At 38.8% G+C, this 1,153,433-nt stretch overlaps 45 protein-coding genes, 2 long non-coding RNA genes and 1 other non-coding gene across 96 annotated transcripts; 18 read left to right on the top strand and 30 right to left on the bottom strand.

Annotated features, from left to right (window-relative positions):
* Positions 1–3,840: 3,840 nt before the first annotated feature.
* Positions 3,841–101,134, bottom strand: ntng2b (netrin g2b). 2 transcript variants are annotated; one of them, XM_032569529.1, is made up of 42 exons: positions 100,372–101,134; positions 98,552–99,318; positions 85,465–86,108; positions 54,698–54,870; positions 51,273–51,302; positions 49,823–49,933; positions 44,438–44,524; positions 42,364–42,714; positions 38,392–38,502; positions 37,958–38,065; positions 36,281–36,388; positions 36,092–36,190; positions 35,870–35,971; positions 35,423–35,503; positions 35,114–35,224; positions 34,222–34,317; positions 33,951–34,025; positions 33,649–33,735; positions 33,017–33,115; positions 32,200–32,274; positions 32,002–32,106; positions 31,779–31,877; positions 30,503–30,610; positions 28,957–29,058; positions 28,187–28,297; positions 27,937–28,044; positions 27,685–27,795; positions 27,435–27,542; positions 27,183–27,293; positions 26,934–27,041; positions 26,671–26,781; positions 26,434–26,529; positions 25,956–25,967; positions 25,665–25,766; positions 24,923–25,006; positions 24,699–24,788; positions 24,494–24,610; positions 15,700–15,807; positions 14,713–14,787; positions 12,149–12,316; positions 6,250–6,384; positions 3,841–5,312 (listed from the first exon to the last, which is right to left on the bottom strand). In XM_032569529.1, the coding sequence occupies exons 2-42, from the start codon at positions 98,780–98,782 to the stop codon at positions 5,092–5,094; spliced, it is 5,169 nt and encodes a 1,722-aa protein (XP_032425420.1). In that variant the 5' UTR covers positions 98,783–99,318; positions 100,372–101,134; the 3' UTR covers positions 3,841–5,091. The 2 variants fall into 2 exon arrangements, with proteins under 2 accessions (XP_032425420.1, XP_032425421.1); XM_032569530.1 differs by lacking the exons at positions 25,956–25,967; positions 26,434–26,529; positions 26,671–26,781; ... (6 more) ...; positions 28,957–29,058; positions 30,503–30,610 and adding an exon at positions 28,452–28,547 and having other exon boundaries at positions 36,092–36,388; positions 100,372–101,125.
* A 113,833-nt stretch (positions 101,135–214,967) lies between these two features.
* Positions 214,968–264,157, top strand: rapgef1b (Rap guanine nucleotide exchange factor (GEF) 1b). Of its 9 annotated transcripts, none has more exons than XM_032570873.1 (27): positions 214,968–215,281; positions 238,236–238,381; positions 240,392–240,570; positions 242,841–242,997; positions 243,080–243,168; positions 243,249–243,407; positions 243,725–243,775; positions 244,310–244,424; positions 244,683–244,863; positions 245,864–246,385; positions 247,735–247,937; positions 249,841–250,002; positions 253,242–253,388; positions 255,028–255,120; positions 257,285–257,370; positions 257,756–257,861; positions 258,979–259,054; positions 259,346–259,430; positions 260,151–260,243; positions 260,343–260,528; positions 260,644–260,728; positions 260,839–260,933; positions 261,012–261,090; positions 261,168–261,269; positions 261,907–262,004; positions 262,114–262,242; positions 263,270–264,157. In XM_032570873.1, exons 1-27 carry the CDS (start codon positions 215,254–215,256, stop codon positions 263,418–263,420), a joined length of 3,603 nt encoding a protein of 1,200 aa, XP_032426764.1. In that variant the 5' UTR covers positions 214,968–215,253; the 3' UTR covers positions 263,421–264,157. The 9 variants fall into 9 exon arrangements, with proteins under 9 accessions (XP_032426764.1, XP_032426762.1, XP_032426761.1 ...); XM_032570871.1 differs by lacking the exon at positions 214,968–215,281 and adding an exon at positions 220,165–220,896 and having other exon boundaries at positions 240,395–240,570; XM_032570870.1 differs by lacking the exon at positions 214,968–215,281 and adding an exon at positions 220,166–220,896.
* A 350-nt stretch (positions 264,158–264,507) lies between these two features.
* Positions 264,508–267,455, bottom strand: uck1 (uridine-cytidine kinase 1). Its single transcript, XM_032570885.1, has 7 exons — positions 267,226–267,455; positions 266,631–266,790; positions 266,322–266,418; positions 266,090–266,232; positions 265,926–266,020; positions 265,801–265,849; positions 264,508–265,714 (listed from the first exon to the last, which is right to left on the bottom strand). Exons 1-7 carry the CDS (start codon positions 267,313–267,315, stop codon positions 265,521–265,523), a joined length of 828 nt encoding a protein of 275 aa, XP_032426776.1. The 5' UTR covers positions 267,316–267,455; the 3' UTR covers positions 264,508–265,520.
* A 427-nt stretch (positions 267,456–267,882) lies between these two features.
* dnlz (DNL-type zinc finger) lies at positions 267,883–268,923 on the bottom strand. Its single transcript, XM_032570886.1, has 3 exons — positions 268,513–268,923; positions 268,256–268,395; positions 267,883–268,120 (listed from the first exon to the last, which is right to left on the bottom strand). Exons 1-3 carry the CDS (start codon positions 268,798–268,800, stop codon positions 267,973–267,975), a joined length of 576 nt encoding a protein of 191 aa, XP_032426777.1. The 5' UTR covers positions 268,801–268,923; the 3' UTR covers positions 267,883–267,972.
* Positions 268,924–271,277: 2,354 nt separating this feature from the next.
* Positions 271,278–288,933, top strand: lrrc8aa (leucine rich repeat containing 8 VRAC subunit Aa). The gene is made up of 3 exons (XM_032570879.1): positions 271,278–271,499; positions 277,669–279,787; positions 282,103–288,933. The coding sequence occupies exons 2-3, from the start codon at positions 277,679–277,681 to the stop codon at positions 282,376–282,378; spliced, it is 2,385 nt and encodes a 794-aa protein (XP_032426770.1). The 5' UTR covers positions 271,278–271,499; positions 277,669–277,678; the 3' UTR covers positions 282,379–288,933.
* An 820-nt stretch (positions 288,934–289,753) lies between these two features.
* On the top strand, positions 289,754–294,526 carry phyhd1 (phytanoyl-CoA dioxygenase domain containing 1). Of its 2 annotated transcripts, XM_032570883.1 has the most exons (12): positions 289,754–289,957; positions 290,856–291,014; positions 291,119–291,124; positions 291,620–291,695; positions 291,785–291,832; positions 291,923–291,978; positions 292,063–292,125; positions 292,212–292,233; positions 293,049–293,177; positions 293,259–293,375; positions 293,666–293,792; positions 293,986–294,526. In XM_032570883.1, exons 1-12 carry the CDS (start codon positions 289,925–289,927, stop codon positions 294,032–294,034), a joined length of 885 nt encoding a protein of 294 aa, XP_032426774.1. In that variant the 5' UTR covers positions 289,754–289,924; the 3' UTR covers positions 294,035–294,526. The 2 variants fall into 2 exon arrangements, with proteins under 2 accessions (XP_032426774.1, XP_032426775.1); XM_032570884.1 differs by lacking the exon at positions 291,119–291,124 and having other exon boundaries at positions 289,756–289,957.
* Positions 294,527–294,766: 240 nt separating this feature from the next.
* dolk (dolichol kinase) lies at positions 294,767–298,381 on the bottom strand. Its single transcript, XM_032570880.1, has 2 exons — positions 298,245–298,381; positions 294,767–297,702 (listed from the first exon to the last, which is right to left on the bottom strand). The coding sequence occupies exon 2, from the start codon at positions 297,569–297,571 to the stop codon at positions 296,000–296,002; it is 1,572 nt and encodes a 523-aa protein (XP_032426771.1). The 5' UTR covers positions 297,572–297,702; positions 298,245–298,381; the 3' UTR covers positions 294,767–295,999.
* Positions 298,382–299,401: 1,020 nt separating this feature from the next.
* Positions 299,402–320,175, top strand: nup188 (nucleoporin 188). Of its 2 annotated transcripts, none has more exons than XM_032570863.1 (43): positions 299,402–299,442; positions 301,218–301,269; positions 301,386–301,459; positions 301,541–301,625; positions 301,712–301,792; positions 301,894–301,938; positions 302,022–302,114; positions 302,213–302,332; positions 302,909–303,120; positions 303,370–303,484; positions 303,631–303,831; positions 303,959–304,039; positions 304,116–304,202; positions 304,297–304,416; positions 304,495–304,621; positions 304,711–304,869; positions 308,332–308,458; positions 308,555–308,642; positions 309,564–309,640; positions 309,729–309,843; positions 309,933–310,053; positions 310,139–310,205; positions 311,353–311,478; positions 311,591–311,831; positions 311,897–312,103; positions 312,203–312,372; positions 312,460–312,529; positions 312,620–312,687; positions 313,201–313,396; positions 313,522–313,599; positions 313,672–313,757; positions 314,624–314,769; positions 314,848–315,026; positions 315,142–315,342; positions 315,437–315,529; positions 315,874–316,026; positions 316,217–316,354; positions 316,440–316,514; positions 316,594–316,827; positions 316,934–317,065; positions 317,147–317,220; positions 317,319–317,448; positions 319,586–320,175. In XM_032570863.1, the coding sequence occupies exons 1-43, from the start codon at positions 299,417–299,419 to the stop codon at positions 319,763–319,765; spliced, it is 5,250 nt and encodes a 1,749-aa protein (XP_032426754.1). In that variant the 5' UTR covers positions 299,402–299,416; the 3' UTR covers positions 319,766–320,175. The 2 variants fall into 2 exon arrangements, with proteins under 2 accessions (XP_032426754.1, XP_032426753.1); XM_032570862.1 differs by having other exon boundaries at positions 299,417–299,442; positions 301,215–301,269.
* Positions 320,176–320,216: 41 nt separating this feature from the next.
* On the bottom strand, positions 320,217–567,226 carry LOC116725013 (neurogenic locus notch homolog protein 1-like). 10 transcript variants are annotated; one of them, XM_032570849.1, is made up of 75 exons: positions 566,984–567,226; positions 565,862–565,943; positions 558,309–558,571; positions 557,890–558,228; positions 556,025–556,147; positions 555,683–555,916; positions 555,437–555,592; positions 555,154–555,339; positions 554,738–554,851; positions 554,010–554,123; positions 553,062–553,295; positions 552,859–552,969; positions 551,321–551,513; positions 551,082–551,227; positions 550,863–550,976; positions 550,160–550,279; positions 549,902–550,054; positions 549,586–549,814; positions 549,290–549,491; positions 548,824–548,977; positions 548,529–548,713; positions 548,280–548,412; positions 547,925–548,182; positions 547,718–547,830; positions 547,041–547,612; positions 546,514–546,954; positions 546,277–546,422; positions 545,951–546,164; positions 545,786–545,870; positions 545,510–545,672; positions 545,100–545,398; positions 544,848–544,995; positions 544,654–544,751; positions 543,183–544,059; positions 542,579–542,584; positions 536,398–536,415; positions 343,525–343,697; positions 343,316–343,426; positions 343,096–343,233; positions 342,831–343,010; positions 342,495–342,689; positions 342,059–342,139; positions 340,921–341,112; positions 340,644–340,773; positions 340,409–340,548; positions 340,195–340,311; positions 339,517–339,660; positions 339,324–339,436; positions 338,806–338,945; positions 336,759–336,896; positions 336,570–336,679; positions 335,448–335,591; positions 334,828–334,932; positions 333,523–333,710; positions 333,100–333,433; positions 331,446–332,991; positions 331,058–331,162; positions 330,528–330,676; positions 329,594–329,988; positions 329,263–329,495; positions 328,920–328,971; positions 327,539–327,711; positions 326,694–327,044; positions 325,490–325,615; positions 325,276–325,392; positions 325,008–325,197; positions 324,580–324,698; positions 324,164–324,376; positions 322,823–322,909; positions 322,480–322,751; positions 322,253–322,402; positions 322,030–322,168; positions 321,422–321,468; positions 321,265–321,319; positions 320,217–320,668 (listed from the first exon to the last, which is right to left on the bottom strand). In XM_032570849.1, the coding sequence occupies exons 1-75, from the start codon at positions 567,039–567,041 to the stop codon at positions 320,541–320,543; spliced, it is 14,601 nt and encodes a 4,866-aa protein (XP_032426740.1). In that variant the 5' UTR covers positions 567,042–567,226; the 3' UTR covers positions 320,217–320,540. The 10 variants fall into 10 exon arrangements, with proteins under 10 accessions (XP_032426740.1, XP_032426741.1, XP_032426744.1 ...); XM_032570850.1 differs by having other exon boundaries at positions 325,276–325,389; XM_032570853.1 differs by having other exon boundaries at positions 328,920–328,968.
* col27a1a (collagen, type XXVII, alpha 1a) lies at positions 359,531–439,854 on the bottom strand. The gene is made up of 61 exons (XM_032570861.1): positions 439,437–439,854; positions 434,837–434,907; positions 429,290–430,788; positions 425,870–425,923; positions 418,099–418,152; positions 414,554–414,607; positions 414,418–414,471; positions 406,713–406,757; positions 403,430–403,483; positions 402,939–402,983; positions 401,941–401,994; positions 399,633–399,677; positions 393,910–393,963; positions 392,051–392,095; positions 388,986–389,039; positions 388,582–388,626; positions 386,520–386,573; positions 386,059–386,112; positions 384,898–384,951; positions 384,754–384,807; positions 384,460–384,513; positions 384,293–384,337; positions 382,505–382,558; positions 382,353–382,397; positions 382,181–382,234; positions 382,031–382,084; positions 379,392–379,445; positions 378,743–378,796; positions 374,918–374,971; positions 374,678–374,722; positions 374,087–374,131; positions 373,583–373,636; positions 372,584–372,637; positions 371,212–371,265; positions 371,068–371,121; positions 370,918–370,971; positions 370,703–370,810; positions 370,546–370,599; positions 370,278–370,385; positions 370,111–370,164; positions 369,153–369,206; positions 368,926–368,982; positions 368,764–368,817; positions 368,636–368,689; positions 368,460–368,513; positions 367,993–368,046; positions 366,740–366,847; positions 366,360–366,467; positions 366,142–366,249; positions 365,976–366,029; positions 365,053–365,115; positions 364,918–364,971; positions 364,791–364,826; positions 364,654–364,671; positions 364,503–364,538; positions 364,389–364,415; positions 364,214–364,264; positions 363,633–363,801; positions 363,437–363,546; positions 363,140–363,358; positions 359,531–363,024 (listed from the first exon to the last, which is right to left on the bottom strand). Exons 1-61 carry the CDS (start codon positions 439,487–439,489, stop codon positions 362,878–362,880), a joined length of 5,283 nt encoding a protein of 1,760 aa, XP_032426752.1. The 5' UTR covers positions 439,490–439,854; the 3' UTR covers positions 359,531–362,877.
* On the top strand, positions 480,105–484,489 carry psmd5 (proteasome 26S subunit, non-ATPase 5). The gene is made up of 10 exons (XM_032570881.1): positions 480,105–480,339; positions 481,230–481,374; positions 481,443–481,556; positions 481,657–481,785; positions 482,009–482,118; positions 482,235–482,377; positions 482,585–482,776; positions 483,206–483,315; positions 483,430–483,570; positions 483,693–484,489. The coding sequence occupies exons 1-10, from the start codon at positions 480,167–480,169 to the stop codon at positions 483,948–483,950; spliced, it is 1,515 nt and encodes a 504-aa protein (XP_032426772.1). The 5' UTR covers positions 480,105–480,166; the 3' UTR covers positions 483,951–484,489.
* On the top strand, positions 487,301–519,368 carry kcnt1a (potassium sodium-activated channel subfamily T member 1a). Its single transcript, XM_032570868.1, has 31 exons — positions 487,301–487,674; positions 489,710–489,877; positions 496,480–496,559; positions 496,713–496,857; positions 497,489–497,536; positions 498,552–498,600; positions 498,717–498,776; positions 499,113–499,187; positions 499,912–499,995; positions 501,816–501,910; positions 503,450–503,630; positions 503,722–503,886; positions 503,963–504,099; positions 505,915–505,978; positions 506,081–506,189; positions 507,842–507,950; positions 508,840–508,989; positions 509,478–509,707; positions 509,810–510,026; positions 511,545–511,650; positions 511,784–511,956; positions 514,034–514,105; positions 514,244–514,378; positions 514,539–514,650; positions 514,735–514,836; positions 515,101–515,184; positions 516,014–516,142; positions 516,233–516,527; positions 516,621–516,683; positions 516,763–516,847; positions 517,454–519,368. The coding sequence occupies exons 1-31, from the start codon at positions 487,511–487,513 to the stop codon at positions 517,569–517,571; spliced, it is 3,804 nt and encodes a 1,267-aa protein (XP_032426759.1). The 5' UTR covers positions 487,301–487,510; the 3' UTR covers positions 517,572–519,368.
* On the bottom strand, positions 520,195–539,478 carry camsap1a (calmodulin regulated spectrin-associated protein 1a). Of its 4 annotated transcripts, XM_032570864.1 has the most exons (20): positions 539,112–539,478; positions 538,461–538,672; positions 532,740–533,002; positions 531,955–532,116; positions 531,790–531,870; positions 531,121–531,153; positions 530,031–530,172; positions 529,120–529,259; positions 528,391–528,487; positions 528,081–528,207; positions 527,604–527,683; positions 527,069–527,153; positions 524,692–526,924; positions 523,864–524,000; positions 523,546–523,754; positions 523,342–523,404; positions 522,972–523,059; positions 522,756–522,877; positions 522,083–522,201; positions 520,195–521,953 (listed from the first exon to the last, which is right to left on the bottom strand). In XM_032570864.1, the coding sequence occupies exons 2-20, from the start codon at positions 538,669–538,671 to the stop codon at positions 521,663–521,665; spliced, it is 4,683 nt and encodes a 1,560-aa protein (XP_032426755.1). In that variant the 5' UTR covers position 538,672; positions 539,112–539,478; the 3' UTR covers positions 520,195–521,662. The 4 variants fall into 4 exon arrangements, with proteins under 4 accessions (XP_032426755.1, XP_032426757.1, XP_032426756.1 ...); XM_032570866.1 differs by lacking the exon at positions 523,342–523,404; XM_032570865.1 differs by lacking the exon at positions 531,121–531,153.
* A 20,556-nt stretch (positions 567,227–587,782) lies between the features above and the next one.
* Positions 587,783–605,994, top strand: sec16a (SEC16 homolog A, endoplasmic reticulum export factor). 5 transcript variants are annotated; one of them, XM_032569982.1, is made up of 32 exons: positions 587,783–587,868; positions 589,644–591,975; positions 592,579–593,118; positions 593,217–593,368; positions 594,534–594,622; positions 594,731–594,845; positions 594,977–595,175; positions 595,319–595,502; positions 595,632–595,774; positions 596,038–596,099; positions 596,347–596,485; positions 596,581–596,823; positions 596,911–597,008; positions 597,083–597,164; positions 597,266–597,383; positions 597,502–597,613; positions 597,704–597,809; positions 597,921–598,061; positions 598,151–598,264; positions 598,485–598,686; positions 598,776–599,230; positions 599,985–600,029; positions 600,268–600,432; positions 600,516–600,590; positions 600,682–600,738; positions 600,821–600,941; positions 601,063–601,200; positions 601,528–601,610; positions 602,090–602,161; positions 602,537–602,596; positions 604,456–604,524; positions 604,639–605,994. In XM_032569982.1, exons 2-32 carry the CDS (start codon positions 589,714–589,716, stop codon positions 604,708–604,710), a joined length of 6,513 nt encoding a protein of 2,170 aa, XP_032425873.1. In that variant the 5' UTR covers positions 587,783–587,868; positions 589,644–589,713; the 3' UTR covers positions 604,711–605,994. The 5 variants fall into 5 exon arrangements, with proteins under 5 accessions (XP_032425873.1, XP_032425870.1, XP_032425869.1 ...); XM_032569979.1 differs by having other exon boundaries at positions 589,644–593,118; positions 602,537–602,575; XM_032569978.1 differs by having other exon boundaries at positions 589,644–593,118.
* A 167-nt stretch (positions 605,995–606,161) lies between these two features.
* LOC116724348 (polyadenylate-binding protein 3) lies at positions 606,162–609,349 on the bottom strand. Its single transcript, XM_032569984.1, has 6 exons — positions 608,919–609,349; positions 608,515–608,629; positions 608,291–608,403; positions 607,652–607,751; positions 607,411–607,532; positions 606,162–607,306 (listed from the first exon to the last, which is right to left on the bottom strand). Exons 1-6 carry the CDS (start codon positions 609,007–609,009, stop codon positions 607,197–607,199), a joined length of 651 nt encoding a protein of 216 aa, XP_032425875.1. The 5' UTR covers positions 609,010–609,349; the 3' UTR covers positions 606,162–607,196.
* Positions 609,350–609,528: 179 nt separating this feature from the next.
* rpl28 (ribosomal protein L28) lies at positions 609,529–611,768 on the top strand. 2 transcript variants are annotated; one of them, XM_032569986.1, is made up of 5 exons: positions 609,529–609,616; positions 610,103–610,190; positions 611,125–611,248; positions 611,386–611,504; positions 611,633–611,768. In XM_032569986.1, the coding sequence occupies exons 2-5, from the start codon at positions 610,110–610,112 to the stop codon at positions 611,720–611,722; spliced, it is 414 nt and encodes a 137-aa protein (XP_032425877.1). In that variant the 5' UTR covers positions 609,529–609,616; positions 610,103–610,109; the 3' UTR covers positions 611,723–611,768. The 2 variants fall into 2 exon arrangements, with proteins under 2 accessions (XP_032425877.1, XP_032425876.1); XM_032569985.1 differs by having other exon boundaries at positions 609,573–609,647.
* A 4,625-nt stretch (positions 611,769–616,393) lies between these two features.
* Positions 616,394–636,579, bottom strand: pdcl (phosducin-like). The gene is made up of 14 exons (XM_032570712.1): positions 636,369–636,579; positions 636,118–636,201; positions 632,039–632,155; positions 630,302–630,442; positions 630,076–630,219; positions 627,510–627,691; positions 627,259–627,342; positions 626,750–626,996; positions 625,689–625,975; positions 624,304–624,451; positions 622,824–623,167; positions 618,256–618,439; positions 617,663–617,844; positions 616,394–617,400 (listed from the first exon to the last, which is right to left on the bottom strand). The coding sequence occupies exons 1-14, from the start codon at positions 636,373–636,375 to the stop codon at positions 616,837–616,839; spliced, it is 2,715 nt and encodes a 904-aa protein (XP_032426603.1). The 5' UTR covers positions 636,376–636,579; the 3' UTR covers positions 616,394–616,836.
* LOC116724351 (uncharacterized) lies at positions 628,145–628,448 on the bottom strand. The gene is made up of 2 exons (XR_004340144.1): positions 628,358–628,448; positions 628,145–628,245 (listed from the first exon to the last, which is right to left on the bottom strand). It is a non-coding gene; the product is annotated as an uncharacterized LOC116724351 (long non-coding RNA).
* Positions 636,580–638,495: 1,916 nt separating the features above from the next.
* rpl37 (ribosomal protein L37) lies at positions 638,496–641,411 on the bottom strand. The gene is made up of 4 exons (XM_032569987.1): positions 641,293–641,411; positions 640,492–640,627; positions 640,273–640,357; positions 638,496–638,606 (listed from the first exon to the last, which is right to left on the bottom strand). The coding sequence occupies exons 1-4, from the start codon at positions 641,293–641,295 to the stop codon at positions 638,537–638,539; spliced, it is 294 nt and encodes a 97-aa protein (XP_032425878.1). The 5' UTR covers positions 641,296–641,411; the 3' UTR covers positions 638,496–638,536.
* LOC116725119 (small nucleolar RNA SNORD72) lies at positions 640,710–640,787 on the bottom strand. Its single transcript, XR_004340327.1, has one exon. It is a non-coding gene; the product is annotated as a small nucleolar RNA SNORD72 (small nucleolar RNA).
* A 2,000-nt stretch (positions 641,412–643,411) lies between the features above and the next one.
* Positions 643,412–658,185, top strand: st8sia5 (ST8 alpha-N-acetyl-neuraminide alpha-2,8-sialyltransferase 5). Of its 3 annotated transcripts, XM_032569347.1 has the most exons (9): positions 643,412–644,397; positions 648,714–648,821; positions 649,129–649,224; positions 652,643–652,735; positions 654,012–654,098; positions 654,609–654,753; positions 654,911–655,023; positions 655,508–655,600; positions 656,175–658,185. In XM_032569347.1, the coding sequence occupies exons 1-9, from the start codon at positions 644,252–644,254 to the stop codon at positions 656,635–656,637; spliced, it is 1,344 nt and encodes a 447-aa protein (XP_032425238.1). In that variant the 5' UTR covers positions 643,412–644,251; the 3' UTR covers positions 656,638–658,185. The 3 variants fall into 3 exon arrangements, with proteins under 3 accessions (XP_032425238.1, XP_032425239.1, XP_032425240.1); XM_032569348.1 differs by lacking the exon at positions 649,129–649,224 and having other exon boundaries at positions 643,422–644,397; XM_032569349.1 differs by lacking the exons at positions 648,714–648,821; positions 649,129–649,224 and having other exon boundaries at positions 643,422–644,397.
* A 1,647-nt stretch (positions 658,186–659,832) lies between these two features.
* Positions 659,833–694,042, top strand: loxhd1a (lipoxygenase homology PLAT domains 1a). The gene is made up of 42 exons (XM_032569346.1): positions 659,833–661,440; positions 663,613–663,727; positions 663,915–663,926; positions 665,222–665,302; positions 666,050–666,234; positions 666,821–666,919; positions 667,774–667,922; positions 668,011–668,134; positions 668,272–668,522; positions 668,600–668,735; positions 668,848–669,008; positions 669,127–669,213; positions 669,314–669,449; positions 669,543–669,697; positions 669,795–669,955; positions 671,654–671,730; positions 671,858–672,054; positions 672,146–672,338; positions 672,427–672,587; positions 677,896–678,229; positions 678,354–678,505; positions 679,756–679,889; positions 680,172–680,320; positions 680,681–680,785; positions 680,863–680,991; positions 681,080–681,247; positions 681,357–681,538; positions 681,661–681,777; positions 682,604–682,766; positions 682,931–683,085; positions 683,642–683,851; positions 684,371–684,500; positions 684,579–684,787; positions 684,920–685,105; positions 686,515–686,642; positions 686,767–686,884; positions 687,628–687,805; positions 691,112–691,297; positions 691,938–692,108; positions 692,704–692,836; positions 693,043–693,198; positions 693,308–694,042. The coding sequence occupies exons 1-42, from the start codon at positions 660,714–660,716 to the stop codon at positions 693,786–693,788; spliced, it is 7,281 nt and encodes a 2,426-aa protein (XP_032425237.1). The 5' UTR covers positions 659,833–660,713; the 3' UTR covers positions 693,789–694,042.
* Positions 694,043–695,276: 1,234 nt separating this feature from the next.
* On the bottom strand, positions 695,277–711,587 carry ark2ca (arkadia (RNF111) C-terminal like ring finger ubiquitin ligase 2Ca). The gene is made up of 8 exons (XM_032570600.1): positions 711,344–711,587; positions 702,842–703,145; positions 702,639–702,764; positions 702,370–702,496; positions 701,713–701,817; positions 701,468–701,563; positions 701,264–701,367; positions 695,277–700,001 (listed from the first exon to the last, which is right to left on the bottom strand). The coding sequence occupies exons 1-8, from the start codon at positions 711,402–711,404 to the stop codon at positions 699,884–699,886; spliced, it is 1,041 nt and encodes a 346-aa protein (XP_032426491.1). The 5' UTR covers positions 711,405–711,587; the 3' UTR covers positions 695,277–699,883.
* Positions 711,588–718,492: 6,905 nt separating this feature from the next.
* On the bottom strand, positions 718,493–728,412 carry ark2n (arkadia (rnf111) N-terminal like PKA signaling regulator 2n). 3 transcript variants are annotated; one of them, XM_032570597.1, is made up of 5 exons: positions 728,199–728,411; positions 726,368–727,259; positions 720,563–720,733; positions 719,987–720,098; positions 718,493–719,897 (listed from the first exon to the last, which is right to left on the bottom strand). In XM_032570597.1, the coding sequence occupies exons 2-5, from the start codon at positions 727,182–727,184 to the stop codon at positions 719,708–719,710; spliced, it is 1,290 nt and encodes a 429-aa protein (XP_032426488.1). In that variant the 5' UTR covers positions 727,185–727,259; positions 728,199–728,411; the 3' UTR covers positions 718,493–719,707. The 3 variants fall into 3 exon arrangements, with proteins under 3 accessions (XP_032426488.1, XP_032426490.1, XP_032426489.1); XM_032570599.1 differs by lacking the exon at positions 720,563–720,733 and having other exon boundaries at positions 728,199–728,408; XM_032570598.1 differs by lacking the exons at positions 718,493–719,897; positions 719,987–720,098; positions 720,563–720,733 and adding an exon at positions 720,960–724,378 and having other exon boundaries at positions 728,199–728,412.
* Positions 728,413–729,289: 877 nt separating this feature from the next.
* Positions 729,290–732,574, bottom strand: LOC116724846 (homeodomain-interacting protein kinase 4-like). Its single transcript, XM_032570601.1, has 6 exons — positions 732,399–732,574; positions 732,145–732,268; positions 731,746–731,856; positions 730,618–730,698; positions 730,249–730,529; positions 729,290–729,776 (listed from the first exon to the last, which is right to left on the bottom strand). Exons 1-6 carry the CDS (start codon positions 732,506–732,508, stop codon positions 729,470–729,472), a joined length of 1,014 nt encoding a protein of 337 aa, XP_032426492.1. The 5' UTR covers positions 732,509–732,574; the 3' UTR covers positions 729,290–729,469.
* LOC116724847 (uncharacterized) lies at positions 730,515–731,628 on the top strand. Of its 2 annotated transcripts, XR_004340286.1 has the most exons (3): positions 730,789–731,021; positions 731,105–731,399; positions 731,476–731,628. It is a non-coding gene; the product is annotated as an uncharacterized LOC116724847 (long non-coding RNA). The 2 variants fall into 2 exon arrangements; XR_004340285.1 differs by having other exon boundaries at positions 730,515–731,021; positions 731,105–731,565.
* Positions 732,575–734,740: 2,166 nt separating the features above from the next.
* On the top strand, positions 734,741–739,473 carry atp5fa1 (ATP synthase F1 subunit alpha). The gene is made up of 11 exons (XM_032570596.1): positions 734,741–734,882; positions 736,311–736,386; positions 736,477–736,646; positions 736,807–736,980; positions 737,111–737,277; positions 737,933–738,233; positions 738,329–738,553; positions 738,632–738,739; positions 738,811–738,955; positions 739,038–739,188; positions 739,262–739,473. The coding sequence occupies exons 1-11, from the start codon at positions 734,823–734,825 to the stop codon at positions 739,338–739,340; spliced, it is 1,656 nt and encodes a 551-aa protein (XP_032426487.1). The 5' UTR covers positions 734,741–734,822; the 3' UTR covers positions 739,341–739,473.
* A 1,322-nt stretch (positions 739,474–740,795) lies between these two features.
* hwa (huluwa) lies at positions 740,796–743,661 on the bottom strand. Its single transcript, XM_032570799.1, has 3 exons — positions 742,857–743,661; positions 741,508–741,706; positions 740,796–741,337 (listed from the first exon to the last, which is right to left on the bottom strand). Exons 1-3 carry the CDS (start codon positions 743,445–743,447, stop codon positions 741,171–741,173), a joined length of 957 nt encoding a protein of 318 aa, XP_032426690.1. The 5' UTR covers positions 743,448–743,661; the 3' UTR covers positions 740,796–741,170.
* A 1,836-nt stretch (positions 743,662–745,497) lies between these two features.
* On the bottom strand, positions 745,498–748,951 carry LOC116724979 (dnaJ homolog subfamily B member 5). Its single transcript, XM_032570798.1, has 4 exons — positions 748,631–748,951; positions 747,826–748,084; positions 747,128–747,678; positions 745,498–746,414 (listed from the first exon to the last, which is right to left on the bottom strand). Exons 1-4 carry the CDS (start codon positions 748,934–748,936, stop codon positions 746,181–746,183), a joined length of 1,350 nt encoding a protein of 449 aa, XP_032426689.1. The 5' UTR covers positions 748,937–748,951; the 3' UTR covers positions 745,498–746,180.
* Positions 748,952–753,658: 4,707 nt separating this feature from the next.
* On the bottom strand, positions 753,659–761,689 carry LOC116723821 (urea transporter 1-like). The gene is made up of 9 exons (XM_032568989.1): positions 761,478–761,689; positions 759,870–759,988; positions 759,594–759,783; positions 759,284–759,412; positions 757,758–757,887; positions 757,600–757,665; positions 757,364–757,511; positions 756,098–756,232; positions 753,659–756,016 (listed from the first exon to the last, which is right to left on the bottom strand). The coding sequence occupies exons 2-9, from the start codon at positions 759,982–759,984 to the stop codon at positions 755,748–755,750; spliced, it is 1,182 nt and encodes a 393-aa protein (XP_032424880.1). The 5' UTR covers positions 759,985–759,988; positions 761,478–761,689; the 3' UTR covers positions 753,659–755,747.
* A 614-nt stretch (positions 761,690–762,303) lies between these two features.
* Positions 762,304–779,365, bottom strand: thbs4b (thrombospondin 4b). The gene is made up of 22 exons (XM_032570745.1): positions 779,091–779,365; positions 775,414–775,614; positions 774,631–774,881; positions 774,423–774,525; positions 774,186–774,268; positions 774,050–774,101; positions 773,816–773,967; positions 772,516–772,653; positions 770,196–770,273; positions 769,933–770,085; positions 769,736–769,840; positions 769,561–769,668; positions 768,788–768,947; positions 767,916–768,034; positions 767,165–767,217; positions 766,891–767,084; positions 765,771–765,949; positions 764,760–764,808; positions 764,482–764,678; positions 764,202–764,374; positions 763,818–763,957; positions 762,304–763,134 (listed from the first exon to the last, which is right to left on the bottom strand). The coding sequence occupies exons 1-22, from the start codon at positions 779,167–779,169 to the stop codon at positions 763,076–763,078; spliced, it is 2,826 nt and encodes a 941-aa protein (XP_032426636.1). The 5' UTR covers positions 779,170–779,365; the 3' UTR covers positions 762,304–763,075.
* Positions 779,366–788,376: 9,011 nt separating this feature from the next.
* LOC116724252 (BCL2/adenovirus E1B 19 kDa protein-interacting protein 3) lies at positions 788,377–797,401 on the bottom strand. The gene is made up of 6 exons (XM_032569780.1): positions 797,199–797,401; positions 791,754–791,904; positions 791,489–791,573; positions 791,145–791,218; positions 790,411–790,557; positions 788,377–789,118 (listed from the first exon to the last, which is right to left on the bottom strand). Exons 1-6 carry the CDS (start codon positions 797,239–797,241, stop codon positions 789,070–789,072), a joined length of 549 nt encoding a protein of 182 aa, XP_032425671.1. The 5' UTR covers positions 797,242–797,401; the 3' UTR covers positions 788,377–789,069.
* LOC116724250 (proline-rich protein 36) lies at positions 797,371–855,659 on the top strand. 6 transcript variants are annotated; one of them, XR_004340127.1, is made up of 5 exons: positions 805,326–805,693; positions 815,314–819,070; positions 822,013–822,065; positions 822,159–822,233; positions 854,720–855,659. XR_004340127.1 is itself a non-coding variant. In XM_032569778.1 (4 exons), exons 2-4 carry the CDS (start codon positions 816,114–816,116, stop codon positions 854,907–854,909), a joined length of 3,222 nt encoding a protein of 1,073 aa, XP_032425669.1. In that variant the 5' UTR covers positions 797,371–797,483; positions 815,314–816,113; the 3' UTR covers positions 854,910–855,659. The 6 variants fall into 6 exon arrangements, 4 of the variants coding, with proteins under 4 accessions (XP_032425669.1, XP_032425670.1, XP_032425666.1 ...); XM_032569778.1 differs by lacking the exons at positions 805,326–805,693; positions 822,013–822,065 and adding an exon at positions 797,371–797,483; XR_004340126.1 differs by having other exon boundaries at positions 822,013–822,233.
* Positions 855,660–865,413: 9,754 nt separating this feature from the next.
* On the top strand, positions 865,414–898,431 carry pcsk5a (proprotein convertase subtilisin/kexin type 5a). Its single transcript, XM_032569952.1, has 37 exons — positions 865,414–865,735; positions 866,760–866,864; positions 867,718–867,879; positions 867,976–868,116; positions 868,410–868,486; positions 868,732–868,820; positions 868,933–869,105; positions 869,203–869,409; positions 871,108–871,208; positions 871,323–871,426; positions 871,752–871,872; positions 872,126–872,314; positions 874,429–874,565; positions 874,698–874,820; positions 874,996–875,098; positions 877,123–877,313; positions 877,539–877,623; positions 878,028–878,131; positions 878,249–878,387; positions 878,570–878,685; positions 879,005–879,107; positions 879,566–879,702; positions 880,456–880,656; positions 880,820–880,888; positions 881,060–881,102; positions 881,273–881,415; positions 883,804–884,004; positions 886,053–886,136; positions 886,222–886,420; positions 888,141–888,355; positions 888,692–888,934; positions 890,430–890,666; positions 890,741–890,912; positions 891,403–891,620; positions 895,797–895,897; positions 896,312–896,510; positions 897,069–898,431. Exons 1-37 carry the CDS (start codon positions 865,586–865,588, stop codon positions 897,530–897,532), a joined length of 5,646 nt encoding a protein of 1,881 aa, XP_032425843.1. The 5' UTR covers positions 865,414–865,585; the 3' UTR covers positions 897,533–898,431.
* A 296-nt stretch (positions 898,432–898,727) lies between these two features.
* On the bottom strand, positions 898,728–913,045 carry prune2 (prune homolog 2 with BCH domain). Of its 3 annotated transcripts, none has more exons than XM_032569954.1 (11): positions 912,965–913,045; positions 908,569–908,635; positions 908,284–908,484; positions 907,725–907,901; positions 904,411–904,513; positions 901,678–901,809; positions 901,443–901,529; positions 900,460–900,558; positions 900,315–900,353; positions 899,832–899,882; positions 898,728–899,701 (listed from the first exon to the last, which is right to left on the bottom strand). In XM_032569954.1, the coding sequence occupies exons 1-11, from the start codon at positions 913,037–913,039 to the stop codon at positions 899,671–899,673; spliced, it is 1,062 nt and encodes a 353-aa protein (XP_032425845.1). In that variant the 5' UTR covers positions 913,040–913,045; the 3' UTR covers positions 898,728–899,670. The 3 variants fall into 3 exon arrangements, with proteins under 3 accessions (XP_032425845.1, XP_032425844.1, XP_032425846.1); XM_032569953.1 differs by having other exon boundaries at positions 898,728–899,704; positions 912,965–913,044; XM_032569955.1 differs by lacking the exon at positions 912,965–913,045 and adding an exon at positions 912,339–912,508 and having other exon boundaries at positions 898,728–899,704.
* A 2,116-nt stretch (positions 913,046–915,161) lies between these two features.
* On the bottom strand, positions 915,162–920,498 carry LOC116724396 (guanine nucleotide-binding protein subunit alpha-11-like). The gene is made up of 7 exons (XM_032570062.1): positions 920,045–920,498; positions 918,975–919,159; positions 918,479–918,627; positions 918,236–918,364; positions 917,905–918,034; positions 917,649–917,802; positions 915,162–917,084 (listed from the first exon to the last, which is right to left on the bottom strand). Exons 1-7 carry the CDS (start codon positions 920,163–920,165, stop codon positions 916,894–916,896), a joined length of 1,059 nt encoding a protein of 352 aa, XP_032425953.1. The 5' UTR covers positions 920,166–920,498; the 3' UTR covers positions 915,162–916,893.
* Positions 920,499–920,536: 38 nt separating this feature from the next.
* Positions 920,537–926,557, bottom strand: LOC116724397 (guanine nucleotide-binding protein subunit alpha-11-like). Its single transcript, XM_032570063.1, has 7 exons — positions 926,293–926,557; positions 924,501–924,685; positions 923,286–923,440; positions 922,305–922,433; positions 921,989–922,118; positions 921,731–921,884; positions 920,537–921,332 (listed from the first exon to the last, which is right to left on the bottom strand). Exons 1-7 carry the CDS (start codon positions 926,408–926,410, stop codon positions 921,145–921,147), a joined length of 1,059 nt encoding a protein of 352 aa, XP_032425954.1. The 5' UTR covers positions 926,411–926,557; the 3' UTR covers positions 920,537–921,144.
* A 432-nt stretch (positions 926,558–926,989) lies between these two features.
* Positions 926,990–934,952, bottom strand: LOC116724052 (guanine nucleotide-binding protein subunit alpha-11-like). Its single transcript, XM_032569373.1, has 7 exons — positions 934,658–934,952; positions 933,390–933,574; positions 931,702–931,856; positions 930,740–930,868; positions 929,838–929,967; positions 929,578–929,731; positions 926,990–928,053 (listed from the first exon to the last, which is right to left on the bottom strand). Exons 1-7 carry the CDS (start codon positions 934,767–934,769, stop codon positions 927,863–927,865), a joined length of 1,056 nt encoding a protein of 351 aa, XP_032425264.1. The 5' UTR covers positions 934,770–934,952; the 3' UTR covers positions 926,990–927,862.
* Positions 934,953–939,839: 4,887 nt separating this feature from the next.
* Positions 939,840–952,594, bottom strand: LOC116724051 (guanine nucleotide-binding protein subunit alpha-11-like). 3 transcript variants are annotated; one of them, XM_032569371.1, is made up of 8 exons: positions 952,258–952,594; positions 951,979–952,135; positions 949,759–949,943; positions 945,876–946,030; positions 945,535–945,663; positions 942,848–942,977; positions 942,180–942,333; positions 939,840–941,290 (listed from the first exon to the last, which is right to left on the bottom strand). In XM_032569371.1, the coding sequence occupies exons 2-8, from the start codon at positions 952,112–952,114 to the stop codon at positions 941,100–941,102; spliced, it is 1,080 nt and encodes a 359-aa protein (XP_032425262.1). In that variant the 5' UTR covers positions 952,115–952,135; positions 952,258–952,594; the 3' UTR covers positions 939,840–941,099. The 3 variants fall into 3 exon arrangements, with proteins under 3 accessions (XP_032425262.1, XP_032425263.1, XP_032425261.1); XM_032569372.1 differs by having other exon boundaries at positions 952,374–952,594; XM_032569370.1 differs by having other exon boundaries at positions 951,979–952,594.
* A 208-nt stretch (positions 952,595–952,802) lies between these two features.
* Positions 952,803–968,346, bottom strand: hnrpkl (heterogeneous nuclear ribonucleoprotein K, like). 4 transcript variants are annotated; one of them, XM_032569367.1, is made up of 16 exons: positions 968,227–968,346; positions 966,857–966,960; positions 966,174–966,271; positions 965,996–966,052; positions 962,727–962,770; positions 961,375–961,447; positions 960,974–961,087; positions 960,568–960,696; positions 960,114–960,421; positions 959,769–959,822; positions 958,910–958,943; positions 957,900–957,915; positions 956,023–956,055; positions 955,830–955,897; positions 955,569–955,738; positions 952,803–954,992 (listed from the first exon to the last, which is right to left on the bottom strand). In XM_032569367.1, the coding sequence occupies exons 2-16, from the start codon at positions 966,921–966,923 to the stop codon at positions 954,962–954,964; spliced, it is 1,296 nt and encodes a 431-aa protein (XP_032425258.1). In that variant the 5' UTR covers positions 966,924–966,960; positions 968,227–968,346; the 3' UTR covers positions 952,803–954,961. The 4 variants fall into 4 exon arrangements, with proteins under 4 accessions (XP_032425258.1, XP_032425260.1, XP_032425257.1 ...); XM_032569369.1 differs by lacking the exon at positions 956,023–956,055; XM_032569366.1 differs by lacking the exon at positions 952,803–954,992 and having other exon boundaries at positions 955,010–955,738; positions 966,857–966,963.
* Positions 968,347–972,667: 4,321 nt separating this feature from the next.
* ntrk2b (neurotrophic tyrosine kinase, receptor, type 2b) lies at positions 972,668–994,457 on the top strand. Of its 2 annotated transcripts, none has more exons than XM_032569617.1 (18): positions 972,668–973,488; positions 977,451–977,525; positions 977,606–977,677; positions 977,766–977,834; positions 977,932–978,083; positions 978,207–978,343; positions 980,617–980,749; positions 981,215–981,517; positions 981,750–981,764; positions 982,562–982,564; positions 982,698–982,726; positions 983,586–983,685; positions 984,932–985,120; positions 986,270–986,400; positions 986,494–986,666; positions 987,729–987,969; positions 988,823–988,981; positions 990,797–994,457. In XM_032569617.1, exons 1-18 carry the CDS (start codon positions 973,289–973,291, stop codon positions 990,980–990,982), a joined length of 2,367 nt encoding a protein of 788 aa, XP_032425508.1. In that variant the 5' UTR covers positions 972,668–973,288; the 3' UTR covers positions 990,983–994,457. The 2 variants fall into 2 exon arrangements, with proteins under 2 accessions (XP_032425508.1, XP_032425507.1); XM_032569616.1 differs by having other exon boundaries at positions 972,669–973,488; positions 982,677–982,726.
* A 2,020-nt stretch (positions 994,458–996,477) lies between these two features.
* kcmf1 (potassium channel modulatory factor 1) lies at positions 996,478–1,007,680 on the bottom strand. Its single transcript, XM_032569618.1, has 7 exons — positions 1,007,488–1,007,680; positions 1,005,298–1,005,465; positions 1,005,036–1,005,175; positions 1,002,469–1,002,570; positions 1,002,169–1,002,352; positions 1,000,299–1,000,593; positions 996,478–998,977 (listed from the first exon to the last, which is right to left on the bottom strand). Exons 1-7 carry the CDS (start codon positions 1,007,501–1,007,503, stop codon positions 998,713–998,715), a joined length of 1,170 nt encoding a protein of 389 aa, XP_032425509.1. The 5' UTR covers positions 1,007,504–1,007,680; the 3' UTR covers positions 996,478–998,712.
* Positions 1,007,681–1,009,008: 1,328 nt separating this feature from the next.
* itga1 (integrin, alpha 1) lies at positions 1,009,009–1,055,947 on the bottom strand. 2 transcript variants are annotated; one of them, XM_032570013.1, is made up of 31 exons: positions 1,055,657–1,055,946; positions 1,038,008–1,038,090; positions 1,037,468–1,037,588; positions 1,034,000–1,034,109; positions 1,030,461–1,030,549; positions 1,029,257–1,029,371; positions 1,026,893–1,027,020; positions 1,026,456–1,026,604; positions 1,025,407–1,025,557; positions 1,025,137–1,025,311; positions 1,024,630–1,024,703; positions 1,022,877–1,023,024; positions 1,022,053–1,022,198; positions 1,021,234–1,021,377; positions 1,020,890–1,021,141; positions 1,020,536–1,020,666; positions 1,019,269–1,019,441; positions 1,019,013–1,019,167; positions 1,016,632–1,016,742; positions 1,014,428–1,014,504; positions 1,013,999–1,014,128; positions 1,013,831–1,013,908; positions 1,013,661–1,013,737; positions 1,013,468–1,013,557; positions 1,012,480–1,012,582; positions 1,012,270–1,012,386; positions 1,012,123–1,012,194; positions 1,011,937–1,012,041; positions 1,011,742–1,011,837; positions 1,011,518–1,011,631; positions 1,009,009–1,010,626 (listed from the first exon to the last, which is right to left on the bottom strand). In XM_032570013.1, the coding sequence occupies exons 3-31, from the start codon at positions 1,037,557–1,037,559 to the stop codon at positions 1,010,570–1,010,572; spliced, it is 3,459 nt and encodes a 1,152-aa protein (XP_032425904.1). In that variant the 5' UTR covers positions 1,037,560–1,037,588; positions 1,038,008–1,038,090; positions 1,055,657–1,055,946; the 3' UTR covers positions 1,009,009–1,010,569. The 2 variants fall into 2 exon arrangements, with proteins under 2 accessions (XP_032425904.1, XP_032425903.1); XM_032570012.1 differs by lacking the exon at positions 1,038,008–1,038,090 and having other exon boundaries at positions 1,055,657–1,055,947.
* A 27,765-nt stretch (positions 1,055,948–1,083,712) lies between these two features.
* Positions 1,083,713–1,091,405, top strand: LOC116724256 (Golgi phosphoprotein 3-like). The gene is made up of 5 exons (XM_032569799.1): positions 1,083,713–1,084,126; positions 1,084,607–1,084,738; positions 1,084,950–1,085,064; positions 1,086,287–1,086,447; positions 1,089,014–1,091,405. The coding sequence occupies exons 1-5, from the start codon at positions 1,083,914–1,083,916 to the stop codon at positions 1,089,275–1,089,277; spliced, it is 885 nt and encodes a 294-aa protein (XP_032425690.1). The 5' UTR covers positions 1,083,713–1,083,913; the 3' UTR covers positions 1,089,278–1,091,405.
* Positions 1,091,406–1,099,774: 8,369 nt separating this feature from the next.
* On the top strand, positions 1,099,775–1,108,084 carry pstpip2 (proline-serine-threonine phosphatase interacting protein 2). The gene is made up of 14 exons (XM_032569909.1): positions 1,099,775–1,099,900; positions 1,100,456–1,100,556; positions 1,102,584–1,102,658; positions 1,103,248–1,103,282; positions 1,103,379–1,103,485; positions 1,103,577–1,103,639; positions 1,104,596–1,104,694; positions 1,104,936–1,104,981; positions 1,105,118–1,105,197; positions 1,105,273–1,105,371; positions 1,106,486–1,106,582; positions 1,106,712–1,106,796; positions 1,106,923–1,106,957; positions 1,107,040–1,108,084. Exons 1-14 carry the CDS (start codon positions 1,099,868–1,099,870, stop codon positions 1,107,093–1,107,095), a joined length of 1,011 nt encoding a protein of 336 aa, XP_032425800.1. The 5' UTR covers positions 1,099,775–1,099,867; the 3' UTR covers positions 1,107,096–1,108,084.
* A 929-nt stretch (positions 1,108,085–1,109,013) lies between these two features.
* dhx29 (DEAH (Asp-Glu-Ala-His) box polypeptide 29) lies at positions 1,109,014–1,120,124 on the bottom strand. Its single transcript, XM_032569905.1, has 28 exons — positions 1,119,823–1,120,124; positions 1,119,439–1,119,512; positions 1,118,951–1,119,064; positions 1,118,746–1,118,875; positions 1,118,529–1,118,668; positions 1,118,307–1,118,444; positions 1,118,065–1,118,191; positions 1,117,717–1,117,875; positions 1,117,262–1,117,430; positions 1,117,011–1,117,131; positions 1,115,676–1,116,065; positions 1,115,331–1,115,597; positions 1,115,072–1,115,215; positions 1,114,806–1,114,982; positions 1,114,110–1,114,250; positions 1,113,885–1,114,029; positions 1,113,681–1,113,801; positions 1,113,494–1,113,578; positions 1,113,300–1,113,388; positions 1,112,740–1,112,868; positions 1,112,511–1,112,586; positions 1,112,212–1,112,436; positions 1,111,728–1,111,864; positions 1,110,717–1,110,807; positions 1,110,351–1,110,635; positions 1,110,142–1,110,273; positions 1,109,750–1,109,846; positions 1,109,014–1,109,446 (listed from the first exon to the last, which is right to left on the bottom strand). The coding sequence occupies exons 1-28, from the start codon at positions 1,119,989–1,119,991 to the stop codon at positions 1,109,391–1,109,393; spliced, it is 4,128 nt and encodes a 1,375-aa protein (XP_032425796.1). The 5' UTR covers positions 1,119,992–1,120,124; the 3' UTR covers positions 1,109,014–1,109,390.
* A 43-nt stretch (positions 1,120,125–1,120,167) lies between these two features.
* On the top strand, positions 1,120,168–1,137,273 carry mtrex (Mtr4 exosome RNA helicase). The gene is made up of 27 exons (XM_032569906.1): positions 1,120,168–1,120,303; positions 1,120,623–1,120,763; positions 1,121,529–1,121,595; positions 1,121,673–1,121,735; positions 1,121,964–1,122,076; positions 1,122,404–1,122,578; positions 1,122,731–1,122,821; positions 1,123,807–1,123,931; positions 1,124,286–1,124,384; positions 1,124,614–1,124,731; positions 1,124,822–1,124,953; positions 1,126,318–1,126,397; positions 1,126,732–1,126,842; positions 1,128,066–1,128,167; positions 1,129,251–1,129,376; positions 1,129,751–1,129,901; positions 1,130,036–1,130,208; positions 1,130,297–1,130,365; positions 1,130,922–1,131,047; positions 1,131,137–1,131,247; positions 1,131,329–1,131,517; positions 1,134,327–1,134,490; positions 1,135,037–1,135,142; positions 1,135,584–1,135,640; positions 1,135,722–1,135,884; positions 1,136,305–1,136,409; positions 1,136,880–1,137,273. Exons 1-27 carry the CDS (start codon positions 1,120,203–1,120,205, stop codon positions 1,136,930–1,136,932), a joined length of 3,111 nt encoding a protein of 1,036 aa, XP_032425797.1. The 5' UTR covers positions 1,120,168–1,120,202; the 3' UTR covers positions 1,136,933–1,137,273.
* On the bottom strand, positions 1,137,147–1,153,212 carry plpp1a (phospholipid phosphatase 1a). 2 transcript variants are annotated; one of them, XM_032569911.1, is made up of 6 exons: positions 1,152,634–1,153,212; positions 1,145,275–1,145,426; positions 1,143,426–1,143,706; positions 1,141,135–1,141,192; positions 1,138,951–1,139,127; positions 1,137,147–1,138,093 (listed from the first exon to the last, which is right to left on the bottom strand). In XM_032569911.1, exons 1-6 carry the CDS (start codon positions 1,152,689–1,152,691, stop codon positions 1,137,977–1,137,979), a joined length of 843 nt encoding a protein of 280 aa, XP_032425802.1. In that variant the 5' UTR covers positions 1,152,692–1,153,212; the 3' UTR covers positions 1,137,147–1,137,976. The 2 variants fall into 2 exon arrangements, with proteins under 2 accessions (XP_032425802.1, XP_032425801.1); XM_032569910.1 differs by lacking the exon at positions 1,145,275–1,145,426 and adding an exon at positions 1,146,929–1,147,083 and having other exon boundaries at positions 1,152,634–1,153,208.
* Between the last annotated feature and the right edge of the window lie 221 nt (positions 1,153,213–1,153,433).

Raw genomic sequence — 1,153,433 nt, 5'->3', positions numbered from 1 at the left:
TGCTTACGTCCTTATTCGTGATGGATAGGTGTAAAGTCACTCAATGCGATTGGTTGGATTCCTTAGATAGAAAACAATTTACCTACTGGAATGAAAAACTGAAGTTGACAGGATTGTTTTATAACTAGGATGGAATAAGAATGCATGTAGTACCTGAGTCTTTCTGTTTAATTGGATTAAATTGATCATAACTTTTCCCATATAAAGTTGACTTGTTTGTGCTGTTCTAAGCTAAATTCAATTATATTAAAATGCCAATAGGATACGTTGAAGTTGCGGTTGCAATGTGACAAAATGCTGAATGCATCAAAGATATGGCAGCTGTATGTTGACAAAAAGGAAGTGTCTCCTGACTGATGTTGAACAGATGTGTGTGTTTTTACTAACCACTCAAATCGACAATAATCCTTTTGTCTTATATATTAAAACATGTCACACGGCAACTTGCAAGTGGTGGATAATGCAAGAGATGACTTTTTGTTTTCATTCAAACCTCCACCACCATTGAAGCTGATTCTAATGAAAAAATTATTATTATTTTTTTTTTAAAAACCCTTTTTCTAAAAATGTCAAAGATTACATAAGTTATTGAAAATGTCACTTGGATATTATCTGAAATGACACCTGAAGGTATCTGCATATCAATAAGCATTTCAAATGAAAATGAATGTCAAGTGACATAGCCAAGGGCAAAGACACTGATACTTAAGCATACAGACCAAGGAAAACATAAAAAACTAACAAGAACACTTTTTTTTTGTTTTTCAAATGACTATTTTCTACTGCAGTACTAACAATATTGCATAAACCTGAATAAAAATAATAATAAATTGCATGTTTTGTTACCAATGCTGCTCTCAGTAAAGTATTTTGTAATAGAAAGGTGATTACTGAAGTTTGTTATGGAACCACAGGAGCATATGTTAAATCTCCTGCTTCCCACACAGGACTCATTAGCTGTTGTTCCATTGTACACTATCTGTAAGTGTCTATGCGCTCCTGCTATTGAATAAGTAATTACTGTTAACCTGCTGTGATTTCCTGACACACAAGCTGGATGAAATGATTGATCTGGGGAGCAGCAGCCGATCAGATGAGGCAGGACTTCATACTGAGAAAACTCGACCCGTCCCAAAAAACATAAGGTGCTCTATCTGGCGTTTTTTCCTGAGGTGTTATGTCAAGACACGTTTTCTTTCTCTGTCTTTTTTATGAAGATGAAACAGAAGACCAGCTATGGCAAAAAACCCAGAGAAAATCACACCCCTGGAAGAGAAATCAGGTCATGTGCAGAGATGGTATACTGCACAAAGTATGACTGACAGAAGCCCCTGGGCACAATATGAGGGAAGTAACCGGTGAGTGCATCTTGAAAACAAAAGAAGGTAGAAGGGTTGGGGGAGAAAAGGAGGACATTTTAGGGCAATCAGATGTAGAGGCTTAGTGGACCCATGTGAAATCTACAAATAATCCAAACAGAAGGCCTGGGCACAGCTGGGGAAATGGTACAAAGATGACATGGACAAATAGAGACATTATTTTCCCAAACTTGGAGTCGCAGTCAGGCGGCTGCAGGAAGACAAAGACAAACTTAGGTCGCTGTGCTCTAATACCTCTTCCTAGGACTTCAAAGTCAGCAGCACTTTGTGTCGACTACTTTTAATAGACTCAGATTAATGTTAATATGTTGGCACCTTGGTCACGTTTCTCATAGTTTCAGTTAAATAGACATCCGTGGATGTATGAGAGTCTGTTTACGTTTACTTTGACCCAAAGTCACTCTCCATAAACAAGTGAATATGTTTTTCTTCTTTTGATATTCTCAGATTGTCTGATCTGGAATAAGGAGGGGGCGATGGGTAACTGTGGATTACAGTTTACTCTCATTCATATTTAATGCTATGGTTCATCTTTAAAGTGGCAACAAAATGTAGCCTCATTTTTAATTAGGTGGGTCTGAATATTCATTAAGTACTGCAAACTGTGACACAGCTGTCAGTTTTATAGTCAATAAAGTCAGAATTTGTTTTTACAGTTTAGTTCTTATTTTTTAGCAACATTTGAGAGAAAGTGATCCAAACAGCTTTGCTGTATCATGTTTAATCATTTGCAGTGAAATATATTTATTTCCTTAATGTCACGGCACATTTCCTAAACTTATAAACCATAAATGTATTGATGTTTACCTTTGTTATCATAAGACAGAACAATAAGCTGTAAAAAGAAGTGAAAACTGTAAAGATGATGTCTAAGTGGAGAAATAGTCCAAGTGGCCGAACACAAAAGGAATCAAGTGATTAATTGTGCCACCATAAGCATTCACCATTATCATGTGTGCAACGTGTTCCTTAATATTGCATAAAGGGGAACCAACTAACATTACTTCATGATTTATGTTACCCAATTGTAACTTAACAGTTCACATTTTTCAAAATATAAATAAAACATATTATTTAGTTTTATTTCAGTTCTTGTGCATCTTTTCCATGTGGCGTTTTGTGCAAAAGTTGTTGCTTCAAGAAGCAGGACTTTCTTGTAATATTTTAAAGTGGTTTTGATCAACTTTTTTTCCAGACAAACAGGAAAGCAGTCGGTCCAAGTTATTTAGCTCAACATGTAGAAATGCAAATTCTGACATGGTGTCGAGGTCACACCCCAAGTTGTATTGGTTGAAAACCTGGATCAAAGTTTGCTGCTGGATGGTGAATCTTGGTAGGATTTTCTCAAATTCTTCTGAAATGTCGTGCTTGAGCTACAGTTTCGAATTTGAGAACCATCTTAATGGTAGGTTCAAGTACGACCAGATCCTTGGACTTCCTTTATATAGTGCATGTGGATTTTTTCCAGGTTTGTAAGCTTATTCGCTTCCGTGAGTCTCTTCATGCGACCGTTCAGGCTCAGATAAGCCCGACACACAGAACAGCAAATACATCAATCAGCGGCTCAGACAGAGAGGTATAATACCAACATCTCTGTTTCTTGCAAATTTAGTCTGGGCTTTATCTCCAACATGTGTGCTTTATGTGAATTATTTTGTATATATAAATATCTTTCTATGCTCTTTGTAACCCGACTGACTGTTTGCAGAATGTATCAAAAACCTTATAAGGAATGTAATGACAGATGACCATCTCTGTGACTTATGTTACGGAAATTTCCTCCATTATGCAGCATCTTGCGGAAGTTTAAATGCGCCTAGTTTTTTATTTTGTCTTTAATGCATCTCATTAGGATTTTACGAAATAGACCAAAACATAGACTTTGCCCCTTTTTTTTTGATAAACACATCAAAAAAAGTGGCCAGCATTTCTAGTCAGCCCCACTTACTCTAATGCACAAAATAAAATTCAGTGCAACAAATTGCATTTGGAATCGCCTATTTAGCACATGGAGTAATTGCAGTATAAATAAATAATAGATAACAATAAATAAGGCTCTGATTGCCGTTAGTTCTGCAAACCTCTAATCTGAATTTTTTTGAAAGAGTGGCAACAAGAAACTTTGTCCCGTAAGAAGTAGCATTTAAAGTCTGTCACATGCCATGTAGGAGGAACAGCATGTAAAAGAAGGTGATGTAATCACTTCATAACACCCTGGGTAGTAGCAGCATCATGCTAGGTGGATGTGTGTACAAACACTAGCTGAACTGCATTATATGTCTCTTTGGGGTATCTTAGCTTTTTTTTTGTTACTGTTGGAGAATTAAGAGACAGATTTCTCATTGATTTTGCTTTTTTTTAAATGAGAAACGTCCTTGTGGATCCTGTAAATATGGCTGAAGAACAGGATAAACATGTTGTTAACACAAACGCTCGAGTGAACAAAATAAAATACAACCAAGAAGGCAAATAACAGTCATATTTACTGTAAGCTTTACAATCAGTGTAATAAAATGCACATTAGGAATAGTTGTAAATGTATTTTTTTTTGTATAATTTATTGTAACTTCAAACAAAAATAATTTCTACAAAAAATATTCAAATAATGTCATATAATTGATACGTGGTTTTACATTTTTCCTCTTTCCTTTAGACCTCTGATTAGTTGAAAGTTGGTAAACTCTGCTTCCTGAATACTGTGTGAAGATTAAATCTCGTTAAGCGTGGCAACAATCACTCATTCCTACGACAACCATAATAGTGGCTAATTTCTCTTTCTTTTTTTTTTTTTACTCATAATGTCTTCCCCCTGGATATTATATAATGTGTATAATCTCAGCGACTTCTAGTGGGCGCGTTTAGATAAAATGACTGACGGTACAATTCAAAATAAAAATGCAGCAGAAATAGAATAAATGTAAAATCAAGTCTCGTCGTCTGAGGAGAAATGAAACTTGGTTAATATACTATGTAGGCCGCAGCAGCAGAATTAAACAAGCTCATTCTGACCCTTCTGTCAAGTCGACTCGTCTGACCACACACACACACACACAACCACCCCCTCAGATTTACTCACACACACACGAAACACTCACGCACGCACACGCCCACCCCCACCCCCACGCCCACCCCCACCCACACCCACACCCACACATAAGCTGTCAGTCAGTCTAACAGATGAGAGTTTTTTAGCTCAACCAAGAAGAAGGAAACGGAAAAAAAAATAATAATAAATCCCGGTGGTTACAAAAGCCATTCCCTTTGAAGTGAAACAGTGGTGATTTAAGTGTTACTTTTTTATGCTTTTTGGTTTGATGCACATTGCTCCAGCTGAGGAATAAAGGGAACAGTGGTTGGTATCATTTTCTTCCCCTTTGACTGCATCGCTTTTCTCTGAGGCGTTTGTTTCTCTGCTCGTCCATTCCCCACACCTGAGCACACACACTCGGCGTCGTAACAGTCCTGTGAGGTGTGTGTGTATATACGTGTGCTTTGCGAGGGCTTAGGTAGTGTTTTTGGTGAGAGTGTGTGCATGTCGGAGTGCTGTCGCAGGAGGGCTGGGGGGGAGTTCGGGAAGGGGGCTGGGGGCTCCTGACTAGAGATGCCCTCCTCCACCTCATGTTCCGGTTCCCCTTCCATGTGCACACACTCCTAGTGTCTGAAGGGTGGGTAGGTAGGAGGAGGCAGGGGATTGGGGGCGTCTTTTCGTGGCTCAGTGGTGTGATAACGTGGCCAGCAGGTAGCTTAGAGTGCAGAGCAGCAGGGCGGCCGCGGAGAGGCGCGGCGAAGAGGCGCCGTTGCAGTCCTTGCCCGCTTCGCAGCGAGACTGTTGGCACAAGACCCCTTTGAACTCTGGGGAACAGACGCACTTCTGGTTCATGTAGCACGTTCCTCCGTTCTGGCAAAGCAGCATCTCCTCGTCGCAAACGTTAGCTGTGAGCAGAGGCGAGGCGAGGAGAGGAGAGGGGGGTAAAAAAAGAAGAAAGATGAAGGGAAGGAGGGTCAGTTTGATCGGGAACAAGGGATAGAGCAGGAAGAGCAGAGTTCAGAGCGGAGAGAACAAAGCGGGAAGGACAGCGAGGGAAGGAAGGAAGGAAAGAAGGAAGAAGGGCAAGATAAATGCTCCAGTTTTTTCCTTGGGGACACGAAAAAGTAACACCTGCTTTTTTATTTTTCCCCCTGTTGTTGCAGCCCTTCCAGTTTTCCTTGAGGTTGCACTTTCCCGGGGTCGAGTCAAAACTGTTTTGTCACACCCAGCAAAACTAATAAATAAATAAATAAATAAACATATAAAATATGCACATGTGGAATTTGTTAAGTAATGATCTGAGAGAGTTGGCGCGTCATTAAAGTGCTATAAAAGGCATTAGTGAGAGCACAGACAACAGCAGTTGGATATTTAAAAATACCTGACCTAAAAATGTTCGCAAAGAAAAGGAGGATTTGGCTTCTGTGGCCAGAGATGATTTTTTTTTCTTTTACAGAAGAAACAATTAGTTTGCTTTGATGTATTTAACATTTAACTTTAAACAAACACTGGTAAATACATTGTATAGATTTTCTCATTTATCATTATTAATAAACCAATGGCGGGTTGCATCCACGTCTGTCTTTTTAGAATATATAAATATGCGAGACTGAGGCACCCGACTAGATGGTAGATGGGAAAGGAAGGCGATTCTCTGTAATGGGGTTAAGGTGTGACAGGGTCATCAATTTAAAAAGCAGCTGATGCCTCTAATGAGCTACATGATCTATTCCCCTGTGTGTAAAGAAAACATTGGGAGCGGCCACGAGTTAAGTGGCCGGTGCGCTCGAAAAGGTCCCAGAAAGGCTGCAACATCCCCCCCCCCATTCTGCTCGCACTCACGGTAACAGCCTTGTTTCCAGTAGTATCCCGGCAGGCAGTCGTCACATTTGGCCCCCGCCGCGCCGTCTTTACACTGACAGAAGCCCGTGCCGTTACACCGGTCGTGGATGGAGCCCAGCTGGTTGCAGTTGCACTCTGAGGAAAGGCACAGAAACTTTAAGGAGATAAAGATTTGACTTGTTAGCTGTAGCATTTTTTTTTTTTTTTTGCTGAACTTGTTAAACTCAATGCCCAGGGAGGCTAACTACGATCACCAAAGTTTTTCATGTGGCCCTCTAGGCTCCTGAAGGACACATGAAAACAACCTTCAAACAGTTGTGTGCTTAAAAATGATTTTGTATCAAACAAATCAAAGTGGTTTTTATCTGCATGCATGTTGCCAAATAACATCAATTTGAAAATGTTTCATATTATTAATCCAAGAATTATTGATTGCAAAGAGTTATTTATTAATATTTTAACAGTTTGCTAATGGGTTTTGTCAATAAATTCTGCCACAACCGGCCCTTTGGGGACATTTATGATTCCAAAATGAAAACAAATTTGACGCCCCCGCTGTAGAGGACGTGCATTTTTCCTCCTAGTTCATTGACATCATGATATAGTTTTGGCAATAGTGTTTGGATTTGTATTCCTGCTGAAACAAGAAGCTTTCTATGCAACATTTTAGACCCTGTGACTACAAACTTTACTGTGTTTTCATAGGAATTTGAGGGACAGACCAACACAAAGCAATGCACAATTTTGAAGTAGAAGGAAAAGTATTTATAATATTCTTTAGGCAACATATCTAACAACTGTGGATCTTTGCATCTCCTGTAGTTTTACTATTGGCCTCTAGGATGCTTCTCTTCTCTCGTGCCGTACTTTTTTTCATTTTGAGATTGTTAAAGATCAGGACTTTGTTAAATAACAAAACTCTGCTTTAAACATCACCGTCTTACTTGATCTCTGACCTGCTTGCTGTGTTTGTTCACTAACAAGGAGACGCCTGCCAGCTAATTCAGACAGTCACCTCCGGCTGAGATGCTGCTTCACGCGTGATATTTCTCATACTCTGCAGAATATACCAAGCATAGCCTAATGATTTCTATTATCTGTTTAAGCTGCAAAACCTCCAGCTGCACTGTGTTTCCTCCTGTGCAGCTTCTGCTTGGTTCTCTTCAGCTCCTGAATTTGAAACCACTTTTTTCTACTTTGTGTTCCTCCATCGCATAATATCCAATTAGAACACATTGGGTGTTTGTGGAGAAAATGTAAAAAAACCCAAAAAAAACCCAAAACAAAACAAAAAAAACAATTACTTACTTATAATAGTTTCCATTGTTTTATATTTACTATATTGTTTTTACTGAATTTATACAGTTAAGTCAAATTAACATTGTTTTGTTTCACCTTTTTTCTTACCAAAACAAATTCATAATTTTGTTCAGGGACAGAAAATGAATAACGGGAATTTAGCTTCGTCTGGTGCACTTACAAAAATGTCAAAGTGTGTGCATTTTCCCTGCCAAATAAATCAATACATTTCACATTTCAAATCAGATCCACAACACGGCAGGGAGAGCGGAGTGTCTTCAAAGTACAGATATGGCAGGCAGTATTGCAGAGATTCAGATCTTAAGTGTAATCCTTTTCTCTCGGCTAATTATCGCAGTTTCAACCCTTTTTTTTTTACCACCTGCGAGATAGCTGAAGCAAAAGCCTCGTCCACCAGCTCTTTTGTAATATTTGCAGATATTTTTAGCTCTCTGGACCAAACCATGTGCTTCGTAACAACTTTTTGCTGTTTGTGTCAACAGCATGAGCACACAAACTGACTGAAGGTCTACTTGAGGTTAAATTAACGAGCTTTCCACCAACTTGTCATATGCTTGCTCCGAGACAACAGCACGGATCTCGCCGCCTTGAAGAATTTGCTTTGACTTTCTTCACATTCAGAGCAAAAAAAAAAAAACCCATCAAAATGACAGGTGTCCTTTTAAGTAGGAAAGTATTTATTTCAGACGCAGATGACAACCCTTCAGCCACGCGGAGGCGCAAGCTTTTTGATCACCTCTGATTTCAAAAGTAAGCGTCAGAAATGTGGTGCTATTTTCAAAAGCTGGCGGAGATGCAAAAAGTCCCTCTTTTTATGCTGCATTATTTACCAGTTTGTTCAGAATATGATTCAGACTTTATTAGAATTTGAAGATCTTAGATTCAGATGGACCAGATTTCACGAACCGGTATACGCCGCAAGAAACATGAAAAGAGTTTTGCAGCATCGACAGAACTCGGATGAATACAAAGAGCCTTAAATATATCTACCTGTGCAAATCATCTCTTGACTAAGGTGAAGGCATTTTTTTCATCACAAAGTCAGAATTTGTGATTTACATGCTGGGAAAATCAAAAACGATCACCTGCTGAAGTCGTGATTTTGATTTGTAAAATTGGAAGTTGCCAAACCGACCCTGGGTTCAGATTCAATATGGCTGCTCAGGAGGGGAGTAATAATTAATTCACATTCTAAGATACAAAGACAGGAAATAGGTTCATGAAGATGATATGAAATGATTGTTTAATTTAAAATTCAACACTATTTTGTGGATATCTAGAGTTTTTCGTTTGTTTTTAGAATAAAAATAATCTTCATGTGTGCTGTTGCTGTTCCAACACTTATCACTCCAGTCGTAATATAGTTCTAACGCCACAAAAGCTTTAAAAATTCGTTGTCCTAAGAAAAAAAAAAATCCTTAATCATTTGGTTAAAGTTTGATCAGTCTAGAAATGTTAGATTTAGAACTAGAACTGTCAGATAGAGCTAAGACTCATTTTACTTTGCTCCTTTACCGTCATTTGTAGTATTCTGCAGTATTCTCACAGTACTTCAGGTCCTTCTAATCGCAAATAACTAAAATAGGGAAGGGGCTTTAATGCTCTTGTAACTGAATGCCCAACCCAACCCACCCAACAATCTTTAATTGTCAATCTCATCAAAACAACAGACTAGCTCAACAACCACTTCCTTCCTTTCTTCAAAATAAGAGTTCCAAACACTGCTTCAAAGAGACTGAATTCAAATCTGGGACCATTTCCACACTTTGAATTGATAAATTGGACAAAGCTAAACTTGCAAATGAAGTTACTATAAAATATGTTAAACATAAAAACAAACAAACAAATAAGCAGGAAAGTGATTAATATTTCAGTTCTGGGTTGTAAGCAGTGATTATTAAGTATATTAGTCAAGCTGTTTAGAAGATGTTCCTTGCTCTAGGGTCCGTGGATGTCTTTGGCCGTGCTCGGTGTGCCACTGTGCAGGCAGATGAGCTGATGGGGGCTTATTTGTGCTGACTCTAAGGCCGGGAACCGTGTGTGCTCTGACTGTGGAGAGTTCACCCTCCAGCCTCCTGCCGTTCACCTACAGATGGCTTAAAATCAACACCAGATTTCACCTCCACAGCTATGCAAACAGATTGTTCTCCAACACGAACGCTTCACAAAAAGCAGCCGTTTGACGTACGCAAAGAAACGGCAAGCGTTTACACATATTTACGTGTAACTATTTACACGTTTTAAACCGGTCATGCCCCGCATTGTTCTTGCGGCACCACTTCAGCATAGCGGATATGATGGAAGTTCACAGTGTTGACTTTCAGCTTTAAGGGTGCCTGAGGCTGTTTGCACCATTCATATTGTAGTCCGTCTTGCTTCAGGGTGCAGAGGCAACAGGCCTAAAACGCAAAGTTTTATCTCCAGACTATGGGAATCTCTTGTCAGTTCCTGTACATGTTGTGCTGCCTCTGATCTGATTGAAAGAGAATAAAAATAAGAGAAGCACGCTTGCTTTATTTTCTGTTGAAGTCTACACGATTCATGCGCATTTCAGCATTCAGTATACTTTTAATTCTTTATGTCACGTCCACCATAACTCATCCTGAACTCTAAACTCTTTTAATCCTATACTTACCCTAACTACTCTTCTGCAATAAGTCCAGGCATGAAATTTCCTTGCTACTAAATATTTAACATTTTAGTGGTATTTAAACAAAGTGGAAGCAAGTGGGAATGAGAGCAAACCAGCTCCAAAGTGGTAGGCCACTTAAAATCACAGAGCTGACGCTGAGGCGCATAGTCCACGTTGGTCGAGTCAACAGCTGCTTGATCAAATAAGATAATAATTACAGTAATAATCAATTTTATTTGTAATGTCCTTTATATCTCAAATAGAAATGAAAAAAATGAGTTAAATTCGTTTGTAAGTTAGAAAATATATTAATGTGGTCAGAAAGACTTTCCCAAGGGAAAATTAGGGCTGATTTGGGAACAATGTTCTGTAGAAAACAGAATGCCTTTCAAAAAAAAAAAAACTTATTCTTTCACATTATTTCCCAATACAGCCATACATTTTTGTGTATTTCATGGAAACCGATTCAAAGTAGCGTAACTGTGGTGCAGAAAGGACATGGATGAAGGATTTTTGAAATGATTTTTAAAAGAAATCAGCAAAATGTTACATTCATTTGTACTCGGCCCCTCCTCCCCCTCAGAGTCAATACTTTGTGGAATCACCTTTCGCTGCAATTACAGCTGCAAGTCTTTAGGGGTCTGCCTCTCCCAGGTTTGAACTTTTAGAGGCTGATTATCAAAGATGGTCCTCCTTTCTAAACTTGCTGAGACTCAGTCAGATTGGATGTAAACTATCCGTGAACATCTATTTTCAATTCTTTCGGCAGATTCTAAGTCAAGGCCATTTTAACACGTGAATATGCTTTGATGTAAACCACAGGTGTCAGTCTCCAACTGAAGAATTAGGTCATTAGCAGGACTCTGTAGCACTTGACTGCATGCTGAAGGGTCAATTCAGCTTGATCCAGATGTTGGACCAGAGGTGCATCTAAAAGTAGCAGGAAACCTCGAGGACTGGAGTTTGACACCCCTGATCTAAACTACTTCATAATAGATCTGTATGTTTAGATGTTTGGCTTAAGGAAAGCTTCCCCAAAGCATAATGTCACCACCACCATGTTTTTTTACTCTGACAAAGAGTGTGGTAAGGACGTTAGCTTCCTCCCCTACATCGCATTTTGCACGTGGGTCAAAGTGTTTGCATTTTTAGAACAACCTCTTTCACATTTGAGTTGTGTTTCCTACATGGCTTGTGGAAAACTGCTTACAAATTTTCTAAAGAAATTCACCAGCGTTCTGGGTCTCTTGGTTTCTCCCCTAATCAATGGTCCCCTTTTTTGGAATATTTGTTCATTTGGACGAAATTAACTGTTCTGTATCATCAGCCTTCTTGAAACATTTCCCCAACGTTACCCCTGAACTGCTCCTTCGTTTTAAGATGCTGCTTGTTCACAAATGTTTACCATTAAAGATCGGAGGCCTTCGCAAAACAGCTGGGCTTGTGCTGACATGAATTTACAGACTCTGTAAAGTTTACTGGCAGCAGATGACTAACTTCAGCAGGAGCTTTTGCTATGGGAGTTACTGCTACCCAAAATGTAACTTACTGCATGTCCTGCACAACTCCAGTATTTAGAAACTACAGAGTCATGCTAAATAGAGTAAAAAAAATAATAAATTCAACATTTATAACAGTCCAGTTCAATTTTAGATAATTTTCAGACAAGCAGTCATATGTTTTATTGTATGAATGGTTCTTTTTTCTTTTGTGGTTTTTGCATATTCAAATTTAATCCTCCATCCACAATACTGATCAGTTGTTCCTTGGCTTAAAACCACATCATACGAGTAATTGTGTTAATTTTCAAAGTAGCATCCTTTTATGTGCTCCTCTATTAGACACAGAAAAAAATCCCACTGTGCTGCTATATTGACACACACACACACACACGTTGATCTGACCCCCGCCCCTCCGCACACTCTCATCGACTCCCAGCAGACTGACCGATGCAGACGTTCTCATCATCCAGCTCGGCAGAGGCGTTGCGGAAGTATCCCAGTCTGCAGTGTTGGCAGTTCTGGCCTCTGGTGTTGTGCTTGCAGCTGACACAAGTGACGATGTTCAGGTAGTCGATGTAGCTGCAGCGGTTGGAGTGGCCGTAGCACTCACAGTCTGAGTGAAAAGAGACACATTTCAGTTTAGTTCCCAGGTAAAACAGGTTCATATTTTGACTTCAAGGTATAAATAACCAAAATGGGGAGAGAGGGGGGATTTTATCAAGGGTAGCAGAAAGAAGTGCAAACTGATCCGCTCTAACCAATTCATCAGACAGGGTTTGGTGTCAGTTTGAAGAATAAACTGCTCTGCTTGTGTTTTATGGGGTGCATCTCTCACTCTATATTGGCTCCATAAAGACAAACCACTCCCTCTCCATTAGCACACTCGCAGGTTTGCTGAGTCTGCTTCGGTGTGCTGCACTGATTACTGAGGGGAATTCCTCCATCCTGTGTGTTTCTGCGGGCGAGTATTTGCGTTCATGCATTTAATCTTGTGTAGGTTCAGGCATGTTAATTCTGCCTGGGAATTTAATTACGTTACCAGATGACTCGATTACAAGCCGCAAAACCATAAACTGGGGAGTCGGAAGTGAAGGATACAGTCGGTGTTTCTGGACCTGAAGCGGAAACTTGCGAAATCAGCCTGACCCTCGTTAGCGTGATGGGTCCAGTCGAGAGCGCAGCAATAAAACGAGCCAGATAAAGCTAGCTGAAATTTAAATGAGATGCATTTGGGGCAAGCCTGTTCTCCTTAAAATCAAACCCAGGGGTCGTTCATGCGTGGAATAACAACTTTATAATCACTTTTAGGAATATGAGAGATCCAGTGGTCATGAAAGTTTGAGAATGATCAAAATTAAGGCTTTATTAATTATCATCTTAATGAAAGCATGGTGTGGTTAATGTAATATATATTTAACTAGAAATTTTTTTTTTTTAGTAATATTATCGCCACATGTGTAGCAGATGGCAAATCTTCCTGTAAATGATTGGCTTGAGTTTATTATGGATCCCTGAAACATTTGCATGAATCTGTGCAATGTACCGCTTCACATTGATTAAACTGTTGTTCAAACTATTAATAATAATTAATTTTTTTATCACTGTATTCTGATTTTCCTGTGCCCGGCGACTATGATGCGTCATTTTCAACTCAATTCGACTCCAACAACTTTCACTAAACCTATAGTTGTTTAAACAATGCAGCTGAGGTGAAGTATTTGAAAAATGAAGAGCTATGAATACAACATTTATAACTTTGACAATAAAGACATGTTGCATAAAATAATATGTAAAAATACATTGTTGGTGTGTGTTTGTACACTGCTATAATTCAGTCTGCTATAATGAAATAGTAGATTAGCCTATAGATTATTTAAAGTCAGTGATTTTGCAGCTGCTTTTTGAGGACAGGTTCTCGACATCAAGGTAGCGCCAGCGGCACAATCGCAGTGCTTATCTGCAGCTGTACTTGGGCGAGAGGCAGAGTACACCCTGTGCAGGTCGCCAGTCCGTCCCACCAACACCAGCCAAAAACAAACGACAACAACAACAAAAGTAAAATTGTGCAACGATTGGAATAATTTCTCTTCAGAGACAGATTAATGATATTAGGAACAGAGGTGTCTGCATTGTGCAGAGGCGGTGCAGCCGTCGGTGGAGCGGTGTTGCTCCACTCTCGCTGATTATCTTGGCTGAGGCCGCTTCCTAATTAAGCTTTTATTAAGCTTCAGAAGTTGGCTGCAGTAGTGTGCTGCAAGGCATCACTGTCCTCTAAAGAGGCGTTTACCGGGCATGTTTATGCAAATACGCATTTAAATGCACATTAGAAAGTCGGAGTTTAGCTGTTTAATCAGCCGTCACATTATTATTTTATTATTGTTCGGCTGATGATGCCAGCTAAAATATTAATGAGCCGGCTTAAAGGAAGCCAACGCAAGGAGAACCATAAAGTGCCTCTCTCAGCACTGAGGGAACCGTGCAAGCAGTAGGGGAGACCTGCCTAATTAAATATAAATGGCCAATTACTTTCCAGACTGGAAAGGCAATGGGACATTCTTCCTCAAATTAGTGTTATGAGTCAAGATGCTGGTTTATTGGTATTTATCAGTTGTGAATGGTTAACAGTGAAAGGTCACAGTGAGAGAAAGAGGAAAACCGTCCGGATTGACTATTGTGAGTTTAAAGCGATGATTGCATATTTTCCGAACAAGCATCCTTTTCATAGGAGAAAAAGAAATGTGAACAACCAGCAGGTGTTTGAACAGCAGCATGAACACAAAGTGCAACTTCTTACCTTAATCATGAACACAAAGTGAACACAGCCGTGAGAGGGGAGCGGGCGCAGAGGGAAGGGATGAACAAAGAGGGACAGATGAAAAAGACGGAGCAAGGAGAAGGAATTTTTCTACAAATGTTCCACTTTAACACCAAAGAATCCAGAAGGTGCATTGAGATATAATCTTTCTGTCCAGTTCTTCGGACCTGCTGCTAAAAATATCGACCTCTTACCTTTAAAACTGTCGTATATGATCCCGAGTAACTGTTTGACCTGAGGCTCTCCTGAGGTCAAGAGTTTCAGAAGCCCTTTGGGGGAAATGAAGGAACCTTTGTTTAAGATTCATGTCATTCACCATGCCACAGTCTTCTACTGCACTTTACATTCTCACAGCTGGAGTCTGCATAGCCTAGAGGACAATGTCAGAGCAACACAGGAGTCTAAAGAGGAATCTAATAGATTAGGTGTTTGGGATTAAAACCTAAATCTTCGTGAGAAAATGGGTTGAAATGGTTCTGCAAAGCTGATGGGCTCTATAACTACTGCAGAGTTCTTTACTGGTTGGACATAACTGATAAAGAAATGTTTTGTGTTGCTTTCTAGTTACAAATATGTTTTGATTTGGATGAAAAGGGGATGTGTTCACAAGTAGTAATTTGTGCAAATTGTTATTCTGAAACAAACTAAAAAGTAGGAAACCAGCGTGGAACTGGTTTAAAGTTTCTGTTGACAGGAAGTCATCAAAATTCCCAGTTTCACTTGAGAAGATGGAGAACTTCAAAAACACTCCCTCCAGTATTCCTATCATTGCGTATATATACTGTAGCTCGATCTTCAGATTTTACCGTCAGAAGTGACTTCACAGCAAGTGTAGCTTACTTTGTCCCTTGGCAATGTCGCACTTTAAAATTAACAACCATGATTGAGAGGCTGCAGCAGATTGAGATGTTTCAAAAACGCACTTCATTTCTTCATGTTAACAACTCATTACATGTGTTTTTATACACCAGCATTCATGGGATGATAAGAAACAGAACTCCTAGACCGTAAGCAGGACAGCGAGCCTCACTTCAGCACAAATACTGCTAACAAATAGTTGCAGAAAAACAATAAGCTCTCCTTTGGCAATCCCATAAGCCTGCCTCAGCTGTGTAACTGTGTAATCAATATGTACAACCAGTTACGAACCGCTGTGCGACTACATCGATACAAGATTCTACCTTTCTTTTTCCCTTTTTCTTTGTCCTCGTCGTCTTCTTTCCGAACACCATGCCTTATGGTCCCGTGACCACCTCCTCCTCTCCCGTGGTTTGCAACGATACTGTGCTCTACAAACAATCCACAACTCAAAAAATCAATTTATATTCGTTCAGCATGGTTTAAATCATGAGTGGTTTACCAAGCGACTTACAGTGCTGTGAAAATAATTTGCCTCTTTGCTAATTACTTCTTTTTTTGTTGTTGTTGTCAGTTTTTAAGTTTTAACTTGACTGGACATACAGACACTTCATTTCTGCCAGAATCAAAAAATTAATTTGACACCATTAAGCAGGCTGAAAAATCTGCTTAGCAAGTCATCATGCTTTGACCTAAAGAAATCCAACAACAAATGGAGAAAAAAAAAATTTCTCTGACATCCATCAGTGTGGAAGTTGTTACAGCAGTCTTCTTTGTCAGACCCAACGACCCCCAAGACTTTTGGCAAAATATTACACCAACATTCAAACGTGTTAAATGCTGGCATAATGTTGCTGACTTGCTGTAATTATAGATAACCATGACTTGTGCTCTCTACCACAATAGAAAACCTGAAGGGAAATGTCTGTCCAGTTTGGGGCTTTGAGCTGGGTCATGAAGTTGGTCATTGATCTGAGTCACACCATGAAGTCCAACGTTGAAACACTTAGAAAATAAAAATTAAAAAGTCTAGACTATGACTGCAGCACAAACTTGAATAGACTCCTCACGCTTGCAACGTGGTTAAATTATAACATTTTTTCTGAGAGCGGTGAGCCAAAACTCCTAGAGAGTGGTGTAAATGACTCCTTGCCAATTAACGTAGCTTTTGGGTTTAGGAGGCAAAAACATAGGGCAAGGTAGGTTTGAATAGCGTATGTGTGAGAGAATGGACATCAGATGTAATTACACCCCCTCCCTTTTCTGTTTGTTTATTTGCTTCCATTTTTCTTATCCTGGCTGTGCTGTTAAGCTCCACTTATCTTACTGAGATGCACTGGACTGCAGTGACAACGCTTCGCCACCAGTGGGCACATAGAGCACGGTGAGCAGCACTCCTGACTCAGCGAGCCAACGGCAATTAAGCGTAGCAACGGCTGGTCAGTGAAGGCGCTCACTGTCGCTCTCATGTTTCCACAGCAATTGTCAAAATAAAAGAACCTGCGCAACACCACACTGATTTATTATTAAGTGTGCAACAAAAATTGGTGGCCCGTACGGGGATCAGCGGTGTTTCAGGGAAGAGAGAGGAGATTGTGACACACCAGCGATGGAGTTGGAGCAACTGCAAGACCAGTTGAGCGAGGCCCTGGTGCGGTTGAAAGTGGACCAGCTACAAGAGGTGTGTTCATATGGAAAAGTCTCAACAGAAAATCAGACCAGAAAGCACAAGCTGATCAGACTAATAGATGCAGCTGTAGATACAGCTATGGAGAGTGAGGAAGAGGATGTAGCTCGTGAATTCCTCAGCAGATTAATATCAAAAGCTAAAGAAGTGAGCGAATATGAGATGTCACATATGGTTGATGATACTGTGAATCAGGATAATGCTGCTCTTATAGATTTACAAGAACAGTATGCAGCATTACAGCTAAGTTTCCAGGCGGCAACAAAGAAATTAGAGGGAGAAATGGCAAAATTAGAAAACAAAGTGAAAAAACAGGAAACATCACCACTTCCAACACAACCTGCCAACCCCTTTGCAACACGTCCACCAGAAGTTACAATAAGAAGAGAGTTTAAAATTAATGGCCAAATTGGAGAAAGAGGTCAGAGAGACAAACTGTCCTATTCAAACCTGATCCATCAGATTGAAATGGGCCTAAAAAGAAATCACAGTGAAGCGGAGATCATAGAGGCTGTGGTCAGAGCTATTAGCCCAGGTTTACCGCTCCGTGATATGCTAGAGATCAAAACAGACCTTACTATTGCACAGCTGCGTACAATATTAAAGGGACATTACAAGGAAGATAGCTCCACTGACCTGTACCATCGTCTAATTAACATTACGCAGGATAGTAATGAGTCTCCACAAAATTTCTTGTTTAGAGCAATAGAATTAAAAGAAAGATTGCTCGCTGCATCTAGAGAACCTGGTTCAGAAGGGGATTATGGCCCAGAACTGATTCAAAAGAAGTTTCTGAGAGCAGTAGGAACAGGACTTATTAATGATAATGTTAAATACCAGCTCAAGAACTCCCTGGATGATCTGACAGTTACAGATGATGTACTGATAGCAAAGACTAATGAAGCAGCCAGCATTGAATGGGAAAGGCAACAGAAGTTCAGGAGGAACAATAAAGATCTGAAAGTGAGGGAGGTTAGAGCAGAAGCACAGTCAGCCCCCAAAACAACAGTTGGAGCAATTTGGGAGCAAGAACAGCCATCTTCCAACGGGATAAAGAATAAAACTGGAAAAGTGCAATCATCTGCCTCTCACACAGAAACTGAGCTGTTAGACGCCATCAGACGACTTAAAAGTGAGATGCAAGACATCAGGAGGCTGGTTAATGACTCTCATTTACCTGTTTCCAAGTCAAGACCAAGTCGGAGACGTGGCTGTAAACACTGTCAGGACAACAATAGAGGAGAGTTTTGTGACCATTGCTTCAAATGTGGACAAAGTGGGCATCTATCACGTGGGTGTCGGTTTGTTAAAAACACATCAGATAGGCCCGGAGAAGCAGATATATCTGTGAGCAGTGTGACATCGGTACCAGCAACAGGAGATGACAAAAAGGAAAGTGACCAAATAGGAAATGGACACAAGCTTACCACTGACATCACACACCATTCAGAACCTAAGTATATGGAAGCAGTGAGACACGCATCATCTGAGTGGAATGAGAGTGTTAGTGTCAACCTCCTCTCTCCATCACAAAGAGACAAACTGCTCAACTTGATTGGAAAGAAGTGTACCATTATCTGCCTGCTGGATGGAGTGGAAACCAGAGCTCTATGGGATACTGGATCACAGGTCTGCCTCATGAGTGAAAAATGGAGAAAGCAGAATCTCCCCGATGTTACTATCAGAAGCCTCACTGAAATTATTGGACCTGGAATATTGGATGGAAGAGCAGTGAATAAGACACCAATCCCTTTTATTGGCTGGGTTGAGGTAAAATTTAAATTACCATCAGTGAGTCAAACACAGCTAGAGCTCTGGGTGCCAGTTCTAGTTGCTGAAGAGGATGCGGTGGGAGAAGAACCAATCATTGGTTACAATGTGATTGAATACCTATTAAAAATGGGTGTAGATCCTGCCCCCATCATTACAGAAGCTGTCAGTACAGCATTTTCTATTGAAAGTAAGAAGGCAGAGGTATTTCTAAAAGTCATGAGAAATATGAATGGGGAACAGGGCATTAGTACTGTTAAAGCATCAGGAGAAAATCTCATCATCCCAGCTGGCCAGATGAAGATGGTGAAGTGCAGTACACGAGCTGGTCTGCTCGCAGGTCAGCAAGGAGTCCTGTTTGAACCTCTGTCACAGTCACAGCTACCAGAAGGACTAAGGGTTAAAGAAGGAATAGTGTGCTTACAACAGAGTTCCTGGTCCTGCTTCAGAATCCCAGTGAACAATGATACTGCTCATGATATCGTTTTACCCTCCAAAAGTAAAGTGGGTCAAATCCAAGCAGTAAAAGCAATGTATGTGGCACCAACAGAAGTAAATGAAATGGAGACACCAAATTTTAATTGTGGAAAGGGAACTTCAATGGGATCAGAGAGCAAAGGGGAAGAAAAGGAGAACCAAAGCAGGGCTGAAAGTGAAAATCGATGGGATCCACCAGTTCCCATCAGCCACCTTTCCCCAGCACAACAGCAGTTGGTTAAACAACTACTTCGAGAGGAGTGTGCAGCCTTCTCTCGTGATGATTATGATGTTGGAACCATCCCCTCACTGCAGCTCAAAATCCGGTTACAAGATCCCACACCAGTGACTAGAACATATATATCTGTTCCAAAACCACTGCACAACGAGGTGAAAGAATATCTTGAAGATTTGTTAAATAGGGGCTGGATAACAAAGTCTAAGTCAAACTACTCTAGCCCGATAGTCTGTGTGCGTAAAAGGGATGGTAGTCTCAGACTGTGCTGTGACTACAGAGAGTTGAATAAGAAGTCTCTACCAGACCGTCATCCCATTCCCCGCATACAGGACATGCTAAACAGCCTGATTGGAAGTTCTTGGTTTTCTGTCCTTGACCAGGGAAAAGCTTATCATCAGGGCTTCCTGGAAGAATCAAGTCGGCCGCTCACTGCATTTATCACGCCATGGGGTCTGTATGAATGGGTGAGAATACCATTTGGATTATCATCAGCACCAGCAGAGTTTCAGAGGTCCATGGAAGAGTGCCTGGCTGGGCTACGTGATGAGGTGTGTTTGCCTTACCTGGATGATAATTTGGTGCACTCTAAAACATTTGAAGACCACTTGAATCATCTTAGAAATGTATTGCAGCGTTATCAGGAAACAGGAGTTAAGCTGACACCGAGGAAATGTGACATCTTCAAGAACCAAGTGAGATTTCTTGGAAAGCTGGTCACAAAAGATGGATACACAGTGGATCCTGCAGATATTGCTCCTGTACAGGCTTTGAGAGAAAGAAAACCCTCCACAGTGGGAGAACTGAGAAAGTTATTGGGATTTGTCTCCTACTATCGCAGTTACATCCCAAACTTCTCCTGCATAGCTAAGCCTCTTTATGATCTTCTCTCCTCAAGCCCTGAGAAAAAGGGAAAAGGAAAACACAAAAAGCGAGGTGTAGGGAAACGAAATCAGAACAGTGGACAGTTACCATCATCACAGCCAATTATATGGTCAACAAGACATCAAGAGGTGCTTTGCCAGTTATTAGATTTTCTAGTGAAACCACCAGTATTGGGTTATCCAGACTTTGAACAGCCGTTCATTCTACATTGTGATGCTTCACAAGAAGGGCTTGGTGCTGTGCTTTACCAGAGACAGCAGGGAACTCTAGCAGTCATAGCATATGGATCCAGAACTCTAACACCCCCAGAAAAAAACTATCACCTTCATTCAGGGAAGCTGGAGTTCCTGGCTCTGAAGTGGGCCATATGTGAGAGGTTTAGAGATTATCTCTATTATGCACCACCATTTACAGTTTACACTGATAATAACCCTCTTACATATGTGCTTTCCACAGCTAAATTGAATGCAACCACTCATCGATGGGTTGCTGAACTGGCTGATTTCCAGTTTTCAATAAAGTATCGCCCAGGCAAAGTAAATGGAGATGCAGATGGCCTCTCCCGAATGTCACTCAGTATGGAGGAGTACATGCAAACCTGCACACAGATAGTACACCCAGAGGTGATGAACAGTGTTATTCAAGCAGTTGCTGTTCAGTTTCAGGAGTCTGAGCCATGGCTATGCCCAGCAACCATCAACAGCCTGGTCACAGAAGAATGTGATGCAGCTAACACACCAGTAAATGATATAAGTAGAGCAGCTCTTAGACAAGCTCAACAAGATGATCCAGTGATTAGTGAAGTATTGAGATGTGTTGGTGCACAGGAAAAGCCAAAACGTGGCTGGCACAAGGGCAACAGGAGGGTTGCTGCGCTAATGAGACAAAAACACAGACTATACATGGATGAAGATGGATTACTCCACCGCAAAACAGCGAGTCGCTCACAACTCCTTCTACCACAGAAGTATCATGCACTTGTTTTTAAGGAGCTTCATGAGGAGATGGGTCATCTTGGAGTTGAGAGGGTGTTGCATCTCGTCAGAGATCGCTTCTACTGGCCTAACATGCAAGGTGATGTCGAACACTATGTCACTCGTGTATGCAATTGTTTGAAAAGAAAACGGCCAAATAAATCAACTCGAGCCCCTCTTACCAACATCATCACTACATACCCATTTGAGTTAGTCTCCATTGATTTCTTACATCTGGAGAAATGCAGTGGTGGGTATGAGTACATCCTTGTAGTGATGGACCATTTCACACGGTTTGCCCAGGCTTATCCCTGCAAAAACAAAGCGGCCAAAACAGCTGCAGAGAAAATATTTGGGGATTTTGTTTTGAAGTTTGGTTTTCCCACAAAGCTGCATCATGACCAGGGAAAGGAGTTTGAAAACAAATTATTTGCATCACTAGAGAAGTATAGTGGGGTCAAGGGGTCAAGAACAACGCCATACCATCCGCAGGGTAACGGTCAGGTTGAAAGGTTCAACAGGACACTGCTTGCTATGCTGAGGAGTCTGCCAGAAATTGAGAAAAAAGATTGGAAATCTTCTCTACCAAAAGTGGTCCATGCATACAATTGCACACGCAGTGAAGCTACTGGCCATGCTCCCTACTTCCTCTTATTTGGTCGTCAGCCCCGGCTCCCCATCGATCTCATGTTCGGTTTCAGCGAAAAGAACCAAAGCTCGTCTCACCAGGACTATGCAGAAAGATGGAGGACAAGGATGAGTGAAGCCTATCAGTTGGCATCCAAAACAGCCAGTAAGCAGGCGATGAGAGGGAAGACTCACTATGATAAGAAACTGCATGGAGGGGAGTTGAATCCAGGTTGCCGAGTGCTTGTTAGGAATTTGAATAAGAAGGGAGGACCAGGAAAATTAAGAGCATTCTGGGAAGATAAAGTGTACATTGTTAAAGAAAGAAAATATCAGGACAGCCCTGTGTATGAAATTCACCCAGAAAGTGGAAAAGGGCGAATCAGGACCATCCACAGGAATCTGCTGCTTCCATGCGATTTCCTTTCAACAACAGAACCAAAAGTAACCACTCAACCTAAAAGACCCCAAAAAGAAAAAGAGGAGCAGAGACATGCAGATAGCTCAGATGATGAAGAAGACTGGGAAGCCATCATTCATGCACCTCTACAGCATCACAACATGGAGTCAGATCAACTCATCGAGAGTCAGCTGAGAGTGGAGGCACCAGAGTTCCACCCACACAACGAGGACATGCAAAGGGACTGCATAGCTGATGGTGGTGGACCAGTGCAGCAACCAACTCTTGGTGAGGACATGGATGGACTAGAAGAAGACTTTCATCCAGAGAACATGAACAGTGGAGATGAGTCTCACCAGTCAGCTGACAGTGACCCAGAAGAGACTGACACATCACCCCGCAGGGTGAGAAGGTATCCTTTTCGAACAAGAAAACCTATGTCAAGATTTAATTACCATAATCTGGGACAGCCTTTTATGTGATGTGAATAAGTTATAATGATTTGCATGGTTAACTACTTTTGATATGTTTTAGTTAGAATGATATGAGTACCCAGGGTATCTGTTTTAGCATGTTTTGAAGGTAGAGTTTACTTGTAAGTTAAAGTACCTTACTCTCAGAAGAGATTGCAGATATTTACGCTACTGGCGGATCAAGTGGTGGATTGTCATCGTGCACAATGACGTCGACTGCAACAATGTGATATTAATAGGAGATACATGTCATATTTTCGGACTGGAAACAGCATAGCATCTCTTTGAACATTCATTCTGACTCCTTCTTAGAAGAACTCTGCATGATTGTAAAGCATCAAAACAGCATGTTTACTGATTTATTTGCTGTAAAGCTAGGGTACCCAAATGTCGGGACGACATTCATTTTTGAGGGGAGAGTGTGAGAGAATGGACATCAGATGTAATTACACCCCCTCCCTTTTCTGTTTGTTTATTTGCTTCCATTTTTCTTATCCTGGCTGTGCTGTTAAGCTCCACTTATCTTACTGAGATGCACTGGACTGCAGTGACAACGCTTCGCCACCAGTGGGCACATAGAGCACGGTGAGCAGCACTCCTGACTCAGCGAGCCAACGGCAATTAAGCGTAGCAACGGCTGGTCAGTGAAGGCGCTCACTGTCGCTCTCATGTTTCCACAGGTAAATGTCAATTAGCGCTGCTGTTTATGTCTCTTGTGGAGAAGGTGGGCTAGGGCGGAGTAGCGAGGTATATATGTGGAAGTGTTTAGTTAATTATTTGACTTGTATTGTAAATATTTATTATTTGACTCATGTCGTAAATATTTATTTGTGAGCGAGCCAACGGCAATTAAGCGTAGCAACGGCTGGTCAGTGAAGGCGCTCACTGTCGCTCTCATGTTTCCACAGCAATTGTCAAAATAAAAGAACCTGCGCAACACCACACTGATTTATTATTAAGTGTGCAACATATGCCATAATAAATTAAATCAAAATTATAAAATTTTCTTTCTTTCTTATTTTACATTTTCTTAGTTTTTCTTTGTTTGACAATTTGAAACATTTAAGTGTGGGGAAAAAATATAAAATGGAATAAATCTGTAAGTGGGCAAATACTTTTCATGGCACCATAGCACAAACACTACTACATAGTCAGCATTATTCACAGATTTCTGAGTAAAATATTATTGCCATAGATAATAATAATAATAATAATTTTAAAAAGCCAATACCAAATGCTTACAACACGCTGATTAGAGTAAACCTGCATATTTGATATTTACTTCATATACCATGCAGTTTTTTATTTACTTCCTGCCTTCAACATCACTAGAGGCCTGTCATAAAATAATATGGCACTACTATTACTACCAGATCAAGATTTAGCAGTATTGCTCATGTTGACTGGCAGGTAATTATTCAGCTGAAGAGATAAGTTTAGATGCATCTTTCCCTCTCACCGTGAGCTGCCAAGACTAATTTGTTGTAAATGTTTATCTACTCCGCTTCCGCTGCCTCACATGTAATGTAGTATTCATAGCTACTGTAAATCTATGAGCGCGTCGCAATGACTGCATAAAATCGAAGTACCTTCATTTTCAGCCCTCCTGTGGCCGTGAGCGTCCTCCCTGTCCTCCCCATGCCGTGATGGGATTGTTGCTTTGTGGCCGTGAGTGCTGTGTGCGTGCTCCTCAAAACCATGTGCGACTGAAATGCCATTATCAGCAGAGATGTAAGTTAAGCTCTTACGTAGATTTATAGGAAGATCTCTACAACAGCATGTAAAAACAGACACCTGTCCTGTGAGTTTCTCCATGCCCTCCACTTTCCAGCTGATGTACAAATGATGTGGATTTGTGGCCATGTTCTTCAGACTTATGAGGGTCTTCAAACCAGAAACAACATTTTTTTTTATTTTTAGGAGATTCCAAATGTAACTAATGAGGAACTATTCTATTCTATTCCATTCTATTCTATTCTATTCTATATGTAAAATATTAATACACAACTGAGTGGTACCTGGGCTATGCCGTGTCTCTCCATGCTCTGATTTGTGGCCTTGATTCTCATGTCCATGTCCATGTCCATGGGAGTTGGAAGCATCTAGAATCAATATTCTTATTATAGTTACAAATAAACGTATGTTGTATATCACTAGTTGTTTTTGTGCATTAGTTTTTGTAGCTTTTTTCTTTTTTACTTTTATGCTTGATGTATTAAACTACCACAACATATGGTGTTGCAAAAGTATTCATATGTTTCAAGCTTTTTTACATTTTGTCAACTTGCAGCTACAAATGTAAATGCATCTCATTTGGATTTTATGTGATAAACCCACAAAAAAGTAGCACATGCTCGTGAAGTAGATTATTTATTATTTTAGAAATAAAAATGTGCATGCATTTACATTCATCCCCTTTTTGCTCCGATGCTCTAAAATAAAGCCCGAGGCTAAGTGACCAGCAATAGATTTCTTCTTGTTCACAGGTGGACTCTGCTCAACAATTAGGTAGCGATCTGATGCAATTAGATTGAAACCAATCTGATTGCAATTGGTTGCAGAATTTTTCGGAAAACTAAATCTGCTCTACCTTCTTCAGATTATTTTCCAAACACTTCACAAATAACACAAAAATGTTGGCTTATCACACCAAACACCAATGAAATATGTAGAAGTTTTTGGCTATAATGTTACAAAATATATATTAAGAGGTCAAAGGCTTTGAATACGTTTGCATTATGCTGTATCTAACAGCTCTACCTGTCATTTCAACATTTCTGGGTGTGTGCTCCTCCTCTCCGTGTCCATGTGAGGATGTTGAACTGTGACCATGAGTCTTGTGTCCGTGGGACTTGTCATGGCCTGGAATTAACATTTTTATTTATTAAGATCTCAAAGAAAACACTCTAAAGATATTTTTCCTCAGTTTCTAATTGATTTTAGCATTTATTTTATTTTTCAAATGTACCAACATAATGTTTCCATAACCTAATCTTTGACTAAATTTAGTAAATATATACATTTGCATTATGCTGTATCTAACAGCTCTACCTGTCACTTCACCTTTTCTGTGTGTGTCTGACTCATGTCCGTGTCCATGAGACGCTGGAGGATCTGAAGTAAGCATTGTCAAAAAAAAGACAAATCTGCACAGCGTTGTCCTTTTTTTCTCAACATTTTGCAAACTTATCTGTTGCATATCATGCATTATTTGATTTTAAGAGAATAATGTCTACTCCGTCTAACAACTTTACCTGTCGTTTCAATCGCTTCAACTTGTCTGTGGGAGTGCTCTGTCTTTCTGTGCCCGTGTGAGGCTGGGGGGTTCTGACTGTGATGTACATGGGTGTGAGACACATGAGCATCTGAAATAATAATTGTCAATAAGATACCAGATAAAAAAAATGGTGCTTTTTGCAGCTTTCAACTCTTTTGGGGACATGTTTTGTAAATGCGTATGATCTCAATGTTTTGGAAAAGTTTACAAAAACTTCTGACTATCCATCTAAAAATGTACCTGTACTTTCACCTTTTCTGTGTGTGTCCGACTCATGTCCGTGTCCATTTGAGGCTGCTGATTTGTGACCATGCATCTCATGTCCGTGTCCATGAGACGCTGGAGGATCTGAAGTAAGCATTGTCAAAAAAAATGACAAGTCTGCACAGCGTTGTCCTTTTTTTCTCAACATTTTGCAAACTTATCTGTTGCATATCATGCATTATTTGATTTTAAGAGAATAATGTCTACTCCGTCTAACAACTTTACCTGTCGTTTCAATCGCTTCAACTTGTCTGTGGGAGTGCTCTGTCTTTCTGTGCCCGTGTGAGGCTGGGGGGTTCTGACTGTGATGTACATGGGTGTGAGACACATGAGCATCTGAAATAATAATTGTCAATAAGATACCAGATAAAAAAAATGGTGCTTTTTGCAGCTTTCAACTCTTTTGGGGACATGTTTTGTAAATGCGTATGATCTCAATGTTTTGGAAAAGTTTACAAAAACTTCTGACTATCCATCTAAAAATGTACCTGTACTTTCACCTTTTCTGTGTGTGTCCGACTCATGTCCGTGTCCATTTGAGGCTGCTGATTTGTGACCATGCATCTCATGTCCGTGTCCATGAGACGCCAGAGGATCTGAAATAAGCATTGTCAAAAAAATGACAAGTCTGCACAGCGTTGTCCTTTTTTTTCTCCCCATTTTGCAAACTTATCTGTTGCATATCATACAGTATTTGATTTTAAGAGAATAATGTCTACTCCATCTAACAACTGTACCTGTTGTTTCAATCGCTTCAACTTGTCTGTGGAAGTGCTCTGTCTTTCCGTGCCCGTGTGAGGCTGGGGGGTTCTGACTGTGATGTATTTTTGAGTGAGGCACATGAGCATCTGAAATAATAATTGTCAATAAGATACCAGATTAAAAAAACAGTGCTTTTTGCAGCTTTCAACACTTTTGGGGACATGTTTTGTAAATGTGCAATGTTGTGGAAAAGTTTACAAAAACTAACTATCCATCTAAAAATGTACCTGTACTTTCAACTTTTCTGTGTGTGTCCGACTCATGTCCGTGTCCATTTGAGGCTGCTGATTTGTGACCATGCGTCTCATATCCGTGTCCATGAGACGCTGGATGATCTGAAGTAAGCATTGTCAAAAAAAAAGACAAATCTGCACAGCGTTGTCCTTTTTTTCCTCAACATTTTGCAAACTTATCTGTTGCATATCATGCATTATTTGATTTTAAGAGAATAATGTCTACTCCGTCTAACAACTTTACCTGTCGTTTCAATCGCTTCAACTTGTCTGTGGGAGTGCTCTGTCTTTCCGTGCCCGTGTGAGGCTGGGGGGTTCTGACTGTGATGTACATGAGTGTGAGACACATGAGCATCTGAAATAATAATTGTCAATAAGATACCAGATAAAAAAAATGGTGCTTTTTGCAGCTTTCAACTCTTTTGGGGACATGTTTTGTAAATGTGCAATGTTTTGGAAAAGTTTACAAAAACTAACTATCCATCAAAAAATGTACCTGTACTTTCACCTTTTCTGTGTGTGTCCGACTCATGTCCGTGTCCATTTGAGGCTGCTGATTTGTGACCGTGCATCTCATGTCCGTGTCCATGAGACGCTGGAGGATCTGAAGTAAGCATTGTCAAAAAAAATGACAAGTCTGCACAGCGTTGTCCTTTTTTTTCTCCCCATTTTGCAAACGTATCTGTTGCATATCATACATTATTTGATTTTAAGAGAATAATGTCTACTCCATCTAACAACTGTACTTGTTGTTTCAATCGCTTCAACTTGTCTGTGGGAGTGCTCTGTCTTTCTGTGCCCGTGTGAGGCTGGGGGGTTCTGACTGTGATGCTCATGGGCGTGAGACACATGAGCATCTGTAATAATAATTGTCAATAAGATACCAGATTGAAAAAAATGCTTTTTGCAGATTTCAACACTTTTGGGGACATGTTTTGTAAATGTGCAATGTTTTGGAAAAGTTTACAAAAACTTCTAACTATCCATCAAAAGGTTTACCTGTACTTTCACCTTTTCTGTGTGTGTCCGACTCATGTCCGTGTCCATTTGAGGCTGCTGATTTGTGACCATGCATCTCATGTCCGTGTCCATGAGACGCTGGAGGATCTGAAATAAGCATTGTCAAAAAAAATGACAAGTCTGCACAGCGTTGTCCTTTTTTTCTCCCCATTTTGCAAACTTACTGTATCTGTTGCATATCATACATTATTTGATTTTAAGACAACAATTTCTACTCCATCTAACAACTTTACCTGTCATTTCAATCGCTTCAACTTGTCTGTGGGAATGCTCTGTCTTTCTGTGCCCGTGTGAGGCTGGGGGGTTCTGACTGTGATGTACATGGGAGTGATGCACATGAGCATCTGAAATAATAATTGTCAATAAGATACGAGATTTTAAAAATGCTTTGTGCCGATTTCAACTCTTTCGGGGACATGTAGCTATTGCAAATTTGTATGATCACAATGTTTTGGAAAAGTTTACAAAACCTCTAACTATCCATCTAAGAGTTTACCTGTACTCTCAACTTTTCTGTGTGTGTGCTCCATCGCTCCATGTCCGTGTGAGGTTGTCGATTTGTGGCCATGATGTACAACAGGCTGAAACTCATGAGGATCTGAAATACATGTTTTCATTTAGCTTACGAGTAAATGCCTGTGTAAATATCTACTTTTTGCACATTTAATTTTCACAGTTATTTTCTGTAAACTTATGTAACCCGGGTATAAATTTTAACTTCCATTCCCCCATTATCAGGTTTATCCACTCCCTGTCTCCTTCATCTCAAATCTCACGATATCTTTAATGTAATGTAGATTTCCACACAGCCAATCGCTGTTGGGAATCAGTGTCACATGTACCATCGCAGCCTATCTGCTAGGTATGTTAGCAGGAGCCGGGAGGTATGAAACATTAGGACGCGTTGGGAGGAGCAGAGCTGCAGGTTAGTTGAGCGTCGTGTCATTCATCATTCACCTTAATGCTTACATAATGTGCTGAACTGTAGGAGCTAACTACTGAGTAGAGGAGGTGAAAAAAATCTGTTTGTGTGAGATAAAACTGCGGAATTGGTGAGTGTTTCCGTGTGTGATTTAGCATTAGCTCATTGTCACTGTTTGTTGGTGTAGCTGCTAAATGACTGTTAACCCATTTGATGGACAATAAGGTGCCTTAAATATTTATTGAGCACTTGTTTAGATTTGGTTTTTTACATTTCATGTTAACTAATTTATATGATGCATATTTATTGGATTTTTCATGGATGTAATTTATATTTTATAATTATTGAAAATGCATATTGACTGTTTTAGAATTATTTATAGTGCAAAGAGTGACATTTAATGAATTTGTGTGCACACTAGAATGTTTTGATTATTTATATATATATATATATATATATATACTGAGAAAATGGTCCTGTTTCTTATTCAGACCAGGTTTGATGGCGAGCTAGAGCCCAAGAAAAGATTGCACTTTTGGTGCTGGAAGATTTCTGCTTCTCCTGCCAGGCTGGTAGGAGGCTCCTTGCAGCTAATGAACAATTTTGTCCCCACTCTGATCTGACTTTGGTCAGCTGATGACCTGCACTGCACCAAGCACTTTAATTGTAATCTGCTTGGGATCTCTAATCAACCCCAGCTTGGGGGTAGATGAACTGAAGGGTGTGGGTCCATTTATGTTGGAACTGTGGGATTGATACATTTTGGTTTTTGTTTGTTGTTTGTTTTTTTTTTCTTTCTTTTTTGCACATTTTTATATGGCACATGTTTCCACTGTTGTAAATAGGTATATAATTTTTTCACACTATAAATACAAGGCACTCGCAACTGCAACTTCTAGTCTGTCTGCTCCTTCATGAGTCGCACTTACCTTCTGTGAAAACTAGCCCATTGATCTCATTGGTCACAATTCATTTACATTTATTGAAAATATACTAAATTATCTTTACAAATATGCTACACTTACATATTCAGTGTGTAAGTTTACATACTGAATATGTAAACTTACATAGTGACATTATAGTTTTCAACTCAGATATCCCTGCTTTCTATAGCATGTACCTGTCCTGTCAGTGTCTGTGTGTGTATGCCCCTCTTCTCCATGCTCATGTGGGGTTGCTGGTATGTGACCATGAGCATCATGTACGTGTCCACTAGGCTTGAGGGGATCTGAAATAAATCATTTAATATTAAGAATAGAAGCAAAGTGTTTCCTTCTTACACTTTTAAGGTTCCAGTGGCATCATTTTGTATATTTATTTTCCTAATGTTGTGATATAAAGTTTAAAAATCATACAGCACCTAATTTTAAAAAGTATGCTACTATTTCCTAGTTAAGATTTCAGATCATTTTTATAAACTTGCAGTGTCTTGACAAATTATTCACACATCTCCAGCGTTTTCTTACTTTGTTACAACCACAAACTTCAGTGTATTTCAGTGGAATTTATTTAATAACAGACCTACATAAAGTAGCACATACAAATAGAGTGAAAGGAAAAGGATGCATAGTTGACCACTTAAACTGACATGCCTGGCAAGGTGTGCATTACTCAGACAGGCAGCCGAGTGACCCAGTATATGTAAATCTCAGCCCAGCTCAGCTGGAAAAGTCTTTTAACACAACAACAAATCTGACCTTTTTAACAGTGTTTTTTTTGTTTTTGTCCCTGTTCAAAGAACGTCATGAGCCGTTTGCGACAACCCATGTCGACACATGTGGAGCACATGTGAAAAATGGTGCTCTGGTTACAACAGACCAAAATCTAATTTTTGGCCTACATACAGAGCACCATGTTTTGCACATCAGAGAACAACCAGACCCACTGTGAAACATGGTGGTGGCAGCGTTATGCAGCGTGTCAGAGCTGATGGATAGACGAATACTGGATGAAACCCAGTTAGAGACAGTAATTAACTTGAATGGGATTAGAAGTTCACCTATGAGGTCGACAAGAACTCTAAAGCTAGAGCTGCAGTTTAGATTAATTATTAATATGTTACAATTCATCTGAAAGTCTTTGGCAAGTCCTAGAATTATTGTTTATAGAAACTCTTCAATTTGATTAAACTGGAGCTTATTCGCAAAGTACAGGCACATATAATGCATTATGCACATTTCAAGTTTTTATTTGTAAAATCTGTCAAAACCTGTATCCTTTTCCCTCTAGTTCACAGCTACGCACTAATTGCTGTTGCTCCATCACATCCCAATAAAAACATTAAAGTTTGTGGTTCTGATGTAGCAAAAAAGCAACAGGCTGTTTTCTCTCTTTGATGTTTCCATCAGTCCAGCTTCAGATTATTGCGATTAGATTATTACATCCATACTGTATACCTGTCCTCTCTATTTTATTGTGTCCATGCCCTTCCTCTCCATGTCCATGTGAGGCTGTTGTTTTGTGGCCTTGTGCGAGCCTCTCATGCATCTGGGAGACTGATGCAATAATGTTCATTAATATAGGCAGCAAACATTCGCATCCACTTTTGCTGTTTCTGGTAGGCATGCACACTAATATAAAGAAACCACTGAAGCCAAGAAATACAAACTGAATAGATACCTTCTTTCTGAGTATGAGTATGACCGTGCCCTTGCTCATCTGTTGCTGTTTTATGGCCATGAGTCTCATGAACATGTCCATCGGATTTGTGAGGGGCTGACATATCTATCATGAAAATAATACATGTCTTTAAGATGTTTTTTTTTTGGCAGCCATTCAGAAAACATTATTATTCTCTTAATAATAGAAATGTGTTACCTTTTCTCTCCTCTCCATGATGAGAAGATGTCTGGCTCTGAATTACATGTCCATGTTGCTCAGATGTGTGCTGGTCTAGCCCATCAATTTTATTGTTAATACAAAAATAATAATAATAATAATGAAAGAAGATTAATTTTACTTTCATACAATTTTACAAGGTGTAACTTGTGGGTAAATCTATTGAAGCCCTGAAAAGCAAGTGATTTTCCTCCATCTTTTTCAGGGACACATTTTTTGAAGATTGTATATCTACTTTTGCTTGTGAGCAAGTCAAATATTTTTTTTCTTGAAAATCATCACAGTTCCTATTAAATAAAGGAAAAACTATTGGAATAGATCCTTTAAGCACTACGTAGTATACCAACAAAAGCGAAAGTAGATTTTCACCATGGCTTAGACTAGAGAATGTAAAATAATCTTTGGAATAGCTTTTTTTTAATCACTGCAATAATAAATACATTTTCTGTACATCTACTAACTTCTTTTATGAATTTATTGTGAGGTAAATGTGCCAAAATTGTCCAAAACGGGATTTTGCTTTGGTTCTGTTTTCTTTTTAATAAGAAAAACTCATCCTAACATATGAATAAAAAAATTAATTATAGATCAGACTATGAAAAATCCCACAATCACACGTAATATCTTTCATGAGCTCACAAACCATTGTGTCTGGAAGAAAAGCTCCAATTTATAAAATACGTCATGTGTGACTTGTATCTCTTGCATTTCAAGCCTTCCACATACATCAAGCTAAGCCACCCGATGCAGTTCTACCACATAATGCAGTTCTAACCACTACAACTAATAAGGGTACCTTTCCTTTCAGCTTGTGTTTCTATGTGGCCCTCTCCATGATGAGATGATGTTTGATGCTTCAGAGTCCCATGCGAATGTTCCTCAGATGCGTGATGGCCTAACATAACATTATTCTAACGTCATCCATTAAAAGAACTTTGCACTTTTATATTTCCATTTCTCATCTACTTCATTGGGGTGGAGCTAACATCGTTGAATGAGTCTGAGTTCTCAGGATACTACAGAGGTTAGGAGCTCCTAGTGAATGTATGTGTATAAAAAACTAAGATGGAAAACTTGAAACTACAGGGAGACGGCTGTAGATGTAAGGAAACTCTGCTGGCTACAGGACGATTTTTCTACCTGTGGATCGATCACAAAGACAGAAAGCTTTTCTTTTTGTATGTTTTGCCTCACCTTTCGTTCCATGAACATGTCGCTCAGATGTATGGGAGACTGATAAACATCATCGTTAGCAACACACAGCATAATTATTACCTTTTATTCCAGACGTAAAATACCACACCAGTAACATCCATGGAACTTAAGTAGTCCAAAATGACATGATGTGCAAATGATAATTTTTTCCAACTTTGATTTTTAAACTTTTCTGTCTGTTTATTGAAACAATCTGTAACTATATGCTGATACCTGTAGTTTCAGCTGTTCTGTGTGGATGCTCCTCATGCCCGTGACCGGCTGGTTTAACGTGTCCCTGGGTGTTGTGCCCATGTGTGTCTGACCCAGCAAGATTGCAAAGAACAAAATAAGAAAAATAAATAACTGTATATTTCTTAATTATATTTTAGTCCTCACATCAAGCTTTCAGTGTCCTTCTGCCCGTTTGTTCATGTTTATTTCTCTCGAGGAAAAATAAAATAAAACCCCTGGTAACTTTAATTTTAATAAAATGATAAAGAAACCAACCCCAGCCCCACAAGTAAACAAGATACCTATGCTGTTGGTCTCCTCTTGCCTATTTTCCACTGAGCTTGTTTTGTGTCCATGGTTCTCGTGGTTGTGGAAGACTGGAACATTAAGATTTTTATGAATATTGAGACAATAAAAAAGAAAAAACTTTTAAAAGCTTCTAATGTTTACAGCATTGTGACTTTCAAAGTCAATCTTTTTTTTGTTGACTTTTCATTGACTACCACAGAAATATACTAGAGTTCAAGCATTCATTGATGGCATTAAGCTTTATGTTGCATCCTGTAATGATACCTTGCCTTTCTGGGGATTTTTCACCCTCTGCTCTGTGTTCAGATGCTGCTTCATGACCATGAGCCTGATGTATGTTTTCTTCATGACTGCTGTGAGCTGAAACACCACAATCATTACTATAAAAGCAACACATCTATATATTTTTTACAATAACTTTGTCAAAGGCTACCAGCTTAAGGACGTCCACTCTATCCCTACACCAGACTCCACCTGCCTGCCAGGCATTTTAAAATGTTACTGCTCAAGTATTTCCTAACTCTCTGGTATACTGCAGCATATGCAATACAATTTACAGTTATTGGTCATTTTGGCCATGACAACAAATTTAGTGGTATGAGCGCTGCAGTTTAGAAATGGAATATAAACTTAATGTGTGACAAAGTTATGAAACTGTTGAAAGTGATATTTCTGAACCCAATAACATTATTTTATCTCACGACACTCTATTCAAACACTCTGTCTGTCCTGTTGAGGATTCACTCACCTCAGCATGCTAAATTCTTGAAGTTTCTGACAAGGCAGACTTCAACTTTCTGTTGGAATAAGCTGATATTACTTGGCCACTTGGGAGCACTCATGGACGGTTTATGGCTGATTGAACTTTCAAAGCTAGTTATGACATGAGAGGACCAATGAAAACCCACTGCAAAAAGTAACTTATTTTGCCATTCATATACACACCTTTCATCCAGTGCACACTTAGCATCTATATCTGGCACACATAAAAACCTATACACTCACTTCATGAATAAATAAGATTTTATTTCAGAATCAGAATTTCCTAAGACCTGAAGCCACATAGAAATGTGTTTCTGGTTACACCAACAGGCATGGCAAGACAGACAGCAGAGCTACAGCTTTAAAATGAGAAAAACTAAAAACAAGAATATACCTTTTATGTCTTCATGCCCGTGCTCATGGCCTTTCTCTCCATGTGACTGGGATGAAGTGGGTGTTTTGTGGCCATGCGGTTGATGTGCGTGTCCCTCAAACATGTGGGAAACTGTCACATCACAGTTGTCATTGTCATAAGCAAAGCCAGGAAGAAAGCAGACACTAAGATGCATTCCTGCCTTTTTTCTGTCAGGGGGTCATTTACTACTGTTAGAGGTCATGTTGATAAATTAACCACTATTGGTTTCTACTGCTACGGTAGAGATTATGTACCTACATGACACTACAGAGCTGCTACGTTACATACCTGTTTGAGACTTTGTGTTTTTTCCCTCTTCATGTTCAGGTAAAGTTGTTCTGTGGCCATGCATCTCATGTCCGTGTCCCTCTAACTCGTTGGAAACAATCAAGACACGATTGTTATTTCCAAAATGAGAAAAACCGTCTGGGGAGCTGAACATCAACAACCCTTTTAGTAGCCATAAAGCTGGCAATGTGTTTTTCTAAGTTAGGGCATTGTGATTTTAAGTGATTTGTTTCAATTTTCTGTCTCTGAGGCCAGTTATATAAGTAAATATTTGCAAACTACTATGGCAATTAATTTATTAAAAAAAACCCAAAAACTAAAAGTATTTGCCTAGGTAGGATTTCTTTTGTTTTTGTTTTATCGCACTCAAGCAGTGACCTAAGAGGGTCTCTGACAAGGCTAATTTCAGAACAACCAATCAGAACGTAAATATAGAAATTCGGTTACCTGTCTTGTGAGGATTTGCCTTTGTGTGCTGCTCATCACTGTGTTCAGACAAGCCAGCTGATGTATGAGCCTCATGTACATGTCCCTCCGCCATATGGGAAACTGGCAAACCAAGGTTTTCAGCGAAATCTCAAACATTTTTTACTGTTTTTCACCAAACATATGAATTCATTTTTCTCTACTGAGCTAATCACTAAAACAAATTCTCAGATTCATAAATACCTGTCTTCTCAGTATCATTGCTGTCTTCTACGTGCCCAGAGGAGGTTTTTGTTGAGTGTCCATGAGTTTCATGTTTGTGTCCCATAGATGCATGGGGGTCTGACACAACAGAATTATTATAAGAAGCATAAAGAATTAAAATGTTCTGTTCTGTCCAAGGTAATATTGCCTGCACATGTGAAAAGATACCTTTAATTTCAACATGATTTTCTGTTTGCTTCCCTTTCTCTCCATGCACAGATGAGGGTATTTTGTGGCCGTGAGTTTCATGTGTATACTCTTCAGACTTGTGGAGGTCTGAAAAATCACAAGGTTAACTGAAATAGCAAAGGAAATTTCAGGACTATAAACTGTATTTCAATAGTTCCTTTAATTTTCTTGGTTGCCTTACAGCAGTTTGCCCTCTGAACGGTGCATGATTGATTAAACTGGAAATTATTCAATCTAAGAAAACCTGAGTATGTAGATCATTGTACGGAAAAAGGACAACTTATCCGATAAGCTCGGCAGAAAACTCTTGTTTTGGTAATGAGCTAATTATTTTATGACTTCTGTTATCAGACAACGAAAGTGGAATGCCAGATTACATAGATTTTTATCTTAATAGCTGTACAAACTGGTTTGTGATAATGATGTGAGACAGCAAACACTGGAGTGCCTCATCTGAGCCACAGCTAATACAAGGCGCTGCATATAGCCAGCTCTAATAACTTTTACAGCAGCAAACACAATTTATGCCCCCACTTAGTGTTAAGTTATGGATCCTCTGTAACAGTCTGGGCAACGACTCCGAAAGCTGTAACCAGAGCTCATCAAATAAACCAGACACTTATTTTTTAAGTTCTCCATAATTATCCTGAGTTCAGCTGCAAACTTTGTCCCCTTGATAGAAAAATATTTGCAGCTTCAGTATATTTATGGTTCCCAGATACAAATATTTGCTCTTTGCCTATATGTCTGCAATTAAACGATGGCTTTACAACCACTGTTGCATGATGTGATGGTGAGCAAGACTACATCCCTGAAATATTCCTATAGGTTTTGAACAGTAGGAAAGTCTAAAATTACCTTTCGATCTCTCATTTGAGTTCTCATAAAACATAAATTTTCCTCAAAATCAAGTTCGTCTGAGTTGTTCATATGATGCTTTACCATTTCCAATTTGGAAATGCTGCAACATTTTGAATTGTTAGATTTGTTTGTACATCCAAAGAGACCAAGGAGCTGTTCGGGAAGAGATCAGCTCCTTGCAGCTCCTTTTTTTCCTTGCACGAAAAAAATAATAAACAGATACAAAAAGATAGCAAAGCCCCGTGATGTTCTTAGAGATACAGTTGGAAGCACAGTTCACGAACTCAAACTTGAAAAACAAACATGCTACCTGCATGATTCCTGAGGAGGAAGGTCGTCAGAAAACCACTGATTGACAACAAAAGACTGGCAGGAAGACTTCAGTTTCCAAAGTAACACACAATAAATGCTAAAAGGACTACTGATATCTAAACTCCAAGACATACACCACAACCTTGGTCCCAGAAGAATTAATGTAGGATTTTGGATCGGATATCATAGTTGCCTGATTTGATCACTATTGAAAATCTAGTGGGAATTGAAAAAGGAGGAAGCCACACACAAACCCAAACATTTTTAGAAATGGGTTTAATAATTATAAAACTGGTGCAGTCATTTAAATAACTGTGTTGAAAGTTATTTATTCAATTTGTTTAATGCAAACAGCTATAAATGCAGGGATTTGCTGATAAATCTACTTCACAGTTAAAATGAAATCACGTCAAGAGCAAATGTTTACACAATTACAATAAACTACGGCTGATTAAAGAACTACCATCCAAACAAAATGGATACCGTTAGCCTCTGCATGTCCCTCCGCCTCTCTCCGCTGCCCTTCATGTTCAGATAAAGTTGTTGGTTTGTGGCCGTGGGTCTCGTGTCGGGGCTGTGGACTGTGGGCACCTATCACAGAGTAATACTGTTTACACAAAGGTCCTCAAAAGGAGGTGAAATTTATTTTCCCCCTTTTCTCTAAAAGTCTGTTTTTCATTTTGAACCCATCAGCTTCAGTCACTGTCTAAGTGAATCTATGATGATGCTCTTGGTGTCAAAAATTGCCTCAATGACAGACTATTTTGTCAGCAAAGAGATGAATTTATATAGATCTGACCTTGAGTTTTTATATGGTCGTTTTTCACTCTGAGCTGTCAACGTCCATAATAAAAATTTTATTTTGCGCACTGTTCTGTGCTGAGAGTTAAGTCTGCCTCTACATTTACGTGAAATACCTGTCGTTTTAGATATTTCCTCTTTGTCCTCCTCTTCCTCCCTGTCTTGCTCATGCTCAGTGGAGCTTGTTGCCTTGTGTCCATGACTCTCATGTACAGACTTGTGGGAAACTGAAGAACCACAGTCATAATCAACAAAACAAGAACAGAGACCTTGTGGGGTATTTCCTCAGCAGCCTGAACGATACGAACTACATAATTAGGCTGATGCTGCAGCGGCTAAAGATTACTGATAGTGTCTATTGTCTTCCTGCCTCCTGCTAAGACCTAGTTTTCTTTTTTCTTGTCTTTCTTTCTCTCTCTCTCCCTCTCTGTCAGATAGCGGATCGGCCCTTTGGGGGCCTCAGCCCTGGGCTTCGGGGGGCGTGGGGGGAGGAGGGAGCGGGAGGGCTGTGAGAGTCAAAGGGGCTTGAGCGGTTTCTTCATCGCTTCATTTTCACTCTGGGTGTGAAAGGTATGACATGCTCCCGCTTTTATGTCAATGTCATAAATGTGTCTGAATGTTCGTTCCCCCTTTTTTATCCAAAATATACCTAGACAAAGCACAAAATACCTGGCTTATGAAACGGTAACGCCTTCTCACGGATGTATTTTCCTGTGTCGAGATGAGAACAAAACATCTCCAATCAATACCAGCTAACCTAGCACACACATACCAATTGTAACGCATTTTTAATTGCCTCTGCCTATTTCTCCTTCAGGGCTTTATATTATTCCCAAGATCCTCTACTGTAAGCTTTTTGGGCTAACAGATTGAGTCCAACAAAAAAGGAGAGATGTGAAACTAGTTTAGTTAATACAAAGCAGGTCTAAAGTTTACAGAAACACATCAAATGGCATGAACTTTAAGGGATTTTCAAAACAGAAATTAGGTGAACGAGTTTGAATTTTTTCAAACTGCACAGTTTTCTCTAGGAATTAACAAGGTTGTGGCTGAATATTTGACCACTCTTCTTATCAGAAATGATGAAGCTTATTTGGTAGGTTACTGGCACAGCATATGCTTTTAAGCAAAACCCATAAATCTCCAACAAGGCTGAGGTCAACCATTACAGAGGCTTAATATTAGCCAGCTTTAGCCATTCCAAACCAGCTTCAGTATGTGCTTGAGGTAATTATTCTTTTGAATCACCCAGATGTGGCACATTTTCACTCATTATGATATTCAAGAACAATCCAGGAACCACCTAGGCTTATGCCTATATAAAAATATAACTGAGGTGTATAACATCAGCGTATTCTGAGGTGGCAGCTGACCAAGAAAGAAAGACTGTCCAAACTAGACACCTTCTATCACATCTGAAACGTGAAGCTGCCTAAATGTTGAAATCGAATGCTTTCTTGTGGAATGCTCTATGTTCAGAGGACATTTCTCTAAGGACAAAATGTATGTTTGAAAGAGTCAAGGTAAGACTTGTAAATGTTTTTGATGCCAATGATACTGGCGCAGCAAACAACATCAGTGGGTAAAATAATGAAGAAAGATGATTTTCAAATTCAGCTCAAATCGAATACAATTAAATTTTCCAACAAGACAATGATTTGAAATGCACATCGACATGGCTTTGGAACTGCTAAAGCAGACTATCATTGCGCTTCTGTAGTGTCCTCACCTTCTACTATACTGGAAATGGTGAAAGCAAAGCTTAAATGTCAGGAAACCAGCAAATTTAATGGGACTCTACCTTTCTTGTAAGAAGACAGATCAAATTTCCAGCCAGAATAATTCCACTTGACAGACACAAGCAGTGAGTTATTTCTTTGCAACTTGCTAAAGGACATGTAACTAAATATTAGAGCGCAGTACATACAGTGTATGCATTTGAGACTGTGCATAATTATAACCCTTTTTGTATCAGATGAAATACAATATAAACTCTTGGTTAGACTGCTGCTGGTCAGACTTAAATGTAGATCAAGCATTTTCATCAACAAAAGCACGGATCATTAAGTTAAACCACCACAGTCTTCCTCAAAGAGATGATTGCTAACAAAAATGTGAATAACTAATCAAAGTGAGTGACCACACCATGAACATCATTGAGGGACTAATGATTGCCGGACCGCTAGAGACTACAGAGCTGCATGCCTCCATCTGTGTTTCCCCCCTGTGAGGTGTTTATAGCCGGCGCTGTGCGGTTTTTTGTTTTTTTTTTCCAGATAGGGGGGATTCAGCAAGCATCCTGCTCCCCTGCGGTGCATCCCCCTCCAGGCTACCTCCCGCCCACTCGCTCTTTTCTCACCCCTTCCCTCACTCTCTTCCCTTCGTTCCCCGGGGCTCCGGTGAGACAGGACGTCGGCTGCTGTTCTCACAGCACCCAGAACCGTTTCACACAACTGGCATCATGCCATCGTTGCATCTCATCAAAGTTTACGCTGCCTACGTCTCTCTGACTGTGTCCTCCTCTGGCCCAACCAGACCCGCCTTCTCACACATCTGTCACACTCGCTCGCCGTAGCGAAGCGGGATTCTGAATCACGGGTTGTTTCGGGGGCCGCCGTTGCGCAGCGGAGAGCGTAAATGAATTTGATCTCGGTAACCTGCGCTGCCTCGGGGGCAGGATGATTCTCGGGATTAATCTCAGTCAGCTCAGCCCCGAAACTGTCTGACATCAGACGTTGGCAGCGGAGGCATTCCAGGTTCTTGCTCATTCTGCAGCCACTAAAAGCGAAGGGGTGTGTGAGAGTCGGTCGGGCTTTGTAAGGATAGACAGTGATGAAGCTCTTCATCTGCCCCCTTGCAGGCACGCTGACACCATGCCTAAACCAACAGACAGTTACCTCTAACAATACAATACGTCTTTATTTATGCTTCCAGAGTTTGTACATTAATGCTGCAGACACTGTAGTTTGTAATGTGCTGCAGCTGGGTGAGGTTAAGTTGGGCTTTGCCCCGATTCCGTCTGCTTTGTCTTCGTGTCTTTTCTTGGCTCTGATCCTGTGGCTGATGTTCCTCAATCCCCCTCAATGTCTCTGAATGATGCAAACACAATGCCAACTGAAGTCATTCCTTCAAAGACTTCCCTATATCTCACATTAAACTTTTCCTCATCAGTACGCTCGCTCACCCTCACACCCTCAGTGAGGAAATCTCAGTGAACTCAACAATTCCCTCTGACATGTGAGATGATGCAGTATAACATAAAAATGATCCCAAAATAAAGCAGCCTTGTTGGAAAATGATCCCCCCTGTTAAGAAAAATGATTATTTTTTGGTGTTTAATATAGCCAATATACGACATGTGTAACAGTTATATACAATACTCCTATTTGGAACAGGTCTCGTCTGAGATGCGGAAAGCAGACAAAGCAGGGCCTTTTTTCCTCCCCCGCTGACACACACAGAGCAATAAAGTTACATTTCGATGGGGCAGAAGAGACTTTTTGGCGCCAGGGATCTTCCGTATCAGGCAGAGATGACCACGGGGTAGTCCGCCCTTTGCTTAGATAAAAAACAGACACCTTTGCCATAAATCAGGGAGTCCCAACTTTCTCTGGGGGCCTGAGGGAGTTCTAATTGGTCGAAGAGCAGAACTCCTTCTTTGCATATATTAAATAGGGAAACACCTATTTTGGTATAAAATTACGTACACGGAGCACGCAGACAGAGAGAGAGCGGCCGCTATTTTTTGCCTTTTTGTATTTGTTTTGTGTTTGTCTGTCTTCCCCCTTGTGTGTCTTTATTCTTATGAAAAATGCATATCTCTGTTCCTCTGCAGTTTTGTTGTTCATTGCTTTGTATGAGATTAAACTCTGTGATCTGTGACGTCAACACGCTTTGTTGTTGTTTCGTTTTACTAGCACGCGGTCGCTGCACGTCGCCCACTGAGAACGTCACTCGTCGAAGATCCCGGGCAAAATTAAAAGAGGAAGCAGGAGCCAAACGTTTTGTCCAAAGCTAGCATTAAATGATCCTCTTTTTTAATACCCCCAAGTCAGATTTTGACTAACCTAGTCAATGGTGTGCCTTACCTCCGTCAGTTAGGCTTGAATGATGCTGAACTTTAACAGTAGTCTCTTCTATGTAATGATGATGATGATTAGTGACAGAGTGATGAGAGGAGCCTTCTGGAACAGGGTGGGACAGATGTGAAAGCTCAGGGACTGTTTCTGAACGAGTGAACTCCCGTGGCGGGGAAACTCCGTTCTCCCCCGGCGGAGACGACGACGAAGGAGGATGGAGCTCCGTTCTGACAGAAAGCGGGTCAGATTTCCCCATCTGTACCAGCGGAGGCTCAGATGAAGTGCGGGTGGATAACGCGTGGTGCGTTTGAGGGACTGAGCCCTCTGTAAATCTGCTTTCTGGCGCTGGAGCTCTGCTGTCTGTTGAATCAGGTGCAGGAGGACAGAGAATGTAAATGCAATGAGGAATGAGCAAGCTAAGGCATTAGCATAAGAGATGCTGCCTCAGATTGTTTATCTGAAGAAAGCCTAGCTTTTCTTTTTCTAATTCACACATGCACGCGCCCGCACGCGCGCACGCAGAAAGTGAGAACACACAATGAAAGTGTGATTTCACACTGCTGAGATAGGCTAAATTCAAAAGCTGTTCCACAACCCTTTCACTGCTGGAAATACTGTTCAGCTTACAAACATTGTGCGTGTTAGGGGTGGGACCATTGTTGACGTGGTTGTAAAATAAAAAAATACAATATCATTCATTGTGGTGTTACCCAGTCATACACTGGACTGTGTATGCTTAAATTCTCACTATGCTGAGAACCAATGGAAACCATCATTTGTATCCATAAATTCTCTTTTTTAGGAGGCATCACTATGTTTCCTACTGAATACAATCATGTTTAATGTTTGTATTGATAGGTATTTGTCTTTGAAACTACAAAAATATATCTCCTCGCAAATAGCCTTTTAGATACAGTACTGTTTTATTTATGTTTTTATTTACTTCCTTAATATTTTGCACTCTACATATGCCACATTTCTCTCAGCTCAACACACAAAAATGCCCCTTCCCTGTTAACTTGTTCAAGTACCACTAACAGATTATGGGTTTTTTTTGTATTTGGTGCTCATGAAACCCTCTCTCTAATCCTGCTTCACTGAAATTTTTATTAACTGATTGTATAAATACCTGCAAAAATAAAAAATACATTTCTTTTTCTGTTATAGGTAGCACATCTGATATTATCTTTTTTTTAATCATGTCTCTTCATTACATAGAATATTTATTTATGACTGCAGTTCTTCTATTTGGTTGATAATATGGGTAGATGTTTCTCCGAATTTATTTTTTTTTGTCTGTCAGTGCCAGCCAGATCGATCAAGAATTTCCTCTTCACACTGTGTAACTTAAGTTGCATTTAGATAATGGCGTCTGTAACAGAATCTAATCCGATAATGACGCTCGTCTTCCATTACAGGACTGACATAACAAAGATTAATTCAAAATTACTACCATATTCTGTTTTGTACATACATTGGAGTTGCTACACTAAATACACTGCATGGTTTGAACGACAGAACAGATAAAAGCGACCTTACTCACTGGCTATAAGAGTGTTTAACACTATAATTTTATGCCTGAAAATATTTTATTGTTCTTCGAAAGTTTTCAGAACACAAAGCTAAAAAGCACAAAAGGCTAATGGGCAAACTAAGAGGAGGGGGCAAAAAACGGTTGAGCAAGCAGGTTACGTGTTCTACATTCACTAATATTTCTGCAGATCATAAAACTCACAGACACACACCAAAAACTGCTGGCTTAATTTTTTCAAAGCAACAAAATCCTAATTATCTCTGGGCACTTTTTTTTTTTTAAACGTTCCACCGGTGTTTAAAAGCTCCAAGATTTTAAGGAAGGAAGGCCCCCTTCCCATCACCCTAATCTTTATATTCTTTGTAAAAACTAAAGATTGTCTTAAATCTGACTCTGTAAGGTGTAGGAATAACTTTGAGCTCAACTATACCACCTAACTTAGGTTATTTTTAACCCAGCAATTTTTAGCGAGTGCAATTATCTATTGTAGTAGAACAACACTAAAGCACAGCTAAATTATCTGGGGCAGGTTCTATACATCGTGCCTACCTTCACTTTTATCAAGATGGTGAGGGTTTAGAGAACTGAAAAGTGAGTTTCCAACCTCAGCAGCGGGGACTTTGAGGTCCGAATCCTCTGCATGCACAGAAAAATGCAAAATAAAAGTTTTGTTTCCATCCATCTGACAGCACCATTGCTCTCTCATGGACGGCATCAACAGTCTGAACTGATATCCATCTTAATCCTGTAGAAATGCACCCATCTGTCAAAATGGACTCACTAACAGTCCCATGATGACACAGTCTCTCTGGCACACACACACACACGCACCTACTGCACACACACGACGCCGAACGCATCCCCTCAGTTCATGTGCTTACACACGTCTAGGTGTCCTCCTCACAAATGGATTTGCATATAATGAGATGATTTATCACTTCTTCTAAAATCATCTAAGAAAGTGTAAATAATGCCTAAATGTCACTTGTCAGTCTTAGCATTCTCATCATTTGTTACAAGAGTGTGAGACGCTGATTTGGCTTCGCAATAATGAAGCCATTGTGATTCAGGATCTGTTAGCATCTGCACGAAATCTTAATGGAAGTCAAACAGCATGGATGTTGTTAATGTGTCACATGATTTTCAAGCCATGATCCAATCAGTCGATAACTGGAGCCGAGGTTGGTTTTTGTGAAAATTCAAGGATTTGAAGAGAGCCGCGTGAACACCAGCCCGTGTTCGCACACTTTTCCGCACGTGCCCGACCACATGACCGTGCATTTTGAAGCTCTTGTTAAGTTCCAGATTTTGGATGAAAAATAAAACGGTGGTCACGTGAAGGCCATGTGGTCGGGGCTTGTAGATTTATGACAGGGTTCACGGATTGGGTCACTATGACCTGAAACCCCCCACCATGCCTACACCCATCTGTCCAGACTGACCAATGAGATGCGTGCCCGGTGGATCAGACTCTTGTTGCCAATAGATCGCTAATCCTCTGAGCGTGCTCACTGATGTAACTGGGGCAGAGACAAGACAAAGGATGCGAGTACTATGACATGGCTGTCTAACACATACTGTTTGCTGTAAGGATTTCATAGATACTTCTGGGCAGGCAGCAGTCATAACATTAAACAAACCACAAATCCCTTCGCTTTTCATTATTCCTTCCCGTCCAACCAGAAAATATTAAGATATGAAATAAAATCCATCCATAATAGGATGCTACAATTATTTTCTAACTTCCAATTCTGGTCGAATACCTTGAAGCTTCAGAAAAGATGAGACATTAAAGTTTTTTTGTCATTTAAGATAATTAATGGTGTAAAGTGAACTACTTATAGACATCATAGCACCTTAGCTACCCAGCAGCATAAAAGCTTGGCATGTCAGTGTGTTGTGTGTGCGTTGGCGCGTGTGTGTGTGTTGTAGAGTGTGCGTGTGCAAACAGTAGTGGCGGCCGCTTGGTGAGAATGGGACCTAAGACCTCAGATCCCCGGGAGGACACAGAGGAGATGGAGATGATTTATGGGTTCCACTGAACTGCACCATATGCCTGCCATAAATCTAAACATGCACACACACACACACACACACACACACAAAAACGGGGTTTACATACAACAGGGTCAGGCTAAAACCTAAATACACTCCTCTAAGCCTAAGATTTTTAAAAAGGTAGCAGTACAAGTTTGCTGTTGGATAGGAGTTTTCATTATGGTGTCCCAGAAGGACAGCTGAACCCTTTGAGCTACTTATATTAAATACAGTTATTTAGTAACATGTATGTTTCTAGAATTAACTTTTTTTTTAACTCTCTGAGCATACATATCCATATTTTTAAACATTTTTTTGTCTGTTACACAATCTGAGTCAAACTGGGAGTGTCTGTGAACATCAGTTTCCAGATCTTCCAGATTCTCAATTGGATTTGGATCTGAACTTTGACTGGGTCATCTGAAAACTAACATGCTTCGGTCTAAATGTAGTTTAGTTTGGGGTCTGTAAGTTTGGGGTCATGAAACTCCTCCTCTGGCTCAAATCTTTTGCGATCCCTGTTGAAGAAAAACCCTCAGCATCATGCTGCCACCACAATGTTTCATACAGGAGCTGTCCTGTCCAAAACAGTATTTTGTCTGAAAAGTCTAAACTTCCTACTCTTTTCCCCATGTTTGCAGTGCTTCTACATGACACTGCAAACCAAAACTAATAAGATGCCCTGGATTTTATTTAGGTATATCAGAGTAAAGGGGTCTGAGTACAAATACACACCTTAGTTTTCATAAGTTTTCTATAAGGGGCAGCTAGAGAGACTCCTTAAACTAACACTCACGTTTTTGACTGTGGGAGAAAGCCATCAAAAACCCATGCATGCACAGCACACAGTACATGCAATCTCCACACAGAAAGGTACTGAATCAGAAAATCAATATGTGATATTTGAATTAAGGTTGCAAAGGTACAGCAAAAACATACAACTGAAAAAGAAACACTCTGTAGGTAGTTTAAGATCAGAAAATGTTTCTGTTTCACTTAAGTTTAACTGAAACGTGCATGTTATTGGAAGCCGACGTCCTTAATGATGAACTTTCAAAGGCTCACGAGCCCCTTAGTTGAAGCTCCTGTCAGATTCTCCTGAGTCATTGCTAATCATTGAACTCGTTTGAGTTTCCTCCTGATGTCAGCCAAACAACAAAACTGCTGCGCTGTTCAAAACGCCCACGCTTAATGGATTCCTTCAAGACCAGAAAAAGTCCGATGACATCACGTTGATGTGGAAATCCAAGCACATCCCACGTTTTGACTTCCGTTTTGGCACGGCATTAAAGGTGCAGCTGCTTACCAAGATGGCAGGTTTTTAATTTAGTATGAAGGCAAGCTGGGCTTTAAGGGCTTTAAAGACCACTTTACTGTACATTGAGGCAGCTGACAGAAACTTTTCCCATCTCTCCGGGGGTTGTTTCAGATCAGTCAGTCAGAACAAATAAAGTCTGAATATCCACAACACTTTGACAACCCAGCTTTCAAGACAGGACAATCCCCATCTAACATTAATGTCGGGGATATAAATAGCCTGAGAAACGGTCAATGTTCAGCCTAAGACCTCCAGTAAGTTGGAGGATGAATTATGTATGATTTCTGCACCGACACAAACACCCTGACTGTCAGAGTCTATAAGCACGTCCACAGGAGCACACATTGGATTTGTCACAAATGTGTAGGAAGTTCCTGCTACAATGTGACTGCATCACTTAAACATCCAGAAGGAGAAAAATTCATGTCACTTATTAAAGTGGTCAGATATTTTGGACTGATAGAAAAAAAAGAGTCTTTCTTAATTTTCAACGTTGGGCTTCCTTCTGGGCATTATTTTTGTATATGCAGCCACCAAAAGAGGCTCCTTAGACTCCGCTTCGCTATCATGATCAAATACAGAGAAACGTCAAACTTTCAACTTTCCACTTTGGAACACCTACGTACTCAATTTTTTTACCTACTCCCAAACTTAAATGAGCAGATTATTACATTTTACTACATATATTAGCTATGAAAATGTATGTGTGTTGGGGTGTACATGTTGATGTATCAGGTCACTAGCAAGTTAAAAACTAATCGGTACACATAATCAATTTGCCTCTTTATGTTTTCACTCTTCACAGCTTAAAGTCATCCGAGTGAATTTCAGAGACAGAAACTCTTAAAGTGCTGTAAGCTATTACACAGTCGACTTTGAAATCTCTCAGCTGTGGATGATTTGTTCATGAAACTCCAGTATGAAATGAGCCAAGTGGAAGGAGAGGACATCATTGGTCGAAACATCTAAATGCACCCCAGTAGGTATGAAGTCCTATAAAAGGTCATGTAACCATTAAAAAGTGGGAGCTTTGTGGAAGATTTGCTGTAATTATGGAGTTTGTAATGTTTATGTAGATGTGCTGAATAAATGTCCTCCTGGTTGGTCTAATTGGAGCAGAGGCGATTCAAGTTTTGTGTGATGATTTTTATTCCATACGTTTGCCACTTTTTCATCCCCCAAGAAGAATGGTGCGCCAACATCTTAGTTAGGAGTGAATCTCTGACTTGCTTGGATTGTTTTGAAACATCCAAAGCAATTTCTTTTCGTGTGTGTGTGTGTGTGTGTGACAGTTCTGGTGAGATTGGGTGATCCAACAGGACCATATACCCGAACACAGATCAAAGCTGGTTTGGGAATTGATAAAGTAGTTGAACATGTTATTCCTGGAATAGCGCCAAATGGGAAAATAAGTGAGTTTATGGACTATTCTTGAAAGCCAGGTCTATTCCAGGAAGCCAAATGATTTAAAGGAACACTACCATGTCTGATAAGAGAGAACTATGATGGCTACAAAAGATAGGGGTTTCTCTGCAACTTCCCAAGATGCAATAAACCAAAGACTAATAGGATGTGAGTAGATTTTGGCTGACATCCATAATTATGTCCCTGTGTTGATTGGAAGGACTTCACATTAAACTCAAATGAATGAAGTCAGTTCTTGTTTATAAAATCATGGTGTGTTAATTTCACCTTGAGATAAAAAAAGAGACACCTTTATTTGACATTTATGGCCATGAATGTTTTCAAACTTCTGGCACTGTCACTTGTACAAAATTGAGATGATATTTCTTTGTAAGCTAATCAACAAGTCAGTGTAGCATATGACCAAGAACTGAAATTGTCCATTTAGAACCTCTGAAGCTCACATATTAACCCAGTTTTAAATTACTCTAATAATCTCAACGAAATCTCTACAAACTATACTCCTAGGAGTTTTTGTGCAGTCAATGATTTCTCCAAGCTGTGGCAGTGCCGAGCCAACAGACATCTCCTCATTGGTTCCATAATATGTTTCATATTGACTGCAAAACAAGGAAAGGTTAACCTAAGGTGTCTCATTGTCTTGTAGGCCAGGATTGTTGCATTCTGTTGTTTTCAGTCTCTGGATGAGCTAAACAGCTGCTGTCTGCTGCATCATATCTGAGAAACAGACATGAGAGCGTTGTCAATCATCTGTTCCAGCTCCCTGACACGGAGACGAATGTTTCCCAAAATACTGAAGCACTTCTTTAAGAAATATTGGTGAAGTAAGTGTCAGAATCTTAAAGAGGGGGAGCTTAAGAGGGAAAAAAAATAGCCTTAAGCATTTTATTGTTGCAAAATCACAAAAGCACTTGGCTTCTGTTGCTGTGACCTTCATGCAAAGGTAGATTTGCTGTTTTAGGACTAAATAACAGACACTTTTTTTCTGCAGTGTGTGCAACTGTTGGTGTAACTAGAACTACATGTCTGCTGGTGTACACTAGACAGGACTGAAGTGACATTATGGGGTTAGGCTTCTGCTACTTTTTTTTTTTTTACAGTAAAAAGGAAAATCTACTTGGTATCTCTATCTACGGCTAAACTACGTTTCACACCTTCCAAAGGAGAACTTAAAGGCTCATGTGTAACGGCCGGCGACCGTTCAGCTTCAGAGATGACTGTCGCTTCAGTTTCAGCTTCAACGTCATCCTCACCCTTTTTCCCATCTTCATTTCCAGAAAAAGAAAACATACAGTGTGAAGGTAAAGAGGTGATAATTTGCAAATCAGAGATGGTTTACTCTGTTCGAAACGGATGTTTTGGGGACAAATGGCAAATATTTTTTAAAACTGTTTGTGATGTGTTCATGTGAATCGAATATCCTGTGATTGTTAAAAATGAAAATGATGAAGTCTTGAGAGTCGACTCTCACTTTCTACACTAGAATCCCCAAAACACTGCTGTTGACTCATTAAACTCATAATGAGGTTAGTAAGTTGAAAACGTTATTGGCTGAGAAGAAAATTAAAAATTAAGGTAAAAAAAAAACTTGACTCAGGAACTCCTTCAATGTTATCAACACCGGCGTTTTGTACACCTACTGTTGGAACACCGGTGTTGCAATCTCAGAGACAGATTCTTTTCAAAAATAGAAAAAAAATCCCATTTAAAAGTCTCCATGCCATTGAATTAAAACTGAATCTGTGAGTTTGAAATTGGTTCTCCACAGCTAACACCACACAGTCATCAAGAATATTTGATCAAAGCCATTATTTGCTCAAATAAATCACTCAGTTGTGTCTTGATTGTCAAAGGAGGTCGCTTTAGAGTAGCTCTCTGCAGCCTGGTCCAATTGTTAAGTTTACCCATGCATCCACTCGTCTCTTACTGTCGGGCCATGTGGAGGAAAGCCCAGTGCTGTCAGGGTAGAAGTTGCCACTTTGCCGATCGCTTCTGTCTAACAGCTCGGAGGCTGAGAGCCTCTCCACAGAGAGAATCCCTAATCAAATTCCCTTTTATTCCTTCCTTCCCTCGCTCCTCACCCTGAATCACACTGCATTACTACAAACTAACATATGCCCACATCCTTATCTCCAATTGCTCCCTCTGTTCTCTCTCGGCTCTGTTTTGCTGCTCCATGCACCGACATATGCACAAGCCCCCCTCCTCTCGTTCCTCCTTCCTTCAATCCATCAGCGACAAACTGTCATTAGTCTAAATATAAAAAGCAGATATGTGGAAGAATTCCTTCTGTGCAGGTTAGTGTGATGTTCTGTGATGAAAGGATGTGGCGACAGAGAGATCTATTAATAATGAAGCTCCAAGGGCTCACCAAGTATAGAGATGTGGGGGGAAAAAAATAAAAAATAAAAGAAATGAGCAACTGGAGAGAGCCAGCTGAACATCACAGGAGAGAGAGGTGGAGTTTAGCAGGGATACAGATGGAAAAAAAATAGATGGTTAACTTCAAAATTTCAGTGCAACAGAAAAGGGATAAGAAGCGAGCGGGGAAGAGAGGCAGAAATGAGTAGCACATCTTCTGCTTTGCTTTGCATTATTACTTACTAGAACCGGAGGGGGAACCAGCAATTGTACCTGAAAGAGAATAAAAAAAGGAAGCGGAGATGAGAACTTGTTTATTTATGCATTCAATTTGCCTAAAGACTTGACTCTGGCTCATTTATCAGACACAGGTGGGGGAAAATTGCTAAGAAAAATAAGGATTGCAGAAGACCACCTCTCACCGTCTCAGAGTAATTACAGGATCTGAACTGTCTTCCCCCTCATCCCATATTTTCCTTTTTCCCAGATTCATGTGTTTGTTCTCCCCAGCAAAGTGTCTTTCTTATTTGCTTTCCCCCCCTTCGACCCCCAAATAAAGCTTATTTTTCAACTAAATTTAGATTTAGTTTTGTGATGTTTAATGCATTATGTCTTTTTCAAGCTATGGCCGTTTTGCTTTCTATTGCAACCAAGCGGAAGCTGCAAACATTTAAATTTTTAAATGCCACTAATGGGATCCAAGAGTTTTAAAAGGCCAGGGGTGAGGTCTGAAGGTGTGTGTCAGTACTAATATAAGTAAGTTGGAAACAACAGCATAGTGGAGAAAGGAGGGAGGAGAAACTGACAATTTTCTGCAGTGTGGGTGCATGTAAAAGTGTGTGCGTCTCCACTGGTGTTTCTCTTATTGCATAAAGAGTGTGGCAGTGTAAAAGCAGAAAAGTGGGGAGGGGCTGCCCTAGATTATTATTTTATCATAGCTAGCTGCTGTGCCTGGTTACTCTCTCCAAAAGGATTTCCTCCTCACACACCGCTGTGCTGTTGCACATCCCTGATCTGCTCTCTGCAAGGAGGTCACAGAAACTCCACAGAGCTTAGTGTCCTCGTAATCTTTCAAACCGTCCTTTCTTTTCAGCCTGTTCTTCTGGTTCTACTTTTCATTCAGGAGCTGAGAGTCATAGTAATGCCTACTGTACATTCATCAGTCCAATATGGAGCAAAAAAGTCATTCAAAATCTTTAAACATTGAATTATTTTATGAGACAAAACTAATGAATGTCAACTCTTCTTAGATAAAATTATTCTGAATTCAATGATGGCTTGTTAAGACACAATTAATGCATCAATTGTTCTACAGTAAACCCTCTGAAACAAAGTTCACGGTCTTGACTTGGAATTAATTTAAGCACTATTTGTTTCTGGTTCATTCAGCCTGTGAGAGAGCAAGACTTGAACCAGATAACATGAAGGCTTAGCAGAGTACAACAAAGTTCAATCATTTGAACTTCAGAAATCAGTTTGAATCACGCTTTGGGGCTTTTTCACAAAAGTATGTTGTAATTAGCAAATGCTATATCTACAGTATATCTGTGGCTTACAGCAGCCATAAAAATTAATCATATCAGTTGTAATTTTAGGAATTATTTGAAAAATGTCTGACCTACAAGTTTGTCACATTGTAGTAAAAACAAAACCCAAACAGCCCTACAATGTCTGGGAGTTTTTAATTATTACATTTCTAACTTCCTCTAGCATCTAGCTATAAAGTAATGCTAACAGCAACTATAAATGGAGAAATTAGTTTTGTAAAACTTCTTCCTTATTTTACTTTTTTACACATTAAAGTATTTACACATTTATCTTGTTATTGTCAGAACCTATCTGTGTCTGCAGTAAAATAAATTTCGCCTTGAAAAGGCCAAGGTCTAACTTCTCATTAATAACCACAACCGAGTGCAGCTGACACTTTCTCTTTACCAGCAACAAGAAAATATTTTTGACAGCGCTGACCAATTCGCCTATAATGGGAAAATCAAAGAAACTACGTGAGATGTGTGGAGAACTGCAGATCTATAAAAGTTTGTCAAAAACATTTGGAGTCAAATTCTAAGATCATCAGTTTAAATATCCATGCAGGAGTTGAGTTTTTCTAATGTGTCACCACTTTTTTGGGTCTTGATGGATACCTGAGCTGTCACCTTCAGACAAAAGGAAAAAGTTTAGATGTTCATGAACAACACAGGAAACGTTTCGGCTCGAGCCTATCTCGTGCTGGAAATTGTTAAAACACCAGAGTTGTGGTGAAGTGAGATTTAGATTGTCATGGAGTGAGAGCAGGACGACCAACAAGGAAGCCTCTCCACCCAACTTTCCAAATGGATGAGCAAAATGCATCCTGGGAAAAAATCTCAAATATCAGATGAGAAAAAGATTGAGTTGTTTGGCTACATAGACGAGAAGAACTTTTAGACTAATCAAGTTCATCCTAACACATTTAGGAACATTGTATTAATGATCAAGCTTGGTAGTGGTAGCATCATGCTTTGGGACTTTTTCACAAAGAGTAATGCTGGACCATATAATAAAAAAATATCTCTACATTGTCCAACTTTACCTAGCATGAACACTTACTGTAGATCTTTAAAACTTGGAAACATTTGTGCCTTCCAAAAGGGCAAAAAACACTAACCAAGTTCTAATTAGCAACTAACAACAGTTTAAACTTTTGTTGAAAGTTGGTAAATTGAGATCATAACCCTTCTGATACCAGATCCACCATAAAGAGTCGCCAAATATTCCCCCAGGCTTGTTTCAGGGGTTTGATAGCCACTAAAAACCCTCCATAAAATTCACCTGAAACTTTCAATGATTTATAAGATTTTTGTATATTTTTCAACCTTGGTATATTTTTTGGGGGGTCGAGGGGTTATAACTTGTTCCCAATTTGTATTTTTAAAAATCATTCCATTCTGAAAATGCTAACCCTTGAAATAAACTATCAATAGCCCAAAATGTATGACTCTTTATCCCGTGATGTGTGGACGCAAACGTCTGACCAGAACTGCCTCCACCGTGAATTGGATAAGCACAATGCGTGAAGCAAGTTGTGGGGAACCAGTTGCTGGAGACTTTAAGGAACCCCTTCCATTAAAATATGATTCTATTCTCTTTCCTATGAATATTTTGTTTTTGTTATTAAAAAGCATTGTGTTTCATTGTCCATGTTAAGCTGAACAATCATATATATGTTGGTAACTATTCTGGCTGATGAGAGGGAAATGAGTTTAGAAAGGCATCAGTTTTGAACAGGCGCTTAAGGCAGCCTTGGGTCCTAAGTTTCTGTGCTGAAGAAGCTCAGTAGTACATAGCAGCCATAGTGTGACGCACTTTAAATTTATCAACTTTATTTGTATTTTCAGGTAAGCTGAAGTAGAGTTACCAAAACTCATTGTATGTTTGTAACATGAAGTGGTAAAGTTTCATAAATGTATGTTGCTGTATTAATAACGGAGATATGATTATCTCAGTGGAGACAGCAAAGCGAAGTTTCTGTGTTGAAGAAGCTCAGTAGAACATGGCAGCCATAGTGTGACGCACGTTGGATTTATGAACGTTGTTTGTATTTTCAGATAAAAAGGAAAGTAAAGGAAATTTACAACCACCGCATGTCTCGACATCACTTTTGTTCGAGTGTGCAACAAAGTACGTACAGGTGTTGGGGCTTCCAGTTGGTGCGGGCAGGTAGGAACCTGCTTTCCAGGACTTGGCTTTGAAGCCCTTCTTGCATCGCTGGCAGTCCTGTCCGGTGGTATTGTGTTCACACTGGCACTGGAGGTTCCCCTCAGTCAGCAGGCACTGGGAGGCGTGGAGGTTACACTTACACCTTGGAGAAGAATCAGAGAAAACCGTCGACATATGTGAGAACATAGACTGTGACCCACTGATAGTAGCAGGGGGGGAAACATTGTAATTTCACCCAGCGTGTTGAAGAAATTAAGAGAATAGGTTTTTACAGAGGAAGGTAAAAACATAAATAAATCAGGGGCAACTACGGACAGACGGTGCAAAACCGAACACATTCCTGAAATTGAAATGCATCGGTTATTCGACTGCAGCTAGTTTAGCAGAAACATCTGAGCGGTTTACTCAGTTAAAACTACAAACCTACAAAAATAACAGATTTTATGCGGCACACCTCTTATGCAGAGCCCAGAGACTTTCTGCTTTGATGTTTTGGTTCATTGTGTTAACTGTCACTTTTCAGTCTCAAATATATTCAGTTCTGCCTCAGAAGTCACCGGCAGAACTGCAGCATCCTTTTCCTGTTTTGATGTTTGCTCTCTCAGTTTGTACAGCTGCCACTCCATCTGATTCTGTTGTTTGATTTCACTTGCAGCCTTTCTTACTTCACCAACTGAATGAAGTAAAAAAAAACAACAAAAAAAAACAAACAAACAAATCACAATTTCTTGCAATTAGCTGTTTTATTAATCGATTGTAAAGCTTGCATGTTTTGCTGATTTACATGTAAACCAGTTAACAGTAAATTAGCATGCGGGTATTTCAGTATCTGATTTTGTCTATTTTTGCATCTATGAAATAAAATGTGAGTTGTCCAAATCTGATTTCCACAGGAGGTCTAAGGCATGCAACACAAAAATGAACAGCATATTCCTTTTATTATATTCCCTTATGGCTTAGAAGCAAAATAATTTGACCTTTATGCTGGAATTTTATGAGACATTTTTACATAAACACTGCCAATTTGTTTACTTTGCAAACTTTTCAAACATTTCTACAACAGCAGAGGTAAAAATGAAAGATACCCAGAGACACTCAGACCTGCAGTAAACATTCTTCTTCTCACAATTTTGTTTTTAAATAGAATTGTTATTTAAGGTAAAAAACAATATAAATGTAATAGTCCAATAGGATTATATTACTGGGAATCATTTAATGTTTTCGTGCAGCTATGCAATAATAGTGCAGTTCTGTTCCAGCTTAATCAATCATCAGCAGAAACTCTGAGGATGTTTTGTTTTTGATCTTTGGCTATTTGTTTTTTTGGAAAGCAGTTAATATTTTTCCTTCTCCTCATTCCTGCAGAGTCCCAGGGTTAACTAGTCTGGAGGAAGCTGCTACAAAGTGAAAACAAGGTTTTTTCTTTCTTTTATTTTATTTTTTTATAAATGAGCATTTCACTTCTGCTAAGAATCTTTGCGCAAAGAAGAGTTTGCAGAGACAGCAAGCAACATCCTAACTTGCTTTTTCTCTGTTTTAAAAGTTATATATGACTTACAAAAAATTGTTCTCCAGCTTCATAAACTAGGTGTGTGTTTTTTTCAAATATCACATGGTCCAAAATCCCCTGTTTTTTTTTATATCAAATTCCCAAAGTACCATCTTTGTTTTCTTTACAGTGGATTTTGCACATTTTCTGCATTCCCAATATCTAAGAGAACTAAAAATGAGATATGGGCTGGGTCCAGAACAACCTGACATTTGGTCCAGGTCAGAGTGCAAACTATGAAAATCAATACCTAACAAGCTAAATGTTTCATAATTTAATCCTCAACACTAATCTGCTACGGGGGACCAACATTAATGATAGTTTTTCCTCTCGAAATGATCAACATATGAGTACATTTGGTAAGCAAACATTGAAGAAGAAAAAATATTAAAGATGAACAAGCTATAAAATAAAGGACTGGAAGGCACGAAAAGTAAGATAACACATTAAAATGTAGTTTTATCTATATTTGCCACCCCATAGGCTGCATACGTAAACTACCACTTGTATTATCTTGCATAAGAACATAAAAGAACAGTATTTCTCAATTTCATAATTTTCCAAATACATATTAAATTAAATTTCCAGGTATGTGTGTGTGTGTGTGCGTCTCTTGAGTACTGCTACGTGTGCATGCACATGTGCACACTTGACCTCGGCAGAGGGCAGGGCCCAGGTGTGCTGATCCACACGCCACACTTCTGCCATGAAGGAAATGAGGATCTTAAGGACACTCCGCAAGTATGACTGGAAATTACAGCCTTTTCCAGTTGAGCGACTGGACTCCAATCCAGTTTGTTCCACTGGAGTGAACACCTATCCGTCTGCATCAAATATTCAAAGAATGGCCTCTGTATTCGAGGAGAGACGACTGCTTCAATTTTCTCTCCTCTCACTAATCTTCGGTGCTCTTTCGTATTTTTGTATCTCCTTTCTTCCTGTGAAGGCGGATGTGGTGAGCAGCCCATCAAGCGGAGGCCTGATTTTGCAACAAGTGCAAAATAACAATTACCAAAACTTGGGAAGATTAAAACAAGAACTCAGTTGATGGAAAAATTGTGTCTCAGATCACGAGCCTTACGGTGGTCCAATGAATCCCCCCCCCCACCTCCATCTCCCTCTGACAGGACATGCCACGGAGAATCCATCCACCAACAAAGCCTCATTTCCTGCCTGCATTCTGAAGGACAAGAGCTGTCCACTTAGGGAAGACTGAAATTGGAAATCTCTTTTTCAAGAAGAAAGCATTCTGTATGAGAGAGTGAATGTGTGTCAAATGAGACAGGTGTGTGTGTGTGTGTGTGTGTGTGTGTGTGGTTCTACCCCATGCGTTTGGGATGCATTTGTTTGCGAGCGCAGATGACAGGCAACAGATCAGGCAAAAACAGACGCGTTGTGACTAATGCCTGCACTGAGTGACTGACAGCCGTGAACATATCACCGCTTTTCATCTCCTGCATCTTTGCTGATAAATCTCATCTGTCTCATCTTGAAAGTGGAAACACTGCTGAGTGCAGGATCTAAGAGTTGCAGCTTAAATCAATACTGGAGAATAGAGTGATTTCCTAGGTGTTGTGCGATGCAGTTTGTGTTTGGCAGCTCTCATTCAGCGAGAACTAGCCCGTCCAGCCGATTATGCAGATGACAAGCCCCACTTTAGGCACAACATTAAAACTTGGAACAAGTTGAAAAGACTATTTAGGTTAATAAAAAGCCAATATGGTCCAGTATTTGATTACAGGCTCCTTAAAGTCAACTATTGTGCTTTGCAAAATATATTCACACTGAACTTTTTCACATTCTGTTACAATATATCTACAACTTTTAATGTTTATGTAAAGATTTTCTGTAACAGACAAAGCTGTATACATCCTGATGTTGTGGAAAAATGTTTTCCAGTTAGACAAGATTAGAAACTAAACCTTTCTGGAAAGCAGCACAGAGTTGATTGGAAGGTGAATGTGTGAATGTACATCCACTGAAACTTCTTAACCCTTCCAGACCCAACGTAGTGACGACGATCCAGCCAAATTTGCAGTATCGTAATTCTGCCACACTTTGCACTATCTGCAAAAATTCCAGCGGTTTCTAAAAGGGGAGACTTTAACTTTTCCAGGCAATCTCGGGTTATTACGATAATTTCACCGCTGCCGTAGCAGGGAGGGAAATTAATCTGAGGGGCACTCTTTTAATAGACGGTAATTTGCGAAAATAACTCGCTAGATATTGAAAGTCCCAGTTGTTATGGATAAATGGGCAAATATATTTGCTCACAGGACATTTATAGAACTGCGTACAATTAAAATAAGCAAAAATATCCATTTGAAACTTAGGTCTTATAGGGTCAAACATTTATTTGTGAGAAAAAAAAGAAAGGAAAAATGTAATTTTCTCTCACTTCTTAATTATGCACTGTTTTCTTCTAAAGCCCATAAAATGCATAAAAGTCCAGAACTGAAATGTGACAAAAAGTGAAAAAGTTCAAGCGGGATGAATAATTTTGCAAGGCAGAATAATTAGAGACGTCTGAGTCGCACTCAGGCGTGTTATCCCCTTGACCTGATATTCTGACCTCAACCTCGCAGTACCACCGATAAAGACCACAAGTACTTCCAGCCTCGCACTCCTTCCGCTTGACTGATGTGACACTCCGATTCTTAGAGTGATGCGTCTCGCTGCTCTCACTCTTGCATTTGACAGCTTGCTCTGGGATTTTCCCCGTCCCTCTTTCCAGTCCCTCCGCGCACAAATAATACATGGGAACAATCGTATGTTAATGTGCAAGATGTCGGCCGTTGCTGCAAAGTCATCAAAGCAGGAGTGCAGCTATGAGCTGAAGGAAGTTAAGATGGGACAGCTGGATCCATCAGAATTGTTTTTAGTTAGTTAGGGCAGGAGGAAGCAAGCAGATTAGATGAAGATAGAGGAGAGGAAGTGAAAATGGGGAGAGTTTTTTTTTCCAGAACAGAAGGAATATTCATTCTTCTTTGCATTAGAACCCACTCATAAATTGGAGTTTTAATTAGCTGTGGTAATTACAGGTCAGTGCTTCTGTTCATCGATCTGCTCTGTGCAGTTTCTGTGAAACTGGCAGCAGTTTTTTTTTTTTTTTTTTTTTCTGTTTCCCATGTTGTTTGTCTTTTGCATGCATATGCAAGCACACATGTAGAGGGTGTGGGTGTCACGACAAACACACCACAAGAAGACAACGAGTGGAGAGAAAGCCCAATTATACCACAGAAGCAAAATATATGATGGTAAAAGGGAAACCGCATCCAAGATATCTCTATAACATGCGTTTGTGCTCCATGGCTATTACTGACTAAACCCTCATTACAGGAGGGAAAATTGAACAAACAGGCCTGATGCTTTAGGTTGGCTTTTTTTCCACTTTTATTTCACTCGGACCAGGCAGTGAAAACAAAAACTTCCTCATGAATTAAGCCTTATTTTAACCTAAGAGAAATGTTAGCCTTGCTTAATGTTTGTCAAAGAAACAGTCGCAGTGCTTCAGTAAGAAGCATTGAATATAAAAGTAAACTTCAGCGACAAAAGAAAGCCACCAAAGCTCCTGGCATTTTTGCTATATTTGTGCCTTTAGTTTGAGGCTTAAAAAGCAGAGCAGTGGGATAAATCGTAAGTGGCAGCACCCGACTCAAAATGGAAACTGAGAATTCACAGAGTTCTGCTGCACCATCACCAGTTGTGCTACTTTTTCACAATGTCATTAATTTAGATTTTAAACCAGCATACCCAGGTAAATAAAGCGATTCACAGTTTTGCATGGAATTAGGAATTGTTACTGTTAGGTAATTAATGTGGCATTTAAGTAATAATTGTGAAGCTTTTGTCGCAGTGGTGCACATGTGCGCTTTACATGGCAAGTGAGAGCATGGCAAATTTACATGCTGGGTAAATTTTTGACATATCAAACAGTCTGGCTTATCTTGAAATTAAATTATACATGATATAATTGAACTAGTTAGTAAGGCAGGGAAAATTGGAAAGTTATTTTTGAAGTACGTTGGGTATTTCATTGACACAGAAACACATGTCAAATATGCAACAAATTAATTGGGATATTACAAAGATATATACACAAATATATATGATCTGATAAAAGAGCTACTAAAAATTGTAGAAGAGCAACATTTTTGTTTACAAAGGATTGCTGACTTAGCAAGCTTAGCTTAGCTAACGCCTCCAATGTGCGCAGTTTCACAAAAAGTAATAAGGGTAATTTTTTTTCATGCGTATTTGATGCAACCAATGGGCGCTGTGTTTTACATTGAATAAGATTTATTCAATCTCTGTAATCTAATAACATGCTGTGTTAATAGTAAACAATGTGAATTTTGCTCCTGTAATAAAGAAACATGTAATGTATGGGGGCTTCTGTCTCATTTGGTGTTGAATAAAAAAGAACAATAATTGTTCTTTTTTAAGAAAGTAAGAAAGAAAGTGTGTCTGAAAACATGTAGTTTTCATAAAAACGTGGTATAGCCCGCTGTTAGCTGACATTGTGCTTTGGACTTTTTCTTCTTTCCAGCCCATCTTGCTATGTGTTTCTTAGTCCATCCCCCCTGAAGCCTGAAAGTACTTAATGATTTGAGAATGCCTGATTTAGACAGCAGAAATGCAGCAATTATGGGGATAAATAACAAGAAAGATAAACAAACATCAAGGGGGAGAGTCATGTGGTGGCAGAGTCTAAAAAAGCAGCTGGAAGCATCAGCTAATGGGGCTTTATCTGTCTCTTCACTGCAGCTTATGTGCATTCCTCTGTTGCTCACCAGGGACACAGCTATCATTCACTTGTTTTCCTCCTTCCATCTAGTCCCTCTGAACTTTGTCCAAAATGTCTTTTTCTTCTCTATACGTTCATTTTTCATTTATTCCCTTCTTCCGTCTTCGACTCGCCCGTGTCGGTCTGTGTCGCCACAGCCTTTTGGCTCCTTTGCTTCTTGCTTGTTGCACAAGTGTTCACTGAGCAGTGCTTTGGATAAATTGGGTTGTGGACATGTGCTTGAGAAGAGAGGTCTAAAGAGAGAATAGAGGGGATTTAGATGATACGGAGGGCTGAGCAGTGAGTACAACAGAGATTAGGGCGGCCGTGTCAGAGACATGACAGTCTGCCAGCCTTCATGCTCGCAGTGATGAAACTTGGAGGAGGGGCAGGAGGAGGGTCTGTGTTTGTGTGCTCTAACCTGTGATGACAGATTGTATTGATGCAACTCTGACCCAACAGGAGGTCTCCCTCCTCTGCTCTGCGGTCGATCAACCGTTTCTGAGACGGACCATTCCACACTTTTAACTGCCTCCTTCCTCTGGAGGAAAAAAAGAAAACTCACAACAGGCTCCACAACCTCCGGTAGTAACGCTGGAGGTCGAGTCTAATGGGCACAAAGTCTTATGGCTTTTTAAAGGGAAAGAAAGGCTTAAAGCCAAACTAGGGCTGGCTGGTGACAGAATGGCCAACTATCTTTTGTGTCCATCCATCCATTTTTTTAAGCCTAGTCTTTCATACTGAGGATTATGGGGAAATTACACTGGGTTGGATAGACATGGCTAATATGTAACTAATAGTAATGGTTGCTATGGGGACTTTGTCACGAAGGCACTTTTTGCTGAGGTCCTCTAAAACAGAGTTTTGGGTATTTCTGTCACAATCTGCATCCTGATGAATCTGGTTTGACACAGATCAGGTTTTTTTTAAGATTTTTTAAATGTTGCTGTGGAGGTTCCTCCATCTTTTCCCCAGTGTTAGTGTTTATTTAAATGTTTTCACATAATATATTTAGAATTTTCACACACTATATTTATAATTTAACTTTTTTGTGGTGGTTATTGCATTAGATTGTTTACTATTATGGGTGCACACATTTAGGAAACACCTTATGTTTATTTGACTATTTATGTAACTATTTTGTTTTGTTGAGTTTGAAGGACTGGCTGGGAGAGAGGACTGGTTGAAAGGCAAACCAGGAAGTGGAACAAACCATCAGGCTGCTGGAAGCAGGGGACTTGATGTTGAAGAATCTGCCTCTCTCTACTAATAGCATAACTGCTAAAACATTTTTGGTATTAGGTTGTTTTGTTTTTTTACAGTTGTGTTCTAGTCAAAATGTTTTGGTTTGAATTAGTTGTTTATGTTTATGCATCGTTTGTCTTTGTCTTCTCTCCCACCCCTCCTCGTTTGTGTAGGCTAGCCTTTGTGTATAAATTCCCCAGTGCGTTCATTGTGTGAGGTCAGTTTTTGTTTGCTATCCTGAGTTAGGTATGCCTTAGTTGATTTCTTTTGGGCCCATTTTGCTATATTTTTGAGATTTGTTGTTGAAAGCCTTTTGTTACGATTTGTTTGAAAAATAAATGGAAGATATTTTTTTATATATGCCTTTGTCCTTGTGCCTTACTGGTTGGACCGTAACAGTTGCATTGACTGAAGATTTTGGGCAAGTTTAGGTGATGACATACATCATCTAAACTTGACATACAGCTTTTCTGCTTTACCTGAAAGGAATGACTTTTCTTTCTCAAGTCTTAAGACTGGCTAAGAGAAAGGGGTCTTTTGATAAATTCCTGGACACGCCAGTGAACTTAAAAAAGTATGCATTACATTTTTCTGCTAAATGTATTTCAAGGACATTTAATGGAAATGCTGATAAGGGTGGTATTTGTGGTTTCCATAATTGTGCAAAATATTTCCTCTTGACCTCATATAGAGCTGACTTTGCAACAAGAAGATGATACCTGTTTTGCAAAGCGTTGTTGTAAAACCACAAGGAAATCCTGCAGCTTGGAGAAAGAGCTTTGAGTCTCACTCCCTGACTGCTGTGTTCACTCCGCAATCCAGTTAAACTATGGGAAGTCTCTTGAATGTCTTGCTGTGATTTTTCTTAAATATTTACATTTTCCCTGATGTTTACCTTTTGCATCCTCTTCCCTATTTACCATGGATGCCAAAAAGGCGAGAAGATGCTGCAGAATTGACTGGAGAGATGAAAGAAAGGCAATTTTCACAGCAATGCAATAAGAACATACAAACAACACAATACCACTGCTCCACCAAAAGCCAAAAATAAGATTCATAAAGCACAAAATTGCTACCTTCCTTCTCCTATATTAGAAATAAAGAAAAGCAAAAATGTATTTATTACAGCATTTTAATTGTTTTTTATTTGCCTTTTACTGTATAAAATCATATATGTTTTTTAAAATTTCTTTTTTATCTGTTCCTCTTTGCAAATCTGGTTTAGCTGCATCTGTATGGTGGACGCTGCTAAAACAGTGGCGATGAAAATGTTTGTTGTTTTCAATATTTAGATGTTTTTAAACCACGAGTTCAATTTCAGAGTAAAAACTGTGAACGACATGTAAGTAGCTTGAAATACCTTATAGGTTTCAGTATGATTATAGAGAAAGCCCCCTGGCATTTCAGTTGTTTTGAAATGTTTGCCTAATAAAGGGCTTTTGATTATAAAAATGCATTAAACTTATGCAACAATTTTAACAGTGTGTGGAATATTTATTCTTATACTTTCAAAATAAATAAAAAAATCCCAAATGAAATAAGAAGATAATGCTAAAGGTTTTCAGCTAATTGTTTTTCTAAAACACATTATTAGTGACCTACAATTAGTATCTTATTGGTAGCCTGGGCAAAAGAAGAGTCTCCAAACTATGTGTGACCAAAGCACAACAGATGAGATCAAGCGCAGGGTGGGAGTGGATACAAAGAAGAGATCAACGATCAGCTCCACGCCTTATTGGCTTAAACTGAGGTCTTTATCACCACGTCCTCCTCCTACTTCCTCCCCTCGCCTCAACTCGTAAATTCAGAGCAGCTAATTGGACATGACTGCGTTTATGTTCCAGGTTCATAAATTTCTTTCTCTGAAGGGAGAAGATCGATTTTCCTCGAGCGCAGCCGTCCGAGGCCGAACAGGGGCCTCTTCAAACGTTCGCTCGCCTCTCTACCACGCCTTGTGTCGTTTTCTTTCTCTCACCACCATCCATCCTCTCATCTGCGTTTCCACTCTCTCTCTCTCTCAAGACCAAACAGATAATCTATAACTGACCTGCTCTGCAGGAGGGTGGGGAGCGGGGATTGCAGTGCACCGCTTTCCAATACTTTTCTCACTGTCTTGTCAGCTCATTCAAGACTTTCACATTACCTAAAAACCAAATCAAAGATATTTGCAGCGCTATATCAACCGTTCTTTTAATGCAAACAACAACAAAAACACACATTCCTTGGAAACATTTCCATTTCTTCATTTTTAAAAACTTTGCTATGGAGTGGAGAAAGCTGCAGGCCAGTCAGAGTTTGAGATGCCCATTTCAATACTGCAATTAGCAGTTAGAATTGCAACACTGAAAAGCCAAACTCAAATTTATAAAAATATGTCAACATAAAGGTTGTTTGCTTCTACATGTGAAAACGGGATAATCTGAGCCAGTGTGTGATCTAAAAATGGGAAAGTGAGTTTGTAATTTTGTAGGCAGACAAAATTTCACAATATTTTTGAAAAAGTTTTGAAACATTGTGTAATTTGATGCAGTTTTGATATACTCTAGTCTGTCCTTCAGTGCAGACTGCTTAAATACCTCCTGAACAACAATTAGGCCACAATGAAATTCATTTCACAGCTAAAAAGTAATTACATAGATAATATGCAACATTTTAACACTTCAGAATAATTGTGTTATTTGCTACAAAACAACACAATTTTAAAGCAAATAAAAATTGCTTTAAGGAATGCTTGAAAAGAATATTATTCCAAGAATATTTCAGAATATTAAAAGCTGACATGTTTGATCCGAGAATAAGGAAAGAAAAGAAAGTATTTTTGTACAATGAAAGCTACCCAGAAATAATAGGAAAGTTTTAAGTTTATGTTACCGTGGTAATTTCACATTTGACTCCCTCACTAACGATGTTCAGGATGCTGACGTCTCCTCTGTCTTTGTTGTCTGGACAGGTACGATATTATGTTACCCAGGGATTCTGGTAAGACGGCCTTTTCTACTTCAATGCTGGATTAAATTATTTCTGATTATCTCTTACAGTTACGTTAAAGATTTTTGAAGTATTTACTGCAAAGTCAGCTTACTCCTTCTCTGTTTTGAAATGGCGCTTTAATAGTTTGTCTCACAGCATGTTACCATTCTGTTTTAATGCACTGTGTATAGTCACAATCTACAGAAAAAAAAAATGTCTCCTGTGCTTTGTAAACTTAGGTTTCACTTTGAACATAGACAATCTTAATAATTAGAGCACAAACACACACCAAGAATTGTAGCATGCATTGCATTTAGCTAGTGTAGCGACACTAGCTAAATGCACGACTCAGTTTCTTGAACAACTGTGGATCTAGTTTACAAAGTATCACTCCTGACACCATTACTGATAAAAAAGTAAATAAAATAACAGCGGTATTCCGTTGTTTATGGATGCATCATAAAACACTAACACTGTTTGACTTCATACAGTGATAATCTTCACTGCATCTGACCAAACAGAAAGTAAACAGTGAATGAGTTAACAAAGCCCCTTCACAAGCCTCACTGTACTCTCTGGATCACGTTGTCTGATCACAGCTTTCCCTCTTATGCTGTTTCTCTTCCTCCCTGGCTCACTAGAAGCTTTAGTTCTGTTGTTGGTTTCACCAAGAGAGAAATACATTACTACAGCTGATAGTACTGTGGCTTTGCCCAGTAAAAATACCCATTATCTACTAGTTCAAAAAAAAAAAAATCCTCTTTTGCTCTGTATTTTGCTGTGGAGCAATAGATTTCAAAGCGAGATGCTGTCTGTTCCATTTTGGCCTGAAAGCCGCGACGCAGGGTTAACCGCCTCGTTATTAAGACTGCAGTGGGACCCAAACCCAGAATGCATAGCGATTGGAGCATCAAGCTGCTCCAGGACACTCCTAAATAACTCTGAATCTGGTCAGAGCTTATTGTCGGCATTCAGAAAAAATGCTGTTTTCTTCTACTTTTTTGTTTTCTTAGAAACAGTCAGACTTATGTCGTTGCGACTCTTGCAGGCAAAATATGATTTGATTATCCTTTACAGTCTCCTCTTAATGATTATTTTTAGTTATTGCATTGCATTACAACTCTCTAGCAGTAGGGGGCCCTGCAACCACTGAACCTCTCTTCCTCTGACTTTATGTAGGACTGTCTACAAACATAAAAATAAAAACAGGCCCCAAAGAACTATGTGTCTCCTATTCCTTTGAATACAACAGACACAAAAAACCTCAATGCTTCTACTTGTTAAATATTATTTAATGTCAAGAGGTTACTGGATGTTTTTGGCCCTGGATAAAACATTGAGAGGTGCGTCAAGCAAAAAGACATCCTAAATTATTCAGAGAGGAGCGATGACCTTGACTGTCTTTGCTATCCACACCTTGCGTGGCTTTGTAGTCAGTGTGTGCAGTGCTGATGCTGGACGGTGGATGTGTGAACTCCCTGGTGTGTTTTTGGGATAATTCGTTATTTTAGCACAGCATGCTCTCAGTAAGAAAGTGCCTCAGTCTGTGACCGTGCACTTTAATGTGGGATAGACGGAGGGACGGAGAGAGACTTTTGTGGGACTAAGCTCACAAGTAAATTATTTACACAGCATAAAATAAATGGCTATTGCGTGTCGAGCCGGTGCTCCGACCGGAGAGCGGCTCTGTGATTGGCTGTGTTGGGTCACGTAAAGAGCAGCAGGCAAACTGGGCCTCGCTTTGAGGTACCCGGCTCTCTGAAGTATGCAGTGTATGCACAAGACCAAACAGGTAAATAATGGAGCCGGGGCACGTCCTGTTCCCCCATCCGGACCTCAGAGGACTACTCTCATGATTGCAGCAGAGCCTGCTGAGAGTGGGAGAGCTATATATTGAAGCAGTTCAGGTGTGGGTTACATGCCAGCTGTGTGCTGTTTTTGCTGGCCTTTCAAACTACAGGGGGAAGTAATATGTTGCTCTCAGGGAGTAGGATTTTGTGTTTTTGATCACGCCTCATGTATATGAGTGTAGGACTGTTACTTAAACATGCAATATAAGCATTCTTCTATAAGATGCACTAGTGATACCAAGCCACCCAGGCATGCATTTGAATTAATTAGGAATCTTGCATAACACTCTGCCCATAATAATGCAATGTGTACATAAAATCAATCCTTAACAATTATTTATCTTACTTTGGAACTGAGGAATTAGTAGATACTTTTGGTCCTTTTCACTGTCACCTAAAACTAGATGCTCTCAAACTGGGCCTTGCTTTGAAGTATGCAGTGTATGCACAAGACCAAACAGGTAAATAATACTGGGGATGTTCTAATCAGATTCCAAATTGTCATCTCTGAAAAAAAATCAACCCATGAAACCTGTTGTTGTTGCTGTAGTATGTGTGATTTAGTCAGCTAAACCCTTAGTGAGCAGTGCAGCTGCATTTTACTCAGCCGTTTGCAACAATTAGTCTATTTTCATGAGCACATTTGGTTAAACTGTATCATAGACTCTATACTGTAGACACACATTTTTTTTCCTGATCTAACAAATCTGTGTTTTTCCTACAGCAGTGGTTTCCAAAGTCAGTCCTCAAGGGCCGGTATCCTTCATGTTTTCGTTCTGTCCCTGATGGTAGTTACTACCTCCTCAGCATGTCAATGTTCTGCAGAGGCCCGCTAACAAGCCATCATTTGATCCAAGGCTGTTAAACCAGGGAGAGAACGAAAACATGCAGGATGCCGGCCCTTGAGGATTGACATTAGACACTCTAGCCCTAAAGGTTTTGATGTTTTTTAGTCATAGTGAAAGAGAGGTTGCATTGTCTGCTATTGTTCTCCATGTCCATGTCATGTGGCATATTTTGTGGGTTGTTTCGATATTTTCGAAAGAGAGCTAAGCAGCCGTATCGTCAGTTTAGATTCGATTTCAATCTTAAACCTAAAGTTTAGGACGCGAGATAACTTCTGTTTTGTCTCTGCAGAGCTGGAACCACATTGATATACAGTACAGACCAAAAGTTTGGACACACCTTTTAATTCAATGAGTTTCCTTTATTTTCATGACTGTTGACATTGTAGATTCACACTGAAGGCATCAAACTATGAATAACACATGTGGAAATATGCACTAAACAAAAAAGTGTAAAACAACTGAAAATAGCCCTTATATTCTAGTTTCTTCAAAGTAGCAACCTTTTGCTGTGATTACTACTTTGCACACACTCTGCATTTTCTTGATGAGCTTCAAGAGGTAGTCACCTGAAATGGTTTTCACTTCATAGGTGTGCCCTGTCAAGTTAATAAGTGGGATTTATTGCCTTATAAATAGTCATGAAAATAAAGAAAACCCATTTTAATTAGAAGGTGTGTCCAAACTTTTGGTCTGTACTGTATGTTATCAGTCAAACTATCAAGGAGTCATATTAAAACAAAGAGCAAACACACTAGTCTTAGTCTGTGGTTTCAGAAAAGCGCTTTGGATGAAAACATTCAGCTGGAGCAAGTTCAATTCAATTTAATTCAGTTTATTTAGATAACGCTAATGCACAATACATTATCTCAAGCCACTTTACCAAAAAGTCCCTTCAATTCAGTCATAAATACATTCTAATTGATCCTAGTTATCAAACAGCACATCAAATTCAGTTGTATTATTCCAATTGGTTAAAACATTTTCTATTCAAGGAAATCTAGCCGACTATGTCAAGTCCATGACTCGAGGCATCAACTCCCCCTGGAGAAGAATATAGCGACAGTAAACACTTGATGGCATTGTGTTGTTGATTTTAAACCAACCACTCATACTAATCACGCATGTTGGGACAGTGGAGAGGAAAAACCTAATCAATGTTTGGTTATTCCACCAAATATTGATTTCTGAACTCTTCCTGAGTTAAAACATTAGTGTTGTTGTTTCTAAATAAACATGAACTTGTTTTCTTTGCATTATTTGAGATCTGAAAGCATCTTTTTTGCTATTTTGACCGTTTCTCATTTTCTGCAACTAAATACTAAAATTTTGGCTTGGAATTTCAGACATGTTGTCAGTGGTCCATAGAATGAAAGGACAATGTTCATTTTACTCAAACATATAGCTATAAAAAGCAAAATCAGAGAAACTGATCATTTTAAGCGATCTCTTAACTTTTTCCAGAGCTGTAGATTGTTTCGTTTGTTTTTTCAATAGGCGCTAAGTTGTAACAACAGTGCCAAACAGATAAAGGATTACATAAGTGTAACTTCATTTTACTGTTTTTATAATCACATACATCACCAAGGTCCCCTCACTGCCAGATTCATCTCCTTTTACATATAAAATACACAATAAGGGCATTTTAAGGTTGAAAACGTCCAATGAAAGGATCTGACTCTCTCTTCTGGCCGCTTTTGTTCACGTTTAGGCTACAGGGGGATGTGGGACGCTGCGTGAAAGCACCATATCAGCAATTCCACCCCATGATGCTAATGAAAAGTTGTACTTAAAATATATTTTTTGCTGAAATGTATCACCCATTAATGGAGGCACCTCCAGAAGTAAATGACCACTGTGAAGGCTCACCCTGCTGGGGGGCGGTGGGGTGATAATTATAGACCCGGCATGAATTGTAATAGCGTTGCAAGGGGAATAATGACACAGACTACAGACACCGTCTCACCGAGGCAGACACGTCAATGCATTTTAGTGCCGCTTCCACTGAGGAGGATCCCAGCCTCGGTCCATCCTCCCCTAAAAGTCCTGAAATCACCATAAAAACTGTACTTGATATTAGAATGTTACCTCCCTGCAGACTCCTTACTGCTGCTGAATTTGTTTTAATGAACACTCTCACAAAGAGTAACACCTGGGGTGAGAGGAAATTGGGTGTGAGATGGAGAACGAGGGAGGCTGAGGGGGGGTTGCTATATGTTTTCTTATTTAAGATATGAACACGGAGAAAGTAGTAATGGGAGACGGGAGGCAAAGGGAGGAATAAAAAAAGTGATGAAAAGGCAGGAACTTTGGGACGGGATGGGGTTTGTTAGGAGATCCTTCCTGTTCTCTGTTCCCCCGTAGAGCATCTAAACCCCTGAAGGGTGATATACAGTAACTGTTTGTTGGCTATCTATATCAACTTCTTGTTTATGTATTAGAATGAAATGAAAAGAAAAGATAAGCAACCATTTTAGATGAGAATCAAAGTCCATGCAGGATCTCTTTGTCTTTTTCTCTGATGTCTGTTTCCCCATCATAAAAAATTAACCAATGCACTTTTGAACCTCTAATGTGTCATGGAGTATTTTTTATACATTATTAATATTTAAAGACACAAGCACACCTGGACCTGTTGGCCTTGACTGTGCAATACTTTCAGTCAGTGCCATCTTTGCAGTCTGCCTCATTTGAATGACTAAACCATTTTTGTGTGAAATCTTCTGGAAGGTCCTAAAATGCACAGCAAAATGCATGCTGACAAAACACCCCCCCCCCCCCCCCTCCCCACACACCCACACACACACACACACACACACATAATAGTGTTCATGGCTCTTTTACGCCCATTGTTGAAATTACAGTTTAATTCCCGAGAAACCGCGAGGGGGGGAGGATGCCTGGGGTGGAGGAACCAACTTGGGATCATTCAGAGGACAAGGGTTAATATAATTATCCTACCAAAACCTTGAGACTGAGAGAACATCATTAGTCATAGCGGGTGAAAAGCTACATGAGCTGCAGGGCCAGGGGAGAGGCGAAGAAAGGAGGAGGGAAGAACGGAGGAGGGGAAGGCAAAAAGGAGAGCATCAAAACCCACTTGAGCACTTAGCAAGACAATTAACACAAGGACTAAAACTTGAGGGTCTTAGCTGAGGAAGGGGGAAAAAAAAGAAGCAAGGACTGTGTTTAGCTTCACTATGAAGGGTAACAGGAACATGCACCCTATTTAGTGATTGTGATATTTTCCTGGAACATCTACACTTGTTTTGTTTGTGTTGCAAAAGTTTTTTTTGTTGTCTTCAGAGGCCAGTGTGCTATGTAATTTTACAGTTAATGAAATCGCCTCTGTTTTTTTTTTGTATTAGAAAGTTACAGAAGAAATATTTCCTCTTATTATTTCTACGGCTGTAACAACTTAATGGCAAATTAAAAAAAAGACATGCATATTCATAAAAAAAGGTGTTTCTGCAAAAAGCAGTGGTGGTTAATGTCCCACCAAAAATCAGCCAAAACGACATCTAAAAAATACTGATATGATACTAACTGGGATAAAGACTGCTCTTTTTTACACTGATATTTCACATATTGATTTCACACTTGTCTTTTGAAGCAACTATTATCACTGTAAAGCATAAGTATCACGCCTCACTCCTAATGCCAAAAAGAATTGAGAATGCCATTTTTTTTTACAAACAGAAGCAAGGTTTATAAATATTTTAACTAATCAATGTTGAGTAGAGGTGTAAGTATACACAGAAATATCTATTCTGAAGGTTTAAAAGTCACAGTTCTGTACATTTTACTTTCTGTACATGCTTTGATCAAGAGAAGAAAATCATTTGCTTTTACTTCATTCAGCAATAAACGAAGAATTTTTCAAATTTGTGAAAATATTTGGATTTTATTATATTTTAGAGTGGCAATGGGGAAAAAACTGTCTGGAGCTTTAGTTGGATCATTTCCAGCAAATCCCTGGATACATTCCCCAACAATAAGACCACCTTAAAATGATCAAGGCTTTTATTTAGGACTTTTTGAGTCAGACTATGGTAGTATTTGTGAATAAAAGAAAATTAACATCATTTTGAAGATGTTTAGATAGGCAATCTACTGCATTATCTGTCACTGAATTCACCTTAAAAGTTCAGTTGTTGGAATAGCGCCTCCCTTTGGAGGGAGGATATTTATTTAGAGAAATATTTATTTCACTCATGGCAAAGCAATTGGTGTGTAGGAATTGGTTTTTCATTATATATATTTTTTTTACTTGTGTCAGTCTATGAATATAAGAATTTTACTCAAGTAAAAATCATGTCTAGTATTTTTACTTAAATGACTCTTACACCGATCTGTACCTACTTACGCTTACGGTATCAAGAAATTCACCTCTCACCTGTAGTGTTTATATTCCGTCTCTGCTTGCAGTTAATTTTACATCTGATTAAGCAACAGTGGAAAAAAACGCCAACTAAATCTGCTGATGTGGCATACATGAGTGTAGCTCCAAAAACTGAAAACATAAGGATGAAATGTCACATGAAGCTCAACTTTTTAGGCAACCTTCACTGACAGCCGGAAGCGCTGAAACTCAACGAGAGCCACGGTTCTTAACTAGTCACAAATAAGCTATTAGCGTAGAGGCGATGTGTAAACGACATCCCCTGAAGATTTGTTTGGCTGACTTAGGAGGCTGCTGTCTGTCATCTCCCCAAGGTCCATGATGGGACCAGATTTTGGTGAAAAGAGAAAGTCTCAGACAACAACCACAGAGCGCTGACAGTATGAGACAGGACGCATCTCATTAAAACACATGAGCCTTTTCTCACTGTGGCACATTCAGGCCCCGGCTAAAGAGTTGTTTATCCGTACCCATCAACATGGCTGCAATGACAGAGACGGTTCAGCAGTAAAGATGGCAGTGTGTTTTTGATCACACCATGCCTGTAATAATGCTATGCTAATTAATGTGGCTGACTGAGAACAAGCTATCTCTTCAAGGACACACTCCCTGAACCTCATGTTCTCCCACTTACAATTCCCAGCGCGCTTTTCAGCTTTAGAGCACGCTTATGGTATCAAGAGATTCCCCCCCTCCCCTCACCAGATGTAAGGTAAGACACAGTGCAAGTGCTTTTATTTCTTTTCTGTGTTTGTGTTTGTAAAAGGATGTTTATGGGTATGACGCAGGAGGGAAGGTGGAAGAGGAGAAGAGAAAACTCTTGAAAGGGAGTGGGGAAGCAAAAAAAAAAAAAAAAAAAATCTACGAGACAAAAGCAATGAAAGAAAAACAGGCAAAAATTGCTGACTATAACTTTCTTCCTTTCTGAGAGGAAATAAACTGTGATTATCAAATCAGTAACAACCGTCGTGTCATAAATCATTGCATATGAAAAACAATGACACATCCCTCATTGCGTTTCCACAGCTTTCTGCGTGCCTTTCTTTTCCGTGGACTGCTCATGAATGATTTAAAAAGTGATCTGTTTCCAAGGCTTCGGCTCCCTCAAAGGGAGATAGCTCAGGAGGGAGGAGCCTGAGAAAGATGGGAGGAGCCAAAAGTAAAGATGTTCTGTGCAGAAGCCAGCAAATAAAGTATTTATTTACACTGGAGCTTGCAAAAATATTTATGAACCTTGAACTTTTTTTTTTTTACCATCACAAGCTTCAGTGTATTTTGCAGTTTTATGAGACGGATTATCATAAAGCAGTGTGAAATAGAAGGGAATCTAGTTAAATTATACATTGTTTTAAGAATAAAAATCTAAAAGTATTGTTGTGCGTTTTCTATTCTACTCACCTGAGTCAATACTTTCTAGAACTGTCTTTCGTTGCAGTTTCAAGGTTTTATTCTTCCAATGCTGCCTTTTAGAGACCAACATCTGTTTTTTTGTAGAATAACTCTGAGTCAGTTAAATGAAGAGAGTTCTGTGCAGAGGAATTTTCAGATTTTGTGACAGATTGTCAATTTGGTAGCAAAATTTAAGTGAGTAATTTAAGTGCCCTGTATTTATCTCCGTCCATCTTTTTATCAACTCTAACCAGCATGATGCTGCCAACCACCATGTTTCATCATAGGAGCAATTTCCTGAGGGTGACGCAGTGTTAGATATCCACCACACATTGAGTTGTGATGCATTTAAGTCTGAAATACATGACCAAAGCACATTCTTCCACATGTTCGCTGTCTCCCATGTGTTGCGTCTCGCAGACTTTATTAGCTGCATTCACAGCTTTATACTGAGATTAAATTAAACATAGGTGTACTCTAAAAGCCAATTAAACACACACTGAAAGAAAATGTTGCTTAATTAGAGTAAAAAAAATGCTTATTATAGATGTTTTCCTTTTCATACCACTTCACAACAATGTGCTTCCTCTTGCTGGTCAATCACACACACACACACATACGCAAAAAAAATAATAAAAAATTACTAAATGTGATGTGACAAGCTGTGAAAAGGTTCCACAGGTGTGAATACTTTCACAAGGTTCGGTATCCAATCATGCAGGGAGCAAATCCATCAATAATGGAGCAGAAAGTGGTGTTTTCCTTCAACGCGATACAAGGTTTCAGCTGTGTGGATGGACAAATGGTGGCCATGTAAACTGGTGAATAATATTTACAGAGACTCACACTGCACATCATTCATCACAAAATCACACAGCCCGGCTAGTCCCCAGAAACTAGGCATTAATCCATCATCTGCCTGCATCTCTTTTCTCTCCTTTATCCAGGCTTACACCTCCCATCCGTTCACCTTCCGTCTGCAAAGGACGGAAAAAGAAAACTTTGGGGTAATTCAAAAATAGAGGGACAGTCTCCAAAGTCAAAGTCGCTCTAACAAGCTCATTGAGACACACGCGCGCACACAACCTGAAGGCCCCAAAAAGCTGGGGTGTGAGTGTGGGGGGCAGAGGGCAAGCATCTGTTCCTTGTTCTCTTGTGCAGTGGTGGAGCAAGCCCAGAAGTCACAGAGACTCTCCACTATCTGCCCTGTCATCCTCATTCATGCTTCCACTGAAACGATAAACCTTTGTACAAGTAGGATTAGCAGCAGAAAGCCATTAAGGGTCTAATTAGTCCTTCCCTTAGGATACAGCGTTGCTGCACTAGGGTTATATAATGGTGATTTGCAAGTTTAAATGAGCATGTTTCCGCAACAGTTTATCTTTATTATTAATAAATGGCCATAAATGTTAAGCTTTTACTTTGTTTGTATGTGTGATCTGAGTAATTCTTCTACTGATGAAGATACAGTAGAAGAATTACTGTACTGATTACTGAGGGGTTGGATCTTTGGGGATTTAACCCATCTTCCATATGGCGAAGATGGGTTAAATCCCTAAAGAGAATTTTTTTCTTGCAGTCTGAACATTTCTAAAATAAAAAACAAAAGAAAACATTTGTTTCCTAATTTTTCATGGGCAAAAAATATACTATGTGATTAATTATTTGGACATCCAGTCATTGTCAATACATTGCCCTTTTAGGGGAAATTAGGTGTGGTTGGAGCTTCTGTTGCCTATTTCCAGTTGGTTGATTTAGAAAGACTATAGCCAGTCATGTGTTTGGGCTGTGAGAGGAAGCTGGAGTACCTGGAGAGAACCCACATATGTACAGGGAGTACATGCAAACTCCCTGCAACAAGACATCCATGGGATCTGAGCCCAAGATGTTCTCGATGCAAAGCAACAGTGCTACCAGCTGTGTGCAGCCCGACTTCTTGTTTCCATGGGATAAATATGTAATGTGACTCAGACACTCTTCAAAATGGAAATGACGGGAGAACATGTCATTTAAATAAAACAGGAGCATGTTCATCTTTACGAATCAGGAAGGGCTACAACAAATAAAAGCTACTTGCCCAAACTTGCCAATATCTGCCATCTTGGTAATCAGTATTAAAGTGTAATACAGACAACACTGTAACAAAAAAAAAAGAAAGAAAAAGAATTACACCAATGTTTCTGTTGCCATGTTCTCAAATAGGACATTAAAGCAGGGAAATAAGTCTCCAAAGTATTTTTGAGTTACCAAAATCTTAGAAACAACAATTAAACTCACTTTGGATCTTGCAAAAGGAAAAAGCTATTTCTGTCCTACCATCACACTTGAATAAGTGAAGACAGCCACATGTAACTCTAACTTTAACCAACAGTTTGGACTTTTCGACAACAAGCGATTTTAGATGATTCAGGTGGAAATCAAAGAATAATGAATGCTGAGAACGCCTCATCCTCTGTGTTAAGGCAACAGAGAAATGGTTAGGTCAGGTGAGCTGAAGAGAAGCACATAAGTGAGGAGCCTGAAGTTATAAATATAAATAGATTTTGCAAAGAGGCATATTCAAAATCGCTATTACTGTGCACTTGAACCTTATCAGAGTTTGCAGCAGAAAACTAAATGCTGCATGATTGTCAAAGGGGGATTGTACAAAGTCTTAACATGAACACTTACTGGCAGCAGTGAGTTTGTAAAAAAAAAACAAATCTGTGGATTTTCTACCTTGAAACTTGGTCAAAATAAAGATTGGAGTCTAAGTGTGAAATTATACCAAGAGGAATTAAAAAGATGATTTTATACACACCTATGCTACCTGGAACATTTAAATTTTGTTACCTGAGATTATTTAAACCTCAACCACAATTCAAAACTAACGTAGATTTGCATGTAATAATTACACTGCACTTAGACAAAGCAATTTGCTGCTTTAGTAAAGCCTATAAAACAAAATTAGGAACATTTAACACTAGTTATTTCAAAGGTCAATAAAAGATTGCACTATATTGTAGAAAGAATATTTCTTAAAGTTGTTCCATATTCCTGGAAGCGTCACAACCGCTCACTCTGGATGCAAATTATTTTTTAATAACAACCACTTGTTCAGGAACGCTCAGAAGTGCATAATCAGTTTGGCTTTCTTTTCATTTTTACAGTGAGCAGCATGTGAACATCTGAGTTGTGATAAGCAGAAGGTGAACCTGGCAGATCCACTCATGCATGGGTCTCCAGAGAAGCTGCCGTTTCTACAGGATCCCTTTGAACAGAACAGAGGCTTCATTCATTTTTGTGGGCTGGCATGAAAGCAGCCTCTGTAGTGGACTTTTTGAGACTACATCTTTTTTTTTTTTTTAAGCTGGTTTTATTGTTTTAGTTCCACTGTGGGATCTAGAGTTTGTCACAGACACTTTGCAGCAGTTGGTCACTGAAGACAGCCTTCCTGTTGGCGCTCAGAGACATGCAAGTCCAGCAAACCACAAACACAGCTGAAACTGATAGAGGTAAAGTTTTCCAAGGCAGTTAAAGCTTGTGAGTTTTTTGGGAAAAATGAAGGATATTTAATGTGAAAATGTCATATTTTAAGAAGTGGTGGCTTCAATACTATTATTAATTCATATTTCATGTGAGTGATGACAGTTTTAACGAGTAGCAATGTTTGACACAGTAAGATAAGTTCTTTTGATTCGAGCAAACTTTAGTTGATGACTTAACAAATCATGTGAACAGTCATGTGAAATGTTGACTTATTCTGGCTCTGAAACCCACCATCTAGTCTCTGATTGGCTGTTATCTCTAACATCTAGTATTCATAAAATATCACCTCAGTGTTTCGCATTGTGTCGATACTTCAAGATTACTTTTGAGGGGCTCAATACATCCAGTACATCTTCTCGGCATCCAGCAAACTTCATGTGTTACCACCACCTCTAGGACTGGATTGTGTGCATCAGTGTTGTGCCAGAAATTACAGAAAACTGAAGAAGTTGTGATTAATGGTGTCAGCACTTTTTCTGTGACTAATTAATTGATATTAAGGGATGTAATAATTCAGTACCTAGTTTTTGCCATAAGGACTCCATACCATGAGAATCTCACACTAACTTGCTGATGTCTTAAGAGGGCAAATGTTAAGGTTAAAGTGGTTGAGGCAGCTAGAACAAGTATGAAGTACAAGTCCACCTTAAAGTGACACGTCACTCGAAAAGTATAATCTAACCATTGTTGGATGCGTTGAATTACATCGGCGCTTTATGTACGAATATTTGTTTCCAACCAGCATAATAAAATGTTCGAGTAATAGAACATGAAGCCATAATTAAGATGGACTGCTAGGCGAAATTCTTGGACTGGTGCAAAATGAACAAAAGTGGGAAGATTTGCCAAGAATGTTTTCATGAATCAACAATGAAGTTTGAAGATGAACAGTTACTGTTGTAGTTCAGAGCCGAAGTTACAGATCTGACTTTCATGGATCCTCTTGATCCAACACCCCAGACGCTGGACCTTGGAGACCTGCTGTGGAAATGGTTACAGTCTGGTGCAAGATTTACACCTTCTCAAGGTTCAGCAAGAACTCACTGGACGAGTGCTAAAGACAAACGTCTCCATTGGCATATGTCACATTGCACTGTTGCCTTGCAAAAAGAAAGTCTTGGGTTTGAATCCGGGCCAGCACCTTTCTGTGTGGAGTTTTCATCTCCATTCAAGTAGGGCTATCTGTGCCATGTAGGGTTGCTTGTCTACTATTTACTGAATATAGGCACTAACATCCCACTGGCCAGCAGTTATCATTATATAGAATTATAAATGGTACTAGTAATGCTTTAGAATATTTCAAAATCTCATATCTAAGTTAAGTACCTTTAAGGAAGCAAAAAAATATTACCACTGGATAAAGTATTACAAAGTGGCTCTGCTTCCGTCTGGACTGTAAGCCCCAAACAAAGATGAACACTGAGCAGCGATGGAAAGTTTCCTGTGCCAGTTTGTGAGGAGATGGAGAGCTTAAACCTCTCAGCACATTAGCTCGATCAGCAGGGGGGCCAGAATAGCACAGAGAGAAACACAGACACACAGAGGATAAACGAGTCAAGCAGACATGAAACAACATGCCTGTAAAGAAAAAGAGAAACTTAGAAAAGGTATAATATTTGGATACCTCGCTTCCTGCCTGGTCAGCTCTTAACTAATTCACACCACTGGAAAATAATTAGTTGTTGCTTTCAGGCAAGACTGAGCCTACTGAGTGTAATTAGGGATTAGGCCTACAGAGCCCAGTCACTGCGCTGCTTTGTGACCTTCGCTACTATGGTACAAACGATGGTATTCAGCCTATTTTTAAATAATCCAGTCACCTTTTTCAAGTGAAAATTATTTCTCAAATAAAAGTTGTGAAATTTGCCCACTGAGTAAATATCAGCGTTTTATTAGAGTTGAATTGACACAAACAAATTCAACGTCGTACTCTCTAAAATAGGCAGCAAGTTGTCTTGTATGAGTTTATCAATGAGCATTCATCAATGAGTGTGCCACTTCAGGTTGACCCGAGACTGCTGTCTAATTCTGAGATTACACGGAGCACAAATCTCTGTCCAGAGACACTCACAAAGTACCTTGTTTGGATATTTCTTTTCTCCTGCACTCAGCAGATGTCAACATATGAAAAACATATTATCTTAATGCACATTCTATATTGCTCATAGTAAAAAAAAATTAAATATATTTCACATTCTATAAATATTTTTTCATGAACGTTGCCTGGCTTGCACCAGACTGGCATCGTCTGCCGTAATGGAAGAATGATCAGTGATGTAATGTGGCACATTTGCTGACTGTTGCTCTTTACACCTGATTCAGCTAACTGCCATAACACAGTAAGAGACACTCAGACTACTTGGCTTCTCTTAAATGCCATCTTCTCCAATCAAATCAAATTTAGACGTCGAGGAGAAGGGAACTTGATGCTGCAGCGATTACAAGCCTGGAAAGGTGGGGGTAAAAAAAAACAGAAAAAAAACCCCATTGCAGACTTTGTCTAGCTCCTCATCCTGCTCCATCTCCTTTCCTCTCTCTTGGCCTTAATCCACTTAGTTGGCTCTTCCTGAGCTTGGAGCCTTTGCTTTATTCCATTATAAAGACCCACCATATGATTTGCTGTTTATTTCATTAAAAATGGCCCAATCCATGACCCTTTGTCTAATCCATAATGCAGACTAGTGAGCTGCTACAGTCTGCACCGCAGTCCGGACAGATGGGACTGAAGGGTGCAGGCATGGAGAGATGGAGGTCAAATGGATAAGGGAGAATTTGAGAGCCGTACTTATGAGTGAGCCTTTCCCAGCGAATATCATTTCACTGATGTAAATGATGATAGAACTGAGACTTTGCTACTCTATCTTTTGATGGTCGGAGATAGCTTTCATATGGTCCAGCGGTGATATGGAAATACCCTCATCTGCAGTTTGAATCCAGCCTGTGAAATGAACATAAATCCCTGGGCTTTTAAAAACTGAAACACCTTTGCTTGGAGCTCATACTGGAGCCGGTGCTTCAGCACATCCTGTTTAACCTTGAGAGAACTGAGCGATGCTGAGTCATTTTCTGTTGACTCGGTCCAATCTGAACTGGTCTGAGTTTGACCTTTCTTCTGTCTTTATCCACTTCCAAACACTTGCTCCACCTTTGGCTGCCCTCTCAGAGTCAGCCGGCTCGACGTTCTCATCTTGTCAACAAATCTCCCGCTCATCAACCTAATCTTGCCTGCGTTTGCACCTACTGGTTTATCGGGTTCTATAGATATTGATAATACAGCAGTATTTATCCCTGCTGTATTGCTAGGAATTGGCTGGACACTCTGATAGCACGCATACAAGGGACTCATCCTGTAGAGGGAACATTTGTACTGATTGATTGGAAGAAAGCTTGTTTTGCTGTCTCTGTGCAGCCTCAATTCAAACCATTAAGAACAGTCAACTAATAATAATTACTTTTAACCGGGTTGAGTCCAAGAGCCTCAGCAAGAAGCCCGAGGACAGACAATACGGCCAGGAAGTGACTACAACCCTCTATCCATCGATAACGCCGGCATATCTCATTACCGTGGCGACCTGAGGTACACTGCCACTCGGTCCTGATCATATAAAACCCATTTCAGTGTGCTGTCCCCGATGGAGCGGCGGCGTAGTGGAATATTCATTATTCAAATTTTAAGCATTGGAAATCCCAATATGTTACTGAGGCCAGATGAGACGAGATGAAATAGCTTAGCCTTTTGTCCAGAGAGCATTGACTAATCGTCTCGCTCCCCAGAATCAATTTCCCAGCCGTAAGCATCAGACACTCCTGATTGTACTGTACTGTTGAGGACCCCCTCCACTGCTATCACCTAATACCCCTCCCGGCTGCCCAGAATAACTTATTGATTGGCGATAATGTTACGGGAGGTGCGGGTGGCCAGGGCGGAAGATGGACTGGCCTCAGTCATTCTCTGCAGGGCTAAATTTGGGTCCTTTGTCATCAGATCTAGCGCATGCTGACACTATCACCAGCTGTCACCAAATTTCTGGTTTTGAAGAAAAATTTGAAGAATTTTCTTGAAAAAAAAAAAAAAGTTAATAAAAGCTCAGTAGAGATGCAGCAATCTCCAGTTTTGTAAAGTTTTTAACCTGCTGAGATAATAGAGATTCTCATTTTAGACCTGTAATATAAGAACACATGAGAAGGGCATTCATTCATCACATCTTTTCTGGCCTTCCTGTCATCTTTTAATAATTTATGTTAGAAGTAGACGTGGTGTCTTATTTTTAAGCAATGACAAAATGATTATCTTAAGTTTGGACTTTTCACAAATTCAAAATGGTGCACAGAAAAGGTTCTACTCTATAAAGGATAGAGACCAACTAAGCAACTTTTCTGTATTATGAGCAGCGTTCAGCCTTCTTTGTATTTAATGATAATCTCTCACTTGGATTCAGAATGAACTGGAGCGATGTCTGGACAGGTCATAGAAAATCTAGTCTTCTCTTTTTTCATACACTTTAAAGATTATTTGTGGTTTCTGTGTTAATTTATGACAGATCTTATACTGCAAGTAGTTTACTATGTGTCTTCTTCCTTCAGTAAGAGCCACTGGTCTGGAAAGAAAAATCAAAATTTGAATTTTCTGAGTGGCTAGTAACCAGGAAGATCAAACTGAAATGAATAGGTTTGCTATCACCAAGTAAAAAATAACAGTGGAATCAATAAATTGCAGCCCTGGGTCATTTCATCTGGTTGAATAATGTGTAATGTTAGCGGACACAGCCAAGGATCAAAAACAAAATTGCTTCAGTGGCTGGTTACAAAATGTTTTGGGTTTTGATTCAGGTTTACCCCCCTGAATATTAGGCTGATTACCATTCTCTCACTCTCTCTCTTTTTCTCTCTCTCTCTGATTCTGTGCTGAGCCTGAAAAGTGTCTGTGATCAATACCTACAGGCCCTCCGCCAGAAGGCTAGTGTGTCTGTGAATGGGTGTGTGTGTGGGCGTGTGTGCGCGTGTGTCTATATGTGTGCTGTGTCAGCATCCACTCAGGACTTCATCAAACACTCCCCACACCTTTTCCTCACACGCAGACACGCATTCACAGACACCCACATCGGTCAACGCCCCACTCAGACGCTCGTTTTCCCCTTTCCACCTTCTTGCTCAGCAAACCGAAAGTCGCGCACACGCCGGTCGTCTTGCATACACAAATTCGTCCCACTGCACATGCGTCCCAACAAGGATGTTAAATACCATTCAAATGTCAGCCCCGCCGTATTGATTGGAATAATAACTCTGAAAGGAAGAAGAGATGGCTTGTTGATGCTAAGCAGGTGCATGATCGCCGTAACATCGTTCACTGTCACAAAGTTGCCATGTAAGGGTTTTCGGATCCCCTGGCAGAATGTGGATCAGGGTTTACGTTCAACCACCGAGGCCTTTTATTTCTGTCATTAATCATTGTTCAGTGACAGGCACGCCCGGATTCATGCTGAGAGCGGGGTCAGTCTGAGAGCCCTCTGGTCACGGTCGCTGTGTGTGCATGTCAAAACCAGAGGGTATGTTCACCACCAAGTGATTTTTGCTTCTTGTCATGTATGATTGCAACAAAAAGACATACATGAACACATTCTAGCAGTACAGCTTGCAGAGTTTGAATGCTATCCATGTTCTTATTGATTTTTTTTCACTTAGGTGCAAAACTGATAAGCTAGACTCTCAGTATTTCTCATTTGTATATCTTATTATGCACTACATCAGCAAACTCCGCTGAATTCATGCAAGAGCCTTAGATACTGATTCCACGAAGAGCTTATTAAACAGTTAGTAATACATTGTAAAAGATTAAAGTGCAATGAGATGTAAGATGTAATTGCTTTTGTGTGTTTTAACTTGTACTTTGCTTTTCAGGAATTTTAGCAGTGCATAGATTATTTCTGTTAGTTTGACAAAGCATAGCTTTTCAGACACCATCCATTCATCTATCCATTTTCTGTAACCAGTTAACCCTGTTCAGAATCACCAGAAAGTCACAGGCAGGAGGAAAAGACACTAATTTATCAACCGTACACAGACTAACACCTAACAGCCATTTAAAGGATCTCCAGCTTACCGAAGATTCATGCTTAGGGATTGCTGAAAGGGTGTGAAAAACCTTGGAGAACATTCAAACTTTGCACACAAACACCTCAATCAAGATTCAAACTGGTAGTCGTCTAGATGGGAGGAAATAGTGCAAATCACATATCCACTGTACAACAAGGAAGCAGTGGTTACCGCACGGTAAACAGATACTTTGTGATAACTGGTCTGATTTGACCAGATGTAAATGACTAAACCAAGAGTAATCGTCCTTCAAGACAATAGCAGTTTGTTGCTCTTTAGTGCCATTAAACATTTTCAGAAGTTAGTAAAACCAAATTGTAAAGGAAAAATGGGTTGTTTTTGGTAGTTTTTCATTTATTTTTCTGAATGTTAGAAACAGGATGTAATCCTTCCTAATCTTCCATGTGATCAGAGTATTTTTAAATTGTTCTTATTGGAGTCTCTTGATAAAGCCAGCCATCCTGAAGAGCCGAAACTTTAATTAATACATTTCACAATGATCCAAGCTTAGGATTAGTTTATGGGGTGGACGAAAAACATCATGTAAGATCTTTTTTCCTGATGCACATTATGGGTCGAATGATCAACAAGTCATATAAAAACAGAAAGCAAAAAATGTCAGCCTAGCAAATCAATAAACTAAAACTTAACAGTGCAAATACATCAGTTTGTTGAAGACAGTAGCTATGTATGTTAGGTAAATGAATGAAAAAGCTTTTACAAATGAATTTTTGCTAATTTATGCGACATTGATACCTGCTTTCTTAACCAAGTAATGTTACAGCATTTTGAGGATGTACTGTGGAATCTATGGTCGGGACAAAGTACCCATCACTCTCGGGGACAAAATCCCCACATGCACTGCAGTGATTGTAATTAAATATCAGACTAGAAACTTTTGCTTCTAAATGACACTGATCAGTTTTTTAGAGTCAAAAAAATCCCTAGGATTTTCATCAAATGTCTCTTTCACTGAAGAGTTTCTTCTTATATGGGCAAATGTTTTTTTTTACAGTGCTATTGTTGTAGCTTAGGTAAAGAAGCAAAGCCTTTTTATACTTTTACAACTGAGCGTTTTACAAGATGCTGTTGTTAGTCTGCAAAAACATCCAAGTACCTCTAACAACAAATCTCTTATTGAACTATTTAAAGAGTGTGCTAAAAGAGTCTGAAAAGACCCTAAATCTAGCAGCAAGAAACTGCTAAGTCGGCAACACTGTAACCTTACAAGCTTTCTTTCTTCCCTTGATCAAGTACTAATATGGGGTTTGTGTGTGTGGGTGTGTGTGAGGAGCAGAGACAGAGGGCTGAACAAGTCTCAACTAAACAAGATTTAGCTATTTCCGACAGCATAAAGCAAAACAGGTCACAAAAAAATTACTATTCACCCTTACAAAGTAATAACAAAACACATATCTTTGATAAATTGTTATATATCTAAAGAGTTTTAGGAGTAAACCAAAAACACATCCATGCAAGCTGTCGATCTCAAAGGTAATTTTAAGATTGACCCTCCTGTGGTCCTAGCAAGCCGCTCAGGAGGATTGTAACAATGTCATGATCAGACAGCAGGGAAGTGGGGACAGAGGGGACAGAGGGGTGTCCTTTCAAACCAGCACTTTCTGAAACCACTCAAAAAAAGAACTTGCAAAAGCGCACACGGGGTCAGTGCGAAACTGCCGGACCGCACACAGAGTAAAAAAACCTGTAGGCTCTAAATTGCCCCGTCTTAACACCATGGAAGGGTTAGGGACATTTTATTGACAACCAGGCTGTTGTCATTGATCTTCACACAGATCATCAGTTCATCTAGTTGCAGCAAATAGAAACACTTTTTTACACAAAAGAAATCTTTTTACACAGTCATTTGTTTCATGCCTTATTATGACCAAACTGCAAAAGTACAGAACGGCAAAATGACCAGGAACATCCCCACCTTCTTCCTTGTGTAATTGTATGTATTTTAAAATATCTAAAACATTTTTGCCGGCTTTTGATACATAATAACTCTTTGCTTGATGAAATGTGTAAACCTGTGATGGTAAAGGTGCAACAAGCAAGAAAACAGTTAGTCCTCACCTGGCAGGAACCTCAATGTTGGAGATTGCGTAGAAGTACTTTAGCAGGTTGTCTCTCTGGACATAGGTGCCTCCGAGCGCAGGCCTAAGCAGCCTCATCCTCAGGTTGGTGAAGGTAAAGAAGTCCCTCAGTCCCTTCATACTTTCCATGCGGGTGTACAGATTGTCCATGTTCTGCATCCGGGGGCCTGCAAACAGAGCAAAGCGCTCCCTCACCTCGAACTTCACGTTCTTATCGTTCTTGGAGCCGACCCAGCGCGAGTACTGCTCAGTGCAAATGACCCGTGTTAGGTTTGTGGGTGAGAGGTCACGCACTCGTTTGGGCTGCATGTTGAAGGCGTCTTGGCAGTCGTCGGCATAGAACTGGTAGGGTTGCCAGGAGCGCCCGTGGTCCATGGACTTATCCAGAACCATGATTGTGGGACGGCCATATTCAAACGTGATCTGGATGTCATCTGTGAGCTCCAGACTCTTGTTCCAAGACATAGTGATGTTGGCGAGTAGGGGCTCTGGATGTCGACCCCAGGTCACCGTCTGCCAGTAGGTGATTAGGCCGTTGCGTTCACGGTCCTGCATCAGCTGAGGAGGGTGAGCCAAGTCTGGGTTGGAGGCATCACACTCGTCACTGCACAAATATGGGTTCTCCTGCAAAAGAGATGCAGACAAAGCAGAAAGGTCAGTAAATAACAAAAACCTTCTGATGCTTCTTTGATTAAGCTATTGACAAGAAGTGCAGTTTAGGATGTTTTCAGGAAGCAATGACTCATTATGCACTCAGCTGGTCATCTATATGACAAAGCTATGAAAAAAACCCTAAAATAAGTTTCAGTTGAAGTACAAAATGCTTTGGTATGTTTTAGGCACAACTCTCTCCTCCAAGGCCGTGTTACCTGTGACTAGATATATGAACTTGCTCCAACAATGTCCAAAAATAGAATATAAACTAACCCATTTTTTCCACCAAAACAAAAACAAAAATCTTAGGAAGGCAGACCCTGCCAAGGCACTTGGGAGGTCTGAAAAGTAAACTTGCAAAACAACACAACACGAAGTGTGAAGGTCAGGGGGATCGTGCATCATCACCGTCTTTGCATGGGCAGCAGAGTGCTGCTGCACTTTAACTCTAGAGGATTGATCCTCCACTTCCACTGATGCCAAGACTTTGAAACTGCTGCCCTGCCACACAAGCAAAAGTCAACACAACAGGATTATTCACAGAGCCCCACAAGCCTCTTTCTACCCGCTGTAAGAAATGTCTTTTACTCTGATTGGAGATCTTCTTGTGTGACATGGAAAACAATTTCGTCACCCACTCACTCATAATTGCATACCCCAAAAGTGCATCGAGTCTGTTGAAATGCTAGAACGCTATTACGAAATGGTAATCTAACCACTGCGGTCACAAATATCACCGAATGAATTATTTTCGAAAACAACTCTATTTTATGATTGAAGTGTGAAACGTTGCACACTCATAACAGGGGGTTGTGACTGAAAGACTCACAAAGCTCCAGCGTTCACATAGCTGACTGTTATCTGCCAGATTTCTGACAAACCATTCAAAACAGGAGTCAAAATATTTGCACAAAGAATTCCCAGAGATCTGCGCTCATCTCTCTTGATGCTTAATTTGCTAAATTCAGCTCGGGTTCTGTTTGGTTTGTTTTACATACAGAAGGCTCATTTAATGCCCCCAGGAAGCACTAATTACTTTGATAAGGGTTATTATTTTCTCCCCTATTTATTAAAGTCGCTCTGTCTGTCGGATGAGTCAGTTCATATATTTCATAGGAACTGACTCATTCGGATGAAATGATTAAGTATTGATGTTAATATTTCTGAACTTTAAATTCTCTTAACTTAGAGCTTCTTGTAACTACACATAACTATACACATTTATGCCTTACATCTAAATGTAAATGAATAAGTTTAGATGTTATTATATTTGTATTTAGTTAATTAAACAGAAATAAATTCTCAACTATTTACTTCACCTACATGTTTTGCTTAGGTCCAGAATATTCTATTTTCTTTGACATTGGTCCAGATTTCTACAGTGGCAGTCATTTGTCCAGGCTGTCATTAAATTAGCTTAAATTTTTCATTTTTATCAGATGTGAGTTACAACCGGATACATATCGGATAACAAACTGATGCACTATTAATCTAAAAGTCAAAACACAGTTAATTTTAGTTTGATGAAGCTGCAATTGCTTGCCTACATTTTCACCCATATTTTGTTTTTTGACCATCAACCTCAAACCCCCTGCAGCCCTTAAAAGGTGGATGCAACGTTTCCTTTCACATCATCGATGGTAAATGGCGGCAGATATCAGCAAGGCGCTTTAACCTGCTCAAACCAAAGCGCACGCCAATGAGCCTTCCAGATATCTGTTTGCAGTGCAGGTTTTGCATGGAAATGTGAGTATTGCTACATGTTCAGCATACAGATGGAGAAATGTTGTGGGAGTGGCCAGAAAAGTGAAAACTTTTGGGGTGTTTTTTTTTTTGTTGTTTTTTTTGCAACTATTGTGAATTTCAACTTTTTATTGCCTCCTTTCAGTTCCGCAGAAGCTAAGCGGTCAATTTTCAAAAGATCTTGGTGGAGTATCACATGATACAGCAGTTTCTTCTTTATGATGTAAGCTCTAACGTGAAAGCAATACCGCATTATATTGATGTACCGTGCGAGCGTAGATCATGTGTCACTGCTTCTTTGCAGACGTTCACTTTTTCACATCCGGAGCCAGTGAGGGCCCAGCGTCTGTTGGTGCTGCTCGGCGGGAAAGTGAGCAGTCACTCAAAGCCACTCTTGCGGAGTAACACCGAAAAGGAAAAAGTTGGAATCCTGTGAGGCTATCGTTATAAATCATCTGATTTGTGGTGACAGCGCGGAGCGGGAAAACTCTAAACAAAAGCAAACGCTGAGGTGGTGCTGAGGAAAGCTGGGCTCATAATGCATGTGAAGACACAGCTGTGAAGCGACACTATCTATACACCACAAACTGCAGATGATACATCTTGCTTCACACTGAAGCCACATCGCAGCATTGTTTACTACCTGATAACCCAATTACCCCCATTGCAGCGACTCAGATAGAGATCACTGTCAGCACAAACACACTTAGGATGATAATCTACCACGCACGCAAACAACTGCAAACAGACAAGGTAATTAGAGTCAGGTGAGGAGGGTTGCTGCGGATGTTGGGAGCAAGACTGGCTGCCCTGTTGGAGGTCCAGCTGCTCCTGTTAGCGCGCCTCTCGACCCCGCTCCAGACAAATGTTTACACACTTGGAAGCAAAGATTAGAATGCTGTTGTTCTGGAGATGACCCTTGACCCCACAAATCCTATTGAAGATGACCGCCCTGTCATCCTGTCCCAGATATAGAGCGAATTCCTTCCAGGTTAGAGGTCTCGCTCTCACAGAGGATTCCGCCGCACAGGGCTTTGTGTGGCGGCTTTGTGCGCAAGCGAAGCTGCGTGAGAAGCAATGAAAATAAAAGTTCATGCAATTTTTCTTACACTTTGTTGGAGCCCCTGTGTCAAACAGCTGCATGTTGCTGCTTGTCAGTTTGCTCTGACCTTACAGAGCCCTTGGGGATTAGCTACAGTAGAGGTGATATGCACTGTACAATAATAGAGGCGGGAAGATTTTCATCCCCCACAAGAGCTTTACGCGAGGTTATGTCTAAGCCCTTTTGTGCACCTTGTCCTCCTTATCCCCCTCTGCCGCCTGCCACTGCTTTGTCCCTGCTCCTTGGTATATCTGCGCCAGTATAGTCACAAACTCCCGCAAACACGCTCTGTCTCTGTGTGATCCAGGCCTAATGCTGCAGCAGGTGGCCCATGTCGCTAAGCCCCTCCAGCAATTATCCTCACTGGGCTCTTGCCTCCACCACAACAGCTGCCATTATGCCCCAGTGACGAGTGGTTTGACTTGTGGGACAACAATGGGAACCAAGACTATAAGGAAAAGTATTCGAACCCCCGTCACTCTTGTCACATTGCAAACACAAAATGTCAATGTCAGTACAGCTGTGAAGTAAAGCGCAGATAGTTTTGAAAGTAACTAAACTGACTTTTTGAATAAGTGCTCTCTAGAATCACCTTTCTTCTTTTTTTCTTTTGCAGCCACCTTTCACTACAATTTCCACGAAGAACATTTCCAGGATTAGAGGACTAATGTCTCAGCCAGATCTAGAGAAACTCATCCATGTGTTTATCTTCAGTCGTATTGATTATTGCAACAGCGTCTTCACAGGTCTGTCCTACAAATCAATCAAACAGCTGCAGCTGATCCAGAATGCTGCTGCTCGCGTTCTCACTAAAACCAGGAAGATAGAGCACATAACACCAGTTTTAAAGTCCCTACACTGGCTCCCTGTAGCTCAAAGAATAGACTTTAAAATACTGCTGTTAGTTTACAAATCACTGAAGGGCTTAGCACCACAATACATTAAAGATCTGCTGTTGTTGTATCAACCTTCCAGACCTCTCAGGTCTTCCGGTTCTGGTCTGCTCTGCATCCCCAGAACCAGAACCAAACGAGGAGAAACAGCTTTCAGCATCTATGCACCACGAATTTGGAACAAACTTCCAGAAAACTGTAAAACAGCTGAAACACTGACTTCCTTTAAATCTAGACTAAAAACCCACCTGTTTAGAACTGCTTTTGAAATGTAATCAATTACAAATTTATTGATGGAACTTGACTTAATGTCGTGCTTTGATTGTTGATTCTATGTTGCTTTGTGTTTCTGTGTTTGTAATGATGTAAAGCACTTTGAAATGCCTTGCTGCTGAAATGTGCTATACAAATAGAATTTGATTGATTGATTGATTGATTGATTGATTGATTGATTGATTGATTGATTGATTGATTGATTGATACAAATTCAATTTTTCATTTCCGTCCACACACACTTAAATGTCCTTTTATTCAAACCTTTCCACTGCAGCTCTACCTCTCCGTTCATCAAGGACATGAAAGTTGCCTTGACTCACCCAACTTTTAAATCTTTTTGAAAAACACACCTTTCCAGCACAGATTTTAACTCAAGTTGAGCTGGACACCTGCAATATTCAGTTATCGTAAAGTCAAATTTTTTATATCGTTTTAGTAATTTTAGGCCTCACCATCTTGCACAGTAGTCTTTTATGCACTGCAGTTATTTGTTCGCCTTGCTGCCCTGTCCAGCCCTTTGGTGTACTCCTTGTTTTGTAAATGTTTATAACATTTGAACTGAATTAGGCTCTAACCAATTTCCTGACCATGCCAAGGAAGAGCAATGCCAAAGCATGACGCTACCATCACCAATTTTGCAGCATAAGGCTGGTGTAACATCATTGGTACAATGTCCACAATATCCGTTTTCTACCACACAGTGTCCTGAGTGTGAAAAAACACAATGCTTTCCTACTTCCTAAATATCACCTTACAAGAGGAATGTTGTCACTATGACTTATTGTTGCTCTTAATTACTTTAAAAGAAGTGGAATACAGATTTTTTTCCCCAGGTAAAACACTTTACCAACATGTATTTACATAGAAATCAGTTCTTTACCTGCTTCTCATCTCCCTTCCTGTTCATTTCTCTCCACTCAAAACATGTCACTTTGCTCTCCTGCTCTCTCTTCTCCTTCCACTTTCAGAAGCTTCTATCTTATATTGGTGGCGAGGGGAATAAAGGCAGGCACACACACAACACAATTTATTATGTTTTGAGGAAACATCAAACAGAACGACCTTCCCATTAAAAAGACCACAGAAGGGATGAGAAAGGGATATTGCTTTTCACTTATGACATCTTTCCGTCACTCTGGAAGTTCTTCTTCAAGGAGAGTGATGGTGGTTTCTCTCCATCTGAGTATTGCCTGACAAATCTGCACATGCATAGAGGGGAATACAAACATTTGGGTATCCCTAACAAAAAATAAAAAACAGTCCCTTCAAGTACCATGAGTGTGTGACTGCGAATGTTTTTTGTCTTTTAAGGACTGAAATGAAACAAATGTGAAGTTTACTAAAGTGGCTAGTAAGCAGAAATGGGAAATTCTGGTTTTTGGTCATAGAACTACTCCAACACCTACTAATTTATTTTTTTCAAATAGATGGACATTTAGTTCAAGAAGACTGGGATCACCTCTGCTTTAGAGCTGCACAGTAACTCATTACTTGTTCAGGCAATCGTAAATAAAATAAATAAAATTTCCTCTAAGCAGCTACAAACCCTGAGCTGCATGTCTGTGCTGGATTTCTTTTTTTTTTTAACACTTATTTTATTTTATTCAATATTTTTGCCCTACGGTTGCTTTAAGAGTGACAATTCTCTTAAAAAAAAGAAAATTTTATTTGAATCCAGGAAGAGAAAATAAGAAAAAAAAGGAGTCACAGATGGCTGAGGTGAAAAGTTCGGCACAAGTGTGAAAGAGGAACAGATTAATAAGACGCAACTTCAGCGGTTCATCACAGTTTAGTCAGAACCAAAGCAATAAATACTCACCAATATTAAATTAGCAATAAAACCTAATTTAGTAGGCTTTAAAAAAATGTAACAAAGTGTTCTCTGTTTTCATTTGCAGCTAAGCATTTACTATCCCTATCAAAGTTTCATTCATTTTGCGTATTGTCAAAACCTTACACAATTCCATGAAATAGCTGCGATTTCTGAGCTGGGCAAAGCTTCCAGAGTTTCGAGGAACTGGAAACGGTTCTGGTGAAAATCGCTCAAATAAAAACTAAAAGGCCAAGGGGGGAAAAGTAATCATAGTGCTATAAGTAGGTGCTAAATCCTTTGATGGTAAGACTTAACCAGGCAGAGTGCTCAAAGATATGCTTCCAGTTCCTGTTCTATTTCATCTATAAAATAAGTGCTTTAGCATAAAAATGAAATAAATGCTTTATCTCTAACTCCATTTTAACAGCATGTCACCTTTGACTTATTAAGCTATTTTTAACAGACACCATTTTAACTCGATTTACCCAAACTCTCGCATGCTGCTGGTATATTTATGAATAAAACACCATATAATGTCCTAGCATTTTTTTTTTGTTTTTTTGCTTTAATTACCTGAAACACTGTTTATTGGTTTCTTGTGAAATGCCTTCCCCGGCACCAAACAGCTCCTCGGCGCGTGTAAATGTATCTTAGGTGTGCGTTTGCGTGGGCAGGTGTTGTTTATGTCGGCGTGTGTGTGTGCGTGTGTGCGCAAGGAAAAAGGAGGGGGAAAAAAAGAAGAAGAAATGTTTACTGTAGGCATGTGTGACTGGAGGAGGAGGAAGAGGAGAGAAGGACAGAGCAGAGACATCATGCTGCTCCAAAGCAGCAGCAGCTGAGCTCATCTTAATAAAGTCCCCACAGTTGGACCTGGACATGTTATTTAAAAAAAAAAAAAAAACTTAACTTAGACTACAGCAGATGCAGTTCATTGGGAGAACCACATTTTCAGAGAAAACGGTTGCTGTTTTCTGAGTAAGCACTTAAGAGCTGAATTCAGGGAAAAGCTGCTACTGTATATTTTATTGATGTTTTTCAATCTAAAGCCAACCACAAAGCCGGAGCAAGACAAGGGGATTCTAGGGCTTCAAATCAACTGAGATATGGATTGTGTAACAGAATATTAAGTTACTTCTTTATTGTTAGATTTTGGAAGTGCAACAAACTTAAAGTATAACACGGTTTATTAGAAGACACTATTGCTCTTGGTAAAGCACAGCAGCTATACAGGATGTCACTGAACTGACACCAGGTTTAATTAAAGTACCTCATACAGCCTCAAGTTTGTCATTGCTTCACCTAGAGAGTTGCACCTCATTTCTTTGCTACTTTGAACCTCTGACATATTTTTTTTCTTCTCTCCGACAGACATTCTTAATCTTTACACTTTAATAATAATTTTGAGTCCTGTAATCATATCTTTTCAGGGTAGGTTGAGGACTCTCATGCTGCCACCCTTTGTGGACCTGTGATGCATCTCTAAAAGTTTAAGACTAGTTTTTTGATTTTTATTTTAAAATAGCTTTTCGATACTTTCATTTTTTTCTTATTATGAGACAAAATATTTATTTTTAAGACATAACACATACCAATAGGTAAATCTTTCGGCATTTAAAGACTTTAAATCCAAATGAAGATGTAAAATGTTACGTATAAGCCATAGCATGCAATATAAAAAAAAAGAAATGTAAAGAAAAGGGAATATGGTTAAAAATAATTGGAGGTTTTAAAAAGGACAGTTACTTGTTATCCAGGAAATATTTCTTTCTTTAGTAAAGCAGTTTCTAAATTACTCAAACACACTTATTACAAGACTGTTTTAAAGTAATTAAACTGGAGTTATTTTTTATAGTGAACACAGAAAGACAAAAAAAAATTCTCAATTTTCAGAATTAATCTTAAATACTCTCCTGTTGAGCTTAAAAGCCTAAACCTAGTTCTGAAGTTCCTGATATGGAGCCATGTTGGAAATTTCCTGATTTTGACTCAAACTAAGACAAACATAAAACAAAACAAGGACGTTTCTGAGAAACATGTATATTCAAATGCTTTTAGAAAGTTCAAGACATCTAGTTTTCCTTTGTTTAATGTTTTTTTTATAAACCACATAATGCAAAGACTTTTGGAATAGAATAAATCTCAAGTGAATGAGAGCCTTCAAAGGCTTTTTAATACTTCAAATCAAAACGTTGCAACAAGGTTCTTTTTTTCTAGCCAAGATTTTTAAAAGAAACCTTGCATTTATTTGCTAAGTATCTACAGCTATGACCACATCTGGAGCAGAAAAATATCAGACTGCTCAATAAAATGCTTTGCGTTGGCCGTGTGCGTTACTGAATCCCTCACACTTGTAATCATGCTCAAATTGCTTCATAGCTCCTACATATGTTTCCTCCTCTTCAAACAGGTATCCGTCCAGAGATCCTGGTTGGTTGATAAGGTGGTTTACTAAGTCCACCTCAGGCTGTTTAAGCGCCTGCGGCCAATCCCTCTTAGAATCACCTCAGTGAAGGATAAATCTCACTTAAAACTATCCTCCCGTTCTGCCAACACATCTAAACACTCTCAGATCACTTTCAACCGTGTCCTAATGGGAAAGCGAGCCACACCATTACATCACTGCACCCTCCCCCATGTCTGTTGTTTGTACATTCACTCTCGTTGCCTGCTCTCCTCAACTATCTGTTCCCTTCGCCAATTACTGTACGCCTTGCAGCGTGAGACCAGTTCCTGCTGCACCTGTATTCACCCCTAGTCGAGTTTTATCAGGACACTGGCCACCTGGGCTATCATTTACACTAAGGAGGTTCATCGAGATTTGGCCCACTCCTGGATTTATTCCACCCCTCCACCCCCTCCTCTCGTGTGGCCTTGATGGGCCACTGCTGGGCAGGGCAGGCCATCCGGGTCTGGCAAGGCTACACCAGGCAGTGAGCCTGAATTATGGCCACAGGCCCAGTCTGAGATGCACTGATCCACACTACCAGCTGCCATCTTTCTCCCCTTCCTGCATGCTCCCCTTCCGCTGCTGCGCGGCTCCTCTCTCCTCTCATGTCTATTTTTAGAGCTGGCTGATTTCTAGCTTCTAAAATGGGCAAATGTGTTGTGGAACAGCAAGGTGTATATGTGTGTGTGTGTGTGAGGTTTTTTTTTGTTGTTTTTGTGTCTTCCTTAGACATACTAACGCACACTCTCAGTCAACTCGTCCACATGTTTCTCAAACCCCGACCGGTCCCTGTTAACGCCACATTCCGAGACACATGCACATTCCCATTAGCATTCGACTGCTCTCTGTTCTCCACCCAAGGGAGATGGCTGATTGAAGGCTTGGTTTCAAACCCAAAAAACCCCCCAAAAAACCACAGCAACAAACAAAAGCCAAACCCTTCTAAATGCAGCATTTTTGAGACAGGCGCTGTGAGTGTCTCTGCGGGACAGTAGAAGGGTTTCGTCTTTATGCTTCAGCTTTGATCTGGCCCACCTTTTTCTCATCATTAGCTGCCTATCTGCAGCATTCTTGCCTTGAATATCTTTGCTCCATCACTCCCTACAAGCCCTATAGTAGATTATACAATGAAACTACACACACACACACACACAAAAAGCCACTGAAGCTCCTCATGCAGCACTGGTGACAGTAGCATCTTTTTCAAAGTGCTGGAAGCGTGTCACGTTGAAAGAAGCCAACATGATGCTGGCCGCGTTGGCTGTGCAGACACGATACTGCACTCCCAAGAAACGAGTCAGATGAATGGAGTAGGAAAAAAAATAGATCCCTATAGAGAAGGAAGAAGCAAAACTTACTGTAAAGTGATGGACTCAATGGAAACCACTATGCTTTAAAAAAGTGAATTCTCCCAGAGTGTGCAGAAACACTCATTCTGTAGGGTGAGAGATGGAGGGGAAAAAAGTACTTTGCATCTTCCGCAGCTTATCTCAAGTCTTTTTATAGATGAACGACTCGGCGCGTTGGGATGTGAAGACTTTTTTCATATATATATATATTCCCAAGTGAGAAGAATTTTACTCTTGATTTGTGGAGTTGCTGAATGAGTGACTGAAAAAGTAAACCAATTAGATATGATACTGACTTTTCTGAGTAACTGCTAAAACTAGGCATGGCAAAAAGGAGGGGAAAAAAATGCTTCCCTAAAAAATCACAATGTGCACATTAGGCAAATGCCGCAGTTTTGTGTTTTTTCTATGAAACAGCAAAACAAAAGGTTTTTTTTTGTTTTAATTTAAAACAGGAAATGAATAGTTATTGTAAGCATGTTCTGTTAAATGGACTATATAGAACCTCACACAGTGACACAGACAATAATACCATTCTCCCTTTCTGCTCCTTATTGAGTGGCACATATATCACAAGCATGGGAATGTTTCCAAACAGCTAGAGCTGTCTCTATTATTAGTGTAAAAGTGTAGAACTCTTACTTAGCAAGCTGACCAGCAGTGTGCAGTAATATAGCCAGAGAACTGCACGACGGAGCGTGTTTTAGTTCAAGCACTAAAATCATAATTTTATGAAACTCAAATCTGCATTGATAGCAGTACGTCCAAATGCTGCAAAAAAAACAACAAAAAAACGAACATACTAAGTGTTACATTTATTATAGTATAATGCAGACTTTGGTCTAAATGTAAAATTTTTACAGAACACAAAAGGAGAATAAACACCCGGCCATACTTTTAAAATACTTCAGTAAACACACCATGATTATCCCTGTTTGTCACATCCAGAAATATTCCACATTTGCATTCATTTTCTTTTCTGTGGAAAGTTTAAAAATGTAGTAGTCTTCTTTCAACCAGCAGTGCCTAGCAACAAGTGGGGGAAGGGGCTTGCTGCATTATTCTGCACAGGTGAAGGTGTCGCTGGTCACTCCGACACTTTCAGTGGCACTGAAATGAAATGTCTACAATCAGTAGCAATAGTGTGGCAGGAAAAGTTAGGAGTTTCAAAGCTTTTCGAATATTCAGTTATTGATAACCGTCCACGCCTGGTGCATATTAATAAATGATGGGCAATGCCAATTTGGTGTCTCTAATGGAAGCAGTCAGAGAATGAACACTTGTCACGCTGCAGAAGACTTGAGGCAAAGGAAGCCTCACATGCTCAGTGGACGGTTATATGCTTCAGAAAAATAGCCTCTCTGAGAAAAGTAGTCGGTGCATTTTGGAATATTAAGCTGACATCTCTCTTTTCTCACGTAAACGTTACTCTCTAAAGCCCCTAATCAGAGCAGTCTGGGACCTGTTTCAATCCCCACAACCACAAATGACCTTACGGGAACCAGAACTTTCCACTGTAAAGCTCCAATCCCATCCCACAAGAAAGTGCTGACTAAGCCCAGACTCCTTCCTGTCCCGCCCTCCATCACCCTTCTTTCTTTCTGTCTCATCAGCTGTGCAGCACACTCAGGATCCTTGGGATGAAGCGTCGCCAGCCAACCCCTTGTAAGGAAGCCCATTAAGGGCTGCATCAATATTTCATCATCGCTCACTCAGAAACATAGTTATAGAAGTTTCCAGGCCCGGGCCATTAGGGGGCAGACGTCAATACGTTATGGCAGTAGGCATCACTTCACCTCTTGCCTCACTCAGGTCCATCTAATCTCTTAAGCGGAGCGGTTTCACTCAAAACAATGCCGGCTTCCGCTACTAAAACAAGTCATTAACCATTAGGTATCCGAGGTACGCGTTATCCTCTCCTGTTTAAAGGACTTCACGTGTTAATTATCAGCCTATGCCAGAAGAAGGTAAAACTTCTCCCAAAGTAGCAAATAGCTTCTAACTTAGAAAAAAAAAGGATAGTTAACAGAATTACATTATTATATAACATGATATAGACAGTCCTACACATCGGTTCTAACACTGTTTGTGAGATTTTGAGTCACGGCTGTGGAGACAAGTCTGGCGCCTTCTGCAGCGGTCAGCGCCAGCAAGTGGACGTTCAGTGACAGTGGGTCGATTGTCAAGGGAAAAAAAATCAAAAATCTCATCTCTCACACACAATGAGTCAAGACATGAGTCAAAGCTCGGATAGAAAACTTCTCATTGAGCACAGAAAGGAAGAGAACCCTAATTGCAGTCTTATGATTGAGATTTTATTACCTTTATTTCAAACTATTATACCTTCATTAGCCAGGACTGGCCTGCAGGGTTTAGTAGACATTTTAACGAGTTTTTTTTCCTCCCTCAGCTCATCCTGTAGTGTCCTTGGAAGTGAAAGGTCCTGATATCTGCATTTCATCCGGAAGACTTTGGGGCTCTTTCTATGAGTCTAAATATGAGTTTGATCCAAGGTCATAAAGTTCATGTTAGGTGCAAACGCCAATGTCTTTTCAAGGTCAAATGTTTAAGTATCAATCTTGCTCTGACTTCTTGCTTTTCCCTGTTTGTGTCGCCCTCAAGCTTCACATTATCTCAGTCCTGTCTGCCACAACCTGAATAAAAGTTTTCAAGCTCTAAAACGTCACACTCTGTCACTGACCACAAAGTTTGGCACGTCTGAGAGCACTCTTTACTTATTGATACACTGAGAAAATAAATGACAAAATCACAGGTGCGTGACTCAACCTACCAGAGTGCAGAACCTCTCAGGTGGATTTCCACACGTGATTCCGTGAGGATCCACCTTGATCCGCATGTAGTCCTTCATGGACGCGGGACTGGGCTGGCATGCGTAATGTTCCCACACCGAGCCCTCGTCCGTGCTCACCAGAGACTTGCACATGTTGTACTGGCCGAGGGCGGAGGCCCAGCAGTGCAGCAGCAGCAGCAGCAACAGCAACAACGCAGCCCGGAGGAGCATGGCAGGCCTGGGGAGTGGCGTATGGAGCAGGGTCCGGCACAGGGTGAGGGGGCCACACGGCTCAGAGGAGAGGTAAAGCGCATGGAGGGGTGATCACAGGGAGAACGTGAGCATCCTGACCACCGTGCGACTTTTAAAAGGACTCGCCTCTTAGCTTTTGATTGAGATCCCTCAGGTGAAAGGAGACAGGTAGATATGCAGCTTTCAGTCAGCGTCGCCTGACAAACACTGACGTCCCCCGGGGAGAAACGAGAGAGAGAGACAGAGGTAAAGAAGTTTGTTGCTTGGGACGGCTGGTTTCCACGGGAACGGATGGGCGGAAACCGTTACTGAGAAGACTCTCGGTGTGCACCTTTACCATAATGTTGTAGGGAGTTGGGTGGGAGATGCTCACGAGAATCCATGTTTCAGAGAGCGGGGTCCTGCAGCGGAACAGCGGCGCCGGGAGGGGAAGGTGAAAAAGCTGCGGCTGTGTCTCCGGCTAGATCCATTGAAGGGGCTCAGACCGCCTGGGCTCCTCTTGTAGATCTGGAGCGCTGTGAGTACAATGGGAGGAAAAGTTAATAATAAAAAAAAACAGCATAGAATTGCATTATTTATTCCTGACATTGCTTGTTGTGCAGCCTAGAAACTTTTTATGAACGAAATTCATCATACCACATACTACTTGCCACACTACCTCTTTGTTTCCACTAAGAGTATAAATTTAAAGTTGTCCTCTCTAACCTGCGGTAATTTCGCGTTTCAAAATTATTGGCCACGTAAAACCCGCCAAAAAGCGCCTGTCTGTGTACTTTAATCTTGTGCGTAAAAACACGTGCTGCTGCCCGGTGCGTGTAATTCCTCTTGTGCTGCAGAGTGGGCTACAGATGTTGCAACCACGATTACACTGTAAAAAGTACCAGTCAACATCTATCTGGGTCATCCTTTTTGTTATTATTATTATTATTATTATTATTATTATTATTAATAATAATAATTTATTTATTTGACTGGCGCTTGTGCAAAATGCGGAGTTGGAAGAAAATCTTTTGCGGCTAAGTTGGGAGGAAAAAGTTAGTTTCTTTAGGTTCATCGGGTGCATTAGAGAGAACCCTCTTAGCTATTCTTATTTCACAGCGCAACTAACTTTAAGCGGAAACTCCAAACTTAATTCAACTCTAATTATTGTTTTGTTTTTTCGTTTTGTTTTTTCCGCACGCGTTGATAAATGAGACACAGATTGCGCTTCCATTGTCATTTTCAGGGATTGTAATCCGAACCTCACACGCCTTGTGACAGAAGTCCGGTCCGCGAACAGCACGTCCCGACCCATGCAGACTTTGCTCACTTGACAAGTAGCCCAGGCGGTTTTCCCCGATTATTCAGGGGTGTGTCAGTTTCCACAGTTATGCGCCCGACAGTGCAGCGTCGCTCACACGCCACACACACACAAACTGTTTATTGACTCGCTGCCTTTTCTTCCTAACTGATTCAAATTAAAGAGGCCGTCTGTCCACTCCCGACTAAGTGCTCCGTTTTGCGTGCACACACGTCCAGCAAGATAAACGCACCGTGTTGCGAAATGCTTGATCAGGTAGAGCACTTACTTCTTGCACGCGTCTCTCTGAGGCCAGTCAGCACTATAAATCCCGTCCGATCCTCCACTGTACTCGCTCCCCGCCGCCGTCTCCTCACTGTACTCCCGATATCAATCTGCCCTGCGCGCTGTTTGTTGCTTTTTTATTGTTGTTGTTGTTATTATTATTCTTATTTGCAGTCCGCCGGACACTTTTTTTCTTCTTCTATTTTTAAATCTTTCTTTTATCCCACCGTAGATGGCTGCGCAATGACGGCTCAGCGGCGTCCTAGATCTGGGATCGGCCGGGAAAAGAGGAATGAATTCCACCGTCAGGGAGTATCAAAAGTATAAAATATTGAGTTTGAAGAAAGGCTTGAGCCCGCCCCGATCAGCCCCCCCTCTCCTCCTCCGTCCCTCCTCCTCCTCTTCCCACTTTACAAGCTTCGGGTTTACCCGGGATGCTCAAGGGCAGAAAGAGAGGGAGGGGAGGGGGGTGGAAAGGGCTTTATGGAAAATATCACCCTCCCTCCTCTTCCTCCCTCTCTCTGTTTCCTATCTCCCTCCCTCTCTCTCTCTCTCCCTCCCTCTGTGTTAATGCCGAGGCTAAATCCTTTTACCATCACTTTCAATCACTATCTCAGCTTCTATCTGCTCCAGTGCAGCTGTCTGAACCGGGGCGGCGCAACTTCGCGAGTCCGTCGCTGTCCTCAGCTGTCCTCAGCCCCCCCCCCGGTCAGGTCCGATCAGCACCCGGCTCGGTGTCAAGGACCGAGCGGGAAGACGGAGGCGTATCCAAGATTACGATTATAGTTAGTTTTGAACTATATAGTTCCGGGCGGGTGAAAAATAAGAAGCTAGATTTGGATTTTAAACGAAGAGTTCACAGCTGAATTCAATTACTTTATCACACTGTACAAGAAATGACCACAAAATATGGTCTATATGGTTTAAAGAGTTCTTTATATTTTCTTTTATAAGTTTTTTTTTCTTTTATAATTTATACGTTTATTTATTTATTTATTTAATGACTGCGTTAAGGTTTTGGAGTGCATCGCTCTCTTCTGTGGCAGCCATGCGCTGTCCGTGTTGCGTAATCTGTGGGAATCCTGTGATTTCGCCTCTTGCGACTTTCCTGGAGGAATTCTGACAGTGTTTTAGTTTGATCACATTGGGCCATATTCTACACATTATAAGAGTCTGCGTGGCCAAATAAAGATTTAGAACCAAAATACATGAAAACGATGTCACGCAAATCACCAAAAACACTTCACTAACTTGAGAAATAATCTGCATTTAAATTTAAATGCATTGCTTACATGTTCACAATGGAAGTAAAACAGATAAGAGTCTCATTTGCTTTTTATTCTGATAGTCATGTACAACACGAGTATACAATAAAAAAAGGTTTTATTGGTTCTTGTGGCCTTTATTTGATAGTGAATTAACAGGAAAGTTGGTAATGAGAGAAATGGGAAGACATGCAGCAAAGGTCATCAGGCCGGGAATCGAACCTGCGACGGCCGCATGGAGGACTAAGGCCTCCATAAGTAGGTTGTGCTTAACTCCTGCATTGCATACCCCGAGTATGCAATGACCATGAAATAATATGAAACAATATGAAACAAAAATTGCAATACAGTAAATGATAAAAAAGCAATTTTGAAGATTTTGTTTAATAAGAAGAAAAACTATCTATAAAACATCAGAATGATTGCTCTTATAGACTGAATGTCTATAAGACATTGTGCCTAACTGGAAATTAGTGTTTAAGTTCACTTCAGCTCAAGGTAAAAAAAAAAAAAAGCTTTTGCCAATTTCTGGTGAAGACAACAGAGCTTATGGTGCAACTAAGATAAGTTACCCAGGCCCTGAAGCAGCAAAGCAGGCCCAAACCACCAAACTACCACCTCCATGTTGAATGTCGAGATGGTCCTCTTTTCCTGAAATCCTGTGTTAGCTTCATACAATACTTAAAGGGATTCAAGCATTTCAACAGGTGTGACTTTTCTCCTGTCAGTCCACAGAATAATTTATGAAAAGTCCCACCAAACTGTGGCAGATCGGTGCTGCGTCTGAAGTGATGTGGTTGCTGAAGCAGTCTGTCATGGTGAAGAGGTCCAGTTTACTGTAAGTTGCCGGTTCTTCTACGTTCCTACCATCACCTGCAAGCTTAAGAATGAAATCAGGGTTAGAAGCAGCCGAAACGGGTTTCCTCTGCAGGGTGTCTGGACTTAAATCGTCTTTGTAACCCGCTGCAGATGGATATATGTCAATTACTTTGGTTCTTATTGGTGCTTAATAATGTGTTGCTTTAAGATCTTTTAGCCTACTTTCCAGAAATACAAAGTTAATTACAGTAAATATGTGATTAAATATTTGTGGGGTTATTATTTTTTAAATATAGCACTATTTTTCATACGTTACAATTTATCTGGCTGAGATGTAATTTTATTTATTTTTTGTCTGTTTTTTATTATTATTATTATTTTCAGTCAATACCTTTTTCAGACGTTCCCTTGTTCTTCAGAAGTTTACGACGCGGCTCCCTCTATGGCTTCTTGGATGCCATAACACGGCACTAACACATCTCTGAGTTAACCCAACTCAGTGAACAGCGGTGCAAGTAAATTAACTCTCAAATTAAACCTGCCAAAAATAGGAAGCAGAGAAGAAGCGCGATGATGCAGAAGACTCATATATTGTGTGCTTTGATAGAGGGGACAGACGTTCTAACTGTGCGACCTGCAAACACAGCGGCCACTTCCAGGCTTGTGAATGCTGAAGGATTTCACAGCAGATTTGTGGAACATCTTATTGGAGAATAATTCATTTGCATGCTACAACACTTAGCTATTGGAATTATGCTTCATCTACGAGAGAGAGAGCCAGGTGTGAGAACACTGCAATCAAAATGTCTTGCATTTCGAGTCGCAATGCTGCTAAATGCTTCCTCTTCATTTTCAAGCTCACCATCGTGACCCTAAGGTTTTTAAAATGCAGCCAAGATGCTGGTGAGAGTGATTCTAATCATTTCATGATTAGAAACCCATTAAGTTCAGAATATGACTAATAAAGCTGAACTGAGCAGACGCAACATTGTGGAGAACAAACAAGATGAATGGTTATTACTTAAGTCCAGATGCAAGATCATAAAGTCTTCTTTTCATCACATAAAAAAAATCTTGTGTATTTAATAAAGTCTGGCTTCTATGGCGAAGCGGAGTGAAATAGTTAAATTGAAAAGCAATGAATTAGCCCTTTAATTTCAAATTTGTCACACCATGGAATCCCCATTTCATACTAGAATACATAATATCCATGTTGGTGTACCATCTAAGAGGACGCAATATTCAGAATAAAGAATTAAAAATACAGTAGCGCAGCATTTTATCTTCTATAATACAAACGTAAAAGTGAAACTAAGCTTTCTGCTGATGGCGATGGTGTTGAGTGACTTCCGAGTTGAAAATATATCCACAAGCAAAGCTACACTGTTATCCTTTGCTGTATTTTCTACAGTTAAATACCACAAAATGCCCAGTAAAACTACCATAAGACATCTTTACAAGTAGTTACTGTAATTTGCATTGCATTATGGGTATAGTACATAGTATTACAGTAACTTACTGTATGTTTTGAATTTGCAGTAATTTACTGTTTACACATTACAGTAGTGGTACTGTACTTATAATATACAGTAAGAATTATATTTGATTCCCAACGGTCATCATACACTGTTAGCCTTTGCTGTATTTTTTACAGTTAAATACCACAAAATGCCCAGTAAAACTACCATAAATAGGGTGACCATATTTTCAGTTGGGAAAACCAGGACACGTTGTAGCGAGGGGGGGGGGGGGGGGGGGGGGGGGGTCTGAAAGCGGGGAAACTCTTTTGTAAATAGTAGGTAAACATACATTTGCGCTTTCGTATGTTGTTTTCGTACTGACAGCCACGCTATCTATCTTCTGATTAAGAACAGGGCTGCCCGCACTGACTCGGCTCAGGGATTACGTCACACGCAGCGCCGTGCGCAGTGCCCTAGTGCCTGTAAATATAATGGTCCAATGAAGGTAATTTAAAAAACAGGACATTTCCTCACTTTCTAAAAAAACCCCGGGACGCCCGGGACAGGACGTGAAATACGGACATGTCCCGGGAAATACGGACGTTTGGTCACCCTATAAGACATCTTTACAAGTAGTTACTGTAGTTTGCATTGCATTATGGGTATAGTACATAGTATTACAGTAACTTACTGTATGTTTTGAATTTGCAGTAATTTACTGTTTACACATTACAGTAGTGGTACTGTACTTATAATATACAGTAAGAATTATATTTGATTTCCAACGGTCATCATAGCTGCTTCATCGTGGTTCCCTGTTTCTGTATTTTTACTCCTTTAGTGGTTAACATATTTTTAAGGCAGAAAGAGAGCATGTACTTTTGTTTTTTTCACATCCTAGCTAACATTAACATGCAGTTTATCTACCTACGTCATCAAGCGTGGCTTCGCTTCCAACTGTTTTCTGATGACGTTTGTTTTAAACTCCGAAGCTTTTTCTCTCCAAGTGCAAGTGCAGCTCTGTCTCCGTGCTGTGGGCTCACACTGCTTCAGCTCTTCAAGACAGGTAAAAAACCACTTCTTAGAAAACTGTTTGAAGCCAAAGCCTAGTCTGGAAATGTACATTTTAGATGGAGTTAACGTAACTTATAGCATCATGCTATAACTTAGCATTATAGCATGAGCTGGTTTGTGCTGGTTAGCCTGGTAAAATAACGTTACCTTTACGTTACTAACTCTGGTGTTTTATATAACTGGCATATTGCAACCTTATAAGTTACGTGTCTGTAAATGAGGTGAAAGATAGGAAAATATGATGGTTATTTTTTGAGCTGGTTCGGAATTAACGTTAGCTAAGGTGCTAATTTTACCGTTGAAGGTTTTAGCTTGACTTTTACCGCTTAATCTTCCTCGGGCGGCTTTGGGTTGAGATGAGCTCAGTGCTGAGTGTCTGTTAGCATTGTTGTTACATCCTTTGTCGAACAATATAAGCTTAACTGATAATTGATCCCCTTCTCTTTTTTTTTTTTTACATCTAATGACTGTTCATTTGTTTAAACTATGATCTTGCAAATGTTAAAAGTGCAGATTAGCTACGTAGGTCCGCAAGGATGAATTTCTAACTTTGTTCTTTTTTTCTTTTCTTCAGATGACCTTTTTTTTTAACTCCCAAGCTTTTTCCCTCCAAGTGGCTGTGCAGTTCTGTCCTGCTGAGTGCTAACATAGCTTCATCTCTTCAAAAGACAAGACAACAGGTAAAAAGACAGCTCTTCAAACATATTTGAAGCCACAAAATAGTCTGGAAATGTAGAGGAGCAGCTAACCTAATCTATAACTTTGAGCTTGCTACAGCTGGTTAGCCTGCTAAAGTACCATTACATCTCCAACATAGTGTATAAGAGTCTGTAAATGAGGACAAAGGTGAAAAACATTAAAGTGGTTTCTGTTATTTTTTGAGTTGGTTCAGTCACAGTGGCAGGTGGACAAAAACGTTAATTTCCAACCCTGGTTACATACAAGGACTGTTCACATGTTTAAACCATGCTCCTGCAAATTTAAAGTTAAGTCAGTACTAACAGGTGCAATTATGTACAGGTGTAAATTCTGCAGCATTTGTACTTCAGAATTTACAGAATTTTGTAGTCATGTGAAGAAACATCAACACACAGCTAATTATCGGTTTGCATGTGGAATAGAGCAATGTCCTGCTTCCTTCAGAACATTTTCTGCATTCAGGTCCCACATGCACAGGAGTCACCGCCATTGCAGACGTCAGACTGAACACTTGTGGAATGTAATGCTTTAAAAAATGCATTTAGCCCCACAAACTGTCATTCACAGCCGCTGTTTCAGAGTGGTAGCAGGATGTAGGGGTAAAATCTAGTCTAGTCTCCGGGATGAGGTTCTCAAAAACCTGTTGTAATCTGGGTGAACTGGCCCTTTAAATATAAATTACTACCAGTAATTCATATTTAAGAGAGTTTTCCTTTTATGTTTTAAAGGTATCTTCCACCAAGATGTCTGTTGAAATGGAAATGACCTTACCCACTACACCAAGGGTAATCATGCTTGGTAAGAGGAATATTTTCTATCACTATAATTTTTTCGTAGCAATGTATGTAATTGTTATGGTAGTCTGTACTTTTACTCACTAGCGTTAGCCTGACAAGGGTTTGTCTATTTTAGGAAATAGCTTGATGTCTGCAACCCGGTGGATGGTCAGTATGGAGGAGAAGGTATTTTTCCAGCCTGAGCAACTACATGACTTTGCCAGCGTCCTTGCTGTCTTTTTTGGGTCATATTATGTCTTCAATCTGGAGTATCAGGTGTCAGCATCCACCACGGTGGAGATGATACAATGGCAAGTACTCTACACCAAGCCATTTATGAATTAAATTTAATGACAGTTTGACTGATGATGAAGAACCATAGCTGATTGCTGTATTGTACGTCTTCATTAAAAAATACAATTAATATATTTTATTTCTGTTAAAAGATTCTTTGTGAGGATCAATCCAGATGTTGGTACCAAATGCACAGCCAAAGTCGGTACAAGCTGCAAGACGGGAAGTCTTGTCAAGAGGAAAGTAGTCAGTGTCAACTCCCAGATCACCACCTTCTTCCAACAACTTGCTGAATTTGAATGGAGGACTTCCAACTAGGTAAGTATTTTACCAAATGTAAATGTTTATTATTTTGTTGTCTTTTCCTCCTATCTTGCATGCTCTGACTTTACTTTAGCCTTTTTAATATGATTTTAATGATTATTTATAAATGGCATGTGATTCCTACACAATAGCCCTTTAGAGTAGCCTGCATCTTTTCTGTGTCCGTGGTAAAAAGTGGATGTCGCTGCATCTCTTAATAAATCACAGAAATGTATAAGTGTGTAGTCGTTTAAGTGTGGTGTATTTTTATACTATGCAGTTTTCAGTTTATTAGGCACACCTTTGCAGTAATCCGTCAGCACCAACAAAATGACTAAAAAGATTGTTGTACTTCATCGTCCCCTTGGGGACATTTGTAGTACGCAATCTTTTGAATTACTGAAGACTGACTGACTGACTGCTTTTGCCATAAACAATCCAAAAACCTGAAGTGAAGCCAGTCCTGCTCATTCTTTATGCAGCTTCTATTATCACTTCAGTCCAATTGATTTTTTTTTAAAACAAATTATCAACTTAATGCTGCTTTATGACAAAGATTTTATGCATTTGAACATTGTCACTTCAGCTTAATTTGTCAACTTCCTGTCGATTTGAAAATGTAGATAACTTCCTGACCATCTCATGACCTCCCACATTGTCTGTCTTATTCTTTACAGTTCAGCTTCCACAAGATGGATCCCACTGATTTTGTTTGACGAATGGAATAAAAGTTCTTCTGATGTAGGAAATGTGTTCTATGGTTTTGTTGTTTTACAGCACATTATATTGTATTGTGACATTGTTTTTTATGACATTGCGAATATGTAAATTGATTTTATTTCTACAAATCTGCTGAAAATAAATACCTGTTATTCACAGTACTTGGACTAAAATTTCTTTTATGAAATTTTTCGGTTTATGGTAAAATATTCTTATCTTAAAGAAATGTAAACTTTAATTTACAGTAAAACTCTGACATTATGTTGTGAAACAAGTTTACAGTAGACCAGCTTTACTATAAAATACAATTACTGTATTATACTAGAAACTACATTTACAGTAATGCAGTTATAACTGTAAAGCACACTCACAGTAAAAATTAACTGTGAAATATCATAACAGTAAAGGTACTGTTCAATGGTAATTACAGTAACTTACTGGCAACAGTGTTGCCAGTAAGACTACTGTAGAATGGTAATTACAGTAACTTACTGGCAACAGTGTTGCCAGTAAGAGTACTGTAGAATGGTAATTACAGTAACTTACTGGCAACACTGTTGCCAGTAAGGGTACTGTAGACTGGTAATTACAGTAACTTGCTGGCAACAGTGTTGCCAGTAAGTTACTGTAAAATTACAATAAAAGGTCTAACAGTGTACTGACTGCGCTATGACATGCATACTAGAGAGAGAAGAATAGCAGGTGGTCGGCAACCCAACTTTGATCCAACAAAAAATGTTTTACAAAGTCGAATTTCTTCATTGCTGTTTGATCTCACATGCAAATGTTAACATGCATGTTCGCTGGATTGTTTAGTTATTTAATGCTTGATATTTTGATTAGTAGTAGAATTATAATATGTTTGTTTTTATTGACTTTTCCCCCCAGAATTAGCTGGACCTGTTGCCTCGATATTGGATAAGCAGAAGACAATGGGTGGATGGATTTCATTTCCTGCAGTTATTTTCTTTTTCAGAGCTGTGCATCCAGTGACAGCTTTTGATAAGCCACATTGCCAGACACCCGGGGTGTCATCAGGAAGGAAAGGTGCAGAAGCAAAGATATATATATAAAAAAAAATTTAACCTATCCACAAGTTGTGCCTTGAACACGTTTTCTATTGTTTATATGTTTGTGCAGTCAACAGGGAATTGATTCCCTCTGCCTGTTGCTGAGTCAGACTTTTTTTTATGTGACAAGAAAATGACTAGCTTCAATTTATTCTAACCCCAGAATTGAGCTGATTTTTTTTTTAGCATTTTGAATTATGTCATTTTGACCCATCCTTATTTAGATGAGTTTTTGCCCCTTTTTTCCAAAGTTGATGGTTTTAACAGACCCCATGTCTCCAATCACTGTCAACAGGCCCAGATGGAAATATGCCCCTCCCAAACACTGGCGCCTCCAGGGATCAATAGAACAATGAAAATGCGACAGTCGCTTCCATAAGAGGCAATTGATATGTAGCAACACAGGCCTGTAATTGTTATCACTCTCAAACAGGAAAAAAAGAAGAAAAAAATGGCTCCTGCTGAACTTATCAAACAGCCTCTGAGTCAAAGATGAAGCACAAACCATGCGTCGTTGTCGGAGGCTGAGAAAAATGATTCAGCAGCGCTCTCACCTTCACTTTTAAACCTCCAAAAGGTGCCCTGGGTTTCACTCGCTTCGCAGAATTTGAAACATTTGCAACAAACTGTCACATTTCCTCCTCGGTAGCTCGGTGCCCGTGATTTAAGCCAAAAGTTCACCACTGATTCAGCGGTGGTCAGAGACCATCGGCCGGGCTCGAAACGTGACTCGGTATGATTAAGCTCTGAACAGTTTTATCTCCACAAATGGCTGCAGATTATACGTGTAGGCTGTGAGAGCCCGGCCGCATTTCGGGTCGACTCGTGTAAAATGACTGCTCCGTGTTTTCTCCAACATGCAAGATGATAATTTTCTGTCAACGGCAGCCTATGTACATCTGCGCATGATTTTACACCTTGGTAAATTCACTTGACTGTGCACCGATAAGCCTGATAGAAATGTCAACCCTCGACGTGATGAATGAGTGATACTGTTTCTTGGAATTGAATTATGTCCACCCAAATAAGAGCATCAATAACAATAGAAAAACCTGTCCAGGCTTGTAAGCATTACAGTACGCCGCCAAACAATGCGTCACGGCCTTCATTTCCTTTGCCAGTGTTGCTCTATTACTGCGCAGAGTGCACAATGGTCGGGTAAAGATTTTTGCTCATACACACACACACACACGTTTTCTCTTCTAATTACGTTTTCTTCTTATTTACTCTTTAGAGTTGCATAAAGTATATCGCAAGACCAGACGAGACTCCTCCTTTCTTCTCCTCTCTTTCTCTCTCACTCTTTGAATTTTGGCAGAGGATGGGACTGTCAGGATAGCCTAGCTGGCAGACCTTGATGAAAAAAAAAAAAGCATACCCTTCATCGAGGCCACCTGCAGAGTTTGGACAAGGATCAGGACAGGACTCATCTCTCTTTCCCGCTCTCTGTTTGCTGAAAGGACAGCGCCGGAGTGAGGCGGTGGAGGAGTCTCTGTTGAGCATAAATCAATGTAAAACTTGTGGAAGGTTTCAAACAAGCAGCGCAAGTGCAGAAATATTTTATATATTCACTGTGTCGAGACCAGAATGGCTTTTGACCAGATAGCTGGCCTGTACCAAAACACACATACGTGCAGGGAAACGGGGGGGGGGGGGGGGAAGCACACTAAGTACATTCTTTAACAAAAAGAAAAAAAAGTTAGTCCAGTCATAAAAGTGAACAGTGTTACGCGGCTCTACAAAAGAGGTGAATGAAAATCACCCTGTACTTTTATAAAGTACAGTAAAGTAAAGTTCTGAGATGGAACTATCAAATCTCTTATATGAGATGGAGTTTGGTAATTAGGCATTTTATGTGTAAGAGGGAACAAATTTCAATTTTATTGTGGAGAAGTGATCTCTCCTTTTATTACTCTTTGTACGTCAGCAACATTTTAGTTGCACATTTAAGTAATGTCTTTTCTAATCAAACAGGAAATGATCTAATTAGGCTATGAAAACAGGAACACCCAACTTCTCACCCCTCTGGTGATGTCCATTTGTTTTTTAAGTGATTCATGACTAAACAGTCTATGAAAAATGAGATATTGTAGGATATATCACCAATTTTAAGTCAATCATCAGCATATGATAATATTGACAAATGCTTAAAAGATCTACAAAGTATCCAGAGGTTTAAACAATTAGATTCACACTACAGGTGGGAATATGTTTATGACTTACAGAAAGTTGAAGGATACATTTTCTTCCCAGTTATGAATAACAAAGTAGATCATTTAATAATCTTTTTGCTGTTTTGATCTGTGCTAAAACACCAAGTGGTGTAATAAATTCTGATTAACAATCATTTTACTCACAGAATGAGGCACCTAATTTAATAAAACGTGTTACTGTGCCTCTGCATGCTTGATAGGACTGAATTTCACTGGAAAATGTATATGTCTGCAGGTTTTCATAGACTATGTGCATGATATGTGTGGTATTGTCTGACATAATCCAAAATGGATCCGCAGTTTTGTCGAAATAGCTGTGATGACGAATGCAGTAGTGGTATGATAACTCAACACATGCACTAAGTCTGTCCTATTGGACAGCAGAGAAACAACTGAGAGATCAGGGGTCACAATAGTTAAAAAATGTAACAAATAAAGGGTGGAGGTGTGACAAGTTACCAGCACCTCCCGACCCCACCAGGGACAAGGGTGTAAGAAAATGGATGGATGGATGGAGTTTGAAAATCAGTTTTTCCTAAAAAATGCTGCTTAGTTTTACAACTTATTTAATAGGATGCACACCTTACAAAGAGATTCCATTTTGTATCATCAGTCCACAAAATATTTTTTCTGAAAGTATTGTTAATTTAGATGTTTGTTTTTTGGGTTTTTTTGAAAATATGAACTCTTTTTTTTTCAGCAGGAGCAAGGCAAACAAGATCTGAAGAAAACATTTTTCCATGCAAGTTGAGGTTGGTCTGGACAGCTTTTATTCCTGTATAAATTACATTTTAATATGAAAACCGCTTTTAGTATTTGCTGGGTGTATCGCTGTTTGATATCAAGACTTGTGAAATTATCTCAACCACATAAGTGTGTCAAAAGAGCTAAAAATAGAATAAATCAAGCTAAAGTTGTGTGTGAGTTTTCCTCCGTGAACTCACTAAAAACTGCAGCAAGGTAGATTTTATTCTGGGAACGTTACACCCAGGTGATCCCGAAATGCTGACAACCTAGCCAAAGATGCTGAGCATCTACAACAAGGAACAAAGAGGCCAAATCTGCTCCTCCAGATGGGTGGAGTCGCCACATCTGACAACCAGTTTGACAAGAAATCTTGGACAAAACATAAACAGTTAAATACACCGCAATGCAGACACATGATTCAGGCCATTTACATCCAACTCTTCCCCTGCTGGCAATTATACTAATCTCAAAGGGACAGCATTGTATAAAATTGTCTATAATGTTATTCCTTCATATTAAACATAGATGGAGTGTTGCTTTTATTCTTTCATGCATGTTTGAGAAATCCTTTAATCTCCCGTGGCAACCTTCAGCTGTGCAAAACGCCTGGGTGGACATAGCTCCGCCTTCGAGAAGCAGCTCCTCCCTGGAGCTGCATCTTCCAAGCTTCTGCCTCACAGAGCACCACTCCCCCTCTCAGCTCCTTCAGACTAGCCAGCAGCAATTAGCAAACACCTGGTGGAACTGTGCTTCTGCTGAGCTCAGTATATGAGCTGCCTCTCAGTGAAACTCTGGTAAAAACGCTATTAAAGGGGTAACAGAGGAACGATGTTGCGTCCACTTCCTGAAGGTGTCCCGAAGACACTCAAATTTATTTTTAGCCATATCTGATTTATAAAGCATTTTTAAAACAAGTGAAAATAACTTAGATGTTTTATAAAATAGATCTATGTGCATGGAAAATACATCATACTGCCCCCATCTTTTTTCCTTCCTGAATCTTCAGAGTTTCTTGCTGTAGGGATCTGATGAAAAGGGGGGGGAAATCCAGAAGGTTTGTTTAAATGAACAGGATAAGACATCTTTCTAAATTGCTGTTCCTTTCAGTTCATTTGTAATGAGGGACGACAAGCTGCTAAATCTTAGATCAACAGCATTTGTAGGGAACTCAGTCGGCGTCCTGCACCATACTGGTTCCACAAAGAAAGGTTTCCGCTATGGTGGGTGTCTCTGTCTGTTCGTGGAGCCGACTGTGAAAAGCGGCGCTGTTCATATTCACATTGTGCTGTAATCACAGACGTGTTTATTGTGAATCCATGTGCAAGATGCACCGCAGTTGTGTGTGTTTGTTCAGGTGCTTCGCAGAGCACCTGAACCTCCTCTCTGTCCTCCTCGTTTGATGTGAATGTGATCGATGAGAACCTCTGAAGGTGCCTTTCACACACTCACTCACTCTCATTTCACTCACTAGCGGCAACACACTCAACATCTTGTATATCCTCTCGCTCCATGAATCAGTTGGCCCCCTCCTCATTCAAAGTCAGGTCAAGCGATGCTGCTCGCTTAATTAGACATTTTGTCGAGTAATTGTGTTCACAGATTGCCGACTGCCTTATTTAGTGTTGAGCTTGATTTGGGCTTTTAGATGTGTGAATGGAGGAGAAGGTCTTCTCGCCCTGATCACACCATTGCCACTGTGATACATGGTGGTGGAAGAGTCATGTGTTGGCAATGCATGTTTTCAGCAAGAACATGGAATCTGATCTGACTTCCCATCAGGTAAAATAAAGAAAACCTGTTAGAGGCTCCAAAAGACTTGACAGTCCATGTTTTATTGAGAGTAGTTTATATATATATATATAGATATATATATATATATCTATATATATATATAGATATATATATATATATCTATATATATATATATATTAACATGCCTTATCTCCCCTTTTGTGAGTATAGCAATCACCTCCACTGAAAATGGGATTTCATCTTCCCAAGCTGCATTTTCTTTTGAGTATCTGTGAACAGGTGTTTTTTTTCTGTGAATAATTTGGATTTACTTTTACAAAATAATAGAAAGAGTAGTGAATCCTCCAATATTTGGGTGCCCACTATATTGACCCTTTCAGTCCCAAATACTAATGTTTTAAAGAAACATTCTTTTGAAGTGTAATATTTGAATATAAGAAATTCCAATGCCTTTTTATACAATCAGAAATTTTTTTAAGAAATGGTTGAAGAAGGTGTCTGTGTTCACAATTTAAGGGTTAAAAATTTTATTGAAATGTTGGAAACTTTGCAATGTATTGCTCTAAGTGTTTTGAATGGCAAAAAGAGAATAAAAGGATTAAAATAAATAGATTCACTGTTTCATCTACACAATTGCTGATGTCTTTGATGCGCTGCGTTAAGATCAATGTAGTCCTACCACTTTGATCCCATGAAAAACTAATTTTAGGAACGTACCAATTCAACACTGTATGTTTTGTAAGACATATTAGAGTACGAGTTATGATATTAGAGGTTATTGCCTTAGCAACACCTCAATATAACCACACATTTGTTTGTTTTACAATATATCCACATCAGACAAAGGAAGGTTGAACAATCCTGATGTAACTCTTTGAACTTTTATTGACTCATTCCTTTTAATGATGCCGTGTATTGATTTCCCAGTCACTACATCAGCACCTAATTAGCGCGTTTCACTCTTCAGCGGCAGAATGGCTACACGAGAAAAGCTAAACCTCAAAATTAGCCGTAACCAAAGGATAAACATGCAATTTTTCTTGTGAGCGCACACTCCCTCTAATTTCCAGCGGAGGTTTTGCTGCATATTAAAGTCAGGAGGATAACAGATATACAGTCTGTTCGCTGAAATGGTCTGCTAGCAGTCATTCAGCCTACTCACACCATTATATCCTTCATTAAATGAGCAGAAGAAGGGAGAATGAGATTTGTCCTGCTGCTCTTCGGGCAAATGGGGCACAGCCTCTTCATCTGACTGATGCCGCTCATTGACATTGAAGGGGATAAATCCAGCAGGATCAATACCAACTTTTCGTCTCATTGATTCACTCATACAGTCTTGCCCTTGTTCCATCCCGGAGGTTCTTCCGCCATGTTGACCCCTCCTGTCACCTGTGGTTGCAGTTCATTCGTCTGTCTACATGTAGTGCCTATCCATTTCACACACGCAGAGGACAGAGACGCAGAACAATGACCGAAGGTCTCTGAGGTCTTATGATGTCGCGTTGTAGAATGGGAAGTAGAGTTTGTGTAAAAATGATTTCTGATACCTTTATAATCTGTGTGGTAGACAAAGGGGAATATTTTTAAAGTACTGTTCGTATTTGCGGTTTTAATCCAGAAGGAACGACCCATGTCTGACTGTTTGCTTCATCTCAGTGCCTTGTTCACATGTTCACCAAGTCCTACATGGAAGAGCAGATTTGCACCCTTATTGCATCATAGTTGCCCTTTACCCTTGGAAAAGGAAATCACACAAATATACTATCTGAAAGTCACTTTAACCGTACGAGGCCGTGCACTCACATGTTGTTCTCACGCACGTAAAAGAAAAACTTAGAACCAGTCACAGCTTTTACAGATAAGATAAGATGCTTAAATGTGAATATAGCTCAAGCTGGGGCAGCATAATAACAACATGTTTGAAGTAAACCTTTTCTAGAGCAACGGTAAACAGGAAAGTCTACCGTTATTTGTTTCATAGGACATTTTGAGGAGGAAGTCATCTTAGGCGGCGAGTTTGTAAATTAGATAGACATGCAGACACTTTTGCGATCTTGTTTCACGGGTAATATTTAAGGCCATCAGTCTGTAAATATTTTTGAATGTGAAAATCCCTTTTTCAAACTTGAGAATTATCACTAGAGGAAATAGTGAATATCAATACCTACATATATACGACCTCATGAAGACATTGTTTAATTCATTAAACTTTAGTGATGTAACATATTTTAAAATTATTACGTTTTGCTAAATTGCCCCTATGCTACTAATGGCACACCGCTCAGCTAGCAGTTTGCAACTAAATGACATAATTCTCATGTGTATAGCTGTTTTTAGTGACATTTCTTGCATAACTGAGATATTGTCACAGATGACTGGAAGTTTTTTTTTTTGTTGTTTTTTTTTAATGACTGAAAGCCAGCGGCCACCGAACAGGATAACAGCCAATGTAACCTTTTCCTGCCACAGTGTTTTGTTTCCATCTCTCAATCAGTGGTGGTCTTTGCTTATTTCTGTCCTTCCTCGGGGGTATAAAAGACCTGGCTCAGCCAAAGAGAAGCCCGGGTAATGAGGCCGGTGTCTTTGGAAGCGTTACATCTAACAGGTCATGGGTCAGTTTGGAGATACAGGGGAAATGGATATGAGGCTGGAGGAATCTATTTATATTGCATTATATTTTTGTGTGTGCACATTATTTTCCATTATATAGTGTAATATTATCTGTGCTTGCCATTATTATCACCAGCATGCAACATTTCATGAAACAACATATTGATAAATGTGACAATCAAGCGGTGTGAATGCACATATAAGAAAACTGGATCAACAGAACTGAAATATGACACAATTCTGGATTTGTTAATGCCAAGAGTTTGTTTATTTTAAATAAAGTAAAAATACAAAACATTTATTTCAAAGTAAGAATGAGAAGAGTTCTGTAGTTTATGGCTGAAGTTACTTTACACATTTAAAAAATAAAAAATACCCCCAGCAATAAAGCCTTTAATTAAGACACAATTATCTATTTATATTTGTGGTAAAAACCAGGAAGCTAAATCAAATTAAATGCTAGTTAAAAACGAGATTTAAACAGCCAATTCATGTTTTTTTTCTGGTTTATTAAGGTTGAATAAGATGAAAACTAAACTCTTGAGCCAATATTTTACTCACAACAGGTAGTATAACAAATGTTTTGATTGAGAAATCATTTCAGATTCAATACCTTCTTCAGGTCTCAAAATAGTTCAGGTTAGAGCTTTTATGTGTTCTTGCAGAAACCGCAAATTCATTTTGGATACTTTACTTTTGGAGTCTTGTAGTTATTTCACTATTTCATGACAACACTGTTTCACTTTTGAATACAATGCATTTAAATTGTGTGGTGTTCATCATGTAGGTTTCAAGGTGTTCACTAAGAATTCATTGTTGCTCAAACTAAATAAATCAAACAAAGGCTTGCGAAAAAGAAATTGTTTACTCCAATAAAGCAGGAGACGAATAAAGTTTTCACAGCGTATTAAGGAACCAGAGTGAGAGGTTTTATTAATAAGTATTTTCTAGCTTGTTGGAATCGATTTGGCCACAAAACTCATTGATTTCCAAAGAAACAAGAAATTCTACCTTCAAATTAGTTGAGTCATTCAACTGTAAGTAAACATGCAGTGCAATAATACAAGTTTTACTACAACTCCCACCAAAAGTCGATTGTAAGAACTGGAATTTGAGATTCGCAATTACGACATGTTTTATTAGCACAGAACCAGGGAGAAGGAGATTGTGCTTTTTTATCTTTCAGAAAGGAATTAATATTCATATCTGGCGCAGGTCTTCCTCCTCCTCACTATAAGGCAACTTTCCAACAGCTCACAATGTAAACATGTGTGGGCCATGTGCATCGTTTGCGATGTAGTGCTTTATGCGTCCTGCATGCTGGGCTTTCTGAAGGAGCGACATCACTACTGCCGTGAGATTTTTAAATATCCCACAGTGGCTCCAAAACTGACACAGGGCCCTTTGGATGTAGCTGCTTGGTCTCCTCACTACTTCCCTACTTGAAGAAGGACAAAGTGGGAAAATAATCTACTAGATACACATTAAGATTAATTACCGAAGTCAAAACATGCCGCAAGAAAAACCTGTTTGTGTTCACATTCATACTGTGGCTTTCCGACGCTGGGCAACGGTTACTATGGAAGTGAAAAACAGGAATCAGTTCCCGTCCTGGAATGTTTCCCATGGAATGAGAAAGAGAGGAGTCTCCAGGTTTAAAGAGCAGTAATGAACAGCCATCCTGAGAATCTAAATGAATACTACATGGTTATGTAGATCCAACCATATGTAGGCTATATGTTGAAATTTATTCACAATTTTTTCTCCCCCAAAACAGACTTTGTTTGTTTTATTTTTGTAATAACTTTAATAAAAATCAGGTTTTTTTCTCATCACACTGTTTCCAGTTTTAGTCCAGCTGAGATTTTTATACCCACTAATCTGTTGGCATTCGAATGTGAGTTTAGTCTAGCATCTTCCTCCATTTGTTCTTTGCAACTAGCATGCATTTGTTAGGTGGACACAAATGTTTTATTTTTTTTATATTAGTCCGTGTTTGTCACATGTTGCTCAGATATGCAGTTATTTATTTTCTTGTAAAATGTGATTTCCTTTTCCACACAGTATGTGTGTCCCCTGCTAACATTAAAGGATTAATGCTCTTGATTCTTAACGCTCTGGATTTTCTTCTTGCAACTATATAAAGACTAGATGTGTGGAGCATGCAGCTAATGATTATGCCAACAAATTATCCATCCTAAGCTGTGGGTCTCTACAGTTAGACCACCGTGGGTCTCTTGCCTGCTTTCTTGTAAACTTTGTCCTTCCTCAGATAAGCCTGGCTGGGCTTCCATTTGTGTCATGTAATTTTCACCTCCGTGAGAGGTTTAAAGCTTGGGATGTTGTTTACAACCTAAAGCTGCTTTAAGCTGATCTGCTGTGTTTCTTGGTCTTCATCCTTGTTTACTAATGTTCTGTAACAAATCCAAAGGCCTTCACTGAACACACACCTGTGGAATATATTTACTAATCAAGTAACTTTGTAAAGCAGTTGCTTGCTCTGGATCTTATGATGAAGTGAGGGCGGGCTTAATATGTGCATATTTGTAGCTGTTACTTTACAAAATACAAGATGAATTTTACAAAACAAAAATAACACGTGTTTGCACTTTCTTGCTCTTACGATCCTGTTATTGTTAAACTACCATCACAAACTAAGTTTACATCTACATCAGTGTGTTGCTGTTTAGCTGTAATTGGCCACAGGCGTGCTTTTTACATGAAAGTTTTGTTCAAAGTTGTGTTTTGCTCTAGTTGGCCACCATACATCAAAACCTTTGAGCATGTTGTGATTTTTTTGGGGGGTCTTTTTATTTTCCTTCTTGACTCAAAAGACTTGAAACGTCTGTCTGAACGTCTCATCAGGACCCTGCGCCGTCACGGGATGGAAACTGTTAATTATCATCTGATCCCACAACCTACAGTGACTGCACACTGCGGGGGGTTTCGGTTTACGACTTCAGTGTGAACCCAAGGTCTGCTGGACTTAAAAGCATTTCTTCTTTCACTCCCTGATATCGGCCTTATTAGGCCCGGATAACTAGCATTGATTCTCTTGCAATTATTTTTCCTGCTCTGCCACAACTGGATGACTTTTAAGTCTGTCTGCTGGGGTTTGGCTTGTCAGAATGTGTGCAGAACTTTTATTTTGTGATTATTTTTTTGTACAGAATATGCAGCTCTCTCCAGGTAAGTGCATTTGCAATTCTGTGTGTTATGGAGTATACATTTGTGTGTTGATTCCTCTGAGGTCTTTCCGTAGAGCCACTGGAGGATTTTCCCACCATGTGCAGACTTGGGGTAAGGAGGTAATTGTGAAGAGTGTTTGCATAGGTGCATTATTACTGTCCGCGCAGGAAGGGAGTGAAACCAGCTCTGAGTTGAGACTAGCCCTCCCATTTGAGTGGAATCAGAACTGCAGTAAAGCTGGGGCCGGCTTCTCTTTTGCAGCTCCCAAAGTACCCGTTAATGTAAACACGATCAATATGTTTGTTGTAGGACCTGCACAACCAAGAATAGAAAATAAATTCACAGAACCTGGCCCTACTGGCTCACATTCACTGTTCTACTAAACATTTACTTCATAAATTTGTATCTTTATTATTCATTGTGTGGAAACTGTAGTTGCCAAGAGTTATGGTAAGTCAGACTTTCAATTTGAGAAACAAGTTATTTCTCGCTCTATATGACTGTTGAGATGAACGCAACACGTTCAGATTGAAATTTTACCCAAGGACCAAACTTGTGCGGGTCACCCAAGCAGTTCAAGCTTACAATGCCGTGGCTTGATCAGATTTTCCTCAATTAAGCGTAAAGTAATCCTAGTTGACGGAAACTTCTAACGTTTGAAAGGAAGGGAAAAATTCTCTAAAGCAATGCGCTCCGATTTTATTCTTGCATTTGGATTATTTAACGGTACAATGAGAAACTGAAGTTTATTTACACAGTGTTAGTAAAAACATGCTTTCGACTGTAGAAACTCAAAATTATTTAATATAACTATAATATAATATAATAAGACTGAATTAGTTTCATACATCACATGTTTGTCATTTGTCCTTTTTGCACAAATGCTCAAATTTTGGAATTTTTTTTCCCCTGATGAAAACTAAGAGCCAACTGAAGATTTATGTATGTACAAGAGTCAGTCAGCCAGACGCTCAGTGATCTTTCATGCTGCTCACAGTAGAAAATAGAAAGGACTTAGTCATTGCAGCCATGAAGGCTGTAAACTCAAATGTTGAAATTTACATTATGGAAGCATACTTTTTAAAGCTTTCAAATCAATCTGGTCATTCAAGCATAGAGGTTTTAATTGACAAATTTATTTTGCAGGTGTTCAAAAAACTGAAGCATCGTTCCTTTGTAACAATTTTTAATTGCACATATTCTGTATGTAAAACACAAGGTTAATAAGGCTGAAGTTAGCTTTTCTCACTTCTCAGTGTTATTGAGATGTTTGAAAATGTTTTGTTTTTTTTGTTTTTGTTTTTTTTAAAGAAAGCACCCATAAATGTAAGAAATTGCTTGACTAAAGAAAAACATTTCCAACAGGTTGATACTTTTGAAGGGAGAAGGTATCAAGAAAAACACATCAAAGATGGTCTGTTTTTATCCTTTTGATTTGTACCTGAGTAAATAATAGAAAGGAGTAAATAATAAAACCAAAAACAATCATAAAGTAACTCCCTACGTTTTCTGGACCTAAAGGAAAGACAGACATCAAAAGCCGTTTTCTTCTATCTTGGGTTTTAACCTGCCGATATCTATTTTTTCTGGTTTAGATTTAAGAGCAACTTTTGTCTTTCTCCAATTTTTTTGCCATGTCTGTCTTTTAAAACCAAGCAATGAGGCTAAAAAAAATCTTTCACAGATTTGGTGATTAAGGGAAGGAGCACCAAGCCACTATCTATGAATGTTTTTGTGTCAGTTTTGGAAAAAAAAAAAAAAAAAAACCTACATTCTTATCTATGCAACCAAATAGTTTTAAAAAAATATTTGATGCATAATTAAACATGTTGTATTTGGACAGATTTCTCACTGAGGTTAAATTCTAATTAATGTTGGTTTGTCTTGTCGGTGGTTCAAGTTTAAGACCTGGAGGAGAAGCTGCACATCTGAGGATCTTGGACCTTAAAGGCAGAGAGGGCAAGAGCTGCACAGCCAATTGGTCCACCGTGGACCATGTATTTTTGATAGGAACTCAGTTTGGGAGCTTTGAAGATTTTTTCTTTTCTTCCATTGGGTTTATGTTTCTGCAAATATTTCTTTTTCTACAAAACACCTTGGCTTCAATTAATGGAGAACAAAATAACCAGAGCCACCAGTTGAATATCGAGGTGTGAAACTCCTCCTTCTATTACTCGGCCAAATCCTGCAGGAAGCATCCGCCCCACTGTGCCTTTAAAGTAAACTTTAAAAAAGTTCCTGTGAAGTGTAAAACTTGCAGAAAGCTGCTTCGGAGTTTTTGAGTTTCACTGAGCAGGCAAAAGTCTGACCTTGTTCAGAATGCTGGGCATCCCTGAGTGCGTTTGCCGCTGCCCTTCATGTTTTATGCCAGAAAATCATCAGCCTTATTGTAGAACGATGCTGTCTCCAACGCTTTTGGAGAAAGTACTTTTAACATCCCCACATTTTTCTAGCCACAAGGACTTTTTTTAAAGGATATTTGTGTTGTGTTTCCTGCTTGGTGTTGTGTTAGCTGTGGATTTGCAGCTAAGCATCTCTTCCAGTTCGCAGTGTTTAAACTGGAAATTTAAAAGATGTGGGCAAAAGGAAAGACAAATACAGCTGCATATTTGGACGACTAAAGTGCGCCATCTGAAACGAGCTACCAGTAGTTTTAGTCGCACCTGTTCATCTTTTTTTTTCTTTTTTTTTGTTCACATCAAATTCATTCTGGTTTTGAACCTGTAGATTTGGACTCCACTCAAATCTCACCCTCAGCCTCCCACTACCACCTCAGAGAAAGATTTTAAAGGTTGAGCTGTTTACTAAGCTTGTTTTCATGAAGTCTAAAGGGAATTGAACACTAACAATAGAAGCTCTGCGGAGTAGAAGTGTGGCACGACCCACTCTTTGTTCGGTGACATGTGGGCCCAGAAACATTTGTTCATCCCTCAATAAGAGTGGGCTGAGCTGATCATTCCCATGGGAACCCCAAGTGGACGCTTGCTCCAACGCTCAGCACATTTGTTTAATTGCTTCTTGCTTGCCTTCTGATTGTCCTGCTTCATCTCTATCAATTTGATTCTTTTTCTATTTTGTTAATCTTAGCTTTTCAGCACCTCTGGTTCCTCCTAACTTGTAGAAATATTCATGAAAGCACCTGTAGTAAACACAACACTGTAGAGAAATCTTGATCCATTCATTGTTTCTCTATATTTCTCTTCTACAAGGCCAGGCTTTTCTGCACACTTTAAAGGGGGATTGTGGTACAATTTTACAGCTTTATTAGGTTTCAGTGTTTATAAAATGACCTGTCTTTTACTCATTTGAGCCTCGTTTTTGATGCACAAGACATTAACTTGCTGTCCTGTGTGTCCTGAATGAAATACAACAGAAAAAAACAAAACATCCAAAGCATGTTATAAAATCTGCCTAATTTAGTCTGGTATTGTTTTCGTTTATCCATTTAAATGCCACAAATTTTAGCATGTGTGCCACAAAAAGTATTGGTTCAAAAATCAATTTCTTTCTAAACCAGTTCAGTCTTGCTACATCAGTAAAAGCGATCTGTGGTAACATCACTGCTGGACAATGGTTCCTACCCCATACTGACACTGCTGCAGCACCGGAGTGCTCCTCCAGTGAGAGGTTGCTGCACCCTAAATGCACGAAGGAGCATTGTTGCAGGAGCAGCTGTTAGACTCTATAACCATCACTGTTCTCAAGAAACTCTGTAAGCTGTTTATGTTCCCACTATTCCCTGCACGGGTCTCCAGATTCTTTTAAATACTAACTTAAATAATAAAGGTAATAGCAGTCTGCTTTCACAGCCCTGTCCGGCGTGAAAGGTCAGCTTCTATGACCTTTTTGAGGTGACATGAAAACTGAACTAATAAATATCACATTGTGTTTTCAGAAGAAAAAAAAGTCAGCAGCTTCTAAGCAATCATGTTGTAGATGATTATCTACAACATCCCTCTGACGGAAGTGTGGAAATCAACTAACCTGAAGCAGCAAATAACTTAACTCAACAACAGATAGTAAACAAAATGTGACAAGAAATATAGCAACAAATTTTTTTTTTGTTTGGCTTTTTTTAAAAAGTGTGAAAATAAATAAGTTTTGTAATTTTTTTTTTTTTCACAATGTCTCTTTTGGTCAATTTGGGAAATTCTATTTACCACATTGCAAGAAACTGCTTGCTTGCTTAACCTTGTAGGGGTCCTTGAGGGAAACATTGGGTCGGGAGACGCCATGGACAGGTAACCAATCCAAGCAGGACGAACAGCCATGCATGCACACACTCTTCCACCAAAGACCAATTAACCTAGCAAGCGTACTTCTTGAGCTGTGGGAGGCATCAGAGCACCTGGAGAGAACCCACACATGCGCAGTGAGAACATGCAAGCTACACCCAGAGAAACCTCTGGTCAGGATTCAACCCCAGGACCTTCTTCATAAGAAGGCAAGACAATAAAAACTTGAGAAATGTGCTGAAACCATGTTTATTATTTTTATTAATGCTTAGGAAAACAAGAACGCTTCATCCCCAGTCTCAATCTCTAAACTTTGTCAGCAGTTGCAGCGTAAGATAGAAATGTGCACACATCTATTTACCAAGGCAGCGACACTCGTCGGTGCAGCGGGTTTCTCTCTGGAGTCACTAGATCACTGTCGGATTAGCCCCCCTTTTTACCCTGCAGGCATTTGTGGTTTCCCTAGTGTGTCTCTGCATGTCCCCACAGTTTATGTGATTGTGGGCGGGGGCGTGTGCGTGTGTGTGTGTTTGTACAGAAGGGAACGTGGTGATTAACTCTGGATGTGTGGTTGCTCCCCGTGCCAGCTCGATTGCAGAGCCTCGTAAGCACCAGCATTTTACCCACTGAAGTCAGACCCCACAATAGAGACATCAGGAGGGCATTTTGCAGACCATGAGTGTGGATCCGCCTTCTCTTTTACACCTGCACATAACTTTTTATAAACTACTTTAAGTGCTAATTGGTAATCGGTTGTTAATAAATGTTGATGAGTTTTACTAACTGCCTGGATTCATCTAGGCTTCGGCACAATACAAAAATAGTACATTTTCCATGCAACACCCCAGAACTTGTCCTAAGCTTTCAGTTTGTGAACCCACTAGCAAGCATTGGCTATCTGACTCCACAGGACTAAGGATTCAATTATCTAAAAGCTCAGCCATATTGATTTCCCAGGTCAAACTCCAGAAATATGCTAAATACTTAACCTGCATGCTAAATCCTGTTCAGCAACTGCATGGGTTTTATGCAGGGGTGTCAGATCAAAGAGGGGAACGAACATCTGCGGATTTATCGTTTTCAGAATTGTACACCATTGTGTGGAGATCCAATGTAAAAACGCTGAAATTTGTGGTGGTATCATGATACTTGTGCAGAGGCAACATAGGTGAAAGAAAGTAATCCCAATGGTCAGAACGTTTGTGTATTTTGTCCGTTAGTGTTTTTCAGTCATCGCCCTACATGTTGAAGATACTTCCCTGCTCTGGCATAGTTGCTTCATGTGGTCAAAGTACCTTTGTTATACAGTACAGACCAAAAGTTTGGACACACCTGTGTATCCAAACTTTTGGTCTGTACTGTACATCAATGAGTTCAGGGAGGGCTTGTTCGTTTCCCATCAAATAAAATTAAATGTGTTGAAGGAGGTAAACATTAAATACATGATGGAAAATTGGACCCCAGCACTACAGGAGCAAAAAAAAACCCCAAAAAACAAAACGAACATGCCTTAAAAGAGCAAAGATTGTGCTGTTCTCGTTCCTTTTTTAAGTTTTTTCAAATACTAACTGTAAATCAGAGATTTCATATCTTTCAAATCATAAAAAATAAATATTTATTTCTGCATCAATTTTTGATCTATTTCACCATTAATTTGACCAAATTTAGTAAGTCTGAGGTTTGGACTTATTCTCTTGCAGGACCGCCGGGGCTGTGATAACAGCTGGTGCCTCGGCTTTAAAGCACAGACGGATGGTTGAGCTGTTTACTTGTCTGTTTGTGTGTCTGTCAGCCTTTGTCTCTGAACTTTATATTAGTTTATAATCAGTTTATGTGGCATGCTGAGCAGCGCTCTGTGCAGAAGCGCTGACCCTGCCAGGGTCTGACGGTGATACTGGGCCACCGGAGGTCTCTCAAGTGTCTCCGAGAACCATGGCCACATAATTTGATATAGCTGCAGTGGAGGAGGGATTGAGGACAAACACAACAGTGACCCTTTAATTATGCACCTCTATCTCTCTGGATTTCCACTCAAATCCTTCATGAGTTCAATTATTGCCATAATTCCTAGAAGGAACCAGAAGCCTAGGTTTTTGATCAGCCATCTCCTGTGTGCTTCCCTGCACTTTAATCACACATAAGATCTTTCTTCACCTCACCTCTTTCATGAAGACATTTTTTTTTTTGCTGGGGTTAATTTGCCAACACCCATTACCCGACTTGCCACTCTTTAGTTAAATGATCTCCCTTGCATAGAAGCAGAGCTCTGAGTTTGTTCCAGCTTCCCCGTCAATCACCGATGGCTGCATCAGATCAGAGTTTTGCCCACGCAGAGACTGAACTAGCTGGAGATCAGTGGTGTCGGAGAATTCCCCCCTGGCCTCCTTCCATCCCCAGAAGGTCACTTTGCCGCAGGCTCTCTTTCCTTTCTTTTGGCTGAAAGAGTAGCAGGAAAGCTAATGTGCCCAGCTAATGAGAGAGACAGACAGGGACAAAGAGAGGGAGTCAGTATAGAGGAAAAAAAAAAAAACAGCCCACAGATTAGTTTCAGATTTTGATTTAATATGTTAATCTGTTGTTTACAGGTGAACTCTGTTATAGAGTTGGTGACATGGTGAACATGATCTCTCTCCATTACTGAGCGGCAGAAAAAGCCCTGCCCCTGCAGCTGTTTGTGAGACTTCCTTTGTAGACCGGCTTTTCCCCGAAAGATGATTAAAAGCTGCTACTTTGCTTGTGTTCGCGTTGCAGCGTTGCTCTGCAGACTTTGTCTTTATCGCAGCATGTGTTTGTGTGACCGTGGCTAATGTCTGCGTGATTGTGTGTGTGTTTGCTCTTGCACACACATGCATGTTCATTTATTTATTTATTTATTTTGTGTCACCGCTAGCTTTAATCATCGCCAGAGCCGAGGCTGTGGGCAAAAGTCAGTGGTGACCCACCCACGCTTTATTCGGTGTGTTTTGTAAGTGTGTGGGTGTGTGCGCGTGTGCCTAGCTCCTTGCTTGTGGTGCAGAGCCGCTCAACTGCTAATGACCTGGCAAAGCACATTAATGACAAGGAACACATACTCCCCGCTGCTCTGTGAGCCACGGCTAATAAGTTGGTCAGTGAGAGGCTGAAAGTATTGTGAACCTTAACAAAACCAAAATCAATGAGAAACCCAGCAAAGCATGAGCTGCAATAAGCCTGTACAATTTCACAGCTTTGGCACTGGGCGAAGAAAGCTCCCATCACTCAGATCAGCTCAGCTTAGCTCAGGTCTTTGATGGGGAAAGGAAAGAGTGAATGGTGAATCAGAACGTGTATTTCTATCTTTTGCTAATTCCTCATTAGAACCGGTCACAGGCAGCAGGAGGGCTTTGATAATAAGCAACACACTATTTGCTTTACTTTTCTAAGCGCCGTTTTCTTGCTAGGCCCACTGTGTGTGTTGCCGGCACGCAGCGGAAGATTATGCTGATTTACCCTATTTTTACAAAGCCACATTTTCATGTTCCCTCTGTTGTTTTGTGGATAATTCTGCAGCGAGTTGTAAACTGGTGAAGCAGAACATTTGACTCTGATTGGGCTTTACGTCAAATAAAGAAGCAAGTATATTGTCCAATTTTATGTCTTACATGAAACACAGTTCCCATAATTGCTTCAATGCTTGGCAAGGTGCGTGTGTGTGCGTAGGACTGCATGGGTTTCTGCACGGCCCACACTGCTATCGCTGCATGTGTGCAGCGGCGGCTTGTACTGTATTTAAAAGACAAGGCAATATTTCATAGGTCATTTCCCTCCGCTCCATGAGAGCACACAAGCCGGACGGCGTCGGCCTTAAAGCCGAGATTGAGTTCTGCTCATTTTTCTACTCTGTCTCATGTCCAGGTTTTAATAAAGCCGCTGGAAGAGTTTAGAGAATATGGGGGCTGCTGGGCGATGGGGGAGGAGGAGGCGAGGGTGTGAAAGACGCTAATTCCAGCACCGCTTGGTGCTGGTTTGGGATCTCATTAGTGCTATGTTTTACTGTCACACACACACACACACACACATACACCCACCCACACACATATTACGTCTTTCTATCTTCACAAGGACTTTGCATTGACTTCCATTCACTTTTCATTCATTTCTCCAGCCTAACACCCTGCATCTATCCATCAGCAGTAAATGTTTGAGCCTAAACCAGTGACCTGAACTCAATTCACACCTTAGTCCTAAACCTAATTCTCAACCCCAAAACAGCACCGGGCCCCATACACTCTATTGCACACCAATTCCCCTCAGAGGTGTGTTTAAATCTAATGTTTTTGGCCTCACAAAAGCCTCTGGTAGAAACCACAACACAACAGTCTTATGAGAGTCCAAAGCAGGAAATACCACAGATTTACCACATTGCTTAGAGTTGCAAACTGGGTTTTCTAGTTTCATGGGGGCGAGAAGGGGTTTGCATTTTTTCATCTTGTTCTTTTCTAAATATTTTGTGAAAATATTTAGCTCCACTGCCTTCCCCCTGCAGGTGTTCCTACTGCCATCTGCAGAAAGATATGACTCGATCAGAAACAACCAATTAGACCCAGGATGTTCATCATTCACACTTTGAGTAAATACTTTTCCCTAAAGACACATAAACAGGCAATATTTTACATAATGTGACTGATGGATTTTCATTTCATTTAGCCCAGTTAGTACTGGCTCAGTTATCAAGATTATTCTTTTCAAATCATACTTTTCAGCAGGAGCCATCCATTTTTGACACAGAAATGTGGTAGCAAAAAAATAAATAAATAAATGGGGTTTTTCTTTAACTCAGAGATTGTGGAGTATAAAATATAGAAATGATATGATTGCAGAAAAGACTTGCACATTAGTAATGTCCAAAATCACAGTGCAGCACCTGTTTGCAATATGCATCTTGTGGAAATAAGTCTTATTTCAACAGCTTTTGACAAACGCAAAGTGTAGAGCCGGTTGGAGACGGGGTGGCTCGCAGGTGATGACGAGCCTTTTCACCTTCGAGCTGATTCATTGTCAAAGAAATATTTCTCCCATTCAGCACAAGGTAGCTGTTTGAAACATCAGCACCTTGTCACAATGATAACAAAAGCCTGTAACAGGCTGTCACAAACATCACACCTGAGATTTCATCCGTGCACAGCGGCATACCGCTCAAGGTGGGTTACAGCGTGGATGCCTTTTTCATTTATTTTAAGTGGTCTAAAAAAAAATCATTCTCCACGCATTCTGGAGTTTCATTTTCTGACTAGATCCATTCAGTTTTTAACAGATGAAGTTAAAATGAACAGAGAAAAATGTACTTTTAACAGACTGATTTGTGTAAAATCCAGGGATTCTGGGTTTGACTTTTCCCATGTCTAAGATACGGATTTGAGTCATTTAATAACAACTGTGCGATGATTCTGGGTCTTCAATAATTGCATTTTGACCGCAGTTTAGCACACTTCACAATGTGAGTAAAAAGAAGTTATTGGATGGATGGATAGAAAGAACACAATAATGAGTGAGAGTAAAATGTAATACATATAATCAGTCCTATGACTCGTTGACAGTATTTAATTGAAATTAAAGCTGGATTTTCTTTTGTCACCTTGATCTGCAGGTTAAACTACAAAAGAGGTTCTCATCATCTGGCCCGGTCTACTGTAGCTGCATGTGTCTCATTTCCAGGTACGCCCATATCCTCCAAATTCCCATTTAAGACACCCGACTATCCTCTAACACCACAAGGGTTTGATCATTAGGACGTACAGGAGGAATCAATCCAGCGGGTGAATTCACATCACATACACCTCCGGCTCTTTACAAATGACCTTGACTGCTGCCGCCACCAGCATCCCTGGGTCTTAGATGAGAGTCTAAGTACGACAGAAAGACGTGTGATGTACAGATGAAGTGTGCTAATGCACATAAGTGTGTGAGAGGGATATGAATCCAGGCAGGCTAATGAATATGCCATGATGACTAATTTAAAGTTCAGCCCCGATGTAAAGGTAATGAGAGCCTGTGCACTTGCAGTGTTTCACCGCAGGCCCAGGTCGCAGATTTATCTGAGGTTGGACATCTGCAGTGAGCTCCAGCGGACATGGGGGCGGCGCGCAGAGTCTCAGAGCTGTTTGTTAACCCCGTAGTTCACTATATTTGGATCCTGGTGGTGATTACCTCGTCAGTGTGACACCACCTGATCTCTGGAGTCAGCTCCCAGATTGCAGAGGCCGCATTTCCCGCCATATGGAATTACAAAGACATGCAGCCTTTGCACATAGACAACGCACACACTGTCCGCGAGAGACACCGCAAAGACAGTGCTGTTACCGACCTGAAAGCTCAGTTAGCATCTGTGCCTACCTAAGCTCAATCTCTTCATACGCAGCAGATCCGGGGGGGGAGATGGAGGGACGAGGGGTGGTGTCAACAAGTGTCGCCTGCGCACAGTCAAGTTATTTTTGCACAGAAGGATGTGAAAGCCAACAGTTCTCAAGATGCAGGTGGTCTGGAGGTTGAGATGAGCGTTCTTCAGACCGGAGCAAATGTCGATATTACACAAACCGAAGGCTGGTACCGGCGACAAGGGCCGACGTGTCTGCTTTTCCTCTCCTCTGCCACTCTGTGCAGGAGACCGGGCAGAGTTTCAAAGCCTCCTCTTTTCTCATTCTGACTCAGATAAAAGAAAGAGAGAAAAAAGTGTCTTTATCGCACATGTAAACAGGAGATGGATTATCCGCTCTTCTGTGCAATGAAGGACTTTAGGAGTGAAAAAATGCTACTCCCTCCGAGCCATGGCTGTCATCACTCAGCCTATGGCTCGTGCTCAGCAAGTCTCAATGTAGTCAAAGAAAACACCTAAAGTTGCTGCACACTTTTTTAGCAAAAGTGTTTTTTTTGTTTTTTTTTCAAACAACTTTAACTTCACAACCTCTCATAATTATTTTTACCTGTTGATAATTTTTAATTCCTTTTCATTCACGTTACATCCACAAACGTCAGTGTATTTTATTAAGATTTTTCTCTGCCAAGCCAACCTGAATTTTTGAAAACTTTTTGGATTACTACATGGGGGGGAAAAAAAATCTAAAATCTTTACATTACCTTGAAAATATAATTCCCCACTATAAAGCACGATAGTGGCAGAATCATGCTGTGAGAATGCCTTTCTTCAGCTGGGATACGGCGCCTGATTAGAGTTTAACAGGAAGATGAATGAAGCTAAATGTAGGTCAGACTTGGCTGAAAACTTAAGCGGCCATAAAAAACGTGTTCACATCAGCAGGATAACACTAAACCGAACCACAATAATGTGGAGTGCATCAAAAATTAATAATCTATTAGATAAATTATCCAGAGTTAAGATCTAAATCAAGTCGTTGCATTGTAGAAATACTTGAAAGCTGCTGTTCTTAGACACTTTCCATCCGATCTGACTGAGCTTGAGCAATTTTGCAAAGAAGAATGGGTAAGAATTTCAGCCTGTAGATGTTCAAAGCTGTTGTGACACAACTATTTAAACAAAATGAAATGTAGTTCTACAAAGAACTGACTCAAAAGGGTTGAATATGCATATCACACTTTTCAGGATTTAAGTGTAAAAGCATGTGACCCTCGTCTTCCTGTTACATCACAACCATACATTGGCTTGTCTTTTTATTTGCTCAGAGACCAAATAAAAACATTCAGGTTTTGAGCCCGAAATGTGACAAAAAAGTGAAGACGCTTCAGGGCGCATCAAAACATGTGCAAGTTTCGCACCCAACCAGCTTGACTATGCATAACATGTGGCGCCACATTATTCTTTTAAGTTTCAGATCCCGGGTTAGTCTTAACTACGCTCATTAGCTGCAGAAGGCGGCACAAGTTAATTAAAATAATTCCCGGTTATCGCGCCTGCTTTGGTCAGCCAAACGATACCGGGGGACAGCTATGCAGCACAGGCTGCTCGCACGCAGTGGACAGGCTCCACTCGACCACAGCTAGCACCTAATTAGGGCTGGAGGAGGAATATTTTACAGCGAATTAACATGCCGCACTTCGGCCCCGGCTCTAATTGACGAGCCTCATCTGAGAGCTGATAGAGGAGTGCAGTTATGCAGCCGCTCAACTTGAGCGTGAGAGGAAAACATGCAGAGAATGTTTAACCATTTCATAATTAGCCGGAATCAAAAAAGCTGCTTGTTTGGTGGCAGATTTAAGCTGATTTTATTTTTTTTTTAATGGGTGTTGCATATTCCCTCAAAGGGGATGGCCTGCTTACATTCTCCGATGACCCCTAGTGCATCTTTAAAGTGGATAGGGATGTTACACAAAATACAGTGCAGGCGGTGGTAAATATCCTATAATATATGTTCAGATCTAAACTCAAAATACTCTCCAATGAAGAGTGGATGAGCCACAATCCGCCGCAATAGGAAGTGGTCCAACAAGCAGTCTTTTCATCTGGCCACTATGATGAATAACATTAAAATCCAAACAACCTTCAAAATGCATATTCAAAACCCTGGAGTCAGCAGTAGCACATGGCAGTATTTTAAAAGAAAAATCAGACGTGCTAATGCTTCCTCCGAAGTTTCTTGAAGGGTAGTGGGATATCTCCAGGCTTCTGATAAGACGGTAGGATCAAACCTTATGATCAGGGTCAAGCCGTTCCTAAACCAGCTTTCATATTCCCACACATAAAGAGTGATTGATGCGATGTTTGAAAGAGTTTAGAGTGCCTTAGAAATTATTGGCAAGTGGGGGGAAAAAATCAGTTACAGGAAAGTTGGAATAATGCATAACTTTTACTAAATTACAGGGATTTCAGCTCTAAATGTTAAATCTGTCTGAATTTTACAAGCAGAGGCTAGTGTTTGGTTACTAGCTGGACTGGTTCTCATGGGAGTGAAATTTGGCCCCAGAAAAGCTTAGTTGGAGGCTGAAAATAAACACTATTTATTCTCAGTAAAGAATCTGCCAAATGTGAAGCATGGACAGGAGAGTCATGGTTTGAGCATGGGTACGGTTTTGATCTTGCTGGGCAGTCATGGTTTGAATTCAGCAGCTGAAAAGGGAGTGTTGAATTATTCCAGTGATTGTCACAAAGAAAAAAGAGGAAATGTGCATGTTTTTGCATGAATAATACCCTTGGCAATCCCCCATCCACTAATCTGGAACAAAAAATATTGAAACTCCTTTAAATGGTGAGTAAAAACCCATTTGTTTGAAGCTGCCATTGATTAATAATGAGCCAGTATAGATGATTTCTTGTCTGTACTGCAACCTGTTACTACTTCTTTTTATATTGCCACTGTAATGTCACTGTTCTACTGGAACAGAGTTAAATTTTCCAACCCTAATTCCAAATTAAAATTTTATTCTAACCCCAATTCTAGTAGAAATAGGGTTAGAATTACAGTCTAACCCTATTTCCAATTTCAGCTAGCTTTAGCTTTTTAGCTAATTTTAGTCTATGTGTACTGACCTTACAGTTTGACTTTGTGAACAATGTTCTGTATGAATTTCTAACACACCTTCAGTGGGATTTTTGAATTGTTTGAAAGTTTATCTCTACTACACATTTCCTGTTTGCGTTTTGCAGGCTCCTTCTGCCTATTTCTTATGTTTCTGTTTGTCTTCTGCAGTTGATTTCCAATGCTGCTGCACTACAAATTCTCAACTTAAGGCATCCATGTTGCATTTTCGCAAAAAGTGTAAATTCTTCCAGTTTAATTTAGTTTCCATCATTGAGTAGTTGTTGGTTTCTCCACACAGCAATTTCAGAGTGCTCTCTTATGAAGAGATTTAATGTAATTTTGTTTAAAAAAAAAAAAAAAAGCATTTTTAAAAACACTTATCAAAATCCAATGACTCTCAAAAGATTCCTATCCAAACTGCAGCTGCACTTCTGGTCCTACTGGGAAGAAGCTGTGCAGAGTCATAACCACAGCCTGCATGGTTTATTAGTATATAGGTGAGCTAATATCAACAGGTCACAGGTTTATGCTTACTTACTGTTAGGGTGAAGCAACCTTTTCCAACTCCAAGATTAAAGGATTCAATAACAACACAAGCAAACTATGCTGACTTCGGTGTCTGAGAGATATTTGGACATGTTATTCTTCTGCGTTAAGTTTGGAGACTTAAAACCTTTAACAATAACTTATTTTAAGCCTTTGCTTATTTTACTAGAAACGATCTCATCCTCCACTTCTTTTGCTTCATGCAGAACAGGAGCATTTTAAAGCACTCTGTTGAAGCGCAGACTTTACTTAAAAAATGATTTTTCATCCGTCTATTTGTGTGTTGATGTTTGTTCTCAGCACGCTAATCCAGCAGCTAACAGATTTAAAGCCCAAGCTGTGTATTTCAGAGACCTGCGGATCTTTTGATCAGGCCCGCGGTGCTGGCAGAGCCCAGCCCTTTATGAAACCCCTCAGAGATTTGTTTGCAGCTGTACAAACTGTGTAGATGTTCTCACACTGGGGTTACCGCCATGCATTCCTGCACCCTCACACACACTGAGCCTTAAGACTTGGGAAAAGTCTTTTTGTCCTGTAAAGAGTAGGTACGTTGACTACGATGCACCTCCATTTTGGGAGGCTGTGTGATTCTTGGTATAAAGGGTGTAAACAGTATACATCCAATTATGTCGCCAAATTATTTTTAAATAATCAGCTGAATTAAGCGGCGGGCCTTTTGTGTTGAATATTACACGTCTAAAATGAGGTGTTCAGTGTACAGTATGCTACATTATCAGAGGCATTGAAAAATCAGAGCAATTTTTAAATTTAAAGCTGAAATAGTAATATCAAAAGTTTCTTGAAGTTTTTTATGGGAATAACGTTTCATAAGTTTCCTGTTTTCTACTAGAGCAGATATAAATTTCAACCTTTATATTCAATTTTTCATCTTTTTTGCAAAGTGTTAAACAGAAATTGGATTGAGATTTTAAAAGCCGGTTAATGACATGTAATTTTCTATCCTTTTGTCCCCCCTTAAAATATCCACTGTATTTAAAGCTGTTTTCAAAAACTGGATAATACACTTTTAAATTAACACACACTTTTAACACACTTTAAAGTGCGTTTAATCTTGTTTAAAGATATTTTATTCTTCATGTACAATAAGCAGTTTGGTAAAACCTCCACTATGTTTCAACATAGGCATTTTCCCTATCAGTTCCTATGTGTCTATCCATAAACAAATATCATAAAAAGACTGTGACTCATTTATTATTTGCTAAGCAAAAAACTATTCTTCCTAGATGTGCTTTAAAAGACCTGGTGTCTGTTGGGTTAAAACTGGAGAATTGTAAGAAAATTTGGTTGAAAGGGGTACACTACCGCCTGAAATCCCAAAACTATCATGTTAAAAAGCTGAATTTAATATTCAAAAGCATGAACACAGTGTGAGGCAACAGGTGAGGTTAAAGGCAGAGGTTTATTCAAAAGTTTCAATACAGGTTTAATGTCTCAGGGAAATCTGTGATCTTATTCAGCAGCACACAGGATGAGCTAAAGAAGAAAATAGGGGAATTAGAGAAACACTGGATTATTCACCAGATTTAACTTGTTCATTGAATATTTTTTGTCTGTTGCAGAGCTGCTGGCAAGTTTGTAGTGATGAGAGAAAGATTTTGGGGTTTTTTTTTTGTTTGGTGTTGCTGCTAAGTAGCAGACAGATATAGCAGTGAGTTGACCAGTGACAGGTTCCCGTGGAGACAGAGGAGTTTGCCTCGGAGCATGAAAGTTGTGGTCTGAACCTGGAGGTGATCGGAGGATTAGGGAGACTCAAGGTGAGTCTGAGATAGGTTATTCGCAGAGAACTGCATCAAAACAGATCAGTGGAAAGTTAAATGGAAGGAAAAAGTGTGGTCTAAGAAGATGGACAAGCAGCGGGCATAACAGCAGTCTTAATATTCAGATTTTATAAAGGGTTTATTAGCAATAAACCCTATTCAACAGGATATAATGACTGACAAGGTTACTGTACATTTGTGTGGAAATGCTCAAATTCATGTTCATTCAGAGAATTCAACTGGAAATGCTTGATCTGATTTTTTGCGATGAAAATCACTGGCACAAACTCTTGGACTGCCCAATAATAAAACAGTTTTGAATGGATATGCAAAAATAAAATAAAATAAAATAAATGGAATCTATATTTAATGTTACATTACCTTTTTAATTTACTATTCTAATAATGGGGAAAGCTGAACAAACAGACAACTTATGTATAAAATTGTTCCTCAGTCTTCATGAATGTTGTTCATTCGGTTGCAGACGTACATATTTTTAATACTATGGCCAAATTGATATTTTATGTTTATGCTAACCAAACGCAATGTGCAGAAGAATTAGTTATGTCAAGATATGCCAGGGTAAAAAAAAAGGCATTATGGGTTTTAAGCAATTTTCTTCGTTATAGTTTTGAGGGCAAAATCTCTTCATGTAACAATGCATCCATTGTTCAACACACTCACACAAAAAAATTAAAATAAAAAATACCCAGCTGTTTTGATCATTTTTGAAGGATTTTGAATTGAGTCACCAGATCTCCAGTTGTGGGGAAACTGTTGCATTCCTTGTGTTTAACAATTTCAGTAAATAGTGAACAAACAAATATTTTTGATGAATATTAAGATTAGCTTGTATAGCATCTAGAAAGAGCAAACATTTTCCAAGCTCGATTTCCACTTTTTATTTCATTTTACATCAGTTCCAGAACACATGGGGTGCGCATTACGTTTAAAAACAAAAAAGAAAAAGAAAAAAAGAAGCGCTCCCTTTGTGGGATCGACGTCCACAGCCGTACACGTGCGCACACAAACATTAGAGCCCACTCACTGACACATGAAAGCAGACACAGAGACGAGTAGATCTCCGTGGGCCTCGGAGAGCTCTAATGGCCTTGCAGAGTGCAGTCAGAGAGAGTCAGGGTGAAGAGCAGGGCAAGGTGAAGGCGAACAGATCCACTTCCTGGGAACAAAAGGCAACAAAAACACACACACACACACAAGAACATCAGTGTACTAGGAGCTCAGACACAGGTATGGCAAAAAGAACAGGGAAGAGAGAAGGTGCACAGCTACCAAAACATGCCACAATAGGCAGGACTCGGCGCATCGCTTACTCTCCTGCACAAACACATGAAACGCACACTGCATTGCTACAGTAAAGCAGCAGCCCTGTCCTGATGAAGCTGCTGTTTCTAAAAGGAGCAGAACATGAATTATGCAGGTTCGTCTTCACATAAGGGGGTTTTTCTTCTTCTTTGCCGCATTCCTCTCAGCCAGCTGTTTTCCGTTTCTTCTCTGACTTCCCTCCACTCGTTCACTCTTTTAAACTGTTTCAAACTCCTCTATTTCTCTCGCTTTTACTCATGCCTTCCAAAAAATTTGCAAACCCCCCTTCCATTTGCCTGCACGCTGCCCCCAAGGCTCCCCACTCTTCTCCTTCTCTGCTCTCAGCTGCACTCGCTAACCCTTTTCCATCTCTTTATCTTTGTCTTGATGTTGCATACGCACACACACACACACACACACCCTGCACCCCAACACACACCTCTTCTTCTCTTCTCTACCTCCATCATTTTTTGCTGTGTTTTCTGCTCACTTATCCCAGTGGATGGAGTGCTAAGCGGAGGAAGAGAAGGAAACCAGTGCTGCTCCAGTGGTATTGGATTCTCATAAGTGAGTGAAATCAGAGAAGCGGAAGTCGTATGCTTTGTCTCCTGCCCCCTCTGCTTGAGTTTCCCTTTTAAAGAGGCCTTTAGTGAAGGCAGCCGTTGAGGGTGATCCACTGCCATATTTTGCTGTGTTTGTTTGTGAAGAAGAGCGCAGCTAGTACGCTGTCAAAATGGTTAAAGACGTGACATCCTGCGATTTTGGTTGTACTGCATGGAGCATATCCGCTTTGCTCTACTAAATGTAATTTTGCATAAATGCAATGTTCCTGTAATTTATGACAAACTTGAAAACAAACTGTGTCCCAAACTGCAGTGACCTTGAGAAACTAACTAGAGAACTTGAATTGAACTTAGACATTTTGACCATTCCATACATAAGGAGTGATGAATGCTCTCACCGTCTCTTGCAATTGAATCTACACACGTTATACACTGTGTACAACGTATTGATTTCCACAAACTTTTATATGTTGCTGTGGGATTTGTGCAACTGACCAACGCTAAGTAGATTATAACTACGAGGTGAAAAGAAGTTTCATATGTTTAAGAATCCAACAACTTCAATCAGTCAAACACAAAAGTCAATTGATTCATTAAAATATCTCAAAAATAAAAACAGTTTGCAAAGAAGCAGCAAAAAGACCCATGCAGAGACTTACGGCTCAAGTGAGAGAATCTTTTGATGGGACAATTCTAAGTTGTGCAGTTTACAAATATGACTTTTATGGAAGAGTGACAAGAAGAATCCCACTGTCAGGTTTCCTATTGATTTATCATGTTAGTAATCCATATTATTCAACTTTCCAGAGTTTCTAGTTGCTTCTGTTCATTTCATTATATAGAACACTAAGGTTTACTGTGAATTAACGTCAAGTATTTCCACAGTTCATGAACATTAGATGTGGAATTTGCAAAAATCCAGAAACAGTAAGCAAGGAAATATAAGAACAAGGCGGAAACATCATAGGTAGGGAAAGTGAGATAGGTTGCAGGAAAAAAAGGAAAAACAAAAGGAAATTGTAATGGTGAGAAGGAAGTGAGGTAGTACACAACTGATTTAGAAACAATGGAGGCAAGAACAAGAAGAAGGAAGTAAAAACACAAGAAAGGAAGATATTAAAGTAAAAGGAAGATATTGTGGCAGGAAGGCAGAAAGATTGGAAACAATTAAAAACAAGAAAACCTGTGTGATTTAGAAGAAACCCGTTATGCATGAAGGCAATCGTTTTTTGAATATTGAACGCATCTAAATTTTGGTTGCCCAAAAAATGCATATTTTTTGGGCAACCAAAAAATTTATTTATTTATTTTTTTCTTCTTTTGTCATGTCCTTGCAGGCAGTAAAAACAATTCACCTCCGCTGTGAGGGCCAGAGGTAGAAGTTTCAGGAAGATAAAAGCAGCTGCTGGCTTACAGAAACACAACAAGGTCACCCTCCCTTCCCAGCGCCGTGGTGGAAAGTCACCAGTGGGCCTCTCACCAGGGCCATTTTCATCTCACTCTTAAAGCAGCTGTTGTGTCCTTGTGGGATCGATCTGCTGTGCCACTGTCGGGTCGGTTCTGCTGTGTCCCTGTCAGCAATGAATCCAGGCGTTCCTAACCGGAGCGTGTCACGTTTCACCAGATCTCTCTTCAGGGTCCGGCTCCCACTAACTCCAGAGAACATGTGGTCTGACTTGTGGCCAATTCAGAACATACAAAATCACTATGAGTTCTTTGGTTTGACAGTTTCTGCACCCTTAACCTTTCAAGGTTGTGTCAGGGGCTAGTGCCTACCTCTGGCGGTCATCGGGCGAGGGCCAGTGTTCACCCTGGACTGGTCTTTAGTCCATTGCAGATGATTAATCACATCTCCAAGAAAACATTAAACATTTGTGCTTCCTCTCCCGTTAAAGATGATGTTTTTCTCAATACAGAGGTGTTGAAACAATGAGTCACAAAAGCCATTTAACAGAGCTTGTCAAGACTTGTCTGACTGTTGGAGGCTTTAAATGAAAGACTGAAGGTGACGGCAACAATCTCTGAAGCGGTAACCTCATAGCATCTCCGTTGCCTCCACTGGGATTAAGACACTCTGCATTGGGCTCTGTTCCATTATGCTCCACCGATGCTCCGTTGCCCTGACAGTGCTCAGCAACATACCGTCTCTAATTCATCCACCAGAGTTAAGAGTGCTACACACAAGTTGGAGACAGAGTATTGGTGTACAGAACCTTGTATTCAATCCCCTCCACATTTGACCTTGTCCCACTTCTTTACCTTCCTCTACTCTTTCCCCTCTGCCTCACCCACAATGCATCCTCCCATAGCTACCTCAAGACCTGTTGCATAATGGACAGTATTTTTTTTTTATAGCTCTCATTCGAACATCTTTTTGTGTTTAGTCGTGCGAGATTGAAGGGATTAAGCTGGAGATTACATATGGCAGGATTACACTGACGATAGCAGGAGGCTCGTGGGACGAATTGCAGGGGGAAGAGATGTTGCGTGAGAGGTGGATGAGGGAGCGGAGCATTTGACTTTATGGGTGTATGAGGCTAGAGAAATTAAGTGAGTGGAATCCAGACCCAGTGTAGCTGTGAAGATTGAAATTGTTGAAGGCGAGGCTGCAGTAAAACAATTTACATGAGAGAAAAATTAACATTAGAAGAAATAGCAGAAACTTTAATATATGGAAGAGTGGGATCTAAACAGCATGATCCAAGTCTCTCCATTGCCACTCTGGTTATAAAGGTCATCGCCGTGTCGGATGGTGAAGCATTTGTCCCATTCTCACGGTTTGTTGCAGTCTGTCAGGTTTTCTTTCATTATTACACTACACTTAGCTCCATCCTATCCCCATGCTATGATCCTACCACCACTATGCTTACTGGTGTATTTAGAGTGAGGTGTTGCATGGTTAAGTGCATGACTACTAGTTATCCTCTGAACAGCTTTTTCCACCTGAGCAGTGAACATCAGTGAAATTTAGCTCCATATTCCAATGCAAATTTGATTATTGTCAATAGAATTTGGGCCAAATTCTGACTTTGTCTGAATTCTGACTTTGTCTGAATTTGGCATAAAAAAAGTCTTTTTTTTTTCCAATCCATCAATAAATGCCATTTACTTGCTGTACATTAGGAAAACAATACATATTTGGCCACTCACTTTTATCGTAAGTATCTATTTACTATATCGACTATATCTATATCGACTATCTATTTTTAAAACTCAAAAGGTAAATGGTCAAAACATTGAAGCATTGAAGAAAACATAAATAGAAACAATGCCTGAACATCCTTTTCAAAGTTTATTGCATCATATTCCGCTTCGCCACAAAAGCCTGCTTTGCTTCAGAAGTGACATAAGATTAAATGATCTCTTCAAAAGATTTTGCTAATTTTGAACAGATCATTTGCACATGGGAAAAAAATTATTCACTGTGTCATGATCTAATATAAGCAATAACACATGCAGAGACAATTACATGCACACAGACGCACACCCCTCCACCCCTACAGGATGGTGTGTTGCAGATGCACTTCCCATATCGGAGGATTTATTCATCGTATTATGTGTTAGCTCTGCGTATACATGTTTCATTCATTTAGAACTGCCAGTCTTTGTTTAACAGGCAGTCAGGGCAGATTTCTCTGAGGCTCATTATTATGTGTCGGAACAGAGCAAGGGAGAACGTGAGAGGACATGGGCAAAAGGAAAGACACTACAGCAAACCTTGAGCCTCTGGCATTACTCACATCTGCCGTGTCATGCTATGGTTATCATAATAACAATGAGTAAGCTTCCATTCATAAATGAGACGCTGCAAAGAGCTGTTGTGCATCATGCGCTGAAAAGCCTGTATGGCACTCAGAAATCAAATTGACAGCCGTCAGGTTGGAGTGACAGAAAATGATTTTGCCTCCCCCGGCCCCTCCCTCACCCTCTGCTGTTTACTGTGAAGGCTCTGTTTTGCATTGGCTACAATACCTTGATGTCACCCATCGATTGTCAGCAGTTAGAAAGACGTGCCCTATGCCCTGATTTGCATACAATTAGGACTGACCTGCCGCCCCTGGGACTGGACTAAGTGAGGGATGGATGGAGGTCTTTTGAGGGAGTGAGGGAAGGAGAGGAAGCTGCAGCCTGACACAGTGGCTTCTGTTTCTGCTGACATTTGCAGGACAGTGGTGGGGTCTCAAAGGACACTGTGGGCCTAGGTGTGCCAAACCTGTATTGACATCTGGGAGAGGTGTCTCGACCGTGCTGACGGACGCCACAGTGAGGGCTTAATGACTGGCCCAGTCAGGGAAAAGTATATATAAATATGTACTTGCTTACATTACCATGAGGAACTTTTAAACAATACTTTTTCCTCCGTTTGTAGAGCTTACTAAAACACTTTTGGATCAGTATGGGACTTCAACTAAAATTTCTTGCATATTCACTTGTCTGCAGTTGAAACCAGATATTTGCATATGCTGTATATGAAAATAGATATTAATTTCTCGCTGTCTGACATTGAATCAGACTCAACCTTTCCTGTTTCAGGTCAGTTAGGATTACCAAAATCTTAAATTCATTTAGATGCCAAAACAATGCCAGAGAGAATTTACAGAATGCTTTTATTGCTTTCTTTAAAGCCAAAACTTCTTACAGTAAGATAACATTTTAAAAATATATATACAGTATATCTCAAGAGCTTTCATCAGCTTTGAAAACCAAGAAACATTAAGTTAAAAAGACATATACGCGTAGATGTATTTTAAGGTACGCCTCAAACACATTGCTTCCCTGTGTGACATAATCAAAAAAACCAAAAGAAATCAGCAAGGTTCTGATGATTTTGGGGTATAATTTCCAGGTAACTGAATGTAATTCACCAGTATTAAACAACTTAACACAAGTACAAACACTAAGACAATGTCTTTGTCCCAAAAAGGAAGGTGTTTTAGTGCAACAACTGTATTAACCCTAGAGAAAAGGGAAAATCCTTGTTAAAATGCTCTATGAAACTGCATTTTATCTACAGTGAAGAGAGTCATGCACTGACCACTCAGAGAGGAAGAAGCCATTACTCTAAATGTAACATAAAAAGCCAGATTACAGGTTGAAAATGAAATTGATTGAAACTAAAATTGAAAAAATGAAATCATTGATGAACATGTGGGAAAAAAGTACCTCTAGCCCACTTTTAGGTGTGGTAGAGGAGAAGTGATGCTGCTGGCCTGTTTCTTCTTTAAAGATTATGGGGATCTTGTTAGAGTGCATGGATTAGTGAACTCTTTAAATACTTTGACATTTCAAGCAAATTTGTGGCAGATTAAACCAGAAAACCAAAAATGAGTTGTCACTGGGTCCATTAGCAGGATAATGATGCAAAACATTTGGCTAAGTGAACACAGAAATTGCTGTCCAGACACAAAATCAGCTTTATTTCATAGTCATGATGGAGGAAGGAGAAGAGAAGACAACTTTGTTTAGCTCCATCGTTAGATTCACAGCATTTTATCATCAAAAAACCAGCAACGGTGATGCTACAATGACATATCTCCACAGTATTTATATTAACGTAAAACTCTCTAATTGCAATGTTACTTAGACTGGTTTGGTCCTGCTAATAAAAACTTCACTAAGTAGTTAAAAATGAATTCTTGATTAATATCTTCCAATTAGCTCCATGGTAAAACAAAAAATAAAAATAAAATAACCCTTTTTTTAAACTTGCAGGAGTGTGAAGTGAATCAGCTGATGTTAATTAACTTTTTACATGAATTTATATGAGCAGAGCCTCTTGAAATGTAAAAATATTCCTCCAAAGAGCGGCAGTGCTCTAGAATGAAAAATAAAGACCTCACAAGACTCCAATTTACGCGAGATGCATGTGTTGTAAATGTGACCTTTCTTTCATCAAGGTGTTATCTCCGTCATCTCACCCCGGTCTTCCTCTTCTTCTCTCCTTACAGAGCTACAGGGTCGATCAACCTCTGTACATTGCAGCACTGCAGCCTCAATCGGAGGTGTGTGTGTGTCCATTGTATTAAACCCCGATGTCCCATGGCGTCTCTTCTGATTCATTGACGCACTATTGACATAAACAGCACGGCCAGTGGTGACAAATTAAAATGTCAGCAGTGGCAAAGGTGAGCCTCTCCTGTCCCCTCGGCGTCCTCAGGCTGGGGTGACAGGCCATCGGCAGAACGATTGGTGATAAAACGCTGACACCAGACTCACGCGCATACACGCACACACGCCCCCACCCCTACACACACACATCAACAAGGACCTCAGTGACAAGGCACGCTGCCCGCCGGAAGAAACTAAGAGAACAAGAGGAGGAATGACTATGATGAAAGGGCTTAAATATACATTTCTGGTTAGTGATTTTGGTTACAACGGAGTATCCACTAAAAGCAGCTCCTGGTTCACTTATTAAGCCATTTATCACTAATGAGCTACTTAGCCATTACTTTGTGACTCAATAAAACAAAAGTAATACGGTGATTATTCAAAAGTGAGCATTTTCCCAGGCTTAGACAAATTATCCTTCTTGTGAGGCATTAAGCATGAGTAGGCCTGATGCACATTGATTTTCTGCAGAGTGTTTGGAGGAGTGAGATGAAATCAGGGCACAGTGACGGAGGACATGAGTGCTAGGCATGCTGTCAACATTTAAATATCAGGTCTGTTGGTTCACTCTCACCCATCTACCCACACACAGAACACACACGGTGAGAGTATAGAATAATCTGAGCGAAAAATCACTGATGAAGCCTCACAAAAACTTAAGCCTCCATGTCCAATCTGGACAATAGCCTTTTGACTATTTTTGACGCTTGTCCGCAAGTAATCGTGGCTGCTTCTGAGTGTGCATGTGAGCTCGTTAATCTGCCAATGTCGTTCTACCAAAGTTCCAGCTGTTCTTTGGGTTTTAATGGTGCCGCACTGTTGATGCACTCACTTCTGACAGCCAAATGTCCAGAAAAGCCGGGACAGCCACAGCAGTCCAGCCCTCAAGAGAATCCCCATCAACCAACAGGGGCCAAGGACTCCCACTGATTGACAGCTCTGTTTTAGTCTGCATTAAGTTGTTGTGTTTACATGACACGCATTCTAACTTTCAGGGAATAATGAGAGCCTTAACTGTGTTGGTGTCTAGTTTCCCCAAGTCTGAAGACTTGTTCTGCTATATTTAATGGACGGGGGGTAGCGGGGGGAAAAGACTGTCCGTATCAGATTTGGTTTATTCATGTTCTCTGCTGCAATATTAAGCCTTATATCGAGCCATCCTTGACTGACCTGAGCGTACTGGTGCCTCGGCAAAGTGATCAAATAAACACCTCGCCCCTGCAGCCATGATTCCACCTGATCAGCTTGTGATGTAATCTAATTTATGCATGGACGTGCATATTACACAACATCCATTTGCATAGCATCTGTGAGCACAGTCCTGTGCATCAAGGAAAAAAATGATTTAATATGCATCTATGTCATCCAACCTGCAACTTGTGAAATAAACCTGATAGAGAAGATTGGTTTACAGAAAGCGTTTTGCCATTAGAGGTATCCCTTCGAAAATAAAATACAGGCTGCTGCTTCCCTTCCTCTCCCACCCTCCATTAGACAAACACATCAATTGTTCTGTCCTCTGTTGAAAGTCAGCTGTTGCTGAAAGTTTGGCATCATTAAAAAAAATCAATAAAACAAGTTTGTCTAGTAATAAAAGGAAATTAGGCATTATTCCATAGAAATGTTTCCGTGTAAGCCATGCTTTAACTTTGCTTGTATTTGTGACTGTATGGATATTTAAAGGTCAGACTTTAACAGTATTCAGGATTACTTGACTTAATAGGTCAATTAGTGAGGGTAAATTGAACAATATTTGCATCCTAACACGTTTGACAGAAACATTCAAAATTTGAAATATTCAACAATTTTTATTTTGAAAGTTTTATTTTAAAGCATGTACAGCTAGACACCATTCCCGTCGTCACATCTGCTAAATTGATATAATTATCCCTTTGACAAGTTTGCATGCTTTGCTTGTTGTTGCTCTGTCTAAAGCAGATAAAGGGTTTGTCTTGCTAAGTCTGAATATTCAGATATTTACATAAACTGTATAAAAAAGCACATAACCTTTGCTTTTTACTGTGATATAAAATCAAACCAAACCAATTTTTGGTGTTTCTACTTTCAAACACCTTCAGATTGCTGTGGGTAACTTTGCCTTAATGCCTTTCCAAGAAAGATCTTCAGTTCTGTCAAGAGGAATAGGCCAACATTTCAGTAAAATATTGTTAGAAACTTGTGAAAAGATACTAAAAACATTTGACCGAAGTAATAAAAAAAAATGATACTCTTGAACTTGGGATTCTTTTTATTTCGACATAAATGCTCTTGAGATTTTGATTCAAAGTGACTGATAGCTACAGTCTCTTTTATGCAGATGATAAACTTAATTATCCAGTGATGTCACCTTTTAAATTGTAATAGTCTCTTCAATATGCATTTACCCTTTTCAGTTAACACAATAGATGGGACGTAGAGGAGAGAAGTATTTTATAGGTATGTTGCTGTGTGATTTGACCATATCTAAAACTTTGATAATACTGCTCACAATTGCCTAAAAACAGCATTGACCAACATGACATGTCAATCTCAACTGTACTTTTCTACAAGTGCAAAAGCAACTCTCCATTGCAAACTTTAGAAGTTGATTAATTAGACAGTAAATGAAAAACTAATTTTATTTTCTAAAGTTCTGATGGCTACAAAACAATATCATATCTACAGGCTCCTCAAACATTAAGTGTTTGTAACACAGTTCCTATAGGTCATGTTTACAATTAGACAAAAATAAAAAAGACTTAACTTGATCACCCTCACTAAGTAACTTTAAACATCATTTTTAAAAAGTTGGTGCAGTGACACTGCTCTTGATTATATTTGCATGCGCCTTAAAGAATATTGTGCTTTGCGAGTTTCTAGTCTTTGCAACTATGTCTGATATTCATGTTTAAAATACAGGCTGTTGACTAGGATAACTGAAGTGTAGGGGGAAAGACAGGATGTACTCTGTTAACATAAACAGAACTGGTTTAAACATGTTCTTTTTTTTCTTTTTGAAAAAACTTGTTTCTAAGTGACTTTTTGCAACAAATTTGCAACAATTTATGTTCTTTCTGTCTCTAATTAAACATCAAAATTGTGCAGGAAGAACAAGCAGCCAATGAGTCATTGTTTTATAAAAGCTCTGTTTTTTTTTTTTCTCCATCAGATTCCAATGTGTGGTTGCTTTTGGACGCTATCTACACGTTTATACTCAGTGTTTCAAAGATTGCTTTTGGCTGAAAGATTTCCTGGCTTTGTGTGACTTAAAATAGATTTTTTTTTTTTTTTAAAAAAAGCTTGATTTTATCAGAGCATGCACAGTGCCAGCAGAGTGGCCCACGGTGGCATTTTATACATATTCCTACTTCGGTTTTAGGCACATTATGGTGTGAAATCTGAGTGGCTCAGTTCGAGGGCAATGTCTTATAAATTCCTCTCACCAAAATCTCCAACAGACTTGCATCTTACTGAGAGACAATCAACAGATGCTCTGCTCATTTTCCACAGAAGTTGTAGCTGTGATAAAGACAACTGTCGTGTGTCTTCCTCTTGCTGTTCTTCGTTCAGTTTGCTTCACTGCCATATTGAGAGAGAGACGCCGCATAAGTCTACGAGCAGCTTTTCAACATTAATTTACGCTGTTTTGCCGTTGTACTTTCCGATGCAAATTTTTGTTTTTAGAACTTGGCAGGCAACGTGTTATTTTTCCAGTAAATATTCCTGTTGAGGAAAGATTGGTGAATTTTGCATCGTTATCATGTGTGACTAGCCTGTTTTGGTTTATGATTCTATTTCTAGTGACAATACCACAAAAAAAACAGAGAAAGAAAATGAGCTACAGTTTCTGGTTGGTGGTGGTTTTTAATTCAATATAGAATTACAAGAATCTATTAGATGGTCACGATTTACGCATCAACTCATCTCCTCAAAAACTGAACCTGATTTTTACTCATCTCAAGAACGTGTATCAAAGTCTGTTTTCTGAATGTATGCATTAGTAAACAGAGTGAGTTCTTAGTTCTGATTTACAGAAGGATTTTGCATCCACCATGTTTTAAAATGAGAGCTTTGTTTTCAGATTGGTGTGTTTAGGCCAAGACGTTTAACTTTGGTCCTATCTGAAAAGTTCTTTTGTTCTGTATCCTACATCGTTGCTGCAGACTGCACACAGAGTTGGCGGCTTGAAATCATCCAAGAGTTCAAGTTGCCGAGTTCACAATTAATTATAGTCAACAAATTCTCCCACCTGAAATATAGATCTTTGCAGCTCATTCAAAGTTCCCATAAGTTACTTGGCAGCTTCTCTAAAACAAAATTCTCCCTTTGTCCAGCCTGTTAGCTCTGCACGATGCTGAAAGCCTGTGATCTTGCTTTACAAGCTGCATCTCGTCTTTATCCCCGACATGTCTGCTCTGTTCATCGGTGCCCTACGATACTTTTTCACTCATGTTCTCTCACAAACCTCCCCGTCCTTAACAGAACAACTTGATTTGCAGTGAGATTAAATTACACTCAGGTGGAGTGTCTTTCCTAATTAGGTGACTTCCGCTGCACTGGACTGAAAACCATGTGCTAATTACCGTTCACATAAACCCCCCAAAAAAAACACAATATAGCTTGTGGGTTTTATTGCAAGAAAAATGTGGAGATTTCAAGAGGTAGGAAGAATTTTGCAAGGGACTCTACGCACACCACAAGATGACGTTTTTTTATGTCTTTTTACTGCTCATTTTGTCTGTAATAAGGATTGTCCCTAAATTTATGAGAACTAAATGTCGAACTGCAGAGAATTAACCCACTCTTGCAAACAATGTCTCTTAAAAACCCTAAATGAGGCTACGTTTATAGCATTTACCTAAATACCATTTCCTTCATTTAACAACAAAGCCAGCTCTGGTTGCAGTGACTAATTTCTCTTATTACCCTTTACCTGAATCATTTCACATCTATTACCATGTTTCTCTCATGTTTTCCTCCCTGCCTTGTCTTCATTACTACCCTCTCATAGGTACTTTTTTTTTTTTTTTGCCCTTTACCTGCATTTTCCCGCTCTCTATAGCTACCTGGTGGGAGAGCTGCGGCCTCGGACCGGAGTGGTCACGAGGTTCCAGATGGTCTGACCGGCAGAAGGTTTCTAAAACTGACCCCTCTGCAGCTGATCCTGTCCTACCTCCAACCCCAGGGGCTCTGAGCAGGAACTTGCATCTCAAGCAAGATGAGAGGCAGAGGACAAGAGCAGGACTGGGGGGAGGGAGGCGGTGTTGGGTGGAGGTGGGGAGGTGGAGGTAGGGGAATTACATAACAGCCGAACCTGTCATTTACTGCAACTCATCCACAAACACTCGGAGGCTGCTTCTTTTGAAAGTGCCAGCGCTTCGGAGTTGTTTGAAGTGCGAGCATGCACACTTTGCTATCGCTGGAGTTGCTGTGTAATAAAAAAATAAAAACTGGCTTGAACCATGGAGGGGGGTGAAGGAGGAAAAGGCAGACAGATCACATTACATTTAGAAATGTGAGGAAGGATTTCAAGACAACGGAGGAGGGAGAATGAAACCGGAGACTCAGCGAGGCATAGATGACAGCTTGTGACGCCACATTAGTCATTGTACAAGAAGACGGAGGTGTCTACACGGCCCTTTTAGCTCTGTCTCCTCTAATGGCGGTGCCTGTTTGAGAAGGTGTGGTGCCTTATATGCAGCCTGCGTGGCGCGTCCCGGACTTGTGCTGTTTAGACAGCGGCTGCAGCAGTTTTGATGGAAGCACACAGGGGAGGGGGGAAGCGGGGCAGTGCTAATTGGGACAGAAGATCAGGGTCAGGAAGAAGGAAGGAGAAGTGGAGAGGAGAGGGGGGACGGGGAGTCCTCGAGCCCTTCGGCGGTGCTCTCTGCTTAATGATGCGTCTCTCTCGTAATTAGCAGACGGTAATTAACGGTCGGATCACCTGGGTCTCTGTGGGTCACACACGCTCTCTCCCTTGCCACTCAGCATCCACTCCTCGCGACAAACAAGCGTCAGCTATGTCCCCTCGGCCCGGACCGTCGGACCCCCCCCCAGCCACCCCACCACCACCCCTCTCCAATCAGACTTTGCTAATAAAAGCCTCCTTTTCCATATGGGACTTGCATAAATCTATGACTCTGTCTAAAACCAGCTTGTGTTTATTTTTCTGTTGCTACTAGTATGCGTGCGTGGGGGTGAGTGTGTGTGTGTGGTTGGGGGGGGGGGGGGGGGGTATGGGTGTGTGTGTGTGTGTACTGAAGAGAGTTTGTATGGGAGGCAGCCAGTGTTTTGTACACATGGTCTGTCAGCCTGTGTTGGACTGGGCCTCACCTCCAGGCTGGTTTAAATATTAAGACTGAGCAGTGGCCCAACATGCATATTTTAATGCAGGCCTGGTGCGAAGTGGCACAAGACTGATCGTTCTACACAACAAATGTTTTTTTATATATATACACATATATCCCTTTTTAACTTTTCAGTTTTTTTAAATCCACATTCGACCCCGTCAGATCTCGAATCCGTTTACCTGAACTCGGTGGGCGTGATTGGCAAAAGCAGGCTCCCGTAAACACACATTCGCTCACGCACACCAACGCACGCAAAGAAAAATACACACAGATGGTGGCGTAAGAGACAATATGCTTTCGCTGGCTCTCTCCGCGACTGTTAATAAAACATGTAGTTGCTGAGACATTATTTCTAGGCGAGCCCATCTCCAAACTATGGAAGCCCATTTCCGCCACTCTGTTAAAAAAAATAAAAATAAATTATGTCATTATAATGAGATAGTATCTCAAAATAATGAGATAGTAACTCAAAATAATGGGATACTATCTCATTATGAGATAGTAACTCAAAATAATGAGATAGTAACTCAAAATAATGGGATACTATCTCAAAATAATGAGATAGTAACTCAAAATAATGGGATACTATCTCATTATGAGATAGTAACTCAAAATAATGAGATAGTATCTCAAAATAATGAGATACTATCTCATTATAATGAGATAATTTTTTTCTTTACAGAGTGGCGGAAACGGGCTTCCATACAAATCAGACTGTCACTCAAGGATTACATACTATTAATAAATAACCGTTCATTTTAAATAATCAACACAGATAGTCTGATGAATTTTACTTTTTGAATTATTCCTAAATAAAATCAACTAAATCCAATTTAACTTCAATTCTATTTAATTTTTGAGACTTCTTTTTCTTTTTTTAAACGATGCATGCAAAAAAAAAAAAGTATGGCAATTTACAATAGTGCAAATCTACAGAGGGCTTCGCAGAGGCAAACTTAGAAATGGGAACACAAAAGCATAAGTGATATAAAATATATTAAATAAAACTACAAGTGGACGATTATTTTGGTTTTAACATGCATCAATGAGCAATTCCATTAATATTTCAGTCAGGCATCCATGTGTCAATATATTTCAGAGATTCCCAATATGGAATTCTGATTTTAAAAAAAATTAAAAACTGGGGATTATCTTAGCTCTCTTTGTTTATGAATAAACATTTTTACCAGACAAAATATTAATTACAACACAGTTGTAGATTTTTGTTATTCAATAATACTCCAATTATTCAGCTTAAATGACAGTTTTTTTTCTGTCACCAAATTTGCAGACTATTTCATTTTTCCTGCTGATTCTACTCATTACATTTCAGTAACTGTTCTCCAATTGAACTCATATTTCTGCAAATTTCAGCAAGAGCATTCAATGAATGCAACATGTGCCCTTTTAACATACAGTTAAGAAGCTACTTGTTAAAGACACTTCCATTTTTATAGAAAATGCAATTGTTCTTGTTACGTTCTGAGAATTTAAACATATGCTGTATCTATAAAAGAATCTTTAAAAGAAGACAGCATCAGAAATGAGAAAAATTATACAATTAAAATGGGAGACACCAAATTATTGAAGACAATAATCACACATTCTTTGTACAATCAAGAATAATAAATGCATGAAAATAGTTTACAGATGGTATTACATTTCCTGTAATGGACAAAGGTATCTTAATGTATCTGAAAAGCTTGTAGACAGCTAAAAATAAAACTGTTTAATATAATTTGAAACAAATGACAGCATCGGTTTCAATCTCATTTTGCTTTTAAGACAAACCTGTCAACACTTCCGACCCCCTCCCCTCATCCCTTACCCCCCCTAATTATTCATATTCATATTCATAACCTGTCATATTGAAGTTTGACGAGAGGCTGTACCTACTGTACATGTTGGTTCCACAGCTTCCCCTGAAAATATGGATAAAATCAATCATTATAGAGTAAAAGTAATTTGAAGAGGGAGAAGCATATAAACAAGTCAAGTCAATGACGAGTCAATGACATGATGCAATCTGCATTTTTAACTCGGATAACTTAACTTTTTTTTGTGACTTGTATTATACATTTAAATTGCTGCACTATATAATAAGTAGAATAGAAATTACTTTTTTTTGGTAAATTGTCTTGAGATTACCTATTGTAAATTAATGTTGTACAAATCAACTGAATTGGATTTAGAAATGTGACTGGACTTAAGAGAAATTATACAGTGTTTTATAGGTTGATGAAAGCAAAGATTGGTATTTTTTTCTGCAGAGCCTCTCAGCAGCAGTGCAGCTGCTGTGCCACAAGTGATGCAGACAGAGAACGCTCTCCACCCCACAGCGATAATAGCTGCTAACCTTAACAGGTTCATTTACTGTTACCCAACATGATGTAGCATTTAAGGTAACATTAGCTTTTGTTTAATTGGGACAAAAAAGCTAAGCTAAACTTACTCAATGGATTGAGTTAATGTTATGCTAACATACCGCAACATGGCAACCAAAGAATTTAAGCTAACATTAGATTAATTTTTTTTAACTAAAACCTAAACCACCCGTAATTAATGGGTTAAGTCGTGTTAACCAACACGCTAGCGTAAGCCAACATAATATTAATATTTAAGCTAACAGCTTTCTTTTTGACTAATGTTAGCTTATACACTCTTGCTACTGCAGTATGGGTTAAAAGTTGTTACTCTCTTTAATACTGAAATACTTCAATATATATTATACTTTACCTTTGTAAGCATGATCATGCACTTAAACTCAAATATTTATGCAAATTACAGCAGTAGCGTTCAGCACTCACTACATTTTCAAAGGAAATGCAAGTGATCATGTGACTTTGTAAGGAATTAATCAAACATATATCTATGTGTAGAGATTAAATTAGTTTCAACTTTAAAAAAAGATAGTGATCTTTAATAGAAAACAGCCACAGCAGAAAATACAAAAAATATACAACTACGACAAGCTACACACCAAATTATTGGAGAGAATAATCACACATACTTTGTACAATCAAGCACAATCAATGAAGGAAAATATGTATATTACATTTTCTAAGCAAAAGGGCATATTAATTTATTTGAAAAGCTTTTATATAGACTGGTTAATATAATTTGAAACAAATAACAGCATCAGTTTCAGTCTAGTTTTGCTTTAAAGACAAACCTATCAAAGATTTTTTTTAATACAGTAAATTTCAAAGTGCAAAACAATTACCGTAATGAAAATCTACAAAGAGTGCACAACAGCACATTTTATTTTGGATTAAAAATGTATTAAAGTAAACCTCATTCACCCCACTCATTCTTTCCATACAGAATAATGCAAATCAATACTTCAAATTCATATTGTACATCTCTAAGTATCCAAATGCCAAGATCCAAATTATCACATTTAACAAATTAGAAACTTAAACCATTTTCCCACTTTATAAACAAGAAAGCCCTCCAGTTTTCATCTAAATGACTGTTATAATGAACCTCAACATAGGACAAATATGGAAAATAGTTGTACGGCTTTTCACCGGTGTGACACCTCATGTGCTGAGTTAAATTCAGCTTTCGAATAAAACTTTGTCCACAGTTCCCACATGAAAACGGCTTTTCACCAGTGTGAATCATCATGTGCCGAGTTAAATTCTGTTTTCGACTAAAACTTTGTCCACAGTTCCCACATAGAAACGGCTTTTCACCGGTGTGAATCATCATGTGCTTAGTTAAATCCTGTTTTTGACTAAAACTTTGTCCACAGTTCCCACATGAAAACGGCTTTTCACCGGTGTGAATCATCATGTGCTTAGTTAAATTCTGTTTATTACAAAAACTTTTTCCACAGTTCCCACATGAAAACAGCTTTTCACCGGTGTGAATCATCATGTGCCGAGTCAAATTCTGTTTATGACTAAAACTTTTTCCACAGTTCACACATAGAAACGGCTTTTCACCGGTGTGAATCATCATGTGCCGAGTTAAATCCTGTTTTTGACTAAAACTTTGTCCACAGTTCCCACATAGAAACGGCTTTTCACCGGTGTGAATCATCATGTGCCGAGTTAAATCCTGTTTTTGACTAAAACTTTGTCCACAGTTCCCACATGAAAACGGCTTTTCACCAGTGTGAATCATCATGTGCCGAGTTAAATTCTGTTTTCGACTAAAACTTTGTCCACAGTTCCCACATAGAAACGGCTTTTCACCAGTGTGAATCATCATGTGCTGAGTCAAATTCTGTTTTTGACTAAAACTTTGTCCACAGTTCCCACATGAAAACGGCTTTTCACCAGTGTGAATCATCATGTGCTTAGTTAAATCCTGTTTTTGACTAAAACTTTGTCCACAGTTCCCACATGAAAACGGCTTTTCACCAGTGTGAATCATCATGTGCTGAGTCAAATTCTGTTTATGACTAAAACTTTTTCCACAGTTCACACATGGAAACGGCTTTTCACCAGTGTGAATTCTAATATGATCATTGAGAGCATATTTGGCAGTGAAACGTTTTTCACAGATGACACATGAGAAAGGTTTGCTTCTTTCCTGATTTTTCTTCTCAGCTTCAGCAGCTTCCTGGAAGTTGACTTGGTTCCCGTTTGGTTCTGATTCAGTGTGGTGTGTTTGCTCATAAACAGTAGCCCCCATGAAGGTATCAGTCTCCTGTTTTGATGCAACCTGTTCTTCACTCTGACTGCAGTAAACTTCTTTCTCTTCCACTTTTTTCTGCTGATGTTTTAGATCCTCCTTCTCTTCTTTTCTCTGTTGATCATCTGGCTCTTCCTGTTCTTGTTTCCCCTGCAGAGATTCTAACTCCTCCTGGTCCAGAGTGGAGCTCCTCTCCAGGTCACATAGCTTCTTATAAACTTTATGTCGTTGGCGATCTAGAGAAGAAAACAGAAAAAAGAGGAATTGTTAACTTTATTTATTGAAGTAAATGAGAGAAGACTTTAATTTAATCCCAAATTTGTAATTGGAAATTTTTAATTAAGTGCAAGTTAAAATTATTTCTGTTATTTAGGAATTATTACATTTTATGTTGGTTATGTTAGTTAAATGTCAGTTTTATATTCAGGATTTATTGTTGCCAGTGGGAAACTACGTAAACTAATTTACACAAATCTAATCTATTTATACATACAATAAATTAGATTGTATGTATAAATAGATACATACCTTTTAAAGATACTGAAGACCTTTAAAAGGTCAGTAGAAGACCTTTTAAAGAACATATGTACAAGATATTTTACTTATAGTTGATTATTAAAGTATTTTATGGACCTTACCAAGCTCCGCCCACAACCGACCCACGTGACCGCAAGTCTCACAAACAAAGCCTCACAGCATGTTGTTTCTACGTAAACATGACTCGATTAGTGCATCATTTCTACCGGATTTTCACAATACATCAGCTACTACAATGGACAGAGGAACTAACAAGTTCATGTCATCATCTCGGAGGAGGTTACTGGTTTCTCAGTCACAAGCTGGTTGCAAACCTGAGGCCAGCAGCTGTCAGTCAGTTATGGATCTGAAATTTGGTTTGATGACGTCAATATGAGAATCTGCAGACTGATAGGAGGAACCAAAGAGCTCTGTAAAGGTAAAGGCAAATCTTCTGAAGTTGGGATATAATTAATTTAATTTCACATAATTACCTCGGTAGAAGCCATTTGTTTGTTAAAATTTTATGAAATATATTTGTTCTATTTGATGTTTGTTGTGAATGACGTAAACTCACAAACGAACGAGGTAATTAGTCCAACGTTTAGAAACTACAGCGGCTGTAATGCGCCACAGCAAAGGTAAACAAAGGTAAAATAAACAGGTGATCAACTCAAAACCACTCCTACCTTTTTACTCTCTCTCTCTTTGTAGTTTAATCACACCTGTTACCGTGGCAACCGCCTGCGCCCCAGTCCGTTACGATATCAAGTTTCCAGGCTTGATATTTATTTCTCGATTATTAATCAGCGCTTCCCTGAACACAGCGGTGGTTGATTGACTAGCTGTACTTGGTGCTAACGTGGCTAACACGAGTAACAGTTTAGTCCGAATCCTTTTCTGCTAAAATAAAATCTTTAGTGTATGTCAGATACAGTACAGATTGCATATTGATCTGTTTAGCTAACATAAGACTGTGTAGCAGACAGGCTTCAAGGTGTAGAAGTTGTATCAGTTCTGCCATTATGCTGCACTTAGCTAACGGGAAGCTAAGTGTGTTTGTGAGACGGCCACGCACGTGACCACGTAGAATGGGCATCAGCCAATGAGAAGCGGCCCCTGTGGTAAGGTCCGTTGACTTGCTCTTGTACAGGCAAAACGTAAAGATGCCTGGTCATGCGACGATTCGCCGTAGCTAGATGAAATTGATATAACTTAAGAGTAGAGAACCCATTATATTATTTTAAAACTTTAACCAGGACCCAAAATGTCAAAGCAACATTTCTAGATTCCGAAAGTTAGAAAAAATGTCTGGCCACAATCGTTGCCGGCGAGACGGAACACCAAACGTTGGTGTTTCCTACCTATTCGGTGTAAGATGATCTGGGGAGTCCGGGAAAAAGCCAGCAGTCTGCGCTGATCGTCCATCTCTTCCTCCGACTCGACGGTTACTTCGTTAAACTCTGTGAATGTTTCTTCCGCAGCACTTAACCACTTGTTCATGAACTTGTTTAAGCTGGACCGAAGGAATTTTTAAACATTCACACGGTAAACAAAACAGACCATGTGCCCTCCGTCTTCATCCTCTACAACGGCTTCTTCTTCTTCGATTTTTTTTGGCGGTTGGCAAATCTATGGAAGCCCGTTTCCTCCACTCTGTTAAAAAAAATTATCTCATTATAATGAGATGGATACTATCTCATTATTTTGAGATACTATCTCATTATTTTTGAGTTACTATCTTATTATTTTGAGATACTATCTCATTATAATGAGATAATTTATTTTATTTTTTTTAACAGAGTGGCGGAAACGGGCTTCCATAACAAAGCAGCCCGCCTAATAATCCAGATATGAATTTTATCCGCATCGTGTTGTAACAGCCGTAATTGTGTAGTGTCTCTTTAAGATACTTTAGTATTGCTAATGATGTCACAAGTATGCGCCACGGCTTCTCTGTAGAGAGCGTGGGAGAAACGTGCTACGGACATGTTAGCTTTCTTTAGTAATGTTACGGGTTGTTTGGACTCTGCTAATTTTCATGTTTGATATTATAGCAGCCGTTCAACCGGGCTTGTAAGGTTGGTGAAGAGAGTTTATTAAAAGACAACACTGTTTAATTCCCAGTACCAGTGTGGTTGTGCGTTTTTGATCGCCCAGACGAAGCTGCCGCCTCCTCTCCTCCCTTAAATACAACCCAAGCGTTACAGTGTTCTGTTTCATCATTTGTGTTCCCTGAATGGGTCGTGTGGAAGTTCGTACCCTCCCAGCCCCCCAAAGGGGGCGGAAGCAACCCTTGGGACGTTCACTTTCTTATTAATTGAATTTTAAAGTGACCTTGCAGTGATATTGATCTGCATTTGATGAAACCCACAGTGACACACACCAAGAGAGACACATCAATCCTGCCTTATGCATCCTTCACAAGCTCAAGGTTAGCGTGTAGTAACAAAGTAAGCAGCGAGTCAGAGTGCTTCCTTGTGTGGAATATTTGTCAGAGTTGTGCTGAGCCAGCCAATAACAGGGAAGGAGGGAGGAGGTACGTCCAAAGTGCTCGGCAAAGCCTGATTGACTTTGTTGCAGTGACGTGCGGTCAGGGGAGGCAGGTGAGGCAGAGCCTCACCTGTAATCATGGAAAAATAATAATGATAAAATCATTTATATTGCTATTTTCACCCTGTGGTTTGTACTATACCTATTTTTCATTTAATTTAAAAAAGTTCAGATTATTTTTTCTTCAAAATCGCTGAATTTCTGCATTTTCCCATTCAAATGCTCGGAAGCGAAGCTGGTGAGGCAGCAGCGAGCTGAGCCTCACCTGGGATTGCGCAACTTCTCGCTAACTGCACTGGCTGCCATTCTGAGAGCATGTTCGCCAATAAAATGGCTAAAAAAACATTTAATGTATGAACTGATTTTCCATAATTTAACTTATGTATATAATGTACAGTGTTTTTTTGTCACCAATTGTGTGTGTAACGTGTTTCATGTGCTGAAGAGCGATCAAAAACGGCAGAGAACAGATTCGAGGTGAGGCAGGCAGTTCTCTTGCCTCATGGCAGGGGGCGCTCATGATCCCAGACATTGTGATTCCACAACTGCAGAGTAAGATACTGTAAGCGAGCTAGCCATGGAGCTAGCCATACAATAAGGTCAAGTGCAGCGATATATTTATAGTTTTCTCCTCTTACCACAGCAATTAATTAATAATCGCAAAATAATACTACAACAATACTACTGCAACAGACTGAATGTTCTGCTTTTTGCGTGGGAAATATTTGAGTGTTTTTTATTGTGTCGTTGTTGTCAGTTGCTGTGGCAACGAGTCTGTGCGTAGCTGCGCTGATACCGAGAGCGACAAAAGACGTGGTTTTGAGTTGTACTTTAACGGGTTTCCCCTTCGCTGTGGAGCACAGCACGAAATGAATAATATCTACATGTCCAAGTTTGATTGAGTGAACGGAAATAGTCTTTTTGCCCTCCAGCGTTGTCCACATGCGCGCAATTTCCTTACATAAACAATAACATGCAGGGGGTCTATATTTGTAAATCTGAATATGATTAAGTCAGTGCCTCACCAGCTATGAACCTCACCGCACGTCCCTGCTTTGTTGTGGACAGGATATGGAATTGAAAGAGAAAGGAAGCGGGATTCTCTTTTTATTTTTTTTTCCGGGATTCAAAGTAAAAGCAAAGGAAGAAAGCCAGGCGTGACAAAGGAAGGAGACTGCTTTGACCTATTTTTCCGAGTTTGAATGCTGCTTGCCCTCAAGTCCTCCACTAGCAGCTCCCTCTACTGGCTCAAAATTGGCAGCACAACTAACAATTAGCACCATTAGTGGCTTTTATTCCTCATTAGTTGCAATAAAAGTTTTTTTCTTACAAATTACTTGCCTTGAAGCACACTCATCCATCACTTTCCCTGTTAACAGCAGCTGCCAGTGTGAATTATTGCCTTCAACAGTGAAGCAGATGACAGCAGATTGCAGGGAACAGCTCAGAGCTGTACCTACATGACCATTCGGGCTTAGAGATTTTTTTTTTCTTCCCTGCTCGTTTCAACCTCAGTGCCAGGATTATGTCGGATCACATGCGACAGCATACGGGGCAAGTTTGGTGCATGTTTCAGCGTCACACCCACGGGTTGCGAGAACGAGGCAGCGACTGCGTGTGTCCATGCGTGGGAGTATGCCCGGCTGTCTGCATGGGAGTGTGAGGGCAAGGAAGGGGGTGGAGGGGGGGGGGTACAAAACAAAAAAAAACGTGGCAGGAGCGATTCTGTTTCTAATTGTGATGTTTTCTTCAAATCCGTCCCTTTTGGTTTGCCACCTGTTTCGAGATGTGAGGGTCTAATCATGTCTTGTGTTTATTCTTTTCTCATAAAGACAAAATATGTTGCACTAATGTACACTAGACCCCAGAACAAGGAGGCAATATATATATGTTTGCATTCCTGGATTTGTTGTGTTGTTTGATGCCATGCTTTGCAAATGCATTCACTCTCTTTTGACATCTTCACATGTAGTCGCATTACTACAAACTTCAATGTACCTTATTGAGGATTTTATGTAATAAGCCAACACAAAGTAAAGCCATGCAAAGTGGAGGCTTTACTAAAATAGAAACATGACATATACTGTATATACATAGAAAAATCTTAAAAGTGTGGTGTGTATTTGAGTTCAGACAACATTTTCTTGTCATGGCCTCGTATTGTTTTTTGCATGAATGACGCTCTCTTTGCTTTGATACGAGGGAGGCTTGTCACTGCTGGCGTTTTAAGACACCTCTCATAACGTTATTTCATGAAGTAAACAATTGTGGATTAATTTATCGAAAGTCTTTTTTTGTGTGTGACTACAATAACAGCTGCAGGCCTTTTGGGTCATGTCAAGCTTTCCAGACACTAAATGTTTGCATCTTTGCTACAAAACTCAAATTGTGTCGGACTGGATGGGGAACATCTGTGAACATCTATCTTCAAATCTTGGCAATAATTCTCAACTGGATTTAGTTCTGGATGAATACGCTTCAATCTCAGTCACCCCATTGCAGCGTTTGTCGTAGCTTCCAGCCCAGTCTCAGATCTTAGGCTAATTCTTGCAGGATTTCTTTCAGGATTGCCCTAATTTTTGGTTGACCCAACTCTGGCTTACCTCCTGTTTCTGCTGAAGAAAAGCATCTCTGCAGCATGCTGCGGCCGCCAAGGTGCGACAAAGGAGATGATGTGGTGTTCAGGAGTTTGTGTTACTTTCTGATGGAAGAGTGGTAGTTGTCCCTCGTTATTTTCATTTCCAAAAGATGCGACATGATTTACAACCTGTCCCTGCTTTAAGCTTCCCATCTTTCCCTAACGTGTGTGCTGAGTTCCTTTGTCTTCATGATTCTGTTTCTTCACTAATTATCTCTAACAAGTCTCCAAGGCCTACACAGAACTGCTTTATTTATACTGCAAATACTGTAAATTGCACACAAGTGGTCAAGTGGATTTTCTAAGCAGATGGCTTCAGAAGGCAATTGGTTTAACTGGATTCTATTTAGGAGTACCAATATAATTGGACAAAATTTAAATCTAGATGTATTTCAAGAAATAAATATAAAAGTTCACCACATGTTTTGAGATTTTAATTTGCGAAATGTTCGCTGGAGATAGACACCAGCACCCCTCCCGACCCCACTAGGGACAAGGGTGTTAGAAAATGGATGGATGGATAGAAAATAGAAAAATTTGCAAATAGATTTTACATCAATGGGTAATTTTCCTTTCACTTCACAGCTCTGGACTACTTTGAGTTGATCTATCATAGTTGTAATGTGACAGCGTCTAAAATCCCCGGGGTGTGAATGCATTGAGCAGACGCAGCAGCAGGTCAGATTCGGAGGCAGCAGTCAACCGCAAGTCTCAACTTTCTGCTTCTTGACATTTGCAGAGACAGAAAATTGTTAGAGAGCCTCCAATCATTTCAGACATTCATCACCGAACTCGGTTCTGCTGATTGTGTGCTTCGCTGCCAAATGCAAGGGTTAATAGCCATTGATTGCCGGCCGTTAATCACCGTCGCTCGCGGTTACATGGCGGAGGCTTATTGATTCCCCATTGATCAGCGAGGGCTCCACCACTTCCAGCACTTTGCCCGTGAGCTCACTGTCATTTAGCGCTTTGCTGGTGCAATATTGTCTCTATGACACCCCAGGCATCTGCGTTGCTCAGTCACTCCCTGGTGTCACATGTCTGCTGCATTACAGAAGCACCAGTCAGCAAAACTCATATTCGCACAAAAGTGGAGGGAAAAACCAACAAAGTGGAGTTAATGGACCTGAGCTGGGCTGTGGCCTTCAGGGTCACCTTTGCTGGCTCGTCGAGGTAGTACGTAAAGCCTTTGTTTTTATCTTTTTTTATTTTTTTATTTTTTTTGACTTCTCAAAATTCAGCTCTCTGTCCAAGCAGGGTGTGGTGTGAATTAAGAATAGAAGTTTACTGTCACCTCCCTCCCTTCCTTGTTCTCTCAACTCTCCATCTCTTTCTTATTGGTGTGGCTCGCTCTTGCCTCCATTAAAACTCTGTCCAAAGCAACGAGTTTATAGTCAGGGTGCATGTCTCAGAGGGCTGTGTGGGGGTGTGCATGTGTATATCTTGTGCGTTTTATGAGCACAGATTGGATCGTGTGTGTGTGTGAGTGTGACTAGTAAGACTTTGAGGTATCCTTTGACAGCTGCGAATTTAATAAGCAAATGTTAAAGGTAGGAGGAGGTGGAGGGGTGCGCGGGGCTGCACTTATGAAATATGAATGACTGTATCTGCATCTTCTTCAGCAGGCCTCGGATCGTCTCTGGTTTGCATTTCCCCAGCTTCTCCCAGAAACGGATGCGCAGTCTTTTTAGCAGGGATGTCGTACCCAATATAAATATATGGTCTTGACTTGAATAAATGAGCTGCAGAGAGTTTTAATAAGTTTCATCATGTGTTAGCATAAAGGACCGATTCCCTTTGGTTTGTAACTTTTACACGCATACTGCAAAGTTGCTCCATGAGGATAAAGTCCAAAATAGTTAAGCTCTTTGCTCAATTTTAGGTTTTTTTTAAGGCAACATTAAAAAAAATTTTTGGCTTCATTTTGATGCAAAGACATATTTTCTGGTTTGTGGTTAATTTGAGAACCATCTGGTACCTCAGAATGGAGGTATTTTATTTTTTTATTTTTGTTGACTGTATTTATTTATTTTTTCTTCATGCATATGTTTTATATTATTTCTTTTTTTTTCTTCAACACTCTAGAGATGACTGCAAACAGAAACACAACAATCTTACATTATCTCCGGCCAGTTCGTCAAAATCCTTCATAACCTCTGAGGTACCACCTGGAAGTTTTAGGCATAAAACGTTAAATATTTAAGGAAAGCTGCATTAGAACGGTCACAGCATACAAATTCACCTTCAGACGTTCATGCGTTATTTTGATCGGTTGAGTTTTATTGCACATAATAATAAAGTTTGCATCTTACAGGACACTTCAATGTTATGAAAATGCAATGCAGATTTTTTTTAAAAATCAGTGATGCCAGATCAAATGTTGCCACAATCATATCGGAAGATAGGATTGGAAGAAGCATCAGCGCATACGCAGTAGTTTTACATGCGGAGCTAAAAACTATTTCCAAAAAGTTTTGCAGTTATATGTTGCTTCCAGAGGATGATAGGAATCTTAACAAATGGTAAAGTGTTTTGTTTTTGATGGGTAAGACCGTCAATAAGATCTTTTTGCGCTTTTTTGAGTATAGTGTAACTTGAAATTTGTCGCCACTTATTGATCTGCTTACATCTAGGTTATGCCTCCTTTGTCCGCGTTAACTAATAAGCTTCTCCTAATTTGCGTATATCAGATGAATGAAAATGAGTGACATAACAGAGGAAAGCATGGGATTCGGCGTGAAACTTTTCACTCCAGAGTAGACAAACATCCCGGCTGGAGTGTTGGTTCCCCAACTTCTGTAAATTTCCAAAATCAAACTGCCTGATTTTGCATTCAGACTGTACCTTACAAGTAACATAAACATATGTAGTAAAAAATATTGCTCCGGATAGAGAAAAAAAAATGTCTGCCTGCTTTCTGAAAACGCAATAAAAATTCACACCGACTCAGAAGCCGTTCATTAATTCAGGTCCTTATTCATGTTGTCAGTGAAGGACTGTCCGTTAGGAAAGCTATTCTCCTCTGGCTGGAATGCTCTCTATCTTCAACAAAGAAGGTTACAAACAATGTCATGTGGACTGCTGGATGTCTCTCAAAGCTTTAGCTGTGCAGGAATGCGTAGCCTGAGCTCACAGAAAACAGCCCTGCACACGCTGGAGTGCTATGGCTTTTTTATGCCCATATTACCGGTGTGAGACTGCTAATGAGGGCTGTTGTGTGTGCCTATTACACCATCAGTTTTAGCCTTTAGAGTCTAGCGAGCAAGCAGCTAGTTCTCTGCTACAGTGGGAGTTGTTAAAAAAAAAAGTGTGTGTGTGGGCGTGTGTGTGTGCGTGTAATTAGGGTCGAAAAAGAGCAGTGGAGGGGTTAAACTGAACACCACGACATCTGGGAGAACAGATGAGAGAAAGCTCTTTTCTCTATACAGTGATGCACAGAAGCTGGGTTCTTGTTCTTTCACATTTCATCATTGTGTTAGAGCTGCAGGCCTGGAGGGGGGGAGGGGGTCAGGACCCTTCTTTTGGGACAAAAGAGGAAATTTTATCTCAGAGATTAGTGGGGATGGAATCAATGTGCACCGGAAATGGGGTGGTAGAGACAGAAAACAAAAAAGGTTTTTCATCTCATGACCTTGTTTGACTCTGGATGAAATTTTCCCAGAATGTGACAATAAACTACTTTGAATGTTTTGCCACATTTTCTCATCAGAAGCTGACAAAATCTTTACCGCACACTGCTATATCGCAGGATAATTCAAGATTTATTTTTTTTTTACTCATTAACGTGAGTTCAGTCAAATTTGAGGGAAAATGCCAGACTAGACAATCCGTTTTCAAGTCTGAATTTTGACCGGGCCGCTCTAACACATGAACACGTCTTAATCTAAATTGTAGCGCTGTAGCGCTCGCTGTGCGATAGGAGTTGTAGCAAAACCTCCAGCCCAGTTCAATTATTTTGCAAACCTCCAACAGGTTTGCAGCCTCTAAATCTGTTCCATCATTCATACCATCGGATGGTCAGATTTGTGCATGACGAACAGCAATCCTGTCAACAGACTGTCTTGCTGGGGCTGTGAATCTCTGCAGCTCCCCCAGAGAAACCATAAGCCTCTAGGCTGCTTCTCTAATACCCTTTTGAGTTGCGCAAAGTGATCTCCATTTGTGGATGATGGACTTAAGAGAGTTCTTTGATATATCCAAAACTCTTCATGTTGTTTTATAACTTTACCATACTTTAAATTCTCTTCACAGCTCTATTTCTTACCTAACTTATGCATTCCTTGCTTTTTATCGTATGCTTTGTACATAAATGTTCTGTGAAAAACTCTCATTGAGCAGGTATATTTAACAAACTGCACACAAGTTGACTCCACCTCTTTTGTACAAACCTTTATTGAGATACACAACAATATATTTAGCAAAAAAAACAGAGTATCAGAGTGAAGGAAGCAGAGGCAATGTGTGAGCTACACTTTTCAGATTTTTGTCTGTAACATATTGAAAAGGATTCCCCCCTCCTTTTGTGTTGCTTTTTCACATTAAATCCCAATAAAATACATAGAATTTTACAGAGGTAAGATGAATTTAAAAAAAAAAAAGTTTGAGGGATATCAATCATTTTACATGAGGCTTTTCGATTGACTGAAATATAATCAATCTATATGTCTATCCAAGCAGTATTTCAGTGAATAATGTTATTACACAGTGATCCAAGTATTTCCGTTTGAGACTGGTTCACATTTCCAAAACTATATTCTAAAGCTCAGGCACTTTGCTAAGTTACTTTGAACTATAGAGCAACCTGCCACCTACCCAAGAAATATTCTCGTGGATCAGTGTTTCTGCTCCTCTGAAGTTTTCCGGCACCACTGCAGAGAGAAGCTTCTCTCGGTCTGCAGCTGCACTTTTCAATAAATATTCAGAGCGTAAAAGATTTTTCTCAGTCAAACCGAGACGTTACCACAGGAACAGCGAGGCCTCTTGCAGGATCCTTGGTGTATGCAGTGTTGGTGTTTACAGCTACGAAGCAGAGTTCAAGTTTACCTTTTTCTGCAGGAACTCTTCTTTTTTTTTTTTTTTTTAGAAAAAGTTTAACACATCTGGAAGGAGCTGTGGTACGTAGCAAGAGGGAATCAGACACAGAAGCAGTATGATGAGTTTTTTTTGTTGTTGTTTTTTTCCATCTGTGTGGAATTAAAAACCTTATCCACATCAAATCAGGGATCAAAATGTGAACAGCTGAAAAACGCATTAAGGAAAAAGTCTTGATCTCCTTTTACCATCCAACCTCGGACCCAATTGCTAGTCACTGGTTTTTCATCACTACCACATGTTTGGTTGCCATTTTGTGGTGGTCGGTAGTGATCAACATTGGGTACCTCCTTCACAACTAGAAGCAGGCGTGGTCCTGCTTGACTTCCTGTTTTGTTTTCAAAACTTAACATTTCTCAGATATTCTTGCGTTTCCACGAAGACCTAGGATAGTTTTCAGTGACTTAGTGACCCCAAAATGTTAAACAAGGTGTGGAGGTAGTAGAAGAAAAATTGGGTAACTAAAACGCTTCACATCCCGTACATTTTAGTTTTATTGATTAGGCCTTCAAATCGAATGGTAACACTCAATCTCTAATCATAGTTTGACAAAAGGGACTTAAACTTTTTTTAATAATATGCCTTACATTTTTTTGGACTTTGCTTATTCCATTAAGTCTCCATTTACTGAACCTGCTCATTTGGTGTTGTCCCTTCTTGAAGAAAGATTTCAAATGGGTCAATGACAAGTGATTTTTGATTATTATGCTTCCTATTTTTCCACCCTATAAGTTCTCTTTGGCCAAACCAGTCTCATCTGATGGACAACTTAACGCTGCAGTGGCATTGTGGGTGGTATGCCCTCCGGTTAATCTCTGCTTTCGTCGCCATATTTACCCAGTTCATCTTGTTCCCCTTGGAGAATTTTCTCAGAGGTGCTAAAAGCGGCCGTGGTTTTGACAGTTTGCACTTCCGCTGTGAAAAAAATAAATAAATAAAATCCTGTCTTAAATTCATTACGTTTGTCCCTTGGCAGCTTACACCTGTTCAAGGTTTTTAAATCTTGAATAGGATGGGAACCGTTCAGCCTTTGAAAAGCTGATTGCTCTTTTGTTTTTCATCAACTTAAAAACGAGCCATATTACCACAAGCGCAGTCATCAGTTCAGTGCACCAGAATGTAATAGACTGCAAATACATATTCAAGTACTACATATTTTTATACTGTGGAATAATGATAAACATTCTGATACATTTTATCCTTTTATCTCTGAGTCAGTTAAAGGAAATGTGTCATTCTGTTATCTTTTACAACCTGCAACATTACTGACTTATTCATAAGCAATTCCTTCGGTCAGATGTTCTCAACATCTTTGAGGAATACCTTCTTCAAGGTCTGGATTTAAACCATAATAGGCCAGTCCGTCAAGGCTTTATTTTTTTATTTTTTTGAACCTCCAAAACAGGTGCAAATTGCTCATATCTACAAAATTGATGGCTAATATTGCTCCTGTCTGTATTTAATGCAGTTTGCTTTGTGAATTTGATTCACAACATAAGAAATGGTAGAGGCAAAGCAATTCAAAACACGTGTTTTGTGAATTACCCCAGAGTTTTTAAAATAAAATTTCCATTTTAGCCAGTAATTTCTGAAAAAAGAAATTATGTTTTTTTTCTACCCAGAAACTCTCTGCTTTTTAAGACTTCAGTGTTGATGTGGACAGAGCACCAATTTAATTTGGGAAAGTCATTGTATTATGCTTTTACAAAGTGCTAATGTAAATCAATGGCCATAAAAGGACAAGAACTAGATACTCTGAAAAGGTTTGTTCAGTCACTTTACAGTTTCTACACAGAAAAATTAAGGTAACGCGAGAAAAAAAACGTCAAAAAAAGGAAAATTAGTGGTTCTAGATTAATATGGATTCCTGGGATTTTTAATAAACCCTCCAAGGATAACCATGGATGGAAGAATAGATATAACATTTTGTTTTTTGCTTTTGTTATTATATCCTGTACAGCTGCAGCAGAGGACCTGTAAAATACAGATATCAAATCAACCTGATCTGGTCCAGACAAAAAGAAACCTAAAAGCACAGTACCAAGCTTCAAGAGCACTCGATGTACAAAAGATCCTGAAAATACTTCACGTAAAAAGACAACAATCAAATAATTACATAGTTATAATAATTCACTTTCATTCACACCTGTAGATTTTAAATGTTAATTATTAGACTAAACAATGCAATGGCGCAAAGTTCCTAAAAAAAAAAAAAAAAAAACTTTGAGCAGTTTGTGGTGAAACATTAGTTCGTCGGTTCTCCATGACACTGTTTGAGTGTTTTATATTTTGGGACCCTTTCAAAGCCAGCTCTGGATGTGGGTGGAAGGCTCTTGATCTTCCCTTGTTCATATTAAATAAGTCAGATACCAGCCCCCACCTCCTAAACCTCGACTCGCAGTTACACTGGGGGCTTATTGGATGTGAGTATGAGCTTGTGTGTAGCTTTCCTTTCAGCTCAGGCCAGTGAGTTTGAATCCTTTTGAACAGGCAGTAACATGAGGCAACTATGACAGCCCGGACGACCCTTGATCACTGTTAATTACCTAAGTGGACGTGAAGCTCCCAAACCGCCGGAGCAATGCTGCTAGTAGAATTTGTCAGGGGATGGTGTGCATATGAGTTTTCAGACCTGGTGCGGGGGGAAATGTTGTGTGAGTGCATTCAAACATTTGGGCTCCTCTTTGTGTTGCCTCCATCGTGGCCGTGTGACTTTGTGCCCTTCAAAGTGAGGGGTGAAGCTCACCGGAAGACAATCGTGTTCTTAAACGGTGTTCAAAAGCAAAGCAGGGTTTGTCAAACTTGTCAAACACGAAGACACACAAAGCTCTTGAGCAGCATGTCTTTAATGAGGCAGAGGGCATTTAAGATTTATGAAAGGAGTTTTAAAACCCGACTACAATGGACTGTCATTACACTTGAAATCAAAATAGTTACATCATCTCTCAGGAAATGATCTGCGCAAGGATTACGAGGCTGACGCTCCGAATTCTCAGGTGATTAAAAGAGAAGAACAAGACGGGGTGCTATATCAGTTTTAGTCCTGCTCGGGACTATTAATACATTTTCAGATCTTGCAACATGAAAAGGAAACTTAAAAGAAACCATACAAAAAAGAAAAAAAGTTACTGCTTTAAACTTTAAGCTTGTCCTCTGTCCCTCATTTACATTACGAGTCGATGTGGGGAGCTAGTGAGTCACAGCGGCCTATTCTGTGATGCATCCTGCTGAAAACCTTTGCTGCGGACGCAGATGGTCAAAGTGTCCTTGGTTGTATCGACTGGATTATGACACAGCTCTGATGGACAGCAGATGTAATCCCACTGTTTCCCATGGGGGGAGCGAACTTATCAATATCAACTAATGGCCTATTTTACACTTAAAATCAGCCAACCACAAATTCATACATTAAGTTTGCACTAAATAACAAGAAGAAAAACATAAAACGGCAAAATACACTCAGCAGCCAATGACTGAAGTGTTTGTAGTGGGGCAGAAAGAAAATGTAGGAGACTGAACACGGTTTTGGATGCCAGAGGGGGTCACAGTGTTCCAGAAACTGCTGATCTGCTAGGATTGGGAGTAAATAAAACACAAACATGCTAACATGAACGTGAACTGATTTCTGGTTGTTCCAAATTGAGTGAAAACTCAGTTTCAGTCTCTAATGATCAGGACCTTAAGGGACGACAAGACGACTAGCATAATAGCCGAGTTGGAAATGTGGAATAGTGAAAACCGATTACCATTAGCAATGTGGAATCAGTGCATTAATAGGAATTTCTATGTGTATGACATGAGCACATCCTTGTTTGTGATAAGTTCCTTATTGTTTCATCTTGTTGTTTTCTATTTCTCAACTCAACATGGAAAACTTGAACTTAACCAAATGATTTCCAGCACACTTAAGACAATTTATTTGAATGTAAAACTTAAAAAATACGAAGCGGATCTCCTTAGAACACAGGATTAATTCACTGACCAATCTCTTGTAATGCCATCAAGAGCAAAATGTCACTTTTTTCTTATTCTTCTGTAGCACGGATAAGGACTAATTTGTTTAGGCTGCAATTTACATAAATACAGAGAAACATGGGCAGGATTTTCCTAAATACTTGCCTAATGCCTCATTTAAATATGGGCAAACTGCAACAGGGTAGAGACGCTGCTTGCTTAGGAGAGCTATTTTTGAGGCACATTTGCCTTTGTACCTATTTTTGTAAATTGGGAGCCCTTGCAAACTTGAGTTTGCAAACATTTAGCACCTGCTACTAGTGGTGTTGCATCTGACCTCAACTTTCTGTCCAAGACATGTGCTTTAGTATTACAAATAGTAATAATTGGTAAAGTTTGTCTACTCAGGGGGTGATCTGTATGCTGATCTGAAAACAAGCAGCCTTTAAGTAAATAACAAAATAAATTCCAAAATGGCATTTTAATCAGCCAATTATATTTAGATTGGCAGTCAATGGGTGTTCACCAGTCCAAGGCATTGTAACTAGCATAGTGACATTTTTTTCTTTTTCAGACATGACTTTTGAATATGTCAAAATGTCATAAGTGACATACAAACCGGACATGGATTGTTATGTTTAGAGCTAACCATAAAAAGATATGTACCTCCTGAAAAAAAACCCCAGAAAAAACATTTACATTACTTTGTTTTTTAGTTCTGCTAAAATCCATTCTGCCAAGTTATTTAATAAAGTGGCCTGTGAGTAAACCATGGTGTGATTCCACTTCATGCACTTGTCATATTACCATTTCCATTTGGTTTGTTCATAACATGTCCAACTTGTGTTCAAAGAAGAAAAAAAAATAGTCTGAGCTGTCACTCTCGTAACCAAATAACAGTCATTTGACATCTGGGACGTTGTTGTCACTTTTCCTAAGCAAATACATTCTCGCATAAAGTGCCAGAAGAAAAAGAAAAAAGAGCGTGAAGACCTTTAACTATACTCTGTGTTGAGGAAAGTAAACAGAAATGGTCTGTGACAGCTGCATCTGCAAGGATGACTCTGAAGGAAATTCTGTAAAAAAACAAAAAAAAGGCTTGGCCGTGACGCACTCCATTTGTTATTTAGATCTAGTGATATAAGCCTACTAACTAAAAATAAACAAATCATTGATGAGACATAATATAAGCCAATTAATATGTCGTGACTGATAACTGCTGGAAGAACATAGATTTCATTTTTAGACCCATGCCTGTCTTCAAATCCAAAGTTTCCTTATACAAGAGACATGACTACGGTTCTATTTGCTAAACAATTCAAGCAATTCTCACCACCTATGGGAGACAAAGTTCTTAGTTGAGTGAAAATAACTTAAAATCTGCATCTGCAAAGGGTATGAATAATTTTGGGCTGAAGCGTAACACTGGGAGACACATCAAATTCCCCTTTCCTTGAAAAACGCTGCATGGAGGTTTTATGGTACAGCTGTTGTGATCCGGATGCTTTTGTTTCATGCGTTGTATTAAAGGTTCTTGGCCCGTGGATTAGAGTGAATGCCATGGTGTGTAATGCGCCTATTAGATGGATCAGATTCGTGTTTGTGAGCCGCGGCTTATTGTCCGTGGAAAGAAGGAAAAAGCGAGTGAGAGACAGAAGAAGAGAGATGCTTTGGGAGCTCAGAAAACAACACTATCAAAGGAGGGCTTCAAAGACTATCAGCTACGTCTCCTGGGTAATTTGCGATCCTGCATTCTTTCAACTTCAAAGGGCCGCTGTGTGTTGGAATACTGCAAGTGGGAGTGAAGCGGCGTGGGGAGGGGCAGGGCTTGGACGAGGAGGGAATCTGATTTCTCTAATAAATGCTGACACCAGGCCTGTTTGATATTAGATTCAGGGAACAGTCTGATTTGTTATCGCCTTTGAAACTCTTCGGACGTCCTTCAGCGAGGCAGGCTGGCTACCGTCTTGCCCCCGAGAGCAAACTGGGAGAGCAGAGACGACCGGGCTGGTAGGACAAGCGAGCGGCTCCAAAGCTGACCATTAAGGTGCTATTGACCAGGAGTCTCTTTGTCTGAGTCTTCACTTCTGTCTCTTGAGAGATACTTCCTGTACACCCCTTGACACATCACTAACAGCTCAATAAAGCTAAATAAGAAACATTTTAGGCAACTAAGAAGCCTTATTACTGCTGGATCTGTCTGACTTAAAGGTGACCGCATAGATCTTTCTTTTAAAAAAAGCAGCAAGTATTTTTAGCCATTTTACAGACTTTCCACTTAAGGCTTATAATAAAACACAAAGTAGGCAAATTCTACAATCTTATGCAAAGTGTTCTATCTAACATAATCATAAAATATAACAGAAATACCAACTGGGATGATTTTGAAGGTTAAACTTAAGGTATTCAGAAAATGTTGGTGGTTTAATATAAATGAGACAACCTGAACTAATTAAGTATTCAGTGGTTTTAAAAACTTTTTTTTCTTTTGACCGTACCGAACGGTTGGAGCATGAGCAGCTGGGACGGATTATTTCGATACCTACTAATAAATGCGAGAGGAAGATGAATATCAGAAGAGGAAACTCTCAGGGGTTGTTAGGAAAGCGCTCCTGACAGGGTGGGTCTCTGCTGCAGTTTCTGCATACCGTCAGGATTTATTTATTTATTTATTTTCCTGAATGACTGCAGTTTTGGTGCAACGAAGGCTCGCTGTCAATCACTCAATTTAGAATGAAAAATAAACTTCAAAAATTGTATTTACAGCCCAGTCTGAATTTATGACTCAACTGAATGCAACACAGAAGAGTTACTGTAAACATGTGCATTATTTTCATAGCACTTCCTTTTATAAACACATGCAGAACTTATTAGCAATATGAACATTTGCTCACTAGCTTCAGAGTATTGATTGACTACACCTACCTACCTTGCAGCTACCGTGTTGCTAAGATGAAGTGGTAACAATAGCACAGAATGATAATTGTCTAGTCAATGCACTGGTTGTTCAATAATAATTCAAATGGACAATAATTTAAATGTGTATGTTCTTCCTAAAATATCTTTGTAAATATCCGCTTGTTTTTCAAAGCCATTTTATAACCAACCAGCCTTAATTTAAGCAACAGATTGTGTTTCCAGAGCTTCTTGCTCTTCTTCAGGAGTTAGTAAAAGGCAGCCTGTCACGTAGGCAGCCCCATCTGTTTGGACCAAACTACAATAAAAATCCTAATTCAATAAACCATCAAGTCACATGTGTTTTCAAGAAGATGATGCGTATCACGCAGCATTTAGTACTCTGTTGAGAGCAAACAAGTATGTCAAGTGGCTAAATTCTAATCTTCCTCCTGGTTCTGCACTTCTTATAAATATAACAGCATAAAAAGAATATTGGTCACAATATTTGACTGAAACCAGGTTAAGTAATGTTGTATGCTTTCATCGAACAGCGTTCATGCTCATTGTTATATTTGCATCTGAACATACATGGAGAAAAAAAACAAGTATTTCAACTTCAGAGGAGGTGCTGCTTGATGCAGCGTCTGGGTGGCACATGTCAAATTTAAATATTCTTTCATCTTCAGGTTTGCAAACAGCAATACTTACTTACCAAAAGTGTTGAGGAGAGAAAAGTACAAGATCATAATAAATTAGGACAGGCAAAACAAAAAAAAAAGGACGATGAAACATTTCATTACTTGGCCCCGAAGTACAGGGATGTTGCATTCTAGTGAGACAAAGAAGTCAGAGTTTTGAAGTTTCAAGTTGAAGGATGTAAAAATGTCCACTCAAGCCAGAAGTTTTATTAGAAAGGTTGATTCCTCACTAAACTCAACGTCAGACTCTGACATGGCTGCTCAATATGTAACACTTAGAGAGAGCGGCGATAAGACACTGTTGATGTTACTTTATTCATTTCATATATCAGTCAGAAGCAATCTTGCACAACCTCTGCTAATGAATGTCAAGTGTTTGTAGATTAAATGCAAGCTAATGCATTGCAATGGACATGTACTCCTAGTTGTAGTTACTGAGCACAGCAACCAGCAAATATCTGGGGGGGGTTTCAGTCATATTCAGAAAAGTGTTAAAAGGTTCATTTATTTCAGTAAATTAGTTCACCAAGTGAAGCAAAGTAGATTAATCACACCCAAACTGATGTCTTAAAGCCTATAATTTTGTTGACTGATGGCTTTTCTCACACAGCTAATAAACACATCAGAGCAAAAACAACAACTTTTGCAATACAGAAATGTGAACTTAATGAAATGTGACCAATACCTGCTGCAAGGTTGTTCTTTTCAAAACAAAACAGTGAATCTGACAAATGATCCTCATCAGAATGCACATTTAATGTGACTGTAAGTAAAAACATCCACTCAGGTTCTTCCATGTTTGAGCAGTTTTTCACACATGCAGGTACGTATGTTTTTGGTATGATATCGGTGCAAAAATATAATTGTAAAGTCAAAAAGTGACATATTCGGCCTTTCAACCAACAACTTAGACAATACTCCGAAGTGGCCTATATTATCGCATGTATCGAAGTATTATGTGTTTTTCTTTACAGATCATAAAATCTGTCCTTTCTGATAATCCTGAAAAAAGTTCAACATTCACCCACAGTCTCAACATAGAAGAGCATAATATAAAATCAGAAGCCCTGAAAGTGGATATAAACACCTGCTGTGTCATTGCCTTGCCCACCCTGTGTAGGATTCACTGACCCTGGGGACCATTATGCTGTTTGATTATTCTGCGGGGTGATTGATGTGTTGTATACCACTGTGGACTCTATGCATATTAAAGCATGCCTTACTATTGACCCATTGATGCATGGCAATGTGTGATGAATATCCAAAACTGCAGTGATGCCTATGACATCATGTCCAACTCACAGATGTTTGATTCATGATATCCAAACAGGACACAAGAGGCTTGTAAATGAAATGTAATCAGCGCATCACTACAACACTCCTGTGTCCGTGCCAACTGAAAAACACCCAATCATGCTGGCCCTCAATCTCTCACCCCCCTCCTCGCGGCCCCTTGCCAGAGTCCCTTCCCTCCTTTTTCCAGTCTCTCTTTCAGCTCATTAGTGTTCGCTTTTCAACAAAGAGCCATCTGGGTAAGGCTACCTGGCAGCTCAGGTGGGCCTCTACACAGAAAAAGACTGCTTCTCCTCAACATCTGTCTTCCCAGATCAAAGATGTTTCTGTTTACCCTCTTTAACTCTTCTAGTTTTTTTTCCCCCCCTCCCTGTTTTTTTTCCTTCCATCCCTTCTTGTCTCTCATTGCCTAATGTCTGCCAAAACTTTCCACACATTAAACAGGAAGTTGACTAAATGCAGCATCCTCCTCCCTCTACTTGTGTCTCTCCACCTCTGTCACTTTTGTCTCTGTGCCCTCAGGGTGCTGTGAATTCTTCCACACAGCTTTGTTTTCTCTATTCAGATTATTTTTAGATAATTGTTTCCATGTATATATGAGGAGGATACAATTTTTTAATTTTGTCTTTCTTTCTTAGTCATTTTATGAACAAATTAGCTTTTTCTTTTCCTTCTCCACAATCATTTAATCCTAGTTGCCTTGGGTTTTACGAGGGACAATTAGTTCTCACAGACTTCTTATATCAAGATTTAAAAGCTGGACTGATGTGTGTACAGTGCCTTGCAAAAGAATATCCCTGAGATAAAATTACACACAATAAACTAACTTTTGAATTGGATGCACTTTTATTTGTATGATCATGATCAGAATAAAGGTGGCTTAATACAAACGGACGCCACCCTTTTCAGATTTTTATTTGCTAAGACAATCCTTACTTTCAAGATTCAGCTTATGCACTACAGTGCAAAAAATACCTTAGGTTTTGTTGGCTGTCATGTGACAAGATGTGAAAAAAAAGTTCAAGCTGTATGAATATTTGTGCAAGGCGCAGTGTGCTGAATGTTTGTCACACGGTGTCCATGAAGATCAATAAAGATGTTGGTCTATATGTGTAGACAGTAAGAAATACGCCTTGGACAGATTTACAGCTTGTAATCAGACACAGATGGGTCCCCGGTTCTTTTGGCAACTGCAGTTTATGTCACAGAAAGCTTTGATGTCTTTTTCTTCCTGGAGAAATAATGCTGGCTGCCGTGGGTAACCCCCCCACCCCCCACCCCCACCGCCATCCCCACCCCCTTTCAGTGGTTATGAGATAGTATATTCAGCTGATCTGGCCCTGTAGGTGCGGAGGATCAGGGAAAGTGTTATCCTTTAAGCCAGGTGCTGCTGTTCAACACAGCCGGTTCCTGCTGACTGAAACACTTCCCTGCATGCTTCTGTCTGCTCGTTGGCTCGTCTGACTTGTCTTCTCACAGGCGCAGTGTGCGTGTGAAGAGGTTACTCAGGCCTTCTGTCTGAGCTGCGAGGGTGCAAAGCGCAAATCTGGTGCCGGCGGCGTTTGATCGTCAGCAGAGCTCTCTGGTCGCCTCCTTCACGTGAAAACTGGAGGCGCTCTGCTGGTGCTCCGAAGCTTTTTGCTCAGAACTAATAAAGATTGATTGGCCTTCCTTTCAGAATCGATGGCGACGCTATTTTAGTTATGCCTGCTTGCCGGGATGCGTTCTGATCAATGACAAAGCTATTTTTTGTGTCAAGGGCAGAGCCCAGTTTACTTTCAGACAGGATGAGAGAAACGCTCTTGCCTGACAGACCGTTCAAGGCCATAAAGGCTTTGAACGCTCAAACAAGCTCCTCCCTTTCTGTCCCATAAATAGTCTTCTGCCCTGAAAGTGTTGATAGTGGATTAATTGTGAGAGATTTCTCGCACATTACCAGCCGGGACAATTACATCACTGTCAGATTACAACACCTCACCCGCTGTTCTACTAGTTCAGAGAAACACTTTGAGGAAACCCGGGCAGGAATGGTTGTTGTCCACCTAATCTCCCTCTTTACTCTTACTTCACCCCGTCTCTGCTCCTTACACTCCAGCCGAGGCTTTTTACTGGATTGACTTGTGGGGTGGGAGGGGGTCGGGTGGGTCATTGTCCATGTTTCTCCTGCATCGAGTTCAGCAGGAGACAGACAACTGGAGCGTGAAACAAGACTGTAGTCTGCGGGTAGCCACCGGCTGAGCTCACCTGCCGCTAAATTCACTTTGACAGGTGAGATCACAGCCTCATGGCGGGGCACTGCGCCCAGCCGAGAAGCGAGAAGCGCGAGGCTGTCGGAGCTCAGCCTCAAAGGACCTACCTTTGCACTACAGCTCAGAGGAACAGGAACGTTAATGGTGAAATATCGCATGGGTTATGAGGCTGGACGGACTTTCTGCAGAGTGAAAATGTAAAGGCCTGAGCCGAGTATCGTTGGACAGATAGTCACCTTTTACACACACTCATCGTGTTTCATTAAACATTAAAGACGGTCAGTGAAGGTAACACCCCTTCAAAGAGTGAATCCCATTTCCCTCCTTCCCTACAATGGCATGGTTCTAAAATTGTGGTGCGAGTGCTACTGGTGGTACTTGAGCTGCCAGAAGAAGTTATCAAAACAATTCATAGATTCATTAGTGGCATGGTAAAAAATTTTTTTAAAAAGTACCAACGGCCAGAAGAGGCATATTCCAGACATGCTTAGTACTTTGTGGGGGTTTTCCTGTGTTTTGTACACCGCAGCCACATGTTCACTAAAAGCCTAGTTTGAGAAACAAACTCCCAGAAGAACAATCATGGCTCTCGCGCTGTTTTTTTTTTGTTTTTTTGCAGAGTCATGCTAGATTTTGAGGTTTAGGTTTCTGATAAATGTCTGACTTTGGACTTCTAAGAATCTTTTTGAAAATTTTTCCAACTTCAAAGTTGGACATGTTAGGTTGAGCATAGCTACACTTAATCCTTGAACCAATCATGTAGTACCAATATAATGTCGTTTTTTTGTGTTTTCTTGTCTTTTTGTTATTTTTATAGCAAACCTAAAATATTTAAGCGCCATTGCGTAGTTTTTTGAAAGCGTGTAAAGAAAGAAGTGCCTAAAATTTGGTCAGAAGTGAGTTGACCAATTTATTTTTGAGAGCTCTCAAGAGATGTAACTGTCCAGTTTCTTTTTTTCTTTTTTTTTCTGGAGAGGAACGGGATTCATTTACAGGTAAACACAAAAACAAAACAAAGATGTCAACAAAAATGTACATTATATTTTAAGAAATTAAGATTTCCTAGTCTTATTTCTAGGTCAGTCCTTCTTAGATTGGTAAATTGTTTGTCATTGTCATGTTGCAGGGTCCAGTTTTGTGTCAACATTAATTTTTGTAGATGTTATCACATTTTCCATAAGCACCCTGTACAATAGAAAACTTAAGGTTTCAACTGTAAATGTCATAATAGTCTGGTCCTGGTCAAAGTCAATCTTATCTCTGTTAACTTATGCCCACTTGTATTTCTAACTAATAATGAGACCTCAAGCATGAGATGCAGGCTGATTTGTAATGGAAGCATGATTTTTGTTGGGTTAATGTGAGCAGAATGAGTCTTTAATCTTTCATGACTCTGCGGAGGTTGAAGCCTTCCACTCTTACAGAGACAAGAATTAAGGATACATAAAAAAAAGGGTGGATTTTAGGGTCACGGCTTCCACTCGTTTGCCAGCAGGAGACGGCTTTTGCTGCAGGTCATCTAAAGAGCGGAAGAGTCACATCATCTCTAATCCTAAGGCCTTCCTTATTTACTTTTACCCACTTTCAGCTGAGTGCTTTTTAATGTTTCTTTGAAAAGACGAATAAATGAAAACGAAAGTAAGCCTAAACTGAATCAGAGTCCTTCTAAGCTTTTCATATAAACAACTCCAAAAAAAAAAAAAACTACCATTTTGCTGCACTCCCCATGAGTGTGTAGGTCACGTTTTTGGTTTCTTATTTGTTTCACTTAGGTGCAAAACACACCATCAGGAAGCACACACCCCATCCACACACACACACACACACACACACACCCCTCTCTCCTCAAACTTATCCCAGCTCCACAGCTGCAACTCAGCAAATGTGGTGGGCAAGGTTTAATTTTCTGGACCTCCGCTCCAGCTCCGGCCTCATGCATTTTTCATCACCACCATCCTGTTCCCACCCAGTCGCTGCTGCTGCACAATGCTATTGATTGGCGATTAAGCCATCAAACTGTTATAAAGAGGTTAATATTTTAAAGCTGTTCCCCTCTTTTTTTCGTTGTTTCACATCAGTTCATAAAGCCGCTCCACCCCTCCCTACCTCGGTCCCATTAATGTATTGCAATGTTTCAAGGCTTTTTAAGAGCTTCCGCTTTCGTGCAAGGTCAGTTTATGAATTTTTGATGTAATGCAGACGAGGGAGTTTTTTGTTGTTTTTTTTTTGTTGTTGTTGTTCCTATGCAATGCTTACTCTGGCACAGAGGTGATGTATTCGATCAGCTGACTGAGCCAAAGGTCGAGAGGGAACAGAGTCAGTCAGCAGGTAGACCGGTGGAGTGTCGTTCACTTCAGTGCAACCCCCACATGTAAGGATGTGTCTAGTTGTTAACCCAATTTGCTTATGGTAATTCTGATAGATCTCTGGAGGCTGCCTGGTGATATTGAAGGTTCAGCATTAACTTTGACCACTGGGCAAAGAATCTGCAGCCTCATCTTGTTCTAGCAACCGATGAGCACCTTAAGGTTTTTTTTTGTTTTTTTTAATAAGGAGTTAATCTACAGTGTTAAAGAAATACATGTAAATTTGTTTACTGAGAGCTCGTTTATTTTCACATTTGATTCTTGCTATTAGAACATATGTCCAGATAAGTCTCGTTTGTCACATTAAAAGTATTTTAGTGCTAAACAAACTTTTCTTTGAGCCCACATTTCTGTTTTTAAAAGTAGTTCTTTCATTTGTCTGATGTAAAATTATAATTTTAAATGACATATTTTTATTAGCTGTAAGCAAAAAATATCATAATTATCAGACAAAAAGGCTTTCAAACATCCTTCTGTCTCTAATTAGAGATAAAATTCCTGATATATATAGACTTTTCAAGAATATTCAAATTTACCGAGGACTGAATAGTTCTGCTTTAAAAAAAAAAACTTCTTTAATCCATCAAATGTCACCTTTTTCTGATATTTAAAAAACAAAATGTTACCAGCGTTATCATAAACATTTTTAGCATTTGCGTTTTTCCGGCATGCTGATGAGATTTTGGGCTTCTTGCTTTGACTTCTTCTAAACTTTGCTTACTATGTGAGCCATTTAAATTATTTACACTGCTTCATTTATTCATAAAATAGACTTTATTTGAAATGTCTCAACATCATTACAAACATACATTACAGATAATACACTCCGCTTCATTTATAATAACACCTCCATTGCAACATTATGACGAAGATTTACGTGTCGCACAAAAGCTGCTCTTGTCAAATTTTGAAATGCTTTGGCCTAATAGTTTTAATTTCGGACGTCTCTCATTTTTTTGACTTTGGAACATTTTGACACATTTTCTCTCCCTTCCCTCTATCTGACCAACACGGCAGTGGTCCAGTAAATGGGCTTAAAAATGAGGATGGTGAAGGACAAGAGAGGAAGTCTCAGGTATAAGGCATAACAGAACATTATCTGAAAGTCTTTAAGAAATGGGGGGGGGGGACTTAATCCTGTAAAATAATATCCAAAGGTTAGAAGATCTTACAAAGTATTGCTTAATCTTTGAATATAATGAACATATTTCAAAACAAACCAAAATCAGAGCTTTGATCTCAGTCCCACAGAAACTTTGTGGACAGAACTGAAAAGATGTCAGAAACAAACCTGATTCATTCACGCCAGTTCTGCCAGGAGGAATGAGCTAAAATTCCCAGTAAACAATTGGAGGAAGCTTGTGAAAAGATATCCAAAAGTGTTTGACCCAAATGATACAGTTAAAAAGACAATTCCACCAAATATTAAGAAAAAAAAGCACAAATTGTATGTCTCTCTTATCTAATTAACCTGACATGTCTCTGCTTTCCAATTATTGTGCTTATGCAAATAAGGCATAAAAGCAAGGGATACGGTATAGAGTCAAATGCATCAATATGTGACAAGTGCAAAGTATCCTGCAGAGGGAGGAGACTTGGCACCCGCAACAACACAAAATACAACACTGGACTGGAAAGATGAGACAAATAAATCACAAATGTTTCTTCTTTGGGAAGTCGTAAATAAAAGAAACCACGTAGTGACAGCTGTAATTGGTCTAGCTGAAGTTGTGGGAAATCAACTCATTAAAAACAGTCACAGTGGTTAAAATATAATGTGGTCAGTGCCAGTAAAATGGATTGCAGAGAGGTCAACATGTTTAGGTGAGTAATTTGTCTAATGTAAGTCAGTTTCAATACAGGGGGCCGTGACACTATGAGGGCTCTATCCTGGTCCTGCGGGGCCATGTAGATCTATATGGCTCGCACAGATGGAAAAAAGGGTGAAGAGGATCATTGAAGGTTAGGTCTCTGAGGACGCTTATAATCCTGTAACTGCAGCAGGTTCTGCTGATGCCTGTCAGTGTTGGAAGTTGAGAACTATCAGTCCTCTGAGTTTTTGTAAGTGATGCTATACAGTGTCATAGTCGACCTCCTTGCTGTTATTTCAGTGATTATGCTTTTAGACTCTAGAAATGGAGCCTCTGAACTGAATTCATGCTGCAATGGTTGAATTGGAACGGGAAAACTGGGTTTCAGTCTACCGCAATCTAATATGAGCTCTTTTTTTCTTTTTTTTTTTGTGGTGCAAGCAATATTGCTGGCTTCAGCTTTCCAGCTTCTCAGCATCAATACAGGAGGCTTATACTTTAAGATCAGAAATTAGTTTAAAATGTCTCCTGTAAACTTCCTCTTCTTGCCCTTGGTGTTTCTCAAGTACTTGGTGTTCTGCACTACTTCCCCTCCCGCCTTCTTCTTCACTTCATCTACTCCCAAGGCCATGTGGTGAACCATCTTTAGATTTAAAATTAGACTTGAAAGTCTAATAATGGACAGAATTTTAGATTTCTTATTTGTCACGAGCTGCGTTTCCATTCACCATATAATTGTGCGATTTGCAATAAATTTGCTCTATGGAAACGTACCAATTTTTTACAATTTTATTTTTTTCTTTTATAAAAAGTTTAAAAAGGATGAGGCGATTTTTGACTTTATCTAAATTTTGCAAAACTGCGATGGAAACACTTTTTTTCGTGTCATGAGTCATGTGATCAGTAATGACAGGTACTGGAGGAAAAGACGAAGAAGACAACAGGAAGTGACACTGCTTGTTTTTTAATGACTCAATTGTGTTCCTTAGTTAATGGAAACACTGCAATTGCAAAATTGTGTTATTCCGATATCACCAGAATACCAAAAAAGTTTTGCACACATTTGTAATGAAAATGCAGCTATGATCTCAGCTAAGATTATTTCAAAACATAATGTGGGACAGGCCATGAAACAATTGAATATTTATACCTATAATGTTAGCAAGTAATGAACACAAGTTTGAATCAATGAGTTTTACATTTAATTTTTTAACTGTTTATTTAACTGATTTTATTTTAAGCATTTTTCATTGGCTATTTAAATTTTATTTAATTTATCCCATATATTGTCATTTAGTCACTTATTTGTGGCAGTTTTGTTTCTCGATTATCAAGGTCCCCAACATTGAGAATGTAAAAATTACTTGTCCAGCACATCTGCAATTTCAATATTTTGAGTATTTTGGTCTTCTGTATCTAGAGCTAAAGGTCATTTGGGCAATCATTTCCTTCCCAAAGTTTCATGAAATGTTGCACTGCTTTACTAATCACTACGATATTTGACAGACAGAAGTAACTCAATACGTAATGTAGAACCAGCTGCACATGCATGAACGTGCATGGTCCCTCAGAGAGAGTGAAGCAAAGGTGACATGAACAAAAGCGCGGCTCTGAAGAGGTGAGAATGGACACGAGATGGGCTGTTTTCTTTTAGTGCCTCTGTGTGAACTCCTGGTTCAGGAACAAGAAGCTTCACTGTGTTAGTCCGGCATGATGTGTGTGCCTGCAGGAAAGCAATGTCAGAAAAGATAAGGAAGTGCGTGACAATTGAGTGAAAGCAATGCTTAGATAATCTGTTACAGTCTGAGTGCCAATGTTCAGCTTGACTGATGGTTAATGACATGTAGTGCAAGGGAAAGGCTTTATGTGCAAACTGCCATTGTCCGCAGGAACAAACACATTCATCTGATATGTTACTTCAGCGTCTGTCAGTCATTTTTCTGCTCCATTTGACGGGGCAGACAAGTGACTCATGAAATAAGCATACTTTCCCCGTAGTGCCAGTCAGTTTGTGCTCTTTAGGTCCTTAACTGCTTCCTTCGGGGGAGTACCGGATAACACGCTCGAGCAGTGTCCCAATCACTGTGATCACCTGTGACAAACCACACAGAGACCCAATCAATACTCGGCTCTCCTGAGGGTGGAGGAATTAATGTAACTCTTTTGGCTCTGCATGCCTGTGTAGGTGTGGGGTCTCTGTTTATTGCAGGCTCCACGAGCTATTCATACTCAATAAAAAAAAATTATATATATATATATATATATATGTGTGTGTGTGTGTGGGGGTGTGTGGGTGGGTGTGTGTGTGTGTGTTACGTCCAACAAGGGCACAACATATTTGAGGACATGTAGTCAAAACTGAGGGTTCAAAATATTATTTTATTTTAAAACTCTCTTGAACTTTTCTTTTGGTTCAGCTGCTTTAATTTTCTGTAGACGAAAAAGAGAGAGAATTAAATATCCTCATTTTCCCATGTCCCCAAAAAGAGAAAGGAAAAAACAAAAATCCCAAAAGTATCAACAGAAAGTTGGACCTGGTGAGCCGATCAAAAAGAACAAAACGGTACAGCAGGGAGTCAACCCTATACAGGGTCGTCGAAGCCCCTATAGTACCGGAGTATAGCAAAAAAGAATCCACTGCAAAGAAAGAATCGAAAACAGGACAACCGGTCCCACCAGGCCAAAATCACAATGAGAAACGGCAAACAAACAAAGGATAACAAAAATACCGCATGGCAGGCTGGAGACGTCAGCTGCGGCCGACAGCTACTGGGGACGTGGTGGTGGTGGAGCGAGCGGAAGGGCGGTAGGGCCGACTCCAAACATGTCGAAACCCAGCCTATTTATAGGCGGTCCAACAGCGCCACAAATTAACGAGACCAAGCTAATTACAAAAAGAAATTATCAAAACTCCAAAGTATATTAAACAAAAAAAAGTCATTCAACTAAAGAGTCAATACAAAACAATACAAAACAATCTAGAAGAAAAAAATAAACAAAAATAATTATAATGTGCCCAAAGCACATAATATATAAATATATGTATGTATTTCTTATCTAATCTAAAATAGGGAAAAGTTGCAAAAAAAAAAGCTGTAAAGGAGAAATAGGACAAAAACTCACTGAATTATGCTGCAGAAGCACAAATGAAGGTGGCATGTCAGAGACTTAAGCTCACTCAGTAACTCCTTAACGGAAATGTTCCCAGCTATATTAATAAAACACAGAGGGGAAGATAAAGAATCTCTGTTTGTCTTGGACTAAATTAACACCCCCTTACTATCATAAAAGTCACATCATTACAGGAAGAGCTAGAGGAGAATTAAGGTCAATGTTTGTTCTCCCACTTAATAAGCCCGGGTTACTTCCAGCTAAAAATCTGAAGATGAAACTATAAAGTTTAAGACTTCCTCTGTTCTGTCATTGGTTTAAGATCAAGTTTAAGACTCACAGTACAGCTCCTGAAAAAGTAGTCCTAGTTTTTTTTCTTTTTTTTTCTCACACTTCACTCATTACAACCACAAACTTCAGTGTATTTTATCGTTTTCTATGGGAAGTAATATATCAACTCAAAGTAGTTCTCACATACCTGTTCAGGAATAAAGGTTATACATGACCTCTAAACACTGCTTCATTAATAAAGCCTGAAAAGTGTAGATACTTTTTGTATTTTGTCCCATTTCCTTCGATGCTCTCTAAATCATATTGATTATCTTTATAAATCAGCAAATTGTTTGTAATCTCAGTTTATCTGTGAAGATCTCAAAGGTTTGTTAGAAACCATTAGAGAACAAATAGCTTCATGGAGACCAGGCAACACAGCAGTTACGTCAGGGATTAAGTTATCCAGATGTTTAAAGTGGGATTATGTGATAAAACTATACTATGGACTATACTTGTACTGCACTTTATCAGAGGACCTCAAAATGCTTTACCCATTCATGCAGACATGGTGGTAAGCTGCATTGTAGCCACAGTATGACAGCAGCTAGGTTGCCATGCACCGGCGTTACCGGGAACTCTGACCACAACAAGTAGGCGAGGTGGGTTTGAACCAGCAACCCAATGGTTACCGGACAAACTCCCACCACCATCGCCACTGAAGGACCCATGAGCCAAACTCTATCATCTACAAATGTCCATTAACCCAAACTAGCAGGCAGAGCAAGGAGTGCATTCATCTGAGAAGTAGCCAAGAGGCTCATGTTAACTCTGGAGGAGCTACAGAGATACAGAGCTCAGCTGGGGAGGATATATTCACAGCTATTTGTTGTACATTGTAAAACATCATAGATGCTCCCCTTCAAATCTAACTGTGTTTGAGCTACTCTGATGGGATAAATGTGAAACAATTTCTGTTTCTGGGTGTCCAAAGCTGGTTGAGACAAATCACAAAAATGTGCAGTTTTCATTGAAGTAAAGGATTGTTCCATAGACTCGTGCCACATTTTACGAATTTTGCAGAAACAAATTGCACCACGTGTTCTTTTACGTCCACATCACAAATGGCAACTCTTTAGTCCCAGTGTTCCAAGATGTGAAAAAGTTCTTTGGGTGCGAATACTTTTGTAATTCCCTCGTCTAAACACATACGTACACAAGCGCACTGTATGTTTGCAGAGTAGCAGATGTCCAGCTGTTTACCGTCTTCATTAATTTGTTGTGAGCTGTGTTTTTTCTTACACTTGTCAAAACCATTTTGTTGCTTGTCTTTGTTCCCCATCTTTCTCTCCCTCCACATTCTTACCGGCTCGGCTTGAGCCTCCTGCTGCGGCTACCTCCAAAACGCCTTCCTCACACAGCCCCCGTCGCCACCATGCCTGGAAGAGTTTGTCTCTCATTATCAGCCCTTATTGCACCCCAAACCAACCTTCACACCCAGCATGGTGTCAGAGCTTCAGTGCAGCATTGTCTCATTATCCAGCCCCATTATTTCCACAGACTCCAGAGGATCCAGGCATTGTGGGATACCGGACACTCCCCCTTGGTTAGTGGAAGAGGGGATGCCTGTGGGATAAGAGGTGACTGAGATGAGCCAAAGGTTTTCCCAGCTAAACAAGACACTGGATGTTATCTTATTAAGTTAAAATTAAAAAGGAGACTGTTGCTCAAGCTTTATTCGGTGCAAAAATGATTGCGGACTGTGTAGAAGATAAAAACTCGCACTTCACTTTCATCTTAGTGTCACGTTAAATTAGATCTCACCATCGCAAAGTTGCCTTGCAAAAAAGCACAAACAGAAAATGGAAAAAAAAATAAATAAATAGCTGCGATGCATGTGAAAATTTGCTGCATTCGGTTGATTTTCAAACACTTTTGTCTTGCTTTTCTGTCATTTTTGTTTGCTTCAAAGCGCCAACATCTTCAAAAAGCTATGCTAACAGTATATTCCCTCCGGAGAAATATTCCTACAAAACAACCAAGATGCAGACTGAAAAGTTTACATGAGGTAATGCTGGCTCGACTTTCCTTCGCTGGAGCGTGTGTTGTTAAAAGAAACCCCTCGTTTCAACGCAAGCTGTCATAAAGACAGGATGCGTCATAAAACATGCACTGTGTTGTCGTCTAGGAAAAGACAGGCTGTGTGAGGAATATTTCTTAGCTTTGTTTTATAGGAAAAGACTCTGGTGACCAGAGGAATAACAGTTTTATTTGTTTTCCATTTCACTTTTTGTTTACTTTTAGAAACAGAAAACATATTTACAGTTAAATTCATAATCATTTTCAGTCTTGTTTTATTGGAAAAGTGATGTAATTAAACAGTTCTCTTGCATGTAGCTGAATGTCTTTAGAGTGTGGCACTTTAAGCAAGTAAAACCATGAAAAGATTGGAATATTTCGTTTATTTTCCAAAAGATATGTTAAAATAATATGGACAGATTGGTTGGTACCCTTAAGGGGCCTATTAATCTGTGCCAACTTCCCAGGATGAGGATGAAGGACATAATGCAGCTCCAGGTTCAACGGAGGCATAGCGCAGATCCAAAAGAGGTAGAAACCGTTTTAATTCCAACATTCGTCACATGTTGGAGTCATGATGGACTCAATGAACAAAAGCCAGGAGCAAGTGTGTGTTGACAAACCCCAAACTTTCTGCGACAACGTCTTTTGGATCGATGGGTCCAAGCAGGAGATTTTCTTTTTCCAGTCACATTAATAGAAGACAAGAAAACAACACGACTGAACCTCTCTGAAAGGATCTGAAAACTGAAGTTTAGAGTCACCACTCTTCAAACCAGAGATAACTTGAACACTTTGTTCAGGAAGAGTGAACCAAACTGACTGTTGGGGAATACAGACATTTTACTGTGAAGTACAAAGATCAGGCAGCAATTTCTTCCAAATGGTTTGCCTCAAAATAGTAAATGAAGATTACCGTCTTCTATGTCCATTCCATCTTAATTTGTTTAGTATTAAATAAAAGTCTGAATTCTGTTCACAGTGGAATAAAAGATGTCAATGTCCATGTATTTTAGATAAATGTGTTTGCTTAGTATAGAAGAAACACCAACAAATATTTCCACATTGTGGGCTGCCTTTGAAGCTGTTATTAAAACCAATACAGTATAAAATGTATTTATACTCTACTCATGTACCTCAGAAAACAAGACTCCTATTAACTTGTGCTCTTCTGTACACAAGTTAACATATACCAAAGAACACAGTGTCAACAGTGCATCCCACCTTATGATAGTGTAATGCACATGACTATTTATGTGTGTAATGAACATAAAGAGTCATCCACTCTAAAGCCAGTATATGCTGTATCCATACAAAACAAATACAGGAAAAATTACCCAATTGGAGTTGGCCTGTTGGAGTTAGCTCGTCTGACGCAGCTAGGTCTGACACGCTTCTCCCCTTTCTGCGGAAAGACAAGTTTATCTGTCCTTGTGATTCTTTCAGAGTTTATTTGAAGAATAAACCTAACACCTCACTGCAGCTTTTGACACTGTCGACCATGACATATTACTGAACCGACTGGAGAGTTGGGTCGGACTCTCCGGTCCAGTGCTCAACTGGTTTGAATCCTACATATAAAACAGGGATTTCTTTGTTTCAATTGGAAACTTCTCATCAAAGAAGTCAAAGGTCACATGTGGGGTACCCCAAGGTTCCATCCTAGGACCCCTTTTATTCAATATTTATATGCTCCCACTAGCTCAGGTTATAACAGGAAATGATATTAGCTACCATAACTATGCAGATGACACACAGCTCTACATTACGATGTCACCAGGTGACTCAGAGCCCATCCAATCACTGAACAGATGCTTAGAACAGATAAATGTGGTGATGTGCCAAAACTTTCTCCAGCTGAACAGAAACAAAACTGAAGTTATTATTTTTGGACCTAAAGAGGAACGATCCAGAGCTATAGATCTAGAGTCAATGCACAGCTTCAGTTATTACAACTGAAAACCAGCGATCAGGCCCGAAACCTGGGAGTAGTGATGGACTCTGACCTGAACCTCCAGAGCCACATAAAGACAGTTACTAAGTCGGCCTTCTATCACCTGAAGAACATTTCCAGGATTAAAGGACTAATGTCTCAGCCAGATCTAGAGAAACTCATCCATGCGTTTATCTTCAGTCGTATTGATTATTGCAACAGCGTCTTCACAGGTCTGTCCCACAAATCAATTAAACAGCTGCAGCTGATCCAGAATGCTGCTGCTGGCGTTCTCACTAAAACCAGGAAGATAGAGCACATAACACCAGTTCTAAAGTCCCTCCACTGGCTCCCTGTAGCTCAAAGAATAGACTTTAAAATACTGTTGTTAGTTTATAAATCACTGAACGGTTTAGCACCACAATACATTAAAGATCTGCTGTTGTTGTATCAACCTTCCAGACCTCTCAGGTCTTCCGGTTCTGGTTCTGCTCTGCATCCCCAGAACCAGAACCAAACGAGGAGAAGCAGCTTTCAGCATCTATGCACCACAAATTTGGAACAAACTTCCAGAAAACTGTAAAACAGCTGAAACACTGATTTCTTTTAAATCTAGACTAAAAACCCACCTGTTTAGGATTACTTTTGAAACGTAATCAATTACAAATTTATTGATGGAACTTGACTTAATGCTGTGTTTTGATTGTTGATTCTATGTTGCTTTGTGTTTCTGTGTTTGTAATGCTATAAAGCACTTTGAAATGCCTTGCTACTGAAATGTGCTATACAAATAAAATTTGATTGATTGATTGATTGATTGATTGATTGATTGATTGATTGATTGATTGATTGATTGATTGATTGATTGATTGATTGATTTCTGACATACAGATAGCTTGTAAAGCCAAATGTTAAAAGGTCAAAACAAATTTTGTGGGTTTGTTTTCCAGGACAAGGTCACCAAACCAAATATTTTCCTGTGCTATGACTCGGTGAGAAAAGTTAGGCCTGATTTTTACTGTGAGCTTAAGTTGGACAAAGAAAACGACAGAGCAAAACCAATAGTTTCAAATTTGTGTCAAACGCTCATTTACTATTAAATATAGGAGAGTGATATTTTGTTGTTTGTTGAAACTTTGTAATCGTACATATTTTTGGTCTTTAAATAAGCTACCATATTAGTATGCTGCTTTATCACAGTGTTGTGTGCTTGTGTGCTGTCATATTAACACATAAGCTGTAATTTAGTTTTGCGGTGCCCAGGGATGTCTCACTCCAATAACAGGAATGGACTCTGAGGCCATAAACTTAAGCTTGCAAAACATTTTTTTTCAATATGCCATGTCTGTCTGTAATGTCACCTGCACCTATATGTGGATGGTGCATTTTATTTTATTGACCTAATGTCTTTGCCATAATACCATGGGCATTTTTAACTCTTTTAATAGACATTCATAGTGAAAAGAGTGTGTTGGCAGCTGGAGTCCTCTGGCTTTCTGTCATCTGCAGACAGCAGACATCCCCAGCTGTCCCAGCAGAACTACAGCTGTAACATTTGCTATTTAAATTTTACAACTGTCAAAGTAAAGCATTCAATTTACCAAAACATTTTTATATGGTTTACCCATTCAAAATGAATTAGAAATGCATAAAGTATGCTAAGAGCCAAATTATCAAGGTGTTACATCAAAACAAAAAGTACAAATGTTTTGCACCTTAGCATTATTATTATTAATTATCATATTACTTTGCTGATCAAACAAAAGCAGGGTTTTTTTTTCTTGGCAATCAAATAGTTTTTAACTTTTCAATTAATTTTCAAAGTGAAATTAAGTAAAAAGAGAAACTACAAACGCAGTAGACCCCCGTCTAAATGTTGTCACGGTCTTTGTTGTGCCATAACAGCTGCTGTTGTAAGAGAAAGAGAGAGAGCTGAGTAGAAAATAGCTAAAATACAAGTCATCATATTTTATATATTCAGTGGTCAAAATAATAAAACATTTAGCATAGGAGGCAGAAAAACGACTTCTTATGTATATTTTGTTTGCGCACAATCAACTATGGCATGAGCCTCATTATGAACAAGTAATGTCAAAGGGCAGAGTAAACATGTTAGCATTAACATGTTTACAATCCAGCAAAGTTAGCTGGAAGAAGACTTTATAGAAAAGCTATACATTTTTAGTAAGATAAATGGTTAACAATAAATGATAAAGCTATGTGATTTTTTTTGGTAATGCCTTATTGTTTTTGCTTTATTTGTGACGCTTTATTTATTTATAGTGCATAGTAAAATCTTAAGATGTCGAGAAGTTTTAATAAACTATAGACGCTGCAATATGTTCTTATAAATATTAACCCAGGTCATATTCCCTCCTGTGACCTTTTTCTGCTCATCATTATTTCCTTAATGTTACCAAGCCCACCAGGGGCCCCAAAGCTTGTAAACATAACATACATGAGTGGTATATTTTACAAGGTTTCTTTTTTCTGTCTTTCTTTTTTGCAATGTCTACTGATTTGATGAAAGTCTATTTCCCCTCTCTCTGTGTTTCAGCTGCCTTTGAAGCTGTTATTAAAACCAATTATCAAATGAGAAAACAGAACAGCATTCTAAACAAATCTCTGCTTCATCTTCTTAATGTATGGTATTAAATGCTCTTGGCTCGTATTCTCCAACTTGAGTCATCTCTCCAGTTTCCTTCTGTCTTCCCAGAGCTCCAAAAAGCAACACATAACATTCATGTAACCAAGCTTTTTTTTTTTTTCTTTTTTTTTTCCTTATTAATTTATTTATTTTTCATATCATGGGGGTGGCGTGGCAAAGGAGCGGGGCTGGCGAAGACACAGCACTGAGAAGCAGGAGGAGAGAAGGGAAAGTGGTGGTGGTGGTGGGGGGTTGTCTGTCCTAGGAGACAGATGGCGTGGGGGGCTGGTCCATGATGGGCTGGTGCTGGATAGGCTCCATGTGCTGTAGTGGGTAACTAGGGCCCAGGGTGGAACGTAGGCGGCACTCTGATCCTCAGCGCCACAGTATTCCTCAGGCACAGGAGTCCACTTCCCCCGCCCATCTGTTCCTTCCATCCCAGCTATGGCAAACGTTCCTGTACACACATGCGCGCACTCAAAAATATACACTGGCGTAACGTACGCCAGCGTTCATATGCACACATACGTCAGAGACTTGCCCCCTGCTGATCTACGATTGCGGGTTCAGTCGCAGTGCAGCGTTCCTCCTCTCCATCCTATAAAATGAACCTGCAGCATCGACTGGATCCAGCAACCGTCCACTAACGTTTAATGAGCACCAACTATAACTGTTAGTAAAATACACGATCGCATTAGATTGTACCTAGCTGCTGGTTGCCACTTCAAGCAAGCGAGGCCATCCATCCACAGACTCTTGAGCCAAAAGCGAGATCAGGAACAGGAGGGGGAAAAAACTAAACGGTCTGGTTGTGCACAGCAGATAAACATGTTGCCATAAGGTGTGCAATGCATGGACGACATGCGACTGTGGCTGATGCATGTCTCCCAATAATTTTTTCTCAAATCATAAATGTTTTCTTAATTGGTCTTGTAATGAACCCCTGACACATTGGCGGCGCTTAGAGCGATAATGACTTGAATGAGATTTTAAGCATCAGGATCAAAAAGCAGCCGGTGAGTCAAGGTCGGAGTAGGCAGAGGACAAGATTTTTTTTTTTTTTTTTTCTTTTTGCATTCTAAAAGCACATGATCATTGATAGTTGAATCATTTTTTTTCTGTGGACTGGTCTGGGATGAACAAGAAAAGCAAAGAGATGTAAGTGTTGAGTCATTCATTTATTAGCTTTCTTCTTTTGTCTCGGTGTTGTAGATTTCTCCGTGAGACAGCAGGAAAAACCCCATGGACAGGTTGTCATTGGGGAATCCTGATGTAAGATTTTCAAGGGAAGGAAACAAAGGCAGGAGGTGGAACTACTCACAAAAATGCACAAGTAGACCGAGGTGGAAATCAAAATTTTCTCCACATGTGTGGTGATCTTCTCTTCCCCCGGAAAGAGATTCAGATACTGAAGTTTACCTACATTTGTCTTATTCTTTCACTTTCTATTGCTGCTAGTCCTTGCTTTGCCAATGTGAATTTAAATCACATGTTATTTTTTATTTTATAAAGGGTACAATGCAAATTAATCAACATGAATACATTAAGTAAATACGCCAGAATTTGCCAAAAAGGCATCTGTGCTCTCTCCGGTCCACTTGTCGTTCCCGTATGAATTCGAACCATGCCACAGTTCGCTTCAACCAAACTGATCTTAGATTTTTAGGTGGACCAAACTTTGTGCATTCACACCTCCCCAAATGAACCTGACTTTCTAGACAAACAACTGGAGTTCAATTAAGGTGAATTAAACAGGGCTGGTGTGAATGCACCATAGGGATCCAAATTAGACATATTTGGAAAGACCTTTAGTTTGAGTATGTCCCACTTAAGACAAATAATGTGTCTTTTTTCTTTTTTTTTTACCATATTTGTTTGCTATGCTCTACGACTCTGTGGAACATGCCTTATTCGTGATTTAAAATTATTCTAATTTCAAAACAAAAGATACAATTTTACAGCCATTTACATGTAGCATCTCCTTGTCAGCTAGATGTGAGCCATGGCATGTACGAGTGGAAATTCTCCAAGCAGCATTAAAATTTCATTATCATTGATCAATTTTTCCTTCCATTGAGCAAACATTTAACACAATACTAACATGTATGACACTCCACTGAGCAGCAGGCTTTTACGGTAAAGAGGGCCCCTTAGCCTGCTGTCTGAAGGCCAGTTAGGGAAACATTAGACTTTAAATATTAATACAGTAATATGGCATTGTTGGAATACTTACTGAGCTGTAGGCTCCAGACCTGCTGGGTTATTTGTCACACTCCACAAAGCTCACAGCAGGCGGAAAAGAAACCTCTATGAATAGCAAACTGTTTTCATCTGATAATAAAAACATACTGCCTCTCAATGTCTTCGCAACATTGAAATTTATTTGTGGCCTTATTGCTTTTTATTAAATCCTTTGGTATTGTTTGAAAAATGCAATGGCTTGTCAAGGCTTTTCATTAAACTTATTCTTGTTACGTCAAATGTTAACGTATTTGAATTGGATTTTGTTGATAGAACAGCACCAGGTGTGGGATGTGTTGCAAATAAAATTGGCTAATTATTAAATGAGTATAATTTACTCTTAGCATAAGCGCAGCTGCTCTGTGATGCCTCATAAGTTGACTAGAGAAACACTAGTGAAGAAGCAGCATCAGGAAGACCAAAGAAAATGCCAGACAGATCAGAAAGAAAGTCATGGAGAAGTCTGAAGCAGGGTTAGGTTAGAAAACCATGTTCCAACATGGCACAGCTGTAAATCCACAGAGACATGACAGTCCGCCTAAACCCGCAGGCCGAGCAAGTAGAGAGCATTTATCAGAAAAGCAGCCAGTAGACACACAGGAGCCGCACATAGTCACAGCTCAGGTGGGAGAATCTATTGACCCAACAACGTCATGGAAGAGCGACCCAAAAACGTCAATGACACTAGAATATTTCAAGATAACAATGCCAAGCTGGAGCATGAGACATAAAATTTCACACGTGGATCGGCCACCGCAGAGGTCAGACCTTAACCCAATCGAGAGTCTTTGTGATGTTCTGGAAAAGGCCTTGCACAGTGGTCGGGCTCCGCTATCATCAATACAACATTTTTTTGAAAACTTAATTCAACATTAGATGTTAATAAATCTTCTGTGACAGACAGTGTACATTGAGGTTTGTGGTTGCAAAAGAATGCAATTTGAAAATCTATTTTGTTTTTTCTTTTTTTTCCTCCCTAACTGACTTTGGGCAAAAAAAAAATATTGTATTTGTCAATAATCCAACTAATAACAGGTACAAAATGCATTCAGTCATTCAGGCTCTTTTCTTCTGATCTCTTGCTGTGTGCATCTTCCAGCAACAGATGGCCAAATGGAGAAATCAGCAACACGTTTATTTTCTCCTTTCTTTATTTTACCAAAGAATGTGTCACAGTTGGACAGCTACCCGAACACATATTTTAGTGTATGTTGACTCTGTTCCAGGAAGATAGTTTAATTTCTCCTCATTTAGTGAACTGAATGCAGTGGTCCCTTGGGTATAAGTTCATTTTTCTCACAAGTATTTAAAAATTTTGATGCTATGTTGGAAAATTAAGACCTACACAAAAAAAATGTTTTGCATAAGCTCATAGTCAGTAAAAGAAAAATACACAGCTTTTAATATATTTAGTTAACCTTGGAGACACAACATGGTGCCTTGGTGAGGACTTGCTATGATGGTCTAAACTCAGCAGGGAAGGAGATGATGAGAAGATGGAGGGACAAGTACAAACAGACTTTAAGCTACGTGTAGGAACACGTGCGTGTGTGTGTGGGTGTGTGGAGGGTGGGGGAGTTGGTGCATCTTCAGTGAGGGGGAGGGCATATTGGAGCTCAACATCTGCCTGATTGGATATGCAAAGAAATGCAAATTTAAGTGTAAGAGCTGGATGCTCATGCAAGATTTCCGAGGTGGAGAAAATAAAGGTGGTGCAGAAAGGTCAGTGACGGTGGGGTTGAGTTAGGGGGCGCATGCTGGCAGAAGGGCAGGGCAGGGAGGGGGTGAGGGGGTTCAGTGATGTGAATTACATTGATTGCCGGCTCCCTGACAAGTGTTCAGTGATTTCCTGTCCCTGGCAGAAATATTATGCTTGTTAATCCATTTGACTCAGAGCAGCGAAGGGGTTCAGCGAAAGAGGTAGCCAGGCTTTGAGTGTGCATGTATGCGCGTGTGTGCGCTGCTTGGAAATGGTAGATTGGGGGGTGGGGGGGGGGTCACCACAAACAGGATGCTAATAAGGCAGCGCTAATCAATGTTTGCTTAATCAGCTTTTCAGCTCTAAGTGGGCAAAGGAAGGGCGGAGGAGAGCAGCGGACAGAGTGTTGGGAAGGGTTCATGAGAAAGTGCAGGTCCAACCTCTGATTCACTCCCTCCATTGAGAACGTCAGATCTCAGGAAGCCCTTGGTGAATGCAAATGTGCTTTCCAGGAGACACGGAGCTGGCCCAGGTGAAGAAATGTTTCAGCACAGCAGCTAAAATGATTTAATGACTCTCAATCAAAAAGATAAAACAGTATCATTTGTCTGAATAACGTAATTGTTAAATTTAGTGGATAAATAAGCACTGAGAGCAAATGACCATTTGTTTTTCCAGTGGTAGTGACCATTTTAAATGCTATTTGGTAAATTATGTGTTATTGACATACAACTATATAACTTGTCTCCTGGTGAGCCACAAACCAGCTTTTGTGGTTTGAAAACCTTTATTGAAACATTATAGCGGTGCATTGAACGGCAGTTAAAACCATTCCCTGTAAGTCTGAATGGCTTTTATTAGGGAAATATTTCAAATTTATGGGAAGAGTCAATATTTACTGCCTTGAACCTTCTTGAAAGGTAGATGTCAACTGACAAGTGAGTGATAGTTTGGTGGTATTTAGCATTTATTTGCTTTTTTTTCAAACTTAAAATGTCAGTTCAGGGGGTTTGAGGAGAGATTTTGTTGAAAAGTCTGAAGTCTTTAAAGTCTTACCTGCAGTAAAATTACTACTTTGAATCTTCTTTTTGCAGTACGCCACCAACAATCTTCCAGTGTGAAATAATGTACTGGAAGCAAATATGCTAAATGTTTTTTTTTGTTATTGTTTTTAATCTGAGTAACAAAAACCTAAAGATAGATAGATAGATAGATAGATAGATAGATAGATAGATAGATAGATAGATAGATAGATAGATAGATAGATAGATAGATAGATAGATAGATAGATAGATAGATAGATAGATAGATAGATAGATAGATAGATAGATAGATAGATAGATAGATAGATAGATAGATAGATAGATAGATAGATAGATGTATAAAGTACTTGTTAACAAAAGCTCTCTTTTAAGATGAATTTTGAAAAGATTTCACTTTATTATTTATATGACAAAAACTTTTAACAAAAACTTATGTCTGGACATTGACTATTATTTTATTTTATCATGTGAAGGTTATCCTGCAATAGTCAGCCCCGCCCACTCCTCACTACTTCCCAGGGCTGCCTACTGACCAGTTCTCCGTCTAACAGGTCCGGAAAATCTCTGAGACCTGGGTATTACCCTAAAAGTACTCTATAAGAGATAATCTATTTAAACTGGTGGCGAAAGTGATTCGTCTAGCTCTAACTACCTTCAATCCAGAAGTTATGACCCTTTACAGTTAAGAAACAATCAGCTGAGTAGCCCTCGCAGCTGCATAATTCCAATAACCACTTCTGTTAACGGTAGCTCACTTTCTAAATCATAACTTGCACTTGGAACCGGCTAGATTATGTTTAGTGACTTAGATGTAAGTCCCAGGGTCATTATTTAATCTCACCAAAGGAAATTATGAAGCCTCCTATTTACTGGAATCATGTATATTAGTTTTACCTTAATTAAAAGAACTGGACAAAGATTAAATGACTCTATTAATTCCAATGTCCACCAACCTCATTAGAGTTTTATAGTATAAATTTATTAAGCAAGCTTAAGCAGGGATATGCGACATACAAATCAATAATCAATCGTATATAATTCAAAAAACAGTGTAATAAAATTTACATGTACAATCCTACTACCCTGTCTCCTTACCCTAATTTAAGTCGCACGTTCTGAAATGGAATTTCAATGAGCAGATTCAACTCATACCCAGACGATGGTGGATCTTTTGGCAACAGGAATTTCCAGCATCCTTGGTTGAGGTCTTTGCCTTGAGTGGAAAAAACCCTCCTTAGAAAGGAAACAAAGAAGAACGGGTCCGAATCCTTTCGCAAAACCCAGTTCCTCATCCCTGAGGGACCTTTGTCCTTCCTCCAAGTCTTGTTGCAGAGTTTGAAATTGCTGGGTTGAGACGAGACCAACAGTCGAATAAAGAACCAGAGATGGGGCGATGGGACCCAGTCCTTTCTTAGCGGTGTGAAGTCCGAGCTCCCCCGTGGTTCTGAAGTGCGGTCCGTAGCTCAATCTGCTCCTGCAGGTTGTCTCATCTTCTGCGCCGCCGGACTGGGAACAACTGGTTCCTCTTTTCAGCCCGTTTTTATACATTTCTCCACCATGTGTGTGTATGGGGAGGTTTGGTCTACGTGACTTTCTTCACATCTGCTGTCTCTCATGAAAAAGTCCCCACATTTCCCAACCTGTTTTTGCTGACCGTAATGGAAGTTCCCGTACTTCCCCATTCCCCGTTGCCTCAGCCAAACTCACCGCACCACCCATCCTGTGCGCCCTGGCCATCTGTTCAGAACTGCTTGCGACATTTCCTGTTATCAGGGCTGTACTGCATTTCTCTCTGTTCTATAATTCACTATCATTTATTATAATTCATTAACCACATTCAATCTGTTGTTAAACCTGTTTGAATTGATTACATAAGATCACAACTTCATATTCATTGACAATAAATCACATCTTTTTTCTTATTGTTAATCATTAACATAATCATTACATAGTTAAATCATTACAGATCATTAATCAGAGATTCTTTGCAGAAAGTTATTGAGTGATTACCTATACTCATATTATTCAGATTTATTCAACTTAATTAACTTTTAATCAAACCACAAGATTACTTTATTTCTTCCAAGCCATTATGCATCTTTTTCTGCGTGTGCCTGGAAAGATCTCATACCCTTATGCCAGTTTTCTTGACACATGTGAATATTCCTTGACATGACCTTTGACATGTCGCTGTTTAAATCACAACACCCCCTCAGCATAATGCTGCCACCATTGTTGAAACTGCATTTACAAGTGTTGCTTTCCTCTTTTTTTTCACCCATTATTAAATCCCATTCCATAATATATTTTTCTCCCTCCTAACATTTGCACTATTTTGTCTCGGTCCATCAGATTCCACTGTGATCAAATTGTTTGTGTTCGTGTGATAAAATATGGAAAGGTTTAAGGGACATGAATACTTTTAGTGGGCAGTGGGTGCTGTGAGGAAGAAAAGGGACCAATTCAATATTTTAAAAATGTGACATCACTGCTTTCAGCAGTCCCCCTCGAGTAGCACTTTGGCCTGCAGAGGAAGCTTTAAAAGCAACCCTCAGGCACAATGGGACAATCGCTGTTCACCGGGAGAGTTTAGTGAAAAGTCAATTGCACAGGTAAGCAGCACAGTTACGTTTTGCATCCTCAGCACTTCAGAAAGTCACAGCAGTCTGATTATCATTTATTCATTTTAAAAGGTTGCGCTATTATTTTCATGCACTTGAATTCCCATGAAGAATTAATAATACATTGCATAATTCTTTCGTTTATAGACCTTCATTATTTAACTCTTTCCCACAGGACATTTTCTCGGCGTGTGTATTTTCTTTCTCCCAACTTGTTGGTTTCAAGAGTTCCGCATTAATCCTGTTCTTTACCCACTCAGAAAAAGGCCACGACTCAATCAGTCTCCCGTCCCCAGGAACAGCAGCCGTTTTAAAAAATGACTCTATACCCCGAGCTGACAGCCCAAAGATGGGAAGAGAGGAATTAATCTCACGGAAAGGCCCAGAATACGAAAATAATAAATGGGGAGGGGAGCCAAACAGAAAGCCGGGGAGGAATCGGAAGCTGGCTGTGGTTTTTGGTGAATGCAGCTCACAAATTTTACACAAATCGCAAGGCACAGAAATCCACACACACCCATAATTTGTGTGTGAGAACGAGAGGTGGGAGGGAGCAGGAGAAGGGATCAATCCATATTACGATCTAATCTGTATCGCCCTGGGCCGCTGCAAATGCAGAGGTTTGGTGCTGGTGGGGGTGGGATGTTGGAGGTTATGAAGTGTTGTCAACATGTTGTTATTCCAACTGGAGCTGGCACGGGAAAATGGGGCCACTGCATTTGCCTGTTCATATTCTATAACGGGCCAGGTCAGCGCACACACTTTGGTTGGAGGTGTCTGCACCTGCACGGTTATCCGCTGGGACAGACTTGATGGGCTGCTAAAACAGGTTGTTATTTTGGGTCAACAAATATCTTTGAGATCAAAAGTGAGGTAAAGAGCTGAGACGCAGCGAAGCAGTGAAGTGACGTAACAATATGTGCTGATTTATGGCAGCGGTGTACACTTTTGCTCTTATGGGGAGCGCTGGCATTGGCATGCAAACCGCGTCGGAATTAGGACGGAGAACGGAGTCAAGCAGGAGCAAGGAAAATAAATGGGGAGAAAGATTGTGAAGTACAGTGCTAGAATATAAAAGCGCTGGAGGACTTTATTTTACGGTGCTTAACTTTCTGGAAGCAAAACGAGAAATTTATCACCCCCCACACTTATTGGTGCTCCTTCAAGAAGTGAAAAAGTCATTGCTTGAAGTAAAATTGCTCTGAAAATTTCAGAAGATTTGTTTTTGAGGGGGAAACTGATACCAAACATATTGGAATCACCAACAAATTCAATAAAACAAATGTAACTCAAAAGTATTCTTCACAGTATCTAGATTGGAAGATGTTAGGTAGCGATTTGCAACTTTTTGTTTTCCTAAAATATAAATGTGTCTTGACACATTTCTCTCAGCCACTATTCAATTTGGGAAGGACATCGGAATATGCAGTTCAAGTGAGGCAGATGTGGATCTCCCTGCACACATGTGCCCTTGTCTATAAGCAAAAATATTAGAAGTGAAACTATGAGAAACAAGACTAGGGGAAAATCCAGATTTATCTTGTTATTACAAACATTCAGGAGAGTGGTAATGAAAAGAAAATAATTCCTAAAGCTGATTGTCTAAGAACTAGAACAATAGTTACATTTTAGAATATCCAACCTCTCCATAACACTGATTAGATACTATCTACATAGGAAGCAGTTGTTTAGGAGTTATGCCAAAAAAGGCCTTTTCTGTCTGAACATCACAAATATAAATGTGAAAAGTTGCCCAAACTACACCGGCTTTTTAACTTGGACTGGAACTGAGTTTTTTAAGTGTAAAATAACAGAGATTTGTCTATTTAAATGCTATTGTTTCTAAAGTTTATTCCCTTTTTTTTTGACAAGTGACACTCTAGGTAGGTTTGGCAGTATGATATACTGTATGTGCATAGATTAATGAACTAGATAAAATACAATGATATTTTCAATAGGAAACACGGCCTAAAACAAACAAACAAACAAAAACTGAAAATAGGTCGCCCTTGACTTGTCTTTCAGGAAGATAACTACTACAGCCATTTGGCCAAATCAAGAAAGAAGTGATTCACCAGTCTCACAGTCAACCTGGTTTCATGTAAAACTACTTCAACTGAATGACTATAATCAAATGAAAAGTTACATTTTAGATTGATCACTGAAAAGCTAACACTGTAGATATGAAGCTTGTAGTAAAATCCTCACACTAAAGGACACTGCCAATAATTTTTTCATTGTTCCAGTTCATTCTCATCAGCTAGCCTATGAGAGAGCCGCACAGACGGAACGACGATTTCCACGCCAACATGACCGACGATGGCCACACAACACATCTGAAACTGAAACAGTTCAGCCACGACGGCGAGTCATTCGGTTTGTGAAAGGAGATATTTGATAAGGCTCCATCTTTGCGAAAACTCCCATCTATTTATATGTATCTGTTTGTGGAAATGAGCAATGGCTCTGTTTGAGGTGGAAAAGCCGAGCTGTCATTAGTCTGTCTCAGAATACACCCACTGGCTCTAATGATGAAAAAAAAAAAAAAACGCCCGGCTGTGCCTGAGCATGAGTCTTTTGATGGCTAAGAAGAAAAAAAAAACAAAAAAAAACGGAAATAAGATTTGATGAAAGATGGATGGTAGCGACATGCACATCTTTAGGTGGAGAGACTGTGTTCCACTTGTCAGGTGCCACTGTGCTGGTTTGCCCTTTGTTTTTTTTTTATATTTTTATTTTAATTTTAAATGTGAATCTGTCTGTCTTGTCATCCACTCTTTGATGTCCCTCCTCTTCTGGAGCCTTTGAGGGGGTTTGGATATGATTAGGCACGTTCAATGATTTCCACGTAGAGAAATGATCAGTGAAGATGAGCCAGTCCAAAAATGCAGTTAACTGTAATTTACTTATTTGCCAATAAAAAGCTTTGCCCAGAATTCACTAAATTATATTCCTTAAGCACGTTTAAAAAAAATAAATAAATAAGACAAACCCACTCCTCCCCTGCCTCTCCTGCTGCTTCATCACTGCAAGCTCTTTGGTTCTGTGGTTCATGTGAGTGATATGAGGCTAATATGTGGGGAGCTAATGCATGCCTGTCACCGGTAAAAGGAGAGCGTGAGCATTCCAAAGTGCACCGCATGCTGAATCTGAACGAGGGTTGGGGAAGACATTAAATATTCCTTTTGATTACATTTCCAGCTGCATACTCTCACATAGGGATTTTGCTTTTAACAGAATGTGCTGTACACAAGCACTTTGCAGTTTAACAAATATTTCTCCCCTGGCAACGTCTCAGCCCACTGGTGGTTTAGTACTTAATCCTTCCCAACAAATCCAACTACAGGATCCACCCAGGGCGGGGCGGGGAAGTGCCATCGTTACAAAGGGAATTATTGACAGTATTAAGCTATCTGTTTACAGTAGAGAAGGCATTTTGTATCATTAACTAATGTATGCTTTCTATAACCCTGCAAGGGCTTTTGTAGGCTCAAACTTAGTTGCTACTGTAATGATGATAGTGACCTTGCATCTGGAGAGCCGCTTGGGCAGGTTTTACTAATGTAGCAGGGAATACTTAAGGGAATACTAATGTTAGCTGAAGCAACATCTCAGTCCTGCTTACAGCAGTTCTTACCCCATGTCTCCTTTAAAAAAAAGAAAAAAGGCCTGTCTTCTCATCTTTGGCTGTGTTCTGAAAACTCATTAGGACCAGAGATCAAAGAGTGGGGCAGCAGGCCTGTGAACTGGACACCGTAGGCTATTTCTATCTATTTACCACCAGTGCAGCTATTTTGGCCCTCAAAGTGATCGGCGTCCAAATCGTACCACAGCTTTCCTCTGTAATCATGCCATTTTGGTGGCAACCATCTGCAGCCCTGCAACAAGGCTGTTCTGGAAGTATGTGGCTGCAGAATTAAAAAGCATATTAACTGATTTGAACAACAAACTGTTTCTGTTTTCTCCTGTACTAAATGTAAGCGATGTGTTGCTGGAAAATGTATTATGTCGCTAAATGTGTTGTGTCGCATGCAACAGAGCAGACGGTAGTTCTAGCACAAAATAATCCATACCACCTGAATGTGTCCCGTTAGAACCACAACCGTTTATTTTAACCTGTTGAGATTCAAGGTGATTGACCAACACTACGCAGCATATAACTGCTTAGTAGACAGAAAATGATGAATGGCTTTAAGTGTGGCATGCTTTACTGTTCTGAATAATGGATTCCAGCTATAGTGTTTTCAATACAAAGATGCAAAAAAATAAAAATAAAATAATTTTATTTATGAAATATTGTCATATCTAATACGACTATCTAAAGTCAAACTCCGGATGACTACTCTTCCTACTGAGCCACAGTCATCCAACGTGTAACTAATACAGTATTTGATATTGTCAGTAGGATACACGGAAGTTTATGGAAGTAATATGACAAAATATAAAAATGTTTCTAGGGTTTATCATGTATAATTGATTTTTTTTTTACTTTATATCATGTTCTAATGTTATTCCCTCATTAAAAACATACATGGAGTGTTCTTTTGATCATTTTATGCATGTTTGAGAGATCCTGTAATCGTTTTACAGCAACACACTTTAAAAATCCTAAACTATCTCTTTCATATTTTCCATATTTAACCCGCTATAGTAATAATAAATATGATGTCTGAACACAGCTTCAAAGCTTCAGGTGACTATCTTTGGAGCTGATAGTCTGCTGAGCTTATCATGCAAACTAGTGTTCAGGTAAGAACAATTTTAAACAGGAGGAGCATTGTTGTGATGATGTGCTGAAGGAGCTTCTTTAAAAGAAAACAATTTCAAGGGGTAAATTTGCAAAGTCAAATTTATTTGAAGTCATATTGTTAACGCACAATGTTTTTATAGCAACTGAAGGTAACATAGTTCCTTAATTGTATCATAAAATGGCTCTATGTGCCTGGAGAATACATAATGCCCACCCTTAAAAGCTAATTCCATGAACAGGAAATGATATTTAAACCTTCGCCACAAAAACAATAAAGCCGAAACCTTCAAAAGAATGAAAATTTGCAAGATTAATAATTAATTTAGTGACTGTTAGCAATGGAAGAAAAAAAATATGAGCATGTTTTCTTTTAAATTTACCTTACTCAACATTTCTTCTTTTTTTTACATTTTTATTTCAGCGGTTAGCTTTAAAAATGACATTTTTCTGCCTTGTTTCCAAATGGCTGACCTGATCAGCTGTGCATCACGGGTTCAGGGCAAACAGCAAGCTTCCTGTCCATGACGTTTCACCTTTGGACAAACATGCTATACATGGGCTTGAACACATATTTGTTCACTTACATCAGTAAATGACCTTAGACAGCCCACAGAGAGCAGGTGATGAGCAGGACTAGCAGGCCATCTGTCTGACATTGCACATCCAAACCAAACACATTAAAGGCACGTGAGCTGTATTAGCAGGCCTGAGCTGTAGGTGTTTTTTTTTTTTTTATGCAACTCTGCTCTCCCTCTGTGGACAGAAAGGGGAGCACAGGGACATGCAGGATTTATATTCAGGTTTTTTTCTTTTCCTTTTCCTGCTCGCGCTTGTGTCTCAATCATACAGATGTACTGTAAGTGTAAAAAAAAAAAAAAAGCAACAAAAAGTGACTCTTAGAGTAGCCAGCAAATGAGGAGGGGCCATGTGAGTAGGTGTATGACTGACAGCCTCATGTTATAGTGACCTCTTTGTATGTGTTATAGATTTTACATGACAGGCCTGCACTCCACATGCACACGCAGCCTCTTCACTTGTACTTGTCCCCTCGCCCGTGTCACAAACGCTCGCTCATACCAGAACAGAGCAGGCGTTTGGGCTCTCGCAAGCTGTCCAAACCTTTCATCCTTTGAAGGCCGGTCTCAGCCTTCTCTGCCTTCACGTTGTACCTGGCTTTGTTTCAAAGCAGTGCACACTACTGATGCACCAGCTACTGATGCAATGAGATACTTCAGAGGGACTGGAACTGCGTGGGAGAGAGACCAGTGGCCAAAACCAAGTTAATACGTGTATGTACCGTGTGTTTGATGGACTACATCTGCCGTTTAGGTACCACGCTGGCAGACAGAGCACTGCAGGGTTAAACTGGGACACCTCCAGAAAACGTTCTAAGGAATGCCCGGATGAAGGCCTCTGGTAGTATCTCGATGTTTTTGAAGTCTTACGATGCTGTTGTCTGTAGATTTATAGGGGTGGCAGAGCACCACCAATAATTGTCTCATGTGAGACAAGTATTAAGAAATGAGCAGCTAAATCAGTTTATGTCAGAGTATCTGCCTGACAGAAAAAATGTTACAAAAAAAAAAAAAAACATCATCTCCTCATTTTGTGACAGTTGTGCCATCATGGTGCAGTTGTGTCACAGCAAGAAGATCCTGGTTTGAATCCCATTCGGTGCTTTTTCCGTATTGAGTTTGCAAGCCTCTACCAGGCATTCATGTCTCTGTGTTGCACCGTAATGGACTGGGAACCCAGCTTGTACCCTCCGTCTTGTCCAATGATCGCCTATTGACTTCCCCAACAACCCTGACAAGGATAAAATAGGTACAGCAAATGGATGGATGGATTTGGCCATAATGAATAACTGAACATGTTCAATCTTTTTGCCCATTATTTGCCCATCACTGCCTCCAACCTCCATTTCCTGTGCAAATAATTGTCCGTTCTCATCTAAATAATTGCCCAAATAAGTATGAAGATGCTCTAAAGGCTGGCAAAACAATGCTTCCATCAACCTCTGTGATGTGTTTGAGATTGAACTTGTTTTAGGATCCACTCCCTTAGTACAAAATGAAAACCCCAAGAGAGTTATCAACTACAGCTCTGATATTAACTGCTTGTAATTTTTTTTTTTTACAAAGCCTCACTTAAACTATCCCTTTCATATGATCCAGGTTAAACCTGCCATAGTAATAAATATGATGCCTGAACAGAGCTATAAGGCTCCAGGTCACTATCTTTGCAGTGGGGAAAGCAAACTGGGTCACTGTCTTCATCAAACCATTCATTGCAGCACACTGGAGCTGTAACATCCCAAACAAGCAATTAGATGTCATTGGAAACCAACAGATGTAGCTTTTTTTGTTTTTTTGGGCTAAATCATCCCTTGGAACATTGTCAACAGAGCTCTGCCAGAGCTGCTGTTTTACCTCTTTTGTCTTTTGTTGTAGTTGCTTTTTCCTTCCTGTTGCCTCAATATTTTTGTTTGCAGATGGAATGCAGAAGAGATAATGAGGAGGGTGTTGTTTCTTTTTGTCCTTGCATCTACTGTATGTCCTTACGTAATCCAGCACACATTCATAATTCAGAGTATTACAACAGAGCATGTTTGTGTGGAGATTGTGTCTGTGCGGGTGAACGTGCCGGTGTTACACATTCTTTTAAAAGATATGTAAGGAGTTTTTTGACTGCTCTGTGGCAGCAGAAGAGGTGGTCCACAGAAAACACACAAAGTCATATCTCTGGTGTACTTCCTCTTATGGAGGTTATGTTTTGCTTTTTCACTTTTTAATAACCTGCCTGTTCTCATTTAGAAAGATGCTACAAAAGCTCCTTAGCAATTATTACTGAAATTCTGTGGAGAGGCGACGTTTGTGTGAAAAGAGTGTTTTTGTGAATGACCCTACAAAACAGCAGTGTCACTAAGACTTAGAATAGCAGTCAAGTATGCACATTTATGTATCATTTGTCATTTAAAATCCAAATCACTTGTCTGAATTTTGAATGTGGAAGTATGGCTGGATTACATGAATGAAGCCAAGCTGAAATTAACTGTTAATGATGGTAGCTCTTCCATGTAAGGTTTAATAAAATAGTTTTAAAATATGAACGCAGTCGATTGCCAAAAACAGCAGCTAATGCCTAAAGTTTATGTCATAGGTAGATGTATTTCTCAACAAGGGCTTGTTAGGATCTGCAGTCCACAGTTGAACTTGTGGAAATATTTATTATTGAAAAACACATAGCAAGATATGTCAACGTTGTTCTATCTTGAGGCAGTTTAAGTTGATCTAAGTCAACTGAATGTGCTCATATAGCACTAATAAAATAAAACAAATCAAGCTGAGCATGTAGACAGTTTCACAAGGACTGGAGTGATTCCAGATTGTTATCTCAGTTTATTTGAAAAGAAGGGTCATTATGTACTACAATGCTGATGTAAAAAATATAGAAGAAGCATGCTGGACCATGCTGAATTTATTTTATTTTATTCCATACTTAAGTTGCACCACAAACAGGTTTTCCTGGTGTGCATTTTCATGTACAGAGAGTGGGGAGTGTGTGGCCTCCTGAGTTTAGCACAGTGTGAGTAATGCGAAAAACGCTGGTGTTGGTACAGTACCACTATTTTGGAACTTTTATTTTGGATTATTTATAAAGGAAAACTATTAGTGAGTTCTCCCTTTACTTTGAGCTTGGATTTTCCGAGTTCTCACAAAACGACTCCATAAAATGTGATGAAGTTTGTTTAGCATTTCTGACATTTTATTTTAATAAACCAGCCATGCTTACACTGTCCTGCAAATCTGTTTGAGAACACGTTCCTTTTGTATTTGAAACCTCTCAGCATGAAACAGAGAGGAATAATGTTGTCAGCTTCTGACGTTTATAGTGGTTAGCACTAGAACAAAGAGAAAATCTGACTGGTTTCCAGTTTGGAATAAAACAATGCCCAAATTTGACCTTTGACATTTGAGATGAATCGAAAAGACTATTCTAAAATACTTAGACAGTAGATGAATCTATTTGTATGTAATAAAAATTACTTTTACTGATCACAATGTTTTTGATGATTTACATTAAGAGGTTACAGTATTTTGCAGAATGGACTTTACTGGGGGAGGTGGCTCAAGAAGAATGAGTGTGCAGATGGGCAGCCTCACCCTGGACTCCATTGCTGCTAAGAAATATAAAAGTGAAAAGCAACTAGCCATGCTTATGATGGCTACGAACAACTTAGAGAGACCAGTTAACCTAACAGTCATGTTTTTGGAGTGTGAAAGAAAGCTGATGTACCTGGAGAGAACCCTGGCATGCATACAAACTCCATGCAGAAGACCTTCTACCAACTGCACAGCCTGTGTTTTGGAAATATCAAAAGAAATTGTAATTTCTTTTGGCGATTAGGAAAGGAGAGAGTGACTTTGACCGCAAAGACTTTTAAGGTTCAATCCTTAACTTGTCGTGGAATCTGATTGTTCTTCCTCTCTTCAAACTGGTTCCTACTAATTAGTCTGCCATCTTCTCACAAACCACAGAGATGCAACCAGGTGGATTAGAAACTAGAAATTTCCCCTGGGAATGAACAGGATTGCATGTTTTTATCTGTCAATCTGTGTTAGCTCTGTGGTCCGTTGGCAACATTTCCAGGGCTTTCACTGCCTTCTGTGTAGTAGAGCAAAATTCATTCTTTCCTCTTTTATTACCCCCCACCGAATCCCCAAAAAGAAAGAAATGAAAGTCACACTTTCCATAAGATGTGTCTGAGTAATTTAACTCAATTTTAAGAATTTAAGAGAGACTGTAAATAATACATGCCTGTACACAGTAGTGTTCCTCTATATTGAGAAATTCATCTTCTTTTTCATGTGAGCCAGTCTTAATAACATTTTTAGATTTTTTTTAAACATTAGTTAATTTGTTGTGATCTTCAGGATGAGTTCTGAGAGAACCTAACATTTTCTTTAGAAAAATGTATAAGCTGAGAAAAAAACTTATTTAGGTGGAGAAAAAATATTGAAGTGCTCAAGTAATTATTTATCAGATTATTCAAGAAGTAAAATGACTTTAGTTTTACTATCAGTTTCTATCATTCCTCCTCCCGAGTGAGTAAAGCACCATTAAAGTCTGGGGTGAGACCAGACTCAAAGTCTCGGGTTAGAAAAGGGTTAATTTATAAACCCTAGCTTATTAGGGTTAATTTATAAAAGAGGGTGCAGGATCATCAAGCATTATGTTGATTAACAGCATGGAAATGACATTTTGATAAGAAATAGCCTGACAAGTGTAGTAAAAAAAAAAAAAAAAATCCAGGATCAGGTTTTTATTACTGTAGTTGTAACCACTGGAGTGATTGTAAATCTCATCAAAAGTAGTTTCATATAAAGTTGTTCAACCTAAAGTGCTGCGGTCTGGTTTGTTCTCATCATCCATTCATTATTGCTAAAATATACTTTCACTATACACTGATTTAACTAGGAAATTATTTAGTTGCTAGGAAGCAAAAATGCTTCAATGATCAGTTTATAATTCTTGAAATACATAATCATGAGTAAATAACAAAGTCCAAAACTCACTCAGTTAGAAAACAATTTTTAACTAAAGTGTCTATTTCTCAGTTTGGCCTCAGCCTACCATCTTTACTTGATTACTCACCAGTGATCCTGATAAGTGACCCTTTGCATAACACTTTTACTGCCACGCAGCCGAAGCAGGTTGCAGAACTCCTCTCCCCACCCTGCAGGTACCCTTCTCTCCGAGGAGGCGGCAGGAGCTGAAACGTGACACCCACAGACGGAACTCCGTCACTCCGCTCCTTCATAATAACTGCTCCTGTGAAACACCAGGGCGGCCCGATGTGAATATACGGTGACGCATCCCTGTCAACCGCTATGTTTACTGATAACACCTGCCAGACAGCACAAATGACCGGTGTTACACTCTGAAATGACTGGAAGAGTTGTGCAAAGAGGCACGCAAGCAGGGGTCTGTTTTAAACACAAAAATAGGTCAGTCCGAGAATTAAAAAGTACAAAATGTTAAACATAACTAAACCCAAGAGCGGTGAGTGAGATAAGAAAATGTTAAGTGTCATGAAGGTGATGCCCTTAAACAGCCATTAAATGCCTCTGACCTGCTGAGCAATACAAAGAAAAGGATGAATGGTGACATTTAGCCCTCTAAAATAAAGAGTGGGTGGAGGACAGGAAGCAAAGACTCTCTGCTAACCTGATCATCTAAAGACCTGTAATTGTTCACTCCATCGCCACATCACAGGGCCGCTCCACTCTCTCCTAAGCTTTGTGTGCTTTGGCAACCAAAGGGCCTCAGGCTCACCTTTCAGGCCGAGGGTGTTCTTCCGTGGAGTCCAGCGGCTAATGGAAGCGCAGGATGGCAAGTGCTCAAGTCTCACTGTGACCCCCCGCGGCTCATCTCATTTCATGCTCTTTGCCCTTGTTACCCTTGCCTCAGAGTTAAATGTCAGTGGAAGGATGGATGCCTCTTCTCCGAGAAAGGTCGACCCTGCCATTTAAAAGAACCTTGAGGAAAACAAGGATGCGGTTTTGAGAGGGAAAGCAGCAGACACAGGGAGAGGATGTGGCCATGTTGAAAGAGAAGCAGCTTTCCAAAACCCACAGCCCACCACCCCGTAGAGCTCTAAAGAGCACCACAACAAAACCCTGTGTCAGCACATTAATAATTTCTCACTGTATGCAAGCTAATGTCTACTCCTCTATGTTTACTTTCACGCCAAAATTTACCGTAGATCTCCTTCACGTGTTCTGACAAAGTAAACTGTTTGCAGTCTACTGTTTGCAGTTTCCAGTTCCAAGTTGGAAAACCAGAGGGATTTACTAGTTGATCCATTTGGTGATCGGCCTAACAGCTATTAACAGCACAAGATGGCCGGGCTAGCTGCAATTACCTATAGAAGTGAGTTACACTGCATGCCTCACATCTTTCAAACACTGTAGCAAGATGTACACTGAAGGAGGTGGTATATTATAGTGTGTGTGAATTATCTGAAGAAAGACAACTCACTCTGAATCTGTGCTAAATCCAACTTTTGTTTTTGGAAAATTCAGTTTTAAGTCAAATATGAACATATCATTTAACTTCAATAATGCAGTACCTGCCTTCGAAGCGTTCTTATCTTTTTTTGTTTGTTTGTTTCTATGCTGTACCAGACAATCAAGGGACTGCAAACGTCTATTGTTAGGAAAAGTGAAGATGGTGCTTTCAAATGTGAGACAAAAATATTGGATTACTGAAGAATCATCTCACTTCCCCAATTAGAATTTTTATTTTTGAAATACTCATGATTGCAAATGAAAATATTTTTTTTTTATGACGGAAGGTTGTAAAACAAATCTCCAATTCCTCATGTCTTACTGTTCTAAAAAAGTTAGTAAAAGTTGATTACATAAGCGAGGTGGACCTATTAAGTTTGGAGGTCAGGGTTACTGAGATCCCTCTGACATTCTGACAGAATTCTGACTTTTATTGATCTTTTGAATAATTTTTGTAAGTTCGTCAAGTTCTGTTTAACCTTTGTTTAAAAAGTATGTAAAGGTCGCAATGCAGTACGTAAGCAATTATTCTTGAGCTTTACTTTGTCGAGACTATTTTTCTATTTTCATTATGTTTGTAGAAAGAATGATAACCAAGAAAATAGCATTGTGCGTCATTCACTGTGGTATAAAAAGTGTAAGACTGATGTATGATCAATAAAATACATGCTAATTTTAAAAGGTCTTAACTCTTTATTAACCCTTGAACAAGTTATAAAGATAACTCATTGTTTATAATTCTTTGCTCATTATTTCTAACTTTATTAGGAAAACTTGTTCCAACGTTCTCTTTTTTAAAAAAGGAACTTAAAAAAGTGACAGATCAGATCAGATTAATTAACATTTACCCTTCAACTGTTTTTAAGTGTTATCTGTAAGTTACTTATGTCCACATGAAGAGTGTGTTGGCCCTGCTTGTTTTTCCACTACAGCTGCTGTTGACCTCCCCCATCTGATTTTCCCTGTCTGCGTCAACTCGGGTCCCAGTGTGTTTGTTGCAGTGACAGAATCCTCCATTCCCATGGAGCATTGACCAGGTAGTGACCTGCACACTATGTGCTTGCCAACCATTGCCTTTCATGTTTAGTATCTTCGACTCATGTCGACACTGACACTAATACCTCTAGCTTTCCACCTCACCTTGATTCTGTCATGGAAAAAAAAAGTTAATAAAAAAAATATCCTCTTCTGACAAAAGGAATAAAGCCAGAGGACCCCAACTGTTGTGTAGGTATTTCCCCCTCCTGCCCCCTCTAATTAATTTAAATGTATTCAGGCATTTAAGGCTCAGTGATTCCACCCCTCTGTCTCCAAGTCCCGGGTATGCGACAGACGGAGGGGCCTGACCGGTGGCCAAGGTTAACAGAGCCTTAAACTGGGTTTGAGCTCTGCGTCGCACGCCCACCGCCTCAGAGATCAAACGTCATTCTTGTCCCAGCTCACAGTGACAACTCTCAGCTAACCAAACTGCTTTGCTTCTCCTTTCTTTCCTCAGTCTGCAGGGAACCGCATTCAACCCCACAGCAGACTCTAGTCCCAGTGGGACATTTCCCAGTGTGCAGGAGTATAAACCTTCCAAAACTCAGTGTGAGACTAAATGATGTCTGTGTCTTTGTGGATAAGTCTCAATTTAGGAATAGCAGTTACCACAAAATCAGAAAATGTATCTTTTAAGATCATAAACTCTACTTTTTTTTTTTTTACTTTATGCATAGTCTCTCATGTTTGCCCAATTTTAACAAGCAGGCCCATCAAGAAAGCAACCATTTTTCATTTTTAACCTGTAATTAATTTCTCTTTTACTTGCATTTTTACAGCATCCTCTTTGTTATGCCTTTCGTTACATTGCAACAACTACTAAAACTACAGCACGTCTTACAAAACTGGGCGTCACAACAAAAATGGATCTGTAGTTCACGAGCACCATCTTCTGGTAGAAAAGAGACTGGCAGCGTCTGGATTGCACATCTTCACATGACCAACAGATGGCAGCATAGAGCCAGTTAGGATTTCAATTGACAGATTTGGGAAAATTACAATTATTTTTTTTTAGCTAGACATTATTAACATTTAATTTACAACATCTATAGTATGTGTGGTCTAATATAATGTTTAATTCTATTAAACATAACTAGTAGAGCCTGTCATTGGAAGTATTATACTAAACTTCTAGACAAATCTGTTGTGCTTTCAGAAAAATAGTGGCATACAACACAAACTTTTGTAACTTTAAAAAGTTGAATAAATACATTAGTGTGATTCCAAAAAGGCATAAAGCTGAACAATTCATTTTTCAAGTGAGGATTCAGCTTGTTTTGTACTTTATTTTTGTACTGTAGCAGTTGCAGAGGTTACAAGGTAATGCCAAAATTTCTTTTCACAAAAGTATCTGTCAAGGGAGGAATACCAAACAGTGTCAATTATATTTCATGGCATCAAGAAAACAGTCACCAGAAACAAACAAAATGAAGGGAAATGTTTCATTTGAATAATTATTTTAAAAAATACAAGTTGGAAACTGGCAAGGACGCAACCAAGGGAGAGATACAGAAGTAACTTTATGAAATTTCCATAAAAATTGAGCGTGCTCCACATGTGACAATATCTCATGTCAGCCCAGTCAATTGCATAGAGTCCTTGACCTCGTAAAAATCCCTAATCCTGAAAAAGCACGAGATGACAGAGGAAAGCAACGCCTTCCTTCTCAAAAGAATGAGACCTCCAGCAGAACCAGGCTCAGTAAGAGTAGACCGGTAGAAGAGCCAGTCCAAGATACTTACCATGTTAGAGGAGATTAGAGTAAACAAAAATCAGCTTTTAAAGGGAAAAATAGTCTCAGTTTTTTAAAGAGCATCCTGTGCAGTGGTGAATTTTAACATATGTCTCCAAATGGCAATGATAAACTTGGAGGGGAAAACATGCTACTAATATTTTACTTCTTAACTTCTTGTTCATAAGTGGATTAGTCGTGTTTTCAGCTTCTGTTGCAACCAGACAGAGGGAGGGATTGATTCTGTTAAGTCCTGCTTTAAGCATCAAGTCTCCTGCAAAATGTCTGAAATTGAAAAGGAGAAAAAAGGAGAAGAAATACGTGCCATGTGGAAAGCATGTCGTATTTGCACATGTCAGTCTTTTCTGAGAGAAACTGTGATTCTAATTGGGCAACCATCTATGAAAAAAACTAAATAAATATCAGAAGCTGCAGAAGTGTTGCGGAAACAAAATTTCTTCTGCACTAACTAGGAAGGAAATATTTTACTCTATTTCTCTTAGATTGTTTTTTTTATATACTTGTGGGGCTTTTCAAAGTAATAACATTTTTCACTTTTCCATGCCTCTACATCCTGCCCCAACTAGTCTCTTACCGCACGGCAGCTCATAGTCTTTCTTCTGTGAATTTTATCATTGCCTCAGGTAAGGTATTTCACTCCTTCCGCACCTTCCCCCGGTGCAGCAAACACACCCACATTACTCTCTCGCTCGTGCACAAACAAGCACTTTGCACTCTAGGTGTGGTTTCTGCAGTGCAGGCAATAACACGAGGAAGGAGGCATAATGGCAGCTGGCGTGAATAAGACTCCTTGACACTCAAGGCCTGGGTTTGATAACTGATTAAAAGCTGATGACTGGGTGAGCTGCACGAGCCTTGGAAGAGAAGAATCCAACAACACATAATGAAGTCCTCAACACATGCCTCTGCTTTCAGGAGCGCTTTGCACGAGAACATGCTGACCCAGATCTCTCAGAGAATTAAGATCATTCCGTCAGACAGATAAATTATTCATAAAAAGATGACATCGAATGCTTCCTTGACATGTGAGAGACATAATAATGGTCGCTTCTTAACGGCCAGGATAACCTGCAGCATCAAAAAGGCAAGCAGCCCGGTCAGCAATTTACAGAAATCAAGGTTAAATCACAAGCCGTCCCTCTTCCTGCTCTTTCAGTTTTCTTTATTTTTCTGCCATGGAAGCAAGTGATGGTATGTAAATAGCTGAATGTGTGAAAATAAAAGTGCGGATTGAGTAAAACAAGATTAATCACTGTGCGTTCTTTAAAGGTTTTTTTTTTTTTTTAAGTATTTCATATCAAGATAACTGTGCAGAAAACATTACGTATTGACCTTTGCTCCTGTTTTTCCAGTTGAAAAAGATGAACAACTAAAATATTAAAATGACAAGCAGGATTGTGGTGTTTTGCAAGGAGCAGCTGGTGTCTTTACTAATTCAATTAATTGCAGTCTGTTTAGAGAAGTTACAAATAGAAAATGGAGACAATCTTATCTGAAACACTGACTGACTCATCTAAAGTTCCAAACATAAGAGTTTGGAATAAAATGTTTTTCTTATAATTAACAAGGGTTCTGATTGTTCAGACCTCACTGGTGAGAGCTGATGGTGCACCAACACTTTCATTTAGCAAGAAAATACTAGTAGAAATCAGAATGGTGGAAATGTTAAAGTCAAAATATTACTAGGGAATCCTATGCTGCTAAGCTTTTTTTAATGTACAGCTCCCTCCTCTGATCTTTTCTAAATAAAAATGGAAAAACTGCTTATAGATGGACAGATGGATGAAAAAGTTCTTTGGCTAATTGATATGATAGGGTAATGACCAAAAGCAATCTAAGCTATATATTTCTCCCACACTGTCGTAACATTCCTTAGATATAGTTGTAGAACAGCTAACTGTGTGTAATTGACACAGTAGAAATGAAACATAATTGAAGTACATCCTTCAAACATGCAGAACCAATTTATATGTTTTTTTTACTTTATGGTCACAGAACCTCACAAGATGAATTAGTTGCACATAATAGCATAATTAATAAAAAGCATTTCACTGTAAAATAAAACTCCTGAAATTGTATAATAGTAAGTTCAAATAAATTTTCAATGCATAAAGTTATTCCATAAGCACCACATGTATTTTTGTTTAAATTTTTTTTTTAAAAACTAGTGAGGATTGGTATGCAACTCTTTGAATTGAAGTTACAACACGCCCATCGCCTTGATGTCAAGCTGACGTGTCCAATTCCTACCACCAGGGGGCGCTGTTACACCAGATGGGATTTTTTTTTTCTTTTTTTCTTCTTTTTCCCTGCCCGAGTCTGGGATCAGGGCATTAACGTGTGCGCGCTTGTGTGTGTGTATCCAGTGAAAATTACCCGGAGACGGACGGAGACCGTTTTTGACCGTACCAATGTGTCTGGCCTGTCAATACAGCGCATTAACCCCGACGGAATCATCTCCTGGACTCGGCGGGACGTCGAAAATGAGGGAATAATCGGAGGACTCGCGCGGCGAGGCTCGTCTGGCAGCTACCGTTTTTGTTGAACTGAGAGCGGGGATCACAGCTGCCGCTGCTGCTGGCTACGAAGATGTCGAGAAAAATAGAGAGCAAGCAAGGTAAGTCCTGCCCAGGCTTAGACTCAAAGCGTACTACTCCCACCTCGGGATACTGTAATAACGGGATTCCTTATAAAGGGGAGCTGTGGGTGAATTTAACGCGGGATGTGTGTGGATAAATCTTCAGGCTCCCGGATAACACTGCATGAATGTGTCCAGTGTAAATGGTGGTTTAATTGGGCCTCATGGATTGCTCTTTTCTCGGCTATCCAATTGAAAATAAAGCGCCACTCTCTATTCTGCTCGCTGGTGTTAGCTGATTTAGCATGCCAGTGTAAAATTAGGCAGAAGTAATATCACATATAGATAGATGCTGTGGTTCTTGAGCTGGCATGGGACTTCACCGGCATTTTATCAGTCTCCCTGTGATTTTTTTTCTCTCTCTCCTTTCTACGGTCACATAAATATAATCGTTTATTGTTTGAAAACGTCCATAACCGCTTGAAACAAACCTCAGATGTTTTTTTTCCTGGGATGAGGAAATATCTCGGAGTCCTTTGGGAAGTCGGCATGTGTTATTTAAAATGTTTTTCTCCCACTGCTTATCCTCATTTAATGTGGGTTTGCTGCTGGAAGCAGCAGCTAAATGTTAGCTTTCTGAGGCTAACGTTAGCTGTGTCGACACCTGGAGTTAGTTCACGCCCAGGACCTCCGTGTGTATCTGTGCTAAACTGATTTTCACTACTGTGCATGTGGCAATTTTTATTTATTTTTATTTTTTCATGGCTTTTGGTCGCTTGTTGTGTCTGCCTGCGTGGCTCATTTTGTATGCAGGCGAAAGGCAAATAAAGCACTGCATTGCACTCTTGAGTGCGAGTGCAAACAGGGGTCGTCTTAGGTATGTATGCCTTTGGGAAGGAAACTTTATACCCGCCAGCTACGCTTGCATCCCCATTCCAGCAGCTGTCTCCCTGCCTGGCCTTGTTCATATATATGCAGTCCTGCCCGGTGTCGCCTGCAGTAAATGGGACTCCCATTAACCGACAGGCGGGGAGGGAGTGTCATCATCCACCGCCAGGCTCACTCATTCCTCACAGGCGTAAAAGTTTCCGATTCCTTTCGTGTCTTGCGGACAGATGACTACATATGGTCACAGCTAAATGAAAAGTCAGAGGCAGTGCAGATTCTGACTCGCACATCTGCTTTCCCAAGCTTTCCTAAATATACTTACAGAGTGACTTGTAGGTCTGTTGTCAAGGCACAAATCCATCCGACACATAATTTGCAGCTGATTCCGATTTTTGCCTGTTCCTGTTTCCTCTTAAAGTCTGTAAATGATGATAACGCATAACAGTATTCTACTGACATAATGAAAAGAGGAATGAGCTGTCTTAATAAAACATTTTTAGAAAAAATAAACAAACAATGACTTTCTTAAAAAGAAAAAAAAACCTAAAGTTTGAGCGGTGGTTCATTAAAAAAAACCCAAACAAAGCAGTAAAAATCTATCTGTAAAACCGCAGACAATAGTTTGCAGCGTATCACATTTTTCTCCTGTCGTAAGGTTGCAAAGTTTCCTCTTTTTTTACACACTTAAAAATATAATGTCCAGCTTGCAAGATTTTAATTTCGGAAAAAAATAGGTAGTATAGACCTTTTAATATTACAGAGGAAAAGCCTCTGCATTTTATAAGTTATGCATTTCATACATTTTATCTCTATAAAGAATCTGCGTTATTCAGCTAAGTTGAGAAATAACATTTTAGCAATTTTTCAAAAACAAAAGCATAAAATCACTGCAGACTTGACTTTTGAACAATTTGGTATTTTGAACTAGGAAAACACAGGAATTTTTCTGTGTAAATTCCTATAAATTTAATAAACTCTTACCTGTAAGAAAAAAAAAACAACTACTAATATTCCGTAATTAAACGTGATCCATTACATTTGATATTACTCTTAAATATGTGTAAAACGGTGGAGGTTTGCTGGAATATCTTCATCTTCCTGATGAACATTTTCTGATTTTATGTAAAGCTCCCAGTTGTGAGCAGATGGATTTTTAGCCATTGACTGAAGAATAACACATGATGCATGGGATAACTACTAAAGTGGTTACCATGGCGCACAGATTGTCTCGGTTTATCAATGCAATGCACACATGGACCCCAAACGTCCACAGGAGAGTAATGACCAGATTCACTTGCTACATAAACATGCTCCCCTCTCGCCATGGTAACCGTGTCCCAAAGTCGCCGGCTTTTCCTCTTCTGGGACGTTAGCACTCAAATTCGTGACTTGTTTATTAGAGTTGGCTTTGCAACCTGTTGTGTGGCGCTCCATTTCGATGTCACATCCACATGCATAAGAGTAAATAATGAAATAAAACTTCCAAGTGGCTGGTTGATTTATCTTCTGCAGCATTTATTTCTTTGCATACGCACCCACATAACCTCACCGGTTAGGCACCCGGGACGGTAATCCTTAAACAGATACAGAGTCTTGAGTGTTGCCCAAAAACGTTGGAGCAAATGACTTGCAAACTCGCTGCTCTGTGATTTCCTCGAGGGAGCAGGAACCGGGTGGAGAGGAGCAGAGATTTACAGCAGTTTCGTCAGTTCACATTTGGTATGCCGTGCTCTCTTTGCACGTCTGTAAAAGTTTGGGAAGTTTTGTGTCTGCGTGCGTGACAGTTGCGCGTAATGAATAGGCGATGAGCTAATAACGGCTGTTGTTTCTATTATTTTCATAGAAACTACAAATATTACGATCCAGCTCAGAAGCGTCACTTGAGTTTTTGTTTCCATCTGTTTGTTAGACAATTTAACATCTGAGCAAAGCACCGAAGACATTAAAATGGACAAAAAACGTCCATTTTCAGCTCAGATTACTTGTTAATCATAAATGGATTCAGTCTTTTAGTTCGATTGAACTGCTTTTTACTTCCATTTCAGGCATTCAGTCCACTTGAATGAGCTGGGAATAGAATATAAATGAGATTTATTACCTTCCTCCTAAGGCTGTCAGTTATATAATAATGTGGTGTTTTTCCAGTTCGGTTCGTTCACATGTTGGCAGCCGTGGTGGACAGTCTAGACACCATTTGTCCAACCTCTCTGATTCCAAATTCGTTTATCTATCAAACCAAAAACTCTCTCAACATTTGGTGTTTGGCAGGTGTAAACCTGAAATATATGATTTGTGAATAATACCGCGTCCTTTAAGATTTTCTATTGCTCAACTCACTTCTCTCTGTGCCTTATTTTTGTTTTTCCAACAATACTCCCTTGGTATAGGTGGGATTAGCTGCTTGTCATCGCAACACATCGCAAAACTGTGGTGACATTCATGTGTGTGTGGAATGGGTATTGTATTGGTGTGAATGCGAGATACGATTTTATTACAGAAATGTGTAAATATCTTTATGGAGTTTCAAACATTTTCAGAGTTTCACTGTTTGTAATTATGAATTTCCCTCCAGGAGGTAACAATAGCCTGTTCAAAAATTCCTTTGCTGCAGTAAACCTCAGATGATCTTCTCCTTTAAATAATAAAGCTATCGAATGCTGTTGCAGAAAGTATTTTTAGGTAAACTTATTCTAATTTGCAGAAAATGAGATTTGGATTGTTCTGCAAAGAAAAAACTTGTTCTGATGCCAGGATGTTGTGCTTCTTTTTTTATTTGTATGAGCAAGAAGCTTCTTATTTCTATTTTGTTTATAAGAAATTGTCTATTTGCACTTTTTTTTTTTTTTTATTAAATCAGAGGCATGTGATGAACTAGCATCTTTTCCAGGGTGTAAAATATTGGTCAGTGCTGGTCCTATTCATTTGTGTGTTTTAAGCCATAGAAAAGAAATCTTAATCTGTCACAACAGCTACTGGGACAATGAGTATAAATCAGTATCGGCCAGGAAAAGCCTGATTCATGCATCTTTTTAAATTTCTGTGTGCAGAATTGTCCCTGTCTGACCTTCATAAATGAACCTTGTTTATGTGATGACATGAATTTGTAGCTCTCTACGTGAGCGTTGAGCTGGTGGCGAGTTAGCATACATTTAAATGTTGGAAGAGAAAAGAGATAGGCCTGCATTACTATTTCCTTTATTATTTTCTCCCCGGCTATTGCAAAATCTGTGTTTCATTTTTGACACGGAGTCAGAAGTCATGACACAAGTTTTGGCTTGTCGGCGTTGGTAACAAAGCCGTGGGAGCATCGATGTTTTAAAATTAGCTTGTGGACTCCTCTCTGACTGGACAGTTGATAGTAGTAACCAGCCACAGCGGAACTGATCCATCAGTTTTCTATTTTAGACTCCCTGCCACCCCAACTCACCCACCCCACCCCACCCCTCCGTCCCTGCAAATAATGGGAGTGTGTATCTGTGTGTTTAGCTGCGATGCAAGGAGTTTCCTCTCTAGCATTCCTAGAGTTAACGCCGAAGTGTGAGTTATTCGGACGCCTTTGTGCTTCTGAAGTGGTGACTGGAATGCTTTAAGCCTCAAAATATATTGTTGTGTGATGTACAGAAATAGCAAGGCCTGCGTGCCTTAGTTGCCAGAGCTGAAGAAGTTATGATAACAAAACACTTCCTGGGACAATTTGGTCAGCCCACATTGCTGATGAGTGATCCCACTGTTACAGAGGGCAGGCTACGGGTCCTGGTTTGACATGCTGCAATTTTTGAGGTTTGATGGGAGCAAGCTCTTCGCCCTCCCTGCACCACAGAATGAAAGGCCTGCTGCTCCCATATAGGTTTAGCAGTGTTGTAATTAGATTTTCCTTTTTTTTCTTTTTTTTTTTGTGCGTGTGTTCTGTGTATGGGAAAGCAAAGAAGAGGGAGGGAATATGGTTCAGGGATGAGAAGAAAGAGGGTGGAGAAAGATTAGAGGAATGGGGTAGGAAAATGGATTGATTGCACGTTTGGTAACGACTGGGGCTGAGGCAATCGATGGGAAGTGGATGCAGTCGGGTATTTGTAACGTGAAGGTTTTCAAGTCCTTTGGTCTTCTGCGTCTTTATCAACGCCTTCCAAGGAGCAGAAGGCTGCAGTAAAGGTAGTTTTCGGAGGGTCTTGTTTGTAAGTCGGTGCCAGTTCTCTTTGCAGGTTTATGTCTCGGACTTATGTCCATTTTCCAGACGCTTAACGCCTGGATGCTTCGTTTGAAGCTGTGTGTCGGTATCTACACTAGAGAGGTCACTTATTCCCACAGGTGGACAGCAGTCTTCTTCGTGGCTTTCCCCAGTGCATGTCACTGGGAGTTGGTTCCCTTTCATGGACACTGATTCTACCTTCTTTACTCAGACCAGGATTTTTTCTTTTTCCCTTCTCAAGGTTTGCTTTTTCGAAACAATCGACTGCTTTTCAGTGCCTATGTCAGGTCTATTCGTGGCTCTTTCCTGTGAGGCGCGATGCAACATGGGTGAGTCAAGTGAGGACGGTCACAAGGACTAGTGAGTTCATGACTAAAAGTCAGCAGTCCCGTTGAGGGATGGCTGTAAAAACGCGAGGCTGATCGGCGAGCCTCAGCTCACAGAGAACGGGACCATCAATATCACCAGGACTAAACTCTGTGGATAAAGGATTCTTGCATGGGCAATATAAGCTGGAGGAGCCAGGGTTCCTCCGAGGACACGGACTCCTCTCTACGGGAGGATGTGGATGAAGACGCAGGTAAAGAAACTGCAACAAACAGAAAATTACTGTAGATATGCCTTGTCAGAATTTCGTGGTTAAATGCTGTTTTTTTTGAAAAGCTTAACTTGTTGGTGATTTAATTAACTTTAAGAGAGATTTCTTTTTAGCTTTCTTGCCACACGAGCAGAGGCAGTGTCATATTATGTATGTGTGCTTGGAAAAACAGACCTCTAAAAAAAAAATTTAAAATTAAAAATTAAAGCAAGACAAAATGACTACAAAGTAGACATATAAAGCTGGTTTTAATTTTATTGTGGCTAGCTTTGCCAAAACGGTAATCCACATTGAAATCTTTGAGAATGTACTTACTTCAACTCTGAGATTTCTGAATGACTGCTAACATTTTCAAATCCAGCATAGTCCATGAAAAACAGAGGTTGAAATAGATCCAGTTGAAAAAAGATTTTTTTAAAAATGTGTTCTCCATTTAGACTTCCTGTTTTCTTTCTCGCTTTCTGAATGCCTGAAGGAATTGCAGACAAGTTGTAGAAAACATAGTTACTGTTTCAAAAGCGCATCTCTCTGCTTCTTCGTTGCAATGGCTGTTGTGCTTGGATGCATGTACATGGTGCATTCACTGATCAGAAAAAGATCAGATTTTTAAGTTTCCGACTAGCTGATTTCAGGTCAGACCAGTCAGCCTGTGAAAAAATAATAATTTTCAGTCGCCAGGTGATTTATTAAGCACCTCTAATTGTATTGTGCTTTTTGAAAGATGTTGAGCTGAAACAGCTGAATATATGACAAACAATAGTTTGTGTATTTGAATATACATGGTAAGAATGCAGGTCCCTCACTTGAAAATATTATCAAAGGCTCGTTTCACTTGACTGCTGCTTATGTTCTGACTACAGAAGTTTTACTGTTTAAAAATGCTGCAGCGGTTTTTATGATTTAATTGTTTAGTTTTAATTGTCTTTAAGGGGCTTTTAGGGGTGTGTACGTCTCTATTTAAAGCTCTTCTTACCAGTTTGGAAGCCTTTTTTAAAACTTTGGTAAAGTAGGTTCACTGGCAGAATAAAGTGCAGGGGACATTCCTCGCTGTGCTTTTTGTGTCATGTGGCTTTATAGAAAGTGCTCATTTGCGCTGCTGAAGCCTTGGGCGGACCCAGCTTTAAGAGGCGGCTCTGCAGGCCCGCAGCCCTCCATCAGAGGCTGCTGCTTGACCTTATCGCCTCCACCATTCGTAGACAGAAGCGCAAGCCTCTCTAATCCCAGCTCATCAGGTGACGTCTTGCCACAGTTGCCTGGATGTCATCGTCGTAATCCTGTTGCACAATAAAAATAAGAAGTAATGATAATAATAAAATTGCATCGCCTACACGGTTGTGTTTGATTTGCTTCACCATGGTAGCTGAGTATGTTTGTTGACCCACACGTAGGGGTTAGCGCCGCTCGGGTTATTAATGTTTGTTATGAGCCAGTGCTACCACAGTCACACTGTGTGAAATGATCCACCCTGGTGAGCCGGTAGCTCGAACAGGCTCCTAAATTAAGGGAGTTGAGTCCATTATTGTGTAATTACACAGGACTGAGAGACCTAATGCCTTGTTTTGAAAACACACACACTCTGGTGCGCTCAGCTCAAAAAAAACCCATGTATTTAAGCACAGCGGTTGGTGTTTGGATGAGTTTGTGTATCATTTGTCTAAAATAATTTGCTCAGTATTTTTAGCAATATTAGGTCTCTGTAGTGACATGTAGAGTCCTTGTTGTGATTCACTTGCTAAATAAATAGCAATATAAATACATAGAGCAGACTTTGCTCTATAGATGTTAACATTTGGTTGGAACTAATTAGTTTGTTGTCTTAAATTTGAAAGAAAATGGTTTGATGTTTGCTTTGACTATTGAGTCAAAGATGGAATAAAGTTTGATATAACGCCAATTAAAATGAAATTTGACGTCATGCTATGTGTAGCTCTGCAACAGACAATTATTTTAGTTATTAATCTGTCAATTATTTTGACTACTAATCAAGCTGATAAAAATCAGCCACATTCTGCTGATTTTCCATTTGAATTATTTTTTTATACAATGAGATTTAGAAATGTGTTCAAAATGCAAATAAACAATTCAGTTCCTGTTTTAAATGAGAAAATAAACATCTTACTGCCTAAAATGCAATAACAGCATATCTTTAGCTGATCGTTTGTAGCAAGGGATGCATCTGCAGTGAAAAAATTACTTCTAATATCAAAATGTGAAATTCTCAACCCTTTCTGTTTGGCTTAACATCAGTGCAGCTGACAATTCATTGGATAACAAATGGTGATTAAGAAATTTTTTTAAAATAATTTTTTATACAGGATGCTTTAAGTAAACAGCAAAAAAGTGGTTATTTAAAACATAACTGAGGTTCAGATGTATTAGATGACATTGTTTTTAAGTTCTTGGCTTGCTTGAACTTTTGCAGATTTCAATTTGCCTTTTTAAGTACTTTTCTTAAGATTTGATTTTAGAAATTAGGAACTCATGACTTCCTCCAACGTTTGATGTTATTGTCGAATGCTAAACTTAAGTTGTTTTGAACAATGAATTGTGCTTATTCTCTTGCTGGCTATATCGCCTGCAATATTACTCTTAATTTTGGCTTTTTAAATTTTTTTGTAAAGAAAATCCAAAATATGGAGATCCAGTAAAAATGTTTTTCTGTCTTTGCCTGGGCTGAGCTTGTCCACTCGCTGAGACCCTAAAGTGGCAGGGTGCCGCCGGACAATGAAGGGGAAGCTTTACAGTTGCTGCCAGTTTCCGACGCCACTCCAGATCAGGAATGAAAGGAGAAGTTGGCATCACTTGCAAACAAGTCACTGCTGTTGTCGAGGTAGATCTATGTTTAGACGCCTTTGTTTGTTTTTGGCTCCATCAATGACTGCGAATCCTTAGATTGATATCTTTTAATCCTGCTGGAACTGTAACGGATATAGTGACTTGCAGGCACACAAATTGTGTCAGCATGCATCGACCCACTTCTTGTTGGATTTTTCTATTTTGATCAGATTTTAAAATGTAAAAAAATGCTGGCTAAATATTAACTTGAGAACAAAATATTGTAAATTTAGATTAATATAAATGTGCGTTTATTACTCTAAATATAGATTAAACATGTGATCAAATTAAAATATTTTCGTTCAGCATCTGCACAAACCTTTGCAAATGCAGAAATGTCTTGTTATATTTTTGTAGTTATGGGTTATGGGCGTCCTATTGAGTTAATCAAATCAATGGCATGTTTATCTTTGAAGTGCAGTTAAAAGGAAGCAATTTGGCCATTCGGTTCATTCGTTGGTGTGGCTGCCATGGATACATCCAAGGGAGTAAAGTTCGAGACCGTTAAGCTACAGTCGTTGCAGCAGTTAGCTGTATCGCTAACCTCATGCCATCTTGTTTACTCGCTACTTTGATACCACTTATGATTTGGCTTGTAACGCATTTGAGTGTCCTAGTTACTTGTGCGCGTACTAAAGTTGTGTGGAAAAGTTCACCTCCTTAACAAATGTAAGACTTTAGTTTGAACATCACAAAATGTGACAACTTGTTATTGTTCATGAACGTTTCAGGTGATTTTTACGCAACTCTCTCTCTGCTTGTGCAGTTAGTATTCAATTTTTGCCTCAGTTTTTCTCAGCAGATGTCTTTCTAATGTGAAATGACTTGATTTAACATTGTAGCTAGTTGAATCCATATTGCCAGGCTTCAGGTTGGGCTTTATGTTCATTCGGTTGTAAGTCCTGACCAATCAACTGTGCCACTGGAAGGTGCAGGTTTCATATTTAAAAATGGCGAAAGCTCTTCCGTATACAATGTCTGTCATTTTTACGTTTTGGTGCGACAAATTCGTTTTTTAAAATTGAAATGTGAAAAAAAAACTCTTTGAACAAATTGTTTGTCAAGTATTTTATTTTAAATAGAACTCTGTATAGACTCTGTAAGTCCTTATTTATGACTAAACTGAGACCCAAACATAGCCATTAGCTTCAGTCACAACAGTTTTGTTCTGCTTTGCTTCACCACAAACATAAAACAATAGGTTTTAAAGCAACCTGCCAGCTTTTCTTTTGTTTTGTTTGTAATATATCAGTTGTATTGAACCTTCCCATCAGCCCTGTCCAGCCTTTGTGCACAAAGGTGTCAAGAGGTTGACAAGTAGGCCACTGTACAGACAGAATGAGCTTTGTGCAGCTCTCTAACAGGAGGAGAGTGGTACCACTCCTCACTGCTCGAGGCCATTTACTGTTTCCTATGTTTCTGTCTCTCTGTATCTGTCTTCTACTCAGTGCTGAAGTGATCGGTTCTATTGTGGCTGTTTGTCTCTGTGGGCAAGATCTGTCTCGTTTCTCAAGTGCTTTATAGTGAATGTTTGCTTTGTGCTCTCCTGCCAAGCAGCTGCCATTCTCTCAGAACTCCAAATTCAACCAGCAAATCAGCGTTGTTTTATTTTAGCTGTCGCAGTGTATTCTCTGGTGCTGTTTGATGTCAGAGATCCTGACAAGTGGAGGTATTTATAGCTCTTTGTGGTTCTTTAGTATATTGGTTTCACCCGAGGGGAACCTGCTGCCTGCCAGCCGGTGCGCGCTCACTCTGCTGAAAGATTCAGTTCGAAAAGTGAGCTTTAAATGGAACCCTAAATAAAATTTTTAAAAAATGCAGTGATATGCTGCCAGAAGGTCACTTTAAGGATCAGGCTGCTTTGAGCTTTTTGGTGTGTCTGGGATAAATGAGGCGAACCATTTTGAGAGAGGCTTGAGAAAATCCAGAGACATACCAATTTTAGGCAAGCCTGGACTGCGAAGAGGAAGCGGCACTCGATGATGGAGACAAGGGACAGGAAATCGTACCAGTGGCTTCGGCATCAGTAGGGAAGGAACAGGAGGGGTACCCAGGATGGAGTGTGTGTGCATTGTGTGTTTTCCCATTTTCAACAATTTGCATCATACAAATTTACACCCCACCCTGTCAGGAAGCTTGGAGAATGTGTGCTGGTCTTTGGAGTCTCATTTGGTACACAATGAAAGAATTAAGTTATTACTTGTATTTGCTGAGTTAAAGTTTTTTTTTTTTTAAATGTGTACAAGAGAAAGTAATATGTCACTGTTATCAGGTTAAATAAGCAAACTCATGAAATTTCGGTTTGGGTTACAAAATACAAAAGCACCATTTTATTACATTTTTTGGCACCTTTCATACAGATTTGATGTCACGATAACAAATTTTGCTGGACGATAAATTATCCCAGACGTTAATGCGGTAAACTATAATATTGTTGTCTTGAGACCATTTTCAAGTAATATAGTGGTACTGGCATAATAACTAAAGAACACTCTCTTAAAGATCAATAACTTTTCATTTTAATGAACATTTAACAGTGGAACTGGAACACATTTTAAATATCCAAAAATAATTAAAGAACACAACTGAAACGACAAATGAAAAGATTTAAAACCTCTGTAAACAAAATTGTCCTTAGAAAAAGTGCTAGTTGAGACCAAAGCATCAGACTGAAGACTTTTGTTGTCCAGTTTTTAGTAGAAAGAGATAGAATAGAGAAAAAACAATAAATGATGCAAATAGGAATTATTGAGCCTATTTTAATTTATCATGCGATTGTCTGACTTTTTGCTTATTGAAAGAAATCTAGACAGTGTTGAGGAACATCCCCAGACTTGCTTGTAAGATGACATCTACTGTATTTGATTTATTGCAGAAAAGGAAGTTGTAAACAAAGAGACAAATTTCAGTTTCCTAGACATACAGCAAGTTGTTTACATAACATACTGGTTGCTTTGCCACTGAATGTACAATCATCAAATAATGGAATTGTTTCTGCAACACAATGCACAGTATATATAGTCAATAGTGCATTGCAGTGGTGTGAGGATAGTGTTGATATTTTTTGGAAGCATTCAGGTTTTCAGAAATTGTTTGGAGAAAATGGCAAAAGCAGCCAAGTAGCACAGAGCAATCTACGTTCAAGACTCAAAACTGAAGCTGTTTTTTTTGTTTGTTCGTTTTATATGGGAATCTGAAATGAAGTCAAACTTTCATTGAACTCCGGCTGTGCCAAAGATAGAAACATCTTGTTTAGAGTAAATACAGACAGCATAGTGCAACTTAATTAAACGTGTCAAAAAGGTGAGCACTATTTAATCTGGAGGCTCGTAGATTTTATGGCACATTACCAATGTTTCGCAAAACAGTGTTTTCCATTCCATTGTTTGCCGTCTTATTATCGCCGGGTTTTTAAAAGAAGCCGGGACCATCAAAAGCTTGCCGCTCGTGCGCCGCAGACCGTGTTCTGCTTGTCACTGGTGCTGTTGAAAAGTCGCGCCCCGGGGGCAATTCGCTCTTGCTTCTGCTTGCGGTTGAATGCCTTTTAGAGATGAATCGTGTGCTTATTTGTTGGTGTCACTGGATGTGAATGTGTGAGTGAAGGCCCGTGTGTTCTGTTGTACACAGGACAATTGAATCAACTACTCCTTAGGGTTCGCTGCTTTACTTTCAATACAGCCCCAATAAAGGGATTTGCCCAGAGCTCCCATGAATATATTCCATTAGCCTGTCCGGTGGCCGTAATGAGATGTCGACCCATATTGAAACCATCCGATTTGTACTCCAGCTGGCAGAGAGGCTGGATTATTTGAGCATACACACATTATCGTAGAGGTCAGTCACAGCCCAGAGTAAGCACATTGTGGCATGTTTTTCTTTTCTTTTATTAAATAGCTTTGTTAGAGTTGTTATGAAAAAGTAGAGGGGTACAGTAAGTGATGATGATGAACTCAGATAGCTTGGGGGTGAGTTTTAGTGTTCCAACTAAGCCAACAAAGGCTAAAAGTTTACTCCTCAACTATTTAGAGAAGTGAATTTTGGGGTGTACTTATTTGGTCGCAGTCTTATTATCTTGGTGTGCCATTGGAGGGTGTCAGAATTTGAGAATATTTTAGGGATCAGAGAGTTTCTGTATGTCCTACTGCGTCAGCTGTTGAAAGTGAATTGAAAGAGGATGTGGTTACTTTTTTAATATCGCCACTCTTACACATCCACATTTGTATTGATTCATACAGGAATGCTTTGCTCATTCTGAAAGGAAAGTAAGGCATTAACTTGATTAACCTTTTCTTTTTATTAATTTAATATAATATCACTACTTTGTAGCAAAACCAAATTAAATGCATGACTAACAGGCTTTGTATTGCAGAAATCTTACTCACTGCTCTTAATATCTGCATAACCTTGGATTTCATCCAAACATTTAGTATTAAATACATGGGGAATTGTAACCTCAGAAACCCTGAGATCATGCATTGTAGTTTATTTTAAATGACTGTTATGGCTGTAATTTATGATTATTATTCTTTGTTCTACCTTGTTCGTCATGTTGCTGTAATGGTAGACTGCATATAAAATAACCGTGCAACTATGCCTGACGGTGGATGCGGATGGCAGTAAATGTACTGGCATTAGCTGCTGCTTCATTTCCCATTAAAATTCTGGTTTAGTTTTCATGGGCAAAGGCATGTTTCTTAATCCATATTGATGTTTCAAACAAACACTGAACAAGCATAGGTGTGTCACCTAGGGATTAGGTTGGATTTGGGTTTGTTTTGTTCTAACATTGCATGTTTGAATAATTAGTCAAGACACATGTTTCACATTGTAGTTTCACCTTACCACAGGTTTCAGGTGTATTTTTATTATTATTCTTTGCATATTTTTACACTTATTTGGGACTCGGCCCTAATAAAAATATGCATATTTCCCCCGTTACCGTGGCAAAAAACCTGACAAAGTGGGCCAGGTGTTGTGTGTTTAGGGTAAATGTAATGATTTCTTTTTAGCTTGTCTCCTCAGTTTACCATGTTGTCTGATATAGTTTAGAACTGTTTTTACTCTCGAACGTAATCACATAAAGCAGTTAAGTATCTGATGCGGTGCTTTGTGATATGGATCTGCATTATAGATCGTCTTTACCGTATGACATGCTCTGTTAGTCATGGATGACCAGGCTGTCTGTGCTCATGCGCGGCAGCACACAGAGGACCTCCATCCCCGCTCTGATATCTACTCCTGAGCTGACCCACTGCTGCTGGTTCTGCTTTGCTAGTCATTTATATACTGAAGGGCGTGTTTGTGGAAGCTGCTGACAGCATACCATAGCGCCTGTGGTTGATTTAAAAAAATTTTTTTTTTATTGTAACCAAAAAAAAGAAAAACAAGACGACACACGTGCCCTTGGACATTGAAAAAAAATGTGTAGTACAATAATTACATGTACTTTATATATTTCATCTAAAAGCTGCAAGCACTGATATAAACCACCTCATTTGGACTTTGATTGGTTCCCAGTGCAGTATTGATAAATCTTTCTCACTGTTCACACATCAGGCTTGCTTTGACTCCAGAAGTCATTATAAAGAATGCTAATGGGGAAATCAGTATAATGCATTGCCAACTGTATATGGACCATGTAGAAACCCTCTACTGTCTCATTTACTATTTTGTTTTGCAGAAAACAATATGTGTTAAGTGGGCTAAGCATTTAGCATCCACTTCATGTCATTTAGTTACTCAGTAAGTGAAGCTGATGCTCTCTTACCGAGTCTCCCTGTGGCTCTCTATTGAACACCATGCCTAAACAGCACAGCTGGAAAGCTATAAAACACACCATTGGACTTCTGCCTCCATTACTTCGTAAATCAGCTGTAAGCCATGCTCCATGCCAAGACTTTTCCTGTTGTTGCTGCTGCTGCTTTGCTACCACTCTAGTATTGTTGGTTTGCCTTAGATATCTACAAGTGCAACATACAATGTTTCCTGCATGTCTTCTGTCAGAGACCATTTTTTCTGTTTTAAAAACTAAACACAAACATTTAGAAATCCCTAAATAAAGAAATTAAATGATCACAATGACAGCGAATCAAATTTTTCCTGTTTAATTGCCAATTTTCCTAATTTGTCTGTTTTTCTGCTGGTATTTCTGTTTGTGTTTCACGCCATATTTTTTCACTCTTCATTGCTGCAGACAAAATGCAACTGACTGTACTCTCATTTAAAGACTAAGGAAGTCCTATAGAGAGAATACATTTTTTTGGCAGCTTTAAAATCTTTGTTTTTGTAAAACATTGATGTGCTGGTTCCACTTTTAGTCATTATCTATTTTATTTAATAGAATTCTAATGTTTCTAGCCTTCCTACTGTGTTACAGTCATCAATTAGTTATTTTAGCAGAGGCGATGTCATGCCACACATTTTAATAAAAAGACAGTTATTTCAGAGTTGACATTTGAAGCCATCTTCAGCATCTTAATATTGAAAAAAACCAAGGATGGCATTACTAAACATCTAGGGACAGAGTGTTGGTGTTGGTGCAGCCTGGTAGTGTTTAGGATGGTGCTTTCACCATCTTATTCCATAGTCTAGTAGAACTATTTAGTAACAAATGACTTATCATTTTATTTATTATGAATATATAATGAAACTAAATTAAAATTCTCTCATTTGGAAGATTTTTAAATAATATCTCCCTTCATATGTAGAAAATCAAACAGCTGTAGGAAAACTGCATCTGGGATCAAAAATAATTTTTTGAATTGAATTGAATTTTCAGCAAAGGGCAATCAGTGAAATGCCTTGGTCAGCACTGTTTTCACAAGCCTGCACCCTATGTTTCCATGGTAACATGTTGCTTTACTGATGACTAATACTAGTCATACTAATAATAGGTTTTTGCTCAGATATGTGTCACAGCATCAAGACATAGAATTTTGCAGCATCCTTTTCTTTGTACGATGTTAGCCACCAGCTTGCTCATAGCTCTTGCTGTGTTTAGAGATGTTGCTATGGAATCAGTTCAAAACAAAAACATATCCACATCTTACTTCTGGCTATGCTGCATGTGTAGTCTTTGCTCAGCTTAATCAGCAGGTGGCCATGCTGCTTCTCTTTCATATTAGCTTCTCTGTTATTGCTCATACATAATTCAGGCTTTTCCTAATCTCAGCTGGGGAAAAAAATATATACATTGTAGAACATGCAATGATATATAAAATTATCTGAGAGAGAATTATTTTATTATTCTTGTTAGTTTTTCAATCTTTAGGCAGAGTAGTAACAGTCCTATTACTTTGGAGTAGGGCTTTTAGTCATTTTTATGCATTTTGTATTGCATTAATTAAATTCATACTTTCAGATCTGTTTTTTTTTTTTTCACCATCTGTTTTCTCTTCTCCAAAGCTCAAACAATGACCTTTCCGACTCTTATTGCACTCCTCCTGAAGCCGGGAAAACATGTCAGTTTAAGCGCAGGGTTCACACACACTTCCATAGACATAAGGTTCAGGAGGAGATGGCAGCTGTTTGTGTAACCCGAATCACAAACTCTGCTCTGTATCCTTTCACCCTGCAATCATCCTGTTCTAAGGGTAGAAGGAACTTGTGATGGACGCACCAGCTGTCTTAGAAGGGTAACACCTTAACTTTTAAGGTTTTAATCTTTTCATACAGAACTGGACCAAACGCGCACAACCACCCAACAACTGCACTCACTGCCAGGAATTGGTCTTACAGTTATTAACATCAGCGATTAACATTTTGTGGCCAATTCAAAATGAAAGATACATTCTAGCATTCCTGAAATAAGTAATTACTTTTATTAGGATCAAAAGCATAAGGGAGCTGTTGCTGTAAAACATTGCAAAAGAGATAGAAAGCGCAAAATGATAAAACCAATTAACTTTAATATATTTTGTCCAGCCTTCCTGTTATCTACTGAAACCTCTCTTGTGCTCTCTCAGAGCTTGAATGAACTGGACATGCTATCAAAAGGCTTTCTTTAAACAGGCTGCTACATCACTATGCATAACCTGACTTCATGTATACCTCACTAATGTTGAAAATAGATGCCTTAGGGTGTTTTCCACTCCTGGTAGTCTGATAGACTCGGTACGATTGGAGACTAAAATTTGTGTTCACACTGCACTATGTCAAACAATCCAAACTAATTAAAAACCTCTTCACCTGTGGCCTGTGGTGGCGCTGGACCAAGAACCGCTGACGGAAACACCAGAAAAATCTTTGAATAAGACACTGAGCACAACTTCCTTCTTCGTGAATTGTAAACAAAGAGTAGGGTCAGATTTTAGCGGTTGTAGCATAGCTCTTTTGCAAAAGACCACGAGCCATTTCTCCCGCTAGCGCTCAACATGCCCGTTTGTTTTGTTTGCATTTACCCAGAATGCCCTGCGCTATAGTTGCTTTGTGCTTTTGGAGCAGTCTTTGGTACTCTTGACATTCACATTCAAACTACACCAGAGTTCACTTCTTTTGAACTGAAACCTAGATGGTTTAGCGGACCACAGTTTGCTTTTTTTCCCCCTCATCAGAGTATGATTATGCATTCACACCTCCCTAAATGAACCAGACTTTCTAAGAAGACAAACTAGACTTTAAGTTTGACCAATCAAAGCTGGTGTAGGCATACACAATGAAGGCTTAGCATGGGACAATAAACTGGCAATGTTAGAGATCAGGTTTACTGCCAACCTAAATTAGTATTCAGGTTAATGTTTATGGATGCACCTAGTCAAAATACACTCACATTTTCTACATTGGGTGTGTGTTTGTTTACTGATTGTGCAACAAAGCCTTGCCTTGAGCAGCTTGAATGCTCTCTAGACTCTCACACCACAAATCAGTGTGCAGTGTGTTTTGTTAAAGATTTGCAGGGTTTGTAGTACTTGTTTTTAAAGATCTACAAGTATCAAAGAATAAAAAAAAAAATTAACGGCTAAAAGAACATTTAATCTGCTCAATATCTCACTGGACCCGGTCGTCAGTGAGCCTTGGCTTTCTCTTGTATCCCTTTTGATGTCAACATAGGCTACTTCACGATACCTGTGTCGTCGCTTGGATGGCTGAAAGAAAAGTTTTCACTGTGAGCTTTCTTTCACTCTTTTGCTTAGTCCATGACTGGTCCAATTCAGTACAAGAGACATTACAGCCCATGACCTCACCCGCTTACAACTCTGGCCAGCGGCAGACAGGAAGCCGCAGAGAGCAGGAGCGATGGCCTGGCTGCTGAATGGTGAACGCAGAGAGGCCTGCTTGACCATAACAGAGAACCTCACTGTATTCCCCCTCTCTAGTCTATGCACTCCCCACTGACTCTGTTTCACACAGCTTATTTTATTTCTTTTGTCCATGTAATGTTCATGCTAGAGCAGGGGTGCCCAAAGTCGGTCCTCGAGGGCCAGCATCCTGCATATTTTAGTTCTTTCCCTAGTTTAACGCACCTGGATCCAATGATGGATCCAGGTCTAATTTACGTTAGAAGGCCTAAGAAGAATATTGACATGCTGAAAAGGTTGTTACTACCACCAGGGAGAAAACTAAAACTTGCAGGATGCCGGCCCTCGAGGACCGACTTTGGGCACCCCTGCGCTAGAGGCTTGATTTTCTATTGGAGAGGCGTTTGCATCCAGAGAACCATTCTCAGACAGCAAAGCTTCAGGGACTGTGATGATGTCTGCCGAACCAGCTGCATCGAGCACGGTGGTGAATCATTTCACTCATGGCAGCGTTGCTCTACTCTGCAGCTGCAGACTTGGATGTAGTCCTTGTGGGACTTTGTAAGCTGGAACTGAATGTCCAGCAAACTCTCGGTGTCTGCTCTCATGGCTCTGCTCTAGTGTACGCCCCATCCCGAGGTTTGAACAGATTATTGGAGGGTACAGTTTTTATTCTTCAGCCCGTTGGATGGAGTCTTCATGCAATAGATGCCCCTGCCTGACACAGATGACACTAAGATGCTAAAGGTTACACAGAGTATTGAACACAAAGCGTTGTGTTCAATGCTCTGTGTTGAGCAACACAGCACAGAAAAAAAAGAGGAAAAAAATGGAAAGAAGGAAATGGGGATTTATCAAAACTGATATCGTCATCACAATATTTACCAGTGATATCCCTATCATATGTTTTTCTGACATATGATATATTCAAATTTAAAAAGTAGCTTGCCATCTATGTAAAGAAACTAAATAATTAGGGATATAGTGATAAATTCGCCCCCGATTTCCTTGGTTTTGGGTGAACCTCTGGTACTTGCACGAGAAACCAATCTTATCTACCTCCGCAAATCTCTGAAAATCAGCAACTGTCCCCTTTTGCGCTGCTGTGATAGGCAGCTGACTGACAGATGCGCACACCAGGTCACATCCGCTGATACGCGGTTAACAATAGTTACCCACTGTTGCACCCTATAAATCACATGTGTCAAACTCAAGGCCCGCGGGCCACATGTGGCCCGCTACGTCATTTTATGTGGCCCTCTCCCCCCCCACCACCGTTTTACAGCCCCATTGATTGACTTAAAATAGGTTTTGAGCACGAATTGACTACTAACTACATCTCCCATAATGCCTTCCGATTCTTACCAGCCAACATTACGGCTTCTCGCCACTAGAGTGCAGCAGAGTCACCTCAAGCTGATTATTAATTTTCCCAGCGAATAAAACTGAAGCATCGACAAGCTAAGAAGCTAAAGAGCGAAGTTCCGTGATGTTTCAATCGAGGACTTTTACCGTCTACTGCCCCCTGATTTGATGCCACAGCTTCGATTCCACGCAGCTCGTGTTTTGTCCACGTTTGGAAGCACCTATCTGTGTTTTCAATAATGAATTTAAACAAGACCAAGACCAGATCGCGCATTACTGATAAAAACCTTCACGCCGTTTTGCGGATTGCCACAGAATAGAACTAAAACCAGACATCGACGAACTGACCAGGGGAAAACATTGGTAAGTACGAACAAACTAAATTTAAATAGAATGAATGTAAAACCAAAACTCAGTATACTGGAATATGTATATAGTTTATTGATTTTGCTTGTTTTGTGTTTATTTACACGACACAACACAATGAGGATGTGTGTGAGTTGGTGACAGGGTGAAGAGGGATCAGCTTTGTGTTCAAGGACAGGCAACATCACCTCATTGTTTTGTTCTTATGTGAAATACATGTTCGTTGTGTAATAAATAACGAAAAAGTTTTGTGAATGAAGTTGAGAGTTGATATCAAAACTTGTTTTTATTCTTTGTCTGCTTATCTGTAAAGCAGACAAAGAATAATTTTCCCAGCGAATAAAACTGAAACATCGACAAGCTAACGAGCTAAAGAGCGAAGTTTAGCTGAGCAGTTTAAAAATACTGAGCATATTTTTAAACTGCTCAGTTTAAAAATATTGTAATTTTTAAACTGAGCAGTAATTTTACATCCATGCAAACTCAAATGTAATATTTAAAACTTGAATACATAAAATCAGTTATTTAACAATATGAGGTGTTGTTTAATTTATTTTAACATTGTATTTTTATACATTTATGCTAGGGTTGCCCAAGTCTAGTTTTCCAGACCTATCACTCTGCAACTTTAGATGCGTTCTTTCTCTAACACACCTGGATCATTGACTCATTCATAGGCCTCTACGGAACTGAGTTGCTGCTAATGAGGGAAGTCAACTTTTTGTCTGGGGTATGTTTTAGCAGGGACGCATCTAAAAGTTGCAGTCTGGAGGGCTGCACTTGGGCATTCCTGATTTATACCCTCAATGTGGCCCGTTGAGGGTGGCCAATATGCTAAAGTGGCCCTCGGTGAAATTGAGTTTGACACCCCTGCTATAAATAATACAAGGTTGGCTGAAGAAGTAAAATCCCCTTCCAGTGTGTCTTCTAACCTCTTCATTCATAGAAACACCATTTTTTATGTGGCAATACTGCACTGCATATTGCAATTCAGACAGTAGAGATAAGGAAGTTGTCCCTCTCCAGTTGTCCTAGTCACAGCATCTTGTCCTGCCTCTGTCTCATTTAATCCTGCCAGACTAACTAGATGGTGTTTTACTTCTTCTTCTCTTTTTTTTTTACCATCAATTTTCTAAAACATATCGAGATTTTTTTGGTTTTCTCTGCTTGAGTTTGGTGACATAATGACTACTTATTAAACTAGATGTAATTGTATCTTTTTGTTGTTTTTTTTTAACCAGCAAAGGCAGCATATTTATGTGTAGAGAATAATTTTGGCTCCCATATTCATGTGACTGATTTGACCCATTTGGAAACTGAAAACTAGGTCAAATGAATTTTAAAGGTAAAGAGGTGCCAAGAGGTACATTTCCAGTAACTCTGCACATTATTAAATCAGCGTTGCAGCATAAATAAGTCACTCACTTTGACAAAGCAGCCAGTGTTTTTGTAGTTTTTGCTCTAAATTGCAAAATACATGGGTTTTTTTTCCCCCCCACTGTTCAGTGTAAAACAAGAAGAATTCGTTCTTCATATCCCTCTTGCATCTCCGGATCAGGAGGAATCGCTGCTGGGACCGTTCCTCATCAACATTTTTAATGAGACACACAGCCGTGTTTGGCTGCTTCAGCGCTCTTTAGCTTCCACTCAGGGTTGAGGATGAGGAAGATTAAGGGCAGAGAGCGGGAACAGAGGGGCGGATATGTGCACGGCCCGTTGATCGATGGCGCCGATGAAAGCGCGGCGTGGCTGGAAGTGTGTTGTGTGCCGTTTACCTGCTGTTGATTGCTGTTCGATATTGTTTTGTTCATTTTTTACGCCGCTGGCCCTGGAATGCCAGTTCCCGCTGTCGTTGAGCTAGGGGGAGATCACCGCAGATAGAGGGGTAATTTTGTCACTGATAAAACCCACACTTCCTGCTGACTCCCAGTGCTGTTATTAGCGTTTATCTCTTGAATTACTTTGGGGTAGCGATATAGAGAGGGAGAAAGAGGTGAAAACAAGCAGTGAGCGAGCAAAGGATTACACAGAAATCAAGAGGTGCTCAATGTTCAAATACAGCTGGCTGGCACTTCTTCAGTTGCATCATATTAGTAAATCATTTAGCCATAATAAAGCTACCGTTAGTTGTGTGACTTGGACCAATTTTATTGCTCTATTAATCCCTCTTGAGTTAATACTTAATATAAGAACGTTTCCCATCAATTACAGCAGCAATAAGGCTTTTGGGGATCTTTTTACTAGATTTCCAGAGACTGAAATGGCTCCCCTTCCTATTTAGCAAAATAGTTTAATCTCAGTCTGGTTGAATGGAGAGCATCTGAGGACAGCAGTTGCCTTGTCATGGCCTCCATTAAGCCTGCATTAAGAGTCCTCCGAGGATATTGCCATAGCAACTATTAATGCAAATTCAGTCATCGTTTTCAAATTTTGCACGGACTTGAAATTTTCACCAGTCATAGCAACTTTTTTTGCAAACTGATCAATAATGTTAACGTTTTCTGCCTTTCCTTCTTTTTTGACTAATCACTGCATCTCGACTGAATTTTCACTTAAGCTCCTTCTAATTTAACTTTTGGTTTCATGACATCTCTTGAAAGCCGAACCTGCAAGATGAAAGCTTGTGGTGCTAAATGGTGACAATTGTATATTTTTTTTCTTTTGTAAAAAGTTCTTTTAAGATGTGCTGTAGGATTTGCTTGTACAGTGTGTACAGTTTATTTTGACTTGAATGACCAATATGAAATTCTTCTTTTGCACTTTGACAATTCCTCACTGTATGATTTTGTTTGTATTAAGGGTTCTGTTTCAAGAAGGTACTTGAAAATGTTATTTTTTGACTGCAACTTTTTAAAATGGTGCCATAAAATCTGTAATTTTCAGCAATCTCAAAAAAAACAACATTACAACATCATGATGGACTAGTGTGATTAAGCTCCACCTTCCCATCAATTCTAAGTTTCATAGAACTGATGCTGTGGGAAAGTAAGGCATCCCCATAGCATCATACTGCCACATCAATTTTAGGCTGAATATTACACTTTTTGAATGCAGCTGTCTCTGTTCTCTGTAAATGAATCAAATTGGCAAGTAATTTAACTCTAGTAAACTAGTGGTCATTGTTTTCATTCTGGCCATGTTTAACTGTTCTGTTCTTGCCTTTGACTCACATACACACACACACACACACACATGTAGGGGCCGCTGGAAGAGCCTTGACTGTCCGACAGATTTACATCCAAGACAAACAGAGCAGATGAAATACAGATGCTGCACATACTTGATAAAAATCCCTGGTGCACCGGCGTCTTAAGATTCCACTTTCGTTCCGGCATCTCGCTTGTGTCCACATCTGATCCTCTCTTTAGCTCCGTTTCACAAGAGCGCCATTGTGAGATAGTGGATTCAGCTCTTCACTGAGCTCGTGCCATCTGTTTATAGATCATTTCCATTCTCTCCCCTCAAGCATGTTTACGCCGTGACTGACCACTCGACTTCCTGTTTTCCTTCTGTCCGCAGATTCGCAACGATCCCATCTGTCCACTTTCACCATGATACTGAAGGACAAGTTCCACTCACCCAAGATCAAGAGGACTCCATCCAAGAAGGCAAAGCAGCTGCAGCCAGAGCCAGCAGCCAAGAGTACTGAGAAACCTGCAAACAAGGTGACTGTGCACCTTGTTACCCATCTCTTATGGGAAATTTATATATTTTCCTACCTACACTGTTTGTTTAGGAGTCTATTGTTTTCCCGTTCTGTGTTTTGTGCTTGCTGTGGCCTTGTGTCCCCACTGTGGCCTTGTGTGAGAGTTTTCCTGTGGGTTCCCACAGTTTTCCAGTTGCTGTGGAAGCAGGCTCCATTAGAGCAGATGTTTTAGTTTATAAAGACACCAGTGACTCTTCCCTTCTTCCCGAATGAGCAGCTCTGGTCCGTCTTTAGGGTTCAGTGTGTGCGAGTTTATTTGCCAGGATGATGCAATGAAACTTGGGACATTGTTTTGAATGAGGCTTTAAACAAGGCGTAGCTTGGCAACAGTTATCAAGATATTGGAAAGTTTTGAAAATGTAGATTCAAAACTGTAAGAAATGTTCTATCTCGGTTTCTATGAGCCTTTGTTTTGTTTTTAATAATATCATCCCGCTGTAAGTATCAAAATGTCCAGAATATGAACTTTATGGCCCATATCTTCAAATATTCAGAGAATTTGAATCTAAAATTGGTTTGGGAAATACTTCAGTTTGCCTTCACTTTCAAAATGTGGAAGCAAAGAAATAAACCAATGCAATGATATTTGTGGATTTTCTGTTTTTATGTAAAAGTGCTAAATTTCTCCTTACTGTTTAATGTAATTTCTGGACTACTGAGCATACCTGATATAAGCAACACCCACGAACTGTAAAAAGACAACAAAAAAAATACAAATATGTACACACACTTGTGCATAAACTGCAAGTGTCCCATGTTGTAACATGGGATTTTTACACAGAAAACATTTTCTTTCTGTGTAAAAAGAAAAAAAAGATTTTCTGAGATTTTTGGTACATATTTCATGAACTTGTAATGAAATATTTCATATTCAATAAAATATGTACTGGTAAGATGCACAAATGTGTTAATGCTTTTTGCCAAACAGTGCCTGCAATACGGCTGCTTAAAAAAATAAAATTGAATTAAATTCAATAGCCTACTAGGAAAAGTCATTGATCACTATCTTCATGTTCCTCCTGCACACTACAACCATTGAAGACATCTTCATCAGTGTTGTAATTGAGCAGCCTCTGAATCACTTTGTGACACACTTCCTCAGTCTCTCTTTTGTTGTCACTCTCAATGCATCACTTTTCAGGGCACGTGAAACATGTAGCTGCTTATAGTTTGGAAACTACGCTATATTTATTGTGCAAATACGGCAGTGGTGATATTTTTACAGAAGAAAACTGGAAGGCTTATAACAGCGGCTTCTAAACTTTTTAACTTCAGACTAAGGTAACGCAATTTGAAAGAAAATATTTAATTACTATTACTTTACATCACTGCTGCTAAAAATTGTGATTTACCTTCAATTTCTAGATTATTTTCTGTCTTTCCAAATTGAAGAACATTCCCAACTCTCTCTGACCTTTAGCATCTTGACTACTTAAGAAAGACATCTAGTGTTGGCCCTAAGAGTAAATTGACTCCATCCATATGAATATATGGACCATATGAATTATTAATGTGAGAGCTTAAATGCATGACAAAGGGCAATTTGGTTTACAGATATGAATCCATTTTATTCATGGTTTCTGTTCTGTGTGTATTCATTGTTTTTGCTTGTTTTTTATTTTGCATATTTAAAATGCCAGTTTTAATGTTGTGTTCTTTACACAATGAAAGTTTATTGGTCTTTCAGTGGGGCAAACTTACAACATCGTATTTGAAAATAGGATCAAAACAACAATATTATCGTTTATTGTAATAGTTACTGGAACAATTTGTTGTCCATCACAATTTGTTATTGTTACAGGCCTATGTATTGTTGTTAAGATCCTTAAGGAACCACTGACTTGGAGAACTGTGATACTAGATATATTGGCTCACTATAATAAGGGTGAATTATTGTTAGTTGGCATTGAAAATGTCAGTGGTTGCATCCAAAGCTACTATTTGATGACGCATCCACTTTTCTTCTCAGAAGGTTAGCAGACTGGAGGAGCATGAGAAGGAGGTGGTCAGCGCTCTGAAATACTTCAAGACAATCGTGGACAAAATGGTGGTGGAGAAAAAAGTGCTGGAAATGCTGCCGGGCTCCGCCAGCAAGGTCCTCGAAGCGATTTTACCTCTGGTCCAAGTCGAGGCCCGGATACAGCATAGGTATGTATGAAAGTAACCACTGCTGAAATTCTGGACTACCTGAAGAGTTCATCTTCAGTTTAATCTACAGCAATCTGTTTTCTTTTACTGTATATGTACATTAATCCAGCATATTTATTTATTTTGTGCCTTGGGACAGTTTATAGCAGACAGGGAATTTTATAGGATGTTGACTTTTCTGACCAAGATTGCTTGTTTCGTGGCTGACATTCTTCATTTTTTTAGCTCCTCATACATTTAATGTGGGGCTTGCAGTTGACATCTTATTGACTTATTCGGTACAAAGGTTATACTTTCAGATTTAATGCGAGTCATTTTCTTTTACTTTTGTTTCTGGCTTGTATGAGCCAAACCTCAGAAAGAAAGCTCACCTGCAGTTTTTTTTTGTTGTTTTGTTTTTGTGGAGTGTCGGGGCATGTTGGAACCTCTCTGTCTTTTGTCTTTATCCTTTCCGTCTCCATCAGTGCTGATAAAGGAATGGAGGCCAAAGGTGGTGGATTTTTTTGTCTTTTCACCCACAGCCCTGTATCTAGAAGCAGTAGATATTTAGTTGCTGTAACACTCATGACCTCGGCCTGTGAAGTAGAATCCTACTAGTTTACAGCTGGCGTTTGTTCACCTAGATTTGAGTTTTAGTGAATTGAACTGTTTTATGCCAAAACATGTTAACACGACTTTTCCGTCTAAAAGCGCCTATTTTCCAAAAGTAGAGTTTTATTATTCTATAAAAGCTAGACTCAAAGTTGCTTCCTTTGTTAGGTTAACAGTATACCCAGCTGTATTGTAACCTATAGCTCATATCTTTCCATCCCTCAAATCCTTCTAATTCCAGTAGATTCAGCTGTCTCCCACTTACTTCAGGGATAAGCCCTGCAGAGACAGTCGAAGAATATTCCGGCGGTGTGAATCAGTCGCAACACGTTGCTACAGGCTTATGCCACACCTTAGCATTGGGTCTGAATGCACAACGAGCTGCTTGGAGAAACGACATCCCTCTTCCATGTGTTGCTATCCATGCTGCTCTCAAGGCTACAAAGCTTACTTTAATACACCACACACATCTCTCATGGCTGGCCAAAAAGTCAGCAGTTGGAGTAGCGTACCTTGCAAAAGTATTCCTTCTCTTTGAACTCTTTCACGTTTTGACTACACCCACAAATGTCAGAGTATTTTGTTGTGATTTTATGTGATGGACTAGCAAAAAGTAGCAAAAAATAATTTTTGTCAATAATTTGTCTACCAGTTTTGCATATCTAAAGACTTGCCTCTTGCTCTCAAAAAAGTCATGTTGTATATTAAGTGTGTATTAATAGCAGAGCTGGATTTAAGACCATCTTGATATGTTGTTGCATTTATTGCGGTCACAATAAAAGAGACAATATAAAGTATTTAAATGTTTTTCGTACGGTTATGACTGCAGGTTACTGCATTCATTGGAAACTTAACAAGCACAAATATTGCTCTTTTTAAATTGTAACAATTATGAAGTGGGATACATGAAGACACCAGTTACATCAGGAAGTGTTTCTTGTAAACAAGTTTTGATTCAAGCAGTTTTTTCATGGAATAAATTGATTTTCCATGACAGAATCTCTAAGGAAATACTAGTGATAATTTTTTTTGTAACTTAGTTGGAAATCATGTTTTTTCATAAATTTAAAAGTCCAACAGAAGGAAATGTATCCATCTTTGCTTGGAAAGTATGTGTTTCTTTTTTTTAAACCTAAAAATAGATATAGAATGGGGTTCTTTAAAAAATGACAACAAATTCTCAGAAGCAAGTATTTATAAAAATCAATTGCAGCTTTTATGGCTCGGAACAAATCTTAATTAGCTGGACTAGAGGCAAATATGGCTCTTAAAACTGTAAAGGTTGCAGACCGGTGGTTTAGATGGATGACCATGTCTTTGTAGGTATTTAATCATTCCTAGTAAATGGGGCTGAATGCAAATTCACTTACTATACTTTTGTGATGAAGTGTATAAAATTCCTACAAGATACATTGACGTTTATTAATTTTGCAAAGTCCTGCTAGGGGAGTTTTGCTGTTGTTTCTTGGGTTATTTCACACAGTGTCTTCCTGTAGCATGTTTTCTCATCTGAAATAGTTTTTTTCCAAATCCCACTTTGTTTACTTATTTCTCTGTTCTATACCTGTTATTTCACCATCAATTACTCTACTACACCACTTCATTCATTCCTTCCTGCCTCTTTAACATTTTTTTCCACTGATGTCTTCTTTCACATTAACCCTCATCGTCGTCGGCAGCTCGGCGCTGTCTTCGTGTCACAGCCGCGTCTATCAGAGTCTGGGCAATCTCATCCGCTGGGCAGACCAGGTGATGCTGGACGGCATCGACTTGGACGACAAAGAAAGCGTAATCGCAGTGACCAGCGTCATCAAGGCGGTGCTGGATGGAGTAAAGGTACACCGTGTGCCATTCTTTTTCGTCATGTAGAGTATTCACGAAGGAGTCCCAAACTCTGTTTTTGTATTTCTGCCAACAGGAACTGGTGAAGCTGACTATTGAAAAACAAGAGCAACCATCGCCCACCACCCCAAATAAACCAGCCCCACCTGTTACCACCGCTGAGAGGTGGGCAAAAAAACGCACTCGGGTGACTAGAACCAGCACATGAAGCAGTTAATTTACCTAGACGGCTTTTGTGTGCGCAGCAACGTGTCCGTGGAGGTGCCCTTGATAGATAGCGAGCAGGAAGTGTCGAATAGGACGGCTCCGGCGACCTCTCCTGCTAAGGCTGCCCCTCAACTACAAGACGAGGATGTAGCCCCACCCAAACCTCCTCTTCCTGAAGCCAAAGTGGCAGAACTCAGGTGACAATGTCACACCGTCTATTCGGAGCATTACTCCTTCTTTCTGACCACTGAACATTTAAAAAAAAACAACTTTTAGATTTTCACCAGAAGTTCTCAGCAATCCTCAGATATAGACGCTTGGGAGGATAAGGGGGAGGCAGGGGGAGGAGGGGTCAGAGTTTTTGATGTTGATTACACTTTCTATGTTCCCAGGTTCTTGCACAACTTTCATACTGTTTTAAGACTAGTGCTTTCTCTTTTCTTACTCTTCCTGCTATCTCTCTCATTTATTTATTTATCTTTGTTCCGTCCTTGGTCTCTCATTCTGGGAACAGAGCACAGTTGAGTGCTGACGCTGGCCAAAGGAGACCCTCTCAGAAGGAGAAGTATGTCGGCCCGTAGGGTCGTCTGATTTCATTATAACATCCCACCCTCGAACCTCACAACGTTTCTGGATTGGATGAAGGCATTTTGGCTTGCATGGTTGCATTACCCTGACGTGTGTGTCGTCCTTGGTAACCCGCCGAAGACTTCCTCATCCAATCAGAAGGCCGCCCAGTGCATGAGAGTGTGTGACTGACCTCTGAATTGTCGTTTTGCTAGCTTCCATATCATGGTCACCTTTGTTGGCTCGTTCCCTATTTGTTTTCCTGTTTTGACTTGATATTAACTCTGAGAGTGTTTAGGTTGGACAGACAGAATGACTCCATGCCATTTACAAGAGTGGCTTTCATGAAACACTCATGATTTCATCTCACTATTAGAGAGCAGGGATGATAATGTCTGTGTTCATATAATTATACATGCATAATCAATGTGCATACATGCTTAAAGGTGTGTCTTTATGCTTGTTTTAAGAAAACTTTCATCACTCATTGCGTATTTGTAATTTTTTTCAATGTGTTTTTTCCCCCCTGTAGTCCACCACCAGCACTTCCGCCTAAGAAACGTCAGTCAGCGCCTTCACCAACACCAGTGGCAGTGGTTGCGCCTATGAGCCGCGGCTCCAGTTTACCATGCAGTGACCACAGACAGGTGACGGATTGATTCGATTATGGATTTTCCAGAGTAAAATTGCTCTTCTGTTTACAGTCTCCTGTGTTTCCTCAAATTTTTCAACTCAAGGAGCTACAAAAGCAATTGCCAAAGTGTGTCATATAATCTCTCTCCCCTTTGGCAGAGTGTCAGTGTTCTAATCCTTCACAATCTAACTATGCTGGGAAACATGTAGGCTACAGCAAACAAATGGTTTCTAGTTAACGAGAATCATGGGAATCTTCTCTTTCCGTGCAGGAATACGAGCAGGAATTCTTCCAGAGGCGTTTCTCTGGGGGGAGCCATTCGTACGGCGGAGACTCCCCTCGCCTGTCGCCCTGCAGCAGCATGGGGAAGCTCAGCAAGTCTGACGAACAGCTTTCTTCCATGGATCAGGACAGCGGTCAGTGTTCTCGTAACACCAGCTGTGAGACGCTGGGTAAGGACGCAAGCAGAACTCCACCGGGTGGCATTCTGTGGATTTTCACATGGGACACTTGTATTTCGTTTTTGGATTTATCTTATATTGTTCAAAATTAAAGTTTTAAGTAATTTTCAACTCTAGATAAGTATGAAAAAAGAAAACCGAGTTCAATTTCCAGACTTTCTTTTCATACAGTTGAACAACATCTGTTTTCATCTGTTGATGCACCCATCCCTCCTTCTGTCTATACATTCATCCACCCATACATGCATAAAATTCTCACATCTGCCTCGTCTTCCTTCCTGGCTTTCTCCCGCTCTTCCTTTCCTCCAGTGTACTCATTCTGCAGCCTCTATTTAAAGCTTGACCACTGTAAAAAAAAAAAAAAATGTCCGCCATGAACTCATAGTAAACTTTTGTATTTGTACTTTTAATATTTATTTAAAAATTTAGAACTGTGGAACAGCATGGAAGATATATGGGATCAGAGATTAATTTTGGTGAAAAATCTAGGGACACACCGTTCCACTTTTTTCACTTCCGATGCAGATATTATGGGTTTTGTATCTGCCAATACCAATCCTATACAGAAAAACAGTGCTGAATTGACTTTAAAGGCTTCTTTTTTAAAAAACACAAACATAAATGTTCTGAATTATAAATTTAGCACATTTAAATACACCAATACAAGTCTGGTCAGACATGTAAAAACAAGAAATGCAATTAGGACTCGTACATATAATGTAAAATAAATAATAAAGCATGACGTCACTCAGAGCACAAAGCATAGAATTAGACTGAATAGATCTGCCCTTATGGACCAGGCATATTGATATTAATGCATATATTAATATCGGATCGGTGCTTTCCTAGAAAAATCATAAACTTTCGTTGGTACAAAAAATCAACCTTTATAAATACTTCTAATTAGTAAGAACTACTTTTCTTTAGAGTTAGGATGTAATAATTTTATCACAATAATTTTATTAACTTTCAGCTGTCTTTACATTTTCAGACAACACAGAGAGTTATGACCCGGATTACGACTTTCTCCACCAGGACTTGTCTGCCGGGGACAACCTACCTGCGGTACATGCAGGGGGCTGCCTGAGCCCCCTGCCCGAGTCTCACAGCGAATCCTCGTCCCCTGTTCCCGGACAGCATCTCATGCACCCTCCTCTGAGCGCTCCTCCCTCCCAGCAGCCAGAATACTGGACTCCACAGCCCAACCATAGTAACCTTATACAGCCATGTCGCACCAGCGCACCCCCAGCTCTGCCTCTGAAAAAACGACGCAGCACGCAGACCTCGTCCTTCTCTGACGGGGGCTCCAGGGTGCTGTATGAGCGCTACCCCTCCCAGTACGACAACTTGTCAGAAGAGGAACTTCACCCCACGCCGCCGTTCCCCCTTTTCACACCCATCTCCCCCATGCCTCAAACCAACGGGGGAGTTTTTGTCTCCCAGTACATGACCAGCGAGAATGCAGATGTCCCCACAAACCCTCCGCCACTTCCTGAAAAGAAAAACAGACACAGTAAGTGGAGTGAGGGTGGCAAGGGGGAAAGGCGATGCTGTGGATGGAATAGATCCAGGCGATAAACCGAAAGTTAACAGACTGCGAAATGTATGACAATAACCATATCTGCATTTTTGGTGTTTTTAAACAGTGAAAAGTTGTCTTTGTCTTTTTACTTGGCTGTGTGTAGGTAGGCTATAGTGTTACCGTGCCTATTTATCATTATCGAGGCGTACTGCTCAATATATCATGACATTGATTTTCCGCCATATTGCCCAGCCCTAGGAAGTAATGAAGTATGAAGGTCAAAAAAAGGACGCCCTCTGATTGAGATGAATGTAGGACACGGGAGCAGAAAGCAAAGTCAAGAACAAAGACTAATCAAGAGAAGAGTAAATAATGAGGTTGATTAGGAAAAGGAAAGCCGGGCATTTACAGCGCTTCGTCATCAGTTCATTGTTGCATGTTCTATGTCAAAGAAATATTCAGTGTGAATAGCGACAGGAAGTAAATACTAGGATATGCCACAATAGAGTCTGGGAGAGGGGCCACAGAGGGCAATATTTGGTCACTTCCTCACTAGCTACTGTATTATGTCATCCATACAATCAGCCATACCTCATTGTTGAGACCATTTTCTTTTTTTACTGAGCATGACCGCAGTCATGTAGAATGTCAAACGTACAACAAGGTTCCTGTGAGTTTAAAGATAAGTTCTGCTCTTTGCTCATTATTATTCACTTTGGTGTCTCTGGAGGAGTTTTGTCACCAATAGAAAACTAACAGTGGTTGTTTTAATGGTGTAGGCTGGGTTATTTAATCATCAAGAATGTATTTGGGGACCTTCCTTATGTGGATGACAAGGATTACAGACACATTTTGAAGCAGGAAATACAGTTAGTAGAAGTTTTTTTTTTTGTTTGTTTTTTTACCTTCCTGTCACGTTGCAACTACAATCTTCAATGTATTTTAGTGGAATTTTAAGTGATAGACCAACACAAGCAAGAGCATAAGTATGAACTGAAAGGTAAACCTGATTTTACAAATTGTTTAACAACTGGCGAATGGTTTATGAATAGATGCATCTTTGCATTACTGTAGGGAATGGTGGGTTCAGGGTTTATCTTTCTTAAAAGCGTCACAATTTGTCACTGCTTTGTTGGTTAAAATCTCAATGAAATATATAAAATGTGTGTTACGCAGTGTTGTAAGTAGAAGTTTAAAGATGTATTAAATAAATAATACAGCCACAAGAAAATGCATAAATAGGACCTAATAGACTTTAGTGGATGAAATCAAACTGTAAAACCAGTCCATCCTTATGCAAGTGAGTTCACATTTCTAAATCTTTCCTCTTCCTCCTTCAGTTCTCCAGTATATGCAGTTTATGGAGGACTACTCGGAGCCGCAGCCCTCCGTTTTTTACCAGATGCCACAGAGCGAGAGGATCTACGAGCAGCATAACAAGCTTTTCCAGGAGGTCTACGGCTTCAACGACTCCTTCAGCAGCACCGACTCGGTTCACGAGCCCCTACAGCCGCCAGCCTTGCCTCCTAAACAAAGACAGCTGGTGAGAAGCGCTCCGAGCGGGCAGCCATTCTCGAAGTTTGCAAGCCAGTTAGTTTCATACTGTTCTCTGTCTTGTTTACCACTGTGGTTAGAGTGCATAAACAGCTGGATTCACTAATTTGAGCTGCATGAGCAGAGGTGTAATTTAAATTCCTCGCATTTTGTTTCTCCGCCCAGTTTAGACTGAGTGGATGTGATATATTCATCAATGAAACTCCAGGTTTCATCTAAAAACAGGAGTGTTATTCTTCAGAAAAGATGGAGAATGTGTCATCCTTTTTCTTTCTTCTTTTTTCTTTCCAAGGCTTTCTCTTATCTTGTCATCTCTCTGACCCACACAACTCTCTCTATGTCTTTATTCTTGGGTGTTATGGTAGCCAAAGCAGACATTTGTGTGCAATCCTGAGGCGGTAGCTCGCCGGTGGGAGACAGGACAAGATTTTATCAGCCACGCATCAGATTCAGAGATTTTATCTTGATCTGAGGTGGTGTTTGGGTTAATTGAGACAACCGCCCGAAAATTAATCAGCGGCAAGCGAAATACAAAGGATAGATCACTGCAAGCGAGAGGCTTTTTTTTTTCTTTTTTTTTTTAGCTTGAACTAAAAAGTTTTGAAGAAAGTTTAGAAGCCATATATGTTTTTCTTTGGTTGACCACTCCTCTAAATGCCTAAGAAGTGACAAATCTATCTATCCTTAAGCTTTTTGTTAGTATTGCACTGGCATATTATTACTGTAACACACCTCATCAGTGTTTGTCCTGTTTTTTTTTTTTGTTTTGTTTACCACCCTGACTGTGTATTTAAAACAGATCTTTCTTTTTATCATTCTTTCGTCTGCGAGTGGTCTGGTCACACTGCACACATTTGTGCCGCTGCTGCTGTCCCTAATCCGGCCTCGTGTTTTTTGGACTCGATGAGCTCGAGGCCCGGTGGAATAAGCCTGTTTGCCCCCTGCATAAACCCGTGTTACAGGCTTACACGCTTTGGCGACTTTACACAGCTTTGCAGAAAAAAAAATAAAAGTAATTCCAGCTGCTGGGTGGATAAGGGCTGGAAATAAAACCCTACACCACATCATATTGGCTCTGTTTGGACCATATGGTAGTTGGCCTGGTTTTCTCTAATGTTTAAAAGTTTAAAAGCAAAAAATATCCAAAGGTTTATTTGAGGATCGCCGATGATTTGTGTTACCTGAATGCCTCGCGTGAACTTCGAGGACATAAGGTTTCTAGAGAGAACTCCGAAGAAGTATTACGGAAGTATTCATACCTGTTAAAACTTTTCCACATGTTGCCAAATTACAACCACAAACGTCAACAGGTTTTATTGAAATTTTGTGACATACCAACACAAATTGGAAAAAAATAAAATCTTTTTTTTTTTTTTTTTTTTTTAACAGAAAAAAATGGATGAGCATTTTTCAACAAAACTTTTTGACTTTGTTTGGTGGAAATCTAACACTGCAAACCCTCACTATGATGCCCAGTGGTGGCAGCTTCATTCTGCGGGGATGCTTTTTTTTTCCTGCAGGTGCGAGGGACCTGATCAAAGTTGATTTTAGCCTCTATATATACGTTTGTGGAAAAATTTGAGAGGTATGATTTTTTTTTTTTTTTGCAAGCTATTGTTTCTTAGTCTTGAATCCGTCATCCGGCAGTCTGAGCTGATGTTTCTCAGCTTTTATCTCTCTGATTTTACCATTCTGCTGCTGCTGAACTTTTGATTCAACCTGCTCTAACTCAGTCTTGCTTACTCGAGTAATCAACTGTTCACTCTTTTTCTTTTCTTTTTCCTTTAACACCATCTACTCCCTCTTCACCTGCCCTTGACCCCAAACTACTCTCACTTCCTCTATTTCTGTTTATCTTCTCTACCTTTTCCTTCTTTTGTTTTCCTCCTCAGGCTTCACACTCCTCTTCCCCTTCTTCCTCCTCCTCCTCCTCTCTCTCCTGCCACCTCCAGCCATCTGTGGCGGCCCTGGAGGAGGCGGGCTCTGGGCTGGGCCTCAGCATGTCCGTCTCTAACTCCTACCTGATCGGCCAGGCGTCTTTGACCACGCCCACGGTGAGTCGCCTCCCCCTCTCCTCTGCTCCTCCTTCACATCGGCGGTCCCGGCATAGGTGCTGTGTGGTGAAGTGGTCCTGAGGTAGCTCGACATTTGAGGTCAGTAACTATAAAAGGTCGTCTTTTATAGTTACTGACGGAGCTCAAACATCAGTGCTTTTGTTGTTGTGTGGTTCTTGATTTCATTCATTCATCCAACCACCCATCCATGTGCTGACAGATGGTTTTTTTTTATTATTATTCCTTGAAAGAATCTGTTCAGTTATGATAAAAACACACTTTATTTTTATTATGAGCACTTGCTGCTACTTTTTGTGCTTGTGTGCTTCTGCTGGCTTGTAGCTATCCCACTTTGTGTGCGTTTGTTGTACTTTAGAAGTCTTTCCGAAAGTTTGACTTGGGGCCAAGTCAACAAAACTGGGGCGTTCTTAAGCTTGTCTTCAGTAACCAAAGTGTATACAAAAAAAAATCATTTCAAAAATTATATTTATGCTACAAATCTTGCAGGAGACAAAAGCAGTACTGAGAAAAAGATGAACAATATTTCAGTAGTTGATGCTGATCATATTTTGTGTAAGCCTGACACGACGTATTTCGCTGGACGATAAATTGTCCTAGAAATTATTGCGATAAACGTCAATATTGTTGAAAATATAGCTATTGTAATGACACTGGCATAAAGATGAAAGTACACTCTCTTATAGATCAATAAACTTTCATTTTGTACAGAATGCTTAACACTGAAGACATTTTAAATATCCAAAATAAATGAAACAGCCAAAATGAAAAATAAAACAGATTATTGAAGTCTCAACAAAACAAAATTACCCTTCAAGACATATTGGGCATTAGGCTTAGACAAGGAAAACATGCAAAACTGCAAGTTATAACTTTTGTTAAACATAAAGTGCAAACTAATACTGTACTGTACCATGTGTCAATTATTGTCAGCAATTTTCAAAATGACTTCTTACCTATAATATTAAAGGGCAGCATCTCTTTAAAGCAAACTACACAAACAAGCATGCAGTTTAGAATGAACAAGGATTTTAATTGAGCTTGTGAATAGTTGGTTTATTGCTTAGTTTACCTGCTTAATTGTGTGGTCACAAGTCAGGCTGCACAATATATTGTGAATGTATCACAATATTTCCATATGCAAGACCTGCTTGGATTGCAATTAGTGCATGGATGTTACTTTAATAGTTATCACAGAGCCGTCCTATGCCTGTAATGTATTTGGGGATACGTCTTGTTTAATACAGCAGAAGATGCTTTGGAAGGTAAAGAGAAGGAAACGTTGTCAGGTCTTTAAGAAACTACAACCAAGTGGTTTCAGTGCTAAAAATAAATAAAACAGACGTCGAACAGGACCAACAGTTTCAATAAAATCTCCTCAAGATGGAATTTTTTTAAAATTTTTTTTTAGTAATGCTTTCATCTACTCATCAACTGGGGTCTGTTTTCTATGAACTGATTGGAAAAACATTCAAACTTTGCAGTTTGTCACAAGTCATGTTGTTTGTCATCTGGAAAAGAATGGAATGGCATGCTCCCATTACATCGCCCCAATCCCAGGTCTTTCATAAAAGAGTAGGAAACACACGCCTTCAAAATAAAGGTTAAACCAAAGCAAAGGCATTTTATGCTTTCTGGCGTAACATCAGATTGCCAGTTTTCTGTCCCGCCACAGGCTAACTAATTGCGGTTTAAATGTATGTGTCTGGTCTGCTTTTGATCGCCTCTGTTTCAAAATCCTTAATCCATAAAACATTGATAAAAGTACAGCTGAATTCATCTGTGGGGAAAGTACAAATATTCTTTAAAACCCAGTGTGAGATTTATGAAGCATTCATTTTATTTGCTACAAATAGGAAAGATTTATAATGTTTATTTTGGCAGTAGAATCAACCTAGAATGAAAAACCCAACTTAAAGTATTAACTAGTCAGCCTGAAGTGAGTTATTTTACACTGATTACAGATCATTTAAAATCAAGTTTGTGATTTACGAAGCATTTATTTGTGAGGAAACAATCTAAAATAATTGCATATTGTCTTTTTACCTGGATGAATCGTTGCATCTCTTTTTATTTTCACTACGGGTGGAGAAATTAGAGGTGTATTTGATCTCCTGTTTATGGAGTGAGTAAAAATCTAATTTGAATCTGGCTCCTTTTTTGAGATCATAACTAACAAAACATTTCAGCCTTTAACCGGTTCGTATGAATTTGGTATTTTGTAGTCAAAACGTCTCTCCCATGTCCCCTAACTTTAGCCTGGTGTGGCTAAGTGTAAAATCTCCCTCGGTGTGTTTGGGAGGGTCGACCCATGATAACCCCACGACATGGTGCGTGAGGCACGTTAAGACATGGCGTGGATTTCCCCCGGGATATCTCTGGTGGAATGCGGCACCAGATGGGCCTGATGGAAAACACATTCCCCCCGTTTCATCCGCTCCTCTCTTCCTCCTCCTCGTCTTCGTCCTCCAGCGTCAATCGCTGTCCTCGTTCTCTCGACCGAGTTTTGCGCAATTTCCTTTTAGTGAACTCCCTTACATCTTGTAAGGGAGTTCAAGTTACAATAACTTGCGTCGTTTAGCTCATCGGAGGCCTTTCGATATTTGGACACATTTACTCAAAGATTTTTAATGGGGCTTTTTTTTTTTTTTTGGCCTCGATCTTGTTTGAAAAATAAAATAAAATTGGTGTGCGCATGAGTGTGTGCAGCCTTTGCCACTGATCTGTGTCTGCATGGCTCTGTGCCGGTATGCTCGCACAGGGCTGGTATGTGAAACATGTTCTAACAGGTTACTGCTACCTCCCTGCTGACAGGCATCTCTTATGCTGGCGACACACTTGTACACTGAATCATCTCCGGTTTTAATTTACAATCCAAGCTAATCAATGTCTCTGCAAGATTTACCCCCTTTTTTATTTTTTACTGTAAATCTGTTAGTCGTCTTTGTCTGTAATTTTGTGTATACAGATGTGCGTGTGCATGCAAGCGCATTTCATGTTCAGACTCATCCCTCCCATAAATCCGAGTTGGCAGAGGTGACACTACTTCCCATCCCGCTTTCTATTGTTCTGTTTCTGTTTGCTCTGACTTCTCCTCTCTGATCTCTCAGTTCTCTCCTTTATTTTTATTTATTTTATTTTTTTTTTTTTACTTTTCCCCTCTTTTTTTTTCCTTTCTTTTTTTTTTTTTACCTGCTTTGGTTCCTCTCCACCAATCGCAGAGCTTGGACCAGGTCGCCCTGACCAATGCCACCGTTCTGGATGGCAGCGGGGGCGGTCCCAACGGTTCCCTGGCTGGCTCAATGGGCTCTGTGGCCGTCTGTCTTCCCTCTGAGTCTTCTCTCACTGACTCGCTCCACACCTCGGCGGTGAGCTCATATGACGGAGTTCTTTAGGCCTTAATGAAATCTGAACGCCGACCCTCCTGCCTCTGCAGATTCAAGTTAGATAACAGCTGTTTGGGTTTCTTTTACTGCTGCACATGTAATGAAAATATATAGTGAGTCATTCGCCGTGTGGCATCTAGGTGTCATTATCACGTCCCGCAATCTGTGTTCTGTCTTATTATTAGTCTGAAAAGAATCCCAGTGGAGCATGCTACACTGCTTTTTTTCTTGCCAGCAGAATTTTTTTTTTTTTATATGATGCACTCCAGTGCCACCTGTTGGTCATGACGACTCACAGCTGCTCCTTGTAGAATTGAGGTGCACTTCAGTGAATTAGAATGTGATTGAAAAGTTATTTCAGTAATTAAGCTTAAAAAGAGAAACTTGTTTCGCTTAATTACCCGCAGTATGATGAGTTTAGTGTTTATGATCGTGGCTTTCAGCCGATAATAACTCAAGACCCAGTTCTTCTGAAAATTCACCAATAAAAAGGCAATTATAGAATTAAAAGGGCGGCCTGTTAGAAAAAGTATATACAGTCACTTTTTGGTGGGGCTCCTTTTGCATCAGATATTGCATTAGTAATGCAGCGCGGCTTTGACGAACCTTTAGCTCCTCTGCATTGTTTGCTCTGGTAACTCAATATTCAGGTGATAATACCTCAGAACATTTATCGATTAATCAAATTTTTGGTATTTTAAGATTTCACTTTTGAAAAATCTGTATTTTGTTTTTGTCACCAAATCAATACACTCACTGGATTTCTGTCAGATTGATGTCCGCATGTTTAAGGCCTACTACCATCTTTGACAAGTGTGTTTTAAAGCCTCTATTGTAATATAAGGAGAATAAAGTAGTAATTTTACAAAAATGCCAACGCTAAAAGTAAGAAAATTAAAATGAGGAATATTGAGCATGTTGTAAAATGTTTATACATTTTACAAACAATACTTAATGGAAAATACTTAATCTTTTAACACATCATCATCAAATTATCAGTAGCAGGACTTTGACAAGATCACGCAAACAACTATTTTGAAGAAAGGATGGACTGAGCTACTCACCTCAGATCCTGATAACTTTTTACTCATTAAAACAAGTTTTTCTCATGGTTTTAATATTCTTTCAGGTAAAATTACATTATTTTCTGCTAATATTCTGACTTTATTCTTGTAATTAAAAGAAATTCTTCTAGGATGGCTCTATTACTGTCGTACAACTCACAGAAGGGATGATTGAAATAAAAGCCACTTTTTAAAAGTATTTTCTGTCATTTATGATTTCTCTTTCAGAAGAGAAATCGGATCTGGCATGAAAGAATTTGTTTTTATTTTTAAGGCGCACCGCCCAATTCTAATTCTCTGTGTAATTTTCTTGTGGAATATTCAGGGGTTTTTTTTTGTTTTTCTTTGGGTCTTTATAAAACAGGAAATGAGTTTCCCTTTTTGAATTTAATTATTGTGACAAATTAGGTTTTCAGTGACATTCTAATCTATTGAGATGCACCTGAAGCTGACCTCAGCCAGCTGCTGTCTCTCCTTCAAGGCCGTTAAAGCCTCAGCAAACACTCTCTGCTGCTTCACGCCTCGGTCTGTGTCCCTCCTCTTTTCCCCTCCTGTAGAGCGAAAGCGTGAATGACGAGGGCGGGGAGGGGGAGTATGTCAACCTATACTCGTCCAGCCAGGCCAATGGGGAGCTGCCCCTCTCCCTAAGAGTAAGTAGCGGACTGCCGCGAGGTGAAAGGTCAATCCCATTTGCATGTCCCATCGCCTCGGGGTATGAATCAATTCGGATGCGGGGGAGCGATTAAAAGTAAAAGGGTCTCCGGCCCGCGTCACTAGGCACATCTCACTCAGCTTGTTGCACCTAATATTGATTCATCCCCGGGAAAAAAATGGCGATCGGAAATGCAACGTGAGTGTAGCCAAACCGGACTACATCATGACTTCAGGTTCACAGGTTCGCCTGGGACTGAATCATGGGCTGGTGTTTGTGAGGGGGTGGCGGGGCAGGGGAGGGGTTTCTGTTGTTTTGACTGCCTGGCTGGTGACTGGTGTCTCTTTGGCTGCTGCTTCAGCTGTGGTGAACATTTAACCCCGTTCTGCTCTAACTCCTGACATCTCTCTGCTCCCAGAGTAGGATTCTCAACGGGTTTCCAGTAACATCTGCCTTAATGAATAGCGTGCACCTGTGCATGTGTAGCAGCTTATTTATTTGTGTGGTTCTATTGTTTTTGGTCAGCTTGTACCTTTGCTGCAGGTTTTTATTCCTTTTTTTTGTTTGTTTGTTTTCGGTCAACATACAAAGGAAACGATGTGTGTGTGGTAGCATTCTGGCTCAGACGGTGTTTGAGTTTGAGTTTTACCCCTTTTGGTGTTCCTTCTGTTTTGGCTTTTGTGCGTTGGGTTTTCTGTACTCACACTAAGCAAACACTTCACACCCACTCTGCATCACCACTTCTGGGACGATGTGGTAAATGTGTCGTCAACACTTCCATTCTTCTTTTTTCTCCACCAGTGTGTTGCATGACATCCTGGCGGGATCATATGAGCTCATCTGCAGCTAGCTTGTTGTTGCTGCATGGAATCACTCACGAATGTTGCTCCACACACAGTTCTGCTCAGAAGGTTGCGTAAATCCCTCGTAGGCATGAATAAGAGCATTTCCTTTTAAATGATTCATTTCAGCTAGTTTTCTCCAAGGTAGAATAATGTAACTCTGTTGAATATTAAAAAAAGACTTGGGTGAACAAGTTTGAATTTGTTGTGGATTTTCTGATTCATATTTAGTCAAAGTTATACATATAGGCTCAAATATTTACATACACCCTTAAGTAATATCATCTTTTTTGTGGTTTTCGTCCCAAAAACCTGCCTCTGACTGGATATTTGACCACTTTCTAAGCAAAGTTTGAATTTAATTTGGTTGGTTTCCAGGTACAATTTTTAATTATTTTTTTTAAATATCCCAGTAATTTTCAGTAATGTGGAGGTCAAGGCTGTATCAGAACCATTTTTACTTATTTCATCACTACTAAGATTAGTTTTTATGTGTGTGTGGGATTATCATTTTGAAACATCCAAATTTCAGTGACCTGCCACGATTATAAATTTTGCAGGGCGATAAATTGTCCCAGTAATTATTGTGATTAACAATAATATTGATGTTTTTGAGGCTGTTTTCAAGTAATGTAAATAGTAACGGAAGATGTTTTAAATATCCAAATTAAAATACAATCACAGCCATAAATAAAGTGGATTATGAAAATGTTAATGATGAGAATGGACATTTTTGAGCCTATTTTAATTTGTCATGTGATCAACTAATTAATTTTATATTGCAACAGGCTTAGACATAACCCAAACTCTTGATGTCAGAGGAAAATAAATTAATTAATATGTCTAAACATCCCAGTAACCAGTGTTTAAACTTAACTGGATAATACTTGAATACCAGAGTACCAGAGTCCCTGTCTGGATGGAGTGAGTTTGACATTGATGTTTGCTCTGAGAGAAAGCCTAGAAACATAGAAGCATGTTTTCCAAACCTTCAAACATGACTTAGATCAGATTAGCATCTACCCACCACAGGCCAGTTTCTTTCTGGAGAACAGACAGGATAGTTTTCCCAAAAACAAAACAAAATGTTTGTCATAAATTTGAGCCTGCATGTGTAATTTTGTGGCTTATGGCAAATTCAAGCTTGCGTGACCTATAGGAGCATCGGATGTAAAATCAGCTTGACCTGAAAAGGAGTGGTGCCAATAAATAGAGACCCAACAATAGTGACATTCATGCCAACGTTGGGTGGATGCAAACTTCTCAGCAGAACTGTAAACATCAGAGGCTGACGGTTGCTTTCTTTCCTTCAACTGTTAGGAAACCATCGCAGCTGATGACGTACTTCAAGACCCTGTTCCTCAGATGCCATCCAGCAATAGTAAAGAGGCTTTAGACAAAGAAAGGTAACAGTGATCATGCTCACTTCCTGTTATGCGTGTACTCTAAAACTCCATATTGTAGCTGATAATGTGCTCTTTGTTATGGACGTGATGCCATAAATCACGTCTATGATTTATAGAATCACAACGTTTAATGCTACATTAAACGTTCCTTATTGTAATATTTTCTTTAAATGAATCTTGGAGCTCTTCTAAACATTCCTAAGTAAAGGGAATAACAGCCTAATTTAATTTGTGAAGACAAATAGAATCACTGCTGCTTCTTGCTGTAAACTGATTAAAACCCAAAAAAATATGGGAGATTAGTTTTTGGTTTATGAATGAACCGTTTCAAACATGTAGATGAATGAGAGACTGTGTTCATGGCGCATGTGTGGGTTTGCTTTAGGAGGCAAAAGACGGCAGAAAAGGCCGGGAGCGTTGAGGAAGATGTAAACGAGCTGTCTCTCATAGACCACAAGGAGATCATGAGCAGGATAACGCTAAAACAAGAGGTAAGTCGACTTCTGGTGGTATGTGATGTTTTTAGCAGGAGTTCACCTATCAATTGGCCCCAATTTCCTTAATTTTGGGTGATAAGTCGATTCTTGCACGTGAAACCGATCTTATCCACCTCTGCAAAGGTCTGAAAATCCTCCACTGTTTCCTTTTTACTTTATTCCCTTTAGTGACTTTTTTTTTTTTTTTGCCTTTTTAGAGGATCAAAACAGGTCTGTCATCTTAACCTGTTGTGCACTTTTTGTTAGTTTTGAAATATGAAAAATGAAAGACGAAAGGAATGGATTTTTTTTTCATGAATTTAAGTTAATTTAGTAGTTTGGCTCCAAACTTTTCATTTATATTTGAGAGCATGTGTAGCTAAAACAAGTGTGTGTTGTTTCTCGGGCATTGTTCGATTCTTTTCTATAAAACAAAATTGTATGATGTAAGGTGCACTGAACACTTTGATATCAGTTATCTTTAAAAATAAATCAGTATCAGGCAAAATCGAAATTGTTAGGTAATCAGCCAGTTTTTTAGACTTCTCTTATAACAAAACCTCACAGCAGCACTAGTGCATTTTACCCAGTTGTCTCTGGAGCAGAAGTTATTGAGAGTCCAATCAGATCCCGCCTCTCAGCCGCTGCTGCCCTCTGGAGTTTAACCTGTTAAACTGCAGAGCTAAAACTTCCTCCGCCTTCTCCCGCCCCACCACCTCCTCCTGCTTTGTCCTGAGTGGTGCAGTCTGATGTACAGATGTGTGAAAATGCCGCACGCCTCTCTGCAAGGTTAGAGGCACTGTGACAGCTGCAGTTTACCGAGGAATGAAGGGAGGGGGGATTGGAAACGCGAGGAGCTTCCCGACCAGGGAGGAAATTTAGCGCTGTTACAACACACACCCATTGCAGTGATTTTTTTTTTCTTTCTTTCCTTCCTTCCTTCCTTTTTTTTTTTTTTTTTTGCACAAGTCAGACTTTTTCTTCATCATCAGAGGAGCCGGTGCAGCAATAGGAGGCTTGGTGGAGGAGAAGAGGAGAATATGTGCATGGAACGTTTTGGGCTAAACTGCATCAGTCTCCATGCTGATCTGCTCTTCATCTTTTCCTTACTTATCACCCCGAATCTTTGCAGAATGACGACGGCCCTGACGTTCGTGCGGGGTCGGGAGACATCCTTCTAGTCCATGCTACGGAAACAGAGCGCAAAGGTATGGTGTTAAAGCTGTTTACCTACTGTCTCATCTTTTTATCGCTAGAAAGATCTGAATTTATTTCACATTTGAAAGCCGATTTTTTTTAAATTTATTTATTTCTCTGTGTGAGTGGCATTAAATGGTCTCAGTCTGGCATTAAATGGTCTCAGTCTGGCATTAACAGTCTGTCAGCCTGTGCTTGCAGCAGTCATGTTTGATTTGTTGTCAGCTTGTATTGGTTAATCTCGGCGGCACGTCAACTCAAAAATACTGCTCTCTTATTTTTTTTCCTCTTTTTCTCGACAGATCTTGTTTTGTACTGTGAAGCCTTCCTGACGACATATAGGACTTTTATAACCCCAGAAGACCTCATTAAGAAACTACACTACAGATATCCTTTCCAAATCACTCAACATGTCACACTGGCCTAATCGTCTTTCTTTGCTGGCAGAACTTTTTTTTTTTTTAGCTTTAATCCTAATTTACTCAGAAAAGACTGTCCTTATTTAAATCTTTACTGAAGGATACTGAAATTCCAGCTAAGTTGAAAATGCTGCTTTTCTGGATTCTCTTCTCTGTTTCTTGGTTCTGAAAAAAAAAAAAAGATTAATTAATGGTGCCGTTGGATTTTCAACTTGCAGTTCCTGAACACATCATCGCAATGGTGAAACATGGTGATGACGGCATCATACTGGGAGTCAAAGACCCTTAATATACCATCTGGGCTACAACAGAATGGTTTAGATGAAAGGATATTCACATGGTGGAACGGTCCAGTCAAAGTCCAGGCCTAAATCCAACTGAGAATCTGTGGCAAGACTTAAAAATACAGTTTAGATGCTTTTCAGTGACTCTGAATAAAGAAGAATGGGGAAGATTTTGAGTATCTATATAAAACCGGCAGAAAAGGACAACAGCATAAGCATAAACCAATAGACAAGAGAGCGTTTGTATCCATTTATTGACTGGATACAAACGCTTGCTGCACGTTTCAGAATTTTGAAAACAATTTAATAATTTTTCTTCCACTCCTGTTATTTGCCACTTTGAGTTGGCCTTTCATATTAAAACGAGAGACTTCATAGACCATTACCCTTGACCACAATAGCACATATACCACATTCTGTCACAGTCCGGACACCTTCAAGAAGCGAGTCAGCAAGAACACCTTCTTTGTTCTGGTTCGTGTCGTTGATGAGCTGTGGTGAGTTGAACTGCCGAATCAGTCAAAAATAAAGCATGTCAGTTAAACCAGTCAGACGACGAATCAAATAATTCCCACCTGACCACCGCTGTCTTCCAGTCTGGTGGAGCTAACCGAGGACATCTTGAAGCAGCTCATGGACCTGGTGTTCACGCTCGTGTGTAACGGCGAGCTCAGCCTCGCCCGTGTTCTCCGCAAGAACATCCTGGACAAGGTGGAGCAAAAGAAGCTGCTCCGGTACACGAACTCCCTCAAGCCGCTCGCTGCTCGAGGGGTCTCGGCGAGGTACTGCTGAGAGAAAGGAAAACTGACGCAGTCTTGTTTCCCCTGCTTATTGTGTTGTGTAATGTTTCATATATAACTGAAGCTGAGGCTCTTTATGGTTTGTGTTTTCTTCCAGGCCTGGGACTCTTCACGACTTTCGCAGTCACGAGATTGCTGACCAGCTCACGCTTCTTGATGCTGAACTCTTCTACAAGATTGAGGTGACGTGATTTCCCTTCTTCCTATTGGTTGGAATAACTCTGCTTTACTTCCTGGAAGCATGGAGAATAAACACGGTTATCTGTTATCTTCTCATCCTGCTTTCTCTTAGATTCCAGAGGTTCTGCTTTGGGCGAAGGAGCAGAATGAGGAAAAAAGTCCCAACCTAACCCAGTTTACAGAGCACTTTAACAACATGAGCTATTGGTAAGACATGACTTAGATCAGTCGTCTCTTGATTTAGTCTCTCTTTAAATGCTGATACCTTTACTTTCTGGCCTACAGGGTGCGCTCTTTGATAATTCAGCAGGAGAAAGCTCAGGACAGAGAGAAGCTTCTTCTCAAGTTCATTAAGATAATGAAGGTAAGGAATCTTACTTTTAAAAAGACAAATTCATTTTATGGCAGCATTTAACACTTATTCTCCTCTTCTTATTCCAGCACTTAAGAAAATTAAATAATTTCAACTCGTATTTGGCAATACTGTCCGCTTTGGACTCTGCTCCCATCAGGAGATTAGAGTGGCAGAAACAAACTTCTGAGGTGAGCTTTTTTTTTTTTTTTTTTTTTTTTTTTTAAAGGGACAGTATTATGTAAAATCAACTTTTTAAGCTTTACATCCTGTTATGATGTTATTCCTCATCAAAAACATACCTGGTTTGCTCCTTTGATTCTTTCATGTACGTTTGAGAAATCCTTTAACCTCCTGTGGCAACCATTCAGCTGTGCAAAACGCCTTCGAGATGCAGCTTCCACGTCACAGAACACTTCTCCCCAATGACTCCTCCACTCAGCTCCTTCAGACTAGCCAGCAGCAATTAGCAAATACCTAGTGGAACTGCCCATCAGCTGAGCTCTTCATATGAACTACTTCTCAGTGAAATGCTGCTTAAAACGTTGTTAGAGTTGATAGAGGACCCATGTTGTGAGGACTTCCCGAAGACGGAGTTTCAGAAAGAACAGGAGTTTCTTAAAGAGACAAAGCCCCAATTTAAAAAATGTTTACATCATATTTGATAAATGCAAGATTTTTATAGCAACTGAATGTAACATAGTTACTTGATTGTGCTATAAAATGGTTCTATATGCCTGGAAAGTACATGATACTGCGCCTTTAATATATATATATTTTTAAATCATCTATTCACAATAACACACTTATCTCTTCATACTGCTCCAGGGTTTGGAGGAGTATTGCACGCTGATCGACAGCTCCTCGTCCTTCAGAGCCTACAGAGCTGCTCTGGCTGAGGTGGAGCCCCCCTGCATCCCATACTTGTGAGTAAACTTTCCTGCTCAGACTTAAACAGATCTGCTGCCGCTCAGCTCAACCTGACTTGGTTGTTTGATCTGATTTCTCCTCCCCCTTCTTCCATCCGTCCTGCAGAGGCCTCATCCTCCAGGACCTGACCTTCGTCCACCTGGGGAACCCCGACCTCATTGACGGGAAGGTCAATTTCTCCAAACGCTGGCAGCAGTTCAATATTCTGGACAGCATGCGGCGCTTCCAACAAGTGTAAGACCGCTTACAATATTCACACCCTTCGAACGTCTCCTTATGCATTTTATGAGAAATTTTAGGCAAAAACTAAAACAAGTGCATAATTTCAAAGTTGACTAAAAAACTGGTCTTAAACTTAAAATTTTAAGTTTTAAGATTTTAGTAGTTTAAGATTTAATGATAATAGAACTGCAAGGGTCATCACAGAAAACTTTTATCTGTGTAGTCCACGAATCTGGCCTTTATAGTAGCTAATGAGAAGAAAGCCTTTGTTGAAAGAAAACTATAAGAAATCCCATTTATAGATTGTAACAAACCATGTAGGTAGCACAGAAAGAATTTCAAAGAATATCTTATTATTTTAATAACCAGATCAATGCTGTTTTTATCTGTATACAACCAAATTACATTATTGCAAAAAGATGTCTAATATTTAATTTCTCAAATAGTTGACTCAAATACACACAATATTTTTTCATATTGTAACAATTTAATAGTTTTCCCAATATATTCTGCCACAAGCGGCCCTTTAAAGACATTCCTGATCTTGATGTGGGCCAAAATGAAAATTAGTTTGGCACCCCTGATTTAGATCAAAGCATAGTTATGTGTTAGAATAATCTAGTCAAAGTTTAGACCCAAGTCCAATTGAGAATCTGTATCAAAGTCTTGACTTTTGCTGTCCATTAAATCTGACTAAGGTCGGGCTATTATAAACTGAACGGGAAAGAGTTCTAGACCCAAAATACTTGGTGCTCAAAACAAATGTATGCCACACTTTTCAGATTAAATCTCAGTATCAGTTTCCTTCTGCTTTGCAATTTTACACTACTTTGTGTTGGTCTGTCACATAAAGTCCCAACTAAGTAGATTGAAGTTTGTGGTTGTAATGTGACAAGACGTACGAGTACTTTGTTGGATTTTTAAACGTAATTCAAAGCAGAATATGGCAGAGTGTTTATTAAGCAACTACTTCATGTTATCTGACCTTTGTTAAATTAATCGTCTTTTGTTTAATGCATCCACCCTGTTCTGACCTCAGGCATTACGAGCTGAAGCGCAACGAGGAAATCATCTCTTTCTTCAACGACTTCAGCGATCACCTGGCGGAGGAGGCGCTGTGGGAGCTGTCCCTGAAGATCAAACCCCGAAACATCAGCCGCGCCAAGACCGACCGCGGGGAGAAGACCTAGGGTCCCCCCACGCAGGGCTTCGACACTGACCTTCAACTGTGCTTCATGACACTAACTCCACTTTATTACACACTAAAAGAACGACGCAAGGAAGCTAACGGGAGACTCGCTCGCGAGGAATCCAGAACAAACTGCAGACAACTGAAATGTCACTGAGGTTTACAAAGAGCCCTGCCGCTCTGGGAGATTATAATTTGGGATTACCGTTGCTCTGACTTGGTAGTGGAAGAGCGAGGAGTCAGAGCAGAGGGTGGGAGGGGGGAAGAGACGCTACGGAAATTACCAAAGTCTGCTCCCTGGACTCTTTGTTTTAGAGTGGAGCTGTCACGTGTGAGAGAACAATTTGAATGGTCCATATTCCCCCCCCCCCCTGTTCCTTATGTACGTGCCATTTGCTGGTCACCTTCTACAACACTAACAAGTCCTCAACCAGCAGAAGCTCAGGAGCAAACCTGCCTCGAATTGTGACGTGCACACGCAGGCTGCCGACTGAGAATCTGCTGCGACTGAACCGAAAGGGCAGGACGGCCCCCTAGGGACTGGAATCGGTTTGTTTTGAAACTTTTTTTTTTTTGTGTGTAAGAATCATGTATGGTTATGACATGTATTATATACAGTGCTCCTTTTGTTCTTAAAAAGGACGTTTATGCTTATGAGAAGAGCTTAGCTTCTCCTAAGTGCCGTATGTATGTGCACTAAAAAAAAAAAAAAAAAAAGCAAGGCAAAAACACGAAAAAGAAGATTACTAAAGATGCCGTGATCTATGTAAGTCATACTGAATCATGGAGTGCCGTGTTCAAGTGTAGAGAACCACGAAGCAATCGCAATCATGTCCCAGTCATGTTGGTGTGCAAGTGTGTGTGTCTGTGAGAAGTCTTCTGTGAAGTGTGTGTGTGTGCGTGTCACTCCATGTGCTGTAGGAAGTCATTGGAATCCTTTTTGGGATAATAATCACAGAAACCCTCAAAGCCCCCCGCCCCCAACACATCACACTGTGCTCTCAAACTCCAATAAAACAAAAAGCTCTGTTTATATTAAAACCATGACTGCAGAGGTTTCTTTGGTTTCTTAAATGAAGATACTTAAATACTTGCAAAGAAGTTTTATTTATTGATGTACACTGTTCATAAAGTGAAACAAAAAAGTTAAGGCATAGACTTAGCAGAATATAAGCAAGTGCTTTCAAACTGGGAGGGTTTTGTTCTCCATTTGCCTTGCAAAAGTATTCATACACCTTAAACGTATCTATAAGCACAAATGTATTTTAAAAGGATCGTATGCGATAAACCACGATGGTGGATAATTGTATCCAGACCCATCTTAGAATATCTAAGCACTGAGATTTTTGCTCTCCATAATTCTTTAATAATGTTCTCCAAACAAACCTGAGGCCTTCAGTTAAGACTTTAATAAAATTACATACCAGTGGACCGTTTCCTGATTGACTTCCTTAGGCGACTGGTTGCACTGGATTTTATTTACTTAAGAGTAAATATGGTTGAATACAAAACCTGTCAGATTTTGTATAAAGCTTTAAAGCCACATATAATTTTTCTTTCACTACATTATGCGCTACTTAGTCCGCCAGTTTGTAATCTCTCAAAATGCACGTAAGTTGAATAGGTATGAATACTTTTGCACTGCAGAAAGCTATTGCAAACCAGAACAGGTACGTGAACATAACCACGTTATTTGTATTAATTTACTTTAAATATACTTCCCTAACAGTAGCAAAGAAGTTGCCAGCATGGTCACATTTAAAAGTGCAAAGGCATGACTCAAAAAAAAAAACATGTTCTTATTAATAATTATAGGACCTGGTTTGGTAACTGCTTATTTACCCATTTTAAAAATCAAAACAAAGAAAGCCTATGGGAACACTGGTTACTTCCATACGGTGTAGGAACCCTGTTAATAACTACAATCAAATAAGATGGCAGATCTTCGAACCTGTTACATTGAATAACTGATATTACCCTAAACCGCAGAGCGTGTAACATTTCGGCACAGTAACGTCAGTTCACACTGCAGCTCCACGGTCTGTACCTATCTGTTCCCATTCACGCATACACACACACACACATCTACATCCGCTCTGTTTCAGTGGGGCCGACTACTAGGCTCCAGCAGGACCCTCTTAATTGGAGGGTTGGTGGATCCGTTCTGCAGGTCGCTCTGCTCTGAGGTCAGCCTTTTGCAGGCTCGGCCATGGCTGTTGATGTTTCCCCGCTGCCACTTGCAAATATCACCATTCAGAATATCTTGGATGTGCTGCACAATCAGGTTGATGGCCACTAAATGACAAATTGGGAAGTTAACGCTATCTATCTTGGTAATACTGAATATAAGTCAGGATTTTGTATTTTTAAAGATTACTCACCCATATTGTCAACCCCTCTCGGAATGATGACATCTGCATACTTTTTAGTCTAAAACACAATAAAAGTACATAGAAATCTAGTTGAAATCATACAGAACAACATCAACGAAGACTACTGTACTTACAGGCAGGCAAAACTCCTCAAATGCAGGCTTTACAAATGTTGTGTACTGATTCAGAATCTGCTCCAGGTCCCTCCCTCTGTTCATGTCTCTCAGCACTACAAGAAATAAGGTTGTTTGAAACAGAAAGGAAACCTTGCAAATATGTGCGATCGGCGCTCGAGTACCTCTTCGAGACAACCTGACATCTGAATCCGTGTCCACGAAGAGCTTCATGTGGAACATCTCGCGCACTTTCTGGGGGTAGAAAACAAGAATCCCTTCAAAGAGGACGACATCCGCTGGATAAACTGTGATCCTGTCTTCCAACCTGCAAACAAACAATGAGCTCTCAGAATACAAGGGAACACGGCGGTATTTCGTCACGACTTCCCAATTGAAAAGTGTTTTTGTTTCAACCTGGAATGGGTGACGAAGTCGTATGTTGGCACCTCGACCGGCCTCCCCTCTGCGATGTCCTTTAAGGTTTTGTACATCAACTCGTTATCGAACGCCTCTGCAAGGCATTGAAGAAGAAAATGAGAACTTGAAGAAAAAGCAACATTTTGTGTTTAAGTTTCATATACACTGCTTAAAGATGTTGTAAAAAGTCTAGAATAAATTCATTTTCCATTACAGCAGATTTTTATTCACAATCACACTTTCAAATTTATCTTAGCTTTGTGCAAAGCTCATGTAATGAAATAGTAAAAGTCTGGATTTATTTACCCGGGTGATCAAAGTTGTACTGTCCTTTAAGAGCTTTAGCCTTCTGATCTGGAGTCAGCACGTTGTAGAAGCAGTCCTGGCTGATGATGGCCACCTTTCTCTGGCGATGGTCCACCTTGTGCTGCCCCAGAAGCTCCATGATCTTGGCGCAAACTGTAGACTGTAAACAATGCATCTCAATTATTCTACTCTTATTAGCCACGCCGTTGTAACAACTCACCTCAATATGTTTGTTTTTTTTAATATTAGCAGCATTTCTTTAATCCGTAATACATGACGGTAAACAATAAATACATTGGACTGAAATTGCACAGGATTCCTGACTGGAAACGGCTGATATTTGCATGCGTGACCTCGAGTTCAAAGTTTACGACCTGACGTTAATATCGTTACAGACGTGAGCAGTGTTGTATTTTCTTCTAAATATTCAAGGTTGGAAAGGGGCTAGGTCAACTTAACCTAAACAAAATAGTGTTTTAGCAACGTAATAAAACATTGAACAAGTGGGCGTGACACTTGTTTTCACAGTTTGATGAACGCTAAAACTGATTCCGAGCTAAGATAACCGGTATGCTAATTACGTTTCTAAGTTTACCTTTCCGCTGGCCGTGCCTCCGCTGACACCGATTAAGAAAGGTCGATGTCTAGGCTTTTCTGCCTCGTCTGTGACTTCAAATTCTTCCATCGCAGTCAGTCCAATAATAAAGGCAGCAGAAACGAAAATTGGTAGCGTGTCCGACAGCTAACAGCCTGCAAGCAGCTACGGCGGCAACTACTGTCATTCTCGCGAGAACTCGAGCTATCTAGGGCACTTCGAACACCGGGGTTCCGCTGCAAAACATTTTAGTTTGGTTTGTTCATTTTTGAGAAACTAAGTTATTGTTTATTTGTTTGTTTTTTTCTGAATATGTAGGATGAAAAATAGTAAACTAAAGCTGACTAAAATTAATAATAAAATAGAGCCAAAGGTCTGGGGCGGCTTTTTATAGAAATAAAATAGAAGTTAAGGTATGTTGGTCATAAAAACAATACAATCGAAAAAAAAACTGTAACCAAAAACGCACCAGGAGTGTTTCTCGCTTATTCATATGGAATAACCATACAGTAGATATTTCGGGGGAAAAAGACAGAGAGCATATTTAAAATGTATTTGTTCAAACATTTACTTTTCATCTGTTTCTATGGTTTTGTAACTTCTTTTAAATCTCAGTCGCAACCTAGTTTGAAACATAGTTTCACTCAACTCTCTCTCAACACGGTAAAAAGGCCAAAAAAGTTGCGTTTATTGTAAATATAAATATATATACATAGCAGTACAAAGTGCAAATGCAATTAAGTTAAATCATGTTGTTTCTGGCTCATTTTCTTTCTCTTTGTCAGTTTTTTGTGAACAGCCTCTGCTCGTTTCCTCCACGACTATTTCTAAAGCATCGCTTCCGTCAATCCTCTTCACGGTCTCCCCTTTGGCGGCGAGGATTTCCTCAATGTTTCTGAAACATGAAGGAGAACAACATGTAACAATGTTTAAACGATGTGGGTACATTTGTAAGGTACTGTACATGGCTTAATTTTTTTTTATGTCTTTGTTATGTTTATTATGGTGTAAATCCTGCAGCTCCACCAACCTCTTCCCCTCCAGATCCGAGAACCAGCCGAGGTTGTCGGCGATGATATGGTGGTTCTTGCACCCTTGACAGGTCACTATTACCACCCCTTTCTGGTAGGCCACTTTAGAGATCCTCTGCATGGACCTCGTGGAGCAAACCTGCAAACATGGCACAGCCCGAATCTTCAACACCCGTTACCTAAACATAATGATGCAGTTTAAGAGGACAGAGCTTGGGAAAACAAGAAACAAAAACCACAGTCGAATAGTGCTAACCTTGCATGTGTATACAAGATGATAATGTGTTGACTGGATCTTTCCCAGCGCTTCCTCTCTGGCTGGGGGTGAAGATGAGAATCCTCTGAAGGAGCTGCGATGAGCAGGTAGGACATGATGGTCCTGTGACGACAGCAGACCTAACCTGGTTCTGGTGGTCGGACGGTGAAATAATACACATGGTCTGGATACATTAACCCGCCTGTGGTAACACCGCGACAACAGGCTGGCAGGGAACCTCCCTCTGGGAAACTCTAATAAAGAAAGACATCTTTGTAGGACCAGCATAATCACTGCTGTTTTTAGAGAGACAGAAAAGAGATTGAGGGCTCAGAAGTCTTAAGTTTCATCAACCGGGGAGAAATTGACGCGCTTTGATGACATCATCCATCCTTGGTTTTTCAAAATAAGAGCTATGCAATGACGTCAAACACATTAATCTATAACCATTTTTCCAGATGTATGGTTAAAATTACTGCTGACGCATTAAATGTTGCTTAGGAAAATTATATTTCAATGTTGGGTTTGATTGTCTTTGAACTAGTAATTTTATTTTCTGCCAACGACCAATTTTGCTAAGAGAAATGATCTATTGCTAATCAGAAACTTGGCAATAGAGTTTCAATTTAAAACTGAATTTTCACTGTTAGTGTTCTGTTGTCCCTAAATGAATTGTGCCATAACTTATCAAAATTTAGAGGGAGAGGCATCCTGTACACATAGCTGTACAAAACAAACAGCACACAGCTATGACAAATCAGTCAAGGCAGTGCTCATTTAGTCAAAAGGGTAAGGCATAAGGCCAGATAACTTTAACCTTAGATAACAGTAGTAAGCAATGCATTTCTTTTCTTAGAGTAGAATATTAAGGAAAAATAAGATCTTTCTGTATCTGTCTGTCAATTTTTTGGTAATTTTGACCTTCATTTGATTCTACTTCATTTGTTAATTTGATTCTAAGGCCATCAATATTATTAATCTTTTAATCAGGCTTATTGCTTTATGATTCATCGTAAATTAAATGAAATGTATGTGTTTTATTTCCTTATTCATATTTATTTGTTTTATGGTTAAAGTATATATTTTTAAATATTTTTATTTCTCATTCTATGATTCCAGTTGTCCAAATTCATTTCATTATTATAATATTTTATTCAGTTTAGCATTTTTTTGTGTACAATTGTTTAAATACTCGTTCCTCTGTTGGTTTACTTTTTACATTTATAACACATTCTGTGTTACATTTGACTGTCGCAAACGTTCTCCATGGATGAAATTGGATCACATGATTATGATTCATACGTATTTTTGCAAGTTATTACAAATACTTATCTTAGAGGCTATTCAAACATGAGCTAAAGAAATATTTCTGGATCTATGCTTAGTGTCACTTCAATACATTGTGTCTTTTCATGGTAAATCTCTGCTGTAACAGCCTAAAAGTGCTCAGGACTTGTGCTCTATGTACATTCACTCTCTTGGAACAAAGACTTGACATTGGATTTACTTTCAGTCATGCTTAGTTTCTGTGATAATACTCTATTGCGAGTGAAAGACTAATTTGACTACATAAAGGAGAAAAGATGTTTTATTTTCTGGTTCAGGTAAAGTGAGCAAAGCTAAATATTTCTTTCCACATAGCACCACCAGGGGGAGACAAACAAATTTTGATATCAACTCCCGTTCCGAAATTGAAATACTCTTGCAGTTTTAGGTTGTTTCAAATCATATGTTTGCATATTATGATTGTCTCTATAAGCGTAATATTAAGTCCTTAAGTTTTCTACCCACAAGGCCAAACATCAGAAGTAAACAAAAGCATGCACGGATTGCAAATGTTAATTAAAACTTTTACTTGGCTACAAGAACAAGAATATAGAGCTGGAGTTAATGACAAAATAAATGCTAAATTCACAGTCACTGAGATTACTAAAGCGCTTCCTGCTTAATCCTGTTGAAAAAATTTGGAGGAGGTGAGTGATGGGGTTGTTTTAGAGAAACTCCTACGTGAAACTGGGAGACCATTGAAATCCTGAGTAGCTGGTAAATTCTGTACTTTTCCTCTGCTGAATTGATAAGATACCGTGGAGTGTGTTTTATTTGGGGATTTTATGGGATAGACTAATGACAAAAAGCACATAAACATAAAGTGGGAGTAAAAGAGCATTCAATCCAACATAATTTTTTTTTCAGATAAAAATCAGAATCTTTCTATTTATTCCATGACCTGTTGATCATCATGATCAGAGAAGCAGCAAGAGGTCAAAAATGTCACAACTATCTTTTGATTATTAAGGACTATTAAGCCTGCCTGCTACAAAACTGACCTGTATGGAAGAAAAGCATGATGAAACCCACTACAGGAAGAAAGTGTTTAAAATTGTTCAAAATTCATGGAGGGAAATCAACAAACACGTGAAAAAAGGTTGTTTTGGTAGGATGAGACAAACATTAACTTTATTATTTTAGCCTACATGCAAAGAGCTATGTGTAAATAAAACCTAGCTCAACCACACCCTGAGCACACCATCTCCATGGTGAAACATGGTGGCGGCAGCATCATGGAGAAAGAAAAACTGGCCTTCTTACTCTAAAACCTTTTAAAATAACATTAGATGTGTCTAAAGCAGAGATAATTTAATCTTTGACTACCTCAGAGAAAGAGGTAATCTAAAATGTGAAAAGAAAGTCACAACTGCAAATCAGCCAACGGACGTTTGTTCCAGACAGAAACAGTGACGTGAACACTAGCGCCCTCTTTATATTCGTGCTTTTATTTTGAAGGCGGGGCGATTGCAGCACTTCCTGCTGCTTTGTGAACTCTCCGCCGCTCGGCTCGCTCTCGGGTCTTCGTGCCGTGTTCTGCTCCTCGGCTGTCCTGCGAGGCTCCGGCCTGGTGTCCGAGCGGCCACAGTCACTGAGAACCGATAGAGAAATGTGTCACCCGTGTACGGAGGAGGCGAGACACACCAGTGTTAAAAACACAGGTGAGTTTTTTTCCCCCCTTTCTGTCTTTAATGTTTTTCTTAGTTAGCTGTTACTGCCGCAGCGCTCTGCTGTGGAGTCGGGATGAGGCATCGTTTCCCGTCTCTAGTCGACGGGTTGTTGTTCTGGAGGAGTCCGTCTGAAGAAAGGTCGCTCTTTTTGGTGAAACCCCACCCAATCCTGTCTAATGCGATCATAGCCAGATTCGGAACTCTCTTGTAATTTATTAGAAATAAAACTAAAAACTCTTTCCAGCTGGAGGCCAGGGAGGTGTATTGTTATTTTGGCTCAACCACATGCTGGTGCTTATTCTCGGAGGCTATAAACAGATAGAAAGAAAAGCTTCTGTAATAAATTGCGTGTTTAATGTTGTCGATAAAATGATAAAGTCTTAATCAGACTGAGACTTCATTCTTTGGTCTGGTTTTAATGGTACAATAGAGGTATAATTAGTTTATTGCCTCAAGCTATGACTATTATTATGTTAGCTATTGCTAGCATATTGAGGGATGTTATTTAAATAAACTACACATTTAATTATAAAAGGCAAATTTATTGGCATTTTAGTATTTATTAAATAAATGAGATGCTATTAGATGTTTATTATAAAATGGTGTGAAGAGCTTTAATCAGAAAAGTAGTCAAGAAGCCTATTATATCTGTAGGGGAGCAGCTGACATACAACTCAAGTTGACAAATCTGCCAATAGGGCAACTATTTGTTGTACACTCCACCAATCTGGTTTATATTGCAGAGTGGAGCGATAACACTGATAGAAAGCTGTTAGACGTCCAATGTAAAGTAATCTCTGGTCAGATGAGACCAAAGTTTTACTTCTTGGGCTACACACTGAACACACCTGCAACACACACCATCCTCACCCTGAAACATCGTGGTGGCTGCATCATGCTGCGGGGATGTTTTTCTTTAGACTGGCCAGGTCAGAGTTGTTTCTTGAGTAAACGGTCATTATGACAAGCTTTCTAAAGTTTTGATTTTGCTCTGTTCCAAGATCTGTATTATGAACCTCTCTGTGTGTGGGTGTATATGATCTCAGCGGAGCTGTCATAAAAAAAAATGTTGGTCAGAACCAGTTTGACCCAGTTAATACAAAATCTTGCATGTTTCATCCAACTTCCTGAGCAGACAGGCTCAGGGAGTTTTGCAACGTAAATGAAGGATTTATAGAAACCAACATGTTACAGGAAGAGTCAAAACAAGTGAAGATAAAATCCACTGCAGTCTCTTTGATTTGCTAAAAATCAAAAGAGCGGTCACAGAAAGATTTAGAGTAATGCTTGAACTTATTATAGATGTAAAGTAAAGGGGTTAACATTAACCTGCTTGAAAACTGCTGAACCAAGGGGGGAGCGAGAACAAATAACAAATTTATTAAGCTGGTGGTGACTGAAGGGTGTGTTACCTAACTGTGCTAGGCGAATGGAGGGGAGGAGGAAGTCTGTTTGGGAGAAACTCTAGTCTGTTCAAATCTTGGAGGTCTGTCTCTGTTTTTTTTTTTGTGGACTATTACAGAATTTCACAAGGATCTGAGTTTAAAAGCTGCGATAACTCTGTTCAGTAATCAGAAAATGATATCCTGTGCTCAACAAATCTCTGTTTATGACCCAGATTTTTGTTGTCAGTAACAAGCATCTGTTCGCTTGCAGCAGAAGCCCAAGAAGTTTCTGGAAAACCGGATGGTTTTTAAAGCTTATTGTTTTGAAATTTTTTCATTGCTTTCCGTTTTAATTCCCTTTTAGGCCGCCATGTTAACTACATGTGAAACTGGTAGAAGAGAGTTAACCAAAATGAACTTGTGAGAACTCAGAGAACCCCAGAGAACCTCTTTCTGGAAATCTGCAGATGTGGCGTGAAGGAGTTAGAAAGCAGTGCCGATGATGCTGTCAGGTCCTGTGGGCGTTTCCAACCACTTAGTTTAAAGTTGTTGGGGAAAATGTTAACAGTTGTGCTTTACATAAATGAGCTTCAAAGCCTACTGTAAGTGCCAGGAATGTTGGCATTCGTCCGTCTCTCAATCTATGCATTTCTCCAAACCGCATTTCCTGTTCAGCTAGATTGAATCCTGTGCCTTTATGGTTTCCTTGCAAATAGATGTACTCACTTACAGAGGTTGAACCCTGAACTGATGGAAAAACACTTAAAAACAAAACTAGGCTCTGATATGGAAAATCAGACATAGAACCCAAAACCATTTTCAGTGAAGCCTAAAGGTGGCTCATAAATCCTCCCTCTTGGCATTATTTATTCAGCATGTTTGTGCTATTGAACGTTAACAATGAAAACTATTTTTGATTAAGCTGTTTTCCAGAGGAGATCTTGTTTACCGTAGTTATTTATTTATATGACATTTTATATAGCATACAAGAAGAATGACAACACCTAGCATATTGCCAGTGTGTTTGAACCTGTGCAATTTTTCAGAGAAGGAATTTACAAAAAAAAATTTGGTCTTTAGATTTAAAAAATAAAGTAGAGACTTACATAAAAAATTTTAGGTTCTCATTTGGGAAAAAAAGCAATGCATTGATCTCCATCTTGCTTACAAGTATATTATACTATATGCTGCTCTATCATATATCATAAGATATATTATATATCATATCTTATATGATATATATATATATATATATATATACACTGCTCAAAAAAATAAAGGGAACACTTAAACAGGTGTTTAACACTTAAAGTGTTCCCTTTATTTTTTTGAGCAGTATATATAGTATATATAGCATCATATATAATATATGGCATATTTTATATATGATTGGTGTGATATATCATATATTTGATATGATGTATCACATCATATAGTATCATATTATTATATCATATCATTTATCCAACTTTTTAACAATAGGGCCAGACAGATTGCTCTTTAAAGAGGAGCGGCAAAAGCAAATACGATGGATTAGCAGTGCTTGCCAACAAGTAGAATATTTTATGATGGTAATAATATTAGTAAATATTGCGATAACAATATTAGTGGCGATATATTCCCATTTTGTTTTTGTTTTTTTCTCATCCGTGCTTCCATCACTCTGTGACCTTTAGCATTTTGGAGCATTGTCATTTTGGTCTGGTGTTTGCATTTGCTGCCATGACACTCTGCCCAACTGGCCAAATATTATGTTAGCATGGAAATGCAAGTTCACAACTCTTGCAATGTATTGGCCAACAATTATTGCACTTTAAGATTGACATACAGCAACAATGTCTTCAGTCAGAGGCCTTCTTCCGTCATTTCCAAACTGACTGCCACAGGAGATCTTTCCTGCCTTCAGCGTCAGCATCACCATCCAACAATGTTTTTTTCCTTTGGGATAAATGAAGTATTTTTCATATAATCTGAATATAAAAACTGGAAAAAACTGTTTTTATAAAAACTAAGTTTATGAAAAACCAAGTTAATTTTGTAATTGTAACTGGTGTAGACAAGTGAAATTGATCAACTGTAAAACAAAAAAAAAAACAACATGCCTGCTTTAAAGGCTGGTCTTGCCTGCATTGCTCTTAGGCTGTGGAGCACAGCCTGGACAATAGCTAAGAAACTATTTTAGAAGAAATGCACCAGGAGATCCACGAGCAGAGTGACTGTTTAATCCAGTTCTGAAATTCTCCTTTTGAACACACTTATGATGTCATCTTCCTTTGGGGCTGCTTAGGTCCCAGCAAAAGTCAAACTTGTGTTCTGTGTCAGGAGACAGGCAGCGATATTGTCAGATAGCAATAAGACTCTTGCAGAAGAAATCTATTTTTATGTCCCATTTTATAACAAGCCGACTGTGATAACGTCATGCATTTTTAGATCACACAACCTTTTTGCTATAGTTTACATGAACATATCAGTACAAGTTTGCAGTTTATTTATTCTAGTTCCACCGCTCGCTTTCCTTCCCTTTATCAACAGTGTGACATACTGTCAGTATAAACATTCCTAGTGTTGTGTGTAGTGTCAGATGTAGTTCTAATCTTAGGATTACTCTGGAATACGAATCCCATTTGTGTCACAAAATTGGTTTTGTTGTTTAATACCATGTGAATTATCTTATTGAAGGCTATTTTAACAGCTGCTGGGAGGTGAAGCCTAACATAGAAGGTTCTGTGACTCCTAATTTGGCTAGAACAAGTTAACAATACTTTTTTGAATGACTTATTAGGCTTATTTAATTTCCCTTTTGGATCAATGAGGTGTTTTTGAATTTGAATTATTTTTGCTTAAATCTACAGAGTAACTCTGTAACCATTTTGTCTGTTTTTTAAAATTAAGAGTAAAGCCTTGTTAGTGGGTTTGTCTCTCATCTGGTATAAAGTTGCCTCTGCTTGCTATATCAATAATTAATCACTACTTATTGCAGGACTGCTGGAATAATATTTTGAATGCTGTTCATGTATATTATGTTACAGTTCTTAAAGACAAATCAGAGAGAATCTGGAGAACTAAAACCATCCGCATACCTTTCGTTTTTATATGTGTCTCTTTATTAAGGGCAAGCAGGTCTTATAAGATTGAAATATTAGTTATAATGGCTGTTAATGATATTGACAAAGTTAAAATAAGCGTACTGTAAGATTTAATTGTTGACGTCTTGGCATTGGTAGCTCTCAGACAGTCTTGCATTTCTCATTTGCTTAGCAAAGCCTCCTTGTTGTCTTCCAGTCATGCTTCAGCATAAATGAACAGCTGAAGAGGTTTGCTGTTTTTTAAAGCTGCCATCAGCATGATAAGTTTCACTTCCTTTTTGAGTAGAAAGTTTGTCATTTTCTATTTAAACAGTTTCCTGATGTCAGATCAGAATCTTTTCTTAGCTCTGATTTGTCAGTGAGAGTTACCTGATTGACAGAGCTCATCTGAAGGTCCATGTATTTTTCTAAGATGGTAAAGTGGGGTTTTAAATAAAGACAAAGGTCCAAACTTGAACAGAAAAAGAAGCTAATTTTGAAAATTGTCTGAACTTCAGTATGTCTGCCAGGCGCCGGTATCTAGTTTGACAACCGCTAGCATCTACGTTCTGCATGGAGTGAGGATGACAATACATATTTTGGAGTTTAATGCCTAGGATTTGTTGATTGCTCATCATGAATTGTATCAGAAAATCAAATCTTGCATTATGTAGATAAAAATATATAGGCTAAACGACCTGAAAAACCTAAGGTTGTTCAGTGCTGCTGTCCTTCAGATACCCTTTCTTTAAAATTTTACACAATTTCCTGAATTCTTATTGCAACAACTAGAACACTGAGGTAACGTTAAAATAAAAAAAAAAAAAAAAAACGCTCAGCATGCCAGTGTACTCTTTATTTAAAGTTATTTTCTATTTAGCCAGTTTTAGTTTAATAACTCCTCTTTTCCAGTGAGTTCACAACTTTGCATTATGCTACAACTACAGTATAAATTAATTAATTATGATGAATTACCTGGATCTTGGCTAAATGACTTTTGTTAGGGGTGACTGAATAAATGTATCTTCTATTCTCTTGTTGTCATAACTCAGCAGACCACAATATTTGATGTAAGAAAATGAACACCTGGCTAATTTGCATTTTGGTGCATACTGCACATTGTTGAAGCGCAAAAGAAGTTTGCGCTTCAACATATAATCATATATGCCATGATTATATGGCAAAAAGATTTATGTTTGAAGTAATAGACACATATGAAGATGTTTCTATAAGTAAGCCTGTCACAATAAGCAATTAATCAATTAAACGCATGATAAATAAAATAGTGATTTTTATTTCCACTTTATTTATTGGTTTCAGTTGTGTTTTATTTTGGATGTTTGAAATCTTCCAGGTCCGGTGCTTAGTCTTCTGTACAAATTGGTCTTGAAGAGAGTGAACTTGCATTATTATGCCATTACCAATATATTACTTGAAAATGATCCCACTTCTATATCAACAATATTATTGTTTATCGCAATAAATACTGGGACAATTTATTGTCCAGCACAATTTGTTATTTACCCAAGAGATAATACAAAAACTGGACTTTTTAAAAAATCTATATGCAAAAGTTTTATGTGTTGTGGAAAGCTAGGACTGAGATTCATTTTCCTGAAAATGTTTTACATTTTGGAGGAACAAATTGTTCATTTCCTCTAAGCCATAACAAATAAAAATAAGTAATATTTTGTTTTTCTGCTTTTACAGATAAACCATCATGATTCCCATCACAGAGCTTCGGTACTTTGCTGACACCCAGCCAACATACCGCATCCTGAAGCCATGGTGGGACGTTTTCACCGACTACATCTCAATCATCATGCTGATGATCGCGGTGTTCGGCGGGACGCTTCAGGTCACGCAGGACAAGATGATCTGCCTGCCTTGCAAGTGGATCCTCAACGACACTTGTGATGCCATGCCAAATGCGACAGGCGCCTACGCCCCAGTGCCAAAAGGCATTCAATACGACCTGGATCGACACCAGTACAACTATGTCGACGCCGTCTGCTACGAGAACAAGCTGCACTGGTTTGCTAAATATTTCCCTTATCTGGTGCTGCTCCACACTCTCATCTTCCTGGCCTGCAGCAACTTCTGGTTCAAATTCCCACGCACGAGCTCCAAACTGGAACACTTTGTCTCCATCCTCCTCAAGTGCTTCGACTCGCCGTGGACAACGAGGGCTTTGTCTGAAACCGTGGTGGAGGAGAGCGACCCCAAACCGGTGGGGAAAACGAACGGCTCCATGGATAAGAAGGCGTCGAGCGTGAGCGAGGATGTCGAGGCCAGCATTCCCATGCTCCAGCGAACAAAGTCCAGGATCGAGCAGGGGATCGTGGATCGCTCTGAAACTGGGGTTTTGGACAAAAAGGAAGGGGAGCAGGCCAAGGCGCTTTTTGAGAAAGTGAAGAAGTTCAGGATTCACGTTGAGGAAGGCGACATAGTCTACCGTCTTTACATACGTCAGACCATCATCAAAGTAATCAAGTTCATACTGATAATTAGCTACACAGGCTACTATGTAAGCTGCATCAAGTTCAGTGTGGTGTGCTCAGTGAACATGGAGAAACTGACAGGGTACCGTCTGTTTCATTGTGCACATCCATTGGCTACTCTTTTCAAGATCTTGGCCTGTTTTTACATCAGCCTGGTTATAGTTTACGGTCTCATCTGCATGTACACGCTCTGCTGGATGGTGAGACGCTCCCTCAAACGCTACTCCTTTGAGTCGATCCGCGAGGAGAGCAGTTACAGTGACATCCCCGACCTCAAGAACGACTTTGCCTTCATGCTACACATGATAGATCAGTATGACCCTTTGTACTCAAAGCGCTTTGCCGTGTTCCTGTCAGAGGTCAGCGAGAACAAGCTGAGGCAGCTGAACCTCAACAACGAGTGGACGTTAGAGAAGCTGAGGCAGCGAATCACCAAAAACTCCCAGGAGAAACTGGAGCTTCATCTCTTCATGCTCAGCGGGATCCCCGACACGGTGTTCGATCTGGTGGAGCTGGAGGTCCTGAAGCTGGAGCTGATCCCGGACGTGACGATACCCCCCATCATCGCCCAGCTGTCCAACCTGAGGGAGATGTGGCTTTACCACACTCCAGCTAAAATTGAAGCTCCAGCTCTGGCTTTCTTAAGGGAGAATCTCAAGTCTCTCCACATCAAGTTCACAGATATCAAGGAGATCCCACTGTGGATCTACAGCCTGAAGAACCTCAGCGAGCTGCACCTGACCGGAAACCTGAGCGCCGAGAACAATCGCTTCATTGTGATCGACGGGCTCCGGGAGCTCAAGAGCCTGAAAGTGCTGCGTCTGAAAAGCAACCTGACCAAGCTTCCTCAGGTGGTGACCGACGTGGGCGTGCACCTTCAGAAGCTGTCCATTAACAACGAGGGCACCAAGCTGATGGTGCTCAACAGCCTCAAGAAGATGGTCAACCTGACAGAACTCGAGCTCATTCGCTGTGACCTCGAGCGCATCCCGCACTCCATCTTCAGCTTGCACAACTTGCAGGAGATCGACCTGAAGGACAACAACCTGAAGACGATAGAGGAGATCATTAGCTTTCAGCACCTGTACCGCCTCGTGTGCCTGAAGCTCTGGTACAACCAGATCGCCTACATCCCCATCCAGATCGGAACGCTCACCAACCTGGAGAGGCTCTACCTGAACAGGAACAAGATCGAGAAGATTCCCAGCCAGCTCTTCTTCTGTCGCAAGCTGCGCTTCTTGGATCTGAGCCACAACAATCTGACGAGCATCCACCCAGACATCGGCTTCCTCCAAAACCTGCAGTATTTTGCTGTGACAGCAAACAGGGTAAGAAGCTGAAACATTTCTATTTATCTTATTTAAAGTTTTATGTAAAGTTACTTGCTGTCAAAGTTTTCAGCAGTTTTTCCTTCCAGTTTTTAAATGACAACTATGCAGATTAACTTGACCCAGAGAGAGTGAGTAACTGTTATTAAGGACATTATTTTTTCCTTAAACACTTTGGTTGTTTTCTTAACTTTCACAAAAGTTCAGAATGGAGAAATGACTCACGTAGAACCTGTTAAAGCCATTTTTGACACTTTACGACTCCAGCGAACCACAGTGAGAGCCATTATCCAGAAATGTAGAAAACAAATGGAGTAGTGAACCTTCCCAGGAGAGGCTGGCCTTCAAAAACGACTTCAAGAGCAAATAAATGACTCATTCAGGAATCACAAAATAACTCAGAACAATATCTAAATCGCTTAAGACCTCAAGTTTTGTTGAGGTTAGAGTTCATGATTCAAAAACAAGAGACTGGGCAAAAATGGTCTTCATTGGAGACCTCCAGTGCCAAAACCACTGTCGAGCAAAAAGAAAACAAAGACCCCTTTCATATTTGCCACAGTTCATATTGATGATCATTAGTCCAAGGTAAGCATTCCTTGGACTAATGACACAAATGTGGACTATTTTGAAAGGTGTGCTTCCAGTTACATTGGGTTTAAAACTAAGACAGCATTTTAGAAAAAGGAACGATGGTTGAAGTGTGATGATCTGGGGTGACTTTGCTTCTTCTAAGTTTGCCAGCCTAATTTTCTTTATGGAGCCATGAATACTGCTCACTACCAGAAAATCCTGACAGAAAATATAGAGAAAACATTTACAATACACACCAGGGCAATTTATCCTAGTAGACAATCAAGTCAACCTCTGTATGGCTTAAAAAAGCAGAATTAATAATTAAATTCAATGATAATTTATGATCTCAAACTTGTAGGTAAAAGAACACTTTTTTACAACACCGCCATCATTGTTTTTTTTCTGTCATTTTGCCCGTGGTATCCCATATGATATATGAATCGTTTGATTTAAAAATCCAGCTCGCTAAAATGCTGTTATAGAATTCATATAAAGAATTATCTGATTCCTTCTCAAGAAATACTGCTCTGAGCTCCGCGTGCAAACAACATGGTGTGTTTTCAGTTAACACTACTATTACTGCTGTTTTACTGCGCTGGCTCGAGTAGCTTCTTGCTGAAAATAACCTCCAGCAGGTCTGTGAGCAGCCACAAATAGCTCAGGACCAATCTTTTGTACTTCTTCGTTTAGTTTGTTTACACTTTCAGAATATTACTAGGTGCAAGTAGGCTTTAACAGTGAAATTCATGGTAATGCCATCTGTTTTAGCTGTGATTTGTATAAAATTAAATAGGAGAATCAACTTCTTGGAGCAATCAGAACAATATAAATACAAATATATATCACTGGATTTATTTTTTGGGTCTTGTTTTGATCATGATTTACATGCTTAATGAGACTTCAAAGAGGCAGGCTGCATTTTAAGGGGCCTTTTATCTTGTTTTGACAGTGCCTGTTTTCATGTCTGGTTTGTGTTTCATTCTGACATGAAGTAGAAACAGCTGGCTTTTTTTATGTATTATCGCTTACTAATGTAATCAGTGCTTTGCAAAAGTATTCACACCCCTTGAACTTTGTCAGATTACGAATTCTCACTGGGACTATAGGTTACTAAATTACATGTTAAGATGGGCCACAAATTTAACAGCTACAGACATTATCTTTGGCCTTTCTCCAATATGCAAAAGTTAGCGTTTGTATTTGGATACAATGGTAAAATAGGTAAGTATTTTTCAGTTCAAGCGAGGTTAAATCTACAGTTTTTTGCTGTAAATTTTACAGTTACATAAACTAGCTCTGGGCAATAAATCAATATCAATATATACCGTGACATAATCAATATCAATAGAACGCAGTATTCTGGGGGATGTAGACAAAGTTCAATGAAATATGTGGATTGTTTTTCCTAGTAAAAGCTTGGTCTGGGCCAACTGGAAATGGGTTTTGGGCCTCTTGTGGCCCTCCGGTCACCATTTGAAGAGCCTTAAACTTAAAAAGTTTGACACTTACCCTTCGAAACCCTGAAATGAAGTTTCACTTGTAAAACCGAAACTTTTACAAAAATATGTTAAAACAATGTATAGTCATATTCATACATAGTCCTTCTGTCTCACAGTTATGTTGTATTTTTCACATTGTAAGTATTTGCATTTGCTGTAACACAACAAAATATGAAAACTTTCAAGCAAAGCCTTCCTGTTACTCCTCTTGCAACAGCTTTTTTAATCTCTCTGTTTCAGATTGAGACTTTGCCCCCAGAGCTGTTTCAGTGCAAGAAACTCCGCACTCTGAATCTGGGGAACAACTGCTTGCAGACGCTGCCGTCACGCTTCGGGGAACTCACCGGGCTGACCCAGCTGGAGTTGAGGGGCAACCGTCTTGAGTGCCTCCCTGTGGAGCTCGGCGAGTGCCGGCTGCTGAAGAAGAGCGGCCTGGTGGTGGAGGAAGACCTGTTCAACACGCTGCCGACGGAAGTCAAGGAGCATCTGTGGAGGGCTGATAAGGAGCAAGTTTGAGCCAAAACATAAATGCTGGTAGGAAATTTAAAGAGGCTTGTTGAAGCGAGGACAACCTTAAAGAGAGACACAGCTGCATTGGCCGTGAAGGCAAAAGTAAACTGACAGCTTGTCTGCTTCAGGAGCAGACAGGACCATAAAACTAAGAATGTGGAATATCCACACATACGATTGATTAGTAAGCTTTTCCTGATTGCGAAGTTGCCGAGAATCTGGAAGCTGCTGTTAAATATGCATGCCACAGTGGGATCATTCTGAAGCAAAACTTGTTCATCAGACGACTTTGCACGACTCAGCTCTGCCAGTGAGCTAACTGTGCTCTTTTTCTTTTTAATTATTTTGCTGAGCACAGGGTACTTGCACAAATGAAACATGTTTAACGCTGAATTCACCCATCCCTCCTCTGGACTTCACATCTTGGAGGAACTTTTGTTTTTGCAGTTGTAGCACAAAGTGGCTCGCTGTGTCTGAGGATGTTATCAAGCCAATTGTTCCGCGACTCAAAACTAATCTGGTCAGGCATGAACTTGTTTTTTTTCCATCCGTCCCCTTAATCTCATTATGCTTTGATGCATCTTCCAATGGGCACAAAATGACTGACCACGAACAAATCATCGCACAGGTATTAATTCTGAGAAAACCGCTGGAAATGATTGCAAAAAAATTAAGAACAAACTCTACATCTAAAAACACCCTGCAGTTATAAATTCTCTCATCAGCTCGTGTGACAAGCTGTAACTTGCAGAGGAAGAAGTGGAAGCGGCTTCAGTATTTGTCTTCTGCTCCGTTCTTTTCATCACCAAAAATTATTTTTGCTTAGATGTGCAACAAGGAAACAACGTGACTCAGAATCAAACACTATAAACATTTTGTAAACGCTCGGCTTGATTTGAAGGCAAAGTATTATGACTGAAGAGAGAACCAGAGGTGGGTTCAGAAACACAGTTTCAGCAAATAAGAGAACCGCCCATTGAACACTTGCTGTGAACTTCTGGAAGATGTACACTTAGTCAGATAATTTAAGTGACCTTTGTTCATTTCAGAACATATTTTACTTTAAAGAATGAAATGTAACTCTAATGTACACTAAGTCACATTATGGCACCAACTATTCAGCTCCATTTGTTTTCAGATTAACATATTCAACGTCATAAAAACTTAGTTACCCCCTTACAGAATTCTTTTGTTCTTGTAAGATTATCAGATAAATTTTAATATCAGACAAATATCAACCAAGTAAACACAAAAAGCTGCTTTCAAACAGCGATTTAATGATTTATTAAGAAAACAAATCTATTAAAAACTAACATGGGCCTGTAATTAACTGAGACTGAGCATATCTTGGATTACTTTCACTTGTCAAACTGCCTGTCCCAAATTAAGTAGAACCTGTTTGACAACATGAAGTAGGTTAGAAGATCTCAAAAAGCAGCACAATACCCTATTTGAAAAAAATGTAAGAATAAGAAATAAAGTCCTTGATATTTATGTGAAAAGGATCACAATTCTTTTTAAGGATTTAGAACTCTATCAAACTCTATCTTTAGATATTATACACATGCAGATATGTTTGATGATCAGAAACCTTTAAGTATGTTGAAAACACATAAACAGAAGAAATCTTTAAGGGGGGGAAAAAACTTTTTCCTGCCAACGTATGCCAATCATGTAAACCATAAGCATCATGGAAACTACTCGCCAAAATGATTCACACCATGACTTACATTCTGAATCAGGAGATCTTGGAAAGCTAATTTTGGGAGTATATAGGATGTGAATTAGTCTGAAGGACAGAGGAGTTGCCTGCAGACTCTCGCTGTATTGTCATCATGCTCGCTTTGCTCCATGGAAAGAAGTAGACATTTGTCACTAATGTGTTTATTCATTCACGATGCAGCCGAGGACAAACAGGAAATTGCAAAGCGAAGGGAACTAGTTTCGACCGGATTCCACAAGGGAAGCGGGTTTTTTTATCGACTAAGATCGGAGAGTGAGCTATAGCCACCTTCCATGCTCCAAATTAGTGCAGCCTGCCTTGTCTGCTTGAAACACTTTTCTTGTTTAGACCTGGGATTTAATAGCATCATGTGGAACAAATGTCTTACGTCTACTCCTGCCAAATGTCTCTTGTTGCTAATGTAGCCTTAGTTTTTTATTGGCTATATCCTGTTAATGATCACAAACATCGTCAGGGCTTTTTCTGTTGTGTTGTAAAATGTATAGCTCAAATATTTAATGCTTTTTTATTCTCCACAGCTGTTTTTCTTTTAATTTGAGCTTTTTAAAGGTACAGTAGGAGGCTGGAACGGGCTGGACTTTCCCAATATGTAACTTTGTGCAAAACAAATGACCTAATTTCTTTTATTTATAACAGAAAAGTAACGCTTTTTGCTATTGGTACAACATTATATAGACAATGAAATGGCAAAGCTATGTGATTGTTATTTATAACATACACTTGTTATTTTATAGGCTAAAGCAAAAAATATAGAAAACCCGCTAAAAAAAGTAGTTTATAAAAGTAGTTAGCTCTGTTTGTTGCCTTCTTTCAGACAGCTGGTTGGCAGTGCCCAGCAGCATATGAACGATAGAAGCAAAGGTCACACTAAAGTAGAATTTCTTGAATCCAAAGGAATAACTTGACTGAAGATTATAGCCGATTTGAATCAGTAACTTTTTAAAACCTTGGTACAGTCATAGATACTTGGAGATCCCTCAGCAACATCAGCATAATTTTTGCAGAAACTTCATTATTGTGATTTCTTTCAGAATAGGGAGTCAGTTTTCAACAACCTGTATTGGTCCGATAAGTAGAACTGGGTTGATTTTACTAATTTATGCATTTTATATTGTCGTTGCTTGTGACGGTGATAAAGCACAGGATTATTTGGTTTCTAACTGAAGCAGAGAAGCAATGTGAGCAGTATGGTCATTTTTAAGGAAAAGTATACAGTATCAGTTATTAACCAACACGGCAACAACATTAATTTTGGATCGGTGCATCCCAATTTTAAAGACTTACTTTCATGCACAGCATCCGAGAAATTAGACATGGTCAAATAAATCATCTAGTTGCCATTATCAGACAATAAATGACTGGAAAGAGAGCAGTGAAAATCCGACACCTAAGCACCATAGCTCGTGTTGACAACAACTCTCTTCAGTGTAGAAGTTGCAACAGAAGGAGACAATGTAGTTAGCTATTTTTAATATTAGTAACATGATAAAAAAATCGGAAGTCTTAGTCACTTTAAGGATCCATTTATTTTACAAATAAACAGACCTTACTCTTTACAGTTTGTTTGATTTAAGCTGCTTAAAACAATTTCAAATGTCCACTCCATAAATATGTATTCTTTATTTTAAAACCACAGCAACATGCTTTACTGAAATGTATCCTAAAAGAAGGGAAAAAAGTGCACATTTTAAATTTAGTTGTTTAAAGAGACGTTAGAATTGGATGAAATTGGTACTAAGAGATGAAAGATTTAGAAAATCAGCGATTGTAAATTGACCACAAAATTGTGCCCAGGTCATCTCTACAGAAGAACAGCAGAAAAACTATTTTATTTTATGCTTGTTAATGCAAACATGTAAATAAGTAACTAGGCATGGAAATACATCAATAAAATTTATTGACAAGCTGCAAAAAAAAAAAACTAACAAAAAAAAACGCAGTTAGCGGTTGCATATAATCAAATTGTGTGTTTTTTTCTTTAATAATGAGGCAGAGTTTTGCTAATGTTAAACAGATCTTGAAGAACTTTAAGATAAAATAGAATAACATAAAACCGAAATATCTTTTATTGTCCCACAGTGGGGAAATTTTATATTTGACATTCTTACATTCTGATCTCTTTGGAGATTTAGAGAAAGTTTTTCTGCAAACATTTAGCTGAATGTTTCTCCTCAGTGAAATCTGTTTCACCGAGGCCTTGGCTAAATGCTGCTGATCGCAGGTGAAGTTCTTGCATAATGGAGTGTGTGTTTCAATCTTTTTCCTATATATCTATGAAACGTTTGAGTCTGTTATGTGTGAGGTGATAGGAGACGCAAGCGAAGGATTTAAATTGCGTTTGCCTTAGTGACAAATCCATCCTAATGAGTGTGCTATAGATAGACTCTTCAATGAATTTTAATACAGTGCCTTATAAAACAGATTGTTTTACATTTCATCATGTTTCATCCCCAAATGTTAATGTGTTTCTTTCAAATTTCATGAGATTCAGTAACAACAAAGTATCTGAAAGTAGAGAATAACTGCGAACTGGAAGGAAAAGGATGGTTTTCAGGTTTTTACTCAACAGATCTGAAAAGTGTGGCATGCATTTATATTTTCTCTGATGTACTTACTGTAGGTCTGGACTATGATTGGCCCATTCTAGCTTGTGAATGTTTGTTTTGTTTTTTTTCTTATCTAAACTATTCCACTGTAGATTTGGCTGCATGTGTACGATGACTTGCTCAGTTAAATCAGTTTTGGATGTTGGAAGCTGGAATAACGTGACACCCAAGTTGAGGGTGATGTAGTTGCAAATCAGAAATCACTGGTATCTATACATTGTTCTCTCTTTAAGTGCTGTTCATAACACAAGCTGATAGTAATGTAGTTTTCTCCACATTGTACGTTAAAACATGAAAGGAAAATGCTTTAAAGTAGACATAGCACTATGTCTGCCACTGGTCAGCAGGGGCAAGTTACATACATGAACAAGTTACATACATTCTACATTCAGGACCGCCATATTCAGTGGTGTTTTCACGTTGAAGTAAAGTGTTCGTTCTCTGCCATGTATAGTGTTTTTGCATGTGAGCCAGAAAGTTCAAATCTGGTCCAATCAGACCAGAGCACCGTCATTTGCATGTTTGCTGCTGTGTCCCTTTCATGAATGGCTTTGTTCTTGCCGCTCTTCCTTGAAAGCCAGTTCCGTGAAGTGGACAAATCATAACGAAACACACGGAGGTTTCTGACTGTAAGGTGACGGCGTGTGAAAAAGTTGCGTGTCGCGCGGTCAAGACTGAAGCCCTTCAAGTAGATGAAGAAGCGATTTTTTTTCTATAGCACAAAGAGCTGCATAGACTGTCGTGCTGTAGGTACATGGAGAGGATGTAGGAGATGGTTTATGTCACTCCAGAGTAAATTTGATATTGTAAGCGATCATTAAGGTGGTGCAGTGCAGCCCTCCCTCCTGCAGCCTCCTGCAGAGTGTCGAGTTAAAACGTAATCGCAGCATTCTTTGTATAGCCTGTCATTTCTTTAGTACTTTTTAACGTTGCCCGACAATATCTAATCTGCATTTCGTCCTCAGTTAAAAAATACTGTTCATTGCTAAGGTAGTCACATAAAGCTTTCCCAGGATATCCTTTCCCGCTGATTCAGATTTCCCCAACTAGACCTTTCTATGGATTGCGATCGGTGCATGCTTTTGTTTCTCTGACCTCCAGAGCTTTGCACAGACGTCATTTCATCTCTGAGTCATGCTTTTTATGGCAGCGAGCTCCCGTTCACCTCGTGTCAGCGCTTGGGAATCAGGTGAAGGTCTGAGTTAAGGTCAGTGGAAAACCAAAAAACAGAAAAAAAGGGAAGTAAAGTCAAGCACTTTTGTTTCACTCACATGGGCGGCCCATTTCTATTTAAGCAGTTATTTAAGCCATTTAAAAGCTTTTGTTGTCGATCCGTGCGAATGTGCTAAAAGTTCTTAATTTAACGTCTGCCTTTTTTAAAGTGCAACATTATATGAAAAGGTGCCCCGTGTGTATGTTCTGTACGCCTTAAGTGATTTTGTTTGTGCAAAAGAGCATGGTGAGTGAGTGAGTGAGTATTTACTTAGTTGAGTTTCACAGGTTCAACTCCACATCAACGGTCAGAGCAAACTGTCTTCAGGTTCTTTTGTTGTTTTTTTTTGTGGATGGATATGCTGACACGGCTGAACAGAACCAGAATCAGCTCACGACAATCTTAACTGGAAGCGAAGGCGATCTCTGCCTTCTGCGTTGACATCTCTTAATACCTAAAATATGTGTGTATTTACATTTTGAGGTGATCACATTTTCATTTTAATTCCTCATAATTCCAGTATTAACTTATTTTTGAAAAAAAAAAAGTGTTTTCTTTTTTTTAAGTGCTGAACTGCCATGATTTCATTTAATCTCTGGCTGTCTGTGTACCTTTTAAATACATGATTGTATTTACTGTCTACAGTGAGTTTATCTCCGTATTCTGATGCCTGTAGATCAGGGAATTACAAAAAAAAAACAACTGTTGGTTTTATTTTTCTTCATGTGACTTCTTAATAAAGCATGGGTTTGTTCAAGCTAAACTGATGTGCAGTATAGCCATACTAAAAACCACATAATTAACCCTTCGAAAACCGTCTCTTTGAATATAAACTGCAAGCTAAATGGACACATTTTTGTCTGGATCATATGTAACAATGCCTTTACGATGACAGTGTTTGCCGAGCGAATGAAACGCTGGCTTTTTAAGTGTCTGTAACGGCGAATGTTCAGATCCTACTTTTGTACACATGATAATAAAATGAACAGTTAACACTATTTCCTGTGTTTGACTATTAATTCGTAATCTGGGCTTGTTCCTGTTTAAAGGAGAAGTTAAAAATTGCTGAGACGCTATTCTTGCACACTTCCAGTAAGGATGAGGGGATAGGGGCATGTCCAAGGTTACAACATAAAGTCCTTAGGAATTAAAAAAGTAATGTTTTAGCTTGCCCTTGTCTTATTATGAGATGGCTTTATGTTGATGCTCTAAAAGTGAGGGGAAAGCCGTAGCTAAAGCTTATCATTTTTTGAGCAGGAAAATATTTTTAGCACATTCTTTCACTCACATTGAGGCATATATAAGTACAAAATGGACAAATACAGTTCTTATCTAATCTGATCTAAAATATTTGGGTACTAACAGAGAATGCTCTTTAATGATTCCCTTTTCCACAGCATGTAGATTTTCCAGAGACGGCAAGATGAACGAGGTGCACTTCTGATCAAAATTTTTATTATTTATTATTTGACGTAGGATTTAGGTCTGGGAATTTGGAAAATAAAACATTTTCTGACAATTCAGACAAATTTTATGTATAATATGTTTTTTAAGAGTCTGTTTCTCATACAGGATTGATGGAAGTTTTTATTTGTTCATAACCATCAGACATGTTTTCCAATTTTGTTTTTAAAATTGTATGGCTACGCTGAACATAGAAAGAAATGTCGATAATCGTACCGAGTATAAACTGAGTATTTATATTTTTTATTAAACTTATCGCCAGAGAGATTGAGATTTTATTTATGTATGCTTTATGTCACGTTAGTGACACACAGTGGCCAGATTGTGCCGCTACACCGACACAAGGCTCAAGCTGCTGGTCGCCTTGTGATGCAAGGAAAGAGTTAAAAGTGCAAAATCCCATTACGCTACTGTTGCATTTAAATTGGTTTTGACAGCTCACGTGTTCAGACTGCAGGTTACCCGGATGAAAAAGGTGACACACGGTGGCTTTGCTTCGGCGGGATCGCTTCCCAGTAGATCACAATGGATTTTATGACAGATCAAGACGTGCAAAAGGTGAGGATTTTTCCCCCCTTTACCATATACATTAATTTAAAAATACTAACTTAAACAAAACAAAACTGCTGAAGCTACAACTTTTTCTGAAATACTCTTAATAAACATGCGCTGAAGGAGGATGCCTTCTGCCAGGATCGTACTGCGCAAAAAAAGGGAAAAAGTGCAAATGTTTGCGATGATTACGTAAGAATGCTGCACCCACAAGAGGCCGCTTATGGGTGCAGCATGTGGCCAAACTGTGTTTAGAGCAACAGATGAGTCAATATTCCGTTTAATCACCAACATTAGGCGACCGATGTCTTAAAAATAGCATTCCACAATCCAGATGGCACAGATGGTTGCATAACGCAACTACAAATTGCTTCAGGTTTTCACATCGATGCTGAATCGGTTATTTTCACCACAGTTTGGTACTCATCATATTTATTTTGCACAGTTTCGCCACTGCAACTGGAAAGGATTCAAACAAACTCAAATTAAGTTTTAAACAAATCTTTAAAAAAATCTAAAATAAATAATTTACCAACGTGGTTGTAACCTTTAGAAGATGCTGTAATCTGGAAAAACGTTGTGGTAGTGATATAAAGCAGTTAAAACTTTATCCAACTCTGTACTGTCTGAAATTTAACTACTCACATCCTTTCAGCCACAGAGAGGTCATTTAAACTTTAATCAAGTAGAAACACCTTGTGCTTTCACTAATTTATAAAATTAGCACATTTTTTATTGCCTAATCAGAATTAGAATGATTTTTTTTTAATCAAGAAAATGTACTCTTATATAAAAACATAAATATTTATTGTGCAAATGCAGAAGATTTGACTGTGTCTGTTAAAAAAATAATCAAATGTCAGCTGCAAAAATGTCATCTCCACGCCTCTGTTTTTTTTTTTAGTACAAGCAGGATGGATACGTGGTTCTGGACGGGCTGCTGACCTCTCAGGAGTGCGATGAGCTGAGGCAGAGAATGGCTGAGATCGTGGACCGCATGGACGTCCCCGAGCACTGCCGCACCACTTTCTCCACCTACCACGACGAGCAGCTAAAAAAGCAGGTGACTTAGTCAGAAACACATCAGCCCATGCTGACACTCTTTTGACGGCTCATTCAACCTGATTCTCCTTCTCACATGCTTTCCGTCGCATCTCCGTGTAAAAGATGCAGGTAGGGCTGCAGAAATTCCCGTCACGGTTAGTGTCTGGCAAAAGCAGCTGCATCGCATTACAGTCATGGACTTTTACATATTTTTTGGGAGTACAGAGCATTGAAAAAGCAGCATCATGGATACTTGCAACTGAAAATGGAGCAAAAGCTGATTCTTCAAAAATATTGACTTAGTATATATCTTTGCTACACTTTTTATTTTTAGATTTTTGTATTTTTAACAATTAAGAAAAACTTGTTTCCCTTTTATTTCATAATTACACACAACTTCATGTTGGTAGTTTGTTGGTACAAAACACCAACAAACTATACAAACGTTTGTGGTTATGACATAACTGATTGTGACAATATTTTGCAAGGCACAGTATGCACCTTTAACCCAAATTTCCTTCTGCCAGACTAATGCCTAACTCTTTTGTCAACAGTGTGTTTAGAGACAGAGTGCCTTTCACCTCTGATGCATCAGTTGACTGCTGTTAATATTTCATCCTGCAGGGGAATGCGGATTATTTCATCACAAGTGGAGATAAGATCCGTTTTTTCTTTGAGAAGGGTGTTTTCGATGACAAAGGTGAGCTCTTGTGAAACCCTATCTTGTCCTGTCAAATATTTAACAAGCAAAGAAAAGCCAAATGAACCGGAGCGCGTCTTGACCTGCAGGGGAATTCATCGTGCCGAAGCAGCAGTCACTCAATAAAGTTGGGCATGGTAAGAAATCCCGATTTATTTATTCATGTCCAAAAACAAAATAAATAAAATCCCCGTGTTGACACAATGACAGACACTTTCTCCTTTTAGCCCTACATGCGTATGAATCTTTGTACAAGAAAGTTACATATTCGCCCAAGGTCCAGGTGAGTTAGATGTAATACAATATCAGAGAATGGGCTTAAAGGACAAATAATAATCAGCATTTAAATGAAATGTTGTATTTTTAGGGAATAGCCAAGAAACTGGGCCTGGTTAATCCTGTGATACTGCAGAGTATGTACATTTTTAAGGTAAAGGATGAGTCTGTCTGAAAGCGTTACACAGCAAATAGTGCACGACTACATTGAGAAATCATTCATTGTTGTATCTACTCTAGCAACCAGGAATTGGTGGTGAAGGTAAGAAAGCTTTTATTTCTTCATTTATTGCCAGAGAAAGGAATATGATAAACATATTATAATTTAAAATTGTACAATAAATGATCATACTGGCTCAAGGATGATATTCCAGAGCACAAGCTCTGACTAAAACAGAACAAATATTATGAATACTTAAATAATTTCATATCTTCATTGTTGTTATTTTTACTGTTTCATTTGCAGGTCAGAACAAAAAAACAGCTTTCCTTGTAGCATGCAAAGAATTGTTCATTTAATAAAAAATAAAAAAAACGCAGCTAATATTTAGTTGAATCTTTTATTTCCGGGCCTCCAAAGAAACTTTACTCATAATAAAAGCAACTAAGATATTTTTAATGGCCTACGTAGCCTGAATGATCAGGTTTTGCCTACATTAAAAATAGGAGAAAGCAGTGTGTGGCATTCAAAAAGATGAAATGATGTTATTGCTACATCATTAGAGGAAAAAGCATTCGTATGCAATAAAATGATGCAAATATAATAATCTGATGCATACCAGGTGTTTCCCTCTATCCTGTTCTTCATTCTAGGTATTTAACGTACATCCAGATGGGACTACTGTGTCTTCCTCTTGACAAAACTGGATAAATATTGATTGTGGGAATTTCAATCAGCCAATCTAAGTGCCGTTAGCCTGTTACGACACTGTGTTTCACCCTGACAGTATGCAGTAAATCAGTCATAATACAGAAATGTGATCATTACCTTATGCACTTTGTGATAGTGGGGAGTCACCATGATCCCTCACGACATGATGGAATGTAACTTGCAGTCGATCGTTGTGTGTTGCACAGTGACGTCGCACCAGGACGCCACGTTTCTGTACACGGAGCCCCTGGGCAGAGTTATGGGACTGTGGATCGCCCTGGAGGATGCAACTGTTAACAATGGCTGCTTGTGGTTCATACCAGGATCACAGAGTAGTGAGTACCACACTGGACAATATATCTGTTGGTGCGTTTGTCTTTATGTGAATTTCTCATGTCACCACGTTATTTTCTTAGGCGGTATTTCCCGTCGAATGGTGCGCACCCCAAAAGGCACCTTCCCGCTGACAGACTTCATCGGAAGAGAGCCAACTTATGATGAGGACAAGTTTGTAGCTGCACCTGTTAAAAAAGGTGAACGAGGCAAAGAGACCGTGTTCGGATGACATAAAGATGTATAGAATGAAAGGGGTCTGATTTGTTAAAATACAAAAATACTTATTTACTCCTTGTGCCTAAAATAACATTTTGCTACAATGTTTATTGAAGTGCCGTCTCTATTTTATCTGCATAGACGGGCCAATTTCCATCTGTTTCTCTGGACGGCAGCCATAATTACTAACTATTTCCAAATGGATTGAGGCCTTTACATGGTTCACCTGGAAATAATAGATTTTTTTTCTCATCCGTCTCCTTGTGTTCAGGTGGTGTGCTTCTGATTCACGGGGAAGTGGTGCACAGAAGTGCTGAAAACACTTCTGAAGACTCTCGCCACGTCTACACCTTCCACATCATGGAGGCCCTGGACACTCGCTGGAGCCCTGACAACTGGTGAAAATAGTTTTTTTCCTATGTCAGACCCCTCTAACTGGGGGTTGACATTGCTTGCATTTTACTTTCACACTGCTCTTATCTAGCACATAGCTTACTTGTTGTGAACAATAATTTAATTCCACACAACAGACAAAAATATTTTGGATTTGTCTGTGTAGCCCATAAATCATGTTTCTTTTTGTTTTTCAAGGCTGCAACCCACAGAGGAGCTGCCTTTCCCAGCTCTCTACACTAAATGACACCAACGTCTCTGGCAGCTTACAAAGAGGAACAGTTTTATACAAGGAAGATGTTCGACGACGTCAGCAGAAAGTTTCTGGGAACAATGTTTCACACCTCAAGTGTCTGTTGTTAATGTGTAAATCAGCTCAGTGGTTTTTCAACTTTTCTGGGTCACAACTCCTCAGGTTGGCAGGCTGCACCGTCAGAGCACCGAGCATTATGTTGAGAAAGCCACTGCAGTAATATGTAGTCCATAAATAATGGTTAAACACTATAATGAAAGCATACCTATTTTTTAAATGTGACCAATAATTACTGGAATAAATATTTTTAGCATTTTAATAACTGTCCCATGGATTATCTTTGGTGATAAAAATATATTTTTTTAAATTATTTTTAGTGAGCTACTTTAAATTTATATTGTCAGCAATCTTAATTTTGTAAACCATTGCTCTGTGCCTCGCAAAAGTGTTAACATTTCCTGGAAATTATAAACACCAATAACGTAATTTATTGGGATTTTATTAAACAAATCCTACACTTAGTAATGGATAATTGGAAGCGCTCACCTTACCTTAACCTGTCTGTTTACAGTTTAAAAAACCATGCCTCATTTTTACTTCTAAATCTCAATAAAATTATTGAGACATTTGTCATTGTGGTGTGACAAAAAGCAAGAAAGTCTAAGCATTCCAACAGATGTCCATTTTAAGATTCAGCTTGACTAATTAAACTTCAAGGCCAAATGATTTTTAACACAAACATGTAAACATTTTTATTAAGGATCAAATTATAAAAGAGAAAGTTCATTTTTGTGTGTTTGTAGTATGGTCATTCATTCACACAGGAGGCTTAGCAGGTATCTGCCATGATGCGCAGATCATGCAATAATACAGAAAAAGGAAAGAATCATGAGGATACTACTATTCCAAAACACGTCACAACTGAAAAATATACATATATAAAATAACGCCAATCAACACTGAAATCAAATAATAGATAATAAATTAAAGTATCTTTGTGTATAAATGATGAAGTCCAACATAATGACATTTAAGGACACATCTACAAAGCATCTTAAATTAAATCTCAGGGTGTCTGTTCATAGGTTGACCCAAAAACATACATACCGATTCATCGTCATAATCATAATACTACTAATAATAATAGTTTAAATGATCAGTTTAACAAGGAATGGTCCAGTTAAACCACAAACACACAGAGCAAAGTAAACATTTAGAGCAAAATCGTAGCTGAGGAAAGCTGCATATAAACATGTTACAGTACTAGAGTTCACATCAGTGTCATGCAGAATCACAAGGAGAGCCAGCCCTTATACAAATAAGTTGATTTGGACTGCCATGTTTTTATCTACAACTTCTACAATAAGTGATCACCTGCTAGAGAAAATACACATCTTAAGGCATGTTAGCATAGCGGGCAGTCCTTTATATTGCCATGGGGGAGTCAAGACTGACAATCAAAGAACAAGATTGATAAAGAGAGAAAACTTTAAATGATGTTCTTCCAAGGCAATGCACGTAGATGTGTTGGTTGTACATAAAAGATATCAAAAATCAAAACGATACATGGGAGTTCCATATGCATTCCCACTGTGCTAAACTCAGTTTGCATAATTTAAGAGTTATAGGTGTCAGTGGTTGAGTTCTTCAGAGGCAGGACAGAAATGTACACCACCACTGACACTGAGCTCATGTTTCTTTATAACCTGCTCTAGATCTCCTTATTGCAACATGAAGGTGTACAGTGACTGACTTCATGTGCGCAACATCATTTTCTGGAGAGCTTTAAGCAATTTCTTTGTGCTGAGATGCTCTATCTTTTCCTCTCCTGTCTGCTGAATCCTAAAGGGCTTCCGTTACTTATTTTTCTTTAAGACATTTCATTCACAATTTCGCTTTCCCACAGGAAACACTCGAGTATAGACAGATAGGAAATGTTTCTTTTTGCCATTTGTTCATTTAAAGCAACAACAGGATGAAGAGGTAGAGCGGCAGCAAAAGATTGTCAATCTGGGAGGTGTAGGCTTCCAGCAAAGCCACGAGGGTGATGGAGCCAACAATCCATGAGTAGGTAGAGTTCAGATTGATGCTTCCATCAAAGATGAGGAACATCACCACGGCGATGATCTGGGCAAACACGGACGTTGCGGTCCCCTCCAAGGTTTTCCTGGTGCCAGGCCAACGGATCTCTCCCATGGTACTGCCAAAGACAGACGCAACGGTGTCTCCGACTCCCACAGCCAGCACGCCCGCATAAGGTACCAGACCCCCAGCCCCAGTGAGGATCCCCTTGGGAGCACAGGGTCCAGGAAACAACCAAATGGGCAGAGACATGCCCAGCAGCAGATAAATGTGAGTGAGAATAAGAGGGCCAGAGTCTCTTTCATCCAGGAACAAGGTGAGAAGTTGCCTGAGCAGCTGGCCGAAAGGCAGGATACGAAAGTAACGGGCATACTCCAGCAACAGGAAAACTGCCAGGCATCCGACAGAAGCCACATGTAGCAGCTGTCTGTCGTAAATCAGTCCTGGAACGTAGGTGGCCACTACTATCAGGTGGAAATACTTCCTGACAACGGTAGAGGCCTGGTGCTTCTTGGATCCCGACTGGCGCTGATAGTTCTGATGTAGCACAACACAAGTTGCGACGATTGCCAGAAACACCCAATACCCCAGCAAACAAAGTCTTCTGTCATTCAGGGTGACAAAGTCCAAAAGCCACATGATGGGGTGCCGGTCGATGAACAGCGACAACCACGGCATCAGGATACCCAGAACCAGAACGGCTGTCATCATATGAAAGAAGAGGGAGGACACCCAAGTCTCAGACTCCATGAAGCAGAAGAGCAGGGCGAAGAAAACACCCAACAGCAGTGAACCCACCACCACCACCGGCAGAAAGTAGTTCACTGGGTCACCTTTGACCTCTGCCAGGTTCAGCGAGCGCTTGATGAGCTGGTTCAAGATGAAACTGATTCCACCGACGATGAGGAGGGCCTCTCCGGGTGTGAAGCAGCGTGGAAGCAGGTAAAGCACAATCAAACAGAGATAAACAAAGATCAACAACACCTCTAGTACCTCGATGACCTCCGACACTGTCAGGGTCTGTTTTGTCGTGTAGAGGATTGCGCTGCCAGCCAGCCCTGAGATAATGCAAGTGTTAGTCGGGACGGGTCTTGTAACACCCAGCGCAATCAGGGAGAGGAACAGCGCCAGCATCATGCCTGTGATGGTGATCACCATGGAGAACCGCTCGAAGTAGACATTCCCTGAGGCAGAGCACTTTTCTCTCAGCACCAGGCCCATCAGAGGCATCACCATGGAAGCGGGAACGATGCCACTGTTGGCTGACAGGCGAAACTGGAACACGGCAGCTCCCGACTTGAGCAGACGGTCCCATTTGTGCTGGACGTAGAACGCCTGAATGACGAGAGCTATGCTGCACCAGGAGTGCTGGTTCCAGATGGCCATGTGGACACAAAGCACCACGGCCAGGACAACAGCGGACTCCACGTAAACTGGGTTCACCTGCATGGTGTCAGGGAGGATGAGGCCAAAGAGAGATGGAGGGACTGATCTGAACAGATGCGTCTGAAGCAGAACAGGATACCTTGTCACTTCCTTTTGATGCCGTTCTTCATCGTGTGGCAGGTATGTTTTGCATGCTACAAGGAAAAAAACAAAAAAAGAAATGTATAAACAAATGAGAAAGGGGAAATACATTAAAGGATGCAGTGTCATAAAAGTTAATCACTGTATTCAAGATCGTAAAATCACTTTTCAGTTCAAACGGGATATTGAACTCTTGCAAAACCAACAAGATATAGTCAGTGTGGAAAAACTTGCGTTTAGAAACATGCTCAGTCTGGTGTGGAAAGACACGGGTGATCTTTCCACACCAGCTGCAACCTTTGCTCCTGTGGGGGTGGACGTCGGGTAAACAAGCAACCACAGATCAGCTGTCCTTTTTTGACAGATGATCGCTATTCCTTTGCACATAAATCCGAAAATGAAAAACACAACCTACAGAAATTATTGTATTCTTTACAGAAAAGAGGCGATGGGTTAAAGACAGGATGCTGCAACCTCACACGTCACAGAGCTAACACTAAAATCCAGCTGATTGTAGCGAGTTAGCCACTGAGCACCGACAGAAGGCTTTGTGGAAGTGAAACCCACACCGATAAAGACAAACAAGAGTACCCACCACATAAATGCAGCTATATCTGGACGAACATGCGCTATGACGGGACGAGCTCCCACCGTTTCTGTGTAAACCTGTTGGCTTTGTCAGCTGTCGCTCCTCTCACAGCCTGCAGGAAGGGGCCATGTTTGACAGCATGGTCACGTGGTACCGTCACGTAAAAAGACGGAAATGAACAGTTTTATTTGATTATGAAAGTGTTTATTTGTAATAATAATAATAATAATAATAATAATAATAATAATAATAATATAATTTTATATAATTTATATATTAATATATTATATTAATATAATTTATTATATTACTATATACAGGATTAAAAACTAATTTTGCAAAATATTGTAAAATTTTACTGTTGGTCTTTAAAATAAAACTTTACAATAACACTAACTATAATTATAATTAAAAGATATGCGATTACAACGCCTGATATTTACTTTATCTTTGTTTTATTACTCTTCCCCTAAATGTATTTGTTACATCAGAGCTTATTCGTGTATACAAGGATCTTTTCACGAATGACTCGAGAAACATATATTCTCTAACTAAAAAAATATTTCAAAACACACATCTCCCTTTGGCATTTTGTTGTTTTTCGGGTTGGAATTACTTTACTTGTAGTGCTTCTTAATTAAATATTAATAAAAATATTACTAAAATAATAAGATATTTAGTTAAATCTCATTTGAGTGTGTGTCTGGCCACGGAGAATAACTTTGAGATCCAAAATTTTACTTATCTTAACAGACAGCTGACATGGGCAAATACGCAAGTGCTATTAATATTCATGATTTATTGTTCTTTTATGTTTTATAATATTTTCCTAATTTGAAAATAGATTGCAATAAAAATTAAAATGTGAGTTTATTCAAAAGGTATATAACTTTCTAAAATAGATTATACGGCCAGAATCTTGTAACCCAGAATCTTAAAATTAAGATGGAATATTGCTTTCGTTGGGAGGTCTCGGTAAAAAGGTGAGAATTGTGTTTTATTACTGAGTTCATGTCATGAAATCGTGCAAAAAATAACGGTGGAAGCTTTGACTTGACCTTACAATCTCCTTCCATAAGATGGCGCTAGAACAATTCTGACGTGGAACGCTAGCTACAGAAGAAGAATCTGATGTGACGGGCCAGTTCTCACCGACCAATCACAGAGCCGAGGCGAAGATGGCAGAATCAGAGATCAGTGTCAGGTAGTAACAGCCACACAAACTTCATTTAATATTAAAAAGGCCTGCAGACTTAACAAAACCCACTGGAGGGTAAACATGTATAAACATAGCTTCAACTTTTAATTCAAGGTAACCGACGCGTTTGACTGTTCGTCTTTTTAACAGTTAGCGCCACGCTTAGTTAGCTTAGCAACTGCTGCTAACGTTTGAAAGGCTTTTCTTCAGCGCGGCGCCGCATGTCAACAATAGCTACAAAAGTCAGCTATTGAAATTACTCGTTATTTTAATGGACAAATAAGTTATTTTAAATTAAATTATCTCTGTATTATCTTCAACAACTATCACTGCTCGTCACGGATTAAATAAAGCTATGCGATAATGGACAAACTAACGGAACTGTTGAAGAGAGATATGACAACGAAGTTAGCTTAAGTTAGTTAAGTGTAAAATAATTTATAGAGTTTTACAGCTTGAAGATCAATTTGAGAACTGAATTCAATATTCAATTTTCTAACTGTCACAATTTATTAGTTTGATCTAATAGCACATTGTTAGGCTTAATGATGCCAAATCAAAACAATAGCAGATTAATTTTTGTAAATATGTGGAGTAGAGTTTATTAGCTGTACTTGTAATGAGCGTGCTAAACAGATAATGAAAAGGCCATTTGACATCTCAAAGTTCCGCCTGTGTTTCTATTTTGTCTTCAGCAATTTGCAATTTAATAGTATTTTTCCTGTTTTAAAAAATATAGTATGGAAACGTGAAATTGAACAAAATGTTGTCAGGCTGTTTCATGTCCTGTTTGTCTGAATAATAAATATTTGAAATTATGAAATATATTTTTTCCAGCTGCATTTTATTTAAAGGTTTTGAGTTACCATGACATAAATATCAGTACAGATAAATAGATTGATCTATTTACTTACTAACTGAAAACCATTTATGTATGTGTGCACAGACACCATAAGGTTTGTGGATAGGTCTTATTTAGGGGTAATGGTGGTGAAGCCTGTGTTATTTAGACTAAGAACCCTTTGGAGAACAAATGTCTGACAAATGTCTGTTTTCCATGTTGTTTCTCTTTATTCATGGTTTTTGTTACTTGCATATTTAAATGTTAAGCAGTGTAGAAATATTTGCTCTACAAAGTGAGTTTTGTATTTATATTGTAAATGTGCTAAAACTGAGTTAGGAAAAGGAAATAATTTTTAAATAAACAATAAATATGTAAGAACCAGGTACTTACAGCGCAATTGAAACGGTTTATTATATTTGTAAGAGAATGCTGTGGATGACAAGTAACTATGATTACAATGATTGTGATTATATAATCAACAAGATTCATTAAATTGCATTCATTTAATGTCTCCATTACTTGTTTTAATGTCATTTTGGTATCAGTTTAATTTAATTTCGGCATGTTGTTGAGAATGTTAGAACCAGTCATTTGCAACAAAAAAGTCTATCCAAAAGAACAAATATGTTTTTTGCAGGCAGAATTTGCATGCATATCCTGCCACATAGAGCATCTAAGGATTTCTTTGTGATTACAATATTGTAAACACAATCCAATTTGATATAATGCGTAGCTCTAATACAAACTTATTGTCAAAGTTTTGATCAAATCACCAAGAACACATCAAAGCACCCAGAGCTATCAGAGCTCAGTTGTTCAAATCCCTAAAATGTTCAGAGTATAAAAACTGAAAACAGTTCAGTGCTGCTGATGTGCATTAACACAGCATTCTGCATCGCTTTGCCTAAATACACCACTTTCACTTTTTTTTCAGAAGCTGTCGAGAGTTATGGACGATTTTGCTGGGGAGATCTGCGTTGAGAGAGCCGGTATGTCTCCTCTGTACTTTTGTGACCTTGCTGAACATTTAATTTATCAGTTTATTTCTGGTAACGTGTACACCGAATAAAAAAAGCAAACAGATATTTGTTTTGGATGGTCGCAGGCTCAGATCGAGGGAGAACTTGACAGACACTGGGACAGACTGCATCAAGGACTTGGTTACTACAAGCCACCCAGGTAGAGACAGCAAAGTATTTTCACGTCACATTCATCATTATTATTCACAGAAAGAGTAATTGTCAGCTTCCTTTGCTGTAGCTCATCCTCTGCTGGGAAAGTGAAGGAGAAGAAAAATGTGGCACAACCTCTGAAGGACTTTGGCTTTAGGATCAGTAAATTATTGGTACGAATTCAGAGTATTCTTTGAGTAAACACACACATAACAGCTTTCAGAGAATGTGCTAAGATGTGTGTTCATAAATCTCACAGAATCTGGATGAGCAGCAGAGTGTGCAGCTTTTACAATGCTATCTCCAGGAGGACTATAGAGGGACCCGAGATTCCTTAAAAGTATTCTTTTTTGTTCTCCATCAGCCTTTTTTAATCACATGACATAAAGAGGAAGAGCTGTTGCATTACTGGTGATGATTAAAAAAAGTTTGTCTCTACAGGTCGTTCTTACGGATGAGCGGCAAAGCCAGGGACTCCTTCTAAAGGTGAGTCTAAAAGTATGCTGCTGAATTGCAACTGTCCTGGTGGCAGTTTTTAAATCCGACTGTTTCTGTAATTGTTTCCACAGATAGCTGATTACTATTATGAGGAGCGGATGTGTCTGCTTAGATGTGTTCTGCTTCTGCTCACATACTTTCAGGATGAACGTCATCCCTATCGGGTGAGAGGTCTCAAACATATTTGATCATTCACTTCTTGAAGACAAAGGTTATGGGTTCTCTTATTCAATTTCAGGTGTTTGCTTGTGTGTGTGTGTAGACCGAGTACAGTAACTGTGTCAATAAACTGGAGAAAGACCTGGTGAGCAGCTATCAGTCACAGTTTGAGAATCTCTTCAAGGCCGAAGCACCGACATGGGAAACCCATGGCAACCTCATGGTAAGGGTGTTTTACAACTCTTTTGTTTTCGTCTGGCAAGCCAACACAAAGTAGTTAGTAATTGTGAAATAGTTATACCAGCAGTATTTTCTGGTCTATTTTCTAGTGCAAATATCTTAGTACACATGTTTTAAGAGAAAACTAACTAAAAGCAACTTTTCAGCAAGATATACCTTGTTTTAAGTACATAATTAATATTGATTAGAAAGTACTAATTCTAATGGCAGATTATTTCTCTTATAACACGGAAAAATGTCTTGTTATGTTAAGGAATTATTGACTTAAAACAAACTCCTGTGTCTTGCTGAAAAAGTACTTTTGAGTTAGTTTTGTCTTATTCAAGCGTACTAAGATATTTGCACTAGAAACCAGACCAAAAACACTTGATAAGATTTTGTTTTTGCAGTGAAGTTGCTCAAAATCCCAATAAATTGCAAGATTGTTTGGGATTGAAATCTTGTATTTAAAAAGTTTATTACATGAATACTTGCGCCATGCTGTTTGTGGAAAACTCACAACGAGGTATGACCTCTTTCGTCATAAGTACCAGTTGGTATTGTTTGTGTTTTTGTTCAGACCGAGCGGCAGGTCTCCCGGTGGTTCATGCAGTGTTTGAGAGAGCAGTCTCTGCTGCTGGAGATCATCTTCCTGTACTACGCCTACTTTGAGATGAGCCCGTCTGACCTTCTGAACTTCACCAAAATGTTCAAAGAACAAGGCTTCGGCTTAAGGCAGACCAACAGACACCTGGTTGACAAGAACATGGATGCACTGGTTGACAGGATTGGGTAGGTCTCTTTATATAGAGTCGGCTTGGCCCAGTATCATGATAGTGACCAGTGTTATGCAATTTCATGAAATGTAAACATCTCAAACAAAAACTCACGACATCATCTGACTTTATCTATTTGTTTGCTGCACAACTACTTCTACTTGGAATCTCCACGTCAATAAAGGCCCTTTTTTTCATGATTAGTTTTCTAATCGTTCTTGTTGATGTAGTTTTAATTGATCTGTTGCGTTTCTCCGGCTGGCAGATACCTGAGCTCTCTCATCCTGGTGGAGGGAATGGACATAGACTTTCTGCACAAGTGCGCTCTGGAGGATTGCCCAGAGCAGCACCAGTTTTCCGGGGCTCCTGACGTCATTAAGGTTTGACACAAATCTTTAATTGAAGAAGAGATAATCAGTTTTCTTTTTTTTCCACAATAAGAGCAGAGGGAATTTATAGGGATGAAGTTTTCTTAATTTATTTTTGTGACATCTGTATTTTTCCTATTTTTTTTTTTTTCCTCCAGGAGATGGATCAGCTGCTGTTGACATTTGGGGACATCCCTCATCATGGCCCTGTTCTGCTGTCCTGGGTCCTGTTGAGACACACCCTCAGACCTGACGAGTCCAATCCTGTGATCCGGAGGATAGGCAACACGGCGCTGCAGCTGGGGGTTTTCCAGTATCTTTCATCAATGCTGAAGGGACTCGGAGTCTCAGGAAATAATGTAAGACAGCAAAAATTGTGCATCACAAAAGGCTTAAAAAAATGCAAAAACTGTTGAGCATTTTATGTTGTTGCCCTTGTGTAGGTAACTTAATTTTCAAGTCTTCTGTTTGATTCTGCCTTTCCAGTGTACAGCAAGCACAGCCAAGATGTGTATTTATGGCCTGCTGTCATTCGTGATCACGTCGTTTGAAGAAGAGAGCTTACAGGTCCTGCCTGGCGTTTATGTGTTTAAGAGAAATCGATGTATGTGCCGGTAACCGACTCTCTTGTAATCTGCTGCAGGCCAATGGTGTGGAGGGCTCTCACTTGATCGATGCTGCCTGTGAGGTCCTCTCCGCTCCCAGTTTAGCTGAAGTCTTTTGGGAAATGGTGAGACAAAATGCCAAAGGAAGGGGAGATAAAACATAGCTACCAGTGTATTTCTTGCTGTCAATCCGTCATGTTTGTCTAAATTTGAATCTAGAAGCCAAACAGGGGACTAGGGATGATCCTAGACAGTGCAGCTGGGATGTTCCCTCACAAGATCGGACCTCTGCTGCAACTGCTGACCGCACTCGTGTCGAACAAGTTGACTGTAAAGAAGGTAAAATGTCTCCCTGACCAGATGTATGGGAGCCTCTCTTTGTACAGACGCCTCAGTGTTTATGCTTGTGTTTGGCAGGTGTATAACTTCTTGGACAAGATGTCCTTCTACACACAAGTTTACAAACACAAACCCATTGATATCATTTCTAAGGACGATGAGACATTGTGGAGAAGACAGGCTCCAAAACTACTCTACCCTCTGGGTTTGTTTTGGTTCACATTTGCACACAGATGTTTGACGTTATTTATAGTTTAGAAATAAGAGCATCTTTATCCCATCATTTTTCTTTAGGTTCAGGGCAGGCTAACCTCTGGATGCCCCAGGGAGTGCTGGGCCAGGTTATGATTGCAGGGGAACAGGGCTACATGGTGAGGTGGGACTACTCTTACAGTGCCTGGACTCTGTTCACCTGCGAGGTGGAGATGCTGCTGCACGTCGTCTCCACTGCAGGTACGTCATACAGCTGAGCGACAGGCTGGAAGCACAGCAAATATATAACCATGATGCTTTTAGTCTGTATTTAAGATTCCTAGTGTGGGCTCAAGAATATTAAAGCAGGAAAAAGTGTCACTTTCATATCAACCAAAGCATACCTAAGTGGAAACTTCTTGAAGCCTCTTAGATGTATGTAAGAGGATTAGGGCCACCGAAAAAAAAAAAAGAATTCTGAGTTTAAAGTCAGAAAGTCAGAATTCTGAGATTGAAGTCAGAAAGTCAGAATTCTGAGATTGAAGTCAGAAAGTCAGAATTCTGAGATTGAAGTCAGAATTCTGAGATTGAAGTCAGAATTCTGAGAATGAAGTCAGAATTCTGAGATTGAAGTCAGAATTCTGAGATTGAAGTCAGAATTCTGAGATTGAAGTCAGAATTCTGAGATTGAAGTCAGAATTCTGAGATTGAAGTCAGAATTCTGAGAATGAAGTCAGAATTCTGAGATTGAAGTCAGAATTCTGAGATTGATGTCAGAATTCTAAAAATGAAGTCAGAAAGTCAGAATTCTGAGATTGAAGTCAGAATTCTGAGAATGAAGTCAGAATTCTGAGATTGAAGTCAGAAAGTCAGAATTCTGAGATTGAAGTCAGAATTCTAAAAATGAAGTCAGAATTCTGAGATTGAAGTCAGAAAGTCAGAATTCTGAGATTGAAGTCAGAAAGTCAGAATTCTGAGATTGAAGTCAGAAAGTCAGAATTCTGAGATTGAAGTCAGAATTCTGAGATTGAAGTCAGAAAGTCAGAATTCTGAGATTGAAGTCAGAATTCTGAGAATGAAGTCAGAAAGTCAGAATTCTGAGATTGAAGTCAGAATTCTGAGAATGAAGTCAGAATTCTGAGAATGAAGTCAGAATTCTGAGATTAAAGTCAGAACGTCAGAATTCTGAGATTGAAGTCAGAATTCTGAGAATGAAGTCAGTAAGTCAGAATTCTGAGAATGAAGTCAGAACGTCAGAATTCTGAGATTGAAGTCAGAAAGTCAGAATTCTGAGATTGAAGTCAGAAAGTCCGAATTCTGAGAATGAAGTCAGAATTCTGAGATTGAAGTCAGAAAGTCAGAATTCTGAGATTGAAGTCAGAAAGTCCGAATTCTGAGAATGAAGTCAGAATTCTGAGATTGAAGTCAGAAAGTCAGAATTCTGAGAATGAAGTCAGAAAGTCCGAATTCTGAGAATGAAGTCAGAATTCTGAGATTGAAGTCAGAATTCTGAGATTGATGTCAGAATTCTGGGAATGAAGTCAGAATTCTGAGAATGAAGTCAGAATTCTGAGAATGAAGTCAGAATTCTGAGATTGAAGTCAGAATTCTGAGATTGAAGTCAGAACGTCAGAATTCTGAGATTGAAGTCAGAAAGTCAGAATTCTGAGAATGAAGTCAGAATTCTGAGAATGAAGTCAGAATTCTGAGATTGAAGTCAGAATTCTGAGATTGAAGTCAGAATTCTGAGATTGAAGTCAGAACGTCAGAATTCTGAGATTGAAGTCAGAATTCTGAGAATGAAGTCAGTAAGTCAGAATTCTGAGATTGAAGTCAGAATTCTGAGAATGAAGTCAGTATGTCAGAATTCTGAGATTGAAGTCAGAACGTCAGAATTCTGAGATTGAAGTCAGAAAGTCAGAATTCTGAGATTGAAGTCAGAAAGTCAGAATTCTGAGATTGAAGTCAGAATTCTGAGAATGAAGTCAGAACGTCAGAATTCTGAGATTGAAGTCAGAACGTCAGAATTCTGAGATTGAAGTCAGAATTCTGAGAATGAAGTCAGTAAGTCAGAATTCTGAGATTGAAGTCAGAAAGTCAGAATTCTGAGATTGAAGTCAGAATTCTGAGATTGAAGTCAGAATTCTGAGATTGAAGTCAGAAAGTCAGAATTCTGAGATTGAAGTCAGAAAGTCAGAATTTTGAGATTGAAGTCAGAATTCTGAGAATGAAGTCAGTAAGTCAGAATTCTGAGATTGAAGTCAGAAAGTCAGAATTCTGAGATTGAAGTCAGAACGTCAGAATTCTGAGATTGAAGTCAGAATTCTGAGAATGAAGTCAGTAAGTCAGAATTCTGAGATTGAAGTCAGAATTCTGAGAATGAAGTCAGTATGTCAGAATTCTGAGATTGAAGTCAGAACGTCAGAATTCTGAGATTGAAGTCAGAATTCTGAGAATGAAGTCAGTAAGTCAGAATTCTGAGATTGAAGTCAGAAAGTCAGAATTCTGAGATTGAAGTCAGAAAGTCAGAATTCTGAGATTGAAGTCAGAATTCTGAGAATGAAGTCAGTATGTCAGAATTCTGAGATTGAAGTCAGAACGTCAGAATTCTGAGATTGAAGTCAGAATTCTGAGAATGAAGTCAGTAAGTCAGAATTCTGAGATTGAAGTCAGAAAGTCAGAATTCTGAGATTGAAGTCAGAAAGTCAGAATTCTGAGATTGAAGTCAGAATTCTGAGAATGAAGTCAGAATTCTGAGATTGAAGTCAGAATTCTGAGATTGAAGTCAGAAAGTCAGAATTCTGAGATTAAAGTCAGAAAGACAGAATTCTCACTTTAATCTCAAAAAAATATTTTTTCTCTGGTGGCCCTAATCCTCTTCCGTATAGATGAACTTTTGTTATTTTGTTATTTTTTTTAGTCCAGCTCCAGTCAACTTAAGAAACTTTAGGTATGAATAGAAAATTGTCAGTGATAACAAATGCAAATTTTTACTCTGAAATTGCACTTAAAAATTTCAAATCAAGGAATTCTTCAACAAATTGGTTTTTAATTCATCATTGTTAAGTACTTTGGAGAGGTTTTAAGTTATTCCAATTTTTTAAATAATTTTTTAAAGTGTTTGTGATCAGAAGCTCACCAGGCTTTCTACATATCTTTTAAAGTTTTTCTTTGGACTTCAGTAAATTTAGTTTTGTTTCGTTTCCAGTTCATTTTTGTGAGTAACTGATGCACATTAATGTATTGAAATATAATTTTAAAAAATGTAACGTGTTTTATATAGACATCCCACATACACAACATAGTATATTTAAATAAAAATAGGACCCAATACAAACAGAAAAATATGTTTAATGCAGAAATATAAGCCTAATGAAAAATATGTCCATATACTATGTAATATAAGGACTCGATGCCTTCTTTGCATAAATGCAGCATTAAAATTTCCTGATTTTTTTTTTAAAAAAAGAAAGAAAATAAAGTAAAAAGCATACTTTTTTACTTTATTTAGAGTCAAACCTTGATTTGATTGTTGCATATTGCTAGAATTTAAACAATCTTTAATGTTTACCAAAGTTTGTCAGCTTTTTGCTGTTTTGGAGTCATTGACAGTATTTTGTCATCAAAAGCTTTTTCTAGTTTATTCAAATTAAACAGTTAATTATGTAAAAACAGGTTTTGGAATGTCTAATTAATTCAGCACTGTAACCCTGTTTGTGCTAGACGTCCTGGCTCACTGCGCGCGCGTGAAGCCCATCCTGGATCTGGTCCATAAGATCATCAGCACCGACTGGACAGTGTCCGACTGCTTGCTGCCTCTCACCTCACGCATCTACATGTTGCTGCAGAGGTAACCTAACGTCAGACAAACTTATTGAAACTTGTAGGTTATTATTATTATTTTTTTTTTATATAGTCTTGATCTTCCACCTGTCTCGTGTGTCAGATTGACTTCAGTCATCAACCCTCCGGTGGATGTGATCGCCTCCTGTGTGAACTGTCTCTCTGTGCTGGCGGCCAGGATGCCAGGGAAGGTGTGTATGATTGAAGCAGGGAGATTCAGGTCGTTTGTCTCTCATTTTCTTGCCTTTATCAGGGTTTTGTAAAGGGGCTAGAAATCCTTGGAAATGCTTCAATTTCAATTAGGTGTGTTCAAGGTTTGGGAATTGCTTGATTTCTGTGTATAGTCCTTGAAAATCCTTCATATTCCAAACCGCACAGTTTTATAATAAAGTGCAGTCTAGTGTTTGATTAAAAGCCTAAATTTGGAAAATGTTATTTAAACTGCAGTTTAAACCACCTAATTTGATAGACCTAATAATGACACACATATTTTTTTTAAATTAAATCAAACCAAACATCTCTTGTTTTATGTCAGTTAAAGTTACCAAGATTATTTCTATTTGCTAAATGCCAGAAAGCGTAGCGAGAACAGTTTTTAGAGATTTTGTTTTGCAACTTTCTTGTGTTTAAGCATTTAATTTGAGCAGGTAGGTAATATACATCAACACAAAAGACATTTCAAAACATAACATTTTGTTACTAAAAGTTCACTTTATTCCAGAATGTACTGTAGAATACAGTTATAATATATTATTGATAACAGTAATAAATCAAATCATAAAATTGTGAATTGAAATGTTTGTTTTGTGTGTATTTGTACTGTTTTTATTGCTAAGTGTGTAGCTGGAAAAATTTGAAAACTTACCTTGAAAATGCTCAAAGTGAATGCATTGTGGAAGAAGTGTATGACAGAGTATCTTCAGTCAGAGACATCTTGAGATTTGCTGTGATACAGACTGCTACAAGAGATCTTTTCTGCCAACAGCCATTACTATCTACAATAACTCTTTGAAGAATATGAATTAATGATTTAATTTCCCTTTTGGGATCAATAAAGTATTTCTGAAATGAATTGATTTAAACTGAATTGAACTGTGTTTATTTCCTCTCAGGTGTGGTCCAGTCTGCATCACACTGGCTTCCTCCCCTTCGCCTCCAACCCTCTGACCAACATGGCCCAGTGTATCAGGTAATGCCACCCCTAATAAACCAGATCGAATTCTGACGAATGTTGATTTTATCTGTAAAACATCAGACTAATATTTCTTTTGTCTTAGTGCTGAGGGAATGAAGGCAGGTAACTACGGCAACCTGCTGGTGCAGATTGAGCAACCCAGAGGAGAGTACGCTGTAACAATCGCCTTCCTTCGTCTCATTACAACCTTGGTGAAGGTAAACATTTATTTATTTTTTTAAAGCATAATATTCGAGTCTTAGTTCTGGTTTTTAGTAATGCATTGCATCACTTTTATCTCCTTCAGGGGCAGCTTGGAAACACCCAGAGCAAAGGCCTCATTCCCTGTGTGCTGCTGGTGTTGAAGGAGATGCTGCCAACGTACCATAAGTGGCGCTACAACACCAATGGAGTCAGAGAGAGAATAGGTGAACTTTCCTGTTTTCCTTTATGTCACTCTGGAAGAGCAACAGAGAAACCAGAGTAAAAGTTGACTTGTGTGCGTCTCTACAGGTTGCTATATTTTGGAGTTGATACACGCCATTCTCAATCTGAGCCCAGAAGGAGAGGACCAGGGCAGGTATGGATGGAGTTCAGAAATATCATCAGTTTTCTGGTGATTCAGAGAGCTGGACCATACGGATTTAGGAATATATCAGAGTTTGCACTAGAGTGAAATCGATTTTTACATTTTTTTTTTTTTTTACATTTTTAGTTTTTGAAGATTTAATTTTCGGAAAGTAAGGATTATTTTTCCACCAATGGACTCTGGATTTCCATAGTTCAGAGTGATGTCAGCACGCTCAGAACCCACAGTTTTGTTTGACAAGCGAGTTTTACAGCTTTGTTTTATTTGGACTTTGAATTCAGGTCAACTCTTATGATGGAGCATTAGGGTCACACTAAGATTAAAAAAACCCCAACATTACGAGTATAATGTGATAATATTAGCAGAATAAAGTCGTAGTTTTATGAGTACTCCAACACAAAACAGTAACAAATTAAAATAAGGAATGATGAGCATCTTGTAAAGTTATAAAGTTACACTTTGGTATAAGTTTTAGAACATCACATTATTATCCGAAGCAGAACTTTGATGCAAAACAACAGTTTTGATGAACTGCCGGAACTGAGCTGCTCACATCAGATCCTGGTTACTTTTTTCCTCGTTAAAACTCTTTTTCTCGTAACTAAATTTTTTCTCTGGTAAAATTGCACCTTTTTTTTCCTGCTAATATTATGACTATATTCTTGTAATTGAATAGAACTTGTCAATATCTAGCCCTGATTTGCCATTGTACAACTCACAGAAGGGACGATGGAATTAAAAGCCACTTTTTGAAAATGTTTTCTCCCAAAAGAAAGTGAGCAAAAAAGATTAAAACCAGATCTGAAATGAAGAATCAGAGATCTTATTGTTAAACTGCATCACCCAGCCCTAGTTTGCACATGCTTTGGTCAATCAAATTTCTGTTCTTTTTACCAATATTAAATACTTTAATAAGATATTCTCTAATTAGAGATAATGTGGCAGATTAATTTTTTTGTTTTCTGACATGCTAATTTTAGTCAATTGAACACTTTATTATCCTAGACTATTTCAGACATGTCATCTCTTTGCTAATCAATTAATAATCAAGTAGATTATTAATATGAACTATTATTGACTGAAAAGGTTTAGTTGTCTAATAAAGTTTGAGGCTGAACTGTTTCCTGTGTCCCTGCAGCACTCCCACCCTGCAGTCCCTTTGCATCTACAGCCTGGCCAACACAGAGGCTGGCCAGGCCGTTGTCAACATCATGGCTGTCGGAGTGGACACCATAGATGTCGTCCTGGCTGCTCAGCCCAGCAGGTGAGCAATTCAATATGTTTGTCCTAATAATCGGCCTTTTTTTTGTTCTTTATTTTGTGCTTGTTTGCAGTTTTTCCGCTGAACTGGTGACTAATCTTGTGTCCTCTTGCAGCTGTGGCTCTGAGGGTCCAGGCCAGATCCTGATCCAGACGGTCAAACTGGCTTTCTCCGTCACGAACAACGTGATCCGCCTGAAGCCGCCGTCCGACGCCGTGTCCCCTCTGGAGCAGGCGCTGACGCAGCACGGCGGTCACGGCAGCAACCTCGTCGTCGTCCTCGCCAAATACATTTACCACAAACATGATCCAGCTCTGCCCCGCCTCGCCATCCAGCTGCTGAAAAGGCTCGCCACGGTGAGACTTCCTCCGGCCTTTCATCGATTTATCACTAGCGACAGCTTAACTGGTTTCATCCGCAGGTCGCCCCCATGTCGGTGTACGCCTGCCTCGGCAACGACGCGGCCGCCATCAGGGACGCCTTCCTCGCTCGGCTGCAGAGCAAAACGGAAGACATGAGGATCAAGGTGATGATCCTGGAGTTCCTCACGGTGGCTGTGGAAACGCAGCCCGGCCTCATCGAACTCTTCCTCAACCTGGAGGTCAAAGACGGAAACGAGGGGTCAAAGGTACGCTGGCGTAACTCCATTTTTTGTTTTTGTTGGGTTTTTTTTTTGGTTTTTTTTAGCAGCTGAGCATCTAGATTGAAAACGTTTCTGTGTCTGCAGGAGTTCCTGGTGGGCGAGTGGAGCTGCCTCCATGTGGTGCTGGAGCTGATCGACTCGAAGCAGCAGGGGAAGTACTGGTGTCCTCCGCTGCTCCACCGCGCAGCGCTGGCTTTCCTCCTGGCGCTGTGGCAGGACCGCAGAGACAGCGCCATCTCCGTCCTTCGCACAAAGTGAGAACACACAGCTAAAACAAACCTTATTTTACTGTAAGGGTGTGTTGTGGAACAATCTCGTGGTGCTTTGTTGTTTTTGTGCAGGGAAAGATTTTGGGAGAATTTGACGACGCCTCTTTTTGGAACTCTCACCCCGCCGTCGGACACCACAGAGGTCTTTGTTAAATAAACAAATCACATCCTGTTTTTGACTTTTCTGAACCAACTATTTCATAACTACCCAACCTGTATGATTTATCCCCAGCCATGCGTCCTGGAGGCCTGCGCATTCGTCATGAAGATCATCGGTCTGGAGATTTACTACGTCGTCAGGTCAGCTGGTCGACCTGAATCTGTGCCACCATCAATGAAATTCAACATGAATTATTATCAATCCTTCTCTGTAAAAACACAAAATCTTACCAAGTATTTTTGGTCTAGTTTCTAGGGCAAATTATTTTAGAGCACTTGAAGTAAGTCACTTTCAAGTGACTTTTCAGCAAAATGTAGGAGCTTGTTTAAAGGAATGATTCCTTACTATGGATTTTAAAAAGTACTAGTTCTATTGGCAGATTATTTCACTTATAACAAGACACTTTTCCCATGTTATAAGTGAAATAACGTGCCAGGGGAACTGGTACTGTTCCATCACTATTAAGAAATTATTGACTTGAAACAAGCTCCTATATTTTGCTGAAACATTGCTTGTAAGGTAGGTCTGTTTTACTTCAAGCGCACTAAAATATTTGCCCTAGAAACTTGACCAAAAATACATGGTAGTAGTTTGTCTTTTTGCAGTGTCAAAACACCCTTAGTGTGTGTGTGTGTGTGTGTGTGATGTTACAGTGGTTCTCTGGAGCAGTCTCTGAAGGATGGGCTTCAAAAGTTCTCTAACGCACGGCGCTACGACTACTGGTCCCAGTATGTGAAGTCGTTGGTGTGTCATGTGGCAGAGACGGAGGAGGAGGGCATCTGCTGCTTCCCAGAGACACAGATGCTGATTTCTGCGTGGCGGATGCTGCTGATTCTTTCCACCACCCATGTGTGTTATGTTAATATTGATTTTTTTTTCTCTCTCTCTCTGTAAACTGGTTGGTGAAATCCGTTTTATTTGGATAGTTTGTAGAGAAACATAAAATCTGAGTCGTCGTGCTCTGATGCTTTCAGGCGGATGTGATGCATCTAACAGAGGATTCGACCAAACTGAAGCTGTTTATGGATGTTCTAGACGGGACTAAAGCTGCTGTAAGTCGTGGCTTGAAACTTTTTTTCTTTTCATTTTAATCCAGTTCTAATTTTCCCTCTCCTGATTTGCAGCTCACCACACCCACATCTGTGCCTTGTCTTCGTCTGGGATCCATGATGGCTACTCTCCTGCTAATCCTCCTGAAACCGTGGAGGAGGTGTGTTTGACATCTTCTACGTACTGCTGCATCTTGCTGTAAAAATCTTTCAAATGTGAACACAAGCATCAAAATAAGCATGCCAGGTCGTACGTCTTTAATATTCCCCATTAGCCACCTGAATTTCAGGATGGCATCTTAGAAGATGGCCGCCGTCTTTGAGCCTTTTAAAACAATTATTACCATTTTCATGATTTGGATCGACTTTATGTCACAAAATCGGTTTTGACTTATCTCATCCTGTTCTTTACAACTTTAAAGTAATACCATGCAGCTTAGTCAGACTCCTAATCTGGAGTCTCACGCCAGTCATCACCTGGAAGGAGACTAAAATCTGTGACTCAGACTTAGAGGCAGTTAGTGTTAGGTTCAGCTAATTTTGTTATCCTTAGCACTTGTTTCCGCAATTTTGTTAATGCTTTTAGCGGTTAGCATCAGCTTCTGCTAATTTTGTGTTTAGCACTGGCTTCTGCATTTCTTTCATGTTTAGCTTTAGCTGTTTTTTGTATGTGTTTACCATTAACTTTATTAGATTGTTTTGTACTTAGCGTTAGCTTCTGCAAATCTTTTGTGCCTAGCAGTTCAGTGTTAGCTTTTACAATTTTTTTTAATGTTTAGAAATGTATGATTTTAAAATGATCTGACAGAAAGTATTCCTCTATAATAAGTATTGGCATTTAGTGTAATAAAACATTTATTCTTGGTTGCCATCTTGAAGTTTTCAATCACAAATGCAAGCCCCGTGGGAACATTTGTGCCAAGTTAGGTTCTTGTACCTGCAGGTGAAAGATTTTGCTTAAATATTTATCTGCTGCTCTGCGTGTCGTTTCATGATTAAGTTCTGTAACTCCTCTCTCTGTGCGTAGTGTGGTGGCAGCGGCTCCTGACATCCTCTCTCCCCTCTCCCTGATCCTGGAGAACGTCCTGCAGGCCGACCAGCAGATGATGGAACGGACCAAAGCCAAAATCTTCTCTGCACTCATCTCTGTGCTTCAGATTCAGGGTCTCAACGGTACAAAACGTCCCTCTTCTTTTGTCTGTACTTGAGTCAAACGTTCAGTGGCTGAAATCTGCATGATTGGCCAACTAGGCGGAGATATTTCCCAGCTGCCCCAGCTGTTGCTCTCCGTATGCGAGACGGTGAAGGACGAGGCGCTGGCGCTCATCGACAACACCCGACACATGAGTCAGACGGGAGACTTGCTGGAGCAGGAGGACAGCATGGAGACGGACTGTCCTCGCGGCCTGCAGAAGGACCAGAGAGACGGGGTGAGCGAGAGAACGCGTCCTGTTTGAGAGCAGCTCTCTCCGTCCGGAAGGTTTCAGATTTTGGTCGGTTTTCAGCTCAGCACGCCCCGTTGTCTTTCTCTCCCTGCTCTGTCAGGTGTGCGTGCTCGCCTTGCACTTGACCAAAGAGCTGTGTCGCAGCGATGAGGACGGTGAGCACTGGGTGTTGGTGATGAGGAAGGTCCCAGTCCTGCCATCGGTGCTGAATGCCGTGGAGATCAGCCTGCGCTGCAAACACAACCTGTTCTTCACCGAGGCCGCGCTCCACCTGCTGCTGACGCTGGCCCGCACTCCGCAGGTACACACAAGTACATCTCTAAACCTTAACACTCCATTTCTACGCCATTGTAATCTAAAGGAACGAGGGCGGGGGTGTCTTTAATGTTTTTTAGGGGGCAGCAGCTGTTGCTGGAGCAGGCGTCATTCAAACCATCTGCCTGCCCCTGCTGAGCGTGTATGAGGTTTCCTCAAACGGCACATCGCAGGTAAAAAAACAAACTTTACATTGAAGAAACAGCGTGTAGTTATTGTAGAGGATTTCTTAACAAACTGGAAAAGTATAGATTCAGTCTATTTTTTTTTTACAGGATTTGAAGAATGTCAGTCTCCCTATAATAAGCAGTTTTATCCAGAGAAGCTTTTCATGTTTATTTTTTTAGAAATAAAAGATTGTATTAGCACATCTCAGCGTGGACGATATGACGGTGTCACAATTCTATCTTACTTTTTTTTTAACGGTTAAATCACAGATTTCCCTACAGGCCTAATATTAACCCAGATTTCAGAGCTGCATCATTTTTCTGATAACCAGATGGTTCGTGTTTCTCAGAGTTTCTCTCGGAAGTCGCAGGATTCTGCCTGCTGGCCGGGCGTTTACCGCCTCTGCATGTCTCTGATGGAGAGTCTCCTCAAGACGCTTCGCTACAACTTCATCAATGAAGCCCTGGACTTTGTTGGAGTGCACCAGGAACGCATATTGCAGGTCGGACCCCTGATAACATTGTAGTCCATGACATCCGCTTGCGAGCCTGTTAATTAGCTCATTATCGCTACGACATTTTCCTGAAAAGGCTCACAGCTGTAGTTTTGCTGCTACGGCTGCCTCTTAACAACTTAAAATAGTTGAGATCGGATCACAGGAAGTTCCCGCCTTGTGTTTCCTCTCCGCTCAGTGTCTGAATGCGGTGCGCACCGTGCAGAGCCTGTCCTGTTTAGACGAGGCAGATCACACGGTGGGATTTCTGCTGCAGCTCTCCAGCTTCTGCAAGGAGTGGCAGTTCCATCTCCCCAATCTGCTCAGAGACGTGCAGGCAAGTCTGGCGGAAATCACAGCCTCATCGAAAACCGCAGACTCTTTTAATTCATTCACCATTTCTCTTGTCGCTCTCTCCGTAGATAAACCTTTGTTACTTGTGCCAGACGTGCACATACCTGCTCCACAGCAAAAAGATGCTCCACCATTACCTGCAGGTTAAGATCTGAGAGTTTTTATTACTTTAAATCAGATGAAGAGGATGCTGTCATCACTAAATGTGCATTTTCTGTTCAGTCTAAGAATGGTGAGGCGTTGCCCGCCGGCACCAGGACGCAGCGGCCGCCTCAGGCCTTGAATAAAGATGCAGCAGCAGCATCATCATCATCATCAGGAGGAGGAGGAGAGAGAGAGGAGGCCGAGCAGAAGGCCCTGTTGGCCGTTCAGTGCAGCCTTCTGAAGATCCTCAGTAAAACTTTGGCTACACTGCAGCACTTTACTCCAGACTGCTGCCAGATACTGCTGGACCAGGTCACTGCCTCAAAGAGTTCCCAATAAAATGACTAGTCTTGATTATTTACGCTGAGCTACATATACAGGATCATAAAATGTTAAGTGTGGCCATCTTGTTTCTCAGTGTATGGACCTGGCTGAGTACAGGACCTTGTTTGTGCTCAGCTTCACGACTCCCGCGTTCGACCCGGATGTGGCGCCGTCATTCGGGACCCTGCTGGCCACCATCAACGTGGCCCTGGGCACGCTGAGCGAGGTGGGCTGTGGGATGCCTCAAAGGTCCGCGTCGATCAACCAAAAGTTCAAAAACGATGACTTTACTGCTGCTTATTTTCAGATGGAGAAGAGGAAGGAGCCGGCCTCTCTGAGCATCGCCTCGCTGGCCTCACTGGAGGAAATCCAGGCTCTGAAGTAAGTGAAGCTTTTGTTTTTAAGTTTATGCACATGTAATAAAATTGACTCAGTTTCTTATTCACATCATTTTTGTGACATTTTCCTTTGGATTTCAGGTCATTGTTGATGTTCACCATGGAGAACTGCTTCTACGTCCTGATCTCTCAGGCCGTCCGCTGTCTCAAAGATCCAGCCATCCTTCCTCGTGACAAACAGAGGCTCAAACAGGAGCTCAGCTCTGAACTGGTGAGACCTCCGTCCTGTTGGCCATGAAGCCCATCTGGCTGGTTATTGGGAAGATTTTATGCGGCATTTAATCTCCAAACATTTTAATAATATCTAACTATGTGGATAATCTTGATTACAGATATAATTGAACAGATTTAAACCACACACTCCAAAATGATTTATAGTTAATTCACATGTAACTCTTATGTTTTTTGTTAAATACTGAAATTAGTACCAATTTATTTTTGTTGGGTTGTGCAGAAGGTTGAACTTTATTCCAATATTGTATATTGTCTGTTTAAAAGTCAAAGTTTTTCCATTTTTGAGGAATTTCTTGCCATCAAATTAATATTAAATTCTTTACATTTTAACTTGAAAAGAACACATATGAAACTAGAAAATTTCTGAAGAAATTTAGCCGGGGCCTGCCAAGGCGTGCCCGTCGGTTTGGGCCCGGCGTTGTCACGCTACAAATTTTGCATCGATGCTAAAGAACGCTGCAACGTAATCTATAGCATGTGGAGAATCACAAGAACGTTAAGTGAGGTGGACGTGCACCATTCAGTATGATTTAAAATTTTGTCAAGGCTTTTATTGTGGAAGTTTTGTTAAACTTCATTTCAAAGGGCCAAACTAATCCCATGTGTAATAGTCATTGGGTTAAATCAGTTATATAATGCTGAAAACGCAAGTAGTTGATGTAAAAATATTAAAGGCTTTTATTTTGGAATTTTTGTTAAACTTCATTTCAAAGCGCCAAACTAATTCCATGTATAACAGTCATTGGGTTAAATCAGTTATATAATGCTCAACAGAGCAATTATCTGATTTAAAAATATTCAAGGCTTTTATTTTGAAATTTTCAGTATGCTTCATTTCAAAGGGCCAAACTAATCCCATGTATAACAGTCATTGGGTTAAATCAGTTATATAATGCTCAACAGAGCAAATATCTGATTTAAAAATATTCAAGGCTTTTATTTTGAAATTATTATTATGCTTCATTTTAAAGTTCCGAACTAATCCCATGTGTAACAGTTACTGAGTTAAATCAGTTATATACAGCCCATAGCAGCAAAGGCCAGTTCAGTCCTGATCTGTTTCAACTGAGGGTGCCACTATAGATAGAACTACAGTGATGCGTATTTGTAGTCCTAATCAGCAGCCAATAGGCTCTTGAGTTCCGTTGCTATGTTAAATAAGTTTCTCAGCAAGGTGTGAACTGTTAGTGACAGAGCCTGAGACAGCCTAGAAAATCCTGTCGCATGACTTTGCTCTGAAGCACCGTGACAGAAAACCGTACGGTCTAGATAAATTTCGAAAACATTTTACCGGAGCAGACAGGCGTATCAATGTCAGGACCGATTTTGATACCAATCGTGCGATATTTGTGGGCGTGATGGCGATTTCAAAATTATTTTGAGGTGAAAAATTCTCTTCTTTTCTCACTCTAGCCGAGATCTAATGGCCCTGACTCACTCTAATTTTAGGAAAAATGAGAAACTTTGGGTCGCTTGGAGACAAATTGCGGACAAACCGTAATTGGTATCGACGAGCCGTCTTCACTTTCGAAGAGATCACAGACGTATCTACAAAAAGAAATTTGAATGGCATTTCTAGGTGAATTTGTGACGACACAGAAAATCCTCAAAAATAGGGTATTTCTAGGATTTTTCCCATTGACTTATAATGGGGGTTTTTTCATAGTTTTTTGCGAATTATGTCACCATGTTAACCCCAAATCCCACCAAAAGTAATAGCTCCAATGGCGTGAATTTTCTGCACGTTTTGATACCTCATTTGTAGGTGTGCACGCAGCGGTATGAGCCGCATTAACGGTTACGGATGAAAAATAAAGAATTATAAATAAAGAAACTTTTCTTGGGAGAATAGCAATAGGTTCCTGCCATTGCTTTGCATGGCAGGCCCCAATTAGCTGTGTAGATGCTAATTAGGTAATTTCCTACCTGATAGTAAGCATGCGTCCACTAGATGGCTGCTGCCGCCTAGTGGCTGTAGGATAACACTCCAATACTTGTAACAAAATATTTCATTTGTTGATGGCTAATCTAAATCCCTTTTACGTTTTCTCATTAGTGTTAGTTTCTTCAATTACTTTAAGTTAAAAATAACAAAATTTCCCCCCCAACTTTAGAGCACTCTTCTCTCCAGCCTGTCGCGCCACTTCAGGAGGGGTTCACCATCATCCCCAGCCAGTGGCATGCTCCCCTCCCTTCAGTCCAAACCCTCCACACCCGGATCGAAGGCGAGCCACGAAGGCCAGGAACCCATCATCCAATTGGTCCAGGCCTTTGTCAGACTTGTTCAAAGATAAACGCACAAAAACTACATTTCGTACATGTTTTCAGAAAAAAACCTTTTCTAGTATCAAAGCCCTATTTTGAGGTGAACAGTTGTGGTTCAAGGCGTTTGACTTTTAATATTTAATATTAAACTTGAGGACAGCCTGATATCTTTCAAACTGGTTCATATTGATGAGGAACAGAGTCTGTAGGGATCTTGGTGCTATTCCTCATCAGTGGCTGACTATGGTCCTTCTTCATTCCCAGGCCTAGTTTTATAGGTCACTATGACTAGAAAAGTTTCAAGTGCTACTTAAATATAATCTCTGCACGACCTTGTTAAACTCTTTTTTTTAAATTAGTTCTTGTTTCAGAAGTGTTGGCCAAAATTTGTACTTTCAAACAAAAATGTATATGCTATTAAAGGGAGTTTTGTACCACAGTTAGGGTTGTTTTTCCTTCAAATCAAACAGACTTCCTGGATTCATCATCATGATACTTTTTACTGCATTTGAACATATTTGTCTCACAGTAGCTGCTACACAAGCTAAAACAGTAGTAAAATACTTTCGTCATATAAAAAATGATAAAGGAAAATATTTTTGCTGCATTGCACGGATGGCTATTTACACAGGCATTGTTTTTAAAATAAACTTTTACAGCTTTAGTACCACAATTAAAATAAAGGCAAAAGTTGTGCAATTCAGGTATAAAAAGGCTTGGATTTATGGGGGACAAGGTGACGGTTTTACAGCGGGACATGAAGGCTGGGTAACGTCGGGTTGAAACGAAGGAGCTCCGTTGGGTTCAGTCGCTGCAGCACGAAGAGGCAGCGCTGTTTCCACCCGATAAATCAGAGTCTCTGTCTGCAGTCAGACTGGAAATAGGAAAACTTCTCTGCTCAGCCTCCACTACTGCACACCGACTGGGACCTCCTGGAGCACACATATGAAATAGTGAGTTAAGGGACGGGGAAAAAAAACGGAGAAAATCAAACTTTTGGTTGCAAACATGCAAGTCCAGCTCCAGAAACATGCTAATCCAAGAAAAAAAAAAAAAAAGTACATGGTGACTTACCGTGATGGGAAATATAATTTTGGCTTTTTAAAACACAAGCTGTGTTCTTATGGTGCTATTGTGTTTTACATCTTAGCTAGGTCGCAAAACTAGATTTATTATTTTAATGCTTTCACTTTTTGTCACGCTACAAACTTTAATGTAGTATTTGATGTGAAAGACCAGCATAAAGTTCTCTTATTCTGAAAGGAGCATGCTTTTTACAGTAAACTAAATAAAAATGTCCACAAATGGATTCTCTGTTTAGCCAACAAAATGAACACTTAATATTTTTGATTTACGAACAACTTTTCCATCTACTTCATACTCAAACGCTGTCTGGTGTTGATCTACAACATCCCAATAAAACACATTAAAGTCTGTAGTTACAACTAAGTTTCCAATTCGCTTCCACCTCATGCGAGAGCTCATGAAACTCATGCAAAGTCTCGGCCTGCAACCCAACCGCACTGACCTGCACCTGCTCCTCCAGACGGGCCTTTCTGCCCAAAGAGGGTGCAGTAATTTGTCTAATGTTACGTCACAGAAAGGACAAAGAAGAACGATTCACTGAAGGACAATTTACCGCCGAGGACGAAACACCAGAGGAAAACTGCAGAGTGTGAACTCACCTCTAAATTCCCCCGAGCTTTCTTCAACACTCCATGAGTCAGAGACACTGGAAGACAGTGGAAGGGTTTTAATGGTGAACTAACGGTTTGTAATAAGTTGGCCTTGTAAAATAAAAAGACTGATTAATTGATTATTGAGCTAATTGTCAACTAATTTAATCATCGATTAATCGTAAACCGATTTACACACTCTAAAAAAGGCCAATTTCTGAAAGTTAAACAGAAAAAATAAATCAAGGCTTTACGAAAATATATACATCTTGCATTTAAGGTAAAAAAAATATTAATTAACCTAAGCTGCACAAGTGTTATCAGTTAATCCAAAAAGTAATAAGCAGGTTAACTCTACACTATTATTATTTAGTCTAGGAGAAGGGGCTGAGCTTTGCAATAAAATGTTTATTTTATCTAAAAAAAAGAATCCAATTACTTATTTACATTTCTAATACTATATAAAAACAGCTTAAATGAAAAATCTGCAGAATGTCAAAAATGTTTTGTTTCATAAAAATAATGAATAGAATTACTGACTAATAGAATAATCCTTAATTTGGGCCCTAAAAAGGACATTTGCTGTGAAACTTGTAAAATAGTTTATAACGTCCTACATTGGTCAATGATGACTCTCTCCATCCCCTCTTTGAGCTGGTTGGTGGTCCGCAGGCGCTTCACGGCTCCGCTCAGCATCCTCTCCTGCTGAGATAATCTGTTCTTCAGTCTGGCGATCTCGTTCTTCAGCAGCTCATCCTGATTCGGAGGAGAGCAGAGGAGGTTCGGGTCTTCAGAAGCTTCATTAGTGAGAGGGTTCACGGCGTGTGAGCTGGTTCCCACCTGCTGGCTGCCGGCGCTGCCCCCTGCTGTGCTAGCAGCCGGCAGAGAGACCCTCCACAGCAGCTTGAGCAGCCGGCCGGCCTCCTCCAGCACCTGCTGCATGGTGTTGCTGCTGCTGGATAAACTCTTCAAATGCTGGTTTTCTCTCATCTAAATACAGAAAACCAAACTGCTGGTCTCATCGTGTCATTCCTAAAGAAGCTTCAGCACAACGGCGCGGTCGCTACCTGGTTGTCAGAGCCCTGCTGTCTGAGCGCGTGCAGACACTCGTGCAGCTGTGCGTCCATGTTCCGTGACAGCTTCCTCCCCTCTGAGATCTGCTTGCGGAGGGCGTTGTAGTCCTCGATCAAACCCAGGACGTGGCGCCCGTTGCGGGTGGCCCACATCCGGTGGCCCGGGACCAACCGGGAAGGAGCGCCGGAGACGCTCTGTTCGGAGCTGCTGCAGACGGAGTCGGCGTCGTTCTCCGACTGAGCCTGATGTTTCACTTCTGAGGAGACTGAAACGACAGCGATAGGTTCGATTGGAGTGTTATGGAGAATTATGCCAACGCCGAGCAGGCTGTCTCACCATGATAGACACTGGTTTGCTCGTGGGTTCGGAAGGATCGAAGCAGAGGATCACAGCCTTCCCGACCCGGCGGCCGGCCCGCTTCATCTACAACACACGCAGAAAACTGGAGTTTTCATGTCCTGTTTCCTGTTTGTTTATATTAGGGCTGGGCAATAGGACTAAAAATAAAATCTATAATATTTTCATACCAGAAAAAATAGGAGAAAATAAAATAAAACAATTGTGAGAACAAAGTCATAATCTTATGACTTTATTCTCGTAATTTTTTTTTCTAAATATAACCCTAAGACTCTGTTGTGCAGATCTGATTTGATTCTTTTCAAAAAAAAGAATCTGTCAGTCTGTGTGGCTCTTTCTTCAAGAGCTACCAATGACTTGATGCTCATGTGTTAAAAGATTAAACATTTCCTTATCTGTAAAACTTATCCCAAAATATAATTTTACAAGACGCTCAACATTCCTCATTTTAATTTTTTAGCTTTTTGTGTTCATAAAATTACTTCCTTCTTCTCTTAATTTCATGACTTTGTTCCAGTAATATTAACGCTTTATTCGCATTTTATTTAGACTTTATTGTCATACAACTTCAATTAATTAAAATAAAATCTTATTCTGGTCCAAATATTCTGGCATAGACTTGACTTCAATTCAAAGTCCAAATAAATAGAAGCTGTAAAACGCAGTTTTTAGGCAAGATGATGGGCTTTTAATGGGCTAACATCACAGTGAACTATGGGAACCCGAAGGGTGCATTGGCGACAAATTTGTTTTTAGAAAAACCCAGCTTCAAAAACTAAAAATTGATTCATCGCCCAGCCCTAACTTATTTAGACTTAGACTTAGACTTAGACTTGTACTTTATTGATCCTTTGGGAAGACTCCCTCAGGAAATTGAAGTTACCAGCAGCTCCCAGGCAAAACACAAAGTTAACACACAGTAAGCAAAAGTGCAAAAGAATACAAAATACAAATTAAATACTAAGGTACACACCAAATGTGAGTAACCAAAACCTTAAATTATGCAAGAAAAACCTTAAATTATGCAAGAAACAAGGAATAAGAATATAGAATATAAGTAAATATAAATGCAACACAAAAAAAAAAAAAATATATAAGAATTTGACGGATAGATTGACCAGTGATATCGTATTGCACTATGTGGTTTGACCTGATAAGTATGGAGAAAAATACAAGGGGTCACTACTCCTTCCACCCTCTGTCCTGTGTCACCTCCCCCCCCAATGAGGAATTGTACAGTCTGAAGGCATGGGGGACAAAAGAGTTCTTAAATCTATTGGTCCGGCACTTGGGAAGCAGCAATTTTGCTGTTGCGCGTACCTGGAGACGACAGCAGGTAGTTGATGTTGATGGTCTCAGAGTGACCGGGTCCTCTGAGCAGCTGCTCCTCCAGTCTCTGCCGCAGCGCCGTGTTGGTCTGGATGCTCCTCTCCAGCTGCAGCCGCAGGTGTCTGATCTCGGACAGGAGCTCTGCCAGGTTCATCGAGCCAGACGACGACATGGGGACAGGATGCGGTGCCTCCTGACGGCGTTCTGACAGGAAAATAAAGATAAACACCTCAAGTGTTACAGAAAACCACAAGAAGAGCAAACTGCACTGCATGAGGAAGGTTAAAAGTTGCGACAGACTACATGTTGACCCGATACGTTAACTACTGATATCTTAAAAAGTCAAGTGTGTGTTACTTTGATTTCTTCAAAGAATGTAATGAATCTGGGCGATTGGTACAGGTTACCATGCTGGCTGGAGTCGTTCTTGATGTTTTCATAAACCTGCAGCTCCACTCGCAGCGACTGCAGCAGCTGCTGGGAGTCGGACAGCTGCTGCCTCTGGAGCTTCACCTCACACTGCAACCTGGAAAAAACTAGGAATGAGTCTCAAGACTTTGATTCAACTATGAATATAAATATGCTTGGATTAACCTCAGAGGATGTATTTTATATAGTTTATATATAAAAGGAGTGGTAACTGGACTGAAAAGCCAAACACTCAGGAGTGATAAGTGGCAGAAAGGGAGAGGAGATCTAAAAGTAAACCCAATTCCTGGTTTTGGGTTGCAGTCTCACTGACGTCTATCAGTAGCCCTGGGGTCAGGAGGTCACGCACCATCACTAAGCTCACGCACACGACCGGTTTAAATGACTCAAGTGTGTTAGTGCTGACCTTCGCAGCTCCTCTCTGCTGGCCTGCAGGGAGTTCTGCAGCAGCGCGTTCTCCTGGCTGCTTTGCTCCAGCGTCTCCTGCAGTCTGAGGTTTTCCTTCCGCAGAACTTCACTCTCCTTCCTGCTCTGCTCCAGCTTGGCTGTCCGCCGCGCCAGAGTCTCACGCAGCTTCTCGTTCTCCTTCTGCTTGTCTAAAAGCAAACAGAGGCGTTTTGCAAAGGAGCCTTTGGGACTAAAAGAAGGAATCAACAACTCGAAAGCAAATTTACCTCGAGATCCCACGTTGAGCTGCTCTTTTAGCACTTGATTTTGTTCCCAAAGGAAGCGAACTTCATTAACCAGCTGACCCTGCTCCTCGCTGCCCTGGATAAAAATGTTTGTGGCTGCAAAAAATACAAAAAAAACCCAGGAGAGAAACACATTTAGAAAGATCTCTGCTGTGGGTATCAGCGATGAACCGGGGCTGCAGTGGGCTTTACGTACCTGGGTCTTTCTCCACCTTGGCCAACTTCCTCTCCAGCTGTTCTCTCAGGAGGTCGTTAGTGCGAATGCTTTCCTCCAGTCGTTGGCGTAACGCTCTGATCTCTTGGAGATGTTCAGCCAGCAGGTCTAACAAACACGGACACATCAGCTAAATTAGAAGGAGATTCTCCAAGTTAAGAGAACTCCCACTGATGTTCGTTGTTCTTTTATTGAACTGTTCTTCTGGTCAGTGTAATGAGTTCATGTGGAAATACTAAAGTGTACATGTAAACATAGGGCTGACCTTGAAAAGCACATGCAGTTGGTTTGTTTTGGACTTTTAAAGGATCCCGCAAAACTACATTTGTAGAGTCCTTGTAGTTTGTTTGTTTGTTTCAGCTGTAATTATTATAATTTAACAGTTGGAATTTGAGGGGACTTTTGGTGAATATTTGTTGTATGCTTTCATTTTCAAAACTGATGCAGAATTACTTAAGTCTTAGCTGAAAATAGGTTTGCTGCAATCTTTCAAGCAAGAAAAGACAGGAGAAGAATCAGTTAAATTTCCCTTGATTTGCTTTGGTGCTGATTTGCATGTAAAACCCTGAAAAAAACAGTATTTTCCTTCTTATTCAATAAATGCATCAAAACACATAAAATCACTTATTTGCACTTTTCAGAACTTAAGTAAAAATCAGATTGAATTGAGAGAATCTCGCCATTTCTTCCGTTGGATAAAATTTTTCTACCTCCATCTAAACAACCTGAAGCACATTTATTATCTTTTAAGTGTAAAAAATGCTTAAACTAAAAATTTTAACCGGTCAAAATCTAAACCGACAGGTCGGTTTGATCACTACAAAGTATGTACTATAAATTTATGGGCATATAATTAAAACCTTTACAGAAGCTCACAATAAAGTGAACATTTGCATTAGTAAAACAGTTGCTGCACAAATGTTTTGTTAGTATTCATTTGCATAAATCAGCATTTGACTCATGGTGATGTACAACTTCTCCAAATATTTGCTATTTGTTGGTCTCTGTTTGAAAATCTTTATTAAAAGCTAAACCATGTGGAAAACAACAGCTAACTCTTACAGGTGGCATTATCTGGCTTTGCATTTTGCTCAACAATTTATAAAAGTAGAGTACATTTTCTGTGTTTTCATTACTTTAATGAAAAGTTAATCTAATTATTCTACTGATAATGCCTCGTATTTACCTGAATTCATAGTGCGAGGCTGTTCTCCGCCTTCTCCTTGTGAGCCGATGTCTCCACCTTGTTCATGCGTTCCCGTTTGAGGCTCTGCGGCTTCCTGATCCAGGCCTGGCTCCTGCTCTTGGTGATGCCGGCTGGGCTGCGCCAGAATGGAGCAGTGCAGGTCCAGCTCGCTGCGTAAGGTGGCGTTGAGCTCCTCGTTGCTCCTCAGCTGCTCCTGCAGCCGCCGGTTCTCCATCTGCAGACGCTGCAGACTGCTGGAAGCATCTCTGGAGAAAGGAGACGCACCTTTCTCCAGAGCGCCTCCTGCAGGACAGACGGCTGCTCCCGAGTTCTCAGGAGAGTGCTGCTGGCCTGAACAGAAACAGGAGGATGTAGTTAATCAACCAACTTCAGTGAAAAATGTCCTGAACTAATATTTCTGTACACTTTGACCCAGCTTCCAGAGACGTCTACAGGGTGTCCGTAAAACGCTTTGTTTTACTTTACTCCTTTTTTTTTTTTTGTCCAAGAGGGAAGCACAATTTGAGGACCGAACCAGATAGGTGCCACTGAATAATGCAACTTTGAGAGGCGGTGGACTGAAACTGGACACCAGCATCCAGCACGCCTCAGTGGGAGAGAATGGACCCGAGTGGAAAATAATTGCCATTACAGGCAGAAACTAGATGGAGAGGAGGACTGAAGTGATCATACATGACATTACACAAGACATGAAGTGGAGACGCATGCATTTTTAATCACTTGCATTATATCTCTCCAACCACTCTGATACCAAAGACTACACTTCACACCTACAATTATCTCCAAGATTTAAAGGTTGTTTAATATTTCACGAGGAAACTCACTGTGCGCTCTACTGCCGCCTTGTGTGGTGGTGGTGCTGTGGCAGGAGGAAATCGTCACGTCTGAGCGGCTCAGGTCGGACTGGGAACTGCGATGGCTGCTGGGAGTCTGACCGTGGATCTGACTCTGGAGGCTCTGGATGAGTCGATTCTTCTCCTGCAACTCCTTAGCCAGTCTAGAAGTAATCAAGTCAAATTCAGTGTGTGAGTGTTGGCTCTTTTGTAAAAGTTCATACACTTAGAACTTCTTCATATTTTTGTTACATTACAACCACCTTCATTGTATGAACTGCGCCTAAGGTTCACACTGATTCAATCATTTTGTAGTTAAGGTATTTGTAAATGCTTTGACTAATATCAAGTTGTATTTTAGTTCTATTTTTACCTGTATGGGTATGTTCGCTCATTGTTAAATTGTCTTTTAATTGGGTTTTGACATCTGCACTTGTATGATTTGTAATTGTCGGTGTCCGGATGCCGTTCTTGGAAATCTTGAAAAAGATTTTTACTCTCAATGAGACATACCAGGTAAAATAAGGGTTGACAACTTGACAAAATATGAAAATGCAGAGCAAAAAAAAAAAAAAGGCACTCAAAAGTAGAGAGAGAAATCAGGAGACAGTGGAAGACTATATAATGATCCTAACAAGAAGGTTTTTAGTTGACATTTGGGGGAAAACACACAGCTGGAAATCACCACAGCAACCATCATGCTGTGCGTCTGACCGAAACCAACTCACAGGTCCAGTTGCTCCCTAGTGCATTCAGCCAGGCTGAGGTTTTGCTGGACCAGAAGCCTGATGTGCTGCTGCAGCAGCTCTCTCTCAACGTCTAGCTCCAGACGCAGATAATCTATGTCCTGCTGGATTCTACACAGGCTGTCATGGGGATCGATCCCGCTCTCGTCGTTAGAGAGAGGTACCTGTTGATGCTCCTCAAGGCTGTCGTTTTAGTAACGGGTTAATTTTCATCACACTGAGGAAAAATTTTAAATACTTGAACAGCTGTGAAAAAGTTTTTAACTCTCTGGAAAAGCTCAATAATTACAATACTGATCTAATCGTGAACATCAGCTAAGGTGGTGTGGCCTCTTCAGCTTGGCTTGAAACACTTTCATCAGATATGAGTGGCAGTTTCAGCTTCACCTGGTTCAAATTTTGTCAATAAAATCTTCTATTAAGCACATTTTGGTATACAATTATTAATCCAAGAAAAAAAAAAAAAACCCGACAGATTAGTAGAAAGTATGCAGAATGTTGGATATTCATTTCATTTCTCAAATCCAACCTTGAATCCTATTACTCCAAATATGTAAATTTTAAATGTTACTAGCATTTTAGTTATATTTAGAGCTTTTAGATGGCGTGATAAATATGTAGCGTACCTGCGAGACAGTTCTAAAGCTGCAACATCCTCACTAACCGGATGAGATTCTTCTGGAGGACAGAAAAAGAAAAAACATTTGTTATGAACAAGTTTGTCTACATCAGAAGTAAATATCCGTTTGTGCTGGTTTCTAATGATTTTTTTTTTGTGCTTTTAGACTCATAACACCACAATAATTATGAAAAATAACTCAGTCGTAACTTTTTATAACTCGTATAGATATATTTTTCAGTACTGACTCCCAAGTACAAGGTTACAATGTAAATTGTTCATTGTATTCCCCCTACAACGCAAACTGTAGAGCAGATATCATTTTCTTAGACAGTAACTGCAGTGGCCACCTTTGTCCAGCCGGCCGTCCAGCTTGTCCAGAAGGTTCAGACTCTTGTTCAGCTGTTCCTTCACCACCTCCCCCATGTAGTGGTCCACTTCTCCAGAGTGCAGCAGGTCTTTGAAGGCCTTGCTCAGCTCCTCCAGCTGGCGGCGCTGCAACACTCCCAGCCTGCGGCTCTCCTTGATTTGCTCCCTCAGCTGTGACAACTCTCTGGCCTGAGACTTTACCAGAGAATCAAGCCTGTCAAGTGGTAAAAACATGACAAATTTGTTTACGACGTCCAAGCTTTGATCAATAAATAGAGTACATTTTGCCGAAACTGCGCAATGAGCTGTTACCTAGCAGGTGACGTTGAGCGGCTGCGGGTTTGCTGCAGCTGTTCGTTTGTGCTCCGGTTCAGTGTTCTCTCTTTCCATAGGTCAATATTCATAACACCGGCTCTGTCCGTAGCAGACTGGTTTTCAGCCTCTTTTTTCCCACTCGGCTGCCCGACCCTTTCTTGACTGCAGTCCACTTTGTGTGCACCGTCTTTCTCCCTGACAGTGAGCGGATCTGAGGTGTTTGCAGCCACGTCACTGGAGAGGGAGTTTCTGTGCAGGAGGCTCTGCATTTGTAGGATGACCTTTGCCTGGTTTTCTAGGTGGGCTTTCAACTCTCTTACTTGTGCCTGAAGCTGCAGAGGGTCCTCTGAAGCCCCGAACTCATCATACATCTGTAAGTTTTTCAGGCTAACCTACATAGACACAATGGGTGGTAGATAAAAGCTTAACTCAGCAGATTAATTCACTGAGAATATGTTACAACCTAAAATAATCAACGAGTGACATCAAGACTAGGGCTGGGCATTAATACTAGAATAAAATCTTTGTTTTGCCATAAGAAAGGAGAATTAAGTAGTAAGTTTATGAGAACTATATGAACAAAAATAAATTAAAATGTGGAATGTTGAACATCTTGTGAAGTTATTCTTTGGTATACATTTTACAGATGAGGAAATACTTCATATTTTAACACATTATTATCAATAGCTTTCTATTCTTAAGAAAGAAAAAACTATTAAAATCGGAAATCAGACCTGGTATGAAAAAAATAAAAATGTCTGATTTTATTTTTAAGCCACATCGCCCAGTCCTAATCAAAACAGACGGCGCTAGGCTAATGCTAGTGTCTGCAACTATTAGACTGGCACTTAAACTTAAATATCCTGACCAAGGCAATCAGTAGAATTTAATCATGTTTCATTGTTATAATAGCCAACATCAAAATGCCTACTTTGGCTGAGCTGAGAGCCGGGGAACTTGGGTAAGGAGTGCTGGAGTTTGAGTCCAAGTTTTCAGTGGAGGAGAAGGTGGCATGTTCATTTTTCAAGAGTGAAGGCAGGCTGGACGCACTGCAGCTAGGGTTCACCCCCAAATCTAGATCTGTGAAACAGAAATACAGACATTTAAAAAAGGGACACCTTCACGTTCAAAGTAATTAATCATTTGATATGCAGCTAGACTTAATCAAGGCAAGAAATCAAACTGAGAGGTTAATAAGTGCTTGAAAAACATCCCGAACCTCAGAGTGAAACATGCAAGAACCGATCAGTGAAACATTTTACTTTAAGGGAGCTGGGGGAGAGTGCAGAAGAAATCCAAAGTTAAAACCAGAAAAAAAGACTTTGTGTGTTATGAGACCCAAACTGAAAAACACTTTGCTTTTCCATCCTCATGCGCACAGATAGTGAAAGAATCTACCCACATGTGAGATTAGTGTCCACGCAGCAGACAACATGCAGAGTCCGCCTATAGACTGTCTACCTGTGCTACTGCTCTCTTCCCTATCGTTCTCACTCTTGCCACTGGTTTCGTAACCCAGGTCCTGCAAATCCACCTGCACGCTTTTGTGTCCCTGCTCAGGAGCTGCTATTGGAAGCAATATATTTCATGTTAGACATAAATCCTTGAAAGCACAGGGAAGATGGAGTATTAGGGCAATACTAGGAAAAACAACAATACGGTCATAAAATTATGATAATATAATCATACTATAACTATGACTTTATTATGGTAATTTTATGACTTTATTCTTGTACGAGTTTGTTCCTGTAATCTTATGACTTTTTTCTTGCATTTTTATTTCGTGTGGTCCTGATACTCCATCGTATTTACAGAATCAGAACATTCAATTCCACATAAGATATCTAACCTTTTCTTATAGTTTCTGTAGAGGATGTACTGGTAAGAGCAGTGGCCAGTTTCTCCTCCAGGTTTTTGTATGCTTTCTTTTTCTCCCTCAGAGCCTTATGTAACGTCTCCAGTTGGAGCTTAACATCTGGTGGTAATCCCTTGTCATCGTGTTCGACCCCGCGGACCTTGCCCTCTCTTCTGTGACCTCTCTCTTGCTGCGCGGAGGCCTGGAGGTCATTTACTCTTTGAGAGTAATCACTGAGAACCTTGTGAAGGTGACAGAGATCCTGATAGAGCTTCAGCCCTTTTGTGTCTGATGAGGCAAAGGACAGATTGCTGCTGCTTCTCCTTCCGTGCTCTCCAGATTCAGTCAGTTTGTTTCTCTCTTGAAGCGCTCTCTGAAGATTGTCGAAATCTTTCTGGAGGTCGGCGTATAATTCTGATTTATCAGAGGTCGGGGAGGCTGTGTTTTTACAGTGGCCGGCTAACGAGGAAACAACAGCCTCTGTTGCACTGAAGCACTTCAGTACAACACTAAACATTTCTTGGTTTAAATCAGGATTATGACAACCTCTCTTTGCACCTTGGTCATCCCTAGATTCATCATCTTCAAGCAACTCTGTCGTTCCACCTCTTTGCCTCCAGGTGGGGCCATTTAAATGAGAACCGTCATGCTGTGCAGCTTCATTTGCAGCCCTTAATTGCTCCTGGAGCTCTGCGTTTAGCTTACTTTGTTCTAAAAGGGCTTTTTGCAAAGAGTCTGCATGCTGCTGCAACTCAAGCACAGAGTTCTCAGTTTGGCCGCTGGCTTGATTTGGGCTATCTCTGTGCGAGTGTGTGTGAACCTCATGCAAAGCACCCTCTATCCATGAAGAGAGACCATCTGTTTCAGGTTCCTGATCTTGGCTCTGAGAAGAGGCGACGGCTTTCTCTGCCATGCTCAGGAGCTCAATGAGCTGGTTGTTGAGCTCTTCCTTCTCCTGTAGTGATTTCTGCAACTCAATGCATCTACTGTGGAGGTCAACGTCAGAACCCACAGTGCCAGAATTAGGGTGCGGACCAAAGTTGCTCTGGTTGTCCAGACTGTAGGCTGTCAGATAAGCGATGGTGGATTGCGCAGCCTGCAGGGCTACAGTCTGCTGGGCATTCTGTCTCTTCTTTTCCTCCAGTTGAACATGCAGCTCCTCTAGATCGCTGAGCTGCTCCCTCATCTTATTTATCAGGACCTCCTTTTCCTGGCATTCCTGGTGGAGGAGCTCGAGTTGGGAAAGAAGAGCAGATTCGCTGTGGGTGTGATCCACTGGTGCTCTGGCATCAGAGCCCCCGTCTGACTCTGCAGGGCTGCAGCTAGTGTGTGAATGTCTGACGGTGGAGGAAGGGGAAGCGCTGGTTTGCAGTGCTGAATCTGAGTTGGTATGCAGCTGCTGGTCAGAACCAGAAACATCTTCCACAGCAGAGTGTTGCTGTGTGTCAGTCTGCATCGGGTCAGAGGTCACAGACTGCCAGCTAGTGCTGCCCTCTGCTCTGAGCCTCACAGGCACAGGGAGGCGAGACTTGACACCAGCCTACGTTGGAAACAACACAAATCAAGCAGATATTAGGAGCACTGCTAGTCAGAGCTAATGAAAAGAATATATTCTGCCTTTATATTTCTAGAATTGCGTAAAACTTGCCCTGTGTCTTGTGACATGCTGCTTTGGAGACTTGTGGTGTGTTTTACTTTGAGGTTTCGGATTCTCATCTGCAGAGCTGACATTAGTGACGGCGGTCTCGCCAGCTGATGCTTTGCTTGATTTCTTTGTAGTTTGCTTTGGTGATTTAAAGACCATGGAAACAAGTTTAGGATTAGACTGAAGCGTTTCCAAAGTCCTCCTTAATTCAGCCTGCCCGTCGCTGCTGCTCCCTGAGACATCGGCGCTCTCTTTTTCTTTACACTCGGTGGATTTCAGTTCCTTCAGGAGACCCCACAACTTCAGATTTTCTGATCGAAGTCGCTGTAGTTCCTCTCTGCAATTAGCAGCCTATGATTAGCGTGACGTTCGGTAACGGAATGTGAAAATAATAAGATCTTGACTTGACTAAACTAAAGAACCAACCTTTGATGTTGCATAGAGTTTGACCCTAACCCTGCCAGCTCAGACGTCTGCGCCAAAGCCTCTGTGTTGCTTTCTGCACCGTCGTCGTCTCCGCTGTGTGACAGGGTGCTGTCAGAGTGAGCATACTCTCTACCCTGGCTGGACCTGCTGATCATGTTTTCATCACCAAGCAGATTTCTAGGTGCAGTCTAGAAGAAATTGGTAAAAATGGGGCAAACAATTTTCAGAACATTGTATTTAAAATTCCATAAAAAAAACAAACTTTTACTAAATTAAGGAATGTCATAAATTAGTGTGCCTTTCAACTAAGCCTGCCACAATAAGAAATAAATCTATTAACTGCATGATAAATTAAAAGGAGCTCAATAAAACAAACATGGTTGTTTGTTTTTCTCTTTCTACCAAAGATAGGATGACAAAAGGCTTCAGTATGGTGCTTTGGTCTCAACTAGCCACTTTTTTTTGAAGGATTCTCGTTTTACAGGGACTTCAATATCCATTTCATTTGTTGTTTCGGTTGTTTTGTTTATTCATTTTGGATATTAAAAATATGAATTAACATTTAACATTAGTCCCAATGTTAAATATTTGCCAGAAATGAAAGTTTATTGATCTTTGAAAAAAATGCACTTGTACCATCATATTATTTAAAAATGGTCATCCCACTATCACCTTTTGCAAACTCTAAAAAGTTTCCCTGCAGCACATTTAAATCCATCCACGTTCCCGCCTCACGCTGCATGTAGCCGGACCACTTACTAATTAGGTGACTTTTGATGACATTAGTTCCCATGGATTTTATTTACGGTAATCTGAGTAAAGGGACTGAATGCAAATACTCACTACACTTTTCTGAATTTTTTTGGAAAAAGAATTTGGGTTGAAATAATTATTCGGATTAATTGTGATGAACTGAATAATCGTCAACTAATTTAGTGATCAAATAATCATTTACTGGAGTATACTTCAAATTCACTAAAGGTAAGTTATATTGCATTTTAGGCAATATCTTATCTTATTTAAAAAGGAATTGATCATTTGGTTATTTTAAAGTATTTCTAATATTGGATAGAAAGGCTATAGAATGAGGCATTTTTTTGTATCCAAATACTTGATTAACCATTAGAATAATTGATAGGTTAATCAATAAATAACATAATCGATAGCGGCAGCCCTAAAACCATGTTAAATTTTCCTTCTACTTCACAATTATGGACTAGTCTGTGTTGGTTCATGTCATAATAAAAATCACGTTTATTTGCAGAACTGGTAAAAAATTATTTTAAGTAGCAGTTAATATCTTACCTTTCTTAAGGTGCTTGTCTCTGTCTGGATCTCTTTATCTTGACCAGGAAGACGTTCCCTTTCAGCGTCACACTGTGGCTGCCTCTCACACATCTCCTCGAGCTGCTAGAGTAATGGGATGGGAGGCGAGTGTGACACATATGACTTGGTAAAAGAAAACTTAAAGAGGGAACAGAATCCAGAAAACACTGCACAGCAACAGCAGAATGGCATGATGTGTCTAATGTGGCATGGTGAAGAGAAGCCGTTTCATGGGACACAAAGATAAAAAAAAAAAAAAACAGGGAATGGTTAGGAAAAGGGAGGACAGAAAAAAAGGGCAGCTTCTACTATAAGCAAACAACTACCGTAACTTGTTAGAGAAAATAGACATTCAGCACTACAGACCAAAGAGACATCAGTAACAGGCTGAACAAAGCAGAGGTTAAGATGTAGGTTAGGAGTTCAGATAGGAGCTAAAAAGGTGGATGTTAGACAATGACTTATGATTCAATCAACTGACTGAACTTTAAACAAACTCTAAATAACAACAATTTCCCATTATCTAGGATTTAATCAAAGACTATAAAAAAATCCTGTTGAACTTCATGTATTGGGAGCTGTCTTTTATGACCCCTAACCTGTTTGAACCGGCTTCTGTTGGTCAGATCTTTGTCTTCCCTTTCCAAAGCGTCCCGCTCTGACTTCTCCATTTGCGATAATTTGCTCTGGAGCTCATTGTTTAAACTCTGAAGCCCAGCGACATGCTCCTGCAAATCCAACACCTGCAGCATAAAGGGAACTGTTGTCAATTTTTTTTTAATGCATCATTTTGTTTATGTTTGAAAAAAAATAAAAATAACAATCCAATCTAACCAATACATTTGTGTTATATCCTGCAGCATACACATCTTTCCCCAAGTGCAGTTATCTCTCCACAATACATGCTATTGACATATGCATTATATTTAACTACCGTAGTTTAGTAGACCTGGATTTAGGGTTTCTTTTGTGTATTTTAAGTTTTTCGCAATCAGTGCTAATAATCAATGTATCAATGTATTCCAAATGCACTTCACTTCCTAAAAAGTAGGCTCAACCAATCCATTTTATATTCAAGTCATATAGTTTGTGCTAATTAAGCAACCACAGAATAATATACAGGGTTCATACACTTTTCCCACTGTAAAATTCAAACACGTTTGAAGGTAAGTTTTCAAACTTTTTCAGCGCCTCACTTTAGAGATAAAAACAATACAAATGAACTAAAGAAAACTGTTTTAGTTCAGTATTTTATATCATGCATTGCTGTCATTAATAATGTCTTGATATAGTATTCTACATTCTACAGCAGGAAGTAGGTAAACTAAAATCATAACAATGTGGCAGATACAATGCATATATTTCACACCCGAATGTATACTCTTATTGTGAAGGGGAGAAGGTGAGGTGAGAAGACAACAACGGTTGTCCTACATTATACATTTTGGTTTTGATTATGGTTTTATTTTTTAAATCTTATCTTCTCAAATGTTTCTCTTACACATACCCTATACACCTCACTGGTCTGAGAAAGTTACAAAAAAAATCTCAAAAGAAAAGTGTTCTCAGAACGTTTTCTGGCAATAAGCAAATAGAAGTAATTTGGGTAATTCTAACTGACCTAAAACAAATGAAATTTTGTCTGATTTAACTTCAGACAATGAGAAAAAAAAAAGTTTGTGATTTTTAAAAACATCTTTAAATATTTGGTATGAGCTCACCTTCCGCTGAAGCTCCTGAGGAGAAAGCTGAAGCAAGCTATCATCCGGCCCTTCTCCCACACAGATACTCATGTAAGAAGTCTGATCTCCAATGAAACTCAAGGTTTCACCTGAACACGAAAACCGGCATTTAAATCTCACAAGTAAAACGTTGGGAGAAATCATTACAGTGTGTACTTTCAGTCTTACCATCACTGGTTCCGCCAACTCCTCCTCCACGGTTCTGAATTGCTCCCAAGCGAGCCTGCAGGGACGCATTCCAGCGCTGGGCGTCCTCAAGCTGATGCCTCATGCTCTCCAGTTCCTTCGGATCAATGAGGTCCATACCTGAGCAGATCCACATGCAAGTTTATTTACAACTCCACTGCATTTCTATTTAGATTTTTAGTGAAGGCAACATTTCAAAAACAACCTGAAAGTGAAACATATTTTGAATCTTTATATTTAGAATAAATTTTAATAAGAAGTTAAATGAAGCATTGAAATGTCATATTTATTAAAATACTGAAATTCTGCATGTGGACTAGATCAGATGGGGATATTTTCTTGGAATAATTCACATTTTGAGAAAATGGGGGGGGAAATAAAATAAGATTTCCTTGATTTTTACAATAAATTAGTGGCAGAAATAAAAATAAATAAAACAAATGCTAACTCTATTAGTGATTATATTGCCACATTCTTATTTCAGACAAAAACGTCTAATTATAAACAACACCACAGATGACTATAAAAAGACAGCTTTTTAATTTTTAGCTGCATATAGATTATAATGATTATATAACTAAAAGTTAAAGCAAAACGTTGTCGGAGCCAATTAGCCCGAGTCGTCTGTCCTGCAGTCTGAGAGAATATAAGCCACGGCTGCTTTACTTACGGCTGACCTATTTCTGCACCTGCTGCCCTGTAGATAGTACTGTGGGAGGAGCATGCACTTAATCTGCCCACTGACATGAGACACGCATGCATGCAGACACTTGAGCTATGATGTTTAGACAACAACCTCAGCTCTCAGAGAGGACTTAAATGAGGCTGTGTACTGAAGTCATGTTATATTTGAGTGAGTAATGGAAGTAGAGCTGAAACGATTAACTGGATTAATCGTGATGAACTGATTACTGAAATAATCAATTAATGTAGTAATTGATTAACCGTTAACTAGAGTATGCAAACTCTAATTTCACGGAAAACAGAGTAGTATTTAAGCCAAAACTGTGCAAAAATATATGTATTTTGCATTTACCATAAAAAAACGCTATCCAATTATTGATCGGTTAATATAAAATTAATCAACAGATCAAGCAAAAAAAGTGTCGAGCAGAAAGTGCTGAGCTTTTCATGTTGATTTTTCAGCTCGTTACATTCTTTAGTACAAATGATTAAGTGTTCACTAAAGGAATGCCGTTACTGTATTTCAAGCAATAAAACATTAACTTATTTAAAAAAGGAATCAATTTTTTTGTTTATTTGTGTCTTTTAATATATTTATAATACTGATTAAAAAAGGCTTTGATGAAAAATCTGCCAATTTTTTTTTTAATCCGAATAATTGTGAAAAAAAAAATCAATAGGTTAATATTTGCAGCCTTACATGGAAGTGTGAACTCTGCATGCTATGAAACTTTCTGAATGAGAATTTATTCATTCTTTTTTGTTCAATTTCTAATTTCACCAGAAAAATATAACATACATATCAATCTTTCACTGAAGCTGTTGTATAATAATGTAACAACACATAGTTACAATGGTTAGATTAGTAAAGCAAAGCAGATGGAGAGGTGATGTGCACACAAACATTTGAAAGGAACAGTTCACCCCGACAGTGGAGCAGAGAAAACATAGAGCAACAGAAGCATTATTTTTTATTTTATTTGTAATGGGTTTCAGGAGAACACATGTATTTAGTGACAGTGAAACAAGTTGCATTTCAGGTACAGACAAAGACATGCAGATGAAAAGATGACTGGGTACAAAGCAGCAGACAAACAGAGCAGACAGATGAGAGGAGGATAGAGCAGATGTGCATGAAGCATTAACAAACAGGAGCCATAAGCTTTTCAGCCAGATTTGATTCATTTTGAGTCATGAATTAAAACACTGAACAAATATGACAGCCATTTTTGTATTTCCTAGTAGCCGAGTACACACTGACATTAAGCTGTTGTTCCCTATCGTTCCTTGTATTTTCTGTATTTAATTATCAAGATCATCTAGAGCCCAGTGTGTTTGACTGCACCTTCTCTGAGTTTGGCTCTCTGTATCTCTCTCTCCAAATCATCCCTGAGCTCCTCATTAGTTTTGACGCTGTCTTCTAGCTGCTGCCTGAGCAGCTGAACTGCTGTCAGTTCCAGCTGCAGAGCATGGAGACGCTGGCCACTGAAAAGCACAAGAGGATCAACAGAGTTAACACCCACACAAACAACCTAAATCAGTCACGAACGTAATCAAATTGTTGCTTTAATACATTGGTTTAATCTTAATCCCTTCATGTTTAGGTGGATTAAAACAACCAGCTCTATAATAAACTTGCAGCACAATTTTTTTTCTTCATAGTCAATTTCTGTTACATTTAACTGTTAAATTAATCACAAGCACAATTCAGATTGTATGGATTATAGAGTTTTAGGCCAGAACAAGAAATCGGTGCATCAACCCCCCCAAAAAATGTCATCATTATTTTCTGAACATATTAAGTCACTTTTAATTATTTTGCTTATTAAAAGATATAAAGCAATTCATTCCACCTCTTCTTACCTATCCGGCTCCTTCACAGTCCTAACTAAACTGGAGTACAGCTGTTGTTCAGCTCTCAGGGCTTTATTTAGAGCATCATGCTCCTGCTGCAAGGCTGAACGATGGGGCAAAGCCTGAGGGCAAAAACAGGAACCAGCTTACTAGTGAGTAAAATGTTGCTAATCATTTGAAGATGAGGCAATTAAAGCTTTACGTCTTGCTGGCTGTCTCCTCCTATCATGGTTATTTCTCTCTGAGGCAATGCAGGTAGAGATCTATCCATGTTGGAGCCAATCAGATGGTCTTGAGTAGAATCATTCCGGCTGTCACTTCCCTGTCCAAGGCGTTGATGGAGAACCTGCTCAAAAACCAAAAAGGAACCATGATGCATGACTAAAGAACACAAAGCTTGAAGTTTATCTAAAAAAAAAAAACCGTCCTTTAATCCCAGTAAGGACTTCTATCAACTCCAAAATGAAATACTATTGCAGACTTGTTCTGGCTTGTTTGCAAAATGAAAATACAAAAGTTTCCAATAATTTATGTTAGACTTTAAATATGGAACCTGCAAACACTCTGAGAAAATTTTGTAGGCTTGAACAAAAGACTGTAGGATTAAAGGAAGGGCAGATAAAAGGATTCAAGGACGGAAGGATTGGCGGATTAATGGAAGAAAGGGAGGCAGTAAAAAAAAGGTCAAAGGAAGGACACAAGGAAAAGTTAAAGGCAGATAAACTGATAAATGAACATATGGATGAATGTGAATCACATATATAAAAGCCAGAATAAAAACCGGCCTAACTGGAAAAAATATATTTTAAATATATTTATTTAGCCTGTTAAATCTAAATAAAGCTCCATGTGGGATCCCTACCATGCATTCGGTTCTTACATTAATAATCTCATCCTTGGTCTTCAGTGTAGCAGTGAGGGAATCGATGTTAGCAGCTTGACCTTCACTGCGACCCTGGAGCTCAGACAGCAGTGACTGGAGATCAGCCAAAGAAATCTGGAAGTGAAAATAAACGACCAGAATAACCAATAAATAAACTTCTGCTAACATTATCCCAACACTGGATGTGAAAATGTGCTTCCTGCTCACAGACCTTCAGTTCATTTTCCCTCTTCAGAGCTTTGTTCAGTGCTTCAGTTTTCTGAGCCAACTCCTTCTTCAGGACAACAACTGTTTTCTTGGAGACTGGAATGTTCTCCTGATTGTCCTCGGTGTTTCTTCTTGATAGGTCAGCTTCAAATGAGACAAAACAGAAACAAATGTAAGAGCAATACAAAGACCAGGTTTAAACATCCAAAATGAAGATTTAAAGCAGACCCAAGTCTCACCTTCTCTCTCCTCAAGTTTCTCTTGCATGATCTGAATTGTTTGCCTAAGCTCCAACATGTGATCTCCGTCGACCTTCTGACTCATCTCTGCCAAGAACTTGTCCCTCTCCTGACCTCGCTGCAAAAGCTTCTGCAGAAGAACATTACAACACATAAAGATAATGTTTTACTTTTGTTTTAATGTAAGTAACCCAAAAAATTGTGTCGTTCATGTTTTGTGGACATTTCAAGTTGACAGCTTAACAGCAGTATGATTGTTGTCTCTAAGGGATCTTACGTCAATGAGGCTGTCTTTCTCCACAAGCAGGGTTCTTAGTTCTGCCGTCTCTAAATAACTCTCTTGGGTTGTTGACGAGCTTTTCCTCTCAGCTTTGGCAAGCTCCTGTTGCTTATCAGCCAACTGCTTCCTCAGTTCCTGAATCTCCTGAGCACGCTCAGACAGCATGCGGTTAAAGTGCTCTGCAGACTCCTTAGGAGAGAAAACAGCAAATAAACGCAATCCGTAGGTTAGACTTGTTTTTCCCACTACTCCATAAACAAGTCTTTTCTATTATTCTTTACTACATTTCAATGCTAAAGTATTGTTTTTATAGCTAATCTTTTGTAAGAAAAAGAAAAAGGTTGACTAGACAAAACATCGGAAGGTTGGAAGGACAGATAGATGAGAGAATGAATGGATGTATATTAAACAAAGAACTGATAGCCAGATAGAAGACTTTTTAGACAATGGGATCCAACTAATGTCTGGAAATCCAAACATTTTCGGACTCTAATTTACTTCTTTCAAAACATAAATACCTGGAAAATAATTTCTCAGAGGTCAGCGTCTCGCATTCAATAGCATCTCTCCTTTGTGGCTAAACACGCACAATCACTAAGAGCCACAGTGCAGCACAAGGAGACCAAATTCAGTTCTTCAAACTATGTACTAACAAAAGGAAAAGTTTTAGCTGCCAAACTCTGGTTGAGTTGACACAATTACCCTCCAACATCTACAGAGTAAGGAGTAGATCATGTTCAGTAAAACACCATTCCTGTATGCAAATTATTACTTTTAACAAAAAATTGGAAGTGACAGGTAACAGGTTAAGAAGCCTAATAATTTTATTTAATGCACATAGAAACACATTTTAGTCAGATATGCAAAATTAATCAAGATAAATAAAAATGGAATGACATGCCTGCTGTGTTTTTTTAACACAAATAATATCTGAAAATACAAATAAAATTGTCTAAATCTGAACTACATATGGCATTCTCCTGGTGCTACCTATAATTCAGTCAAAAAATATTTTGGAGAGTGAATGAGAGCAATTCTGTAATATCTGTAAAAACCCAGTCCTTATAACTCGCCTGATTTCTCCCTGCAACAAATATCTTTTCCTCAGCAAGTCAGAATCTCTCCTTAGGCCTACCTGAGAAAACCCTGCATCATCATCACCATCATCACTGCTGCTGGCCTCCGGTCTATTACATCCTTCCTGATTTTGATCTTTCTATTGTGACAATAAAGATTTCTTTTAAATATGTGGAAAACAACAATGAGTATAACTTCTGTACAGAAGTGAAAGAGTGCTGGGTTTATTCCTGGCATTAACTAACTAGCAATGGATCTAAAATAGATATCATCTTGTTAACTAGCTTAATAACATTTACTGGAATGTATTATATAAGTCATCATTTAGTTAATATTATCTGCATGAAGCAGCATTACTCAACTTATACAGTTTGGAAGAAAACTGCAATTACTTTTGTCTTTTGGCTCAGGTTAGTTGCTGAACATGGCACACAAAAAAGGTGGGAGGGGACATGTCCCATGCCTACCCCCACCAGTTACACCCATGCACTGACCTTAAGAAGCTGGTCCTTGCTGTTAATTGTAGCCAATAGTCCCTCCACAGCGCTCTCATTGTCATCTATTAGTCTTTCTCTGGCTTTCACAGCCTCAGACAGCATTGCTTCTGTGACCTTTAACCTCTGGCCCCTCTGCTCGGCCAGGTCCTGAGCCTGACTCTGTGAGTGGTTCAGAACGCTCTTCGCCATTTCCTAAGGAAAGTGACAGATTTAGAGACAATGCGTTGCGACTTCCAGACCAGGCTGAAACTAGATAGCTGTGACGACAACTGAAAGCTGAAATCTCCATTGCTGAACGTGGATCAAAGAAGAAAAGTAATTTGGTAAACTAACTTCCATATCTTTAGTCTTCCCCTCTAAGGAGAGCTGTAGCTGGTGGATGATGGCATCTTTCTCCCTCAGTGATCTGTTCAGATTATCTTCTACATCTTGCTTAGCTCTCTGCAGGTTCTTCAGTGTGTTGGCAAGATGTTGCAGCTCTACATCTTTCTCCTTGATAAGACTGTCAAAGTTCTGCAAGAATAAAAGAAATTGCTATACATCAAGCACATTCATGTTAAGATTTTTACAGTCAAAAAATATGTTAAAAGCTACTTACATTGATGGTTTCCTCATTATGAGTGAGCAGGTTATTGAACCGGTCCAAGTCCCGTTCCTTTTCTCTGAGCAGCAGCTGCAGCTGGTGGATCTCATTGTCTTTCTCCTCAATGGCAGCAAATTTGTCATCCAGAGCTTGCTGTGGGAGAGCAAACAAAGAAAGTGTCAAAAATCTAATTATTGTCTGTCTGGTGAGGAGATAACATTAAAGGCATCCCAACCTCCAGGGCGCTCTCATTTTCTTTTAGCCTTTGCCGCAGCTTGGTAAGCATGCCGTCATTACTCCCGGGGCTTTTGCTTTGCTCCAAGTCTCTGACCATGTTTATGTAATCCTGATAAACAAGAGTTAAACATATATTTCAGTGTTCCAAAGGAGATTTAAAAAAAAGAAAATCAAAGAGATCTTTTGGTTAAACATATATTGTGTCACCTGTAGCTGCTGCTCTTTATCAGCCAGTGTGGTTGTGAGCCTCTGGATGGTGGCTTCGTGGCTGTGCAACTTTCTTTTGGTTTGTTCCAGCATCTCCTGGTACTGCTGTTCCAGAGCACTTTCCCGTTCTTTCATCTCACCGTTCACTTTTTTCAGCTGATTGGTGAGATCCTGGAAGAAAATAATCACATGAAATCTTTTTTTATTTTTTGGGGGGGAGGAAAAATGTAAAGACAGTAAATGCCTTTATACTACTTTACGTTTAGGGCTTTGTCTCCTTTCTTTTTCTGTTGCTGCATGTCTTCTAGTTCCATCTCAAGTTGGTCCTTTGACTGCTGCAAATCAGCAAGTTCTTGTTCTTTCCTGTCCAAGGCACGCTGTAGTTTTTGGGCTTCGAGCACCTTGGTGTGATGCTCCCCTTGGAGTTGGGCCAACTCAGTTTGTTTTTCCATTAACAGGCTTTGATGCTCCTCTACTCCCTGAATACAATTTTTAAAAAGTAAAATTTAAGATTGCTTTTTTTTTTTTACCAATACAGAGATGCACTAAAAAATCAACTGCTGATGTGAATCGGCTGATTTTGGAAGATGTATGCTTAGATTACTCATCCTGTGAGAAAGCGTGAGAGAGAGAACAATAGAAAACAGGAAGGCTGAATGTTTTATGCTTTAAAGCCTTCAACCTCTTTCTGTTATGGAACAGGATGAGGTGTAAAAGCCACAGTAACCACTAAATTAAGAGACTAAAACAGTTAAAAATGTCCACTATTATTAGTTTAAAAATAATAGTAAAGCCTTGTTTCATGGTGACTGCTCTCTGATATATGTATAGGTCAAACTAAATCTATATAAGCTGATCAAACCTGTACTAAATTGTTTTTCAAAACACTTCAATCTGACCAAAGTATCTTAAGAAACTTGTGAATATACAGATCTAGAGGGAAGAGTGAAACATCCATTGTAAAGTAGAGTGAAGGATTGATGCTTTAGTTTCTATAACATACAGTAGGAACAACATGCCTGGTATTTCTGCAGTTGGGCTTTATGTGCAGCCTCTCTGGCCTTGGCCAAAGCATCATCCCTGTCCTCAATCTCCTGACAAAGTTCCTCAATCTGAAAAATAAACAAATTCATTTTAAGAGCACGGCATGACTAAACAGTGATATAACAGTTTTGGTTCTTAAATATATCTTAACCTCTTTTTCCTTTTCTCTGAGGACCTGGGTAAGCCCTTGGATGGTTTTATCTCTCTTCAGAGCGTTTTTCTTCTCTGTGTCAAGCTCATTCTCCTTCTCCTCCAAAGTCACAGACAGGGTCTATCCACAACAGACAGCAAATAATGTTATATAACATATTTCACATTCAGTTATTTAGGGAACATGTAACAGAATGTAATGCCTCTTGCACCTTGTTGTGATTTTGTGAATCCTCGAGTGTTTTTGTCATGTTTTCATTGGCGCTTTTTACCCGGTTGACCTCTTCAGTCAGCATTTTATTGATGGACTCCAATCGATTTATATCACTCTTCTAAATAATATCAAAAGACACACACACAAAGAGAGAATAAAAATCAAATGAAAGAAGTTATTGTAAAGCATTCGTCACTTCACTTAAAAAGGCACAGATCAACCTAGACACCATTACTGACATTATCTACCTTTACTTTGAGAGGGGCATATTGATCATTAAATTCCTCAGTAAGATCTTGCAGAGACTTCCATTCTGCCTCTCTGTTTCTTAGTTTGGCTCGAGTAATGGCAGCGCCAGTGTTTAACCTCTTCAGCACGGGAATACGACTGCCTGAGGGGGCAGACACTTGGTGCTTAGAGATGCAGCGCAGGAGCTGGATTAGGTCAGAGATTACAGATGGCTGACTTGAGGACCTGTGGAGCATTGCTTTTGGCTGAACTTTTCTTCTTGGGCCACTGTTGGTACCATGCCCAGAAAGCTTTGAGTCCCAAAGTTTTCGCTTGTGCGGACGATCTGCAGGCTGGTCAGAGGAGAAGTCTCTGTTGAGAGACTGTAGAGAAGTGGAGTGACTTTTGAATCCTTGCCTAGACAGCGTTCCCTTGCGCTGCACCAAATCAAGGTACATGCTCTGTGAGCGGTGACGTGTGCCACTCAGTCCGATATTCTTCATGCATCCATCTAGCCCAGCGCCTGATCCCAGTCTGCTGCTCCGAAGCCCAGAGCGACCAGGTAGCGCTCCTTTACCGACAATTCTATCCAGACTCACACACCTTCTCATGCGATTCTCCCCGTCAACGCTCCCATGTTCCCTGAAAAGCAGTCCTTCGTGGAGTGGCTGACACATGGTGTCCACATCGGGACTGCCGATCTCAGAGGACCTGAGGGGAGTCCTTGAGCGGGCGCTTCCCCTAGAACTACTCACAGGATTGTTTCTGTTGTAGATATGGACAATGCACTGGATCAGGTGTTCCTTCTCCGTCAAGAATTTCTGAATCTTATTGTTGTGCTCATCTTGCAACTGGTTGATATTAATATCACACTGAATAACCTTCTCCAGCTGGAACACACATTTTCCACAGAGGAACTCTCCACGACCATCACGGACCACCTCCCGACCCAACACGTGGGACAGGATGACCTGCAGCTTCCTCTTCCCCGATGAACTAAATATCCAGCGGCACTGGCTTCCCACCAGACGGACACCACATATACGACACGGGTCCTTCATGGAGCCTTGGATATTCGACAATCACCCGCTTCGGTTAAGTCCAGAAGACCTACGTCTGCCACATCAAGTGTCCCGTGACTTAATGGCTATCATCCTAACAGCTACAGTCCAGCCATGTTGCATTTTCTTTCTCTCCATCAGCAAGCACGCATAGCGGAGAATGACCGAGTGCAAAGCACAATAAGCCCTAAGCCTTAATAATCCCTGCCTCCGTCTCTCTTTTACTCTCCCTCACGTATTCAGTCAGATCAAATCCTCTGAGGCTCCTTTAGTAATCTGTGGTGTAGCCAGGACACTTCAAAAGTACCTGTGCACGTCAAAAAGTGTTCAATCAATAAAATCATTCTTTGTAGGGATGGGCATTTATTGTTTATCATTTATCGTGATAAATTTGTTATAAGATTTTGATTTATTGCTGTCACAATAAATTCCAATTAATGATGGTTATAAATCCCGTAAACTATCCTTATTGTCAGAATTATTTTTTTCCCCACAGTTTGTTCAATGAGAGTATCAATAAATATCAATTAATTTTAAAATATGATTAAATGCAGTTACTGTGTGCACTTTAGTGGTATAAATTACACTTCTTTTTGTGACTTGTGTCTGAAAAAAGCATATTACAAAGCATATTACAAATGGGCATGTTTTTCAAGAGTAGATTTGTGTTTGTGGGGCTATGATTGCTGTGCCGTGCAAAGAGTTACCTGAAAAATGAGGAATAAATAATTCTTATCATCACTTTTATCATTATCGCAACATAACCACAAAATATTGTGATAAAGCTTTAAGTCCATATCGACCCAATCCTAACAGAAACCAAGACATTAAAAATATTTATACAAAGTAAATCTGTACATGCATCAGGCTGTTATTTAATGTTTTGGGCTCCATATGTCTCAGTTTACTTCCCCCCCCCCCCACACACACACACACACACAGTTAAGCGTCAGCCTCCCTCTACTGATAATAACAAGCTTAAGTGTAACCAGTGGTAACACACTGAAACCCCAAATTTACTATAAAGAAAGTCTCATGTCCCTCATTATTAAAGCTGAGGGGAAAAAATACAAAGGAGGCACACACTAGTAGACAAAAGCAAGACATAAATCCAGCAACTAAATGTTTCCAGAGAGCCACAACAACAGCAAACCTTTGTTCCTTAGAACACTGCCTACTGGCACTTACAATCTATATATTTGAATGATCTTGCATGCTTTTCACAGTTAAGATTTTTATTGTGATTTGGGTATCTTGACCAAAACACATTAAAGGTCTGATTTAACAAAGAAGGCGAAACATTTGAGAAAAATCACAGCAAATTGTCCAATAGGAACCACTGTCACTGTGCCAAAAAAAAATTTAAACATTTTTTAAAAGAGTTTCTAGAAATATCTAAAAACCTCCAACCTGTTGGTCTGGCTGCACTTTGTCTTTCTCTCTTTGAAGATCATCCCTCAGGTCCTGGAAAAGAGACACCCAAGAGTCCTTTATAAACCCAAGAGTCCTTTTAATGTTGCTAATATAGACATTGGAAAACAAACTCCCCATCACTCTCCTTATAGCCACTATAAAAAAAAACTAAATATATCCTTGTTACTTCTCAGGATTTTAAAAGGTAAAGCATCAGCCAGGTGCAGCTGATCAAAAGCATTAGTGATTAACTGAAAATCAGCAAATGTGTCCACCCTCCTGCCCAGCTGGAAAAACAGCAGTGACCTTAGAAAATCAACTGTTGCTGCCCATCAATATGTGAAAGGTTAGAAGACCATTTCCAAACAATTTGAAGTCCACAATTCTACTGTAAGAAAGATTATTTACAAGCAGAATGTTTATACAATAAATACGTAGGGAAAGTGGAGGGTCCAGCAAATTTGCCACTTGGTAAGACAGTGATCATAACAGCACAATCAGGATATGACTAAATGTTTTTTATGAAAGATGCTAGGGGAAAAAAACTTTTTCTTGCAGAAATTCTACAACCACTACGTTTTCTCCATGTCTGTATCATAACAACCTTTGAGTTGTTAAATTTCAGATGACGTGCCATTGCTTCTCCTCTTCAGCAATGGCAAAAAACTAATCTGTATGAGAAATTTTAATTCACACCTTAAGCTGCTGGTCCTTTTCTACAATAAGCTCAGAGAGTTGCTTGGTTGACTGTGGGTCTGTCTGTGAGTCTCCACTGTTCTTCTGTTGGATCAAAGCCTCCTGGTTCTTTACGGTGATCTTGAGCTGCTTGATTTCACTGAAATTAGTAAAAAATACAGTTTATGTATTAATTGTTCTGAACATGTTCAACTTTCATTTACTTCTCAGGTCAAATGGGATGTTTTTCCCATTTGACTGCTAGATTTATTTCTAAATGAGCAAATATTTCTGTATCTATTATTGATAGTGTTACACCTTCAAATGAATATGCTGTTCTTAAATGACAATGTACTTTCTGCTTAGAACATTGACACAATTACAATGATAATTTCATGTTAAAGACATTTTAAACTTTTTGTATAAGGGCTCCTGGCTCTGATTGGATGTTTCAGACCAAGATTACAGATACAGATTATCTGTCTCATACTGACATGACATGGTGATAGTTTTAAAAATTATGTAAAAATTAACTTTTTTTTAAATAAAAGTTACATACTCTAGTTTTAATCTTATTCTTTCTTACTTGTCACTCTTCTGTAGAGCTTGCTGTAAATCCTGTACTGTTCTGGGGAGAGAAGATGGGGGATGGATGTCTGTTGAAGCAACAGCCTGAAGTTGCTTCTCCATGTTTATATTCTTAAGCTTCTCCTCTTCAGCAATGGCAGCCATCCTCCCAACCTCTTCTTCTGCTGCCTGTAAATTCTGCAAATAAGGAAAAAGATGCTGTTTTCTATGCTACTGTACATTTCCAGAACTAATTAGGTTTACTAGCAAAACTAATGTTGATCTAGTAAAAATAATTAAAAATAACAGAACTGGACACATTGTTTATATTGTACTGTATATGACAAGTATTACAAGATCTTTATCTTTTAAATTATTTTGGACTCACCTGTTCTAGTTCTGCTATCCTTTTGCTGAATGCATCTCTTAATGCGCCCATCTCCCTATGAGCTTGCTCTCTCACTCGCTGGGGTTCTCCTGATTCTCGACCCGCTAGACTTTCCAACGCTTTACTAAAATGAACGTTCACAGGTTACCTCAGGTTAATTAGCACATCCATATTTAATAGTAGAAAATTTACTGCCAGTCGACTTGAGTTTTCTGAAATACGTACGATGCAGACACAAGCAGCTCCTGTTTCTCAGCTAGCTCTCTCTTCATCGACTCCAATTCCACCTTAAGCTCTATGTTCTACAAAGAGTTATAACTTTATAAAGAGCAAATTCAAACAAACAAAAAAAATAATAATTCAAAGTTGAGATGCACCAATCAATCTACCGGACATCAGAACCTTTTCTTTTGATTAGCTTTGATCGGTGGGTCAAACACTGAAAATTCTGATTATTTTCTCTTGTTCATAACTAAGAACTCCCACTATTTTCAGTCAGTGAATTCCTCAACAAGATACAGTTTAGGAATTAATGCTTTGACATAGACACTGGAATAATATTTAATTTATTTAGGATTAAAAACTAACATCACTATGAAGGAAAGTTCAGCACATTTTTGTTTTATAATTCTTAAAAAAAAATAAGAATATGGGCGTGCCGTGGTGGCGTAGGGGTTAGCGCGACCCACATTTGGAGGCCTCAAGTCCTCGACGCGGCGGTCGCGGGTTCGACTCCCGGACCCGGCGACATTTACCGCATGTCTTCCCCCCTCTCCTTCCCTGTTTCCTGTCAGCCTACTTCATAAAAAGGGACACTAGAGCCCACAAAAAAAAAAAAAAAAAAAAAAAATAAGAATAAGTTAAAGTTTAAAATTGGCAGGTCAGATCACACCAAAAACCTGGAAACTGTAAGGGCCAGGAAAAGCCTGATTGGTGCAAGTAACGAGGCCAAGGACAGAAAGGCTTTAAGATCCCATTAGATAACCTTAGGACCTTTAATCTAGATTATCTTTTGATCTGTTCCTCCAAACTTTTTCAACTTTAGTTGGAGGCACGAAACACGGCACTGATTGAATTGCGTAAATACCACGGCAGGATGCATTTGATACAACATAAATAATACCGTTTTGAAAATGTCTTCAGTGGAGTCATCACATTTCTGCTGGATTCGCTCCTCCATGAAGTAAATGCGAAGCTTCAGATTAAAGTTCTCTTTCTTCAGAGCTGTGATTTGCTGTTAAACATAAAGGTATTTGATCAAATCCTGTTATACATAAAATGCATTTAAGACATCTACGCAGCAACGAGTCAAATCTTTGAAACAATATTTGTGAAAAAGAGTATTTACACAAATGCATAAAAGGGGCATGTGTGGTTATTTTCAAAGGAAGGGAGGCTTGTACGTGTTTAGCAGACTGTGCATCATTGTGCTGGAGGGTCAGAGCAGCATACATCTGGTAAGTGGGGGTTGGGTGCACTGCTGAAGCCTCGAATCGTGCAGCCAGTCTGAAGCATGAGTCCAGAACCTGAACATGCATTCCTTTCAAATGCTGAAATGCAGAGTTTAGCCCACCTCAACCCTCATCCTCCTACACACACGCTCCATCTTCCAAATGTCCATAAATGGAGTGTCTTGGTTTAAAGGAAATAGTGGATCAAGTTCATAACTTGCTTATTTAAAGCAGTGGGTTAAAGCGTTAACTTTAACTATCAACAGGCTTCTATTACTATTACTTCATTACAGCGCAATGAATCATAAGCAATTGTCTATATGCAAGAAAGAAAGCGTAAAGTTGATACATTTACTCACATTCTCATAGTCCTTCATGGTGAGAGCTTTGACGGGGGACATCTTTTCAGGAAAGGACGGAGCTGAAGAACAGCAAACAGCTCATTTATCACCACATTAAGGTAAAACTTCAGAACACAATTTATAACACAGCAGAAACCATCGAGGTTAAATTAAAAGCTAAACATTCACCTTCCTTTATTTCAGAGAGAAGGAAAGCAAAAGAGAAAGAAGTTTCTGTTTTTTTTATTTTTTTTTAAGTACGGAGATACAGGAGGAGAAACAGCTTCTAAGGGCTTCCCTGTTTGAGCCAACTGAAGCAGTGAGCAGCTGATCATGTAACCGTACAACAACAAAACATTTCCCAACTCTAACTCTTGACTCACGATTCGCTCCTGCTCAACAGGAACAGGCAATGAATGTGTATCACACAGACTCTTACTTGCATTTTTACAAAATACATACAAACATTAAATGCTTTTGAAATAATAAAAAATATATTTTAGTATTAAATTATTCTCTTCAGAAGGATTAGTAGGAGTAGGATATTTTACCAAGTAAGCATTATGTTGATTTTCACATTGAAATGTACCCAACAGACATGGTTAACATACAAATAATTAAAGTAAATTCGTCAAATGGTCATTAATAGGTTCCTTAGATTCCTATTTTTTCATTTTTTGTATTTAATACTTCTCCAGATTTATTCTACAGTTTTTATTACATTCTCAACTTCTGAGTGCAAGACAGTTGCCTTGAGTTTCACAAACAATGAAACAAGCCTAAGCTGAAGTAGACTTACATTTTGTTAATATAGTAAAGGGGGGATATTTCACCATTGTTGTTTTTCTGGGTTCTGGCCTTACTTAGATCAGTTCTACTTGAAAATCTATAACATGGTCTATTTCTGGATTATTCAACAATTAATATACATGAGTGAAATTTTTTCTTTGGGTCCTCTGTCTAACTTAAAAACAAACAAAGCATGATCAATGCATTAGGACATATATCCAAGTTCTACTTGGCAAATTAATGGTAAATGATGTCCTTAAAATATTTTTAGACTTATCTAACGCTTTGACAAGTGCTAAGTTTGAACGCAAACTTGTTTTATAATCATTTCCTTCATAGATCTTCAGACTTCAAAAAGGGATAGAATCAAATTCTGTGCTTTTCAAGGCTGCCTAAGAGATCCATTTTTTCTGTTTTAGGCGTCTTCACTAATGTGAAATACCATAAACTTTTAGTCATTCTTGACATGTAACATTTTGCAGACTTATTTCCAGACGATTTTATGGCAGGTCAATGCTTTGATGTAATCTCTAACTCGAGAACCTCTTGGCACCACTCAGAACCACTTTTGTCAAGTGTTAAAGCTAATTGCTGCCTACAACACCAAGGAAGGCTATTACAGGACATCAAAGAAACTGCAGCTAGCAATGTTCAACTTTCTGCAGAATACTGAAGATGCAGTAAAAGGAGGGGTAACTTACTAAAATATAACAAAAAGAACAACTAAGTAAATAAAGGAAGCATTAGCAAAATAAATGCAATTCTCCTTCATTAGTGCTTTAGAACCTAAGTCCTACAAAATTACTGATGTTGATTATTGAGACAAAAACAAGCAGTCCATCTTAGTTTAGCACTTGATTTTACAGACAGTGTCAAAATGGAGAAGTGCATTTTTAGGTACACTAAACAGAAAATAATATGTTTGGTGCACAATACTTTAACCACAGCCACTAAAAACAGATTTACACGAAACAATCAAAAGGAACAAGTGGACAAGCCAAACAAGCTTTTAAACTTAATTACTAAACGGATGTTTAAGTAATGAAAATGTAAATGATAAAACAACAGCTTATCATACTCATGTTCATGCTTTTGTTCATTTTAGCAATGAAAGAGAAAACAGCAGAAATCAGTTACCATCACCACATCTGTTCCTAATAAACTGAACCAAATCTGCAACAAGAGAATAAAAGAATAGCTAAAATGTATTCTTTTAGGAAAGCAAACAATTCACTAGCAATCTGTGAAAGTATATCTATTGAGTGCAAACTGTGGAAGGGTTTGCTTAAAGTAACAGAAACTACAATTTCAGTTTATTTACGATGATCCCACATAATCACTTAGGCTAACAAATACAAATAAAGATTTCTAATTAGAGGTTTATTTGAGATAAAGGCTTAAAATTAAAATGATGAGTTGACGCAAGTGTGCCAAAATCTTTATACGTGTGAAAGCCGACCCCGTTTCTGTCTCTTCTAAAAAAAAACACATCGATCAAAAAACAAAATTAATATAAAATACCAGATTTTTCTGTGTCTATTTAAATAAAGTGAATATAAATATAAAGTGAAAATAACTTGACAAAAACAGCTCCATATATTGATGACCTATAGTTTTTAATTTATTTGCATGTAATAGTCTGCTAACTACTGGCATACAGCAAACAAAGAGGTGAGTATATAATTTGAAAGGTGTTTGCTGATCAACATTAACTTGTTCGCTCCTCGTTAAGGCTTTGGGAGATAAAATTGTGGGAGGGCATGCCAATTTTGCAGCAGAATTAATGAGTACACATGAGAATCACACACCTGGGCAAAAAAAGAAACAAAGGAAGCTTTGCCGTACCTGTCATGTTGTCTGAAGAAAACTCTCCTGCATTTATGGAGTCTGGGAGCTGGCAGCTGGAAACAAACATTCATTTGTTAATCGTGCAGCGTTCTGTTGTGACGCAAGTATAATTTAGCAGTTTTACTCTTATCTCTCCCTGAAATTCTGTTGATATAAGAAAGAAAGACGCATAAAAAAATATCAAATTAAGCTCTGCTCTTGATATAGGCTACTGTACATCATGTGAGAAACAGGGACGCATGTTGTTTATGTATTGCTCATACTGGCTAGTTCCACTGAGCCCTAAGGATGCTCCATAAATAGCTTCAGAATGAATCCGCTTCATTTCCATTCACTCTGGCATTGAGTCTTTTCTCTGCATGTGTGCTGCTGTTTTTCTTTATGCATGGTCCAAGAGCTGGACTTTGACTGCTAGGACTAAAATGTTTAACCCAAACGGTTTACTTTGATTTTTTTTAAGTACCCAAACTCTGTTTAGGTTTATGCAAACAGTGTGTTGGTTAAGGTGCAAGAAAAGGCATGTCTTTAATGAAAGGTCCCTTCAAAGACATAAAAACAAGAATTGTGTGTAAGTGACATCATGTGCCAGAGGCAGCCAAGCTCTTGTGTTCACACAGGGAGGAGACAAAAACAAAATAGAGGTTGGAAGGAGCTTTCATTTGCTACACAAGCGGAGTACTGTGGCCCGGAATCAGCAGAGCATCACACAGTGAAGAGACAGTGGTGTTTCTAAATCAGAACAAAGCACAAAGCAACACACATCTGGACAGCAACAAACAAGTATGCCTGTGTCCATCACTTCCACATGTATCATAGCTGATTTGTAAAAAAATATTTTCTAAGGCAGGAGAAGGAGCTTTATATAAAAACAAAAGACCTAGGTGGTTCCAATTGTATGTTCCACACCCTGTGCTTTGACCTTCATATCTAATAATACAAAGCCCTGAAAAACTTCCTCCCACTGCTTTACATTACACATACTTCAGTTTCTAAATGAAAGACGTACCAGCAAGACAAATAATTATTGATTTAAAACTTACGGCAAAATGTAATCGAAGAAAGACTCTATTTTCATAATTACACAGTCAGATGTTTACAGTGCCTTGCCAAAGTATTCTTGACCTTTTCCACATTTTGTCACCTAATCGCCACAAACGTCAATTAATTTTATTGGGATTTTGTGAAATAGAACAACACTAAGTATTGCATAATTGCAAAGTGGAGGGAAAATTAAACATAATTTTCTAAATGTTTTACAAATAAAAAACTGAAAAGTGCTATATGGATAAGCATTTCATTCCCATTTGCTCTGAAATCCATTTAGGGAGCCAGCACATAAAAAGGGGCTTTACAGATAACTAACACTACACTCTGCCCTGAATGCACCATGGTGGTATCAGCATCATACACTGGGATAACCAGCAACAGGGAAACTGGTTAGCACTGCTTCATACTGACCAATTGGGGATGAATACACGTGCACATCACATTTTTATCTGTATAAAACTATAAAATTATGGGGAACAAAACATTACACTGACTATAATTTATATATTTGCTATGTTTGTTTTTGTTGTCTATCTGTTTTGTCCAATATGATGTATGCAGCTGCCTTTCTCGGCCACTCTTGTGAAAGAAGTCTTGATCTCTCTCTACAACTGTGTTATCTGGTTAAATAAAAGCTCAATAAAATAAAATAATTGATGTAACGTGAGAATGTGATAACAATCATAATACTGCCCAGTGTAATGCAATATTCCTAAAAAAACACTGAACGCCATTAACTCTGTGAGGACAATCATTGCATCACTGAGGTTTCACATGCCAAGCAGCCTCTTCCTGTGTAAACGAAGAGTCAACACAGTACAGTGACAGCAGCGGTAGCAGAGAAATTACTGTTAAACATATTCAACATAACAAAAACGGCCTTTATTGAAACTAAAACATAAAAGAGGACACAGTGATTGCTCCGTGTTTTGTCAGTAACCCCTCCAATGGAAACAATGCAAGATTCTGTAAACAATGACTTCCTCTTTTTCTCACTTTGTTCAGCTGCAGATGTCAAACATAAAAGCAACTAAGCACACATAATTTTGAACAATGTTATTAAAAAAAAAAAAAAAACTCCACCCATTACACGAGCCATCAGAACAAAGTTCATATTTTCAACAAAACTGAAACAGCAACATGAATCAGGTTTCAGAATTAGCCAATAAGTAACTCACACCACACATATCAGCTAACATCTTAAATTACGGAGGCAAGCTTACCACCTGCATGACCGCTTTTCCACAGCACAGCTGGACTGTGTCAGTTTAAGGTAAAGCAACCATCGACACAAGTGTAAACAAAACAGCACATATATAACTAGTTTCACAGCGGAACAGGAAGGCTATGAACTAGCTAACTCAACAAGCGCTGTAAAAATGTATGTTTACCTACCGCAATCACAATCTTCGGTTAGGGAAAGCACGAGTGGGGGGGGAAAAAACCCAAACTGAAAATAAATTCAGCATAATAATTACCCCTCTTGCACAAAGCAAAGAGGGAGACGACGCTGCTACAGTCGGAGCACATTGGCTCATAATTTCCGCTATAATACTCCCAGAATGACAGCTCAAATGCCGCCCTACCATCACAGTCATATCACAGCATCATCACAGCATATCATCCAATCAGATTGATATGACATCTCTTTTTTAAAAAAAACACTGTTTACATCTACAGGCATCATTGTCTAGTCCTTATACGATTTGCTTAATTGATCTATTGGAAATAACAATTTTATAACACAAGCTAGGTAAAAATACAGATTGATTATTTACTGTCAAAATATCAAGTGATGGGACTATTCATTCCCAACGCAACCCTAACTACTTAATAGCATAAGTTACTAACAAACAATGTTTTAGTTGGCCTTAAACGGTTTTCGACGTTAACATATCCTAAAAAGCTTCTCCATTATGACGTGAAAAGTTCACGTAAGACTTAAAATAAAACAATACCACTAAGATGCAATACTAACGCCTAAAAAGGCAATTTACATATATTAATATACAAAAAACAATATAATTTAATAACTCGCAACATGAAAGTCAATATGGTATAATAAGTATTGACTAAGTGGAAGCAAAAAGAGCGTTAGGTGACATGTTTATAATATGACTTAGCTTCAACATACAACGGTCTGACATGCTAGCTAGCAGCAGCCCGCTAGCTTTCCTTGTTTTAGTTTTTACCTTCCGTTGACATCAACAGGGAGGGTCACGTCGTCGCCAACAACAGAATCCATTATAGCCGGAAACTTATAAATTGTTTTTACCAACAAAACAGGGCATTTTACCGCCCAGACACGCCGTAAACCTCGAAAAGCAGATAAGAATTCAAAATAGTTCAGGCTACCGCCATTACGATATGGTAAACGTCACCATTGTGCACGTTGAAAACTGATGATGCGTTTGAGTGTTGTAGGAATTTTTAAAACTACCTGAAAGAAGTCTTGTTTGGACAATTTCAGAAGGCAAGCAGAGTGACTTACATTTGCAACAACACAAGGGACGCTATAAATGTTCGATTCTCCACAACATATTTGCATCTAGACATACGTATGTGGGTAATTATTTTATGCAACAAAGAAAACTGAAAATTTCAAACAGCTGAGAAGGGAGCATTGAGAAGGGTTTATACAGGCAAAAAGCGATTGGTCAAAGCAAGCACTCAAGGGAGGACCGTAAGACTCAAAAATATCACTGCTGTCATTTTTAAATAATTTGTTCCAGGCGAAGTCCACCCACATGGGCACGTCACTATCTCTGATAAAATGAAAACATTACTTAAAAACAAGAATAAGGCTTATGAGTCCTACTTGTCTTGAAATTATCCGGCACATAAAATGTAGCCAAACAGCAGAAATGAGTGCTGTTTGTAAAGTTGGCATGGCAGGGCTAACAGTGGTATAACAGAGCACGGGCTTGTATCTGTGTTCCCCTTCCCTTAAGTAAAAAAAAAAAAAAAACTCTAAACAGCACCATGCTAAGCTGTGTACGTGTTGACATTGAACTGTTCCTTCAAGATAACTTGTGGTGAGTAGGGTGTGTTACAGCATAATTAACACTTACTCTAGGCAAATGGTAATTATGCTATTTAGTGAAAAGAGTTTACAGCAATGTGTAATCTGGACTCTTTATGACATTCAAAAACAGTTTTGTAAGGACAGTAGTGTAGAGGCAAGGCTAAACACACAGTCTTTCAACTGGTTCAGCTTCAAATGAAAAATATCCAAATATCATTAGCGACACCATGTGGTGTAAAAGTTAACTTCAACCAAGTGGTGAAAGTAAGCTGTTACGGTCGGGTTCTGCGTACCACTAAAAGACTTAGCGAACATGTATGTATATATACATACATGTATGTACATACATACATCAGTGATTCTTGAGAAGTGGGACAAAATGGGTTTAAATTTTCCCATTTTTTTTTTTTATTATTCCTCAAGCTTATGTATACAAATATGACAAATAATGTTTTGGAAATGTAAAGATGCTAAGCTGCAGGCTCCCAGTTGCAACATTTTTTGAAAATTACGTTTTTAATGGATCTGACCCAGAACTTTGTCATCACCATCTGGCAAAATAAAATTTAAAATAATTTTTTAATGACCCTATTAGTGATATTTTTACCCAGTTTTAAAGACAAATGCTTCTCAAGAAAGAAAATAAATATTATTTAAAACAAAAAAAACAACATAAAGTCCATCTGACGGAGTTGACACAGAACTGAAGGTGGTGACAAAATAGTGAGTAAAACGAAAAACTTGATACATGTGAAGTCATGCCATTCATGTAAAATACATAAAAATGAGTTAACTGCACATTTAAGTGAGATTTGTCAACATTATCACTGAAAGACTCACACTGTCAGCTAAAAACTCTGACAGAGTTGACGAAATGCCAAACTACCTCAATTTATATGATGTTACTCTGAAGGCCATATTGTAGCTCATCAGGTCCATGACATCTTTACAGTTTACTAAAATTAAGCATTTATTTCGCAAAATTTCATAAGATTTTGTAAATTGTCAGCTATGGTGGTGACACATCATGCTTGTGACGAGTAACTTAGGAATAAAACGGAAGAAAAAACTAAAGAATAACATAAGCTAACTAGAGCTGCTTAGCCCTCTTAGCAAAGGAAGAGAAAGGAAGAGGTCATGGGGTCCTCAGAAGTTCTGGTGCCCCCCAATAATGCCTGATTTTTTTTAACATTCTTTTTATGTCTGACGGTGTTGACAAAAACTTGGGACAAATTTCAATTGAGTTGGAAAATATATATAAAATGATTTTTAATTCAATTTATTGAAACTTTTCTAATTATTTATTTGAATACTTATACTTAATTGTCATAATATATTATCTTACTATTCCTTTAATTGTTTTAAACTATTATAATGTATTGAGTTCTGCTTCAGGACAAGGGATTTTAAAGATACCCTACACCTAATACAATGCTTAAAATAAAAAATATTCAGCAAACACCAGGAAAACATACATTGTTGTGCTCACATGGCCCAGGTTAGTTTAGTCAGATATTTGAAAAAATTATATTTTGTGTATCTTTTATTCAAATTTTGTGCTTTATCCATAGAACTTGTTTTGTCCCTCTTCTCAAGAATCACTGACACACATATGTACAGTATGTATGTATGTATGTATGTATGTATGTATGTCTAAATAGAACACATACCGTATAGGTATTAACACGTAAGATGACATTATTAAAGTTAAATGTGTTTTAGCAAACTGAATACTTTAGTGAGGTAAACAGTAAAAATCCACAGACAATTTTAAAGTATTTATTTAACAGACACTGAACAATGACTAAAGAGCGGACAAATAAGAGATGAATGCACCAGAAATGATCTCATTGAAAGTTTGATGGTTTGCTGCATGTGTCTTATATTTTCAAACAGGTTTTAATTATGAATGCAATAGAAAATATTTGCTCATGTAAAATTATGAGGTATTCTTAGCTCATTTTCAGGAAAGATTTACAAAAAAAAGTAGAAACCATTTTCACATATTTGCATAATTCCTTAAAACACAAGTTATAGAAGAGCACAGTTCTCATACAGTACATGGTTGATTATCATGAAAGAAATAAAAACAATAAAAAATTTAGAAAAATAAAAGAAATAATATTGCAATAAATTTGTTCTCTGGAGCCTCAAATTTACACATAAAAACCCCATAAACTCCAAGACCAGTTGGGAGCACGGCTATATAACATTGTCAATAAGAGTAGTTTTGCTTTAACTAACAGAAATTTGCGCAATCTGCAACCACATTAACAGCATTAAATAACATTAAATTAGCAAGAGGGGATCCACTGTATACAGCAAGGTTTACAGAATTATACACACTTGATTCCAGCTACAATAATTATTTTTTTCCCTCTAAAAACTATCTTCTAGTTGCTAAAAATATTACATACAGCTCAGCGGGGCTTTGTACATATTTTTGGAAATGGTTTAAACCCTGGGATTTATACTGGATATAAACACAGAAATATTTGACAAATGTATAAAAATGCTTAAATTGAGCTTTTATTTAAAAGCAGAGTGGAAATGAAAAATAATTTGGCAATTATGTCATGATAAATGGGTTCAGGATGTAGCGCAGTGTAATGGAATGGGTAAGTTGTATATAAACTTTTTTACTAAGCAAAGCCTGCATGCACTATATGCATTTGAATAATTTAGCAAAGTGGTGTATAACAGCACTATCACTAGCACCTTTGGAAATGTTCTTAGCACCGGGATAAAAGATGGAGGTTTCCGTTTTGATTCCTGTACCCGCTCTCCATTCTTCTGTGGCTCAGATCTCCTTTATGGACAGCTTCTACCTGTAGTCTTTTTGATTTTAATTGCTCAACTGGTGTTGACTATGTATTCTGTTTTTATTAATTAATGAGGAAGCAAGAACCTGAAGCTGTAATCCACAGTTAGAGAAGATTTATTAAAACACTACTGAGAAGTTAAGCTTGTCTTCCTCTTCCTCAGTCTGACATCTAAAGCCCTTCCAGTCATCAGTGGCATCCGTTTGTTTTTGGCTTTGGTTTGTGACCACTGTCCTTCTCACAGCAAGAAGAAAATGTAAATCTTCTGTTCAGAGTACATAAATATATGAATTCTGCTTTTGGATAAATTCACCTATGAAATACCATGAAGAGATGAGCACCAAAGGCAAGTAAAATGGCACCCCGTTCGACATAAAAAAAATTATAAGATAAAATCCTTCCATAAACAGCTTAAACCAGACACTTGCATACATTGTATTAAAAGACACAACAATTTTCCTCTTCATTGTCTGTCATAAAATCACGCTGAATATTTCCTGTTTTAGGGTAGTTACCAAAATTATTAATATATGCTAAATATCAGAATCATCAGAAAGAGAATAAAAACAATGCTGTACTTTTTATATGTACTTTCTTTGTGTCTGATAGATTTGTCATTTAAACTCCATGACTGTGGTAAATATTAATTCCCAAGATTTCTATGGGACTGAGATTGGGGCTCTGCCAATCATTGTCCATTTAGAACACTGCAGACAAGCTTTAACGTCCTGGATAATGTTTTGAGATGCTTCAATATTTAACAATATTTCAACATAATGTTTCTGTCCTCATCATGGCATCTATTTTGTGAAGTGCAGAACACCCTCATGCAACAAAACACCCACACATTATTAGTATGGTGCCAACCCAATGCTTCATGTGTGGAGTGGTGTTCTCAGTCTTGCAAATATCCTTCTTTTTCACCAAAAGTCGTCCTTGAGTGTATTTGCAAACTGTAATCCAACTTTTTATGTTGCTTTTGCCATGATGACTTCTTCCTTGGAGAGTGGCCTTTCAGCACATATCGGCACAGGACTCATTTCACAGTGGATAATGAATCCCTCTTTCCAGCCTTACACTTCTGTTTTGGGGGTGATACACACATTAGCACCAAAACTTGTTCATCTCATGGATCCATAACCTGCCTCTTTATCTAACAGTATGGCTGAATATCCTCATGGTGTTTGTATTTGTATGTAATAGTTTGAAGAGATGAATGTGACAGATTCAGGAATCTGGGAATTGTTACCCAAGGATAAATCAGACTTGTGAAACACAATTTCCTGTGTTTCTCTATCTTAACAGAGTTCTTTTTCGTTACAAGGAAGCAGTGCCTTCACTTGCCTTTACTTGATTTACAGTAAAGCAACAGTAATGTTCCTCATTCAACTGAAACATTGTGAATTGACCTACCAGAAGCTTGCAAAAACGACATAATAATTTGGACTTTACTCATCTACTTAAAGCCACAGTAATCCTATAGTGCATGCAAGCCTCTGAATTTGAACAGCATTTTAAAAAATCTCTAAAAAATGTCTTACTATTCTGGCATTTAGCAAATCCAAATAACACAGCTAAAACAAGAGAAGCGTAGTCTAATCTGATGTCAGACATTGTGGAGAGAAAGCTTATGTGCCTTTTTGCACAGTGTACTTTAGCATCTGGTTTTAAGCTCTATGTTCCAAAATATATATTTTTTACTTTTATCTATTGCACTTAAAGATTATTAATTTACAAAAGATATACATGTATAAAGTCAATAATAGAGCATATATATATATTTATATATATATATGTATCTATATTTACAAAATCCCAATTACTATAGGTGCTATGACAAAATCTGAATATTACACAAAGTATACAGACTGTATACAGTTGTGGAAATAAGTTACTTCAAATATTCACTGCTGAACTTGGCCTCCTTTCACTTAAAATGTCCTGGAGACATTGCGTGGTATTTTATCCTTTAACATGGAGATCCTCCCGAAGGAGCTTGAGGAAGCATTTGTTGGTCTGAGAAGCCAGTAGTGCAAGAACTCCCCTGCTCCTGTAACCCTGCCGCCTTGCTCTCTCTGCTTCCTCCTTTTTTCTCTGCTTGCAGTCCACTAGGAGTTTGGTTGTGAAGCAGTGTCTGTTTTGGGCAGGGGGGAAGGCAGTGAGTTTTTCCTCACTTGGACAATGTTTGGCCACGATTACATGACCTTTCTGGTCTCCGTGCCTGCATGAAGATGATTTGCAGGGGGAGGTTGTCCATCCCTTTGTGCTCAGAAGACCGACGCTGTGGCCCTCAAAGAAAGCAAACCGGACCGATCTCCAGGTGGTAATGTGACGCAGAATTTGTTTTTGGGAGGTTGTAGATGTCGATCACAGGGAGCAGGGTGGGATCCAGGGAATGGAACACAAACTGGGTCTGGTGCCAGCGCCCATCTTTTATCTAAAAACACAATAACAACAATAAATAAATACATTTTAGTCAGCAGATTTGAAGATAGTGTGAGAGCATGAGGTCTGAAGCACTTTACACCAGATTACAACATCTTAAATCCTACCCAGCAGGAGTCCTCCAAAACATCTGGCTCGAGCTCCCCTCCCACTTCAAACACTTCTCCGGTCCAGGCCTTGAATTTCACAGACCGATGGTCAGGGAGCTGATCCTCAGCTGACCTCCAAACTGAGATGTTCAGACAGTGGATGGTGATGTGCTGAATAGCCTCTGAGCTCAGGAGGTGCAGGAAGTTCATTTGGACACGACCAACCTCGACTGACGGCTGTAGAAGAAAAGAGATCAATGCAACACTGCCCATTTGTGTAAATATTCATTAAACCTTCAGTTGCATCTTGTATACCTTGGAAACTGTTATTGGTTTAAGGCAAGTTTGTCCACCACCAGTAAAGCTGCAGGAGACTTCTATTGTATCAGATGAGCAACCAAGATTGGGATCTATCCAATAAGTGCCTGAGAAAAAAACACAAATTTGGTTTCAAAACTATCCAAGCGATTAAACACTCACTCTATCTAGCATAACAAGTATCCCGTCTCACCGTCATTTAACTTCTGTTCACAACTGTGAAGGTCCCTGCAGATACGAGCGGGATTGTCCCGAGTGCCCAATGGGTTCTTCAGGCTCTGGATCAAATTACTGAGGTAGTGGAGGGTCTTGAAGATCTCCGCTCCCTGGTCGAGCATCGGCAGGTCCATTGCTGGTCTATGCTGGAGGACAGATGAAAAGAATCAAAGATTTACATTTTCTTAAATATGCACTCGCTGCTAGCCGTGCTGATAGCTAACATAATATGCTAAAGATAATTTAAATACGTTTGCTTTACATTTACTGCCTTGACAATGTATTTTATTGTAATGTAGTTTCAGCTAGGTGGCCTGTTAAATATGGTCTTAAAAGTCCAACTAGGGACAAAAGTCGAAAAGCTACTGTAATAGCGTTAAGGCAATCAAAAAGGTTTTAAATATTGTTCTTGTATCCATGTTGATGTTTTTAAAGCAAAATTGCAAATTGTTAAAATTGGAATCAACACGTCAAAGCGTTATAAAACCTTAAGATTGGAAATCAACTACTAAAATCTAATCGGTGCACAAAATAGCAGAAATATCAAATCTGACCAACCTCAGTCCTGACAGGATTGGGTGAATCAACAATCACAAGGCCATCTTCTTTCTGCAGAGCAGAAGTCTCACATTAATTCATTTAATCAGTTTCAGTGCCATCTTTTGGAAATTATGTTTTAGTAAATCCCTTTTTACGAGTTGTAAACCTGAAGAAATAGCATTAAGGTACTTACAAATGAAAGAGGGATTCCAGGAGGGCCCTACAGAGAGGAAAAGAGGTTACTTAGACAATGAGTTTTCAGTAGCAGAAATGAAATTTGGTATTATTTATTAAAGTTGAAACCTACTGGAGGTCCAGGACGTCCACGAGGTCCAGGTGATCCCTAATAAATAAAAACGAACATCCAGAGGAAACTTGTAAACTGCTATGACATATGGGAACACTAAAATACCTATTTTTTAATATTTGAAGGAAAGAAAGTTAATATAAAGACATACCCTAGGACCTTGAAATCCCTGTTTTGAGAAAATAAAGACATGTATTCAGCCTGGGAATGAGCCATAGTTATATTTTCATATGGTGCATAATGTTGACAGTATGTAAAATAGACCAGAAACACGTCTGAAATACTTACATTCTCTCCACGGTTGCCTTTTTGTCCTCTAGGACCCTGTTAGAAGACATTCACGGACTAGTCAATACTACAGGCGAGAAAATGAAAGACGAGACAAGTTAAGAGAAATTTAAGGTATACTACATACTGCACTTCCACTGGGACCAATAATTCCAACAGGGCCGACAACTCCTCTTCCACCCTGCATGAAAACAACACAAGAGGATAAAATGGAACGGACTGCAAAGCATCGGAAAACTCACTAGATTATTTAGCCATGTACCATTGCACCCTGTGGCCCCCTCGGCCCCCGTATGCCCTTTGGTCCAAAGTCTCCTGGAGGACCCTAAAATAGAAGCACACATCTATAAATTCACAGGACTTAATTTAAATTTTTCTCAAACAAAATGTGTCATTTAATTTGTATAATGGATAAATCTTTATTGCTTTGTTTTTTAAAAGAAAAAAAGAATATTGTAATGACAACTAAAAAAATCCATACTTTTCCACACTTTGGATTCTTTTAAATCCATACTTTTCCAGGCTTAAATTCATATAGTTCTATATTAGCACCATCATTTTAACCTTAAACATGGGTGGATGACTGGAAATATAGTTGGATTCATGGAGAGATGGATTAACAACGGATAGATGGATAGTAAGACAAGTGAATGGATTGTGAGATAGAGGGATGGACAAAAGGATGAATGATGGATGGATGGACATTAAATTAATTTAAGATTTCATATTAACAATCCATGTATGAATGCGATTTGTGACATACAGTAAAATCTATATGTTTCTGGTGAGATTTTATTTTCCATAAAGAAGATCCGTCATTTTATATATATATATATACTCTGTATATACATATAAATTCCCTACACTGGTCGTGTTCTAACAACTCTAAATTCTTCATACATTTTGACAATACAATGTTTGATTCAATTTGTGAGTTGCTATTTTTTTATTATTTATTTTTACCCCTCCAGGGGGTCTTTTTGTGGGCTCTAGTGTCCCTTATATGATAGTAGGCTGACAGGAAACGGGGAAGGAGAGGGGGGAAGACATGCGGCAAATGTCGTCGGGTCCGGGAGTCGAACCCGCGACGGCCGCGTAGAGGACTCAAGGCCTCCAAATATGGGTCGCGCTAAGCACTACGCCACCACGGCACGCCCATGAGTTGCTATTTTGAAATGACCTCACCTTTGGTCCAAAAACTCCAAGAACTCCTGGAAAACCTTGTTCTCCTGCATCACCCTATTGAAAAAAGTAATCAAGTTCAAAAATGAAGAAAAACGTGGCATCTAAAATAAACTGAATTGATTGATTTATACAGTATTCATAATGACAAAGTCTGAGTAACACCCACAGGCTGTCCTTTAGGTCCTCTGTCTCCCTGTGGCCCCTGTTGTCCCATTCCACCTTTGAAACCCCTTTTTCCTGAAGGTCCACTCTGGCCTCGAAGACCTTGCTCCCCCTGAGTGGACGGATAAACGGTTACATTATCGGTGAAGACATGACCAATAATATGTCAATGCAATGACAACCAAGGAGCTATAGTTGTTCCCATTTATTTTTTCCTTTCACCTTTGGTCCTACGCCTCCCTGATCTCCGGGGAGTCCAGGAACGCCAGTTTTGCCGTGTCCACCAGATTTACCAGGAAGGCCTACCACCCCATCATCACCGTGCTCTCCCTATTCACAAATAGAGAAAGTTAATGATCGGTTCATAGCACCAGCATTTAAAATATCCAATCACCTTGAACCAGTGCACGATGTTGGGTATGTTTCAAGAGTTGCAGATATACAGAATAGAGTGAAAATATGACAGGAACAACAATAAATATGGCAAATTGTTTGCGTAGAATATTACAATAATTTTATACAATAACTACATATAATCAGTCCAGAAAGTCAATAGCTGTGTGAATGAAACGTTTATGAAACAAGTTGTAAAGAAGTCTCACCGGCATGCCTTTGCTTCCATCTTTTCCCGTGGTTCCATCCTCCCCAGGTACTCCCTCACGCCCCTCTGGACCCACCACACCTCTGGGACCAGGAGGACCACCCCCACCCTGAGGAGAATGAAGGTGTTACAACCTGACTGAGCTACATACTTCACAGTGATGCAGTGCCTTACAAAACGTTTATATACCTGAGTCCTACATTTTGTTATTTTACTTCTCTTTCTTAAGGATTCCTTGTAAACATGACTAATAAGGTGACTTCTGAAGTTCATTGGTTACATTGGATTTTATTTGCAGGTGTCAGAATAAATGAAGGAGGTAAAGACAAGTGGATGTTGCACTTTTCAGGTTTTTCATTTTTAAAACATGTTTAGAAATGTGTAATTTTGCCTCTGCAATTATGCAAAATATGTTAAATATATGTTAAATATGTTAAAATATTATATTAAAATAAATTGAAAAAAAAAAGACGACATAGAGATTTACTTTTGTAAAATAAATGTTAAAAAGTTCAAAAGATGGCAATACTTCTTGTACAAAAAAAAAAAAACATATGTCCAAAAGTTCTTTGAGACACACATTGGCTTAATGCTTTAGCTGCCCATATACAATATTTGTGTCCAAACATTTTTCCACAGATTTTTCCAGTTTGAAGTACTTCAGGCTCACAAAAAATTATTTAAAAGAAGTTTTCCTTAAAACACAAAAATTAGCAATTTTTAAAATGGTTTTACCTACTTCAACTAAACACATAATGTTTCACTGAAATTAACAAAGTGGGTTTGTTTTTGTAGGAAAGGGATCAGAGAATAGATCCAAAACATGAAAAAATGTCTCATACGTTCAGCTTATTAAAAAATTACTCCTAAAACGTTTTTGATTTAATGTTTTATTATTTCTTGCACTTGAATTTATCTTTATTTTAGTCTGTGCAAATAAAATGGTTGTGAGTCGCTTGTTGCATTTAGCTAAGCATAGTCCATAATAGTGCCATAATATGCCTTGGAGTAAAAGTTGTTGGATGTCAATGTTCCTGAAATGACAGCAAGTGATGTCATCAATAAAATATGAATTTTGAATTTGAAATGATGAATTTCTGATGTTGAACTTTAATTTTTTTAATTCTTGGAAAAATGTCTTTCTTTGTTTGGAAGAACTTGTATCAGTGAAAATCCCAGCCTAAACAAGCTGGCTACAGTCATAAGCTGTAGAAAATTTGAACAGCTTTGTCCTACAAGAAGTCAATGACATACCTCAGTTCCTCTAGCTCCTTTTTGTCCAGGTTGTCCTTTTTTGCCTTTTTCACCCTAAATGAAGAAAAAAAAAACATTTTTAAAATGTGAAATACTTAAATAGTTTTCACTTCTAAATTGTTTTTATTTTTATGAGTGAATCAACATTTTACTTGCTCTTTCTGCCCTCAAGTTTCTAGTTTTGTCAAAGGCCTGTTTTATGGTCTTTTCTTTCTCTTTTTTTCCTTCTTTAACTTGAAACAGATTTAGAAACTTTCAGTTCAACGTAGTTTAGTAGTACGATGTAAACTACATTGTGTGATGTGGTGACTTCACATCTGTTGTCAAATTATTGCCCCAAACCCCCACTGAACAATGTTTATTTTAATGCTATGCTTTTTGATTCACATCCACCAAGTATCAGTTTTTGATTTTGAATTTCTGCAGAGATTTTTCTTTACAGATATCACATTTCTTTACATCCTTACTTGGTCTCCTTTGGCCCCTTTAGGTCCTTTGAATCCACGAGGCCCGGGATGACCCTGCAATCAAAAAATATGTATTTTTCGTAAATGAAAGTATACCAAGAAAACCTGCATGAATAGATGTGGTGTTTGTTTTGCATAAACTCTGCTCTGCGTGACATTCAAGTTTGGTCACTCACTGGTTGTCCAGGAGCTCCAGGTCTGCCTCGTTCTCCATCCAAACCAATTTGACCCTTAAGAACATAACATTAAAACTCTTCATCAAAACATCTAAATAAATTGTTTTGAAATAATCTGTCGTTCTTACTTTGTACCCTGGGTCTCCTGATTCACCCCTCTCTCCTCTATCACCTGGAGGTCCCTGATAACACAGAAAATACAAAAATAAACAAAAGATTTTCTGATTAAATTTAATTTGTAGAAGAACAGCCAATAGAAATATAAAGAATCAGAGTCATACAGGCCTTACCATGAGACCTGGAGGACCAGGAGGACCTTCCTGCTTCCCGTCATCACCCTGCTCACCCTGAATAGAAACAATTTAAAAGTTGTAAAATCAAACTGGGATGCCTTCAAGACTCTAACTTCTACATCAGGACATGTTCGGTTAATGCTGAAGTCATTAACTGAGCAATTTGTACTTATTACACAGAAAAATTGGAGATCAACATTGTACATAAAGTGAATGAGGTGTACCTTTTCACCTTTTGGTCCTGGACTCCCCATGGGGCCCTGTGGTCCCACATGGCCCTGTGGGAAAGTGACAACAAAAAGTAATGAAATACTACAGTCCCTTATCAAACGATCCACAATCTTCATGCAGTTTATGTACATCTGAACTCTTTATAGAACCAACCTCAATTGCAATTGCAGCAGGAGAATTTGACGGGACCATCATAAGACACTTATATGTCTGGATCTAAACAGTTCCTTTTTAGTTATATGTGTCTGTTTAGGGTTGTTGTCCTGTTGGAAGGTAAACTTTCATCCCAGACTAAAGATTTTTGCAGAAAGGTTTTCTTTCATCGTTTTCCTGTATTCAGCGCCATCTATCCTTCCACTAGCTCAGATCTACTACTCCCCAGAGCATGACTTTGGCACTACAGTAGGGGTATCGTTTTATGTTTTGCAAGAGTTCAATTTTCATTTCATGTGACTAGAAGAACTTCCTTTACATATTTGCTGTGTTGCCTTCATGACTTGCAATGGACTCTTTATGTTCTCTTCCCCACAATAACCTTATCTTTGCAACTTTTCTATAAGAAGAACCGATTCTTCTCTACCCAACATAGCTAAGTAGAGGATAACCTCTAGGTTAACCATGCAATCTCTTAACCTAAGATAATCTTTAGCTAGGTTAACCTAGCAAACCTCTAGCTAGAGAAGAATCAATAGAGAGGCCTGGCTAATCTCTAGGTTAATCTTTAGCTAGGTCTTCATAAAACAGCCTTCAGTTGCTGCAGCAGATTTTAGTTTGGGGTATCTCAAAATTATGCTTGTGACAAATTGTGAAAACCATTAATCAATTTCCTTCCACTTTGTGTTGGTCCATCACATAAAATGCCAATAGAATATAATGAGGTTTGTAGTTATAACATGACAGAATTCAAGTTTAATGAATATGTTTGAATATTATGGTAATAATTTCTCTAACCTCATAGCCTAGAAGACCAATTTCACCTTGTTGACCCATTCGGCCCGGAGCTCCCTGCGGCAAGCAAATATGCAGTTAATCACACCATCCATTATAACATCTCAAGTGTATTCAGTTTAAGTAATGGCTGCTTTAAGTGTGTCTTCATCATTACTGTTCTACTTTACCACATGTCCTATAGTCCCTCTGGAACCCTTCGGCCCTACAAATCCTGGCGATCCAGTCTCTCCCACTGTTCCAGTTTCTCCAAGGTGACCCAGCTGACCCTTAGTCCCCTAGACATGCATAAAGCATAATTAACTCCAAGGTTTTGAAGCAGATGTTGTTGGTCCCTATTTTATATATATATATATATATATATATATATATATATATATATATATATATATATATTTGTTGTTACCAAGTGATTTTTAAGTAATTTTATGCTTGTACCTTTAGGCCTGGTTTGCCTCGTTCACCGATTTTACCGGGCTTTCCTTCTGAACCCTTAAGTAAAAACAGTAAATAAATGAATTGATAAAGCTCAAATGGGTGCTTTATGGTGAAGGTAGTGAATTGTGCATGAATTTCAAGCAGACGTATGACTTACCCGGAAGCCAGTGAGTCCAGGACTACCAGGTGGACCTTCCTTTCCCTTAAGTCCAGTTTCACCTTTTTCACCTTTGTCACCCTCCTGACCCATGTCGCCTTTTTCACCCTGATCACATAAATACAAGTGGCTATTTGAATTTTGGCTGATTCTTTAATGTATTTTCTCAATAACATAATTATGCAGCATTAAGTATTGTGTGCAATTATGTTTACCTTTGCTCCATCAGGACCAGCTGGACCAGCTTCTCCCTCCAGGCCTGGCTCTCCCTGCACACATAAATACATACAAAACTCCAAAGTGAACCAACTCTCCAGCTTTTCAGTAAACCAAGTGGTTTCATAACTCAGTTCAGACAAACTCACCCTCTGTCCTATGAGTCCTTGCTCTCCGATGTTCCCTGATGGTCCAAGCCCCCCCTGAGACCCAGAAACAGCAAATTTTTAGTGTTGATAAAAATAACCTATATGAAACATTTGGGCATAATTACGATGGTTTAGTTTGCTTGCCTTCTCCCCAGGTTCGCCTGGAAGTCCTGGTTCACCCTCTTTGCCATCAGGACCCTAGAAAAGTGACCATAGTAAAATTATAAACCTGATTTAAAATGTTAAGATAGTTTCACTGCATGAAAACAATACATCAATGTTCCATTATTTACTATCTTAACTGTAGTCAAAATGAAAAAGGATGCATGTCAGCTGCAGTGAATTAGTCTAATAGGGTAGATTGCTGATATAATTTTATTAATCCAGCGAAAAAGCTAAGAATCACATATTTGTATTTTACTTGTAATAAAAATGGATGTAAATACATGCATCTGTGCAACTCCTTGAATAAGTTTGTAGACCTCTTAAACATTTTCCAATTTTGTCCTCTCACAAACATTAATGCATAGATTGAGAGTGTATGTGACAGACCAACACAACATTGTGGGAAAAAAGTTTTCATAATTTACCATTTTTGTTGTATTTACAGATCAAATCAGATAGTTATGGTGTATTCAGCCCTTTTTGCTTTGATACCACTTTTAAAAGTGTAACTTAAAAGTCAGAGACAGTTTTTTGACAAATTCAAAGCAGAGTTAAGTGATTAAACAGTATCCAAAGCTTTGCCCATGACATGAAGCACTGTTCAACTCATCATCTGACATTGTTAAGAGCATGAAATACCTGAAAACCTACCAAAACACCTAAACTGACAGGCTGGGGAAGAGGAAAATAAATCAAACACAGAAGAGGCCCGTGGTAATTATCTGCAAATTTCCACAGATCAGGTGAAAGAATCTCTTGACAAGACAGATATTAATCATTCTACAAATCTAGCCGCTATGGAGAAATGGCAATAAGAAAGCAAGTGTTGGAAGAAAGCTGTGGAAAATCCTGCCTCCAATTTGTCGTAAGTTGGTGTGCCCATCATCCTGAACAACCCCATAATGAAACACGATGATTGCAGCATCATGTTGTGGGAATGCTTTTCTTCAGCAATGATGGGGAACATGGTCAGAGATCATGAGAACAAGAATGGAACTAACTCAACGGCTCATGCTAGAAAGAAACCTGTTAGAAGATGCAAAAGACTTTGGTGGAGATGCACCTTCCAGACATACAACATTCCTGAACATACACCTAGCTAAAGCTGAGGCAAGACTTTAAAATAGATTTTCCATCTGACTGATCTTGCAGCTGCAATTAAGGGAAAAAAGTGCTTTTACAAATTATTGACACATAGGTATGGTATACGCATTTCAGATTTTATTCGGAAACACATGTGTGCTCAATTATGTGTTGGTCTGCTACATTGAAGCTCAAGAAAACACATTGACACTTATGGATGCAATGTGAAAAGTTGAATAGCTTTGCAAGGTGTTGTATATTTGCTTACCTTTGGACCAATTTCTCCTAACAATCCAACAGTCCCAGGTGGTCCGGGTGGTCCCTGCAGAAGATAACATGGTAGCTTGAATGATCTTTTCATTAAAGAAATCAGATCTAGTACTATTTGTACAAAAAACAACAACATAAATAAAAAACAAGCAGAAAATGTATGGCTTAAACCTATTTGATAACCTAACCAACATAATAAGCAACTTTTTAATGTTGTTTCATCATAAAATACAATCTCTAAGTGTAAGCTTGTCATGTCTATGATGGTTGATTTTCTATTATAAAAAATTGCTGACTATAGGGGGAAATAGAAATCATAACTCCCCAGCTGATGTATAAAAATCCAAATAATGAAGATTCACTCAAACTTCCCACATATTCATTCAATTATATTTCAGAAAAAAAAAGCTCAGAGAAAGGAAACAGAAAGAAGGAAGGAAGAAAGAAAGAAAAAAGAAATGAAATGTATGGCAAAATTTATTTCCCAAACAGGAAATCTTTATATATCAGCAATCTATTATTGGTAATCACAGGTCGAAATCAAATGTGCAGTGCTTGCCTGAGATTGAATCTTTAAAGGCAGTGTTCTGACCTTACATGGCAACAAAGGCTGCAGCAATAATTAAAATATTACAAAAGTTATCAGCACAGAAATTTGGAAAATGAACAAATATGGAGGCAATGTCTACTAAAGCTATATTTTCAAAGCTCTTGTTACCTGGAATTTATGCTAAAACCTACAACAAAAAAAGAAAAATGAGACAACTTTGTGACAGTTTCAGTGGGAATGTCACATAGAAACACATAAATGAGTAATATAATGTTTTAATGTTAATTTCTGTGTTTCACCAGTTCTGATTTACTTCAGATTGAGGGACAGGAGAATTAAACTAAAGTTCTATTTCTTGAAAGAGATGAAGACATGTTTGATGAGCTGGACTGATAATACCACAAAGAGGTTGAGGGCTGGGTCAAGAGTTTATAAGTCTAAACTTACCGGGTCGCCGGCTATTCCCTTGTCCCCTGGGGGTCCAGAAGGCCCTTGGATTCCCTGACAACAAAACAATCTGTGAGTTTAGGAAGACGGCAGTACATCATCTAAAATTAACACAATACTTGCCAAGAAACACAAGTTGTTTACACAAAGTCCTTTTTTTTCTTCTTTTTTTTAGCAGGTATACAAAAGCATTATGAACCAGATTTTAGAAAGTTTCTTCTTCTTTTGGCTTTCAAAGCAGATATTACCATATTCATGGCATCCGTCTCAGCTACACCAACCCTCTGCCAATTCTCCTTCACTACCTCCATGAAGCTCTGTCCAATAAATCCACCACTCCTCCTCTACATACAGTATGTGTGAACCATTTCAGCCTTGCATCTCTAACTTATGTGTTAACTTATCAATTTATTGAACAACTTGTTGATTTTCAGTGATCTATGTCACAGAAAAAAAAACAAAAAACAGCAACAACAACAACAAAAAACAAAACATTGATCTTACTGGAAAACCTTTTGGTCCAGTGTCTCCCGGCTCTCCGATCTTTCCCTGTGAGGACATAAAAGATTGAAAGACAGGATTAACAAAAGTCAATAGTGGAAAACTAGAGTTGGTTAAAATCAAACCTTTTGTAAAAATATTTTCTTTTATCTTGACTAAACATATTAATGAAATGAGGGAATTAAAATGATTAATTTGACTTGTGTCTGACAGATATTAGAAGTGTTACTAAAAAAATAATAGATAACATTATATTTACTTCCACTTAGTATTAAAACAACAAAACATTTTCAAAGGGTTGAATACTTTTGAATGGAATTTTATGGATGGCCAAATCCGATAAATGAGCATACAATAAAAATGGCGTAATGTTCTATGGTCACATATGTAAGTCTAGTAATAAACTCTACAAAAAAAAAAAAAAAAAAACTATGAGAAAATAAAAAGTGATTCTTTTTCATATTTTAGTCTAGATCTCAACCTTGCTGGTTCAAAGCAGAGGTTCTTTGAGAACATAGTAGGCAAAAAAAAAAAAAAGCCCAAAAACACATCTGACATAGAAAGTAAAAGTAGAATGGTGTTTAGGAGCTTCACCTGTGATCCTGGGAAACCTATTTTTCCTGGAGGACCATCAGAACCCTTCAGTGAAGAGAAAAGATAAGATAATCAGTGTCAAGTTGATTGTATAAGTACTGTTCCTCAGATAAAACGGAAGACAAGTGCAGTTCGCCACCAATTCTTTTTTAAGTGTTTGTCTTTGAAAAAAATATGTAATTGTTATGTTCATACAGTTCAACTGTATAATTTTTATTGAGTACATGCCATCACTCTTACCTTCTTGCCCTCTGACCCCATCTCTCCTGTTGGACCATCAGGCCCCATTGCTCCCTGAGAAAACAAGACATGTGTCACTTCACCAATAGAGGTCACTGTAGCACCACCAGACAAAACCACCAGCATGTCCTCATGTGAAGGGTCGCAATATCTGTAAACTGCACTGCTGCAAAAAAATAAAAATAAAAATACATAAACATACATATGTAAAAATATATGTATGCAGAGTCTTGATATACTAAAAGGTGGCTGGCCTTTCTAGTAGTGAAACTCAATGACCTTATCCTAACATTGATTTTACCAATGGATTCAGGGTAATAGAGTTTAAACTTAAATACACAAACGATCAACACAGATCAACTGTTTATCTTGCATGAGTGAAACCTTCAAACATAATTAATCCAAACTGCTGCAAACTCCTGCTAGTCCAGTGACCAATAAAAACAAATATAAGTCAGGGCAGTGTTCCAATACACTTCATCTGCTTTGCACCTGCATCCAGTCAAATTTCATAGCTTTACTCTGGAAAATGCAGCATTACCGACATAGCGATGCTCACTAATTAGCAGTGAATACATTAAAAATCTCTATCAATCTCCTGGTTGTTGGTTGTTATACAAGTAGTTTTTTTTTTCATGGCAAGTTTCTCAGGACATCACACTGAAGGAGGCCTTGTTGTTTGACTGATTGATGACCAGGCGCAGTGGGAGTCTGGCCCAGAGGCAATAACAATAGCTGAAGTGCTATAAGCCTATTATACATAGAGCTGGATGGCCACTGCTCATTAACATTCCTGTCTGGGGTTCCTGCTTCCTGCTGGTTCCGTTTACATTGGCTGATTAGCTGATGAGTAGGGAAAATATTCCCCCTTCCACTTCCAGTCAAATAATTAACAAAAAGAAACGAGCTACATCCAGTAACTTTAACGTACCGTGGACTCAAGACTCTTTTCTGACTAACAAAAATGGCAGACAAAATGAATACCAAAAGCATGAATTCAACCAGTTGAATTTAAACCAGCTCAGAAGCAACCACAAACTGCTGAGAAGTAGGAATAATGCTCTGCAACATGGTACACATTAACTCTGGATTTGTTCCTTAGATAGCCAGAGAAATCATTCGTTCCAGATATTTTAAAATGCAAATATTGGATACAGAGTTGGATGTGTAATACTTGGGACTCTCATTTAATAATTTTAAGTAGTTTTTAAGCACACAGATATAATGCAATCCCAGAACTTTTCCACATGTTGTAACATTAAGACCACAAATGTTAACATACTTCATTGGGATTTTATGTCAGAGATTACCACAAAAGGGTGATAATTGTGTTGTGGAAGGAAAATATGTATTATTAATATTTTTTTTGTTGTAAAAAGCATCAAAGTGTAATATGCATTTATATTCAGCCACTTTTTCAGTCAATTTTGCCATTCGTTGCTATTAAATCTACAAGTTATTTGCAATAAGCCTCTATCAGCTTTTCACATCTAGAGACTAAAAGTTATGTCATTTCTACTCAGGTAAAAGAACCGAGAGACTGGAGAGAGAACTGGTGTGAACTAACATATACATTTTCCAAGTCTTGATTCTCAATGGAATTTAGGTCTGAACTTTGTCCAGGATATTCTAACACATGAAAATGATTTGATCCTCAACCATTTCATTGTTGCTCTGGCTTTCTGTCGCTCTTCAGCTGGAAGCTGAATCTTCACTCTAGTCTCCAGTGTTTTGTGTCAATCTGACCTGAACACTTTCTGCCACATGTTTTCTGGGTCCTCTGGTTTGTGACAAACTATAAACAGAACTTCTTGTTCTTTTCTTTGCCTTTCTTCTTCACAGGAATGACTTGCGGAGTGCACGACTGTATAACCTCATCCTGTCTTAATCCCCTAAACAATTTCATCTCTGACCTGTCTTGTGTGTTCCTTTCCACTTATGTGGTTTGTTGTAAAAAAACCCAAAAAACAACAAAAACAACTTAGACCTTCACAAAACTACTGGAGATATACTGAGAATAAAGTTAGCAACACTTCTAAATTATGGGACTCTAGGAAAGTTGAACTGAATTTATTCAGTGTAAAGGAAGCTGAATAAAACAGTACCTTACATGTTTGAGGTATTTTTTGGTAAAATGTTGGAAAACCATTAATCATTTTTGCTCATTTCACATTATGCAACAATTTGTGCAAGTCTCTCACACAGAAACTTAACACAGCATTATGAAGCCTGTGGTTGTAACATGACAATATGAAGGTACTTAGTTCGGTGAGTGAAAATAAAGACAGCATAGGATCCAACTTTTTTATGTTCTGAAGCCATCCTGCAGACACTTTCACATTATTCAGCATTCCAATTGAGTTGAGTAGAGGCAGATGTTTTTCTGTCCCTATTATGTTCTACATTGAGCTTTACAAGTAAAAGAGGTATAGTGTACATACAACAAATTTTTTTTAACTGTACCCAGTCTTATCATATATCTTCTTATAAGTTGTTTCAGCTTTATTTTTAAGCTGCTGTGGAGTGTTACTTTCAAAAAGAAAAAGATTCTTTTTCAGTAACTTGTTTCTTGCTGTGATTAAATGTTTTGTGTAGGTAAATGAATCATTCAGCTTTCTAATCTTGGACAAAGCAGGCAAACCTGCTGACATTAGCACTAACCAAAAACACAAACTGGAGTGAGAGTATGCCCAGGCCAACCACAGCAAGGCCAGTGTTCCATAACAAAAAAAAAAAACCTCAGGGTTATTTTCTCCTTCTCACATGGTTAACAGGAAAAAAAGTTGTCTAAACTTAGAACTAAGATTCTTAGATTACATAAGCATAGGATTAAGATGTTTTGGCTGACTTAATCTTCTTTGCCTTGAAAACAGAGAACAAACATGACTATATTAAAGCCACTGTCTCCAATATGTAAAAGTATTATTGGTGAATAAGCTTTGAAAGCAAGGTATTCTTTTTATTTTTGTTGTTTAAGAAATGAATGTAATCATGGTTGGCTCCAGGTGTGTATTCATTTCAGATTGTCTATCTATCTTTAACAGAGAAAAAAAATGCCAGAACGAAACTGATCATCAACCTGGACACACCACACCCACAGTTGGATATGGTCATCATCATCATTGTCATGTGTGGACGATTATCTTTAGTGCTGACATAGAAGATGGTCAGAATTGTTACAAAAAAATGGATGGAGCTACAATCAGGGTAACCCTCCAGGAAAACTTCTTAAAGGATTGAAAACTCTTCAAATCAAACTTAAATCTGATTGAGAATCTGTGACAAGAAAGATGACATGCTCACACTCCAATGCTACTGAGCTTAGGGTGTTTTGCAAATAGAGGGCATTTTTAAAAAATCTATTTTAATGTGCTGTTTTATGCAAACCAAAAGGCTTGCGGACGTGGCTGCATGTAAAAGTAGTTCAACAAAGTACTGACTCAGGGGAGCTGAGTCAAATATATAAAATATATGGCATGCCACATTTTCTATTTTATTTTTATTTGTTAAAAATGTAAATGCATGTATCCGTTTGCAGTGACTTAACAATGATGTACTACTATTTATTAATCCATCACATAAATGCCTGCAAAACTGATTTAAGTTTGCTGATGCAAAGTGAAGCAATGTCTCTGAGGAAGCTTAATGTCACCTCACTGGGTTTCTGATGTTATCTAGTAGTGCAGAAGTTGCAGAAGTAGCTGTTTATTCCTCTCATAAACAAACATCAGAATATTTACACACTTGCTTCAGCCAAACTGGCTGATGCCGGGACGCCTTCACAGCAGACCAGCGATTAAAGCTTGTGTCAACCTGCTAGCTTACCCGCAAGCCTTTGGGTCCTCTGGTGCCGGCTGGCCCACTTGCTCCGGCAGGGCCCTAATGAACAAAAGACAAAAAAGGGAAAAGAGATGGGGTAGAAAAAGAGAAAAAAGGATGGAAAGATAAAACAAAGGTTTACACTGACAGACCAGAGGGCCCCCTGGCTATTGACCCCAGGGAGGGAGCAGCCTGACCTCGGGAACACAGTACAGGGTTTGTTGTTAGATCTGTCACTCACACCAATTAAAGAGCCCGCTAAGGAATCCTGTCCTGCTGCCCCCAAAGTTCCATGTTTATGTTTGTTTTGGTGGCTCAGTGGCCCCCACTTTGAACTGGGGCAGGGCCTGCTCTAAGCCAAGCAAGGGCCACGGTAGAGACACACCTCAGGGACGAGGGGGGCTGGCAGCAGCTTGTAATTGGTTATAGGTGTTGGGTTTATGACTGACAGGCGGATAATGCGCATTCAGCGGGAGGCTGTCAAAGTTCATAATGCTCAGGAAAGCTCTGCAGCATATTGGGAATACTAGCCCTACAGAATGAGATCGTCTACAGTTGCTAAACTTATAGTTCTAGTAAAAAGAGCATTCAGTGATTTTTTTTTTGAGTGCAAAATAAAAAAAAGGAGGAGGGGAAAAAAAAAGTGATGACTTACTGGTCTTCCTGGTGGTCCAGGAGGTCCAGTCTCACCTGGCGTCCCTGGGTGACCCTGTTGTGTATGCACAAATGCACAAAGGACATAAAATCCAACTTTAAATTACAAAAGAAAATGATACAAAGGAGCTTTCATGATTTATTAACAACACATATTGCTAATTCTGCAGCTCTTGCAGTGACTGGAAAGAAGTTTCTCCAGAGTTAATTCTCCAACTTGGAATTAATTACAGACGTGTTCACATTAATTTGGTGTAAATCAACTAGACTGTGCAGAGATTTCTTAGAAGGAATATATCGACTTTCTTGCTGGAGTAAGACTCTGTGCTTGAAAACAGATTTAATGCTCAAATAGAGAAAATCAGAGAGGCCAGAGGACAGCTTGAGGAGCTGATTTTATATAAGAAAACATGCCACTTCTGGCTCCTTTTTTCTCTTGCTTCTTTTCTTTTTTCTTTATTTTATTGGACTCGATTTACTAGCCAGCCCATTTGTAAAAGTCGAACGGAATAATGGGGAATGTTTTGGTCAGACTCCCCAGAACATCTGAGAACAATAAAATCCATTCAGTCTGCTGGCCTCGCAGCGTAGTAGGCACCTCTGACGTCATGAGCCCACAGAAATAAAACCTTGACGCTTACAGTAAGAGCTTTCTGTTAGCAGCTTCTCTCATTTTTAGTGATGCCTTCTTTTTCCAAAGGGTCTGTTTCTGCTTTGGAGATGAGGAAGAGAGCCAACAGAGAGCTTCCTTTAAAGTGAGAATGTGTATGAGTGGTAATGTCCTCAGGGGAAATCCAGCTGGCTCTGAGCCAACAGCAGTGATAACTAAATCTTCCTCCTCTCCAAACAGTCATATACACTGAGTGGTCCATAAAAGAAAAAAAAAAAGCGAAACATTAAAGTAGCCATTTTTCTGTATTTGAAAGTAGATAGGTTTATTTTTTTGACCAACTTGGAGCTTTGTCAAAGAAAACATCTCAACTATGCCTCACACGTGTCTAGACTGAATAAACAGTTGTAGCTGTTGAAACAAAAGGGAAGTGTGTGCAGTAAGAAACCTAAAAATAAATGAACTCACAAAGGTGATATTAATTTATGTGCTTTTTTTGGCTGCTTGTGGTGGAAAACTAACACAGCGCATCGCCCTGAACAAGGTAGACTTGGCGATGGCAGCAACAGGCTGCAGGGTTGCTTATTTTCTTCCCAGCTTCCCACTTAATAAGAGTTGATGGGAAAATGGATTGAGCAAAGGTACAGAGCAATTCTGGAAAATCATCTGTCAGAAGTTGCACAAGACATGACACAGGGAGAGGTTCACCTTCAGACACTACGGAATGATTTAAAAGACATTTGTGTATTCATGTCTGATTCAAATTGAATTGAGAATTTGTGAAAAGATTTGAAGATAATTCTTCCCATCCTGATATATTCTACACAAAAGAATGTCCCAAAATGCTGGTTTCTGGATGTACAAGGTTAAAATACCAATACTCAAAAAGTCCTGCTGCTGAATTTGCAGCAAAATGTTTTTGGGGTTTTTTTGTTGCAAAGTGGGGCTGGACACAAATGAATGCAGACACAATTATGCACCACTTTCTGTTTGTCTATCACACACAGTCTCCCCCAAATTAGTAATAATAATAAAAAAAGTTTGTGGTTGTAATGAAAACATTTTTAAAAATGAATAAGGAGTGTGGATCTTTTTGCAAGAGAAAGTATGGAAAAATTCAAGGATTTTCAAACGTTTCACGTACAGTCACAGAATTAGAAACAAAAAAGCCCTGAGAATTCACAAATAATCTCGAGGAAAAGAAGTGTTTATAGCTCCAACAGTCATCATAAAGGATCATGTCCTGCAGAACTAGGGACTATGCCAATACTCCTACAGGACTATTCATTTTTTTTCATTCTTTTATTTTTTTTGGAAGATCTTTTTGGCATTTAGGATGATTTAAAACTTTCCGTGGTAATAAGATCCCAGTAGCAAAATAAATCATTGTATGGGTTCTATTGGAATAACCACCCCTTTGTTGGAGCCAGTATTACACCATTTACAACTATATGGCCATATGGCCAAAGAAGTCTAGTTGCCCAAATAACAGTAAAGACCCAAATAACTCAAACAGTGATGTGCCTTTGCTCTCCTTGTTGACCTAACTTGTTCTCAGCATATGCCTTTGGGAAAGTAAGGAAACCTTTTTGCACTTGGATTATCATAAACTAGCTTAGATCTTCCTTCCAAGTGGGGAAAAAAATTATGAATTTAGTTTTTTAAACAAGCATTAAAACATTGTGGCAAAACAAAGCCATTAATTGATAAAGCTCACTTTAGTGGACAGATAATTAACACCAAGTTTGTGACTGACTGCTGGCCATGTGAATTTGAAGAAATATGGGGGTTAGTTATGACAGCTGCCCAGTAGGTGGCAGTGTAGGGAGTTACACTTCAGATTCAGAAGGCCAAGATGAAGAGCTGTGTCCTTTCACAACCCTTGTAATGCAAAGGGTATCATGAAACATTGTGATCTTTACTGATGAACCACCTTATATCTATATTCATGTATAAGTTTATGATTGAACATTCTCAGCTATTTAGTGGTATTTGTGAGTTAAATTTATTTTTCTGTTTGTTTTTCTTACCGTTGATCCTTTTACTCCGGGTGGTCCGGGAAGGCCCATTTCCCCCCGATCTCCCTAAAATGCACAAGCATAAAATTTTGTTTCAAGTTAAGGGTGCATTTAGAAATAAATTAATCCATTTGTTTTAATTTCCTTTTTTATTGGCCTTACCTTCTCTCCTGCCAGTCCTGCCTCTCCCACAGGTCCGATGAAACCCACCAATCCCTGAAATGTAAAAACTCAGCATTGGATGGATGAATGGAAAGAGTTTCCTGGATAAGTGGCTGGGGGGGGGGGGGAACCATCATTCAACACAGGAAGGAGCAATGTCAGGAATTCTTACTCGTTCTCCCATGGACCCAACTTTTCCTGGGACACCGGCTTCTCCCTGCAGATGCAAATCCACTGTCATTCATTGAGTTATTATGAAATATGCATCACTTCTGTATTTTTGGAAACTGGAAAAGAATGGTAGATGAGTTTGAGTTTATTCACCTTCACTCCCTCCGGGCCAACCTTCCCAGGAAATCCTTTTCTTCCCATTCTACCCTGAAAAAAAAGAAGAAAAAAAAAGAGCCATACAATAACTAACAGTGAGGAACAGACATTCGCTGAGAAGTGAACGCATCGTTAACATTCATCACAAACTCTCTGTGAATGGAAAGGGTCTGTTTACAGGATGGCCAGTTTAAAGAGAGATCAGTGGAAAATCTCCAGGGTGCAGGCTGATGACATAGGCAGGTAATGCTGACAGGACATTTAGGCAGGCTGCAAAAGTGTTCAGTGACTGAAAACTGTGTCTTTTTTTTATGAACCAGCAATACCTCTAGGTCAGAAATGTCTCAGCCAAACTCCGTGAGACTGAGTGACTCAGTATTTCCAAAGTTTTAGCTCACATAGGTTGGCAGCCGTTTTTAAATAGTTCAATCTTACACTTTATTTCACTCAAACAGCCAATAAAAGTCAATTTAGGTTGCAATATGAGGATGAATAGGTGCTCTCTTGGACTTGTGACTTCCTGTTACTTGATTTATATTCATGTCTACAATTTTATGACCAAACTGATAAAAAAAAATAATAATAATGAAAAAAAAGGTGCAGTGCCAAGAGGGAATGCAAGAGGCATCATATAAAAATGCACAGTCGCTGGAAAAAAAGGAAGGCAAGGATGAAGAATCATTCCTGTTAAAGCAGTGAATGTACAGGTCTAATCGCGGCACCTGGCCAGACATAAATCACAGCTCCCGCAGGAGCCAAACACTACTTCCCCTCGGACAGAAGACAAGAAACCGAGTCAGATTATGAGACAAGCAGGTGGGCGGAATGTGAGCAAGTGAGGGGGGAGTCAGACTGACAGAAAGTGCAGAGAAAGAAAGGAAGATTCACATGTTATATCTGGGATAATAATTAAGTCAGAAAACTAAATTGGAAACATATATAACAGAGTATGTTTTTTCATCAGTTAATAAAATGTCTGAAAGAAAAATACAGTAAAAACCTATATTTGCTATTTCCATTTTCCAGTGTTTTTATATTAGCTACAAATCTGAGTCATCTCTGAACATGGTGATGAACGCTATCACCCCCTGGCGGGCAAAATGAAGGACTACACATGTTGTAATAGAGACTTGCAGCGGTCTCAATAAAACGGCAAACACGCAATTTCTTTTATTTGTCCTGAGAGACGGAGAGAGAGAGAGAGAGAGAAAAAAACAGTTTTTAATCACGTTATTGCAGTCTATGATTAAAAAAGAGGTACAATAAACGTTTGCGTGCACAATTAAATATGAGTACTAAAACTGAACTGCATTTATTAAAGTCTGCTGAGGCATAGCATTTTTACTGACCAATTTATTGATTTCCCAGCAATGTTACTATTAATGTAGTAACTTTCCTTTTAAAACGACTTAATGCAGGCATTGATGAACAAACAACACACGAGGACGAAGATTTCGTTAACAAAACTACAGTAGAAGTCATGTCTGTAATATAGGACAAAACGATTTAATATAATCCCTACAGACAAATTATTTATTGTAGGTATTTGCAATTAATAAAAAAAAGGAAATCAGTATCAGGAAACTTGTGATAAAATACATCCTAAACCTGCAGATGAAAAACAGATTTCATTGACTGTAATTTGTTTTGCAATCTATCTTTTGTTTTTTATGTGTTAATTTGTAAGAATTAACCAGATTTGAGGAGATTAAAGTGTTAGCACTTATCACATCTATTTTAACTTTGTACAATCCAAAAAACACACAGATGAATTTATTATCTCACCTCAAGTCCTGATGGTCCCGGTGGCCCGATCGGACCCTCGTCTCCCTGGAAACAAAGAATACAGATCTCAGCACATCTTATGTTTTTGGGATATCAAATGTCGCATGGCTGGTGCCATGAAATGTTAATGTCTTCCCTTGATGTTGGGTAGCTTCGGTCAGAATTACCTCTAGGCCAGGAATCCCTCGGGGCCCCGGTAAACCTCGGTCTCCTATTTTTCCCTTGATTGGGGAAAAAAAAATGCAGTTGTAGTCAATGCTGGGGTGTAAATTTGGGTTTTAACACACAAGTTTCCAGCCAAGGTACCCTAATTCTTAAAAAGTTGATATCTACTGAGTTTAACATTAGTAGAAATCCCTGCTGTGCCTCCACAAGGATGGAGGGCAACTGCCATGTTCTGATTCGTGCTTTAACTCATGCTTGTTTAAAGCTGAGCATGTTAAGTGGACGGTTTAACTCACCTTTGGTCCTTCGACGCCGTTTTCTCCCGGTGGTCCCATGTCACCAGGGAAACCCTGTTACCAACGATAAGAGAACGGACATCTTTTTTGTTTCAGAATATTGATAACAATCCCCAACGGAGCAATAAAGGTGCAAACACAAACCTCAGGGCCTGGTGGTCCAGGTGCTCCATCAGGACCTTTCTCTCCTAGTTTCCCCTATTAAAACAGTAGCAGAATGTAATGAAATATTTTTGTGCCCTGCATTGTGCTCATGCTCAAATGTGAAATGCTAAAACTTTATTTTATGCGTTTCCTTTTATCCATATGCATACTGCATGACAGAGATACTAGGTGTGCTCAGTTGTCCACCAGATGACCAGGTTTATATTTGAAATGAATTTCCAAGGCCTTAAAAAGAGCAACAGATCCATAGCATCACTGATCCTCTACCATACTTAGCAGTAAGCATGAGGTAATGGGGCTCCAGGTGAGTTTTTACACCAAACTCAGATGGAACCCCATTTGATCTAACACACTTCTAGATAAAGTCTCAATATAGTTTATGTCAGTTTGTAATGACTGGAGAGAAAATGTTTTCTTTTTCCCCAATAAGCCTCCCAAATACACAAGCACAAAAATATTCTCACCCCTGGCAGAAATAGATTTCAAATTATTCAACTTGGAAGTTTGTTTCTTGAGAGAGACATTAATCATAAATAGCAAAACATGTACATGGAGTACACTTTACCTCAAATATCGGCTTTTAGTCACATTTGATTAAAAATGGCAGGTAAATGACCAGCCTTGTTCATGTTTCCACTGGCATGGTGATAATTTATCCATCAAGATCATCTTTAGCTACCTCCACAGATTTTCTATGAGACTCAAGTCTGACTGGGGCTCTTAAAATGCTCAGGAAACTCATGAATAACAAATTTAAAGTTCCTAAGCATGATCACCAACTTAAAAGAAGTGAAGTAAAAATTTAAAAGGCACCTTAGTTACATTTAACTTTAAGAAATTGTTGGATCAGGTCAGATTAAAATGAAAGGCTTTTTTTTAATGAAATATTATCAGGTGTATCCAATAAAAAAAGAACAAAAAAAAACTACTTTAATTTTTAGCAGTAAATGTGCAGCACTTAAAAAGAATAAGTACAAAAAAGGACTTTTTACACCAGAAATCACATTAAGACATTAAGTCATGTTAGCTGATCTAACTTTAAGCCTTTAGTCTTAAAGGCTTAAAGTTAGATCAAAAGTGTTATGTAAACATTTTACATATTAAAGTAATCTTTGTGAGTGCAGTCCGATCAGATCTAACCTGTGGTCCTGGTTTCCCACGAATGCCCGGTAAACCTGGAGCTCCTTGGATACCCTAACCAGGGCAAATAATACATATTAAACAAATAGTATCCAAAAAAAAAAACTCCTAAACAAAACACTTGATTCCTCTTTAAGGAAACAGACATTAGACATGCATGATTTTGCTCCCTACTCTGTATCTCTTGAGGCCACTTAGGTCTCTGTTGCACTAGATTTTACTTACACACAGAGAGACAAATGTGAAAGACTGACATAAGAGTTTCCATAAGGTGGACAGCAGACATCTGGCTAAGTCATTTTGTGGAGGCAGCAGCGCAACAATGGTTGTGTAACAAGGGATATGCATGATTGAAAGCAAGTGTGCACAGAAAGGCCTAATGAGGTTTAGTCAGTGGGGGGGCTTTGTGAGGACGATGTGAGAGGATTTCCACTGTAAAATGTGCTACAGAAGTTGCCTACCTTATCTCCTTTGAACCCAATCTCCCCCTGCTGTCCAGGAATCCCAACGTCGCCCTGATATGCAGAGAACGATGCAAATGCACAGAGGACGACGGATGGATTTTGGACAAAAAAAAAAAAAAGAGAGAAAAGTGGAAGAAAAACATTAGGGAAGGGGGCGTAACACTCTACCTTATAAATACTCTACTTTTTTTCCAACATCCAAAATAAACTAGTGCCCTATAAATTGTGACTGTCAATGCACAATGAATGTAGTTCAATGGATAAGCCAAGGTTTTCATGTGGTGTCAATCTGTCTGATAACACTCGCTTCGTTCCACTGCACCATGTGTTTCAGAGAGTGAGTCAGATTTCAGAATTGAGAATTGCAGCAATTTGCTCATTTTAGCTCCACTCTGAACTGAGACAACCAAAATGAAAGGTTTCTATTGCTGGTGGAAGACACGTTTTGAAATCTGTTTGGCTTTCCTCATTTTCTGATTAAACTATAGATTGTTTTCTGAATCTTAGTCAAACGAACTTGGAATGCTAGCAAATCCTTTATGCAATTCAACCTGAACTCATTTCCATTCAACATTTGTAAAGTAATAAGAAATGTAATCTCAAAAAAACTATAAATTGGATATTAAGAAAGCCTTTTTTTATGTAAACGTATTAGACCATGATGAGTCACTTCATAATATTTTCCATCTCTAATGTGACACACATCCTTTATCATTCAACTGAAAAACAAACAAATCTGTAGTTGGGAAGGGGGACACAAAATAACTGTGACAACTGTTCTCCATAACTGCTAAAAGGACAGACAAACAATGGTCAAAGAAGCTGCCAAGAGGCCCACAGTAACACTGAAGGAACTGCAGGATTTTCTGATTAGTGCTGCTTTTGTTCTATGTGACAACAATCTACTGAATTCAACATTTGTCTGGACAAAGGAGCAGAAGTGAAAGACAGAACCCTTTGCATTGAAACACCTGGTCTTGGCTGTTTCTCAAAACGTCATGCAACAATAGGCTAAATGGGCTGATGAAACCGAACTGTAATTTAACTCCAAAAGGAAAGTTCTGGTCAAAAACAACAGTGAGCATCAGCAAATAAGCAAAACATACAATATGAGACACAGAGGTGGCAGCATCATGCTGTGAAATTAGGTTTCCTTAGACTGAACTAGACTTTCTGACAAGGTGGACTCAATTGTAAGCAGTTCTAAATAGGCTGATAAGTTTTTTTTCAAACCTGTTTTCCCTCAAACAGACATGCTTGTTGCTAGTCCAGTTGAACAGGATAAAGTATAAATTCATATTATGTCACATTATGTGTGTAGAAAGTATTTTATGCTCTTTGATTTTTCTGTTACAATAATGTGGCATTTTAACAAAGTGTGCGCCTTTTAAACCACTCTAGGGCCAAATTCAGTTCAAAACAATCCAGTTCTTTCCAATATAACTCCATCATACAGTTTCATTCAAATTCAAATACAAATACATAAAACCCAATGGCTCCTAATTTCACTGCAGTACAATAGAGCTTTATTTGTGCTTTTTTTTATGTTGTAATAATGTTATCTTTAAAATGTGTAGAAGCTTAAATTTTTTAAAGCTGATTAGAACTATGGAGGTTTTAAGAAGTGCGACTCGACTGATTGGAGAGCTCAACTGAACAGTCATTTTACAACAAGATGAAATTAACCATTAACCCCCATTTTGATAGCTTGTGTGTAATATGGTGCACACACAAGTCTCTTATTCTGTTTCAAAATGCTTCAGAATATGAAATGTTTCAAAAACTGATTCTTTAAATGGTTAATCACATTCAGTGTTCAAGTGTAAGATTTCTCACAAATGCAGATCAGAAAAATACTATGGCAGCCAGGTTTAAAGAAAACCTTCCAAGAGTCTTATTGTAACAATGTAAAAAATAAAAATAAAAAGTCTGTTTTAGTAGTCAATTTCCAATTAAAATGTGCTTGATATCTAAAGGCTGGGTACATTTGAATACAAAGAGCACATAATAATCACATGCTGTATATAACACAGGCCAATAACAGGAATATTGAGATCACCTTATCACCTTTCAGTCCTGGTTCTCCAGAATTTCCGGGTACCCCCTGGAGAAAAGACCCACATGCAGGTTAGAGTTGTAACATACACTTTGCTTACAGGACAACAGACCAGGAGTCAGTAGTCCGGGTCCTGGAGGTTTTAGATGTTTCCCTGCTTGAACACACCTGAATCATGGACTGGTCGTTAGCGTACCCTTGCAGAATGTCAGGTTGAGGAGACCAGTCAGCTATTTTATTCAGGTGTGTTGGAGCAAGGCTACACATGATACATGCATGGCGTCTGCTTTCGAGGACCAGGGATGACCATCCTTGCGACTCCAACCATTCTTTTGCTTTATAGCACACGTAAGGCTACCATTAACAAGCAATGCAAGAATGGACTTTCCGTCCATTTCAGAGATTACCTTGAGTCCAGTCGGTCCGGGAGGGCCCATTTCTCCCACTGGCCCCATATCACCCTAAAGCCAGAAAACAGAGGGGAAAAGACAATAACCGTTTAGTGATAACACGTGCATAAAGTAGAGATATGTTCAAAAACATTCCTTTAACACTTACACAATGTGAACAGTATCTAATTTTGTTTATCAACTGCAAGAACAAAAATCATTGCTTCCAGATCATCCATACACATATCACGCTGCAGAGAAGAATGCATGATAATATGTGAACATTCACAGGCCAAGATTATGATTCATCTCAAGCCTGAGATAAAGGAGTTTTGGCTGCATGTGTCCAATGTTTGCCTCTTTGAATGGGGCTGTATCTCCATATGTGACAAAGTAGATTATTTAAGAATATGGCACCGAAAAAGTCCCCTAAAACAAATCAGATCCTTTGGCATCGAGACCTTAGATGGAGAAACACTTCTTCCTGGTTATTTGGGAACATCTAATGCAGAGGAATGATGTTATGAAGCAGTGGTTTGAAAATGCATTTTTTTTTTAGCTTTTTCACATCTTGACACAATACAACCACTAGCTTAAATGCATTTAATTATTTCACAGATTTTAAGTCACAGACCAATACAGAGTAGCATATCCTCCTGAGACCCAGAAAAAAAAAACTTTTTGAATTTTTTTTTTTTTTTCACTACATGACTCTTTGGAGTGAAAAAACATCACTACAATTGAAAAAGTTTCAAAACATGTTATTATTTATTTATTACAGTATGTCCTTTGGAGAGGACATCGGGACTCTCTTGTGGCAAATATGAACACATTTTGAGGCCCAGGATGTCCTCTCTAAGGACCAACAGGATTTAACACAGTGGCATGTATGGTTTCAGAGTTATGAACAAAAAAACCTATGTCCTCCACAGAGGACAAAAATGTATTGCTGGGTCTCAGGAGGATATAGTGTAATATATTGTGAAGCAGAATAATAATAGGACACAAGGTTTCCAATTTTTTTCACAAATAAAAATATAAAAAGTGCTGCATTTGTGATCAGTTTATATTTTGCAGATGCATTAACTCAGTCCAGTTACAACTGCAAGTCATTTGACTTTGACTAGACCAATAACATTCTTTGATTTGATCCCTTACTTTTAGTGTTGTTCTGGTTGAAGGTGAAGCCCTATGCCGTCTCAAATCTTTTGTTACCAAGAACAGTTTTTCATTTTTTAGGATGGCTGTGTTTAGCTCCACACATCTCCTCATTGACTGAGCTTCACTGTCTCAGCATTCTGCCATATTTCATAGAAGGGATAGTGTGTACAGGAAGATGTGTAGCATTAATTTTCTGCAATAGATAATGTTCCACTTGCTTTTTGGTCTCATGAGACCAGAGCACCTCCTTCCATACGTTCAAAAATGGTTTTCTATTTGACACTATCCAATGTAGGCCAGATTTGTGGAGGGCCTATTAGCAGTGGTTCTGTATAGATCTACCTGTTAGAGTTACTATGGGAACTCTTGCCTGCTTCTCTGATTACAGCAATTATTGCCCAGTTTGCCAGTTTAGGAGGACCACCTTGTCCTGATAGGTTTGGAAGATGCCACACTCCATTTTTGGATGAGTTAAATAATGCCCCACTTCATGTCCAGCGCACTGTGCATCTGTAGTTGGTGCATTTCTTGTTCTTCAAAATATTATTTAGTTCATAATGTTCTCTGACAAACTTCTGAGGTCTTAAATTAAATTTAACAAAAGTGAACCTTCATGTCCAGTAACATGCTCATCCATGTCAACCCACAACCAACAGATATACCGAGAGATTTTGGAGAAACAATTCGCCATTATTGGAGTGTTGACTTTAGCTCCAGCACATCCTGCCCATATTCCCATATTCCCACATCCCCGCCCACCTTCCTGCCCATGCCACATAGTGAGGAACCCACCACCAACAGAGATACACCCAATTTGACTAGAACCAAACCAGACTTTAACTGACTAGAGTGAGACTTGGCAATGGAGAAGGGGCTTAATTAGCTGATCTTTGAAGGCATTTGTTTTAATGGGTTTTATCTAGTAAGGGTGGCTGAATAACGCATAGCATCTTTTTCACATTTTAGTTCTGAAAGCCTTTGGATACCGTGCTTCATGTTCCATTTCGCACTACTTTTTATTGATCTATCCATAAACCATTAAAGTTTGTGCCTGAAAAGGGAAAATATGTGGAAATTAAGGTGTAGAAACATTTTTTCAAAGAGCTGTGAATTGTAAGCTACAACAATAAGGCTCCTAAGTTTAAATTTAGGCCAGAACAACCTGTGCAGCCAGAAAAAGAAAAAAAAAAAAACAGAAAGAAAAAGTTACTTTAAGGACATGGCCCAGAAATTACATTTCTGACACTTGTAATGAGAGACAAGGAGAGAAAACTTCTGTCTTTTGTGTTTGGAGTTGCGTAAACAAGAACAGCTGTCTAGACATTTTCAGCTTTCCTCAGTGGCCAGCCTTCATTTAAAGCTTTCAGCAATGACTCCCCAGAGGAAGGTGTTTGTATACTTAAATCATTTAAGTGTGGCTCATTGCTGCTGGTACGGCATGCAGTGGAGTCAGATGGGTGTAGAGGACATGAATGTGGAGTTGGAGCTATAATCAACCAGTCCCCCGATTACAGGCCTTCTACAACCGCTAGTGGCCTAGAATAGACCAGGAGGAGCGGCAGTGACAGCTGAGGATGGGACACAACAAGAGAAACCAGTGAGACATTATAATCAGGTCCAATTATGTGGCTGTCGGGCTGGAGAGGCATTCAGGGTAAGGTGATGGGTGGGCAGCGGGCAGCTACTGGACAAAAATAGTTAATTTGAGCAGGATTCCTAAAAAGAAGATGATGCACTTTGAGAATTTTGTTCGCTTCAACAAACTTTTGAGAACTGTCAATCCTGTACTCGTCGTTTACAATCAGTCCTGGTTCTGTATTTCAAATATGTTCATGGCGACCTTCAGATTGTGGGCAGTTTATCACAAAAGTACCTGGCGGAGTAAAATGATGACGGGTTGAAATTGGGGGTGAACTACTCACAATTAATCCAGGGACTCCTTTGGGACCCGGGGCTCCTAGGTTACCCTAATCAGAGGGGAGGGGAAAGATGGAAGGAGCAGGAGAGGCACAAATGTTATTGGCATTTTAAAAAACAAAAAACAACAAAAAAAAACATGTCCAGAAGAGTGGCTTAGTATTCACTAAAGCTTATGAGAGGCCTCTGTGTGCATGTATTAGTGTGTATGTATGTGTTAAAGGTAAAGGTGGTGTGGCATGTGAGCCCCATCATCTCATTCTGGTTTTCTAAAATATTTAGGTTTGTTGTAGCTCAAAAGTTAAGAAGGATCCTTTATGGTAGAGTGTCACCATTTTTTGTAGTTTTGGTGCATCCTAAGCAAGACAAATAAATATGTTGACATGTCTGAGTCATAATTTTGTGTTCTATGGTTCCCTGTTTGACTCCTTGCATGTGCTGCACATCTGTACTGTTCATCAATAAACCTTACATTTTAAATGGTGTTTTGAGAAATAATTGAATAGATTTGTGTGTGGGCGTGTGTGGGTGTGCGTGTGTATGCATATGTTCGAGTATGTGTATACATTATGTACATAAAAGATGTGTTTATTTTGGCTGTGTGCTGAGTGAATTTTTTGATTTCATGTGTAGTATCTGTTTTTACTAGTTGCTAAATAAATTCCATTTTATGTCAACTGAATTTTCAATTTTTCCAGCCTCAGCTAAACTAATATAAACCACTGATTATCACAGCTATAGATTTAACGTATTTATTTAATGTTATTATTTAAAAAGCAATCAAAAACCTAGAATCTAATCTTAAAACATAATTTAGAGTTTAATTATTGGCTTTCAAATTCTTATGAAGCAGAGTATTTTACATTTTGATGTCGTTCTGCTTCAGGTTTACCAGAATTGCTTCCAAGTGGCTGAATGTGTTATTTTGTAACCACAGGGAAAAGCGTAGGAGCCTTTATTCGGCCAGGTGTCTGGCAGTGGGCAACAATAAACGGTGGAGGGGCAGCCCTGTCTTACTCTCTAAGCTCCTTGCATTAAATGGCCTTTGCAACAAAGGGATGAAATGATAAAAAAAGTTTTGAAAGCATACAATTAAGTATGCCCTAGTATAACTTCATGATAGTAACTGGCCCTTTTCTAGTTGGATGACAATACTTATTCTCAGAAAAATACAGAGTAAGAATCTAATAAGACGAGGTATTAGAGTAAATCCCTGATCTAGAAGCCCAAACCATTGGGGGAGTGAAGCTGGTGTTTTTCTCTAAACATAAATGCACCTTATGTTCATTATTCAATTATAGGTGGGTCAAACTGCAAGTTTCTGGCAGGCTTGTATTTTTCCATTCAGGCAGAAGAAGTGTCACATTTGTAAAAAATTACAGTGAATATGCAAAAAATACTATTTGCATGTGATCTGGAACAGCTGCATTGATGAATTACACGCAATTACTCATACTGACATCTTATTACATCATTTGGTGTTTTTGGATATGAGGCTGTAAAAAAGGTCTACATGTGTGGTGGTGGACAGCTCACAGTAGTGAACGGAAAGGCCGTAACTGCAAACTGCTCACCACTTAACAGTGTGGGCTTTTTGAAATTGAAAGCCAACTTAAGTTATTTTCAACAGACCAAAAGCATGGGATGAAACTGAATACACTGGTAAAACTTGTCCAGGGTAACTTCAAACAAGACAGAGAAGACAAATGGGTAGAAAGCCACATCGTATAACCAGCAGCTAAAACACCAGGGAGAATGTGAGTCTGTGCGCGGCTCAGAGCTAAACTCTCACTCTCAGCTTGTGTGTGTACAAATGTGGACCAGAAATGGTTTTACATGTGTAGTAGGTTAATGTGGAACATACTGGCTCTCCATCTGGTCCAGGTGGCCCTCTCTCCCCAAAGTCCCCTGGAAACCCCTGAGAACAAAGAGAACAACTTCAATTCTATGAAACCATTAGGTATGTAAGAAATTAATTTGCTACCACTTGGTGGTGACAAAAACAAGCAATTTGGGTTGCTTAGATTGATAGCGTGACGCTTTTTTAAAAACTTGGACGCGAATTACACATCCAGCATTTTGCAGATTGTTGTCAGCTTTTACAATAATGCTTGATATTAGGTTAGGTTTTATATATTTTTTTGCTTAGTATTCGTAACTCAGTAACTTTTGTAAAACATATCAAGCAGTTAAAGGACTAGGTATTAGCTAAGTATGAAGGCATGGACAAATCTTTAGGCATGCCTGCTAAAGATGTGTAAAAGAAAAAGAAAGAAAAATAATATAAATTCTATTGGTGCATTTATTCAGTGACAAAAAAAAATAAATTGCATAATCATATGTATCTTGCTACGACTCACAGTAAGCAGGACAGTAGGGGAGGAGAAAAAAAAATCTCCAAATCTCAATGTTGGAGTACTGCGACAAAGAGTGGTGTCTCTGGGTCATCAAGTCTCCATAGCAACCATTAGATGATATCTGTATGCCAACCAGTTGTTCGGAAGGAAATACATTTTCTGTCCTAGCACACAAAAATGTAAACATGTGGAGTTTGCTAAATGCAACTGTGATTTTCATTGGAACCGCGTGCATTGGTCAGAAGAGACTGACTGTACAGTACAAGTAACCTTTGACCTTCATTTTACACAATGGCTTGCTGCTAGTGAACACAAAGTAAATCATTTCGATCTCCATAGCCACGGTAGAGAATTAGAAATACCGCTTTAATAATAACAAAATCTTGCAATTCAAATTTAGAGCAAACATTTACCTATTTAATCTTTTTGCTGAACAAATAAAGCTCTGTTGCTGCAAATTAATTGTAATAATGTTACTAGATCAGTTGCTTAAAATGAGACTGTTATGGTCCTATTAAAAGCATTAAATCTATTAACTTTAGGGTGTGGGTAGCTTGCTGTTGGTAACTTTAAACTTTAGACGGGGAGAAAGTGAGCCAAGCGATTATTCTGTCCATTTAACAGTAATCGGGAGGCTAATCTAAGCTTTACAAAACATTGGTGCTGGAGCAGAGAGCAACCACATCTGCAAAAAGCCCTACTGCTAAGAGCTTTAGTACTGAGACGATTCAACACTCATAACGACTACTTTTCGCTATGCTGGCCTCGATGAATTGTTTTAACATGATAATTACTGTGACCTCCAGATAATGTCAGTTATTTCTGTCAGAGCGGAGATCCCTCAGATAGACTGAATGCATGTTTTATTTTAATCGCTGAGTCATCTTAGAAACACAGTCTCCCTGCTAAATGTAGCTCTTTATGTTTGGCATTTCAATTCGGAGCAAAATGAGTCAGGCAGAGTTTTTTTTATTTCTTATTTAATTTAATAGAAGAGAAAAAGAACAGGTCATAAAGACTATTCAAGAACCAACAAAGAAACATGGAAAATAGGCTCAGTGATTGGTCATCTTAAAGAGGAAAAGCAAGTGTCATGGAAATTAATTGTTGGTGATTTTTGTGTGACAAAGCAGACAGATGTGACGCAAATCTGCTTTTTTTTTTTTGCTCGTATGCAATCCATTTTTGACTTTTTCTGTCAATCAGAACAGTGGATGTCCAATCTTTTCACCCAGGAAAAAAGTCTGATGTGAGCCACTTCCATATGTGCCATTAAATCAGATAGTTTGTTTCTGATTGCTTTCAAAGCGCCTGCAGTCAGATTGGTCATGTCATATTTTATCCGACTTTAACATCATCAATACGAGACACGTGGCATGCATTCAGATGTGAAAAATTGCTGAAAACAATAACTATGAAATTATGAAAGAAGCGCATCACATTCCAGTCCCACCACTCCTGACTCTGAATACACATCCAAACAGACTTCTCTACAGAAGTTTCAGTAAACGCTACAGAAAAGTCTGTTGCTATTAGTTGTGCTTCCTTTTTATAAGCTCCTTTCGTCTTGTTATGATCTTGTGACAATACTGTCAGCTCCCATTGCTCAATAGACTTTAAAACATATATGGCTGGACCCTTTGTTACTTCTGGAAACATTACGCTGTTGTGTGACATCTAAGTTCTTCTGCACATGTGAGTTGTAAATCACTCATGCAGAAGTTTGATTGTGGTTGCCTTTAATTAATAAAAAAAGTAATTATTGGATTTTGGCAAAAAAAAAAAAAAAAATAAATAAATAAATGAATAAATCAAGACTTGCTGTGTGAACAGAGCCTTAGTGACTCAAAAGCTGAGGAGCTTAGGTTCTTTTACTGGGGACATAAAAAGAGCTATTGCCATGTTGCAAAAATAATTCAAAACAAATTGTATACATCTCGAAATAGTTTAGTATTTTTAACTGAAGTTCTGTAAAACGTTTGAAAACTGTTATCATACTCAAATTTGCTTAAATTCCTCTTGTTTTGAAATAGCTAGTTATAGAAAGTTAAGGATGATCCAATAAATAGCTTAAACTTAAATGTTTACTGTTGTCTGGAATATTTCACATGATCTGTTCTCACTCAGGAAGACTTTCTACATCCATTCACCATGTAAACAGTTCCTGGCTTCCTTATAAATAACATGACAATAGTTTGAAAGGCCATGAGGTTCACTTAAACCACTAAGGTCTTTTTAGGGATTAGTTATTTCCAGACCCCAGAGGTCAATTTTGTTCTTGACTCTAAGCTGCTCATTAATTACAGCCTCTATCATAGACTTGAGGCCCTGTTTGCACGAAGCCGATTTTCAGAGAAACCCAAAAATGTTTGTTACAATCCAGCTGCATGTTTACATGTCTCCAAGTGATCAGACGACAAGACGTTTTGAAACCAGGTCTGGGTAAAAGTTTTCGGGAAGTGTTCTGGATTTGTCTGAAATTCAAATTCAAAAGCGTTATTTACAACAGGTCAGATATGAACTGCTTAAAACATCTAAAGATAATCTTACTTTAAAAATCCTGGAATAATTACTTTAAGGAAACCTTCTCCTTCATGTGACATAAAAAATACTTTTATTCAGTAACAACTTCAAACAGTTTCATGTACGAAAAAAAAAATGGCACTGAGTTTGACAACAGGGAAAGAGAACTGCCAAAAAAAAAACAAATAAAGATAAGTTATTTAAAAAGAAGCATCAAAAGGAGAACGAGAACTGCTGGCAATGTACTTTGGAAAGTTGTTGCACACTCTCTACCGTTTTCGATATATCTTGGTCTGTGAGAAATGACAGAATGTGTGTCTGCGTGCGTGTGCTTCCTTGAGAGAGAACAAGCGCTGCGGTTATGGCCATTAAAATGTCTGGCTCAGGTTTGAGCAGTTCTCCTGTTTTTCCTCCTGGAAGACGAGAGTGATCTCTTAAGGATCATCCTGTCAAACGCCCTCACGCTCCGTTTTTCCTACAGGAGCAACTAGATGCCGATTCCAAAACCACTAAAATTACATAACGCCTCCTGACACCTTCTTCTCACCTCCTCCGTAAACACAAACAAATCTGTAGCTTTTATGTTGAACACAGTGATGCCTCAAATACACAACTACTACTGTCATACATCATCTGCAATGTTGTGCAGGAGGGGAGCGATAAAAATGTGACGGCAACTCTTCTATGCAAATGCTTTTAGCTTTATATGATCTGTGAAACTACCAGAAAAAATGTTTTTATGGCAGAAACGTGTCAGTCTGCGAGCCTTATACAAAACGTGTATGCAGAAAAGGCATCTCCAACACTTTAGTAAAACGCAAACAAAGCCACAAAAATGTTATAATACATCCATACTGTCATCCTAAAGAGTAATGTTTTTATAGTTTAATTGTCGCTTCTAAAAGCTTCACATTAGAAAACTCCCGCCCCTCTCGTTAGAGTGTTCAGAAGTTTTGGCAACACAAATATCATATTTACTGAAAAGTCAATAAGCAACAGCTGCAAAATGATCTCAGCAATGTGTTTTGGGGTTACACAGTTCAATGCATTCTTTCAGACTGACTTTAAACACTATTTAACACAAAACCTCCCCAACAACCAGCAAACGAGTTTACTCCAACAAAACCTTGTTTAAGAAAAAGCAGCAACGTGTAGAAATAGTAGCTATTCAATACTCTCTGAAAATCTCTGACTTTGAGTTGCTTTAGATGGTGGAAATTTGCTCTTGAATGCGCCCGTCCTCTGGGTTGCGAGAGGAGGGGACTCTCAGATCTAGCACTGCTGGTGGAGGTGTATACAAAATCCTGGTAGTTGTTATAAGAAACAGTCAACATAGAGCATTTCTTTTCATTCCTAATCATCCTCCTCTCTGTGCATAGTGGCAAGATAAACATAATCCACTTTCAGCAAGAGTTGCTTTAAGATTTTAAAATGTTGCATGCAGAGTAGTTATTTACTTGAAGGGATTTTTCACTTATGAAGGTCAACAAGCTTACTTGAAGAGCATGTTTTTTTTTTTGTCTTTCCTACTTTGAAGAGAAAGTACAAGAAATAAGCCTCTGCGATGTTATGGATTACTAAATAAAAGCTATTTGACACTTTGAAAAGTATTACCTATGAAAGAAACACAATTATAAATGACTACATTAGTTACATTAGTGAAGCATCCATACATTTCTGCAAATGTCATTTCTTGTTGGGGAATTTTTTTTCTGAAGTTATTCAATTTAGTTAAAGGCTGAATTTTTGTAAGCTAAGCATGACATCATACCACTATCTTAGAAGATGAACTTATTTCAATATAGATTGTGGAGGGTCTGGCTTCATTTTTACAATACAAAGCAATAGTTTTTATTCTCGCATTACTCAAGGCTTCTTATCTCCATTCTTTTGTGATGAAAGATAACTTCATTGGCATATTTGTGGCCTTTGTGCTCAGCACTCTTCTCTCACACTGCCGGCTATGAGTACATCTCATGCCTTCTTTTACGTCTAAGCAGCCTTAAACAATGTGTGCTTTCACAAGTCTTTAAAGGTTGCTAATTACACCACAAAAAAGTTGCTAGATTTGTCAAGAATTGCTTTGTTGAAAATGTAACTAAAGGGGTCTGAAAATGTACTAAGTATAAAAACCAATTTGCAACAATGGCAACCTCTACTTCAAATTTTGACTTCAGTGGATTTTCTGTTGATATTTTTTATTTTTGGAACTTAAAAATTAAAACTTTTGCCAAATTTCTAGTGCCATTGTATAACAACAGCATTTTTTTCTCTCAATACAAATGGCAACAAAGTAAAAACAAAACAACCAAAAAAAAAAACAACCAAAAACTCCTGTGTTACTGTTAACGTGTCGTTCAGTGTGGTGGTACTTAGAAAACCTTTCTTGAAATGGTACTGGTTATGAAAAGTTGAGAACCTCTGCATTAGTGTAACACATCTTTGTCAATATAATTTTCACTTGAGTGTGATATTTGAGTATTAATTTATGCAAACTGCAGACTTTGGTTCAAGTAACGGATCACGATTTATGGTTTACATGTCTGTAAGGTATGGAATAATAATAATAAACACGTCCAGTAAAAAAATAAAATAAAAAAAATAAAATAAAATATGTCTATACACACACACACATAAAACTTATCATAACACACATGATCACATTTAAGAATGATTATCTGTAAAGGATGTTGAGACAAAACTTTACCGGCCTACCCATCTCGCCCCTCTTCCCTGGTTCACCCGGAATTCCCTGAAAATCCAAACGTCGGGAGGGTTGAAAGAGGAAAAAAAAAAAGAGTTCAAGAAAGACAGAAAAGAAGGAAAAAGAAGATGAAGTCAGTGAAAAATATGCAAAAGACATATCACTAAAATCACACATTAACTGAAACACTCATGGACGACACTGATTTGAGCTCAAAACACGATTAAAAAGCTGTGGCATTAAGTGTCTCCCACTTCATCCGTCGCCAGATGTGAGGAGCAGCTGACTGCAGCCCATTAAACATGTTTCCAAACCCTTATGGAGGATTTTCTACACTTATATTGAGAACAACCACAAGTTTCTCCGGGGTAGACATGCACTGTAAGGTTTGTGATCCATTTTGTTGTCTGGTGATGAAGGGTTCCTGATTACAGCCTCCCCTGCTGTGACGCAACCCCCAACCCACCCAGATCATGCTATAACTAGGCTAATCGCTTTGTGTTTTCGAGGCTGTACACAAGCAGTGGGTGTGGAGTTCAGGCGGTTCAAAGGTTTCAAGAGGGGGGCTTTATCATATGAGTCATCAGCACTCCCACACACCAACATCCTAGACAGCTGGAGATTACATCTTGTGTTATAACAACTTCAAAACAGCTGAATGGAATTGGCAGGAGAGCCATCGTTTTTTGGTTTTTTTTAAATCTCAATGGGAAATTGCAGTGCCTTACAAAAGTGTTCATGCATCTTAAACATTTTCACATTTTTGTCGTATTACAACCACAAACTTCAATGTCTTTTATCAGAATTAGGTGTAAAAAAAAATCAATAAGAGTTAGATAACGATTGTGAATTATAAGAAATGTTATGAATGGCTCAAAACTTTTTGCAAAATAATCTAAAATGTCTTCACTCTTGACACCCGCGTGTAAAATCCTGTGCAACCAACTGCATTCAGAAGTCAATAATAAAGACCACCTGTTAATCTTCATATAAATACAGCTGTGCTGTGGAGTCCTCAGAGGAGTGTGAGGGAACATTAGTGAAGAAACAGCACCACAAAGTCCAAGGAATACACAAGGCAGTTCAATAATGTGGACGTGGAGAAGCTTAAAGCAACGGTAAGTTAAAAAGCTAAAAAATGGTAGGTAGGAAAAGCTAAAAACAAAAAAATCCACTTCAAAATTTGCCACAAGCCGCTGTACACATACAGTACAGACCAAAAGTTTGGACACACTTTCTCATTGAATTCAATGAGAAAGTGTGTCCAAACTTTTGGTCTGAACCGAGTACAGACCAAACGTTTGGACACACAGGTGTGTCCAAACGTTTGGTCTGAGAGAATAAAGATGTCTCTCTTACAGTACTACATGGTGGTGTCAGCATCATGCTATGGGGATATTTGTGTTCTGAACAGATTGGACTACTCTTTAGGAAAACTGGTTAAAGACTCGAAACACTTGAGATTAGGGTGGAGGTTGAGCTGCCAGCCGGCTAACTAAACATACAACCAGAGACACCTTGCAGAGGTTTAGACCAAGGGATGTTTCTGTGCTAAAATGTCCTGGCCAAAGTCCAAACCTAAATTAGAATTGAGATCGAGCCTAAAAAAATCCAACATGACCCGGCATGAGGCCACAGGCATTGTGTTCTGAGCCCGATCCGACCCGACCAGTTAACTTTAAATACAGTCCTGAGCCTGAAGTAAACCCAACATATTTTAACTAAAGTTCTACGGCTTTTGTGTTTAGACCAGAATTTGGGTAAACAGTGTAACTTCTCTTGTTTTTAGCTTTTGTTTACCGTCGTACTGCTCTATTTTGCTGTTTGTTGTAACAGCAGGACGAGCCAAATCAGTTTGAAGTTTGACTCATATGATCCTATCTATGCTACTTCTGACAGTTTGAGGAAATTCTGCACCCTAATTTAGGCTATATAAGTAGATTAACACAACGTTATATTGTGCATTCATGTATGGCGTTTTATATGCTGCATGTATCACAGGCTTATTAAACACGCCACAGAAACCCGAGTCCAACCCGAACCTGACTATAAAGCAAATAATTCTGGCTCAACACCAGCCCAAAATTCAGTCCGGGTTCGGGTCGGGCTCAGGCCATCTGTAATTGCTGCAGAATCTTATTTTACAAAGTGCTACAACAAAAAGCATTCATCACATACAATCCCAGTAAAATACATTAAAGTTTGTGGTTGTAACAATAGAAAATGTGAAAATGTTAAAGAATGTGGATTAAGGTTCACTGGGTGTGCGTGAGACAATACTTGAGAGTGTGTACATTTGAGAAGAACTCACTCTTTCGCCATCAGGGCCAGGCAGGCCAAAAAGGCCTGGGATTCCAATGAAACCCTGCAGGAGAAAAGAGAAGAAAGCAAGGGCACAGTTGTGAGTGCTTCGACCCAGTACAAGCAGCTAGGAGAAGAGCAGCTCCCTTCGGCTCTGAGGCTGGGTTTCAGGGCCCGACATTCCAGCATGGGGTGGGCTTCCATGAAGAACCAAGCCATGAGGCAAGTGTATATGCCCATGGACTGCATGGTGCTGGCTTCCACGATGTAGTCCAAGGGCACATACCCTCACGCCAGGGATCTCTGAAGATAACCGGGGGCGACACACTGGGCTGTCAGTGCAGTGGAGACAACACACACACACACACAGAGGAAAACAAGCACAAACGTCACAGTTGAACTGTAGGGGAACAGTCGAGATGCGTGTTATTGTTGAGCATGAACCTGAGCAGGTTTACATTTGCACAATGTGGAATATGCACCAAACGGGAGGGGAAATGTGAAAAGGTGGCTCAGCGAGAGGGGGAGAAGGGACTAGAATGCCTCCTTAAGACAGCAGGGCCTCATACGGAGCTTAAACAGGAAATTCCAGCCTTCGGGGGCAGGGAAGACTTTGGACAAGCCAAGGAGAGTTGATAAAGGACCTTTATAGGAACACAACATAAAAATCAGTTTGTGTCCCTGACTATGTTTCTTTCTGTTTGCACTAAGTACACGCATTCTTTTCATGCATGCATGCATGTGGATGTTGTTTCACTGAGCTCCACAAGCATGCTTTCATGCAGCACCGCATTTACAGCATAAAGAACTCGTAGTGTGAGGCCCTACATAAAAAAAAAAAAAGTTATCTGGCTAAACAAAGATTTACGTGCCCCCTTCTACAAACACTGTGGAGAGAGAAGTGCCAATGAGCTGCCTTGCTGATCATCACATTTACTAATTACGCTAAAACACCACATTTTATATTTTTATCAGATAAAATCAAACTTTAACAGCACATTCCCTTACCCGAATGCCTTTCAGCCCTTTTGGTCCAATAGGTCCTGGTAAACCCTGAGAAGTAAGAAGAATGAATACAAATTTAACACCTTAATTTTTTTCTGCTCCTTACATCAAGAGAACAAGCCTCAGTCTAAACCTCATTCTGGCTCTGGGATGCATGACCATTCAAATCTGACTTTAAGCATTTATGTTACATGTTGATACAATATAAAAACATGACAACATTTCCATACAAGGCAACGACACATTCAAAATAATACATGGGAAATCAAATCTATCTCATATCTGATAAATACTCCAGTTGAGCATCCCAGCAAGGGAGAGTGTAGCTGTTAATGTTGAACATTTTCTGACTAATGTAGGTAACCTGCTTAGTGGTTTCCAAGACTTTTTTCTTCCAGGTCATCTGACCAGTATAAGCTAATTCCACTCTGGCTCTCTGCCTTTCTCTGGCCCTGACCACAACTGTACCAGTCACAGCAGAGGATTTACTGCACCTGCCTGCCAGGATAACCTTTGGCACCTGGGCTTCCGATTGGACCCTGCTCTCCCTGGTGGGTAGAAAGAGAAAGAAGTGGAAGGGACAGAAAGAAAAGTGGCATAGATGAACAAAATTAACACAACTACGACTTGATTTGTAAATCCTTATCAAGCTTTTAATTAATCAGATATGGTCCAAGTTATAAGTTGCATAAGCAGATACTTGAGGAGTCCCAAAGAACTCTCAAACTGCTTTTTGCAAATATAAATTACTCATGTAAGGTATGCATCAGCAAAAAATGTTACATGTTAGTTTGGTCAAACTGTGAGGACATTTTTTAGAGGAATAAATCTTTGTTAAACAGGTGATTTTATCAGAAATGTACCAATGACTTGTTTGACACAGTGGATGATTATACACCTGACCTATTTCCAGTATTTTCAGCATATAGTGAAGTAATTTAGATTTTCTAGAACAAGAGTGAAACCCTGTTTAGCTGTGAAGCTGTTTAATAGTTACTGCTTTACTGCACATCCCGTGTCATGTCATATCTGCTCCTAACATAAATGACAAATCATTCTTCACAGTAAAAATCCTCTTAATCCTTCTTTATAGTAACCATATGTGAAGTAAATGAGTCAAAAATCTAACCTGTACCAGTAAATCTTAGCTTTTTCTGTTCAGGTATTTCATTGAATTTAGCTGGTTTTTTTTTATTTTCAATGGACCTGGAAGGAAAACCATGTTTCAATATGGTTAATTTTTACATTTGGATGTAGATTCCCCACTAACGTTGTCTTATAAAGGACTGAACAATATATGCTGTAACTGTTTTTAGTTTGGGTTTATTTATGAAACAATTTTGTATTGTATTTTTTTTCTGATATTCATATTGGATTACAACTTTAAACAAGGTTTATAGAAGTTAAATTCTCCTGTTTATTTCTGTAAGAGGTCTAAGCATTATAAACCATAAAATACATTGTTTCACTAATCAGGATAATTCTTAAACTTCTCTACCAGCGATTACATAAGATTAAGATGATAGATAATTAGCTTTGTAAAGTCTCATAATGCATCACGATGACTTATGGATGTGCTTAAAAACACATTACAGGCATTGCCTTTGAAGAGAGCTGTTCTTTTCTCCTCTCTTTCCCAAATGTTTTCTGTGCAGAACCTCGTAGATGCTGATTAGGAGGTTATGCGTGTTTATGTAACTTCTGGAAAACATAACAAACACACACTCAAAGCAGGTTGTGTCCAAATTTCACAGAGAACCAGTATCCATGTATAACTTCCTTTGACGCAGCCCATGCTTGCCACTTGCCATTCCCTCTCCTGGATAAATATAGTGCATAATGCTGCTAGTTAGAAGGAGACAAGGCTTTGGCCAGGGGTGGATTCAGATCTTTAACTGGCCAGCAAAGAAGGTGGGTGAGTGGGTGTGTGTGTGTGTAAGAGAGGAGCGAGGGGGTTGAGGGCTCAGCCAGACGTACATTACAGTAACAAAGTCAGCAGAACTGCAGGAGCACCAGCTGGCTTGTGGAGCGCACAATGCCAAACAGTTGTGCCTGTTAGTCAGACGTCGGTGCTATGGTGATTCAAACTGCAAACTCACACTGTTACCATCATCCACATCATCATAACGAGCAGCAGCAGATCTGTGGGAAACTGGGGGGCGTTTGAGGGTGGACACATGCAGGAGGTATTGTTAAGAGAGAAGAAGTGCTCACTCTTTGTACAGAGCGCAGCGGGAACTCCCTGACATGATGATGTCATGGAGGCGTACTTAATTAAATCCAAGTTTCTCTACACAAATAAGGAATCTGAGTGTCTATGCACTCTCAATGCACTTATGCAAGAAAGAAAAAAAAAGACAAATAAGCTTAGCGGTGAGAGGAATGTTGCACAGTAAATTATCTGTAGTTACAAATGTGATTGTTTGGATGCTGGCAACAACAAGAAGACAGAAACAAAGACAATGGGGAGACTTTCTACGGGGCTGCAGCTTAATAGCCATGAATGTGTCACTGCTGGCCTAGTTGGCTTGTTCTTGTTTCTCCACTCTATTTTCTCTCTCTCTTTGGCATCACTTTCTAATATCCTGAGGAGCGTCACTGCACCATAGTGCTACAGCCAGATGTCAGTTCTCACCAGTGCTTCATAACAGGCTAATCTAATCTGGCTCCCTGAAGGCAAACGTAGGGTCCTCACACACCCATACACACGCACACACGCCGACAGACAGAGAGGTCAAACAACTATAAATGATGACTAAGGAGTTAGAAAATGAATGTAAGACTGAGGGATTAGATTTAAGTCAAGTAGGCAAGATGAAAGCAAGACACTGATGAAAGCTGTTGAGTTGATCCTTAAAATTAAAGACCCTGTGAAAAACTGTACAAACAGTGCACTAAAAAAAATATCAATACGTGATGAATATTTTCACATTTTATAATGTTATTGATGAATATGGCTACATGCTTCTCAAGATTTTCCACAAATCAAAATATGAAAAGTGGACATTCAGCAACACTGAGTCAACACTCTGTGGGACCATCTTTTGCACCATCAGAGGCTGAATTTTCTCACGTTTCTTTTCTGAGCTCAGATCAAGTTGGATGGAAAGCATCCGTGAAGATCAATTTTCAAGTCTAGACACAGCTTCTCAATTTTATTAAGTTCAAGACTTTGACTTGGCCATTTGAGCGTATGAATGTGCTTTAATCTCCACCACAAAGTTCAGTCTTTCAAAGTTTCACAGGTTTTTTTCCGGGGATTACTTTTATCTACTTTTCCTTTAATTCAGACCTTCTTCCCTGTCCCTGCTAAATATAAGCATCCTTACAGCATGATGGCACCACCATTATGTTTTACTGAATAGACAGATTGCTCTAAGTGATGATTCAAAATTTCTTCCCCAACGCACAGGGGTCGATGTCTCATCTAAAAAGAAAACCTTCATCCACATGTCTGCTGTTTTCCCCAGGTGGCCATAATTGCACTTAGCTTCATTTAGGAGTATCAGAGTAAAGGGGACTGATTGCAAATGCAATCCATGCCTTTTACATTTTTCTTAAAAATATAGAATTGTGATTATTTTCCTCCCACTTCTAAATTATGTACTACTTTGTGTTGATTTATCACATAAAACCCCAATAAACAGACAGTGAATTCTGTGGCACCAGGAGTAAGATACGTAAAAAGAAAAGTCTGCCAACCTAAAGTCAACAGCATGTATGTAAAATTACAGGAACAAGAGTTTAAGCATGCATAAACTGCAGAAAAATACATACTGTCTCTCCAGGAAGTCCAGGTGGACCGGGGTATCCTTTCTGTCCCTGCAGAAACAAAAATAAGAAAGGATGAGCGTGGGTAGAACTGATAAAAGAAAACACAAATGTGAGACAAAAAGATTTCCATTTCAGCACATGCTTAGAGTTTTCTCAAGTTGGAGAATGGCACATTTGCAAAATCTGCAAAGAAAATGCATGTTAAAATTAACAACACCAACAGACCGATTTAGTGCCATATGCAAGAAATCAATCTGCTCTTCTGTCAAAGGATCAGAGTTTCCACTGGCTGCATTCACAGAGTTTTGGTGCCAGGTTCGTGGCATGTTGAGGATATAAATGCCTTCCTGTTTGAGTCAGATATCAGGACTCCCAGACTGCGTGCAGGGCAACACAACCAGATTGTGTTTTTTCCACAGATCTGCTGACTCCAGAAACACAAACCCCAGTCAATGAGTGTAGAAAAACTAAATAAAATGTGGGAGGACATGCCACCGCAAACCACAGCTTGATAGATTGAGAGAACAAGGCAGAAACAAGGAGAAAGAGAGAAAAAAATAAAGTAAAAACAGACATGGTAAATATGGAAAAACTCCTGTTGTCTGGGTTCAGAGAGGCCTAAACCATTTGATTTCAGCAGTAGAAAAGGGATGAAGTAACCAGGTTGTAAGTATTTTACATCCTCAATATCATTGACTTAGAGGTTCAGGACTTAAAACATGGATCTCTGCTTCTGATTAGCTGCTACAAAATGTATCAACAACGCATTACATTTGAAAGTAAATAAACTAAGTACAGTTCTGCAAAACATATGAAAGACAAAAAGGCCTGAGTCCCACTATCATTCTTAAATCATATGATCTTATTTAAAAAGCATCACTAGACGTCAAGTGAGCTCAGTAGTGGAGGAGTGGCACAAACAGCAAAGAGAGAGATAAAAGCAACTGCAAAAAAGAAAGAAAATGATAGCTTTTCAATTAATTTCTCCACACACACACACACACACACACCAAAACACACACACACACACACACGTTTTCGCTTGTGCAGAAAGAAAACCCAAAGCTCTCATCCCCGAATCAGAGCTCTAAATCTTTAAAGCTGATTTTAATCCTAAGAGTATAAACTGTGCAAACCACATTGTGGTAAGATTGAATAAATGTTTATTCAGTAATGAACGGTTTGTCTTCAAAAATCAAAGAACCTCCGACAAATGCACTTGCATGATATACGTTTGTGTCCGTGAATTAGTACAAATTATATAATCTTCATGTCCCAAGAAGAAATATTCACTATTAATTTGTGGATGGGGTCAAACGTGCATTTTAGACCCCATAAAATAAAGAATCCTGTATTTAGCTCTGTACACAATACACTGACAGAGAGTAAAACTTTCAGTAGATAACAGGAAGGCAAATTTTTTATTTATTTTTTGTTCTGCAGAGTTGTTCTGTTTTTACCATTTGAGGCCTGAACCTCTGTTCAAAAAAATTAAGTACTAATCGCTCCAGAGGACAGGAAGGCTATAATGATGTTATGTATTTTTATAGTTCTGAAAGAGAAACTGGTAGATTTTATTACTGGTGTTAGTCGGTCAAAACTTCACAAAAATATGAGATCAGAATTATGTCACAAAATTAAGATTTCTTCACTTTTTGAAGAAAGTTTATAAAAATGTTAATTTACTTGACCGGGACAAAAAAAAAAGAAAAAGAAACAATTCAGTTTTACGTGCGCGAGCTGAGCAATGTGTTTTTAACTGAAGTAGGACAACCTTACAAATAAACATGCTGTGATGTGGTGCCTCTTTATTTTGCATCTTTTTAGATTATATACCCGGCGGTAGAAACATTTACAAGGCCTGTTTTCCCAGGCTGATCAAAGAACCCCCAGTACACACACATGCAAACACATGCTGTGGATCCTGTGCATTAACTGGAGCCTCCAAAGCTAAGCCATGTCGTCTCAGATTCTTATCTCACTCGTTATTATTTTTCTAATGAGAGCAGCCATTCCCATCAGTGCGAGTGTATTTACAGTAGCACTTGTTTAACAAGCATGTGTGCGCAATCAGATCAACCCCACCAGAATGCTTTTATTTTGCAGCAGCTCTCCAGTAGCACCCTATAACCTCCTCAGTATGCCAGGGAGTGCTCCAGGCAGGGCAAAGCACATTTTTGCACCAAGAAAATTGAAGACACATTGTTTCTATCCATGATAAGACATGGGAGGCTATTTAGTTTCGCTTTTCTGTACACATTTGACTGCTGTTCAACTGAGTATGAGCTTGTTCCTACACCAAAGATCACACTTTACATTACACTGGTGGTCTGCCAGATGAACACCTCATTCATTTAAGCTTTCATCTCTCCAAGATCCATGCAGGCATGGAGCCAGAAGGTTGCTCGGTAATTATCTGGCTCCTTGCACGCTTGCATGTACAGTAGAACATAAACGTTGATGTCTGCCTGGAGCAGATAAACACTCTGAACTAAATGGACAATTTGGATAAAATTTAGCTTGTAGTGTTATCATTACAGCTACGTCACTGTAAGTTGGAATATGTTTTCCAATGGAGGTTCGGTTGACAGATTAAAAGTACCTTTCAAAAATAATTTGAGTAGGCTTTACACATGCTTTTCATTGATCACATATTTCTCTGCAGAAAAAAATGTCCCTTGTTGGTCTGATACAGTATAATCTAATATTCTGACCTTTTCAGAAATTAAATGTGTTTTCATAAACTGTAAGCAAAGATTCATCATAATTAACAAAAATAAAGGTTTGAAAACATCAGTTTCTGTGTAAATGAACTATATACGTTTCACTTGAGTTAATTTAGTTACTGAAATACATAAAACAAAATTTTGTCAGAAAAATTCAAATAACAGGCTTCCAGCAAATTTTCCATTTTAAAATGTCTTACTCTTCCAGACTGAGGTTTAAGAAGGAAAATCAAAAATTAGAAGTACAAACACTTGTTTATTTCATCGGTGCAAAGGACATTTCTACAAAAATTAAGGTCTTTGTCAATCACAGCGCTAACAAAGTGTGTTAAAATACTTCCACAAATGTGGCTCTTCTTAACTGAAATGTTGTAAATTAACCAACCGGAATCTTATAAACCATGAAATCGTAGTCTGGACTTTCTTAAAATGCTTAAAGTCATTGAAAAGTTGAAAAAAGTAATAAGAAAATTAAAAAAAAAAAAATGTATATTTCTTAATTTTCTGGCATTTAGGAAGAGGGAATATTATTTACCAATATATACCATTGTAACGTTATAGTAATCCTGATTGAATTGAAACAGGAAAGTTTTCATGTGATTTAATGGTGGGAGTTTTATTCGAAACAGGTCTTGAGTAGCCACAGAGAGAGGGTCACACAAAAACCTGCTATGCATAAAAAAATGGAATGATTGATGAGTTATTTTAGCTTCTTCAGGGACATTACAACAAATCCTTTAACTTATGTTTTACGGGGTAATCTTTCTGGGATTGCTAAAGTTCTTCTTTGCATGAAAAATCATTGGATGGAGTCCAATTAAAAACAACTGAGCTTCCCCAGTACAATGAAAAATATTGAGTTCTTCTAAATGTGCATGCAAATCAGTAATTCTGGAGACTATTGTGTTAAAAAGCCTCAAATGATGGTACATGTGAAAAGAAAAGACGTGTAGAGTTGCTTATAACACAACCTAAAAATAACGCGCCTGCTGGTGGTCACTATTTTTTGCAGAGCTGCCAAAAAAAAAATGAGTACATGGATGACATATCTATTTGAAATGCCATGAAATGTACATCATATTCAGGAGGGAAAAGCTTAGACAAGTGAGAAGAGACAGCTTATGTAGCAGAGAGAGGAGACGCAGCCACAACGGGGAGACGTGTGGCCTGCATTGTGGCCTTGTAGCTGAGGTTTGGCTCGCAGCGTGTCCCCCTCTCCCTGACCCTGCCCGCCATACTGAAAAGCCATTCAGGGTCTGCTTAGTAGAACAAATGTTGTACAGAGCGGAACATGCTCGGCCTGGCCAGTGCTGTAAAATCACACTTGACTATGGCGCTTTTAAAGCACCGCTGCTTTCTCCATTAAAGTTTTCCATGAAAACCTCACAGCCAAATTCCTGAATTCCCGCTCGTAGCATCAAGCACAAGGGAGATTTAGGGCCTGCTCTGTTGTGTGGACCTGGGTGGGTGTGTAACAGTGTCTTAAAAAAAGGTGGAATGGAAAATAGATATAGAAAAAAAGCCTATGTTTTCCCATTGTCCTCGACCACAGAACTCAAAGCTACACAGCAGGGAAGCTATGCAGACAGTTCTCAGATGACCTTCAAATGACATAACTATAAAAGCTTATGTGTGTTTTGAGTATTTGAGTCTTGGTGGGGAAGACCTGCATCGGGACTTTCCACCTGAGCCGACTATGAAGAACAAAGACGCAGTATAACAGCAGAGTCAGAAGACTGATTCATGCATTTGTCATTGGATGGAAAGTTGACAAAAGTGGAGCTACAGCTGGTTCCTGTGTATTGTTCTCTGCTGAGTAAACCTTTATGTGTTCTGTATGGAAATATGTTACCTCCTTGGGGTTAATTTAACAAGCTTCCTTCAACCAAACAATACCTGAGTCTTACTCGAATGAGGTCAGCCTATTTGTGTGCATGTTGTTAATGTTGCTATGGCAATAATGACCCAGACGCCAAGCTATTATGTCACTCTGATATGTAGCAGCTATATTTTGCTTGTGAGGTTTACTAAAGAGAAGCTACAGAGCACTTAAGCTGCTGTGCATGATCAAGTTATTCACACTTCATCCTTCTTCCTGACTGATGCTCTCATCTTTATAGTAAGCAATAATTTTGAACGTGATTGAAGTATGAACATCGCCTGAGCTACTCTAGTACATGAACAGGCTTTGATTTGAGCCATTCTATTGTAGCTCACTTTTAGGTTTTCCCTGCTGGAAAGTCATCCTCCATCCCAGTCATAAGTCTTTTGCGGCCTCTAACCCACAGGTGTCAAACTCCAGTCATCAAGGGCCGGTGTCCTGCAGTTTTTAGATGTGCCACAGGTACCAAACACTGGAATGAAATGGCTTAATTACCTCCTCCTTGTGTAGATCAGGTCTCCAGAGCCTTGCTAATGACCTAATTATTCTATTCAGGTGTGGTGCAGCAGAGTCACATCTAAAAGTTGCAGGACAGCGGCCCTTGAGTACTGGAGACAATCGGTTAGAGTCTAACCGATTGTCTTCTTGTGATAAACCAAAAATCCTACTTTTTTTTACTGTTTTCTTTCAACATTGCCTTTTTTTAAACAGTCTTTCAAAAGTGAAAATTGCTTTAGTTCCTGACTGTTAGTTGCCCTTTCAACAGATTATCCTACCTGAGCTGTAGATCTCTGCAGCTCTTCCAGTCACCATGGGCCTGTTTATAAAAGCTTGCCACGCTTTTCAGGATTTTGCTTTTGTTCTGTTTCAAAGTGATGCGCTGCTCTTTGTCGGTTTATCACAAAATCCCACTAAAATAAATTAAAGTTTCAAGTTGGAACATGAAAAAATATCGGAACCATTTGAGGGGTGTAAATACTTTTGAAAGACATGGTACATGAGCTTTACGACATGTGAATCAGTCGTCGCCGTCAACTTGATTGATGCATCACTGGCTATCCTTCCATTAGGCCTTCAAATCACTTCTATCTCGCTTAAAAGGAATCTGTAAATGTTTTCCACTACCCTAATTTCTTTTCCATTCTGGCTCAGTGTGTCAATGTGGGTGAACGAAAGAGGTAGAAACACTCAAATAGACACACACACCCACACACACACACACACGCACCCCCCCCCCCCACACACACACACACACGCACACATGGAAAAGCAGGCTCTTAACAAAAGCCACATGTTAAGCTTGAGGTAAAAAAAAAAAAACCCTGCTGGAGTCTGACACTCATCCATACACTATTGTGACTCTGGGAAGAAAGGTAGTACATGCAGACAAGCTTTACACCTCTACTGAAATGCACATAAGCGGCCTGTTGTATTCAATTACCCAACAATGCTTCAACTTTGATTGACAAGGTTGCATGAATCAGCTGTAACCAATACAAAATGTGACTGGCAGCGGTTCTTCTTTGCTTCTGTTTGTTTGGAAAAAGACCGGTCCAGCAGTAAGAAGCACCAAAATACATTGGGGGAATGTGGAATAAATTTCACCTTTCCAGTTGCATTAATTTCAGTAAACTGATTTCAGGTTTTGGGGTTCATGTAGAATTCTTATGCAAAGCAACCAGAGGAATATGGAGCAACGTGGTTCTTTTTCAAGGTCTGCAATACCAACATTTACATTCCAATATGATAGTTCAATCAGTTGATAGGACTGGTAGACATAAACATAGCGAAAAGTTGCAAAGGCCAGATGCATGTTACCAAGGCCATGTCTAACTAGCTGAAGATGTTTTGTTCAGTTAAGAGAGAGGGCTTTGTGCAGCTCCTCAATTCTGTTTTAGGAACTTTAAGAATATAAAAATCTGAGTTGAAACTGACTGAATTTTGGACTGCACAATGGTGAGGTTGGTACTGTTGCCTTGCAGCAAAAAGCTTTGAATCCTGGCCTGGGGTATCTTTGAGTACTCTGGCTTTGTCCCACAGTCCAAAAACATGACAGTTTGGCTAATTGGCCTCTAAAATGTCTGTAGGTATGAGTATGTGCGTGTGTACTTGTTCGTCTTTTATGTCTTTGTGTTGCCCTGTGATATCGGACTAGTGAGCTGTGCACGGTAGACCCAGTCTCTTGCCCACTGACTGACAGAGACAGGCATCAGCAATCCCATGACCCTATGTGGACAAGCAGATATAGACAATGGTTTATTGAATGTTAGCTTGATACGGATGGGAAAATTTCAAAACAGTGTGAAGTATCATAACTATAAAGAATGCAGAAGTATCTTAGTACTCTAGCTCAAAGCAGAAATCTTTAGCCTTTGTTTTTCTGCAACAACGCTAAGCCAAAGGTCAACCAAAACCAACAAAAAAGAAAGAATCCCTGACATTTTTCTACAAGTTGGACCAACCCAAACCTTTATAGAACTTATGCAAAAACAATGCAGGAGCAAAAAATGCCACTGATAAAAATGTGTAAGGCAAAGCAAGAACTGGTTTTGGATTTGCTTTCCTCTCTTGTAGAACCACAACAGAGAAGAGACACATTAAGAATGAAAACGCACATAGCAGGAGAATAAACAACCTTTTTCTATATATCTATGATTCATATAATAAGCCACACTGAAATAATGTCATGCTTGTTACACCCCTGTCAATCAAAAGTATAACTCCACTATTTTGTCTTATGGAAAACCCAAAGTGTGTCTTCCTTTATTTGTTAAAAAACGTCCCTTGTGCCCTCTGTAAGAACCCATTTCCACAGTATCTGGTGAACATTCAAAAACTAAAGATGCACAACAGAGAGAGAAGAAAGAGAGAAGGAGAGAAGCAGGAAGTAAGGGTCTTTACATACCAAACACATCACTCTGACACAGCACTGGCACTGAACGATTATGAAGTGATGCAAATGACTCATACAGAATCTGATTCCAAGATATTTCAAGGGACTCTTTCTATGACATTTGGCTGGTGTGCTCACTTACAATAAAAGTTGGTAAATGGTCAGCTAAGGACATTTATCCCATATGAGGTAGTTATTTAACTTTACCTTTCGGCCCTCTTGTCCAAGCTGTCCAACTGGGCCAATAGTCCCTGAGTCTCCCTGAAATACAATGCAAGAAGATCAGTGAGGGCAAGAATAGAAGAACGCTGCAGATCAGTAGGAGCCATAAAAGAAAACATACCTTCTCTCCTTTAGGTGCTGGCCCGGGTGAAATGCCAGGATCTCCTTTTTTGCCCTGAGAAGGATAATTTTATACGGATTAAATATCCAAATGGTAGATATTTTAATTCCACAGCTTCTGACAAACATAAAAAAACTTATGAAATTATACCATTTTGTGGAAAGGCACCACCTAATGCTACACAGTAAGTAAAATTCATATAATAATAGGCATGGATTTCTTGGTTGATAAAGGGCGGCTGCAGTCTCCCACACCAACACACACATACGTACCAAGCTTCATTGTCAGCAGGTAACAATAACAGGGTTTCAGCACATCAAAGCAATGAATCGGAAATTACCCCGAGTGGGGGCTGGCTGCCTCTCTTTGCCCTTCGGGCTGCCAGCATTTACAACTTTGCTTCATTTATTAATGATGAAAGGGCATAAACTGCAGTGACCCCCCCCCCCCACCCTACCCAGACATCAAACACCTCATAATCTCCCTTTCAACACACTTACCAGGTAGGGGAGCATAATCTCTGCCAGGTTGCCAAACAACAGACTTGACTGATGATTCATGTGGGGGGGATTTTAAATCTTCACTCATGATCATTCTACATAGCTCCTTTTTCATTTTTTTCTTTTAAAAGCTAAAAGTGAGCTTTCTCTGTGGAGTGGCTTGGCTGAGTGTGAGAATGATAAGGTGGGAAGATTTATTATCTCATGGCAGCTCAGATTACGGGATAATATCTCATGACGTTTAGAGAAGTTTTGTACGATGAACCTTGTTGAAGTGTGTAACAATACTGGATACCATTAACAACTGGTGTACTCAATCCACAACACTGACAACTAAAATAAAAAAAGCAAGATCAGTGAAACATTCTTCTAGGAGATGTTGGACCTGGCAGTCATGATATGTTACTGTAAAATAAATAAAGTTTCAGATACACAAATGAAACAAGTCCTAGTGTAAGGCAGCACAAGATATGCAAAAAGGTAGCAACTCTCTAGTGATCCACGGTCTTTTATGAGGAACAAAATTAGACTGTTTAATATTAAGCAGATGGCTATAATTTTGTTACTGGTTCAGTGTACAGCCCCTTTAGAATTACAACAATAGAAAGGTAAGAAAGTCCATCAGTCCACTGTCTTCTGTTTACCCAAAACTAGATCTGCAGGTAACAGGTCCAAGGGGAAAGCCAAGGGATCCCTCCCACTATCCCTCTCCAGTATATACTTAGAGATTGCAAGGCATTTGCAGACCAGAGGTTAAGTACAGCCCTTCTGATGTGTTCTGGGTCGACCCTGGGGTCTTCTCCCAGTGGGAAAACTCAAAATAGAAGTGTTTAGGAGGCACTCTGATCGTCTGCCTGAACAAAACTGACACAGGGACAGGACTTCAAACTACTCCATGACGACAAAGTTCCTCTCAGTTGAATTCATTTTAGGTGCTTGTATTCAATACCTCAATATTTCATTGATAGTCCATATCCCACGATGCTAAGAGAGGGAAAGAATGTGGTTCAATCAGTTTAGCGAGAACTTTATTGTTTGACTCAACAGTCAACAGCCTGGATTTGTCCTGATTTGTCAATGCTTGTCCCACTTCATCCAACCATCACCTCAGAACTAGACATCAAAATCTCCTTGGTGATATAAGTGTGTCTGAACCCCTCTGCTTATCTAATGCGGGGGGTAAGCAAGATATTAAAAAACAAATTAAAAATACATTCCATACTTTTTCTAAATCTTTGTGCAAGGCTAAGCTAAATATTTTTACTGCAGACTTGGGCGTTATAGTTACTGTGTTAACTCTAAATAAGAAACACAATAATTAGAATTCCTTATAATGCAGTTGCAAATTGCAGATATCTGAACATTAAAGTAAAATGTCGATTTTATTCCATCAGTGAAACAAAAGGAAAAGCTCTCTACATTTAGTAGCTACATTTATAGAATTTATTAACTTTAGAATTTAATCCCTTTCTCCTTCAGAGCTACCTTCATTTTTCATGGTGTAGGTTCAACAAGGTTCAAGAGTTAGTCCTCAGAGAGTTTGGTTCATGTTGACATGATAGCACCAAACAGTGGTGATGCAGATTCGTCTGCTACACCAAGCACAAGTGGTCTTCCAATCCACCAAAACTGGTGTTTTTATTGGATTGAGCTCTGATGACTGTAGATGACTTTGGAGAGCAGCAAACCTATAGTCATCTTCAAATACGCAATTTGACAAGAACTTTTTGACATGATACATTATCCTGCTGGAAGTAGCCATTAGAAGATGGACACACTACTATCACTAAGAGATGGATATGACTGAAAACATTACTTAGGAAGTCTGTGTTGCCACTAAAGTGCCCAAGAAGTCCCAGTGAAATACTGCCAACAGCATTACACCCTTCCAATCTGTCCAATTCTGGTGAGCCTGTAGACTCAGTGTAATTGTAGCCTCAGTTTAATATTCTTAGCTGACAAGAGTGATACCCATGTGTTGTTTTGCTGGTGTAACCCACCAGCTTCAGGGTTTGATATGTTGGCAGTAATATGTAATCCACATACCTTGGCTGTAGCAACTGGCTATTTGAGGTACCATTGCCTTGTCTCAAACCAATCTGCCCATTCTTCTCTAACCTCTCATATAAAAAAGACAATTTCTTTAAATGAGGCAACACAAACATCCAGTTTGGTCCCATCCAGGCACCAAACTGGATGGGATAGTTGTAGATGGAAGTCTCCATGGATCAGTATTCTCTGAACTGTTCAGACCTTGTTGTCTGGCAATAACAGTCTGGCAAAGTCATTTAAATCCCCTATCTTCTTCCCCATTCTTCTCTATATCCAGAAGTAATTATCACTGATTGTATACATATTTTAATACAAAACTTGAAATAAGGATTGTACTTCTAAATCTATGTTCCAAACACACAAAGTCAGAGGTCAGGAGTCTTTGCTAATGCATACAACATTTCAGACCGTTATGGAGGGTGCAGAATTTGTCTCGGGCAAGGTCATCTCCTTTTCACACATTAAAATAGGTAAGATTTATTTGGAGTTCTTATTTTCTGACTCCTAATGTCTTTCCCTGACACCTGGATAAATCATTTCGACCCCCTCTTTGGTGTCAATGTACTATTCTCTGCTCTGTACTCAGGTTACGGTGGAAGCACAGAGTCACCCTTCATACAGAAACGGCAAAATCTGTGCACGGCTTTTTAAACTTATTCAAACATTGGATAATATTGTGTCAACAATTAAAGCCTAAAATAACTTGCGTTCAGTTTGGATATTCTAACATAAGCGGAGTGGTGTTAGTGAGTTAATGAGCTGTCAAGTATCGTGGCTTTGCTGTGAACTTTAGTGACCCCAATTCTGCAGCAGTAAAACTCCATAGCCTTGTTTTCCTTAAAGCTTGCACACAAAAAAACACGAATATGCAACACATTTTTGCAGATATACAAGCAAATTAGGGCAGATATAAAAGCATGGTTTACTGTTGTTGATTTTTTTTTAAGAACAAAATGATTACTTGTGATTTTAAGTCTGACTAAGACTATTTACCTTTAGCCCAGGTGGACCAGGTCTACCAGGATTTCCATGGGGGCCAGGGTCGCCCTAGAAAAAAACATCAGATAAAACAAAACACATAAAAAATATTGCAGGATTCATTTCCTGCAATAAAGATGCATGTAAAGATGCATGATTTGTGCCTTTGCCTTAGCAAAGACAATATTAAAGAAAGTCTGGAGAAACTCAGCCATTCTGCTAATATGTTTTAACTTTGTGTGTGTGCGTGGACGTGTGCATGTGGTATTTGGGGTTGATGTTGCAGGGGGGCTCATGGAAAATGGGGCTCCCTGGAGCCGCTCCAACATATGGCTGTGTTTTCCTGTCCATAGTTGGCTCACGATCCAACCCCCACTTCCATACATCCAGCCACAAACAAACACACAAGAGCCAGGCATGTTAATGACTAATGCTGACAGTCCAATGTCACAGACTTGCGAGTTTGAACTTCACCGCAGATCTCTGTGTCTGTCTACGCTGGCAGATTATGAGGAGATGGACAGAAACAGAGCAAGATCAGTCATGGCAGCATGTTGGTAATGTGAACCCTCACAGTCTATCCAGCACCCCCCACCCCATGGGAAGGTTCAGCAAAGAAACTTTGGGAGCCAGGGAACGAATCTATAACTGCTTTTGGGTTTGAGCTGTTGCCTGCAGACAGGAGCATGGGGGGTGGGCTGCAACAACGCTCATCAACCCGTCTGACTGTCTGCTTTCAGGAACCCTGAGAGAGTCCTTCCTGTTGAATTTCTGACCTCCCCCTTGTTCTCTGCATGTGATGTGGCACCTTAAGGCCCCTAACCTATCCCAGTTCAGGGGTCAAGGGTTGGCTGTGTTGGGTGTAGAAGAATAGCCATGAGTGCTTTAGGAACTGGGTCACTGGATTTTGTTGGGGTCACTCCAAACAAACAACGAGGCTTTAATGGTTGAGGTCTGATCAGCTGCATCAAAAGCCGACACCAACTGTCAACTAGACTCTCAAAGACCCATTTTTTCCAAGTGAGAGAAAAGAAAAACATTTTGGGGTTTGGAGTTGACTATACAGCTCCACAAAAATGCCCTTTGAGAAAAATTCAAAAACAGACGTTTTGGTTTGGTGCAGACAAAACTGCATAAATCCGTTCTGCTGTAATTGATCGTTCTGTCAGAAACTGATGACAGTTTTGTCTAGACCACCTAAGGCAGAAAATTTACTTATATACAAGAGATGTTCTGTTTTTTGCACAACATTTCAAAAGATAAGATTACTTCCTTATGATGTAGAGTCAATATCAGTTTTTTTGCCAAATCATTTCTACTCCATCAACTTTTGCCAATTTTGACACTTTATTCCACAAAAATCCAATGTACAGTATCTCATTGTGATTTTAAGTAACAGACCAACAAAAATGAAATAGAAAGGAGAATACGTGTTTTTCCAAATATTTTACAGAGCATTTGTGTTCTACCTTTTAACTTTGAAATCCTAAAACAAAATAAAATGTAACTATTAGATTTTGTTTGTCAGAACAGGTGGACTTGTTTTTAGAACTCATCTACTTAATAAATAAAGTTCACATGTGAGTTATTTAATCTCAATATAAACACAACTGTACCATGGTAAGGTCTGCTCACCAGTGAATAACAACTGCAAACCTAAACTGATCTTCAATGCATCTACAGCATCAATCAAAAAACAATCCCAGAAGCCCATTGTAACTCTGGAGGAGCTGCAGAGATCCACAGAAATATAGAGGACACAGCAACAATTCGCAAGAAGATGCTCTGATCAGATTAGATCCTAAAAGAATAACATGCAGGTTTGACAATGCACCACACCCTGAACACATCGCTCCCACAAAGTATGACTTAGTAGTGGCAGAATCATGCTGTGGGGATGTTTTTCTTAGGTAGGCAAAGAAACATGGATGGAGTTAAATACAGAGCAATCCTGGAAGAAATATTTTGAGACTCTGAAAGATTTATGTCTCTGTTGAGGCAACACACTTTTTATATTTCCATCTGATCTGTCACAAAAAAATTATTAAAGTACATTACAGGTTGTGGTTGTAATAAGGCTAAATTTGAGGGGCTGTAAGATCTTGTTGCTAGGCACTGGAAGTCCAACCTACTTCATTTATAGAGGACTTTTTGTTTCCTATTAATTTAAGGAAAAAAATGCTATTAAAGAAATAGAAATCCTTTTCACAAGGTGCAATTGTTCTCTTCTAAATGCTGTGGCGTTTTAAAGATCTTTTCATCCCACACACTTCCCCTTTCACCCTTGAGTTTGTGTGCAGCTGGCATTCCATGGGAGGCGGTCTGTCCACACAGCATTAAGGAACGCTGTTGTGCCCTAAATAAACTTAAACAAACAAGGCACGTTAGAATTACATGTTTCAAAATTAAACCAGCGGCTTACCACAGGTTGGGCAGTGCACTAGCGGGCATGGGCTGGCACTGGGGTTCAGTTGTATATGTTCTTGTTTCTATGTAGTGTGCCTTTCTCTTACAACAGGTGTCTAATTAGAGAGCACTAGGGTGGAGCACATGTCAGCTGAGGGCTACTAAATAAAATAAAATAAAATAAAATAAACCACTATTCAGTGAACAGGGACTCAGGGGCGTCATTATGGTTCTTATAAAAATGTTCCTATGCAACACATTCTTTGTGGACTCCAAACATTCATATTCACATCCTTTCAGCTATTTTTTCCTCATTCTGTCTTATTGCAAACCAGAACTCTTTCATCAATCTGACTGAACAGAACATGCAGACTGGGTGACTTCTGAAGATGGGACTGGATTTTATTTAGTGGTGTCAGAGCAAAAAGGAGCATGAATACAAACCAAACTTTTCAGATTTATTGTAGCAATAAATATTCCACTTCACCTTCATACACTACCCACACAAAATACATAAAGTTTGTGAAATGACAAAATGTGGAAAGGTTCAAGGGGGTGAGAACTTTTGTAATGCACTACATTATATGTTATACAACTTGACTAGCTGAGTGACATCACTTCTATCATTACATTCTCATGCAGAGGAAAAAATAGGCTATGCAACAAACAGACCCTGGGTAATAAAACACACTTCAAATGCATAAAAAGGCATCGTATTAAAGATAAAAGAAGTACTCTGTGGTATTGGGCCAAACAAGACTCTATGGGACAACATCTAATGACCTAACATGAAATAAAGAGAGCATGCGAAACCACTTGATGTCCTGATAATTACAGATTGTGAACCGGACATGTACACAAGAGAACATTTTCCTCGAGGGGAAACATTTCACTGTTCGTTAGAGATTCAAAAGCGTGTCTAGCCATTGTTGAATGAGAGGAGTGGAATTCTCAGCTTAATAATGTCATGTAAATTACAGCAGCAGACTGTGTTAATGAGCGGCTTTAACAGCCAGTTTCAGAGGTAAATACATCATACACCGAGCCGAGGTCTGGACAACTTAAATTCTAAGTAATCTAACGCATTAGCACAATAACAACAGTAAAAGCTCATAAAAGCCACAACACGTCTGAAATTGATGATGGAAAAATTTAGATATTTATTTGCCCAAATGTAAAAATGTATGAAGGTGCTAACAGGGATTGCAAAAGTTAACAACTAGAAAGTGGTTGTGATTTTTATTATCCTGAAACATATTAGTCATTTTCCAGCACAGGAAGCCTTATTCACAGTTCAGAGGATTATTAAGACTCTCAAAAAGCAGATCCGTTGCCAAGGGAAATGGTCCCAAACATCATTGAAGGCTGGTTTAAGAATGAACAAAGCTGTCTAGCATAAAATTTTAGAATAGCCCCTCAATCAGACCTATTGAAAATGTATTGAAAATGTGTTGAAAAATTGGGACCATGTCAGGACACCAACAGATTTAAATAACTCCACCAATTTTGATAAGACCGTGAAACCTGAAGTCTGTTATTGGCTACAAAAGCAGTTTGGCATCTCTGTGACTTGCTCAGGAACATTTATCCAAATGTTAGTGAGGGTGTAAGTGTACATTTAAAACTCTCTGTCTTCTCTGGAGTAGAGAAAACCCACAATAAGATAAGACTTGTACACCCAAGTCTTGGTTTTAAAAAAAATATTTTTGTTTGTTCTATGATCCTTTCCTAAAAAAATAAACAGTTCAAATGCATCAATAAAAGCCAAAGATGACTGTGACAATCTTACTAATGATGAGTTTATGTAAACCTCTGACCGCACTGGTCAGATCTTAAGTTTTTCTAATTTCTTTGTGTTCAAATGGGTGGAGGAAGGTTTCAGGGATTTATTTAAGGACAGAGGAGTGTTGTGCATGAGCAAGCATGAGTAAAGATGGGTGATGGAGATTTTCTTCCTATGAGACAAAGACCCCTTTGACCCATGAGGCTCCAGACAACTCTGTGCAGGCACTGCCCGAGACAGATACCGGCCTGTACACCCATGAAGCATCCACTTTTCCTCTCACACCCTCCTACCATCCTCATCATCGCACACCCACAAACACGCCTGGAGGAAAAGGTCGGATTGGTCATTCATGGACACCTTGCAAAGCGTCTAAGCAGACATTTGTTACTATGACAACGGCATCTCACACTCACATGTGCCAGACCAGAGGTCAAGGTTCATGGGTGACCGTTCTGGGGCTCAATGGGCCTCTGTGTGTTATCATACAGAACTCCAGTAATCCAGGGCTAAAGAAGGTTGGGCGGAAAAATGATGGAGAAGTTCACTCTCCGGCTGACCCCCAAGAGTAGAAGCTGTGTTTTCATAGCTTCCACTCAAAGCTATGAGTGGTGAAATATAAATATATCAATTTATATTTCACCACCTGTAAGCTTGAAGCCTAGAGCTGTTATTTGGAGTTGATTATGTCCCTGAAGTGGTGAATCCCATTCTCTAAATGGAAACCACACGTCCATCTGGTTAAGAGGCGTGGCTTTTGGAGAGCATTTGTTTGCGCAAAGTATGTGTTTCCATCTGTGTAAATATGTGTACATGCATCCATGTGTTAGCACACACACTTGGCAGCTGCAGTTGAACTTGATAAATGATTTTGTTTACAGGAAAAGCTCCATGATTGGCCTTACTCTCAATATAGGAAGGCCATAAACACAGATGCATACATCCATGCTTCACAGTGTGGGATTAGTGCAAAGGCATGTACACAATCCCATGTTGTAACGTCATAAATAAAATGGCGTGAGGTCAAACATTGTGATGTTTGCAAGAGATCCTTGTATTTGCAAGAATTCCTTGTTAAATTTGCACCAAAATCATTGATACTTACAAGGAAAACTTGACTTTCATTCTTTGCACTTTGCTAACCCTGATTTACATTTAAGGATGAAGGGTGGAAGCCAGGGCAGGAGAAAACAACTATAAGAATTAGCCAGGTACATATAGACCATTAACCCGAACTCATATCTCTGGTGGAGAAATAGAGATCGACATCTCAGGTTAGAGAATACGTTTAAGGGACAATGGTAAGTTGCTTTGTGGAGGTGTATGGAAGGCAGTACCATCTGACTTTTTTGTTATTTTGCAATGGAACCTGAGAAGTCGATCTGTGGTGGATGGAGATAAATGCAGAGAAATTCTCGAAGAAAAACTCTCTGAGGGTGCAAATGACTAGAGAGGGGAACAGAGGCTCTCATTCCAGCAGGATAAAAACCCTAAAAGATGCAGCCGGAGCTCCAATGAAACTTTCCGTTTTGTTGATGTTGTGGTGTTTTTGTAATTTGTAATTGTGCTTCGTAAATGTTGTAGTGTTTTTGTAATTTGTAATTGTGCTTCGTAAATGTTGTAGTGTTTTTGTAATTTGTAATTGTGCTTCGTAAATGTTGTAGTGTTTTTGTAATTTGTAATTGTGCTTTGTTAATGTTGTAGTGTTTTTCAATTTGTTGTTGTGTTTTTGTAATTTGTATTTGTGCTTTCAATTTGCTGAAGTGGTTTGCACCTCAGGGCCACCGTACTACTTTCACCAGGCAAGAAGACATCTTAACCAGCAATGATTCTATTCATTCACAGGGAAGTGGTCCTTGCTATTTATTTTCATTATGACATTGCAGTAGATAAATATACTATATTTACATTTTGTTGTTATATTTGAAAACACTGCTGAATTTCAGAAAGCACAAAATATTGGACTCTGAATTACACTTGGTCTGACTAGATTTCACTGCACTGAGGAGGCATTTCTAGCTCAATTAAAGTTTAATTTACCTAAATGTGATTTGGATCATAAGCATTGCTTATCTGAGATGAAATTGTGGAACTTTAGGTTTAATTATCTCTAATGAACCCAGAAAAAGACCTTCTTATCCTCCTATACTTTTATTCATAATAAGGTATACTCCAGAGTAAATTCTAGAGCTTTAATGTTGAAATGATCTGAGCTTTCTTCTTCCGTAAATATTTTAAAGTAACCTCTAGCATAAAAAACAAACAAACCACAGAGTCAGTATTCTAAAGAAGAAAGATCTGAGCCATAATGCTCTATGTCTTAACCCCCACCTGTGGTCATGAAATATGGAAAGCGAGACTATGAATACTAGCAACTGAAATGATGTTCCTCTGTAGGGTGGCTATGCTCAGCCTGGTTGAGTCCTACATTAAGGGAACTTGGAATAGAGCTGCTGCTCCTCCACAGTGCACTGAGGTGGTTCATCTGGCCAGGATGGATCCACTGAAGGATTTCTGAGCAGGTCCAACTGGGTAGAGACCCCAACACAGATCCAGATCATACCATGGGCACAATCCATCCCTTCCTGCCTGGGAACGCTTTGGGATTCCCCAAAATGAACAGAAGAGGGATGTCTGCATTTCCCTGCTGGACCTGTTACCTCTACAACCCAATCTTGGATAGGTGAGAGACTATGCATGGAGGGCTGCGTTTTATTTTCATGTGTTTTTTGGGATTTTAAACTAAACACCATGGGACAATTTTGAGATGCTGATTGCACCGGCAGGAAAGTTAAAGAGTTTACCTGGTTTAAAGCAGCTCTTTCTGAGAGGGGAGAACATTTTATGGCAAATGCTCTCACAGCTGTTCAGGCAATTTACTAAAAGCTACAATTCTTAACTCTAATTGTGCCACTAGTGGAAAAAGTGAGTTATATAAATATTGGCACAACACCTCATTAGAAGGGATTCAGATGTTGTAAGAATATTTCCATTTTTGACAAAAGTAGTAGAATATGGTTGTCCAAATTCTCCACCAACTTTTAGAAACATTTCCAAAACCATGAGTCACAAGGAGAAACAAAGGAGGTGGAAGGACATTCGCTAAATTAAGACTCTTGAATGAGACCACATCTGATTAACTGGCTTGGAAAAATTGGGCCTTCATTAGTCTAGAGCGGGATTCCTACGAAGTGTCCGTGAGGCCTGCTGCAACAGCTCAGTTGGGAGGAGAAAGTCCAGTGAAGCCATGTGTTTTATGTCTGTGTACTGTGCTTTTATTAGGCATCCTGTGGCACAGATATGCTTTTGAATGGTCGTCTTTATAGCAGCTTTCCTGTTTATGCTCAAGGGTGGGAGGTCAGCACTCACAGCCTTGTGCTGAACATGGTCAATCCGCCTGCATAGGAGAACTTTGTCTGCAAGCATGCAAAAGAGCTTGCGTGCATCAGCTGCTCAATGAGAGGGATTTAAAATGATGTGGGATCTAGCTGCTTCAGCACAGACATACAGCCTTTGCTATTATAATAAGCTATGCAAGAATGTGTCAAGGAACGACACATAGAATATGTCTAGATGTGTTTGGTCAGCCAGACTTACCCGCGGACCCCTCTTGCCTGGCAGGCCTGGTTTCCCTGAAGTTCCTGGCCGTCCCTGGAGAGAGGATTTTCAATCAGTGCTCCATGCTGACATACCAAACAAACAGTCTCTTTAGCACCCCTGTAGTCTTCTACAGTCATATTTGTCAAATCCATCAGCTCAGGTTTTTTGAGGGGTTGCACGTTAAATGGTTCTGCTATGTGTCAAAAAAAGTGATCCTCTTTCCCTCTGAAGTAATTCAATCTCCGGGTGATAAGAGTTAAAACGTATTTATCAAAACCGTCAGAGCCCATGCGGCAGGAAACTGTAGAAAGACTAGAAATAACAGGTCATTTCCTGCGCCACTCAATGCCTCTGTGTGTCTCTTCCAGGCTTCTGCTCATTCGTTTTCTTTTAATTAGAAAAGAGGGACAGGAGGAAGGAAAACAGAGCAGTGGCAGCTGCTTTGGCTGACATAAGGCCTGTGGATCTTATGATTAATATTTCATATACTGTAGATGCTCTGCATTTAAAAGATATCCTCAATTTATCTTCATCACATAAATTAAAATAACAAGTTTCCTCATTTTAGTGTCAGACATTCAACATTTAAATATAAGGAAAAACAACTTCATTTTTACATCTCCTGAAATACTTAACACTCACAACTATACTGTATGTTCTGAAATGTAAATTTATGTTCACATCAATTTCATCTTCAACTGATTTTATACCTCTTAAAAATATAACTAGGGTTGCACCCAATGCAGTTTTCAAGCTAATCACTGTTATAAGACGATTGGCGATCTGCTGATTCCTATTTTATCCAATTTTGTTTTTAATTGACACTGTGTTGTAAGGTCAAAACACACCATCAGTGCAACTGCTCCAATACAAATATAGCGACAAAGTTGCTAAGTTGCCAACGGTGGGGGTGACTTTTGTTTAATTGCACACATGCAGATGTGACCTGGTGGGCAGGTTAGTCAGTCAGTAATCAATCAGCGAAAGGAGACAGTGGCTAGTTTTCAGTCCTTTGTGGGGGTAGATAAGATTGCTGGATAACATCAGCTTCAAATTAATCCAGTGAAAGCACTTGTGGTATGTGCATAAAACACACCTTTCCACAGACTTTGTCTCTTTCAGTCCTTCATCTCCATCACTAGGGACAAGACTAAAGAACTGGCAGAGACTACTGAAGATGAGATAGTAAAGCTAAAGCAAAGCAATGAAAAAATAGGAAAAGACCATCAATTGGTCTGGAACATTTGGAAAGATCTTATATTATGGGGTGCAGATGATCATGAAAAAAGTGAGGGATCAGCCCACAACCATTTACCTTGGAGAAACTTATCCAAGATCTCAAGATATCCACGACTGGATTGTAATCTTGCAAACCTCATATGTAAGTCAGTTTTACGTTTGCCAGCAAACATTCAAACTACTGGTTTTAAATCCTTACTGTCCTTCATGTTTCCCTGCCAGAGAAGGCTTGGAAATAAGAAATGTGCAATCAAAATCAAGCTTTTTTTTGGCATCAACACTACTCACTCTGTTGGGAGGAAGAGAAATGCTGAATATGAAGAACATCATTTTCACAGTTACGTATTTAAATGGAAATATTATGCTTTGGCTTTCCTTTTTTTTTCTCAATAAGGGTACAGGATGACTTTAATGCATCCTGTAGTCGAAGGAGCCATATAACATAAAATCATGGAGGATACTATTCTATCCTCAGCCAGAACACAGAAAGTGGGTTGTGGAAGGGTATTCCAAAAAGAAAATGAGTCAAAACACCCTGCCAAAGAGACACCACATTAAGTACTAGGAGGGGTCTAGCCAGTCTCATGACCTCAATGTAATAGAAAATTTGAGGAGAGACCTGAAATTTCAAGTTGCCAAGTGGCAGCGAAGAAACCTAAAAGATTTAAAGAGTTTCTGTACAAACGAGTGGGCCAAAATCCTTCTTGAGATTTTGAGCAAATCTGGAGACCACAAGAAATGTGTAACTACTGTGACTGCCAACAAAGGTTTTATGAAGTCTTAGGACATGTTTTGTTGGAAATCAAATACTAACCAAGGTAAATTCAGATCAGCTTCAATATAATTCATATTATTGGTTGATATTCTTCCTCTCCACAATAAAATGAAACAGCCATAAAACCAAAAATTGTACAAAAGCAAACTGGGCCTAAATGTTTATTTAAAGCACTCTTTGCTGTAAGATTTAGTCAAATTAAGTTCTCTTGATTGCAAGAGTATTTAAGCTCTAGTTGTTTAAATGTCCCTAAAAGCTGGCAGACGACTGAAAAATGAAATCAATTGCCACATAACCAAATTCAATTTAAACACATGGCCAGTACATTAGCTTAACAATCTCACTTCCAGCAAATGTCAACTTATGTGCCATATGAAATAGACTCAGCTGCACAACTAAGGTTACGGGAAATATTTTCAAAGCAGTAGTAAAACCTGTCACATTAGTCAGAATTTGAGAAAGTGGTTTAAAGAAGATTTATTTGAAGAAATTACCTTTGCTTTGCTAAATTAAGCAGACAACAGTAACTTGTTGTAGCCAACATAGTGTAAATTTTCTTTTCTAATATTTACTTAACATAAGATACACTGGTAATTCCCTCTAATCTGTCTATCCCACAACTTATGCCCTGTTTGGAGTACATTGCATCAACAATACGAAAACCACAGATTACTTATAAAAGCTAAAAAATAAACAAAAATAAATAGTAGTATGCACACATTAATGGTTAAGAAGTAGTTTCAGTGTATCTGCAAAAAACAGAGACCTGGAAGTAAGACATTACTTAAGCTGAGTGGTCAGCTGTAATGCAGACAGATTCTGAAGCTGAGTGTGAACTGACCTCTTGAAAGGGTTAAGCTGGGTTTCAGCTTCAGGCGACACACTGAAGGCCTGACCTAACCTTGTGCGTGTATTGAGAAACTCAGTGTTTGCCGACTGCTTTGACCTTCAACCTCGATCTGAAAGGGGCTTAGTGTGACCTTGACTAGCCTTCTCTAACAGAGGAATCTGGTCAAGAGATGGCAAAGCGTGAAACGCAGCACGTCACAACCATCCTGGATGGTTCAATGAACAAATGAAGGAGAACGTACGGAAGTAAATTAGAAACTCTTGAACTGTTTAAGACAACAGAAAATGTATTTAGAAGATTTTCTATTTAAAGTGTTAGTGTTTGACTTAAATGGCATCTGTAAAAGGTTTTGACACAAGTTTTGACAAAATACAGAACCGACTGGCTTGACTCTAGTGTGACATTTTGTTTTTTGTTGTTTTTTTTGTTTTTTTCTACTTTTATGAAAGGCCACCCAGAACCAGCAAAAGCGAACATAAATGGGATGTCCTTCTCAGTTTAATTGACCTTTTTATGGTACTACTTCAAATTAAGGGTGAACAGATGTTCTTACCGGTGGGCCAGGATCTCCTTTCTCTCCCTTTGGTCCTGTCAGCATTGAGAACTGTGTTGGTGGCACCTCCCAGCTCAGGAAACCATCAGTGGCAGGTGGCGTTACTGTGTGGTCTGTAGGCTTGGTAGGTCGAGGAGTGACTGAAGCCTTGGTAGTTTTGGGTTTTTTTGTTGGCTTGGTAGCTTGTTTAGAAATTGGTTTTGGGAGCTTAGCAGTTGTAGTTTTGGGGACTGTTGATTTTGAGGACTTTGCTTTGGATAGTGTTGGTTTAGAGGGGGTAACTTTGACATAATTTGATTTGGAATTGGGCAAAGGAGCTTTGGATGGAAAAAACTTAGACTTGGGGAGTATTTTCTTGGGTGTTGTGGGCTGTGGATGGTTCAGGACTCTAGCTTGGTCTTGTAAAACAGTGTCAATTTTGGTTTTGGGGGATTTGGTGGCTGGAGTGGTAAATTTCTTCTTGTCTGTTCTTGTTATAGTCTCTTTTGGGTTGCTTTGTTGAGTAGGCTTTGGTGGTGGTGTGGGCTTAGCAGTTTTGTGATCTGAAGCTTTCAAGTTTGGGGTTGGAGATTTTGCATGCGGCGCTGGTGTCCTGAGTGGTGCTGTTACAGTTTCAGTCTTGGTTATGGAAGAAGGGACGACCAAACCCAATTGGGATGTGGTTGGCATCACAGTTACTAGCAGGGGAGCGGGTGTGGTTGTCTGATTTAGCTTTTTTTTATGGGTTGGGGCCACATACCTGACAGCTGAGGCAGCAGCGGCGACATTCCTGGCAAGGCTCAACTTTGTGGTCTTCCTTGCGGTGTCTGAACCACCATGTTTAGGGACAGCAGGAGTAGCTGAAATGTTTGTTACTCTTGGTAGAATAGGCAGTAAAGGAGAAAGGTTAGGCCTGTAAGTGTCAGCTTCCCTGCATTGTTTCTTAATGTATTTGCAGTAGTTGTGAGCTGCCTGTGCAGAAGGGACCAGATCAAACTGGCAAATTGCTCCTTCAAAGTATCCTGATGCTTGGTGCTGGCTTGACTTCCCCAGCAAGAAGGAGCCCTGGAGTTCTGGAGCCAGTCCCTCCTCACTGTCCCACCCAAAGTCTGCCTGGACACTCTGCTCTCCGCAGGAGGCATATAGAGTCACTGTCTTTCCATTAATTCCCAGTGCCAACTGGTGCCACTGGCCATCATGGGGCTCATAGGGCAGTGTCACTGAGGTGTTCAGTCCTGTGTGTAAGACAAGACTACCTGGTACAAGCTGCAAACCAAGAAGGAGCTTCTTGTTGCTTGAAAGCAGAGTGAAGAGGAAAGCACTGTTTACACGATGTGAGCGTACACTCAGGACCAGTGCCAACTTGGGCCAGATGGCCGCTGGAAGAACTGAGTGCAATGGAGCCTCAATATGCGCCCTCTGGTTGAGGATGATCCCTGCTCTGAATGGAATGACCCCTTCTGGCACAGAACGTGACGGCTTCTGTCCTTTAAGCCCCAACTTTTGGAGGATATCAACATCTGGGAAGAAAAGAGAATGCAGTGTTAGTCATGCATGCCTGTTGCTATGTACTCCATTTGTTATCTGAACAGCACGCCAAGTTTTAATGTTTAGAACGAAGAATACATTAGCGTTCTGTGTAAACCTTTTTAGATCATTATCTTTGAGATTTTGCTTTAAATAGATTGTGTTACATTACAATTTTGTTAGGATACAATGAACACAATGGTATGGAATGGCACCAAAACATGAAGGCTGCAGAAGAGCAATCAAGTTTACAACAGTTTTATAGTCTAATAAAAGATTTCTCCTACCTTGTGTTTTGCTATTAACTTTGCAAGGATATTTACATTATTTACATTTCTACATCTACAGAAAGAACTCCTACCCACTTCAAAGTGTATTAATACAAATAGATTTTGAATAATGTACTAAGGTTGATCATCTTTGATAAGGTATGAAGGGCTAAACAAAATCCTTCACACAGCACAGTATAGATTTATCTTATGTTGCAGTAACTCAGTCTCACACTAAAACATTTAGAAAACCCATTCTTTAATTTGAATAGACTAATTCAGTGTGCAATATAACAAATGTTGCATTTTTTAAATAAATCAAAATTATCTTTTACATTTTCATTACGTATCCATGGCTTTCTGTTTCTCCGAGTCCTAAGCAAAATTTGACACAAAGGGTTTTTTTTCTCAGTCACTCTTCAGAATGGGAAAGACCATAGAACATTTACATTTTCGATCACAAAAATGTGATTCACAAAAAAGGAAATAGCTTTTAAAAAATGACTCACTAAAATTTTATTAATATCACCAAAAATTATTAAAAACACCTAAAACGTGAACGAAAGCTTTTCCTTCCACATCTTATCATCTATTTTTTTTGGTGTCAATACTTGTGGAGTGTGCTATATATAGTCAACCTACTAGAATATGAAATAACTTTACAGATGCATCTTATTAACAAAACAAAGCATAAGCATGTAAACATATCACACACGAGCTACTTTGTAAGACGCTTTCAGCTTAACACGGCAGGGTAGTGAGACTATTTTGATTATTTTACCTATTGTCTTGGTCACTGAATGAGCAGTTTCAGCAATATTCCTCAAAACAAAGTTGTTTTTTTCTCAGTCTTATTCCATAAGCCACTTGTGATGTCTTAAACGGCTTTAAGTGTGGCCACAACAGTAACATGTTTCCTGCTTTAATGGTCTGCAAATTGTCAAAGGAGCAGCCTGACATAAAATGTGATGCAATGTCTGTAAGTGTTGGCTCTAATTTTAAACTATGTTGCCCACAGCATACATGGCTTGAATTACGCCTTATGTAATTTAAATTAACTAGCCGGTTATTTGAAATTCAGCTGCTGTGAAGCTAAATAAAAAAATAATAATCTGCAAATGTAGATGTTGAGACTAAACCAACATCTTTCTGAACTTTGCATGCATGTCTAGGAATGCAACTGCATCCTAAAGGGGCTTAAATCTTTCTTTTTTAGTCTTAATAGTCAGCACATTTTGCCACAAGTGAAAGAGAACTACTAAATATTAAGGTACTCAGTGAAATTGGCTGCAGATTCAAATGAAGAAGTATGTAAAATAAATTTCCAAAAAGCGAGCTATAATGTGTCATTACAAAGGAGTACAAAATAAAATTTTGTTTGGTTTTATTTGAACACTTACATCTATCCCATAACCTGGAGGATTGTGCAATAATTTTCCATATTTTAAATTTTTTAGTGAAGCAAAGAGAGACAGCTCTGTAACTCTGAGCTGTTCTAAGGAATTTGCTATAAATGTGCCAGTGTTATTTACAGTTCTGTAAGAGAAATAAGAATAGACTAGAGTCAATACTATCAGTTCAAAGCTTTAAACAATAGATTTTTGCCACAAAACCTCTGAATGATCCATCTGTATTAATTAAAGTGTAATATCTATAAATACTCTGTGTATTTTGCACACAGCAGCTTACTTGCAGAACTGAATATGTTACATTTAAAGTTCAATATCAAATGATTATCTTTGGAAAGCCTGATATATTCTTTTCACACATTAAATTATCCCAGTTGGATTGTTGGATGTGAACACAGGATGATTTGACTTGCTTTAACCAAAATAATTTAAGGTCATTGACTGAGAGTGTGTTTTCTTCAGATATTTAGAACTGAGCACACTATCTCCCTCCCTGGAGCCAGAATACAGTCTGCAGCTTTTTATACAGCTTTAACTCAGTCAGCATTCAGTCTCAAAGTAGCCCCAGCTTTCATCTTCCCAATGACCTGTGACCCACAGGATCCGCACTATCTTTATTGTCCTCAGGGTAACTCAGCCTGTTTAATGGGGACATGCACTTAGAAGAGGGATGAGTTGCCTTAATGTGCAATGTTCCGGAAAAGCATTGCTCATAAAATCTTTGTCTACAATAAAAACATTTGGAAAAATGATTATGTTCAGACTTTTGAATTGCACAGTAGTAGACAACTGCTGAAAGTTATAATGCAGTGTGCTTTTATTTTGTGGAGAGAATAGACCTAAGATAGGGAACAGTTGCTTTGGTGCAAAAAGAGTTTTTGAATTTATGAGTTAAAGAAAAATCTTTCCAAATAAAGGTTTAAGATGTCTTCACAGTCTGGTTTTCTAAAGCTTTTCTTGCCTCAAAACATAAGGACTTCATAAAATAGAACTAAGGAATACACTGAGTGTATTGTATACTCATCCTCAGTAAATTTTCCTCTCTGTGTGGTCTCTTTGGCAGCAAGGGACAGCAGGACTTGGCAGTAAAGCAGGGCATGCATTACATGTAATGTACATACTAATGTTTCCAAAGTCTTTATTTAACAAATTATGCTATTACAGGGACATAGTGTACATTAACCCAGTGGTTTTAGAGCATAGCATATGTGTTTGAACGTCAGTGTGTCAAGCACATGGCGAGAGCTCATAGCATTGCTCTGTGCCAACTCACTAATGTAGCACAAATAAAAAAACCAAGGGTCTACACTTTGTAATTTTATCCGCTGTAGAGAATGAAGTCATTTATTCTCACTCGAGATTTCCCCTCAGCTGCCCTTGAGCACTGTAGTGTGAGCAGTTATGATTATTCTCATTCTTCATATTCTCATATTTTTCTTTCAGCTACTAAAGCTGAAAAGTCAATAAAAGATGCTTTTCCTAAAGGTTGCAATCTATCTCAGTCAGAATATATCCGTAGAAACAACAACCGGGCTGCACACCGTGAATTAAAAACATCTTAGGAAAAACATATAAAGCAAAAGGCATAATTTTTCCTCAATTAAAAAAAAAAATCTTTACAAAAAAAACCATAAAAAAATTCTTAAAGACATTTTTTACTTATAGATCTATGAATTAAGAATTAACAAAAAGGCTAAGTCTTACATAATATAGTTATAGTGGCTGGGTGATGATTTACTGGAGTAAACCTAGAACTCCTTCAGCAAGGAAAACCACCAAAAAGTAAATGGACCTGTTATTAACAGTGTTGGTTCCTGGCAAGAAAATCATAGGTTCAAATCTCAAAAAACTTTGCATCTTTTCACAGTGCTTGCATGGTTTCTTTCCAGGTACTGTGGCTTCCTCCAAATGTCTTAAATGATGCATGTTAGGTCAATGAACCACTTTAAATTACCCTTAGGTGTAGGTGTGAGTGTGAATGGTTGTTTGCCCTCTAAAACAATGGTGGAGTGACCTGTCCAGGGCGTAGCTACCCCACCTCTTGCCCTCTTGACTGCTGGAGTTATGTAGCTCATAAATGTGAAGTGAAACACAAGGTTTTTTATAGTTAAAATGTTCTAATCCCATTTCTTCCTTAAATTTGCTTCCTTTATCGATTTGAACTACGATTATCATAGCAACAGTTGCCCCAAATTCACAAAGAAATCTTGTTACGGCTTTGAACTCTCCACGGCTTTACTGAACAGGCAAAGGATAACTACAAAATCACCTCAATCTTGCATATTTTTCCTTTTGCCTTAACCTTTTTGAACATACAAAGAAAAGGAAGATGTGAAATGAATGGAGATGAATAATAGTCTTACCTTCAGAGTGTACTTGTGTAAGTCCCAGGTAACAAGTACAATATAAAACTGTACAGAGCAATAGGGCTCTCCTGATAAAAGAAAGAAGAATAGCGTCAGAAAAAGGAAACAGTTACAGTATGTGGAGTCAGAGACTTTCTTTCATTTTTATTTGATTAAAAACATGCAGTTTCAAATCCTTCATTAAAGATAGTTTTAGGTTTGATAATGCGGAAACATGCAATTGCAATCCAGTTAAAATATTATGAATTTCTTAATAATCTTGCATCTTCTTTTTCATCACCGCAATATTTCAACAATTTTCTCTGAGCTGTAGCATCTTTGTCACTGATATTTATATGAGGTGTGGGCACCAATATTCTCAAAAATTATTACATCAATATCAATCAGTATTGCTCACATTGCAATGTTGATTGTCATTTCATATATTGTGCAGCTCTAATTGGCATTCGAAATGTGAATTCATAATAAAACTACTAGGATTATTCAAGTTCCCAGTTGGAAATGCAACCAGAATGTTTCCAGGATTGAAATTTTGACCAGGGGATTCCCAACCCCCCACCCCAAAAGTCCAGATTATCAAATACATCAAGCAGAGTAAAAGCTGCAGGTATAAACTATGTATCAGCATCTCTGACAGCTTCCCACAATTAGAACACATCAATGGAATTAAAAATGACATCAATCCAATCTTAAATGTGTTCCAGTCCTAGGCTCGTAAACCAGTGGAGTTTCCTAAGCGATATACTTAGAGAACAGCCTAACTATAATTAGAATTACATCATCAAACACTGAGTCAGCATAGCCATTTAGACTTATTGTTGGAAGCGCAAAGAAACTTCTTAATTCAGCTTTCAGTAAGTTTTGGATGCAAGGGATCGTCCTCAGACTTGCTATCTTTAGGAGTCACTTTTAGACTTTTCTCTTCAGACAACATCTTTCACACACACACACACATCTGAAAGCCTCTAAAATGACTAACCTTGCTTTGCACTTCTGTAACTATTCAATTTCATTCAAAGTTAGTAGCTAATATTTAGACCAAGATCTTCAAAGCGGCCGTCACACAATTACATTGCCATGTGTGCAGGTGCATTAAAAAAAAAAGCTTGAGAGGAAATGAAGGAGATTTTGTGGATCGTGAAATCGTGTCACATCTTTTAGGTGTGTGTGTCAATTTTCATGTTCCCCTTATCAGAATTTTACATATATATGTTGGGATTATCAACTTCTGCTAAATCAGGATAGGGTAGATTACTCCTTTCTTGACATCAATGGCTCGTGTTACCTACTGTATGTTCTCCATCTTTAGCGATTAAAGGACTACCTGTGAGTTATACTAAACTGCTCGAAAATAAACAAAGCAGTTAGCAGTAATAATCAATGCCAGTCGTTTCATAAGTTTCAGTTTCTCTATCCAGTATTCAATAAGATAAGGTGAGGTCAAGTAAGATTATCATTGGTTCATTCCCGTGTTATTTGAACAATAGTTGTATCAAGGAGTATTCTGTAGCAGTGTGAAAGTCTCTAGTGAAAATACTATTTTTCACTTTAAAGGAATAGTGCATTTGGCAATCAATAGAATATTTACAAAGAACACTTCTCTGTTGTCATACTAATACAACTACCGTCAGTTCAAGAAGCTGTGTTACTCGGAAACCCGGTTTACAGCACAAATTCAGATATTATCCTGAGATTAATGTTAACATCAAACTAAAACAGAATCTTTAACAAAAACAACTGTCAGCAACTGAGTTTCCATGGGAGTAACAACGGGAAGCAGGATTCTGCAAAAGCACTTAGAGCTCCTCTTTGAAATCCCCCCCAAACACAAACACACACAGGGCCGCAGGTTGTGGGTTTTGGAGGCAAAAATGCAACCGTACACTTATCCAATAACTCTATTTTCCCAAACCAATATGCATTCACACATGGAGCTAAACAAAAATATCTCTCTCAGCAGTTTCTACAGGGCCAGGTGTGCAGCAGAACCTAAAGACTGGCCCATGTTAGTTTTGAGAGCTCAACAGGAGGACCAAGCTCTAGTGACAGGCAGGGGAGCCACTGTTTACCGCTGGGAGTCATCCAGACACACATGGTCACACACACATTGGAGGAGGAAATGTGTATAGCAGCTGTGCCCAGAGGGCCACAGAGTAGCAGACAACCAGGGTTCCAAATACAGAAATGTGGGAAAGAAAGTAATGGAGGTCGCTGTCTTAAAATGTATTTACCTGCACTACCTCTGACAAAGAGGTGTCTCTGTGTTTACAGGAGTCAACAATTAGTCTAAGCACTGACGAGCATCAGAATCCTCTTCAGACCTGGATAATTATAATCAGAGTATGTGTGCAACATGTACAGTTGTGGTGTCTGCGTCTTCTGCTCTTCCAGCCCCTAGATGCTAATAAAGATTCATCACAACCATCCCCACACACAGCTGGCTGTGGTTTTCACAGGATGTGTGTGGGGGTGTGTGTGCTTGTGTCTAGGTGTGTGTGTTATCTCCATGACTCCAAGATAATTACAGTCTAATTTTGTCTTGTCAACTGAGAAACCCATCCTCTGAAATCGAGTCACGAATGCACAGGTTGTTGTTCAGTAAAAACAGCTCTCGCTTTATTCCTCGGGCCATTTGCATCTGTGGAAACTGGAACAAGTTTACCCAGGAAGCAGCATTGTTTTCCTTGGCTTCTGCTTGTTCAAAATTCTTAGTAGCTTGTTTAGGTTTCTATTAGCGTGCTTTAGAAGTGCCTGTGACAGGTAGGGATTTTCCTTTTGTACAGCAATTTAAGTTTTTTTTTTTTTTGAAATGAGGCAAAGATTGGAAAGGCTAACATCAGTACATTCAGACTAGTGTGGTTTTACTGCTGCAACCATGAGCAATGACATGACTCGCATTGGAAATTCTACCGTAAGCTGAGTGGACAAAATGCAAGATGGATGAGTAATGGCTCCTATGATGTTATCCAGTAAAACAGACAATGATTTTTATGCTATTTGAAACTTCTCTTTCGGAAGCAGACCTAGCTGATGAAACTTAATTATTACATACATATTCCTTTTGTGTTTTTATAGTATCCAAGTGATATATGTAATTTTAACAGTGACTAATAAAGCTTACATTCCTGGTGGACACTAAGTCTGCAATGGTTTTACTGTTACTGTCTTGAAACCTGCACTGTTTTTCTGCAGACATCAGTTGAAGGTTGGTTTGTTGCATAAGGGAGGTGCAGTCGGGTGGATTGAGTGGAGGCGGGAGTGTACAGGTTAGACACAGAAAGCCCAGTGTATGGTTTCCATTTCTGTTCATGTGTTTAGACTACTGACTGATTCCATGCAAAGGTTTCCCAAAGGAGATCCTTTCGCACACGCACACACAAGTACACACACGCAGCGGAAAATTCCTATAAATGACTAGACACTAATGACTCTAATGTGAAGGACACTCACACCTCCCTCATCAGGTCTGTCTGTGCTCACTTGTTGACTAATTTCAGTAATGACCTAATTCAGTCCTGAAAATGATGGATAAATACCTGCAGACCTAAAGGCTAGGAAATTCATTGTAAATTAGACCTGAATTTGATTTTGCAGTTAATTCTCAGGGCTAAAATTGAGTTAACCCCCCCCAAAAACAATTACCTGTACAAAAGCTATTAGATAGAAAGAGCGACACCTTGTGGACGCCTACTGAAAAACAACACAGGTAGATTGCTTTTATTGCGCAATTACATCTGCAGTAAGAAAGGGCAAAACATTTGTGGATGAAGCTCAACAACTTGTTCTGATGATTGAACTGTGATCATCTTTTTGTTTTATTAAAAAACATAAACGTGGTTACATCCCTGGAGATAATTAAAAAATAATAATAACTTAGAGCAAATACCGTGAGAAGAGAAGCATGCATGTCCTAAATATTGAATGAATGAATGAATGAATGAATGAATGAATGAAACTTTCATTCATAGCTAGAACCAGTCTATCTGTGGACATTTGCAGCCTATTTCCCATCACAATTTCAACACTAAGTCCAGGTTAAATGAGCACTAAGGTTAGTTTTAATGGTATTTTCTTTAAAGCACTAATGCATTATTGGCAGTGCGTAAAAGTGGCCGCTTGGAATAGCCGGGAAAGTGGAAAATACTCGACGGCGCAGAGGATGCTGATGAGCCACTCATTACATTTGATAGGTCCTAATAATTGCCCCTCTTTACCCCCCTGTGTTGTCAGATGAATCAGTTTAGCTAATCTTGCATGAAAGACTGAACCATTTACATTTTTCAACATTAAAAACAACAACAACAAAAAAATAAACATGTAAACGTGAAACGTAAGAATTATACAAGTATTGCGTAACTTCCATGTTTTATTTTAATAATGACTTAGATTAACTAATTCCTGCTGCAACACTAAATGCATCACGTTGATATGTGCTATGAAAATGTCTGATTAATATTCAGAACCTCCTTTGACCCCATCCGGACGTCAATCCTGGACCAAAGCAAACCGGTATCACAGGTAAGCACATCCGTGTGTCTGAACGGATCCCACAAAAGCATCAAACACACATACACACACAAAAAAAAATCTTACTTACTTTGTATCTAGATGAGAGGTTCTGCAATCTCTCCTTCGGGTGCCTAAATTCATTTGTATTCATTTGTCCTGCCAGTCAAAAACCTGATCCGTTAATCACAGCGTGACTCCTTTGCGAGGGGGGCAGAAAACACCGGCCGCCGTTTCACGCATTTGACAATCTTGAGATGAAGTTCCAGACATAAAAAGTCATGCTGAGCTGCCTGTCAAGCTCGACATAGAATCCTCCTGGTTGTCTTGTTTGACAAGAGAGAGTTTCCAGGTTGCGATCGTCTGGCGATATTCCCTTGTGGCTCATTCATTTATGCCGATCCAGATTGAGGGACGCTGCGGCCGGTGAGGAAAGCTGCGTGGGTTCTTCTCAGCGGGGTTACGGAGTCAGAAGCGCTGGGCTCATCGCTTTCCTTTTTAAATAGATTTTCTGAGGGTAAAAACGATGGCAAACGAACCGCGCAGCCAGGTGTCAAGTTACAAGCCCAGCGGTTGGAGGAAGCAACTACACGCCTCTTTCTCCAGGGGGTGGCCACATGGATTCTGTCCCAAAAACTCTGGTTAACCATATGAACGAACCACGGTGACAAAGTTGGGCTGGATGGGCACCGAGTGAGGACGTGCTTCCAGGGCGCACAAAGAGGGTCTATCCGTAGCTACACATGAGGCTGTCAAACTGTGATGCCACTGGTGGTCAGCTTGTGTTTGAAATATTGGGTTATTTTATTAATTAAAGTCTAGAAATAAAACTTATATACAGATTTGTTCCGCTTAGAAGAACACAGTGCTGTGAAGACATATTTTCTCCCCTTAGAGGCCGCTTTATTTTTATTTGTTTTAATTGAATGCTAAACATAAAACTCCTGGTACTACTGTTAAGTCATTAACGTTTTTTTTTGTTTGGTTTTTATGACCACACCTAATTACAGCCAGACTTGGTGAGTCAAGAAATCATTAAAAAATATATATTTATCAACATGCCTCAATCCAAATTACTTTAAAAAATAGACGAGAATCAGAACACGTTGACATCCATTGCCCTGGAAAGGCCATTTCTAAAGTCTTGGGATTCCAGAGAACCACAGTGAGTACCATTATCCACAAATGGAGAAAACAAGACATAGTGGTGAACCTCCCTAGGAGTGGCCAGCCAGCCAAAAGAGCATGTCAACCACTCATCTGGGAGGTCACAAAAGAACAAAGAGCATCTAAAGCCCCAGAGGCCTTACTTATGATAAATGTGTGTGACTCAGCAGTGAGAAAGATACCAGACAAAAATGGCATTAATTGGATTACCAAGATCATATTCATCGTGGACTACAAATAAACATAAGCACTTGTCTGTTAGACGTTTGGTTTACACTGTTATGTATTTGAGCTTCTTGCATTTAGAGTTGTACTCTTTAGTCTTCTGTTTCTAGGTATCTGTTTTATTTTCCCTGCTTTCATGATCACCTCTCTGCTAAAAGTTAATGAGCTAGTCCATTAACTTGCTGCTGCTTAACTTTGTTGTCTGTTGGTCTAAGTTTTCTTATTTTATTTCCCTCCCTGTCACCTTTTTTTGGTCTTTGGACTCTGGACTTTTTATAGGAAGATTCAGCTTCACTTATCAAACATCCTTATTGCATCCACCATCACATTCCATATCTGCATTTGATCCACCACACTATAGCATGACAATTGCACATGTGCTTTTAAAACATTACCTTGATATTTCCCAATATTTGGGGGGTGGGGTCTGCAGTCTGCGGACTGATGAGACAAAAGACACACTTTTTGGACAATGTGTGTGTTAATCACTTAAAAACCACAACTAAAACTCTAAAAATATTTCTGAAAATATGCATTTTTGTAAATAGTCAAGGGACAGCAGATGCAAATTAGTTTATGCTATAATCTGGTACAGCGCATCAGATCATGACATTTATGTTTGAGTTGTACATTGTCCCTTTTTAAATGAAGTTTATCATTAATATCAAAAAGAGATTCATGTCAAAGATGGTGGTGGCATTGTCAGTGTCTGGGGCTAGTTTGCTTCCTCAGACTTGCAATAATTGATAGAATCCCAAAAAGTGCAGAGAGAATCTGTTGGATTATGCTCCAGAACAATGGGTCATTGCATATGGCTAATGCTAGATACCTGTTGTTGCTGCCAGTCTTGGTACAACTATGTTTAAGGGGCAGGTTGATGTGGATAGCCTTTTTCCCTTTAATACATTCATTTGAATGTGCACATGCACACCCAGTGGCAAATACTCCTTCAATAAACTGTATATTTCAAGCATATATTTCTGCAAATTTTTACTGAATACAGAAAAGTTGACCTACTGAAAACTGTTCATGTACTCATTTCCCTCTTAACACTAGACAGTATTAGACTCTCCACAGGAACTGCTCGAACACTTTAGGTCAGTTTTGCTGGCCACTCAAACACAGGGACACCATGAGTGAATAATATGACTTTCCAAACCATCACTGACTGTGGAAGTTTCCCTCTCGACCTTCCAGAAAGTCAGCTGCTGTGTCTCTCCACTTTTCCTTTTAAGACTCCAGGATTTCCAAATGAAATGCAAAATTTGCCTTCATCTTTATCCTTACCCCAGTTAAGAGATTTCTGATGTAGTTTCTGATTCAGGAGGAGATGAGTACATCATGAACACATGATGTACTCTGACTCCCATCCACATCATATAAATCTCCCCCAAAGTTTTGAATGACTATTGCTTCGCAACCCTCTCAGGTTAAATGTGTATCTTTTTTTCATAAAACTTTCAGAATAGTTTTTATTCAGCACATGGAAAAGTTGAGCGACTTTGGGTTAGTTGAGCTCAAATGACAAAAACTTGTAAAGGAGATATTAAAAAATTTCATACTTAACAATTAGGAAATGCGTCTACAAAAATATTAAAATAAGGAAAACTGTACCAATTTACAGCTAGGCAAATAGCCTATTTTCAGCTGTTTAATAGGCTATTTGCTAAAATTAGTTGTAGCAAATATATTTGTACCTATTTATATAAGTATTGAATATAACAAAAAATTTAAAATATCAATATTTCAATAACATAATGAGTTTACCTTTTTGTGAAACTTGATCAAATGGCATTTTTAAGAAACATATATTTGATTGGGCTCCATTAAATCACAATTTTAATATTCTTCAAAGTAAGCCCAAATAAAGATCTACTTAGACGGTAATTTAATCAAAGAGATTAAATTGGGATGACGCCTAGAAAGGGAGGAATTAAAGTTTAACTCTGACTAAATGTTAGCACTCCGAGTCTATTATTACAGCAAAGACCCAGATGAAGGGTGTATTCTCCAAAATTAGTGGATAAATAGCAAAGAAGGCGACACGTACGTATGTCCTGCTTACTTTTTGAGCTGACTGGCTGCAGGCATTTTGAACTGAAAGGTTGTCTTTAGTCACACAGTGAAGGTAAGGCTGACAGGCTGTCTCAGTGTTGGTGATCTTCACTCGCTTTGACCTCAGGCTGATGGCCAGCCGGCCACAAGGGTGGGTGATAATGGACACAAGTCATTAACATTTAGTTTACAGGCCTTCACACACACACACACACACACGCTGGGCCTTGTGTTTCAGTACTGGGTGCCACCTGACCCTCCCATGCTCTTCCAATGAGCCACTCTGCCTCCATCTTCAAAATTACAAACTCTGTGCTTGCTAGTGCGCTCACTGCCACCCCTTAAAGCAGCTTAATTATGGTCATTGGCACCAAGTATGAAAGCTCCCTTTATCCCCCCCACGCTCCCGAAATAGGTCCTCATCGAAGCTCACAGGCAGCCCAGATCAAACGCTCCCCATAGGGAAGGGGTCATTACTGGTACGCAGGGCGGACACAACCCAATGGGTGCTGGGCCACGCCTTGAGCCCAAATTGCAGCCTGGGCCTGGTGAGGACACAAGCCTCTTCTTTGATGAATGACAAGGGTAACAGCAACACAGCCTGTTTGGATACCACTATTTACAGTCGACTATGTGCTGTACATACAGATAAACATCCAATAAAGTGTTTTGCGGATTTGAAGCAAAGAAAACTAGACGCTGGGCTTGGTCGAGTGTTCACAAGTTTCTCATGGTTTATATTTATCTAAATGCTGGTGCTGTTTTAAATAAGTACCGTGCCTAGCTCAGAGGTTGAGCGGATGTCTCCTAGTTGGGAAGTAGTCAGGTCCATCCTTAGGCCTAATCTGAGAGGAAGTATCAGATCTGTCGGTGTATGAGTGAAAATAGAAACTAATGCATATCTACAGTTATATATCATAGAAAGTGTGCATGGATATGAGGTGGGCGGATTGATCCAAAATATCGATACCAAATCGGTATCAGTATCGGATTGATACTTTGTTGTTATAATTGTCGGACTGTTCCCTCTTGAAATTTTGTTTTATTTTTGTATTGTAGTTTCTCAACTCTACTGCAAAAAATTTGTTGTGATTTGCTCTCAAATGATAATTTTTTGCATTTGGTTTATTTATAAAAAAAAAAAATCGCACAATTAAAATATTCGATAGACACCTATAAACTTTGTCCAAAAGTTGTCCTAGATTTGAACAAAATAATTTACAGGAAAAACCACAAAACCCCCCCAGTAAGGTCAAACTTAGTAAAAGTCAGAAGTTTGATGATATATCAAACTTAAGTAACAAATATCAGTGTTAGTATTGGTATTGCTACTTGGTATCGGATCAGTACCAAAATATGCATTATTGCATATCTCTAGTCTAGGCTTTGCAAAGAATGCTGAAAGAATGATTTTTGTATGTTATATATATATATATATATATATATATATATATATATATATATTACACATATAACACATATAAGACAGGTGTGCAGTGGATGAAAATGATGGTTGCTTTTAACTAGAAGAAGAATTACTTTATTCATCCCAGCAGGGAAATTATTTCACAGTTACAGCACACGACAGGAGCTGCGTCTGCAGGCAGCCAGCTGAGCCGGCGCCATTTTTGAAGGAGGACATGCGGCAAAGGTCCTTGGGACCGGGAGTCGAACCCGCGACATCCGCGGGTCTAAGGCCTCCAAATGTGGGGCGTGCTAACCCCCTGCGCCACCACAGCACGCCCCAACTATGGTTTATTAAAAAAAATATAGAAGGTGTTCTATGTATTTGTTTAGCTATCTTTACATCAACTCTGAGGATGCTTCCCTAACCTGCTGAAGAACAGAATCCCCACAGTTGATTCTGCCACCACCATGTTTCTTTGTAGGGATGGTGTGTTCAAGGTCAGGGAAAGGGTCAGTTTGCATAAAATGCAAACCGATCTCCAGGTCTTTTTTCGATCAATCAATCAATCAATCAATCAATCAATCAATCAATTACAAAACTCCCAGAAAACTTTAACAAGACTGAAAATATGAAAGACACGTCATTTTAATATAGCTTTTTCTACTTGGGTATAGAAAGTACGCTAAATTACATACTGTATGTATTAAGTCATATTATCTTTGTTCACATACTTATCTTTAACCGACTTATTTTAAATCCAATTGCATAAAAAAATAACATAATGCCACCCAACAAATAAACATCATGTAAATACAGCCCCCTCTGTGTACATGAATTTCCATGGTAGGCATTTGCAGAGGTTACCAAGGTGGCGGCACGAACCCAGACAGTGCTGTCTCTCTCAGCTTCACGGAGCACAAGAAGACTGTTCATACAAGGAATGAGTGTGAAACTGACAGTGTGGAAAGCACGCAGACGTGTGTGTATGTGTGTGGAGTGTCTCAGTGGTTTGTATTTTTCCCTTTACAGGTGGTTCAGTCCATTTGCTTGTGTTCCTGTTTTTTTCTCCTTCCTGTGGATGGTTTGATGACACACTGTGGTGTGGAAAATGGTCAAACACACGAATACTCACAGTCACACCAAGCTGCAGCGACTTATCCTATATCTACTTCTCTTTTCTTTACTGTTTAAGCTTTCATAACATTCCTTACACTAACTTTTGTCTACATAATTCGCTCACAGCTTCTGTCTCCCTCATTATGTTTATCTTTCTTCCTTTTGCTAGCATTTCTTCAACAAAGCATTCCCACTGTTGGCATGATGAAGAAGATAGCCACCCCGAAAATCCTTGCCACAACCAAAATGAGCATGTTGACCTCTCATAATAACACCAGAATAACCTACAGGGGGGAGGAAAGCTCTTTTGGGGGTAGGCTTGGAGACCGGACCAGCCTGGACTGTCAGCACTGCGCACAACAACAATTGCTGAAGTGTGAAATATGTTCCCGTACAGTGTTGTTTTTCTTAATTTGTATTCTGCAGTGTTGCAATCTTCCAACTTTTTGGCAGAATATGTTGCAAGAAACTAAGATGAGCAGCATTGTAGGTGATATGCTGCCAGCTTTATGTTCTTTCTTGTGTGGAGGTGAGGGAGTCTTCATAAAAGGGACGGCTGCTCAATGCAGGATAATGTAAACTTGTTGAGCAACATTTAAATTTGATCTCTGTCAATCCACATCTGCATGTTAACAGAAGGAGAAAATCTGACATAAAATGACTGCATACATACATTAACTTTTACATCAATTTTGACAGTCTAGGGCAGGGGTCTCAAACTCCAGGCCTCGAGGGCCGCAGTCCTGCAGTTTTTAGATGTGCCACAGGTACAAAACACTGGAATGAAATGACTTAATTACCTCCTCCTTGTGTAGATCAGTTCTCCAGAGCCTTAATTACCTAATTATTCTGTTCAGGTGTGGTGCAGCAAAGGCACATCTAAAAGTTGCAGGACTGCGGCCCTCGAGGACTGGAGTTTGAGACCCCTGGTCTAGAGGAATGTAACTAGCTGCATTGTTCAAATAAGCAAACAAACCATTTTGATTACTTATTTAACAAAATGCTTTATGTATGCAAATCGAACCAGTTAAATGTAACATTTTGTAGTTTTAAAAATTGAAAAGCTGAAACGTTAAATCCACACAGAATAGTGAAGCAGACACTTTGAGATGTGGTGCATTCAATTTCTGTCAGTTACTTCCAGGTTTTCCTACCCTGACTGTCCATCCTTTGACTCCCTTAAAGAAAGAATACATAGCAGTGATGTGTTTTATGGTTTATTTAAAGTGAGAGAAAAGGGGAGACACAGTGTGGTGAGGCAGTTTTATCTCAGCTGAAAAATAATTTGGCTTACTGAAGGTGAGAACATACTAGAAGATTTTTTTCTTCGTTGGGCAAAGTTTGAACCAGTCTGCACTAGTTGGGGCCAGTTGGCATTGGAACAACAATCTGTTAGTTTGTGAGAGGAACATACCAAACCCATCCTCAATCACCTTTATTTGAATTTTTAAAAGTCAAATCTGGATGTAGTCGACCAGTGTGGACTGATTACTGACTCAGCTGTAAAACTTGCTGCCAACAGCCAATGAAAAGAAAGGAGTGAAGTGCAAGAGGGGGATGTAAAATGGATTAGGCCAGTTTTTTATCTTGATGTATCTTTGCCAAAGTCTCACAAATGTTTATCTTAAAAAATAAAATAAAATCTGAAATATTAACAAGTGTATTCATGTCATGTTAAAGAAAGGACTGAAAAGCCCGGATAATAATGTCATGTGTACTTCTTTGTCCTCTTCTTCTACTGCACAAAGTTTTATTGGCTGTTGGCAAGCAACAAATTGGTGCATTACTGCAACCAACTGGTATGTTTTTTATAATTGCCTTGTTGCCGAAATGTGGTATACAAATAAACTTGATTTGACTTGACCTAAACCAGGTGTCTGCAACCTGCGGTTCCTCAAGTGGATCTTTGGACCTTCCAAAACGATTCTAGAAATGATGAAGAACCAGGTAGATATTATAGTAAACACAGGTTTTGGAAGTTCTTTATGAAAAAAAAAAATCGCATTAAATTTTCATTATATAGTAATACTAAAAGTACCAGTAATATTTGTTTAGAGCCATGCTTCTTGTCATTTGTTTAAAAACTGTGGTCTTTTTTTCTTTACATAATTTTCCATACATATCAACATCCTAGAAAAATCCACCGCCTTTTGGCAAAAGTAAAATTTTTCTTTATTTTAAAACTTAAAATAGAAACAAAAAAAATGATGGTTCCTAGAAAAGGACACAAATTTCCTATAGCAGATGTCAGAAGTTGTCATTTCCAAAAAACCACACAAAATATGTGACTCTAAAAAAGTTTTATTTAGCTAAACAGAGGGCGAAACTGCTGCCTTAAACTATCACCCTTGCCAGAGTTTACATGAAAGTCTCATGCTTTAATTGGTGAAAGCTAAATTAAATTATGTAGTCTGGTATCTCTCATCAGAATGCGATCCCCAGTCTTTACAAGGTTAAAACGGTGTGCTAGTTAATGCTTTAAGGCTTCTTTAAAATCAGAAAACCTGTTTCTTTTGTGTGGCGTGTTCCCAGTTAAAGAAATTCACAATCTATTGACAAGTTATTGGTTCTGACATCCCACAAGGTTGTTTGACATAGGTTTGAACTCCAGCATACAGTATAAACACATTTAAATGGTTTACTCTAAAATTTAACTCCTGAAGCTGCTCCTCCCTCTATTAACAGGACACACTATGACTGTGTTCAACAAAAAAAGTCTGTTTTAGTTCATAGGTAACCTTCTGTGGAGTCTATTGTATAATTTTCACTTCATCTGCTGACAAAATGTACATTTATTTTACAGTTTTTCTAATGCACTCATCATATGTCAAACAGAGCCAGAATTCATTCTTATTCTGAACTTAAGGCTCTATATTCAATTTGCTCTGGGCCACTGGGGACCAGGGTAGTTGAAACAGCAGAGCCCAGTGAAACCTGCTCTCCCTGGCATAAAATCAGTGTCCAGATTCCAGTGATGCCTTCTGTAAAAGGACTTCATTATGCTCTCAGAATATGAACTACACAAATATTTGGCTTGGTCATTATGATGCTCTGTCCACACCCCCATGGTTCTCTAGGTCCTACACCAGGTCCAGTGTTTCTGCATCGCAGAAACCGCCACAAAATGCCTCCATTACGTCCTCGGGAGTCAAATGAGAAAAACAAAACAAAAGAAAGACAACAATTTATTATTTGTTACAGCAAAATCAACAACAATAAAGTAGGTTTTGTTTGAGGATTTAAATCTATCTTTATTATTTCTGAGTAAAAATGTTATGACAATGTGCTCTCTCCTTCCTGTCTGTGCAAGCAAATATTTTTATTTTCATAGCTTCACAGGACACTGTATCTTGTATTTTTGCAAATTATATATTTTTTCCACGTGCAGCTGCCTAACGTTAAGCAGGTCTGTCCTTTGCCATCAAAACAGTTATGATGTCTAATGATATGGCAGGAGATCAAGGGATCTCCTGCCAATGGATGGGTTTCTTCAAATACCATCAAACCTGGAGATTTTGTAAATTGAATATACCCAAAGATGTATAGCCAAAGGCTTTCTACATAGACCTGAGTTATCACTCTTTTTATTGTAATGTGCAAAATACATTGTTTTTCACCTTCCAAAAATATGAGCACATTTTAAATGTCAATATGGTTCTAATAGTTTGTTTTTATTTCTGTGTCCTAATGTATTGGGTTCTTTTTACTGAACAGATCCATGTCATGTTGTCATTTTGTGTGAACATTCAGAAGAACTGATCTTAATCTGGAAGCACCTTGTCTTCTGAATGAATCTTCGCTGTGACAGTATTACTTTCAGCTGAGGAGCCGTGGAGTTATTATCTGACTTACTGAGCCGTGGAGACTGCAGGAAATTGTGAGACTTTGCTATAGGCCAAGTGATGGGTTTTTTGACCTAGTGTCCTGTCACTGAAATTACATTTTTTTCTTTTGACATTAGTCATAACTATGAGCAAGACACAAGTGGGTTATGCTTCTTATTTAAGAGACTTTCTTGGAGCCTTACATTCTTACTCAGCAAAATGTGGCTTACTGAGGCTCACTTAACTCTGAAGGGCTGGGCTTACAAAATCTCATATTATCATAATAAAGCTACATGCATAAATCTACTTTTTTTTATTTGGCAGAAACGTGGCTTAACTTAGCTATTTTCAATTCCTCTGTATTTATTTATAAATCATTAATATGGAGTAGGGAGCTAAAAGGAAATAAAGCTTTGAACATGTTTAGAATTTATCCATCTGAATGAAAGCCTCCAGGCAAAGAGCTGGTTAAGTTGTATTTGCAGCAAAGTTATCGAAGGCGTATCAACTGGCTTGGTCTAGAGCTTATTTTAAACACTTTCATGCCATCCACCTCCACCAGTGCTTTTGCAAAAGACTGACAATGCAACATGTATCCCACTATGTAAGGCACTGCAAAGGTTGACCTAAAGATTGGAATTTTGATGATCAAATGCAGCTATGACCTAGACAAAATCAGACTCAAATGAACATAATTTTAGAATTATGAAGAGCAGTAGATCAAAATAGATTCTGTAAGATGTGCAGCATTTGTGCAAAACAAGGGTATTAAAAAAAAAAACAGACCATAATGAAGAACAGTTCAGTTCTGTGTTAATCATCCTTTGATAGGATGATTTGTAAAAGACAAATTTTCCGTCTTACACAACTGCATTGGGTTATATAACTGGAAAAAGATGCAAAGTTTTATAAATATAAATCTGTAAAACTCTCTATTTACCTAACTATGTATGCCAGCCATAATGCTCCTAAAAGGACATTTTTTAAGGCTAGAGTGACAGTTTTAGCTTATATTGTTTGAAAAGGTAAAATTTGGGGCATGGACACGACTGATCTACTGCTGTGCTCTAATCCACTACAGCATTGCTATTGGATGAGTACTACCCAAGCATGACTGATATGAAGTTAAGCTCAAATCACAGTAAACACCATAAATAAAAATGACCCAGTAGTGGTCAGGGCTGTAATACTATAAAGAACAATAGCAAACAGTTTGTTTGCCAAGAACTACTTGTGCATCCACACAGCAAGTTTTTCATGACAAAGCATTCTGCTGAGTTAGAAAATTATACCTTTTTCTTCTTTGGAGCCCGGCCTCTCTTAAACAAAAAAGTGCACCACCATACATGGATGAACATGTAGCGTATTTAAAAGCAGAGCACGGGTTCCTACAACCACAAAACCTTCTCTTTCCCAAAACAGCCTTTCCGATGGAAATACGCCAAATGGATTGGTGCCCAACACTAAACATTCAACCTGTTTGTGACTAATTTCATTCACAGTTTAGATTATGACAAGACTGAAATTGCTTCTCTAAGAGAAGAAAAACAAGTCTAAACAGAAGGACGAGCCCACAACAGAGTCCATGCCACAACGTTGACAGATAGCTCGAGTGTACTCAGCAATTGAACCACCAAAGTGATGCTAAGGGAGATGTTGGTTGTGGGGAAGGCCGACAATTTTTGGGGCAAGAAAATGAAATGTTTCTCAAGAGAGTTTACATGTAACACGTCCTCTGCCAGTACTAAACATCCCCTTAAACCTGTAGCGTTGCTTAACTTCATAACCTCTAACTTAACTTTAGTTCTACAATATAATTTAATAGTTACTTGTAGTAGTTTATTTGTACTTAAGTGTTTTTACATCCCTTTCAGCCCTTACATGTGTACTAATAGCTTGGAGTCAGAAAACATGGTTTAAGAAAACTACAGTTAAAAAGGGCAATATTACATATTTTTTAGGCACATAATGCCATTTTATAGCAAAATAAAGCAACTATATTACCTTCAGTTGTTACAAACATGACTTTAAAAAAACCCCTTCTGTAGGGTTAACCCTAACCCTACCCCTAACCCTAATATGACGTTTTTTATAATTGTTTTATTTCAGGTACATTTTCTGTTCTACTTATTCTACAAAGGTTCACATTTAGGAAATGTATTATAACAAAACTCTAATTCATTACTGTTATGTAATTGTTATCGCTGCCTTGATTCACCAACGAGTTTTGGGAATCTAAATTTCTACTGAGTGAATTTAGGATCAGCAAATCAGCAGGATCAATTTTCATCCCGTCTCGCTGCTCTTTCATTGTAATTTCTGTGACCCTGCCTCTACCTCACGTCTCTAAGGTTCCACAGGAGGAAGCCAAATTTAGAGGCGAGGAGTGGAAAACCTGTCCTTTCTTTAAGGCAACCAAAATTCTCTCTGCTAAAGCCCCAGGGTTACACAATAAACATTTCATTTCCTCTGGCAAGTATTTCCTCTGGGTAGGCTTACATGATGTAAAAATGCAGAAATGGCCAATGCAAAATCCTTGTCATTCACATTTTGGGGGGGAGGCAAGAGTCTTTCTTGGACCTTAAAGCCTAAATCTATTAATGAAGATTTGATTCATATTGCAAAAAGGATATAAATGCTTTATTGTGAATAGATCATGCAAAGAAAGAATGTTTTATTCAAAGAAGGAGTCAACAAAGAGTAACTTTGGAGGAAATAAGGAATATATCTGGCTGAATCCAGACCAACACTCTTGCTTTGGGACATGTTTTTATTTTATGAATAAATGCACAGTCAGTTCAAACAGATGTGTTTAGAAAAACAATGGAACAAAGCAGATGTGATAACATGCCTTCCAACCAACTGATTGGGATGTAGATGTCTAATGGTTGTGATGAAGCTTGCTGTGCGTGGAGAAAAGATAAACCTTTCCAGGATCGTCTGTCCAGTTTCAGTTCTTTTATATTTTGGGCGTAGAAATGGGTCGGCTTAATTAAATAGCTCCTCACCATGTAGTTGGTTCTTGATGTTTGAAAATGAACACACTTTTGACTTTTATATCAGCATGTGTTTTTTTTTTGTCTTTTCCAGTTTCAGAAAGGCTTAAAAAATTGGCTTCTGTGTCATGTCATATTTATACTTCAAGGACACAGGAAATCAAATCAAAGCATGCAAAATACATAGGCTCGCCAGAGGCATAAACCCATTATCATCAATAACGCTTTAATAAAGCAGGTCATTAATTGACGGTGTTCTTTTTCTCTGGCTAGACAAGCACAGAGCCTCTCTCAGTGCCAGACTGCCAATTACTCTAACAGACTGTTACATCCAACATATGCTAACATATTGGAGCCAAAAATAAATACGGCTAAAGTAGGTTTTCTGCAGGAGGATGTAGTCTATTCATGTGTGAAACACACTAATCTTCCATGTCGCTCTTAAATTGTCATCCATTCCGGTGAACAGTTGCAGGATGAAAGGAGGAAAATGGGATAATCTAACTGTATGTTTATTTTTCTGAAGAAATGGGCACCCGTTCCTGTTCACACCCCTTTGTTCATTCTAATCAAAACTCTTTGCACTTGCTTTCTAATCCACGTTCAGAGTTTGATTGCTGACTTAAGTCGCCTCCATGTCTAAAGCCTTGTGTTTTGGTTTACACACTATGTTTCAGTCACGAAGCCGGCATAGCTTTGAGATCAGACGCCTCGGTCTGTTCGTAGGTAAGTTCACACCGGCAGTGGAGACACACCTTCAACCCACCAAGCCAGATTTATGGATTTCCTTACCTGTATTTTAATACGACTCTGGAAGAAGTCGGAGTCAATAATAAAAGTCTCGAGGTTTTAATCATCCTTTCCCCATATGTTGAACTAATGTCATAGGAACATAACAAATCCTTTGTCAAAGAGACAAACAGCATTAAAATGCAGAAAGGGGGCAAGAAGTCAAATCTGCTGACTTGGAGCAGGCTTTCCTGTAATAGTGTCCTGGAGGAGATGAGCTGGCTTTCTCCCAAACCCTGAAAAACATCCTTATGTGAGCTTGAATGTTGCTGCAGTGTCTGCGCCTATTCTTAGAAAATCAACACACTTCACAGTGTGTTGGTTTACAGTTTTAAGGCAGTTCTTGGTGGTAGGTTGGAGAAGTGCGATTCAGCAACGTGTCTCCACCTTTTACTTCAACAAACTTACCTGGCTATTATTTAGCAGTACAAAAGATAAATTGCTTAGAATGAAAAAAAAACAAATTTTATTTCACAATGCCAATAGTGTGAAACCAAGTCTTCTCAGCTTTCTGCATTTCTTTAATAACCTGAATATTTATTCGAAAAAATCTTGAGGGGTAAAAGTTTAACCACTTTGCTATGTTGCCATTGCCTCTTATGGCTTAAAATGTGCACAATCACATGGTATCCTTGTATAATAGCTCCCCACCATAGGGCAAGTTTATTTGAGATTTTACATTTGAGATTATGACTCCATATTGTTGTTTCTGACATAGGCTTGTGAAACGAGTACATTGCTCCTATTTGTATCTCAGCTGTTAAAAGGACACTTCGAAATGAATGGTTGCAAAGTCCTCTGTTTTGCTGTGAAAAAAAGCAAAATAAAACAGTAGGAAATGATTCAGGGACAATGAATAAATGTCGATCAGAGATAATGCGCCTCAGAGCAAGATCACTAGTTTGTGTTTTGTAACAAGTCATTGATGTTAAATTGCTAGTTTTCGGAATGGTAACAGCCACATTCATTATTTTTATATAGAAACAGAATCATTGATATTCACAAATTCTAAAGTCGTCCATCTTGTTAAGAAAAATAAAGTTTTTTATTGTGTTAAGCGTTTTCTGAACTTCAGCTTAGGGCATGCCAGAGGAGTGGATAACTTGAGGGATCAAAAAAAAGAAAAGAGCCTAATGTCAGACACATCCTCAAAGTGAGTCAGCTTCTTGTGTGAGAAAACCCAGACGTTTCTTAACTTTCAGCAGAAGATATTATAGTTACTCATACTTTTTCTTGATAACACCTCCTGTTTAGCATTACCTTTTTCAAATGGAAATTTGGGGGATTTTTACTTTTTAAAAAAAACTAAGCCAATGTTTTGGTGAATTTAGTTTTGATAAAGAACATTTTGCAGTCTAGAATCTTAACAAAAACACATTGCATTTTTAAAATGTAATTCATAAACATGATTTGAAATGTGTCGTGTGAATGTATGGAAGAGGCAGCTAAATATGCTATTGGCTTGCCACTATTAGGCCTATGTTTGCCATTTTTTCAAAATTCGCAATTTCTGATTATTTCTTGGCAAACCCAGAAGGTGGCGCTATGTCGGACCCAGCGTTTTACACAGCAGAATGGTTGCAGTGGGAGATTAAAGGATTTATCAAAATTAAAACTCCAGGTATGTTTTTGATGTGAGGGAATAACATTATAACGTGATGTAAAGCAATAGCAACAGGTATTTTGTTCCATATAACACAGTAGGAGTGTAACCGGTAAACCTTCTATGGATGCAAACTCGACTAAAAACCCACCTGTTCAGGATTGTATTTCAAACGTAATCAATTACAAATTTATTGATGGAACCTGAATTAATGTTGTGTTTTGATTGTTGATTCTATGTTGCATTGTGTTTCTGTGTTTGATACGATGTAAAACATTTGAAATGCCTTGCTGCTGAAATGTGCTATACAAATAAAATTTGATTGATTGATTGATAAAGCTCAAAAGCGTTAATTTTACATACTATTGCCTCTTTAAAAATTGCTTTACCAGATATGTATTTTTGAATCCCTAATCAGATGTTTAATATGTAAAAAAATAACTCCCCTTGGTTTACATTTAAAACAACAGAAATGCATTTAAATAAAAAACAGTAAAATGGAAAGATAATTATAAAAGCTGATGCACGAAACCATGAATTCAGATCTAAACCAGATTAACCAACATTAAACCGATGACTTCTGTCTGTTGTAACTCACCAGTCAATTTTCAGTTCATACTGTTAAAAGGGGAGTGTCGTGTCTTTTTGGAGTTTTATGTCATGTCATAATCTTATTCCCTCATTAAAAACATATCTGGAATTTTACCTTGATTCTTTCATGCATGGAAGAGAAATCTTGCAATCTCCTGTGGCAACTATCTAGCTGTGCAAAATGTTTGTTTGGACCTAGCATCGCTTTTGAGGTGCAGTTTCCAGACTTCCAAGCTTCTGCCTCACAGATCACCCCTCTCCCACAGCAAACCTGCTCAGTTCCTTCAGACTAGTCAGCAGATATTAGCAAAACATCGGGTGAAATTGTGAGCCCATTATATGAGCTGCTTCTCACTGAATCGCTGGCAATAACGTTGTTAAAGAGCTAATAGAAGAGCGATGTTTTGATGACTTCCTGAAGGCAGGGTTTCAGAAAAAGCAAGAGCTTTTAAAGAGACAGAGGCCCAATTTCAAGTTATTAAATCAGGAAGTAAAATTTCTTTCAAGCCATATAGCATTTGTTTAACAAATGAGGGTAACATCGTTACTTGATTATGCTATAAAATGGCACTATATGCCTTGAAAACACATAATACTGTCCCTTAAAAACAACCATAATTTTATTTGTCACATACGGTATGTAGCACATAATGAATGATTAGGATTTGATTTTATTTCTATACTGTGTCCTTTTAGAGTGAAGAATGACGTACACGGGCATGCAGTCAAAATCTGCAACTCCAAAATAAATTTTATATGGAACATTTATTCATTATTTTTTGCTATAAAATAGTTGGACACGGTACGGTCAGTCTGCAACATTTCCTTTGGCAAAAAATAACTTGTAAATTATGTTTTCCTGGCTGTTCAGGGGATTCTTTATTTGTTTTTGGGGAAGCTTTTGCCCATTCTTTCAGCAGCAGGTGCCAGGTTCTGAGACTCTTGGCCTTTCTTTGTGCAACTAATGACAGAAATTTTAACTTTAGGCTTCTCTGTGGGATTTGGATTATAATCCAGAAGAATCAGCAAATCACCTCAGTATTCTTTCCTTAAAATATATCATTGCTTTGAAAGCGTTGTATAGGTCTGATGTCATCATCATAGTTGCATGATAGAACATTGTGATTTTTTTTTTTCAAAGTCTATCAATCAAGATTTTATTGGGTTCTTTCATTCCAGATATCAGCATCCTACAAACACTGCATCCCTAACCTTTTAAAATGCAAATAGTTAAAAAAGAAAAAAACTAAAGAACTGAAATGAAATGTTTTTTGTAATATTAAAAAAAAAAAGACATTTTATTTCTACATTTTGTGACTCATGCATTTGGGTGATCTGTGGGGATGTTTAATCATCTGACCTCTGGAAAGTTCATCTAACTTCTGGAATATTTCAAAAGACATTTCAGAAGTTTGAGTTTGCCAGTACTTTCTTGAAACGTCTACTCTATGCGGTGATACAACGCTATCGGCAGTTTAGCTGTAAAATATGCTTTATGTAAGAAGACATATCTAGACGTATCTCCTCTACAAATATTAATATATACACTGCAGGAGCAGCAGTCCTCTGTTGGCCTGCAGCAATCTGAATCCATGTCCACTCCCTTTCCTCTAATTTGATATTAAAAACTTCAAAATCAACTGAGCGTCATTTTCCCGTATCGTTGCCATTTTGCCATGATGACAGATGGCTGATTTTCTCTCAAACAAACAATCGCTCAACACTCACAACTCACTTTGTGCTGAACTGGACCCCCTCTGTACACAGAGCCATGCTAATCTGCTGCTCAACCACACGTGAGTGAGTATAGCGGGAGTGACTTGTACTTATGTTGAATACCGGCTCTATGTGCCTCTGTTATTCCAATGGGAGGGAGCTGAGGAGAGGGACAGGCCATTCCAGTGGCATCAGTCAACAAACGCTTGACCTCTCGGAGCTAAGCAGGCTTTGAACGGCTCACAGCTCCTTGTGTGTACAAGTAAACACTTGCTTTTGGACAAGGGCCCCTCCAAGGGTCAACACACTGTTGAATCACAAAAGCTGTATTCATGCGTCGAGGAGACGCTAACTCTTTTGTCTTCTTACTTAACCTTACCATTAGCTACGTTCCTGTAATCTCCTACTCTCTCTAATTACTCACCTTTTCTTTCATTTTATATTCATGGTGTCTATAATTCAACCTAATTCTACATGAACTCCCTCACTCCTCCTTTATCCATCTTCATTTAAAACGTTGCACTACCCTTTCACTATTGTTTCTTCAGTGTTTCTAGGATTAAGGTAAATGAATGTTCTTGAAAGGGCGTGAGGTGATTATAGCCACTGGCTCAACTTGACACAAATGCTCAAACTCTTTTCTCAGGCGAGAAACTGGATGTGTCAGCCAGAAGCAAATAAGTTTCTACAATTTTGTTTCCGACATGTGTCTCAACTGTGAAAAAAAAAATTTAAATTAAGATATTGGGAACATGAAATAGAAAAATACCCCAGTCTTTGCTTTAATACATAAAAGCAAATGCTTTTCAAGTTTAAATCACTAAGTGTTAATGTGAAGCCACAGAGTGATCTGGGAGCAATGCTACCTCTGGTGGTTGTTTGTGCAAATTGCATGCTGCAGAAAATAGTCCTGTTGGTCCTACTAGGTCTCTGAATTTGAAAAACTGGACAGAATCAGTTTAATAAAATTGATAGACTTTAATGATCCATAGATGTAATTTAAATAAGGGCAGTATAAATGATGGAAAATCAATAAAAAATAATAAAAAAAGAATTAAACAGTAAAAATGATCAAATTTAAATTCATTCCTTTCATCACTTGCTACACATGATGAAGCGGCTCAAACTTCTGCTAATGAACTGTCATTTGATTCAGGTGTGTTGGACCAGAGAAAGAACTGAAATATGCAGAATAACAGCACTGGAGGAATGAATTTAGGCACCGCTGGCTTAGATCAAGGCATTTTGATGTGTTACAGCACTGAGACGTAAGTCAAATGGTGAATCTGTGGCAAGACTTGAAAATTAACTCCACATACACTTTTTATTCACTCTGGATGAGCTCGAGCAGATTAAGAGTAACTCCAGTCTCTACATGTAAAGCTGGTGGAGACACACCCACTAGAACTTCAGTAAAAGTTAGTTCCACGCAGTATTGGCTCAGAAAGTCTAAGCAAAATGCATGACACACTTTTTTTTCTCTCTCTCTTTTTTTACAGACACTTTTTTTTTTTAATTATAATGCTTTTGGACATGTTGGAAAATTTCTCAGCATAATTATTGCAATTTAGAGACACAGTATATGCAGCACAAATTGTATTTCTTATTTGATGTTTAATGGCAAGTTTTAGAAATACCAACTTACATAGTAAGATGAAAAAGGAACACACGAAACAAGGATTTTATTCTTTTTTTACTTGAAATCATATGTAAATATAGTTCATATTTGATAATACTGCGCTGTATGAATATATCTAATCTAATCCAAAGGGGCTATGTGGGCTATGTCCCCTTAAAAGAGCCAATACATCAGCTTCTGGTTGTTATGTGCATCATAGCAGACCTGCAGGTCTACTGGAACTGGACTCTTTCAATGGCTAATGACTTACTCAATACTGGGACCAATTTAAAATGTTGTAGTCTTATATTAGTGTATTTTCATGGCGTATTGTTTATTGTAAAAGAGATGCAAGACAGAACAAGGAAAAGTTGGCAACATATCTGCAACAAGAACTGACTAAACAATTCCAATCCCATAATCTGACTTTACAAGGAGAGGGCTTGTTACTTAAAATCTAATAGTCAAGAGAGAGAAAGAAAATTAGTAGCTAGCTCCAGCCAACTATATTTTTCTTTGAGTATATACAATAATTAACTTTATATATATGTTCCCAGACCCGGTCCTTAGCCATCCCCAGCTGTGTATTTTTGGTGCCAGTGACCAGGCTGAGGCCACTGTCATTTCCCAACAAGGATTCAGTCTTATGCCGTCTCGTCTCATATGAAGCCTACTGGCTTTAAACCACCACACTTGTCTCAGTAAACCAAACCTTAATGACAGGATTGTCTAAACTTGGAGACTGTAAAAATGTCTCTGGGTACTTCCATTTGTCTTTGTCTATTTCCTATATCTAGTGTTTTGAGTTTAAGTGTACTTTTCTTTTATATGTGTGGTTTATGCCTCTGACTATGAAAGAAAATGTTATTTCAGGTTTGAATTGAGAAAAAAAAAAGGTACTAGTACAGTCTTGCAAATCTGCTGCCTCCTGCAACTGGAGTAAAAGACAAACGTGAAACTGATACAATTTGAATTCTTTCCTTCCTTGTTTTTTTGCAGGAGCACACAGGATGCCAGTTCAAATGAAATCACTGGGAAGTTCTGTTTTTTCATCTTTCTTTCTACTTTGAATGGAGTCCTTCAACAAAACTCATTAATATCATAGCAGTCACACCTATATTGGCTTGCTGAACTTCCTGTAGAAATCCAAACAGGGTATGAGGGGAAGAAGGAGGCAGATTGACTTGAGAATTTCTCATGTTTGCCTCCTGTGCAGAGCCAGTGCCTTGCTCTATGAAGGGCGCTCACTAAGGCATCACTGTGACTCATTTCACAGAAATCATCCATCAAAGGGCTTCATTTAACTAGATCTGAAAGGTGAGCCTTTTAACTCCTTCCTCTACCTGAAGCCTGGCCTGGTCTGTCATCTGTTTATGTTCCGAGAGGAAAGCACCTCTGCGGCTCCTTCCTTCATTAGTGTTAGGCTGCAAGTTGCCATATTTTCTACAATACAAAAAAACCCACTACAATCATTCTAGAACCAAATCCTTTGTTTTTGCACCACCTTGCATAAGAATAGCGACATAGATACACTATATTGCCAGAAATATTGCTTCAGCACAAAATTAAACTTGAATATTTTATTATTAATATGATGTTGACTTCCCCTTTGCAGCTATAATAGTTTTAATGCTTCTGGAAAGGCTTTCCAAATAGTTGTAGAAGTGAGTCTTATAGGAATCTCTGACTATTGTTCTAGACGTTCATTTATGACTATGTTAGACAAAACTGTCTGGTTTGTCTTCTTGACTCTGATTTCTCCCAACAGTGTTCTCTCTGGTCCTGGTCCAAGCTCTGTGCAGATCAGTCAAGTTTTTTCTACATCAAACTCACCCATCCAAGACTTAAGTACACCATAATCCACTCTGCAGCAACTCCACACTTGACACAGTTCAGTTAGGCAAATGCCAACACAGACTCGTCACTGGCAGAAAGAGAGAGATGATTCATCACTCCACAGAGTATGTCCACAGCTCTGCAGTCCAGTGGCAGAGCACCTTACACCACTATATCCAAGCTTTGCATTGCACAGGGTAAAGTGAGGCTTAAATACAGATGTCTGTCCATGGAAAACCATATTCTCTGTGGTTGAGTTAATTTGAAGGCCACATAAAGTTTGGTGCACAGCGCATGGTATTCACCTCAGTATGTGGTGACTGCGCTGTGATTTTACATGGCCTGTCACTAAGTCACTGAGTTGCTGTCAATGCCAATCACAGCCACTTCATTATAACAATGAGAGTTGGTTGTGAAATATTCACTATAACATTCACTGAGCACATTGTCTGGACAAAGCCTCAACAGACAATGTGCTCAGTGAATGTCTCAGACAACAGGGAACGGAGGTTGAGGTGCCAGAGATACCATCATGGGAGGACAAGCCCCTACATGGGATGTACCACCAGCAAATAACCCAAGTGGCTGATATCAGTAAATCCTACCAATGGCTGGAAAAAACTGGACTCAAGGACAGCACAGAGGCCCTCATCCTGGCCGCCCAGGAACAGGCCCTAAACACCAGAGCAATAGAGGCCCAGATCTACCACACCAGACAAGACCCAAGGTGTAGGTTGTGCAAGGAGGCCCCTGAGACAGTCCAGCACATAACAGCAGGGTGCAAGATACTGGCAGGGAAAGCGTACATGGAACGACATAACCAAGTTACAGGCATAGTGTACAGAAACATCTGTGCAGAATATGGACTGGAAACCCCGAGATCAAAGTGGGAAACACCCCCAAAGGTGGCGGAGAACGCCAGAGCTAAGATCCTGTGGGACTTCCAGATCCAGACAGACAAAATGGTAATGGCGAACCAACCAGACATTGTCGTAGTGGATAAACAACAGAGGAAAGCCGTTGTGGTAGATGTAGCAATACCAAGCGACTACAACATCAGGAAAAAGGAGCACGAGAAACTAGAGAAATACCAGGGCCTCAGGGAGGAACTGGAGAGGGCCTGGAAGGTGAAGACCACAGTGGTGCCTGTGGTCATCGGGGCCCTCGGGGCAGTCACCCCCAAACTGGACCAATGGCTACAACAGATCCCAGGAACAACATCAGACATCTCAGTCCAAAAATGTGCAGTCCTTGGCACAGCCAAGATACTGCGCAGAACCCTCAAGCTCCCAGGCCTCTGGTAGAGGACCAGAGCTCAGAGGATAAGAACCACCCGCGGTGGGTGAGAAGGGAATTTATTTTTTTTTATTTACATATATACACATACTGTATATATATATATATATATATATATATATATACATATATATATATATACACACTAATTATATATATAATATATATATAATTATATATGTTTTTATATAATTATAAAAATATATATAATTATATATATATGTATATAAAATTATATATTTTTTTTATAAAAAATTCCATAAAATTTTTATAAAAAAACAAATTTTATAATTTTTTTAAAATAAAAAAATATATAATTTATATATATATATATATATATATATATATATATATATATATATATATATATATATATATATATATATAGTTACATATATTTTTATATAATTATAAAAATCTAATATATATATATGATAGTATATTAATACTAATATTAGCATTAATTTACTATTAATATTATTAATAACAATAACAATAAAAATTTGTAGTAGTAATAACAATGATTTTAAATATTAGTATTAATATACTAATATTAAAACATTTGTATTATTATTAGTATATCAATACTAATGTTGTTGTTCATTATTATTATTGCTACTTCAAATTTTTATTGTTGTTATTATTATTATGAACAAGTTCAAATGTTCTTCCAACAAAGAAGATGATTGTTGATATCAGAATGAACAGGCTCAGATCAAACCCTGTTTCCATCATGGGAGAAGATGTTTAGGTATTTGAGGAATATAAACACTTTGGTGTTCAACTGGACAACAGACTGGACAGGAGACGCAACAGTGAAGCGTCTATGAGAAGGGACAGAGCAGACTGGGCTTCTGGAGGGAGCTAAGATCCTTCAAGGTTTGCAGCAAGATGCTGCAAATCTTCTATAACAGTGGTCCCCAACCTTTTTATCACCGCTGGACTGGTCAAGGCTTGGCATTTTTACTGCCGCCCGGTGGGATGGGTGCGGGGAGGGTGAACCGTCAGACAGGCTTCTGCATGTGCCTGCTAAAGTTTAGTTCACATGGCACCATTTTAATTTTTTTGCCCCGATTTTTTCCTTACGTCAATCTTAGAACGTTCTGAGTGTGGCTTGCGATAATCGTAACCGATCATCCTGCTGTGTGGTGAGTTACGTAGAACGTTGGGACCGCTCCGATCTAAAATCGGGCATTTTCAACATGTTGATTGACTTGGCCCGACTATCGCGGCGCGTGGACCGGTACCAGCCCACGGCCTGGGGGTTGGGGACGACTGTTCTATAAGTCTGTTGTTGAGAGCGCCATCTGTTGGGGCAGCATCAGCCAAGGATCTAAAAAGATCCCTGGCAGAACCAGCCTGATAAAAAAGGCTGGTTCTGTTCTTCTTCTCTTCTGGGGATGTCCGTGGAACCGCTGGAGATGATAATGCAGAGAAGGATTCTTCATAGGATCAAGAAAATTCTGGACAATCCTGACCATCCTCTTTACAAGGCTGTTTTGGAAGGGAAGAGCATCCATCCTCAGTCAGAGGCTTCTTCAGGTTCAGTGTGGTACCGACCGCTTCAAGAGATCTTTCCTGTCGACAGCCATCTTCTTTGAAGAATCTTGATGAGCTACAACATTTAATTTTCTTTGGGATCAATAAAGTATTTTTGAATTTAAACTGAAACAGAAAATTTAACAGTGTAATTAAATTTAAAGTTAAACTCTCAATACTTGGCTTTATGATCCCAATAAATAAGCAAGTCCACAGGAAGAATATATAACAAATAAAAACAGGAAAAAACCACCATAGTACATAATAACCCAGGGAAGGCAAAATAAACACAAACTAAGAAACATTAACAAAAATGGCTCCCATATGTTGTCGTTGTTTTTGTGAGACAACACATTTTCCCCAGTCAGGGAAGTTCGCTCATGGCTACTATCTTCAATTGCCATCTTGATCAAAGCAAAAAAGTTTTCAGACTCAATAGTCTCCTTTTCACAGCAAACATCTGCAACCGTCAATCTTCCCAAAGTTTGCTCTTTGGGAAGATTGGCCAGATCGTTCCTTGCGACAGTGGTCTGGACAGCGCTGTCTTCATGAGTAGGGTCTTCAATTGTTGTCTTCTTCAAGGCAGAAGTTGATCTTTCAGACTCAGCTGTCTCCTTTTCACAGCAAACTTCTGCAGCTGCAGAAATTTGCTCTTCGGAAAGATTGGCCAGATCGTTCCCTGCGACAGTGGTCTGGACAGCGCTGTCTTCATGAGTAGGGTCTTCAATTGTTGTCTTCTTCAAGGCAGAAGTTGATCTTTCAGACTCAGCTGACTCCTTTTCACAGCAAACTTCTGCAGCCGCAGAAGTTTGCTCTTCGGGAAGATTGGCCAGATCGTTCCCTGCGACAGTGGTCTGGACAGCGCTGTCTTCATGAGTAGGGTCTTCAATTGTTGTCTTCTTCAAGGCAGAAGTTGATCTTTCAGACTCAGCTGTCTCCTTTTCACAGCAAACTTCTGCAGCCGCAGAAGTTTGCTCTTCGGGAAGATTGGCCAGATCGTTCCCTGCGACAGTGGTCTGGACAGCGCTGTCTTCATGAGTAGGGTCTTCAATTGTCGTCTTCTTCAAGGCAGAAGTTGATCTTTCAGACTCAGCGGTCTGAAATTCCCCAGCCAGGGATGTTTGGTTCTGAGCCGGGGATGGATCAAACAGATGAGAATCAAAAATATCGTAACCAGAGTAGCAAACTTCCTCAGCTGGGGAGCAAACTTCCCCAGCCGGGGAGGTTTGCTCCCCAGTCTTGGAAGGTTCGAAAAGAAAAGCGTCAAAAAGATCGTACTCAGATGACGTCCTCTCCTCCTGAACGCTACTTCTATCTACAGTGCTACCAGGAAGCACATTGTCAAAAACCTTCCTCATCCCTGTTGTAACCAAATATCCCACTCCAAAACTCAGGGGAAAAAACAAGCCGACAAACATCTTTTCCATACTGAAAATACTTGTAAAACACAGTGTTGCAATTCGAAGAGCTAGTTGGATATGAACTGATGTCTTGAAATACAAGCATTCATAACCTCAGAAGTTCTTTGATGTAGGACCGCATGTCATAGATGAGGTCATAGGTACAATGAGCTCACTGAAGTTCTGGGGGAATGTCTTGCTTCTGCTCATTGCTATGGAAACGATCAGATCAGTTCTGCATGACCCAAGCTGTTAACCCTTTGCAATGGTGACACTTAATCATTCGAGGTGCCTTGATGGAAGTCGGAACAGGAGTATTGAACTGAGCGACTGAAATTGTTTTCCAAAGTTGTTTGGAATTTTTTTTTTATTAAAAAAATAATATATATATATACACTGCCTGGCCAAAAAAAAAGTCGCCACCAAAAAATGGTCACACTCTCTAATATTTTGTTGGACCGCCTTTAGCTTTGATTACAGCCCGCATTCGCTGTGGCATTGTTTCAATAAGCTTCTGCAGTGTCACAAGATTTATTTCCATCCAGTGTTGCATTAATCTTTCACCAAGATCTTGTATTGATGATGGGAGAGTCTGACCACTGCGCAAAGCCTTCTCCAGCACATCCCAAAGATTCTCAATGGGGTTAAGGTCTGGACTCTGTGGTGGCCAATCCATGTGTGAAAAAGATGTCTCATGCTCCCTGAACCACTCTTTCACAATGTGAGCCCGATGAATCCTGGCATTGTCATCTTGGAATATGCCCGTTCCATTTGGGAAGACAAAATCCATTGATGGAATAACCTGGTCATTCAGTATATTCAGGTAGTCAGCTGACCTCATTCTTTGGGCACACAATGTTGCTGAACCTAGACCTGACCAACTGCAGCAACCCCAGATCATAGCACTGCCCCCACAGGCTTGTACAGTAGGCACTAGGCATGATGGGTGCATCACTTCACCTGCCTCTCTTCTTACCCTGATGCGCCCATCACTCTGGAACAGGGTAAATCTGGACTCATCAGACCACATGACCCTCTTCCATTCCTCCAGAGTCCAATCTTTATGCTCCCTAGCAAACTGAAGCCTTTTTTTCTGGTTAGCCTTACTGATTAGAGGTTTTCTTACGGCTACACAGCTGTTCAATCCCAACCCCTTGAGTTCCCTTCGCATTGTGCGTGTGGAAATGCTTTTGCGTTCACAATTAAACATACTCCTGAGTTTTGCTGTTGTTTTTCTTCGATTTGATTTGACCAAACGTTTAAGTAATCGCTGATCACGATCATACAGGATTTTTTTCCGACCACATTTCTTCCTGGAAGACGATGGTTCCCCACCATCCTTCCAGTTTTTAATGATGCGTTGGGCAGTTCTTAACCCAATTATAGTAGTTTCTGCAATCTCCTTAGATGTTTTCTCTGCTTGATGCATGCCAATGATTTGACCCTTCTTAAACAGACTAACGTCTTTTCCACGACCACAGGATGTGTCTTTTGCCATGGTTGTTTAAGAAATGAGGAGTTACTCATTGCATCAGCTGGGGTTAAATAACTTGTTGCCAGCTGAAAGATAATCGCCTATGCAGTACTTATCCAATAGGAGGCTTGCACCTATTTGCTTAGTTAAATCCAGGTGGCAACTTTTTTTTGGCCAGGCAGTGTATTATTGTTTAAACAAATCAGTTCATAGTGAAATTGTGTGTTTTTGATATTATAATGACACAGAAATTATTACTAAAAAAAAGATGTATAGAATTCCTTTAATGCAGTCTGCTCTAACTACAATCTTTTGCAAGGTCTACATTCTGTGATAAATAATTAATAATTATGATTTTGCAGAGATGTCACAACTGTCATCAGCTATAAGTCAAGTCTGCTATTTAGGATTTAACCAATCTATTTTTAATTTTCTATTTTCTGAACATGATTGCCATCAAATAAAGACCTAAACTTTTAAACAACAGCAATAAATAGTGTATTTTTTTAAAACCTGCTCCACCCAACAATTTTGCTAGAACAAGAGCATTGGACAGGAGAAAAAATTTGTATGTTCTGCTCATTCATCAAGTTACTGTTACAAAGAAACTCCATGACATGCAGTAAAGCAAGCATAGCTTGTAACATCTTCGAAAGCGATGTGTCCCTCCCACTAGTTAAAAGACGACACTGAGGCTGCCACAGGATTTCAAGGAGTGGCTCTGGGTGTGTTCAAAGAATTATGTACTGTACAACACATATTGCAAACATGTAGCACATGAAAGGAAAGTGCAGTGCTGCGGCAAAAGACGTACAGTACTGATTATAAACCCATACACTGCAAAAAAAAGAGAAAAAAAAGACAGTTTTAAGTCAAAAACAAAACAGGAGAGGGAACAAGAGGAATGAGCCATGCACAAAGCTCTTCAATGAATGAATGTTCTGGAAAAGATGCATGGATGATCATAGTCTGAACAGACAATACTTTTTTCCCTCTTTAATTCTATGTTTTTATTGGACGTTATTGTGGTAATGATAGACTATGGGACTAAGGGAATAACGCTGTAGCAAAGGTCTAGAATTGAAGAGGTCTAGACAATTGCATTGCCATTCAATTGTCATTATGAAAATTGCAATGAAGAGTCAAGAAGTCTGGAAGAAGTCTGGGAAGACAGCAGCTTTACGATTGACAGATGTTTGTTTTACACACTTCAAAGGTGTAATGAATGTCTGCTTTGGATGTGGGAAGTTTTCCTGTAACATTGCGAAAGTTTCATATTCAGTGACCTGACGTTTTATGGAGTTGGATGCAGTAGCATCCTGATGGCTTTCAGCGTTGGCTCGTTAATACTCTGGGTTTTTTGGGTTTGAATGAACTTTATGACGGAACATAAAGCATTGGTGCATTTCCAGTTTGCAGAAAATTGTCAGGGAGATGAACTTTTCTGGGACTGAATGGATTTCTTTTAAGACAAGTGATTATCTTGTTGGGACCAACTGGGTGGTTCATTCTCATAAGCTGGTAAAGTGAATCCATTACCACATCATCTTTCCCACGATGAAGATGTCTGAGCTGAGTTTTCCACCCCATCCTTGGGAAGATGATGAAATCTAGATCATTGAGTTCTTTACATACTTTATCAAAAAGAATCTTTGGGCAGGTAAGGCCAGTAGGAGTTATAATCTGGAAAATATAAATATATATATTATTATTAATTACTTTCCATGTAAGATTATGTATTATTTCTCTTTGTTCTTTCTTTGTTCCTCTTCTGATTGCCACACTTGGGGTTTTCCTCTGATCCATTAGGGACGGATCCCTAATGGATCCATTCGTTAGGGATCCATTGACTGTACTCAACTTGACTGTAGGAGAACAGGTAGACAAGACAGAAACAAAATAAAAAAGCACCTTTAAGAATGAATGGTTTGGGTTGTAGATGAGCAATATCAGAAACGTCAAGTCGATAAAACAGGATTGTTTTATACAGAGGCAGAAATCATGTTGTTTATTCCACAGGCATCTTTTCAGAATAGTTATTCTTCTCATTAGGAAACAATAGAGGCATTGATTATAACAGAAGAAGGTTCCTAAAATATGAAATTAAGATTACAGATTTAAAAGTAAATAAATAAATTACCAACACAGATTTAGTTTAGGCTCCAAGCCTAAAACAACTAAAAAGTGCCATGAAATTCACTGTGATATCTTGCAGATGCAGGCTGCATCTTAAAACTCAACCTGCTGAGGAGCTGAACCTACAAATACTGCAATAAAATCTCTCCTTCACACCAAAAGCTGCTTACTGCACTGCGTCTTGTGTATGACTGGTAGAAAGTCGCTGTAAAACAAAACCCTATTCAGTTCAGATTAAGATCACTTTCTGAAGGAGCACAATGGGACCTCTGATTCGAGTTTAGTGGTAATAGAGAAGTCTGCAATGTTGTCTTTACCATTAGATAGCCCGCCTACCACCAACTGTTACATTTACAAGGTAATTGAAGAATAATCATTAGATCACTTTAATAATACTTTTGGGGGTACGAGTTAATCTGTAGCCCTACAGATTTTTATAAAAACCTTTTACAGTGCATTAAAGCAGAAATTTTCCGTCTAAGAAAATGGAGATCTCTGTACTCCAGCTTTGCATTATCTTAAAGCAAAAGCTAATGTAAAATAAATAAATAAAATTAAGTTTTATATGTGACAGACCACCACAAAGTTTCACTGGGAAGTGGAAGAAAGGCATACACATTTAAAAATATCAATGACTAACTATCTGAAAAGTTGTATTTTACATTCTTATGAATTGCCCTTTTACACTGATGCCCCACAGAAAAGTCCGGTGTAACAGTTCTGACAGTCGCCTTCAGAAATGAATTGTAATTAAAGTTCACGTGTGTGTGTTATAGGAACACAGTAGACAGCTGAAAGATTGAGTTGAAGAGAAATGCAAAATTGCATTGACAATGGAAAGAGAATGGCACAATTCCAAATCATAATAAGCCAGGATTAGTGCCGATATGCTGCATGTTTTAATTCTCTTCCTGGTGCAATATTAAAAATAGTAAAGATGCTGCTTCTAGACCAAATAGCGTAATCCTAGACTGTTTTAATTTTGGCCCCAAGCACAGTGCTTGATTATTACCTCTGAATCCCAACATCAGAGTTCTAATCCCAGTTCTTGACTTTTTTGTTGACTATTTCATAAAATATCTCTGCACCACAAAGATCGTGCCTTCACAGGGGTTACCTGTGTGAAGCTGAAATGACGACTTATTACCAGACCTCTGCAGAACATCGGCATTGCCGAGGAGGTGGTTACTAACACCAGGGAGAGAATTAAAACATGGAGGATCCTCACCCTTGACGACAGACTTTGGGCTCCCTTGATCTAAGCCAACAGGCCAGCAAAGGAGAGTATTAATCACAGATGCAGCTACGATGGCCAACAGCTCCACCACCTATCAGGTGGGAGACAATTGTGTAGTTGTGTAATCTATGGATCTGGCATTTTTGGAAATGCAATAAAACCATTATCATAAGAAAGCAATAAGAAGCACCAGTTTGCCATCATATGACCACAAAAGGGTCAGTGGTAAGATGAAACCAAAGTAAAACATTTTGTTCAACACACAAAATACTGAGGAAAATGGGAAACTAAGGCTGCATATCACCCCTTCCACCAGAGCCACTATTTTAATGTTGCTGTTTAAATTATGAATAATAACTGAAAGTACATCTATACATTTTAGTAATATTCTTGACTATTTCGGTTTTTATTGTTTGTACTTGATCCTTACTAGGTACGGTCCTAACCGTTGTCTCCTTACAAATTTATTTAAGAATTTCACCATTCTACATATAATAAATAAATCTATCTACTGTGTTTTCTCACTAATCTGCACAGTTATGTTTCCACAGTTCCTCATGCTAAATAATAGTGACAAATTCTGTCTTTGCCTGCCATAGTATTTGCTGAATCGGACTACCTGGGCCCGATGTTGCTCTATTCACAGCAGTTTTAGTTTGGTTATGCTATGCTTTGTTTGGGTTTTGCCTTACATCATGCAACACTTGCACTTTTACTTTTCAATGAAAATCTACACCTAACACAACTGACTTATTGATATCTGATAGTTAAAATATTAGGTATTTGTTTTTGTTTTTTGTTTTTTACTTAAACTTTTGTTAAATTGATAATAGAAAAGGGTCTCTGTATTCTGTATTTTGGTGAGTAAGGTTGTGTTGCAATTATTTTTCTCTCACTTTAAAGCCAAAATCACAAATAACAAAACACAAGAATAAACTAAGAAACTAAGCTTAAAGAAATTAAAATATGTGGAGAAAACCTTTTACACAATTTTACATTCAGGGAACTGAACAGAATAGGGCAAGACTTAAAGGGAACTAAAAGAACAAATTAAAAATGGTCAAATTTCAAACAGAAGAAAATCAAAACCTAAATAACCCTGGATGGTGAAACTCTGTTTTTAATTTCTAAAAATCACTGTTTTACAAATGACTGTATGAAAAGTGCTCTCTAAATGAAATTTGATTGCTATAACTTGTGTTTAAAAGAGAGATAAAATGTTAGCTGCAGCACAGTGGAAAAACAGTGACTAGAATCTTTCTGTTCCTTAACATTGGGGGCTTCATACAGCTTATAAAGATTATAACTTCAGTTCCAAATGTTCTCCAAAATCTTTTAATTATTTGACGTAATTTGGTTAACCAGACTCAAATAACTTCAGAGCAGAAACAACATGGGTGATACCAGACCAGAACATGGTTGGAAATGTACCAAAGCAAGCTGGAGGAAAATATGTATTTTTAAACATGGTGGTAACTTTCCACTTGGACAGGAAAGAAGTTTTCTTAAAAAAGGGCCCACAGAAAACATTTGTTGTGAATTGAACTAAATAACTACAGTGAATTAAATGTTACCAGCAGACCAGTAATTTAAGGTGATAACTTATTTTTTTAAATTTGAGACTGAGCCTGACACAGTGATTTATAACTTGTTGCACTGAGCAAGATGAACAGTTTGTCCTGAGGGAATTAAAATGGACATATTTAGCTCTGAGCAGAAAAAAAACGTTTTAAATCTGTGGTCATTGTTGTGCTGGATTCCTAAACCTCAACCACAATAGTTTGGTTTACTTAGATACATGAAATACACAAATGCTTACAGTCTCATAACTCATAGTCAGTATAAGCTTTTCAGGCAGATGCTGTAATGAGTTGAGTTGCATTTCTTGGAAAGCCACTGTTTGTAATGACTATTATTAGAAATCAGGTCTCTCTTTAAAACACTGTCATTATTTCCTGTCCAGCTTGACCACTAAACCTCAGCTCCTTTACAAGCTACAAGGAGGAAGCGGGGAGGACGTCCCGTTAGACATGTCACACAAAACCCAGTACAGTAAAAAAAAAAAAAAAAGACCATGACTGACTAATCTGGAATACTTTCTTATATAACACAACCAGAACCCCAAACACTAAGATAAAGGTTTAATAGAGAAATATATTAGAGAAAAAAAAGGAGAAAAATACAGCTGAAATTCTCAGTTTAAATTTTTTTCAACCATTGCAAGACCTCAGTCTTTTAAATTTTGTTGTGTTTTCTATCTTGCACAATGACAATAGAAGGAATTTTGATTCTTGTGAAAGCAGCAACCAGGTGCAGCAAAAATAGGATGGTTATTTGTCAATCTAAGTAACTTGTTCTAACTTATGTACTACGACTGTTCAAAATTTCACCCTTTGCTGCCCAAAACTAGATTTATTTATTGCCATTAAATCATCGCAAACATAGATTTTTTTTTCTACAATGCAATAAAAAAAAGACTTTATACATTTTGAAAAATAGATCTTAAAAGAAAAAAAAAGCACAAACCATCCAACAAAGACTTTTCATGCCACACCCTACACATGATTCCAATGCAGCAATATAAAAAGCCCACAGCCTTGGGCTCTTTTACTTAACCATAAATACATATTAAGGTCATGGAGTGCCAGTCTGTGCTGCTGATATAATGATGTTGACATTAGGTAAAAGTACTTTGTAGTTGAAGCAAAGTTGGGGAGACTGATTCTGCACTGCAATCCAGAAACCATCAACAAATTCAAAAAGGCCTGTAATAATATGTGATGTGATCTGCTCCATTACAGACTGAGTCTCCACCCAGTGCTGCCTCTGACAGACGTGAGTGAGGAGCTCTTTGATGAATCCTCCAGTGCCTCAGTGCTTTGACAGGCCTTCCCAATTATAGCCAGTAAACCAGCCATGTGTTCTCTTCGAACTGATATACTTCAATCACGAACGGGAACTTGTCTTATGCGGTACTGAGAATAGTTTCTTTTTTTTCCTGTTTCTTCCACGAAAATTTTTTGGATTGCAGATTGTTTGATATATGACAAAGATGAGGTTTTCTACTTATACTAATTATAAATCAGTAAAGAAGAAGAGCTGTCAATACATTGCTTTCAGTAGTTAAACATAAGCCAGACCTATTTACCAGATCAAATCAAGAAATCATTTACATAGAATGATTTCTATGTAAAGGATACTTAATGTTACATTTTTATGTAGCATGAAGTATTCTAAAAGGAATCAAACACCAATCCAGATCTAAAGAGGTTCAAGAAGAGAAAAGAGACAAAGTCCCTGACATTTGTCGCACTGGAAACGGTTGCAAAGTTACTTCAGAGGCTTTGGGACTCCAGCGGAAAAGAGTGACAGCCAACAAAAGAAGAAAACGTGGAACAGTGGTAAACCTTACTACAAGTGGCCGGCCAAAGATACTCAAAAGCACATCAGTGACTCATCCATAGAGAACTGCAGGCCTCACTTGTCCACAATAACGTCACTGTTCACAATTCAGCAGCAAGAAAGAGTTTGGACAAAATGGCATTCCTGAAAGAGGTCCAGGATAAAAACACAATTTCTTGTGTTTTTGAATTTTGAAATTCAAAGCCATATCTCACATTTGGAAAAAAAAAAAAAAAAAAGCATCTTCAAAATTCTTAAAAGCATTTGTCAAAACATTTTGTTGATGGTTTGGAAAATGACAAACCATTACATTTTGGAATGTGTGGTTCCTTCTACACCTTTTCAAAGTTGACACACCCTTTAATTTTAATGGGGCACAATGCACAGAAATGAATGAGATGCACTACATTTTATGTGACAAAGTGAGAAGCAAGATAGTTTGCAGAAATGCATTGTTATATAATGCAAACGTTTTCAGCTTTGTTTATACTCACTTGTTGAGCTGTTATAAACAGAAGCACAGAGTAGTCTTTTATGATTAATGCATACAATTTTCTCCAGATGGAGTGGTTTTTGAGGAGAAAGCAAGTCAAAACCTATAGAATCCATAATTAAAACTCAAGAAGTCAAAAGCAGCTGCACAGAAAGGCACCAGCTTCTGGCATGGGAAAGCTACCAAAACCTCAAAGCATGGATTATGGAGTTTGTAAAAAGGGAAAGCACCAGAAACCACAGATGTCGTCAAGACGAGGGTTTATACTTGAGGTTACAGCTTCTGCGTAAATGGTCTTGGGCTAGAGGGCCACACGAACACTGACCCTCAACTCCCGACATAAATCTCACAATCAGGTTTGTACGCATAAAATAAAACTGCACACTGTATGTTCTCTCGAATAGGACACATGTATAAAGTTGACAAATATTTCTTTCTTCAGCTCTTGCATTAATTCCCTCTAACCATTCCCTCAAATAGTTGGCCATGCTATGGAGTCTCAGATGTCTTTCTTCAGTGTAAACATTCTAAATAAAACAGTCTTTTCTGGTTTGATGAGTCCCTCCCATCAGAGAGTGTTCTCTCTGAGGAGAGCTATTCATTAGAGCACACCACCCACATGCAGTGTGCCATTTCCTTCAACCTCACAGGAACAATCTTTGCAGGCTGTCTCATGAGTGGATGTGTGTAACTGTGTGTTCACGTCTACAATCAGGTCTGCATATGGTTTGAAGAGGTGGTTAGTTTTTTTTTTCCCCATTTCCCTTTCCCTGTTTCCACTTTCTCTTGGAAAATTCGACCAAACCTCAACAATGTCCGGAGCTAGTAGTTTGTATTGCTGACTTTGACTATAGAACAACTCACATTTGGTAATGTCTCAAATACCATTATGACCAAATGTTTAAGAAGTTTCAGGATTTACATTTTTATGTTTTTTGCACATAAAACAATATTGGAGCCCTTGTAATTCTCTGTACAACAATGTCATGATCTTGGAGTAGAGGGACGGATCTTTGACAGTCTCTCTTTTGTAAAAAGATCTCTCTTGACCAAATGAGTCATGAGAGCTCTATTTTGTTTGGGCGGAATATAATTTATTGCATTTCCAAAGCCCAAAAGGAGACTGGAATAATGCAAGAAATGGATCAAGGCCTGCAGCCGACCTCATGTCCAGTTGAATGAAGCTGTGATCCATGGCAACAACCACATGTTCGTCTGCACAAAGGTAACTGGTAGCTAACGTTAAATTTTTTGTCATAGTGACACTTATTGATAGTCAAAAGGATCAGAAAGTGAAGGTAGTTATGCTTGAATGTATGTGTGTAAAATGCACAATATACAAATGTCTACTTGCAGCAATATGGCTCATAAAGTTTGTTGATATCCTTAGTTGTGTGTGTCTTAAACGAGAAATACCATCTAATGTAGTTTGTTTTTAGAAGTTTTTTGTCAGCTCATTTTTGGTCTGAAAATACCCTGGAAATATAACATTATATTTTACTTTTGGAAGTGATTTTTGAACTGAAAACAGCTAAATAAATAAATAAAATAAAGGTAATTTTTATGTACTGCATAAAAGGAAAAAGAAATGCTTAGATAGTAACCTGCTGAGTTACATCCAGATGAATTACATCTGGAGAAATTTGTCCATCATTTCACTGTGATCCCATCCAAATCCAGCCGTTCACATGACTAATCATCTGCCAGGGCTACTTTTGACATGCTGAGGTGCTATTCTTTGAAGTGTTTTGGCTTTGAGACAGAAAGCTTAGCAGACACAGTGGAACTGTGCCAAAGTGGAATGGAGTGTTGCAGTGTGAACTGCTGGCAGTACAGCCAAGCATTTTGTTTGGGTAGTTCATGGAACCAGCACAGGAGCCAAACGTTTCCGTGGTGGAATTTAAAATGAAGTTTAAAAACAACATTTACGGGACAAAATTTGTTCTTCTTGATTTACATGTTTAGCTGGTTGTAAACTGACTGATGGTGAAAATTTAATTCGGGCTGTCTTTAAAAAGAAAGACAGGAGAACAGGTGATAGGCTACAGATGTAATGGCTAAGCTGACTCGAATGTTATTTCAAATCAAATAAATCTCCCACTCAGATTATTAAAACTGTTCTGTCCATTTTTCTGTCAGAATAAAGGACATAATATACTCAGCAACTCCAGCATTATTTGGCTATGACTCAAACTAACCACCAGATGTCCTTATTAACACAAAAAACCTGTGTCCTCTGGAAGAGCTAGAGAAAAATCATCAAAGCTGAAAAACTGCACGATGCCTTGAAAAGGTTTTTATGCACCTTGAAGTTTATCACATTTTACAACAATATAACTTCAGAGCATTTTATATGGAGTTTGTACTTTAGATCAACACAGAGTAGCACACAATTGTAAGATGATAGATCAACACAAAGCACATATATGTAAGAGAAATAAAATATACATTATTTTCTATATATTTCCATTCATCACACTATGTACAAAAAACAAACAAAAAAACAATATAACCAACTACCTTTAAAGACAGCCCACCTGTTTGCATTTTATTCTCGATATGAATGCAAGTGTTCAGTGAAGAACTCAAAGAACGCTACTGAACAACCAGCATGGTGGTGGCAGCATCATGCTGGAAGGGATAAAGTTATGAAGAAGTTTAAAATAAAATTAAACTGAGGAAAACTATCCCAAGTTCTGAACATCTTACAGAACAGTGCCGAATGCATCATTAAAATGTAAAAATAAGCTTTTAACATCTGAAAATAAGTTTACAATGTAGAATAATCAAGAAATCCATTCAAACTGGCATGCATGGTATGGAGAGCATTGATCAGAGAAGCAGCCACAATATTAATGTAATTCTGGAGAACCTCCAGGGATTTGTAGCTCACAAAGGAGAATCTGCCAACAGGACAACTAGTACTCCATAAATCTGGGTCTGAGCAGATAGCCAGAAGTCCTGACTGGAATCCAACAAGCAAGCATGTGGAAGAAGTTAATCTATAAATTGGATGAGATCAAAATTGAACATTTTAGCCTGAAAGTAACATGCTTTCTTAGGGGTGAAATGTCGTGCATCACCCTGAGCACCACATCTCCACCATGAACTATGGTGACAGCTTCAGTGGGAATGGATGGAGCTAATTACAGCCAGAACTAGATGAAGCCATATTCATGTCCTGGAATAGTCCAATGAATGCCTAGAGCTTAATCTGGTTGGGAGTCTGCAGAGAGACGTTGCAGTCTCTGTTTAACTGTTCCACTGACTGAGCTTAAATTAAATTGCTTTGATCAAGGCAACATTTTTAGTCTCTAGAGTCTAGTGGTAAAAATACACTAGCAAAGATTTATAGATGTAAATGCTGCACAATTTGTCCTACCAACTTTTCAGATTTAAAAAAATAAAAAATAAAAACCATACTACATTTTCTTTCCACTTTACAATTGTGCACAGCTTCATCCTGCTATGTCACATAGCATGTTTACAAAATAAAGCTTGTTGCTGCAATCCATTATGTATGGCTAAATACTTTCCAGATTAGATATACTATATTTTACAATAAATGTACTCCCAAGAGAAAGAAAGCCAGAGTGTCTATGAGCAGAATTGGGATTTTTTTTTTTTACTTTAATTTTGTAGACATCTACTGTATTTGAATGATCAAACATACCACAAATAGCACCATCAGCTTTTAGACACATTATGTTTAAAGTTTTACATTTGTTTAGTGGAGGTTTCAGCCAAGTCAACCTAACAATTAGTAATAGGTGAAAACCAGAAAAAGTATGAAATTCACTGGGCCAAACTAGGTTCTCACCAAACACAAAGTAATCAAGAGAAAAGATTTAAAATAATCGGTTTCCATCTAATTCATCCATTGAATACTCAGAGGCTAATCTTTTCAGATGTCAAGTCTACACTTCAGCCTATTTAGTTTTTGTTGTAACACTTTAGAGTGGACAAAAGGAAACTAACAGAAATAATCTGAACATAGTGTTATGCCATTTTAATTTATACAATCAAGTCTGCTCTTTTGAGTTTTGTAATAACATTTTATCCAAATATGTGCGGACTTTGCAGGCCACAAGGCCAGAGTATGTCTTAAGCAGGGAACATTTTCCACCTTTCTGTTCAAGGTCTTGCCACACTCTTTCTAGCTCTTGGCTCCCCATTCCTGCTGAGCTGAACAGATGTCGGTAGCAGCAGGCATTGTAGTGGATGTGTCTCTCTCCTGAGAACCTGGCACTGTGAGTTGGTGTGACACCGGCTTTCTGAGCACAGAAACCTACAAAAATGTCAACCGGGATGGGGGTAAGGACTGTCGACGACGCAACGTAGACTTTACGGACCACATCCTGCGACAAAATGTAAGCAGTTCCTTCACAGTATTCTGGTATATACTTGCCAGGGTAGAGAATACGGGACAGGTAGCGCGGACTGTTGGGGTTCCTGTCAGGGGACTCTTTCTGGATCACTCTGCCTAGATACAGGTCTTCTGAATTCCTGTGAAGTCCCCGCAGGTAGCTTCCAATGGCAGGTAGGTTTATGAACACAGAGTCCTCAGTCAACAGAACCAAATGTGCTCGAGGACAGAACGTGATTATCCAACGAAGAGCCAGCAGTGTGTTCTCCTTTGCTCCATAGAGGGATGACACATCTACGACACGGCTTTGGATCAAATCACCATGAAGTTCAGACTCTTTGATGAGATCCTGTTGGATGGTAGAAGATTCAGTTGATGCTGTGAAGAAGAGTACCTTAATGGGAGATTCTTGAATTTGTGTTTGGTTTGCCCACGTTCTCCTCACTGCATTTCTTTGGGTGATATTTGCCGGAGAGCTGAAGACCAGAGCGAGGAGGAAGAGGTCAGGTTTTCTGCAGGCATCGGGATTAGAAATTATATAATCCCTGGATACCTTCTGTTTTATGGTGCTCAAGTCCAGTTTTCTTGCTCTCTCCCTCACGTCTGCAACCATACCATCAGTGTAAACCACAGGGGACGGCTGCAGGAGGTACTCCTCAACAAAATCTGCCCCGAACAGCAAAGCATGGAACAGCAAGATGTTGAACAGGAGGAAACACCATTGATGGGTACGCAGCTTACACAAATAGCACTGCAGTGTCAAGAAAAGTATGAATTATTCTAAATGCAGTATATGAAACTTTAACAAAATTTAAATTTATGAGTTCAAAAAACATAGTTTGTACCTGCATGACAGCTGCTGCAAAAGCCTCGTTGCTCATCTGTTTATTAGCTGTAAGTGATGATTGGACCCGCCACGGCAGAAGGCTCTACAACAATAACAGCTGATCACACAGGGTTTCCACTTTCATGAAACCCAAGGCGCATGTAACTGTGCACCCTGTTCCCAACTGAGATCTTGATTTCGAGGAGTCCATCTTACATTATGCATACTAATTCAGTGACATGTGGAAAGAGTTTACTCGTAATAACCTTAAAGTTTGTGTCTCTACCAAGTTGGGTTTTAATTCATGTGACCATGGGAGTTTAAAATATATCAAAAGCATTGAAGATGAAAAGTGTAAGGCTCAACTGCAAACCCGGCAGGACTGATACATTGTGCAAAGGCATCAGTAATCAAAGAAGCAGCCAAATGAGCTATTGCACCTGGAGGACCTGCTACATACACACGCATAAGAAAAACTTGTAAAAGAAGATACACTGATCAAATGAGACCAAAATCGAACATTTTGGCCTACAAAACAGGCTGTAGGATGATTTTAAGAAACATGTAACTCTGCACCCTGTGGTCACGTCCTCATTTAGAAGAGTGTATCTAATTTACTGACTGTTTAAACAGTAGCTCCAAAAGGTGAACCTTTCTTAAAATTTTATCGACCAGCTTGACATATTAGGTAATATGTAGGTAACATTATTTTAATAATATTTCCTCTCTGGACTCTTATTAATTTTCCAAGCAATATGTTGCAGATGTTAAAATAAAAATATAGGAACTGGAAAAGAATTCAATTATTAGAAAAGCTGTAACTTATAAAACTTTATTATTGAAACTTTGGAGGGATGTGAAGAGATGATAAGTTTTACAGGTACCGTGGGACATAATCAAGTTCTAGTCAAATGTTTTTTCTGGCCCAATGCAAAACACAGTTGATGGGTCTTTAAAACCATTTATTGAGAATCCATATGAAAGTTGTGACCAGTGCAAATTCTGCACTCAATCTAATGCTGATACAGCAATACTTCCACAGGCCATGATGTCTTGAGTATTTTAAGAGTGTAGTTTAAGAGTCAACTGTGTTGGTATGGTTGTTAGCACTGTTGATTCATGGAACATCTCCTAACTAAATCTTAGAGTTGAGTGTTTACTTGCAACAGCTTTTCCAAATACATGACTTCCTCCCACTACGGAAAAACATTGATCGCAGTGAGTTTTAAATTACAAAATCTGTGACCATAATAGTCTCTCACTCTCTTTAATGGTAAAAGCTGTACAAGCCCTCAATAGGATAAATGGATTGTACAGAAAATATAAATTTATATGTACTTTTTAATCCCTATTTATGCTTGAAAGTAAAGTTTTGAAATAAGGTAAGAAACAAACAAACAAAAAAAGTGATTAATGCAGGAGTGAGTGAAAAATGTATTTTCAGTAACTTTGTTTGTTTTATTTGAGTTATTTTTGTTTAAACAACAATCTTTAAAGCATAAAATTGTGGCTGGTGTTATATGGTGCAATAATGTCTCTCAATAGTAAATAAGTTAGAAAGGAAGGCAGTCGAGCAAGGCAAATAAAGTAATCAAGGGTGTTTTATTCCCACTTAGTCCACTAGGTGGTGGTGATGCGCTCCTTGTCGTGTGAGGCTAATGTGACATGAAGAAGAAGCGGAAGTCGTGGATTCCAAACAGACACAATCATGGCAGCCACCATTCAAAGTTTGCTGGAAGAAATATCCGGAGTCGAAGACCCAATTGAAGAGTTGCAGAGCTTAAAAACTGCTTTGTTGTCTATTCCAGTCAGCGCCCTGAGAGACGTCCTGAGCGGACAGCGCTTCGATGTGATTTTCTCTCTGCTGAACACTAATGAAAGGTTTGTTTTTGTGTCCCAGTCTTGTTTGCACTCTGTTAAACTCGACGACTGCCCCTTTATTGCTGAGTCAGAGAGCGTGTTACTCAGCTCTGTAGCTGCTTGAACAACTAATGGGTTAGAATAACCGTAAGGATAACGACAGGAGAGGCTAGCTAACCTCTCCTGTATCCTAGCATGCAACTAAGGCTTGTTGTCAGCATGCTAAGTGGCCACAATGCTGCACTACTTCAGTTTATTTTCAGTCGTGTTCTCTGAAACTAAAATGTTGTTGTTTTTTTTTAGCAGTACCAGCCCTGTTTAACTCATAGACATATTTTTAAGTAATATGCATAAGATTTTTTTTTTTTTACAGATTCATTTGAATTTCTATTCCAACATTTTCCAGCTGTACCTTAAATTGAGCAACTGCAAGAATACACATAATTTTTCTATTAAAATTAAACCTTGAGAGTTTGGTCTAACTTTCCAATTAGAGATAAATTAGAATAATACCGTGATCAATTTGCTAAAGATCACAAATAGTAGTGAGGTGGGGGTGGATATTTAATTTACTTTTAAACGTAATTCAGTGATGCCCATTATAGGTGTTAACCTTGCAACTTCAGACTTACTGCGAGTCTGTCTCTCAGCATTAGATCTAATGGCACAAACATTTACTATACGAACTAAATGTTTGTTGTAAGAAATATCCAGAGTTGAAGGAGCAGTTAACATTTGCGTCATAATTGAAGCATCCATTAAGAAATATAATGGGTAAATAGCCATTGGATACACCAATACGTTATGATGACTTTGAAAAGATAAAGTGGATTTAATAACAGACGGTTAGTTGCTGATGTAAACCATTTGTTACAGAGGTTTTGAGTTATTAATATGTTCTGTGTTCACAGGGAGCAGGTTGATCTGTGTGTGGACATTCTTGAACGCATCCTACTAGCCCTCAGTCCTTTGCATTTGGTGCAGAACTACAGAGAAAAGCTGCAAGAGGGCTTGAGCCATCCTAACGACACAGTGAAGATATTGGCCTTGACACAGGTAGGGAGTTTGGACACGTACAGCAGCCAGTAAAACAAATATTACATTAGCCTTTGTTTTCCTTTCAGATTGGCAGGGTGGTGGAGCACCCAGAGGCTGTCACGCAAATCCTCAACAATTATGACATTTTACGGGCGGTGATCCTTTGCATCGGTGAGGAGAAAATTGCTGTAGCAAAACAGGTGAAAATTTTAGACATTGAAAGGATTTTGTTCCAGTTCGTCCAACCTACATGGTGTGCAATAACTGTTGTCGTGTTTTCTCTTCTTCTTCTTCTTCCAGGCAATTCAGTCCCTTTCTAAAATAAGTCACTCTAAGCCTGGATTAGACAAGTTATTTCAGAGTGATCTCCTTGAAGTCATGAAGGAAGTGATGGGCAAAAACGACATAATCAGATACAGAATATATGAGGTGATTTAAATTCCCTCATTTTTTCCTTAAAATACTAGATGACTGTATGAATGTTTCCTTTTTCATTGACATCTACTTTTACTTGTTCGCATGAAAATAGTTTGCTTATCAAGTGAAATAACATGATTGCTGCAAAATAAGTGTTCTCCACTTTGTTTAATTTTTTATTTTTTCAAAAACCTGTCATAAGACCAGTTCCTCTCGTTCTTCTTTCTGCTTGCAGTTGGTGGTTGAAATCTCATCTTTTTCTCCAATTTCTCTCGGTTACTGTGCCAACAGCGGCCTCATTTCCCAGCTGCTCAGCGAGCTGACTGGAGACGATGTCCTAATCAGGTAGCGACAGTTTTGTGTCAGTAAAAACAAATACATATCATGTTTGTTTATCTTCTTTCTGACTGGGTTCCCATGCTTTTCGTAGAGACTATTTTTATTCATGTCTTTCCCATCAGGGCCACATCGATTGAGATGGTGACCACTCTGGCTCACAGTCAGCATGGTCGCCAGTATTTGGCCCAGCAGGGCATAATGGATAAGATTTCCAACATGATCAGAGGAGCCGATATGGACCCGTTTTCCTCCCTCTACCTTCCAGGTGAACATGTTTTCAAAACTACTTTCACAATTCAGTACCAGCAATTAAAATGATGGTTTTGCTTTTTTTTGTCCTTGTTGTTCTTATCTGAAAAAAACTTAATTAGTTGACTTAATAGGGGCAGTTTGAAACTTGTTTTTACTTTTCAGGAAATGTTAATCAGAACTGTGACCCTTACTATATACTGTATATATGCTGCTGATTTAGGTTTGGTGAAATTCTTTGGGAACCTGGCCATTACGGACAGCCCCCAGCAGGTTTGTGAATCCTACCCGATCTTCTTAAACAAGGTGTTCGACATGGGCATGGATTCGGACCCCGTCATGATCGGAGTGGCCCTGGACACTTTGGGATTACTTGGTTCTACAGTTGAGGGGAAACAGGTTCTCCAGAAGATGGGTAGGTGTGATTTCTGTAGGTCTGGATTTTTGTGACCTTCTCCATAATTTCACTGATCAAATGTGTTCCAAAATCACTCATGGGAGTGGGCCAAGGGAATTCAGTAAATTCTTGTTTGAATAATAACTCTTATTAGCAGGACAAAACTAAATGTAAATACACCACCCTGCAGAGAGAAAAAAAAGGCTTTACAATAAATGTTTGGTATTAAAAGAATTGTAAAGCCTGAAATAAAAGGACCAGTTACTGTAATGTTTACATACATTTTTATAATTTTCTGTTATTTACAATTAGTGATTTTTTGGGAGGTTTTCTGGTCATCTGAGATCACATCTAAATCAATTATTCAGTCAAGCAGAGGAGTCATAAGCATCTTTTGTCGTCTACAAAGTTCTTAATTATTACTACTGGGTTTTTTTTTGTAATCAGGAGAAAACTTCAAGTCTGTGTTTTTGAGAATCAGCCAACTTGCTGGTTCTGGAGCTACTGAGCTCAGAGTTCGAAGCTTGGACGCCATATCACAGCTGCTCACCCTTCAGGTATTTAAAGAAACAATCTAGTCAAACGTTACTGTGATCCTGTTGAATACACAAAATTAATCAACTAAACTTTGACATTTTTATGAGTTTCTACCATTTTTTTTTTTTTTATAGCCGGAGCATCAAACAGATGACCTTTTGTCCCTGACGGAGTCCTGGTTCCACCTTCTGTCTAAGCAGCCAATGGATATGATTCGCAACATCAGCACTCAGCCTTTTCCAGAGCTGCACTGCGGGGCTTTGAGGATCTTCTCTGTAAATAGCCACCATCATTACTTGTTGACACATTCATTACCTTAAAAACTGAAGAACTATACCATTATTTCACAAGAGCAGACGGTGATAATTAAAACCATGTTTGTGTGTGTATTTCTTAGGCCATTGCAAGCCAGCCGTGGGGTCAGAAGATGATGGTTAACAGTCCCGGTTTCATGGAGTTCATTTTGGATCGCTCAACTGGCCAATCAAAGGAGGCGAAAGATGCCAAATTTGAACTGGTGGGATCTCTTCTGGGCTCATCTACAGCATCAGAAATACTGGGCAGTCAAAACTACATCCGCCTGAAGACATATCTGAGTGAAGGACCCTACTACGTATCGGCTGTGGCCTCTGTCAGCACAGAAGGAGCAGACTAATTCCTCGGCATACATACTAGGCTTTATTGTTTAAATATTGCTGAATTCATTGTTAACAAAACGCCTCATTTTGATACCTATTTGGTTTAAAAAATAACAGATTTTTTGGCTTAAATTGGCAGACATACCATGAATCCCGAGAAAATAACATATTACAAATAAAAGACTATTAGCCATTGAAGCTGTTTAGATACTTTAATGAAATAATTGGAGTAAAAGTACTTGAATGACTTTATAAATTTAAAATGGTAATAGCAGGGAAGCAAAGAGCAAGTTTTCATGTTTTTAACCACTTAGTTAAGCAATAAACCCTACAATATGTCAGATATTACAAGTTTTTCATCCAGACACATTGTTCAGTTTTTTTTCTACACTTTAAACTTTGAACTTATGACAACATCACTGCTCTCCAAAGGTATGTTTCTTTTTGTGTCAGTGATTTTTTAAAAAATGTTTACAAATATATATTTCTTTACCTTTCCTGTATAGAAAAACAAACCAAGAACAAATAAATTTGGTTTGAGAGATTCAAAATAACATTCTTTGAATTTCAATTTTAAGATAAGACATAACTTTATCAATCCCCCATGGGGGGAAATTACAGAATTGAAATGATTTAAAGCTAAATTATTTATATTTGTACTTCTAAATTAAAATGAGAATCTTTACCAAATGGAAGCATATAGTACAGTAGCAGTCTCTTCTATTTTAAACCTTTGTCTGTTCAAAATTAAATTATCTCATGTTTCAGAAATGCTGCAGCTTCTAGCAATCCCACTATCAAGATGTATTTTCCTGTTGAGTTTTCAGTGACTTAATATTAGATTTTAAAAAATGGCACTTTAATATTTTAGATGAGATGGAGATAATAAAATGGAGAAAATACATAGTTGTGTAAAGCTGCTCAAATCGACCGTCTTCGTTTGTGTATATATGGCACATTATTTGCATAAATGTGCAATGATATGCAAATGTCTTGAGGCACTTTATATATTCTCTTCAAATGTTAGACTAAGACACTAAGAGTCAAGTACATGAAATATTCTTTATGTACCATCAACACAAATCAATTGATTAAATATTTGGTATGCAGTAAAATGATTCCCAGGTTGCGGAAAAAGACTAAGGGCAAAATATTCGTCCTTTTATGCAAAATAAAAAATAATAAAAAAGAACTAATTACAGGGGAACAATTTAAATGGTTAGATAAAAGGACTTGATTAAAGTTCAGCACTAAGTCCTACTTTAATTAATTGCAGCTTCTGGAGGCCTCCCAGAAGCTGCAGTCTGGCCATTAATCATGGCTGCAACAGTGGAGCATTCCTTCACTATAACAGCCAAAGAGTTTGCTACTAAATATTGATACTAAGTGCTATTTATGGTAAATAACTGATGGTTGAACATCTTACAGGTTGGCCTACAGTAATTTGATGGGGTTGAATCCTTTTTGGTGCAATTATTAATATATCTGGTATAAAATATATAGGTTTAGAAGTTAGAGCTGTATATCTAAATATCTAAGCCTTCCAGGTACTTTAATGTAGTCTTTTCTGTGACATAGATAATATTTTTAAGCGTTTCACATTCTAGATCATTTTAAAACGCAATTAGTGTATTCTATTGAGTCATTCTAAGTGCAAAATGGCTCCAACATCCACTGGTTGCATTAAAACGTGTCTGCAGGTGGAGTATCACATCCTTCCATCGCCACAGCATTAAAACAACAAAAACACTTTTCTCCTGTGAGCTCTGACTCAACCTCAAGCATCCATAATAAGCTTGAAACTCACGAGCACCCTCACGTCACCGTGTCCCCTGTGACTCATCAGTTCACCCACGTCTTCTCCTCCGTGTGCCATCGGATCATCAGAAAAAAATATCCCGTCAGTCTTTTTACTTGATATTCGATTTCTGACATTCGCTTCATAAAAGGCAGAACAGGGACGAAAAGAAAAAGAACAAACCGTGCAGGATGCTTTTCTTTGTGCTTTTTCACCGAGGTCACAGTGTCCTCCCTGTAATTAAATCTGTTCTCATAATGTAAAAGCAAAAACTTAGGAATTTTTCTTGCTTTAGAGTGTCTTGTTAAACTCTGTGATGCTGCAGATGTTTCTACCAGTTGATTTTTTTACAACGGACAGTTCTTATACTGGCTTCATATTTTCTAAAGGTTGGAGGATCTGAGATTGACAAGATGCAGAAAGTAGGAGGAAATGTGAAATTGGTGAATCAGCCCTGAATCAGCCCTCCGTCATCAATTAGGTTGTGTCAATCACACGGGTTCAACAAGAGGTTTGTGTTGCTGTAATGTCTGGATTTTTCAGCTCTTATTAGGCTCTTGAACCATCATTTTATAGACTATTGTTGTCTAATGCCTAAACCCATTTCCACACATTTCTTAAGTGCTTGGTCTAATGTGATTTCAAAACCACTTTGCAGTAATACAACTGAGCAAAGTACCCATCATTACAATTTATTTCAGTGGCGTCTGTTTTGGAGCACTTGCAGAACAGATCACTTTTTTGGCAATAGATAAATGCCTTGCAAAAAGCTTTTAACTCTTTCAAATTTTGGCACGTATTCTATATATTTTATTATAATTCAATGTGATAAACCAGCAAAAAGTAGTGTATAATTGTGAAGAGAAAAAAGTTATCAGTAAAAAACTTAAAAAGGGAATTGTGCTGTTATTTCTCTAACAGCTTTTTTTTTATTACAGCGATTTATGTAACTTTTCCATCGTTCTTCTTTGCAAAATAGCTGAACTTCAGTCGGACTGGATGAAAATTGTCTACATAACATACATTTTCACATTTTGCCACATAGTCTCATGATTTGTTCTGAATTTTGCCTGTGCCCTTCTGGCTAATGAATATGCTTTGATCTAAATCTGGGCGAATCACCTGAGTAGTGGATCTCTGCAGCTCCTCCTAAGTTACCATGTGTAATTTGCTCTGATTTCTCTGTAAGTTTAGGTGGAGATTCAATGACATGGTAGGTAACCCAGACTTAAATCAAAACCCATTTTACTAACTAGACACGTGAAGGTATGTGATGCAAATTCAAGATTAAAAATCAATAATAATCTAAATAGTTTTTATACGTGAGAAAATGTGCAATTATTCATTCATAATTATTGTATTCTACCTGAATGTTTTATGTGGTAATACACATAAAGTCCACCAGATGGTGCTGCTCTCCCTTTCACCTGTGCTGAAGCAGGAGGACCCTGTCATGTTCACCGCTGCAGACCTGTCTCTCCTGCGCGTCTCGCCCCCCCTGTGACGCTGCCAGCCTCGGTTTCTGCCTCCCGTTCAATAGTCCCACCTACATCATTCAGTTTGTCAGTTTTATAACCTCATTACACAGTCCTCACTTTGGCTTGCAGCCTCTTAGGTGCGTTGGTGGAGAAAACAAAACACTCTCCTCCAAAATGCACCTGCATAGGTGAGAGGCGCAAGTACAAGGAGGGATAACTTTTGTTCTACAAGAGCGTCTTTTATTTATTTATTTATTTTTTTAGTTCGTGGGTACGCTCCTACCTGGCAGGTCGCCCTCCGATGCAATTAACCCAGGAAGACGAGTTTGTGCATGACCCCACGCCGGCCACCGCAGCCCTCCAGTCGGACAGAAGCGCCGGATCTCCGGCCAAAATGTGCAGCGAGTGCTACGTGAATCAGTCATTTGTGAACGACGATGGGACCGTGAGCGCCCACAAGCAACGGTAAGGGAGACACAGACAGAAGTTCAAGCTTCCTGTGACTTTTTTCCCCCCCAATTAATAATTAAAAGTTACACTCAGATTAAAAAGCCGTGTGGTTTTTTAGAAGATTTTTTTAAAAATGAAAGATTTTTCTTTTTTTTTCAGTGGCTATGTGATATGTGCGCTGTTTGTTTGTTCATCCATCCACACACATGCACTCACCTGTCCCCGCTGTTATTTGTTCAGCTGCTCAATGCCTCGGCCTACAGCTATTACACTTTACAATTGCACGTTTAAAACTGAAGAGCATCATCATGATGTACCTGTTTATAGCATTTGTTATATTTCAGCAATAAAGTCAGAGAAAATACTCCAGAAACATTTGTTTAACATCGTGTTATTGTTAATATGCTTGGAGAACTTTTAACTTATTTTATTAATAGATTGCTTTTTTCTTTTCTTTCTTTTTTTAATTCTATATTTTCTGTATTCTAAACTATCTAGCCAACACTGGTTATTTTCTGAGATTAATAAAGTATTCTTATTCTGAATCTTACACACATACAAATACAAATTCAGTCCTCACTATGATGCTTAAATCACCTATGAAGTCCAGTGTGCTTCAAGAGACAAGAGTGTTTCCTGATGATTTGTTTAGCAAAGTGTATTTTACCAAACCGCAACGAAAACACATTCCACTCATCAATTATGAAACACCTCTGACAAGCTAAATGCAGAATTACAGCAAACAGCCCTCGATGGAGACACGATGTGAGTTTCAAGGTGTTTTTCTCTCTCTCTGTTTCTCTCTATCCGGTCTGTTTTGTGAATGATGCAGTCTGCGTTTCTAGGAGACTGAAGGCAGCACCAATCTTCACACCGACCATCAGCTCTTCTCTCATTATGCCAATTTTTTTTTTTTAAAAAGATGCCTTTTTTTTATTCTTTTTTTTTTTTTTTGCCACCGCTGGCTATTTAACAAGTATGAAAAGTAACCCATTCATCTGTAAGAGACTCCCATTCGTGCTGGCAAAGGCAAATAAATTAAAAAATACACTTTAATCTGCTTCTTGAATTAACAGACATCCTTTTTTATTTCAAAATCTTTTCCAGCAGGACAACGGCTCTAACCACAAAGGGCTACAATGGGAGGGTTTATATCAAAACGCATATATGTATTTGGTAATACTTTATTTGACGGGGTGTGAATAAGACTGTCATGACAGTGTCATAAACATCACATAACACCTGTCATGAACATGAGTAAGTCTTCATGAATATTTATGACTGTTGTCATAAAGTGTCATTCGGTAAATCATGACACTTTTAGTACAAAGTTGACATTATTCAAAATGTCTTCGTTATGACAACTTGACATTAACCAAGAAATCACGATCTGACATAAATTTGTTATAAAGGTATTACTGATTAAACTTTAAAAAATATGTAGCTTTATGTTATAAAAGCTATGTGATGTTTATGACAGTGTCATAACAGTCTTATTCACAACCCGTCAATTAAAGTGTTACCTTGTAGTTTAATGGCCCAGTCAAAGTTCAGTCCTAAAAGCCTGTTAGGAATCAATCAACTAAAATGCTGTACACTAATTGTGTCTAACAGCTTATTGATAGAGATGTTGTACTTGTCTGAAATATTATTTTAACATCTGTTAAAATGAAGCAGAAAACCAATTTTGGGACTCCCAGAACACATTCATATTCTGCTTCTTATGTTAAATGATCCGTGTTAAGTTGCAGTCTTTTATTGCATGTGCCCCATTTGTGTCAAGTAGTTTGTATGCATAATAGCTTGAAGAGACATTTGTTAGTTGCTTGTTTTCTGATCTTCTGTAAACCATACTTGTGTGCATTCCTGTAAAACTTGACCATTTTCCACTTTTCCACTCCCTTTCTGCGCTTTCTCTTCTTGTTCCTGCGCTTCTTCCATCATTCCCTCTCCATCCATCCCAGCTCCCTCCATTTGTACAAAGCCCTTTTTTCCTCCCTGCCCTTTATTTCCCTTCTGCCTCTTTACTTGTCTCCTCTCGCTCCTCTAGCTCTTCTCCTGCTCCACTTCCGACTAACACCAGCCGCAGCAGTGGAGTTATCTTAGACATCTCCTCGCTGAAGATGGAGCAGTTGGAGAGCGAAGTGCCTCCGCTGCCGCCCCGCTTCCGCTTTAGAGACCTGCTGCTGGGGGACCAGAACTTCCAGAACGACGACAGGTAGGCAGAGACAGAGACTCCAGAGCAGGGCCACACCTGCCGCAGTCTGACCAAATATTACTAACGCAACTGTTACAACTGCCGATGACAACTGGAAGTGTTTTTGGGAAAATCTGTTTTTGAAGAAAATAGCTAGAAAATCTCACAGTTTTGTTCATAAATTGAAAATAATCCATTTGTTACATTAATTAAACGTAAACTCCTGATTAAATAGTTTACCAGAGTTTACAATGCAGCAGCAGCAGCAGTAGTTCCTTTAGGTATTTTAAAGTAGGGTTTGAAAACAATACTTTTGAATTCACTTACAGCGTCAGTTTTTGTGGTTGTTGATCTTATTCATTTTATTTAACCACTAATTGGCCTTCAATCCCACTGGATCCTGCTGGTGCTTGTGTTCTCCATGGTGCTGAAATCTCATTGTAAACTGTGAGATTTACGTACAGTTTACTACGGTAATTGTGTTTATTTTAGTTGGAGCACTTTTCAGTCGTTTAGCAATCAAAAGTATATTTTGAAATGTACTGCATTCACGTGTTAGTGCCTTAAAGTGTGGGTGGTGCCTCTGATATTGTCCATGGCGGTGACATTTAAGGCCGCACAATAACTTCTTTACTTTAGTTGTTCTCTTTCAACCGGTCTATTTCTTGCAGTCTTAAACAGTTGTGTATTTTATTCAATCCATATTGTAGGTAATTTAGATCTAGAACTGAGGCTTCATGTGCTGACCATGGTGCTGAAATTGAAGAATGTACCTAAACTAATGCATTTGACTAGAGTTTTTTTTCCCTTTTTCTTGTATTTAAAGCTAGAAGCGATGGCATTTCATATTGCAATACGTTATATTTAGTTGTCTTTTTGTCATATTTTCCCCCATATGTCTGCCTTGTTGTTTCTGATCAGGCAATCTATAATTCTTTCAAAGATGATAGAATCAAAACTGTGTATTTTAATTCAGTTATTTTATGGCAAAAATAATTGGCATTGTAATAATCAGCGACAGATCGCTTTTTCCAGCTAAAATGGAGGAATAACACGTCATTAATCTTTAGAGAAAAGTTATAGCGTCACTTTGTTACTTGAACTTCTAAAAAAATAAAAAATAAAAAAATAAAATACAAGAATTATGACACCTTATTGTCTGACAGGATATCTGGGCCCCAACAAGAGAGTTGTTGTAATAGTAAGGGTTACAAAGTTTCATTCAAGAATGTGTTTTTTTTTAAGTTAATTGACCAAATTGGGAACATTGTGGAAGAAAATAATGTTGGAGGACCAATGATAGCATCAGGTTTCAAATGTAAAACAAGTTAAGTTTAAAATAAAAAACACACAAGAAAGGATATTTTTAAAAAATAGCAGAAACAGGAGTCGATGTTTCTAACTTAACTCCACTAGAAGAAATGTAGTTCAAATACAGAAAAACTATTAGTAAACCATTGCTAATACCAAAACACAACATAACAGGGTTGAGGAAAAGCATTCAGGGTCAAACAAACCCACTGTTTATCCTCATTGATAATGACATTGGGCTGGATGTCAGGAAAAGGAGCAGAGCGGGTCAATGTTCATATGCTCTGCAATAAATAATCACTTGATATTTGGAAAAACCTTTTTTGCAATTCTATCAACTGAAAGCAGGTTTGGTGATGAAACAAAGCTCCACCATCAGTCACCTGGTTATGAATCAGCTTAACATGAGTCACTGGCTAAATGAATGGCTGATCGGTTGAATCAATACAGCTGATGAGCTCTCAGTCCCACTGATGAGTGTATTTTACTTTCCTTTTATTGTTGATGGTTCACTGGTAGCTATTTCCCACGACACCATCCTGCTGGCCGACCTGCCCGAGATACTAAATGTTTTAGATAGCTTTATATTCCAAGCTATAAAAACAGAAAAAGAGATTAATAAAATACTACTTGCAGTTCTGGGTTTATTACATATTTTACATCTGAAAAAGGTGAAAAGTGCAGCAGTGAAAATGATGTACCTGTTTGAGGTGTCTTTAGAAAGCTTGAATATTCAGCAAATATTTAGGAGTATAGCAACAACTAAGTGCAATTTTGCATGTGGCGATAGAAAAAAAAAAGCCTTCAGAGTAGATTGCTCTCAATGTTAAGTGAAAACCACCTCTGATCTGAGCTTTTATTCCAAGGTGACCTTTAACCTGGCTGTCCTTGCAGGAATAATTTTCTTTTTGATAAAGAAGACCGCAGTGCAAGGTCTCATTATCATTTTTCAGCTCTGGCCCTTACAAGGAACCTGTCTCCCTCTCCCAGTCGATAATGTTGTAGGAGCTGAATGATGCTTCAGGTTATATTTGCAATGGTCATCAGTAAACAAATGTCACTGGTCACATCTTAACAGGGATCGTTTAAATGTTCCTTTCTTAAAGGTGAAGGCATGCTACACAAAAACATGTCAATCCATACAAAGAGAAACATTAAAACGCCATTCTTAATGGCAGCGCTTCAGTTTTTTTCCCCCATCTTTAATGCTTTAATTATCCTGTTACTAAGGGGAAGCCTCTCAGATCTAAATATAGTTACGGAAAATGTCACATATTTTGCCGGCACAAGTCACAGGACAGCGCGAAGTGCCCACATGTAACCTGAAAAGCCACGTTAAATGGATGTACCTGTGTGGGCGAGAGGAGGTTCAAGTGGAGTGGCCTCATCCGGTGTTTTCAAAAGCACTGACTCATGGAGGAGGTCATCTATAAATTAGCGCTTCAGACTTCCCACCCTCCCCTATTCGGTGGAGACGGAAAGAAAAATACGGGGAGAAATTAGACAGAAGCCGTCTTGTTCGTTGATTCTTTGATCTTTTTCAGGTTCTGCAGGTGTCATTTCTCGCCAAACCATTCACATCATTAGAGCTCGAAGAGCCACAAATCAACAGCACAGCCAAGCACTTTGCTTCCTTTCTGTTATTGGCAGAACAAATACCCAAAAAGAAAGTAAATGAGGAAATATAGATTTACAACAACATACAGTATATAATAATAATAATAATAATAATAATAATAATAATAATAATAATGATGATGATATTGACCTTAATTTTATTATCATTAGCAAGACAAATGCATAAAAAACACATAAAATGAAATTATAAAAAATGGGTTTCTGAATTTTATTGACCAAGTCGGAATAATCAACATGCCATCGCAGTTTGCACACAATCCGATCAAGCATACACAAGCGTCTCTCTTTATCCTTCAGCGTTTCACTGCTAATGTTTACAGTTTCTCCAGGTGCTGCAGTGTTGTTGGAGAAGTCCATGCTGCAGCACCATCACATACGGTTATTCCTATCATGGTAGTGTTGCTGTGGCAACAGGTTCGCACACAAGCTGGGCGGGAAAAGACTGTATACAACTCTAAAAATATTCCCATTCCGCAAAATAAAAATGAGCAAATGCAGCGCAGATGAAATTCTCTCCCTGTAGCTGTAATCAGTGTGTGTGGGGGTGTGTGTGTGTGTGTGTGGGGAGGGGGGGGGGCAGGCAAAGTGCGTGTGTGTGTGTGTTTTTTTTTCCCCCTCAAAAAGCTCAACAGTGATCATTTTCCAGCAGAGACGAGCTATGTTACTTCAGATCTGCATGGGAGTGCATTAGTCAACAAGGCTTAGTGCAGGAGTTTAGACTTTCTGCACGACGCAGCAGCAGGTGTCCCTACGGGATGGACTCAGAAACCATCGTCCACACCTGGATCAGTCCGTCTGTGGGAATTTGGAGGTCGGACGTTTTCGGTAGTGACGCTGGCCAGAGGTAGGATGTTTGATGTCATAATAAATAGTGGAGGTGAGCTCTGTGGACTGACACCGTGGGGTGTCCACCTGGGCATTTCACTGCCCAGGTGAGATAGATTACACAGCTGCTTGTGGGTTTGGTCGTTAAGGAATAATGAAAACAAAAAAATGTGATTAACAAGTTTATGCTCAAAATCCGTTAGAATGAGCTTAACTTTCCAGATGCTTATGAATCATAACCTTAAGTGAATCTATTTATCTTGTTCGTTAACATGCACACTGCAATTAGCGCTGCAGCTCAGTATTGGTGTAATTGTTGCTGCAGGATAATTATATCAACTTTATCCTATAAGCTGAAATGAACCGTGCCAGCCACATTTAGTGTATTTGCAGCCCTCGTAAAGGTGTTATATAAAGGCTCAAAATAAATTAATCTTTTATTGCGAAACCATATCCCCACCTTGACAATTTAAGAAAAATCCAGCCTTAACTAGAAGATTTTTATTGAGAGGAGGGACACTTCATGTTGAGAAACCATCGTTTTCACTAGTAGCATTACTATTGATGCTGTCAATATTCTGCACAATATTTAAAATGTTACTTTTCCTGCAACATTTTACAAGGTTGGAGCAAACCGCAAGATGGATCACTGACCTTTTCCAGAGTCACTTCAACTTACCTCACAAGTTTAGTAAAGGATTCAGGTCTGGGTACTCTATTGGCTATGTAAAAATAAAAAGGCAGATTTTTAATTAAACCATATTTACTGTTCTGGTCATATGTTCCCATTATTATTCACTCATTTGTTCATTTTCAGTTTCCTGGATGATCCCAGAATACTTTTATTCAAGCTCTCCTTGTATTTCTTTTGAAATCCAGTCAATAAAAAAAAAAAAAATCATTTACTATTATTCATTTGTTGTATTTCGTTTGACTAGCTGGTTAACTGACAAGCTAAACATGAAGTACATCTTGGTTTATTAATGGCCATGTCTGTAAGCTTCTCTGTTTTAGTGATTTTCCCCTGAAACACTGAAGTGACTCCACAGCGTGATTGATGTCAGGGCCAGTTCAGCTTCATAATTGGAATGGGAGCTAATAAAGGGGCATTCCGTACATGTGCACATGTGTGGGCAGAGGAATGAGACAGACAGAGATCAATGTGTAGGACTCTCAGCAGCTCTCTGTCTCCCTGGGTTTTTGCTCATTTCAGTCGAGATGGTTTTGCTCTTTTCACATGTTCATTCACTCCTTCACTCTTTGTTGGACTTTTTCTGCACTCTTAAGTAGAGTTTAACCTTCAAGTCAACACTGCAGCATTATTCTCCCTGTTTATGACAGTCATTTTAAGCTCAAACTTTAGATTAGTAGAAGAATCTTCATAGACACACACGCCCACACACGCCCACACACTTCTAAATCACTTTTAATCTCTTAGGTTTGCACTTTGCCTTTTTCCCTCACACAAATTCTCTCCTAAGAGATTATTTATTAATTCTGTTAGAATTCATCTTTTGTTTCTGAGATGCACGGCCGTGTGGCTCTTATGACATATGACAGGGCAACGCAACGTGGCACATACTTGTGAAAAGGAAGGCAGAATGATGGAGAAGCATGCATTAATTTAGTATTTATGTCTTTGGCAACAATTACATTTTTAGGGATTTGACATCTCACTTTTTAGGAAATTTAGCTTTAGATTTAGACCGTAAGTATACAGTCGTACATACAATGGAACGGTCTATATTAAATCATATAAATTCTTTATACTAGCCTAGTCAGAATAGTTCAGACCTCTATCCAATTCAAAGTTTGTGGCAGGACTTTAACATTTATTTTCAGTTACTGTCTCCATATTGCAAAGAAAAATCTGGGAAAAAAAATATGCACAAAAAAATTGCAGGTGCAATTGCAGCCACTGGATGTGGGTAGAGGAATCCATCATGCAAATGCTTGCTACAATTTGCATACATTAATTTGCAAAACAGCTTAAAAACCATACATGCTTTAAAAATAAATTTTATCATTCACAGGGGAAATTTGTTTTACAGCCAGAAAATAACAAACGCAAAGAAATGTAAAAATATAAGTGAAATGTACAAAAATAACATTCATAATAATAATGCAAATTTAACCTAATTCCATCTCTACTTGGGCTTATCATGTGAGATTATTAGTGAAGATGACACTAACAGGGGCAAATGAATATTTGTACCTTATTGCATTGCACTTCATCACCACTGTGAGCCAATAGCAGGAACCTGTAATTTCCTTCTTGTCCATATAAGCACTTTATTTATATTTTGCCTTTCACATCAAATCCCAATACTTTTAAGAAGCACTATTTTGTCAACTATATATTGTAAGAATATATTTAAATACTGGAGTAAAGAAATTGCAATTTTATTACATTTGTAGATGTTGATTTTGTTTTGAACGACTATCTAAGCAAAACTGGTTATAGTTTCTGATTTAAGCAAAACGAATAATGTTCTCTTGACTCAAGAAGTCTTGATAAAGTAAGTGGTTGCATAATAAAACAATTAGTCTTTTTTTTCTTTTCTTTTTAATTTTCTTCAGGCTAAATCCTTCCTCTGAGCTGCAACAGCTGCTCTTTGATGGCTTATTTCAAATTTTATGATCTGCAGTTACCCCGCCTTTTAATTGGGAAGAAAATAAGACACAGATAATTACCTAACTCTCCTAAGGCAAGATGATTAGAAAAGCAGCAGGATGAATATACAAGCTGTTTTCCCATCTCTGTTTAGTAAAACCATCCATGTGCATTGCATTTTTATTTTTTTTTAGCCGATTCTCATCTGACAGTTGTCACTGTTGTTTCCTGTTAGGGTGCAGGTGGAGTTTTATGTGAATGAAAACACCTTCAAGGAGCGTCTGAAGCTTTTTTTCATCAAAAACCAAAGATCAAGTAAGTGGGTCGTGGAGCGGGGCGTCTTTTAATGTGCCTGAAATGTTTCTTAGTGCATTAAAATTGACCATTTTGGGCTAGAACTGTTCAACTGCGAGCATTTGTAGAAGCTGCAGCGAGGAGAAACTGCTCTGATTTCTCTCTCGTCTTCAGGCCTCAGGATTCGTGTGTTCAACTTCTGCCTGAAGCTGCTAACATGTCTGCTGTACATCATCAGAGTGATGACGGACAGACCCGGTCAGGGCACAGGCGGCAGCCACAGCTCAGTGCAACAAAACGCTCCAAATGGCAACAAATGGTTAGTTCACACCAAGAGATGGGTCTTAGTTGGGTTAAACGCAATAATAACACATCCATTTCTCTCTATTTGCATACTTTATGAAATTCAGTGCCAGCAAAAAGAGAATAATGTGACTTAAATGATAATGAAGTGCAAAGACGTGACTGAACTAAGTGGCTTGGGGGTCAATATAACGAAGGAAAGGTCACATTATTGTTAAATAATGATTAAATGCATTTCAACAACAGTAGTTTGCTTTCATGTCACAGGGAAGCCTGTAAACTAGCATTTTTTTTTTTTTTGATACTGGAACTTAAGTTACCTCACTTTGTTTGCTAAACGATTGATGTTTTCAATAATAGTAATTTTTTTACCCGGAGGAAGCACATGTGGAGGCAAGCCTCTTTCAAAACTATAAGCAAGAAGCTATTAAAACAATTTTGAAAGTCGCTTAAATCCTGTATGCAACAACTTTACAAAAATTACATTTTAACTAAAGAATGTTGAAGAATTTGACTTTAGGTGACATTTATGAAACTGGTGCATTTGCCTCACTAAAGTACCAAAGTACAGATCTTACATGCCCTCCTCAGCTTCTGTTTCCATTTTGTTTTAATTTCTCTTCATGACCGTCATCGCTGCGTTGCAGTGTCGACTGCCAGTGGAATGGATCAGTGCAGGACAGAGAAATTAATTGGTGAGATTACCTCTGCTATCAAATGTTTAGCAGTTATTTTATTGATTAATTTGGTACAATGTATTTTATTTTCTGATAAAGTGTCAGCTATGCTTTTTGGCAGCCCTGGCAAAGGTCTGTAAAAACTGTAAATGCACTTATTTTGAAGTACAAAACAAAATCCCACATTAAGAACGTTTGTAACATAGGAAGTAGTACTTCACCCATTTTACTTTTCTGTTTCCTTTCGCTTCATATAATATGACACTGTTTTTCATAGCCACTCTTTAAAACTGGAAAGAATAAGGAACATTCAGGTAAAGAACATGGTTGGTAATATCCATATGTCTAGAAATAACCAGAGAGAAATAACTAATGACCTAAACTTGCCCCTATCAGAAAAATCCTAGTTTAACACAACTACAGTAGAACTCTAGCAAACGAGATCGGATGAGAACCCAAATTATTTTGCCATCATGCACACAAAGCAGCAGAGTATGGGAAGTAAAAATAAAAATAACTTCAAAGTTTTCTGATAGAATATTGCAGCAATAAGTGGGATCTTGTGGTCAGCAAGTCTCCATAACAACCATTTGAGTATATCTACACGGCAATGAAGTTTGGGAGGCATTGCAGAAAAAAATAGTTGCTGTTCTGCTGCTTCAGGTTTTGCTAAATACTACATTTACCGAAACGGCTTGGTTTGATCCGATGTGTCACAGATGTGTCACAGTGGAGAGTAATAGACTCTCCAGGTGGGTTCTTGTGTAATTGATATGTAGTAAAGGATTACTATTGGTAGGTTTGGTAGAGGATATGTCATGCTTTAGAGATGCAAAGTCATTGGGAATCTTCTTAGATGCTGAAATGGGAGGACATTCTAAACTTTGAAGCTGTTTTTGCACGTCTTTGCAAAGGGATGCCAAAGAGTGTTGGGGGTTGAATAAAAGTTTAATCTTTTATTTAACTCAGACCTTGTTATTTTGAGTTCTGAATGTAAACATGGAGGATGCTGCACTCTCTCTCTCTTTGTTAGGGACTTGATCTTCTGGGTGGAGAGGAAAGCTCCTGTCTGGGCCATTCAAGTGAGTCACAACAAAATCAAGAGCAAAGAGCGTTCTACCTGCTCAGTGCTTGTATCTAACATGTTGTCGCTGTTGTTATGAATTTACCAGTTATGTTTATTCTTTGCTTTGCTCAGGTGATCGTGGCCATCATCAGTTTCCTGGAGACCATGTTGCTTATGTATCTGAGCTACAAGGTGAGCTAGAGACGCAACTGAATAAAAACACACTCGGCGGTCCTGCATGATTAAGGCATTCTGTACAATTAATCGCTTTCACAGCATAAGACTGACAATCTGTAAGTGGTGCAATTAGCCCCAGTCGTTTGTCACAGCAACAGTAAGGATCTGTGCTAATTACAGGATCTGGTTGAGGTGAGGAAGTAAGTGGTTGATGAGGATGACAGACTGTGATGGGGGAAAAAAAACTTGAATCTGTGCTGTGACTCACACTTCTTTGTGTGGTTGCAGATGAAAAATTGAAAGTGCTTGTGCGTGTTTTATTTATTTATTATTTATTTTTCTTTTATCTAGGGGAACATTTGGGAGCAGATATTTCAGGTTTCCTTTCTTCTGGAGATGATCAACACAGTTCCTTTCATTATTACAGTAAGAAGTTTTGCTATTCCTAAAATACTCATTATCTGTCCTGTCAGAGGGTATCACTGCTGTTAGTTGTCTGCTTTAATGAGTCATTGTCTGTATATATATTTATCACTATGAATAAGCAAGAAAAATGTCTGGGATTAGCAAGGCTCGCTGCATCTTGCCTACAGACAATCATTTATGACAACGCCCTGACATTCAACATTTAAAAAATATTTGCATGTCCTAAATTTGAACACAAGACAATAATTTTAACATTGGTTATGGAAATACAGTAGGTCATAATTAAGCCCAAGCTTATTCTGATTCCTGAAAGATTAAAGTTTAGCTGTATTATTTTAATTTTGCCAACATTTTTCTATGACTAGAAGAAATATTAATGTCTTGACTTGAATCTGATGGAGAATCTAAGGAAGCGATTAAACATTAGGGTGATGGCAAAGAGTCCTTCCAACTTCACCATAATCAATGATGATATTGGTGATGTCATCATTGATTATCACCAATTATGATTGATTGTCATCACCAATAATAAATTATAGAAACATGTAAAAAAAAAAATATATATACTTCTTTTTTCAAGTAGAAGTCTAATTGCAGTCAGAAAATTGTGTATTTTAGCCTGAGCAAAGGAAAAGTGTTGTAATCAAAGTAGAAAAATTGGGAATCATTCAAATGTGTTGTTTTTATTGCACAAGAAATCTGTCTTGTTAAACTATCTTTTTAGATCTTCTGGCCTTCAATAAAGGACATCTTCATTCCTGTATTTCTCAACTGCTGGCTGGCTAAGTGTGCGTTAGAGAACATGATTGTGAGTGGAATCCATATTCTTAAATGTGTCAGATGATGACTGTTTAGCTAAGAGGATCGGCGTTTTACTGCAATGTTTTCACTTCATGCTCACGCTAATTCACAAGTAACAGATCCTTTCTCTCAGAGGTGGGGACTCGAGTCACATGACTTGGACTCGAGTCAGACTCGAGTCGTTAAAATCACGACTTGAGACTTGACTTGAAAAAATGCTCAAAGACTCGGACTTGACTTTGACTTTCATGCCATTGACTTGGGACTTGACTCGACTTGAAGCTGTTTACTTGAAAAGACTTGATATTTTTTGCTCAAAGTCTTAAAATTTAAAACACATTATTTATAAAGTGGCGTCATTAATTAATGTCACTCATTCCGTATCAATATGCGCAGACCGTCACTATGTTTTTCCTCTCTCCTTATGTATGTATGTGTACGTAGCTGCAGCACAACCAATCAAATTAACAGGATTTGGACGTTTAAAAAAACGCGGCAAAGCTACAGAGCTCAGGGAACGAAATACGAAATAACCGCTCGAATATGCTTCCGCGAGTAATTTCTTTTGGCTATGTAGGTTATGAACTTTCGACTAAAAAACGAACTGCAACTTGTAAAACATGCAAGAAGAGAATATCGGATGGAGATGCCACGACGTCCAACTTTGTCCGGCATTTGAAGCTTCACAAAGATCGGTAGGTGGCACTTTTCTTTTGCTGTAAGATAGTTGACTATAGCTAACTTCGTGTTAGCATGTGTACTCCGGGTTAAATTGGTGATGATTTACCATAAATCCGGTCCTTCAAATGCCTCCACAAACAATGTGCACCGTGTTAGCTCAGGAAGCCGGTGGATAGTGAGCGGGGCTCCGGAACAGAAAGCAGATTCTGGACCTGAACACAGGGAACAGAATCTCTCTGTCCCATCATGATGATGAGCCGGGTCTAGTATCATCTAAGGATGGTTGGTGTATTTGAAGACATCTACGTTGGGAAATTATATTGACAATATATTGTTTACTGCAGTCAGTGCATTAAGTCAACTGTTTTTGACTTAATGCACTGACCGGCGTGACTGTCACATGTGGCACAGAACCCATTTCCAAGTAGTATAGCTTTGCTGGGAAAAAAAAAAAAAGACCAAATACAGTGACTGTCCCAAATAAATTTTGTGTTTAGAATATCTGTCCCATATTTACGGAGGACTGAAACTAACATACTTAGAAATAAAAGCAGAAAAATAAATGCAAAGACCTTCCTGAGTTTACTTGTGATAACTTCATTTATACTTATTTCATTTTTTGCAAACTATGATTGTTGTAGTGTTGATGTTTATTTATGAATAGAAGGAGTAAACTGAAGTCAAATGTAATTCATGAATGGCTGTAATTTATTTTCTGACATCTGTTTATTTCTGACAGATTTGAAGAATACCAGATGAATAAGAGGATCACAAATGAACCTCAAATACATATTTTAAAAAGAACAAATGGTCTAATATTTGAATTTTATGTATAATTGCAAATTATTAGAAAAAAAAAAACCGACTCGAAATGACTTGAAATTAAAGGTTCCTGACTTGAGACTTGACTCGACTTTTGCCTTCTTTACTTGAGACTTGACTCGGACTTGAGGACAGAGACTTGAGACTTACTTGAGACTTGCAACACAGTGACTTGGTCACACCTCTGCTTTCTCTTACTCCTACTGACTTGTGTGTACAGTGAGAAATGAAACACGAGGATTTTTCCCTGTAGCGTGGATTACTTACATAAGATAGTCAGATACGATACCAGTTCTTCCTCTGATGTTGTTCATTGTGTTGCAGAATGATGTCCACAGAGCGATCCAGAGGACAAACTCGGCCATGTTCAACCAGGTCATCGTTCTCATCTGCACCCTGCTGTGCCTCGTCTTCACTGGGTAACGCTTTTTTAGCGCGCGCTGTTGGAAATATAGAATGAGGATCCAGAACGCTCTTACAAAGTCTAACTTCAAACAGGAAATCTAAAAACATAACTTTGCATGTAAAGGTTGTCGTGGAAGAAATACTATTTCCAAGCACTGTTCAGGTAAAATCACTCAATCAGGTTTATTCATATATTGTGCACAATACAGAGAGCTTGTAGGACAATCAGTAATGAAGCAGATCTGGATGAAAGTGCTGCCAGGCAGAGACAACACATGAGTTTTATACAAAGGGATAAGGGATCCAAAGCATGGGAAACAGACTGGTTCCCATGCAGCTTTGAAAAACAACGTCCAACCTTGTCCATGTAACCAAAATAGTTTAACTTGGTGGGAATATACTGGAACGTAGAATAAGCATATAGCAATACAACTAACAGGTGTGACCTTACTTTCATTTTTCCACTACAAGGTCAAAGATCACTTAAGTACACTGTATAGAAGACACTCAACCATTTCTTTTTAGCCAATACTAAATGAGTTTGCTGTTTAGGCTAATTAGGATTAGCAAAAATTATTTAGCTAAAGTTACTTTTTTACTGTAATATAAAGTTTGTATGGGGGAAAAAAAAAGGCTTTCCGGTGAAACTTGTGGTTATTTTAATGAAGGGATAAAGTGACCCGCTGTACTAAACCTTATAACTATGAACCTTTTCAAGTGATAGAGTTTCACAAACAGAAGTTAGTCAACCTAGCTTAAAAAAAAATAACTCTGGAATGAAGACTTGTTTTCGAGGTTAGCACACATATGAACCTCTCTTCTTTTTGGTTGTTGTAATGTATTTTCACCTCAGATGTATCTGTGTTGTCATTGAATCAAAGTCAAAACACTTCATGTTCTTTAAAAATCAGTTGCATTGAAAACATTCACTTGATTTGTTCATTTAAAATAACACTAAATGTGATTCCAGTCACATGTTCTTGATTTTGTTGAGCGATATTTGTCAGAGCAGCACCTGGAGCTCTCTATGAAGAGACTCTTTTTTTTTTTCTCTGTCTTAAGGGCAAGCATCTATATTCGGAATAAGACCAAACTAACTTACAAGTAACTTTTCAGCAAAATATGGGAGCTTGGTTTGAGTGAATTCCTTAGAATTGATAAAGAAAGTACTAGTCTCACTGGCAGATTATTTTACTTAAAACAACAGATATTTCCCATGTTATAAGTGAAATAATCTGTAATATTACTCATACTTTTTCATCAATTTTAAGAAGCTATTTACGTAAGACATGCTCTTGCATCTTGGTGAAAGTTACTTATAAGTTAGCTTATTCTTATTTGAAGTGTAGATACTTGCTCTTGAAATTGAACCAAAAATACTTGGTAAGATTTTATCTTTCTGCAGTAGTAATAAAATCTTCCTGGTGAATCTGTGGCAGAAATAAAGCAAGTAGTGACTGTAAAACGTGTGCAGAGTGCACTATACAACTTCGTAAATCCTTCCTTGAGTATTTGAGATAACTTTCTCACCTGCTGTCACCTGTTTGTCACAGCACATGTGGGATTCAGCACCTGGAGCGAGCGGGTCAGAACCTCTCCCTCTTCAATTCCTTCTACTTCTGCATTGTCACCTTCTCCACCGTCGGCTTTGGAGACGTGACTCCACGCATCTGGCCTTCTCAGCTGCTGGTCGTCATCATGATTTGTGTGGCTCTGGTGGTGCTTCCTCTCCAGGTAAGCAGGTTTTGAACTTTTTATGCTATATGCAAGTGCTTTTTTTAAATTTATTTTATTTTACATAGAAATCTACATGTTGTTTTGCCAGTTTGAGGAGCTGATCTACCTGTGGATGGAGAGACAGAAGTCTGGAGGGAACTACAGCCGCCACAGAGCTCAGACAGAGAAGCATGTAGTTTTATGTGTCAGTGCACTTAAAATAGACCTGCTCATGGACTTTCTCAATGAATTCTACGCACACCCCAGACTGCAGGTGCCCACTAGCATCCGTGTACGTACCTAATGCTCTGCCATGCAGGCAATCTCACGATTCTTTGAAAATTTTTAAGGACTACTATGTGGTGATCCTGTGCCCGAGTGAAATGGACCTTCAGGTGCGAAGAGTGCTGCAGATTCCCCTGTGGTCTCAGAGGGTCATCTACCTGCAAGGGTCGGTCCTCAAAGACCAGGATCTGCTCCGTGCAAAGTAAGTGGCACCTTCTGAAAAGTGTGGACGGATTCTAACAGCTGCAACGTAGTAACGCTTCGTCATGAAAACACAGAACAGAAACAAACAAATATCAAAAGATATGTAATGTAGGTGGGCGAACATTTTGTTTGGCCAATAAATTCCCTGGCTGTGCTAACTTTAAAATATTACGACTCCCAGCTCTTTTTTTGTACCACGTATATGTTGCTGATTTTTCAAATTTGGGTAACCTTCCAACTATATCTATACATTTTCTAAATTTTGGATTTCCTACCCTTTTTGATAAAATGTGAGATAAAAATGATCTGAATGGAGAACCCGAGTGCAGGCAAAAGGGATGTGGAGTTCACTAAAATAGCGTTCATGGCCCTTAATAGTTTTGCAAGCCATGAAAAATGAAAAACAGCTATGATGTTTTAAATATTGAAAGATTGGACCAGCAACTATTAAAAGCTGAGTTTTGTCAGCGACTTTGATACCGATCGTTCTGAAAAAAATCTTAAGTGGCACCACGATCCAATCCAAGGATCCAAGACCAGGACATCTCTGCTCTGGGCTGGTACTCTGTCTGCTGGATTATCAAAAGTTGAAATGATTAAACATTGTTCTTATTTATTAGTGTGCAATTTTATTTTTGTTCAGGTTCCTGCCTGTTTTGCCTTCTCCACACTTCGCTTCAGGTGTAGAGTCTGATGTGTCTTAGTTTCTCACGTACCATGTGGGACAGAGGCAAAGGGGAGGAAAGGAAGGTCAAAGTTCATCTATTACTAAGCCTGTTGGTCTGCTGCAGTGGTTGAGTTCAAACAAATTGAAAAGGTTCTTTTATCTCAAAGGTTTTAAGATGAATTGTGTTTGAAATATTCAAAAGGACGGCTAAAGCACATAAAAACCATTGTTTTATTACATGGCAAATCATTTCAGATATCACCTAGCTTATTCTATCATTCCATTTCTCAGATAAAAGCTTGTCAGAGCTATTGTGTGGCTTAATACAATGACAACACTGTAATTGTTCTTTAAAGCTTTATGACTTGACTGGTAAAATGACTCCTCAAAAAGGTTAACGTTATTTTTGTCATATTTTTATCCTGGAGGTTTGATAAATGACACTTGGAGAAAAGAATGAATAAAGAGGGATAAAAGCACGTCTAGCCAAATTTCTTTCTGCAGCATCAAACTTCATCTGTGGAATCCTGTTCAAGTAAACACAAGATTGTAAACCGCTTTCGGATTTTCTTTGCAGAGCTTCAGCCGGCCATAAATGATCTGATTTTGCAGATCATTACACTCAGTTTAGGTCTTTTCTGCGGTAATGGTAGCTACAGACGTATATGGCTTAATGTGGCTCTGTAACATTACAGTTTCTTTGTCAAGATTAATCGTAGCAGAGTTATTTACAGCACTGCACCAGGTACATCATTCAAAACGACTGCTTTAATGGGAGCGTATTACATAGCTCCACTGTATACATTTGTCAGGGTTTTACCAGAGCAATTAGAAGCAAAGGACTGGGTGTGTGTCATGCTTACATCCATCATCTGGCAGTTTTTCAAATCCTCCCACACTTGTTTTGCATTCTGCAGTCCTCTGGCTGTGTTAATCGTATGCAAAAACAGTTCTACAGCCGCTGAACATTCAATATACAACACATGTCAGCTTGTTTGTGTGTCTGCTTATACACAGCCAATGCAAAACGGAATATTGAATCAGTAAAATTTTATGTGAATATTGTGTGGCAAAAGTCTTATTATTTTTTTGACGACTGACTTATTTCTGTAAAGTTCTTTTCATGTCTTTATCAAAATGCTGCAGAATGGACGACGCAGAGGCTTGTTTCATTCTGAGCAGTCGCAACGAGGTTGATCGCATGGCCGCGGTAGGATAAATTGTAGCTATTGTACCCTGCTCTAACCTTTTTTTTAAAAGTTATATTTCATGAAAACAGTCTAGTAAAAAAATGTGCAATATTTTCTTTTAGGACCACCAGACCATCCTCAGAGCTTGGGCTGTGAAAGACTTTGCTCCAAACTGTCCTCTTTATGTCCAGATACTCAAACCTGAAAATAAGTTTCATGTTAAATTTGCAGGTGAGACTTTTTTTTTTAAACTTTCTGACCATCACTTGTATAAAAAGCTAAAAATTAGACTCTTAAAAATACATATTAACGTACAGTCTCTTGGAAAAGTTATTATGCCCCTTTTTTCAGTTTGTAAACTCAAAGTGGAAGCAAAGAAAAATTACACTTTACAAATAAAAATCTCAAAAGACAGGCATGTATTTGTACTCAACCCCATTACTTTGATGACCCTAAATACAGTTCTGTTCAGCTAAGAACTCAGAGGTCACCTAAATAGTTTTTACACCGTGTTCCAAATTATTATGCAAATTGGATTTGAGTGTCATAAAGATTACAATTTTCTTACAAAGCAGCAAACAGTTATTTGAAGCTGCTGGAGCCTCTGGAACCTCAAGGTGGAGGATCCTCCAGAGGCTTGCGGTGCATGAACCTACTATTTGGCCCCTAACCAGAGCTCAGAAGCAGAAACGGTCGCAGTGGGCCCAGCTGTACATGAAGATTAATTTTCAAACAGACTTGTTCACTGATGACTGCTGTCATCAGTGAACATCTGGCCTGGATGATCCAGATAGACGCAGAAGTGGATTGGTGGTGGATGGCCACCACGTCCCAACACGGCTGTGACGTCAGCGAGGAGGTGGTGGAGTAATTTTTTGGGCTTAAATCATGGAGAGAGAATCATTGGTCGGCCCCTTCAGAGTCCCTGAAGGTGTGAAAATGACCTCAGCAAAGTATATGGACTTTCTGACTGATCACTTTCTTTCATGGTTCAAAAAGAAGAGCCGTACCTTCCGTAGCAAAATCATCTTCATGCATGACAATGCACCATCTCATGCTGCAAGGAATACCACGGTGTCATTGGCTGTTATGAGCATAAAAGGGGAGAATGCATTTTGAGTTTTTTTTATTTTTGAAAAAAATACTGTTCTCATGGGGAACTTTGTTCAGTAAAATTTGATTTATACTGCAATAGTTCATGACTTGAAAATTATACTGACCATCATTTGCATTGACCATTTTAGGAAATCTGAGAAAATATCACTTGCATAATAATTTGGAACATGGTGTACAGTCCATGTTTGTATTCAACCCTCCTAATTTAACTTTGTGGAGTGATAATTTTACACTTACCATTAGAAAAACTTACCTTACTCAACAGACTAATCAGACTGAGAATTGTGCATCTTATAGAGGTTTGTTACTTGCAAGGAAGCAAAGTGAATTATGCCAAATCAGGAAACAGTATTACTCAAAGAGCTGCAGTTTCATTTGCATTAACTGTCATTGCTGAAGGCGGCTACTCCTCATTTCTGACAGAAACAGATGTCAACGCATCTGGAAGCAAGAAGAGTTCAGAACTTCCATTAACAATTCGACTCTCAGGAGTGCATAAGCAAAAAAGCTGTCAGATAATTTCTGATATGTAAAAAAAAAATTATATTTTTAAAAGTCAGAAATAATTGCTCATAATTGATGTGTCAGACTGTGTCAATTATTTTCTCACAAAAGTGAACATTACTCTGATCATAATTAAATTGTGACATAACGTGTGGAAAAGTTAAAAGGACATGAATATTTTTGCATACCATTGTATATTTTTCACTCCACAGCCATATTAGTTTATCATTGTTACACACCTGCAACATGTCGTCCAATTCTAGATCAAGTTGTGTGTGAGGAGGAATTCAAGTACGCCATGTTGGCTCTCAACTGTGTGTGTCCTGCCACTTCCACCTTGGTCACACTCCTAGTTCACACCTCCCGCGGACGGTAGGTCATCTCCGATGAGCCATTTTATTTCTCCCCCGTATGACTGAAAAGTTCAACTTCTTCACATGTTCACGTCCACTGATGTTTGATAAAAGCTCCAAGGAGCAAAGGAAAAGCCAGAGCACAGAAGAAAAATATTGGGTACTGTGCAACACAGCAGGACATGAAAAAAAAATTCAGCACAAGAGAGAACAGCAGCACGCTGTTTCTTTTTTTTTCTGTTCTTTGTTGGATATATTTATATATATTTGCCAAGAGTTTTTTATAAGGCAGTTTGAAAAGCTCTCCAGAGGCAAATGATTTTTCACAGCATGTAGACTCACAGCAGAAGTGTCGCTGGCTGATGCAGTGAGTCTCTACAGACATACACATGTACAGCAGAAACAAGATAACCCTAATCCTAACCCTAACCCAAAGATAAAATTTCCTAATTAAAATTTTACATTAGTGGATAGTTTTAAGTTTGACAACACAGTCCTTCCCAGATGTTTCAGTGCACACTCATGTGTGGCTGATGCCAATTAAAAAAAAAAGACAGTCTGCTCAAATAATTGGCTGATGGATCAATCGGAGTATTCTTAGTTAGGTATGTAATTCTGTTTTCTACAATAGGATGGATGAAGTCAGGGGGACTTTTAACTCAGTTTAAAAGTCACCCTAACTTTGACCCACCACTTTTAGCCTCGTTACATTATTAGTGGTGGTTGAGTTAATAAAAAAAGGCAAACAAGCTGACAAAGATAGATCAACCAAATAAAGACATGGGTTTTTGCTGTTGATCTTTTCTTTTTATCTCAGGGGTTTAAACCATGTCTTCTCTGTCAGTGTATTTGATGGAGAAGATGTTTGGCTTATGGATCCATCCCTATTTTCTCTGAATTAATTGCAGAGAAGGACAGCAGTCTCCGGAGCAGTGGCAGAGGATGTATGGATGTTGCTCCGGCAACGAGGTCTACCACATCCGACTGTGCGACAGCAAGTTCTTTGGAGAGTACAATGGCAAAAGCTTCACGTACGCCTCGTTCCATGCTCACAAGAAGTGAGTTGACGTGTAAGCTATAACGTCCCCCTCAGCAGGCTGGCAAGTTGAGGTTTTATAGATTTTGTTTGGGTTAATTGTTTCTTTATTTGACTCTCATGGAACATGACAGGGACAGCTAATTAGACTGAGACTTTGTGCCTGAAAATGAGGAACTGTTTTCTCTTCAAATGATTTTTGTCAGAATGATAGGAAATCTAAATCTGCCAGCAGGAAGATCAGGGAATATTGTAGGCATGAAAACTTGTCTGTATCTATGTAGGTGGCTCTAGTCAAGCTTTTATTCACCAGGGTGATGTGAACCAAGATTTCCAAGCAGACACCCCGAGCATCACTTTCCTTTAGGCTGATTTCGCAACCAGTCTAGATTATTATCCTGCTTTCCACATATATCTGCTCACTTGTTGCCATATATTTTCAACGCTTTGCAGGTGTTATTGTAATAAATGCATTCTCTTCTTCATAAACTGTGGATTTGTGGTCTCCAGGTATGGGGTGTGTCTGATTGGGATAAAAAGGGAGGAGAACAAGAGCATCCTGCTGAACCCTGGTCCACACCACATCATGGCTGCCACAGACACCTGCTACTACATCAACATCACCAAAGAGGAGAACTCTGCCTTCATCTTCAACCAGGAGGAGCGGAAGGGCCGTCCTGCTGGAGGAATTTATGACGGGCCCTCACAGCTTCCTGTGCACAGCATCATTGCAAGCATGGGTTGGAGATACTTACATGTTTTAGGGCATTAAAGTACAAACGTTTGGATAAGTGAAGGTAATCCATGCAGTGAGGTCTGAGGCACAATGCTTGTGTTTGCAGGAACTGTTGCCATAGATCTTCAGAATACAAGTCCACCCAACATTCCAGGGGGCAAACTGGTCCCGCCCACCGTGAATGGGACAGGCAGCCGCCGACCCAGTATCGCACCAGTCCAAGAAATTGCCGACTCTGCCACAATCCTGCCGTGTGACCTCCTGAGCGATCAGTCAGAAGACGACACTGTTTTTACAGATGAAAAGGGAAGCTCGTCCACTGAGTAAGGATTTCGTTTTCCCCAGTGACTCCCAAACCTTACATATAATGAACAAAATCAGATTTACAACACAAGCTTTAATCTGATGTAGAAGTGAAAATAGAAATTGTTAAAGAGCTCTTCAAATTTAGTTCATTTTTTTTATTTTCAAATATACTTTTTGTATCAAATGGGCGAACTGGATGAACTTAAGGGTTAAAAAATGCTACGCTGGGTTACACTGCATACTTTAAGTTTTTGTTTAAAGTTGGGATTAGTACTTTGTCTGCTTTGCAATATTTTCCTTAGACAGTAATTATTATGAAACATTTAGATTTACATTTTGAGACAGTAGCTTAGAGCAGAAATGTAGAGAGTTCAAGTTCTGAAAGACACTTTGGTCCATGTGATTTTTGTCTGCGATAGGAAGTTGTTGCAGGCAAGCAACTTCCTGTCATTTGTCTGCGACAGCAGGAAGTTGTTTTGTTGCCCTTTTGCTACATTTTACTAACAGCTTAAGTACTTTTCTGGTCAAAAATACAGTAGGTAACATACTTTTTTTCAAGTGAAGTGATAAAGTTTCAAAACCTCTTGCAAATAAAAGTCAGTAGAGTGTGGTAGGATCTTTTTTTCAGATTTCCTGTGTCAGTACGTTATCACATCACTTTTGCCATAGTTTCAACCACAAGTCATTTGTGTTGTGCCTCTGCCAGCTTTGTACATCTAGTCAATGATTTAACTTTGCAACATAGCTTAATCAGACTGGATGGAAAGTGCTTGAACTGCAATTTTCTAGTCTCGACACAGATTATTGATTGGATCTAGAGTTTTTCTTTAGTCATTCTCATAGACTAACAGGTTTTGATTTAAGACATTTAATTGCTGCTTTGGCTGTAGGGTTGTTGTTCTTGTAACAGGTGAAACTTTGCCCTACTCTGTCTCCTGCAGCCTATAACAGCTGTTCTTGCATTATCCTACCCCAGTATCTTCTGTCTGACTTAATATTTTATTACATGCACTATTAGTAGCATTGGTGGAAGAACATTGGTGTAATATTGGCATACTTGATTACATAAATTTGTCCAGTAATTGCAGGTGGAAATTTGCTTTTTTTTTTACTATAACCTGATACCATCCATCTCTCCTTTTAAAGGGTATAATTATAAAGGAAATAATGTATATTGGATTTTTTGCAAAGAAATAAAATGTATAAACAGGGTGGGATACTTGATTTATATTATTATTGTTTATTGTTTTAGGATCATTGACTCTGCAAGTCCAATGGATGCTGATCTTTTTGAACAGGAAAAACAATCTTACGGCTTTAAACATTCAAACTGCACTTAACCAGGGCTAGCATCTTTAGGATTATGTTATAGCTAATATAAAAATGTAACGAAATGCAATTTTTTTTACATATCACATATGTTTTTCTTAGTCTTCTGCAGTCATAGGTTGAGTTTTTTTTGAAAATGAAGTACATTACAGCATATCTTTTATTTGACAAAGTGCATCATTCATTCCTTCTGGATCTGTTTTCAGGTATGTTAAAGGTTATCCTCCCAACTCGCCGTACATTGGGAGCTCGCCCACCTTATGCCATCTGTTGGCTGAAAAAGCACCATTTTGCTGCCTACGACTAGACCAGGTGGGCAGTCGCTTTTCCTTCAACTTAGTCACTCAATTACAGGCCGCCTCAATCATTCCCTCTCGTCTCTCTCTGTCCTTCACATCATAAAAACATACCTAAAATGCTGCTCTGTGTTCCACTCCTTTTGCAGGGCTGCATGCACAACAGCTTTGAGGACGCAAAGGCTTACGGCTTCAAGAACAAGCTCATCATTGTGTCGGCTGAGACTGCGGGGAACGGTCTCTATAACTTCATAGTTCCTCTCAGAGCTTATTACAGACCCAGGAAAGAGCTGAACCCCATTGTCTTGCTGCTAGATAACCCGTGAGTTTTTAACACACGGGTACCGCAGTACATTGTTCCTCCGCTTTTCGCTTCACTCAGACTTTCTCCGTGTCATGCTGGGAAAGATTGTGACCGCTGAAAGGCGCACGTCAGCAAGCACTTAGGACAAGGCTGTGGAGGTGGGACTCCATTGTTAATTCTGATGTTAGATTACTGGTGTTACTCCGTGTTTTTAGTGACAAAGTAAAATAAAAATTCCCTGTACCTCCAGACAGTAACCATGGAAACTTGCTCTACCTTGAACTTGGGTGATATATATTGCCACAAGGGGAGAAAATGATTTCTTTTGAGAGCTCTAACTTCCATCAAGAGTCCTGATGTGTCGCCTTTTCAGCCCCCACATGCCGACTGAAAGATCTCTCATAGAAGCGCACACACATAACAATAAATGCTCCCTGCGTGCAGATGGTTTCGGTGCCACCCTCCCCGTCCCCCTCTCTCCATCAGTGTTGCACACACAAATGCAAACACCCACGCATTTGGAATTCAATCATTTACAACAGCCTTGGGTCTCGTGTCAGCAGGATTGGGAACATGTAAAAAGTAATGCAATGTCAAAGGAGGTGGAGGAAAGCAGACACTAATAAAGTGTCTGAATCTCTCTCTGAGTGCGTCCGGCACCAGATGGACTCGTCCCTCTGCCTGAAGACACTCTGACCAATGAGATAACTACTACACAGAGGCTCCCAAGAGTCTGGTGCAGGCTGTTGGAAATAGAAATAGACTCATTTTTGAAGCAGCTTTGAAAGGACAGATTCATTTGGTGCATATCAGCCCCCAAAGTGTTTGATTAATCTGTATTTTTAGTGTATAGTGCCTTGAAAAATTATCCATGAAACATTTCTTATTTGGTCCGATTACATTACATGAACTTCAATGCATTGCAAAAAGTATTTTTGTCTGGTTTCTTGTGCAAATATATTGGGACACTTGAAATAAGACCAATCTAACTTGCCAGTAACTGTTCAGCAAGACGTGGCAGCTTGTTTTACGTCAATAATTCCTTAATTAGTGATAATAAAAAGTACAAGTTCCCTTAACAGTTTTTTTCACTTACACCAAGATATTTTTCCCTTGTAATTAGTTTAAAAATCTGCCAATTAAATCAACCTAGTACTTTTTTAAAATCAACATTAATGAGTTATTTACTTTAAAAAAGCTCCTATATCTTGCTTTGACAAGTTAGTCCACTGGAATTAGAAAAATCTAAGCTAATCATGCCAAAGGATTTCTGAAAAATGTTGCTCATTACTTCACCGATGTTTTACCTGCATTTATAAGTATTAGCCACTATTGGGTATTCACCTCTAACTTTAAATTGCATTTATTTAATTCAATGCCTATTTTGGCTGCGGTTCACTCAGGGAACAAACCCAAACCCCTTAAACCCCAAATGTCAAACTCATTTTCATTTTGGGCCAAATCGAAATCATGAATGTCCTCAAAGAGCCACTTGAGTATGAATGTATTGATAAAACCCATTAAGAAATTGTTAAAATATTAATTGATAGCTGTCTCTGCATTTGATGGATGCTTTGTAAAATTAAATAATATCGAACCTCTTTTCACATTGATGTAATTTGGCACTACAAAAATAAAAACTGATTTTATTTGATGGTTAAAATATAATTTAAGCATACAACTCTTTTTTCAAAAGTTCTTTTGAAAATACAATCGTACACAAAGTCCTAGCCAAAGAGCTTTGCAGTCGATGCTCAAAATGGACAATACATCGCCAACAACAAGGTGAGTTTTGCTTTTTACTGCAGCCGATTTGGTAAGATTTTCTTTCTAAAAGCTGAAAACAAAACAAATGACTGATGGAGACACAAACTGCACTGAACAGTAGCAGGGACAAACAGAGGAAACAAAGAACAAATCCTTTTGTGAGAAACTGCTTTATTGTCTTCTCCGAGGCTTTTTCTGACTTATTAACATACTAGATGTTTCACTGATTGTATACCAAACTCAAAGTTTGGCACAGAGTCTTTTGTTTGAAAAATGTCAAGAGCAAACAAAACAGCATTGAGTTTCATTAGTGTTTTTCTTCCCGCAGTCCCGATAATCACTTCCTGGAGGCCATTTGTTGTTTCCCAATGGTGTACTACATGGGTGGGTCGATAGACAAGTAAGGCCATAGCAAAATCTTTGTTTGTTTTTATTAAAATTGTTTTACGTTTTTAATTATTTAAACAACATACCTACTTTTATTTTTTCATATGTTCGGTGGTTTTGTTGTCAAATGATCTTTTTGTGTGTGTTGCAGTCTGGACAGCCTGCTCCAGTGTGGTATCATCTATGCTGATAACTTAGTTGTGGTGGATAAAGAGAGTACGATGAGCGCAGAGGAAGACTACATGGCGGATGCCAAAACTATTGTCAATGTACAAACAATGTTCAGGTAAATTAAACATTTTAGTTGACTCTGTTAAATTAATAACTTTATGACAGTTAATTTCCCTTTGGGATCAATAAAGGATTTTTGAATTGATCCTCTGCTTGGATGACTGATCTTGTCCGTTTTTTTGCCCATTTTCTCCCCTTTCCAAAAAACAACGTAGGTTGTTTCCAAGTCTCAGTATTATCACCGAGCTCACACATCCATCCAACATGAGGTTCATGCAGTTTAGAGCAAAGGACTGCTATTCGCTGGCTCTGTCCAAGCTGGAAAAGGTCAGTCCATACCCGAGGACCAGAGTGGGGAACCGCATGCTGAACTGTGGGTAAATGATTTTCTGACCATTTCATGTTGCGCAGAAAGAGAGAGACAAAGGCTCCAACTTGGCCTTCATGTTCCGCCTGCCCTTCGCTGCAGGCAGAGTGTTCAGCATCAGCATGTTGGACACCCTCCTCTATCAGGTTGGTAGGCATCCACAGCAAACCCTGCAGCCTCAGGTGACTTTATTCGGCATCAGGTATGTGAGTGTGTCTCACAACAGCAGAGAAACAGTTGCCTTTTACACAGCGCTGGTTTCAGAAGGCAGAGCTGCCCTCTTGTGCTCAGTGACTAAATCATCGCTCGTTCTCTTTCTTTCTTTTCTTTGTCTTAAGCTTTTTATTTTTGTTAGATGTAATCAAGGTTGTAAAGTGATTTGAAGTGTTTTACATGTGCTACTTTTTCAGTCTTTTGTAAAGGACTACATGATTCTTATTGCTAGACTGCTCTTGGGACTGGACACCACCCCTGGATCAGGATTCCTCTGTGCTGTGAGTCACATACAATGCCGAAAGTAGTGCACAAAGTTGGGCATAATTGTGAAGTGGAAGGGAAATGACGCAAGCCTTTTTTGTTTGTTTGTTTTTACAATTTTATTTTTACAAAAATAAAAGTCTGGAAAGGTGGCTTGCATTTGTAATTAGTCCTCATTAGTTAATACTTGCAGAGTCACCCTCTGCTGCCATTACACATGCAGGATTTGAGTGGTATTTTTTTCTTTCAGTTTGTCATGTCAGGAGACTACATAGAGAAGTTGCCAGATTTTCTTTGCACAATAGTTCAAGCTCAATCAAATTGGGTGGAACGCGTTTGTTGATCTCAATTTTGAAATATTACTACAGCCTCTGATTTGAACACATGAACTAGATCCTGCTGAAAGGTGAAGCGATGTACCGTTTTCAAGTCTTTTCCCTCTGGAAAGTTTTCTTTTACGATTGCCCTGCATGGTGCATTCGTCTTTGCTGTGTTCCTTACCGGCTTGTGGCAAACTACAAATGGGACTTTTAGTTTTCTTTCCTCAGTGGCTTTCTTCTTGAACCTCTTCCATAAATTCCTTTATATTAGGATAATATTTAATTCATCTGTTCCTTTTTCTTCCACTTCACACATATGCAACACTTTGTGTAGCATTATTATCTTATAATTTATACATATACAATTTTAACATACAGAATTTTGTGATTGGGACATGTCATTGAACTTCCATTAAAAGTGAAAGGTCACCGAGTTAGAATAATTTTGAAGATGCCTTTGTGGAACAGAAAAATGTTTAAACTGACCACGCCACTTTTCAAATCGACGTCCTTTTCTCTTATTTAGATGAAGATAAAAGAGGAAGATCTATGGATCGGCACCTACGGGAGACTGTTCCAAAAACTTTGCTCCTCCAGTGCTGAAATTCCCATTGGCATCTATCGCACAGAGTCTCACATTTTCACCGCTTCAGAGGTGAGATTGTGAACATTCATGCATTAGTACTAACACATAGTCACAGTCTGGGATCACAACTAAAACACAAACACTTCCGCCCTAATTAAGTCCCAGGTGTCCATGAGTGTTGACGACTGCGAAGACACAAAAGACAGAGGGGACGAGCCTCGCAGCAACGAGCAGTCGGATCACCCCCTGCTGAGGAAGAAGAGCATGCAGTGGGCGCGGCGTCTCAGTAAGAAAAGCGTGAGGTGGCAGGGGGGAAGCCGGGACTCAAGTAAAGACCATGCCCAGCGCATAGCCCAGCAGCGTCTCAACCTCTACAGACGCTCCGAGAGGGAAGAGCTGTCCGAGCTGGTCCGGAATCGCATGAGGCATCTGGGCCTCCCCACCTCAGGATACGGTAACTATGGACATTCCCTCTCTCTGACAAAGTTGCTGTAACTTTAATGTGTTACTTGATTTGAATCATGTCTCTTCCCTATCTAAAATGAAGATGATCTGACAAATCTGACAGCCAGTGATGTCATGAACAGAGTCAATTTGGGATACTTACAAGGTAAAACATTTTAAACTTTTTTTAGGTACAGTAAAAAGCATCGGACAGGTTTTAGACTGATTGTGTTCGTTTGTTTCAGATGAACAGAATGATCACCAGAACACTTTGTCCTATGTCCTCATTAACCCTTCACATGATACCAGGCTGGAGATCAACGACATTGTGTAAGTAAAACGACTTCATGATATATTTTCTTTGTTTTATGAACAACATGTGAAATTTTCGATGGCACCAACATGCAGATTCTTTCTCACTACAATAAGTTAAAAAAGTATTCAACCTTATTGAACTTTTTCAGATTTCATCACATTGCAACCACAAAATTAGCACATCATTATGTGAAGGAGTTAGTTATACATGGTTTGAATTTTCTTTGCAAGAAAAAATCAGTAAATTTTGGTGAGTGATTTTACTTACCATCTTGCATTATTACCTTTTACTGCAGTTACATCTGAGCATCTTTTAGGATATTTCTCTACCAGTTTTGCTCATCAGTAGATGGAAGTTGTTACGTATTATTCTTGAGAGCGTCGGTTATCAGCAGTTTGTAATCACTGGTTCTCAGTTGGTTGAGTTGGTCCGTACTTTGACTGGGCAATTCTAACACGTGAATATGCTTTGATCTAAACTATTCCTCTGTACGTTTAGGCCCGTTATCCTGCTGGAAGATTTACCTTAAACCTTAGACTTAAGTTTCCTACAGTAACAATTACGAGATTAAAGCACCTTAGGGAAATGTCTGTAGCACTGATATCTTTGTTCCCTCACAGATATTTGATTCGTTCTGACCCTCTGGCTCACGTTCCTGAGGAGCCTCCTGTCCACAGCAGCAGCCTGAAAGAGAGACACGAGTCCAGCATAGACACCAAAGAGGACACCCCGCTCTGACGCAGCGCTGGCCTTTAACTGGATCGGCCCCCCTCTCAGTTGGGATTTAGCTCTCCGAGTGCTGAAGCCCACAAATGTATAATGTGAGTGCCTACTGCCTGTCTGATCACATTGGATATCATGTTTGCCATTTTCATCATCTTGCTACAAATGCTGTACATATGAATACTGCATCACTCTCTTTTAAGCTCGTTGAATATGCAGGGATTTCAGGGAGGCTTTTCCTACTTGCTGTTGTGTTTGGTTAGACTTAAAATGAACTTCTTAGATTTGTATCTTCACTTTACCTAGCACTTCTAAGTTAATTCAACTTAAATCTGATTTTCAAATATTTGGTAATGAAGTTAAAGGCTTTATCCCACTTTTTAAGTCTCTTTTCCATTATTGGAAACAGGGAGTACAACAGACGGATGATTAACTTTTCAGGTTTCTCACATCTGAACGTTTACAACTCTGCTAAAATCGTGCAGCTACAATCAAAAAGCCCCAAGTGACTTAAGCTAAACGTGTGCATTAAAGCTTTCAGACTCATATTTTATAGATAAATCCTTGAGGTATTCATTAGTGCCACTAAGACCTAAGTCAATGGTTCATGTACAAATAATGATGGTTATTCATATGTTTGTCAGAGCAGATCATTGCTTTGTTAAGTTTTCACTAAAAGAACTTAAAAACTCAAAAATTACTCAATACAGCTCTATAAACTGGCTGTGTTAACATTCAGCATCCTACCATACAGGTTTGTTTAAATTTTTTGGCTATGCTTAGGTATGGACTGGTTGTTGGTGTCAAAGTATGCCGAAGGTTTAGAAAGTTACAGTTCCTATAGTGCCAGAAAGACTAGAGATTTGTCCAGATGTATGGAGTATGCAGTGTTGAAAAGTTATTTTAAGTTAAGATTTAATTTATTTTAAAAAGCCGTCCAAGTCAACCTGGCCCTATGTGAAAAAATGTATTGCCCTGTAAACCTAATGACTGGTTACACTTGGCAACAACACGTGATATGAAACTTTTTGACAACTGTCAATGAGTTTTTTCCATCACTGTTGAGGAATTTCATCCCACTCTTCTTTGCAGAATTGTTTCAATTCTGCCACAACAGTCAGAAACTAATAATTTTATCCTTCTGGATTTGATGGTAGACAACAGAACGCATGGTTTATCAATTGTGGCAAGACGCTCAGGTTGTCCATCTATCTCTGTGCAATGCAATGCTAGTCTGCTAGTCTGAATGAAGCTTCCTACTTTCCCCCCCACCTTTCAAGAGAGAAAAATCCACCTAGAAGTCCTACAAATAACAGGTTAAGCAGTTTGCTACTTGAGCAGCGAGGCTGACTGATTAACCACTTAATTTCAAATTGTTGAGCAAAACTGGGGAAATAAAGGTGTAATATTCAGCACCATTAGCACTTAAAAACGTTCATAACCTAAGTGGGTTTCTATCAAAACTTTCCTGATGCCTTTGTACATATATCAAATTTATATATATGACTTACAACATTAATATATCTATAACAACTTACATGTTATGTTGTTTTAGTCACATCAGTGACACAGATTAGCATACAGTGAGAATCTCATACCGGTCCATGCCTATTTGTACCACATCAGGAATTAGAGAACTTCGTGTTGCTCTATGAAGGCACCGCTTATTAATTGTCTGACTGTTGAGCAAGGTGTGTACCCCTTCCATCTTTTTGCATTTAGGTCTGACTTTGTACCAATTTCAGTGTTTACAATATTTGTACTTGATCAGTTTTATGTGCACATTAAAGTGCTCTAAAATACATAAAATCACTTTGAGTTGTGTGATCCTTTCTTTCTACGTAAACTTTGGACCCAACCAAGGCACGAACACTATTATAAATGATTTGCAAAGGGTGTTTGGTGACTTGAATATAAAAAGTAAAATTTCCTACAATTACAATTGTTATTACACAGACATGTCTGCATCCAAGCATCGTTTTTAAAGGTAACATCTGCCTTAATTCTTGAATTCTTTACATTTCAGGTTCACATATACTTATTTACTTTTGAGATTTACATAGATAAACTGTGAAGTATAGTGAAGTTTAGTGACTAGTTATTTTACCCTTCAGGGATTCTCTTTATTTAATGGAAATTGCTTAAACATCACTTCAACTTTTATCTAAAATAGGCGCTTGAGGAAACAAGCTCTAAAATTATGGTTTTATGAAAAAGCAGCAAGAAGAAATAAATTGTTGGAATAAAACTACATGATGCTTTGTTTCCCATGGTTTGATACAAGCCATGGAGCAAACATTTGGCAAAAGGTGCTTTGGTCAAATGAATTTCTCAGCAAAAGTGCCACATGCAGAAGAAAAGGAGCAATGGACCTGGAAAAATCATCCTCACGATATACAGTAGCGCCATCATGAGGCCAATACCAATACAGGTTAATCTTAGACAACCTGCCAAAGGCTGCAAAAGACCTGAGACTTGGACAGACATTCAACAATGAAAATTCATCCTATCTGTTTGAAAAAATAAGGATGAGCAGCAATTTCAGTCTATCGATATGTAAGGCTCATAAGACTCAGAAAGGTCATTGCAGAAAAAGGTATTGACTCAGTGTGGCTAAATAAAAATGCTCAACAATTTGTTCTGATTTTTATTTGTAAAAGAAAAAAATTAATAATTTTCCTTCCACCTCATTTATGCTCTACTGCATGTTGTTCTTACATAATGGATGTATTAAGACAACACAGGGCCAGATTTAAAGGGTTATGAACAGTTTGTCAAGGCACTTTATAAACGACCAAAAGCTTCTTTGTTCTTTATTTTAATTTGACTTCTCCCTTCTATCTACTGCTTTGATTTTGTCACTTGTACGTTATCGAAGCGATATATCCCTCACAAACACAACCATTACTACCATTACATGTAGTTAAGATTGAATAGGTGTTATTAGACTCAGACTGAGAGATCTGTATCGGAAGAATAGAAATAATGTTTCTGTTTTATAAGGAACTGATACAATCTGGTCCAATTTTAGCAAGAAAAATGTACCTAGTTGCACTTTATTATATATCTTCAAAATAAATAAACACAAAATATATAACTAAAATCAGACATAACATTTCTTTAACATAATAAACTTTAAAATAGTGCCTACTTTTTTTTTAGTAAACAGAACTTGTACGCAATGTACAGAAAATACTGTTCAAAAATGTACAAAATGCAGCAAACAAATATATCAAGTATAGTGCAGGTTTTTTTTCCCAAACAGTATACCAATACTGACAACTGGTCATTAGCAGGTAATAGCTGTGCCATGTAATAACATGTAATAACAAAATATGAGCAGCAAACAGCGAAATAACTTAGTTGTTTAGATTAATGGATTATTTAGTTTATGAATTATCACACACAAATGGTATAGCTTGATGCAGTCCAAAAAATACTATATGTGTAGGATGAATAGTAAAATGTTTCCCTTACTGTGGAACCAATATTTCTGGTTCTGTTCTCTTGTGTGACAACAGCAAACAGGTCCAAAATTATAAGAAAAATAAAAATAAATAAATTAGTAGTTAAGATTTAAAGCATAATCATCAGAAAGATGAATCCTATCCCACCAGTCATTCACACCTGCAAACACACTAAACCGGACGAATACTACCACCATTTACCTCGTACATACACTCAAAGTATCTTCAAAGTTCCTTCTTTATAAAAGCAGATACAGTCTCGCGGAATCTCCGTAGATTTTTTTATTTTGCTTTTTTTATGCGAAGCTGAGCCAGCAAACTTTGATGACTTGCCTCGGTTCATCACAGCCTGCCGTAAGCTGCACTTTGTGTCGGTAGCATGTTTGCTTCTGGGAGGAGATTCAGCGGGATAAGACTTGGTGACTTCAGGTTATGATGAAATTAAATTATCGAAATGTGACATGCATAAGAACCGGGTAATAAAATGAAAACAGCGAGTACAGTGAGTTGGTGAGTTGGTACTCACACTGCCACAGACCATCTAGCTCTCTCTCTAATTCCGTCAGTCTTCTCCAAGATGTTTGGGTCCTGCCCAACTGTAGCTTATTAAACACAGACAGTAAAGTGTGAAAGTCCTGCTCATTTTCTGCGAGCGCTCCCTGGTCTCCTGATCTGCCACAGGTGATTGTGGATGGTCAGAGCGTCCACGCTAACGGACACGGTCTTGGCGGGGATCACGGTGAACTGCTTGCGGTCTGAATTGTACTTGTACAGTTTGTCAATCATCTTTTGCGTGATGGCGCGCGGCCCAATGCCTGTGTACTTGATGATCACCTCGGTGTCTGGTGAGTACGTGTAAATGGCGCGAAACTGACACCCGCCGTCGCGGAAGAGGATGAACAGGTGGTTGGATTCACACTTTTCCAACTCCTGGGAAACACAAACAAGAGTTTCAGTCTGGGCGTATAACAAGAAATTGTCGGGAACGCAACAAAATGCATGAAGATCACAAAAGTTTTAGGTGCGCAGTTTGGATTGACTCCAGGAGATTTCACTGACCTCAAGGGTGACATTTTTCTGGACCTCATTAACTTTTCCAGCCAGGCAACAGTGGGCGATGGCATTGATGATGATTGGCTTGTTGGATTTTGAGCTAGGCTCCTTGAAGAGTTTAGGACCTTTAAGCAAACAAAATGTTATTTAATTTTTTTTAAAAGTTTGTACTTCTAAATGTCCTCAATAATTTGGATCAGACTTTTTATATAAATGTAACTTTTGTTTTTGAGATACAGTGACTGCTGTTTTTGTAACGCTTGCTGTGCTAATTGGGCAAATTGCTAAGTAAAAATCCTAAAGTCAGACTACAACACGTGTAATTATTTTTGCAGTTTTAAAATATTAGATAAGTCCAATTTTCCAGTGACTTTTCTCTAACAGCAGTGTGATATTACCTCTACAGCAGGAAGCCTACCGAAAATTGCTCTTCTTTTTCATTTTGTTCCATCAACTCATCATTGGGACAAAAAGCTTCACTGAGAGTACATTTAAATCTTCCATTCACTGTGACCTTATGTACCACCTAATGTCAAATCAAAATGTAAGAGGGATATTGAATGGTGCTCATAGCAACCATCTCTCGCCAGTAGAATCACTGGTAATGAATAATTACTTTAGAGGAATCTTTCTTTTACTTATCAGTATAATCCTTCTGAATTTCGGCATTTCTGCTCACCATTGTACTCCATTGAAGTGATGGATGAGGCTATGGAGCCGTTCTCCCAGTCCCGATCCATGTTCCTGCTGGAAGCTCTGCTCAACATGGGGAACGAATCCACAGAGCACACAGATGGAGCCCTTGTTGACACGTTAAACACAAGTCAATCGGATAAGCACAAGGATACGCAAGATTTAGAATCTGATTAGTGAATTTTCAAGCACAAGTTCTTACCTGTTTGAGTCTGCCCCACCAGAGATAACGCTGTCTGGATCCATTGCTAGGGAAAGTGTTGATCCACGATGACTGAAGCTTAAATCAGCTACAAAGAGTGAGAGAAGGTAGCATCAGTGTATTTTACAGTTCACATTTGATTGCCCTCATTCTGTTCCTAAACTACGGAATAGTTAGAACAAGTAGTCATTTTGATCGATAAGGTACACCAAATATCCATTGAACAAAGAACAATAAGCACATATAGCATATATACTGTACATGTATGAATGTATAGTTTATATAGTTTGTTTTTTTGTTTTGTTCATTTTTGCTTAATAAGTTGTACATGCTTGTTTGACATTATGCAGAGCAGGTTAGAGACATTCACCTCCCCTGCTGGCTGCTCCTGAACTTTGGTTTTTCATTAACATAGACACCTTCAGAGAATCACCTGTGTGACACACATGCACACATTTACAAGAGGACACAGCAAGCACACAGGACACTAAAGCCAACCAAGTCATAATTAAACAAACATGTAAACAAATCTAAACAACATACAACACTTTGTAAGCCCCACCAATGGTCTTACGTGTGGTGGATCCTTTAGGAAGGCTGCTGGAATATCCTCGGTGCATTGATTTGGGTCTGCTCCCGCGGGGTTTGGTCTTGGTGCGGGGCTTGACCAGACCCTGCTCTTCCATAAGGGCTTCCTGCTTCCGCCGCAGATACTCCTGTTTAATAAGCTCTCGACGGGCCTTCTCCTCCTCCTTACGAATTCGCTCCTCCTCCGCCTTACGCCTTGAATAAACATCATAACAGTTAAGGCTTCCTATTTTATTTTTTTCGTGAAAACAGTCCAAGGACAAGCTATGTTATTTTTTGTGCAGGAGTCTTGGCCAGAACGTACCGTGCCTCGTCACGTTTGATCTCGCTCTCTGCTTCTTGCTGCTGTTTGCGGTGTCTCGCCTCCTCAGCTTTGCGCTGCTGTTTGAGGAGGAAGGCAGCACGGCGTTTTGCCATTTCATCCTCTGCCTTCTCATCGTCCTGTTAAATTGTAAATAGATCAGCGTGCCTTGAGAAATTATTTTTTCCCCCCTTGAACCTTTCCCCATTTTATCATGTTACAAAGACAAATGATTCATGTAATAGAACAATACAAAATAGCTCTGGAAGTAGAAGGAAAATGACACGGTTTTAGCAATTGTTTAAGTATAAAAATTGTAAAAGTATGATGTGCATTTGTATTCAGTGCCCTTCTGTCTATACATCCACTGTACTTAAAATTAGTGCAACCATGTGAGCTAATAAGGCATTTGCTTAGTGTAATTTATTTTCAGCATAAAATCATCTGTGTCTGTTGGCCTAGTCAAAGGCCATGGCCTAAATTAAGAATGCTAAGAAGAAAAATGAAGTCTCCTCTCTCTAGATGTGCAGAGTGTACAGACATGCTTCAAAATACTTAATCAATCAAGTATACCTCTACCCTGTATTAGCTCACGGTAACTGAATATAAATGCACACAACTCATTCAAAGTTTATTTTTGAAAACCTCGTTTCCTATTCTTTCTACATCACATGCATTACATGACGGTTTATCACAAAAATCCTAATGCAATGCATGTTTGTAGTTACAGATGAACGAATAGTAAAAAGGGAGATGTAAATGGCTGTGAAGACGAGGCTCTTTACATGTCATTGCACCAGACAAACAAAAGCAACAACATTTTGGATTTACCTTAAAGAAGAAGCCCAGCACTCCTTTCTGCTCTCCTTCTGCTGTGCCGTCTGTGATATCTGCACCGCCATCCTCCACTGGATCCTTGACCTCTGACAGGTCAACCTCGATCAGCTGACTCCTGATCCTGCCGCTCTCATCGACGTCGACATTCTGTTTGTTGTAGTTGGTGGTTTGTTCTTCTTCTTCCTCTGCATCCTGTGATGCAGATTCAGACGTCTTGGTAATAACTGGTGGGTCTTGCGATTTCAGTTTGTCTGATAAGTGCACATCTCCGTCTCCGTTGCTTTCATGGACTCTGAAGGTAGAGTTCCTCTGAACCCTCTGAACTCCAGCTGTCTCCAGTTCTCCATCATTACATTCTCTTGAAGAAATGTCACTATCTGGGAGTGGCTTGGTGGATTTGGTTAGGGCAGACTTGTTATTTGCTTTATTTTGTTTGCGTTCTGCCGCTTTACTGCGCTGGCTGGAACTGAGTTTGGGGGGACGGCGAAAAGGCATCGAAGTGCTGCTGCCAATGTCTACAAAGTGAACTGCAAAGGATCTTGAGTCTGAGGTAGAGGATACTGTTTGGGGTGTGTTGGAGTCTATCCCAGAATCTGTGCTTTTCTCTGTTTGTGTATGGTCTGGTGGTGAGACAACACTTTGCTTCATTAGAAGATCTTGCTGAAGGGAAAGCTGCATCATCTGTTGCTGGATGGAGCTAATAGCTTGATTGAGCAGGTCTATGGAGTTTGAACATTCGTTGAAATCCGGTTCAGAGCGATTACTCTGGGTAAGGGTGTTCCAGCTGTCGTCTCTTGTTATTGTCCTCCTGTCTGTTTGACTTTTCAGAGAATCGAGACAGGAATCGTCTTTACAAGCTTGGGTCTTTGCTTTCCTCCTCTCTGCAGCTGTTGATCCAGAAGATTCAAGGGAGTGTTTCATAGGTAAAGGAAGTGTGTCGCTCCTCCCTCCACCCTTTTTAACAATGTTCAAAAATGCAGCTTTCCCAAGCTTTAGTCTCTGCTTAGCATTCAGGGCTTCCATCTTCTTCTTCTGATATTCTATTGCACGCCTCTGCTCTTCCAGCTGCATGTGAAGCTGTAGCAGCTCTGAAGGCACAACCGGACCAGCCATTACATTCTTCCCCAACATGGTGCTAGGCTCCTTCGCCTGCCACTGAGAGAGAATCTCAGAACCATCCGGCGTAGTCTTTTGGGAGCTGCTCGTACTTGAGTATCCATCACGAAGGCCAAGTTTAAGCAGCTTTCTCTCTGCAAAGCTGGTCATCTTGATTCCCGCGCTGCCCGAAGCACTGCAGCTGCTTGCCCACGACACAGTGCTGGGACAAGGACTTGAACGTCCGCTTGCATCTTCCTTATCCTCATGCTCACTTACCTTCAAGTCTTCTCGAAGCTTTGCTGACTCAACTTCTCCGTCTCCGAATTCTGCCATGTTGCCCTCAAATAAACGATTCCCCCTCAGCGTCTTCTCCAGCTCTCTCTGATCATCCTCATCATCTTCCTCAAGGTCTGCAATATCTGAATCAGAGTCATGCCCTGCCTTTATCATTGTGGTATGTGGAGTCTTCTCTGGTTCGAAAGCCAGGTGAAGAAAAAAGCCTGGAGACTCTGAGCTACCAACTGACCCATCTGTACGGGGTCTGGAAGTACTGGGAACTGAATCAACCACACAGAGTTTCTTTCTTGAAGAGAAAGGAATATTTGTAGTTCTTGTTTTGACAGCTACTGCCCTGCTGCAACTCTCCCCACTTTCCTCCTGCTTGTTCAGCAATATACCCTTCTCCTTGGCTGGCTTAGGGATAGTTGGCATCAAAGGCTCCAGATAGTAGCTGTCTGTCTGACAGTCAAGAGCAAAGGGGCTTGCATCGTGACGGAAAACACGAGAGCCATCGGAAGCCCTGGTGGACGATGTTAATTTCTGCGCTTCCAGCTCATCCTGCTCCATGTCACTGCCAATTCGGTGTCGAGAAAAACCAGATGGGTGAATAACAGAAACCAGTTCCTCCTCCTCTATTTCCTCCTCTTCGTCTTCTATGCGCATGTGACTGAGCAGACTTTGGCCACTGAGTCGGTACTGAGGCAGACTGGACCCCAGCATGTGTTTTGGGGTTATGCTTATGATGTTAGAGGCCAAGCTGTCCTTGCTTATGGTGCGAGCGAGGCTAATGCTGTCTGCGTCATCCTCCTTGGCAAAATGCACAGCATGTGGCACTGGTTGGGACAAAGGTCTAACAGGGAAAAGGGACACCATGAGTTTTACAGAATAAAAAAAGGCAATTGTTGAACAATTGAATTTGTACACCCACTTCTACTGCTGCCACAAACTTAGAACTGCTTTTATCAGACATAAACAGAATTAATCATAGCCTCACCTTGTCCTTCTTTCTGGCCACGCCACTATTGAGTCCTGGTGTTGTCCATCTGTTCGCGCCATTGAGTTTGACCTTTTTCTCAAATCTGTGAGGAGCAAATATTAATCATATTCAAGGAACTATTTGACAAATCTGAAAAATCGATAGCAAATAATTTAAAATTTCAAGTTTGGAATCTTCAAACAAATTCACGTCTCTATTCACACAAGTAGTAATTAGTTAGCAGTAAATACAAAGGAACAGAAGAAAGATACATTGAAGACCATCAGGGTCTAATGACCCTTTTTGTTCTCACTCAGGAGCAAAACTAAAATGCAGTTCCTTCATGAAATATTATAACCACGAGATTTTTTTTCCGACTTTCTCACCTTGCAACCAAAAAATGTAATATACTTTAATAGTATTGTATGAGAAGGATCAATGCTAAGTAGCGGACAATTGCAAAGTAGAAAAGAAAGATACAGTTCTTGTCCCCAGAGTCTACAATTATTAAAATATGGGGGAGCAGAATGTGCACCAATATGATTTGTACTACCTGAAGTGCTCTTCTCAACCAAATTTTGTCTCTGTCTCAGTGGCAGTAATGAATGAGATGGACTAGAGGATGATGTGGCGCTGAGAAAGAAAAACAGAGTAAATCAGTATTAGATTAAAGTTATTTTAAATACAAGTTGTCTTAAACAAATTTCTGTAGCCATAATCCTACTAATGCAACATCTGTTTACAAACAGACTTTTGGTCCAGTTGTATTTATTGGTGTATTACTGTCCTGAATAGTAGGACAGTTGCTTAGTTATGCAGTGTGTGGATAAAAAGCAACTACTGAATATGTATATTACGTATACAGTATAAATTTGAAAGCCTATTTTTAGCAATAAATTAAAGATGTCACAGTTTAGACAAGATCATGCAAACATCCAAATGGTCCAGTTCTAGTAGAATTTCCTATACAAAAAAATCCACACAATGGTACTAAATAATATTTGTTATTTAAGCATTTTTGGCTTAATACCTTTGGTCATTTGTGGAGGTTGTGGTCAAGATGTCCACTGAGTTTGATGAAGGCATGAAGCTTCGTTTAGTGACATTTGAGACAGGTACATAGGACCGAGAATGTTTGGGCTGCAGCAACACTCTCACTAAAAAATAACACAAAAGGGGGAAAAAAAAAAAAAAAAACACACACAAACAAAACACAAAAAACACCTATTTGAGTCAGGATTGACAACAAAAATAAAAGATAATGCTTTGTCTTGCTTTAAGATAAATTAATTTAGTTACATAAGCCAAAACAAATCTATCATGTAAAAAAAATATCTTACCATCTTTGACATCCTGAAGGTCTCTGGGATGTACAAAGTCAGGCTTCACATTTTCAAACCACCAGAAAAGCTCAGCAATGAAGACCATAACATTGTTCTGAATGACAAAAACCATACAACGTGATTAGTGTTAAGAGATACACATGGCTAGCAGTTTCAGAGTCTCTACCTTTAAATGAAGCTGTTCATATTTTGTTGAAGACAGTGACAAACTGGTCTTGTGCTCATTGCTTAAGATTTTCAACATCAGATCAGTGGACCAAAAGCAGGTGGGGCATTGTAATAAGCAAAAGAATAACTGCAAAACATGTTCTCTGGTGATAGACAGCTTATAAGGAGAGCAGCAAAGTTTTAAGAAGACATATTTTATATCTGAAAACCAAATATTTATATAACTACAGCTACGATTTGCATTATTTTTACATTACATAGCTGAAAATGACTGCACCCATCCATTTTCTATGTGACCATAGAGAAGGAGGCGGCTATTTCCAGAAGTCAAGAAATTAAAAGTGGGAAAAATCCAGTTTTTTGTCAATCTGTTAAAAGTGCAACACACAGATGCATAGCACGTACAACAATGTGCACATATACAGTACAAACCTAAAGCTAATGTAAAGTGGCCAGTCAATCTAATGAGCCCTCACATGCACATGGAAAACATAGAGACTGTGGACTGGAAGGACTCAGTTAGGACTCAACAGTGTCAACATCTGTTTGTCTGGTTACCTTCAACACAGGTGGTGAGTAGAACAGATCCTCTGGGTTCAGGAAGAAGCACTTGTTCAGATACTCACTGGAAAACTCCTTCAGCAGCTGGATGTTGTACATGCTGTCTGCTATGGAGGGAACTTCCTTTAAGCAAATATCTGCACCCAACACAACAATAATTGTTAATATCAAATGGCCTATTTATTAGGACAATGTTTTTGTTTTTTATTTCAGGCATTTGCATTTTGGAAGATGCTCTTACGTCATATACTGTGGGTTTCATCATCCTGGGTTTTTTAGGGTTTTCTTTTGTGTTTGGATTTTGAACATTTTCTTATGGTTTATGCTCAATAACTCTTAGCATATTCAGTTAATGTCATTGTGTTCATTATTGCTAGTGTGCGGGTATGGAAGTTGCTACTGAGGGAAGAGGATTCCAAGTTAGATATTAGCTATAAATTAACTATAAAATCAAAGTAGAGGAAGAGAAGCTATTTATAAGGAAACTGTTCTATACAAGCATGTTGGATGTTTATTAGGTTTTCTACAACACAAAGCTAATGTTCAGTGGATGCCTGGTCATTTCACTGTATTGATAATTTTGCACTTCTGTGTCTGATTTTCTATCAACTCTTTATCATTTTATTTTTATTTTAAATTAATGATGGCATGTTTTACAGCGACTCTTATCTCACATGGCGTGATGTACAAATTAAGTTTATCTCTGCTCATGGCAGAAGAACTAAAATAAAACGTTTCATATTATAGGTTTAAAAGAGAAATTGTAATCAGCTCTAATCAGTGTCAGCAGAACATCAGCTATAAATCTCTGACTGATGGATCTACTTTATTCTAAAGGGAAAATTTTCAATCTGGTTTCTAATCAAGAAGAGAAAAACTATTAAAAAAAATAAAACATCCCCTCTAACCTTCGAGTTTAACAACTTCTGGGCAATAGAAGTGGATCACAGCAAGCAGAGCTGTGCCGTCGTTCACATCCTTCAATATGTCTTCCACCAAGGGGAAGTGCTGAAGAGTGCGACCTGAAAGATGATCTCTGCGATACCGCACCTACGGAGCAGGACAGCATCCAAGTTTACAAAATGAACACAAGCTTATTTGATCAAACAGAAAACCACATACACACTCGTCACACACGGACACAATACACCTCACTTTGTGAATACTCCTCTGCCTCATTTTAACATGCATACTGTGCAGCAGATGTCCGAAAGTGAATCTTACTACTTTATGGCATTCATATAATTTATGATTTTTATTTATCATGTAATTTAATTTATATCAAATCAGTTGGAGATTTTTGTCATTTTGGTAGGTGCGTTGTGTGTCTGTTATTTTAGTGTCTGGCATGACGTCAGCAGTATATAGTTATAATGGCGAATTACTGAAAACAACATTTAGGGTTAAAGGAGATAAAAGGGAGAGACGTTTAAGGTTAAAGTGAAAAACAAAGGGGTCAGTGGTGAGTACGTTACCACACGAGAGAACTCCACAGGCTCCAATAAACAATGGGCCAGAGCATGCCATAAATCAGGCTGGTGAGGGAAGACAGAAATAATTTGGTGGATGTTAACAATGGAATGAAACATGCAGTGAGTGGAAATGTGGAGCCATCTGAAAGTGTGCTTTATGCATGCTGCTTGACAGCATCGATGTGTTTGAAGTGAACTGAAGTTCCTCTCTGTGAGAATATTTTAACGGGGGGCAGATGACTGTAGAATAAATAGCTACAGAGTTTCAAAATGAAAGCTAACCAACAGGGAAAGCAGTTTCATCCATTGGTTGCTTCTTGTTTTGCTACTAGGTGGCACTAGATATTTTCCCCTGTGCATACTAAAGTGTTTCTATGACAAGGTGTTTTAGTCATTATGCTTTCTTCTTCTTAACTCTCTTCAAAGTTTATTTTAATGTAACTTTCCAAGTGTGAAACATACGTACACAACAGCATTCAACTCAGACACACATACAAACACAAGGATAGCAAACATTTACACTTACAGGTACAAGCTTCCAGTACCATTTGGAGGGAGACTAGTTTCCAAGAGGCACACATGGAGGAAGGTTAATGGGACACAAACAGGGAGAGCAGCAGACAAGTAAAGGGTCAGATACTGGGACACCGAATCAGAATTACCTCCTGTTAGACAGGAGATAGGTCTGATAGGAATGGATATGGAAAAGGGTTAGACTGAAACATATCACAAACAATGTCATTTTAAGCACAGTTAGCAACAAATATTGCAGAAATTCTCAACAATCTAGAAAAAATGCATAACTTAATTAATTTATGTAATTCAAAACTCTGTAATAGTTCAAGTTCATGACAGATTTGAAGTGTTTATTTCTGGCAATTATCACCAGCAGCTAATCTCAAATTCAACTTCACTTGTATGTGTCTGCCTGTAGCTGAAAGTATTTTATAGAAAATGGCTAAGTGTGGCATATGGGATTTTATCATAAAGGAACACACAAGAAAAACAGAGAATAAAAGCACAACAGGGGGATCAGACACTGACACAAGTGTCCACAAACCAGCTATGACAGTTCACAAAGTCAACAAGACCATTATATTCAACAAGCATAACTACATTTCCAAAGAAAAATACTATTTAACACACCAAGCCTTTTAATCGCTTCAGTGAGATGAAGGCACAGAGATTTGTGTACCTTGTGGTGGCTGGGTGACTCCAGTAAGTGCTGCTTCATTTTACACTCTTTATCTGTTAGCTCCCTCATTTTTATGGTAATCTAATGTGAAAAAAAAAATTGTGTAAGTTGAAATTATTCAAAGCATTCAAAAATAAAAACAGAACAGATCTGATTGATTAAAACCTTGTTAATCCAAAGGATCATAGCCTCTTCCAGGTTGTAAGGAAGCTCTTTGGAGGCACTGATGTTTGAAAAGCGTTTGACACACGACACCACCTTCTCTATGCTGATCATTTCCACTGTGTAGGCCATCATCAGAGCATCAATGAGGTGGATGTGGGCACTCTGGGAAAAGAAAGAGATTTGGATTTTGTTTTTCTTAATAATTATTCAGAATATGAAGTAGAATGACAAATAATTTCATTTGTTTCAACTTCTAATTGCTGCCTCAGACTCTTAAGTGCCTCTATTGGAGAAGAAACACATCCATTTACTAAGAAGACATTATTCTCTGTGTTTGTTTCTCAACCAGCTTAGATGACTGTGTGTTTTCACAACTGTGGGGGATATAACTAACATCTCCGTGGAAAGGATTCCCATTAAATAAACATGTTGCACATTGTGCCTCATAAATATTTTTGTGCAGACACTAAATCCAACAAAACTGTCACATCAGATATTAAATTATTTACTGCAACATTCTAGGCCTGTATTTGTGTGATGAAAGCAGCTAAAAGCCAAATGGGAAATTTTAACATTCAGATTCTCTCCAGATCTCCTACTTTTGTGCCGAACTTCTCTCTGTCATGGATTAAAACATGTCTGGATAAGTTAAGTTTATAAAACAAATTCTAAAATGCTCATAGTAAACAAATCATTTCTAATTCAGACACGTTAGGGCATTTTCTTAGGATTGTTGTAGCTGTCACAGCTTTTTGTTATTGCAGCTTTCAGAAGGAGGCACCGACCATTTTAATGGGAGAAGAGCTGAGGTCTATGTCAGACACTGGTGTGCTGTTGGTCTCCAGGACATAGATCCCTTTTCTGGACAGGGCCTGGATGACAGACTGGTGGCTTTGGAGGTAGGCGGCCTGTTCAGCGGGAAGGATGAGTCCGCACACACGGTTGTAGAGCTCTCCAGACAGCAGCAGGTGGATGATGGGGGGCTTGATGTGCTCCTGCTCATACTGGTCGGTATAGAATGGGTCTCGAAGATCTGAAGGGATGTGATCTGGAAAGCAGTCACAATGACATGACACTTGAATTTCTCATGTTTTTATTGCCTCCTTTATCACCATCATTCATGCAACTTTTTTTTTCTTTAGGGTTAACGGTGTTTACTAGTTGCTCATGTTACATAACCACAAAGCTTTCAGTGCACGGACTATAAAGGTATTAGACTGTCTGAAGGGGAAAAAAAACACAACCCTAGGACAAACTCAGATGCTGAACATGTCAGCTCTTCATGCTGTGAACCAGAGGCTTTAAGTCAATGAGTTAACAGACTTAGAGGTGATGTTTAAGCTGCTGTTTTCCTGCTTGTGGTCACAGACGTGGTGGCAGTTATTTTTATATGCCTCTGACTCGTTAATCCAGATTTAAAGCCTGCAGGACTCTCGACATTTAGCTTTCAGCACATTCGGTGCTGATGCAGACAGGTGGTGGCAAGAGCAGGGTTGTTTTATGTTTTTATCTATTTACATTGCAAAGAAATAGAAACAAACCCACTTTTGTTATTAAAGATACATTTGATTTACCCAGTGGTTCAAATGAGATGACCAATAGGACTCTCATTCAGTGTTAAATTTAAAGTTTCAATAATCGTTAATGGAAAACTAGCAAAAAACAGTCATTTCAAAAATTGAAACAATGAATAAAGTAAATAAAAAAGCTTAAAGCCGACAATAACTGTTGTTAACACTGGAAAACAGGGTGGAAAGGGGATTCACAAAGCGATGCAATTCTCATTTTTTGCACCACATTCACAATGATTGCACTAAATACATGATAATGCAATCACTCCCATAAAATCCACCAGATAAAAGCATTTTGCAGAGATTCATCCCGTCTTTGTTGGATATCTTTAGTTGCTTTTGCATAAAGTTTTAACAAGTGCTTCCAGTTGGTATTAGTAGCATATTGGCACAAAAGTGTACTTTGAGAATTAGAAAGACATACAAACTCTATTTTAAGACATTTGATATGTGCAAATTTCTTTGTATGTTTGCCACAGTGGTTGCACATGAATTATTTTTTCTTTTGACTGGCATTATGCTTATTTACTTTTTTTTTTTTTTTATTTAAACCCTTTTGTAAAATTCCTTTTGTTTTGTTTAACCAAAATCCTAACTATGAACAAGCATGGCAAATAACCTTTGGCTCTGTATGAAGAAAATGGATAATATTTGGTAATGCTCAACACTTGCCTCTACACAAACTAAATAACCAAAAGAGGGCAGAGCCTTTTAAAAAGTAAATAAACAGCAAGATTGGGACTGAACAGCAGAACTCTGTGAAGACTCAGCTGTGCGTTTCACAGCCTGCTGCATGCTTGACATGGTCTATACCACAATTTCTTTCTCACTCAGTGCTGAATTCATTATGTGTGCGTGAGCATCCGAGATCATGTATGAAACTGCTCTTTGCACACTACATCAGGTCGGATTAAATCTGTCTAGTTTTGCTCCCGCTCCTCCTAAACCCGCACCACTCTCTGTCCTGACTCTCCCTCGCCCTCAGCTGCCTTGAATGCCCCCTTGTCGTTCCTGGTTGCCGTGGTGATGGGTGATGAGACGGGAAATGCCAGCATGGCTAATCGTGGGGGCTGGGATGCTGTCCCATCTCCTGCTCATTTGATCATGTTATGGTATATGTGTGTGTTTAGACACGTTATGAGTCTAAACAAGAAGGGCGTGTGCGTGCGTGTGTGGCAAGAGGAACTGTAAGGGTTGAGGGAGGAGCTCCTCTGTAATCCTTGCTGCTAATACTCCGTCAATATTATCCACCTGATCTAAGCATCACAGCCCACCCTGGTGAGCATGTGTGAGAGTGTGAGGGGAATTAAGAAAGGTTGTCTGTGTGTGGGTTTATACAGGGAAAGGCTTTGTTCCTATTCAGGCGCTCTGTCAGACAGGATGCAGGGATCTTGCTGACAGACGATGCAGGGCTTTCAGACTCTGGGCAATGCAGCAGAAAGATGCAGCTCTTCGATTCCAGTAAGAACGCTATAATGGAAATACTTCCTGAAGAGCACAAGCTGAGAAAACAAAATCTTTACGATGCACGCATGGATACACCTGGGAGTCTTACCTAACAGAAAACAGTGGAAGGTTTAAAGCTTTTTCAGTTTGGATCAAGCTTTCAGTGTAGCTCAGGACAAATGTGTTTTTTATTTCCAAAATTATTAATTTAGTAGCTCTGGTACACTGTGTCTAATTTTCTACTTCTATTATGTTCAAAATAAATCAATATGAATCTGAATTTAATATGGTCATTGTACTCTTACTTAAAATCAGCACGATCTGGCTGCTGGACATTCAAAAACTATTAATAAAAAAATATATAATCAAAATCAGATAAAAAAATAATGGTGTTTATTTTACATTCTTGGACAAAATCTAGTAAAATAAGTCTCCAATGGTCAGGAATTAGCACGTTATGAGTCTAAACAAGAAGGCTTTGTTGAGCAGAACACAAGCCTTCAGGTCCAATCCCATTAAACACTTAAGCATGTGACTGGCTGACTCTGACTTTCACACCAGCTTAAAGACAACACAGTCCTCCCAGCACCACTGTGTCTGTGTGCAAGTTTGCACTTAAAGCTGATCAAAGTGGTTTTGGTCTTCTGTCCTGTTCAAATTAAACAAAGTCACTGAGGTTTATTTTGTTGATATTTGTTATATAATTGGCACTACAATGTTACTTTGCCAAGAAGAGATACGTTAAGTTATGCAATACAAAAACATTTCTCTGTTATGAGATTCAGAAAACAGCTTATATACCAAAAATGAACCTCTGTGAATGCCCCCTTGGTGAGAAATTATTCTAAAAACAACATAAAAAAAGCCAGAACACCATTTGCAGATGCAGTCAGGACAAAGGTAATTAGCTCCTGGGGACTCAACCCATAGTGTGGTGCAACGACAACCAAAGTGTTTGACAGTGATGAATATAAGAGCATAAGAAAAACAAAGTAAAAAAGTGGCAGGATCATGTTGTTCCATAGGTTTCAAAGTGCACAACGTCCCTATCCATCTTGCCAAATTAGTTAAAACGTTGCTAAAAGGTGCTAAATGCTAAATAGAGTAGCCATCACAAAAGCCTGATCTCAGGCTCATGGAGTGTTTACAAGCAGATCTGAAGGGGTGTGTGGGAGGAAGGAAGCTCTACCAATTATCAAGGAAACGTATGTAAACTTGACTACAAAGAAAATAATTTAAAAATGTCACTCGTTATTTATTCTGTGTGCTTTTTTTAAGGAAATCTAACGTTTTTGACCATCCTAACTGGACTAAAAATTATAACGTGTATTCTGATTTAATTTCAGCAAAATAGAAAAAAAAGTTTGATCTTTTTACAGTCTACATAAATACATAAAGCTTTAGTCCTCACTAACAAGCTGTGTATTTAGGGCTTTGTCTCCTTCTCTGTGTCAAGTTGCTGAGCTGTGCAAAGCAGAACTCCAGGAGGAAAGCCCCTCTTCTAGTATTGCTGAGTCACAAACTGAATGTCATAACAACTATTCTGCAACTTGAGGTCTGCCCCAGTAGCTGCTTCCAAATCCATCATTGTCTCACTGGGGTCCGTGAACAGCACCATTCACTTTGTGCTCAGACTCCACAGAGAGCAGACAGCGAGTGGCACAGAAACCCACATTAAAGGAGTCATTTCCTGTCATTTACTAACCAGTGGGGCCATGTGGTCATTTTTAATGTTTTAATAGACCTTAATCTGAGCCAGCAATGTTAATGATCTCTGCAGAAAAGATGCAGTCTGAGTTTTCAGTCCCCATTGGAGGTCATAAAAGCTGCATTCTTGGTATTGTTTGAAAAACTGGCTCCTCATTTGATGGAAAAACAAAAACAAAATTAAATTACACCCAGCTATGAGTTATGAATAGGTGCATTAACACTTTACTTTATTTAAAAAGCCAGCCTTAGAAGCCTTAAAAATTGCAACATGACCCTTTCTGTTTTTGAAGACCTTTATCATTAAAAATAAAAGGGGGCCTGGAATCAGCTGACACTGGGGTACAGTTCGGATAGGTCAGCAGTCCTTCACGGGGTAAAAACACAGAGAGACGAGTGTCTACATTCACAGTAAGAGAAGACATCGATTCACAGATTAACCTATGAGGCAATTTAGCCGTGGCAGGAAACCTGAGCACACAGTGGGCGTACAGACGCTGCAAAATCAGTACAAGTTTCACCAGCAGATTCATATGTGGCAAACAAAAATATACTTTTAAGATTTAAAAATCCACATAGAAACAGCACATAGTTAGTGTTGAGTAATACTCTTCAGGTAGTGGCTAAAGTTAGCCACTAGCTAATAAAACAAATCCTTAGGTATGGCCTGATTTAAAGTCTGCTTAACTGTCATTTATTTTCCTGTTTTTATTTACTAATTAGTATTGTAGCCTGTCCTTGATTTAAGAAGTTTCTACAATGTCAAGTTTGTGATTTTTGTCAAAAAAATAAATAAATAACCCATCAAAATGGCAAAAGGTTTTTATAAAAAAGCTTCGCAGCAGATGAAGTATACCCACCTATAGGTTGATTCTGTGTATTTAATTTTCCATCCCATATGATTGCTTCTTTTCATTTTAAAGTATCTACACGCAATAAACTACTGCATAGATAGAACAAAGTTTTCAAATAGAGTGAAGCATAATTTTTTGTTGATTGCAAACTGTCGTGTACCTTAATAACAGTCAATGAAAAATGTGATGCCAGGCTTACAAATAATAGCAATCAGTTGCTGGTTATTTTATTTTTTTAATAGTTCACTTAAATCTTTTTATATTTTGTCACGTAACTTACAACCACAAATTACAGTGTACTTTATTCGACATCTGTGTTTGATAAATGTACAAAAGGCACTTTATAAATTTGAAGTTAAATTAAGATTTCCCTTTTTTTTTATATGAATCTGAAAAGTGTGGCATGCATTAGTACAACCACTTCTTGCTGCACTTACAGCCGCACATCTTTTGAGATACTTCTCTAACAGTTTTTCACATAGGGTGACTGATCTGTTTGCCCTTTTTTTTTTTTTTTACAAAAAAAGAGTTTTATTTCAATCAGATCAAATAAGGAGCTTGTGAAAACATTTCTTTTAAAGTCTCAATTGGATTTAAGTCTTGACTTTAACTTGGAAATTCTAGCATGCATACATACTTTGATCGAACCTATTCATTTGTTGTTCTACATACATGTCAAGGGTCATTCTTTTGCTGAAAGGTTAAGATTTTGCAGCCACTATTTCCCTGAACTTAGCTCCAACCACCTTCCTGTCAATCTTTAGCTAGTCTCTCCAACCAAGTGTGGAAAAAAAAAGTATTCCCACAGGCTGGAAAACCAGACTTTTTACATATATTTCTGAAAGAAAAATTACCTACTCTCTTAAACAGACATATGATTGATTTAATAAGCACCTCTCAGTAAGGAGAGAAGAAGAGAGAACCTTACCGTGACCATAGGCTTTGGCAAACAACCAGCGGAGATTTGCTTCTATTTTGGCCCTGGCGCAGTCATAGAGCTTCAGCTGTACAACCTGAGCCTCCATGCTCTCTCCTACTTCTCCTCCTCCGCCGCCTCCATCATCCTCATCATCATCAGCTGCTGCTGCTACTGCTGTTGTTCTCCTCCAGGTGCTGTCCCTGCCAGCATTCACATCCATCCTGCAGGAAGAGACACAAAGATATCCCTGCTAGTGGAGGCAAAGAGCATTACATCATCGAAGAACAAAACAAGCAGGCCCATGGTTCACCTGCTTTAGGCGATGGAACAAAATAAAACACACCGGTTCACCTTGTCTCACCTTGTCTGGCTGTCAAGTCACTTTATTCCCCTGAGCCTTTTTAAATCCGACTCTAAAGCAGTTTCTATGAATATCGGATGGTGATGTGTCTGGTTGGAACGTCTACAAATGAGTGACAGTTTTCGTTTATAACCGATTACTTTTGAAAAAATACAGCCTTACAATAAACAGCAGTTTTAACGCTAGAAACAGTAACAGATGACTATCCGAACAATAATAAGCTCGAGTTGACAGTGTGTCGGATGGCTAACCTGCGACCACAGTCATTTTTAGCAGCATTTATATAAAGAAAGACTCACTTCTAAGAGCACATTTGCGTCCTGTTGACAGCCTCAGCTTTTCGGGCAGGTGTAATGTTAAAACGTTGTCATTCTGGGCCTGGTTCCTCCAGTTTAACGGTGGAATAACGGAAGACTCCTCCCTGTTCAGCGATACAAATCTCCGGCCTGTCGCTGCCAGTGGATGGTCGTTAATCCAATAATAAAAAATCTGAGTAGGAACCATTCGGGCGTCCGTCTTCGAGGAAAATTGAAAGCGTAAACGCTGGCTGCTTCATTTTTTTGGAGCTGTCGTCGCTCCGGACAGAGGAGTAACGGGTCTACCGGTGCACGGGCAGCCCTGTTTGTAGGAGCCTGTCTCTATGGGGACGGGTGTTACCGTCAGGCTGCCTGCAATATGCCGACTCACCAGCTGGGGGCGCTGTTGTTTTACATACAGTGACCGCTCATAAATAGACAGTCGCACCTGATTTAGCGGCAATGCAACTAACTGCAGGTGTTGTTTGGGAAATGTTCCCACCACTTCTGCAACTTTAAAGACTGGCTACAGATTATGAACAGGATTTAGTTCGGATTTTGACTAAACCATTCCATTAAATACTTCCGCGTTCGTCCAAATCATCCAGTTGTCCTGAGTATAGGTGCTCTTCTTATCTTTCAGGTCTTTTTCAGACTCCAGTAGGCTTTCACCCAAGACTGTAGACAAATACATTATCTTTCTTATTTAGTGGTTTCTGAGAAAAGAAGAACTAATTACATTTGCACATACTAGTTTTACGTTTTATACTTCTAATAAAATGAAAAACCATGGTTCCTGTTTCCTTCCTCTTACAGAACTTTGTGCAGTTGCACCATGACAATTGGCAAAACACTTGCCAATTGTCAATTTTGTCAATTTTGCACTCACCGTTTAATTATGTACAATAACAGATTTATGAAATTACTGTCAGATCAGTTTGAATATTCTTCTATCAAACTGACTTTCCTTATTGCTTTGTTTAAGACTTTACCTGAGCCAAATGCAGACATATTGTTAGCTTTAAATCATCAACATTGTGACACAAGCTATCAGCTTATTCCAGTTTGATTTTTTTATTATTCCAGTTTGAAACGTAAAAGCAAAACGTTTCTTTGAATCAAAGACAATCATTACCTTTATAAATTTATGTTTTGAGGAATAGATGTATATGTTTGGATAATTTCAGCATTGCTAGAGTGGAACTAAAGTTATTTTTGCGAGAAATGGAAGCGTTACAGACATAATTGTTGTGTTGAAGTTAAATGTTTGTGTTTAAGAGAGACAACCAGAAGGGGGCGACATTTTTGCATTTACAGATAAATCTGGGTTTTGATTTCATAGCTGGATTAAACGTCTCCAACAATTTAGTTGGTGTTTCTGGCTATTGCACCTGTGATGTTATTTATTAAAATTAGATGAAATTCAAAAAAAAAAAAAGTGAACTGTGATGTTCCTCATAAAGTGAGACTGAGGGCTATAACTTCAAATGATAATTTAGAAAATAATCCAAAAAAAGAGTAAAATCAAATTTCACAGGATTTTTTTTTCATGACTGTAATTAACAAACTAAGGCTCTTGTTTATTGTTTACCAACACTTTCTTGCTCTTACTGTCTATGTACCACATGAATCAACAAGTAACACCTGGTTATGCTCAGTTAGTGTATGTCAAAATAAAAGAACATAAGAGGAAGACAGCAATATTACTTTTTAACTCTGAAAATCACGACTACTGAAAAACCACTATACATAAAACTACATCACCTGAAGATATCCCCCATAATAACCACATACTAAGCCTATTCCTCTTAAAAACCAAACCATTATTGCACGTTTTTTTCCCTTTTTATATTTGTGGTTGGAGCACATGCTCCTAAATTTTATTTAATAAATTACATTTTAATTCATCTGAATTGAGCACTTTATGCCATGTAACTGAGGAATCCCTTGCATGGCTGTGGCAAACTTTGAATATTACTTCTGAAGACTTTTTTCCCTATTTCATTCCAGTTACATTTTTCTTGCCACTCTCACATAAGGACCAGATTTGTAGAGTGAACAAGTGCCCACCATGCCACTGTAAGAGGACAGCCATTTCTTTTCAGTTTTGTCATACTCTTTTTTTTCTTCTTCTTCTTCTTTTTCTTTTCTTCAGATGCTTTGAACTGGGGTGTTATATACTGTATATTCACAGCTTGGGATATTCTCGCTGTGAAATCTACAATTCTTTTGGGTGTTATGTACTGCTGTTTGCTGACTTTTAGCTAATTGTTTATTTAATTAACATGCAACGACACACCCGGGTTCCATTTTTCCACTGTATTTTCCAGGGGGTAAGAGCTCTAAGGGGTTTTAAATGGTAAATCAGAAAAAAGGTCCAAACAAATGACCCAAGTAACTCTACATCTGGCATGCAGCTGTCTACTTACTTTTAATACAACACACATATTAAAAAGAAAATAAATATGCCATTTTATTTTTAATCATATCTTTTTATTCAATCGTGACAAATTTACAACATTTTTGATCTGGAAATATTTCTTCTTATCAAACTACAACTGTGCATGAAGATTCAGTTACACTTATTCATCTTAAAAACATCTTTACCTCTGGATTAGTTTATAAAACATGACATGTAGACACCATAAAACACACTCCTTACTAAAGAGCAGGTGATGTCATTAAACACACAAAGGTCCCATTTACTTTTACAAACAATTTTTCCTCCTTAAAGACAATTTTACAAGAAATCTCAAAAAGTACTTTGCTTTTCGTAAGAAAAACGAATAAAAAAAATCACACTGGCACTTTTTAAAATAGTGGCAAATGTAACATTTTACATTCTACATTAGGTCTGCAATTTTAACACTTGACAGGTTAAACACGGTAACCATAATCAATGATTCATAAAGCAATATGAGACAAAGAGGCAATGTTTGCTTCATACATGATCACAAATCAATAACTCAGCACCAGCCCAGAACAATATTGAATAAAAAGTAAGCTCAGAGTCTTTCAACCACTAAGAAATAGTTTTTTTGCTTAAAAAGGTCCAAAGAAATCTCAAAATCCTCTTAGGTCTATTATTCTGCCTCTCGATTTCCGCTTCAGATAAGACAGTGTAACAAGCTTTTAAGGGAAGGTGCCACTTTATATAAATATATTAAATTGATGTCTAACACAGACTCAGTGATAAGACTTATCAAAATGTAGTTCAGTAGCAAAACAAGTAACCCAAAAAAAGGCAAAAGAAGGTTAAAATATATATAATTAACACTGAACATTTGACAAAATTCTATAAAAATTGGTGAGAAAGGCCTGTACAAACATAAAACATACCGTTACCAACAAATAAAATTTGTTTGTGTAAAACTGTTGAAAGGCATAAAAATAAATCCAGTGAATATATCTACATAAAACAAATAAATAACCAGTGTACATATCAAGGAGGCTTTCTCTCTGATATACACTCTTTTCTGACAGTTTTTAATGTTCTCATACTTAGAAAAAAAAGCATAAATATAAAATCTTTTCTTTTAGGTCAAAAAGCACATAAATAAATACAAAAATAACTAAAACTTATCCTATTAGTTCAAAAACTGATGAAAAAAAGAGTTTTCAGTCTTGAGAAATGTTTCTCATTATCTTTCTGGCAGAATCTGTTTCTTTTTCTATTTGCTGTGCATGAAAGTCTCTATTTAAATTGGTCTGGAATTAGGTTCATTTGTGAGTGAATACTTGTTGGCGGGCTAGAAATGCCCTCTGACCAGTCGGACAAGTTGGAATGTGGGGACGAGCTGGACCACTGGTCAGGGGATCCAGGGGAAGGGGTTAGAAATGGGTGGTCAGGTACCTGTAGCTGGTGGTTAGGTGTGTTGTCCATAGGTCCTGTATAGCTATGTTGGGAGGGAGGAGTTGGAAACTGGGTGCCGAGCATCTGCGTTTCCTGTGGCAACACGGTGTGGATGGGAACCGAGCGGCCCGAGCCACCGTTTGGCTGCATGTCAGCACCATTCAGCTCAACGTTCGGGAAGCTCTGGCTCAGGCTTTGACTGACAGTGGTGGAGTTGGAACTCTGATGCTGCAGCTGCCTGGAGCGAGGCTGCTGCATCATGTGCACGGCTGAGCCCAGGTGGCTGGTTGGCAAATTCTGGTAACCCATGATCTGGGACAAAGTGGCAGTACTGACGCCATGCAGGGCACCCATCATGTTGTGTGTAATCGGTGGCCCCTGGGTGAAGCTTCCCTGCTGACTCACACCCGGGTGCATCCTGGTCAGCCAGTCACACTGGCCTCCTCTGCTGCCACCCACAGATGTTGTGCCCTGGCTACTGGGGCTGGGCACAGGTAAGTGGGTGAGGCGGGGGGGATCAAATGACATGCAACTCATATCCTTACCTATGCTAATCTGGCCTGTGTGGGAGTCCCCGTTGCCTTGTAGGTGATTTAAGGACATAGGCGGCGACTGCTGGAAAGGTGATGGCATGGGAGGAGAGGCCACATCGGACAGGTACCCATGGGGTGACTCAAGTGACTCAACAGGAGACAGAACAGCTGTTGTGTCTAATAAGTTACTCTTCCCATCCATTGGCTTCTTCTTCTTCAGCCTTATATCCTTCCCTCCATCCTTCCCTCCTTTCCCCCCAGAGCTCGGCTTTCGAACTTTTTTCCCAGAGGGGGTTGGCTTGAGGTTGCTGAGATAGTCATTGGGGGAGCAGAGAGGAGGGGAGAGGGTAGAGGTGCTCAAGGTGGCGCTGTGCAGCCCAGGACTCCGAACCACATTGTACTCATCTAGCAGGCGGACTATGTCGTGATGCATGCGCTCTTGAGCGATATCTCGAGGCAGTTGGTCGAGATGGTCAGTGATTTCGCGGTTGGCAAAGTGCTCCAGAAGAACTTTAGCTGTCTCATAACTGCCTTCACGGGCTGCGAGAAACAGCGGTGTCTCCTCCTAAAAACAACCAAAACACCAGAAACTTCAGTTAGAAGCAATTAATAATATAAACAGATAGTACAGTGCCTCACAAGTGTTCATAGCCCTAATTTCTTTTTTACATTTTGTTGTACTGTACGAATAAAATAATTAGTGCCTAATTGCCAAGTAATTGCCCCTGTATTTAGTTTCAGTCATCTTGCCATCAACTATGACGACCTTTCCGTTCTCTGATGAACAAACCAGCCACTATATTTCACACCGAGGGACTAGTGTGCAAAGGCTGTGTGGCACAGGTTTTTTGCTACTCAGCATTTCCCCTGCAAACCAGACACTTTCCTTTTTTTCTCTTCTTTCAATTATCACTTTTTTTTAGACTCTTGCGCACAAGTGAAATCTGGTTACATGAAGGGAGTTACTGTAGTTCCATTAATTTTATTTAAGGCAATCAGAGTAAAGGGAGCTGAATACAAACCAATGTAACCCTTTTCAGGTTTTTATTTGTGAGAAATAAATTTGAAGACCATGTACAAATTTCCTTCCACTTCACTATAATGTGCTACTTGCACTGAAGTTAAAGGGGTGTAAATAGTTTCCCTAGTTTGCCCGTACCTTGTTGTCCTGCATGTCTTTGTTGGCACCATTTTTCAGCAGCACCACAGCAGCCTCCACGTTGTTTACAGCAGCAGCCCAGTGCAAAGCAGATTTTCCTGCAAAGATTTTACATCACAATAGTTTATCTCCCAAGCACAAAGGGGCATGTGTAAAGATTTGTGCAGATTACAAGATGATAAAACTTTAGCTACCAGAATCATCAGTGGCGTTAGCATCAGCATGACAGTTGATAAGTTCTTCGACCATGCCCTCAACAGCCAATCGCGCGGCCAGAATCAGAGGTGTTGTTCCGTCATGCATGCGGGCATCAAGATCGGTGGCTCGATTTCGGATTAAAATCTGCACAGAGACAAATGTCTTTAGTAAAGGAATTTCAGCTGCTAGACTGTCAATTAAGTGAAAGCACAAAGCTATGTGGGGCTATGGACGAATGAGCAAGCTACCTGAAAAACTCCCTGAGCATCTGCTGCCACGGCAGCGTGCAGCGGGGTGCGGCCCATGTTGTCTTGTACATTGGCATCTGCGCTGGACTCCAGGAGGCGCTTGGCGGCATCTGAGCGGGCATAACGGGCGGCCAGGTGGAGGGCAGTCTCACCCGTGCGATCAGTCTGGTTATGGAGGTTGGCTCCATGGTAAATGAAGTCTGTGATTATTTCGGCTGATGGATCCTCTTCCTCTTCACTGTTGCCGGTGTCCAGTCCTCCACCGCTGCAGGAGGCGATCATCAGAGGCGTGAAACCATCTGAAAATGAATGTAGGATTCGACATTTGAGTAAAACGATGCAATACCCTGAAATTGTAGTATATTTACTCAAGTTGACCATACTATGTATTTTCACTTTTGCAAACATACCTGGCCCTCTAACATTGACATCCATGCAGTCATTCTCAATTTCTCCCTGAGGAGGTGTGGGTGCAATGGATGTTATGCGGAGGTCAGCTGCATCCAGGTGTTGCTGGGTCCATTTCCTCTGGTCTGTATGATCACTTAAATCCAACATTGCCTGCTCCTCATACTGAGGAATGTAAAGATCATCGTAGTATTAATATCACTACCGCAAGTGATTAAATGAAGAAAGTTTGTTAAATAAATATAAAACTGCAAACATAACCTAACTGTTCATCTTACCCTGAAGTGTCTGCAGTCTGGATCATCATCTCCCCATTCAGTTTGATTGTCATCTATAAGGTTGCTGTCTGAATTCTTCATAGGTCTTCAAAAATGAAAAAAGAGATTAGATCACCTGTAAATCAATATTGTGTTGAGATGCAGCAAAATATGAAATCCACTTACTTCAGTCCAACAGAATCCTCTCCCAATGGCTCCCTGCGTTTCTTTTTGCTGGGCTCCGATACTTTAAATCCCTCCGGCATCCAGAGCTGGCCATGCTCTCGACGCCGCTTCTGAACCATTATCACACCAAGGCATATGAAACCCAAAATAGCCAACACCAGGAATACCAAATGCATGGGGAACAACTCTGTAGAGCTAGGAGTAGGTTTCACACCTAGAGAGATAGAAATAATTCAACATGTTGAACTTCGATTTAGTAGTCATTTTGTATATAATTACATATGTTATTACAGAAAACATTTTAATCTGTAAATATTAAGACATACTTGTTACAGCTTCAATATAGGGAACATTGAGGTTCCCACTGGTGGCCAGTGCTCCGAGAAAGGCAGCCACATCTGTTGCGCTCTGGAAGCATTCAGTAGACTGCTGGTAGCACTGCCGATTGTCTATCTCCAGATATACAATCGATCTGTGAGCAGAAGTGGGTTGAAAAATTAGCACTGACTACTTTTCAAAATCCTAACTCATTCTAGTTTTTGTTAAAACTGTTGTCTTCCTACCCTTTGACTTGCATTGGATCCAACTCTCTCCGTTTCCGCTGATTGACCATGGAGGACACACTTTCCTTCACCTGACCCAAAACATTGGATGGCACTGAAGTCCACTCAGGCCAGCCTTCTGCAGAGCGTTTTAGCACATTGTGTTTCACCAGGTCTTGTTCATTGCCATAGTAAGGAAAGACCATTGGTTCTCCTTTTGCATCACGGCGGAACACTACATTAGTGTGGAGAACGTTGCTCAGCTCTCTGAGGAAGGATGAAGAACGGTTCTTAAGCAGCTCTGGGGGAATTTGGACGACCAGAACTAAATGTCCATCTGCTAGCTTCTCTGGCAAGTTGTTAGCACAGTCCAGGCCATCCCACTCGCATTCTGCATTGTTGCAGCCTTGGTCGCAATGACCATCAGCATAGTGATCCTTACAATACTGATCATAAAGAGGGCTGAAAAACACAGAGAAAAGTTTTAGATTTTTCACAGCCATTTTCTATGACTCATTCTCAAAAACAGTTTTTATTTTCAGACTTACTTGCACTGCCCTTCCTGTCCTTGACAATCAAAGCCATCATAGAGACACCCTGGGCTGTTACATTGGCCATCACACTTGCCATTGTTGAAGTATCGCCAGCACTGCAGAGCAGCCGAGCAGTTTTGCCAGGGATCATCAAAATTGAGCGAGCAGTCACCTCCGTCCCAGCCACAGGCATGGTTGTTACACAGCGAGTCGCAGATATGGTTACCAGCCCACTCATCACACTGAGGAATCTCACAGCTCACCTCCACTTCTGGAGGCGGTGTGATGTCCCGGCCAAACCCTCCGACGAAGGAGTAGTCCAATATGTGGCAAAGTAAGCCATTAAAGTTACTGGGACAACTGCACTGGAAAAAGGGAGCATCAGGGGTCATCTGGCAGGTGCCTCCATTGTAGCAGGGATTTGAGATGCAGAGGCTGTCAGTAGGAGTCAGACACTCAGGCCCAGTGAAGGTTGAGGGACACAAGCAACGTGGACCCAGGTGGCCAGACACACATGTACCACCATTCCTGCAACTCAGACTGCCACAGGAGCGAGAATCATACTCGCAAGAAGACCCAGTGAAGCCCTATAAGGAAATATTATAATATTAAGAGTTTATCATTTGTATCGTTATCACTGGTTAGGATTTGTGTGAGAAGCAACTGTAACTAGGACTTCTAGCAGCACTTACAGGTGGACATTTACAGATAAATCCATGAGGCGTGTTACTGGCAACAGCACACGTTCCTCCATTCCTGCAGGGTCTTCCCTTGCAGCCATCAAACACCTTGTCACAACGTTGTCCTGTAAAGCAGAAACATTAGAAGTTTGTCAGCTGTTCTTTTGGACATCTACACAATCAGTTTCCAAGGACACAAAAATCGATGCTTATCCGTACCTGTATATCCGGTTCTACATTCACAGCGGTAGCTGTTGGGAAGCTGGATGCAGTTGTACGACCCTCGGGGGTCACAAGGGTTAGACAGGCATTCATTGACGTCCCCCTCACAGCGTTCCCCTACGTAACCTGGCGGACACAAGCACTGGTAGCCTCCAATGCGATCTACACACTTTCCGTTGTTGAAGCATTTGGGCTCATTCGTCAGTGGGTCGCTGGGAGGGTTGCAGTCATCCAAATTAATCTCACAGTGGACACCTGCAGACAGATGCATTGTTTTAGAAAATATATCTATTACACCTGTTAAGCCCTTGCATATCTGAACAGTATTTGATTTTAATTTGCAGATGTGTACCTTGTGTCCCTCTAGGACAGGAGCATTTGTAGGTGTTAATGAGATCGATGCAGGTCCCTCCATTCTGGCAGGGTTGAGACTGACATTCATTGATTTCTTTTGAACAGTTCACACCATGGTAACCAGGGACACACTGATAAAAAAACAGAAGTACATTTGGTTATTTAAATCATCAAGTATAGCGCAATGAACCCTTGTAAGTTTGCCAACAGTTTATACTGTTGTATTCTTTAAAGGTATTTTCTTTACCTCACAACTGTAACCTCCAAGATAATCATTGCAGGTTGCTCCATTCTGGCAAGGGTTAGGTGAACATTCGTCCACCTGTTCCTGGCAGTAACTCCCAGTGTAGCCAGCCTGGCAGCGGCAGTAATGTGTGTTTCCAGCATCCAGACACTGGCCCGAGTTCCTACACAGTTGAGACACCTCCACACCTGGAACCAAGAAAAGTAGAAATGACTTGAGGAGCTTGTCAATTACTCCTGGCTTTAGACTTAATCAAGTAGAGAATTAAAGCACTGACACATGATATGAATTATCATACCTTGCCGTTTGGCAGCGACTTCACATGACACACTTGGGATATCACAGTAGAGGCCAGTAAATTCAGTCTGACACTGGCAGGTATACGAGGCTCCCTGCTGCCAGCAAGAACCTCCATTTTTACAAGGGGAGGAGTCGCACCAGCGCACAAGACTCTGAAAAATGAAATGTTTTTAGAATGCATTTTAGAAACTATTTAAATATAGACTGCAAGTACCAGAAATATTCAGAAGTTAATTTCTATAACACTGAATTGCTTCAGTTTTTCAATTGCATATTGTTTTATACTTAAGCCTAATTTAATGCCTGAATATGTAATAGTTGTAATTATCAGAAGATTTACTTCAATTTGCAAAGAACTTATGAGCTAATGTTCATTGTGTTAACTTGCAATTTGAGTCCAGATCTAGGACTCAACTTGCCATTTCAAGTAAGCATCACACCATCTTTGTGCCATTTTAGCCTACCTGACAGTTGACTCCTGTGTAGCCATGAGGACAGGTGCACTTGTAAGTCCCATAACCATCAAGACAGGTGCCTCCATTGAGGCATGGTTTAGAGTCACACTCATTGATGTCGTATTGGCAGTAGCTTCCAGTGAATCCAGTTAGACACAGACAGGTGAAGGTGTTAATCCCATCCACACAAGTTCCACCATTGAAGCAAGAGCTGTACAACAGGTGAGGAAAACCCAATCAGATTATTAGTAAAACTACATTTCAGTAGATTGAGTTAGATAGAATTACTAAATTAGGCACACTACCTGTCGGTGCAGTCATTGGTGTTGATCTCACAATTGATGCCACTGAAGCCCAGAGGGCAGGTGCAGGTGTAGCTGTTAACACAGTCAGTGCAATTAGCCCCGTTTTTACAAGGGTTGCTCTCACACTCATTTATGTCATGCTCACACCGGCTGCCACGAAACCCGGGCAGGCAGGTACAAGTAAACCTGTTGACGCTATCGCGGCAAAGCCCCCCATTACTGCATGGATCTGAAATGCAGCAAAGTGAATGTTAGGCAAAGTTTTTACTTTTAAGTCATAGAAGTTAACCTGTTATGCTTCAGGTCAGTAGCTTACTTGGTTTGCAGTCGTCAATATCCGTCTCACACCATTGACCGGTGTAACCTGGCTGGCACTTGCACTGAAAGCCACCCATGGTGTTGAGACACACAGCACCGTTGCGGCAAGGGCTCTTCACGCATTCATTGATGTCAATTTCACAAGTCTGACCTTTAGTTAAAAAACACATCAATGGGATATGCATAAGTAAAACAATGAACTGAGAGATAAACTAACAGCCACATACTATACACACAAACGTTATTAGATGCAAACCTTGCCATCCTTCAGGGCAGATGCAAGAAAAGCTCTGATAGTCTTCAGCCTCCTTACATATTCCTCCGTTTTTACATGGCCTGGGGCTGCAAGGGGCCTGCAGAGTCTCACAGTTTTCACCTGGAGACAAAACAAACATCACCATTAGCAATAGTTAACAATATGCAGCAATTACTTCAACCATACATCAATGTCTAACTCCAAATGGTAAAAAATACCATGTTTTCTACATATCTTCCATGATCTGTAGAGTAAAAACATTAGTTTCTAAGTTCCCTTTTCCATTCCACTTCCTTATCCATTTCCATGACAACTTAGCCAAACAGGAAGCGCCTTCCTGTTTCCTGCTATTGTTTGATCTTAGACAGGAAACAGGACGTGGCAGAAGAGAGACCAAAGCTTGAAGTGCACGTCTGCTGCTGAAACTAGCCGCTTTGTTATTCCAAAACACATTCCCTGTGTTATCCCTGCCAAACAGACAAGCTGATCTTTCCATGCACAGACGCCAAAAACAGGCATCCCTGTTTTTAGCTGGTGTTTTCTTAGACAACACAGGATACGATAGGACAAAACCTCTGTGAGGAAGCTGAAAGACTATCTTTATGCTTTCAGACCTGCATGCAAAGCTGAGACAGCAATTCATGTTAAGAATCCAGGAAGTAGTCTGACCCCAGAGTGAAAGATAAGCCCCTCTATGCCATACCAGTATAAGGCAGTAAACAGTTGCACTTGTATCCAGCCACATCATCAATGCAGGTTCCCTGGTTGAGGCAGGGATTGGAAGCACACTCATTGATGTTAGTTTGGCAGTTAGGTCCTACGGTGGCAGGATTATAAAGAAGACATTTGGGTTAGATTTTCACCAGATTAGCAACCCCTTGTCACCAGTGAAAAGCAAGTGGAAAGAAAGGTTAAAACTGACCGGTGAAGCCAACTCTGCATGTGCAGTGGTACCCGCTGGTCATGTCCTTGCATATTCCTCCATTCATGCAGGGGTTGGACTCGCACTCGTTGTTATTAATATTGCAGTTGTGGCCACTCCAGCCCGAGTCGCAGGTACATTTATAGCTTCACAAGACGTTAAATGAAAAGTAAGGATTTGTTGCTTTCTCTTTGGTGTTATTGATTTTTTTTTTCTCTTAAAACGTCTCATCCACTCACCCATTAATGAGGTCCTGACATCGGCCGTGGATGCAAGGGTTACTGGCGCACTCATTCACCTCTGACAAACAGGTGACATCATGGTAGCCTTCAGGGCAGATGCATGTGAAGCTGTTGACGCCATCGATGCACGTGCCACCATTGTGACAGGGGTTGATGACACAGTCGTCTATGTTGATGTTGCACATTGTGCCTGAAAAACAATACAGCAGGATTTGAGGATAACATGACAAGTTTGGCTTTTGTGAGGTTTAACATGTTTCCTTTTTCTTTCTTTCAAAAAAACCTTTATTTATACACTAATTTGTATGGATCCATCTCAAAAATCCAACTAAAATAGGTTAAATATTTTTGGTTGTAATTTGACAAAATATCTAAATCCCCAAGCAAAGCACTCTCAAGGATCATTAAAGAAGGCAAGCAGGTGCTGTCTGGTGTGGTACCCTTTAAATTTTACATACTATGCTCTCCATGATACTCTGTGGTCAGTACAGCTTTTGAACGACAGCGAAATAAAGTCTCCTTTTTGGCATTCAGTAAGCAGAAGCAACAGCAGCTCCAGTGTGTACCCAACCTCGTGGCCTTTTTACTTCTACCCATTGATTAAATGGGGACACGCTGAATAGGAAGAAGCTGGATCTGAAAGAGGGAGGTGCTGCCAAGAGAGTGGGAGTATGCATGTGTGTGTATGTGGCAAGGCCACTCTCTCTATTCTCACTCACGCCAAATCCCCGAACCCTCTTTTCATGAAGAAATAACCTCAACCAGGTTGTTTACGAGGACAGAAGGCCGGACCCATTTAAAACATGGCCAAGTAACAATTAACCACCCTCCTTCCCCACCACCACCTCTGATCTCCCACTCCTGGCCTACAAACCCCTCCTCCTTTGCTCTTCATCAATCAGGAGGGAAGGGCCCAACTGCCTGATATTTGGTCACAATAGACCTCTGTCCCTCTGTGTCTCAGTCCTGCTGTTCCCTCCACACTCACCCCATGAGTACAAAAAGATGGTGGAGAGGATTGGGAGGAGGCATGCACAGCAGCCTACACACACACACACACACACACACACACACGCCCACTTGTTACCTCCTTGTTGCTTCTTTTGTGAAATAATCACAAAGCAGCTACCAGCCAGAACCAGCTCTGGTGAGCAGCAAAAGGAATGAAGACAAGTCGCCTACTTGCTTTGGTGAAACCTTATGGATAAATGACTAGAAATGCACTTTTACATTAACAAGCATCTGATATGTGATTAAAAGCCAGTCTCTTTTGTTTTTGTAGGATCACTTTACAGACTCTTTCCATGCTTAACATCACAGTCTTTTCAGAGGGCAAACAAAGTTAGAGCTTTGTGTGTGTATGGATCAGGTTCGGGGGGGTAGTCTTCCCTTTCTCTCCGGCTGTCTGTCCCACACAAGCAACCTGACACCATTGTTCCACAGCAGCAGACCCGGCAGCCACCTGTCGTACCTGCCCCTCCCAAAGCTCAGGGGACCCTGCCCCCTGCACCTGTACACTCCATCCAGCTACTCACCTGTATAACCCGGCTCACACGCACACTCATAGCCATTGATCTTGTCAATGCACCTCCCATAGTCGCAGGGCTGACTCTTGCAGTCGTCCAGGTTCACCTCGCAGTTGGACCCTGGTGTGTGACGAAACAAGTTGGAAAAGATATGAAAAACCTACAGACATTTTCTCTGAAATAATGTCAGAAAATTAATCTGGTTTTCTCACCAGCAGTGCCTTTGGGGCAGGAACAGAAGTACGAGTTTTCCCTGTCCTGGCAAGTGCCTCCATTCTGACACGGCTGGCTGAGACACTCGTTGATGTTGGTTTCGCACAGCCGGCCAGTGTAGCCGGGGCGGCAATAGCAGGTGAAGGAGGCCAGGCCATCTTCACATGTGCCATAGTGGCAAGGATCAGAGTAGCACTCGTTGATGTCAATCTCACAGTGCTGCCCTGTGTAACCTGAAAGAGAAAAGTAAATTATTTAACCAAATTTTTTTAAAAGCTATAAATAATAATTGAAAAATATTTTGTTTATTTTTATTTCTATAAATAAATGTCTTTTTGTATTTTTATTTTATATTCTATATTTTTAATAATATGCTAAAAGAAGAACTTAATTATTTAACAAGTGCTGCCTCTGAAGAACACAAATGTATTTATCAACAAAACATATGAAATACTATACTACAAATTGCACAGACATTATGCTAAATGATGTACTATAAAAATTTAACAAATAATTAAACTTATGCTGAATTAACTTTAAAAGAAAATTGCTAAACAATGTCATAGTCTATGTCTGTTTTTTATTACATTACATTTTCAACTTATTTTAATTTGCCTTATATCTAATTAATTTAGATTATATTTCATAATATTTTAATTATAAAATATAACAAAAACTATTTAACAAGTGCTTACCATATTTATTTATTTATCTCAAGTTTAAGTACAGACTATTATAAGAATTTAGGAAGTATTTTAAGTGCTTGATTTATTTCAACAGAACACAAAAATATGGAATAATATATTGTAGAAATATTTATTTATTGGATTATTTTTTACTTCAAACATCATGTATTGATGTTATTGTATTAATTTTCCAAGTAGTTATTAAGTATTGCATTTATCACAACAGGACACAAAATGCTATTTTGAGTTTGAAGAAAGTACCTTCGGCACAATCACATGTGTACTTATTGGGTCCATCAGTACATTTGGCTCCATTCTTGCAGGGTGTGCTGGCACACTCGTCAATATCCACCTGACACAGATTTCCTGAAAATCCTGTAATTGTATTTAAAAAGACAGAATATTCAGTATTTGGTTTCAAAACTCAGTACAGGTATGTGAAATCAAGATAAACATATTTTGCAATATTTTCAGCTAACAATAAAATATGCATAAATGTAAAATAAAAACGTTTCACAGACAAGTTAATTTGCATTTGAAGTGGGTCTGCAGGAGGATGAAAGTCTTTACAAACCATTCCACAATGCTAACTCCACTCTGCCCCCTCCTCTTCCCAGCTTTTACTGTGCAGGGAAATCTTTAGTTTAAGTCACAGCACAATGGCCCCCGACTCACCGGCTCTAAACCAATCCCTGCCCCCCAATTTTGGCGCTAAGCATTGCCCGCCAAATATGCTAATGTTCATGCAGCTTGGTCCACATTGTCCAGTCTCCCCACAAAGTATTCAGAAGCACCATTAGAAGAAGTAAATCATTAACATTCAGTCAGTATAGCAATATGTGCTGTACTCATTGACAGATTGGTTAATGATACCCTCTTTTATTACTCATTTTTCTCTCTAAAGGGTTTAAATCAGTTCAGTTTAATTTCACAAGAGTTCTAAAAGCCTTTTTGGACAATGTTATACAGATTCTCTTCTGTCATCTCACCTTTGGGACACTCGCAGTGGAATGAGTTGATCTTGTCTATGCATTTTCCATTGTTAAGACAAGGCTGGCTGGCACATTCATCCGTGTTAATGTGGCAAAACACACCCTCATATCCTGAAACCATAAAATAAGCAGTCAAACTTCCTTATTATTAAGTATTAATTCTTTGACAATGTCTAAAAATACGCAAAGGACAATTATATAGTTTGGATATGTAATTTCGCTTTCTAGTATAAAACTGGATTTAACATTTATATTATAGTAAACAGACCACAACAGAAAGTGTTACTTTCTAGACGCTTATTGAACCGCTTCATTTGTATGTCGAGTTCTGTTTCTTGATTTTAATTATGTCCCCTTTTCAACAATTTTAAAGATCAACACAAGAAGAAGAAACAGACTAAATGTTGTCTCACCTGGCATACAGATGCAGTGGAAACCTCCAATCTGGTCTAAACAGGTGGCATCATTTTGGCAGGGATTAGATATGCACTCGTTAATATCCATCTCACATCGAGGTCCCTCATATCCTTGAAGACACTTGCACTGGAAAGAGCCTAACGTGTTGAGGCAGCGACCACCATGCTCACAAGGGTTGGCACCTACAACATGCAACATACAAGAATTCATTTACCCTGTGTTACCCCCATGCAACAACAGAGAGAAATTTACATTTGTGAAACTAGCTTTATAACTTACCGAGGGAGCATTCATCTATGTCCTGGTTGCAGGCTGATCCTGAGTAACCTGGGGGACAGGTGCATATTGCCTTGCCATTTACCGGGTTGGTGTCACAATTAGAGCCCTTTTGACAAGGATTGCTGATGCAGGCATCATCAAGGTGGCACAGCAAACCTGTATGACCAAAAGCACCTCATTTAATCTCTTTTTATTAAAGCTTGTTTTCAGAGTGAGTACTGAAAGCAGGACTGGCGGTAGTCCTACCTGTGCGTCCATGTGGACACTCGCAGAAGAAGGAGGCCACGCGGTCGTGGCAGGTGGCGCCGTTGTAGCAGGCTGCGCTGGCACAGTCATCAATGTTCTCGCTGCAGTCGTCACCCGTCCAGCCGTTGACGCACACACAGTGGTAGCTGCCGTGCGTGTCGTGGCATGTTCCTCCATTTTGGCATGCATTGGGCATCAGTTCGCACTCATCCACGTTTTCAGTACAATACTGACCTGATCGGGTTATTAAAGTAGAGCATAAGAACTTCGTATATTACAGTAGCGAATTCTATTACAACTACAAAGGTGGGCATTCAAAAATAATATAAAGAGTGAGATAACCTGTGTAATGAGGTGGGCACTGGCAGTTGTAGGTGTTGACTCCATCCACACACACACCACCATTCTGACAGCTGTGTCCCGGGCAGTCATCGATGTTATGCTCACAGTGCTGGCCCGTAAAGCCTGAAAAGGTAGGCACGACCAAAAGCTCTTAAACAAAGTGGAGTATGGTGAAGACGGACTTGACCATTTAGATGTGGTTAATAATCACATTTCCTTCCTGTCCTTATCACAGCAAACATAAAACGATAAGCTCTCCATATCCTCGTGGCACACTGTTTTAAAGCCTTCGAGTTGACAGTACAGCCTGTGTCCTCCTCAAACATCAAAGCCTCGAGTGAGTGTTTTACAGTCTGATTAACAATCAACCCACAGCTCTGCAGGTGCTCTTGCAGCTTCGCAATCTAAATGCATTCCAGCGCAGGCCCCCCAACGGGACACACACAGCACGGATTAAACTTTAACACACAACAACCCCTCAATATCCCTCATTCATCTGCTTATCTAAATAACGTGTCCTGTGCTGATCACTAGAAGACAAGAAGATTTAAAAAAGCTGAATGTTTCGAGGAATGCACAAATCAAGTAAATGCAGAAAGAGAACATTTCAATGTGGGTCGTGGGACTGAGCTAACCTAACTGTAACAACACTAACCACAATGTTGTAACAGCTTTGAGCACCCAAACAATAAAGATGGCAGACAGATTGGTTTGAATGGGGTGAAAAACAAGGTATTGTTTTCCGTATGTGACCTAATCAATGGGGTGTGTATATCTACAGGTAGTATGATGTACTGCATTGTGGGCTCATTGCTCATTATCAGAAGGAAACGTCTGCATGACTATATCCTGCCAGTGGAGGTTGGCAGAAAGTGTGGTAACCCAAAGATTACACACCCCTCCCAATAGATCTTATCACAACACATTGCTTTTCAGGTCAAATATTTTTTTTAAAGGAAAAACAAACATTCAAACTAAAATGCAAACCCAATTAGTTCTAACAGAACACATAGACTGACTTGTAAACACACGTCTGCTAATGGTGGAACAATGGACGAAACAAAGCCATCCATAAGATCACATTTAAACAGAATTTGTTTGTTTTCACAAACAGAGAAATAATTTCATGAACCTTAAGCTTTATTTTAAAGTAGCCATTATCACTGCAGAATATTTAAGTGAAAATTTAACTAGTACATTTGTTTTTAAGTTTGCCCAATTCCATTCAAAGGTGGTGCTACTGTCAAAAAAACATTGAAATGTTATTTTATTTCATGGTTTTTGCAAATAGAAAGAAATACTTTATAATTCTCCAATTTTAGGGAATCTCTGGACAGTGCACTGTCATTGGTTGGTTAAACTTGTCCACCGACACATGGAATATTACGATATACATAACATAACAACTAAGTAGTTTGTGTGTAAGGCTGGGTGTCAGAATTACAATTAGGTTTAGGGTTGGGACATAAAAGCAAAAATTGTTTGAATCAGAAATGGCCTGAGACTAGCAGGGTCTAAGAACTACAGATTCTGAGACACTTCTTTCATTATCAACAATGATTAGCCATGGTATTTTCACAGTGTATCATCAGTGTACATCTAGTAGCAATTTTTTATATCCAAACTGCTGCATGATTTAAAGGTGATAGGGGCTTCGTTAATGGATTTTCTGACAGAGATGTTGGTTAGCACAATCATTAGTTAACCCAAGAAATATTTCCTTCCTTACTTCCTCATAAGAGTAGATATAACTTACTGAGAGTGAAATTATATCCATGCAATAACTGGATAATGGCTCATGAGACAACCTCCACTTTGACAAAAACATGTGGCATTTTAATTTTGTGAGACCTCAGTACACCTACCTAGGAGACAGCTACAGTCATAGGTGGTTTCTCCCTTCTGGACACATGTGCCTCCATTCTGGCATGGTGAGGGGCTGCAAGGGGAGTAAAGGGTCTCACAGTGTTGACCAGTAAACTCCTGAGGACAGCGGCAGTGGTAAGAGCCAACTTCATTGACACAGAAGCCGCCATTGAGACATGGAGATGGGTTGATGGCACATTCGTTAATGTCCTGCTTGCAGGTTTGACCTTGGAAGTTGGCAGGGCAGGTGCATTTGAAGTTGGAATCTAAAGCAGAGCACTGGCCGCCATTTGCACATGGATTGGAAGCACAAGGGTTTGGAGTCTGGCAGGTTTTACCTGGGCAAACAAACAAAAGAGGTGAGTAAATCATGAGAGTTTAAAGTGAAATAGGATAGAAACTGATGTTAGCCACATACCTGACCATCCTGGTGGGCAGCGGCAGCGGAAGCTGCTGAGGCTGATAAGGTCACACGTTCCTCCATTGCGACAGGGGGAGCTCATGCAAGCATGGTTCCTGGGAGTTAGACACAGTCTATCGGTGAAACCCAGGCGGCATACGCAGTGGAAATCAAATGTGTTGCCATGGGAGACAGCACGGCATTCGCCGCCGTTGCGGCAGGGGGACGGGCTGCAGGGGTTTGGGTATTGGCACCGATCCCCTACGTAGTCACTGGAACACCTGTGAAAAGACAGGGAGGAGGTGGTGAAGATTATAAAACTGGGATCTTTTTCTGACAAAATAATAGGAACAAACATCCAGGAGAACAAACAAAAGGAGATTTTCAGAAGGGTGGAAGTGGGGGGAGATAAAAGTTTTTTCTCCCCAACCTAGACTGAACATGGACGACATGTTGTTCTAGTGTGTCTCTCCGGATTAGGCCCTCTCAGAACCTTGAAAACACATTCTACTGGTACAACAGACACTGCTAAATAGTCTAGCCATAACTGCTTGGTCCCATCTACCTTTTACCCCCACGCTGTCCAAATTCATCTCGAATGACTGTAGAGATCAAGGCGACTGTGCCGCCTATGCATGTCCCCCATGCAGCGCTGCATTCAGGCCCTAAGCTCTCTAATATTTCCATCCAATCTAGTCACGAACAATTATTCCATCAGTCTCATGGCCCTCTCTAAAAGATCATTGAAATAAAGACACCGAGGTCTCAGCAGTAATGAAAAATATTCACACCTCTCGGCAGATTGCTAGAGACAGATTCCACAAATGAAAAGGCATCAAACAATTTATTAACTTTGATTTCACACTTACAAAATCCTTACATGTTTTACATGCTGCTTATGTAGACGTAAGGTCCCATCTGTCACGTGAAGGAAAATTTTAAGTCAGCGGGAAAAAAAACATGTTTATGTTTGAATTGGAGCTTGTGCGACAGTGTGCAGTTGTGCACACGAGCGTGAGTGTTTATGTATAAGAAAGGGCATCTGTTGGCCTCCGAGTATCTCCACAGGGAGCAGGTGCGCATGTTAATGAAGGCAGCTGTTGGACAGGGTTCCTCCTCCTCCCATTTTCCTTTCTCCTCCTCCTCGTCCTCCTGTCCCCTTATCCCCCTCAATACCCCCCTCCTCCTGTCCTCTTCTCAGATGGGGGGACTGAAAAGCCAACCTTGCCTCCAGGGACATAAAGAACCCATGTGAAGTCAGCTGTTGCAACTTCTGTCGCTCCAACTCCCTTAAACCACGCAATCCAGTCCTAGTTCCTCTCTTGCCTACCTGTTCTCCTTTCATTTTACCCAACATCCTCTTTCCCTCTAGTTTGGTTACTACCTCAGCATCAACTTGCATCTTGACTTCTTTCCTGCAGGGATTCATTTATAGATCACAGCAGTTTGCTTTTACAACCCTTTCCTTATGTCACACAAGACTGCTAAAACTCTGATTGTTGACTTAGTGAGGTGAGACCAGTCGAGGGGGTTTAACAGTCCTTCGTGCACAAACAGAGAGTCCAGACAGTTGCAATTGTCAGACCACTGTAAAGGTATTTGAGGCTGCTTTGAGGTTTCCTGCTTCTTTTTTTGTGTTTCACTATCAAAACATCCTGGATACTCAGGAGAGAAGTTGACTGTTTTGGTGTAAGAATTCTCACTCAGCAGAATGCAGCAGACCTCCTTTAAAGCAGAATGTTTGCACTCCGGTTTTTGCATCAGCACACACCAAATAGCTGTAACAGATCCTCTTTGTCGTGAAGTCTCCCCATTCAGAGATAAAGATCCACCCACAGGCTGAACAGACTAGCAGCACACCACGGCAACAGGTCTCTCCCGGCGATGCAATGTTCCCTCAGGCCGGAGCAGATGCTTCCCCGACCTCTGACCCTAAGCACTTTTGTGAGTGTGGGACGGCCTCTTTGACTTCTCTCCCCTCTCTGCTCTTGTCCCACTGGGCCTGATCTGCCATCTGTCACTTCTGGGGGTGACTTTATCATACGACACAAGACCAGTCCAACTGTGCAGTGGAAAATGCCACTGCTGTGGAAAAAATCCACGAGGAGGTCGAGGGCAACATACAGTAAGCGTGGACGTGTGAACTTCCTGTACTTTCTCTCCTGCTGCTTATAAAATATATCTTCAATCCTCTCTCTAGCATTGAAGAGGCCCTGATGTTTTTTTTTTCTTTTTTTTAATGTAACTAATCATTAGCCAAGATCTGACCCCTGGGGTGCACATTTGTGTAAGACCAAGAAATTAATAACATGCTTTGGCTATAGAAACGTAGAAATTAACTGATTATGGAAAGCTTTGAATTCTTTTAACTGGAATATTTATTGCAAAATATTAAAACCAAAGGATGGGAAGCTGCATCATTAAGATTAGAGATATGACAAAAATGACATCATAAAACCTCAAATAGCCAGCTCATATCATTCTACCCAGCTGTGGTCGAGAGTGTAGAGACATACTGCAACTTAGCATGGGGCTTCAGCTGCAAAATTACAGACTAAAGTGCCTTGCATGTGACAGTGAGAGGAGCTGAGAAAGTGAGTGTCCCTACGCTATCTGCTTGGTTTTAGAGCCGCTACAGGAATAACAGCAAACTACAAATGGTACTTTTTAATGGCTTTCTTTCAACAGCGATTTTCTTGTTTTATTTAGTTACCTTTTTTTTAAATAACTCATTTAGAGAAGTGATACCTTATATGTAATAGGCAAACAAATTCTACATATCTTCGCTGCAAATAAAAAAAACATACTTACACAATTTAGTCGCTTAGCTAATGTTGTGTAAGTTCAGTGAACCTTGTTTTTCTGACAGCACATTATTGACTTGGCTGTACCCTTTCACCAACCTCTGATCTCGCAGTGAAATCAGTTAAAGCACCTGACTATTATCAGATGACTTCTAACCTACACAGCATTGTTCTGATTAAGATCAATCAGGCAGGTATATTACAGGTCAGTTCCACATCCTCAGCGCAGAACCGTTTCAACATGTCTTTATAGTCACTTTGCGTCTTTTAGTTAAAATATCAAATATCTGAGTGATGTACAGCACAGTCAGCCCCAGCCATAAACAAAATAAGCTGCAGCTTAGGACCACCGGGCCACCAGAGGGCCCCCTAGAGTACTTGAAAACAAGTTTAAAAAATCTGTTTTGTCCAAGTTGAACATTGGGTCATTTAAATTAAATTCTACATTTCATTTTGCATATTTCAAATGGGGATACTTAAAAATTACTGCTTTAGTAAAACTCTTACTTAATGACCAAAGTCAGTGAGGCATAGCATGTCAGCTGACAAATAAGCTGTGAATGCACATAATAACATTTAAATGCACAATGAGCAGGTGATCAAGCAGGGATCATTTAAAAATAAAGTTGTTCATTCTGTAGTGTTGGGTAATGAGTTTAACTTAAGGTGGCCCCTGACCCAGTCAAATTACATATAAGATTTTCCCAGCTCTGATGTAAGGGGAACAAAGAAATTCACTCTTGCTCAATCTACGTAGCAGTTCTCCTTTTACAATAGATGTGGGATGTCTAGAATCAGTAGACAACATGCAATTTAAAGCTTGTTACAAATGTCTCTTTGCTAAGCTGACTTAACTCTGCTTCAACTTGTGAGTAGTCTTCATAAGCTTAAATTAAAGAAAGCACACTTCTATTAATGCTATACAAATACATATTAATCTCAAAATGGTCATTAACAACTCAAAGTAAATCTTTAAAAGATCTTCCAGTAAACACAGAGAACTACTGATTAATAAGTAAAACATTCTCTGACACAATTGAAGCAAAACTTAAAGAAAATAAAGGAGTGACCAAGGACTTGCTCAAGGTTGAGTGTATTTTGGAGGTGTCATTTCTACTTCTGACAGCCTCAGCTGGCGAATGTGAGCTTTCAGAGCCCACTTGAATGAAATAGCTTCTTATCTATGTCTTCTGACAGCACCGCTTTGATTGCCCTGCTCTGAGGAAATCCAGAGCAGTCCATTTAAAAGCCACACCAACAATAAATATGGGAAACATTTTTTGTGTTAAATATTTCAGCGTAAGAGAGACTGATTCTTTCTCCACAGGGTACCCCAAACCCTTCATTTCATCTGGATTCGAGAGGTTCCTGGCATCCTGGGAATGGATCTGACCGAGGGAGTGGCAGGCTTGAAGCCTTAAACCCAATAAAAGCCCAACATCAGTCACCACATTTAACCCCGTCATGCACTCCCATGCTCCAAAGCTGAGCCTTCACAGAGACCTGCTTGGTAATCCTATAGGAGGACAAATGAAGAGCAGCATTCCTGGTGGAAGGGCATATCATTTCTTGAGCGGTGAGGGACTCATTCAAGGTGTTCTTAAGTGAGATGTGCTATCGTTGATATACAGCACCAGTCAAAGTTGCCTAAGTTCATCACACTAACCCCACACAGTCTGGATGTTATTTCCTGCTTTCAAATGTGTTTAAAGCATCAAAACAGTCTCGTCCTCCTAAGCAGCGCAAGTTACACAAGGGTGAGTTTTGGGGTCATAACCCTTTCAGCCTCTCCATGCCCCTGTTACTGTCCCACCAATGGAAACTAAATTTGAGTCACAGAACGCTGTGCCCTTCGTCTTGTGCTTTCACACAACCTACAGAGGCAGTCAACTACCAACCACCATGAGAAACAGGAAGCCCCAGGCCTTCCAATAACCTCTTGAATCTCAGAGTCACAACCTTGTGTTTCCCCTCACAGGCGTATGTTATAGCTGTTTCACCGCAGTTAAGTCACACCAAGCTGTTTGTTTTTGTGCTACATAGAGAACCATTGTTAGGTTTTAACCAAAAGCTGAACATTTTGTTTTTGTTTAGTTAAAAACCCAAGAAACTTGTTTGTCTAGCGACAATCATAATTTCTGCAAAAGAAAAAAGGAGGAACGACCCAGTCAGAAAGTGTAGAGTCTGACAGTGGTGGAATTCATGATTTGTTGTGGTTGAGTCACATGTTTATTTGCATCATATGACCCAGCCACGCCAAAAGAGTGTTATGGTTTCCATTTGTGACTATGGCATTGCCAAATGCCTAGAAAACGTCAGCATCTTTGTCGCACAGAGGCAGAAAACAAGAGTACTTACAAACAAAAGCTGAACATGATCTGAATCAGACACATAAATATACAACTAAGCACTAAGCCCAGTTTGGTTTAAGGAATGACACATGTCCACAAAAAGAGAGAGATGCTATTTTTACAACTTGGATGTGAGGAAAACATCCTTTTTTTGTGGCTTTCAGAGGTATTCACAGAACAGCTATATTTAGATCTAATAACACACAGCGGCACTCCATTTATGAGTTAGAAAACTTCTGAAGGAAATGAATTACTCTAGATTTTATTTAGGGATAACAGAATTTAGTCAACCTGGAGTTTAAGTTAAGCTGACTAAATTTAAATGCACACTATATGTTTGGAAACCTTGTGTTCTTTTCTTTCTCCTTTACTATTGGACACCTGTAAAAATAAAGGTAAAATAAAATAATCTTTGTTGGACTATCACTTAAAACCTCAGTGAATATAAATACAAAGAAGTTTGTGGATATTATGTGAGAAAGATTAAAAAAAGATTTAGCTCAACAATTTTAAAAACATTATATCTGACCATTTCCATTCTACTATCCACTATAAATCTTTCAACCGTGGGAATTGTGCTGGAGGAGGATTTAGATCTATCTCAGCACTCAAATCTGTGTCACACAGAGCAGCAAAAACCACAAAATGAAATGGGTGTCTTACGTGTGTGTGCGTTGGTGGAATAGGTGGCATGAGGTGTGAAGTCATTCTTAAACTTTTTTCTTCCATTTAACCCCTTTTGTCGGTAATGTTTGATTTCAATGTGTGGACACATCTCAGTTTCACTAACCACAGGTGGACTTTCCAACCAGGCCTTCCACACAGTATCTGGGTGAATCTGCCATCGCTGATGAGGCACCAGCGTTTGCGAGTGTGACTTGAAAACAATGACAACTGGAAACCCCTTTGGTCCGTCGATGCCACGCTCTCACCCATGATTCTTTAAGTGCATCCCAGGACTGGTTGCTGCTTGGCTTTGCCTGGGGATGGATGATTACTGAAAGCAGCCAGGAAAGAGAGAGTGCTGGTTGGTGAAGTGATGCCCTCATCCTGCCTGTTTTTAATTAGACCGAGCAGAGATGGTGGCCACAATAGGAGCTTTGTAGGGGTAGAGGGAGAGTGTCGGTGTGCCAGGGAGTGCACACGTGCGGAGGTCTATGTGTGTGTGTGTGGAGCGTGCAGATTAGATGTTGTGAATTGGTGGCCCCAGGCTAGCAGTGCAGGCTCTTCAATAGCTCCCTGTTGTCCCCACAGAGCAGAAAAGTGGCCGCCGTAACCACATGCCCAGAGGGCAAATCGGGCCACCTCTGAGCTTTTTTTCAAACGATGCCACTGCTGGGAATCACAATGGAAATAATTCTTTTTTTTTTTTTAAATGCACCTGTTCTGGCTACAAAAACTGCAAACTAACATCCCTCTTTGCTTGTTTGTCACATAAAATCACCAGGATCTAAACTTTGAGCTTTGACTGATTCAGTGACTGCAGAAGGAGTATGTAGTCATGTTAGGTGTCACATCAGCAAACTAATAACATCAGTCCACAGTAAACAAACAGATCCCAATCTGCCACTATGCTCCTCTTCCCACTTGTTTGCCCTTAAATTTCTGCACTTTATTCCAATTAATCTCACTCTCTTGACATCCAATCCAATTACATTTCACAGCCATCTGGCTTTCAAATGGAGATCACAAGCACTGAGCTGGGGGTGAGGGGGGGCTTTCGATTCAAAATGATGGAGACAAGCCTTTTTTTGGGAAGGTTGGGGGAGTGGGGAGCAGGAGTTTGGTGTGTGTTGAGGTGTCTGGGGTGGCTGTGGCATGATGGGAAGCCCCACTCAGATTAGTCACACAGCATTATTCTGACTGCGGGGACAATGGAGTGACGGGCGGCGGGCGAGCCCCAGCTGTCGCCCGTGAAAGAGCAGAACAACAAGATTTAGGGCTGGACGCGTCCTCTCACTCTGCTGCTGTGGGGGTCTTGCATTCATTAATGGGCTGCTGTGGAGGGGGGAGGAGAGTGGTGGACTGCTTTTGTCCTTCTCATTCTGAGCATTGTGGGTCTACGCTCTTTTGATTTCTTCACTTTTCCAAAGTTTTTCTCATTTTTGGAGAGAATGAGTGTGTGTAAGGGGCAGTGCAAAAAAAAAAGAAGAACTGGATGAGAAATACAGGAGTAGAGCAAAACTTCTGAGAAGGGCCTCTACGGTTGCTGGGCACAGCACCCATTCAAAGGCTGGAATGGAAAGGGGGGGAACCTGCAGCCCCCTTTCTTTCCAACTAAAATGCCCTTTCAAAGACCACACAAATTTAAAGAAATACATACACAACAATAATAGCTGCATGTAGATATGTTTTGGAGTGTAACATCTGGAACATCACTTTTTTCTCTCTCTCTAGGAGTTTTCCCATCACTTACTTGCACTCTCCATTTCCATTTGAGGTGGCTTCACATCTTCCTCCATTTAGGCACGTCTCAGTAGGCAGGGAGCATTTTAAACCTGTAAAGTGCATAAAAAAATTAAATCTGAGGCTTAAAGTAAATTCTAAATGCACAAAATCCATAAAAATTAAACTTTATAAACATCTAAAATCACATTTTTGCTTAAAATCTCAAGTCACACTTGCGTTCCCTTATATATTTGAATTATCACGAGAGTGTCCTTGGGGGATGCTTTGGGGGAGCCTGCCGGGGACACCGGTGAGGCCAGAGGAGCGCGTGGTGAGTGGTGCGTGGCTTTTGGGAGGGGCCGAGGTGGAGGATTGGGGGGGGGGCAGTATTTGTGGGGGGCACGCTTTTTTTTGCGGGAGGAGGAGGAAGAGCGCGCGGCAGCTGCGGGGCTCAGATGCGCAACAAAAGAAATCAGAGTCCAGCACGAGCCATAAAACACTCTCCCCCGGCATTGTTTACCAGCAGACGGGATAACAGTGGACCCCCCCTCAGCAACCCCCACCACCCGGCACTCACAACACTCTCCCACACTTGCAGACAAAAGGTGCACCCCTTCTGCCCCCATCAGCCTCGTAGCTCCTTTAGCGTCTACCACAGCCCCCCCTCCCCCAACACCAGCACACGCACCAACTTCTATCGTCTCTCATGTGGTTTATAACCAACTCTCAGACCTAATCAAACAGGTGTTAAGTTTTATTGGAACAGTCGAATTAAAATATATTAAGAAGTTATGATGTGGCTGAATTAAACATCATAAAACTAATTCGGCACCAATCTTTCCGGTGCACACAAACTTAATTGCTCTGATTCGTTGAAGAAGACGGGGAAAGTCAGCAGCGACCACAGCGCAGTCTGCAGCAGCTTGCACAGAACCTTTTCCCACGCTTAATAAAATTATTATAGCAAGGTAATAATTCTCATTATTCGACATGCAATAATCTAACAGTCTCATTTCCTGAATATAATAAACAGAAAAGCCTTATTTGGCAACTTGTAACAAAGTCCAAGTTATTAATCATTTTGTAACTTTCTCAGAGTCTCTCTGCTGAATCTAAACAGGTGATACCACTTTAATTTTTTAAAGCTTACCTTCTGAGAAGACGATTGCTGGAATTAGAAATGTCAGTTTCACTAAGAAACGATACATTCCTCCTCTTCAGCTTCACAAACGTGCAGGAGTCCCGCGTTGGGTTCGCATAGATCCGCAGTATGGGGCTCCAGATGTTGCGTCAAAATGAATATCCTTAGTTTGACACGGAAAGGTTAATCCCAAGAGGTAGAGTGAAAGTCTTCACCACAGCTCAGATCATAGGTGTTAACCGGCTGTACTCCGAGTTCTCAATGAAATCTACGAGCAACTTCACAAGTTCCTCTTACTCCTCCTCCTCCGCCCCTTCTAAATTCTCCTCCTACTCCTCGCCCAGTGGCCAAATCAGAGTTGCTCCCTCCCCTCCACATGCTCCAGGAAACATGTCCCTCTGTGTACACAAACTGTTAATAATAGAAAGTTGTGTAAAATGATAACTTTATGTTTATGAAGCACTTAGAGGCATCTATAGAGGACTTTATTTTTATCTAGTCATATATTGCAACCCCGATTTGCATTATTGGGATTTGATGAGACAAGGTCAACTCAAGGGGCACAAAGTTGTTTTTCCACTTTCACGCAATTGCGGATGTGGAAGAAAAAACATGCAACCGTCTTTCTCAAAATTGTTTACAAAATTAATCTGAAAAGTGTAGCGTGCTTTTGTCCTAAGCAATCAAACAGAGCCACAATGCAACGTTTAGTTTAAAGCATTTTATAAATGGCCCAGTCAAAGTCCAAACCAAGATGCGAGGTGGCATTGGGAATGTGTGGAGAGCAAGAGTTAATTTGCAAAGAAGAATAGTCAGATTTCTCTCATTAGATATGCAAAAGGTTTAAAACAGACTGCAAAATGCATGGATGTTTTCTGTTTGTAAAGTGACAAATTTTTAAAGAAAAAAGTAAACATAGTGCATTCTACATAACAAACTAAAATATATCCACATCAAATCTGACAATATTCTTGCTTTTGCTTACATTACTTGTATATTTTGAAATTTAGTGATTTTACTTGGTTAAAACTGGCCATATGTACCTTTCTGTCAGCTTTGTTTAACAAACGACACAGATCATCTTGAAGGCGAGTCTGTTGTTTGTAATCTTAAATGAGGCTGGTTTACCATAGTGTTTATCAGACTTTCAGACTTTTCAGACATGAAGGCAGGAAATGTAATATATTCTATAATATGCAACAAAAACTGCAAAACAAGATTTCAAATGTATTTTCTCATGCTTTTATCTCCAGCGGAGGTAATTGCTGAGAAGGACAAAAAGAAAAGAACTTTAGTTGACTCAGATCAATGTTGTCAGAGTTCAAACAAAGATCAAATGCATTACGTCAGTTCATAAATTGCCATACTGACTCAGACTGGTTTCATTTCTCTGCTTCATAATGCAGAAGATAAAAACAGGAAGCGACTTTCCACACTACCGCTGTTTCTGATTTGATGCTGTAACATCTGAGGCATTTGAAGATCAAAACATCCTGGTACCATTGATTGTAGGATATAAAATTCCCAACCAGAAGTGAAACAGCAAGAAATGCAATATATAGAAGATCTATTTTTGCTGACTAAGCTAAATACATTATGTTTGTGGTTTTTAATTATTTCACATTAGAGTTAACAATGTCTGCATCCACCTAATAGGAGCAAGCAAATCAGTCTTGCATTTGGTTTGCTTGCATAATGACATACATCAGCTTTCATTCATCCAATGGACAGTAAATTTCACTCATAAATTTAATTACATTCTTAAATTTAATTTAAAAAATCACGACAAAAAAAATGTCTGTGTTTTCATGCGTTGTTGATGGCAACATCTTTTGTGACCTAAGACAGTGTGCATGTGACATATTGGTCACCAGAGCTATATATGTTTTAAATCCTCACTCTTACTGTATATTTCTATATATAGCACTGTCTATGTGGTGTGTTTTTCTTATATCTAATCCTTTACAAGTTAAAGTAGAAAAAATACAGAAAAAGGTCAAATCATGGTGTTCTGAGTGAGAATGAGCATCTTTAAGTCTAAAATATTTGTGACAGGTCAAAATAATGTACAGACCCTGAAAACTTGCAATGATTTAAAAACTTATATTGTGAAAATCCTATTTAGGAACTGAGAACCAACTCACTTGTCAAGTCACAAATCACCTTGAAAAAGGATTTATGAAACTTTTTCATTATGTCATGTTATAACCACAAACTTCAATGAACTCCATTGAGATTTCATGTCGACATACAGTATAAGGCTTTATAGTGATGAGGAGGGAAAAGGATACAAAAGGTTTTCAAAAAGCTTTAATGATAAGTCAGACATTTGTATTCAGTCTCTTGAGTCAATACTTTCTAAATGCATATTTTGCTGTAACTACACCTGCTCTGTTTCTGTTATATCTTTACCAGCTTTGCACATTAATTCATTTTTGCCTATTTTTCTTTACAAATATCTAGAGTTTCGCCATATATGGTGAACGCACTGACTATTTTTGAGTTCTTTCTAAAGTTGATCCAAAATTGCAATAATAAATAGGACGATTCTGACAACTTCGACAATAAGTTATTTTATTTTTCTTATAAAGTGAAGGTTACTTTCTGAAGGAGAGTTTATATGCATTTCTTCTTCTGTTTGTCTTTGGTTTGTAAAAACCTGAAGTCCAAAACCACGAAAATGTCTTTGCATTAAAAACAATTACACATTCCAGCCTCAGAGTTTCAGTTTCAACATAATTGTGTACACACATCTTTTAATTCTTTTTTTTAAACTAAGCATTTAATCACTTGTATGGCTTCTAGGGCATGTGTCTTTCTGCGCAGCATGCTGTTTCAGTGTAGTTTCAGTGTTCTCACGGCAATATATATTACTTTCCTGACAGTTGAGAATACATGCCTGAGCGAGATTGTTATTATTCCTTCTTTTTTTTCCCTTCCCCGAGGGCAAGTGAAACTGTCATTTGGAGAAACTGCAAGTTTCACCACCCCAAGGCAGAGATTATTTTGTTATGAAGTCCACGCATATGTCTGTCCCTCTGTTGGTGTGTCTGCCGCATGGACCAGTGCCAAATCAGACGAATCTCTTGAGGTGCACAAGCTGTGGGAAACCGTGGAAAAGAAGAAAAAGAGAGCACACTTGAGTAATTAGCAACGTGCCTATTGCACAACAGCAAAGTAAATTCTACTATTGAGGGAATTTGTTGAAGGGGATGGAAAAAAATAAAAAGAAAGATGTGCACGGGCATGCTGGAAAGCACCTGACCCACCGTGGGAAATGTCAGATCTAACAGGCACACGCTCAGCTCAGCTCATGGCAAACTGTTAACACTTGCCCTGCTGCACCTTCTCTCCACATCCCAAGGTGTGGTTCAGTCCTCGGAGTCAGAAAGTGTGGATTTTTGAAAAACAGAACACTTTCTTATCTGCCGTGAAGTCTGAGCTTCTGTTTTTTGCTTCATTCTGCCCTCCTCTGGCTTGAGAGGCTTTCCTATAACATATAACGTATGATATAGTATATGTTTAAGAAAACACTTAAAAATTGATTCCCACAGTTGGAGAGGGGAAGACCCAAAGCTAAAAAAACAAAAACAAAAAAAAACTCTATCAAGGCTTAATTTAGAAACCCGTTTAAGAGGTCGACATAGGGTACAAATAAACAGAGTTATTTATTAGAGCTTTAAATTGAATGGACCTGCCCTCCTCAGCCTGAACTCTGGCTGGTCAGAACTGTAGCTTCTGACCTGGAGCACGATGTTGTTCCTTCTCTTCAGAATCTCTTCCTTCCTTCTTTGGAAGCTGGGACGGCACGAGGCCAGAGGTGGCGATAAAGAAAGTTGCTTTCTTTGACAAACCCAACATGATGTCATTCTGATATCAGGCCGGGTGGTGAAATTCCTGCTTCCCTACCAAAACAGTTGTGGCATTGTCTCAAATAACCACAGTGATAGTTTATTCAGGCATGACGGCTTTGAATTATTCTAACAATTTGTGCTGATGATGTCTCACCCAAAAACCTATCTTTTTTTTTTTTTTTTTTAAGAATGCATATTTAAACCGTTCTTGGGAATTAGATAGAAATCAGAAGCAAATAATGATGGTCAATATTCAATCCAATTAATAATATTAGAGTTTATCACTTTGGCCCAGAATTTGATACAGTATCTACTTAAAAATAAACCCTCTGGACTCTTTAGGCACAAGATAGTGGTAGTTTGATTACCTCTTGCCTTCAGGTCAGTTTTCATTCAGCTACAGAATCTATACTCAGGAAGGTGTAAGTCACATTACTCAGCAATTTTGATCCACATTGACATGATAGCATCATGCAGCTTCACATCCTCAATGGAAATACTACAGCTGTTTTGCTTAACTGGGATTTGGTGACTTTGATGGCCTTTGGATTGCAGGGAACTTGCATGTTCAAGAAACCAGTTTAGGACCCAACAATATGGTGGCTAAAATCGAGATTTATAGGACCAGGTTTTTAATTTGTTAGTCTCCAAATTTAAGGAGCTTATGACTATTGTAGCTGCAGCTACTTCTTCTTAGCTGACCGGAGTGGCAACCATTGTGGTTTTCTGCTGCTGTAGCCCAATGCTGTAAGGTTCATCATGTTGGGAGTTGGTGAATAGTTTGGTGGTTATACTACTCTTGTCTTTCTATCCTCTAAATAATCCAAACAGATCAAGAGTTTTTAAAATACTCAAACCCACACCTCCGACACCACCATGCTAAGTTCACATGTTCTGTTTGCATGTTGGGAAGTCTTCATCACCGTCTCTGCAAGCCTAAATGCATAGATTTTTCTGCAATGTGATAAACCTATTTGTTGATCTGGTTAAACAGAAAAGAAAAAAGTAACTGAGCAGGTTTACCTAAAACGTGGCCTGTGAGTGTATCACAGTGTGAATATGACTTAAGGCAAGAAGATTGGAGGTTCAAATCCAGTAATGTTGCATATTGTCCCTGCAGGCATGTAGCTTTTTTTCAGGTAGTGTTCCCACTGCTTAAAAATTTGCATTATGAGTTAATATGCCCTTAGGTGTGGATTTGTGTGTGTGGTTGTGTGTCTCTGTGTTGCCCTGGCAATCCTTTCAGGCTGTACCCGCCTCTCATCCATTCAATGCTGGAGTTAGGCACCCACCCTATGCATCCACAAGCTTGGATTAAACAATTTCTCAGAACAGACTGTGTCAAATGTTGGACAGTTAAGCTTGATGAATAAAGGACAGAAAAAAAAGAGATAAATCTTATAGGGATTTAAAATTGCACCACTCTGATCCAATTTCATAGAGCAATGAATTATTATTATTTTTTGCTACAAAAGCTGCTTCAACATCAATTTTGGATGTTGAAAGTGTTGTCTTGTGTTTTGGAGTAATTGAGGTATTCCTGTTTGACTTCCACAATGGATCCCTTACCGTAAATAAATATGAACAAAACAGTAATTAAACATTTACTACACAAAAAATAAGGATAGCTATTAAATCAAGACTACCAAAGCTCCAGAATTTTATTTTATTTTTTTATTTTGCTTGAATGATTCAAGAAACTTTAACACAATAAGTAGCACAATATTATTGTTTCATTGAAAGTCCACAGCAATTAGTTGAGATGTGGTTAAAAACACACAAACAGTTATTGGATATTATCTCTTAATTACAATGCTTAATCAATTTATTTTACAATTAGTAGAGGACTAAAACTGAAATGCTATTTTATGTAACTCTTAAAGATAGATGACCTACAAGTAAGTTTTCTCTCTTTAGAACGGTTAATTTAAGAGTTCAATTAACTTTCTTTTATCTAAAATTGCAGCTTTTAGAAACACTATGCCATCTGAAATTTGTATCTAACCCTGTTTGATTCAAATATTTAAAGAAGGCACACAATGTCTGTTGTTTTGAGAAAAACATGTTGGTAACACCACACACACACACACACACACACACACCCCATGCTATGGAGCCTCTTCTTGTTTCTTTGTTTTCCCAGATTCTGGCGTGACCTCAGGTGTCATCACCTTCATCAAACAACCTTCACAGCAGTTTCCAGACGAGCCCCTCATATGTAGATACCCATGCTAATGTAAAACATGTCCAGACTCTTACAGCTGAGAGCAGAGGCACAGATCAAGCACACGTCTGACTCCCAGAGGCAGCTTGGTGAGAAAATGTGCAAATCGTTCTATTCACATTATAACAACAAATTTGGAGCCCCCTTATCACTTGTAAAATATACTAATTAATTGTGTATACACTTGTCACATCATTATCAGATCTGAAATATTCACATAAATATTGTTTAACAATATTTTGAAAAGTGCCGTGGAGAGTTTTCCAAACGGTATGGCAGGATGAATCTGTATTTACAAGTGCTTTGCAAAAGTATTCATGCCTCCTAGATGTGCTCATATTTGTTACAATATTAAAATTGTAACAAATTTACAATATTAATGTGTTTTATTGTGTTTTTAGGAGGTAGCTCAACACAAAGTGTTGCATGAACATACAGTAAATTGAAGTGGAAATGAAACAGTTTCTAACTTATTGGGGGGGGGGAAGAATCAGAACAGTGTTTAGTGCACTCGTTTTCAACCAACTTTACTTTGAAAGCAGTGCAAATAATTGAATTCAGTATTCAACTACAGAGCTGGAGTGAAAGGATCCAGGAAGATATCAATTTAAGACCCAATAGAAATGGAGAATACCTGTGTGTAAATTAATTTCTGTATAAATATAGCAGGTCCATAGTCTTATGTGTTTGTCGGAGTAGTAGAGCATTGCTCAACATATCATCCAAAAATGGAAAAAGTGTTGCATAAACCCCAATCGACAAAATATGTTGTCCATAAGTCAGAGGAGCTGCAGTAAACTACTGCTCAGGTGGGAGAATGTGTTAATAGTACAACTTTCACACTCCACAAATCTTCCATTTATAGGTAAATGAAAAAAAGAAAGCCATTATTAAGAGGGAAAACTCTGTCATCCTATGTTTACTGCACACGTGCAAACATAGGAGCTCATGCCAGATAAGACCAAAATTTTACTTTTTGATTTTGTATATGTAAAACTCTGTGTATTCGGGAAAACAAACACTGCACATCACACTCAACATATTAACCCTACTGTGAATCATAGTGGTGGCAGCATCATGCTGAAGGGTTGTACTTATTCAGCTGTGACAGAAAATCTGGTGACAATGGATGGATCTAAACCAGGGGTCTCAAACTCCAGTCCTCGAGGGCCGCAGTCCTGCAACCTTTAGATGTGCACCTGCTGCACCACACCTGAATAGAATAATTAGGTCCTTAGCAAGGCTCTGGAGAACTGATCTTCACAAGGAGGAGGTCATTAAGCCATTTCATTCCAGTGTTTTGTACCTGTGGCACATCTAAAAACTGTAGGACAGCGGCCCTCTAGGACTGGAGTTTGAGACCCCTGATTTAAACACACAGCAATACTGGAGGAAAAGAAAACTGCAGGGGGTTGCAAAAGACTAGACTTTTGCAACCCCGGCTCCAGCTTCCAGCAGGATAACGACCCTAAAAATACCACCAGAGCTACAACGAGCCACTCTCACTCATAAATATGTGTTTAACATCTTCTGCTGTCATTGAAGCGTAAGATGTTTGAAGAAAGTTGTCACTCAGTGGAACTGAATACAAATCCATGTCATTATTTCTAGATTTTTGTTTGTAAAAAAAACAAGCTTCCCTTCACTTCCTAGTTATGCATTGATTTGTGTTGGCCTATCATCTAAAACCACAGCGAAATACAGTAAAGTGTATTCACTGTGGCATGGCTCATTGCCACAGTCATGCCATGTGACTGTGGCATGATTCATTGTGAAGTAGTTCACACTTTAGCAAAGTACTGTATTTACATAATTCTTGAAGGAAATGAATGGCAGGAAGGTGCCGGTGTGGTGGCTCCATGCGGATAAGGCATACATACATACATAAGTGGGTCTTGTTTTGTTGTTTTGGGGTCCTTCCCCCCTCCTTTACAGTCCAAAGTGAGAATAGTGCAGGAAGGGGGCCCTAATTCACAGCTGGGTGACCAAAATGACAGCTATCACTTAAAATCAGTTAAACTAAAAAATAAATCAAACATTAAAGCTTAAAAAGCAACTTATTTTTTTCTGAAGTGGCAAACAATCTTTACCAGGCTCAGACCTTAAACAGCTCCTCACAGTGTGGCAACACAAATAAACATGAGCCTAAATAAAGAAATCACCTGTATCAACAAATCCCCAAACTAAGCATGCATTAGATTTACTGCCCCACTAAGCAGACATTTATAACTGTTAATAAGGGGCATTGCTTTGGCAGAAGCCTGGAGCAGTGCAGCAGGCCAGGCAGTCGGTCTTTACAGGCCCACTGATCCAAAGCTTAATTGCTGCCCAAACAGACTGAGGTTGCACAGTTTGAAATCTAAACTCTGCTGAGGGGTTTCCAGAAAAGGCAGAACATCTCATATTTATAATCATCCGTCTGCCTCTCCAGTCTATCTCCCAATTATACTCCAATGCTCTTTTAGTGACTCTGTTAGGGTGCATCTTCTAGGAACAAAGTGCTGAATCACTGACAAAGCGATATCCCCCACTCTCATTTTCTCTTCCATGAATCAATACATTTCAATAAGGTATTTGTTCAGTGGGGAGGCTTTCAGATGAGATTTAGTTCCAGAGTTGGAGGTAATAGCTTTGCGACTGTGGAAATTAAATATAAACGCTAGAAAAAGTGATACTCAAATGGGGACCAGGACGATAGGAAGCTATGAAGTTGTGAACTCTCGCACATGGAGCTGCAGGCACCTCTAATCTTATGATTTTCTTATAAGATTAGCTTAGAAGAGATATAGATTGTCTGATTAATGTGAGAGAAAACAGAAAGACATATGTGGCACAATCAGCAAGATACAAACAAAGCCTGTGGATATGCAGGAAGTAAATCAAGTTGACTGGTCTTCACACCAGTTACTTATTGTACTATTCAATCCATTCTCATTCCTGATAAATACTGTATATATACATCTCTGGATAAGCATATATATGGCAAAAGGAATATAAAATAAAATCTTATATTAGAAATATAAGAAAAATCAGGTCTTCAATTTACTTTAATTTTATCTGGGCAAAAAGTACTTTTACAAGAAGCTTTGCTTACCAAAATTTATCCAGTCACAATTATATATGAATACTCATTTGAAAGGGGAATGGGCAAAGATTCCTATGCCTATCTAGTTTAATCTTGTAACATTCAATAGAAAAATGCTTTCCTGTCTTGATGCAAAGCAGACTTCTGCTTTGCATCAAGACAGCTAAGTCTTGACCAATTCCACATTCATTACAAGTCCATCTTTGCAAAGTGAATGTTAAGACGTCCCGTGTTTATGTTTTGTAATTCACAAAGTAAGAAGTCCAAGTCAAAACCATTGGTATATATAGGTATATATACTGTATATAAGACATGCAAGTCCTGAGTCCTGAGTCTTAAATCTTTACTGCCAATATTAGTTACAATACATAAATGATAAGTTGTGAATTTGCTGTCAAATATTCTGATTTATGTAGAGATCTTTAATTTGTAAATACCACAAACAAAATAGGAATTTAGGTATTTGGTGTGCAAAGTAGCTGAATTATACATCAATGTAACCACTAGATGGCAGTGAAGAGCTACTAATGTGATCCTTGATATGTGTAACAAATGCATCAGCAGGCATTGGTAGTGTACAGTAAACATATCATATTGATTGTTTAGAGGTTTGAACCAAGTTCATGAAATTGATTTACATGGAGTTACAATTTAAATAGCCCTCCATCACACTAATTAGAAAACATATATATATATTGAAGGCTGCACAGTGGCGCAGTAGGTAGAACTGTTGCCTTGCAGTAAAAAGGTCCTTGGTTCGATTCCCGGCATGTTCTCCCTGTGCATGCATGGATTCTCTCCGGGTACTCCGGCTTCCAAAAACATGACTGTTAGGTTAATTGGCAACCTGTCCAGGTTGTACCCCACCTCTCACCCGAAACATTCGCTGGATAGGCACCAGCACCCCTCTTGACCCCATCAGGGATAAGGGTGTACAGAAAATGGATGGATATATATTGAATCATTTACTCTTATATCATAAATACTGTAAATATCTGCAAATACTGCAAATCTCTGGATAAGCACATTAATGATCTGTCAATACTAATAGTACTAAAACTAAATTGCTTTCGATTTTATTTCAAATCAGCTAGCTTTATGTAAAGATGGATACAAGATTAACGTTTAATTTCTAAGTCTTACCAATACTATTTATATTTATTTTCATCACTACAACACAGTTGTTATTTATTTCAGGTAGTTCTCACTTTGCCATCTGTCCAAGTTTTATGTACTGTCAGAGGATGTCACTGAGGAAGAAATGGGTATGTAAAGTTTTCAGTGCTTCCGTTATACTCACAGAATTTCAACCACTTGTTAAAATATTACTCAAACCTTTAAACACTTCTTAAAGCAGCAATAAAAAAAATTTACCAGACCCAACAGTAACATTTATAATGTTTCTAATTTACAAGCCTGCTTTGTCCTTTAAAGAGTCAGTGAACAGCCAACAACCTAAAGTGCATGTTTTTACAATCTGAGAGGAAGAGATACTATTTGGAGGAAAAACCATTTAAGCTTTCAGAGAACACATAAACTCCACACAGAAAAACCCACAATGAAATCCAAGATGAAAATCTTCCTGAGAGCCCGACTTTAACCATTTATTGCCAATTAGCACAGTGCCCCTTGTGCCAATGTGTTCACTGAGACAATCATGATATGTAAAATCATTTGTAGATGACCAGTTCCTCTATTTTTGGACTACACCTCATACATCACTTGACAGTAGTGAAAGACGGAAATATTTACCTTGGAGCTCTGATTATGATCCATACCCAAGGGGAGAGTGGGCAGGATGTGTGTATGCAGCCAAGTGACAAGACATGCCTCGGTGATTATGATTGAAAGAGTTATGGGCACCACATGATTGTGGTTACTGGACAACCTCAGGAATTTGTTCTGTGGCCTTATGAGTGTGCATGTGTACGCCAAACAGGGGAGACACAGGGGGACTCAGATGCTGGGATTTCCACTTGCCCCCCACCAATTCCACGTTCATTACAAATCCGTCTTTACAAAGTGAATGTTAAGACGTTCCAAATTAACCCTGAGAGTGTCAGAAGCAGCCTCAGCTGTCTGCGGTATCACTTTCCATCCAAACGGTATGGATGTATGTCGGACAACTGTCACCCTGACCTTGCTTCTCTACGCCACTTTCAGAGCGACCCAGACTTTGAGACAGGGTGGGACGAGATTACCAACATTCACAATCTCCCCTGTCTGTCTAGAACGTTCGGCCATCTGCCAGGCATAGATATGAAGTGATGATGAGGTAGCTGATAGCCTGACTTGACTTTCATTTTAGGATTTCAGCATCTTTCCTCAAACTGGTTTATATTTAAGATGATTCTTAAGTGTGCTGTGTTTATTTGTATAAGAGGGTGGCTCTATTGCACATCACCTTGAATTAAAGCTGAAAGGGCAAAGTCGGGCTGAAATTTCCTCCTCACTAACTAGCCTATTGGTTTTCTACTTCTGATTGGCTACTAAATGTCAGAGAGATAGGTCACATGCCTTCTTAATTTCTGTCTTAAGGTACATCTTGTTCTCTTCATTAATCTTTGCCATCTTCTTCCTGGTTCCTAAATAATAGTAGGTGTTTTGACAAGACTGTTTAGTGTACTTTAGGTCCAGACATTGTCTCTGTACGGATGACCTGAAAACATAGCTTGTCTGCAGTTAAGTGTGTGTCATTTTACAGATTCAAATACATAATATGTTTTACATAATATTTTAAAATCATGACATCTGCTACCATATATCGGAACACCACAATAACTCTTATTTTAGTAAAGTCTTTCTAGCAAATCACTATTTGCTATGAACGTGATTTTGTTAGCTCTGGGCCAATTTACTCTTTGTATCCCAATCATATACCAGTGGGTTGCCATTTCCTACTCTCCTTTTGTACCCATGGAAAATTCTGCATGTATGCATTGCATAAGACTATATTTATGCTTCTGCACTTTTATTAATTATAAAAGTAATTTATTGCAAAATTTCTCATATTTTATGTAAATGTATTTATTTTTTGAATATATATTTTTGTTAATTATTTTCTAAAATCTTGGTATTATACAGTATTTTAATTTATTCTGGGTAGGCCGATACTTTAATTAGGAAAGATTGTGATTCTTGATTAAACTAATTTAATTCATGCTGGCATGTAAATATTATTTACTGTCATAAACACATTTCACTATAATAAACAATGAGTAGAATGAGTAGATGATTAGTTTTATTTATAAGTTGTCAAAGTGGGTATAAAATGTCCACTTGGTGTGTAGGAATTGACAAATGTGATCATGAAACATCCTATAGTAAGAAAATGACCAAAATTAGAAACATTTGAATTGTTGATGAAAAAAAATAATACCACCACTCTTCCTTTTCTGATTAAATAATTGTAAGCAATTTCTTTGTGTCCAGAATATCAAAAGCTTGCTCTTTTGTATCTATGTTTGAGACTTTTATTTTGACACTTGAAAGAAAGTAGTTCTTGTGATATCTTGCTATGTTGACAAAATCTTTAATAAAGACATCTTGTTGGGCTTGGTTAGAAAAAACATTTGAGAAGATTCCAAAGAAACCTAAAAGGAGGAGGTCACAGTGTTATTTCAGATTGATCAAATTAAATGACGCATGGGATTTTAGCCTTTTAATGATAATATACATAATTTCTCATCTATCTAACTACCAAAACAACTCTAACTGCCCAATTCCCAATAGTTATTGGATAAGAAATAAAAGTAGGTACAGACAAATTGGTGACACATTATATGTCACATTGAGTTATTTGTGAGTCATAATGTATCTCTGTAGATATAATCATTAAATTGTAAGACACAGTAAACAGAGGCTGATAAAGTGAAATATTACTTTTGCCTTCGTTGATCACATTTGTCTGGGCAAATCATTAACACGATGCCTTAATCCTCCTAATGAAAAACATAACACTAGTTTTTAAACAGACAACAGTCTGTACATGTCCAATTCAGTATATTTAAAGGTGGGATATGGAATTTGCTATTCCAAGTTCAAGATACTTTATCTGTAAACTGTGAGTAGCTACCATCAGGGAGCAATCAATTAAAGCTAAAACTGGGTCTCTCCTGTTAAACCGGCATCTGATACCCGGTCAAGGCTACTGGTTTCAACCAAGGCCAAGCAGGAGAGAGGCCCGCGTCCTCTGGGGGATGCCAGAGGGTGTGTGAAGCTGTGGCCTGCGTGCTGTCGGCCAGCCGCTCGAGAGGGAGGCACATGGTGCCAACAGCTGCCACGGTGAAATGCTAACCCCGCTAAATGCTCAGTCCAGTAAACAACGCTGGACCGAACACATGCCAACAGGGGAGCCTGGGCAAGGAAGGGGAGAAGAGGGTAAATGGAGCGACCCAGCTGACGCCGTGGAGAAAGGGGAATTGACCCCTATGAAATAGATTATTAAAGTGTGGTGGTCACCATTCTGGGGGGCCAGTGCAACACATGACAGTAAGGGAAACTCAAAACCGTTGTACGCAAATTGAGCATGGTGTAGGCCACAAGCCACAGACAGGAAGCCCAGATTCAGGAGACATATCTATTGGATGTAAACAGACACGGACCCCAGTACATGCATGAAATACCGATGACAGATGCCTTTATTTTTCCTGTCATATCCAAAACTACCATCTGGTAGTTCTTTTATATCAATTCTGGCTCCTCAGTTAAGCTACTGTGGTAAAATTTTATACTCTAACAGCGAAACCCCCTATTTAGGTTTATTTTCCTTTTAAATTGAGAAGTGAAGAGGTTCATTTTAAAGCCTGTTGCAACCATTGGAGCTGGTGCAGGTTCCCATGCTCCCAAACCCCCTAGGGATTGTCAGGAACAGATGTGACGTCTGCACTATCCTGCTCTCAGTCTCTCAGTCTCTCCCTCTGTTGCTTGTAAAACAATCTATCTTCCACTTGTAAAAACATTGCTCTCCCTTGCAATTGTTCTTTCACATCACTCTCACTTTAATGCACACTAAAACAAGATTATCCCTAATTGTGTGCTGCGAAAATTACATCCAATCTTAGCTGATCGCTAAACTTGATACAGGACCGTTATTGTAATCAAATAAGTGCTCTGCAAGCTGTCATTTTTGCTCGACGTGGTTGTTCAAAAATGCTCACATAGGAATAGTTGAAATACAGTCTTTTGCAGAGTCAGACTTCAGTCTTTGAGCATTTTAAATCTAGGTTAAATCTTGGCTTTGAGTTTCTCTTTGACTTTATAAACTTTGTTCTTGGGCATTCAACCTTCTTCACCTTATGCCATATGCTCACCGGCCAGAGCAAAAAAATGTCCCCACCTGCTGGTGTTTCCAGGTGGCCCACAGTGAGGTATTTTTGCTGATGCATCGTGTCTTCTCCTCTTTTCCATCACACATTTAACACCAATGGCTATCAATTTCTTTATAACGAGCACCACATTGAGAAGTACAAAATATAAGTACCAGATGCAATTGTGCATCCAAAAGTTGAACTTTTCAGCATGTTTTTCTGTGTTTTATAGAACATAAAACTTTACAGAAATGTCTTGTAAACTCAGATTCCAAGGCTAGGAAAATTGCTTTTAGCATTTTACCCAACAGATTTGCCTTACATAAGTAACTTAGTGATAGTTGAAGTTAAAAGTATTATAATTTCTGAAAATGTGTATTAAATCAGTTTCAAATATAGCATTATGCAAACTTCTTCAATTGCTGATACGTTTTTTGAACTTGTTAAATGTAGAAGATTGTTACTAACTTGTATTGTTATTGATAGTTAGTCCGTTCATTGAGCATGTAAATTAGCAGAACCCACAGCTTTTTTGGGTTTTGAACCGGAACAAGGTCGAATTTCATTATAAGTTGTTTCAAGACCCGAGTTCTTAACATGAAAAATGTTAGAAGCAACACAAAGTATTTGCCTAAAACAAACCATACTGTTCGACTTTTTTATCAAACCATTCAGCACATTTTACTAGCAAAGAGACTTGTATGTAACCATTTATTAAACGTGGCAAAACAAAACAAAACTTTAAAACCCCCAACATTTCTGTTTTTCTTTCTGTTTTTGCTGACAATAGACCAGTGTTTCTCAATTCTGGTCCACAGGGATCACTACATGTTTTAGGTGTTTCCCTTCTGTCTGACACCTGACTTGAACAAATGGGTGATTAACAGGCTTCTGCAGCACCTGGTGGGTTTATAGAAGGTCATGCAATCATCTGAATCAGGTGTTCTGCAACAGAGACACCTAAAATATGCAGGGCAGTGATTTCTTAGGAACAGAATGGAGAAACATTCGTACAGACTGAATGTTTTTCTATACCAAGACAAAAGAGAAAATGAAAGACTAAATTCATGTTTTTGTGAAATACTTTGAAATCACATTTCTTGTGCATTTGTGCTATATCAATCATTTAAATTGAAACAGATTTGAAAGTCCTATTTTGAAGATTGTGTGACAAATGGGCCTCTGTATCACATCATATGCACTGTGTGCTTCCAAGAAACAGGAAATCCTGGATCAACAATTACGAAGTTGTAAGATATCCACCAGACACTGGTGTCCTCAAGGACCCATTGATTTGTATGTGTTTTGAGGGTGGCAAAAGTTACGTATCAATTAAATAAGTTATGTTCTAGGGCGTTTATAACTGTACCAGTGATTTATTTATTTAGGCTATTGTTAAAAATAAATCTTTTTAAGTAAGGGCTTCTATCCTCATCCCTTCGCCCTTCTGTCTCCCTCCCACGATATGTGGTAAATATTTTTGTTTGAGATTAGGTGATTGCAATAAAAGAAGGAATTATTTCACCTATAGCATAATGTCAATAACTGGGTAGCATGCTGGACAGTTTTAAAACAACTTGAGGGGTCTCATAAGCAGGTCCTAATGATTTATTATGAGGGGAAGTGAGAGATCGCCTGATAGTAAGTGCTCTACTATGATCCCAATCTTCTCCTCCTGTATTGTGAAACCATGCCCACACCTGCCCAAGCAATCTTTCAATCACTCTATTACTTACAGCCTGTAGGTATGTGTGAGTGCTTATATTGTTATCTTAAGGTGGAGCAGTTTGAGATCCACTTCCAATGGGCTGTTTGGATTCAGAGTTTGGTTTTACAGTTATGGATCGACTTTGGGTTAATCTTTGCCCATCATAATGATTGAGGGCAGGAGAGATAGTTGAGGCTTATATTTATCTTTAAACATGAAACAGACATGAAGATAAAGACAAAAATAAATTTGTTCACTGTAAATACATGTTTTTCTCTTCTTTGATCATTGAAAAATATTCTCTGTTCTTGGTTTCTATCTCAGCCATCACACACCTGCCAAACAGGAGAGCTTATACAACAAACATACGTGCCTCTGCATGGTTGAACTCTTTCTCTCCATTATCTCAAGACTCTGTGCCATTAGCAAACCACATTGCTTGGGCTCATATCATGAGTTTAGACAGTGGTTAACCAAACAATAACCAGGCGCCTGGCTTTCTCGCAGGAATGACCTTAATGAAGGGGTAGACGGAGTCTCAGAGGACAGAAACTGCCATTGTCCCCATTGTCCCTATCGCTGTGCACCCACAGGAGGCAGATGAGCAGATAATGCTGATCAGGGATGTAGCAACAAAGAGATGTGGTCTTCAAACAACACACACTTTCCTGTTTAAATATGAAAATAATCACATATAATAGCGGTAAATGAAATTTAAATGATAGCAGTAAGACAAAAATGTTAACATCTTTCCTTAACAGGAATTATGCATTTCTAATAATTTCATATAAACTTTCACTGAGCCTACTGTTTTATGGTACTCGAAGTATGTCAGCATGGGATTAAAGCAATGATGAAACCGTTAGCTGTGTGTCCGTTGTTGAGCCAGGGAAGACGAAAGATGAAATGAGAAGCAATGTGCTTTGTGGTTGTGGTGTGCAGCTTTTAGTGGAGCTGCACATGTTGTTTACTGTGGCGGCTCTGTATGTGAGAAACAGAGAGAGGACACACTGTAATATGAAACCCAACGAGAAACGAAACGTGCCAGCACTACATCCTGAGTTGTGTGGTCAGACTTTATATATTTGGCAGAGTGTGACATTTGTTCTCATGGTAAGATGTGGTTTTAAGCAGGGCATTTATTTATATGTACTCTTTATCACCAAATTATTGTTTAATTTACCAGAGTCAATCATCGGTGTTGTTTTATGCATTATAAATTTCATCCAAAGTATTTTCTATTGTTGTTGCATTTTGAAAATTACAGAAAAGAGAATTTTATGTCTATATATGAATAGACAATAAAAATCCAATAGTATTATGAGAAGATGCGATTTTATTCGAGCCAATCGTTTGAATGAGTATGCCTAACTACCTTTAACTGGTACCTACCTCCATCAGTCGCTTGCAGGATATCCTGGACAGGTTGCCGGTCCATTGCAGGCCAAAAGTGAGATACATGATGACTGTGCACATGTGTAAACTGAAAGGGAATTTAGACAAACCAAGAGACTTGACATTCATATATTTGGATTTGAGGGGTAGCCAGATTACCAGGAGAGAACTCATTAATGCACAGGGAGAACATGCAAATTGATTGCAGAAAGAACCCAAGCTGGAAGGCAGGAATGCGAACCACTGTGCATTGTATTTAATTGTACATTAAATGAACCATGAATTATCCTAACTTGCTTTATTTTATTCAATAATATGATGCAATTTTACACAATTTCATCTTATTACACTTCATAAATTACTTATCATGCGTTTTCTCATCTCATGGAGACAATATGCTTTATTTGAATGCAATTTGACTCCATCAGCAGAAATTTCACCTTACCAGAGGTTTCTGATTACTCAACACGCTTCTCCTGCACCATTTGGACAAGCCAGGGGGGGTTCAGATGCAAACCAGCAGTTTCTGTTCCAACCTGCCCCATGGCTTACTGTCTCCAGACACACTCAGTTGGGAGGGCAGGTTTCGGTTGACAAGTCTGAGCGAAAGTAGTTGTGTGAACAAGACAAAGTTGTATTTGTATCATGAGGGTTTGCGCTCTGCAGCAGCAGCATTTGCTTAGTTTCGTTGATTTTGTTTGTTCCATGTTCCAGTTCCTTGGAAACAGGGGATTTAAAGATTCATATAGTTTCAGCATATCACTTAACGATACCTTACTTGATGTGCAGCCTATCAAAACAACCTATTAAAATATTTAGATAAAAGCCACAATTTAAACAGATATCAGCAGAAGATCCACAAGTGCATTAATATTGTAAAAATATTTTTCATTTTTATTAATTTCCTCAAGATGTTTTAAATTAAATTATGGTTTTATTTTCCGCACTGTTTTTTTTATTATTATTATTCTATCATGAGCAACATTTTGTTTAGTTGCTTTTTTTGTAAAATATGCTTTATAAAGAATCTTGGCTTATTCTTTGCAACCTTAATATTGAAAAGAATTGAATGCAAATAATGTAAGAATTATAATGAATAATTATTATATATGGATGAAATATCAATTTATTTGTGAATATTTTGCGCAACTTACCTGGCTCTTCAACTAAAATGTGACAACCTAAAATCTTACTGAGCATGCTTCTCGCCCACTACTTCATATCCAGCCAGTTTTAGCTCAAAGTATCAATGCATCACAAAATATAATGTTTTGGGGATTTTTCTTGACTCCATGCAAATAAGCTACCATGACAACGAGGCTCTAAACTAAAACGGAAAGTAAACGTTACCAAAAGTTCAGGATTGTTCAGGTTCTAAATGCCATAAGTGGGCCTTTTACGCCCCCTACTGGGTAAATGTGGTGTCTACACTGATGTGCTGTTCAGAAAGCACTTGCATTTCAGGCACATTACAATAAATTAGAGTGTCATTTAAAGTTTACTTTACTTCAGTAATTAAACTCAAAAAGAGAAAGTTAAATTTCATTCATTTATTACAGAAACTGTGAAATATTTCAGTCATTTATTGCATTAAATTTGACAATTATCGCTTCTAACTAATAGAAACTGAAACTTCACTTTCTCAGAAAACTAAAACACAAATTAGTCAATCAATAAATCAAATTTTATTTGTATAGCACATTTCAGCAGCAATGTGAAATCTGCTATACACACTTTGAATGTTTCAAAGTGCTTTCCATCATAACAAACACAAAAACACAAAGTCATGCAACATAGAATCAACAATCAAAACATTGCATTAAGTCAAGTGCCATTGTTAAATTCGTAATTGATTACATTTCAAATACAATCCTAAACAGGTGGGTTTTTAGTCGAGATTTAAAGGAAGTCAGTGTTTCAGCTGTTTTACAGTTTTCTGGAAGTTTGTTCCAGATTTGTGGTGCATAGAAGCTGAAAGCTACTTCTCCTCGTTTGGTTCTGGTTCTGGGGATGCAGAGCAGAACCAGAACCAGCAGATCTGAGGGGTCTGGAAGGTTAACATCAATATAAAAGATATGTTTATTGCACAAATGCCGCATCATTTGAAAGTGTGCCCATGTAATGTATATAGTACTCATCAACTGAAATTTTATCAGGACAATTTTGCATGGAGGTGATCAGCCTGTTGAAATGCTGAAACCCAGGTTTGTAATGGTGGCCTTTGGTTATTCACAGAAAGGTCTAGTATTTTTGATATTCATCTTTAAAAACCTGTATAGATTCTCTTTTGGGTTCAGGTCAGGTGAATTTGTTTAAATTATATCACACATTGACCCATGTATTAGTACTTTTGACTATAAACCCCCAACAGAGGGGAAGTGTAAAGTGCTCTAAAGCTTCCTTGTATATAACATAACCAGTTTTGGACCTGATGAAACACGATCTGATGACATGGCTCCAAAATCATCACTGTCATTGAAAACTTTCAGCAATTTGAAGCTGTGCCACCTCATTTGTCCTCAAGACTATGGAACTTTGATTTCCAAATAAAATGCAAAACTTACTTTAACCTTAGTTGAGGAGTTTGCACCACTGATAAGTAGTTTACTTAATTTTCTCCTCAGCCCAAGCAAGACACTTCTCACATTGCTGCTGGTTCAGGATTGGCTTAAGATAAGGAACCTGACAGCTGTAGCCCATGTCATAGATATGTGTGTGGTAGCCCTTAACGTCCTAACATTAGCTGCAAATCAAGTCTTGTCTCCCCAAAAATTGTACATAGTTTTTGCTTCATAACCTCCCCCCTCCCCCCAAAGACTGTGCATCCTTTTCTACCATACTTTTTCCTTCCACCTAACTTTCTATTCATATGTTTGGAGACAACACTCATAATTTCTTTTATATATTATTTATATTTATTTATACATATATTTATAATAAACTTGCTTGTGAGGGGCGTCACTGTCTGCTGGTCAACTGTCATGTTAGCAGTTTCTTCCTCATTATTGATAACATGATAACCTTATACCACGAAGGTATTAAAAATAAATACATTAATAAATACGTCTCTGGAAAACTTAATTTGTAGTAAATAATTTAAACCCACTGGCATATATAACTCAGTATAATTCATTTGTAAATGAGTATTCCTTTTTGCTCATTGTTTAATTAAATTTTTATCCACACAGTAGTCTAACAAGCCCCGCCCCGTTTGGACGTAATTGTTGTTTGGGCCGTGACGGAGCTTGTACACGTAGCCTAGTAGGATGTGTTCATTGAAGATGGTGGCGTTGTGTGAGACTTACAGTCCTGCATATTTGTAAGAACGTACTTTTATATATGAATGTTTTTGACATTGTGTAATATTAGTCATATAGCGCAGTTAACAAAGTTGTACTACAAGGGTTTTAATGTCGTGTCCCTAAGAGGAATTACTCTGTTACCCTTTAGTTAGCACAGGCTAGTTAGCTGGCGGTGCTAACTAAGCAACGATGCTAAGGCTAGCTGACCAGGCAGTGAACCTGTTAAATCACCCTAGGATTGTCTAGGGACTCGTAACTTAGCCGTGTGTTTTCCTGTCACGGAAGAGTTGGTACTACAACAACACGATGCCCGTCTTCTTGCTCGACTTTGTCCCATATAAGCTAATGTATAATGTTAGTATTTTGCTGTGTGCCGCTGTGGACATGTAGCGTTCCTGTTAGCTGTTGAGCTAAAGCACTCTCTGGACCCTTCCTCTAAGGCAGCTTAATTTGTAACGGTAACTTAATGTCGAGCCTGACCAAAGAGAGCTAGCCTCGGTTATGTAATAGCTAAGTCCAGCTATCGGTGACAAGTTGCAAGGTTGCAGCTAACTTTTGGACTTTTTGGAACTTCGAGTTTCAACATAGTTATCGCTAGCCTACCAGGTTGTTCTTTATAAATTTGTAACCTGATCATCTGAAAAATCTTGGATCTCTCTTCCGACTGACTGAACCTACTTACCTTCCGTGCGAGATGAAGCTGTTATTGATCCTTCTCTCTAGCTTAGCATATTCACGTACATCTTCTTAGCTTCCATGTGACAGGCGCACAATAACAAATGATAGGATTTAAACGAAGTCGAAGTTCATTGCATGTATTATTGTAAGATCACAGATTTATTAATCTAAGGGGATTTTGTTGTTTATCTGGTGATATGCAGAGCTAATTCCAATTTAATGGATTCATATTAAAAACAATATTGCTGTTCGTCCCTATGCAGTAGTCAAAATCATTGTACTTTTCTTTTAGATGAATCAGCCTTGGTAAAGATGCAGATTTTACCCAACAATATGACGTGGTCAGTGTTTATGTGTTTTGCTATTGGAGTAATTAATTTACTGAAGCTAAAATTCACCCTCCCAAAAAACACACATACTTCTGAAGACATCACATAAGGCATTTGTCGTATTGTTTTACAGAAATCTCATAGGTTTCTTATTCCCCATTGTGTTTGCTAATGCCTGTCAGTCAACTCTTTTATTGTTTAATTAAAAATACAGAAAGCAGAAGTAAGGCTTTTTTTTTCAGTTCACTTTTTAAAACTTTGTGAAATTCTGGAGAAAGAGATCAGTACTTCATTAACCAGTTTTGTTTTGATTGCAGTTGTTAGTATTTTTAAAATGTCGTTTAAAAATGCTGGGGCCATTACCACGACATGATGAGCAAAATCAATTGCAAATGTAGCTACGCTACAAGCATATATAAGAGTAAACAAAATAGTTAGTTGCCATTGTCTTCTTAGCCTCTGAATAGGGATGTGATTTTTTTATATTTCTACAAGACTTCCTTGAAGTATGTTTAAATTTTAATATATCAAGGAAAGGTGAAAACTTCCTTCTCTTAAAAGCACTGTTTTTATGCATAGCAGCAGATTTAAGTATGCTTTTTTCTTAACATGCATGAGATAAGTTAAAGGGGCGATGCAGAGAGGACATATACATAGCTGAAACACTTTCTGATGTAGAAGCTGCCACGTTGTACTTTTTACACAAATAAAGGTGTGGTAATGTCCTTTCAAAGGAACATGTGTGGCTTTTATTAACCCTTTCCTCTTTCCTTTACTTCTTACAGCTACGCCTGACTTCAGTCTCTTCAGTAACATCTTTCAGAGTGACCTGGTCATTGGACTTGCTGTGCAGACATGCAACCAACCCCTCGGGCTGGACCTCCTCGGGCTGGACCACCCCGGGCCTCGATGCCTAATATGACAGGCAGAATAAGGCCTCAGAAGCATGCAACAGCAGTGACAGCTACTATGCCGCCTCCTACCCAGCCCATAACGGACCCTTTTGCTTTTGGCAGAGCTCCACCTCCCATGGCTGCAGGTGGTCTTCCTACAATACCTAACAGCAGCCCACCACAAATGCAAACTCCACCTAATGCCATGTACTCTCAGCTTGGTTCTGGACTCCCTCCACAACCGCAGTTACTTGAAAATGTTCCAGCTGCAGTGGCTGGTCCCCCAGCACAACCTCTGTCAGGGGTGACTTTATTCACCCCTCAGGGTACACCGTCTGCTGGTGTTTTCCCATCTCCAAGTCCCACAGGATATACATCGGCTAATAGTGAACAGGACTATTTTAATTCAAGAGATCCAACTGCAACTATGTCCACAGATGCATCACATACGTCACCAGCAACTAGTAATACACTTTTTAACCAGGATTTTCAGGCACATCATCTTGGTCATCCTTTGCCTTTTCAACCCCTTCCAACTTCATCTTCATCTACTCAGTGGGCTCCTGATCACTCAAGCCGGCCTCCCTCAGTTCAAAACTATTTCCAACCAACTGTTGATCCACCAGCACGGCCCTCAAATATACCACCACAGACCCAGATGTACCCCTCCCACAGCCAGTCACCCCACCACAGTGCCCCCACCCCTCAAGCCTACTCTGGACATCCCCAAATTCACCCCCCTGCTCCTCTTCAGAACCCTGTAGCAGCTGCCAGCTCTTTGTTGCCTGACCCAAATGGACCCCAGCACCTCAACTCACATTTCCAAACCCAGAGTTATTTCAGTCAGAGCTCTGCGCCCCATGACTTGTGGTTCAACCAACCAGTGCAGGACGCCGGCTACCACCAAATGGGTACCGGCTTGAGCCATCATCAGCCACCTATAGACTCTACTGGATCTCCTCATGTTTCCAGTACGGGGCCTAGTTCTGTCTGTCAACCTGGGCCAAGTTCTGTCCCTGTCACAGATGTCTACGGTCAAGAGTCTGGTACAATCTCGATGTTCTTCAAAGGGAGTGATGTGGAAAACGAGGAAACGCTTGCTGATGAGAGGAATAAAACATTAAATGGTGTTGCTGGATCTTTTCAGAATAACAGCAACCCACCATCTCATAGTAGTCATTCAGATCTGACTGTCGATTACCATGGAGTGTCTGTTCCAGATCATTCACGCCTTCCCTATATGAATGAAAGCAGTCATCCTTTACAGGGGCACATCCAGAAGCTCCCAGATAATGACTTTGACCACGTGGAAAATTTGGAGTGTGTTCCAAACCAGGAAGTTTTACCCAACGAATTCAGCAGCGGTGCTGCTGCTGCTATTGCTGCATGTAACCCAGTTGACCAGTTTGAAACAGGACCCAACCTGGAAACTCCGGATTCAGTCCCAAGACCAATGAGATCTGCGAGTGTGTCATCCAACTACAGCAATTTGAGCCATGGAAGTGGAACCGACCCCCGTCGGCACCAGGGAGTCGAAGGTACCTTTATTCAGCAGGAAAGCCCTCGTCTCGCCGATAATCCTAATACCTCTTCTGCTGCTGCCGCTGCTGCTGCTGCCGGAGGCTACTTTGAGCAGATAGATACATCTCCAAGTGGTGATGTAGGAGTGCAAGGTTCAGTAGAGCATATGTGGCACCCCACGCCTAGCCCACCAAAACCAACTGGGATTTTCCAAGCAAGCGCTAACAGCTCTTTTGAACCCGTACGTTCACATGGTGTTGGAGTGCGTCCTGCTGAAGTCGATAGGGCTAAAATGGTTGCTGAAGGAGGTTCTGATTCCATATCTGGTAACTTGGAGCAACCGCCAGACAATATGGAGAACATTTATGGGCCAGGACAAGCTTCAGCTTCTGCTCCCGGCGATGTATTATCCAGTCAAACACACTCAGTGGTGCATCCTCATTCTCGACCTTCCTCTCGTGCTTTTGGGGCCAATCGGCCCTGCGAGAGTCCGGCCACTACTCTGTGGGCTCAGAACGACCCTACGAGCTTGGGTACCAATATCCTCCTCGCCCCTGCAGCCCCCCCAGTTTTGGCCCCATTAAGAGAACCCAGTGCTGACGTCATCCAGCCACCAGAGGATTGTCCGCTGGACCTACAGGCCTCGCAGAGAGTTCAGACAGCTTCTCAGCAGCATTCAGAGAACCTAGAAAACCCACCAAAGGTGAGTGATGCAGAGCCAGCTGACTCTCAAAGCGGCCTGGGTTACGCATCTCTGCTCGTGTCTGGCTCACTTCATCAGCCCGTTTTAATTGCCCCGCCTGTATCCAATTACAGCGTGATTCCCCCCAGCATTCCTACTCCGTCATCCACTCAGACTAATCATGGAGAAGTTGTGTCCCCTGAAAGACCTCCCGCACAAGGGCTTGGTGCCAGTATCTCTCTACCATCAGCCCTATCTTCTAAGCAAAATCCGCTCTTTTCTTCTGGGTCCGCGGCTTTCTGTTCCTCCGCTCCTAATCAGGGTCCGCTCAATCTGACTCGAGACAAAACAGTTGGAGCAACTTCAGAAATCACAACTCCACCACTCTCTCAACCTGTTCACCCTCCTCTTTCAAGGGGCCAATCATTGGGGGCAGAAAGCCATTCTACTGTTAATTCACAGCCCGTTTCTCTCGTGACTGCTTCTGTCTCTAATCATAATCAGACATTAAACTACGAACTGCTTGATTTTTCTATGCACCAATCACATGGTCAGAGCCAGGCGTACGGCCAGCCGTCGTCTTTGCATGAGTCGTCACAGTCTAGTAATGGATTTTACCTGCAGGTCACCAAGGATGCTCAGCAGGGAGTAAGAGACGGAGGGAATCTCTCTATCCAGACAGTAATTTCTACATCCACCTCACAAGCTCCACCAGGACCGCCTCCAGCTGCTCCAAACACTCAGCAGACGCAAAGTGAACCTCCTAAGACATCCAATTCTCAAGTTGCATTGCAGGGACAGAGGGATGCTCCTGCTGTTCCTGTCAGTGGAGCCCAACCTTCTCAAGGTCAATATTCAACTCCGGCACAAGGACCTGCTGGAGGGAATGCTCCTCCTCCTGCTGCTCCTGGGGTGTGCCCCCCAGGCACGCAGGGGGCCGTACCTCAGGGGGATTCCCAAGCAGTTCCAGCTGAAGCTCCCCGACCACCCTCCTCTGCAGGCAGCCATCAAGGCTACGTGCATCCTCCTCCTCCTCCTGGTTCTGGGCAGATGTACAGCAGCTACTATGGAAACTATGGAGAATACGCAGATAGCAGAGGACAGTATCCTCCAGGCCAGTATCCACCTCCACCTGGAGATCCGAGAATGCAGCAGTATTACCAAGTAAGGGTTGAGGCGATTTTTTGCTAGCATTTATGAGCAACTGTGGCCTTGTGTGTCCCTCTTTATTCATTATTCATTTTTTTATGCTTTCCTGTTAGGATGCAAACTACCGAGGCAGAGGAGACCCTTGGTATGGCAGATATGACGGGCAGAACCCAGGTTACCGTGATCCAAACTACCAATATAGAGAACCACAGTCTGATCGACCCAGCTCAAGGACTAGTCAGTACTCGGACCGGCCTTCATCCAGGTTAGTGAAGCAGTCAGTCTTGCTTCAGTATCTAACCTTCACAATCTTCTTCAATTCAATAGTTAAAAGTCAGAATTGTTTGAAAAAAATGTCACCACTTTGTTTTTTTGAGGTGTAGTAGTGTACCACTATTAAGCCTGTTGCAAAGCATTTAATCAATTAATCGCATGATAAATCGCACAGTAATATGACTTTGACCATTTCCATTCTGATTATTAATATTTTCTGAAGGGGAATTTTGTTTACAGACATCATAATCCATTGTCTTCTAAAAAAATCACTCTTTCTTCCCATATATGGCACCATTAAAGTTGTCTAGAAGAATGTCTTTGATTTTTGCCTTTTTGTTTCTTTATGTCTATCAGAGGTGGGCAATACATTTTTCTAAAGAACCAAATGAGGAAGTGTGATTGTTATTGAGGGCCGTTTGATTTACTGAACTCAATTATTCTTAAATGATATTTTTGATAATACAATGCTTATGATTTTTGTTTCCTGCAACTGAACAACTGGCAAATTAATGTAAATGTTAATGTAAAACACCTTTTAGAAAAACAAATGAATGACTATAATTTATAAAAATAATATTTAAAAATAAGAAATGTGCAAATATTTGCATATTTACTGTCTATTCAGTCAGATCATATTTGAAGCTGTAATCCCTGTAAGCAACAATCTGCTCTTTACCTTACCTTTGACTCCAATGAACAAATACTTAATGAGGTCTGCACATTATTAGGAAATTGAAGTTAAAAATTAATGCTATTATAAAACACTCTTACTGCTGTGTCAAGTGTGTGAATTCGCTGGAATGAGACTCCATCCAACAGCCTCAATATCTTATTGCCATCCAAAGTGTGTATTTTAATTACTGCAAATATGAAATGACAAACATTGCATTTTCGAGTGGTCTTTTATGCATTTTTAATGCAAAACAGAAATTGCATTGATGATTTATTTTGCATCCTTTACTTTGAAATCATTTACTGTTAAAAACTACATTTTTTTGTCGGTCTTTAGTCAGCACACACCCAAGGCTGCTTAATTGCAGGATCATGTTTGGATTTGCATGTTGAAATAACACTTTGGGCATGTTTCAATTTCATGTGTTGTATTGTGCCACGTGGGCCGATCCTGTGAAATATCACATTGTGTTGTCCTTCAGGCAAGGTTATTCTGAAGATTACCAACGGCAAAACCGAAGTGCCTACGGTGAATATTATGCAGATTACCCCAAGCACTATGATTATAGAGGTATGAGCTATTTGCTAATACAATGTCAATTTGACAATGATTTATCACAGAAAAAGTTTCATGTATTTGTCAATTATCTTCTTTTTTCTCAATTTTTTGTTTAAAAAGGATACAACTATGGACAGTATGACCAGCGATACAGAGGATACTATGATCAATCCTATTGGTCTTATTACAATGACGCATACAGAAACGGCTACTATAATCAGCAGTATCCGTCCAGGTATGCGTTATTAAAACTCTTTGTACATTTTAGTAAAAAGTACAATGAAGTCAACAAGATGTAAAACAGCGTAGCTATGCATGAGTCCTATCAGTTTACTCCTGCTGAGTGTTTTATCGGCTCCCTCACAGGAAAGATGGCTACGACGACCAATGGCAGTACTATCCCGGATATGATCGCAGTTTTGACGACGACAACGTGCGCGGGAGAGATCCTTACGGCGACGACTTTGACCGGCGCAGCGTGCATAGCGAGCGGTCGGCACACAGTGTGCACAGCTCCACCAGTCATCACAGCAGACGAAGCAGCTTCAGTTCACGGTCACAGCAGGTGAACTGTCATGGCTGCTTTTTATTTCATAGGCAATAAAAAAAAATGCTGTTTACTTTTTTTTTTTTTTTTCAATTTTAGGGGACCTGGATCTTCTGCCACCTTGTTCTCAACTCTTTTTTTTTTCTGCACTTCAATTGCAGAGCCAGGTGTACAGGAGCCAGCCTGACTTGGTGTCTGCAGTTTATGACACAACACAATCCACTCTCCCTGTTGACTACTCTTATGGCCAGTATCCAAATCAAACGGACGCTACTCAGAACTACAGCCAGTACATGTATCCCTCAGAGTACACTGCGGACAGTACCTGGATTGCACCAGAGCAACGTAATCTTACAAAACTCAGTTTTTGGAGAATATATATATATTTTTAAAGCATTTCTCCAAGTACTAAATGTTTTTTCTTTATTATATCTCACTTAATTACTTACACTGTAACCATTGTTTCCCTTTCAGCTCCCCCTCGTCCTGCAACCCCAGAAAAGTTTACCATGCCCCATCGTTGTGCTCGCTTTGGACCTGGAGGTCATCTGATCCAAGTCCTGCCCAATCTGCCCTCAGCTGGGCAGCCTGCTCTGGTTGAGATCCACAACATGGAGGTACATTTACTGTAAAAAAATTGTAAAAAGTTTTTATTTATTGTTTTGTACAGAGCTTTAAGGTTTAAATTTCAGCACACATTAAGTTACTTTATCTCATTATGCATTAACCGTAAAGTAGGCATTCCTTAATTTATGGATCATAGGTTGTAAAATTTGTTTCTATCGCCTTTTTGGAGATACAAACATTGTAGATGATTGTGAGCAGAAAATAATGTAAAGAATATGTTATGTATTATTTTATCTTCTACTTCTCCTTTTAGACGATGCTGCAGGACACCGCAGATCAGGCTGAGCTGCGAGGTTTCCCTGGACCTCTAATTAAGTACGTGTATTTTTCTAGTTATCTCCATCTCAAATACTTCACAGAATCTTGGTGAAAGTAAACTCCTTAAAGAACCAGACTTCAGTTTTTTAGTGATCCAAATAATGCAAAGTAGTGTAACAAAAAAGCAGAATGTTGAGTTCAAACAACATTGAAATTCATCCTAAATTTAGCTTCTTTTTTTGCTGCAGTTTAGGTTTTTGTAATGAAACATATTATATCCTAACATTTTCTGTCATGCCAACAGGGAGGAGACCCACAAGGTTGATGTGATAAAATTCTCTCAAAACAAAGCAATGGAGTGCTCCCGTGACAACAACTTGCTGGACAGAGACTCTGCCCGCCTGCTCTGGGATTTCATTGTATTGCTTTGTAGACAGAATGGGGTGAGACTGTGCTGCCTGCAGCTGTAGAAATACCAGAACAATTATTATTTGATTAAAATTTGGTCTTTTCTGATTGTTGTTTTCTATTTCCTCAGACTGTGGTCGGCACAGACATCGCTGACCTCCTGCTGAAGGAGCATCGCTCTGTCTGGCTGCCTGGCAAGAGTCCCAACGAAGCCAACTTGATTGATTTCAACAATGAACCTCTTGCACGAGCGGAAGAGGAGCCTGGAGCTGGACCGCTCTCCCTTCTGTCCGACACTTTCATGATTGTCCCGGAGAACATCGGCAAGGAAACGGAGCGCTTCAGAGAGCTGCTTCTGTTTGGGCGCAAAAAGGTAGGAGATACAATGATTAGCAAAATTACGTAATTATTTTAAGCCAAACATATCTGACACATTTTATTCTTTGTCTGATGAAAAAAGGATGCACTTGAAGCAGCCATGAAAGGAGGTCTCTGGGGTCACGCCCTGCTGTTGGCTAGTAAGATGGACAACAGGACACATGCACGTGTCATGACAAGGTGAAGTAGCTGCAGTTGAAGTTTCTTAACCTATAATTATGGTTTTCTCATCATTAAAATGTTTTCTTCTTCAGGTTTGCCAATAGTTTGCCCATGAATGACCCTCTCCAAACAATGTACCAGCTGATGTCAGGGAGAATGCCTGCTTCAGCCACGGTACGTCCTTACAACCTGTTTTTAAACTGGTGTGCTGAAGAAGTTGTTGACAATGATTTTCCAGCTATCTAAATTGAACATTTCTTTTTTCACTTATGCAGTGCTGTGGAGAGGAGAAGTGGGGTGACTGGCGCCCCCATCTGGCCATGGTCCTCTCAAACCTAACACACAATATGGACTTGGACACTCGCACTATCACCACTATGGGTGACACTCTGGGTATGATTATTTTATTAAGACTTTATCCAGTGGAAGTTGTTTAAACTGTATTGACATTAATGGTAGCTGGTAGCTACATTCCTAACATTTTTGACCATTTTTTTCTGCTTTGGAAAAGCTTCTAAAGGGCTGACTGACGCTGCTCACTTCTGCTACCTGATGGCCCAAGTTGGCCTGGGGGTTTACACCAAGAAGAGCACCAAGTTGGTGTTGCTTGGATCCAACCACAGGTTAGTCCAAAACACACACACCGTCCTGGATATGTCTTTTGACATAAACTGAAAACAAGCCAGACATGTAACTCTGTCTCTTGCCTTCAGTTTGGCCTTTAATCAGTTTGCCACCAATGAAGCAATCCAGAGGACAGAGGCATATGAGTACGCTCAATCTCTGGGCTCCCAGCCTTGCTCACTGCCCAACTTCCAGGTGGATTTTTTGTTATTTTTAGAAGCCTGTTTCATATGTTTTTACATTCATAATTACATTGTAAATAAAATATCTGAGGACTATATTCTCTCTCTTTCTGTCCTCCATCAGGTGTTTAAACTAATCTATGCATGCCGACTGGCTGAATCAGGCCTGTCTGCCCAAGCTTTTCATTACTGTGAAGTTATCGCAAAGACGGTTCTTATGCATGCTTCCTACTACTCCCCTGTGTTCATCAGCCAGATCATACAGGTTTGTAGTTGTTCCTTGCTTTTGATATCTTTTTATATTTGACTCTTTGACACATGTGATTTATTTATTTATTTTCTTTTCGCTTAAAGATGTCAGAAAAGTTGCGGTTCTTTGATCCGCAACTAAAGGAAAGACCTGAGCAGGAGCTGTTCATTGAGCCTGAATGGCTGATTCGCCTCAAACAGCTGGATGGACAGATCAGGGTGAGGAAGAGCAAAGGTTCTACGTCACCTTGTGGCATAATATAATTGCAAACATTTCTTGCTAGTTCCAACAGGGAACTATGTAACGATAGATTTCTTCAAAAATTCGATATAAGGTTTTATCTTCCAGAAATTCATCAGATTTAGATTGACTTAAACAAACAATGTAATTTTTAAACAATTAACATATTTGATGATTTCTTCTCTCTCTTTTTGTAAGACTGGTGTGATTACATACAACAGGGACAGAAGTACTCCTGCACAGTTTGATTGCATCAGCGAAAGTTCAGACTTGGAGCCCCAGAGTCCACCTGAACCTTACAGCATGCATCTGGAAGTGGACGGCCAGGCCCCCGACAACCAGCTCATGAGCTCATTAATGCCTGGGCCTCAACCGCAGGCAGTACAGTTGATGCCTCCAGGTGTGTGTGAATGTGTTCAAACTTTTGCTCTGTGTGTGATTAGCTCTTAGTGCTGGCAGATAGATTGAATCTCTTTCACTTCCTTCCAGCTCCCTCCTCCATTCTCCATGAGGGGGTGGCTCCAGCTCAGCTCCCACCCTCAAGCGATGTGCCCCAGTTCTACCCCGTATCCCCCAGTGGACCACCGGGCCAAATCCCCATGCCTGGATTCCCTCCACAGGATCCTGGCGTCGCCCACCCCCCCTTCCACCATCAACATGAGCAGGCCTATCTCGGAGCCCACCAGCAATTTGTTCCCTCACCACAAGAGGGCCAAATGTCGCCTCACATGTTTCCCTCACAGGTGCCACATTCACCTGTTCAAATGACTCACCCACCTTTTCAGATGCCCCAGCACATGCCTCCCTCTCCTGGATATATGGCCCCCATGGAGCAGCCGCCCCCACCCCACCCGGAGATGCATCCCACACATCCAATATCATCCTCCCCACGCAGAAGCTCCTTCACACCTCAGATGGACTTGTATGACCACATGGCTATCATGGTCAGTATTTACCCGCCTGCAGTTCTAAAACAACCTAAAATACGTTTTAATATTTTTTATGTGAGACAGGGTTGTCCAAGTTCCAAATTAACAACAGCCTCTGACCCCATTCACAGATGGCTGAATTTTTTCACACCAGCACAGGCAAACTGGGGTTGACCGGTTTGCCAAACATGACTCAGTACAGCTAGTGGTTGTTTTTTTTTCAAAAAAGAAATTTGAAACAAAAAGGATTCATTTTAGACAATTTAGGAATCTTTATTCCATTTCTAGTTTTTTTTTTTAATAAGGCAAACATACAAAGCCCTTTTTATGTTTCAAATCTATAATGATTTATAGATCCTTTCCTTACAAAAGTCAGACTTTGTTCCTTTTATTGAAATACCAGCTACCTAAATTAGTCAATGATTCGATGCCATCTTCTGGGTTTCCTTAGTTAGAAACTTTTTAAGCTACGTTGAATAATTAACTGAGCTTATTTTACTGTTCGGATCAGTTGGAATGTATGTATGATTGGATTGAAATTACTTTTTGCAAAGTGCCTCTAGATGTCATTTGTTGTGAATTGGTGCCATATAAATTAATAAACTGAATTGAAAATGACAAATTTTAGTGTACAATTACCTTCTCGTTTTGATAGAAATATATATTGAATTTCTGGAGCACAAACTTGATGATTTTGGTCTATGTGGCAAAAATGTTGGAAACCACTAATACAAGAGAAAATGCTTACCTTGTTTATTTGGTTCCGCAGGGTCCGAGGAGATCACGAACAACTTCACAATCTTCAATGCATTTGGTATGTTGGTGTATCCTGGCTGAAGTAACGGCATATAGAAGTAACACTGACATTTCACACCAGAGCTTAATGTCTCGAAACATATTAAATTCCCTTGAGATGATTATTACTCACTAAAATTACTTGGTTTTACTATTATGTGGTGAAGCCCTTAGTTTGATCGACTAAGTATTTCATTTGTTATGTAAATGCCTGAGCGTATCAAAGCGTGTTCTTATCAGAATATTTTGTTTTCCAGCCATCTGGACGCAGCTCTCGCAGGGCCTCTGAATCTTCCACTCACTCCGGTGGAAGAGAGCGGAGCAACTCTGCTGTAAAACAGGCCTCTCCACCTCCGCCCTCGATTCCCGAACAGCCACGCAAAGAGGAGGCCAGGAAAGCCAAGAAGGATTCTCCAGAAAAGGTTCATCACTTTCTTACAATTTCAAAAGCTGCACACTGCAGTATTACACTGATTAACGCAGCGCTTCCTTTCCATGCAAACAGAGTAAAGGCTGGTCATTTTGGCCCTTTGGGAAGAGAAAAAATGAGGCTCACTTGCCAGATGATAAAAATCCTTCTGTAAGTTACATGTGCTTATTTTATTTCCTTCCACCTCAACTCTAGAACTGTTCTTTACCAATCTATGGGTTTATGTGTTTATCGTTGCCAGATTGTTTGGGATGAAAAGAAAAATAGATGGGTTGACTTGAATGAGCCTGAAGAAGAGGTCGGTGGTTAATAAATGGATATTTTAAAAATATAGATCTTAAACAAGCCTTTTTTTTGATTGGTTTGTTTTTTTCTGTTAGAGTAAGCCTCCTCCTCCACCTCCAACCGGTTTTCCCAAGATGCCTCAGATGCCTGGTCCTGGGGGGCCCACTGCCCCTCCGGGTGCTGGGTCTGCCGTCAACATGTTTTCCAGAAAAGCAGGTAAGATGCACAGTAGACTGGAAATTTGACTCGGCCTCATACTTTTCAGGGCAGATATTTATGGATGCCATGTATCTTTTAAATCCTTAGTTGTAATTTGTTTGACTGTTTGTCTTCTTAGGCACTAGGAGCAGATATGTGGACGTTCTGAACCCAAGCGGAACAGCTAAGCCGAGTGGAGTGGCCCCGGCTCCTGTGGACCTATTTGCTCCTTTGGCCCCCATGCCCATGCCTGCTAACCTGTTTGTGCCTAGTTCAGGTGTGTGTCGTGAAAATACAATGAGCGAACCAAGAACATTTAAAAACATCTCAGACTGGAACATAAGTAATTTTTTTTTCCTGCTTTTTTTTAACCTTGTAGCTTAACTTTTATTTGAAGAGTTCAAAATTCTTGAGATGTAACTAGAGGACAGATAAGATGTGTCGCTCCTTCAAGCTTTTTCTTGTTTTTGCCCAAATTCAAGACAGCAGTGAAACTTAAGAATCATTTCTTTTCAGTTTTTTTGTTGATAAGCTGAAAAAAGCTAATGAAGCAAAATACCTAAAAGCAAAATGAAATATTTTCTACTTCTCTCTTTATGTGAAGCTCCCAGTGACCAGCAGCCTCGGGAAGGCAGTGAAGGTGGAAATCAAGAGCAGAATTCACCAAGCAGCAGCGCTCCTCCACAGGTTCCTTTGGTTTTTAAACATTTGCACAACATCCTGTGTTCCTATGCAGTCTGGGAGTGGATGAAAATTTAAATTATTTTCCATGTCTGGGTCAGGATGGAGTAGGGGGAAACGTTTGTATTTCTAGGAATTATTCTCATCAGGGAATCAAGCGATCTGTTTTTTTGTTTTTTTTTTGTCTATTTCAGTGTTTAAGACCTAACTTATTTTGGAATATCTGCTGTGAACTACTGTATTAGTACTTTAAAAGTAGACAAAAAAATGGAATAAGTATTCTGGAAAAGTATGGAGTTATAACATTAAAACGTGCTTAAGCACCTTGAATTAAACTTTAGTCATGTAAATATTTCACTATCTTATCTCAATAGTTATATAGACGGCAATGAAACTTGAAATCCTTCAAAATGTCAAGATGGAAATCCAATTTTTAAGGTACAAAGTTGCACCTTTACTCATCCTGAATCTTTTGACCGGCTCAGGTGTTCAACCCCACGCTGTTACCACCAGCCCCAGAAGGTCCTCCTGTTCCAGATGGGTCACAGTCAGGAGAGGTAAGATCCATCTGTCAGTATAATGGGCTTTATGCTTTATGGCACAATGAGATAAAGCTTGACTGCATAGTTTGCTTTTTTAAGTTCTTGTAAGAGAAGACTCAAGGATGCATGCATACCAACCTTAACTCTCATCTTTCTCATGCTGAATGCCTGGATAATTACTATAATTTATATTCCATGTGTCTCTGCAATATAATTCCATCAATGTGGTGTTGTTTTCTAAGAACTACAGTTGTTTAATGCTCGTTTACTTAGTTTTATTCTTTACTTGATTGTGGAAATTGATCTAATCAAGTGCATGAAAGATTATTAATACAAGGTGATGGGATTTTTTTTTTCTCTTTTTGTTCCCTTCCTACTTGTTTTCTTTAGCTGTCACGTTCTAGCTCAATGAGTTCTTTATCACGCGAAGTGAGTCAGCATTTAAACCAGGTACTTCTAGTCTGTCCTTAAATAATGCCCTGCCAGCATCTTCCTGTTTCTGTTCTGTAGCATCTCATCATTAAAACTTCACCATTTACATCCAAGGCTTTGCTGAGCATCAGCCCTAGAATGTCTGCTTGTTGTTACCACCTGCTGTCTCCAGCATTACCATCTCCGCTCTGTGTCTATTTAAGAAAACGCAACGCTGAAGGAAGAAAGTTATTGCAATAGTAGCTGGCAGCTGCTATGAAATTTGATTCATGGCACATTCTTATGGGGTCAAAAAATTTTCTGACAGCTGTAGTGAGGCTTTTGCTAACCGAAATACGTATATATTTCTGTATTCCCACATTACAACCTCAAACTTGTCCAATTGTATCTTATGGGTAGGTGTAATAGAAAAAATAGTAAATGTGATGCGGAAGAAAAGTAAAATGTATCAAAATAAGTTATAAATAAAAATCTGAAAAGCACTGTGTGCATCTCCATTCATCTCTCCTCAGGACAAACTTTGCAGAAACACCCTTCACTGCAGTTGCAGCTAGAAGTTGTTTGCTTTTAGAATATGTCTTCCAGTTTTGCACATATAGAGTGATTTTTAATTTTTTTTTATTTTTAATTCTTCTTAGCGACATAGCTCCAGCTTAGTCAGTTTGACAGGGGAGCATCTGTGAGCAGTAACTTTCAAGTCTCACCTCTTAATCTCTTGGATGTTGATAGTCGTGATTTTCTCTTCGACTGGATGTTTTGGATTGCTGTTCTGTTCAGTCTCAAGACTTTTGCAGCCCAAAACAGCTTCACTTCCAGCATCGTCTTTTATTTAGCTCTGTCCATCCTCATTAAACTCTGACCAGCTATACCCTATTGAAGATACGCTTCCCAGCAACATGAAGCTGCCTCCACTGTGTTTCACCATGGAGGTCTTCTGTTACATTTAGGCCAAAAACATAAATTTCGGCATCATTCACCCGGAGCCTCTTCTTTCACCATTTGCTGTATCTTTATATGACTTGTTGTAAACTGCTGACTAGACGTTTCAGTGTTTCCTTTCAGTCAGTCATTGACTTTTCTTTTTGCTTGTCTTCCATGAAGGCCAGATTTGTGGAGTGCAAAACTATTAATTGTCTCTTGAGCAAATTTTCTCAGGTTTTTTTTGGTTGCTTCTCTGATTAATGTTCACCTTGCCTGGGCAAGGTGTTTAAGTTGATTTGCAGTTGTACTATTTTCTTTGAGTTTTCATAAGATAAATGAAACCGTGCTGTATTGTTTTATACATTGATGAAACTTTTAAACTTCCTGACCTGTTTGAGCTTCTTGGTGCCGTTTCTTCACTCATGTTGTCTGTGATTCCTTCATAGAACAACTGGATTCATACCAAGATTCAGTAAATGTTGGAGAACTCCCTCAGAATTCCCTCGGTTTCACTGATATTGACTACTTTTTTAATTTATCACACAAAAAGCCCTACTGAAATACATCAAAGTTTGACGTTGTAATGTGAAAAATTAAATGCAAAGGTTGGGAATACTTTTTTCAAGCCAATGTGCTCACTACACAATGTTAGTAGGACCCTATTCAATATCCTCCATTTGCTTGAAAGAAAAAAACAAACATTAAATGATCAGAGTCAGTCATGCTGGAGATTGATGCAATGGTTTAAATGTAACTTTTAAAGTTGTCCTAGGCGAGTTGCTCTAACCCTAGCATCTAGTTTGCATGGCTACTGAAATACGCATTAACAGTGGTTTGTGATGGTGCCTCACCGTGGATCCAGTCTGCATCGTCTTTCCACTTTCCCCCTGGCAATTTGTTGTGAATCAATGTGTCAACATCGAAGTACCAAAGTACCTCTGCTTTTCCCTGGACAGAGTCATCCCAACCAGGGGACTACACCCGCAGGAGGTGTCACTTTTTATAACCCTACGCAGTTTTCACAGGTGTGGTTTTTAAAGCAGCATGTTTTATTTGGTCTGTCCACCATGTTGTTTGTTTTTTTTTGCCCTGTTTGTTCACATGATGTCCCATTTGAATGTCTTCTGTCTCTTTCCCAGACAAGTGCACCATCGGGAGGGGGACAACGGTCTAGCCGGTTGGGCCAGCGCCAGTACCCAGTGTATAAGTAAACATCCCCCTCAACAGAGAAATGAAATTAATAGACTAAATGGACAAAAATGAGAGTCTACCTGGAAGTAAATGAAGCACATGGACATACTGCTCTCTGTCTTAAGAACTCCTCTTTTGGCCTTCATTTAAAAAGCTTGATCCCATCATGTGGGTTTTCATCAAAACAGTTTAACCACTTTTTTTTTTTGTCTTTTTATTATACCTTCATCAGCCCAGTAGGTGTCGCTGGTGTGTGTTTGTAACAAGCACAGAGTTTCCTTGAAGGGCTTATTCCTGAAACCAAACAGGGGTCGAAAAATGATTTGCATCATGGATACATTAACACAAGCAAACTGTGTGTTCATGTCGGCATAATTTGTGTACACGCCTTGCTCCACTAACGCTGACGGATAAAAACACTGATCATCCAGCGTCCCGTTGTGCTCTAGATGTCTGGACGGATACGTGAAGGATACAAAGGAAGTGGCACCTTTTTAATTTCATACTGGAGATTTCTATAAGCAGTCTACGTGCTAGAGGTGGCAACTTGTGTGTTGATTTGCTTGTTTGGTCTTGCTGTGTAGATATTTCCATTAGATCCACTAAACAAAGCATGTTGGATGATTTAAGAAAGAGAAGTATGCAGGGATTGATCGCTGCTTTCAGGTATTTATTTAACCCTTCGCCCCCACTTACTTGTTCACCTTCAAAGATCTCAGAGAGTCTTTTTGTCCATGGTTATCTCAAGGTTCTGAGCTGACAGCTTCAAATGGAGGGAAGTTTGTTGAACTAACAGGAACCAGAATTCAAGATGAATTTTAAATATTGCAGAAAATGAATCTATCCAAATATTTGTATATCAGATTGATTGTATTTATGACATGTAGACATAAAAGGTGTGCGTGCGCGTGTGAGAAGATTAACAATTTTTTTTTTTTCCAAATAGTCTTTGAACAGATGCATTATTGATTGAAGAAATTGCAATCACAATCTAATCGTTTGTATCGCCTGCTTCTGCATACCAATAAATCTTTAAAATTGTGAACCTTGAGCTAGTCGTACTCTTAAATACGTTGTCATTTTAGTTTACAGATGTAACTCCCGAGTCTGACGTTTGTCACCCCCAGATGTTACTCCGTCACTCATTCTGCAGACATCAGTCGGATTGTTAATCAGCAGAGGCCGGTGTTCTCCGTTGTTTTAGAATTTCTGCTGTGAAATCATTGACAGAGAATCATCGGTACAAATAATGGAAACAAATGATAATAATAATAAAGTTATTTTTACGCTCTGTAGCACTTTGATAGAGATGTCTAGTGGTTTCATTTACTTCATAAAAAAAGGCATTTTGAAACGAGTTGGCTGTCCTTTATTTCTGCGAAATGAAAGTCGAGGTCAGCTCTGTGAGGTGAATGAAATGTGGTTGAGTTTTATTTGAATTTAGAAGAAAATGACAATATTAACATGTAGATATAGATATCATAGTGGTAACATTTATTGGGTATTAAAATATTTATTTTGAAAATATAGAAATCAATACAGCAATAATTTCATCACAAACTCATGTGATATATATTTTTTAACATCTGTTTTCAGTCAGGAATAAAGAAAGATCTTTCTTTAGTCCTGTTGTACTTTTAAAACCTCCATTTACATTTAACGCTCTCTAACCTGAATGAATCACTTGGTACCTACAGAGTTGCTCTGAAACTTTCTCCTTTAGATACTAAGTTCAGAAATGAATTAACCAAACAGTTTCATATTTTAAAGGGGAACAGGAGCCAAAGAATCTGTTTTTTGGAGGATGATGAAATGTGATTGGTCCAACATTATTAGCTACTTTAAGAAAATGGACACAAATAGCTATATTGTGTCACTAATGGCCATTTTGAGCTCAAAACAGCCATAATTACTCCTTCCTTGATAGTGAGTCATATTCTACATTATTAAAATGTAAACTTAAAAATAAATCAGCACATCAAACCTAACATATTTACATAAATCCATCCATATTAGCTCAGTCATTCATTTTCGTCCTCCTTTTGTATGCTACAGCTGAACACAGGACTAAGAAATGGTAATGATGAATATCTTTATAATCAGTATTTGGAAATAGTTCTGACACTACTATATACAACAGTAAGCATCCTTAATGTGTTTGAAAATCGGCTATATTTCCTAGCAGCTGAAATCTTTTTACAATAATGCAAAACAAAAAGCAGCATCTTGATCCAAATTTCTGAGATCTCTACAGAAGAAAATTAATTCTTATGCATTAGTGTAAACAATTTTATCAAGAAAAACCGTAAATATTTGGCACCAAAGTGAAGCAGTACAGATCTGTTTTTCATTAGATGCTGACACTGCAAACAAAGGACTCAGAAACGAGCCTTCATTTCAGCAGAATGATGTCTTTCAGACTCATCGGTCATCTTGCTTTCATACCCAGTTCACAGTTTAGTCTGAAATTACAAAGTCTTCATAATCTGGGTTTATCAAATCCAGCTTAGCTCTCAGTGTCCAGCACTGCCTGTGCTTTCTGAACGGCAACCTGCAGCTTTCTGTGGTCACTGAGCAGCTGTTGGAGAGAAGCAGCGTCCATCTCCAGGAGCATACCTAGAAAAACGATGTGGATGTCTTTATGAGAACACATCAGGGCTCTGTGAAGACTCTCGCAGCATGGTGCATGCTGAATGGCAAATAAATTGGGGTCAGTTCACCTGTGATGTCATTCGCATGCAGTGAATCCATCTGCTTGACCAATGAGAAGAGCTTCTCTCCCAGCCTGTCTGTCTCATCAACTTCTGAAGCGTCGCTGAGGTCCGTCTCCTCTATATTCTGCCTGAAAAATAAGGCAGAATATTTTAGCAGTAGTTTAAAAAAATTCCAATGTAAAGTGTGTCTCTTGATTATAAAATAAATTGAATGTGAGGACAAGAGTCAGAGTAAAAAGCTACAAACTCTTTCAGTGTCTTCAGGGCAAGATTCACATGTTCCTCCAGGAGTTTGGGGTCTGACAAAAGCTGTAAAACCACATCTTTGTGCTGCTCCAAAAGCATTCCTGTGCACAAGACAAAACACTTTTTCATTGCATAAGAAAAGTACATCACCAGTAATGCTGAGTAACTATGCTAAAAACTAAAGTTAGCATAGGAATGTCCTAAAATTCACATAGTCATTGGATTGTTTCATTTTTACAATTTCAGTTTAGCAAAAGAGCATTTAAAAAGACTAAAAACAGATGAATACAGTACACCATATTCATACTTTAAATTTTGGAAAAGTAAAAAACAGCCCTTATGAGTAGATAAAAGCAATATACTGCCTATAAATGCTATCTGTGCTATCACTGTAACTGTAAAAATGACTTGCAGATGTTTGTATGCTCAACTGATAAGTGTAGATAAACTGAATGTGAGTTTGATTACGTACAACGTGCAGTATTTTGACTATTTAATTTACCACTATGAAGACAATAGCAGGAAGGAGAGCTATTAACATAAAAAATTGCAGGCCAAATGGATCAACAAATAAATTAAAAAAATGTATACTGAAGGGTAATCTCTCTGTGTTTGTAAAGAGCGAGGATATTTTACTCACCTGTGATTTTCTGTGAGTGACCAGTGTTGTAAACATCCACTAACTCAAACAGCTGCTCCCCCAGAGAGTCGGAGGACTCGGACACATCATCCTCATCTTTCTGTGCCACCTCACTGTAAGGAATCACATAAACAACGGAAGGTTTCATTTTAAGAAGCTTATTCATAGTCTTCGCCAGCATTACAAACAACATCACTGCTCCAGTCTCCACTTGATGATCATACCTGGCCTTCGGTGCCAACTGCAGAGCTCTGAGAGCTTTCTCCACAGCTGCTGTCAGCATGGCCTCATCCTGCAGCATCTGGCTCAAAACAGCAGCTGGAAGCTCCAGTAACATACCTGAAACACACAACCAGGTTCATATAAGATTTCACTTTAGCATTTATGCATTTTATCTGCACCTTTAAACCCTCATCTCCAAAGTTCTCAGTCCTTTAATTATTTTTAAAAAAAATATATATAAATATAGATACAAAACTTCCAAACTATTAAATTGCATTTAGAGGACAAGGTAGATGAAATGGATGGATGGATTTATACAACGGGACAGAGAATATTAATGCTGTTTATGTTTTTGTTACGGGAAATAATTTATAGTGTATAAAATGCATCATACTGGTGAGCTCACCTGTGAGTTTTGCAGCACCCTCCTTGTGTTTGGGGTAGATCAGAGAGTACAGCTGTTCACCAAGTATCTCCAAATCTTCTTCTTTATCCATGCTCGTCCTTTCTCATTCAGATACAGCTTTTATCTACCACCTTAAACCGGAGTGAACCTTTGAAATAAATAGTTTCCCAAGTAACTTTTTAACTCCAACAACTTTTAGTTTCACATCCTCGAATACGGTTTAAACGTATCAGCCAAGAAATGATCAGAAACAAAGTCAAACAATGCAATATCTCCGACAATAAGCGGCCTCTCCTTAGTCCGTATTTACCACTTTTACCAGCGCGCTTTAATATAAAATGACACACTATCAAAACGCTTTAAAATAAATTCTAATCAGGAGTTCATTTCTAACTGTAAACATGCGACGCACATTAATGACGTCATGCTAGAGAGACCATTCATTAAACGTGTCCCTCCGCTGTTGTCATTGAGAACTAGTTTTTCATAAACTACCAATAATTGGTTCATGTAGGGGCAAAACGCTAAATATTCACTTCTAAGTGTAATATGTAAGTCAACTTTGTTATTTCAAGTTTCATATTCCTGGCTCATCTCACAAAATGTTTACAGAACAGCGTTTTTCAATGCGTAAGGATTTCTGAAAAGGTTCCGTGAAGCGGTTTCCGGTCTCTCTGGTCCTTTTCCTCCGCTAAAAGGTAACGTGGTCGCTTTGGCTGCTAACGGCCGGTAAATAAAATAATTAGTTTTCTGTTCGCGATTGTATTTACACAAATAAAACTTAATAGCTTTGCATAGTGTATTATTACACACCTTTTGTCACAGTAAACGATCTTGTTCTATTTATGAAGTTAAGGATAAACGTGTCAGTATGTTGGCTAACTTAGGCCTCGCCGTGTACTGATGAGTGGTGAAGCTAACGTTAGCTGGTTGAGCTAAACTTGAATGAAATAAATTGAAGGTTAGTGCAAATATAGTACATGGACTGTATACTTTAACATTTTATAACTAAAGCCTAACATCGGAGCTTAACTAGTTCACGTCTTGTAACAAGATTTTCTGCTTTATTACCGTAGTAAGTAATAGCACAGTGCCTTCTCCCATTTCAGAGCATTTGTAGTTAAAACCGATCAGTTGATGTTTCTTGTTTAATGTTTCTTAAACAGCTACACTTATTTTTTCAGGTTCATCATGTCGTCCCATTTGCAGTGGATGGTCATCAGGAACTGCTCCAGCTTCCTCATCAAGAGGAACGGACAGACCTACAGCACTGTAAGTACTTACAAGAATCGACTCCGAAGTGTCTGCCAGTGCGATTGTTGTGGTGAAGTTGCAAACAAATAGACTTTTGAGTTGTTGTAGATATTGTAAGTTAACAGAAAAATGATATATGCTGCGTAGAGGACCTGGGGAAAAGTGCCTTTATGTTATATTTTCTCGAAATAATATAAATATAACTGGTGGCCAGTTTACAATCCCCGAGTTTGTAAAGGTTTGACTTGCCATTTTGCTTTTATTTCAAGAAATCCTAAGCATTAAATGTATTTTTTTCTAACCTTTTTGCAATGAGTGTGGTCATAATTTTGTGATAGAAGCAGAGGCACAGTAATGCCGAGTGAGAGCAGTCACTTTAAGATGTGGTTTTACTATTATTATGAAAATACTAGGTTAGAGTTAATTATCTAGCATAACATAAATAATCAATGTAGCTATTGCTACTAAATAGCCTCCATCCACATCCATCCTTGCTTAGCTGCCTAAACATTTTTGTTTTTCTCACTTTATTGTTGAACATCTCAGACTTTGCCATCTTATCAACATCTCAAACGGGACTCTATTTGAGTTTTCTCACATCAGCACAACCTTTCAGTTCTTAAAGCCATTCACTGATCATTAAAAGACGGTATTTTTTGAGGTTCTGGTCTCCACTGAAGACAGATCAACCTCAAAATCTACCAATTCCAGTTTTTCTTTGCACCTTTATTCTATTTGAATGTCTTTTTTTTAACAAGTTTTTCTTCTTTTTAATTCTTCGTTTCATAAAATCTACAGAGCCATATACACAGGAATAGTTGAGGTCCCAAAAACAGATTTTGTCATTTAGAAGTTGTAGTTGATAACAGCATTTGTTGTTGTCAACTCTCTGTCTTATAATTGTTCATTATAAGACAGAGACGTAGATTTCTGAGTCATTTTCCTGTCGCAGGAGCCCAACAACCTGAAGTCCAGGAACTCTTTCCGCTTCAACGGCTTGGTGCACAAGAAGACCGTCGGTGTGCAGCCTGCAGCTGATGGCAAGGGTATCGTGGTGGTGCTGAAGAGACGTGCAGGTAAAAACGCAATGCATCTTACTGACGGAAAGAAACTCGCTTTCCGATGATGACTCTTTGGTAGCAAATTTATTGTGCTATGATTTGTTAAAGCTCTGTGGTGGCCGTGATGTGAAACAACTTTTCTCTTTGCTCAGGCCAGCACAAGCCTGTCAAGTCCTACGTTAAAGTCACCATCAACAAGAACTCCCGTGCCACCCTCAATAGCCTGAGGCACATCATTCGCAAGAACAGCTACAGGAAGGACCTGCGCATGGTGAGATCACTAACTGTATTTTTCAAGGAAAAAACTAGTTTATTTCTGGTTCGCTTCACAAGTTGTGATAATGTTTTTAAAAGGTTTTAAGATTATAATGGCGGTTTTATTTGTTTCCCCTCCTCCAGGCTGCCCTGCGTCGTGCCAGTGCTATTCTGAAGAGCCAGAAGCCTGTTGTGGTGAAAAAGAAGCGCACCAGGGCTGTCAAGACAGCATAAACTAATCCCCATGAAAAATAAATAAAGGCTTTTTGTTTGAAGAAACGCTGTATGTTGTCTTGAGTCTTCAGTAGTTTTAGTTCTGTAGTTTCTTGCGTGAAAGATTTCACTGAAGCTCTTACCTGGTACGCTCCCGAAACAAAGTTATTAAATATTGACATTAATGTCATGTCAGAGATGATTCTCTTGTAGAAATGTAAACATATAGATATTGGTCACAATCTGTTTTTTGCTTTGATATGACCAGGTTTGACCCACCCTTTCCATTGACTTTAATTATGTTTACTACATATCATGTGAACCTGTATGACATTCTTCTACTAATTAATCTTCAGTAAAGCTGTAATTTATCCATAAGCACAACTTCTACAATCTGACTGCTTTTATTGAAAAATTAGACACTTGACGAAAACTTAATTTGATTTAAAGGACTAAATCGCAGGAACAGGATGATGGATATTTTTTATTCAGTTATTCTGTCATTCCCTTCTGAACACCTCAACTAATGTGACTGGTTTTGCAGCGACTACAAATGGGTCAGCGAGAACACGATTGGTTTTACTGACCTACTTCCAGCCAGAGTTTTCAAGGCAGAAAGTTCCTGGCATCGCTGTTTGCAACTCATTAAACCACCTCCAGCTTGCATTGTGCCAGGCGTCTTCATTTAGAGACTTTGCTCTAAGGTAGCAGGTTTTATTTTAGCTAACCTGCCATGTGGCAGATGAGGCAAATGTGAGCAACAGCTTATCAAATAATGCTGGCTGTATTGATCTGTGCAGTCAAAACAAACACGTTGGGAGAATAGTATCAATAATTTCCATCATAGTCCTGAAAGTGCAGAGTTTACTTACAGTATTTAATCATATATATTTCATGTAAATGAGATCCTGCTGCAAACAGGCTTTGTGCTGCTGTGTTCACTGATGTAGAATGATTTGATGGATTTTAAAGCAGCCCCGCTGGCAGCTTTCCACTCACGGCTTTGGAATTAAAGATCGCTCCCACCCACCTTTGTAAGCTCATAAAACCTGCCACACCAATCACCAGGGGATACAGATGCCCAAAATGAAGGCAATGAGCAGCTGTCAGTGAAGAAATGACAAAGCCTCTGTGTGCTTGGTCATTATGAGTGGACTGAGACCAGCGCTCTTCTTCCTGACCCTGCTAGTGCTGGAAGGTCAAGGCTTTGAGCTCCAGGACACGATTCACGCCCTGATAGAGGAGAACATTCACCTCCACGATCAGCTGGAAAACCTCACGCAGGCCCTCAGGGAGCTGAAGAGGATGCTCTGGCATCACACGAATGGTACGCCGCTTTTTCCCCCCCTATAAACTGCAAATGCGACTTGAAGTAAACACAAGGATGACTAAATCAGAACTTAAGTTTTTTTTTTACATTTTAATTTTAGCAGTCAAAAATGTCTCTCATATTTGGGTTTCTTTCCTGCTTTTTGTGACAGATTTTTAATTTTTTTGACAGAACTGTCTGAAAGCACAAAACGCCATTGTTTGTTATACTAACAAGATCTGTTTTCTATATTAGTTTGATTCTCTCATTCCTTTTCTTCCTCTACTCATTCACGATCACAACATGTACATATGTAGCAATGCAACTTTAACTTAAAGTTAAAGTATTCAGACCCCTTCAACAATTTGTTCCTACACCAATGTATTTTATGTAACAGATAAACACAAAGTAGTGCATAATTGTGAAACAGTAGAAAAACAATGCATGGTTGTTGGTTTTTGGTTGTTTTTTTTTTTTAACATTTTCTACCAATAAAAATTCAGGTGTGGTGTGCTTTTGTATTCAACCAGTTTTTGAGGTATTTCACTTTTTCTGAGCTAGTTTTAAATCTAGACTTTGACTAGGTCATCCTGACATATGAACATGCTTTGATCTCTGTTTGTATGTTTATTCCGCTGCAGTCTCCAGTCTTAATTTTCTTTTTTTTTTCTTTCCTATGGATCGTTTTTACTCTGGATCTCTGCAACTCCTCCAGAGTTACCCCGACTGCTTCCACTCTTTATTCATTCATGTATTTATTTTTAACTGCAGCTTGCTGTGTTTCTCATGCAGATCCGGATCACTACGACCACCACGGGCATCACAACGAGGACGTCCAGCACCTGTGGGAGGAATGGTCTCAACACGGTGCGCATGTCTCCAAGGTCTACCGAAATATTACCACGAATTCAGAGAGCTGTGTAGCAGCTCTGCTCACTGCTCTGAGCGTGTCGGCCGCAGCCTTCACTGGCATTGATTTCACTTCCATGCAGGCGGCAGAGAGATAATGAAACGTGGTTGGAATCAACTCAACGCACAAAATGAGCATGGCGTTATCATATCCCCACTTAGATCCGATTCCCGGATAATGACAGTGTGCTTCTCCCTCTTCCTCCTCCTCCTCCTCCTCCCCTGCACCAGGCATCAGCGCAGAGACCCATTTGCTGCTGGAGCACGCCTTCTGCGGACACGACGTGAACAGCTCGGCCGCTCCTTTCTACGAGGAAGCGGCCCCCCTGCTGCTGGTGCTGCCCTGCCTCACGGTGCTGTACAGCTGCTTGTAGTCATCAATTGGCCTGTTGTTTTTTTCCCCCCTCCCATTCATATTTATTTATTTTTTTTACTTTTAATGTCAACTCAGCATCTCCTGGCGTTGTGGGATTAATCTGGAAACCATACAGTGATTTAATCAAGCGGTTGAGTTTTGTTGCTGCCTCTGGGGATAATCGCTCCCCAGATCCACCCCGATCAGAGCGATTATTCAAAGTACGGATGAGTCGACCTTCAGGATGCATCACCGTCTGATAGCGTTTTGTCGACCGCGAAGCTTATTCAGACGTATCATAGCTGCAGGCCTAATTATGCTATTTGAAAAGGGCGTAACAGTGCCTTGCACAATTACGATGTCATGTGATAAATCGACTTATGCATAAAAAGTCCAACAAACATTGAAAATTGCAGTTGTAATATAAAAAAAGTTTAGCAAAGTACTTTAGCTATTAATTAAATGGACAGTATTATGTATTTTTCAGGCACATTGTGCTATTTTACAGCACAATCAAGAAGCTGTTACCTTCAGTTGTTTTAAAAATGCTGCATATACCAAGCATAACTTAAAAGAAATCTGACTTCGCAATTTAAGGCCTTGAAATTGGGCCTTTGTCTCTTTAAAAAGCTCCCACTCGTTCCGCCACTTCTCCATTATGCCTTTTACATCGTTCTTAGGAGCGTTGCCCCGACAACTAGTTCACATGATGAAGTCAGCAGATGCACAGTATTTGCTAATTGCTACTGCCACTAGTCTTAAGGAGCTGAGTTGTGTGCGTTGCAGAGGAGGGGTGCTCTGTGAGGCAGAAGCTTGGCATGGAGATTGCAGCTCTGAGGTGGTTGGAAAGATGGCGGTTGGTGAGAGTAAAGCTCAAAAAAGCTGATTTAATGTAATTCCACCCTTAGAACTATGGCAATAAAAGCTTCAAGATAACCCCAGTGCTTAAACTATAAATCCATCCATTTTTGGTACACCCTTGTCCCTAATGGGGTCTGGAGGTGCTGGTGTCTATCTTCAGCTAACGTTTTGGGCGAGAGGCGGGGTACTCCCTGGACAGGTCGCCAGTCTGTCGCAGGGCAACACAGAGACAGAACAAACAACCATGCACACACACACACACACACACACACTCAGACTTAGGGAGAATTTAGAGAGACCAATTAACCTGACAGTCATGTTTTTGGACTGTGGGAGAAAGCCGGAGAACCCGGAGAGAACCCATGCATGCACAGAAAGACCCTATGCAGAAAGACCCCAGGCCCGGAATCGAACCCAGGACCTTCTTGCTGCAAGAAGCACGGAGGCACTACCAACTGTGCCACTGTGCAGCCCTAAACTCTAAATTGTATTTTAAAATATTTTTGGTTAACTGTATTAAAAAAAACAAAACACTAAAGCTACGTTGTCTAATTTGTGTGTTGCTTTATGATTATTTCAGCCTGGGAAAATGTTTTGTTAGATTTTTTTTTTAATCTAACACGATTATATTTGCTAGTGTAAGAATAAAACAACAAATAGGTAAAATATTTTTTCAATCAAAACACCACTCTGTAGGCACACATTTATTTTAAGCCAAAATTGCCAGAGCAATGAAAATGTTAATCAGATTCAGAGGCGCTCATATTTCCTACACCACTGCTTGCATGCCTGCATGTGCTACAGTTATCTCTACTGAAATACGGGTAACCTTAAAGAAGCAAGAAAATAATTAGCTGATAGAGCTGAAACACACAGAGGATCCATGGAACCCAGAGACCAGACAGCATAGAGGCGTTTTTAACGGGATATTTGCCGTACTTTACGGCGTCCCAAGCCACTTTTTTGTTTTTTGCTTGACTTTTTAGCCAGACGAGGGCCATTTTGGATTTCCACAGTCCAGCCATAAGCAGAGCATTACTTATAACAGGAAACGACAACAATGCTACCTTTCTTTTCTAACACTCACATTTTCTAGTAGGATAGTTTCAGAGCTGCAAGCACAGCTGGGTTTCTGTTTCAGGCTGCCACCACACATCAGTTTACTAATTAATGCAACTTTCAACTTGCACTTTCCTTCAACAGCTTTGTGGTCTTAGCCACTTGTTTTAAAAAAATGAATAAATGAAAATAAAAGAAGTGATTTGAAACACGCTGCAGTTTATTTGAGGGTACAGCACATATAAAAGTTACAAAACTAAAAGGTCAGTCTGGAGGTGAAGGTTTGATATTCACAAGAGTGAAACATGGATGATAAGACATGAAGAACGCAATGGAATGTGTTGAACACAAAACACAAACAGTCGACAGAGATTGAGGAAAGAAGTGAACCGTATGTACAGCAACAGCAGAACTCCTGTTGTGTTTTGACCAATGATCATAAGTGACATTTACCCTCATCCAAATATTCAGAATGGAATGACATGAAGTGAATGACTTCTCCTGCTTCTTTTTTTTTTTTTAGCTTTGGTGCTGTGAGGTCAGGGCAGAATCTCTAACAAGGGCTTCACATAAATAAATATACATGGTCCATGCAGACTGGGTGTGCGGCTTTACCAAGCAGAGTATCAGACATTTGGAAGCCTAGTCTATGTCAAGGTCCGAGTCCTCGTCGCTTGCGTTGCTCTGAATGATGGCTCCGTTGCGCAGTGTCTTTGGGACCATGGCGGGCTTCTCCGGCAGCAGGCCGTACTCCTGCAGGAGCGCCTCCAGGTCCACGGCGAAGAAGTCCTCCCCGAGCTGATCGGTGAGCCGCACGAAGTTACCGATCAGGTCCCCTCCTTTGTAGACGAGCAGCGCGGGCAGAGCGCTCTCCCTGAACAGCGCGCTGATGCTGATGGCCGAGCTGCGCACGCAGCAGAACTTCACCAGAGGGTACTCGTGCGCCAGGCACAGCAGGCTGCCGCTCATGGCGTCGCAGCCCGGGATCTCCGGCTCGTAGATGTGGATCATGATCAACGTGCTCTTGTCCTCCTTGTCCAGCGCCTCCAGGAACTCCTCGCCGCCGCCGAGCTCCTGCACCCGCTCGAAGCGCTTCCCGCGGCAGAGCTGGCGGCGCATCTCTTCGATGCGCTGCATGCGGTACTGCCGGAGGAAGTCTTCGTCGTCCTCGTCCTCCTGGAGCATGTTGTACTCCTGCATGGTCATCTGTGGAGCGAGACAAAGCCGAGAAGAGGATGGTTCATTTATCATTGAAGAAAAGTAAATAAACGATCCGTAGCGGTGTGTTTGGTTTAGTTAATTGTGTTGAGCCGTCAGGCGAATAAAATATGACCAAATCCAAACTTTATTAAGCAGGCTAGCGTTCCTTAATGATTTCCTTGCACTTTAACTATTCCAGCCACATTTAGGAGACTCATTTACTTCAATGATTTGTGAAATAAACTGAATCCAGCTCTTTCCTGCTTACTTTGCTTTTAATTTTGTCCTGCAGCTTCTTCTCCTCCTCTTTGTCTTTTTTTAGGTCCAGATCGGAGCGGCACGTCATCGACAGCTTCTTTATCAGTCTCTCCATCTCTTTCTTCTGCTCCTGTTTCTGTTCCACCTCCAGCTGCTTGTACTTCCTCCAGTCGTTGATGACTCCCTTTGGCCCTGAAACAGAACATTAGAAATAAATAAATAAAATCAATAAATCCACGTTGTCATGTATTTTTAATCCTCAAAGGTGCAGAGCTTACAAAAGTATCCGTACCTCTTGAGTTGTTTTCACATTTTGTCGCAGTACAACCACACACTACAATGCATTTTATTGGGATTTTAAAATCATTTTTTACGAATACAAATCTTAAAAGTGTAGCAGACTGATTGCTTTCAAAAGCCTTTTTATTCCTTGTTTGGAGAGATTAAAAGCGATACTTTGAAGTGGGCTGAGTAAAGGTGAAAAAGTTCAGCTGTAAGTACGAATACTTTTGCAATACTTATCCAAATGAGACTCTCACACATGTTAACATCTACTGATAAAGCAGCACGACGAATAAGACAAAAATCCCATCATTCTGTTACCTGTGTTGACAGCACTTCCGTCTGCACTGTACTCTATGTCGGGCTCGGTGGCGCCCGCATCCCGAATGGTCTTCCTCTCCCCATCTTCATCGTCGTTGTCACTGCCTTCATCCTCACTGCTGCTGTAGTAGTACTGCAGCTTCTCACCTAGCAACTTGTCATCCAGAGTAGTCATGGCAGCGGCTCAGCTCTGAAAACACACCACATATGAAACAAGATCAGGCCCTGGTGGATGAATTCCTGTGCTAATTGACAACACTTTTCATAAAATATGCTCTGCTGCAATCCAGAGTAACAGACATACAAGCGCTCAGACGACAATAGACGGTGCCTATTTGGAAAATAGGACATCAGCAGCGCGTCAGCTCATTTAACTTAAGCTGAAAGGTCTGTTGCTCTGATCTGATCCGAGTAAAATCCAGTCGGGGAAACAGATGGAGAGACAGGAAGGAAGTCATTGTTGACAAATCCCTCTCACCTATATTTTTCCCTCCGCTTACTACATTTAGCCAAACCAAGAGCAATAAATACTTTGTTTTATTTACCATAGTGATAGCACATCTCCAGATTTCTGTGGAGTATGTGCGATACGTGTAAACATTAGGTTGGAGGCCTTAAACAAACCTGCCGATGCCGACATAATAGCCAACCCAGTAACCCAGTCTACTTCTTTTTAATGTAATATTATAACCCTCTATAAAGAATATATATTAAATTGTTTTGTTTCAACTATTTTAAGTTGGAAACAGGCCGAACACACTGTTCCTCGGAGAAAAGTGAACTTAGCTTTATTAGCACTCCCAAGAAACTAGCTAGCTTTCATATGTTCGACTCAAACGAAACAACCAGCTGAATTTCTTTCGTGTAACTGAAATTCTACATATTTACAAAACTGGCGAAACTGCTTATTTATAACAACTTACCTGAAATATAACCAGAAACCGCTTTAAAATAGCGCCGCTTAGTCTGTTCACGCTATAATCTGTTTAGTTTAGCTCGCATAGGCCCCGCCCCCTTCCGATGATGCATTCAGGGAGACTTGGTGAATGGGAATATTGAGTTCAAACACACAGAGACAGACGTTTGTTGTAATTGTGTAATCATGGTCAATAGTTTGAGACTGGACGAGTATTAGTTTTCACAAACTTTGCTATTTCCTCGTTGTGGGATATTTTTTGTCCGTTATGTCTTCTACAGTTCAGTATTATTTATTTCAAAAGCTTTCAATGTGAAATCATAACTCGTTCACTCCCTGACGTGTGTGTAAAGAAACACACACACTTTGTGTAGGCAGTGTGTCTGGTCCTAGCTGTAATGGATTGTTTCTTTGCAACATCATGAGAAAAAAAATTATACTCATTCCTTTTACAAACAAATAAAGGACGCAAATACACAAAGAAATTATGGAGTCTCCAGGGACGTGCGGTGAGGTTCATAGCTGGTGAGGCACTGACTTAATCATATTCAGATTTACAAATATAGACCCCCTGCATGTTATTGTTTATGTAAGGAAATTGCGCGCATGTGGACAACGCTGGAGGGCAAAAAGACTATTTCCGTTCACTCAATCAAACTTGGACATGTAGATATTATTCATTTCGTGCTGTGCTCCACAGCGAAGGGGAAACCCGTTAAAGTACAACCCAAAACCACGTCTTTTGTCGCTCTCGGTATCAGCGCAGCTACGCACAGACTCGTTGCCATAGCAACTGACAACAACGACACAATAAAAAACACTCAAATATTTCCCAAGCAAAAAGCAGAACATTCAGTCTGTTGCAGTAGTATTGTTGTAGTATTATTTTGCGATTATTAATTAATTGCTGTGGTAAGAGGAGAAAACTATAAATATATCGCTGCACTTGACCTTATTGTATGGCTAGCTCCCTGGCTAGCTCGCTTACAGTATCTTACTCTGCAGTTGTGGAATCACAATGTCTGGGATCATGAGCGCCCCCTGCCATGAGGCAAGAGAACTGCCTGCCTCACCTCGAATCTGTTCTCTGCCGTTTTTGATCGCTCTTCAGCACATGAAACACGTTACACACACAATTGGTGACAAAAAAACACTGTACATTATATACATAAGTTAAATTATGGAAAATCAGTTCATACATTAAATGTTTTTTTAGCCATTTTATTGGCGAACATGCTCTCAGAATGGCAGCCAGTGCAGTTAGCGAGAAGTTGCGCAATCCCAGGTGAGGCTCAGCTCGCTGCTGCCTCACCAGCTTCGCTTCCGAGCATTTGAATGGGAAAATGCAGAAATTCAGCGATTTTGAAGAGAAAATAATCTGAACTTTTTTAAATTAAATGAAAAATAGGTATAGTACAAACCACAGGGTGAAAATAGCAATATAAATGATTTTATCATTATTATTTTTCCATGATTACAGGTGAGGCTCTGCCTCACCTGCCTCCCCTGACCGCACGTCACTGGGAGTCTCAAAAGAGACAGACTTCAAGTTTGTGTGATTAAAAGCTCAGAGGGAGAATATTTCACTGCCAGTCAGAAAGCTGTTTAGTTTTCTCCACATTAGGACTAGGGCTGCAACAAAGCAACATCAGTCAACATTTATTACTTCCAGAAATACACATTTCATGTCAATTTATGAAGAGTCATATTAAACTTTTTAGCAAACAGATTTATGTCAAAGGAAGTAGATTTAATATTTATCAGAACTCAGCTAACAGACTATAACACTCAAAATTTCCCACTTTCATTTGGTTTTCAAAAATGTTGCATTCTGCTTTGGGTTGGAATGGGGAGATGGGGGTGATGTCTACAATTTTTATGTCTATCTTTGTTTTGGTTGAACTAACAATGTGTTCACAGTCTCCGTCTTGTTCCAAAGGTCATTAATTGTGAAAGACAATGCTGCCAATGTCAGGCGTTTCTTCAAGAAAGAATTAGATTTATAGACATAACTTCTATCAGGTCACATGGGACAATTGAAACAGCTTTTTTTTTTGCTTTTGCTTGCTGACACGTTTTATTCAAAGTTCACTTTACTCTCAAATGCCCACAAAAGTTTACTCCTGAACACATTTTCTATAACTTTCCACCGAACATATGAGATAAGCTCTACTAGATGCCCCCACTATAGTACAGCAAAACTACAAAAACTGTTTAATTGCGTGTCATTTAGACTTTACTGGAAGCACTTGAAGGCAACACGGGTGACGTTTGGGATGAGAATTTGCTGCAAGCCTTTACATGTAGTTAGAGCTTCCACCCCCAGAGGGCAGTGTGTCCATAAACTCTACTACGTGGATATTTTCAGACCTCTTACTAGTCTTATGCTAAAAGTAAAAATACAAAGGATAGAATGAATTTAGGACACATATTTCTAAAGTGTCCCGGCTATAAAAGAAAAGTACAAGGGAACATAGAAATGAGAACTAAAAACAGATGGACAGAAGAAAGGAATAAATGAATAAAGGAAGAGGGTGAGGAAAGGCAGAAAGAAAAAGGAAACGGGCCAGAACAAAGGAAGGAAAGGAAGAATAATAGAGGAATGAAGAAGGTAAGCAGACGATAAAGAAAGGAAGTAAGGAGACAAGACAGGAAAGAAGGAAGATGGATGGGAGGATGCACTGAAAGACAAATTTTTGACAATGTGATGGTCTTGAACACAAATATTTTTTTCTCCCTCTCTCTATTTATATACTTTTCTTTATCTACACTTCTCCAGACCTGGAAATGCTTAAATCTAGTTCCAGGCTTCACTCGTCTGCGTAGGAATAAAAATATGAGCTACTTGCAATGTTAATTACAATCACTGCAGTCGGCAGCGAATTTGCCAAGTTATACAAACAGATCGTAATTTCCTTTATATGTTCTTACAAAAGGCGCAGGGTGCCAGTAACAAGATTTGTGTTGACTCAGCCTCTCACCAAGACAAAACAAAACAGTTTCAGCCATGTTAGAGAAACATCCTGTAAAAATGAGCATGTGTTGTCTTAAGATTTTAGTCTATTTGTCTCTAAAGACCTTTATTTATCCCAAATGGCTTCCTAAAATGTTAAGTTTTACATTCTTTAATGTGATGCTGGTGTTTAATATGACTAATCATTAAACTAACACCCACAGTGCGCCATTATTGGGTGAGGTTTCCGTTCCCATCACGACTGCAGGCCAGAATAAATACTGATTCAGTGCTTTCAGTAAATGGAAGTGGTCACCTTCCGATCTTTATTAATTGAAAACAGCACATCATGTGGCTATAGTTTTATTCCAAAATAAGCTATTTACCAACAAATACATCTATTTTACCGGACGGTCCAAACTTCAGCAACTTTTCAGTCTGTAGGCAGAAAGCATTTAATAAAAAACACATGTTTGGCTCCTCATTGATGTGATCGTTCAAGTGTGGGACACACTGCAAGCGAGTTTAGTAACAAGAAAGTTGGATTTCACATAGAGCACTTTGGCTCCGTAACGATCTGCAGAGCTGCAAAAACAAGTTTTCTCCAAACAAATATCTTTGCTTGCTTTGTGCAGCCACCTGGTGTAAAAAAAAAACAAAAAAAAACACAACCCCCCCCCGGGGATCTGCACTTGGTCATAGCTCAGAGCTTCGTTCTTTCCTGACTGGTTTCTCCTCTGCTGGAACATTGAACGCCACGTAGGGACACGTCCGGGAGTTCAGGCACACCAGCTTCTTCAGAGTGGCCGAGTTCACAATGTCGAAGCCGACTTTGCCTCCGAATGTGCTGGGCTTCCAGTATCCTGGGGAACATATGGGGTTACCCAGGAGGCCTTTGAGGGAAAAGGGGGCACCCATTTCCACCATGCTTTCTCCAAATATCGCCTCTGGTCGAGTCCTCTCCAGCAGTAACCCGGGGTAAAATTCAAGAGTGTCGATGTCCCCGTAGAGCTCCTCTAGGGTGCTGGCTATCTCTTCGTTATCTGCAAAAAAGAACCAGAAGTAACACAAAAAATTTACACTGATACTACAGTAGAAGGAAGATGAGTAAATATATCAATCTGACAGATATGTGAATGTTAAGGTGGCAGATCAGCATAATATATAACGCTTCAGAAGGGTACAGAAGAAGATGCTCTGGACAATCATGTGCTAGAATGCCCTAGTCAAAGTCCAGGCCCAAATCCAATTGAAACACTATCGAGAAAAAAACTGAGTTACTCTTCATTCAGTTTGACTGAACTTGAGCAATTATGAAAAGCAGAAAGAGGAAAGATTTTGGATTCTGACGGAAAACTAATGCATACATAAAAAAGACAGTCAGCTTTCCTTTATTTGCATAAGATTTTAAAAATAATGCATAATTTTCTTTCTACTTTACAAGTTAGCATCACGACTTGAAGTTGTAATTTGACTGAATGTGTTTGAGGAGTACAATAAAAAGCAGTGAGAGCAACACAATCATAGAAAAACTCCTTTGGACCAATCAAATCCCAAATCCGGCCATCAACATTAAATGAAGACTGATTTTCTTCAATCCTTCCCAAAATATGATGCATGAAAGAAACTCAAACCTAGTTTGATTTGTTGCCAGGCTATAATATTACGGGGGCATTTAGCAGCAAGGCAGATGCTCCATTGCACTTGTTTTATGTGCTATTGCTGGCCGTTCCCCATAAACAAAGTTTAAAAGCTGCATGTGTGGCATTGGTGCTCTTGAGCATTGCAGCACCAAACACTCTTTCAGACATGAAATCATGAGCGCTGCTGCTCTAAGTCTGGCCTTTTCTGGCCTCTCAAAGAGAGCACTGTCGTATTATGCACCCTCAAATATTTTGGACCCTGACTATGGTGGCCAGAGTTTTTTTTCAGCCACAAATCTTCCTCGTTTCTGGAACTATTTGAAATGAAGACAAAATGTCTCCAAATGATTTTTATGGCAAATCGCAACATAAAATCCCAACGGTTCATCTCTCCTATTGCTGCCTTTTGTAGGTCAACAGCCTTTTACTCAACAACGGTTGCGCGTGTTTTCACAGATTTGCAGAAAGCTGCAAGTCTAGTTACAGGCAGTCTGTACTTGGAGTTGCATGGGTTTCACAACAGCCGTCTGTCTTACCGGTGAAGTCTCTGAATGATGTGTATGGCTCGAGGTTAAAACGCTTCCTGTACTCGTTGAAAGGCTGGATCCGGAGCTCGCGAGACTCCTTTATCGTTCCCACGGCGACTTTGGAGACGATTGCGTTCATGTTGTGGCCTCCACCAATCTGCAAATTTTATATTAGAAACATGTACAATTGTAAATTAATAGCTTAGTTATTTCTTGCAAGATATTTATTGCGCATTATTTTTCCTTAAAAAAATAAATAAATAAAACTAAGAACAAAATCTGAAATATTTCTCAGTGAAATTTTTGTTTTCCCCAGTTCTATTGTTTATTATTTAATTTTAGTATTTGGTTTACATTAAAACTAAATACTTTTAAATGCATAACGGTAAAAGTACCTTTACCATTCAAATCATATTTGGATACCGTAACATTTTATTGATAGCGTCTGAATTTGGCGTAAACAAAAGAAGAGCATTTATCCAACCTGTCTTATATTAACTGATAAGGCTGGAGGGGTGGTGAAATAAACCGTGGGATATTTTCTTGGGACGCCGGAGTACCAACATTGTTTATAGCCTACATCCAACGCTGTATCTATCTGCTGATAGCTGCTTCCAGTTGGATAATTAATCATCCCACAAGCTAAAACGACCTCCAACTGGTTTCCTTAACATCACGATGAGTTTCCACAGTTACCAGATCTCAACCCAACAGAGCATTTTTAAGGTGTGATGGAATGGAAGATGTTTGTGCAGTTGACAAATCTGTAGCCACTCCAAAATCTCAAAGGGATTTTTTTTAGACACTTTGTTGAACAAAGGTTTAAGGCAGCCCTGAAGTCTGCTCCAACTTGTTATGATTGGTGCCTAATAAATTATTCAGTCAGATGCAGAGACGCGTATCGTACAAGAACCGTTCTAACTTTGTTGTTCTTGAACAGAGGAAAACATTCCAGGATCCACTCGTATGAGATCTGGCATCCCCTTGAGTCTTTTAAGAGGCTTACTTTGGGAAATGTCCAACAAAGTATAACAACTTTCTCAACCTTTTGTTTTTATTTTTACACATCATGTCAACATATTGTTAGTAATAATGCAGCAAAACAGGAAACAATGAATGAATGTCCAACAGCACCTCAGTTGCTTGCGAGAAATGCCGTCACAAAAAAGCAGATAAACTCAAATGCTACACGTCGTCTATCACCACTACAAACAACCAAAGAATGTTTCATAGTTTGCAGAAAAAAAGGAGCTTAGAAACATAATGCAAACAAGAAAAAAAAAAAAATTCTTATGCGATGTGGTCAAGAGAAACTGTTTAAATCTGTTCAGTCAAACGTAAAGCCTTAATCAACTATTCAGAGCTTCCAGATGTTTCCTTCAGATTGTCGTTACCTGGCCGGCAGCTTGCCGAGAGAAGGCATCAACCAGTTTCTCCACGCCGTAGTGAGTCAGGACAGAAGTGTTGAAGAGGAACTGCGCGTACGTCAACTCGTCTCCGTTGATGTGGAAAGTGTCGGGCATCAGCGGGTGCCAGTGGTAGAGCTGGCTGAATTCCAGCGCGATGCGGTTCCCGTACTGGAAGTGGGAGTGGAAGAGCATGGTGGGATCGAACTTGAGCTGCAGCAGGTAGCCGCTCAGGTGCTGCACGTACTCCTCTATCACGATCCGTATGGTCTCACCTGGAAATTAGACAGACGGCAATGTTCATCACAAATTCTGCACTCTGTATTTAATGTAGTAGCTTTATGTGTTTGAAATCTTCTATTTAATTTGTACATTCACTGTGAAAACGGACAACAAAAGCACATAAAATGAAAAAAAAATAAATAAAAATACAATACTCTAAAGTAGTGTTTCCCCAAAGCACCCTGCCCTGCATGTTTTAAATATTTTCTGCTTTAACACGCCCGATTCAGATGATTGCAGTTCTGGAAAAGCATGTTAATCAGACTTTAATTGAAATCAGGTGTGCTGGAGCAGGAAAAGGCATAAAACATGCAGGGCGATGCGCCTTCACAACCAGGGTTGGAGAAAAAAAAACTGCTGAACAAGTATATCCTATTCGCTGCTTGGTTCTCACCCAGGAGCAGTAAAAGTGTTTCAATTTCTGCTAAATCCACAGAAAGCTGCCTGTAGGCAGTAAGTGATGCATTTAAAGGCTGTGAATGAAAGGTGGGCACATCTGTTCCCAGCAACAGAGTCTGAAAATGAATGTTTTAGCGCTAAGCGGTGACCCTGCTATCGTTTTAGAGCGGTGTGCACATGATGGAATCCTACAAACAAAATCCACAGTCTGTGTTTCTTACTGACCATTCTGAGCTAATCACACCAACAATAAATAATTACCAAAAGAGTTCACATCCATGTCATTCAAGGAATAAGGGGCAAATTCTATATGTGAATAATTCATGTAGAATCTAGAATAAACACGTTTTCCAAAGTGTCGAGCTCACCGATGATGATAAGGCGGGCCGTCTGGAAAAGCTGCTCATCGTCCCAGGTAGGATGCTCTGCTTTCAGGATGTCACAGACTCTGTTGTGCTCCCTGAGCCACAGTGTGGCGTACAAACCCAAACCAGGAAGGAGCCCGAACACCTCCTGACCAATGGCCATCTGTCTCTCCGCCGGGACCCCGGGAGGGTAGCTCATCCTGATGGGAGCATCAACTACAGAGGGAGGGAACATTTCTCCATCTATCAACTGATGGAGAAAGACAGGAATTAATTATGACACGGAACATGTTTGGTAATTAGCTTCCCTGTTTCTGGCAACATGGCCATTGTTCAGCATATTTTTCTTCAGTTGTTCTTGGCTAAGAATCAGGAAAAATTATTTTGACAAATAGAAAATGAAGACACAACATTATCTTGTGGGTCTGATGAAAAAGCAACTGGAGAACTGAAATTATTATTTTGCGTTCTGATCTTGTTCCATATGTTAAAGCCGACTCTGCACGTCTCACCTGATATTTCAGTTTTCCATCTTTGAAAAGCCGGAGGTTGTGCTGACGTTCCAGGTTGTCTCCATAAACGTGGCCCGCATCCACCTGCACGAGTAACAAGATAAAACACGCATTCAGTGGAGGGAAATTTAACACCTCCATTTATTAGAGGTTCATTGTGTGCTAGTTCACAACAGTTGAGCAAGATCTGATTAAAATACTTTCATGGTTATTTTCATTTTTTCTAAAAGGTTTATTTTTCGTGGACCGACCCCGTGTGACAGAGCCTTGGTGTAGCCCAGACCCATGCGGTTGTAGGTCTTGAAGAACTGGTGGGTGAAGTGCTGAGCGAAGAAAGCAAACATGATATTGGAGCCCTGAGGGTCAGGCCTGAATGTCCTTCTTTTCAGCAGCTTCTCAACCAAAACCTCAGGGTCAGGGAGGCCATTTTTGCCTGAACGAAATGAGGAAAAAAAAAAAAAAAGACGCTCTGTCACACACAATACATTCATAGACTGGTACATGAAATCGTCCTCCAAAGTGTTGACACCACAGGTGAAATGGCAACGAGTTGTTAAAAATGAGATAACTCATTTCAAAATGTAATGACACAATGGAAAGAAAAAACAACTAGTCTTCCATTATGAACAAGAACTAAAAAGTTGCAATAATCTCCTTGCACACACACATGTAAACACCCTTAAACAACTTCTTTGTTGAATTACCTTTAGGAGTCTCATCTGCTTTTCTATCTAGATTTGACAGTATTTGCTCACTTTGTGTAATGAAGAGATCTTCATTACTGGGACGATTTTTACTTAAATCACTGTATAGCACTTTATTAAGCACTTTATTTAGCACTGCACTTTAAGCATAGATTTGCACATCAATAACAATTTGCACACAAGAAGTTTTAATTGTATTTATTGAGTATTTTTAGAGATTTGCATGTAGCCTTTTGTTCTGGGCTCTGCACAGCTGCTCCTCATTGACGAGTGCGGTGGTTGCCTGTGAAGGGAGGATAATTGTTACTCAGAGCAATGAGCTACTGGTGGGTAAAACTGAGCAAATGTTTGTGCATAATCTGTTGGGTGTGGAGTGCTAATATAGAGTGACTCACCTGTCTTTTCTGTGTCCTCTCCAGGGTGTTTGGACAAATACTGCCCCGGGGGTCCAGACAGAGGAGAGGATCCAGACAGAGAGTCCAGGAGAGGCCATTGAAAAGTGTGGGGGGGGATTGTTTATGGGTTTTGTGGTGTTTCATTATGGTGTAAAGATAAAACATAAAATATTTATAAAAAGTAAATGGAAATGTTTGTATTTAGTAAAAGGTATTTTAATTAAATAGGTGGAGATTGATGAATTGAGATTCCCCTGTGAATCAAAGGTGGTTTGGTCCGTCACAGCTGGGACTATTTAAGACTGCAGTTTCACCTGTGAAGTGTTGTGGATTTTGTGTGAAGAATAAACCGCTGCTGTTTCCACCTGACTCTGCCTCAAAGCTTCATCCTCACTGTAAAATCCAACCGCGAAAGGCCGCCTTGTTACGCTCTACCTTGCAAAAGTTCTCCAAATAAGTGAGATTGTGAAGACGTTCACAATCTCACTCATTCAGAGACTTCTATGCCTTTAATTTTAACCTTAATTTTTCTCTTGTGAAGCCACGTTTTTTTTCTAGATTTGGATGTATGCTTGGATTTACAGGCACACATCCGAACGCAAACTTGTGAAATCTGCCTCCCTTAGGTTTTGGGTCAAAACTGACTGATATCTGGAGCTATTCATAACTTCATCCACCTTAAAAAAATCTCTCGGTTCCCCATGAAGAGAAGTAACCCCAGTAACATTTTGGATATGGTGTTTTTAAGGTGATGTTCACTGTAGTTTTTGGAATTATGTCCCATAACTTCGAGGTTGGATTCATTAAACCACAACACATTTTCTCACAAGGCTTTGGGAGATTTTAGCCAGGCCTGTATATTTTTATTTTTGGGAGGAATATGTTTCTTTCTCATAACCCATATTAGTCTATAGAAAATATGGACATTTTTAACCACATGTCCAACACAAATAGTCCTTTATATAAAATCCTGCAGCTCCTTCCTTGTTGATGTTGGCATCCCTGACAAGTTTCCTGCTTTCCTTTTTGATAAAATCTCGGGAAAGTATCCAGTTTTTGTTACGTCACTGTTGTCCCACTTTTTCTCTAAATCTCGATGTCCAACTTTGCTGAAAACAATTGTTCAGATCCTTTGTTAAATCTCTGCAAGATATGGTTTCAGCCAAAGGATGCAAACGGGGTAATATATATATATTTTTAAAAATTCAACGAGCACAGCTGAATTTTATTTCCAACTAGTCAAATTTAAAATAAGAACACATGATGACTGAATGCTGAAAATGAACTGAATGATGATTCAGCAAAGTATTAGTTCAATAGTGTGCACATCTACACAACCTGTCCTTTTCCTTCACACATTTATCTGTTTTCCAGCTGAATTGTTACAACCCCTCACTTTGTGTGATGTCAAGTTTAAAACCAATTGTTTTAAACTTTCCAAATATCGCTCTTGATATGTACAAGTTTAGACCAACAGAAACTTTTATATGGCAATTTCCTGATCACAAATCTGCTGTACTCGAATGCCTCGTCCTCTTTTCTTCACCTCTTGATGAAAGAAAGGTGAGAAATGTTCCAACATTTACTACATCCCACAATTACTAATTAAAAGTTGCTTGATGGTCTGATCAGCTCAAACTCAGAGAACACGTGTAACAACTGCATGTAAAATTAAAAATAAGACTCCTACTGACAGTCCTCAGCGCCTCAGAACTCACCTTTGACCCCTAGGGGTGTGGGGCAGTCCTCAGGAACAGGGGGCAGGATCCTGGTGTAGTAGCTGAGGTTGGAATAGGACTCCCAGCTGAGGTAGTTATATTTTGAATTGAACGTGGGAGGACTGGGGATCAGGCTGGACCTCACTGTTGATAAAAGGAAGAGAGGTGGCATAAATAAACACTGTGCTACGTGACCCCAGTGAATTTGTCTCAACGATCATCTGACCCGTCAGAACCAGCCGCATGAGGACGTTCCGTAAGAACGTGTTGTTGATGATGTCCCACAGCCACTGGAAATGGGTAAGAATGTAGTGCACCACATCTGGACTGGGCCTGAGGAACCGACGCACCCGGGTCCAAAGTTCAGCTATGGTGAGGGGGCAAAAGGGGGGGGAAAAAAGAGGAAGAAAACACACTTTTTAATATTTTTTTAGTGGAAATGAGAACAACTGGGAATGTGGAGAGGAAATGTACTTTACGTAGCTGAGTCATTATGTCATAGCCCATCAGGGGCCTTTGTAAGCCTTAACAGCTGAGGCCACCCACATCTCTGTATTCACTGAGTTCATAAACTGGGTTTAACAACATGGTAGCTCATTTTCATTATTGAGCTACAAAACCTGAATCCAGGATTTTCCTGTCAAAAAGATAAAACGCCTTTAAACCACAAGATCAACATTGGGCATGTTTTCCCAAGGACTTTTAAGCACCAAAATGTAACTTACAGGAATCCTGCGCTTCATAAGAAAATTACTTTGTTACAAGAATTAAACTTATCTGCCAACTTGGAACCCAGGGAACATAAACCAAAAGATTTTATTTTAGCAATCTGCATCAGGCAGCACAGAGTGTCCGATGCTGAGGTGCTCTCCTTGTTAAGGAGCATCAATGTAGAGTCTGTCTCTACTCTACCAATAATGATGAAATAATGATTTAAGTCAGACTCTTACAAAATGTGACATAAAAAAAACCCCTCAAAACTTTATTTCCTGCATGTCTGCTGTGGTCCAAACCCTTGATCATGTGCCGAGATTTGTAACATACTGTAGCTGAAACGAGATATTTACATACACTGTATAAAATGCCACATCATAATTTTTCCTTTTTGAAGTCAGACTAAAGTCTTCCTGTTTGACATCAGAGAGTATTGCGTGCTAGGCCATAATGACAGCCGCTACATCTGGAGGAAAAAGAGGGAAGCTCCTAGCCCTCCCTTGTCAAATACAAAGTAAGGGGTGTGACAGCATCCGTTCTCCACTGTGTGTGTGTGTGTGTGTGTGAGATGCTCTTCACAAAAGAAATCACATCATAAAGGATGAACACTCTATGAAAATATTGCTGTAAAAATGGTATATGCAACCAATGACTTCCGTAAAACATGACTCCACCAGTTTTCTGAGGGAGAATGGGCCAGGATTCCCGTAAACATTAAGGGAAGGTTATCCGAAAAGTCAGACCATAAAAAAAGCTATGCAGATGTTCACACCCAGTCCCTCTCCTTCAGCTCATGTTTAACTCTGCTGGCCTTTTCCTTTCTCACTTCCCTCTCAGTCCCCCTTCCCACCCCAATACCATTACAAGTAATTATTGCTCTTTAAATATCTGTCAGTCTCAGAGTTTGCATAACGTGTGATTGCAAACCGCAGCAGGGTGACTGTTTCGTGGAAATGAGAAGCAGACCAGTTCAGACCAGCAGAGTAGAAGCCTCTGCAGAAGAAATCAACAGATTAACTTCTGATCCAGCTGCTCTCCTGCTGGCGGTTTCACCAGATTTTCCCCAAATATTTGGTCTAGACAAGAAGGCTTCGATTGCGACAAAGCCAGGGAGCTTTGTCGCAATATAACAAGAATCCATCTTGATCCGTAAGTGTCTTTTTGGAGAAAACACGGGTCTTGAATTCCTGAGAAGTGTAATAACAAAGGAGGAAATGAGAGGAGGACTTTTGAAGGTGAGTCAACTCACGGACGGTGCAGTTTTCTCCGTAGTATCCGGTGTGAGTGCAGTCACACTCATACTTGTCCTCGCCATAGCGCACACAGACGCTCCAGTGCTGACATGGGAGGTAACAGCATGGGTTCACTGTGGAAAACAGGTGGAAAACCTGAGTTAAAAACTCTGCCATCTGGTCATAAAAAAGAAGGTGGATCATTCAGTGGTTCTAAGCGAACCCTTGCACTGCCAAAAGGGCCAAGATTTTGTAACGCCATAAACCAAAATAAATGATTTCAAAAACCTTTCCATTCTGAGACGCTGCATTATTGAACAAAAAAAACAAATAAGAAAAGGTGTACAAAAAATGTTAAAAGCTGCAGTAAACTGGTTACACAAGTAATACTTTGTTGGGCCACCCTTTGAGTCCATTCCAGGATTCATTCTTACGCGCATGCCGTCAACTTTACAGAATCTAATTAAGTGTAAATAAAGTCCAGCTGTTCTAGTGGGATTTTCCTGATATTTGCTCATTTGCAGCTTTAGGTAAAGTCTAGTTTGTAGAGAGGTTTGTTTGTACAGCTATATTCCCTCAAAAGACAAGATCATCTTTTGAAAACTACATTTTGTATTTGCTCACCTTATATAAATAACCTACTTAACAACACACCACATCATCAAAAAAAATAAAAACATTTTAAAAAACCACTAAATCCATGGTAAAGCAAGGTGGTGGTACCATCATGCTCTGGGATCGCTTTTCTTCACTAACTAGACTTTTTATCATGTTTAGTGAAGTGGAAGTGATAAGCAAGTCAAAAGAACAACACACAAAAAAGGTTACACCAGAATTAAAGGAAATGCAAGTCTATGAACGCCAATCGCTGGAAAATCTGTAGCATCACCTGAAGAGGCCAGTGGGCAGTGGTAAAGAGAAATCGAGCCTGGAAAAAAAAAAAAAGTGGGAAGCCTAATCTTGCCAAGTCAAGCTGTGGAATGCTGATACTCCAAACCAAATAACACAAAATGCTGAGGTTGCAGCATACTTGCCACGTTAAATCTGGGAATGATTTTTGAAAAGATTCATCATGGTCCATTTTTTTCCGTCACAAAAATCAGGCAACATGATAAACACACAAACGTTTTTGAACCATCACATAAAGCCAAAGGGTGGGGAACAGAAAGCAGTTCTCATTACTTGACACAAACTTACTTCCTACAGCACCATCTGTTCGGGTCAAGCCTGCGATAGCTCTTCCAACTTCACACACAACAGATATGTTTCGGAGACAGATGTGAAGTCTTGTGAGCTTCAGGGATTAGTCTTTTATCTCAACCCTCAACAGGATCGCACTCTGACTTTCCTTTTGTTCCTAGTTTAATTAAATTCCATTTTTGTTCGTAATCCAGTAAGACAACCTCGACTGTGAAAGAAATCAGAACAATAACTGTGCGTAAAATTAGCCAAAGCTACGGTCAAAATAGGTATTTAACAGGAGTTGGATGGCTTCTTTAACATAATGAATACAACAGTACTCTCCTTTGTGCAAACATGAACGCCTTCCTTTAAAGCCAAGACTATTTCAAGGGAAAACTTCATTAATTTCTAATGAATAGACAATATGAAAGGAGTGGCAGCAAAATAGTATACAAGATGAAAACTGGATCCAGCGACCAGAAGTTAGTTTGATCTAAAACAGCATATTTATTTGGTTTTGGGGTTTGTAGACCATTTCTTACACATCATGTCTGGAAAAACAGAGAAGAAAATGATAAACTGTGACAAACTGACTACAGTACGTCTGCTAAACAATGTTATAAAACTATATGACTTATTCTCCTGTGGTTTATTTGAGCCAAACAGTAAACTTTCCAAATTAATCATGACTGGGTTTCATGTAACATTAATTCAAATCAGTTGTAATTTATAGACCTCTAAACCAAAGTTCTACCATTTAGACGATGAGAAAAAGGTTTTATTGTGAGAAAGGTGCAGAGGTTCATAGCTGAAAATGTTCCCTCAGTCTGCAGGTAGACGACAGCCTTACGTTTATTACTTTACACCCACAAACCTCTGGAGGTAGAGCGTATGCATGAAATTGAATGAAAATGATCTATCATTTTTCAAGTTGCTTTTTTTTTTGGCAAATAAAAATGTGAAACATGTGGCATACATTTGTATTCTATAAAAAAAAAAGTTTAAGGGGTATGAACACTTCATTCCACCGTAAGTTTCAATGTTTCTTTCTTTCTTTTTTTTTTACTTGGTTTATCTGAAGCACAAACTCAACATCTAAGCAGCCGCCAAACATTTGCCCACTCACTCTCATACTTGCAGGACCGCCTTAGAACAGTACACAACATTCCCACACATGAAACAAAATTGATTTTTTCCCCCCCTTTAGTTTTCTTTCTAATCCAACAATATCAACACAATGACTTGATTAGTTAGCTGCAGTGGCGCCGGCACCCAGACTGCGTTACCTAACAGCTTCCTACTGTTACCAGTCGGTGGATTCAGACAAGCTGCATATTGATGGAGGATTTAACGTAGCGGAAGATAACACACACTTAGGAATAATCATTAACTTTCTTTTTTACAAGTCAAGTGAAGCAGGCGGCGCATAACACAACCCACATGAAAAGCCCATTGTTTGTCTGCGGACAGAAGAAAGGCGAGAAACAAAGAGGACGGGTTCTGTGGCATAAATTAACTGGTTCACACAGGCTTGTTGTGGGATGACAGAAACTTTTATAAATCATTGCCTAAAGCACTGCATCACCCTGCATGAATCTGTAGATATGCTCACAAGGAGAGATGGGTGGTGAACCATGAAATATCCAAACACCTGAACATCTGTTCTGTGAAGGTGGTTTTATAGAGTTCACTGTTCATGCAAAGAGACACCTCCTCCATCACCCCTCTCTCTGAGCCTTATCACAACCAGGAATCACACCTGACAACTATGTAAACTCACGCGAAGACTATCTGATTTCTCGGGTCAACAAAGGTTCGACTCTCGGTTCAGTTTCACCTGAAATGAACCACAAACAGAGTCTTCTGAGATGAGTTGCTCCATTTAATGGCAAAAACAGTGATGCTAGAATTTCATCTGGAAAGAAATGCATCAGACAACGCATGACAGATGATGGAATCAGATTAGGAAGTGAAGAAGATGAGAAATGCGTGACAGGTAAAACGATTCAGAGCGAGATGGCACACAGAGCGTGAGAGGGGGATGTGTCTGTGCAAGACGGACTGGAAAAGTCTGCCTAAGATGAACAAATACTTGGAATTCCCCCCAATTACGAATGTTTGCTAAAAGCTGAAATTGTGCTTGCATTCTGCTTGGATGCATGAAATTCAGATTTATGGCTAATTGGCCTGAGGTATTTTATTGATTTATTTGTTTATTTAGAAGACTTTAAGAGAATAGGTGTTAGAATTTCCCATGCGATTGATTTGCTTGGCAGTAATTGTCATTTAAACACTCCATAATTCCTAATGCAGTGATTCTGCTTACAGATTGAATCACATCAAATGAAGTCAGGGCAAAACAAATGACAATAAGTAGACGATGAAAAAGATTTTCCTTTTGTTTTGCTTTTTGATTTCAACTGTTAAAAGAAAATTAAACTATCCACGAAACCAACATTTTCTCAGTTACAATCTTTGCATATGATATTCTGAAATAGCACCAGGATCATGCTTCCTTTAATTTCAGAATTATCCACTAAGTTGATTTTTGAACAGATATTATTCGACGACGATAATTATAACATCAGAACTTTCCCCCTTTTGGTTTGCATCTTACTTAAAAGCTCAATAAGACAATTGTGTCAAACTTGCACAGGCAATTGCATCAAGTTGCTAAAACACCAGGACTCCACCTGCCAAGACATGCCTTTGTTTTCTTGGCTCCAGGAATGTCTGATACTCCCACACCAGCCTAATCTGTCATGTTCAGATTAAGAACTAACAAAACCAAGAGGGATCACAAAGATCCCTCTTAAAGAGCTTCGCTTTAAACTCCACGTGTGTTTTCCTGCCTCTTTGCCCAGTTCCTCTGAGACTAACGTCGCGGGTTCTAACCCACTAACCTCCTACCCACCTGTGCTGGTTGTAACCTCATCTCCCCGGCATCCGGGCTCCCGCAGGAGCAAGAGGAGAGCACAAACTGATCCAAGGATAGAGGCTTTGGAGAGAGAGAGAAAGAGAGAAAAAAAGAAAGGATTAAATCAGTTTTAACAACTCAACACATGGCGACCATAGAGGTAATAACTACACTGACCATAGTTTGAGATCCTAGTACATGCTGATACAAGAGGGGCACAAACAGGGGCTGCAGCTGCATACGCTTACCTCTCATTACAGCAGCCTCAGTTCAGGAGGATGTCATTCCAATGTGAAGAACAGCAGGAGAAGGGCAATAATCCAGCAGACAGGCTGAGAGTCAGAGGAAGGAGATTCAGCAGCTGAAGGACGGAGAGAGAGCAACTGGACGAGCTGTCCAACAGGTTGCCTCCTATTTCTGAGAACTGCTGTCCCACCACCTCCCATCAGATGGGAAAAGGAGACTGAACGGTGGCCGCAGGGAACCGCTCTTTATTGCCTCCTGCTGGTGGAATGTAATGGTTCTAAATCTTTCTTCCTGGCAAATTATTTATTGCCCAATAAAGCAATAAAGTTTTTGTTTTTTTTAGATTCCCATTTATTGCACTTTTACAAACATTTTCTCAATTATTCATTACCTTACATCAACTAAGTGCATGTATACAAAAAAAGCATTAAGTTTTACCTTTAACTTATACCTTAATGTTTGGCATTTGCAATGATTGCAGCAATCTACCAGAAAGACAGTAAAATAGATTGTAGTCTAAGTAATGGGAACAACTTGAAACTAGAGGCTGGCCAGAAGCACTGCTTTGCCAGAGGTGGAGGAGTGTCCTGGTTGTGTAAAACGGAGAAACCAGGCACCAGTATGCAGAGGAATGTTGGAAAATTCTGCTGGGCTTATCTGTGACTGAAACCAGACCGAGGTTAGAGGTCAGCTTGCCAGATCTCAACAGATAAAATATTTACATTTGTTGGAAAACCTTTGGCATCTTTATGTGTAATCTGTTGGTTTCCCGTTTCAAGTAACACATCTGTTCTTTTCTTTACCAAAGTTAGGTCACTTTGGAGGAAAGTTGCTTTTCTTTATATGGTTGCCTCCGCTGACATTTCCCAGCCTTACTCATAAAATTAAATCATTTGACTCACTTGTAAACAGACGGTCATCTTCGGAGAAGTTTCAGCATTGTTTAGTGCTTTATAAATATTTACTTATTTCATAGCCTCCACCCCCCCCCAAAAAAATCATCTCCCAGCTGTATTTTTCCAGATCACATAAACATGGCTGCTGTCTCAACCTGAAGGAAATTCATCCCTGGCAGATATGCAAGAGCAAAATGCAGACTCAACGTCCTCAGCTCAGCAGAGCAGGGATGTTTTCTCTGTGTGTTGAAGCAATTTCTGCCCAAAAGTTGCTCCTGGCTGCATAAACTGTTAGTGTTGTGCAAAACAAATTCTGTGTTCAGCAACCAAATGGAAACAGCTCAAATCATAAATGGATGACTTTACTCGAGATCCAAAGTCAAAAACTAAACTACAGAAACCTTTCAAGGATGTTATCAGTAAACTGTTAACATGCTTTATATTTGCAAGATGAGATTTAAATTCTTATTTAGAGCTTTACTATAATTGTACATTTACAATTATAATAAATATGGAGTACAAAGGCATCATTATAAGTGCTATTTTGCTCAACTTTAAAGTGTTGACAAGATTTTAATTGTACTTTTAGCACAAACATTTGAGATTTTTAAATGAGACCACTTATATTTTCAATTTTAAAAAAGGGATACATTTCATAAGCTAATAATTAGATGTTGCCCATATAAACATGGGGCCAATGACGGTGTTCTGCATGGAAGTGAAATAAAGGAACACATTTTTAAGAATTCAGACCTTAAAATTGAATTTACCTTTTATTAAAGACAATAATTTATCTTTAATGTGGAAAAAAGAAAACATACTAAATGCAGCAGTCTAACATCAAACCTCAGATTCATCCCATATGGATGCATTTGGGTTTAATCCTATTTCCAACTTTGAAACAAATTGGTGTCTTATATTTGCAATCAGGCTAATTATCTTTATGCTCAAAGAATTTAAAGATTAGGACACTTAAAGTCTGTGTCTGTTCCCTCTACATATAATCCATGAAATAATTACTGAGAAGCACTGATACAGCAAGTTCTTGTATTCTAAAAACTACTAGCAGTTTCCTGGAGAAATACTTTGTAGACAAATCCAAATAAAGTTAGTCTAAATCAGAATCTGAAAACCAGATACCACTGGGCCACCCACAAAGTTCTGGCCTCAAACTGATTCACCCCCTGCCCATCTGACCCCAGACAAAATTGAAAAAAGACACAACACTGAAACTCCAATTTATCATCACATTTATTAAACCAAAAATGATTCATTTAGGATGAGCTGGAGGCAGCCACTGCAGCACGTCTGGGTTTGGGGGTAGTGCCTTCCCGGAAACCATTCCTGCAAAAATAATAATAAAAAAAACAAAGTTAAAGCCATTTGACATTAACTTAAACTCATGATACTGGTTACTGTTCAGGTGTGTCAGTATGTAAAGGTTGATAATTAAGGACATTGAGGATATTTGTTATTCCTACTTCAAAATAATAATAAAAATGCCAGGCACCATTTCCTTTAAAAACAGGGGTGATCTTGCTGCAAAACAACCAACAAGACTGATACAGCATACTTAGAGTAAATTAACATTCATTTACGCCATGATCTAATGTCACACAAACTGTCAGGTTAGCCCCGCCCCCCCTCAGGATAATTAGGTAAAGAATAATGAAAATTCAAATAGCTTCACTTCCTTGCAAAAACAATAATCCTCTATTTTTTGTCAAAAGTATAAAACTATGAATAACTATTGACATGATTTACACTTAGAAGAAATTTTCCCTCCCAATTTCCTGAAGTTAATTGTTTGGAAATAAATGTTTTGTTTTGCCAGAATATGCTGTCAATCTTCTAAAGTTCAATTAGCAACAAATAAGATTTTTTACTAAAAAGGGAGAGTTGTTCATAAATTACCAATACTTTAAATGAACTAATATATATTTTTTTTAAATCTGCAAGATATTTAAAGCAACTAGCAATTGTGCATATGAAAATAAAATGTTGCTCTTCTCTAAAGGGAATCCAAAAATTTTTTTTCCCTAATCTAAATATTGTTTATTTCTCCATCAAAGGTCATGAAGTTCAGCATCAGGTTTTCCCAGGAGTTAATCTTTTTGTCTTAAATGGATAATCAGATTCCCCTTTCCACAAATGGTATGTGGCATTTCTAATACAGTAGTAAAGTGGAGAGCACAATACTAAATTATGCTGCATGTCAAACTTTAAATGGAAGTGGGATTTCTAGATGAATGGCTGATGTTTTCTGTTTATGACTAAAGTAAATAAAATAGATAAACCCTCCTTGCAGTCTACCTGTCTGATCATTTCCCCTCGGATATTTAGTTTAGAGCCATCTCTAGGTAAACTAGGAAAAACTCTTACATCCCCTTAAGGAAACAAATTTGTTTAGTTAAAACTGTTTATATCAAAGTTTTTGCGTAGAATGTTTACACTAAAACCAAACTCGAAAGACGTAAACAATATGGTTAGAAATTCTGCCTAATATCCCAAAATTCTGGTTTAACATTTCTATTATAATGAATAAAACCATGCAACAGTGTCTATTTGTATGCAAGTCTTAATCTTTCTGTGAATTAAAAGTTAGCAGGAGGAATCTTGCTTATATTTCCTGCAGGGAATATCAACAACCCCCAGTGTTTGCAATTAGTTTCAGTTTGACAGTGTTTCTCCAACCCAACAATTTGTGATGTCAACAAAACACTGTCAGTGAACGTTTTAGTAATATCCAAGTCTCATTGGGCCAACTTCTTTTTTTAACAAAAATTATTAGTCATCTTTTTTTGTGTACACACTCATTAAGATACTTTAGCTCCAACTTAAGAGAGGAACACAGAGGAAGCTAAATGTCGATGCACACTGTGTTTAAACAGAGGAAACTATGTTTTAATCTGACATCTTGTTACTTTTTTTTCCCACAACAAAATCACTTGTTTTTTTTTCCTGTGATCTAAATTGAACATGCGTTTTTCCCCCCACTGGCACGTCTCACCTGAATCTGCGGTAGACAACCTTCAGGTGCCTCAGACGGCCGGTTCCAGTGGTGTTCCTCCTCTTAGCCTTAGCGCTCCAGTTGTCTAGAATCAAAGTAAGATCCTACTTTGTTAAAAAAAGAAATCCTAGCAATATACAGAAAGTACCTATTAAGTAAGTGAAGTTTAAGCTAAAAGATCCCCAACATGGGATATACAATATATCCTACATAACTTACACTTTCTCTTGCGCTTCTCGGGGTAGCCACACTTGCCGCAGGAAGACTTCTGCAGATGATAGGCCTTGGCTCCACAACGACGGCACAGGGTGTGCGTCTTGTTCCGGCGCTTACCGAATGATGATGTTCCCTTGGTCTGAGGAGGGAGGACGAAGAGATCAGAGAGGTTAGAGTCGTATTCTTTAAAAACTTAAAAAGTCACGTTACAATCGAGGAATGTCTTGTCTCAGTACAAATAATTGAATCACAGAAAGTCATTGGTTCAGACATTTGTTTGGTAACATCATTGACAAGACTTTTATCACCCACACATAGTTGGTTGTGATTCAACACTAATCTCAAATGAATTATTTATAATAAAAGCAAGCGTCAGTCTCTTCTATAAACAGACGTCTAGTATCCAATTTTCACAAACTTATACCGACAATGAATTAAGGGTTTACTAAAGTAAAGACTCGGCACAAACGATTAGCCACCCCACAAGTTAATTTAACACATGCTTAGTATTTATACAAAACTCTTTAAACTGAATTAAAATCCGCATAGCAAGTTATTCCACGTCGTTCTTAATTTAATCTCGTTTCAGGTACTACAGACTTGACGCTAACGCTAGCGAAAAATGCTAGGCAGATGCTGCAGATACGCTCTATAATTTCACAAAATGATTTGATTTGTCTTATAAATACGTTAACTAAAAGGTGCCGCTACTTATACGCCATCAGAAAAGTGTCAGTTTGTCTCAAATAAACGTTTGATTAAACAGATGTTAAAAGATTTCTCTTTGTCAGCGTTGCTGCTCACCATTTTCGCCCAGTGGCTGTGGGAAAAGAGACCGGAAGAGGAGCCGGTACGGCGTCAAATCACATCCGTGCTACGTCCGGGTGTAGCAGAGAAATGAATCCGTCTTGCTTCTTGGAGGGAGAAAAAAATATCCTCCATAAGTAATCAAAAATAGTGTTTTAATTAAACAACAACGTTGTTTATATGTTATAAAGTTTTTTGCAGGAGCCCTTGAAGATTTACATGTATGTATTTTCTTTTGCATAATCCATATGTGTGCTATGAAACACGTACCAGTAAATACAGAAAATTGGCTAATTCACATGTTACACCACAGAAAAAGCTATATCAAATCCTGTTTGGTTGTATCTACAATAAAGTTTTGTTAAAAATAAATAAATAAAATCCTAACAAACCACACTACATAGACGTCGCAGCAACTTCTTTTATTAAACAAATGTCTTAAAATCAAGTAACTTAGATGACATTATTTTATGTTAACAGTAACAGTAAAGGTAAATATAGAGACAAATAAATACATAAAATACATTTTTGAAAATTTGAGTCAGTGAAATATGTTTCGAAGTGGCTCAAATTAGCTATGGGCAAGATCATATTAAAAATAAATAATAAAATAAATGTGAACACTCAGATCTGTGTAACTAAACCCCACAAAAATAAAATAAAATAAAATCAAATCAGATTTTTGTCATTTGCCTGAAGAATAAACATAGCCTGGACGTTTACTATTGTTGTATATTTGAAATTTTTTTTTGTGTATGAATGTTTAACATACTTACTTTATGCTCAAAATAAAAACATGAGCAAGTCTTTGGCCCTCAATACTAAGGCCAAATATAGCAACAATGTAGGTTTTATTTATGCTTTTAAAAAAACAAAAAACAGCCTGTTCCTATCATATTGTTGGTTGTACTTTAAATGGTTATTTCCATTTATTTTGTGATATTTGTGTGTTTGTTTCATGATGTGTGTGTGGAGGGGGCTGGTAATCACATGTTGTAGGAGAACTTGCAGTGTTAGGGAGCAGTGGGTATGATCTGTTAAAAGCTAAAATAAGAAAACAGAAGCCAGTCGGTACAATCTAAATCAGCTTTATTGTTTGAGATGACAGATGTTGCTCTAGAAGCATCAGATCTAAACTTACATCTAATCTTAACTTAAGATCGATTGTTATATCAAGATGGATTATAGCAGATCGAGTGGTGTAAATCATATCTTGTAAATTGTGAACTATATGTTGTCATAAGTGGCAAGAAGTCATTGTAAATAAAACAAATTACAGATGTACTCGAAGGTTCAAGTCTTGGTCTGAAGATGGCTTCACAAAGAGAATGGCTCGCTTCTTTTTAGCATATATGAAAATTAATTATCATCTTTTAATATCTTAATCCAAGTTTCCAAATGTATTTTGAGAACAGTTAAGGACATTGCACCAGTTTTAAGACAACTTTGAATATGCTGGGGCACAGTCTGAAAGACATGCCTCTCAGTAACTGCAAATAAAACTTTTTATTTATTTCCCTTTTGAGGTCGCATCTTGTAAAATAATAAAATACAAATAAAATCCGAAGGACAATGAGGTATTACCAAACAAATCTAAAAACATTGAGCCAGTCGGTGAATCAATTTATCGGGCTTTACTTAAAGAGCAATTCTACAACACAGGAAAAAGACAACTCAAAATGATTTACAGATGATGTATATCTTGCAATCATGTTGGATTCTCATTTAAATTTGACAAACATATCAGGATGTTAAGCAGTTGCAAAAGTGAACGTGCATACTTTTAGTCTAATTAAAGAGTTTAATGCCTTCACTATTTTCTTCTTTAATTTACATTGTTAGGATTAATGTCTTTAGAAAATGCTCCTGATTGTGATTTCAAAAGCAGAATGAAGGTTTGATGTACATCCCCAGTCTTTTAAAGAATATTGGTTCAGTGTAGTACCGTTTAGTTCAATATTCTACACTGAATATTGTTCTACACCACATTGTTCAGATTCTAAGCAGCTGACCTCACACCATTCAGTCCACAGGAGTGTTGCATGGCGTGTAATTGGGGCAGTATAAATTGTTTTTATGCTGCCCCTTGTCACAATGGCGTCCTGGGCAGTGAGCCATTGCCGATGGAGAAAGGAGGTTGTAAAATCTTTATATTTAGCAACATCCCTGGTGCCCTTTTAGTTTGCAATCAAGCTCACATCGTACCAAGACAGTTTGAGAGCAGCCTCTCCACAATTCCCTGCGCCCTCGTGTGACCTGGATAGTAGGAGATGCTGTGATTGCCCCGGTGCATCCTTGAAAAGCAGTCCGTGACCTTGGGCTTTGGCTGAGTAAGGACCATGTGAGAGGAGCGCGGCGCGCTCCCGTCAGCCTGGCTGAGAAAAGGCGCATCCTCCTTTTTTCATTGCAGTCACGTCTCCTTGCACGGATTTGAGATGAGGCACAAAGGGATGTGAATTTATCCTGTCAATATTATGTCAGCAGATTAGTGTTAGCCAACAGGAGGATGAAGCCTCACATCGTATTTTGCGTATCCCTCCTAATTTAACCCTTCGAGGGGATTCTTCGCTATTTTCCACAACCTGCAATGCCTGCATCGGACCGAGCGACTGCACCTCGTTGAGATCAAGAATCAGGCGCATCTTCAGAACCCTTTGATGATTCTTCACCTGACCACCTTTGCGTAACGAGCGAAACCACAGATTTTTTATTTTATTTTTTATTTTTTTGGGGGAAAGGGGGAATTGGATGTGTTGCAGAAAATATCAGATCTGTTAGTGAATTAGATGATGCTTTCCATCCATCAACAATGATGCCCTGGATTGAGAGCGGACAAACGGCGTAGAAAGGTGGCGGACAATGTCCAGCTCAGCTCAGCGGGTATTGAGGCACCTGTGATCCTGGTCCTGGATGCGGCGCAGAGAGACACCTACCCGGGTGTCACAGTCAGCTCTGGATGCTGCGCCGAAGGATGGCATACACCGACCCGTCGTCGGGCAAAGATATACTCGGCAGTAGATCCCTGTGTTTCATATTTATTTGCGCATTTGGACTCGTCACGCTTTTACAACAGATTCTTTATGGGAAAAACTACATCAAGAGGTAAGTATTGATCTCCTCCTCCAATTAGAATCTCGCTTGTAATGCAAAGGTAAAATAATCAGCTCTAAAAAAAAAGCATGCCTTCATAGTCATTTTCATACTAGTGAATAGTTTAGTAATGATAGACATAATATGCATGATAAAATAATTAAATAAAAAAAAATACTCATTCTAAATGCAAGTGTTTTGAATTGAACTACACATTGAGAAGCAGGGGTAAACAAGCATTAGATGGCCTAATAGAACAATAGCAACTAACCATCCATCTTTTTTTTCCCCAGCAGCATAGAATTTATTTTTTGGTGTCTTTTGAATATTAAGCATCATGAATCATACCATAAACAGCGCTTCAGCTGTATATGGTAATGTTTTCCCTTTGTTTTTTATTTTGTTTTTTGTTTTTTTTTCAAAAGCTTTTGTTTTTCTGTTTCAGCCTTCTTGACTGGTCGTAGCCTACATCTTTTAGAGGCATCCGATTCTGACAGCGTAAAATGAAAGCTACTACGATGGCTGCAGATAGCAGCATGTTAAAGATGATGTGTATTTCTCATTGGTCCACACACAGCCACTGCAGAGCTGGGTCTGTTGCAGCTCTGCAAGATAATGTGATGAGTCCTCTTTCACGCCCCTTTTATTTTTTTTTTCTTTTAAAGCCCATTCAACGAGCCATCTTTCCCTAACTCTCAGGAGGATTCATGCTTTTGGAAAGAATCAGCGTGAGATGAGCAGATGCTGAGAAGCTGGGATGTTAGATCTCTATGCCATTTGCAAAAAACTCACGAGGAACACCCATTTCTCTGTTCAAGAACAGGACATCTAAATACTTTTCTTTTTGCAGAGAGAGCACATATATGCTTCCTTCAATGCAAACATACATGTGCCGCAGGATGAGCTAACCCCCCACCCCTCTCTGCCACCCTGCTGGGCCCAGTCTGATGAAACTCAGTTTGGATTCATGCATCCTGACTCCTTCCAAGAGAGATCCATGAATTCAGAGCCGATGCTCACGCACTTCTCTCCGTCTGTGCCCCCCTCCCCACCCCCTCCCCTTGACTTTACTCCTTGCTTTTTCCACCAAGCCCATATGGAAAAGAGGCGGGAACAAGCTTCACAACGGATACCAGTGGGATCAGCGGCAGCCATTTTGCTACAGTCTGTCAGCACAAGTGGGGAGACTGTGGGGGAGAGACTGCGAAAAGGGTGTGATGAAATGAGTGTGTTTGCATGAGTGTGCGAAATGCGGAGCGAGGAAGACAAAAGAGAAGCTGCCATCTTAACAGTGTAAACAACAAGGAGGTCTTCCACATGGGTCTGACCACACCCAGTTTCCTCTCCACCGAAACTCAGGCTTCACAAAGAGAATGTCAAATAATCCTGCAAACTGGGCATGTATGCATGCGACACAAAAAAAGCAATTGGGTACCTGCAATGTATCTCAGATGGATCGTTGCTCTTTGTACACATCAATCCCAGAGATTTCAAAGGTCTACTCGGTAACTATACGAGGTCAACCATTAAAGTCAGAGCTGAGGCATGAACATTGTTACACTCAAGAAATCTGGCCCTGTAGTTTCTGCAGGGCTGTGTACCCATGAATCAGCTCTCTGCCTGCATTCCCTGATATCAGGTTATGAGGAAAGATGGACTGTGAAAACAGCAGAGCTACAGGTAGCTTATTATGATCCCTGTGAGTGACATACTTCTGCAAAGGAAGACAGTGGTGACATCTAAAAATACTCTGTCAGGGGGATTAGAGCAAACGCCGCAGGTTGGGAAGAGGCTGGTTCGTAACCGTCCAAACGCGACAAGCGGATGTAAGCAGATTTGATTGCTTTTAGAGATGATCCATTTTAAGAGTTTATTGTGTCAGAATTCATTCAGTCTACGCTGCTCGAAAGGAGAGTTTGTGGTTAGAAATGTGAGTCTGACGATCTGTTAAAAATCTTTTTTTTTTAATTCAACTTCAGTGAATAAAAAACAACAAGCATATTGGGGTGGATAAGTTTGAATTTATTGTAGATTGTCTCAAATCAACTGAAAGTTGTTCATAAAAGCTCAAATATATAAATACACTATGCAAGTTGCAGAGAAACTGTAAGATTCTGACATAATTACGGCCCAATCCAAACATGTCTGGAGCGTGACTCCAAATTTTAGTCAAGCTTGAAGAGCTTTGGAGTAGGATATCTTTGGTTTAAAAATGTGTGTGGTTGGGGTGCATGTAACAAATATAAGTGAGGGCGTATGTCTATGGCTTGTTCATATAACTAGAAAATTCAAAGTTGTGCACCCATTTCTTGTTTTTAATAATCCTTAAAGTTGTTCGCTGGATAAGCAATCCACCCTGAAAAGGAATGATTGAAAACTAGTTCAACACCCCAAATCTTTTAAGTTATTTATTTTTTACCTGGAATCTAATTTTGTTATGCCACAACGGCTACAAAACTAACAAAAACATTGAATCTTTACATTTCAAGAAAGAGATCTACCGAATTTGTGGTCCTGTTTCTTGCAAAAGGAACATTTAATCACACAGCCAATAAATAAGAGTTAAGATTTTGTCTGACTCTGTTTTGATCTATTGCCTTGATGCAGAATGTGTGCTGTGGTAAGACGCGACATTCTGTTTTGACTCGTTGTTAAGGTGATGATAGACCAGCTGCAGCAACGTAAGATACTATGAGCAAACAAAGGGTATATTCATGACTTTTTGGGGTTTGAAACATTTGGAACCTCTTGAACCATTTTGTTCTTTCTCTTGTTGACCTCAGTCCCCACTGCATGAAACTAGTTATTATCCTTAATATTTTGGTTGCGGTTCTCTTGAAAGTTACTGCACCTAAATGCCCTCCCAAGGTTTATTCTGGATGATCACAACACTAGAAGTGTGCCTTTTGGGGCTTTGCAATAAGAAATTAAAACACATGCTAGGAAGAAATTGAATCAACGTTAGCAGATGTTTATTTATTGGGAACCCCAGGGACACTTAATGACACTCATAGTAGTCTTTAATAAAGCAGGTTTAAAGTTCTACAGAATCTCAGTTTCTTTGCCTGCAGGCCCTCAGGATGGAATCAGAGGATGACAAATGGACAGGTCTGTGCTTGTTTGTCTCTTGACACTTGGATTACTGTCTGAACTGAGCACATAATTAAGTGAGCGGCAGCAGATAAATGGTCTAGTTGCCACTTAGTTGGGATCTGGTCCAGCTCCCACTGTGGTAAACAGGATAAATAAAGTTCTCTTCATTGTTGGATTCAAGATATTAGACTAAGAGATTTATGTAATCAGCTTTCAGTAGGCAGGCTTTAGGTGCCTTAATCGTTCTGCTTTGATTAGCTTATGCTCCATTTTATGCACGTATCCCCCGCCCCCACCAAAAACTCTTCTGATATGAGGATCTACACTCCTACCGCTGCTTCGCAGAGTGGGACGGAGATGCTGGAGAGGCACTCAGCGAGGCTAAAAGCGCCTACAGAATGGCATTAACACAAGTCCCCCGTGATGAATGCTCGCTCACATAATGCGTCCAGAGAGGCTCTTAGGGTTCACTCTCCCCCACTGAAATTAGCTCAGTGCCCACGGGGCACTCACAGAAATGACTCACATGTACACTTGCATAACTGTCAGTCGCATATTAAAAGTTTTACACCCCGTCGTGCTTGGAGAGATGGAATGTGTTTGTTAAAAAATGCTGGGTTTCAACTATAATCTCTTCCTAAAATCAAATACTTTTAAACTTAGTCACCAAAAAAAAAGAAAAAAAATAGCACCAATAGTTAAACGGATGTTCTCTTTAAATCCTCTTTACAAGTAACAGGCTGTGAAAGTGATCTAAATTGGCAACTTTATGTTGGCTTTAAATTGGCCAGAGAAGACTTGGCAAATCTGTTGGCCTCAGTCCCTCAGAGGCAATTTGACATTTGCGGTAACTTGACTCTGATTATTGTTTCTCTCTTTAAAGTACATTGCATCAACCTACAAGTCTAATCCTCCTGCAAGTCCACGTTGAGCAGCAAAATGTCTAAATCGCACTCAGATTTAGGGAAACAGCCCAGCAAAGCATGAATTAACTACTCAAATCGTGGTGTCGTCAGCAAAAAACATCATTTTAAACCATGTTTGGTGTCATACTCTGTTTTCTTAAACCTGTGCATGACTGAGGGTGTGAATGTTCAATTTTGAGATTCATGAGTGGATACGTGAACTTGGTTGTGTGTGTGTGTGGGCGTGTGCGTGTGTGTGTTTTTGTATGTATGGGTGCACAGAACAAGGACTAAATAAATACCAAATAAACTGACTGATTTTTTTACTAGTGCACAACAGTTTAGCCGAGTCAAAGGGGACGAGACCGGAAATTGGACCGGCCCCGTTAATTTCTTCGATGACGGATCTCTGAAGCCTGCCAGAAATGGAAGGAAAAGGTACCTTTCCATCCTGACTAACTACACAACATCTCTATTTAAAAAAAAGAATGAGTATGTGTGTGTGAGAAAGAGAAAGAAAGATAGAACTGATTATAGAGACGACCCAGGCCAGCATGTGTGGACTGGGATATGCCCATGAGTCTCCTCAGAGATTGTAGAAAGAGCACAAGCAGCAGCAGCAGCAGCAGCACATTTTTCTTTTTCTTACTTTTGTTGAAAATCTGCAGGTTAAGGAAGTTGGCAGGGGGTGGTGATGGTACAGGACAACATTTAACTCTAACTTGACCTGTCTGCATGTTGACAGATGTTTCCGTCAGAATATTCAGCCAGATTCACAGATCTCCGTAATAGTCACACCCTGCCTAGCTGATATTAAGAAGAAAAAAAAACGCTCTCAAAGGTAGGCCTATCTGAAGGCATTTTCTAGTCTTTTTCACAGAAACCCAAGAATGCTTCTTTTTTTGTCATTAGTTTGAAAGGTATATACTCATATTTTTCAGTGGCGGTTGCACTTAAGATTTGCTCTTGCATGCCGTCTAACCCCGTCGACCACCCACCTCCCTCTCTCCCCCAAATCTCCTTCCACCCTCCGACGCTGGTTGAGCCACCGTCTCCTGTTGATGTTCTGGCTTCTCCTTGTCCCTTTGTGTCCCCATCTAGCACCCATCTCCAAATGCCTCCTCCTTCCCCAACCTGTGTGTCATGTGTTTCTGCACAGCTTTCTGTGTGTATGCCATGTAACGTAGTGTGGACACTCTGCTCCTTCTATCTCCCCTTCTCACATCTGCATTGTCTCTCTCTGCGACCTGGACTTACTCCCTCCTATTATACTTTCCTGCTGTTACAAGAAGACAGGAATTTCCCCCCCACCCCTTTCAAATCTCCAAGTCTTCATAACTGTTGTCAATATCTGAGGTAAAATGCTGGATTGGTCAATCCTAGACGCCTTACGAGATGAAATTCATCTCGTCAAATTAATTACTTGATGTCTTGCTTTTAGACATGAACGGAGCACACTTGCAAAGGTTTCATCATCTTAGCTAAAACAAAACAACCAAAAGAAATTGATAGCTGGGTTTATTATGTCAAGTCTGTTATACATACCCTGAATAACCTCAGAAATACACTGCATCATCAGGTGGATGTAGACAACCAGTTTTATCACTCCTTTTTTGTTCAATTCCATCCCAGCATCTTGTTCCTTTTATGCATCACTTTCGTTGTATTGCTTGTTGTATTTTGTTTTTTTGTTTGTTTGTTTCATATTCTTTAAATCGCTCAACTCATTTACTTCCAAAGGCACAGGTAATATGTTTTACTTTTCCATCTTTCAAAATCCAATGTCCCATTTAATATTTAACAAATGCCATCACTTATTTGAACAAACTGACATTGTTGTTGCTGCTAAATCCCGCCTATCCCCAACTGCTTTGCATGTAGTAGCAACATATAGTAATTGATCATTGTAAAATGCATTCTGTGCATTGAAATGTTACGAAGGGAACATTTCCTATGAAATGTGATTCAAATCTTATATGAACCTTTTATTTTTGGTTCATGATTAATAACCATTAGCAAGACAGTGATGCAAGCCATGGCATATTTTTTTCTTCTGCCTTTAGATTATATTTATGTCTCTGTTTAATAACAGTGTAGCCTTTTAATTTATTGGAACTGTTTTGAATTCACATACAAGTTGAAAGGAACCAATCAAATTTTATTCTTAGCCTTGTTTGTAAGAATAAGCAGGTCAGTCTCGTAATTAATTTGGATACTAGAGACATAACAATTCTCCAAAGAATAAAATTGTCTGCAGGCATTTTGTATTTTGACAATTTGGTTGTGGAAACAAGTTTTCTTACTGGAATAAAGAACATTAAAATAATTAGTTTTAACCCTGCGACGACCGACCAAGCCATGCTGCAGTCAATATCAAAGACAATGATTATAGTTTAAGTGGAACACCCACAGGAATTGGTATGATGGAAAAATTGCATTAATTTATTGATTTTTTTGGTAGGAGAAAACCCTCCTCTACTATAACTTGACTGAAGTCTTCATGGAGAGCTTTCTATCACAGAGTGCATTTTGCACTGAGCTCATAATCTAAAGCCACAACCACAGATTTTGACATCACTGGTTTTCCATATAGTACCATTCATAAAAGCACTGGATCTCGGTCTCCAGGCTTACAATAAAAAATACAGACACTTACTTCTGTATGCACATTAACACCCGTGGAAAGTTCCATCATGTTATTATGCAAAAACATATTTGGGTGTTAGAAGTTATGAACTTTCACACCTTTTTGATAGCTCTGGAAGACAGCGCCTCTCCTCCACTGGTGGTTTTATTGCAGGTGTTGCAGATTTACTGAGGAAAAAAAACAATAACGGTAAAAGACAACGTGTGCATGTAGTATCACCACATAGAGCCTATAATGGCAAGACCAAGCCAGTATGCAATTTGTATGCAGTGGAAATTATTGTACAGGACATGCAGGCTTTCATTTGTATTTATAAAAAATTATATATATATATTTAGATGTGTTCTTACTTCTAGTGTATTTTACACAAAATATTCATCGTGGAAAAATTGTGAAATTGTAGAGATGGAAAAAATAGGCACAATAAGGTCCTTCAAAATTGTAGGATAAAAAAAAAATCAGTAACACTTCCAGATTTTAAAGATAATGAATGTTCAAGCTGATTTAAGAGTACAGATTACACAAGTAGGAAAATAATTACAAATTGAAATAATTGCTCAACATCCAATATACTTTAGAGATTTTAGCAAGACGCAGTTTAGAAAAAAAAAGCTTTTTTTAGTACAAATTTGTATTAGCTGAATAAAAATGCCAAAAGCATATTAAACATTACATTAGAGATGGTTCATACCTCCTCCTGTTTTCCCTCTCCGATTCTAGACACAGTCATATAATTTCAGGCTGACTTATACTGATCACATATTCAAAAATATTCAGCCTGTTGGTTTTTAATCAAATCAGTATGAAGTCGACAACTAAGCTAAATTATTCAGATTTTTAATGCATAAAAAGGATGACAATTTTTTTGTTGCAAATGTTCTGGTTATTATAACCATCTCAGTGCAGTGATTTATGTATTTCTGAAGTAATTTACCAGCTTATAGTGAGTTATATTATGATCCCTTCTTTGCATGACCAGTTGTTTATATGTCTATGTCTCCAGTGGTGCAAAATCATGAATTATAGTTAAAATTCCCTCTTATTTTCAGTGTATTGTGATAAAAAAACACAAACACTCATTTTCATATTCACCAGACATTACACTATAACCATTCCTCCATTTTAACCTAGTAAGCCTGAATCAACCCCTTTTTCTTTTCAAATGCTCTTGTATATGAGGAAAAAGCACATTAGAATCCCAAAATATCTCTTTAATGCCATGCAAGTGTCATTATACTTAGTTTGACATGTGAAAATATAAGAGGTTTAATATTTCGTATTGCATTGGTTTAGTCTAAGATGTTACAGAATCTGGTGCAAGTGTCCATTAACCAGAATACTACTGTCCTGTTTGTGATGCCGAAAAATCAGTTGCATCACTTCTCTCATTATTTCATCCCAAAGTGCTACTTGTTTATATTTATATTTCATAATAATATACTCTTATATTTCATAAACTCAAACCATAGACATACTGTGGCAAGTTATAGAGTGTTTATTTTACTGCTCATTTGTGCACATTGTAGTTAACTAAAACAGTTTGTTGTCAATCTGTTGATTCTCTTGTGTGTCAGCTGCTGCAGGCAGAGGATGACTGTGTTTATCCCTCCAGGTATCTGGAAAATTATGACGGCTCTTTTGAATTCAACTCCACGGCTTGCAGGGAGCTCAGACAGGAGATTATGGATGTCAAAGTCCTGACGATGTGAGTGATTATTTGTGACGACGCCGATGTTCACACTGGACTATTATCACTCATCTGCCAGGAAGGTTTACAGTGACTGGCCTTGCCTGATACAGTCAAAATGATTTGACTGTAGAATTGTGCATTATCATTATAACTATTTAAGATCAATACAGATCTGCCTTATGGTATGTTTGCCTTTTTTCACCCTCTGAAGAGAGGCAAAATGCAATAAAACTCAAGGTTATATTAGGCTTTTATACAAATTTTACCAGGAGTGTCAGTAAGTGGGGATTGTACTTTGAATGTGCTCGGTCTGAGAAATAAAACTGAATGTTTCCCTTTAAATGAAACAAATGTCTTAGTTTGATCCCCGTGCTGAGGAAAGGAATAGATTAAAAGATGTCTGCTAAGACAGTGAAAGAAGAACATAATTGTGTCCCAACTTTTGGATGACTGATAGCAATGACCCCAAGTATAGTGTGCCTAGTTGTCTCTAAATAATTTTTTTCTAGACCATGGCAATCAGATTTGGTGTGTCTTGAGTTCACTTTTGTTGTTATGTACTATCATTTGCTAATGCTATTTTTAAAGAAAAAGACAAAATACTGCAACAACACAGAAGGAGTTCTTTCTAGCAAGTTTTTCGCAAAAGATACATGAAATAGTTGGAGATGAAAAATTCTAGCTTTCTAGTTTTAAAGTAAGCGGATGAATTGCCCTTTTAATTTGTGACTCACCGCCAGTCACTCAGCCCTGCAGTGGCCTTGTAACGAGCCCTTCATTTGATTCTGGTATATTGGAAAAAGAATGCATCTAAAAGTTGTCATATGGTAGTTCTTGAGGACCAGACTAGGTCACTCCTGCTCTCCAGGATGCTATAAATAACATTTACATAATGCATTTGTTTATTGCTCATTCAGCTTCATTGCACATCTTAATGAGCCCGAGGTGCCAATAGCAATCTCAGCAGTTTCTTCTCTCTTAAATGAATAAGATTATTATCCACTGACCTTTTATGCACAAGTCCAGGCTGCCAAAAATGTTGTCATAGTTATTCTGACTAAAGGCCTTTTCAGCTTCCCTGCTTTCATTCTTATAATGACATGAGTCAGATTCTTCGACAATCACAACAAAGAGGGTACCTAGACAAAAACTTGTCTGAAATAGTTTTATCAGCGGCAAATTACCAATGCAGTTTTTTTCTCCTTGTTTGTGTATTGTCATTTTTAGTCTCACATGCTTACCTGTTGAATATAAACAAACTGCTCCTAAATCTGTGATTTTTGTCCATCAGGGTTAAAACTTCAGAGCTGTTTGAAAGATGGCGAAACCTACAAATCTGCAAGTGGGAGCAAAACAAAGAGGAGACCAGCAACTTTAAGTAAGCGCCATTCATTTCAATGCAAGAACTGCATCACGAAAATGAACCTTTGTCTTTTCAAATGACATTTGAGCATTTGGGGATTTCGTTCAGCACAAAATGGGTTGTTTTTATTTTCTGATTTGATCTTGATAATGTTTTTAAACATTTTCTACTGTTACTTCGACATAAGATCAGAGAGTATTAAGGTACCTGTGAGCTCTGAACGAGGAAATTGTCGCAAAAAATGCTAATCAAACACACAGGTTATTCTGCTTTTATACCACCATTCCATCATTGCATATGTGGTTTTATTTTGAAATCTGCATGACGATACATGGTTAAAGAAACAATGTGCCAAAAGCACCAATAACTTACTTTCTTATTGAAAAATAGTGAAAACACTTTTTATTTCTTCACTTGGCATATCCTGCATAAAGCATTTTTAAATGCAGCAATGTGCATGGAAAGATAAAGCACAGTCATCATAGCTGATGTATCTTTATTGATTTCATGTTTTTCCATCCTAAGGATGTCTCTGTCCCGCTGCTGTAATGCTCCATCCTTTTTGTTCACCACCAAGAGAAACACTCCTTCAGGCTCCAAGCTAAGGTACGAGGTGGACACCAGTGGCATCCTTCCTATTACCACAGAGATTTTCAAGATGTTCCCAGATGTGAGTTAATTTTCTCTTCTTGTGTTTTGGCATCTTTCTTTGTGTTTTTTTCTGCTCAGCTGCCGGTCTAGTAGTTTTTGTACCATATGAGATCTTTTTTTTATTATTATTATTACTATTTATGAAGCTCTTCTATTGTGATTTTTCTGAAATCTAGGATATGCCATTTTCCAAATCCCAGTTCAAAAAATGTGCTGTCATTGGAAATGGTGGCATCATCAAGAACAGCAAATGCGGAAAGGAAATCGATTCAGCCGATTTTGTTTTCAGGTATGTTTTGGTCTTTTGTTATTTCTGACAGATTAAATGATGTTTTACTGGAAATGTTTCTGGAGAGATTGAAATAAATTGTTTTACAGGTTAGTATCCTTTTAATCAATCCTTGTTTTCATATGAAAAAAAGATCAAAGTATCCTGAACCATATGCTCTAACTTAAACTATTTAGTCATCCTGTCATTTTTACCCTGGGTATGTTGTCAAAAACATAAATATAATGCACAATTTCCATGATTTTTAACATGTTTACCTTCTATATTAGTTTATTACACCATTTGTACTTGACTGGACATCAGAACAAGATGCTATCAGAGTGAAAATTATATATTTTGATTAGCACTTCTCTTGGTATTTCACATCCTAAAATTTCAGAGTCAAAAAAAGGAAAACATCAGGAAATATCAGTATTGTGCAGCTCTTATGAATCCAAAGTAAAAAAAAAAAGGAAATTCTTTATTTTCCTTCTGTCTCTTGCAGATGCAATGTCCCCCCCATCAGTGAGAAATACTCAGCAGATGTGGGCACCAAGACAGACCTGGTGACCATAAATCCAAGTATTATTACAGAGAGGTACTGTGAATATGGAAGATATTATAGATTCTATCAAAAGAATTTAGAACTCTGAAGATTTTTTCTTTTTTTTTTTACAACCACCAATGTCAATGTATTTCTATTGAGATTTTATAGAATAGAATTTTAATTGCATGCAATTATAAATCTGAACACTGCATTGATTTAAACTTTACTTATAAATGAAAGGGGAAACGTACCATTATGTTTGTTTTTTTTAGCATTAATATTGATCATAGAAGTGGCTAAGAGCCTCATGGTTACTTTAGACCAGTGATGTTAAACTGCAGTCCTGCAGCTTTTTGATGTGTCCGTTGTCCTACACGCTTGAATTAAATGGCTGCCTCACTAGCATGAGCTAATATTGGAGCCAGCTGTGCTGAAAAGTTGCAGGACACCGACCCTTGAGAACTGCAGTTAGAGACCTCTACTGAGCACATTATTGCTTCAAAATTATTTTAGTTTGTTGTTCTCGCTTAACAAAATGTGAAAAAGTTCAAATTGTCTGAAAACACCTTTGCAGTGCATTGTTTATATTCTTAACATCCACTTTTCTGTTGTATTTCCTGTCCAGATTTCAGAAGCTGGAGAAATGGCGGCGGCCATTTTACGAAGTCCTCCAGAACTACGAGAACTCATCAGTGGTGCTACCCGCCTTTTACAACACTCGCAACACTGACGTGTCTTTCCGAGTTAAGTACATGCTGGACGATTTCGACTCCCAGAGAGGCGTGTTCTTCTTCCACCCGCAGTATCTCCTGAGCGTGCAGCGTTTCTGGGCGGTGCAGGGCGTCCGGGCCAAGCGCCTTAGCAGCGGCCTGATGCTCGTGACGGCCGCCATGGAGCTCTGCGAGGAGGTGCACCTCTACGGTTTCTGGGCGTTTCCCATGAACCCAGCCGGCATCTTTATTACTCACCACTACTATGACAACGTGAAGCCACGGCCAGGCTTCCACGCTATGCCTCATGAAATTTTTAACTTCATCCACATGCACACGCGTGGGATCGTCCATGTACATACGGGGCGCTGCACATGATCTATCTTTTTTTTTTCTTTCTGGTTTTTAAATAAATGTGTTTTGTTTTTGTTAGGATTATGCACTTGGCAATTGGAGTACACACTTATTCGCTCCGATTAGTTCAACAGTATGGTGAAGATTGCTCGCTAGAACACGTTTCTCTTTTTAAAGAGCCTCTACAGCTGTCATGTCACTGTGGCGATCTTCGAGTCTCTGTCCATAGGATGCTCATGTTCAATATAAAAAGTGATCTTCATAATAGTGTTGTTTCTGTGAAGTTTTTGAAGTGGCCCCGCTGTACAGAGGTGTTGTTTTCTATTGGGTTGCACAGGTGTTTCAGCTGAAACGGGGCTCCAGTGGGAGTGGCTTCATGCCCCGTCTTTTAACTTTCTCTTGGACAGTCCGTGGGTGTGGCAGCTTAACGTTTGTGTCAAACAAGCCTATGTTAGACTATACAGCAGTAACATCTTCTTGTCTACTTTTGTAATCTCTTTCCTATTCAGCTGTGTGAGTACTTTCAGACTCAGTTAAAAAGGCCTGTTTTCACAGGCCTAATTGCTCTCTCTAAAAAAAACAACAAAAAAATACCCAAAACAATCCCCCAACCGCAATATTTAAGATGAGACACCAATGTGTTTAATTATTTTTGGTTTGGGGCAAGAACTTTTACAAAACAACCCAGCTGTCGATCTTGTCTTAAGCCATTTTTGCCTTATAGAATATCAAATCCCTCTGGACAATGTGCAATGCACCTGTGTGTCCGGCTTATGTACAAATACCTTACAGTGGAATGAAATGTTGGTTTGCCTCTTGAATGAAAGGAAATGTAAGGCTTGCTGTAAAAAAAACCCCTCAAAAAACGTATGTGTGCTTTCTGGCTCATGTTCTTCTGGAATCGTTCTCTGTAAGTTGCATTCATTGCCATGAAATGCTCTGCATGAATTTACTCTATACTTGGCTTTGTGTGTGCCTGCTTTAACGATCACTGGAATATGTTTACACTTAAGCCTCTTCACAGTGCATTGGGAGGTGAAGACAGGAAACACAGACAGATCAAGTCGGCTGTAGAATATAGTAGTAACTGATTATTGGTGCAAGAATGATGACGGCTGCTGCTCGTGTTTGTTGTAGCACAAAACTATTTAATTTAATGTTATTTTATCTTACTTTGAACTGCATAGATTTGATTGCATTTGTAAAAAAAAAATCACACATTTCACTACTGGAAAGTTGTGCTGATTTACACTGGAGTTTTGTTGTACTTTTTACAGATTAGACGAATGTAAATGATTATTTTTGCCTCTGTTTATGCTCAGCTAAAACTTATTAGTTTATTTTGAGTTTAAACATGTTTATGATTTTTATAGGTTCTTTATGTACCACAGATAGTGAGTGAATTCATCAAATATAGACACCAAAACAAGTCTGACAACAATCATGATTGACTCAAGACTAAAAACAAAAGGTTACGTTTTGGAAGGAGGTATATGTTGGTCTATACGGTACTTCTTAACTCTTGATCATTCTTTATATTGAGTGTTTGTAAATAAACCTGTTTCGAATTTCTCAAATGGCTATTAATGAATGTGTGTGTCTTTCAAAATGACCTACCTATTTGTAGTTTATAGTGTAGTTTGATGACCGACACATGTAAAATGTGTTGTCTTGTAATCTTGGTCAAAGAATGAAGCCCATAGATTCAAGGATGTTTAGGATTATGAAGTTATTTCTGCATATTTCTATTCTATTCTTTCCCCTTCGAAGTTATGCTCTACCCTGTGTTAGTTTGTCATAAAATCCCAATGAAAACAGTGTAATTTTGGGGGTTTTAAAATGAAAAATAAAATGTGATAAAGAAGATAGATAATTCAGTTGAAGGGACAAAAAATATATTTAACTTAAGGTTATTGAGAAAATATAGCTATCATTAGCAGCTAGATTTAAGAAAATTACATCTTAAGGTAGGATTCTGCAACTCCAGTCCTTGAGTGCCACTGTCCTGCAACTTTTGGATGCATCCCTGCTCCAACACACCTGAATCAATGGGCTGAATTACCTACTTGGCACGTCGACAAGCTTTACAAAGGCCTGGTTATTAACCATTCATTTGATTCAGGTGTGTTGGACCTGGAAGGCATCCAAAGAACGGTGGAACATGGGGGCTGGAGTGGCAAAGCCCTTTTTAAGATCCTTCTAAAATAAAAGTAAATTGCCTTATTTCAGAAATATACACAAGTTAGTAGAATACAGGTACATTTAAGATCTTCTATCAAAAATATAGAAAGATACAATAAGTGTGGATCAATCAACGTAATGGATCAATAAAAAAAAAAACTCAGATGAAAAATAAGAATGTTGTGTAAAAATGGAAATTACTCTATAGAATCTAAGATGGCCGCAGTATTTTATTAAAACTAATGCAAAGTTTTGGTTTAAGACAGATAAAATAATTTAAAAAAAAAACAACCCTGGGAAATTATAGGTCAATTTTTACACATAGTAGTTTAAATATCCATTACAGTAATGCAAACTGACCAAACACCCACATGCTTTGTGTTTCAGGAATAACATATTTGCTAGTTTTTCAGTGTAACTCATCTAAATGTTATCATCTGTTTATATAGTGAAATATAAGGTAACAGTAAACAAAATCAGAGTTAAATATGTCCTGTCTCAGTTTTAATAGTTTCTGCACTAATAAAAAAAAAATGTTTTAACAGTTTCACTGAACTGCACTGTTTGGTGTAGGTTTTTAAAACCTCCAAAATAGATCTCCGAAGGAACATCTTGGGTCCAAACTGTTTGGCAGCATGAAACCAAAAATAGGCATCATATTTGCCACGCCGTGCTTTAAATTTTTGATAGGATGAAAGAGCATTCAGTCTCGGAGCGTAGGGGAGTGATTCTTCACCGAGGTAAACGAGGTCTGCTGTCTTCCATTTGGTAGGGTAATTTGATGTTGACAGATCAATATGACCATGCTCTGCCCTTCCCCTTGATGCTATAGTGCATCAGGTGTCAGATGGCAGCAATAAGACTAATGGGATGATATGGCTCATAGTCAGGGGCACATGTGGGTGCCAGCAGGATAGGAGTGCAATGAAGATATGTAGGTTTTTTTTACCTTCATGAAACATTAAATATATATTTTTTTCTGTTTATATAAAATACATAACATGTATTTTACATGTTCAGTGTTTGATTTATTAACACTTTTCCCCCCCAAAATAGATAAAAACACTGATGACTATTGTCTTAGATTTTCTTTATTTTCCATAATTTTTCTACATTTTGTATTATCAATATTAGAACAGTTCAAGGGTTAACAAGCACACTGATTAATAAACAGTCCACTTAACCCAGGCTGCATGTTACTTAACTAAAGAAAAGCATAGACAGAAGTAAAGTTGAGATTCAGCCCCATAAAACTAAAATATTAGATTTCATTTGTGAGCGCAGTAAGATTGATCTTTTTTTCATCAAGACAATGAGTTTCTTTCTCTCTGAAGCTACACACACAACTCTCAAAAGAAAACAAAACCCCAACTTGCCACTGTATATAAACCGAGATATTCATTTTCAGCCTGCTGTAATGATCATTCACTCAGATTTAGCTTCTCTATGCAAGAACAAAGAGAGGCAGTTGCAAAGGAGTGTGTATGCATTTGTGCGGGGGTGTGTTTGTGTGTGTCTGCAGGTAAAAGCGAGACGCCCCCGGCTTGTAAAGCGATCCTGACACCATAAATAATGGAGGATGCCGTGGCAGAGAGGATAAGTTCTCTGGGCAAGGCTCCTTTTTCACAGGGCTTTCTCCCAGTGGCTCACGTGATCACTGAGGTGCCAGTAATTTTTCATGAGAGGTGTTTGTGTGGTTTATGTTCATATACCACCCAAGTAGCACACCATCAAGGGGGAGATTCCCCATTTTCAGTACCTGGAGACCATACATCTTCAGCTTTAGATGCCCGGCATCCTGCAGATTTCACAGTTCCAGAATCTAACCATAGCCAAGGGTCAAATGAATTGTCTTACACCATTAGAAACTCAAGGCAGCACTTACGAAACTAAAGGCCAGGGAAGTGGATGAATAAAAGATGCCGTCGAAACAGAAAAAATCCACAGCTTTGGAAGAAACCGAAGAGGTTGATGACGAAGTGGAGGAAACGGAGCCAAATTTAAAGGAGAGTGGCCAGGGGTTGACCCATGGAGACGCCACGAAAAGAGGAAAGAGTCGGAGGAAACACAAGAGCACAGAACGCTCCGAGACCCAGGAGCCGCCAGAGAAAGAGAAGAAGGAGAAAGAAGGAGATAAGGTGAAAAAGAAGAAAAAGAAACCAAATGATGATGCTGACCCTGAAGCTGATGCTACAGTTTCAAGTAAGGATGCTGAGGGTGAGCAGAACAACAATGAGGCCACAACCAAACCCAGAAAGGACAAATCTGAGCGGCTTAAAGAGGAAGTGACTGAGGGGAAGAAGAAGCAGAAAAAAAAGTCGTCCGTAGAGATTCCAGAGGGAGAGGAGGAGATGGGGTCCAAGGACAAAAAGTCCAAAAATGGCAAGAAGAAGAAGAAGAAGTCTCATGATGATGACGGTGAGGAGCCCTTGATTGAGGAAGACGAAGAGGAAGAGGAAGACTCGAAGAAAAAGAAAAAGAAGAAGGCCAAGAAGAGCTCTGGAGACAGCGATGATGATAAAAAGAAAAAAGGGAAAAAATCCAAAAGCAAACAGGTGGATTATGCCTTGATCTACCAGAACGAGCTGTTCAACTACCACACAGACTCTTCAGATGGATATGAAGATGAGTACTACAAAAAGAAAGGTAAGGGTCACACAATGCCAAAAAAAAAAAAAAAAAAAGAAGAAGAAATGCCTGATGTTCTTCTTTGGAAGTGAATAAATCTGGCCTGGTTGAAGGTTCTTTCCAGCCACATTCAGCTCCAACCATGACCAAGCAGGGGAATCCCTCTGTGATTGTTCTGGATGAAAGCTCAGTTATGTTCCACATGAATGGAGCCAAACAGAGGAGCTGGGTGCTGTCCCAGTCTGAGGGACTGGGAGCACCATTGGGGCCACGGAGGGTCAGGAGAATATTCAGGAGGGACCGTTGTATTCTGAACAATACGTTTGATTGTAGATAGATTTTATTTTCAAAAGTCTAAGTATAAATTTCTTGAATCCATGAGGTTATTTTAGAGTTTCAAACTGAAAGTGATAAATGAGAAAATGGGAACACTGTTCCTCCCACATTAATTGGCACCTCTGATAAAGATGCCTTACGGATTTGTGATGCGTAAACTTTTAGATGATACATCTGTCTGGGAGTTTTTAATTAGTAATTCACAACTTCTTCCTCAGTTTTCACTATAATGTGATCCATTTGCTTATTCTTCAAAAATGAGAGACAAAATGTAATGTGCAGTGTGCAGTCACAACACAAATTAAAGCAATTGGTTCGATAAAATCTCTATAACTTTGATGTGCTTTAAAGTTTTTGAACACATTTTTATCTTAAAGTGGAGAGTGCTCTAGCTCTTTGTATATATCTTTGCTATCTGACTGGCTCGCCCAGGTGGCTTACACCCTGAGAAGTTTAACAAAGGTCAGTTTTACCAGGCCACTGTTCATCTGATTTTATCAGGTGTCTCCCTTTCTCTTTAATCGGATCTTAATAGCTCAGATTGCTGTTAATTAGGAATCCCTGTTCTTGTTGGATCAATCTCATCCTTCTGTTGTCCGTCTGTTGCCAGCAGGTGCATTTTTTTTCTTTTTTTTCTTCTCAATTTTTTGAGAAGGACGTATACAACATATATCATGGCTTTGTTGTATTATTCATTAATCTACTGTACAGCATCCATGGATAAGTATTTTAGAGGAACCTGATCCCTCTGAGTGAAATAACTTTACCCTTACATAATGTAAGGGTAAAGAAAATCATACTTTTGAAGTTTCAGGTATAGGATTCCTATAAAGTACATGAAGGATTATTGTAACAACCAATTCTGACAAATTTTCTTGGTATTGTTGCACCTGAAACAATGACTTTTTCCTTGTGAAACCATGTTGATTAGTCTTGAAAGAACTATTTACGTCTTAACCATTTTCATTGAAATCCACAAGCCACATATGTCAAAAATATGCATTTTACTCTGATTAAAAATGTCAGAAAACCTTTAGAAAAGTAGAGAAACTTTCCCCTGGCATTTCATTCTGGGGGATCCAAAGTGCAGTAGAGTCTCTCCAGTGGGTTCTGGGTTGTGTGGCGTACACGCTGGGTGGCAGAGAAAGCTGGTGCCTATGCAGGATGACAGGGCATGTGTGGAGCAGAGGCTATCTTGTCATAAGGGGTGTGCATGTGTGTGTTTATTTTATTTTTTTGCCATGATCTTTGGGATACACTAGAGTGTGGGGCTAGATATGGTACTTAACTGGAAAAGTGATTATTACTCCCTCCAGGCTGGTGTACATTTTCTTCATCAAGTGGAAACATTAAAGTTTTATGGTGCCTTTATTTGTAAAAATTGATTGGAACATTGTTGGCAACAACACAAGTACTAGCCCAGCTTGTTATAGTGAAGTCAAACACCAAGTATTTACCAGTTCTACATTTTGACTTGAATCTATGGAGTTATGGACCATGAACATGAGAGCAAAATCTCAAATAAAGCTGATGAATGAACTTCTTCTGTATAGCAGCTGGACTCAATCTCAGGCTGAGGAACTCCATCAACAGGAGAGAGATGATCACATATTTCTATAAATTTAGTGGCCCCCGTTTTTCCTATAAAGTGCCTTGGGATAAAATTTTTGTTGTGAATTGGTGCTGTAAAACTAAACTAACTTAAATTCAATTTTAACTGAAACAAAAAGAAAAAGCTCCAGCTAAATAATTTGGGGTGGTTAAAGCCTTTAATCAGGGTTTCTCATAAATACAAGAGGGAGCGTCGATTTTTTTTGTGGTTGTATTTAATATCCAGTGTCCTCTTTCTTTCAGTATATGAGGTGGTTACAGTCACAGGTGATGTAAAGGGAGCTGGGACTGATGCCAATGTTTTTGTTACCCTCTTTGGAGACTTTGGCGTCTCACCCAAGGTTCACTTGGCAAGCAAGTAAGTATAATTATGGCGCTTAATAAAAATGTTTCTCCAACAATTCCACCTTTTGATTTAAGACCAAGTTTAATATATTTTATGTTTTTCAATATAATGTACATAACCACTGATGTTTACAGGTTTTGCACATTTTCAGAGTGAATCATTAACTTTTAATGTTTTCTGTTTTTCCCTAATTCCTCAGCACAGAAAAGAGGTACTTGCTAACTGGTCTACAAAAGGATGGTTAACATTCTGTACTTGTGTTTGCTTGTATTGTGAATATGACACTGTATGGGAGAGAATTCCTGTTCAACTTCCCACTGGTCACTCTAAAAGCTTTGACATTTGAGAATAGACTAAATGGTTTTCTTGTGAAGCAGGAATCTCTCCTTCATACAGATGTAAAAAGAAAAACAACAAAAAGAACTATTGGACTCAGAATATCTGGAGTAAGGAGGAACTATGTGGCATGGCTAGTCTTCGTTTCCATTCACAAAGGAATGAAAGAAGACCACGATGTCATTTATGTAGATGATCAAATGACTTTCAGGGGATCTTATCAGCAGCAGGCTGCTTTTATCTCCACTCACGCTGACTGACAGACAGGGTTACCTTGGCAGCGTATGGGATACACACAGCTTATTGTCAACCGCTGTGGATCATGTCATCCACACCTTGTGGTGGTCCCATTCATTCATTTCAGAATGCATCAACATGTGTTGTATTCAGTATGTCCAAACTGTCTGACAGCTAATTTGATAAAATGCTGGACAAAGATGCCTTTGATGCCTCTGGTATTTATACAATAAACTTCTGGCTTAGTTAGTAGTTTCACCTTACTCCGATATGCGTCTGGTCCTGCCTGTATTGTGTCGTGATACGTTTACACTTCGCACACAATACAGGTAAGGGAGATGCTTATTTCTTCAAGCCTCCAAGGCACATTAAGAATGTACTTCTTTGGAAATTCAGTGTGATTACAGCAGATTTAAATTGCATGAATTCCAAAGTTTGCAGTATCTCCTTTTCATCTTCGCAGGCAACTTGAAATGGAGTATGAGGGCACATGTCCACTTGTTGACAGTTTATGACTTTAATCCTTGGCCTTATCGCAGTAACATTAAAATCCAAAAATAAAAGACAGATGTGAGTCTGTCAGGGAATCTGTCAACAGATAAGAGGCCATCTGATGCGCAGTCTTGAGCTAGAGGGGGATTTCATGTGCTCACACACTCTGTTTCCTCTCTGCGAGGGGCAGAAGTATGATACATGAACAAGGAGAGAGGGGTGAAGTGGCAGAGCCTGTGGAAGGTTTCAGATTATACCACCGCCATCAGTCCACAGGGGTCCTTTAAGCCAGATCAGCCGGGATGACGCCCTTTACAGATTCTGAGATCAGTTCCTTTATCCGTCTGTTATAATCTCACTGGATTAAATAATGGAAGTTGCTCATGCCAGATTTCTCAGAAATTTTAATACTTTCTCACATTTTTTTTTTTTTATTTGCAGAAGCCGGAATGCATTTGAGAAGAATAAGACGGATGTTTTCCGCATCAAAACACAAAACATTGGCCCAATTAAAAAGCTAAGGTACTGTATCATGTGAAAATGCAAGTCACTTTAAAACCTCTCTTCATTGCTACACTTTAGTTGTTTCCATCTTTGGATCAAATCTTCAAAATTCCCAAGTTGTAGGCCGCTCAATGAATGTAAGCTTCGTAGTTAAATAAACCATGGAGAATGTAAGCATGTGTTCATCTGTTGGACATGAAGAGATTTTGTCCAGTGACAAAAGGTTAAATCCCATCTGTTGTTATGAGTGGATGAAGGGGAAGCAGAGCTACGTCACAGCCAGCCCACACCAGTTATTGAATCAGGCAAGGATTTATGAAACCCAAATTTTTAAACATGCAAAATCACCACCTCTACAAGTTCAAGAGCAATCACATCACACACTTTTCATCTTGTCTCACCATCGTCACCGGGCAGAGCTATCACTGTTGCCATGGAGACCGCTCGGCTAACAATTGGATGCATTTTATACAAAGAGTTGCAGCTAACTGCAACTGGTACTTCTTAGAGGTCTCTCTCAACAACAGCATTTCTCCTCCCAATTTTCCTGAAAGACCAGATTTGTAGCTTAGCTACTGGGTGCATTGTTCATACTCTTGTTCCAGCTCATTTCACTTAGTCTATATGACATGTCAGATATCTTTGAGCAGGTTTGAAATTAATAGCCTTGTTTAGTATTAAACTATAAAATTTTTATCTTATGTAACGAGATGATTAGAGAATGCAAATCAAATAATGTGAAACTCTGACTTTTGTTTTCTCTAGAATTGAACATGACAACACAGGAATGAGCGCCAGCTGGTTCTTGGACAGGGTGGTGGTGACCGACATGATCCGGCCCCATCTGCGCTTCTATTTCCCCTGCAACAATTGGCTGAGCCGGGAGGAGGGTGACAACCTGTTCGTCAGGGATCTCCTGGGCAGTCTAAACCCCATGGATGTCCCAAAATGTAGGTCACAAACTCCTCTTACAAAACCACAAAACAAGTGATTGCAATTCGGAAGACATTGTTTGGAAAAGTTGTGGATCGTAGTAGCAATTTGTAAATGTAAACCAAGGCCTCACAAAGGACACAATACATTTTTAAAGATGAGGCAACCTTCCACAAAAACTGAGAGTAGTAATTGCATGTGTTTGACAAGGAAGACACTACTCTGCCTGAAAGTCTGCAGGCTGTCCTATAGTTTCAGGTTGTAACTGAATGCTATGCCAGTGTAGTCCTCGGGTAAAACTGGTCCCTGTGACCTCTGCTGTAATGTGATCTAACATCTTAGCACCTAATGACAATCAAGTCCAGCACTGTGAAGAGACTGTGCCATAAGAGACAGTCGTAGCAACATAGCTGTTTGTAAAACACACACCCAGAGTTATAAATATTTAATTTGGAAGCCATCTCAGAAGTGATATTTGAGGAACTTTAAGATAGGGAATAGAGCAATTTAGTATTCTCCACTGTTGATTGGAAATTGCATTTGATGCTTTTCCAGTGATTTTCACAAGTCATGTCTGGCCTGACGTTATTTTCTGTCTTGCAGTAAATAAATATCTTGTGAGTGTTTTCACTGCTGATATGAAGGGAAGTGGGACTGATGCCGATGTCTTCCTGAATATCTTTGGAGAACATGGTGACACAGGTAATGTAGAATACAGAGGACTGTTAAGGCTGAGTCTTCAAATGCACTCACTGACAATAAAGGGTAAACACAAAGGAAGAGTGGTGGAAATGAAAAGATAGCGCACATGGAACTGTATTACAGTCATTGAAATGCCAGATCCACTGGGTCATAGAGATGGCAGCATTCTCCATGTTAGAAGAGTGTGGCTCCCCTTCTGGCCTGGATACAAGCCACAGTTTGGTGTGGAATGGAGTCTTACAGCTGTTGTCTCCAGTGCTTTCCCACTGTGTTCATCCTAGAGATCAGAACTGGGATGAAATTGATGTCTCAACTGATGCCACACATGTTTGATTGGGGAAAGATGACAGAGTTTGGGTAGCCATGGACCTGCGGATGCCTTCATGTACACATTGGCACCAACACTGGGCCAGCTGTGCATCTGCATACCCCATATGCCAAGCGACACAATAGCCCCAGACTCACGTGTACCCACAATGCAACTCCACTTAATCCTGTCAATTGGGATAATGCTGTATAATCCATTTGCAAGGAATGTTGGATGGTTGGATAGTTTAGCAGCTGCATTAGACCACTTCCTCTCCATGTGTCACCAATTCTGTTGTTCTATGTCCTTGCAAATTTAAGGACATAGAACGTCCATACCTTGTCTCCCCAGTTGCACCAGTTAACATCTAGATTGAACCATTGTTTCTTGGTGCTTAACCTCTTGAATCAAACTTATTTAGATTCAACATCAGTCCAACATAAAGCTCAAAATCATACCTATTCAGGACTTTACTTTCAATAACTGCAACTATGGGCTTCTTGAAGTGTCACTCTGTAATTCTTAATCATATTTTGTTATGTGAAAGGGGAAAGAAGACTGGATAGTGACAAAGACAACTTTGAACGTGGTTCAGAGGACAAGTTTACAATAGAGGCTCCAAACCTGGGAAGGCTTAGAAAAATCACCATCGGCCACAACAACAGAGGTTCCTCAGCCGGATGGTTTCTAGACAAGGCATGTAGATGGATAAAGTCATGGGTTTAAAGATGTGCACTTCAAAAATAAAAACTGATAATTGTGCTTAATGTTTCTTACCTCATAGGTTATGATAGATGATATGGGGAATAAAGAAATATATGAATTTCCAGTGAATCGCTGGTTTGCCATGGATGAAGATGATGGCAAAATACAGAGAGACGTCTTGGTTGGATCAATGCAACCAATGGGTGTGATAACAAATGCCATCACCTTGTGTTTGCTACACTTTAAGCATGAACTATCAAATAAATTCCTATCTAAATGCGTTTAAAGAGTATGTTTTCAATCCATAAATGTAATTTTTTACTTTTCTCTGCCTATTCAGGGATTATATACAATGTTCAAGTAATGACTGGTGATATCAGGGGAGCAGGAACCAACTCCAAGATCCACATGGTTATGCATGGTTCCAAGGGCTTAAAAAACAGTGGCAAAATTTTCCTCGAGGGTGGTGCCTTTGAGAGAGCTCTCATTGACACTTTCAATGTAGAGATCTGTGAACTGATCAGCCCTCTCAGCAGGGTCACCATTGGTCATGACAACGGTGCCGTTGGTGCAGGGTGGTACTGTGAAAAGGTATCACACATTTCTAATTGGTAACAGATTGATTGTAACAGTGTGGTTTATCCATTAAGCAGCCATTTTGCTTGCAGGTGGTGATATACTGCCCATTCACTGGCATTGAGCAAACATTTCCATGTGGGATGTGGCTAGATGAGGACGAAGGAGACGGACTTATTGAGAGGGAACTGTATGAGATGGTCTCTCTCAGACAGAAAAAACAGAAAAGTGAGTTATCACTGCAAATAAATCATAGTGTTTACTGTGTAGAAAAAAATAATGATTTATCTTTATTTATACAAATTTTGTGTTGGAATCATACTCTTTTTATTCACGCTAGAGTACCCATGGTCCTTGTGGATTTGGACCTCAGACATAAAAGGCGCAGGCACAGATGCCCAAGTATTTCTGCAGATTTATGGAGAGAAAGGAAAGTCAGATGAGATCAAACTGGAAAACAATTCAGATAGCTTTGAACAAGGACAGCTTGACAAATTCATGGTAAATCTGGCATCATCTCATTCTTTATTTGGTTTATTTGTGATATTGATCCATAAAATGTTCCTAGGATTTTAATGTTTTTGTTTATACCTAACTTTTTTGGGGGGGATTTCTGTAGATTGAAATGCCGGACATGGGAAGATTGTTAAAATTGCGGATCTGGCATGAGAAGCGAAATCCCTTTGCTGGCTGGCATTTAGCGAAGGTGAGTCATGACCATTCTTTTTGTTGTGTGAAGAAAGTTCACAAACCAGAGTGCAGAAAAAGGTGAGCTTGATGACAGATGAGACTTCAACTTTCTACAGGTCACTTTGCTCAAGACACTAACCATGGACAAGTATTCTTTTGAGTGTGGCCGCTGGCTGGACATCAATGAAGATGACAATGAGATTGTCAGAGAACTTCCCGCCACAGGAGCACTCAATGATGAACCGCTGCCCTGTAAGAAATCATGATATTTCCCAGTTATTAAAATATATAGTGTTTTAGTAACTGTTCAAGGGGTCAGGAAAATTCTCTGATACTTTTTTTCAGTGATAAAGTATCGGGTCACAATCTGCACTGGCAATGTCAGTGGTAGTGGTACCGATGCCAGCGTGTTCCTCAATGTTATTGGAGACTTGGGTGACACAGGAGAGCGACTCATGTTTATGAGCAAAAACAATGTTAACAAATTTGAAAAGGGAAATGTGAGTAAACAATGAAACTAAATTTCACATGAATTTACGTTCTTGTTCTTTGTGAAATGTATTTCAAGTCCCTATTTTCTCCCCGTTTTGCCCACAGCATGATGAGTTCCTCATCGAGTCAGTCTTCCTGGGTCAGGTGCGGAGAGTCAGAGTAGGTCATGACGGCCGTGGTGGAGGCTGTGGTTGGTATCTTGATAAGGTGTTGGTCAGAGAGGAGGGACAGCCTGAGTCCTCTGCCACTGAGTTCCCATGTTTCAGGCAAGACAATACTCTGCACATGATGTATGACACGAGGCATATTGAGCTATAAACTGAAAATCTGCAGCTTTTTGCTACATCTGTCTCAGATCCTGTTTAAGGTCTTTGCTGGATTTACTTCAATTTACTTAAACTCAGGTACAAAGACAAAATCAGAAAAAATAGGGAACAAAGCAGCCAAAGTCTGTGCACAGACATTCACACCATGCACTAGTTCAGAATGGATCTAACCTGATATGCAGGGTTATGAAGTAAAATCTTTACCCATTGTTGATTTCATTTGCTTTTTATTTTGTGCACATCTAACAAGTTTTGATATAAGACAAAAATAGTTTTACTAAATAACAAAATCATCAGAAAAGACATAAAAAAACTAAACCGACAAAAACAATGCACCCCTTCTATTAAATCATGAATAAATGGTGATTAATCAAATGTTTGGAATTAACCATAATTTCAACTGTCACACCAGATCTTAATTAATGTTCTGTGATAAATCTCATTCCAAAGTCGCTTCAGAGCATTAGGACCATAATGAAAGCCATTGTCCATAAAAGGAGAAACTGGAACTTTCCCAGTAGTGGCTGGCTGACCAACGTTAGAGCAAGATGACTCACCCAGGAGGTCACAAAAGAGCCCAAAACTCCCTCTAAAGCCCTGCAGACCTCACTCGCCTCAGCTAACCCTTTTATGACCATGTCATCCTGATGATCCCCAAGAAATTTGGGAAACATTTCTGTGGACTCTTGAGATGAAAGTTACATCTGGCTTAAAACTAACGGAGCATTTTAGAAAAACAATAACATTCAAACATGGTGTGGTGATGTTACGGCCTGCGGCTGCTTGGGTAATTTAGGACCTGGGGGATTTTGCCTTAATACATTTATATTTCGAACTGTTAGAAAATAAGAAGCAAGTTGTTGATGTTCTTTAATCTTTATATTCTGTAAAATGTAAAAAGGATTTTACATGTAGGAAACTGATAAATATTTTGTAATAATTCACATGTTTACATCCTAATTGTTCTGTGCAAACACCACTAAGCTAGTTGTCAGACGACTAAAATCCTTCCGGCATTTTTAGAAGTCTTCTTACTGATGCAAATTGCCCATGTTTGGGGTCAGTAGGTTTCCAGTGGCATGTGTTTAAGTAGTTAGGTAAGAGCTGGATGGCTTTGCTATTACAAATGGACACTAAATGCATGCAGCCAGCCAGCTCTCTCGTTCTGTAACTGGAGTGCAACCGCAAAGCTGGGTGCAGTGTTACTTCCAGAAAAAAAAGTGTTCTTCCTGCTTGTCTGTGTTGTTCATTAGAGACGGCCTGGGAGACTTAAGAAGAAGTAATGAGACAGAAGACCCATGTTCATGATTATACAGCCAATAAGTTTATCCAGTCAAACTCACATTATCACCACTGATGTGCAAACTTTGGTTGTAATAAATATCAATTTTTTATGTTTAAACTGTGCGTTAAGTTTAAAGCTGGGTAAGTACTACTTCCATAAGACAAAGGTATAAATTTGGTTACATGTGTACATTTCATGTTAACTTTTATAAATTGTATATTACCTTGATTTTGTGTTTGTCTTGTTATATTGTTGGGGTTTTTTTATATTAGCAATTCATGTCAAGTCATTCTCATGACAACAATGTACTAACAAATATATTTCTCAAATAAATACTTTTTTTTAAATTCTAGGTGGCTAGATCGCAATGAAGATGACGGGCAGATTATCCGTGAGTTGGTTCCAGCTGGAGACGGGGTGCGTCTCTTTAGTAAGTCACTAGAAAGACATTTTTTCAAACGCATTCATTGGAAAAACAAACAAAAAAAAAAACACCAAACAAATTATTTAGCATTTGTGTTAAAATTTGAATAAACAATGAAACACTTTGCGTGCAGATGTCGGCTACCACATCGCAATCAAGACAGGCAGTGTGAACGGTGCCAGTTCTGACTCCAAAGTGTTTGTGAAGCTGTACGGTGAAAAGGGCGACACTGACAAAGTGATCCTGGCCGTCTCAGACAATGACCTCAGGAATTACTTTGAGACGGCAAGAACTGACATCTTCACCCTTGATACGTATGACATCGGAAAGGCAAGTGTGTTATATCTCGGAGAAAAATCACGTTCAGGCACTTTATTTGAGGCTAATCCCTGTATTTCATCAATTTGCTCTGTATGTGTAGATCAACCGTCTTCTGATTGGTCACACAAATGAAGGTTTACGAGCCGGATGGTTTCTGGACAGTGTGCAGATTTCCGTGCCTGTTCATGGGATGCAGTATATGTTCCCGAGCCACCGCTGGCTCTGCAAAGATGAAGCAGACGGCAAAGTGGAGGTTGAAATCTATCCCAGCGAGGTCTTGGAAATTGAAAAATGTAAATGAAAAATAAAAAGTATGTCCCTCTTATTTACATGTTTTTTTTCTCAACTTGTCATGGTGAACTCACACCTTTTCTTTAACAGTGATCAACTATGAAATAACAGTGGTCACTGGCGATATGCGATCAGCCGGAACCAACGCCGACGTCTTCTGTCAGATATATGGAGATGAAGGAAAAACTGAAATCCTCGCCCTGAAAAGCCGCTCCAACAATTTTGAACGTGGCACCACTGAAATCTTCAAGGTCTCTGTTAAACCTCAAGATATGTTAATGTTCACTGTGTCTTGCAAAAATATTCATATCTCTTGAACGTTTTTACATTACACTACCACCTCAGTAATGCAACACAGGGTCTGCAATAATTTTTCTTTATATAAAAAAAAAAAGAAAACCTGAAAGCAAAGATGTGCACACATGGGAGGTGCTAGATCAGGGGTGTCAAACGCATTTTTATTTTGGGCCATATCAAAATTATGAATGTCCTCGAAGGGCCGATTGTGGCAAAATGTACTGATAAAATCCTTTAACACACCTCTGAAATTTGAATAAATAGCCACCTCTGCACTCAATGAGTACTTTTTAAAATTCAATAATACTGAACATCATTTCAGATTGAGGTAATTTGGCAGCATACATATGAAAACTACAGAAAAGAAACTGAGAAAAAAGTCAAAATTTTGACATTTTTCTCAGAATTATTTTTCTTTTTCTGTGGTCTTAATCTTCTTCAGTTGAAAACTGCTTTTATTTAATTGGCAAAATATTATTTAAACATACAAAGATTACTTCCAAGGTTGTATGTATGTGTCTCTCTGGGCCACATAAAACTTTATGGCGGGTCAGATTTGGCTCACGGGCCTTGAGTTTGACACACAGGTGTTAGAGTATGGAGCTAAAACAGTCTCATAATTCACAAATACACAGAACGAGATCCACACTTGCATTTTTGATGCAAACACAAATATATCTTGATTTACAAGCTGTTTCTGGCCTGTGAGTTGCGTTGCATTTGTGTGTGAATTCAGAGACTCCTCTGACGTCTCAATCCACAAATGTTTGGGGTTTTTTTACACGAAAAAAAAAAATCTGATCTGCCAATCAGATGGCTTCTTGTTTCAGCCACTCAGATTAGTTTATTTTGTCACTGTTAATGCAGCTCAAATCACTGCATGCAACCTCACATCAACATGTGCAGCTCGAGCTCGAGAAAGGAGTTCTTACTTCTGTTGCATTTTCAAGTTACCATGGCAATGTAACAGGCGAAAAACGTCACCCAAAAAAGCAAATTACACACTAATGTTTTCACATTGAATGGAGTAATTTTATGTTAGTCAACATGCTAGTGGAAACCCTCATCCTACTGGTAGAAGCAAAATGTTAGTCACTGGATACGCTAGTGATAACGTTCACGCTAACATTTTCATCATATTTCTTAAATAAGCATTTTTACTGAATTTTTATTCATTAGCTACTAACTTTGTGTAGCGCTTTCTGTCATGCATGCTAGATTTAACGCTCCGGGTTCGTAAAGCTTACTGTAACACCCCACGGTCCAGCCAGTGAAACTGAGTAGGTCTGACCCATGAATAAGGACACTTGATAAGGATAAAGAATTTATTTACTAACTCAAGAATGGAAATGAAAATACACCACAGGTATCACTGTGGGAACCGTATTTAGACCTAAATGTATTTTTGTTACCCTTAGAAATATTAACACAAATGACAAATAAAAGTCATTTATCAACCTATAGGTTGATAAACCTATTTATCAACCTATACGTTGATAAATAGGGACTCTCCCTCTGTGTTAAACACCTCAAGAGTTCAGAAGTAACTTATCTATAACATTCCGGAACACATATGAGTTCTTACTTTTTATAACAATGTACATACAATAACAGCCAGTGTTAATGAGAGGGCCCACCAAACAAAATAAAACAAATGTTCACTTGTCTTTAGTTGAAGACGTTTTCCGTTTTTTTTACTATGACCATTGCAGCAACCTTAGATGAACGTCTCCAAACGTACTTCCTGAAAAACCCCACGATCCTGTTTTTCAGAATTTTGAAACAACACTGTGTCTCAGCTGGGTAGACGATGGATACTTGCCGGGGGAAGGTTACAGTCTTTGTTGTCTTATGGGATATTTGCAATGCAACAAAGAGATCCTTTATCATTAACTTGGTTTCGTGAACCATATAATTGAGTATATGCTTGTGGTAATTTTTTGTGGTGTTGGAATTGACTTTATTAACCACATATTGGACAATTAGCATGTTTATTACCTCGGTGTGTTTTGTACGAATGTCTCCGTCAACCTCTAGAACTTTTGCAAAGGCTTCAGGCACTTTGTTTCCCACGACCCTCTCCACAGCCTCAATGGTGAATTTCTCTTTTTGGAAATTATCCAGAACGTTAGATGTAAATAGCTTCAAGAAATGTGCCAAAATCTTGACCAGACTGCATGTGGTGCTGCGATCTGGGTTTCCAGCTGTCAGGTGCAAAAACTCCATCCAGTTCAGATCAGTGAAAAGACTGTTGATCGGTACCAACAGGGTCTCGACGGTGACAACAGGGGTTCCTTTAGATAAAGAATCCATCCTACTTGGTATAGTTGTAGATTTCTTTTGTTTGAGGATAAAATTCAAGTTTTCTGCTAAAGCAACGGGAACAACTCGAACTGATCCGGGCTCTGTGACAAACAAGTGCAAAGTGAGGGTTAGAGAAAAAGGAAGACAAAAGAATAACACTAACATTATGACATCATAGATGTTGACGCCTATAGCATCAAACCCGCCGACACAACAGAGTCGCATGTTGTCACGTTCGATGGCAGGCCGTTTTAGCATAAATTCGGTTTTACCAGCCTTACATTCCAGATATCTGAAATTGCTTTATGACTAGACCTATAACTAATTTAAGATATCTCGAATTATCTTTTTGACTAGACAAAATACCTATTCGAGATATCTCTAATTACATTCTGACCAGTCGAAATGACGTCAGATTTCCCATTGAGTTGTATGGAGACTTCAATTCAAGATATCTACAATGAACTACTCATTATCTGAAACACACCTTTCAGATATCTGCAATTCACTTATGACTTGTAATAAAGTAAATTTAAGATATCTTTAGTTTTGACTAGTCATAATTCTAATTCAAGGTAGCTTGAATGACACCATAATTATCTTAAATGTATTTTTAGATAGAAGATATGTAGTTTTGACTAGTGAAAATTAAATGATAGATATCTTAAAAGCAAGTAATGACTAGGCAAAACTAAATTAGAGATATCTTGAATTGTAATTTTGACTAGTCAATTTTTTTTAAAGATATCTCCAAATGAATTAGACATATATTGAATTACATGTTTTTTCTAGTTGATATCTTAAATTAACTGACTAGTCAGAATTACATTACTGATATCTTGAATATGTATTCTGTACAGTCAAAACGTCACTGACTTACGTAGCATTTTGAAAGTTCTATAAAACAACAAAAAAACAGGAAAAAAGATGTGTGAAAATGCATCACTTTCATGTTGGAAATAGATTGACAGAAGCACTTTTAGGTTTTTAAGCTGTTTGTTTATAAGTGAACAAGCAAGAAAGTCTTTACAGATTTCTGAAACAGTCTTCAAGTGCCTAAAGCTTTGCTATCTCCGCATATCCCATATTGCCGCGCTCTTCTTACATCATGGCATGTACTGACAATTTTGTGCAGGAAACCTAAAACTCTGCAGGCAACTGCTTGGACAGCACAAAGGGGCTTTCATGAAATTCTTAATTCAGATATCTAAAATTGTAAATTTGACTAGTCATAATTACGTTCGAGATATCTTGTAACTACGGATATTGTGTCCCGTCAAATGACAGGTCCGGTGACCTGATAAATGTTAAAATGATCAATCTTAACATTTATCATGTTAAGCTTAACAAGAATAAGCTACTAATATTGTTGTTTTGTTATCCATCATTTGAGTTATCTTGAATTGAATGTTGACTCATAAAAATGTAATTGAAGATTTCTCAAATTATTATTCTTGCTAGTGAGAATATAAATGCAGATATCTTAAACTACCATCCCGGATAGTCAAAATGCATTTTTAGATATCTAGAATGTAATCACGGATAATCAGACGAAACAGAATTAATGTTAAAACGGCCTGCCATACATATTGCACTTTTGTGGATCTCGCCAGACTAAACGAGTTTTTACTTCAATATAAATGCATAAACAAACCTTTATGTAACATTTTAAATAAAAATGACCATGTTTATTAATACAAAACAAACAATAAGAATATAAACAGTGACATGTATGGAATGTTGAGTAATTATGCTCAAATTTGCATAAACATTAGCTCATATGTTGCAGAAATCTAAGGTTTCCAATCTCTGAAGTCTATTTATTTAATTGCAAAATCAATCTACTCAAGTAAGAGTAGAAATAATATTACTCAAATAAAAGAAAAAAGTACAGTGCAGTAAAACTACCCTTATAAGTACCTTTTTTCTATAAAATACTGAAGTAAATATAGAACTATGCACTTTTGAACATGGATAACAAAACAACAATATTAGTAGCTTATTCTTGTTAACAAGCTTAACATGATAAATGTTAAAATTGATCATTTTAACATTTATTGGATTACCTATATCCAATTACCTGTTGGATATAGGTAATGCTAATATTACCTACTGTATATCCAACAGCATTACTCAACTCACTCAGTTAGTTTGGGGGAAAAACACTAAGCAAACGGTCGTTTGCTGCCATAATTTCTTTTCCACTAGAGCACCTGCCACTGTCTGACATTGTGAAAGTATGGTGTGTACTCACCCTCTTCTCTCTTATACCTCCGAACGACCTCCCGTGCTACAAGTTGCATTCAGAGTTCCACTTGTTTGTAATTTAGATGCATTATAAATACAAGTGATCAAATAATTCTCCAGGTGTGGAGGAAAACGGACACCCCTATGGTGACAAATGATAGTGGCAGCCGATTGTCTTGCTTCTGTCAGTCTGAAGCAAGACTGCCATACTAGCTTACCATCATCAGCAGGTGAATGTGTGTATGAATGGGTGAGAGACTGCTTGTAGCCTAAAGCGCTGTGGAGTCCTCGGACTTGATAAAACGCAATACAAATGCAGGACATTTACCATTTTACCATTCATGTTGTCGCCATCCATTGTGACAGGGAAGCAAAGAGACGTAAGACAGGGGTTCAGATTCCATCTTCACCAGGACATAAACCCTAACGATACAGACAGAGCTATAATGAAATGCTTTAGATCAAAGCATATGCGTGCGTTATAAAGGAGCATTCAAAAACTAGTTCATGAAAAGGTTGTAATATTGATTTTTTTTTTGTCAACAAGACTGGGTATATTTTGCAAAGAAGAATGAGAGAAAAAAAAAACTTTAGTCTATAGATACAATCAGTTTGTTGTAATCACAGCAAAAGGTGCATTTGGACTGAAAAAAAAGAAAATTCAGACATATACATGCATACTTTAAATACTGTCTTTTCCCTAAAATGCAGATTGAAGCTCTGGATGTCGGGAAAATCTATAAAATCCGAATCTTCCACGACGGTAAGGGCATTGGAGACGGATGGTTTCTGGAGATGGTTGACATCAAGAGGCTAACGATGGCCATGGTGCAGATTGAGGTGAAAAAAGAAGAGACAACTAAAAAAGACAAGAAGAAGGACAAGAAAAAGAAAAAGAAAGAAGAGGAGGAGGTGGAGATAATTGAGGAGCTGCAGGAAGTGGTGGAGACATTTACTTTCGCTTGTAGCCGCTGGCTGGCCCGGGACGAAGAGGACGGGGAGATTGTGGTTGAACTGCTGACTGACTCCAACGAGGAATTGGAGAGTAAGTGGAGCATGACTGTAATCTGCACACTTACTAATATTTCACCCCTGACAGGCAGTATTTTAATTAGCCACTGCATGCATTATTATAATGCCACTGAAGATTTACTGTGTTTTCCTTTCAGTGAACTCTTATGAGGTTTATGTGTACACTGGGACAATGTGGGGTGCTGGGACCGATGCCAAAGTCTACATCACCATTTACGGAGAGAGTGGTGACACAGGAGAGCGATGGCTCAGGAAATCCAATCGCCTGAATAAATTTGAGAAAGGACAGGTATGTTTTGTTCAGTGGAACTCTATTTTAAAATCAAGTTTAATTCAGCTTTTGTTGTCAAAGAAAACGGTTGCCACTTCTAGTGGAGTGTTGTATTTCCCTTACTTATGATCCAGTTGAGTTAAAAGATATCTTCTCTCAAGATTGCAGCCTGTATTTAACATGTAAAAAAATAATAGTACTTCTTCTACAACACTTTACAAGCTTTAGCACACAGAGAGCAATCTTTTCTACTCCAGGCAGCACTATTCTACTCCATAGAATAGTGAAAGATTTATATTTGTTTGTGTTTGTGGGCAAGAAACAGTTTTTTGCTAACTTGCTTTCCAACAGACTGGTTAGCATGTAGATAGTGGCCACTACACTGCAAAAGCACAAAATCTTACCAAGTATTTTTGTTTGATTTCCAGTGCAAATATCTTACTACACACTAAACTTAAAATAGGACAAAAAAAATTACAAGTAACTTTTCAGCAAGAAATGGAAGCTTGTTTTATGTCGATAATTCTTTAATATTAATGGAAAAAAGTTCTGGTTCCACTTAAGGACACTTAAAGGAATGTCCCATATATTGCTAAAAAGTTCTTTGTAAGTTGATTTTGTCTTGTTTCAAGTGTACTAAGATATTGCCAGTAGAAACTGGATCAAAAATACTTGGTAAGGTTTTGTGTTTTTGCAGTGTGGCTGTTTTTGACATTTGGTGACCTTAAGATGCCACTTTTAGCTGCAGTCCTCCAACTGAGCTTCAAGGATTTTTACCTACTTTACCATATTCCTCGCTGTGAGCCTTGGCAGGATCGGTCTGGCTTCCTCATTCCCTTTTTGAATGGATTACTAACTGAAAGTTCATGCATGCATTGAGCATAAATAAAATAAACTTTCAATTACACGTATTTCTATTAACTAAAGAGTACAGATTGCCAACAAAACCTTTCATACCTAGGTTATATTTAGGTTTAAAGTGATCTTTTAATTTTACCAGCATGCTTCGTCTAACTAGTAGTAACATTTGTCCCATTTAGAGTGGTAACAAGGAGGCTTTCCAAACTCAAATACTTCAAGTTTATCACCAATGAATCATCAAAACACCAGCGGAAGCATAATCAACAATTAGGAAGGTTTTAATTCCAATAAAGATTTATCTTTTGATTATTGACAAGGGTATAAATATTTGTTGACATGTCATTTTCTGATAAAATGTAAATAAAAAGTCTCTTTTTTCATATTTCTATTGCTTGTGTGTGACCCAGGAGGATGTTTTCAGCCTGACAGCAGTTGATCTTGGGGTCCTGAAGAAGCTCAGGATCCGTCATGACAACAGCCAGGCCAGCGCCGGCTGGTTTTTGGACAGAGTGGAAATCATAGACACCAAAGATGACACAACGTGAGTCATTGGGATAATAGGAAGAGAGCACCCGATCGCTCAGCTATTGAGGTCAGAGTTATTTGATCTGAATAACTGAGACCACACTATTGAAAAAGGGTGTTCACTTAGGATCCTTCAATTAGATGTGATAAAACAGCATTAACTCAGCCAACTCATAAAACATATTATGTCAGCAGAGCTCCACTGTGTGGTATGAAACGGTACTTGACTTTGAAAAAAAAAAAAGAGGAGTGTTATGTGGAGACTTTGAATCTGGACAAATCATGTACTTCTATGCAGGTATTTTTTTCCATGTAAACGGTGGCTTGCTGTTGATGAAGATGATTGCCAGCTTGCCAGAGAGCTGGTCCCTGTGGATGAAGCCTTCATGAAGAAGGGAGATGAAGATGAAGACGACTCCGAAGCAACCCTTGGCTTGGAACAGAAGGGTGAGAACAACTATTGAAAAGAGGAGATGTAAAGCAAAACTAAAATCCATAATAGAATTTCATATCGCAGGATCTTCATGTCCTATTTATTACTGTATTTTTTGTCACCTTTTGTTTTTATGTATCTTTGATACTTTACAGTTGCATAGCTGCCATTATTATTATTATTATTATTATTATTATTATTATTATTATTTATTTCTCATTTGTATCTCTGTTTACCTACCACTTTACTGTTGATGCACATAAATATTCCCAGATTCTATTCTATTCTATTCTATCCTATTCTATTCTGAACCAATAAGACCCATTAATAGAGATCTCACCTATTTAGTAACTTTTTATTTTTATTTTTTACAGCCATGTCAACAACATACACAGTGAGGATAAAAACCGGTGACAAGAAATATGCAGGGACAGATGCGAATGTCTTCATGACCCTTTTTGGTACCAAGGATGACACAGGTGACGCTTTAAGCTATTACATTGTGCTTGATTTGCATGCATCGTAATGTATTAAGCTACTCTACGCATATCTGCAGGTATAATTACTCTAAAGGCCTCAAAGACGCATAGAAACAAGTTTGAGAAAGGCATGATTGATGAATTTACAGTGGAAGCTGTTGACCTGGGACCCTTGAGAAAGCTACGTATTGGACATGACAACTGCGGTAAATTAAGATGTCTTTTTTTTTTTTTTTACATTGCTAAATAACTCAAAGTTCATTCACATTTGTAAAATGTCTATGAATTTTTAAGGAGGAGGGTCTGCAGGGTGGTTCCTCGATTGGGTGGAGATCGATGCCCAATCTGTAGGGCAGAAGTTACGCTTTCCGTGCGGCCGCTGGTTGGACAAAGGAGAAGATGATGGGGCGATTGTCAGGAATCTCTTTCCTAACCCTCTTCAATCAGAGTTTTACACACCATGTAATGTTCACTGTTTTACGTTGCACTCGTATGAAATTTGTTTCTTTTGGATGCCAAAAATACTTTCAATTTGGTTTTCTGTTTGTTTGTTTTTTTGTTTTGTTTCTAGTTGTTCCGTACGAGATTAAAACCTTCACCAGCGATGTTTTCGGTGCTGGGACAGACGCCGACGTCTTTATTGTTCTGTATGGAAGAGACGGAGTGTGCACTCAGCAGAAGTCTCTGTGTGTCAACAAGAGGGAAAGGAGAATGTACTTTGAAAGAGGAGCCGAGGACATGTTCATTGTTGAAGTACGTTAAAATACGAGAAGCTACAATTTAATACATGCAGATTTTTAAAAATCTTTTGGAAAACAGATGGTTGCTTATGGTGAATTTTCCCTTTAAAAGAGCAATTTGTATTGTTCTTGCAGTTAGAAGATGTAGGGGACGTAATTGAGAAGATCCGCATCGGCCATGACAACCGGGGGGTCAACCCAGGCTGGCATCTGGACAGAGTGGAGATTAGACGCCTGCTCAGGAAGGGAAAGGTACGTCTGCAGCGTGACTGCAACAATAGAAGAAACTCTATATTGATCAGTAAAATCTTTAGCATTCAAATCATCTGGTGAAAAATAATATTTCTTTTAATTATTTTTGCATCAAGCAGGTATCCATGCATATAAAGCCCTAAATGGATGTAGCATTTTTTATAAAACAAAAATTATGAAAAGTCAGAATGTATCACAATTACAATTAGATTGTTTTATTTGGAAGTAGGTAACATCTTGTATAAAAATTAGACTTTTCATAGTGTATCTGTTTAATCGTTATTGTGACGGTATATTTAAATCAGCGTTTAAAATATCTATTTTTACAATAATTAGATGTAAAAATTAATTATTAGATCATAAATACATTATATTCACAGATTAACCTAAATTAATGATAGCAAACGTAAAATACTGCAACATTTCAAACTAAACATTTATCAGGTTATCAGCCTGTTAAAAATATGTTGATGTAGAAAATATTTACATTTATGAGTGTATTGGCAAAGGTTCCTCTCAGCCATTTATTCCAAGACTGACTTTGGAAAATTTAGAAAATTGAAAACAAAATTCAACCGTGATACTGATTTCCTGTTTAACGTCGCAGTAGACCTACATTTACCACCTATTTACCATTTACCAGCATTTTCTTCTTCTGTTTCTTGTCAGCAGGTGGTGATGTTCTTCACATAGAAAACTGACACTGCTCCAACAGTGTGGTTTTACTATGATCACAAGTACAAATTCGAAAACACAGACTAAAGCAAAGTCTTCTCTAAAAATACTAAGATAAATTCTTAGAGATATTAATGATCTTTCTTTTTAGGGCTCAGAAACCGTCATCTTCCCATGTGAGCGCTGGCTTGCCAAGTCAGAAGATGATGGAGAAACAGTGCGAGAGCTGCAGCCCTCTGACATCATCACCGAGAAGCTTTCCAGAGACGGCAGCCTGAAAGTGACTGAGGTGGAAGTGGAAGATGCCCTGGAGAGTATGTTGTGTCTTGCTTTTTTCCTTTTCCTCTTTCCCTTAATACATCTGTCATGAGAGCATTGTCAAAAGATGGCAAATTGCCTTTTTGTTCTGTATATTGTCTTGAAAGTACCTGAAACTGATGTGTTCTGTGCTCGTCTGTTGCTGTTATTCCCACCACAGCTCACACATACAACGTGTCAGTAATGACAGGTGATGTAAGCGGTGCTGGAACTGACGCTAACGTCTTCCTCACGATTTACGGAGACCTGGGGGACACTGGGGAGAGAAAACTGAGCAAGTCGGAAACGAACAGTAACAAGTTTGAACGGGGATCTGTAAGAAAACGTTTTCTTAGCTACAATACTTGAAGAGAAGACATACAGTGCTCGTGCACCTTGAGCTTTTCCACATTTTGTCATGTTACAACCACAAGCATCAGTGCAATTTATTGGCGTTTTAAGTGAAAGATTACAAACCAGTGGACAATTGTGAATCATACATGACTATTAATCTGAAGGCTTTTTCTAATATCGAAGGTGCAACTCTTCTCCCTATACAGACTGACTTTTATGGCCACAGTCAAAATGGAATGGGTGAATATCAAAGTCTTGCCACTGATTATCTGTTAGATTTAGTTCTGGACTTAGCCTGGGCCATTCTAAGTCACATATATGTACATATACTTTTATTTAAACCATTCCATTATAGCTATTCACATTTTTATTTGCAAATAAACTTGAAACTTGTAACTTCACACTTCATAATTGTGCATAGTGTCGCTCTGTTGCATAAAATCTTAATAATGTGGAAAAGGTCAAGTGATAGGAATACTTTCGTGAGGTACTGTATATATTATACATGCTTGTAATTCATCATCATCTTTTCTCCAAGGTGGATAAGTTCACGATTGAAGCCGTGGACCTCGGGCAGGTTTTTAAGATAAAAATCCGCCATGATAACAGCATGATGAGTCCTGACTGGTACTTGGACCAAGTGGAGGTGTTCGATCTCGACACAGAAGAGGTCTACCTGTTCTTATGCGAGCGCTGGCTTTCCAGGAAGAGGGAGGACAGACTCATCAAAAGGGTTTTCTATGTCAAGGTAACATGCAACGACAGGACTCCCCGCAAATTAAGCAAACAAATAAATGAGTAGTTTCTTAGGGAACGTCTTTCAGTGTATGAAACTGGAGTTTTATTTGCTTTTATTTTAGGCTGTCCTTTAAAACAAGAATCTGGATTAATGAGTTTGTTTGTTCCACCTTATGTACTCCACAGAATAAAACGCAATGAAAATATTCTAAATCTCATCTCTGCTGTGGTCTTAGTGACACTTTAAACAACTTTAGCTGTGCAAATATGTACTGTAATACGAGTACATGGCACTACAACTGGGGAAAAGTAAAAACATGTTACTTAAATGCAAATGTGCAATATATAATTAAATGACAGTATCAAAATAACAATCTCCAGTGTGGTATAAAAGCATACCACTGTCAGCAGTCATTCTGTCCATACTGCTTTCTTATGGACAAAAAATATTTCTATCTTATCTCTGTTATTTTATATTGTTACACCTACGTCTGTCTGTGCCTGTATTTCTTAATCTCTTGTGTTTTAGGATTATGAAGGTGTCAGAGAGAGCCTAAACAGTAAAAAGACCTCAGCCTTGACAGTGAACAGTGTTGATAGTAACATGAACAAAAAGAACAAGAAGAAAAGGGAGGACGAAGAAGAAGAAGAGCTACCGAGTAAGAAATATTCACACATTCATCGTGATCTCTTTTTGAGGTCAGTCACATCCTCAAGGTATTATATCCACCTTGCAGTCATACCATACCACGTCTCCATCGGCACTGGGCCGGAGCGGGATGCCAGCACCGCCAGCAGGGCATATGTAATCATCGTTGGGGTCAATCACACCCAAACGGAGAGGCTGTGGCTTGATCTTCCTAACGGGAGGAAGGGCTTTCTGGCTGGCTCCTTAGAGAGCTTCGAGGCCCACGGTTCAGACGTGGGGGAGATTAGAAAGGTGGAGGTGAGTAAAGGGGTGAAGCTTTTAGAGTTTCACTGAGGCATGGGCACTCCCATGCACACCCACACATGAGTCAAAGTGCTGGAAAAATACAGCCTTGTTGTGTGAAGTGATTGTTCTTTCCCCTCCCTGTAGCTCGGCCATGATGGGGCCACTCCAGAGAGCTGCTGGCTAGTTGATGAGCTGGCCGTTGCTGTGCCAACCAAAGGGGTCAAATATATCTTTGCTTGCAAGTGCTGGCTGGCCAAAGATCGAGGGGATGGCTTGACTGCCAGAGTATTCAATGTGTTAGATGCAGAGGCCATTGCTATCTCCCAGAAGGTTTGTAAACAGACAAAAGAAATGACACAATTTGTTGCACTTTCACACATCAAAACTGTGAAATTATTAACATATTTCTTTATTTTAAGCATTACTTATAGCTAAGAATAACTAGTTATTTAATTAATGGGGACATCTTAAAAAAACAGCTAAAAATAAAACCCCATTCTACAAAATTTAGAATTCTAAATTTACTGCTATCATGTAGTAAAGGTTTACTACATGATATTACAGTCAGACTTCCTCAAGCATATAATTACATCCCTTGGAAATCCTTCTTTGTCATGTAGCCTCTAATTATGACTTTACATAAATGCATTTGTACAGTAGTGTGTGTACATTATATAATGTAATAATTCAATACATTTTCAGGTTGTACAGGTGTTATTGTATCTAAAGCACTGTTCTGATCTTTTATCACCCTTAATGACTTTATCTGTCTTACATATGTTAATATAATTGATTTATGGATCCTATAAGAGCAATAAGACAAGTTATAAATTTTTGCTACAGGGCAATACTTTACAGTTAAATGACATATTTATGACTACTAAAGTCATCAGGCTCACTGGGTGTAAGAATTTCTTTTGACAGATCATCTCTTCAGCTGACATTATTACTGTTAGTCTTAACATCTTGCCTCTGTTTATTTGCATTCCCGTTAGACAGAAAAACATTCCAATTATGTTTCTCTTTAATAGTTAAAATGCTCAAAGCATCTCTATGAAACAGTAGTCACTTAGTTTCTCTTTTAGCTCTAATTATAATCTAATTAGAGCTAGATTATAAGATGTAAAAGCAGCTTTTATAATCATAGTGTTTTGTAAGGACTCCATGATTACAGAGTTGCCATTTTAAATTGTTTTTATTTGTGATTAGCACAGTTAGAGTACACAGCATGACAATGCATTATTACCAAGAATCTGAGTTAGCTTCCCGTGAGAATGTGTCTTAAAGACAAGATTTCCAAAAGGCTGCCAATATTGCCAAATCTAGCATGTTCTACAGCAGACAGAAGATGAACTCTGAACGGAAAAACAGAGAATTTTGCTGTAATACATTTGACTTTCCTGTTATCTGTTGAAAGCCTTGCACTCTCATGAACACTATCTTTTACATCGTCGAGCCACATTTGAGTTCTATTATCAATTTTACTAATACTGAAGACATCTATCTCAAGAGTGTTGTTAGTACAACCTGGTAGTTCTTATTGTATGTTCAAAAATCTTATTCTGAAATTCCAAACCACTGATCAGGGTCAATCAATATGAAAATCCTCTGATTTCCATGCCACAGATGATTTCTTAGTTCTCCAAATGTGAAAAACAAAATATCCTGATTCAAATTGACTATCAAATTGTAGTGGGTTGTTTTCTTATCTGATTTATGAAACTTCATGACCTTTTCAGGTTATCTATGAGTTGACGGTAGTAACCGGAGATGTGCAGAATGCAGGAACCGACACCAAGATCTTCATGTCTGTGTTTGGTGCCAACGGCAGCACAGAAGAGATTCTGCTGCGGAAAAACGAGGACAGGTAGCATATATATACAGTATATATATATATATATTCTTTTCATACCTTCACTCCCATCTTCTAATTTGAAATATGAAATAACAATCAGGATTATAAACTATGAGTTGTTTATTGCGGGGGACAGGTTTGAGCGTGGTCAGGAAGACACTTTCAACATGGAGATCGATGACATAGCCCCACTCAAGAAAATGAGGCTCCGTATTGACGGCTCCGGCAGCAGACCCGACTGGTTTCTCGACAAGGTCAGCTCACGGTGCAAAGTCCTGCATCTGGATACGCACACATACACGTTAACAGGTTCCGTGCATTAGCACACGAGTAGAAACAAAACAATGGTTTCTCGCTACACGACCCGGCAAAAACACCGTCAGAGGTCACTTCTACCATCTACAGGAAGTTTCAGCTTTAAAAGGTTGGAACGTCTCTCCCTGCTAACACTGTCTCTGCTAAAGCCGTGGTGCTTGCAGGGCAGCCAGGAGAAATCCCATGCCCTGTCGATCTGCGCCAGGAACTGTGTGACTGTGAGCATCTCCTTGACTTGCCCCGCTCACAGAGCCTGGTGTGTTCAGCATCACAAGCAGATGTTCTGCCTTTACGGATAGGTGGGAGCGCGTATTGAAATGAACTCGACGGCTGACAGGGCGAACATCCAGAATAGTAATCAGCCCAAATAAACATGCATACAGCTGAGCTAATAAGAGAGAGGTTATGTGGGCAAAGCCTTTCACTAACAATAAAATATTTAGAGGACATTGCAGCGATACATTTCATCATCCATGCATGGAGCACTCTAGGAATAGCTTATCCCTGATTAAACACTGATGCATTACCAATAACCAGGTGTTGGTAATTAATCTTTATTTGTTGTTTTTTTCTAGTGCCATCACAAAATCCAGTGTCACGTCCTCTGACATCATTTACTTTTGATGGCATCTCTCCTGCTTTGCATCAGGATTATTTTAAAACCCAGGTGTTGTGAATCCAGGTGATCATGCGTGACCTGAGCACAGAGGAGGTGTATGTGTTTACCTACGAGGAGTGGCTGTCCAGGACCCGCGGGCCCAAGAGGACCATGATCTGTGAGATGCCTGCTGTGGTGGACGATGAGGTGATGGTGGAGCTCACCACCTACATCATCCAGGTCAAGACGAGCGATGTTTCAGGTAAACTCCACAATCAGAGATTAAGAAAAGCAGGAAGAGTGGCAGTTTTCCCTGAAAGCTTCTGTAATTACATGAAACTTTGAATATAATATATTTATTCTTTTAATACCAATGTAAGGAAATTGTAGGAAATTTGAATGTCATTAAGAGCAAGCACAAGGCACCCCATTAATTACCCAAACGTTGCCAAATAGTGATGATATTATGCATGAACAGTAAAGTCGGGCATCAGTAGGTCTTCATCTCAAATGTGAATTCAGAAGGTGAACATTCATGTGGTGAATGAAATTTTCTCCGAGAGAACTAGCCCCAGATCTAACAGCCCGGCATCCTACTCAGTCGGTGTTGAGCAAAGTCTGCCAATAATTTACGACAGTGGCAATTGAAGGCGTAAGACTTTTTTTTTACTTACAATTGCTAAAAATTTCAGCCAATTAAGAAAGATGTCAATTCCACTCCAAGTCTGACCAGCATTATCAATTTAACCAATTTGAGTGTCACTGTGTACATTCTGGTATGAGTGAATAAAAGCAGCTGCAGGTCTCGTTTTTTGTTGTAATTGTTTTACTGCACTACTTTATGCAACAACCAAACTTTATTTTGAGGACACCAATTGTGGTGCAACTCGTACTCTTTAACAAAGCTTTCTTACAACATATTGCTTTGTCCTAAAACTTTAAGTAATTTGCTTCCAACTAATGAGAGGTTAGTGTAAACACTGAAATACAAACCGTTGTTGATTTGGGTCAAACACTGAGGAAAAACAGTTGCTACTGCAGCTAATTATACCAAATAAACATCCAAGTGGAAGAAAGGAGTTATTAATTAAATTTAATAACGTGATTTGAAGATGTTTTCGATTGACTAACGGTAGGCAAAAAAATATAAATCAAAATAAAGCAAGACTTAACTTGTAATCTTAATGCACAGAAGCAACACACCTCAATGTTTTTTTCTTGAGGTGTTATATCTAACCGTTGTCACTGTGACTTGAACTTGGTCCAATCCTCAACCCTCAGGTTTCATCCTCCTTTAAGTCCAGGATTCTAATTGTGTTGTAACTCAGAGGCACAAAGTGTTTTCCATTCCTTAATTCTTTGATGTCACAAGTTTCAACCATTGTTCCTGCTTAATTGGCTCTTTGGGAGAAGCAAACGTGTCCTGTCCACATCCATTCAACAAATTATATTGACAAGGAAAGTGTTTCCTGTTTACAGCTGTAAGCTGTCGCGTTCAGTTCCAAATAAGACCTACGGTAATACTTTCATTTTAAGTAGGATGTCAGAAAAATTAATAAATGTACTTATTTGCTCAAAAAGGCTGATTGTGATTAACTTTTGATACTTTTTTGATTTTTATGTTTTATGACTCTGGTATTGGCCATTTATGATATGACACTGGCCCCTTTAAATTGGGCTTTTCTAATTGTGATGACTTCAATCGAACATAATCTTTGTTGAAAAAGTATTGAACTATGAACAAATAGTTTAGAATATTTTGCTGTTAATTTAACAAACTAAAACCACCAAGCTGCAAGTTGTAAGCCACTGATTTGAAGGTCTTACCATTTTAATCAAACCATAGACGAATCTGTTTGGAGCATTCTTTATTTTAATATTTCAAGCACGCGTGAGAGGGGGAGAAAAAGAACTGATTTGATTCAGAGGCAGACAGCGCATGAGGCCATTTCAGGTCTACCTATCAGGCATGCTGTCATCCATCCAGCCAGCCTTTCATCTCAGGGTCAGTGCCAGGTGAAGTCCCGGGGTGTTCAAACTCAGGAGAGCGGCTCAGACAAACTCTTTCATCAGCAGCATCCCCCAGCTCTGCCTGAAAGATCCCAAGGGACTCTGTGGTTAACATGGACGTTTCATCTGTCAAGTGTGTCAATTTGTTTTCACACCACTTTCAAAGGGATCCATCTGTCAGCGGTTGATTTTGAGCCCCCTTTCATCCGCAAACATAACATATTCTGATTGTAAATGAGATCACTGCTAACAAATCGCTAAATACATCTCATCCTGTCCCCTTTAGTTCCAATCAGAAGTCGGGGTTAAGTTAGGTGTTCATGCTGCTTGTCCTCGTCCAGAAGTTTTCCTGCAGGAAAAGGGATATTATTCATTTGATTGCCACATGGTGATGAAATAAATCCTGTTTAGTAGTCGTTCACACTCCTGCGCCATGTTTTCTGGCTGCAGTATTTTCACAGTTGCGCTGCTGATCAGTGTGATAGCGTAGCGAGAGGTCTGAGCCGACTTCAAAAGACCGCTCTTTGCCTCTGGCAGTTACTAGAAACTAGGATGCAGCCCTGCACCAAATGCTGAGGCTCTGGAAAGAGAAAGCTGCCAGTGTGATGGAAACACGGCCACATGCATGCAAATGACATGACAAGAGGTGAAATGGAGCATGCATGCAGAAAATGTTTTCTGGTTGCCTGTGGGACCTGAGATGTGCCATTTGCACATAAACTATGAAAACAAAATCCTAACTTATTTAAAACAAGTTCTTATAATCAACTTTGATCATGTCCATGCATTTAAAACCAAGCTGGACTGTGAAAATACAAGCTTTCTTGTTAAATTTTAGACACACAGAATAATAACATATAAGTGGGAAAGTCTTTATACATTCCTCACTAAGATGAATTTCAAGTTAATTTTAGTTTTAATGTGATTCTTTTTCAGGGTGGAATTAATATAAAACAAACAACTTTCATTAAAATTCCGCATATATTGCTTGAATTTATTGTGAATAGTCTTTAATCAACACCCGGTCAAAATAATACATGAATAATAATATTTTAAAGAATGTCAGTCACTCTAAGCTTTTTAAAACCACCAAGAAACTCCTGGATTTATTCTGTCATGAGAAATGTTGGTTTAGACTGGTTGGTTTCCTGTCATTAACTTGGCTTTCAAGCACAGTCAGTGCATTTTTAATTTAATGTTGTTGTTTTTTTAAACTGTGCACTTAAGAGACAACTTTTTATTCTAATATGTAGGTAAAATTATAACAATTTGCGAATTAGAAAAAATCCAAAACAAATTTAAAGTACTTTACCTAAATCCTATTTTTTAAATTCTCTACAGTTTTTGTATTACTCAATATTATGGCATTCTCAGCATGTTGCAGAAAAAGAGAGAAAATATGTTGAAAACAAGCAACAAAGCTTAAATGCCATAAAACTTGTAACAAAATCACTCCACTCTGCAGTCTTATAGCAGTTCTTATAATTGTGGGATTTTGGAAAAAGCTTGTTTAGTCTGCTTTAATTCCTAAATACATCTTTCTTTTCTGTCCGCACAGGGGCGGGCACCGACGCCAACGTGTGGGTCATCGTTTTCGGAGAGAACGGTGACACGGGGAGGCTGGCGCTGAAGGAGTCCACGAAGTCCAACAAGTTTGAACGTAAGCAGGTGGACATGTTTCGCTTCCCCGATATCCTCAGCCTGGGAGACCTCTCCAAAGTCAGAGTTTGGCACGACAACACAGGTCAGCTGCTCGGATAAATAGTCCCTTTGCATAACGGGAAGATTAAATTAGGAATGATGACAGTGATTTAGCTGAAATCAGACTGCCTGGTATTTAGTGACCATCTGATTGTTCTGACTTTGATCATGTTTCGTTTGAGTGATTGCTGTTGTTTCTAATTCATGTTTCTTTTTATGTGAAGCTCTAAAAGCTGTATTTTATGAGGCCTTACTTTATGAACAGGTTACAACTTAGTGGAATGAAGGACCACAATTTAATAAATAGCTAAAATATACATAATTTATTAAATGTCATGCATTATTAAAATTATTGTGTATATCATATGTAATTCCACAGTTTATTTAATTGTATTATTTCTTTTTAGTTCCTCCTTTAAAAGAGTGAAGCTATTGTCCAAAAATACCCTTTTAGAATAAAAATCCCAGATCAATAAAGGTTTATAAATCAGTAAAATTGTATATTTGATGTGTTTTTTTAAAAAAAAGGAATTGAAGGAAAGGGGGAGAAAAGAAAAGAGCCCTTATTCTAATTTAAGAAAAAAAATACTTAGTTCAATGTTTACCTCAGAACAGGTCAATTAATTTTCTGTTAATCAGACGAACTGCTGTCACTACCTTATTCTTTTTCACTAATTTTGCAGGTATTGCTCCAGGTTGGCACTTGGAGCACATTGATGTGAAGGATGAGTTCCTGGACAAAACCTTCCGTTTTCCTTGTGACCGCTGGCTTTCCAAGAAAGACGATGATGGACAGATAATGAGAGAGCTGGCCTGTGCAAACAATGATTATTTAGACCTCAACGAGAAAACAAGTAAGCTATTATACACCCTTTATGCTTTATGACACCCCTGGTAAAGATGAGTAAAAACTTACTTTTTACATCCCTTGCTTAGGATACACATCTAAAAAAATTTACTTTTCTGTTCTGCCATCACAAATTTAAACAGTTCGATAAACACGTCAACTAAGTTTGAGTTTATAGCAACAGCCACTGTAAATGGGTCTAATGTGATTAACATAGAAACATAGAAATGTGATTAACATAAAGGAACATAGAAAAGCACTTCCCCCTGTCAAGTACTTGAAGTACCAGGATAATTTTTATTACAAAATGTGATGCTCTGATCTGAAAATGGGTCATCATCAAGTCTATCAGTAGGGTAATGTTTAAAAACATAATGTGCATCAACATAGAAATAATACAATAATTCCCTCAGTGTAAAAACCTAAATCCTATAGAAAACCTGAAGGGTAAGCTGTGTTACACAAGTAAGTGTTACACATTTTTATCCAAGGATTAAATAAGGGTGATGGGTATTGTTTCTTAAAGCTAAATAATGAAGTTTCTGCTAGAAGATGTCGGAAAGATTGTACCGTGACTCTGTTCTGGACTTTGTCTCTGAAAGAGTATGAAATTTGCGTCACAACCGGAGACACAGACGAAACCAAAGAGAATGCCTGGATAGTACTGGAGGGGAAGAAGTGCAGATCAAAAGAACTTGTAATGGAGAACTCTTCAAAGAAGAAGAGGTTTTTGAGGTAAGTATTTCCCCATCTAGTTTGGACATTTTTCCTGATAGAGCTGTTTCCGTTATGCTGCTTGCACTTAGGTTAATCCTACCTGCAAAAATGACTTGAACAACAAACCGTTTACTACAATAACATTATAGTACAATGTCAAAACTTAATCATTAACATAAATTATGAGATTTCAATCAATTTCTGACATTTTCTTTTCTTTTCAGGGGAAATGTTGACAGATTTGAGTTTTCCTCAAAGAATGTGGGTGATATTGCTGCCATCTGCCTGGGCCACACGCCCAAAGATGGGAAGAAAGTGAAAGGAGAGGCTTACTGGCATGTCGAGGAGGTAGTTGTGACTGAAAAGGAGCTTGGAAACAAGTAAGAGAACTGTTACAACTTTTTTAGGAATCATTTGATTTCTACTAGCACTCATAGGTTTGTTTATATGTAAGCTAAAAACGTCCCGTTTTCTTCTTTCCCTGCCTAGGTACATCTTCCGCTGCAATGCCCTTATCCCTCTCTCTCCGAAGAGGGATGAATTCCTGACCTTTGAGTGCACAAAGACCGTTGAGAGCTTCGCAAGCAAAGCTCGAAGCCTGGTGCCCGTCAAGTATGAGATCATCATAATCACAGGCGACGAGAAGGGAGCGGGAACAGATGCCAATGTTTTCATCACAATCTACGGCTCCAACGGAGATTCAGGCAGTCGGCAACTGCGGCAGAGGCTACGTAATCTCTTTGAACGGGGGCAGACTGATCGCTTTGTGGTGGAAATGCTGGACATGGGCGATCTGCAGAGAGTTCGAGTGGAGCACGACAACTCAGGACTCTGCCCTGGCTGGTTGCTTGACAGGGTGGAAATCACCAACACAGCCAATGGCGTCACCACAATTTTCCTTTGTGGGAAGTGGCTGGATACGAACAGAGCAGACGGACAGATTGCCAGGGTGCTCTACCCAAAGTACTGACTCTGAAATAATTTCTGGAAGGGCCAAAAGCAGAAGGATCTACCTTATATATTAAGCTACCAAAACCATTCGGGTGCATTTTATATCTCAGGAACGGATGATGTTTTCATTTACAGATTTGATTATACTATGAAAAAGTAAAAGTTCTGCTTTCTTTGGTCAGGGAAAATCGGAATGTGCCATTTTTATTTCGTGCTGTGAATTTTGTAAATATATGTTTTATAAAAGATTAAAATGTTTTGTATTCACCTCAAGCACAATTTCAATTTTGTTTAGATCTCTTGCTGATTCATAAACCCGAGCTGCACACATTTTATAGCCACTACAAATGAATAAAGTATATCATTAGGTTCTTGTGGGAGTATTTTAGCATCTTACAGGTAAATTGCTTTGATGGTTTTGCTCATATTCCTAGATGTAGGGTCAAGCAGCTGTTGCAGAGTATGTAGTCACATTATACTCAATGTATAAAACACTTCAAGGCATCTATGTGCCTTGAAGTGAGATGTTTATGCATTGGTCAAGCTTTAAATATGTAAATTAATTAGAGGATGGATGGACAGGTGGATGAATGGAGCAGTAGAAAAGAGAAAAAATGTTTGAAAACACTTTGTTTTTATATTTACAGTGAACTCTGGGTTTTCACATGGTTTAGGGATTCCAACCATACAATAATAAATAAAATATTTGAGATTCCCCTTAAATGCACCTCTAACTTCATATTTTAAAAGTTCATACAACAAACATAATATGAACACTGAATACCATCTTAGGTAAGGTAATATATTTATATAGCACATTTTCAGCAACAAGGCAGTTCAAAGTGCTAATCTTAGCATTAGCGCAGAAGCTAACATCTGGAGTCCTTCTCATATTTCTGTTGTTGGGGTTACCTCCAATCAGTACCAGGGAAAAGACACAGTGCTTCAGGATTGACTGCTTTGCAAACGCCAGCCAATAGCGCCTCAAGTAGCGTTGCATTAAGGTGTTTGAGTCGCAGTTTCGTTCAAATGTTTTAAATATGATGTATTAAAATGTTTACAAATGAACAGATCTGCCAATACTCAACCACAAATAGTTGGGGACCCACTCTATTTTCTTTTTCTTTTACTTAAAAATATTGAAACGCCGCTCTACTCCCAGAGCATAAAACAGTTTGTTTGGCACTGAACGTCATTGGGCTGTTCGACACAGTTAGAAACAAGCAGCTGGAGCAGTAAGCCACTGAGCTAAAAGCAGAATGTTAGATCTTCCATCAACACCTTATTGAATTTAGAAGCAGATTGTATGTCAAGTTTCTTCTTCAGCCACAAGTACATGGACGGTGTTGTGCTGAAGATTTACAGTACATGTTCATGTTAGAGAGACGCAATAAATTACTGCAGAGATTATATAAAACGCTTTTCACCAAACAATATTCTGATATTTACTTCAGCTTTGCTGCTGCCGAAGAAAATCTGAGAAAGAACTCTGCACAAAACAAAAACGTTTCAGTTTAATCCAGTTTATTACAAAAAGAGCACATAAAAAAGGATAATATACAAGCCATGAATGAAATTAAAACAATTTTAAAAAAGAAAGTAAGAGAGTTTGGGCTTAGCAATGCAAACCTTGAAATCATTATGTCATTATTATTAGTAATAATAAATTAAGTACAAAATCCCACCACATGTGAATCTAACATTTACCTCTAATATTCTCACTCGTTTCTTCATCAGCACACTCATTACTGTTAATGCGCTATTGCTTTAATATTAATGATAAATACTTCTATTTTCAGATAAAATATCCCAAACACTGCGCAGTCACAGCTAGATAGCAGATCTTCACACGAGGATGGCGGCAGCCCTTTCACTGGCACATTTTGGCTTATTTTCTCTTTGCGTTTGTTCTTCAGAATCAAGCAACGAAAAAAAAGAAAAGAAAAAAAAATGAAATGAAATTAAAAATTTGAAATTAAATTTTTTTTTCTTCTTTGTATTCTTTGTATATAGTTTCACAATGTACTATTAAATCATCGCGACTGTACTGGCACCTGAGAAAACATGCATTTTTAGAAAAAAGTTGTGCTTTGTAATCCATGTCTGTTTGCTTAGACTGTGAGAAGGAAGGGAGCAGATTGAGCAAAAGAGGGACGGAAAGTGAAAAGGAACAAGAGCAATGAAAACATACAGGAAGGGAAAATAAATTTTAAAAAAAACAAAACTGTGGCCTTTAGAAAACCCAACAGTGAGACATGCCTCTTCTTAGTCCAAATACATTTTAAAAGTAATGCTGTAAAAGTCTGCCTTTATAACAGTTTGCTCAAAAAATTTTAAAGAGAGTTTTGATATTTTTATTAGAAGTGGAGTTCTTGGATGTGCTGTGGTGGCGCAGGGGTTAAGCACAACCCACAAAAGGAGGCCTTAGTCCTCAATGGGGCTGTCGCAGGTTTGATTCCCTGCCTGGCGACCTTTGCCGCAGGTCTTCCCCTTCTCTCATTACCCACTTTCCTGTCAATTAACTATCAAATAAAGGCCACTAGAGCCAATAAAACCTTTACAAAAAGAAGTGGCGTTCTTTGGAGAAGTTATGAGGTGTCAAGGTTTCAGAAAGTCTTTCAAATGAGATATTAGAAAAGGTCCCTAAATAAGTTTTTCTCTCTTATTTACAGCCAGATGGTGTAAATTTCCCGACTTACAACTAAAACAAATTTGTGTCTTTGAAAACTTTCCAAGTTGTGAAAGTCAACCATGATGTGCCAAATAAAGGAGCGCTGCCTCCTGTCACTCATCGCATCAAAAGGTAATACTGTTCAGTAAGCAAACCATGAGTGGCATGTCTCCTAAGCAGCTGGCTGCAGGAAAGGTATTTGTGGAACAATTAATAAATAAGTAAATAGTTACTCATCATATTTGTGTTAACCTATAGAGGTTAGCATTAAGCAAAACATTATGTGCTAGTTAAGCTAAGGTTAGGGTTAAGATCTGCTCTGAATCTCTCCACAGAACCCCAAAAAACAAAATCTGAACCGTCTCTTTAATTAGAATGGCTTTCAGTGTCTTAGCTCCACTCCTTCAATTATTTATGCAACCAATAAGGCAGGGGGCTTCATGGACTGATTGTTGTTGGTGGTTTCAGTGTCATGGAAATATCTCAGTACACCTAAAGCGAGGCACTTGTTATGCTTATGTCTTCGAAGTTTGTTTTTTTTTGTTTTTGTTTTTTTTGAAACAGAATCCAAGATTGCTAGAATCAAAGACAAAGACAAATACAAAAGTGGCCAAAAAGGAACATGCTTGAATAAGACGTTAAGACAGTGCGCTGTAAGAAGGAGAGCATACAAAATAAAAGCCAGTTAATTTGTCTAAGCAAAAAGATTTTTTTTTTTGTTTGCTTGCTTTTGCCAGTGAGAGGGTTCCGATGTATATCAAACAGGTGAGTGCAAAACAGAACACAAACTAAAAGACTGTTTCACTTCATTGCAGTTTGTCCACATCACAGCATGGGGGATCAGAGAGATTGCATTGAATGGAATGTAACTAAGATCCACAGCACCACATGGGAGACAGACAGAGAGCAGGCTCAGTAGCTCAGTCTGGGGCCGTAAACATCGCATAGCCAGCTTGTGGAGATCAAACAGCAGGGCTATTTTTTTTCTATTTTTTTTTTAATATACTTTAAATGTTCAAAAAGTACAACTGCATGCAAAGCATTCCCATTTCCAACAATGCAAAAATGAGGTAATCGTTTTTTTCATAGCATTTTTTTTCGTTATTTCTAAATAAATAAATTATGATTCAGTCGCTCTCTCTCTCTTTTTCTCTCACTCTCAAAAAAAAAACTCTATGAAATTAAATACATCCCCACAATATCTACAATTAGTAATAAATTATGATTGTTAAATACTTAAGGCATTTCAGCTGACAACACCCTGTGTAAACTATGAAAACTTCATCACAGATGTCTCCACCATGGGAGGAGGCAGTGTCAACACTCGCAGTGCACAAGACGGGAACTGAAAGGTCTAATAATCCTTTGCTATCACAGTGCATTGGACGGTGCGGGTCCTGAAGGTGATCTTTAAAACATGGCTTTGTTGGACTGAAGGAAAGAAGAAAAAAAAAAGAAGTGATTTCTTTTGTTTTTTCCTGCTGTGGCGTCGTCTTGTGTCTGTGTGCACTGCAAGAGCGAGGCTGCCTTCGTCGCCTCACGCCCTATGTGTTCTAGGAGTACAGCGTAGCAACCAGCAAAGCAACCACAAAGGGAGGCCTGTCACACAAACACATGGGATCAGGATGTAGAAAACAAACCAAACGCTCCTCTCCCATCTAAAACACTGCATGGATCTACATCTAATGCAAGTTCAAGGAAAACAGCTTGTTGCTATAACTATTATCATATGTGCTTGCTCTTCATAGGCAATAAGGTAAACATCAAGAGAGTCCCGTCGTCATCGAAGGGGGACAGGACGAACACAAGCTACGAGTCAGGGGAGCAGCCGCTGACTGACCTTTTTTTTTCTTTCTTTTTGTTAGCGTTGAGAAGATAGTCAGAGCTCAGATTAACTAAGTCATGCGCAGGAATCTTTTCACCCATCCCAGTTAAGGTGACACTGCCAAAGCTGACAGTTAAAAACCTCAATGAAACATGCATGTCAGTACACTTTGTTTTGCCGTTTGGGTCAATTTCAGGTGAAAAAAAAATGCAGGCAGAAGGAAAACTACATCCTCCCACCTACATCTGCAGTGCATGAGAGGCATGGGCCAGTCTCTGGTATCCAGGGTTTTTTTTATTTTCAGTTTTAAAACTGCTGAACATTCAATCCTTTCATTTAGATGCCCAAAAGTGTGTAAAATTGAGCAAAAGGAAGCCCAGTGCTTCAAAGGTGAAATAACTAAAACAATTGTCAAACATAAAAGTATGCCTGATTTTCAATATGTTCTAATATTTTACAAGCATTTGGAATAATTGTTTATTTTCTGTCTTAAAACAATTAATTTTTTACATTCTTATAACAATTTACTGTGTAAACCTTGACCTTCTGGTGTATTTACTGAAAGTTATGGTAACTTAAGAATCTCATATCACCCCATGCCTAGTGCATAAGAACTTGTAATTTCATCCCTTTTTTTCTTTTTTTTTGGTTTTGTGTCTTGTAGGAGCTCTGGCGGCTGCAGTATTTAACCTCTTAACTCTTAAAGCAAACTCAACATGCCACTGACACATATTTGTTTAGTTACACACACACACACGCCTGCACACACACAAAACTTGTGTGCAGACCCAAGCTAACTTAATAAAATGCATTTTGGTAAAAAAAATAAAAATCCTAAAAAAAACCAAAACACTTTCTGCCTATTTTTTAACATTTTAGACACAACACCACTCAGTCACCAGGGTTCTGGTTGCACAAGAGGGCAACCAAGTGACACCGCCCAGAGCAAAAAGTACGACTGTATTGCAAAAAGTCAAAGCTGTATGACGGAATCAAAACACTCAGCTAGCTAGTGCTTCGACCCAAGAAGGCGAGAGTCCACCAAGTATCACTTATTGGTTACTGCTACTCTACTACGACCACAGAGATCTTTAGGTAAACATGGCATCAGAGCGGTTAGTAGCTGTTAAGCTTATGTTTATGTCAGAGTAAGAAAAAGACAGAGAAACTAGAGAAAATAGAGAGTTCGGTGGGGTACGTGTTTACCGCTCTGCAGACATAAAGTCATGGCTTTGAGGACATGCTACACAGCCCGTGGCTACCTACAGTACAACACCACAACTGCAACAACACCCCACTCACGACCAGCAAGCTACAAGTAAACCCTGTGTACATGAGAAAGTGTGTGGTTTTGTGTTCCAGTGTCGTTTGCGTCCCAAGAGGATGTGCTTCTATATAAAGAGAGTCTTTCGTGGCCTCTCGTGTAGTCCTGGCTTGGCTCAATAAAGCATTAATTAGAGGGGGGGGTGTTTCGTGTCGCGTGAAGTCTGGAGACATTTGGCAAAGCACCCACCAAGTGGAGAAGGAGGCATGGGGGTCGGGGCAAGGCTGCTGAGCCGAGATGGAAGAGAGAGAGGAATCTCACAAGACTGAGTGAATCACAAGGAGTCAAATCTCATCAGCTGTCGGGGTTCAGCTGTGTTTCGATGTCAACCCGGCATATTGGACACTTCCTGCTGGTAGCCAACCACTGGTCCACGCAACCCTGGTGGAAGAGGTGCATGCATGGCAATCGCCTGGAAGACAAAGAGACAACATTATGGAGTCACATAGACTCTCCTAAAGAGCACCGTTATGTGGTTGCTAGAAACATTTAAAACCAAGGGAGATGCATTTGTTTATCCAGGCATAGATATAGCTTATGTTGAGTCATCATTCCCCACTCACTTATCAGACAGCTGAGTCTCCATTTGCTGTAAACCAACACTCTTTCTTTCCCCCATGGGGTTCTGCTTTCATTCCCCCATAAGATTCCATTCCTGAACTGGTTCTTTAAGGAATAGATCCACACGCTACTTAAGTGTCGCTTGTAGAACTGTAAAGTTTACAATTTTCATTGTGTGTGTCCTTTAAATTACAAAAAGTAACTTCACTTCCACTTAGTACAAAAGAGCTCCTGGTGGGCTCAGTGCAAGGGGAACAGTTCCTCTGGTTACAAAACAAGCCCAAGTCATGAGTCTTCCACCACCGTGCATGACAACAACAAATAAGCACAAGTGCTTGATAATACACTTTTGCTTCTTTTTAAAATTTTGAATAGCCAAATAAATCTGTTGTTTCTGTGGGTTGAGGACTTTGACATTTGGTAAATTCATTGGGTATTTTTCAAAAATTCATGGTCCCAGAGAAGACCAAAAATTAAATTGAACAAATTTACTTGTGATTAGTCTTTCACCTACAATACTGAAACTCAATCTGATTTAAAATGTCCTTTATATGATGAAGAGAATCTACAACAAACTTTCTAAAAAATAAATACATATGCTGGCATTGTGTTAACACGCGCCTGAACGTTTCAGAGCAGCACACCGCCAAAACAGACATCAGAAAGGTGATTTTATAGCAGTGAGCCCATAATTTCATCAGCAGTTTTTTACCTCATTTTAAGGTGCAGTCAGAAAAAGATAATATTATTCCTGATATATCCAGCCTGATATGAAATAAAGTGTAATTGATTTTTGGTGTGAGTGTAAATTGAAGGTTAGGAGGTGGATCACTTCTTGGCCATCATCAGCAACATCAATATCTACTACTGTAGTTGCCTAGCAACTGCTCAGAGCAAAGCATCATCCCGTGAAAACTGAGCAAACTGACATTTTTACACTTGTACCCACTGCATGTATCATCCAGTCTAGATTCTAAGATAAATGAGCCAGTTGCTAACAGGACTACAATCCCACTGATCTATTTGTTTAATTCAAGAGGGACAAATAAATAAATAAATAAATAAATAAATACATATATTGCATCGATTTTGCAGCTATGGAGCATCACCCACCTGACATCCTCTCCATCTTCCAGCATGGACAAACAGATGGTGCACTTCTCATCCACATCTGTTTCCTCCTCCTCCTCCCCAATCTTTAGCTGCAGAGGCTTTCTCTGTTAGCACATCAGATGACAAAAAGTAAAACCTATCTGAAAACAATCAAAATCTTAAATGCTTAAAGTGTGACTGCACAAATCTTGTCATCTGCAGTACCTTCTTGTATTTATGTGGAAAGGTGAATCTCTCTATGGTTGTTTGGACAGCTCCTCTGCTGACACTTCCCAGTCGATCCTCGAGCTGCAGCAGCTCCTGTTCAAACGGCAGACGTTCACGAGAATGACGGCACGCTTGGAGGAAACACTTAAAGGACACTGAGGTGAGAATTGTTTTGTTGTTGAAGTGAAGACAGCAGTTAGTGATTTGTTGACTGACATATCTACACACTTAAGAGGATTTACCTCGTAACTTTCTCGCACAGCAGTGGCGTGCCTCGAGGGATTCAGACTTTGCAGTGCTAACAGATGCAGCTGGGGATATGGATAATTTCTGATTTCATGAACAACCTGGTCGAAGAACAATGTTTACAGAATTAGAAAAGCTAGAATTTATGTTTTTTCTAATAACGAGACATGAAATTTTGTAATTTCATATCTAAAATCATTGATGCCCCTGGCAGATTTTTGATTTAGTATGAATTTAATTTAGCCCAGAGACAAGAGATAACTAAGCAATGTTGAAGGAGTATCATATTTGTTCAAATGTGTCATTCATGTATTTTTATTTACCTTATGACATGGCAAAAAAATATATCTTTCCAAATAATCATTAAAAAATCTTTATCGTGAATGGCTATCAAACCATTTTCACCCTGCTTTTCACTATTTATGATAAGGTTAAAAAAAAAAAAAACAGTATTGGCTTTTGCAGCTTCCTATCTTTTGCTTTCATTGCGTGACTCGTTTCTGTATCCTTAATTGTTCAAACAATTCTATATTGATCATTATTCTTGGTCTTTTGCTGTTGTGTTTGGGATTGCAGGGCTAGTGTTCATTCTTTACATGCATCCAGAACCTAGAACATCAAAAAAGACATCCACAAAGAATAACACAGCATACCACTTGGGCAGATGACGTGTTCCTGGGGAAGTGGTGCATTCGAGGGGAGGCCAGGTAATGCTGATAGTGCTGCGGAAGCTGCTGGAGTTGGTACTGATGAGGGAGGCCAGCGTCAACACTGAGATCCCTGCAGAGACAGACAGGCATGGGACTAAATCAGCATTATTACTCTTGCCAGCCAATGTGACAGACAGATGAGTACAGAGAGGAATAGCTGGGACAATTTCTCAACTCTACAGGATTCCTGTTAATGTCAGATGGGGACTCACCAGTCGGTGCCTTCAGCCAGGTACCGTGGCTGCTGCGTTATTGGCTGAGGGACGTGGATGGGAGGGGAGTACTCATAACCCGAACGCAACCGATGAGAATTCAGAGGAATGCGCTCCTGGGTTCTTCTGCAATGCAATTCAGAGGGTTTGGATTCAAATCTCTGAGCGTACGCATGTGCGTTTGCATGCGGCACCTTCACTACCTGGAGGAGTGGGGAAGGATCCTGCGGTGCTGCGCTTCAATGAGCTGCTGCTGGATGAGGTATTGCTGGTGTAAAGCCTGAGGTAGGAATGAAGGCCCTGGCACGTCCTGAAACTGAGGGGGTGCGGGCAGGGCAGTGAGAGTCGGGTGGTGCGTAGGGGGCAGGTGGGCGGCCAAGCCCGCCTGCGGGGGCTGGCCGGCATGTCCGAGATGGAATTCTGCTGAGATGGGAGCCTGGGGAGCGCCCAGGTGAAAATGTCGGCAGGAGGTAGCATGGCTGTGCTGATGCCTGCTGAAGTGCGCTCCTATGTGACATAAAGGCAAGCGGTGAGAGGCCTGTGATCCTTTAAATAGAGAGAGAAACCTCAGAATGGACATATTGGCAATACGAGACGGCAAAAACGAATCTGAAGCTGAGTAAGAAACGTCAGGCCTCACTTCCACACTCCTCAGGGCCTGCATACCGTTTATTCAAAGAATAATTTTAGGATGGCACTTACCTGCAGTCCGGGGCTTCTTAACCCAAAGAATTTGAGCTCTATATTATGCCAGCTATTTGAAGGAACATTAAACTCCCTACTTCTTGTAATGAACCTGATAACAAAAAGGCACCTCAGAAGATACAGCTGAGCACGCTGAAAAAAAAAAAGACATGCCTCCATTTCCACTTAATATGAGAGAGAGAAAAGCCATTAGATGGCATCAAAGTCAATCAATACAAATTACTCTCTGCTCAGACAAATTGGGGCTGGAGAGAGCTTAGAGTAGGAACCAAAAGAAAATGCTATTTCAACTTTCCAGAAAGCTCTGAGGCTTTCTGGATCAGTGGGATTTGAAGGGTGGACTGTTCATGGTGTTGTACTTCAACACCAACTAGATTTTCACTGTTTCATGCTCAATTAGCCAATTATAATTTGCTTTTAAGTAATATAGAGTGACACTATGTGTCTAAGTTGGGGGATTGGCTTATGATTTATTTTTCTAATAATTATTTTTAAACTACTTTAACACTAGAAGGTTGTTCAATGTTTACAGCAAAAGTTAGACATTGTTTAGGACAAGCTAATAGTCAATACAGAAGTAAGGCTGTCAATAAAAAAAGTTGTAGTCTTCTTTCATACCTAGACCACTAAATGCCATTTTTTTCTCACTTGTTAGGCATTTTTCATGAGCTATGGGTTTAATGTCCATGACCTAACACAAGAATACATATTTCTCACATTTATTTCTAAGTTATTTATGAAATATTTTATTTTACAGACTGTTTTGTAATGATTGTGGTTCTGATCAATGTGTGTACCAGTTTACTCTTCTGAATTTCAGAGGATTATGAACACCGATTAAATACAGATAACCAGCTACCTCCTGTTGGCCGAAACTACTATTGAAATCAAATGATCACATTTTTGATTTCAATAATCAAAAATGAAAAAATAACTCATAACTTATGATAACTCATAAGTTATGATAACACTCTAGTTCTATTAAAAAGCTAGGAACCAAGCAGTATAGAGGGCCCAACCCTGTCATTGGTGACCCTTTTCAGGATTTGTCTGTGGGGGGGGAAAAAAGCCTAGACAGCAACATGAAGTTACTTTGATCTGTACATTATAAAACCAGGAGAAATGATTATTCACTGAATGCTTTTCGCAACGTACCAAGCCTTTTAGCTAACATGCTCTTAAGTTATATTTAACATACTTTACCCACGATGATTTGACAAAGCTACGCTAATTAGCTGCTGATAATTAACCAGACATAGCATTGCTGCCTTTTTGTTTTCATGTTTTCACTTAGCTGCATTTAGCCCCAGGACAGAAGAAGCCAGTGAACCCAGAAAGGCAGAGCTAAACATTTGGCTGAGGAAGTAGAGCAGAAATGGCACACTGATATTTCACATCGGTTTCTGGCTGCTGTACATAAGTTGCTGTGTGCAGGGGGCATCTGATTTTGTAAAAGTGGACACTGTCTGAAGCCTGTTATAAACATCATGTTTTCACACCCTGACCTGCTGATATTTGAAACTGAGGTAATGCAGAGCTACAAGGACAAACTGCCATGATGTGAAATTTCTGACTTTCAAACATAAAATCCCTTTTTTTTTTTCTGTCAGAGAGCAAACCATCCACCCAGAAACCCAGTAAGCCTAAGAAAATCAGCTCGTCATCCCAAAGCCTAAGCACCGGCTGCCCCTCCCCCACAATCTGGCTGCAGCATGGTTTCCCTGCTTGAGTGACGGCCGATAAGCCCCGCCCACTTGAGACTGCAGCAGGCTGACATGAAACCTGCCTCATCTCCTCCAGCTTCCATCGCTGCAGCTCACCGGATCCCAACATAATCGCGTCCTGTGTTTCTTCCATTCATCATCACGTCACACAATAAAACAAAAAATCAGCTCACCTGATGAACTCACAGGCGTAAGCTGCGTCGTCGTGCAGCTGCACTGCTTGTTAAATAAGGACACGGGATAGTTTCACAGTTGGAGCACAGCCACTGCAGAGGAGCATCATGCACTGCAGCTGTTGAGTTATTTAAAACTCTTTGTCGCTGGAGTTTGGGAAGAAATGTGCCAAGCTTGCATGGCTGCATCTCACTGAAGCACTCCTTCTGTCTCTGCGCATGAATAATATCTGACTCCCTGAACTAGTAGGAGTGGTAAAACTCAGACAGCAATTAGCCCTAACTTCTAACGCTCCTTACATTTATAGTTGCATATTTAAAGTATCTTAATATTTGACAGAACGTGCATTTAGAGGCAGACTCGAAATACTTTTTGAGATGAAAAATCACAGCCAGACCGTGACGACAGTGTAATGAGATACTCTCGACACCATTTTGACTTCCATGGTTCAAATCAAAGGTTACTTATAATGTTACAAAATCTTATCAACTGCTCTAATTTCAACTTAATGGGTTTTGCTTTCCTAAATTGCTGGTACACACACTGCGTGCTTCGCTTATTTATCTTCCAAAACGACAAGCAGCATCTCGCTGCTTTGCAATTGAAGTGTTTATTTATAAATTTGACAAAATCTGTTCTAATTTTAAAAGACAGTTGGATGAGAAAGATTAGTTTCTTTTAATAACCCCTACATCTTTGCTTGTAGGTATCGTGCAAAAATATGAATGCTTATTGAACTTTTCCACATTTTGTCAGATTTCAACTGTGAAATTTGATGTGTTTTAATTAAGATTTTATGTAGTAAACCAACAAGTCAACAAGCCAGTCTTGTCAGGTGAAACCAAACCTGCACATCAGCCATAACACCTTTGGCTTGGTAAAATGTGGTGGTGGCAACATCATGGTTTGGGATGCTTTTCTTCTGCAAGGACAAGGAAGTTGACCAGAGCTGATGGAAAAAAAAGATGGATGGAGCTAAATACAGGGCAACCCTGGAAACAAAAACTTCACATACAGCCAAACCACTATGAAGTGGGTTAGATCAAATAGATGTGCTGGAATGGTCCAACACATCTATCAGGAATCTGTGGCGGGACTTGACCGTTTCTGTTCAGATGATCTCCATCCGTTTTACAAAAACAATAGTAGAGATTGTCAGACACACCACAATACCAGCAGATGTAATCGCATGAAACCATAATTTTCCTTCCACCTCACAACTATATGTCATACTGGGTTGGTTTATCACATAATTTCCTATTAAAATAGGAGGCTTGTGGTTGGAACGTGACAAAATGTGAAAGAGTTCAAAGGGTGTGACTTTGACATCACCTTCATAAAACCGTAAGTGAACTGTTAAATGTTTGATTCAAGTTTCTATTTTAGTCTACCACTACCTGCATTATTCACATGATACAGACAAAAATAAATAAACTAAGCTGACTTGTCTGACTGCTTCTTTTAATTTCGCAAATAATGGCTGAATCCCCGTATCGAAGCGTTGTCGTAGACCATTTCATTCCCATTACCTCGGATGTGCTCAGTTTGAAAGAAAAGCACCTCAGTTCATAAAAATCGGATCATTTGACTTCAGAGTTAGACATATGGTGCACCAATAAACCCAAACTGTTTTTTTTTTATTTTTTAGTCCTTTTATCACATTGTGTAGAATTACACAAAAAGTACGGCTTTTTGAAGGTTTAACGGAAGAGCTTTTAAATACAAGGTAACCAGTTGGTTAAAAAAATATTTGAAACATATATATATATATTGTAGATATCAAATTTAACATGACCAGCCATGACCAGAGTAAAAAAAAAACACAAAAAACATTTGATATATTTAGTACAGTATAATAAATTTGCCAGATTTCTTTTTTTGTTGTTTATTTTACTTTATGATACATTTTTAACAACTTATTTGTGCAACCAGGGAAATATCTGAAAATACCCAACTAGTTTAAAAGCAAATGAGACAAACAGGTACAGCACCTGGCACAGTTATTGGCCCCCTTGTAGAGATAGAAGTGCTCAAATAAATTTGTAACCTAAACCCGAACTAAAAAAACATCAACCTTAAATGTAGGTCTTTTGATTACTTGAGGAGGAAAAATAAACAACAATAATGAATATTAACAAATCTTAAGGCGCCTCAACTATTTATGGTCCGCAGTGTTAAATGCATTTACTGATAGATTTTTGAATTTATTTTTGTTTAATCACTTTTTGATTCCTTGGGGCATGGATATGATGTGACAGAGGTAATCTACGTTGGCTGCTTTTCAAAACAAAAATGCTATTTAAGAAGGACATGTCTTGACCTTCAAAAGTCCGGAAATTTCAACACCCACACTTTCTTAAGTTTACAGTGAGAGCAATAAATAAAAAACGTAAGTCAACTGAAAAAAATATTATCAAGAATGGAAAATAAAGTTTATTTTGGCACCATGCACGGAAAGGATAGTGAGAAAGTTTAAAAAAATAAATAAATACTACAGCCAAGAGTTGGGGTCACCAGGTGTTTGTATTGACTAATGGACGCCGTGTAAATACCAACCAGTGTTTTGGAAGCCATGTCTTTTCTGTGAATGTCCTATTATCACAAACATAAATGTGAAAGATGTGAACTTGTAAAACTTTAACTTGTACCAAGTGCTCTGGTTAGCGCAGCCTGAATTTATTTATTTTTATTTCAACTAGCACTTTGGGTTTGATGTAAAACCAACTTTAATACGAGAAAAAAAATATCTCACGGCCACCATCAAGTACGGTGGAGAACTGTAATGCTGTATGCTTGTATATCTTCCAAAGACTTTAGCAATCATGATAACACCATAAAGACTGTAAAATACCATAACCCACAATCCTATGGGATTGTTTTCCCAAAGACCCATCCCTCTGCATGTTTGAAGTTAGCGAGATGTATGAGACGACCAACTCCTTTCCTACGGGCAAAAAGAGTGAGAATGCTATCAATTGTTTTAATCATGAATTTAAATAAAAATATACTTCTTAATGTGGAATAAAGAGCATTTCTTAAACCAATAACTGTGGAGGGCGCTGGATGTGGTATTTTTCAATTAACAGAGATCCCTATTGTAATTTAACACCAATAAACACCAATGAGTTGATGCGAAGGAGGAAGTGCTTTGTTTTATAGTGAAATGATTTAAGTTGATGACGTAAGAGAAAAGGAAATATCAGTCCTTTTGTTTGTTTTTTTTTGTTAAATGGGTAAAAGGTTGCCATGGCTCCAAAAATAAGCCAAGTCAGCAACTTTGAGGAGACTCTGTCAAAGACGGCTGAGAAATGAGAGCACATACATAGAGTGAGGAGGACTGTCTCAGTGACAGCACAGTGGGCGAGGGAGGAAGGAGGGAACACATGGAAATCAGCAAAAAGCACACTGAAGGTTAAGAAGAGAACTACAGTCTTTATTGGGAAATATTAGTATGAGTGGCACTGTGTGATAATAGTAATAATAATATTATATAAACCTACAAAGCTATTGTAGTACCATGCAAATAAGACCAAAGACAAGGCCTGACCATGCTCTCTGTAGGATTAACAGAAGAGAAGCAGCATCCAATGAGTAGATGTGTATGCTTACAGCACATTTCAGTACAGCAGGGACATCTCTACACAAAGATTACATTAGAATCTGCTGTTCAATGTGGAAAAAAAAAAACAAAAAAAACAAAAGTATAAAATGAACATGCATTAGGTTCTAATACAAAAAAAAAACAAAAAACCATAAGGTAGAAAACCACAACCAAAGAATAAAAAAATAAGAAATTAAAGACATTTTGGTTCTAAAAGGAGTTCTACAGCAGTGCAGGATATACACATCCCTGTAAAATGGATAGCATTCTGGAGGCGCTGGAGGATTTGAAAAGGAGGAAGAGGGGGCGAGGAGGAGGGTAGGCTGTGCATGATAGTGGGTTATTTTCAAAAATGGCACAATGAGTTAGAGCCGCATCTCGCCAATTTACCGTGAAATCAATTCGGCTAGCGGGAACACAGGCTTGGACGGGGTTATGGCCAGCTGTTTGGGCAGCGCTTTTAAAACAGGTGCAGTGGACCATCGGGGGGGGTGAGAAAGCCTCAATTAATTTGTGACGTCGGCGTCCTAGAATGATGTCCAATTGATAATTTGGATTACACATAGCGTAAAAGCAGCTGCTTGGGTCGAGTACAACAACAAACAGCTGGTACAATGCACCTTTTGGCAAATACAGAATGGAGACGGTAATCAAGACAGTTCGATCAAGCCTGGCTGTAATCGAATCCGGGAGGATCAAAATGTATCCACTTTACAGAAATTTACAGCAGAATGTAGTCTATCCACACTGAATGGGAGAATCACAATGACAGCCTGTAGTAAACTCTACAATGGGTTATCCACTAAAGAGCAACATGACAGTTTAAATCAAGACAAACTGTTTTTCCTACAGAAAAATAAAGAGTGTTATTCTTTAGTCTGTTACACAGAAGGATACGGTATGAGTGGGAGCTCGGTTTGTTTGTTTGTTTGTCTGTTTTAATGCCAATGTCTTCTTCGGATGGAAAGAGGAAATGAGGAAGAAGGGGGTTCACAATACAGCTAGATGCAGAGAACAGGCAGAGGCTACGGCAGACAGCAGCAGATGATCGTTAGCTACACAATGGAGGGGGACAAAGGTCTGAGAAATGCGGAATGTAGAGCCAGCCTCGATACTATGGAACAGGAAAAAAGAACACAAATAAAAGCACAATGAAATCATTGGTGCTACTGCATGTAGTTTTAACAATCAAAGTAACTAATACTGCTACTACTATTATTATTATTATTACGTAATCGACACAGATAGCCTGCTGCACTTAAGAGGCATATCTCTGTTTTGATTGGCCGAATTAAGACATTCAAATCGAAGCTACTTTTTTTTTTTTTTTTTTAAATGACCAATTCTACAAATTCAAGAGGCACATGCTTTTCATTTTTTTTTCTCCACCAGGAGTAGTTTTGACATTGATAATCTATGTGTGTCGTATGTATTGATTTGGCCATAAAATGTTAAAAAAAAAAAAAAAAAAAAAAAGTGGTTTTTTTTTCCAATACTTATGGCCAAAGAAACACATTTGAAAAGAAGGTTTTAGTTTTTTAAAGCCAGTTGAACACATTTGATACGAATTTCAGTTTTTAAATTTACAATTCTAGACATTGTGAAAGCAACAATTTTAATGTAAACCATTTTTTTCCCCTTTGGCCAAATAAACACAATTTTTAGGCGTATTTCTGTTCATTTATAAACAACTCAAGATATTCTAGAGCTATATTTCTAGTTTATTTTTATTTTTTTTATTATTATTGAACCAGTGATTTTTATTCCCCTCTTCTTAAAGGACATTTCAATCCGATTTGAACGTTTGTTTGTTTCTTCATTTTATGTTTCATATCAAGGATTTGCATAAGAAAAAATAATAATAATAATAATCCTAGTGCCCTTAAATACTCCAAAGACATTTATGTCAGGGAGGCTGTAATTAAACTTAAGAGATATTAAAGCAAGCTCCGAAAAATGAACGCACGTCATCAACACAAAGGAGCAAACAGCCTCCCTGTCACACTGATTATTTGTTAGTTTTTGGATAGAAATACTTGGGTTGGCCTGAATCGTGTTGAGCTACACTTGCTTAAAAGCGAAGCGGCTCCAAATGCGACAGAGGCCAAATCGCGCAGATAAAGGAAGACGGCGCCGAGGATAAAACAAAAGCGAGCCTGAAAATCTGACAGCTGCGATTTGCAGGCCTGCGGGCCACCATAAAACAACACCTCCCCGACTCCTCTCGCTTTAGCTGCCCTCATTCGGCTCCGGGCGCGTTAACGCGTTTCCTGCCGGGGCTTTATTTGAAGCGACGCTGCGGCGAGCAGGACGGCTAATGTTTGTCTCCCCATCGCTTCTTATTTTCAGCTAGCAGGTGTCAACTCTTATTTACATCATCTTTATCGACACTAACGGGAAGGAAACGCCGAGAAAATGTAGCGGCGGGGGTTAGGATAAGAGAGAAAAAAATAAAATAAATTTTAAAAAAAAGACAGCAACAACGTAAAATCTAGTCATACCTCTATTTCTAACTGAGCCGAAGACGGGGAGAACCAGATATCCAACATGGACTAACACCATCCTGGGTCCTTCTTTGTTGTGAGCGCAGCCAGCGAGACAGATGGTCCATGGAAATGATCCCCTGTAGCCCCCCCTCCGTCCTCCAGCACCGTGAAACGGACGGACTCAGCTGTAAGCACAACCCGACCAATCACCGCCTCCCTTCCAGCTGGACCCCGACGGCTTTGGCATCCCGATGCACCAATGGGATTAGAGTCTGGGCGGGGATGTCTGATTATGGACAGCCCGCCCCACCGTGACGGAACCATTCAATATTGATTATGTCTCACAGATCAATACTAGTCAAAAATGTGATGTTTTCTATGTATATTTTTCTTTTTGCAGTAGATTAAGCGTTTAACCCTCCTGTTATGTTCCGGGTCAAATTGACCCGTTTTAAAATTTACAAATAAAAAAAAAATAAATAGAAGCATTTTTTTTGCATGAAACATTTTCTATTTGTCTCAATAGGTGCACTCTAGACATAAGTTGAAAATTTATTCATTTTACACATTTGTACCAAACCCTAGGTCTACTTTTTACATCGATACTGTTCGGGTCAATTTGACCCGGCAGTCAGGTTAAAGTGCAAAAAAAGATTTTAAAATGTCCAATTCTATATGTTTCCTTGCAGTTATGAACCATATTTCACCACACACACACTCACACGCAAACACACGCAACCACACACACACAAGCCCACTTTCTCACTATTCTCTTTACTTCACTAGGAAACTGCGAGAAAGCAGGTGTTCACACAACCTTTGACGGGAATCTTTTCTGTTCCTGTGGACAAACTCCACCCACACTGAGTGGACACTCAGCAGAAGTGGAGAAAAACATAAATACTCTCTGCATGACTCATTTATCTTGATTTTAATCAGCGGGTCAATTTGACCCAGAACAGTATGTGTGTCTCAAGTTCAATTATAAAGATCACCCTTTGGTAAAAAAAAAAAAAGTATAATATAAAATAATTTACCAAAGGTCAACTTCAAGAAAATTATTGTTTTTTTGTGTCTAGGTTTTTTTCATTGGACATTAAAAATCTAAATTCCATTTTTTATGTCCAAATGAGTAAATGAGCAGGTTGTCGTCATTGATCCTTAATTTCTGAGAAATAATAAAACATCATTGCACAAATATTGATTGAAATGGTTAGTATTGGAGTTAATAATCAGATACAAAAATGTTTTGGAGGAATTTTTTGGTTTCTGACACTATTGCATGATTAAACACTCCCTGGGTCAAATTGACCCACGAACATTTTTGCTGTACCCTAGAAACGAACATAACAGGAGGGTTAAACAATAATCTTTAATGATTTTGTGTCAATGAAGTGTACTTTCACAGATTAAATATCTAAAACTTGGGACTGCATGGAATTTTCTTAAACATAGTCAGAGTCAAGGGGCTACATTAAAAAAAACAGCTTACTTGATGAACGAGGCACACAAGTCAATGTATTTAATGAGATTTTATTTGATAGACAAACTTTAAGAAGTTAATAACTGCGAAGTGGAAAATTAACACCACACCATCCTCTACCATCTAAAGCAGGGGTCTCAAACTCCAGGCCTCGAGGGCCGCAGTCCTGCAGTTTTTAGATGTGCCACACGTACAAAACACTGGAATGAAATGACTTAATTACCTCCTCCTTGTGTAGATCAGTTTTCCAGAGCCTTAATGACCTAATTATTCTGTTCAGGTGTGGTGCAGCAGAGGCACATCTAAAAGTTGCAGGACTGCGGCCCTCGAGGACTGGAGTTTGAGACCCCCGCTCTAAAGCATGGTGGTAGTATCATGCTGTAGAGATGGCCTTCTCCAGGGAATGGGGAAGCTGGTATGGAAGAGGAATGGAGGTAAATATAAGGTTTTGTGAAGAGGTGCATCTTCCAGCATGGCGACGGTGTTAACGTAAGCTTACAACCAGAGTTACGATGAAATCCTGTAGGTTAAGACATGTTCATGTGTTGGTCCAGTCAAAGTCCAATCACTGTCTCAATCAGCGTCTGATAAGATTTGAAAACTGATGGCCACAGATAATTTCTCTCTAATCTGACAGAGTTTAAACTAATTGCAAAGAAAACTTTCAAAAGACTTTCTGCTGTAACGGCACCAAAAACTGACAAATTGCAAAGGGGGCTGAAAACAAATGCTAACTTTTTATATTTGTATATGCACAAAGTTCTGAAAGCAACACATTCTTTTTCTTGTATTTCACAATTGCACACTACTTTGTGTAAATAAAATCCCAAATGAGATGCATCAGGTTATTAATTTAATGGAGGATGTGAAAATCATTGGGGTTACTTTTTCCTCCTCTCCCCATTAGGCATTTAACTCAAACATCATTTGATTAGAAGGGTTTTTTTTAGAGCAAGTCTGAATTATGTGTAACATAAAACATTTTTCAGTCCACTTTAAATGCTTTTGTTGTGATACAACTTATTTCATAGTTCTGCACTGTTTGCTGTGGATATGTATGTGCAGTGCACCTTATGGAGCCTTAAACATTAAACGCTGCAGGACTCCAACAGTTCAGTTATTAACACAAATAATGTGCAAAATCTAAAGGGTCACCTCTGAAATGAAAACATTTTCATCTATATCTCCCATCTTAACTTATGTTTTAACAGCCTCCCCCGCCAAATTTGGACTATAATTCTGTGGAGCAGAAAACTGTCCAGAAAAAGTCCCTGCCTGGAGCTTTAACCCCGAAGGATGAGGGAACAGATGGACATGGGGAGACTGAGAGGGTCACAAAACTTTCAGCTCCATATGTTCCCCATCTCCCACAGGTCTCACCATAAAATGTTTCGAGCAGGAGGTGAAATACAAAGGCTCTTTCATTTTGCTTTATGTTCACTGGAGTGAAATTTCCTATTCTTGAACTGACAGGTGCTCTTAACATAAACATATCGTTTACATAGTTTCTCTGTATCATTCTTAAAATTTATTTCACTCTTTAGACAAATTCTCTCAAAATATTTAGATGCCGTGTAAGAAACCAGTGCAATTTCAAAGTAAAAAGTATTTAGCTCAACAAAGAGTACAGAAAGCAGTTTCTTTTTTTTGCCCTCTAGTGGCAGCAGAGCGGTGCCAAACAAACGAGCTCTCACTCTGAATAACCGGAGAAATCACTTGCGGGAAAATGTGCAGAGCAGAACTTGGAGTGGCGTCATTCAGCCATCTGCAAGGGGAAGGAAGACCGTTTCTTGCAAGGAGCCATTCATCGCGAGGCCACTGCTTGCTGGAAATAAATTAGCATACAGCTGAAGTTCTGCCCCAGGGGTGAAAAGAAACCAGCTAAAGGGGCTTTAGTTTATGGAAAAGGGCCCCGCGGACCGCATTGCGTTGCTCCACTGCCTCATTGTACTCTTCATGTGAACTCCATATGTCCCCCTAGTGGCAGGTGTTGCAGTGTGACCCCTGACCCAGCATGCCATATTGCTGGGTGAGGCTAAAGTTGAATTGTTCCCTGTTGTCTAGACTGTTAGGCAGAGAAAAGAAAAGCATGGGGAGATCTCATTGAGATGGGAGGTGGAAATACTTTCGCTCATGGAGAGGCTATGGAAAATGTTCACATCCCTGAATAACAATAAAAATTCCAGCTGAAAAACAAACTAAAACTAACAAAGTATAGTGAATCTGATTAACCTGAGATAGAAGTTCAGCTGAAACAGTAAGTTAGGTAAAGCAATCAATCAAATCAAAATTCCACTGCTGTATCACTTTCTACCTTAGAGCAATAACTTTAAATCTTTTTACTTTTTCAGACTCAATGGTATATATACATACATACATACATATATAAACACATATACATATATATATAAACTGTATATACAGGGGTTATACAACAGAATTAAATGTGCACCTCAACTCTCCTGTTTCCACCAAAACTGTCCGTCGGGAGCTCCAATCCCTGTATATACTGTGTATATATATATATAAACAAAAACATTTGTTTTGTCTCGAGTTCTAAGGCAGACACCTCAGGATTTTAATGCATCTGTAAAACACCACAGACAACAGGGAACATGACTGATGAATAAGTGGACAGGCAGACTGAAGGGTTGGTGGAAGAATGGTTGGAATCAAACTAAGCAACACTCATTATTTCCATACTCTACTTTTTCCATACTTATGAACTGAAAAATAAGTTCATACTTTCCCAGAAGAAACCCTACATTTTAAACATCGCTGCCTAAATTGTTGCAGCACATGACCCAAAGGAATGCAAACAAATCCTGAATGTTACAGTCATCAAACTTGCGGTTTTCAGGCAATGCTTCAGTGGCAAAACAAGCAATTTGTTCAAATTACTAATGGCCACATAACACCAGATTGACTTCCCATTGTTGACTGAGTTTGTTTTTTTTTTTTGCATTCATTCTAATCCATTGTATGAAGTCCTAAACATTTTTTTGAAATGGAAGAAGGGCGAGTTCTGTGAAAGCAAACAATGCAGGTACAAGAGATCATTAAATAATACTATTTATTTACTCTTAAAATAGTTTCTTTTTGTTCTACATACATGATTTCAAGGAAGTCAGGGTCTTGCAGAAGCAACAAGGACAAAAAAAAAAAAAAAACCCCAACCAAAAACAAAAAATTGTTTTGCTAGTTAAAAATACTGAGAATCAAGCTGAATAAGAAACAACAGAAGACCAAAGCTTCAATAAGCAAAATTTTTGACCTGGTTTAAAAAAAAAAAAAAATGCTATTAAACATGCAATGTAAAACCAGTCGGGCATCCCTGCCACGTTGCCTACTGATACTGTTGTCACTAACGAGCAGAAATGTTGTGGTAAAGATTTAATAAAGGTGGAAGCTGCAAACTGTGGAAATAACTGGCCAAGTAAAACAAAGATATACCGACATCTTTGAGTTTTAAAACATAATCTGTGTCATATTTCCAAGTTTACAAAGGCTCAAATGCATAAAGGGGCTCGAGATCACACAATAAAACTGAAACAAACTGAGAACAAAAATTCCATTTAGACTTTGGTATAGATTGCTAAAATTTTAAATGTTCCCTTTCTGACATCTGGTGGTTAATTTCTAAATTATGTTATTAAGTATGGTATAGGAAAGTGAATGTTATTCAATGTTTAACAAGAACCCCCCCCCCACCAAAAAAAACAGCAAAGCAGTTTGCAAAGGTTATCTATTGATAGAAATTCACCAGCTTGGATCCACTACAGTATGAAGACAAGGTATGACTGGAGGAAAGAAGCAAGAAGACCCTGAGGAGACCGAACGGGGGAAAAAACCACACACATTAAATGCCTCACAACGCCTCACACATGAGCACAAACTCAACACTCCTTTTACTTTTTAGTATATATATATATATATATATATATATATATATATATACAGTATATATATATACAGTACAGACCAAAAGTTTGGACACACTTTCTAATTGAATTCAATGAGAAGGTGTGTCCAAACTTTTGGTCTGTACTGTATATATATATATATATATATATATATATATATATATATATATATATATATATATATATATATGTATACATATATATGTGCTTAATTCACAACCATTATTAAAATATATTTGTGGATGAGACAGCAAAATCTGCTGCTCTGTAAAGTTAAAATAACAGGCTTTGTACATTTTTAAAATCAAATAGTGCACATTCCAAGGCATTCAGACCATCTTGCTTTGCAGTAATTAAGGGAAGAAACATTTCTTTTTTTTTAAAAAAAAAAGGGTTTCCCAGAGTTTCTTTTCTTTTTTTTTTTTAAAGGAGTATGCACCTATTCAAGACAAGCATGCAAAACGGTAAAAATGGAGCCAGCACTGCAAGGTCATACATTCACTGATAAGAGTCTCTCAGATGAAAACGTGGCTTCCGTTCTGACACCACTCAAAGCTAAACTTAAACTAGAACAATGAATTATTTGCCAACTCATAGATTCCGCCTTGTGTTTACATGAGGGAAATGAGCCAAATTTTTTAGTGTTGAATTAAAGCCAGCGCCGCACTCTTCCTTAGATGCAACAGTAAAAACTCAACCTGTAAGCACGATTTAAACAAAACGTTTCGGAAAAAGTTCGACGTCATTCACTTCTGGCACCAGCGTCTGTCCTGAGCAAGTCAATCGACAGGATAATGAACTGATTTATAAATGCTTAAGTTGCATTCTAAGTCTCTGTGTGAGATGACAATTCATTTTGAAGTAGCGTTGTGTGTAGGACAACAACCGTGTGCAGTTCACAGATGATGGTGAGAAGTTGGGCGTTTCACCGAGGCGTTGTTTGAGCGGTCAAAATTAACGATGGAATCAACCAAGCTTTTCCTGGGTGACTCTAATTTCAGGTTTTCTGATATAGAGTTTGACCTATTCAAAGTCATTTTTTCCCCTAAATATTAAAAGACGAAAAGAGCAAAAACTTATGTGACCGAGGTAGTAGTTTTGAAAGCAGAACAGGTAGTAATTACAGTTTTATCACTTATGTATAAAGGTATACAGCTCTGGAAAGTATTCACTGAACCCCATTGAAAGCCCCATGGTTATTCTACCAAAAACTGATTTCTGAACTCTTTCTGAGTTAAAACGTCAGTATTGTTGTTTCTAAATGAACATGAACTTTTTTTTTGCACTATTTGATGTCTGACAGCACTTGTTATTTTGACCATTTCTCATTTTCTGCAGATAAATCCTAGATTTTTGCTTGGAATTTCAGAGACATGTTGTCAGTAGTTCAAAGAATAAAAGAACAATGTTCATTTTATTCAAACATATAGCTATAAAAAGCAAAATCAGAGAGACTGATCACTTTAAGTGGTCTCTTAATTTGTTCCAGAGCTGTATGTCTTTAACCATTATCTGATCTTAAGCCAAACATGCTTTAAAGTACGTGTTGCTGGTTGATACGTCTAAGCGAAAAGAATTCAAGTTCTTTGATGCATTAAATGAATAGGGGGAAAATAATTTTAATTCCTTGCATTGGACCTGCAAATCACCGATTTAAGACAATTAAAAGGAAAACAGGCTGATTCCGATCTCTGGCAGATTTGTAGTTAAAATGCTGGCTTTTGTAGACTCAGATGTTATTTACCCTATTCTTCTCTCGTATTTAACCTAGATCTAGGTATGTAGATGTTCAGAGGCTAAATTAATTTTAATTGGATGAACTGTAGCTGATGTGATTAACAGTATTTATCGCGAAGCCCCAACAGACAGCCCACTCTGCGACATGGCGATGCGTTTGGTCTAACATTTAAAGCAGGTAATTGAGGTCTCTCAGCTGTGAATGCTGGTTAAACTCGTCTACATCGATCTGAATCAGCCAGAACAGATGTTTACACCAGGTCTGAACAGAGACTTTTGTTTTTCTATATGAATGGAAGCAGACAATCACTCCAATGTCAACCAGTCTTAGACGTTTAGATGGAAAAAAAAAACAACTGATCAGTCATGTGTCGAATTATATAATTATGACAGTAAGGTCCTGTGTGCCAGATATAAGTCTTGATTAGTGAGTTTTAAAAACACTACCCTTGGATGTAAATCTATCAGAGCCGAAGCATCACTGGTGTTATTAATCCTCTCATTTAACTCGCAACAATTTTTGTAACATTTCCCATAAGGTGTGACTGAAACACTTCCTGAACAAACTGGAGCAGGCGGCGGTGCCGGTGCTGGACACTGTGCAAAGCGAACTGCGTGTATAGCGACTGATCTGAATGCACATCCAGTGTTGAGACCTCTAAAATTAAACTCCCTCCCCAACTTATTTTGATCAGGTACTTCTTGTCATATATTTACGCTGTATTAAAAAAAAAGAGAGAGAAAAAAAAGCATGCCAGATTCAGCTTGATTTTGAATGCTATCGAAAAAGAGAGAGAGACAAAAAAATCTGATCGAAAACATTCCACTCAAAGTGTGCAGAGATGCAGATCAACAGCAGTGTAACAAAATCTAAAGCAGCAGGCGCAACGGTCTTCAACTTGCGAGCAAGAGAAACAAAAGAGAAACAAAAAAAAAAAGAAAAAACTACCCAACTCAGGTATGCAGGAGTGACCGAGGTAATGAACGAAGGGAGGATATTGCTATTGTGAACAGATAACCCGCTCTTGTTTAAGTTTTACTTTGCACTCACAGCACTGCGCCATTTCATTATAGCTAGGTCGTAGTTGCCGAGCGTGGATTTTGGGAATCACATCAGTAGAATGGCTTTAATAAACAAGGAAGTTAAAAATAGGAGTCCAAGACAACAAGTAGTTTAGAAGCAGGTAAGGGCTAGGCTGCAGCCTATATCAGACTAGGCGGGGCGTGCGAACGCTTTTAAAGTAGATATTTGTGACCGCCGTCCTCGTCCAACGTCAGGTCCACCACTTCGGGAGGGGAGACCCAGTTTGGGCGAGGGGAAGCATTAGTCCAGAGCTGTGATTGATTTGTGCTGTTTAACTGCTCCACTGAATTGTCTTTCCAGGAAGACAGACTTTTTATCACCCCTCCGCATGGATGGGAGCATCTGGATATGAAAAAGAAAACAACAAACATCAGGACTGCTTCAAGTGCAGCTTAAACAAACACAAAAAGAACCCCCAAACTCGTCTTTACCGTGCGTTCTCTTGTACTCCGACTATTTCCACCTCACTGTCTGAGGAAGCAATGTTAATCTGGCCTTTGTGCTGAGAACCCTCCTTGTGCAGCAGCTCTGCCTCCTCACGGCCTGAAATAAATAAGAGGGACAGTCAGACATCAGGAGGAGGATCAAAGCAGTAGCGAGCTGCAGGCCTTGCTGACACACGAAGACTGTAGCTGCTTTGACAGAGACAGAGACAACGAAGAGACTGTTATATTTCAAAAACTGATTGGATTAAAGGAAGTAAATCAGCAGATCACAGACTTAATTCTCATGGTGTTTATTAAAAAAAAACAAAGAAAAAAAGAATCAGCTACGTTTTCCTGCTTTAAAGAAGCGGCACGGTTTTTTTTTTTTTAGCAACACCAAATGAAAACCAGGGATGTACGTGTGTGGGATGAAGTGTACTTCAAAGGCCTCTCACTGAGATTAAAAAGCCCCGTTCCCCTTCCCCACCGTTACTTATGGAAGACACCCGCCCCCCTCTCAAAGCCAACGCACTTCAACCGAGAGGAAATGATCAGATCGGATACACCGGGTTTGTAACTGACCTGAGATCGAGCTCAGAGCTCTTATACACCCAGAGTGTGCTGCCATGTCCTGGCCTCTGTGTGTTTTTAGCTCATGCCTTATCACCGTAGGCCGGACTGTCTCCACACTCATACTCTCCTGGTTAGAATCAGTGCCTGAAATATCATAGTGACCCACTACCGGAGGCCCGTCTGCAGGAGACAAAGAAAACACTTCATTATTCAAACCATGCCTTTAGGGAGTAGATGCATTCTGCTTGGAAACGGACTGGACGCTGCATCTACACAACCTCAAGTGACATTAAAAATAATAAAAAATAATAAAATCATGCTCATATGCTTGAAAGGAGTCTATATGCTGTAAAGCATGCATAAATAAAACGGGTCTGCAACAACGGTTTGTTTTTTTGGGGGGGGGTTTTTATGTTTATTGGTTTTTAAAATAACAGCCATCCACATAAAAACTACACTACAGTTTTTACAAAACACTTAAAAATAACCTTGCTCTGTGAATTAAACACAGTTAAGATGATAAATAGCCAAACAACAGAAGAATAATCGTGGAAGAGCAGGAGCGCACGGCTAATCTACCCTGTAAAGAGAGTCCCTCAGAGTGAACGCACACTCTGTTATCCAGACATTTGTGTAGGTGTTACAGCAGGTTTGTCTGCACAGCATGTACAATGAGACAACTTATGAATAGCTGACAGAGCTAAGATATACTTCAACCATGGTAACCAGGGAAACAGATATAAAGGTCACGTTTTGATGATAGAAAAAGGACTAATGTAAACCAGGAGAGTCTCTTTGGTAAACAATGGACTGTCCCTTAGTGTTTTCAATGCACGTTTTGATTGTATGCACCAAGTTTACGTCATAGTGTTGGCAATACTACTTCTTTTTTTTTTTTTTTCATTTAAAAAGGTAACTTCAGTTTTAATAAATCCAAAAGGGAAGATGCTGGATCCATTTAAATCTAAGCAGCAAAAAAAAAAAAAAAAAAAACCCTTAAAATGTTTTACCTTAAAAAACAACATTCAGAAAAACCTGAAACAAAACTACAGGGCAAGGGAAAAACAACCGGTAAAACGTCCCGTCAGTCGCCATTCATATCAGCATCAAGCACAGATCAACCTTGAACACATGCTGCTGATGAGAACTAGTTTGGCCTTGCACTACATGGTTATATAATCACATGCAAACAGGTGGTGGGGAAACGATGTGTTCGGCTTTGAGATCCGGGAAAGCAGACAGTCAGTCATTTACATACGGAGCGCTTCTTTGAATCCCGGCTGTGAATGTTTATGAGTGAAGGATTCCATTCACAGCTATCTGATGCGTTTGGATGTCAGAAGCGTTGTGTGTTACAGATGTTGCCCCTCACATACAGTAGCTTGCAAATGGATTCGCATTCCTTCAAACTTTATCAAAGTTTTTCTCAACGCAACTACAAATTCTAATGTATAATATTGGAATTTTATGCGATCGACCAACACACAAAGAAGTGCATACTTGTGAAATAAAATGGGGAAAATAAATAGTGGATGGAAAAGGATAAATTGACTTAAACAAAAGGAAAAGACATGGTAGTGGCAGCGTTATGATGTGGGAGCACTTCCTCTTCAGCCGCACATAAAAACTTGTCTGACTTGAGGCATATGGCATAAAGTAACAACTTGAACACACCATTCCCACCTCAAGAGAAGGTAGTGGCAGTGTCATGCTGTGGGGTTTCTTTTCATACAGCTTGCCAACATACAGCCAGAGTTGGACTGGGAAGGATTTAAAGAAGGCATGTTAGAATGGCCTAGTCAAAAACCAAAGTTAAATTCAGTTGAAAGACTTAAAAAATGTTCGTAGCATTATAAATCTACCTCAACTTGAGATGTTGTGCAAAAGACAACAAGAAGATTTTTTGTCTAGATGTGTAAATCTGTTGGAAACACACTGCAAAAGATTTAGCGGCAATTGCAGTGGAAGGCATTAACTTATAGGCGAGCTTGATATTAATGCACAGAATATGTTTAAAAGATTTTAAAAAATAAAGCCACATATTTCCCTGCCACTTCCCAATGTACGCACCGCTTTGTGATGGTCCATCATAAAATCAATCCAAATAAAACACAATAAGGTCTACAGTCATGAGAAAATGTGAAGTCAATGAGTTCTGAACACTTTTGCAAGGCACTGTATGTCATTTAGTGTACGAAGATGTTCGAGGATGAATGTTTTCTATAAGATGAACCAGAGAAGAAAGTGATATAAGTCAGATCAGTCTGTTCTTCCTTCCTTTCTTTCTTTTTTTAGGAATAATTTGTAAACATCATCATGCTCCATGTTGCAGCTCAATCACTTCAGTTGATCCTTACGTTTAAGCTAATAAGACACTGTGTCATGGAGCTCAAGGCCAAGCTGGGAGGCAAAGCCAGTGCAAACAAAACACAACAAGGCAAATACATCAGTTATGATTTGACACTGTTGCCCTTCCAAGCCAACTTCCACATATTTATCTAGCACTTTTCCTGAAGTCCACAGTCTAACAAGGCTGAAAAAAAAAAACAACCTTTTTCCCCCCTCAGTAGCTTCACATTGCTAGAAAAAATAAAAGAAACAATTGAAACAAATGTAACAGAAAGGCAACATCAGACATGTGTAATAGCTTAAAAGCAGAGAAAAAAAGAAGTAAGTATATTGCATTTTATATGTATAGGCAAATTTATGATAAATGTTCTGCTGTTAGTAAAGCTATGCCACCAAGATAGATTAAAAAAAAGAGTTGATGCAAGAGCTTCCTGAACCATTTGCAAGCCTGATGCAAACAGTTCAAGAAATCATGAATGACGTGGAGTGTTAAACCTGATTGCTACAGAACCAGCACTAAAAAATGCTTTAGAATGACAAGGCACATGCTATTACTCAGCAGCACCCCACCTAGCGCTGTAATCATTTTTCTGCCCAGGTGCCCTAATGCACACTTTAGTAGGAGTTAGATACTTTGTATGTGCTTGAACAGCTGATAAAATGAGAACAAACAAACCAAACAACCCATATTGAAATAACAGCCCTGATTGATTTATCAGTGTTGGAAAAGATTCCGTGTCCGTGACACAGAAGCAGCAGCAAATCAAACGGCCGAGTTGGAGAACTCTGAATGTCAAATCTCACAGTGATTCAGTGCCAACAGAAACTCTGAGCTCAAGGTCTCCACAGAGGCCAGTTCCAGTGACCAGCTCAGGTCTGGCAGCTGTTAATAGTGTATTTGCTCAGACTCCGTCCCATCATATTTAGCTGTAACAACTGACTGCAACGCTTTCAGCATCATCTAGTTCTAGATTTTTTTTTTTGTTCGTTTGTCTTTTTTTGTTGTTGTTGTCGTTGATTAAAACTACAGGACCTGAAGTAGACTCTAAACATTCATGAGCCCAGGGTCTGGACTACCTATATTCCCATTCTGAGCGACCGCTTCAGGAAGGATGTTATTGTTGTTCATGGGAGTGGGAGCGAGGCTGTTGTTCTCTCGCGCCAGCATGTAGGCGGCCATAGTCTCTGCAGACTCTGACGAGGGCAAAAACGAGCTCGGGGGGGACAGCTGGGCCGCCTGCTGGCCCTCGGGGGCGTCGCTCGAGCGCTTGGACGAATCGTTGTCCGAGTCGAGGTGGGCCAGCTTTTCCATCCAGATGCGGAAGCGCTCCTCGGTCTGGCGCTGCATCACAGCAAAGCGCGTCATGGCCTCCTCCAGAACGCTGCCGATGCCGTTCCTGTCCCACGAACTGGTGTCCAGCAGCCCATGAATCTGGGCTCCCACTCTGGATCTCTCCGACGCACGTCTGAAGCCAGCTTTAAAGACATTGAGGCCAAGCCATAAGAAAATACAGTGGCACGTTTCATGCTTCGGAGGTGGACTTGTGTATTAAAGAGAAAATGAAGGTCTGTTTTGGGTTACGTGCAGATCGACTCTTTTTCATGCTGATGGACTACATCATGCAGTTGAAGCACTCAAATTGGAATCCGGGATGTAAAAGGAAAAAAAAAAAAAATGGCTGAAACGGTTTCATGTACTACGAGATACCGAGAGGAAGAAAACTGGATGTGTTGGTGACCCATTCAGTGACTATGGTTTGGAACACAACTAGTGAGTCTTTGAAGTACACTCATCCGTCTAAAAGGAGATACTCGCAAACCTTTGGAGACAGAAATGCCTACAGAAAGAGTTCCTGAGTCGTAGTCAACAAGTGATTCTGGACACTTCAACTCACACATGAGCATTTTAAAGAAACAGGAAAACTGCCAGGCTTAGTGTTTACTAGAGACGCATCGAGAAATCAGTTGATGACCTGAATTGGCTGATTTGCAGCTTGGCCTATTGTAAAATCAAAAATCGGACCTTTTTTTCTGACCGTAGTAACTAAGTGATGTACAAAACAACTTTAAAAGGAAACTGGATTTTCTACAACGTCTGCTTTTTATCTAGTCTGTAAGAGAGTGGTAGAGATTCAGATAACACAAAGGCTAAATGTAGATTCAACCTTTTTGAGCTTTCAACCCCTGTCTGCTATATATGGAATTTGAAATTGTTGACAATCTCTTGGAAACCTTAGATTTATGTTGAGGATTTACGTTTTCCATAATTTCCACTGAGACTTTTTTTTTGATTATGCTAGCAAAACTAATGCACCTACTCGGAAATATTACAATACTGTCTGTCACAATTTACGGAATTGTGACATTTCACAATTCCATAAACATTGTGAAATACCAACTCCAAAGTAAGTCTTGTGTCCTAAATGTTATTAAACCTACATTTTTCAGACACTCGCCCCTCACAGCAGTGTGACCTCCCCTCTGCTCTTAATAAAAATAATTGCCTGGTCACAGAAGGAAAGCTAGAAGGAAAAAACGCCATATGACTTTTCTTAAGAAATTGAAATAGGTCAAAAATTGCTATTGGCAGGTTAAAGCTTTACAAAAAAATTGAGATTGAAAATGAGCCACAATTTTCTGACTGGTGCATTTCTACTAATTACCTTCAGCCTTTGATTAGTGCAAAATTTTTACTCCTTATTTTAGCTCAGAAAAGCTCCACCTGCATGTTTGCATCAATTATTATCTACTAGAAATAAAGAGTTAACCCCTTACACTATTTTGACTGATGTAGACATTCAGTGACTCCTAAATGTAAGTAAAAGTACTACCAGTTGAATTTTGAGGCAAAACTTAATAAAAATAAGAGTCAACAACTCAAGCTAACGCAGTAAGACTTTCGGTAGAGTCAGTTTAGAACAGAGGGTGAAAGTACCGATGTCTTATTTGTTAAAAATGAAAAAAAAAAAAGCAACTACATTTTTAAATCAGTATCACTCAGTGAGTTGAACAATGCAGACTACACTTCCAGCATGCATTGATGAGACAGAACAGAGAAAACATGAAAAGTACATAAGACACTGGACATAGGCCCTCTCGATAAACTACACTTTTAAAAGACAATGCAAATGACTTTAGATGATGAATGGCAAAAGATAAAACCCACTAGAAAAAGAAAACAGAGTGACTGATAAAACAAGCACAAGAAGCAAGCTCTGCATTACAGTGACATAATGAATTATATGTAAAACTTTTCTATTCAATTTGCCTAAAACCTCATATTCATGCAGGGAACTCCTCGTTGTTAACCCGTGTGACTGATGACCAGTTATATTTGTTATATGCTCTGATATTCTTTGATAATGTATTATAGTATTTTACACAGAAAATCTGAATATTTGCTCCTATTAACCAAGTGTATTAGTGTGCTATATGCATGTAATAGGACAGGGTAATGGAGGTTACCTGGAATATCTGTCTTGATTGTCTTGCTTCCTCCAGAAGTGTCATCATCGTCGGAGGAACTGGTGCTGGAGTCACATGTGAGCTCACTGTCACTGGTGCTGCTGTCCTGCAGCAGGTTATACTTCTTCCGAGCCGCCGCCTCTCGCTTCTGCCTCAGCAGACGCATGCGCTCCTTGTGTTTCTGACTCCGGTGACCTTTCACTTTTCCCAACTTGCCATTGGTTTGTTTTTCCTGCCCTGGCGCCACTGTGGTTGGCTGGCAGCGGTTCTTCTTAGCGGCCATCGCGTTTGGAAGCATTTCACTCTCCGAATGCGACCGGCGAGACTTTCTGCCCCCCGAAGCTGTGGCAGATGTCTCTCTTTTTTCTAACTGGCCAGGATCGTTCGCAGCTTCCATACTGCCCTCTGCGCCGGCAGGACGAGCAGCACCTTCTTCCCCTGAGGAAAGTGTGTCCGAGTCCGCCAGGTGGCCACTGGAAGAAGGAGACAACATGCAGGGATTCGAGGAGTCGCTTTCGTAGACGTGACGTGACACAGGCTTGTCACTTCCTGTGGAGGCATGTTGAGACTCTGGGGAGTCCCGGCGAAGCTCCTTCATTAGAAATGGCATGGAGAGAAGACTTTGCTCTCCCTCAGTATTCAAGGGACTGTCTGCTTCCTTCTCCCTTGGGGGCGAACTGGTACTAGTAGTTGTCTCCGTTTTCAGATGTTCATCCTGTTCTCCTTGAGCAGAAGCCGCAGCGGTCTGTGCTTCTTCGAGAGACTCGGGGGTGCATACAGCATCCAAAAATTCCTCTGCTTTTTCTGAATCAGCCATTTCTTGAGAGAGTTAAGCCCAGAGCCCAAAGGTCCAGGAAAGATGGACCAATGTGCCTGGACAGGAAGCTAACAGCTGCAAATAAAAACAAAGAAAAAGACTCTGAGATCAGATTTATTAGATTCATCCCTGCACATAAAAAGATAAAGATGAAATCCTTAAATAGGAAAGAAACTGAAAGTTTTAGCATTAAAAAAAGTCAACCTTTTTATTTACTTTACATATTTTTGGCATTTTTATATAAAAAATAGCCTAATGGAAATTTTTGCATATAAAATTTTAGCATAAATTCAAGTTACTGCTATTCTGTTTGTTTTTATAATTCTATTAGATACAATTATATTAATTCTACAGTAAATATAGCATGTATTTGGGTTTTTAAAAGAAATGTGCAGATTTGAGAAACATCCTCTACAGAGCATATCAAAATTTAAGTGTAAGCAATACAATAGTAACACGGTTTAAGTTTGCTTCAAAATATAAACTTAGAAGTTGTGAAAAGTGTAAAAATCTACCCGCATTTTCATTTGTCATGCCCTTTAAGCATTGTATCACAGTCACCTCAAATCAGACATTTTCCTTCATATGCAGCGTTAGCGCCAATCAATAGTCTACTTTTACATAATCATACCTACAAGTAATCACACAATATTAACCTACATTTAAGCACATAATGACTTCGACTCTTCTGTGTCCATTTTCCTTAGAATAAAAATGTATTTCTACCTGAAGAATGACTTCCGTCAGTTTAGTCTTTGACTAGCGGCTAACGGAATCTTTTAGCTACGCAGCGAAGCTAAGGTCGGCTAAAAGATCAACCTCCGCAAACTTGACTGGAAAAGCGCAAGTCGTTAAAAAATCAGGTTGCAGGACAGCTGCACTGCAAGATCCTATAAATGGAAACAGTATCTGCCCAGCCACAGTGACCAGGCAGGTTGCAGGGTCAAGCCAGCAGCTAATGCTAACAGCCAAAAGTGGTAGCCTCCACATAGCAATCTGTTGGTTTAGACTTACCACGGCGTTAGTTATTCGTACATCGACGTCAGACTTTTTGTCATTTTCGGAAATGGTTGTTTTTTCTTATTTGCACCGCAAACAGAGTACGGAGCTGTACTCAACTTAATCTTTATAAATGGAAGATATTTGTGTGTGCTTTGACGCAGTGCGCTCGAAGCTCTATCAGCAGTTAGCTTGGTGTTTATTTTAAAATGTCTCCATCGCTATGTGGTCGACTTCCGGTCCCTTCGACGTGCTTGCGCCTACCTCAGGATGGAACTAGGTACTACGGGAAACATTGCTGTTTGAACAACATGCATGGAGCTCCATCAAATTTTGCTTCAGGTATGCAGACAGCATAACTGAAGACTAAATAAAGCTGGAGTTACAGGCAGGAAAAGGTACGTGAACTTTTGAAGTTTGTATGCAACAGAACACAAATGAGTTCAGTTATTAAAACAAAAAAAAAAACTGAATTCATTTGCTTCATATGCGCAAACACATGTAACGTATTTGCGCGTATGAACTCACATTTCTTGACTACATTGCGATTTTTACTAAAACAATTTAGTCAAGAAATCTTGGAAGGGGACTTGTCGATGAAAAATGCAAACGTGGAGTGCACGGCACATTTTTTGAATACAGGTTGGTTTGCAGCCTCATAATAAATTAATGTTTTTATTGCAGTAAAAAAAAAGTAAAACTCATACCTTTAATCTCAGCTCTTCTTGAGTGTAGGAGCTGATCTGCTCAAAAAAGTATCGTTCAAATAAAAAATGTTCCAGTTATCTATATTTTTAAATAACACAAATATTTTTGGTACATTTTTGTTAAGAAAAAATATTTTTTATTTGGATTTTCTTCTACACCAAATAAATTTTTCCGACTTAACGGGTGGATTTTCAGTTTGCCATTTTGCATTATGCATTATGCATTTCTTTTAAGAGTTTGTACACATCTTTCCCAGGGGTGAAAATGAATGTAACCAGTGCTGTTTTTGCTAAGTCACATCAGAGAGATCATCTGCGGAAATTATTAATAGTTCTGCAGCTCTGTAGATTTATTTGCAATGACTGAAAAACTCACAAAATATTAACATTGGAACCATGGATTTAAATACTTTTACACTATTTGATTACATTATCAGTACTGAAAATAATCTGGCAATTTCTGTTTGTAGCAGTGTTTTGTCTCACATCCTGTTGGTTTAGTAAATCTGGACATTGTTGTTTTCAGTTAAGCTTTTTAATATCACCACACACATTTTAAATAGCAACCAGTATTAGCTTTTAGCCATGTCTCCAACAAAGACATATGTTCTCAAAAAAATTCTTCTGTTTTGATTTGTTCTGAGGATGAGTGATCTGGCTGCAGGTTTCCCTAGTTATGGTAGATGCAACAATAGAAGAAGGGTCCGGCTCTTCCTGTTTGATGGTAGACTCCAAAGTTGTGCTCGCTGCAGGTCTCTTACCATCTATCTTCTGTGAGAGAAGTCTGTTTTCTACAGGTGAAGGTTTGCTCAACTGTTCACAAGATGGCTGGTTTATGCTTGGCCGTGGAGGCAGTTTCTTGTCTAAATCTTTTGACTGCTGTGAACTGTAGAATAAACACACGCAGAATTAATAGCAAGAGCAAAAATAACAAAAAAAAAAAAAAACTAAGACAAAAAAAAAATTTTGAAATTCATGGTCATGTTCAAGGATTTAAGTTTTGTGACATGGAGTATTAATTCCCTGAATGGAAGCAGCCATCAGAAAATGCTCATAAATGGATGGATATGGTAAGCAACAAGACTAAATATCAAGGTGTACCTATTTTCTTCTTTTTAAAAAAAAAAAAGTATAACCGATGAGCTATTTTTGTGTGAAAATCAATGAACAGTTTCTGAAATCCTTAGACCAGACTGTCTGTCAGCAACAACTATGCCACATTCAAAGTCACCTAAATCTTGATTCTTCTCCATTTAAATGGACTCAGCAAGTCACCTTCACTGTGTCTGGATGCCTAAAGCATTGAGTTGCGGTCCAGTGAGTGTACATAATATTAACAAGTCTACAGTGGTACTTACATGTCATATGTTCTTCTCTTTCCTTTGACATCTTTCATATTTTGACTTGCGATTTTAGGATGAGCCGTGACCTGGCTGGCGCAAGGTTCCTGCTTGAATGCAGTGTTAGATTCAGGGAGAGGGCTGCAAGGACTGTCGCTTTTCCTGACAATAAAGGAATGTCTCAGGATGCCTTTGGGAGTAATCCTCTCCTTTGCATCCCACTGAAGCATTGCCTTAATCAGCGCTATGCATTCCTTCCTCTCCTCTGTTGCAGCCAGTTTTTCATACTTCAGGTGACTCTTATTTACAAAACAGCACAATATCATCTGAGAGATCATGAAGACAAACCTCAGTGCCAGTTGATGCTGTATTATATTAATGGCTTACCATTTTAGCTTGATGCAAAAAACGAAAGTTGAAGCACCTTTTGTGTTTATGGTGTTCCTCTCCCCAGTATTCCACAGGTGACTGTAAAAGGATTTGTCTTTAAAATGCAATTTAGAGTACAAAGATAATAATGTCAAAATATTACTTTCCATCCATCGAAACATTCAAAAATATTTAACTGCTTCCATATAAGGGATTTAGGCAGTCTGTTGGGTTCCTGGGTGTTTCCTGTCTGTGGTTGGGGTTGCTGTTTCCCTGTCCATCCTTCAGGGGGCGCCTGGCAGTCATTCCTGGAGGGCGTGGACCAGCTGATATTCATCACCTGCACTGCATGATCTCATTTGGAGGAGCATAAGAGGAGGAGGCAGCCTACACACCAGTGCCAGAGTGTTTTGCCAGTTTTGGTATTACAGGCCACCTGAAGTTCTCCAGTGATCGAACTTTGTGAATTTCTAGTGATTCTTGGTTTTTTTTTGTGCCTCCATAGGAACTCTCACTACAGAAGCTGTGAACCCCTTAGTGGAAATCCAGCGCAGAACCTCTCCTTGTGACGCCGGGGGATTATTGCCCACCGGATGCCCAAGTCCCTGAACCCCACCTTGGTGATCGGATCTCCACGCTCGCTGCCTTCCTCTCTCCGGCCATAACGAAACCCGCCCAGATCTCGTCCGCCCTCCAGAGCTGCCCCACCACCATAAGCGAAGCAGCAACACTCGACCTCAAGTAATCCGCCCAGGATCCTTCAAACCTTCCCCCCCCCGGTCCGTATCATCTCAGCTGAAGTAAGAACGTTAAGTTTTTTCCAGCAGTTTACCATTTCCTCCAGTCATCGAACTCACCATACTCTCTCACCCTTAGCTCCAACCAGAAGCATCGAATCCTCTCCGGACCAGTTTTTCCCCTTTTTCTCTGACTGTCATCCTCTGCAATAAATATAATTTTACTGATTTCCCTTGTTCTGTGGGTGTTCTTGCATGTGGGTCAGACGATTAAAACCCAACATGACACAGTCTTTTGTACTATTTTTGTGTACTTTAAACCAAATTTCTCAGAAATAAGAAAAGACACCCATTTGCCTTATATTGAAAGTCATGATTCTTAATACATGGAGGACATTGTTCATTGTACCTTCAGTATCCACTGGTTAGAGTTTGACTTTTTAAAAAACCCTTTTGATTTGTTGCAGGCGTCAACAAGATAGTCTGGTGCTGGTCCCAGAACATCAGTGAAGTAGCACAGCTGAAAAAAGAGAACCAAATATACATTTTTGGATTTATATATTAGCGTGAAAGAACTTCTGTCATTTCAAATTGGGTACTTTAGTTGTAACAAACTTAAGAATAGGCTGTATGAGATTTCTGAATTATGATAACCTTGAGTTTGCTTTAACAGCATCACGGTATTAATGCCCATATTTAAACAAAAAAAACAAGTTTAACACACAACCTAATTTAATTTCTTTTATATAAAAAAGCAGCAATAGTGGTTTCAAAGTATAAAACTGTATGAATACAGTAAATTACTCACATTTTCATAATCACTAGTCCCCGGGAAAAGTACACAGTTTAAAAGCATCTTTCCCATTACACACCCCAGTGACCAGATGTCCAAAGCTGTAGAGTATGGGAGCCCGAGAATGAGTTCAGGAGCTCTAAAACAAGGAAAGTTGTCATTATTCAGGAGTGTCTGTAACACATTTATAATATTGCATCAGTGTAAAGCCTGTATTTCTTGATTGGCAGCCTAGAAACAACTCAAACATTTCTTTTTACAATTCTTACTTGTAAAAAAGACATTGATTGATGGTTTGACTAGTTTGGTTGCTGTGGAGAGCCAAGCCAAAGTCAATCAGCTTGACCTGCAATGGTTTTATCTTTTGATTCACCACCATAATGTTGTTTGTTTTGATGTCACTGTGGATGACTTTAACTTTCTTCAGTCCCTCTAAAGCTGTGGCCAACTGAAAACATGATCATAATACAACATAGAAAGTGAGACTCAAATGGAATTGTGTTCTACATTAAATCATAAAATTTCCAGATTTATTCCTTTTTTTAATTATTGCCATACCTGCTGGATAACTGTTCTAATCTCTTGCATTTTCAGTGGGTGTCTTTGTTTAATGTAGTCCTTTAGATTGATGTCACACATTTCAAACACCAGACAGGAGTTTGAGCTGAAGCTGTGGTGAAACTTTATAACATTCTGCTGGTCCAACTTGTGTTTCATGAGATATTTCATCATCTCTGCCTGCAAATAACATAAAATAACCTCACATTTGGTCACTTGACTCTGATTTTCTCAGCTTTTCACGGTATCACATATGGTTGGCGTCCTACCTCATGCTTCAATTTGTATTTTCCTTTGGCAAACTTCACGGCAACATCTTGGTGTGTGAAGGTGTCAAAGCATTTGAGCACGACTGCAGAGCCGCCTTCTCCCAGAAATTTAATGATTTCGAATCGCTGGGGAAATGGATGATTGCTATCAAAGCGTATATCAGGTGTAGATGTAGAAGAAAAGCTCCCCATTGTGAATGATGTCTCACGTAGCTTATAAAGTGAAACAGATGCTGAATTTAAAAATACACACAACTCAAAATATGACGACGAAATTAAGCATTAAGAAATAAATAAATTACCGGCCATGTCCAACTTGATTGTCACAGGTCGACTCCTTGGATCGGTTGATTTGTTGGTTAACAAATACGTTCCGAGAACATTTCAAAATTACTCTTTCAAAAAATGCACAATGCCCAAGAAATAGCCACTTCCATAGAACTGTGATCGATCGGTACACAACAGGAGTATAGTTCTAGCAGATGCACCAGATCTATTTAATACTTCATTTACTGATGTTACAGATTTGTGAGCTACACAACTATTTCATAAAGTCAACAGCACTGATATTCTATAAGATTTGTATTTCTATTTATTTTTTAATAGACAAGGACCTTGCAATGACAGGTGAAAGTAAGGCTGGATTTAAGAACTAGTAAATTAGGTAAATGGCTAGAGCTTGGTGAATGACAGCAAAATTTGTCCGAAGAATTCAACTTAACTTGCTTTGTGGAATGTGTTTAAAAACAGTTCAATAATTTTATTTGCAATTGCTGAAAAAACAGTGTTCTTCTGCCTACCCTTGACATATAGCCTTATGTTAATGCTGGCTACCTATGGATGCTGATATGTGTTATTTTGAGTTTGATATTGTTTCATTTTTAAAACTAATGACACTGGCACAAGTCTGTCATGAAAAGTAGAACAAATTGACAAAAGATCTCATTATTCTTAGTTTTTTTTTTTTTGCTACATGTAACCCTGCATGTATGTATTAAAAACCTGTATGTACTAAAAATGTATTTAATGAACTCATTTTGTTTGGTAAAGGATGATAAAAAAATGCTATTGGAAATGGACATTTTTGTTATATATGGTCTGCACTGTTTCTAAGATATTTTTGATCAAACTATTAGGCTATTGTGCAATAAAACCCACACATTTACCATTATTTTAATTGTACAAGGCATCCAGATAGCTTGGATTTTTAGAAAAAGGTCTTTGGATTGCACCCAGACTCACACACACAAAAAATACCTTTGTGAAGCATAATTTTATTATTACAGCTCCATTCTGTAGCCCTGAGGGCAATGTTTTTATGTGAGCTTTCTAATTGAGTATTTGGCTATTTAACAATAATTTTTTTTATTCCAAATTTAAGTCTGCTAATTTAATTATGTATATAGTGGCTTTACAGTTTTAGTTTGACATGATATGGCTATAGACAAATACTTTCAACTGGGTTTTTGTTTTATCAATGGGATTACTGTACTGACATTTTAAATCGGTTTTCATAATAAAGTCTGTTGTGTTGCTCTTGTAAGAGAGGTACAATATAAAAAAAATAATATGAGATTAATAAACTTTAACGTACGCATATACTGTATTTCTGACAAGAAATATTTTATTTATTCATGTAGTTATATATATATTCAGAGTGGCGGAAACGGGTTTCTATGCATATAAGATTAGGTAAATTAAATTTGTATATCCAGTAAAAATGTAAGAAAGAAAAAAAAGGACAATTAATGCCGTCATTTATTTTGAAGTACTTCCGGGTTGCTGTGACCTCAACACACAGCGCCGCCCTTTCCGCCACCCTTCTCTCTCGGCCCCGGGAGCAGGACGTATCTTCAGGTCTCAAACATGCTGTCAGTTCGCCTCGCAGCGGCTCTTGCCCGCAACCTACCACGAAGAGCTGGATTTGTAAGCACTTCTAACCTATTTATGTTTTGCTTTTCTGTTATCTTGACATGAAAAACGGAATTGTTCATATTGAAACCGCTGCTGTTCCGTCGTCTTTGCACCGGAGGACACAGAGTCCTTCACATTCCCAGTCCCCTCTGTTGACATTATGCAGCTGACGGACATCTAGGATATTGCAATATATTACTGAGAATGTATAAATAATAGGTTGGTTACCTGGATGCGATTCTGTTGTCACGAAGGCTTAATAATTTAACCCATCGGTTAAAGGTTAGGCTCGTTTCTCTTTTAGTTAGCTTCCACAATAGTGGATTGGGAAGTCTTTTACAGATGATGAGATACAAGCAACTGTGGATTGTCATCCTTTTTCATTAAACTGTAGATATTTCTACACAAGTTCTGCTGCCAAATTATTCACTTTGAGATATTTGAAACACAAGCATTTTCTAACCCAACAAGTGTTCTCAGGTGACTGCATAAATTTTGGGGTGAAATCTGTTCCCTGCTTTTTGTATACTCCCTGTTAAGTTTTAGGCTCATGTGAAAGTGAGCCTGACTTTTTAATTATGTTATTATAATGCTGCTTTTAAAAAATAGTTTAGCTTTTTCTGATATGACTAGATCATTTTATAATGAACAAAAAAATGATATCAGCCAAGATTTGAGCTTGCCTTAAATACTTACTTTGTACAAATATAGTAAAAATACGCTAAACAAAAAACCTCCGTGTCCTTTCAGCTTTGGCATGTAGTAAAGTGTTTTGGTTGGTAGTACAGTAGAGAAAGTTTTTAAAATTTAATCATAACTTCTGACATTTTTTAATCGATCCTGTGACAAGGCATATTATGATTCAGGCATCAAGACGGCAATATGACTATATGAAAACAGCATAAAAACAGTAGTTATATTGTTAATAATCACTAGCAGCCAGGCAGTGGCCTTAATGATATGTTTATGATATGATTACAAAGTTTCACAAACCTTTCTTAAATGCTGCATGTAATGGTGTGATTGCACCTGCTTTCTTGTATATATGCTGTAGATGAGAAATGTTTACTTTCAGACATCTGAGCTATGTTAGGTTCAACAGCAGGACTGCTTATATTGTTGTTTATTTTTTTTCTCATCCAGAAATCTTTCCAGACAGCTGAATATGTACAGGGTTTTTGTATAGACAGAAGCTATTAAAATCAGCTGAATGGCAGTGTGCAGCAACATCTAAGGGAGGAGGAGAGTTGCGTCACTCATATACAATCACTTCCTGAAGTTTCTCTGGCATCCCAATAAAATTACTTAAAGTAGGGACAAAATTATTTAAAGTTTAAGCAGTTTTGAAATGTAACCTTGGTACAAATTGAAACATTTAATTGGCATATGCCCTCTGACTTCATAAATCTAATTCATTTATCATTTCTTTCTGTGTTAAAGGTATCTAAGAATGTTGCGGCAGCATGCGTCGGAGCCAAGAATCTGCACACTGCCCAGCATTGGCTCCAAAAAACAGGTCAGTGTGCCAGGAATCTCCTGCAGGTCTTTATGAATTTTTGGCTTTATCCGTAACAAGTTTTTTTTTTTTTTAATTTACTCTGTAAAGGCACAGCTGAAGTGTCATCCATTTTGGAGGAGAAGATCATGGGAGCTGACACCAGCGCTGATTTAGAGGAGACTGGCCGTGTCCTGTCCATTGGTGATGGTATTGCCAGAGTGTACGGCCTCAGGAACGTGCAGGCAGAGGAGATGGTGGAGTTCTCCTCTGGTCTCAAGGTGATGGTGTAAACCTTCGATTCAGTACCCAACCTGGAGAAACTATTGTTTTTGCTTGATAAACAAAGTTGGTCTGAATCTTTGCACTTATTTAACATCTATTATTTTGTTGTGTGTGCATTTGATGGCTGCTTCTGAAATCAAGCATTCTCTTTTCCAGGGCATGTCCCTGAACTTGGAGCCTGACAATGTTGGTGTTGTGGTGTTTGGTAATGACAAGCTGATCAAAGAGGGCGACATTGTCAAAAGAACTGGCGCCATCGTCGATGTGCCTGTTGGTGAAGAACTCCTAGGCAGAGTTGTTGATGCTCTGGGAAATGCTATTGATGGAAAGGTACTCATTTTAATTTATTGCTCCCTTGGGTTGTTGTGCTGTCTTTCGGGGGTTGTTCTAATATTAATTCCACAAGTTCTTAGCTGCTAGAAGAAACAGAATGACTTTTTTTCTCTGTCCTCTCCGAAAGGGCCCTCTTGGCTCCAAGGTGCGCCGGCGTGTGGGTCTGAAAGCCCCCGGTATCATTCCCCGTATCTCTGTGAGGGAGCCCATGCAGACCGGCATCAAAGCCGTAGACAGCTTGGTCCCCATTGGCCGTGGACAACGTGAGCTCATCATTGGAGACAGGCAGACGGGGTAACGGGATGCTGCTCAAAGAGAATATTTTAGCACACAGCATGCTGAGATGTTATTCGCAGTGGTTTTAGACGCCCTTGCATCTAATCCATTAAAGTTGGATTTTGGGTTCTACATAATTCTGCAAGTTTAATTATTATTATAAAGTAATTTCTTCTGCAGTGATGAACTAATTTAAGGGACACAGGAGCTGTTTGTCTTCCAGTTTGTCACTGTGGGAACACTAAGCATCACCCCAAACATCTAGAATGAAATAGTCACATACATTTCATTCTAGCAGCTATCAAGTAAAACATGTCCCTGTTTTTCCCTAAACAGGGACATGGAAGTTGGTTGAAATTAATGGGAAGGATGGATGGAGCTAAATACGGGGCAACAATAGAAAAGAAAACCTGTTTGATGCTGCAGAAATCTTCAGACGAGTGTGGAGGTTCACTTCCTGGCAGGACAATGACACCAAACATACAGCCAGAGATACTATGCAATGGTTCAAGCATATTCCAATGTTAGATCCAGACTGTATTCCAACTGCGAATAAACTATTGTAGTTTGTGGTTGTACTGTGATTAAAAAAATATCAAGGGATATAGATATTCATCATATGTACAGTATATCATTGTGGATGTCAGCTAAGGTTTCCGTGTTTGTTTTGCAGCAAAACTGCCATCGCCATTGACACCATCATCAACCAGAAACGTTTCAATGAGGGAACTGACGAGAAGAAAAAGCTGTATTGCATCTACGTTGCTATTGGACAGAAGAGATCCACTGTGGCTCAGCTGGTGAAGAGGCTGACAGACGCCGATGCTATGAAGTACACCATAGTGGTGTCGGCCACTGCCTCCGATGCTGCGCCTCTGCAGTACCTGGCTCCCTACTCTGGCTGCTCCATGGGGGAGTATTTCAGAGACAACGGAAAGCATGCCCTCATCATCTACGACGATCTTTCAAAGCAGGTGAAACTTCAACTCCTGCCTCGGGGGGTTTTAGAAAAGATGGCACCCAGGTCCTGGATTGAACATTGATTAAACCTTGTTGATCATCTCTGTAGGCTGTCGCCTATCGTCAGATGTCCCTGTTGCTCCGCCGTCCCCCAGGTCGCGAGGCCTACCCTGGAGATGTCTTCTACTTGCATTCCCGTCTGCTGGAGAGAGCTGCCAAGATGAACGATAACTTTGGTGGCGGCTCCCTCACCGCTCTTCCTGTTATTGAGACACAAGCTGGAGATGTGTCTGCCTACATTCCAACAAACGTCATCTCCATCACAGATGGACAGGCAAGCGGCTGATTTGTCATGGTGGACGCTAATATACTCAGTCTCTAGCTTTTCCTTAAATGAAGTTTCCTCACACAGATCTTCCTGGAGACCGAGCTGTTCTACAAAGGTATTCGTCCGGCCATAAACGTCGGTCTCTCAGTGTCGCGCGTTGGATCCGCTGCCCAGACCAGGGCCATGAAGCAGGTTAGTCTTCGCCGAGGTATCCTCTCTTGTCAAATGCTTCACTTTAAACAACCTGTGCTGCCTGTCATTAGGTGGCCGGTACGATGAAGCTGGAGTTGGCCCAGTATCGAGAGGTGGCCGCTTTCGCTCAGTTCGGTTCTGATCTGGACGCCGCCACGCAGCAGCTGCTGAACCGTGGCGTTCGTCTGACTGAACTCCTTAAACAGGGACAGTACTGTGAGTGTCAGCTGCTTGTTCCAGGTTTTCATGTGGATGAGATTCATTTTCAACTCTAATTGCCTGTTTTTTTTTCTTTCAGCTCCAATGGCCATTGAAGAACAGGTAACAGTCATTTATGCTGGAGTGAGAGGACACCTTGACAAGATGGAACCAAGCAAGATCACTAAATTTGAAAAAGCTTTCCTTCAGCACATCTTGAGTCAGCAGCAAGACTTGCTGGCAGCTATCAAGTAAGAAAAAGATATTGCATCTATTTCTTCCCATTGTAAGAATGCGTTGTAACAGTTTTGCTCTTCTTTGCAGGACTGATGGGAAAATATCTGAAGCTTCTGATGCTAAACTCAAGCAGATTGTTTTGAATTTCCTCTCTAGCTTTGAGTGAAATGAAACTCATTTGGTCTTGTTTTGTTTCCAAAGCAGAGCACAAATTATGCTTTCAATGAATTTAAGAAAAATTCAAGGGATTTTATGTACAGATATCTCCTAAAGCTAAATAAAGTGTTCCACCTAAGTGACATTGCTGTGTTTTTCTCAATAGTTTCTCAATAGTTTTTTCTTATTATTATTGCTGTACACAATCATATACGTGCCACTGTAGGCAAGGAAACCAAAATTTTATCAACAATGAGCTTTAGTCTTTAAGTAGTACAAAATCTAGTTTAAATACTTTTATGTTCATATGAAAAAGGCTCAATGTGAAAGGTGTGAATGTAACTGTAGGTCCCTCTGCTGGCCAACAGCAGCAGTAACCAAATTGTATTAATTTCCTTGTAAATTAAGGAATTTCTTTGTTGCAGTTCCTTTGATTTGTATCTGTTAAACATTTCCACTTTTTGAAATTCCACATTTTTTCTTGGAATTGTATGTGATGGATCAACAAAATTTTAGATAGTACAATTTAAGTAGAAGGAAATACCAGGTTTCCATTTGTCTTTTTTACAAATTTGAAAAGTGTGGCATACATTTGTACTCAACTCCCTTTTACTTTGAAACCCCGGTATAAAATTCAAAGCAACCAAATGCTTTCAGATGTCATCTAATTAATAAATCCTAAATAAAATCCCAGGCTTTGTACATCTCAATTAGTCCTCTAAAAATGGAGGGTGCAGAACCACAAGCCATATCGGGTAGATGGAAGCACATGGAAGATGGTATTCTCTTCAGCAGAGACTAAAATATTGTTTTTTTTGGCATACTTGCAAAGTGTTGTGTGGTGGGAAACACTGCACATCTCTCAGAACACACAACCTGCACTCCTAAATATAGTAATTGCAGCATCATTCTGAGGAGACCTGGCAAGGAAGCAGATTAGAGTTGATGGTAAAGGTTGATAGAGCTAAATACAATTCAATCTTGATATTGATTGAATACTGGAAGCCCTAGAGACACACTTGAGACTGGGGAGGGTTTTCACATTGCTGCAAACTAAGGAACCTAAGGAATAGACTGCAATCTAATATCTTAGATCAATGCAGAGCACACCTAAAGGTGAATGGGAATTTGTGACAAGATTTTAAATGGCCAGTTTGCTGGCCAATCAAGCAAAGAAACACTGCATTGAACCACCCTTTGGTGGATTTGGCAGCGCCGTCCTGCTGGAAAAGAAAATCAGCATGTCCAGAAGACCTGTCAGTAAAAATAAGAATAAAATGCTCTAAAAGTTACCTGGTGGACGGCTACATTAACTGTGGGCTTAAGAAAACGCAATGGATCTACACCAGTAGATGACACGACTCCCTAAATCATTACAGACTGTGGAAACCTTACGCTGGAGTTCAAGCAACATGGATTCAGTTTTAAATAAAATGTAAGACTATTATTTCAATTTATTAAAATATAACTCTTTATTAAATTCTTAAGCCTTCATTAATTGGGTGAATAACAACCACTTACGCAGTGAAACAAACTTGATGAAGGTGAGGAAATAGTGAAGCCTAAAGCCAAATCAACCATAAATACTGAAAACAAAAATAGTGACAACCTCTATGAATGTTGAGTGAAGGACGCTGATTAAACATTTAACAGTAACTGAAGTGACAGTTCAGTGTTAATGTAACATTATGAACAGTGGGACAGTGCATTCTACAACAAAATATACTTAACAGTGCATAAATTAAGTGATTACTTTTAAGACAAAAACTCATATTAAAACACGCACACCGGTATGCTATTTGGAACAAACATTTAAAATCTACATTAAGAAAATTGTTAACTATACCCAGTACTGTTTTGTGTGGATCACAGGCCTGTGGTGATTATGTTTGGGTATATTATTCTGTCTGACATAACAGGGATCGTAATAATCCCACTCCAGAGCCGAAGACAGCAGTCCGTTGGACAGGCCGTCGCTATCTGCAGACAAAATGCGAAGGGAGACACCTGGAAGACACGATGCTTTGCTATAAACGACTCAAATAACAGCTAGTAACAAAAATGTCATTTTGCCTCATCCACATTATCCAAGTTATAGAAGTCGGAAAATTAATGTCACGTGAACTTTGATCTGATAATTACATTTAATACAGTCTGGGTGGAGGAGACTTTTGTACCTGCACTTGCTCCGAAGTCACTGTCCAGCCCAGGACCCACAGCAGATGAGTTCTGACTGGATGTCTCTGAGGTTGGGTTCATGTGCTCACACTCCATGAACAGCTTGTCGTACGGATGCACAGGAGCGGCTGCATTCGCTTCCGTTAGCTTCTCGTAAGTACTGCTCCGACGAATGTGATCCACATGCTCCGCTTCCTCCTGTGAATCAAGGAAAAATAAATGGATAAGCTGATGAGTTAAAAACCTAACCCCCAGCAGTAAGCTGCAGAAATCCACTTCTTGTTGCAGTCCCTTTGATTTGTCCTCAGTTGGTAGAGATCCAGTATCTTGTGCTGACCTCCACTGATGCTTAAAGAAACCTGAATCCACAGTAACATCATTTAGACTGACAGTATCAATTGACATACATATACTCTTCACAAACTGATTTAAATATGCACTGAACAAGTTACAAGTAAACTATATGTTGTTGCAATAATCAAAATACTTCTGGAATGGATATTTGACCATTTCTCTAGTTAGGGGTTAAATATAGATTGGTTTATTTACATAAACAGATCAAGTTCTTTAAGCACAATTCACAATTTTTCAATAAGGTTGAGGAATAGTAGCCTAATGTTTAATTTTCCCAAATTTGTCCCAGTTTCTGACATAAATAGTCGCCTTCAGATTGGGTTTGAAAAAATTGGTCAGCATGTTCAAGAACCACGAAGACTCAAGCTTATCATAAACAGAAATATCCAGCAACACTAATCCTTCGGTTGACATGGAAGCCAATTTGACATTTGCTTAACAAAGGGTAGTGACCAAGAATAAATGTAAGAGCTCCAAAATAGGTAGAAGTCAATGCGAGGTCCTGAATAAGCCATAAAGTATGGTAGTGGTAGCATCATGCTGAAGCTCTATTTCCCTGCTAATAGTATTGGTCCATCTGGGTGAAATAATGAAGATGGAGGACGTCCTCCCAATCTTTGATGGAAATTATCCCACACACATTGAAACTGTTTGGTGAGAGTAACACAGATGATGGACAAATAAAATTGGGATCTCATTAAAGTTCATGTGTGAGGAGTGAATACCTTTTGTAAAAAAGGATAATCTGCTAATGGGGGGAAAAAAACAACAACAAACAATGTCAAATGATGGACAGGCCCTGCTCTAAAATCTAAGTGAATTATGAATTAATTAGGGTTGAAATAAGTTGTGTAAAAGTCATCTCTGTCTGTAACAATACCTGGAGCACCGTAAACACCTTGATGAGAAACATACAAAGTCCTTAACACTTACTGAACGGATCTAAACTAACATTTACGCAACGGTCATCCTCTCATACACAGAACTCGCTCACCATTGGAGAATTTGGTGGAACCAGGTGTACTCTGGAGTTAGCCTCTGAATCGCTGGACTGCAGTAAAACCGGAGCACTCCGACACCAGCCTGGCTTACTGTTGCTGTAAGATGGTGAGCTGGAAGGCATGTGGAGCCTCGGAGGGAAGCCCTGCGCGGAGGACGCGGCCCGGATGGTGCTCGGCGCCCTCAGAGACCCGGAGCCAGTCGCACCGTCGGGCCTCAGCAGCCGGATCCTGTTAGTCGACCCGGCTCCGTCTCTGGACGACGCCCTTGAAGAAGTGACCGGGTGGGACAGGACGGGCTCCGACAGGGACATGTAGGCTGTCCTCCCGTCCCGCAGAGAGGAAAAGGCCACGTCGGATATTCTGAGTCTCGGCAGGGCGGATCGCAGGAGCATCTCCTCGGTGTCCTCCCGCCTCGGTCTGCTGGTCTTCTTTGACAGAACCAGGACCTTGTAGCCCAGGAAGAGACAGTTCAGCAGAAGGAGAATGACCACAAAGGGGATGAGCAGGAGGACAACTAAGGTCAGGTTTGCCACAGGGTAGCCTTCAGTCAGATTGTGTGGGGTGGTCTGACGTGTTTGCGACATTTCATTTCCAAGCGCATTGCGGGTGAATTTCTTTGAACGCAAATCTCCGTGAGCCCTTAGCCTAGTCTCTCTTCACACAGGTGCTTTAATATTCCAATCAGTGGGAATTACTTTAAGTTTGATCTTGGAAAATCACGTAAATTCTCCTTTTCGTCACATTCTTCTCCATCACCGTGGATAAAAATGTTACTGATATAAATATCGCAAAAGTGAGGACGCGGCCATTGATTAAGCCGGTAACAAACAGCAGTTCAACAGGTGTGTTTCTTTCCCCCTCCCCCTTTTTTTTGCAAGATTTTTGCTGTTGTAGGAATCCCCCGCCGCTAGATGGCAGTAGATTTCTCCTGAATTTCAACAAATTTAAAGCTTTGCAGCAATGCAGTAATTCCGCCAAACGGATTTGAGGTATTAAACATAAGAAAAAGGCGTAAAGGTTATATATGTTGTTATCTATTGTCTCAGAGTGTCACAATGAATAACAACATCTCCTAGTAATCAAAGCTGCCAGAATAATCAAAAACAGTCTGTCTTTTGTCTACACAGTGCTTTGGTTAAATTAGTTAGTATTTAGTATTTGTAGCTAATGATTACATGTTTCGTAGTTATACAGAAGACAACATCTGGGAAACTATAAAAGGACATAAAATGTGGAAATTTGCCGAAGTTACAGAACCCAGACAAGACTTTATACAATAGAGAACAGAACAAGGTCCACAGTGACTTGAAAAGTAATCATGCCTCTTGGACTTTTTACATGTTCATGAACTGGAACTAAAAACTTGATGCATTTTAATCGGAATTTATGCAATAAACAGACACATAAATTGTTTATTTATGCAATAAACAGATTAAAAAATAGATAGCTATGGAATGGAAGAAACATGCTACCTTGTTTTCAAAGGGTTTTACAAGTATAAATCTAAAAAAAATGTGGTTTTTAATTTAGAAATTGTCTATGACTCAAGTGAAAGATTGTGATGGCTGAATAAATAATTAAATAACAAAATGATCCCATGGCATCAATCAAGCTCGACTTTGAGCTTAACTAACTATGCATGCCCTGCGTTTTAGCTGTGTACTTGCTGCAATATATCTAATTCAAATTAACTGAATGAACCCTTCAACAGAGGCCAGGAATCATTTTGATTCAAAGTGGAGTCAAATCAACACTTTTGCTTGAGGACTGACTGTGGGCACAGCAGGTATTAACCATTAAGCTATAGCTCTGGCTGTATTTTCAGTGTTAGTGTCCTACTGGAAGGTGAACCTTCAACCCAGTCTCAAGTTTTTTTGCAGTTTCCGACATGTTTTTTTTCCTCCCTAATAGCTTTCAAATGTTTAGCTTCATCCATCTCCCTTTTTGTACCTCGGTAGGATTTCTTGTCCCTGCATAAAATAGCATCCCCACAGTATAGATAGCTCCACCAACGCACTTAATTGTGGGGACGGTGTGTTCTTATTTGTCTGACACATTACAGTTTGCTCATCTACATTGCATCCAGTAAGTATGCGGCAATGAACTTTTTCCACATTTTGTTATGTTTCAGCTTTATTCCAAATTGTATTGAATTTATCCTGTTTCCTCAAAATTCTAGGGTTATTTAACATGGGTTAAATAACCTGTTATGATAAGATGGAGAAACAATGTGAGCACTTTGCAAATTAAAAATAGAAAACCAAGAAATCACATTTACTGCATTTGTAGATAATTTCCGTTAAAATATCTATAATAAATGTATACATTTTATAAAGTTTATTTATAAAATATTTGTTCAAATACATTGGAGCTCTAGAAAAAAAGCACTCTACATTTTAATTTGAGTAACTTCTAAATAGCATTTCTGCTTTTTATGTTAATGCAATAAAACTGATTCTGTAAATTTGTATTGTAAATCCATAATCATTGATAACATTGACCACCAAATGTGTTTTGGTGAACAGAGAAGGAGATGTGCTTATTCATTTGTTTATAGACCTAATGACTTAATTACGTCTATAAATTGAGGTTCTTGTACATATGCATCAATAGAAAACCGCAGTCAAGCTTGTGTTTTTTTCATTATTATTTTATTTTCATTTTCATGCCGTAGAATAAAGTAGGAACACATCAGCAGTTCTTTTTGTAGATCATATACAAACTTTTCTAGTCATTCAATAGAACATTTGACAAGTGAATCTCTTTTAGAGACAACATTTTTTCATTTTGCACACAAAGTAGACCTTTGCACACAAGTAGTTTTTGCTATTGTAAAAAAACAATGCAAAAGATCAGTCATATGAGCACCATATAACCATAAGAATAATAATAATAAGAAGAAAAGAAGTAAGGTGGTGTTTTTTTTTTCTTCGCTTGTTTCTACCACTCAGGTTTAAGTAAGTCTGTACAGACTTAAATAGCACACTGATATCCTGCCATAAGCTTGCAAGTATAACAGTACATGTACACCTTTTCGTCTAGAAGGCTGTTGAGTGAATGCTTGCCTCAGACAGCTAAGAAACCTTCCATTAGTCCAACAGCTACCACTCACATGGCACCAAAAGCTGTTGTGCATTGTACTAGTTCAGAAAGTCTCCTCTCTAAAGTCCATTTTGACTTCCAACTCAGCTCTGCTTGCCTTTTCCAAGCACAATAAGAGGTTGTGATTGGTTGTGACATTAGCACCGTAGGCAAGGATGTGTTTCAGAATTGAGAAAGACACATGGTGATGCTGTGTCCAGTAGAAGTGGCGCAGGCTAGCACTGTCCCAGGCTGTGCTTGATGATCTCACGGGACTGTGGCGGGATCCTGTCGGGGAAGAGCACCTGGAACTCCACCACCAAGTCGCCCCGCTGCGACGGGCTCTTGGGCAGTGGGAGACCCTCGCCCCTCAACCTCCGGACTTCGCCTGGCTTGATGATGTCGCTGCACGGTAAAGGCATCATGCGGTTGTCCAGTGTTGGGACATTGACTGTGCATCCACAGAGAGCCTGGAGACAAATCAAGAGGGAGGTAAAGTTAGTCATGGATGCCTGTTGTCAATATTGGCTTCAAAATCAATGAAGGAAAGTGGAGCATGAACAGTTGTGTAACTGCTAAATGTTATGTGTGCGTTCTTGTGAAAAGATTTTCTGAGTTATGCAACAGTGGTACAGATGTTATAACCGGCGTTCTATTTCCCTCCTGTGTGTGGGAGTCAAGTGTTTCTGTGACTGATAGGGAGCCAAACGAGGACGGAGGAGCTATTTGAAATGTCAGTCTCTGTGACTGCTGCTCTGCTAATCTGTGCGTGGGCTGGAGGAACTGAGAGGCTGAGACAGAGCGAATCAGTAGGACTGTCTCTTTCTGTCTTTCTCTGCCTGGCCTGTTGAGGCTGCAGTGAGTCTAGTGGCTAAGAGGGAGGCTGAAGTGCGATTCGTGGGTGCAGTCAGCAGGCAAGGCTAAATTTAGCCTCTTTTTTTTTCTCTCTCTCCCTCTGCAGGGGCTGCTGAGGTAATGGAGGTGTTGGCAGACTGCTGCCATTTGGTTTGTGGGGGTCTGTCAGGCGACTGTAAGTGGTAGGCTTTTGTCCATAGTGGTACAAAGCTTTCTGTTAAAAGACCGAATTAAGAATATGTATAGTTTGTCTGGTGAATTTCTAGAACAAAGTTGGTGAGTGTTTTAGAATGTGGTTCATGTGGACACTAACTAACAAGAAACTCACCTCTTTAAGGGTGATCTGGGCTGTGTAGACAATGTTGGACCCGTCTCTCTTGTACTCTGGGTGGTCTTGATCCCTGAGAATGAAGGTGATGTCTGCAGGAGGGCTGTTGAGGGTCTCATCCCCCTCCCTGGGGAAGGTGATCCTGGTCCCGGCCTTCCAGCCTTTCTTCACCACAACGTTCAGCACCTTCTCCTCGGTTCGCAGGCTTCGGCCGTCGGGGTTGAGGCGGCTGCGTGTGATCTTCATTTGCTTTGTGCAGCCATGCATCACGTCGTCCAAGGTCACCGGCAGGTCGTGCACCACGGCCTCGCCAGACAGGTGCCGTGCGCCCTTCCGCAGGCCGGCCTCGTAACCAGCGAAGCCACCCAGGTGAGTGAAGGTGGATCGCCGGAAGGGGTTGAAAAGGTCGTCGTCGGCATCGGGGTCGCTGCCGAAGAAGATGTCGAAGTGGTCAGAGTTGTGGAAGAAGGAGGAGAAGGTGGCGTGGGGGTCGTTTTGGAAATTTTGGCGGAAAATGTTGCCTTGGCCTGCTGAAATTCCATTTTTAAGACCTTAAAAAGAGAATAGACAAATTGTTAAAAACAAACAAAAAAAAAACATATTTCCTGACAGATTTGAGTTGTCGCTATGCAAATGTTGTGCACGAGAGCTTTGATTGAAGCAATTCAAAGTTTATACATGAAGTCACATCTGCTCACCTTCTTCTCCAAACTGGTCGTAAATGCTTCTCTTCTGGGGGTCGGTCAGGATCTCATAAGCTTCTGCGATCTCTTTGAACTTCTCCTCCGCGTCGGGGTCACTGTTCTTGTCTGGGTGGAACTTGAGGGCCATCTTCCTGTAGGCCTTCTTGATCTCATCTTCATTGGACTCAGGTAAGACGCCCAGGACCTTGTAGAAGTCCTTGCCTGTGGGTTTGATGGAGAGGCAGGGCGTGTCCTGCTCAGACTTGGTGCTCTCCTGAAGGAACACAACGATTTAGATTTTTAGATCACTTTGTCATACTTTCTATATGCTGACACATATGTTGTGACATTTAATTTAACACCAGTTGTCGATTATATATTTATCCACAAAGTGCAATTCCAAACAGAATCGCTGATGAAAACTGCAGTGTATGAGCTACAAAGATAGAAATGATTGATTTCTATCCGCAAAGATAGAAATCACCTTCAGCTTTAATTCCCTAAGGGGAAACACCCTTATCTGTGCTGCTGAGCAGATGCATAAATTTTATAGGCTGATCTCAACCCAACGTGAGAGAGAGGGGGGGTGTAAACCATGTGAAGGGATCGTGAAAAGACTTTTCCCCCCAACAACTGAGAATCTCCTCAGCGATTGGCTGATAGGGAATCCGCGTTTCTAGCATATGAATGAATAAAATGACGGCATCTCCTACAGATGCCGGCGGAGTACAAACGCGGGCAAGGAATGCCATGTAACTTTAAAATACATAGAAAAACCTTAGCAAAAAAAAAAAAAAGCCAACAAAAAAACTGTACTTACAGCTGACGATGATGATCCGGAGCTGTCACCCCTGTGCATGACTCGCACTTTGCACTTGACATTTCCATTCTTTTGCTTCACTCCGAACTGGGTCCAGATGAGAACCATGATCTGAAGGGTTTTTTGGTCCGTTTGTTTTAAGAGCTGTTTTAAGTCGCTGTCCACTGGATGTGTGGTGCTGAAATCGCTCCGCTTTTGCTCCGGGCTCTCTAAGCTCCGTCTTGTCTGAGATCTCTGCTCGGCTCTCTTAAATACCGCCGCCGCAGCTCCGTTTTTCACCGTCCGCCCCATTCGCCGCCCACGCATCCCGGTCGAGCTTTCCCGGGACCGCCCATTTCCTCACGGGATGCCGGTGTGCTCAGCGCACCCGGTGAAAGGCCATTGGTGCCCGAGCGATGATCACGCGGATGTTGCAGCCTCCTTTTCCATCTCGAGGCTTGTTTCCGGAGTTCTAGAAGACAGACCGGAGCAGACTGTCACGACTGGGTACACTGAGTCCTCCTTCCTTGAATAGAACAGACTGGAGAGAAAAAAAAAAGAGAGGAAAAACTATGTCTGCACAGACAACTCTGGACGATGGAATCCCTCCGCTGAGATTCTTATTAATATTTACAAATATATTTGTCAAGCAAGCAAGTTCGTCGCAGTACTAAATTGCCTTTTGTTAGATGGCAATTTAGTACCATCTAACAAAAGATGGTACTAAAATAAAAATAAATATATTTTATTTATTAAATAAAATATATTTATTTAATAAATATATTTATTTGTTAAATAAATATATTTAATAATAGATTTGTTAAATATATTATTAATAAATAATAACAATATATTTATTAGTTATTATATTAAATATAAAATAATTATTTTATATTATTGCAAAAATAATGCACACTTGCACCTTTTTCACGTTTAGTCACATCATCACAACCACAGTCAAGTACAGCATAGTTACAAAGTATGCAGGTATGATTTTCAATATTTTTTTATAACATTTGAAAACGAGTAATGCACATTTACATGCAGGGATATTTGCTTAGATATCCCTTTAAAAACCAAATGCAACCAGCTGCAGTGAGATGTAATTAAATTAGTTAATAGAGTTTGTGTATAATTTCAGCTGAAGATATTCATAAACAAACAGCAACATGAAGACAGAGAAATGCAGGAGATAAGCATGAAGCAGGTTAGGCTGTTAAAACTTTCTAACTTTAAACAATCCATCATGGATGACCCACATTCAAGCCAGCCAAGACATAGTCGGCACCTAAGACGAGAAGAGCGTTAATCAGAGAAACTACTAAGAGGCTCATGGTAACTGTGGAAGAGCTGGAGAGATTGACTGGATCAATCTGGTGGGAGAATCTGGCCATAGGAAAACCTGCCTCATGAGGAAAAATATCAAAAAGCAAGTCGCTATTGAAAACCACTGTAAATATCTCCTTTGTAGTTCATCACATGCCTCATTGGTGTGACAAGTTATATGGCATATAGAAGGACTTGTTAATGGCTGTTTGCAGATTCTAGAATCACTAGCAAAATTGCTGTTCTCTGGATATCTAAAGTTGGTCAAAATATATACTCTAAAAAGGAGAATAAATACTTTTGCAAGACATTGCATAAGTAATCAAACTACAAACCAAAAACCTACACAATCTATCCAATATGACACCAGATCATATCTGGTGTCATATCTGCTATCTGGCATATCTGGAAAATCTTTTTTTTTTTTTATCTAGACAGTATTTCTTTGCCCACCATTTATACAAGCAGAAAAACACAAGAAAAAAGTGTAAGATAAAGCAATAATTTCTTTTTTCTTCTTGTCTGAATGATAATAAAAATGATTGCTAGACACACAAGAATATTGGTCAAAGGCCCCTGTCTTAAAATTGATAAAAGAAATAGTTTTAGTAAAGTAAAAAAAAAAAAAAAAGGCATTTGCTAGACAAACTACTGAAGCATAACATCAGGACAGAGCATTCATTTTAAGCCAGGTGTGCAGCAGTAGATGTAAAAAAACAAAAAAAAGAGAGAGAGAGATAATACAACAACAATCCTTATAAAATTTTTATTTTACGAAATATGTTAGAAAAGTCTGGAACTTTCTAGTTCAGACCGCATCTAATATTATCCCTCGGACTTCATGACACACAAAGAAAAAAAAAGAACACAATTGAATTCTAATGTTAGAATGTTCCAGTGACCAACAATGAAAGGCTATTTTCTGCACCTCAAATTAGCTATTGAAGTTTGCAGGTGAGTGTAGAAAGCAATGGACCAAGCAGGGGTTTATATAAATGCACCGCCTACAAGAGCCAGCAAAAAAAAAAAAATGTTGCTACTGGATGAAAATGAAGGCAAAGCAACGCACACGGGCCACTTGACAACAGGCAGCTGTGGGAGTAAAAAGCCAGTCTGATGTTATGTAACCCAATGTGTTAAAAAAAAAAAAAGAACCTGGCCTGCAGTGCCACTGTGGACATTTTGTGATGTGTGAAATTTTGAGACGCTGACAAGTTTGATGCCATCTGATTTAAACGCTTTCCAGACGTGATAATGGGAAGATTTTGAAGATAAGAAGACATATATGTCAATTTTAGTTCAAGTTAAAGTAGCAAAAAATAAAAAAAGAATGGCAGAAACAGAGCCTAAATGTGTCTGCTTCTGGTGGAGGGTAAAATGAGAAGATATTAATGCTGTCAGGGAGGAGGAAGAGCAGATGGGCATGTCAGCACAATTAATAAACTCTCATCAATCACAAGACTTGGTGGAACATTTGATATCTTATGGGATAACTTTCACAGAATCACTTAACTGAATATTAGCGGCTTATATAAGTGGGGGGGTTTACAACTAAGGAAAGCTGAGCACAATGGACAAAAAAATGTCAAGATTTGGAGGAGTAAAAAAATTGAGACCCTGATGAATCATCTCAAAATGTCTCATCCAATTTGTGACATTTAACAAGCACATTTGTTAGAGTGAAAAGCATAAAAAAAATTTAAAAAGCTGCGACAATCTTGTTGCATAAGAGTTCATACCTTTTTATCAGATCTCGTCCAGGACAGCTTGAAATCACTGGTAATTATTGTAACAATTTTCCAGTACAAATTTAGCAAATTATTCAGCCACCAGTGACTTATTTCTGTCGTGAATTTTTAACCAGTATTTGAGAAATGACCAACTTCAGTAATGGCATTGCTGTTAATATTTTCACTTCTCGTCAACGACTTGCTATGTTGCCACGGTTTGCATGCAATACTATGGATTCTTTGTGTACTTGTCCTGATTGTTACCTTTGCACAGTGAAATTTTGATCCTTTGTAGCCGGTCTGCAAAACAGTGGCTTCAGTTAAAGAATCAAATCTCGAGAAAATCCTTCTGGGATCTTTGAACCTTATTTCTGCTTTATCAGGTTTATCAGATCATAATTGATGCAAGGTGTTGAGTCTACCTAAGAAGACTCAACACTGGAACTGAATCAAAATTACCTTATGGTCAAGTAAGTTGCTTTATTTTAGTTTGTTTTTTTTTACACAGATTTATTAGGTTTTTTTTGTTGAATATTATCTATTACATGTTGTAATGAACATGTAAAAAATTCAGAAGTTACATATCTTATTCTATTTTGTGTGTGTGTTGACTTGTCCACAAACATGTTGTTGGGGTCTCACCACCTTGTTTTTATTTTTATTTTTGAACCATTTGACATAAAAAGCTCTGTTTGTATCTCTAGCAAGAAGGTTTCTTGTTTCAGACACCTCTGTACCTCAGTGTTAGTCTTTTCTCATGCCTATTCAATTTAGTTTGACTGTAGAGAGTCAGACCTGACATAGAACCCTGAGGGACCCCATAATTCATGGTAATAGAAAATAAAGAGGTCTTATTTACCTCCATAATTTGGAATCTGTCTGATGAATAGGAATTTTATTCTTGCTCTTCCATTCAGTCACACATGGGAAAACTATACAAAATGTGATCATAGTGGTAGCTTAAGCTTAAGTAAAAATTACAATTCAACTAATTCATAGAGAATAGAACATTTTATTATGAATATAAAATTGCCAGCAGATGAAGGTCACACATTGCTAAAATGCAGCATCTACCTTATTGCCATTTTCCTTCCATTGAAGTCTGCCGTTTCTATTTGAGGCAACGCTACACACACTACAGGATTACGACACACACTGTACCATAGTCATGGATCGGTGCGGCATAGTCCCAGGGAGCGTACATAAATGGCAATACTTCCTCCTCCTCTGTAGAAGCTTCCTCCAATGGAAGATGGAGTTTCCTGGGGATTCTCCTGTCGTCTTACAGGAAGCAGCAGACAAATTTGGTTTGAACATGATCACCCCGGAGCGTCATGCGCCAGATAGCAGCTCTTGGATACTATTCACAGATCGAGCAGGATGGAGTGAATCACAACAGGCGACATTCATTCTCCCAGCCCACAGGAACAGTTTGGCTGCATTTGGCCTGTTTTTTTTGTGTCTTTTTTTTCCTTCCTTTTAACACGTTCACACAATCTCGCTCTCTTTCTCGCAGAAACACAAAGTGTCCTGTCAGTCTCACAGGAATGAACGCCATTTAAAGCATCAAGCAGGAGTGACACTGTAATTGTTGGTTGGCGAGAAGGCTCACATGCATCTTGTTCTCATCATGTTTGCTGTTCTCACACATTTGGTTTTCGCAGCACTGACAGTCTCCGATCCCTTTGTTTGTTGGAGCTTCCACTTTCTTATTGCAGAGAACATACAGTAGCTGTAATGTTTCTAATGGCATCTGTTCTGTTTAATTTATGCCCCGCATAAATTAAAACATCATTCAGTAAATCACTTTATTTTCTTCGTTTACGTAGCAACCCCTCCAACCCCCCCAAAAAACTTATTAGACAAATTGCATCAAGTAGTATTTATTTTATTGTCAACTAAACTTAAGAATGCCTATCAGATTGTTTTGACCACATTTCCAGACTGAATTAGCTTTTTTTTTTCTTTTTAACCTGAACTGTTTTAACCTGAACTGTGCGGATATTCATCCGCTGTGAATATTTTTTCACAGCAGATGAAAAAATATTGAACACATCACAATTTTTCATGGTAAATATATTTCTAAAGTTGCTATTGGCATAAAATGTTTACCAGGTGTGGGTAACAAGCCAAGTAATCCATACATAGAAAGAAACCAAAACAAATAAGTTCAGGAATTAAGTTATGTGTGATAATGTGAAACGACATAGGGAAGAAGTATTGGACATGCCTCCTGTTTGGAGAAACTACTCGCAGGCATGGCTCAGGTGTCATTTTGTCCCATTCTTCTACATTATCTTTAAATCTGGAAGCTCCTGCCTCTTCAATGAACTCTGATGTTTAGTTCTTTCCAGAGATTTTCAACAGGATTCAAGTCAGGTGACTGGCTAGTCCAGTCAAGCTGCTTTATTTTCTTTCTCCAAGGCCATTTGAGAGCTTCCTTGGCTCTGGCTTTGGAATCATCTCTCAGAAATGTCCACACTCGTTTCATGTTCATCATTCCTCGTAGATGTTAAAAAAAAACCAACCAAAACAAACAAACAAAAACCTACGTGTGTTTCTGAAACAGCAAAAATCAAAGTATCTTTCTGTCTTTAACCCTGATACAGATTGGACAGTTAGAGATCAACCAATAAGAAAAAAGACAGATTCAATGTTACATGTGACCCAGACAGAACATAAAAACTGTTTTGCCCTTTAAAGTTAAAATGGCTTTTGTTTTATACACAAACTCTATGAGGAACCATCAGATCTTGTAGCTGCTATTATGTGAGAGACTTTATAGATGAGGAAAGTTCATCCCTGCAGCCTGCTGTCATCCCTTGTTGCTAAGTCTTATGGGACTGGCGAGTGCTTCCTGCAAGGGACTCAGGAAACAAAACAACAAAAAAAATGATTCATCCTGCTGTGAGCACACAGCACCGGCACAGAGTATGTGACACCAACCTCATCCCCCATCATTCTGCTCCCAACCCTCACCCTGCCCTTCAAAGGGCAGCAGATGAATCAACATAGTTTAAAACAACACAAAGAGAAACAACATGTACTATAAAAAAAAAATCTCAACTCCATCCCCCCCTGTCATGTCTCACACCTTCTCTCCCCCCACCACCCTGGTCTGCATCTCCCACACATTTCTGTAAGTGTGACTGGCTCTGATTTTTCACTCTGGCCAGACTTCAGTGCACCAGATGCACAGACAGACAGCCAAATGGCGGCACAGACATATTAAGATGCACAGGCAAACATCGACCCAGACAGAACTCCTGGTGTGCAGCCTGTCATCTTCTTTTCAAAACGACTGAAATATTTTTGCTCTGTCTGAAAGGGGCGAGATTGGCTGTTATCATCCGAGAGACGAAGAGAAGACGGATAACGGATGAAGAGAAAGACAAAAGATAAGCGACACAACCGGTTCATAAAAAGTGGTTGAATCGAGGGAGAAGCAAAGAGAAATGATTGAAAAACAAGAGGACAGATTGGAATGTAGTGATGGATTATGGCTTTCAGTGAGAAAGGGTTTTGCAGGGGGAACAATTTGGAAAATATCCCGCAGCTTACTGTCTGCATTGATGAAAGACTGATGAATATTAAATCTTCCACAAGCACCCACCAAAACTGGGCTATGATGAGCAGAAGAATGCTCACATCCCCTCTCCCTATGGGAGCTCTAAATGATTTCACACATGGTAGAAACTACTTTTTGTTCTTAATGAAAAAACTCACAACAACTTGCAACTAAAAGTGCAGGTGCATTTTTACATCTTCCTGATTTTCTATCCGGCCTGGCTTTATGTTTTTGTGGTTGTGTGTCGCCACCTGCAGAGCGCAAGATGTACTGCGTGTGAGCAAAACATTTTTCATCCAGAAAACACTCATTTTTATGTAACTGATCTGGTTATATAAGCAGAAAACATGAACATCACAACAGCCACATTCAAACTGATGCAAAATAACATCTCTCTTACAGACCCATCGCAACTGCTTTTCACATTTCTGGCTAAGAATTCATCCCTCCATTCTGTCCAGAGTCTGTTCTCCCTTGCAGCTGCTCAGAGCCTTTTCTGACCTCCTTAATTGTCTCAGGTAGTGACGGTTTTCCTCAGGGTAGGACACAGCGGACAGGGGCAGCCTGCAGATGGCCGGGTTCTCCGAGGAAAGTAGGAGGAAGATGAGAGTCGACAGGCAAAATGGCCACGTGCAGGCCGGTAACGCGAGCTGATAAGGGATGGTACAGAAGTGGGAGAGCATGACACATTGTCTATGATTAGCCTCCAAAAGTAAGAAACTTTCGAACTTACCACAGACATGAGTTTTGACGTCGCTGAGGTCACGTATGCACAGAAAAGTGCTGAAAAAGACATCAAAACACCTTTTATTATGCGGTTTTCTACCTCTGATGAAGAGTAATAAATTCGGTTTTCAGTCTTACCACATATTAGAGACAGTATGTGTGTCTGCCATGTTAAACCATAAAAGACCCCTCCAATAGCAATGCAGGACAGCGCACTGTTATATCCCCAAAGTCCTGTGTAGACGTCTTCGAGAGGTGCAGCTAATGCAAGTCCTGCACCAAATTTCAAAGAACCTTGAACAAGTGGTCATATCAGGTGCAGCCAAAGGCTTCAAAGCATTTTGTTGAGATTTTATGTGCCAGCCTAACATGAAACAGTGCATGTTTGAAAAGCATGTTCCGTAAATCTACTCAGCACTCCTGAAGGAAAACTCAGTGCAACCTCTTTTTGCAGAACTCACAACATTTTCTTTTGGGTGATTCTATCAATTTTTAATAAATAGAAATCTAAAAAGTGGAGAAATTTTTAAGTAAAACTGTTAACCCTTTTTTTAAAGCTGCTCTGGTCAGACAAAGGAACTTGTTGGTTTACATGCAAAAGACCATGCATGGGGGAAAAAAACAACACATCCATATTTACACAACATGCCCATTGGAAAACATTGTGGTCATAGTATCATGCTGTTGGGATGCTTTTCTTCAGCTCATGGTGAAATGGATGGAGCTAAATGCAAGGCAACAATGGAAGAAAAATCTGTCACTAAGCAACAACTCCTTTAAAATGGGACAAAGGATAAGCTTCTAGCTAAACAATTTCATGTTCTGTAGTTCTCCAGTTAAAGTCCTGATCAAACTCCAGTTCAAGACTGAACATTAATATTCACAAATGTGTCTTCCTAGGGCCTTTCTTAGACTAGGCTTCAGCTATTTTGCAAAGACGTATGGGGAGAAATGCTAATGTTTATGTACGAAGCTGGTAGAGACAACTAAAAAGACTTAAATTGCAACAATAGTTGGTTCTATGGGGTATTGACTCACTGGGACTCAGGTTAGGACACAACTCTTTCCAAGGGTTTATGTGTAACACATTTAGAAAATCATGCATGCTTTTTCATTCCCAACTACTTTGTTTTGGTCTACCTCTAAAATTCAACTTAAATACAAATAAACTGGAAATGTTCCACTTTTAATGCAAAGACAAGAAAAAGTTGAAGAGAAATGACAACTTTTGCGAGGCATTTTTGTCGTCCATGTAAAGTATGCACATTTTGGTTACTTTCTTTTTTTTTTTTACCAAATAAGTATGCAGTCTACATATTTGTGTTCGAGGAAACAGGTTTTGGCACATTTTAACGCATCGAACTTTCCACCATTCCTTCTGCAAATAACTCAGTGTCTATTTACCAGTGCACAGGCCAGCAGTGGAGCCCAACAAGGCATGTATGCAGATAGCTGGCGAGCATAGCAGCAGGGCCAGAAGGACGAGACACGACGTCCAGGGACTGTCGCAGCCAAACACCTGGCCAACGCCAACTGGCACCGACAAGAATAGCTATGAAAAAAAAAAAAAAAGCGCTGCATCTGAATGGAGTGTCAAAATGTTCTGCAGGGATTTTGATTATGTGCAGGTATTCATCCACCTGTGGTATACTGAGGTTTGCAAGAGAGTCGCTATGGTGCAGATGTACTTTGGGCTGAATTTTCACCTAAAGGTGCAAAAAATAGTTTCACTTTTTCTTATAATACAAACCACCTGAGAAAATTCAAATGTATGTATAAAGTGAGACTTAATACATGCCTCTGGAAAATATGGGTGAGTGGTTCCTGTTGCTGCGATGTGTAAGCAAGTCAGGATGTTGAAAGGCAAAGTGAAAATTGGGAGATCCCATTTGCTCATAATGGAGGACAAAGCACTGGAGATTACAGGGCTGTTAACAGAGAAACAAATAAACATGTTAAAGGCAGAAAAATGAAAAGCGATCAAAACATTAAATGGTTGTTTATCAAGCTCTGTCAGTACTGGGACCGTGGGTAGAGTTTTAAAAGGCTTAAAGACGCTAGTTGTTTTGCAGTAGTATAATTTCATATTGAAGAAGTAAAATTGTGTGCACAAATTTATTGGGGATATACTGCGATTAAATATTTGTATTAATGAAATTATTCCTGCCAGACTTGTGGGCTCCCCATAGGTCTATCATAGGTTGTAGGTCTTTATAGTGAGGTGGCGAAGGAAGAAGCTTGGCGAATTATTTCTGTGTCGATTTTGCCACATGTTTTGGATCATGGTACAGCTAAAAAAAAAACCAACAACTTATCTTTGGCAACAAGATTTTATTTTTAAAAGTATTTCAAAGAACTGAACTACAAAGCTTCTGGGTTGTTTGGAATAAAAACTGGCCCACAGCATCGGAGAACCTCCACCATGCTTAACACTGAGCATTCAGATCTTTTCCAGATATGGTTTCACGCCTCTGCGCCACTGGAATGTTTGTTGCTGAAAAACTCAACCCCTGTCTGATCTCACAGTCAGAATTTGTGACAAATATCCAGAAGATGTTCTTTTTTTTTTTTTTTACAAAACCCAAATTTTCAGATTTGAGATGGATTGGGATATGATGGTATGACTAAAAAAGCGTTGTTTTGTCTTGCAAGCCCAATCAAGCGGTCGGGATGTCGATGGCATCTAATGGTTGCCATGGAGACCTAATTACAGCAAGCTTTTCTCACTTTGCTGTGGTTCTCTCACATTGAGCTCTTTTTTTTTTGTCAGTCTTATTCATGACAGCTCAAGCTGACGCTGAGACTTTATGTATAGAAATGTCTAGGTGAGTAGCTGTTCCCTTCAAAAATATTCAGATTTTTGAAGATCAACAGACAACATGCCATATTTTAATGTCATATTTCTTTTTCCTTCCCTGTTTTAAAATGTGACTGAAAGAAACTGAGCTACAAAGCTGTGCCTCGGGAAAAACTGGAAAAGGTTACCGGAAGACATGGCCAACTTTAAAAAGAAAGTTACATTAATTTACCAAGGGATGACACTGGATTTGATTTAAATTTAATATTTTTTTAAGGTTTTTTTTCTCCCCTCTTCAATAGTTTTAACTGTTTTTGTGTGAGATTGTGCTTCTAAAATAAAAATGTATTGTCTTTTACGACCTTTCTACTTGTCTTTAACAAGTGTGAATGATGTTGTTTCAAGATGGAACTTTATGTAAAAATCTCAACGGCAGAAACAATGTGCGAAGTTGCTCCTTCTTACTTTATCCACTTTCCATTTTTAATCTGCAGAAAATCTTTTTTTTTTTTTTTTTTTTGACTCACCACAACATGGACATGAACACATTTGGGAACAGAAGCCACCAGTACCAGTTTCCCTTGGAGGAGAAAGCAGCCATCAGCATACCAACCAAAGTCCCGTTGTATCCATGAAGCCCAGCAAAAATTGCTTCCCTGAGGTGAGGTGTAAACATGAAGCCAACATGAGTATAAAGCAGTTAGATGAGAAATAAAATCTCACTGAATCTGAAGCTAACTAGAGGAGAAACACAATCTTTCTGTAGAATAGCATGAATCTTTTTGGGGCTTTTTTTCCCCCCTTTTTGTTGAAAAGGACAAAATGAAGCCATCTGACCTGTTTTGTCTGAGGAGTATCGCCGACACAGTGGAGACAAAAGTTCCCAGCAGAGAGTTCAGAGCCCACCAGGGGTTCTGCAGGAACAGGCCAGTCAAAATGAGAAGTCCGCTGACAGGGTTACTGACAAACATGACCTGAGCCGTGCCTCGTAAAATACCGTCCAGCAGCTGGATTATCAGAACCTGCTCTGTCAGACAAGAAAGTCAAAACGTGTTTTGATTAAAATATTAAGCAGAATTAAAAAATATTAAAATCAGACTGAATACCACCTACTTTTCACCCACTGTCCACACTGTTGCATGTCTCCTGTGAAAAACCTGACAGCTCTGAGGCAACGACCCGAGGGCTCAGCTGAAAGTTGGTTGCTGGGTCCCGTGCTTGTCAGCATTTCTCTTTAAAGTGACAAATAACACAAATACAGAGCTACAGTAAGTTCAAGTCCATAATTTGCAGAATCCCCTTTTTAATCGTAATGCTTTCATCTATGTTTAGGGTCATAGACTTCCTGAATCTCCACTTCAGTATTAAGTCTCTAACAGCGTTACTTCCATCTGACCAGATTTCCTGTTCCTGCTGGTCAAGAAATTGATCAAAAAGTTCAACACAGTATCCCAAGTGTTTACTGTGTCTCCTTGTGGTAAACTGTGAATAGGACTCCCTCTAGTATCCCTTAAGCTGTGGACCTCAAGTCTTCTATAAACATCCAAATAAAACAAGTAATTGGGTTAACAGAAGTGCAAATGGTTAAAGAAAGGAAGAGATTAAGGCATGCAGATAGGTAGACAGAGACTGACAGATAGATATCCAGCAGTTTTTCAAACTCTCTAATCTGTGCCATGCATCCCGCAAATTGCTGACAAGTCAACACCTCGGTGCACACAAACCGAATCTGTGTGAAGTTGATTCCCTTTTTCGCTCCCTGAAGTAGAAATAACTCCAGCAGAAAAGAGAGAACTGGGATCTGAACCTGTGCCCCCTCCCCGGTCTGCTGCATTGATTTCCTTCAGTCCCTTCTGTCCTATTTTTGGTTTTTAATTTATCTTTTGATTTATTTTGAAGGAACAATCAAAGCAGTTTTGTGAGGAAGCTTCCCACTGCTACATCCTCAGCCACGGATCTCTACATAAAAAACTTTTCTTTTTTTTTATTATTGTTGCTGTTCAGGGAGCAGTGAACCTCTTGATGTGCAACTCTTTTGTTCTGTGACAAAACATCCAGAGTCAACAAATATAGCAGCTTTTCAACAGGAACTCTCTGAACAACAAAACTGAAAGATGATAAAACTGCTATGACCATAAGTCGCTCTGACGGACTGCTATCTAGCAAGCAACATATCAGATAGTTCTACTATTAAATTGAGACTGTGAAGCTATTAGTGTTTGCATATATTTATGTTCAGGTGTGGTAAGGAGAATTTCTAGTTATCAGTTTATTGACATTAAGCCACTTTTGAATGACTCAAATAATTACAAAAAAGCAGCATTTGGTGTCAAAATCAGCTCTTATATCCTGACTGAGATGCAGTTTGTGCTCAAAAACCCTCCAAAATGGAGTTGAAATAAAACATTTCTACAAAAGTGTTACTGCAAAGTGTTCAGTTACTTTTTCACACAGATCTTACTGTTTTTAAAGGCTTCTTTCCTCTCAATAAATGAAATCCTAATGACAACATTTTCATAATAATCTGAAACATTCAAGTTTAACAAAACAAAAAAAAAAGCTAAATAAAATAAATTTGTTCCTACTTAGGAGGGGAAATATTTTTCACAGTACTGTAAGTAGTTTGTGTTATTTGCAACTAAACCTTTATATCAGGAGAAAGAACGTGCATCTGAGATCTGTTAGTGTCGTGTCAAAAACCAGATTAGACAATTTTCTTACCTTTTCTGTGTTAACGATGAAAATGCAGATCTTTCAGCTTTCTCAGCTAAATTTGAGATGCTGTGTTGTTGCTTGTTTTCTGTAAGATTCCTGAGAACAAAGCTGGCCCCATGCTGCAGATGATCAGCTATAAAAAGGATTTCCTGACTAAGCAGTGCAGTGGTTATTGTTTCCACAGTCCTACTGGGAATAAAGATCTGCTCTATGAAGTAAAGTTTTTTATTAACTGGTCAGTAACCTAGTTTCATGGTAAAGAAGTATAAAAAGTTATAGAAAACACTGAGAATATTAGAAAAAAAATACCCTTTGGTTTGAGTAAACTTATTCTTTGGAGGAAGAAAGATCCGAACAAGTTGTTTCACTAAATCGCTAGCCCTAAAATTGTTCACATATACATTATGGAGTTAATATTTAGAGTATATAATACATAAGCTACTGACCAAAACTTGTTATAATGTGCACAATCCAGCCACAATGGATACGCCACTGTGTCAGGCGTACAATTTCAGCATTTTTCCTTTAAATGTTCTACTGGTCATTAAGGCAAAACAGCAGATTAATAGAACTAACTTGGTTAGATACTATTTTGTTAATCCTAACAACCTAATCACAAAAACTTTAATGGGTTTTAATGGCATTAATTGAGAAAAATGGTATGTGTTGTTTTACAGAGTCTTTGTTCATTTCAGGTTCCCGCTGATCTCAGGTAACATTTTCTTGTGCGTCGTTGATTTGGATGTGTGAACGTCTGAGTAAAGGACAAAGAAGACAGCAGTCATTTCCGAATGAACAAAGTGCAGCATAGAATAATCAGAGGAATAACGAATGCACACAAGATTGTTTTTTATTTTACAGAAGCAGAAAAGTGAACACCATCTTCTTAAAACAAGGTATTTTATTGAGAGATTGACCTTTTCCCCCTAGACTCTTTTTTCCCTTTTTTTGTGGAGGAACTCGCAGATTGCTGAGTGTCAGTTAAAATTTTGACATTTTGATAAGAGAGACCAAAGAAAAAATAGTCTATTATATGGGAAATTCCTGCACAGCCACAATTTACACTTGCCGTCCGCTGGAGACAAAGATATATTTGAAATATATATTTGAAAAACATACAGGATGTTTGTGGTTGAAAATGGTTGATACATATTTTTTAATCAAACGATGCAGGTTGCTCATGTGGTTGAACTGCTTATTTTACATTTCCACCCAAAAAGTACAGCTTTAAGTATTATCTGGAGCGTGTTTCTGTCCTTCTGATATTTGTTGCATTAAGTGTAAACTTCATTATACTTAAAAACATAAACAACATTTATCTTTGCTTAACTGAGGCCTTTACAAAGAGGATTAGAGAGACCACATTTGAATAAAAGGGCACAGCAATAAATCATACAGCACAAAATTGTAGTCATATATGTTTCTGTATCTGTAACACAGTTAAAAAACATACAAACACACGCACACCCACGCCCACACACACACACCCACACACACACAAAAAACGACAGACACACACAAGTCACCACGCTCACATGCATACAGATGCACCCACACAGAGACGCCCCTCCTTGTGGATCTGGAGTCATCTAAAAGTCTTGACTTTAGATTGAGTCAACGGTGTGTTGAGCGCTGAACTCCTGGAAATCCTCTGGGATGGTGTCTGTGGGAAGTGTTAGAGCACAGATCATGAGGGGGGGCTGAAAATAGTCTTTTTGCAACAAGATCAGACAAAACACTTTCTCAGACACAGCTCACAGGAAAGTGTATGCTGAGACTGATGAGTGAAGTGTCAGCACTCGTTATGAAACCATGTAGAAAATAAAAAAACTATGCAGTTCAACCATTGAAAGTTAACGCCTCATTGGAATCTGCGGGGCTTCCTTAGATAGCTTTGTACAACAGCTGACATTGTGTAGTAAGTGTGACTATTTCATATTATCTACTGTATAAAATCTGACATTTAAGTGTGATATACTGTATTATTGAAATAAAAAAAGCCTAATTACTTTTTACTATTGGATGAATAGCTAATTACCTGGAGCTTCTCAGTCAATAACTCACAAATCTAATCAACTTGACAAGAATTTAAGCTGTGTGTACATATGTAATTACATATTTATTGAATGTAAATACCACCTTGAATATTTTCCATTTAGATATTTCAAAAAATATATTTGGACATTAAAAAAGTCTGGAAGCTAAATTAAGCCCCATAAGTGCTTTTTTAATGTATTTTTTAAAGAGATAATTTTATACATTTCCAGATTGCATAGTAACCGTGGGTGTATTATTACATAAACTTACAGAAAGCAACAATGTAGAAGTGTGTTTGTATTTTTGTACCATTGCAGCGATATTTCAGATTGGACCAGATGATGTTTTCTTGCGAGAAGCAGAACACGCCGAGTCGCCCTCCTCTCATGGTTGTGTCGATAGTCACACCAGAATCTGCAACCAGCTGAGTTCCCTCGTAAAACCTCACTCTGAGCAAGAGAAAAAGGGAAATGTTGTCGCTCCTCTCTTTGATGAAATTTCTCTCATGTTGACTTGGCAGTCAACATGAGAACTCCATTTAAATTTCTGTTCAGACAACTCGCAACATGACATTACTTCTCCTGCTAGGATATGAAAAGAGCTTTATCATGCGCAGAGTATTCTTTTGTTTCGCTTAGTAAGAAGTAAAATTTTAAAGACTTCTTTCACAAAACCAGAAAGTGCTCATCATACCTGATGTATCCGACCTGTGGACGGTGCTGCAAATACCAGCGGTAGGAAACCTTATCCTTCCAGCCAACGTTCCTCGGGTCCTTCCACAGCAGACGGACCTGGTCGTTGGTGTCTCCTGTGTGCCACAGTGAGTTTCTCAAGTGTTCCCCAGGGCCTGACCTGGACTTTACAGCCTAAAACACAGAAAAACCAAAATGATAAAAGCACCAGAAACACATTTTAGACAAGCTGACAGTGGCAATGCTCTACTGCTGCTATGGAAAATCCCTCCTGCTTTCACCTTAAGCTGGATGCCTGGCTCGGCCACAGCTCTGAAAGGGGTTGCCTGCCAGTAAGTCTGCTCAGTCTGCTTCCACATCACCACATAGAAGGACGACGAGTCCTGGTAGCCAAAGATGAAGCCGGCATAGTCGTCGTCGGTAACCGTGTTCACGTGAAAAGTCCCCTCAAAGTCGACTCCACTGAAAGCAGTGTATCCTGACACAAGAACATGCATGTTCAGATGGGATTTTGTTCAGAAAAGCTGACTTGTCATTGACTAAGGAATGTGGATCCTACCAACAGCAAGTCCAGGGTCACTGTTCATGGTCTGAACTATTTCCATTCCCTGTTTAGAAACAAGGCACATATGATGATTAGACACTTTGGGAGTTTTACATGTCTTAATAATAAGGGTTGTTTTTTTAAAATCTAAAATCATGTAATTAAAAAAACTCAGCAATGAAACTGAATATATTTTGATTTATGTGGTCAGTTGAGCTTCATTTTAATGTACAGTAATGTTATAAGGAATCATAAGACCATATACAAAATATATATTAAGTGTATAGACACCCAATAACTCTGTAAGCCTTTTGTGACATTTATCATGTGCAGTTAGACAAAAACAAACAAAACTGTCACAGGGAAAAATATTGAAAAATAACGGCAGAAAAACCCATCTGCATAAGTCTACAAACCCTTTAACTAACATTTTGTTAGAGGACCATTGGTCTCAGATTGAGCATTAATTTTTCTGTCTGTCAGCATCCCGCATAATTGACTTGGCAATATTTTTCCACCTCAACGAGCAAAACTTGTCAGACTAAGAGAACATCTCTGCTCAACAGTCATGTTTGGTGTCAGATTTAATTCTGGATTTAACCAAAACTTAAATGTTCTTCTGATTGTCATTTTTTTTGTTGATATTACAATATTATTTTTACTTTTAGTGATAAAAAAAAAATCTTCAGATTTTTAGTAAACACTTGTTTGTGTTTCCTTTTGGAATTTAGGTTTGGCATCACCAGATCATGACAAAACTCCTGAATCCTTAGTTTATATTTCAGTAGCTGAGCTGATAGATAGAGCAGTTTTGGGGCCATTTTTGTAGACAGAAAAGATTATGAAATTTCAAATAAAGAAGTCAAAAGTGTAAAAGAAAGAACATAAAAAATAGAGCTGTCAACATTTTGCAAATCCTTCACTACAATGCATTCCCTTCCATATCCACATATTAATTAATATATCTAACCATAATCATGCTTTAACTTAGACCACATTAAGACTCTCAGAAGGCAATAATCTAACCTGGTTGAGGACAACCCAGTTGGGGTCGATCTGTGCATCTCCCTCCGGGTCCAGCACCACTGTCTGGTAGGCCCTGAAGTCTGTCAGGGTGACCTCTGCGTTCTCAGGGCAATTGTCAATCCGGTCAATCACTTTGTCCTGGTCAAAGTCGGACTCGCAGATATCTCCAACGCCATCATCTGATGAACATCAGAGGGGAAGGAAATGAAGCTAAAGTGACCACAACCTTTTTCTTCACCATCCTCAGGGTGAGCTTGGCCATTACTTTCTTTGCTCTGGGAATTTGTTCATATTTGACTGGTGTTAACTGAGCAAAGGACACAAAGCCCTGCAAAAAAGTACTTCACAAAACAGTTAACTTTTTGTGAGTGTCTTCTGATCACTTGTTTCCTTCAACTCAACAATTACGCTCTATTTCATGTTCATCATTGCTTTAAAATCATAATAAAAGACACTGAATTTTGTGTCTCTAATGAGACAAAATATGAAAAAGCTCAACGGGCATTAATAGAAAAAAGAAGAAAAGCATTGTTGATGCAGTTGCTCTGACACCAAAACAATTAAAAATGTTCAGCACTTCCCAAAGTGTTTGTTGGTGAGACAAAAGCTGGTAAAAAACAAGCATGGTAAAGAACTAAAAGCAATAGCTAAAATGCTGGGGTCAGCTGGTGAATCAAATAAAAGTCATCATCAGACCCTGTAAAACATCTTGAAACTTTCTGTCTGCGATGCACTTTTGAACTTTCCCATCAAAACATTGTCGACCCACTTAATTTTAACAGACACTCAGTCTCTCTCGAAGGCCATTTAACGAGACTAATGTCACAGAGACTTATGAAATTGGCAAATATTTCAGGCGCAAAAAGTGTGCTCTTACTCCCCCCTAAATCGCAGCTTAATCTGCTCGAGGCTGCCAGCTCTTGATCTGTGTGGGTGTAAAACTGGAGCACAGAGGAAGGAACAAAAAAAAAAATGGCAGCCAGCTACATTTCATGGAGGATATGCACACTGAGTTAAATTTGTCTTGAACAGAAATGCAGGTCTTAGCACTCCAGAACAATTTAGTGATTGCACAAATTTTACTGCGAGGTGCAGATAATTCTCATCTGCTTAAACTCACTGTTGTCATCGATCTGGTCGGGGTTGGGCACCAGCCTGCAGTTGTCTGGTCCTGGCGGTAGAATATCTGGGATCCCGTCATTGTCATCATCATCGTCACATTCGTCTCCCAGCCCGTCTTTGTCAGTGTCCTGCTGCGAGCTGTTAATCACTAGTGGACAATTGTCCTTGGTATCCTGGTGACCATCGCCATCGCTACAGGGGAAGTGACACAGAAACATGGCATTAACAATAATAAACCTCACAGAAACACACATGGTGATGGGGTTTTTTACCTGTCTTGGTTTGTGTCGCACGAGTCTCCAACCAGGTCATTATCAACATCAGACTGAAAGGGAAAAGGAAGGCGTTTAATTCAACACGTCACACAATACCTTTTCATGCATTTCGCCAGGACTTAATGAGACAGACCAACATGAAGTGGTGCGCAGCAGTGAAGTGGCAGGGAAATGATGCATGATTTCACACGTTTGACAATGTTTTTACAATTAATAACTAGCAAATTGTGGCATGAATTTGTATCAGCCATTCTAAGCCAATCCTTTGCAGAAAAAGTTGTGGAAAAACTTTGACAGCATTGATAGTTGCAAATCTTTTGGGGTATATTTCCATCAGTATTGTGCATTTACAGTAGAGGTCATCACATAAAAATTGTATTTGTACTGAGATTATTACACCCAGTTAGTGGAATACATAACTAACTGGGTGATATCTGAAATATATTGGTTGCACTGGATTTTCAGAGAGACAGGCGCTCAGTTTATCTGCACTGACGTAAAAATGTTGTAAATCATATATAATTTTTATTCCACTATTACTTTCTGATGGTCTATCACATAAAATACTTATAAAGTACATTAAAGTGCAAGGTTGTACTATAACAACATATGCTATGCTTTTATGAGATGACCTTGACATTACAGGCATTTGTGTGTGTGTGGGGGTGTGTATGGGTGGGTGGGTGTGTGTGTGTGTATGTGAAGAATTAGTTGCTCTATGGGTTATGTCTATCTGACTTTGCTCAACCTGGTTTGGGTTGGGGATGTCAGGGCAGCTGTCGCAAGCGTCTCCCACGCCGTCTCCATCCCTGTCCAGCTGGTCTCTGTTCTGGACACGCTGGCAGTTGTCCAGCAAATTTCTCACACCTAGTCACACAACACACACAGTGGATAGATGAATTCTTGTCATAAATATGTTAAAAGAAAAAAAAAAAAAAGAAAAAATCAGCTTTAGCACAAAAATGCAATAATTTATGGATTGAACGGATTTCACTAATGCAGTTATTAAGGTGGAAAGCCATATTGATGAGTCAAAGAGAAAAATGGACAGACGACTAAAATTAATTCATGTTCTAAACTGTTCATACCCTGTTCTTTGTACATCGACCACTTGGAGGCACTGTTGTACTTGCTGTACGCGTTCATTCAGTTTGCGCCCTGATTGTATTCATCTATTCATCGCATGGAGGCAGTAGCTGCACCACAAACCTAGAAAGGTCAAACAGCTCAAACAGCAGTGGAGGAAGACAAGCTATCTTCTGTCCTGCAGGGTTTTTTTGAGGTGTAATCATACCAGTGAATGATCAAAGCGTGTTTTTGCTCTTGGGTCAGCCTGAGATTGGATTTGACTTATTTTTCTCCCCCCCATTTTCAGTCCTCTTCCGCCTCTGCTTGCTTGTGAATCCTATCACAGTAGTCTCCGGTGATGCATTGAGACAACGTGATTTAGAGGGATGTGGGACAACCTCATCTGCTTGTCTCCTTTTTTTCTCTTCATAAATTAACGTGAAAACATTTCCGTGGAAACACGGAAGACAGCGCAGATAACTTTAAGAGCCTTCAGTGATGTTGGTTATATAACGCAAACGTCAGTGTTGGTGATGTAATTTCTCTTCATACCGTCTCCGTCCATGTCATCGTCGCAGGCATCTCCTTTGCCGTCTCCGTCAGTGTCCCGCTGGTCGGGGTTGCTCACCATACGACAGTTGTCACAGGCATCGCCATGGCTGTCTGCATCACTGTTCCTCTGATCCACGTTGGGCTTCAACCGGCAGTTGTCCTAAGACATGCAGGAGACATGGACGTCTGATCCAAAGTGCCTCTCAAAAGAATTTCCACCCCTTGAAAATGTTCACATTTTGCAGGTTACAGCCACGAGGATTTTATTGTGTTGGGATTTTATGAAATTGAACAATATAAAGTTTCTGTTGGACTATAAAAACAACACAACTTTAAAATTGTGGTGTGTGTTGTAAGTCAGATGATGTATGTCTTTATCAATTTTGATCTTCTTTACATTTAAGTCTTTGAGAAATGGCACAGTCTTAGTCAGTGCTGGGTGGAGGACTTCTGTGAACACACACTTGAAAGATTTGGAACTTTACTTTGACTTGGCCATTCTGAGCCACGTTCTAATGTCTAACGCATAAGAATAAATCCTGTTACTGTTTTATTTGACGTAAGAGCTACTTTAGATTAGCACATGACTTTGACATTTCTGATTGTAAAGTAACAAAATGCAAAAAGTTTAAGAGAACACTTTTGCAAGACACTTTATTAATGAATAAAAAAAAAATACTGATGAACTTCAGTTCATCAGTATTTTGATGAACTCTGCAGAAACGCATTGTTTCTGCAGAGTCAAACTCTGAGCAGGTCAGAGTTTGACTGACCTGCTCATTGGGAATACCGTCACCATCTGCATCGTCATCACAGGCGTCTCCCTGGCCATCCCTGTCAGCGTCCTCTTGACCAGAGTTAGGAACAAAGATGCAATTATCCTGCAGAGACAAGAAAGTTAGATAGAGTTCCTTCATGTCACTTTTGACAGACATCCACTTTGCGTACCTTTCTACAGTTTGCGTCCTTGCACTTGAGTTTTTCATCCGGGTATCCATCAATGTCCGTGTCTTTCCCACACAGGTATCCGTTGCCCGCCCAGCCAATTCCACACTGAGAAAGCAAATCAAACACCTTTCAGAAAGAGCACCAAATATGCCACCAAGTCAGACACCGGAGTGCAGAAATGTGGGCTTAAATCCTACCTGACAAGAAATAGTGCCGTCTCTTTCTCGAATGCACTCGGCGTTGATGTCGCAGGGGTTGGTCAGGCTGTTTCCACAGCTGAGCTCTGGCTCACAGCCCCTCACCTGATCTCCTGTGAACCCAGTCTTACAGCTGCCACAGTAAAAGGAGCCCTGTGGGAGAAATCAGAGCAGCAGTGAATGACTTGGAACAGCAATATAAATTAAAATGAGAAGAATATACCCAGCATGATCCGCATGTGTTGGTTGGAGTGTATTCTTACCACAGAGTTGTGACAGATTGAGTTTGCAGTACAGCCACCATTGTCGGGTCCTTTGCATTCATCAATGTCATCGCAGACCTGAAATGGGTAGAAAGGAGCAAATGAGTCCAAAATGAATTACAGTGTTTGGCTTTGTGACAAATTCTACAAAACGCATTGTTTCAGTAATGAATCTGTTTAAAAATGCCCCCGACAGCAAAAAGCATTCCCCTATGTGGAGTCGGTGAATAACAAATTACAGAGTTAATAATTAAAACGTAGAATATTGTAAATATTTGAACTCCACATGTATATTACATTATGGCTGCATTTAAAATTCAATTAAAAACAACGCCGCTTGGCAGTCCTTCAAGACTTGATTTATAACAGTCTGACCTTACACTGGAAAACGTCACATTAGCTGCAAATAATATGCACTAATCAGGTAGAGGTTCAGTCTTAAACTGACACATGGCTAATACAAAAATTATTTTTTTCTGTGTTATAAAGACATATTGTTTTAAACTGGTATCACATGAAATTACAAGAAGTTTGCTTGTTGTGTGCAAAATCTTCTACAAACTTTCACAATGATTGATCATCTTTTAAACATTTTTTAACCTCAATGCCTCAAAAATAAAAGAAATTACAGGCCTGTGGAATAAGTTTTAAATGAGTCGTGACTTAACACTGATTTGACTCAATTGATCATAAAATTTTTATAAACAGATTTGAAAGAGGGCAATTGTCTCATACTGTGTTGGCTTTCAACTTAAAATCTGACCAAACAAAGATTGCGTAAGGGGTTCCTCAAGGAACCACTCTCAGCTCACTTTTTTCTCAGCCATCTTCAGTGGCTTTATGGACTACTACAAGATTCTCAGGATCTATGGTGTTAACATTTATATTTTGGTGTAATCACCATATCATAGTCTGTGTGTCCAAGGTATGAGTGGGTGAGTCAGAGGTTTTTAACTCAATGCAGGAAAGACTAAAGTAATTATTTTTGGATGCAAAAATGCAAGAAATGAGCTCTCAACTACAGTATGTGTGATTATAAAACAACCATTGTCCATCTTTTGTACAGTTCATCTATGCATATGCAGCAGACATTACTTTAGGTCTTAGATTGTCAACCAGAAAATATGGTTTATATTGTAATTAATAAAACTTTGGGTTTTATTATTAGGTTTCCAGTTGGGTTCGATTTTAGTCACATTAAAATTGAAGGTACTCATCAAATGTTTGACTGTAAATGTAATACCTTTCTGAAAGTTTCCAAACTGAGAAACAGATATGTAATGAGTTCTAATGGCACGAGACCTTGTGATATTAAAATGTCACATTGTTTCTCATCTTAGAGAAAGCCACCTTGCATGTGCTACCTAGTTGTTGACAGCATGACATTGTCTGTTAAATAACTGTCCCATATGTGAAGCTGAGTACCATCAATAGGGTTTTAACTGTGTGCAGAACATAATCTGAGATTTCAAATTAACAAAGAAATAGTTCTTATGTTGTCTTGATAGAGCAAAGACTTCTCTTTGGATTGGCTCACAGCATTCATTTACAAAAGCTTGTACTACTTTTACGTTGTTTATCTGGCAGTGTTTCAAGAGCATATTAAGAAACAAGGACAGGAAATATGATGAAAGAATTGTAAACTCTGTGCCCATGCTGTCACTGGGTAAGTGATGACGGCTACTTGAAATTGTTTTAGAATTTCAAGTCAGTATTTTACTGTTCAAGTAGTTAGCGAGTATATACAAATGCATTACATATTACAACGTTCTACCCTGATTACAGATTGTACACTTGTTTAGAAAATGAATAACAAACAGAAAAAAGGATCTTTTGTTTTCCATTGTTAAAGTCTTGTCTCATCTTGTTCTCATGAATCCAACATGCTGTTACTGAAAAGTCCTCTTCAATCAACCTAGCTTTTTTCCCCACATTTTGGGACATTTTCTAATTTTTAATTTGTACCTGCTTTTATGAGAACCGGCTTTTAGTCGGCTATTTCTCTTGGGAAATCACAAGATTCATTTATTGTGAAGATGCGTTTTAACTTTGAATGTACTTCATGTTTGTTTGATGGAGACAAAGTGAAGATTTGGAAATGTATGTTTAGTGATTTTAGCTTAGAGTGAAACTTTCAGTCTTGTGAAAACAGAAAGTAAACCAAATGTTGCAAGCATAATAAATAAAAAATAAAAATATCAATCCAAGCAGTAGATCGATTTCAGGTTTTTGTTTTGATTCGCTAAAAAAAAAAGAAAAAGTATCACTCAAAACAAAGTGATTGCTAAATTGTGCTGCTTCCTTCATGTTTAACTCATACCTGTTTGTTGGTTTGAGCAAACAAAATGCCCACGCCCTCCACTGGCAGGCCGACGTAACCCAGCGGGCAGGCGTCGCAGCGGAAGCCAGGGGCAGTGTTAACGCACTTCACTCCAGGGAAGCAGGGGTTAAACTGGCACTGCAGAAAAGGAGGACATGAGCTCTGCTGAAGCAGCAGAAATGTACGTGTTCCTCACAGGGCTTCTCTCTAAAAGTTTCTGGACCTGGTGACCTTTTTGCTAATGAAAGGGAGGAGGAAAAAAAGAGGCTGAAGGGGCCAGCCCTCTGAAATGGGCCAGTACAAACAGAGAAACACACACACCTTCTTGTACTTATGTTCAGAAGATTTACGAACTGCTATCTCTTTCCAGCACTTTTACCTCTATGCCATGTCCGGGCCCTTGAAGTGTCATCAGACCCTATGCCTCTTATTGATGGCCCCTCTGACAGTTTCTGTTTGCACCTGCTTCTAAAAGTTCCCCAATATGGCCAAAAAAGTTATAATGAATTCTAAGAGGTATGGGAAATCACTCATGATGCAAGAAAACAGCGATTAAACAAACAACAATATTCTGCAAGACCAATGTGTTTGCTTTGATTTAATGGACATCCCTGTTAGTGGTTTTCCTTTCTGAATAGGAATCAGTGGTGTGGAATTCACTGTGTTGTCACATAAGTAGTGACAACACCATCTGGTTTTTATTCATTTCTTTTTCATACTTCAGGATCTTGTGACTGACAGGGTATGGATTTTCAGGACTTTATGAGTATCCTGTGGTGATCTGACATCTGACTGTCCAGTTGATCAAAAAGTAGATCCTCCAGTCAGTTTCACCCTCAGCTTTATGTGTACAGAAGTAATAGTTGTGACAATTTGAACGCAGTGGTAAACCTTAGATGCATAAACTTGTTGTGAGTTGCGGTGTTCATGCAGCAAAAACCTTTTTTTGTGCAAAAACATTGTGGCAGCTTATATATGCTGTCTTTATTATAATGTCTAATGCTTAGAAAAGTATGCATAAATGTTGTTTTCTTATGTCATTGTATCTACACCATCAATATGAAAGGAAGACACTATATAGTATGCTGAGTGGTGTAACAATCCTAGTTTAACAGAATTAAGGTATTTAACAGAAATCTAAAGCTACTCTGTGTAACATGATCAGAACCAAAAAATAACAGGTGTGCCTATGGCAGCTAAAATAATATGTCCCTCCTGATAAATATGGCCAACATTTATTGTTACTTAACTGATTTATATATAGGAAGGAGGACAAACAAACCATTGAGTTAAACTTCACCTCATCAACATCATCACAGTTGAAGCCATCTCCAGTGTACCCATCAGGACAGGGTGCACACTCCACGCCATTTGCTGTCTCAATGCACATATCATCGCGGAAACAGACACCAGGAGCACATCTCGGTTTCACCACCTCTGTTCCACCCAGACCTTGAAATCGTAATCAAAACACAGTGGTTTCACATCATGTTTGTTGTTGGTGAATGAAACTGAAACAAGAAAATGTTCTTACCACAAGCCTGACACTCTGAAATAGTGTTTCGGAGAAAAGATGTTTCCTTAACCTGAAAGAGATTGTCCGGTCGGAAGGTCAGTGCCGAAGAGGAAGGGATGGAGAAGACTCAGAGAAACTGTTTGAAGTAAGTTACCTGCTGGATGAGAACGTCTTTAAGCTCGTTTATCACCTTTGTTAACTCCAGCATTTGACTTGACAGCTGCTTTGTGTTGACCCCTACAAGAAAGGGAATGTTATGTTGCTTAACCGGAACAACAGTGGGGGATATCCTCATTAACTGGATTCTGGATGTTGTTTTTATGACTAGGGATGTTATCAGGGGATGTATTTAGCTGCTCAATGAGCAATTACTCACCAAATAGATTCTTACCTAAAGTTTGAACCGAATCTCTTTGCTGAAAATGACAGTCTTGCAATGATGCAACATTCTCAAACGAGTCCCCAACCACCAGTTTCAGCTCGTCTAAGCTCTCCTGTTAGAGCAACACAAAAGGTTATGCTTTGTGTGTCTGTCTTTGAACATGTTAGAGACAGAAAGTTGGGCCTTTAGTGTGGAGTTATTGTAAGGAACATGTTACCTGATCCCTGGCTTGCATTGTCTTTAGCTCCACCATGCCGTACCCTGCTGGCAAACCCTGGAAGACGGCAGGAAGATCCCGGACCGTCTCAACCAGCCTGCAGTCCAGATGTAGCTCCACCCCGCCTGGCCCCTGCTGCTGCAGACCTTTCAGGTGGAACAACAGCCGGTGCTGCTGGCCGTCCGCCAGCACAAGGTTGTTGAAGCTAACAGAGCTCATTCTCTTGTCAGTCCGCAAGTAACGTAACACAGCTTCGGGAAGTTACAGCCATGTAGGAGACAGGAAAAAGAGGGAAAATATAAGAGCATTTACTTCCACAATATCACAGTTACATGCCAACATGTAAATTATGTTATCCTGCCTTAATGTTTCCTATATTCTTCCACTTTATTTATGCTAAAAATGATCAAAATATGCTCCTTTTGCCAAGTGCAGGTTAAAATTAAAGTTATTTTGACAGAAGGTTAATGTCTTTTAGATGTAAATATAAAAAGTGTAGCGTCTTGAGAATCTCTTCACATACCAAACAAAGTAACACAATTTCTTTTCTGTAAACACAATATTGACTGTTGATTGTTTTTGTCTTGCATTTACTCCATGTTGTATTTGAACAGTTGTCAAATAGCATTCAACTGAGAGTTGCACTGTTAAAAAATGCGGGTCAAAAGATAAAAATTTTGAGAATTGCTGATGCTGAAGAATTCCTAAAAAATTTAAATATTTATACAAAAATATTGATCGGCGCAGCTTTGCAGTACCAGCTCCTGTTTCTTGTCTACTTACCCCGGTTGAGTTTCCCCATTACGGTGAACTCAAAATACTTGCTGTTGTCCCTTGGGTTGAACAGGCCAAACAGTGTGGTTCCAGTCTTGGGCTGCAGCTTGAAGGTGGTTAAGATGAAAGCCTCGTTCACCCCTTGTTCTGCCAAACCTCCCTGCAGCAGGTCTGGCAAGCAGTCAGGCGAGGTGAGCAGATTGTAGACTGCTGACAGGGAAAGAGAAATGAAGCACACAAGCAGTGAATGATGAGGAACGAATATTTTGCTACCTGCAACCACACTCGGGTGTAAACACACTTTGAGTCGACAAGAATGGGTTGATGATGACCGAGTGTTTGTTGTTCTTGGAGATTTCTGTGCAAACTTGGCAGGATCAGAAGAACCACATAAAAATAGGGCTTGAAGTAAATCAAAGTTGTGGACTCAAACCTTAGTTTTAATAAAAGTGACTGAGATCTGGAATGTTTCTTTGAGTAAATGTATGGTCAGAAGCATGGCAGAATTTGGAAGGCAAATGCAGAAGAGGAACAAAATATTACAAACCGCCACCCCCACTAATTTTCATGGTTAGAATTTCCCTTTAATGAAGTAACTTGGGAGTTGTTACGACCACAGAAGGATTGGCATTGATTCTTTAGTCCACCATCTGCAAACACTGTGAATGCACAAGTACCATAAAGCAGTCAGCAAGGGCATCCGTAGAAACGGGGCAAAATTACTCCCAAATGATTTCAAAGTCTAGCCAATTTTTTTTTGCAAGACTCCCTCAGATGAAATTTCTCCTTTATTTTACTTTGAAACATATATTTCTAATTCACGGGACAGAAATGTAAGCGATCAAATGGGACTGAGTCGCTAAATGTATGATTTTTCTTTTAACTATGCTACTTTTTGTATGAAAAAAAGTGCAGCAGCTGTGTTTATGATCAAACCAGATGAAGCTCACAAAACAAAATAACAAAGAAACATCTACTGTAGGCCCTTAGAGTATCTCTTCACTATAAACATACATACACCTCATTCAAAGATATGTTATTCATGGGTCTTCCACACTGAAGGCGTTTAAGGGTCAATGGTATCGTTCACAAGATACCCAGAGAAAGTACCTCATTTCACCCTCCTGATTAACCTCAAATTTCAAGCTCCATAAAACAAGATCAGTTCAAAACTACAAAGCAATCCAGAGACATGTCCTACCCTTAGAGGCAGCACATAAATCAGATACGGTTAGTTTACTATTAAGGAAGCAAATGGTAAATACATTCTTTGGTTTGCTGCTTACCTAATTCTCTGCATTTGAGCTTTTGTGTAAAAAAAATAAAAAATAAAAAAAACTGATTTTTTTTTCACTGTTTTGTTTTTAAATGATGTCAAACTGTATGTGTAATGGCAGAAATAAATCATCAACATTGGAATACACTTTACATAAACTGTCTGACATCTCATTAGGCAATTACTATGCTGGCTAATGAAAATGAACTGATATAAAACTCAAGGCTTGAAAGCAAAATGTGAAGTCAGGGTAAAAGTACTTTTATGGATATTAGTGGGTAATACTCTCACATGTTGCAGCATATTTTTTTTTTATGATTTTAATTCATTAGCATCGCTTATCTACTATATCTACAATGCAACATGCCACAATCAGTGTGTGAATGTGTGCATGAATGGGTGAATGACTGATTAAAGTGTAAAGCGTTTGAAATCGTCGAAGCAGACAAAAGTGCTACACAAGTAGAGGCCAATTACCACTTATTATTTATTTTTATATTTTGTATGTGTGCTTTTCATGTTATGTATTTCATGTTTCCACTCCTGTGAAATTAAAAACAAACATTGAAACAGCAGTGTCACTTTTGGAAAAGCGGTTTTAGTCTTAATAATTAATTAATTTATATTTTGCTGGTTAAATTATTGAGCTCAGCAAAGAAGTTCTAATGGATGAATATGATGATAATTAGGCATTTTCCTATAAAATCTTTGGTGTTCTTTTTTCACAATAAAACTGGCAGTAAAAACTTGTTGCAGAAGGAGCTTTTATCATGTTAGCTAGAACTCGCTAACATTTCGTAGCAATTTCTTAAGACTATTGAGTCCTAAGAACAATCTAAGCAGCTAATTAAAAAAAACAATATTGGCAATTATTATTGGCATTCAATTTTTATGTGGTACAAATGGAAAGAAAATCTTATTTCAAAGTTTCTTTAAATATCTGTTCCAGTGCTGACAGGGCCAGGTACAAGACTCACTTCCTGTAGCATCTAGCTAGCTGTGTTACAGTGTTAAAGTGACAATGCTAGCTTGTAAGTCAGCAGGAACAACAAGTGGTGAGTTAGTCACAGATTTTTTTCTTGTCTGTAATGGTTGTATGTCAACAACATTTAGAAGATTTTCGTTCATTTGCTCATCTTATTTTAAAAGACAGCGTTTTTTTGCTGCTGGTTAGCTAAAGTTACTGGTTAGTTGCTATATCTGGCTAGCCTTAAATCCTTTCTTCTCAATCAAACTGTTTAACAATTTCAAATCATTCAAACAACAGCTTAGGCCCAGATTACTATTCAATCCTAAAACCATATTTTTTAATCATGCTACCTAACTAAACAAAAGAAATACTTTCACTGCAAGAAGGACTCCTTCTCCCTTCTCATTACATCATTTATTTATTTTTCATCAGAGATTCTTTGTACCTCCTGAGGAATTTCAAAACTCACCAACTTCAGCAATCAGCAAAGCCATTGCACCGATCATTCCTATTAAAATCAAACTGGAGTAATAGTTTCAAATTGGTACCACTCAGTGAATTCCAGTCAAGCAAGCTGCAATTTGCAAGGGAAATGACAGCTGATTAATTTGGACCGGTTGTATACATAACGCCAGGCACCATGGAATTGGGGGGGATTAATGAGTGCTTGAAAGGTGAGCCATCAATCACCTGGTGTGATCAGTACAAAGCTAAGAAATGCAAACATTTCATGGTCAGCAGCTCTGTTTTGGTGTGGGACTTTGGTGATGTACGCATGTTGGATTTTGAGTGCGTGTCAGACAAAGAGAGAGTGGAGAGTGTGGAGTTCAGAAAATGATCATCCCTGATTATTCCCGTGTGTTTGACCAAGCTAGAAATTCATTTAAATAAACGCAAGCCAGAAAGCTGAAACTCCTCAAAGCTGAACTAATCAAACAGTTCTGGCTCGCAGGATTTCAATAGGACGGTTTTGAAAACTTTCATCTGCCTTCATTCGTTTTCCACTTCCTGTCAGAAACACAAAGAATTATTTGACCACCTCATCTTCTCAACACTTGGCAGGAATATTTAGCATTTTTCTCACACCTCTGTGAGTGTCACTCAGAACGTCTGAGCCTTTAAGTTCTCAGGGGCTGCAAATGATATTCGCTTTCACAGTGTCTGCTTCACCATTATCCCATTAAATCTAACAAATGTGTGGTGAGGCAGTGAGTGGTGGAGCCATTAAATCTTCTCTGACATATTAGGGAAAATTGCACAATAACAGTGAATTTAAAAACTTCCAAATAAAAAGGATGCTTGTATTTTATTTGTTTCTGTGGGTTGAAATTCAGACTAAGCACGTTTAAAAACAATCTTTACAAAGGAAGCATTTACTCCAGTTATTTAAGTTGTTATTGACAATACCAATGAAACACAAAATAAAATGATAACACTCACCCAAAGCCTGGGCCTCTGCATGTAAGCACAGGTTTAATAACAGCTGCGAGAGCAGAATGAAGAATGTCCACAAAATCATTTCAGAGTCAGACCTGGAGGTTCTCTGCAGAAGCTTATCTTGCACTGGTTTCCTTTTTTTTTTGATTAAAAGTCAGCCAAGCTTGACATGTCCAGTCTTTCTTAAACTGTTGACTATTTTGTGTGTATGTATCTGGTTTGTGAATAAGAAAGACGGGGGAGATCGTAGGAGTGATGCTAAGGGAGGAGCATTGGGGCTTGAACCTGCTTTTAAACCTTCCTCAGACTGCCCCATGCAGAGAAGGAGTGACCAGGGGAAACTCTTGGCTCCTAGCGGGAGCTGCTGATTCCCCCGATCACGAGCAGCTCCTAATTCACGGGATCCCAAGTTAACGAGCAAAAAGTCAAACCAAACCGAGCAAAGGGTATATTTAGAAATATGGGGTCACGCTTGAGGGGATTCTCTGAAAATGTGATTTCTATATTCAGACAGGGTGAAGAACTGGGGAAATTCTTTAACCTCCCTTCCAGAGGATTAGATGTAACACCTTTTCCAAATGTCCCAGATTTCCTCTCCTATAGTTGGGCTCTTGCAGGAAATGAGGGCTCCAGAACTCACACCTTAACAAGCCGTGCTAACCAGCTTCAGACAAGTGGCTGGCTCACAAGGCGGCCAGGTCGTCGGCATGTCTGGGGAAGGTGATGAGACTAAATTCTTACCTAATTAATTACCAAATTCTTCCTAATTCATCCTTTGTATGACGTTTGTATGTCACTTTTATGTCATAAAAGTGTAAGCCAGTTGGTTGTCTGCTGCTTTTGAGCCCCAAAAATTAAACAATATTTGTCAGAAAATGTTTGAAACTTTCATTCTTGAAAGTCTTCTGGGTCACCACATGGTTTTACAAACAAACACAAACACAAGTGTCTATAGCAACAAACAGCAGCAAGTGACTCATAGTTTCCATACATCTAGAGGTTATTCTGCGTCTGGCTGTTCTTTGTTGTACATTGACGTGCACTCCATCCCGGTCACTCGGGTGGATTTTCAAAATGATCCTTTAAAGAGGGCCCCCACAGACCCCCGGTGCATGGCTGGCAGCTGCAGCCAAGATCCCAACAAACCACATCAGTTTTCTGGAGAAGCAGGGCTGACTCACATCACGGTGCGGTGGATGAGGTCAGACAGTGAACAGTGCAGCTGGCGATGAGATAAAACCAGACCTCAAATGTGTCTGACAGCATCCCTTGACTATTTTTATTTGTAATACTGATATGAGCAAATCCTAGGACCCTTACACACAGTCTGAGCTTTATTTCTTGTACTGTACAGTTGTAAATCACATTAAAGAGAGTAGTATGGATGTAACTCAATGAGTCAGTACAAGCTATAGCCAAACCAAGAAGAACATTTTCACAGCAATGAGTTCTTTTTGTTCTCCCCAGACAATGCTAAAAATTAACAGCCTTGTGATGAAGGTCAAGATGACAAACTGTTCGAAAAATGAAAAGCTAACAGTGTTTAACCCTCTGTCAAATACTGTCAAATAACACGTTGAACTGTTTTGAAAAAAATATTTTGTTGAAATGCCTGGTTTCCTCAGTTTACATTTCATTGCAAAGGCTAAATATATATTTAACTTTTATAATATATACAAGTTAATTATCTCCACTTGTCCTCTCGGGTGCATTTATTCTTTCCCTTCTGTGAATTGTCTTCTTTGCAAGTGGTGTGAGTTGGAGCCATCAGCCCTTCATGCTGATGAGAAGCAATGTTGCCTATCAGACATCACCAACCTTGAGGATAAAACATTGTGACTCCAGGAAAACTTTGCTGGTTTGTTAGGTCCTTTCAGCTAAATTTCTGATTGACGGATCCGCGAGGTCCACTTGGCACCCGTATTGGCAGGAATACAACAAATAATTGAAGGTACAGCCATCAGTATCTTCAATAACTGTTTGAAGAATCTAAATTAATGAGTTACAACATTTAATTTCCCTTTGGGATTAATAAAGTATTTTTTTAATTTGAATTCAAATTTGAACACAGCACACTAAATTGTCTAATTAGTGTGCTAATTAGACAAACACACACAAAAATTCCCATATAGAAACTGCATTGAGAACCTTTTGGTTGGTAGAGTCTGCTACTGATTTACCATGGCCATAAGAAAATGAAGAAAGTGTGCTTTTAGGAAATTTACATGTGTGAATATAAAATTGGACCTAAAGATTTCCAAATGCATTGCATACAAATAAATATATATCCAATTTATACAAGCCATTATAAATTAATCTGCTAAACTCCTTCCAAAATCTAAAAGGGCAATAACAAGAAAGATGCATCACAGTTTATGGACGCCATATTGCTGTAGGAGCCCTACACTGCCCCCTAGAGTCTAGCAGAAGATGTTGAGGACGAGCTGCACACAGTGACTACTGCAAAGGTTTTGTCAGTCTGATTCCACATGTTGTTCTGGTCAGCTACAGGAATTATTACCTGTCTGTGCGCCCTCCAACAATCCCACAAAAACACAGCAAAAATATAAAACAGAAGGCAATTCATTCTAAAGAACCTACTCTTGTGTAACAAATACTACCCACAAGAACCAAGTAGAAAAATCTTCAAACCTACCAAAATACCAACTTTCCTAATTTACTTCTCCCTTCGTCAAATCTTTAATAGGATTCAGTTTTTGCCATCTATTGGTCACAAATGAACTTGTATTTTAAACACTCTAACCTCCACTATGGCTTTTTCTTGTTTATCTGCTGTTGGATCTCAGAACAAGCAACAAGCAAATTTTCTGAGAGTTCAATGCTTGAAGACTACTAATGCCCTTGAGTGATAAAATGACTGCTAGCTGAATAAATCACGCTCTTAGGCATATGTCAGAGTGAGAATTACTGTTTATCTTGCATCTTCCCGTGTTGCCCTGTGATGGACAGGCAAATTGCCCAGAGAGCACTCCACTTATTTTCCATTCACCCTTGGAGATTGATGCAAGTTTCCCGAAAACTTTGCAAGATTCAGAAATTACAGTATCGCACCGAGAATATTTATACATTAAAACTTGCATCAGAAACTTTTTGAAATCTCGTGTTTGCGGGATGGACCCAGGATTTTACAGCAACAGCTGGAGGTGACCATGATGAGTACACCTTGCTCCTTTTGCTCAGTCCTCAAGTGCTCATTACGCTGTGGGACTCAGAGTGTCACAAGCTGTGATCTGTCTAACCCGATGAGGTTATGTAACAGCGGTCCATCAGCACATCAGAGGGCTCTGATCCAACACCTCATTAAATCTTCTGCATCTATCAAAATCTTACACCAGCCCAAAGATGGGACGTGCTCCAAAACTTGAAATTGCAGCATTAAGTAGCCTGATTTTTAAAATGTGTATATATATTTGAGTAGTTCTGAACCTAAGGCAATGGATTCATGAAATGACCCACATCCTGTACCATATTTAGTCTCTGTGCTCTTCAGCCAAATTGGCATTTCATGGTGGATGAAACACTTGAATTTCCTGGAATTGAATAACACAGAGTAGAGGGAATGAATATAAACCAGCCATCAAATGTTTCTGGCTCAAAGTCAAAATTTATTCTAAGAAGAACTGCGCTTTGGGTTTGTTATTTTAACACCACTGACAGCTTATATTCCGTGTCCTCTTATGTGTTTCTGTGAGCTGGAGTGAATGCTACCTGCTCATTGGGATTTGTTGTACCATTTCTTTGGAAGTAGCAGGAAATCATTGCTGTAGTTTAAAAAAAAAAAATCCCTTTCACGTTACTGAATCACTTCACCATAATTCTCTGCAAAATCACTCAGGAGCATTTGCGTTGTGGACACAGTAACATAAAGCTGCACGTCTTAGAAAACCGTGGCTATTAAGATGAAGGATTAATGGTGGAAGACGTTTTCTGAGAATAAAGTTCAGGGAACGAACACATAATTTCTAAAACAACAGTGTGATTTAAGCATCTTAGGAAGTTATTCGGTATTATGCAAGGGTACTCGATAAAAGCCCCCGCAAACCCACTGTCTGACTGATAACTTCTCCAAGTCTAAACTATGAGTTCAGTTTCAGATAATTTCATAAGTTACAGCTGCTCTTTCAGTCATTCACAGCAGCTGCTTCAGATTACTTATTCGTTTCACCTCAGTGATTGTTTCCCAGACACCCAGACACCTCAAAGTGTAGAGAGACACAGTTATAAATCACCTCCATCGATACTTGACACTAAGTCAGTCACACGGCTCAGCACATACATCTTTGCTTTGCACAAGAGCACCCTGTGTAAACTATCGGCACTTTTTTTACTGCTGTCTTTCATATTTTCTTTTAGAGACTCCACTTTGCAACTGCTAATGGATATCGTGCGAGGAACTCTTCAGAAAATAGATCGTATAAATCCATCTGACTCTTCTTCATCTGTTTCCATTAGAACTCATGAGAAGATTCTGACATCTGACAAAAACTGAATGTTTTTTTTCAGGAACTGAGTGAGACACAAAAACGAAATTGGTCATGGAGGCTGTTGGAGAACGGCATTTAGAGGGAATGAGCTGCAGGAATTTCCAACAAATCATGTAATTGTGTTTTACATGTGGCAACAAATTACTGCATTCAACGTAAATCTGCTGTCAGGAGTAGGGCAAGCAGACAGAGGCTCATGGGAGAATTTGCTATAACTAGCTAAACTTTTGCGCCACAAAGTCAAGATCCATGTTTGGCATAATAACAGCAACACTAAGCATCTCCTAAAGAACAGCATACCTATAGTTAAACATGTTGTTGCCCTGTTTTCCTGTTAAATTCTACAGAATATTTCTGACATAAAAGGTGCAAAAACGGTGTAGATGGTTTAGTGGATGGTTTAGTTAAGGCCCCTACTAATAAAGTAGGGCCCTTTATTAGTCACAAATTTCATCTCACTCAGTTTCATTTTCACTACATTTTTCATAAAGGTTGCTCAAAAGCAAAACACGAGTGGAACCATTTTCAGGAAGTGACGATAAACACCTACGCGATCCTGAGCCGCTTGTTTACACAAGCGCAGACAGCAGTGCATTGTGCTTCACTGAGTCTTATTCCATGTGCTCTTATTAGTCAGTCGGACTCCTGGCACACCGAGACCGACCGTGTCTGAGTTAACAAAGGTCTGCAGTGCAGAGAGAAACTGAAAAGAGGAAAGGGGAACACACTGTGTCATTTCTTCAGACACAGTGCAGTTCATGTTCATGCCCAGGCCACCTTCACCCTGCATGACTGACTGCTGGAAGGAGAAAAGAGCTGTATACCTACAGCCGCATGTGGAAGCAATTATTTTCCCTTCCTAGTGTATAATTACGTGCAGCAGATACAAGATGACAAGCACATGTTTAGCAAAAAAAATTAAAAATTTCAAGCCATCCAATTCAACCTTGTGTGCTAGGTCATATTTAATGATACAAATGGGTATTGAAAGAGCCAGAGATTTGCAGAAAGTGTTGGTAATTTGGAATGTATTTAGGTAAATATCAACTTATTAGTTATTTGTACTATTTTGAAGTAGTTAGGTGTACAAAATAATAACAAAAAGTGTGTAAAAATGAAACTGCTTGGTTGCACAGTTGAAACCAAATGTTTCTATTCATTGTTTAAAGCACATTATCTTTTTTTTGTGCTAAATCAAAGTCAGATTTTTACTTAGACGAACAATACACTGCATTGATACTATTTGATAAGTTCCTGAGAGGTTAATTAGAAGCACCACCTGAACACACTGCTTTTTTCTATGACATCAAAGTAAAAAAAAGTCAAAGATAATATTCAAAAGAGAGCTGTGTGAAAAACAAGTCTAGTCAGACATACAGTGAAAGGCCACTCAGCAGGGCAGAAATCATTACTCAATTTAAAAAAAAAAAAGTCAAATTACAGTTGCAAATGCACAGAGGAACAAACATGTTGATTTTGGAGAGATGTTCTGATGAAACTACAGCTGAAGTAGTCATAACTAACATCTTTACATTTGGTAGAAAAAGGGGGAACCACAACACCCCCAAGTGTAAAGTACAGGGGAGACAGCATCATGGTGTAAAGGTTTTTTCCTGTATGAGGGACAAGTGCACAGCTTACAAATCTGATTCAATTGCATCAATTCTGCTCAAAGAATTGGGTCAAAATACTAGCAAGATTTTATAAGAAGGTTATTCAAGAATGCTAACTGTATTAATGAAATGCTATATAAATACAATAGTATCGTATTTCAGGAGCATATGGTTACTCATTATAGGCAAGTAATAAAAAATCACCACCAGCTTCAATATTTTGTTATTTTTCAAGCAAATTGAAATACTTTTGGTCATTCTAGCTGATCTACAACAGGAAATATTTTGTCTGATTTAATATGAAGACAGTGAAAAAAAAGGCTATTTGTCTTTTTGTACAGTGCGTGTAAACATCTGGTTTGAATTATATGTCTGCTGTAGCCTGTATGTCTAATTTTTGAGTGAGAAGCTGTGGGCATATTCTGCAGAACAATAACTCAGTATCTTTCAAAATAAGTCTTTCAGGAAAGGGAAACAGCCCACTGGCACACATGGTAAAGTCGAGTTCCTTGAGACGTCGAATCAAATAAGTGACGATGTTTTAATGTCAAAGCACAGACGTTGTGCAAGTTTAACTATATTCTTTTGTTACATCCAAATTCTTTGAAACTGAACTCGCGATTTCCTGTCTAGCAGCATGGAAGTGGGAAGATAATGTGTTTCCCAGAGAGACAGATGTGGAGTCCAGGAAATGAACAGACTTCTTTCAAGTCCTGTTGGAGCTTTGGCGACTTTCAAGAACAGGATTACAATTTTCTTTCATAACTGCAAGTGCTCAAGCTCTCTTTTATCACCTCTTTCCACACAACTCCCAAAGCCTATTCCGACACATGTATGGAAAATCACAGATGGTGTTAAAGGCAGCTCTCTGTAGTAATTGTCCCCGTCTTTCAGGGAGGATATTAAAGGGGTCGACAGATTTTTACAGGCTCCTCCCTGCAGAGAAGATGTCACAAAAGATCACAGTGAAGGGGGATATAACTTTAAGAACATGATGATTTACACCGGTCTGTTCCACCTGTGGCTGTCTGTTTGTCTTTAGCCAAGGATAAATGGCTCAAGGGGCTGGCAAGCAGAGAGTACTTTCATGTCAAAATATATGGCCATTTTTTTTCACCCGTTTACTTTTCTGTTAGCAAAATAATCCTATCACAAGGCTGGATTTTGTTTAGGGAAATATACCATCAGTTTGATATTGGTTGAGATTTGTATCACTTTGCTTAAATTTGCAAAGTAAGGTATTATTCTTGGCAGGAGCTCGCTCTCTCTAAGAGCTTTTCTGGTTTTCAGTGTCTTTATTAAAGTTTGAGGATAGAGAATCATAAGATATGGTTATTGAGTTCTGCAGTGGGTACAAAAATGAAACCCATTCACCAGACTGAGTGCTTGACAGGCAGTTAATATGCTGCTCTTGGTTGAGATGTCTCCAGGCCTTAATCACTCTACATATGATATTTAGGAACATCTGCAAACACAAGAAAGGTGCATAAACACAGATGCAGCAGCACTATTAATAGTTCGGTGTAGAGTATTTGAAATGTTTTCGTTTCCATGGACCAGGACTAAGATTTGTTTGAATCTGGATCTAAACTCAAAAAGCAGGACTGAAAATTGGGACCTTTTTTAACATGTGAGTGCTTTGGTCTTACTGTACATTTGATGCATTGGTAGTTTAGTTCATTATGGTTGTATTTCTAACAAATTAGAGACCAAAAAACATCTTAGTGCCAGTTAAACATGGTAGTGTGATGGTCTGGTTGAAACACACTTGGGTTATGAAGTAGGACAGTAATGCAAAGCATACCAACAAGCCCTCCCTGGAACAAAGATGCAAAAAAACAAGCAAAAAAAGAGCTTGGAGTGACGAGGTGAAGGTCTGGATTAAAATCCAATTAAGATCTTATATCATGAGCTTAAACAAGCTGGTCTCGTTTAAATGGATTCCAATATGAGGAAATTAGAACAATTCAGCAAAGAGGAATGTTAGAAATATTTCCACACAGCTATGAAAACCCCCCAGTAATCTTAGATGCTTGTTGGAATGATTGAACAACCAGGACCAAGTTGGTGTGGCTAAATTTTCACCTTCAATTAATGAATAATTTAAAAACACCTTTTTAGATTTACACCTATTATCTTTGCCTGAATTTAAGACGCGTTTGTCTCTCCGAAGCATGTTAGTTTGACAAAAACAAGAAAAACCAAAGAAATCTGTAAGGGGGCAAATTCCTTTACACCACTCTGAATGCTCTGGCAACTCGGCACAGAATGTTGTTGCGTTTCTTTGGTGAGTTCCATGCGGATGTCTGAATGGAAACCAGGTGCTCTGTGCTTGTTTTTGTTTGGTCTTATTGCTGTGTTGTCAGCTTGGTGTCTACAAGTGGCTTAACAAGCTCAACGGGAAGCCTGACATCAAACAAGTTGCTAATGGCTGATAAACTCATTGGGCTTGGTCAATCCGGACCACAAACGCACACTGCTTACACCCAATATGCAACCAGCAAAAAACTTGGTGTGCTTCCCAGTCCTAATATTTTAATATGGTTGTCCAGAAACATTAGATGTCCTGTTTATGGAAATAGGCAATAAAATATAAAATCCAGGATGAGCTAAAGCAGCAGCTTGTAAAAAAAAAGAAAGAGAGAAATTGTCTGTGTGGTAAATAATGACAAATGCAGATGATGTGAACCGTGCTAGTATGATGTCATGGCATTTTTACTCTGATTTTGTTAGACAAGAGTCCTCAGGGCTGGAGGGAAGATAAAAACAACACCTGGGAAACACACACGCACACACACACGCCCGCCCACGCACCTTCACTGAAGGGTTTTATCAGAATATAATCTGTTATTTGCTGTGATTTACCTGACGTGGAAACAGATATAAAGTTGCAACAGATGCTGTGGTTCATTTACAAGTTGTTAACAGCACAGTTGGTTGTGAAAATGGTTCATTCCAGCCATCCGGCACGGCATGCAAATAACCTTCAGACAACCAAACCCAGAAACTAAAAATACTTGTTGTACCGCCGCCAAGGCTTACTTCAGCAAACCTTTGTGCTTCGCCGGCTAAAAATGCGTTCGGTGCATTTGCTAAATGAGACGAACATGTGTGCACCAAAAACGTCCGTGCTTAGGGCTGAAGAAAGACAGAGAAGAGGCCAGAGTTGCATTAAGGTTTAAAGGAGTGAAGTTTAATGGGATCGTGACTGTCTTTGTCATAAGTCAAACATATTTAATTGCTTTCTGGAACAAAAAGCACAATCAGAACCATTTCTACATTCACTCAGCCAACTAAAAGTCTCTATGTTAGACTCAACATTAGGACGGACAAAGAAAACAAGCAAGGACCCCTTTTAAGCAGCTCAGGCATACAGAGGGTCATTACTTTTGACAAATGACAGACATCTCTAACTGGACTGGGAGAATAGCTAGCACGTATTATCTACCTCATTTCATCAGAACACTGTTCCCATCAAACCATTTTCATCTCCCCTGATCAAAAGGATGCATTGTTCCCCTGCTCTCTCCTCTTGTGTCTTGGCGATCCCTTTCCTCTGATTCTGTTTTACGGGGTTGAGATCAGTGTTACACTGCTGGAGTGTAATAGTGGTCGCAGTCTGACTCATTGGTCAGCATCCTTCCGCTCCTTGGGCCCCACCACATGTACATATAGACAAAAAAACATGCTGATAAAAACAGAGAGAGAGCGTGCTGCTGGATAGAGGTACATAGAGGCAGGTCTTACATTTGCCCCGTGACAAAGGAACGAGGCAAATTAGTGCGGGAGAAAGGGCGGACTGTGACCTTATTGACCAGACTGTAACTGAACAGACTGAACGGTAACATGATCTTACAGCCAACGTCACAGTGTGCTAGCTGAGGATGTGGCCAGACGTTTCCCGATGTAGATACTGAAAAGAGAGAAAAAAAGAAAGATAGATTTTAATGATTCATCCAAACTAAACACTTCCTCGAAGTTTACCAGTGTTTAACCACAAGTGGAAACTTTTAGTGGAAGTGGAAATGAAAAAAAAAAGAAAAAGCTCCACCAAAGTGTGCTCTTGCACTAAGTGCCTAGTTGAGATGCTTTTAATATTTAGATGTATTTTTATATCTCTGAATGGCACAGTCAAGTTGAATCGTACCTCTTTCCTTTACCCAGAACATATTTGTTGACTCAAAAGTCTAATTCAAATTTGCTGAAAAAAAACAAAACAAAAAAGAAACAAGCAGGAATGGGTAAACTATTAGTCAAAATTGTAAGAAAACCATCACATGATGCTTTTCTTTGCATGGAAAATATGATTTTACATGAAATGAAGGAAAAATATCCAAAACTGTTGCATTTCACATTAACAATCTACATTTTCTAAAGTGTCACTATGTCTGCATTATTCAGTACTGTGAATGTAGTATTTCCTATTCTCTTTTAACTTTAAAAAATGTAAATAAAAAAAAACCCACTTTTGTTGTAAATAAACTTTTCCGAGATGTTGTGCTTTGTTTTACACATAATAAATGTTCAATTAATTACTCTACCAGTCTATTTCAGCAAACGGATCAATAGAAAGTTTCAACATTTTTTTATTTGGGTTTCATTGACGTTATCAATTATCAGCATCTTACTGGCAGCAACAAAAAAAAAAAAAACAAACAAACAAAAAAAACTGTCCAAGCAGAGTTTGCCATCACTGACCCCCAGACCCCACAGTCATTCATGCTTTAGAGGTGTTTCTGCTCCTGCACACTTCATTTAAAGGACTGCACTACCTTCTTGGCCACAAAGTGCTGCAGTAGCCTGTAAATCACCTATTCATTTCAGTCAGGTGTTTGGCTGAAGGGGAAACAGCTAAAACATGCAGGACAGTCAGCCCTGAGAATCAAGGTTGATACATATTGGTCTCAATGACCTCGGCTGGGAGAATGAGACACTGATTCTCAATGGAGACTGACTGTTAGTTAGATTAGTTCCAGTTCCAAAGTAGATTTTGTCTGATTCTGATTTTCTTTTGCGACAACTCATTTCTTTCAATTCAGCAGCTAAATATAACAAACACAGATAGCGGCACAAGTTCTAAATCTGTCAGAAAGCGAAGGGATTACAAGATCAGGTAGACATGTATTCATTTGCCAGGCTCATGTACGACTTTCACACCTCAAAACATAAAGTGACAGAAGGTGAGGTCTTGTTAATATGTCTCACCCGACTCCGAGTGTGAGCAGATGCGAAGCCAGCAGGGAGGGAACGAGGATGAGGAGAATGTCGGAGGAGAAAATTCCTCTCTTCATCACCTCTGTCTTCCTAACACTGAGGGAGCCTGGTTGTTTCGGGTGCTGGAACACAAACTCTCTGCAGAGAGAAGAGCGAGAAGTCAGATATAAAAGATGCACTAGGATGAAAGACCCGAAAAAGGAAAAAAAAAAAAAAAAACGGAGATAATGAGAGCACAAGAGAGGACTGCGAAGAGGAACGATGCAGGCAATCTGAGAGCTGTCAGAACTGCTACCTGTCAAATAGGCTTATTATAGTGGAGGAGATTTAATGTCAAGGGTGGCAGAGTAGATAAAAATTACGGGGATTCAAGTTCCTCAAAGGTATAATTCATAAATAAAGACAAAAGCATGTTTTTCTGTTGAAGTTAACCCAAACAAACACACGAAGCAAAGTGAATTTTAAATCGCTTGTTGGGATTTGTGAGTGAAACAGATCTGAATTTCCAACTAAAAACAAAACATCATAATATATTTATAATTCCTTGAATCTTGCTTTTTATTATGTAAAAATGATTTTTTTTTCAGGTTAGTTGTTGTCTAACCTCATATCTTTCAAAAAAGAAACATTTTTTGTATGTTTGCATAATGTGACTATGCTTCTGTGAAAATCTTTGATGCCTCTGTCGCCTGAGGTTACTGTTACTTTAACAATCATAGTCTTACTTTGGTGGCATATTTTCAGGTCTACTGGACCAATCCCACACCCAGTCTGTGTCCACCCGCCGCTCTGCTTCCTCCTGCATGATTCAAAAACGATCAAATCACAGTCAGATATAATACCAGTAAAACACAAACAAAGGTTCATGTGTAAAACAGGGTTTAACAAGATTAATTATTACAGAATATCTCCAACGGCATTTAACAAAATATATATAAAAAAGGAAAACACTGTCAAATACCATGCAAAATTCATATGTCCTTTAAATGATCATGATTTTAAATATATTTATTTGTTGCACAGTTCTGTCATGGGGACTTCATGTTGTGTGAGGTTGACGGATGAATACCTGTATAGGGACACAGTCACTGTCCTGCTCACTAGTGGGTCTAGTTGGAGAACTAGTGGATCGTGGCGTTACCACCTGTGGAGGACTACAGAGAGCACAATGTTACAGTGAACCATGTAAGGAACCAACAGCAGTGTGAAAAGTAAATGTTGCCAAAATTATAAAAATGTGGACACTTGAAAAGGCGAATTATTGCTGAAGTCTCTCCTTGTGTTGAGCAGATCTATAAAAGAAACAACCAAAACAAAGCCTTGAAGTCCCTCACCTGTCTCTACTCCTCTCACACTCCAGCTGCGCCTCAAGGAGGATTCTCTCTAGCTCCCCCTGCAAGGCAGAGGAGATGCTGTCCTGAGGTCCTGTCAAACTTTCCCTTCGGCTCACAGCTGCAATCAGCTCCTCCAGCTCAACCCATGAACCTGAAGAGGAACAGCAAACATCACAGTGAAAAAGAGAAATTTTATGACAATCTGAATGGGCTATCTTTTACAGGGACCCATATATTTATGTTGCAACTCATGCAACAACCTACAGTGCCCTCTAATGGCAGGTGCAAGAAAGTAAAACAACAAACAATTTCAGTAAAGCTGTGTGCATGTGCAAGTTTCGAAACACATGTATTAGACACAAAAAACTGCTCAAATGAGTGCATTTGAAACAGTCAGCAGTGAAACTCGTGGTTAATTCCAGTAATCATCTGGAATTAAATTCGCTCTAAAAAAAGAGCACACGCTAAAGAAGATAGTGACCTCATTCTATTGGCTGAAACTGTTACTAGGCAGAGTTACCACTTTGGTCCACGAGAGAGCAAACATAAGCTGGGAGTAAAGAGGTCAGAGATCTAAGTGGACAGTTTTTTCATCCACAGAGAAGAACCTTGAGCACAAGGAGAAGATTGCAAACAGAAGAAGAGACAATTTGTCTTAAATTGGAACACAAAAAATATAGAGAGGAAAGAGTTTTGAAACTAGGAATAAGAATTTCAGCAATTAAACTGAAAATGCTGATGAATTTGATTTTCCAAACAAAACATTATATTTTGCAAGCATAACGCTTTTTAAAAAAAAATTACAACAGAGCGGAAACCCTGTAATATTAAAAAAGGGTTCACCTTTTCCAATATATATCTTAGAATAATTATATGAAAACATTCTAAAAAAAATGAGTCAGTGGTGTTTTTACTAAAGAAAGGGTAGATAAGTAAAAATAAGTATGATTTTAAAAGTGCAAAAAAGCTAAAAACATACCTTTGAAAAAAATAAATTAAATCATTTCACCTGCAGTAAAGTATTTTGTTACAATTTACTTAACTATATTTGCCAGTTTATTTAATATTTGTGCAGAAATAGTGAGATAATCTTAGAAATGCTCAAAGCACACACACTTATATTTTCACTGATTATAATTCAAATTCCATTTTGAACCAAATATTCCAAAATGATGACTCCTGGTTAAACCAAAAATAACTACATGTGAGACAATGGCATGTTGGAGTCACATGATCAAATTTCTTTACAGTAGATAACAAATTTGGGAAATTTACATATATCATTCGTCTTCAGAATTGGTTCAAAACATCAGGGAAACCGCAGCATCTTCTGTGAGAAATGACCCTTGGCAGATGGCTCCTGTTTCTACCTGAAGAGGTTGTCTACAACACATCCAAAACTGCAAATATTTCAGAATAATCTCAGTGAAATATCTACGTATTTTAACAAATATTTCACAACACGTGTACAGGACAATTATTCAAAACGTATTAGGAAATTAAATCACAAAGAACTTTGTCTTTAAAAGAGCAGTTCCACCTAGGGGGGAAACTATTTCATTGCAATAACAAGCCCTTCAAACTCAAATGAGTCAGAAAAAAGGTTGGTAAATAACAGAAATCTAATCTACTCTATTTTATTTTATGTGAATAACATGAATGTATTTATTATAGAAGTATAATAATTTTTCAGCCTTCAGTTTTATTTTACTCTGTTGCTTTTTTGCTTTTGTAACATACTTTGAATCATTTACTAATGCCAGCCCAGTTGAGTAAAATTAAACCCTTCAGTTTACTGATTAGATATATTGACTTAATATTTTTGTAGATTCAAATTTAATGTTGCAATATTCGTGTCAAACATGTTACAGAGAAAGGTCAGGTGGAAGAAAGGGTCTCTGTTCCCTTTCAGATGCCTCAGTGTTAAGTGGAGGCTGATTAAACGTGTGCATGTTGTGCACTGACGTACGATGACTCATAGATGTCTCAAGTATCCTGATGTGACCTTATAAGACCTACAAGACTGTGCTAAATGGAAACCTGCTGGGTAAAACAAATGCACTGGACACATTTGTGCGAACAGAACGAGCCGAAGACCAAAACAGCGAAATCTTACACGTGCTTTTTGTCGGTGACTTCAGAAAATGTCCACAGCAGAATGCATGAATGAATGGATGCGGCGGCTTATTGAATGCAAGAGCAGGAAGGATTTAGGCACGCACGCTGGTGTGTATGGCGTGCACAGGCCCACAGCTAAACAGTAGGGCACGGCTAACTCAGGCTGACAGCGTGCTGGCTTACATAAGATCTTATTTCTGTTTCAGATTAGCCATTCATCCTTTCACGTCCTCTCTCTTGTTTTTCTCCAGCGATGCCGTTTCTCTCTTTGACATAGACAACATTTTCAAAACATCTCACCGAATCGTCCTAAAGATGTATACATCATTCCTTCACCTTACAATTCTGTGTAACTACACAAACAACAGCTGAGGGGGCAGAAGCACAAGTGGATGTTTTGCTGTGGGATGGGGGTGGGAGGGCAGAGGGAACTGTGCCATTGCCCTAGTTATTTTGCTACAGAGGGGTTGGTATGACATAACTGCGCCACTGCCTGACTTATCTGTAGCCATTCTGGATCAGTTTCTATATGCAGTCCCATACACAGTCATCCATGCAGCTGCCAAATCGGCTTTATGTAATGTGGACCAGAGCTGGATGCTGAAAGAGTCAATGAGTTGCAGCACAACACATTCATGATTGGTTTCCTGGGTTGTAAATGCGTGTTTAGAAAAATGTTAAGGTGCAAAGGTGACACCTTAATGGATTTTCGGAAGGGAAGGGAAGGTTTCTCCTTACTAAAATTCACGGTTTGCAATACAACAAAAACAACAGCAAAAAACAAAAACAAAAGGTTTTGTGTGTGTGCCTTTGAAAATAAAGGACAAAAATTGAAGTGTTGATTTCTTTACATCAATTTATGTTTAAAAAAAACTCTTTGTTTTATTTTATTTTATTTAAATTTGTGAAATACTCAGTGACTGGTAACCTGTCCAAGGTATTGCCAAATGCCCAATGCCCAAGATAAGCACCAACCTCCAGCAACCCTTCAAGGATAAGGGGGTTTAGACAATGGATGGATGGGGGAATTATTAAATCACTTTTAACTAATAAGAATACATTTTATCACATTTGGCACATCTCATTCTTTAATGCGCCATTAAGCCTCAGTGCTACCTTTTTTTTCCTGCTAAGAAATCACCAAGCCACTTCCAAGGAAAGTTGGTGGGGAGACGGAGCATAACGCTCCAGTTAAAATTATGTCATCTCAACCCCATCTGCTATAACGATTTAATGATGTGTCATCAGAGAATCTGAATTTGCAGAAGCAGACTGAGACTTTGGATTTATCTTTCTTATCATTATAATTTTTGTAACTGACTCATTAAAATTGCAGTGCAGAGGGAATCATCCAGTCAGAGTCCAACTCAAATATTTAGAGATGAGCAAATCAGAATTTTGTGGCCGATCTCCTCTTTTCATCCGATCTCTGTTTATTGTGAGCCGTGATTGCTGACACAATCTGTCCGTTGTCTATACTTGCTTGTTCTTGCAGGGGGAGCTGGTGCCTGTCTCCATCAGCCATTGGGCAAGAGGCGGGGTACATGTCCTCAGTCTATCACAAGGTAACACACTACGAACAACAACACCTAAGGGAAATGTAGAGAGATCAGTAAATGTTTTTTGACTGTGAGAGGAGGCCAGAGTACCCAGAGAGAACCCATGCAGACATTGGGAGAACCTGCAGACTTCACACAGAAAGACCCCAGGCAGGAATTCAAATGCAGGACCTTCTTACTGCAAGGCCACTGCGCCCTGCTGATACAAATCTAAGCCAATTCTGATGTTTTCTTAAGAACTATCAAAAAAAAAAAATGCAGTTAAACTTTTTAATATTAAGACCAGAAGATATGTATGACAGATAAGTCATTGCAAAACAGGTCCTTACTATTCCAAATACAAAAATATTTACTTTATTAACTGAGATAATAACTTTTCAAATTGGCTTTAGCCTTTTAGATTAGCTATTAGCATAATTAGCAGGACCAAAACAGGAATCCTTGTATCTCCTTACATAATGGAGGTGCTTACCATAACTCTGAGATCTACAAAGTTTTACCAGCATTTCCAAATCCTGGATATTCTATAACAGATGGGGATTAAAAGCTCAAAACTTTTGAACTTTGATTGAACTTTGATTGTACCTTGTTGTTTTCTGCTTAAAGCATTGTTCTCTTTCATAGTAAACCACAAACATGTTTGCACAGGTCATTAGAAATAAAGTCTTTGTGTTTTGTCTGACATAAATGAAACATTTTACTGAAATTGAAAATATTTACATTTGAGTTTTCTTCATTCAGTTGTAGCGTCCACAGGAAAGAGAGTTATCACCAAAACCATATAGTATTTTTGACTGATTAAACAAGAACATAGAATTTTTAAAAGACATCATAGCAGCAACATCACTCTATAAGTGATGAAAATAGAGAAAGAATAATGGAATAACTTTTCGGGCTTCAAATTTGAATTAATTTTAATGTTTTTTATTTTGATGCATGGCATGGTTTTAGTCCATTATATTTTTGAGAAATTTGCTATTGACCAAAATTCAAGCAGAGACCCCTTAACACCTTCACACACAAACCACAGACATGTTTGGTGCATATATAATTGTATCAAACTGAGAACTCCCACTATTTTCAGTTTGTAGATATATCTACCAGCAATATTAAATGTGAATATTTTGCATTTAAGAAAAGCCTGATAATATATTTGGGGACTTGCAAATGTCTTAATTTTCTGCTTTCAAACTATTACCTTTATAAAAAAACAACAAAAAAAAATGCTTACAGTTTATAGTGCTGAAATAATCAGCTCCAGTCTTGGATTTATAACAAACACTCAAGTTTATTTTCCAAAACATGTCCGCAATGTTTGGCCCCTCCTTCCTCTGATCGACATGTTTTACCCAGCATCCTTTGTGACAAGCAATGTGCTGCCCGCACAGAGGAGCTATAAGTGTCAGGAAATCTCCACAGCTTAATTGGCTTACAGAGATGCAAAAAGGTGAGTCAGGGAATCCGTTTACACAATGACCGAGGCAGTGGCAACAACAATAACAACTAAAAAGGTGGCGGTTCCTTATTCTGACACATGACACATTTGTTTTGATCAAACCTACACGTATTCTAACTGAATTACTAAATGCGTTTATTCAATTTAAATGGACATGCTCTATAACAACAATGAAACAAAGCCCTGCGTCCACACAGTAAGTAGTTTCTTCTTAGGACAGCTAACAGCCTTACCGCTGTGAAAGACAAACGTGTACCTGTTATGATACAGCAGGACGAGCTGTGGCCTGGTTCACGCCACAGCATCACTCACCGTAAAGTCCGTCCTCTGGTGTCTCTGTGTCGGACTGAGACATTCTTGCCGGGTAGAGGTTGGGAAAAGAGCTCGGAGGGACGCTGGCAGACCGGGAGAAGACAAACAGGTGAAAAAGAGAGCCTGTCCTGTACCAGTCTCCTTCGGTCACCCTGTGTTTGGACCAACGCTGTGGACACCGGGGACTATCGCCGCTCTAATCCGCTTCCCTCCCCTCCCTGCCCGGACTCTCTCCTCGGCTTCCCCCGCCTCCACCCGGTTCTTCCACGTGTCACAAGGACAGAGGTAAACAAAACAACCCGTAATCTCAGCAGGTTAAAAAAAACTCACCGACATTATCCTGTCTTGACATTCATTGTTCTGCCCTCATCACTGGAGACAATGTGTTCATATTCAGTACGGAAAGTAATGGTTTTAATTTTGTATAAAGCTGCGCAAACCTTTAAAAATCTAATTTAATAATGCACCAAACCTAAGTAGTGCAAGAGCGCTAATGGGAGGAGGAATGATTTTAAATAGGATTAAGAATAAAAGCAATGCTATAATATGAATTATCACAAAAATATTTTAGTGCATTGTATGCTTCAGATATTGAAACTTTCTCAAACGTATTCACTCTTGAAGTTGGGTGGGATTTTATGTTATAGCTCAACAACAAACAACTCTGATCATCTAACTTCACCCGCTGAAGAAAAGTGCTTCCACAGCATGATGTTGCCGTCACCATATTTTGTGGAAAGAAAGTGTTTGGGATTAAATGCAGTGTTGGTTTCCTCTTTGAAAATTTGGTCTCATCTGACAAGGCAACTTTCTAATAAGATGTTTCTCCTACATCGGTTGTGGCAAATTTTAGTTTATAGCTAATAATTGTTTTGTCCAGAGGCTTTCCCAGCTGAGTTGTGGATCTGCAGCTCCTTCAAAGTTACCATGGTGTCCTGGAGGCTTCTCTGATTAATCACATCTTTGTGGGTTTAGGTTGATGAGCTTTGCTGTATTTTTGCAAGAGAACTGGGCAATATGGACAAAAATAATTTTGATAATAATCACAAAATAATTTAAAATTAACAATCCAGGCTTTGATACAAACAAAAAAGTAAACAAAATGAAAGTAACACAAGTAAACACAACATTCCCTAAGAATTATGGATTACGAGTTACGTTGATGGACAAAACTCCTTTGCAGTGCCGATTAGCAATGTAAACATATTTTGATACAATATAATCTATAACATGTCTACAGTATGTAACATTTTCCTTGCACCTGACAATTATGTGCTACATTGTATTGGTCTGGTCACATAAAATCCCAACTAACCCACTGATATTGGACTCTGCAGAGCGGCAAAATGTTTAGATGTTGTGCAAGAATACGTTCAATTTGGCTATAAATAACTAAATAGTTGTTGAGGGGAATTATTAACAAAACTAGTAATTTAGATCAAAATGACCAAGTCTGGTAAGTCAGACTTTCTTTGGGTTTTCTAAAATTACATCTTCAATGTTACAGTGACAAGATGGTGATTTAAGAAAATCTATCAAAAACAAGAATTGAGCTTTTTAGGACTCTCTTTAAGCCCTACATGTACATTATTCACTGTGAATAATAATAATAATAATAATAATAATAATAATAATAATAATAACTGCTTATGAGTGCCTACAATTTGTTACAGCTGACCGTGACACGAACAGAAAAAACTGGAGTGGTTCAGCATCATTTCAGTATTTAGTTAGGTTTTTTTTAAATATCTTTAGCTCGATTTTAAGGAGTTAGAGGAGAGGAAAGGAGAAATACAAATGAAACAGACAAGATCATGTTCCCAGACTATAATTGCTCTCATTGCAATGGGAGCAGAGTGGGTGAAAAGTTTGCCAGGGAGAGTTTTGACAATAAGGGATGAATGACACAAATCAGAGAAAAGAATAATGCAATTGTCCTCATGAGAAAAAAATGTTTGTTTTAAGGCCTACAATTGATTTGACAACACATAGGGAAACATCTTAAGCGAGGGGTCAGTGGGGCATTGTCAGGGGGACTGTGGCTCAATGAGAAGAGTAATTGTCTTGAATCCAGCATCCTCCTTTGTCGCATGTCAATGTACCCCTGGGCGCTTGACCCCAACTTGAATACCGATTCAGTTTAAAGCACTTTGAATGATCAGTATGACTGGGACAGCACTATATAAATGTTTTCTTTTTTCCATTTTAATTCATCAACCCCATAGAGGTATCCCTGGCTGATGATTAATTTCCTTCTATATGCTTATATTTTTTCATACATTCTGTAGGAATTTCTGAATATAGTCCAATGAATTTAAAAGACCAGCAACAACACCTCTTACAATGAAACAGACATAGATTCCCATAGCGCAGGGGAAGCGTATTCTCCTCCTGATTTGTCACACTTAAATGTTTCTGGTCATCAGATTTTGTTTAATGTCAAACAAAGATATCCAGATTGAATATAAATAGCAGTGTGAAATGCTTATTTCTGGCCCATTTTCTCTTACTGTTGAATTATCAACATTGACACTAACTGGGGAGACATGGATTACTTTGGTTTTCTTGGTTATTTTGTAACATCTCACTGAGATCCCAAAGCTGTAATGACTTTTTAAATCTTTTCTTGAATGTCCTAGATTTGGGGCATGATGCTGACATCGTGTTGACAGAGAAGTTCCGTTTAAGGGGTTCCTTAATTTAACAAGGTTGTGATAAAGCCTGGGTGTGGCTTGATGAATTGAGTCAAATAAACATATTTTTAACGCAATTAAATTATATTTTTGAAGAATATGTTTCCAATTTTTTATTTTATTTTGAAAACTCGTGTTTTCTCAGGTTATATGTGTATGATGTCAGAATCGTTTCATGAACTGAAACGTGACTAAAAGAGCAAAAAATCTTTGACAATGTATTTTCTCAACAAGGTTACAGCAAAACTTTATGAAAAAAATTTAAATCCCAGACATGCAGCTGAGGAAACTCAGATGTTTTCCTTAAAGACATCAAATGAAACAGACTAAAACAAATTGGGACATTCATGGTTGCTGCATCGACACTTTATCAGTGTCATGTACCTGAAACTCGTAAGACCTGTTTTCTTTCGTGCATTAGATAAACAGCATCTTTCGTATTTTTTATGTTTTTGTCCCCCTACCATGACGCCCCTGGCCAGTGATTAATCTCTTTTCGTGGCATTTCTTTAAGAAATCCACTATCCATGACATCAGCAGGACACAGTGCTGGATTTCACTCATGCAGCCCCGAGCAAAAGGAGACATAAAACAGAGGCGCACACACGCACCGCTCTCTGCAGAAGCACAGCTCATTATCATCCGCCTGTTTGCCCCTTTATTCTTAACTCGGTAATAATTAACAGTTCAATAAACAAACATCCTTTTAGATTTAGACAAGTTGCCTGCATCCAAGTAAGAAAAAAATATATGTTCTGTTCTTCTACTGAATCATTTAAAAAGTGTTTTGTCATGCAACATTACCCATGACTTTATGAACAACATCACCACCTGGTGGAAACAGCCATTACAAAGCATCACGCTTTGAGGCAATTTTATCCACGAGCTCTACGACCAGATCTGCCACATGCTGCGCATATCTAATTTAATTAAAGTGCAGCCGATTTAAACCATCTAAACTCACCTTAAAAAGACTTATTGTGGGGGCAGACAAGAAAAGGAAGCATTAAGATTCGTCCGATGTATTAATGCCCTTTACTGCAGATAACAGCAGCCAGATATCTTTCTATTTTCACAGTAAATCCTGTCTCCCATTTATTATGTTGCCAAGCAGCTTTTCTTTTCTGACCTTCAGCCTCAATTTTTTATTTTTTTTGTGCAAGACAAGAGGACAGACGCAGAAAGTCATTATTCAGCTTGGAAACAAAGCAGGAAAAGTTCCCTCATCTATCAAAAGGAGCCTAAGATCTACGACAATGTCCAGGGCATGGCTCAGATCAAAGAGGGAGATGCCACCTTTACTCAGGTCCTGCAAATGACTGACTGGCCTCGTTCATCCATCATGCTTGAAACTAAGACATCAAAACAATAAAACCCTTTTTAGGTAATGGCTACAGAGGGATTTCTCAGTTGAGACGTGTCCTCCTCCCTGTGGAACATTGTATTAGGTGATGATTGATGACCTGATCTGAAGGTAGTTTTCAGGGTCTGTGTAAATATAAGCTTTTTGTTTGCTGCAAAGAAGATGCAGAGGCTAGATAATGAGAGTCGGGGGAAGGTTCAGTGTTCCCTTTATGACAGTGTCTGAAATAAAAAAAAGTTTATTTAGAAGGGATGGTTAAAGAGTTTTTCAGAACTACTGGAAATGTGTTGCAGGTTTTGTGGCGCAGCACTGGAGCACTGCAGAGGACTCTCATCATTCCTCTTCACTTGATACACCTCAGACTTTCTATGAGTCAGGGTCGCAACATGGGTATGTTTACAACGGGACAGGGCAGGATCTACAGGCTTTAAATCCTGTTGAGCTTCAGGTTCTTCAGTGTTTGCAGTAAGAGTTTTCAGATCTTTCATAATTCTGTTGTAGGGAGTCGTGTGTTGGGGTAGCAGCGTACAAACTAGAGACGTAAAAAGGTGGAAATACTAAATGAAGAGGACTGACTGTTACTAGGACTGCTCTGGATCATATTAAATGCTATTTAAAACCCTTTAAATTCCCAACCCTTTAAACGGTTGCCATGTTTGGATTGGGCCGTTACTTTCACACAAAGCATTTCTGGTCAAAGTAACAAGATAGTGTCAAATTAAACCTTCACTTAACTTAAATTTAGGATATTTACTCTTCTTTAATTTTATACCATATGGTAACTATGATTGGAAACACTTTTCATGTTCCATTCTCAGCCCATATAGAAGGATCATTGATGGTGCGCTGCCTCCTACCTCTAATTCCTGCATGAATAATTATAAGTCCTTATGTATATAATTTCCAATGCTAATGTGATGACAGACTAAAGGTTCATGGAATAGTATTTGCCTGAAAAACATTGATGTGTTGGAGATTGGAGTTGTTTCAAGAAGTCTGCTTCGATCTTGGCCCCTTTTAAACCAGTCTTTGGCTTAAGCCTCTGGGACCAGCTAATGGATTTATACTGTTTGAAGGAGCCAGGAGGGCTAGCTGCTGCAGATAAGATATCAATTGCTTATAAGCTTTTAACATAGTCCCGCTTACAAAATCCTGAGTGTTCTTGTTATTGCATGTAAGGAGGCTTTGGATTAGATTAGTTTATATTTAAAAGGATTCCAAAAGATTAACTCAAAATCTAAAGCCAGTAAATGCACACAAAATACAAGTAAAAGTTTTTAATGTTTTTGTAACCATTCCCCTTTTCACTGAAAATCTTAGCTGGCTTTCAATTGGCTAATTTTAAAATGTAGAACTTTAATTTTATGTTTTACTTTTTTAAACGTCGGTGTCTTTCTAATTCCAGTGGACCATGTTGCGCCGTTGAACAATACAAAGATGGAACAGCTCTAAACAATATCAATACGACATGACAATTTCCGACCCCTTTCACAGATGACTGCTGTATCTGTAGCAGAAAACAGTTTTTAGGTCACTAAAAATGGCCTGACCCTCACACAACTTCACTAGGAGCCCCAGTGGAGCAGCTGAGACGGCAGAGAGCTTCAAACGTCTAAACATAATGGACAATCTACTGAAAAGCCCGCCCAGAACAGCGCCAGCAGACACGCTTTGTTGTCTGTAAACTCAAGGTCCTCTCTGTAGCCAGCAGGTTTCTCCGCCTGTTTAGACGGCTCATGGAGTCTGTCCTCCTCTAATTATCCTCCGCCGTTCCATCTGCCGCTTCACCGAGCCGACTGTCTCCACCAGCCACAGTTACTTCTTACATCAGTAGTCGTTCAGAGCTCTCGCAGACATCAAAGTTGCTGCAGTCGCGCAAAGTGAAACTCCCTATTCAGCTAAAGACCCTGAACACCCTCATTTGGACAATGTGTCACTATGCGTCAGTCGAGTTGAAGGTACAAATCATGGGCTCCTCTTAGTTACACTATTCCTGAAACGTAGAAAACAAAAGGTTGATTCTGCTCTAATCTTGAAGTGAAACCCTCATATTTACAAATTGGCTTGTTAATTTTACACGTGGAACTCAATCCTCCTGACATGTTTGACATATTGTTCTATGTGTACAAAAGGTCCATGGTGGAAATAATAATGGCAAATGCTTATTTTACTGAGGACCTTAAATTGTAATTGGTAAATAATTAAACAGCAATGTATTTTGCAACAACCCCATTTTTGTTACGTCTGCATCGTTTTTTGGTAAGTTGCTGTTTTCTCTCTGTTAATTTTACTATCTCATTAGTTTATGCGAATGATCCACTAATACTTTTAGAATGCAGGATGCAAACATATAGCTCTTTATTCAAACTTTTTGGTTTATTCAAAATACACTGTGATAACAAGTTTCTTTGCTAAATAGTCAAATCAGATTAGCGGGAGAGCACCTGTAGACCTCAATCTCCGAGTCTTGCCATGTAATCTCGACTGGATTTCGGTCTGGACTTTAACTGAGCTATCCTAAAATTAAGTTGCTTTGATCTAAATAATTTTATTGTCCCATCTGTCAGGTGATCTATTGTCCAAGTGTTTTGCAACCTCTAATAAGTTTTTCTGTGAGAATCTCTTCACCCATCCCCTCATTAGATCTGACCACTACATTGAAGTTTGCAGTTGTAAAGTGGAAATATCTGGAAAAAAAAGACTTTACGAGGTATAAATACTTTTGGCATCTAAATATTGAATTATTATGGTGATATTGCAGATCATTAACAATTATAATGAAGATGTTCAAGTTTGAATATGTTCTTGTTGGATGTGCACATATTCACAGTTTTGAAATGCGGAGTTGCAATACACAACCCTCATGAAATGCCTGTGCACATTGTGCTAGGTTGTGCTGAAAAATATATTCAAATCTGTCATCCTGTATTACAGAACATTACTGTATAACCTATTATGAGTCAGTGGTGCACTGGATAGCCTGTCCATTGAGCTCTTACTCTAAATTCAGTTAGGGGGGAGGTGTGCTCCTTCAATGAAATTATATTTGAAATCCTTTCATTTCCTATTATTTGGCTCTGAAAGTGTAGAGAACTATAACTACATGAAACACTTTAATGCAAATCTGATGGAGAGCAAGGTGATACTGAGAAATGAGTGATCATGGCTGATAAAAATGGGATGAGATGTCTCAGCCCTCCAGGCATGTAGGTGTAGACTATTTTATTCCTCAATCTCAGAGTGGTTTCTGCTACTTACTGTACAGCCGGGGGTGACAACAGTCATTACAGTGATGACGGGGTCAATGCACAAGAGCCAGAACAATGGAGGAAATCAGTTTTCCCTCGTGTTCGGAGCCTTGAACGGGAGCCCAACCAAGCAAAGACCTGTGATTAATTAAATACATACTGGTGATTTGCCCTTTAATTTGCATGCACAACACTCATGCATGTTAATCAAGAGCGGCCTGAAAACAGTAGAGCGGCTTAACCTTCGGTGACTGTACGGCTGTGGCTCTTCTTTAGAGAGCCATTGTCCATGTGTCTCTATTATCCTGCTGGTCACGGTTCTTCGGCTATGCCCTCCGCTCATATGGGAGATATCTGTAGAATAATTCTACCTGTCTGTTTCTATCGCCCTCTCCTTCCTTCTCCACCTTCCCCCCTCTCCAAGCCTGACCTTTCTGCATCCCCCACCAGCTGACCTTGGTGTCCTTTTAGTTCTTCCCTTTTCCCTTTCTCACACCACTCTTTGCTCTCCATCACATTCTCCTCCAACTACCCCGTGCCCCCTTCGTTCCCAGCCCCCGCTGATTGCCTCCACTCTCTCTGTGTGTCCCCTCGGTTACGCCCCCTGGATCACTTGCCTCTCCTCTCTCCTCCTCCTGCTGTCTCCTTCTTTGCTCTCTGCAGCTGTACATACTCTGCTTTTTAATTAGACCGACTAGGCATAGCTCCACCTCCCTCTGCCTCCTCTACGCTCCATCCAGCCCCTTGCTTTCCCTCTCACTCCCTCCCCGCCCCCCGTTTTTTTTTTTTTTTGCTTACAAGGATACGCGGGGGGCTCGCATGGCGTTGGGGAGAGGAGGTCATGATGGAGAGATGCGGAGAGAAAGAAGCAGGGGAGAGGAGGAAGGGAGAACGGAGAGGAGCATCTGAGAGTGTAACTGCCTGTTTGCTCACTCTTGTCTTCTTGCTCCCCCTCCTGTCCTTTCACTTCCACTCACAGCACAAACACTCAGACAACTAGGTAGGCACAGCGCAGAGCTGTGAGGGATGGAGAGCAGGGTTCCCACGTGAAAGAAAGGCTTGAATCCACGGGAGAAGAGGAGGGTGAGATAAAAGACAACCTGATAAAGGGGGTGAAGAGGAGAGTTGAGGAGCAGGTGGACCAAAGGAAAGGATGCAACGTGAAGCTCACCATGCAGCGGTGACAGAGAGGTGAGGATAAAAAGCAAACACGAGGGATGGAAGAATGGGGAGGAAGCAACGTGAAGGAATAACAGAAGAGGAGCGTGTGTGTATGTGTGTGGGGAAGAGTCAGCGCAGAGGGCAACAGGAAGAGGGATGTTGTAGATGTGGTATGTGTGACTCAGTTTTGTGTCCTGATGGCAGATAGTACAGCAATCTACCCAGCAGCCTCCTCTCAGCATCACCATAGCGATGGCAAAGTGAGAAGAAGCAAAGATGAGGACAGATTTCAGAAACAACTCGAGCGCCACTTCTTATTTAGTAGCGTCGCACTTCTTGTTTGTTTCTCTTTGCATTCTGTTGAATTCTGCAAAAAGGAGAGAAGCAGAGTGCAGCGCATCCTCGCATGCGTGAGTACACGTGCATGCTCGAATTTTGTTTATGTGTTTTAGGCAGCTGAGTCCGTGTGCACTTATTTCTACTGACAATGGAGGTGTGTTCCTGGACCCGCTGTGCACCTTAGCCTTCGTGCGTGTGCGTGAGAGAGAGAGAACGAAATCTTGGGGAAATGGATTTTGCTTATTTGGATACAGGGATTTGCTCTACTGCAGGTGTGGGAGTTATTTTCCGAGTTTGCGCTGCTCCGTGAGAAGATTTAAACAGCCAGGAGCTCAGATTGTTAAAGCACTTGATGTAGCTTTGCGGAATCTAGCTGTGTTCCTTCTCTGCACATTTGTCATGACTCAGGCCGTGTGTGTGTGTGTGGTGTTTGGTGTAAGTTTCCAGAGGAGGCGGTATTGACAGAGGGAATTCCTTTTGTACAGACCTGTGTGTGTTTCTAAGAAAAGTCTAGTGTATGTTGGTGTAGCATTAGTCACCTAGTCACAGCAATTTCTACATTTTCATGTACACATGAATTCCCTTACACACACCTTTGTAAAGGGAAGTCGCACAGGTTTCTCCCTCACATTCCTGCAGGATTCCGATAGAAACTCGAGGATTTTGACATTCCGGAAGAGCTTGGAAAAAAGAAAGGTGCTTTATTGATTTCCAAGCATTGTTTTTATAATCTATTTACTGGAATAATTGTTAAAAAAAAATGCTGAGAACATTTCAGACTGAATATATTGTATATAAATAATGTCCATAGTCACAACATTTTGCTTGATGATTAAAGTTTCAGCCATCAGTATAATTTAACTGTTACTCGAAAACCCCCACACACGTTTTGCTCTTCAGGGATGGGAAGTAGACTTAAATTTTACCACATTTTGTCAGAATATTTATTGTAATAACAATGAAAGGTCTTAAAAAAATCCCTAAGTCTCTTTGGCTTTAAATCTTCCACTGCATACAGTCAATTCTTCACAAACACGAAGCCTATTCTAAAAATAAAACTTTTTATCAAAAGAGCTGCTTCACTTCACTAGTTACATTAATTAGTGCAGTTATACCACGAAACAGCACGCAAAAGTAAGTAACCTAAGCATAATGTCAGTTTTCAGGGTTTGGAAATGCCATTAGAGTTGACTGTTTTCATAGTTAATTACAGTTCTTCTTTCAGATATTCCCCCTTCTGATTACAATATTTAATAGCATAATTCCCCATGGCTAATTCTTTACGGAGGTTGCTAGTCTTCAACCCCAGTCCTCAGGGGACCGATTACACATCTGCATGTGTTAGATGTGTAATTGGTCCATCACTTCCGGATCTCCAAACCATGAACCTCCATAAAAGCCCAGAGAAATATGTTTAAAATTGAAGCCAAGATGTTTTATCCAAATTGAGCCTGAAGAAACTCAGGCGTATTTTACCATTTTGATCAACCTCAATAACCTTTCAAGCGTGTTTTCACTATTCAACCATATTTTCACATTGTTCAGGTGAAAGGCAATGTTTTCTTCTATTTCAATGTCTATGCTGCCTTCAGGATATACAGAAACCTGACAGATTCATTTAAATTAGATGTGTGGTGAAAATAATACATCTAAGCCATGTAGGACAGGGGCCCCTGAAGATCAGGGTTAGTGACGACCACCTTTGATGTAGAACCAGACCTCCAATGATTCGACAAGAAAACCTAAAGCTACTCCTAATGGTAGTATCCTGCTCTTTATTCTATTTTGAGTGTGTTAGCTGGTGGTATCACTGGGCAAGAAAAAGTGATCATGTCCAGGTTTCCAGTCCATCACAGGGCCTACACAGAGATGTACAGGACAGACATCTACTCTTGCACAATTAACTTAATTTGGTTATTTTGAGACTATGGGAGGAAACGGAGATTTGGATCCTGTCGTAACCATGTATGAATGGGTAAAACATTGTGAACTAATGTGGACATGTTGGTTTCCATGCGTGCTGTAAGGTTGATTTTCAATTTTAAATGACCTTGGTTTATATTGTGGTGTGTGTCTATGCTACCCTGTGATGGACTAGGAGCTTCCAGAGAATAGTCTACTTTTCACTTAACCTTGATTTTTTTTTTTTTTTTTTTTTAGAGGGCTCAGTAAGAAGAACTGTCGTCCTGCAATTGAAAGATCATGAGTTAGATTTTGGCTTCTCTTGGCCACATGCTTGGGCAAGACTCTGAACCTCAAGATGTTTTTTTTTTGTTGTTTTTAACAGGACGAGTCCTGCAGTAAAACCAGGCTTAATTTTAGTTACCATCTGCCATTACTAACTTTGGGTTTAGTCCAAAATGTGTTTACAAATTAGCATCTAGAAAAGGGAGTGCGGAATTTTGAAGTAGATAATGAGTAGAAATACTTTTTTTTCTTTCTTATTTAACATATTATCTGTCAGCAAGTCAGCATAATAAGCATAAGTTACATACATGTATAGAGAATCAATTTCAGTTGTCTTTCTTTTCCCATCGGCTAAGTATTTACCAATCTCCATTTTTCTGTCATTCAGTTTCTCAACACTTGGAGAGCTTTTCTGTCTGCTGGCCAGCTGTTTTCATAAAGCTGACATTGACTTGGCTTTAGAGGCAATGCACTATTATGTACTCGTTGATTTGTAAAGAAGTGACATGGCTTTTCTGCAGCTAAGCAGAGAATCTATGAGCGTGCTATGCTTTGTTCCTGACAAGATATTAACTTTAAACTTCAGTAAAACTTTTTTGCAATGATGGATGCAGAACCCAAATAATAAATTATCTAATGAGAAAGCAATGTTTGCTCAATCTTCTTGTGATAGGCAGACATTCTCAAATTTGCACACAGTTGCTTGAGTATGCTTGCTCCAATTCACTGGCCTACAAATAGGAATTTCAAATTAGGCAAAGGATTTTGGTCAGAGGAGGACAGATGGAACAAATCATTATTGGCAAACACATTCTGGAAGGAAAACTCAAACAGTTGTGATCCGTCTTCCTTATGAAGAGCTGAACCAATGACTCTGCAAACATTTATGTTAATGTAAATTATAATTAATGGCAGCAGAAGTTAACTTGCATAAAACATTTTCAATTTATGATCAGAGGTATTAAGCAACAACCAGGAGACTTATTTGACAGCTTGATGTTTCTTCATCAAATACGAAGAAAATGCTGCATAAGGATATGTTTCATCTCAAAACAAGCAGCATGTGCTTTAGTAAACCTTTACATGGTAGCTAAGACAAGTTGTAAATATTAGATTGCCCACCTAAATGGCAAATAGAGCTCATAGAATCATATAAGCTGTTTCAAATGTTAATGATTGAGGCTCATTATTTGCAACTAGTGTATCTGGATTGCATTTTAGTGTCACACAAAAATGTACAGCTTTAAGGAGCAACACTCCAATACCTATTTTCTTTCAGTAAAAATCTGCAAGAAAAAACAAATAGGTCAGGCTGACACAAGAAAAGCCACGCCAGGCTGCACTGCCACACTAACAGCTTAGGTTTGTATCTAGAACACATTCAGACAACAATGAACCAGATGGTTTAATGCTCCGTCGTTATCTTAAGTGATTTGAGTCATAAGTGTATATTTATTTACAAAAGTAATTTTGTGGGCATGTTTTGTACAATGCTTTCACTTCGGCTCATGAATTGTGTCTCTCGTTGGTTTTTAAAAGGCCACACGGAGATCGTTTTAGACAAACAGGTTATTACAACAGCGTCTGAACACAATCATAATGGTTGTACTCACTGAGTTCCCATGCAGTGCATTTAATACCAAAATTTTCTTTGCATGATTTGATTTGCTGCTTGGATTGGTTGAATTGATGAGATCAGTCAAATGCATCCACACCATACAGTGTTTCCAGCTAGTGTTTGCAAAAGTACTCATGCTGCATGTTTTTCACTTTTTGTCATTGTTATTACCACAAATATCAGTGTAGATTATTTGGATTTTTTGTGATAGACCCTCAACAAGTAGTGCATAACGGTGAAGGGGAAGAAAAAATCTGAACTGTTTGAACATTCATGTCAAATAATACTCAGAAACTTGTATTTGTATAGAGTGCATCTCAAATCTTTTGCCACAGATTCTCAATTGGATTCCAGCTGTATGTTTACTGTTATTGTCCTGCTGTGGGTTGAACGTCTACTCTAGTCTCAAGTCTACGAGAGCCTCTTACAGGTTGTCTTCTGGCCCCAGTTTCAAAAATACACGTGTCCACATGGGACTGTTTTCAGAAATGTTTTCATCTACACAAAAACAAGATGTTGTTTTTACTCCTCCAGACCTGTAAGTGGCGTTAAATATCAAGTATTGGACCTGTGCATAACACCACCACAAGAGATTAGAGGTAAACACGACAAGAAAACAAGAATGGTGAACAACATTCACCAGACTTTTGTGGAACTTTTTTACCTTTATTGAGGTGCTGCAGCAGCTGCAGGACCATTAGAAACATGTAATCCTCCGTTGTTGTTGTTGTTTTTGTATGACACATATGATGCATTTCAGATTATAGGTCAGGTTCATGTTTGTGCTAATACGTCTCCTTTTTCACAAAAGATGCATTTCATTGTCCACACAAATACACATAGACAACATTTTTACTCTGGAACCCATTTTGGGTCCACAATGTGGAAAAGGGGGAAAAATGGTTAAAAATCTTTGTTTTTTAACAGAAACTTTCCAATGTATTTTCTATATGTAAAATACATTTTACACTGTATTTATATCTATACATTTTGTAATCAACTCTGACAAGCCCAGACCCTACTGAAAAAAAACATCCTAAAATTGAGTTGCTGCCATCTATCTGTTCTACTTGTAGGCTTGTGACAAACCACAAATGAAATGGCATCAGACTTACAGTATGTAGCACGTTATCAGGACACTCAAACATGTTTTACATAAAATATGACTCCTCATGTCCAACAATAGCCTTGTCAACTTCAATCTGCCATTTATGCAGCAGTGGATTTTATTTAGGGGAAGTCGAGTGAAGGATGTTAAATGCAAATGAACTGGTTTAAAGCTCTTCTGTCTCCTTCACAGGACAATCCAAGGATGCTCATCTTACTGAGAATGTGTTATTTTCCTAAATAGCAAAAAAAAAAAAAAACTGCTTATTATAGCTGCTTTAGGTCAAAGTTGTTTACTCCCTTATTTCCAAAAGGCATCCGTATAATTTCCGGGAGTGTGTGGTTTAAGATTGCTTACATATGCATGTGCTTGTGTTTACAGAGAAATCTTTGTCACCACAAAGTCGTACATTTGCAATTTTTAATTCACTCGCTGCTTGTATTGTATCAAATAAACTGAAACACCCGCTTGCGTGAGACTTTGCTGCGCTTTGCTGAACACAGTGCTTACCTGACAAAATAGGCATCTAATAGCAACTCCCAGGGAGCTGTTCTTGAATTGGTGATCCCTTTTGACAAGACCGCAGGAGAACTGCAACGGCTGATGCGGGTTGCATCTACTGTGAGAGCCATGAGAGCATTGTTAATTCCTGTGACAGAGCACAGGTATAAACCAGGAGCCTCTTTGTGTTCACAGGGCCAATGACTGATCATATAGCTTTTCTTAGTTCCTCTTCAGTAAACCCTTAAATGCCCTGACGCGCTGATGCTCCCGATTTACCACTTCACTGAACCCTAACCATGACATTTCCTCTGCTGCCAGGGGTTGTTCCCTCCTGCTTTGCGGCCTGCCAACCCAACTCTCCCCACGCCCCCGCCACCCCTCCCTCCACCACCCCTGCTTTTTCCCTCCGCCCCATTTCCCTCTTACTTATTCAGAATCCCACTCCTCGCAGTTCATTGTGTGTCTCATAGCATCTCTAAATATAACTAAGCATGTCTATCTCTTCTCCTTCCTCTTCCTGCCTCCTCCTCCTCTTAGTCCTGTCTGACAAATTTAGGCATGCTTAGACAATCTGATCTGACATGACTTTACATAACAATTCAAACCACAGAACCCCCCTACCTCCCTGGCACAGGGAGAGCCAAAGGTTTGTTATTGTCATGGATGTAATTCTCACCACTCCTGTAGGACTCCGGGCTCAGAAAATTACAATCAGATTTGCACATCCAGGATGTTCTTGATTCTTGAGTCCATGAGATCTGTGCTCCTCTGAGTAACCGTGGTTTAGAAAAGAAGAGTTGGATGCGGGGCTGCACAGTGGCGCAGTTGGTAGCACTGTTGCCTTGCAGCAAGAAGGTCCTGGGTTCGATTCCCGGCCGGGGTCTTTCTGCATGGAGTTTGCATGTTCTCCCTGTGCATGCGTGGGTTCTCTCCGGGTACTCCGGCTTCCTCCCACAGTCCAAAAACATGACTGTTAGGTTAATTGGTCTATCTAAATTCTCCCTAGGGGTGTGTGTGTGTGTGAATGGTTGTTTGTCCTGTATGTCTTTGTGTTGCCCTGCGACAGACTGGCGACCTGTCCAGGGTGAACCCCGCCTCCCGCCTGGAACGTAGCTGGAGATGGGCACCAGCAACCCTCCCGACCCCATTAGGGACAAAGGGTGAACAGAAAATGGATGGATGGATGGATGGAGTTGGATGCGATGCAGGCATTATTGTCGCCCCACATGAGGGGATAGATGCCTGTACTTGGAGTAAAGCCTTCTCGCATACACTAGCAGGAAGCAAGAGGGCTAGAGTAAATCTTAAATAATAACGATAGAGAGTTCTGACCCCTGTTGGCGTTATGCCGTTGCACACGTTCATCCTCTTGCCTGGTGATTTATTTCTTGTCTGCCAATAAAAGCTTAACATGGAAATGTCACATGTGGGTAAATGGCTGGCCTCAGCCCCTGGAGTGAGCTCATGCAGCATTAAGAGGGTATGGATTCATTAAACTGTCGGCATAAATTTTGACCCAAGGCTAGTTTGCAGGCTGAGAGCGAAGAATTTGGATGTGGACGGGAGATTTTCAGCAGTGTCGTAAAGGTGGAGAGGAAGATACAAGTGATGGGTGAAAATGAGAAAAATAGGCCTGGTTTCAAGTAAGATAGAATGAGAGCACACTCAGGATGACAGCCCATAGAATAAGAGAGGGTAATGCTCCTTTGGCGGTGTATGGATGAAACTGGAAAGTCTGAAGAGAATTTTATCCTGGTAGAGTTGTGAAATAATATAAATATCAAACACAAAGAACAAAATTTGTATTTACTACTCAAACTTTTACACAAGTCTAATTACAACCACAAACCTTGGGTCATTTTGGGGGATTTTGAGTGATAGACTAACAGTCAAAAAACACAAAGTAATGAATAATTGCAAAGTGGAAAATGATACATGAAATTCAAATTGTTTTACTGCACATAAAATCCTTTTATAGCGAACTGATATTTGTGGTTATAAAGTAATAAAAGCTGAAGATGTTTTAAGACTGGGTATTATGTGCTTGCCAGGCACAGAGAGACATTTTATAACCCAATCAAGCATGTTGCCTCCATTTCTTATGAAAATGCTGTATTATGTCATAAACAACTTAAAAACATTTCAACTTTGCATCAGACAGAAAAATTGGTCTCCATTTAATCAAAAACCTCCTACCCTTTCCAACACTCACCCTTCAGGGATGTCAACACAACAATGCTTCTCATGCTGTCCATTGTACAACCGTTATTAGAAGTATTGTAGTTTGTATGATAAGCTCAGCAGATGCACAGTTCCACCAGATGTTTGCTAACTTTGGCTGCTGCTAGTCTGGTGGAGATGTGCTGGGGAAGTGCAAGGAGAGGGTGCTTTGCTGGAGACTGCAGCTCTAAGGCAAAACTTTGGGGAATTAGGCGGTGCATTGCAGAAGAACGTGTTAGGGCACCTCAATTGGTTGCCACAGGAGATTCAATGATCCCTCAAAACTTGCATGACTGAATCAAAACAGCACTCTGGGTATGTTTTTGATGAGGGCATAACATTATGACATAAAGCCCAAAGGTTGATTTTGCATAATGCCCCCTTTAGGAGGTATGAATAGTTTTGCAAGGCACCTTATTGAGCTAAAGATAAATCCTTGTTTTTGTATTTTAAGCCTCTGTAGCAGAAAAATAGATCATCCGTGCATAAGAATATTTATCGTTTCGAAGAGAGATTTGGTCTTGGTGATTTAGCTCATCTTTACACATAGAAGTGATAAGAAAGTAAAAAGAATCAGAACTTTGTGGTATGTTTAATAATTCACTATGGTTGTTATTTTCCTTAAGGCTCTGTCTGTGTGACTGTAATCATAATTAATCCTAATAACCATGTTTTTAAAGAGGTTGACGGAAGGGTGCGGCTGTGACAAAGATCCCTCTCCTCAGAGCAACAAAAAGAGAGAGAGAAAGCAAGAAAAAAAATGGTGGACATAAATAAATGTGGCAGGGCCTCGGGTATCACACTCCCTAAATAACCTGGGAGCTGTGAAGGAGTCACTAATTACCCCTCCCACAGAAGATAAGAGTACGGACAGTCACACTCGCACCCAGAATTAGCGCGTGGGCCTGTCAGTGTCAGGGGCTATCATGAGGAGATAACAAGGAAGAAATCCATGGATCCTGTAAGGCAGACGACAGCATCACGCCTGACTGCTAGCAACACGGACAAGCAGTGGAATTGATATACAGTATATATATATATATATATATATATATATATATGTGTGTGTGTGTGTCACAAACATGCCGCAGCATCAGAGAGACAAGAACATACTACTAACCACAGCATGGTAGACAGACTGCCACAGAGTGGCCAGATGAATCAGAGAGGTTGTCATCGTGGCAGATCATCAAGAACTGATAACAGAGCTGCAGACTGTTAAAACATAGAGGAAAAGAAAAATCTGTGAGACACATGCACATGGGAAATATGATAACAGTCATTCTGTGTTCCCAAGAGCTGGAAAAAAACACTTTTTATTGCTTCTACAGCAACGCCACGTTTAACAATTCCTAATGATACAGAGAAAATCAAATAGACATAAAATATAAGTATCCCCTTCAGCCAATATGAATAGGCCTTAATTACAATCCCTTTTCACTTGTTTGGGGCGTTTATTTCTCCGCTGCTTGTAGTCGTCCACCTCCAACTCTTCAGTCGTTTCTCCTAACTAATGTATTCTTCTTCCTCCCACTGTGTGGACTGTACCCTTATTCATTTCAAAATAGCTGCTTACCTTATGTCATCCTATCTCAAACAACTGCTTAAACAGATATGCATTTGTAAACAACTACAGTCTCTTCTTTTTTCCCCTTTTTGTGTACTTTTCTGTAGGAGCTAGCACCATCTTCAGCCATGGGAGAATGACACTTTGACTCCACAACTGAAATACAGAAAGTGAAATCAACGAAACAGACAAAGCAGTCTTGACGACATAAGTTTCAAAAGGCAGCTCGTTATGGGAAAACCCTCCGAAGACCATCCCATACATAGGCTACTGGATCTCCTGAGGGATCAGGGGACAAAACATGAGTACAAGAAGGGACTGCCAAGTATGCAAACCTAAGGATGAACAGGCTATATTCCCTGACTCTCTGCCCATTGGCATTGCAAGCCTTTTTGGCCTCATCATGATATTTGCAAGGGGAAATTAGGAGAAATGGGAGTAAAGGAAAATGTGCAAATATTTAAAGGACATATAAAAGCATGGACATGTTCACTTTAACAAAATTTGATGCTGCTTTTCTCTAATTTATCTTAATATGTCATATTTTTGTAGAAGTGAAGGTAAAATATCACAGTTGCTGTAGAACTTAGCATTGGTCACAGTGATCTGACACACCCTTTTTACTGTCTATGATGTTGGTTTACCTTTACCTGTGGACATTGTAGTAATTCTTCTTAAGGACAATTATTCTACAAATGGACTAAGCTTTGCAGGAGTTGACCGAACTTTGTTCGGTTTTATGAGGAAAATGGGACTCATCAATAAAGTACATAGCTCTCACATGCATTTAATACTATAGCAAAACAGTAATGAAAAACGTACTTTCCTTGTTGACACATGAACAAAAAGGCCTTTAAAACGGCAAACTGCCTGTGAATGTTGGGGAAGAAACAGAGTGGCCAGAGAAATGGTGAGCAAGGAGCCTAATCACTTGCTCACAGGCCAAAGCAACGGCAAGAGCACCTTGGCGGACAAACTGCCTGGAACAATGACTGTACGCTCTGTGCTGCTTAATCGAGACTCACCAGATATTGAAAGTCGCCTCAAGCGCCGTCGCAACCGCACCCATCAGGTTCGCTTCAAAGACCTTGAGGATGGCAGTAGCAGTAGTGGCAACAGTGCAACAGGGGAAAATAACACCCGTCAACGGACTGCCAAGGACCGTGACAGCCCACATCCTCTCCGGAAACACAACACCATGTCCCCTCAGCCATGGACAGACAGACCACACACTGAGGGCCTACTTGGTCAAACCTCTGTGGTGGGGGCTGTGCGTGGGGATATGGCAAGTACAATAGAAAAGGTGGCTGCTTTTTTAGCACGAGCCCCACCTCATCCACTAACACCTGGTCCTACACGCAGATGTTGGGTGCCACCACAGTCTAACTCTCTAACTTTACCAATGACACGAAGACCCAGTACAAGCACCAGCACAGCCATTCAGACTTCACCATGCCTCAAAAAACCTCAGTCTCTCTCATCCACCCATGCACGTAGCCAAAGCACTGGGGACTCAGTTGGTGTGGATGGAGATGATGAGCATGACTCTCAAGATGAGTACCTTAGCCACAACCATGTGCTGCTTGGGTCCAAAGATCAGAGTAGACCTCTGAGCTGTGGGGATAAAACTGTGGTAGAACGAAGATCTAAAGTATCAAAGACAGAAATTAAGTCAGGTGTTATGGTAAAACCATCCAGACACAGCTGTCCACCTTCAGTTCTTCACAATAGTGATCTGTGTCACAGTTCTTCAGTATCTTGTCGAGATGGTCCCAAGCGCCAGGGAAGTAGCACTCCTTCAGTAGTAAGGAGGAGAAAGCGCCTAAGCCGGACAACAAGTGATCCTGGAAAAGAAGTGCACTTCTGCACCACTCCCACACAAACTGAAAGCCCCCCTCGATCGCCTCCTCCTACAAATACCAAACTGTGTACAACTGAAGTTCAAACTGAGGGTCCATCTTCACCTCCAGCTTCAAAGCATTGCACCACCCAAAGTCAAAATGAACGTAAACATCAGTCTCTAAATTTGAGTGACGAACACTGCTCAACACAAATTCAAACCACTAATTCTTGTCGAACCCTACCTCAAAATGTTGAGCAGTGTACCCCTCAAAAACAAGCAAACTCTCCATGTCCATCTTCCCCAAATCATAAACCTTGCACTACACAATTGCCAACTTGTAGCTCTGTTGCCTCTCCACCTTTAGTTGCATCACCCAGCTTACATTCTGACATACAAGTGTCTGCTTCTGCAGCTGAAAACCCTCCCACCACCAAAATTTCTACTGTGCCTTACTGTACTTCTCCTCCAACACCGGCAAATGCACCACTACAAATCACTGAAAAAGGCTATAAGGCAGCTTCTTCATCTCCTACTAAGCCAGAAAGTGTCACTAATCCTCCACCAAACATCCTACCTATTTCCTCCACTCCTGCACCTTCTGCTGCCCAAAGCCCTATTCCTTATTATACTGTTTTGTCTCCACCAACACCACCCAGCAAAACTGCTGCTTGCTCAAGTCCTTCCTTTACTGCCCCTCAGTCCTCATCATATAACTGCATATCCCCAGTATCAATATCATCCTCTTCCTTAACCTGTTCCACCCCTACTCCAAATGTAAGCACCATTTTAACATCTTGTGAACCTAACAAACAGCCCAATGCTGTCCCAAATGTAAGACATCAACAACCACCATCAGGTCCAACAAATAATGTATCACTCACAAACCTCACACCCTGTACAATTGTGACTCAGACTGCCCTGTCTTGCACATCCATATCATATTACACCAGTACTCATCCAGGTGGACCCCACACACCCCAGATTAATCAAACATCACCTTCTTACACCACTGTTATACAAACAGTATCTCATTGTAACATACCGTACCAAACAGTGCAAAACAACCCCCCTGCCAGCACTGGGATAACCCTTTATCCCTCCCCTGTCCCTAGACTTGAATCGTGCACTTCTCCACCTCCAATTGTGAAAGCATATGTGTCCACTCTTCAGAATACTCAAGCTTGTGGGACTCCAACTAAAGCTGTTCCTTTGTACTCTTCAAAATTTCGTGCTGCACCACCATACACTCCCCCTTCTCAAGCCCCCTATAATGCTCAGGATAAGAGGGGCATTCGACTTCCACCTCCTCCTCCACCACCTCCTCCCTACACACCACGGAAAAAAGGAAGTGAACCTGCAGTTGCCACAGCCCTAACACCCATGCTCAGGACAGAGAGCAAGGCCAATGAAAAAGGTATGGAGAGGGAAGAGAAAAAGGAGGATACAATGGATATGAAGTGTACAGACTCACCCAAGTTCTGTGGGAGACCCAGTTCTCTGAAGCACAGAGCTCAAACTCCGCCAGTTGCTGTGATGAAGGGAGAGAGGCGCTCCTCTACCTCCTCCCCTGCCAAGGCCTGTTTTAAGCCCAGCTGTCTTAGCTCAGCCCAGGCTCAGCTTGGGGTGCTACACAAAATGCTCTGCTCAGGAGCCAGCGTCAGGCCCAACACACCAAACAGCCAACACTCGCTGCCACCTAACCAGCAGGGCTGCTCTGGTGCCAGGGGCTGCTCTGCCTCTGGGGGTCAGCCTGCAACTGGGCCGCTGAGTCCCACAAAAGCTGACACTTTAAGACAGGTTCAGGAAATTCTTGGAGGGTTGATGTCTGGGGCCAGGTGTAAACTGGACCCATCACGGGTGACGGAAAAGCTCCTGAGTCCCAATGGACCCCTGCATGATATTCGTAGCTTGCAGAACCAGCTTCACAGTCTGGAGGGTGTCCTGGAGACAAGCCAGAATACGATTAAGGTCCTGCTGGATGTCATTCAAGACCTTGAGAAAAAGGAAGCAGAGAGAGATGGGTGAGTAGGACAATGCAATACTGTGAAGTTACTATAAGGGGCAACTCTCATCTGTGGCATAAGAAAACCCACAAAAAAATTATGTGTATTATTTTTCTATTAAGCTACCCACATTGGTTGCTTATACATGGTGCATTGGGGCTTCTACATATTATAAAAAACACAGCTGACACCTCTCATTTAAAGAGATGCACTGTGATATTCTCGATATGTGTTCCCCTTTGTCCTATTTTTACCCCCCAAAATTCTAATGTTTGTGATATCAATGTTCATGATTTGGACTGAACAATTCTAAGTCTGGGAGGTCGAAACTTTACTTCTGTGGCCTACATTTTCTTGAGTTCTCAGAAATAGGAGTGGTTATAATGGCATGCTTCAGGTGCTGAATAATCCACAGGTGTTAGTGATAGTTCAACCCTGTCACCCAGGGTTAAATTAAGGCATGAGAAATGAACTCGTTTGACTTTGAAAGCAACATAAAAGCCCTGGGCCAGAAAGGGAGTGATCCAGAATTTGAAGCCGTAAATACATAATGACTGAAACCCTCAGGCCAACAGAGCTGTAAATGTTGCCCTGGCTCGACATCTTAGCTCAGGGCCAAGAGTGGTGTAAAAAGGCCATCTTCTACTCTATACCATCCAGAATTCCCTTTGACCCAAAGAAAGATGGTGTCCTAAAAAAGAAGTGGTATGATAGTAGAAAGTATGACTTTAAAGGTAAATGTCAGATTCTAGCCTAGGAGTTCATAGTTTTATTAAAACAATATATTTCTTTTCAAAGTTCAGACTCCACGAAGGAAAGTAATGTATGCTTAACTTTACACTAAGGCATTGGCTTGTTATCTCATGTATTATCTACTGGTGCAAAAAAGTGGTTCTTTGAAGGCAAAATATACTTCACCAAAAAGTACATACACAAGTCGGCAGTAATAACCTTCCTGCGTCATGTGAGGTAACTCTTACAAATTGATGGTTTTCTGGGATACAATTCCCCTATTTATATTTCATTTCCATGCTGTACCCATTGTTAGTACAAGAATAAGTGGATGGAACACAATGTAAGTTTGTTTAGAAAGAGAAATACAACAAGGTAAAACATCTAGGTTTGTGAAGAAAAGTGATGAAGAAATACCACATTGAATACTAATGTGTAGCTATTTTTATGATGTCTCATATCAGCCATTCAAGCTTAAATTATCTGCATGTCAAAGAATTTATGTCACATCAGACTACAGGAAATCTCTAGGGGGCTCTGTTGCATCTATTTGAAGCAGCTTCATGCATGTGTGCAGCATGCAAGGTTTGATAAAAATCAACATTTAGCTGCCGTCATGTTGGTGGTTTCAGATGTTCCAAGCCTCTTAGTGTAAACCCTTTACTGTTCCCATCAAGACTTAATTAATCTGCTTCCTGCGTTGTAAGCGGCTTAGTAATTTCTCTCGCTTTATCGCACCAAAATAGTACGTATATGATGTGGGAACATTCTTGGACAGGAAACGATATGGAAATGGGTGCTGGTCTATGAATCCATAGAAAGTTTTTAGTGGTACAGCTGAAATCAGATGTTTACATGCCCTATATATATATATAAAAACACATTTTATGTCTTGCAATCTGACATTAAATCATTGTAAATCTTTTATTTCTTAAGTCAGTTTGGATTTCCTAAATTATCTCTATTTGCTAGATGCCATATATTTTAGGGAATTGCTCATAACTTTAATTAAAATCAGGGATTTACATATACCAAGACTATTTGACCTCTAACTGTTTTGGAAAGTCCAGATGATGATGCAAAGGCTTTGTAGACTTCTAATTGGTTAATTTAGTCGTCTCAAACTCCAGTCCTCGAGGGCCACAGTCCTGCAACGTTTAGATGTGTCCCTTTTCCTGAAGACTTGATCAAACTGTTCATCATACTGCTCAGGAATGAGACTGTGTTCACAGAGAGATTAAAAAGAAGGCATTACCCCAAAAATCAACAAAAGCGACAGATCACAGTTTAGAACTCGACACAGTGATAGAGATGTTTAATTTTTAAGACATGTCCTGTGGTCTGATGATACTAAAAGTGAAGTGTTTGGCGATAATGACGCTTGTTGCAAAGGGAGAAACGTGTAGGCCTCAGGACACCATCTCGGTTGAGACGTATGGGGGTGACAGTATTGGGTGTTTTGTTGCAGGAGAGTCTGGTGCAGTTTACAATATCGATAGAATCACAAGCAAAGAACAGAGTGGACATTACAAGCAACACCTCAAGACATCAATTAGGATTCTCAAGCTTAGGCATGTATATTTTCTAAATGGACAATGAACTATCAAATAAGTCTGAGAATGGCTTAAAGACAAGAAGGTGAATGTTTGGAGAAGGCTATCAGAAAGTCCAAATCTCAATGTAATAGAAAAAATTGTAGGGAAAGCTGAAAAGGTGTGTGCGAGTCATACAGTTTAAAATATCACTCTACAAAATAGACAAAAAAACAGAAGTTTATGTCAATTTCAGAATTTTGACTAAGTAAATAAATAATATTAAAAAATGATTTCTTTTTCTTCTAGGATTGAGTAAATAGAAATATCAGCAATCCCAACTGACTCAAAACAGCGTTGTCAGCGTAATGTCAGACCATGAGAAATGAAAAGGGTTTTTCAAACATTGTATGTAAATATCTGGCTAAAACTGTATCCAGACAGAATATCCCACAATATTATGTCAACTTTAATGGAGAGACTGTACTTCCAGGCATGTGACTGACAGCTCCTTTGTCTCATTTTGCCCATTCTAGTATTAGAACTCCACTCTAGTTTGTATGCATGCAAACTTGACTTTCACCTTCTAAACATTATTTTATGCCCTGAGTGACACTGCGATTCATGGTTTACATAACTGAGGGAGCTTGTTGGAGGGGGTGTAGTTCATTAAAAAATGATCAGGGATGATTTCAGGAAGAAGACTGGCGTACTCTGAGATCCTTGTGCCAGAAATGCTGCTCAGTGAGGTAACTTGACGTATCAGAAGGGTTACACAAATAAACATGCAGCAACACATGCCCCTGGTACCCCTGATATGTCATCTGTGTGCTTTTCAACAGAAGACATTCCTACAGAACGGGGCAGGACATTGAGAACTGTGGGACCTGCAGAGACTGCGCCTGCATCATCTACAGGTATGTTTGACCTGAGCATGTGTGAATTTCCTCAGCTTTATCATTGCCTTTCCTTTTTCTTCTAAATGCTGAGAGCACAGAGTTTCTCTCAGTGCACATTTATGTGTGCATCATGCTGTCATTTTGAATCACATCAGATCTAGAGGTTGTTTTATGGCTTGGCAGGATTGTTGTTCTGCACCGTGTGACAGCACAGCTGGGTGCAGCTCTCACAAGAATGGCCACTTGTCACCAAAACTTTGCTCCATCTATACATTATAACATATAACTAACATCCTCATGGCTTAAATTTAATTAGCTGAACAACAGCAAATACATATTTTTTCCCCCATTTCATTTCCTTTCTTGCATACACACACACACCCACGCCCACATGCATATTTTCTATCTTCACAGGAACTTTGACTTCCATTCATTTTTCATTCATTTCTATAGTGTAACCCCTACCTTTATGATATCTAACCATTTCTACCTAAACTCATTTCACACCTTAGTCATAAACCCTAACCCCAAAACATCACTTCTTCGTATGGGGCCCAGGCTTTGGATCCCATAAATAATGGGTCCTAGTGTTTGTCGTAAACATGGGCCTTACAGCATATCAAATATACGCACATACACATTCTGACACAGTTGTATAAATCATTCTGCTCCCAACATTTAAACAGCACTTTGCACAGGGCCATAAAAAGGGCAAATGAAAACTGTGAAAAGCTTTGAAACGGAAAACTTTTAGATGTGAGTAGTTGAAAGGAAAAAAAAAATCTGACAGAATAAATAGATATTTCAACAGGAGAGTGGCGAAACTTGTTGGTACAGATATCTCCTAATAAATAGAACATCACAGCAAAGCTAATTCATTTCAGTAACTCAGTTCAAAGATTGAAACCTTTTTCATGCACACGCTATACAAAGAGAGACTTCCTTTGTGAACAGGACTCTCTGCACCTGCACACATTGTCAAAAATACCAAACACCCCTTTAAAGATCTATTGTCTGTAATAAAAGTACTTTTATCTGTCTTGCTGTTATTGCGATACAGTTTTATTCTGAGACATAATCTGTAATGCATGTTGTTTCATTTTTAAAGATGTAATTATATTCCTTCTTAAATATTTTTAACTTATTGAGATGGAACAACAAAGCCCTTCTCTGATTATTAAAACTATGATGTAAACAGCTTTGAGGTGTTGGTTATCTCATAAATCTGAAAAGCATAACTCAATTATCAAGTCAACACTAATCATCTGTCTTTGTAATGGTGCACTGCTGTTGAGAAAAATGGCAAGTACACACTTTAGACTGTGTGCTCAGATAATCACAAATTTATTATTCATTATTATGCACAGCTAAGAAGGTTTTCCCCATAGCTGCAAAATATCTTCAACCTAAAAAAAACAACAAAACCCCTCCCAAATTTCCGCTGAAGTTTGGTTATAGTACACCACATAAATGATTCAAAGTAATATATTAGTCTTTATGCTCTGTAATTTATTTTCACTGTGTTTGAAAACCTCCTCAAATAAGACATGACAAAAGGAAGAGCCACTCTTTCTTTCCTCTTCTGCCAAGAAGACAAGAAAGAAGGTGACTGAGAATAAGAGTGGAAAAGTGGGAAAATATATAAATGGCTCAAAAGATCTGGGGAAAAAAGATCAGAAGTTTTGAAAGGGAATGAGACAAAAAGAAAGCCGGGGGAGGGGAGCCTCATAAGGGAGCGATTTATTGAGAATCTAAATACAAATTCATGTTGATATGTCTGCATATTACTTTTTTGAAAGATAAGCATGTGTGCTTACTTTACCCATTTTTTTCCTCCCAAAAGAGGCTTTTTTGGTACTCATTCTTAAACTGCACAACTTTTTCAGTCAGATTCTTTTGTGGTCAAAAGCAGTATTATCTCTCAATCATGTGTCAACACATTTCACTTGTGTTTGAGTGAAGGGCTTTCCTGTTTTGAGAGAGAAAACGATATACTCTTCCTCCACACCCTCGCAGGGATTTGAGTTCAGTTTAGTTAAGAAAAAAAAAAAAAAGACAGAATCAGACAGCTGGAGAGGAATATCTGGAGATAAGGTGTAGCCTGGTAAGAATGACTGATGGTAATGCCTGAGAATCTGACAAGGCAGATTCTATCAATTAAAAGGCTCTTTGAAATCTAACTTCCAGGAGAAACAGCAAAGCTTTAGACGCTATTTGCTGCAAGCAGTATCAGTTGAAGTACTGATACTGCTTGAACTGTTTCATGTTTTGTTATTTTACAACTTTAAACTGCAAGGTGATTTTATTTCATAGATCAACACATAGTAATGTATAATTGCACAACTATGTGTGTTGCAATTCCATCAGACTGGATGGAAAGTGTTTGTGAACTCTTGCCAAAGATTCTGGATTGAATTCAGGTCTGGCCTTAAGAGGACTGTAACACATGAATTCTAGCTCTGGCTGTGAGTTTAAAGTGGTTGTCTTAACTCTTCTGTCTCAACTCGGAAGTCCATTATTTCTTTCAGGGCCATGTATTTAAATTAGTCCATCTTATTTTCCTTTTGAAGAATACCATCTCCATTCCATGCTACTCCCAACACCGTGCTTTATTGTGAGGAAGGTGCCCTGTTAGTTTACATGTCAAGCTCAGTTACATGTCCCTCTTTGAAAAAGCCCCCTCTCCCGTGTTTTTATCCTGTATGGCTAACAGGACTTCTTATGGATTTCATTCAACAATCTCATTCTTTCTGTCACTCTTCATGAATACCAAGTTTGCAGATTATAACACTATTAAATGTCCTCAGTGTTTCCTCCTATAGATTATACCACTGGCTCATAGATGATGTGGTATGTTGTGTTTTGTCTTCCAAATGAAGTAACTAAAAAGCCATTAACTCCATTTACTGTAAATATTCTCAAACATAGAAAGTACTTGTAGACCAGTGAGTCTGTGTGTCTACTTTGTCTTCTCAAATTCCCATTTGAATTGAAGATTGGTGCTCACATTGAGCTAAGTTCTTCTGGAGGTTTCCTCCTGTTGCAGGGGAGTTGTCCTTTTATAGAGTCATGCATGCTAAGAGTTTGCTGCAACATTAATGATCTGGTTCAGTAGGTTGGGTTCCTTAAAGGATTGTTTTGCAAGTTGATATTTTGAATTGAATCTGATTACATTGTGTTAGATCAAATTCAAAAGTATTGTATTTATTTCTGTCTGTATGATTTTATTGATTTGATTCAACATTTCTGTATATAAATTTGATCAGTTTGCGTTTTAAAGTGCATTGAGATGACACTTGTAAGTTGGTGCTATTTAATTTAACGTAATTAGATATATCTGTCCATGGGACAGATTTGCGAGCTGTGGATCTCTGCAGCTCCTCCAGAGTTGTCATGAACCTCTTAACTTCTTAGCTGAATAAGACTCTCCTTTTCCCACTGGTCAGGTTAGGCGGATAACTATGTCTATAGAATTAAAATAAAAAGCATGTGAATATTTTTGCAAAACACTGTTCATTGATTAATTTGTATTTTGTAGGTACTATATTTTATAAAAGTGGTTTTAGTTTTTGAGTAAATATACAATATTTATATGAGTTAACATAAAGGGAAAATAGCCATAAAACTTTACTAATTGGACCACTTGACAGTTCTAATAACTAACACACAGACTTAAGAAAAAAATATGTGATTGAATTAAGCTATTGAACATTTCAGGGGTTTTTTTTCAGTTTATTGGTTTAATTTTCCCCATGGGGTTGGGAGTTCAATTGGCTGCACTACTGCAAATATCGCCCCGAACAGCCTGTTTAACATCACAGAATGCTTAATATAATCCATTATTTTATTTTTCCTTGTTGGTTTGCCTGTTTTCAAATAAATTTGGTTATTTTCAAACCGTGTTTTGACAGTTTCCGCAGTTACAATTTTCAGAGGTCTTGTGCTCCTTTGCACTCTTGAAGTGTTTTTTCCCCCCCCTTAAAATATCCTACAATAAAAGTTACTTACTGATGGGTTGGATAGCAGCTGATCAGAAAGCTGCTTCAGTTTGAACATTTTAGTTTTCAAACGATAAGTACCAAAGGGTTGTGATGGGTTCTTGAGTTTGGACGTTTTCTGAAAGAATATACAGCTCCTTTGTTGCTTTTTTCTCCTTTTCTTTGCTTTATAAAATTGGTGAAGCCAGAAGAACTCATTTGATTTTAATTTGCAACTCTCTTTTGAGAAGTCTCTGAATTATGCATATGCATACGTGTTGGTTCAGTTTCTCTACACATATAGCTTCAGCAGGCATAGACATTAAGAAAAAAGCTTGAATATCAACTTTTCAACCTAGAATATATGACATAAGTAATGGGTGTTTTGTGGTCATATATCACACAGCGTTTGTATGAAGCCAAATTTGATTTGGTACTCCTCTTCCTGTGAAGAACATCAGCACCACTGACATCGTTTAAATGCATTTTTGGTGGAATCTGGAGTAGGTGTCCAATTTTAACTGGCTAAGCTTAAAAGCAATGTTAACATGAGTACAATCTGATTTATTGTGAAATCAAATTGTGCTTATGTAAACTCAATAATGACACAACAAACTGTTTTTACTTTTACACATTCAAATTTCCAATTCCTTGAAATCTTTAAGAAAACTTTTAAACAATTTAAAAACCTGCATCTTTCTTGTCCTGAGACTGTCGTATCATCTTTCATATCTTTCACATCGTTAATATAGAAGCATAAAAAATTGTTTTACTTCTATTGTGAACTTCTCAGCCTTGGGAAAAAAGAGACTTTAAAAGTTTATCTGAATGTATCTTGCAAATCCTTGCTGCTGCCTTAGCAGCTGTTCTTTAACTTGCCCTCTAAAGCCTCCTCCCTGTAGATTAGACTTTCTTGTACAGAAGGTAATAAACACATAAACTGAAGGTGTCAGCTTCAAATTATTAAATTTTCTTCCACTTTCATATTTGTTATATCCAGTAGGGAGCTGTTGTTTTTTTTTACAAATCACAGTACTGACTTTACCAGAACAGGCGTTACTAGAATTAATGCCACGCACGATAATTTCAGCAAGCCACTCAAATTAATTTTATTTAAATTAAAATGTATTCATGCTAAGCAGTAGTGCATAGGAGGTAATGACATTGAGTGCAAGCCTCTAGGTTTCATTTATTACTTTGAGAAGGAAAATGTTTCCAACAATTACATAAGACATCTGTATGAGAAACAAATGATGTTCTTACTTATTCTAAAGGATTTAAAGAGGCCAAGGGAAAGGTGCGTACTAACTCAGTGCTAAAGTAGATGATATCCGGAATCACCTTAAAGAAGCAATTATTGCTGCCCATTACGTTAAGGAGGGTTAAAAGATCAATAGTACATAAGATTATTCACAATTGGAAACCGTTCGAAACAGGTCCATTAGCAGTACAGCGGGCCCCCCATACACAGACACTATTAGTCCTCGACGCAGCTCTCTGCGGTTCGATTCCTGACCTTGAGACCTTTGCTGCATGTCTTCCCTCCTTCTCTCTTTTCCCCATTTCCTGTCTGATTACTGCAAAAATAAAGGCCACTAGAGTCAGAATAAGCTATAACAAAATAAACCCAAAGTTTGACTGTGCACTGATCAGAAAAACTGCAAAGAAACCCAATAATTCACGCTCAGAATCTATGGGCCTAGTTTAAAATCCAACTGTTAACGTTTGTGAAAATGGAAAAAGACTAAAGCTGAAATCCTAAATGAACTCCAAAATGTATGGAACCATGGATAGTCATTATTAGGACTGTCAATGTTAATGTGTTAATGCATGTGATAAATCTGAAAAGTTTAACAAGGTAATATTGCACAGTGAAGATTAATAACAGTCCTATTATGACTTAAAAGCCTTTCTGTTTAAAAAAACACAGCAATGGACTTTTAAATAAAACCGAGTTGGTATGTAGCCCACTTATTGCAATTTATCCTTCCAACAAATCACAACCAATTGATAGTTAGCATTTCTAAATTCTATTTGAAACAAAATTACTTCTTTTGAAATTTTATGAATATGGAAATGCTTTTTCATTGACTGACAGCACTAGTCATCACACACAGCGACATGTTTGACCAAACTTACTTTGCTGTTAAGCAGTGCAGAGTCACATACCAGGCCAACAGCATTACAGCTTAACCGCTTCCCAAACCAGGTTATGAACATAACAATCCCAAATACGGCAGCAATTCTAAGGCAAAATAGCTTCAAAAGGCTGAGATGCTGCACAGCAATCTTAAGAGAGGTGTGCTTAAACAAATGTCTGTTTAGAAGAGTGGCCCAAAACTCCCTCACATCACTGTGAGAGATTGATAAGTTCAAACATCAAATGTCTGCTTCATTTAGTAAAGAATACGCCTTTTTTTCTTTTAAATATAAATTCCAATCGTTGAATATTAAATAAGAACTGATGCTGTGCCACTGTGGGTTTGCACACAGAGCTTTGTTCTCTATTACTCAGGACATTGTTCTGGGCAAAGCTTATGTAAAAATGTAAATGACACTTTAGGCATGCAAATGCAGATACCAGCAAGAGTGTAACAGTTTGTACCTAACCAGGACTTATAAATAAGTGTTTTATTGGTATCAAGTTCTGATGCTAAAGGAGGAATAATACATAATGTATCCAGTGTTATTTAACCAGCACCAATAGCAAATTAGCTGCATATTAATATGTGAATCACATTTTGAGTCCATGCAGGGGTGTGAAGTAGTGAGGGGAATGATGATTTGTACTCCCTGGTATATTTTTTCACTTACAGCAAACGTAGCATACGGAACAAAGTGGGGAGGTCTAACAAGGAGCTGTTGTGTTTAATCCCCGTGGAGTGTGCAGAGACAGGAGCCTAATCAGATCTGTACTCTGCCGCTTTATCTGTGCAACTGCTCCGTCTATAGCTCGATCACGCATTTTGCCGGCGGAGTTCGATGGGTCGCCACTCTGAGATGGATTAATGGCTCTCTTGACCATACGGTTTCAGCTAAGCTTCAAGTCCACTAAGAGTTCCCCTCCGCACACCCCCTTCAAATGCGATCCATCATCGTCTTCAGTGAGCAGCAGATAATTGAGGAAAAGGAAAAAAAAAGGCTGCTGAGGAAGCATTCTTCCCTCATCCCTGCTTACTGACTGTTATCTGTGGCCTCATTTCCCACTAATACTGTTTTCTCTTTATTCTTTTCATTTTTATTCCTCGTTGCATCAGTGATACCTATATGTACAGCACGTCAGGTGCATTGATGCAGTGCAGGTGGGTGATTGCAGCTGGAGTCTCTTAACACCTTTAGAATGAAAGCTTTAGATAGATCCAGTTGGAGAGATTTAAGATAACACTTTGGGGCAGAACTTACAGTTCTTCACAAACTAATTATGAGTGCTTCATAGCTCTTATCCTTACTGACACGGCGTAGCATTTAAGACCATAGTGTAAGGTGGTAACGCTGCAAACTGGATATAAGAACAGACATTGGACTCAGTGCTATAGCTTTCTGTGTCTGTAGCACACATCTCTTATATCATCTGGAGTCTCCCACTCTGTCCTTTTGTAACTCTAGAGCTCTGTGAAATATTCATTCACATTAAAAATGAATTGCTGTGGCTTTAAAAGATTTTAAAAAGTAATAATGGTGTTGAAGATGAACTAGAGACATGTCTTTCTAGGCTCTCTGTGGATGAAGGTTCACTCTTTGACATTTCTTGATAGATTACAATCATTAAGCAGGAATCTTTGGATGATTACACAGACACTGTAAAAACGTCTTTCAGATGGTATTTACGATTCATATTCTACATTAAAAGGCGCTATCCCAAAGCGTCATGCAAAGGAAAAGTAGAATGGTCCATATGTATTGTTCAAACTTTTACACTATCACACTCTCCGGTACAAAATATTCTGTCCGTCCGTCCGTCCGTCCTGCCAACGATCCCCCAGTTGTAATCCAGGCAACCATAATAACCTCATACAATTTGTGTTTTGACATCTACCTCCTTAGATTCATTATATCAAACATGAGCTCCTCTGTATAGCCTCATTCTGTTGTAAAACAATGCCTTTCAACGAAATTCAGACTACTTGAACGTTTCCACGTTTTCTCAGCCATAACCTCAATCCATTTTATTGAGACTTTATGTAATAAAACAAGACATAGTGGAATAATTGCAAAACGGAAGGAAAATAATTTATATTTTCAAAACCTTCAGAAGTGCAAACATGTCTTCATGTTATTCTGCATTCAGTACCACCCAGTCAGCACTTTTTAAAACACCTTTTTTTCCACACGTCGCTACATGCATTCTCAGTATGGGAGATTGCTTCAAAGTCAAAGATATCATGTACGCTACAGCCACTGTCACAACAAGGTCGTCCAAGACGAATGATTGCTGTAGGAAAACTTTTAACCAACTTGAATCCCACTCTCACGTTGCCTGCATTGTTTCATAATTTGTAATATGCGTAACTGATTTGGATTCTGTCAGTGTAATTGGATTGAATTTACTTCTATTGGTAAAGTGCCTTGAGATTACATTTGTTGTAAATTGAACTACATCAACAAATAGAACTGAATAAAAACCTTTTGCTGCAATTAAAGCTGCAAATATTTTAAAGTGTGTCTCCACCAGCTTTGAAAATCTGACTGATATTGCTTTCTCAGGCTCTGAGAAGCCTCTGAAAAGCAATTTTCAAGTTTTACGCATTCACACAACAGTACAGAGAGGATGGATGCATTTTGCAAGGATATATAAAATGTGCTATAGGACACTGGAATTGAACACCCAACCTTTGGGTGTTTACTTTGACTGTGTGCCATTCAGAGTGTTGCAAAATTTACATTAGAACATCCTCAGTTTCTTGAAACTGTAAAAAAAAATACAGAGGAGACCAAAGTTTATGTTTAGAGATATTGGCAGACAACTTTCTCTGCAAAATTTAGAAGACATGTTTCTGCACTGTAGTGTACTGAGACCGTGATGCGGCGATGTCTTCCTTTGTGACACAGAGGGGAGCTGCAGTGTAGTTTTTAGTGAAAAATCAGCATGTATTCCTCAGCTGCTCTTAGAAGTCTGATGGGGATTGAGCTACAAAATGTATTCATAGAGGTGGAAGGACATGTTCTGAGAAAGAAAAGGAATTAGATTTGTGCTGCTCCAAATGAGAAACTGTCTCAATGTTACTGAGATGAAATTACTGAACAATTATAGTATTTATTTATTTTTTCAATTAATGAAGTATATTCCTTTTGACTGTGGGATGATCTGTGTTCTGGTTTTTGTCTGATTCAAACTTTCTTGAATCCTCTCCAAGTAGACCTTCCATGTTCTGCACCTCAGTCCCTGGTGTCTTCGTTTGCAAATGTTTGCTTTTTATTCTGAGTGATGAACGATTCTGCTCTGACAAAATGTGTGAACGTGCTACAGAATAAATTTAGGTAGAAGTGCTAAAATGTCTTTCTTTTTCTCTTAAGTGGTTTTTAATTTATCTTAACGATTAAAAAGACTTACCTTATAATCGGAAGCATCATTGCTTTATGCTGTACGACAAACAATTTATGTTTTTATTTTTTTTCTTCACACTTCAATATTTTAGGTCATCAAACAAAAACAAAAAATAGGTCTTGATGATTCCACTGACATTTGGAAAACCATCCGCTCGAATCACAAGACAAAAGTTGACATTTTTGGAAAATTACACCATCAGGTGAAAAAGTAACATTTTATATAAACAACATCTCACCCACTGTGTAATAAATGGTGGTGAAAGTGTGGTGATCTGGAGCTGTTTTGCTGCTCCAAGACTTGGACAACTTCCCCTAATTAATGAAACTTTGAATTATGCTCTCCAGCAAAAAAATCCTTAAGAAGAATATATGACTATTAGTCTGTAACCTTAAAGTCAGGGATATGTGTGGTGTGCACCAGGACAATGATCCAAAACATCCCATCAAATCCACCTCTGAACATCTCAAACATCTCAAAAGTGCTGCCTTGTCCAAGACCGAACTTGAATCCAATCAAGAGGCTATGATCTTAATCAGGATGTTCATACTCAAAAAATCATTTGAGGATAAATTAAAACAATTCAGCAAAGAAGAGAATTAAGTACCCCCAAATCGATATAAAACACCGACCATTGAAACAATAGCTTGATGGCTTTTGTTGCCACTAAACAACCAGTTATCAGATTTACATTGTACTTACTTTTCATATTGGACCAGGTTTGTTTGGAGTGCTACTTCCCTTAATAATTTATTTGCAATTACTTTTATTCTTGTCTTAATGAGTTTGTAACAAAAAGCATCCAAAACAAAAGAAATTAGTGAAGGCAAAATATTTTCCTTTTCTTTTTTCTTTTTGCAGTTGATCAATTCAGTCAACCCAAAAGTTGATTTGGTTAAGTACAAAATTTTCTCAGTGTGGAGTTGGGGGATTTTTCTCACTCTCTGATGTCTTGATGACTTTGGAGGATGATGTAGGTATAAAACGTGACTTTATGTAAAGATTTGAACATTTCTATTTGGATATATCCTATAACAGATAATGATGTTGACAGCTGATTGACATAATCATTATTACACAGTGCTCTTTATTGGATATTATTTTAGTATAATTTAACTTTTTGCCCAAAGCATGCCTTAAATATTCTCTAAATTTTCAGATTATTTTTTGTAGTTTCACCAATAACATCAGCTTTTTCTGGTTTTATTTAAACATAACCATGCATTTATCACCTCCTTTAAATAAGACTTTGTTATTTTTGTTGTTGTTATTTAAGGCAAATAATGACACAGCCTTCAACTCAGGGTTCACCGCTTCTGATTCCTCTTTTCTCACATGGCCCATAAGTGCACAGAAGTCTAATTCAAGTATTCTCCACATGGTTCTAAGACTGTCCCGTAGCCACAGACAGCTTCTTGTTGTCCTGGTTTTTATCCAGAGGAATATGCAATTTTACAGACATCAGACAGAGGCGTTTTTTCCCTTAGATTGCTTGTGTCACTTCCTTTGCTCTCCCTCCTCTTCTCTCTTTTTTCACTGCTGTGAATAGAAATACATTTCACGCCTAAATGGGGATGAGGAGAAATGGTGCAAACTAGCAGCTTTAGGCTGCGTATGGAAGCAGCAGGAAAAGAGGGGTGAATGTGGAGGTGAGCGGGAAAAGTTTGCTTTGGCAGTCACTCACGGTTCTGGTTGCCTTTCTTCACCCAGTATGTTTCTCTACTGTTTACTCTTGACAGCTAGTATTCAAATGAGCAGAAATCGCTCAAAAAAATAAATTAGGCCTCACTGTGAGCACATTTATTTGAGCTCTCTGAAATTTTTCATCTATAATTTGTAAGAAAATTATAGATTGAACCTCTCGTGTTCCATAGTGAGGATATTTCTTTAGCCGGTATCTAGCCTCCAGTCTTTCATTAAACATTGACAATTCTCATGCATTATCATAAGAGAAGAAAGAGAACCCAGCTGAAGAGAATATCAAATGAACTCTTATACACAGTTCTTAAAAATGAAAGGGAAAGAGTGCATCAGTATGTGAGAAGCAAAGGCATAAAATGGGCATGGCATTGTGAAAATAATGTAGCATTTTTTCAGTGACAGCGCTTATGTGTTTGTGTAAAAGAGCGGAAGTGATTTACAAAAAGACCTCTTAGAATATGGCAGCTCTATTTCTGCATTCAGTGTCTGGAATCACAAATACAGTGCTTTCTATTTGCTCCTTAAAAAAACAGAAAATTTTCCTTTTTTTTTGCCCGCTTTTGTAGTGGGCAAAAAAGTGCAAAAAGTATTTGTAAGTTTCATCTAACAAGGAAACCCATTCTTTCTCGCTTGTTTGGAGATTGATGTTCTCCATACATAAAAAAGAAAGAGCATAAAATAAAGAAACACGTTATTATTATGCTTATTGCAAACAGATGTGACTACTCTGTTAAATACCTAGCTTTAACACATAAACACCCCCCCAAATTGTGCATACACTGGGTGCTCGGAGATTAAGAAGTGTGTTTCTCTCCAAGCTCTAGTCCAATTTAAATTCAAAATGCACTCTATCCGTTGTCAAGAAGAATTCCAAGCTTAGTACTTTTATATGAAGAGGGACTGAGGAGGAAACACAAACCCTCACAGATTTTAGATTCCCTCTGATTGCACTCCCCACAGATAGCTGAGCCGTGTTAAAACCGTTGTGCAACATTGCATGCTCAGCAATGCATTGGAAAAAATCCCCTTGCCTGCATCCTCTCAAGTTCATGAACATTTACAATCCAAGACCAAAAACCAGCTGTGACTTTGTGCACCTTTCAAAACCATCCTTTCATAATTTCTGAAATAGTGTTATGGCTTTATGTTAACATTGCATGAATTTAATATGTATGATTTGCAATGATATAAGCAGTGATTAGGTTAGACAAGATTTTAAGCAATTATTCTAACATCTGAATATGGATATGTTGATTTGTGGTTAGTTTTGAGTTGGGTTAGTCTGTTGTATTTGATGTTGTATTTTTAACTGGACCACAAAACCACAAAACTCCTCTGAACGTAATTCTAAATCTCATGAAGCTTAGTTAAAAACTGTCAAATGTACGTGTTTCTCTTCTCGGTTAATCTCGGTATTTCAGCCATTGCTGCTTAGTAACCTGATGATATATTGGCAGAATGATAAAACCTTGTATCTAGGAATATAAAAAAGGCCTTAACATGCACACACAGTCTGACAAATGTAGGAAGTGTGTGTGTCTCTTTTGTTTTGGTGTTGGCAAATCATTGCTTCGACTGAGCAGTAATTTAAAGGCCATGCTGGGTTATGCACATTGTGTCCATCTGGACTGAAACAATTGTACACTTCAAGTTTTTATGAGTTCACATAAAACTGCTGTAAAGAGCTGTAAAGTGGACATTTAGAAAACTTAGTTTTGTGTGCGGCAGTGGCAGTTTTGCAGAAACAAAAATTGAGATATGGTGGAGTGACATTAGCTGTGCAGCTGCTCTCTGCTTTTAGCAATGGAAACCACCGGAACAATGTAACTTTTAGATATTTTTAATGTCTGTCTTAATGTTTTATTCACTTCTACCTCATTTTGCCATGACTCTGTTGCATAAAAATCGCAAGCATGCTGAATCAGTTTATGAGCTTATTCGGAATTGTGTTGATTTTGTTCAGAAGAGTCTATAGCCATGTTAAAAAAAATTTGTGCAACTTTTTTTGCTACCTGGTGAAACAAAATACTTTAATACACTAAAACCATTCAGATATTATGAAAAAGGGAAATTACGTATGGTGGAGGTATTCGTGTTTCAAGGTTTTGGCAGTATGTTACTTTTAGACAACAATATGGAACAACTATTAATTGGAGTCACAAAATTGTTACTCCTCTTTTATATTATAATTTCTGATTGTATAAGAATCGGCAGAATGACAATATGAGTCAGTCATTTCATTCAAAGCGAGATATAGGGTCATGTTTTATTCAAATGTGGGTAAAAATGGATTGACAAGGAATAAATATTTGAACACTTTCAAATAAACCTCCTAAATACTTTGTGAAGAAGCATACCTTTTGTTGTGACAATGTCAAAATGTATCCTATATGGAGAAATTTGGCACATGCACTGCTTAGGTGTACCTTCTACAAATGGTTGTTAAATCTTAAAGATTTTCCTTTTTTTTTTTTTACTGTGCACTCAGATCTCTAGTCATTTGCACATATTTTCATGGGTTTTATTCAAGGGATGAACTGGGCTGTTTTGGCAGTTTCATGTTCCTTCTCTGAAACCAATTAAGAGTCTCCTTGGCTGTGTGTTTCAGACTATTGTCTTCACTTTGTTTCATCTTTGGATCTTTATTGAGAATTTCCTGTTGTATTTCTCTACTCATTCATCCTGTGCTGACAAGAAGCCTCCCTCCATCATATGCTGTAAGAAGGACTTTTAGCTTAAGGTTTTTGGAGTAAGTTGCAGTATTATTGTAACTTTGGGCGTCAATTGATGTTAATATGTTTAGCAACACTTCTTAGTGAAGGTCTCTTTGCTTTTACCGATGCACAGTAGTATTGCACCTACTACTGTGTGCAATACTTTTCTAATTAGAAACCTTTAAATAGATCATTAGTTAATACCAAACTAACCAATATTAATTTGTAGATAGCACCAGAAATTATTTCTAAATAGTGACATATTTCAGCTGGTTTCTTGGCTTTCCGTGTCTTTTGCACGCCATTTTCCTCATGTGTTCAGTGTTTTCTCCATGTCATTTAGAATTTTTAAATATAGCTTCATTTGTGAATAAATTTAATTTCTTATTTCTGTATGCGTACATTACTTAGGTTGTTGCTGACATCTGGGGTGAATTGTAGTCCAACATTTTAACTGAGAAAATTGTTGAAGTGTCTAATTTTACCTGTGATGTACCTACATACCTGTATTCTCGGATTATTTTTAGACTTCTTAATACAAAGAAGCATGTTTGGTTAGTAATCTGTTTTATTATTTATAAATTCAGCAGGGTCTTTTCTTTGTAGCCTTAATGTATAATCACAGACCTGTGACTGGTCAAATTAACAAATATCACATTTCCAAAACATCACCTTTGAACAAAGTAATGTCTCAGTACTATAATATAATAATTATTAGTTTTGACCTCTGCCAGGACTAATAATTGACCTCTGCAAGCTACATTCAGTTTAGCATTATGACTTTTAAATAATAATATTTACTACAGAAAAATAAGGATTGAAGACTTCAATGTTTTTTCTAAGTAAATATATTCCTAATGAGCCTTTTGAGATAAAATCAACATCATAAGTAGGTAAATTAATTCTTACAAATAAATCAAGACAAACCACTTAAAATCTCCCAACATGTATAAAGTGAGCCTTGTACCCATCAGTAATTATTGTCAGCTACTTTACTCATTAATGGTGTATGAAAAGGTTTCTCATTACCAAGCTATTGCACAAGAAGCATCTCATATTGGATAAAAGAAAATGTCTCTCTCAAGACCTTTGCAAACAAGTTGCTGCAAAACAGATGGCTGTGGTTACAGGAATATTTTCAAACATTTGAACATTCCAGCGAGCCCCGTTGGGCCCCGTAATTCAAAAGTGAAAAGAAAATCAGGTTATTGTGAAGTGGTGACATCCAGGAGCTCGTCACAATATTTGTCACAGAGGAATATTCAGAAGTGTTGTCCAAAAGCCAAAGAGCGCTCACAAAGATCTGCAAAAAACTACTAGCATCACCCACCATGGGATCTATAGCTATTCACTACACAACACTCCACTGTAGAAGAAAAGGCATGTTAAACCTTGCTTAAAGTTTGCTTCAGAATTATTGGACAAGCCAACGAAATGCTAGGAAGATACAACCTAGCATATATCTGGGTTGGGACCAAAAGTAATCTCTTCGGCGTGTTTCATTGCACGTACCAAATTTCAAAGAGGACCGGCACTGCGCAAGTACTGTCTTTCAAGACACAGCACTGACAAGCCTCATGGCTGAAGGAAACATGAATGGAGAAATCTCAAAGAACATTTCTCAACATTGTCCTCATCTATTGCAGAGGAAACAAGGCAGGACTTTTCATAACTTACATGATAGCAAGCACAGAGCCCCAGAAAATGTCTGAGATCGAACATTAAATTGCTACCATGACCCAGTCAATCACCCAACTTAAATGCAACTGAAAATCTATGGAATTAGCTGGATATTACAGTACAATGAAGTGACTCTCAGCACCTTGAAAAATGGCCCAGTGGGCCTGAGCATTATATGAGGCAAATTTCTTCACACAAGAAATGTCTTGAAGTCGGCATTAGCAACAAAGGCTTTTCTTAAAAATATAGATTTTATCAAGCTTGACCAGTCCTATTTCTCTGTCAGCTTATTCATTACACATATGAACTTATTTGCTTGTTTATGTGGAATACTTTGCTTGGTTCCAATATTTGGTGTGAAATTCATGTGGAAAACCCCACGAGAGACCCATTTACAAGTCCAATAATATATTTTTTCCCCCACTGTATCATTTTACCAGTTTTCTTCCAAAAATGCTGCACTAAATAGGCCATTTTATAATTGCCAGGCAGGTTACCTGTTCCAAAATGTTACGCAACCATTGCAATAGTACAAGAGAATAGTTTTTCTTCCTCCTTTCATTTTTCTTATTTTGTCTTTGAGTTTTCCTCCTTAATTATTTTTTGGCAGGCATTTCAGTATGGTTACCACACCTAGATTTCTAAATTAATTACATTGTATTATTTAATTGTTAAATAGCTGTCTAGAAACGGCTATCCCACTGCTTTCTGCTCACCACTTAGTTTTAAATTGCTACCAAATTATTGTGCTAAATGTTTAATGTATTCCAGTGTGCATCTTTGATGCTGGTAGCAGCGAAAAACAACTCAGTTACGATTTAATAAATCTACTGAAATCTGAGGTCAAGTCCCTTTAGTTCTTTTCTGTCAGACATTTTTTTTTCTTTACTGCCTGGATTTCAAAATGTTTTTCATAAATGCTTTCTATCCAAGGTTGTCCTTAGCTGACAAATCGATATGCAGTTTTTTTTTTTTTTCTTTATCCACATATTAGCAGAGAAGGATGGAGTTAAATACAGACTAAAGACAAGACAGACAAAGAAAAATAATTGCCATTGTGTTTTCACTTTAGCTGGATTCAAGAGATCTATGCCTCCCTGGAAAAAAAAAAAAAGAAAAAAAAAAGATTTGTCAGATTCGTGACTCCGACCCTCTGTTAACAACCCTGTCAAAGCTTTCAGACCTGTGTGGATTCGAGTGTTGCAGCTTCCATGCGTGTACCCATGTGTCTGTGCATGCACGTTTCCCCCCTCTCCTTGCTTCCCCCTGCGGATGAAGCTGATAATGGAGAACTGGTGTGTGAGAAATACGTAAAGGGCAGGGCACGCAATTCTTGTGGAGTAATCCATCTTTACTACAGGGCTGAGCCGTGGAGCAACAGGCATCTCGCAGGGGAAGAGCAGAAAGTACATTGTAGGCATCACTCCTATTCATATGAAACTACAGAGAGGAAAGGATCAGCCAGCAGCAGCAATAGATTTCCATGGCAAGAAAATAAGAAAGAAGAACTGAAGAGGATTATTCGGGTCGTACTTTTTCTGACTCAGTAACTGCAAGGAAGAAAACAGCCTAGGCCGTTCATACATTAAAAACAAGATGCTTTAGCGGAGATGGGTAACCACCAAATTATCGTACGTCCCCACAAATTTGTGTTCATCGACACGTGAGTTTGTTTTTGCTTAGGCGACGAGAGAAATAGTGCTGGGTGTGAAACAGAAGAAGAGGGAGACACACCAAGGAGCGAGGGAGAGTGAAAACCCTTGTTCATGCTGTTTGGCAATAATCACTGAGCCGAACTCGTGCCAGCAGCAGAGAGCCAGATGGTTCCTATCACCGTTGTGCCTTGTCTTCTGAACAGGGAGGGGAGAGGAAGATCAAGAGTGGCATGTGGAACAGGAAAGCAGTTCCTAATGTGGATGATGTGTCATATAAATACTAATCACACTCGAATCACATTCACGGCTAAATTAGATCCCCGAAGCTCATTCACCATGCAGCCACTCTCAATCTCCTCCTGCTTGGCGCTGAGCCTCTGTCATTATCAGAGGCGATCAATAAATGGGATATTAAATGCTGAATCCGAACCTGAGATTTCTTTTCAACTTACTAATAGCGTCTGCTGCCTTACTCTGCAATAGAGGTCCAAAAACTGAGGGCTCCTGAATTTATTAAGGAATAATGCGTCCCAGGCCAGTTATTAACACTTTTGAATTTCCGGGAAGTAAAACGAAATCAATATAGAGTAGGTTTCTAGAAAGAATCTACTTTTGAAATCCTTTTTATGGCCTTGCATATTTTCTTCTAGTACAGTGGTTCCCAAAGTGTGGGGCGCGCTCCCTAGGGGGGGCACAGTACCATTGCAGGGGGGCACAGGCAGCGGTATGGATGAATGAAAAAAAAAAAAACTGTTACACAAAAGTGTTTCACTGCAAACATGGTTTGTAGTTTGTTTTGTTGCAACCTGAAGTGTGAAATAAACTTCAGTGGAGTTTGAAAACAAAATATGTGTATAGGTTTATGTCTGGTGGAGCGATGTGTGTGCCCAGTTGATTTTTTTTTCTTTTTTGGGGGGGATTTTATTGTAATCCATAGGGGGGCCCAGGAAATCTTTGGGAACTACTGTTCTAGTATAACCCAACATAGCTTGGGTTGCATTGTTTCTTATTTTGTCCTGTATTAGAGCACATATTGTGTATTAGAGCACATATTGTGGTGCTTTGATGTGCCGTAGTTTAATAGTGTGTGTGCAGTAGGATAAAGGGATGTAAAATTCTGGACTGTACTGCATCAGGGCAGAATATGTCATATTGATTTTGATGTACTTAATTATGGGGAGATTAATGTTCAATTTAATGTACACACTCAATGAGTGGCTGAATAAACTTGAGCCGTATTGATCAGAAAGTAACTCATAGTACATTGTTTTCAACCAACCTGAAGAATCCTCATCAATAAGTGTATCAGTGTTAAATAATTCTTCATTAGAGATTGATTTTATGCACAGCATGGAATAAAATTAAGTAATGTTATTGCTGAAACATTTGAGTAGTGCTTCTGTCGATTAAGTAGCAGTAAAAGTGCACACTTCTTCATCCCATTTTATTTTGTAGTGAAATGAAATAGTTTTCAAAGAAATGCACCAGCATTTCATGAAGGCATGAAGTTGTTGTTTGGAAAGTCACTTCCTGCCTCGTGTTGAAGTGTCTTTGGGCAAAACACAAAACTCTACATTTCTTACAGATTGCCTGTCCTGGAGAATGGGTGAATGTTACTTAAACTGTAGTAGCCCTTTCATTGGTCTGGGTAAACATCATCAAAGTTTAGGTGTTGAGAGTTACAACGCTATATTTGAGTTGGGATTTTGCTTAGTATCTTTATCCAAATCTGAAACCAGCTTGTTTTTTTCTCCGACTTTGGAATCATTAACCAGTACAAAGTTAAAATACAGATTTTATTTCATTAATTTTAAAAATTTTACAGTAGAATAGATATTTTGGCACTGCTTTTAGCTTAGACTATAGTAAGTTTATTTTAGACTGCATGCACAACTATCAAATGTTTTGAATTGTTCTAGAGATCAGAATCCTTGTTGATGATGTACAGGCGATTAAAAAACACTGCGTTATAAAGGAGAAGCTGCCTTGCTAGTTGTTGAGTTGCTGATCGAGTGTGTATACACAGAATGTGTTGCCCTTGGAGACAGAGACCTAGGAGCATGGCCATTACATGAGGATGATTTTAAGATGACCTACCAGAAACAGTCAGTATGTGCATCCACTATAAGAGACAGTTGTGTTTTTTGTTTTTAATAAGTACTACAGCAACATCTAACTGGACATATTTGTAATGTTGGGGCCTAAAATACTTAGTACAAGCTGCAAAGCAGTGGTTCTGCTACTAAGCCAGTATGGTGATGCTGTGGTGAATATATAAGATAAAACTCAAAGCAGAAATTTGGATTGTTGTGGACTATCATTGCAAATTGTCCAGTTCAGCAGCTGGACATTATGAGTTCCCAGGCCTTAAGAAAGGCAGGTGCTGGTTGTTTAAAGAAATCTTTTCATGGTATTATGAAGTCTTTATCATCTCCAGAGCTTTGCTAGTTGCTTATATAAAGCATTGTAACACGGATCTCTAATTTTACCCTATAATATATATTTGCTCCTGACTCTCATATATTATCAGTGCGTCTCAAAATTCCGTCTCTTGTGGGTTTATAAAGGTCAGCTTTGTTGTTGCAGCTTGCTTATAGTTTTGCGGGATTTTCATAAGATGCATCATAATATCTAGAGTAAATATTGCATGTGACAGACTTGAAATCAGGTTCCTAAAACCCTCACTCCTTCCATACCTATGCAGTGGCTCCCTGGAAACCTAACTCACAGTAGCCCTTTAACTTTGTGGCATCTGAAAAAGCTGGAAGAGGTGAAACCAAACCACACATACTCATTCACAGAAAACAGTGAGGAGAGCCCCAGTGTGTTAGTCTATGCTCATCAGTGGTCCTAGAAGGAAATGGGAATGATTGATGCTATCTTGTAGTTGTTTTTTTTTTCAGGTGGCAAACTGCCATCATGCCGTCACACCTCTTTCTGTCACATCTCCTCAACAGCCACTCATCCGTCAGAGCCTTCCGCTCCAGCAGCCGTCACTCAATACCTCGCTGTGTGCAGCCAGCCAGCACCTTTTGCTTTTTTTTTTCTAATTCACTTCAGCTGACTTGCTGCTCCTTTGCTTCGACATCGCAATATTCTAAAAAAACAAAAACAAAACAAACAAAAAAAAGCAGTGAATCAACTTTTGCAATAAACAGGGAAGGTGTGCAGTTCTTTTGTTTTGCCCGCTTGCTGAGCTCTGGGTGAATATCGATCGTGGGCGGTTGCCGAGGGAAAATCCTGGCTAGAATGTTGGGACAGACTGGGGAAGCACACCTCGACACATATGCTGAGCTAAATTTGGGTTGCAGCAGCCCCAGGGGAGCTCAAAAGTAAATGTTTTTCTCATTAAAAGTCAACAAAAATCCACACTATTTTTTTTTTTCTCCTGCACTGAAAATACCGTGTGGTAGTTTTGAGATTTACACCGAACACAACTGTAACAAAATTACTTGTGCTGGGATTCTTCACACACAAAAGAAGGCTTGATTAACCATCCTGGTTCAAAGTTTCCTGCTCAGCAGTCCAGAAACAGTGCTGTGTCTGCAAACTGTGGACATGGAAAAGATTTACTGTTAAAGCGCCCCTTCTCAAAGTATTCGCTAATAAATCACAGATGGAAGTCAGCACTTTATGTTTCAAGTGGCATTTAAAAACCAATAAATCAATAGTTTATGTTGCATTAAAAAGTCACTTTATACTTAAATAACTTATTTTTTCCCCCTCATCATTATTAATTAAGGACTGAAGTGGTAAATAAATTAAATTTGTATAGTTTTTTGTCAAGTCACACCGACCATTCAATGCGTTTTTCACTAGAATAGTTTTCAGTCTTCCAGATTCAGTTTTCTTTCTTGCAGGTTTGTTCAATCAATCAATCAATCAAATTTTATTTGTATAGCCTATTACAGCAGCAAGGCATTTCAAAGTGCTTTACATCATATCAAACACAGAAACACAATGCAACATAGAATCAACAGTCAAAACACGACATTAAGTCAGGTTCCATCAATAAATTTGTTGCACTTTTATGGCAAACAAGACTAGACTGAACTCAGATTTGTTCTCTAAATCTCAAGTGTCACTAGCTGCCTTTATCTGAGGCAGTCGGGATTGAAAGTAAGCCAGAATGTGAGCAGACCATGATTCTGACAGGTGATGCACATGCAGGCACATCCAAAGAAAATGAGAAAAATATTTGAACAAGTTCATGGTAACTCTTACAAGAGCGTGACATTGTCCTTGCATATCTGTCTCAGCTACTGTTTCTACTAAAACGCCACGTTAGATAATCAGATGCACACAGCAGCCCCCGACAAAGGCATTTAGACAATAGCAGCATGTGAGCTCAGCCACCTCCTAAAGTAAACAAGTCATGAAAGGGAATTCATAGCAAACAGGCTTTTTTTTATCCCTTTCAACAGACCCTGGATGCTCACGACTGCGAGGCTCCCCCCTGGCTTCTTGTTCAGAGTATGCAATCTTGTCTCATTTATGCACTTTGTACACCCCTCCTCCACCCGTTTCCTTTTTTTCGTCATGTGAGCTCTCCAGATGACACAAGAGACTGAGCGCTGAAATGCAGGAGCAGGTCGGTCCTCCAGCCAGTGCAGGTACTCTGAATGGGCAGTAAGCTGCTGGCCTACATCTGCCTTTTCTTCCTCAACCCTTATGCTCGGCTTCCTTAGCATTCCTTTCTTGGCCTGTTTATTTACAAAGCGGGGGATTTTCTTTGATCTCAAACCTTTCAGGTCCTTCGTCTCGTCTTTTTAAGCAAACAGCGGTTTGCGTCATTTACTCGTACGGATGAGAAGAAATGTAATGAAATCAACCTCCGCTCCACGGTGTCTTCCAGCCAAGCTGTTCTCAGTCTATCATGGAAATCCATCTCTGGTGCTACTTGCCGGAGTCCACTATCATGTTTGTGAAGTCCTCTATCTTCAGATGTTTAATTAGATTTCTTTCTGGGCCCTTTGAGCTTGATAAATTACGGCCCTTTGAGCTCGATGAAAACTCATCTGATAACTCGGTGGGTACACAGGGATTGATGGTGTTTCAACAAAACTTTGTTATGCTGACTGGGTGTCATGTTTGAGATGCTGCTTTAATTATCTCATGATCTTTAGATGTGATGTAATTCTTCAGGATAACAACTTAATTAACGAAAGTTTATATTAGCTTCTTGAGGCTGTCATCACGAGATGTATTTCATTACATCCGTGCGTCCGTCTGTCCATTTGTCCGTCTATCTTCAGTCAGGATCCAGTGGATAATCGGATGAAGTCAGTCCTCAGCAGGTTATTCCTGCGATTTAAATTCGGTGTTTAAATGCTAAAGCCTGCCTGATATTGTTTTATTCAATATCTACCAATTCATTGGCTGGCCCAAATGTTTCAGAGGAAACTTTTAACAAGTTTCACCTGGCTTCTTCTTCTTCTGCAGTGAAGTCCTTTGTGGTGACCATGCACACATGGCATGGCTGAACACATTTATTTACTTTGAAACAATAGCACTTGCTAATCCCACCTCTTTCTCTTCCTGTGAGTAGTGCATGAATTTTAGAGAACCCTTATGATTATTTTCCTCTCCTGTTTATTGTTCCACTGTATTTAGCATGTCCTAATTTATGGACCTATTAGTTTTGGTATCTGCACATGCAGATTTCTGGGGATGTTACAGACACCTGGTGAAAATGTCATTCCAGTTGCTTTTGTAGACTATCGACATTTTTTTAACATGTTAAAAAAGTTATATTCCTGTCATATTGGAAACTGCCATGAACGTTTGAATCCTGCATGTTGGAGGTCATCAATGATTTTTCCTGCCTTCTATGCTTTTTTTCTGCATACATAAAGCACTCCTTTAAATACGCGGCAGTGTCTTTCAGTCTTGCTGCGTTGCTGTTCCAAACGAGACCATAATGGATGTGCGAATGATTTAATCACTGCATTTTACAATGTCTAAATTAAAAGCACTTGTGGTAGGCCACACTTTCTCTGTTGCAATCAGAAGCAAATCCTTTGTTTGAGTTTAGAGTTGATGTTAGACTCTCACTTCACATTTAAAGACTTTACCCTGGACGCTAAATTTGGCGGCTTGGCTGCTGCTGGACATGAGGGAGTTCGTAGTAAATGCGTTCCTATAGAGAGTCACTACTGTCCCAAAAGTCTCCAGCAAATATACCTGCAGTAAATTTACCTTCAGGTTGAGCTTACAGCCTCATGTAGACTTGTTGTCATTTGAATAAATGCAGGTAAATTTCAGAAGTGTGACAGCTGGGTCAGTAGACATATGGTGGGTGATATAGAGGTAGAAGAGCAGTAAACAGAAGATACCTCCGTTTGGAGAACTGGGGATTACTGACCTCATGTCAGAAATGATTTTTATCATCTTACTCGCTGCCTGTCAGGAAGCAGCTCATCCGCAGAAACAAGAAAGAGAGTTGGGAGAGTATGAAGGAAATAAGTATTGCACCACGGCCTCACCATTCACACCCCCAACTTTCTCTATCAGTCAGAAACATGCATGTCAAGTTAATTATTTTCTCTCAATTAGCCTTTCTGAAATTCTTTTTTGTCTTTATCTGTGTTAGCCTTTAATAGAGCAAAGCAGAAACACGCATGACCTTTTAGAAAATAAAAAGGTATCCTGGGAGAAACTGAGTGCCTCAAACAAAGAACAAAAAATGGTAGATACAGAGTTACTTTGGATTGAAAGAAGCAAGTTGTTGTGGATTGGGGATGTGTAAGGATGCCTTCCAAACTTTTAGATAGATGATTTTGGAATATGTTAGGATGTGATTATGCGGGAATCTTTCTACAAGGTTTGCCTGAAAAAAAAAATGTAATAAAATAAGTTTACATGCAACACCAAAGACAATTCCACCTTGGAACTTTGTGATTTTAAATTGCAGAAGATCAGCAAAGAGATTAAATGTGGAAAAATAAGGCCAGGGAAAGGACATCAGTTAGAGAGAATCTCAGCCTGTTTGGTGACGATTTCCTCCAGTAGAAAACATTTCCTCATTTTATCCAATGCATTCTTTAAGTCAGTACAATCTGATAAGCGAATTAGAAGCAGTCTGACTCTTGCATCTTGCTCAAGGAGACTCCATCACTGACGAATAACTCATTATTAAACCCTAACGCTCCAACTTTGTTTTCTGTGGCTAGTTTTCTAATGCAAAAGTATGAGGAGGGAACAAATAATTTGAGTGTTAGGATGTAAGCAGGGTATGGAATTTCAGAGAGTAAAAACATGTCATGATCTACAGTCACGGATCCTAACAGAGACTGAAAGCTCTTCTGAGGAGATGCAAAGCTCTTTTTTCCCCAAGGATGTTCAGCCTATATGGTGGAAGAGAAAATTGGAAAGATATTTCATGTTGATTGCCTCTGCCCTACTATGTTTCAGCTGAAACTCTCTCTTCATAGAATGAGAGACGGAGGAGAAATGATGATCTCCTGCTGGTGCCGCTGAATGAATGTTTTATGGATGGAAGTATAAAAAAGAGATGAGGCCCTGCCCGGTTACTGTGTCTGAAATACAGTTTTAAAATATCATTTTCATCTAGTCAAACAGTAGCCCAAATCCATTCTGACTTTTTCTAACATCCTAATTTACACAAAGTGCAGTGTGCTGCAGGTATCGTATATTTTCTGCCGGCTGCACAGTGACAAACCAACACAAGCAGCAGCTTCGCCGATACAAATTCAACCGCTAACGTAAAGTTGTTCATCTCAAACGGTGAAGCTAATTCTCTCGCTTGTTTGTTTACCTTTAATTAACTGAATGACAATAAACAAACAACCTTGAATTTCATAGTGTGGCGTAGCCACAAATCTGCTGATTCAAGCCCCTGTTGAGATGTGGCGCTGTAAAGCTCCTGGGCAAGGTCACTGTCTCCCAAACTGAACAACTGCAACCAAATCGAGGCTTGTGCTTTAAATCTCCAAGGATAGACTAAAATGAACAAGGTAAGGACACTCGGTAGGAAAAAGGTAGCATGCCATTGACTTGAATAGCAACAAACTTCTGCTAATGAGGGTTGACTTTGGACTCACTTTAATTTTTATACTCAAATGCAGATTTGTGTCAGAGCACAGAAACAATAGAGCAAGTCCTTGCCACATCATGGTACGTGACCAATATTCATGTATGGAGTCTACATGTTTTCAGCCAAACAACCTCTTAATACATTTGATGAACTGGCAGCATTTACTTGAGTTTAGGAAAGTGACTGAGGGATAATGCAAAGATTGAACTTTTTCTATCCCAATTACCAATTAGTAAAATTTCTAATTACAACTTATCATTTTACGAACCATGAAAAACAATGAATTGACAAAACTGTTGTTGCAACCACAATCATTACCATCACATTTCATGTATTTTGCTCAGAGAGTCTCTGTGCACGACTTCTCTAAAAGCTGGTTTTAATTCATTGAGGCTTGTAAAAAAATATATTGAAAAATAGTTTGCCAAATTGACAGCTTGGTTGGAGGTGTGCACATCCCCAGGAATTGCAGAATAGCAGAGGAGTTGATAGACGAAGGAGCAAGGGCATGAGAATAAATGAGATTATTATTAGGTTTGTGAAGAGAAATATACCAGCACACAGGAAGTCACAAATGATCCAGGATGTGGGTGAATTTGCTTCCATGTTAATGATTGAGTAAAGATGTAATGACCAGAGAAGTGAAGAAAGAAAAAAACAAACTAAGTCTGAAAGTTTTATGGCTAAATTTTATGGCTAAATCTCCCACACAGTTTTTTTAAGGACTGAGAAACAGCCAGAATAATGAGATAATATTATAACTCAAGTGGCATATTTATGAATATTAGAGAGAAGGTGTCTTGGAAAAGTTAATTAGCTCAAGTCCAATGAAGCACTTTAAAGTATAATGTTTGGTATTGATTATGTTTGATCAGATTTATTCCAACTATTTATGTTCATCTGTTCCAGCTGGTGTGCCTAAATGCCAAAATCCAAATATAAGTTACATGTTTTTTAAAAAAACAAAACATATAACTCCTGATAATATATCCATACAAAAGTTTTTATTTTTAATTTATTCAGGGTTATGCAACCTCTAGAGCATTTAAAAGGAAGTTTCTTTCAACTAAAAAAAGATGGATTCTGAGATTCACATGTAATGTTGCATTTTTTTTTTCTGTGTTCTTTACCTTGAATCTTGCATAATCCTCCCATTTGAGCTAGCTTTACAAACAAAAAATAAGAAGCTAGCTTACATAACAGTGTTGAGTATTACCAAACACTGATGAAAGGTCGGTCTAAGCAATCAGGAGCTAAAAGCTGGTGACATATTCTGTTTGCCAAAGATCTTGAATGTGCAGCAACACTAAGCTGTTAAAGAGAGAGATTAAGACTCATAAACCATTCATTCTCATGATCTATCGAAGTTAATCTCAAATATAAATTATTTACATTTTGGCTGAGCAATCTCTAGTCATGTGAAAGTATTAAGACGTCCCATTAAATGTTTAATTCTTAAAAAAGAAAGAAAAAAAGTATATTCCAGTATATATATATATATCTATATATATATATACTGAAAAAGAAATTCATTTAAAAAAATTCCTTTGTTTCATTCATTAATGTTAAACATTACTGTTATATCCCCTTTGGATGAATGTTGTTTATGTTTTGGATCATGGTACGTCTGCATCTAAAATACCAGGTTGCATGATTTGCACAGCTAACTTGCCCGCAGGCAGGACTTGAGTTTGTGGAAAGCCCGGAGCAAAAAAATCAGAGATGTGAGCAGCGCTCTAAAGAGGAGCAGTGGGGAGACCTATGTAAGGTTCACAGCTTCCTGCCTGCCACAGTTTGTGAACTCAGTGAGTAGATAGTTCTGGCTGAGGGTAGGAAGCACCCCCACCACCCACCCCCAACCCCCAGACCCCCGCGGAGCCCCTGTGCCTTGATCACACATTACCATGGTCCGAGGCTATTCATTTTCACAAAGAGAGAACACAGTAGAGGCAGGGGACGAGTCACAGAGGAGATCTTCAGGGAGCCGGGGTGTGTAGAGGCACAAATAGAGTGGCAGTGAAGATGACAGAATGGTATATTTTATTTATTTGGGTTATTTCATTGCAGCACAACCCCACAGATAACTTCCATGACTTGTTTTCCCACACACTGTTCCCTCATTTGACACAGCTTTGGAGGATTTTTTATTTTTTATTTTTTCCACTGTGAAGGAGTCCTGACTGCCAGACTGGAGTTTAGCTGAACGTCTCTCCTCCCCGCCCCCCAACTCCCCTCACCTGCTGTAAATATTGCAAAGGGAAGAAATCCTCTCCACTGCTCTTTGAACCCACACACTTTCCCACTGTTTACTTTGTCCACATCCACTCTGCTCGTATCGTGCCGCTCTCTGAAGTTCGAGGTTTCATTAGGTTTGCTGCGCATTAGAGTAGCAGTGGGCATCCGTAGTAAAGTGGTTGAGTGACTGCGGGTGTGGGAGTTGTGGAGCGAGATGGATGTGAATGTGAACGTCCTCATTGTTCTTGCTTTAAAAACTTCAGTTCCTACTGCTGAGCTCCGTCCTCGTTGCTTCCTCTGCAACATTTCTTCCCTTGTATCGTTGCCGAGGGAGTCCTCTATATTTCCAGCATCTGCGCTGTGATGAGAAACACCAGCTAACTAGGCCACTGCATAATAAGCAAAAATAGCAGGGAAGAAAAGTGAATAAAAAAGGAAAAGAGGAAAGAAGAATCCACTAATAGGGGGAATGCTTACTAAACATGTAACTGCTGGCAAAACTAAGTCAGCAAGCTGATATTTTCCTCTTCCTGTGTTGCAGATGCATTCGTTTATTATTGCTTACCTTTTACTGATGGCTTCCAAGGCAGCGCATCAGAGCTCACATCTCATTTTGTCAGTGAAGCCCCAAAGCTATGGTGCCACGTGACTATCAGTGCACCTTGCTGACTTGTTCTTTTGGTGTCTGCGTCGACTGCAACCCCAGAATCTCTGCTGTTGGAACTAGTCGATGATATTCAGCCTCTCTGCACTTGATTTTCTTCTTCAAAGTCTTCATTATGGACTGTAGAAGGTACCAGATGTGGATTCATCAGTGTCTTTCACTGGTTTTCCCCACTTGAGGATCCATCTCACCCTTTGAAAAGTGATGCAACTCAGTATTGAATGGATTGCAAAATTAGTCTTTGTCAAGCAAACATGCAACTATCAATAATGACTTAAATACTCACTAATTGCCTGATGCAGAACAAAAAAATAAAGAGGTGACGTAGTGTAGTAATCATTAGCCAGAAGAACAAAAAAACTAGATTAGACAGCTTTAAAATCCTAAAACAATCCAATTAAAAGATCAATATTTAACCTCAGATCAAGATTGAAAAAAGATTGTTTTCCTAAAACAGTGGATCTCAAACTTTTCAGACTAGACAAAGAATGATTGTTTCCCTTTAGGTTTGGCATTTTATTTCCTAAAAAATTAAAATAAAGTTGACTGCTCTTGTGACCTCAATTATTTAATTTAAAAAAGAGATGTAAAGAAAGTGTGTTTTCTTTTAAAAGGACCAAACAGTAAATTAAGCAAATAAACTGGGATAGTGACAAATGCCACTGTATCTATTGAAAAGCAGCAAACTTTCTAACAAACAACATTTGGTGCACTTCAGTATAAACACATACATTTGCTTCATCGGTAAAAAAGAGAAAAACTTGGAATTATATTCCAATACACACAAACACACACCCGTTATAAGGAACATACGGAAAAAGCAACACACGTGCATCTAAGCTATGTCATGACTCCATGCTCTTTCCCACATCTTCTTCAGAATAGGCTTCTTGATCAAGGTGAACTTTTCTAATATGAGAACTCTCCATTGTCCATCATGACTCGGCTCCACTCACAATTATTTGTGTTGTTTTTCAAGCAGACATAAGTTTCAAAAAGTGTTACGAAATAGAAATACAGTTGGGAAAAAAAAGCAAGGTTTTAAAACGCTCTAAATTATTCAGAAATCAATGTCGTCCCTTTTTTATTTTCCAAGATTTGACCAATATAAATGTGTTTTATGCAGAAATGATCAGCCCTAAACTGTAAATGAAGACTGCTGGGAGTGTAACACACTTCATTTTCATTCATGTATTGAAGAGTCCAGATTTCAACCCTTCTGAGAACTTGATGTCGAAAAAGGTTTTAAAGCAGTAACCTCACTCATCTATTTGCAATTCCAGATTCTTAGAATAAATAGATGTGATTCTGGGCAAAAATGAGTTCAATCTTTTTTTGAACCAGCAGAGGAAATTGTTTTGGTTCCTTTTTAAACCAATATGGTTTTAAAACATATCAGTTTATCTTACAATTGAACGATATACGGCTGAACAGTCAAGTCAGCTTTACATCAGTTAGGAACTGCTTCGTGTAGACACATTTTTGTGCTTTATTTCTAAAAAAAACCTCACAGAACTGAGGAAATATAAGGAAAATATGAAATGCACTTTAACAAACTAGGATTGGGGCAGAATGCATTAAATATAAGACGTTTACCCAATGGTTATTGGTTGATCCCAAAGGTTTTTCTATGCACTTCAGGTTTTTTTTTATAAGCTTTTGTTACTCCTCTTTGAGAAGATGTTTGGTTATGGGCTATGTTCTTTTTACTTTTGTTTTCAGCCCCGCATGACTTGGAAAACATTAAGATAACCTAATTTCTGCTCCCTTTCTCTAAACGAGTATCTCCTCTTTACATCAAAGCAATTTGGAGTTGTGTCCCAACCATAGCTACGGGCGGGACTCATCACCCAATTTTAAAGAGCGAACAGGTTTCCTCAGGATACCCAGCATGTCTTCTGAATTTTGCAAGCAGGGTTAGAGGTGGGGTGGATCCGGATTAAATTAGATTTTCAAAAAAGGCTTTTGTTTCAAGTAGACATCCAAGGTGTCCCACTCCTTACACCTTGAAAGTAGGTGAAATTGTGCCAGACACTTCTGAATGTCACAGCGGTCTCTCTTTATGTGCTGTTTTTTTGTGCCTGTGAAGAAAAAACTTGCAGAGTATGCAATCTTTGGAAACTTGCATGTATTGTCATTAATACATTTTATAGATTTTATTATTATTTCATGATATTTTGTTTGTTTTGACTAGATGTATGAAAAGACTCACATTTCATTTTTAACATTGTAAAATCACACATGAAGAAATGCTTGTTTCTGTGAGTTACAAGATGATTTGACATGCCACGCATGAGCAACACAGTTGCACAGTTCTACATTGGAAGAGATTTTGTTGATTTTCATAAATCAGAAAATAACTACGAGGATGAGGCCACTGTCTAAAACCTGTTCATATTTCAAATTTGAAAAATTATTAAGGTGTTTTTTAAAAGTGAAACTTTGTCAAACAATGACTGGAGGATGATCCACATTTTTCTAGCCACCAAAAACTGTTAAGTGGGCAAAGTAGAGAGAAAAAAATCTCTACTTTTAGAGAAATGCATAAGTATGGCATCTTGACATCACAGTGTCCATAAAAAAATATTTTTCTGGTTAAAAAAAATTACAGAAAAATAAAACAAAGATTAGTGTTGGTGAGCTATCCTAAAGATTGGGACTTTGGGCTCACAAAATCTAGAATGCATGCAGGTGGAAAGTTATTTCTGCCTTACCATTACAAATCTAAAGTTATGATGGTAGGTACCGATATTCTAACTTAGTCAAATGAGATTGAAAAGTTTTAACTTTTCAGTAGCTAAAACCACCTCACCTAGACACACAGACAAAGACCCCCTGGAGTTTGAGATTGATGTTTATCGCTGTTGCTTCATCGTCAACAACGAGTAAGTTATTGATAGGGCGCTACATTAGCTTGTTGTCCCCCGTCGAGATGTGTCACCATTCATGTGTCAGTCATTCATTATTCCAAAAGATCTCTAGATTCTTGTTTACAACAAAAAGGTTTACATTGCTAGGTGGGATGCTGTTTGACTACTTCTCTTCCACAGATCTCTAGAAACCTGTTAGATCACGGCATAGCATGTTTGTAACTACATGAGATTTTAAATATCAATCCAGAGAAACCAAGAATGTTTTAATTTTAAAATTTTAAAAGAAATGGAAATGAGGAGTTATTACATTGTTAGAATATTAATCCGAAATATGCGGCCAAATCTACACAGAAATGGCTTAAACATAAAACCTGTCATGGCCATGTCAGTCTCATCCACTAATTTAAAAGAGGTGGTAAGGATCAAGAAAGGTTCAACTAGGAGAAATGGTCAAAGATCCTTCTGTTCTCTACAGCCTTGTGAAATGTTGCATGAGATGACTAAGAACTATCCAAAAAGGGGATTGGTGACAGTAGGGGTCCCATTAATTGTGGCAATGGTGGCTTTAAAATTTTTTTTTTTTAATTAAAAATTAAACCTGGTTTCTTTTTACACACTGAATAAATGCACTTAAAGTTAAGGTTATATTTTCACTTTTTTTTCAATGACAGATTGTTACTTCGATAAAAGGATTTGTTTTCGAATTTGTACACATCTTTACCACTGGTGCCAATGGATGTGTATTGAAAGATTTTGCTCTTCCCAACTCTTCATCAGAAGTAGTTTCCTGATCAAGGTGAACCTCACTAATAAAAAAACTTTCCATTGTGCATCATGACTCAGCACCACTCAGAATTACTTAAGTGTTGTTTTTCGAGCAGAGGTTCATTTCAAAGAGCTATACAAAACAGAAACAAGACTTGAAGAAATGTTCGCAAGGACAAAAAACGAGATATATTAAAAAATCTGCACCAAGCTATGAATCCTTTAGAGAGATTGAACACAAAAACCCATGAGAAATATAGTGTATAATAAACTAGTGCTGTAAACACATGCTTCTACAGTACTGTAAGTTATTTTTGAAGAGAGATATTTTCACACAAATTGGAAGCACAGAAAAGTGCATCAACCCCAAAGGGAGAGACTCAGAGAGGGATTTTAATGTTCTTGGATAAGTGTTTTCTAAATATGCGACATTGAGTAACAATGTAATTTTTTTCATTGTCTGTATGCATTTTTTGAAACACATTTCCATATAAAATTGTAATTCTAAGGTATAATTGATCCTGGGGAAGTTTATAGAAGATTATTTTAATGTTTTTTTGGGTTTTTTTCTATCGGCTTCATGTGACCAACAGAAAGAAATGCTGATATTTAACTCTTTTTTAAAAATCCTCTTTTCAGTGTGGAGCACGATTTCCGTCTGCAAGAAGGGCAGGTGGTACGAACTTGGAAGGTGGGTGACCCTCCAGAGGGCTCACCACAGACTCCCACCTCCCAGGCCACAACACCTCAACAACAAGACTCTCCACAACTAATGCGACCCCCTGCCTCCACCAAGAAGAACCGGAAGAAGTGCTTTTGGTTCCTCTGAGCGTCAGGGGATGGGGGAAAAAAAGACATTTTGTTACTGTAATGCACCGCACACGCTTCTTTACAAAAAATAAATAAATAAAAAATTTGTGGGGGGGTAAAAAAAACTGTGAAACTACCAGGAGGATTAAGATGCAAACAAATCACTGAGGGAGAAACAGTTTTTAATCTGTTTCTGTTAAACATGATGGAAATGATTTCACTGGACTGCACATGTTGTCTCTGTTGTTTTTTTTAATGCATCTTCAGCACTTACAAATTTGATCCAGGTGCAGGATGGGGAAAAAATGCTGAACTCAAGGAAATGCAAAAGTTTAGTCTGCCATATAACTCATTGTCAGGAAGCTATTAGGAGACATAAAGAGAATATATACTATCCAGGTATGGGGAGAAAGGGGCAATACAGCAGATAAGAGAGCATATTTATTAAAGGTTAAATTAGTAGAATTTATGGGGAAGGGGAGAAAGAGACTGATATTTTTCTTTTATGGACTAATGAGGGTCAGCACACCAGCTTTTATATCAAGTGACATTTAAAAAAAAATTATGACCCGATTTAAAACTTTCATTATACTGTAACTGATGAAATATTACATGTGTCTACATGTACATACAAACAAAATCCCACATACTTACATAGAAAGTATATGTGAATTGATAAAAATGGTGAATTGCGTTCTGTATGTGTCAGAGCTGCTTGGATGCTTTATTTCAGATATGGATTAATGCTCTATAAAAGTATTTTACCACAGCTGCTTGGTGGATGTGTGGTCATTCATTCAGAAAAACAAACAAACAAGGAAAACATGAAAGTTAATGACAAAAGTGAAAATAACCAAAATGTTTACTGCTTTAAAACAAATCATGTTTTTCTTTTTTTTTAACCATTGAAAAACAGCTACTTTAATGAAAAATATTTTTCAGCAATTTGTGTAATGGCTTCTGAACTAAGTTAAATAGTTATAGAGAGTTTTTAGAATTGGAAGGCCACAATGATCAGCAGCCTCCACTCATAAATACCGTAGATGAACAGTATGAATATACATCATTTTAAACCAAAATCAAGGTTTAAACAGAACTGTCATTTACTGGCATAAAAATGCAGAGGAGGAATGCAGGTGAAAATAAGCAACTTTACTAAAAACAGATGTTCAAATTAAAGATACAAGGAGGAATCCTGGAATAAAAGGAAGATCTTACCAAGAGCTGGATAACAGAGGTATTTAGGTTGAAGAGTTGATTAAACAAGGAGCAGGTGGCTGATTAGAAAGTGAGTGCAGCTATGAGCGAACACAAGAAAGTGAATTTGAACTGAGGAGAAAGAAGAAATGTCTGACAGAAGACGAAGGGAACAAAGAGCAGAATATAAGTCAATTTAAAATACTAAAATGCAGCAAAATACAAAACCAAAGTCCTAAATATCATGATAGGAACAGCAGCACGCTTCAGATAAACACACATATCACTTTCTAATAATCAATAGCTGAAAAACTTGTTATACTCTGAGAGGATACAACACATCATCTTGTCATAAGCTCACCTAAACTGATTCAAATAATTGCACTGTGAACTTGATTACATGCTGTCATGTATGTTAACTTTTAAGCTGCCATATATGCTGGTGTTTTACACAAACATTTGTTTTTGCTTAAAGCAATGTAGGAGACTTTTTTGAGGACATCAAGTCTTGTTTTTTGTCTTTAAACATGTATTTTTTTTCTTTTATCCTGCACATATTTTACAACATGGAACATAAAGTTTTCTTGTCATAAATAAAAACTACTTTAATAAAATCATTTATCAGATTGGAAATTAGATAAAGCTGACTTTCCTATCTTCAACTTTTATCTCACTTGCACTTTTGGTAAGTCAAGTTATTGCAATGGTCTATTACACATTTGACACTGTTGTTTCATTATCAGCTGCAGGTTTTTTTTAAACATGTCAACAGCTTTATGTCCCATGGTTTCACCTGTTCACTTTCTTGCACCTTCGTCTTTAGTTGGTAGCAAAGTCATTTAATGAAAGATTCTGATAACAACACAAAGTGTTTTATAAGAACATGAGAACAAGTGATGTGTTATTTAAAGTCAAATATGACCTCTTGTTCCATTGCAGCTAACTGCTTACATGAGCAAAGACTCAGATTATTGTTTTCTAAAACACTTGAATGGTTTGGGAGACATTAGTCATCCATTATATCTCCTTTTTAGTCTTCATTTAAGTACAACCCATTGAAATATAAATGTATGTTGGATCATACTTCATCATTTTAAGTCTAATTATGATTTCCAGGAAGATTTCTTGACATAATTTAAGCGAAAGAGGCTTTTCATTCCTCAGATTGCAGCTCAGACAGCCCACTTTCATGGACACTCCAGGGCAAATCTCAGGAAATTAAGCCTCAGCTGTTTGATGGCAGTGAGAAGCCCCAAATATTGCTACTTAGTAATTCATGACACACATAAGCTGCTTCTCAAAGGCTCTGAGGTGGTATGAAATCCTAATTTAATTCAAAACTTTGCAAAGCGCTCGCTTTTGGTTTGTTTGCCTGCTTGCACCGCTGTCACTTTTTCTCCCTGACTTAAACAAATAGATAAAAAGCAAAATGTTCTGTCTTGGCAAAAAAAAAAAAAAAAGTTATTGGACAGGAAAGAGATTTCAGGCATGCATTTAAGGCAGAAGTTTGTGATCCTGGGATTTATAAGTTTCTTGTTTGTCATTTTTCAGGGCTCACAAGGCTGGAGTACACATCCCTGTGTGACCACACATGTGAATACACGCCCCCCCCCCCCCCCACACACACACACACATGCATCAATCTAAGCTTGTCTCAACAAAGGCCTGGTTCACCTACTTAACTCTAACCTGCTGTGCTGCACCAAGGTGTGGAGGTTGGAAAGCTCTAGCTGCACGTACCGCGGCTTCAAAATAAGCAACACAATAGGGCACACGTGCACACACACGCGCACGCCCACACAAAATTGCGTCGAATCTCACTGCTAACATATTGTTCCCAGACCAACACAATGCATTATCTCCCCCGCAGTTGTTCCTCTCTCCATCGCAGCCAGGCACAGGCTGCCGTGTCCTGGTAACTCCGTGTGTGCCTTGCAATGCTGAGAGGAGTGTAGAGATGTCAGTCATTAATCTGCTACAGCACAGCCTGTAATCCTGATGACAGAGCGGAGCAGGCTTACAGAGAGCAGAGAGGATGTGAGCCCAGCCTAGAGTAGGGAACAAAGGAGCCAGAGAAGACTGGCTTGGAATCCACAAAAAGAAAGGAAATGTGTGTGTGCGTGTGTGGGTGTGTCGGCGCGTTCTGGGGTGAGACAGGTAACTATTTTGTCAGCAATGCTGCAATGCTGCTCTAGAATGCTTGCACACACACAAATGGTATAGAAAAAGCTTTACGCAGAAAGGAAGTTTGACTGCCAGGGCACGACTCTGGTGGATCAGATCAAGCCGATCTGGTCCAGACTGGTCCTTACAACGCACTTGGAAAAAAATACACACACAGAAATAAAGTACAGAAGACTGGAGAAAAAGCTTTTTATTCTTTTTTTCTTTTGTGGGCTCTTTTAAAAAAATATCAAGGGTCAAAGTTGGCTCACGCAATTCCGTGCAACATGATGAGTCAAAGAGCGGCCGAAAACGAAGGAGAAAAAACATGTCCCGCAGCACCAACCAGCATGCATAATGGAAAAGTAAAAACAGCTACAACTGGCCATGCATGCTGAGAAGACGCTGCACAGCAAATATTGCGTGAGTCATTGATCTTAGGCTGCTACAAAGGTATTATGTTTCACTTTACCACATTACGGCCAAATAGGTTGTTACACAGTCAATCAGAAGGAGAAGGCAACCTGTCCTCCAGCCAGGTGGCAAAACAGTGTTATATGAATGCTAATTCAAAAACTGATGAAACATAAACCCTTTTCTGAGTGTCTTAATAATGTCACTGTTGTATACTCAATAACATAACAAGAACTGCAAAGGAGCAGTGGTTCTTAATCTGTGCTGAAGGTACCAGTGTTGACACTTGGGTTTCATTTAGTGGTATTTCAAACAGATTTTGTTGTTAAACACTCACAAGACTTTTATAAAGTTATGTAATAGCCAAAACGATTAGATGAAGTTATTCTTTGTTTCAAACAGAAACCCCTAAAAGTGAATTCTTAGTACTACAAACAAGAGCTAGTTTCTGCTTATTTACTTCTAAATTAAAAAGGAAAAGAAGAAAAACTTCAAACCCAAATGCCATGTGGCATGGTCAAACTCTGTCACGTTAATATTTACTGGGCTGGAACTTTTCCAGTGTGATACCCACACGGTGCTTTTTATTGAATGTCGCTGTCATTGGTTCGCTAATAAATAGGAGATTAATTTTGATCAAGAATGCAAAGTACACTTAGACAAATCCCAGCTTTGCCCCTTAAAACATAGCAATTTCAAAATGACCTGCCAATTTTTTGAGCCAACTGCAAGTGCCACTTTAATAAACACTTAACTAGATCGTCCCTGTGGTCTCCCTTGTCACTGATGCAGGAAAGAGCAATTGACTGTCAATACCCTATGTACCACTCCCACAGTGTTTCAGCACAAACAGTGCAAAGACATATGAGATATGAACAGATAAAATGTAACCATGAACACTCAGGTGATGTTAAGTGATCAGTTCCCTTTGTGCAAAAAAACAAGCATGTGTGTTTTCTCTGCATTGATTTGGATAACAGGCTTAGTCCACATTTATATATGGTAAACTGAGTAATAATTCAATAAACAACTTGTTAATCAACGCCTCAAAGTTTTTACTCACCAAAACATTGCTCTAATTGTTAAGAAAGTTTCAAAAGGACCTCCATTCAACAATTAGCTTTAGTTAAGAGCACTGCTGGAGATATTGGCAGCAAAGTCAACATGTTGTTGTTCTGAAACGCGTTACTCCCATAACAACATAGGAAATAAATATGTTTTAGTAAAATGAAACAAAGAACAATCTTACCATTGAGTTCTATTGTAACCTTTGGTACTTTTGACCTTTTTTCATACTTAGGATAGTTTGAAATTATTTCATAGGGGGCAGGTGTACCTGCTCAATGCTAGAGCAGGTACACCACATGCAGAGTCTACAGTTTTGTTTTCCCATCTGTGGGTCTTTTATTGCTTCATGTCCAGAGACTAATGAATAAAGGCCAATAGTGCCACAAAAACAAACAAAAAATACCAAATACATCAATTATGATGTTACTATCACAGCATGAGGTGTCAGTGCACAGCAAAAAAAATGCCATACCAAAACATGTTATATATATATATATATATATATATATATATATATATATATATATACACTGCTCAAAAAATATATATATACTATATATTTGAGCAGTATATATATATACTAGACCAAGTGTTAAAAATTGTTTAACACCTGGAAAGTCTCGTACATGTTTCTGTCGACAGTTTCTGTCGACATGCGTGATCCACATCATTTTGGTCCACCAAAAGATTGTTCCTGATTTATTCACTTGAACAAAACTACAAAGATGTTTGTTTCCGATCACAGCTGAGAGTTTTATTTTATTACATTTTTTTTCATATGAATTTCTCAACTCAACAAGCCTAAAAAAACCTTATAATTCCAAACAAGAGCTTAAAGGGGGGCAGAACATTTTGAACAAAGAATAACAACAGTTCAAATCTATACTGCCTTCAGGGCAGTCAGGGTGCTCACGAACATTTTTGACAATTATTTCCAGGGGAATATGTTACTGTTCAAGAGGAGTTTTCTGAACATCAAAGTCGGTCTCTCTGAAGAAATGTTAGATAACTTCAAAGTCTTGTGACTGCTTCGCCAAGAGGTGCTTTGCCTTTGTTTTGTTCTGCTGGCTTGTTTTGCTCTCCATTGTGGAGAAAATGATAGTGACTGCGACTGCATGTTGCATCATGAAACACTCCAACGTAATTTCCTATTCAAGGACACAATGGATGTTTGGCACATCTTTTAACAGCAGATATTGTGACAGGTTGCCTCGTGCACCCAGAGGCAGGATTATTGCTTTCTTTTCTTTCTAAATCAGTCATTGAAATGCGCTGGTGATAAAGGTACATAATCAGAGAATTTTCATTTGTACGTCTTTCGATTGTCTGCTGATGGAAAGCTACATTGCTTTCAACTCATTTTCTTTAAAGTCATTTTAAGTAAAAAGAAAAATGAAAAAAAAAAAGAACAAAAAAGGGAATTTCTCAGAGTATTTTGAAAGCATTGAGAAAATTCTCAAAAAATAATGTGCATGTATGCTATTTCATCCTGGACCCATATCTGATCTGTATTTTTGCCTTATTCTGGAATTATCTGATAAATATTCAAATTTGATCTTGAATTTGCTTAAGTTGGGGGCAGAATAAATATGTCACACTGTTCTGATGTTTAATTAACCCTCCACCCCCCTTCCCCAAAGATTTCAACTTTGCAGAACTTTTAGCTGGTCTGTCACATAAAATGCCAATGAAATATATTGAAGTTTATCCTGATGATATGACAATACATGAAGAATAAGAAACTCTATATATCCAGTCATCAGCTAATGCTCACTGACTGATGGTATATTTGAATATTTAAAATTAATACCAATCTGGATATCTGGGAGGAAAGCAAAGTTTAACAGAAAAGATCATCTGCTACTTTTTCAAAAATAATTAGCCATAGTGATGCCTTCATTTAGCAAAGCAAGCTGGAAAATGAAATGCTTCTGTATTGGTAAAGGAAGCTGCAGCCTTGCTTTCATACACAATTTTGTACAGCTGGTGCATTCTCACTGGTTCTCTGGTGACAATTATTTTTGAGGTGCTGCAGCATTAGTTGGATTTTCTTTAACTGAGGAACAGCGTTTATGCAGAGAGCATTCTGTGCCACTAACTTCCAAGCCTATTCAGACAAGAGCCACAGCTTGTAGTATGACCAACAAAGAGGAAGACCATTATTTGCAATAACCAAATGTGTTTCATCAGATTCTTTCCAGTTTCTTTTTTACATTTTAATGATGTAAATTACAACAGTAATGTCTTACACTGTTGACAGTACTGTCAACAGTGTTGTATCACAACAGTGCATACAAACCGAGAGATCACCTAGAAATGCCATTTATTTGCAGGCCCTTGAATGCAGCATGTTGTGGTATCAAAAATAAAAATATAAGATGTAATAAAAATATAAGAATATGTAGGGAAAACCTATTTTTTGTTAAGACAAGTGGAGAACAAAACAGAGGAAAAATAAGCCCACCAATCTACCATCTTCTAAGAATAATATTTTATGCAAGCAGATGAAGCCATATTTATCTGGGATTTTGGGGTGTGTTGCATCACAGATTTTGGTAATCCTCCTCCAATTCCTATCAACTGTCAACATTTGCAGTTTTTCACATCTTACTGTGGAGTGAAATAATACAAGCGATAACATGCTCCTTGGCTTGGGATAAGAAGATTTGATTTCTGCATTCAATTAGCTGTGATATAAGACAAAAGGAAGATATTCTATGGTGACACATTCCTGCCAAAAATCATGTGATGTCTTACTGTTGTAAGACATTACAACAGTTGATCCAACAGTGGATCCAACAGTGGATCACTGTTGTATCACAACAGTGCATACAAACTGAGAGATCACCTAGAAATGCCATTTATTTGCAGGCTCTTGAATGCAGCATGTTGAGAAGTAAAAACATCTGTACTTTTTCACCAGAAAATTGCGTTTGCTCTCTGGGTTTAGTGGGCGTATTGGTTAGTTGGGGGCGGTGACTCTTCTGATTAGTCTGATTGGCCAGATAATCAGGTAACAGCCACCACGAGACTTGGCATCAAAGCAGAAGAAGGACAATAAAGGATAAGAAGGTAGAACAAAAAAAGAAAAATCAACAAACGTTCCTTTTCCTTACCGTATTATTCTTGTATTCTTGCTCCTCCTCCACTTCCTCTTTGTCTTCTTCCATGCTTTGAATCCACATTACATTCTTCTCCCGAAGTCCTGATTAAAAGTCAATATACGCTCTACTGGTTTTGATGGATGGCAAAAAAAGTTCATTTTTTTGTTTCAAAACACATACGCAAAGAGAAAGTTGCAGTCAGAATGGTTCATTGGAGATGCGTCGCAGAACAACACCGACTCAGCTGGCAGCTGCTTCATTTGTGGGTTGAAGTCGCCAGAGAGAGCTGAAATGCACTGTAATTACAAACAAGTCTACATGGACCACTGGGCAAAGTTTCAGTATTTTCATATAAAAGCAATCAATTTTGTAAATGAGAGGAGTTGTTGTGTGAATTCAATCATTATGGAAAACAAGACACCAGGAAGGAATTAAACAGATGCCAGGCAACGGGACAATGCAAATTATGCTTAACAGCAAATAATGTACATTGTTAAACTACTTTTCAGACCAATTATGATAAATGAACTAGACCTTGTTAATGAGGAACTAATAGAAAACTGCTTAAACATAGTGGCATGTGTTTTTGTTTGTTTGTTTGTTTTTTTGTAATTATCATTCGGTTTTACCAAAAGTGTACCACTTTTAGAAAATCTATAAATAGTCATAATGAACACCACAACTCCATATAGTTAGACTATAAGCCACTTTCATAGCTGGTGCTAAATTGGAAATGCATTTGCTACTTTGTTAAATAACATCCATCTCAAGTGTATTTTATCTGATTTTGGATCCACAATTACTTCTGTAAACACTTTGTGTGACATCTCTCCTTTTTCTATGTAGGCTGGTTACTCTAGGGCTAAATACTATTAACACCAAAGTCTGATAATAGTTGCATTTAATTATAATGTAAACAACCCAGCAAAAAATAACCACAACTCAGCAAAAAAGAAGAGGAAAAAAAAAAACCCACACATTTTTGATTTAATTAATGAATGAATCTTACATAAGTTTATGGCTTAATATGCAAATAATAACTTTTCATCCACTTAATCTATGTCCTGTATGATCTTTATCCTGTTAGCTGTTGAATATCCTGTTTCAAAAGTTATAAAATAAGAGGCAAATACATCCTAGACAAGTCAAAGTACATCTGCAGATTCATTAAACAAACTTTACACATACAGGTTCCAGTTTTAGCTATTTCAGTCTAAAGCTAACTAGACTCCGAACACTGTCTAGTTTCTGATAATAACATGGACCCTGTTACAAAGAACTAACTGTTTTGAAGCAGAAAAATTTTGTAACTATACTTGTTGCTCTGTCAGGTGGCTTAAAGACTTCCTCAACACTTCGATTCTCGGTCACAGGACAGACAAAGTCAGCTGCTTAGTATTTACCGTGTCTAAAAATAAAGATAATCATGATGTGGCCTGTTGGGCATCAACAGCAGTCCAGTTCAGATACAAACAGTCATTGCTTTAAGTATAGTAAAATACAGCTTTCAAATTAAATAGATGTTATCTGCCTTTAGATGCAAATAAATTTGAACCTCCCTGCTGCTTCCTAGAGTACAGAAACCTTGTTTCCCAAATGTGCTGTGCATTCCCTTTGCTACACTCAGAAATGGTTTCTAGAACCTTGAACCATTGAGATTTCATATGTGAACTTATGGATAAACAATGAAATATTTTGCAATTTCGCCAAGCTGCTTGTAAGTGCAAAAATACATTTGATTAAATTATAAAAATAAAAAAAAAACACTTTTCTGTGAACAAAAGTGGTGCATATGAGCTTTTGCACACTGGATTTGAAGGAGGGAAACATAAACAAAAAATAATCATAAACTTAGCTCTGGTAGCACAGTACCTTTTATTAATGAGGCTCACTAAAGCCTATATCTAAAATAAATTCCTATCTTCAGATATACATATCTTTAAACAATGTATTAACTCTACTGCTTCTTCTTTTGTAGCACAGAGGGCTTTCCTGTGATTGCTTCAGACTGACCTAGTTTAAATGACAAATTTCCAAAAGCAGGGATATAAATTCACAGCCTACCATGCTGCCAAGACTAAATGTGTTGAGCCAAAAAAAAAGAGAAAAATAATAATGATAATAACCATAGAAATGTGATGAAAATAAAAGGAAGTTTGAAACCCCTATGCACAGGGTTCAGGCTTTCTACAGTGAACATGGCAAATAGTGAATTTGTTTCTTTAACTATATGAACCAGAATCAGTCAAATATAAAAATGTATCAACTAGTGTTGGAATAATGATAAAAGCAGAGCAAGTGAAATAAAGAGATGAAACAGATTATGTGAAGGTTTTATTTTTAAATGGCGGATGCTGTCGTTACTACAGACCTTTAAGCCTCTGTGGTTCATCAGAAACTAGGTTGAAAATGCAGAAAGTCTGTTAAAACTGAACCTGAACGGGGAAACAAAATTGCACACTGTGTAGAGCAACATACAGGAAGGGTCATTCAAAGGGGCTGACATGATTAGGTAATCCGTAGATCCCATGTTCAAGTAATCTGATAGGTGATCTCTACCAGTTAACCAGAGTCGAGACCTGACAGCTTCAGTCGGCCACCATCCCTTTTATTCCTTCAGGGCTTTGAGAGGAGGCTTTTATTTGTGTTTTTTTTTTCTCAGCAATGAGAAGTAGATTTAGCCAAACCGGTTGCAAGAACAACGCATGAATCTTCGACAGGAAGGAGACTGCAATTGATCAGAGCAGTAATGGGACATTTGTTCACCCTGTGGATGGGAACTCTCCTGCAGCTTTGTCATGCTACTATTTACACCAATGACTGGGCAATAAAAGTTAGAGGGGACCCTGAATCTGTGAAGAGGATAGCAGAGAAATATGGCTTTACAAACATGGGTCAGGTGAGTGTGCTGAAATACAAAGCGTATTTTCTTGCTTCAGTCAGTTACCGTGAAAGAAGCAGCTTTAACATCACCGACACATTTTTATTAAGACAAAACCTTCCAATAATACTCCAGTATTATGTAAAGGAATAATATAAAATCTAAATGTTTTATTACATTTTTCTAAAGAGGCAAAACATTTCTCCTTTTGTGAATGTCTGGATAGAAACTGAATGCGTTATTTTAGATCTATGAAGAACTAACATAATGAAGATTTTCAATAATAATAATATCTTTGTTCAAACAATAGAGACGTTTGTGGAGCTGAAGGAAATAGTAGAGCTACTATTAATAATCAAAATTTGTTCCCCATCTCGTGTTCACACCATCAAAGATTAATTGTTGCTTAGCATAAAAACCTCATGGGAATAAAATCCTGAACTTTATCACTGTTTTATGCAAGGTTCTGAGACCCACAGCAAGACCATGTAAATAATGTATTAATCAAATAAATAAACTATGTCTATAAAACTCAACTACTCCCTCGAGTTGGCTTCTGTAATGACAGTTTCAGGTTTTGGATCTGCTGAAAGTAAAATGCACCTTAACACTCAATTAAAGCTAAATACACTATTTTATAGAGCTAGGCAGGGGAAAAAAAATTCAGAGTAAATTTACCAACAGAGCCACAAGGGAATAAAGTAAGGCAATTATGTCATCTCTCTTGTGAAAAAAGGCAAGCCAATGATTTTTTTTTTTTTTTTTAATAAAGCATAAAAGAGTTTGAAAAAAAAATCTGCTGACATCATTTTGTCTGAGTGTGCATGTTTCAGGCAAACTCAGACAGCAGTGCGGCTCGAGTCCCGGGCTCATGTTTCAGTTACCTGAAAAACTATCACAGGTGTTAGGTAGCCACCGAATGAAAGACACCAACAACTGTTTTAATTATTCAGCGGCTATTTAGAACACAGCCTGGAGAAGAGCAAGACATTTATCTGGAAAAAGATAGGTTTTATTAAGTGGATTTTATTTGTTTCACCAGATTGGAGACTTGAAGGGTTACTACAGCGTCCGTCACCAGCAGACAGCAAATCGCTCAGCTGAATTCAACAAAGAAGTGACAAATCACCTTGCAAAGGACCCAAAGGTAAAGTAATGTAATACAATGCAGATGGAAGACTCTTTTGAAATATTAATGTCAGCATTTTTTTTGTTTTTTTTGTGGGGATTCACTAAGGTGTACCAGAATAAGTTCACATGATTATGGGGGTTAAGCATATTTATCTTCATTGTAAGCCTTTGTAATGTTGTTGACCTTTAGTACTGCAATAAGCTGTGCAACACTTTCAGCAAAAAAACGAAACATTGAAACTGGACTGGACTGCAATAATGCCAAAAGAAGGAAAACAAGAGTAACCCTAACAAATAGTTTTTTTGTTTGTTTGTTGCACAAAAAAGTGGAACAGAAGGAAAGCTCTCTTGCCTCAGGCCTTCTGCATCGGCCTTAATCCTTTGAAAAGCATTTTGAGGTTGTTGTCTGTCTGGGTTCGTGTGTGGGAGAATGGAAATAAAACAAAGAACCTTTTTGTTCCTCCTCAAAAACACTTTTTTTTGTAGCTGCTGGGAAATGTGTTGAAAAGGTACAGCGTGGTCATGATGTCACAAAAAATGATTATAGTCATGCTGACTCAACTCTCCCACCCAACATTTAGCTGACTGAGCCCCATGTTGTTTGCATCATTTATTTCTGTCTGCCCTGTTTACAAGTTTAAATTTATGAAAACAAGGCAAGTAGACAAGGCAAGTGATGATGTCATTTAATATTCTTTTGAGAGAAACGTTCACACATCTGCACTGGTCTTTTTTTTTTTTACCCCTGTGACTGTGGGAGGGTTAACCAGGGAAGACAGAGGGAAGACAGACAGAAAGGAGAGATATTCTCTGTAAAATAGATAGAACAATTGTCTGCATCTGTCCTAATTACCCGTGTTGCTTTTCAGGTGGAATGGCTCCAGCAGCAGGTGGTATTAAAGAGAGTAAAGAGAACCTCCAGAAGAAGTCGCCTCTGTGGTCATGACCTGGTGAGAAGGGATCTTCATCAGTCTGCCTTCAAACACAACATGCATTTTAGTTGGCCTTTGGGGAACGACCTGTGGTACACTGTATGTCATTTTTTCCCCCTCTTTGTTTGTTTCTGAAACAAAACCAACTAAAGCCAGAAAAATAATCCAAGTTGAATATGCTAATGTGCCTGACAGAGCTGTAGTGAGGCCAGTGGCTGCCAGACTGGTATGAACATCACAGCGGCCTGGAGGAGAGGCTACACCGGGAAGGGTGTGGTGGTGTCTGTCCTAGATGATGGCATTGAGAAAGAGCATCCAAATCTGAAGCCAAATTATGTAAGTGCCCTGGGATGGGAGGCTCTTTTCAGGAAGGGGACATTAATCATAAGCAATTTGGCTGAGCTTTAAGTGAAAGAGCAAGGAGCCGAGACAGATATTGCAGTCAGGAGCTCGCGGGCCAAAGGTTTAGAAAGGCCGGTTAAGAGTATTGGAATTGACATTAAATGTCTGATCCACTTAGCTGTGTGGTGGGCTGGTGAATAATGCTCTTTGTGATTTGTCTGATGAAACAGAGACAGATAGCTGCTGGCAGCTGCTATGTGCTGCTTCTTACTATTCACTTGATTTAGGACCCACTTGCCAGCTGTGATGTAAACGAACAAGATCAAGACCCGACTCCCAAATATTCCAAGAATGCAGCCGACTTGTGAGTACACCTTACCTCTAACTTTCACGTTTGCTTGTGCTTTGCAGCGTCCCCATCGTAACACCTGCTCTAATTAAATTTTCTAAGTAATTTTTTTTCTCTTTCTCTGTAATTACATGCATGTATAGATATGGAAATTGAAAGTTTTGCATTGTCCCTGCACTGATGTCACGGAAATACTCTGTCTTCTTTTCATGCATATGCATCTAACCTCATGTTCTGATGTGCTCCTCCTTTCTCTGAAGCCATGGGACTCAGTGTGCGGGGACGGTGGCTGCATCCGCAAATAACTCTCTGTGCACAGTCGGAGTCTCATTCCGCGCACGCATAGGAGGCAAGTCCACGACAAGGCTTCAAAGAAGCATTTTGAAGGTCTTCCTGAGGAATTGCAGTAGATTCAAGCATTCTTTTATTTTCTTTTTTCTTTGCTTCAAAATTACCTTTAGGCATTCGTATGCTGGGAGGCGACGTGACAGATATTGTGGAAGCTGTATCACTGAATTTCAGGCCACAGTACATTGACATATACTTAGCCAGCTGGGGGCCAGATGATGACGGAGCCACTTTAGAGGGACCTGGACCCCTTGCTCGTCTCGCTTTACAGACTGCCGTTGAAACAGTAAGAGAAAGAGCGTGAGAGTTTATTCCTCTTTAAATCATTTTATTCTACTATAGATAGTTTACAAGTGTTGGTTTCTTTCTCGAATTCGCCACAGGGCCGGCATGGAAGGGGCTCAATTTTCGTTTGGGCCTCAGGGAATGGAGGGAAAGCAGGCGATCACTGCTCCTGTGATGGCTATAGCAACAGCATACACACGATTTCTGTGAGCAGCGTCAGTCGCCGTGGAGTCCGGCCAGAACACCTGGAACAATGCTCCTCCACACTGACAGCGGCGTATAGTGGTGAAGAGACAAAGAGGATGGTGAGCTCAGAAATCGTCAGGAATTAGGTTGTTAAACCTCAGGGACCAGCCTTTAGATAGTCACTGAATTTGATTTGCTGTATACTGACTGTTATATGAGGGGAAAAAATAAGAGAAACTGAGGTTATGGATGAGAGGTAATAGGACTAACAACTGCTCCATCAACAACAAGGAAACCAAATGAAGAACCTTAAAAGGATTAAAAGTATTGCATAGGCTGAAAATTAACTAATAGGTAGTACAACACTCAAACTTACTGAGAGCAATCACATTCCACTGGAGCTAGGTCACATTGATTGTTGTTAAACAAAACAAAACAATGTGTCAATTAGCAATGTACATGAACGTTATTCATAATTTAAAATTTGTCTGCTTATTTAAATATCCCCCGTTATCTTCAGTCATACATAAAATGTATTTTATTCTTCATTTAGATCTTTTGTTATCAAAATTTCTGACAGAATCTGTGACTGGAAAGGAGTCCGTTACCTTTCATTGTGGCAGTTTTAAAGAGTTTCAAAGTTAGCCTTTCCGTACGCTGCAATCGCAAATCTATCTAATAACACCAGCTTTCAAAGCCTCCATTTAAATAAATGATGGCTACATGTACAATGAGAAACATCAAAAGTGAGAGAAAGTTTTCTTTTTTTCTTTTCAAAAGTTTGAGCTCAGCTTCGCTGTCCCTGTAAGCAAACACCTGGACTCACGTCCTGCCTGGAGAGGGCGCCTATGGGGTGCCAAAAAAGCCAAGTGTGCAGACACCATTCTGCATAATCTTTAAGTTATGTTTAAAGGAAACTCACAGCAGACACCCAGCCTCTATCCTCGGTGGAAATAAATTTGCATGATGTATCTAAAGTTTATTCTGGAAGACTCCCACTTTGCAGCAGCCGTTTACTCACTGTGAATTCAAAGTGCTGTTTAATGTCGTCAGAATTAGCAGCTCCCAGTTAAAGACTTCCACATGCATACAGCCTCAGTAAGATTGTTAACACATATCCCCTTGACAACAGAAACCCGAAATATCAGCAAATGAAAGCCACAAATTTTGACCACAAGAGGTAATGCCATTTGATGGTGTAGCCAAATAAAACTAAAATGTTTTTTGTTGTTGTTGTTGGAGGCTATGTGCCACATTACCTGTGAAAAACAATATTTCCTTAATCTCTTTGATCTCTTTGGAGATCAAGTTTTCTTCAAGGAAAAAAGAAATTACTTTTATCAACAACACCAATGCAATAAAACTTTTTTAAAAATTGTGATTTATAAAGTCGATCACCAATTTGAAAGTTCTGTGATGTTTAAAAAGTTATTTTAATATTGCTAAAAGATTGAGATAAGTTATCTTGTCATCAATACCTAAGGAAGTTTGTTGAAAAATAATAATGGTTTGATTAATCAATGAACCTAAAATATAACACATTTTAAACCATGATCTTGAGAAAATGATCATCTGAATTTAGGCATTAGAGAAGCTGACGGACCGAGAACAACTGTACAGTTGCTTCATGTTACAGAATTGTGAGTATTTTCAAACAGAAGCACTAAATTGTATCATAACCAAATAGTGGACAACAAAAGCAGCCGTACAATCTCAGGTGGCTTCATTTGTTTAGGTTCATTATCCAGAATGATGATGATGCAAAAGAAACAATCTTTTCAGTTTATTATCGTTTCACTTAGTGCTGTTGTTGACAGATAACTCTCGGACCACAGCAGGGATGCAGCAGGACTCTGTCTGGAACGTCCCTCTCCTCCTCATTGGCTGCTGGGGTGATTGCTCTTACTTTGGAGGCCAAGTGAGCAGCTCCATGCCACACAACACATCCACATATCCAGGACCAAAGGGTCTAAATCAATAGCTATAATAGCTACTGAGACAATTCTGTTTCCATCTATCTGACCTTTCATAGCCCTCTCCTGACCTGGAGGGACGTGCAGCACATTATCGTCTGTACATCAAAAGCTCATCATCTTGTTGCTCCTGACTGGCACTATAATGGAGCTGGGTACAAAGGTAACATCATATCTCTGTTATATTTTTTTTTCCCCAAGTTTTTGCCGATATCGGTATAAAAACACATGATGTCTTCCGCATGAAATCCTTCCAACACTCAGAGAAAAGATTAGGCGAGACTGATGTTTCAGTGAATGTTCTTTTAGCTTTTTTTAGGAGAGCCATAAAGCAGCGAGCGTTTTGAAAACTAACGAGGTACAGAGAGCAGAACAGCGATAAACGCCTACAGAGTCTCGGGGGGACGTGAAATCTTTTAGAAGCCTCTGTGCCCTCCCTACCCCTTGCTAATGTGTTGTGTATTTGTGTGTGCATGTCTGTCTGTTAGTGAGCCACCTGTACGGCTTTGGCCTGCTGGATGCTGAGAGCATGGTGAAGGAGGCTGAGCGCTGGAAACAAGTCCCAGCACAGCATGAGTGTGTGGAGGAGGAGGGCATCCAGCTGAGCAGGTAACGCACCAACAACTCTGCGAGAGCTCTTTGTTCTGAGTCAGGGCTTCCCCTGATTTCTTCTCATCTATCACACTTCATCTATTTCTGTCTCAGTTCACATGCTGATTCTCACGCACTTTAATAAGCTTCATTTTCTCTTGTGCTGTGCTCTTCCAACTCGCTTCTTGTTTTCCGCCTCCTCTCTCATCTCTGGTGTTTACTGTGCTGCTTCGTGTTTTTTTTTTCTTTCCCTCCTGTCTGTCTCGTACAGAATTATTCATCCTGGCTCAGTGTTGACGTCTGCGTATGAGACCACCGGCTGCTCCAGCGCGGCATCGCGGCACGTTGTTTATGTAGAGCACGTCGTCATCCGCGTAACCATCACTCACAGCCGTCGTGGCGACCTTTCCATCACGCTCACGTCACCTGCAGGCACCGTGTCACAGCTGCTGGCTCACAGGTAACAAGAAGGCTGCTCCATCCAAACTACTGTGGCACCACCACAGTACCACATCCGCTTTAGATGGGGTAAGGGTAGGGAGGGAATTTCTGAGGGTGGAAACAAATTTGTTTAGAGCTCAGCATTCACTGCTTATACCATTAGTCTTCAGATGGCAGCCATGGGAGAAGTTGATTTTGGCAAGCACTCCTGGAAAAGCAAAGTAGGGATGCTCAAATGTTATTCCAGAGGAACCGGTTTTTGGGAAGGTTCTGCAAAAAATTAATTCCTGGCAAGCTTCCTATTTTCAGCTTGTCCTTTTCTGAACTGAACTGAACTGAATGCGTCATAAATAAGAAACACAAACACTTAAAGGGGCAGTATTATGTTAAAAAAAAGACTTTTCTGAGCTTTACATCATGTTTTAATATTATTCCTTCATCACTAAAATACCTGGAGTGTTGCCCTGATTCTTTCATGAATGTTTGAGAAATTCTTTCATGACCCATGGCAACCATTGAGCTGTATAAAACACCTAGGTGGACCGAGGTTCACCTTCTTCCACCACACCGAGCAGCCCTCTCCCACGACTCAGCTCCTTCAGACTAGCCAGCAGAAATTAGCAAACACCTGGTGGGACTGTGCGTCTGCTGATCTCATTATACAAGCTACTGCTTGTAGTTTTTAATTTCTTATTCATCTAAAACTTTATCTTTATCTTCTAAATTATCCTTAATCCTTGTGCATGTAGATCAGAAATGAGCAATCTTACACTGCCTCAGATTATTAAGGAACAGTACGATTTCAGGATGAAATTGTAGGATTAATGCTCCAATATATTCGTTCAGAGGCTCTCCAAACTTTTTATTACATGTATCACCTCAGTAAAAACTTTGCTTTGCAAGTGCCACAATACCAACAGTCATTTTAAAACAGCAACATGAATATTTTCATTTTGTTGTTATGACTTTAAAACTAAGAAAAAAAAACTTTACAAAGCAGAATGTAATTGAACGGAGAGGTTTGCATTTATTCTGAAGTTACAATGTCTAAATTTGACTTTGGAAAAATAAAAGAAATGCTCTGTTGAAGCAGAATTTTAAAGGGGAACAGTTTGAAGTTTGTCAACATCCTAAAACCTCCAAGTCCCATGACTGACTTGATTATAAAAATTAGTGACAGCTATGGTAAAACTAGCTTGTCAAAACATTTTAAGATCTTTGTTTCATGAAATAAAAGGGTAACACTTTATTTGATGGGTTGTGAATAAGACTGTCATGACACCGTCATAAACATGACATAACACCTGTCATGAATATGAGTAAGTCTTCATGAATATTTATGACTGTTGTCATAAAGTGTCATTTGGTAAATCATGACATGTTTAATATAAAGTTGACATCATTCAAAATGTCTTTGTTATGACAACTTGACAATAACCAAGAAATCATGATCTGACATAAATTTGTTATAAAAGTATTCCTGATTAAACTTTAGCTTAAATAACATAAACATAATGTTTTTAATAAATACAAGGGAGGGTGACTACTGGAACCAAAGACAGGTGAGTTTGATCACATTGTGTGATGAAACAGAAGCTTGAGGCTGCTGAACAAAAGAACTGAGGAAAATGGAGATGGAGGAACACAGAGACACATTTAGCTGCGCAAGAAACAGTAAATCACAAAAGACACACAGAAAGCTAAATAGCAAATCACAAGAGTAACTCAACCAGAACCTAGAACTCAAACAAAACGTTGAAATAGTTGGGAGGTGTGACTGTGAAAATAGCCTCAAACTCTTGATTTTGTTGATTTAAAAAAAAAGAAATACAGATTCTATGCTTAGTCCACAAATATGAAACTGCTTTTCAATTGATTTGTAAAACGTGTCCAGTCAGCACAGGGTCTCAAATTTCCAGAAGCCTTCACATTTGTTTTACATTTGTCAAAAATAAAAAAGCAAAACTTTTGAGATCACATGAAAAGCACTTTTTTTGTTGCAATAATCCAACCAGGGGAACTAATTACAAATTAAATACCCTATTAATTAAACAATGTTGCTTTAAAGACATGTCTTAATTAGTGATGGTAGTAGTTCTTGTATGCCCATGACTGAGTAATGTTTTGCTCTAGGCCTCTTGACAACTCCACTGAGGGATTTCAGAACTGGGAATTCATGACAGCTCATTCCTGGGGGGAGCAGGCAGCGGGGGAATGGACTTTGAAAATCAAGGATACTCCCTCTCAGAAGCGAGACAGCGCTGAATTAGGTTTGTTCTTTCTCTTTGTAGCATCTCTTCATTGTGAGACCTATTTACACTGAACATCAAGAGGAGGCAGCTGAAACACGGCGCCAGCCTCGGGGGACAAACCTGTTTTTCTTTCTCTCTGTTGTTTCACAGGGATACTGAAGAAGTGGTCTCTGGTGATTTATGGCACTGCAGAGCAGCCGTATCACATGCGCCATCGGCGAGTCCGATCAGCAGAACCCTCCATGGATAGTGATCTCACAGAAGGATACGACGGTGAGTCACGTCCTAACTCAGGGTTTTCAGAAGGCAACGTTATGAGCTTTGTCATATAGTTGCAGAATGTGATTACAGGTCATCAGGTTATTATTATTATTTTTTACCAGAACACATAACAAAACAATCCAAAAGGCTTTTTGTGCTTGCATTCTGAGAGTATTTACCACTTTAGGACCCTGTGACCCAGAATGCAGTGACGACGGCTGTGACGGGCCTGGCCCACAGCAGTGTGTCACATGTCTGCACTTTTTTCTCAAGTTCAAGAACAATTCAAGGTTAGCATGATTGCATAATGCTGGTACAGTGAGTGGATGCAGATGGTAAGTGATGATACTGTTTTATTATCTCACTTTCTTACAATGTCCACTTTTACATACAGACTGCAATGTTTTAAATCAACCCTTATTTCCTCCTGTTTTTACTTTTCACATTTTAAAGTGGGCTTGAGTACGGCCCTTGAGGTGTCTTAAAGCCCATCAAAGTTTTCCTTTGCATTTCATTCACTTATTTACAGTCCAGTATCTAAACATTATAATTTTTTTATTTATTTTAAAACCACTTAACTTTGACCTATGAATCGTTCACACACAAAGACACACCTACAGTAAGTTCCTGTGTGCATCCTGGGCATAATGATATATCAGCCTCCTGCAGTTTCAGTCCTTCATGGCTGGAGATCCACCAACGGCAAAGTGTTAAATTATGCTTACGGACATTGATATAAATAAACAACATTAAAAAAATTGTTTTAGGCAGAAGATTTGTTTGAAAAGCAAGTTTCAGTCACATGCACTTGAGGCAAAAGTTTTTAAGACTTAGCTTGGTCTCAGCGCTGAAAACATTTGAAATTTGACTTGAACTTGTGGTTAATGTCTTGAGGATTTGTACTTGCCTCTAAGACTTTGGTCTTGAATTTGACTTTCAACAACCTATTTGAAGATTATTTTTTTGCAAAAGACTTGATACCTAACTTATGCTTCATCATCAAAGCTTTTGACTTGAGCAGGCTGATTAGAGGACATCTGTGATGATGTGTGTAGGAGTGTTCCCAATCGCAGCAGGCAGTAGACGTAGTTTATGTTAATGTTATTTTAATGAAGAAAATAAACTAACAAAATCCAAAATCCAGGGAAAACAAGGAAATCAAAATTACAATGAAACAGGAGACACGAGGGATAACAAAGGTGATGGCTGGCAACGTGGTGAACAAGGTAACAAGACGGACTGGCGAGTTGGGACTGAAAAAGAGGAGCTTAAGTACTGGGAAATAGTAATTGGAACAATGGCCTAGCTACAAGAGAAGAGTGATTGCAGGTGTGAGTAGTTGGCACAGGAGCGGGGAGAAGGTGGCACAGGGAAACTAAGGAGATCTGTTGGGAACACAAAAGGGAGGAAACAGGGAACTGAAAACTACTACTAATACAAAAGACACTAAGAGTAAAGAAAACCTCATGAACTAGGAGAGAAAGATATGAGGGAAACCATAACCGAACCTAAATAGAAACAAGGCTGACCTAACAACAATAAGAACTAAGGAACATAGAGCTAGAGAAACTAGAAGATCTAAAAGAAATAACCTAACTAGAATTGCTAAAGAAAGACTAACTGAACCTAAAGTGACAAAATAAGAACTAGAAGTACTTAAGAAATAATCTAACTAGAATTACTAAAGGAAGATATACATAGACTCGGACATGGAAGAATAACTGAACCTAGGGTGATGAAATTAAGAAATAAACATTACTAGAAACACTGCAGGGAGGCTGAAATAAGAAATATCTAGAAGAACAAAATAGAATTAAACTATAGTCATTAAAGAAGGCTTGACATGGACTCAGGCAAACAAGGACAGAACCTAAGGTAACTAAAGAATAAATCTAACTAGGAACACTATAAAGGACTGAAAATAAGGAAAGTAATAACGCACTTCTAATTACACTAAATACCTCAAATAATGATATCAAAAGGACCATGAAGGGCTAAACTAAAGTGAACTAAAACATAAAGCTAAATAAAATGAAAAGCAAAACCAACCCAAAACCCAGAGTCTTGACAACATCTCTGACTGCATGCAACAAACAAGAATAATATCTAACAAAAACAATCTTCAGTTCTATGTTAATCAAATTTTTTTGCTCTGATTTATTGCAAAAAGAAAAAAAAAGGTGCTAGTGTTACAGTTAAGCCATTACTGACGGTCAACAAACCAGCTTGGCTGATATTGAATGCCCTCGAGTATTGCTTTTTTTGTAGTGTATTTCTTGTCGTGAGTCTTCTTATCTTAATGTTTGTCCATCAGGTTGTGTGTCTCAGAGTGTCCCCAAGGGTTCTGGGGTGACCGTCGGCGCTGCAAGAGGTGCTACTCTTCATGTGCCAGCTGCAGCGGGAGTCGCAGCAACCAGTGCACCTCTTGTGTTCCTGGTCATCACCTGACAGAGGGAACCGATACCTGCACAGCCTCCTGTGGAGATAACTATTACCTGGACCACGGTTGGACTTTTGACTTGTCCTTCAAAAGTTTCTTTGTGTTTTTCTTGCCTTTCGGAATATTTACAAAGGACGTCATTGGCTGAACTCTTCAGGCTTCGTTATTCATTCAGCAGAAATGAAGCATGCTAATAAGCAGTCAGCTGCTGTAACTGTGGTTGAGAGGTGTATGCGAGTATGGGTTGATTTTTGGTTCTGATGTCTATTGTTTGTATTTTTTCCCCACAGACACAGATCTGTGCAAGAAATGCAGTGAAAACTGCTTGAAGTGCACCTCATACAGCATCTGCACAGAATGCAAACCAGGCACAAGGTGAAACAAATTCTCTGATGATGCTTGAATTAACTCCACGGTAAACACGGCGGCCGCCGATGAGAATACTGATGCTCCCTGTGTAAATGCTCCAGGCTACAGTACTTTATAACTCTGTCGCTCGCCTGTTACCCAAATGAGAGAAAATAATTTTGGATTTTGCATAATCAATACTGGAAAGCATAAAGCTGTTTGAAAAACAAATAAACAAAAAACAACATATTGCGTAGTTAGAAGTTTCCGGAATGCGGCGTTCACTGACTCAGTTTGGTGAGGACTTGTGGCGGCGTGCTGTGGGTTGGAGGAGCGAACCTGCGAATATGAAGGCGATGACTCACGTTTTGTGGTGTCACATGACTGGCTGAGTGTGTCACGGTGCCACATGCTCTCTACACCCTCTCCAGTCTGCAGGGGAACCGGTGCCAACGGAGCTGCGATGACGGCTTCTACCACGACGCGCAGGAAGACGAATGCAGGCCCTGTCACAAGGCCTGCGCTACCTGCGCAGGTGAGAACGGGGTCAAGGCTTACAGACGCAATCCGTGTCAAAATTAACAGCATTTTTAAAAAATACTTGACAAATTAGTCAATTTAAGAGCAATTTTTTTCCCTCTTGCGGCATCAGCGGCAGGTGTTGAGGCGTGCAGCCGTTGTGCAAAAGGTTTCTTGATGGAGGAGTGGAGGTGTGTGTCCTCCTGCAGCGCTGGCTTCTATGCCACAGAGCCAAGCCCAGAGATAGCGGATGGCCACGGGATATGTAGGAGGTGAGCTTGCTGGTGTGTGTTCAGGTGTGGGTGGTTTGTTTATTGGCTGACGGCAGGCCTTAATCTGGTGGTTGGCTCGCCTGCTTTGGTGCTCCGAGTGTGTTGTTGTTGCGCGCCTGTACGGAGTGTGGGAAGCTTATTTCCCTGCATTTTGTGTTGAATTTCTGTGCTGTTCTCCTCAGGTGCGACTCCAGCTGTCTCACCTGTGCCGGGCCGAGTCGACAGAACTGCAGCAGCTGTTCCAGCGGTCACCGCCTCCAGGAGGGAGTGTGTGTTGTCAACACGGGGTGCACAGATGGTCAGTCAACCATCTCCCTCCTCTATTACATGTTGGCCTCAATGCTCCTGGAAAATAAACCTTGTTGTATTTCCCCCCCTCGGTTTTCTGATGTTTTTAAGGCAAAATAATAATAATAATACAGTCCAGTTAATTTAACACATTTGCAAACACCACTGAGATTATGCAAAGCATGGCGCCTTTTAAATATTTGTTTAAATGTGGAGCCATTTGGTCCTACGTGCCTCCCTCTCTGTTCTGCATCTGACATTAAGCCTTCCGCTCTGCCTCAGACGGCTATTCATTTCTGAGTCAGCATGCTTCTGTTGCTGTCTGTCAGGAGAGTATCAGGACAGTGATGGGGTGTGTCGCGCATGCGATGCAACGTGTCTGAAGTGCACAGGGCCGCGAAGAGAGGACTGCATCAGCTGCAGCTCTTCACGGTGAGTTACACTTGGCTGTTTTAGATTCAGGGTCAAAGGGGAAATGAATCCCTCCACCTAGTTTATCTTAGACGTAGATACAAATTTCAAATAAACCACAAATATACTTCCAAATACTTAAAACTGCATCAGCTTTAAACACTGTAACCTGAAATTACAGCTAATTATTATGAAAACATGTATTAGTGGTCATCATATTGTTCATATAATCAGAATCAGTGAACGTTATTGGATATCAACAGGTTACTTAAACATCAAATAATTACCTCATGTTACCTTTCATTTCAGATATTATGTTAATGTCTTTTTCTCCCTCATCTTTCTTAACGCTCTCAGTTACATCTGTGTAAATGTTCCATATGGTGCATGCTGGGATGTAAATGAGCTCAGCTCATTAACAAAGACATAATTTATATGTGTTGATTTGTCTTTGTTTTTTTGCCCTTCGCTGGCTACAGAGCTTTGGAAGAGGGGCTCTGCGTGGTGGAATGTGCAAAGGGCAAGTACCGCTCAGGTGGACAGTGTCACCTGTGTGACCACACATGTGCCACATGTATGGATGCAGGGCCTGCCAACTGTACCAGCTGTGACACAGGTAGGAGACAAGACAAGAAAACCATTCTGTGTCAGCATGTGTGCTGAAGATGGCTGACAAATTGAATTGGCCTCTCTGTAGTATTTGCTTTAGCCTTTGCTGGCACAGTTAGATTCCAATTGTCTCCTTAGAGCAGGGGTGTCAAACTCATTTTCATTTTGGGCCATATCAAAAATCGGAATGTTCTTAAAGGGCCGGTTGTGCCAGAATATATTGAAGAAACCAATTCAACTGTGAAAATATTAATAAATAGCTGTTCCTCTGGGATTTTGTGATTGTTTTAGTTTTCTTTTTTGCAATCATAACTACAGATGGTGACCATTTAGAAATGTTTGTAAGGAATTTTGACAATATTTGCGGTAATGTATGATGATAAATGTGACTCTTTATCACTCGCCATATCAGTTAGGGATTCAATGTTTTTGACCAGTTTTGAGAAAATTTGCAGTAAAATCAGAAAAAAAATTGGAAATTTGTTGATTGTGTGTGAATTTTGCAGATTTGTGAAAAACTGGAAGGACTTATTGATTTGGAGTCTAGAGGACCACATAAAAAGATACGGTCGGCCATATTTGGCCAGCGGGCCTTGAGTTTGGCACCTGTGTGTTAGAGGAAGGGTTCACTCCAAATTCATACGTAGCTGTTCTGATTGATAAAACATGTAAGACACCAAATATGACTGGGGGTGAGGGGGATTTAATTAAATCAACATGTCATTCACTAATGTATTTTTTAATGTTTTGTTTTTTTTAGATAAATTTGGAGTGGAACGTTACCTGCATCAAGGTCAGTGTCTGGACGCCTGTCCTGAGACCTTTTACCACACAAGTAAGAAAACCTGCCAGCCCTGTTCGGAAAACTGTCGGCTCTGCTCCAGCCCAAACCACTGCTTGCAGTGCAATTCCTCGTTCTACGTGTCTGATGGGCGGTGTGTGAAGCTGGAGTGTGGAGAAGGTAGAGAAGGTCACTCCATTATTTATGAGGCAGATCTCTAGACGTCTAATCTGTGACCTTGGATCACGTAGTGTCCACCCCTCAGTTCTTTCTAAGCCTTCTGCTCTGATTGTTTTTTGTTTTTTTCCCTTCCTGTCACTTTGTCTGCTGCCTGTGCTCTCAGGGGAGGTGGAGGATCCAGATTACGAAGAATGCATGCCCTGCGAGGAAGGCTGCAGGAAGTGTGTTCTGTGTAAGTCACAGTTCAGTAGCAATGGTCATGTTTTGTTTTTTTTTCTAGAAATGAAAACCTACAAAAGATGAAGCTGCCGTGTCAATCTATGCAGACCCAAGTGCACAGGGTTTCATTTCATACGATTCCTATATAATAAAGAGGGCTGAGTTTTTTCTGTGCTTTCAACAGATAACCCCAGGCACTGTCTGTCCTGCATTGAGGGCTTTTACAAGTAAGGCAGTGTGCCTCGCTGTTGCCGCGTGTGATCTCACCTCTCTTCTTTAGTCTACCTTTCATTTCGCCTCTTTACCTGACCGGAAAAGGCTTATTTTCGGCTGTGAGAGCTGAGTGGGTTTCTATGTTCTCATGACTGCATGTATTGACTGTTGCTTTTAATATCAGCTTTCAGGATGGCTGCTACAAAAACTGCCCGGCAAAGTCATACAGCGTGGAGGAGGAGATGACCTGCGCTCCATGTGAAGACAACTGCATGAGCTGTGATGAACACGAGTGCTACTGGTGTGAGACGGACCTTTTATTATCAGGTAAGGCTTATAATAGAAAAGATGTAGAATAATACTAGGCTTTGTCATGAGAAAAAGTATGTGAAAAAAAACATCTCATTCCCACTCCTAAGTGTGAGAATGAATCTTTGCTTGTTTCTCTTGCACCACCTCTTAGTTGTGAGCATAGGGTTGTAATCTTTATGAAATATGAAATTTAAAAAACAAACAAAAAAAAATCTGGTGGTTTCAACAAGAAGACTGAAACCAGTGGCCATCATTGGGTTTTTTCATCAAATATTGACCTATAACTGTCACCCAAATCAACAAAAAACAGGTGCACCAGACAAAAATCCAATATTTGTCCACGGCGGCCCAGCATGATTGTTTATACCATATGCAAAGGTGCACAGAGGATGTCTGTGTAGTTACAAACATTTAGATAAAGCACAGCAGACTACAAGGAAGGGAGTAACAATTTTAACAAAAATAGATGCACTCTTTCCCTACTTAGAGATTTTCATCTTGGCGAAGAGACGCCCACAGTGTTATAGTTTCCATCATGGTGGCAAAATGAATGTCAAAGAAAGACTGCTGGAAATGTTTCTTAAGTGTTTTATAAGATATTCTCTTTCTACAAATACAAATTCTACAAATACAAATACAAATTATGCCCACAGTAAGACCCTATATTTATGTAAAATAAAAAGTTCCTTTTCAAAGTGGCATCTTGAATTTTAATAATTTTACTTTGCTGGGTTACCTACCAATGATAAATTATCCATTTCATTAAATCACACTGGACTATAGGCTAATATTATTATGCATATTTTAACTCTGAACAAAATACATTTTGTAATAAATTACTATGTTGAGCATCTACACATTTTTGGCTGCAGTTTCCCCAGATACTATTTAGCAGCCACTTTGGGTTGTCTCTGGCTGAAAGGTGCTACATAAATAAAGTTGCCTTTCATGAAGATGTGTCTCTGATCATTTCCTTATCATTTTCAAATGGGATCAATCCTGTATCCTATCTGTTTTAACTTTCTCCTTACGTTTTCTGTTTTAATTAATTTCTTTATAATTGTGACACACATCCCAAAACATTTTGATTGCTAATCCCACAGGCTGTCATCATTCCAGTCTTGTTTCTGTGTTTTTCTGGCTGTGCATCCAAAATTAGTTCATTGTTGCAATTTTTTCATGACCTTAAGCTGAGGTTCTCATGGCTCACGTTTACTTCACTGACTTGGAACTCTTTACTGTTTGTATTTAATTTATTATTTACATTTTGTTGACGCGTCATGTCACAAATAACAGTGATAATCAGCATTCTATAAATTCTTCATTTTGCCTGGAAGCTTTGTGTTTTCCTGGGCAGGGCAACTAAGTGAGATGTTTCGTAAGTAGCATTTTACATTGAGGAAGAGCGCTTCGTCCTCTGTGGTATCTTTGTTATGTGATGAGGACGGAGTGGGACATTTCTGGAACACGGATTAAAAAAAGTTTGGAGACGTAATTAACATTTCAAATGCCCTCAGAGCTGCTGGAAGAATTTCACAAGGACAGCAGAATGAAAATGGAATTAATATATTTTTTTAACTTCTGGGTGGCTTACAATTTACTGTTTATATATTTATATAAAAAAATCATTCTGTTGAACCATAAGTCCTAGTCAGAATGTGACACATTTTAAAGCACAGAAGGTCATCACCGTTCTAAATGAGATGCTTGAATTCCATTGTGGAGAAAAGATCCCTGGTTTTATTTATTTATCGATAAATAAGTCTTTCCTCTCTTATATTTTCTTATGTAAACTTGATGTTGTGCTTTGGGAGATTAGCAGACACTTTCATCACACATATAAATCTGTTTGACAATAATTAACAAAACAGGAAAAATAAATACTCTTATTCAAACAAATACAGCTCTGCACTGCAGTGTTGAAAATTGAATTAGACTGTTAAATGTAATTTCAGTGTCTTTTAAATTAGATATTAATATCATAGTTGTTCAAGTCTACCAATCATTGTGTTTAGTTTCCGTTTTTTTTTTTTAAAGAATGTTCCTTCTTTGCAATATTTTTTTACATTTCATTGAATACAAATCCCCAATTTTTTCTGATTTGCTTTGAAAATTGTGTAGTTTTTTTCTTCCAGTCCACAATTACTTTCTATTTTGCATTGTCAAATTCCTACAAAACACATTGAAATTTATGATTAAAATATGACAATTATGTAAAAATTGAGTACTTTTGCATGGCACTCAATTCTGAAAAATTCTAAATTCAGTTCTTTTTTGTTGTTGTTTTTTTTGACTGGAAGCATCCCAAAAAATCCCAAATTTTTATTTTATTTTTTATTTTTGGAATGGGTTATATCCAGCTCTTGTATCACAAAGTACAATCTTCTCACCCTCTCTTGCCAGAGGGGAAGTGTGTCTCGGTGTGTCCCGATGGTTTCTACGGCAATGAAGACCTTAACGAGTGTGAAGAGTGTCACCCAGACTGCGCCACGTGTAGCGGCCCGGAGAACAAAGACTGCCTGTCGTGTGAAGAGGGGAGGACGCTTGCAAACGAGGAGTGCGTGCCGGAACGCGAGGTCTGTCCCATTAGGACCTTTCTCAACGGTGAGACTAATAACTTATATTCCGCTAATCCGACTGTCTGCTCTTAATGAAGCAGGGATTTGGCCACTTTCAGAGGGGCAGGAATGAAATAGTGGAGGGTAATTGGTCTGTGTGCCACTGTCCCTGAACCCTCTACCACCGTACGGACTCAAAACAGAACAAATGTCAAACAGATAGACTTTATAACATTTTGTTCCCTCCGTGGAGAACTTGGAAACAACAAGAAAATTAGTGTGAGACGGGTACTCTTAATTATAAGAGCTTTGATAACTCTGACAAAACTGGACAGGTAACTTAAAGGTTAAAAATACAGTTCTGATAAAAAAAAGTTTACTTACCCTCACCATGGCAATGAATGTCTTCTTATTTTATTTCATTTATTTTAATACTTCTTCTAAATTAGCAAATTTCTTGTTGCAAAATAAAAATCCTCTTTAAAAAAACTGTGATAAATTTTATCATTTGGCTACAGTAATGAAAGGTATCCTTGGAGGGTAGCAGTCTTTCAAGCATGGTAGTGGTAGCATCATGATATGGTATTTGGTTCCAGCGATACAAGTAGCTGGAACTATGCAGGAGATGAAGTCTGAATTCTCCGACTTCATCTCAGCTCAGCATTTTACACTTGGACACAGTGAACTACAAAAGAAGCAGTGGGGTGTAGAGAACAAAAAAATCAGCCAAAATTATGGCAGAGGTAGAGCGAAAACACAAAGATGCTTAATAATACAAAAAGATTATGACCTTATCCATAAACATAAGAATAAGGTCATAAAGCTAAATTAATCCAAATACAAGCCAGGAATATGGAGGGAAGCGATGACAGACTAGAGCATTATGGAGCAAATGAACCAGCTGTCACTTGAGAACCAATGTGGAGTACACCAAAGAGATATGATGAGTGGAACAAGAAACAGATGAGATAAATGAGCTGTGGAAGCAGCTGAGAGTGCAATTAGAGAACAAAGACAAAGAGAATAAAATAATACAAATTAGAGAAGAAAACAGGAAGTAAAGAAAACACAGAAAAGAAAAGGCCAGCCTATCCAACACAAAACGGGAAGCGATGGAAAGGAAACTAACGACAACTCTAAATGCAACATATTTATCTCCTAAATCACAATAGAGTCCAAAGCATGAGAGTTGAGTGTTCCTGAATGGATAAAATACACTAGAATGGGCCTATTCTCAACCCCAACATTTGGGGACTATCTTTAAATGCAAGTTAGGAACCAGGAACGCACAAAATTGTACTGAACTCCACCAATTCTGATAAGAATAGTGGTCAGGTCCAATCATATTTATGCCAAGAGACTTCAAAGAGTGCGGTCAAGCTGAAACTAGTGAGGGAAATTTTAACCTCATTCACACAAGACACGTTGTGTGTGTAGGGGTGACCGTGCTTGGATTTCCAAAAATCAGCGATAAATTCAAACTTCTGCATCCAAGACTTCCTTTTGAAATTGATGAAAGTGTATTGTGTTGGATTCTACTCCATAAAAACGTATGTATGAATGCATTTGATAGCCCAAGGTTTTCTGTGAATAATGAACTTTCCTCTACCATAGTAATCTCAAAAAATGAAGTTTGTCTGATGCTTTGCATTCATGTACTTTACCAATGTGGAAGGTGTCATCTTGTGCCTGATATGAACTCTGTGCTTAAGAGAGGTACTTTCAACACCTTACTGAAAGTAAGGTTGGAAAGATGACTTGGAAAAACTTATTTTCAACAGCATAGTAGACCTTTTACCTATTGAAAGCTGTATCTTTAACATAAAGCTACAGAAGGTCTTGCCTTAACACATACTGTAGTAGTTGAGTTTGTCATTGTTTAAAATTTATCTAAGATGTTATAAACATGACGACCTGCTGTTTCATGCCTAAATTGTGTCTTTGCTTTGCAGTTTCTTTTCTGTTGATTATCATTTTGATAAAGCCACACTAAGTTACTCTGCCGGTCCTGGATCAAGACTCGGCTTCCTCTTCTTTTCTAACAAAAGTTTTCACGAGTGTACCCTCACAGCCCTTGCTTTGTTTTCCCTTCAGATCATGGGGTATGCGAAGACTGTCACCCATCCTGTGAATTCTGTTCCGGACCGGAGAAAAACCAGTGCACAAAATGTGGGCAAGGTCTGTCAATCACCTCTCAGAGCCGCGGCTGCAGGTTTATATTTTAACTGTTGCAACAGGTTACATCCAGCTCTTTTTGCTGCAGGGAGATTTCTGACCATGCAGCAGACATGTGTGTCGAAGTGTTCTGCGGGTTTCTTCGCCAGCCAACTAAGCGGCGTGTGTGAGGCCTGCCCTCAGGGCTGCTCGCTGTGCGTCGATGCTCGGCGCTGCAGCCGCTGTCAGAGCTCGCGCAGGGCTCCGTTGTTCCTGCAGAACGGACAGTGTGTTACAGAGTGTGTCAGGTCAGGAATATGTCCTGTTTCAGTTTAATTTCTGGCTCATTTAACTGTGCTCACAATTGCTTTAGCTCTGCTTGACAGCTGATGTTTAACCGTTTGTAAAAATGTAAGTTTTCAGGACATAATATGGTGTATTTACAGTATTATCAATTTTTAATTCACATATGTGCAGACATATTTGTTATTTTTTTCTTACGTTATCTTCATTGGTCATTAAAGTGTGATGTTCCCAGACATAGACATAGTTCCCAGCGCTCCATTAGCACTGACAGGTCTAGTTTAGACATGCAGCTCTTATCATATTCAAATTCTACCAAATTTCCACACACAGTCAGGCTCGTATTTGTCTGGATAAATTATTAGTTGTCTTCTTTATTGAAGAGCCGTGGGAGTAAATGGTGCACGTCCATTTGCTTGTGTAGCCCAGGAGCACTTAAGACAGATTCTTTGATCTTTTCATATGCAATAGAAGTCAAATTGTATAATAAATGAAACCAAAACACAACAATTTATGGGTGTAGCTTCATTCTCCTCAACACATGTTATTTTCCAGGCGTTTTCATTGAGTTATGGATGATGCTGAAAGGATATAATTTTGCTGATGCAGGATAATAAACACAGTCAGAATATAAATTGCCTTATAGAAGTACTCAAACGCATTTTTGTGACGTTATCATTACAGACTCCATTGACTTTTATCAAGATTTCACACCATTTCAATGCATAAACAAGGAAACCTGTGAATCCCCTTTATTCCAATACAGCTAAAAAAAATCCAGTACATTAAATTACTTTCAACAGTCACCTAATTTACTTATAGATCCAGCTGTTCTGTGAAGTAATCAGAGGCTTTTTTTAGGGAACAACAACAGCAAATAGCATTACAAAGACAAAAGAACACAGAAGCAAATTTGCAGAGATGTAAAAAGCAGAATTGTGTCATAAAGCAACATCCAATTCTTTAAACATCTCAAGGTGTCGTGTGGCAGAACTTCAAACCAACCAAGACACAAAAGGGGAGATCAGTAACTATAGAAATAGCCAAGAGTTTCATGGTTACGCTGGAAAACATGTAAAGATCCAGACTGCAGGTTTGTTTGGTCAGATTTGTTTCTGACATACCAAATCTTTGTGGTGTGGTGCCCAAAAGAAAGTCATGGTTGACCATGTTCATCCAAACTAAAGACCACAGCAGAATGATTTGAATCTATATATATATATATATATATATATATATATATATATATATATATATATATATATATATACTGTATATTCATGTGTTAGAATAGTCTAGACCTGAATCCAGCTGAGAATCTGTGGCAGCTTAAATATTACTGTTCACGGACACTCTGTCAATCTGATCTGACTAAGCTTTAGGTATTTTACAGAAGAAAAAAAAAAAAACATGAGCAAAAATGTAAATTTCCAGATCCTCACAACTGGTAGAGGCCTACAGTAAAAGACTTGCAACTGTGCCTGCAGAAAAAGGTGGTTCTACAAAGTACTGACTCAGGGAGGCTGCATTTTTAGAACATTTTGGAAAACAATGTATCATCCTTTTTACTGCACAGAGATGCGCTCTTTCGTGGGTCTGTTACATAAAATTTCAATATACTGAGTGTACTTCTCCAAAATACATAATAAAAATCAATTTGATTTTTATTATTTATTTAATTTTTTTTCACCATCAGCCCACTGATATCCGTCTAAATATCTGCAGGGGTTATTCTGCAGGCCAGCTGTGTCTCAGCTGTGCGGCTGGTTGTGCTTCCTGTGAGAAAAATGCCACTCACTGCCTGACCTGCGACGAGCCTCTCCTCCTGCATGATCACCAGTGTGTTGAGGAGTGTCCTCCATCACGCATTGTCCAGGGCAAGGAGTGCCGTCGCTGCCCACCCGCCTGTCAGGACTGTGACCCCCTCGGACAATGCACAGGTATGGAAACATGATTGATATTTGAACATGATCATGATGATAATTTGTAGAAACTCATTTTTAACTTTAGCTTTTGTGGGGCTAGAAAGTAAAGTTTCAGATTTTGTTCATCATAAGTTTCTTTTATTTTATTTTTGGACCATTTTTTATCTCATAAAATCAAAATATACAGATGTCTTTTTTTCGTCTTAATGCCCAAATATTAGAAATGTGACAGATGATGATGTTTCTTCTACTTGCTGTCCCTCTTAAAAAAATCTAAGACACTGTTCTTCATTTCACAGACATGTAATGTTTGCTCCCAGATTTGTTTGGAAAGTCATTCTCTTTTTGCAGGCTGCGAGGAGTATCACTTTCTCCACGAAGGCCAATGTGTGCCGGAGTGCCCAGAGAGGTTCTTTGAGGATGACGAAACAGGGGAGTGTCTGCGTTGTCACGCCGACTGTGCTCTCTGTGACGGCCCCGACAGCAACGACTGCGATGCCTGCGTCGACCCGGAGGCCGTCCTGCACAACGGGGGCTGCCTGGCACCTTGCCCCTCCGACACGTACAGGAATGCAGTTACAGGAGAGTGCATAGGTAAGTCAATGCAAAACATTGTGACATGCATTTGTGCAAAAGGCTTTTTAGGAGAGAGGACTTCAAATGGATAAATTTGCAGGAAAATCTCCTCGTCTAATTAACATTTTGCTGCAACTCAAAGTATGCCAAAGTCATTTGTCACCTCTGAAACTGAGTCTTCTGTCCCGAAGAGCACCCTTCATGCATATCCTCAATTATATTCTCTACTTTGCCTGAGTGTGTTTCTCGATGATGGCTCAGACTAAAATAGCAACCCTTTTCCGACGGTTAACAGGCAGCTGTCAAACGTTGGAACTGCATAGTGATACCACTGACAGTTCCCTGGAGGAAGACACACTGCTCTGGCTTTGTTTTTGGTTGTTTTGGGGGTTTTTTTCAAAAAACACAGAGGATGGTGTATACCTGAAAGAAAAAAAATTTATTCAATGCCTACTTCAGTTGCTACTGAAAGGAGCTGCCAGTAGGAAGATGGGGAAAAGCACTGCTGTGCTGTGAAACTGCTATGATACAGAATATATTGCACACAAAGGGTATATTTAAACCATGACCAGTAAAAATTGTCAGGTGAATTGTGTAGTAAATAAGTACGCAGTGCCTTGAAAAAGTGTTCTTTAAACCTTTTTAAATTCTGTCTCTTTCGAAATCACAATCTCCATTTTAATTTACAGAGATTTTATGTGAATGAACTTGTTTTCTTCCAGGATTGATCTGTGTTTGCTAGCCATCTGCCCTTTACTTTTCCTGTCACTGCTAAAAAAAAAACTTCCTGCATGATGCTGTAATCACCATGTTTTACTGTGGGATTGTGTGCTTAGGGTGACAGTTTGTTGCTAGTTTCTTCTTGTCCCTACTATCTTTAGGTTGTCAGCCAGTGTATTGGAAAAGTGCCATGCTCTTTGTAATTTTGAACAAAAGATTGGAGATATTGTTTTAAAACCTAGTCTTCATAATGCTGTTTGATCATTAATATTCAGCAACACACCTTTGAGGGCTTAACGCCATTGTATTTATATTAAGATTAAATCACACATTGACATAAGAAGACTATTGGTTTCACAGGATTCTATTTAGACATATCGTAGAAAATCAGGTGTGAATAAAAGTGTTCAGAGTATATTTTTTGTATAATATATTTCTGAACAGCAAGTGATGTCTTTTGCTTCAAGTTCACAATTCTGCACTGCTTTGTTGTGGTTTGTGTGTGCAGCAGAGGTGGAGGTCGGCCCAAATGTTATTGGTGTTCGACACATCCATCTGGGTTTTGATTCCACATCTGTTAATAAAAAAAACCATAATCTCAAAAAGTCCTTTTAGAAAATCCCAGTGAAGAACATTGAAGTTTGTATTTGTAAGGTGACTGAATGCTAAAAACTTTTGAATATTTAATTCTGTAAATTCCCTTTGTATGGAAGTCTTTACATACCCTGTTGTAGTTACCATATGGACTGATAACATCCTTTGATTGAGTAATTATTATTTTTCATGTTTCCAGATTGTGACGCGTCATGCCTCACATGTTTTGGGCCCCACATGGGTTCCTGCACCAGCTGCAGGACGGGTCAAACGCTGGACAGCCACAACCGCTGTCTCCCATTGACCAACAATTGTTCGCCTCACCAGTACGCAGACGAGGACGGGGAATGCCATCTCTGCCACAAATACTGCTACAGGTGTTCGGGTCCAGGCAAAACCCACTGTTTGAGCTGTAATCAGGGACACCTCCTGCTCGGTGAGTCCGGTTTGATTTGAGTTAATTCTCAGAGGTCTGGTGCTTCTGCAATATGTGTATGTGTGTCGGTGCAGATGGCGCCTGTGTGGACGAATGCCCAACGGGCTACTTTGAGGAGGAGTCGAAATGCGAGCCGTGCCATGCTTCTTGTCAGTCCTGTGTCGGAAAGCAGAGCCACCACTGCCTGACCTGCAAAGCCCACCTGTTCCGAGAGGCCAAAGAGTGTGTGGAGACGTGCCAGCATGGGTAGCCGAACCTGCTCACCGTCATGCTGCACCCCTCATTCATTAGCGTCGTTCTTAATAAATGATCAGCCCGGACGCAAAATGTCATTGTGGACTCTAAAAGATCACCAGACAGGTTTCTAAAATGCATTCTAATTTAGTTTGGGATTTAAATGCTCCTTTATGAGGCTCAGTGCAGTAACTGAGAGGGACAAATTAATGTGGCGGAAAATTGATGTGCAGTTAAATACCCAAGTGAAAGCAAACAGGATACAGAGGCTACATACCATCAGAGATGCGCGCGGACAACACTACACCCCTCATCAATGACTTGAGGATTTTCATTATGACTGGATTCCCTCTGTTATTTGTTTTTCTTGTCATATCTTGGTTGTGCTGGATGAGTCTAACTATATGTGAGGCTGTGAAAGGGAATTTCCCGTGGGAAAGCTCTAACCTCATTTCATTTAATTGAATCTAATCTATCATAACTTTCGCCATCTGTCCTCCAGTCACTATGGAAACCCTGTCTCAAGGATTTGTGAGAAGTGCGACCCGAGTTGCAGCGAGTGCATTGAGGGCGGCGAGGACGGATGCCAGAGCTGTGCTCCGGGCCTCGTCTACCTGCGAAAAGAAGGCCGCTGCCTGCCGTCGTGTCCTCTGGGTTACCATCACGACCCTGCACACAAGACCTGCGAACCCTGCCATGCTGGCTGCAGAACATGCTCAGGTACATGCATCTATTTTAAAGTCTATTTGTTAAGTAATAATACAAAAACATTTATAATAGAGTCCCACATGTTAAGGGCGTCTTATTAGGACACACTAATGTAAACCAAAACTTAATCTAACTGTTTGATTGGTATGCAGCTCTTTTTAATTCCCCTGCAGTATGTCATAGTAAATAATAGATATAGTGGAACTATATATTCATTAATGACAACACATCTGGTCATTTCTATTATCTTTTACGCATATGCTACCGACTTAGCAGAAGTGTAAATGAATTAGATCAGAAGTTATCTAATTTAATCTAGATAACATCTGAAATCAGGAAGCTCTTGTTAATTAGAACAACCATTTCATTACTTTTATAGTAAATAATGGATATAAATATGCCATATACAGTTGAACCTCAAATGTTCTGAGTTGTGCATACTAATTTGTTGAAGCACTGCTGTGAATATTTTCATTTTCACAGGGTTCCCACTGTCAAGAATTCATGTACAAATACATCATGTCTAAACAATCCATCCATTCATTCATCCATCCACCTACAATTTGAATTTGAGAAAAGTGTGTTGTCCTTAAGCGAAAGTTAGAAAGGGAAGAAAAAATCTCTCCTGAAAAACGCCATTTAAACATTCCCATGACCAATTTTTAGGAGAGGCTTTTCTGTAATAATTAAAATACCTGTTTTGGGCCCAGGTCTTAATGGAGATGGGCAATCAGAACTCCCTACAGAATCAAACACATAAAAAAAATGCAGTAAAAAAGAGAAAACAGAACGTGTTTTTTTTTTCCTAACCATTAAAACTGAACTTTGTACATAAGCTGACAGAAGAATTGCTGTCAGACTAAAGCCAATTATAACCACTGGAGGCATAAATTAACCTCCCCCACTTTTTTAGAGAGACCAGGCCAATTTTAACTTCTTCAAACCTCAAAACTATTCAGTTTTTATAAAACAGACTGGTCTGCACCTCGTTTTATACATAGAGCTAATATAATTCAACCATGGGCAAAATGGCTATTAAAGTTTCCAGATTAAGCAAAAAGAGCAACTGAAAGCACAAAAGAACGAAAATTGGCATTAGAGCATAAAGATATGGTGAAAAAAATTAGGTCAAAGTCTCTCCACTTGTTTCTCACTCTAGCTCCTCTGCTTTGCGTTTGGATGGTTGTTCTGTCTGCACTCACACTTCATCTGACTTCTTCTGTTTTAAATGGTCATCCCTCCTAGTGATCAAAAAGGAGACAAAATCATACGCAGTATGTTCTTTGACAATTTGTGGACAGTTTATCTCTACCGACTTTCAGAGATGCAGATGTGCTTCACAGCTGGAGGTTTTGAGTTGAAGATGCTCCACAGCAGGAAGGATGCAAAAAAAAAGAAAGATTTGTTGTGGAAATATTCTTTCAACTCCATATGTAAAAAAACTAAAAGAATTGGCCTTATAATTATTTTATTATCATCTGATAATAGCTTTGCTAAGTCAGGAGGAAGCAAAAAAGAGGCCAGCAGGTTTTAATTTTTAATTTAACTTAGTCACTGTAAATTGTCTGCAGATTAGTTTTTACATTCACATATTGATAGACTCACCAGTCTTCTAAAGACATTTGCTTAAGTCCTGAAAGATAAGCTGAAAAAAGTATTTCTGCAAAAGTTTCTTAGTAAGGATCTAAAGTTGACCAAATTCTTCCTTTTGTGGTTACCTTTCAAGGTAATCTGCAAGTAGAAGCACAACAAACCCAAAATCTACAACAAGATCTAAGATCCTTTGTTACAATCTGAGAAGTTGTACCTTTTAACTTGTATTTAGGTTCTCTGACTTTTAATATCATTATATCCATCTGAGAAAAATATCAGCCCTAAAAGCCTACTATTAAAACATATATTTCTTTCTTTATCTTATGTGTGGTCATATTTACAGCGTTTCCCTGTTTTCAGCCCTTATCTGTCATATCACACTGCTACTTATCCAGCTGCACTGGTTCCCCATCAGCTCCTGAGCACAATTTAAGATCGTAGTTGTCATTTAAAAGGGCTTCCAGTGCAATGTGACCAAGGCCTGCTGGTTGTGCTGAGACTAAAAATTAAAGGCGACACAACCTTCTCAGCAGTCGCCCCAGGACTCTGGAAATTTCTCCCCCTTTAGCTTGAGGCAACTGGATTCTATCGAGCATTTAAAAAGCTACTAAAACTGATCTTTTTACAATCGCTTTACATTAAATATTCTGTGTACTTAGTTTGGTTTTTTAAAAGGGTTTTTAGTGTTTAGTTCTTTGTGATCTACATCTTCAAAGATGCAATAAAAGTAAGGTTTTACTTACTCTTTGCTTACTTTTTCCCTCAGCTCCTCCTCCAGTCACAGCTCCCTTAAAGCTTCAAGACATTTAATTACTTAGGTCCACTAATTACTCCCACTGGCATTTAGGCCTCCTGTTTCTGTCCGTTCCTTACCTGATTTCAAATGGAATATGCAAGATTTATTATATCTTGTACATCATTTTTTAAATCTTTCCTTTTTGTTAAAAATCATTTACGCATATTTACATAAATCCTTTGAAAGCCTTTTAAGGCTCTGGTTAACAGTGACAGAGAGATGGCTGGAAAATCCATCTCTCTGTGGATTTTCCACAGAGAGATGGAGCTCTTCCCTCACCAAATTTTCCAAGAGGATGATATCTACTTCAACATTGATGTGTACTGAGAGGAGGTGCACATCAAACTACTCCAGAGCTTAAAGAAAACTAGATTTGAGACAATGTGAGCTTACAGCAAGAAAATTTATAAGATAAACTGAAAAACTTTTTACTATAAATGGGTCATAATACAACGATTTACATAAATGAACAGAACTTGGTTTTTGCATATTTTCCTGTGAAACTGAGCTTGCACCACTTTGGAATATTACAAATGATCCAGAAAATAGGCAGCGAATTACTTAAACAATTATGCCACTGACAGTTGAATTGAATCATAATGATTGCACAAAGGCATCTGTCAAAAAGTGAGCAACATTAGGAGCAGTTCAGTTCCTAATCATAATGCGATAGCGTCAGCAAAATAGTCTGCATAACTGGCATGCAAATTGCTAACTGTCAGCGAATCCTCGGAGCGCTAAGGCTTGTGGTATGACCCAAACATTCAGTGCTTAGCACAGACTAAAAGGGATTCAAGGAGAAACAAACTCAGTGTACAATAATAAATTTCTTCCTGGCTTTTCTAGTCTGATAAGATTTGCTCCTAAACAAACTGTGCATCTATGCTGCACCATAAAGAAATGAACAAGGGGTTCATTTTCAAACAATCACAAATTAATTTGCTTTATGAGAAAGACGGGCCTGACAATCCGACTGGCCTAAAGGATACTGTGTAGTAAAAGGAAAGATTTACCGTGTCTTGACCAATGATCTCAGCCTTTGAAAAGTGCTCAAACACAAACTGAAGAGTATTGGGATTTCATGAAACCATCATAAGGTAGTACATTTGTGAAACAAGAAAAATTAAATTTATTCTTTTCCCAAATAAATTTAGCTTCTACTACTGGTAAAAGTCTTTGTAGAGACCGAATTTCCAGCCATTCTTATTTCCAATGTAATGTGACCTCTGTGATTGCCCTGTGTGTAGCTCCAGCCAACTTCCCATGTGCTTTTACTTACCCTGTAATAAAAAGACATTTCGTTAGTGTGATATTTTCACTTCCATACTCAAATACTTTGCGCTGAACAAAACGTTAAGTAAACAGTTGTACGAAGCTGATTGGGAATTAACCAGAAAGACTTGTCGCTATAGTAGCAAAAAGTGTTTCTACGAAGTTCGGTCTCACTACAGGCTGAAAATGTATAGATGCATTCCACACTTTTCAGATATAAGCTTATAAAAAAATGCTGGAAAAAGGCAATCATTTTCTGCTAAAAGTTTGTGATTGCAATGTACCACAATGTGGAAAACATTCAGGGTCTGTAAATACTTTTGCAGTGCATTGGACTCGTTTTAACTTATATTTTGACCATTCTGAACACCTGCAGTATAAAACTGAAGACATAGAAGTGTTATTACTGAACTGATAAGGCTATCAACAAAATTAGTCATTGAAAGGCTGGAATTCTGTAATTTTTCTTAAGATCTAGAATATAGAGGATCACCTTATTTACCCTTTAAACAAATGTGTATGTGCAGGAAAAGCTTCCCTGTCCTGTGACTCATGCTACCCTGGATACCTGCTGTCAGATGGAAGGTGTGAGTCCATGTGCGATAATGGCCAGTACCCTGTTGTAAAGGTAACCTCACTTTTCCAGGTTTTGATTTCACTAAAATGAACTTTTTAAAATTAAAAATAGATTCCCCTAGTACTTGACCAAAATAATCGCTAATGTTTGGGCCTCAGGTACCATATAATGTGATTCAAACAGACTTCTCGCTCTACCCGAAGCAGACTCAAACAGCAGAGTGAAATTCATTGCGGTGACTCATTTTCTAAATAAATCGCCCTGCTCCCGCTGTGATGTTGCTGATTGAGACTGTTTGATAGGTACCGGTGCATGTTAATTGACTCATGGAGAGAAGCTGTTACTCAAATCTTTAAAGAACGTTTTGGAAGCTTGACAATACGAGCTAAAAGTAAAATAAAATTTTAAAAAATGAAGGAAAAGAAAACGCTATACCTTGCTTCAACCACCTCTGTCCCTCAGCAGGAATCGGACGCCTCGTGTGAAGACTGCGACGACTCTTGCCACGAGTGTCGGGGGCCAGGTCCGTTCAACTGCACTTCCTGTTCTGCTCAGGCGATCTTGGAAGCAGGCGGGCGTTGCCTGCTGTGTTGCCCCCTTGATGAGGAATGGAAGGATACGGAAACACCAAAGCAGGACTGTTGTAACTGCACCGAGACTCGAGGTTAGCTACCGGAAACCTATGCTTGTTGGGAAAAGTGCAAAACAGGGAGTCATGACTGCATAACAGACGTGAATGATCGACACATGAAGCTCGGCTGTAGGTCTCATCTATCTGTGTATCTGTGACTAATTATCTTTTTGCTTAATTTAGACAATGCAGCTTTAATTTACATGCAGAGCATTTTGCTTCAATCAGTAGGAAAATTAATTATAGTCCTTAAACCTTTTTGTCACATTGCAATGACAAACCTTCTCTATTGTGTGGGTTGTGTGTGGTTGGGGATGAGGGGTATTATGTGATTTTTTTCTGTATGCATTGTATTATTCAGAATGGGTATTACAATTGCAACACTGCATTTTGTGTTGACTTGTATAATTTTTTGACTAATTGTACAATTGGTTTGATGTTTTAAGATGCTTAAAGGCGACAAACATTCAAAAAACATTGGAAATCAGGAAGGTGGCGAACACTATTTCACACCACAGTAAACACATCATCATAGCTCTATTTACAAGACAGGAGTACATCTATAGATGATTTGTTGCTTTTTTTTTCCAGGCCAGTGCATCCTCAGCACAAACTTAGCATTCAGGAATGAAGAGGAAGAGGAGTCTAGAGGGAACCTGACTATCTTCATCATCGCCTCCATCCTACTGGTCCTGGGACTCATCGGTGTCGTTTTCCTCGTCAGGCACTCCCGTTCCAAAAGCGGCCCCTCGGACCTCCCGCCCCGCGGGTACAAAAAGCTCGGTTCCGGCGGGGGGTTTGGAGGCGGCAATATATACAGCGGCTACTCCTCCGCCTCTTCCACGTCTGGAGGCCGCTTCCAGGAGGCTGAGCTCGTCGACATCAGTAAGCGTCGCTCTGGGAAAAGGGACGATGACGACGATGATGACGACGATGAGGACATTGTTTACATGGGCCAGGATGGCACGGTGTACAGAAAGTTTCGGTACGGACAGCTGGGGGATGACAACGAGGACGACCTAGAGTACGACGATGAGAGCTACACATTCAGATAAGGCACAAGAAGCGATAAGAGAACGCTCTTCTGTTGTTTTCTTCTAGACATTCCTGCCTCTCCTATTTTTCTCCTCTGTACTGTTAATCTCGCTCTGCCCTGAGGGACAGATCTATTTATCCTTCACTCAATGAGCTCAGACAAATGAGACGTGAGAAGCTATTTATAATGAGTAGCATTTTATGACTGCTATCCATTCACACAATGAAATGTGCTTCAGAAATAAATCCATATTTACCATGCTTAAAGCGGACATGTTATGCTGGTTTCCTCATTTCTGTGATGCCGCATGTGGCTGTCATCAGTCTACATTTATGTCCTACAGTGCACAAAGCAGTCATTTGGTGACAGCTTATAGCTTTCTTTTGGTATTGAGCATCTTTAGAGATAATAAAGGCTGTTATCAAATGTCAAATGCGCCTATTCTGCTGCAAATAACTTTTCCACTTTTCTTTGCGTCTTGACCTTCCAATTATTTTAACTAATCTAGTTTTTATTTATTGTTTGTTTTTCTGATTTTGTGGCACTAGTGGCCTTTAGTTGCAGTAACCAAAACAGGAAATGGGCAAACAGAGGAGGGGTGGACAACATGCAGTAAAGGTTTGTAATCGAACCATGGATCCCATTTAGGCATGAGAAAAACCAAATGTAAATTTTATGTATTTCTCAAGAGTAGAGCTGCAAAACCGGAAATAAGCATCATGTTCTGTGTAGTGATTTACAGTCAACGTAAAAACAAAGCACACACTTTATTTTGTACAAATGGTTTTCCTTTTTGTTTTGAAAATCATGACTTTATAAAATCTGTAGTGTGTCTGGTGTTGGATGTTTGAGATGAGATCTACGAGTTTAGAAGCTGACCATAAGCGCATCCTTTATACATTAAAACCAGGGAGATGATCAAGAGTGTTCTTTAATTTCAGGTCTCGCATACAATCAGTATGGAAATAATTTTCTGAAAGAGTAAGACCTCTCATAAATCACGGATGCTTGCCAGTTTTTTTTCTGTCATGTCTACCTGTAATTTGTTTGTGGTGTTTGCTTGTTTTCTTTCTTGTACTGTTATATGTTTACCATTAAAATTTGAATTTGGAAATACATCACTCAAATAAATGAAAAAGGGTTTTTAAAATGATCTAACGAGGTGGTAAGATAGCCCTTGAGATTTAACTCACAAACGAGACAAGGCTCAAAACGGCCTGCAGGCTATAAATCACTTTTATTGAATCAATAGACAGCATTACTTCATTTTTTGCACAATCATTAAGACACATGAGTTCGGATCATCAGCTTCGTAATGTGGGGACCATGCACTGATGTACAAATAAACACATGCATATATGGACACACACTGATGAGACGTTGTGCTTCACTGATATCCCATTGTTAAGGTCATTTGAGGTTTTGTTTGAGGATCCAGCAAGTGCTGAAGGGAGGATTTGTTTCACCCAAAACACACACACATACACGCCCGCACACATTTGTGTCCACAATACAATGTGATTGATTTTATATTGAACTTACCCCTGCTTGGCTCTTAGATTGACACTATAAAGTTTAAATATCTATATATATATATATATGTTTATTCCGCACTTTTAGGACAAGATACAAGATTAAGTGACTCGACTGCAAGTCGGTCATAAACTATGGCACAAGGTTTTTCTTTTTTCTGGCGTCTTCTGGTCAATTTTCGTGTAAAACAGCTGACACAAAAAGTAGCCTCTCATTTCCAAAGTACCGGGTAACCACAAAAGGCGTGGTATTATTGCTTTTCTGCTTTTCATGCACATAAATAAAACGCAGTCTCTAAAATTGAATTCTTGAGGTGTGCCGTCTGTTGTGTGTGATCACATTTCCATTTTGACCACAAAGTTAACATCGATGCTACTCTGCTGACGCTTGCAAGCATCGCACACTTGACTACGAGTTTATCTAAGCTGCAAGGTGTACAGTGCAGCAGATGCTACAGTTAAAATTGATCAGAGTTTTACCAGGAACTACAGCAGGTTGTGTTTAAGTTGAACTCCAGTGTCTGAAAGAAAAACACCGACACACGCACGCAAGCAGCACTTTTCAAGCTTGACCCGTTCATTGCAGTTACTTTTGAGGCGTCCCATCAATTCAGGATGCTCTGGTTTATGAGCTGCTGGCACCGGCCTGGTCTTGTCTGCTGTGAAGATAAAACAAAAAAACAACAACAAAGTAGACCATTTAGGACGGGCGTGTTTATGTTTGTGTGACAGACAGCAGACGTGCGGCCATTTGTCTTCTATATGTGAACATCTTTGAGGACTTACTCTGGTCTGCTGGCTGCTGTCAGCTCGGTTCCCTGCAGGAAACTGTTTATTCTTGACAGAAGAAACAAATGGAGACGTCGTTAGAGGACGATTTACTGTTGTAATATGCTTCCATGCAGGGAATTTGAAGGCCTGTGCAATTTATGATTCGTTACACAATTAGGCAGCAAGTGATTAGTTTGTGATGTCTGCATCTTTTGGTTATACAGTTATTATCAGAGTTATAGATCTACGCGCAATAAAGACTGGCTCGTTTATTTTACTGTAATGATAAATTAGATAAAAGCAAAGCATTTAGCGTCTTTAGCAACTATTTTTTTCTGTCTTTCCGGTGTAATTGGAAACGCAGCCAAATAAAAACTGGTCCTCGTCCAGGAGAAGCGTCCAATCTGATAAATGAACACTCCAGCCAAGGGTGAAAACCGAGACTGGGGACCACCGCCTCCACGAAGGAGGGTTATGAAATGCAAAACGCTTACTTACTTGGAGTTTTCTGCCGCTTCCTTCAGTTCCTTGTCGAGTCTAGAGGTGGAAGTTCAAATAACAAGATGAATACGAAGCCATTAGCACAAATCAGGTTTGCAGTGGATAAGACTGGTGTTACACTCAGGGGCTAAGAAGGACTCACTTAATGATGCACTCTGGGATCTGGATGCTGTCCATTGGGATTAGTTCCCGCAGTTCATCCAAACTGCTCACATACTTGATCTTGCTGCTGAACTTGGCGCTGTAGCAGGAGAAATAATGTGCACATTTACTGAAGTGCATAAGGAATGACACATTAAAAATGTATGTTTCATACTATGAATAATTTTATGCAGTATGTGCCGTATAGCACAAAGCCTTCACAACATTAGACCCGTGATGCCATTTAAGTTACATAATTCACACCAAAAAATCTAACTAAAAAGATATGTTTATTAAACATTAACCTGTTTAAACTATCTTTTACATTGTTATCATAATAACATCTCATTGTTTATTGTTAAAAGTGAGAAAATTTATTTTGTCATAATCTCATTTGGAATTTGGACATTATTTCTGTCGCGCTGTTCTGACCAGATATCGACTGGCTTGAAGTAAAGAAGTTCATCACTGCTTTCGGTTTGATGAATCAGAATTTGTTTTAGAGCAAACTAAATTTATAACAGCTCATGCAACCGGTATATCATAAAACCTTTAATATTAATATCAGTGTTAAAGGATAAAAATCACATAAAGTATATATGATTTTGTTTCCCCTCTGGGGAAAACAAAATCATGAAAAGTATAAAACATAAATAAATCACATCTAGCCTTTCTATTGTTTTTCAGAGTGAGAAGTAAACAAACATTTCTGAAATAAAATACCTTTTTAAACAAGAAAGCACTGTCATATATGAGCTGTGACATAACACTGGAGTATTTTGTTTATTTAAAATAAAAATTAAAAAAAAACATGCAACTCTTCAGAGATGTAAGTCTTATAACTTTTATGAGCACATTCAAATAATATCAAAAAAGCAAATAATTCTATAGACAAAAAGTTGTCCTCCGAAAATAGTTGCTAAAATGTTTTACGCTGAGATAAAACACACAATGAACCAGACTCCAAGTGAGTCAAACATTTACCTGATGAAGGGTTTGGTGATGGCCAGAACAGTCCTGATGAACCAGGACGGATGAACGATAATGAAGGATTTCAAATTCTTCCTGAGCCTAAACACAAATCAGTACATCACGTTATACTGAGCACATAACCATCTTAATTTCTTCAAAATATGCAGAACAAACATTACAGTTTAAACAGTGATGCAATGCTAATACTGTGACCTTCAGATTTCAGAAGGATGAAAACTTTACGCACCTTCTGTCAATCATCTGATAGCACTTTTTTAGCCAACCCAGGCCAGGCATTCTTCTGTGGGGCGTGGCTCCGTTCAGGTAAACAATCATATAGTCCTCTGCCACCATCAGCTCCAGTGTGCTGATCACATAGCTGAAACGCACATATTTTGTTGCTGTAAATTCAAACAATTACATGGTGATCGTGAGACAAGTTCTCGTAACATTCATTTAATTATTTTTGGGCCACAACAAATTTGAGGATCAAAGTGAGGCATGCGATCATAACTAGACATCAAACTCAAGGACTCTAGCACTAAATTAGAAATGCTAAACATGACTTCATAGAGAAACAGAAGACTAATTGCAGTATGTGTGTGTATATATTGCTAAAATTTGTAGCTAATCTATTTAGTCAGTGTGATCAAGTAGGTAGTTTGTTCTCTTTTCTTTTCTTTTTTGACAGAAATACGTGTTGTCATTTATGTGCATTACTTTTGGGCAGATTTTAAATCCAGAAAACAACTGTTGTCTTGAACCTGAATGCCGATATATGAGGAAATAGTAGACAAGTGTTACAGTAAATCTGAAAACCCCAACCAGCAGGATGTTGAAATTTCTCTCCTCTGATGTGAGAAGAGACGAGAAATTGGTACAAGTGTTGCTTCATGAGCTGTTTCCCATTTCTTCATCTTTTCTTTTCAACATCAATCTCAGAGGCTCAATCGTAAAAGTTCCTTCTCTGAAATCAAATCCCACACTCAAATTATAATGAAGGGCTATCACTTTCTGTCCTCGTTTCTGCATCCACCTCCTCTGTTCTCTCAGTCAGCGGGGAACTTTGCGGCTCCCTTTGAAAATAAAGTTGAAAATGTCGTCAGCGGGTTTTCACTGTAACTCCTCTTACTGCTCGGACTTTGGTGCCAGTCCTGCTTGACACCCTCACGGTCCAACCCTGCCGATCGACTTGGTTGTGTGACCCTACTGAGATCATCTCCCACCGACACACAGTTCTCCACAGCAACTCCTCGCAAGGAATTAGACTTTAAGCCATCTGGCATGGAAAACTGCAGACACCACGTTTTACCTTCTCTCATTTCTGTCCAAAACTCTTGAAACATGCCAGCTCTCTGAATATCTGTCACAGAACAGCCTGTGGGATCTAAACTTCACTGTGGAAGCATGAAACGCAATTCAGCCAGAACAACAGCGGCGCCACAAGCCCAGCAAGTCTCAGCAAGCAAACTTTATTCCTGTCACTTCAGTCAGAGCGATTTTTTCCGCTCTCTCTGTGATTCAGGGATGTTACTTTGCAAACAATAAAGCTGTTGACACAGCCTCTTGTGGTGTGGAAACAACAGCGTTTAGCGTTTGCTTTGCGCTGTTCATCTTCCAAGACAGTCAACTCTCTATATTATCATTTATGTGTGTATTATTGTACGTTTAATCTTGGTTGGGTTTTGTTTAGAAATTTCTTCTGGGATATAGAACTTTGTTCACAATATGTGCTCCATTCATAGAAATAAAGAATCCTTTTATTTATGATCCAACTGTTTTTTGTTGTTTTTTTTTCTCACCTACGCTGCAATTTTGCCAGGATTAGCTTGGGATACGCCGCACAATTATGATAATAGGGGATTTGAAAATGTCCCACTGTGACTTAAAATCCCTTATAGTAACTCTGGTCACACTGGGAGATGGAAGCTGCAGTTTGAGGACTTACACAGCAAGGAGGTTCATCCGGCTGAGACAAAACGAGATTACCCTGTAAGATGATGAATGTTTTTATTAGCATTAACATAATTTGCTATGTTTATTTGATTTTAGAGTGAAGTTTCTGCAAAAACTCAAGTTTCCCTCCAGCATTAGACATGTTTAGTTGTCGAATGTGAGAAACCACAAAGACACTGAACTAGCTGAACCAGAGCCAACAGCCTTTCAGTCTGCTTGGATGGAAAACAGCTCTTGATGTAGCAGTAGAGTCTGCATCTTTGTTTTATCTTGTGGGCTTATGTGTTTCCATTCACTTACCTGAGGATCACAAATTTAATATTTGTGAATATTAATGAAATTTGATCTACTTTAAAGATCAAATTTATACTAGATCACAAATTAAATTTTGGGGTAACACTTTTTTCGAAGGGTTGTGCATAAGACTGACATGACACCGTCATAAACATGACATAACACCTGTCACTGAACATAAAGGAGTCTGCATGAATGGTTATGACTGTTGCCATAAAGTGTCATTCAGTAAATAATGACACTTTCAATGTAATATTGAACTAAAAGTCACTTAAAAGTGTCAATTGTGCACAATTCAGTAATTTTAGAACTTGTTTAAAGCAAAACTCCATTAAAAGTTACATTAAAAGCCCATTAAAAGAGTCAACTTTGCATTAAAAGTGTCATTATTTATCAAATGACACTTTATGACAACAGTCATAAACATTCAGGAAGACACCTTCATGTTCCTGACAGGTGTCATGCAGGTGTCAAATAACGTGTTACCAATTGGGAATAATAATGACATTTGATCTGGCATTTTAGCAATGGTAAATAAATCTTAATCTGAGAACAAAGCAAGTTTAGAAAGTTACTGTGTCACTGAGATCATTTCTCTATCATCTGTAAACTGTTTGCACTTTTAAGGGTTGAGTCAGTGTTTTGTTAACAGTACAGAAAACAATAATTATTGTAGGAGGTCAGTGTGAAATGAGAGGCATGTCTTTGTTAGTCATCACTGCAAACTTACAGGAAGAGGTTCTCCATTATGTCATGGTAGTCTTCTCGAGCACTGTCTGGCAGAAAGCATGCAGCAAAGACTATGATGGCATTCACCCCGCTGCTATAGTAACCTGATAAAAAAACAATTGCAAAAACACAAAAAAGGAAAGCAATAAGAGTCAACTTGAGAGTTCGCCTTTGTTGGTGAAAACTTGATTGCTCTCTTATTTTCCGCTTTTCTGTTCTATTTATCTGCCAGTCTTCGATTCCTTTGTCTGGCTCTTTGTCCCATTTCCTCTCACTATGCTTCCCCAATTATTGTAATTTCCTTTTTATTCACCAGCCCATTTATCAGCAGATTTGGTGACACGCAGACAGAAGGGCTTTTCTTCAGATGACAGACCTTCTGATATTGACTTTCCAGTGACAGACATCTCTGTTTACATGGAACAGCTATGTTTCACTTAAGCCTCCAGCAACGAGCGGAGCGGGAGAAAGCTCGATCTGCTTTGGGTAAAGGTCACATTTGCATTTATAATGGTGGGCCGCTCTCAAAAACTCATGAGTCACAAGACAAGTTTTCTTTATATCTCTCAAGCTTAAGTCTTATCAATGGATTATGCTGCATAAACATATGCAGATGTATAAGTAGGTTGATGTACTTATCAACCTACTTATACATACTTATCTTTCGACAAGTATGTCTACTTGTCGAAAGATAACCAAATTGCAAAATGAGTTGTTTTGAAAAATGTACTAATGAAAATCTAAAAAACTTTGTGTTCATGTGCATTCTGGCAATTATCAGTCTAATAAACCGAAAGAAAATCAACTGGAAGGAAACGACTTCATAATTAATCTAATTAGTCACCTAAATAGTAAAATGGAGAGAAACATTGTTCCACAAAGAATTGACCCAGGTGAATTCAATTAAACATTTTAGTATTCGGAAATATATATATATATATATGTACATACTGTACATATATGGTTTTCCTTCTACTTCACTATTTTGTTTTGGTGTGAATATTTCTGCAAAGAGGTTGAGTACTTTGCAAAAATCTTGATCAGCTCTGTAGTTTATATTTTGCTTTAAATAAGCCAATTTATTTTAGGTGATTTTGTCACCTTTGGAGAGGCCTTTTGAATGTCGTACTTTCTTTTCTTTGCTTTTAAAATCTTCAATCCATTCTTGTATCTGACTCTTTTTAAAGGAGTAGGGATTTTGTTTGTGTAGCCACTTAAAAATTATCTAGAAATCACTTTGTTGCCAACATAAAAAGTTCCCATAGATGGATAAGCCAACGGATAAAGCCTCTCTCAGGTCCTGTTTGAAGTTGTTGATGTATTTTTCCTCCAATCTCTGTAGGACATGACTCTCAGATGCACTATATCTGCTGCCAATCATTTCTTGCGCCTAATATTCAGTTTTTCTCTGCAGTTATCAAGATTTTTCAAAACTTTCAAAGTTACATTTCACACCAGACCAAGGTCTGTTGTTTTTCACTTTACGTTCTAAATCACCTTGAGTCTCATAAATCAAATATTTAATCTCCTCCAAGATGTTTCTTATATGTCTATGCTACATTTATTCATCCATTTGAAAAGCAGCTTTCATGATTAAATGACGTATCTTGAAAAGATAAGAAAGTCTAGCTCCTTTGAATTAAATGTTATGTAAAATATGCTTAGAAAAGACAATATTTATACCACAGCTGATAATTAAAAGATAATATTGGCTCTAGTCACTAAGATAATCAATTATAATTCCTCATTAATCTCTTTTATGTTTTTTATAATTAATTATGAAAATAACTGGTTGGTTGTTTTTGTTTAAACAAAACAACCATGAATTCTTATCGATACCTTATAGAGACGTTTAGAGAGGAGATGAGAACTGCACATTCTAAGTATTGTTAGCGGATTAAATATTTAACTATCAAACTATCACTGTTGTTCTTTCTCTGAAATGTAAGCTTAAGGTTTCACGCACAATTTCAACTCTAAATACCCAATTTAAGTCTGATGGAAAATTTGTAACGGACAAGAAAGGGGAACTCAGGCCATCATCCAGTTCCCAAGCCTGGTGGATGGGAGGCACCAGTTTTTTGGGGTTTTTTTTATCTGGCATCAAGTGTTGGATTAGCATCTTTCCTCTTTTTGGTATTCAAGATCATTAAAAAGAAAAGCTCTTTCTTGTCCGTACCACAGGTCCTTGAAGGGAAAATTAATTAAACTGCTAGGACCTTAGCCATAAGATGACGGATAACTACAATAAACTTACGGTGAATTAACAAAGCAATCACAGTTTAACCAAGTTAATCCAGGTTTGATGAATTCAACAGAGCTCTCACTTGCTGCTGGATCGGTGTCTCAGCACTATTCAGTACAGAGAGGAGTACTTTTATTTGTGACACATCATCATTAAAAGGCATTACTTGCTTTTTTAGACCACTGTGGTTTAAGACAGAGGCACAGGCTGGAGGCGGAAGTTCAACTCTAGGTCACTAACATACACTAAGAGACAAACAGATTATTCACGAGCAGCAGGCCTTTGAATGTATTCATATCTGCCTCAATAAACAGTTCATCATAACAGCTTTATGGATGTAGATATTGCTTTGTTTTTTCACGGTTTAAATGCAGGATCACCATCTGCAGGACAAAAGATTATTTCAGCTCGATTTGGTCATAGTGCGATTGTCGGATCAGATTTGGGGGAATTTCCAAATGCTGCATAAAACAATAAGCAAAGCGTGTTTCCTAGCAACGTTTGCATATAACAACATGACCAAAGATAATATCTTTAGGAAACGTTATATTCTGTAATCCAAAATACCAGCCAACTGGAAAATGTCTGCAATTAGCTACAGATGTACGTAATAGATACAAGTGCAAATCATATAGAAAATGAACTTGCTTTTACTCTGTTTACTAATTAGTCAAGGCTTCTGATATACTTTCTTTTAATATATGGACCCCAAAGTAATAGTAAAAAGAAAGTACATCAAATAGACATGGGAGAATTTTGCGTATTTATTACACTTCTAGGTTTTTGGAGGGTGCTTAATTTTTTTCAACACTTCTTCCATTTGGATTCATCTTTGTTTATTGAATCAATGAAATGGCAGAATCACCGATGTGTGTATTTCTACGCCCAAGGCAACATTAAAAATAAATTTACAAACCAGTAAAGACTGGGTCATTTATAAAATATAACCCCTGAACTAACAGAGGGCGCACTTTGTTTATAATGTGTGTGCTGACTGTGTAATATAGGACTTTTTTCCCCATTCTTGATAGTTTTGTGACGTTAGAAATTGATTTAGCAAACATCCTCACCTCCATGAGAGATGACTTTCATGTAAGGCTCAATAACCTTCATGTTGATGCGGTGCTCCTGCTCCCCGATGACAACGGTCCTCCACAACTTGACGTCACGTCGCTCTTCCTCAGCGCTGTACGTTGGAATGGTATTGTAGGAATCACCTGTCCCACTTTTAGTGGCTGCACCGGGATCTGGTTTGAGAAAAGGGCAAATAGTACTATTGGTCACTGAATCAAGTTTGTGGGATTTATGTGGCCCATGTGACAATAGTGAATCGATCAGCAACACCCTGAGAAATAAAGCAGGCAATTAGAACACAACACAAAAAACACTTGGTAATCATAATTTGTTTTCCATAGTAATAAATCAACTTCAAAAGAACATTTCAAGTGAAAGAATTGCAGATAAAGTACAAAATAAACTGCATGGCTAAAACATAAAGAAGTTTCATATTGCCTTATATAGTAGCAATAGTTTAGCATGTAGTTTACTTTATAGAAATGATCTTGGGTAATGAAATGGTTCAACTGTTTTTTTTGTTGTTGTTTCTTGTTTTTTTTTTATCTAACCCACCTTCCCAGTCCATTTCATGGTCTGTGTAGTCGAGGTAATCTCCCTCATCTGGAGTGTCGAGTTCATCCACGTCGATGTCCAGGTCATCTGGAGTCTCCCCCAAGTCATCTTCGCTGTGGTCCAGAGAAAAGCTGATCTGAGGGGCAGAAAGTTTTTTCCTCTGGCTGGGACCTCCTTGAAGGGGTAGAGATGTAGGGGGGACTAGGATGAAAAAGCAGAGTGTTATTTATTTTTGAACAACAAAGGCCTTTTTTTTTATGTGTAAAATGTTTGGTTCACTATCACCTGGTCTGCCGTCATCACCCTCTGAAGTCATTTTACTGTGTGTGGTCAGGTCCATCCCCAGAGGGACCTGAAAGAAAAAAAGTTACACTGTAAACAGAAATTTGTGATGGAAAAAAATCTAACTGTGTAATCTGCTGACCACAATTCCTCTACCTTTAAAGGCTTGCCAAGGGGTGAATGACATTATATATACTTGAATTATAATAGTTTGTAATTTATGCAATGGATGTATATTTGATCTGGATCAGTTCAGTCCTCTAAAGTGTCCAGAGATTTGTTATGTTTTTTTATTTTTTTACTGATAATTGCATCCATAAACTTATTTGCATGTTTTGCTATGTACTTTGACTTCTTCTCTTTTTTTTAGACCTAGCTCATTGTAAGTGCTTATATTAATAGTTACCATGTTTTAAAGCTTTGGCTCCAGTCTCTTCAACCAAAGCTAAACAGGATTCAACAGCCTACAATCACCAAACCTATTGACTCATATTTTTCAGAAAATTTTGACAAGAGCTAGAAAAGCAGCATTGGCAGGTAAGACCACAAAAACCCCAGAATTTGGCATCATCTGTTAAAACACTTGATCGGTGAATCTTCAAAACTTTTCCTTAAATCCAAAGTATGACACTGCATTACCAGCGGCGTTGCATTCACAATTGGTTACCTACTTATTTGACTTAATTAACCTTAAACAAGTTAGTTATTGTCAGAGATTTGGTCAAGACTGGTTTGTGTTTGACCTAGCAGTTTTTTTCCTGGCACTGTATTAGATATAAACCCATGTAATAAAATTTTGGTTTCAATTCCCCAATTAAATAGAACAAACTGGGAAAATAAATGTACTGCAGGATTCTTGACAGTGATAACAACACTGAATCCAAAATTTTAATCAAGCCAATCTCTATCTGGTTAGACCTAATAGAAAGTGTGTTAATCTGCTGTAAAAAAAGAAATATAAGTTTTCAATTTTCATGCATTTAGCAAATGGGATAAAAAAAATCTAATTATTTAGATACTGGACCTGATGATCACTGGTTAGAGCAACCCGAGGGATAAATTGGCTAATTTCATCACTGGTAAATTGATTGCCGTACCACTAATTATTATAGTCTACTTAATGGCAATACTCAAATTAGATCCACTTTAGTTTCCAGGAGCAACTTAAATGCATCTGTAATTACCAATCTGGCTTAGAGAGTGCACTTTCTACAAGGACAAGACCTTTTAAAAGGATAAGGAAAGTGATTCACATCTGTACCATTTAACAGGTCACCAACAAAAACATGATACAAGTAGCATCGTGTAATTTTATATAACGTAGGTGACATTAGTCATTATATCGACCCTAAACAAAGACTAAGTATTGTAAACTAGTTTGACATCTCACTTTTAATAGTTTCATATTATCTATTATGGAACTTTATCAGATTTTAGGCCTGCAATTTTTTTTTTTTTGTTTGGATGCAAACAAGATACATGGGCCTTACTGCAATATTGAAATTACAGATGACACTAGATTTTTTTATGACTTTTTAGGCTTCTGATACATAAATGTATTTTAGTCCAACACCTCAAACATGTCGTTGCCTCGTGAAGTGTTACAGAAAAAAAACAGCTAACAGAAACAAAAGTGTGGTTCATCCTTGGGTCAGATTTATAGATGTTTAAATGTAACACTTCATTTCAATCAATCAATCATATTTTATTTGTATAGCACCTTTCAGCAACAAATGCTCTTCATCATAAAAACACAAAAATACAAAGTCATAGCAACACAGTCAACAAGTGAAATATGATATTTTCTCTGGTGGCATTATTACACCTCAGAATGTTTATCAATGCTTCATTTATAATGTTTCAAAAGCAACTCTAAGCAAGGTGTGTTTTAAGTCTGGATTTAAAAGAAATCAGTGTTTCAGCTGTTTTACAGTTTTCAAGAAGTTTGTTCCAGATTTGTGGTGCATAGAAGCTGAATTCCGCTTCTTCTTGTTTGGTTCTGATTCTGGGGTTGCAGAGCAGAACCAGAACCAGAAGACCTGATAGGTCTGGAAGGTTGGTACAACAACAGCAGATCTTTAATGTATTGTGGTGCTGAGCTGTTCAGTGATTTAAACTAGCAACAGTATTTTAAAGTCTATTCTCTGAGCTACAGTGAGCCAGTGTAGGGACTTTAGAACTGGTGTGATGTGCTCTATCTTCCTAATTTTAGTGAGAACGCGAGCAACAGCGTTCTGGATCAGCTGCAGCCGTCTGATATTTTTAGGCAGACCTGTAAAGATACTGTTGCAGTACCCAATGCGACTGCAGACAAACACATGTCTACATATACCTGGGAATGTCTAGCCATCATACTGTTTCGCAAAGACGAATGTGTTTTAATAAAAAACGTATATCAACTACAAAACAAAAAGGCTTTATGGAGATGCTGACTGAACAGTTAATTAAACTCACTCCTGTACCGACATGGACTGAAAGGTCACTCAGAGATGAAGAAGGCATTATTCTGAAAAGCAACAGAAAAAGCCAGGTCACAGTTCGCAGGTGCACTTAGGGAGAAAAACATATTTGAAGATGTCTCCTGTTTATTTAAACTAATACAGGAGTGCTGGCTGTTGCAGAAATGTCAAAGACATTAAGTTTCAGCATGATTTCCAACACTTCATTTTTTAGGTAAAATTAAAACCGTTATAATAGCTGCAGATATTTGATACACTGAGTCTTTCTATGGTGATGTGCGAGTACAATTGCTATAATGAATATCTTCTAGCAGTCAAAATGCTAGAAGATATGTAGCAAATTATGTAGACAACAGCTTTTGCTGTTGTAGACATAATTTGTGCAGAAATACTTAAGATTCCTGAATGTTTCTGTTCAAGATTAGCAGCTGGTTGTTTTATTTTCTTCAGCTTCTCCACTGAGATCGTGCATCATTGAAGGAATCAAAAGAAATATTCTTCCACACTGAACAGAAAACAGGTGGAACAAGTTTAGGAGTAGCAAGGGGCGAACATGACAGAAGTACATGAAACTGAGATGAAAAGGTCATCTTTGAACTATAAACAATCCTTGTATTAATAGTGGAGGAGGTGGGGAAGGTGCTTTGAATAAGGGGTGGGAGTTGGGGGATGGGGGCAGGTTCACTGCCCTCTGTGTTGCCTATAGTGCTGATTCAAATCGAAAGACCACACGCTTGCCTGAGCACAGATTGGGGAGGGATGCAAATTAGCAGCGAGTCACGTGACGCGTGTTCATTCGCATGAAAGACCATCCTTGTTCCTCTTCAACAGACTTTCAGGGCAACGGTGGAAATGTGATTACATCAGCAGCTGAAACAGAAAAACGCTGAACGCTCTTGTGAAAGCTGTACTGTCGACATAACTGCCTTAATGAAGACTGTGTGTGTGTCATCTTCCCCAGGATGTCTACACACACACACACACCCCCATGCCTACACATTTTAACAGCGTGTGTGTCTTCTTCCCCAGGATGTCTACACACACACACGCCTACACACCCCAACACACCATCTTCATTCAAATCTACACTGGTACCCAGGTCTATTTTGCTGAATCATACAAAATGACATCCTCCTTGGAAGATGCTGCTTCAGATCTACTTCCACATCACAGCACAGGATCATGGTGCTGATGACAGCAGCCCCTCCCTCACTCTTGCTTCCTGTCTCTGCTGGCTGAGGAGAGGGGGGAAAAAAACAAAAAACAAAGCATACACCTCTTTTCATCTCCTCTAAATAAAAGCCGTCTACTCACCGCTGCTGGGGCTTGGGAATCTCTGTCCCACTGTGTCTCAGAGCATGGACGCACTGCCTTTTTCCTGCTCCAAGCCTCTCGATGGAGATGCTCAGCTTATAAACAGCTCACAGCTTCCACCATTTTGTGATCACATGATCTGGGTCACTTCCAAATAAGGACATCACCTGCTATGGTAGCTCTCAACAGAGCTGCTTCCTCAGGCGGTGCTATAGAACGGGTATATCAAGAAGTGTGCGTCTGCTTGTAATTATCTCTAAATATCGTCTCTGTGTTTGTTTGCTCGGTGGTGTTATTGCCGTGTGTAACACAGTCTGCAGTCTGGACATTTTGTGCCAAGATGTGCAGCAGCGTTAGCCCTCGGCAAGAGAGAAAGTAGAGAACAGACAAACAAAGATACTGGCACAATGTCTTGTGCAGACATATATTTGCAAGAAAAAAATGATAACTATAAAGCATCTGGAGTCTCTCACTATGCTGATTGTTCTAGTGTGGTTGCTCTTGACCACGTTGAACTATTCAGCCATAAACAAAACAAAGTATTAAATAAAACTGCCAGATTAAATATAATTTGATTGTCAGCTTTTATAAATGCTCAGCAAACAGAAAATATTTTTGTCACTTACACTGCTCAGCAACAAGTAGACAGGCGGAGGCAAGCCTTCCAGCTGGCATGCTGACTTGTTTAGTTCAAAGTTCATGAGGACACCATGTCAGGAAGTGTGAAGCCTTTTGTTAATCAGTACCTTTACAGCTCTGATGGACTTTCAGGCATTAAGACAGACACCTTTCTTTAAAAAATGAGCACACAGATTACTTAAAAAAATATCACACACAAATTTCTTTGTAAAGTGTCAAAAAGTAAAGAAACGCTTAAACAATATTTTAATCAAAAAGTACAAACTTAAGCAATGTTGTAAGCTGCAGGATATTCTTGTTCCTTCCTACTGTGAGGCAGGATGAATTGCACATGTTCCGTGGCTGAAGATCAGCAGATTGACTGATGTTGCATTAACGATGTTTTGTACAGTTCACACAGTCTAAAATCTAAACATTAAAGAAACAGGATTCAGAGTCATTGGTGTTTATGATTATTCCGTGGCATTAAGAAGATTTTGGGGAAAAATGCCTTCGACTGGATGTTGCTTGAGTCTGTGGCATGGCAGGAGTGTGTAGAGGAGTTCGTGACAATCTTTGTTGAGCTTCGAAGACAATTTTGCTAGTAAACGTTTTTGCAGATTCAGAGTAAAAGCTAGCCTGACTTTAGCCTTATAGTCCTAAAAAGGTTCAAACTGATGGCTGCTGTACAAAAACCATGCATGGCATTTGAGGGATTTTTATGTGCCTGATTATGGAGATTTCCATAACTCCACTTCATTTAAAGCAGGGATGCCCAAAGTCGGTCCTCGAGGGCCGGCATCCTGCATGGTTTAGTTTTCTCCCTGGTTTAGCGCATCTGGGTCAAATGATGGTTCGTTAGAAGGCCTAAGAAGAACAGGGACATGCTGAAAAGGTTGTTACTACCACCAGGGAGCGAACTAAGACATTCTGGATGCCAGCCCTCGAGGATCGACTTTTTTGCACCCCTGATTTAAAGTAAAAGATAGGACACTTTCTTCATCCAGGAGAAAATGTGTGATTCCTGGCTTCATGGTCAGAATGTGATGGAAGATTCAGCAGTCGAGAGAGTATTTGACAGAGAACCGTGAGTCCTACTGCAACCTAACAAATGGGACAAAATGGTTACTGTAGAGGGAAGTGTGCGGCTGTGATCAGGGAACCTGTTAAGAAAACAAGTTCCCTTGAAAACAATGACTGGATATATATAAAGCCGTTAAATTGTAATTCTGCTCACTTTTAACTCTTTTATCTTCAAGCCAGGGCAGAGGAGCTTCTGCTTAAGTTTGTTGTTATTGTACAGTCAAAAAACACACAGTAATGACGTATCTACTGGATCCTGAGAGCTAAGTTGTCCCAGAAAAAGGAAGCGTAGCATTCACTCATTGGAAATTTTGAAATAATTGTGAAACCACAAAGTCAAAATAACTTCCACTAGCCTGGCCATTAGTGTTGTGTCTGATTTGAGGTCACATTTTATAATGTAAATAAACCATCATCAAATTTTTAGTAGCATTTCATTTTTTTAAGATCTCTTTACTCAAACTCCAACTTCATGTGGGCTCTAGTTTTAAATCGCAGTTTTTAAAATAGATATTTGGAAGCATTTCTTTTAATTAAGTCTTAAAAATATCAGGGCTCTCAGTAAAATAGCATACCTAAAAGCAGAAGCTTTACCTGCTGTTTACTTTCTTTCTTTTGATTCTTCAACTGGTTTTTCTGCTTCTCTGGAAATCCTCGGGGGTTCTATTTCTTGAGGAGAAAATTAGAAATGCTTTATGGTTGTCGAAGTTTTTGCACCTGTCAGGAATTTGTGATATTACTGTTATTGATTTTTTTTTTCTTTTTTTTTGTCAGACCCTCATTCCAGAAGTAGCTACCGGTGAGCTGGTGACTGGTTCAGGCACATTTTTACATTCCTGTTGCAGCATTCTCCGACTCAAATGCTTGGTTGTGACAATCTGCTTTCATATTCATTTTAGTCTAATTTTTAGCTTCATTTCTCCCTTTGATTGACCGTGAAAGTAAAATAAATGACAGTCTGAAAAATAAAATGTGTTTCAAAGCATGTGTGCAAGGAAAGCACCACAAGCTTAGACCTTGTGCTGCTTTCAATTATTTGAAACCAGACCAGAGTTGATTCTGTGTTACACATGCTTTAAAAATCCAAACATCACAAATCCTTCACATACCTTTTAAAAAATGTAAATTAAAATAAATTGTATTTTTATATACATACAATGGAAAACAACCAGACACAGACGCACTTTAATTCAGGTCTTACAACACACGCATACACAACATGAAGCTTTATTATTTGTATTTTCAAAAGATAGTGGTGACTAACACATATAAAAGGATTTTTAAAATAAAACTCCCATCATCACCGTTGATTAAAGGAGAGAAAAAAAAGACAAGGTGCTTTAGCTGTCTGCTGGGGATACTTTTACTTTCTCCTTTTAAAGCTGTTAAGCAGGAAGTGTTGTATCATACTAAGTTGAACTTAGTCAAACTTGTCTGATAACATTGTTGTTGAAGAAGTTGCATAAAACGTCTGAGAAGAATGATCAGTTCTTATTGATTTGCATTTTGTAAACATAGGTGACCTAATATGCCCAAATGTGTTGTGTTCAGTTCTGCAGAACAAATAAGTTTTATAATCTCTTAGGAAGAAAAACATTATACCAAATGTACCCTTTTGCCAAAGTAATCTATTTTAATGTATTTTTCATGGATTATTTTCTGTAATGTCTTATCCAATACACTAACATAAATTTACTCGGTCATTCCAAAATAAGAGACCTCAATAAGCATACTAATCTTATGATAAGGTTTGGCATAAATGCTCTGTGGCAACTGCAAGTCATACAAAGAATACAAGAGGATGTCGTGGCCCGACTCCAACAGACACTCCACTCATCAAAGGTCACCCAGAACATGTCAGAGGAATTTGGATGAGACAAAAGTTTTGTAAAAGGATAAAAAAATTTGAAAAAAAATTTGTCACATTGCAAACGTTTGGACATTTGGATCCGTGGTTTGAGAAAGGCCAGGATTAAGACTAGAAGAATAATAACCGTGTCAAGCATGGAGGTGGGTTGTTGTTGATGTGGGGCTCTTTTTTTTCTGTTTGTTAACTTTTTATCTCTTAGATTCCAGAAAATACCAGGCCACATTAAGAGCAATGACATTACTTCTGTTGACAAAATTCAGCTTGGATGTTTATTGAACTTTACAGTGCAAAATAACTGTGCAAATAAGTGCAAATTTGGTGAGTTTCCACTTATTGATTTGAAGTGAATCAACTAGGCCATATAGTTGATTCACTAAAAAAAACTTGACTTGGAGTAAAACTCCAAATCAAGTTTTTTATTCTTTTACAACTTTGCGTAGCGTCGACATCTGACGAAAATAAGCTTTAGGTGGCCTAGTTGATTCACTTCAAACCAATAAGTGGAAACTCACCAAATTTGCACTTTCGTTTTTGCAACATTTTAAAATTTTGCTCAAAATTTGCATGGCAGGTGGATGGAAACGTGAATGTTAAACTTTTCAATTGAACTTAAGTCATCTTTTGAGGTATTATCAGTAAGTATTTTTGATTGCTTAGTCAAATATTTTTTTTTGCTGCTATTTATGGTGATAATCTTTTAACCACATTAGGATAATGTACTGAGGTGACAAGGTTAAATATTTCTAATTATCACTGTATAACTTTAATGGAATTTGTTTTATAATTTACTACTTTGACACATTGGTATTTTAATAAAATTATGTTATTCAATACATAGAAAATAAACACCTTCACCTTTGATACTCGTTTCTTTATGGTTAAAAAACCTGAGACTGGCAGTATTTGAATATCGAAACATTGCAACATGTATTTGTAATTGTTCTTTTGGGCTACAGAAAACAAAAGTCATCACTTGGTTTTCTCTCATACAATGCCAAATTTTTCAAGGTTATCTTGAAAGAGTGTGTCTTTGACAGCTTTGAAGACAACCCGGATGTTCTCCGTGTCTGTGGCGCAGGTAAAGTGTGTATAGAGGGGTTTGGAATCCTTGCCGTGGAATTGGACGTACAACTTCTCGATAAACTTTTGTGCTGAATTGGCATCGCCCTTCGGTCCTGTTGGAGGGAGAGTGGGCAAGATTAGTGGACAATCAAGGCATTCATAATTTACCTGTTTCTATAAATATATAGTTTATCATGCATCAAACTTTTTTGCGCATGAGCTATTTGAAATTAAAAATCTTTGGTGAAGGCTTTTTCATGGTCCTTTTGATGGCCTTCACCAAAAGCCATCAAAAGGGAGTCTCCTTGAGGCTCAAAGCAAGATAATGATCCAACAGATATACCCAAACCACCAGAAATGGATAATCAGTGGTTTTGTTTTAATTTTTGGGGAAGCTGAGTTTTACAGTTTAGTTTATGTTTCTCTTTATAGGGAAGTTATATAGTTCCTGTTGGACATTTTACCTTCATTAGAGGTACCACTAATTGTTGCTATCACTATGTAAAACATGCCTTTTGAAGCTTTTTTAGACTCTGAAATTATTTATTTATTTATTTAGTAGTGTTTGTAGAGTGATTGTGAAAAGTGATCAATTGTAGAAATGCAAATAATAATTGGGACTCATTTTCTCATTAAAATAAATAAATAAACAGTTGTAGCAGCATGACAAAATTTACCTGTATATTCTGGAAAGTAGGTTGCCAAATCTGACTTGGTGATTTTCTCTTCCAGAAGATCTTTTTTGTTCAGGAAAAGGATGGTGGAAGAGTTATGAAACCAATCAGACCTGCAGATTGTCTGAAACAGGGCGAGGCTCTCACGTAGTCGATTCTAAAACAGCAAATTGAAATAAACTTAACAAGCACCAAGCCTCTCTTGGAGAACCCTTCTGACGCTGGAGAACAGAGTATCAGTGGCTCCACCAGAACATACCTCGTTCTGGTTTTCATAAAGGACTTGATCGTATTCACTCAGAGCCGCCAGGAATATGACAGAAGTGACGTCTTCAAAACTATGGATCCATTTCTTCCTCTCTGAACGCTGGCCCCCTACATCCACCATCCTAGAGGCAGATGACATGCTGATCTGAGCCTTTGCTTGCAATAGGTCTGACCAAAAAACTGACTTTTGCTTCTCTCTTTTTAAAAAATCCCCAAAATTCAGTGCACATGCAAAAATGAAGTCCTAGAAGTTAGGGTTGAAGTGATAAAATCAACCTTTTTCAATGAATTTGTGATAGAGATGTAACAAAGCAGCCGCATACCTGAAGATGACCTTTGACATATCAAACATGTACTCTATGATGCCTGTTGTTGCTACTCGGACCCTCAAAATGTCCTGTACAGTGGGGATATATCCTGGGGCTGAAATTCTGTCCACGTCACTCAGATAGCTAAAAGATTAGCAACAAAACATGCAGGTTTAAAACTGTGACATGCATTTAGCTGTAGTGTACAGAAACTATTGCCATTTATACCCATTTTCAAATTTTCAAAATAGATCTTACTATTTGGCAGAGTCTGATAGCTGGTACTCCCTCCTACGGTCATAGCACTCTTGTACGCCACGGTCATTCCACACTCGCTTAACGGCATCCACCTGCCAGCCTGTGAAAATGTCCATATCCTCCACTTGGCTCAGTCTCTCCGCATCCCCCTGACGTGAAAAACATTCGGACAGCGTTTGCAACACATTTCGATCACCATTGTGTATTCGGTTTCATTTGTAGAGAGTTGGCGGACGGATTAAATGGTGGGATTGCAAGTGGAGAAATGTGTAACAATCAGTTTCCAGAGCATTTGACTGGCAGAAAACTTAGCAAAAGTCACCAGGCACACAAGATATCCCATTCATTCAAAATACAGATTTGCTATGACTAGAAGTTTGAGAGGGGTTACATTTGGCAGTGAATCAATAAAGAGACCATAGAAAGCACTACAAGTCCTTTGTAATCAAAGAGATGTCAGCGTAGACTTATAAACAATTGAGTTTGAGCTTCTTACATTATTTTTGGCATCAGCATAGACAATCTTTAGAGTCTTCATGGCATCAATCAGCGTCTGGATGGCTATGAAGATATTCTGGAAGATAAGGCGAGTGAATTGTTTTCTGTCATTTTCACTGTACCCATTGCCATGAATGATCCTCATTTGTTTGATAAAGGTGCTCTTCCCACTTTCACCAGTTCCTGCAAAAAAAGAAAATAGACAATTAAATCATGAACATGTTTGAAAGGTTTGTCGGCAGGCATTCATTGACTATTTAAATATGAAATAAGGCTTCCTTGTAATCTTGTGTTTGACTCAGGTTTTTTTGCAAAAAAGGAGGAATGTGGAAAAAGAAAAGCTTTTAATGTGTTTTAATATAAAAATGTCCTTTAGTTTTCTTTATAGTGTATTATTTAGTTGGGTATTATTGTTCTGATTTGTGTAGCTTGTCTTGAGACTTCTGGTTTCAGTGAAACTTCCTGGTATAAAAAAAACACTCAAACACAAAATTACAAGGAAGCCCTATGTTGCAAAAGTAAAATCTGCTGTATAAAACATTGTTAAATATTGTTGTTTAATGTATTATTTTAAAATTCATGATCAGACACTGTGATTTATTGACAACCTGAACATTTATTGAATGATTCAAGACATTTAATATGCATTCTGAAAGCATACAATATATTACACAAGAAAATAAGCACAGGTGATTTTTGTACACCTACTACAAAACAACTGACCAGAGATACTATAGACCAGGGAACAAATATATAACTAGCATAAAGCTAATTTGTTGGGCATTAATAAAACTTTTATTGTAAAAGAAACCACAAACCGAACACGAAAGCATTCTTACTTTACTCAAGGTTTAAAGAACCAAATCTCTTTTTTCATTCAAAATATTTCCTACTAATATGTAAAACACATTCTTTTGTTTGAGACGAAAGTTTAAACTCTGTTTAAAAGCTACGTGATATATATATATATATATATATATATATTTCTCTAATGTGAGAGGTGTCAAGAAGACAAACGACTTCTTAAGCATAATCAGTTGGAGAGTCCATAATTTTCTCAGTTCTCACCTAAAAGCAGCAACTTCAGTTCCCGTTTAAGGTTTAGTTTATCCCGTTTAAGTTGTTTCTCTATTTCTCTGGATATCCTCCGGCCCTCTTCTTCTTCGGGAGACAAGCAGCACTCGTCCATTGTTCTCCAAGTTTAGCAGCTTCTGCTTGACAGAGTGTACCGCAGCTGACTGAGATAAATGTGTTCTGATGTTGTCAGACGTGTCAGGGAAATCTTTCCCCTGAAACCAGCACATTGTTGGTGAGTTTCTGCTGCCATTCTTCCTCATCAAGGATCCAGTTCAGGTACATTTTACATTCCTGCTTCTCAAGAGGCGTGTAGCAGCTGAAAGGGTTTGTCATGTGGATCTGCTTTCACATTCATACTTTAATCAACAGCTATTTTTTTTCAATACAAAAGAACAAGGTGGAGAAAAGAATAAAGTGTAGGTGATTATTCTAAATGAAGTAGGCTTACACTGCTTTTACAAAGAAAATGAAAATAAAGTCAAATAAAAATCAAGGCTTTTAATTATGTACTATATAAAGTGACAACACACATTTTAATTCAAATTGTGCAACAAAGGACAAATTAAGTTTAGCCACAAACACAATTTGGAGACAGTGGGAACAAAAAGATAAAGATTTTTACCATAAAACATTGTGTCATTATCATTGTGAAATTAAAATAAAAATAAATTCATGTCTTTTGCTTATGGTGTCATTCTTACAAAGCTGCAGGGCAGGATTTGTGGCATTCTTCATTCAAACGACTTTGCAAGACAGACGTCATCTGATTCAAGTGAATTAAAGTGTGTCATACTATAAAACGCCCATAATTTCCAAGTGGGCATAATAAATAAATGTCAGTGCTGTACATATATTACCTCTTGCCATAATACCATATATTTGACACTGGACAACCTTAAATATGTAGCTGTTACAATAAAACATCATTTAAAGCCAGCGTAGATTGCCTCGCTGCCTCAACTGTTTCTGAATTTCTGTCATTTTTCATGTTTTATACAAACTAAAATAAAAACCACTAAACCAACCAAATATTCAGTACTGTTGTTGGAACCTGTGGTTACCACCACATAAAAAGAATCTCTGCTTCATTATTAAAGGTTTAAAAATTCCATGTTATCCATAAAGATTGTGTCTTTGACTGATTTGAAGACAACCTTGATGTTTTCTGTGTCTGTGGCACAGGTGAAGTGTGTGTAGAGGGGTTTATGACGACCTTTGTGGAGGTTTTTGTACATCTTCTCAATAAACGTTTTTGCAGATTCAGCATCATGGGAAGGCCCTATGACAGAGAAAGAGCATGACTTAAACAGCGCTATTTGTTGACTCGATTTCCATCAAATCTACAACAAATGATCTGAAGAAAAATCAGAAAATGATGTAAACACAGGTGCATTCACTGCTTAGATGGTATAAATCCTATGTCTTTGTGTATAACACATTTTTTAGACAGAGAGCAAAATTTGCCTGTGAAATTCTGTTGCATGTCACAAAATAAAAATGCACAGCATGCAAAAATGTAAATGTAAATACAGCACCAAAAATGAGGCTCAGAGAGATGCAAACTTGAAATCAACAAGTCATGATAGGCGGATGGAATTGAGGGAACGTTTGACCTTTTGTATAATGCATACTGAAGAGTCAGGTTTCACAGTCAGAATAGAAATAGGTATAATTTACCTTTGTATTCTGGGAAGTATGTTGCCAAATCAGATGTTCTGATTTTGTCTTCCAGCAAGTCTGTTTTATTCAAGAAGAGGATGGTGGACGACTCCTGAAACCACGTGGATGAGACGATTGTCTTGAACAGGGCGAGGCTCTCCTTCAACCGGTTCTAGAGAGCAAACAGGAAGAGCCGTGCCTAATCTTAATATTTAACTGTTTTGAAGCTGCAGAACAAATAATCTGTACTCAGAACTCTGCAGGATTAAAACATACATCTGTCTGACTCTCGTACAGGACTTGATCGTATTCGTTGAGGGCTGCCAGGAATATGATGGAGGTGACATTTTCAAAGCAGTGGATCCATTTCTTCCTTTGGGAGCGCTGGCCACCCACATCCACCATCCTACATGAACAGCAACAATTTTTTTTAGTCACTCATTTTATTGATTTCCTTCAAAAAGTTAAATAAAAAAAAAGATTGTAATCACCAGAGAAGACATTTTTTCCCATATTAAAGAAAGTGTGTTTACAGATAAATTCTCTGTTAACAGTTTGGCCTCCAGCTAATCAAAACAATATAAAATCATACCTGAAGACAGCTTGTTTCATGTCAAATAGGTACTCTATGATCCCCGAGGTGGGAACCCTGACCCTCAAGATGTCCTGCAGAGTGGGAACGTATTCTCTGGCCGTGATTCTGTCCATATCACTCAGATAACTAAAAAGAAAAAAATATATATATATATATTTTATTGATACCAGCTAAATCATTGTTTGTAAAAGGCTTTTTGCACAGTATAGTATAACATAGTTTTATTTACAAATGTTGACAATTATTCAGTCTGTAGGTAATATATTTCATTAAATTGAAATAAGTGATGTGATTGAATAATTGTTCACAGTAGCACTTTATTTGATGGGATGTGCATAAGATTGACATAACACTGTCATAAACATGAATGAGTCTTTATGAATGTTAATGATTGTTGTCATGAAGTGTCATTCAGTAAGTCTTATGCACATAAAGTGTTACTGTCTTCACTTCTTTTTCACTCGTTTTCAAGCAGAAAAGTAGTGATAAGCAAATAATTGTGTTCTTGTTTATGTAAGCTCAGGTAATTTTTCTGTCCCAATGATTGCTTGTTCTTTTGTTTTTTAAAACCTGTTTGACATAAATAAATAAAAAAATAAAGCAATCTTAATTATGATAAATTGTAGCCAGAAAATTCACACTAATATAGTCTTTAATTTCACAGGAGTCACAGACCAAACCATTCATCCTGTCATTTGTTTTTTGTTTTTTTTTATTTCATCACTTGTGAAGTTCTTCCCAATTTGTACATTTATATCTTATTTGTTTTTCTGTATGGTTATTTGTACCAGCCTGGGGTGAAAAAATATAATTTTTGATGTACAGTTGTGCACAAGAGATGACAAAAAAGCTATCTTGAATTTTAAATCAACCAAACAATAGGAAACAGAAGGTCAGATTATTTTGTGATATTGAAAAACAGGACAGCAACTTTGTAACACTGAAATCTGACATGAAAAAGGGGAAAAAAAGGTTTACTATTTGGCAGAGTCTGACAGCTGGAACTCTCTCCTCCTGTCGTAACACTGCTGTACTCCGTGGTCACTCCACACTCGCTTAATGGCGTCCACCTGCCAGGGCTCCAGTGTTTTCACCTGAATTTCCTCCACTTCTTTCAGTTTTTCAGCATAGCGCTAAAGCAAAAGACAACAAAAACAAAACATCCACAAGAGAGTAAACTAAAAAAGAACTTTTAAATAATGTTAAATGTAAAGTTTATGCTGGTTAGTAGATAGATGGTGTATCATTAGAGGAATCCTGTCAGTTCTGGAAGTAAACAGACCCATTTCCTCAGGTTGCATAGAGGTAATATATGTTCAGAATCTTCTAAGTGAGACTCCGTGAAGTTATACTTGGTAAAAAATTTTCAATGCAGGCCACAGAAAAATTTCCTGCTACCGTAAGCTTGTCATAAAAGCAAATAGATCTTTGGAGTGGTGGACGCAAATGAGCCAATCAGATTTTCATCAGCTACTTTACCTGACTTTAAAACAACAGAAGCTAAGAATAATCATGTTAGTGGCGTGCATTGACAGTTGGAATTAACTGTCTACATTTCATATAACATTGACGAGCATGGGGGTATTTTGTTCTGCCACACAATGATTTCGAATTCTGATGTTTGAACCTGTTTGTTGTATCAATCAACGACGACACATCTGTCCTGTCCAGCTATGCTAAGAACAAAGTAAACTTTTGGATTGTGTGTCAGTTGGGCAAAAGTGTTTGTGTGCCTTCAGCATCTCAAAGACATTTGTTTGACTAAAGTAACTTAGTATTACAGATGGTTTTTGACTGTGCAACAGTTTTAAGAACAAGACAAGAAAACAAATGGGAACTCCCAGATGCACTGGCAGGATGGAAATAAGAGGATCAAAACTGACCACAAATTGACCTCATTTAGGTTCCCACTGATAGCATTGATTGACATGTTTATTTATAAATGTATATATTATTTTCTTTCTCATATATATATATATATATGCATTTTTGAACAGTCTAAACTGTGGACAAGGCAACGACCTTGCCATACGAAGGCAAATGCTACCAAGAGACCACAGCTCTTGGTAGCTAATATGTCTGTGATAAAAATGCACATATTTTGATGCAATTATATGCTTTTCAACAAGAATTTCAGAATATTGTTCTTGTTTGTTTTACTAACGACACACAAAAAAGTACACAGGTCCTTACAATATTCTGTTCATCAAGATAGTCGATCTTCAGAGTCCCCATGGCCTCAATCAGTGCCTGGATGGCTGTGATGATATTCTGACACACCAGCTTGGTAAAACCTTTTCTGTCTGATTCACTGTATCCGTTGCCATGGATGATCCTCATCTGCTTGATGAAGGTGCTCTTCCCACTTTCACCAGTTCCTAATTAATTATAATAATGAGATATAGCATGAAATGCAGAGTAAAGACAATAAAAAATCAGATTGAAAAATATAAACATGCAACAAATGTGCTTAAAATTGTACCATGTAATGTATAGTGGAGTTTCCATTTTAAATATCAAATAGGGATTGACTTTTTTTGCAGTAGTACATGGAAAAATATCTTCCAGTATTGTAATCAGCCTCTTGTCACAGTTGCTGGCCAGTTTTGTGCATGTTTGGTATTTTGACCTTTTATACTTGGTGATGAGCTTCAAATGTTTAAGGTTGGAAGGCCTCCTTGCCATCACACTAATCTCTAACTTCCTGCACACATTTTCTTCAGATTTAGGTCAGGATTCTGGTTGGGTCTCTCCAAAATGTTAATAATACTGTTATGTTGCGTTCTATATTGCAAACACCGAGGTTTTGATTTTAAATTTACAAAATCCAGCAAGTGTTGAAATACAAGTGGAAATTTTGGAAAACTGTTTGACCTGTTTTATAAATCATACACAATTTGCTGTTTCCTGTCCGTACGTTAATATGCCGCCAACTTTATTATCTATTGTCTACATTTCAGATTTAGGAATGAGACCGTTAAGTCTTTTGTTCATGTCATTTAGACAGCATGATAGCAAGATGCTGGCACCGACATGTTTCGGTGGGGGAGGAAGCGTTCTGCGGGACATCCTGTGTTAGTTTCTCACCACATTTATGGCTCTGCATGTAGGTCCAAGTGATAAGCTTTGGCTTTTCCTACACCAGATTTTGACAAAGTGCAGATTAATTGCCATGCCAACAGATCCTGCCAGCTGCTTTGCGGATCTCTACATCTCCTCCAAAATTATCGTTGATCTCTTAGCATTTTGTCTCTCTTTTCCAGGCCTGTCAGTTTAGGCAAGCAGCAACGTCAAGTTTATACAACAGCTTCATGTTACTCTTTTCTATTTGTGAATGATGGAATTAAATGTGGTCTGAGAAACATTGACATATTGTTTTAAAAGCTAACCCTGTCTTAATTTTTTCTACAACTATATTCCTGACTTGTCTGCCACAATTCTTTTTCTGCATGGTGGGTTTTTTCTTACTAATGTAAAATAAAGGTCTTCACATAATAACTGGATTTATATTGACATTAAAGTACTCAGATGTGGACTCTGTTGACTAACAAGTGATTAAATGAAACAAAATCATGTCTAGGTTGTCAAAAGAAATTGTATAAAAACAATAACATATATATATTTGTGTGTCAATATTTTGTTAGCTTTCAAAATTTTTTGATTGGGTTATAACATGAAATACAATAAAATGTGCTCACATTTATATTTGGCACAAAATGTGTAAAAGTGTGAGGGTTTTGAATATGTTTTTCAACGCTGTGTCCATCAGCTGCTCTTTGCTTAAAAAAGTCAATTTCTACAACTTGCATCTTGACTACAATTATGCAGAAGAAACTAGGAAGGATGGATCCTGATGAAAGAGGAAAAGAAACTAAAACAACTGAATACTAGTTCCGCCAATAAAAACCCAGAGACCTAGAAACTCACCTTCAGCACATGGAGTTGCCAAAGAGGAAGCGTACAAAAGGTATTTCAGAAATCTTACCTAAAAGCAGCAGCTTCAACTCCTTATTATTGCTTTTCTCTTTTCTTAGTTGTCTATCTATTTCTCTGGATATTCTCTGGTTTTCCTTTTCCTCAGGAGACCCATAGCAACAGTCCATTGTTGTCCAAATTCACTGGCTGCTTTTCAGATACACTGCTACTGCTGACTGGAATGGGTGAAATCTGTTTGCTATAGAGTTTTTCATGCCTGCCAGGTAAACCTGTATGTCTCAGGACAGGCGGATTGTCGACGTGTTAGTCATTCTTCCTCTGCCGATAAACTTTACATACCTGCTGTGCAGGAGGCAGGCTCTGAATGAAGAGCTTTGACGTCATATAAAACTGCCCGGTGCTCTCAGGTGGAGTTGTTCTCTGAACAATATCTTGTATTGTATTTTTTATTATTATTATTTTTATTTCATTTGATTTTTTTTAAATAAACAATAGTTTTCAGATGGTCTTCTTTGTGTGAGACAGCTTTATAACTTGTCTTTGGCCAAAAGTGAACACAGCTGGAAAGATACTACAGTATTTTAAAGATTTGGGCGCACCCTGGAGTGATTCAGACTGTGCTTAAGGCCAACGAAGACATGTTGTTCAAGTTCTTTTCTTTTGTCAAAGCGGCTTTGTTGTACTTTCCTGGGAGGGTTTTCCAAAACTGCAAAATCACAAGTTGCTCACAAGTTAAGATGTGTCCGTTAATGACTGAGAAGGGAATATACTTTTTATTGTACTAACAGACATTCCCTTTTTTATTAGATTGTACATAAAAAACATTTTATATGTTTTATTAAACAATCTCATTTCATATCAGACACAAACTAATAATTTAAATCTAAATCTGGCGAAGATATAAAGAAAAACAAAGCTATGATAAACTGCAGGCAGTCTTGTCATTGTGAGTATCTGCTTTCATATTTACACTTTAATGGACAGAAAAAAAATAACAGGTAAACAAAAGACAAAATCTATATTTCTTCCAAATGTAGCAGCTAGAACAGCTTCTGAACAGTCTTTTACAAGAATCATGTCAAAACATAAATAGCATTTTTTGAAATGTACAATCTAAAGTGTCAACATGCAGATACACTTTAACACAATTTAAAACACGTAATGAAGATAATGGGAGCGAAACTATTTACTTTACTCAACACATTAACATTAGCATTAGTATAATCTAATGCTTGCAGAGCTATTTTTAATTTCCGCCTCTCAAAGCTGTAAGCCAGGACATGTGGCATTCTTCCTCAATAAAATATTCATTGAAATTTCTGGAATATGTAATCATCCCCAGGATGTTATGATCCAAATAACCAACAACCTCTTTCATTCTGGGGCTTAAAAAAGGCAGCAGTTCATGGAAAATTGGTTTTGACTGGTTTGAAGACAGCATGGATGTTCTCTGTGAAGCATTATAACTTGGTTCTGGTTTATCCATCCATCCATTTCCTAACACCCTTGTCCTTAGAGGGGTCAGGATGGGTGCTGGTGCCTATCTCCAGCTAACGTTCCGGGCGAGAGGCTGGGTACAACCTGGACAGGTCGCCAGTCTGTCGCAGAGCGGTCCTGGTTTATAAAACTCCCAAATGATTTAAATGTTCTTCTAAGATCGTGTCTTCCACTGATTTGAAGACAAACCGGATGTTTTCAGTGTCTGTGGCACAGGTGAAGTGCGTGTAGAGGGGTTTATCCTGCACTTTGTGAAGCTTGATGTACATCTGATGGATAAAGTGTTTTGCCGATTCAGCATCATATTGAGGCCCTGTGAGAACGAGAGCGGTCAGAATCAGCAAGAATAACGTATCACTTACAAATCATGAAGCCAACACAGAATGCCAAATTATATTGTGTATTCAACATGTGACTGTCAGTGTTTCCCTCACAGGTGTTTAAAGAGATAATTATTTTTGTTAAATGAACTATGAAGTTACCTTGATCTATCATCATTGGTGAAGTAGTGTTTTCTTTCACTTTAAGTCATTGATTCAGCACACATATGTTTTCTGTATTACATTATGTGCATTTAATTATTTTACTTTATCAATTTTTTTAACATAAGTTGGCAGTAAGACTTTGTGCCTTAAAGGATTTTCTGTACAAATCAATGTAAAATCAATAAATGTGTTGTTGTTTTTTTTGTTTTTTTTACTTAATTTAATAAAAACCGAATGAATGAAAAAATTGCAAAAGTCAAATAAATGGTGTAGGTTATGTGAACGAGGATGTCTAATTTCTCTCTGAAGTGCATCATGTCATTCATTTTAGCTCAATTCACCGTATTCATTTAGAAATATGCAAAATCCTAATTTCACAGGTTCTAATTCAATCTTAGTTATAAAGAACTGCAGTCGAGTATCGTCTATTACACCCAATCGTAATAAGCTTTCAATCTTTGGAAACCACGTCGATTGCAACAGGTGACTGAGGACATGCATGGAATGTCGTCAGGACCTTAATGCTGCAAGGCAACATGGATACCAAATGAGCCACCAAGTAGTCCTTAAAACCACACACAAAACTTACATTGTTTTTATGTAAAAAGAAAAAAAAATAAAGTTTATTCATTAATTCATTCAAGCTACAAAGTGGGAGGTGGCAGAGGAAATAAGACGTCTGTCCGCTGTCACATTTCTTGTTTGTGCATGCCGTAATGCTAATTCTGACTCTGACTGAGGAATTACCTGGTGCAGTGTGTGTTCTTTCTTTTCACATACAAAAAAATAAAAATAAATCAATTGTATTTGTAAAATCCAAAACATAACCGAAAGGTGTTTGTTGGAAAGTAAGAAATCCCTGTTATAATCTCACTGCTTCCTGTGTCGACCGGGATCTTGGAGAATTAAAATCGTACTGAGACGGTGAACAGATGCATCAGGAATGACATTAATATTTTATACATTTTCATAATGTTGAGACTGACTGTAAAGTAAGATATATGTTTGTTCTGTGGTAGTTTGATTTATTTATACGTCACAAGATAATGACACTATCAAAGAAAAACTGAAATCTATGAATTTATTTAGCAAAAATATCATGAAATAATAATATTATAATAATGTTATTTAAAATATCATTTTGATTCATTTGTAATCAACCAGAATAGTTATTAGTTATTTATTAATCTATGCTTCATCCCCTGATGTTTTTGTAAAAAAATAATAACATTACTATTTATTTGTGTTGTATTATTTGTTGGGCTTGTAGTTTTAAATTTGCCTGAAATTCAAAGGAACAGATAAAAACACGGATCTGCACTGTAGAAATGTAGAGCGATTCCATAATTTACCTTTGTACTTTGGGAAGTAAGTTGCCAAATGTGATGTTTTGATTTTCTCCTGCAGCAGGTCTGTTTTGTTCAAAAAGAGGATAGTGGAGGACTTCTTAAACCAATTGGATGAAATGAGAGTCTTGAACAGGGCGAGGCTCTCTCTCAGTCGGTTCTAAAAAAGGCAGATAGGTAAAATTACAACTAAATTTAAAAACAAAGCCATTTTAAGCTGCAAAACCATAGAAAAAGGATAGAGACAACATTGGATCAGAACGTACATCTGCCTGACTTTCGTACAGGACTTGATCGTATTCGTTGAGGGCTGCCAGGAATATGATGGAGGTGACATTTTCAAAGCAGTGGATCCATTTCTTCCTTTGTGAACGCTGGCCACCCACATCCACCATCCTGAAAACAAAGAAATGTTGCTTTTAAATATATTCACTTCATATCTTGCATAGTTTTATTTCAGAAGATAAAACTGTTTTTCCAGTACTAAAAGAACAGTTTTATCTTCTTAAATATATATATATACAGTACAGACCAAAAGTTTGGACACACCTTTCTAATTCAATGGGTTTTCTTTATTTTCATGACTATTTATAAGGCAAGAAATCCCACTTATTAACCTGACAGGGCACAGCTATGAAGTGAAAACCATTTCAGGTGACTACCTCTTGAAGCTCATCAAGAAAATGCAGAGTGTGTGCAAAGCAGTAATCACAGCAAAAGGTTGCTACTTTGAAGAAACTAGAATATAAGGGGTATTTTCAGTTGTTTTACACTTTTTTGTTTAGTGCATATTTCCACATGTGTTATTCATAGTTTTGATGCCTTCAGTGTGAATCTACAATGTCAATAGTCATGAAAATAAAGGAAACTCCTTGAATTAAAAGGTGTGTCCAAACTTTTGGTCTGTACTGTATGTGTATATATATATATATATATATATATATATATATATATATATATATATATATATATATATATATATATATATATATATATATATATATATACATACAGTACAGACCAAAAGTTTATACACACCTTCTCATTGAATTCAATGAGAAAGTGTGTCCAAACTTTTGGTCTGTACTATATATATATATATATATATATATATATATATATATATATATATATATGTACCTTTACAGGTAGTTAAAGTGGATCATACCTGAATATGACTGGTTTCATGGGAAACGGGTATTCTATAATGCCCGAGGTGTGAACCTTGACCCTCAAGATGTCCTGCAGAGTGGGAACATAATCTGGGGCCGTGATTCTGTCTATGTCACTCAGATAACTAAAAAGTAACAACAAAAAAAAAACATCTGGTAAAATTTGCTGATATGACAATCTAGAGCAGAATGTTTTTCAAGCTAATTTATAAAGGACACTTGGTGAAACCATTTATGTACACTTGATATAAAGACAGTCTTTATTCTAACTTTCTTCAATATGTCTTATCATTAGTTTTCTACCATTTCAGATGTTGCATCAATTCAATTCAAATCCATTTATTCACACAGTGCCAATTCACAACAAATATAATCTCAAGGCACTTTACAAAAAGAAAAAAGTCAATCATACAGGCAGAATCAAAGTAAATTGTTTACATTTCAGTGTGGTAATAGTCAATCAACACAGTCAAGATCAGTGTTTTATTCACTCTGGGATGAGCATATATGAAGAGGGGACTGCTTCCTAAACTGAGTCACTCATATTGAGAATGCATGTGGCGATGGTGGAAATGAAAAACTCCCCTTTAAGAGGAATACATTTCCAGTGGAGCATGACTCAGTGTGAGCCGTCTGACATTTCTGCCAATGGAGATTTGAGAAGATAAAGAAAACACACACACACATACACGCAGACGCACGCACGGAAAAAAACTCAAACTCACGCATACACACGTACTTTCTATGTTTATTCGTGTTATCAACTAATCAATCTTCATAGACTTATTTTGTCACACAAAGAATTAGGGTGTTTGAGCTGTCACTTTAAAATACACTTGTAGGTGTATTTTTAACAACCCTACTGTAAAATTAAATATATATGTACGCAACAAAAATTACACAGAATCAATCCTATCTCATAAATGCTAAAGAGTACTGTAAGAATGAAAAAGCTCACTATTTAGCAGAGTCTGACAGCTGGAACTCCCTCCTCCGGTCATAACACTCTTGCACCCCGAGGTCGCTCCATACTCGCTTAATTGCATCCACCTGCCAGGAATCTAACCTATACACCTCGGTTGATTCCACTGGGCTCAGTTTGTCTGCATAGCTCTGAAACAAACAAGCAAAAAGACATCCAGAATGGAGTCAATCGAAACCAATTTTTTAGATTAAACCTTCAAAATCCACTGAAAAAATTTTGTCAACATGTTCAACTGAGCCTCCCTCTTAAGCAGAGTGATGAATAGGTTAACAGATTAATTGTAAAATGGTAATTCTATATATCGCACAAGCCAGTTCATCAACTGACGCTGATGGTTCTTTTTAATTTTTCAACTTCAGTATTTTCCTTGCAAATTTGTAAGATAAAAAAAAAAAGATTAAATATTGGGTCCAAAACTTTAAATGATAAATATCTCTGACCAGATCATCACCATACGGGAAGAGAAAGAGGTTACTGAGAAATAAAATGTGGATCTGAATAACTTTTAACTGACTTGTACAAAAAGGTGATAAGCAGACTGTAATGCACTGAAAACCATTAACGTTTGTGGAAAAATTCTGGAGAACCTTTTCCAGGCTTGATATATATATATATATATATATATATATATATATATATATATATATATATATATATATATATATATATATATATATATATATATATATATATATATATCCTGCTGGGATCTGCTAGGGGGGCAGAATCAGTACTAGAAATGTCACCAGCCTGATGATGCAGGCATCATTTTTCAAAAGCTTTAGACTTTATAAATTATATCACTTTACACAAAATTTTAAACAAGGCCAAAAACATACATTTGCTCAATAATATATCCCCACAAGATAGCAGATAATGACACAATATGAGTGTGACTGCCTGACTGCATGCCGAGCACAGAGAAGAACATCTTTTAAAAAGGGGAATTCTCACAATCTATGTTTAAAGTCAAGAATTGACCTGAAGTCTCTCCATGACAGTAAAATATTATTAAAAAGAATGCACTGGAGTCCATTAAATAGTTGAACTAATTCACTTTTCCCTCTGGGCACATTTAACGATAATTTGGAATTTGTCCAGGTATCAGCAATGCACGGTTTGAATTAATGTAAATTACTTAACAAAGCTTTTACAATAACAAGCAATGTAAATTTTCTCATAAAGATCCTACAAGGTTTGGAATTGGGGTGAACAAATGGAAAAAAATAAGATTAAGCAAGTTGAATAAAGGATAATCATTGTCTGTCTATTTTGTTGTGATGCTGACAGGAGCTAATGTTAACTTTTTGATAAAAAAGAAAGGTAATTTTTGTTTCAGTCAAATTGTTTCACCTCTGCCAATTCTTTGGAAATAATATAAAAGGAAGATGTGAAATGGATTTTCTCAGGAAAGATAAATATGGATGTAGTCATAGACTGCATCATCATTGAAGAAGGTAAATTATGAAACAGTAACACAACCATTCGCAAGTAATCTCTGTAAGGAGATGGCATCTTATCAGTGATGGAAAACGTTCAGACAATGTGTAACAAATTGTTACATTTATTTTTTCCTGTCACTTTTTCTGTCATTTTCTCTTGTTCTTTGTCCAACAAAAGATCCTAAAACATCAGAAGACACATTATGAAAAGTCTCTTACGATATTTTCGTCATCAGCAAAGTCTATATTCAGAGTCCCCATGGCGTCAATTAGAGCCTGGATGGCTGTGATGATATTCTGACACACCAGCTTGGTAAAACCTTTCCTTTCAGATTCATCGTATCCACTGCCATGGATGATCCTCATCTGTTTGACAAAGGTGCTCTTCCCGCTTTCACCAGTGCCTAGGAAAATGTCCAAAGTATTAAAAGCAAAGCAAAGAATGAAATGTATGAAAAAATAAATGACATCAATACATCACTACTGGACTTAATTTAGGAAAAAAGCAACAATATTTTATCATATTTTCAATGTATCTAAAGTAAAGATGGATGGTTTTGTCTCAAGCAAAAACTGCAGGTGTAGAATGTACAAAAAGACTGAAATCCTGCCTGTTTTTTTTTCTTTTCAAAATTGCTCAACTCAGTCAGATTAAATGGAAACAATTTTCAACCCTCACCAAAGATTCTCGATTGGATTTAGAAGTAGGTTTTTATTGAGTCATTTTAATGTGTGTCAAAGGTTGTTACGTCAGAGACTTTTGCAGCCCCTAACATTTTTTTCTTCCCAGATTCTATTTGGCAAAATCCATCTTACCATCAAAAATGAAGTCAAGTGAAATGAAGTTGCAGCCTAAGTGGAGCAGAGTTGTTTTGGAAGGGAAAGGGAGGGCACTATCAGACAGGTGGTCATATTGTTTTGCCTAATCTGTATATGATTTGATATCACAATCCAAATGCAAACAGCAAATTTCTATCTTCCTTATCTTTAGAAAATATGCAAACAATATCTGTTCAGTAATATCAATAATATCAGCAGATGTTGACACTAAAACTAGAATAATTAAAAAAAAGATTCCAAATTCAGGCACCAGGAGGCAGGTTCATTTCTCAAAGACAAAAACTTTTGACAAAATGCACCACAGGAAACTCCCAAACCAGAAACCATTGATGAGTCTAAACTTGATGCTCTGACAGCTGACTAAAACACACACAAATGTGGGGGTGTGCGCGGGCGTGGGGGTGTGTGTGCGTGTGGGGATGTGTGTGAAGAGGTTTTTAACAGATAAACAAAGGTCTAGGTAGATATAGCAATTAAGAGTTGAAAAGTTGGCAACTTATGTTATGATAAAATTTAAAAAATGCATAAACATTAACAGAATGTATCCGATTAACAATAAAAACAGTGTCCGATTCAGTAATGTGAGCTTAAAGCCATGCCATGGCAAAATGTCTGAAAACTGATAGAGATTATTTCTAAAATCTTACCTAAAAGCAGCAGCTTCACCTCCTTTTTCAGTCCTTTTTTGTCCCTTTTAAGCTCTTTTTCTATTTCTCTGCTCATGCGTTCCTCCGGAGACAACTTGCAGCACTTCAACATTGTTGACCGAGTTAATCAACTGCGGTTTGTCGAACTGTGAAGGAGGTGAAAAGTGAACTGAATGCATTTTGATGTTTTTCATACCTGCCAAGCAAGAAACATCTCAGAACAGGCTGATTGTCACAAGTCACTTTTCCAGTTTTGCTACATTCAGCATGCCATGCAGGTGGCGGACTGTGACTGAAAGGAAAGGCTGTAACTGCTAACTGTCTATTTTTTTCAACCAGCGTTTAGAAAAATCTGTAGGCAAGCAGAACTACTGGGATAGAGAATGCTTCTTTAACAAAGAGGTCTTGAAGAAGGTAGAGAAAACACAGCCAAGCATAGTAATTATTAATAATTATTCACTTTCATTAAGAGCTTGACAGGAACGGCACACCTAGAATGACTTGTTCTGTGTATGATGTCAACCCATTGACATGGGATTTACTGTAAATGTAGGTCTTTGTCATTTCAGCCTAGTTAAATGTAACCTGATGAATTTTAAAAAGTAAAAAATGGTCCAGAGTTCAAAGAAGTATAATTACAATGACATTTTGCCAATAAAAATAGTCAAAATGAACTAAATACTAAACTCTAATTTAGTTGGTGTAATAGAGTGGTTTGTTGCCCCTAGTGGTAGAAATACAGATATACCTGTTCTAGGTATAGTTCTTAGTAGGTCAACTTATTAGGTGGGGTTAGCCAGAAAACCTGTACTGGAGTAGCTGTTCGGTTCCTGCGTTCCACCATTAAAAAGACTTCGTCTCCACATTCCCTCTGCTTGTTCTTTCCAACCCCAGAATATCACAGTTGGTATAAGTTTTCAGAACTCTCCAGATGCCATTCTTCTGAATGATGAGTAATTTAATTTGTAACATGACTTCAAGGAAGCTAATTTCAAATCCCTACTTTCCAAACATTTTTTTTTAAGTGAACGGTTTTTGCTGTTTTACATCAGAGTCGGAAAATCTCACATTAAATCTCACCAAGAAAATATACAGTGATATTCACTAATAGACGGGAACTCTTAAATTTTTGATTGTTACATACTATTTATTTGCAAAATTAAATAATAGAAACTTGTTGAAATGAAATAATGTAAAGCTGCTATTATATTATCACCATGGAGTCACTAAAATGTTAGTAGAGTTTGTTTAGGTATGGATAATGTTCAAAAGTATAACATTCATTTTTTTCTTTTCTTTGTACAATTTAATGAGTTATGACAGCAAGCGTAGTCATTTTTATTTATTCCATAAACAACTTTTCCTCATTAACAAAATAAATTTGTCCTCATCCTATAAGTCATTATGAAGGAAATGGTAGAATTCACACTTACAGTTCAACATAGTGAAGATAAATTAGAACAAAGAGTGTTGGTGACAATTTGCAGCAACACTAGAATGGAAAGAGAGAATCGGGACAAGAGCTGATAAGCAGTAAACAGACACAGGCATTTCTATTACAACATAATATTGATTAAAACAGATGTAAGTCATTCTGTAGAACCTATAATCAAATAAAACAGCCACATTTCACCGTAATGGCTTACTATTAAGGATGGATGAGTTTTTGACATTCATTTTAATTGCTTCAAGTTGTTACAATATTTCATATATTACAAATTACATGAGTTATTAGCAAACTTACCTTCTGCAAAAGGATTCATTTGGTCAGTCAAAGAACACGAGGCCCATAGCAACCCAAGTTTATCTATCACCAAGCATTGGTTGTCAGCGATAGTGGTTGTACTTATTTAACAAACAAACATTTTCCAAACCCTGCTGACTTTGACAGAGTGTCTTAGAAATAGCAAAATAAATAAATAAATAAACTTAATTGCTAGCCTATTAAATTTTGGTTCAGGATTTGAGCCGAAGGCTTTTATAAACTTTTTATTTTTCTTTTAATTTTTTTATAGGCATTAAATTGCTTTCACACTTGTACTTTGGTTTGGTTACACTTGCATCAAACTAATTTTGTTTGGACAAAAATAACATTAGTAACTAAAAATCCAGTTTTTAAATGATTATTTTACTTATCGAGATTATTTAGCGAGATGCCACAATATGTTTTGATGTATAACAAACACCAGTTGCGACCTGCATCCCTGAGGAATAATTAGACATGCTACAGATTCACTTGCATATGCTGGAGCTTTATCTAATTAAAGCAGCATTTTAATATGCAAATGAAATGCAAGACATATATACAATGGTGTACTGTGGCTGTCAGTCGAGGTTTTTGATAAGCTTATGAGTTTGACAAAAACCTTATAATGAACACAACAAACATTTGGAAAAGGATTCTCTGATTAGATAAAATAATTGTAAAAAAAAAATTCTACACCGAAAATGTTTTATGTGGAGGAAAACTAACATTGCACATCTCCCTGAAATCACCATCCCTGGAGGAATAGTTTAGCGCCAGCATCCTGCTGCGAAGCTGCGTTTCTTCAGCAAGCACAGGAAAGCTGTTAGCTTAAACCCAAGGAGATAAAAACTGCTTTCACAAAATGTTTACAATAGCTTTATCATCAAATTCAGGTATTTGATTTCTATTATTTAAAAATCCTCTAATTCTCTATCCCAGGCGTCTCAAACTCCAGTCCTCGAGGGCCGCAGTCCTGCAACTTTTAGATGTGCCTCTGCTGCACCACACCTGAACAGAATAATTAGGTCATTAAGGCTCTGGCAAACTGATCTACACAAGGAGGAGGTCATTAAGTCATTTCATTCCAGTATATTGTACCTGTGGCACATCTAAAAACTGCAGGACTGCGGCCCTCGAGGCCTGGAGTTTGAGATCCCTGCTCTATATAGTTTACGATTCCCACTTTGAGAAGCACCGCTTTTAAATGCCCTTACAAGAGGAGCATAACTGCTACAGCACTTTAAGTGTTTGTCCCCTGAAAATAATGGTTCTTTGGCACAGTATAGGTCTCTGTTTACAGGCCTAAAAATATGACCCCCCTCCTGAGAGCTCCAGCCAGATGGATGCATCACAGCGGAGGATTTCAGGAAGAGCACGACTCCAGATGAGCAGAGGATGCAGCCAGGAAGACAAACCGGCAGCGTACAGAAGTAAATCATCTTTATCTATCAAATATCTAAAGATTGTATACTTGACAAAATGACCCAAAACTTTTTATTTAATTTTTTTGTCACATTTGCAAACTTAAATAAAAATATGAAAAAAAAAAATACATTTTGAAATCAGACATTTATATATATTCTGCATAAAGACAAAAGACAATTTTTTCTTACACTTTAATATTAAGACGACTTAAGGTCGGTTACATTTACTGAAATTATCTGCTATCCTTTTAAGCAACTTGGGAAAGCCCCGTGGTTAGAGGCTGCATTTTAATTCACGACCCTTGAGTTAACAAGAGCCAAATCTGTGGACATATTTTGAGATATAAGGAAAAGAATTGGTGCATTCACGGGTACAATTTCCAGATATGTTCAAAAAATTGTACTTGCGAATAAAATGTTTGAAGAGCTGAAGGAGCTTGTTTTGTAAGAAAAATGTGTCCAGTCCAAAACGTGCAAATCAACCACAGAACAAAAGCAAAAGTTTTTGTGAAAATCCTGGCAGAACAAGTCATGTAGCAACAAGGTTGAAAGGCCACTTAGAAAGGAAGAAGTGAGCCACATAGAAAGCCAGATCAGTTTGTAAATGCCCTCAAGGAAAATTACCAATGGTTTTGAAGACATGTTCTGTTTCCTTATTAAATTAATATTGAAGTATTAAAGCATAACAGAAAAATGCCTGAGAACACTATTTTAACTTTTAAGGACATGGGTGGCAGCGTCATGTTTTAGGGGTGTTTTGCCACAGGCTGCCATTTTGCACTGCACAAAATAAAAGACCTCAGGACGAAAGAACATTATATGCAAATCCTGAAGCAACATATCCAGACATCAGCCAGGAAGTCAAAGCTTGAGCCCAGAAGATATTTTCAAATGGTGAATAATCCCAGTCAGGACCAACTCTGGGCATTAGCCACGTGTGTCGTTGCCTAGTGAGCGTCCCGTTGCTGCAACAACTCAAAGGAAACCCTAGAATAAAATAAACAACAACAACGCGCAGCCCTGTCAGGTGCTTTTTTCTCTTGCTGTTCAAATTGAAAATTCGAACAGCAATCGATCGTTTCTCAACTTGACAGATCCTCTGTCAATCAAATCCGCTGAGAAGGAAAACTGAATCTATCTACTGATGCTTCACAACCAGCTGTTCTGACAGAAGCAGGTCTGGCATTTTATACACACATTTTTGTAAATGAGTTTGCAGAACCTGATCATAATGCTCCACCTGTTCTTTGAGTTACACTCGAGCTGTATGGAGTCTCTCATACTTATCAAATTGGCTGTCGATCACAACTATTGGTGAGAAATCAGAGGAGTTATGTCATGTGGGCAGAGACAGAGCAGTAGCCACATCACAGCTTTTAATTACATTATTGCAATTACAGCCCTCAACAGGAGAGGGATTTCTCTTAGGTGTGAACATATATGTTGCTGTCAGTTATTTTCTTCATATAGACATAACTGATCAAAATATATTAGTCACATTCTTAATGTTAACAGAATTATGAAGCTTCAAGTGAAGTAGTAAAGAACGGTACTTTTTTGGCCCACGTTTAAATATAATTCAGAAAATAGTTGCAGATTAAAGTACTGGAAGATGTTTTTATAGCGGTGTTGTGGTTTGTTAGGAACGTCTGCTGAATGAAGTACATGATGCAGTCTTGTTTATGCTTTATGCTGAGAGTCTGATGTTGTTCGGCTAGCTTAATCAAAATAAATAAATTCTACTGCAGCTGTCGTGCAGTGTATTGCAACCTCTTTTAGATCCATAGTCTCACGTAAATTATTTGTTGTGTTTAACTCATCAAGTTGTCTCTCCAATGCATGTTCTGTTTAGCAGGCAAACCTAATTGACATCTGTCCTGGACAGACGCACTGAGGAAACAGCTGCCACATCTGGTGCTCTAAAACTCAATGTCTGTACAGTCAATAAAATGGCTAAAGTTTCAAACTTTTCTCCGCTTCTATAGAAAAAAAGAAAAGTAATTGAACTGTATTTTTCAAATGGGTTGGAGTTTTCTTTTTATTAAAGATTTTGTCAAAAGGACTCCATTTTATAACAGTATTCACACTTTTTAAAACTACTTCACCACCTTTTATACTAAAAAAGTGTAATATTTTACACAGGGAACACAACCATGAATATTGATTTAAGTTATCTGTACAATATTTAAAGATTTTATCTGAACAGGACTAGTTTAGTCTTATTTAATACCAGACAACAAAAAGAAAAGTACAGAGAAGGAAACTATCTTATTCTACCTCACACTGTTATTGTTAAGAAGAACACGGTTGTGTAAACATAAGTACTTTCTCTTTGATATATTTGATCAAAATAATTTTCACTTTAGGATTTCACCTTTTAACACTGACTTTAATGCTCACCAAAATAAAACCAATTCAAACCAAAGCATCACCATATTATACAGTACGTGCAAAATCTAATCAAATTAAGGAAATGATACAACTTTAAAGACTTCAGTCCCTGAAGGAATGTGATTTTTTACTACCCAGTAAATTGACTCCAAAATGCTGGATATCCCTTTTAATCCCCCCACCAAACATAAAACATGGATGCTCCCCAAAAAAGTTTTCTTTAGCAAAGTCACCACAGGCAGATCCAAAGTGCTGATCAAGATCTCACTAACTGAAGCTCATGCAGCAATGCAGCAACATGCACTGTGCTCTTTTACATGAATGATGTTGTTTGTGTTCTCCCTGACCTGTTCCTTTTTAGTCAAGCCCTAATCTAAGCTTCAAACTCAAATCTAAAGACAAACACCACTTTAGTGATGCTGGTCTTCACAGAGCACCCAGTCCCGCAGCTTCCCCGATGGAAGATCTACTACATCACAATTCCTCCGAGGCATCCGAAGCCAGTAAAATATGTTTCCCCCCTATTAATCTGCCAGTGTGCATTTCCACCGCTCTAAAATGTCCACATAGCGCTCGATATATTTCAGAGTGCACGCTATATTAGACTCCGCTGAAAGCCAGCACTTTAATTGGCAGGTCACACTTTGTAATAGCCGAAGACATCCACTTACAGAGTCTAACAAGAAAATTTGAAATGCATCGGCTGTACAGTCATTCGATGACAAGCTCTGAAGCGCTTCAATTTCCTGTTTTGGATTAAAGTGTGAAACAGCAGGAACAGCAGGAGCGGCGGCGGCGGACGGAGATGCTGCAGAGCCCTCCCAGTCTGAGGGGGGGGGCTGCGCTGTGACGATTAAATTACAGCAGGAGCGCCAGGCGCTCACATCAGGTTGTGTTCTCTCAGGTTTAAGTGCATGATGTAGTGCTTCACGTCCTTGAAGACAATTTGGATGTTCTCTGTGTCCGTGGCGCACGTGAAGTGGGGGTAGATCGTTTTCTCATCATTCACATTGAGACTGAGGAACATGTCCAGGATGAACTTTTGTCCCGCCTCAGCATCCTGCTGGGGACCTGAGAGAGGGGTCCAACAGGACATTTGTTTAGTATACATTTGTAGAGCAAAACTGTTGATTTCACCTGAGTTAACTTATTATGAAATAGATGTAAGGTGACAATTGCAGAAAGGGTGTTCCCTGGTAAGGATGTGTCAAAAAAGCCTTAAACTAATCTTACCGAATGGTAGAGAAATCTAATCTTTAACTTTTTTAAAAATCATTTGGATCTTTGTCCATCCCTCCTTGCACAATCTCTCTTGCTCGTACCTGGGATGAGTGTTTATTGAAAAGTCTGTCTGCACTCTGTTTCTGTTTTTTTTTTTTTTGTAAAGGGCAACATATTTTTTTATATAAAAACTCCTGCCATTTCAAAGAGTTCTTGATGCCACATACACCACATGGGCACGAGGTGGTTTTTTTCAGAATCTTATGTTTTCAAGCCACCAACCTGGAGTGATGCTGCCAGTGTTATATGATTATTTTTATTACTTATAGTACAGCTAATTAGAATTATGATTGCAAGTCATTAGAATTGCAATTATGATTAAATAATCATATAATTATAATACATTACAATTATATTTGATTTTAGCTCAATATATAAGGCTCAAAATTAGTCTCATTGTTCCAAATTAAAATCCCACTTATGGATTCCTGACTCCACCGTTTACATTTGTTACAGTAGGACAGACTTTCTTCAGAGTTTCAATTCTGAAATTTCTCAAAACTCAAAGTCTGTGTGAAAAAAAATGATGTTCCTTCATTTGAAATATCCTCCCCCCCACTTAAATGTACTTAAATTAAAGTAATAAAGTGAAACATTGTGGTATTACAAGGCTTTTTACATATGTGAAGGGGGCCAATAGGTGTGTAGGATGCCATACTTTTAACATGTTAGCCCTTACCCTTAAACTCTGGGAAGTAGTCCACCAAATGTGAATACATGATTTTTTCCTTCAACAGATCCATCTTGTTGAGAAACAGAATGATCGAGGACTCGCTGAACCATTCATATTTTATGATTGTCTCGAACAAGGCCATGCTCTCCTCCATCCGATTCTGTGGGAAGCATATGAGCAAGAGTGAAAATATTAGGAGAATAACCCGAGAGTCGTAATTCAGCGGCGAAGGGTGTGAGCAAATTCAGCTGGCTGCCAGATTCATCACAGAAAACTGTTTTCCACAGAGCAGAGTGACTAAAGGGCTCCCCCTGCAGGTCAACCTTATGCACAGCCACAAAGGAACATTGAGAGGAGGTTTTTGAGCGTGACCAAAGAGAAACAGAAAGAGAGAAACAGAGAGAGAGAGAGAGAGGGAGAGAGGGCGGAGAAGGGAGAGAGGCATCAAGCTGGTGTCGGACTTGAGAAATCTGGGTCATCATTTCCACCTAACACGTTTGGCTTTAAACAAAGGGAACAATCTCCCTTTGTGTCCCTTAAAAGGATTTTTTTTTTATCATCCCAAAGTGAGCCTCTTTCACATCCCCCATGCACACAAATAATAAGACACTGTGTGAAAGAAAAAAGTTTTATTTTGTAGGCAGCGGCAGCAGCAGCAGCAGTCTGCCTCTCACCTCATGGTTGGACTCGGCGAGGACCTGATCGTACTCGCTGAGCGCCACCAGGAACATGATGGACGTGACTTTCTCAAAGCAGTGGATCCACTTCCTCCTTTCAGAACGCTGGCCACCCACATCCACCATCCTGAGGAGCCATAAAGAAAAACACAGATTAACGATTAAAACGAAAACATCATGATGCTATCACACTTCTACAGATTGCATGTTAAGGAGATGATAAAATAAATGCTTGAAAGGAGAACTAGGGATGTGGTCAAAAAAGCGCTGAGCAGGCGTGAACGTCTTGCTGCAAAGTCAACTCCCTCGAGTGCCAATTAGATCTGCAGCAGAGCTTAAGGACAAGAACAATGAAACTGTTTGGCCACATTGGCAAAAACTACGTATGAAGAAGTCGAGGTGACGTTTTCAAACAATAAACCAGCTGCCAAGCATGGTGGTAGTAGCGTCATTATTTGGCACTCACACCGCTAGTGGCGTTGTTGAGTCGCAAAAATAAATGAAGTGTATAATGAACATAAATTTGCAGAACTACATGTTCATTCTTCAACTTCGCCTATTCTCAGCAGTAAAATTGGTGAAATAGGAACACAACAGGGTTTTCCGAACACGCGACTTTTCCTTAATTCTCTTTATATGGCCACCATAATGTAACATAATGTAATGTTGTTCGTTTGTTTATTGTGCTACGTTTTTATTATGTAAAGCCCAATCATCAAAACTGGCCCCAGAGTGAATAAAACAGACCAGCATTATTCATCTAATGCATTCTTCCTGACTTCACATTTAGACCCCAACTCTATTAAAAATGTTTAAACTATGCTGAAAAGCCAGGTGAATGCCGAGAAACCAATTTATATAAGCTCTACTATTTCTGATGAGTGGTCCCAAATATCGACACAAAAAGCGGATGGTTTTTCTGCCGCTATAGGACGTTTATCCAAATGTTAGCAGGAGCGCATCCACACATTTAGCTTGTTTGCTGATTTCAAACACGCCTCAACCTAAAGAGTTTAGGAATCTGGACCGAACAACAAATCAAATGCAAATTGAGCTTCTATGTTTCCTAAAATGTTTCCTACCACTCATAATAACCCACAACTATCCCAGTGATGGAGTGCGTGTGAACTGCAGTACTTTCCATGCAAATACAGAGTCGTCAAAGTTTCATTTATCATGTAACTATTACATGAGGGCTTTAAAACATCTTCACTGCTACTGTGCAATGAGATCCATGTTCTGTTTGGTCGTCATATTCAAAGCAGTAATCAGGTATTTCCTGCAGTCTGACTAATTGGAAATCATGCAAATATGACAACAGGAAAAGCGTAAGCAATCACTCCTAATGCGTCAACAATGTGCCTCGCATTTTGAGTGTTTTTTTTTTTGTAATGTATGACATTCCCAGACACAGATTAGTACTTCGCCAAAAACCCACTGTATTAACTTTTTAGTGTGTGGTAGCAACCTCTTTTCCTCCCTGGCATAATGGGATAATACTAAGCTACCTGTTTTAGGTCAGTTAAGACTACCAAAATTGTTTCAATGCCGGAATAATGAAAGATATAATTTTGTATTACTTTCTTTAAAGGCAGACGTTTTCCCAAACAAAGATGAGAATGCCTCTAAAGAATTTCGGGAAAGCCTCGATAATGAAGTCGTGCCTGAAACAATGCAGAGAAAATGTACCCAGTCAAAGACAGAGCTGCAATGATTAGTGGATCACGGCCATGAAAAAAAATTTGTCAACCCGCTGTGTAGAAGGATGATTATATAGAATGCTAGTTTACAGGAAATGGTGGAGTCAGTGCTGTCTCCATTGTCTGCCAGTTGGCTGTTATTTGAAGCCAAAGTGAATGCAGGCTGCACAAACAGAGCTGCCCTTCAATATTAGAGCTGCTGCAGGGAATGAGTTTCAAAAATTCAAGCACCAGAGCCGTGTGTCAACTCTGGACAGGTAAGCATCATTGAGTTAAAACATGTGGTCCTTCGCTGTGTTGTGTGTAAGTTTGGATGTCAAATCCCCCCATTAACCCAGACCAAAGTACACCAATACAGAACAGATCAATTATCTGCAGCCAAGAATACTTTTTAGGAGTAGAGTTTTTTTAGAGGGAATGCTTGGATGAAGAAAAAAAGAGAGAAAAATAAAATAACTGAGCAAAGAGTCAGGGAGCACTGATTTGTAGAACGACACTTCCAGTGTGGTCTGTGTAAGATATTAATTCATTCAACAGACCTGCATTTTTGAGTAAGAGTGAAATAGATGTTGCCCAAACAACTTTCCCCGAAATTTTAGCACGTTAAGTTTAGTTGCCAAGTTGTCGAGCAACAAAGCAACAAAGTACACAACATTGTTCATCAGTCCCGATTGTTGATCTCTGTCGCTCTTTTCCCCAAATGTGATTCTTCTTCTTTATGTAGTCTCTATAGTGTTAACAAACTTCATCCACCATTTGCACCAACTGTTTTTATTTATTTGAAATGACATAACTAGTGAAACCTAAAATATGTGACAAAAATAACAAAATAAATGAACTATGTGCTTTTTTTTGATTCCCAACAAATATTCCAATAAAACTTTTTTTTTAATCAATAATTGCCTCAGCAAACCAGATGTTCTACCTGTGATATTGCAGCAGCAAGAGACCCAGAGAAGCATGAACAAAAATAATAAAACTCACCTGAACACCACATTCTCCAGGTCAAAGGGATACTCTATTATTCCTGTTGTAGGCACTCTGACCCTTAGGATATCTTGCTGGGTTGGCAGATAAGCAGAATCAGCAATTCGAGCCAAGTCACTGAGATAGCTGAAGGCAATGGGAGATATTGCAGAGTTTAAAAAAAAATTAGAATTGAATTATTTATTGAAAACTGAATTCTCAGTATTTGCTTCTAAGACATTTGGTAAAAACTAAAAAAGGAATTATTATCAGACTGTTTTTTTCTGAGAATACTGAAGAATTAAGCACAGTAAACTATTTGACAACGTTTAAGAAGTTATTAGTCTGTTTACACTCACTATTTAGCCGAGTCTGAGAGCTGGTATTCCCTCCGCCGAGTGTAGCATTCCTGAATTCCCGGATCATTCCAGAGGCTCTCCAAGGCCTCCACGTATGGGTTTGTTAATGTTTTCACACTTTCCACATCAACGCCAATGACCAAGACGGCATTTTCCTGAGCCACAGAATGTAAAGTCAGTTTGATTTGCAAAGATCATGTTGTAAAATACAACTCTGCAACAAGAACGCCATCATTACAGACTGAGAACAAATGATTTTTCCATTTCACAAATTCTTCTTCCTGAGCTGCAGATCTCTGCTTTAGATTCGTCCACAACTTTATTCCTGACTTGTCTGCTCTGTCCCTTGATCTCATGACTCTGTTTGGTCAAATATGTTCTACAACAAACCTCTGAGACCTATGTAGAAAAATTGGATTAATAATGAGATTAAATTTCACACAATCAAACTCTACTTAATTATATTAATTTACTGATTCAGTAAATTCTGAGGGGAATTGGTTGGACCAGATTTTATTTGTGGATGTCTCAGAGTTAACAGGATGAAAACAAAACCGAATCTCATTTTTCAGATTTCATCTGTAAATAAAATTATCATTTTGCTTCTGCTTCAAAGTTATCTAGACCACTCTGCTGTCTTACCACATTAAATCTTATTAAAATACACTGCAGCTTGTGGCTTAATCTATATCTTTGTTTACTTGTACTTTCAAAATGACAATATTTCCTAAGCTGCTTTACAAGCCAGAAATATACTGAAACGACTAAAGCTATAAATCTAGAGAAAAAAATAGTCACCTAAATATACTTAAAACCAAGTGCTAAATAACAACCAGAACAATAAAAAAAGAAATGTTATTTTTAAACAATGTGATTTTTGAGTCTAAAATGAAGACAAGCAGCGACGCAGTGGAACAACTTTTAGCTCGTCAGAACCTTTCTGAACTTTTAACAATAATGTAAAGTCAGTGCAGCACCTTTAGCTTTCACATTAAGCCTGAAAATTGGTTCTTCCACTTCCTGTTTGAAGTTCTTCAGCTGCAGACCTTCAGAGTAAGCTTTCACCAATAATCTACTTAGGGTTGGAGCGGCTCGGTGATCATTTATGGCGAACCACTACAGTCCGTTTACATTCAGGCACGCTTGTTTACGACTACATCTCCATCAGGAAACATTCCCAGCTGCCTCGATGTGTAATGTGTCACGACAAACATGTTATCCATGATTCATAAAGCGGCGGATTTGAACCGGTTCTTCTAGTAGTGTTTCTGCCACAAGCCGCTAATCTGAGCAAAATGCCATTGTTAGGTAATGCATCTTAGTCCACTGTAAATAAACTGAACAAGCTGATTAAACCATCATTAACTTTCATCAAACAAAAACCGTTGCAGAGCTGTTTATTGGATCCTTTCTCTGCCTACACTGCAGTTAATTAAGTTATTGGTAAGAATTTGCAGGAGAATATTTCTGCTTTGCCGCTTATTTAAATATTGATGTGTTATGCTTGATATATCGTGCACAGTCTACGTTATTAACACTGGTATTTGGTGTTTTACATCCTCCAATACTCCGAAACGTTCAGCCTCCAATTTAAACAAAAGCAAGCTGGCAAGTATGAAGAATTTCCAGCCAAAGTGACAGCTGCTGCGTTCAGATTTTATCAGCACTCATTAAATGTAGCTCCAGGAGCCGTTTTAAAAACATTGTCTCAATGATTTTTATCATGTTTCCTGCTGGTTTGTAATGAACCAGCCCAAATGAAGGGCTTCCTTCCTGCTATAAGCTTGATGAGAAAACATGGTAAAAAAAAAAGGCTGAAGGTGGAAGCTCCCAGCTGAGAGCCGGGTATTCCCACCATAATGATTCGGATGCTGTGCAACATTTTCCTGCTGGAATCATATTTCCCAAAACAATGCAACTGGAAAACTTTTTTAGTTTTGTCCAAACTACCTCTTTTACAACATATTATAATTACCGTGTGTCATATTGTCTGGAGAACTACTTTCCTTTACTGCTGACAGGTTCAAAACAATTCTGGAAGCCAGTCATGTTTTTGTGCCTTGCAAAAAGTATTCACACCTGGAAACATTACGCATTTTTCCACGCTACAACCATCAAACACAGTGTTATTCGCATGGGTTTTATGAGACAGACAAAAACAAAGTAGTGCATTTGTGTGAAGTGGAAAAAAAGATCTATCTTTAACTTTTTAAGCAATAAAAATCTGACAAAACTGTAACCTGTGTTTTTATTCAGCCGATCTGAGCCAATGCCTTGTAAAACACCTGCTGGTACAATTACAGATGTGAATATGTTTGGTGTACGTTTATAACAACATTGCACATCCAGAAACTAAACCTTTTGTTTTTCTTTGCAAAATACCTCAAGCTCTGTCAGAGTGAAAGACAAGTGTCTCTGAACACTAAGTTTTGCCACAGATTTTCAATTGGAGCTTTGTCTGGACTTTGACTGGACCATTGTAAGACACAAATATGCTTCGATTAATAGGCCCAGAAATCACTGCGATAATATTTTGGATATTTTAAATATCCAAAATACATAAACATACCATAAATAAATAAAACGTAAAAGTAAGCAAGTGCAATCCACACCTCAATTTAAGTATTTTATTTATTTTAAAAATGTATTTACTTCACAATTTGTGTTGCTCTATCACATGGAATCACAACCAAATACCTAAAAGATTGTGGTTGTGCTGTAGTAAAATGCAAAACCACAAAGTGTGTGAATACCTCTGCAAGGCGCTGCACATCAGATGATAAATGGATCATGTAATTAATGCAACAGCCCTATTAGTCTCCCTTTGACAGCTTCCTGTATGAAGATTCCTCAGTTGCAGAGTGTATCCATTGCAAAGTACAGTTAAACATTCAACCGCTTTGAGGCATGAAGTGGCAGCAGTTACCTAATCTTCAGCTTTATCGAAAAAATAAAATAAAATTAAGGCAACGACATCAGAACCAGAGACTCAAATAAACAAACGTAGATCATAAAAAATGTCGCTCTCTCTCCCTCTCTACTAGATACAGTGTTTGAGTCTCTGTAGCTAATAGAAGCAAAATAAATGTTGAGCAGGCTGCTAAAGTGGAGTGCACATCTTCTACACCGCACAGATAAAAGAGAAGTTGGACAGCAGCATGCGTTCAGTCAGACATTTATTCGACAGCACAAAAACAAAGAGCAGTACAGGAGGTTATCTCTCCTGCAATAATTTGAATGCCCAATTAATGTCTCTACTAGCAATTCAATTTTTAAGTTGAATTCACTCCTGTGGTTGTGATTAAGCTTACTTAATTTTCACCATCATCACATTTAAACTAATATGTTATTCCTGGGTTACAAATTCATCCTCAGTCCTCTGAGCCGACACAGATCTCCATCCCCTTACAAGTCAAAAGCTGACTCAGACTCAACGCCTCGTGTCTGCCTCTCGTCCCGACCTGAAACTCTCGCTGTTTTTAACTGTTGTATACTTCTGTGAGCCAGCAAATTTAAGAGACTAATGTGCTCCTGTCATCGGTGTGACAGGTGCAAATTCCTGTGGGATTAATAGGGAATTGTCTGCCCTTAGCAGGCCTGCCGTGTTCCACCATGCGTTCACCTGAGAGACAGCCTGCTCTGCAAGCAGACAAAATTCACTGGCAGCAACATTGCAAGCCTAAACACTGTTGAAAATTACCAGAAGTGCTTTTCCGGGGTGTGTTGCAGACTGTAATGCGCCTTTTGCATGCTCTGTAAGTAAACCTTGCGAATACCTCTCTGAAGCGGTGTGGAGTAAACCCTCTTTTCTCACTTTGTTTGACTGAAGCGACAATGAAACGAAGAAGGAAAAAAAAAAGGAAGAAAAAGCTGTCAGGCCTACCTGGTTGTGCTTATACTTGTAGGAGATCTGTAATGTGCTCATGGCTTGGATCATGGCCTGCATTGCTGTGAAGATGTTCTCATAAATCAGTCCGGTGAAGCCTTTCCTGTCCTCCTCAGAGTATCCACGGCCGTGGATGATCCTCATCTGTTTGATGAAAGTACTCTTCCCACTTTCACCAGTACCTGGCCACCAACAGAAGCAACGGAAACGAGATCATCTCATTTTAAAACTTGGGAGATTTTCGCACACTTGTAAGAAGGAAGCAGAACAAGACATCTTAAAACCATAATGCCGCCTGTGGTCTTTACAAAAACAAGAAGTTTCGCCTCTAAACAGCAATGAAACTGTTTACCTTAAACACATACATTTTGGTTGTATTTGTTTCTATTATTTCCTCTGTTTGTTCATACTATGAAGGTATTGCTGACATCATTGTGAAATCTTGAAGAAGCAACACTTTGTATTTGTAGCTGATGAGTATAAATCTACAGATCACACTTATGACCAGCACATAAATTGTCAGTCAAAGTCAAACTGTAATGTAGATGACATCTAATCAAGGCGAAACTTCCTCAAAATCATGCGCTGTCTTGAATTTGAAGTAACGGGAACAGGTCCTGCATGAGTCAGTCTTTGCGAAATGCCTTTCAGCATGTTCACAGCATTGCTGATTTCATTTCTTGGAAAGATTATAGCCGCCAAAGACTGAATAAGGTGTCTGAAACATTCCTCAGAGAGCATCATGTTGACATGATAGCGTCACACAGCTGATCCAGATTTGTCAGCTGCACAACCATAATGCGAATGTCCTGTTCCAACACTATCACAGCGATGTTTTTATTGGATTTAGATTTAGTGACTGCGATGGCCTTTTTGTAACAGTTTGAGGTGCTCTGAGCTTTGTAACACGGCGTGTTATACTGCTGCAAGTAGCCCCCAACAAACAGGTACACTCTAAGTAAGCAAGTAAATGTTATTTATATGGCAGTTTCTAAATATAAAAACCACTAAGTGCTTCACAAAGAGCGCATAAATACTGTTGTGATGTTTAAACGATACTCAGATGGTACAGAGGCGCCTAAAATGTTCCAAGAAAACATCCCCCACACCAGTACACCAGTCTAAACCCTGGTTACAGGCCAGATGGATCCACTGCTCTCATGTTTACCTCATATTCTGACACTAAACCTGAAATTGAGATGAAATCAAACGCTCTTCCAATCTGGTATTGCCCAGTTTTAGTTAGCCTGTGTGAATTGTTGCTTCAATTTCTTGTTCTTTACTGACAATGATGGCGTACCGGTACCGCCTCCTTAGCCCAGCTGTTACAAGGTTTAGAGATAGTAAACCTTGACTCATTTGAGCCACTTCTGTGCCTCTAGAACTGCTCTGACGTGTGAAATCAGCAAGACATCTTAGTCCACACAACTGTTGTTTGATAGATATTTTCTCTTTTACGGATCATAAGAACACGAGAGATATTTTGTACGTGAAGCCCGCAAAGCAGCAGTTTCTGAAACACGTTCAAAGTCAACTAAATCCCTTTTCTTCTGGACTCTTATGCGCAGTTTGAACTTTGTCAAGTCTTCTTCGCCTCATCTAGATTTATCAGAGCACTGAGGTGTTGATTGGCTGATTATTCCTTCATTTTTCATTAACAAGCAATCATGAAAGTGGTTGGTATATTATTGTTTGGTTTTTTTTGTTTTCCGCCTCGGAACAGCCTCAGACTTTACATTGCGTTAGTCTTTAAACCAGTTTTCCCTCAGCAGTCAATGTTTACCATCAGTATTTGATTGAATATTGTGAAACATGAACAGTTTATTTGCTCATTTTAAAGTGAATATAATTTAATATAATTTCTTGCTACTGTACTTTTACTGCACTCCCTTTTACACAAATTAATAGCGAATGTGCACTTTGCGTTTTGGTGCAATTTACATGATTCAACCGTGAGATAGATGAACACTGCGTGCAAATCACACAATGGTGCGGTTGTCGTTGCATGAGGATTACCTGTGAAATACAAATGTCAAAACCCTGAGTTATCTCGTAGAAATATTAAATAAAAAGCAGTGTTTTTACCATAAATCAGTAAGCTTAATGAAACTTTGAGGGGGGGGGGGGGGGGGGGGGGGAAACTGGCGAATATCTCTCCCAACTCCTAATCATATGTTTATAGCCAGAGGTTATTAGACCGCGGTTTTCGTCCCTCACCCAGCAGTAGGAGCTTAAACTCGCGTTGGGAATCCTTCTTGTCCTTGCGGAGCTGCTTCTCAATCTCAGCGTTGATCCTCCGAGCTTCTTTGGCCTCTGGACTGAGGCAGCAGGTCCCCATGGAGCTCAGCGTCATTGCTCCAGGAGAACGCTTCACCTTACATGGCAGACACGCACAGCAAAAGTGAGGAACGGAGAGCGCCGCGCACCTTTAAATCTGCATCATTTTAGACCGCCGAATGCCTCATTTGAGTAACTTCAAAACACTCTTATTCTGACCTGGAAGCAAGAGCAAGGCAATTTGAGGAAGTGCGAGAACAACTGTTAAGTTCCTCTCTAGTGAAGAGGAAACATAAGTTTGTGTAACAACTTTTGCGTAGCGAGTCTTTACAAACCCTATAGCAGAGCTCCGGGCGTGGCGGGCTTATTATGCTGGATTTCTCCCCCTCCTCTTCACAACGTTTTGAAAGAGAAAGAAAAATAGATTGTGGAATTTAAAAAATAATGGTAATAATATCCGCCTGTCCCGGTTTCTGACTTTTCTGTAGCTGCCGTTATTCTGTGCTTTCAGTTCCCGACCTGCTGGTATCTTGGATGAAACCCAACTAACTAAACCATGTGACAGAGGGCTGTGCTGTGATGGGAAACCGTGTGGGCTTTCAATATTACATTATAGGAGAACACATTTCCGGTGCTAGCCAGATAGCAACGGATGCACTTAACAGAGCAACAGGCAGACGCTTCACCTTTTATCATAATTTATCTCCTTACATATACCGTACTCCCCTAAAGAAACAAACAAAAACAAACACACGCACACCAACTCAGAGCTGTGACACAGACTTTATTTACTAAACACTTGGAGTTACTACAAATATCTGAGAGCAAATACAGAATTCATCACTTGTGGACTCGCAAAGCTGCATCCGCCTCACACAGAACTGCATCTTCAGGGATGCTTTCAAAGAGGAAAAAAAAAAAAAAAAGTCCAAAAATGAAAAACAAAAGTACACGAGTGAACAGATCTGAGACTGAGGCTACACAACAGCAAATTCATCCTTTCTAGTGACAGAAAACCCAATATTGATGAAAAAGTTGATTGTGTAATTTTTTTTTTTTTTACAGTAAAAGATTCAAAATATAATTCCGTAATCAGAAAACACGTAGGAAAGATTTAATTAGAAATACATTTGTAAATAACTAGATTCATTTGTCCCTTCACCAATTGTGCACCTTTACATTCCTTTTAACCTGTCTCATACCCACGCACATAAGCATCATTTAGTTTGTTTGTAGCTTTTTGTATATTACAGAAAGTCATGAAACACAACGACCAAAAGTGCAGGAACAAAATGGCCACACAGGCACACTTTGTATTTATAACTCTTTTCTGCAGTTTTGTTCTGACATTTTTATTATATCATCTTATATTTTTAAAATGCTGTGTTTTCAATAGCTTTAATATGACTTTAGAGAATGTTTATTTTTGTTAAGTTTGGCACAAAAGGGCCACGTGGCAAAGAAGAAAACCTGTAAGTCTGTTTTTGGCACTTTTTTCTTCCAAGAAAACATCACACAGTTTGGGCAGAACCAAAAGTCCTTAAAATTACAGGTTTTAAGCAAATACATATATATAGATATATACAAACCGTACAATCATCTTTCAAATAAAAGTAGATTTTCTTACAATTTTTCTTTTGCCTTAACAGTCTTTCACATTTATTACACCTTCAGACAGAAGACATGTTTGAAAAAGGTGTCATTACCAAAAAGCATTGGACTAGGCTGCTCTGCTAAAAACAAAAAATTAAGGCGTCAACAGTGTAAACCCTCCCAACAACAGACCAATCAAATAGTCTTTACATTTGCTTGATTGGTCTGTTTTTGTGGTAGATCTACATAGGAAATTTCACTGTTCCTGTGGTTGAATGTCTGAATTTCTTCCTGCCTCTTCTCTACTACTTGTTGCACACTGCCGATGAGCTGGCAGAAAAAAGGCTTATTTTTGTAAGGCATGTTGCCCTTACAAAATATGGAAGAATTTTTAAAAATATTTAGCCAATGTTTATAAAAATGTGATGATGCCCTGCATACTATTTTAGCAAAAGCTGAAAAAAATGCTTTTTTTGTTTTTAATAAAGGCAGATCAAATCACATATATTATTTTAATTTTTTTTTGTGTAGATATATTCATTGTGACATTTTCACACAAGGTCATCATACAGGCCCATGCCTAGTGTGTGCGGTGGGGTGTAGGAGTGAGCTGTCTGGGGTTTAAAATTTTTAAGCCCACATTGCTTATCAACCCAAAGACTGACTCCGAACAACACATCCATGCTTATACAGAACAAAGGCCCCATACACTCCTAACCAGTTTCTCCTCAGTACCCATTAAAAGCATAAAATGTAAAACCGAAGTTTTGCTCTCTGTGAAATTGAGAATACTATTGATTTCCGCTGCTCCAAAATAAATACTCTCCCCAAGCCCCTCAAACACCATCTAAAAAAAAAACACTTTTTACATATGGAGACAAGTGATGGAAAATGTAAGTTAATCAGTTATTTAACTTTACTCCAACAGTTTCTCAACCATTCAAAAACCAGTCATCTTTGCTAGGAAAGTGGTCTTAAAATTCAAAGGAAATCATAAAAATATCTTTCAAACAAGAACAGGAAAAAAAAAGTACATTCTGCTTGCTGTACTGAAATGCGGAAGATAAGGCCTAGGGCCGGTTCACAACACCAAACCTAATCACACAGATGGGTTACACACCAGTAGATAAAAAGAAAAAGAAAAATAAGATACCAGCACTGAATTATGGATTTTTCAGGCCTCCAAATAAAACCTGGTGTACACAGCGGTGGTGTAGCTGGAGACAGTTAAAGGGAAGGGACACATCTACCCAAAGCAGAGGAATGTTGGCTCTGAATAGAATGAGCAAACAGTATGGCAGCATGGCTTCACCCTCTCTTCCGCTTCCCTCTAGAAGAACCGACCGGAGTACTGCCTCACACTGAAACGGAGAAAATAAAAAAAATATATATATATTAAAAACACAGAAAAATATTTATAAGAGCAGCAGCACGACCCAAGTCGGGTTGGGCAGCTGTAAATACTGGATGCTGAAAACAGCAAGACATCCTTCACGTGGAGCTCAAGTTGTAATAAGAATACCAAGGTCAAGGCTGGAAATAAATCCTGTCTGCTGGAACTGACACGCCAACTCAGACCTGCTCAATCGTGGAGCGATGAGGAGGAAAGGAAGTAAACACACACACACACGTACTACCAAGTAATCTAATTACTGACTCAAATGATAAGATTTTGTATAGTTCATGCCCCAAATTAGCCTAGAGACCAGAATACTGTATATTAGTAAATATCTTCCTTAAGGTTAACTAGTTTGAACCAATAAGTAATTTTATGAATTTAAAAAAGATACCAATTATCCAAAAAATACAATCTTTTACTATAAATCGCAAACTACTACATTAAACCAATAACTTTTTATTCTACTGGTTCTACATGAACAGCATAAGAAGTGTCTCAGCTGCAGTGAGAGGATGTTGTTTTGCTTGAAGTCACATGCCTGTTCTGCAGTAAGTACTGGGCGTTCTGGATCTGGTCCTGTGTCCCTGTGATGGTGATGATGCGGTCCTCAGAGCCCTCTAGTGGTTCATCAATCTTGATGGATGCCCCAGACTCGTGGCGGATCTGCTTGATTCTCTGGCCGCCCTTCCCGATGATGGAGCCCGCCAGCTGCACGCCGGCAAAAAGGAAAACAGGTTTAGGAGCGCCAAAAGCATTTAATTTGTCTCGTAGGGTACTGCACTAATCATGTTCTACTTACATCTTTTGGGATGGTGACTTGCGTCGTGATGACTGGGCCTCCGATGTCACTGTACGATCCTCTGCCGCCTACAGAGAGAGGAAAGGACCTTTGTAGGAAATCTTTCTTTAACTGGGGCTTGCGATCCAGAACAAGCAATCCCTTTAGGTTAGGAAACAAGACTCTGGGACAGTACCGATCTATCCCAACTCACCAGATGGAAAGCGCTCCCAAGAAGAATTGTTGTCTTTGAAAAAGAACATTAAAAAAAGGAAAAACAGAAAGTGGAAAATGAAAATGCACCACAGGAAGAGGAAAGGAAATGCATCATGCGACAGCAACTGAGCAGTACTGCCTGAATGGTCAAAACGCCAGCGATGGTGATGTATCTCTAAAGAAATACTAAGCTTTGTTGGTCCAAGTTTGTCCTTTCATAGTAAATAGAAAAATAACAGTTGAAATTGTGCTGTGTAAATTAATACCAATTGTCTTTTTTTTTTAATCTACTGGGTTAACTAATTCACACTTTCACTATATCAATGGTAAATAAACATTTAAAGATATTGCTCAACTAAAAAAAAGAATTTTTTGCAACTAAAATTTCTACTACTACAAGAATAAGTGACTAATGAGGCAGCCAGAAGGGTTTTCACAGCAATACAGAATTAGCACTTGTTTTTTTTAATTCAATGCTGTTTTTTCTCTTCATTTAAACTACTTCCCAAACCAGTTCTTGGGAATCAATTAGCTGTGCCATGTTTAAAAATCTAAATGCCACTCAAGAGGAAATAGTGAAAGTGTAAAAACAACATCAACAGGTAAAACTTGTTTCTTACTCAATCCGTTCCACAGAAGCTTAATTTATAAAGAAATAGATATGGACAACAGAAACTAATTTCAGTCATCAGCACTAAGTACTGGGTGCTGTTTCTAAAGTAGAAATTTTTCAGGAGCTGAACTTAAAGCTAAAAAAAATTTAACATAAAGGAAGGAAAACATGAGGATTCCCGTACTCTGCTGCATGATCCTTGAGAAAATTTCAGTTTTTCAAAATGACATTTAAACAAAATATTTGAAACAGACATATACAACATGCATCTGAAAAAAAAAACAACATTCGACCCTTCAGTCTAGTAACTCCCACTCTCTTCTGTTATTCCTCCTTTAGGTTGACTTTGGTGTCTTTGCATTTGAGTTATGTTTGAAGACGGTAATAATCTGCAAGTTGATAAAGTTGAAGGAGTTTGGAAGTTGTTTCCCCCCCAAGTTCTTAGTCAGAAACAACACAGGAAGGACCCCAGAAATCAGTATTACAAATTGGAAAGTTGGAAGGCCTTCGAGCAACTCAGAATTAAATTACCAAGATGGCTGCCAGGCCTTTAAAACTTATATCATGTACAATCATGATTTATTAACATGAGATGGGGAAATAAACATTGATAAACAAATCCCACTGGTTTCCCCAACAGGAACATGTTGAATTCAGGTGGAACAATGAAATAACATTTTATTTTTTAGTGAGTCTTTATTTGGGTATCATCTTCAATCAGCCAGTCTTATTTCAGATTGAGCTTGGTATAAACCATAATTTAGCCATCAGTGGTAATTTTAGCTTTAGTAAACTCATTTTACTTTTGTAGTAAACTAAAACACTGACTCTAAAATAATTTTTAGAAAATATTTCAACACTTAAGTAAAAGATTTATACTGGGATGAAACAAGAATATAATTTCTACACAAACCCATTTAGCTTTTACATTTATAATTTTTTAAAACCCTGTCTTGTTTAATGACAAATATTTTAAATCTTCCAGGGGTATGAATGTTTGAGCTTAATATATGTGTGATAAAATAAAAAAAATAAAAAAATTAAACTCAACTTTAAGTCCAGAAGATCTTAAGATTGTCACTGAAATGTTTGCACATGCTCTGTTGAACAAAAAACATCTTGGTACTTCAAAGTGTGTAAACTTGTAGAGCCAAAAAACAAACGCTCTCTAGCCATTTCAAGGCCAAAGTGTGTAAAAAGGTAATAATTACCACTGATTAGATAAATAAAACTGCAGGATTACGATGAATATCAAAACTTACCGTAACCACCTCCACTCTGCATTTCAGGATCACATGAGAGGAGGGAAAGAGATGAAATTTACAAACATTAATAAGGAATCAAAATACATGTTAAGCTTTCAGTAATAACACAAATTATAAACTAAATACACATATGCATTATATTACCAATTAATATGGCTGTAGCCAAACTCTTTGATGTCTCACTAGGGTTATGTCATTTTTTTTTACCTCTCTTTATTGTACAAAGTCAATGTTACATATCTGAAGACACTAGGCAATACTTCGCAAACGCACAGCTGGAATCAAGCATGTTTAATAAAAGCTACTTTGAGTTCAAGACAGTCAAGAAACAAATAAAATAGATATAAGAGATAAGAGAACTTAAAAAGAGATACGAGAACTTTTAAAAGTTGTCCTATCTGACCAGTGTATGTCTGGGAGGCTAATAAATGCATAGACAGTAATGCACACAAATTTGTTTACTCACATTAGGACATAAACTTGACCAATTTGACACTGATTTGTGTTTCAAAGACAAAGACAGATTAACAAGCAGCCAGCACTAACCTAACTTGTATTGTAATCCAAATCCTAGAATCCGTATTAATGCTGAGACAACTAGAAGCAAGTCTGCCGTTTTTAAATAATATTTAAATCTCAAGAGTTCTCCCTTTTTATGGTCAAAGTATTCGTCTGCCCTCTTTTGCTTGCAGCTAAAACCTGCGGGGAACCACTTCAAGAACTGCTCTGGTTCAATTGCTCGCCTGGTGGATCTCTGGACTGCATACTCAGTTACTCAGTGGTAACCACGGAGACAACTGTTGCCAGGCAACAACAGGTCTACATGAGTGTGCATCCAATGTGGAGGGGGAAAAAAAGCAGCCATATCAGAGCCAGTGTGCTGAACTACACTCAGAAAAGGAAATGCAATCATCATCTGAAAACACAACTCACAGGCAGAGACCACAAAGTCTTTTGAGGAAACAAAAAAGCAAGTGAGCCCTGAAGCTGCAGCTGATTACACTCACCATGCTGTCATAGCGGTCTCTGCCTCTTCTTTCACTACAAAACAGGAAAAAAACAAAGTTGTTAATACAGTTTGACCCAACAGGGGTTTTCCACCAAGGTGCTCCAGACCAAGACTGTGTGCTTTATATCCTTCTAAATGGTCTTTTACAAAGACAACAGACTGTTAACTGGTTGGTTTTTGCACATTAAATGTCTGATCCTCGCTCTGTTTCTGAATATCTGTAGAGCATCGCAGTGCATGGGGACATTGCACCCACTACAAATGGCCAGGTTTACAATTTTTGGGGAAATTATTCAATCTCAAAGTTCACATTGAATTTTTGATATTTACACAGCAGTCAGACCTCTCTACAGAATGACTGTATGGACTGATGGTGCATGGATGGATGGATGAACTCACAATGAATGAATGAACACAAACCTCTAAGGGGATTTTTATTTGAAATACTATAAAAAGTGTAACAAATGCTCGCTAAAACGAGTCAGCGTTTCCAAACATTACAAATCTGAGCAAATATATCTGATTCCCAACTGACATTTCTAAATATACACAACATTTCAAGAATGATTTGCAAACACCAGCAGGGCATACTCAAACATCTGATACCGTCATCAATAAAGCCACAAACGGCATTCATAAATTCAGTCGAAAACAGCAACTACAACTGAATTTCAGTAAGTAGCAGGAGATGTTGAAACAGTTACTGGAAATAAAAAGATTTGGTTCCAAGCAAGCAGTGACACTGGTTGATTTATTGGAGAAAAAAAAACAGGTACTTTTAAACCACAGATGTGCTCTTTTCTAAATTCTGTTAAGCTCTAGAAATAAATTTAAAGCTTAACCTTGGTCTTTCTCACCTTGGTCTGTCATCCATGCTGCCATGATAGCTGCCATGTGAAAACCTGTCTCCTCTGCAAATAATATAAGAAAAAAAACAGATGGATGTGAGGTAGAGATGTAAAATAATTTATAAAGACTGAACAACTCCACTGTTAGATGTGCTTTTAAAGCCTCAGTGTTATTTTATGTTGCTGGTTACTAAATAGTAGTCTTTAAATTTTCAAAACAAACTTTTGATGTACAAATTAATCATCTACAGTAAAAACTGCCAAAACCAGTCAAGTAAAGTTAGCAAATTCATCCAAAACAATTTAAAACCTAACAAATTAGGATTGAAAGCATAAAATCTGCCCAATTCTCACCCTCCTCTTGGCGGCGGGGGTGGCGGGAGAGGCAGGTTACGCGCTCGGCTGCCCCCTCGTATGCCCCTGCTAAGCGGCGGTGGAGGACCCCGGCGAGGGCTCATGTCGTCATAGTCCCTTCTGGAGGGAGGCAGAGGTCTGCTGCCACGTAAAGGAGGCAAGCGCTCAAAACCGCCGCGTACGCGGATGGGAAATCCACCCATGGGTCGTCGGCCCCTATCCTCAAACAACATGGTGAAGCCACCGTAGTCATACGTCTCATCATAGAAGTTAGGGTCGTAAGGCTGAGTACGGCCTTTAATCGGTGCCTGCAAATTGAAGAAAAATTACGGGAAAATTATTCATCAACGTTGGAGTACATCGCATTCAAAATAAATGTAATGTTCTATAAGTCAAGATGTGTCGGTATTAATTATTTTTAGCGTATTAATAGCAATTGATAGCGTAGATTTACCTCTGATACTAGCTCCAGGATCACTTTTATGCATTCAACCACACGTTCTGGTTTTCCTCCCACTAAGACGACCCTGTCGGTAGAGTGTGGACAGCACTCTTGGAACAACTTGATGGTGGTCTGGGTGTTCTAGTACACACAAAGTATTTTTTTCCCCCTTAGTTTCTCACATTCATATTCTGACTCCACACAGTCCAAAAAAACCTTTCCTAATGAAATGCAGAAATGCACTAGAACTTGTCTGAGCAGTAGCAAACAAAACGTCTTTTAAGATGAGTTTGTAGGAGGACCAATGTGCGAAACAAAGGGCAAACACATTTCCAAAGTTAAAGAGTTGTCTTTTTTTGTTTTTACTGCTCGGCTGTTAGTGCAGAGGATTAAATGGTTAATCTGGGCTGTGTCCTACCTCTCTCAGCTCCTTTATCTTAGCACCTTTCACTCCAATTATCCCACCAGCCAAGCTCTGATGGATCAGCAGGCGAAGCTCACAGTCAAAATCAATCCCACTGTAATGTTGGTACTAGAAAAACATAAGAACAAAAACAAAGTTCTTTGCTTAGATATTAGTGTAGCAGTTGTGGAAAAATATATATTTTTGAAATGCATAAAAAAGTTAACATTTGATGCAAATTATTGCTTTACTACATTACAATTTTTCCAAATTTATATTCATTTATTTGAATATATATTTAGCTTAAAATCATTAATGTCAGACTATTATTTATTTAATAAAGACATTGGGTTAACCTCTGGAAGCTAAAACGACACCACTGTTTACTTACACACAACGCTGACATAACATCTTACCTCCTCTAGTGTTGGTATGATTTTCAGTAGAATCTCTCCAATGGTGTCGATACTGGCACTTACACTCAGGATCCTGTCAGAAACCAATTCGGCAAACAGGAATAAATGAATTACAAAAACAAACACCGAAAAACGGAGGAATAAACCTGACATAAGATACAGCCCAGCAGACAGTCCTGAACAATCTAATAAGTCGCTTTAAACGAGTGCTTAATTTTCCCCAACTCTACACTGACAGCAGTAGACATGCACTGACTCCCTTACTAATTTCAAAAGTAAGAGAAGCTTTACGAGGACAGGGGGTTCCAGAGCGTCTCAGGAAAAAAAAAAAACAAAAAAAAAAACACGTGAAAGTGGCCACACAGATTTTGGGTAAGTGGTGTAAGAGCGAGAAACTTCTTCTATAACCATCCCACCACCAGGAAGTTGGGGAAAGAGAAAGTCATTTGAAAACAGCTTGCCATTACAGCTGCACCACCAGCTCACCGTCTCATTGTGACCACGAGGTTGGGAAAGGGGGGAGAGGGAAGGTGAGGGGAAGAGAGCTAAGGCGCCGAGGTGAGAGCAGACGAGGTGGGCAGTAGAAAACATTAAAACAGCAGAGGGGTTGGGGAGGGGTTACCAAGTGCTTTGTGGCACAGAGGAAGAGCAGGTTGGAGAGGGGAAGGGTGATGTGACAGGTGACAGGTTTGATAGGCAGATCTGATCTGATGTAACCTAAGAAATTCAACAGAGGGGGGGGGGGATGCAGCAAAATGGAATCAAGAGACATCAATGAAGTGACAAAGTGAAAGGGCGGCACCTCCACAGGAAAGCAAGCTCTCTTTCTCTTCTCTCTCTCAGAGATCATGGGACGGTAATGGTGGAAACAGTGTGGGAGAGTGAGGGCAGAGGAGAGTGGGAGGTTGGAGGCAAGGGGAAGGGACCAGAGGTGGGTCACAGAAGACAGAGCGAGGGGGGGGGGGGGGGGGGGGGGGGGGGGGGGATTAAAAAGATGCCTGCTTTTCACAAATTTTCTCAGAGCAACAAATAAACCATCCAACTTTAGTGTCGCTGAGTATAAAACACCAACTACTTTGTAGTGGGCTGTCAGACAATTTCCGCATGATTGATTAACTGTAATGACAGAGAGTCCAACTTAATAGGAAATGCTTAAAAATGGACAAAAAAATTCAAGGAACAATACATGTCTTATAAAGAAAGGAGGGGGTGTTTGGTGAAGGGGAAGGGAAGGGGGGGTTGTAAAGTGTCATGTATATAAAAATGTTCAAATGGAAACAGAAGGCAGGCTATCAAAGACAAGTGTTTCACTGTTCTAATCAGGCAGTGAGGCAATAACTGGTGGGACATACCGCTCTGGGCCACTGCTGTCTGGGACTGATACACTGGCATTGTACTGCATGGACCGAGGAGGAGGTGGTGGTGGTGGTGGTGATGGTGGTTGTGGTGGAGGAGGTTGGCATTGGGCAGGGGCATTCAATCACATCATGTCAAGTTAGGTGCCCGAATAAGGAGGGGCACAGTTTATGGGCAGGGCCGACCGGGAGTGTCAGATGGCCGAGCGGTCGGGTTTCGTTCGGGGGCGGGCGGAGGTTGGGCCAACGTCAAGGTGGGCAACGCAGGAGGGGCATGTCGATCCGGTACATGGGCAACGGAGGAAGGTGGCCAAAAGTAAGAACAAAAACAAGTAAAAGGAGAAGGGAAGAGGGGGAGAAGGAATACAGTTTTAATTGAATACACGCCACACTTTGTCCCAAAACGTGATGAGAGAAACTGTGAGAGTGAAGGAGAACAGGAAGTGTGACCAGGACAGAGATAAGTTTTAACAGGCAATATGAAGGAGCACATTGGTCAAGTCAACAACGCAGAGAGAAAAAAAAAAAAAGATGTTCCAATAGGGCTGTTAGAAATTCCCAGTTTAAAAAAAAAATACCAATGTGAGCAATATCTAGAATTACTGTAGCTTTAATTAATGGGGGGGAGGAAACTCAAGCAGAGCAGTTTAGCAGTGACTCTCTGGTAGAGGTTGACCGATATTATCGGCCTACCGATCAATTGGCCAAAACTTTCCAATTTTTAAAAGTATCTTCATCAGTCTTGATGGCGCAGACTTTGTTTTTTGTTTTGTTTTTTTAAACAGGCAAATCTTCAAACAAAGCACAAATCTGTGCCTTGTTTCCACATAGTTGATAAGGTAATGTGCAGAGAGTCCCTCAGTCAAAGAGCTGCAGTTACACATGACAATGATTATTAATCTGTGTGCTGAGTATATTTATATCTATATTTATTTAGTTAAACAGAATATGTTTTTAGGGGAAACTGTATGTATAACCTTTGGATTCATGGCAAAGCATTCAGATTGTAAACTGTAGTTTTAGCCAACAGTAGCTACTCACCGGCATTTGGTCTCAAAGTTAAATCACTATAAACCTTCATACTGAAAGGTTATGTCTTTCATAACCATTTTTTAAGCTAAAGAAACGAGTGTCACTAAATCAAAACTTTGCTTTAACGTGTTGTGAACGGCCCATGCAAAATCTTACTGGTTTAATGTCAGGTGGAGCGGCTGCCGCACAGTTGCTTCTGTGCAAATTAGCAAGTTGACAGAGTTCATGGCCTCTGTTTGCATACTGTTGAAACTGGAAGTTTACGTACACAGAATAAAAACAAAAAAAAAAGACATACAACTTTTTTTACCCTCACTGTCTGAACTTAAATCAAAGCTACAACCGAACTTCTCTTAATATCTAAAACAATTGGGCAGGAAGTTAAACTCCAGCCGCAAATGGGTCTTGTAAATGGAAAATGACCCGGATTATACAAAGTGGTTACAATGTTGCTTAAAGACAAAGTCAATGTTTTGCCCTGATCTCAATCCTATGGAGAAGTTGTGGGCAGATTTGGAAAGGTGTGTATGAGAGAGGCATATTCCTTCTTATATTATTGGGGCATTTAGCAAATATGAAGTTTTAGTAATAACTAACTAAAAACAGAGAAGTTTTGACTGATTTAACTTCAGACAGTGAGAAAAACAAAGTGTGTCTTTATTAGGTGGATGTAAACTTCCTCTTTCAACTGTAAACTGATGCGTCTGTTTTGTATGTGTAATTATTGCCTGCATGTGCGCATCACTGGTGGAATGACAGCAGAACTTGTTCACAGCTTTGGGTATGGAAAAATTAAACAAAGTAGAACGTGTCTTCCTGTGTTGTAACACTGTTAACTTGGTACCAAACACACTACTGTTAGGTATAATGTGTTTGTACAAACTCTAGTGCTCTGTCCACTGCACCACTGTTATTTATGAAGGTGGAAAACCTATTGTTAAAAAGCTTATTAGTATGGACTGAAGATGTTGCTGACAACGGATGCCATAAATGCAGATTGTAGTTTGGATGAGAGCAGGGGAGACTATGTTTCAGTTACTGACAAATTTGACTAAATACAAGAATTGTGCTTTGCGCATTGAGTTTCATTCAATCACATTATGCAAGTCCTAATCAATGCTATTTCCTCTGATGTTTTCCTTAATGTTTATGTAGAGGAAATTTGAGCTAAAAATGCTTTAAGAGTTGTTTTAAAGGGGGGGGAAAGTAACAGAGGAAGATGTATAGTTTTTGTTTTTTTCCTTTAACTAAACTTGAAAAATTCAGCACATTTATTTTGGGTCCTCAACTTGAATCATACAAGTTATGTTTTAAGCAAATTAATAAAACAGTAATCTGTGGGCACCTTTAAACTTCTCCTTTCCTATATGAATTGTATTACAGTAGGGGAAAAAAAGCTACCAACTTAAGGCTCTTACGTCATCCCACTACTAAACCGATTACATGTGAAAGAAAATGGCAAATTTTTGATCAAATGTTTAAAAAAAAATTTTAAAAGGGGGAAGAATCACAAATAATCTACGTCACAAAACAAAATAAACCGTCTCAAAAATCTGCAATCGACACTTTAAAATTGGTATCGGTAATAGAAAATCTCGTATCGGTCGACCTCTACCCTCTGGTCTCAGTGATGCTTTTTTGTAGAACTGTGCAGTGATTCTTGATGACAGATGATCAAAGCCAACAAACAAATTTTTAGCTGCTTTTATAGTAGCCCAGATGCTAGAATGTACTAACTACTAACTTTCAATCATTCTTCAACATATAAAACTCAAGAATAAATAAAATACCCCAGTCACACCTGGGAATTGTTTATATTTTGTCACATCCACAATTTTTTATGCATTTATCAAGAATTAGAATTTCTATGTAGGTTAAATTTTAATTTGTGGTTCTTTCTGACTAGAGCATTTCTGTCTTTTCAACTAAACTGGATTTTCTTTTTCAACAAAGTGAAGGAGGCTAAACACAAATGCACTCCTGATTTTTCTGATTAATATTGATTTTTTTTTATTATTCAGAATTTCTTTCCACTCCATATTTGTTCAGGTCAGTCACATAAAATCCAAGTAAAATACATCAAATTTTGTGACAAAAAAATGCTACTAAATGTGACAATATTTTTCTACAGGCTGAATAAGACTTGTGTAGAATCAGCACTAAAGGAAGAATAAGAAAGCTAAAGTTTTCTGAGTGCAAATATACATGAAGACATTTTTTATCTATTTACTCACGTCTGTGCGAAGAGCTTTTATGTTCTTGCCACCCTTTCCAATGACGGCTCCCGCATTCTGTGAAGCAAAGCAAAATACTTTGATCACCGAGGGAGAGAAAAAAATAAATAAATAAAAATGAATAAATCGCTATGTGGCCCAGCAAATAGCAGGGGCTCATGATATGATCTCTGATTACTTTGCTCTGAAGCAGAACACGCAGCTCCACCATCTCATCAATGTTGCGTGAACGTTTGAAGGCCTGCTCCTCGTCCATGTCCTCAGCAGGACGTTTACCTGAGACAGAAGACAAGGTCAAACCCAAAGCATGCAGCAACCTCCTAAATTATGCACTTACAGAAATAAAAGATGAGCTTTTTTTTTTAGTTTACTTTTTAATATTTCATTTGGAAGAATCATAAGTTAGAATGTTCTCCTGATTCACTGTGGAAGCGCTATAATAAACCAAATTAATATTAGCAAAATAATCCTCGAATGAGCAAAGTCTACAGCATATTCCACCAACACCAAGTACACTTCAGTAGCCAAATGCAACTTGGTCTACATCCAGAACCAACATGTACCCTTTCTGAATTAAAACATGGGCAGATCTGCTCTGGGCCCACAGAACAGCAGTTTCCTGGACAAGAGGATCTCTCAACCATCTGACATGACCACATGGCAAGTTATCCTGGCCAGAAATGTTCTTTTCTCATGATTATAATTTTAGTCTTCAGCAAATCAACTGGCTGACGGAAATCTAAAAATTCATTGCTGGCTTTAAAACCGGGTGGGGTCTGGATACTTCTCAATGACGATATTATTTTGGGCAGTTCTAATGCGCAATAATAACGTGTAAAATGAAGATATGTAAGACCTCACCATTAGTGTCAGTGTTGCTGAATGAAATATCTTCGTCCTGCTGTTCGCCCTTCATTTCCATTGTCATGAGTCTGCAGTGAAAAGCAAACTGGTTCTTCCTGGATCTGCTAAACAGTAAGAATAAGCTTAGGGCAGTGGAATAATGTATGCTTGTTAACTAAACTGTGCACATGATTGAAGCAAAAAAAAAAGGAAATCTAGTGGTTAGATTGTTGCTCAAACACTACATGATGAATGCTGTAGTTTCATGTTTCTTTTTCAGATTATTAAAATGGTCAAAGAAATTTCCCTTCATCGGTTTTGGTGATCAGCAAGTCAAATCCTGAAAAATGTGCTTCCTTTTTTCAATAGTATTCAAAAGATTTTGTCAACCAACAGAACATTTATTGATGCATTTTTTTTATTTCATAAAAATAGTTTTTATATTTGATTCAAGTAGAAAAAATATTTCTATAGGACAAACATGTGTCACGTTTGTCCTCAGAAAAAAGTTTGATTAAGCCAAAATTGAATTTGCAGCTGATACTTTAAAGAAAATTGGAAAAAATCTGTATTGATCAGGAAAAGCCTCTCTATTTTTGTAGTTTAGTTACTTTGGAGAAAATAAAATGCTTTATAAAGAATAGCATAAGCACATTCTCCATTAATAAAATTAGCCCAGTAAGCACAACAGTATGCCTTTATCTGCGAGCTTAATTACACCTTACGTGTTTTCCTACTGTCACATATTAAACATGCCTGCTGGTTTATAATAAAACACAATAATCCAGGAGGAAGAACATGGACTTTAGCCTTAAAGAGACTGAGTGTTTCCAGCATACACATACTACCCTCCTACGTGCTCTTCCCACAACTGAGGACTATACATTTTTGCAGAAGCATCACTCCTAAGCAGAGGCCTGCATAAACACAGCTAGGACGTTATGCTACCCTTGGCTTTATAGAGCAGCCCCGGTCATGTTTGCACAGGTCCTGTCCAGAGAAAGGAAAGTGCCTGCAACAATTTTGCAGTTTGTGTGCATAACTCTCTATGAATAGGATTTTAATGTTGATAAAAACTATAACTGTAGATTGGGAGGGTGTCATTTGAACGAGAAACGTATTTTCCCCCCGGATTTTACAAAGCCTGTAGCAGTGTTGACATTACTTTCCATGCTAGCAGCTAGTTAGCCAGCTAGTGGGTCTGTGCGTTTTACGAGGCGCCAGCTAGTGTCCACGTTAAGACTGGCCAACATGCACGACAAGAAAATAAAGACAGCAGAGCAAGCACGTTAAATTACCGTCCTCCAAAAATGTCCAATATTCAGACCAAAAGCAAAGGAGGTAAAATCACGAGCTACTATCAAAATGTAACCTTTATAAAAACAGACCTGCAGCCAAACCACGTTCACCGCGCTCCTCTAGCGTCGCCTCGCCCTGAAAAATATGTGGATAGGCTCGATTTGCCGACCTTCTCCCGCTCCGTCTCTTTGCACACCCTTGTCAAGACAGCAGGGATGGGCGGAGTTAAGACTAAATTCATCTAGGAACTGATAAGCCGGTTATCCCCGTGCAGGAGCGATTTGGTCAATTTGATCTATTATGAGAATCTTAATTTGACATGCAACATTTAATCCGTCTTTGGTGCAAAATAAAGACTTTAAAAAATGTAAACAACAATTTTGGGGAAAAAAAAAATAAAATCCCCTAAAAAGTGGTAAAACTCTGGGGGGGGGGGGGGGGGGGGGGGGGAATTTATGTTTGGCAGCATTGCTAAAATATACAAATCAAATTGTATGTAAAACACAACTTGATGATGTGAAACAGGCTTGGGGGATTATTAGAATCAAGGTTTACCCAGGTAAACAGTTTCCACTTGAACAACACACATTGAAGTCCAGTTAATGGGAGGCCAAGGAGGGCACTGAGCTGGCTGGAGATGACATCAGCTGTAAGAAGTAAATTTGAAGTAAGGCAGGGTAAGATAATTGTTGCTTTTCTGTTTTAAATCACATTATGCATCCTTGCTTTAGATTTTATGTATTTACCGTCGTAATGGGATATTTTGACTTAAGGTGAACAGACAGTGAGAATTTTATTCCAATCTGCCTAATGCACACACAAAGGTTTTACTGTTAGTACATGAATCAACATCAGCTTTGTGGCATAAAACAAATAAAATGATTTGATCTAAAAGATGACAAATGTAACATACTTGGTAGTTTAGATTGGGTATTAGTGAAATCACAGCTCCATGTGAGATTTAGGACAAGTGTGCCACCAGCTGGCTTAGAGATGAGCTCAGAGATGGTCACAGGAGGCGTTGCAGGAGTGGCAATAAGCAAAGGTTTCTTTAGCTTAGAAAGGGCAAGGCATGAAAGAAATAAACACTATGGTCTGATGTATTTTGTACAAAGTATGCTTTTATGTATTCTTACATTTACTAAACTATTATGGAATGCTTGGTAGATTTAAACAAAATAGGCCAATCCAGGAGGAATCCATTGCTTTTATATTAAATATTCTTATCTATTTAATTACATGCTAAACGTTTAGTACTAGGGTAGGGTTTAATTTGTTTATTTTTTGCTTTCTAGCAATATAAGTTTGATGATATGATCAGATCTGAGGTCATAACTTCAACCCAGTGCTCCTCTTCACACTTACTGGAAATCCTGAGTTCCAATGAGGTCAGATTTGGACCTCATTCTTGCAGGGTTGTATTCTCCACATTCCTCTCAGATATTGCAAAAATACATCTCTCTCTCTTTCTCTTTCTCTCTGCCTCTCTTTCTGTCCATTCTATATGCTGGGGTTGCCATGGAGACAGATATAAATCAGTTCTTGATGTTTCTCATAAAAAAAGGGGAGAGAAAAGCCAGTGTACATATTTTCATCTGCAACCATAGCGACACTTGATATTGTCAGTGCTATTTGTTAAAAAGCAAGTCACCATAGCGACACTAACCATCCAGACTGTGTCATGGATCATTTGTCCCAGCTGCCTCCTAATCGTGTACGGGAAATTTAGGAATCTGAATAACATTTTTATTTGGTCACTTTGAAATATATGATTACCTAGATAGTTTGCTGCTCAGTGATAAGTGGAATTAATTTTATTATGGTGAATGTGACAGATACTGTAGATTTTGTAGGATGGATTCTGCTGTGTAGGTTGATCTCAGTATATTAAAATATATCATCAAAAAGTTAATTTCTTTATGTGATTCAAATCAAAAAGTGCTTCCTGTGCATTACATAGGTTCATTTCTTAAAGATTGATATATTTCACACTTTTATTGTTGTTATTTTGATGATGATGGCTTAGAGATAATAGACACTCCATGTTTAGTTCATAAGAAAAATAACATTTTGGACATGACAGTTGTGTAGCAGAAACCCTCAAGGAGGATAGCTCTCAAAAGGTCATTGTTGAAGACATACCTGTAAATCCACCAAGGATTGGCTGAGAATTATAATGAAAAGCCCTAAGCTGAGTCAAAGCCCAGATCTGGATTTCAATGCGATGTTTAGGAGAGATTAAAAGCAGCCTATACATGCAAGAAGACCTCTCCAACATTTCACAGCTGATAATCAGGGATAGGGCAAACTTTTGTTAGACTAAAGTGACAAGCTGGTACTTTAGAAAAGTTCAAATACACTGTTTTATACAATTGATGTAAGTGTAAAACAAGATTAAGGTTCGTGTTTACCTATGGTTAAATTTCTTTCTTGTCCTGAAATGGTCTTTTGCTAAAAACAACTTCATAATAAAGTATCCTATTGCGCTTTTCAATATCGAGCAACATTAATGTGTGAAAAATACTTTTTGTGCATTACATAGGTGTGAAAAATACTTTTTCACACAATATTCTAATTTTTGGACAAACTGAAGAAGAGTTTGTTACTAGCTGTATATCATAATTTGGCCAAAACAAGTGCTTGAAGTACACTTCATTAGATACACGTTTCTACCATCTCTTATGTGTGTGACATTGCTTTTATTCTTTGTGGCATAGATTCAACAATGTGCCTGGAAAAAATACTCAAGAGATTTTGGCTCACTTTGATATGATAGCATTATGCAGTTGAAACAAGTTTGTCAGCTAAACATTCAGGAAGTAATTCTACCATTAAACCACATCCCCAATGTTCCCTGCTAGATTGAGATCTATATAAAAAATAGATAAATAAAGTGAACTCAGTGCCATACTTATTATTTATGCTGTGTGGCACAGTGCGTTATGCTTCTGGAAGTATAGTCAGCAGAGGACTGGTCATAAAGCTATTGACATAACAATATTTTGTGAGACTGTGGTGTTTAAGCGATCTTCAAATTGGAGAAAGGCACCAAAGTGTTTCAAGGAAATCCCTCACACTATTGAACCTCTACTGCCAGATATGATAAATCCATACCTTATGTCTTAATCTATGTTGTTTATACCAAATTCTGAATACTGCTGCTGAAATTAAGACTCATTGGACCAAGAGATGTTTATGCAAATTTTTTTTTGTCCAAATTTGGTAATTCTGTCCTTAGCGGACAGGAGTGGCACCTGGTGTGGCCTTCTGCAGCTTTCGTTAAAGTGCTGCAGGGTTTGACGTGCTGTGCATGAAATGGTGTTCCACATATCTCGGCAACGAGTGTCAAACATTTCCTGTTAACCTAAGAAATTGCTGGTCAACAAGTTCTAAAATACTCAGACCAGCACGTCAAGCACCAACAAACATAACACCTTCAAAGTTGCTTAAGTCTTTTTTTCTCCTCATTTTGATGCTCAATTTGAACTGAAGCTGTCAGGATCTGTGTTTTTCTGTGTTTAGTTAGAGTTTTTTGTGTCCTTAAGTCTCTTCGTTGTCCTGTCCTCCCCTTGATTGTTCCCAGGTGTGTCTCGTCTCTGTGATTACCCTCCTGTGTATTTAACTCCACCTGTGTTCCTTGTTCCTCGTCGGGTCCCTGTCAATGTCTAGTCTGTTCGTCGTCGGTGTGTCTCTGTGCGAGCTGCCGTGTTACTGGACTTATTTATTATTAAATCATCATAATTCATCTAACCTGGGTCCGCTGCCTCTGCCTCACCACCAACACCACCCGCACTTCATGACAGAAGCAACACCTCTTAGTGCCTAAATGTGTTGCTCCTCCTATGTATCTAGAAAAGCAAGTGTGTTTCACGCTTTAAATTAGATTATTGGAATAACGGAACATTTCAATTTAATTCTGATTCACTGAGATGCAGCTGTGCTCCTCTTAATGTACTTAGCAGGTCAAGTTTCTGAGATCTTAAACCACCATTTTTTATTTTTTGGCTTTTTTTATTTCTAACAAGACGTGCAAAAAGCAAGAAGCTGCACTAAAGCTGGTGTTTAGTGCAGCAGAGGAACAAAATAGCAGACATCCATCTGTGCTCTGTTCAGTGATTGGTGTGAGGCCTATTTGAAGTTTGGAGACATAGTATAGGTAATTATTTTTCATAGATGCACCCCGACTTGTGCGTCACCCGCACGTCACACCGGGCCTACTGGACAGCCGTACAACAGCGTTGTTATGGAAAAGGCTCAGCTTTCATCTATCGCATTGCTTCAGAGTAACCACAACACTAGAGTTTGTATCTGTGTCGTTGTTGACGGGTGGCCCTTTGACCCAAAGCTGGCCACTTAGTGTTCCTAGCAGCCTGTATAATAAAGCTGCTACAGTTTGCGTTTCTGAACGCAATTTTAAAAAAAATAAAAAAATATTAGTATTATCATTATTCAAATTAGGCTTCTCTAATAAGATTCTTTCGCCGGCATCTAACTCAGACATAAAATCACCATCGCAACCACCTCCCCACACCCTCCCCACCCCCCATATGAGATGGCTCGGAGCTGCGCCCGTCCTCGGTGATGATCGATAGACGGATGCAGGTAGCTTTCCTCCCCTACACACGCAGCATCACCACGCATCCCTTTACTCCGCTGTGCAGCTTTCCTCCCCATCAGCGCACATACGCACACGGGGGCTCCTGCCTATTGATCTCTGAACATCTGGAGCAGCTCATATTTGTTTTACAAGGCAGTCAGTGGCCGCAAAAGGAGGAGTGAGACAGCAACAGCGGCGGTGGCGGCGGCGGCGGCAGCAGCAGCAGCAATAGCAGCAGCAGGACGGAGCACTTGACACCTTTCTTCACGGCATCGATATGCAGTAGCGTGATACCAGCTCTGCGGAGACGGAGAAGGCCAGTCCATGGCATCTTGATATTAAAAACGTGGACTCTGCGCATTCCCAACCGACAGCACAGTCTTGTTTTTTGTTTCTTTTCTCTTTTTTTTCCTCCCCTACCTCTAGTTCTGTAGAATCGGAAGGATTAACTTGGCCAAGATAAAAGGCGGCAAGTGAAGAAACGCTAATAATTCAGCTTGACCAGATTCCGTTCTGTCGTGGGGGATTCGTGGGATATATTCACTGGCCCCGCGATGGACTCCAGCGCGGGGAAATATGGCATGGCTCGTTTTGGATTGTTTGTGCTTTTGATGGAGCTGTGGAGATCCGGCGATGCCTATTGCCCCGAATCTTGCACTTGCAGCATCTCACGGATTGTTTGTAACGACCCCGAACCGGGGATCGAGGATTTCCCTGTCCTTACGTTAGATGACATGGAAAACATCACCGAGATGTAAGTGTGTGCATATAAACGATCTTATTAACTTACGAAGCAGGTAGCTCAAACCCACAGTATAGGTGGCAGTGACACCAAACATCAAGGGTGTATAGTATTAATAATGACAAGTGCATATACCATTAAAACCCTGGCGGGTATCATAATAAAGATGTATGAAAAACGATATATATATATATATATATATATATATGTATATATATATATATATATATATATATATATATATATTTGTATGCGCGTTCATATTAGTGTGTGGAGTGCAGGAGATACGCGTGCGTGTACGTGTGCGTAAATGCGGTGCGAGTGCGCGTCATGCTTATTTTGGATTAGTGTGTTTTCCTCCAGAGTTAAAGAGCACTGGATTGAACGCTCAGGCCCAGCAGCGGAGCCTCCAGGGTCTTCACTCTGCCTCTTTTTTAGAAAAGAAAAAAAAAACATATTTTTTTTTGGGGGGGGGGGTAGAGTGGGCGTGGGGGAGATATCCTCAATATTTCGAAATGCCCACACTGTTGACAGATTACACATGAGATCATATCAGTTGTGTACAGCTGGCAATAGGCTGCCGAGAGTTGTGCGCCCTTATCTGCGTCAGTGTGGAGGCCTGTGAGTGTGCCTGTTACAACGCTGCAGAAGTCCACACAGCCTACAACTGCACAGAGTAGTGGAGACTGGGTTTAGTTTTTCTGAGGCAGACGCGCTGGAGCCATCATGGATATTATTCAACTGGCGCCTTTTGTGGGGAAATGACTTCTTCATTTATGAATACATCCGGGGGCGGAAAAAACGGTTGAAGCAGCCAACGATTTGCAAAGTTTCTACACTTGCAAAAGCAGGCAAATCAAATTTTAAACGTAACATACTGTATATTGCATTAGTTAATGGTTTAAGCTACTTTATTATTTAGGCTGCATTGCAATGGATACTGTTTATTAACTTACAAACGAAATCTCATCCCTATACTGTGGCTGAGAAACGGACAATGTTCAGGGCCGGCCAAAACTTGTACAGGGCTGTAGGCAGAATTTGACTTGGAGGCCCTCTTCTTCTGACTCTCGCTGTAGACAACCAATATCTAATCTCTAAGATCATGAGCAGTTAGTCTTCTACCTGCAGTGTTTTTAGTTTGAATAAACAAATACATTTTTCCTGAGGATGGAAGCTAAATTACTTCTCCTTGAGCCAGCTCGACCAATTAGGGTAATGGTGCCAACCTTGTCATGGGTCAAATGTGGACCAATCCAGACCTCGGTTGACTTAACAAGATTGAGTTGTGGTTTCAACCAAAATACTGGGTGAAGTTTTCTGTCAAATGAGTTCTGGTAAACAGTATCTAATGGTAAGGCTAAGAACAAATTTAAAAGAAAAACTTTCTCTACACAAATGACATTTGGGGTGAAACTAATTTGTATCGTTTTAGAAAACATCTGCGCTGACAATTGTCAGATTAAAATAAAATAAAGTCATAAATCTCGTAATGTGTAATAAGGCTTTCTGACAAACAGTTTGTGCATAAAATTCATACTCAACATGCTTCTAAAAGTTGACTAACAGATTTGTACTTTTAGTTTATCTTTGCACTAAAGGTTGGAATGTTAGCAACATTTCCAAAATAGTGTTCTCTCAAATGAACTTATATGAGAGAGGAATGGTACTTTGAAATGATACCAACACCATGTCTAGTATAGAAATGAACATGGGTATCATATTTTACAGGTTGACATCCTGGTGTAATTATCTTGTTCTGTTAACACTGAATGCAGTGAAATGTGAAACTAAAATCATAAAGTTTTTTAGTTAAAAACATGGGTTTATAGGTCAAATTAATTGATTGTTGGATTATTACTTGGTACTTATTTGGTCGTTTTTGAACAATTATAGGCATCTCCAGGTATATCAAACACAGTTTTGTTGAGCCAAAGTTTCTCCCCCAAAATCCCTGTCTTTGTCCATCATAGTAATAACAGAAAAAATATTAAGAAAGCAAATGATATGTTTACGATATGAGTGTGTTTACTGACTGGTTTCAATAGAAATGATTGAAATTTCAGCTTGCAATTGTAAATAAAAAGTCAATCTTAAGGGAATGGCAAAGCAAGAAGTGAAAACACCAACAAAGTCACAGGAGAAAAAAATTGCAGCTGCAGAAAGAATTACTACTACTAACATGTCTATTGAAAGTTTGTTGAAGACTACAGCCTCACACTACCTGTGAATATCGTTTCATGAATTTTGTTGACATGTAGATAAATTTGGTTGTCAAATTTAAAACCTATTATATAACACAAAATAATTGCCCATCTGTATTGACTTTACAGTCGCTTCTTTGATCAAAGTGTTAATGTGGAAGAAAACTAGCGCTACCTCGTGCTAACTCCTTAGTAGGTGGAAGGGTAATGTCACCTAGAGTGAAGACTCTCGCTCTCTAGCGTGAACTAAACTGAAACTGATATAAACATTATTATGCTGAATTGTTTTACCATCCCATCATTTCTCATTTTTTATACTATGAAAGACGTTAATCAAAGTCAAATCAGGTCAACATTTTCAGTTTTTTCTGCTTCCCTTTGGTGACTTTTCTACTCTTACAAATTGGGTCACAATATTTGGTAAAAACTATTCAACATCCCTTCCAAGTTCCCAACAGCATAATCATTTGTATTAAAAAGACAAACAAACAAAAAAAAAATTAATAGGGTATGTTATTTGGACATAGTTCAAAACAAACCACTGTAATTTAAACACAAATATTTAAGCAACAAATACCCCTATGGGAAATTGGTTAGATTTCAAAATAGCAAAGCCTACCCTACTTGTTTCTGTTTTCATTTTTTTCCCCTCAAATCGCATGCCTCTGGTTTATTTATTTAAGGATAATTTCATTTTTAAACAACTTCCTGACCTGCATGGTGGTGCAGTTGGGAGCACTGTTGCCTTGCAGGAAGAAGGTGGGCTGTAATCCTGACCTGGGATCTTTCTGGATGGAGTTTGCATGTTCTCCCGTACATGTGCAGATTTTTTTTTTTGTGGGTAGGCTAATTTGTCTCTAAATTTCACTTAGGTATGAAAGTGTTTGCATGCAGGAATATTTCTCCTGTGTCGCCATGTCTCTGTTCCTATGTGATGTACTGAAAATCTGTACTTCTCACCCAATGAACGCTGAACATAAAGGCACCAGTCCCAACAAAGACTCCACAAGTTAAACAGGTGTAGAAAAATAGATGGTTGTCAGCTGCAAATCCAGAAGATGATCATTTATAGTAATTTCTTTCTTCAAAACTTCAATAAAGGATGTCAGGAGTGATGTTAAGAAAATGCCATGGATTTCTGAATTGCTATGCTGCAAAACCAAGTTCCATCCATCAATAGCTGCTCATCCTTACAGGGTATTGGGGGAGTTGGTGCTTATCTCCAGCAGTTATAGATGGTACTCCCTGGACAGGTTGGCAGTCTGTCATAGGGCAACAGACATGCAGGATAAACAACCATTCACACAAGCACTCATATACCTAAGGACAATTTTAGAGAAATCAATTAACATCCATGTTTCTTGAACTGTAGGAAAAAGCTGGAGTACCCAGAGTGGACAGATGCATGTGTGGTGGGGAAAGAAAGGGGGGATTGCAAGCTATATTTAGAAAGACCCTAGACCTGAATTTGAACCCACAACCTCCAGAAGGTCTTACCAGCTGCTCCACTGTGCAGCCCTGAGATCAGAGTTCTTGAATTACATGTAAAAAAAAAAACAAAACCTAATCTTACATGTTATAAGAAAAAGAAAACAGTATGCTTGAGACAAAATATCCACATTTTGAGGGCAAAATCTTGCCATTCTCTAAAATAAAACATAAATCAACTTTATCTGCCTCAATACTTGACGTAGCAAGTATAATGTGATCATTTTACATAAACATGTGCATTGTAACAAGTCTAACATCTGGTTTCATTTGTTTCCACAGACACATTGCCAATCAAAACAGATTGATTAACATAAGTGACAGCAGTTTGAGGCACTACATAAACCTCAGAAATCTGTAAGTATCCCACCTGTTTGTGCTTGGTTAGATATTAAACTAATTTAAACTAAATAAATGCACACTGTAACTTCCAACAGAACGGTGACAAGGACAAGATTAACATATATATCCAAGGATGCATTTTATAACAACACAAGACTTCAATATGTGTAAGCACCGTCTTATAGTAAAGTTATTTTATCGCACCTGTTCCCCCTGCTGACTTTTTACAGTCTTTGTTGCTATTTTTTTTTGTAGAAATCTCAGAGATAACAACCTCTCCATGCTGTCATGGAGAACATTTCAGAACTTCAACAGTACATTTCCGTAAGTTGACATGCGTGCGTCAAACTGTCAGTAGTCCAACATCCCCTTTCTTCTCCCTAAAATCTTTCTTGCGTTTGTTTGTTTGCTTCATTTTAAGGCTTCTTCTATCTGGAAACCCTCTGGATTGTGTTTGTGAAAACTTGTGGATCAAACTAAGACTCCAAGAAGACATAGACGGTCCAGAGCTGACATGTACTGATGAAAGGGGAGAGACAAGGGACTTTGCCACACTCACTCCTCCAGACTGTGGTAATGTAAAGCGTTGCTGGTTTTCTTAGGCTGATTATGTTTGCTTTTTGAAGACATAAAGGAGCTGTTTAAAACTAGAGACAATATTCATGTATATTGTCACTTTTTGTATGTTACTTGCAGTGGTTCCCAAAGTAGAGTTGAGCCCCAAAAATGTGACTGTAAGGGAAGGGCGTGATGTCAAAGTTGTGTGCAGTGCCTCAGGCTCCCCTGTTCCTGACATCCTGTGGACCCTCGATATGCTCTCAACCCACTATGAGGTGAGATGGTTTACCTCAAGTCTCTTTTAAATGTTGGAATATGCTAAGCCCAAATAATTTTAGTCTATCATACAACACAACTGACCACACACTCAAATATAAGATCAAATGGTCTGGGAGAAGCAGCTGGAGTACTTGAAGAAAATTTGTTTTTCAAGTTTTTGAGAGAAAGCAAAAAGTTATCTATTGAAATAACAGCAAATAATGCAAATTGCAGAGTAGTAGAAGAAGAAGAAAGTAAAGAAAAGTCATCAGCTTGTCCTTTAGTAGCCTAAGCCTACAGCAGCATAACTACAAAAATAGCTGAGGATATCCTAATCTAAGGATAGGATAAAAAAAGGATAAAAAAAGTATCTATCTCTTTTTAGATACTCTAAAAAAAGAGTATCTAATTTACAATAAAACATTGGCAGCTGTGGTTGCCAGAACTTTACAATGTAAATACGGTAAGATCCATATTTATATGGTAAAATTCTATGGTGGCCAGAATTTTCCGGCAAAATTCTGGCAACCACAGCTGCCAGTATTTTACCATAATTTAGAGTAATATTTTTTCTTCTTTTTTTTTGCCCAGTGTAGTCTAACTGTCAGTTTTATGAAAAAGGAAAGTTTTCAACCTCGTTTTAAAACTAGACAGGATGTCTGCCTCACGGACTAAAACTGGATGCTGGTTCCACAGGAGTGGCGCCTGATAACTAAAAGATCTACCACACATTCTACTTCTTGAAGTTCTAGGAATCAGCAGTAAAATTGCAATCTCACGGAAAAGTGCTCTTGTAGGAACACATGGAACAATCAAATCTCTGATGCATGACAGAGTTTGATTATTTAAGGTTTTATAAACAAGAAGGAGAATCTTAAATTATATTCTGAATTTAACAGGGAGCCATTGAAGAGAAGCTGAAGTAGGAGAATTGTGATATCTCTTTTTAATTTTAATCAGAACTCTTGCTGTAGGGACATGATCTCTGTAGTGACTAATCATTGCTCTTGGTCTGGCAATCCAGTGGACGAGTTTGTGTTTAGGAGTTGCAAGGACAACTACCGTATTTTCCGGACTATAGAGAGCACCTCACTATAAGCCGCATCCACAAAGTTTTTTTTTTTTTAAAAACTGGAAACGTACAAATATAAGCCGCACTGGGCTATAAGCTGCTGGTATCTCCGCTGCTCTAGGTTTTCCACAAGGACGCAGCAGAGGGCTGAATACATCTGCTATTAAGGTTGCAGCCCCCGTCTAAAATACCGAACCATGGATTTGTTCACGCCGAGCTTACGTGCAGAGGCTATCGATCTGTACTGCCAGATCGATAGCCCTCAACTTAAAAGCTGCATCATATGAACTTCTTCGTGTTGTTTCCTTGATGAGGGATAATGAGTTTGAAAACATTTCTCTGTCGTGCCTGCTGCTAGCATGTGCTTGTTCTAAATGAAAATCAGCACTTTCTTCTTTGATTTCCAATTTTGACTTCTAATGATTCACTTCCTGCAAAAGAACCCCCTGGTGGTTGAAAAAAAATCCACAGAAAAGACGCACCGTGCTATAAGCCGCATGGTTCAAAACGTGAGGAAAAAGTAGCGGCTTTTAGTCCAAAAAATACGGTAAATAACTGGTCTCCACAAATCCTGACCTCTGCCCAAATCAACGCCTTTGAGAAGAATTGGAGTGGAGACTGTAAACCTGGAACATCAGTCCAACATCAGTGTCTAACCTCACAGATGGTCTTGTTGAATTATGGTTCCCATACTTCTACAACTAGAAGAACACATTCTCACTTGAATTGTAGCTGTTCACTGAAAAGAGTGGCTTAACATGACATTAACTATGATTTGGGATTGGGATGTACGTGAAAGCAGACAGATGAATATTTTATCATTGTAGAGCAGAAGCGTAGCGATACACGTCAGACAAATATTACTTCCCCGCAGAAGATGGTGTTACAGCACAGCAATAAAACCAGGCTACATGAAAACTGAATCCAGTTGAACCACAAATAAGCATAGCTTCAGTCAATAAGGAGCATTTTTAAGTGAAGGGAAAAAGACACTAATTTGTTAATTTTTTTTCAGGAAAAAGTTAGATGTAAATTGTAAATAACTGTAATTTATTTACATTATCCAGGAGCTGTAACGATTCAGTTACTTTTATATTGCAATTAAATTACATACCACCGTTACACATACTATGAATGATATAAGTTGTTTTATATCTCACCAGTCTCATAGGTCCGTACACAGAATCTGTAATTGATCTAATAATCTTGTTTTTTCAGATTGATCCTTTGGAAACAAAAAGCACCCTCATCTTGTCAGGCCTGTCTCCTGATGATAACGGCAGGGTGATCGTATGCAGCGCCGAGAACATAGTCGGTCAGATTGAAGCCACGCTTCAGCTCAATATTCTCTGTAAGGACTTCAAATATGGCTTACATCTCTAGAAATCCTATTTTATTTACATTTAATTTGATCTAATTTCCTCTGTGTGATGAGCATTTAAATACTTTCTCCTAAACCGTGTTTTTTTATGTGGAAGCCGAAGGCTTCTCGGTTTGTTGTCATTAGTGTCTCCTGGAAAATCTTATTGACTTTCCATGTTTCCTGTCCATAACTCTTCTTCCGGTAAAGCTGCTCATGCCTCACCACGTGCCTTCACTTGTTTAACATCCATTTATACATGGCCATCTTCCATGTTTTTCTGTCTTCAGAATTGGAATGCATACTTTTTCATTAGGTTTATTCTCCCCTCACAGTTATTTTTCCAACCTGCACCTCTCCTCTCCACAATTAAGGTTTTTACTTCACCTTTGCTCTTACTGTTTATCTCCTGTTGTCCCCGTGACCGCTCTTCTTCTCCTATTGCCTCCATCTTAGTTCCCCCTAGAATCGAGCAGCTGTTGGCTCCAGAACAGGCCCACCAGTGGTGCATCCCATTCACTGTGACGGGGAACCCCAAACCCAAGCTGTTGTGGTATCATAATAAAGTTCTTCTCCAGGAGCAAGACTTCATCCGCACCATGATCCACGAGTCCACTGAGAACGAGGACCACGGCTGCCTGCAGCTCGCCAATCCCACTCACATCCACAACGGCGAATACAAGCTTGTGGCAAGGAACGAGTATGGTCGGGATGAAAAGACAGTCACCGCCCAGTTCCTTTATCCGCCAAACATTACAGGTCAGTTTGCTTCCTGTTTCCAAATAAGGATATTTTTAGAGCATGGTTTTAAGCGTGATAGATTCAACTACATTCAAATTGCAGAAGTGCAACTGTTTCAGTTGTACATCTTTTATTGTATGGCTATGTTAATTGTGATTAAGTTTTGTAACTGAGTGGGGTTTTATATGTAACAAAGCTGACATGTTATTATTATAACAAATTTCTTTGTTTTTATTTCTTTTATTTACAGAAAACCCAGATTATGGTAAGTAATACTTACGTTTTATGACTCGATTGCCCGGAAAAAGTATTAGCCCCCTCACTCATTTCTTGATTTTGAAACCTTCCTAAAATAATAGCCTAAGTCATTTTTGGCAAAAATAAATAAATAAGTAAAACTGCCACCTCTCTTTTGCTAAAAGGTGAATTTGGCAAAAAATATTACTTTTGGCGAAAAGTATTTTTTCCGGAAGGTGATTAATTACAATTACATTTAAATAATAAGATAGATATTATTGTCATCTTTCTGTTCTGTATTTTCTATTAGGCCAGTGTCTTACAATAGAATGTCAGTTTTAGATCAGCAATTTTGATTCAACAGTGAAAAAACAAACAAAAATAAAAACAAACTATTTATGGGAGACCGCTGATCACCAACACAAAGGCCCACCTCATATGAGTCCACCAACAATCCTAAGACTTTTGGAAAACTATTCTGGGGATAAAAATGTAGTTTTTTTTAAAGACATAAGTCCCATTGTATCAGGCCAACTTTACAGCATTTAAGGTGATTGACATTTTTGACACAGTCAAACATGATGGTGATAGTGTCATGGTCTGGGGCTTCTTTGCCACTTTAGTGCATGGACATCTTTCCATATCTTTGTACGATATAAGAGGATTACTTTGAGGATCTTAAACACTTAAGTCTGCCGAAAAAGAAAAAAAGCACAAGAAAGCTGCATTTAATTTTTCTCTGTACTCTTATGCAGTTAAAAATATCTACTGATTTTCATCTTTTTTTTTCTCCCATTTTCCCCTGCATCTGCATCTTCTGCTCAGATGGTAAGTTCTTTAATTTTTCCAGACTTTATATGTAGTTTCACTCAATAAAATATTGCACAGATAAGTCAGAATTGCAAAATATTTCCAAATATGAATAACTCTGATTTGACAGATCACATATATACTTATCCAGATCCACCGCCTCTGGACGACAGTGTTGCAGTAAGTGATCCTAAATATTACTAGCCATGTATAGCTTTTTACAAACCTTTTGACTTAAATAAATATTTGCAGTTTATTTGATTGTGGTTTCAATGACGTACATTATATTTCTTATGTCTTACAAATTTGCTGATATAGAAGTGCAAATAATTTCAAGTGAATAGGGATCAGTGATGCTTCGGGACCTGAGGTCCTGGAAATAGTGATGCAGTGCATAGCTTCAAAAACATCAAAAAGGACATTTTAAACCAACATATTATCCAGTAAACTGAATTATGTGTCTTACGTGGGCCTTCAGCTAAATAATGATCCAGTACATATTGCTTTATTAGCACAGAAATTGCTAATGAAGCACAGAAATTGCACAGAAAGGTGGTGGCTTTAGAAAGCTGCCACCTAATCTCAATGCCAAGACCTAAATTGTGTGTTAAGGTAAAAAGAAAAATATATAATCTCGTACTCAGGTCTATGGACTACCATAAAGATTGTGGAACTGGTCTGTAATCCATGTCTTTGTAGTCTCCTATCTCTAGTCAAGACCTATAAACTATTATTTTGCCAAATAGGGGGAGTTATACAAACCTTAAAACTTATCTGTACTAATATTTGTACCACAAGTGACTTTGCTAAAGTCCATTGTTTCTATTTTGTTAGACATTGATTACATATGCTCAAATCAGATGTTCTATTTTTCTTCTTTTTTTCCAGTGTAAAATTAGACTGCTACAATAGATAAAAAAAACAAAAAAAACATGATTACCAGAGATCTCACTAATTATGATCAGCACCTTATTTTGATTTCTGCAGTTTAGTTTTGACTTCTTACTGGGATCACATTCTCTCCTTTATTTATTTCCAGGTATATGTTGTTGTGGGAATTGCCGGTGTTGCCCTGACTGGCTGCGTCCTCATGGTCATCATTTTGAAATATGGAAGAAACTCAAACTTTGGTATTAAAGGTAAAATAAATATATATTTTTTTGTTCCATAAATAAGGAGACTTAAGCTTATACCCATAATTCTCCAGAGAAGATAAAAGAAACAAAACCTTCCTAAACTGTTGTCAGATCAGAATATTCATATAATTTTTTTATTGGGGCTTTTATGTGAAATACCAACACAATATAGATCATAGCTGTGAACTGGAAGAAAAAATATTAATTTAAATGTACAGATAAAAATCTGAATGTGATGGAACCGTTTCTAGAACAAACATTTGCAGAAGCTAAAGCTGCAAATCTTTTGGGGTATGTCTCTCCTTGTTTTGCATATTTTGAAACTTGTCGATTTTTTTGCAAAACAGCTGCAGCTAAAAAGAGCCAGATTTAGAAAGGTGTGACCTCCTGGGCTGGAGCCTGTTTTAGACCCCTAACCACAAAATATTTATTTCACTCCTGCAAATTACAGTACATTGATATGTAGGGCAACTCATCAGCTGGTAAGAACTGGTGCATCAGATGGCTTCATGTTGTTCCAAAAAATATGTATGATAACTTTAAATACTTAAGTATTGTTTATATTAACAAAAACAAAATGACATTAAAATATGTTGATTGCAGTGAGTTTTGCATAGAGTATAATGTTTGTAAAGCATGCATTGATTTAAAAAAAAGCAACAAAATCTTTAGGACCCTCCTAAAGACTTGGGGCTGGCCACTGTAAGCCCTTCCTAAAGTTCAGCCCAGCAGCTAATTGAGTTTATACAGGATTGTACAGAGAATCATACCACAAAAGTGATATAATTAATAAGGTGTGATACCTTTACAAATTAGGCAATGGAAGAAGATATGTGCTTGTAATGTGACCAAATGTTCTATTTTACTTTTTAGGGTAAGCGTTGTCTACAGATTTTATTTTCAAAATGCCTACTACCATTGCTAGTTATAAAGAAGTCTATAACATATATAAATACTGATATGGCTATTTCCTATATAAAATCACATATTATTGACTTCCTCTATTAGTCCAGCATTTCTCCCACAATTTTCAGAAACCTGATACTAGGTATACCATCAAACCTATGTACCCTTCAACATCCATCCACCCTGTTAACCACTCTTCTCCTCTTTCCATCTTCTCTTACTCCTTCTTCCTAATGACCAACCTCCTACACTTCACCTTCTTGTCTGCCCATCTCTCCTTCTCCTGTTTCCTGACCTCCACCACATCCACCTCCTTCTTTTTCTCCTCTCCGTGGGTCCCTAGGCTCCTCCTCGGTAATCAGCAACGACGATGACTCTGCCAGTCCTCTTCATCACGTCTCCAATGGCAACAACACCCCGTCGTCCTCAGAGATGGGTCCAGATGCAGTGATCATTGGGATGACAAAGATTCCTGTCATTGAGAACCCGCAGTACTTCCGCAACTCCGGCAGCATGCTGAAAGCTGACACGTGTGAGTTACCGCCGCTCTTGATGAACGCCGGGTAACCTGGGCTTTTATTCTGATAAATCCATGCAGGGATCATTGCTATAGGCGCCATATTTATCAGCAGATTCCTACTGTGCCTCGGCAGTGACTTCCTTCTTCAGGAGCTAACTGGAAAGCTCAGACAAGATATTCAGAAACACAAACTTTTTGTTTTATTGGAAATCTACAGATTTGAAGTGTCTTAGCTCTTTGCTGGGCAAAAAATATGAAACATTTTGTAAATACCAACCTTCATTTTTAACTTAGTTTGTTAGGAACCAGTCGGCAATGAAAAACAGTGCTCAATAGTATAAAATAGTACTGACAATAATAATATTAGTACTAATTTCTACATTCATAATAACAATGTCAAAAATAAGAAGAGAAGGAAAAAAACACACATATATCAATGTCATATCAAATTACTAATAATTAACACTTGGCACAGACTAGACTGAGTGGTCCATATATAGTATAATTGTATGATAATCTTGAGGAAAAATACCAAAGAAAATACCAAAGTTCATCAATATTTACACAAATCATTTTTAATATAAAATATCAAACATTATATAATTATTTTAATTGAAAAACAATCATTACAGTTACATTTTTTATTTGTGCTGCTTACTTTTTTTATTGTCTAAACCTACTAAATGTAATGAACTTTCCCTAAAATGCAGGTGTCTAAAGATTGGTCAATTGAATGAGAATGGATATGTTAGTTGTAAAATAGACCTTGGAAGACTTGGGACTATTCCCTTCATTAGAATGTATTTTATAGTTAAAAACACTGTCATAAATTAAAAGTGTAAACTGTAAGAATCTGGAGTTTCTAAAACAAAGGACATGATGGATGTCGAGAGTTAGCTTGTCTAGCAACCCCAGCAAAGCAGCTTTGAAGGGCCAACACTTGTTGAAAAGTCTATAAGAATTTTATTAATGGAACTTATTTTTACATTTGGAATTTTTTATTTTTTTTAATGGTGCATAATGAACACACATATGTATGAAAAGCAGCAAAAGCATATCTCCAATTGATCAAATTCCAGTATACTATAAAGTTGAAATATTTTTCTCAAAATTCCTACTAAAAAAGATCTTGTGAGTGATTTGACTTGTTCTGTATTAAAGTTGTGCAGCACATCAAGAGGCATAATATTGTGCTGAAGCGGGAGCTGGGAGAAGGAGCCTTCGGGAAAGTCTTTCTAGCCGAGTGCTATAACCTGGTGCCAGACCATGAGAAGATCCATGTGGCCGTCAAGGTACTGATCAGGAAGCTCCTTCTTCAAAAACACTGGGGAACAGTTTCCATTGGATGTTCGCTCCTGTTGATCCTGCCTCTTTCTGTCTGTCAGACTCTGAAGGAGGCCACTGAAAGCGCTCGCGCAGACTTCTACAGAGAGGCAGAGCTTCTCACCAACCTGCAACACGAGCACATCGTCACCTTCTACGGCGTGTGTGTGGAGAGCGACCCGCTCATCATGGTTTTTGAGTACATGAAGCACGGAGACCTGAACAAGTTCCTCAGGTGAGATCGTCTTCCAATGAAATGACTCGTTTTGTAAAAGTAGTTTAATTTTGCCTATTGGGCATTAACACCTCCTTCAACTGTAGCAAGGAAAAAGGCTTTGCTCAATTATATTAACTATATGTTAGTTCCAAAGCACATCTCTGTTAATTAAATATCTTGGCTGGAGAAGAAGACCATTTAAGTTTTACATATTCTTTTGTCAAAAGAAAGAAACTCGTGTGTAAAACACAATAAATCACTGTTCAAAGGCGAAAGTAATAATGAATTAAGCACGCAACAGTTCAAAAGCTTACAACTAGCATAATAAGATCAAGTTAATGTGCCGACATCTAAATAGTTTCCTGATCGTAACATTTGAGACTCATAAAAACATTAATAGGTCTCAGTAACATAACAGGCGTCATATGAATTGATTTTGAACTCAACTAAAGTCATAAAGAAAGCCGTCTGCTAAGGACGTTTTCAAAAGAATGAACTGTGGCTGAAAGGTCAGACTCTGAGTGGTGTGGCCACAGTTATGGTAAGACTATCTGTAACGACCACAAATTTCCATTTCATACATTGTCAGTTGTGGGTTATGTGGGCAGTTTAATGGATGCATTCAGTCGCCTGCCTGGTTTCATATCATCACTATAAAGTTGCTTAACCATAAACTTCTTCTCTTTTAGGAAGAGAAGAAGAAGCCACAACCTGCCACAGTCTGTCATCTGTATATATTTTTAATTGTTGAACTTCAATTTACTACTACTACAAAAAGATTTTGAATGTGCTAAAATCTCAGCGTACACAACCTCAGACATGTAGCTTAAATTTTCTAATGCTATTCTATCTGTTGTCAGGAGTTGCAACAGGAACGCTCCTGTTTGGTTTGCTTTGGCTTTACTGGTGTTGCAAGTTTCTTTTCAAATTGTCATAAATTAGAATCAAAACTGAGACTTTGGAGACAATAAGTAATCATGACAGATGAAATGTAGAAAAAAAACCCCAAAAATTCAGAAATGACAAAAAACTACTTCTTTTTCTGTCGTTTGTAAAAGATGCAATGGTTTTTGGGTGCAGGTCCCACGGTCCTGATGCAGTTCTCATGGCAGACGGTCAGCACAGTATCTTGGTGGAGCTCACCCAGTCTCAGATGCTGCACATTGCCCAACAGATTGCTGCTGGCATGGTCTACCTGGCCTCCCAACATTTTGTCCACAGAGACTTGGCAACAAGAAACTGCCTGGTAGGGGAAAACCTGCTGGTCAAGATAGGAGACTTTGGCATGTCGAGAGATGTTTACAGCACAGACTACTATAGGGTGAGTAACCGAGAGCTGTTTGCTCTTCATCTTCCTATGTGACCCTTCATTGCTCATTATTGCTATTGCGCATCCTTGCAATCTTCAAATGGTTCTCATAAATATAGCTTAATACAGAAACATGATCTACAAATAGTGATTGCTTTCTCCAGCTTTGGTCAGTCAGGTGTGTATCAGTAGAAATAGCAATTTTAACATATTTTATCTATTTGAAACTTTCATAATCTACAAAAATCTCAAGTTTCTATGGTAATAAGAATCAACAGTGCAAAAAAACTCTGGGAGGCTTTTCATTTACTTTCAGCGATGTGTTAAATTATTCTCTCACTCAAAATTGACAACATCATATTAAACCACAAAAGAGCAAACTGTGTAATTATCCAGGTATGGACATGAGAGAACTGCATCTATTTATGGACGTAATCATAAGACTGAAAAGAGTCAAATAAAAGACATTTAGAAGAAGCAAATAGATTTATTTAATTCCATCTCCGTTTTGTCTCGCATCTTAAGTTGAATCCCACAGCGCCCTCTGCTGGAGTCAGAAATGTAAGGAAAAAATGTCATCCTAGTTAGGGCCTTTCACCTCCCTCTGATGTTATTCAAAATGAGTTGAGTAAGGGATCCACCAGCACAATGTCAAGCGCTGTTACTCTCAGTTCTCTTTACAAATGTGAATATTATAGCATACATTTTCAAAGTCCTTTTGCTGGCGTGTTGTTTATTGGTTACAGTAATGTTCCAGTCCCTGCCTGTCATATAAGTAAGCAAGTAGAGATGGTGTAACCAGCAACTGAAACCCTTTTATCTGACCTGAGGGGACTCGCTAATGGAGGCTGCTGCATCTCCCCAGGTGGGCGGTCACACAATGCTGCCGATCCGCTGGATGCCCCCAGAGAGCATCATGTATCGGAGGTTCACCACAGAGAGTGATGTGTGGAGTCTAGGTGTGGTGCTGTGGGAGATCTTCACCTACGGCAAGCAGCCCTGGTACCAACTCTCCAACAATGAGGTCAGTCACATGAGGTTTAAAGCTGTTTGAACTTCTCAAGCTGTAATTAATTGTAAGACTTTAGTGAAGGCGTCATGGGAACTGTAGTATTTACTGTTGTTGAAGGTTGACTAATATCAGAAACTGAAGATATTAATGTTCATGCTTTTTATTCTAGTAATGCGATTTGCAATTTGTTCCACAGAGTATTGTACGTAATATAGTGTTAGATGGAGCTATAGGTGAAATTTCCCAGCACGATTGTTGTCAATTTCCTTGATTTAGATGCATTTTAGGCGAGGTAAGCTCTGAAAGAAACTCAGCACCTGCAAAATGTAAGCCCACAGACCTCAGGCATTTACTTCTTTTTGTGTAGATTTTTCTTTCTGATCCATCAGAATGTATCTCTAAATGCTACCTTGCAAAAACAGGAGGATGGTTTTTGTGCACATCAGCAGGAACATAAGTTGCATAGTTATGGGCTGTGAAGAGCTTTAGAATAAATAGAAACTCATTAAAACAGAAAACTCTGGCATTAGATTTTGAATGCATTAATGTTCTGAACTAAGCCTTAGCTCACTCTACGCTGCTTGTAAGGACACTGCTGTCTTTCCTGTTGACTTTGCAATGCACAGTCCTCCTAGCCCCCTAAATCCTCACTCTAACCCTCAAAAAAGTACTTTTTCCCCTTTTTTAACTGTTTGCCAAGCACAAGCTTTACAATATTTTCACAGGACTGTGTGTGATAGGCTTGCATAAAATAGTCCAAATGTTAAATGGAAAGAAAAAGATAAATGGTTTTCAGAAATATTTAAAAAGAACAAAAGTGTGGTGTCCACCCACTCAAAAACCCCCCCGCAAAAACAAAATCCACATTTTTTGGAAGAAACCCTTAAGAAGTCCTGTTGGCAGTTTACTACAAGCATGTAAGAAACCCAGTAAATTAAATCAAAGTTAAACTTTTTGGCCAACATAAGAAAAGGCCATGTGGGTCAGAAAACTTCACCTTGAACACATCACCCCCCCCCCCATGGAACAAGGTGGAGGCAACATCAAGCTCTGTTCTGCTTTACTTCAGCAGGAGGAAAACCTGTTAGAGGCTGTGAAGGATTTGATTTTTGCTTGCACTTTCCATCCAATGTGACCGACCTTGATCTTCTTACATAAAATATATAAACTGAAGTTTGTAGTGGCAGTGTGGCAACATGGAAAAAAGTTTAGGAGCTACAGAACAGGTGTGCAAATCACTGCAAGCTGTGTAGTATTGTAGTTAAATCACTTTGGTGCCTGCAAGATTAACTGTTGTGATCCTGGTTCGGGGTGGGCATTTATCGTGTTGTTTCTCATTTATTGTGACAAATTTCTTATCATAATAAGAATTTGAATTCATCGTTGTCACAATAAATTCCAATAAATTTAAAGCCCCTCAAAGTAAACTTTTAGTTTTATTATTTTCTCCACTCAATATAAATATATATTCTAATAAATTAGAAAATAGGATGAATGTGTGAAGCGTAGTGATACAAACAACACTTCTTCATGTGGCTGGTGTCCTAAAGAACCACACTACACATGGTGTCTTTTCCACAAGTAGTGTTTGTATTTGTGTGGCTATGATTGCTGTGCTATGCTGTCACCAAAAAAAAGAAAACAAAGAGCAACAAATCGTTTTTATTGTCATAGTACCACAAAATATCATTATAAAACTTGAAGTCCATATTGCTCACCCCTACTCCTGGTTGTTTGGATGTATTACATCAATTATTTTATTTTATTTTACTCCATTTTATAAATGTGTAAATCTGTCACAGCATAAAATCCAACTGTCTCCTGCAGGTGATTGAGTGCATCACGCAAGGCCGAGTCTTGCAGCGGCCCCGTACCTGTCCTAAGGAGGTATACGACCTGATGCTGGGCTGCTGGCAGAGGGAGCCCTACATGAGGCTCAACATCAAGGAAATCCACAGCATGCTCCAGAGCTTGGCCAAGGCCTCCCCCGTCTACCTGGATATATTGGGCTGATCCACCAGCGCCTGTGTATGCAGTTTGTGTGCATGTGTGCTTCGTATGCGGACTGGTTTTTGGGTGCTGGGGAGCATGTTGGGAGCCAGAGAGGATGTTGGAAGTGAAGGTAGCGTGACTACGTCTATGTACAGAATCTGGTTGTAAATGTGACTGTAAAGTGCAAACTGTCCGTGTCCTCATCCCACAAAGAGAAGCCTTAACGTTTAGGTTTTGCTTTTGTTTTCTTATTAGTTTGCAGAATCTCCTTGGCTTGTTTCATAGAATGAAAGGATTATGTGATTTTACTTAAAATAATGGTCTAAAAAAAACGAAACAAAACAAAACCAAAATGAGGAGAGAGGTCATTCTGCATCATGTGAATCCATCGCCACAATGTTTTTCATACTTACTAAGCAGGGGGGAGGGGGGGATCAAAAAGCAAGAAGCACTCATTGACTGAGAATATTTGGATCTATGTAGATAAAGCTTTTTAAGTCCAGTTGATTTAAATCTGGTATTTAAGTCATGCACATGTAAAAACATTTTACAGACAAGTAAAAAACACAAAACAAGAAAAGATCATTTCAAAATTGTGAAATAAAAGGGAATATATTTTACATCCTGAATTAAAAATGACATATTTTGTGAATATCTGTTCATATTTTACTCTAATTAAAAAAAAAAATCTCTCTCTCTCTCTATATATATATATATAAAATACACTGGTGGGAAACAGTTGTTCAGGCTTGGTTTTAATGAGCAGGGCTATCTGAAGCACAGAGTGTTAACTCGGGAGCATTGGTTGTTTTTGTTTTCCATTTGTCTGTCATTCACCTGCAGTGCCATTGAGTAAAATGACAAAATCTTTATTTTGTGGCTCATCTCTGAATGATGTTTCAGAGCCAGATTTCAAACCTTATTGGCTCTTACAGGACGGATTGGAGTGAGGCAATGGGCCGAGAGGGTTTTCTTTGATGCTGCTGAAAGACATTTGAGGTTTTCGGCATTTTCAGCAGTTTTAAAGTCTTCGCTTTGCGTCAACTTGTTTTGATTTTCTTATCTTTAGTTTTATATCCAGTGCATCCAAATATGTTTCTTACCCCTTGATTTTTCTTTTCACATTTTGAACTGTTGCAACAAACTTTAATGCATGCTATCAACATTTTTATTAGATAAACCGCTGCAAGGTACTGCATAGTTATGAAGTGGAAGAGAAACAAATGTGTGTTTTAAAATTTTTATTTCAAATAAAAGTAAAAAAGACGAAAAAAATGCAATGCACATCTTCACTATTGAAACTTTACATGCGAAACAATTTATTTCCCAGAAACTGCACACCATCTTCACGGCAGTGTCATGCTGTGGGATTGCTTTTTTTTTTTTTTTTTTTTTCCAACTGACAAAAGCGAGTTGATGGCTCATCCTGAAAGAAGATCCGTATAAATAAATAAGTGTAAATATAAAGCCGGAGGTACTATGGAATGACTTAGATCAAAGCCTAATTTAATTAAAAAAATTATAATAGATATTGACGAATGATAGTTTTCCTGTCAAAAGATTCTTCCACCTGTGTTGTGGATGCTGATGCTCCTCCAGAGCATCTTTTCTGATTTATAGCTGGATCATATGTTAAAAGCTTAGGAGTCTGATTTTTTTTTTTTCATTAAATATGCTGCTTTTAACTAGCTCACAGCTTTAACTCTGACCTGTCCAATGTGTTCGTTGGCCTTCACGATTCTGTTTAACAACAGCTGGATTTGTGCTGAGGGTAAATTACGCAACAATCGGGTCTTTTTACAAGTTAGTTGAGCACCGAAGAGAATTGGTTGCATGAGATTTTATTTAGATGCTTTCGAGCAAATTTGTGCCACACTTTTTAGATTTGTAAAAATCTAAAAATATCACATCTCTTCCACCTTTACAATTATGCCCTACTTTGTGTTGGTCTGTCACATAGAATACTATCTAATACTAACTACTATCTATTCCTTGAAGTCTGCTGCAGGCCCAAGGGGTGTGAAATAAAATGCTGCCGAATCACAGCGGAAAGAGTAAATTAGCAGCTGACTGCGCTTAATGTAACGCTAGGGTGCTGTCATCTACACTTGTCATCAAACTAACCATTACATGTTTTGTTTTTATTTATTTATTTAAAAAAATATATATATATATTTAAATGAGTCAGACAATAAGTTTTGTTTGTCAGGTGCAGTTTGTAGCATTTTTGTAACCCTCCCACGCCGCCACTGCCCCAAAATGCACAACCTAAGCAGCCACCCTCTAGTCTACCACTGAACACCTTTTGTCTGGACCGCAGCTGTAACCTTCAGCCTGGCTGAGCTGAAGGAAAGTGTAAACCTGAGAAAAAATAAGCATTTTTAATTTTTTTTTTGTCCGTCTCACTTATGTTTTGGGGTTTTTTTTATACACTGTCCTGTACAATAGTCCTGTGTGGGCTGTATATAAACTGCTGTCCATCCTGTACAGCTCTGATAACTGTCTATATGAATAGTAGGCTACGTTTAATAGTATAATCTGTCCCAAGCAGGTACGTCAGAAACTGTGTGACACCTATTGAAGACTATGTGTTATGGGCCACTGGCAATACATACTAAATGTAAATAATGGTTTTATTTGTGCGCCGTCGTACGATTTCCTCGTGCTCGTTCATAATACCAGTGAGAATACAATCCTCCTCCCTTTTTGCGACTCTTGATCTGCAGAGGACGTTGTTTGAACAATGTGTTTTATTTTTCTCTCTGAAAAAGAAGAAGAAGAAAAAAATACGATTTCCTCTTTTCCTCTCCACTGTGATGGGGAGCTCATACAGAGGCTATCTGGGAGGCCACCTGTCTGCAGGAGGAGCACAGACTCTACATACACCCAGATTTCTCCTCTCCAGCAGGCGTCCCAGTCGCTACGTGGCCGACGGAGGCAGGTGGGGGTCTGAAGAGCCCCTTCTGCCCGACCCCCGACACTCGGACCACCTCTGACTGACTGTAGCCTAATTTGATCCTCTTTCAGATGAATAACTGTGACTTTGCATCATGAATAGTATATTATTTTGAATGTAATCTAGAAGGGTGGGGATCTTTTTTGAATGTAATCTATCTTAGGGGTGGTGTCAATGATTTTTTTTTTGTAAATATATGGTAAAAGAAGAAAAAAAGACGACAACGATGACAAATTTTACTAATGAATACGGTGAGCGTGTGTTCATGTTTGTTGGGGTGATTGTGTGTATATTTGCACATAAAACTGAATGCATGTGTGAAGGGGTGCGTGGGCGTGTGTGTGTGTGTGTGTGTGTGTGTGGGGGGGGGGGGGACGTGTGTGTGTGGTGCGCTTCTGGCAGATTTGATCCTGCTTTAATCAGCCAGTTCTATCAATCAATTCAATGCTTTGTGCATCATGTGAGTAGCTTATCCACAATTACTGGAAATGTTTCTTGTGATACTGTGCATTTAATAAAGGGTGGTATGTCTTACAATAAGCTCTGCGTCCTTCATCAAGGATTGTTTGAGGAGTGCTACTCAAAAAGTTACTTTTAAGACTTTTTTTTTTAATTCTCACATCACTGCCAGCATGTGCATGGATTCTAAACAAAGTAATGCTCATAGTGGGCTTCTTATTAAGGAAATCTACCCCGTGACGAGACATATGGGAGCTTTTGCATGCTTTCAAATAAATTTTAAATCAAGCACACCCATTTTATAGTCATTTTCCTACCCACCTAAGCCCCATGTTAATGTTGGTTTGAATGTAGTTTCAAATAAGAATTAATATTTTATGTTTTTCTTAGTTTTTTTGTCAAACATTTCCATGAACAGTTCATTTAAATTGGGTGGTTTTCTTGGACTGACCTGGCTTTTGAGCATGGTCCAAAATTTTCCAGTGGGAATCATGGCGAGGCCGTTCCAGACGATGAGCGTTAGCTTGTTTTGTCATCAGTTTTGAGTTGTGTTGGCATCGGTACCCTGCCAGAACAACCAATTGTGTCAGACCTTTAGCTTCCTGGCTGTTGATTTGTGGATTTGTCATTATTCCATCCACTTTGTGCAAATTGCCACTCGCAGTGAAGCAAAAAGAAATATGGAGCAAACCTCCAAGCAGGTGTACAGTGGAAGAAGCTCATATTGGCTTACTGGTGAGGATCAGACATGCACAGGCTTTAATGGGTGTAGAAAACTGTTGGTGAAGCATAGCATAAAGTAAGTCAAGAGAAACTTCTGCAGAGTCGTTCAAATCACGAAGTTAGCATTAAAATCCAGAAAATCCCTTTTAGAATTCACCTGGTCACAACATGATTCCCATGAGCCTCTTCTCTCCATTCTGTGCTTTCAAGAGTGAAAATAAAAAATAAAAAATCTAATATTTTTGGATCAAATCCATTACTCATATATTTATCTAAACATTTTTCACCATTTCAGGTGGCGTTTCACATTACTGACCCTGCAGCTCCACCTAAATCCTGCACACCGACAAACTACAGTCTCCTCTCAAGCTGAAACTCAATCTGTGTTGTTTTTTGGTGCTGGGCTCCTAGGAAGTGCCAGCTGCCCCAAGTTATCATGAAAGTTATCCAGCAGACACCATTTGTTTCTAACAATAACTATAAAGGAGTGACACGGACAGTTGCTTCACAGGCCCTCACACACAAGGACAAAACAGCCACTGGGTCCTGTAGTTTTATGCAGGCGTCCCTTTGGTTTAAGATTGTTTAGTTTGGGCCAGCTCAATTCATAGGTCCAATTACTTTTTCGTCAATATTTTAAAACTTTTCCAGCTTCAGTTTACATATGTATTTTCAGCACTTTTTGAACATCCTTCAGCAAAATTTTAAGATCGGATCATAGGAAGAGAATGCAAACAAAACCAAATTGGGGAAATACATTTTGAGTCATTAGAGATTGATGTACTTGTCATTTTTAAGGAGTTCTGGAATGAATACTAATTTCTTCCCGAAAAACGGACGACTTGGATGTGTACATTTCTTGAGGAAACAAAAACAGCCCTAAGCAGTTAAGAACTGCTTAGTTCTTAAATAAACTAAGATTAATATAGTTATAATATATCTATTACATCTATTTACTAATTTACCAAGAATTATATATGCATTTAGGGGAATTTAGAAAAGCTCCCTTGTTGCTGGGTTGATGTGTGACAAGATCGTACAAGACAAACCAAAATGACGGTGACGATTTGTGAAAGACAAGGAAAAATGTCAAAATGTTTTGATCGTATTTGAAAAAGTTGGTATTTGGCCGAGCTAGAACATTTTTGAACTCAACGTTTGCTAACATTTCGCATAGAGAAGTAGCCTCAGCATTACCGCTGTCGAAAAGAGTGCAATGAGTTTTTGCCAGAATCGTGCAGATGTAACTCCGCTCATGAAGTGACACTTGTGTGGATTCATTTAGCACAGTCATGTGCTTTAAGTGTTTGTTTTGGTGATTATAGTGTTCATTTAATTATAGAAATGAAATACTAAATAAAATGCGATTACAAAAGGATTTCAGCAGAGAGGTGTTTATTCCCACATAAATTCTTGGGAATAATCCTGGCTTGAGTTGTATTGACAGGAGTTGATAACACCAAGAAGGATAGTGAGCAACAAAATGGAATTGCTACAGAGCAGGGCTGTTTTTGGTGTGAGTGCTGAATGCAAGCATGTTAATGGAAAATTAAGTGGAAGGAAAGCCACAGAGAAAAATGTAAAAACGAAGAGAGAACTCTAAAGCAGAATTTGTATGTAAATGTCTCAAGACAACATTTGTTGTGAATTGGCGCTAAATAAAGAAAACAACATACGCGTGACCAACATGGGCAACAACCATTAAAAATATTTTCATTATGCCATTCCTGAACCAGAGATGATGTCAGAATCACCTTACCCAAGGAGAAAAAAGAAGGGCTGATCTGTGATCAAACGTTTGCTTTTCAGATTAAGTACATTTTGCATTTGGTTTCGACGTCAACTCTGGCGGAGACGAAGAATCAAAGATGTTTGAGATCCTGTGTGAAGTTTCCACCATCAGCAAAGCTTTGACAAGCCACTTCAGCTGCTGGTGTCGCTCCGCTACGTTTTATCATGTTCAAAATAAAAAAAAAAATTAAAATTAAAAAAAGCTATCTACCCATTTCAATCTCTGCGTTTTACATCTATACACTCCACTTTTTCTTTTCAATTACTGAAATAAATGTTTTCAATTATATCCAAGTCTAGATTATATATGAACGTTTTTAAGTACACAAAGCATAAAAGGCACAAGCTATGCTTTACTAAACTGTGACAACAAAAAAATAAATAAAAATAAAAAAAGATCTTTTGATCTTTGAGCGACAAGCATTTGAAATAACTATTTATTTTCAAAATAGTGGTATTTGAAAAGCTAATGAGCCCATCCCTAAGTTCAGGAATTTTACCAAATTACTATTAATAAAACGAATATGAAAAAAGACAATGTGCAAAAGAACGGAGGTTTTCACTTCCATCAAAAGATGTGTGCCATATTTATTGTAATCTAAATTTACACTTTAAAAAAAGTCTGCCCATGTCAAAGAATCATTATGAAAGTTAACGCAAAAAAAAAAACTTGTACATTTCTTTACATAGAGGATAAAAGTAGAGGCATGAAGGTGGCATGATCCGTGTCAAGGCTCAAACAAATCATAAAAACAGGTATAAATAAATAGAAAGTGCTAGCTTTAATCGGAAAACAAAAAAAAAAGAGTTGGGTTACGGAGGAGGGAGGAAAAAAAGAAAATAAATGAAGCTCCAGCGAAAGTCAAACAAGCCTTTGAAAGCATGTGGTCTGACACAAGCAGAGCGGAGGAGCACCGGATCAAGTCGTTCATAAATTAAAAACTATACTGTGCTTTAAAATCTCCAAACTAAAGATCAACATCCAGAGAGGCAAAACTCCTTTCTTACATTCGTGGCTTTCGCGTCTGCAGCCGTAATACAGAAAAGTCAAACTGGATTCTCAAATCGCGGCGTTTTCTCCAGATCCCAGTTGTTTCTCTTCATTTCGAAATACTCGATGAAAAGAAAAAAAAACCCCTAACAAGACAGTCAAGAAACTGATGTCTGCAAGTGAGTCAGTATGCTACTTAAGCCATTTTCGATGTAACCGTTTGAAAGAGTCGAAAGCTTTGGGATATTTTTAAAGAAAAAGTACAAAATTTCGATGACGGGGTCATCAAAGGTCATGCACGCTGCAAATAACTGCATGCGGTAAGTTATGGTAACCCATCCAAGCACTTTTTATTTATTAATGATCATTAAACACACACAGCAGCTTCATCAGAGGGGCTTGTGTTCTTATGACTTCTGAATGTGGAGTATTTATATGGAGGGCCCTTCACATGTCACAGGAAGCAAAGCTGCCTGCAGAACTTACCTGATAAAGAAAAGTTAAGTGGATTGATTATCAACTTCATATATATTTTATATATATATATTTATATTCATATAAATCTCTTCTCTTGCTTCCTTCCCCATATGAACATTTTATTCCAATTGATCTCTTTTAGTTTTGTTTACAATGTAACAAGTTACGGTGACGGGCCTTAAGTTACAATCACCAAAAACAAACTGAGGAGATAGAGGAGAGAAGGAGAGAAAGAGACAGGGAGACAGAGAGAGAGAAAAGGAGGAGGGCGGGGCCAGGGAGGACCGCACTTGTCTGCTGCCCCTTCACTGACAGTTGCAGCACAGAGGACACAGTCTGCTTGATGCTCGGACATCAAAGAGGAGGCGGCGGAGGCTCCCTCCCTGAAGAGCTGCTCTCTCGGAGCTGGAGGTTCTCCAGCGCCACATCTAAAGGCATGATGTCCACGCAGCCCATGGCTCCGAAGTCAGCGAAGTCTCGGCGCTCGTCCTCGTCGGAGGAGGAGCTCTCCTCGTGCATCAGCGTCGACAGCAGCAGCTCCTGGACGAACAAGCTGCGGTCGGCTCGCTCGCCTTCTAGGAACTGGCGCTCCGCTTCCGACATCTTGGGTTCATTCAAGCTGGAAGAAAGAAGAAGAAAAAAAAGAATGTTAGGTTATTTAGGATTGAAACAATTAATCTGATTAATTGTGATTGTTGGAATAGTTATCAACTGATTTAGTAATAAATAATTAGATTCTGAAGCTTGCCATTTGTTAAAAGAACACACTCAGATCAATAATTATGCCAAAACAGTACAAAAAAAAAAAGTAAATATAGCCTAGTGGTTCAAATTCTAAATCTAAGACTGAATCTATTAGGCACCTTTTGTAATCCAGATATCAACTGGTTAATAAACATATATAGATCAGCCCTACACTGTATACATGCCAAGTCAAGCAGAAGGGGCTGAGCTTTTCACATCTTAATGTTAGACGTATTTGTTTAGTCGTAGATGGATCCTTTGTCACAAATCATCAACGCTAAAGAAGCGTTGTGTTATTAAATTTTAGGCAAAAATTATGTTTTTTTCTTATTCAAAAAACATTTATTTATTTGCATGTTTGTACATTTCTAATGCTATATAAAAGCTCAAGTGGTTAAATGCAAAAATCTGCAGAAAGTGACAATTTCTTCAGATTTATAACCGACTAATCAATGGAATAATCAACAGAATATTGATGGCTACAATAATCGGTAGCTTCAACCCTAAAGTTATTAATTTAGCACGTGTGTTAATTTACTTCAAAGCTGAGATGCTTTACAAAAAAAAAAGTTACTTTATGTGTGACATTTGATCCTGTGAAAGATATACATTAATCCCTGACTATTTGTGATCACATGTCTTCTCCTCTCACTGGTTAATAAGCAGGTCTAAACATCTCTGAATCTATGTACAGGAACAGTTCAGTCTAAGCTCCAGAGCCATACAAATGCAATCACAACCCATAAACGTTTTCACATTTTGATCCATTAAAGTCACAAACTTCAATGTTGTTCACTAGCATTAATGTGATAAGAAACAAATTTGTAAATTACTGAGAAATTAAAGGATTTGTAACATGTGGCAGAATATGCTCTGCCAGATGAGACCAAAACTGAACTTTTAGGCCTACACCACTTTCAAAATGATACATGGCAGCATCATGCTATGAGCATTAAGCATTATTATCAGTTGCTTGAAAGACGTATGGAGCTAAATACTGTGCAATACAGAAAGAAAGCTTGTTAAAAGCTGAAAATTGAGGTTTAGATCCAAACAAATTGATGTTAAAGTCCAGACTAAAGTCCAATTGAGAATCGTATACTCTGTTTTGGTCACGTAAAATCAAAATAAAACACACAACAGTTCAAGGGCTACGAGTACCACTGGGTCACGCGTGATGGACTGACCCCACTCACCGTGCTAATAGAAACTGGGAGCTTTGGGAGGAGGAAGCGGGATTGCTATCACCCACGGCGCTGGTGTTGGCAGTGGACGAGTTAGGCGGAGGGATAGAGTTGCCCGTGTTGCTGGGGTTGTTGCCACGTCGAGTTGCGTGGCGGCCCGCCTCTACCTGCTGCCGGGCTGCCTGCGCCTGCTGCCGCTCCAGCTGCAGCTGCATCTGGAGCTGCTGCAGCTGGGAGGCCGAGGGGCCCGACGAGTTTATCTGGCCCCCCGCAGCCCGCCGCACACCGGACAGCTGAGACAACAACTCTGCAGGAGAAAACAAGGTAACTTTTAGTCCATTCCTTTAAAAAGTTAATTTTTGGATGAGTTTGTTTGTTAAAGTGGTGTTTAGATAATACACTGCAAAAAACACAAAATCCAGCTAAGTATTTTCGGACTGGTTTCTAGTGCAAATATATTGGTCTTATTTTAAGTGTATGAACTTTCAAGTAACTTTTCAAAATGAAACAAGAGCTTGTTTTAAGTCAGTTATTTCTTGATAAATTTTGATTGATAAAAAAAATACAGGTTATAAGTGAAAATAATTTGCTAATGGATCATGTTTTTCCCATACAAGTTCAAATGTCTTGTTCCACCAGCAGATTATTTCATATTTAACTAGTACCTTTTCAACAATACTAAGAAATCATTAAACCAAGCTGCTATATCTTGCTGAAAAGTTACTTGTAAGCTTGAACACGTTTAATAAGACAAAACTAAGATATTTGCTCTACAAACTAAAGCAACATTTCTTGGTAAGATTTGGTTTTGCAGTGTAGGCGTTTCCATTTATTTTCAGTGCCGTGCTTGTATGCAACCTTTTTAAAACCAAATTTTTTATTGGCTAAATGATGTAAAAAGGAACTACAAATCATTTAGATTCAAAAAGGCAGCTTAATCAGAAATGATTGTTATTTAAATTAAATAAAATTTTCTTGCATTTATAAGATAGCTAAGCTGAGTATATGGAAAATACAAGAAGTTAAACAGTTGGATTGTTTCAACATATTTCTGCACCAAAAAGGTGACTCCCAATGAGCTACGAGGTGAAAATATGATAAATAATATCAATGGTGATGAATCTCATAATTCTTTAAGTCCTAGTGAAAGTTTGTAATTTGGTCAACAAATAGGAATACTTAATCACCAGAGCCATCTTAAGTAGCATATATCAGGTGTAATGATTACAGTATGAGCTGGTTTCATTCGAAGTTGCTTGAAGTGGCCAAACAAAGGAAAGATATTGCCTGGGTTCCTTTCGCTGTGCAGAAGCAAATAATGTGAATCACAGAGATATTTCTAGTAATAATCCACTTTTTCAGCAGCAATCCACATCTAGAAATCGTTCTACCAGGTTTAATGTGGCAACTCAGTGGAATCATTACGATCACACCCCAGATGGACAGTAATTAATCAAACAGATGGATTCCTGCACATTCCTGATGTCAAAATGTCACATCTCCTCTAGAGCTGCCAACCCTTTAACACAAATTTAGTGTAAATTTAAAAAAAACTTTTCTAATAATTTATAGCAGATGTTTCTGAAGTGATCATCCGTTTTGAAAAAACATGTGTATGGCTCTATACTCTAAAATTGGTATTAATTTTTAACCTTGACCACTGGAAGCAACCCTGATTTTTGTACTTTGTATTTAAACCTATGTTTATTTCAAATTGTCCTACTTTAACTAAGTTTTGACAAACTTTGCTAACCTTTGTTACTGTAGAATATAAACTATCACTGCAGAATCCTATTTAATGTACATATTCGTGTTTTTAAGACCAACTTTTCTGCTCGTCAGGGACGCCAACACAAGATAAAGTACTGCATATGAGGCTCACCTGCGATTGGGTCCATTGTCTCTCTGTTACTGGGGGTGTAAGTGGAGCTCTGTGATGAGGAGGATGAGAGCCCCCCCGTGGAGCCGCTAGTAAAGTGCATATTTGTCCGTCGAGCTCTGGGGCCGCCTATTCCTCGCCCTGGGTGGAACATCCTGCGTACGTGCCGAACACTACTGGACTCGTCGTAAACGGGGGACCGTTAAGGTGAAACCTTGACAGTGTACGACGTAAATGTGAATCACTTTAAATCAGAACAAGCCAAAAGACAGAAATGTCCCGCGGGGGGGAAAAAAAGGATATTAAATCTCTTGGCGCTCTGTGCTCCAGGGTGAGGTGAGCCGTAAAGTCGTCCGTCACATGGTTTGGATCGCCTCCTGGCAAGGCAGCGCAGATTGGACAGATCTGAAGAGAGAGCAAGTGGACGGGTTCCTTTAGAGACATCGTAGGACTTTGGATGGAACAAGACAAGCAGCTGCATGCTAAATTTCAATTATTGAACAACAGTGATGTCATCTAGGCCCAAAAATGCAACAAAGCTCAAATTAGATCATTGCAGGCAGTTTTTCATCCATCGACAAACAGAACGTCTAAGCTCCTGCTCTAACCTGATGGGCCCAGCAAACTTTAATCTTTAAATATCAACAATCTAACAATTGATACAACAATAATATATGACTATGCAGATTTAAAATAACTTTACGTTAGAAAATGATTACCTGATCATGTGTGTCCATAAGTAGGACAGAAAATAGGAGGTAGCGAAACAATATTTCTTTAAAACACAAGTGTTTTTGCAGACTCTCCTAATTGTGTGTTTTTTCCTTGGAACTAAACTGTACTGAACTTTTGTCTCCACCAAAGCTACTCTTTATGTGCATTTCCACTTTGGGGTTCCTAAACCAAGCTTATTATGTAGATAACTCCCACCAGTTTTAACTCAAGATGATGTTTGCAGTAATCCCAAGACTTTCAATAATTGAAGCCTGTCAGATGTGCATCTCAGGCAGACAAACCACTCATACAGCAGCAGCTGCATTGACAGTGTCATTGTGTCAGTGTAAGTTTGCTCCCTCAAACTTCAAAATAAATGAATATTTGAGGAGTTGTGACTAGTGCCATCTGTACCACACCACATAAACATAAAAAACATATTTCAACCAATTAAAATCTCTTTATAAAAAAGATTTAAGGGGTGTTTTTATGCAGTATTTGTGCAGACGCTGAAAGCCGAACTTTATATATTTCCACGAGGAGTGGCAGATTTAATCATGTATTTAAACTCCAACTCAATTACTTGTGTTTCCAAACAATAGAGAACATTGTTTTAGTAATATATATTTCCAGTAAATATGAATTACAAAGGAGGAAAGGTAGATGACTAAAACCAAAGGGGGGTGAATATTTAACTAGTAAGAAATGCTTGAGCCCATCCAAGAGGTTTCACCTCCATGTCTGGGTAGATTTCAACATCTTGGGAAGATGTCTTCTTTAAAACTACTCCAGAAAACAACACTGGTTCCTGAAAAGCTTCCTGAAGTGGAAACACCTTTTTGTTAGCATGAATAGGAAGCTGGATGAAAGATGTGTGCAAAGATTCATGGTCCATTTCCAGCTCCCACATCAAAACTTTGACAAAGTAACATTTCAGGCACTCGATGCCTCCAAAGAGCAACATGTGTTACATACAGAACCATCTTTAAAAGGACTGATAGATCTGACTACATGAGACATCAGATGTTCTACATACATGACCTGGATGTGTCAAAATAGCTCTCCACATATTATCCCATTCCTTTAAAAATGAACGTCTGCAGTGTTTCTGATCAGTCAGATCTCAGATATTATAAATAGTTCATATGTAATAAACACCATCATGAAGACAATGAACTCTGGGGGGGCAAAGTGTTGATGTGGGTCTTCAATTGATGTCCGGATCCACTCTTTTTTCTCACTGATTTGCAATAAAAAAAAACTCCTTAAGTATCATCTCTGTGATGCATTAATCACACTAGATGATTAATGCATTCAAATAACCAAATGGTATATTTATGGCATAAGACCGTCAGAACAAGTTTAAAAAGGCATAATTTATCATTAATTACTTGCCACCGTTTTTTATGAGCTGTTCTCAACTAAATAAACCGTGTTATCATGACACCCAGCAACCAGGCACTTTGGTGTGGTTTTGACTGGTTCCATACTTTCTAATATTTCCAGCCTATCTCTCACTTTTAGAGAGAGACGCCGTAAAATAAAAGGGAGAAGCCTGAAATCATTTCGATTTTACATGCACCTACATGACTGAATTAAACTCAAGTTTTCTCAGCCTTAGTGGCTCATGTTTTGAATGCAGAATGCACAAAGTGTAAAGCATCAGACATTGTTATAAACGCCATTAAGGTCATGTAACGCCATGTAAGGTCATTTGCAGCCTCCTTGAAGTATAAAATACTAAAACTTGCAGTAAATTTATGGCAACAGGTTTTTGATACTCTTGTGTTCCTTTCCCCTACTATTGCAAACCAGGAAAATATTGAAATCGGATAACTTTTCCAAAATGAGTAGGGAACATCGCTAAGCTGAAAAATACCAGTTGGAAGGAATGAACTGAAATATCTGGAAAAAACATTTGACGTACAGAAAAATTAAATAAAACTGAAACTTTAAAAAACTCTTAAGAGAGGTTGAAGAACTATTTAAAAAAGATGCTTCAAATAAAAAATCTGTCTCATTGAAAAGAAAAGGAGAAAGAGACACAGCTCTAGATGTCGCAAAGACATTTCAGCCGACTGAATAACGTCCAGCACATCAGCGACAGCATTGATGCTCGATCTGCAGGGCGAAAAAAAAAATCCCAGGACACTCACCACCTCTGTGGACGTCTCCGAATGCTCTGAGGTGACATGCTCCTGTAAGGACGTCTCCGTGAAGCCCATCTTACCACAATAAGGACATGTGAACGACTGAGGTTGTTCCACCGAAAAGGTGTCTCCTCCATAATACAAATCTGAAAAAAAAAAAAAAACGAAACATTATTAAAAACATCTGTTCGTGACAGCCAGAGAAATAAAGACATTAAATCCGCATGGACTCGATAGGATGCTGAAGTTTCCCTCGATAGGGGCTTACCATAGTCTACTCTGGTTAATATACACTGCATGGGGTGCTCTGTGGTGTGTCGTGTTGTGGTGGCCCCGCTCTCGTAGCACGATGCACACAGGTCGTAGTCGTAGCAAATTAGACACTTAAACCTCCTTCCTCTAAAGTTGCCCTTTAAACATGCATCACAGCTCACACCTGAAAAAGGAAAACACAGAGAGGAGCTCATGAGAGGTTGGGCTACTCACTGCTGTCAAAGGGTTTCAGAGCTTCCAACTGTAAAGTTTACCATCAGTTTTAAGTCCATTTAATGAAATACCAGTAAAAGCGCTCAGGTTTTACGCTTCCAAACAGCTGGCTGAAAGGAGGCCGTTTCTCATCCTAAATAGAAAACTAATTTGGCTGTTTGAATAGGATCGTTGCAAGATTTAGTAACTTTAATGTTGAATTTAATATCTCTACAAATTACAAAAGATAACTTTACTTTTATTTTTCTTACTTTTTATCTTAAGCAAGTTGTGCATTAACTTTAACTTAAGTTAGACATAACTGTCGAATTAAAAGTGTGTGTTTCTGTTCTGGTATGTGTAGCCAGCACTTTTGAACCTACATGATGCAACTTTAGCCTCATTTTACAGCACAGAGTTACTGATAAACGGTTTTAGCCGACTAATGAAATACATTTTCTCCCTACAAGTTCATGGAGAACCTGTTAAAATTTCCCAGGCCTGTTAAGTTGCGACAGCCTAAAGAAAAACACAAATCAGAACTACATCTCACAGAAAAAAATACCATCAAGTTATTTCTCGAAAACATCATTATCTATAAGTAATTTAAGGCCCAGTACGGAAAATATGGAGAAAGTTAGAACTTTTTCAAAGTCTAAAACAAAGATCTTCAAGAATATTGAAGGTCTTGCATGAAATATGTTGGAAATATGTTTAGTCCATATAATTTTTCAGGTATGACGGTACAAATGATTAAGGATAACTGCAAGACTGACTATTGGACCAGGTGGTCGGGCTATTATCAACTTATTATTCTCGCAAAACAGAACATTATTTAAAAATAAGCACTTAAAAACTGGTCTTGTTGGTTTTTTTATCCATCTTAAACTTAACTCTGCATTAATCAAAATAACTTATTGTTACAAAAAAATATAACAGTGATAATTTCTGTAGTGTTAAAACTTGTTACACTTTCTGTTTCTACATAAAATACAATGAAAGCAACTGATTTTACTGATACATTACACACACATTTCATTGGAGAGTCAGAAAAGGCCATATTTGGCCAGCTTGTGATGTAAACAACTATTAAGTGTATTTCCTGTGACTGGTGAAATATTTTAAAAAGACTGCAAATGACTTAAAAAGGGGATATTACTTTTGTTTGCACTGACCCCATCAGACATAATTCCACTATCAGGTTTACTTGATAAGTTTATGATAAGTTTGGTAGTTAAATAGCATGAAACGCAAGATTCGTACAGACCAGAAAAAAATATGCTCATAATAAATAGTTTGTTCACTGTAAGACAACTGTGATCAAAACTTTAGGAGGAAAATATTTGTATGCTCATCGACTAAACTCTACAACTTTAAAAGGTGACTCATCAGTGATTCCACGGGAGAAAAAAAAACTCGGCTAACTCCAGACAAAAACACTGTAACTTATATCTGAATAGACTGGTTTCTGATCAGAGGCCTCAGAGTTTCTGTCTTTTAGTGACAGTGCACTAACATACAACATTATAAAGAGCTTATAACATAGTAGTTTCGGATTTTATGGAAACGTAGGATAAATACTATAACAGTTTTTAATGCGTGTGTTGGTATAAAACTGATTTACGAGACTGTAAGTACTGGGAAGTCCAAACTAAACCAAAGGCTTCTGGTATTCGCATAGATTAGCCTTCTCGCTAGCCCGGCTAATACAAGGTAATGTAGCACCTAGCCGCGGCTAGCTGCTAACTGCTGCTGTCTCATTGCGAACAGGTTGAGCGAGGTTACAACAGATACTTTTACATGACAGGCACATGACCACCAGCGCTGCTGACAGCAAATATAAAAAGTCAAGGGACAGGCTTGGAAGCCCGCCAAGAAAAGCGCAACTACCCCTCCTAACACGAAAAAGCCCTTAGCGAAGCTAGTCATGGAGCTAGCCGATCAGGTAAAGTAGTCCCCATCCCGGGCGCTGAGGATCCGTTTATTAACTCACCCTCATGTCGGGACATCCTACAAACAGCGACACAGCCCCTCTTCGGGCTCCCCAGCGCGTTCAGGGAGGAACGATACAGTTTTTGTGACTCTTGGCTGGTAAACCACTCCAACCTCGTCTCTTTTCCGAGCAAGATGGATCCCCAGCAGCTTACAGTTTGTTCTGCTTCCCGTCCCAGAGTGTCACTTTATGGCCGTATGTTGCGAAGGGTGGACACCAGGGGGCGCTCTTTGATACTTGCGCAATAAGAGTCACTTAGCCCTGGGCTTTGACTTGCAGAATCATACTTTGCATTAACGAAATGCAACTCAGAAGCTTGTTGCTTGTTGTGTTATTTAAAAAACTTGTGTTTCTAATGTTCACCAATACAAAATATTTTAAGAAAAAGCTGTAGAACTACAGTGTAGTCAGATAACCGTCAACAGAAAATATAATTCAGGAATTCGCAATTTTCTGGAATACCAAAAATGTATATGAAGACGTTCATATTTGTTTCTAATAAGATTCAAATTAATACATTTAAACATAATGGAAAATCTTTTTGAGTAATACAATTTGAAGGTTTGCATACTGGCTCAACAAAAAGAAGCATGAAACGTCATAGTGCGTGGTTGTGCTGACTTTGGACTTGATAAAACAGTAAAGCTGCATTTGATCAATCAATATTTTATTTATTCTTTACCCATTTTCTGGTGTCAAAACCGACACCAAAAGATTATTTGACTCAAAGTCACACAGGAACAACATGGATCTTATGCCATTTTAATTCTTCCTCCAGATTCTGAAACCCTATTTTGACCTCACTTTTTTCCTTCAGCACACTTTACAATAATATGCTCAGTTACAGTTCTCTGTCAACAGCTGGCTTCTTTAGCAAGAACCTTTTAGCTTCAGCTGGAAAACTGTCAACTCATCAAACCTCCAAATGACTAAGAAGGACATAGGATGTCGATAGCATAACATTTCAAAAATATCTTTATTTAATTTTTTAAAATGTAATATTCTTACTTTCTTGGAAACTGAATTTTAGATTTTCAAATCTGTAACTCATAACTATCCAAAATAACAAAAATAAACACTTGAAGTAGATCACTCTGTACAAATTTACTGAATTAATAAGATAAGTTACCTTTTAATCCTACTTTTATTTATTAAGATGTGACTGAACTGTTCTGTTTTTTTTTTTCATTACTTTGTAAAACCTAATATTTAGTCAACATCAGTTATACAATTCAGTGCTCAGGATTATCAACCATGTTGATAATTAACATAGAAAAATAACATATTTCCAGTTTCCATCTAGTATGTAAAACATGACAAAGCAGCAAATTCTACAATAAAGAGTAAATAACTTGTTAAATTTTTGTTCAGATTTTGATGTGTTCATCAGTGAATTACCAGAATTGGTTATTTGCATTTAATAACTTATGTTGTTTTACAAACTAATTATTATTTTCTTTTAAAAGACAAACATCATCACAAGTAAACTTCGAGAAGAATTAAGGACCACTGTTCAAAATGTGTTGAATAAAAAAAATCTTTATTTAGTAGATATTTTTCAGACGATTTTTGTGCTAATGACGACATACATAACCTCTGACAAACCAGTGCATTACAATGAAGACTTCACAGCAGTACAGAAAGCTGGCCATGAGCTCACAACTTTCACTTTGTGCCTTTCGCTCCACCCTCTTGCATAAACCAGACGTGGCCATACATTCTGCATAATACACAATTTAATACCTGTGCTTCATGTGTCTATTGTGGAGGGTGAGAGCCGCTGAGTATAAAAATATTCAAAAGCTATCTTTTCTTGCCCTTAACATTATTCTTTACAGCTATGGTAGGGAAAGTAGAAAAAAGGTGAACAACCTGACTGAAAAAGCATTATGTACCCCACTGTGGAGTGAGTGAACCACAGTGTGCTAATACATGTAGGTGAGAAGGGGCTTTGAAAATAAAAACAATGGTTCATAGGCAAACATTTCTTCCAAATTTAGAAAATATCATCTATTCTGCAATAAAAACAACAAGAAATAAGTTTGAACTACAATTTTCCATCAAGTAAGCCAAACTGCTTGATAAAAACATTAGCCTCCATCTATGTTTAAGCAGATGATAGTATCAAATTTATTTTTTTCTATCAAAATATAACCTTATTTACATATGTGCATAAAATCTAAAGCCGGAAAGCTTTTTTTTTTTTATCGTGTCCAAAGCAAAGGTCACCTTTTATCATTCTTTTAGCACCTGAGCAAAATCACCTGTCACACAAAACATTAAATACAATGCAAAATAATTCTGTACATTTTACAGCTTTACATCCATTACTTTTTCTATTTACAGTACACTCACAGAAGGCTTTCCTGGTGATAATTACACTTAATTACTGGAGCTAACTGAAAAATAAAAGATGTGCCATAATATTTAACTATGCTGACAAAACAACAAAATGCTATAGGAATGCTTAAAAATACAGTGTCTCCTAAAATTCATCAAGCAAACATGTTTGAAAATGGGACTCAGAGCTCATGTAAAAAATAAAGTTAATATAGACTTATTTTTTCTTTTTCATCCTTTGGTGTTTTCACTGTAATGTCAAGTTTTTTGGGTTTTTTTTTGGTGAATTAGGTAACTTTGGATTTTTATGGTGAAAAACCTGAGTACTTTTTTCACTAAAGCTTTAGTGAAGCCATCAGAGATTAGAATGAACCTATAGCAACAACAACAACAAACAAATTAAAATAATAAAATGATGTTACTTTATCAACAGGTTGGTAAAAAACAACAACAACAACATAAGTGAAATCAGAAAGCAAATACGTCACATTTACAGTGATTTACAGTCAGTGTCTTTGGCTCTTCTGTGGTCCCCACCAGAGAAGCCCAAATATTACAACCAGCTGCTCCAAGCAGCACTGAGAAGCAGTTGAGAGATTTTTTCCGTCGCTATGTGACACATGACAATGTAGAAAATAGTGATGTTGACTCCTTTTTTTCCCCTGATAGTCCATATGCCACAGCTCTGAGGTGTCTTTGGGTTCTCTTAAAGCGCAGCTTACAATTCAGTGGTCCGAATACCTCAATCAGACATCTCTTCCTTTGAATAGTCCCTGGTTTTTCTCTTAAAGAAGCCAAGCTGCAGAAACAGAGGACTTAGTTACACAGGGACTGATTTACAGACCAACATATCAACAGAGTTGAGAATAAATATTCACATGCCCTTTTAAAACCAAGACATACCCATTTTGTTCTGCCTGTCTGACATTTAATTCTTTAAACTTCTCCTGTTTCAGGTTAGTTAGAATGACCAAAAATGCTAAATCTAAATGCCAGAATAATGATAGTTGTTATAGTTGATTATCTTCCTTAAATTCAGAAATTTACATGCACTACGATTACTACGCATTTAAGCAATTTAGGAGAACCAAGAAGATGATGTCATGGTTTGTATAAATGGAGGTGAACCCCAATGTATTTTAAGGTGCACCTCAAACACATTGCCTCCTTATGTGACATACAGAGGAAATCAAGATATCAAGCAGAGAAATTTATCCAAAAATCTATGTATGAGTGGAAGTCTATTGAATTGTCTTGCCACTTTCATTATGGTGTATTTTGGTGCTAAATGTGCATATGAATCCCAGAGGAAAAGTAAAAGATCTTGTGCAGATAGTGACTATTGATGGAAAAGAGAACATTATTACCCACAGTAGAGCTTATAGTTTTGAGAATTTTGAATTTAACAATATAATTTTTGAGTTCACCTTGACTTTGTTTTTTTTGGCACTCCAATTTGTTTTAGTTTGTTTGCGGCCAGAAGATACAGCTAAGCAGAGATACTTGTTTTGTGAGCAGAGCTGAAAAGCTCTGCTGTTGTTATTTTTCCATGTTTTAATTATCTATGTTTAACCAATTTGTTTAGAGGGCAAGACTATTCTTCAAGACTTGCTTTTTTCTTAACTGAAAATGTGTAACAAACTGTTTAGGAGATTAGACAATTAACATGACATGAGGCATGAAATATTACCTTCCAGAAAATGAAAATAATAAGCGCCAAGATCAACAATCCTATCAAGATACTGATGATGATGATCCAAATAGGGATTCCTCCAACCGTTTCCTTTGAAATCGGGATCGTCACCTGGCAAGCACAAGCAAACATGAACTCAACACTTGCATACATCCTTACAAACAGGTGCATTAAGTAACTGATGTGACAATTTCAAGAATATAATCCCAAACACGACTTACATTTCTATTTTTTGCGTTGCTGCCCAGTTCAAACAGATGACTCTGTTTGAACATCAACGTTGCGTTCACCATCATCTTTAAACTAGAGAACTCACTCTGTAAGAAAAAGCACCTTGTCACGTTGCCATTACTCACATTATACCATTTAATCTCAACACATTGTAGGTCAGAATAAGTGCCAACATCTGATCTGACCTCAATGAACGTCGGTTTCCACACTTTGAAGGTAACATTGACCTGACTCTTATTGGTTTCAGGGATGAAGCAGCTGAATGAGTCGCACTGTGTTTGTCCACATTCCTGCAAAGAACATCACATCCACCAGTCAGAAAAGAAAGGCAGCGTCTCAGCGGCCGGTGAAGCTAACATCTGAGCACTAACCAGTAGGAAGCGAGTGAGAGTTTCCTTTTTTGGTTTGTTGTGTTTAGGGGCCGGGGGTTCTTTACATTTTACCTGCAGAGCAGTGAGAAGCTGACATGAGAATCATTTTTTGCAATTTAGATATATTGTTTCTGTGTGTGTACATACCCCAGTGCTGGAGACGACGCTTGTCCAGAACAGTAACACGTTGTCTAGAGGAGACCGATAAGGGTACATCACTTTAAGGTCAAGAGGTGGAGTGAGGGTACTGCCTGCCTTTTCCACCTGAAAGATAAAAAGATGGATGCGTCGACAACATATTTCAACTACAACATATAAAAGTATGTAAAAAAAAAAGTCATATTTTATTTGTGTTACCGTGTAGCTGATGTTGACCTCCTCTGTCATCCTCCCAAAGTCACTGTCTTTCAAGGAGTACTGCTCACCATCTTTAATTATTATATGCTTTTCTGCATGACTCCTAAAGGATTTCATATTTAAAAATGAATATGATATGCAACAAGATATTAAACTTGCTAAATCACAGTTTGGCCACTTGGGGGCAGCAAACATTAACCTGAACAAGGTTTGATGTTTGAGCATCAAAGTTAGAATTTTTACTCGTACATATATAAGAAAATAAATGAGACTTCACTAACTCATCTTACTGCATCAACCGTTATATGTTGCTTTACTTAAAGGTCATTATTATTACAAAAATAATGATGAAAAATCAACTGCAGGCCTATGATGCAGAAATGGATATTTGTACAATTAAAATATTTCTAATGAGGTTTTTATATGCCTCTTTGCATAAAAATATTCATAGAAAATGAGCGGTTTTTAGTTTACATGGTGCTAATTCTACTTCACAAAAGAAAATCCTTAGCGAACACACTACCTCTTAAATCAAATCCACTTTTGTATTCTGACTTGGGATTTTTTTGTCTCAATTTAATTACATCAAAAATGATTCCTTCCTATGAGATTATTTATGTGATCAGATTTATTAGTACTGATGGAAAAGTAATGGCTGCTGCAGATGAACTTCATAGTTGTGAATTTTAATAGTTTATTGTCTTTATCGTTTCTTGATTTTGAACAATAGATTTACATGCTCCCTTTTTGTGAATTTTTTGACAGCAGTAATAACTGTGAAAAACGGCGTACAAAGGTAACAATGAATGTATTTCCGGACAGGATACACATCAGTTTCTGATATTTTACATATATTGACTTATTCTGACAAAATTTAACAAATTATTACACTACCAAAACATGTACAAAAACTAAGCAAATATCTTTGCTTTACTGAATTCCCTGTTAAACTTCATGATTATGTTAATTCATCTGTACAGATACTTACACACTGAATATGACTCCAGCTTCATATTTCACTGGGAGGGAGATTTCCACATTGTTATCATGTAGGGTATTCGGATTCTCTTCACTGTCACTGTAAGAGTCATTTTTGTTTTGTCAATATTTTCACACAAATAGTCACTTTAACAATCCATATTCCAATCAACAATGTGCAGCAAAAAAGATGACAGGCTCACCTTATAGTTGTCACATTGATGTGAATGTTCTCATATATGTGTGTTGAGTCTGTCTCAAATCTCACTTTAAAACTTTCCTGTTGATGAGAGATCACACGTTGAAATTTAATAACATAAGTAAAGTGAAATGTAAAGTGAGTGTAGCTTCTAAAACTAAACCTAAATCTTACCTTAGCATTACTTCCCAGGAAGGGATATCCAACAGCGCACTCCACCTTCATGTGATCCGGAGTGCACTCTTTCTCTGGCTGAAAATACAAAATATGACATAATTAAACATAGTTTTTCTTTCGACATTCTTCCATTAAAAAAAAAACAGAAGAAAGCAGAAATCTTACCTCGACTTTAACGTAGTTAATATTTGGTGTGAAGTTGAGAATAACCTTGGTGTTGTAGGCATTGTCTTTTTTGTTGATGATGTCAATTTTCACGTCAAGCTTATCTTTTGATTTGACTGGGATCAGCATGCTGGAGAAACACACACACACACCCCCACACACAAAGAGTGTCAACACGACTGACTGTCATGTTCTTGTTTTCCCACAGAGGGGCAGTCACGCTCCGGTTCACTTCTAAATAAAACTACATGACTCCAAATATCAGAAGGCAGCTGTTGATGTCTCTTACACATTTCATCTTCCAATCGCTTTAAATGTTTATTTTTTTTACATTAAAACAAATGACAGTTTTCAGTTCATGTTCCCTTCTGACAATGTGCAAGGATGGTAGGAAACTTTTATGTTTTAATCCTATTGAGCAATCAATACCTTTTCTCACTCGGCACTGCCGTGAGGGAGAGGTCAGTGATGCACTTTAATTGATCTCCGCAGTCAACCAAGGGAATCTAAAAGATAGAAATGATTCAGAGACATTCATTTATCAGAATGGTCTAGTCAAAGTACAGGGCTAAATCCACGGTACAGAATAAAACTGGACTCCAAAACCAAATTAAAAGCACACATTTTAAGTAAACAGTGCCTAGGACAAAACATTTGCAACCTGAGAAACAAGATGGATTCAGAGCAGATTTTCTCTGCTTCTCTTTACCAAAGGCTGTTTTAGTATTTGCTGCGAACATCGACCCAATACAATAATAAGCAAAGACGCATCTTTTTACTGTTTTTTTTCTTTTCTGTGACCTTTCTGTGTCTTCTTTTCAATAACAACAGGCAAAGTCTGAAAAGTGTCCCCTTTCCTTGAGTTACAGTAACACTGCGCATTTCTGCATTCAGCCATCTGACACAGACGGAGGTCAGGCCTGTAACTCACAGACAGGAGTTTTGGCACTGATGCATTTTTTTGACACAAAAACAGACTAATAATGTACAAACGAAGTGGTCATCTTCTGTGATACTTCTCGCCTTTGTCGGGAAACATTGCTCACTGTTACTGATAATCTGCAAACCTTCTTGTTAGGGCAAACATGCATGTGGGAGTGTGGGAAGATTTCCCTGGCCTTTAAAACCGACAGAGGCAGCCTTGTGGGAAACACTGAATGACCGCAGTCAGCTGTTGCAGATATGAATCTACTGCAGCATGTTCGGATACACAAAAGACATTTTACTCATGGTTTATTTGTGCCGACAATGTTTAATTTAGATAAGGCTTGCATCATTCTGTCTGTGACTCTTACAGGGGAGAAAAAAAAACATTAGATTTCTGTGCACTTCATTTTTGTCTGAATGTAGAGCAGCCATCTGCACCATGTTATATTGGCTTATTGATGCATATTCAAAATATGACTTTTCTGATGTTTTATTTCCCTCTCATATTATTTTCGCATGGCTTCATATTGAATGTTGTCTTATGTAATTGTGTTTTGGTAAATAAGTACAGTCATATTATTGACATTCACAGTTTTTTCTCAAATCCATGAATTTTCCAGGTAATTTTGACAGCACATTTTAAATTACTGTTAAGACCCTTGAATAAAATTTTATTTAGATTTAGTCACAATTTAATTATCTGAAAATATTTCTGATAATATTTTTATTTTCTGTCTATTTTCACTCAGATTCTTACCAAACAGAATCTATAAAGTTTATTGTGAATTTTAGGGACTCTAACATCTTTAAGGAAACCATTTCTTTACACCGAGGTAAAATATTTTTCTTAATATGCCTGATGAATATTCTGAGAGAATAATTCAGCTTTGTGATTCGAAATGACTTCTTTTGAATTTCTTTTTTCACATTTCAAAATATAAAAATCTTAATTTTGACTCACTAAATTAAACAATTACTATATACAAATTTATATTATAAAGATTAGATTTTCTTGCCTTTTTTCATCATCTAATCCAATTATTCATACAACTAATATCAGATCTAACAGTATTTTATCTCCCACCATCTTCTGCATCTTATTTTTGTTAGAGGACAAAAACATCAGTCATGATCTATATGACACAAACATTCCCGCCTCTCTGAATGCCAACAGAGCTCAACATAAATTAGGGTTTTAGAGTGGCCTAGTCAAAGTCTGGACTTAACTCATAAATCATGCTGTGGCAAGGATGTGGCTTCATTTAAACAATTTTACACAGAACAGTGATCAAAAGTTTGTAAATACTTGGAACAAGTTGTTAGGGTTCAGTGGGCTATTATGTTTTATATTTTATGTGGTCAAGGAAAAAATGAAATGATCATTTATTTGAAAACTACATTTTGTATTGATTTTCTTTTTACATCTTTGACAGATATTACAAATATTTTTTGAGCTGTGCAACATAAAAAAAATAGAAAAAAAAAATCTGTAGGGTCCCAAATACTTTTCATAGCACTGTTTAACGAAAGGAAAGAAAAGGTGCTGTGTTATGCATTCATGTCTGAACAAAATTGCTAACATGGAGGTATTTAAAGTTTAATATGCAAACAAAACATATTGTAAAGCTGTTTGAAATCTTCTGCTTCATGGTACTTGGTATCTGAATTAGTGAAATAGACAGTTGAGAGATACAGAGTGTTCTTACTGTCTTAGTGATAGATCTGGGTAGGTTTGCATCCAGGACAGGGCCTTGGTCCTCATTAGTGAGTCCAAATTCTAATGTAACGTTGAACGGGTCTTTGAAGTCCAGCTGGGCCTGAGGCAGAGAGGATACATGCGGAAAAAAAGGATTGAGAAAAGGAGGAGAAAGTAAGCAAAAAAAAAACAACAGTGAGCTAACTTCCCTTATATAATCAACACTCTACAGGCGACTGATTGATTAATGGATTCATTTCAAAGCTGGAGAATCTTTACCAAACCTGACATGTGTAGTTGATTCACCACAGCCTGATTCTTGTGGCACTAATGAGAATGTTTAATTTACAACTCACAACCTTTCAGCCCCATGGCACTTATAATTCAATGTCCCACCTATAACTGTGTATTGATTGTACAGATGCAAAAAAGTTCAGAACCGACACTGCCATGTCACTGGGGACACAAATCTCTCAAGAAACCTTCCAACAAACTTGCTTGATCTGTGGGACAAAGCTTTATGAGTGTTTTGAGAACAAGCATCAGACCGGGCCGATGTTAGCAAACCGTTTCAACTTAGTGTACAGAGAAAACTTCACAGATAAACCACCCAGTCCTTTACTCTAAACAAAAACACCAAACTCATCGCTGAGCAAAGGTCCGACAATCAGAATCCATCCTTAGGGAACCATGAATGTCCGCACAGATTTATGCACCAGTCCGTGTAGCAGATGTTGAGATGATGCATTTACTTGTTAAACTACAGGGGGGATATGGCTTACATGGTGTGAGGATGTTAACAAGAGACAAAAAGCTACAAAATAATGTTGGCTTTTATTGTTTTTGTACAAAACACATCAAAAAGTGATCTTTTGCAGTTTGTAAAAGAAAAACTCAGACTCAAGAGTTTATATACTGTATTTTCTCTGTGGTAGAATTTTTGATGTGGGTCTAAGACTCGAGCCTTGTAAACTTATTCATGCCCTTCAGATTTCGAAGGGTATAAAAGTAATAGGATCTAAGCACCCATCTATGTTACATTTTTAATATTTTTATCCACTAGAGAAACCCAAACATGGACTCGTTCTATGCATTAACTGGTAGCTTTGTCTCTATCCTAAGCTGAACTTTAAATGAACTTGAATGAAATATCTGTATATGTATTTTTGTTTTAAGGATTTTTTTTTTTTTCGTTTTTAGAGGAATCACCCCAAAGAAGTGAATAATGGTCCTTTAAGCTTTCTGTAATTACTCTGTTTGAGATGCATCTTCTTCCATGCCGCTTTTAGGACAAACAGTCTGAAAATGATTATTTTTGAAATTATATTATTATTATTTTATTACAAGGGCATTTAATGAACATCGTTTTGGTCTGTCATATTAAAACCCTGACTATACTACAATAAAAATATATGAAGACACTCACAAAATCTGATAATCTAAGAATATAAAACCTCTACGTGTGAACTGTCTTGTTGACACAAACCTTTCAATGCAGAGATTTTATTCATGGCTGCTAAAGACATGAATGTTCAATAAACTGGTCTACGGATCATTGTCTGTTTGTTTTAAGCATTTACCCCGAGATAGATTCCTTTCGGTTCATAGTATACCTTTTTTTTTTTCTACCACTATGTCAAAATCTGCAGTTTCATTCTGCAGGAATAGCCAAGGGAAGAACAGAGGCAGTGTTCATGTCCGAGACAAATTTTAAAAGCTCTGCTTTGGAATATGTGGGGAATTTCTGCACAGACTGGCACAGTAGGAACAGAGCAGATATTCATCATCCGTACACACACAGCAGGAGCAGCTGCTTCCACTGATTAGTTCCTCTTTCAGTTGTTTAAGGACAGCTAATCAGTGACTTCTTATATTGCAGTGAAGGACTGGTATAAAAGGAAAAGAAAAAAAAACACTGGAAATTCCTGTACACACTGAAGTGCTAACATTAAAAACCATCTGCTGTAGCGAGAAACAAGAAACAAGTGATATGATTGATCAGAAAAGGCCTTCAACTAGAATGCCATATCCAGCAAACACATGGAGTAATTCATCGACTTATAAATGTATTCACTTATTTGGGTTGTTTAAGACCTTGACACGATCTTGTAGCATCACTCTGAAGAGGGCAGAAGAAGTCAGCTTCATGCTTGAGCCATGCTCCTCCTATTCACCAAGCTACTCCTCATCAGTTCATTTTGTCCTCTCTACAACTAACAGCCTTCCTCATCACTTAAACGTAGCAAAAACCTGAAATTACAGCTGCAAAATGGACTGTAGGAAAATCTAGGAGAACATTGGATTAGAGTAAATAGTGAATAAAAGCAAAGTCTGATGATTGCTGTTGATTAGTAATTAACAACTGCACACTGTAAAAGTCAGAGTACTTGCCGACATGATGAATCTTTCCGTCTTGCATATTCTTTGTCCGTTGCTGATTAAGAATGTCTTTGTCACCCTACGATCACTTTTGTCCAAGTCCTGGTCAATAAATGAAGCTCTGGCTTTGCTACGCAGAACATCCAGAGTTACGTTATAGCGAATTTCTAAGGAACACAACAACAGAAAGAAAAGAGTTCAGCGAGTTGCAGAAGCAACAACGTATGCACTGTGAAGCAAAGGAAGCACAAAGTGCTCAACAGCTCACCTGTGGAGCTTGCATGTCTCTTCTCAGACTTAACTTGATATTGAAAACACACCGTGGTGTCTACACAAACAGATTTATGCCCCCTGTGTTCACACTGGTACTGAGAGTGCTGCAGGTTGATTTTAGTGGGTTCGAACGTCATGCTGGAAGTCACCTGCGCAACATCTCTTGACCTTTTGAAATGAAAAGAGATACAGTTCAAAAACTTCCTTGTGACAAACAAACACAAAGTCGTGAATACTTGAGAAGTGGATGGAACATTTTACATGCTTTTCATAAATGTTTACAAATAAAAATCCAAAGAGTTCAGTCTGATACCTCTATATGAAAATGCAGTGAAACTGCTTGGCACTTGTGCAGCCTAAAGATATCTGAGATTTATTTTTTATAAACACTCTAGCAAATCTGACGGAGAACTATTTTCCTAAGAACAATCGGCAACATAAATCAGTCTTGGGATATGCAGAGGCAGCAGAGGCATTCCTTAGCAGATTTGCAGCTGAATAAAAATGTGCTGCAAATTTTGTTAGATTTTTATTTAAAGAAATATATATATTTTCTCTTTCCTATTATGCACTATTTTAATGTCTTCATTCACGTTAAAACTACAACAAAAAAAGTACTGAGCTTTGCAGAACACCATATATATCTCCATAAAAATGCAAAAAAACAAAACAAAAAAAACATGGTTCTTTTGCATTTCTTTTTCTGGTCTTTTTGTCCGATTCTACCAGCAAACACTAAGGAACATAAAGAGATGTCAAAAGCACACAGAGATATAATTTAAATGTAATAGTTTTGCTTCAGAAATGATTTAAATTTTGTTGAATGTTAGCCGCATTTAACTAAAACATCATCATGAGTTTAGGGAAAGCGGCTCCATGCTGCCAAATCCTATTTAGGCTCTAAGCCACATGGGAAATGTAGTTCTCACATAGCTTTGTTGACCTCTTACCAGGACATGCTGTGGGAGAAGATCTGCATGGGAAGCTAGATCGTAATGTGGGCGGGTTCAACATACTGGTGTCGAGCAGTGAAATACTGTATGTGGGTGGGGGTTTTAACACAGAGATCATTAAGGAAGCAGTTTGTCTTCAGCTTGCAAGTCCAATGGGACAAACACAGCTGTAAAAATGCAGAATAAGACGATGCAAAGTGGACTTCTAAAATGATGCCTTTGGGAAGCGAGGGCCGTTGCTGGTTATGACTGAAGTGGAATGTGTAGAAAAAAGGCTGAAAAGTAATATGTGAGGATGAGTCCTCTCACCAGAACAGGGAAGCTCCTCCCAGACCTCCTATGGTGACGTCAACGATGCCGTCTCCATTTAGGTCCATGATTCCGTGTATGGACTGCCCAAAGAACTTCACCTTTTCTCCATCCCCACCTGCTGGGATGTGCTGTGGAGAAGGTCAAGAGAAAAAAAAGCAAAGTTCAATAACGTGATCATTCAAGGTGGCCTTTTTTGTCAAAGATAAGTGAGAAAAGCTTTCACTTCTCTCAAGACATCTTTGACAAACTCAATGTTTTCCCCGTCTCTCTTAATTTAAGTAAACAAAAACATGCTGCAGTTGTTTTTTTATTGTTGAATATACTGCTGCATTTGGCCTTTGTGATTCTCACCTGAACTAAGTTCAGGTAAGGGTTGTTTTTGTGCCCATGGTAAATGTAGACAGCTCCTCTGTGGTCATTCTCAAAAGGTGCACCGATCACCACGTCGTTGAACCCGTCAAGGTTGAGATCCGACACGGCGGCTATGGCTGTACCAAACCGAGCCCCGCATGGCTCGTTTTTCATGGTGCAGCCGTCCGAGTTAACCGAACAACAGGACTGGTTCACCGGCTTCAAATTAAACTTGTGCACAAACTTGCCCTTCTGGAAATAAAGAACGTCGGATGATTCTCTCATGACTCCATCTTTCATCAGCAAAATGTCCAACGAGTAGCAATGTTTTCGGTGTCATGTACCTCATTGAGTTTGTAGACGTAGACTTTACCCTGTTCATTTCTTTCTGGACCCATGTACATCGGCGCTCCAACTAAAAGGAGGTCTGTGTAGGAATCATTATTGACGTCAACAGTCTGCAGGACGCTGCCGAAGTAGGAGCCAATCTGCAGAAAGATGCAGGAAACCATCCGCTCATCAGGATTTGTTTGATTACACCAAAAACCTGTTCTATTTTTGACCTCTTAGGTTAAATATAATTCAACATTAAATTTGTTTTAACACACAAACAGCAAAAACTAGGGATTTACATAGACCACATGAAAAGAGTACTTAAGTGGCACCATGAGGAAACAACATTATGTGGACACCACATAATAACGTGATGTCGAAGTAACATCTTAAGACATCAGCCATGAAGCTAGCGCCTCGGCACAGGTAGGGCTTTCAAATCGACAATGACGAAGTATGCAAACAAATTTGTTGTCTTATTTCTAGCTTGCCAAAATTCCACCCGTATGCTCCAGATTGGAAAAGTGCCAAACATTCTTCTTTCATAGAGGTGGTCAAATTTGCTGATGATCACTTATTCTATTTGGTTATTACATCCTCTCCAAGAATGTAATAACCTTTATTAAAACCTCCTATTTCCCCATGTAATTGATGGCCCCAATAACTGCTTGCTTCATCACACATCATTTACTCTGAAATTGCAGTCATTTATACACATATCTAAATATAGATTTCTTCCAAACCTGGGAGGATCTGCTGAAATATTTAAGCAAATATTTTTGTACACCCGTCCCTACTGCATTTACAGAGATGAACTGATAAATACTGACCTGCTCCCCACGCAGTATCTGCACAGTTTCAACCCTGCTTTCCTTAGTCAGCTGGTAGATAACTACACGACCCGTGTGGTTGTATCTTGGTGCCCCAGTGATGTATAGCACACCTTTAGAGGTGGATGCAGACTGGACGTCATACCCTACAAAAAACAAGGTTCAGTCGCAAAAAAATTGATTAATATCACAATTAATAAAAAGCCTCACAAAAAGCCGGGGAGCTTTTTTGTGCTACGAGCCACTGTTTATTTCGGCTTGTGTAGGGGAAACCATAAAACACCAGTGGAAACTGGCAAGCGCAGACACCTCCTCAGAATGGAACACAGCATCTCTGCAAGCTGCAGCCTAGCCTTCGGGAAAAAGCATGTGCCATCGCTTGGGTTTACAGACCGGACCAAGCAGTGCTCCATCTAATGACATGTTGATTAAATAATTTCATATTAAGAGGCTGTGGTTGGTTTGAAAGCCATAGAAGGCAAGAAGGCAGAATGGAGAGTCTGTATGCTTTATTTTGTTGGGAGGGGGGGAAAAAAGAGGAGCATCAGCTGTCAGAGTCAAGTTACATGTTTTTCTCCTCTATTTGGCAATAACTCAAAATTGACTCTGCAGCTGGAGTATTTAATTTAATACATTGGAATTTTTATTTTATTTTCTCAGCTAAAGTTGTTATCAGTATCACACTAACAAAGGGACTAAGGCACAAAGCACAAATGTCTCAAAGCTAAAAGTAAAGACAAAGTCATCAGTTATTTCTGTTTCCTTTTATTGATTTTTAGATTCATCATTATCTCTACATGTGTGATGTATAGGCTTTGACTCACCTAAGTACTCTGCCAGTCCTCTGCCAGTTTTATTATCCTTCGGATCGTAAAACTCATCTTTTTCTGGAGTAATAGTAGATTCAGCAGTTTGCATGACCACCGTCCCGTTCCAGTCATACGCTCCTACTGCTCCTAGTAACAAGCCGTCCTATGGGAAACAGCACAGAAAATGTCAGAAGAACATGTTAGGCTAAATGACTTGATTAAATATACAAACATTTGTAAAACTACGGTATCTGTCTCTTTCTTAATCTTTAAAATTGTAGATTGTAGAGTAAAATATATAAAAAATTGTGGTTGAAACATCGAAGAGTATGAATACTTTTGTATTTCACTGGAGAGAAAATGAAATAAAGCATGTCAGAAAAATGGAAAAAAAGAAAACTCATCCATTCTAATTTAATCAGATTAGGTGTGGTCAAATAAGTCCTTATTTGGATAATTGGCCACACTAAACTGCATTAAATAAGCTCTATGCTGACTCACACTATGACTGTGGAAGTGTGTTGTCGCATGTTCAGTCCTCCGTGGCACAACTCTTTTTGTTTGACCGTGTAAAGATGAAAGTCGCCTCTGGCGCGATCACCGTACACAGCGACAGAGGAGGTGATAAGCACGAGTCCGGAACAGGAAGTGGACACGTAAGAAAGGATCCTGTTTGTTCTAAGCCAATGCAGGAAATACCTATTGGATGAATTTTAGCAGTGTGTGAGGGGGCAAAAATCAACAACCGTCTAATTCAGCTTCCCAAAGCATCTCTTACGTTGTATATATCTTGGGTTTCACTAATGCTCTAATGCATTCAGACAAAACAGCACCAGTCTGCGGCAGAATGAGCTCAGGGGAAAAACCAGGATTTTGTCTACAATCATCTACTGACTGAGGTGAATCACAAAAAGGCTGAAGATCCATCACAGATAAAAATAAGGGAAATGTTGTGTATGTCTCTAAATAGGGCTAGGCCATATGGCTGAAAAACGTATCACAATATAAGTGTTTCCCATCAGTCGAAATTAATAATTGTTGATGAGATTTTTGTTTTAAATATATGAAATAATGCCAAGTTATGGCATGACCTTCCCCGTTTAATTCACAGTTTTCATTGAATGTCATCATTTATGTTTAATCATTTAGGTGGCAAGGTGGCAAAACCTGAAACTGCTGTTGCACATGTTATGGTATGTTCTCACCAAAAGCGTTTTGGGGTGCGCATGGTTTACATTCAAAGTCTATGTGGAGCGTTGGACGTGTTGGACGTGTTGGATGTGTTGGACATGTTGGACGTGTTGGAAGACTCAAAACGCTCCAAACTGTTGAAATCGTGCCGGGCAATGGCCCTCAACGCACCTCCACATAGACTCTGAATGACTATGTGGAGGCTCAAAGCGTCAGGCGTTTTGACGCTCAAAACACGTTTGGTGTGAAGGTACTATCACTCAAGAGGCTGTTGCTTGGTAACCAAACAGTGAGTGACTTAGTTGATGCCAGTCACTTTGCTGAACTCGCTGTGAGCGATTGAGCAGCTAAAGCCTTTCCTCTGCCTACATCTCCCAGAATGCTGTGTGGTTCTGGATCGGAGTTCAATGAATATTCTATATATTGAATATTCAATATTTTATGAGATTTATAACCTAAACCTAATATTAATCATGTGTCTATTGCAATATACAATGTCATTGTTTTATTGTCCAGCCCTACTTCTAAACATGTTGTTTTTTTATATTCAGACATTGATATTCCAAATTAGACTTACTTTAGAAGCATGGGCACTGAATCCAGCCTGGGACATCTCCATCTCAAAGGAAGAGGTAAAGTTTCCAGATGTTGCTGAGGAAGAATGTATTGCTTTGAGCGATGCATAGACAAGTAGCACAAAATAAAACCATCTTGTGGCTACATAACAGCTTCGTAAAAATATCTTCATTTAAATATTTATGTCAAACTGGAAAAAACTTTTAGTTTTGAATCACTTATCTGGAGGACAGTGGCTTCATCAACAAAACTTGTGTGGATTACCTATTGAAATTTTGCCTGTGTTTGAACTTAAAAAAATCGCACAACTAAATCACGTGCCAGTTGGACATCGTACATAATTTCTATAATGTTTTAATGAAAATACTTCCTGTTCGGATGAACACAGTCATGGTGTTCCCGTTATTATTGCAAAATCTAGTCATATTGCAGACAAGATGGATGTTGTAGATGTAACCATCTGTATGTGTCATGTAAAGCCTGATAGATATTACTTTGTGCTTTATACCTTCTAGGGCAAAAATCTTTCTTCCCAGCGTATCCGCTAAATTCACCAAGAAGAGCTCGTCAGACACATTGAAGAAGTGATCCTGTATGGGTTTACTGGATATTGACTTAATCTCATCAATAAACTTCTGCACGTCTTCTTCACTTTTATTTTCACGTTTGTAGTATCCCAAAACCTGTAAGCGTTAAAATTATTTCTTGTTAAAATACATCACATTTACAGTAAATGATCAGAAATGTTTGACAATGCAAAGATAACTTTTGTACTCACAGCAATGCCAAACCTCTCGATGTGATCCTGGTCACACTCACCAATGACTTCTTTTTGCATGTGGTTGTCATGTGACTCTCCATCAGTCAAAATCACCATGACTTTTTTTGCACCGGTTCTTGCACCTCTCTCTTGCGTGAAGGCCTCCTTCCTAAGTAAGTACACAATTAAATATAAAAACAATAAGGTATGAAATTCTAGATGTTTAACTTTTATAGGTCAGCTGAGAGTTTCAGGTTACCAGGCAATTTGCATAATGAAATGGACAAATTAACTGAAGCACAATAGATTGGTAAAGCTCAGCTCCTACAAGAGAAAACAAGATAATATATGACAATCCTGTTTGACATGTTTGAAAATTCCTTGAAATCACACTCCAAAGCAATGACGGTAAATAATATAAATGTAAATATACAACTAACCATCTTCTGGTAACACTAGACTTTGAATCTGAACATTGGTTAATAATCCCTGGAATCTCTTCTCAATGAAGTTGACATTGACAACTTCAGTTATGTAATTTTTGGCAACGTAAAGCTCTCTTAGTCCAAAGAGAAGTCTTTTTGAAAATTTAAAAAATTTTGGTGAAAGTGGATATCCAAGCCAAAAAGTGTTGAAAATTCACAGCAATGCTATTTTGTTTTTATTATTTTTTTGTGTTTGTTGTTTAAAAGTCATTGAAAAGTTAATACTGTACTTTATTTAAACTCTATCCAATATTTCTTAAAGTAACTCCCATCTCACTGCTTATTGCTGGAAAGCATGTCAACTAGAAACTTACCCGTGCTGGAAACTAAACATGTGACATGTAATCTTAAAAAATATGTTGTCTTAAAAAAAAAACAACAACAAGAAACAAGATTTGTCAAAGTAAACTCATCCCATTTGAATTCACATTTCATTTGAAGTTAAGTTCTGATCACCATGTGGACCGGACATTTAAATGGGATGGATGTAATATGGCATTGGAATGCCAATCGGTGAAAATATCTGAAAAGTGCAACTGAATTTAATTAGTTTAAATGAAAAGTGCAGCTGATGCGGAGTACCTGGCAGTGTCAATGGCCAAGAAAGTGTGAGTTTTTGTCCCGGTGTGCTGAGGAATGCGTCTGACAAACTTAAGCAGATCTTTGTTGTTGTTAAACTGGCTGAGGTTGACATGGTGTTTCACATCCTGGCCATAGGACACTATGCCCACCTGGAAAACATATAGATATTGTATTAAATGTTATTCCACATTTTTCCTTTCTCCTATTAAATGTTCCTTTCCTGGACTGCTTGTCCCAGGCAGCCTGTCTACATTGTTTTGTATACACAGGACCTCATCTTCAATAAATAATCTGACTTTCAAATACAAGGCTGCAAAGTGAAAATATCTTTTAGTGTCTACCTGTGGAAAACTCCCTGCTGCGGCTTATACAAAGATAATTGTAATAAAGATTCAAATGACTTTTTCCAGTGCAACTGGTACTGATAAATTACCGACCTGAGACAGTTTAGGTCCAACCTGGACTCTTTCCAGGAAACGGACAAGAAAGTCAACAATTCTTCCCCATGGGTAGATACTGTTTGATCCATCTAGCACAAAGACAATGTCCAGATTGCTTGTACAATCTGAAAAAAAAATAATAAATTGAAATGTCAAAAAAGTAAAGGACATTATTTTTTAATTTAATAGTTTTACCCTATATAAAAGGCAATTAGTGGTGTTTTTTATACAATTGGAAAGCCTGTCTAGTGATCTTTAAAATGGCATGCGACTTATCAGAAAAGTACATAGCGGGAATGAGAAACACAGCTATGTATGTGGGTTGCACAACTGTCATTGTTAAGGGGGAGGAATTGCCTAAAACACAATATTTTTTATGAAGCATTCAATACATTAGATATAAAACATGTTTTTTTTTTATATACTGAAACAGCGATTCTGAAAGTTCATATTTCCTGTTCAACCTACTTTTTTTACTGGTCTGACTACTAATATTTTCCCTTATAAACTCACGGAGCACTATATTTTTACAACTGTTCAACTGCAAATGCAAATAGTCAACCAATCACATTTCATCACCTCACATAACTCACTTAGCTAGATGTGTTAAAGACAACAAAATGCAGCATCAGAATGAGAAAGAAAAGAGATTAAAGTGACTTTGACCCCAGCACTCAAGTATTGAATATTTCAGAAATTGAGAATTTTTGGGGTTTTTTTTACCCCTCCAGGGGGTCTTTTTGTGGGCTCTAGTGTCCCTTATATGACAGTGGGCTGACAGGAAACGGGGAAGGAGAGGGGGGAAGACATGCAGCAAATATCGTCGGGTCCGGGAGTCGAACCCGCGACGGCCGCGTTGAGGACTCAAGGACTCCAAATACGGGTCGCACTAACCACTACGCCACCACGGCACGCCCCAGAAATTGAGAATTTTTGAGAATAATTGAGACCGATTCAAAAACGAGTAAACATCCAGGAGAACGGACAGACTCGGCAGAGATTATAGAAAGGCAACAAATACCTTGCTGCAGCCTTGAAGCAAATGGACAACAGCAACAGAAGACCACACACTCATGAAAGATGGATGATAGTAGATTGGAAAAACATTGGCTGCTCTACTGGCCCACCTGAATCTAATGATTTCAGCTAAAACATTTGGATAGTATAGAATTTGGCATAAAAGACATGAAAGTGGGCAATGCATTGTCTAAATCTCAACCTGAGTATTATTGCTAATGATCTCCATCACTTTAGGGCTGCACCAGTCTTCTGGTGGCTGACTCCAGAAGGATAATTTGTCACACTACAAAGCTCAAATTGTCAGAAAACAATATTTTTCTTTTTTTTTTTTTTTTTTTTAAACAACCAATAAGTTCATGTAATTCGCATGTCAATCTCGGAAGAATGTTTTGTGACATTAAATATAAACCGTGAGGGGGTGCTGTGGTGGTGCAGGGACAAAGCACAACGCATGTATTGAGGCCTTAGTCCTCGTGCCAGTAGTCGCAAGTTCGATTCCCAGCCTGGCGACATTTGCCGCATGTCTTCCCCCTCTCTCATAACCCTCTTTCCTGTCGTGCTACTTCCAAATAAAGGTCACTAGAGCCAACAAAACCTTTAAATAAATATAAACCATGAGGAACTGATGTAGTCATGAGAGCAAAACAGGGTTCAATCAGCACCGACAACCTGTACCTAATAAAGTGGCCTGTGAGTGCACATGAATTTTTGTGGATCATGCAGTTCTCATCTTTAAGCTGCTGTGTCACAAACATTTAAGGCAAAATTTTCTGGTTACGTGAATCATATGCACAACTTTCGCTAAAAGGCTCTTGATAAATCACATTGAAATCACAAATGTAGAGGACAACCTGTGAAAATAACAGGAATGCTCTGGAGCGGTAATGAAAGGATCTATTCCTTTCATTTAAACACTACATGTTTCATCCATATATTTGTTTCTAGTAAAAGAATAGCAAGAAAAATGATCCTGAAAGAATCTGACAAACAGATAGAAGCTGTGACTGGACTCTGTTTACGCTACGCTTTTTTTCCCCTGGTTGTTTCCTTCCAGGGAAACATAGTGCAGTAAACTGTCTCCTAACTTGGGCATACAATGCAGCAGAAGTGTTGGGCTGGGCCAAGTCAGAGAGGAATACGAGGTAGCAGACAAGTTTACATTAAAGAAGAATGCTCTAATCTTCCTCTCCTGGTAAGGGAGGGTGAGTTTGACGCCGGGGTCTTGGGTGGTACTGCTATGATCGGTAGATACTTCTTATCGCTTATCCTGCTCAGATAATTTGTACAGACGCGTCATGTTCTGTGCAGGGCAGCTGCGTGTTACTCAGGCGAGCGGCGTACTTTGCACTCCGGGAGCTATGGAGTTGAGGATCTGGAATGACGGGCTGACGTTCGCACAAACTCCTGAGATGTACTGCTGCTGGCCGCACATGTAGCCATACTGAGGACCACACGCCTGTGGGGACAAGAGTCACACAAACACACACAAAAATAAACTCAGACAGTGAAAGAGAGGATCTCACAGGGCTACGACTGGTTATCATTTCCATCAGTAGGAGGTCACGGGTGAAAGGAGGTTCAGGGCTACTGGAGAGCAAAAGCAAGGATCCCAAGAGGAAAGAAGTACTCATATGGAGGACTAAACAGAGGCTGTGTTGAAGTGCCGGAAAATTCTCAACAACACACACAAAAAAAGAGGGTCAGACAGAGAGCAAGTGAAGATGCAGGGGTCTAAAAGCACACAAAAATGTTTAAAATATAATTAATGATCATTTTACAGTTTTCTAATTCTGATAAATATTCCAAAATGTTCTTGATCCCCATGACATATTCAATATTTGAGTTGAACAAGAGATCTGCAATTATTTCACTGTTCTGTGAACTTATGAAGTTCAGCTTAATGACTGCCGAAAGCCTATAAATACTTCATAAGAACAGAAAAATATGTTGTTTTTTTAAACTCAAGAACAAGTAAGTCATTCCTTCTGACTGGGACATTTCATACTTCAATACCACCAAAGCTGCTGGGAAGTCCTCATAGTTCATCTCTTGCTGCAGAATTTGTCAGTGTAAAAAAAACACACCCACTTCAAATTTCTGTCCAATTACAAAATATTTAACAAACACTTCAAAAATAGTAAGGCTGACATTTAAAATGTCTTATAAACCTTCATTCTGCCCCTGAAATCTAATCCTGTGTTTATTTAAAACAAACAAATTTGTTTTCACTACTTCTTTATTTTATTAAGATAAGCCCACTGCAAATTATGCACTTTGTAAATACCCATCTACACGCTTGAGGTTTTTATGCCTCGTCAATCTCATCATGAGCTTAAATAAAGTGCTTTCCACTTCTACACAACACGTTCCAATATTTCTTCATCTGTACAGTTGGTTTACAGTTTCACATTACATTCCCAGGACAGCGCGTCTCCATGAGGACTATAGAGCAAACTGTGCCATTCAAGGGCCAACTTATACAGTTCATAGGAGGAAATAAAATTATTTTAGTCTTTTGTGTGGAAGATGTACACTTCCTGCTTACCAAAAATCCTCCAGTGGGATTGGTCACCAGGGTGGTTCCCATGGTCATGTTTTCCTTTACTTCATGCAAGTTGGGAACAGTTGTGTTTTCTGAAAAAGAGCAAAAAAAAGCAAGAAAAAAAAGCTGAGTGAATAAACACAACGAGACAAACAGAATTCAGCACAGAAAACGAACAGCTGAACAAATTCTTCTCCTGGATTTTCCCACAGGAAGACAACTTCTGTCTGTTCAGCAGACATAATAGTCACCGATGTATATGCTTAAACACTGTTTATGTTAGCTCTTTGCCATGATGTCCCTCTAAGTGTACGTAGCTTATTGCTGTTAAAACAGATGATGATGTAGGAAGGAAAGGTTCTGGGGTGTGGGGTGAGGGGATTGAATCATTAAGCAATCACAACATGTGGCTAAACTTAGCAACTAATTCCTTGACTCGGGAATGATCTGGATCTGATTATTTTTTTTTCTCTTCAGAGGGATTCACATACTCTCACAAACACATTTACATGCCATTTAACTCTGAATGATGCTCCCCAGGAGGGGATTTTCATAAGAAATATGCACCCTGCCTTTCTTTAATATCCCTCAGTTTATTCCAAAGTGCAAAAGTAAATTACATGGAGAATACTTTGGATTGGACAATATGGTAAACAAAAGGATGAGAAATCTATTTATCAGTCATCTGTTCCTATATTCCTAATTATCTTGGATGATTAACGACACTGATTCACATCCTGTGGCTCATCATATGTGCACATGCAACAGGAAGGTGGATGCTGTGCCGTCAGCCTGATAACAATCAGAAAAAGACAACAAATCAGTCTTAAACAGGCTGTGAAATATTCTTACCGATGTAGAACATACTAATACAACCATAGGTGATGTTGTTACAAACAGTACTAAAGTAAGACATTTAGTTGAACACACAATAAATGCTCAACAGACATACCGATAGACAGATGATTTTATTCAATAACAAGTAAAATGACTTATGAAATGATGAGGAATTTTCCCATCAAACCAAGCTGGGGTTTATGGGACTGTGGTTCTAGAAATTTGTTAGGATGTGACACATTAAGATCCAGGCTGCATGTAATGTCCTCTGTGTGTTCAGCTGAAGTGGTTTTCTGCTGTTGGTAACATCATGTCCAGGTGGCAGAACCCTTTCAGTGAACTTTAAAGCAAGCAAAAAACCTTCAGTAGAGATTAAACCTTTAATCATCTTAGATAATATTTTGAAAGCCTAGTTTGCTCTTCAGAAAATGTTCCCCCTATAAATCCCCGTAGCAGATTAGAGGAGTTAGTATTTGCTTTTTGTATTTGTTTTTTGTTTTGTTTTTTTTTGTGTCTCTTTTACACATTTTGATTTAGGAAACAGACTTTAGTGTACTTAATAATAAATATAATATGTCAATAATTCTCAGAAGTATACAGAATTTCCTCGCTTTTTTGAATGTCCCCAATTATAAGTGGGATAGAGAAAGAATGTATCATAGACAGAACTCATTATAAGGAATTAATAATGTTTTGACTAGTTATCTATGCATGTATGCACAAATAACCTACATAATTATTCTATGCTATATACACACCATAAATCACCTTTTTAAACATACCAGAATCAAGTCTGTCTAAAAAACATGGATGTCAGGTGACTTCTTGGCAGCATTTCATCACGCGTAATGATCGTGGCAAAACCGCTTTCCAATTTCACTGTTTGGATGGAAGGGTGGTTCAAGATTACAACACGTCAACCGCACAGTTTAACCTTACTCATTATGGTTTGGGCTTTATCGTCTGTGCTGGGAAAACTGTAAACCCAATGTGGAGACGGAGCTGGCAAAGTGGGACTGCTGTGTGTCATTAGTAAAAACACTCAGAGCGACAGACTGACTGACTGACAGCTCATGGTGATGGAACGGGCATGCTGAAGAAATATCAACAGAGATCCAAGTTGTGGTTGATGCGCCATGATCACTTTCAAAGAAAGCTCAGTTTATAATATATATAAAATATAAGGGGGGAAAATCCAAGTTTGTCTCTGATTAGTCAGACTGAAAGTGCAAAGCTAATTCAATTCCGAATGATTGATTGAGTTTTTAATAAATAAGCATGTCTGAGTTACTGATCAGAGACCTGAGCCACTTTAGTGACCGGTTCCAATGTGCAGCTCCTCGCCCTCTCTCTACAGATGTCAACACAAAGACGGACAACTTAAAAAGGCTTTGTTGCGTGCTGTGGAGCAGATAAGTCTCGTTAAGCTGCACAATTATGATAACTTGGAAGGATGAAACATTACAACCTTGTTTATCATCCGTCTTCCTGTTCACATGTAGCAACGTCCTCCAGTCAAAACCCAATCAGATTAGCAGTTACTCTAAGCAGAATATTTTAAGGTATTGCATACTAGAAGAGCCAAATGATTAAGTGTCAGAAAGTTAATGAGCATCCAAACATTGCATTTACTTACCAATTGTTTTTAATAGATTGGTACAAACAATTTCAGAGAAGGAAGTAGTGGATGTTATTTGATGAGCAAGGGATAAAGACCAGAAACAGGAAAAAGCCCAAAGCTCATTTTAGCTAAGAATTTGAGTTGTTTCCTTTATCTTTTAATCTAAATGTAATTTGGTTCACTCAAGTCGTTTTTAGTTCCATGGAAGTTTATGTACAACAGAGATTTGTTTTAACAACTAACTGATTTTTATTGTCTTTAAAAATGCTTAGCCTTGAGGTAGAAACAAACATCTTTATTAAATCAAACCAAATCCTTTTATAAGGCAGCATAATCTGTAGTTATCGTGTGACTTGATGTAGACCTCATACAATGGGTTCAAATGCAATTTAAGAACTGTATGTTTTTCATTTATTACTCCTAAAAATAATTACACTCTTACACTCGCTCACTTACAAACTACTGTTATAGTACTGAGGAAAGTTTAAAGACATATTAAGATAATATGAAATAGCCAAACTTACAACAATTCATGTAAAAATTGCCTGATGGTGGCGTAAATTGTATGACTTCTGTCAGTCTGCCCAGGGCAGCTGTGGGTACAATATGGCTCGCCACTATCAGTGTGTGAATCTGTGAATCGCGTGAAGTGTTTTGGACTAGATAAAGCGCTATACAAGTATAGAACATTTACCATTTTTTTAGCCATTGTGAACATACAGCCTATAGGCATTGGCCAGTATAAGATTCAGCCGACTGACCAGCAGTGCACAGCAATAGGTGGAGGGTTAGGGATTAGGGTCATGCCCCACAAATTCAGAAAACAACTTGGCTTAATGGCATCTCATTCAAACTTTCAACTTAAGGAAAAGTATTATGGCAAATTCTAGCAGTTCTAAAACTTTACCTTTAAAAACTATAAAATTAATTAATTTAGTATCATCTCTTCAGTACAGGAGGTAAGCCAGGGGCCAGAACAAGTTCTAAAGGGGCACTAGCCCCTGACGGCTCCTAGTACCGCTCATAGCTTTATGTACCTTTTTATTGCATAAATAACCTAAATGCAAAAATATATTATTCTTACTTGGCAGCTCCAGTTTGATGCAGGTATTGTCCCCCCGTCCAACAGGACATTTGTAAACGTCTCCCGTCCTTTTAGCAGGCTGGCCTGAATGCGGCGATCCAATCAGAACCCTGAGGAAAAGAAACAAAAAATGAGACTGTTGGCCGAGTGAAACTACAGCCAACAGCAACAGGAAAACATGATGATTTTTACAATCATGAAAATAAACTGAACACAAGTACTATTACAGCAATTTGGAGTTGGCAGGTTTAAAGGATTTACTGTGCGGTCCACAGCTATTAACAATAGTTTAAACCTGGAATAATTATAATTATACTTTTATTGTTAAATTAAGCATAAATATTAGGGTCGGCTTGACTTGGAAAGCTGTTAGAGCTTATCATGATTGGCCCAAGTGACTTCTGTTAATTAACTGTATTATCACATTAAGTTAATAAAAGAAAAATCCTTCCATTTAGTTTTTACATCACTAAATTCAGTTAAAATGTTGCAGCTGTTTGCTGGACAGAGCAGTGCTGCTCTTTCTGAGCGCCTGTTTCTGCTATTTAAGGTCAAGGTGCCCAACTGTGTCAACGATACGTGTGTGTGGGTGTTACACGAAATCCTGCCACCCCGTCAGTAAACTGATGCTAAAAACAGGCGGTCATCTGCCTTCCTCTGAACACTTAGGCTTATTAACATTCCTCGACTCTAATGGGGTCATTTAAAACACGCAACGAAGCGCAACAACAAGAGACTCAGACTGCCATCAGCTGCTTGTGAGAAACACCACGACATAATGTTTTACGCCACTCTGCAGGTATTCTTTAAGTCCAGCTGTTAGCACATGCCGAGTGAACAATTATGACATGAAAAGTGTTTCAAACAATCTTTTGGGTCAGCTTTGGCTTATTTGCCGACATCAAATTTCTGCAGGAACAAGAAAAAAAAGTGTTCCTGAAACTTTCTTGCAACATTTTTTTTTTTTGGTTGACTCAAAAGCAATGCAACATATTCCTAAGATTTATTGCAACACCCGTGAACAATATGAAACTCATGGCGAACCAAAGATGCAGCGCACTGAATTATGATCATGCCACATCATGCTGCATTTGTGCGGATGTTTTAGTTTTCAACACCACCGAGGGCGGAGAACTGGTGGCTACATCTGAAGCTAGTTAGTCGCCTCCCAGTCGTGGCAATATTTGTGCTAAATCACCATGTGATTGTGAAGTTTGTTAAACACAAAGTCTGCAGTTCTCGTCTCAGTCATCCATCCAGCGTCTCTCACGTCTGCACTCTGGCTTCTTTACCCCTGTTTTTTCTTTCAGGGTTCAATTTCTTTTCACTGGGACTTTGACTGATTCTCTTCCCGATGGCTTAAAATCAAAATAACATGGTTGCAGTCACAGCTTACTCCACCGATTAACAGTGAGTGAATTAGAGTAACTTATACCACATGAGCTTTATCGAGCTCCGTGTTGTGCAACAGAACCAGGTACGACTAATCTGAGATCAAATGTGGCTTTGCAAATGGTTGGAAAGAAGCAATCTGAACCAGTAAAGCCCGGTGTAACTAAAGATGAGGTATAAAAAGAAGAAACCAAAACCAAACACACTAATGAGTATTAACAAGGCTTTAAAAGTGTGTTCACAAGTTAATGCAGCAGGCAGTCAGGGATGTTTGGTTTCAGTGTTTTTACAGGCTGGTTGTGAGGACCAGCCTGTAAAAACACTGAATATACTGAGCAATTTATGGTTTTAGTCAATAAAGGCAAGAATTCCTATTACAGCAGCAGCTGTTGTGCTCCCTCTCACTTATTTATGCACGTTAATGAGAGTATTTTACGTCCTTAGCCATTTAAGAATTTAAATAAATTAAATTAGGGAATTACTCTGGTGAAATAAAATGCTCTGCCTGAGCATTTTTTGCACAGATCCCCTTCAGTTCCTCAAAATAAATCATTTCTCAAGATTATAGAACAATAACAGAGCAACAGGAATAATTCGGACCATCAGAACTGCTGTTCCCTACCATTAATTTATTACAGATTCAATATATTTCCTACAAGAAAAAAAAAAAAGACTAACTCCTGAAACAGTAGGTTAAAGGTGAAATAATATGAAAACAGGTCATTTTTGTCTTAGTCTTACTAATGATCAATGTCTTTTTTTTTTAGATTTTTATAAAGTTATTCTTGATCGGTATCAATAGTTCCTCTAACAATGAGTATAATTCAAAGAAATACCTTTTAGAGTACATGAAACTATTAACGCCATCTCTTCAGTGGATTTCAGGACATGTATTTGGAGTTTAATACTAACTTCTTGCACTTTGCAACTATGGAAGGGCGAAGTAGGCTTAAAATGTTATTTTATTTTGCTGCAGCACCTAATGTGACAGTAAAGAGGAAAAATAGATCCACACACACACACGCACACACACACACACAAAAACCTTTTTTTCACTATAAAACAAATCTCATCAAATAGACTATATCAGAACACCTTGAACTTTAGTCAGGCTAAGCATTATGTGATAATTGCATTCAATCTTCTTTTTTAAATAAATACTCTATTTTACAAAGAATATTGTGTCACCTAGCAGATAATTAAATCCAGGTGTTCCAATCATTTCCAAGGCCACAAATGTATAAAATTACATGATCTGGGACACTGAGGCACATGGTGCACCGAGGTCACCAACTTTCTGCACAGCCAATTGCTTCAGACCTCCAAACTTCATGTGGCCTTCTCACTGTGGTGCCAGATTTGATTACAGGGTAATATCTGATGGCTTTATTAATCTGATAGTCACGTCACGTTATGTTTTTGTTTTAATGCTTCTGAACTTTCACCGAATGAACCGGACTCAGATACACACCCAAGGTTAGCTGTCCTGGAGATGTTGTTTTCTGAGCTGCAAGGGAGCCAGACTGTCTCTCATATGTTTATGATCCTTTTTTCTTGGTATAAAAGCAACGCATCGACTCTGGAAGTACTTTTACTCTGACCTGTTGGCAGGTTTTGTAAGCGCTCACCTGAATAAGTAATTTCCACCTCAACAGTGCTTGCATCATTTTTTTTATTAACAACATTCAGTCTTTGTGAGATTTTATCATCTTTCAGTTTGCTTTCAGTGCTAATTCACTGGCCAGACCCGGGCTTGTTGGCAGTTTTGAACATCCTCTAGTTGCCACATATTTGAATGGCTGATTTCAAATTCTTTTGAGATCTCCTTAAATCCCTGATTAGAATCATAAACTCCTGGAACCTTCTATCTGAAGGCCTCTGTTATGTAATGTTTGTGATAGTCTTCAAATAAAGTGTTACTGGTCTTTTTAAGCACTGTTAAAAAAACATCGTCATTACTTAATGTGCTTCATGAGGAAATTATAATAATAACAAGGAGATTAAGATATCCAGAGTTGCATGTTGATTTTGAAGCTATCTTGGACAGAAGTAAAGATTTTCAAAAATGAAGCTCACCATTTCCCCTCGCTGTTCTCAAACTGCTGGACAGTGTAACCAAACATGTCATCCAGAGGACCGCTGAAGGACATAGCATTCTTCTGATCCATGTTGAAGGACAACACACATGTCAGCAGCACTGCAAGCACAAAAAAAGGAAGACAAAAGGTCAGATGTAATAAGACTGTTTACAGCTGAAGGACATAATTAGTTATTTTAGTCTACTGCAGAGCTCTCCAGTGAGTTTATATTAAATAAACTGACTGAAATCTAGAAAGAGGAGAAGTACACATGAGTTATTTTTTTCCTTTCAGACAGTCATAAACATTCACAGGACATGTCTCTAAATCACTAAAGACACGACTCGGAAATGAAAAATAAACAAGATAACTATGTTGGAGAAATTCTAAATTCAAATGTCAAATGCTGCCGTCATTCAGACATGGCAGCAAAGAAATTATGAGACAAGAGCCACACAGATAAACCCAACACACACACGCATTCATACTTATGCCCACATTCAATCATTCTGGAGGAGGTTGGAGGAATTTCATACACCAGAGCGAAGCACATTGGTCAGAGTTCAGGCGGACGTGCGGGACAATGACTTCTTCTCTGCCCTCTGTTCTGTCTGGCTCCGCCTGAACATATCACAGAGACGCTATTTTAATCCCTCCATGTTTCTTTGGGCCTCCGCTACAATGACACTCTTTATGCTTACTGTGCCAGTGAATTCCTCCAGGATAACTGATTTAATTCTGAGACTTGTGAAGAAGCAGCACGATGCGGAAGAACAAGGGGATTACAAGCAGAACTCGGACCACATACATGGAGACACAAACACAAGCAGCTGTTTGTCTTTTGATGGGGATCCTTTGTTCATGCGTTTGACCCAAAAGCTGCAGAAAAGTATGATGTAATGTCTGGATCAGTGTAATTATATTTCTTTCAGCAGTTTGAAGCGTGATGATGGTGGCCGTTTGGCCAGTTGATTCACTGCTCTGATCTGAACAAAATTAGCAAAAACTCTAAAAAGAAAATAAATCTTTTTTAAAGATAAAAAGAAAGAAAACAACACATTAAGGTTCATCCTGGCCACAGAGTCAAAGAAGCTGTTTCTCTCTCTCAAGCACATTTTGTTGGATCCCAAGGCATTTCCAGGCAAAAGTGGAAATATAGTCCCTCCAGGAGATTAGGTCTGCTCTGGGGGTCTCTGAGCAAACCTGTGAAACGTGGTGGAAAACCTCCAAAAGCGACTGCAGTTCACAAATTCACTCTCGAATACAACCCACTCTGTTGGACACTGATAGCTACGGTTAAAAAACACCAACAAACCCACGTTATCTGCAGAAAACAAAGACCCTGAGGTTCATAAACACTTCAGATTGCAGTTTAACATCAGTTGTATTTTACACTCCTGAGCTTTATTGCCCAAACAATCAGCAGTCTTTTGGATAGGTGTATGCTATTTTTAATAACCGCACCATATCTCATCTTGAAATTGTGCCCTTACTGTAAAGTATGATATTCTTAACATATATTTGACATTTTTATATTTGTGTGAATTTATGGGCTGTCACTTTGTTGCCATTACACAGAAGGTGTGGGACAATAAAGAGTAATTCTATTCTATTTGTTTTTTAGGTATGATAGTTATTGTGCTAACATGAATTATCCTCAACAGCAAGGAAGCCCTGAGGATGTAGTTTGTTTTAAATGTGGTGAAACTTGGCTCATGTTAATGCTTAAGGATATCTTTTCAGATAAACTGCTAATCTTCATTCATTTCGATATTTATTATGTCCTATCATATTTATAACAATGAGTGAATATTAATGGTGATCCATTAATATCAAATAGAAGTCTGAATGTTTTTGTGAATTTCATGGCCAAATGTGACAGGTAATTGATTCTGATCATTGTTTTAAATTACAGTGAAAGGACATAGTGCACTTCATACTTTAATTAAAAAAAAAATGACTTGTCACAAATGAAAAGAACATGTGCAAGAATGCAGATCATATTTCAAGGTGACCTTGGATCCTAGAATTATATGCAATTCTGGTGTTATGGCTTCCTCACTCAAACAGAAAAGTTGGAAAAAATAACATATCGATCTCAATGACAAAGATTTCAGATACTATTGTACCTTCTCCATTCCCAGTTTTTACATGAAGGAATCTCTGCCAGGATGAATTATCTCCACTGTTTACACTCTCCATAATTTCTGTTCTTCCTCTGTGACTCTCTCCCAGAGATCCATTTCCTGTCCCCATTAACTTAATTACATAGATCCCCTAAACTCTCAAGGCACACATCCATACACACATGGATAGTGCAAGACGCACGGCTAATTTAGTTGATTTAAAATGGCTCCAGGCCAGTCAGGTCTTTCTCTTTTTTTCATTTTGAGCACTGAGCTCAAGTGCAAATCACAGTTGAGCTGTCCTGAAAAGTAAATTACAGAAAAATGTCCTCTGTCCCCTGGCACACTTTAGGTGCCTGTCGTTTTCATTTTGTTGCCCTTGGTACCACCTCACTATGTCCAATTAAATTAAAACCAGCTTTTGTTGAGAGTAATTCTCTGCCCGAGAAATCAACAAGGGAGCTTTTCTGTTTGAAAATGGAAATGGTCTCAGAATTTTTTTTAAACATAGAAATATACATATAAAGTTGCTGCAATTCCTGGACTATAGGTCTCATACTTGAGCTTATGAGTCCCACACTTGAACTGTGTGAGTCCCATGCTAACCACACCTGGCCAACTTGTTAGATAGTTGCAACTTGTCTTGTAGTTCTTTTGAGAAAACAACAGTTTTGATCTGAGGAAAAATGTCCATTTAGCTCATTGTTTTTTGTACTTTAGGTCACTAGCTAAGCTACAACATAGCAGTAATTTCCATTTGTACTTATATGTAAACTTGCTAATGTGCTAAACAGGATGTTTACAGAAGAATGTGTTTAATGAGCATGTTCATAAATGGTGTCATTATTCTTTCTTTAAACTCAGTCTTGAAGCAAAATGGCTTTTGCCATTTAAATTGAGCAACTTCGTAGGAAAAATAATTCAACCCTCAATTTCTGAGAAAACGTCTGATGAACACTAAAAATAATTAGGTAAAAGTTACGACATGTCAAACTAAATTTTTACCCTTGAGGGCAGGATCTGGTTCTGAGATGTAAGTCTACACAAACTATCGCCCTATGTCTCAAGGGCTGAAAAAACAGGTTTGTTGTGCATATAAGCTCAGTTTCGATTGCACCACAGCAGAGCGTCAAGCAGCTACACAGAGCATCTAAAGCTCAACATGCTGACAACAGAAAAGAGGAAATATTTTAAGCTGCATGCCACCTTCAGCATATGTGTGAAGGGGTGTGTGGGCGGGCGTGTGTGGGGGTGTGTGTGTGTGTGTGTGTGAATAACTGAAGGCAGTGTGAGGCGCTTTGGATGAAATAGCAACACAAATATGGTCTTTACCTTACATGAGTGAGAGTTTTGTCAGATTGAGCTAGGCTTGCATCAAAATATGCAATACAAGAGCTAACTCACTGTGCAACTCAGACAATAGATGTACGTAAAAATACCCTGTCCACACCAACACGGCCTTTCTGCTTGTCCTGCACGAATTATAGAAAAGAAAAGTAGTAAGTCTCTACAGAAAAAATTGTTGTTTTTTTTATTCTGTAAGTGGTGTTTAAATATTGATTGGGCCTCCAAGATTATTATAAACAATGACAAACAGGCCAAATTTGCATATACCCATTGTCGCTTTCTGTGCTAGTAACCACGACAACAGCTGAGATGACTTTCATTGTTTTTTTTTCCTTTTTCTACATCAACTTTACATTATGCTCACCATCAGCTGATCTTCCACTGTGAAAATTGGCTGAAAGGAAATGAGAAATGGCTTCAGGAAAAACCCAAGTTCCAATTGTTTTTGGAGAATATTTTGCCCAGAACTGCTTTAGCCACACTCTGGATTTTTTTTATTTATTTTTGAATTATATTTATTTTAAATTTGTTGTCATCTGCTGGTCACAGGTTGGATAATACAGCATCTTTGATTAGAACCTCTCAGACAATGTAACAGATTTTCTTAATGGAGGAAAAAACTCTAACAATAACGTGTCTGACCACAATCACACAAATTAGTTGGTAGATACAAGATTTTAAAGCAATATGATGGAACAAAGTTTTTATTGCGTTAAGCACATGTAACGGCCTTGCTGCCGAAATCTACTATACAAATACACTTGATTGACTGACAATTATTATGGTGACTTTAGAACATTTGACTAAACATCACTGTGCCCACTGTGTGTAGATTAAGTATATATCAATTACAAACAGTTGAAGTGAAAAATGAGTCAATTGATCCACCAGCCTGAAGAGGCAGAAACATTGGTGTAATATTTCTGCCATAAACATAATTCAATGCCCATTTATCAATATATTTCTGCCAGAACTCATAGCAAGTAATGAGGTTAAAGGCATTTAAGGAGCCAGAACAATAATCTTTGGTTTGTTTATTTGCCTTAAAGTCTTGTTCTTGCTCAGCGGGGAAAAACAAAATGTGTAACAAGGGTTCTGCTTTAAGCCAAGCTCCTTCTACATAAAGGAGTTTGGAAGGTTTCAACAAAAACATCTTGTTCTGCAGACCACCCCATTTCTGCAGCCAAAGGTAGCTCCACTCAAGCACTAAACAGTGTTGTTGTTCTTTAAAGCTTCACAGACATGGTCACGTGGTCAGAACTGGTCAGCACCTGTTGGTCTCTTAGACTTCCCACCAGTCATAAAAGTCACCCAGCTCTGCACCTGTAGGCTTCAAAGCCTGAGTCAGCTACAGTTAAAAAAAAAAAAAAAAACACATCTAACTGGCACCTGCTCATTTATAGAGCATCTAACCAGCTATAAACAGCCTTTACAGCTTACCAAATCAGCACCTTTGGAAAACAGTCATCAAGGACCCTGAAACTCATCCTCAATGAGCTGTGGTAAAGAAGGTGTGAGTAACATAATCTAACGCAGCTAGGTGGTTTGTAATTAAAAAGGGGAAACATCTATACTTGCTCACAAACATGAACATTTTAGACACACAGAGGAGGAATAAGGTCAGAAGGGGTTTGGGTGGGACCTGGAACTTCTCTGCACCATCTGCTGGCATTTAACAACAGACGTCCTGGCAAGAGGCGGACATCTGGCATGACCAGGGGCAACTTCGAGCCATGAAACTTATGAAACTGAAATATGTTCCAGATTTCCTCCTTTATTCTTTTATCTTTATTGGTTCTCCCCTGGTTATCTTTGTTCTCATGCTTTCTCAAGTGCTTCTCCTGTACACAGTTTCCTTATGTTCTTTTGTTGTTGTTGTTTTTTCAGCGATTATATTAATACTTTCTGGTGTGATCGCTTTGGGAATAATTATGCTGAGTTTCAGAGGATTTTGATCTCCTCATATTGACTTCATTTTCTCCTTTGGATGTCAGCTCAGACTCTGCATCCTGGCAAACTGACAGTGAGTGGGTGTGCAGTGGACATGAGGGGTTATGAATGTGGGTGTGTTCATGTCTTTGTATGCACTTGGAAACAGGGGGCTGAATTCTTCAGAATTTCAGAGTAAATGTCTCTAAGCAGAGGAGGACGGAATAAATAACCCAAGTTGACAGTGTGAGTGGAAACAGCAGCAGCATCTCTGTAAAGTTCTCCATGCTCCTGCACAGCAGAAAACCATTACCGGAGACAAAAAGCTGGTGTTGCTTGTGTTTTTACACAGTAGGCATCCAGGAACAACATTGCATCACTCACTCCTAAACCTTCATTCTCTCCCCTTTACACAGGGCTTGTTAAGTCTGACTTTTATTGGTTGTCAAGTTTCCACAATTTTGTGTTAAGCAATGATACAAATAGAGGCATTGTTCTGTTTAACCAATAGTTGAGTTGGTTTAAAGGGCAAAATGAAGAGCTGAAATGACTGCACATGGCAATCTTACCAATAATTTAGAACAAGATAGATACTGGGTGGTTAAGCATACTAACGTTTTTAAAAAGTCAGACACTAAAATTTAAACCAATTTCCTAAGGCTTGAAGTTCTCAGAGGAAGCGTAAGGTGGTCTCAGTTTCCTCAGTCTGCATGGAGCACAAAGCATGGCAGTGCTGCCCCTCTAAAGGATGACTCTTATCGTACACCTTTTCATTGCTTAAAACAAAAACAATCTTTGTTTCAGCTGTTTGAAAGGCTTAAGGTAAGGTATAATAATAAGCACAAAATGTGCAATATTCCAATATTCAATATATAATGCCTTTTCCCCGGAGTTTTTTGTTGTTGTTGATAGAATATTTTGAAATATGTTAGCGTAACAAAAAGCAAAAGCCAAAGAAATCTATACACAACAGTGATCAAGTCAAAGTCGTGTCCGCTTTAATTACTTAGACAAAAATGCCAACGCTGAAATGATCAATTCGTACAGTCTACAACTTTTAATGAGTTAGCATGCAATCATATGTTTGTTTTTTTTTTTTTCCAAATTTAGAATAAATCTTTATTGGAAGACTTTTTTAAAATTTGGTCAAATTTTGTCTCTCTGTCCCAAAAATACTCATTAAGGACATCAGATACTTTTTATACCTTGATCGTCTGTGTAGACAGCAAACTGTTACTGAGGTATTTCAGCTTGGACTAAAATCACAGGTGGCCCTCCAGTCAGTTTTCTGGCATGGCTAGAATCATTAACATCAACCTCCTCAGGCTATTTCCTCTCCTCCATCCAATCATTAATCCATTTGTCCATCTCTCTGTCCCCCAACAACATTCATCATCATCATTCATTCACTTTTTCCTTCTTTCCATTCATTTTTGCTCTTCCCTCCTCACCATCCACCTCACCATCTTCCATGTTTGCGTCCCTTCCTATATTGATTGGACATGCCTGGCGGTGTCAGGTTACACTCTGTGAAACTTCCAGATGTACTCTCTGGAGCTCTGTTTTCTCACTGGTGCAGAAAACATGCAGCCCAACAAGATTACATCATTCCCCCCCCCCCGACGGCTGTCAAAGCTTTCATCCCTGCAAGAATCTCTTCCTCCAATAACGTAGGGGTGCCTGGAAATCTCCTAACCATATTCCTCCAGCAGACACACTGTACGTACTGTCGGCTGAATCTGCTGAGCAAAACAGAGTGAAGCTGATGGGGCGGCTGGAAGAAAGCACATTTTAGGGTTGTGTCAAGCTAATAATACACTGACAGGGGTCAAAGACCAAGCTCCTTCCAGAATCAATAAGCATCAAAACAATCTTGATGTCTTGTGAGGAAAATGTGAGAGGAAATCAGCCTGGAATTATCAGCTCTTGCAATATTACTGAAGTTTATTATTGTTTCCTTTAAAAAACAAAAATCACAACAATCTATTTGGATTGTGCAGCTCAGTTTATTTGTGTTATATTTAAGGTATTTTTAATAATAACGCTGAAATGAAGTTCTCACTTCCCACACTGCAGGGGTTTTGAACTGACTACTAATGACGTCTACATTTTCATTAGCACTGACAGAAAGGGGTCTGCTTCCTGTCTGATATTTTGGTTAAAAGCAGGAAGATCAAGAATGAGTGATGTCTGTTTCATTTGTTTTATCAACTTTGTTACACACATTTCCTGAGAAAAGCTGCTTTTTAAAAAAAATTTAAGGAAACGCGGATGGTCTGGTTAGCTCAGTAAAATGACTGTCACATGATTTTTGTAAGATCTTTTGTTTTGTAAGATCTTAATACTGGAAAAAGAAAGAAATGTTTTGGTAATTTTATCTATATACAGGTCACAACTGTCTTTTACATGATTTTGATAAAAACAAACAATGACAAACAACCCAATATGTATTTTAGTTACTTGGCATTCTTTCATTCTTGTAAGCTAGCACTAAGAAGCTAGCTTAACAAACAGAAGGGTATACTCTTCATAGCACAGTCCAAGACAAAAAGGAAACAAGTGATTATGCTTATTTATCCATTAATTTTAACGTTCAGCCCTTGTTACAAACCACAGTGGTCACTGCTATCACAGTCTGCAGAACACTAGTAATGCTCAGCTGTGTAACAAGAAAGGAACAAACATCAACCAGAGGGATTTCACGTTGCACCGCTAATGCAAATACTGGAAATATCCAGTCCTCACTGGGTCTGTGGACTATTGGAAAAAAAAAAACATGACGGAACACATGAAAACTGGAATATCTTCCCCTGTAAACGCGCAACTTGCAATCTAAAATTTAAGTATTGTTTGCACTGTGCATGAACATTTATTGCACACAAAAATGTTGCATTTTAGAACATTCACCCTAAATCAAATCTGACAGAAAGTGCTCTTGTTTGGGGCTAACAAGTGAGGGATGTTTTATTTTATTTTGTACCAGTTGTCTCCTTTGATTTCTGTTAGATCAATCGAATCATCTCTCTGTTATACTGCAGCGTTAATGTTACCCTTGAGAACTTTGTTTAAAGAAGGAAATGTCAAGTATTTACATTGAAGTGATGAGAATTTTTTTATATACAGCAAATGTGTTTTAGAAAAATAAATTTCTTCATTATTAGTTAAAAATCCAAAACACAATTTCTTTTGATTTACTTCAGTTGATCTGTTAGTTGTGATATGTTGTGCAACACATTCGTGCATAAATATATAGTGTTAGTCAATAATAGATATAATTTTACAGTGTAAATATATAAACTAATTGCTAATTGTTTATATTGCTAATATAAACAATTAGCAATATATTGTAAATATATTTTTACAATTTACACCACAGTGTCAGCAGAAGCTATTTTTAAATCTTTTTAGATAGCTACAAGATGAACGTACAGAAAAGCTTCATATTGCTTTTTTTTTTATAAAGAAATGACTGTGTTGAAATAGAAAATTGAAATGGAAAATTGTCCAAATATAAAATTTTAAAATGAAATGTTCATTTGCACTTCTTCTTTCAGTCACCTTACATTTTACCAGTTTTACGTTTTAAAAATGCATCCTGCTTTAGCTTTAAAAGGCCTGAATTAAATAATATTAGCATTTTTTTCAGTAATGTTAAAGCTAATTCATATTTCTTAGTTTACAAAAGTATTATGGATGAGTAAACCATTAGAGCCGTGGCACAGTGTGAACTGTTAGAAGAAAAAAAAGCCAGCATGAGTCATTTCAAAATAGTTTCGTACGAACTTGGCATGATTAATGGTGATAATAGCAGAGAAGATCACAAGATAAAGTTCCTAAAAGCACTGGTGACAAGCAGAAATGAGTACAGTCAACATGCTCTCTTAATCTGTACAACAAGCACATTTGCTTTAGGAAGGCCATGACTGACTATGTTTTTAAATATTAATGAAAGGCTTCTCATTAGCAATAGAATCAAAACTAATAAATCCATATCCTGAATTTATTTGCCCTATGTTTTTATCCAAATAACATTGACAAAAACATTAAGACAAAAACTAAATTTCAGGATTTCTTTGATTGTGAGATTTTTCTTGGGGGGGGGAAAGGAATTGTTTTGCTATCTCACACTCAATCCTATCTTTAAAGCTGTGACTACCTACAAAGGTGGACCAGACGTGTAACGGACGTGGGACCTAAACCCCTCCATTCCTAGTGAAGCGTAGCCAAAACGTCCATAAGTAAAAAGAAAAATGAGTTGGGGATTTACGTGGTTTGTCAAAAATGTCTTCACATATATAGACGAGAAAAATACAAAAGAGAAAACATAACTGTATACGGAATAGTCTGAATGTTCTTTGGCAAAAAAAAAAAAAAAATCAGCATTACCCTGTTTTAGCAACTCTTATAATTTGTCTTCTGGTATTTATGCTACAAATATTTTCAAAACTTGCCTGTGTACGGAATTGCCATACATTATGTGTATGATGTCATGAAGACTAGTTTTATTCTTCTCATCTCCTTCAGATGAACTAAACTTTTACCATCATTTAGTCTTGTGTCTGAGTGAAACCTCACCTAAAGTTAGACATTTTTTAAAACAAATACAATTTTAAATTATGCTTTGAAGGTGACCATCATAACCAGTGTAGTGTGGGCTTCTTGTTGGAGGAGTTCACGTTAACGCAGTACTCCCAGGAGACGCCGAATCCCACCAGTATAATGCCAGTTTGATGGATAGCGCCAGACCACTGTTGGCATGGGAGTGAAAAATGAAGGGGTGGAGGGCGAAATAGGCCTGGCGCACAGATGCAGAGCTGATCTGGCTGCAGAAAGTCTCACAAGCACATATATCTAGGATCTAAGGCTATCAACACCTAGCAGGTACTGAGAATCCCCATGGGAATAAAGTATGTTTGCAAAGTCTGTGGAAAAAAGGAACACACCACTTGTGTGTTTATTCTGGCAAAAGGGGATAAGGTCCTAGTTTGGACATGCAAGAGAAAACAGAAAAGGAAATTACTTCAGACGTGAACCCTGTTCAACAAAGAAAAAAAACGAAAAAACTCCCACAAACTGCATCACTCCCCACAACAGGCCCAACAATTAGCATCAATGCTGGGAAACAAGAAGAGTTTATCAACAGACTGAAACACTCATTCTTCGTAAATGTATGTATTTGTTAGACAGAATTTTGACCTAACCCCAAGGAAGAAGCTGCAGAGATCAAAAAACCTCCCACACCCCCTCTTTTGGCTTTAAACCGAAGCAGTGGTGTGGCGGTTTTCTCTTTAATTTCTTCACGTCCACGGTTTTGTTAACATTAACGATAAAGAAATCTCCTCCCATTACAAAATTCTTCATAATGGAACTCCTCTGTGGCTCGCCATCGTCTCGCCCACAGCTGCAGTTTTCCCGACCTGGAACCCTCTGTCCTCCCTTTGCCTCTGTGTGTCTCCTGCCCCCCACTCTCCTGCACCCTGCATACCTCCGCTTTGCTCCTGATTCCTAACAACAACAACTGTGCAGTGGCAAAGGTCTTGTGACCGAGGAATAACTCAGTGCTAACGCTTTGTATGCTGGCACAACTGGACACATAGGCACCAATTCCTGGAAATAACAGATTCCCTCTGCTGCTTGGATTCTGAAAGTCGTAAAGCAGTTTCTTTCATCCTACAATTGAATGTTTTGAAGATTGTTTTTGTGGATGTGCCAATGTGGGAGCAATTAAGCCAGTGCTCACAGGGGTTAAGAGGATGCTCCTGAACTTGTTGAATTTGTAACACCCGGAGCAGAAGTGATGATTGGCGCTGAAGCGTGAAAACACACGCACACCCTTATGTGTTCAGTGTGTGTTGGTGTGTACGTACCTCTGTCCGGCTTGGCCCCATTTGCAGGCCAAGACCTTTCCAAGATGAGACAAAAGTGTCACGCTGCATCATCACGGGTGTTTTCCTCATGTATTCCAGATATCAGTCACTTTAGTCTTCAGTCTTTAGACTTTAGTCTTTAGTCTATTTAAAGGCTCCTTATGGGAAGCTTCGCCTTCAAAACATTTTATTTAAGATAACCTAAATATAATCAATAACTTTCTCACTCCCTTAGTATCATCAAATGCAAAACAGTTGAATGACATATCAGGCTTTAAAGAATATAACTGAGAAAAATTATGTATCTTTCTGCTAAAACTGGCCTCTGCAGATGGATTCACATTGAAACATGACAGAAGCACAAAGAAAATAAAAAGTCTATTTCAATGAAGGCTTTATGTCTAAGAACTTCACCGAAACGTCATGTGATCCTCACTGCATTCATATTGAAAAATACTTTCTGAAGCAACTTTGCTCTTTGTGAGAAAGTAGATCCCCCTAAGGGTAATCAATGGTTGTGGTTATATACTTAAGAGCTGTATTTGATCTACAGATCAGGCGGTAATCAGTCCTGTTTGTGCCTTAGTTGAGCCAAATATGTGGTTGCAATAGCTTTTCTCCCTTAAAAGATAACCATCATTTGGAAACAGCTTTTGGTATTTACTCGGGTTATCTCAGTCTGATGTAAAAATTGGTCTGAAACTGTGAAGTGTGACAAAATGCAAGAACAGAAGAAATCTCTATGGAAGGAAGCAGACTATTTTTTAACTAAAAACAAACTAGATCTAGTGAGGATGCTGACAAGATTGTAAAATCAGGTGGAAAACAATGGATACATCAACTGTTCATCCTATTGAACATGTGAACATAATGATACAGTGTTTGAAGGATTGAACAGAAACACACCGAGAGTTTAGTGTTTTATTTATATTAAGGTCCAGATTTATTTATTTATTTAATATTTATTCCTAACTTCTATGTGCAACACAATAAAAGGCTTAACGAGTTTTATCCTTTTCAGGGATGCAAGAGGGCTGAAGTTTAGGCAGTTGAGGCAAGACTATCAACAGGTCCATCTCACACAGAGATGAACAGGACAAACAAACTTACATGATAAAACTCAAAAACTACATTAAAAAAGAAGAAATATGTCTACAGGAGGTAGAAACAAGTTTTAAAAAAAAGAGGTTGCAGTTTTTTTCTGTAGATAGTTACCAGTAGTAAATTGGTTTTAAACCAATAGATGGGCAGTAACAGTAGAAACCAGATCACTACTGACTACTCCATTTATGACTTTGTAAGTTTAGATTACGTTGAACTAGCAAAGTGTCAGAATCGTCATGTTTCCTCAAACAACAGGCATCAGTTCAGTGATGGAAATAAATATTGAGAAGCGGCTTAGCGGTTTAACCACATAACTCTGACACATCCCTCAAACTTCCTGTCTATTTCCTTGATGCTGTGTCCATTCTAACAAAGCCATTAAAGATTAACTTTAAAAACATAATACCCTCGCTCTCTGTTTTGTCTCGTGATAAGTAATGTTAACAACTTTTGATTAGTACCTGGAAAGCAATCATTAAAGCACTTCATGTGTCAGCCTCAACTTACTGTTAGGATCACTTAACACAGGTGGTTTTATGCACGCCACATGCTGCGCAGACCGCAGGGTCGGTAACATTGTCACAGATGCACCTTTGTAGCCCTTTTTCAAGCAGCGGCATATGAAACTGAGTCATGTGGGTGGGCTTTGTGGGTTTTGAAGGCTTTGGGGTAAATTGGTTTGAATCTTCCTTAGACTAATAGTGCATCAAGTAAATATATGCTCCTCTGTTTATCCACACAGGGCAACTGTATGCCAAATTAGCCTTTTTCCAGCATTGTTCAACTCTACGTGCACCCATGCTCCACAATCAGCTCATTATCAGAAGGGTTTTCATGTGATTCTGCCCTGATAAGTATCACTTAGAACAACTTAAAACGCTGACTGGCCTTTGAAAAGAAAGAAAACATGCAAATTGTTTAATTCTTTGTGTACATCTTATATAAAATGAAATTATTCTGCAACTTTTTCCTGAGTTTTAAGGATGAAAAGGCCATCTTTTCAAAAACATTTAGAAATTGCGCTTTGCAACCTAAGAATGAATGAAACATGTTTAATTTCACAGACATCTAGGCTTCATAGGGAGAGTAGTTGAGCTGAAATCTAAAGCAAAAATAAAAGCAAGTAGCATGAGTAAAACTGTCAACCAATTTCTTTAGCTACAGATCTGAAAACAAATGGCAGAGAACTGAGAAACATCTTTCCACCGCTAAAAGTTTGCCATTTCTCTTAAATATTTAGATGTACATACATAACTTCAAAACTATTTATTTCTTCACAGCAACAGTATTTTCACAATATTGGTGATTGTGGTTGCTTTATCTACGACTTGTGGTCATGGTACACAAAGAGGACAGAAGTTGTCATAAAGTTGTCAAGCATCAACCGTGAGGTTAAGTTTAACCTTCTCCATTTCTGTGAAAAGGTTACACCTCTACCAAATAGGAAGTCACAGGAAGACAGCACTGTGAGTGGAAAAAAAGTCTGCACAACTTTTTTTGCAGACTGCTGAGAAATCTCTCTTAGCAAAGATTGTTTTTCTTTTTCAAGCCCATACAAGATTTCTTCACCCTGGTTGTTAGGTGGTTTTGCTGCCAGACGACAGCGCACCAATCATTTTGTCTGTCAAAAAAAGTGTTGAGTGAAAGACAGATGTGATCATACATTTTATGCCTTTGCATGCTGCATGGATTAATTATAGCACACCTGCCACAGATGCCTCAAGTAATTCATCAGAAGCCAGGATGAGAAGCTGTAAAAAAAAAAAAAATTAAAAAAAACACCTGTCACATTTTCTGAATGTCAAGAGTTGAAAGAACATTTTTTCTGAAAAAAAGCAAAGAGAAGCTCTATGCCAGCAAAAAAAAACTGCTCTAATCGGATGAGCTTCGGGGCCAAAACACACAAAATGCCATAAGTGCTGAACACACCAACACACCACCGCCTCGATACAGTGAACTAGACAGTGGCACCATTATGCTTTGGGGATTATTTTCTTCACCAAGGACAGGAAGGAAGCCAGTTTGACTTGTGTGTGATGAAATGGTTCAGTCAAAGTCCAGGCTAAAATCCAAAAAACTGATGTTCACGGACATTCTCCAACAAATCTGAAACGTCCAGCCATAAAGACTTAATTGCAGCAAAAGTTTCTGCCATAGCGTTCTGACTCAAGGGCTGTGTGCTGAATACGAATAGATGACACACTTTTCTGAGTTTTATTTGTAAAACCTATTGAGAACTGTTTAATAATCCCCTCGCTTCATTATTGACCACATGCTACTTTGTATTAAGTCTAACACACAAAATCTCTTTGGAATATACTGAAATATGTAGTACTAAAGTAACACAAAAAAAATCAAAAGTGATTGAATACTTTCCCACGGCAGTGTATAATACTGTTCAGACTTAATGGTTTTTCTCAGAAGCTACCTATGACATGTATATCACTGTGCCTGTTGAATTCCTCACTGATAACCAGCTGAATGCTTCCTGTCCTCCGAGGCCCAGAGAATGCAGAGATAAGACAAGCTTTAAATTTGAATTAACCCTGTATTAAATGTGCGCATGATGGCAAAATAAATGCAAAAAAAAAAGAAAAAGTGGTAGTTTAAGCTTTTAGAGATTTTAATAAATGCCATTGTGCAGTTTCTATTAACAATGACGAATTAAATAACCTGGAAGAGTTGGGTAAGTTGACACTGCATGACCTAATTATTCATTCTTCCAGAGAATCTCTGTCTGCTGATGCCAACAGACAGATTAGTGCAGACCGCTGCAACCCGGGCAGAGAGCTGACTCAAATGAAAGATACGGTATCCGCAAAGAGGAGGGAGGGGGGGTGAATAAAAAGACATACTGCTAATGACTGAGATGGCTGGGTTCACAAAACGTCTCGCCAAGTTCATAAATCTAATCTAAAGCTTTAATGTCTGGAGAACTCCGTCTGCGGACCGCGCAGCTTTCAGTGAAATGATCGTCCTCTCTGACCCTCTGCTGCAGAAGTCCTGCACTTTTGGGATATACAGTATATGTGGAAAAGACAAATTCCCAGATTCAAGATGTGAGAAACTGTGAGTGGGGGGAGGGAGGGTGCATTGCAATCCTCAAGAGAATTTAGTGTTTTCTAAATTTGGATGAGCTCAACTAACCTCTCACCTTTTCTCTCCATGTTTGAACCAAACAAGCTGTGACAGAAGCAAAAGTTTAACATCTGGCACGCTAAACTGGAAAACACCTTGGTAGATCTTTTTTTTTCTACAGGTGTAGAAGCACAAGCTACAGTCCTACACATTAAATTGGACTATGCATTTCAATACATTTGTTTGTCAGATTAAAGTCTCTTTTGGAAATCATTTTTGAAAACAGACATTAAACATATTGTACTTTTCATTAAGCCCACCGTTCTGTATTAAAACTTTTTTTTTTGTTCTCTGTATGGTCTTCAAAGCATCCTTTGGCCGTTTCTTTCACCCCAAAGACAAGCATCCCATTATGTGTAATCTCTGTGATAGAGGCAGTTTACTGAAGCAGATTCAGCTTTCACATGGTCAGGTCACACATGAGTATTTTTACCATGTTAAAGCAAATTTTAAACCATAAACAGCTTACAACTCTGGCTTCTGATGTATGAAAACCTGAGATGATACTCTCAGTATGACCTAAAACCAGACAGTTTCTACCTCAGTGTGAGCCACATGAGTTCATGAGTTCAAGAGCTCACCTTGTACTTGAACTGCATGGCTGTGGCCAATAGCACATGAGACACTACTGAGCTTTGTAGATACAGATTATGTACCATTAGGATTTAGTTGTCGCATAATAATGCTCCTTAAGTCTTTATTTAGGTGTGTAGAACAGGCAAGGACAACCTCAAATTCTTGCAGGAGTTGTAGTATGGATATGATTTAATCTGTTTCAATTGGTCTATTCTGCATTAGTTTGATTGTATATATTCTACAGGTTCAGTCTTTAAATTTCACACGCAAGTTTCACTTAGTAAAAAATGTTCAAACAATCCAGTTCACAAAAAAAATGAGGCTCCATTTTTTTTCTTCTTTCAACACTTTGTTAGGTTAAACCGAGTGGATCAGGTGTGAAGCTCAAGCACTCATCATCTACCCAAACATAGAAAATGAGCCTGTTGAGAACAGCTGCATCAAGCAACCAGCAGCAGTCTGAAAACCAGGACATCCCATATGCATCAGGGAAGTTAAATGTGTGAACTGAATGCATCGTGTTCACTGTGCATAGAGTGCACCAAATTCTAACTTGTTAGAGCTTGTTAATAACACATAGCATAACTCATGTTACACATAGCATGTTCCATGCTATGTATTAATAACACATAGCATGAAACATGAAAAGCAGAAATAAATCTATCGCAAAGTGACAACATGCACTGAGCGTACCAACTACAACTGTGGGAGAGAATGGATACATTTAAATTTACAAAAAAAAAATTTCTAATTAACATCAGTCTGAATGTGAAACTAATGGTTCACTGTGTGATCTCAAACTGATTCCTTCACAGTCACACTTCTATCCATTTATTCCTAACTCAATTCTCTAATGACCATCACAAGCCAGTATCACATGAAAGCAAAGGAATCTGAGAATTAAAGAAAGTCCTTATTCGCTTTGCTGCCCTCTCTTTTCTCTCCTCTCAAAACAGAAACTCTACGTTTAGTTTTAAATACTTGAAAATGATCTAGAGCTTTTATAAATGCTGCAGCCTGAGCCTGAGAAAGCTCTAAAGACGACCACGTCAGGCTACGGTCAAAGAGCAATGGAGCATTTTTAAACCTTTTTTTAAAAGTCTGAAGTGACTTGATTGATTGACATTACTCCAATGATGGTGGCCTGTGCTGTAGCATAAACTAACATTTACCCTGAGCACTATACAGTTACTTGGCTCGATGTATTCCACCTCATATACAGTGCTTTGCTTTTTACATTTTGGAATATTAAAAGCACAAACCTTACTGTATTGTAGCTAGTGGTGCATAACGGTGAGATGCAATAAAAGTTTTGGTTTTCTAAACTTTTTTTTCAAATAGAAATCTTAAAAGTAAAACAAGGGAACCATTGTGAAGAAAAAGCCTCCCCACAGCATTGTTCTGCCACCAACATGTTTCACCATGGTGAGGATGTTGATGTGGGTTATATGCTTAGCATCACATGGATTTAAAAAAAAACCAAACAACTTTGGTCTCATCTGACCATTGCACCTTCTTCCACGTGTGCTGTGTCCAATACATGGCTTGTGGAGAACTGTTGCATTTTCTCAATAATGCTCTCTTTGTCAGTTTGTAGGTTTTCGTCATATTTGTCCATCTTCAGTGATTGCTTGGCGTTGATGAGGTGGTTTGCTCACCCATGTTTTCTGCCAAACTTCTGGATTTTCACAGACTTAATTCCACAAATGTTTATTTACTTTAAAAAGGAGACATCTGAAGGCACTGGATTTTATTTATGGTTTTTTTTTTATATATAGTAACGTAAATCCAATTGAAAACGTATTCAAATGTATATCTGTATTAAGCTAACATTGCAAATGTGAAAAAAATTCAAAATGAGATTTTGCAAGGTTGCGGTGAGTGAGACTGAGCTGCTGTCAAAATGACCTCACCTGGACAATATATTGAAGCAACACAGGCATTTATCAACAGGAGCGCGTGCAATAAAAACACTACAGGAGACAAAGCTGCATGCGCACAGATGCACGGTTAGCCACGTGCCATCTTTTCCACCTGTCACATTATTTCATGCGCTAATCAGCCAAAACGCCCCGCCGCTCTCTTTCAGTCTTTACTCACCAACAACTGCCGCTGCTGTCAAAGTGGAAATCTGACTGAGCCGCAGCATCCTGGCGCGCCACGCGGGTCCTGTTTAGCCTCCTTTTCTTTCACCAAAATATCCCCCGAGAAGCGACAATTGTTAACCCACTAACAGGAGTCCATGGGGTTTTTCGGAGCTGGGTCCCTGCTCAGGCTGACAGAAAATGCTGCCTCTTTTGTACGCGTCCGCTCGGCTCAGCGGGAAATTACGCGTCCGCTCGGCTCAGCTGGAAGTAGGAAAGGAGGGGCGGGGCGGGGACTTCAGAGTTGCAAGTTCTCTCACCCACAGGCGCATCTGACTTTGGTTTCTCTGCCTCCCGAGAAGCAGGGAGGCACAATTAAATCTTAAGACAAAACCACAGTTTACCTACAAGCCAGAGCAGACCGAACTGAATGTAATGGAAGTTTGAAAGCAACTTGGGCGTTCTTGGGCAACGCAGCTATTGCATTATGAGTGGTTAATGGTGCCTCACGATGTGGCCAAGTCAAATTATTTCAATTGAAAGGGGAAAACATGCATTTATGATTGGCGAGTCATAGGGGAAACTTGAAAATCATATGAGGAAACATAGAAAGAACAGCTTTGCTTCAATGTGTTTTCTGATAAAATTAGTAAAATGACTCTCTGGCATGCCTTTCAACCATCCAGGGAAGTTTTCCCCACAGGGAGCCAGGCTCACTCACCAAATCTGTGTTGCTGTTGAGAGTTGAGGTCACCCAATTGTAATATATCAGAAACAGTTCTGAAAACTCAGCGTTTTAACCCATGGCTGTTGAAAGATGTTCGGTATCACTCATTTGAAGCATAATTCACTTTACCCTGTATACTGTACAATGTAAACAGAGGAAGCTTGTCATGATTACCTGTTTTAATATTGTCTAAACTAATCAAGACTCAAAGAAACATGGGGCCCTTTTTTTCTTTACGCGCTGCACTGCTCTGACATGTTACTGAAAAGAAAATCTTGCATTGGATTTCAGCACCGCCTGGTTTATCTCAAGCGTTACACGGGTTTGATTCTACACAGCTGCAGCAAACCTATAATAATATATTTTTCAGTCACCTATTTGGAGCAGGATCCTAATGATTTAAGTTCAGAGCCTTGTAGAACAACCTCAAAGTATTTTATTGGTGTTTTAAGAAAACAGACGAACACATTGTGACGTTAAGAGGACTGTGGTGACATTAAATCAGATGCAGCTCAGGTGAGAGCTCTCAGTAGAACAACTTGCAGTCATGCACTTCACAGATTCTGTCATTTAATATTCTGAGCCATGAGTATTTGTCATTTTTTTAAAACTTTGCTTTCATTGATATATTAAAATCTAAACAAGAAACATTACATAAGGATATTTAACAGTATTCTAGTAGCTTATATGTGTTTATTTCTTGTTTTGAATAAAATCAAAGTTTATTTTGAATATTTTTGTTCAAAGTTTTGTGACAAACACCACAACATTGAAATGTCCTCACTCGTTGCTATCATACAGAGAGAATCTCAAAATAGCCCATGCATAGCTTTCAAGCACACAGCATATACTCATTCACACCTTCACTCTTGTCTCTCTTTTATGAATATCAACAGAGTCACCCATCTCCATGTCTGTGTCTAAATATTATGATCTGCTTGTGTCCCTTAATCTCAGATTAAGGGACACAGCAAATATGAAGAAGAAGATGCTCTGGCTGGAGGAACATGCAACGTGGAAAGCAAAAAATAACAATTCCCCATCTATGCAATGTAACCTTTATTTCCTGAGAAGCAAAACAGATGGATGTGTAAAAATGACGCATCAGGTGTACACATCAAGCACAGCATGTGCTCGCTTTTAGTGTAAACAAAGAAGCACATCTGCTCGAGATGGGACCTCAGGAACACCCAACAAATGAGACAGTTTACAGGAGTCTTTCCTGTCTTCAGCCCCCACAGACATCCCTGAGTGAGACGCAGGAAGACTCTGATTAGCTTCATTGCACAAAATAGCCCATCCCCAAGCATCCACCCACCCTTTCCTCATCCTCTTACATGGCTCGGCTTACTGGTTTGATTTACCCTTCTGGTAACAAAGCGTAGAAAGCGTCTTAATCGTAATCGATGTTTTCATTTTGAACACCTACACAGTATCCTCCTCCCCTTGCTGCCCTGCCTTTCATTTTTGACGTTCTGCGTGCCTCTATTAGCAGTGGGAGTCTATGCTAATGTGTTTTTCGTCTCCCTATCTCTTTAACATCCTCTATGCACTGAGACAGGAAGAGAGCATTAAGACTGAACAGATACAGGGCTCTAAAGTTTCGTCTTTCAATTTCAGCTCTGAATTCTTTAAATAGAAAAGATTCAAAGATGTTTATATAGTGCCATCATGCCACAGACAGCCTCTTTTCTCGCTTCCACTTTGCTGTGCAAAAAGCTGCACTTCTCAGATGAGGTTAATCGCTTTAAGTGAAGAAAATTGGCCTGGTTTACCCACGACATTAAATCACTGATGTTAAACAAACTTCTTGCAGTGACAATGCTTCTGTTTCAGTAGAAGCCCATATACAGAGATGATCTGAGGATTCTGTAATGTATACAGGAGGACAGTGTTGCGCCGTTAGTGACAGCTCACAGTAAATATATGCTATGTTTGGTATTCACTGTATTTGGGTCTAATGCAGAACGGATCAAAGCATGTTTAGCTGCTTATCTTCACACATTTTTCCCCTTAAAGGAGAAGCTTAGTAGTTGATGTCAAACAAAGTTGTGGAATAACAGATTTCCTTCCAAAAGCATTGAAGTTCTTTAAAGTTTTACATAATTTGTCATAGAATAACCAAGAATTGAAATATATTTTTAGGGGTTTAAGCAATCGACCAACACAAAGAAGTGCAAAAAAATGCTACTTTGTTTTGCAATTAAAAAATAAATCCTAGTCATAAATATTGCACTGTCTTTACTATTTTTCTCTAATCCTGATGTTTTCGGAGGCTTAGAACATTAGTGAGCAAGCATCACAAAGACAAAGAAAAACCCAGCAGACAGGTGAGATTGTTGGAAGGTTTGAAGCAGGGTTAGGTACTTAAATACAATAGTCCAAGTACTTTTTAATTTATTATTTGAAAACAGAAAGAGTACTGCACAACTGCAAACTCACCAAAACATTATTGTTTTCCTAAACTGAGTGGCAGGGCTGAGAGATGCAAAGTAACTTTGACTCCTTGATGGAAATGAGATTAAGGGAAACAGCAAATATGAAGAAGACGACGCTCTGGCTGGAGGAAACTAAGCAAAACGTTTTGGCTCACAAAATGTTGTGAGTGGCGGAAAACTAGCACCACAAAATACCGTTTAAAAAAAATATGATGGCAACTTTATGCTGTGGGGTCCCTGTTCTTCAGCAGAAAATTAAGTGTAGAATGCATGGGAGAAGTTGAAAAATGTAAGTTTACAGAGGCTATCCATCCAGTCTACCTGAGCTTGACTGTTTTTTCTCACGATGAGTATAAATATCAGTATTTTAGAGGCTTCTTTTTTTTTTTTTGCTGTTTTTGTTGGGGAACAAAAAAATCACTGTTGCATAATCTGGAGAGAGCTAGAGCACATATTTGCTACATCAAGTCTCATTTGCCTAAAATCAGTTTTATGGTAAGAATTTTGTATAGTGACAAATTTCTTGTTTTATTTAAAATTTCTGAAGTTTAACTATTCCAGTTTGCAATATGCTATCAGTTGTTGTATACATTTAAATAAGAGTTTTTTCACTTATTTCTGCAGATGTTTTGCCAGCTGAGTAATAAACCACATACAGTAAACAAAAATGCTGGAAAGCAGCTGCTAGTTTTTGGAGAGAAACTTTCACTATATAAGGATACGTTGGTTTTGTGCAGCTGCAGAGACTGACTGTACAAGTGGCTTTTACTTTTATATGGTTAATCTTCAACAATTACTAATGGCACTTCAAGAGAGCTGCAAGACAAGCTTCACATTCTGCAGCAATGTAGAGCTCCCTTTGCTTTAACCACAACGTGCTCCTTATAGTAGTGACTTTGTAATACCACCGAAGGATGAACTCCAGGGAAAGAAGTAAGTCGTGTGGCGGCTCAGAGTGACAGAAAGCAGATCCATCCGTTCTGATTGCTCTTTGATGAGAACAGCTTTTGACTTTGTTCAAAGCTCTGACACTAACCAGACGGAGATGAGCAAATGGAAATCATGTTGTGCCTAAATGTTTGTTCCTCTTTTGTGTTCACTGTCTGGTCTTTTTTTTTTTTTTTTTTGACATCTTTTATGAACTTTCTTAGATGGGAAATAATTCCTCAGTCATTTTGAAACACAGCTCTATGCAGAAGAGTTTATTTCCTTCTTTTAATTTTACACAATGTAACATTCCAACCACAAATGTGAAAGTGTTTTAATAAGACTTTATGTGATACTCTAAACACAGTCATGCATGTGTGGAAGGAAATGGATTCATGGTTGACTAAATGTTTTGCAAAACAAATCCAGAGAAGCATGGAATTAGTTCTCTGCCATCAACCATTTCAACAAGCTGCAAGCTTTTAGAATTCAACTTCAATTAAAAATACTTCTCAGTTGTATTTAGGTCTGGACAGGCCATTCCAACAAGAAAGTGTTGGAATGAATGTGTTATCCTATGAAGCTCTGGCTATATATTTTGGGTTGTTGTCCTGCTTGAAGGTGAAGGTTCACTCCAGTCAAGTATTTTGCAGCATTTATGTTCTTTATGTCACTGCCCAGTAGCTTCATTATGACCAAAATTGTTCAGTTTCCCTGTTCCTACTTAAGAAAACCATCTCCACAGTATGATGCCCCCATTAGGACGATGAGTTCTAGGTGTACTCTTAATTTTCTCCCACATGTAGTATTTTATGTGTACTTTTGTTGTTTTGTATGATTGAAACATCTTCTTCCATATGTTTATTTGGTCCCCTACTTTCCTGGTTCAGTTTTTGTGAAGGATCCAGGCTCAGAGATCACTTGCGGCAAGGACAAGTTTTTAATGAAAAAAAAAGACCACAAATATGGAGAGTCGCAAAACGCCAGAGGAAAACAGAGGATGAAACTTTGGAGAATGGGCAGAATCTCGGGAACCCACTGAGTGGCCAATAGAAAAAGCCAGCAGTGAGTGACAGAAAGTGAGGCACTCTAATAATGAGGAGCTTGATTACCAGACGTGACAGGTGAGCGATTTGGAACGGGTTGCAGCTGTGAGAGGAGGCTCAACGGCCAAGTTGAGGGAAGGAGACTAATGAACATGAGATAAGCTGAGGGGAACATAAACAATAATCAAATGGAGAAACACTAATATAAGAAAAATCACAATGAACAAAATGCAAGAGCAAACTAAGAGAGTGAATACAAACGGATGAACTGAAAAGGCAAGATAGAAGCTGATATGAACAAACAACATGATAAATATACAAAGAAATGAAAACCAAAACTCAAATACTCTATGTTTTTGATACATGATTTGTGGTATTTTTTTTTAATTCTTGGTCAAATTTAAAAGGCAGTTCTCATAGCTTTGGTTCAGTAACATATTTCTTCAATTAATAACTTACGGAGCACATAATTGATCTCTGCCACTCCTCCAGAGTAGTATTCCATACTTTTTCTATTTTTCATAAAATAAAATTTTAACTAGGTGCATATACACTGAGATTAAATTACGCATGGAATCTTTTTACTGTCTGGACGATTCCTGAAGGCATTCAGTCACATGTAATTTCATTTAGCGGTTAGACTGAAGGGAGGGAGGCTTCATAAATACTTAGCTTTGATATTTTTATTTGTACAAGTTGACCTTTTATGCAGTTGTTAGCACTATTTGCTGCAGCAAAAAGGATCTAAATTTGAGTCCCAGCCAGAAATGTTCATGTTCTTGTCTTGCTCACATTGTCTTTGCGTCCAACTGATGCTCTGACACCCAAATAGGATCATATGAGTATCTTCAAAGTGACCCAGGTTTCACCCTTTGGGTGAAGGAAAACAATAGTCTGACATATGAGGGCATCAATTAGAGATCCATTCCATCTCCTCTCCCTGCATGTTAGACAGGAATTGAGCTTTACTTCACAACACAAGGTCAGGAACCTCTGACTCCGTCAACAACAGGGAGGTTTCAGTTACACCCCAAAAACTGATCCTCTGTCTCTGTCACAGACACAGTGGGGTCACTTCCAGCCACTACAGCAGGGGTCTCAAACTCACGGCCCGCGGGCCAACTGCGGCCCTCGGGACGATAGTTTGTGGCACCCGCCTTAATATGAAAGTTTAATGTTAGTGCGGCCCGCGAGTTTGATATAATTGGCACTTTTCAGTGTTGTGTGCGGAGCTGAACGAACTTACCAATCACGGTGGAGTATATTGCTCTCGGGGGCGGGACATCGGCCGGGCCTATTTGCATTTTCTATTTGTCATTATTTGCATGCGGTACATGCGCAATTTCCACGGCCGCTCCCGCTTCACGTGCTTCAGCATCCAGTCTAGACCCGGAAGTTGCTGATCAGTGTAACGTAATTAAGGTTAGGCGCTGTAACGCTTGGGTTGTGTTTAAGGGAGGAGAGGAGGCGGCAGATTCGTCAGGACGGTCAAAAACTCACAACCACACTGGTACTGGGAATTCCACAGTGTTGTCCTTTAATAAATACGCTCTTCACCAACCTTACAAAGCTCGGATGAACGGCTGCTATATTATCAGACATGAAAATTGAGCAGCGTCCAAACAACCCGTAACATTACTAAAAAGTTAGGGAGCTAACATGTCCGTCTAGCACGTTTCTCCCACGCTCTCTACAGAGAAGCCGTGGCGCATACTTCTGACATCATTAGCAATACTAGAGTATCTTATAGAGACACTACACAATTACGGCTGTTACAGCGCCTGACTACGGCCAAATATGGTAATAGGCAATCAGAAAGGTTCGGCTGAGGAGACCGTGTGTGTGAATGCGGCCCAGCCTCACCCAGACTCTACCTCCAGCGGCCCCCGAGTAAATTGAGTTTGAGACCCCTGCACTACAGTGACTCTTAATTTCATCACCGTCAAACAGTCATAGGACACGAAAATAGCATAATATCATGTAGGTTTGGACACATGCAACATAAAAGAACAGTAATAATAATAGGCATAAAATAACATTAGCATCTGAATCTAAAGTGAATAAAACTAAAATACAATTGTGATGGGCAAGTATTCTAGTAATTGTTGAAACAATCTCATAAACCTGTATGTCTTTTAACCACTGCACCTTTTTGTTTTATTTTATATTACTTTTACAAAGTTGCATCATCAGTCTTTGAGCCAACAAAAATTAATTGTGTAGAATTATTGAACAGCATGATGGGAAACAATGGCTTAGTCATCCTCGATGCTAACAATTATCTACTAAAACATTCATGCAGTAAAAGCCCACTCCAAGTTGATAGCCTGTTGTGTTTGGCTGGTCTATTCAGTTCTGATCAGTTCATTCATGTAGCTGCAATTTATAATACAGGACAAACGGGTCAAATTCATTTCATGTTATATAGAATCTCCTTCACTAATAATTAAAGTCACATCAGTCCAGTATTATGTAATCATACACTCAGATTCGGTTCTAAATATAGCACATTAGAGTAAAATCTAGCTGATCCTATTGTGACAATTACTTAAAAAGTTACCTATTAAAGGAAACCCAGCCAACAAGATTGAGTTTGTACCAAGCATGTGGCGACACTGGAGAGGAACCACTTCCTTTGAACAAGAGGAAACCTGCAAGAGAGCCAGGCTCACTGTGACCTGCAGTCTTCTAGGAATGGACTGAGGTTGAAAGGACAGGAAGCAGACAGAAAAAATGCCAGAGGAATGGGCTCTGGGTCACTCCCTATGGGAGAAGAAAAACAAAGAGTACACAAAGTTAATTGCAGCAGGTAGCTTGGTTAGTGATTCCTCCCTGGAGAGAAACATGGCAAAAGATATGGGAGATGGGCCAAGGAGTGTTTTATATCTAAGAGAAAAACAAAATCAATAAAAAATAACAATGTCAGCAATGGCTTAATCATCAAAAAAGAGCTTACCACAAAAATAATGGACCTTGGAGGAAAGAATAATGAGAGAACAATGAGAAAGCAATGTTTCCACAAATGACCTCAAGCCACACTAAGACAGTAAACTCCTTTTCCATCAATTTTATTATGTAGTCAATCCCAAAAATAATAACACTCTATGCAAATTTAGATTTAAAGTAGCAGTTTAATTTTACCAACAGGTTTGTTCTGTCTAGAAGTTACATTCATAACACTTTTCCCAAGTCCAGACTCGGCAATGAATCTGTGGAGGGAGTTAAAGATTAGGGTGATGGCAAGGAGGCCTTCCGATCTCAAAGACTTGGAGCTCTTCATCGAAAATGAAGAGAAACATTATAGGTAATTATAAGAAGGGTTTAACTGGTGTAATGCCAATAAGTGTTTTCCCATTGCTCATTGAGAAGGGTATGCTAAAAAGAATGCAAATGAAAATAGATAGTATTTTTATTATTGTTTCAATGTACCCCTTTTACATTGTCTTATCTGTTGCCAATGTCCCTGAGTGAGACATGGGATACCCCCAATTGTGCTAAAGTCAGTAGCCCACAAAAGTTATTTTGACGGATTTAGTCCTCGAACTAGGGCTGGAGGGTACAGTTATAAGTAAAAATTCAACAAAGCAACAAATGCACTTCAAGATTGAATAGATTTGCCTTTCCAACAAAAAGTAACTTTTTTTTCCCACAGATTGTCAACAAACGCAATGATTATACACTGAAACGACTGCTTCTGGTGTCTCAGATCATCCCTTATAACCAGAAACAAAAATGAGAAGTGAGAAAATATTGGAGATATGAGAATGAAGAAATAATGGTTGCTTGCACACACTTGTTTCCTCTGAATTTTGTTAACGCTGGCACACTCTGTACATATATGGCCTCTTCTGCTTTAGTAGACAATGACTTTTTGGATTTTAATTAAACTCATGCTGCATTTGTCAAGAAAAATGTCATGATGAATTGTCAGTTTTTGTTCACAAAGGTTTCATACTGTAGACTTGGACACTGTAAGTCTTACATGGATATAGAGCTATCTTATATCAAATGTCATTGTTGTGGAATTAGAGTGAAAAGTTAAAACCCATTAAGTTTCTGTTTTTTCTATGTGTCTGTGTAACAAAAACAGGAATCGGATTTCTATCATAGTTTGTCCCCAAACCCTGTTGTCACTCTGTAGGAAATTTGGTGGGGCTTCACTGGATTGTTTTCAGATTGCTGAGTACCATAACAGAACTGCTGTGCCTCTCTGCAAGCAGTTCAACAAGGACAATGCATCACCATGCATTGTGAGTTTCTTTGGTTGAGCAATAACCTGATTGTGAGGATTTTTTGTTGCTCATGTCTTCTGCTCATGTATGTACTCTGTAATTTACCTTTCACTTCATGACATGTTATGGTTCTACTTCTATTTTTTTTATTTAAAAACTCTATGGAGATCCAGATGTCATTTTTCAAGAAGGACCTGGGCAGAAATCTGCATGATAACCATGCACCAGAACAGGATACACCAAAACATGCCACACAATTCAGTTTAATGCTGCATCAATCCACAACAAATGTCATATTAAGCTTCAAGGCTACTTTTTGTGAAGCCATGTCAGCATGCCCGTGCCCATTGGCTTTTACCATTACATTCTTGGCGTGTCTCACAGCCTTTATGTCTAAAGGATATCGCATTCTACTCAGAGTGGGGTCATTTATTGGCGTGACTTCTGACATGAAAACAGGATGGACAACTGGAGGCCGGGGGTGTTAGGAGGGAGGGGATTCTGAAAGTTGTCCTCACAGTTTAACACAAGAAAGTGCTGACAGAAAGGAGGTCAAAAGGAGCCCAGCCGCAAGCAGAAGATATCATGATAAATGCACTTAAAATGAAATAAAATAAAAACATCTTATTAAATGTTATATAAGATATAACACAGATTTTTAAAAAATCAATTTGGAATGTGTGACAAAGTTAAACTTGTGTCATTTTGTGCTGGAATTGTTCATATTTGCTTTTGCTTTTAAGAGTTGGTTTAAGTTAGAGAACGCTTTCACCTCCTGAGTTTTAAAGTTTTCTTTTTGAAAGAAGTTGTCCTCATTAATGCATGGCTTCTTAAAGGGGGATCTTTAAGAGCCCCCTTTATAAGTTTGGTCTAACACTGTAGAGTTTGAGATTAAAGGTCACAGTGTTTGCTCCTGACATTATTACATGTTATTTTACTTGCACCATTTTTACTGATTGCAAATTACAAGCAGAGGTTTGTTTACTGGTGACATGTCAGAGGAGGCAAAGGTGAATACACCCACATCGGAAATATGATGCCAAGTGAAGCAAACGAGAAAGGCTAAAGCTGGAGAGTCTGCAGCAGAATGAGAAGAATATTATGTCACAGTCAAAGGCATGGCCAAAGGGCTTTGACACAGTTGGCAATATGGACTTTGTTTATTAATTTTGATGTCATAACTGTGTGAAAGTTAAGTTTTGACATGGTTGGCCCTGGTCAAATGAAAATGTCTGCTGTGCTGAACTCTGTGCACGAATGCAGCATTTCTGGCTCTCTGGAGGTCACATTTCCACAGGTATAGTCTATGCTCCTCAGTGGGAGTATAAAATAAGAGTATTTGTGTGTGGGTGTGTGTTTTGTGTTTGGCCATGCCATTCTTTGACCTCCCACTGTGCAACCAGATGATGACTGAGATCATAAGGTCTGAGTGCCCCCTCTTCGTGCTCACTTTCACTTTGACATTTTCAGCTGTAAACCTCATGTTTTGGGCAGAACATTGTTTGGCCTTTGACCACAACTAAAGAGCAGCACAAGAAGTCATCTGGCCAGGATTACTTGCTGCCTTCATCTGCAGTGAACCAGATTATTTCAGATTTTCCAGATACCCTTGCAGTGCTCCTGCTGTGTAAGAAGCATTCAGATTGTTGGCATTTTATGATTCAAATGTTTATCTTTAATCTGAAAGAGAAAAAAATCCGACTCAAGGTTGAAGTGTTTTAAAATACCATGAGAGACTGAAATACGATTACAAATGATATAATCAGCACAATCTTGCTAAGATTTTATCATTATATTTTTTTGTTAGGAATGCTAAACCTAAAACATATCTCTGTACTTTTAAAAATTCAGCCTCAAAAGAAGACTTATATTTATTCCACAAAAAAAATAAAAAGTCATGCAGCAATCATGCCAGTGGTGAGATTGTGTGAACTTCTGACCACAAGAGGGTCAAAAGTTCTGAAAATATCTCCTTAATATTATTTTCACTTAGTTTTACCTTCTTCCATCAACTTTCTGGTTTCCCACCACTTTTTTTTTTTTGTTCTGTGACAGATGCTTATGTTGGTTACTGCTGTGTTGAAATTTGCTACATGATTATATAAAGGTTCTTTTAATGTTACATTTCCTCTTCTATAGCTTTGCGTATATTTAGGTTGACCCCAATGACTTCCATTTAAATCAATATTGGTAGGAAACAGAATCGAAAGAAGCTCCACAGTGCCTTTCACGTAGCTTTTAAATTATGGAAAAGTCCCTTATAATTGCCCCCTCTAGGAAAACCTGCTTTCAGCTATGTTTCAAAAAGGGTTGTTTTTGTCTTTGACTGGGCAGGGTTTCCTTCAGTCACTCCGTCACTTTTGCTAGACAAATAAGCCAAATGCTGAGGTCAGCTGTGCTTGTTCATCACCCTGTTTACCTTAGTCTTGTAATGAGAAGCCTGAATGAATCAAATGAGTCACAAGTGGATTTCCTTTTAAAAAGAATGAACATTTTCTTTTTGATATACAAGATAATGGGCAGCTGACTGTTGACGTTTTCCATGTATATAAGTCTACGTGTAAATAAGGTCACAAGCTTGAGTGTGTTTGTTTTTCAGCTCAGTTTCAGAAGCCCTGGAGGTTTCCTATTGTTAAGATTTCCTGCAGAAATTGAGCAGGCAGAGCAAGGGAAAGGGAGGATCATACAAATATGGACGCCGAGCAGAAAGTTAAAGAGCAATTTCAGTTTCACTTTTCGTAAAAGAAATTGCAGCATTGACACAGTTAATTGGAAAAGAGCTCATATATTCGTTATATTAGAATTTCTATGACTTTATCAAAAATAATTCAACAATTTAATAAGAACTTGACGTATATGTGAGTCTAAAACTCTTACATGCTAACATGATGTAGCAACAGGTTAACTATTGATAAAATTGACAGTTCTAGTGAGAAATTTAAATTCTCTTTTAATGTCAGATCAATTTGTGGTTTTTCATTACTTAATTGTGTAGAATGACTATACAGCTTTTGATATCATTTAGAATGGAAATTTGAGTTGATGACCACATCATAAGATTAAGCTTATTCTTGGATGCTTTCCAAGAATACATCAAAAGTTGTTTGAGTAAGTTGAAGTTGAAGGGTTTTACATCACCACACACTTGGAAAATCTAAAAGTTCAATACATAAACATATGATCTGCTGCACACAAGAAAGATCTAGGTTTAAAAAATTATATTACATTATTATTATATTATTATTTATTATTATATTATATTGAGCTGCCATTTAGAACTACTTGCTGCTATGGGCTGTATATAACTGATTTAACACAAACACTGTTACTCATAATATTAGTGTAGCCCTTTAAAGTAAAGCTTACAGAAATTTTCAAAATAAAAGCCTGAATATTCCTCTCAGGCATTTATCTTTTTCTCTCAGGTTAATGCAGAGAGAGCTACAGATATGAATCGCGGTATTATCGGAGAGGAGAAATAGCCCTCTCATATGCTTCAAATACTTTTTGGCATCAGCCTTACAGTTCCTGAACGGGAAGGAGTTGTTCGACCTGCTTTGTTCAGAAAAAACTAACTGCTTCAAACAGTTAGAATTCTGTCGTGAAGTAAAAATTGTTTTATTTCTTTTAACAATTTTATTTAATTCTTTTACTCATTTAACCACATTAGTTTTGTTAAACCTGTTAGAGTGTGAAGGCTAGAGAATCTCTGCAGAACCAGTTAGATAGGTTTCTTGTTGACCTCTCCCTGCAGCAATTGCAGGAGGCTTATAGCGACAGCAAGGCACCAGAATTTAACAGAAAAGAACAGATAGTTTAGATAGAAGTTCTGAGGCTTAAGTAGTTTCTCTATGGAAAATCACCAGCTCAGAGTTTTAAGAAATTGATGCACCTGCTGAATATTCTGGTTTGACAATGTTCTTGTTATGCAAAATTGTTCCATTAGCAAACCTGATTTTTTGGAAACTCACATATTTGAACAAGAAGATGTTTATCATCCAAGGAGTTAACTGACCCTCCAGTGTGATTACGTGGCTTGTATATTGTTCAACTGAAACTGGAATGACTACATTGTGTAACATGAGTTCTATATATTGTGAGAACCAAATCAGAACTCAGAGCAGCTTGCTGCTGTGTTTGTTCTCCGTCTGCAGACGAAATAAAGCTTTGCTCTTTGCAATTTGCCAGAGTCTCAGCCTGATCTTTTATTACACAAGATTTTTGTCCACACTGTCTCTCCCTGTGTGTCTCACTCAGATGACAGTTGAGCTGCTCTTTAGAACTACAATGACTGAATGTCAGAACTACAACATGGCGGAACTGTCAGTTACTACAGAGGAGGACTGAGCTGGCCTTTAGAACTACTTCTGTTTTGGCCTGTATATAACTGATTTAACCCAATCACTGTTACACATAGGATTAGTTTGGCTAGTTAATATGAGGCTTACTGAAAATTTCAAAATAAAAGCCTTGATCATTTTTACATCAGGTAATTGCTCTTTTGAGCATTATATAACTTATATAACCCAATGACTGTTACACATGGGATTAGTTTGGACCTTTGAAATGAAGTTCACTGAAAATGTCAAAATAAAAGCCTTGACATTTTTTACATCAAGTAATAGCTGTTTCAGGCTACAGGTGACTGCTTTAAGCAAACCATTGTTACACACGGGATTAGTTTGGCCCTTTGAAATGAAGCTTACTGAAAATTTCAAAATAAAAACCTTAACAATTTTTACATCATTTAATTGCTCTTTTTGGCTTTAAGTGACTTGCAAAGCAAGGCAGCACATTAGCATTAGCCTTTTCCCTAAAATAAGCTTGTAGCTATTTTTCTTACTTATTAGCAATGTTTAGGACACTGAATGTAGGAACTAAATGTAAGACAACATGCTACTGATATCCCACATGCTAATCACAGCAATCATGCTAACATTAGCATTTTGGCTAATTTTAGCTGATACACTTACTTTAACATACTGAATTGTGCAAGTCCATGTTTTTTAGCATGAGAATGCTGGGTCCACACCGACGGGCACACTTTGGCAGGCCCCGGTTAAATTTCTTCAGGAATTTTCTAGTTTTTGGTTTATCATTCTAATGGTGCATAATATTAATTCAATGTGTATTTTACTGGTGCTCTATCATGAACTCTATGATGAGAGAGTTGGATGATGTGAGACACAAATAAATAAACCTTCTCGAGCTTACTCTAAACTTCTCTAAAGGCTTGAAAACAAAAAACTTACTGTATCTTTGAGTCTTATGAGTAAAAGCTGTTTAACAAGATTATTCAGAGTTGTTAAAATTCTCATTTAAACTCTCTTGTTCTGAGTTCCTGACTCACCGTGTGATGAGCCTTCTATAAGACTTTCTTGGTCCCAAGACTTACAATACATTTATTCAAGTCTATGCTGTGCAGTAAGGTTAACATTTGGTCAGTTGTATCACAGGCTGTAGATTAGCTCACTGTTATGTTTATTGTTCATCTAACTGTGAATGGAGCAAAAGCACAGGACTTCCTGTCATTGTGCAGAATTGGAGCTGGACTATTCAACAGGCATTTTCCCCCCCCCTTCATTTTCAACGCTGTCACTTCATTATTCTTTCTCCTCCACGCCATTTCTTTTTAAGCATACTTATCTAAGCCATCGGGTTTGAAAGCCTCAGCCTTGGGAGTGCTGCTATCGTAATTGTCTTGTCATTTGAGCTTCTGTTTCATTCACTATCTGAGTTCACACAAACCCAAAAACAGAGAAACAACATCCACTGAGAAATCTCCAGATGTGACCTTTTATTCCTTAATTGTTCCCATACATTGAGGCCTCTCGTCCTATGTGTTTTCTCACAATGCTAACAAATTGTGGGAAAATTGATAGGATATTTATTTTCGAGCCATGCGTGTTCCAAAAAAAATGTGTTACTGCTTTCGCTCAAAATTCAAACAAACACTGAAGCTTTTCAATATCACAAGCCATTAAGTGTAATTATATTTGCTCTGCCATTATTTTGTGGTGAGATATCATGTACCAGACAGCTGAGAGATTTAATAATTCACTTACTGCCGTTCAAGTGTGAGCTACTTCCCTTGTTCTCACTGTGGGGGTGTTCTCTTAAAAGCGTCTGCACATGTGTGCATGCGAACGCACTCGTGCACGATTATACGAGAGGGTCACCAAGGGTCATCCCTTTTGCCCACTCCAGAGACAGGAAATGGCTCCAATATGGGACTGAGTGAAGCTTCCTTCAGGACTCCTGGGAGTGATCCGGGCCCTGTGTCAGGAACAGAACGCCAGGATCACGAAGCCAAAATGGACAAAGTGGAAAATACAGATGTTTTGTTCTTCGTATTTGAAACCATAGATCTGTGTCAGGCCTCAGAGGACCCCGGAGGTTTATTAACAGTGTCAGTGGGGCAGCAGATGATTGGCTGATAAGTCAGGAAACATTCATGTCCTGTTTAAAATGAACTCTGTGCGTTTCAAATTCTAATTCACATCTTACATGTGTTATCGGCACCAAAAATAAAATTTAAAAGCAGTTCTGTGAAATCAACAAGTTTACTTTAGGTTACAATCAATTTATCTCATATTTACAACTTTTTAAAACCTCTTCTTTCGGTGAGACTTTTTTTCCGGACCTAATCCTTAAACACTGGTGCTTCTTCTCATTTTGGACAGCGTGCAACTATTCTACATAGATGGTCAGCACTGAACAACTGTCTTGGCTGTGACGGTAGAGGAGATTATTATTTACACAAAGCATATTTCCTAATGCCTGGAGGAATCATCTCTCTAAGGAATTTTAGAGCCACTCTTTCATGTCATAAAAGCAGGCAGTTTGTTACATTGCAGGCTCTTGACGGGTTATAGCTGTCTTCAAGGATATACGGTGCCTTGAAAAAATTATTCATATTCCCTTGGCATTTTTATATTGTGTAATTTTACAACCCCAAACTTCAACTCAGTTTTTATAAAAGGGAACAAGTGGGGAGCATACGTACACTGTAAAAAAAGTCAGTAAATTTACGGTAAAAAACTGTAAAAAACCAACAGTTTTTGACCGTCGTATCCAAAAACATTGCATTACCGTAGAAATTACATGGAACTACCGTAAGTCGAAACTGCAAAGAAAGTCAGTAAATTTACGGTAAAAAATTGTAAAATGCCAGCAGTTACTGACCAGAATATTCACAGCATTATACTGCCGTAGAAAATACATGGCATTATCATAACTGAATAAACATATATCCTAAATAATTGTGACAGTCACGAATGTAGAAAATACAGAAATATAGTGTAAAAATATAAGTAATTGTAAAGTTCTTAAAAAATTGTAATATTGCCAGCAGTTAATTACCCTAAACTTAACAGTAGCAATCAGCCAAAATTACAAATTTTGCTGATGTTTAGATCTACAATGTAAAAGCGTAAACAAGACTGCAAAATAATTTTTTACAAAGAACAGAATGCTGGTGTGATATTTTGGTTTCTTTTTTAATAATGCCTTTAATACACCAAACTGAAATCTCAGCAGTAGACCAGGCATCGATCTGGCGATCCACCGATTGCAAAGCAAACTCCTACAGCCAACGCCACCATCATTTATGAGAGCATTTGATCATTAACATTAAGAGAACTGTATGTTAGCCCCTCTTGCTTGAATGAAGCTGAAGTTGGTTTCCAATTGCTGCTTCCAATTTGGGAAATGGCTAAAGGGCAATTCCACCTAATTTTTCACTGCAATCAGCATCTTTAATTTACTCTAGCTAAAAAACTACAACACCTAGACTCTTCAAATCTGGACTAGATTATTCTCAACTCATATCAGAATATTTAGAACCAAGTGTGGGATTTGTAAAACCTTTATCTGATTTGTGAAACTTCAATAAAGAACAATTCTAGTGTTATCCAAAATCATACAAGTTGTAAAGTCACCCATCATTGAAGTTTCACAAATCCCACACTTGGTTTTAAATATTGTGCTATTAGTAGAGAATAGTCTAGAGCAGGGGTCCCCAAACTTTTTCCTGCGAGGGCCACATAGCTGTTCCTTTCTCTGCTCGGGGGCCGGTCTTAGTTTTTGGAGAAAGATACCTTAGAAACTTATTGTCGGCGGGGGGGGGGGGGGGGGGCTGTTCTGTCTTTGAAACTGTCGACGGGGGGGGGGGGGGGGGGGGGGGGTTGCTGACTACGACACATTCGCGGTCGCTTTTAGATAGATTTTTACCCAGAATGGAAATGGAAAAAACCGTGAGTGAAACGGTGACTGGGACTGACTAGTATATATTTGAGGGAAAGTTAGTTTAACATCTGCTCAAGAGCCCCCTGGTGGTTGAAGAGAAATCCACAAACCAGAAAATACAATATATGAAAAAATACACTGAATGCTCTCTGGTATGAGGAGGCGGGCCAGATCCGGCATTGCCAGACCAAATGACGCAGGCCGTAGTTTGGGGACCCCTGGTCTAGAGAGTTTTTCATTTTGTTATTGTGATAAATAGTAGGGTTTACAGTAAATGGAGACTGTTATTTGTCATGTAAACAAATAATTATCTAGTTTGCATTGCTGCTTGATCCTTCAGCATCAGCAGCAAGATTCTTTTAACTCTGTTCCTGTAGTGGTGTCCTGAACTCAACACAGTAAAGTCACTGTGCTAACTAAGGTTGCTAACTAGGGTGCTGAGAGCCCAGTAGGCCTGGTCCTTGTCAAGATGCTGCTACTGTCTTTGAAATCAAATTTCTGCTATTTTTGCACGTTCAGGAGGAGAAGGGCAACACATCACAGGTGAGTCCCTTTCACGGTTTCAACTGAAGTTAGCTAACTTTAACCAACTGACAAAGAAATGTGTAGTTTCTGAGCCATGCTGTTTATGTACATGCACTGCAGCTAGATATTTTTACTATATGGAACATTTAATCTTCACAGATGCAACACTTCCATTAATGTTTCTGTAGGAACGGCTGCATAGATTATATTTCTGGTCTACTTCAGACTACATGTGCTTAAAGTTATTGTTAATGGCAGAAGCAACTTTTTCCAAGTTTGGTTCAATAATTAATTTGAATTACTTTGAGTGTGAAATGTTCATGCATGCAAGTTAAATCTCTGAAGAACATGTTAGCTTTTGTTTCAATATTTTGGTAATACTTAGAAGTATAAAGCTTGGCATCAGAGATATTATTTAATATTTTCCTTTGACCTCTTGACTCTCACACCCAAAATACTTGCACTAAAGTCACTGGGTCCATGACAGTTGAAGGATTTGAAGATAAGAGAATTTAAATATTAATATTTTACAGCTTTTCTCAGTTTGGGTGCATCTCTCAGAACAGAATTGAAATTCTTAAAACTACCTGTTCAATCTTCAAATTACTGTGTCACTTCTGCACATCAAAACAATTAGTTTTGCAAGTTTTGCTTTTGTACATCATGTAGCTGGTTATGTACACTTCTATGCTTTCATAATTGTAATTTGCTTTTATCGTCTTGATCAAAATATGTTAACCCTCCTGTTGTCCTCGGGTCAAAATGACCCGCCACTGTGTTAAACCCCCCCCCCCCCCCAAAAAATCCCCTAAATGTAATTTTTTTAACTTGAGATTTTAAGACTTTTCCTAGATTGGCCCAGACAATAGAAAAAGTTCAGTGTTGCTTTTATTCTCATTTCCATGTAAGCTGTACAAAAAAAGGTACAAAGATGGTCTTCAGGTCAAAATGACCCGTGAGGCAAATGGAGTTGAAATCAAGGTCACAGAGTTATTTACAAACCATAAAATGTTACAAAGTTTTAGTTGTGTCTCAGATCAATCAGTAGCAGAAGTGAGCAGAGAGTGGAAGGCCAATTTTCCGAGCCACAATGCCAGTCAAACTCTTTCACACCTACTCAAGACTGATGCGATTTGATGACCGTGAATCAAGACCAGCAAGACGTATGACAGACAAACTTGCAGCCATAAGAGAGGTATGGGACAAGTGGGTGGAGCGGTTGCCCTACCTCTACAATCCAGAGCCTGATGTAACAGTGGATGAGCAACTGGTTCCATTTAGAGGTAATCTGTTTTCATATTTGTAATAAAAGTGATTTTCACTATTGATTTCTTTGACTGTTTTCTGTGACACTGATACTAATCACTGATGCTAATGTCTTTTGTCCAAAGGTTGTTGTCCTTTCCGGCAGTATATGCCCAGCAAGCCAGCAAAATATGGGATCAAGTCATGGGTGGCTTCTGAATCAAGCTATGCTTGGAAAATGCAAGTCTATACTGGGAAGTCAACCAGTGGATGCCCAGAGAAGAACCAGGGGTTGCGAGTTGTGCTTGATGTGACAGAGGGACTGAGGGGTCACAATGTGACATGTGACAATTTCTTCAACTCTTATGAACTCGGACAGCAGCTCCTGAAGAGGAAGATCACCATGGTTGGTACAGTTCAAAAGAACAAGCCTGAGCTCCCACCTGCACTGCTTGGGTCAAAGGAGAGAGAGGTCTTCTCCTCAAAGTTTGCCTTCACACCCACCACCACTCTAGTTTCCTACCTCCCAAAGAAAAACAAGAATGTAGTTCTTCTGAGCACACTGCACAAAGACGGCGACATTAGTGACCGTGAGGACAGGAAGCCAATCATCATCCTGGAATAAAACCGAAACAAAGGAGGTGTGGACAACCTAGATAAGGTGATTGGAGCATATAGCTGCAGAAGAATGACTGCCCGCTGGCCCCTGGTCATCTTCCACAACATCATTGATGTGTCCTCCTACAATGCCTTTGTGATTTGGATAGAGATCAACCCAACCTGGATGTCTCATAAGCACAACAAGAAGAGGGTGTTCCTGGAGCAGCTAGGAAAGGCACTTGTAACTCCACTCATTGAAAGAAGGAAGCATGTCCCCCACACAGAAGCCTCAGCAGCAGTTGTGAAAGCTATTCAGAGTGCAGCAGCTCCTGATCAACCTGAGGATCCATCTACCACAGCCACTTCCTCAGCTAAGCCAAGTAAGAGGAAGAGATGTCAGTTCTGCCCTCAGACTGTAAAACACATACTGTGTGCTGCAGGTGTAAGAAATATATCTGCAAAGGCTGTGCACTTGCATACTGCCCTACATGTGCCAATTAGTTGAATGGGTTATGTTATTTTTCATATTTTTGTATTGTACATCCTCTTGTTCACTGGAGAAAAGTAAAAGAAAATTAGTCACTGTGATGAATAAAAATGCATTCGAAACTCATTTTGCACATTTTTTTTCTTAAGCTATAGAAATTCAAGTGGAGAGGGAAAAGTCAAGTATTCACACATTTTGTGGTGAGTGACAATATACAAGATAGAATTTGGTGTTTAAAATTCAATTAAGCTGCTTATATTGGGGGTTTATTGAAGACGGGTCATTTTGACCCGGAGGATAAAGGGTGTATACAGAAAATGAGGACAACAGGACAACAACGTGTCTGTGTTGAATTCTCAACTTCCAAAATAGCATCAGTTCATTGTGTAAGTCTTAACATGCATAAGTCTTAAAGTTGTCATAATGTGAATCATATATTAATTAATTTATATTCTATTATTTTCTAAATCTGTCCTGAATTGGTAAATTGCTCCCAAGTGAGTCCTGAGTTTCTCTAACAGGTCAGTGTATGAACCATTAGCTCAACCAACGATCAACCAGTTTTCTGAAACAGATTGGAGGTGCATCTTGTGAACCATCAGTTGGCAACATTATGCTCTATATAGTCAGAACACAACACAATGTTACATGTCTGAGAACTGATGAACAAGTATCTGGGCAGAGTGAACAGCCAGAGAGAAGAAGAGGAGTGAGGCTGAGGAGGAAATAGTTGGGAGGAAAGCAGAAGAAGAGTCAGAAGAGGCTGAGGACATCTGCCAGTTTCCATCAGTCCAACATCAGGACATGGCTGAGACCCACAACATGATGCTGATGGAGGTCCTCCCACCCTACTGTTCATTCCTTAACCCCACTGAGGAAAAAAGATTCCTCAGTGGAGTTAAGGAACAAAGTGACTATGGAAATTAAAATGTAATGTAATTTCTACAGCACTGTACAGTTTTCCTTGAGGAGATTGTCCTGTGGCTCCTTTTCTACTTTTTTTGTTCTCTGCATTTCTGTCTTTTTCTTTCTGAATCACCATGGCATGGTCCATGAATAAATTATAGCAAAAGCGTAAATCAGTGTTTCTCAATCCTGGTCTTCAGCGTCACCCTGTCCTGCAGGTTTAGGTATTTCCCTTCTGCCACACACCTGAATTGTATCTCTGGATGATTAACAAGCTTCTGCAGTACTTGATTGTCATCCAATCATTTGAATCAGCTGTTCTGGAGTAGAGGCACATCTAAAACATGCAGAGCAGGGGGGCGTTGAGGACCAGGGTTGAGAAACACTGGCGTAAATGATCCTTTTGTAGTCTCTTCTCATGACTAATCGATTTGACTGTCTTATCTGTACATAGAGAGACTATAACTTATTATTTTGAGTCACTGATATGTTAACAGACAGGATTTTAAGAGCTGAACTAAGGATTTTGAAAGCAAACAAATGCTATTTTTCCTGTTTCTACAAATTGTTTTGAGAAATGCGCTTACTGTTTTGTAAATGCCAACAATGACTCGAGAAATGCACCAAAAGTGACTGAGAAAAACTAACCTAGCATAAATTGTCTCAGCTGTATCAATTTGTTTGCCTGTATGAAAAGTGTTCACATTTACAGCTTTGTTTCTGCTAGCTTGCAGGAAATGTAACTTACATAAATGGTTGAAGACAACCTATTGGCCTTCATGAGACTCAGATAAATGGTGAGTATCTATTTCATAAATTGCCTAAAACAGTTATATTTGTTTTTAGTTTGTGTATTTTGTCTGGTTGCAGACCAGAGGATCACACCTGTTGACAACAAACAAAGGTTTAACTACTGAATTTTCAGTCAGAAATGATCACACCACCTGGTTGAAGTACCTGTGTCCATATGCAAGTCAACAAAGGTGAAACAAACATTTAAGCGAATAAGATGTTCATGTAGTGCATCTTTCTAACTTTTTCTTTTTGTTTTCCAGCAGAGAGGAAACACCCGATTGACAACATGCGAGTCTCAATTTCAACCTGTGACTGGGAAGACTACAACCATCCTGAGCAACGTCTGATCTCAGCGACTTGTGACTCTCAACCCAGAACAAGAATCCTTTTATCACCATTTTGTCTTCTACAATATGTTATCTCTTATGTGGACACATACTGTTTGTTTTGTTTTTGTTTTCCAGATCTCAGTAATACCGTGAGGAAACTGGACATAAAATAGAATCAGTTCTTTTTTTAACTTGACTTTTTAAATAGAAATTGTTTCTTTAAGTGGATTACTCGTAATCTGTATTTTTGTTTAATTAGAAATTATTTTCTTTATAACTTTCTGTATAGAAATGCTTGACAAGTTACACTTCCTTGGTTGTTGTACTATAATTTGTATGGTAAAATTCTGGTAGGAACAGAGACCAGTAATTTACCATAAGTTTTTTTTGGGGGGGAGGGTTTACAATAAAATGTCAATATATCATACAGTCTGGATGTGTTTTTCACTCATGTAGATATTATGCCTCAGTCAGCATGACCGTATTTACTACGGCAAAACCACATTTTATTTTTTTTAAAATATTTTAGGAAGTACGGTATTTTACCGTATTTTAAAAATACGGTAGAATCCTGCATTTACAACATACGGTAAAAAACTGGCAGCTGTGGTTGCCAGAATTTTACCGTATATTAAAAATACGGTAGAATCCTGCATTTACAACATACGGTGAAAAACTGGCAGCTGTGGTTGCCAGAATTTTACCGTATTTCAAAAATACGGTGAAATCCTGCATTTAGCAAATACGGTAAAAAACTGGCAGCTGTGGTTGCCAGAATTTTACCGTATTTTAGAAATACGGTAAAAAACTGGCAGCTTTGGTTGCCAGAATTTTACCGTATTTTAGGAATACGGTAAAAAAATGGCAGTTTTGGTTGCCAGACTTTTACCGTATAAAGACGGTAAACTTCTGGCAACTCAGCTGCCAGTTTTTTACCGTAAAATGAGGCCGTTTTTTTTTACAGTGTAGTTTTCAAAGGTTTTTAAAAAGTCTAATAAAAAGTATGGCTTGCATTTGCAGCTGCAAGTCTTTTTTGGGTAAGTCCCGACCAGCTCTTCCTGCAATGTAAGTGTTTGGCCAGTCCTCTGTAGAAAATAGCTCAAGCTGTGTCAGATTGGATGGAGACCAACTGTGATAATCGATTTTCAAGTTTTACAATAGATTGTCAGTGAGATTTTGGTCTGAGCTCTGAGTGGGTCTTGTTATCAGATCAAACTTGATCTAAACCATTCAATGCTTGCTCCAGCATTATGTTTAGGGTCCTAAGTCCTGCTTTAATGTAAGCCTTTTCCCCAATTTACCTCTCTTCCATCTCCTCATCGACTCTATCCAGTTTCCCACTCTCTGATGAAGTGAAGGCTCCCCAACATCATAATGCTGTCAGCACCATGTTTCACATTGTTTTATATTTACCAAAACATTTAATTTAGGTCTTGTCTGGGAGGATCTCCTCCTACAAGTTTTTTGGGTTCCCTACATGGCCTGTAGCAAAGAGCAAACAGAACTTAAAATTGCTTTCTTTCTAAATACTTGCATATTTGTAGACAGATTCCATTTTTCCATTTTTCATTTTTAGATGATGAATTGTATAGTGTTCTGTGAGATGTTCAAAGTTTAGGATGTGTCATAACCAGAGCGTGCTTTAAACTTCTCCTAGCTGTATCCCCGACCTGTTTGTTGTGCTCCTTGATGTCTTCATAATACTGTTGGTTTGCTATTGCTCTGTAACAAACCACTGAGACCTCCAGAGAACAACTGTATCGTGCAATTTTCAGAGGCAATTTGTTGCACTAGATTTTTTAAGGGTATCAGAGAATGGGGTGCTGAAAAAAATGCTCTCCACACTTTCAAGACTATTGCAACATGATAAAATGTGAAAGAATTTACAAGTATGAATGCATGTTAAAGTTACTGAAAGTCAAATAATGAAGAGTATACATCATTCAATGTAATGTAAATGGCACATTTAAAATTTGCTACAGTCAGAGAAGCTTTCGCTCATCATTAGCAAGGTTGAGGACAATACATCATGCATAAATTAAGCAACACATTTTGGGATACTGTTTAAGAAGTTTTATATTCATCCTTGTGTTTAACAGTGCACAATTTTATTGCTGCTTGTGAAATATTGAGACTGAATTGAAAAACCACAGAAATGCGGCCGATAAAAAGTCCATTGGTGGTTTTGTTATTGTGAACACACACACATTGCCTCAATTAAAAATACCCACAAAACTCCACTGAGAGAGACTGGGTTCTAACATTGGGCTTTTTCTCAGGTTATATGAGAACCCTGGATCTTTTGGAGGGTACATATGGTGGGTGGCTGGGCCTCCTGAAGTGACTTCAGCGTATCAGGGAACATATAGTTAATGGTCTTCATTATGTAAGCAAAGCACATCATAACACAATAATTTCAATATGTAAAACTAATATTCTAGAGTTGACATTTTAGCTGCAACTGTGGATTGTTTCTTCAAGGTAAGACATAAAAAACTATGGTATAAATAGCTAATAACTATAAAGTATTAATATTTAAAGATTTCAGGTATATGTATCCAAAATCTTAAGGTGTGTATGGGTGACAGTATAGATTATATGTAGCTGGAATTCTAAGCAAATACAAATTATTAGGAAATTCGTTTAATTTTTTTCTCTCTTTTTTTGTGGTGAATTATTTTCAGTTGGAAAACTGGGCACTCAATTGAGAAAAGATCACAAAACATCACATTCCAGCAGGCCCACTGTGCCTGCTGGAACAGACCAAGCCTTTTTGGTGTCATAAACCTAAAGCATTCAGCATCAGTGTGGTTTGCCTCGTGCCAGGTCCTCTCATTAGCAAGTAATGATAAAGTCCCTGGCTTCATTATTACAATACAACCATTCATTTTGGTTTTTAACCATCCACCCATCCATTTTCTAACACCCTTGTCCCTAGCGGGGTCGGGAGGGGTGCTGGTGCCTATCTCCAGCTAACATTCGGGGTGAGAGGCGGGGTTCACCCTGGACAGGTCGCCAGTCTGTTGCAGGTTTTTAACCTTTACTTTTAAAGGTATATTTATGTGAATGGTGAGTAAGCCTGCCATGCTATTTATGTTATTTCTAGCATTCATTTCAAAGTCTGAGTGTTTTTACTCTATAGTGATCGAAACCTCACAAAGTTGGTGCAATGATTTAATTTCAATTGAGGGGTGAACAGCAGTGATAGTGCAAAATAAATCCTCTGTTTCAGGATCTGTTGTTGCTGGTTAGAATGTAATAGCAAAAAGTTCTATCTTTTCCATGCAGCTTAGCTTTACCTGTGAATCTAAGATGAGTATCAATAATATTCATTAAAAACAAGATATAGGAATAAAAAGATCGTTTTTTCACAGATCTTGAGAGTAAATGTTAGAAGATGTAGATGAAGATAAACAAGGCTAGTCTATAGTTCCAGTCAAAGTCTGCCATCTTGTGTCTGAAACCGATGTTACACACAATCCTTGTTCATTTAAAGCAAAACCTGCATGTCTAATGCACTTAAAGAAAATAGCTAATGTCTGTATTTAAAGATTAATAATAAAGGTCATTACTAAGAGATTATTCAAATTCCATTCTTTTAAATTTGTGGAACATAAAATGAGTAAAGCAAAAAGCATGTTTGGAGTTACTGTCAGTGTGACTGTTTTGTTATCTCAGTACGTGACAATCATATTCACAGTGGTCACTGGAAAATAGCCAGAGAAACCACAGCTTTTGCTATTTTTTGGTGTACATTAAGTCAAAGTTGGACAAACGTGTAACTGACTGAGGTATGTATTCAACATAAATCTTGTGAATGTTAAATTTAAAAGTGTTAAGGTAACTTGGCGGATATCATTCTAACTCTGAGGTCTGTAGCTCCAGTTCTTGAGAGAAAAAATGTCTCAAAACATTCAGATGTAACTCTGTAGCTGTAACTGTAGCTTCGAAACACCCGAATCAAATGAATACTGACCACTGTTGACTGCTGCTATACTTAGCAACTTTTCAAACCCCTCTAGCACTTTTAATTCATGTATTTATTTTTTTCAAAAATGCAACTATTGAAAAATGTAGCAACTTTTTTCTGTGGTATTAGAGACTGGCGACAAAATAGGGTAGTACCAGTAATACAGCAGTTACAGCAAACAGTGCTGCTTTGAGCCCCTCCCACTCCTGTCCTGCAGCAAATTCAACCCACTCTGCTCTGAGTGGATCTACATATGCATTGAATCATGCATATGCAAAGCTGTCTGCAACACAAAGTATCACATTAAATATGTTTGTTCTTGCTGCCAAATGTTTTCTAATCCAAAATGACAAACTAAAATGAATTTCTGCATTTGATTCGCTTAGCCTGACAGAAGATGAAGCTAGATAATTCATAGTTTATGCAGATCTCTGAGACCTCTATACCAGCAATACCAGTCAGAAGGATGAAAATGAGACAGTAAAATTTACTAAATAAGAAAACATCAATTTACAAAATTCAGCTCTCTGATGTTTCTAATATTAACCAGGTGATCAGTATGTGAACCTCCACCTTCAACAGCTGTAGAAAGAGGAAGATGAATATCAAGTTGACAAAAAAAATTAAGAAAACTTCAAAAAAAAGAAAGTTTTAAATATGAACAAAGTTGAACTTGGAAACCATCTTTGATTTTATGCTGTTCATGTTAATTCTTCCTCCTCGTTGATCCAGTTGTCTTTTCTCTGTTTCTGTTGTATGTCATAATAACTTAGATTAATGCTTCATTCATAGCCTTCATTCTTATCAATAATATTCATAGCCTTCATTCATATTGATAACATTCACAACCTTCGATCATATTGATATTCATAGCCAACATTCATATAGATATTTATATCCTAAATTCATATCGATGATATTCATATCAATGAAATTCACAGCCTTTGTTCATATCAATAATATTCAAATCTTTCAGTCATATCAACAATATTCATAGCCTGTTAATATTAAAAGCCTTCGTTCATATCAGTAAGTCACAACCTACATTGATTTCAATAATAGCCACCACGTTCATTCATATTGATTACATTCACAGTCTATGTTCATATTAATAATATTCAACGCCTATGATCTTATAGATAATATTTACAGGATACGTTAATATTGGCAGTATTCAAAGAATATCATATTAATATTACTCCCAAATTACCTCCATAACAATATTTACAGTTTTATACATATTTTTAATATTCACAGCCTATACATTCATTTGGATTATATTCCCACCCTATGTTCATATCAATAACATTTACAGTCTTTGTTCATATCGATAATATTCACAGCCTTTGTTCATATTGATATTCACAAAATGAACATATAAAGAATTTCAGTTTTAATGAATGTGTTTACATCAATATTTTTTATGTATTTAATACAGTTGAACTGAAACTTTCACTTCAAAATATTTATTTGATAAATCACTCATCTGAATTACTATTAACCAGTTGTGTAGGATTTTCCCACAACAATGAAGGCAACACGAGAGAAGCGTTCACTGTCCTGCTCAGACCTCAGTCGACGTCATAGAAGCACCGCCACCATGTTGGATCAGGAAGTGGGCATAGTCTTCGCTAGAACACCGAGCCCAGCTTAACGTCAACGGCCGCTGTCTCTTCTTGGCCGACCCGTCTTTCATCTCCTTTTTTCCACTTTCAGAACTCGGTTTTGATGCTGCACGGCTCCCTATCTCACCGAGGTAGGAGCTTGTCTTTGAATCCGACCGCTTCGCAGCCCCAGCGATGACTTCTCTCACGCAGAGAACCTCGGGCCTCGTCCAACGGAGGACCGAGGCCATTCGCAGCGCCGCTGCCGCCGAGAAGGAGAAAGATTCTGGCGGAGAGGAAGACGAGGCTCGCCGAGTTGAAGAAGAGGAGGATGACAAGGGGGACTCTAAGGAAACCAGGCTGACGTTGATGGAGGAAGTCCTGCTTCTGGGCCTCAAGGACCGAGAGGTGCGGGCTGTTTGTAATCCGTTAACTTATTAAAAGTGTTTACGTTGCGTCATCGGCTAAATGTCAACACAGAACACCGAGTTTATCCACTCGGTAGCTAATGTTTCCGGGATTTGTTTATGCTCAGCTCGACGTGTCTGACTTTAAAGTGTTACGGTGTAAATCCTGTTAGCCAACGTGTGTCAAGTAGCTTCTGTTTACCGACGTGCAACGTGTCAGTTCTCTCAAGGTGCTTAATAATAACTGTATTATCTGAATACGGCGGTCTGGTGCGGTACCGAAGCATCCGGTTTATAACTTCCCGGATCAAAGCAATTATGCTACTTGTTTACTGAGCTACGTAGCTCCCACGGCTTGCGTTACCTGGGTAGTTCTCCAGGTGTGAGGTCCTTTGAAACCTGGAAGTGTTGTACCAAGGCAGGCTCAACACGTCAGCTAAGCAAGCGTTTTTTCTTCTTTTTCTTCTTCTTCTCCGCTCAGGGCTACACGTCTTTCTGGAACGACTGTATTTCTTCCGGCCTCCGCGGCTGTATGCTGGTAGAACTGGCCCTCAGAGGAAGGATACAGCTGGAGGCCTGCGGTGTGCGGAGGAAAAGCCTCCTGGCAAGAAAGGTGAGTATTTGTCATCGACATTCTTTATATGGCATACCGTAGATTTAGTTTGTTTTTAAAGATAATTATGCTTCAGAGGTCAGAGGAAGAATTTGTATCTTTCCAACAAAGGCACTCCTTGCCACTCTTGTAATTCCTGTTTGCGTAAGATGTGAATCCAGTTAAAAGTTGACTTGTCTGCCACTGACAATTATCTTTTTGTTTTTGCAAGGTTATCTGCAAGTCTGATGCACCAACAGGAGATGTGCTGCTGGATGAGGCCTTGAAGCATATTAAAGAAACTCAGCCTCCAGAGACTGTGCAGAGCTGGATAGAACTCCTCAGTGGTGAGATAAGCACTTCTGACTTTGTAAAACAAAGCTTGCAGTCATCATGAAACTGCCTAAGTAGATTGTGTGCTTTTATTTGCATATCTTGTGCTGATTTGCTCTATTTTACTACAAAGTAGTTTTCCCATTTGGTCCTTGTTATTCAAGGTTACTTACATTTAACCATCTAAATTTTTAAGCAAGTCAAAATCCCACCAAGTTGATGTCATACTAGTTACCTTCAAATGCAACTCATTATTAATTTAAGGATGCAAGGTTGTGTACGTTTTACTTCTTCCTTTAATTGGAATCATTGTGTTGTAGTTCTTGCACATGTTTTCAGACTATTTTGCATCGTGCCAAAACTCTTAAAAAAAGAAATTACCAATTTGTTGGTTTGATTACAGAGATTTTCAAACTTGTCAATCGCCAGTGCTATGAAGCTTACCAGAATCCGTGTCTTAAGGCTGTAAGTTAAGTAACCGAAGCCTGAAGGCAATGGGCACTCCTGTCTGAGTTGAAAACCAAAACTGAGCAGAAGTATATTTAACTTGCGTTAAGTCACCTAAGTTATCTTTAATCTTAATGTGACTCATAAAGTTTAAAGGGAATTTACAACACCATGTTGGAGAAGAAATTCTTCAGTCTTTGTCTTAGGATTACCTAAATAACCAGTCTGAAAAAGTGCATTTTTCAAATATGTTTCGCAAACCTTTAAAACACTCAATTGCTACAAGAGTACTGCACATACCATTTTAAATGTAAAAGCATTGTTCAACAATGTATGAGTGTTTTGTTTTTTTCCATGAATGTTGCCTGAATTTGTAAGAATTCAGGTGTTTTGACACGATGACAATCTAAGTAGGATCGAAACATAGACGGTAAATGATTTGAGGATCAAGTGTGCAGACTTCTATTCTTGGCATATTTGCTCATTATTTCTGCATATTTTCCTCCATTTACACAATAACTGTCGCTATATTCTGTACCTCTTTTAGGAAATGGAGGGTAGATTAACGTTAACACTCTCAATCCAACTACTACTATCCTAACAGCTCATCGTCGTCACTACTATTAATCGTATATCTTCACTATCCTGACTTGGAAGTGTGATTTCTACCCTCTTGGTATTGTGATATTGTCTGTTGCCTTAGGGCAACATATTACCAAGGGGAGTTAGCTTACAGAAACATGCAGAAACCCTGGTTATTTAAAGCTACATTTTTGTGTTGACCTGTAGGAGAGACCTGGAATCCCCTGAAGCTCCACTACCAGCTCCGAAACGTCAGAGAGCGTCTGGCCAAAAACCTGGTAGAGAAGGGGGTCCTCACCACAGAAAAACAGAACTTCCTGCTTTTTGACATGACCACACATCCGCTAACCAACAGCACCATCAAGCAGGTATGATGAGGCAGTGTTCATCCTGTCCATTCATTGTTGAGCTGATTAGGGATTAACGAGTCGATGTGTAACATAAAAAGTAAAAGCATTTTTCAGCTCTCTATGTCAGACTGCTGTTGTATGAAGTGTAGTCACACCCTCAGTTAAATTTTCAACAAGTTTGACCTCTTCTAGCACAGTTTCAGCTACATTAGATCTTGATAAATGCACACTATGTAATTTGTCTTTAGCTTGTGTGTTTTTTGAGTTTTGCATCTCAAAAAAGTATTCATACCTTTTGAACTACTTCACAAAGTACATAGAGCCCACCTGTGAGTAATGGTGTAAATCTAGCTGTTATGTAAAGGCCAGCTGGATTTTTTAATTAAAAAATATATTAATATAAAGGTGAATATTTTCTATGTTAAATGGAGGAATTAGTTTGGGATTCAGGCTGAACATTCTGCAGCATTGCACCGTTGTTTTGTTATTCAGGGGCAAGCCCATGCATTTTATTTATCAGAGACACTAAAACAAAAAAAAAATGACAGTTTTCATCTTCCTTTTACCCCACAACTTGTATTTTAAGTTTCAACAAAGTTTAGGTGTTGCAATATCAATAATAGTAGGTGATACACTTCTGTTTTCTGAAGTTTTAGATTTTAGATCAGCATTTCATCAGCTTTCAGAGTAGCATACAAGACAGAATGGAGTAGAAATGAAAGGATGTATAAACGAACAATGAAATGACTCATGTGTCCAAAGCTATGACCTGTATTTGTTGTCCTTTTTCTTTTAAAAATGCATTCTTTTAGCTAAAAATCTTTGCTTTGAAAACATTGTTTCTACAATAAGTTCTGGAACCCAACTATTGGTGAAGTTATTGCATTTTACTTTATTTTAAGCAAACATTGCCATGTATATATTTATTTTTTTTATTTCATTAGCTTATAATTGCATCTGCAGATTGATCATACATTGGCCTCCAAAATGAGGATGTCTGTGGAGTCTGTGTAGCTCTCCACGTGTTGTGTAATTAATTTATTTGGTAATATAAGTTGACTTACACACTGTTTTATCGTGCCAACAAAATATGAAATAAAGAGTCACACACACACATGTCATCCTCTCACCATTTTAAAGATTCAGCACGTCACAACTTGATTCATTGTAAGTTTTACAAAACCTTTATCTCCATTTAAATGAGTCTTTTGTTTTAGTAGACTTGATGATTCAAAACTACTTGGCTCAGCTAATATTTCTTAATTAGATAATTAGATTAAAAATAAGCTGTAATTTTATTTAATTTAATTTTTTTGTTGGGTGTGAAAGATGGGATTCAGCCAACAAACCTTATTAGTGTAATAAATTGTTGTGCTCACTGGCAGAAATCTGAGGATTGCACCAAGAAGCAATATTTCCAGCTTATGCAGAGTTGGATGTTCGCTCTCTTCATCACTGATGTGGATCTCTATAAAACTGACAGTTTAAATTGTAAAAAGAAGACCAACCTGTTCAATAAATATTCCTAGTTTAATAAATATCCCAGGAGAAAAAAATGAGGTTGAAACATTTATGTGGTCAGGCGAATTGATTGTAACTGAGTCATAAGAACCGATTAGAGAACTTTTGATTAACGGTGAGTAAATGTTGGTAACATCCATCATTTAGACCTTCATCCACATTATGTTTATTAGTCTAAAAAGCCCAGTGGATGAGTCTTGCACAAACCGTCCTACTTTCTTTTTCCTTTAAATTTTGGGCTTTTTGAGATGACAAGATTTTCTCACAAAATGTAGATGCTCTGTAGATCGCTGTTTCTTTAAACAGAAGAACAATTATTTCTACTACTACTCCTAAAATCGGTAAGATTTTAAACAGTTGAAATATCTACTCCATATTTTTCATTTTACATATAACATAAGGCAAAAATATTTAAAATATATGTATCTGTTTTTGTGTTTTAACTGGGCTGTATATGCAGGAGGCCAGCCAACCGTGGTTTCAAAACAGCTTTAGTTTAGTAAGAGTGATCGGTGGGATGTTTTAAATTTCTGTGACTCTTGGTGGTTTTTGCTACCTGAAAGACAAAATTAGCAGCATCATACTTAATAGAGATTTCATATTAATCTGAAGGATTTAAACTACTATGTGGCATAAAATCACGCCTAAGTTTCTATTGTATGTAGTTAACAGCTTTATTGGGGTGCTCATTGTTCTACAACTCTTTTAAGTATCTAAATGAGGCATGAAAAGACTCATTTTCTGAGAGAACCCGTACAGCCATAAACAGAAAGCCTTAGTTAATTAAATTAACTTATATTTACCCTCACACTGCAGTGTGTTTCAGAGTATGATCAATTTGAAGATGCTTTCACAAAGCTCTATAGCTTTGTGAAACTTCCTTTGTACTGACCACTCAACTCTCTTAGTGAGTGTTACAGATTTGGTGAATGCTGGAAATGCTGTGGGTTCCCCTTTACTTTTAGTGATTGGTTAAAAGTATAACTGTCGTCTATAAAAGGGATTTCTGTTTTCTCATTTGGCTCTTTAAGTGGAAGTAACGCTTTCCTTTGATCCACTCCAGCGCCTTGTCAAGAAAGTCCAGGATTCCGTTTTGGAGAAGTGGGTCAATGATCCTCATCGCATGGACAAGCGGGTGCTCTCCCTGATTCTCCTGGCTCACTCGTCCGACGTTCTAGAGAACGCCTTCGCCCCCCTCCAGGATGACCAGTACGACCTGGGCATGAAGCGGGTCCACACCCTGCTGGAGCTGGAGCCCGAGAAGGAGAGCTCAAAGCCCAATGCCAATGAACTCATGTGGGCTGTGGTCGCTGCATTTACTAAATGAAAATGCCTGACTGGTTGAGACTGAAACGATCTGGCTGTGGTCTGGGTTATTTAATTGGTTGAAGGACTTAATAAGACAGACTTCACTTAAATAAGACAATCTATTCTGGTTGAGGAGCCTGTTTATACATCTATTCTGGATGACATTTCTTTTGGTGGTAGTCCATATTAACAAAGTGCAGTCTGAGTGGTGGTGGGCTTCACCAAGTAACTGTTGGTTGGAAGGAATGGTGTCTGAATGGAAAACGACGACTGGCTGCTTTCACATGAGTGAGGTAAGTGATCTGCCACCGCGGACTATGGATCTGTTTAAAAACATCAACACTACGAGCGGACGACCCTCTGCTTGCATAGGATGGCACCAGAGAGCAGAGCAGGTGGCAGTTGTCATGGTGAATATGAAGAAACTGACCAGGGTCAAGCGTCGCATCAAAGAAAAGAAAAAACGTCACCTGCATTGCTTCAAGGTCTGGCCACTGTCTGCAAACTAGTCTCTGTACGCTCCCTCATGCTAATTCATGAATTAAAAGATGGAAAATTACATGGCTATAGATACTCTTTGCACTCACGGAGGCCCCCCCCCCACTACGCTACGCTCTCTCCAACAGTTCATTCCCCAGCGTGTTGGGGAGAAATTGCTTATCGTTACTGTTAGAACAGACTACCTGAATGTTTCACAGATTTTCTCATTATTTTGTCCTCATGCTTTCTCCCCTCCCTTCTTTCTCATCACATCCTGAGGAAGAAAGGAAGGATAAAAACACCTGAGTTCTGTTCGTTATCTGACCCTTTAGTGACTTACATGAAGAACTTCACCTCGAGTGTATTTAAGTACAAAAAAACGTTGTTTTTTTTCCAAGTGTCCATTCTGTGTTTATAGTACATTGCTAGTCCCAGCATTGTTGTTTTATGTAGCTAGCTGATGCCTGGAGTAGCCTTTCATTTATCACCTGTTCTATTCAGTCTTTACCCCTGTAGGTTGGATTCTGTTTATAGGTATTTTACAGGATTGAGTAACATTAAAAATTATGAACCTTAGCAACTCTGACAAAAAAAAGAAAAGAAATTAAAAGCTCCCTATGTAGACTGCTTCTGATTAATAACAGCTTCTGCTTTCTGAGTGTGAATTAAAACTAAAGGTGCTTTCAGAAACTAATTTCAGATTGGGATTTCTGAGGATAAGGGTAACGAGGCTGCTTACTGAAATAGGCTGGGGATATTTCTACTAGACAGGTTTGTTTCAGTTTGGTCCATGTTAGTGTCAATTTCCCCCCTTTTTGTTCTTAATGGTTAAATACACCTCTTCACTGAATGCAGCTGGTTTTACACCCATGACGATTTAAGAGTCTTGTTCAAGTGGAGTTTTTGTTATCCGCCTTATGAAATTCACAGGCCTACTTTCCCACTTTGCTGATCCACAAACTTGAGTGTGAACTGTTTTCCTTCTACGAAAGAATGGAAATTATCAGTAAAAATCTTAAGAAGAAATGCGTAGTTTGGATGAGGTGACCCTTAAAGGCTCCATCTTGCAGTTGATGAATCTATAAGTTTTATTTTATATATCTAGTCATAAATCATACAGATTTTGTTTAAAAAAATAAATAAATAAAAAACATGGGGATGTTTTGTTCTTTAGAAGATGGAAGAGTTAGCTGGGAAACGAATCCAGAAGAATAGAACATGTAGTCCGTTGGAACAAAGACTTAACACCAAAAACACGATTCAGAGCAAGTCAGTTAAAACTTATTTTCATAAATAAAAGTGTGATCATAAATATCATTCTGTTCTAGTCAATGTAATCTTTGTGTAATGTGAAATTGCTTTTTGTTTGATTGCATACATTTTTCTTTCCTGTTTGGTTTTAATTTCTACATACAACATGCCAAGGGGTATGAAGAACTGTTTCAATGCGTTTACAGCAAAGAGACCATGCATGCTATTGGTGGAGGGGTCGGGGTACTTGACGGATGTAGCTACAGAGAACAGGCTTGTATGTAATTATTAGTCATTTTACGTGTATGATCTAATGGAATTCAATGAAAGGGATCTACTCTGCTATTCTCTATAATTCTGTATGCTTTTTTTGTATTACCACAGAAAATAAAGTAAGGATCCTTTAAGTGCCTGAATTCACCGTTTTGGTGTTTTTTATTTTCATGTTTTCTATAACCATTTTATATATTGCAGCATCCATACGTCTAATAGGGTGCTTTTTTTTCTGCTACAAAAATTTAGGAATTATAAATTTTGAGTAAGGTCTGTAGTTCTCAATGTAGTTTTTAGTGTTTTTTCTCGAGGTAAGAATGAGTTTACCAACTGCTATAACACTAGATTCAAATGTTTGAGCATAAAAATGGTTCAAAGTATGGATCTTTGACATTCAGTCAGTTAATATACTGGATAATCTTACTTTGTCATGCAAAACTACTCAAAACCCTTGAACATTAAAGTTATGTCACATTGCAAATATAACCTCTGTTTATGTTATTTGGATTTTACTTAAACCAACACAGGTAACACAAAGCAAAGGATACCAACATGCAGGGTTGGTATCCTGCATGTTTTTATTCTTTCCCTGGTTCATTAGCAGATTTCTGCAGAAGTTTGACATGCTGGGAGAGGATAGTTGGGCCACTTGAATCAGCTGTGTTAGAGCAGAGACACCTATGGCTCAAAGGACCTGGAACTTTATGGATGTTTCTCTGCTTCAGCGCACCTGGTTGCAATATTTGCTCATTAGCAGAGCTCTGTAGTGCTTGACTGCCTGCTAGTGAGGCAGTTTAACCATTTAATTTAAGATTGTAAAACACAAAGGCACACGTCTAAAAGTGGCAGGACCCTGGCCTTTGTGGACTGGAATTTGAGACCACTGGCTGAAAGGCCTCAACAGGCTTTATGTGCTTTATGTGCACGCATTTGCATGTTATTTCCACTTGGGGGCAGTCTTGTCAACATGAAAACAATTTGAAGGGTAGTTCTTTGTGATGTTCTTGCTGTTGTTGGTCTTTTTCCTTTGCTCAGATGTTACCTGTACATCTAAGGTACTAATTCTAAATAACTCAAACCTATTTTAAGGTCAGTTAGAATAACCAAGATTGTTGCTATTTTCTAAATGTCACAATAATGAGAGAAAATGTCATATTTTTTTTATATCTTTTCTTCAAAATCAGAACTTTAAATACATTTCCTCAATATTTGCTAGTATTGCCACAAAGTTGACTTAAGCCACTTTGTAACCACTTTGCCTGGTTGCTAAGAGTCATCGTCCATTTGGAAGGCCCATTGCGTCCGAGTTTTAATTTCCAGGCTGATGTCTTTTGATATTTCAGCAATATTTCCTCATAATGTATTTTTCTTGGGTTGCCATCTAGCTTATGAAGTGAACCAGTTCCTTGTGTGCGTTTGGAAACTCCAATTTGGCTGTTTTGTATTTCTTTTAAAATAATCGAGTGGCCTTTCAGCTCATGCCACAGTAACATCACAAGGTCTTTGGCTTTAGTTCTTTGCTGATTTCTTGAGATTCCCATAATTTTTAACAAGATAGTGAGTCTGAGGTGTTCTCTTGAAAAGCATCCACAGGTGTTCCTCCAATTAACTTAAATGTGTCAGTTACCCTATCATTAGTTTCCAAAGCCTCCAAAGCATCTTCATCTGGGTTTTCCCTCGTTAAAAACATAGTAATCATTTTGCATGTAAACTGCTGATTTAGAAGACATTAATATACGAATCTCCAACACATTCTCTCATTGTGGCATTCAGCAAATCTTTATTTGCTGTTTGTGAACCTCGGGCAATAAAATTTGACAAATTAAACCGTGAGTCTAATCCTCTTCATAAGACTGTTTTAGAAAACCGGATTATCTTTAGTCAGAGGCTTCTTGAAATTTGTTGTAATACAGACTGCTACACCAGATCTTTCCTACTCACAGCCAACACCACCTGCAACTGTGAAGAAATCAGATTAAATACGAGTTACAGCAGTTTCTAATTTCCCTTTGGGATCAGTAAAGTATTTTTGAATTTGAATGAGACAGACATATTTCTATGTGAGTTCTAAATTTAAGAATCTAATCTAAAAGCAAATCCAGGTATGATATCTGAAAAAAAAAAATTCCTCCCTGAAATAAAAAGAGAAATAGCTCATGCTTAACAAATATGAGCTTCCTTTGTCTCAGTTTCTGTAAAAATGTTGTCCAGAAGACTTGGCTAATTTTCACAATGTCATCACTTTGTTCTAAAAAAATACATTAGTCCCAGCATAGTATTGAGGATGATTTATTTTTAAGATCCAAGTATCAGTGCAAACAAATTTATTGCCATTAATTACAATATCCTCAGCATCAGGCATACAAAGATACATCTGTAAAGGTGGAGATAATTTAGTCAGGTTTATCTGCTACATTTCAAAGACATAGTATTTCAAATATACTCTGCCTAACATCTATGTAATGCTGTCAAAGACAGAACAGGTTGTATAAAACCTGACAACATTTTAACTTAAAAAAATCAAAATAAGTTCACAAATACTTAAAACAATAAATAGAACTACAACCATTGTCAAATAACAGTTGTATCCCATTAAACAAAGACAGTACAAGTAACTATTATGAGAAAGAAATAGTTCCATTTGTAACTTTTTTAACAAATCCATAACACCAACATTTCCCATTGCTACAACTCTTAAATGAACATGCTGTAAACATGATTCGGTGCACGAATGTTTGTGTTTTTCAGTTCCAGTATCTTCAGCAGACAACTGCCATGTAGTCGTTGTCCTTTGGTCCAGTCAGCCGCGGGATCAACATCCTCCCGCCTGTTTTGTTTTCCATCTTAATTTCACTCCAAAGTCCACACTGGCGAGTCCCGCCAGATGTGTCAGCAGTGGAAAGCCCTCGCAAGGGTCACCATGTCGTAACCAGTAATGGGTTCTCATCCAAGGCTAGTTTGGGTTTTGTCGAATTCATGATTCCGTCTGTGTCGGTGTGACCTCTCATTTTATTTTGTTGAGAGTCTCATAGTTCTTGAGCAGCATTTCCAGGAGTTTGTATCTCCAGTACAATTTATCTCCAACTTGCCGCAGCTCGCGAGCGCAGAGCTCAGCAGCGGCAGGAAGATCTGTGAGGCAGGGAAAAAAGTCAAGGTTACAATTGGAAACATTAAGACCCATAGTTTCACACAAGCACATTTCTACTCAAACAGGTTTGTCTACATCCTTTTTAACTCACCGTGGTTTTCCACTTTGACTGTCATCTTAGACCAGAAGTTTTCAGATGTTCAGTTTTTCTCGATCACTGAGCTTTTAAATGCCTGTTGTGTTGCTTTGACAAGGAAGAACAGGTTGAAGCTAAACTTAGGAAGTGAAGCTTAAGTACTGATTAAGTAGTTTGATGACGTAGCGACCCAAGGAATCCCCTGCCAAGCTCCACCCACTTGAGAACTTGTTTATGATGTTGTTGTAAACTTCTCTAATCAGGAAGCCTTGCATAACATGTAATATCTTTACTCTCTATATTATACACATTTACTGTTAAGGCACGACAACACTAGAAAACTAATGAACATACTCACAAATTAAAAATTTGATATCTTCATGAGTTCAGAGCAGTGCGATATCGAAAGTAAACAACTACAGTGAGTCATATGATGAAAGATGACATCATTTCTTACTCCCATGTTCGGATATATGTCAATAAATTAAATCTTGCTTATCATGAAGATACATTTATGTAAGTGTACAACTTTACCAGTTCATAGGAGGATTGTTTTTGTGTTCAAATGTTACAAAACTCCAAAGGTTGACTTTGGAGTTCACTGTGTACTGTCACTTTGTATGACAGTACCGGTACACAGAAGCCCGAATACTTCAAGCAACAGCCACACTATGTAGTTAACAACACAATTATCATGTGACAGACCTTCATATTAAAAGTAAAATACACAAATCTCAATCCTCCATACAGGAGCATGAACACATGAACATGTCACTACATGAGCATGTTATTCTGCTCTGCTCTCCGAAAAGGGGAAAGTACCACTGAATATACTTCCTTGTGCAGTCAGGTGATCGGTGGTCTGATGTTTTAGCTAAAACAATCTTATCTCACTCAAAAGCACCTTGTTACTTTATTTGGCAATTCTGTTTCAAAGAGGTCCCATTGTTTACTTTCGACTATCTTAGTGTGAGTACATACTTTCAAACCAGGCCTCGTGGCACATGGCTGATTTTTCTGTTTCATGTGACTTATAGTCTGAGAAGATTTAATCATCTTTTTGTCTCTGGTTCCTGGAATCAATGATGGCCTTTTTTCCACAGAAAGATGTACTTTCATAAAATCAACTTTGACATTAGACAAAGATAAAAAATTTAAAAAAAGCTTTTCAAATCAACCTTGGGTTATACAGTGGAACAATGATCTGAAGTAAACCAGCAAGTCCACCTTGGAGTAACATGTAATCTTTAAATCAAGACACAAGTTCAATTAAGAAACTGTAGTATGTCATTTGTGCAAAAAAAACACCTCCAATGTAGCAGATTTAAAACAGATATGGAAGGAGAAATAGGCCAAAATTCCTCCATAGGGATGCATGAGACATAATGACAGCATCAAAATGCCAGACAGCAGTTGTTGCCACCACGGCGACAGCTGACCCTCACCTTTTTCCCCCTTAATAAATGAAACTGTAATTTGAAGACTTGTCTAAAATTAAATTGGATTTGGTGAGCTAAAACATTTAAGTGTGACAGAAAGTAAAAACGTTAAAAAAAAAAAGCTGGAACAAAATAGACAGCACTGTAGAGACACCAGTAAACAGGTAAAAATCCCGAAAAACTGTTTTAACACAAACAATTTCATCATACATTTGATTTTAAAGTTATAGCAAGTAAATGAGGAATAAGTAAAATGTCACATTTGAACTGAGGAAGTGCTTCTTCTGCCTGTCTGACTTCTTCCACGTTGTAAGTTACAAACGAAACAAACTGGTCACGTGGTTGAAGAAGGCGTGTCCACAGCTCATAATAGTACTATCAAATGTTTTTGAGTTCACTGTTATCATAACGTACTGAAGGTAATGTACCTAGAGAGACAGTTTTTTCACAGTAAATGTACCATGAACTTGTTTATCAATGGATGGGTCCTGCAAAACAGTTACTGACTGCATATTCTGTAGCAAAGCATATTTAGGAAGCCTATTTAGCCAGATAGGTATTATTGTAATGCTCTCCAAAGTACTGAATTAGTTTCAAAATCAGAAACACAAAGATTACATCTGGAACTTTCCACTTAGAAATACCTATTATATAAAAATTCCTGAAATCTGTGTATTTCACAGGAAATATGGGTTTATTTAAGATTAGTACTCACCAGCGTAACATCAGCACTCCAGTTAATGATTCTTCTTTAATTTATTTAAGTTCAAAAAAAGCACAGGTAAACAAAGATCAAAAAGCATACTACATCATAGAGGTGGATATATGAGCTTCTTTTTTTTAATCAATTTTATCATATTTTTTGGTATTTATTGTAATAATAACAAAAGTAATGTTAAAACACTAGAGTTGAAACCAAAAATGTATATCACTCAACAAAAGTCAGCAATATAATTATTTTTCTTATTAAATCAAACCAAACTTTTTTTTGGTCTTAGGTCAGTTAAAATTTGAAAATAATTTCCATTGACTGGACGAGCAGTAAAACCCCCATACTTCCTAGTTAGGCTGGTGTTCCCTGGTGTCACTTTTTCCTGCAAATGCAACAATGGTCCTTATGACCAAACAGTTTCACTTTAGTTTCATCAGACCACAGGACATATCTCAATACAAGAAGGTCTTTGTAATTGTGCATTTGCAAACTGCTATCTGGCTTTATATGCTTTTCCCCCCGTCCTTCCTCCTGGCCCATGTCATTACAGGACACACTGTACTGTGGATGATGACACCTTGTAACAGCTTCATTTTTCAACAAGATCTTCGACTCTTGTCCTTGGGTCAGTTTGCACATTTCAGACCACAACATATACGTCTCTGGGAGACAGAAGAACTCATCTCCTTTCTGAGCAGTATGATGATTGGACATTCCCATCATGTCTATACTTGCGTCAGTCATTAAAATACATCTTGACTAGAAACTCTGTATCTTCTCTTGCAGAGATGATTCATATACTTCTTTTTCAAAGAAAGTGAAGTGATTTTTTCACTTCACTTTCTTTGAAGTGAAAAAGTCTTCTCTTCAAAGATTTTTTCTGGGTGACGTATTTGTATTCCGCTTTATTTTCTAATGCCGATTGTCTCAGTCATATTACAGATACAACACATATTCCGATACACAGCCGATTTATATTGAAATATTACATTATTTCCTTCTGTTAGGATCTTGTAGTCACTGGTGACTACAAGCTCAAGTTTCAGGAAACCTTGCAGTCTTCCAGGAAAAATACTTTCCAAAAACTTTTCTCAGGGCCTCAGGCGCACACATTTCCCTCTGCTAGTAAAAGAATGGTCTTTACAGTCATATAGGTACTTTTATAAATTAGTCATACAATAAAAACTGTCCTATAATAATTCAGCAGAATAACTGGCAAGTAGGAACACAAACAAAGGGAGGGGGGTAGAGTAGGTTTTTGCATTAGGCTGACATTCAGATCCTAAATTCAGTGGAGTGAGGGGAAGGCGGGAGAATGGGTATAGAGAGGCGAGGGGGGCAACCGCCCTAGTTGCCCAAATCAGAAACTGCCATTGGTCGATTATATGCACGTGTCATTGCAGCGAATGAAAATTACCTGAAGAAGGCATGCCATTCCTGGGTGGTGAAACTTAAGAATACCAGTGGCTTCAGCGAGAGCGGACAGGTCCAAACGTGTCTGAACACTTCTGTAATTCTGGGATACGTGAAGCAGATATTTAGTTTACATAGCTAAATTATTGCCCAATGGCTTTGCTAGTGTTATTTTTATATCCCAGAAAATGTTCTTTCCAGTTCTGACTGTTCCCTTAGTCCACTCTTTTTCAAACTTTGGTCCACGGGCGCCCCCTAGTGATCCGCGAGGTACTGCATTTAAACGACCTTGTATTTGCCGTGACGTGAGCTAAAAAGTGCTAGCCAAAGGATTGTGTTAAAAGTAATGGAAAACTGGCTTAAAACCGGGTTACTCAAAAGTTTGACTTTGCTTGGTAATGAATGATGCTCTGCTTACAGGTCTACTATTGCTATTTTTATTTAATTAAATGATTAAATTAATTAAATAAAATTAATAAATACAATTGACAGAAATGGGTGGATTATTTTTATATTTAATGGTGCAAAAAAAGATTTTTTGTTTCTGCTAAAGCAACTCAAGTCTGTTTTCTTTAATTATGATTCTAAATCACAAATAGCCCTAAATGTTATTAATGCACACAACACTTGGTAGTATAGAAGAACTCCTTTATTATTTCCATATGTTTGACATCCATTTTAAAGCTTAGACTCCACACTTTCAGAGCCTATAAATAACTCAAATTGCCCAAGTAGACCTGTTCATGGCTTTGTCGTGGCCAGTCATATTTACCAAACACTGCCACTCTTCTAATTAGGATGAACAAAGAAAACAACAATAAGTGAGTTAAAAAGCTAATATTTTTGTTTCAGGTTGCATTATATATTAAGTTGTGTTATCGCAGGGCAATTTCAGGTTAGGAGGTCTGTGAGGGTTTGTTAAATGGGCTAACAAACCCATTTGACAAGCCCACTTTTTCCTCAGCCTGAAAAAGTTTGAGAAACACTGCCTTAGTGTGACTGTTTTCTGATCAAAGTGAAGTAGAGTTAGATTTTTAGTAAAGGGATTTTTTACAACGATTTTTGCTTTCTTACCTATGTTTTATTGATGAATGTATAAGACCAAATTATCCATCTATGCAGGATGGGGAAGGTAAATACTGGCAGCTCCCAAATCTCCATTAGCAGACAATGCAACCTCTGCTCTCTTAGAGATATAGATACATAAGAATGACATAATGTTTTCTACACATTCACACATGTACTCTGGGTTACTGCCTGTTTGAATTTCAAACCAGTATGACAATTCAGGGGGAAAAAAGACAGGGAAGGTATGAAAATATCAGAAGCCTCCAAATCTCCATTGCCCAAAGATGGATGCAGTATGTGCATTTTTAAAGAAATAGGGAATTATGTGTGACAGACACACACTTTTTCACTAAATAACAGATGTTCTCTGGGCTGCTGGGACTTTACTTCCTTTATTACTAATTTTAGGTTGCCTCGTCGGTCATATTTCAATCCGTTTTCTCATATTTCTCGGCATTAGGTCTCAGACACAACCCACACACCAAAATGCTTTTAATTGCAAGAGCATGTCTTTTGAACGACTTTAATTTGTAATTGCTATCTGCAGTCAGCAGAGGGCAGCATACTCAAACATAATTTGGAAATGCCATGATCCACCTATCTGTCGGCGTCATCGTCACTGTGCGCACGCCACATTGACCCAAGAGAGTTGTTCACACTTGACCGACAAACAGTGTGTGTTGCAGAGGGAATATACACACTTGCAGCCCAGGTAACCCTGCCTCTCGGCCGCTTGCTGTGTTTCAGTCATGAAGAACCTTCACTTCAAAGATTTTTTCTGGGTGAGGTATTTGTATTCCGCGTTATTTTCTAATGGAGACTAAATGTAGAAATTTATACGCCTCAGATATGTACTTTTTAAATTTAAAACTTGATGCATATATAGGAATAATTTAGTTAGATTTGATCTGATAATATGTAATACGCCTTTCCATTGATTTCTTATGTTCCATGTACCTGTTAGATAATCAAGTTAAGACATTCGTACAGTACTTTAAACCTTAGCTAATAGCATGAAACAGAAAAACTCATAACAAATTTGCACAATTATAATTGACCTTTTTTCCTCTTAAAATCTCTAATTTAATCAAATTTGCAGTTATTGATCTTGTTATACCATTCAAAAGAAGTAGAAATTGAGATTATTTTTTTATTTTTGCTGGGTCACACGCTAACATAGGTGCAAAGGTCAACATATAAATATATATCAAGTGGAAGTTGAAGGTTTCCCTAATTCCAACAGTCTAGGCAGAACACGTTAAAGTTAAAATAGTTCAGAGAACATGTAAGAAGGTGTTTTTAATGAAGAAAATAAGACTTTTTTTTTTTTCTTTCAGTGTCCAGATCTGACTTCCACTGCTGGCTATGATGCCATCATTCAGTATCTGAATGACGGAAAAAGAACATGCAAAGAGGTGGAGGACTTCATGAAAGCTAGGTAAGGACGTTTCTCATACGTGCTCAGGAAATTGATTCTACTCAGGTCCAAATTCCAAAAGCTAAAGCAACAGGAACTGTAGCTTTTTGTGTCACTGTGGGAAGCAATAAAGTTTATCATTTAAGATACTAAAGGTAAAGATATAATAAGATGTGTTACATCCTGGAACAGCAAGACTACAAAAAGTTCTTTTCTACACTTAACTACTCTAAATTGATCCCCTTATAACATTTCTGGATTATTTAAGTTGTAAAGTGTGTTCGTGAAGCATCTTTAGGTGCATTTTATTGGGGAGTCGTACAAAGTCATGTGTTTGCATTCTAAATTCCTCTTTCCTCCTTTAATAATTCATCTACCCTAGCTCTATCACACACCACACACACACACATTAACCCCTGTTATTTCTACCGCTAACCTGAGCTAAAGTAATGTAAATGATTGAGGAGCTTTTTATGATTTAGTGCAACAGAACATTATTCTTGTCATTATGATAGACAGTAATAAGCTATAGAAATAGCTAGAAAAGCAGATTGCACAATACCACAACTGAAAGTTCCTTAAATTAAAAAGGAAAGCATACCGTGGACAAAACTGCTTCACAAAATACAAGAAGTAAGACTTTTTAATCATGACAGTTGCTGTAAAGAGACATTACTGAGCTAAGATACCTAAAACTGTGAAAATGGAAAATAGAAAGCAGACATGGCCTTTAAGCCATGCAGAAATTCATGCTCGCATTTACTAAATCTTGTTGGGAGTTTCTGTACATGCTGTGTGTCACTGTTTACTAATCAGGGTCAGAAAAGTAATGGACCATTAAAGGGTATTTGTTCTACAGATTAGAGTAGCTGTTTCCTGCTTTGGTATCTGTGCTTTTTTTCTTCACTTGATTGATTGCTGTGTAAAGGCCTGGGCTTGGTCTTGGTGTGACCAACATAAAAAGTGAAATACCGGTAATCAGTTTTGGTTTATAAGTAGCCCAATAAACTTTAAGCCAGTCTTCAGAGCTCGATTTAGCTGTTTCTGCATGATGCAGGCAACAAATGTAGGTAAATTTTGTCCATTTTTCTCAGCTGTGTTGTCCGATGTAACTTAAAAGAAGCAACTGTACGTACTTTTCATGCATCATCTCAGCATGAATTATAACCATCGGTAAGGCTTCAAAGCAACAAGTAAGCTTATGTTCATTCCTTTTTGCATATCAGTCAAGCAAGCGGCTAATATGCAAAACAGATCTGCCTCTAAAAAGTCTGTTCTCCTATGAGATGCAAAGTGAGAATCTTACTGGAGACGTTTGTGGTGCAGCATCTTGCAAAAATATGAACTTTTTCACATTTTGTCATGTTTGAACCAGAAACTAATGTATTTTACTATGATTTTTATTAGATAGACATATATATACATGATTTTCAAAAAGCAGTGCAAAAATGGATAGTGAGATTCATTTGTGTGGTTCTACTGTGTAAAAAACAACATAAAATAATACATCAGAATAAATTGGTCACAACACCCCCAGAGGTGGCAGCATCATGGTGTGGGGTTGTGTGTCTTCAGCAGGGATTGGGAAGCTGGTAAGAGCTGATGGAAAAACTGATAAAGCTTTTTAAAGCTGAAAGAAAACCTGTTTGGTTTTGCAATAGACTAAGACTTGGGGCAGTAACTCATTAGCAGCAGGGCAATGCAGAGGCACAAAGTAATTATTTATTACATAAGCATTTGCGTTCCAAAAATGTTCTCTTTCCACTCCGACTGAGTTTGAACTCATTTGGAAGGTTGAATGAGCAAAACGTTTTAGCATCTATGTGTGAAAAGGAGGTTAGAGACCAAAGTTTTAAACCTGCATGCAGCATTTGTATGCATATAAGTGGTAAAAACCATGGATCTCTTACCTTGCACTTAACTGCACAACTTTGTAACATTAAATAATGTAAGATCACTATTAAATGCATTGGAAGATAACTTTTGCCATATTTTTCAATATATCTACTCTCTTAAAAGACTCACTGTTTATTAACTGTTCCTTTCAGGGCTTCGATCGAAGAGAGGTACGCCAAAGACTTGCTTGGTTTGTCCAAGAAAGTTTGTGGACACAATGAGATGAAGTAAGCAACCTCCCAGTCCAGATGCAGTCATTTACTCGACTGACCAACTATAAATACAGCACACAAGCATTTTGCTGTTGAATGCATAGATATATTTCTTGCAGAACAACCTTTTGTGCCTTTACTTCCAGATTTAGGCACGGATACGTTCAGCAAAAACACAACACTTTCATTCAAACACACTTTTTAAATACACAGGGGGAATTTAATGTGGTTATACCATTAAAATAAGAATAGCTGATGATACTGGCCCCTTTTCAGTTTCCTAATGAGATTTTAGTAGGTCCCTATTTAAAGTGCTATTGCTAGCATGCTACTTCTTCAACAACACAAGTTCCCATTTTAGTCAAACGTCTATTCTGGTTTTGTTCCTGTGTAAAAATTTAAGTGTTAAGAGGAAGGAAGAGGGACGAGTGAAGATGATGGTGTTTCCTTTTATGACGCTTGATTAGTCCTTTTTCAAAAGTTAGATAGATTCCCTGTGACAAAAGAATAGGGACATTTCAATTGGAAGAAACTATATGGTAATGATTTTTTTTCCATTTATGTAAATTTGGAATGATAATCTGTTTTACTTTTATATTTTAAGCACATTGAAAAGATCCCTGGACGTGTTTAAGCTACGTAAGTGCCTTGACAACAATGTTACAATGACTCTTTGAGTTCATGCTTTCCATGCTGAATGCAACTAAAAGCGTGGTGTTTTTTTTCTCCTTTAAGAGACTGAACATGTTAGTCTATCACACTTACAACTGGCGCAGAGTATGAGGGAAGAGGTCAAGAAACTGGAAGAATTCAAAGAAAAGCAAAAAGAAGCAAGGAAAAAAGTTGGTGCTCTTGTCTATGCTAAATATGCTGTGATATTTTAGGTGACCTGAGTTAATTAGATGTATAACCTTTATTTTATTTTTTTTTTAGATAGAACAACAGATGGATGCTCTTCACAAACAGAAGTCCTCACAGTTTAAGAAGACGATGGATGTGAGTTGAGATGAAAATGTGTTACAGCACATATTCAGATTTGAGGGTGTAAAACCTCTGAAAATACGTAAATCTTTTATAGCACAGTAGCAACACTGAAAATGACAGAAAACCCGACTTTAGCTTGAGCAGATTTAGTCAGTGATCGTCCTTGTCTGTTTTTTATCTTTGAAAATTACTTCAGTTGTTTTGTAAATCAATAGATGTATGAATAATGGAAAAACCATATGAACAAAAAAGTAGAAATGACTCTAGTGCAATGGCCTGCGGCGACTTCTGTAAATATCTTAGATCATGTTTGAAAAAAGAAATGTTTTCTCTTTTAGCATATAAACATACTGTGGATGCTTCTTGGTTCTCTGTTTTTTCCAAGAACCGAGAATGTTCACTCTTCTCCTAACATTTTAACTGTGTTCTCAAATTTTCTACTTTTTTTCTTGAAGTCCAATTTGTAATGGGGAAAAAAATCTACAACAAAATTTAAGTTCATTTTAAGTCTTCCACATACCTTTAAATAGTTTTATGTAAGTTGGAATACTCACACTTATAAAAGTGAAAACAAACATGTTGCTGGTTGTCTCTTGTTTTCCACTGCTGTTGGGCAACCTATCATGTAAAATGAGAACCCGAAGTAGTATAGGAAGCAAAATAGGACAAGCAGAATTATCAAAACAGTTTAAACTGCATGTAAAATATAAAATTCTTTACTTCTACTTTGATGGAGGAAGTTGCTCCATCAAGTTGCTTTTAGTCCGAATATCTAATTATACCACTTACAAAAAATGTCATGGCTTCATGATGAGAAACGTGCAAATTATGAAGTGAATTAGTTGAAAAAGGAGAACTAATTACGCCAGAGTGATTTTCTGTATTCTTTATGTTTTGCTGTGATTCTTTCTGATGACAAAAAGTTCAGAATGATGACAGTTCCTAATTGCTGTGGGTTTTGTGCCCAGTCCAAGAAAACATATGAGCAGAAATGTCGTGACAAAGAAGAAGCGGATCAGAACATGAACCGAAACACTAACACCAACAACACCAAGCTTGTGGAGAAGGTACACAGAGAACCTATCATATTGTGACATTAAAAAAAGATGAAGTACATTAGATAGTCTGAACCATTGAACTTCAGTAAACTTGGTGTTTGTCAGAATAAATGATTACTCTGTACTCTAATCCTAGTTTAGGGGTAAACTGCATTATCTATCACTTGTTATTTTTGGAAAATGTCACTATTTTTTTTTTCCATGCGGACATTCCTAATTTATAGTGAAGCTTCTGTTATTTATGTTCCAGCTCCAGTCAAAAGCTCAGCAGGCAAAACTGAGTGCAGAAGAAGCAGGTAAGTTAAAAATAAAAAGCAACGCTACAAAGAACTGGCTGGATTACATTAAAGTTTGGCTTTTAAGCAGTAAAGGATTGACAAAACCAATCGATGTAACTGAATATTCATAGTGATGGATCTGTTTCATTGGCAGACAGATTATACCAACAGAATGTTATAACGCTGGGGAAAATTAGAGATGACTGGCTGAAGGAGCATGTGAACGCCTGCGAGGTGAGGCTGAGAATAACAATTAATGCTCTAGACACACAATGTACTAAATACCAATTCTCTTTTTTAAAATCCCAGATATTTGAAAAACAGTCAGTAGAGCGTATTAACTTCGTGAGGAACACAGTGTGGACTCATCTCAACCAGCTTTCACAGCAATGTGTCACCAGCGACGAGGTAAAGCTCCAAATCGGATTGCCGTGATCTACATCACGTTAACATTGCAGTCACATGTACAGTTTTTAAACCGCTGACAAGGAACCGTTTTATCATTTCTCAAGCAATAATAGAGCTGCTTCCTTAATCAGCTGGCCTATCGAAGCACAAATGGCTTTTTTGCGGGGGTTCATGTCAGGCCGTCAAGACTTTTAATGCATTTTAAGTACAAGTTCACATTACAAAATGTAAACATAGTGAATTTTTAGACTTATTATAAAATTAGCATGTACACTTGGACATTATGTACTTCAAAGTGCTAAAGTCAATATTTTTGACTTATCAAAAGGGCAATAAGCTACTTTGTTTTCTCTGAGGTTATTGTTTTGGATTTAGATTTTTGGTGTCTGTTGTTCTAGGTAGTGAAAAAAGTGCTGACACAGTCATTTTAATCCGCTGCACTCCCACCACACAGCAGACAGAGACATTTAACAGCTACCTGCAGACCACAGCTAAGCACTTAGCGGCTTAAGGGTCAGACATCACCAGGCATCAGAAAATAAATGTTGGTCTTGGCTTTAAATAGGTGTTGCTCATACAGTGGCCTGCAAAAGTCTTCATAAAACTTGGAATTTTTTTATTCTATTTACTAAGTTGCAATCGCAATCTTCCGTGTGTTTTATTAGAAGCTTTTGTAATAGTTCAGCAAAAAGTAGCAGATGAAATGTAAAGTGGAAGGAAATGCTTCCAAAAGTATCTAATTTGTATTCAGACTCCTTGAGTCATTGTTTTGTCATTGTTTTGCCACAGGAAGCGCTACTAGTGTTTTTTTTATCATGTCTCTGCTGTCTGATCATCTGGACACTGAAACAGTCCTGTGTGAAATAGCCCAAACTTTCTCTGATTAATGTCACCCTTTGTCCAGCCTGTCAATTTACTACTTTGACAATTTGTAGTCATTTATTAAATAGGTAACTGTTTTATCAATATAAGAACTTGTATAACGCATGATTACTTCTCCTTTTGTCCAGCCTGTCGGTCTAGTATCATTTTTCCTCACTTGAACAGTAAACTGTATTTATCAGAGTACAAACATGTATAACATTTTGTGTTTTATGTGTCTGTGTGTGCCAAGCTATATGAGGAAGTGAGGAGGTCACTAGAGCAATGTGACGTCCAGGAAGATATCGAACACTTCGTAAATCTCAGACGGACCGGAGACAAACCTGCAGGTGAGACTGGAACACAAACTGATAGTAGCGTGCCATTAACAATTAACCAGTCCCGTAAACAGAGGGAAGTAGTTATTATCCATTATGATTTGCCAGCAAGTGAACAATCTCTGTGCTTGTCTGGAACAGCTCCAGTCGTGTATGAGAACTTCTACTCAGGACTAAGGTCTCCAACTGGACCACCGCCTTCCCGGATGCCTCCACCAGCTGTGAGGTAATTAAGAAAATGCAAAATCCTTTTTTTTTTTTTTACCCTCTCATTTCATGACTTGTTCTTTGCTGCTGCTGCAAATAAAATTGACCACAATTTATGTTTCAACATTAATTTGTGAATTTGCAGAAGGGGACCACTCCCTGATCCAACACAGAATAGAGGTGGGTTTTCTTTCACTAAAGAGTTCTCTCCTTTTTGCAGATTTTGCTATATGTTCTGAATGATATTGTCCTTTCATTGCAGATGACTCGCGCCACTCTTTGGTTCAGGACGGAGATTACAGTGTGATCCAGTATTAACACATACATCACCAGCAGTTTCAGACTTACCCGTTATAGCCCATTCCTTCCCCTTTTTAGGCTTCCTGTAAACACACGGTCATATCAGATGGAAAATTTGTGTCATAACTATGTGTACAGACTATGTTTCACTTTAGATTTCTTCATGTGTTGAATGTACTTTTATGAAATAAAATAAGTGGAATAGGTTTGAAGTTAATATTTGTTGATCATAATAAGCATTCATGGTCAGTGTTTTACTTCACAGAAAATCATCAGACAGAAATCTTAAGACAATAATGCAAACTTAATTGCAGTGTGAATTCTGCAGTTAGGTTGGATTATATATTTATGTTTATGTTAACTGTGCTTTGATTTTTTTTTGCATTAAGACTTTCGCAGATTTAAACATGCCATTTGTTTACCAGTTTTCATTTCCTTGTTGATGTGAAAGTGACTGACCACTGTCTCGTGAGTGGCAAGATTCTCACGTTTTTAACGCAAGACAAAAACAAGTCCCTATCTAAGTTATTTATTAACTTGAAGTTGTTACATTTTTGCAAATTGTTCAAGATAATGAAAAACAGCCCTCTTTCGAATCCAGACTTGTATATATGATGTACATATATATTATATATCCTTATATCTATATCTTCACCATCAATCCTTTCATCTAAAATCTCATGAAAACGAGTGAAATTGCTGAAGCTATGCCCTCTGAATTTGTCGTTCTGCTGACAAATCTGTATTTTTATTAATGAATGTGAAATGAAGTTGAGTTTGAGACGGTGGAAAAAGGAAATATTGTTGCTTCATCTGTCTTCATGCTTACTACACTTGAGAGCACTTCATAACTTTTGAATTTTTTTCCACGTGTTGCCATGTCACAACCATAAACTTCAACGTTTTGTGTGGAAGTCGTATGTATATGATAGAGCAAAACACAACAGAGTGCATAATTGTTAAATCAAAGGAAAATGATCGTTTTAAAATATTTTTGATAAAAATTACCTGAAAAGTGTGGTGTGAATTTCTATTCAGTGCTTGTTAACCCTGTAAGAGTCCAGAGCAACCAAGAAGATCACCTGACAATGGAAATAATAACTGCATAACATCTGAAACTTGGCAGATTACATACAGGGCTTGTAAAGAGCGAGGTCTAGCTAATCCTTCCTGCAGTTAACAACCCTAAAACATACCATCAGTGCGTCCTAGTTGAGAATCTTCACAGTTGCTGTTTACATGTATTCTGACTCCCTCTACTTCACCCAAAAAAATGTAAAAATCCCAGTTTGTAGTTGTGAAGATATATGTCTCAGAATACTCTATGGTTACAGATGGTTCCACAAAGTATTGACGTGGGGGAGCTAATTCCAGACTTTTTTCTTTATTTGTAAAACAAACAAAAAATACAAAAGTGTCAGTTTCCTTTAATTTTACAAATATGTGCTACTTAATAATAGTCTGTTACATAAAATCCCAATATAGTTCACCAGCATTTTCTTGTGTCACATTATAATATCTGCACCCCTATTTTTCCAAGAAACTAAATCTTTCTAGATTAGACAGCAGTTTTTACTGTGGCTACACAACAGATTTTGTCTTTTGTTATTTTCTCCAAAGTGTTGCTCTGTTCCTGTATAACCAAGCCAATATGCTTGGTTTCGTTGATTTATTTATTTTTACCCCAAACACATAAAACACTTCCTCCAGGCACTTCAGCAGCACAGTACCAATTTCTGATTTGTCATATGGCGTGCAGCATATTTATGCACTTTGCTCGGCACAGTATAGTTATTGAAAATCTGCTTCACTTGATAAAGAAAGATGTTAATTTCAACCGGTATCCACCATTATGTTTCTGAAAGCTTTAGAGAGTTCAGATCTTAGAATGATGGCACTACACCCCTCCACAGTAAAACAAATACCAACACTAATATATAAATCAGAGTTTTTAATAAGAAATATTCAACATGCCAAGCTCTAAACATTATAGATCTCAGGACCGAATCTGGATATCCTGGAAAGAAAGAACTTATTTCTTGAACTGTTTTTACAAAAATCCACAAAACATAAGTATTCCTCCTATGGCTAAAATCTAATTTTTTTTTTTTTTGAACAGTTGATTGTAATTTCATTTTGTTTTGTTGTCAGTCATGATACAATAAACATTATTAAAACAATAATTGAAAATAACCTTCACTATATCTGGGGATTAAATTTCAGTGTGTTTGTATGTATTTTATATACAGTTCTCCTCAATGTGAGTAAAATGTTTCCTCTTCAGTGACCTCCAGCTCCTGTGGCGGACTGATGTTACGCAGCGTGTTCAGATTTGATCAGATCCAGAATCACCTGGATGGTTGCATCACCTACAACGAGAAGACATTTTATTGTACGATGTGCCGTCTAAATTTATATTCTAGCTGGAGACAGAATATAACAGAGGAGCAATTTGTCTTAAAAAAATAAATAAAAAAATAACTAAAAGTTATTTTTTTAAAGTAAGTGATAAAATTGTAGCCAAGTCAGAGCGATAACTCTTGTCAAATGTGCAGTGTGACACAGTTCAGGGGATTTTTGAAGGTCCAGAGTAACTAAGTTACAGGGGATCAAGGTTCAGGGAAGAATAATAGAAACTCTTCATTTCAATTTTTATTTTATTTTACGTTTACCTTCCAGATTCATTCTGGGGTTCTCCAACTTCCTTTCAAGTAAAAAGTCCATCAGTTTCCTCAAATGTTTGAAGATCACTCCAATCCGTACCGGAGCCTTAAAAGTGGAACAACAAAATTTCTAACTATTGACCATAGAAGAGCAGAAGGTCAGACTCAGACATGTAATGCATCAACTAACAAATGCTTTAGCAAAAGTAAACTAGTAAACTTTTAAATGCTCTCTTTATAAAAAGGAAAGAGCTATTTTGTCAAAAAGAAAAAATTCTAATTTTCTAAACTCCACTTAATTGTGACAGAATCTTAAAAATAAAACAGATCCAACTCAAGTTTGGACAAAAATTTCTTGTTAGGGTCCAATGCGATGCACATGCTGCAGTGGAAGTTCTGACCTGGAAATGAATCCATCCGTCTAACGTCATGAGCTTCTCTCTGTGCTGGATGTCGATGTCGCCTCCAAATAGTAGCATGGGGAACGGAGAAATCAGGGTGGTGTCTCGCAGGTAGATCTTGGTGTATTTAACCTAAAGGGGAACATTCATTAGCAAAAGCTGTATAGGGAGACATGGAGCAAACAGAAAACACAACACGTCCTCAGTACCTTCTCCTGGTACAGCAGCCAGCCGTGCACCTGCAGGTTACGGTTAACAGAGGAAGGATGGACCTGAGCCCTGCCTTGAGGAGTCTCCACGGTGCAGGCCACCCGCTCCAGCCCGTCCACGGGGGGATTGCACAGCACCCGCGCCACGCTGTCATAGAGCCCTGCCGTCAGCGCCGCGTTCAGGATGCAGATCTGCTGCTTGGACAGCGTGGCTGCCCGCTGCTTCGAGCGAGAGGACCAGAAACCCACCTGCTCCATCATCTTCATAAGCTCGTGCTTCACATCCTGGATGCAGGAGGGATTGGACGTTACGGGAGGGATGTGAAGAGGTTGGTGAGAGCAAGTGAAGAGCAACCATAACGCTACCTCTATGGTGAGCAGAGCTGTTCGATTGAGGAAGTGTTTTCTACAGTAGGACATCTCCACTCTCAGTCCCTCGGTTTGTGAGCTTTTCCATCTAAAAGAAAACAGCAAATTCTATAAACACAAAAATGCACATTTTGGATTACAAGCATCTCTTTTTTTCACCTACTTTTGTTCTAAAACACAACCAGAAAACACAGACCTAGGAAATAAAATCACTTTATGCCAGAAAACAAATGTATACAATTCTGACATTACTAATGGTGAATGGTTGACATTTGCACTATTGGGTTGTCAACCCAGGGCTGTTGTTTACATTAATTGTTAACTCTTTTAATCACAGTTTGGCAACCATGATGCCTTTACTTACCATGCAACATAAACAAATTGCCGTCTTAACGAGACCAACTGGTCTTATTAACCATAGATCAAGAAGCAAAAAAAAAACTGTGAAATGTAACTTTTGGGTGTATATTTTTTCAGTAACACCAAAACTGATGTCATTAATGTGTTGGAGTTCTGATTTGGCAAAAAAAAAAAATAGACTGGTTATCAATATATTAAAAGGTTCTTTTTACATTTTAAAGTTTAATATTTAGATCTGAAACCTTCTAGAAATACCAAGGTGCTCACAGGAAGAGTGTAAGCTTGGAGTGCAGTTTGTCATGTAGTCACGAGTTCTATATATCAACAAGTTAAGTAATAAACCGTCAAAAAACTCTTTCCTGTGTATTTCCTAATACGCTTTTATGCAAAACTTCCTGACCTCAAAAAACCTCAAACCTGAACTTGTAAAAAAAATATATGAATTCATGGAAATAAGAACAAAGTTAATCACTTCTTTATAGAAATTATTACATTTATACTTTCCTACAAAAGTACTCTTGAGTTCTTTATATGTACTTTTAAGGGCTTTGCTATGATGGTTCAAAGTTGTTTTAATTGATAGTTTTTGATGTTTTATCAAAATATTTGAACCAAAAACATCAACAAATCATTAGGGTCTTTAAATACCCCATATATGCGTTATATATCGTCAGGTGGTCAGAGTTGGCGGTGGCCAGAGCAGCTTTGGCCAGATTAGCTTCCTCCTTTCTGTTCATCGGTGTGGAAAACGGAGACTTCTCAGTGATGGCTGCAGCGATGGTTGCCTGAAAGAAAGACTTTTTTTTTTAATCCTGCTGAAAAATATCATTAAAAAAATACAAAATAATATTTACAGAATCCTATGTGGAGACAGAAAGTATGAGGGTTACTCTTGTTTTACTTTTTTTACACTCATACCCCTAAATAAAATCCAGATCAATCAATTTCCTTTACAAATCACCTAACTAATAAATGAAATTTTATCTCGATAGCAAAAACAGTTGAACAAAAGTGCAGTTTGTGGTTGTAATATGGCAAAATGAGAAAAAGATCAAGGATTATGAATACTTTTTTAAGACTCTGTAACTTAAAAGCTTTTTTGAAGTAATCTGAAGAATTGGACAGGACTTACTATGGGCTCAAGGCAGCCAAGGATGGCTCCATAAATGAGCATCTTCCCGATCTTTACGTTGACCGGCAGACTTGCCAAGTGGTGTCCCAAAGGCGTGAGGATGTGGTTGTTGGGTTGACATGCGCCGATCTTCCTCAGCAGGTTCACAGCGTTGCTGACGGACTGAGGCTGAGGAGCATCCAGGGCCCGGCTCAGGAAGTCCTCCGGGGACCCATACTGACATTTCTACCACAGGAGAAAAACACTGTTTGACTTTGTGTGACTCCTTATTTCTAAGTGACAAAGAGTGGCTTCATTACCATTATATGGAGACAAAGCTCCTCCAGCGGGACCCGCAGAATTTCTGGGATGGAGTAATCCATGAAGGCATCAAACCTGGTGTGAGCAGCACGTGTGTCACCAAAGGAAAATAGGCACGTTTTAAATGTTTAAAACTAACGAAAGGTCTGTTTATGAAAGACTGATAGATTGAGTGTTTTAGTGCGGTTTTCCTGCAAACAATGAGCCGATGAGCAAGATGCTCCAAACCTGAATTTAGGGTAAAGTCTGAAGCAAAAGCCGTTTCTGACACGTCCTGCTCTCCCCTGCCTCTGGAGGGCGCTGGCTTTGGAGACGAAGGTTTCCACCAAAGAACTCATCTGGCTGCTCTCATGGTACCTGAAGAAGCCCAGAGCAATATGTTAGTTCAGCAGATTTTCACTTATAGATATTACTAGGCTGTGGAAAACAAACGGGAAACAACCCTTGTTTGTTAGCTGTACAAACGTTAATACACAGCACCGACTATGGGAGTTTTTGCTTTAGTTGTTTGCACAGCTGCTTTACTGCAAAACGGTTATATGTTTTAAGCAAGCATAGAAAATGGACGGTTAAATTTACCACAATTTGTAAAATATTTTATATATATATATATATATATATATATATATATATATATATATATATATACAGTAGATCTATATATATATAGATCTATATATATATGTACAATGTCTTTGTACAGAGAGACATTGAAACGAGGTTTGAAATTGTGTATAAATTTGCCAAATTGCCAAGAAAGTGTAAATCATTCATTCATGAACTCTTACTTATTTTCTTTAGTCTTCCCTGTGTCGATGACAAAAACAACATCTGGAATCGTCACGCCTGTCTCAGCAATGTTGGTCGACAGCACAATCTAAAAAAGAAAAAAAAAAAACAACAATCCGGCAAAAGAAGTTGAAGACACAAAGTTGCAGGGTCATAAACTGGTAGCTGAGTAATGAGTGGCAACAAACAATACCTTTCTAACACCAGCAGGGGGCACTGTGAAGGCAGCAGCCTGATCCTTGGATGAAAGAGTTGAGTGGAGGGCCACAATCTTGTACCTGAAATATGGTCACAGAACAAAGAGAACTGGTCATTTTAAGTTACTTTCACAAATTTTTGTATTTGAAAGCAAAAATTAGTGCTTAGTGGTATAGGAATACCTGTTTTTCTCCCGAAACCTCTTGTCCGACGAGAGAACGTCGTGGAGCTGCTGAATGTGAGCCAGACCTGGGAGAAAAACGAGCACAGCTCCATCCACCTCTGCAAACTGTGGAGATTTGTCTGGCAGAGAAACACCAAAAAGTCACAGAAGGAATTTTCAACAAAATCATAAAGCGCCTCAAGATGTGATGATGGTATTATACCCAAGTAGTCCAGGAGATCTACGAGCAAGTCCACGTTGATCTTATTAGGGTTCATGAACTGAAGCACCTGCCGAGTCCTGCTGCTGAAATGATCAAGGTCCGGACCCAGATCCCAGCCGGAGGACGAATCCCTCACTATAACCTCCTGACACAAACACAAGCTCATCTAAAACCAAGTCAGCTCGTTTAGGTTTTCTCAGGTAAAGCCCAGAGAGTCAAGATTACCTGGTGCTGCAAAGTCTTGCCACCTTTCTGTGTGACGGAGACGGACACCTCTTCTTCTTCTTCTAAAATCTTCTGGCTGTACTCGGAATCCTTTTCAAGGACGTATCCTGTCTGCTCTACTATATCCTCCAAATGATACACCTGGGAAAAAAACAGCACCCTTGTTTTCTTGGACCTTCAAGAAGTTGTTATTTTAGCTCTTAAAAAATAAAAATATATCATGTATTTTATGATCCTTGCTGCCAATTCTGAAAAGCAGGAGTCATCTTTAAATCCTTGTATTTTCCTCAATACTACTAACCAGTAGGATATTATTAGCAATGAACTCATTGACACTTTTCTTGATCAATCCATTCATCCATTTCCTTTTGCTATCATCCGTCAACAAAATGACGAGACACTTAAAGACACTTCATTGTATTTTTTTCGTACGTGGGAAAACATACATGAACAATAAATGTCACGTCCAACAGCACTTTAACTAGGAATCCTAAACTACTAGTTAAAAAAGTAGTAATATAACATAAATAAGAAAGCTGCTAAAGTCCCGACACTTAATAATCAAGATCACTTTAAAATGACTGCAAGAAAGTTTGTCTCCTTTCAAGCAAAATATAAAGAAATAATGACAGGACAAGATTTGTTCATAAATTTGAACTCAGATTCTTCGTGTAACAAACCCGAATTGCAACTTACTTCAACTGGGAAAGTCCTGCCTGGAATGCTGACCACAGGGCAGCGGTTGAAGTAGCTGGAAAACTTGTGACAGTCCACAGTGGCGCTCATGAGGATCAGGTGCAGGTCAGATCTCTTCATCACAACATCTTTAAGGATGGTGAGCAGAAAATCCGACTGGACACTGCGCTCATGGACCTAAGAGAAAATGAAGAGAGAGAAAAGGATGCCACAAAGCGAAGGTAGGACATAAATCTATTATGCGCTCAGGAAGGGTTTGTAAGTACCTCATCCACAATAATATGGGTCAAGAAGCTCAGGTGTCTGTCCTGCTGGAGCTTCCTGAGGAGAACTCCGGTAGTGCAGTACAAGAGGCGGGTCCAGTCCCCAGACAGGTTCTCCATCCTGATCTGGTATCCGCACAGCGACGACTGATTTCAACCAGAAACATCATCATTGAAGCAGGTGAGAGTGCACTAGAACCTCTTACACTGGCACACAAAACAGGAAGAAATAAACAAATACAAGCAGTAAATGAAAGACAACCTTGGAGCCTGGTCCGTCGTCGCAGCCCAGCTCCTGGCTGACTCTGCTGGCAAGGCTCATGGCTGATATCCTGCGCGGCTGAGTCACCACAATGTTGCAGGGCTGAGCGGCTTTTCCCCCCGTCAACAGCTCCTCCAGCAGGAACTGAGGGATCTGGGTGCTCTTCCCGCTGCCCGTCTCGCCGGCCACCACCACCACACGGTGGCGCTGCAGAGCCTCGAGGATACGACCTCTGTGTTGAAAGACTGGGAGCTTCTCTCTCTCCGCCTTAAAAGGTTAAACACTCTGTAAATGGTGAGGAGTCATGTCACCTGGAGTAAATTGAACGATGTAGAGAGGATTTACCTGCAGCTTGTGGGCGAGTGCAGACTCTTTTAGCTTTAGTAAGAGCTCTCTGGCTGATTTAAGCGACGCTGCTCCTTCCTTCTGCTTACTTTTCTCGCTCTTGTCTTCGACTCTGCCTCCTTTATCCTCAATATCGAGACCAGCCAGGTTCTCCCAGGAGTCTTCCGGCTCGTCTTCTCCTCCCCTGTTGAGTTCCTGGCCTTGGTGATAAGCAGGCTGCTGGTCTTGACTCTGGCTCTGCTGCTGCTTCAGTCTGGTGAGGAGCCGGGATATGAACTGGTCTCGAGGTTTGTTGGCAGCGGTGCGGCTCGCTTCCTGCTGCTGCTGTTCGCCGTCTCTCCACTCCAGCCACACATCTCTGTAGGTTGGAGGTAGGAGCTGATGCACAGACTATATGGGGGGGCGGGGGAAATAGCAGAGTAAAAATAAGTAACATTCTCTTTCCTACACATTTTTTTCATTTGAAATAAATTCTGCATTTCTCCAGACTCAGATTTAGTAGTCAACCTTAAAAAATAAATAGGGCTGCATAATGAGGAAAAAATATGCAATGTGGGATCATGTTGGAGAATGCTGTAATGATAATATAATGTGCTAGAAAAAATACATAATTATGTCTGTAGTGTTAATTATTTTCAGCTTTAGGTTTATTTCAAAGACAAACACTGACTTCTTTTAAATCTCAACTGAAAACCCACCTGTTTAGAATTGTATTTGAAATGTAATCAATTACAAATTTATTGATGTAACTTGACTTAATGATTGATTCTATATTACATTGTGATTCTGTGTTTATAACGATGTAAAGCACTTGGAAATGCCTTGCTGCTGAAATGTGCTATACAAATAAAATTTGATTGATTGATTTATTGTGATAGTGGTAGAAAGTTTTCAATCGAAATACTGAAAAAAATAAATAAAAATTCCATTCCAACAATGTAATTTGTTGATGGCATAATAATAAAAGTTCGTCCGCTCAAAGTCTTACAAAAACTTAACACTGAGGCTGGAAGATGTTTTTAAAATCCAAAATAAAACACGACAACCAAAATCAATAAATAAAATGGAAATAAACACCAGACACAACCAAAACCATGAATTAAATTGATTATTATGTCTCTGGAAGTAAAATTACACTTGACATCATGCACAGCATGCGTCATGTTGGTAATAAAACCAACATAAAAGTAGTCTGGTTGGAGCAACTAATTTTAGGAAATCATCAGACAGGGAACAGGACAGCAGGTGACATAAAAAATGCAAATATGTTTTTCTACCAAGAATTTATTTTCCTTTTCTTCTATAGCTTAAAATGAAACTACAGAATCCAATTACCTGCCCTTTAACCAGGTTGTAGAGTGCCAACGTGGCAGCCAGATGCTGAGCCTGCATGCTGTCCTCAGTCAAGATGGTAGGACAAACTTCCAGGGCATCATCCACTCTTTGAACTCGCACCCTGATAGGTGTGAAAACATCACATAGATAATGTCTAAACGACAGAGCCTCAGCTAACCATTAAACATCAGTAGTGATAGTCATTTCTCCACCTGGCTCTTTGTCATGGAGACATGCACACTTTTGCTTACTTGCATCTCCAGTATCTGCCGGCAGAAACCTTGTGGAAAGCTGGCGCTGGACTTTTGGGCAGGTTTTTTCTGACCCAGTCGATGAGAAACTGTTTGGGGGACTTTCCTGTCCAGCTGCGAGCCGTGTAGTCAAAGTTACGAATGTCTTTTGGCTCGTTCTTTTTCACAACTGCAAAAAGAACGACATTACATGAGGTCATTGCTACATACCGCAGTTAAGGTGCTTCTCCAGGTTTGGTGTGTAAATCATAAACATTTTCAAAGCTTGAAGGTTGTCACAAAAATGACCCAAATCAGGTCATAAGGTAAATTCAAAGTAGTGCAAGAGGAGTGTCTCGAAATAGCCTCTCTCCAACTACGACAATAAACTCTTAATAACAGGCCATGTGGATATGATGTCTGTACAGTTACAAGTGATGATATTTTGAACTTAAGGTCATCACTTTAGGGTTGACCTTTTTCTGCAGGAGGGTCCTTTTCTGCTTGCTCAAACAAATTGAAGCTAAGGTCATCTTTATCATCCACCACAGGACGCGTCTTTTTTTCCTTCTGAGGGACATCTACAACTTTTATGGCAGGATTGAACATGGGATGAGACTCCAGCTGCTTCATTTCTAGAAAAGAAAGAATAAATGGATCAAGAAAATGTCACAACAGTTGGAAGGTTTGCTTACTTTAGCTTTCTTCATGATTACACAGTAACTTGGTGAAAAGCTGGCTGCTGGATTATCACATATACTTTCTGAGAAACCGAAACGTAGACCTTCATATGCTTATGCTTGGTAAATTAAAATGACATTCACCTTGCTGTACGACCCGAATCCTGTCCTGTGCCATCCTCTGGCCCGTTTTGTCTCCTTTGGTCTTGGCATCAGCAGCCATTTCTTTGGCGTCATACAGTTGAGCGGTGAGGATCAAATACCTGTCATTCTACCAATAACACACAATGAAACTCTGCATCAAGACTGGAAGCTGCTCAGTCTTTCGAAAAGAGCTTCCCCAAAATATCCTTCATCTCAGTTAAAGACTGTTCAATTCAACTTACAGGGTCAAATTTTTCATCCAATTCAGGATTGCGTGTCCTCTTATCTCCTTCTTCCTCCTCCTCTTCGTCGTCACTGCTTTGTTCTGCGTACCTCAAAATCCAGTCCTTCATGCTTGCAGCTTCGTCCTTCTCTGAGACCTGGCAAATAACGCAACTAAGCTCACATGCTGAGCCAGAAAACACTCATCTAGCAAGCACACAAAAATCTTTCAACACACAGACCCTGTTGGTGTCTCTGTGGCTGTTGTTGGATGCTTTGGGGTTCCTTTCAGCAGGTTTCTGCTGCGGTGGAGACTGGAATTTAGGCCGACTCTTCTGGCTCTCCTCCTGCAGCTGCTGGCTGAAACCGTCTGGCAACTCATCTGGCAAAAGAAATGAGAAATTCACAAAGTCAGCGACAATATTAATAACACTATTGTGAACGTCGGTGCTCTGTTACCATCTTTAAGGTTCAGACAGAGCCAGTCGAGAGCAGAGTGGAGGTCGCCCCCATACAGGACGCTGCTCTTCATCGCCTCTTCAATGTGCTCTCTTTTGAAGTTGAATTTCTCCAGAGCTGTGTACAGGTCCTTAAAGCATATACAAATACAGCAGTTAGCTTATGCAACAAAGCTGGATGAATGAAAATGGTGTTATCTTCCTACCAACAGCTTCTTAGTTGTAAGTCTGCCAGAAATGGGCCCTTTGTCCCCATTCTCCTGTCTGAAATCATTGATCAGCTTGATGATTTTCTTCTCCAGCTCAGCTTGGATAGAAACCTTTTTTTAAAAAAAAAAAAAACTTTATGAAAATCTACACATCTCATATTGGAAAGTGGGTACTTTCAACGCTTCAGGATTTTTGTAAAAATAAGTGTGTTGTAGAGTAATTTTAAAAGAATGATCAACACAAAGTAGAAGATATTTGTGAAGTGGAAGGAAAAACAGGCGGGATTTTCAAAGTGTGTAACAAATGCAAACAAAAAAGTGTTCACATCTGTATTTATTAAATTACTTATGTTTATTAGGTGATTTCCAAAGACAAATGGTTGGACTGCACCCTGTTTAGGGACCAGTTTCACTGAAGCTTTTGGCTCACAAAACATAAAGAAGTTCAAATACTTTTTCAGACTCTGTAGACATGTTACACTTACTTTAAGAATGGACTTGTCTGAGACCCCACCTGTGTCCACCTGAGCTGTGTTGGCAAGACTGTAGGTCTTTGGGGCTGAGGGAAGAACAAAAACAACTACATGTCATTGTATGTGTTGAAGTTTTAACATCCTCTGACAGATCCTACTTAAAGTTAAAGTATTAGGTCGGATGGTTCAGAAACCTTTATAGGGTGCCACGTGAATACTGGCAGTGGCAACTGTATACAAACAATCTAGCAAATAATGGCAAAAACATACAGCGATTAGGACCTTCTTTTTCCATATAAACCACATTGCAGCCTTTATTGACAACGTCATGCTGACAAATTCTCAGGTTTTAACAAACAGCGATTGATTCATTTTATTGCATTACCAGATCACTACCTTTAGATTTAGTCTCTTTCGTTGGTTTATTCGTTTTGCTGCTGGCTGCGTGTTTCTTCTGGTCCTCCACCGCGCCGGTACCGCCGACTGCAGGGGTAGAACCGGAGCTGGCCGCCGCCGCTGCTGCCGGGGCAGCCTGAGCGGCTGATTTCTTCTTCTTTCCACCCATTAGGTCAACAACTCCTGCCTGAGTGTGGCTCCTTTACGTAAATACGGGAATTGAATACATCAGCGAGATGCTGGATATTATAGCAAGAGAGTGAGAAAGCCGGAGTCAATACGTGTGTCTCACTCGTCTACGTTTTGCACCACACGGCTTCCGTAGCGGAACTGTCGAAACAGCCTCATGCTGTATTGTGGGAAGTTTGTCCCTTACAAACATGGCGGACCCTTTTGGAGATGGACTGTTCAGCGTGTTTGACGATGAACAACAAGGTTCTGCTGGCAAAAAGACGCCCACGAGTGCCTCTACAGAGATTGGGTATAATATTTTAAAAGTATAAAGACTTGTCTTTAATATTAGTGCTCTTCTTTCTCGTTTACGTCGCGTGAACGTGGCGTAGACGTTGGCATACTGGCTCTTGCATGCCAACTGCTCTAACCGGCTAATTAGCTAACTTGTCCAATTAAGTCACAAAACGCAATAAAGTGTGGAAATCGTTCGGATAATGCTTACGTTGTAGCTGTGCTCCGTTGCGACTAGAGTCGAGCACATTTTTAGCTAAACCTGGTGGAGTTTAAGCGCTTGAATTTCATACAGACAGCTAAACTGCTGCTCTGCTGTATTTGGCGTCTTTCAGGAAATCTGCAGGTAAAAGCGGTACCGACAGGGATGCAGGTCCGTCTGTTCGGGTCAAGAGGGAGGCGGACAGTGACGGCGGAGAGGACGTGGTGTTTGAGAAGAAACCTCGTCATGAGGCAGTGTCATCCAGCGACCTAAAGTAAGATGAAACACAAACTACTTGTAGAGGTAAAATCGAAGATGTGCACTTTACACGTTTATGTGGTTCCTACACAGTATGTAAACACAAGGAATGTTAGTACTATTTATGTGTTTTTTTTATGTAGAAAAAAGTGTATAAAAATAGATTTTCAGGTTTTTGTCTGGTTGTATAAATGTTGAATCATTGTTTTATACTTGGTTCAAAGGGGAACTAAGAAGTCTACTCCAGTGTTTCCCAACCCTGGTCCTCAAGGCACACCATCCTACATGTTCTAGAGGTTTCCCTGCTTTAATGTGCCTGATTCAACTGATTGCAGTTCAACAGACGCCTGTTAATCAGTCGTCAATTGAAATCAGCTGGACTGAAGCAAGGAAATACCTCAAACATGCAGGGCATTGTGCTTTGAGGACCAGGGTTGAGAAACACTGGTCTACTCAGTAGAGTCCGAAAGAGTAAGGAATTTGATTTTAAAAAATGTTAATGAATAATGTGTTTTTAATGTAAATCTTTTTAATTTAAACTTACAGCAACATTCTGCTCATCTTTGGTAAATTTGAACCTACATGAAAACTTTTTTTTCTGTGGACTTGTCATTAAGTCACGATTTATTGCTATTTCATTCTTTTTGAATTCATGCACTTAACACTTGGAATACATAGGGCAAGAATGATCACAATCCAGTTTTTTGCAATGTGAATAATGTACACACTGATATTGCTGATACTGTTTCTTAGATATTAATGTTTCTACTGCTTATTTCAGTCTAGCAGAATTTATGCCTCAAGTGAAGGTGGAGCAGGTGGAAACTGTGGAAGGATGCTCACATGAGGTAAAAAAAAACAAAACCAAAACAGCCATGTTTAGTTTTACAGTTCAGTTGTTTTAAATGTTATCTGTAACCCACAGGTTGCTCTGCCATCTGATGAGGAGTATAAACCTCTGAAACCAAGAGTGGGAAAAGCAGCTAAGGTATAACAGTTAATTTAACTTTCTGGCTTTTACGTTTTATTACACTTATAATATATGTTAAATGTGACACTATTGAATTTTATTACACACTTTTTGCAGCAAGACATCTGATTTTTGTTAAAAGAAACTAGTTAGATGTTCAGTTAGATGTGAGTTGCTTTAAGTGTTTGCAATAACAAATGTAGCATTTTTTTTCTTTTCTCCTCATATGTTATGCTTGTCCTGCAGGAATACCCGTTCGTACTGGATCCCTTCCAGCGCGAGGCTATCCTATGTATCGACAACAACCAGTCTGTGCTTGTGTCTGCACATACCTCTGCAGGAAAAACTGTCTGTGCAGAGTAAGCATGCTAAATAAAAACTGTTTCTGTTTTTAAGTGCTTAAAATTCCTTTAAGCACTCATTTTTCCCCCCCCATCCTTTACAGTTATAACAGTTCTCACTTGATTTTAATGGCACTAGTTTTTTAAACCTTTTAGTGTGCGTTACACCACACCACAAGAGTTTAGCTCTTGAACAGCATTCTCTAAATACATAATCAAACGAATAAGTAGGCTTATTCATTTGCACATTATTGGATCTGTACACATGAATAAGAATTCAGGGATCAGTTGTCTAAGTCATTAGTCATTGTGGGTTATTTCTAAATTAATTTCTCTCTCCTGTAGATATGCCATCGCTCTGGCTCTTAGAGAGAAGCAGAGAGTAATCTTTACCAGTCCCATTAAAGCACTTTCTAACCAGAAGTACAGAGAGATGTATGAAGAGTTCCAAGATGTAGGATTGATGACTGGTGATGTTACCATCAACCCTACTGCCTCCTGCCTTGTCATGACAACAGAGGTGAGACTTAGATTAGTCCATCGTTGAGGCATTATAATACACACTACTCTGGTACAATGTATAGCAGGTATTGTTTTCCCTATAAGATTTTCTTGACAACATGTGTTTTCATTGTGCAGCAGGTCTGACATGAATGTTTTCTTTTTGCCTAGATTCTAAGAAGCATGCTGTATCGGGGATCTGAGATCATGAGGGAGGTAGCCTGGGTTGTCTTTGATGAGATCCATTACATGAGAGATGCAGGTGTGTACAGAACGGAGAGGTCACTGGCAAATTGACCTGCTTGTGTTCAACAGTGAACTTTAGACTTGATGCAAAAGTCACTGAAGTTAACGGATTTTGTTTTTCTGGTTTTTATGCTTTAAATTTTAGCTAGAAACATGTAACAAAGCTAGCCAACATACACTTTTATAATGTAACTTCCTTACATATTGCAAGGTTCTGTGAATGTCTAACTCAAGACTTTGTTCTGTTGAAAAGGTTTCTTACTACTTTTATCAGTGAACTTTAACCTCTAGAACTAAGTGTTCCAATGAGACTGGAACTAACATGGAAAACGCTGAAGAACTGAGCTAAAACAGTAAAATACTTGAATTATAAATTTTGTCAGATTAAGTTGCTTTTTATACAAATTGCTGTATTTTTTAAGGAAAATATTGTAGTCATTATCACTATTTTAAGTAATTTCAAAATACTGCCTCCCAGAGGCAAATTTTTTCAAAAAATTATGGAGCTTCCTTTGGTACAAATGTTCAAAATGTATATTACTGTTGATTTTAGGGGGCTGTGTTGAGAAAGTTGTTCTTCTCTCTTTTCCTTTGAGTATGTTTTGTATTTACAGTTGTGTATTGAAAGATTAGCCCAACCCTTTACAAAAGCTAATGGCTAGCAACCATTAGCTTTTTCTAACAACCATGTTGCCATGGCTTCTCTTGATTTTTTAATCATTGACAAATACCTAATTTTAATTTCTGTCGGGTCAGAAATGAACAAAGTTCTAAAAATGGCAATCAAGTGATTTAGTTCATCTCTGTTGTAAATGTGTGAAATGATTAGCTTATACGAACTTTGAGTCGGTGATAAAAATGCAAATTTTCTAGTTTCCGAATATAGTAGGATTTCAAATTAAGGTTGCATCAAGATATAAAAGATACAATAGGACGATTCACCTCCGAATGAATTTTTTTGTGTTTATTGTCATTAATAAGAGGTTCTTTGTTCATTTCAGAGCGTGGTGTGGTTTGGGAGGAAACCATCATCCTTCTTCCTGATAATGTGCATTATGTATTCCTGTCTGCTACCATCCCGAATGCCAAACAGTTTGCTGAGTGGATCTGTCATTTACACAAGCAGGTGGGCTGTATTTCTGGTTTGCCACTACCAGTTACTTTAAGAAGATTGCTCATTTGGTGGTTAAAACATAGTTTTCACTATACGGTTAAATTATTCAAAAAAATTTATGTCGTGCAGATACACAGGTATTGATTTTTTTCAGATTCATAACATTTTGGGGCTTCATAATGCCAGTCTAGAATTGAAGTACTGGAAAAAGAATTTATCTCTGTCAACAGTAGAGACTGTAACTTTAATTTAGAAGATAAAGACAATTTTAAAAATGATTTATGCTAAAAATATTGTTGTTAGGGCTTTTTCTTTTTGTCTCTTTTATCTATATTGATAATAAAAGTTTCTCTTCTTTTCCTGTAGCCTTGCCATGTGGTTTACACAGACTACCGGCCCACTCCACTGCAACATTATATTTTTCCAGCAGGGGGCGATGGACTCCACCTAGTGGTTGATGAGAACGTAAGTACACCCATAATCTGCTATTATCGATTGTTTCACTAACTCAACAAACACAGTCGATTTCCCTTTGCACACATTTATCTGGAGTTCAGACATTTTTTATATTTTCTTTGAAGAAAGATAAAAGTGTGGACAGATTTTGTCCACACCTTTTGTAAAAGTCACATAAACCAAGTCAGAAGTTATCATACATGATTCAAATAGTGTATGCTTGTGTACCTTTCCTCAGGGGGACTTCAGAGAAGATAATTTCAACACAGCCATGCAGGTTCTCAGAGATGCTGGGGAGTCCGGGGGCAGCAGTGGAGGTGGCAAGTGGGATCGAGGCAGAAAGGGAGGCACTAAAGGTATGCAGGGGAAATGTCTAAATAAAGACCAGAATGCAACATTATATCAATCACTTAACCTAAAAACTTATTTTTGTATAATTTACTTAGGACCATCCAGTGTTTTCAAGATAGTGAAGATGATCATGGAGAGGAACTTCCAGCCGGTGATCATTTTCAGCTTCAGTAAGAAAGACTGTGAGGCCTACGCCCTGCAGGTGTCCAAGCTGGATTTTAACAATGGTATGAGCATTTGTGAAGATTTAACTTTAATTTTCACTTTTCTTATCTCTAATTTCTGGAGTAAGAATAGCATGCTGTTAATTTTGCATAATAAAACCTCAGATTAGCTTGTTGATTTAAACCAGATGACGTATTTTTGCGGTGCATAAGTATATGTTTTCTTAATTTCATTAATAAATTATATTTGACTGCTTTTATTGATTTCATTCTTGGAATTAGTAATTTGATTATTTGCACTTATGCTGACCAAGATTTGACTAATCATGTCATCATCCCAAAAGGACAAAGTCACCTAATTTTTTTCACATCCCATATTTGCTAAGGTTTCTGTTTGGTGAGCAAATTGCTTACTTAGTAATCATGACGAAAACATTTCTGTTGCGGAAAAATTTGGATAGGAGTAGAAATTAGGAAATCAAAACCTGCCACTTGGCAAACTCAGGTGAACAAAATCCCCTCACTGCCTCAATGTCATAAAAATGTTTTATTGTGCTCATACATTTAGATAAGAAAAGGAGTTTCTTCTGGAAGACAAATTCATTTTGGACAAAATGCAGTTTTAAAATGATTTTTGGCTCCCATTCTGATGCTGTTAATATTATCCAGTGAAGTAAAACATGCAATCTGAAGTTATATTATGAAACTTTTTTTTTCCTCATCATGATTTGTTTCTTCTGGATTGTGACACCATTATGAATGAGGTTTGTTTTAACGCTGCACTTTTCCATCACTGGAGGCTCTTTATTCTGGTAAAGCTGCCAGTTTTTATCAACCCAGTATAAAAAAACATGGATAAACTTTGCCAAAGAAAATTCTCATTTCCACAAACTGTGCTCTGAATTATCCAAGAAAAGTTGACTTTAAAAAAAACCCAAACACAGAAGATATGATTAAAGGATGAAAAAAACTTTCAGTGAAGAGAACATGTAATCAGATTTAAAATATTAAGCTAGCTGGTTTATGTTTCTAAGTATTTTAAGCTAGGAATGAGCTAAACAACTGCATCTACAAGTCTAGCTTCTTATTACAATTTATAAACTGATGTTGGACATTTGTTTAAGCAAGTGAAGCCATATTTTGGTCCAATGTGTTTACTCAGGATTTTGTGCATTTGTGTGTTAATGCAAGTTAGTGTCAAATGAAGGCTACATTGACAAAAGTAATCACAGTTTTGCTGAAATGTTGCATATTATGGCAGGCTGTTAGTGGTTAACGTTTCCATGCTGGAAATTGTGAAATATATACAGTGCATGCCAAAAGAAACTGAAAAAATATTTTTAAAATAACTCTAAATTTTACAAGATTAAGCTGTTATGTGTGCAGCTATAAGAAAATATCAGTAACGCCTTTTTCGTTTGCTGCAGATGATGAGAAACGTCTGGTTGAAGAAGTGTTCAACAATGCAGTGGACTGTCTTTCAGATGATGACAAGAAGCTGCCTCAGGTAAGCAGGCCACAGTTTGCACGCAACCTGTAATGTGTTTTTTTTTTCCTAGCGTCTCAGGTTTTTGAACTCTTAACGTTGACACCTTGTAAAACTTTTTTAATAAAGCAGTTAACCACCTTAATGGAAAAACGCTGCATGTGTTAAAACGCTGGTTCTTCTGTTCCTTATTAAATTTAGTTCCTTTTTCTGTAGTAATGGGAAAAATCCCACAGGAGTAGCAATGACCAAGTCAGCCAGGCCCCACACTAATACAAGTGTTGCCTTTTCATTTTTTGCTGTCTTGGTTTTTGTCGCAGTAGTGAAGTGTTGTGATTTTTTTGGTGTCCTGCAGGTCGAGCATGTGCTGCCACTCTTAAAGAGAGGGATAGGAATCCATCATGGAGGACTGCTGCCCATCCTGAAAGAGACTATTGAGATTCTCTTCTCTGAGGGTCTGCTCAAGGTACCTCTATCTCTGAAAAGATGCTTCTTCAAATATATTGAAACTAGGGATGCACAATATTGGATTATTGGTCGATATCCAATATGCCAATATTGGATATCTAAAATTAAACTAAAACTCATTTGGCCGATAACCGATACCAATTCCACGCCGATAATATCAACCATCCGTAATTGAAACAAGTGAAGAGAAGGGATTATGTAATGTCTTGCAAAATCATTAATTTGCCTTTAACTTTTTTGCATTTTGACATTTTACAACCTCAATGCATTTCATTGAGATTTATGTGACTGATTAACACGTAGCTATGGACAGTTGTAAAGTGGAAGGAAAACAAAATATGATTTTTCATATAAAACAGAAAATCTAAAAGAAAACATGATATAAATTTGTATTTAGTTGAACAAATAATTTGAAAACCATTTTTTGCAAGGATCTGATGTATGCAACTTCAGTTATTATCAACTAAAGATGGCAGAGTAAGTTGCCATACTTCCTGAGCAGTTTGTGGTCAATTTTTGTGAGTTTCAGTCTTTGAAATAATCAGTTTTTTACTAAATTAACTTTTTCTTGTGTATAAAATTGAGCCACCAGTCATTGGACGTTTTGTGCCCAGCATCCATTCATTTGTGTCTGCGAGAGTGGGAAAGCTGTACAGGGCCTCATTGTCAGCAAGTTGCTACTATTGAAGCAGATAAAATCATTTAATTTCACCCAGCATGTTTTAATTGTTTCTTTGTGTGGATGTCTTTGGTTTGCTCACCTTTTTATATTAATCTTTACATCGGAGCGCATCGGTTTGAAGATGCGTCGTCACGTTTGTAGAGCTAAGCAGCTTCATTACCCCCTACTGTGTCTTAACTTGGATATGGGCTGATGGGCATGCTTTATGTATTCCTGTTTACCTGCCTCACAGGTGAAATATCACCAAAACAATGCTTCTGCTCGTACCTCCGGCTTGTAGTAAACTGCAATCTGGCCATAACACAAATGCCTCACTTTATGTGCCTATCACACAAAATCCTCTTTTGTTTTCACAGATGAGAAAATGCTCAATTCAAGGGGTGTGAATATTGTAGCTTTGTTTCAAAGAGAAAAACAAATTGGGATTGATATCAGATGTTGAGAATATGCAATTATTTACAAGGTCTTGGAAGTCATATAAAAATACCCCGGTTTACACGCTGATCACACAATGGTAATGATTTGTCATCTCATTCCAGGCCTTATTTGCTACAGAGACCTTCGCCATGGGTATTAACATGCCAGCTCGGACCGTTCTCTTCACCAGCGCACGCAAGTTTGATGGCAAGAACCACCGCTTTGTAAGAACTCTCACGGCAACTTGACTATTATAAAAACTGTTTCTTTCAAAGGGATTGATCAGTTGTCACAATTTCTGCAGTAGATTTTTGGAGATAGGCAAGAAGGTGATTGGAAGCAGGTAATGTCTATGGAGAAGTTTGACTCAAAAAGCAACCCACCTATGTGTATCTACAGTAAAATAAATCATCCTATAAACATGGCTGTCCCTTTAAAAGACCTCTGGCTTGTGCTTAGTGTTCACTTTTACACAGCCTGTCGCTCTGAAGTCTTTATAAGGTCTTCAAACAGAGCCGCTATCTTTGCCACATAAACAGCCACGTATTGTTTATAAGAGCTGGGGGCCGTGTGTGAAGCTGCAGACATGCACACACAAACACGGCGAGGATTGAAGAGAGTGAGAGGGAAACATCCCTCCAATCCAAGTACTTCATGAAGAACATCTGGTGCCTCTGATGGTGCCAAAGCTCCACGCAGGCACTTCAAAACACTCTTCCTGATTCATGCTGTGGTGAAAATCACAATCTGTTACTGTGGCACAGTTGATCGGAAGATGTGATCATGTCAACATGGAGTCCTTTTATTTTGGTTGCAAAACACAGGGTTTGTACGGATGCTTGAATTTCAATTAGGTGTCTTCAATGTTTGGCAAGTTCTTGATTTCTGTATTTAATCCTTTGCAGCTCCTGAAATTTAAGCTGCACAGTTTGGTAATATAGTGCAACTTAGAGTTTGGAAAATATTATTTAGAGTTGAAACCAGATATTTTTATACACCTAATAAGAAGGAGGACACATTTTTTTCTTGCTGTCTGAAGTTAAATCAGAATAAAATTTTCTTAATTCTGTCTGACCTTGGATTTAGGTCAGTTAGAGTTACTAAACATTTTTCTATCTGCTAAATCCCTAGCACTAAAACTATCAAAAAAGTTGTTTTTTTTCTTCCAAAATTGTCCTTTTTCCATTAAGCTAATTTATTTTTGTAATTCCAATTTGTGCAATTATATGGTTAATGGAAAAACAACTAATGTTCTGCAGATATTGGGGCAGACTTCATCCTAACAAACCTTTTTCCTTTTCTTCCAGATAACATCAGGTGAGTATATCCAGATGTCGGGGCGTGCTGGCAGGAGAGGAATGGATGACAGAGGAATAGTTATTTTTATGGTGGATGAGAAGATGAGTCCAGCTGTGGGCAAACAGCTACTGAAGGTACAGTAAATCTGAATGCTATAAATCTTTGATCGTATTATGGCCGACTAAGCCGATCGCATTAAGGATAATCAGGCCATTTGGTGTGCTGTCATAACTTGGCAACGTTCTCACAGAGAACTCAGTGTCTTGATTGTCTGTCTTTGATTTGACACGTTTATATGTATGTTGCTATAAATATACAGTACAGCTGTGCGCCTTTTGAACCACATAGCCTGATATTAGAGGCTGTGAAATGTTGCTGGGGTTACAAAATCTCTCAAGTTTTTAAGTTGGAGTGAGCAACTTCAGCGTACTTGGATGTAAACCTCTTACGGTTTATCCTATCTGTTTTCTGCTGTACCCAACATTTCTGTTGTCGCCGTGCTTTGCAGGGCTCAGCAGACCCTTTGAACAGTGCTTTCCACCTGACCTACAACATGGTGCTCAACCTGCTGCGTGTAGAAGAGATCAACCCAGAGTACATGCTGGAGAAGTCCTTCTACCAGTTTCAGCACTACAGGGCTTTGCCCGGCGTCGTTGAGAGTCAGCATCCTGTTTATTATTTCTACACATGCCAGACTTAATTAGAAAAAAAAAACTGGTTGGCAAACACCCCTTTGGGTAATGTTGTAGCAAATCTAATGAGATTGCTACTTCCATTTTTTTTTATTTTGCAGAAATTAAGAAATTAGAGGAGCAGTATCACACCATTGAGATTCCTAACGAGGAGAGTGTTATTACATACTTTAAGATCAGGCAGCAACTGGCTAAGCTGGGTAAAGAGATACAAGAATTCATCCACAAGCCCAAATATTGCCTGCCCTTCCTCCAGCCTGGACGACTCGTGAAGGTGCGTCTCTTTACCCGTTCACATTCTGGGAATATTTCCAGACTCCTGTATTTTATTAAAGACCAAACTTCCTGTACTTATGCCACAGGTGAAAAATGAGGATACTGACTTTGGCTGGGGAGTGGTTGTAAACTTTAGCAAGAAAACAAACACAAAGGTAAGCCAGACTTTACTGCCACTAATGCTGGTGCGTTTTATTGGGAATTTAGTGGTCAAAACTGTGCATAATGGTGAAAAAGCTTTAATTAAAGCCTTTCTATTGAACATCTGGCTTATTTGAGGATTTTATCCTGAGAGACCTTTCTCTCCAGTCTCAATTTTTTTGTATCTCCCTAAGGTTTTCTTTCTCCATCTATCTTTACATCAACTGCAACCTTCCATATTTTCCCGGAACTGGACTTTATTTGTTAATTGCATGATTTCTCAAGGCAGTTTGATACCAAGAAATAAAATTCTAAGAAACAGAAGAAAATGACCTAAATGCTAATGTAAGCTAAACTTCTTAGATTTTTTTTTGAGAAAAAAGGAAACCCTTTATTCTTTTTCTTCTCGTTCAGAACTACGCACTGTTTTGTGTAATCTGTCACCGGAAATCTCAACAAAATTCTTCAAAGCCTGGTTATAATTTGAGAATGTGAAGAAATCGAAAGTATGAATTTGCTTCCAGTCTATAGTTAAATGTTGCTGTGACTGACGTGATTTTCATGCTTTAGGTCTATGGAGACGCTGAGCCGCTGTACGTAGTCGAGGTTTTGCTTCATTGTAGTAAAGAAAGTGTAAAAAACTCTGCAACTGAAGCGGCCAAGCCTGCTGCTCCAGGGGAGACCGGAGAGATGCAGGTTGGTGAAACTAACACACACACACACACACACACAGAACTGTGTCTATCATGTTTTCCGCTCACATTTTAATCTGTTTTTCTACCCAGGTGGTTCCAGTGATGCTCCACCTGCTCACTTCGATCAGCTCAGTTCGTCTTTACATCCCTAAAGATCTCAGGCCTTTTGACAACAGACAGCTCATGCTCAAGTCCATACAGGTACAGGTTTCATATCTAAAAAATTAAAATTTCTTTAACAAAAATCTTCATCCAAATGTTTTCTTTCCTCTTATTCTTCAGGAGGTGCAGAAGCGGTTCCCGGACGGCGTTCCTTTACTTGACCCCATCGACGATATGGGCATCAAAGACCCTGGCCTGAAGAAGGTCATTCAGAAGGTGGAGGCCTTCGAACACCGGATGTACACACACACACTCCACAGCGACCCCAACTTAGAATCCGTCTACTCCCTGTGTGAGAGGAAAGCACAGGTAAGAATGTGTTTGTGTGCAAACAAGTTAAATCTGATATGATTTTCTTGCTCATAGTAAAGTCTCGTCAGACTTTACTATGAGTCAAACAATAAAACAATGGATGGAGCTTGCTGCTATTTTAATAAAATGCGTACTTATTTATTTAGACAATGCAGTTGTAGTTAAAAATAGCCAATGACCTTTTATTATTGCTAGTTTTTTTTTTTCTTTTTTACAAACGCAGGAAGAAAGCAGCAATATCCCAACATCTGCTGTCAAAGGTCATAAAATCAGCCTCATTACATAAACTGAACTTTTTTTTTTATTTTGCCACGTCTCTTTATCTCCTCTGTGGTGTTTTCCTGCACTAAACCAGCACAATTGATGTTTCAGACCGCCAAGTCCCATGCAGTAAAAAAACAAATCATTCCCAGCATCACAGAACAAAACGAGGAATTGTGTTCTGTGGGGATTTGACAGAAATAAAGAGGAAAAAATAGAAATAGAAACATCAAGTTAGAAGCTACACTGCAGCTGTAACAGGCGGTTGATTTATTACAGATAGATGTAATTATGTTTTAATAGCACCTTAAAACTTATCTGGTTTTTTCATACTACATACTATCAGGTTTAATTTCAGAGGGACTGGAAGATGTCCTCTCTGCCACTGTGCTGCACCACTCGCAGCAATAAAGTTCCTACTGATTTTAAAAGTGTTCTTTGATCAGGAATTATATAAGTCTAAGTCTATCATAATAAGCAGTTAATTGCATGCTGATTTAAACTGAGCTCAATAATGTCTTTTCTGATAATTAATATTTTTTGAAGGGCAATTTTGTCAACAGAAACTCCATAATACATTTTATTTATGGTTTTGATTGACTTCTTTTTTTTTTGTTTTACTTTTTGTTTTGAGTTGATGTTTATAAATTTGTATATTTAAAATATCTCCCAGTTCCAGTGTTAAAAACCCTCGCTTTCTGATGGCATATCAGAAAGCGAGGGTTTTTAAGTTACATGTGGTGACAGAAAGAAAGTGAAATTCTTGGTACAATTTTTTGAGAGGAAAGCAGGTGGATGGAGTGTGGAATCCAAGGGGATGCCAGGGTAGTAGTCCTTAAAATAGGAGCAGATGGACTGAAGATATTATGCATCATAAAAATAAAATTCATATAAATTCAACTGAAGACATTAAACAGAATAAGGGTCATGTGTTGACCACATTTCATCCATGGGATTTGACGGGAATCTTTGACTTACCAGGTTAACCGTCTCATCAGAATAAGATGATGTAAAATCACATTTCTGCTTCCTGCTTTCGGAGCACACACACCCTTAAAAAGTTTTAAATGTTTCTGTAATTAGAGTCCTAAAATGTCTTTAATTATGATTTTTTTTATTAAGTTGGGCTTTAACATGCCCAACTTAATAAAGACATGTTAATCACAGGTCTTAAATGTTGTCTTGGCAGGACTATGTAATTTTGTACATTTTTGTTCTCGCTGGACTTTTCTGTCAGGCAAAAGTTTGAGTCGCACTCAGACATCTTCACTGTGTGTGTGACTCGTAATGGTTGAAGCTACCGGTAACTCACTGCTAACATACCTTCCTAGCTAGTTTAAGTTCAAATTTATCACCAGTAGGCTGGAAGAAGCTTGTTCGTTTCAGTGGAAATACATAGGTCTTAAATTTTATTCATAGCAGTCTTTAAAAGTTGGTGAAACCTAATGTAAGGTTTGGGTAATTCCTCTTTTAAACTGTTTGTGTTATGAGACACAAAACAGACGGGTTCTACTGGTCTGATGAGACAAACCTGATGCATAGTTTGCAACAAGTTTGACATATTGCTGTTGCATCATAAAATAAAGTTGTATAATAAACTGGTGTTAGTATGTTTGGTCTCTGCAGTAACACATTGACCACATCTAGTAGCAATCCCCTGAGCAGAGCAACCTGTGCTTCAGATATTCTTTCATTTCAGATCCAGTTTTAACTAAAACCACAGCACTCACCTTATTTGCTTACCTAATATGTTTAGTAAAACATAAAGCTGTCCAACCTTATGAGCTGCAGCATAACCGACAAAGAAGTCTTTCATTTGAATTCATGACTCACCGAAGCTATAAAACCATTTTCACATGTAGCCTGGTTTCTGGAAGGTGGCGGTATTCACTGGGAGCAGAAACACTTGAATATGTTGAATTTGTGCTCTTGAGGGCGTGCCGTGGTGGCGTAGTGGTTAGCGTGACCCGTATTTGAAGACCTTGAGTCCTCGACGCGGCCGTCGCGGGTTCGACTCCCGGACCCGACGATATTTGCCGCATGTCTTCCCCCTTCTCCTTCCCCGTTTCCTGTCAGCCCACTGTCATATAAGGGACACTAGAGCCCACAAAAGACCCCCTGGAGGGGTAAAAAAAAAAAGAATTTGTGCTCTTGAGACAATTTCTCAGCAACTCACAGATCCGCGAGTTCAGTTACATGAAGCAATATCTGGTAACGTCTCGCCTAAAGAGACGTTGCTGATAAATGTGCAGTCTTGCGTCTTTGGCTTGGAGGGGCTTTGAAAAGGGGTAAAAAATTATTGGTGCTGCAAGATATGTACAGTACTTATCATGTTATAATTTCCTTGTTGTTCCTTCCTTTAATCACTATGGCAGTTAATGTAGTGCTTCAGATGATCTCACAAAACAGATGGTAGAAAAATTACATGGCATTTAAAGGGCCATACTGTGTTTTTGTTTGCACTGGTAGATCTCAATTTGCTCTCAAATCACTCTTTAAAACGAAACGTTTTTTTTATATATATGTGTGTGTGTGTGTGCTGTAGATCGCAGCTGAGGTTCGAACCGCCAAACGGGAGCTAAAGAAAGCTCGCACCGTCCTGCAGATGGACGAGCTGAAGTGCCGAAAGAGAGTCCTCCGAAGACTCGGCTTCGCCAGTCCCTCTGATGTCATCGAGATGAAAGGCAGGGTCGCCTGTGAAATCAGCAGGTAGGAGGAATTTCCAAACTAGTTGTAGCTGTTTGTAGCAGTTTCCACTTTTGAACTTCTCACTTTAGATCAGAAAACAAATTTCACTTCTCTGTGTGCAGCTGTGAATGTATTTTGCTACTTTTTATAATCATTAGTTATGTAGCGTAATTTTAGTCAAGTATTTCAAGCCATTAAGAGAATGTTGAACATGGCAGCTTACCTTCAGCTACAAGAAACCAAATAGCTGGTGCTGCAGATTTATATGAAAACATCCATTGAGTGATTCATTTTTAATTTGTTTTTGTTGGAACTCCTCGTTGAAGTAGTTATATTTTAATGTTTTAAACACATTTGTAAGAGTGCGGTTTGACCACAACCCTATGTTTGTGGTCAACTCTGGATCCTCATGTTTCAAATTTTAAGATCTGAGTTTCTAACTAAAGTTACTGTGAGAACAGCTTTTTTTGTTGTAACTCTGCACATTTCCTCTCTGCCTCTCTTTAATAAAAACAATAAAACGATAGTGTTCTACAAAGTGCTAACGGTGTGTGTTGACCTGTGCAGCGCCGATGAGCTCCTGCTGACAGAGATGGTGTTTAATGGCCTCTTCAACGACCTGACGGTGGAACAAGCCACCGCTCTCCTGTCCTGCTTTGTCTTCCAGGAGAACGTATGAACAGACGCACAGAAACTCGCACAATTCCTCTTACTCTGTACTAACACTCCTGACACAATCTGAATCCCATTCCAACCGAGTCCAGATCAGGTTGCATTCTTGGCCTGTTTTACTTCTCTGCAAGCATAACAAACTAGAGGTTGATTTGTTTGTCCTGTCTAATGAAGCAGAGTTGGTCCAGCATCAGATTTTTCAGCAGAGCTTTTTTTTTTTCTTTCTCTCTGGCTCTTATCCTGCAGACTTCATCCAACTTGTCAAAATAACCATCACTAAAGCTTGGATCCAATGTCGGGAAATAGTTATTTAAATAATCCCAGTTTTCAGGCTTCACTGTTTTATCAGCGTCTCCTCAGTCAGGCTCATATAAGATCTAAACAGCAGCACATTTTGTTTGTTTTGCTCTCTGATCATTAATGAAGTCATTCCGGCCCGCAGGCCAACGAGATGCCAAAGCTAACCGAGCAGCTGGCTGCGCCACTCAGACAAATGCAGGTGGGACTTTATGACGCACGAACGGCTGGAAGATAATTCTAGCTTTAATGGAGATGTGAACACCGCTGTTGCTGCTTTCAGGAGTGTGCAAAGCGCATTGCCAAAGTGTCTGCAGACGCCAAGCTGGAGGTTGATGAGGAGACTTACCTAAACCAGTTCAAACCTCACTTGATGGATGTGGTGTTCGCCTGGGCCAACGGGGCCACGTTTGCTCAGATCTGCAAGATGACGGACGTCTTTGAAGGTTTGTTCCTGGCAGGTTTTTAACCGTATCCAACGTTTCTCCCACTGCGTTCTTATATTTTCTTTCTTTTTTTAATGCTGCCTTTTTGGGGGGTAAAGAAAAAAATAAAATCGATTTATTGTGCGGTTTAATTCCCCATCCAAAGTTTTCCCAGAAGTGATCTCATGAGTAAAATATGGGATGGTACCATAATAAGAAATATGAATCTGGGTTGAGAAACCCGAGGGAGGATTCGATAAACTCGTGTGTGTGTGTGGGTGTGGGTGTGCGTGTGTGTGTGTGTACTGGCAACCCACAGAGAAATGAGAAATTTCTGCGATTATTCAATCAGCTCTGTTAATTTAACTTTAAAATGAACTCTTGGGTGTTTTTCTTTCTGTGTAAATGTCTCCAAAACTCAGAGCATTTGTTTTTCTGCAGGAAGCATCATTCGCTGCATGCGCCGCCTGGAGGAGGTGCTGCGACAGATGTGCTCTGCAGCCAAAGCCATCGGTAACACTGAACTGGAGAACAAGTTTGCAGAAGGTAAGAAACACAGAGCAGTTCACTTAAATTGGTTACATTTTCACTGAAAACAGATCAAATGGGTGTAAGAATTTAGCCGTTCAGGTTTAAAAACCATGATTGATCTTAATTTTTTTCTCTTTTTTTGGGAGAGGAGAGATCTGAAAACATTCCACTTTATGTTAAAAAAAAATCTTTTACTACTTGTACTTGTGGTGCAAATATTTTCATCTCTTTGTTGATGAGTAAAATTTAAAAAGCTATGCATATAGGCATTATAGGATTTGAGATGTAGAGCATGCCAACATCTACTTGTATTTAAAACTGATGTGAATGCTTTTATTTAAAAACAGAAATCCCTACTAAAATATGTAAATGTAATGATGCAGTTATATATTTAACTTGCATGTTGCCATGACTGAAAGTTGGAATAAAACAATGTGCAACAGAACCTGTGAATAATTGTACAATTTTGTCACTTCTTTTTGCAGGCATCACAAAGATTAAGAGAGACATAGTTTTCGCTGCCAGTCTCTATTTATAGACACAAGATGCGACGTTATGACTTCAACCCTGAATCGGTCCTACCCAAAGTTATCCGAACAACTTTCATAAAAATTTGCTTCCACTCCATTTTGTTTTCTCCATTACATCTTGATTAAAGATTTATTTTGAATTGGAGGCATCTTATTGGTCAGAAAACATTGTACATTCAAGTTTTTATTGAATTCATACATCAAACACATGCATCATTTGAGTTAATGTTTGTGAGTTAGATGGCTTTATTTTTCCTTATTTTAGACATTTGTACATAATTATAACATTGTTTTGTCTTTTCAATAAAAAGTCTGTATGGTGATTTGTTTGCATACAGATTATACAAAAGCACATTGTTCTGTATTTGTTTTATATAAGATCCACAGGGAGCTGTAATAGCAGCCACAGCAGTCCAGTACAAGGCAACACAGGACTCGGCAGTCAGCTGTGCATCACGCTAACCCAAAGCCACAAAACAAACACTTGGTTTATGATATCAGGTTAGACAGCAGCAGTCTGGATGTGCAACAGCGCTGTTCTCTGGCTTAGGGTCAGCTTCATCCTCTGTTAACCCTTTTCCTTCATTCACTACTGGAGACATAAAACTGACCCTAAATCAGATCCATGAGCATGCTGACTGCAGTTCAGGAAAAGCACTAAGCAGGATTACATTCACAGGTTTCCAACGCGCCCTCCCTCAAGGCAGTGGTCAGATCCTTTTGGTGCATGCAGTTTTCCCTCCGCTTCAGTTGATCACACTAATAGATCCACCTCATTTTTCAATCTTCAGCTTGTGATCTACAGCTGGATACTTTTCACAATCTTTCACACGGAGCACTGGTAGACAAGCACGAAATACCTTAAAGTGTGAAATTCAAAGAGGCCATGTGTGGTTTTGAGAGTTCAGATAACTTGAGGAATAATCAGGTAGTTCAAACTAAACGTCCATGCAGCGTATTGAATGGGGGATTTGCTCGGGATTAAAGGCTTCGAAGCTGGAATTCTGGGTGTGCGTTGGAAGGAGAGGACTCTTAGCTTAGCTCCACTTAGCTTAGTTGGGACTCTCAAAGTGATTCCCGTTTGTGGGGGTCTCCTGCAGCGTTGTGTGAGGGATGTCCGTCTCTTTACGGCACTCTGTTGTTTTGAAAAAGTCTGATATGAAGAAGACCTGCAGGAATCGGAAATAAAAAAAAAGTTTATACAATGCAGAACTTTTCATATCTATATTTTGTCACATGGAGCACAGACTTTTGTGTGTAATTTTGAAATGGAGATGAAATAATGGTTTTCAGGATGTGCTGTGGTGGCGCAGGGGTTAAGCACAACCCACATAAGGAGGCCTTAGTCCTCGACTCGGCTGTCGCAGGTTCGATTCCCGGCCTGACGACCTTTCCTGCATGTCTTCCCCCTTCTCTCATTACCCACTTCCCTGTCAATTAACTATCAAATAAAACCTATAAAAATATAAATGGTTTTCAAAATAATTGAAAATTATTTTCAAAAGGAGTTTGCACAGCAAGTCTTGTATATCTTTACCTCATTTGTGTATGTAGAAACTGAAATCTTTACCTCAACATTTTTTATTATTTTTTTTTCTAATTTGTTCATGTCCAGTTAGATTTCATGCAGAGCATCTGAACAGCAGGTTTTAGGTCTTGCTACAGGTTTTAGATTGGATTTACGACTGAACTTTGACTGGACCATTCTAAACACTGATCTAAACTGCAGCTCCTGCTGCATGGTGGGGGTTGTTATCCAATCCAAAGGTGAACCTCTGCCCTAGTCTCATGTCTTTTAAAGCTTCCAACAGGTTTTCATTGAGAAATCCAGAATATTTTACTCTAAAATAACTAAAATAAAATAACTCCTCCTCCTCACCCACTACTTTGCATATTTATGGCATTAAATCTCCAAATTAAAAGTTTAATATAAGAAAAAAACTCTAGGAATGTGAATACAATTGGAAGACAACTTAAATGCAGCTGGAGATGACATATTTAATGACTAGATGATCGCAGCACGTACCACCAGCAGAGCCATGACTGCGCCCTGCAGCAGCCCTGTCAGCACGTCGCTCCAGTGATGTTTGTAATCGGAAACCCTTGACAGGCCGGTGTACACCGAGGCAGCGATCAGGAAGAACTGGAGGGTTGGTCTGAGCAGCCGCGCCCACTGGACCTGAAGCCGCGCCTGCAGGTAGAGCTGTGGAACACAGATCAGTGATTCATGTTTGTTACAGACAACACTAACAAGCCAAACTTGACTTCTGTAGAGGAAATGAATGGCTACAGACATGTCAGTGTGACCTTTTTGTTACAAAAAAGAAAGAAATGAAGGTCCCTGACATAATCAGTAGTTATATGAAAAATGAATCTTACTAAATGTAGTAATTGCCACATATCTTCTACAGCAGAATAATCTCTTGCCTGACAGACATGTTTAATCCAATTATAAACCAGAGGAGTTGGATAATTTGTGTCGTCTCAGGCTCGCTCTCAAACGATTTTGTGTCGAGGACACAAAGTTTAACCTTTGTCCAGGTCTGCGTTTTGGTGTTTCTTCCTGCTACATCTTACTGACGTAAATGCTGACCAAAGGCTAGTGCGTTCCATAAGTGAGCTTCCACCCCACAAAGGAGAAAGGAGCTTATTGCGTTAATGCTGAGACTTTGTCCCCAGGTCTATTTATATCTGAAAGTATTGAATGAATCAGCAGCTCATAAAGTTTATCAGGGCTTGGCAGTAAAACCAGCTCTGGACAATCACAGCAGGGTGCTACTGAGATTGTTCATAAGGTACAGGAATGTGATCTTTAAACATTGTGGCTTAAATGTAAATAAATATCAGCACCTGCCATATTTGGGTGAAACTACAGCAAGACCATAAACAGAAACATCAGACTCAACTTGCCTGTAAATGTCACAAAACTCAATGCAGACACCAAATAATAGGTCCTGTTTGTCTTGTGTAGAAGCTGACTGGATCCTAACAACATTTTTATGAAATTCCTTTAAATAGCAGGGAACACCTAGTCCACAGCTTAAAAATAAAGGAGGGTTCAAAGTTTAATGTTGATCCCAGTCTGTACTGCAGTGCTGAACTTTAAGCTAACAACTAAATTCAGAAAAAACGTTTTATCTACATAATTAACTTAGTGTCTGGATGGAGATTTTTGTTTTCCTAACCGGGGTTATTGGAAGTACTAATAAGCAGTCAGAGTCTTACCTACTCTCAAAAGCAGCGATTGAAATATTAAAGATAAGATGTTTTATTGAAGAATAAAACTATAAAGCTCCTTAAATTAGGGCCACAAAAAGGCCCTAAAGTCCAGAGTGGATCCAAGAATGATAAAACCAATGAGCACTTTATTAAATAAATGAAAATAATCCGTATTCTTCTCTAAAATGTAAATATATTAAAACATTTTTCCCCCCAAAAAACATATTGGATCAAATTCCATGTTTTCCGAATTCTAATACAGATTAGGCTTTTTTCCAAAGCAAATAAGCACCATAATAGCATATAGGATTAATTGTTTATTATTATTAATTATTATTATTATTATTACTACTTATACCTGTCCACCAACAAAAACTGTGAAAACTGCAATAGATGCTTAATGTCTCATAACTCTTATGAAGTCTGTTAGGGACATTCCCTTTAGATTAAATCAAGAAGTGGGAGAACCACATTATTAACTAAACAATGAAGATCTTGTCAGTTCAACTACAGTCAAATTTAACAGTCATTATAAAAGCTTCACCATCCCCAAGTCTCACTTTCAGTAGCACTAAGTTGTTCCTGGTCTTTATGCTGCACACAGAGGGCTGATTGTGTCAGTCTTGTTTTTTTTTTTGCCATCTTTAAAATAAAACATAAATCAGCATGTTTAGTGGGAGGTAAAGATATGTTATCTTGAAAATATTCCAGATAAACCTTCCCACAAAATGCAAATATTTCCATTTGAACTCAACTAAACATGTCATGTTCTGATTTCTTTATCTGCAATTTATTTTGATCCATAACAACTGACAACTAAACGTCAAACTGAGCTGTGACTGATTGAGGTGATGTAAACTGTGTCTGGTTGTTCCAAGTGAATCCTGGATTCTGCTTAAAGTTTTAATATTGAAATCATAAATTAGAGAAATTTATTAAAAACATATCCAAGGGATTTCTGCTTAGCGTGCAGCTGGTTGGAGATACTTACAGCGAGGAACAGCATGCAGTACATGGAGAACGACGAGTGGCCAGAATAGAAGGACAGTCTGCAACAGAAAGACAGAAGCATGACTCAAAACTGGGACAGTGTGTGTGATCTGTTCAAGCAAATGAGAGGCTGTGCAAACATGCATTGCTGCAGCGGGCTTTTGTTCGTAAACATTTCGCAGAAATGATAACTGAGGGGGGATGTTGAGGTTACATGGAGCTGCTCTTCCTAACTGTCCCCTCTGCCTTTGTTACTTCCTGTTTGAAACACAGTTGATGTCATTTCACAGCTGTGTGCGTGATGCAGACTGAGCCCGGTGCTCAACCCAATAAGAAACCTACATTTAAAGAAAACTCAAGAGACGACGTTCAGCTCATAACTCAAAAGGACGGAAAAATGAGTGAAAGTTCGGCATTCTGCTGTCGCTCCTGCATGGAGCAAACTGAGGCTATCCACCGGGAAAATCTTGAAACCATTTTATCTCAAAGATTAATGTAAAACTATTTTATTTCTGGAATATTTTATTTCCATTTTCCCTACAAATATGAAACCAACAGGTTTTCTTGAAAGACTGCTCTGCATTTGGTGTCATCAAGGTCTCCATGCATTCTTACCAAAAACAAAGGGAGCTAAAGAAAAATTCAAACCACACATTAATTGTGGGAAAACTGAACATTTTCCAAAATGCATACTTATCAGACACTATAACAAAGCAGTGTCATCACCAACAGTCACATGTCCATTTTACTGCTAATTTGTACATCCTTAGAAAGCATGTGCTTAGTCATTGTGCTCCAAGAAGAGATAGGATTCTTCCTGTGATGCACCTTGCAAACAAATGTCTGTGTCATCCAAGACCAGAGGATCTGTTTTTCCTGGTAGATCAAGAGTCATGTTACTGTAAGATGAGGCTGAGCAGGCCACCCTGGCCAGCCCTCTTTCTTGTTCTGCTGCACTTTATTGGACCTATTAGTGTCTGGCAGGCCGTCCTAAACACCCGGATGAAGCAGCTGGAAATCTGTGACACCAACATTAATCTTAAAAGCACCGGATATCTGCTCTTCAATCAGTGGATCCCTCTCTTGCACTGCCGTCACACTACATTTAAAAAAGGAACAAACAGACTGCTGATAGGGAAAAACAGCAACAAATATGCACCGCACCCTTGTAGAGTTACCCTAGGTGACGAGGAGAACCAGGAGGAAAACCAGTGGGCACATGCAAAAGCAGCTAAAGGACAAAAAAGCGGAAGGTTTAAGAAACAAAGAGGAAACCTGGAAAGTACAAAGGCTGCTCGGCTATAAAGGACAGAATTTTCTTCGCATCCCAGAATAAACTCTCCACCCTCAGCAGTCCTCTGTGGTTTCATCTACATTAGAATGAGGAGAGGAAATCCTCTCCTCCCAACGTTCTTCCCGCTGCTCTGAGCAGATAACAGACACGGAAAAGCTTCATAAAAACAAGCTTTACATTCCTGTGCCATCAGTACAACCATCAGTTTTCGTATTCATCATATTCCAACTGGTTTCCACCTTGTCATCTGCTTATAGCTTTTTAAAAATGGATCCTATTTTCATTTTACATTTATTTTACTAACAATAATCCTGATAATTGACAGTTTTTTTAAAATAAAATTTTGATTAAAATATTCCAACCTCGCAGATCTGAGTGAATTCAGCTCATTTTTCCCCCACTTGTTTTATACGTTTAGCACATACTGCTCAACCTATTTTGGTTTATTATGCCTAGATGGTTAACAATGTGTCTGCGTAACCTTTTCTTTTTGTACTTCCAAAACAGATTACAGCGCAAGGCTTCAGGGATTTTGATTTTACTCCTTCAGAGTCCAATTTCCAAATTACTTAGGCAAGAAAGAAAACCAGGTTATCCTCTGAATGATTTTACACATGAAGCTGCAAGTAAAGCCTTGTGGTCATCACATTTATCTGAACAAGGAAGGAACAAGAGGAGGAAAATATAACTTTTATTTTCAGTAACTTGTAGATCTGCTAGTTGTATCTTTCCCCTCCATTATGAATATTCTGGCTCAGTTTAAAATATACAATGAGGAGAGCATTTTTTTTTTCCAATACTCATTAAATTCTTTATACAACCCGTACATTTTGGCCGATGTTTTTCCTCTTTCTCTAATCTAAACTGGTTTGACATTAGGACTTTCTAAAACACACTTCCTCTTTTAGAAACAACCTGCTTTTTAATGTCACTGTACATCATCCAGCAAATAAAAAGTTAGAGATCTGAAGGCTGATGTATTTTGATCAGATACATACCTGCCTTCGTTGACCACCTTCGGATCTCCAGTGCAGTTGAAGTTTTCGATGTATACGCCTGCTGTGCAGTTGATGAGTTTCCAGTCCGGTTTGCACACATCAAGGAAGTGCGGCCTGAGCCGGCCGATCGAATACTTTGCGATGTCCGTCAGAGACTGACTCATGCCGGCACCAAAGACGAAGGTACCGATGGCTTTGTAAACACAGGCAACATAGTTGCCGAACGTTGATTTGGATTCGATGCGCTTTAAATAAACTAAAAGGCACTCGCCAAAGACCATCTGGAAAGGAAGGAGAGGAATAAGTTAGAGTTTAGCTTAAAAGAAATGCCAAAAAGTAAAAAGAAGTAAAATCACATTTTAAGAAAGAGCAAAAAAAAAAAAATGTTGCATCTTGTAAATATTTGTCACGAAGTTGTTAAAATCACTGATGTTTTTGATTTTTGATGTTGCATTACTGAAAGAATTGGTATTTTTTGATCAAGAACTAGAAAAGGAGATTTTTTTTCACGCCTATGCACAAAAAAGCAAGCAAAGAACATTACAGCTGAGCATACAGACGAAGTTTCAAAGTCAGAATATCTTTTGCCGCCTTCTTATTTTAAGTAAACTAAAAAAGTTTTGTTTTGTATTTGTTGTTAACTTTGGCTAGAACCAGAGCCGCTGCTTTTGGTTTTCCTGTTTGCTACACCAACTGGAGAAGATATAATGCATAGACACTATAGGTCAGTTTCTCCGCATTGCAGATTAAAAAAAAATTAGAATATTTATCCCAGGAAGATGTCCACTTAACAAACATATTATTTAGTTATCTTTTTCTCAAAGCTAATTGGCTTATAGTGCAGTATATTTAATAATTGGCACCCCTGCGGGAGATGAGTAAGAAAAATCAGCCATGTTTAACACAGTCACACACAAAGACGGCAACAATTCTTCACACTTTGGAGATCTTTTTTTTCTTAGTGCAATTGAATAACATGTTTTCCTGTCTTTCCAATTTACAAAAACGGCCTTGTGTGTCACATCGATACAATAGGATAAGATGAAATTATGAATGGATAATGAAACAATCCTTAATGCGCTGTTTAACTTTAAAAATTGATTTATAGCTTAATAAAATAGTTCTCATTTATTTTATAGCATCATGTGGTGTTGGGTATTTTCTTTAAAATAAAAAGTTAGTTCCTTAGGTGGGATCTTTTTCTCTAGGGTGCATTTTTTATTTTGTGTGCATCTGTGCGTGAGAACATGCTGCAGCAATAAAAATATTTGGTATTTTAAGGGGTGCCAATTGCCTTGGGGGAGGATGTGGCTTACACGTTTCTGTGGTTGAACTTGAAAGAGACAGCAGCGACTGTGCTTTACGAAAACCTGACAGATAAGAGGCCAACAACAAGGCTTAAAATAACACCGGACCTGGCGAGCCATTCCGCTTAATACTGATCCCGGAACAGCACAAACCGCAGCTGAATTGATGTGTTGCTATTATTTTGGATATTATTTTGACTTTCTTTCTACAATTTCTACAATAGAACAAAATTAGCTCTCAGATTTAAAGTGATCTTCCCCATCTGCCTTTTTTTATTTAGGATGCATCCATCTTAAAATCTATGCGTACCTCTTTCTGTGTCATCTTTAAGCATTAAAAATAGCACTGTTTTTAAACAGGCTTGATTAAAAGCGTTTTCTGTTAGCGAATTAGGACGCACATGCAATGTAGAGAAATTATTTTAGCAGAAACACAAAGAAGCTCAACCAACGTGTAAAGGAGGAAGAGTCAAAGGGCAGGAAGAGCTGTTAAAGAAAGGCACAGAGGGGAACTGTTAACAGGTAAAAAACAAAACACTTACAATGAGTATTGTGCAGGGAATCATAACAGCTCCTAACAACTGATATGAAATGGTGTCCTCTTTATAGGGGTACTTGATCGTATCGTCACTACAGAAAAAGCCTCGGCGGAAAGGCCTGTGCAGCAAATTGAGTATTGCAAATGGGAGTCCCGCTGGCAGAAAAGCAATGAGAGAAAAAGAAAATACGAGTTACGAGGACGTCCGGACAAATTCCCATCATGCAACACCCTTTGTAAAGCCAAACACTGCAGTCCGATGAGAGGGTCCCAGAAAATGAAGCAACCTCCTGCAGGAAGCGTCTTGCCCAGCTTTTCAGGAACATTGTTAATGGTTAAAAGATAGTCACATGTTAGTGAAGAGTGAAGGTTAGTCCAAAACACAATCAAAAGACAGAACATAAAGATGGCATTTCTCGTGAGGTTACAAATCATCACTGCCAAGAGCATCTCCGCCGCATTCTCCTCTGAGAAGCAAGAGTTGTGTTTCCGAACAGGCGTCAGACCAAACAATCATGACTGCCTGGAATCCTCTGGGTCTCTCTGTGTATGGAAATTTCCTTTCCCTGAGAACTGATCATGGAGATCCAAGTTTCTTTAACCCCTCCTCAATATCATAGTCTTAGGGCACTGTGATATTACACAAGAGTAATTTATACCAATAGCTGTAGAAGATTTTTCTTTGTTTATGTATTGAGATTGCTGGTATAACAATGATAGTTTGGGTCACTATTAGCCCACATTTTCTGACTCTTTTCTTTCTTTTCTCTTTCAATCACTCTGTGTGATCCTCTGTGGACATAAAGTCAATTAAAGTCTTTCCAAAAGCATGAAAAATACTATTGCCATGAAGAATTTGCCTGTATGGTACTTAAAATATAATACCTTAGAAAATCTTGGAACCAAGCAGTCCTTTGCAATTGTGATATTACAAAAGATTGAGATTTAATATATAGTGCATTTTTACTTAAAAAGCACAGGTTGAGCCAAATTAAGTTGGCGAGTAAGAAGGTTTCAGGATACAGTCAAAACCTTAAATTCCTGAAGAAGCAAGACGGTAACAACACACAAATGAGACCTTAGTACATATATTAACAAGTAACCAGCATGCTTCCAGCTCCCATTATAGACTCCAGAACCAAGTGGTCCAGAGATGCATTCCAGCTGCCTGCATGTCTGTCAGACTGAATAACAGCCATGGAAAGATCAAATAACAGCGCATGTGTAAAGCCTGGAATCTGTTGGTGTCCTCCATGTTCAGACTCAGAGATTGTTTGCTTCCCTTCAACAAATAATTGAACATCTTAAGTGATTATTTAGGTTAGTTTCATTTTATTTCCTTATTTGATGTTTTTAAGTGGACATCCTCCTTCTCCACTTATCCATACTGAACATCAGTATCTGCTAAGTGCTTGCTAATGTGCAGCTTTGTCCGCTCTCTCAACGTGGATATTTTTGACTTGCAAAACCGGGACGAAGTGTAGCCGTTAACGAACGAAATGAGAGCTTTTCACTGTGGGCGTGGATGAAAAACCGCCGCATTTGTATTACCTGAGGCACCGGCCTCGGCACTCCTTGGACGCGTGTGTTACGCTTGTGTTTGACAAGTCAACATGCAAGCCCTGAGACTGGCTGCCATGAGTTACCCTACTACTTACAGAGACTATGGGCAGGCAGAGCCCCACAGAGTAGAGCACCTTGGAGGTGACTGTGCTGGGGTGGAAAGGGTACTTGATGCTGTCGTCGCTACAGAAAAAGCCCCTTTGATAGGGGCGGATCTTACCCAGGTTAAAGATTGCCAGAGGTAGAGCCCCTGTGGAAGGAGAGATCGGGACTAGTTAACACGGGAAGAAGTCAGAGGTTTACAAAATAAAATCTGAAAGAAAAAAAAAATGTCATTAGAGTGTAGAGATTATTTCAAAATAAAAGCCAGTAATGCTGTTTAGGGATGCAATAACATTGGTGTTGGCATGTCAGCCAGTTCTTCACATACTGGTATTGATCTGATCAGAGAAACTGGGCCGATATTAACAACCCATGTTTATTTCCTTCTAGTTGCAGTTTGTGAATGTTTTGTGGAAGGAGCAAAGAACAGGTATTTGGTATTTGTTTTGGCATACAGCAGTGATACAGTGGTTTTTCACATTATCAAGGGAGTTACATATGATATCTGTAAATATCAGCGGCCGTAACAGATACATTAACATCAGATATTGTCCCAAATTCTCAAATTGGTGCATCCCTAGTGATATTAGTATCAAATCAAGTGCAATAATGCAAATACCTGCAGCAATGTATTAAGTTTACACATTTGAATAACTATTTCTCTAGTAACCTAATATTTGTGATTGTCTTATAGCTTAAAAAAAGCATAAACAGCTTGGTCCAATGCACTTTATACTCATATTTTAAGAAAAAAAATTACATAATTTTCTCCATTCCCACATACTTTTTTAAAATCTGAAAGAAATATGGATGTTTCTATAAACACAGTTTTAGTAGTTTTAATTCAAATTGTGTCAAACTGTTTAAAAATCCACAAAGTGTCTTTTATTCCCACACCAGTTGGTTTTAAGAAACTGATTTCAGGCAGAATTTAATGCCCAAAACCCCGAATACACATTAGAAAGTGGATTAACATTAACTACAGAGCTTGATTATGTCCTCTAGAGAGGTGGGAACTGTTTATGTAACAGAAGGAGAAACGTTTTCGGGCGTTGGAAACCCAAAACTAATAGATCGTTCAATTCCATCTCGTTTCTTCAGTAGATTCATTCCTGATGAAAAGAAAAGTCTTTAAAGTCTGAAATCACAAAAATGTACATTAATGCGGTCAATCGGATACTCAGCAGCGTTTTAGGGAAACAGGAAAATCACAAACCCAATGCTAAAAACCACACAGATCCACTTCCTTTAAGCTTTCCTTTTTTTTATGAAATAACTGAGACATTTTTGTTTATTGTGGAAAGAACGACGGGCATGACTTAAACACTCCCTACACATAGAATACCATAAAGATAAAAAGGTTATGCTAATTGGTTTCGACAGTGCAAAGTCTGTGGGGAATGCTGCTGTCATCTCTCTGGCTGTTTGGCCTGTTTAACCCATTGTGCTGCAAGAAAGAGTCGTTCCCCTCATTCAAGCGGAAACCAAGTCAATTGTTGAGCTGCGGCCCACATTAACAAGCAAGCCACCGGCAAGAGAACACAGAAAACACATCACATGAAGATGCAGCTGAATCTCTGAAACTATTCTACTGCTGCTGCACCCTGCGAAGCTGTGACGGCTGCAGCAGCTGGAGACATTAAAACCCGGTGGCACAGAAATGCTCCAAGGCCTGTGTCACAACTGACAAGTTACAACTAATAATAGTTTAAACAGTTAGTTTAGTCTCACAACTCAGGAGTTACCGGACATCCTTTCTCACTGGTTTACTTCCTTCTAGAGTAGCTACATTAAGAACATTATTTTAGCAAAGTAGACTCAAACGGGAGAAGCAGTCTTCTCTGTGAAACATTTACTACAAATTATTTGCACCCCCAGTAAAGACATTTATAAGCACATCTGCCTTACTTGCATAGCATATTCTCTTATCTTTACGATTTTAAAGAGTCACTTAAACAAACAGGCCTCTGTGTAACATCATGTTTATATTGAAGGGTAAGAGGATATAATTAAGCAAGGCAAGTACGGTAATAAAAAGTTGGAATACAGACTAAAATTAGGTTATTATTTTATGATGGCAACTCTTAACAGGTGGGTTTAAACCGTGATTTAAAGGAACTTTGTTTTGCAGTTTTCAGCTGCAATAGATGAGGGTGTGAGCTCATTCTTTACTGCCCCTCCTCCATTTATTCAGCTTGAGAAAGGTATAGTACATCCATGCATTGATTTGTTTTTAACATCTGCTCAACGATTGAACTGATTCATAGTCATTTGGTGAGATCCTAATGTAGAGCTGTGGGTCATCTGCATAGCTAAGGTGACCTTATTTCGAGTTATAATATGATTAAATAAAAATCAGTTGTGTGTGATTACGTTACTACAGTATAAGATAAATTCATTTCGAGGCCTTTTACCCGTCTCTACCAGGGATAGAATAAATATAGAGCTCTGTCTTGTCCCTCTGCATTCTTATAATTTGCTCATTAAATACCAGTGAGGTGCAGTGTGACCGCAGACTCCAGCCCCAATCTCAAGACAAATTCTCAAAGACCCCAGTTATAATTTAATAATCTCGTTTACTTGGAAGACAAATCCAATTAGCAGACAGAGTTCAGCTCAGACAGCTGGCTTGGCTCTCACTCAGTGCTCATTTTACTGGAAGGATGTTCAATGACTTTGTGGCAGATCAGCCTTGGGTCAAATTTGAAAGTCTAAGCTTCATTGCCCTGTAGGCATAGACTGGTTGGATCATGGTTTAAATAACTTCTTCAGCTGAAATTATGTCTGTACCGTTTGTACAACCAAAATAATTTTTAGTTAGATACCAAAACAAGTGGCTTTAAAAGCAGCAAAAAAAAAGTTCTCAACTTTTTTTTTCTAAATCATGCAAAGAAAACAATCGAATCCCCAAAATCTGCAAAAAATGTTTCTACGAAAGTTTGAATGCTTTGATATTTTCATTTAAATGGTGCACGCTTCATTTACCCGTAAGCTGGTTAAAAAAGAAAATAATAAAATGATTCTTTTGTGTTTTCTATTAAAAAAGATTTAGGCCAACATTTGGATGCCATTGTAGTATGAGCCAACAAACTCATGTTAGGGTGACATTGTTTTGAAAGTTAAGTAAAGCAACATGTCTTTACTAGAGCTACATGTTCTAACACAGCCAGTACCCCCACAAGATAACCACTTAATATCTATATTAGACTTCCAGTGTTCGCCCACCATGTAAACAGCAGAACGTCGAAAAAAGGATCAAATTCTGCTCTACAACTAGGAAACAGTTATTCTAGATTTTGCTAAAGCCTTTCACCTCTGTAGTCATTTGTTGAAATTGGGATTTAAACCACCCACTGCTTTAATTGATACCAAGTTTAAGTCTGAGCCCATTGCCTCTGAGTGAAGCAGAGTTTAAACAGTGATTTACAACATATTTTAATCACTGTCATAAGCCCATTAAAAACCTGACTCACACCGACAGCCATTAGCAGCACACTCACTTTTTCCTCTTACTCAACATGTGTCTGTATATCAATAAATACACAGCCATAAAAAATGTTTTGTAACGCATGTTATATTATTTCAGCTGCAAAAGGGAAAAAATATATTGATGCCATCTGTTTATTGTTTTTTTTAATGTGTGAATACCATGAAAGCTTGGTATTTTTAGACAAGGTTGTGATACTATGTGAAACTTATTTCCACGTTTAGTCTTTGGTCAGCTTAAGAAACAACTAAACAGTTTCAAATCAAGATAAAAGTGATAAAAGTAATACGGCAAATCAGTCATTGATGGAGACATAGAAGCTCCAGAGAGAGAATATCTAACTCTGACAAAGTGAGACAGTTCAGTCCTATGAGCACTTCAGTCTAGATATAATAACCTGACTGACAATCTAACACAGCACTTTTGTCTTGATCCGTGTGACACTGCTTCTACATTATAATTTGCATAGGTGCTCATGCAAAACCCCAAGCTGGGAACCTTGTGGCTTGGTGAGTTAAGATCTTTTCCACTCTAAGGTAGAGACATGACTCATCACAGCGTCTAAGCTTCCCATTCTTTTAATGTCAGGAAATTCACGTGAGCGCTTTGAAATCATGCACTGCAGAGGCTCAGAAATTTCCACTGTGAGTTCAAAAGTCAGTTCTTGGAAACATTCAACTATAAAGCATAATTGTAATTAGGGCCAGTCTGAGGTTGAACTAGAACCTCACCAGAAATTAATTTGGGTGAAGCTTCCAGTTAAGCCACCAGCAATCACAGAACTACTGGGCTTCCTTTTATATTTTTTGTGTTTTTTTTTTATTTTGATCATTAACTTTAAACTACTTAAAGTTAAGTAAGAGTTCCTTAAACACATTCCTTTTTATGGATAGAACAGTGTGAGAATTATAAAACAGCACACATGTTGTTGTTTATGTAAATAGTGAATTCAAAGAATTTTTGGATCAGATGATAATGTTATTCTGCAGCTGACCCAGTTTTGAGTTGCTTTTTCTAAGAAAATGCAGAAAGGCAAAAATCTACATTCGAGTGTCTACTCGGGCTATTTTTAGAACGTAAAGCCCAATAAGCGACATGTTACGGACTCAAAGGAAATGAACAATGTTACGTTATAAAAAGTCAAAAAATGAGTTTTTGTTTTGCCTATTAGCCAGAGGCAATGAGTTGAGTCAAAGGAACCCAGGATGTAAAATCAAATACTCATTTACTTTTTTAAAAAACATTTACAGAGTGCAAACAATGACTTTTAAAATAAAAAATATATATAATAATTATGACTATAATATAAACATTTGTGAATATTATAGTTGTGATCAACTTCAGTAAAGATACAATAATTACACTTACAAACATGTTTAAACATAAGCTAATTAATTAACTCATTTTCAAAACTAGCACAATAATATTAAACTTCTGTTTTGTTTTCTTCTCTTTTTTTCCATACATACAGTTAAAACACAGGAGCAGTTTTAGGTTATTCACTCAGCTGATTAAAAACATCCCTCTTTCTAACTGCATGTTTTAAACAGTGCTGCCTTAACAAGACTGCAGGGAGGCGCAGCATAACTCTAAGTGTTTGTTTGCCCCTTTTTCAGCCAGCTGACTGGCTTTGTGCAGCAACAGGGAGGATGTGTCCAGCAGCAAAAAGATTGCATCCCTCTGCCACTTTCTATTACAACTAAATTGAAAAAAAAAATAAATTAAACAGTATGATGGAAACTGGCTTAAGCTATTCACAATTTCAAGCATGCCTTAACACATGTACAATTTACGCATTTGTAGACATGTCGTATCGTGTAAATTCAAGTTCTTTCTTCCCAGGTTAGCAGCTGACTGTGTCTCCAATTATGCGCAAAGTTTACTAATACCTCGGGCCGGCCCAGACTGCGTCTAAATATTATACAGTCAGAAAAAAAACCCAAAAAACAAAACATGAGCAGCTGTTACAAGTTTGCAAGCACCTAACAAGCTCAAAGATCTTTTGCAACACTAAAAAAATATATAACAGAGGATATAAAAATGTTATTTAAGTGGCTTATATATAATCACTGTCCTGGACGTTCACCACTCCCTTCACAAGATAGTAAGCTGCTCCAAAAGAAGGATTAAAGCCACACACACAAATCAGCTTATATCATTAACAGGACAACAAATGGCCCACAACAGTGAATGAAATGTTTAAACACATACCTAGAATTAGACAGACTAAATCGAGCAGGACAAAAGGGATTCCTTTGGTCTCAAACATGTTGACTCCTCTCCGTCTGGGCGCAGAGTCCCTGTCTCTCCGTCTGCTGCGCTTTAATAGCCCTCAAAGGTGGATGCTCCTCCTCGCAACGCAGTTACTCCTACTGCTCCGGCTGTCGTTGTTTTTCACTCGGTCAGTAAAGATTTAAAAAAAAAAAAAAAAGGAACCCGCGGCAGCAAATGGTTCTTAAAATATCACAATAAAAACGTAAGACACTACCCGGTCCACAGGAGCGCTGTTTACATATGAGGCGGGGGATGCCACTAGCTGCAGCTGTTATCGCCCTTCTTGCTGGGTGGTGGTGGTGAAGTGCAGCTCTGCCCCACAACAGAGCCGGAGCTTCATTGTGATTTCACAGCTGCTAAGTGCTTTTAAATAAAACAACTCACTCTCATGAACGGCCCGGTCATTTGCACGGACACCTGTTCCGTGACGACGTCTGCAGCCAGTGAAATATGATCCGAAAGCCGAGCCGAAAGGCTGCGAAGACCTCACCGGCTGCAGCAGGCCATGGTGCTGCCTTCACGTACCGGAGAGGAGTCCGTAAATAAGGCGGATTCATTGTGCATTCATGTAGCGTCGGCAGAGTGGGAAAAATGCATATTCCTACACAGTTTTTACACTGGGGCTCTGGCAAATGGTTTTTAGCATTTTCCCTGCAGTAACTCTCTTTGCGTCTTCATATCTGCATAATTCTGCTGGAGGTAAAAGCACATTAACAACAAAGTAATGCTAAATACCT

The sequence above is a fragment of the Xiphophorus hellerii genome, chromosome 8, assembly GCF_003331165.1.
Source record: "Xiphophorus hellerii strain 12219 chromosome 8, Xiphophorus_hellerii-4.1, whole genome shotgun sequence".
NCBI classification, from domain to species: Eukaryota; Metazoa; Chordata; class Actinopteri; order Cyprinodontiformes; family Poeciliidae; genus Xiphophorus; species Xiphophorus hellerii.
This window is presented reverse-complemented; position numbering and strand designations above follow the sequence as displayed.

What these genes read in the sequence shown, in the direction of transcription:
- dnlz (XM_032570886.1), bottom strand. Translation starts at nt 268,800, where the DNA reads ATGCTGGTCCTACAAAGATGTCTTTCTTTATTAGAGTTTCCCAGAGGG. An exon ending in ATCTTGTATACACATGCAAG is followed by an intron (nt 268,396 to 268,512) that starts GTTAGCACTATT and finishes CCATGTTTGCAG; the next exon opens with GTTTGCTCCACGAGGTCCAT. An exon ending in TCGGATCTGGAGGGGAAGAG is followed by an intron (nt 268,121 to 268,255) that starts GTTGGTGGAGCT and finishes TTCATGTTTCAG; the next exon opens with AAACATTGAGGAAATCCTCG.
- kcnt1a (XM_032570868.1), top strand. Translation starts at nt 487,511, where the DNA reads ATGCAATTAACCCAGGAAGACGAGTTTGTGCATGACCCCACGCCGGCC. An exon ending in ATGGGTGGGTCGATAGACAA is followed by an intron (nt 514,106 to 514,243) that starts GTAAGGCCATAG and finishes TGTGTGTTGCAG; the next exon opens with TCTGGACAGCCTGCTCCAGT. An exon ending in CTCTGTCCAAGCTGGAAAAG is followed by an intron (nt 514,651 to 514,734) that starts GTCAGTCCATAC and finishes CATGTTGCGCAG; the next exon opens with AAAGAGAGAGACAAAGGCTC.
- LOC116724250 (XM_032569778.1), top strand. Translation starts at nt 816,114, where the DNA reads ATGGTGAGCAAGGAGCCTAATCACTTGCTCACAGGCCAAAGCAACGGC. An exon ending in AAGGAAGCAGAGAGAGATGG is followed by an intron (nt 819,071 to 822,158) that starts GTGAGTAGGACA and finishes GCTTTTCAACAG; the next exon opens with AAGACATTCCTACAGAACGG. An exon ending in TGCGCCTGCATCATCTACAG is followed by an intron (nt 822,234 to 854,719) that starts GTATGTTTGACC and finishes TCCTCTTTTCAG; the next exon opens with TGTGGAGCACGATTTCCGTC.
- LOC116724052 (XM_032569373.1), bottom strand. Translation starts at nt 934,769, where the DNA reads ATGTTGAAGTGCTGCAAGTTGTCTCCGGAGGAACGCATGAGCAGAGAA. An exon ending in TTGCTGATGACGAAAATATC is followed by an intron (nt 931,857 to 933,389) that starts GTAAGAGACTTT and finishes TGTTTGTTTCAG; the next exon opens with AGCTATGCAGACAAACTGAG. An exon ending in TTACTTCCCAAAGTACAAAG is followed by an intron (nt 928,054 to 929,577) that starts GTAAATTATGGA and finishes TCGTTCTCACAG; the next exon opens with GGCCTCAATATGATGCTGAA.
- LOC116723821 (XM_032568989.1), bottom strand. Translation starts at nt 759,984, where the DNA reads ATGCTGACAAGCACGGGACCCAGCAACCAACTTTCAGCTGAGCCCTCG. An exon ending in GTGTGGACAGTGGGTGAAAA is followed by an intron (nt 759,784 to 759,869) that starts GTAGGTGGTATT and finishes CTTGTCTGACAG; the next exon opens with AGCAGGTTCTGATAATCCAG. An exon ending in GTGTTCATGTCCATGTTGTG is followed by an intron (nt 757,888 to 759,283) that starts GTGAGTCAAAAA and finishes CTCTGTTAACAG; the next exon opens with CCCTGTAATCTCCAGTGCTT.
- LOC116724397 (XM_032570063.1), bottom strand. Translation starts at nt 926,410, where the DNA reads ATGGACTGTTGCTATGGGTCTCCTGAGGAAAAGGAAAACCAGAGAATA. An exon ending in ATCTTGATGAACAGAATATT is followed by an intron (nt 923,441 to 924,500) that starts GTAAGGACCTGT and finishes CTTTTGCTTTAG; the next exon opens with CGCTATGCTGAAAAACTGAA. An exon ending in ATACTTCCCAGAATACAAAG is followed by an intron (nt 921,333 to 921,730) that starts GTAAATTATACC and finishes TCTCTGTCATAG; the next exon opens with GGCCTTCCCATGATGCTGAA.
- atp5fa1 (XM_032570596.1), top strand. Translation starts at nt 734,823, where the DNA reads ATGCTGTCAGTTCGCCTCGCAGCGGCTCTTGCCCGCAACCTACCACGA. An exon ending in AGTTCTCCTCTGGTCTCAAG is followed by an intron (nt 736,647 to 736,806) that starts GTGATGGTGTAA and finishes TCTCTTTTCCAG; the next exon opens with GGCATGTCCCTGAACTTGGA. An exon ending in ATTGGAGACAGGCAGACGGG is followed by an intron (nt 737,278 to 737,932) that starts GTAACGGGATGC and finishes TTTGTTTTGCAG; the next exon opens with CAAAACTGCCATCGCCATTG.
- st8sia5 (XM_032569347.1), top strand. Translation starts at nt 644,252, where the DNA reads ATGCTGCGCCGAAGGATGGCATACACCGACCCGTCGTCGGGCAAAGAT. An exon ending in AAAAAAAAACGCTCTCAAAG is followed by an intron (nt 649,225 to 652,642) that starts GTAGGCCTATCT and finishes TTATCCCTCCAG; the next exon opens with GTATCTGGAAAATTATGACG. An exon ending in CCAAGTATTATTACAGAGAG is followed by an intron (nt 655,601 to 656,174) that starts GTACTGTGAATA and finishes TTTCCTGTCCAG; the next exon opens with ATTTCAGAAGCTGGAGAAAT.
- LOC116724979 (XM_032570798.1), bottom strand. Translation starts at nt 748,936, where the DNA reads ATGCGTGGGCGGCGAATGGGGCGGACGGTGAAAAACGGAGCTGCGGCG. An exon ending in CCGGATCATCATCGTCAGCT is followed by an intron (nt 748,085 to 748,630) that starts GTAAGTACAGTT and finishes GTGTTCCTTCAG; the next exon opens with GAGAGCACCAAGTCTGAGCA. An exon ending in CGACCAGTTTGGAGAAGAAG is followed by an intron (nt 747,679 to 747,825) that starts GTGAGCAGATGT and finishes TCTCTTTTTAAG; the next exon opens with GTCTTAAAAATGGAATTTCA.
- phyhd1 (XM_032570883.1), top strand. Translation starts at nt 289,925, where the DNA reads ATGGATTTTATGACAGATCAAGACGTGCAAAAG. An exon ending in ACTCAATAAAGTTGGGCATG is followed by an intron (nt 291,833 to 291,922) that starts GTAAGAAATCCC and finishes TTCTCCTTTTAG; the next exon opens with CCCTACATGCGTATGAATCT. An exon ending in ACCAGGAATTGGTGGTGAAG is followed by an intron (nt 292,234 to 293,048) that starts GTAAGAAAGCTT and finishes TGTGTTGCACAG; the next exon opens with TGACGTCGCACCAGGACGCC.
- LOC116724252 (XM_032569780.1), bottom strand. Translation starts at nt 797,241, where the DNA reads ATGTCTCAGTCCGACACAGAGACACCAGAGGACGGACTTTACG. An exon ending in ACCAGAGGACGGACTTTACG is followed by an intron (nt 791,905 to 797,198) that starts GTGAGTGATGCT and finishes GTTCCTCTTCAG; the next exon opens with GTTCATGGGTTGAGCTGGAG. An exon ending in GTGACTGTGTCCCTATACAG is followed by an intron (nt 791,219 to 791,488) that starts GTATTCATCCGT and finishes TGAATCATGCAG; the next exon opens with GAGGAAGCAGAGCGGCGGGT.
- ntng2b (XM_032569529.1), bottom strand. Translation starts at nt 98,782, where the DNA reads ATGCTCCTCCGGGCTGCGTTGTTGCTGTTGCTGCTGCTGCTGCTGCAC. An exon ending in GGGACATGCAGAGGCTAACG is followed by an intron (nt 36,389 to 37,957) that starts GTATCCATTTTG and finishes GTGATTTTTCAG; the next exon opens with ACCTCCACAAGTCTGAAGAG. An exon ending in CGGGCATGAAGACATAAAAG is followed by an intron (nt 34,318 to 35,113) that starts GTATATTCTTGT and finishes GTGGTGTTTCAG; the next exon opens with CTCACAGCAGTCATGAAGAA.
- LOC116724256 (XM_032569799.1), top strand. Translation starts at nt 1,083,914, where the DNA reads ATGACTTCTCTCACGCAGAGAACCTCGGGCCTCGTCCAACGGAGGACC. An exon ending in TGGGCCTCAAGGACCGAGAG is followed by an intron (nt 1,084,127 to 1,084,606) that starts GTGCGGGCTGTT and finishes TTCTCCGCTCAG; the next exon opens with GGCTACACGTCTTTCTGGAA. An exon ending in CTGGATAGAACTCCTCAGTG is followed by an intron (nt 1,085,065 to 1,086,286) that starts GTGAGATAAGCA and finishes GTTGACCTGTAG; the next exon opens with GAGAGACCTGGAATCCCCTG.
- LOC116724846 (XM_032570601.1), bottom strand. Translation starts at nt 732,508, where the DNA reads ATGGTGGTGAATCAAAAGATAAAACCATTGCAGGTCAAGCTGATTGAC. An exon ending in CTAACCAGTGGATACTGAAG is followed by an intron (nt 730,699 to 731,745) that starts GTACAATGAACA and finishes ATCCTTTTACAG; the next exon opens with TCACCTGTGGAATACTGGGG. An exon ending in AAGAGAAGAACATATGACAT is followed by an intron (nt 729,777 to 730,248) that starts GTAAGTACCACT and finishes TTTATTCTACAG; the next exon opens with TTCACAGCAGTCAAAAGATT.
- hnrpkl (XM_032569366.1), bottom strand. Translation starts at nt 966,923, where the DNA reads ATGACAATGGAAATGAAGGGCGAACAGCAGGACGAAGATATTTCATTC. An exon ending in GTGTTCTGCTTCAGAGCAAA is followed by an intron (nt 966,053 to 966,173) that starts GTAATCAGAGAT and finishes TTTGCTTCACAG; the next exon opens with AATGCGGGAGCCGTCATTGG. An exon ending in TCATACCAACACTAGAGGAG is followed by an intron (nt 961,088 to 961,374) that starts GTAAGATGTTAT and finishes ATGTTTTTCTAG; the next exon opens with TACCAACATTACAGTGGGAT.
- plpp1a (XM_032569910.1), bottom strand. Translation starts at nt 1,152,691, where the DNA reads ATGTTTGAGACCAAAGGAATCCCTTTTGTCCTGCTCGATTTAGTCTGT. An exon ending in TTTAGTCTGTCTAATTCTAG is followed by an intron (nt 1,147,084 to 1,152,633) that starts GTATGTGTTTAA and finishes CTCCTTCCACAG; the next exon opens with GGGCTCTACCTCTGGCAATC. An exon ending in CAGTCATGGCTCTGCTGGTG is followed by an intron (nt 1,138,094 to 1,138,950) that starts GTACGTGCTGCG and finishes CGATTCCTGCAG; the next exon opens with GTCTTCTTCATATCAGACTT.
- LOC116725013 (XM_032570849.1), bottom strand. Translation starts at nt 567,041, where the DNA reads ATGTATCGTTTCTTAGTGAAACTGACATTTCTAATTCCAGCAATCGTC. An exon ending in GTGTGAGCCGGGTTATACAG is followed by an intron (nt 551,514 to 552,858) that starts GTGAGTAGCTGG and finishes ATTGTTTTTCAG; the next exon opens with GCACAATGTGCAACATCAAC. An exon ending in TTGGAGGTTACAGTTGTGAG is followed by an intron (nt 548,413 to 548,528) that starts GTAAAGAAAATA and finishes TTTTTTTATCAG; the next exon opens with TGTGTCCCTGGTTACCATGG.
- pdcl (XM_032570712.1), bottom strand. An exon ending in AAGAACGAAGCTCTGAGCTA is followed by an intron (nt 618,440 to 622,823) that starts TGACCAAGTGCA and finishes TTTCAGAGCTGA; the next exon opens with GCCGCTGCCATGACTACTCT. An exon ending in AGGACAAAATTAAAAGCAAA is followed by an intron (nt 617,401 to 617,662) that starts GTAAGCAGGAAA and finishes CTCGCTCCACAG; the next exon opens with ATGACCATGCAGGAGTACAA.
- ntrk2b (XM_032569616.1), top strand. Translation starts at nt 973,289, where the DNA reads ATGGACTCCAGCGCGGGGAAATATGGCATGGCTCGTTTTGGATTGTTT. An exon ending in ATGGAAAACATCACCGAGAT is followed by an intron (nt 973,489 to 977,450) that starts GTAAGTGTGTGC and finishes TTGTTTCCACAG; the next exon opens with ACACATTGCCAATCAAAACA. An exon ending in GACCTGAACAAGTTCCTCAG is followed by an intron (nt 986,667 to 987,728) that starts GTGAGATCGTCT and finishes TTTTGGGTGCAG; the next exon opens with GTCCCACGGTCCTGATGCAG.
- LOC116724051 (XM_032569370.1), bottom strand. Translation starts at nt 952,114, where the DNA reads ATGACGCTGAGCTCCATGGGGACCTGCTGCCTCAGTCCAGAGGCCAAA. An exon ending in ACAAGTATAAGCACAACCAG is followed by an intron (nt 946,031 to 949,758) that starts GTAGGCCTGACA and finishes TCTGTGGCTCAG; the next exon opens with GAAAATGCCGTCTTGGTCAT. An exon ending in TCGCCGAGTCCAACCATGAG is followed by an intron (nt 942,334 to 942,847) that starts GTGAGAGGCAGA and finishes TGCTTCCCACAG; the next exon opens with AATCGGATGGAGGAGAGCAT.
- uck1 (XM_032570885.1), bottom strand. Translation starts at nt 267,315, where the DNA reads ATGGAAGAATTTGAAGTCACAGACGAGGCAGAAAAGCCTAGACATCGA. An exon ending in GACTTCGTCACCCATTCCAG is followed by an intron (nt 266,233 to 266,321) that starts GTTGAAACAAAA and finishes GTTTGTTTGCAG; the next exon opens with GTTGGAAGACAGGATCACAG. An exon ending in TTGAGGAGTTTTGCCTGCCT is followed by an intron (nt 265,850 to 265,925) that starts GTAAGTACAGTA and finishes ATTGTGTTTTAG; the next exon opens with ACTAAAAAGTATGCAGATGT.
- nup188 (XM_032570862.1), top strand. Translation starts at nt 299,417, where the DNA reads ATGGCAGAATCAGAGATCAGTGTCAG. An exon ending in CCTCAAACGGCACATCGCAG is followed by an intron (nt 315,530 to 315,873) that starts GTAAAAAAACAA and finishes CGTGTTTCTCAG; the next exon opens with AGTTTCTCTCGGAAGTCGCA. An exon ending in AGGAGCTCAGCTCTGAACTG is followed by an intron (nt 317,449 to 319,585) that starts GTGAGACCTCCG and finishes CCCCAACTTTAG; the next exon opens with AGCACTCTTCTCTCCAGCCT.
- dolk (XM_032570880.1), bottom strand. Translation starts at nt 297,571, where the DNA reads ATGCAGGTGAACCCAGTTTACGTGGAGTCCGCTGTTGTCCTGGCCGTG.
- thbs4b (XM_032570745.1), bottom strand. Translation starts at nt 779,169, where the DNA reads ATGATTTTGTGGACATTCTTCATTCTGCTCTCGCAGCTGTTATTAAAC. An exon ending in ACATCCCCAACCCAAACCAG is followed by an intron (nt 767,218 to 767,915) that starts GTTGAGCAAAGT and finishes TTTCCCTTTCAG; the next exon opens with TCTGATGTTGATAATGACCT. An exon ending in TCTGAAATATCGCTGCAATG is followed by an intron (nt 763,135 to 763,817) that starts GTACAAAAATAC and finishes CACTTCCCACAG; the next exon opens with ACACCATCCCAGAGGATTTC.
- psmd5 (XM_032570881.1), top strand. Translation starts at nt 480,167, where the DNA reads ATGGCAGCCACCATTCAAAGTTTGCTGGAAGAAATATCCGGAGTCGAA. An exon ending in AAATTGCTGTAGCAAAACAG is followed by an intron (nt 481,557 to 481,656) that starts GTGAAAATTTTA and finishes TTCTTCTTCCAG; the next exon opens with GCAATTCAGTCCCTTTCTAA. An exon ending in TCAGATACAGAATATATGAG is followed by an intron (nt 481,786 to 482,008) that starts GTGATTTAAATT and finishes TTCTGCTTGCAG; the next exon opens with TTGGTGGTTGAAATCTCATC.
- itga1 (XM_032570012.1), bottom strand. Translation starts at nt 1,055,705, where the DNA reads ATGCTGCGGCTCAGTCAGATTTCCACTTTGACAGCAGCGGCAGTTGTT. An exon ending in AAAGATTTTTGCCCTAGAAG is followed by an intron (nt 1,024,704 to 1,025,136) that starts GTATAAAGCACA and finishes ATTCTTCCTCAG; the next exon opens with CAACATCTGGAAACTTTACC. An exon ending in GCGTCGTCTCCAGCACTGGG is followed by an intron (nt 1,012,195 to 1,012,269) that starts GTATGTACACAC and finishes ACTGCTCTGCAG; the next exon opens with GTAAAATGTAAAGAACCCCC.
- ark2n (XM_032570597.1), bottom strand. Translation starts at nt 727,184, where the DNA reads ATGGCTGATTCAGAAAAAGCAGAGGAATTTTTGGATGCTGTATGCACC. An exon ending in AATCAAGACAGATATTCCAG is followed by an intron (nt 720,734 to 726,367) that starts GTAACCTCCATT and finishes TGTCTCCTGCAG; the next exon opens with ACGGGCCTCCGGTAGTGGGT. An exon ending in AGCTCTGAGCTCGATCTCAG is followed by an intron (nt 720,099 to 720,562) that starts GTCAGTTACAAA and finishes TATTTATTTCAG; the next exon opens with GCCGTGAGGAGGCAGAGCTG.
- kcmf1 (XM_032569618.1), bottom strand. An exon ending in ATTAACCAGAGTAGACTATG is followed by an intron (nt 1,005,176 to 1,005,297) that starts GTAAGCCCCTAT and finishes TTTTTTTTTCAG; the next exon opens with ATTTGTATTATGGAGGAGAC. An exon ending in TCCCAGTTTCTATTAGCACG is followed by an intron (nt 998,978 to 1,000,298) that starts GTGAGTGGGGTC and finishes TCTTTCTTCCAG; the next exon opens with CTTGAATGAACCCAAGATGT.
- hwa (XM_032570799.1), bottom strand. Translation starts at nt 743,447, where the DNA reads ATGTCGCAAACACGTCAGACCACCCCACACAATCTGACTGAAGGCTAC. An exon ending in TTCCACCAAATTCTCCAATG is followed by an intron (nt 741,707 to 742,856) that starts GTGAGCGAGTTC and finishes CTTGATTCACAG; the next exon opens with GAGGAAGCGGAGCATGTGGA. An exon ending in TGACTTCGGAGCAAGTGCAG is followed by an intron (nt 741,338 to 741,507) that starts GTACAAAAGTCT and finishes CGTGTCTTCCAG; the next exon opens with GTGTCTCCCTTCGCATTTTG.
- rapgef1b (XM_032570870.1), top strand. Translation starts at nt 220,815, where the DNA reads ATGGGCAATATAAGCTGGAGGAGCCAGGGTTCCTCCGAGGACACGGAC. An exon ending in GAGGCCCGGATACAGCATAG is followed by an intron (nt 240,571 to 242,840) that starts GTATGTATGAAA and finishes CGTCGTCGGCAG; the next exon opens with CTCGGCGCTGTCTTCGTGTC. An exon ending in AACTCTTCTACAAGATTGAG is followed by an intron (nt 260,729 to 260,838) that starts GTGACGTGATTT and finishes GCTTTCTCTTAG; the next exon opens with ATTCCAGAGGTTCTGCTTTG.
- lrrc8aa (XM_032570879.1), top strand. Translation starts at nt 277,679, where the DNA reads ATGATTCCCATCACAGAGCTTCGGTACTTTGCTGACACCCAGCCAACA. An exon ending in TTGCTGTGACAGCAAACAGG is followed by an intron (nt 279,788 to 282,102) that starts GTAAGAAGCTGA and finishes TCTCTGTTTCAG; the next exon opens with ATTGAGACTTTGCCCCCAGA.
- pstpip2 (XM_032569909.1), top strand. Translation starts at nt 1,099,868, where the DNA reads ATGAAGAACCTTCACTTCAAAGATTTTTTCTGG. An exon ending in ACTGAGTGCAGAAGAAGCAG is followed by an intron (nt 1,104,982 to 1,105,117) that starts GTAAGTTAAAAA and finishes TTTCATTGGCAG; the next exon opens with ACAGATTATACCAACAGAAT. An exon ending in AATGTGTCACCAGCGACGAG is followed by an intron (nt 1,105,372 to 1,106,485) that starts GTAAAGCTCCAA and finishes GTGTGTGCCAAG; the next exon opens with CTATATGAGGAAGTGAGGAG.
- rpl37 (XM_032569987.1), bottom strand. An exon ending in CGAGAAGCGCAAGAGAAAGT is followed by an intron (nt 640,358 to 640,491) that starts GTAAGTTATGTA and finishes CTTTGATTCTAG; the next exon opens with ACAACTGGAGCGCTAAGGCT. An exon ending in GTTGTCTACCGCAGATTCAG is followed by an intron (nt 638,607 to 640,272) that starts GTGAGACGTGCC and finishes TTATTTTTGCAG; the next exon opens with GAATGGTTTCCGGGAAGGCA.
- col27a1a (XM_032570861.1), bottom strand. Translation starts at nt 439,489, where the DNA reads ATGAATTTAGGCACCCGAAGGAGAGATTGCAGAACCTCTCATCTAGAT. An exon ending in CTGGTCCACCTGGGCTAAAG is followed by an intron (nt 414,608 to 418,098) that starts GTAAATAGTCTT and finishes TATCCTTCTCAG; the next exon opens with GGCAAAAAAGGAGATCCTGG. An exon ending in GAGGGATTCCTGGCCTAGAG is followed by an intron (nt 384,338 to 384,459) that starts GTAATTCTGACC and finishes CTTTGTTTCCAG; the next exon opens with GGAGACGAGGGTCCGATCGG.
- LOC116724348 (XM_032569984.1), bottom strand. Translation starts at nt 609,009, where the DNA reads ATGGATAAAGAAGAAGATTTGGAGATACTTGGTGAACAGCTGTACTCT. An exon ending in GGGTGCTGCAAAACTCACAG is followed by an intron (nt 608,630 to 608,918) that starts GTGAGCTCACCA and finishes TGTGTGTTTCAG; the next exon opens with GTATGTTACTGGAGCTTCCA. An exon ending in GCCCTGAAGACACTGAAAGA is followed by an intron (nt 607,533 to 607,651) that starts GTTTGTAGCTTT and finishes CTTATTTTTCAG; the next exon opens with GCAGAATATAGAGGAGACGG.
- sec16a (XM_032569978.1), top strand. Translation starts at nt 589,714, where the DNA reads ATGCAACCAACCCCTCGGGCTGGACCTCCTCGGGCTGGACCACCCCGG. An exon ending in GAATGCAGCAGTATTACCAA is followed by an intron (nt 593,119 to 593,216) that starts GTAAGGGTTGAG and finishes CTTTCCTGTTAG; the next exon opens with GATGCAAACTACCGAGGCAG. An exon ending in ATGGGTCACAGTCAGGAGAG is followed by an intron (nt 602,162 to 602,536) that starts GTAAGATCCATC and finishes TGTTTTCTTTAG; the next exon opens with CTGTCACGTTCTAGCTCAAT.
- dhx29 (XM_032569905.1), bottom strand. Translation starts at nt 1,119,991, where the DNA reads ATGGGTGGAAAGAAGAAGAAATCAGCCGCTCAGGCTGCCCCGGCAGCA. An exon ending in AGACTTTACCCTAAATTCAG is followed by an intron (nt 1,112,587 to 1,112,739) that starts GTTTGGAGCATC and finishes TGCTCACACCAG; the next exon opens with GTTTGATGCCTTCATGGATT. An exon ending in ATATATAACGCATATATGGG is followed by an intron (nt 1,110,808 to 1,111,727) that starts GTATTTAAAGAC and finishes GTTTTCTTTTAG; the next exon opens with ATGGAAAAGCTCACAAACCG.
- mtrex (XM_032569906.1), top strand. Translation starts at nt 1,120,203, where the DNA reads ATGGCGGACCCTTTTGGAGATGGACTGTTCAGCGTGTTTGACGATGAA. An exon ending in TCTCTGAGGGTCTGCTCAAG is followed by an intron (nt 1,126,843 to 1,128,065) that starts GTACCTCTATCT and finishes ATCTCATTCCAG; the next exon opens with GCCTTATTTGCTACAGAGAC. An exon ending in TGTGTGAGAGGAAAGCACAG is followed by an intron (nt 1,131,518 to 1,134,326) that starts GTAAGAATGTGT and finishes TGTGTGCTGTAG; the next exon opens with ATCGCAGCTGAGGTTCGAAC.
- camsap1a (XM_032570864.1), bottom strand. Translation starts at nt 538,671, where the DNA reads ATGGATGTGAATGCTGGCAGGGACAGCACCTGGAGGAGAACAACAGCA. An exon ending in GCTCTTCTCCCATTAAAATG is followed by an intron (nt 532,117 to 532,739) that starts GTCGGTGCCTCC and finishes TTCTTTTCCCAG; the next exon opens with AGTGCCCACATCCACCTCAT. An exon ending in AGGAGCAGCCAGCAGGGGAG is followed by an intron (nt 523,060 to 523,341) that starts GTGAATGTCTCT and finishes CACTCTTTGTAG; the next exon opens with CTGATTTAAGCTTCAGTCAT.
- LOC116724396 (XM_032570062.1), bottom strand. Translation starts at nt 920,165, where the DNA reads ATGGACGAGTGCTGCTTGTCTCCCGAAGAAGAAGAGGGCCGGAGGATA. An exon ending in ACTGAAGTTGCTGCTTTTAG is followed by an intron (nt 919,160 to 920,044) that starts GTGAGAACTGAG and finishes CTTTTTTTGCAG; the next exon opens with GAACTGGTGAAAGTGGGAAG. An exon ending in CTATCAGACTCTGCCAAATA is followed by an intron (nt 918,365 to 918,478) that starts GTAAGATCTATT and finishes CTAATCTTTTAG; the next exon opens with CTATCTGAGTGACGTGGACA.
- rpl28 (XM_032569986.1), top strand. Translation starts at nt 610,110, where the DNA reads ATGTCGTCCCATTTGCAGTGGATGGTCATCAGGAACTGCTCCAGCTTC. An exon ending in ACGGACAGACCTACAGCACT is followed by an intron (nt 610,191 to 611,124) that starts GTAAGTACTTAC and finishes TTCCTGTCGCAG; the next exon opens with GAGCCCAACAACCTGAAGTC. An exon ending in ACAGGAAGGACCTGCGCATG is followed by an intron (nt 611,505 to 611,632) that starts GTGAGATCACTA and finishes CCCCTCCTCCAG; the next exon opens with GCTGCCCTGCGTCGTGCCAG.
- loxhd1a (XM_032569346.1), top strand. Translation starts at nt 660,714, where the DNA reads ATGCCGTCGAAACAGAAAAAATCCACAGCTTTGGAAGAAACCGAAGAG. An exon ending in TGAGTACTACAAAAAGAAAG is followed by an intron (nt 661,441 to 663,612) that starts GTAAGGGTCACA and finishes TCTTTCTTTCAG; the next exon opens with TATATGAGGTGGTTACAGTC. An exon ending in TGGATCAATGCAACCAATGG is followed by an intron (nt 668,135 to 668,271) that starts GTGTGATAACAA and finishes CTGCCTATTCAG; the next exon opens with GGATTATATACAATGTTCAA.
- prune2 (XM_032569953.1), bottom strand. Translation starts at nt 913,039, where the DNA reads ATGAACTTTGAACTAAACAAGTCAGCATGCCAGCTGGAAGGCTTGCCT. An exon ending in GAAAGTCATCTCTCATGGAG is followed by an intron (nt 904,514 to 907,724) that starts GTGAGGATGTTT and finishes TTTTTTTATCAG; the next exon opens with GTTACTATAGCAGCGGGGTG. An exon ending in ATCACCAAACCCTTCATCAG is followed by an intron (nt 900,559 to 901,442) that starts GTAAATGTTTGA and finishes CTCCTGCTACAG; the next exon opens with CGCCAAGTTCAGCAGCAAGA.
- ark2ca (XM_032570600.1), bottom strand. Translation starts at nt 711,404, where the DNA reads ATGGTGTTAGTCCATGTTGGATATCTGGTTCTCCCCGTCTTCGGCTCA. An exon ending in ATCCTTCCCCACTCCTCCAG is followed by an intron (nt 702,765 to 702,841) that starts GTAGTGAAGGTG and finishes ATTGCATTGCAG; the next exon opens with AAGAACCCAGGAGCGCATTC. An exon ending in GAAGATGGAGAGGATGTCAG is followed by an intron (nt 700,002 to 701,263) that starts GTGGGTGATGCT and finishes TTTGTCTTCCAG; the next exon opens with GCGATTGCCATGCATGCACC.
- pcsk5a (XM_032569952.1), top strand. Translation starts at nt 865,586, where the DNA reads ATGGGACATTTGTTCACCCTGTGGATGGGAACTCTCCTGCAGCTTTGT. An exon ending in CTGCAGGAAGTGTGTTCTGT is followed by an intron (nt 880,889 to 881,059) that starts GTAAGTCACAGT and finishes TGCTTTCAACAG; the next exon opens with ATAACCCCAGGCACTGTCTG. An exon ending in TGGCTGCAGAACATGCTCAG is followed by an intron (nt 891,621 to 895,796) that starts GTACATGCATCT and finishes GTGTATGTGCAG; the next exon opens with GAAAAGCTTCCCTGTCCTGT.